At 33.2% G+C, this 1,119,051-nt stretch overlaps 8 protein-coding genes, 2 long non-coding RNA genes and 2 other non-coding genes across 15 annotated transcripts; 7 read left to right on the forward strand and 5 right to left on the reverse strand.

Moving 5' to 3' along the window:
- Nucleotides 1-193,117: 193,117 nt before the first annotated feature.
- On the forward strand, nucleotides 193,118-689,134 carry LOC126881902 (uncharacterized). Its single transcript, XM_050646562.1, has 5 exons — nucleotides 193,118-193,358; nucleotides 541,757-542,018; nucleotides 669,158-669,280; nucleotides 673,342-673,581; nucleotides 677,203-689,134. The coding sequence occupies exons 1-5, from the start codon at nucleotides 193,347-193,349 to the stop codon at nucleotides 677,523-677,525; spliced, it is 960 nt and encodes a 319-aa protein (XP_050502519.1). The 5' UTR covers nucleotides 193,118-193,346; the 3' UTR covers nucleotides 677,526-689,134.
- On the forward strand, nucleotides 362,571-364,786 carry LOC126881901 (uncharacterized). Its single transcript, XM_050646561.1, has 2 exons — nucleotides 362,571-364,709; nucleotides 364,769-364,786. Exon 1 carries the CDS (start codon nucleotides 362,631-362,633, stop codon nucleotides 364,422-364,424), a length of 1,794 nt encoding a protein of 597 aa, XP_050502518.1. The 5' UTR covers nucleotides 362,571-362,630; the 3' UTR covers nucleotides 364,425-364,709; nucleotides 364,769-364,786.
- LOC126881903 (uncharacterized) lies at nucleotides 393,644-395,238 on the forward strand. The gene is made up of 2 exons (XR_007697052.1): nucleotides 393,644-393,813; nucleotides 394,288-395,238. It is a non-coding gene; the product is annotated as an uncharacterized LOC126881903 (long non-coding RNA).
- Nucleotides 519,679-519,785, reverse strand: LOC126882832 (U6 spliceosomal RNA). The gene has a single exon (XR_007697410.1). It is a non-coding gene; the product is annotated as a U6 spliceosomal RNA (small nuclear RNA).
- A 5,714-nt stretch (nucleotides 689,135-694,848) lies between the features above and the next one.
- On the forward strand, nucleotides 694,849-699,006 carry LOC126881125 (uncharacterized). The gene is made up of 2 exons (XM_050645184.1): nucleotides 694,849-695,256; nucleotides 695,726-699,006. The coding sequence occupies exon 2, from the start codon at nucleotides 697,603-697,605 to the stop codon at nucleotides 699,004-699,006; it is 1,404 nt and encodes a 467-aa protein (XP_050501141.1). The 5' UTR covers nucleotides 694,849-695,256; nucleotides 695,726-697,602.
- A 43,556-nt stretch (nucleotides 699,007-742,562) lies between these two features.
- On the reverse strand, nucleotides 742,563-881,202 carry LOC126881126 (ubiquitin carboxyl-terminal hydrolase 47). Of its 4 annotated transcripts, none has more exons than XM_050645185.1 (18): nucleotides 881,099-881,162; nucleotides 880,728-880,780; nucleotides 862,723-862,923; nucleotides 835,235-835,382; nucleotides 832,319-832,724; nucleotides 830,789-831,178; nucleotides 818,417-818,625; nucleotides 800,928-801,103; nucleotides 795,128-795,376; nucleotides 780,481-780,763; nucleotides 775,244-775,414; nucleotides 771,759-771,980; nucleotides 769,366-769,572; nucleotides 764,883-765,123; nucleotides 763,619-763,792; nucleotides 757,544-757,915; nucleotides 751,998-752,249; nucleotides 742,563-749,812 (listed from the first exon to the last, which is right to left on the reverse strand). In XM_050645185.1, exons 3-18 carry the CDS (start codon nucleotides 862,918-862,920, stop codon nucleotides 749,635-749,637), a joined length of 3,876 nt encoding a protein of 1,291 aa, XP_050501142.1. In that variant the 5' UTR covers nucleotides 862,921-862,923; nucleotides 880,728-880,780; nucleotides 881,099-881,162; the 3' UTR covers nucleotides 742,563-749,634. The 4 variants fall into 4 exon arrangements, with proteins under 4 accessions (XP_050501142.1, XP_050501144.1, XP_050501143.1 ...); XM_050645187.1 differs by lacking the exon at nucleotides 881,099-881,162 and adding an exon at nucleotides 880,842-881,059; XM_050645186.1 differs by lacking the exon at nucleotides 880,728-880,780 and having other exon boundaries at nucleotides 881,099-881,202.
- On the forward strand, nucleotides 784,627-788,785 carry LOC126881128 (uncharacterized). Its single transcript, XR_007696726.1, has 3 exons — nucleotides 784,627-784,980; nucleotides 785,863-785,957; nucleotides 786,518-788,785. It is a non-coding gene; the product is annotated as an uncharacterized LOC126881128 (long non-coding RNA).
- LOC126881127 (uncharacterized) lies at nucleotides 810,101-812,109 on the reverse strand. The gene is made up of 2 exons (XM_050645189.1): nucleotides 811,417-812,109; nucleotides 810,101-810,589 (listed from the first exon to the last, which is right to left on the reverse strand). Exons 1-2 carry the CDS (start codon nucleotides 812,007-812,009, stop codon nucleotides 810,424-810,426), a joined length of 759 nt encoding a protein of 252 aa, XP_050501146.1. The 5' UTR covers nucleotides 812,010-812,109; the 3' UTR covers nucleotides 810,101-810,423.
- A 2,379-nt stretch (nucleotides 881,203-883,581) lies between the features above and the next one.
- Nucleotides 883,582-892,982, forward strand: LOC126881129 (uncharacterized). Its single transcript, XM_050645190.1, has 3 exons — nucleotides 883,582-884,175; nucleotides 891,081-891,192; nucleotides 892,684-892,982. Exons 1-3 carry the CDS (start codon nucleotides 883,731-883,733, stop codon nucleotides 892,901-892,903), a joined length of 777 nt encoding a protein of 258 aa, XP_050501147.1. The 5' UTR covers nucleotides 883,582-883,730; the 3' UTR covers nucleotides 892,904-892,982.
- Nucleotides 892,983-913,166: 20,184 nt separating this feature from the next.
- LOC126881130 (U1 small nuclear ribonucleoprotein 70 kDa) lies at nucleotides 913,167-967,798 on the reverse strand. Its single transcript, XM_050645191.1, has 8 exons — nucleotides 967,516-967,798; nucleotides 956,323-956,505; nucleotides 956,204-956,266; nucleotides 952,416-952,497; nucleotides 939,845-939,946; nucleotides 930,504-930,828; nucleotides 930,223-930,395; nucleotides 913,167-913,494 (listed from the first exon to the last, which is right to left on the reverse strand). Exons 1-8 carry the CDS (start codon nucleotides 967,657-967,659, stop codon nucleotides 913,349-913,351), a joined length of 1,218 nt encoding a protein of 405 aa, XP_050501148.1. The 5' UTR covers nucleotides 967,660-967,798; the 3' UTR covers nucleotides 913,167-913,348.
- On the reverse strand, nucleotides 928,760-928,885 carry LOC126882839 (small nucleolar RNA U109). The gene has a single exon (XR_007697415.1). It is a non-coding gene; the product is annotated as a small nucleolar RNA U109 (small nucleolar RNA).
- Nucleotides 967,799-978,691: 10,893 nt separating the features above from the next.
- Nucleotides 978,692-1,049,480, forward strand: LOC126881131 (forkhead box protein N2-like). The gene is made up of 6 exons (XM_050645192.1): nucleotides 978,692-978,832; nucleotides 1,007,551-1,007,755; nucleotides 1,021,939-1,022,357; nucleotides 1,032,649-1,033,097; nucleotides 1,041,769-1,042,083; nucleotides 1,047,030-1,049,480. The coding sequence occupies exons 2-6, from the start codon at nucleotides 1,007,557-1,007,559 to the stop codon at nucleotides 1,047,043-1,047,045; spliced, it is 1,398 nt and encodes a 465-aa protein (XP_050501149.1). The 5' UTR covers nucleotides 978,692-978,832; nucleotides 1,007,551-1,007,556; the 3' UTR covers nucleotides 1,047,046-1,049,480.
- The last annotated feature ends 69,571 nt before the right edge of the window (nucleotides 1,049,481-1,119,051 follow it).

The following is a 1,119,051-nucleotide window of genomic DNA, read 5'->3' on the forward strand; positions in this document are numbered from 1 at the left end:
TAATTTTTTTATTGGGCAAAGGAACTGGAGAAATAAGTGAAAGAGAAATATGTGGACGTTTGGTTATTTCATTTTGTTTTGTGGGGGTTGTGTGACGACTTTCAGGAGACTGTCGGCTGGTTGATGGACGTGGTAATTCTGGTTCTCTTATAGATGGTGTTGTTATTAGTGGAGGTGTTCCCTGAGGTGCAGGTTTAGGAGAAACATCTCTATCCAAGCTATCATTGTTTAAATTATCAGCAGGAAAAAAGTCATCTTCTGTGAACTTCAGAGTTTAACGGAAAAATTCCGCACGTTCCGAAACCAGAAACGGCCTTATCAATATTTGCCACCTGATCATATGCTAACTTAAAAATCTCGGCGACATCATATGGAGTAATTTTATCTTCAAACTCTGAGTTGCTGATCTTAGATTTTAGAAAGGAATTGCAATGGCGACCATACGCATATTTTAATGCAGAAAAAAATGACACATCAAGAGGTTGTAATTTGTGGGATGTGTGGGGTGGAATACTAACCATTATAATCCCATTCTCTTTGCAGTAATTATAAATATCCAGTGAAATATGGCTCGAGTGATTATCTAATACTAACAGCACGGGATTATCTGGACTAGACAGGACTTTTTTTTGGAAATGCTTCAGCCATAATAAAAACATAGACGTATTACTCCATCCATTATCCGTGCAGTTGTAAATCGCACCGCTTGGTCCATTTTTCTGAAGCTGTGGGCTCATCCTCTTCCTGGGAAATATAAATAATGGAGGTATGTAGTTACCGGAGGCACTGAACGCCATTATTACCGTGATATTCTTCCCTCGTTCCCACGAAGAAATGATTCCAAACTGCTTTACTCCTTTGGGTCCAAGTCTTTTACATGATTCTTTAGGAACCGTAGATATACCGGTTTCATCAACATTGTAAATGCGATCTGGCAGAAATTTATATTTTTCTTGCACTGTTTCCAAATTTTAAAAAAAGCGGTCTACTTCTATTTTATTGAAGGCTGTTATTCTATTAATGCTTGTAGCTTCTGGCTTTCTCAAGGAAATTTGAGGATTTCGTTTTATAAATCCTAGATACCAGTCTTTTCCAGCCATTTGTTTATTCTTATTAAAATTGTGTTTAATTTCATTGCGTTCTGCATAAGCAAATGCCATGGTTCTCAGCTCTATGCAAGTGATACCAAAAAATAAATTGGCCAGCTTGAGAACATGATCTAGTATCTCCTTTTCATGATGTGCCGAAAACAATGGGGCTCTACCAAGAGACTCTGATTTGACTTCCTTTAATAAATTTTTAACCTTAAGTTTTCTCCTCAATGTAGCTTCTGGTATTGAAAATGCCCTTGCCACTTCCCGAATTTTACGACCATCTCTACAAATTGCATTCAATGCTGCATTAAGAGCTGCTGCAGAAAATGATCCTCTCTGTGTTTTTCGTATATATTTTCCCATTTCTAAAAAAGAAAAAGATGCCTCAAAATGCAAAATAGACACTAAATAATAAATATTCTATACTCCATTGTTATTTAAGGTAATGAACTGAAAAGGCAAAGATGACGCACTATAACAGCAAAGATGACGCAGTCTGCGTCAACTTAGCCTGTTCAGCATAACCTACAAAAAATGGTTATCAAAATTATCCATCATCAAATATTTAACAGATAAATCCTCGCTAACTGAAAATAAATATCACCTACTCCCATGAATATGAAGAAAATCCAATGGAACCATTTTTAAACAACTTACCATTAATATTCGCAGTGTCAAAAATAACAAGAAATCAACGTGTATCGCGTTACTCTGCCTCACAGATACTAAACAGTACGAAAGCTGACCGATGAAGTTTTAAAGTAATAGTAGTTTCTAAAGGAGGGCGCCACGGGTATAAAAACTGAATTTAGTGAAGTACTTGATAAAATACAGAGGTGCGTCATCTTAGACGCTGCGTCATCTTCCCCGTCCTTCCCCTACGACATAATTATTGTTAAAAATTTTCGTTTTAAAAATATTTCTCATAGCCTAAGCTACATTGTTCAATATGAAGAAAACCAGATAAAAAATATATTCCAGTATTAACTATCGATTTCTATTTGATGGTGGCTACCTTTTAATTTCATTCGCATGAATAATGCAAGTTTAGAATTACATCCTGGATAAAAGTAAAGACAATGAAAATGGTGAGTATATTGACGATGATGATGATTACATGATTTTCAGATATCTATTCTTCTAATCAGGGGTCAAAATATCTTAAACTTTTTTTTGTTTTAAGTATATGTGATTGTATCTTATTGTACTTTATTACTTCTTATGGGTATTACATATGAAACTGGCCTAAATTATTTTTCAAATACATACGTGCGAGGAGTACCAGAGACCAGAATCGAGACAGCGGAAAAATGCTAATGGCAGCGAAAATTGTTGGTTAACAATACACTGCTTCAGGCTGAAAGAAAGATGGCAGTTCAGTATATCAGCTACAAGATCGATGATAAAAGACAGACATTGAAAAGCCATCATAATATCTTTTCTATGAATAGCTACTGTCATTTTTATAAAGCTTTCTTCCTTGAGATCGAGTAATTATTTCTTGATTAAAGGAATACTTTTAAGCATAAATGTTGGTTCAACCACATTTTACTTTTATGAAGTATTCAGTCTTCTTGAGTTATAATAAATTAGTACCAAAAAAACTAAGACCTTTATAGATAAACGGAACAGACAACTACTCTTCTATTACTGAGGAAGAAAGCGACTGTAACCCTATTCAATAATAAAAAGAAACAAAATAATAATTCATAGTTCAATGGAATTTAAATGGCTTCTATAGGCATATCGAAAACTAAAAAAAGAGTGTGTGTGTACTTTGTACGCACGTAAGAAGTTATACTTCTATTATATGATTATATGATTATAAACGAAATTAATATACTTTTTATTTATATTTTATTTAAATATTAAATTAATTTATACTTACTACTTCTCAAACATTTTTATTAAAACAGTGCCAAAAATTAAAATAATAAAAAAATAAAACACACACAAACACATTAAAAATGCCACAAATGATTTCTGAACATTAATTGTCGGAAATTTTTTTAACTAAATACGTATTTTCTGAAAATAAAATTATATAATAAATATACTTACAATCATAAAATGTATAAAAAAAAATAAAAAAATAAAAGTTTATATTGGGATTCGAACCAACTTACCACGCGGCTGGTATTTGCGTTGTATTGGGATTCACTCGCATTAAAACTTCGCCACAGAGACAGCTTGTCATTATGTGCGAAGATCGTCTAACTAAACAGATTAACCTTTTGACATTTTTAACTTATGTAAATCAAATTATTTTGATTTTGAATTGAAATGATTTAGAATTGAAAAAATACAACAAAACATAGAGTAAGAAAACAATATATTAGGTGAATATTGATAGAAATTTTGATGGTAATAAAATTATGTAAATAAAAGTATTACATACTACTTACGTATTTTGGTAGGTTCAAGGTAGGTATCGGAGCCCGTATAACGACTAATAAATTTCGCAATCACTTGCGTCGTGCAAAGTGGCTATGTTCAAATATCATAACAAAATTTGATCAACTATTTATAAAACATTTACCAGTGAAAGATTCTTTAGCTTTGAATAAGCGAGATCTGCGGCACTCATACTAGTCACAGTTTGATGAGCTTTCACACTGGCATGCAACAATCATCTCTTCTATGTAAATAAGTCCAAAAATATAATATGAAAACTATTTAAAAAGGCAGTATAACCATTAACTAACTTTTTGTTTGTTGTTTCTCTTCCTACAAATTTTAAAACGCAACAAGCATACATTATAACCAAACCACAGTCCCACAGCTGTGCCACAGCTGCCATATTGGATAATTTTTGTCATGTCATTTAAACATCCAATCAGAACAAACTTATAATGCGCATGCGCCCGGTCGCTAGGTTTTACCATATAAAATTTCACCGTCATTACGCCCGTAAAGAAGTATAACTTCAAAAAAATACCAGACACCCCCTGGACAGTTTCTTTACCAACAGTAGACCTCTGCTGAGATCAGACCTAAATATCACGCAAATTTACTCCAATACTCTTCTTACAATTTTTTCTTCACTGATGCCTCCAAAAGTTGCAGCGGAATAGCTGCTGCTACTATATCAGAAAACGTAATTTCCGCCACTAGATTAACTGGTGGCTGCAGCATTTATACTGCAGAACTTCAAGCAATACTTGACGCACTAAACCATTGTAAAAATACAAATGAAGAACAAATACTAATAGTATCAGATTCACAAGTACTTTACAGGCCATCAAACATGTTTATCCTACCCACATCAATCTGTTTTTAATTAAAGACGGGTTGCATCAGCTAAAATTTCGTGGGAAAACCATCTCATTTATATGGTTCCCATCTCATGTAGAAATAACTGATAGTGAGTTAGCAGACAAAACAGCGTTTGAAGCGATAAACAATGTGAACATTCCGACTATAGCAGGCATACCAATCTCAGATACTAAACCTTTATTCAAGACTCATGTAAACAAAATCTGGCAAGAAATATGGGATCAAACAAACACAAATTTTAAAACCATTAAACCAGACGTATCTTTAAAAAATCTTCCTATGCCACCAAAAAGAAAAGACCAGGTAATTATCAGCAGACACCGGCTTGGACACACACGACTTACCCACTGCTACATAATCTCCAAAGAACCACCACCAATGTACCAAAGATGCCAAACACGTCTAGCAGTAAACCATATATTATAATAATAGAATGTCCAGAGTACACTTCAGCGAAGGCGATATTCAAGATACCCAACACCCTGAATGAAACACTGGTTACAAAATTCAACGAAGTTCTGTCTTTTTTAAATCATTGTAAACTGTATAAAACTTCCACCATTGCCTGGTTCCAAGCCCAGGATGAGAAAGGAGGAGGGTTGTGCGTGAGGTTAGCGACCTCAACACATAAATAATACTGCGGACGATGCAATACTAATCTCTCAAAGTGAAGATGATTTACAACGTATGCTGCACCAATTCAACATAATCGTCAGAAAATTTAACATGTTAATTTCCTCAAAAAAGACAAAATGCATGGTTACAACAGCAGATCCAATAAGATGTAAATTGGAGCTGGAAGGTCAGATAATAGAACAAGTGATGGAGTTTAAATACCTAGGCATCACACTATCTAGCTACGGAAGGCTCAAAACAGAAGTGGAAGATCAAGTGAATAGAGCAAACAGAGCCGCAGGTTGTAGGCTATTGATTATATTCAAAATAAGATAGCTAAAAGGAACTACAACGTTAACGGGGTTTTATTATTTCATATGGTCAATGGACATCTATATATGAAAAAACCGCGGAGTGCTACCATTTAAAGGGGTGCGTTTTAGAGAAATGGGTGAATTAGTCCCTGGGCACAGGTTATATTAGGGTGAGTTCTATGCACTTTTGGTACAAACATATCTACATATAAATTGTTCCTGGTTAAATTTACTATCTAAATATCACTTTTTAAAGTCAATGATACTTTTTTTTACAAAAATATATTCAAAAGAAAAAGCACAAAGAAACCCAAAAGAAAGAAATTTTGTTTTTTGTCCCATAACTTTTGTCCACGGGGATATAGGTATAGACATTGCTTTGCAGAAAGAAAACCTACATATTTTTTCTTTAAAATATTGTTTAGTAGAGGTAATTAGGATTTATAGTTTTCAAAATATGATTTTTCAAATTTCTCAACTCATAGCAATTTTGGGCAATTTTCCTTGTTATTTCGCAAATATTGTTCTGTAACTTTTTTCTACGTAACTTTAGTTATATGCAATGGTACACGTAATAGGAATAGAAATCAATTACCTTTAAAATGGTCTACTGTATAACGTTATACGACTTTTTTTTAAAGAGATTATGGTTTTTCAAGGTTTTATAATTTTAACGTTTTTTTATAATATAATATAATATAAAACTAAAATAATATTATTATATAATATATTATATAATATTATATTACATATAGTATATATAATATAATATTTAAATATAGTATATATGATATATATCATATATTATATAATACCTAATATAAAAAAAATATTATTTTTTACATTTTTTACGATTATTTTTGAATAAGATATTATTTTTCAAAAGTACTTGCAACGATTTTTTATTTTAGGATTATTTTTTAAATTTGTAATTCTAACTTTTTTTTCTTGTACATGAATATACTATATATTACTTAATAAAGAGGGCTTACTTTCTGTTTTTTAAAATGGTGTATCATCTATATTTAAATAATGGAAACCGAGAAACCGAAACTTTTACAAAAATTACATAAATATTAGTCTTTAAAAAATCACTTTAGTTAAAATTATTTAAACGTTGACATTTAAAAAATTTTCAAAATCAAATCCATCTCTTCGTTAGCATTATCTTCAATATCTTCCTTTGACACCTCAGTTATCTTAGAGTTCCCACAATTAGTACCCATGCACATGCACCCTTTGCAGAATATTGAACAACTAATTCCTATCTTCCTACAACCGCAGTTTTTTGTACATTCTTTGGTACATTTACATGCTATTTTTTCAAGCAGAGCTTGTGGTGCAGGAGCTTTGACAGTAAATATTGGAATTAATCCATATTTCGAAGCTTGCCCGGTCGAGTCAAGTGGATCCAAAGTATTACCTATAAAAAATAATATTCAATCATAACATACAATCACATAAAAAAGTTATAATGGGAAATTTAAAAAATAATTCTAAAATCAAAAATCGTTGCAAGTACTTATTACATTTTGAAAAAGCATATCTTATTCAAAAATATTCCTAGAATTTTTTTATAATACACCATTTTAAAAGTAAACATAATAATCTTTCTTTTTTATTATAATATAATATATACCTGAATGTAGAAAAAAAGTTATAATGGGAAATTTAAAAAATAATCGTAAAAAATATAAAAACTCATTAAAAGTATAAAATCTTGAAAAAGGTAACCTCTTTAAAAGAAGTCGTACAACATTATACAGCAGAACATTTTAAAGGTAATTGACTTCTATTCCTCTTACGTGTACCATTGCATATGACTCAAGTTACGTAGAAAAAATTACAGAACAATATTTGCGAAATAACAAGGAAAATTGCCCAAAATTGCTGTGAGTGGCGAACTTTGAAAAATCATATTTCTAAAACTGTAAATCCTAATGACCTCTACCAAACAACGTTTTAAAGTGAGAATATGTAAGTTTTTTTTCCTGTGAAGCAATGTCTATACCTATATCCCCGTGGACAAAAGTTATGGGACAAAAAACAAAATTTTTTTCTTTAGGGTTTCTTTGTGCTTTTTCTTTTGAATATATTTTTGTAAAAAAAAGTATCTTTGACTTTAAAAAGTTATATTTAGATAGGAAATTTAACCAGGAACAATTTTTATGTAGACGTGTTTGTACCAAAAGTGCATAGAACTCACCCTAATGTAACCTGTGCCCAGGGACCAATTCACCCATTTCTCAAAAACGCACCCCTTTAAATGGTAGCACTCCGCGGTTTTTTCATATATAGAGATTCATTGACCATATGAAATAATAAAAACCAGTTAACGTTGTAGTTCCTTTCTATAGTACATAATCAATAGCCTATTGCCCGAATGACATAATATGGAGAAATAAAAATATCGGAAAAGAAATGAAAGGCAGAATTTACAAAACAGTCATTAGACCAATAATGACATACGCGACAGAAACAGGACCAGACACAGAGAGGACAAAAATATTGTTCGAAACAGCTGAGATGAAAACCCTTCGAAAAATCGATGACAAGACTCTATGGGACAGAGCTAGAAGTACAGATATACGACGGAGATGCAAGGTGGATAACATTAATAACTGGGTAAGAAACAGAGGAATAGAATGGAATGACCACATAAGCCGAATGACAACAAATAGGGTAGTCAGGACAGCGAGAGACGGTTATCCAATAGGAAGATGATCAGTGGGAAGATCACGAAAACGATGCAAGGACAACTTACTAGAGGCATATTGAAAAAACAGATAGAGTCATGTCTATACAAAAAGAAGAAGAAGAAGACATATAAATACAATGTTTAATTTTAACATGCCACAAGAAATCAAGAAACCTCTTTATAATGAAATTATTATTGGCGGTTAGATTTTCATCCTATATTTTGAGACAATATCATAAATTAATAAATACAATATGAAAAACGACATTTGTAATCTTACAAGAAGACATCATCTATTATATCTTAATATTTATTATTATGTTATTGTTCCAGAGACAAAACAAAAAATTGCCAACATGCATATATCGTTAATAACGTCCTGTATTTGTTCAACTTTACCCAAGCGTAGTATAAAAAAAATCGCATGCCCATGCCCCATGTTGGAAGATGCAGGACATTGTTGAATTCTTAGTTTCTTGCGTACCGACCGGGGTTAAAAGGTCACAAGCATAATTTTCATCCAAATGCTTAGAAAATAAATCCTACACTCGGACGCTATGCGTTTTAAGCATGGCCGGAGATCAAAGAATAAAAATGTCTTGGATTTTATGGGTTCAGGAGATTATATAAAACGACAAAAAGGGTTCGTTCAGTCGATCCGCAAAGTGAGAATAGCAAATCGTATATAAAAGTCGTATGTGCTCTAGATTCTAAATAGAAGAAAAAGATTAGGAAATTTTTACAACTTTACTAAAATTTAATTAAAAATTCACGTAAAATATAATACAGTCTGTTCCAACGAAACTCAGAAACCAAGAGGTTCGTCAGAATTTAAAAAAACATGTCAATTTATAAAGGGAGGGAGATGAATTTTCATGCAAAATTCATGCCTTCAAATGTAACCCCCTACTGCGCGGTGTCAACCCCCAGTTTTTTTTAAATAGCAAGTAGTCGAGTGGCACATCATTTTTGAAAGGTAATTTTTTCTCTATACGATACTCTATTTTCTTTAATTTACGTAATAAGTTTGAAGATAATTTTGGACTTAACAAATTTATTATAAATTAGTTAAATCCAAAATTGTCTTCAAAGTTATTCCGCAAATTAAAAAAAACAGAGGGTCGTGTAGAGACAAAAAATTCCTTTCAAATGATGTGCAAGTCAAGCACACTTGCTATTTAAAAAAGTTGGGGAGGGCAGTAGGGGGTTACATTTGAGGTCATGAATTTTGCATGAAAATTTGTCCCCCTTAAAATACAAATTGACGTGTTTTTATAAATTGTGAAGAAACTCTTGGTTTCTGAATTTCTGGGAGGGGGTCAAATTTTCGTTGGAAACACTGTATACAGAATAAGCCAAATAAAATCGGAACATACTCAGTTAATACAGTGTATCGGAACTACATTTGAAATAGTCGACCAATATAAAAATTCGACATACATAAGTGTGTAGTGGGTGGCCAGACTGAGCTGTAAAATATCGCGCAGCAACATCGAACGGGCCCATCTTCGGCGTCATGTCGCAAACGAATGGACCTGGATCCAAATTTGTAGCTCAATTAACCACAACAACGACCGAAACACTGTATTTACATCTAGCGACACGCCGTAATTTACATCCCCATCTGATCATGCTTTTTACTGCTCTTACGGCGCTGTAACAGCAGTAAAATGAAGCGGCAGTAGCTGCAGTAAAAATCATCACCAGACGAGGATGTAAATTACGGCGTGTCGCGAGATGTAAATACAGCGTTTTGGTCGTGGTTGTGGCTAGATGAGCTACAAATTTAGACCCAGGTCCATTCGTTTGCGACACGACGAGGAAGATGGACCCGTTCGATATTGCTTCGCGATATTTTACAGCTCAGTCTGGCCATCCACTACACTCACCGCGGGACCCAATTTCGCGCTTCATTTTACTGCTCTTATGGCGCCGTAAATTGTCGCTTGTCTGGCCGTACCCTTAGCCTAAAAGGAGACAGGTAGTTGAGTTGCTATGATTTATGTGTGTCAAACTTTTATATTGGTCGACTATTTCAAATGTAGTTCCGATACACTGTATTAACTGCATATGTTCCATTTTTATTTGGCTTATTCTGTATGTTTCTTTTCATGAGCATTTTTCAGTGCATCACAGTTTTTCGATTTCTCTCTAACGCATTAAATTGTATGTGACAGAAAAAAACGCACGTCTCTGATTACATTTCGCCGGTGACATTTATAACATTTAATCTAGTTGTCAATAGATGGTGCTAATAATATAATATTAAATAACATTATATTATTCTATATAAAAAAAATTTAATCTGTACAATTTATAAGACTATACAAATCAAAGAAAATACCATTTTATAAATGCAATCAGGGCCGCCGCTAAAGTGTTGGCCGTCCGTGTGCAACTTAATATTTGCCGCCCCCCTTTTAACACTTTAGTCGTTTCAGCATAGGTACTAGTATTTAAGGAAATGTGCAGGAGATACATCGTAACCGTAACGGGTATATGAAAAATAATTGCTCTGATCTCGACGTTACTTTTAGACCTGGATCCCGCGTACCAAAAAAAAATTTGATTAATAGCAAGCTGAAAATTTGTTAATAGCTTAACTGTGTCTAGTCGGACAAACTTTGATGTATGGGAACACTGGTACAGGGGAAGTTTTAATTATGGAACAGGTTAAAAATTTGGAACGTCAGACTACGAAAACGTTCCATGTATTTTGTCGGACATAACTTCCAATTGATTTGTTACCATTTCATTAAACTCTCATGCAAAAATCAGACTGGTGTCTATGACCAACTGGGCATTTTAATAAGTGAAACACGAAGAACATGTCAAATGACAGGAATCATGTTGGTTAGTAATAGCAGTCTGATTTTTGCATGAGAGTTTAATGAAAGGGTAACAAATCAATTGGATGTTCTGTCCGACAAAATACATGGGACGTTTTCGTAATCTGAAGTTCCAAATTTTTAAACTGTTTCACAATTAAAACTGCCTCTGTTCCAGTGTTTCCGTACATCAAAGTTTGCAAGACTAGACACCGTTAAGCTATTATCAAATTTTCAGCTTGCTATTAATCGATTTTTTTTGGCACGCGGATTCCAGGCCTATTTGAAATACAGTAGTGTGCAAAAGAAACGGGCACACTACTATACCTCTATTACAAACAAAATCGTTTATCAAAAGCGTGTCTAAAATCATCAAATTCTCAACTTAGACTGAACTATAACCCATCTATAACCATACATAAGCATAAAGGAACAATATTATAACAGAGCAACCATCGAGTAATAAAAAAGACTTTTTTATTACTCAATGAAAGCAACTTAACAAGCACTTATCTAAATTCTCGGAAAGTATCCTATTGTCGTGTCGTACTCTCTTAACAAATCATAAATGTTCAGAATTTGAAAAATTCGCATATGAACCACATAGATAAAAATATCCTTAAAGTCCGAAAACCGCCAGCCACTTTGAATTAAAAAGCATTCCCGGAACTATTTTATGACTACAGCTGCAAAAGGACAGTTCATATAATAAATAACATTTTATGGCATTTTTGTTTAGATTGTTTGGAATATTAGAGTTTGTAGAAATATCTAAATCATTACTATTTGTTTTTTGAATTTATTTTCTTTAAAAAAAAATGATCATCAGTGGACTGCTTTTGGCCGCCCCTATAATCGGCCGCCCGTGTGCGATGCACACTTTGCACACATGGTAGCGGCGGCCCTGAATGCAATAAACACAATTGATTTGTTTTTATACAAAATTGCTAATAGAATGTGACAACTGTCAGATTTAACTAAAATGTTATGTTAGAATAAATGTAATAAATGTGTATTTATCACGGACTAACCTTTTTTTCTATCATTTGTGACGCACTGAAAAATGCTCATGAAAAGAACCATACACACTTTTGTTACTACAAAAACACGCTTACATCATTCAATATTTCTGACGTCAGAGCATTGCCAAAACATTAGAATATGACTTTTCTCATGGCCATGTTTATTGTACAGTGAGAAGCTAGGCATCATTACTTGTCAGAGATATTATTCTTTGTTTTTGTTTACAGTACATCTATAATTTTTTATTTTAATTAATGATGTCTATCGGTTTTCATTACTTGCCGAAATATATTAAGTAAAAGCAACATTATCATAGTATATAATCAAAAAAATAGAAAAAAATTAAACGGGATAATACCCGAAGGTTGGCTGTATACCATCTAGTTAAATAAAATTTAACTTGAAGTAAAACACTCCTTGGTGTAGTTGGTATATTTTAATACAAATTTAATTTTTTTTTAAAATCCATAAGGATTACGTTTAGAACGTTTTCGAACTTATCAGTCCATCATCAGTGAACTCCCTGTCCTTGCTAAATAGCCACAATGCCAAATTGTATGTACAAGACAGGGGTCTTGTACAAGCCACATCCATAGGAATTTTATCCATCCTTTGTATTTTAGGATGTTTATATTTATATAAGACTTTTAGTATATTTGTAAAAGGTTTCAACCTTTGTATTTTTGGGTGGCTCACCATGTGCTTGTAACACTGATGATGCTCTTGTTACAGAGCGAAAACGTTTTGTTTATATGTTTGTAGCCCTATAGGGGTTTTTTAAACTAATATAGCTTTTACCAGGACAAAAATTTTTTATTAAATTTTACTTGTAATTAATCGTAGGTATACATCCAGCTACAGGAATTTCTTCCTTGTGGATATTTAAAAAATTGTAATAAAAAACATTTCTATAGTTAATCGGAATATCTAAAATTATAGTCTAACTAGAGAAAACTAAGTCAAACAGTTTAACTCAAACTTGGAATACCTTCCGCTGTTTCTTGCAACGAAGACTACAGTAACTCAACTTTAAGGAGTGTGGGTCAGTAAACTTACTATACACATACAAATGCTTTAAGTTTTCTTTGAATATCTCTTATAAGTAATGATACCTATAGTATTTTTACTACAAAAACGTTATTACGTAGTTCAAAATTTTTGACGTAAGAGAACTGTCAAAACATTAGAATGTGACTTTTCATTATTGACATGTTTATAATAAACATAGCAATAATGAATAGTCACATTCTAATGTTTTGACAGTTCTCTTACGTCAAAAATTTTGACCTACGTAATATCGCTTTTGTAGTAAAAATACTATAGCTTCTCATTGTACAATAAAGATGGCCATGATGAAAAGTCATATTCTAATGTTTTGACAACGCTCTGACGTTAAAAATCTTGAATAACGTAACCGTATTTTTGTAGTAAAAAGGGTATATTTTTGTGAAATTCTAATGTAGTACCTACTTTCAATCTGGTTAAAATTTCTTTATGAATCTGTAAATAATATGTAATTATCAAGGTATAACCTTCCATTTCTACTAACCCTAAACTATCAGCTGTCAAACTGTTTTTATTTTTTGTTGTTAATACATTAGGTCTGGATCCCGCGTATGAAAAAAAAAAGTTGATTAATAGCAAGCTGAAAATTTGTTAATAGCTTAAGGGTGTCTAGTCGGATAAACTTTGATGTATGGGAACACTGGAATAGGGGCAGTTTTAATTGTGGAACAGGTTAAAAATTTGGCACGGTCAGACCACGAAAACGGCACATTTATTTTGTCCGACAGAACAGACTTAAACTCTCCGAATAGAGATTAAACTCTCATGCAAAAATCAGACTGCTATTTATCACCTGTCATAATTCCTGACATTTGACATATTCTACATGTTCCACTCATTAAAACGCTCATTTGGTGATAAATAGCAGTCTGATTTTTGCATAAGAGTTTAATCTATGTTGGGAGAGTTTAAGTCTGTTCTGTCGGACAAAATAAATGTGCCGTTTTCGTGGTCTGACCGTTCCAAATTTTTAACCTGTTCCACAATTAAAACTTCCCCTGTTCCAGTGTTCCCATATATCAAAGTTTGACCGACTAGACACCCTTAAGCTATTAACAAATTTTGAGCTTGCTTTTAATCAACTTTTTTTTCATACGCGGGATCCAGACCTAATACTTTACCGCACAAATGCCGGCAAATTCAAATCTCTCGTGAATTTTTTGACATCTTTTAGCTCCGGTGGTTAGTTATTCCCTTTGAAAAGATAATAAATGAAATTTAAAGCGCATAGAAATACAAAAAAATTGAAAATTATTAATTCGAACAACGAAATTGTTTATGCTTTTATGTATCACATTTGAGATTTACGGCTTTTTGCAGTTTCAATCTGTTCCCTCGGGGTTGGCAGTAGTTTTGAAACTGTTAATTGGTAATTTATATCCAAAGTAATTTTTGCCTTCCTGCCTCATGTTAGCCTGTGTCACTAACCACTTAATTAGTAAATATTTTTATTGTCATTGGTATTTACAGCAGAATTAAACTGTCATTCCTTGACTGTAATTTATATTAACACATAAACGTACCTCGCAGGTAAAATATCTGCAGGACCCCCGAGGTACTCTAGGATGTTTACAAATAAAATGTGTTTATTTTCTTAGCCTTTGGTATCGTAAGTTAATATTAAAATGTCTCGTCTACGTTGTAATTAAAGGTTGAAATGACCGCAACTACCCACGCTAGCTTCATGGGGAATCACGGTGCCCGTAAACACTTTCAAAATGGTTTAATTTAATTACTTTATTATATTGATTTGGTTGTAAGTGGTGCCAAATTAATTTACTAATTTAGTTCCCATAAAATAACTAAATATGAGCTTCTACTTGCAAGAATCTTAGAAGAATTGAGGATCAAATGTCAGAAAAAATAGAAATTTTTAGGGGTGTAAGACAGGGCTGTATATTGTCACCTCTGCTGTTTAATATATAAAGCGAAGCCGTCTTCCAAGAAGGTTTAGGAATGTAAGGATGGGATGATCATAAATGGTGCAATCCTTAATAATATAAGATATGTCGATGACACTGTCAGATTTACCTCAACTCTACAAAGTCTGACTAACATGCTGGAACGGCTGAACGAAAGGTGTACCATGATCTTCAGTGTAGTATTTGCTTGTTCCACATATCGTCTCTGTTTCTGATGTGCCCTGCAAATTTCCATTTAGATTCGGCTACTTTTTCTCTCATACCCTTCAACTTTGTAATATTTCGAATCAACTCGTTTCGTTTTTTGTCCTTCAAGCGTATTTGCAACATCTGTCTTTCCATTGCTCTCTGTGTTTTTTATACGTTCATCCATATTATTTTTGGTTAGTGTCCAAGTTTGCGTCCATTTTTGTTTATATACATACATTCATGTTGCAAAGCTAATAATAAACAATATATCTAACAATTATAACAATTCAATAATGATGCTTCCCCCTACTACCACTATTTTCTTCCTTAACTTGGCAAATATGTACCTCACCAGAAAATTTGTAAAAAATAAATTGTAGGAAATCCCACTTGCAACCATTTTGTCGAAGAGGTGAAAATGACGGAGATATTGAGCAAAAACGGTTCTCCTTTAAATTCAAAATGGCAGCTAATACGGAGACGGAATTCAGTCGTGATTTTAAATTTACACTATTATTGACCCCCCCCCCTAAAGATGAGATTTAGTAAAACTTGGGGTTGCTCCCCATGCAATGTTAGGCTTTTTTTCGACTTACTCGACTGGACTATTCAGTATTCATATTTTCGACAAATTAGATCAAGGAAAAATTTTGAAAATTATACGTTTTGAAATTGATGTTTTTATTAAAACTATTTCTTAACCTGTGTCGCATACGTGTCTGCAGAAAAAGTGTTAATAGTGATTTACGTCACAATGTGCAGATAGAAAATAGTTATTTTCCTAACTAGTGCGGAAAGTGATACTTTCACTCACGAGACTGCCGTTGACCCGAACGACGCGATATCGGAGTTCGGGCAAGCAGTCGAGTGCGGGGAAGACACTTTCCGCATGAGTTAGGAACAATATTTTTTCTAGGGCCGTACGTTTGGAAAAAAGCCACAAAAAATAGAGTTATATCAATTTTTATTTAGTAGTGAAAATACACAAATTAATTCTTTGACAAGGTTGTCAAAACCAAACTTTTAATATAATGGGTTACCACGACGACGATATTGGTTTCCATGACGACGATTCAAAACCATTGTAATTGTCTACTGATCTGACTTTTAAATATTATGTCAAAATAATTTTATTTCATCGAATTATCAGTAGTAATTGCACAAGAGCTCTAAAATTATCGACTTTTTCTCGAGTGACACTTTGATAGTTTTAATTTCACGACCCGAAAGGGAGTAAACGTGTCACGAGGGCAAAAATTCGATAATAATTTTAGAGATCGAGTGCAATTTGCTGCGATTATTTCATGAATAAAACTGTTCAAAACCAAAATTTTATTGTAATTTATTTATGTCAGTACAAATTAGTACAATTAAACACACAGTTATTATAAATATTTGACGGTTGAAAGTCATCACTTTTATAATTTTTAAAACATTAATTATCATTAATGTCACTGAATGTATTTTTTCGTAGCAGCGAAGGGCATCTGACGTAATATACTTGACGAATGACAACGGGATATTATCAAAAATTATCAGTTTAATTTTTATTTCTGTAGTTTTCTATTGGTCAGAATCTCCTATGAATGAAATAATTGCGCTAATATCATTAAAACATAAACACAATAAGATAAATTTGAAATAAATTAGTAAATAATATCTAAATATTAGTTTATTGCAGGTATTATAATATATTATAATGCCATATTACAAGGTATTTTACTTTCCCGCAGGCCGTGCGGGAAAATTTACTTTCACGCACGCCGTGTGGGAAAGTGCAACTTTCGGAAACGAAATGCGTGCGTGAAAGTGGGGCTTTTAGCACGGCCGTAGAAAAATGATTAATAGGCAGGACTGAGTTATAGAATAATTATTCAGACAAGGAAATATAATTTTTACGGATAATAAAAATTTTAATTGATGGAACAGAGTAGGTACTTACGCTTATATCGTTTTAAACCTTTCTCCCTATCGCCCTCTTTTGAACAGGATAGAGGGTTGGTTTCTCTGAAACAATATGTTGCTTAAAAAAAAACGTTGATTTTAGTTTAAAAACAATGGAAATGTCATGAATTTACTTATTAGTACGATTTCCGAAAGTAGGATAACTCGAAGAGGAACGAGTAGGTATTACAATTTAATATAATTCAATAGATAGACTTCGTAGTGTGAAGTTGTTGACAAAATATTATTATGGAGAGAAACGAAAAAAAGTTTTATGTTTTCTTTAGTACTTCTTATGTAATTTAGGGTAAAATATTTTTGCTATATTGAATGTAACCGTGAGATATCTAATAGGCTATAAAAGAACCAGCTCCATCAGGGATCAGAGTGGTCAGTCAAAATTTTTTATTATGCTATAAAGTTATAGGCTCATTGCAGTAAATTAAGTTTGTTTTATTTATCCAGAAAATAAAACCTTCTTTTCGGAATATTTAATACGTCATAAAGTACATGGCAAGTAAAAATTAATACCTGAACCGGTGAGTAATAAACGCCGAGTTAAGACTATACGTTTTTATTATAGTATATTTGATATTTGATTAACAAGCCAAAATGATTTGCTGAAAAGTATAGTTGGTCCATTATATCTTTGCACAAACGTCATGTTTCATTTGCAAACAAGTTAAATCTAAACATTAAGTGAAACGTACCTCGATATGTAATATCATTCATATGTACACTTCGCGTCATAAAAAACTGGTACAAACACGGCACTCTCGATTTGTTGTAACGCCATTGATAATGATGATGACTAAATATTTTTGACGTTAAATTTACAAAAGGTAACAGGTTTTCTGCATTACAATCAAGATTTTCGATTTCAGGACCAGTAGTTATCATCACGAATACGCAACAAGAATAAAAAACCGCTAAACGCCGTAAAAATGAGTGGCGTATACAATATTCCAGCTACAAAAGATCTGATATGAATAGTACGTGTCGCGAAAATGTATTTTCATTTTGATGCAAAACAAAATTCTAGTTTTATTTTAAAAGATTTTTTCATAATATTTGCCCAATTTGAAGTAAAACGCGCCACAAAAGAGTAACTTTGATACAGTTTGAATTTTGAAACTCTTTTGTGGCGCGTTTACTTCAAATTTAGCAAATATTATGCTATATTGCATCAAAATGAAAATACATTTTCGCGCCCCGTAATATTCATATCAGATCTTTTGTAGCTGGAATATTGTATGCGCCACTCATTTTTACGGCGTTTAGATGTTTTTTATTCTTGTATCAGGAATTTTTCAAAGATATTTATAAATTAAATGTATAAAGTTATATGCAATGTTTCTCGATTACACGTTAAGCTTTATAAATGGTCGCCTTTGTCGCATTACCAAATGATCTAGTGTCCATCGAATGTACACTAGATTTTTTTTCTATTCGAAATAGTTTGAAAAAAATATTGGGATGGCCGGTAAATGAACTCGGATTGCCCGTTGCCAGATCAAATTAGCGTCGTAACCACTACAACTACATAAACCATTTAGGGAATAATCGTTAATTGGATTATACTTTTGTAGCTTAAAAACTTCTAAACGGCTTAAGCGATTTTGTTCCCTAAACATGAGTTTGAAACGTATTGACAAGTAGTATCTTATGCATCTAAGGTCAAGTATGATAACTGAAGCTACTACAGGAATTATTGAGCTAGAAAATCCGTTTTTCCCATAAGAAATAGATTTGATCATACTTATGAAGCCTATCACTTAAAAATTCGAATTTTCCCGGATATAATGTATACACCGTTATATTCGTCTAGAGTCCTTCTACAAACGCTCAGTTATTGGCGTAATTCGTAGGTTGAAATTTTGAGTAATTGTCGAAAAACCAAAATTTTCAAAGTTTAGTTTTTCAGTTTTTCGGCTATACTGAGCCGTGTGTATTGATTTGGTGTATTTACTGTTCTCCTGTCTCTTCTTGAACCGAAGATATATACCGCCAAAAATATGCCGTTTTGTACTTACCAAGTCTTATAGCTGGCTTATGGGTAGTCAAAACTCACAAACTACACCGGTTCTGAATCGACGCTCACCCCCTCTTCAAATAAAGAAAAAAAAAATCAGATCGGTTTAACTTTTCCACACACATACATACATATCCACAAACATTTTCCCTTTTTTAAATAAAAATTGACTCATATTTCTGAGCTCGGTAACTTTTGAACGGTATAACCGATTTTAGAAGCCGCAAAGGTCGGAGTTAAATTTTTGAAGTTTTTGGGAGTTTTGGGGACGAGAACGAAAAACAGACCCTAAAAAGGAAGGGCCGTAAAATCCACACCCTTAGAGCAAAATGGATGGTTGACATATGAATGGGTGAGTCTTTTCCTGAAATTTAAGATGGGAGTTGGCCCAATTTTCAATTCAGTCAGATTTAGAAAATCGAAAATTTCGTGTATATATAGTGTCGCGTGTAGGGGGTGTAGGTGTGCGCCACTGGCGAGAACTGCCGTTCTCTGGTAATATTTTGAACAGGATTATTCAAAGCAGAGTGAGAAAAACATTTAAGCGAACAATTTATACCATAATTCCCACAGCCTTAGCTCATTCCCCATATCTTCCACGATTTTTGAAAAAACTCACATTTTTTTGTCATGTAAAATGTGAAGTTTTCGACATGGAGTTGGAATTGGAATTCGAAATTTGGTAATCGAAATTACAATTGATGCCATGAGAGCCAGGGTGGCCTAAGTGATTTTAACATTACTTTACATAATCATAGAAAATTATCAGAAGCTATTAATGTCCGATCATTTAAATAATTGCATGTTGACCAATGATGATCCTTGGTCAACATACAATTACTAAAACAATGGGAAATTGTTAGCTTCTGATCATTTTCCTTGATTATGTAAAGTAATGTTCTTATCAGTTAGGCCACTCTGGCTCTCATGGCCTCAATTCATGCTTAATCTTCATTGCTAATCCTTATTTTCGTACCAAAAAGCGGTTTCATGGCGACTGCTATATATAAAAAACTTTTAGAGATGTAAATAAAAAATGAATAACCATTTTCAATTTCGTTGCAACACGAAACTACAGCCGCATCATTTTTCCAGTTCAATCAGAGAGTGCAGCAAGCACCTCTACCGGTTTCGAAACTCATTAGTCTCTCACCAGGAGGCACATATGCTGCTCTCTCTGACCTAACTAGGACAAACTCGGGTGTGCAGTCACGGATTGCAACGAACGATATGGTAGGGATGCCCTAGCGGCAACTGCTAGCAAAAAACTAAGTTTTCAATCAAATAGCACATAAAACAACATCCAAAAATGTTATTCCACATCCTACCAGACTGAAAGCAATGGGAACCTTCTCTGGTAACACCTCCGAGGCTTCTACAATGTGCAAGCCATAACGGATGCTGAGACTAAGGAAGATGAGGGAATTTTACAATTTATAATTCACGTCCCATCTGCTCAGCGCGTTAAAGTTTTAACGAGTTTTTTTAGTTTTTTTTTTTAGTTTTTTTTAGAGATGTATTCGGCAGCAAATATTTCTTCGGGATTTTTTGTCCGGGATTTGTTGTTATAATGTCATATTTTAATGTCGTATTTTGTCCAAAAAAAATTTTTGTGGGAATTTTTTGTCCGGGGTAAATTTGTCCGGGGATTATTTGTGGGGATTTTTTGTCTGGGTATATTGTGTCCAGAGATAATTTGTGGGGATTATTTGTCCGAGATTATTTTTGTTCGGAGATTATTTTTGTCCGAACGCCGCTACCTCATATCTTGAATGGTCGATGGCAACTGGAGGTAACGGAAACACCTGAACGATATCAGAACTAAACTGTCAGTGCAACCCGAAGTACCGATTTGTACCTTTTGTTTCGATAGCCAACAATATAAAAGTAAATTTAATGAAACATTTTTCTTGGTACAGTAAAAGGTATATTTATTTTGTGACCCTTTTAAATATACCTTTTACCAAGAAAATTTTTTTCATTAAATTTACTTGTAATACAGCCAGCTACAGGAAATTCTTCCTTGTGGATAAAAATATAAAACTTGATTAAGTTAAAACAACAGTAACAAACATCACTATGCTGTGGTTAAAAATTAAAGTAAACTATCCTAACTAAATATCTTAGTTATTGAATCTGTTAGAAATAATAAATTAGTCAATGTTGAAATTTGTATAAAGTACAAGAGTACGACACAGCCGGTATGATGGAAGTATGAAGTTGTCTTAGTTAATCCAAAGAACAGATAAACGTTAAATGTGGGTTAAGTTGTGGGTAATGTGTGTGAGTTAAACGAAACTCAAACTATGCAACTACGGCCATTAATTCTTAAGGACCCAGATATGATACCTATGATACAAAAACAGTCAGAATTTGATACTATAAGGACATTAACATAGTTTTCAAACAATTTTTTCAATCACAGATTACCATAGTCCATAAGATCAGGATCGCGCCAAGGCTTCTGAGCGCCCCGGGGCAAGTGATTTTAGGCGCCCTTTTCCTCCTCCCTTTGTACAGCTCCCGGAGCTGGCTGGTGAGAGATATCCTCTCTGTGTAAAGTTTAGGTGGGTGTACGACCGACGACAGCGTTTGTTACCGGCCATGGTTCGTTCCGGGAGTTGTAAGTAGTTTTTTGCAACTTAGTGAATTAGTATAATGTTACCTAATTATCAAAATGCTTAACGTCAAATTGTGAGGTTCAAAAATGTCAGATTAAGGCACTAGTTGTCGCGTTAGTCATGCACAGAGCAAAAACCTACAAACTATTTGTTTCATTATCATTCTTTTTGCCTTTATCACTACGCGGGATCGGCTTCCCTAATTACATTTCTCCATAAGTTTCTATCTTGGATCATATCGATATTAATCCCCTTTACCGACATGTCCTGCCTAAGCGTCTTGCCCCAGGTCTTCCCCTTATACTTCTCCGTTCCTCCTTTCAGAAACCCGCAATTCAAGAATTATTCGTATGGGGTGATTAGCGTCTCAACGTTGAACATGACCAAACCATCTCAACCTATGCTCTCTCATTTTGGCATCAATTGGTGCCACACCTATACTTATGAGTATATTACACACACCCCTAATATCATCATCATCATCATCAATGGCGCTACAACTCTTCGTGAGTCTTTGCCGCGTTTACTATTGCCTTTCATGTTTGTCGGTCCTGTGCCACTAATTCCCATTGTCGCACTCCCATTTTCTCTAGATCTAGATCTTCTTTGACTGCAAACACCCCTAACATACTCATTCCTAATCTTATCCTTCTTTGTCACTCCAGTCATTTATCTAAGCATTCTCATTTTCGCCACATGCATTTGTTGTTTTTCTTTCTTTTTAACTGCGCAACGTTTATTTCCGTACATCGTAGCTGGCCTTATAGCTGTTTTATATAATTTTCCCTTTAGCTTCATTGAAATTTTTCTGTCACGCAACAAACCACTCACTTCATTCCACTTCATCCATCCAACACTAATTCTACTGCATGCATCTCCATCTATTTACCCATTACTCTGTAATACTGATCCAAGGTAGTTAAAACTATTACTTTTCACAATCATTTCCAAATACTCTGTTTTTGTCCTACTAAGTTTTAAACCTTTTTCCTCAAAAGCTTCTCTCTTGACTCCACTGTTTCAGTTTTTGTTCAAAGTCACATTAACTATTTCATACTAACAATACATCAACAGCATACATTAAGCATCAGGGAGTGTTACCCCGTAGCTTCGCTGTTATCTAATCCAAAACTAATGAGAATAAATAAGGACTAAGCACTGAGCCTTGGTGCAATCCTACTTTCACATGAAATGTATCAGTCTCTCCCACACCTGTCTTAACACTAGTCGTTACTCCCTCACACATATCTCTCACAATCTTTACATATTCACCAGGAACTCCTTTCTTATTGAGTGCCCACCACAGAATCTCCCGAAGAATTTTATCATCATGCTTTCTCAAGATTAATGAATACCATATTATGGTCTTATTACGAGAGTTTTTTTATTTATTCCTGTATTTTTTCATCGGCTACCTTATAATGAAAATTGCATCTTTTGTTGCTCTGTCCTGCATAAACCCAAATTGATTATCGCATATTTCTGTTTCTGCACGTATCCGTCTATCAATTTACTCTCTCCCATATTTTCATGGTGTAACTAAGTAGTTTTATGGCCCTGTAGTTTGTACATTGTTATATCTCCCATGTTGTAAACAGGTACTGATATACTGCTTCTCCATTCGTCTGGCATTTGTCCAAATTCCATAATTCTATTAAATAAACCTGTTAACCACCCTGTTCCTGTCTCTAGTAACGCTCTTCACACTTCCCCAGAAATATCATCTTGTCCAACTGATTTTCCTTTCTCTATTTTTGAAGTGCTTGAACCACTTCTTGGTTATTTACAAAAAAAAAACGATCACACTATCAGAGAACAAATATTTAGTTCAGTTTAATGAGATAAATAAGGTTTGCGTACTCTTATGGGATCAAAGTCGCACTAAGTGCTATTTTTATATTTACCTACGATTGGTAAGTTGTCAATTTTACAAGATAATAAAATAATATTTATGGTAATTTCGGTATTGTCAAAAAAATTTTTTCGGCACCTACCGGCGCCTTTTCCAATACGGCGCCGGGGGGCACTGCCCCTCTTCGCCCTTATGGACGGCCCTGCATAAGATCGAGACCAAAAATTTGTTGTTTGGTAAGAGAGGTACAGAAAACCTAAAAAAATTTTTGTATAAAATCTTCCCAGAATATTTTTTTTATTTTAAGAACGATTTCCAGAGTGGAATTCGAAATGTCAAAAATCAGTTAATTAAAAATGTAATTTTACATAATACTTAAATTAGGCATGCCGCAAGAAAACAGTTTCAGAACCTCATAAATTCTTTTCTCAACTCATCCATGGGACAAACAATTTTAATTTTAACTATTCGTGATGCGATTAGTTGTAATACCTACTCAAAATTGTATGGAGCATTAACATTTACGTAACTTCCCATCTCAAATTCTTAAATGACATCCAACATGCTCAAATTCATTGTTTTGTTTTTAATGGGTGTCTTTTTAACACAGCGTGACTATTTATTTTAATTCTTAGAACTCCTAAGAAACAAAGATAGTGTGTCAAGCTATGAAAGCTAATAAATGTGTTTACAGTATTTTTATATAAAAATATTCTGAATAATTATGTATTCTGTTATATTCATTCATATTATAAATGTGCGAGGTGATGAAGCCAAATATTACTGTTGCGGTTTTTAACATTCTAAAGTATTTATCAATGTTTTAGCCTTCTTGAAACTATTTACTGTTGATATTATCTATTCATTTGTTATAAATCCTTACATATATTTAAATATATCAGTGGAAATATGAGCCACAGATCCTTCATATTTTTTAGTTTAACGCTAATAATACAAATAAAACTTTATAGCGGCTTTTACACGATCAGTATTACTAACAGTAGTTGCATGTAATGACAGTATTATTCACCGTGTAATGAAACAATCAAAAATACTGACTCGATATTGACGAAATATCTAGATATTCTGATATTCTCCATCAGTATTTTAAAAGTGGAGGGGATACATACAGTATACTGATAAAACCATCATACGTACATCATTACTTGTATCCATACTTCTATATTTCTATTGTAATAAAGATGTCGCTATCGTCGATTTGGTATCAAGTTGGGTTCCAAGCTTTCTGAGAGAAAGATTTAATAAAATTTTCATTTAAGGCAAAGGCTTCATCTCCTACGAATACATAATATTATGGAAGCGATTTTTGCTGAAATAGCTTGCAAACTTCGAATAAAACATAACTCCTCTATCAAAAATTCTTCCATTAATACCAGCGTACCAAATTATTTTTTGCGTTAACAATAGTTTAAAACTATGATATACAAGGTGTAACAAAAATGCAGGTCGTAAATGATATCACATATTCTGTGTTGTGAAAAGTGGACTTTGCAAATTAAATTCTATGGTGCGAATTTGCTTTATACGGTGACGGTTTAGTTACAATGACCAGGATATTGGAGAGTGGTAACGTGTAATAATATCGTTAAAGTCTATTTTCAGTCTCTGTGACATTTGTTTTGGAAATTGTTAGTTAGATTAAAAGTTATAAAGTTTATATTATATATTATATAACTTATACAGGGTGTCCCGGAAAGATTGCCTTAGTTCAAATGTGCACATAAAAAAAGTTACACTATATCGAAATAGTTACCAATATATCGAAAACTATTAGAGATTTTTTATTGAAAATGGGCGTGTGGTATTCTTATGGTAGGGACATCTCAAAAAAATAGTAACAGTGAAATTTGTACACTCCATAAAAATTTTATGGGGGGTTTGTTCCCTTAAACCGCTCCAAACTTTTGTGTACGTTCCAGTTTAATTATTACTGTGTTACCATTAGTTAAACACAATGTTTTTAAAACTTTTTTGCCTCTTAGTACTTTTTAGATAAGGCAGTTTTTATCGAGATGCGGCTCCTTTTTTAATATGTTTACATTAAAATTTTATAGGGGTTTTGTTCCCTTAAACGCCCCAAATGTTTGTGTACGTGTCAATTAAATTATTATTGTGGTACCCTTAGTTAAGCACAATGTTTTTAAAACTTTTTTGCCTCTTAGTATTTTTTCGATAAACGATATTTTATCAAGATATTAATATGTTTCAAAATATACCTAAAAATGTAAATTCACAATAAATTTTTATATTATTACCAGGTCTCTATAATCTTCCTTAGGCAGGCTGCACATCAAAGAAACATGAAACGTAAATTACGTTTCATGGAAATAAACCACTGCTAAACAAATATATATCCGGCCATTTATAAAACTCTCCGAAAATAAAAATGTGTCATGAGCATGAATCACACTCGTTTCATTGGTAGGCGGACTTTGAGATTTGTTTAGCAGTGTTTTCTTTTCATGAAACATGTTTTTCGTTTCATGTTTCATGTTTTTCGTTTCATGTTTCTTTGGTGTGCGGCTTGGCTTACCATGTAAAAATTTGTGATGGATTCTAAAAATGTACAAAATATCTTGATAAAAACTAACTTATCGAAAAATTACAAAGAGACAGAAAACTTTTAAAAACGTTTTGTTTAACTAATGGTACCACAATAATAATTTAATTGGAACGTACACAAATATTTGGGAGGCTTTAAGGGAACAAATCCCCCATAAAATTTTAATGGGGTGCACAAATTTCACTTTTATTTTTTTTTAAGATGTTCCTGCAATAAGAATGTCCATTTTCAATAAAAAATCTCTAATAGTTTTCAATCTGTTGGAAAAAATCGATTTTTATTTTGTAATTTCAAGGGCCTATAACTTTTTTTATATGCACGTGCACATTTGTACTAAGGTAATTTACGTTCAATCGAACTATTTTTGGTCCCAGAATATGTGATTTAATTTATGACCTGTATTTTTGTTACACCCTGTATATTCTGTAGAACCCTTTATAATTATTATAATATTGGAACACTGATTTTAACGGTTTTCTTATGGCCATATGCTTTCCCTTTGCCGTCTATCGCTCCTAGGCTAATACAAAATTGATGCAAAGATTGGAAATCATCTGCTACGTTTATCCATTCTTATGGAGTTGAAGGAAACTGAAAAGTTGCAATAAATGAAAAAATAAATAAATTTTATGGTACCAGTAATCAGAGAATTCTCTGATTACCTGTACTCCTTACTCAGAACGCTTAATATTAATACAAATTAAAGAAAGACATAACTTAATAAATCTTATTCAAGCCTATGCACCAACAGCAGATAAAGATGACGATGAAATAGAACAATTCTACAACGACTTAGAAGAAATGCTGAAAGCAATAAAAAAGCAACACATTAACATAATAATGGGCGATCTTAATGCCAAGGTCGGTCAAGGTAAGGTAGGAGAACATGTAGGAAACTATGGACTTGGAAACAGAAACGACAGAGGAGATCGATTGATTCAATTTTGCCAGAGCGAAGACTTCGTAATAACAAACACCTTTTTTAAATTACCTCCTCGGCGATTATATACATGGACATCTCCACAACATACCAAAGAAAAAATAGTGAGAAATCAAATAGACTACATTCTGATAGCAAGGAGGTATCGTAATGCTGTTAAATGTACTAAGACGTACCCAGGAGCTGATATAGGCTCAGATCATAATCCGGTAGTTACTGTGATAGAGGCGAGACCAAAAAAGATAAGGAGACCACAAAGAAAGACACTAGATTTAGTTAAACTTAGAAACAAAAATATACAACAAGAAACAGGACAAGAAATAAATGAAAACCTCAGTTCAGTGCAACAACAAATTAACGATACAGATAACGTTAACCAAAAATTAAAGTACATAAATACAGCTATACAAACAGCAGGAAAGAAACATCTGACAAAAACGACAACAAAGAACAAGGGGTGGATGACACAGGACATACTAGACTTGATGGAACAAAGAAGAAATATGAAGAATTACCTAGACAAATACAAAGAAATAAACAAACACATAAAAAAGATAATAAAAGAAGCCAAAGAGGCGTGGATTAAAGAACAGTGTGAAGAAATGGAAACCTATGAGAAAAAGTACGATGCGTTCAATATGCACAAAAAAGTAAAAGAGATAAGAGGAAGCATAAAGAAATGCCAAATAGGTAAACTTAAAGACAAAGATGGAAACCTTATTGTAGATCTAGAGAATAAAATAAAAAGATGGACAGAATACCTGAATGAATTATTTGAAGACGATAGAAACAACTTAACTCAGATAATTAATGCAACTGGGCCAGACATATTGAAAGAAGAAGTAGAATACGCAATAAGAAAATGGAAAAGCAAACGGACCTGATGAAATCCCTACAGAACTGCTGAAGCTTTTGAATGTTCAATCCGTAACCATAATATTGCATATATTCAATACAATATACAGTACTGGTATAATACCACAAGAATGGTTGCTGTCTACGTTTGTCACCATACCGAAGAAAACTAAGGCAGTGCAATGTTCAGATCATCAAACAATCTCCTTGATGAGTCACCTGCTTAAAATATTTCTTAGAGTCATCCACAACCGAATCTATCAAAAACTAGACATCGATATTAACGATACACAGATGGGATTCAGAAAAGGATTAGGTACAAGGGATGCTCTCTTTGCCCTGAACGTTCTAACACAGAGATGCCTAGATGTTAACCAAGAGGTACACGCCTGCTTTATAGACTTTGAAAAGGCCTTTGACAAAGTACGCCACAGTAAACTCAAAGAAATCCTGGAGAGTAAGAACATTGACACCAGAGACATACAAATAATATTAAATCTGTACTGGAATCAGCGAGCTAATATAAAAATAGAAGACCAAACATCGGACGAAATAGAAATACGTAGAGGGGTACGACAGGGTTGTATATTGTCACCACTCTTGTTTAATATCTACAGCGAACAAATATGCCAAGAAGCTCTCTCATATGCAAACGAAGGGATAATAGTCAATGGAGAAGTTATCAATAACATTCGATATGCTGACGATACTGTGATAATGGCAAGAACAGCGGAAGATCTACAACATCTAGTTGAAAGTATGAATGAGATATGTAATAACTACGGCATAAGGATGAACGTCAAAAAAACCAAATATATGACCTTCAGTAAGAATCCAATAAATGACACTAGTATCACAATAAACGGTACCCAACTTGAAAAAGTAAACGAATACAAATACTTGGGAACCCTTATCAATGAAACAGGTGACCAAAATCACGAGATAAAAAGACGTATTGAAATTGCCAGGTCTACTTTTATAAAAATGAAAAAATTATTTTGTAATCGTGATATTAGTATTCATCTACGAACTAGAATGTTAAAATGCTATGTATTCAGTACTTTGCTCTACGGTGTTGAGTCATGGACTCTTAAACAGAGGAATATTAAAAATCTTGAAAGCTTTGAGATGTGGTGCTACCGCCGTATACTAAGAATAAGTTGGGTGGATAAAATTACAAATGAAGAAGTAATACGCAGAATAAATAACAAGCCAGAAGTTCTACTGAATATAAAAAAGAGAAAACTTGAATACTTAGGCCACCTGATGAGGGGACAAAAGTACACATTCCTACAAAACATAATGCAAGGAAAAATCCAAGGACGAAGAATTCCAGGCCGTAGAAGAATGTCCTGGATGAGAAATTTGAGAGAGTGGTTTGGCTGTACCACTAACGAATTGTTCAAAACAGCCGTAAATAAAATTAGAATCGCCCTAATGATATCCAATCTCCGATAGGAGAGGCACTCAAAGAAGAAGAAGATGGTACCAGTATTTATCTGTACTATATAATTTTTGAGCTCATACATGAAAACTTCGTAAGTTACCATTATTGCGATACTTATAGAAGCTGGTGACATAACAGCTGAAAATTTTAAATCCTCGAAGGTTTGTGCAGTTGCAAGATAGCTCAATGTTAAATAACCTATCTTTAACAGGTATGCATACTCAGGGCCTATTTTACCACTAGGTCCGTGAGGCACCTGCCTCGGGCCCGTATTTGAATGGGGCCCGGAAAGATCACCAAACAAAACATGTTTATTACAATAGCAAAACAAATTTTCAAAATTCTTACATTTTAAGAACAGGCAATGATAAATGATAACCATAAGAGTTATAATTAAGTGGATAGGCGCAAACTTTCGGCTTCAATGCTCTTTAAATGCATTCATTTTTTCGAATACTCAAAGAACTAATAAATATTTTAAAAAAATTTAGACGCAGAATGAAAGATTACATTATTACCGAGGGCTGAATGTCCCTTAGAATAAATAAAAAGTTTCTTCTGAATAAGATACATATTTTAAATTAAAAATCACACTCAATTTTCTCTTTTTTTTTTCACTACTGTAACTTATTAAAATAAACATTATCCAAGATTTCAGGGTTTGGCCCTCGGTTGTAGTACCTCGGGCCTGATTTGAAGTAAAATAGGCTCTGTGTATACTCAATGTTGTTATGAAGCTATCTTCTTGTGGCATTTTTGTAATTACCTATTTTTAATGGGAAATAAACCACAATTTTACAAAAAAAAAAAATTATTTTATTAACGTATCGACGTCCAAATCGGATACCGTTGTGAAAATACAAAAAATAATAACGAAATAAACAAAAATTATAACAAAATTAAACAAAAATATCTCTAAATGTAACTTTTTATTCTCTAATATTCATAACATCATATCAGTATCCCAATCAAAACTATAAAGAATTGCAAAATGTCTCTCTTCTATAATTTCTTTTAGTTCAAAACTTTGCATAATATCGAACATGTGTTATCTTAAGTTAAAGAAAGGTACACATTAAACAATGTTAATTTTGAACAAGTAAACAAAAAGTAAAGAAAAAGAAATAGTCATTTTCTAAATCCTATTAATGTTGTAATAGAGTTTTGTGCGCTTTAATTAACATGATTGTTTCTTTTCTTCCTTAATTTTTTATGAGAAACGTTGATATGGAACTCATACATAATAGACTAGGAGCCGCACAGGAAAAATTTGCTCATCGTAGCCATTTTAGGTACCGTTAGACTCTATAACTTAAATAGTAGAACCTAAAAGGAAACATAAGCACTATGCCGACAGTTTTCAGTGGCACATGGGTGGACAGTGGAAAATCAAACTTTCCACTTATGGACCGGATAAATAAATTAGGGGGCACCACCCTTTAGGATAGGCAAAATACCCTCACTCACAGGATTCAATTTTTGAAGTTATACTTCTTTAGGCGCCATTGGGAGTGAATGTAAATGTGCGCGAATTCATCAAAGTTGTTGGTGCCACGCGCAGATACATTTTACGTTAGCTCTGATTGGGTATTCCCAGGGAAGGAAAATGAAGAAGAACAAGAATGTTTGAAAAATGACAAGGAACATGAGAAACAGAAAATGGACGAATCAGATAAAGAACAAACAGTGGAGATGAATTTGGCAACGAAACAAAGACAAAAAAAAAGCAGAAAAGGCGACAGAATAAGACAAAAGAAAATGAAACTTGGGATACCTCAAAAGAAGAGTTGAGCCCAGAAGAAGAAGAAAAGTTGAAAGGAACAAAAGAAAATGAGACATGGATTTCCTCAAAAGAAGAGATGAACCAGGAAAATAAAGAAGAACAAGAACGTTTAAAAAATGACAAGAAACACGAGAAACAGAAAATGGACGAATCAGATAAAGAACAAACAGTGGAGATGAATTTGGCAACGAACTAAGGACAAAACAAAAAGCAGAAAAGGCGGCAGAATAAGACAAAAGATAATGAAAATTGGGATGCCTCAAAAGAAGAGTTGAGCCCAGAAGAAGAAGAAAAGTTGAAAGGAACAAAAGAAAATGAAACCTGGGATTCCTCAAAAGAAGAGATGAACGAGGAAAAAGAAGAAGAAATAAGATTAACAAAGGAAAACGAAAAGAGTACAATTGAAACACTGTTATGCGAAGAAGAAGTATGTGAAAACGGGGATGTAGAATACACGATAAACATGTGTAAGGAGTTAGAAGGAAAAGAAAAGTAGAAGGAGTTAGAAGGAAAAGAAAAGTAGGTGAGTTTGAATTTAAGAGACTATGAAAATTTAATAAATGAAGAACATAGAACGGCCCAAAATGTTGAACATGCATTTGAGGTGAAAAACCTAGGAAGCTGTCGATCGAAAACGTATCCGATTCCGTATCGACCACAAGTGAAAGGGGAGATTAATAAAATATTGGAAGATCAAACCGTAGAGAGATGTGACTCACCGTATATCAATATAATCGTGATAGTAGAAACTAGCTATGTTCTGAGGCATGTTGATTCGAAAAAGATCAGAGGAATTTATAATATTCACGATGTGTACAAATATCATGAGTAAAGGAAGGAAGGACACATAATAGGTAGTTAAAGTAGGGAATAGGAAATAAATTAGAAAAATGAAATAGATATACCGGAAAATTGTTTTGCCTCGAGAAAATCAGTTGCAGATGCAAAGAATTTTATCGAATTCAAAATGCGGGGATTTGTTGTATAATTTTTATGGGAAAATTTTAGAAAATAAATTTATATCAGAAACCACGAGATCATAGATTTTCATCGCCCTGTATATGACCAAAAATTGTAAATATTATAATTTAGTTAGTAAACAGTGTTTTCTCGGAAAGTGAAATCGTTAAGTGATTTGTTAATGGTTCTTTGAACGGATATACAATTATGAGGTAAAAATTAGAAAGTACATTTAGTTCGCTTTGGAATGAACAATGACGTTTTAAAAATTTTTCTTAGAAGGATAGGCAGTAAGCAAATTTATTGAGTTTAGAAGGTTTTTGTTTAGCATTTTGAAACAACGAAAGTAATTTGGTGTCTCCTAGAATTTAACATAATGAAAAAGTTGTATACAAAATAAATTGGTTCTTAAGAAATAAAAATATGGATGTAGTGAGTAGACAGGATGTTTGTGATTGGGAGAAAGATAGATCGTGGGGGTGAAAGTGTTGAGTCTGATTTTGAGGAGAGAAAAAATGGTGACTGTAATTAATATCTGGAGAGGACAGTCCAGTTTTTAAAAAGTGAGAAGTCGGTGTAAAGTGGTGAAATTTGCTTTTGCGAGCAGATCGTGGTAAAACGAAATCGTTCACCGAGCTAAGAAGTTAATTTTCCTTGTGTCCGAGGAGATTCCTGTATTCTGTCTAGAACGAGTAGCCGGTGGGTATCAATTTGCACAAGATATCGAGCACAGAGAAAACTGAATAGAGATTTCGAGCGAGTCCCGTTGTTTGTTTGTTGGTGAAGCAGTTTGGACGAGAAGGACCTTTCGCTACATCCTAGGAGCAAGTGTGAGAGAATCGAAATCTGTGCAATCCAGGAATAAGAAGTAAAGAAGAAACAAAAAGGTTAGTCAGAATTTTTGTGAAACGGAGAGAGTTTGTTTTATATCCACACCATATTTTTTTATTTTTGTATTGAGCATTTCTATAGCATAATTTAGTCATTCCAAAATCAATTTCATAAAAAGAGAGGAATACCGAGCATAACAATATATTTGGTTAATATAGAAAAAAATAATTGTGTGTACTTCCCAAGTACCAATTTGTCGACGCGACAACGTTGTCTACCGCGTGGCAACGTTTTGTTACAACGTTGTTATTGCCTAGAAGACGACCCTATTCTGCACTAATTTGGTGGACGATTTTTGAGTTGTCTGGACGTTGCTTAGGCAACCTCCTGTGAAGCAACATCGTTTCGTAAGCGTTGCATAAGACAACTGAAGCGACTATAAAAAGAACCTGCGCATGCAATGGTTGCTCAAGGAGTCAGACTAGTTATGTTTTTTTACCTATATTTTTAACACCTGTATGGTGAATGCGAAAACCAAAAAGGTAACTATTTTGACATCGTATTAGGTATTTAAATTTATATAAATACATAAAGGACATAACAAAATTACCTGATCTGAAATTTATAAACGCATCTCAGATTACGGTCAAATATGGATATTTCACCTTTAAAAAACACACGCGCTACTTTTTTACGACATTTTTGACAAAAAATATGCAAATTTAAAAAAATAAAATTTTAATATAAAAGTCAAAATTTATGTTAAAGATGTTCTGTATAAATTTGATGTATTGATGGTGCTTTTAAAGGTATCAGAAAATGCCTGCATTTTTTATATTCTGTGTTTTCATTTTCTTTACATCCCAAAAATCTCAAGTAAAACCAAAATGGTGCATTAAACAATATTACCAATATTACTAAAAATACCTTATTACCAACCCTAGACCGATAAGACAACTTAGAAGTCCAATCGCCAACCAAACCCGGCCGCGCTATCTCAACCATTTTAGAACGCACCCTCTTATTGGGTGACAGAGAGGTCATGTGACCAGTGTCAAAAGTGTAGCATTCTCCTTAACAGCGTTGCCACATTTAGGAGATTTCTACTTTTTGATAGATTTTTGATATTTTTTAAAATATTCTAGTAGGTAATATTTTTTAGTAGATTTTTGGTATATTTCAACATTTTGTTATGACTAAAATAAAATTTGCTTTTTAATAGTATTTACCCCATTTCTAAATTAATTTTCACACATTTGGTTACAATTTCCCAATCCGAAAATAAGACCGAAAATAAGATTCAGAATAAATAGGTCATTACCGAAAATAAGATTCAGGACGTAGCTGATGAATATTACAGAGAAATGAAACTGGATTCTTGTGTAACAAACTTGCAGATTTCAAGTAACTACTACTACTACATTGTTTGATTTGCTTGTCTTGATAATGTTAAGAAGAAATGCGTACAATGAGCTTCCCCGTTTAGGATTTTGTCCTCTTCAGGGTTTGAGGTGAATGTATTGTGTTGGCAGCAAAAGCAAACAGTCCAAAAATCACACTGGGGTGAGCGCCGTGTCCTGGTGTTCTTGGATCCTGGGTTATGCCGGACGATGGTGTCCAGAAGGCTAAGAAGTCAACAGAGAAGAAAGTTTGATGGATTGTTGTTGGTTCCATAGACATTTACGTGTACTGTCCGTGCTTTGCTCTCGACCAATCTCCCTAGAAACCATTGTACAACGACAGGCGAACCTGCGTCCCTCGTCGGCGGTCAGGAGGTGGCTTTGAGTGCAGCGTGGACAGTGAGCGTTCGAGTGGAGAAAATAGTTGCGGCTATTTTCTTGGGCGAACAGGTATAATTGTGCAATGAAGTTGGGAAACCGCAAAAAACCAACTTCTCCCTGTTCGGGGTAGGGAAGAGGAAGTGTTAGAGGTGGGTACGGTAGGCTAACGGGGTAGCCTCAAGGATGTTTTCGTACTCCACCGGGAGTTCGTCAATGCATGTTTGCATTAGAGCGGACGGTACATGAATCTTTTTGCGTTTGGGCTTTCGGTGGAGTACGTGGCCGGAAGATGAACAGGAACATTTGAGAGATTCTTGTGTGTCGGAAGGGGGGCCGTTGATTACTTTGATTGTGAAGTTCCTGTTCAGAGAGTTTATTCTCTCGGTGATTTTGGGGGTGTTCGAGATGTTATGGATTTCGTTTGAGGGATATCGCCAGTGCTCATAGTTACATCTACGCAAGACTCTACGCTCTGTCCTCAACAATCTCTCTTGTTTTTGTCTTGAGCAAAGAGAGTAGATACAAGATTTGTACTCCATGACGGGTCGGATAAAGGTCTTGTAAGTGTGAATGAGAGTCTTCTTGTGTGTCTTGCCAATTTTTCCCGAGAGAGCGTTGAGAAGTCTGGCCCTGTTCCTTACCCTATCTAAAGTTGCCTTTAGATCTGCGTCCCAGTTGAGAGTCCTGGTAAACAGTACTCCCAAGTAGTTCACAGTCGGGCTAACAACAAGCCTTTCTCCCAACAGACTCAGAGGATATTGGTCGTCTTCATTGCGAATGATTCTATTTGACACAGAAGGGGCGCGAAACACAATTGTTGTTGTTTTGTTCGCGTTCAGCGTGACTCTCCACTTACAACACCATTCGCCGACGCCGTCCAACAGAGCCTGGGCTCTTCTGAAGAGGAGTCTTGGGTTGTATCGAGAGGTAGTTGAGAGCAGGGTCGTGTCGTCTGCATAGAGAAACAGCCGAGTGCCTGGGATATTTTGGTTAGTGATGTCGCTGTTGTAGATGATGTACAACAGCGGCGCTAGGACTGAACCCTGGGGAACTCCAGCTTGAGGAGTGAAGGGGGTGGACTTTTGATCGCCTATTTTAACTCTGACAGTACGGTTGTGGAGGTAGGAGTGTACAATTTTGGTAAATTGCAATGGTAGCCCGATGTCCAGAAGTTTCCGAACAAGCCCGTCGTGCCAGACCTGGTCGAAAGCCTTCTGCACATCCAGAAATGTGGCTATGGCGAATGAACCATCGTTGATGGTTTGAGTGACTTTGGTAGTGAAATCTATTAATGCATGTTTAGTAGATTTACCTGACTGGAATCCATATTGGAATTTTGGTATGATATTGTGGTTTTCGAGAAAGTCATTGAGCCTCTCTTTTAGGATTAGCTCAAGAACTTTACCCAGAGTATTGATTAATGAAATTGGTCTATAGGATTCCACGTCGGTTGGGGGTTTGCCTTTTTTCAAAAGCATGATGGTGTTGGCCACTTTCCAAGGAGTAGGAAAGTGGCTGTTTTTGAGACATGCATTGAATATTTTAGTTAGAAGAGGAATGATACTCTCTGGAAGTTTTTTGAGGCACCTTCGGTTGATGCCATCAGGTCCGGGAGCGCTGTTTTTGCCGATTTGGCAAAAGCTCTCCGTTTCCCTGTCGGTGAGGGGGTCCATGATAGGATCATAGACTGGAATGTAGTGGTTGAGAGTAACATTTACTATGTATTCTGTGTTGAATTTAAATATGCGATCAAAGTTCGGGTTATCTGGCGTTTGAAAATTGTTTTGAAGCGAATTTCTGAATGCTTCGGCTTTCCCTTCTGGGGAATTGACTATGTGATTGTTGACCAACAGATGAGATGGTTGAGATAATTTTTGTTTTGTTAGGACTTTGAATTTTTGCCAGAATTTACCTCCGTCTCTGTAGTCCAGTTTTGAGGTAGCATCTTCCCACCGGCGAGCCGTTAGGACAGATATCTCCCTCTTTATCCTGGCACAGATCCGGTTGTACTCTGTTTTGATTAGTGGGTTTCTGTTGGCCTTGTATTGACGTAGAAGACGTCGTTTTTGTTGAATTTTGGCAATGATGTATTGTGGAAGTGCCGGTGATGTATAGGTTATTTGTTTGAGTGGAATTGCGTGCGTGATCGCCTCAGTGATGAGGTTCTCGATATCGGTTGCACTTGTGTCGATACTATCGTTAGTATCGAGTTCGCCTAACATAGGGAGATTTTGTGTGATGAAGTTTTGGAATTCAGTCCAGTTAGCGTGACGATAGTCTCTTATAGATCTTGGAGGGTTTGGTTGTTTTGGAATGAGTATGTCGGTGTCGACAAGAAGAGGTAAGTGGTCTGACGTTATCGAATCGCCTATGTGGCATCTATCCCCGAACCGATCCAGAATGTTACTAGTAACTAGGATGTGGTCGACAATAGAGGCCCCATTGGCGTTCAAAAACGTGAATTCAGTGTTGGTGATTCTTGAAATAGGAAGGTCTAGTAGATAATCCGTGAGGCGGATGCCTTCTGGGTTTTGACGGTGATCACCAAACTGTGTGTGTCTACAATTTAGATCGCCCATCAACACAGCCTTGCCGAGCCTCGAAAAGTACTCTAGCAAATACCTGTTGAGTGGTTGATCCGGGTGTTTGTAGTAAGAGACTATCGTGAGGGTTTCGTTATTGGGGATGTGCACGTCAATTGCCAGGAAGTCCACATCAGGTGGACGAAAATTTTGTGGGAATGTGTGTGTGTTGTGCGGTATTCCGTGTTTCACGAGAATACCATTCCCACGTGAAACCTGACAACGGCTTCGATGGATGATCGAATATCCTGCGAAGTGTGGATCGTTTTTCGACAGAGTATCTGTGAGTGCGAGGATCTGGATGTTATGCTTCGACAGGATATTCTTGATGAGGGATCTCTTTTTGGAGAGACCCTGACAGTTGACTGTGCCTAGGGTGAAATCCATAAAGGGAGGGTGTTTAGTGGTTGGGGCGGAATGTCACCGTGACATTGCTCCCGTACCCGTGGACCACTGTCGAGTGGTCGTAGACTTGGCTAATCAGATTAGCCGTGATTGCAGCGATATGTTCACGAAGTTCGGGCAACAAGTTGAGCAGCAGAGCAGTCTGAATAGACAAGATGTTCTTTGTTTCTGTAGGGAGTTCGAAAGGGGGGAATGATCTTTCAATCGTAAGTGGCTGTATTTCGTGTTGGGCGGAGGGGATGGTGTGTCTTTGTGGACACTTGTTGGAGTATGCGGGGTGGTCACCGCCGCAATTCGGGCATTTGGGTTCCTGCTGTTTGGTGCAGGCGCTGGACTTGTGGTTGCCGCCGCAGTGGGGGCAGACGAATGCTTTTTGAGGGCATTCGTCGATGGAGTGTCCGTTTATGCAGCATTTGCTGCAATATTTTGGAGTGGGGATTTTAGGGTCGGAGCCATGAGGAAGTTCGGCATTGTAGATTTCGCCATCTAGAGTTATGCCTCGGCTCAATGCTGACGTGAATCTCTCCAAGGATTTGGTCACCACCTTGATCACTTTAGAGTCCTTGCCTGTTTTATAAGCTTTGACTCTACACAGTCTTTCGACCGGGAATTGCTGTTCTGTGAGCAAGTCGGTGACCTCCTGCTCGGAGTAATCCACGTCGATTCCAGTAATGCAGAGGAGGTAGGTGGGCTCTTTAGCGGAAGTGTTAGCATTTCTGCTACGGCTATGGACCGTAACCATGGTTTGGCCAGTTGCTGTGTGGATAGCTTTCTCAATATCCCCTGCATTTATAGGATTGAAAAGTCGAAGATGTGCGATTCCATGTGAGAGAACTTTGCAAGAATGAATTTTGTTGGACAAAAGAGTGGTGGCATTTATTTGCCGAAAGAAGGTGCGTTTGTTACAAAGATCTTTTGGGAGATCTTTGATGAGATACTCGGACAGTGTAGGATCGTTTATGGCGTTAATGACGTTTTGGTTTCTGGCTTGGGTTTTGGGGCGTGGATTGGCTGCGGCATTGGCGTAAGACATTTGTCTTATTTGTCTTCTTTGGAAGACGAAATCGTTGGGTTCAGGATTGTTTGCAGTGCTGATGGATGCTTGTTGTTGAGAAGAGGGTTGCTGTTGAGATGGTTGTTGTTGCGAATGTTTGGGTGCTTGTTTTGACGGTTGGGTTGGGACTTTTGGTATGGCACCATGTATATTCCGAGCGCTCTGACGCTGTGGACCAGCCTGTGCTGGTGTTCTTAGAGGCGGAAAATCGTTTGCATATCGCTGCAGAAGGGGGTTGGAGGCGTCGTCCTGCTCGATGCGAAGGTAGGCCTCGCGATACTTGTTGCGGACGATTTGCATCTCCGCGCTAAGCGTCTCGAGGTCTAGCTCCGCCGTGAGCCGGTTGTAACCTCTGGATGGGGGTACAGTGCCTTCCTGTTGCAAGGAAGCGAACTGGTTGGCTGTATTGGTGGCTGTAGTGGTGGTGGTAGTGGTGGCAACGCTTGTCGAGGTCGTCGTCCGAGGACGAAGCGACCGGGTGGAGCTGACGGACCTTACAGATGAAGGCATGACAAATGGGTGAGGATGCAAGTCTAGCGATCGGAGGGCACCTCAGCCTCAAGGTGTTCTGGGGGGTAAACCCCAGGGATAAAGGTGGCTTGTCCACCCCTCCGTGCTTTTCCGGCGTAAGACAGTGACTATAACTACCTGATGGGTGCAGTTTACCCTGCTGCTGGTGGGTCCCTCGTTGAAAGCCTTTTTCGCAGTTAGTTTGGCCCCCTTACTCGCACTTGTTCTTGTAACCGTGTGTGAACACTAGGTAGAGTTCGGGGCGAGCGAACTCGCTCGAGCCCAGGGCCAGAGTATTCCTCTGAAACCCCGCAATCCGTCTACCTTTTTGGTTTACACGGCCAAGCGTCCTTGGTTTTTCACTCTGGTTCCAAACTAATAGCTTAGGGCTAACCGTGCGCCGCTTCTTCAGCACTTGGTGCTCTCAGGCTTCTCGCTGTTCGTCGGTAAGAGTGGGGTGTGCTAGCAGTGACCTTACTCTTCGACGTCCGGGACGAGAATGTTTTCAAGTAACAGTGCAAGCAGTATTTCAGGTGTTATTGAAGAGTTCTGGCATTCGGTGAGCCTATTAGAAGCTAACGATGGAAAACTAAAATATCTAAACATATGTAACTTTGCAAAACACAAAATATTGTGTTCACGTGTTTCTAATGTTAAATGCGAAACAATCATGCAGCTGTTAAAATTAGTGGATGACAAAATATTCTAGTTGTTAAATGTACCTATTCATTTTTTTCGAATCATGAGGAAACTATAATAAGTATTTTTGAAAAATTTAAATGCAGAATGAAAGACTGCATTATTTAGAAAAACCAAAACGTTTCTTTTGAATGAGATATTTGGAATTAAAATGACACTACATTTTGTCTTTTTTTCACCCCTGTAACTTATTAAAATAAACATTATCGAAGTTTTCAGGGACTTTCGGTCCTCGGAATAACGTAATCTTTCTTTCTGCATTTAAATTTTTCAAAATACTTATTAGTTTTCTCAGGATTCGCAAAAAATGAAAACATTTAAAATACATTGAACATTTTAACGGGCGACATTTTGCGCCTATCCCCTTAAGTTAGCTGTTGTTTTTATTATCAAAAATCCCAAATATATCCCAAAAATCCTTAAGTATATTTTAGTTTTTGATTTAGTAGATTTTAGCTAAAAAATGGTAATTACCAGTTGTTTTGGAATAATTAGGTTTCCAATTTTTTGGAATTCCTCTTGGGACAGTTAAGACGGATATGCAGATTACTGTATAAGTATACTGTATTTACATGGCCTAAAAAGAATCTACTGATTTTGTGAAAGCAAAACTACTGAAAGAGTAAAAACTGACCTGGCAACCCCGTCTAGCAAAGCTGATATAAAGATTGAAAGACTAAGGTTATCAAATCTACTGATAAAACAGTGGACAATGGAATGGAAACCAGCTATTAAAAAAACAAACAAACAGGTTGTTAAATAAATAGAAAATTTCCAGCAAAATAAAACATATAATAATAAGAAAAAAATAAGGTTATAAAGTAAATTCTTTTTCTCCTTCTGAAGTTGCCGCAAAGGTGTCACACACCTAGAACAACACCTAGGGTCGTGACAGACAACTTCAGAGCCGCCAGAAAACCCAAATCGGCCAGGGCGTAAATTAGTTTAGCATTATAACGTTTTTAAGTCGTTGCGATTGTTGAAAAAACTGAACTGTGATATGTAGTTGTCACAATGGTAATAAATTAGTTGCCCGTATAACTAAAGGTATTACTTAAAGTTGTAACATAGTAATGTCAGTCGGGATAGGGGACGTTGGCCGAAACAACTGAAAATGCTCTCGGGCAACATTATATACAGTGCATTTGTTTGTACTGACAACCAATGTGTCGAAAAATTGCTACTTGGGTTGTGAAAAGCAATTGCTGGGACGCTCCAGTTCGTCAAAAAATGACGAATTAACATTATTTATCGAGAATTTACCATTTTCAATGATTTTAAAATTTGACGAAAATACAAAGGCTATAGCGGATAGCCCATGAAAAATTACATTATAAATTTTTTGTCGAAAAACGACGTTTTTAATAGTTTATACGATTCCTCGCTAGAAAAGCATTGAGGAGACGACGCTTCAGTTCAGAAAAAATGACCTATTAACGTTATTTTTAATTTTTGGTATTATTTTAAGTATTAAAATTAGTTTAATATTTAAATAAAAATACAATTAAAATGTTTAAAATATATTTGTTTCGTTGAACTCATAAAAATAGGAGTATAACTTCTTACGTGCGTACAATGTACATACACTCTTTTTTTACATTCTATGTGATTAAAAAATAAGACTCAGCGAAATTTTAACCCACCAATTTCTTCCCACTCACCTCACTATCAAAAACGTTATTTTTGCTTTTTATTTTCTTAAGAGGGATGCAATCAATTTTAAACTTTCAAAAAATTCACACTCATAGTTGAGACCCCGTAGGTTCAGTGTAGATAACCTCAAAAAAATATTTTCGGAAAAAAGCGTATAATTTTTCAGAAATGGCTGTAGGTCTATTTTTTTATTTTGTGTATTTTATCAAACACTATAATTTGTAATTTTTTCAGATTTTTCTATAAGGTTAGCCACCTTCAAAAATCCGATAAACTGTTTTTAGGGAGTTTTTGGGGGTTTGAACGTGTTTCTACCATTTTTGATTGTTTTAATGGATTCAGTAACTTTAATTTATACATAACTGATAAAAAAACCTTGATTCGATCTATTTTGAAGTCTATAAAATGGGGAAATTCCCAAAAACCCCACAAAAAACATTTTTTTCGGATTTTTTAAGGTGGCGAACCTCACAGAAAATTCTGAAAAAATTAGAAATATAGCGGTTGACAAAATACACAAAATAAAAAAAAATGGACCTGCAGCAACTCAAAAAAAGATCTTTTTCCCAAGAAAATAATTTTTTAGGTCATGTATACATTCAACCTACGGGCGTATAAAAAATAGACATGTTCTGTAAAAGCGTCAACTACGCGTGTGAATTTGTTGAAATTTTAAAATGGATTGCATTCCTCTTACAATTTTAAAGCAGAACTGTCATTTTACATTCTATTTCTTTGGTAACGTCAATTTTTGTAATATAATCCCTGATCAGAGCAGTAACCACTTTCTGTCGGTTGCGTGTAGTAAATTTCCGACTTATTTCGTATATATGCTTTAACTTTTCCGGAACCGTGCTATAAAAACTTACGCTGCAGGCCGTGCGGGGCAACTATGGTACCCCACTAAAATACTTGAATAATTCATTTAAATTTTTTCATTATTGTTTGGAAAGTTACACATATAATAAAGCACTAGCAACTGAAATAATTTGTTTTTATTATTAAAAATATTTACGTTTTTTATTTTTACCTGTAATTACAATTTAATCTAATTCATCATTTTTACAGTCAAGGCATAAAAATGTTTTTCTATGGATGCTATACAATGTGCAACTTCTCTCACTACTTACATACATTCAAAACGAACAATTTATCAGGCTGTGAGAAAAGTCGGCCATTGCAGTGAGAAATATTTTTTCTCACGGGTTCCATACGTAGAATCGCGGTTTCTATGGTAACATGCACAATACAAACACAAATATTTTTGTCAATAAACTGTGTAGAATCAAAACTTACCAATAGTTACCTTTCAAAACTGTTCGAAACTAACTTTCTTACTTACTTACTCCGTGGCGTTACAACCCTTCGTGGGTTTTAACCGACTCGACAACATGCCTCCACTGTTTTCTGTCTTGAGCAACCTCCATCCAATTCTCCACGCCCATAGTGCTTAGGTCTCCTGCTATATTATCTCGCCATTGGAGTCGAGGGCGTCCGCGTGGTCTACTTCCAGTTGAGACTTCCTCCCACACCAGTCTTACCGTTCTTTGGTCAGAATGTCTTCTGAGGTGTCCTGCCCATTGGAGTCTTCTGGACTTTATTTCTTTTATGATGTTGGCGTCTGGGTAATGTTTTTCGAGCTCTTTGTTAGTTCTTATCGTATATTGTCCTGATGCTTCATCCAGCACAGGACCAAAGATCTTCCTTAAGAGTTTTCTTTCCCAAACACATAGTCTCTCTTCGTTTGCCTTTTTTATCGTCCACGTTTCGCTTTTATACATCACAACGGGTCGTATGATTGTTTTATAGACCTGTATCTTCGTACGTCTTGTTAGTTGTTTCGATTTTATAAGGTTTTGGAGGGCAAAAAGACATCTGCTGCCGGCCTGAATCCTGTTGTTTATTTCTTGTGATCCGTTATTGTCTTCAGTTATTGTTGTTCCAAGATACTTGAATTCTCTAACGCGCTCAAAATTAAAGTCATCAATGGTGATGTTCTGGCCGATTCTGTCTCTGCTTTGGTTATTGCGGCTCATATACATATATTTCGTCTTGTTTTCGTTGATTTGGAGCCCCATTTTCTCTGCTTCCTTCTCGAACCTTACGAAAGTCTCCTTCATCCTTAATCGTGTGTTTCATATTAGATCGATATCGTCTGCAAATGCCAGTAGTAAGTTTGGTCCTTATCGATGAAATACTGTATTCGGTTTTTCGATTCTTGCACTTCTGATTATGTGCTCCAGAGCTGAGTTGAAGAGTTGTGGTGAAAGTGCATCTCCCTGTTTTAGTCCATTGTTTATTTCAAATGTCTCCGAGTATTGTTGTCCAACTTTTACCTTACATCGTAACCGTTCCATACACATCCGTATCAACCTGACTAGTTTTTTTGGAAAGCCAAGTTCCTGCACCGCTGTCCACAGTCTAGCCCTGCATACTCTATCAAATGCTTGTTTAAAATCTATGAACATCTGATGAAACTCACGATCAAACTCCCAGCATTTTTCCATTATCTGTTTTCTGGTTTATTGTGAATATCTGCTCAATAGTAGAGCGGCCCGGTCTAAATCCACATTGATAATCTCCAACGATTTCTTCTGTGTATGTTTTGGTTCTTTCTAGCAGGATGTTTGCAAGGATCTTGTAGGTGGTGTTTAGGAGTGTTATTCCCCGGTAGTTAATACATTGCTTTTTGTTTCCTTTTTTATGTATTGGTACAATAACCCCTTCTTTCCATTCATCTGGCATTGTTTCTTCTCGCCAAACGTCTTGAATTAGCTTGTATATAGAACTGTACAACGCTTCTCCTCCATATTTTAAGCACTCTGCGGGTATACCATCACTACCTGGTGTCTTATTATTTTTAAGTTTTTTTATTGCCTGTATTACTTCTTCGTATGTCGGGTATTGGTCTTCTATTTCAGCTGTATGTACCTCTATGTTTGATGTATTTCTGCTAGATTGGTCGTTCAATAGTTGATAGAAGTATTCATTCCAAGTTTTTAGGATTTCCTTGTCATCAGTGATAAGCTGCCCGCTGTCGTTTTGAAGGAAGTTTCCTGTTCGTGCTTGGTACCCGGTCTTGATATCTGAAACTCCTTGGAAGAACTGTCTCGCTTGTTTGTTTTTTCTTTTTTCTTCTATATCTCTGATTATTTGTTCCTGATACTCCCTCTTCTTCCTTTTCATTAGTTTTCTTGTCTCTGTTCTTCTTTGTCTATACATTTCATTGTTGTTGTGCGAGGGGTTTTGTAGCATGTTCCTTGTAGCCATGGTAAAAAACTAACTGGTAACTATAATTTTAAATAAGTAAAAGTATATAAATATTAAGAATATTAAATACCTATACAGGGTGTTTCATTAATAATTGTCCATATAGTAACTGGAGAAACCTTAGCACAAAATACGAAGATTTAACCTAAAACACTTAAATAAAATGTGGTTCCTTACTGAGTTACAGGGTGTTTTATCAAAAAATTTAAAAACTATTTTTGCTCAGCATTTTAAAACTATTCGACGTATCCTTTTCATACTTCGCAGGAAGTATAGGTACTGTACAAACTACTAAAATATGTTAAACAATCGTTTCTGGCTATTACCAGAGGCTTACGACGGGGGAAAGTGAATGGTTGACCCTTTCCAAATTGTACGCCACTGGCGGAGTTGCCATTTTAGTTTAATTATTGAATTCTCCAATACTTTCTATGAAGATAATATACTCTTCATTCGTAACGATAAAGTCATTAGTTTTCGAGATCTTTGAAGTTAAAAATGAAACGACACGGTTATTTTGATTAATGTATTGTGTCGCTCCAATTTTAAATTCAAATATCTCGAAAACTTATCATTTTATCGTTCCAAATAAAGAGTACATTACTTACATAAAAAGTACTGGAAAATCAAAAAATTACACTAAAATAGCTATTTCGTCAGTGGCGTAGAATTTGGGAAGGGTCAACCAGCCACTATCCCCTGTCGTACGCCTCTGGTGGTAGCTAGAAACGTTTATTTATCATAATTTAGTAAGGTGTACAGTACCTACACTTTCTGTCAAGTATGATAAGGATACGCCAAATAGTTTTAAAGTACTGGGTACAAATAATTTTTAAATTTTAATCTTATGAATCATATCATAAAATAATCAAAATAACTGTGCCGTTTCATATTTAACTTCAAATATCTCGAAAACTAATGACTTTTTCGTTACCAATGAAGAGTATATTATTTACGTAGAAAGTATTGGAGAATCTAAAAACGGTACGAAAATAGTAATTCCTCCAGTGGCGTAGAATTTGAGAAGGGTCAACCATTCACTATCCCCTGTTGTACGCCTCTGGTAGTAGCTAGAAACGTTTGTTTATCATAATTTAGTAAGTTGTATAGTAGTCGCACTTTCTGCTAAGTATGAAAAAGGTACGTTGAATAGTTTTAAAATGCTGAACAAAAATAGTTTTTAAATTTTTAGATAAAACACCCTGTAACTCAGTAAGGGACCACATTTTATTTAAGTGTTTTAGGTTAAATCTTCGTATTTTGTGCTAAGGTTTGTCCAGTTACTATATGGACAATTATTAATGAAACACCCTGTATATGTGTATAATATGTATTTTATTTCAATTTTGGCATATAATCTACATAAAAGCACCCACCCAAATTATTTAATTTTGAAGTTTAAACTCTTGACAAAAACGCATCCATAGAAAAAGTACAGTATACAACACGTGAGAAAACGACATATTTCTCCCTCGCTTCGTACCTCGGCTCGTGCTAACAAACTTCTGCGCTCGTGAGAAATATGTCTTTTTTCTCTCTTTTACAATAATGTACTATTTTTTACTTTCTTCTCGATGTATGGTGCAAATGGGTTTTCTGCATGTACTACATGGTATTTTAGTCTTTCTATCACGTGCCCTGGAACAAAAGCTGCATCTTCGACTTGTATATTGTTGAATGTCTCTGGCAAGGGTTTCTGGCACTGTGTGGAGTTAATTTCAATTTTAGTATGAAATTTTAATTATATTTGATAATTTTTATAAAAAAACGATTTAGTAATATATTTTCTAAGATTACCTGGACGGATAAAAAAAATAAAAATATTTTGAAAATTTATAAAGACAAAACCGCATCTGGGGTACCTAAGATGCCCCGCACGGTCGCGGAAAGGTTAAATGATGACGCACGGGTAACGAGCCATGGACTCAACTGTAACTTATATACTCTTACGGTACCTAAAATGATTGGCAAATTTTTGCTATCCAGCTCTTAGTCTATAAAAATAATATCACAACTCGACTCGACATTGCAATAAAAATTTGAAAAGTTACAATACTAGCAAAACACAATGATCGTAGATTCAGTATGGAACGCATATGGTTCGAGGCGTTTTCAAGTACCGTGAATAATATTAACAGTTAAAGCGAATCCAAACTTTGTTTAATTTATTGTTTTATTGTAATATTCACGATGGTTTGTGATCACAGTTATAGCTAGAGGCCGCTCATAACCACTTTGCAATAGGTAATAATTTAGGCGTGCTGATTATCCTGAACGACAGGAAATTATTAAGAAGTTCAGAAATGTAAGTTACTATTGCTAGTGCATAATAATATGATTGGTACCAAATTTATTAACGATATGTGACGGTACTGTACAGTATTAGCCCGATCAGGGAACGAAAAATTTTACGAACACCTCCAAAAAAATAAAGGAAGGACGAAAATTTGGCAATAGGTAGTTAAAATTGTCTATTTTTATATAAGAAAAAGTTTACAATTCTACATCCCCTTTATTTTACAAAAATTGGAAAATACGGGGTGAAAAATTTTTTCTCGGGGGTCAATATTTTCGAGTTATTTGCGAGTGAATGTCATTTTTAACCAAAGAAAAAATGTTTTTAGACGGTTTTTCGGAGATAACTCAAAAAGTAAGTATTTTAGCGAAAAAAATATTTTTAGTAAAAATATAGCTTATAAAAAATTGAAAAAAAATTGTGTATGCGTGAGGTCTGCAGACCCAGTAGAAGCAGAGTTGCAGCTAATGAAATGTAGGTTCTTCTTCGTCAAATTCCAAATCGAATATTTCAATGTGAAATAACCAAAAAACGGAGCACTTTTCGGGGAAAATTTATTACAAATCTTTTAAAGTGTTTAAAAAAGGTTTATTTTTGTTTTAAAAAAAACTTTTAACATTAAAAGTAAGTGAGTTACGCTCAAAACATTGTTAATCCCTTTTATTTTTTGGTAAAAAAATTGCGAAAATCACGCCTTAATTAGCTTCTCAAATAAAATTAATCGTTACCGCTTTACAAGTTACTTTACTAATGTATTGTTTATATTATCTATGTATAAGTTTCATTGGTTCAAAGTGCTCAGTTTTGAAAAAAATTCTGTTCAACATATAAAATTTTTTTCAATTTTGAAAAAAATCGTAATTATATATGGAATTAACTTAAAAACAATTAGGAATACCAAAAGTCTCAAAGAGTAATAAAATGTACGTTTTGCTTTCCTGAATATTTTTGATTTTTTGTTTTCCTGTTAGACAAAAATTGTTTATGCTATGGCTGTTCAAAATTTGCCTAAACTCGTGATTAGTTACTCGTTCAAGCCATTTTAACTACAGCTTTTTCAAAACGAAGCATTTTGAACCGATGAAACACTTACAGATCATATAAATAATACATAGACAAAGTAACTTGTGAAGTGGTAATGTTAAAATTTATATGTGATGCTAATTAGGGGGCGATTTTCGCGATTTTTTTACCAAAAAATAAAAGGGACCAACAATATTTTGAGCGTAATTCACTTATTTTAATATTACAAGTTTTTTTAAAAAACAAAAATAAACCTTTTTTTAAACACTTTAAAAAAGTTAAAATGAATTTTCCCCTAAAAGTGCTCCGTTTTTGGGTTATTTCACATTGAAATATTCGATTTGGAATTTGACGAAGAAGAACCTACTTTTCATTAGCTGTAACTCTGCTTCTACTGGGTCTATAGACCTCATGTATACACCATTTTTTTCAATTTTTTATGGGGTATATTTTTGCTAAGAATATTTTTTTCGCTAAAATACTTTTTGAGTTATCTCCGAAAAACCGTCCAAAAACATGCTTTATTTTATTAAACATGAACATATTCACTCGCAAATAACTCGAAAAGTATTGCTCCGTTTTTGGGTTATTTCACATTGAAATATTCGATTTGGAATTTGACGAAGAAGAACCTACTTTTCATTAGCTGTAACTCTGCTTCTACTGGGTCTATAGACCTCATGTATACACCATTTTTTTTCAATTTTTTATGGGGTATATTTTTGCTAAGAATATTTTTTTCGCTAAAATACTTTTTGAGTTATCTCCGAAAAACCGTCCAAAAACATGCTTTATTTTATTAAACATGAACATATTCACTCGCAAATAACTCGAAAAGTATTGACTTAGTGAAAAAACTCTATAAAAGAAAAGTTGTTTAGAATTAGTCATTTTATCCAATTCTGGTCTTATTTTGAAAGTATTTTTTCATCTTCGAGGCGGGGTATTCCCTTCCATTTTTGTAAAATGGAGGAGATGTAGAATTGTAAACTTTTTCTTATATAATAATAGACAATTTCAACCACCTAGTCCCAGATTTTCATCCTACCTTTATTTTTTTTTTGGGTCATATGGTTCTTTGATCGGGCTATATGTCTTATGTTTACAATGCTTTCTTTGTATGTGTTAATAGGTCAGTAAATGAACGAGGAATACGGCGATACCACTGTGTCATCACTGAATTACATGAAAATGTGAATTTAGCCTTCCTCTTACCTAGTAAGAGGAATTCTTAAATATTTTTTGACTGACTTCACTTTTTTGACTGATTTAAATGACTTCAAAACCGGAACTAAAGATTCAAACTCGATTTTTTAATACGCTTCGATTGATTTATCACATGTACTATTTCTGCGACTATAATATGGCACTTCCGGTTAGAACTTTTTAACCGGAAATGATATAAATACCAAAAGTATACATTTGTTCTCATCTTGCTAAGGCACGTCGAATGATATATCGCTTATACTGTTTCGGTGACTTTAAAAGAATACTTTCGGTTGAAACTCTAAAACCGGAAGTTCGATGTCAAATTTCTCATATTTAATACCATCCTTGGGTTATAAGCTTTCATTCAACACATATGTACAGTAAGGGAAAAACGCCTTACTGTATAATATAATATGTATCAAAAGATGTATATAATTTTAAATAATTTCAGTTGTTACAAAAGATATTGCTTCTAAATATGCAAACAAAACGAAGATTGATTAATGCAGTTTTGTTTGTGTAACCTCGTAGAGACTCACGTATAATTTTACTTTTCAAAGTCCAAATTATAAGGAGATATAAATAGACCACAGAGGGATTGATAAGATTATTATTATTATAGTATTGTTATTATTCACATCGTTACTATGCTAGTGAGCCGTCCTGCAAGAAGGGTGTCCTAAAGGACCACCCCGAGAAACAACATCTTAGTAACCTTATGTTGATTGATGTTGTAAATCGTAAATAAAGTTATAAAGTTAGAGTCAGTGTTTCAACTCAACATTTCAACCCCGCAAGATTATCATGGCAATCTACCCACGTAACAATAGCAACATAACATGGCGACCCTTAGCCCTTTAAACCTGGACAGCTGAGACGACAGGAAGCTGAGAAGAAGTAGAATATGGGAAATAACCAAAACAAAGAGAAGGAGGAGCAAGTATTTATAAACCAGGCAGGAAACAGCGGAGGCACCACAGCTACCAAAGAAAAGGGATACGGTATATCTATTCCAAAAATATTGGGAATAGTAGCATTTGCCCTAGTATTCATATTCGTCGTATGGTTGTTGTATAGACAATGGAGAAGGCAGCTGGAACGACAGATCCGACGAGAGGTGACTAGATCAACGGAACTGCTGAGAGTGGATACCCAGTTTCCAGGAACAGCCACGAACCAATGAGAGGGATAAAAGACAAAAGTGAGTACATTGGTTTACCTTTTTATATATGTGTATATTTAATCATTATACAGCTGGCTATATATTTCATTTTTAATTTTATTATTGTTAAAGAACTTTTCGTTTCGTTTCGTTTGTTAAATAAAAATTACAATCTCTAAAACTAAAAATAAAAGTAGAAACATTAAACGATCAAGTTTCATTGTTTTTAAATACATACGCTAAATGCATCAAAATATAAGGCAGGTCATGAATTTTGTTTTTGATTAGTAAGCAAAACGATTATTTATTACTACTTCCTATTGCATAAGTAAACTTGAACTAAATACATGAATCATATTGCGTAATTTCTACATTTTCGTTAGGTGCTACATCTATTTATAGGTTTTATTTATTTACTTTCATGATATACACGGAAATAGTTATATATTAGTTGACCGATTAAAAAGACTATCGGGAACCATATTTTATTTATGTTCGAAGAAAAATTTCGACAAATTTTGGAGGAACTAAGAATATTGGACAGGAATTTGGGAAAAGACACGATACAACGACAAAATAGCTTGAATATTACCAATAAATGGTTGGAAAAATTAATATACTGCACACACAAATTTAATGCAGCGCTTAGAATGTACAATTTAGAAGAACAAAGCGAAAAACAAGATAATCGTCAGGGGGATAATTACAAGGACAAAAGAAAAAATTGAAGCAATAAAAGTCGTATTAGAAAAAAGAAAGGAGAAGCATAAAGGCGAAACAATGGCAGAAAAATTTGGTCTCAAAACTGCAGGGAACCTGATCCCACATATTGAAAGCACAGAAGAATCGATCAAGGCATTCACGGATGCAATCGAATTATACAACGAATTTTTGGACGAACTAGGAAAGAAGCAATTGATTACATACGTATTGAAGGCTAAACTGACACAATCAGCGAAACTACGACTAAAAGGTCCATATGGCACGATTGGCGAACTAATAGCGGATATTAAGAAAAAGATGACGGTGAAACAATCAGTACCTGTTTTATCGGCCGAGATAAACTCAGCCAAATAAGCAAATAGATCCATAGAAAAATTCGGAAGGAATTTGGAGGATCTTATGGGTAAGCTTACGAATGCACAAGCCAATGGCAACAGCGGATCGGAAGAAGTGTTAGCAGGAGTTAATGAAAAAATTGCTATAAGCATATTCAAAAATAGACTCAAGGATGAAAAAATTAAAACAATACTAAAAGCAAAAGAAATCGCAACTTTAGCGGAATCAATCGCTATTGCTAAGGACGAAGAATCAATGGCACGAACAAAGACTTCAAATGTATATCACATGTGTAAGGCACATAGGGAAGGAAGAAGAAACATAGCACACGGAAATAGAAATAGATTCGACAGAAGGAAGGAAGAAAATAGAGATAACAGAAATAGAGGACCACAGGGACAAATGAGACAACAATACAATAACCAAACCAATTTTCAAAAACGTAGAGGATCTTGGAGATCACCGAGAGGAGAGAACAACAACCAAGTGACGCATCAAAGAGGATATAAAAGAGGTAATGTAGCAGAAACATATTTAGCTACAAGCGAACAAAGGACACATAAAATACCCGAAGTAGAGTTTTTTCGTGACCCCACGAATAGAAGCTAATCAATTCGAAATAAATGGATTGAACTACATAACAGCACATTTTAAAGGAAAAATATACGACTGTTAACAGATACAGGCGTAGCTGTTAGTGTAATTTTCAACGAATCATTAGACAATGACGAAGACATAAATAAAAGCAAACAAATCAAATTAAATGGAATATCAGGAAGTACGTTTACGATGGGAACACTTTTGTGTAACATAGAATTAGTACAAAAATCAGGAGATATCATCATATTAGGACATGAATTTTCAGTCATGAAAAGTTTTTCACATAATGTGGACGGAATAGTCGGCTCAGATTTTCTGTCAAGATATCAAGCAACAATAAACTACGAAACTTTAGGACTAACACTGGGAATAAAAAAGAAAACATCGGAAGTACCTATGGAAACAATAGGGGAAAATACAGCGAAGCTATTTTTAAGGAAGCAATATCAGAGGAAGAACATGGTATATCAATAAACGGAAAAATCTTAAACAACATAAGATTCGCAGACAACACCGATATTTTTGCAGATATAATCTAGAAGCACCGCAACGATTAGTAAATACATTACATCAAGTCTGTATAAAATTCTAAGAAAACCAAGTTTATGATTATTTCTAAGCAACATACAGTATGAAGGCTAGATGTCGAGGAAAAACAAGTAAAAAGAGTGAATAACTACAAATATCTGAGAACCTAGGTAAATTAAAACAATGACCAAGGTTGAGAAATCAGGACACGCATTGAAATTGCAAGAAAAGCATTTATAAAAATGAAAATAATGTTTGTTAATGGAGACCTTCCTCTGGAACTTAGGATAAGAGCCTTAAGATGTTACGTGCTCTCGACTTTGTTCTATGGAATGAAAAGCTGTACACTAAAGTAGACAATATAAAGAAGATGGAAGCATTTGAGATGTGGTGCTATAGAAGGATTTTGAAAATACCATGGATCCAACGAGTTACAAATGCAGAAGTGTTAAGAAGGCTGCAAAAGGATTGCGAGGTGATAAAGAACATCAAAACAAGAAAGCTAGAATATTTAGGCCACATTACCAGAGGTGCGAAATATGAGATATTAAGGCTCATAATGCAAGGTAAAATTAAGGGTAAAAGATCCATAGGTAGAAAAAGAATTTCCTGCCAGAGAAACTTCCAGAGTGGTATAGTTGCAGCTCAGTAGATCTTTTCAGAGCAGCCGCCAATAAGGCACGGATAGCTGTGATGATAGCCAACCTCCGATAGGAGAAGGAAGTACAAGAAGAAGAAGAAGGCGCCTTTGGGACTTTTAGGCCAAATAATATAAATGTAAATTCAAAACAGAGAATTGTATATTTGAGATTATGTACCCCTAAATTAACAGTAGTTCCACTGAAATGATTACAATACTAAGTAAAATTAATATCGTTATTATTATAATATTTAACAGGTAGGATAACAAGTTACGCCTTGTTACCCAAAATGATGGCCATAATGATTTGCAACTTTTTACTATACGCCTAAACTGGCTTCTGCGAACCAATTTGCCTTTTTTATGCCGTTTAAATATTAAAAATTTTATACAAATTGATCTTACTTGTACAGAGTGAAAATACTTTTACAAAAATGTACAATATGTTTATTTGTTTATGCTACTGCAATCCTCATATAGTTTTTTTCCTCTATTGCTTGGACATATTTATCACTAATATCAAAATTTTGCATGGCTATCAATAATTTGGAAAATTATTGAATATCTACGTGTATTTTGCAGTTTTTCGATCTGATGTTCATTTCGAGAAATATTGAGGGGTTCGTATTTAAAATTTTAAATTTACCCCCCACCCCTCTCGATGGGGAGTTGCGTTTGGTATCATTCGATAGATTTTTGAAAAATATTGAACACGTGTTTTTTAGTTTTTCGATCTGACTTCATTTCGAGAAATATTCGCTTTTTTTTGTGAAATCGTCAAATTTTTGAAATACACATTCTTTTGCATAACTTACCTTATCTTAATCTGACGATTTCGACTATTTCTAAGGATAGATTTTTTTTTCGGACGCTTCTTAACGAACTCCCCTGTATTAAGAGCCAATATATGGCAGAGGTACATTTACAGGGTTTCTCCCCATGTGATCATCTGACGCGTTCGAGTAACTGCAAAAATTCCCGCTTGGGCTCCCCTACCATTATGGAATTGAGCCACAATTGCTGGTGTTATGAAAATTACATTTCTTAAATGAACTAATGTTTGACGTTTTAAGAAGAATGTAAGAAGACGCCGACCAATAAGAGTTATTCAGCTATGACCTAGACATGTTTTGCATCGTCTCCAGTGGGCGCACATACAGCTCCCTCAACAGTTTTGGGACTTTGTCCTTTTTTCAGGCGAGACTAGAATCTGTTTATAGAGTGGTAGTCGGCGAATTCGTGTTGAGAGCCAACAAGAGCAGCACAACTCACACTTGCCCGTCCCATATTTCCTTTGGTTGGTGAGTGTTATATTTTGGACCGGTATTATGTCAGGTGGACACACGAAATTTTTGGTTATTGATGGAACTCTAACAGGACAAACTACATCAATTTAGGAGGCTAATATTGAAGAAAAAACAGGCTTTAAAGCTACATACAAGAAAAAAGAAGAAGAAGAAGAAGAAGAACTCAGAATTGCATGAAAATTTGAATGTAGGTTCTACTTATCCTCCATTTCAAAGTTGAACTTGTGCCATAGATTGCTTTTACTTGGGGGGTGACAGTCACCCCTCCTCGGGGGTTAAAAAACGCGGGTTAAAAAACACGTTCCCAAGCGGTTTTTATTATAAAAGTTCTTTTTTATACAAGTGTAATTATTATTTTTTACAAAAGTTTCTAGCATTAAAACTAAGCGAGTTAGGCTCAAAATAAAGTTGGCCCTTTTTTTGTAAAAAAAAGTGAAAATCTCCCCCTATTTAGCATCCCAAATGAAATTATTCGTTATTGCTTTACAAAAAATTTACTTTACTTATATAATTTTTATATGATCTGTAAGTTTCACTGGTTTAAAGTGCTTATTTTTGAAAGGGTTATAGTTACAAGGGCTTGAACGAGTCACTAATCACGAGTGTATGCAAACTTTGAACAGCCATATCTTAACCAATTTTTGTCTTACAGAAAAGCAAAATGAAAGTACCATATTATTATGTATAAGAGCAAAACCTACTTTTTTTTACCCTTTGAGATTTTTCGCATCACTAAAAGTTATTTTGAAAAAAGGTTATTTTCCAAAAACTTAAGAATTTTTTTTTTACTGTAAAACCAAAGTTTTTCAAAAATAAGCACTTACAACCGGTCAAACTTACAGATCGTGTAAACAATACACATGTACATAATAATAGGAAATAAATTTTAAAGCGGTATCGATTAATTTTCTTTAGGGTGCTAAATAGGGGGAGATATTTACGATTTTTTTTTACCAAAAAAGGGCCAACTTTATTTTGTTCGTAACTCGTTTAGTTTTAACGCTAGAAACTTTCATAAAAAATAAAAATAAAGCTGTTTTTAAACACTTTAAAATTTAATAAGTTTTTCCCGAAAATTGCTTAATTTTTTGGTCTGCACGCTGAATTATTCGATTTAGAATTTGATGAATAATAACGTATTTTGATGAGCTTACAATTTTGCTTTTACTGGGTTTAGAGACTTAATACACATTTTTTTCGTTTTTTATGAGCTACATTTTTGCTAAGAATATTGTTTTCGATAAATATTTACTTTTTGAGTTATTTGCGAAAAACCGCCTGAAAACGTGGTTTTTTTGTCGAAAATTAAATATTTTCAACTGCAAATATCTCGAAAAGTATTGACATTTTTTAAAAAACTCTATAGAATCAAAGGTGCTTAGAATTCAATAATTCAACTTTGAAGTGGAGGGTAAGTAGAACTTAAATGAAAATTTTCATGCAATTCGGAGTTGACCCTGAAAATTACACTCCAAGACGGTCATTTACTGGGCAGCTCGAATTCAGAATTGAATCGATGCCCGTGGTGGAAATAAACGATATTAAAATTGTTATATACATTTTAATTAGAAAGAAATTTTTAAGTTTTTAATTTTTTATATGTTAAAAAACAGTTTTAAAAACAAAAAATATACGTTAACGTTATAATTTTTTTGAAGTTATACTTCTTTACCGGCGATAGAGGGTGATTTTTTTATATGTTAAAACCTATCAGCCCGGCGCATGCGCATTATAACTTTGTTCTGATTGGATGTTCAAATGACATGTCAAAAATTATCCGATATGGCAGCTGTGGTTTGGAGGTAAAGGTAAAGGTAAACAAATGTATAATATATTAATTTTATTGTTGTGAGGACAGAAACAAAAAAGTTTATAATATTGTAGTGACTTTTAAATAGTTTTTAAAAGCAACAGGTACGTAATAATTGTTAATGTATCATGGGTATAAACCTACCTATTTGATCTGCCAAAATACATAGTATGTAATACTTTTATTTATATAATTTGATTACCATCAAAATTTCTATCAATATTCACCTAATATATTGTTTTTTTACTCTATGTTTTGTTGTATTTTTTCAATTCTAAATCATTTCAATTCAAAATTAAAATAATTTGATCAATTTTCAAAATATCAAAATATCACAAGTTTAATCCGTTTAGTTAGTCGATCTTCGTAAATAATGACACATAGTGTCCGTGGCTAAGCGGAGAAGGCGAATGAATTCCAATACCAACCGCTCTTATCAGCGCTGGTTCGAGTCCCAATAGAAACTTTCTTTTTTGTTTTTTTTAATACATTTTATGATTGTAAGTATATTTATTATATAATTGTATTTTCAGAAAATACGTATTTAGTTAAAAAAAATTTCGACAATTAATGTTCAGACATCATTTGTGGCTTGTTTAATGTGTTTGTGTGTGTTTTATTCTTTTATTATTTTAATTTTTGGCACTGTTCTAATAAAAATGTTTGACAAGTAGTAAGTATAAATTAGTTTAATATTTAAACAAAATATAAATAAAAAGTATATTAATTTCGTTTAAATCATATAATAGAAGTATAACTTCTTACGTGCGTACAAAGTACACACACATTCTTTTTATAAATGATTGTGATTTCTGAAAATAATTAACACGTTGGCGGACAGAACGTCTATAGGTGTCTAATTTTCATTGGTGTAATGTGATACGACGTCTATAGACAACATTTTTAAAAGAACGAGTTGTGACAAAGAATCCGTGTTAAAAAATGTCACATTACATCTATAGATGCATGTTAAATTAATGTGACACGATGTCCATGGTCACATCTTTACAAAAATATTATTACGCATTGTTTTCATAAACTATAAACGCTAAAAACATTCAGTCATTTCCCTATAGGGCTTTTCATCGATTGTCATTTGTTTCGAGCTTCTGTCATGTGTCACATAATATTAATATATCTACGTCATACGTCTTTGGTTTGTATCAGGGGTATATACCAATAACGTACGACGTAGATATATTAATATTATGTGACACATGACAGAAGCTCGAAACAAATGACTGAATGAAAAGCCCTATTCTACTCTGCAAAATAAGTATATAGTGTCACAATACTTGCTTATACATTTGACGCACTGTCCGTTATGCATCATCCATTTGGATGATGCATAACTTTCTAAACTATGTGTATTTATAAACGAATAGACAGAAGAGTGCAATATGAAAAGTAATAACTAATGAAGTGTTATACGGAAATAGGCTATTGATTATGTACTATAGAAAGGAACTACAACGTTAACTGGGTTTTATTATTTCATATGGTCAATGAATCTCTCTATATGAAAAAACCGCGGAGTGCTACCATTTAAAGGGGTGCGTTTTTGAGAAATGGGTGAATTAATCCCTGGGCACAGGTTACATTAGGATGAGTTCTATGCACTTTTGGTACAAACACGTCTACATAAAAATTGTTCCTGGTTAAATTTCCTATCTAAATATAACTTTTTAAAGTCAAAGATACTTTTTTTTACAAAAATATATTCAAAAGAAAAAGCACAAAGAAACCCAAAAGAAAGAAATTTTGTTTTTTGTCCCATAACTTTTGTCCACGGAGATATAGGTATAGACATTGCTTCACAGAAAAAAAACTTACATATTTTCTCTTTAAAATGATGTTTGGTAGAGGTCATTAGGATTTACAGTTTTCGAAATATGATTTTTCAAAGTTCGCCACTCACAGCAATTTTGGGCAATTTTCCTTGTTATTTCGCAAATATTGTTCTGTAACTTTTTTCTACGTAACTTTAGGTATATGCAATGGTACATGTAAGAGGAATAGAAATCAATTACCATTAAAATGGTCTAACGTATAATGTTGTACGACTTCTTTTAAAGAGGTTATCTTTTTCAAGACTTTTAACGAGTTTTTATATTTTTACGATTATTTTTTAAATTTCCCATTATAACTTTTTTTTCTATATGGTATATATTATATAATAAAAAAGAAAGCTTATTCTGTTTACTTTAAAATGGTGTATTAAAAAAAATTCTAGGGTTATTTTTGAATAAGATATGCTTTTTCAAATTGTAATAAGTACTTGCAACGATTTTTGATTTTAGGATTATTTTTTAAATTCCCCATTATAAATTTTTTATGTGATTGTGTGTTATGATTGAATCTTATTTTTTATAGGTAATACTTTTGATCCACTTGACTCGGCCGGGCAAACTTGAAAATATGGATTAATTCCAATATTTACTGTCAAAGCTCCTGCACCACAAGCTTTGATTGAAAAAATAGCATGTAAATGTACCAAAGGATGTACAAATAACTGCGGTTGTAGGAAGATAGGAATTAGTTGTTCAATATTCTGCAAAGGGTGCATGTGCATGTGCATGGGTACTAATTGTGGGAACTCTAAGATAACTGAGGTGTCAGAGGAAGATATTGAAGCTAATGCTAACGAAGAGATGGACTTTGATTTTGAAATTTTTTTAAATGTCAACGTTTAAATAATTTTAACTAAAGTGATGTTTTTTAAGACTAATGTTTTTGTAATTTTTGTAAAAGAAATATTTTAAATAATACAGGTAAAAAAATATCAAAGAATCACTCGGTTTCCATTATGTATTTAAATATAGATGATACACCATTTTAAAGAACAGAAAGTAAGCCCTCTTTGTTGCGCAATATATAGATAGTATATTCATGTACAAGAAAAAAAGTTATAATGAGAAATTTCAAAAATAATCGTAAAAAATATAAAAAATAATATTTTTTTTATATTAGGTATTATATAATATATAATATATTATATAATAATTTTGCTTTATTTTTATATTATATTATAAAAAAATCGTTAAAAGTATAAAATCTTGACAAACCACAATCTCTTTAAAAAAAGTCGTATAACGTTATACAGTAGACCATTTTAAAGGTAATTGATTTCTATTCCTATTACGTGTACCATTGCATATACCTAAAGTTACGTAGAAAAAAGTTACAGAACAATATTTGAGAAATAACAAGGAAAATTGCCCAAAATTGCTGTGAGTGGCGAACTTTGAAAAATCATATTTCGGAAACTGTAAATCCTAATGACCTCTACCGAACATCATTTTAAAGAGAAAATATGTAAGTTTTCTTTCTGTGAAGCAATGTCTATACCTATATCCCCGTGGACAAAAGTTATGGGACAAAAAACAAAATTTCTTTCTTTTGGGTCTCTTTGTGCTTTTTCTTTTGAATATATTTTTGTAAAAAAAGCATTTTTGACTTTAAAAAGTTATATTTAGATAGGAAATTTAACCAGGAACAATTTTTATGTAGAAGTATTTGTATCAAAAGTGCATAGAACTCACCCTAATGTAACCTGTGCCCAGGGACTAATTCACCCATTTCTCATAAACGCACCCACTCCGCAGTTTTTTCATATATAGATGTCCATTGACCATATCAAATAATAAAACCCCGTTAACGTTGTAGTTCCTTTTAGCTATCTTATTTTGAATATAATCAATAGCCTAAAAACAAAAATGTGTAATATATTAATTTTAAATGTATTTAAGGCGATACATTTATTTAACCCTGTAAGAGCCACCCTGAATGTAACAAAAAGTGTAAACAGGACAGTAAGAACAGTCGAGCCGGACGGACATTAACGGTTAGCCAGCCATGTCTAATTTAAAAAGGTCTTCCGCCGTAATTGCTAAAGAACAAGTTCATAAATCGAAAACGCACTGACGATTTATTTCGTAATTACCATTTATTGAACCAATACGTTAACAAAATTAACTCGTACCTGAACGTGTTAAGTAAATTATAAAAGCAGCCAATAACTCATGGCTGAACTGTCAATTCGAGAATTATGTGCTAGTCGAGGTGAAATAGGTTTTTGTTCGTGCTAGTTGAGCAGCTTGCAGCGGCGTTTTCAATAAGAATCCTACACTAGGAACTCTCAAGTCATTTATCATAAAAAGATTTTAGTTAAAGGAGTTTGTTGACAGATTTCTTGTTTTTATATGGGTCAAATAATGTTTATAGGGATTTTTAAACTCGTGTGGCCACTCTCACCACCCTACAAAGACAAGTGCTTCTAAATATAACAAGAGTCTTGAATAGTACGCGAACAGCTTCATTAGAGGCAATCACAGGTCTACCTCTGCTCGAATTATATATTTCTACAGCAGCATTTATGACAATCCTGAGACTCAAAGCAAACAATACTTGGAGGACGAATTATGTATTGAATAGCCAACACTACTGGGACTATACTTGAGGTGAAACAGGTTTATGTGCTAGTCGAGGTGAAACAGGTTTTTGTTCGTGCTAGTTGAGCAGCTTGCAGCGGCGTTTTCAATAAGCATCCTACACTACGAACTCTAAGTCATTTATCATAGAAAGATTTTAGTTAAAGGAGTTTGTTTACAGGTTTCTTATTTTTATATGGGTCAAAGAATTTTATAGTGATTTTTAAACTCGTGTGACCACTCTCACCACCCTACAAAGACAAGCGCTTTTAAATATAGCAAGAGCCTTGAATAGTACGCGAACGGCTTCATTAGAGGCAATCACAGGTTTTCCTCCGCTGGAATTATATATTTCTACGGCAGCCTTTATGACAATCCTGAGAATCACAGCAAACAATACTTGGAGGACGAATTATGTATTGAAGAGCCAACACTACTGGGACTATACTTGAGCTGAAACAGGTTTATGTGCTAGTCGAGGTGAAACAGGTTTTTGTTAGTGCTAGTTGAGCAGCTTTTAGAGGCGTTTTCAATAAGCATCCTACACTACGAACTCTAAGTCATTTATCATAGAAATATTTTAGTTAAAGGAGTTTGTTGACAGATTTCTTGTTTTTATATGAGCCATAGAATGTTTATATGGCTTTTCAATCTTGTGTGACTATTCTCACCACCCTATTATAAAGACAAGCGCTTCTAAATATTACAGGAGCCTTGAATAGTACAGGAACGGGTACATTAGAGGCACTCACAGGTCTCCATCCACTGGAATTATATATTTCTACGGCAGCCTTTATGACAATCCTAAGACTCAAAGCAAACAATACTTGGAGGACGAATTATGTATTGAATAGCCAACACTACTGGGACTATACTTGAGGTGAAACAGGTTTATGTGCTAGTCGGGGTGAAACAGGTTTTTTTTTGTGCGTGCTAGTTGAGCAGCTTTCAGCAGCGTTTTCAATAAGCATCCTACACTACGAACTCTATGTCATTTATCATAGAAAGATTTTAGTTAAAGGAGTTTGTTGACAGATTTCTTATTTTTATATGGGTCAAAGAATGTTGATATGGCTTTTCAATCTTGTGTGACTATTCTCACCACCCTATTATAAAGACAAGCGCTTCTAAATATTACAGAAGCCTTGAATAGTACAGGAACGGGTAGATTAGAGGCACTGACAGGTCTCCTTCCACTGGAATTATATATTTCGGCGGTAGCCTTCAATACCATCCTGAGACTCAAAATAAACAATATTTGGAGGCCAGCTTTGGTGGCCTGCATTGATGAAATCATTGATGAAGACCCTAAAGCTAAGAGAATCACCATTTACACAGATAGCCAAGCGGCTACTCTGCCAGTAAAGAACCCACTCACGAAATCAAAACTGGTGAGAAACTGCAAAGATCTCCTCAATCAACTGGCAAATGACAATAAAGTGTCTTTATTATGGGTGCTGGGTCATGAAGGGATGCATGGGAACGAACGAGCAGATATGTTGGCAAAACAAGGCTCGAGAAAAACTTGAGAAGGTCCAGAACTTTTCTGGGGCATCACTAAAGATGCTACGAAAAACGAGGTTCAGAAATGTCTGATAAGGAATCATCAAAAGAAATGGAGAGCCACTCAAGGGCAAATCCAGAATAAAAAAATAATCAAGAACATTGATAAAAAAATCTCTCGAACAGTTTGATGAACATCAATAAACGAGAGATCAAAAAGGTCACTGAAATGGTGACTGTACATTGCCGTTTAAGAAACCACATATATACTATTGTGTTTGCATTTTATCAATCAAAAGCAAAATAAAAATTAAATTAAATTTTTTTTTAAATAACGCGGGCACATAAATTTGATACACCCTGTATATTGAGCTGTTTTAAAATTTATTAGAATTTAGTTTGGATGTAAGTAGATTTCTCTTTTAATGAGCTTTCCGATGAACCATTAAAGACTTTTGTGAATAATTAAAGTGAAAATAACGATGTATTTAGATTTAAAATGGAAAAAGATTGTTTAGGGTAGAGGTAATTATCAATTTCTCGAAATTGATAATTGAAAAGAAAGTTGGAATTTTAATATCTTTGTTTCAACACGAGTATATGTTGTAGAGTTTCTCCGAAAGTGATTAGGATTGTCGGAATAATTTTGAAAATGACTGTTTTGTTTGTCGAATGGAAAAGTCGAGGTTTCTGATGCTTGACAATGTGGAAGGGGAAAAGTAGTTAGAATGATTGAGAGAGTTTGAAAAAGAAGGCATTATGTTTTTGGCATCGATGAAGAGCGGTTCGACGTGTTTAGTGGATAGATAGTTAGCAGATACCAGTGGCTGTTTGATAGTGGAGAATAGTGTTGAAAAGTGGAACGAGAGACAGATCAAATTGAGACGAAATACCTCTTTGATTCTGTATTATTGTGAGAAGGAGAGCAGAGAATTTTTGGAGTTTTGTTTGAATCGAGTACGTGTCAAAAGAAGGCCCGGCTTGTTGGAGAATTGGTGCTGGTATGCTGATAGTTTTGAAGCTGGAGAACGGAGAGGGCTTTGATGAGTTGCTTTTAACATAGTCAATGAGGGAGAGCTGTTTTTGGGTCACGAGAAGACATCAGAGTGAGTGAAGCAAAAGGTCAGTCAATTTATGTGAAAGAGATTTTTATGTTCGGAAACTAAATTTTTGAGTAAAAGGCATATGAATTAAAATTCCAATATTTCAAAAACTAAATAGTACATATAGGTAATCTTGCGAATACATAAATTTGTTTTGTTTTAGTTTGTTTTACCAAAGTCATCGGGAACAAACCGATAAATTGTTTTTTTTTAACTATAATAAATTTAAGTGGTAAAAATTTCATTCGGACATCTGTGTCCACAGGTTTTTAGATTCGATAGATTTCAGAGTATTGATTTTGATAAATAAAAGACAATTCTGTATTTTTATTTTAATATTTTGCTTTATTTCTTTTCCCTATTTTATCCCGATTAGGATCAACTCAGAGATACTGAACCCACGAGAGAAGATAAGTATAACGTGAGATAATTTGGATTTTTTTTTAATAGTATAAAAAAGGCACCCTGAGATTTTTTATTCAATTTTTATGTATGATTTGCGACAATTAAATAATTAATCAAATAAATAATAATTAATATAAAATTAATAAGAAGCAGATCATAACAATACAAACTAGGTAAAGTAAATGAACCATGGTGCAGAAAGTGCGAAATGGAAGAAGAGACTGCCATATACATACTATGCCATTGCATTGTGCTAAGTGATGTAAGGCTGAATTCACTGGTCAACTGAGGTTTGAACCAGAAAAGATCCTAAAACTACCAATAAGAAAACTGTTGGCCATCGTTGAGGCCACATAACTTTTTGGAGTTTAAGGAAAAAACAAGCTATGGTACAAATGCCTTATGACCAAGTGCCAGAGACCAACGCATGTCGCCTGATCTTAGAAAAAGAAGAAATTCATAAATCGAAAACGAGCTGAAGCTTTATTTCGTAATCACCATTTATTGAACCACTACGTTAACAAAATTAACTCGTACCTGAACGTGTTAAGTAAATTATAAAAGCAGCCAATAACTCATGGCTGAACTTTCAATTCGAGAATTGTGTGCTAGTCGAGGTGAAATAGGTTTTTGTTCGTGCTAGTAGAGCAGCTTGCAGCGGCGTTTTCAATAAGAATCCTACACTACGAACTCTAAGTCATTTATTATAGAAAAATTTTTAATCCAGAGTAATAAGGATTTTCTCTGTACACTCAAAGATCCATTTAGCTGACTACTTTTTTAGTTATTGTAGACCTATAGGAAGAAAACCTACCTGTTTACTGCCTAGAGTTCGCGCCCGTTTTTTATTTATTAACAATTTAATGCACAAATCGCGATTTTTTCGATTTTTTGCACTCCATTCAAAAGCTAAATAGTTGACATAAAATTAAAAAATTCAGTTTTTTAGAACATTGAACAACTCTCAAAATGCCGATTTTTGAAAGTTAAAAAGTTAATTTGTTGCTACGCAAACTGCAAAATAAGTGAAAATCGTTATTTTTTAATAACTTTTACTAAAACTACATTAGAACTTTAGTGTTTCACCCAAAGTTGGGCATTGGCGTACTTAACAAATCTTCAAAATTTAAGACCGATCCTTTAGTTAGTTTAAGAGTTATTCTATTGGTTTATCCCAGAGACCTTTATTTTGCAATAAGATAAGACAGAAAATAATGAAGATAGGGCAATTCTGAGTATGCCAAATGAAAGTAGAAGAGTGATAGTAACAAAATGTATTAAAAAAAGAAAAAAAAATAATTAATATAGTCAAAAATTCAAATGCCAAATTTTTGAAATTTTGTAGTTTATAAACATTTAGAATAACTTTAAAAATGTTGTTCGTAAAAACAATCTTTTTATTTTATATATTCGAAAAGATAGTATTTTAACACGAATTTTCAAATAAAAAAATTTAGCCTGGCTTCATTTGGGACAAAGTTTATATATGTTTTTTTAATTCACAGCTAATTTGTTTATAATAATTAAGGAATCTCATTAATGCCATTTTAAAGAATGGGATTTGTAGTTTTTCTTAACAAATTTGCACAAACATTGTACCTTCATAGCACCCTCTACGCTTTTTCAAAAATGTAGTTCAAACGATTACTAGGGGAACCTACAAATCCACCGAGTTAAACTACCGAAAAAGCAATTTTAAACGAATATAATTTTCTGTATCTCCGGATCCACTCAATGGATTTTGATCTTTCTTTTTTAATTTGTATGTAATTTCTACGTACATTACAAATATGCAATTTGTTTATAAATTTATTAATTAATAAACAGTCTCATTTGTTTAAACAATTCTTGAAAAAATATTTTTTTTTACAAAAATCTATTTTTTAATCATAGTATCATTAATGATCATAGAAAAAGTTAAAGTACACTTTAATAAATACATACATGATTTTTATTAGATAATTATTTATTGAATATAATTTATTTATTAAAGTATACCTTAACTTTTTCTATGATTAATAACGATAGTATGATTAAAATAATGGATTTTTGGGAAAAAATAAATTTTTCAAAAATTGTTTAAACACATTAGACTGTTTATTAATTAATAAATGTCTAGACAAATTGTATATTTGTAATGTACAGAAAAATTACATGCAAATTAAAAAAAAGAACGAACAAAATATATTCAGTAGATCCCGAGATATAGAAAATGATAGTAAAGTTGCCTTTTTGAGTTTTTGAACTCGTGCATTTGTCGGCTCCCAGCTCCCCTTCACTTACCACGACTAGTCACCAATTGAACTACATTTTTAAAAATTCGTGTAAAATACCAGCTTTTCTAATATGTAAAATGATTTTTTCTACGGACACTATTTTTAAAGTTATTCTAAATGTTTATAAACTACAAAATTTCAAAAATTTGGCATTAGGATTTTTGACTATATTAGATAATATTTTATCTTTTTTTAGTACAAATTGATAGCATCAGTTTTCTACTTTCATTTGGCGTACGCAGAATTGCCGTATCTTCATCATTTTCTGTCTATTGTTATTGCAAAATAAAGGTCTCTGGGATAAACAATTAGAATAACTCTTAAACTAATTAATGGATCTAAAATTTTGAGGGTTTGTTAAGTACCCCAATATCCAACTTTAGGTGAAACACTAAAGTTCTAACATAGTTTTAGTAAAAGTTATTAACAAATAACGATTTTCACTTATTTTGCAGATTGCGTAGCAAAAATTAACTTTTTAACTTTAAAAAATCGGCATTTTGAAGGTTTTTAATGTTCTAAAAAATTAAATTTTGTAATTTTATGTCAACTATTTAGCTTTTGAATGGGGTGCAAAAAATTGAAAAAATCGCGATTTTTGCACTTAATTGTTAATAATTAAAAAACGGATGCGAACTCTAGGCAGGAAACAGGTAGGTTTTCTTCCTATAGGTCTACAATAACTAAAAAAGTAGTCAGCTACCTGGATCTTTGAGTGTCCCGAACATGGTCTATTTCTAGCTTATTTCCCTGGAGTATTTTGTTAATAAAGTTTGTTGACAGGTTTCTTGTTTTTATATGGGTCAAAGGAAGTTATAACAATTTAAAATCGTATTCGTATGGTCTCCAGTGTAGTATTTCCTTGTTTCACCTATCGTGTCAGTGTCTCATATTGTACCCCGCCAATTTCCGTTTAGATTAGGCTAATTTTTCTCTTACATCCTTCAACTTTTAGTATTTCGAATCCACTCGTTTCGTTTTTTGTCCTTCAAGCGCATTTGCAACATCTGTTTTTCCATTGCTTTCTGTGTTTTTATTATAAGTTTATCTATATTATACTTGGTTAGTGTCTAAGTTTGCGCTTTATACGTGATTACTGGTAACACACACTGGTTGAAGACTTGAGACTTAAGATGTTGCGCAAATTTCTTATTTTTCAGGATGTAGCTCAATTTGCCAAATGCCGCCCATGCCAATCTTATCCGTCTTTTAATTTCTTCTGTTTGATTTTCTCTGCTCGCTTTTATTACTTGCCCCAAATTAGTCCAGTCGGGTTAGACGAATAACAGGCCTAACCTTGCTTTAGGAGCTGCTCCAAATTTTATTTTTCCAATCTTTAGGGGGGTGAATAGTAGTCTAAATTTAAAATCTCGACTGAATTTCGCCGTTGCGTTAGCCGCCATCTCGATTTTAAACGTGAACCGTTTTTGCTCAATATCTCCGCCATTTCATTTTTTCGACAAAAAGTATAACAACCAAAATTGTTGAAAATGTGATTTTCTACCATTTCTATTGAAACAATTTTTTCGAGCCGTCGATATTTTCCGAGTAATGGCGGAAAATAGTGACAGTTAGAGCATAATTATTGAATTATCTCGTTTATTATTAGTTTTACGACAAAAATGTTCCTATACAAAAATAGGGAGAATTAAATTCTACGGAATTCTGATCTCTTTCATTGTTTTGCTTAAGTTACTATTTAAGGTAGTACGTATGGGGTAATGGTGCGAGCGTAAGATCTGATTGACTTTGAAGCAATTGTTTTTGTTTTATATCTATACCATTTTCTAATAAAATCGTTTCAAATATGATTTCCTACAATTTCTTTTTAACAATTGTTTTTATGCGGTTGATATTTTCCGAGCTAAGTGGGAAAATATTAAAAAGTGGTGGGGGGAACATAATTACTGAATTGAATCTTCTTTCCAAACTGCCCCAAATTTTATAATACTATCCTTTAGGGGAGATCAATAGTAGTGCAAATTTAAAATCTCGACTGAATTCAGCGGTTGCATTAGCCGCCATATTGATTTTAAAGGAGAACCGTTGTTGCTTAATATCTCCGCCATTTTCTACTTTTCGACAAAAACGGTAGGAACTAAAATTGTTGGAAATGCAATTTTCTATAATTTCTTTTCAACAATTTTTTTATGCGGTCAATTTTCTCCGAGTTAAGGGGGAAAATAGTGGAAGCGAAGGGGAAGCATAATTATTGAATTGTCTCATTTATTATTAACTTTACGACATAACTGACATAACTGTACATAAACAAAAAAAAAAGAGAATTATATTTTATACAATTTTTGAAACTTTTAATGAAACACCAACCAAACTAAATACATAAAAGACATAATTAATAACTTATATGCATTAAGTTCACTTAATTTTATTAACTAGCGGGTTTTATTAGTTGAATTTTTCTGTCGATAATTAAGTTTCAAGTCAGCTAACATATTTTAGTATTTCAACATTTTTTTTTAATTTGGGACCCTATTGGGGAGGGGGGAATTTCCCCATCCCCACCTATAGACCAGCCACTGGTTTTCTAGAAAAATTGTAGTAAATCGTAATTGCAACAATTTTAGTCCTTACACTTTTTGTCGAAAAGTTGAAAATGGCGGAGATATTAAACAAAAACAATTGCTATAAAATCAATCGGGTCTTACGCTCGCACCTTTACCGTATACGTACTACCTTAAATATTGATTTAAAATTTAATTCTCTTCGTTTTTATATAGGTTCAAATTTGTTGTAAAACTAATAATAAACGAGATAATTTAATAAATCAATAATTATGTTCTAACTGTCACTATTTTTCCACCATAACTCGGAAAATATCGTCCGCACGAAAAAAATTATAATGAACGAAATTATAGAAAATCACATTTTCAACAATTTCAGTTTTTACATTTTTTGTCGAAAAGTTGAAAATGGCGGAGATATTGAGCAAAAACTGTTCTCGTTTAAAATCAAGATGGCGGCAAACGCAATGGCGGAATTCAGTCGAGATTTTAAATTTATATTATTATTGACCCTTTCTAAAGATTAGAAAAATAAAATTTGGGGCAGCTCGTAATGCAAGGTCAAATGCTATCCCGACTGTGCTAAATATATACAGGGTGTCCCGAAAAGATTGGTCATAAATTATACCACACATTCTGGAGTCAAAAATAGTTCGATTGAATCTAACTTACCTTAGTACAAATGTGCTCATAAAAAAAGTTACAGCCCTTTGAAATTAGAAAATGAAAATCGATTTTTTTCAATATATCGAAAACTGTTAGAGATTTTTTATTGAAAATGGGCATGTATCATTCTTATAGCAATAACATCTTAAAACAAAATTATAGTGAGATTTGCCCACACCATAAAAATTTTATGGGGGTTTTGTTCCCTTTTACCCCCTCAAACTTTTGTCTACGTTCCAATTAATTCATTATTGTGGTACCATTAGTTAAACACAACACTTTTAAAACTTTTTTGCCTCTTAATATTTTTTCGATAAGCGAGTTGTTATCGAGATGCGGCTTCTTTTTTAATATATTTACATAAAAATTGTATGGGGGTTTTGTTCCTTTAAACCCTCCAAATGTTTGTGTACGTTCCAATTAAACTACTGTTGTGATACCATTAGTTAAACACAGTGTTTTTAAAACTTTTTTGCCTCTTAGTCTTTTTTTGATAGTCACCTTTTATCGAGATGTGGCTTCTTTTTCAAAATATACCTAAAACTGTAAATTATAAATAAATTTTCAGATTATCAACAGGTCTCTATAATCGTACTTAACCATATACAAATATGTGGTGGATTTGACAAATATTCAAAATATCTCGATAAACACTGGCTTATCGAAAAATTACTGAGAGACAAAAAAGTTTTAAAAACATTGTGTTTAACTAAAGGCGCCACAATAATAATTTAATTGGAACGTACACAAAAGTTTGGGGGGGTTTAAGGGAACAAAACCCCCATAAATTTTTTATGGGGTGCTCAAATTTCACTTTAATTTTTTCTCAAGATGCTCCTGCCATAAGAATGCCACATGTCCATTTTCAATAAAAAATCTCTAAGAGTTTTCGATATATGAAAAAATATCGATTTTCATTTTGTAACTTCAAAGGGCTGTAACTTTTTTTGGGTGCACTATTGTATATAGGTAAGTGAGGTTGAATCAACCTATTTTTGACCCCATAATTTGTGGTATAATTTATGACCAATCTTTTCGGGACACCCTGTATAATATGAACGCCCCAAATATATTCTCGTACTTTCTCGTTCTGTTTCACTTTCTCGAATTGTCATAGCAGTATTTTTTTCTGTGTTTGTCATCGTCTTTGTTTTGCCTAGATTCATTCTTAAACCTACTGATTTTGCCTGGTGTTCTAATTCTTCGAGCATATCTTTCAGTTTTTCTTTACTTTTGGGTATCAGGACGATATCATCGGCGTATCTAAGGTGACTCAAGTATTGCCCAATTATTTTGATTTCTTTATTTTCCAATTGTAATTTCTTGCATACATTTTCTAATACCTGATTGAATAGCTTCAGCTTCGGTGATATGTGTCTCCCTGTCTTATTCCTCTCCTTATCGCTATAGGGTTTGTATATTCGTGCAGTTTTATTTTGGTTGTAGCATTTCTGTAGATGTTGTCTATTGTTGAGTCCGCGAGTCTTTACCCGTGCGTCATCATTTAAAGCATACGAAATAAGTCGGAAATCTATTTCACGCAACAACAACTGACAGAAAGTGGCTACTGTTCCGATTACGGGTTTTATTATAAAATTTGACGTTATCACATATATAGAATGTCAATTAATGTAAGTTTTGCTTCAAAATTTTTGTGCAGAATTACAGCTACATTTAAAGTAGCTTAATAAATTCTTTTATTATTATTGATTAATAAATAGATAAACAATTTATAAAAAAAATTCAATAACATATTTTATTTTTGTTATTTTATTCACTTTGACGGAAATCTAAACACAATCATGTCTTTACTGTGTAAAGGACGTTAGCTTCGTATGTTTTAAATATTAATTGCCAAAATATAATTATTTACCTTAAAATTTCAAAGCCCAATATAAAATTAGTTGTGAAAATAACTGTTTGTGTAATATAAAGAAACTTCAAAACGCAAAAATTCGACAAAAACCGCAAAAAATTCAACTGACTGACAGCCACAAAAGTAAACAAAGCAGAAACGTCAAACAAATTGTGCTTAAAGTATGAAAACATACCGAATCGTCTTTGTTTGTACCTATCTCTTTTCAATGCACTGAGTCTAGATGGTTCATAAAAATAACATGTGTTTTTACTTAATAACAAACGGCAGCTGGTTTGTCATGAGTTTCATGCGTGGAAGAGAATGATGCTAGATAAAAAGTATGTGTTTTATCTCGCCAGGTATTAATGACGCACGGGTAAAGACTCGCGGACTCAACTGTAATTCTGTGTATCGGTAGTTAGTCCAGAAAGCCACTGCGCATCCGCTAGTAAAAATATTCTAATTCGGATTTTTTGCACAATCATACTCAAAAAGGACTCCTTTTAACAAATGTGCATGTTGCCAGGACCAAAAGGTGGTCAAAAATTTTTTAAACGTTTTTTTTTTTTGTTTTTTTCCTAAAATTATCTTTTTTCCATGGAAAAAAGTTTTTTTAGGTTTTTTGGGTCATTCCAAACAGAAAAGGTCTTCAGTGACTTTTCTCTCAAAATGATAGTTTTTGACATATAAGCGATTAAAAATTGAAAAATTGCGAAATCGACCATTTTTAACCCTCAAAAACTATGTGAAAATCTAAAAATTTGAATATTGCTAAGGCAGGTAGATATTCTTTAAACATCGTTTGATTAAAACATGAAGAGTTTTTTGCAATACAATATTCAAAACTCCTTTGTTTTTTGATTGCTAATCAAGCATGCGCGACACTATTTTTCACCGACAGTATGGTGCAAATGAAAGGAATAAATTCGTTCTTTCGTAAACCGGCGACTTTAAGGATTAATCCCGAAACAGGTCGATTTTTATTTTTAAGTTATGATATTGTGGCATATATGGTATACTAGTGACGTCATCCATCTGGGCGTGATGACGTAATCGATGATTTTTTTAAATAAGAATAGGGGTCGTGTGGTAGCTCATTTGAAAGGTTTTTCAATTCTCTATTTAGTAATGTAAATATTTACATAATTATTTATACAGGGTGTCCTTCTACTTCTTTTTTTGTCAAATAATTTAACTTAATAAAAATTTTTTGGACACCCTGTATTATTAATTATGCAAATGTTTATATTACTGAATATAGAATTGAAGAACCTTTCAAAGAAGCTAGCATATAACCCCTATTCTCATTTAAAAAAGTCATCGATTACGTCATTACGTCCAGACGGATGACGTCACTAGTATACCATATATGCCACAATATCATAACTTAAAAATAAAAATCGAACTGTTTCGGGATTTTTCCTTAAAATCGCCGGTTTACGAAATAACGAATTTATTCCTTTCATTTGAACCATACTTTCGGTGGAAAATAGTGTCGCGCACGCTTGATTAGCAATTAAGAAACAAAGGAGTTTTGAATAATGTATTGCAAAAAACTCTTCGGGATTTCATGAATCGATGTTTAAAGAATATCTACCTACCTTGGCAACATTCAAATTTTCAGGTTTTCACATAGTTTTTGAGGGTTAAAAATGGCCGATTTCGCAATTTTTCAATTTTTAATCGCTTATATGTCAAAAACTATCATTTTTAGAGAAAAGTCACTGAAGACCTTTTCTGTTTGGAATGATCCAAAAAACCTAAAAAAAACTTTTTTCCATGCAAAAAAACAATTTTAGGAAAAAAACAAAAAAAAAAACGTTTAAAAAATTTTTGACCACCTTTTGGTCCTGGCAACATGCAAATTTGTTAAAAGGAGTAAGATTGTGCAAAAAATCCGAATTAGAATATTTTTCCTAGCGGATGCGCAGTGGCTTTCTGGACTAAGTCTATTCTGCTACTGTGTAGTGAGCTTTTTATAGCCCAATGCAACACTGTCAGAAGCTTTTTCGGTCAACAAAAGTGGTACGGCCGGATGCCTAAACGGCACAATTTGGAAAAACAAACACCTAAGAGTGGAAACAAAAACACGAATATATAAGTCGGTTATTAGGCCAGTTATGACTTACACGGCCGAAACAAGACCAGATACAAGCAAAACATAAAGACATCTGGAGACCAACGAAATGAAGATCTTAAAAGGATTGCTGGAAAAGGACTACATGACACGGTAAGAAGTGAGGAAATCAGACGCATATGTGGGGTAGACAATATAAATACCTTGGTAAAGAACAGAAAAGAAGAGCGGAATCAACACATAAGCAGAATGTCTGAATCAAGAATAGTAAGAATAGCCAGGGACAAGTCACCGTTAGGCAAAAGAAATATAGGACGCCAAGAAAAGATGAAATGACAGTTTAGGAGCAGAATAAAAGGCACCGTTGAAGACAGAAGAAGAAACATTAGTTTGAAATTGTCTTAACAAAACACTCAAATATTAGTTCGAAATTTTCTTAACAAAAACACTCAAATATTAGTCAGAAATATATAGGTCACAGCAACTATCTAAAGATTTATAAAACTGAGTGTCAGAACGAATGCGAATCGTAATGAATTAATATCGCGGACTTCAAATATTATAATATTATAATAATATGACGTCACGTCCAATGAGAGCGCGTTTTGGGCTGGCTGCTATAATGTGAATTTTCTCTCGATCTTAATCGTCTTTAGAGGACAAACGAAATACAAAAATAACTTTTTTTCTTTGATATATATTTTAAATTAAGTATTTTCTGTTGTGATTTATAGCATTTTTCCAAATTCAAAATTTTATACAAGTTCCTGATTAATAAAATTCCGTTGTAGGCCCCCTCACTATCTTGAATCACAATAGTTTCCTCAAGGTACTCGCTTCTTCGATAATGTGAAAAGGTGATGATACGGTCGCCGAAGCTTCCGCGTTTTATGACAGTCAACATTTCTATGCAAATGGAGATTTAGTGTTCCATTATTCCACAGAAACTATTTTGTTATTCTAACACAGATTCAATACGATTCAATAGAGAAGAATTAAGCGAGGCGTGGTTGTGAAAAGTGGACTTTGCAAATTAAATTCTATGGTGCGAATTTGCTTTATACGGTGACGGTTTAGTTACAATGACCAGGATATTGGAGAGTGGTAACGTGTAATAACACCGTTAAAGTCTATGTCTATTTTCAGTATCTGTGACATTTGTTTTGGAAATTGATAGTTAGATTAAAAGTTATAAAGTTTATATTATACACTCACCGGCACAAAATTCCGCCACCCTAAATTTTTGATTAAGATTGACAATTTATAACTTTATTATTCGGGCTCCGATTTTCAAGATTCTTGCACCAGTTTGTAGGTAGGTACATGTATTAATATCGTTTGGTATTATTCCGGTAATACAAAAATTTTGCTTGCATGACATTATACAGGGGTGAATGGAAGCGTTGTATTTTCTTTTAACTTTAAAAAATTCTATGGAAAAATGGAAGAGCTGATTTTGTTTCATGGTCCTGTCATATTATTTTTGGAGGCATCACTAAAATTTTGATTTTTGAATTATCCGAATGTCTCTTTTCTGGTAAGAATCTGGTAATAAAATAGAGATTGGATTGATAAGATTAAAATGGCCCGCATGCAGCCCAGATCTTAATCGTAGTGAGCATTTATGGGATGAATTAAAAAAGCTATTCGGCATCATCCTAGGCCTCCAGAAAATTTAGTACAGTTATGGCCCTGGTAGAGGAATATCGCGCTATACCCCCGGCAAGGATAACACATATTCATTCGATGCCAAACAGATTGCTATCAGTCATTGTTGCAACAGGTGAACATATTACCTACTGAATTGTTTTGTTTTGTTGTTAATTTTGTTTTGTTTTGTCAATTCTAGTGCGTTTGATATGGTTAATTAAAAAAACCTTCAAAGAAGTGTTTTTATTTACAGCTCTTACAGGAAAAGAGATATTCGGATAATTCAAAAAACAAAACCTTAGTTATACCTCCAGGATACTACAAAAGGAGTATGAAACAAAATGAGCTCCCCAATTTTTCCACAGCTTTTTTTAAAGTTAGGAGAAAATACAACGCTTCCATTCACCTCCGTATAATGCCACCTAAGCAAAAATTTTTTGTTACCGGAATAATAACAAATGACTTCAATACATGTACCTACAAACTGATGCAGGAATCTTGAATATCGGAGCATAAATAAGAAAGTTATAGATTGTCAAACGTAATCAAAAATTATAAGTGGCTGAATTTTGTGCCGGTGAGTGTATAATACCGGGTGTCCACTTATATTTTCCCCCATTTTAACTGCCTATAACTTCTCAACGGCTCAAGATAGAAATATGCGGTTTTCGCTGAAATGTTTTATTTTAGTAAAAGTTTTGTCTGAATGGATTGAATTTTTTATATCGCTTTCAAATACGAAAAAAATGGCGGATTTTTTAAAAAAACGTTGTTGACTTTTTTTAATGGAACACCCAGTATATTTTTTTTGTAAATTGAAGGAAAGGTCATTCACCTATCCAGCGATATAAAGTTTTTCAAAATCGGTTGTTAAATCACTGAGTAATTAATTTTTAAAATGAGGGGTGCAACGTGGATATCACATACCTAAATAGCATAACAACTGAGCAAAATGATATTGTTATGTTTTCCGCATTGCATCTCTCATTTTAAAAATTAATTGCTCAGTCATTTGGCAACCGATTTTAAAATTTTTTATATCGCTGGATAGGTAAATGACCGTTTTTTCAAGATACAAGAAATATACTGGGTGTTTTAATAAAAAAAGTTAACAACGTTTTTTTTTCAAAACTTCGCCATTTTTTATTTGAAATCGATATTAAAAAATGGTCACTTACCTAAAAACTTGAAAAAGCGGTCATTTATCTATCCAGCGATATAAAATTTTTTAAAATCGGTTGTCAAATGACAGCAATTAATTTTTAAAATGAGAGATGCAATGTGGAAATCACATAACTTCGTTAGTTATGTTATTTAGGTATGTGATATCCACGTTGCACCTCTCATTTTAAAAATTAATTACTCAGTGATTTGACAACTGATTTTGAAAAACTTTATATTGATAAATAGGAGAATAACCTTTCTTTCAATTTACAAAAGAATATACTGGGTGTTCCATTAAAAAAAGTCAACAACGTTTTTTTCAAAAATCCGCCATATTTTATTTCGTATATGAAAGCGATATAAAAAATTCAATCCATTCAGACAAAACTTTTACTAAAATAAAACATTTCAGTGAAAACCGCATATTTTTCTCTTGAGCCGTTTAGAAGTTATAGGCAGTTAAAATGGGGGAAAATATAAGTGGACACCCGGTACTATAACTTATACAGGGTGTCCCGAAAAGATTAATCATAAATTATACCACAGATTCTGGGTTCAAAAATAGGTTGATTGAACATTACTTACCTTAGTACAAATGTGGACATAAAAAGAGTTACAGCCCTTTGAAGTTACAAAATGAAAATACATTTTTTCCAATATATCGAAAACTATTAGAGATTTTTTACTGAAAATGAACATGTGGCATTCTTATGGTAGGAGCATTTTGAAAAAAATATATAGTGTAATTTGTGCACCCTATAAAAATTTTAGGGGGGTTTTGTTCTCTTAAACCCCCTAAACTTTTGTGTATGTTCCTATTAAATTATTATTGCAGTACTAATAGTTAAACATAATGTTTTTATAACTTGTTTGCCTCTTAGTACTTTCTCGAAAAGGCAGTTTTTATCGAGATATTTTGAATATTTGTCAAATCCACCACAAATACCTGGATATAGAGACCTGGTAATACCTAATATGAAACATTTATAATTTACATTTTTATAATACGAAAAAATACTAAGAGGCAAAAAAGTTTTAAAAACACTGTTTAAGAGGAAACAGTAACGATCAACAGGTAGCGAAAACGCGTTCCAAGATTGCGGCTGTAATTTTGAATATTTTTTCGAGATATTTGGCACACGTATTCGTAATATAATAAAGATGGCGGTACAGTGCCCAATTTGAAAAATTTATTAATATGTGGAAATTACTCTGTAATTAAATACAATATTAAAAAAACGAGCCTGTACCGCCATTAAGAAGAACAAAAAAATACACTTTCTTCAAATAAACTTTTTTATCCGTTGCCTAGATTTTGTGTCATTTTGGAACTACTAATGAAATAAAAAATTTTAGTAGTTCCAAAATGACACAAAATCTAGGCATCGGATAAAAAAGTTTATTTTAAGAAAGTGTATTTTTTTTGTTCTTCTTAATGGCGGTACAGGCTCGTTTTTTTAATATTGTATTTAATTACAGAGTAATTTTCACATATGAACATATTTTTCAAATTGGGCCCTGTACCGCCATTCTTTATTATATTACGAATACGTGTGCCAAATATCTCGAAAAAATATTCAAAATTACAGCCGCAATCTTGGAACGCGTTTTGGCTACCTGTTGATCGCTACTGTATCACCTTAATGGTACCGCAACATTTGGGAGGTTTAAAAGAACGAAAACCCCATAAAAAATTTTGTGTAGACATATTAAAAAAGAAGCCGCATCTCGATAAAAACTGACATCGAAAAAACACTGAGAGGAAAAAAGTTTTAAAAATATTGTGTTTAACTAATGGTACCACAATAATAATTCAATTGGAATGTACACAAAAGTTTGTAATGTTTTTTTAAGATGATTCTGCCATAAGAATGCCACATGTCCATTTTAAATCAAAAATCTCTAAAAGTTTTCGATATATGAAAAAAATCGATTTTCATTTTGTAACTTCAAAGGGCTGTAACTTTTTTTGTGTGCACTATTGTATATAGGTAAGTGAGGTCAATCAACCTATTTTTGACCCCACAATCTGTAGTATAATTTATGACCAATCTTTTTGGGAGACCCTGTATATTATTATATAGGTATAGTAGTGCTGTCGCCAGGGGGTACAACGGCCTCCTTTATTTAGATGGACTTACCCAAGTTTTTTTTAAATATATTTTGACCCGTAGAACACGAATTTTTTGGGTAACTGTTGGTCCGGATGTCGATAAGATTGATAAACAAAAAACTTGCAAAATTATACAAAACAGCAATTTTTCGCAAAACAATTTTTTTGTATTTTCTGGGTCATTCTAAGCAAAAATGTTCCTAAAAGTTTTTTCGTAGGATGCATAGTTTTCAAACTATGAATAGTTTAAAAATTGTAATTTATGAATCCGAATAACTTTTGATTAAAAAATAAAATAGCAATTCTCCTTGCGGCATTTGAGAGTTCACGTCAAATTATACCGGTTCTGATTATTTGCATTGCTAAAAATAAATTTTTTATTGTTAAACAAAGCTATAAACAAATAGTGTTTGAGCGTTTTGACGCGTGCCCGCTATACATGCTACGTAGAAATTGCCTTTAATATTACTATGAGTACTCTGTTGACTGCGATTGTAACTCATTCGATGAATTGAGTTTGGATTTATAAACACAAAAATTCATTTATAGAAAATTTGCCACCCACATCTAATTCAATAAAACTTCATATTTTGAGAGCTTTTTATGTTGCTTATATTCAGACAAATTAATGTTTTGAATTCATATATGGATGAATTAGATCCGACATCATATGTATTGAAGTTAATTTATTAATGCTACAGAAAATAATAATACTTTAATTCCTGCACCTGAAAAGTTACCAGCTGCTTGTAATTGTTCAGTTAGCGGTGCAAGATGTAACTGCCGCAGGTTAAAGAAAATACCTTGTTGCACCTTTTGTGCTTATAATACAAATAAACAATAATTGTTATTGTAGTATATTAACAAATAAAAAGCACTTACTCGACAATTGAATTCACTGATGTTTTCAATGCATCTCTCATTTAAAATCGAATGGTGCGCGGCCGCGTAGAGTACAAGTGAAAGCGCCTGCAAACAGGCAATTTCTTCGTAGCAATTTTTAGCTATACATGCGCATTATAACTTTGTTCTGATTGGATGTTCAAATGACATGTCAAAAATTATCCGATATGGCAGCTGTGGTTTGGAGGTAAAGGTAAAGGTAAACAAATGTATAATATATTAGTTTTATTGTTGTGAGGACAGAAACAAAAAAGTTTATAATATTGTAGTGACTTTTAAATAGTTTTTAAAAGCAACAGGTACGTAATAATTGTTAATGTATCATGGGTATAAACCTACCTATTTGATCTGCCAAAATACATAGTATGTAATACTTTTATTTATATAATTTGATTACCATTAAAATTTCTATCAATATTCACCTAATATATTGTTTTTTACTCTATGTTTTGTTGTATTTTTTCAATTCTAAATCATTTCAATTCAAAATTAAAATAATTTGATCAATTTTCAAAATATCAAAATATCACAAGTTTAATCCGTTTAGTTAGTCGATCTTCGTAAATAATGACACATAGTGTCCGTGGCTAAGCGGAGAAGGCGAATGAATTCCAATACCAACCGCTCTTATCAGCGCTGGTTCGAGTCCCAATAGAAACTTTCTTTTTTGTTTTTTTTTTAATACATTTTATGATTGTAAGTATATTTATTATACAGCGTGTCTACTTGAGTTGGAAACATATGGAAAACTTTTTTATTATTAATTTTACGAAAAAAAGTTATTCTTTATAAAAAGTTCTGCATGCCCCAAAACCTAAGATTCAATTATCAGATATCAAATTTTCTCAATATTATACGAGGTATGTCAAAAAATATGAATTTCGGCTAAGGGTAAAGTACCTTTATTTCTCTCAATATCGAAAATTCTTATGATAAAAAGTTATTTGGAATTAAAAACTAAGATGAAATATGCAATTACATGCTTCTTATTGAAAAAAAAAATTTTTTTTCTCAAATTTATGGATACCCAACATCGTTTTTAATTATTACAAATATCATAACTCGTTTATTATTCATTTTACGAAAAAAAGTTATTCTTCATAAAAAACTTTGCATGGTCTAAAATCTAAAACACAACCATGATATATCAACTTTTATTAATTTTATACGAGGTGTGTCAAAAAATATGAAATTCGCTCAATATTATAGCACCTTTATATTTCACAGTATTTCAATTAGAAGGATGTAATTGCATATTGACACATAGTTTTTAATTCTAAACAACTTTTTTAATAACCGTTTTCAATATTGTGAAAAATAAAGGTACTTTACTCTTGAGTGAAATTCATATTTTTTGACATAACTCGTACAAAATTAATAAAATGTCATATCTGTTGGTTGAATCTTCGATCTTAGGACATACAGAGATTTTTATAAAGAATACCTTTTTTTCTTAAAAGTAATAATAAAAGAGTTATCGTATGTGTAATGAATAAAAACGAAGTTAGTATCAATAAATTTGAGAAAAATTTGGAAAATATTTTTTTCCAATTAGAAGCATGTAATTACATATTTGAGCTTGGTTTATATTTCCAAACAACTTTTCATAATAAGAATTTTCGATATTGAGAGAAATAAAGGTACTTTACCCTTAGCCGAAATTCATATTTTTTGACATACCTCGTATAATATTGAGAAAATTTGATATCTGATAATTGAATCTTAGGTTTTGGGGCATGCAGAACTTTTTATAAAGAATAACTTTTTTTCGTAAAATTAATAATAAAAAAGTTTCCCATATGTTTCCAACTCAAGTAGACACGCTGTATAATTGTATTTTCAGAAAATACGTATTTAGTTAAAAAAATTTTCGACAATTAATGTTCAGACATCATTTGTGGCTTGTTTAATGTGTTTGTGCGTGTTTTATTCTTTTATTATTTTAATTTTTGGCACTGTTCTAATAAAAATGTTTGAGAAGTAGTAAGAGTAAGTATAAATTAGTTTAATATTTAAACAAAATATAAAGAAAAAGTATATTAATTTCGTTTAAATCATATAATAGAAGTATAACTTCTTACGTGCGTACAAAGTACACACACATTCTTTTTTTTTAATCTTGATATGTAGAACCGAAAAGGGAAAGAACATCAATCGCGAGCTTTTTCAGCTGATCGTAATAATCAGGAATATTACATATTCCAAGAGTTGAAAATTATCATGTAGTCCATCTTCAATATCACATTTTCTCTTCTCCAATATTTTCAATTCAACATAAATACGTTAGAATTTAGAGCCCCATACTTCCTTGTTTTTTAAATCCAGCAAATGTATTTCAAAGCTACCAATGTCAATTTCAAAAGGTGAAAATTTCAACTCCGTTATCGTAGCATCAAAATGCTAAATATTGGAAATGCTAATTTATCAAAATAAGATGTAATTTTTTTCCTACCAATTTTTTTTTAATGGAAATATTAAATATTATTGTGCTTTCTGTGGATATTTGTGCCAGAGCCGCACCTAAGGAGCCAAAGAGCCGCATGCGGCTCCGGAGCCGCACTTGCCGACCACTGCACAATATTCTATTATCTATTACGTAAGTCATCATCATCATCATCATCCCATACTCGTCCACTGCTGAACATAGGCCTCCTCGAAAAACTTCCATTCAGATCTATCCTGCGCTGCTGCAATCCAGTTGGTACAAATCCTCTTTATGTCGTCAGTCCATCTTGTGGGTGGTCTTCCCGGGTTTCGTCTATCCGCTCTCGGTCTCCATTCCAAGATTTTTTTGGTCCACCTATCATCTCTCATTCTAGCGACGTGTCCTGCCCACTTCCATTTAATTTTGGCTATGTGTTTTATTATGTCTTCTACACCACTTCTTCTACGAATTTCTTCGTTTCTTACCCTATCTCTTAACGTTATGCCCAACAATGATCTTTCCATTCTACGTTGCGTCACTTGTAGTTTTCGTGCAGATGTCCTTGTTAGGGTAAGTGTCTCTGCGCCATATGTAAGAACAGGCCGGACACATTAATTAAAGGCTCTTCTTTTTAAGCTGATAGGTATATTACCTTTAAAAATATCACGTAGTCTTCCATATGCTGCCCATCCCAGAGTTATTCTTCTTAGCAGCTCAGCATTTTGATTGTCTCTGCTAATTTTTACCGTATGTCCAAGGTATATGTAGCTGTCAACAACTTCAATTTCGACGTCTTCTACCTTTAAAGGATGGCTCGGAACTAAATTCGTCATCATTTTGGTCTTTTGGTAATTAATATTTAGACCTACTTTACGTGCTGCATCGCGGAGTTCATTCAACATATCACTGGCAGTTTTTAGGTCATCTGAAATCAGAACAATATCATCTGCGAATCGTAGATGACTGAGCATCTCACCATCGATATTTATTCCTTTATTTTCCCATTCCAGTGATTTCAAAGCATGTTAAAGTACAGTAATGAACAACTTAGGCGATATAGTATCTCCCTGTCGAATAGCTCTCCTGATATATATCTTATTGGTAGGATCGTGCAGATTTATAGTTGTTGTAGCATTTCGGTATATATTTTCTATAATATTGGTGTCCCTATGATCAATTCGACACTCTTCCAATGCCTTAAGTAGTGCGGGTAATTCGATAGTATCAAACGCTTTATGGAAGTCTATAAACGTTAGAACTAGAGGTCTATTGTATTCAATTGATTTTTCAATCAAGACTTTGATGCACTGTAGGTGGTCATTTGTACCGTAGTTGGGGCGAAAACCAGCCTGTTGTTTTGGTTGGTACAGCTCAAATTTTGCTTCCAATCGATTGGATATTATTCTGGTGTACAGTTTGTATAAATGGTTGAGTAGAGAAATTGGCCTGTGATTCTCTAGGTTCATGTTGTCACCCTTTTTATGCATAAGAATTGTAATTGAGTTATTCCAAGCTATAGGAATTTTTTGACTATACAAGCAGAGATTGAAGAGGTCTTGTATTTTTTTCAGAAGAGAAGTTCCGCCAAGTTTTATAGCTTCTGTAACTATTCCATCATCTCCCGGAGCCTTGCTGTTTTTCATTTTTTGGATTGCATATTGTATCTCATCTTGAGTAATTTCTGGAATATCCTCAGATCCCTGGTTTTGTACCTTGTGTCTATTTTCTGGAATTATGACATTGTTAACTTGGTTTGTGTATAATATAGTGTAGAACTCTTCGACTATTCCTAGTATTTTCTGTCTGTCTGTTGTTATCTCACCATTTTTATCCCTAAGCTGGAAAATTTCTTTTCTACTTGTCGTCATTTTTCGTCTCATTACCTTCATGCTCCGGTTTTGCTCTATAGTCTGTACTATTTTTTCATGTTTAAATTTCCTAATATCTCTTCTCACAGCTTTCGATATGTCTTTATTGAGTGCCCTAATGATTTGTGGATCAATGTTCTTTTCACTTTTTAACTGTCTTCTTTCTGTTATTTTGTGTTGTGTTTCTAAAGTGTATTACGTAAGTATCTATACATTAAAAACAGTAAATTGTTATTTTGATTTAACAATGTTTACATTATCTAATAATTTGACTTATATTTGACAGTTGACAGTTATACTGTACCTACTTGTTAGTTTTAGTGTTCTAATAAATTTTGTCAGTTAGTTACATAAATAAATTATTTAAAAATGAAAAAATTATTTGATATTTGAGGAAGGTGGAAAAATCATATGTATAACATGGGAGTAAAGTGCTCTTTCCTCCCTCGAATGATTCATTCTCCTGAAACTTCATTCTCGTGAGGAAAAGTAGCACTTTCCTCACTTGTTATACAAATAGCTATTACTTACAATGAGCCAAAAAATACAAAAAATATTTTGTTTTGCAAAAAATTTCTTATTTGTAATTTTGAAAATTTTTGTTTATAACAACCTTATCCACATCCGGATCAACTGTTACCCAAAAAATTCGTGTTATACGGGTCAAAATACGCAAAAAAACCTGGGTACGAAAAAGATGCCCTCTGGCACGAAAGAATCTTTAATTCTAGTTCTCAATTCCGAAATGTCGGTGGACTTTGTGGATCCGACAGACACTTTGCACTGTCGGACCCACAAAGTGCAAATCTTAACTCATCAATAAAAAGAATATTAGCTCAGTCGTTAATATCCCAATAGACATGTTCTGGTGCAAAAATTAAAAAATCCACAAGGAAAAAGTTTTACTGTTTGAAAAATTTCAAAAATTAAACGTGCCATACGATGTGGCCTCGTTAACAGTGGAGCAGTAGCAGGCATTCTGGCTCTGATTCCAAATTCCCTTAATCTGTTTCTAACATAATTGGCGCTTCATCGAACATTACGGGTGTGAAAAGATTATTTCGCAGTTGTCTAGCTGTAACGTGATGTGCACGCAATCTTTGTAGATGTAAATAACGTTCATCTGTGGGGACGTTTAGCAATTCGTGCACCTGGGACGTTCTGGAACTGGTCTTCTTGTGTATCCTCCACTTTCTCTATACCTTCTTAAAGCTCTTGAAACGCTGAATTGGTGGATGGATTCCCATAACATCAGCAAGATATTGCTGCGATTGTCCATCTCCAATTAAACCTACACTTTAAGCTCCTCAGTGGCGTAACAAACTTCGTCGGCCCCCCCCCCCCGCAGAATTGGAAATGGAGCCCCCTTTAAAAAATTACTAAATGCGACATGTGTAACAAATACCTATTTGTGTAACAGCCCAGTAAATCAACGTAAAATATGGCGATACCGTGTAATTTTCAGTATCACCACCGAAGTGGTCAACTCAAGACGTTTCGAGTTATTTATGAGTAAAAATGTTTATTGTTCACCAAAAAAACCACGTTTCTAGGCGATTTTTCGCAAATAGTTCAAAGAGTAAGTATTCGATCAAAAAGAATATTGTTAGCAAAAATGTATCTAGCTTATAAAAAAAAAATGAAACAAAAATGAAGTCTATCGACTCAGTAAAAGAAAACTTGTAGCTCATGAAAAGTTTTTCTCATTCGTCAAATTCCAAATCGAATATTTCAACTTGAAATAACCAAAAAATGAAATAATGTTCGGGGAAACTCATTAGAACTTTTTTAAAGTGTTTCAAAGAAGCTTTATTTTTTACAAAAGTTTCTAGCATCAAAACTAAGCCAGTTACGCTCAAAATATAGTTATTCCCATTTTTTGGTAAAAAATTGTGAAAATCTCCCCTTATTTAGCACCCCAATTGACACTAATCATTATCGCCTTACAAATTACCTAACTTTTTTATACGACCTGTAAGTTTCACCGGTTCAAAGTGCTTATTTTTAAAAGCGTTCTAGTTGAAGGGATTGAACGAGTCACTAATCACGAGTATATGCAAATTTTAAACAGCCATGTCTTAACCAATTTTTGTCTTACAGAAAAACAAAATAAAGCCAAAATATTTATAAAAGCAAGACCTACCTACATTTCTTTACTCTTTGAGATTTTTCGTATCACCAATACTTTTTAAGTTATTTTGAAAAAAAAGACATTTTTACAAAATAAAAAAAAACTTTTAAATTTTTTCAAAAATAAGAACTTCGAACCGGTCAAACTTACAGATCATATAAACAATAAATATTTAAAGTAAATGGTAAAGCACTAATGATAAATTTTATTTTGAGTGCGAAATAGTGGCAGATTTTCACGATTTTTTTTTACCAAAAAAGGGGCTAACTTTATTTTGAGAGTAACTCGTATAGTTTTCGTGCTAAAAACTTTTATAAAAAATAAAAATAAAGCTTTTTCTTAAAACATTTAAAAAAAGATTTAAGAGTTTTTCCCGAAAATTGCTTCATTTTTTAGTTATTTCAGGTTGAAATATTCGATTTGGAATTGGACAAATAAGAATAATTTTTCATGAGCTTCAACTGCGCTTTTACTGTGTCGATAGACTTCATGAATAAGTAGACCATTTTCTGTATCTTATAAGCTACATTTTTGCTAAAAATATTTTTTTGATATCTAATATTTAATTCGATAAATACTTATTTTTGAGTTAAATATTTGCGAAAAACCCGTCTAAAAACGTTTTTTTTTTTTTGAAAAATAAACATTTCCTATCGCAAATGACTTGAAAAGTATCAGCATAGATAAAGAAACTCTATAGAAGAACAAAAGTTGCTTATAATTAGTCAATTTACACATTTCCGGACTTATTTTAAACGTATGTTTTTCACCCCAAGGAGGGGTGTCACCCCCCGAGGTAAACGCAACCAACGGCATAAATCCAACTTTGAAGTGCAGTGTAACTAGAACCTAAATCCAAATTGTCAAGCAAATACGTCCGTCGTGATGCTGATAATTTCACTCCAAAACTGTCATTTACTGAACTATTGGTGTATTCACGCATTGTTTATGACGACTTACATTTGTCATCTTTATTGATATAGAACAAAATAGAACAAAAATTACTAAATGATTACGTTAGTATTATTCTATGAGATGAATTATGAGATTATTCTATCTTCGTGCACTATCTACTATCAGCGAATATATCTACAATTTTATTAATTCGGATGGACAACTTCATTTTCAATACTGCACTGCTTAAAAAACGTATTAATGCAAATAATGTAACAAACACATCTTTACATATATTAGACAACAAGATGGGGCCCTTGACATATTGGGGCCCCCCGTAAGCTTCATACTGCGGGGGCCTCCGTTACGCCTCTAGATAATTGTATCGAAATACTAAACTCAGGTAAAGATTAAAGAGAAAACCCATTTCTAGATTTAGAAATATTGTTCTAATATTCGGCAAATTGCAATTCTCAAATCTTTCAATAGTCACGTACAAAGCATTATGGTTTATTGTCGTTACCATAAAATTTCGGTAGGCCGGAAGGGATTAAGTTTCTAGATATTATCAGATGATTCACTTGGCAAATACGTCTATTTAGAAATTTACGTTTTTAATAATTTTCAACACACAACGTAAAATAATATAACAATAACAGATTTTTACATAATATCGGATGACAAGATGGGGCCCCCTAAGTGATTGGGGCCCCCCGCAAGCTTCACGCTGCGGGGGCCTCTGTTACGCCCCTGAAGCTCCTTGTTCTGACGTTATATTACTCATTTTTTGTAAGAACGCACCTCCTCATTAAAAACTCAAGCAGACACAGTGCACAGATCAAATTCTCGAACACAAATGTCCAAAATAAATATGCTCCAATGTTTTGTTCACTGTTTGTTTTTTTTTTCGATAAAAACAAGCTTCAACTTAAAATGTTATGGGTTTGTAGACACCTAAAGAAGACGATAAACGAGTATTATGACATTCTGCTAAAAATTAAAAATTATTTTTAAACTTTTTTTCTGTTTCAAAAATTATGCGATACTTTTTGTGATTAGTGTATAAATCTACCTCATCCATTTGAAGAAAAAGCTTGGTTACATTTCTTAAATCTACTTCTTATAAACAATTTTTATTTATCAAGTTTGTTATATCCCATTCTTTTCCGCAAGGGAATAATAAAAAACTCGTTGACCCTATTATCTCTTAATCGGGAACAGCTGCCCACACTAAAGGCGAGATGGCTTTACACCAGTCGTTCTATCAGTAGTAGCTAATTTAATCGCTCGATAAGAGTCACATTAGTAAATACACGCGAGATATTCTCGCACGTCCAATTACAGGAAAAGTATTCGTTTTCTGTAAGGAGAAACTCCAAAAATTCCTCATGAGTCCTAAACAAGGCGAGTAATGGGTTTGCATAAAACCAGTACTTGTACCTTTTGGGTATCACACAGGCCAAGCGCGCTTTTTATCTTTTACATCTCGACATGTACATTTCTTTAAACACCCTAATATGTAGGGAATTTAGCCTTTATTACCATCGACGTGCTCAACGATTTTTATAAAAAGGGGACCTTCGTATCTGATTTTATTTTTGTTATCACTTGTAATTACACAAGAGCTCTAAAATTATCGATTTGTATCTCGAGGGACACTTTGACAGTTTTTATGTCAAATTGTCACGAAGGCAATCTCTCTCTCTCTCTCTCTCTCTCTCTCTCTCTCTCTCTCTCTCTCTCTCTTGTCGTTTCCCCCCATTACTGAGGATCGTGATTTCTTCCAATATTCCTAACAACGGAATCTTTTTTTTATGTGTTTATGTGTTTTGTTTATGTGTTACATTGTATTGAATTCAAACCACAAAACAGTCAAAACTTTTGTTGTAATTTATTGCTCACATGTCATCACCATCACAACGCGAAAGCTAAGGATATTTGATTATATTTTATGAAAGTGTGCCAAAAAGGAGTGCGAGCACTGATGCGAAAAAGTAAATCCCATTTAAAATACATTGTTACTTCAGGCACACTTTAAACCTTTTACGTTCTGATATCTATAATGACAGTTTCACAAACTAAAAACTTATACATAATATGAGATAGAGTAGATAAATATTTTTTTGGCTTATAAACAAATAGAATATGTTGGTAAGTATAGATTAAAGTAAATTCAGAAAACAGCACTGAAAAAGATTTGGCGAAACGCTTATTTTAAACGAAAAAAGTTGAAGTTGAATTGTCCGACCGGCAGTTGCGACGAAGTTATAAACAATTGGCAGTTCGTCCTAAGCAAAACGCCCTGTAGTGGCTATTACAGTAACCGAGCTAAGAGCCATTATTTATTTTCTTTCACGTTGAAGGCATACTGTGTTTTTGTGTTTTTCGAGTTTTTTAGTACTTTATTTTAACTTAAAAATGAATTACTATTGTTGTGTTCCCGTTGTAATACTTGGGTTAAAAGGAACCCAGAATTAAGTTTTCATCTCTTCCCAAATTCAAAGAAAACGAATCAGACTGAAACTCAGGTGGGTTTGACATGCTTTTTTTATACAAAAATTGCTTAACAAATGCTGAATATGATGATATGATGTTCCAGTACGTCGCAATTAGTATTGCAAGAGTCCAGAATGTTCAATGACATGCTGACGGACGGTATTATTGAATCTCTTATTGAATTTGAGTGATAGAATATACTGGATCATAGTGGTCATTGTACCGTAACCCATGTGTGGCAAATGTACATTTATGTTTTGTTAGTAGCAGAAACTGTTTTGTGGATTTTGAGGACTTTTCTATTTTCTACTGTTTTATTCGAATATTAGTAAGAAATAAAATTTGTAAGTACAGTAAGTACTAACTGTGTTTCATTTCGTTTCGAAATTTGGCAATGTATCTATCAATACCCAGGCGTTTTTGTTCCATAAACTAGCAGAATGTACTCAACATTACACACAGACCAAATAAGTTGCAAAATATTTTTTACTACCTAACCTAACTTGGTTTTGACAAATTTAGTTTTAAAAACGGTTAAGTGTATTCATAACTTTACAATAATTATTCTTTATAAACTTCAAAAATAACATGTAAGAGAGATAATTAGACTTTATTGAAATGTTTCCAAGGGACTATTATTGATCGAAGTCTTTAATGTAAGTAGGTATGTATTTACTGTCAACATACTGTAGAATGATAGGTAAATAAAAATACTAACATGTCTTTTATTCTTTACAAAGGTAGTGTATGTAAAATTAATTATGTTTTATTTTTCCAACATATTGAAGCAAAATTCAAAATTAATTTCCACTATTAATAGACTGTTGTCAAAAAATGCAAAAACTACAAATAAAATGAAAACGACCATTCCCCGGCCAATTTTTTTTATTGTATATTTTCCATATACAGTCAAACCCGCTTATTGGAATAGCCTTTATGCCAAGTAAAAGTATTCCTATAACCGGGATATTCTAATAACCGATCATTGGTTGCTACTATAAATGTTTCGGAAACTCAAATTTCTATTCCTTAAACCGGGATATTCCTTTAAGAGGTATTCTAATACGCGGGTTCGACTGTATTTGAAGGATGTACTGTACATATCTTGAATTTTTTGTTGCTTCCCAAATCATAGATAAACGAACAAAACTACTCAAAAACACATAAAACTAATGCAAAATACAAGATGTAAACAATAATTATAATGGCTCTTAGCTCGGTTCAATTTGACACCGCATTGGCGCTGCAATCTTAATCGGAATCGCCAATAGGATCGTAATCTTTGAACCGTTCCCTTTTTCTTTTGGTTCTCTTTCTCCATACAAATTTTCATATCTTTAAGATACTCGTAACACATATTATAACAATCAAAACGATCGGTATTACTCGTGAAAAATACCAAAAATACTAAACAAAATAGGTTAAAGAAAATTGAATTTCAAAGTTCAAAATCGGTATGAGTAAAAAAATGTATTTTTCGGCTTCCTATAGAGCAATTTTCTTCATTTTTTTAAATCCGATATAACTCGAATAGAGATACCCAAATAACCCATTACGAAATTCCAAGGACGCTTTAGGTTTATTATAATAAATAAATTTATTTATAACAAAATAAAACTACATAATTTCCGAATGTAGCAGATTTTCTTTTAAACTCATCAAAGGTGTACTTTTTAGCGCCCTAAATACAAATATTCTCATTTAAAAGCTGTATATTTATTTAAACAATCTTTCTTCAACAAATTAAAATTTGACTGAACGGTTTCTGCGGCTCTGATTTCGCTCTAAAACAATATGTGAGCTGTGTTTATTGTTCCTTGATGAATTAAAGACTATTTAATTAAACAAAGATCATTTAAATATTTTTTTTTATTTACCTTATATGCCTCGACAACTGAAGCCCTTGGCATGGTACAGTTGATTCCGCAATCAGATTATTGTGTAATGTGTAGTGTGTGTTGAGTAAATGTCTTGTTACTCGGTAAAGTGAACTTCATTGTCTTACCAAGAGACGCTAATTGTATCGGAATATCTGCGGTCCCTCCAGTAAGTACCGATCTGTTTAAATAATCATACAACTTTCAAATGAGAATATTTGCATTTATAGTGTTAAAAGGTACAGTTGGTAAGTTTTTCTAAAAAAAAAGTCTAAAACATAGGAAGAAATATGTACTTTATTTTGTTATAAATAGAGAGAGTCTGTAATTTGGAATAAATTCAATATCTCAAATACTAATGGTTTTTTTGAAAAATCCTCAGACCCGTCGATTAGTATTTCAAATTGTTCTTTTTGACATACAATAATAATGTATACAGGTGTCCCAAATTAGAGATATGACGTCATCGTTGATTTTCTTAAATGGCAACACTGTCATTTTGATAGCTATTTTGAGAGGGTGTGTAAAGTTATACACAACTGCAAAATATCAAATTTTTATTCTCTACCATTTACAAGATAATAGAAAATAACAAAGTTATGTCTGTAATTTGGAATAAATTCAATAATTAAAATACTAATTGTTTTTTTGAAAAATGCTCAGACCCGTCGATTAGTATTTCAAATTGTCATTTTTGACATACAATAATAATGTATATAGGGAGTCCCAATTTAGAGATATGACGTCATCGTTGATTATATTAAATGGCAACACTGTCATTTTAATAGCTATTTTAATAGGGTGTGTAAAGTTATACATAACTGCAAAATTTCAAATTTTTATTCCCTACCATTTAAAAGATAATAAAAAATAACAAAGGTATGAAAAACAAATAATCCAATAATAATTGAATTTAATTATTTCAATTAAGCAAATGCTCAGAATATTGCCCATTGACTATTTGACGATAATTATTGGCAACAATGTGAGCATTTGCTTAATTGAAATAATTAAATATTTCAATTATTATTTGATTACTTGTTTTTCATAACTTTGTTATTTTTTATTATCTTGTAAATGGTAGGGAATAAAAATTTGAAATTTTGCAGTTTGTATACCTTTACACTCCCTATCAAAATAGCTATCAGTGTTGCTATTTAAGAAAATCAATGATGACGTCATATCTCTAAATTGGGACACCCTGTATACATTGTTATTGTATGTCAAAAATGACAATTTGAAATACTGATCGACGGGTCTGAGCATTTTTCAAAAAAACAATTAGTATTTGAGATATTGAGTTTATTCCAAATTACAGACTCTCTCTGTAGATAAATTTATTTATAACAAAATTAATACATGTTAATACAAAAAAAATATAAATGAAAACTTTTAGTATACAGTTGAGTCCGCGAATCTTTACCCGTGCGTCATCAATTAAAGCATACGAAATAAGTCGAAAATAAGTCGAAATAAGTCGCAAATTGAAATTTACTAAGCGCAACAGCAAGTGACAGTAAGTGACTTGCTGTTGCTTTTAGTAAATTTCAATTTCCGACTTATCATCGACTTATTTCGTTTGCTTTAAATGATGACGCACGGGTAAAGATTCGCGGACTCAACTTGTAATAAGATTGATCCAAAAGATGGCATAACCCAGACATCCAAAGTGAAAGTTCTCCTCCAACACCAAATTGTTCTATATGGTCCACATAATGTTCAGAAAAAAGTCACACCATTTTGAGCGTCGGGTTTGGGGTAGGGGGAGAGGGGGAGAAATCGGTAAATTCGTAGTTTTTTGTGTTTTTCGTCAATATTTCTAAAACTATGCGGTTTAGCACGAACAACCTTTTATAGAAAAATGTTCTACATTAAATTTGAAATAAAAAAGGTCCAATGCATAATCCTTCTAAAATGAACGGTTCCAAAGTTACAGAGGTAGTATAGTATAATTGGTCCAAAAAAAGGCCTAACCCAGACATCAAAAATAAAAGTTTTCCTCCAACACCAAATTGTTCTATATGGTCCACATATGGTTCAGTAAAAAGTTACACCATTTTGAGCGTCCGGTTTGGGGGGAAGATGGGGGAGAAGTCGGTAAATTAATAGTTTTTTAGGTTTTTGGTCAATATTTCTAAAACTATGCACTAGCGTAAACAATATTCTATACAAAAATGTTCAACATAAAATTTAAAACAAAATAGGTCCTATGCATAATTGTTACAAAATCAACGGTTCCAGAGTTACGGAGGGTGAAAAGTGGAGGTTTTCGATACTTTTTATATGTTATGGGCAATTGATGATGATTTTGGGTGGTGAAGTTGACGTTTCTTCAAGGACTTATTACTAACATACCATCGGCCACTGAAATAGCAAATTTGATTTATAAAACCCAATCCTGTTAAAGAAAATCAGTAGGAAATTGCCCGGGAAATATAAAAAGTATCGGAAACCTCCACTTTTCACCCTCCGTAACTCTGGAACCGTTGATTTTATAACAATTATGTATAAGACCTTTTTTGTTTTAAATTTTATGTAGAACATTTTTGTATAGAAAATTGTTTACGCTAAAGCATAGTTTTAGAAATATTGACGAAAACCGTAAAAGAACTACTAATTTACCGACTTCTCCCCCATCTCCCCCCCAAACCGGACGCTCAAAATGGTGTAACTTTTTACTGAACAATATGTGGACCATATAGAACAATTTGGTGTTGGAGGAAAACTTTTACTTTGGATGTTTAGGTTAGGCCTTTTTTTTGGACCAATTATACTATACTACCTCCGTAACTTTGAAACCGTTCATTTTAGAAGGATTATGCATAGGACCTTTTTTATTTCAAATTTAATGTAGAGCATTTTTCTATAGAAGGTTGTTTATGCTAAATCGTATAGTTTTAGAAATATTTACGAAAAACGTAAAAAACTACGAATTTACCGATATCTCCCCCCTCTACACCCCAAACCCAAACTCTAAAAAAAGGAAAGGAAACATATTTATACGTTAGAACAACCCATAAAAATTAAATATGAGCTTATTTTGTCATATACAGACAATTTGCTTGTGATCTAAAAATCTTTATTCCTCGGCCTACCTCTCTACACGTCTTTGAGTTTGAAAATGCTCTAACTTCACCAAATTCTCCGAAACAATGGCGTACCAAGTATTTCTCGAACAGTCAACAATTTTAATTGCTCAGACTGTGGCTACCCTCACTTTTGTTGCCTCTTTTATAATGTCGATGTGTCGTCAAGAAAAAGCAGTTTGCTTACATACAGGAATTTTATAGAATCGACGACGACTAGATCTGAAGTTTAGTAGCTATAGAGCAAGAGATATTTATATAGAATCAAGTTTTTCTTATTAATATTTCAAGATTCCTATTAAATATCGCATTCTGAACTACATAAAAAGATTGCCTGATGCATAGTATTTAGTAATGCATATTATTTAATTTTATTTAAAAAATCATTTTATTTTTTTAAACACAAAGAAATACATACAGTGTGGTGCAAATGTTTGGAGTAAATTTTTATTTTTGAGTTAGGTATGATTTTTTGACATATATATAACATACTAGTGTCCAAGGAAAATTATTTTGAATTAAATTAATTGACACAAAAAGAAGAATGTATGTAATTAATTTAATTCAAAATACATTCTACTGTAGTCAGAACACAGAAAAAATTGTTTATTTGATAAATAAACATTGCTTTTCGCTTAAATTTAATGTTCTAACTGCTAAGACGCAGATGGGTGGCAGCTTGAACATTGAAATTAAGCGAAAAATAATGTTTATTCATAAAAAACTTGTTTTTTTTTTGTTTTCTGAAAACAGAAAAATGTATTTTGAATTGAATAAATTACAGACATTCTTCTTTTTGTGTCAATTAATTGAATTCAAAAAAAATTCGTGGACACCCTGTATAAATAATTATGTTAATGTTTATATTACTGAATAGAGAATTAAATAACCTTTCAGACGAGCTAGCACACGATCCCTATTCTCATTTAAAAAAATCATCGATTACGTCATCACGCCCAGATGGATGACGTCACTAGTATGATATATATGACAAAAAATCCTAATTTCAAAATAAAAATCAACCTGTTTCAGGATTTTTCCTTAAAGTTACTGGCTTACGAAATAACGAATTCATTTCAAAGAGTTGTACCATACTGTATGTATACAAGAGAAATAAAAGTCGAAATTAGAAATATATTGTCTATTATACTATAATAGTTGAAAGAAATTTCAGAAGAAAAGTAATGGATACAAAAGTACAGAGATGACCCGAAATAGGCAGCGGCAGCGGAAAAAAGTAAACGAGAAACTAAGATAAATAAAATAAACAGATGGCAATAATATAAACAACCTATGGAAGAACTATAAGGATCTACTACCGGAGGCAGCTAAAGAAGTATGTGGAGCACGTAAAAAAGACACGACAAGGAAACAGACAGTGTGGTGGTCCGAAGAAATAAAACAGCAAGTAAAAATGAAGAAAAAAGCATGAAAATAACTATAAAAATGAAGAACAAATGTAAAAATATTAGTAACAATAGGGAGATAATTGGGAAAATTTGGAGATAAAATGGAAAATATATCAAAAATATCTAAAAGTTATTCTACAGAACCCTAAAGATGATAAGAACACAACAAAAAAGAACAAGAAGTATACGGCATTAAAGATAAAAATGGAGAATTAATAACAGAAACAAAACAAATAGTTAAAAAATGGAAACAACACTTTGAAGAACTATATATATAAACCAAGACGATATTAATGAAGAACAAAATAATATATTAGAAGATAACACAGAAAACTCAATAAAAGAAGAAGCACTAAAAAAACAGTAAAGACGTTGAAGTATGGAAAAGCTCATGGAGTAAATATAATAATATCATAAATTATAAAAACATGGCAACAAATGGAGAACCAGCATTACTAAAAATAATAAATAAAATATTGAAGAATTAAAATATCTGGGAAGATTAAAAAGTGTCACTAATAATATCCATATACAAAAAAGGAGACAGAAGAGAATATAATAACTACCGAGGATTGACTTGGCTATGTACATATATGAAAATCGTCGAAAAATTAATAAACAAACGATTAAAAATAATAGCGGAACACACACGAGACTAACCCATAAATATGTAATATAGTATATAGATGATACAGTATATTATAATACAGGGTGTAACAAAAATACAGGTCATAAATTTAATCACATATTCTGGGACCAAAAATAATTCGATTGAACCTAACTGACCTTAGTACAAATATGCACATAAAAAAAGTTACAGCCCTTTGAAGTTACAAAATGAAAATCGATTTTTCCAATATATCGAAAACTATTAAAGATTTTTTATTGAAAATGGACATGTGATAATTTTATGGCAGTAGTATCTTAAGAAAAAATTATAGTTAAATTTGGACACCCCATAAAAATTTTATGGGGGTCTTGTTCCTTTAAACCCACCCAAACTTTTGTGTACGTTCCAATTTAATTAATATTGTAGTACCATTAGTTAAACACAATGTTTTAAAAAAATTTTTGCCTCTCATTACTTTTTCGAAAAATCAGTTTATATCGAGATATTTTGAATATTTGTCAAATTCACCACATATTTGTATATGGTTAAGTACGATTATGGAAACTTGGTAATAATATGAACATTTATTTTTGATTTACATTTTTAGGTATGTTTTGAACCATATTAAAAAAGGATCCACATCTCGATAAAAGATGCCTTATCAAAAAATACAAAGAGGCAAAAAAGTTTTAAAAACACTGTGTTTAACTAATGGTATCGCAGCAATAGTTTAATTGGAACGTACACAAACATCTGGGGGGTTTAAAGGAACAAAACCCCCATAAAATTTTTATGTAAACATATTAAAAAAGAAGCTGCAACTCGATAAAAGCGGCCTTATCGAAAAAATACTAGGAGGCAAAAAAGTTTTAAAAATATTTAATTCAACTAATGGTGCCTCAAAAATAATTTAATTGGAACGTACACAAAAGTTTGGGGGGGGGGGTTTAAAGGAACAAAAGGAACAAAAATATATTGGAAAAAATCGATTTTCATTTTGTAACTTCAAAGAGCTGTAACTTTTTTTACGTGCATATTTGTACTAAGGTAAGTTAGGTTCAATCGAATTATTTTTGGTCCCAGAATATGTGATTAAATTATGACCTGTATTTTTGTTACACCCTGTATATTATGGACTATAGTGGACTAAGCACATAGTGGATTCAGAAGTGGTACAAGTAAACAGGCTCACATATTTACTTTAAAACAGATAACACAAAAAGCGATGCAAGAGAAAAAAAGAAATATACGTAGCATTTCTGGACCTAGAAAAAGCCTTCGATAAAGATACCAAGACACAAACTATGGAAAATACTAAGAGAAAAAGGAATGGACAAGATACTAAAAGTGATATAAAAAAAAAGAATGTGTGTGTACTTTGTACGCACGTAAGAAGTTATACTTCTAAAGTTTATACTTTAAACAGTTTATTTGTATTTTATTTAAATATTAAACCAATTTTAATACTTACTATTTTCCAAAAAAATTTACAAAACAATACAACAAATTAAAAAAAGGCAAGGCAAAAACATGAGGTGTTCCTAAAGCGGTCAATCATCCAAAACTTAACCGCAGTAAACACTGCTTGACAAAAAACACTACAACCTTGTACGTCAGTGTGCGATGGCCGTAAAATTGATACCAATAAGAATTATTTTGACATATTTTACAAATAATATTAAGAATGACTTTAATGTTCTTTTCATCATACTTTAATTTTTAACGGAAGACAAATCCAAAGACACAAAAATTAAAATAAATATATGTACTAAAAACACCAATATATTTTTTTCACACTTTATTTGCGCTGAAATACATACGTAACTTGAAAGATTTAGCAACTAACTTCACACTTACTTACACACTGTCTGTAGTTCATACTGTCGTTTTTATAAAAAATACTCTCAACATTTTTCCCAATCGCGCCTAAAGAAGTATAACTTCAAAAATATACAGTGAGAACAATAGTGCCGCAATTAGTAATAATGAGATACGTTTACAATAAATGAAGGTTTAAGACAGGGAGGAGCACTTAGCTCAACACTATTTCTAATGTATATGAACGATATTAATAACAAATGCATCATCATCATCAATCAGCCAATCGCATCCACTGCTGGACATAGGCCTCCCTCAGTTATTACCAGTGTTCTCTACACTCGTCCGCTTGTAGCCAGTTTCCGCTACTCTTTTTATATCGTCGGTCCATCTAGTCGTAGTCGGTGGTCTTCCTCGGCTTCTTTTGTAGTTTCTGTGCCTCCATTCCATGATTCGTCTTATCCACCGTTCATCTTGTGTTTCACCTAAGTGTCCTGCCCAGTTCCACTTAAGCGTCGTAGCTCTTTCGATGACGCCTTGAACTCCTGATCGTTGCCTGATTTGTTGGTTTGTTATGTGATCTCGAAGGCTCACGTTCAGCATTGCATGTTCCATGGCTCGTTGTGTAACTCTGACTGTATTCGCGGTTTTTTGCGTCAGTGTTAAAATATCTGCTCCATAAGTTTGTACAGGCAAACACATTGGTTATATACCTTTCGCTTGGGTCACATGGGACTTGAACTTTTTAGAATATGGCTTAGTTTGCCAAATGCTGCCCATGTCAGGCGTATTCGCCTCTGTATTTCATGTGTTTGATTGTCTCTGCTTATTTTGATCTCACGTCCCAGATATTTGTAAGTGTCTGTTTGTTGTATGGCATTATTGTCAATAGTTATGTTTCCACCCATTACGAGATTTGTCATAATTTTAGTTTTGTCAAAGTTTATTTTTAATCCTGCTCTCTCAGTCTCTATGATACATTCGCTTAAAATTCTATTCTGTAAGTTATCTGAAATTAATACCTACATCATCAGCAAACTTCAGATGATTTAATCTTTCTCCATCTGTATTGATGCCCATATCTTGCCATTGAGTGTTCTTAAATATTAACTCTAGAGCTGTCGTGAACAATTTTCGTGAAATATTGTCTCCTTGTCTTACTCCTAGACTTAAGCTGAATTTTTCTGTTTCTTTGTGGAGTCGTATACTTGATGTAGCGTTATGATATACAGTCGAACCCGCTTATTAGAGTACCGATTATAGGAATATCTCGGTTTAAGGAATATAAATTCGAGGTCCCGAAACGTTTCCATTTACTCCTTAATAATTTATCCGTTTATTGGAATACGTATTAATAAAACAATACCGCTTATTAGAATATTTTTCAGGTCAACGAATAAATTTTTACGTACAATTTCGAATTTCCTAAAAATTTAAATTATGTCTTGTACTATGGTTTCTCGCCAAGGGCTTCGAAGGCCTGTAGTGCTGTTTTATTTATATTATTTGGGTTTGTCAGATAGGTAATAAATATTTTATTGCGTTGTCATGAGTACCAATTCAATCGTCTACCGACAAATTCAGTGGTAAAATAATTTCCTTTGTCTACAAACTATTATTATTATTGTCACCCTCTTGCCTGTTATAAAATTTTTAAGAAACAGTTTGCCCATCCGAATCGCTTGTAAAGTTATAAAACGTTTTCGGGATGGCCAGACCATTGTAAATTTTTCTAATTTTTATAATTCAGAGCAACAAAAGTGACTAGTATTTTATGTAACAAAAAAACAAGCTACAATTACCGATTATTTTTCAAGACTAAATAAGTAATTTTGTTATTAAGTATATTATGTATTTTAATACGAAAATATTTACATAATCTATATATTGCATACATTTCATATTAATTACTGTATGCATCCTCATAATATAATGTAATTTGGTTTTTTAATTAATACGTTACGCTATTGTATTATTGACATAAAAAGACCTAAAACCATATACATATACATATTAACATAGTGTGTACTATTATTACGTATATTCGATACACTTATTACGGCTAGCGACCAATGATCGGTTATTAGAATTTTCCGGTTATAAGAATATTCCGGTTATAAGAATATTTTTGCTTGGCACGAATGCTATTCCAATAAGCGGGTTCGACTGTATGTTTTTGATTAATGACTTGTATCTGTAGTCTATTCGGCTTTGCTTTAGAGCTTCCAGTACTGTTTCAAACTCTACAGAATCAAAAGCCTTCTCGTAATTGACAAATGCAAGAACCAGAAGAAAAACAAGGCGAAAAAAACTGAATGTAGGGCATATAAATCTACAAAGAGTGGAACCCTCGGAAGGAGCATTTGCTGACGATCTGGTTCTAACTACAAAAAAATGAAAAATGACTTCCGAATAGTGTTGCCCAAATGCAAGACAAAGACGAGACTTAGACAGTATTGGTCTTGGTCTTGCACCAGTACACCTGGTCTTGGTCTTCGTATTGCGCTCCAGGTCTTAGTCTTGGTCTTGCAGCAAGAGTCTTGCAAGTCTCGCAGTTGCCCATTAGCCTATTGCATATCTTAGAACAACGTAACAGATAGGTACATTTTAAGCTTGAATATCATAGCCATAGTAAAGACTAGCCAAATTAATAAATATCTAAACAACTGACACCGGGTGGGGTTTGAACCCACGATCTAAGTGATACCTGCCTATGTTCTAACTAACTAAAGTTAAAACTACCTCTTAAAACCCACAAAATTTCATTTGCATAACCGGTTTTAGAGCAATAAATAAATCGTCAGTTTGTTAGAAAAATTTCAACACCTCCTATTTAGGAAACAAAGCATTTACAAATTAAACGTTTATGAAGCAAACTGTCATTACTTTTTCGTGCCGAATTACCCATTAAAGTTTGCCATACTTATTTAAAAACATCCTGTATTGATGAAAAACATGGCTAGTTAAAAAAGTACCTATAGTCCAGGGCGCATCTGTTTTGAGATGGACGTTGAGAGGTGACTCAATTTTTTTTGCAGAAATTGCTTGAAAATAAATCAAATAATAATATTTGAGTTATCCTCCCTCTCAAAAAGGTCCGGAACATTGTTTAAATAATCAAAATGTCAAAAATTGAAGGAAAAATTCGATTTTTTCATTCGTTTTTTGATTATAACTTTAAAAGTATTCATTTCCGAGAAAAGTTTTATTAACATAAAAGTTGCGTAATTAAATTTCCTACAATATAGAATTGGTCAAAAATTTAAATTGTCACCCTAGTTGCAAAATAGCAATAATTGCGAAAAAAACCATACAAAAACAAGTATTCGCATTTTACGTTTTTCAACCATTTATGCTACACTAAGGACCTTCATATTTCACCCAGAAAAACTTTATGATACAGTAAAACAATACTGTAAATTTCATTAAGATCGGTTTAACAGATTTTGCAAAATAAATTTTGCAATCCAGCTTTCGCAAAAAAAATTCATTTTTTCAAAATGTTACAGGACTGAAAATAAAGCAGATAGCAAGTTGAAATTTTTTTTGCTTATAGAAGTGTACTGTACCTTTCATTTGCAATTTTCAAAATTAAAATCGATTAATTACCACGGCGTCAGAAAATTTTTGAAATAAACAATAATTTTTGGTGCTACGCGCAGGACAGCGGTGTTCGATTCACACAAGTTGATTTCCACCAAAATTTCTTCCAATCTTTATCTAATATATTATTTTCTTTCTCTATATTTTGTTGTATTTTAATATTTTAATTCCACAAAAATCACACTAATTTTATTATTGTTTGTGAAATATTGTTTAAACAATTGCATATGTTTAAAAATAATAAACTTTTATTATTTAAGGCTATGGGTACATAATTCGCAAATATTTTACGTGTATCCCTACTTTTTCTGTCTTTACACGGCAAATTACGTGTAGTAAAATTCACAGTGGTGTGGATATGTAAACATTACTAGAATGTCATTCTACTTGAAAATGTCATAATTAATTTAAAGAGATGGCTTTTGAATGTTCTTGGATAACTGTTATTTTTATAATTGCAAATTATTAATTCAGTTAATAAATGTGATAATTTTTTCACTAACTATGTTTTCAGTGATTGTAATAATTTATTTGTACAACAAAAACTAATAATCAATCGAGAAAAGAGGAAAAGTGTTAAAGTGATTTTTTAATAATATGTTGTTATTTTGGAACGCTTACAATTTTGAACATCTCTAACAACAAAATACTTGGATCACAGGATATATCTGATGTATTCTCTGCTTGGATCTTCCACAAATAATACACAATAAATAACTTTTTATTAAGTTCACGTCTTAAATCAATTATTTATCAAATACACTATATATCAATAATATTTAATCAATTTCTCAAAATATTCCCGATGCAATGTCAAATATTTAAAATTGTCACTGATTGTCAGTGTCTGACTGACAATATAAAATATGCTGACAATATTATATTCGGTTGAGTGCGTTGTAAGACAAAGACAGATTTGGAAAATATTACCACGGCATTGTGTTCATTTTTTTCAAATCCTGAAAAAACCAATAAATATTTTTGAAAAATTTAAACGCAGAATGAAAGACTAAATTATTACCGAGGGCCGAAAGTCCCTTAGAATAAATAAAAAGTTTATTTTGAATGAGATATTTGAAATTAAAAATGACACTAAATTTTCTCTTAGTTTTTTCACCCCTGTAACTTATTAAAATAAACATTATAGAAGTTCTCAGGGACTTTCGGCCTTCGCTAATAACGTAATCTTTCATTCTGAGTTTAAATTTTTCAAAAATACTTATTAGTTTTCTCAGGATTTGAAAAAAATGAATCCCCATTTGAATAGCATTGCAGCCGAAAATACGTTCCGATCCTCTTAAGTTAAAATATATGAACAAAGAAAGTTTTTGCTAATAAAAGTGATATTTCAAAGGATAGATAGAGTATGTGTTTTTATTTTGCAATAAACAAATTTATTTATTTATATCGAAATGTAATAAAAATTAAAATGTATCAATCATTATCAAAGGTCATTGGAATGCCCAATCAGAGCAAACTATCCGCTGTCCTGCGCGTAGCACCAATAATTAATGTTTATTTAAAAAAATTTTTGACGCCGTGGTGTTAATCGATTTTAATTTTGCAAAATTGCAAATGAAAGGTACAGTACACTTTTATACGCAAAAAAATTTCAACTTGCTATCTGCTTTATTTTCAGTCCTGTAACATTTTGAAAAAATGAATTTTTTTTACGAAAGCTGGATTGCAAAATTTATTTTGCAAAATCTATTAAACCGATCTTAATAAAATTTACAGTATTATTTTGCTGTATCATAAAGTTTTTTAGGGTGAAATATGAAGGTCCTAAGTGTAGCATAAATGGTTGAAAAGCATAAAATGCGAATACTTGTTTTTGTATGTTTTCTTCACAATTATTGCTATTTTGCAAGAAGGGTGACTATTTTTTAAATTTTTAATCAATTCTATATTGTAGGAAATTTATTCACGCAACTTTTATGTCAGTACAACTTTTCTCGAAAATGAATACTTTTAAAGTTATAATCAAAAAACCAAGAAAAAAATCGAATTTTTCCTTAATTTTTTGAAATTTTGATTATTTAAACAATGTTCCGGACCTTTTTGAGAGGGACGATAACTCAAATATTATTATTTGATTAATTTTCAAGCAATTTCTTCAAAAAAATTTGAGTCACCTCTCAACGTCCAAATGTACTAATATTTTTACAGATGCGCCCTGGTCTACTAACTTTTTTATTATCCAATATAAGATAATGAATAAAAAAACATAATGCTAAGAAAATATGAGGGTGTAGTTGGGTTTTAATTTCAGTATGCTATTGCATGCTTGAATAATAAGTTAGCATAATGCTAGAATATTCCACAGAGTGAGAAAAAACACAGTTTGATTTGTACACCCGGTATACAATGTCAATAATTGACCTGTCTAGCAACAATATTATTACAGCAATATTTATAAAGAATAAGACAACATATTAAAAAAAATTACTTAAATCGGACAACAGGTTTAGGAAAGAGACATTAATAATGACCCGTTTTTAAGGTGGTGCGTTAATTTCTTGGGGAAGTGTTGTAAATATTCGATATTACTGTAGGCGTCGCAACGCAGGAAGGCTATGGTTATGATTAGAAGACGACTATTCTCAAAACCTGGACAATTAATTTCAGAGCGAAGAAGTCGGCTGCTGGGAAAGAATGTACAAAATATTTTATTTTTACATTATAATACATAATGACCTCTGAGTACATGTCAAATGTGTCAAGTGTTTTTTAATGGATATTTTGATTCGCTATGTATGTTTATGATATTGTTCGTAATGCTTATAAATCCAATTTTCAAAAAAAAATTTAATTTTAAATTTTTTTGTTTCTCATAGAGTAGAGTATCTAAGAATATAGCCGAACTTATGTACTCCCTAAAACGACCCTCAGTTCTAACTGCAAGACGCAAGAGTTTCGCAAGCTTAGTCTTGTTCTTGCTCAAGTCTTGCAGGGTAAGGCTTGGTCTTGGTCTTGCTAAAATTAGGCGGTCATGGTCTTGCGAAAACGCAAGAACAAGACCAAGACTGCAAGACCAAGAGCGATTTTGGGCAACACTATTTCAGAAGAATTTGGAAATATGGAAAGAAGTACCTAACGAAAAGAGAATGAAGATAAATATCAACAAAAGTTTTTTACATATTCTCTATGATAGGTACTTCATTTTGGTACTTTAAAATTTTTCAAAATTTTATCTGGCAACCAACGAAGTCCTATTTTAATGGTTCCGGAATAATTTATTCAATTTATTAGCTACATACAAACTACTAGACCGCTAGTTCGGACCTGTACGTACGTTCTTACAAAAGTAGCAAAATAAAGTACTACTTCCACATGCAAGTTATCTCAATAATAAAGAACACGTCTCGGGTGGTGATAAGAAACATCTCGGTGTAATAAGAATTTATAAGATTCATCTTATCTTGCGACTATTACGGTCTCCAGCGTAGTATCAGAAGAAGAATAAGAAGAAAGGAGAATAGGCGATGACAAATCCACGCGAAGTTCTAAAAAATAAACTTATTTTATAAATTGTCAATGTTGCCGATGTTCTAAGAATATCATGAAATCAATGTACTTGAAAGCATCATACTATGAATTCTTATTTTATTCATATTATTATTATGTATTCAGAAGTTTATCCATTAGCTGCTGCGCGAAATTATTCTACTGTGGAACCACACCATTGTATAATATTACGCAGCTATGACAGTTTCTTTTTTGGACCAGTCCTTATCTTTCCCTCCACTATTACTTTATTATAAGGCTAATACTGAGTGGTATATAGGACCTCTAATTATATGGCCGAAGTATTCTGTTTTTCTCCACTTTATGATATTTATGAGCACACGTTCTGAATTGATTATTTTAAGAAAATCTTCATTGGAAGTGTGCGAAACCCACGATATTTTTAGGATCCGTAGAAAGCACGACAATTCGAATGCTTCTATAATTTGTTAAGCATTATGGTTTTTAATGCCTATGTCTCACAACCATATGGTAGGATAGACCACACATAACATTTCAGGACTTTCTTGCCAATATGCATCGACAGCTTTCTGTTCCATATATGATGGTTCCTGTTTATCTGAACCATCTCAGATAATTGAGGGGTGGTTACCCCCTACCATAAGGGTTGATGAAGTAACAATACTCACTGTAGATTCATTTATTGGTACGTTGAAGTAACTACGGTAAAGATCTGGTGGTATATTATATAGTAACTGTGATGTTTACTCGTTGGGATCTCAAATACCAATGACTAATCTTTTCGCCATGAAAGTAGAACTCAAAGTGGATTCCCCTGTTTACTATTTGGTATAAATAAAAGTGAGTGGTATATTTGTTTTACCAAAGACATTTAATTATTAAAAGAATTTGTCTTAATAAGATGATTACTGAGATGCAGTGTATCCCATTACACATAAAACTGTTGGTTTCCAGGTCATAAAATCCATACGTGATATTTCTATTCTGGTTATTATCTCTTTATCACAGTCACAATGTACATTCTCTTCATTAAAATGGTTTACACGTTCTATCTCCTTTCCATTAAGAGAAAGAAGATCTTGATTTACATTAATCTTTCCAACTGCCATCCACTTTGTCTTTGAAATGTTAATTTTAAGGCATCTCCGATAAGTTACTTCACTAACTCGATTTACTTATGTCTGCAGATCGTGTAAATTTTCTGTAAAATCAGCTGTATCATTAGCGTATCCGATATTGTCGATTACTTCTCCGTCTAGAATATTACTACCTCTTGTCTGTCATCCAAAGCCTCTCTAAAGATTTCTTCAGAGTATAGATTAAAAAGACTGGGTGACAAAACATAACCATGTCGTAATCCACATTTGATGGGTAGTTTTTCAGTACGACTATCTCTAATTTGGATAGAGGCTACTTGATTGTAATATAAGTATTTTAGAAGTAAAAATGTACACCATTTTTATTTAGTTGCAATGCGAAGGCAGAACTGTCTTATTTTTCACTTAGAACAGGGAGCGCAGACCAGCACTCTAAATCGACGATTTTCGACTCTATTTGGAGTCATCATCGGAGAGGCGTAGGCTTTCTGCTCTCTGCTGGAAGTGACAAAACCACGAAAGCTTTCCCTTTGCTTAACGTCAGTTGCAATGCGGGAATTTTAAGAGTTTAATGAAAAGTACCGGATGTCGTTTTCTAATATCCCGCCAAATTGGATTCTGCTCTCATTAGAGCTGTATACAATTATTCCCGACGATCTCATCCTTTTTGACATTTTTCTATCTCCTTCAATTTTTCTTCCACTTTTTCCATATTGAATTTTAACTCATTCTCGAATTTTTCTTCCACCTTTGCAATTTTATGTATCTTCTCAGCAATCTGGTTTGCCTCTTCCTGCATTTTCTCTAAATAAACCATCATATCTTCATATTTTTCCAACTCCCAACGAACAGTATCGTTCCTGAAGTCCTCATACCAATCTGAAAGATGTTCCTCGAAAGTGACTCTAAAACCTCTCAATCCAACACGCTGGACTGGAAGATTTGATGCAGTCAGTACATTGAAACACAGATTTTGCGATGTTTTGAAGTACCTTTCAAGTCTATTTCTGACAAGTAACATGAAAAAGATGAAGCAACACAACTGAAAAAAAGAAACTAGAATCATTTAAATATTTGTTTTGTTACTAGTTGCGCAAAATGAAATCCTTGTAATCCTTAACAAGTCTCGAAAACACTGCAATCAAAATCTTTGGACCTTTTAACAGCTTACAGTTTACTTGATTAGAGCCTCTTAAAACTAACTGAAATGGGAGGACAATTTGAAACCTTTGAAGAGGCTTCAAATATGTGTCAACGTTAGGGAATACCAGTATAGTTCCCTCCACAAATAATGTAGAAGACGTAAAACATTTCGATGAATTGTGCGAAGATGAAAGATTTCAAGATCCCAAGTCATGCTTTAGAGTAACCGTGCTTTACTCAATGATATAGCATCACTCAATGATATCTCTAACACAAAGTAGTATTAGATACGTACCAAATTGTTCAACCTGATTTTATGTTTTACAGCTTTCTGTTTAATGGATTATGAAGTGGATTATCAGGATGACGCATTCTAGTGATTTATGTCGAAGGCTAGCTGTTTCACCCACTTTTATATTATTTTTGGCAGGACCTTTAAAATTATAGAAAATTGTAAAACCATACTCCACCATGGGCCTGCAAATCATTTTATAAATATTGGCTGCGGTTTCAATCGCAATTCCCTCATTCTTGTACGTTAAACTTCTGAAGTATTTTGCTCTAGTTATAATTTTCCTTTTTATAATTGCTGTGTGGTGGTTGAACTTCAATTTGTTGCCTATTTCTATTCCCAAATACTCTTGACAGTTTAAGAGGGTTTAATAATATTATCACATATGTTTATAGTTGGAGAGTGATCTTGGATTCTATGGTTAAATATTACTAGTTTTGTTTTAGAAGGATTTATTGTTAATATCCATTTATTTGCCCAAGATATTGTGTCATCCACCTGCCTCTGCAATAAGTCCATTGTCTGTATTAAATTTTTTCTATATGATATCACTGCAGTATCATCAGCAAATTATATCAAATTAGTGTTGGTTAGTCCATTGTCACATATGTCACTGCAATAGATATTATAAGTACAATAGAGAGGAGAGTGGTGAACCTTGTGGAACTCCTTGTTGCATTGAAAATGAATGGGAATATGTTTCATTGATTTTAACTATACACCTGCGTCTTCTAAGAAATTCGTCGATAATCCATATTACAGAAGGGGGGCATTTCATTCTGTGGAGTTTAGATAATAATCCTCTATACCAAACGGAGTCAAAAGCCTTCTTAATGTCCAAGAAAACTCCAGCGGCCTTTAGTCCTTGCAATCTTGCTGCCTGTATATTGGATGTTGCTATTAAAAGAGTAAGGGTTGTTGACGATTTTTCTCTGAATCCAAACTGGTATGCTGGAATATGTTGGTTTAATTCATTATACAATCTTCCTTGGATAATTTTCTCAAAATGTTTTCCAATTACTGGGAGAAGGGTGATTGGACGGTAATTTTGAGGTAGTTGATGGTTAGTATAAGGTTTAGGAAGAACTACTACAATACCTGTCTTCTATTCATCCGGGAAGAAATGATTAATAATACAATAATTATATATGCTCGGTATCTCCTTATGAATATCTGGATCTAGTTGTCTAAGGATTTTACGATTGATGGAATCTCTGCCTATAGCTGTGTTTTTTCCTTTATGTAGAGCCTCGTCATATTCACCTTCTGTGATGTTCTGAAGAGCATTCAGAATACGACTATTTTCATAAAAAATTTCAAACCAATTATCCACCTCCTCTAAGGTATCTCTATCAAAATTGTTATCCTCATTAAATTTGTAGGTTTCTTCAAAGTATCTTGCAAAAGCACTACATTTTTCTTCATCTGTACTATATGTCTGGCCATCATATATCAGTTCTGAAATCTGTTGTCTAAATGATTTATATTTGAACAGGTGAACAGGGAAAACTGTACTTTTGAAGTGTGTAAAACACATTTATATTTGGACAGTTTTTTTTATTTCATTCTAGTATGTTTTTCCTTTGATGAAGTTTATACTTTTACATGCTAGGATCCATTTATGTTGTTTAAATTGTGATATAAGTTTGTGAATACATATCTTTGTTTAGTTCATTAAATTGTGATTTTAATGCATGTGTCTCATTTTTTGGATCTGCCTGAGTAATTGTCTCTTCAATTTAATCAGAGATAAAATGAAGGGTGGATTGTAATTAAAAGAAGATTTCTTCTGCTTATATTCAAAAATTCTTTCATTCTACTATGTATTTAAATTTTGTACATTACATTTTGCTATATTGGGAAGCTTATTTTAATTAATGTGGTCAGGATCATGATGCAGTTTAAAATCAAATTGCAAAGCCAAGTGATCACTTCCCAGATCTGGAGTTACAAGTATATTTGTGATATTATTTATAATATTTTTAGAACAAAATAATATATCTGGAGTTGTGCTTAGGTTACCTGTCATGATAAACGTAGGAGTAGGTATTTGGCAAAAATTTGAATTTTGAAGAAAACATTTGATTTGCTTCATACGTGAGGGACTTGATTTTGTGTTGAAATCGCCAATGATTATTGAATAATCATAAAGGGATGCTTTAATGAAGATAGTTTCTTCAATTAGTGAAGAATTGTGAAGGTAGACAACGAAAATATGCAATTTGGAGTCTTTAAAAGGAAATGAGACATGGATGCAGTTATTAAGAGGGTTGTTTATTCGTGGAGGATTTTCTTTACCCATTTTCAATGTTTTTCTGGATTGTATAAGACTGCCTCCTCTGAAGTTTTGGTTTAATATATTTCCTTTTTGTTGGATTATAGACCAGTCACAATATGGGTTAATAAAATCTTTATTTTTGCTTTCCACACACATAAAACTATCGATATTGTTAGCTTGTAAATAGTTGTATGTTAAATATTTCTTTGGTTGAAAACTATTGATATTTGAATAAAGAAACCTCACCTTATGAGCCATTATCCTGAAATATTGCAAGACCTTTCTGTGGCATAGTTGGTGAGTCATTGGTTGGTTTTCCAGATCGAACATAAATCGAGTATAAATAGTTGATTTCCGCTAAATACTGGGGTAGTATCAATGTTATGTAGATGGACAAATCTCTTTTTTAGCTTAATTATGATTTCTTGACGATCTTTATTTTTAGTATTATTTAATTTGTTAATGTATGTTTCAATAATATGATCGTGATATATCATTGGTGAATGTATTCTGCTTGTACCAGTAATCTCTGAAGGCATTTCGGAGGAATTTTTGTTCATAGACTTAATGCGTGCATTAGGAATTCCTTCGATAGGTTTAGTTGATCTGTTAGGACATTTAGGTGCCCATGCTTGGTGGTCTTCGGCGTTGCATGACAAACACTTTTCTGGAAGAGTAGAGGTGCACATTTGTGTTGAATGTTTTCGTTGGCATTTCCTATGGCTTATTGATGTGGTGCAGTTCTCTGTAGTGTGGGTATATAATAAATATTTGGAACATGGGATAGGAGAAGGTTTACGTGGTTGACTGGGATAAACAGGATAGTGGTAGTTCTTAAATAATACTCCCTCGCTTAATAGTTTTTGAAATGATGAGTTATCTCCCGTTATTATTCTAATCAGAGGTGTAAGTTTTCTAGTTTTTCTCGATGCAATTCTTTTGCAGTATTTGTGTTTTATTCCGATATTGGTAAGGTGGTCTTTTATATGTGTTTCCTCGATATGCAATTCTACTGATGATATAACACAGGTGAAAGTTTTGTTTTATTTGGTGTTGATTGATTTTGGTTAAAATTTGTTTCTTTGTATTCTTTGACCACACTTGACTGGACTAATGATTTCAGCTTTGTTTTATTGTGGTTATTTAATGTGGATTACTTTGTAAAATAAAACCACTTCTAGTTTTTATTATCACATCAGAAGAGTTTGGATTTTCTACATTCCAATAATTAGCAAACTGAAATCTTGATAATTTTTTATGTGTTGTTATAAAAAAATTTGTTTATAGTTTTGATTCATGATGTTTTTCATTTGCAGTGAATAATTGTATGTGTTGTTAGTTACCTTTTTTTGATGACTGTCAATGTTGATATCTTTGTCATTGTAGTCTATCTTCTTTATTTTCAGGACATTCATTAATTATTGTTCATGTCGTATTTTATCGAAAGCTTTATTATAGTCAATAAAACAGAGATATATATGTTACTTGATTGACATCTAGGTATCTTTGTATTAGGATATATGAGAAAAGAGCTTCCCACGTTCCTAGGCCATTGCGAGACCCAAATTGTGTATAATTAATGTATATGTCCAGTGTATGATATTATATTCGGTTATGGATGACTTTCAGTAGCAACTGTAGCACATGGCACATCAAGCTAATGTTGCGGTAATCGGCGCAGCCTCTTGCGTTTTTCTTTTTGTGAAGACAAACAAAGATCGACGTTAACCATTCTTTGGGTAATACACCTTGCGCTATAAATTTGGTTCAATAGTATCACTAGAACATCATTGTGCTACTAACTCATCTATAATTTTTATTAATTCGCTGGGAAGCATGTCAGGTCCAGGGCTTTTTCCGTTCTTCATTGTTTTCAATGCGTGTGCTATTTCTTCTCTTGTGATATCTGGACCTATTTCTTCTAAAGTGAGTTCTATGTTTTCCGGGTCTCTTTTTTTATCATCGAATAGTTCGTCAATGTATTCTGCCCAGCGTTGTACTTTATCATCGGTCTGTGTTATAGTAATCTAGTGTCTATCTAGAAGTTTACCAGTGAGATTTTGTTTTCTTATCCCTGCCATTTCTTTTAATATCTTGTGTAGATTAAATAGATCGTATCTTTTTCGAAGGTCCTCGATCTCTTTGCATTTCTCTTCAAAGTGTTTTTCTTTTGCCTGCTTTATCATCCTTCTTATCTGGTGGTTAATCTCTCTGTATTTATTGTTATCTTTGTTCTTATATTGTCTCCGTTGTTCCATCATATTAAGTATTTCGTCGTTCATTAATTCCTCTTTTCTTTTTGCGGAAGTCTTCAGTATTTTTTTGCACGGTTCTAGTAGACAATGTTTTAGTCGATTGCTAGTGCTCGTCAAAATCATTGGTGTCTATGTTCAGTTTGCTACAGTTCATAATATGCAGTTCGTGTTGGAGGCATTCTTTTACGTTTTGTTATTTAAGCTTGCTTGTGTCTATTGTAGGAGTTCTTTGATGTCTTTTAATGTTTTTAAGTGTGAGCGTAGTTCTGGCGATAAGTAGGTTGGGGTCTGAGGCCACGTCTGCTCCGGGATATGCTCTAGCTCTAGAGGGCCCTAAAGACGTACACCGAGAGAAAAAAATTCTTGACATAAAGAAACTTTATTAATATTTAAGAAAGATCGACTTGGCATATTGCCTAAGAAATATACATTTGTATGTAAGATATAATTTTCTAAAATATTTCAAATAAATTCTACTACAGCCAAAGAAATATATCTTAAACATGAGTGAACTATCACTTTCTGGCAAACTTCAAACCCATTTATCAGAAAGAAATTACACTTGATGTTAATTAATATTATTAGTTATAAAAATATATTTTCTACACATTAGAAAACTATTCTTTCTGAGCAATAATATTTCTTAGTAAGGAATATTATTATTTTACTATTAATAATTAATTTATTTAATGTTAAGAAATATATTTCGCAGAGATAAACGTATATTTAGAGTTAAGTCAATATTTCTTGAAAATAAAGTGATATTACATACGGCGAAATAAATCATTGTGTTAAGGTAAAATCATTATTTATTAATAAAACAAGATATAAAACGTTATTATTACATACAAATATTTTCTCCACTCTTAAACCACTGGCTTCTACACAACAATAAAGGGATGGAGAGGTAAATCCAACTTCCTCAAATTTTCCTTCTTTTGTTAATAGCACTTTGTATATATCAGCAATTCACTAAAACAAAATCATTATGTAGAAAGAGTAAACTTACTTTAATAAAATTTTTTTATAAAGATATAGATATTTATTTTGACAAATTTAGGAAATACAAAAAAACAAATACACGGCCCCACATAAGAACTATTAATACTAATAATAATCAATAATATTTAGTTCAAACATGGCATTATTTAACCTATACATCTTTGTTTATTTTTTTCTTTTTGTTAATGAAATATTAATTATTTATCTGTATAATATTAAGTCACACAATAAACATTGTTTAGCTAAAACAAGAGGGAAAATAGAACCAATGTAAAACATTGAAGCAGACATAATAATATGTAATTTTCTTAATTTTTATAATCTAAAAGAGACAGCATACCTAATCATTAAGAAATTTTATTACGGGAAAGTATTATTAGTTTACATCTAAGCCATTTAATACATATTAACTAATTCACGGTTTTCGGCAATAACATTTCTTAACCATAAACGTATATTTCTTTTAGACTAACTGATTTCTTTATCTCGAATAAATTAACAGAAAAAATCATCAGCGTTCCACCCGCCATGTTTGATATAGCGTTGTATTGTATATTTTTATAGAAGACATTATAGATACATAAGTATACATATTTTTAAAAAGGTACTTACATGTATGAAGTTCTACCATTTCTGGAAGGCCCGCAGTTGGTTAATAACTCCTTTCTTAATATTGTTCTGAAGCTATATATTATATCATTCTGTCCTAGCTTTAAATTGTGGCATATTTCCCAGTTAGAATAATAAGCTCCTTTATTTCAGAGTCGTCCATCATTATACCTAAAAAGCATATAAAGATACTATTATGTTTCTTTTTTAACCATTCGGATACGCAACAATATTATTATTACATCTTAAATTACTCAATTTACTTTTATTTAATACCTATATATGTACGTACCTTCAAAATATCCGTTAATTTTTAAAGTACACCAATAAATTCAACATCCATCTATATTAACATGAACATATCACGCCATCTTGACAAACACTGACGACTAAATCATAAATAGTTAATCTGCGCAATTCTTTTGTGGAAGAAAATCTCTTTGCAAGTAACATTTCGACATTAATGACAAAGTTTTTATTTTATAACCACAGTTACTACAGAGGGTATTTCTGAAAAATTATTTCTTGTGGTTTAAAATATTTATTTGATTGCAAGAAAATTTCTTGTTCACAAATATAAATATGGATTAACTTAACATTATATTTATTATACTGCAAAATATTTGTAGTTTTCAATTTAAGAAATAAAAACTTTAAGATAAGAAAATTAAATTTAACCATTAATGCATTTCTTAGTATTGAAGAAATTATCTGTAAGAAATTATTGAGTTATGTTTAAAAAACTCGTTTCTTTATATGTGAACCGGTATGATTAAGTTAATAGGATATGTTAATTTTTAAGAAATATTGCTCAAAGAAATCGGTGTTTTAGGAGAAAAGAAATTGTTCTCTCGGTGTAACATCTAAGAATTCTCGCATAACGTAAATATATTAAAATATCAATAATCTACAGCAAATATTACATAAAAATTTCGCTTAATTACGAATAAGGGTTGATCGGGTATTTATATTTAAATGGACATGTTCAAGAAGTTAGATTATAATTAACTAAATATTTACTTACGTTTGAATGTGAAATGAATTATTGTTTGTGTTTTGTTATACCAAGGGGGTATAAATTTTGAAAAATTGAAGAAAAAGATCTTCTGTGTAAAAGGTATTTTAGTTTGAAAACCCCAATAAAGGGCTACATTAAAATACAGAATGTTTTCGCTCTAAAGAGAGTATCATCAGTGGTCTAAGCCTAAAATAAGTACAACCATAATTAGTGAAGACAAGAGTAAAAATTTTTTTTAAAGGATGACCAAGATAAAATATTAGGATATACTTACAAGCTCTACATGCTAAGCCACCAAAAATACATGGGTTAAAAGCCTTAAAATGCCGACCAAAGGTCCTACATTGGCATATTATTTATTAAACCCTGGCGATGGGTGAAATTTAAAGGGTATACCTCAAGGCACCATATGACTATACCACAAGTATGTGGGTGGTTGAGTTGATTTCTCTGTCTTCACAAAGAGAAAGGTAAAAGCCAACTGATTACAGGTGACAGGTGTGAAAGCGTTTCTGACTAATGACAGTAAAGATAGAAAGTGTAACATGAAGTTGTGTTAACTGATATGTAGTTTAGTACACTAGCCAAAAATTTTTTATAAAATTTTATTTGTGGTAAAATTCAATAATAACAACCGACATCGTGTGCTAGGACTACAAGTATTCCACATTAAGCTGACAAGAACAATATACAGCGTGAAAATAACGTTATTTAAAAATGAATTGTCAACAGGGTTCAAATGAGTGTATTACTAAAGATAGGCAACCAACCATACATGCGATGAATTTAAAATATTATTTTGTTTTAATAGTTGAAAAATAACACTGGCGAAGCGTCCATGTAACCACTGTTACCATTGGTAACAGTTAAAAATCTTGCAAATAAATATTTTACGACGATGACTAATTCTATTTACCAATATTTTTACCAATAGAAATATATTATTATATTATGTGGTAATAGTACCTAACTCAGTAAATAGCCAACTACTCGTAGACACGAAAATATTGGCGAGTTTATGTGACTCAGTTGCACTTTATTATACTCTGTTACCAGACTCATTTCTGGGTACAATGGTTATATACCCGCGCTAGCGCTCGGGACCGGCTAGTGACTGAAAATTTTGAAGAAGCGACGGCATAAGCGCGCTTGGTATCAGTAGCGCTGTTACCAGATTTAAAATTGGTGACAGTACCTATAAAAAGTGTGCGTGCAGTTAATTATGGATGAGTCTCGCGTCTTAATCGATCAACTACTTGAAAAGTAATTCTCCTTGTATAATTTTGAAGAAAAAAATGAGATTATTAAAAATGAAAGACCTATTTTAAAAAATTTAAAAAAGGAATCAAAAAAAAGTAGTTCGATATTTAAAATTTAGTTCGTACAGTGAAAATCCTTGGTTACATTATGGTTGCAAGAAAAATATACTGTATTGTTGGCCATGTCTTCTGGTTTCTACAGAAAAATGGGTAGACCAGGTTCACGATTTAAATAGTGTTAGATTTTTAAAAAGGAGACATGAAATTTCTCCGTTACCTACATGTAAGATGTATACCCAGTTTGATTCAGTTTGGCAAAACAAAAATCAAAAGTTCTCTTAACCAAGTTTTAAAGCAAATATTGCTAAACATAATGAGTTTGTTCAAAAAATAGATAGGTATATCCTTAGCACACTTATAACAGATACTGTATGTTTTTGGGCCAAACAAGAACTAGCGTTTCGTGATCATTTTGAGTGCGACGACTCTGACAATCGAGGCAATTACAGGGAATTGTTAACATTAATTGCCAAAAAAGATCAAAAATTTTGTCAACATCTAGAAACATCTGTTTTTCGAGAGTTTCAAGTGATATACAAAATGATATTATTGAAGCTACACTCGTCAGCACAAAATTCCGCCACCCACAATTTTTGATTAAGTTTGACAATTTATAACTTTATCATTTGTGCTCCGATTTTCAAGATTCTTGCACCAGTTTGTAGGTACAAGTATTCATATTGTTTGGTCTTATTCCGATAACAAAAAATTTTGCTTGCATGTCATTGTACATGGGTGAAAAGAAGCGTTGTATTTTCTCCTAATTTTAAAAAATTCTGTAGAAAAATGGAATAGCTGATTTTGTTTCATAGTCCTGTCATATTTTCCCTGAGGCATCACCAACATTTTATTTTTAAATTATCCGAATATCTTTTTTCTTGTAAGAGCTGTACCATTTTTTGTAAATAAAAACACTGATTGACTCATACAATTGAGGTTGGATTGATAATATTAGAATGGCCCGCATGCAGCCCAGATCTCAATCATATTGAGCATTTATGAGATGAATAAAAAAAGCTATTTGCCGTCATCCTAAGCCTCCAGAAAAGTTGGTACAGTTATGGCCCTGGTAGAGGAATATCGGGCTATTCCCCAGGCAAGGAAAACACATCTTTATTAGATGCTAAACATATTGCGAGCAGTCGTTGCTGCAAGAGGTGGACATAACGGCTATTGAATTGTTTTGTTTTGTTGTTAAATTTGTTTTGTTTTGTTAATTTTAGTGAGTTTGATACTTTTAATTAGATAAACCTTCAAAGCAGTGTTTTTAATTACAGCTCTTACAAGAAAAGAGATATTCAGATAATTTAAAAAACAGGACCTTAGTGATACCGCCAGGATAATACAAAAGGAGTATGAAACAAAATTAGCCCTCCGATTTTTCCACAGAATTTTTTAAAGTTAGGAGAAAAAACAACGCTTATATTCACCCCCGTATAATGCCATCTAAGCAAAAATTTTTTGTTACCGGAATAATGTCAATTGACAACAATACATGTACCTACAAATTCGTGTAAGAATCTTGAAAATCGAAGTACAAATAATAAAGTTACAGATTGTCAAACTTGATCAAAAATTTTGGGTGGCGGAATTTTGTGCCGGTGAGTGTATATATACATTTAGCCATATCTTCATTTTTTGAAATAAGATTTTTTGCATCTGGTTTTGGTAACACTTCAGAAAAAGTCACGCGTCGCCACTGAAAAATAATAATTTGCCCATATGCTAAAATGCATTTAGGGCAGAGAAAATAAGTAGATTTTTTAAACTATTAAAAATGATGAAACATTTTTCCTTATGGGTATAAATTTTGCTTACAACAAAAACGTCAAGAATAAATGTTATCCTGTGGAATCGGCTCAAGTACTTAAGTATCAAATAAGGGTATGTATCAGGCATATGAATTATTATTAATCACTAAAAAATAAGTTTCTTCATATTAACAGTACCAAAAGATTTATTTTGTCCTCACAAAGTTACCTATTATCTATATTATATTGCATTTTTTATTATTTGGTGGGATAATGTACTTAGCTTCTACAATCTTAATGCCATAGGTTACAGTATTTTATCATTATCTTCACACCAACTATTTTTGATGGCAACAGCGCAATAAGGTAATCATTTCAGACTTTAGATTTTAAGTTGACGTTTTATGCCCCTGTCTTTTATGTATTGTCGTCGATGAAAGTGTTAATTTCATGAGATCTTGAAATAGATATGTAAAGGTTTAATAACATGAATGTTGTTGGAAGCATTTAGTGGAATTTCTCTCTTCGTTTATTTTGTAAAAGTAGCATAGACGTATACAATTACATCTGATATACAGATCTTATCCATTTATTTCTAAGACAGATGTAAAAGTTTAATGAACTTGTTGAAGAATCTTAGTTTTAAGTCTAGAATTATTGTTTTTATGTTACTTTTATGTGTGTAATAATATTACTTTATATGTTACGCTTAATAATACACGATATTTTGGGTCGTTTGTGAACAGATGCGTCAAGTAAAAGATTGTCAGTACAAAAGAATATGGCAACAAACTGCTATTCGCCTATTTTGTAGACTTAATGGCGCGTCCGCATTGGTAAATTTTTCGTGCGTATTGAACTAATGGTTCGTCGCAAGAATTTGCGTCGCAAATTTTTATCGGTAAGAACGCGTTGCTCAAATCATTTGATCTTCGCTCGAAAACGATAACCGATGGAGCGTGTGCGTTGTGTGCGTCGAAAATTCTTGCGTCCGATTTATGCAACGAACAAGTCTTACTTCGAGCACGCAAATATTTGCGACGAATAGCTGGTACGCACGAACAATTTACCAATGCGGACGCGGCATAACAGAGGTACACGACAATGTTCAATTGAAAGACATTATGTCTATTTTAACAGAAAACGGATGATACACATCACCATTAATATATAGTGATCAGAATAAATAATCATCACCGGAAATGCACCAACATCATGCTGGATTAGACAAGGAGACAGTCTCAGCCCATTTCTAATTAATTTGATTATGGATAAAATGTAGAATCGAGATAGCCCGCACGACATTTTTAAAAATGAGGTCATTCTACTGTAATGATAACTTGCAACTTCAACTTGCAGTCCTCTTGTATGGTATTAGTCCTCTTGTATGGTGTCGAAGCATGGACATTAAAAATATCCACCATTAATCGTTCAGTTTACACTGAAAATACCATGGACGCCTATGCTGACAAATGTGGCAGTCCTTAAGAGAGAAAATGCTGCTTGATAACATCAAATATATTTTGGACACGTAGTAAGGGGAGACCGGTATAATATTCTTCAACTTATTATGATGGGTAAAATCGAAGGACGCAGAGGAATTGGTAGAAAGCAGGCCTCTTGGTTGAAGAATATCAGGAAGTGGACAGGAATAAAGAAAGCAGAACGTGATGTTAATCGCCAACATCAAGGGGACTTGATAGGGCACGTTAAAAAGGAGACGGATAATCTAGGTAATAGACAAGATAGTTCAGACAATCAATGACTACATCATAAGTTTGGTAGTGTAATGCACTATCAAATTCGCTTCATGATGCAGCAGCATCCAAAGCGATATCCTCTACCATATACAACTGGACCAAAGCAATGCTGCAAAATAAGCTGATTCTAACACACGTGCAGGGAGAGGAGGTTGTGGCCCAAGCAACTACACAGGGAAGTGCATTCTTTTCTTCTGTAGTCACTTCTGGTGGCTGACCTAATCTCGGGCTTTGGCGCACATGGGTTAGAAGTTCAGACATATGCGGATGATCTAGTAATTAAGATAAGAGAAAAATACAGAGCTGTTCTATTCAACTCACACAAATGAATGTTAAATATCCATACTAGGGGGCGTAACAAGGAAAAACTCTCGGTCAGTACTAGCGAAACCGTAGTCATATATAGTACTAGACAATATCCAACTAGAAAATGAACATTTCATATGCCTACATATTGATAAAAGACCAATCCAATTAGAAAAAAGTTGCAGAGCCAGTCAAGAACCATTCAGGATTGTAACACTGTGATAATGACGATGATATCTAATAAAAAAGGCAATTACGTTTTCAAATTAGAAGAATTTTTTCCAACGAAAGCTTTACAAACTTAGAAGGATTTCCCTACATTCAAACAATACATCTTATTTTTAGCAACCTCCAACTTTCTGTATTTTATGGCATTTCTATATACATAAATTAGGTATATCCATGGGACCCGCTGTCAGTTTCACTAACACAAACTCATCTCAAAACTAACCTTAGATTTAGTATTTTTTTCGTTTGAACTGAAAAATAAAAGGGGTCAACTAAAAAAGAGCCGATTTAACAAATTAAACTCTTCTGACTGTAAACTATATCGGTAGAACTTAATCAAAATGAGTTAACAAAGATGAGAAGCTGAAAAATAGGCACTTGGGCATCATCTAAATTTTAATAGACATCAAATTGGTGCCAATAAAAACTTACAACTTGTGAAATTTGGACTTTAAGAATACGATCTTTATAAGTATTTAAATAAAAAAATATGAAAAAAATATTTTTAAGAAACGCTTTTCTTTAGTTACGAGTGACTAAAATTAAACATATTATAATTTTTTCAATTTTTTTTATTTTTTGCTTATTAGTTAATTCTTTATAATATGTTTAATTTTAGTCACCCGTAACTAAAGAAAAGCATTTCTTAAAAATATTTATTTCATATTTTTTTATTTTTTACTTTTTAGTCTTACACTTTTCAAACATTAAAATATATAGTCATGTCTATTAAAATATGTATAAAACATATGATGTAGAAACATGAAAAGTAATCGGATTCGGCAAAAAATTTGAAACTTTATTGTTTTTTTATGAAGCATAACGTAAACAGTTAACGTAAAAAGTGAAATTATGTATAGTTCATATAATTAGCTATAATCTGTAAAAGTATCAAGTTTCTTCATTGTAAAAAACAAAAGAATTTAAGCATTTTCCGTTAAAATCGTTTTTTTTTATTTAAACAATTAATAAACAAAAAAAAAATTATTGACTATTCGTGTATTGTTTCCGCGAATGCATATGTCTGCAAATTGTTAGTCATTTGCATTGAAGAAAATGCAGTCAAATTAACGTCCAAAGATTTGACCCAAACGATTGAACTAAAGAAAAGCGTTTAATTAATTAATACGACAAAACGAATTCTAATGTTAATTGTAGCCCAAAACGTCTCTACCGGTGGTTTTTCTAAGACTACGATAAAAACACGAATTTTTTAATTCGAGTTTTGGTTGAAGTTTTGTTTCGTATCGTATTGAAATTTGACACGAATAAACGCCGATTTATATATAAACAAATGTATGAGCGTTCAAAATTTGAAACTTTATTGTTTATTTATGAAGCATAAATATTTATGAAGCGTAAAAAGTGAAATTATGTATAGTTCATATCATTAGCTACAATCCGTAAAAGTTTTAAGTTTCTACATTGTAAAAAACAAGAGAATTTAAGCATTTTCCAGTAAAATCGTTTTTTTTTATTTAAACAATTACCTAATAAACATAAAAAATTTTTATTGACTATTCGTGTATTGTTCCCGCGAATGCATAGGTCTGCAAAGTCAGTCAAATTAGCGTCTAAAGATTTGATGCAAACTATTGAAGTAAAGAAAAGCTTTTAAAAACGGAGTTATTCCACAAACAACACTGCCCTACTAAGACAAAAGGTCATATCTGCAAAAATTCGTATTTTCAGGTTTTTGTCTCACTGGACTCTTAGTTTAAAACTTAACATATTTACTACGTCAAAAAGATGTAACTGACAGGCAATGATCATAGAGTTATATATTAGCATAGAGAGAGTGTCATTCAGAGCGAAGTGACGACACCATCTTTTTTATTTGGATTAGTACTGTTTCACTCTTACGCATAGTGAAGCTGCTACGGTTGTCCTCCTCTTCCGTGCCTATATTCACACTGAATGTCATCATAGATTTTCGATATAATGTGCTAGAAAGAGATGCAGCAAACCAGTCCATGAGATCTTGTCGTCAGGAAGCGCGGAAGGTAGGCTCCCTCTATGTTAATATATACCTCTATGGCAATGATTCAAAATTGCCATATTTATTTTGTCCGAACCAACAAAAGTTAATCAAATACCAAATAAAATTGTCCTAAAGTAATATTGCTAGACGAGTATGTCCGAAGTTGGCTGATATATGCAGATAGGACAATGTCTCTTAATATAGAATGACGTTTGCAACACGTGACTCAACAACATAACCTTAAACCCCAGTAAGGAATAGCTTCTGACTGTGCAGTTTGACGTGTATCGGTGTGAATTATTGTTGGTATTGTTAGTTTTAAAAACAGTAAATTGAAAGAGGCAATATATTTGAAGAATTACAATGGATACTGAGTAAGTACATATAATACTATTAAGCAATTACCTACTTTAGATATTTCTGAATGAAAAATGTGATAGTTCATGTGTTTATTTGCGCGGGAAAATACATAAATACTGTAACTTATTTTTAAACTGGCTGCGAGTGACTTTGTAGAATTAGTTTTTTAATATTTATTTAAATTTTAAATAAAGATGTATTTGTTTATTTCAGATTTTATGTTCCATTTTTGTTTCAGAAATTGCAGAACTGCTAGTCGTTCCAAGAGAATGGTTCAGGCTGTATTAAATAAAAGCCTACAAGAAAAAATAAGTGTAATCAGACAGAAAACTAAAAAACCAAGGTGTGTAACGAAAAATAATGACTATATACCTGAAGAAGGTGAATCTGAAGAGACTGAGACTATTGAAATAGAAGACGATTCATTTTCAACGGATTTACACTTATTGAAGACCAATAAAGCGACTTCAAAAATCAATATAATATCAGACATAATAATAGTGAGGCCTGCAAACACCGAAAATAAGGAATATATGCAAACGAAAGCAACGCAACAGATATTGTCTCGGCATTTTATGCCTTTCTGTTAACTAATAGGGATGCCACAAATATCACAATCTGGTTAGACAACTGCTCCAGCCAGAACAAGAACTGGACATTGATTAGTTTTTTAATAACCATTGTAAATTCGTCAGTAATAGCTGCCGAAAGTGTAATTTTGAAGTATTTTCAGCCAGTGCACACATTCATGGCGGCAGATTCGTTCCACCACCAAGTAGAAATGTCACTTAAAAGAATGACGAAAGTTTATGATTTCAATGATTTTATACAAGCAGTTTCAAATGCCAATTCTTCTAAAGTTAATGTACATTCAATGAAAATCGGAGACTTTTTTAAATTCACTGATTATATATCAAAACACGAGTTGAAAAATATGAACCCACGTGTTTATTTAAAGGATATTGTATCCTTGAAATTTGAGAGGGGTAAACAATTATATCGTATAAAACTAACTTCGAATCTGCATATACAGATTTTATAAATCTTTTTTTGAAAAAATATACAAATGCCATCTTAACTCAACCAGTACATAAGGCAGAGTGTCGAGGAATTACTATGGAGAGGAAGACAAATTTAATAACAAAGTTAAAGTCTCATATGCCCTCAAATCGTTTGCCTTTCTCGGAAGATTTGCCAGTCGGTTTGTGTGAAACACTAGACGAAGATTAAGGTGTTTTATATATTCTGTGATTTCTTTTTTACTAATAAATTAATTTTCTTAATATTTTAAATTTATTAATTTAATAGGTGATGCACTTAGTACCTATTAATTAATGTTTCTTTATAAATAGTGTCACGGTCCCAGGCCGGCCCTGTCAACGCCAGAACTTTCTGGCGCCGAAGTGTCTGAAACCCTGTTCGTCGGCGAGACAGCTGTTTACGAACGTATCGGCATATCTAGAAGGTCACCTAATACACCTTTCTTTTGTTGCTTTGTAAATAATACATATCTTTCGATTTTTTTCTGGAAATCAGTAGATTAATTTTTATAACTATATAAAGAGACATTTTTGAAATTAGAGTTAGTTATAAATTTGTAGTCGTCGGTCGAGTAACATTTTTCGATGTTCGGACGCGAAATAAATGTAAATGTAAATGGTACATATTAGACATTTAGATAAATTGTTGTTTTAGTGTAATCTTTAATAAAGCCGTGGTTATTTTGTAACGAATAAAAATAATGTAGTATTTTAATGTTAAGTTTGTAAATTAGTGTTATTAAAGGATATAAATTCAGTGTTCTTTATTTCTTTAAGTGTAAGTTATTAAAAATAAATAAAGTCAATTAAATTAAACTTAGTGCCTAAAAACATAAACAATAAAATAGTAGAGTCAATCGCGTAACAAAATGGTGTCAGAAGTGGGATACTTGAAATACATAAATTTAACGTAAATTTTCGGTTTAAATAGAGTGTGGAACTTTTAAAAATAAATAAAATATAAATCGTAATAAATAAAGTGTGTGACAATGTCTTCACAACATAAGAAAATCACTGAATTGATCGTTAAGGAGCTCCGCAACCAGTTAGAAGAGAGAGACATGGACACTACTGGGAAAAAGGCTGATCTAGTCGAACGTCTAAAGAACGCTCTTCAAGAAGAGGGTCAAGATCCAGAAACCTATTTGTTTGAAGACAAGCATGCTGCTGTGATCTCGTCGATTTCGAAAGTTTCCTCCGATGTTTCTAAAGTATCGACAGACATTACATCGTTAGAGAACAAAGTTTCCACAGACATTACATCATTAGAGAAAAAGGTTTCTGGTGAAATCTCCCAAGTTTCTAGTGATATTTTGAAAGTTTCGGGTGATATTTCATCCCTTGAAAGCAAGATGACTGACAAGATCTCTAAAGTCACTTCGGATTTTGACGACAAGATATCGTCCATAAAATCTACTTTTGAAGAAAAGATCAAGGAAATAGAAAAGAAAATGGAGGAAACGGAAAAAGTAGACAAAGGGATGGAACCCATCTTAACAGACATCAAAGATGATGAAACCAAATACAAACTGGAGCCACGGTCGATAGTTGAAGGGAGTGTAGGTCATGCCCGTGTTAAGGTGCCAAATTTCGACGGAAAGTCATTATGGAACAACTACATGAAACAGTTCGAATCGGCGGCCAGAGCGAACGGATGGTCCGAAAAAGAAAAAGCTGTAAACCTCACTATTGCTCTTCGAGGCGACGCTTTGGATGTCCTCCAGACCATAGCCGTAGAGGAGACAGATGACTTCGAGCAGCTTAAAAAGAGACTGGATATGCGATATGGGCACGAACATTTAGAGCATGTCTATCAGTCGCAGTTTAAAAATCGAAGACAAAAGAAAGATGAAGCTCTTCAAGAATACGAGGTCGATATTGCCAGGTTGGTACGATATGCATATCCAACAGCTCCCGAAGACATGATGGAAAAGTTGGCTGTTCAAACATTTATTGATGGCCTTCGTGATCATGAAATGCAAAGAACACTGCGATTAGCTCGTCACAAGACGCTGGTCGATGTCTTGTCTGCCGCCCTCGAATACGAATCAGCTACCCAGGCCTCTGGTGGGTACAGTAAAGTGAGGACTGTGAAAGAGGAACAGGATGAGGACAAACTTGACCAGCTTGTTAATATGTTGAAAGACATTGCATCCAAGAAAACGAAGACCATAAGGTGCTGGAACTGTGGGGAAATGGGACACGTACGGAGTTCATGTAAGTACCCTAGGTACAATAACAATCAAGAGACTCACCAGCAGGAAAACTAGAACGGGTCGGCCTTAGGGGGGCAGCTTCGACCCGCAACTTTTCCAAAGACCCTCTCATACTAATAGCTTCTTTGAAATGTCGTGAGGATAGTGTATATGTGGATGGAGAAATAAACGGTAAAAAGTATACATTGTTGGTGGATACCGGAGCGACCAGGACCATTATACGACCGTCAGTTATAAACAGCCGTAAGAAACTCTTACCAACGAGGTTGCGACTGCGGACTGCCACAGGTGAAAATGCCAACATCCACGGAGAAATCCAGATACAATTAGGGATTGGAGCAGAAAAGTTCGTCCATACTGTCATAGTTGCAGACATCGAAGAAGATGTTATATTAGGAATGGACGTAATGAATTTGCATGGATTTCAGTTGGATTTTAAGAACCGGGTAATCAAAGTTGGCAACGAGGAGGTATTTCTTCATCCACATGATGACATCACTGTGCTAGCAGCCATTAAAGAAGATACAGTTGTGCCTGCGAGGAGTGAAACGATCATCGTAGCGCGGCTACAGGGAATTGTGGAAGAAGGAACACCTATTATGATGGAGCCATGGAACCACGACGAGGAGGTTGGCCGAGGAATCATAATTGGAAAGGAATTGGTTACTTCTGCTAAAGAAATTCCCGTGAGATTTATTAATGTCAATGACTAACAAGTGACCATCAAGAAGGAGACAAAAGTAGGAACTTGTGTACCCGTGACGTCCATAATCCGCCAGACGACAACATCAGATAATTCCAACGACAAGTTCGACCAAATGGTTGCAGTTGCAGGCCAGTCTCTAAATCAAATGAAAAAAAGAAAATTAAGGGAATTTCTTAGGCAATATCGTGACATATTCGTACCGAAAGGAGGAAAGACAGGAAGAACGACAGTTGTCAAACATAAAATTGACACTGGTACCGCTAGGCCAATTCGTCAAACAGCTCGACGATTACCACAGGCGAAGAGAGAGGAAGCTGAAAGGATTGTTCAAGAAATGAAGAAAGACGGGGTGATAGAAACTTCTACGAGCCCATGGGTCTCTCCGGTGGTCCTGGTCAAGAAGAAAGATGGAACTACGAGGTTCTGTGTGGACTACCGTTTGTTGAACAATGTTACCAAGAAAGATAGTTATCCTCTGCCTCGGATCGACGACACGTTGGACACATTGGCTGGAAGTAAATTGTTTTCTACGTTGGACTTGAAGTCTGGATATTGGCAGGTAGAGATGGATCCAGTGGACAAAGAGAAGACGGCCTTTACGACAGGATCTGGATTATGGGAATTCAACGTTATGCCGTTTGGACTCTGTAACGCACCTGCGACATTTGAGAGGCTTATGGAAAATGTGTTGAGAGGTTTATCTTGGAAGACGTGCCTGGTGTATTTAGACGACATAATCGTTTTGGGGGAGACGTTTGAAGACCACCTGAAGAATTTAGAAGACGTTTTTAATCGACTTAAAGCTGCCCAGTTAATGTTAAACTCCAAGAAATGCCAGCTATTTCAAAGTAAAGTCAATTATCTAGGCCATATAGTCAGCAAAGAAGGAGTGGCCGTGGACAAAGGAAAAATCGATTCCATTAAGGAATGGCCGGAACCAACTGATAAACATCAAGTGCGAAGTTTCCTGGGACTATGTACTTACTACCGGAGATTCATTAAGAAGTTTGCAGATATCGCTAAGCCATTAACGCGACTTACAGAGGAAGCAAGGGATTATTGCTGGGATGGAGACTGCCAAACGGCCTTTGAAACTTTGAAGAGGCATTTAATTACAGCGCCAATATTAGGGTATCCACTGCCAGAAGGAGAGTTCATCTTAGATACGGATGCAAGCAATGTGGGAATTGGAGGAGTGCTGTCGCAGATCCAAGGAGGACAGGAACGAGTCCTTGGATATTTTAGTAAAGTGCTTTCAAAACCTGAACGAAATTATTGCGTCACGAGAAGAGAACTTCTAGCAGTAGTAAAATCAGTGGAACACTTCTATCAATACCTCTACGGAAGGAAGTTTCTAATCCGAACCGACCATGCCGCCCTTAAATGGTTAATGCAGTTTAAGAATCCAGAGGGTCAGATAGCCAGATGGATTGAACGACTTCAAGAATATGATTTCAAGATCGAGCATCGGGCCGGAGTTAGCCACAGGAACGCTGATTCTCTATCTAGAAGACCGTGTCCAGCAGAATGTTCCCATTGCAACAAAACAGAGTCAAAGGAAGCAGCAGTACTAAGAACAACAGTGGTCAACGACGAGTGGACGCCTACCAAGATCAAGGAAGAACAAGAAAAAGATCCAGTTTTACAGAAGATTCGACAATGGAAAGAAGAAAATCGTCGACCATCTTGGCAAGAAATATCAAGCCTAGGCTCAGTAGTTAAGACGTATTGGGCCCAGTGGGACTCATTTATCTTGGAAGACAGCTTGCTTAAACGAGTAATAGAAAATGATGATGGTTCGGTGAGGAGAACACAGTTGGTGATTCCAAAGAGCAGAGTAGCCGAAGTACTTCGTCAGTTACACGACAGTCCATCAGGAGGGCATTTTGGTGTAAAGAAGACCCTTCAGAGAATTCGGGAACGATTTTATTGGATGAATAGTTCCGACGATGTGAAGGACTGGTGTAAGAAATGTACTACCTGTGCTACAAGTAACGGGCCCTACCGGAAAAGAAAGGCTCCTATGAGACAGTACAATGTTGGAAGTCCGTTTGAAAGAATAGCTTTGGATATTGCCGGGCCATTTCCAGAAAGTGACAATGGATGCAAATACATGTTGGTGATAATGGATTACTTCACGAAGTGGGTGGAGATCTACGCAATTCCAGACCAGAAGGCCGCCACTATTGCAGATGTGTTAATCAAAGACTGCATCAGCCGATTTGGAGTACCTCTGGAGATCCATAGTGACCAAGGAAGGAACTTTGAGAGCGATCTATTTCAAGGAATCTGTGATAAACTAGGCATGAAGAAGACAAGAACCACGGCCTATCACCCGCAATCGGATGGAATGGTGGAGCGTATGAATAGGACAGTCGGCAAGTATTTGACAAAGATGGTGTCCAATCATCAACGAGACTGGGACCAGTACCTTCCGTTCTTCGCAATGGCCTATAGATCTGCTGTTAATGAATCAACTGGCCAAACACCAGCAAAAGTCCTATTTGGACGTGAGATGCGTCTACCCTGTGATCTAGAGTTTGGATGTCGACCTGGAGAAGATGTTGCTGGTGAGGATTACGTGAATGAATTACGAAGAAGAATGGACGATATACATGAGTTGGTCCGTTCTAATCTTCAGATCGCTAGCGACCGAATGAAGAAACGATACGATACCCAAGCTGAAAAGGGATGTTTCAAGGAGAACGACAAAGTCTGGCTTTATAATCCAAAGAAGCGAACAGGCTGCTCTCCCAAGTTGCAGCAGTTCTGGGAAGGTCCGTACCTCATTGTCAAGAAAATCAATGACGTTATCTACCGAATAAGCAAGATTCCTAGGGGAAAGCCGATGATAGTCCACCATAACCGGTTGGCGCCGTACGAGGGAGACCACGACGTAGATGAAGAAGTGGAAGTCAACCAAGTTCGAGAAATACCTGACCTTACCTTTGAAGAGTTCATGGGTGCCTACGGAGGTACCGGTAAAGCAAGACATGGTGTTACCACTGAAGAAAAGCGAGATCTTCTCGCACTTCCCGATGACTATTCGCTGGCCCATACTATCCCGGCCAGTATCAAAGACGCACGAGGGTTGGCATCCGCCTTCCGAAGGAAGTTTGGTCGAGTTGCAGAACTTCAATGCCAACTGCCAGCTCCTGGCAAAGCATTGAAACTCCAAGATGCATCACGTTACCTATTCTATCTGGTAACAAAAGACACTGTCCATGACCAACCTACCTACCAAGATGTATGGGATGCATTAATTCAATTGAGAGAGCACGTGTTGGAGTCCGACGTGCAAAAGTTAGCCATGCCAAAGTTAGAATGCAGCCAATTAGACTGGAGAGTTATCCGAAATATGGTAGAAGAAATTTTCCAAGACACCGAGGTCCAGGTGTTAGTCTGTTGCAATCCGCATAGTTACTGGTGCGGAGAGAAGACCGTCCCCTGTCACTTTTATACAACTGGGAGTTGTAAAAGAGGGTCCAGTTGCAGATACCAGCATCCAGTTCCAGTCCCGACAAGGTTCCAGGAGGAACCATCTTTTGAGGAGGGGGCAATGTCACGGTCCCAGGCCGGCCCTGTCAACGCCAGAACTTTCTGGCGCCGAAGTGTCTGAAACCCTGTTCGTCGGCGAGACAGCTGTTTACGAACGTATCGGCATATCTAGAAGGTCACCTAATACACCTTTCTTTTGTTGCTTTGTAAATAATACATATCTTTCGATTTTTTTCTGGAAATCAGTAGATTAATTTTTATAACTATATAAAGAGACATTTTTGAAATTAGAGTTAGTTATAAATTTGTAGTCGTCGGTCGAGTAACATTTTTCGATGTTCGGACGCGAAATAAATGTAAATGTAAATGGTACATATTAGACATTTAGATAAATTGTTGTTTTAGTGTAATCTTTAATAAAGCCGTGGCAGGGCCGGACTGGCTCATGAAAAAGGCGCCAACCCAAATTCTAAAAAAGGCGCCAACCTAATCTCTAAACAAAGGCGCCAGACCCCCCTCCTAAGCTTTTACATCAAACTTTTTATGTCAAGTAAATCAATATTACTTGTGAATTTTTTTTAAATGTAATATAAATTTAAATCCATGAAGTAATTTACTATTTTTATTGGGAATAGTAAATTATTAAGATGCCACAAACATATAGCATCAGTTTTCAAGTATTCCTTTTACTACGTTACGCTCTTTGGTTTTGAAAAGTGCTAATAATTTTTCAACTGCTTTTACAGAATAATCTACTGGTTCAAAAACATTTGACAAAAATCTTGATGATTGGTGTTAGTGATGAATGGTATAGCGGTCTAGCGTCAGACGGCCGCAAACGGAGCCCTCGGAGAACTGACGAAAGACTTTGTAATTCAAGCCTTAATGTGGACAAGGGCGCACTGCCTTGCCGGATAGTATAATTCGCCCCTACTTGTGGGAACTATATGAATAAGTATTTAATCACGCAGGAAATAAAACAAAACGAAGAGACAATGGAGCGAGTCACCAGTGGTGGTGCAGCTGGAACAAACTATGAATGTACAAAAGGAAAGTACTCAGCGAAGAGGAAAAGAGGAAGGAGGAGACTATAATCTTCGGAGAAGGGGGTCTTCGGTTAGAAGGGGTAGGGACCTGACCAAGACGGATCTTCCAGGGAGGCAAACTTGAAAGGAGCTCCTCATTTGGAGAAAAAAGATCTAGAGAGGAGGAGAGCTCCGACATAAGGCTATGGTAAGAGCAATGGAGAAACTTACCAGAGTTACAAATAATTTAGTGAAACTAATGTCCAACCATACAGACACGAAGGTCGAGATCAAGAATGCGGTAAAAACCTTAAAAAAGTCACCGAAGGCATGGAGGGCACTTTCAGACAAGTTGCCCTCGGCAGCATTGAGAAACGAGATAGAATAGTGGAGAAATCCGGCGAGGAAGGAACGACTAAGGACACGGCAAGCGTGTCCACACAGATGGACATCGAAAGTTGATTTACAACGAATGCTGCACCAATTTTTAACATAACCGCCAGAAAATTTAACATGCTAATTTCCCCAAAAAGACAAAATGCATGGTTATAACAGCAAATCCAATAAGATGTAAATTGAAGCTGGATGGTCAGATAATAGAACAAGTGATGGAGTTTAAATATCTAGGCATCACACTATCTACCTACGGAAGGCTCGAAACAGAAATGAAAGTTCAAGTGAATAGAGCAAGCAGAGCCGCAGGTTGCCTGAATGACACAATATGGAGAAATAAAAATATCGGAAAAGAAATGAAAGGCAGAATTTACAAAACAGTCATCAGACCAATTATGACATACGCGGCAGAAACACGACTCGACACATAGAGGACAAAAAGTTTGCTCGAAACAGCGGAGATGAAAACCCTTCGAAAAATCGATGGTAAGACTCTATGGGACAGAGCTAGAAGTACAGATATACGACGGAGATGTAAGGTGGATAACATTGATAACTGGGTAAGAAACAGAAGAATAGAATAGAGTTACCACATAAGCCGAATGACAACAAATAGAGTAGTAAGGACAGCGAGACACGGTTCCCAAATAGGAAGACGATCAGTTGGAAGACCACGAAAACAATGGAACGACAACTTACTAGAGGCACATTGAAAAAACAGACAGGGTTATGTCTATACAAAAAGAAGAAGAAAAATCCTATGATGGCTAAATTAAACCCATGTGTTAAACTTTAAAATTCACAGGTATTATTTTTTATACAGGTATATCGTATTGAGAACAAAAAGCAGCGTCCTAGAAAAACATTGTTAGGATTTGGGTACCATTTATTGGGTCCACGGTTTTGGTTACACTATACTAATTGGCGCTAAGTATTTTAACACAAAACCTAAAGTGTAAGGGCGCTGCTTGTTGTACTCACCGACTTCGTTATGTAAGATTCTGGGGCGCGAAAATCTTATATGTATAATGTAGTTAACCAGCTCAGGAAATTGCACATGTAGATTTAATGCCAATTGTAGGATGTAACATTCTTATATTATAACAGAAACGGGGGAGATTGATACCTAAAGCCACCCTAATTGTAAAAATGGTCTTCGAGGGCGCCACGCGTTGCATCTAGACTATTAACATAAAACCCTGGGTACCATTTTCGAGCTATGTGTTCTAGCCTTTGATATCTGATACCTGATACGAGTTGAATTTTGTTGTACCCACTGGCTTCATTATACATATAGGACACTAGGGCGCAACAATTCTATATTATGTATAGTGTAGTTATGGAGCACAGGAAACAGCACTCATATATTTTAGGCCAATTGTGAGATGTGACACTCTTATATTACAATAGAAACAGCGGATATTGATACGTACGAAAGGCACCTGAATCGCAAAAATGATCTTCGAGGGCGGCGCGCATTGCATCTAAACTATTTGATTATCTGATACCTGATACAAGTTGACAATTTGTATTTTGTTCATTGTCTGGCTTCAATATTTAGGATTCTGGGGCGCAAAACCTATATGTATAATGTATCTATGTAGCTATGGAACGCAGAAAACTACACCTCTATATTTTAGGCCAATTGTGGAATGTAATACTCTTTATAATAATATTAGATATAAGATAATCAAATAGCTTAGATGTGACGCGCAGTGCCCTCGAAGACCATTTTTACGATTTGGGGCGCTTTTCGTAGGTATATTCGCTATTTCTATATAATAGAAACAGCAGTAATTGATACCTACGAAAGGCGCCCGAATCTTAAAAATTGTCTTCGAGGTCGCCGCGCGTTGCGTCTAAACTATTTATTATAATAGAATCAGCGGAAATTGATACCTACGAAAAGCGCCTAAATCGTAAAAATTGTTTTCGAGGGCGCCGCGTCTAAGCTATGTATTAGAATAGAAACTGATACTTACGAAAGGCGCCCGAATCGTAAAAATTGTCTTCTGGGGCGCCGCTCTTTGCATCAAAGCTACATATTTATTATAAAAGAAACAGCGGATATTGATAGCTACGAAAGGCGCCCAAATCGTAAAAATGGTCTTCTAGGGCGCCGTATCTAAGCTATTTGATTATCTGATACCTGGTATTTTGTTGTCTGCTGGCTTCATTGTGTAGGTTTCTGGTGCGCCCTCGGGGCTAAACGGCGAAATCAGAGGCAAGTAAAAACATTTTTAGGGGAATAATAGCTGCATCATCTTTGTGTAAAGGTTCAAAAAAAATTTTTTTTCAGAATTTAATTTTTTTTATGGATAGTTACTAACTAAGGCAAAAGGCGCACCGGCCCAAGGGCCGGTGGGCCGGCGGGCCAGTCCGGGCCTGAGCCGTGGTTATTTTGTAACGAATAAAAATAATGTAGTATTTTAATGTTAAGTTTGTAAATTAGTGTTATTAAAGGATATAAATTCAGTGTTCTTTATTTCTTTAAGTGTAAGTTATTAAAAATAAATAAAGTCAATTAAATTAAACTTAGTGCCTAAAAACATAAACAATAAAATAGTAGAGTCAATCGCGTAACAATAGGATCCCTTCTACTAAGTTAATTAGTCCTAACTACCGATATATTCAAATATCTTTTTTTGTGATGATATAAGTGAAAATAATATTGTACTATTAAATCCAATAATTATCAACTAACTCAGGCAGAAAATCTTAAAAATCGATTATCAATTTTTTTTGGCAAGCAATTATTAAAAAAACCGCGATATCTCAAAACTGTAATTTTGCAGATAGGACCTCTTGTCTTAGGAGGGCAGAACAATTGTTTAAACACTCAAACAAATCCAAATAAATATGTTACGACATTCCATCCCGTCATTTAGCAATTTGGTTTAATTTTTGCCTATTGTCCGGTTCACATTATTCCAGTATAGTGAGTTAATTCAGTGAGTTAATCCAGTACAGTACTGGACTGGATCATATTGTCAACAATATTAAAGTCATTCAAAAGCGATAAGGTCTGCAACACTAGGTTGACAATGCTTTAATGCAATAATCAAGCACTGTATTGGCCGTTCACACTATTCCAGTGGAGCTGGGATGGACAAGCTGGAATGAAAAATTGACTGTCACTCCAGTCAACTGAACTGGATTGATCATTGGAATCATTCATTCCAGTGCAGGTTCACATTATTTCAGTGGCATTCCACCGCTCTACTGGAATGCAGTACTAGAATAATATAAACCGGACATAAAGCATTTTCACTACGGTGTTACCGAGCTTACAGCTTTTGAATGTGATAATGTGGACGAAATTATGTGGACGATATGATCCAGTCTGTACTGGATTAACTCCCTGGATTACTGGACTGGAATAATCTGAACTGGGAATTATACAAAAAAATACAATATTTAATTCGTTTGTGTATCCAATGTTGTTCCATAATTTTTTAGAAAATGTGAAGTTGTAGTTTAAAGTACCTGTGTTTCTGGTCACTTTTGATCAGTTTCGCAAAAAAAATTTCGATTTTTTTGTTGCCAAAATCATGCCATGGGATGGTATAATAACTACAGCGAATGACTAAAACAAATATAATTAAGGGGCACTAGGAGAAATAGAAAGAGATTCAGAGAGACCCCTCAAAAACAAGTATTAAGGTCATTAAAGTTGGAAAAAGGACAATAGAAAAATTGTTATGAGGGGTAATTTAACATGGTTAATTAAGGTTTGTTTTAAAAATTATATAACAAATTCTGATCTGAGAGTTGAAACGAATAACAAAGATTCTACAATTTTACAGTTACAAAAATATTTTACAAATTGTTCTTTATTCTCAATCTCAATAGTTTAAGAGCTAGTGAACCCTTCGAGTAACGGTCTTCCTGTAAGGCTAGAAATGATTCAAAAAACCTAAAAAAACTTTGTTCGATGCAAAAAAAAATAATTTTAAGAAAAACCCCTAATTTTTTCCCTCGCCTGGCAATATGCTGTTCAGAATCGCCTCTCATTGTACACATTTCTTATAAATAACTTACTCAAACACATACTTTTTAAACTTTACAGGAGAAAGTTTATTTTACCCCATAAACTATGCACTTTTCGACTCACCTGGTAGATACACGTGCAGGGCTGATGCCTGCCAGGTCATGGTTTTTAGCCTTGGTGTGCTGTGAATTATCACTACACAAATTTCAAGCCTTAAAGGAAGACCGTTACTTGGAGGGTTCACTAGCCCTTAGACTACAAGAGATATTAAAAAAAAATAGATGGCACACCTAGCATTTTTTGATAAGTTTTCAGCATTTAGCATATACCTTATACCTACCACTTATATAATATTAAACTTATCTTTTTTCCGTAATTATGTGTAGGTATTTGTGGACTTTAAATGATTTAGATGTTGTAGAAACATTTACAATATTCTTCTCCTACTCTTGTCTCATTCAATCTTATGCGGTGAGGATTTTACACTTTTATGTTTGCATTTAACAATAATTGTGTGAGTTATTAGTCACTGTTTGTAAACACTTATAAAAATATTCAAATAACTGTAAACTAAACACCATTTAATTTCTTCTTTTCTAAAATATCTGCTGAATAAACAGCGCGTTTATATTTACGAAGCTGCGGTCGGTATAGCCACTTTATTTACACCATAAACACGTCATTATTTTTAAGAAACCTACCTCAGAATACCTGATAATGCAAATTATTAACAAATTTCAGTACATAAATATGTTACGGCCATATTCTTTTCCTTTTCGCTCCCGAAGGCAAGATTTTACTGGCAACTGTTTGCTTTACCTTGTAAAGCTCTTAGTCCGGGCAAAATGGACACAAAATCTTTGCAATTTATTAGTATGAATACATATTGACGCTGCCAAGCCAAAATGACCACTTTTTAGTTAGCTGCACTAAAAAATAGGATTTTAATTTCCGCACCAGACAGTCAACGCGGAATAACCGCAGAAAAAGTGAAATAGGTGTAATATAGTTTTAAAAATTTTATAAACGCCAGTCTAGTCACGCACGTGAACACCGACGTGAAGACCGATTGACATAATCGCCAGTGCCCGTAAGATTATCATTGTGTACATTTTGGTCCAGTAATAATGGTAAAGGTATGTATTTTTACAATTTTTATGGATAAGTAACATGGTATTATCTACCTTTGCAATATTTTCAATTTGGATTGATTTTTGAAGCGTAAACACACTGAATTTCTTTAAAAACTATGAGGCGTTTATGCCAAAACCACATATTTACATCGTGGTTGACACAAGTGCCATTCCTCAATGGTATTCTTATGCAGGTTTCTTATTTAAAAATTGCGCAAATAAAAAGTTTATTTTAAAATATTCTATTGTAACTTTGTACTAGTGTGATGAACAATTCATTTTGTATTACAGCATAGAGTTCAAATCAATTTTATATAGCTAAAAATGGCGATCGATTTTTGGCATTTATGCCATTTTTTTGTTGCACATGAATAGCAGAAGTAAAAAAATAATGGCCTTACTAAATGAAAATAAAACATATACCGAATCAGTACAAAATGATATACTGACTGACAATAATCCCCCTATATTTCCCTTAGAGGTTTATGACATTTATAATGCCAACATTGCAGAAGCTTTTAGCAATGACATTATCATCTTTGAGGAACCACCAGGCGTTGCAGTAGAAGAAGAAATATTTAGTCACGATCTCACATCATGTTTCAACTTAGCAGCAGATAATGGTTTGAATGCCGGTATAAGTAGTGATCAAAATAAGAAAAATACAAGCAATCATATCAATACAGATGATGTTGAACCAAATATTGACAGTGATTATGAATTAGAATCCACTACTTATTATTAGATATCCACTTTTAAGTATTTCATATTTACTTTTAAGTATTTCATCCTAGCACCAAAACATGTTTAAAGAATTTAAGGTTTTGTTTTTAACTTAGAATGTATTTTTGATTAATAAAAAATAAACCCTATCAAAAATCTTCGTAATTTCATCATTTTTCTTGTTGGCATAAACGACAATTTTTGATTTTCGTTTCTTTTTTCATTAATGGCATATATCCCTTTTAAGCGCCATATTGACTAACCTTACAACGATGCGATCGACACAAACGCCAGAGGTAAGTTTGGCATATTCACCAATGTTATATCTTGATTGGACATAAGCGCCATTTTATAGTTTTTAATTTATTTCAGACAGTATTTTCAGCCACATTAATGTTCACAATATATTAAAATTTGAAAAAAAAATCACCAATTTTTTGGAATCAGTGTGCAGATATGCAGAATTGGTAAAAATAAAAATAATCAGTTTTTTGTGTTTCCTGAAAAATCAAGTTAATGTCGTTTATGCCGTTTCGGCTTGACAGCGTCGATATGACTACCATGTAAAATTTACTATTTTTATCTATTTTAATATCAGACTGCAGAAACTGCAACATCTCAACAAAACACATTTTTCCGGTATTTTCAATTATTTTTTGAATCCTAAGGCAGGGTAAAAATCACCCCAACATTTTAATTGAAATGGAATTCAAATACGATATCGCTTTAAATCTCTTGCAATTCCATATATATGGCTTTTATATATGTAATTATTCTACCACCTCTCCAAATACTCTGTATTGCTGGGAGATTGTCACTGTCATTGAAATTTGAAATAACATGTGCTTTTGGACATGGAAGGTCAGGTATAGAAAAAATGATTATAAAAACCTATATGGAATTATTTATGAAATACAATATGTCGGAAACTCCTCACCCTAAGAGAAGATTCTATTTGAAATTAAAATGGGGCCTTATTTAAAATCCATGGCTTTTATATATGTTATTATTCTACGACCTCTCCAAATACTCTGTATTGCTGGGAGATTGTCACTGTCATTGAAATTTGAAATGACAACGAAAATTGAACCGAAATTTAAAATAACGAACATGGATCACAAGATTAGATGAGATCCTAGAATATAAAGAGAGTTACCTATAGCAGGAGAGGGCGCCAAACAAGTTTTTAACGGGGAAATAAGTTAAAAGAAACAGAGAAGATAATTATTAATGAAATATTAAAGAAAATAGAACAAAATAATTATTTAAAAATAAAATAGCAAAGATGTGACGTTTGTAACGTTACAAGAATGGCTCCAATCGACATTTATATTGATTCCCAAAAAAGCCAAAGCAAAGAAGCGCAATGAATTTCGCAGCATAGCCTTAGTGAGTCATGTCTTGAAATTATTTTTAAAAGTAATTCACCATAGAATACATAAGAATTTAGACGAAGGCATAAATAATACAATGGGATTTAAGAAAGGTCTGGGAACATGGGATGCTCTATTTGCAGTGAGTGTCTTTTCGCAGAGATGCCTAGAGAAGAGTCAGGAACAATAAGCCTGTTTCATCAATTTTGAGAAGGCATTTGATTGAGTTCAGCATAATCGCTGCTACATATTCTCCATATTGCTGTATGGCATGGAGAACTGGACCCTTACAGAGACACTAATGAAAATAAGCACACAGAAATAACAAAAACAATATAAATTCGAAAGCTACAATATTTCGGCCATGTAATGAGACATCCAGAGAGGTATACCCTATACCTAATACAGGGCAAGAAGAACATCGTGGCTCCGAAATCTCCGGGAGTGGTATCAAGAGACCACCGCTAATCTGTTTAGAGCTGCCGTAAAGAAATTTATTATTATCATTATGATCGCCAACGTTCGATAATCGGACACGGTACTGAAAGAAGAAGAAGCATAATCGCCGTAAGGAAATTTTGTTAAATAATAGACAGTCGAGACATTAGAATTATATGTAACCTCAATTCTATTGGAATTTAGCAGAGAAAGTGAAAGTTGAAAGTAAATTTAATGAAAAATTCGTCTTGGTAAAAGGTATATTAATTTAAAAGCCCCTAGAAGGGCTACAAATATAAAAACAAAACGTTTTCGCTCTGTAACAAGAGCATCATCAGTGTTACAAGCACATGGTGAGCCATCCAAAAATACAAAGGTTAAAACCTTTTAAAAATAGTTTAAAAGTCTTATATAAGTGTGTACATAGTAAAATCCAAAGGATGGATATAATTCCTATGGATATGGCCTTAGGGCAACATATGACTCCCACACGTGGTTGTCTTTCACCTCTTTCAACATAATGACCTAATTAATTATTACCTAGCAATCCACATACCACGTGTGGGGTCATATGTTGCCCTAAGGCCATATCCATAGAAATTATATCCATCCTTTGGATTTTACTATACAGAGAGAGTCTGTAATTTGGAATAAATTCAATATCTCAAATACTAACTGTTTTTTTGAAAAATGCTCAGACTCATCGATTAGTATTTCAAATTGTCCTTTTTGACATACAATAATAATATACACAGGGTGTTCCAATTTAGAGATATGACGTCATCGTTGATTTTCTTAAATGGCAACACTGTCATTTTGGTAGCTATTTTGATAGGGTGTGTAAAGTTAAACACAACTGTATAATATCAAATTTTTATTCTTTACCATTTACAAGATATAACCAAGATATAATAATAGAAAATAACAAAGTTATATCTGTAATTTGGAATAAATTCAATCATTAAAATACTAATTGTTTTTGTGAAAAATGCCACACCCGTCGATTAGTATTTTAAATTGTCATTTTTGACATACAATAATAATGTATACAGGGTGTCCCAATTTAGAGATATGACGTCATCGTTGATTTTCTTAAATGGCAACACTGTCATTTTGATAGCTATTCTGATAGCATGTGTAAAGTTGGCACAACTGCAAAGTTTCAAATTTTTATTCCCTACTATTTACGAGATAATAAAAAATAACAAAGTTGTGAAAAACAAGTAATCAAATAATAATTGAATTTAATTATTTCAATTAAGCAAATGCTCATAACGTTGCCCATTGACAATTTGACAATAATTGAGGGCAACAAAAATTTGAAATTTTGCAGTTATGTATAACTAGGTATACACACGCTATCAAAATAGCTATCAAAATGACAGTGTTGCCATTTAAGAAAATCAACGATGACGTCATATCTCTAAATTGGGACACCCTGTATACATTATTATTGTATGTCAAGAATGACAATTTAAAATACTAATCGACGGGTCTGAGCATTTTTCAAAAAAACAATTAGTATTTTAATTATTAAATTTACAAATTCCAAATTACAGATATAACTTTGTTATTTTCTATTATCTTGTAAATGGTAGAGAATAAAAACTTGATAGTTTGCAGTTGTGTATAACTTTACACACCCTATCAAAATGAAAGTGTTGCCATTTAAGAAAATCAACGATGACGTCATATCTCCAAGTTGGGACACCCTGTATACATTATTATTGTATGTCAAAAAGGACAATTTGAAATATTAATCGACGGGTCTTAGCATTTTCCAAAAAAACAATTAGTATTTGAGATATTGAATTTATTCCAAATTACAGACTCTCTCTGTATACACAATTATATAAGACTCTTAGTCTAGTTTTAAAAGGTTTTAACCTTTGTATTTTTGGGTGGCTCACCATGTTCTTGTAACACTGATGATGCTCTTGTTACAGAGCAAAAACGTTTTGTTTTTATATTTGTAGCCCTTCTAGGGGCTTTTTAAATTAATATACCTTTTACCAAGACAGACGAATTTTTTTGAAAATGAACTGTATGAGGATATTAAATTTATATTAAACACAATATAAAATCTTATAAACAAAATAATGACAGAACACAAGAGTCAAGGAGAACCGTCAAAAAAGAACAACTTATTGACTGGACTATATTGTCAAAGTAGTCACAACATGATTTTAAAAATATTACGCTGTTAATGTTAATTATGGTATCCCTTTAACCAATAACTAATTATTCTAGATATTTAATGACCATAGGAGCGTCCTGATGTTCGCGATCATGAGCGCAGTTATTTGATGGAAAATTCGTATTGGTAATTTGTCTTTCAACCTCATTATTTGTGTAGAGCTTGTAATATATACAATTTTCAATAAATAAATCGAAGAGATAACTGTATAAAGTTTGGCATTAAAATAAATAGGTCAAACGCTGCTTCAGATATCGTCAAAAAGGAAAGTAACTGTAGTAAAAGCTAAAGGAGAAACCTATAAAAATATCCACGATCAATTTGATTAGTCCCGAAAGCCACTGCGCATCCGCTAGGAAAAATATTCTGATTCGGATTTTTTGCACAATTTTACTCAAAAGGGACCCCTTTTAACAAATTTGCATGTCGCAAAGGGGTTTTTGATATTGTATTGCAAAAAACTTTACGGGGTTTTATCAATTGATGTTTAAAGAATATCTACCTACTTTGGCAACAATGAAATTTTCAGTTCCTCACATAGTATTTTGAGGGTTAAAAATGGCCGATTTCGCAATTTTTAAATTTTAAGTCGCTTTTATATGTCAGAAACTATCAATTTTAGAGAAAAGTCACTACAGACTTTTTCTGTTTGTAATGATCCAGAAAACCTAAAAAACTTTGTTAGATGCAAAAAAAAATAATTTTATGAAAAAAAAAACAAAAAAAAAAAGTTTAGAAAATTTTTGACCCACTTTTGGACTTGGTAACATGCTAAAAGGGGTTCTTTTTCAGTAAGATTGTGCAAATAATCCAAATCAGAATATTTTTCCTTGCGGATGCGCAGTGACTTTCTAGACTAGAAACCAGCGACCAGATGAGATGTATCCAAGAAGAGAATAATTAAATAGTAGTTTACGAAAAGGATGCCAAGAAGCGATATAAAGATATTTTGACAGCTTATTAAACAAAGAATTTATTTAATTATTCGAACAATTGGACTAGATAATTAGGTCTGGATCCCGCGTATGAAAAAAAAGTTGATTAATAGCAAGCTGAAAATTTGTTAATAGCTTAAGGGTGTCCAGTCGGATAAACTTTGATATATGGGAACACTGGAACAGGGGCAGTTTTAATTGTGGAACAGGTTAAAAATTTGGAACGGCCAGACCACGAAAACGGCACATTTATTTTGTCCGACAGAATAGACTTAAACTCTCCGAACAGAGATTAAACTCTCATGCAAAAATCAGACTGCTATTTATCACCTGTCATAATTGCTGTCATTTGACACATTCTACATGTTCCACTCATTAAAAAGCCCATTTGGTAATAAATAGCAGTCTGATTTTTGCATGAGAGTTTAATCTCTGTTCGGAGAGTTTAAGTCTCTTCTGTCGGACAAAATACATGTGCCGTTTTCGTGGTCTGACTGTTCCAAATTTTTAACCTGTTCCACAATTAAAACTTCCCCTGTTCCAGTGCTCCCATATATCAAAGTTTGTCCGACTAGACACCCTTAAGCTATTAACAAATTTTCAGCTTGCTATTAATCAACTTTTTTTCATACGCGGGATCCAGACCTAATATTCTTGGGGATTTTGGATAGCTTTAGGAGAGACAGGAACCAGTTTTTTAAAGTACTGTAGAAAATATACAGTACACATAGGGTGATGAGCACGCTAATAACCGGCAAAATAACGTAAAAGATGGACAAGATATTAAGTTGTGAGATAAAAAGAAATAAAACTAGTAGAGTTGAGAAATTTAGCGATAAAAATCTATAAATTTACATTCTATTTATTATCTCCCACCTTTAGAAGTACCGAACGAGTTTGGCAACTGTCACTGTGACAGTGACAATTTTAGTTGACAATCCTCTGATACATCTAAAGGTGGGAAACAATAAATATAATGTAAATTTATAGGATTTAATCGCTAAATTTCCCACCTCTACTAGTTTCATTTATTTTTATCTTACAAATTGTTTGTTTTCCATATTTTGCGTTATTTTGCCGGTTATTAACGCTCTCATCACTGTATATCAACTCCGGAATCCGGCAGAGGTATTTTTAATCCACTAATTTTTGATTTAGTAATTGACAAAATCATAGAAAAAAATTAAAAGGCAGAACAAACATAGTAGGTGGGTAGAAAACAAACATTGTTTGTTATGTAGACGACGGAATTCTGCATAAGAGCTGTGAGACATTTTTGAGTAGGTATTTTAGGCAACCTGAAAATTTTTCAGGTGACTCTTCTATGAAAGCCTAATACAAAAATGCCGGTCTGGCTGGAAGGTAGCGGTTATTTTCCCCGAAAAATCCCCCCAAAATTAAAAAAAGGGTAAAAATTGTTATTACAAAAAATATCATTGATGTGACATTAAAGTAAATTTAAATATTCAAATATAAAGAAAATAAACATGCCAGGCGATTTGAGGGCGATTTTAACTCTGCAAGATACTTGCATGGGCGCTCCAGGATTATTTTCAGGGGGTGTATTATCTGAACTTCAGAAGATTTCATCTAAATCTGTACATGTACATACTATAAACGAGTATAAAATATACAATTATACATGCATAGCTATGTACATTCCTTCCGGACAGGGAGGTGAAATTGTTATTTTGACAGGGTATTATTTAATATTAAAAATAAATATTCTAAAAAAGACAGGTTTTTTTTGGTGAAATTGTCCAACTGCCATGCGATCAAATAAATTACGCGTGCATACAAATGAGAAGCGTTATAGGTAAGCAGCAGTGTGAGAAAGAGCGTATACCGATAGCTGTTTGCGTCTTCTGTTGTAGCTGAGCGAGTCCGTTCGCTCGAGAAAAATCACGTGACCTGGCGATACCCATGTTGTTGTGTCTCGAAACGTTAGAGTAATTATTATATATTATACTTTTTTAAGTAACTTTTTCTTAATTAAAAAAAATAATACGTACTATACAATAGATTTTGCAAATATGATAGAAAAAGACAAATTTATTATTATAAATATATAGGTAGAAAAGTATAAATAAAACTATAAACTAAATTACTTCTGTGTCCCAGTCTTGTACTGCTTCAAACTCCTCATCTGAGCTTAAAAATGTTCATTCTCTTCTTCTTCGTCAGACTCCCCTCGAGACTCAGATTCCTCTTCTACCTGTGATCTGTAAATAGTTGTAATATGTATTTAGAATTAATTAAAAATTAATTTGTGATTAATTAATTGAGTTGCTACGTATTCTTACTTGTATAACCAATACTTAATACTTTTCCTTTTATAACCAATCACATCACAGCATAAGCAGTTTTGGATAAGCAGTTTTGGAAATCGGAAAGATATATTCCTACTATAGCCTAATAAAATAAAAAAAAAATCAAAATGTAATTCCGTACAGGTTGGAATAAATTTTATATCAAAGTTTAGGTGAATACAAAAGATATTTTCAAAAAAGTATCCAAATCATATGAGGGGATCATTGTTTAAATAATTAAAAAGGGGTCATTTTTGCACATTATTTACTTTTTTAATTGCTGAGATAATTTACATTTTAATGAAGGTCTTTAGGGTTTTTTTCTACAAAGCTGAAGGACAAATATTTCACCTAAGACTTAATAAATTAAATTTGGCCCCCTATTTATTTAAATAATTATATATAAAATTTAAAAATTAAATTTGCAAAAAAATATTTTTTGCGTTTTAAATAAGCACTATAAATTTATTTTATTTAATAAAAGAAGTTGTGCTATGTTACCAGTATTAAGCCAAAAAGATTGGTTAAAAAATGTTTAATAATTTCTGAGATATTTAATTTGTTTATCAATTGTTACTATATTTTCAATTGCAAAAACGCGGTGGTTACCAAAACAGTATAAACCTGCTTAAAATCTCATTACTTTTATTTTTATGTATGATTTCGATAAATGTATTGATAAATTCAAATTTCAATTTAACTCCCCTCTAAAATGACATTTGAAAATTGTTCTAATTTATTTATAATTTGTTTTTTTAATAACGTCGCGGGGATTAAACATTTTGAAATGCTGTTCCGGTAATCGGGTTCCTGGGAATTTTTCACTAATTAACAAATTTTTTTTGTCGTTTTTTCTTCTTCTTTTTTTCCTTATAGTAAAAGATATAGGTTTGCTTATAGAGGGGGTTTCATTAAGAATGTCCAATCTCTGAGTTGTCGATTCTGGATCTCAAAATATTAAGATTAAACTAAAATCACTTAAATAAACTATGGCTTCTTATTGAGTTACAGGGTGTTTTATTTAAAAATTTAAAAATTATTTTGGCTCAGTATTTTAAAAGTATTCGACATATCCTTTTCATACTTGGTAGAAAGTGTAGGTACTATACACCCTACGAAATTATGTTAAATACAGGTATCCGGCTATTACCAGAGGCGTACGACAGGCGGACAGGGGAAAGCAAATGGTTGACCCTTCCCAAATTCTACGTCACTGGCGAAATTGCCAGTTTAGCGCAATTTTTAAATTCTACATTACTGTATCTGTAAATAATATCCTCTTTACTGGTAACGATAAAGTCATCAGTTTTCGAGATATTTGAAGTTAAACATGTAACGGCACAGTTATTTAGTTATTTTGATTAATATATAAATATATAGTGCCGCTTAATTTTTAGTTTCAAATATATTAAAAACCAATGATTTTATCGTTAAGAATGAATAATATACTCTTCAGTCTTAACGATAAAATCATTAACTTTCGAGATATTTGAAATTAAAAATTAAACGGCTCAAAACTTTAATAAAAATAAAATAACTGTGTCGTTACATGGTTAACTGCAAATATTTCGAAAACTAATGACTTTATCGTGACGAGTGAAAAGTAAGTTATTTACATTGAGAGTATGGGAGAATCTAAAAATTGCGCTAAAATGGCAATTTCTACAGTGACGTAGAATTTGGGAAGGGTCAACCATTTGCTTTCCCCTGTCCGCCTGTCGTACGCCTCTGTTAATAGCCAGAAACCTGTATTTAACATAATTTCATAGGGTGTACAGTACCTACACTTTCTACCAAGTATGAAAAGAATATGTCGAATAGTTTTAAAATACTGAGCAAAAATAATTTTTAAATTTTTAAATAAAACACCCTGTAACTCAATAAGGAGCCATATTTTATTGAAGTGATTTTGGTTAAATCTTAATATTTTGAGGTTTAGAATCGACAACTCAGAAATTGGACATTATTAATGAAACCCCCTCTATAAGCAAAATAATATCTTTTACTATAAGGAAAAAAAGAAGAAGAAAAAACGACAAAAAAAATTTGTTAATTAGTGAAAAATTCCCAGGAACCGGATTATCGGAACAGCATTTCAAAATGTTTAATCTCCGTGACGTTATTAAAAAACAAATTATAAACAAATTAAAACAATTTTCAAATGTCATTTTAGAGGGGAGCTACATTGAAATTTGAATTTATCAATACATTTATAGAAAATATGCATAAAAATAAAGGTAACGAGGTTTTACACAGGTTTATATTCTTTTGGTAACAACCGCGTTTTTGCAAATTAAATATTTTTTAACCAATTTTTTTTACTTAATACTGGTAATATAGCGCAACTTCTCCTATCAAATAAAATAATTTATATTGCTTATTTAAAACGCAAAAAACACTTCTTTGCATATTTGATTTTTAGATTTTATATATAATTATTTAAATAAATTGGGGGTCAAATTTAATTTAGTAAGTCTTTGGTGAAAGATTTGCCCTTCAGCTTTGTAGAAAAAAACCCTAAGGACCTTCATTAAAATGTATATTACCTCAGCAGGTAAAAAAAGTAAATATTGTGCAAAAATGACCCCTTTTTAATTATTTAAACAATGATCCCCTCATATGATTTGGATACTTTTTTGAAAATATCTTTTGTACTCACCTAAACTTTGATATAAAATTTGTTCCAGCCTGTACGAATTTACATTTTGATTTACATGTAGTGTAATCTTATTTTACTAGACTACTAGGGGACTTTTTTAATGGACGAGTTGGAAGGAAAAAACATAGTGCAGTGATAGGAGACTACGGAAAAGATATGCTAAATGACAATGGCACACGTCTTATAGAACTGTGTCAGCAACATTCATTAAAAATACAAAATGGATATTTTAGACATAAAGACATCCACAAATTCACGTGGAAACAAAGAACAAGGGGGTTAAAATCTATCATTGACTACTGTATAACCAGACAACAATCACAAACAAAAATAATTGACGTCATTGTGAAACGAGGTGCAGTCTGTGGATCAGACCATTACTTACTCAAAACCGTAACCTTCATAAAATACAAACATTTAACGCAAAAAGAGGAAAAATCAAAACCTGAGTTTCCATCTAGACAACCTATATATTATAACCTAGATAGTTTTTACAACGACTCCACAGTCTTCTTGTATAGAATAAGACTAGCCGAAAATATGAAAAACGAACCTACAGGATCGCCTGAAGAAATGTATAACACTCTTAAAACGTATCTACACGAGGCGGCAAATGAGGCTGTAGGAGAAAAATCATTAGTAGAAACACGGAAAAACTACTGGTGGAACGAGGAACTAGAGGATCTTATAAAACAAAAGAAAGAACTTTATAATAAATGGCTAGCCTCACAAGACCTAGAAGACAGACAAATGCACAAAAGGTACTGCTATATGATCAAGAAGCAAGTAGCGAAAACAAAAAACGAATTCTGGGACAGAAAATGCCATGAGATCGACAGATTATTAGGGAGCTCAAAATCTAGAGAAGCCTGGAAAACTGTAAAAACCCTCAAAACTAATAGAAACGAAAAAGTAACGATAGACCCAATTGGACAAGAAACGTGGAAAAACTATTATGCAGACTTACTAACTGAGAAAAGAGAGACATTTAAGAATGTTAATTGCGACTTCCAAATGACTCAGAATAACTGTGATCCATTTACACTAAAGGAAATAAAACAAGCATTATCGAAAATGAAAAACAATAAAGCTCCTGGGCCCGGAGGTATACCTGTGGAACTCTTTAAATTTTCCCCGGATGTAGTATTGGATAACTTGCCGAAAATATTTAATAAATGCCTGATGAATGGAGAAAAGATACCACCCGAATGGAAAACTGCAAGCATAAGCTCCATACACAAGAAAGGGAGTAAACATGACTGCACAAACTACAGAGGACTCAGTGTTATAGCTTCCGCAGGTAGACTGTACGGCAGAATACTACGAGTTAGAATAGAAAGTCAATATGAGGACTGGGAGGAGCAGAGTGGTTTTAGAGCAGGAAGATCGTGTATTGATAACCTGTTTTGTATAAAACAATTAATTGAAAAATCACTAGCATATGGGAGTCAGCTACATCTAGTATTTATAGATTTGAGGAAAGCCTATGACAGTGTACCGGTAAATAGACTTTGGGAATCTCTAATAGAGAACAATGTACACCCACAGTACATTAATGCGGTGAAAAGTTTTTACCAAGGAAACAGTAGTTATATAAAAACGAGAGATGGACACTCAGAATACTTTCAGGTTAACAAGGGTCTAAGACAGGGATGCTGCCTGTCCCCTACCCTCTTCAAAATTTATATAAACACGGCTCTGAAGAAATGGTTCAGAAAATGTAAGAAAATGGGAGTACAAATAGAAGAGGGTAATCTGACTACTTTGTTATTTGCTGACGATCAGGTGGTTCTAGCGGAGGATACAGAGGACGCTGCTTATATGGTTCGAAAACTGATAAAGGAGGATGAAGATTGGGGTCTGGAAATAAATACAAACAAAACAGAATATATGAAAATAGGCTGCACAGGCGAAGACCTAGACTTAGAAGGAAAAATAATAAAAAACACTAAAGAATATAGATACCTGGGAGTTACATTGACGGAAGATGGAAACGACGAAACAGACATACAACAAAAATTAGGTAGAGGAAGAGCCATCACAAGTCAGATAAACTCATTACTATGGAGTAAAGATATACGAGAAAGTACAAAAAACAACCATATAAAACATTTATTGAAAGTACAGTTACATATGGCTCAGAAATCTGGACAATAAATAAGAAAATGCGGAACCGAATAAACGCAGTAGAGAACAATTTTTGGCGAAGATGCTGTAGATTAACATTACACGATCATGTAAGAACCGATAGAATAAAAGAAATGATGAAGGTGGAAACAACATTAACGGATACGATAGAGAGAAAACAACTATCCTGGTACGGACACATGAGAAGAATGAATGATGAGAGATTACCGATTAAAACCTGGAGATGGATCCCAAAAAGAAGAAGGAAAAAAGGAAGACCAAAAAAGTCTTGGGAAAAAGGGATCAATATAGCCATGAACAGAAGAAATATATAAATAGATTCATGGCAAAACAGAAAATAATGGCGTTCGAATTGCGATAAACGGCCTATGATGCTGTAAAACAGTCGCTATATATACATCACCGTTTTTTATTTCTTAGTCTATGACCAAAGTAGCTCATCTTTTTTCCTTCATAGTGTTGAGTATTTCTTTTGCCTTTTTCATCTTCCTTGATGTTTCCGTGTTTGTTACGTGTTGTGTCCATGATATTTTTTACATTATTCGATAACACCACATCTCAACAATGGCAAGTCTTTATTCAGATGCGCCCGTGATTGTCCAGGCTTCGACTCCATATAAAAGGACGGAGAATACGTCGTAACTCAATTAATTAATCACTAATTAATTTTTAATTAATTCTAAATATATATTACAACAGAAGTGAAACATTACAGAAGTTTTCAGGGACTTTCGGCCCTCGGTAAGAACGTAATCTTTCATTCTGCGTTTAAATTTTTCAAAAATACTTATTAGTTTTCTCAGGATTGGAAAAAATGAATCCCATTTAAATAGATTGGAGCCGAAACTACGTACCCATCACATTGATTTTAATCAGCGAAGTTATTAACTCTACTTGAAAAAAAAAACAATCGTGCCTCTTTTTACTATACCAACAATATAATATACAGATGTGCAAAATGGTCACCTATATAATTATTAACATATGCAATTCAAAGTACTAACGAGTTATAACGACTTAAGGAAGCTTAATTTATCTTGGGTCACAGATAATTAATACCTGGTGGTTCGTACTGTTACATCTACGCCAATGAAACTAAATGTACATACACATTTCAGTTTTGCTGCTATCCCATGCAATTATAATCTTTCTTTCAGATAGATCTCCGGAATACGCCTACCAAATGAATTTTCTGTACAAGCGTCATTTGTCACCGGAGAATTAGTTTACTCAACTGTTTCTCATACACACACAGCATTCTTGTTGTTTATAGGTATACTTTATGTTGTTACTGGTTTAAAAATTACAAGCATTTTCTTTTATGATTAGGTTTTGAAGACTGCTGCTTAACTGTTTTGTATAAATTTTCAACGTTGCCAAAAGATATAGCAGTATTATTCTCTTTCTCCGGGAACTACTGTTTTAGACCAGGGCGCATCTGTAAAAATATTAGTACATTTTTGGACGTTGAGAGGTGACTTAAATTTTTTTGCAGAAATTGCTTGAAAATAACTCCAATAATAATATTTGAGTTATCCTCCCTCCCAAAAAGGTCCGGAACATTGTTTAAATAATCAAAATGTCAAAAAATGAAGGAAAAATTCGATTTTTTTCTTCGTTTTTTGATTATAACTTTAAAAGTATTCATTTACGAGAAAAGTTGTACTAACAAAAAAGTTGCGTAATTAAATTTCCTACAATATAGAATTGGTTAACAATTTAAATAATAGTCACCCTTGTTGCAAAATAGCAATAATTGCGAAAAAAACCATACAAAAACAAGTATTCGCATTTTACGTTTTTCAAGCATTTATGCTAAATTTAGGACCTTCATATTTCACCCAGAAAAAACTTTATGATACAGTAAAACAGTAATGTAAATTTCGTTAAGATCGGTTTAATAGATTTTGCAAAATAAATTTTGCAATCCAGCTTTCGCAAAAAACATCATTTTTTCAAAATATTACAGGACTGAAAATAAAGCAGATAGCAAGTTGAAATTTTTTTTGGGTATAGAAGTGTACTGTACCTTTCATGTGCAATATGCAAAATTAAAATCGAATAACTACCACGGCATCAGGAATTTTTTAAATAAACATTAATTATTGGTGCTACGCGCAGGACAGCGGATATTTTGCTCTGGTTGGGCATTCCAATGATCTTTGATAATGATTGGTACATTTTGTTTATTGCAAAATAAAAACACATACTCTATCCTTTGAAATAACACTTTGTTTAGCAAAAACTTCCTTTGTTCATATATTTTAACTTAGAGAATAAAAGTTTATTATTTTTAAATATATGCAGTTGTTTAAACAATATTTCACAAACAATAATAAAATTAGTTTGATTTTTGTGGAATTAAAATATTAAAATACAACAAAATATAGAGTAAGAAAATAATATATTAGATAAAGATTGGAAGAAATTTTGGTGGAAATCAACTTGTGTGAATCGAACACCGCTTTCTTGCGCGGTGTCAAAAAAATTGTCAAAAATTAATGTTTATTTAAAAAATTTCCTGACGCCTTGGTAATTAATCGATTTTAATTTTGTAAATTGCAAATAAAAGGTACAGTACACTTCTATAAGCAAAAAAAATTCAACTTGCTATCTGCTTTATTTTCAGTCCTGCAATATTAAAAAAAATGAAATTTTTTTTGCCAAAGCTGGATTGCAAAAATTTATTTTGCAAAATATATTAAACCGCTCTTAATGAAATTTACAGTGTTGTTTTACTATATCATAAGGTTTTTCTGTGGTAAAATATGAACGTCCTAAGTGTAGCATAAATGATTGAAAAACGTAAAACGTTTTTGTATGGTTTCTTTCGCAATTATTGCTATTTTGCAACAAGGGTGACTATTTTTTAAATTTTTAACCAATTCTATATTGTAGCAAATTTAATTACGCAACTTTAATGTCAGTTCAACTTTTCTCCGAAATGAATACTTTTAAAGTTATAATAAAAAAACCAATAAAAAATCGAAGTGTTCCTTCATATTTTGACATTTTGATTATTTAAACGATGTTCCGGGCCATTTTGAGTGGGAGGATAACTCAAATATTATTAATTGAGTTATTTTCAAGCAATTTCTGCAAAGAAATTTGAGCCACCTCTCCACGTCCATCCAGTAGCGTACTGATAGATCAGCGGGCCCTGGTTCCAGTTGGAATGCGGGCCCCCGCCCAAAACATTAAATATAAATCATAATATTATTTCATAAAATATATCATAAAAACTCAAGCAAATTTATAGTCCATTTACTCACGGTTTTTGCTGTACATTTTAAAGAACTGCTCGGATTGAGATGAGATCTGGCATACACATAGCTAACATGTCAAACAAAAAAAGTGATACCTATTGTGCCGATGTGCGCTTCTGCCCTAGGCATGTTTTACCCCTTCTCGGGTGAAAATATACGTTCAAGATAAGTCCGGAATTGGATAAACTGACTAATTCTAAGCAACCTTTAATTATTTGTGAGTAAATATGTTCATTTTTCAAAAAAAAACACGTTTGAGACAATTTTTCGCAAATACCCTCAAAAAGTAAGTATGTTATCGAAAAAAATATTCCTAGTAAAAATATAGCTTTTAAAAAAAGTGAAAAATATGGTGTATATACGAAGTCTTTAAACCCAGTAGGTCATGAAATGTAGGTTCTTATTCTTCAAATTCCAAATCGAATATATCAACGTGAAATAACTAAATATTAATCAATTTTCGGGAAAAACTCATCACAAATTTTTTAATAAGGTTTGTTCCAACACGACGGAGAACCGTCATGTAACGATCACGTTACTAGATAATTATAATTAACGTTCCATGTGTTCCATGGTACTGCGCAGGACAGTGATCGTTACATGGACGGTTTCTCGTTGTGTTGGAACAAACCTTACATTGCTCATATTGCTATATGTAACGCTCAAAATTAAGTTGGACACTTTTTTGGTAAACAAATCGTAAAAATCACCTCCTAGTTAGCATCCCAAATGAAAATAATCGTTACCGCTTCACAACTTACTTGACTTATTTATTGCTTATATTATGATCTGTAAGTTTTACCGCTTCAAAGTTCAAAGCTTATTTTTGAAAACAATTTGGTTTTAGATTAAAAAAAATGTGTAATTTTGAAAAAATTTTGATTTTTCAAAATAACTTTATTAATTATTGGTGATACCAAGAATCTTAACTAGTCTAAAAAAATATAGGTTTTGCTAGTGTGAATATTTTGGACTTTTTGTTTTCCTGAACACAAAAATTAGAAAGTGATTTTCAAGACTTTTTTACCAACCAAAAAAAAGATACCAACATTATTTTGACCGAAATTTACTTACTTTAATGTTGGAAACTTAAAAAAACAATAGACTATTAAAACAGTAAATTAATATTTATCCTATCGTTTTTCATACTTACATGATTGACCACTTCACGCCAGCCGTTTTTATAAATAATGAAACTCAAAAATTTTCTACATCCAAAATTCCAGTCATAATTAAAAACCTTATGATTAAAAACCTCATTAATATCGGAAAACTAACACAGCGCATTAAAGAGGGCCCCTGCGGGGGCCCCTGCCCTGGTTCCGCGGAAACCGCGGAACCATGCTCAGTACGCCACTGCGTCCATCTCAAAACAGATGCGCTCTAGACTATTTGGTAGTAACAGAAAAAGATAGCACAAATAATGGTATATTAGTATATGTATAGAATACAAAAAGAGTAGATATTCAAACATAAGTTTGTTCTCTTATTAGGTATATCTACTATTTTTATAATACAGAATTGTTTCCATTAAAAATATGATGATCAACTTGATTACCAGATGTACTTGTATATTACTCACCAACTACTAAAATAATAAATACTCGTCCTTCTTATTTAAGTTTCATCTTTTATCGAAGGATGGAAATCATCATGGCTTTGTGGACCTTGTTGACCGTCACTCTAAATAATTCTGCACTACTTCGTTCAAGCCATTCCCTCAAGTTCTTAAGCCAGGATATTCGTCTCTTCCCACATTTCGTTTTCCTTTTTAATTTGCAAAATAAGTTACTCTTCGTTACAAAAACCTTAAAGTTGTTGAAAAATCTTTCATTTAATAACTGAAAGGAAACTAATTCACCAAGATTATTCATTGAAGAATATTCATAGAAGAATATATTATGGTATACGTAGACTTACAAAAAGCATATGACATTGTGCCCCTCAGCACACTATGGTCAACCCTACACCAAACCAACATTAAACATGGTCTTATCAAAGCAGTCCAAAGTCTGTATAATGGAACGACTGCAAAAATTAAAACTGGATCAAGGATGTCTGAGGGATTTAAAGTCACGAAAGGATTGAAGCAGGGCGGTTGTATTTTGCCTACCCTTTTTAAAATTTATCTGGAACAAGCTGTGGAAAAGAAAATATAATGGCATGAGTATCCCTCTCAATGACGACACAACACTATACACTTTATGTTTCGCTGATGACCAAATTCTGATTGCTCAAGATCATGACGACTTAAGTTACATGACGCGGAAGCTAATAGAAGAATATAACAAATGGGGTCTCGAAGTTAACATTAAGAAAACTGAAGCCATGTGTATTGGAGGAACAAAGCAGTCCATTACATTAGACGATGGGGTAGAAATTAAGCACTGCGATGAATACAAGTACCTGGGCATCGAAGATAACTCAAGATGGAACACTCGATGCTGCTATAAAAGACAGAAACATACAGGGTAGAAAAGCCATATCCATGATGAACGGCATTCTGTGGGACCAGACAATATCTAAAACGAACAAATAGCTCATATACAATAGCATACTTAAAAGCATATTCACATATGGCAGTGAAGTTTGGCCACTGAAACAAAGAGCGCAGAAAATGTTACTAGTAACAGAAATGGACTTCTGGAGAAGAGCAGCAGGCAAATCAAAAAGAGATCGGATACCGAACGAGAGAATACGAGAAATGATGGGAGTAACACATACAATAATTGATGACATAAAAACAAAACAACTGGTATGGTACGGCCATGTACAGAGAATGCCAGATGACAGAATCCCTAAACAGATTTTGGCATGGACACCACAAGGGAGAAGAAAAAGAGGAAGGCCGAGAAGAAGCTGGAGGGAGGGAATTGAAAAAGAACTAGAGGAAAGAGAAATCCCTCCAGGTTTATGGTTAAACAGAGAAGAATGGCGGTTAGGAGTCGGAAGGCGTCGGAGAACGCTGTAAATCGATAGTAGTAGTAGTATATATTATGATAAATAATGTGAGTCAAATATTGATAGATCTCAGTTTGGTTTTCGGAAAGCACTTGGAACTAGAGAGCCAGTTTTAGCTCTTCAGGTGCTTATACAACAACGCTGTAGAGAAGTTGATAAAGATGCGTATTTGTGCTTTGATATATATTCTGATAGATATTCTGCAGAGACAGGTATTGATGACAAGGATATGCGGATTGTGGCAAACCTATACTGGGGTCAAACAGCAAGAGCAAAAATTGGCAACGAACTTACTGAAAGTGTGGAGATCAAAAGAGGTGTCCAGCAGGGGTGTATCTTATCCCCACTCCTATTCAAGAAGATTTATTCCGAGGAAATATTTAAAAAGTAAAAAGCAACAACCTGCTCAACAATTACGGATAAACAACATACTAACTGAACATGCAGAATCTTATGTATAACCAACTCTTGGCACCAACGTAAATGCAAAATGGGAACAGGGCACAGAAATTAAGGCGAGAATAAAACGAGCTAGATCAGCATTTAACAACATGAAAAAGCTCTAAAAGATTTATCTCTTAATTCAATCAAATTGTATTTTGACTAGGAAAATTTTGGGGTAGTTCTGATTTCTTTCATTATACAATGTATTTTGGGCTGCTGAATCCGAATATGAGGTTTGCGGACAAAATTTCGTGACGGAACCTTGAGTAAACCGCGAAAAAATCGAAAAATTTCTGCTTTTTCCCGCTTTTTTGCTTAAATCTCGAAAACTATTAACTTTAAGTAAATGGTCTGTTAGCATAAATTAAAGTACTTAAAATTCTCTACAAACATCATTATTTACTTTTTTTTCAGACGAAGCTTTCGGTCTAAAGTGCAAGTTGAAAATTGCCAATTTTTAGCGGTCTCTGCAAAACTTACCTACTTTTTATATTTCGAATTTTTTTTTTATATTAGATGGGTGTCATTTGATAAATTTACATTCTCCATCCTGTGGAGGATGCTGATATCCTAATTATCACAACAGCTCTTGAGATGGCACCGTCAAATGAACATGTCACAGTGGTGGGGGAAGATATCGACCTTAAATAGCCTGTGTAGTCCTAACACAAACAATTAAGTTTTTATGAAACCAGGAAAAGAAAAGGTTTCTCAAGCTTCTACAACCCTCATCTGGCTGCTGAAAAAATCCTAGTGGACAATATCTTATTCCTACCTGCGATGAGTGGTTATGATACTACTTCTGCATTGTGTAATCAGGGGAAACTGAAATTTCTTAAAGCTCCGCAGGACCACTGCAGCTTTAAAAGTCCCTAATGCATATCAGGATCAGGTTGCCACAGCAGGAAACATGTTTCACGTGCCTCTTATGGAAGAAAGAAAAAGGCCAGTCTGAACGATTTCAGAGACAGACAATACGTATCTTCATTTTACAAAAATAAGACCAACATTGCCTCATTACCTCTTACCGAATCTGCTGCACGAGAACATTCACTTAGTGCTTACTATCAGGTGCAGCAATGGTTATCTTTATATCAAGCAACACCTGACCAGCAACCAAAAGATCCAAGTGAGTTGGGTTGGAAAAAAACTACTAGTGCTTTCGTGCCAGTGCCAACCACTTTGGACCCTGCGCCAAACTCACTACTACGGTATATTTTGGCGGGCCTCCATTGTTCCCCCAATTTGCACATCATGCGAAGGACTGTGTGACAACGTTGAGCCCCCGGAAGATAGCTCTGATAGAAGAGACTGAAGAAAGAGACAGAGTTATGTAGTATTTTGTAATCATTCTTCTTTCCTTGATATATGATCCCAAGTCAGTATCTCAGCACCTCTTTTATTTTCCACGATAACGACCCCTGATGCTGACGATGGAGCAATCAGACCCTGAGCCAGGACATGATGCCATCGAAGAACCCCATCACAATGCGGAAGGTATGTTTAATCTCACAATATATTTTACAATCGTCATCTCTCCTTTAGAACTGACACCATCTCTTTTATTTTCTAGATCAAGCAGACTATACTTATATCTGGACACATCGTCACCGGAGAACCACAGCCAGGACCTTCTAAAAGACAACATTTTATATTTTAATTTGTATAATTATTATAAAAAATAAAGTTTTGAAATGAAGAGCTTATTGCAACATAATGGTAAGCCACAATTCTACAGAATTCTCTTTTATTGCATTATGTATTTGAAGAAACCTATGTTAAGCCATATAAAAATTATTTGGTGATTACTGCAATAGATGGCGGAGTTATTGCTGTATCGTGTTTATACAATCGCCCATTTCTGTTCACTTTTTCGCGTAAAACGTGGTAAGCCACATTAAAATGGCGCCGACATCAGGTGCACGTGCTGAATTAAGAGCGGTTTTAAGCGAAAATAGCAGTTTAAATGTCAATTTTATTGATGATAGTGATGACAGTGTAGCAGACAAAGAGCATAAGCCCAGTGGCGATGATTTTCCGTCTCAATCTAGTGAGGTAAGCTTTATTTTCTGATTTTTTGGCTTACCATGTTTTTGCACAAAAATATTCATATATATTACATGGAACAATATGGTATGCCATGTGGCTTATCGAGTTATTGATATAAAATTTTTGAAATATTCGCAAATTCTAGAGTGTAATACAGTCTCTTTTTGTTGTTCTAGGATGAATTGCAGGAACCAATACCCAGGCTTTTTAAAGATAAGGAGGTTAATTCAGAGAAGAAAAAACCAACAAGATGGAGACAACGAAATGAGGAACACTATGATCGAAATGAAAGAAAAAGAAGCCGTAATTCAGGACAGCAGTATACTTCTAAGAAAACCAAGACGATTATTAGTTCACGTGAAATTGGCGAAGAAAATTCCGTTTTACGGAAAAGCAGACCAGCAATAATAGAGTTGTCAAACATTCCCAAGAAATATAACTAACCTCTGAAAATTGCGAAAAATAAACTGGACAATATAAAAAGTTTGTTTATATCCCGCCAGTGTACCATAGTGATGTTGATTATAGTTACTTTAGAGTATTCGTTACAAGTCATTACTTTTGTATAAAGTAATCATTTACAGTATTCGTTACTTTGATTAATATGATTACTTTTGTATTTGAGTACCGGTAATCCTATCGAGAATCGTATTTCTCAGTAGGTAGATATTTTGTATAGGTATTCCGATATAACAACGACTTTCAACGATCTGTTTAAGGGATAAAAATGATTTGATTACTATGATTACTTTTGTTACTTTTGTATTTGAGTACCGGTAATCATATCGAGAATCGTATTTCTCAGTAGGTAGGTATTTTGTATTTTGTATAGGTATAGATATAGATCTAGATAAAAATATAGGGTTCTCGTATTCGATCTTTGTTATTGACATACATTACATATTTTACCTTCATTATACCTCCCTCTGTTTCATCTTCTATCTTCTCCTCACCCTCACAGTGTGAGGCTCTGAGGCTCACACCCTAAAAACGCTTCATACAGATAACGATAATCCATAACACTCGTAAAATACCGGTCCCGTCTGTTATTCGCTGGGATACGATTGGTAGAAAGTAATCAAGTGTGCTGGTTGTAGATACAATAGTCGTTACTCGCTCTGATACGATTGGTACGAAGTAACGAAGTAATCAGAGTAATCAAAGTAATCAGAGTAATCAAAGTAACGATTTGCGTCTCTGTATAGTAATCGTTACTTTCGGTACTCGTAAGTAACGAGTACTTTGTAACGAATAGATACTTTTTCAACATCTCTAGTGTACCACACTTTTTATAATCAGTTAAACGCAGCTTTTGAAGTTAATGAAGAAGTGGAAATTGTAGAAACATAACTTAGTTGATTTTTTTGTATTGCGATTTTTTAAATTTAAGAATATGTTAAGCCACATTTTTTTTAATAAACCTATTTTTTTAATATAAATATGTGTTTTTTTTTTGTGAAATAATAAATGTACATGTATTTTAATAACTAATATAACTAACTAACAAGCGTTCAGGTTTTTACATTTAAACCAATATTTTTTAGATTTTTTTAAAACTTTAAACATTGATATCTCGGTTTTATTATTTTGTGGCTTACCATTATGTTGCAATAAGCTCTTCAAATGTAAAAAGTGGGTTTTGCAGAAACCGTTAAAAATTGGCAATTTTCAACTTGCACTTTAGACCGAAAGGTTCGTTTGAAAAAAAAGTAAATAGTGATATTTGTAGAGAATTTTAAGTACTTTAATTTTTGTTTACATACCATTTACTAAAAGTTAATAGTTTTCGATATTTAAGCAAAAAAAAGCGCGAAAAAGCCGAAATTTTTCGCCATTTTCGCGATTTACTCAATGTTACGTCACGAAATTTTGTCCGCAAACCTCATATTCGGATTCAGCAGCCCGAAATACATTTAATATGAGACAAATCGGAACTACCCCAAAACTTTCCCACTAGAGGGTTCGTATAGTACAAATTGACTGAATTATCTTACCCTAAAACTACATCTAGTTAAAAACTACATTTCCTGATCTTACTGTATGGTGTCGAGGCCTGGACGTTGACAGAAACGCTCACGAAAGAAACTAGAAGCATTCGAAATGTGGGAGTAGCGACGCATTCTTTGTATATCCTGGACCGAACATGTCGGCCAACATAGAGGTAATCCACAGAATCGGAAAAGAGAAAGAAATCGTGAGCACAAATAAACAAAAAAACTTGAATATCTAGGCCACATATTGAGACACGATAAGTACCGTCTACTGCAATTGATTGTCCAGGGGAAAATAGACACTAAGCGAGGGCCAGGCAGAAAAAGACACTCGTGGCTCCAAAATCGGCGGAACTGGTTCGGGTTCACATCAGTCGAACTATTCAGAAGTGCCGCAAGTAAGATCAGAATGGCCATGTTAATAGCCAACGTTCGCAACGGACAGAACACTTGAAGGAGAAAAAGAAACTAATTCAATGAATATATGGTTCTACCTATCTATCTAATCAGTCCTAAACATCCATCCTTGGATATAGGCCTCCTCTTCCTTCTTCCATGCCTCTATATCTTGGGCAATTTGCATCTATTTTGACCCAGTGTATTTCTTCAGGTCATCTGACCATCGCACCTGTGGCCTTCCCCTTTTTCGTTTGTGGTTCCACGGTCTCCAATGTATAATCATCTTAGTCTATCTTTCATACTTCTGCCGTAGGGTGTGTCCAGCGAACTTCCATTTAAGCTTTGCTACTTGGGTCAGATAAGATCAGAATAGCCATGATGTTTGCCAACCTCCGTCGCGGAGATGGCACGTGATGAAGAAGACTTGGATAGAGACATCTTTCACTTTTGTTTTGTTACGGATCCATTCGTTTCTTTTCCTGTCTGATAGTCTAATGTTCAGTATTTGTCTTTCCATGGCTCTTTCTGTGTTTGCTATTTTTTCCATATTCTCTTTTGTAAACGTTCATGTCTGAGCCATATATTAAAACAGGGAGTAAACATTGATTAAAGACTTTTGTTTTTAAGTATTGCAAGACTTTTCTGTTCTTTAGAATATAAGACAGTTTTCCGAATGATGCCCAGGCCAATCTTATTCTTCTCTTTATTTCTTCGGTCTGATTTTCTTTATTTAACCTAGTGATTTATCCTAGATATATATACTCTTTTACTTGTTCTATTTTTGTTTGTGCCACTGTAATTACTAGTTCTTCTTGTTGATTGGTCATGGTTTTTGTTTTACTGTAATTCAGCTTCAGTCCTATCTTTGTCGATTCTCTATCTAGTTGTGCACCTATCAGTGCAGTTGTTTGAACACATCTTCTAGCGCTTGGTTGATTAGCTTGGTTTATTTTAATAGGCTCCGTTTGTTTCATTAGCTTAATAGTTGTTGTTACCTTATTATATATATTTGTAATTAAGTCGGTATATCTGTAGTTTATTCTGCTGCTTTGTAGGGAATTCTTTACTGCCCACTGTTCCACATTATCAAATGCTTTTTCGAAGTCAATAAAGGCCATGTATAGCGGGATGTGATATTCGTTAGCTTTTTTGATTAATATCTTCATCGTTAAAAGGTGGTCACTTGTAGTGAAGCTCTTTCTAGATCAGAAGAATATATGGTTATCAGCATTTATTTACTCTTTGTTCTTAGCATTTACTCATTCACTCCTGAATATAAGCCTCTTTAGAGTTATCTAAATTGTGTGCTTTCCCACAATTCTTTTGCTTCTTTGGGCGCCAAACCAATAGTCGCGCCTATTGCCTTTAGGTGGTATTTTAGTCCATGATATTGTCCACATTATTCGATAACCACATCTCAAACATGGCAACTCTTTTTTCAGTTGCCTCCTTAATTATTGTCCAGGCACAATTCGGCTGTCCCAAGTAGAAACACTGTAAGCGCCAATTCGAAAAATGTTCACCAGAGTAGAAAACGTAAAGGACTTAACTTTTCAAATTTCTGTTTTGTTTGAAACAAAAATAAACACACAATAATTTAGCAAAAAATACTCTTGTTTTTTAGTAAATATTTTTATGTCTGCATTTTATTTCCTGACTAGGTTTTGAACACATACAGTGTTTTTATTTGGGAAACCTCAAAATATAGCATAAAATATCCCACTTTTTAAAGACATTAAGTACTACAAATGATACTTTATTCAAGTTCCTTCAACAAATATATAACAAATTGCAACAATTTAATGGTCAATGTCTGGGTCATGTATGTAATTGCTGCCATCCCGAGTTATGAAAAGGCTTGTCTACTAGTGTCTCAGAGTCTGACCAAGTACGCCAAAACGATCTTTGCCACCGTTTTCAGGCATCAAAGAAATAAGTTTCTCTATTATTTCTGTATACATATACAAATTATATTAAACTCACTATATTAACAAATTATATTATGCACTTTTTAATAAAAAATTTCCGTTTATTGTTATAACTTTGTTATATATAATAAGAATTTAGATTAAGGTTTAGTTTTACAGCTTGTAGTTTTTTTTATTAATTTGGGCTATTATAAGGTTATTTTACTCAAAATGCAGCCGAGTTACAAGTGAAAAATTTTGCAGCATCTGTCATCTAATTATTGGTCAAGGTTTACCAAACATCATTTTGTAGATTTTTTTTAATAACAAAAGGCAATTTGTAAGTATGATCTATATTTTTTCGTTTACGAATTATAATAACTTAACCTTCGGATGACCAAGCGGGGGAAATTGTGACCCCGGCGTATGTTTTTCTTTAATAAATTCAAAAGTATTTTCAATTTTTAACTCATTATTTTTTTATTTGACTTTAATATCATTCTAGATATCCTCATATTTTGAAATAAAAAAAATCCCTATATTATACGAATAAAAAATATATTCTGAAGTTGATGTTTAGTAAAATACCGTCTATTATGTGTAATTCTAAGTAGTTTTACGCTAATGACGTCGACTTTGCAAAGTAACAAGACACTTACTCAACATACACACTACACATGACACTAATACTCATGTTGTGACTGGCTGAATGACATAAAGTCCATGCCATAAAAAAAATTTAAAAAAAAACTCCATTTTTTTGTTAAATGTCATTTTTGACATTTTTGACCTGGGGTCATTTTTTCCCTCCCTTGGTCATCCGTGTAACAAAAAAAGGTTGGTCATCGGAAGGTTAAACAATTAAATTGTTTATAATAAATTCTCGTCACTTCCGACGCAAATGCAAGTTTGAAATTCGAATTCAGCAGGTCAAAATATATAAGGATACACGTACATATTATATACACGTGTAGTTTGATTCGCCACGAAACAGTCATCATGGTCCTGATAAAGTTCTTTATTATCTGTAAACAACCTTTTACCTTTGAGTATGGATGATTCTCACGAGTCATTCTTGTTCTGATTTCACATGTCTATTATTAACTGAATTATTCGATTTTTATTCATATTTGATAATTAATAGGTAACACCCAGTTGAATTTTATTTAATGCAATAAACTTAAATAATTTATACACGACAAATTTCTACTGCAATTATCACAATAACCGTCAATCACTAACAAGCAACTAAAAATTGGTTTCGGGATATAAATGGTCTTGGCGAATGTAAAATGTAAATTTTGTGATTCCTATGGTAAATCACTGTAAATCCCAAAAACCAAATAAAAGCACTGTATATCCCGTATTTACAGTGTTTATACTTGGGGATATGGATATGATGTGTTTTAAATTGGTGAAGTGAATATGGAATGTGATATAATGTGTTTCATAGCAATGTTAAATTGTGGTTCTACTTCTTATTTTTTATTTCTTTCTTTCTTGGTAAATCGTAGATAACAACACCCTAAATTCAAAAATGCAATAAAACCGATTTGGAAAAAAATGGGATATACAGTGTTTCTACTTGGGGCAGCCGAATTCCTTCGCTACTTTGATTTTTTGTTTAATTGTTCTTTTTTAATTAACTATATTTAATGGGAACTAAGCCACAATTTTACTAAAAAAATGATTTTATTAACATTTCGACGTCCAAATCGGATGCCGTTGTCAAAATACAAAAAAATTTATGTATGTTTTGATATCCTCCTTTCCGATATCAATGACTTTATTTCTTGTGTTATTTACTTTTTGTATCTTAATATTATATTATTATTTATCTACTATTCTTTCCTTTATAGAGAACCCGGCAACTCTGTAACATAAACTTGTAAGAGCTCTTCCTGCTCTAGTTTAGGTATCTATCCAATCATATATCTCTTCTACCACATGTCTTGTATATTAAAGAAAAGAATGTTACTTAAGAGCAAATGATGTACATTAAGTGGTAAATTAAAACACGTTACTTGACGTTTCACATATAACTTGTGGGATTATGAGAGTAATCATAAACTCTCTATTGGAAAATAATGATCAGTTCTTATATTTCCTGTAGTAAAATATTATGGGATACCTGTAAGATTAAGGTAATTAATAATATCTTATTATCCATAAAAAACAAACATTATTATAGTAACTAGAACAGGTAATTGAAAACTACAAATAAAATATTTAATGGGTAAAATAAATGAACTTGTAGCGAATTAACCAAATGATATACAGTGTGTCATTTTGAAAACGTACCACCCACTATATATTGGTCCCTATAGAAAATCTGGGGAGGTAGCGGGTACATACTTGTCTGCAAACACCGCAGGGGATAGATCTACTTCAGAAATAGCACACCTGTCCACGCGAGCTCATGGATTTCCCCAGCATCCCTTTACCGGGGAAACTATGTCCAAACCCAAAGCATTCTCATCTCCACCCTTTCCTCCCTCCACATCCAAACCAACATGCACTAGCCAAGCGTGGCGTTTTAATGGCTTAAAACCCCAAAGGCAAATTTCCATGAAAGACGAAACTACTGAACGGCCCTCAGTTTCCAGCAGCTCCAACACCCCTAACCAAGGTAGAGGGTGGAAAAGGTTGGATCAGAGGGTGGTAAGAATCTCCGGAATAGATCAGGCTACCACAAAGAACGACAGTTGCATATCACCTCATACAATGTTAGAACTCTTATATCGGAGCAGAAGACGATGGAACTGAAGAAAGAGCTGAAAACAATAAAATGGGACATAATCGACCTCAGCGATATCAGATGAATAGGAGAAGACCAAATTACTCTTAAATCGGGACACTTATTTCATTTTCGAGGAGAACAAGACACTTCAAATGGTGGAGTAGTATTTATTATACATACAGTGCCGGCAAAAAAAATCTTTACAAAGTGAATAAAACGCATAAATCAGGATAATTATTATTTTCATTTTACAAATAATGAATACGTTATAAGGATACTTAATTTTGGGTTTTGCGGCAGTTATGGAAGGGTTCAACATTGCTACATGCCTGATGATGGTGTCCGACTTATATGATGCTTTTTAAGATCTCCAGAAACAGGTTTTCTTTCTGGAACAGTCTCAGAAGGCTACGGCGCATCCGACCGTTTCAATTAATAAATTGAATCGCTTGAAACACCAATATCACCTGCTATGGTAAATACAGAGTCCCATTTCTTAAGTAACGTTGAAGCACGAACTTTCGGTTAATTTGTAAGTTTCTTTCGCCCCATTGTTTTTACTTCAGTTTTTCAAGAAGTTTCCCGTTGACTACTTGTATAAAGCCAACTGTGTGTCCAGTACAAACGCACAAAATAAACAGAACATAAGATGTCAGTACACTACAGCCTGCAGACGCAAGTACGTCATCGCCTCTCCCCTCAAACAGCCTCAGTTGACTTTATACAAGTAGTTAAAGTGAAACTCTTGAAAAACTGAAGTAAAAACTATTGGGCGAAAGAAACTCACAAATGAACAGAAAGCTTTTGCTTCAACGTTACTTGAGAAAGGGGACTCTGTAGATACCATAGCACGTGATATTGGTGTTTCAAGAGATTCAATCTATCAATTAAAACGGTCAAATACGTCGTAGCCTTCTGAGACTGTTTTAGAAAGAAAACCTGGTTCTGGAGCTCTAAAAAAACATCATGTAAGTCTGACACCATCATTAGGCACGTAGTAATGTTGAACCCTTCCATTAACTGCCACAGAACCCCAAAATTAAATATTGTGGGATTATGAGAGTAATCATAAACTCTCTATTGGAAAATAATGATCAGTTCTTTAATTTCCTGTAGTAAAATATTATGGGATACCTGTAAGATTAAGGTAATTAATAATACCTTATTATCCATAAAATGGGGAGCACAACCACACACTCTCCGCACTTCTTAGCATTATATTTTTCGGCCGCGGAGTTTGGAGCACCAGTATGGGCAAACTCTGCTCACGCAAAGAACGTTGACGTGGCTCTAAATGAAACGGTTCGTATAATATCGGGTTGCCTGAAACCGACATCTATCGAAGAGGTATACCCCATAGCTGGTATTGCCCCACCATCCATCAGGAGGAAAGTCACATCAGAGGTAGAACGGAAAAAGCAGGAGACGGACCGAAGACACCCCTTATATGACCACCAAACTCAGCCAAGTAAATTAAGATCTCGGAAAAGCTTTCTGAAAACATCAAGATCCATCCCCGAAGCACCAGAGATGCGCCGAATACACCTATGGCAAGCGTCAGCTACCGCAACACATTTTCCTCCCTCAGAGGAAATATCTGCTGGACACAATTTACCGTATCTGACTTGGAAAGCACTAAATAGACTAAGAACCGGCGTTTCACGTTGTGCTAGTAACCAGAAAAAATGGGGATACCAGGAGGACGATATCTGCGACTGTGGCGCGGTTCAGACCAGCCGGCATCTACTGTCATGCACAGAGATTAGAGAAACCTGCACAGAAGAAGACTTAATTTAGCAAATGACAGGGCCATCTATGTGGCCAACCATTGGAAATATAGAATTTAAAGTTGTTGGTGTTCCGGACACGGAAAGTAAGTAGAAAGTAAGTACCTACCTATACATAAAAAACAAACATTATTATAGCAACTAGAACAGGTAATTGAAAATTGAAAATAAAATATTTAATATGTAAATAAATGAACTTTAGCAAATTAACCAAAACGATATACAGTGTGTCACTTTGAGACGGAACCACCTTCTATATTTTGGTCCCTATAGAAAATCTAAAAATATGTAAAAACACGTCAAATCTATTTATGAGGGGGACATTTTGTAGACCAGGTTTCAACTAAATTACATCAACCCTCTAGCACAACCCCTCTAGCATCTTTAATGGAAAGGGGGGCTGAGTGATACCTAATTTTAAAGGTCGTTCAACTACCTTTTCAAAAATACTTTGGGAAATATCATGGACTGAATAGTCCAAATAATTTTGGAGTTCTGAACTCGATAGGTACTTAAGATCTGTACAGTTTTACTTGATTTTTGTAAAAATACTCCAAAAATTACTCAAAATACTCCAATACTCCAACAAAAATTCATTTTGGAGTTCAATACTCCAAAGAAGCTTTTTAGTTCTGAACTCGATACTTAATATCTTTACGGTTTTACTTGATTTTTCCAAAAGTACTGTATTTTTGAAAAGGTAGTTGAACGACCTTTAAAATGAGATATCATTCAACCTCAACCACCCTTCCATTAACCCGGCATTGGTCACTAGGTTTGCATTTACGTGGTGGTCGCGCGTGAGATTTTGTCTCACATGTCCAACTTTTGCCTTTTTTTTACGAAATAAAATTTTCAAAATAGATTTTAAACTTAATAAAGTTATATTTAGCTTTACACAATGTGACTGTTGATGCGCTTGGATATATTATAATCTAATCTAAAAATGTTGAAAAAATATTAATTTTAATATTTCAATATAAATTTCAAAGTACTAGTACCTTTAGATTATTGTCCAGCAACAGGGCAAGTTCTAAAATTATCTTTGCACGATTCATCTTGCAAATACAAAATAAAATAATGCTAAAATATAAAATAATGCTATAAAATAATGCTAAATAATATTATACACGGTGGTCGCGCGATGAGAAAATATCTCACGTGAAGCGCTCTGACCTAACAATCGGGCCATACTAAGTCAACTGAACCACCATCTGAGCAGACGCAGTCTATTGTCTATTCGATGTGAAGGAAGGATAATTAGGAGACTAGAATGAACTTACTACAGCATGTGTAATGTGTAATTTACCAAGGAAAAAGTTGTGTGCAATATTCTGAAACCGTGTGAGAAAATTTCAAATAGCGACCAATGCCGGGTTAAAGATTTTGGGGGCTGTGTCCGCCCCCGCTAAAGGTTTGATGTAATTTAGTTGAAAACTGGTCTACAAAATGTCCACCTCACAAATAAATTTAACGTGTTTTTGCATATTTTTAGATTTTCTATAGGGGTGTCCCCCTATAAAAAGGGTGGTATAGTATATCAAATTATAGAGGGTGCTACCTTTTCAAATTGACACACTGTGTATTAGAGGAATATTAAAAACACATGAATTTAAATAGAGGAGTAGGAAACTTATTATCTGTTCACCAGATTAGCAAAACCTTAGATCACATATTATTATCTCCACCTAATAGAGTTGCACAAGTTTGAGTTTGACATAATTTCAAGTCAATCCTTCTGACAAATAATTTAAGTCAAGTCAAACTGGTCAGTGGTTACAGGTTTGAAAATTCACTGTTTGTCAAAATAGTTTGAAAGAGTTTGAAAAATAATTTATTTAGTAGATATACGTTTTTGTCGAGATAAACATGTTAGTTGCCAATTATGATAATAAAATTAAAAATACAGTGGAACCCCGATAAGTCGGCCCCCGATAACCCGGAACTCCGGCTAACCCGGACTGATTTTTATCAGACAAACATTTCAACAATAAAAATGTATTGCTGTTACAAAATCTCGTGAACCTAATTCATTCATTTGGTGACGTCAATATACGAACGAAACGATTGAATCCGACATTACTGAAAATATCAGGGTGCAGATGGGACCCTGTCGCGCAATTCGCAGCAAATAAAATAGTCGTATGTTTTTTGCTTCATTTTATTTCGGTTATATATACGCATTTTCAAGGTTCACGAGGTTTTGTACCAACATGTAATATAATATTTGAGAGATAATGGAACCGGATTGAACTACATTTACCATAGTAAAAATGACTCATGGCACACCACATTCATTGTGGTGTTATCGAAAACAGGCACCTGTATTATCCTTTATTTATTTGAAACTTTCTTAGCATTGTTTAGAAAAGACTATTAAAATTCTTTTTTAACAATGGTCAATTAAATAGTTATCATTGTTATTAAATAACATAACATCAGAGACGGTATTGTGTGTAGTAAAGTCGTATTGTTCGCTTCGGTTTTGTAATCGTTCGTAAATTTATTCAGATTTTGTGTTTGCGTGTCTTTTGTCTATAAGGGCAACAAAACGTAAAAATGTTGTAGTGACAATGGAAAAGAAACTAGAAGCATTAAGTAGAATTGATAAAGGTGAATCTTGCAGCATTAAATTATAGTGTCGGTACATCTACAGTATCGGATTGGAAGAAAAATAGAACTAAAATCGAAGAATTTTTTTTTCAAAATGATAACAAAAGACAGTTTGGACAATCGGTGCAAAGCTAATAAAGCTAAGAATAAGACATTTGACGACGCTTTGTATGTGTGGTTTTGTGTGGAATGCGAACGTGGTTTACCAGTGTCTGTGTGACAATTATAACGGAGTTTATCTGTAAGCATACCATATTTTATTAATTTTTACCATTTTCTCCGGCTAACCCGGATTTTCGATAACCCGGATCGGCTGCGGTCCCAATTAATCCGAGTTAACGGGGTTCCACTGTACAATGAGTCTCATATAAAAATAACTTGATACGGGATGCGATTCAAGTCAAAATAGAGTCGTAAATTCACGAAAATGATTCATTTACGCGTAAAATTACTTGCTGGCAAGTTTCTTTTTATCGGTAATCGATGATAATTTTATGCATTCTATCTGTCAACCATATCACTTTTTTATATTTTTATTGGAGTGTTATTATACTATATTACAACAAAAAAATTCGTTGGATGGTTTTTTTATCATACCAAGTGTAATTTAATCTACTTCAACAAAAATTTATGAAGGAAGAACAAAATATAATATGTATATTGTTGTCAGAGTAGGTTCAATGAATTTTTTGTGACTTTGCATCAGATGTCGTTTTTTAAAGAATAATTAGTTTCACTATTTGTCATTTTATAACGCTGTTCCTTATTTTTATGTAATATGCACTTTGCAATTTTCATTGTTTTGCAATTTCCCGCCGTAACATCAATTAAATCGGTATATTTATTTTCCCTTGATTAATTCTGCTTCGTCTACAGATTTTCTTCTCTTAATTTTTGCAGTGCGAATACCTTCAGAATCAGATTCAATTTTTTGTTCTGGTAAGTATTTTGAGCTGAAAACTGTTCAGGTTCAGACATTATTGCACAAAGCATACACTCCAAAACTAACGTAACAAACAAGGCCAGCATATTATACTTCTAAATATGAACTACTATTACTATAACTAATTTGCGTATAGTCGGAGAGATAGAAGCGGGTATTGCTCGTGATAAGTAATATGAACAAACTATACGGAGATATGTTGAATTAGTCGTGTACATGACTTTCCAACACGGGCGGAAACCAGAGCGGGGGACGAGGGTAGTTATAAGGGGTCAAAGTCGCGGTTTTTATTATTTTTTTTGTGACGCTCATGATCGAGATAGTACACCATAATTTGGGAATAAGTAGGTCATGATGTAAAATCTCCAGAAGCGGAACGCTGCGTGGGGGACAAAGAGGTGGGGGGCAGGGGTGAATATAAAAATTTGAAGGAGTTTTTTGTGACGTTCGTAATCGAGATAGTGCACCAAAATTTGGGAATAAGTAGACCATGACATAACTAAGTAAAATTTCCGGGGGCGGAAACCAGAGCGGGAGACGAGGGTGGTTATAAGGGGTCAAAGTCGCGGTTTTTATTATTTTTTTTGTGAAGCTCATGATCGAGATAGTGCACCAAAATTTGGGAATAAGTAGGTCATGACGTAACTAAGTATCTCCAGGGGCGGAACGCTGCGTGGAGGACAAACGGGTGGGCGCAGGGTGAATATAAAAATTATAAGAGTTTTTTGTGACGGTCGTGATTGAGATAGTATACCAAAATTTGCGAATAAGTAGACCATGACATAACTAAATAAAATCTCCAGGGGTGGAAACCAGAGCGGGGAACGAGGAGAGTTATAAGGAGTCAAAAAATCGCGGTTTTTATTATTTTTTGTGACGCTCATGATCGAGGTAGTACACCAAAATTTGGGAATAAGTAGGTCATGACGTAACTAAGTAATATCTCCAGGGACGGAACGCTGCGTGAGGGACAAAGGGGTGGGGACAGGTGTGAATATAAAAATTATAAGGGGTATTTTGTGACGTTCGTGATCGAGATAGTGCACCGAAATTTGGGAATAAGTAGGTCATGACGTAACTAAGCAAAATCATCAGGGGCGTAACGGTGCGTGGGGGATAAAGGGATGTTTATTTCAAAAGTTGCTTAGAAGTAGTCAGTTTATCCACTTCCAGACTTATAGTACGTTTTTTCGCCCACCAGGAGGAGCGAAACTCACCCCCAGGGCAAAAGGACACATCAGTGCAATATCACTTTTTATCTTTAACAAGTTAGCTATGTGTATTCCAAATGTCATGTCAATCCAAGCGGTTCTTTAAAATTTGGAGCAAAAACCGTGATTCAATGTACCTAAATAATAATAAACAATAAAATAAACTCTTCTAAACAAAAACTTCCGATTTATATAGTATCTATAATAATAAGAATGTATTTCCGAATTTTTGACATAACGGTAATATTTTTCCCAGTACTTTTACGTAACAAAGATATTTTATTATTATCATTATTACTTTAATATCTCCTTCAGATCTGTACATTACACTAATTACTTACTTTCAACAATGCTTCAGAATTTTCTCTATGATTATATATCCATTACAGTTAAATATCGAAAGAAAGGTAACCACTAAGATTACATGATTGCCTTCTGCGGCACTCACAAGTGATTATAGGTGTTTCTTTTAACAACTTTATACTGATCTCTTTGAATGCTGTTATGTGTTTCTTAACACTTATCTCGTCAAGGCCTCGAATAAGATTGTTTTGGGTCATATCTTCTACCACAGTAAATAGTGTCATTACGGTTATTTGTAACGAAAAGTAATTAGTTTCAAAATTATCCACAGCATGCGAGACACTGTGACAATCGTTACATGTTATTGACCATCATGACATCTATAACCATCTTTCCAACCCGTGTTGAGCTGCCTCCCCCCCACTTGAAAAAATTAAAAAACAAATAGCGCTGATTTATGAGCTATTTATGAGCTTTCATATTCCGCAAATTAAAAATTTTGAGCTCGTTACACTGAGCAGGAATTTAATATTTTAGTGGGGGGGGGCTGTTTCAGCCCCCCACCACTACTTAAAAATAAGGATATTGAATCGATCTTTGCGGCAGAATTACGAGCTATTTATGAGCTCTTGAAATGATACAGTTTCGATTTTTGAGTTCACCCTCTTCACCCCCAAACAACCCTTTAATTGATTTAACTTAAGAAAAACATGCTGAAAAAAATTAAAGTATATGATATCGCGGACATAATTCCTATAGCTTATATATTCTAAGAATAAACTCTTAAATCACGCGCATTTCGATTATTGAGCTACAACCTCTTCGCAAGAAAACCACCCTATCTTCCCAGCTTAAGAGAGAGTTGTACATAAAATGCATTAAATTAATTATTTGGCGACTACATATCATTTAATAATTTATGAGCTCCCAAAATACGCGTATTTAGATCATTAAATTGCAATTCCTTTTGTATAGTGCAGTCACTGAAGGTAAAAATCAACTATTACCTTCAATTTCGGTGAACATTCATCGATTTTCACGAACATTGGTGAGTGGTTAGACGATACCTCAAGAAACAAAGGTGACATGGTGACACCTTGCGCCTTTACCCTGAGGGTGGATAACGCCCCTTCTTGGGGGGTGAAAATTATTTTTTAATAAAAATAACTCCAAAAATCGATAGAAGAACAAATTATAAGCAGAATTTGTTATATAAAGTTACTAAAATAAATCAATACTTTTTGAGTTATTAAAGAACAAAGATTTTAATTTTTCGTGAAAAAATGCATGTTTTAAAGCGGTTTCTCGTAAATCACTTAAAAATTGTAAGTTTTTACAAAAAAGTTATCATTACCAAAATTAAAGCTTTGAAAAGCCTTTTATTATTAATTCAAAGTGTAACTAATAAGTAGATAACTAAATGTATTTTTTTTTGGCGAGTACTTAAATCTAATTATTCAAGCCTAATTAACAGGAAAATGATGCATTTTATAAAATATACTTAATATACATTTGTCAAAGTACCTATTAAATGAGCACCGAAAGAAGTTGATATCATCAAAATTAAGCAAATGAACATGAAAATAATAGAACCGTTTCGAATTTTTTAGTAAAAAGTGAAAAAAAATTTCCACAAAAATTAAAATCTTTAACAATCCCTATAAAACTTTCTTTACTTTAGCATAAGTAATGACCTTAAACATTTTGACCTATTTAGAATGCATATTTAACCTATTATCCTAAAAAATAAAGTATTTGAAAGATTAAATGTAATAATTTTATAGCTCTTGAAATTACCTTTCAAATAGTTGGACGTGCCTGATATCATAAAAATTAACAGAGTTATTAAAAAAAAACAATATTATTTTTTGGAAAATTTTTTGGAGTATACAATTTGATGCTATCAACTTCTTCTGGAGCTCAGTTGATAGGTATTTCTAAGTTCTTTGACAAGTATTTATTAAGTGTTATAAAATGCATCGTGTTCCGGTTATTTAACCTTGGATCCTTAGATTTGACTACTCGCAGAAAAAAATATACATTAAATTACCTATAAGTAACTTACTTTAAATTAACATTAAATGGTTTTACAAGTAAGGAATTTAATACAGTTTTTATAAGCTTCAATTTAGTGATGAAAATTTTTTGTAAAAAACAGTTTTCAGTTTAGCTTTCAAAATAGTTTTTTTACACTTTTTGGGTTATTTATGAAAAATCGCTTTAAAGCATGTATTTTTTTTAACAAAAATTAAAATATTTGATCTTTAATAACTCAAAAAGTGTTTATTTATTTTAATAACATTATATAACAAATTTTGCTTAGAATTTGTCTATCTATCGATTTGTGGGTTTATTTTTTATAAAGTAATTTTCACCCCCGAGAAGGGGCGATATCTAGCCCAGGCTAAAACTGCAAGTTGGTACCATGGTATTTTTGTTTCTTGAGGTATCCTCTATCCACTAACCAATTTTTGTGAAAATGAATGGAGGTTCACCGAAATCGAAGGTCATATGTGATTTTTACCTTTAGTGACTGCACTATAGAAAGAAAATTGCAATTCAATAATTGAAATGCGTGTATTTTGCGAGCTCATAAATTATTAAACGATATGTAGTCGCCAAATAATCAATTTAATTCATTTTAAGTACAACTCTGTCTTAAGCCGGGAAGATAGGGTGATTTTCTTGCGAAGGAGTTGTAGCTTAATAATCGAAATGCGCGTGATTTAAGAGTTTATTCTTAGAATATAAGCTATACGAATTAAGCTACTATTAACTCTTTTGTAAAAACTTACAGTTTTTTAGTGATTTACGAAAAACCGCTTTAAAACATGCATTTTTTTCACGAATAATTAAAATCTTTGATCTTTAATAACTCAAAAAGTATTGACTTATTTTAATAACTTTATAGATTTTGCTTATAATTTGTCCTTCTATCGATTTGTGGAGTTATTTTTAATAAAATAATTTCATCCCCGAGAAGGGGCGGTATCCACCCTCAGGGTAAAGGCGCAAGATTACACCATGTCACCTTTGTTTCATAAGGTATCGTCTAGCCACTCACCGATTTTCGTGAAAATCGATGAAGGTTCACCGAAATTGAAGGTAATAGTTGATTTTTACCTTCAGTGACTGCACTATACAAAAGGAATTGCAATTTAATGATATAAATGCGCCTATTTTGGGAGCTCATAAATTATTAAATGATATTTAGTCGCCAAATAATTGATTTAATGTATTTTATGTAAAACTCTCTCTTAAGCCGGGAAGATAGGGTGGTTTTCTTGCGAAGGGGTTGTAGCACAATAATTGAAATTCGCGTAATTTAAGAGTTTATTCTTAGAATATATAAGCTATAGGAATTATATCCGCGATACGATATATTTTAATTTTTTTCAGCATGTTTCTCTTAAGTTAAATCAAATAAAGGGTTGTTTGGGGGTGAAAGGGGTGAGCTCAAAAATCGAAACTATATTATTTAAAGAGCTCATAAATAGCTCGTAATTCTGCCGCAAAGACCGATTTAATATCCTGATTTTTAAGTAGTGGGGGGGCTAACTCAGCCCCCCACTAAAATATTAAATTGCTTCTCAGTGTAACGAGCTCAAAATTTTTAATTTGCGGAATATGAAAGCTCATAAATAGCTCATATATCAGCGCTATTTGTTTTTTAATTTTTGCAAGTGGGGGGGGGGGCAGCTCAACACGGGTATCTTTCCAAGAAATCGTTAAAGTTGTAATTTAAAAAATGAACATAAAACAAAACTATACCAACAGAATATCTTCCTATCCAAAAGTTTATGTAAACTACAGTCCGTACAATACAGATACAGTTGCACGTCATCCGCGTCATAGCACGTGACTTCACATGATACCAACACGAAATATTTAAGTAGGTATACCTTTTAGAATCGTTTAGCCGAGTACACTGAAATTACAGCCACTAGATATATTTTATTATATAATCGTAGAAATAATATTGGAAGATTTCTATTAATGTAAATATTATAAAAACATACCTTAACTTGTTTCATTTAATTTGTATAAGAGGAATATAAAGCGTTTTTATAAAACACACTTGTTCGGATTACACTCTAACTGCGATCGAACAAAGGTGACATTTTGGCATAAATTGGTAACATTTATTTGAGAGTTGCGATAATGACACTTCAGATTTGTTTTTATTCTTTACTATGAGCACAGTGGATAACGCAGTGGAATATCGCAAGTAATCACATGATATTTTAGTTAAATCTGAACAGTTGTCAGAATATTTGTATTTATATAAACATAAATATTTATACAAATATTTGCCAGAATATTAATATTTAAAATATTTCAATGTCAAAATAAATAAATATTAAGTCAAATGTCACTATACAATGTCCGAATATACCAATGACATAAAATATTTATATTTATGTCGCTGAAAAATACTAACCTAGAAATTACAATAATTGTCAGTTTACCATATGCTATTTTAATAATACTGTCACTATCGATTACTTTTGTCTCAAATTATCTTTATTCGCATCATTGATTGGTTATCTATTTGGAGTATTGTAATCGCTAACCAATTATACATATATCAAGCATAAGTCGTTTTAACGTGCAAATACCCGTCAAGAAATGTATAATTTTTTAAGTTCAATGGACCGGGTGTCCACTTATATTTTCCCCCATTTTAACTGCCTATAACTTCTAAACGGCTCAAGATAAAAATATGCGGTTTTCACTAAAATGTTTTATTTTAGTAAGAGTTTTGTCTGAATGGATTGAATTTTTTATATCGCTTTCAAATACGAAATAAAATATGGCGGATTTTTGAAAAAAACGTTGTTGACTTTTTTTAATGGAACACCCAGTATATTCTTTTGTAAATTGAAAAAAGGTCATTCACCTATCTAGCGATATAAAGTTTTTCAAAATCGGTTGTCAAATCACTGAGTAATTAATTTTTAAAATATGAGGTGCAACGTGGATATCACATACCTAAATAACATAACTAACCAAGTTATGTGATTTCCACATTGCATCTCTCATTTTAAAAATTAATTGCTCAGTCATTTGACAACCGATTTTAAAAATTTTGTATATCGCTGGATAAATAAATAACCGTTTTTTCAAGTTTTTAGGCAAGTGACCATTTTTTATATCGCTTTTAAATAAAAAATGGCGGATTTTTGAAAAAAAAACGTTGTTGACTTTTTTTTATTAAAACACCCAGTATATTTTTTTGTATCTTGAAAAACGGTCATTTACCTATCAAGTGATATAAAAAATTTTAAAATCGGTTGCCAAATGACTGAGCAATTAATTTTTAAAATGAGAGATGCAATGTGGAAATCACATAACATAATATCATTTTGCTCAGTTATGTTATTTAGGTATGTGATATCCACGTTGCACCCCGTATTTTAAAAATTAATTATTAAGTGATTTGACAACCGATTTTGAAAAACGTTATATAGCTAGATAGGTGAATGACCTTTATTTCAATTTACAAAAAATATACTGGGTGTTCCATTAAAAAAAAGTCAACACCGTTTTTTGCAAAAATCCGCCATTTTTTTTCGTATTTGAAAGCGATATAAGGAATCCAATCCATTCAGACAAAACTTTTACTAAAATGAAACATTTCAGCGATAACCGCATATTTCTATCTTGAGCCGTTTAGAAGTTATAGACAGTTAAAATGGGGGAAAATATAAGTGGACACCCGGTATAATAATCACAGACGTACGTTTTATTCTCCCACTTCTAACTGTAATGCGCTAGAGAGAATTCGATAATCTGTGACGCACTGAAAGAAGGCTTTGGGATGATTTGTATTTGTTTTATTATATTTATTACCCCCTCCGTGGCTCAGTGGTAAGAGCGCCTGCCTATGGATCGAAAAATCCGAAAAGGTCGTGAGTTCGAATCTCACCAGGGTCAGAAATTTTTCGTTTATTATTAATTAATAAATGAAAATAGTTTCTGTCCTTGTGGGATCGGTATTCACCGGAGGGACCGCAGACGTTCGGATATAATTAGCGTCTCTTTGCAAAGACAATGACGTCGGCTTTGCAAAGTAACAAGACACTTACTCAACACACACACTACATATTACTCCCCTGAGTTAGTGATAAGTTATAGTCTAAAAAACAATTATGAAATTGACTGGCCAGTTGGTTGTGAAAACCAGTGCCAATAAAACACAAAACACACACATTATATTTATTGTTTTATTATTTACATTAACGTAAGATTCTAACTTAATTCGTGTTTTCTCAACGAAAACATTTCGTTTATAAATTCGCAAAAGTGTGTGTGTTATTGCGTTGCCGCTCCTGCAATACTCAGATCAGATTTATCGATGGATTAGTAAATTACCATGCATGACGTTGAGAGGTGACTCATATTTTTTGCAGAAATTGCTTGAAATTAACTCATATAATAATAATTGAGTTATCCTCCCACTCAAAAAGGTCCGGAACATTGTTTAAATATTCAAAATGTCAAAAAATGAAAATGAGATTTTTTTCTTCGTTTTTTGACTATAACTTTCAAAGTATTCACTTCCGAGAAAAGTAGTACTAACATAAAAGTTGCGTAATTAAATTTTCTACACCCTGGTTGCAAAATAGCAATAATTGCAAAAAAAAACATAGAAAAACAAGTATTCGCATTTTACGCTTTTTAATCATTTATGCTACACTTAGGACCTTCGTATTTTACCCTAAAAAACTTTATAATATAATACAACAATACTGTAAATTTCATTAAGATCGATTCAATAGATTTTGCAAAATAAATTTTGTAATCCAGGTTTCGCAAAAAAAAAATTAATTTTTTCAAAATGTTGCAGGACTGAAAATAAAGCAGATAGCAAGTTGAATTTTTTTTGCATATAGAAGAATACAGTACCTTTCATTTACAATTTGAAAAATTAAAATCGATTAACTACCGCGGCGTCAGGAATTTTTTTAAATAAACATTAATTTTTGGTGCTACGCGCAGGACAGCGGTGTTCGATTCACACAAGTTGATTTCCACCAAAATTTCTTCCAATATTTATCTAATATTATTTTCTTACTCTATATTTTGTTGTATTTTAATATTTTAATTCCACAAAAATCAAACTAATTTGATTATTGTTTGTGAAATATTGTTTAAACAATTGCATATATTTCAAAATAATAAACTTTTATTCTCTAAGTTAAAATATAGAAACAAAGAAAGTTTTTGCTAAAAAAAGTGGTATTTCAAAGGACAGAGTAGGTATGTGTTTTTATTTTGCAATAAACAAATTTATTTATTTATATCGAAATGTACTAAAAATTAAAATTTATCAATCATTATCAAAGGTCATTGGAATGCCCAATCAGAGCAAACTATCCGCTATCCTGCGCGTAGCACCAAAAATTAATGTTTATTTAAAAAAATTCCTGACGCCGTGGTGGTTAACCGATTTTAATTTTGCAACATACAAATGAAATAAACAGTATTCTTCTATATGTAAAAAAAAATCAACTTGCTGTCTGTTTTATTTTCAGTCCTGCAACATTTTGAAAAAATGAATTTTTTTGCGAAACCTGGATTGCAAAATTTATTTTGCAAAATCTATTGAACCGATCTTAATGGAATTCACAGTACTGTTTTATTGTATCATATAAATTTTTGAGTGAACTATGAAGGTCCTAAGTGTAGCATAAATGGTTGCAAAAAAGTAAAATGCGAATACCTGTTTTTTATGTTTTTTTTTTTCGCAATTATTGCTATTTTGCAACAAAGGTGGCAATTTTTAAAATTGTTGACTAATGCTATATTATAGGAAATTTAATTACGCAACTTTTATGTCAGTGCAACTTTTCTCGGAAATGAATACTTTTAAAGTTATAATCAAAAAACGAAGAAAAAAATCGAATTTTTCCTTAATTTTTTGACATTTTGATTATTTAAACAATGTTCCGGACCTTTTTGAGTGGGAGGATAACTCAATTATTATTATATGAGTTATTTCCAAGCAATTTCTGCAAAAAATTATGAGTCACCTCTAAACGTTTAAGTGTACTAATATTTTTACAGATGCGCCCTGGTCTAAAAGTATTAATTTGTAAAATTGGAATATTAATTATTCTGATTTATGCGTTTTATTCACTTTGTAAAGGTTTTTCTGTAATATAATACAGGTCATACACCGCATCCCTCGGTAGACCGCAAGCTATAGCAGAAACACGACGGTGCAGTGGCGCACCCAGGGTAGGTTTTGGGGGTTAAAACCCCTCCCAGGCCATATAAAAAATATATAAAAATAGTAGGAAAATGTAACTTGTCTTTCACAAACAATACCAAAAAATTTGTGTGCTCAAGCCAAACCCCCCCCCCCCCCCAGCAAAATTCTAGATGCGCCACTGCGACGGTGGACCGCATACTATAGTAGCACTCGCTAAATTATCTGTACCCTCAATGTAATGTGAGAGGTGCAATTAAATAAAACATTAGTGAAAGGCTTTTACATACGTAATAGCTATTTGTATAACAAGGGAGGAAAGTGCTACTTTTCCTCCCGAGAATGAAGTTTACTGCCCGACGCGTAGCGGAGGGCAGTAATCATTCAAGGGAGGAAAAGGCACTTTACTCTCATGTTATACATATGGTTTTTCCACCTTCCTCAAATAACAAGTCATTTTTTCATTTTTACTTAATTTATTTATATAACTAACCAACAAAATTTATTAGAACTAAAACTAACAAGTACGTACAATATAACTGTCAACTGTCAAATAAGTCAAATTAATAATGTAAACATTGTTAAATCAAAATAACAATTTACTGTTTTTTACCATTCTGCAAAATACAGAGTGTTTTATAAATAAACGTTAAAATGTATAGAAACTTACGTAATAGAAAATAGATATTGTACAGGGCGTCAATAAGTTACATTTCATGAATGAAATACCATGACGTCACTTTTACTTTTCCTCCCTAGGGAGGAAAAATATTTTCCTCCCTAGGGAGGAAAAGTACAACTTTGCTCCCTACAATCAGGTCAGGAAAAGTATACTTTCGGTAGAGGTAGGTGGAAAAAAGTGTTTTATTATAAAATTTCAACAAAAACCTTCTTCAAAATACGGTGCCCTACTGACAACTTTTGTCCCTAGTGAATCCAATTGTGGACACAGCAGGTTTACAAAAATTTATTATACATCTTTATTGTAGATTTGGTTTTGAAACATTCGTCAATAATGTCAGTTGCTGTTACAGGTAAAATCAAATGGTGCGTAAAAGAGGCGTCTTCAAAATCTCTAAACTTCTAAAGAATGAGACAATTTATGACCTTTTATCTGATATTGTCATCGCTTTTATGGTCTAACAACGGCCACCAATACAAATTTTATGTTATTCAGACCACCCCATATTTTATCTATCATTCTTGGACTATTGTGCAAGATCAGGGTGGCTTTTATAATATGTTTTGTGATTTATAATGCGATTTATGATAAAGTTTTGAAAATTATAATGTCTTTATAATTTTATCTTTGAGAAAGTATGGTATGGTGGAGAGGACCCTATAAACGTTTCTAATGATTTTCTTAAGAACTTTTAAGAAATTTTAATTTTAGTAAAAAACAAAACGTTTGGTTTAATAAATTAAAATACTAAAATGTAAGTCGTGACGTTTTAAAATACCGAAGGCAGAAATCTACATTAATTTAATTTTTCTACGTTATTATACAGAGTAGAGTCCTGGACATTTTCTGAAACTTCTTAAAAAAACTCGAGGCCTTCGAAATGTGGTGTTACAGACGCATTGGTGAATCGGGTGACTAATATTGAGGTCCTACCTACGTAGAATGGAAAAGGAATGCACAAATTAGAATATCTTAGCCATGTTATGAGGAATGAACAGATATATGGCTTATTGCAACTCATTTTTCAGGGCAAGGTATTTTGAAAGAGAGGACCAGGGAGAAGAAGAATACCTTGGCTTCAAAGGGTACCTACCCCCCGTTAAGATAGGCAAAATGCCCTCACTCCCAGAATTCAATTTTATTAATTTTTTTACTTTCTATGCAACTAAAAAATAAGATAACGCGGATTTTTAGCTCGCCACCCCTCTTACACCTCCCCCCACAGCCAAAAACGTAGATTTTTAGAATTAATTTTTTTTAGTTGGGTTGCAATTGATTTAAAAATTTCAAAAAATTCACACGTGTAGCTGAGGCTTTCACAAAACATGTCCATTTTTTATGGACCCATGGGTCGAGTGTACATAACCTCAAATTTTTTTTTAACTTTTTTAAAACCTATAACTTTTTTTCGGAGAGAGCTACAGGTCCAATTTTTTTTGCATTGTGTGTATTTTATCAAAAGCTATGTATCTGATTTTTTTCAGATTTTTCTGTCAGGTGCGCCATCTTGAAAAATCAAGAAAACTGTTTTTTTAGGGGGTTTTTGGGGATTTTCTCCATTTTATAGACTGCAACATAACATAGATCAACTCAAGGTTTTATTAATAGATTATGTATAATTTAAAATAACTGAGTATATTAGGATATTCAAAAGTTGGGCGAAACACTTTTAAACCCCCCAAAATCCATGTTTTTTTAAAGTTTTGTAAGGATTTTTGCGGGTCTAATTATATTTTTTTGGTCGATACAGCCTGAATATTTTTTTAATTTTTATTACGTTCTATATGATTTTAAAAAATAGGAATCACTGTAATTTTAGCCCACTTCCCCTATTCCCCCTCCCCCACAGCCAAAAATGTCAATTTTTCGATTTTATTTTTTTAAGTTGGTTTGCAATTACAAATGTTATTCTGAAGCTATTTCTTTGTGGCATTTTTGTAATTAACTATTCTAAATGGTCATTTTTTTTAGTTAAGTTGTGTAAATTTAATAATTAATAATTATTAAATTATAATTTACAAAAAATTCACACGCACAAGCTGAGGCTTTTACAGATCATCTAGTTTTATGGACCCGAAGGTCGAGTGTACATATTATAACCTCTTTTTTTTTGTTTTTAATAGGTACGTATATTTTTTTGGTGATGGCTGCATGTCTATTTTTTGTGTTTTGTGTATTTTATCAAAAACTATATTTCTGACTTTTTCAGATTTTTCCGTAAGGTGCGCCATCTTAAACCGATAAAAATCCGCAAAACTGATTTGTTCGGTGCTTTTTAGGGATTTTCTCCATTTTATATACTTCAAAATAGATTAACTCAAGGTTTTTTTATAGGTTATGTAGGAATAATTTGAAATAACTGAGTTTTTAGGTATATTTTATATAATTTGCTATTGAATAAACTTAAAAACCACCTGCTAGTTTTCACAATCATAAACTTGCCAGGATGACACGTTCCACAATTAAAATTACGTTTTACAATTAAAACTTTCCCTGTTTCCATACCTACGTCAAAGTTTGTCCGACTAGATACCATTAACGCGGGATCCAGGCTTAATATTTTTTGAGATAAATACAGCCTGAATATTCTTTTTTTCGTTTTTTTTTTTACGTTTGATGTGTTTAAAAATAAGCCTTAGCTCAATTTTAGCCCTCCTCCCTCTCAACCTGCCCAATAAATCATCATTTTTTCGTTTTCATTTTTTTTTCTCAGTATATCTGTTGCTCAGTTTGTCCTCAAGTAAACTACATTTAACAAAATAATTTCAAATTTTTGCAATATTTTTGTATAAAGTAAATATGTCATTGTGATATCTTTTAGGTAGGATACAAAAAACCAAAATAAAACACAATAATCAATTTAAGAAAAATACATTATTTTAATATATCATACTTCTTGTCGTTTTGTGAATCAAAACATTTTGTTCTTTGTTCATTAGTTTGTATTTAGTAGGTACCCTAATATTACCTTACATTATACATATTGTAATTATTCAAATATGTGCTTGTACCATCTACATAACCTATATCTCTGCTCTGCCTATTAAAATGTCATTTTGCTTCACGTTTACTGCCACGTAAAACACCATAAAAAGAATAAAGAATGTATTACCAAAGAATATATAGCTTCGTATATACCCTTAGCGTATTCGGAGAGTATATTCGTTGGTATTACACTTTACAGTTCTAAAGTCTTCATCGCTGTCTTCGTCTATTACAGGTATAACATCTGTATTGTCAAAGAGTTTTGTAAGATATTCTGCTGGCTTGATGATTTTTGTAAAATATCTTCCATGCGATAAATATCATATTATGGCAGCTACATGCGAACAACAGCCTATGGTTATGTTGCCGTTTCCGCAACTCACATCTACAACAGTATCTATCGTTTAATGTTTTCCAAACCATCTTCGTTTGGCTCATATTGCAAATAGTCCATGCTGTATGCTTGTCCCCATTAGGTAAATTATTCCGATTCATTTTTTTGCACAAACTTGCTCAAAAACAGGTTCTTATAACAAATCCACAAGGTGAAAGGCAGTACCGCGGTCGGAAAATGGTTTAAACAATTTTTTAAACGAATTCAAAAAATCAATTTTTTCACTTAGGACAAATTTGTTTTAGATTCTCTGGATCAACCTGAGCAAAAAAGGCCTCTTGTGATTTTTCTATAAAATTAACTGTTGTCGAGTTACATGCAATTTAAAATTTGAAAAACGCGAAAATACCCATTTTCAAGGCTTTAACTCGATTAAAAATTATTATTATGAAAGTCATAAAGTGACCAACTCAAAGTATATATGTATTCGTTATAAAAGGTTATATGTATTGTACACTCGACCTACGGGTCTAAAAAAATAGATATGTTTTTTAGAAGCCTCATAAAATTTTTAAATTAATTGCAACTTTACTAAACAAAAAAAAATAGAAAAATTGACGTTTTTGTGGGGGCAGGGGAGGGGGTGGTGGGCTAAAAATGCGATTAGTCTTATTTTTTAATCACATATAACGTAAAAAAATGAAAAAAAATATTCAGGCTGTATCGATCTCAAAAAATATCATTAAGCCCGCAAAAACCCTTACATAACTTAAAAAAACATGGTTTTTGGGGGGGTTTAAAGGTGGTTTGCCCAATTTTTGATAATCCTAAAATAGTTATTTCAAATTATACATAATCTATTAAAAAAACCTTCAGTTGATCTATGTTGCAGTCTATAAAATGGAGAAAATCCCTAAAAACCCCCTAAAAATACAGTTTTCCTGATTTTTCAAGATGGCGCACCTAACGGAAAAATCTGAAAAAAATCAGAGAGATAGACTTTGATAAAATACACAAAATGCAAAAAAAACTGGACCTGTAGCCCCCTCCAAAAAAAAGTTATAGGTTTTAAAAAAGTTAAAAAAAAATTTGAGGTTATGTACACTCGACCTACGGGTCCATAAAAAATAGACATGTTTTGTAAAAGCCTCAGCTACACGTGTGAATTTTTTGAAATTTTTAAATCGATTGCAACCCAACTAAAAAAAAATTAAATCTAAAAATCTACGTTTTTGGCTGTGGGGGGAGGGGTAAGGGGGGTGGCGAGCTAAAAATCCGCGTTATCTCATTTTTTAGTTGCATAGAACTTAAAAAAAATTATAAAATTGAATTCTGGGAGTGAGGGCATTTTGCCTATCTTAACGGGGGGTACCCTTTAACGTGCTACTATAGTATGCGGTCTACCGTCGCTTTTCTGCTATAGCTTGCAGTCTACCAAGAGATGCGGTGTAGGTATAACCTGTATTATATTACAGTGCCGGTAAAAAATATTATATACAAAGAGAATAAAACGCATAAATCAGAAGAATTATTATTTTAATTTTACAAATTAATACTTTGTCATATCATTAACTATTTAGATGGGAAATAAGCCACAATTTATCTTCATTATTGGCTAAGATATTTGTGGAAGATTTCGAAACTAATATCATTTCTAAACAAAATTTAAAACCCACAGTATGGTGGAGATATGTAGATGATGTGTTTTCAATATGGCCTAATAGATCAAAATTGTTGGATACATTCCTAAATATTATAAACGATCAAGAAGAGACAATAAAATTTACAATGGAAAAGGAATATAATAACACCCTGCCTTTCCTCGATGTTTTAGTCTCAAAGAAGGATACTGGATATGAGACCCAAGTGTATAGAAAACCAACACACACCAACAGATATCTCAATTACAAATCAAATCACAACATCAACGTCAAAAAGGGAATCATTAAATCCTTATATGAAAGAACCAAAATTACTTGTTCTAACGAAAATTCATTTTTAGAAGAAAAACAATTTTTAACATCTGTTTTATTAAAAAATGATTATCCTTTATCGTTTATAAATAAGGAATTGTCAAGATTGGATCGAATGGAACAGAACAACTTAGAACGGGATCCTACAACATTCACAAGAAATAATACGAGGAAAATATCAATACCATATATAAAAGGACTATCCGAGAAACTGAAAACAATGGGAAATAAATTCAACATATCAACAGCATTCAAAACAACAAACACATTGAGATCTATTCTATCTAAAACTAAACCTAACAATGAACAAGAAATAATGAAATAACAAAGAATTGTATTTATAAAATACCTTGTGAATGCGAACAAATTTATTTAGGTGAAACATCAAGACCATTAAACGATCTCAAATATGTCAACACGCATGGGATAATGAACATAGAGTTTAGTGGAGAGATTCAAGTATAGTCCTGAGTCCTGAAAGAAACAGATAGTAAAAACAAAAAAATCAAAGAAGCGGCTCTAATTATGCTGAATGAAACCAATTGTGTCCCAAATTCCTCGGTAGAATGCAGTAGGATGTGGTTACCCATACTGAAAGAGGAAGTCAATAGAAAGAAAATACCACGATTAGTTAGTCAATAACATATCGAGTTAGTACATATTTTATATTTTAGTATTACTTATATATCTATATATTATTAATATTATTTAGAATTTAAACAACATGTATATTATAAATATATTAAAGTCAGAATTTGGTATTAGTTTTGAGAGTAAACTAAATGTAAGACCAAATACTTACGATGTCGGGATGGTATCACGCGGTTTTTTTCCTGGGTTTTCCTCGTGTTTTCCTATGGAATCTCTAACGCGAGAATTTTACTGTCACCTTTGCATTTGATTGTCTTTTTAAATACAGATCACATGCTATGATTTTTTTGTGGAACTATCTTTCAGTAAAGTCGTCCCAGGAACGCAACTCATAAATATTGGCAATATCATTTTAATGTCTTCTACTTTAAAATGTATAATAATATGTCTGAATTGCCGATATAAATGAGTCAGATTAAATAAATTATTAGAAGAATTTTTTACTAAGCAACAACATTTTTGTTTAATTTGGTAGTATTTTGTATTTTGACAACGACACCCGATTTGGGCGTCGAAACGTTAATAAAATTATTTTTTTTCAATTTAACTGTGGCTTATTTCTTATTTCCCATCTAAATAGTTAATTATAAAAATGCCACAAGAAAATAGCTTCAGAATTTGTCATATCAATTTACTATGGAATAAGCCAATTTTGTGGCTTATAGGCGAGGAAACGAAGTAGTAAACCGACCAAATATCCGCAAAATCCATGCAAACCAGTTTACAGATTTTTGTGGTAGCTGAACACTAATATCATGTTTGCTATAGATCCGAGACACCTGGTGCCCATATTGAGTCTATGGAGTATTATGAAAATTCGAAAATCAGTGCAAACTCATTACTCGGGGTGTTTTTGGGGAAGCTGATCACGAATATCACGGCGATGGTCTCCGAGTCACCTGGTGCTGAAGATATGCTCGTCTCTTAAGTGAGTGATAGACGTACAAACTTTAAGATCGCGAACTTACTCGGGTCGACGTCGGTGACATACGACAAGCTTGCTCAAACTGCATTGCGATGTCGTCGAGAGAAGACATGTACAAAAATAACAATTATTCAAAAACAAAAAAAAATCACCTTGTTTTACTCTAATGTAACTACTTATCAATATTTGATTAGATTTACTCAAAAACAAATAATAAAAAATAATTTAGTATAGCTTAGATATTATACTAACCTCTTTTTTTTCACAAAACTTATAAAATGTAACTCGTCTCCTTTCAACAACAAACGATTCAATTATTTTTATGCAATTTGCTTTATTAGTAAAAACATTGGTGAAGCTTCAATAATATGACGGTCGCGCCTCGAAGCTCGAAGTAGTGATACACGTACGAACCGAGACGAGCTACCAGCAAGATTTCAAACCAGAAACCAGTATGATCGATGACGAACTTACTCGGTAAGCTTAAACTACTCGTAATTAAGGTGACACACGAGCGAAAAATGTTGTCGAGGCACAAGTCCGCGTAATTACTCGTACGTCTGTCATCCTCTTTAAAGTTTTACGGAAATTGGATACAAAATCAATGCAAACTCGTTACTAGGGGTTTATGGGGTCGCTGAATACTAATATCACATAGGTAATGGCATCCGGAGCACATGGTGCCCAAGATGAGTCTCGCCTTCTGGAGATTTATGAAAATTTCTTAAAAAAATCAATGCAAACCAGATACTTGCGGATTTTTGTGGTCGCTGAACACAGCTTTTACTTTTGTGAAAATTAAATACAGAATAAATGTGCAAAGTCATTAATCGGGGGACCTTTGGATTCCTGATCACGACGAGCATGACGGCGATGGTCTAGGATACGCCAGGATATGGGATTCGTCTTCTGGAGTTTTGTAAAAATTCGATACAAAATCAGGGCAAATTCGTCACTTGGAGAAATTGCTCATCCGCTGCATAGGAGACTCAAAAACCTCTGAATAACGAGGATGTACTGATTTTATATTAATTTTCATTAAAACTTCAAGAGAGGAGGTGCGTTCTGGTCACCAGGTGCATCGGAGACCACCACCACAAGCCAGAGCTGGGCAATACTCGAGTACAAGTACCCAAATAAATTTTGTACTCTAAACACTCAGTACCCAGTACACGAGTACATTTTCAATAAAGTACTCGGTATTCGTACCCTTAGCATAAAGGCTAAAATACCCGTTACCCGCATTTATTATACGAGTATATTTTCCGAGTACTTTCTGCAAATCTAAACTTGTGGCTACAGAGAACAAATTAATAGCAACAGCAACACGCAAAAATGCAGTTTTCAGTATCAGTCCATTCGTCAAAAGCTATCCAGTTATATCAAGATGGAACTCTTATTATGAATCAGTTTCGCAAATTTTATGTGAAAAAGAAAAGCTACCATCTTTTTTCAAAGGATTGAAACCGAGTTGCTGTAGTTAGAGCAGTACTATATGGTCTTGAAACCTCTCGCTACAACCCTCGATGTTCTGCAAGGAGAATAATGTGTCTATTGTGGGTATTTTCCAAGTCTGCTACCTTTGAGGAAAAAATGGGAGAAGTTAAAGCTTCAAACATTCAGTTCTGGCGGCGAATTTTTTCTAAAAATATGTGTGCAGAACTTGGAGAAAAGATTCTCTGAAATATTTAATTTGTCATCGGAAGAGGCCATTATATCCGCAATTGTCCATCCTAAGTTTAAATTGCGTTGGTATAATGTCCTAAAAAATCCAGAATTTTCTATGGACGCTTTGAAAAAGATAGTGATTAACGCTGCTGAAAAACTAACTTATTTTGATTATTGCGAAGAACTAGATACGGGAGATTCAAGTGATACCACCCCAGATGGCTTTTTCTTAAAAGCCAATAAAATTAATCAGTGAGTGTGAGTGGTGTTATACTGATTATTAATCAATGATTAATTTTTAAAATTCTTATTTTTTCATTTCAGTTTTAATTGTACGTTATTTTATGTTTTCACGACTCATAAATATGTTTAGAGATGCAGAGATAATTATTACCTTCTTAGCTTTTTTCGGGTTCTATATTCGAATTTACTCAAAATAATTACCCAAGAAATTCGGGTACTTTTGAGTATTGTACTCTGAGTACTTTTCTGGAGCAATGTACCCGGTAGTCTGTACTCGTTTCTCAAATATGAAAAGTACCCGGTACTATGTATGTGAGTACCATTTATCAGTACCCGGCCCAGCTCTGCCACCAGCATGATATTCGTATACAGCGACTCAAAAACTCCCGATTAATGACTTTGCACCATAAAACTTCCATAAGTTTCCATAAAACTTTGGGAGACGAGACCCATTCTGGGAATCAGACGACTCGGAGACAATCGCCGGCATAAGGCATTATATTTCTGTTCAGCGTCCCCAGAAACCCCTCCGTAGTGAGAGTTCATTGATATTGTATCAATTTCAATAAAAATAAAGGAGACAATGCCCATCCTAGTTCTATACCATCATCGATATTCTATTAGTATTCAGCGACCTAAAAAAACATCAAAGTAGGTACCGAGTTTGCACTGACTTCGTATCAAATTTCCACAAAACTCGAGGAGACAAGACCCGTTTTGAGCACCAGGTGCCTCTAAGGACACCGTAGTTCCGATACTCGTGATCATCGTGCCCAAAAACCCTTAAATAATGAGTTTGCATTGATTTTGTATCAAATTTCCACAAAGGAGACACTGCCCATCCTGGTCGTATGCAATCATCGACATTTTATTAGTGTGTAGCAACCCCAAAAACCATCAAAAGATGAGTTTGACTGATTTTGTATCAAATTTCCACAAAACTCCAGAAGACCATCACCCTCATGATATTCATGATTAGCTTCCTCGAAAACTTCCGAGTAATCAGTTTGCACTGAATTTGCGACGAATGTTCATATAACTCCAGGAGACTAGGCCCATCAGAGACCATCGCCGTAATGATAAAAGGTAACCGGTCAATTGCTCGAAAATCAATTGCTCGACATGAAAATTTGCTCGAAATACAAATTGCTCGCATAAAAAAGAAAATTATATATCTAAAATATTTATTCAAAATAATACAAAATATAGACATAAGAAAGATTCTTGAATTAGAACAAATTATGTGATACGTCACATACATATATTATAATAGTATATTAATTTATGTTGAAAAAGTATTTATTACAAATCTAAACTATCTTTGAACTTTTAAAATAATAAGAAAAATAACGGTTTTGATTTTCTCTCATTATGATAATTAGGTATTATAATAATTTCCAGGTATTAGGGAAAGATTAAAATCATTAAATACCCATTAACATGCTTACCCATTACCAATGTTTCTTTATTGGGTATGTATTGGATTTTTGTGGATAGTTTGTGGATTATTGTGAATAAATATTTTAGATATATACTTTTTTATTTTATTTTATTTTATTTTATTTTATTTTATTTTATTTTATTTTATTTTATTTTATTTTATTTTATTTTATTTTATTTTATTTTATTTTATTTTATTCGAGCAATTTGTATTTCGAGCAATTTTCATGTCGAGCAATTGCATTCGAGCAATTGACCTAGAACCATGATAAAACCCCCTGGGTATCAAAATGGAACTCATTTCCGAATTATACATTTATCATTTTTCATCACTTCTAAATGCATTATGGAAAATGCATTTTCCTTGTTCAATAATGCAATTCTCATTTCGTCATTATCATTTTTGTTCACAAGGTTTTCTAAAGGATCTTACGAATAGAATGCAAAAGGTTTCATTGAGATTCATCCAACTGCGAAAATTTGGTAGGTTTTGGGCTTTTTACTGCTTAATTGCCTCGACTATTAATAAGAACAATAAAAACAAAATATGCGTTTACGCTGTAGTTTGGACTAATTTTATGTTTGTTTACTTCCGTTTGTCGTTACTTACATGTTATTTAAATATCTAATGTATTATCATGTATACCCGATACATGCAGTAATACTGTAATTGCACAAAAATCCTGCATACTTAATTATTATGAACCTGCGAGAGATTCCAATTAAATCGCTATATAGGGCTTTTCATCGATTGTCATTTGTTTCGAGCTTCTGTCATATGTTGTATAATCTGTGTATAATATTAATATACACGGATTATACGACATATGAGAGAAGCTCGAAACAAATGACTCTGAATGAAAAGCCCTATTACATAAATTCATTTCTAAGCATTTCGCAAAAAGTAAAACACAAGCAAAAGTACAAAACACCATCATTTCCCTCTACTCTCTCAATCTTCCGTCTTCGTCGGCCTTCCAAGATCGTAGGGCCACCTCTATAGAGAAGCAACCTGTTGGTGACGTCACCGAGATGCGAACATATTCGTAAAGAACAGAAAACGTCTGATCGCTGCTTTGACCGTATCACGTAGCCAACACGACTGGTCCGAACGTGCTACGATAAACACGCGGTCGGTTACCGTGGCAACGGTCTCCGTCCCAAAAAACATCAAAGTAAAACGTTTGCACTGATTTTGTATCAAATTTCCACAAGCCTCGAGGAGACAAGGCCCGTCTTGAGTACCAGGTGCTTCTGAGGATATCGTAGTTATGATACTCGTGATCATCGTGCCCAAAAACCCCCCAATAATGAGTTTGCATTAATTTTGTATCAAATTTCGATAAAAGTAAAGGAGACAATGCCCATCCTGCCCATTATCGACATTCTGTTAGTGTTCAGCGATCTCAAAAACCATCAAAGTAACGAGTTTGGACTGATTTTGTATCAAATTTCCACAAAACTCCAGGAGACGAGGCTCCTCCTTAGCTCTGGGTACCTCGAAGACCATCGCCGTCATGATATTCGTGATTAACGTCCCCAAATACTCCCGAGTAATGAGTTTGCACTGAATTTTTGTCTAATTTCTATAAAACTCCAGGAGACGAGGCCCAACCGGGATACCAGGTGCCTAAGGGACCATCGCCGTCATGATATTCGTGTTCAACAAACCTAAATACGGTCGGGTAGCAAAACTGAACTCATTTCCGCCAATTATTTCCGAATTTTAATTATCATTTTTCATCACTTTGAAATGCATTTTAGAAAATGCATTTTCCTTGTTCAATAATACAATTTTTATTCCTTCATCATCATTTTTGTTCACAAAGTTTCTTAGAGCTCTTACTAATCGAATGCAAAAAGTTTCATTGAGCCAACTGCGGCAATTCGGTAGGTTTTGGACTTTTTACTGCTTCATTACGCCGACTAATAATAAGAAGAATAAAAACAAAATATGCGTTTACGCTGTATTTTTGACTAATTTTATGTTTGTTTACCTCCATGCTTTTCTTTGCCGTTACTTATACTTATATGCTACTTAAATATCTAGTGTATTCATGTATACCCGATACATGCAGTAATACTGTAATTGTACAAAAATCCTGCATACCTAATTATGAACCTGCGAGAGATTCCAATTAAATCGCTGTATTACATAAATTCATTTCTAAGCATTTCGCACAAAGTAAAACACAAGCAAAAGTACAAAACACCATCATTTCCCTCTACTCTCTCAATCTTCCGTCTTCGTCGGCCTCCCAAGATCGTAGGGCCACCTCTAGAGAGAAGCAACCTGTTGGTGACGTCACCGAGATGCATCCGGCATGGTCGAAGACATTCGTAAAGAACAGAAAACGTCTGATCGCCGCGTTGACCGCATCACATAGCCAACTCGACCGGTCCGAACGTGCTACGATAAACACGCGGTCGGTTACCGTGGTAACGGTCTCCGTTGCTGATTTCTCGCGTTGCAGGTAAATGTGACGTTGACGTGTGTGTGACAGCGGCGAACTCACAGCGGCTGTGTTTTGTTTGTGTTTATTACCATGGATACGTGAACGTTGGGATCAGCTGAGGACGGGATATATAAGGATTTATGATGGACGAGGTAGGACAACTTTAAGTCGATATTAATCAAATGCAAACGTGATGATATAAACGTAGAAAGGCCCATAAAACTGGATCTCGCGTACCAAAAAAAGTTTATTAATAGCAAGCTGAAAATTTGTTAACAGCTTAACGGTGTCTAGTCGAACAAACTTTGATGTACGGGAACACTGGAACAGGGGAAGTTTTAATTGTGGAACGCGTCATCCTGACAAGTTTATGATTGTGAAAACTAGCACGTTGTTTCTAAGTTTATTCAATCGCAGACTTTATATAATATATGAAAAAATGTTTGTCGGGCGAATATGTTGGGCATTTTAATAGTAAGTCCGACACATAGAACATGTCAAATGACAGGAATTATGTTGGTGATAACTAGCAGTCTAATTTTTGCATGAGAGTTTAATGAAAGGGTAACAAATAAATTGTAAATTCTGTCCAACAAAATACATGGGACGTTTTCGTAGTCTGACGTTCGAAACCTGTAACCTGTTCCACAATTAAAACTTCCCCTGTTCCAGTGTTCTCGTACATCAAAGTTGGTCCGACTAGACACCGTCGTTATAGTACGTTCCTTGACGGTAAAATATTGCAAAACCTATAAATTTTAAAGAACCGTTTAGATTTTAGATTGACATGAAAGTTGGCATACACATAGATAACATGTCAAAGAAGAAAAGTGATATTGTGCCGATGTGTGCTTTTGCCCTGGGGTGATTTTCACCCATTTTCGGGGGTGAAAAAATATACGTTCCAAATAAGTCCGGAAATAGATAAACTGAGTAATTCTAAGAAGTTTTTGTTCTATATTTTTTTTCGCCAAGTTAATACCTTTAGAGTTATTTGAATATGTTCATTTTTTAACAAAATAACCACGTTTTTAGACGGTTTTTCGTTAAATATTCTTAGCAAAATGATAACATATAAATAAGTGAAAAAAATGGTACTTACATATGTATATATGTAGGTATTAGATCTCTAGACCTAGTAGAAGCAGAGTTATAACTAATGAAAAACAGGTTCATATACGCCAAATTCCAAATCGAATATTTTAACGTGAAATAACCAAAAAATCAATTTTGGGGAAACCTCATAACAATTTTTTTTAAAGTGTTTAAAAAAAGCTTTATTTTCGTTTTATATAAAAAATTTCCGGCATCAAAAGTAAACAAGTTACCCTCAAAATAAAGTTGGTCCCTTTTTTTTGGTAAAATAATCGGGAAAATCTCCCCATAATAAGCATCTCAAAAGAACATGATCGTTACCACTTCACAAGTTGCTTTACTGGTGTATGTATTATTTATATGACCTGTAAGTTTCATCGGTTCAAAGTCCTTATTTTTGAAAGGGCTGTAGTTGAAAGGGCTTGAACAAGTCGCACCAAATATTAACCAATCTTTGTCTTACAGAAAAACAAAAAATACAAGATATTCAGAAAAGCAAAGCCGACTTTTACTGTTTGAGATTTTTGGTACCTCTAATAATTTTTAAATTATTTTGAAAAAAAGCAAATTTTCTCAAAATTAAAAATTTTAAAATACTACTTTAGAACCAAATTTTTTCAAAAATAAGCACGTTTAATCGATGAAACTTAAAGATCATTATAAACACAACATAAGTAAAGCAAATTGTGAACCGTTAACGATTTATTTCAATAAAGTTAATAAATTAAGGAGTGATTTTTCCGATTTTTCTGTCAAAACCAAAGGGAGCAACTGTATTTTGAGCGTAACTTGCTTACATTAGATGCTAGAATCTTTTTTTATATAAACAAAAATAAAGCTTTTTTAAAAACTTGAAAGTTGTAATGAGTTTTCTTCAAAAAGTGCTTCATTTTTTGGTTATTTCACGTTGAAATATTCTGTTCGGAATTTGGCGAATATGAATTTATTTCTCTTTAGCTATAACTCTGCTTCTACTATGTCTAGAGTCTAGAGACATCATGTATATACCATTTTTTTCACTTTTTTACAGGATATATTTTTTCTAAGAATGTTTTTTTCGATAAAATACTTACTTTTTTAATCATTTGCGGATAATTTCTTGTAAAATGAACATATTCACTTGCAAATAACTCGAAAAGTATTGACTTAGTGAAAAAACTCTATAGAATAAAAGTTACTTAGAATATTATTTAAGTTATCAAATTCCGGACTTATTTGAACGTATGTTTTTCACCCCCCGAGAAGGGGTAAAACTCACCCAAAGGTTAAAAGCACACATCGACACCCTATCACTTTTTTTCTTTGACAATTGTTAGCTATGCGTATACCAAATTTCCTGTCAATCAAAGCAGTGCTTTAAAATTTACAGCAAAAACCTTCAGAAAATGTACTACAGATCGTTCAAAATTGACAACTTGGAACAATTTATTATTGGATTGTGACCTTACCATTACTGTCGAAAGAACCTGTTTCTAAAAGTTTGTTTTATATTTTTTTAAATCTACATTTTTATCTTTCAATCATTTTTGAGATAAATATTAAATCTCAACTCTGTATAACTGTTGTTTGCACTAAACTCATTTATTTTGCAATTTTTTACGTTTTACTAAGATTTTATATAGTTATTTTCCTAACAAGTGCACGCGACTGCAGTTTGCCGAACGACGCGAAGCGGGAGTTCGGCAAGCAGTCGAGTGCGGAAAAGAGACTTTCTGCAAGAGTTAGGAACAATATCTTTTCTACGAGTCTTTAAAAAATGACCTAATCTTAATCAACTAATTTAATTAATATGATTATTTCATTCATAGGAGATTCTGACCAATAGAAAGCTACAGAAATCTAAATTAAATTGATAATTTTTGATAATTTCCCGTCGTCAAGTATATTACGTCAGATGCCCTTCGTTGCTACGAAAAATACATTCAGTGACATTAATGACAGTTAATGTTTTAAAAATTATAAAACTGATGACTTTCCACCGTAAAATACTATGTGTTAATTAATTGTTACAAACTGTGTGTTTAATTGTACTAATTTGTACGTACATAAATAAATTACAATTAAATTTTGGTTTTGAACAGTTTTATTCATGAAATAATCGCAACAAATTGCACTCGATCTCTAAAATGAATATAGAATTTTTGCCCTCGTGACACTTTTGACATAATTTCACTCGCTTTCGGCTCGTGAAATTAAAACACTCAAAGTGTCACTCGGGAAAAATTCAATAATTTTAGAGCTCTTGTGCAATTACTACTGAAAATACATACACAAATGAATTCTTTGACAAGGTTGTCAAAACCAAACTTTCAATATAATTAGTTAGCATGACGACGATCTTGGTTTCCAAAACGATGATTCAAAAGGACTGTTATTGTCTACCGATTTGAGTTTCGAATATTATGTCAAAATAATTTTATTTCATCGAATTGTCGCGTTAATTTCATTAAAACAGGAACACAATAAGATACATTTGAAATAAAATAGTAAATAATTTCTAAATATTAGTTTATTGTATGTATTATAATTATTGTAAGGCCATATTAAAATATCTACACGCGTGCGGAAAAGTGAAACTTTCTAAACTAAAACACGTGCGCGAAAGTAGACATTTTTGCACGCTTGTAGAAAAAATATTTAATAATAGTAATATATTAGCACTTCGAGCCAAGCAGAACATGGTTTGGTTTACAATAGTTCTCCATTCCTTTTTATCCTTCGCTTTTTCTTTCCAATTGGTTACATTGAGCTACCGCTGGTCGGCATTAACTTCATGACTCCATCTGCTCTCAGGCATTCTTTTTATTTATTTACCATCTATTGTACCGTTTAACAAGATTTTTGGCATTCTAACTTTGGCCATTCTTTGAACATGTCCTAACCATCTAAGTATTAATTTGTACTCTTACTACTGCAATTACATCAGGCTCTTTATGTAATGCTTCTAACTTTTTGTTTGCTCTTCGTGTCCACTGATTGTTTATCATTTCCTATATACTTGTGACATTGATCGCTCAGTTTTTGTAATAGTCCAGTTTCTGAGACATACGTACTATTGGTCTTATCAGTTTTATACGTTTTTAATTTAGCTGTTTTGGATATATTTTTGCTTCTGAGTATTTTATTGAGTGGATGCATGCAACGATTTCATGTCATTAGTCTGTTGTGTATTTCCATCAACCGTTGTTATTATTACATATTGTCCCGGCCTGTCTGTCGGTTCCATCTACTTAGTTTTTGTTTTGTTTATATTATTTATTTCTGAGCTACCTTTCCTAGTTGTTCCACTACCTTTTTTTAATTCTTTCTTGCTTCTGGACATAATTACTGAATCATCCACGAACGCCAAACACTGATGTTTTTTATGATATATGTGACCTGCTCTTTTATTATACTCAACTTTGTTTAATATAAATGATTTTATTTTGTGACAAAAAGTAGGTTGTAGACTACTAATTTTTTCTAGAAATTATTATTTGGATAAGAGTATTTGGATATGCGTTATACGCGTATATATGCCTTTTTATGTATTATTTGCACTACCAGTACAAGAGTCTGATAGTATGCCCAGTTTAATTTTCATCTGTTGTTGTTATTAAAAAATCAAGTATTTTTTGGTTAAAGTTATGATTTGTTGTATTTGAAAATAACGAGGCTAAAACCTACCCAACAATAATGCAATCAGCTGAAGACTCTTCAAATATGGGTGAATTTGTAAAAATTTCACAAAAATACAATATATCATAATATACAGTAAACAATATACGACAATAAAGGGGTAAAAGACAGTAGTTACAAAATGTAACATAATAAAACCACCGGATAGCAGTTTCTATGACAAAATTTGTCGTTTAATGGCATTTAATGCCATATTTGACATAAAAAGACTTATGACAAAAATCATATTCAGAATATTTTAGGAATCTTAGCTCTTAAATGATCTGACTAATTATTTCATCTGAAAGACGTCCCTATACTCTTACTATGAGTTTCCTTTATATTTTGATTGATCTTGATATAATCCTTGATCCTTCTTCTTTTATTGACCTGGGCCGGTAAATTATGTATTAACAATATATTTAAACTGAACTAGGTAAGCTACTAACACGTTGACGTTTGACCTTAATATCTGTTGTACGGGGTGGGTTGTGATTGCGCGCAGCGGTCAAATACCTCCTGGGGTACTCTACACTCTAATACCCGAAAGTTAGGTTTGGACCGAAGGGTTAGGTCTTCCTCCTTCCTGACCGCTGCGCGCAATTGTAATCTGCCCGTTGTACGGCTTTCCATTTACATACCAATATCTGAAAAAGTCTCATTCTTTTTGTTACATTTTCAGTTTTTGTATCCAGAAGTTTTATTTTTGTATATAACAACGGCGTTATCATTGGATTATAACTAGGGATTGCGGATTGCAATTCAACAGCCTTTTCAGTCCAGCAGGAGTTTTGCAAGGTTGGCCTGAATTCAGCTGGGTCCAGTGCGCATCCAGCAAAATGTGGAATCAAAATAAAAACACGATTTTAATGTTTTTTTTGTTTATTTATTATTTAACCTTCGGATGACCACCCTTTTTTTGTTACACGGATAACCAACGGGGATCAAAATGACAATTAACAAAAAAATAAGCTATTTTAAGAAATAAAATAATATATTCGTAATTTTAATGTTAGTATTCTATCAATAAATGATAAATAAACATTAGTAAAACATATTTTAATTACAACTGAACAAAAACATATAACGTTATTTATATAAAAATTAATTTCATTAATAATAAATAAATTTAAATTATTTATTTATTATTATTTATTTATTTATACTTGTTTTTAATTTTAAATATATATTTAATTGTTAATATTAGCCTATAATAAATATTTTAATAGAGAATATAATAATTTTATCCTACTAACTTAAGAAATATAATTAATAATTAATAATTTTACTTGTATGATCAGAATGATGATTATATAATTATTAATTATATTAATAATTATATAATCATCATTCTGATCATACAAGTAAAAAAACTTTTAAAATATACACTAATTTACGTCGCCACAGGTTTAACAAACAAGTTTTTTTTTCAATATTGGAATGTTTCTTACAAACAATTCCACATAATAGACGGTATTTACTTAATATAAAATTGGAAGATGGAAAACCAAGGTAGTTCGTTTTTGACCCCAAATGCAGAATATATTTTTTTGTCGTAAAATATAGGGAATTTATTTTATTACAACATATGAGGGTATCTAGAATAATATTAAAGTCAAATAAAAAAAATTAGTAAAATTGAAAATATTTCTGAATTTATTAAATAAAAACATACATTGTGGTCAAAATTTAACCCCCTTGGTCATCCGAAGGTAAAGCTTTTTAGTAAAATTATGAAAGTGTATCATTAGTAAGCCATGGAAGTGAAACATAGGGCTTTGCTTGTGTCGGCTGTCGGCTGAGAATAATTGTCAGGAATGAAATTTTATCCAAATGAACTTATATGTTCTAAGAGTACCTAGTTCACTTGAAACAAATTTCATTGATTGCAATTTTGAGATGACACAAATTATGTAATATATGTTTTTCTTCCATGACTTACTGAGAACGAGTTTTTTTGCATCTCATGATAAAAATGAGTCAAATGTTCTAAATTTCTAAACAACAGAAACAATAATTATTTAGTTTTTTGGAAGTGAGACCTTAAAAACAATTTATATATCGCCTTATCGTCTAATCTACTTCACACGGAACGGCACATATAGCCAGTTTCACCGGTTGAAAAGTGGCGATCAACTCATCGATTATTGACCACTCGCCAGCAGAGAATTTTATCGCAGAATCAATGTATTTTAACGCTTTATAGATGCAAACTTTTACGCTGTAGAAACGTTCCAGCATACTGATCAAACTGTTCCATATGGCGCGGCAGTCAAGAATCAAACTTCCTTGCCTTTCTCTCCCTTGACATATTTTTACAAGAACATGTCGTACTTGGCAGGTGATTTTTTGAACGTTTTAAAAACTTTTCGTATTTTCATGCGCAGATCGTTGTAACGGGGAATCAATTCAACAGGGCTCGCCGATGTTGATTCGACTATTACTGCCAATTCGTCATTCACATCTGTGTCCAGGCTTTGAATAAAAGGGCTAATGAAGACATGAAGTAACTTATTTCGAATTTGACACGTTGCTGCATCTAGCATCTAAAAAAAACACTGTTACTCTACGATAATCTGGATGAAATCCAAACCTAGATTATATACATATATTACTAAGGATTCCCACAGTTTTCACTGTATTCCTTCACTCAACCGCTCTCTCCAGCTCTTTCTGTCTTGCCAGTCCCCTTCCTGTAGATTTCTTCTCTCCATTGCTTCGTCCACTTCATCTCTGAAGGATCTTCGGGGTCTGCCTCTTTTCCCTTTTCCCATTAGTGAGAGAATAAAATTGTAGTCCAATTATTTGCATCCCAGTTTTGATATTCTTGACACCATTCTAATCTTTCAACGCGGTTGCCTCTGGATATAGGTGGGCATCTCAATGGCCTTCCACTGTGGAGATTAGCTTCATGGAGACAATTTCTTACAGTATCACGGCCTATGGTCACCTGGTGTAACCGCTGCAAGTCGCTAACCAATTCAGGTGTTGTAATTTTTGGTTGCCTACTAGTGGTTAACACAAAAAATTGGTCTTGAGCTGCAGTTGTAGCGCGCTCACGTCCTGGGTGACGTTAGGCTGGACTTAAAGTATCACAAAAGTGTCACCAATATCGAGTTATAACACATTGGATGACTCCCATGTGCCCCTCTATATTAGTTTGCCGCACGCCACCTTGAAGAAGGCTTACAGAACTACTCATCTCATGGCATGAATGACGTCGTTCCATGATAAAAAACAATATATTCGATGCACTAACTAAACAAGAACTTTATAGCACGAACAAACTCGAAACCACCAGAATATTTACTTTACTGCAGTGTAAAAACTATAGTTTTTTCCTCTCCTATTAAAAACTTTGTGAAGTATTCGTTATTACTTTTGCGGTTTTATTTTACTCACAAAAACCTATATACAGGATGAGTAACTGTACAAATTCAATTTTAATTAAACCACTAAGAATTTATTTTTATAAATTTTATTATGTTATACATATATCCCTAGACTTTTCCGATGTGTGTATCTTGTCATCGATGTTCATCTGAAGCACAAGTAACAATATTTATGAGTCTCATCCAAACATTATTTCATATTAATTTTATTAATCAATCATGTATTTTATGTTTTTTATCAGAACGTCATCAATAATATATTTATTATTTCTCTTATATACTAAATTAAAACACAGTAGTTAAGAATAGTAACAAAATGATCTGGAAAGATCAAAAACCAATATTTCAGGTTAGCAATCTAAAAGATCAACATCAGTTGATAATTATAAATCAAAACAACTCATCCAATTTTTTGTAATGCTGACACAACAGTAACCGACGTAATAAGTATCTCTTAATTGCTAATGTATTTTTTGCAATACCTTGTAGGTACATTAATTTATCTGTTAATTGATTATGTCTCCGTCAGGAGTTTATTGATATCACAATTCGCTGAAATTATTTTAATTGAAAAGCAAGAAAAAAGAAAATATAAAGACTCCATCTTGCAAGATCCAAAACAGGAGTTAACAAACGAGTTTTGATTAATTCATTTGTCTGGCTGGACCACCAGCATCAAAAAAGCATTACAAATTCAATATACACGTTTTTTTCACTTCTTTTGCTTGCAGTGCTTGGTATTGCCAGTTGTTTTTGTATCTGAAATAATGAAAAAGAAAAGTTAAAAGTTATTTTCCATTTTTGGTGTGATATTTTGTAATAATCATTTTATTATTATTAATAGTTTAATGTTTGATACACATTATACAATAAACAACCAATGAGCTTAAAGTGAGAAAGTTCCCAGTGATTGGCTGTATACCCGAGTCATTAAAAATCTTTACAATGATGTAAAAACTTCTAATGTAATTTAGTATAATTTGTTTAATAAAATATTAAAATTTAAAAATCCAAATGGATTACGATGGGTCGTCAGAGTTAAAAATGAGGAGGTTCTTAACGACTTAACCAAACAACACAACTGGTCAATATAAGAAAGAGACGCAAGCTGAAATACTTCCGTCACATTATGGGACAACAGAAAATATAATCCTTTACATTTTTGGATAAAATCTACTTTTCTCCTTTCGGGAGCATGAAGCCCATTGCCGGCGATGCACTACTACAAGGCTGACAATTGCAACCAAATCATCTAGACTGCAACGACCAACACCTGTAGGCCTGGTGGCCCTGAACACCTACAACACCAGAGCCAGTTGCAGAACCAACAGCAGAACCAACAGCAGTACCATTCGACATCAAGGAGTTACCATCCAACCAGATACCAAACGCCATAAGTAGAATCTACAAATTGTTAGTTTCTGGCAATAGTCCATTGAAATGTTACATTTAGTGTGCATTTCTTAGAGGAGTCAATTTTATTTTTTTAATGTGTAGGGGGGTTCAGTAGAAGCTTAAGTTCAAGTTTTTGGGGTTGAGGCCCTTGTCCCCCGGCCGCCATCTTGGAAAAAGAGGTGCAAAGGGCTTTCGCGCTGTATCTCGTAAACTAGCTACCCTATAGAAAATCTAATTTCACATAAAATGAAGCAAATTAAATTTTCTACAATTTTATATAAATTTTTTGTTTTTATCGTAAAGTGACCAACAAAAAAGTTATAAACAAAAATAAGAGAACATTTTGTAAGGAATTTCCTTTTGGAGGTTATAACTTTTTTTACGTTCATTTCACAATAAAATAACATCATAGCGATTTTGTAGAGCATTTTTCAATAAACAATTTTCACTATAAAGTTGTTTAATTTATAAACAGTTGTTATAGTTGTTTAATTACTTTTTATCGTAAAGTGACCAACAAAAAGGTTATAAACAAAAATAAGAGAAAATTTTGTAAGGAATTTCCTTTTGGAGGTTATAACTTTTTTTACGTTCATTTCACAATAAAATAACATCATAGCGATTTTGTAGAGCATTTTTCAATAAACAATTTTCACTATAAAGTTGTTTAATTTTATTTATTATCTAGGTTTTACAGCGCTCCAAACTTGACCAGATTCTCGAATTGTCGTAGAAAAATAATGCTTTTCTATCTATACAGGGTGTCCAGAAACTCTACCGACAAACGAAGACAGAAGATTCCTCAGATAATTTTAAGGCAATTTAACCCAATTCATCTAGTCCGAAAATGCTTCTTAAGGGAGCTAGAGCTCTTTGAAGATGGCGTCATGAAATTAGTTTTTCTTAAATACCTCCAGAACGCTTCTATTTAGAAAAATGAAAATTGGTATGCATATTTACTTTTCAGAGATGAATCGATTCCATCTATTGCAAATTTCTAGTACCGGTCATAGGCGTCCGTTTTGGGTAGAGCAACGGGTATTTTATCGCATAACTTTTTTGTTCCTAATTTTTATGCATTTTTGACACCAGATTATTAAATTGTGAGGTATTCTAGTACTAAAAGGTATTCTTGCTTTAAGTCGGTAGGACACACCGTTTTCTAGAAAAATCGATTTGAAAGTTTTTCGTTTTTGGAATTTGAAAAAAAAATTGAAAGAACTCTTCAACAAAAAACGAAGTATTTTACCAACATAAAGTAAGAGTAACTTTTAGTACTCGAATACCTCATAATTTAATAATCTAGTGTCAAAAATGCTCAAAAATTCAAGACAAAAAAGTTATGCTATAAAATAACTGTTGACCTACCCAAAACGGACGCCTATGACCAGTACTAGAAATTCGCATTTAATGAAATCGATTTATCTCTGGAATATAAATAAATGTACCAGTTTTCGTCTTTCTAAACAGTTTTTTTTTTGAAATTTTTTTTAAATTCAAAAAGCGAAAAATTTTCAAATTGATTTTTCTAGAAAACGGTGTGTCCTATCGATTTAAAACAAGAGTACCTTTTAGTACTAGAATACTTCACAATTTAATAATCCAGTGTCATAAATGCATAAAAGTTAAAGATAAAAAAGTTATGCGATAAAATAACCGTTGTCCTACCCAAAAGGGACGCCTATGATCGGTACTAGAAATTTGCAATGAATGGATTAGATTTATATCTTGAAGATAAATATGCGTACAAATTTTTGTTTTTCTAAATAGAAGCGTTCTGGAGGTATTTAAGAAAAACTAATTTCAAGACGCCGTCTTCAAAGAGCTCTAGCTCCCTTAGGAAGTATTTTCGGACTAAGTTAATTGGGTTAAATTATCTTAAAATTATCTGAAGAATCTCCTGTCTTCGTTTGTCGGTAGAGTTTCTGGACACCCTGTATATTAGACGAGCGGCATTAACCGTTATGCCAATCACGAAAATCAAATTTAAGGTGAATGATCAATTTTGGTCTATTTTTATGTTTTCGAGGTCGCTGAATCCGAATATGAAGTTTATTTTTATCTTGAGTTGGTGGAACATGTTAAAAAAAAACTTTATACAAAAATGCCAAAAATCAATTTTGATGATTTTTCAAATTTACCTCGCTGTATCTTTGGTCGCTGTAAATATTTCCTTTTAAAAATTTTACTGTGTCATCTTTGAAGTATGTAGATAACAATGAAATTTGTCCAAAATGTTTAAACACATTAAAAAAGGAGTTGTTAATTTATTAACATTTTGTCATCATATTTCGTTAGTTTCATGTTTACTTAAAAAAGTTGAGTGACAAACTTTTTAGTTTATAATTTTAACCAACACAACAATAAAATATAGTTCATGAAGAAGTTTTTTGGAAAATTTTAAGTCAAAATATATAATAGGAAAAAAGTTATGTTACTTCATATACAAGCGGCACACCCCAAAAAACGCCTATATCTCGAGATCCTTACCACGGTGTGGTGAATGGCTAATTTTTATCATGCTTTATGATTTTGATATCAAAAATCGTTTTTTTGCTCTGCTTAAGAATTTTGCATTTTGCGGTTGCGTCATTCTTCTTCTGAAGCGGCGAATTTGTCCTCAAACAACTTCTTGGGCCTTTTCTATATATGCTTAGAGTTATAAGTTTTATAGTGGGAAGAAAGGTCAAAAACAGATTAATAATAGCATAGGAATGTTAAAATCATAATGAATTGTATGAATAAAAAATATATATAGATAGAAAAGTAAGCCTAACTTTTGTTTTTATTGTATCCCTATGAGCATTCGAGAATCTGGTCAAGTTTGGAGCGCTGTAAAACCTAAATAAAAAAAATGGAATTAAACAACTGTATAGTGGAAATTGTTCGCTGAAAAACCCTCTACAAAATTGTTATAATGTTATTTTATTTTAAAATGAATTGAAAAAAAGTTATAACGTCCAAAAGGAAACTTGTAAAAAATTTACATATTTTTGGTTATATCTTTTTTGTTGGCCACTTGACGATAAAAAGTAATAGAAACAAAATTGTGGAAAATTTAATTTGCTACATTTTATGTTTAATTAGATTTTCCGTAGGGTTGGTAGTTTACGAGATATAGCGCGAAACCCCTTTGCACTCCATTTCCAAGATGGCGACCGGGGGACAAGGATGGCGACCCCAAAAACTTGAACTTAAGCTTCTACTGATCCCCCTACGCAGTAAAGGAATAAAATTGACAAGAATTTGAATATATTTGTTAATACATTTAATAAGTCACATTTTTATTATATCTTTATTGAACAATAAACATGATTGGTTTAAATATTGTTTCGTTTGCTTCCATTCTGAATTTTCAGAGTTCATATCTAAGATTAGGACAAAACGAACACACACCTTGAGAGACTGAGCTAAGCTAGGGTGAACGATGGCTATCTTGGTTGGTTGAAATATTATTTTCGAATGGTATTTCAATTAGCTGGGGTAATCCATCGTGTTTTTGTTTCACTGGCCACTGGAACTGGAACTAGACCATCATCAGTGAACTCAATAGTATTTGTTTAATAACACATTCACGAAGCAGTGAATATGTTCAACCTACATTTTAAATAGTTAAAACTGTAAATTGAACCGACACAGTCCTTACTCTAAACTAAACCCGCATTTAGGTTGTGCAGAAAACACCAGCCAACTTATTGGTGGCTGTGTACCAAGTTGGTTGGCCTCCTCTGCACATCCCAGAAATTTTTACTTCACTAATGAGTACAAATTTAAAATTAATATAAAAATTTAAGTAAACAATTTTAGAATAATCGAACAAACTTGGTAAAAGAAAAGTTTTATGAAAATGCTTGTTTATCTTATTCACACTTTGCTACAACAGTTAAATTAATTATTATGTCTTGTATACCTAGTGTGACCAACTCCAATTCAGTCGAATTCGGGACAAGGCTGAAAAATACCTGAAATCCGGGACTTTTCAATGAAAATCGGGCCATTTTTTTTAAATACAGAAGAAAACAGTCCACCTCGATATTTGGTGGTTGCAAAACAGGTTGATTTTTGATCTAAGGGGGACACATTTTTACGGTACATGGTTTTAAGGTTCTCTGAACCTTCTTCTTCATGTACCATGTCCTTTCAGAACGTTAGTTACCATCATAGCTATCTTAATTTTATTCACTGGCACCCTAAATAGCATGCTTGTATCAACACCATACCAATCTCGCAAGTTCTTCAACCATGAGGTTCTTCTTCGTCCTGGACTGCGTTTGCATGCTATTTTTCCTTTCATGATATTATGTAGCAACCTATATTTGGGACCTCTCATTACATGTCCGAAATACTCCAGCTTTCTCTGCTTGATGCTTTTTATGATCTCAGTAGTCCTGCTGAGACGTTCTAGTATTGTGGAGTTTCGAATCTTCTCAACCCAGGAAACTTTTAAAATTCTTCTATAGCACCACATTTCGAAAGCCTCAAGGCGATTTAGATCGATTTTATTCACAGTCTAGGACTCGACACCATAAAGTAAGACCGAGAACACGTAGCAGCAAAGTAGGCGGATCCTCAATGCCAATTTTAGGTCTCTGTTACATAACACCTTGGACATCCTTCTAAAAGCCGCTCTAGATTGCTGTATCCTAGATCTCTGAACCGCATATTGGAATATTTTCCTAGCGGTGCCTTTTGATTTTGTCATATCTGGGTTAAACAGAGAACTTGAATCGAGTCAACATTAATTTCACTTATTCCCCGTTAGAGGGCATTCTAACCATACTACGGTATAAATAGTTTTATTTTTGTTCCGAGAACTACGGACGTGTTGATGTAAATTTGTCTTCTGCAGAGCCTCCTTGACAACGGGTAGACCTAGAAATAGTACTATCAGCGGATGTCAGGAGACATATTTAAATCAAAACGAAACCGTAGATTTTCTAATTTTAAAAAATTAAATAAATTGCTGAATATCTAGCTAAAATATAGCAAGCTAATAAAAATCCAGATAATAAATCACCTTCTACTCTAATTGACCCATAACTTATATTTTTCTGCTTAGGCACTTCAATGAACAGGCTTGCAGCGTTTTCCGTCTCGTTTCTAGCTACCGTTTTCTGGACTCTGGACGCCTCTTCTTCCTCGCGGTCTGTAGTTAACTCTTTGTTTTCCACAAGTTTGTTTAACTCACCATTTTAAATAATTTTCATTTATTCTGTCGTTCATTGAGAAGAAGTTCAATTTTATATCATTACCAATTCGTCATTTCCTATGTAATCTCTCAGAATGTAATCTTTTGTTCTGCTTAAAAATTTGATTTAGGCAGATTATATACGTCGACGGTCTTGTCTTGAAGTAATAAAAATCCCTGCGTAATCTGTTTGCATAAATTTAGTGCTGAAATCCCCCGAAACTCAAGAAGATCACGTACCTCTGCATTGACACTGGGTACCAGCTGCTTCTGGGATCTGTTCTGACCACGTCTTCGTGTTCAGCGACCCCAAAGACTCCCGAGTAATGTGTTTGTATCAATTTAGTGCCGAAAACACTTGAAACTCCAGATGACGTGCCTTAGCAGTAACTCCGGGAGTCAATTCTGATGGCGTATTCATCTTCAGGGACTCCAAAAACTCATGAGTATATAGCAAAATCTGGCCCTTAATATACTGATTTTGATATTTTTATGCACTTTTGGATGCATATTATGCACTGTAAATGCAATTAGTCATAAGACGGAAAGCAGACAAGATATGTAGAAAGAAAAAGAGAACCTATGAAAATCGACAAATAGAAAAAATGGAAGAAAATTTTAAAAACAACAAAGTTAGAGGGGCTTACGAATACCTAAAAAAGATAAGAAGTGGGTATAAACCTCAAACAAGTCTATGTAAAGATGAAAGTGGGCAAATAATCAGTGACCAACAGAAAGTCGCAGAAACCTGGAAGCATTATTTTCAGACCCTACTTGGAACACAAGTAGACATGGAAGATGAAATGGGTATGAACTACGTAGAAGAGAATGAAGTAGATAATGGAGTAGAAGCTCCAACTATAAAGGAAGTTCTCGAAGCTATTAAGACCCAGAAAAACAATAAAGCTCCGGGAGTTGACGAAATACCAGCAGAACTGTTAAGGTAGGTGGCGACCACCTAGCAAGTCACATCCACGCGCTCATTAAAGACATATGGCAAGAAGAGAAAATACCCGACGGCTGGAAGAAAAGTATAGTATGCGCGATCTATAAAAAAGGAGACAAACTTCAGTGCAAAAACTACCGTGGAATCTCTCTACTATGTACAGCATATAAAGTCGTCACGTATATTATAAACCAGCGGCTTTAACCACTAGCAGAAAATATTATTGGAGAGTATCAGACGGACTTCCGACGGGGAAGATCGACACTGGATCAAATATTTATAGTCAAACAGATCTTGAGCAAATCATGGGAACACGATATTGATGTTCACAACGTGTTTGTAGACTTCAAACAAGCTATACTATATATTGGCTGAATTGGCAATACCACACAAGCTAATAAGACTCATTAAAGCCACAATGGATGAAACTTAGGCATGTGTACGAATACAAAACCACCGGACAGACTTTTTCAAAATTTCGCAGGGACTAAGATGGGCTGGCCCCAACATTGTTTAACCCGGCACTGGAGTATGCGGTTAGGCAAATTCAAACTGGACGAGTAAATCTACTGACCAACCGGACGGTTCAACTGGCCGCTTATGCCGATGATATTAATATTATGAGTAGAACATCAACAAGAGCACAGGAAACATACGCAGAGTTAAAAACACAAACAAAAATGCTAGGTCTGGAAATTAACACAGAAAAAACAAAAATAATAACTCAGACGAGAAGAGTCCCACAATATAGTACCAAAAAACATTATACATGAAGATGACATTGAAACGGTTGGAAAGTTTACATACCTGGGAGTAGAAATATATGCCGACGGATCAGAAGATGGAGAAATACGGAAGAGAATAACGCAGGCAAACAGAGCTTATTTTGCCCTCTCCCATATATTTCGGTCTAAAAGAGTCCACCGAAATACAAAGATGAGAATCTATAAAACGTTAATTCGACCAATAACATGTTATGGCAGTGAAGCCTGGGTCCTGAAAGAAACATCCAAAAACAAACTCGACACATTCGAAAGAAAAGTACTGAGGAAAATACTAGGACCTGTGAGGGAAAACGGAATCTTCAGAAGTCGATACAACAACGAACTTTATCAACTTTATAAGGAAGCACTACCCCTGCCAGACTTCATTAGAATACAAAGATTGCAATGGGCCGGACATGACATGTGATAAGAATGGGAGAGGATAGGCTACCAAAAAAAGAACTGAATGCTAAAATTCAGGGAAAGAGACCGGCTGGAAAGCCAAGAAAGCCAAGACCGGTTGGGAACACACTGTAAACAGCGTCGCACAAGCCCTTTTAGGAGTCCGTGTACTGAGAAGAGCAGCCACAGACATGCAAGAGTGGAGGCAAAAAATAAAGGAGGCCAAGGCTCAATTTGGGCTGTAGTGCCTTAGAAGAAGAAGAAGAAGAAGAAGAAATGCAATTATGCATTTCCACCCATCTTTCTATTGTAAACTTCTTCTTGACGTCATCCCAACCACAGTGCAAAAAGTTGTAAGTCGATAGGTGCTGTATTTAAAAACCCATTTATTGGTGTTTTTTGTTCTAAATGCACTGGTCTATAAGATCCTGCAAGAAAATAGCTTCAGAACAATCACATTATCTATTTGGTAACAATTTAAAGCCATGAAAATAAACTTTTCTTTCTTTATGATAACTAACACGTCATAACACAATCACAATGAACAGTCAGTCGTGCAACCTGGAAGTAACAATATTTCTCATACATACGATGACGCATTCGATCACGAGGAGACCAGAGAAATCCGTTCTTCTACCAGTCGCGTGGGTGTCCGCATAATTGGAAATTGAAGAATGGACATTCGAATTATCATGCGAAATGCCAAAGAGATATTTATAATTATTGAGAATCACTTTTATTTGCACTGTTAATACGTGCAACAGGAAATGCTTGGAGGCACAGATAATCTGGAGGTTACAAAGTGGAATCTATTTAGATTGTATCGAATTTGAATATATCGTGGATGATAAACTGACAAGTATGTTAAAAAAAAAGAACAGGTATAGGTGCGTGTTCACATCTATAACTTTGTTAGAGTAATTGGAATAATAACTCTGTAGTACAATAAATATAGATATTATGATATACATCAGTGATTAGCGTATGCATATTATATGCAGGGCAAATTAATCAAATTTACCATGGAAAAAGAAAACAACAACTTACTTTTTTTTTCTAGATGTGTCAATCACAAAGGCGATACAGAGTATAATATGTAGGTAATCAAAGCTGCATAAAATCAACCCACACCAACAGATATTTAAATTATCACTCAAACTACTGCATAAATATTGAAAACGGAATCAACAACTCATTATATTATATGACAGATCACAAAACACCTGCTTCAACGAAAATGCATATCCATTGTCCATCCATCCATTTATAAACAACGAATTTAAGATATGAAACAACTTAATGCCAAAATAATCCAGAAATGCCTCATAACAAGGAATTTGAGACAATAACAACAATACCGTGTATGTAAAGGACTCGTCACAAAAATAAAAAAGGATAGTAAATAAATACAATATCACAACAAAATTCAAAACAACAAAAACACTGAGATATATTATGTTTAAAATCAAATCAAACACCACACAGAATGCCTTGTGAATACAACAATTTTTATGTGGGAGAAACTTTAAGACCACTAAATTTTAGAATGTATGTGGAGACTTGATTCAATAGACTTGATTCAATAGATTTGATTCAATAGACTTGATTCAATAGATTTGATTCAATTTAAAAAAGAATGTGTGTGTACTTTGTACGCACGTAAGAAGTTATACTTCTACTACATATTATGTGATTTTTAAGACAATACCAAAAATTTAAAAAAATAAAAGAATAAAACGCACACAAACACATTGAAAAATGCCACAAAGAAAAAATGATTTCTGAACGATAATAATTGTTGGCAAAAATTTTAGATACGCATTTTCTGAAAAAAAAAATTATATAACAAATATACTTACAATCATAAAATGCATAAACAAATAAAAAAATAAAAACTTGCATCGGGAATCGAACCCGTGAATTTCGGGACGCTTTGATTCGTAATCGAAGCCTAGACTCACTCGTTCAATTCCACATTATTTGTCATGTGGAAAAATAGGGTAACTGAACGTTTTACTGTTTGACAGTTGTTTTGAATATAATTAAATTATGTAGTTTAAATTTTGTGGAAGAAAATATTAAAATATGACAAAACAGTAAGAAAAAAATATATTAGATGAAGATTGGTAGAACTTTTGTTGGTAATCAAATTAAGTATGTAAATCAAAGCATTACATACCTACTAGATAAATAAATCTACGCCAAAAAATCATAATTTAAAAATAAAAATCGGACCTAATTTGGGATTTCTCTCTAAAATCCCCATTCTTGAGAAAATAAATGTACAATAGAGCGTCGATTATCCGAACGTCGATCAACCGAACGACCGCTTATTCGAACTATCGACTCCCGCGTCCCGCACTCGAATACCGAGCAAGAGTTAGTAATTGACGCTTAAAATATCTTCAATTTTCTTCAATATTGTATCCAAAAATAATTATGTTGTTGCAAAGACTGCACTTTTTTGTTTAGTTGCTAGTTGTCATTATCAAGATATAAATAAATATGTAGGTATATTTTTAGGCTTTTATTCACTTGTGGATAAATATGTATGACTATAAATATGTATCAATATATTGTAGTTCGATTATCCGAACAAATCGGTTTTCCGAACACCTATGTCCCCCAATTAGTTCGGATAATCGACGCTCTACTGTATTTCAACCTAATCCAAATGTATAATTACAATATGATTATAATAAAAACTACTTACCAAATTAGAATGAGTTTTCCTTGTCCAAAATAGTCCAAAAGTCCAAAAATATAGGTATATAAAAACTATTTAAAAAGGCAGTATAACTATTAAGTAACTTTTGTTTGTTGTTTCTTTTCACACAAATTTTAAAACGCAACAACCATAAATAATCAAACTACAGCTGTACCACAGCCGCCATATTGAATAATTTTTGACATGTCATTTGAACATCCAATCAGAACAAAGTTATAATGCGCATGCGCCGGGATCATAGGTTTTAACATATAAAAATTCACCCTCATATCGCCGGTAAAGAAGTATAACTTCAAAAAACAAATAGTGAAAAGAGCAAAATCATAGAAGCAACTTTCATCTTACTTTATAAATCCCATCAACAAAATTTAGCAGGCTACATTCTGTTGGTTAATAGGTCAGAGACACATCATGTTATCATGTATAATTAAGTAGAATTAATTAACTCAGAATTTTAACTCAAGAACATGATTATTTACCTACAAGATCGAGGCCAAGTAAATCAACAGGCCTCGATGCAACAAAGTCTTTGCTGCAACAAAGCGCCATTTGATAAACATCCAATACAATATATTTAACTTAAACCTGCCCCAAGAAAACACTTTCAGAACCTATTCTTAATGTGTGAGCAAAGTACATAGCTCATTTTTATTTCCTTGAGTAATTCTTAAAGTCCTTATAATTTATTTTATGAACTACATCTGAATGACTGTTTTCGTTGATAATATGTTTGAATTTTGAAAAATATTTAATGGTTGCATATTCTTATGTGTATTGTTGTTATTGTTTGAGGTAGTGAATAGGTATTTGCTTTTCTAGGATTTCTCGTAGAATGAATTTTAGCTTATTTTTTTCATAAGGGGGTTGTAAAATTCTGGTGGGTGATTATGTCTCTGCTGGTCACAGGCTCACAACAAATATACAATATTCAATATCATTATAGATTTCTTATACATTCACGGTTCTATAAGATTTGTACGCGAGCATAAAATTTTTCATGATAGTGTAGAAGTTTAGATTTGCAACGACCCCCTCTGTGGCTCAGTGGTAAGAGCGCCTACCTTTGGATCGAAAAATCCGAATGGTCGTGGGTTCGAATCTCACCAAGGTCAGAAATTTTTCGTTTATTATAAATTAATAAATGAAAATAGTTTCTGTCCTTGTGGGATCGGTACTCACCGGAGGGACCGCAGACGTTCGGATACAATTAGCGTCTCTTTGCAAAGACAATGACGTCGACTTTGCAAAGTAACAAGACACTTACTCAACACACACACACTGCACATTACTCCCCTGAGTTAGTGATAAGTTATAGTACCTATAAAAATCATTATGAAATTGCAGTGGCGTGCGGTGACTTTTTTGAAAGGGGAAGCGATTCAATAAGGATATAAAAATATTTTCTTAAGGGTCGAGGGTCGAGCCACTTCCCACCTGATAACACTCTGATGCGCAGGGGCTCTCTATCAGCAAAGTACTTAATTATGTGAGATGTCCTGCGTACAAGGACTCACACACTGAATCCGTGACGCGTGAATGCGTGAGGCACTCTATTCCCGCTATTTCTAGTGACTAGTGACCTATCATTGATCTGTATTGCTAGCTCTGGCCTTGAGTCCTCGCGCCGGGCTTGGTTTTCTAAAGAAGAATCCTATTTAAAAAAATTTATACTCCGAGGCATTTTCCACAACACACAACTTTCACTAAAATGACACTTATTTATACTCGAGGTCTATTCTCCTATCAACTTCTGATAATTGTTGAATGCAGTCTTTTTCAATGGATAATAGGGCTAACTTTCAATGTCTGTCTTCGCTTGTTGAATTTCTTTTAAACTCTTAATTTGAAACTCTTAATGCATCTTAATACTGCAAAACTTATTTTGAGATATATGCGGCGATTTTGAGATGCGCTTCTGTCAGGAGTGGACCAAATAGTTTAATTGTGTTGAATTTTTCAATGCCTATTGCCTAGGTAATATGTAGATTACTTGGATTAGGGAAAAATTTTTATTATTAAATATTAATTAATAATATATTTTTTTATATGGACGTATAAATAGGGTCCAGATGGACTTCCATCGGAACTTCTTAAGCTTGTGGAAGATGAAACAGTAAATGTTTTGGTTGACCTCTTTAACTGCATTTATAAAACGGGAGAAATACCTAAGGAATGGCTTCTGTCAACTTTTGTGACTATTCCAAAGAAAACAAACGCAAAACTGTGCACTGACCATCGCACAATAAGCTTAATGGGACACACACTAAAAGTATTTCTTAAAGTGATACATACAAGAATTCACAAAAAACTAGACGCTGACATCAGTGATACTCAGTTCGGGTTTCGAAACGGGCTTGGAACAAGGGAAGCACTATTTGCACTTAATATCATGTGCCAAAGATGCCTGGATGTTAACCAGGATATATATATTGATGTGATCTTGATTATTGATATGAGATAATATTTTTATATGTCATTTAATTTAATCAATGCATTAATAATAATCTAATTAATTTACCAGATCACATATCAATATGTTTTCAATCTCAGGGCTTTTTATAAAATTAATTACTTACATACGTGGCTTCTAAGTATTTCTTAATGGTTCCTAATCGGGATAGGAAAGAAAAGAGTAAAATAATAACACATATGGGTTACAATTGTAATCAAAATATTGTTTATTTTATTTAAATGGCAATCACTGCTTCATATTTGCTATATCTTATTATTCTTAAACATAACATTTACACATGGGAATCTTATTTCCTTTTGATTTCCAATTGAAAGTTTTTATTAACATTTAACTATTATGATTTATTAGCAACAATTCTATTTAAGTTTGATGAAGCTTTTCTGATATTATTGATTATGTTTCTTCAATTTTAAATGTGGTATTTACTACGAAAAACCCATACATTCATGTCCAAACAAATGAGACTGACCTTTTTCTGGTGCACTGAGAATGTCTTCACACAAGACCCGTTTCCTGCTATCCTTGGCTGCAATCAAAACCCCGTCCTGGCTTCCAGTAATGTTCTCCTCTGAAACTAGCTCGTATAGCTCTCGTTTCCTGCTTCTGTCGTGATGCTGTGTTCTACCTTTTTCGAAACTGCAATCAGCTACCGGGAACTCTTGGCTCAAGGAGGTTCTTTTACTCTCAACCTGGCCTACCTCTCGTTCTACGATAGATACTCCACATTCACGGAACTACACCGGCTTTCTCACTCTCCGTACACTACCGTCTACTACTCGACTTCACTTCTCGACAGCTCAAAACATTCTGATCTCTATTTGTCATTCATTCCCCTACTTTCTAAATATCCCTTCCAGATTCACAAATCAAACTTCCACCACCAACTCTCATTCGCAGTATTCCTCAAAACCAATTTTTAAACTTTCTAAATATGCTTAATGGATTTCAAAGAAAATAGTTAATTCCCATTCTAAAATTACTTTCTACTATATACAAATTTTAATGACCTATTCTCTATTTCCACTTAGTCTTATTTAGCATCGGCTAATGACCGATCCTTCCGCGAACAACGATAATGGCCTATCATCGATTTCACTTGAGTCTTATTTAATCACTTCTTAAAATTAAATATAACAATTTGTTGTATACAGGTTGTTCTAAATTTATATGCCCGTGGTTGAGAAAATTGAAAATATTTTATATTAAATTGAATTTTGTCTATAATTATCAAATTTTAATTTTCATATCAAATAGAAATATAACAAATCCCCGCCTTGTATTCGATAAAATTTATCTGCATTTTTAAATAAATTTTCTCGAGGCAAAACCAACTCCCTGTATATTTCCTTACTTTAATCTACGTCTTATATCCTAACTTACTATCTACTTCATGTAATTCTGTCTTTTATTCGTGATATTTGTATACATCGTGAATATTATAAATTCCTCGGATCTTTTCCGAGTTCCTGTGCCTCAACTCATAACTATTTATCCCATTTTCATTATTCACGATATACGGGCCTTCGAAAACAGGCATCAACTTTGCGCAAATGCCCCCAAGAAGATTTGATACTCGTAATGCCCTCACGAGTACTTTTTCACCCTTTTGGAAAGTCACTGGTCTTCTTTTTCTATTTTGTTCCTGTCTTTGGATATATTTTTCGTTGCTTCGCCGTAATCTTCTCTGTACGGTTTCAATCACCTGTTGATATTCTTTTGGCTCTTGGTCTTCCCATGGCCTTATCGGCAGTACACCCTTCATGATGTATTCTGGGGTCTCTTTTGTTACTGTGCTCGGAATTGTATTTAGATACCTTTCTATTTCCGCCATTTTCCTGTCCCAGTGGCGATGTTGACCATCTGTTGCAATGCGAAGAAATTTCGTCACTTCCTGTATGAATCGTTCCGAAGGATTACTCTGTGGATGCCTGATGCTGACAAAATTTGTCTCTATTCCTCGTTCTCGAAGTTGTCCCTTGAAACGATCATTTCGGAAATACGTTGCATTGTCCAGTAGAATCTTTTTTGGTGTTCCTACTGTGGCTATAAAATTGTCGATTTTTCTTAATATTTCTTCCCCCTTTGTGGTGCGGCAACTATATAATTTTACGTATTTTGAAAACACATCCACCATTACCAGAATATGTTTGTTCCTTTTAGTGGTCATAATTAGATCGCTTAACATATCTATTGCTACAATGTCTAGTTTGTTTCGGGCTTCAATATTTTTGGCAACATTTTCGTTTTTGAAATTCCGACTCTTATATTTTTGACATACATCGCACTTCTGGGTAATTTCCTTTGCAATGCGGTAATCCTGTCGGCTTATGTAATTTTCCCTAAAAACGAGCCAAACTTTTCTGCTACCGATATGCCCATTGTCCTCATGTAATTTCTTTATTATCTTTTCGGCCAATGTCTGTGTCACTAAATATAGTTCCTTTCCGTCTATTCTCTTAAAATATATGTTATTTTCTACTTCTGCTCTTCTTTTCTCTCTTTCCTCTAGGTCTTCCTGGTTTGTCCTTATCTCATTTAAAGAATATATCCCTTCTTCTTGTATTAATCTATTTAGTCCCACCTGTAGAGTAATTGTTTCCTTTTTTCCGGTGTCCTCATCCCGTGTTAGAGCGTCGGCTATTATGTTGTCTTTTCCTTTTATATATCGGAACTCAAAATCATACTCCTGTAATAATAGAATGCCTCTATGTATTCTATTATTTACTAATCTATTCTTCATGATATGTACTAAAGCTGCATGGTCTGTTTCGATTGTGAATTTTGCTCCCAATAAGTAAAACCTCAATTTGTTTACGCAATATAGTACACTGGCAAACTCCAATTCTGTAACACTATATTTTCTTTCATGTGTTTTAGTCACTCGAGATATAAAACATATCGGTACTTCTTGGTCGTTTTGTATTTGAGACAGAACTCCTGCAAATTTTTGTATGGACGCATCAGTTCGGAGTATAAAAGGTAAATTGTAAATGGGGTGGTATATTTTCGTTCCTTTTGAGAATTCTCGTTTTAATGTTTCGAAAGCTTCCTCCTGTTCTTCTTTCCAATTCCATTTTATTCCTTTTTTAAGCAATTTTATCAGAGGGATTTCCTTTTGGCTCAAATCGGGAATCAGCTTTTTAAAATAATTTATCGTTAGTCCAGAGAAATAAGGTTTTTCTCGTGACACATCCCCCTCCAGGCCGAAACCAAATTTTTTGAGTAGTATGGACATCTATATTATTAACCTATATGTTTCCTGCAGCCGATTTTGATGATATACATAATTATAAACAAATGAAGATCGAAAAACGGTAAATTATCGCTTTTTTCGTCTATTACCAAAAATTTAAGCACTTTAAACAAATTTGAGAGTAAGAAACTCATAAATCGTATAAAATACTTCAATATGGCATTCGCTGAATATGTCCAACCTTATTGGTTGCTTAGAAAATTGCAAAATAAATCATAAATATTGAGTTTTTATAAATATTCGTAACTTAGGTAAAAATTAACTTAGAATCTTCTTATTACGCGGAATGCCGAGACTTCTTGTACTTAAATTATATTTTAAATTTCAAAGCAATTGGTCAAATAGTTTAAAAGTTATTTAATTTATTTTTCCCAAATTCATTTTTTTTGCAACACTATAAGTCAGAAAATTATGAGGTTACAATAATACTTCGGACAGTTTATGAAAGAAGAACATTTATACTATTACCTTAATTAAAAATAAATGACAAAAAATAATTTTAAACAGTGTAAAATTATTTTGCAAAAACATGTCCATTTTTTGCTTACTTAAAAACAATTAGAATAACTTTTTAACCGTTACCCGTAGAAAAATTATTTTTTCATATTTAGAAAGACTGAATTTTTATACACATTTAGAAAGAAAAACAACTGTTCTAGAACATTTAGGGACAAAGTTAGCCCCCCCCATTTTTTTAATTCACATGTTTTTGCAAAATTATTTTGCAATATCTATAATTAATTTTTGTCATTTTTTTTAAATTAAATTAATACTGTAAATTTTCTTCTTTCATAAACTATCCAAAATATTACTGTAACTTCATCATTTTCTGACTTACAGTGTTGCAAAAAAAATTAATTTTGGATAAACAAATTAAATAACTTTTAAACTATTTGACCAATTGCTTTGGAATTTAGGGTGTAATTTAAGCACCATAAGTCTCAGCATTCCATGTAATAAGAAGGTTCTAAGTTAATTTTTACATAAGTTATGAATATTTATTAAAACTCAAAATTTATGATTTATTTGGCAATTTTCTAAGTAACCAATAAGGATAGACATATTCAGCGAACGCCATATTGAAGTTTTTTATACGGTTTATGAGTTTATTACTCTCAAAATTGTTTAAAATGCCCAATTTTTTAGTAAGAGACGAAAAAAGCGAAAATTTACCGTTTTTTGATCTTCATTTGTTTATAACTATGTATATCATCAAAATCGGCTGCAGGAAACATATAGGTTATTATTATAGATGACCATATTACTCGAAAAATTTGGTTTCAGCCTGGAGGGGGATGTGTCACCAACACGATATTTTTTTTCCTTATTTCTCTGAACTACGTGCCAAGAAAACCTCTCAATGTTTTCAAATTCGTTGGTCTTGGGTATTCATCTATGAGCTTGACTCTGTCTTCGGCTAATCTTACTGTTTTGGTGTCCAATTGAAAACCCAAATAAATGACTTCTTTTTGAAAAAATTGACATTTTTCAATGTTTAATTTCAATCCCGCTGTGTCCAATTCTTTCAGAATTATTTCTATGTGTTCCAGATGACTCTGAGTATCTTGTGAAAAAATTAATAAATCATCGATATAATGAACTATGAAATCTTCATGGCGATTCAAAATGGTATGTAGAGCTCGGACGAGTGCAGCACAAGCACTCTGCAATCCAAATGGCACTACCTTAAACCGGTAGACAATACCATCAATAGAAAAAGCGGTGTAGTTTCTACACTTTTCAGCTAACGGTATCAACCAAAAACTGTGTTTTAAGTCAATTTTCGAAAATATGTGTGACCCGGTGATTCTTCCAAAAATGGCCTCGATGTTTAGAGGTGATTCATATTGTGATACAGTGTGCTGGTTGATATTCCTGGCATCTAAACATAATCTCAATTCTCCATTGCTTTTCTTTACTATCACAATCGGGTTAACATACGGTGAATCACATCTTTCGATGATTTGATCTTCCAACATTTTATTTATTTCTTCTTTCACCTCTTGTCGATACTTGTATGGAATCGGGTAAGTCTTTGATCGAAAATTTCCCAAGTTTTTCACCTCAAATGAATGTTCGTACTTTTTAGCCACTCTGTTTTCCTCATTGATCAAATTTTCGTAGTTTCTTAACATCAACCGCAATTCTTTTTCTTTCCCTTCTCCACATATCAATTTTCTGTCTTTTTTTTCAGATTCTTCACACATGTTTACCGTGCATTCCGCATCCTCGTTTGCATATACCTCCTCTTCAAATACCACTGTTTCAATCATATTCTTTTCACTTTCATTTTTTAGCTTTATTTCTTCTTCTCCTGAGCTCGTCTCTTCTTTTGAGGAATCCCAGGTTTCCTTTGTTTCTGATACTCTCAAATTTTCTTCTTCTGGGCTCAACTCTTCTTTTGAGGAGCCACAGGTTTCATTTTCTTTTATCCTTTTCTGACTTTTTCTCCCTTTTCTTCTTTGTCCTTGCTTCGTTGCCAAATTCATTTCCACTGTTTGTTCTTTACCTGATTCGTCCGTATTTTGTTTCTCCTGTTCCTTGTCCTGTTCCTTTTCTTTTTCTTCTGTTAGTTTCATCGTATTATTTTTAAAATCTATCACTACATGTTTTTCTGCCAATTCGTCAACTCCTACTATCATGTCATGTGACATATTTGGCATTATTACACATTGTAGTGCATACATATTCTTACCCAGTCGTACCATTACTCGTATGCCTTCATTTATAGTTGCCAATGTCCGTTTGTTTGCGCCCACTAAATTTACCCTAGGTATTTTGTAAATTAAATTTGTTAAGTTAACTTCTTCTATTAGTTTTCTGTTGACCAATGTTATTTCCGATCCAGTATCTATCATAATTTTAATTGGTGTCTCGTTGATAAATCCATCCACAAATTTTAAATTAATTCCATTTTTCTTTTCGTTGTTTCCTGCCAATTTAATAAACTCCTTGGGGTGACAAAAGATTCCTGTTTGTTTTTTTGTTTTTAGTGAGCGCCGTCGTGAAAAGACGCCGGTTGCTCATTGTTGTTTATATTTTCGTCATAATTTCTCTCTCCGTCATATTCTTCTGTCTGGGTATTATTTACCTCTCTTCTATTTTCTCTTGGTCTGTCGGATCTGTTTCGGTTTTCTCGATATCCCTGTTCATTTTGTCTACCATTATTTCTGTTTTCTTGATTTGAGCGTGTGGTGTTTCTATTCTGGTATTCTCGATTTCTGTCCTCATTCCATTGCCTATTTCTTTGTTCATAATTTCCTCTTCCGTTGTCTCTATTTTCGTTTTCCCTTCTGGGATTAAAATCTCGTCTTGTATAGTCCCTCCTATTTTGATTTCTATCTCTGTAATCTTGTGTTTCTCGGGGCCTGTAATCTTCTCGCGACTTTCTTGATTTTCTTTCTCTTAGACATGATTCTCTTATTTGTAGGAATTGGCATAAACTATCTATGTCTTTGTAGTTTTGCAATGTGATATGGTCTTCCAGCGTTTCCTCGAAATGTCTTGCAATCAGTTCGACTAATTGTTCCGATGAGTAATTATATTGTAAATGTTTTGCATTATTGTAAATTTGCAAAGCATATGTCCTTTCTGATACACCCATCCTATCATTGTATTTCCCATTTTGCAATTCCTTGTTAATTTCCAATTGTTGGACTTTTCCCCAGAAATAATTCAAAAACTTTTGTTCAAATTGTTGCCAATTGCCGAATTCTTCTTCTTTGCTATCAAACCATAGGCTTGCTTCATATTTGAGATGGTTTCTGATAGTTTCTTTTGCTGTTTCGAAATTTCCGATGTGCTGTATTTTCTTTTTCAGGCTATTTATGAACGGCACTGGGTGTAATCTTCTTACATCCCCGCCAAACCTTATCTTCACGTCATCTGTGCTATGTATAACCATTTCTCTTCTTTCTCCGACATTCTGTTGCGTCCTGTTTTCGGTGACTTGTTTTTCTATTTCTGTGATTCTTTTTTCCACTTCTTCTCTGTCTACTTGAATAGCATTTTCCAACTTATTTTCCAAATTTTCTAGTTCCTTTTTCTGGCCATTCGTTAACTCCTTTATTTTATCTTGAATTTTCATTTCATACTTTTCTATGCGTTCCTCCATTTTCTTGTTGTTCTCTTCTATGGCTTGTTTTGTTTCCTTCTGATTTTCTTGCATTATTCTTTTTGTTTCATCCATTTTTTGATCCAATTTTTGTTGTGTTTCATCCATTTTTTGTTGTGTTTCATCCATTTTTTGATCCACTTTATCCATTTTCTTTGATGTTTCTTCCTGATTTTTCTCCATTGCTTGTTTTGTTTCCTCCTGATTTTTATCCATTTTTTGTTCTATTCTTTGTGACTGGAGTTGCATCATTTGTAATAATTTATCTATTCCTGATAATTCTTGCTGTTCTGATGCCATGATTGTCGTGTCTAAAATATCTTCTTGGTCTGAATTATTCTCTTGATTTGAATGTTCTTTTTGTTTTTTGTTGTCTTTGCTTTGGCTTCTTGTCACAGACATTTGTTTTCAAGAAGTACTGTCCCCGCCAAATATGAAATTTTACTAGTATGTTACCAAGACGACTTTTTCTCACCCAAATATTATAAATTGTCAATAAATATATCAAATGTAAATATCGTAAAAATAAAATATTAAATCAGTTATGTAAAATTTGTACCTAAAGAGATCTAAAATTTTATGTTATCAAATGTAAGTATCTCACTTTTTACCACAGGCATATAAATTTTCAAATACCGGCTTTACTCTTTCTATCCTTCAAATTTACCACTAGAAATACTTTTTCATGCTTTCCACGTTGGACGACAGTTGATGTGATCTTGATTATTGATATGAGATAATATTTTTATATGTCATTTAATTTAATCAATGCATTAATAATAATCTAATTAATTTACCAGATCACATATCAATATGTTTTCAATCTCAGGGCTTTTTATAAAATTAATTACTTACATACGTGGCTTCTAAGTATTTCTTAATGGTTCCTAATCGGGATAGGAAAGAAAAGAGTAAAATAATAACACATATGGGTTACAATTGTAATCAAAATATTGTTTATTTTATTTAAATGGCAATCACTGCTTCATATTTGCTATATCTTATTATTCTTAAACATAACATTTACACATGGGAATCTTATTTCCTTTTGATTTCCAATTGAAAGTTTTTATTAACATTTAACTATTATGATTTATTAGCAACAATTCTATTTAAGTTTGATGAAGCTTTTCTGATATTATTGATTATGTTTCTTCAATTTTAAATGTGGTATTTACTACGAAAAACCCATACATTCATGTCCAAACAAATGAGACTGACCTTTTTCTGGTGCACTGAGAATGTCTTCACACAAGACCCGTTTCCTGCTATCCTTGGCTGCAATCAAAACCTCGTCATGGCTTCCAGTAATGTTCTCCTCTGAAACTAGCTCGTATAGCTCTCGTTTCCTGCTTCTGTCGTGATGCTGTGTTCTACCTTTTTCGAAACTGCAATCAGCTACCGGGAACTCTTGGCTCAAGGAGGTTCTTTTACTCTCAACCTGGCCTACCTCTCGTTCTACGATAGATACTCCACACTCACGGAACTACACCGGCTTTCTCACTCTCCGTACACTACCGTCTACTACTCGACTTCACTTCTCGACAGCTCAAAACATTCTGATCTCTATTTGTCATTCATTCCCCTACTTTCTAAATATCCCTTCCAGATTCACAAATCAAACTTCCACCACCAACTCTCATTCGCAGTATTCCTCAAAACCAATTTTTAAACTTTCTAAATATGCTTAATGGATTTCAAAGAAAATAGTTAATTCCCATTCTAAAATTACTTTCTACTATATACAAATTTTAATGACCTATTCTCTATTTCCACTTAGTCTTATCTAGCATCGGCTAATGACCGATCCTTCCGCGAACAACGATAATGGCCTATCATCGATTTCACTTGAGTCTTATTTAATCACTTCTTAAAATTAAATATAACAATTTGTTGTATACAGGTTGTTCTAAATTTATATGCCCGTGGTTGAGAAAATTGAAAATATTTTATATTAAATTGAATTTTGTCTATAATTATCAAATTTTAATTTTCATATCAAATAGAAATATAACAATATATATATATATATATATATATATATATATATATATATATATATATATATATATATATATATATATATGTGCTTTATTGACTACAACAAGGCGTTCGATAAAGTTCGCCACGAACACCTGATGAGACTGTTGGTAGAGAAAAACTTGGATAAAAGGGACCTCAGAATTATTTTCAATATTTACTATAACCAGAAGGCGAATATTAGAGTAGAACGGGAAACAACCGAGGAACTCGAGATCAAAAAAGGCGTAAGGCAGGGATGCATACTTTCACCAACCTTGTTTAACTTATATTCAGAAGATATTATAAACAGAGCCCTTGCTGACCAAGATATAGGAGTTAAAATAAATGGCACTTTAATAAACAATTTGAGATACGCTGATGACACAGTATTAATAGCAGAAACCCCGGAAGATCTCCAAACACTGATAAGCAGAATAGTAGAGTGCAGCGAAAAGTTCGGTTTATCACTTAACATCAAAAAAACAAAAATAATGATGGTGTCGAAATCTCCACAAAATTTTTCTGACATAACCGTACATGATCAAAGAATTGAGCGTGTTAGAAAATATAATTACCTGGGAACTGTGATTAATGAAAACAACGACAACTCTGAAGAAATCAAGATCAGAATAGAAAAAGCTAGAGCTACTTTTACCAAAATGAAAACAGTTTTATGCGGAAGAGAGCTAAGTTTAAATCTTAAAATTCGCCTGATGAGATGTTACGTGCTGTCAGTTCTTTTCTATGGAATGGAAGCTTGGACACTGAAAAAGATCGATACAAGGAAAATAGAAGCATTCGAGATGTGGATGTACCGCAGGATACTGAGAATATCGTGGACAGATAGAGTGACAAACATGGAAGTGTTGCGAAGGATGCAGAAAGAAAAAGAACTTGCGCTTACTATTAAAAAGCGCAAACTGCAATACTTGGGACATATAATGAGGGGACAAAAGTACCAGCTACTACAATTAATTATTCAGGGAAAAATAATAGGTAAAAGATCCATTGGCAGAAGAAAACATTCATGGTTGAAGAATTTAAGAGATTGGTACAAGTGCAGCAGCTGCCAATTATTTAGATCTACGGTATCAAAAATACGCATAGCCTTGATGATAGCCAAACTTCGGAACGAGGACGGCACCTGAAGAAGAAGAAGATAAATAGGGAAGCGGCGCTTCCCCCGCTTCCATGGACCGCACGCCTCTGTGAAATTGACTGGCCAGTTGGTTGTGAAAACCAGTGCCAATAAAACACAAAACACACACACACACACACACACACACACACACACACACACACACACACACACACACACACACACACACACACACACACACACACACACACACACACACACACACACAGATTTGGTCTAGTATTGTCTATCTACTAAAAATGTTTTAATGGGCCCCTAGACGAGAAGTAAGTGACCCCGTAGTTTTCGTTATCGTATTTTCTTGTATTAAATATCCATTTTTTTTGTACCGGGTGTCCCAATAAGAATGGCTCTCGGCTATATCTCAGGAACCGTTTATAGTAGAGCTTTGAAATAAAAAATTTTATAACAAAAGTTGCCTCAGGAAAAGCCTGGAAATTATTTTCATAATTGTAGGACCACCGCTAGAGGGCGTAATTGAATATCAAAAATTAAAAAATCTAAATTTTACAAAATTTTCCTAATGAAGGGGCACTGGAAATCCGATCATCGTATTCTTCATAAAATTCTACGCATAATTTATTTGACAAGTTTAGGTCTACCTTTGGAAATAGGAGGTGAGGGTGAGTGGGAACCTTGTTATGAAAAACTGGCTGTGAGTCCGGTTCTGCTTAATCAAATTTTGCAAACTTGGTCTTGTTGAAAATAGATCTTTTTCATCAATGTAAAAGTTATGATTTCGAACCAACTTACTGAGTAATATGCCAGCTAGAAGGCGTTATTTAATTTTTTTCAGAAATCTAGTGTTCTTTGGAAAATATTAAATACAAACATGCATTTTTAATACCATATTACAAAATTAGATAAAATTAGCAACAGAATAGCGAAAACCGCATGTTCATATCTTTTTTCTATCTCGAGATATCTTACAAAACGTGTAAATTTAAAAACATAACTGTTACTGTCACCGGTAAACGAAATAATTCATTAAAAGTAGTGTGCTATGGAAACAACAAAGAAACATTTTCCAGCTCTCAACGTATATTAGGTCTTTTCAACGCTTCTCATTTGTTTCGAGCCTCATTCATATCTCTTATATTAATATTATACACGGATTATACGGCATATGACAGAGCCTCGAAACAAATGAGAAGCGTTGAAAAGCCCTATTACAAAGAAATAAAAACAACTATTTAGTGATGACATAAACGTTCAAATTTTTGCCCATCATTTTCGTTGCAAACATTTACTCTTTCAAGAGTAGATTGAACAGCAGTCTCAATTTCTGCTCTCGATATGCTTTGAATGGCGTTTAGTATTCTCTGGATAATGTATTCTAGAGTAGTGTATGATGGGCAACAATTTGAATATTTAGGTCGTCACTAAGTAGTTCTTTTTTTTTCTGTGTTATATTTAATTTTAATAGTATTGTTTCTCTTTATATTGTTGTTTTAATTAATTATATTCTTATACGTTGACATCTGGAAAATGTTATTTAGTTTTTTTCCACAGCACACTACTTTTCACTAACTTAGTTTACCGGTGATAGTAATAGTTATGTATAAAATTTACACGTTTCTCGAGATATCTTGAGATAGAAAAAAAGTATCGATATTCGGTTTTCGCTATTCTATTTCTAATTTAATCTAATTTTATAAAGTATGATTAAAAATGCATACTTGTATTTAATATTTTCCAAAGAAAACTAGATTTCTGAAAAAAATTAAATAACGCCTCCCAGCTGGCTTATTACTTATTAGGATGGTTCAAAATTATCACGTTTACATTGAAGAAAAAGATATGTCTTCAACAAGACCCAGTTTTCACAATTTGATTTAGCAGAACCGGACTTACAGCCATTTTTTCATAACAAGGTTCCCACTCACCCCCACCTCTTATTTGCAAAGGTAGAGTTAAACTTGTTAAATCAAATATGCGCAGAATTTGATGAAGAATACAATAATTGGATTTCCAGTGCCCCTTCATTAGGAAAATTTGTTAAAATTTAGTTTTTTTTATTTTTGATATTCAATTACGCCCTCTAGCGGTGGACCCACAATTATGAAAATAATTTCCAGGCTTTTCCTGCGGCAACTTTTGTTATAAAATTTTTTATTTCAAAGCTCTACTATAAACGGTTCCTGAGATATGGCCGAGAGCCATTCTTATTGGGACACCCGGTACATATTACGGATTTAGAGATAGGATTGTATGTATATTTGTCTGACTGGAGAATCTATTGCAACTAGCTGAATCACTAATGTCTATGCAATTAAAAAAATATTTTGCCTTATGTGAAAAAAACAAGTGGGTACAAAATGGGCGATAGTGAGATAAAAATATGTACTCTGTTACGATGATGACACCGTGTTAGTAGCAGAGTGCGAAGACGACCTACAAAGATTACTGCAAGAATTCAACATTAACGCAAAAAAAAATGAATATGAAAATATCATATAGCCAAAGAACCAATAAGATGCAAATTGGAGTTAGACAATCAAATTATACAAGTAATGACTTTCAAATACCTGGGAATTAATCTATCAACCGACAACAATATCGAAAAAGAGGTAGAAGATCAAATAATTAAAGCCAATAGAACGGCCGGATGCCTAAACGACTCAATCTGGAAAAACAAACACCTAAGAGTGGAAACAAAGACCCGAACATTATAAGTCAGTTATTAGGCCAGTTATGACTTACACGGCCAAAACAAGACCAGACACAAGCAAAACACGAAGACATCTGGAGACCAATGAAATGAAGATCTTAAGAAGAATTGCTGGAAAAGAACTACAGGACAAGGTAAGAAGTGAGGAAATCAGACGCATATGTGGGGTAGACAATATAAATACGCACAAGGTATAGGATGCCCAAGTAAAATATGGAACGACAATTTAGGCAGGCCCCGTGCTATAAATGGGCAGACTGGGCATTTGCCCAGGGCGCCAAATTTTTGGGGGCGCAAAATAAAAGAGATAATAAAAATAAATTAGAGAAACAAATTACCAACTAAAAAATATCTGACACAAAATTTTCAAAAATATGTAGAACAGAACAAGTAAATATAATACAGGCTACCGGAAATGTAAAATAAAAATAGTAAGAAACATGATAATGATAAGTTAATATCAAGCATTATTATTCATATTATACTAGGGAGTTTTTGTTGCTACGTAACGTACGCATCTCCGTACACGTAAAGCAACTAACGTGTCGTAGAGGATGAATGTTAAAATAGGTAGTTTTTGTAACTGCCTTAACGTAACGTAAAGCAAATCGTAAAGTCATTTTTAAATTCCGTTGACATTTAAAAAAATAAAACAATGTTCACACAATATACAATTAATATACAAATGTAAAAAAAGATAAATGAATGATGAATGTAATTGCTTCTATTTAAATATAAAAATATTATTTTTCCTTAGGTTAAAATTTTTTTATTTTTGTTTATACCTACTTTTTAGTTGTAAATTATTGTATACCTACATCAGAATTCCAGTAGGTATAATGTAAATAGTGTGGTAATATTTATTTGAAAATTTTACTGAAACTAGATCATTTGTTTATCTAGTTATTAATTGTGGTGATCACTGTATTTCTTAAATTAATACAAGATTTGTTTATTTTGCTTTATTAATAGACAACTTAAAAACAATAAAATTTTAAATCTATTATAAAGTTCCAATTTCCAATTACAAACACAGAATAATTTTACTCAAATAGAGTAAACCAATAACGAATATAATCTTAAAATGTTTATAAACGGGTAGTACGCTGATGAAATGTTCATTTGGTAGGTAATCGGGCAAGATCCTCGTGTGCATTCGGTGACTTTCGGCTCGATAGGGATGCGTATGAACCTAACGTACCAGCCCGTAACCTTAGGTAATACGCATCGCGATACGGGAGTTCAACCATTAATGCGCAAGCGTATATGTCAAAAAGATGCGTTACGTTTACGTATTTGTGTGCACAAAAACTCCCTATTAAATAATATTAATATTAGAGCTGGTAACACTGCAATCAGTTAATACGCTTTTGGCAGTACTTGTACCGTTGGTTACAGCCGGTGCCAGTGCATCCGCGCATGCGCTCATCTTGAATCCGCGCATGCGCCCAAGTTGAAGGCTAGAAAAAAATCTGTCACTTAAAATGCTTTGTACAAAGTAGGATGTTAAAAATATAATTATAAGTTGTAATCTTTGCTGGAAGTGTGAATTATGTAGAAATAAATGTCTACAGTTTTATGTATGAAAGACGTGTTTTCTTGTTATTTACTTTACTTCATAAAATATAAGTAACATAGATTATTTGCTTTTACATTATAGTAATAAGGGGGCCCCAGGGAGCCAGTCACCTAAGCCCGAGGCCTTAGGGGCAGAAAATAAAAGAAACCGTTGAAGAAAAACCGGCAGCACTGCCTATATAAAAGAAAAAGAAGAAGAAGATTTTGTTTCAAAAATTTCTGAATGAAAAATTCCGAAGCTATAATTTCTTAATAATAAGTTTTCAAAGATAATACTATTTTCTAATGAGTCCCCTGGTGATGTGAACAATAATCATTTAAATTTAAATGTTTGTTGTTTCGTTCCACTTTAACAGTGCGTAATAGGTAGGTACCTATTGTATCTAGTTCTTTCTAAAAGTTACGTCATTGTCAACCCTATAATTACATGCCTTTCAATGATTTTATGTTTTTTCTTCGAACCTACGGTCTGTTAACTTTGTTTCCGCTTGTACTTCAATAAAAGTGTCACCTTATAAGAACATCTTTCCTGTTACTTAGTAAACTGTTTATTCTTATATGTTGAAATTACATCCAAATAGTTTCAAAAGTTATGCGTCACCCAAAATTTTTGCTATTATCAACTATGTTCAGAAAAAACTGTTATAGATCATTTTATAAATAAAATATCACAACGTTGGCAGATATTTTTTGTTTTAAACGTAATACTGTTTTTTAATAAATAAAAAATTAAAAACTAAAAAATTTATTTCTAATCAAAATATATTTAACAATTTTAATATCATGTATGTGCAAAAATTCTGTAACAACATCCAAACAAACATAAAAATCGACAACAGATTACCCGATAGCTTCATGGTGAATAAGTGAGCACCCACAACGAGGCGCCGACCCACGCTCCCTAGTATTGCTCATATTGCCAGGTAAAATAAAAATGCATTATTTTAAATGCGAGCGTTCACGAAAATGAGTAGTACGATACTTTGTTCTGTTTCTCATTATATAAGAATTTTGAACGTGCGAGGGTTTTCTCGTGCGGTAGTTTTGACGCACTTGTCCTTTTCACATAATAAGAATTGAGTCGCACGAAGATATTTTGCTGTGTTGTTTGGTATATTAGTTTTATTTACACTTTGTGGCTGAGGTCGGTACATGATACGATGTCTGATATGTATCATTACGATGTATCATTACAAATGGGTATTTTTTGTCCTAATGTACTGTAATGCGTATTTAATTCATTTGCAATTTCTATTTTGTCAGTTATTACTTCTTATGTTTTTAATTAAAAGTCTTAATTTGTTTTTATAATCGTTGTTCCACTAAGTTATTTGTGGGATCTTAGATTAGCTTATCTAATTAGCTCATACAATATATGTAATAAACTATTTTAAATGGGAAATAAGCCACAATTAACTAAAAAAAGTATTTTATTAACGTATTGACATCCGATTTGGGCGTCGAAACATTAATAAAATCATTTTTTAGTTAAATTGTGGCTTATTTTCCATTTAGAATAGTTTATTACAAAAATGCCACAATGAAATAGCTTCAGAACAACATTACTATCTATGTTTTTCATGTACAAAATTTAAAAGACCCTCCGTCATCCACTCGTTTTTAAATGTTGTTCCCCTCGTTTTAAATGTTGTTTTTAGATAATTTCACGCAAGACGCGATGGCCGCCCTACTCCAGTCTTCCGAGTCGTTTACCCTATAAAACTAAATATAATTTCGTAGAATAAAAGGTATAGTTATATTATATGGAGCGAAATCACATTATAGCGTTGTGTTTACTTTATTGTCGAAGAAAGAGAAATAAGAGGAACCGAGTTCATTGGGTCCATCCTATAGATTTTTATATTCACACATATTGATGGAGCACCCTCTATACTCAACGTTAATTGCAACTATGTAAAATAAAGTTTATTATAATGTACTTAGCAGTTTTAATTACTGTTGTTATCAGTAACATATAATTAATTTTGCTGTACTTACCAAATGGGTTTTTTCTTTATCACCTAATTCGATTCGTCAAATTCACTGTTAAGTGCACGGTATACAACATTTCAAGCATTTCTCGTCAAGTTTCTATCTTTATATATTTCTATATAATAATATAGTGTAAATAAAAATAATATAACACAGACAAATATCTTCGTGCGACTCAATTCTTATTGTGTGAAAAGGACACGTGCGTCAAAACTATCGCACGAGAAAACCCTCGCACGTTCAAAATTCTTATAATGTGAAACAGCACTTTGCTGATACGATGCGATGATCTCCGGTATGAACGCACCGTTAAACTATGTTCACTAGGGAAACCAAAGCATGGTATCCTAGCCTAGAGCATGGTATCTTACTCTTCATATTCGTGGATTCTCGCATTTAAAATAATGCATTTATTTTACCTGGCGATCGAAACTATATTTATCTACTCTATGTCATATTATGTATAAGTTTTAAGTTTGTGAAAACTGTCATTATAGATAGCAGTGCGTGAAGGGTTTAAAGTGTGCGTGAAGTAACAATGTATTTTAAATGGGATTTACTTTTTCGCACACTTTCAATCGGTATTTTGGCACACTTTCATATAATCGAATATCCTTAACTTTCGCGTTGTCATGGTGATGATAATGTGAGCAATGACTTACAACAAAATTTTTGACAGTTTTGTGGTTTGAAAGTAGTTAGAATTTTTAAATGTCAAAGTTCTAAAAATTGTAGAATAGAAATGAATTCCAGTGACGAAGAGTTACAGTTTTTTAATTTGTTTATCGTAGATAAAATATTGTATGAAACTGTGCGTGAAGTACTTTTTGCGAACTTACGCGATGTATAGCACTCGCTCCCTTGTCGCTCGTGCTATAAAAATCGCGTGCGTTCACAAAAAGCATACTTCACGAACTGTTTCATAAATAACTATTTCGATCGCTGTGTAAAATAAATGCATTATTTTGAATGCCAGAATTAACGAATATGAAGAGTAGGATACTATGTACCATGGATACTATGCTAGGATACCATGCGATGGTCTCCGTAGTGAACGTAACCTTAGACACTACGATAAGGATGCAGAATGCAGCTAATCGCCAACACTGTTTAAAATCTATATAAATGAGGTCTTGCATAAGTGGCGGAAATCATGTTCTGGCATGGGGATACAGCTAAACGACCACTCAACACTATACACACTGCATTTTGCTGACGATCAGGTGGTGATTGCCTGGGATAAAGATGATCTAATATTTATGACAAACCGGCTGTTTCAAGACTACAAAAAATGGGGCCTATCTATGTTAATTTAGAGAAAACTAAATATATTTGTATAGGAGGACAGAAAAATAAGTTACAACTAGAAGATGATATGGTTAGCAAACCAAGCTCTGATTATGTATACCTTGGAAGGAGAATCCAACAAAGTGGAAGGGCAAAATTTGAAATTGGGGAAAGAATTATGAAAGGAAAGAAAGTAATAGGAGCTTTGAACTCAATACTTTGGTCAACAATCATATCAAACCAAAAGAAAACACAGCTATATAATAGCATCTTTAAAAGCTTGGTACTGTATGGACTTAAAAGCGTGGTACTGTATGGACGTGAAACCTGGCAACTGAATAAGCCAACATAACAGAAGTTGGTCGCACTGAAAATGGACTTCTGGCGAAGATCGGCCTGCATCTCCAGAGTCTCACACATAACAAATGAACGAGGGCGAGTTATTATGAATAGGAAAACAAACATAATAAAAGAAATCCAAGAAAAACAACTTTGTTGGTATGGCCATGTACACAGAATGGAGGAACATCGGCTCCCAAAGCTGATAAAAATAGGAACTGGTATCAATATTGTTTTTTTAAAGTGTAATTATTTATTTCTGGGCACATTATTGTAATCCTTTTTTTTCTCGTATATTAAAGTCTAGTGTAGGTCTTGATTTTATGATCTTTTCTGTATATTATTAGCTTGCTATAAGATAAACAAATTATTACCTGGTGTACAGATCTGGTCCTCTCGACAGCAGCTCCAAACTCTTTTCTCAATCTAGCTTGGATTAATTTGTTCCAAAAAGCTTATCACACGACCGCTTATCTCAATTTGGGTATTATCTATTGATATTTTTAAATACAGATGATATAAGGGCTATTTTTGATTCTTTTGGTATCTTGTATTGGAAGATACCAAAAATATCCAAGTTCATTGGATGTTTTATTTGGGTCAGTATTAATGAATCCCTAGACTTAAACAAGCCCATCGCAGTATTTCCCAGTTCATCGATTCTTCATGGGCCGGCGATTTCCCATGTTTACGATATTTATACACTATTTAATTTTTTATTTAACATAAGAGGATTTTATAAAATGTTTCACACTGTCTGAAGTCAATAATGACTCTCAACAGTGCAGTCACTGAAAATGGATATGAGCTATTCGCTGTGTACAAGTACTTGGAGGGGATACGAGAAACGATCGTGCGCGAGTAACGTGAAAATGTTGCAACTTTCTTAACATATTTCTTATAGCCACTTTACACGATGCAACTAATTGCGCAATTAATTATTAATTGTACAATTTCTTACAGCAATAGAAATTGCATCATGTCATACGAAAATTGCACCGAAAAGCTGCAACTTCTTGCTGCAAGGAGTTGCAGCTAAATAGAACATGTCCTATTTTTCAAGCAATTTTTTCGGCAATGTAGTTATATTTTTAGTAACTTTTAAGACTACACTATTTGTTTTTACTACTTTGACATTCTGTCATCCTAAATTTCAAACTAATATAAACAATTTTTTAACAAAACTAGAGGAACTTTTTACAAATTTCACGCTTCACAGATAACATTATTCAGGTGGATAACTTTAATTATGCAACATAGGGATTAAAAAAAACTACTTTCTGTTTGTATTTCTTACAACTTGTTTCCTTTTGTAAATTAATAATGAAAATAAACTTTTATATCCCATGCCTAAATTAATTTTGTGTCACATTGGAACTACTAAAAATCGATTATCTATACTATACCAAAAAATCGATCCTGCCTGACTTCGCAACATTTAGCTCGCCTATGAGTATAATAAATATTGTTATCACAATATTGTCCTTCATTTTCGATAGTATAGTCATGTATAGTGTCACTATCACTGTTGTACTGCCGACGCATGGTTGCTGCACTGTTGAAAGTTCGCAGAACTTTCGAAAAAAAAAAATGATCACGCGTTGATGCAGCCTCTTAATACTAAATGGTTTTTCAAGTAAGAAATGTATTCAATTTTTTATTATCTTCAATTTTATTGATGATATCTTTTTTGTAAAAACTTATAATTTTTGAGTTATTTATGAAAACCACTTTAAAACATGCATTTTTTCACCAAACATTTTTTTGATCTTTAATAACTCAAAAAGTATTGATTCATTTTAATATCTCTACTTCAACAAATTTTGCTTAGAATTTATTCCTCTATCGATTTTTGGGGAGATTTTTATTAAGGTAATTTCCACCCCCAGGGTAAAAGCGCAAGTTGGCACCATGTCACTTTTGTTTCTTGAAGTATTTTCTAACTACTCACCAATTTTCATGAAAATCGATGGGGATGGAGGTTCAACGAAATCGAAGGTGAAAACCTTCAGTGACTGCACTACAATTTAAAGTCAATAATATGCTATTTTTGATAAAAATATATAAATACAATTATGTAAACATGAATAAGTTTTGTTTGTATGAGATATTCGTTTCAAACCAATTTTTTTTCTTTTAACAAAAGCCCAGATTATTTCGTATTTCGTACTGATTATAGCGGCTCTGGCTTGATCTCTCTTTGATTAGAAATACATTATACCACATCTTTAAAACTGGATTTTCGTAACACAAATGAATAAATAAATATCGTCTTGCAACAAAAGCTAGATGATTATGCTTATACATTTTTTTCAATTAAGTAACACTCAAGAGTGGCGAGAAACAGTTAATTCTTCAATCGTATTGCAATCAAAGAGAGCATTGTGAAGAAAGAAGTATGTCGTGTAATATAGGATTACTCGAATGTAATCAACGCTTAATTCATGCTTAGACTTTGACGCTCTAAATTAGAACCTGCGGTTATTTAAAAGAAGTGAATAGAATGTGAAAAAAAAGTGATGATTACTGTTCCTCTCTTTATGGGAGTAGGCTATCCAACCATATATGTTTTTTGCCAGTTTTTATGTAGTTTTTAGTTAAAATTATTAACGCGGACGATATTTTAAAATTTACGTATAGGGGAGTGCATTTAGATTTTCACTTCGGAAAAAATCAAACAAGATAAAACTTTTTGTAATTTCATTAAGAAATGTTTAATAAACAACATATCAAAAAGTTCTACTCGAGAATTGGGTGCTTCATTTTTTATTAAACAAATGAACAGCGAAGTTAGATTTTTTTTAAATAACTCCGAAAATATAATTTTTAGAAAAAAACTGACTTGACCATTGAAAAATTCAGAAAATTTTACAAAAAAAACCTTATATAAAGATTTTTCTAAAATTAAATCTCTAGCTTCTGTAATTTTTTATTTATAACGCTAAAGTCACCCTTCTCACACACATTGGCGCAATGTAAACTAGCGTTGGAAGAAGTGCACGTTTGAGTTTTTTTAATGTAATTCTTTAACTAATGGATCAAAAGAAATTTTACAAATTGGACATGAAAGAAGATAAAATAAGCTATCTTATGGTTGTAATAAAAAGAAATAAAACGTATGGACATAAGTACGGTGTGGGCGGAAAGTGAGACTTACATGAATTTTGTTTAAAAATGATTTAAAAATGTGTAACTAATACAATTTTACTTACAAAGCTCTAAAATTTGCACAACTTACCTCTCAATCATCTTACTAAACGATGTTTTATTAAAAAAAAATCTCAAAAATTTAATTCAAATAATACGCTGTCTCAAAAAATGTAATTTTTGAAAACTTCGTAGTTCTACAGAATTCCCACCACTTTAAGACGGTATTACTCAAGTTTGAATAAATCTAATACAATTTTTTTAATATTTTTTTAAAGCCTAGGATGTAATCTTTAAAAAACACTGAATTATTTTAGATTAAAAATGAAATAAACAATTTCTTTTTGAGAAAACTAAGAAAGGTAACAAAAATGTAATACAAAAACCGAAAATTACCAGCTGAAAAAATGTATATACAGAGTGATCAAAACTTTTTTCTGTAAAACTTACCTAAAATTAATTTAATAATAAGCTTCAAAAATAATAAATGTTCAACAAAAAAATTTTTTTTTAGCTCTTACACAGTATGTCTGCGTAACTTGGAACCTATTGATAACTTTTTTAATATCAGTTTTACGAAAAAAAGTTATTCTTTATAAAATACTCTGCATCGTATATAACATAAGATGCAACCATCAAATATCAAATTTTGTTAATTTTGTACGAGGTATGTCAAAAAATATCAATTTCACTCAAGAGTAAAGTACCTTTATATTTCACAATATCGAAAATTTTTATAAAGAAAAGTTGTTTGGAATTAAAAACTATGTTCCAATATGTAATTATATCCTTCTAATCGAAAATTTGTTTTTTTTAATATTGTTTCAAATTAATTATACCAAACATCATTAAATTTTCACTTATTATTTATGATAACTGATTTATTATTAATTTTATGAAGAAAGTTATTCGTCATAAATAGCTGTGCATGGTCTAACACTTAATATGCAAATATAAAATATTATATTTTATTAATATTATACGAGGTATTATGTAAAAAAATTGCATAAAAGTGTAATTGCATATTGACACGTCGTTTTTAATTCTGAACAACTTTACATAATAACAATTTTCAGTATTATGAAAAATATATGTATTTTACTCCTAACTGAAATTTTTATTTATTGACATATCTTGTACAAAATTGATAAAAATTGATATTTTATGATTGCATTTAAAGTTTTAGAATATGCAGAGCTTTTTACTAAGAATAACTTTTTATTTATGATTCCATTGCAACAATTTTTTGAATATTGAAGAGATAGATTTTGAATAATTGGTTCTTTCTTTCTAATACATTTTAATTTTTAATATTTTTGTGAAAATTATTTGTTTATCTTTTTTGTTTAAGAATGAAATTCCATATTTGTTTGATTGGATTCTACTTGTTTTTCATTTAAATATCCGCCATTTTGGATCCGCCATTTTGAAATTTAAATTTTTAATCTTTAATTCAGATTCAACAACCTGTTAAAAATAAAGACAATAAATGTTTTAGAAAAATGTTTTTTTTTATGTTCTTTTTAGAAAATCCGCATTTTGGATCCGCCATTTTATAGTTTATAATGTTAACATTTAAGTTAGGTTTATCAAAGCTCTCAAAAATAAATATATGTAGAAATAAATACATTTTGTAAAGAAATTATGATTTTACAACTATTTTTTAAGTTATCCGCCATTTTGGATCTGCCATTTTATAATTTAAATTATCAAAATTTGATTCAGGTTCAGCAACCTCTCAAAAATATCCACATATATGTAAACAAACACGTTTTATAAAAAAAATTCGGATTTTACAACTGCTTTTTAAGGAATTTTAGGAAAAACTCCGCCATTTTGAATCCGCCATTTTGAATTTGCAAATTGTAATGTCAGATTCGGGTTCAGCATAATCAAAACTAAAATAAAAACATTTTTTATGAAAATAAAATGTTGAATTCACTCATATTCTTAACATTATTCATACAAAACAATTATTATTGTTTAAACAATTAATAAACAATTAGCGGCGAAATTTGTGAGTAGAACTTTTTACTTTAACATATTTATAAACTAACAAAAAAAGTTTTAGAAAAATATAAGCTTGTTTGATTTTTTCCGAAACATTGTATCTTCTCGTTCTAATTGCACTCCCCTAGTATGGATATATAACTAAATATAATACAAAAAAACTAATATTTTTTTATTATAAATTGTTCATAGTTTATTTTTACTTACTTTGTATCTATAGTTTATTTTTACTTATTTTGTATCTATAGTTTATTTTTACTTATTTACTTATTTTGTATATTACCAGCTTCTGCATAAAACCCCATGCTTAAGAAGAGTCCATGGAAGGCCAACGAGATCGTTGGATGACATGGAAGACGACCTGAAAACCATGAATATAAATATGTGTATATTGAAATCCAATATGTGAGGTTTTCTCCAAAAAAAGTTCCAACCACGTGGAGAGAGTCCTGTGTTGCCCTGGGTAACATCCAGGTTTATCTATACCATCCAATGAATTTTATATAAATATGTAAAACATCCTTATTATTTACATTTAAAGGGTTTTTACCCGATACATTTTGGTGGCTCAGGCATGCAAATTTTGGCTTTTAAACACTGATGATGGATTCCTTAATCCGAAAACGTTTTGTATTGTGACCCTTATTTAGGGTATTTTAATATATACCTTTTACAAGAAACTTGGTATTTTTGTGATTTATGGTATACAGCCAGCTACAGGAAGTTTATTTTCCTCCTGGATTTTTTATTGCGAATAAGTTTTAACATATGTGGAGGGTCAAATATTACATATTTTGATTTGTTACTGGATGTAGAAAATATACTTTATTTTAATTCACAACGCCAATAAACACTTCTAATCTCTCAGTATTAGTGTGTCTTCCGAACAGTAAGGTTGGTTTTGTTACACGCGCTTAATTACTTTTTGCTCGAATTTAGGCAGGTAGATATTTTATTTTGGTTTGTTATTTCATAAACCCATAGTTAAGGTAAGTACAAGTTTTTTAATATTATAATGAGTAACTCTTCCGACGGGGGTACTCCCCCGTCTGGGAAAGACCCACCAGATGAGAAAGATATACAAGGCGAAATGGAAATTGATAATAAAATATATAATTTAGACAACAAATATATTTCGACAGACATCGGACCGTACTATGTTATCGTTGAACCGGTTGATCAAAAAAGTCATTTATCGGCTGTTAAAGTTGGGCACTATTTATTTAAAAATACTACTTTTAACACACATTGTATGTGACATATGTTTAAATTACCATCAATATGTAGCATATATACTGCTGAACTTATAGCAATTTGGAAGGGCATTACTTGGTTAACATCAAATAATTTACGAGATGGAGTAATACTAACTGATTCTAAGTCTGCATTGGAGTCAATACAAAGCATAAAATTTGAAAGAATGAAATGTCCTATATTATGCAATTTAAAAAATTTGATAGCAGATTTAAATATAACATTTGTATGGGTCAAAGGTCATACAGGTATACTAGGTAATGGAAAAGCTGATAGTTTGGCTAAGGAAGCAGTACTTAACGGAGTTCTTTGTAATATTTATACATTACCAGACGTCTTTCATTTGATAAAAAATAAAATAAGATTAAAATGGGAACGACAGTGGGAAAATACTGTAGAAAACTCACAAAATACCTACTTTAAAATACATCCTACCCTACCATCCCCACCTCTATATATTTTCAACTACCCTACTTCAAAATTCTTTTCGGCAAGTGTTTTTCGACTTAAAACAAATCATGGGCGATTTCCATCGCACCTTGCTAAGCTGGGCATTATACAGTCCTCGGCCTGTAGTTGTGATCAGAACTCTTACGGAGATCTAAATCATATATTTTTCGGTTGCAAAAAACATTTAAAAAAATCCAATGATTTAATTCGTACACTTATTGAAATGAAATATTTTCTTCCATTAAATCTCACACACATTTTGTTAGCTGCCAATAAAAACACCTTGGAACTTTTATTAAATTTTATTAAAGAAAATAAAATACAAATTTAAAACGGCATAACCCACATCTCTGTAGTTATACTATAAGAAAATTCCTTTTACAACTTTCTGTGGCAAATGGACTTGATTCCATGCCGTTATCTTTCCACACACACACACACACACACACACACACACACACACACACACACACACACACACACACACACACACACACACACACACACACACACACACACACACACACACACACACACACACACACACACACACACACACACACACACACACACACACACACACACACACACACACACACACACACACACACACACACACACACACACACACACACACACACACACACACACACACACACACACACACACACACACACACACACACACACACACACACACACACACACACACACACACACACACACACACACACACACACACACACACACACACACACACACACACACACACACACACACACACACACACACACACACACACACACACACACACACACACACACACACACACACACACACACACACACACACACACACACACACACACACACACACACACACACACACACACACACACACACACACACACACACACACACACACACACACACACACACACACACACACACACACACACACACACACACACACACACACACACACACACACACACACACACACACACACACACACACACACACACACACACACACACACACACACACACACACACACACACACACACACACACACACACACACACACACACACACACACACACACACACACACACACACACACACACACACACACACACACACACACACACACACACACACACACACACACACACACACACACACACACACACACACACACACACACACACACACACACACACACACACACACACACACACACACACACACACACACACACACACACACACACACACACACACACACACACACACACACACACACACACACACACACACACACACACACACACACACACACACACACACACACACACACACACACACACACACACACACACACACACACACACACACACACACACACACACACACACACACACACACACACACACACACACACACACACACACACACACACACACACACACACACACACACACACACACACACACACACACACACACACACACACACACACACACACACACACACACACACACACACACACACACACACACACACACACACACACACACACACACACACACACACACACACACACACACACACACACACACACACACACACACACACACACACACACACACACACACACACACACACACACACACACACACACACACACACACACACACACACACACACACACACACACACACACACACACACACACACACACACACACACACACACACACACACACACACACACACACACACACACACACACACACACACACACACACACACACACACACACACACACACACACACACACACACACACACACACACACACACACACACACACACACACACACACACACACACACACACACACACACACACACACACACACACACACACACACACACACACACACACACACACACACACACACACACACACACACACACACACACACACACACACACACACACACACACACACACACACACACACACACACACACACACACACACACACACACACACACACACACACACACACACACACACACACACACACACACACACACACACACACACACACACACACACACACACACACACACACACACACACACACACACACACACACACACACACACACACACACACACACACACACACACACACACACACACACACACACACACACACACACACACACACACACACACACACACACACACACACACACACACACACACACACACACACACACACACACACACACACACACACACACACACACACACACACACACACACACACACACACACACACACACACACACACACACACACACACACACACACACACACACACACACACACACACACACACACACACACACACACACACACACACACACACACACACACACACACACACACACACACACACACACACACACACACACACACACACACACACACACACACACACACACACACACACACACACACACACACACACACACACACACACACACACACACACACACACACACACACACACACACACACACACACACACACACACACACACACACACACACACACACACACACACACACACACACACACACACACACACACACACACACACACACACACACACACACACACACACACACACACACACACACACACACACACACACACACACACACACACACACACACACACACACACACACACACACACACACACACACACACACACACACACACACACACACACACACACACACACACACACACACACACACACACACACACACACACACACACACACACACACACACACACACACACACACACACACACACACACACACACACACACACACACACACACACACACACACACACACACACACACACACACACACACACACACACACACACACACACACACACACACACACACACACACACACACACACACACACACACACACACACACACACACACACACACACACACACACACACACACACACACACACACACACACACACACACACACACACACACACACACACACACACACACACACACACACACACACACACACACACACACACACACACACACACACACACACACACACACACACACACACACACACACACACACACACACACACACACACACACACACACACACACACACACACACACACACACACACACACACACACACACACACACACACACACACACACACACACACACACACACACACACACACACACACACACACACACACACACACACACACACACACACACACACACACACACACACACACACACACACACACACACACACACACACACACACACACACACACACACACACACACACACACACACACACACACACACACACACACACACACACACACACACACACACACACACACACACACACACACACACACACACACACACACACACACACACACACACACACATACACACACACACACACACTTCTAATCTCTAACGTTTTCTGCCGTAAACTGACGTCACACACAGCTGTGTGAATCGTTTTATGTTGGCTTCACTCTTCGAGACGAGAGAATAGCATTACGGCGTGTCTATCAGTTTTTATGGTCTAAGGTGATACCCACATACTTCGGAAATCTGTTCGAAAATTAGGTTCGTTTTCCAAGCCCACATTAAGATCTTTACCTAAAATGTTCTTCCAGGTTGTTTGCATTTGGTTGAAGTCTTCTTCATTTGGCAATATTACCCTAGATGGGTCTTTGCCTGTCTGGCTATGATCTTCCGTTCAAATTTCTCTTGTGCTCTTCTCCTCCATTGTCTTATATTTCAATAGTTGGCCATTGAAATCCAATATGTGAGGGTTTTCTCCAAAAAAAGTTCCAACCACGTGGAGAGAGTCCTGTGTTGCCCTGGGTAACATCCAGGTTTATCTATACCATCCAATGAATTTTATATAAATATGTAAAACATCCTTATTATTTACATTTAAAGGGTTTTTACCCGATACATTTTGGTGGCTCAGGCATGCAAATTTTGGCTTTTAAACACTGATGATGGATTCCTTAATCCGAAAACGTTTTGTATTGTGACCCTTATTTAGGGTATTTTAATATATACCTTTTATTCGCAATACTTAAGGTTATTTAGGTCAACAAGCATGTTCATGCTTTTAAGACTTTTTTACGTTCATTTCATTGTAAGTGACAGGGAGCTGAGATCAACAAAAGAATTGATAAAGTGAATAGACTGTACCACGCAATAGGAAAAACAATTATTAACAAGAAAGAAGTATCGAAACATACGAAAATCAAGGTATTTAAGGCTATGTACAGACCAGTACTTACATACGGATGTGAATCCTGGGTACTAAATAGACAACAGAAAAGTAAGATACAGGCAGCAGAAATGAGGTATCTACGCAGAGTTCAAGGAGTCACTAGAAGGGATAGGGTAAGAAATAATTACATAAGAGAAGAACTGAAAATCGAGACAATGATGGAGTATGTTGAAAAAAAAAAACAATTAAGTTGGTGGGGTCATCTACAACGACTACAGAAAGAAGTACCAGTTAAAAAGATATCGGAAACGAAGGTGCAGGGAAAAAGAAGTAGAGGAAGACCGAGAGAGACATGGAACGAAGTGATGGCAAGGATTCTGGACAAAAAAGGAATAGCATGGAACGAAGCAAAGGCGATGGCACAGGACAGGAAACAATGGAAGAGATTTGTGCACTGTTAACAGAGCACACGTTAATACCTACACCCGAGAGGGTAGAAGGTCTAAAGATTATATATTCATTGTAAGTAAACTGAGACTGTAAATTATTGTAATAACTATTGATTTGAATAAACGTATATTATATTACGAAATTTTTTTGACGGAAATAATAAAGCGATTAAATGGAAATATTTGGAAGAATTAGTAGACATTCAAGAAAAGGAAGGCCTTCATCTTGCAACTAGGATAACCCGAAGGCATTTAAATTGGTATAAGGAAAAAATGAAGGTGAAATTAGCTGCCCAAACGTTCAGCCAAAAAGTTGCTAAGGCAATACGTTATTTGAGAAATAAAAGCTCAAAAGAATTTGTATGTAGCGAAGGTACTCAAAATTTCATTGAACAAATTAATGATATTTTTGATATTTTAAATAGCCGAAATTTATTGGTAAAACACCTAAAATACAGTTTACAGCAGCACAATAAACAAGCGATTTTTCAAAAAATTGAAGAATCTATAAAATATCTTAGATCACTTAAATGTTCCAACAATGGTGAACCACTATAATATCCATGCCAAAGAAAAACGGGTTTTATTGGTATGATCATTAGTTTAAAGTCACTAATGGGAATTTGGAAAAATTACTTGGAGGATATGGATGGAGGTCTGTAGTTCTTTCGGTCTATAAACTTTCTCAAGATCACTTAGCAGTTTTCTTTAGTTCCATTAGGAGTCATGGAGGTTACAACAACAACCCAACGGTAAAACAATTTAAAGCTGCATATAAAGACTCTTAATGCTTACAAGTATTACAGGATCTACCCAGGTTAATTGTATAGAACAGACACCTTCCATAATTTTAGCAATGAGCACAACAAATACTGTGAAAATGAAAACAGATGATCATAAACTTATTGACAATTTTATAACTGATGAAAATAATAGGGAAACAATAACTAGTAACCATGATTATACTGTAAATAAGTTTTTCAAAAACATTGTCATCTTATGTTTGTGATGTTGACTATATCGCTGGGTTTGTAGTTAAGAAAGATAAGAAAACAACCTTCTAAAGACGTCATTCATATTTGCAAAATTGCTGAAAGCGAAATTAAATTTATATACAATTCAAAATAATTGAACGATTCTAAATTAATGGGAAGATATGTACATACAAAGAACATATTTTGATCATGATTTTGAAACAAACCATTTGTTTAATCTAATAAAGATAATTTGTTTCCATTATTGCAACATCAGATTGTACCACGAAGGTGAAAAACTAAATAATGTAATAAGAGTTAGAAGTAAGTTACCAAAAGCTATTTTGTTTTGTGGTTAATAAATTAATAGATTTCCTACATATTTTTTCACCTAACCTGAAACTTCCACCCAAAAGAAAATTACTCTCCTTCAAATGTATTTTTGATTATCAAACAAGAAGAGATATACCAACGATATAATATGTACCTACTTTTAAAAAAACATTTATTTTTACCAAATTACTTTAAGTCAAAAATATTTATTAATTTACTTTGCTAAATTATTTATCTTCCATATTTTTTACAAAATATTGAAGTTATATTAAAATTAACTTAAAATTGGGTAATTTTATTAGTGCTTTGCTAAGACTCCAAACGAGTTCTTGCCGTATTGTGACGTCACTTTCGCGGAAGGTGTTTGCTTCAACGGTTCGGTACAAGGCGTGTCTATCAGTTTTTATGGTCTAAGGGTATCACACTAGATAGAATGTTAACATTCAAAGAATGTCTAATGAAACTAGCTGCCAAAATTGAAACCCAAAAATATCTCCCAAAAGCTATGTGGCAATAATTGGGGATTTTCAATCAAGATCCTGCATAGGCGTAGCCAGGGGGTAGTTTTTGGGGGTTATAGCCCCCCCTTTTGGATGTACTTTGAGCTCTATACGCTTAACACCATTATTATTCCATACCCCCAGAGACCTTCAAGTAGATGTAACCCCCGCCCCTTAGGATCATCCTGGTTACACCTTTGAGATCCTGCGAAAATCTGTATTTTCAGCAGCTAAAAATGTAGCTGGTATTCCGTTGGGCATATATCAAGAAAATAGAAGTGCAGCTAACTATATATAGATTCTCTGATGTTTGGGATAGAGGGCTTAAGTCAGAATTTCACAACAATAATGTTTTGATGCCTTCTGGACCAAAAATATTGGTTCTTTTTATTGGTACATACGGTTGTCTACAACAGTTGACATAATGAATCATACAAGAAGAGCAAAAGACTAAGTTTTTAATCTAATAGCACATAAAACAACATCAAAAAATGTTACTCTACATCAGCGGTGCTCAAAGAGTCGATCGCGATCGACCGGTCGATCGCCAAAGTTTTTGAAGTCGATCGCGATTCACGGAAAAAATACAAATGAAAAAGATGTGGACACTATGTACTTTACTTCTGCATACATATGTGAGGTGGTTGAAATAATTAGTCCCGAAATAATTTCTTTTCTAGAAGAACGAGGGGAAAATTTACTTCAAAACGAAAAGCTCAGTGATCTTTCTTTCGTATCACATGTAGCAAATCTTTTGAACCTCCTTAATGTGGAACTACAGGGTAAAAATAACAATTATCGATATGATGAGCGCAGTACATTTCTTTGTCAACAAATTGTTATTATTGATTATTCAAATGAACAAAAAGGATTTAAACAACTTTCTATCGTTGACAAAAAAGGTTAACCGCTCATTTGAATTATATTTATTATGAGACGGAGATGCAAGTAGTTCATGGCGAGTTTGAAAGATGCTTGGCTGATTTTAAGAAACTGACAGATATTGTAACATTCATGTCTAATCCATTTTCTTGTGAATACGTGGAACAAATTGCCACTGAAATATTAATTACTGTCAATATGGAGATCATTTCCGTCCAAAACGAGGCACTGAAAATAATTTCGGATACTTACATAGGTACACGGTACACCTTAAGTCCAGAGCGGCTGATAAGAAATTGTGGTCTTTCATACGGTATAACAAATATCCATATTTGAGGCAAATAGCTCTAAAGCTCATAGTATTCTTTGGATCAACGTACTTGTGTGAGTCTGCATTTTCCCAAATGAAGATAGTGAAATCAAAGTATCATAATCGGCTAACTGACGAACATTATCTCATCATTCTTGCATCTGGCCCTCGGCAATTCTGTACCATCATATGAAAATCTTGTGTATATTATGCAGTGCCATGCATCAACATCCAAATAAAATTAGGATGAAAAACATGACTTTAATTACAACTTTCTGAAGTTACAACTTTTTATCAAATAGAAATGGGCAACAAAGTTTTTTATTTTCAAAACTATCGTTTTTTACTAGCAGTCGATCGCTGGACGCTTGCAATTTATGTGGTAGATCCGACACAGTATAAGTCTGAGCACCACTGCCCTACATCCTACCAGATTGAAAACAATGGGAACCTTCTCTGGTAATACCTCCAAGGCTTCTATAGAAGGTTCCTTCCAGAGAAGGTTTCCATTGTTTTCAATCTGGTAGGATGTAGAGTAACATTTTTTTGATGCTGTTTTATGTTCTATTAGATTGAAAACTTAGTCTTTTGCTAGCAGTTGCCGCTAGGGCATCCCTGCCATTTCATTCGTTGCAATCCGTGACTGCACGCCAGGGTTTGTCCTAGTTGGGTCAGAGAGCAGCATATGTACCTCCTGATGAGAGACTAATAAGTTTCGAAACCGTTAGAGGTGCTTGCTGCACTTTCTGATTGGACTAGAATAATGATGCGGCTGTAGTTTCGTGTTGCAACGAAATTGAAAATGGTTATTCATTTTTGATTTACAAGAAGAGCATTATTTAATACGAAGAAGGTAAAAAGTATTTATGCGTCTTCCTAAAGAGATAACTATAAAGATATATATCTCAAGAACGTACTATGATAGCAATACCATATATTAACTCAATCCCTTGGTAAAACTCTGAAACAATAGAAAAATTTTCAGAACTTCCAGAATTTCCAGTCTCTTTTGGAGAAACTTAGGAAATATACCATCTGCTTGATGTCCTGAAGATGGGCTTGTTACCCCTGTGTAGAAGATCAAGTTCAGTAGTGCAAAGGTGCTCAAAAAGTAACTTACCTCTATTGATTGTACCTATCTCCGCTTCCTTAAATGGTGTGATGAGCGTTGGGGTCAACCCTAATAATAAGCTCTGTACGCTTATTATTGGTATATTCTAGAAGATTCTCCAAGTTATTCCCTGGAAGTTGTGCTTTAGAGTAAATAGAAAGGTAAAAACATGCAACGATCAACTCTGTAACCAACCCATTGCAGTTCAATTTAATTCTGGCAGCTGTCGTGTCTCTATTACACAGCTCCATAACTGGTACCCGGTTATGGTCAGACTATACAAAATGTACAAGTTCTTATTTTAGTGTCTAGTACTCTCAAAATTAATTACCATCCCTTATCATTTATTCCCCGTATCTTAGCTTCATTTATCTAAACTTCTTGAGTAAGCACCATATCAATGTTCTTCTCAGCTACTTCCTGGCACAAAAGTGCCGAAGCTGTTGTATGATCTTAATTCTGCAGTTTATGGGTCTCCAACAGGCCTTCTTGTAATTTCTTTCACCTGCATAGATTTCCCTTTGGCCTCCTGCGGTTCGAAAGAAACGGTTACAGGCTTTGGTTCCCCAATATTCCCAGACTGTCTCGTTTCACCCTTTTCCAACGGTATAATACTTGCTTGATGGAGAAGGTAATAAGGCTTCCATTGAAGCCTTTCGTGCCTTGCCTTTGACTCCTTATCATTTCGGAGACTCACATGCCGTACTCCGCCAGCTGCTGGTTCGGAAGTCAGAGTCGCCCAACGACTGGTCCTTCGTTCAGGATTTAGTTTTCCAATTCTTGTCTTCCACTCCGTCTTTTCTTCCAAGAAGTCCTTTGTAATCTTAAAGGACTCCTCGTCAGCACATATCAACTCATAGTACCCATCCATGAGTCGATTACCTGCTCAAGTTTTGCAAAAGGTTAATTTTAATAAAACGTTTCTCCTATCCTGCTATTTAAATGCACATAAAAATAAAATTTTAGTTCGTATAATGTAGATGCTGAACTAGCGAGGTTTTAAAGAGCTTTAAGCATGTTTTGGCAGATATATCGCGAGATTTGCTTTTTTTCTGTAGTTTTTCTGAATGGTACATTCAGCTGAATTTGTTTCGAAGCTTGTTTGGAAAAGTGTTATTTCAATGGGTTTGCTAAATTATTGTACTGCGCAGACTTATTCAATTAAACTAAAATGGAACTTGGAAGTCATTTTGTACCGGTAAGTTTATTTTGTATATTATATTATACTGTTTCTATAAATTACATTATATTTATTACCAGTACCATATTTTCCATTCATACAATTCCCTAATTTACATAAATTATTCCTTTTAGGTATAATATGAAACACGAATTGAAAAGCTAGCTGTGTGTATTTGGAGCATAAACTCGAGAATAATACGAGAAGAGCAATATTTAATACGAAGATGGTAAAAAGTATTTATGCGTCTTCCTAAAGAGATAACTATAAAGATGTATATCTCAAGAGCGTACTGTGATAGCAATACCATATTATAGATAGAGCGTAACTTAACTCAAGTCCTCTCGGTAAAACTCTGAAACAATGGAAAATTTTTCAGAATCCGGTTTCAGCCGAGCAAGCGCTTAAAAATTTCAAATCCTCGTTATGCCTCCTTTTTTCTTGCGGAGGAATGTATACCCGGGACGAAATTTTCGTACTTGATATTTTTTGTGTGGTTAAAAATATGTAGGCATTTTAATGCTTGAGAAAGAAAGGGATTTAAACGATTTTAAAAGGTTTGTGACTCTAGCTACCTACTGCATTTTTGTATGGAGGTTTAGAAGTAGAACGTTGGTTTCAAAATTATCAGCTTTAGAAAAAAGTGTGTGCTGTAATTTATATTCGTTGCTGATACATAACCTGATTGTTATAGAACTTAAAAATATATCTACTGTATTTTTTATTGTGATTATTTCATTCATAGGAGATTCTGACCAATAGAAAGCTACAGAAATAAAAATTAAAGTGATTATTTTTTGATGATTTTAACTTCCAATCGTATAGTAAGCTATTTGATCACGTGTTTAATTCTGTCCAATCAGATTAAAATTATACTGAGAATTATCTACTGTAGAAAATTACCGATAGAATTTTTTTAAGTAGATTGTTTGTGTTTAATGGCAATCAGTTTCCTAGTTTTGACAACTGTCACATTTAAGAAAATATCCATAATATGCGTATTAAAAAATAATCTTACGAATATCACACTACAGTAAGAATAAATAAGAAAATAATGCTTCATTTTTACTCAAATTTGTTGTCATTGGGCAATAGCCACTCGAGCCCTGCGGACTTTCGTATCTATTGCCAGACAACAAATTTTCGAAAAACTGTCGCATTATTTTCAATTTATTCTCACTCTCTTGTGATATTATACCTGATAATTTTTGATAAAATATCCCGTCGTCAAATATGTTACGTCAGATCACGGTTCTTAGACATTACTACGGTTGCCCAGATCAACTAACCAATGAACATTAAATGTGCGATTACGTCACAAGTGTACTGTCATTTGAATCGTAATATGATTTTTTTCGAATCCTGAGAAAACTAATAAGTATTTTAGAAAAATTTCAACGCAAAATGAAAGATTACGTTATTACCGAGGACCGAAAGTCCTTTAGAGTAAACAAAAAGTTTCTTTTGAATGAAATATTTGCAATTAAAAATAACACTTCTCTTTCATTTTCAGCCCTGTAATAAACATTGTAGAAGTTTTCAGGGACCTTCAACCCTCGGTAATAATGTAGTCTTTCATTCTGCGTTTAAATTTTTCCAAAATATTTATTAGTTTTCTCAGGATTAAAAAAAATGAATACAATTTTGCATTTTGCTCCTTCCCCTTAATCGGTATTTATTTGTCTTTTATATATGGAAAATAGTCAAGATAGTTAAGAAATAAAGATGTTTAGTGGATTATAATACCTAATTATGGAAAACTGTTGATATTTATCCATTCAATATTTACGGAAATCTAGAACTTCAATCTCCATTCTACACTGAAAATTTGTCGATGAATTTCTATTAGTGCTGGATTAACTATTGAATATATACTATCCTTAGAGGTCAGCTGGATTATGTGAATTAGAATTACTTGTATAATTTATTGTAAGGATTTAAATAATAGGTACCTAATAAATTTGGTCACACTACCTGTACCTGGCATTCTAAAATATCATCAACATTATTATATACGTTAATACATAATGAAATTTTAACGTTTTCTACCTTATAAATATATAGTATTCTTATTTAAACTCCTATAATAGGTGCGATGTACATTTTTCATAAATAATTCAAAATAAGTTTTTACGGGAAACAACACCAAAATACAAAAATATAAAGTAAACTATAAAAAACCGGGTGGTGAATTGGAAAACGGGCAATAGGAAACTCAATGTAAAATTCTAAACTGTTGAATTCCTGCTTCCCTAATTATTTTACATCAAAAGACATTAGAAACTATTTGTAGAGGATTGAAATCTGTATTCAAAACAACTGTTAAAATTGTTCTACGAATTAAACATATTCCAAAATTTTGTAAAAATGCATAAAAATACGTTTTTCAGCTAAAAATTAGGCCACACACAGTGCAATAATGTGTCACAATGAATTTTCACATTTTTGAACTGTCAATATTTTCATTTTATCATTAAAAGCAATACGGTTGATAAGATACCCTCAGCTGCGGAGAAGATTTTTTATTCAGTCAATGGTGTGAGCACTGTCAGTTAAATAGTAACGTGTGGCCTAACTTTCACACACATACCTACTGTGGCAAATGTATTATATTTTTCAAAATTTTGGAATGCGTTTAAATCGTAGAACAATTTTAACTTTTGATTTTAATACAGATTTCAATTCTCTACAAACATTCTCTTATGACTTTTGATGTAAAATAATTAGGGAAGCAGGAATTCAACAGTTTAGAATTTTACATTGAATTTCCTATGGCCCGTTTTACAATTCACCACACGGTATAAGATAAAATGTGTATTATTTGTTTTATTATTTAATAATAACACAAATACTACACATATATACACAATAACACACATTCAATGATAAATCATTTAAAAATATGAGATTCTGTACTCTTGTGACGTAAAGTCAAAAATTGAAGTCTCCCCACCACCGTCGATCTAGGCAACCATAGTATGTCTAAGAACCATGACGTCAGATGCCCTTCGTTGCTACGAAAAAATACATTCAGTGACATTAATGACAATAACTGTTTTAATAGTTATAAAAGTGATGACTTTCAACCGTCAAATATTTATAACAACTGTGTGTATAACTGTAGTAATTTGTACTTATATAAATAAATTACAATAAAATTTTGATTTTGAACAGTTTTATTCATGAAATAATCGCAGCAAATTGCACTCGATCTCTAAAATGATTAACGAATTGTTTCCCTCGTGCCACTTTGACATAAATTTCACTCCCCTTCGGGTCGTGAAATTAAAACTGTCAAAGTGTTACTCCGGAAAAATTCAATAATTTTAGAGCTTTTGTGCAATTACTACTGACAATAATGAATTTATGGTGCATTTAATAAAATCATTATCGACGATATGACGTTTTTTGGAAATATCAATGGAATTTTAACTTAAAAATAAAGTTTAAAAATAAAATTTCCACAGTTTTCACTCTATTCCTTTACTCAAACGATCTCTCCAGTTCATTCCGTATTGCCAGTCCCCTTCCTGGAGATTTCTTCTTTGCATCGACTCGTCCACTTCATCTCTGAAAGATCTTCGGAGTCTGTTTTCTTCTTTGTGTCGGGCTTCATTCTGTTATTCTGTTTATTCAACTTTTTTTGTGTGCTCTTCTGACATGTTCGTACCAGGTTAATAGCTTCTTTTCTATGTAGTCCATTATATCTGAGTTCATTCCCATTCTTTTCTTAATTTTTGTGTTATTTATTCTATCACTTCTTGTTACTCTGCAGCTTCTCCTTAGGAATTATATCTCTGTTGCTCTTATTTTGTTTTTGGTTTTCTTGTTCATTACTAAATTTTTACACCCATAAGTTAGGATACTTCTTGTCATGGTTTTATATACAGTGATGAGCGCGCTAATAACCGGCAAAATAACGCAAAAGATGGAAAACGTAAGTTGTGAGATAAAAAGAAATGAAACTAGTCGAGCTGGGAAATTTAGCGATAGTTACCTTTAAATTTACATTATATTGATTGTTTCCCACCTTTACACGTATCAGAGGAGTATGTCAACTAAAACTGTCACTGTTACAGTGGTAGTTGCGAAACTCGTCCGATACATCTAAAGGTGGGAAACAATCAATATAATGTAAATTAATAGGTTAATATCGCTAAATTTCCCAGCTCGACTAGTTTTATTTCTTTTTATCTCACAACTTAATATGTTTTCCGTCTTTTGTGCTATTTTGCAGGTTATTAGCACGCTCATCACTCTATACAGTCGGAAAAAATGAAAGAATACCCATGAACTATCATATCAAGCACTTATTTTGGATTTGCTGCCTTTTTTATAATAATAATAACAAACGAGAGAAATAGATTATTAAGTGTTGTCTACAAAGCAAAAACGTAAGCCAAGACATAGGCAGTTACATATTTATAATTGACAGAGTGAGACGGCGATACAATTGTTCAACGTCATCATCATCATCTTGGTGCTACAGCCCTTAGAGGGCCTCGACCTTCTCAAGCCTTCTACGCTATTCTGTTCTGTCCCTTGCTTGCATTTTCCAGTTGCCGACTCCGATCTTCTCGGCATCCTGTGTTACCCCGTCCATCCACCTCAGCTTTGGTCTACCCCGTCTTCTCATTCCCATGTTCGATTCAGGGCCCCGGGCTACATGTCCTGCCCACTGCAGGCGGTTTCGCTTAATTATAGTGATAATATCTTTTCTCCACCAAACGTATGCTTGTAGATATTCTGCAGTTCAAAGTTATATCTACGCCTCCATATTCCGTTCTCACAGACCGCTCCGAATATCTTACGTAGCACCTTTATTTCAAAAATCGACAGAGCGGATTCATCTGTTTTAGTTAGCGTCCATGCCTCTGATCCATATTTAATAACGGGGACTATCAATGTTCTATACAGCCTTATACGAGTTTTTTGAGAAAGACGTTTGTTAGCTAAGTACTTTGATAGACTATGATAACACCTGTTTGCAATTATTATTCGTCTTTTTATTTCCTCTGATGTGTTATTATTTGGGTTAACCGATGTCCCTAGATATATGAACTCTTTGACCGCTTCGAAGTTTTGGTCATTGATGATTAGATCTGCGTCAACATTTCCAGCTCTTGTGTTTGTGTTAGTCGCCATGAATTTTGTTTTATTTCGATTTATATGTAACCCCATTCGTTCTGCTGCTGCTACTAGCTCGATTAGGATTTACGCAGTTCTCGCTCTGGTTCTTGTTATAATGTTTACGTCGTCTGAATATGCTAGAATTTGGACATATCTATTGAATATTGTTCCCCTGCTATCTATATTAGCGTCTCGTACGACTTTTTCTAATGCTACATTAAAAAGTTGACACGCCAGCGCATCTCTCTGCCTTAACCCCCTATGTATTTCAAATGGGGTTGACGAGTCGTTTTGAATTTTTACTGCTGATATCATCTTCGCCATAAAACTCTGTCATAAGTAGCTTTAAAATCGACAAAAATATGGTACATATCTATGTTAAACTCTTGCGCTTTTTCCAGGATCTGTCGTAGTATAAAGATCTGGTTAATGGTTGAACGTCCACGCCTGAATCCTGTCTGATATTCTCCTAGAAACGTTTCGGTATAAGGCTTCAATTTCTCGTGCAAAATGTTTGACAATATCTTGTATGCTGTATTTAGGAGAGTTATTCCGCAGTAATTATTGCATTCCAGTTGGTTTCCCTTTTTGTGTAACGGGCATATTAAGCCTAAGCTCCATTCTTCAGGCATTTGCTCCTCAGACCAAATTTTACAAACAATTTCTCGCATCACCTTGGTGAGTTGCTCTACACCGTGCTTAAATAACTCTGCTGGGATGCCATCGCTGCCTGGGGATTTGTGGTTTCTTAGTTTTTCTATAGATATTTTCACTTCTTCTACCGAGGGGGTTCCACGAGTTCCTCATTTCGGTATTCCAGCCATTGTTCAACGTAGTTATATTAATTTGGTAGAAAATTTAAACTCACACTTGACTATTTCTGTACTTCTAATGTCATTCTTAGAAAAACATTCAACATGAGTAGAGATAATGATTGTATAAACTACTATTCGAGTAATCGTGCTGGTCAACCCAACCACAGTCATTTTTTTCGAGCTTCTGTCGTATGTCATATAATCCGTGTATATTAATATTATACACAGATTATACAACCTATGACAGAAGCTCGAAACAAATGACAATCAATGAAAAGCCCTATTTATTTATCTATGAACCATAATCTGACTGATTCGACTTCTGTCACTTTGACAGTGAACCTGGGTTAGGTTCGGTCACGGTTCTTAGACATTACTATAGACATTACACGGTTCTTAGACATTAATAAAGTCTAATAACCGCGAGGTTCGGTAGAGTTTATAAATTTTAATAATCAGTCGTATTTACTTGAATAAATTCAGTTCTTTTAAGAGCTATTTTGATATTGTGTTGTATTTTTGGTTTGGTAAGTATTTCTTTAATTAAAATACGTCAATAAAATTTGTAAGTAATCATCTGTCAATATGGTTAACTTCTGTCTAGGAGTTCGCCAAACGTGTACATATTACTCTGACCTCTGAGTTTTCAATCATAGTGTATGAAATTACAGATTAGTATATTTTTACGAATGTATGTACATTTATTTGCAGATAATGTCTGGAAAATGATGTGGATACCTAATGATCTGAATTCATTAAGTTTACTTTCATTTTAATCACTTAATGCAGCAGCTGACATAAACGACATTTTTTAAATTCCTGTTACTATTTACGTCCACTGGCAACTTTACCATGGAGAAATTCATAATACTATATTTGCTTACTCATTATTTTTGTATTATTAATCTATATCAAATAATTAATTACGGTAGTAAGAGTAACATTTATCACCAATAAATATATATTATCAGAAAAAGAATAACATAACAAAAATTTTTTGACACATTCTTACGTAGCGAAAAATCGCACGGTGGGGTAGTAGTCACATCCGTTTATTTTCAGTATTAACTTAGTTTAGACTTTGTTTTGACTAGAAATTTTTGATTTGATTCGTATGCATATCATCGATGACCCATGGGTATTCTCTCATTTTTCCGACTGTATATATATTTTTTTGTACTGATCTCACAGTTCTAGGTTCAATTTTCGTATGCAGTCTCTTGTTTGTCCCAGTCAATTTTTTAATTAGATGGAGTATAACATGGATTTATAAACAAATCCATAACAAACCTCCTCAGTAACCTCTATTCACCATTCAAGTACTTCCGTTTCCCAGTGAAACACCCTATATCTTAAATGTACGATAGCTGTCATGGTTAAATGTAGGTACTGAAAATACGGTAAGTAATCAAACAACTAAACAATTATAATCAAACTGCCGTAAAAATTAAATAGAAAAGACTTACAATTATTATTGGAATCAGGTTATTAAAAGTCTTAAATTATAAACATTACCAAGAAGCGACAACGTGTTGTGAAAATAGTGATATTCTAATTAACAAATAATGTGTCGAAAATAATTGGTTTCCGCACCGACTAATTGAGTTGTAAGATTGCCAGGTAGACTGCGTTTGACAAAATGGGATGTTACTAAACGGTTTTTTGATTTCAACCATTAATAAGTTGTTGTAGACCACCAGCGGTGTCTATCTGCGGTTTTAATAGTTAAGAACGTCGTACCAACAAACAACTGATCACCGAATAATCAGGATGAGTAATCATAATAGGAACAGTACGACTAAATAAAGACCGACATATTGTACATGGTGTTTCATTAAAATTCCGCTATGTCTGGTGTAGGCACTAGCCACAGACACTCCTCTAAAAAAGTTGGAACAAATTTAATTAACACATCTACAAAGTGTTGCTAAACTTTTGTTGTTTTTATGGTAACTAATTTTTTTCATGAACCAACTTATTGACCAATTTATTATCTCATAGATGACAAAGATTGCATGCGTTTAGAGCGCCCAATTATTGTAATTTTCGTAGGATTGTTGTTCACATTTTTGTTGTACAGTGGACTCTCTCGATGTGTCGATTTTTAATAAAACATTTCTGGTTGAGGTACTCTCTTCTACAATTGAGGAATTTCTAATGCTTTGACATGTAAAGCCTTATTTGCAGGTGACATAGCTTTCAATCAAAAGCACAGTCCTAAACTTCGTCTACTCTACTTAGAACTATGTTTATAGAAGCTTAAAGATATACATAGAACACATCCATATTCACTTACATATCTAATAATATTATACAGGGTGGACATAATATACATGGTCTAATAATATTATACATTATACTGATGCACTATCTATAAAAATTTTCTCTAATCTCACAGAAAATGTGCTGGAAATCCTCGTCTCTCTAATTAATGATTCCTTCGAAAAAGGTAAATTTCCAGAGTGCCTAAAGACAGCCATTATTATTCCTCTTCATAAGGGTGGTGAAAAATCTGATGCCTGCAACTATAGACCTATTGCCTTACTACCGGTACTCTCCAAAATTATTGAGGGACTCATTAAAACTCGACTTATGTCCTTTATCGTTGATAATAACATTTTATCACAAAATCAGTTCGGCTTTTTAACAAATAATTGTACCACTGATGCCATGTTTTCTGTACTACATGAGGTTTACCAAGCACCAAACAATAATCTTTATACTGCCACTGTTTCCTGCGACTATGCCAAAGCTTTTGATTGTGTAAATCACGACATCTTGATTACAAAACTAAATTTCTATGGAATTCGAGGTATTTCTTTAAATTGGTTCCAATCCTACTTGAATAATAGGAAAAAATTAGTTAGAGCAAATGATACTGACTCTAGTCTCAAAAACATTGTATGTGGAGTACCACAAGGTTCAATATTAGGTCTTCTTCTGTTCCTTATCTTTATAAATGACATCACTAATTTAAAAATCGATGGGAAAATTTTTCTTTTTGCTGATGATACCAGTATCTCTTGGAGCAACTCAACTATTGCATCTCTTCATGAAACTATAACTTCGGATCTACTGACGATAAAGAACTGGTCTGACTCTAATTTACTCTCTTTTAACGTAAATAAAACAGTAGCATTATCTTAAAGGAGCTCTTCAACCTTTGCCTCTTAATAACAGCCAGATCAGTACCGTTGATTCTGTAAAATTTCTTGGTATTTTTTTAGACAGCAACCTCAAATGGTCCCTTCATATCGATTCGTTAAGTAAGAAACTCGCCTCAGCTTGCTATGCAATAAGATCTGTCTCAAGGGAACTCAATTTGGCATCTTCTAAAATAACATATTTTTCGTTGTTCGAGTCTCATCTTCGATATGGTCTTCCTTTTTGGGGTTCTAGTACAGATGCTCAATTTGATGTTATTTTTAAATTGCAAAAAAGAGCAATAAGATATCTGTTTGGCCTCAGAAGATCTACACATTGCAGAAGTTACTTCAGAGATTACGGAATTTTAACACTTCCATCTTTATATATTCTAGAAACGGTCTGTTTAATTCGTAAACACTTTCACACAATCTTTGACATTTATTTACCGATTCCATCCACTGAGTTAGTAAAGAAATCTATATTATATTCCGCAAAGAAACTGTACAACCATCTCCCGTTACAACTTAAATCTGCAACATCTTTCATAAAGTTCCGTAAAATGACAAAAGCCTATCTATCTAAAAGACCATACTATTCAATAGACGAATTTCTTAATGAATAACTAAGAAAATTGGGTTTCATACGCAGTAGCATAAACATTTCAGTACTTTATGTATTTTATTTTATTTGTTGTAAGTATGTTCAATTTGCAATTTATATAAATTTTGCAATAAATTGTTTTTGTCTTGGATTTTATATCTTATATTATACTGTACATATATTGACGATTTATCTAATTTTAGTAAATTGTAGTTGTTATTTGTTATTGATATTATGTTTTCTTTTGACTGTATGTAAGCTTTGTCCATTAAATTGTAAAAAATTTCAGTGGCAATAAAGCATATTTCTATTCTATTCTAGGGTGCTTGGTAAAGAATGGGTCATAGCTTAACCTTAGATTCCTGAGGTAAAAATAGGTCGATTTAAGCTAACTTACCTTAGTACGAAAGTTGATAATAACCGAAATACAGGGTGTCAAAGTTAAACTTTTATTTTAATTATTCTTGAATATTTCCTGACAGGCATGAAATAACAACACGAAATTTGGTAAGCGGGGGTATAAAAAGGTATACTACATTCATCTCGCTAAACTTAACCGTTTTCGAGATAAACGCATTTTAAATTTGCGAAGTAACATAATTTTTTGTATAATATCATTATAGTTACACTCGAAAAATAACTTAAATCCATAAAAGTTTCCAAAAATGTGTCACAAATTTCTTTAAATTGAATTTGCGATACAATGACGTAAATATGAGAAATGGCATAATTATTATGGTTTTAAGTTGATTTTTCAGGTGTAACAACAATGAATGACCCAAAAAATACAAAAAAATGTTTTGTTTTGCGAGAAATCGCTGTTATGTAATTCCTCAACTTCTTTGTTTATAACAATCTTATCGACATCCGGATCAACTGTTACCCAAAAAATTCGTGTTCTACGCGCCAAAATACATAAAAAAATCTTGGGTAAGTTCATCTGAATTAAGAAAGCCGTTGTACCCCCCCCCCTGGCGACAGGACTACTACATATATTGACGATTTATCTAATTTTAGTAAATTGTAGTTGTTATTTGTTATTGATATTATGTTTTCTTTTGACTGTATGTAAGCTTTGTCCATAAAATTGTAAAAATGTTCAGTGACAATGAAGCATATTTCTATTCTATTCTAGGGCGCTTGGTAAAGAATGGGCCATAGCTTAACCTTAGATTCCTTAGATTCCTTAGATAACCTTAGAACCAACAACCCACCGCAAAAAACGAATAAAGTTGACAACAATAAATATTTTTTATACTAATATTGCTTCTTTACATGCTAAGTTCGCTGATGTTTTGTCATTTTCATCTTCTAATCCCGATATTCATATTTTTGCTGTAACAGAATCCTGGTTAAGTCCCAGAATACCTAATTATTTTGTAAAACTAAATGGCTATTCAATTTATCGTAAAGATCGCATTGATCGTGTAGGTGGCGGAGTATGTGTCTACTTTCAGGAGACCTTCTTTAAAAAATCTAAGATAAGTACTGTAAGTCATAATCTGGAAGGTATAGAATCTCTTATGTTTAAAATTATCTTTCCTAATAAAGTTGTTTTGCACCTCCTTGTTATCTATAAACCAAACATTTCTTTTACTCTTACCAAATCAATGTGTGAATTTATTGAAAAATGTAGTAGAGAAAAAGAAAATTTAATCATTTGTGGAGATTTCAATTTTAAGGATTTAAAATGGCCAGTTCAAACTCCGCTTATTGGAGATAATCCGAGTGTTCCATTTTACAATTTATTTTTCCAAACCAATCTAAACCAATTGGTAAAAGAACCTACTAGATATCGTCAAGGTAATACACCTTCGATTTTAGATTTGATAATCACTAATGAGGAAGAACTTATCAGTGAAATTCATTATCTTTCACCAATAGGTATTTCGGACCATGTAGTTCTTCAGACACAAGCTCAAATGGACATTACTGGAGCAATTAATGAAAAAATAGTTAAAGAGTTTAGTAAAATAGATTATGTTAAATTAAATCACTATTTTAGAGAAGTAATTTGGCCGGATTTAGATAATTGTTTATGTAATGATTCTTTGAATAAATATAAAGAAATTATATATAAAGGTATTGATAAATGTTCTTCAAAGTACACTATTAGGACTAATCCCAGAAGCCCTTGGATCGATAACCGACTGATCGCAATGACTAAAGAAAAAAACATTTTATGGAAAAGGGTAAGAAAAAATCCATCGGAAGAAAACATACTTACACATAGACAATTTTCCAATAGATTGACAAAGGAGTTGAGATTATCGAGAAGTAATTATGAAAACAGAGTTAGCTCCAGAGGTCCCAAATCTTTTTACAAATACGTTAGATCAAAATTCTGTACAAAAACTGGTATTCCGTTATTAGAAAAATCTAATGGCGAAATATGTTTAAAAGAAGAGGTTTGTGAGTTAGTTGCTGAGACTTTTTCCACTGCTTTTACAGTTGACACGGATGCTGCGTTTTCAGGTTTGCCCACTACTGATAGAATAATGGAGAGTTTATCAACAATTGACATCTCTACTGAATTGGTTAGAGAGGTATTATGTTCTTTAAAGACTACTGCGTCTCCTGGATCGGAAAATATTTCACCATTGTTATATCATAATTGTGCAGATAGTTTAGCGGCTCCAATGGCAGCTTTTTTGGCCAAATCTTTGCAAACAAATTCAATACCAGCTTCATGGAAATCTGGTATAGTAACACCGATATATAAAAGTAGAAATAAACTCCTTTCGTCTAATTATCGTCCAGTAACAGTTCCACCAACATCAGTTAAAATAATGGAAAAATTAATAGCTAATAAGTTAATATCCTTTTGGTTAGAGCATAATGTTATTCCAGTCTCTCAACACGGATTTCTGCCGAACCGTTCTGTAACTAGCAACCTTCTTCACTCTCTTAATGAATGGACTTTATCTTTGGACCGATATGAACCGATTGACATTATTTATATAGATTTTTCCCGTGCATTTGATAAGGTACCCATACAAAAATTAATGCTGAAGCTAGAACATTACGGCGTGCGTGGTGAGTTGCTATTGTGGTTAGAAAACTTCCTCTCTGAAAGAACTTTTTCGGTCAAAGTGGAAAATGACTGCAGCGTTCCACGTGCGGTAGCCAGTGGTGTCCCTCAGGGATCAATATTAGGGCCTATTCTATTTTTGTTGTACGTATCTGATTTAACGTGCGGATGGCAGTCAAAATCAGTTTCATATGCCGACGATTTAAAGTTATATTACTGTCCCGATATTGTTAATACTCTTCAGAGTGACCTTAATCAGCTATCAGAATGGAGCATGAAATGGGCTATTCCATTAAATTCGCGTAAGTGTTGTGTTGTTCAATGTGGATATAATAATCCACATATAACATATTTTTTGGATGGAGTTCCTCTGAAATCGGTACGGAAAGTTAATGATTTGGGCGTTACGGTCAACCAAACGTTAAGTTGGTCTACTCAAACAGCAAAAGTAGTCGGTAAAGCTAACTCTGCTTTATACCTCATATCAAAAGCTTTTCCTAGAATGTCTCCAGACTTGTTTTTGAAACTCTATAAAAGTTATGTCAGACCTCACCTGGAATTTGCGGTATCTGTTTGGTCACCTCATTTACAAAGAGATATTAATTTATTAGAAGGAGTACAACGAAGAGCTACTAAGCTACCTTTTAATTATGCAAAATTAAGCTATGAAACTCGATTAAGAAAGCTTAAGTTGTCTCCATTGACTCATAGAAGAGAGAGAGGTGATTTAATATCTACTTACAGAATTCTTAGGGGAGAATTTTGGGGAACATCGAATTTTTTTAATATCAGCGAAGATGCTAGACTACGAGGTCATCACTATAAATTGAAAAAGGAACCTTTTAAAACTACTGTAAGGCAAAACTTTTTGGTAAATCGAGTTTTTGATAAATGGAACAGTTTAAGTGATGACATCGTAGGGGCTATTAGCTTAAATAGTTTCAAAAACAGCTTTGATGAGAACTAACTGGACATTGTATGTGTAATGTTAGAAATTTTTGTTAAAATAGTTGTTGTAAAATATAAGGATATATTTTATGTTTTTTTATGAGAAAAAAATTTGTAATTTTTAGGTATACTTACTTTCTAATTTTTGTATCTTTTTTAATTTGCTATTGTTGTAACAACTTTTATGAAAACCAATTCTTTTGAATATTTACTTTAATTTAATTTTTATTTTGTAAGAATTTGTTTTATGTTATATTATTTAGTTTAAGACCTACAATTATTTTTATGCTTTGAGCCATATAAGCTCTGCTTTGGCTCGATATTATTGTATAATAATAATAATAATAAATTATGTTGTATCTCAAATAAAAAATGCGTTTATCTCGAAAACAGTTGAGTTTAGAAAAAATAATGTAGTATACCTTTTTTAAGTAAAAATATTAAAAAAAATAAAAGTTGTGATCCAAAAGTATGTATAGTGGGGAATAAAAAAAATTGAAGGTATTAAATGAGCGCTGAAAGACGTATGTGGGGCCCTCTGAGTACTACATCATTTTTGGTGACGAATTTAGATTTCTCATCCCAAAGAACCCCCCTCTTGCCAAATTTGGTATTGTTATCCCATACCTGTCAGGGAATATTCAAGAATAAATAAAATAAAAGTTTAACTTTGACACCCTGTATTTCGGTTATTATCAACTTTCGTACTAAGGTAAGTTAGCTTAAATCGGCCTATTTTAAGCTCAGGAATTTAAGGTTTATGGCCCATTCTTTACCAAACACCCTGTATATTATCATTGATAGAAAAGCAAAGATGTTTTACCATATTATATTTCTCATTCCAAAAAACCCTTCTTACCAAATATTGTTATCTCATCAAACTAGGGATTATTTTTCGGTGACCGGATATCGTTAAATTTCAAAATATTTCCTACTTGGTTTAAAACCTAAGTTCCCGGTAAAGATAAGAGAAAAAGTAATAGTACATTGTTTACCGGGTAGGAAAAAGGAAAAGCTTAACATTCCTGGACGACTGTGAAGATTGGTAAGTCGAGGCGCAAGCCGAGACTTAGCAACACAGAGTCCAGGAATGTGGCTTTTCCTACGAGGTAAACATACTATTTTTCCGCAAATCGTTTAAAATTCGACAGATATTGATTGATTTAAAAAAAACGCGATAATTTTATTCCCAAATAAATGGTGCTTTGAAATTCCTAATAAAATTACTTGGGTTACTATGGAAACGTATTGAGGTTGAATTGTCAAACTTGACGCTTATAAATTTAATTGCTGGTGTTCTCGAAAGTAAAATGATAAGTGATGATGAAATTTCCATTCCTGGGACTCCTCCAGAGCTGGTTGAGGCAGTGAATACTGCTTCATTAGAATTATTGCCAAAGAAATCAAGAGAAAAGTACGAAAATGCATACAGACGTTTTATGGATTATCGCATGAGTAAACATTCTATCATTTATGTAGAACACTAACAACTGTACGGAAATATCATTTCCTTACAGTAAGAAAATGACATTTCCTTACAGTAAGGAAGTCCTGACTTTTTCTTCAAGAAATTTTGACAGGAATGTCAAAATTTCCTGGCGATTTGCGGAAAAATAATTTTATCGCCAACCGTCACTAAAGTAATTATTAATTATTGTACTCATTTGACGCCATTTGCGGCAGTAAAGTAACACTTTATTGTACTGAAAGAAGAATTTTACTTTACCTGCCGCGATTAATCAAATTAACTGAGATTGAGTGTAAGCGGTCGATGGCAGTAATCGATTATTTATTTGAGTGAACTTAAAATTTATTTACTTTAATTATTAAAAATATTGTACAAAATTTACGTTATTATTAATTAAATTTATGTCAGAAAGTGTAATTCTGTAGTATTTTGCAATTATATTCATAAAACATAAATCGAAACTTTACAGATTTAGTAATTAGGTACTTATTCAATATTGATTACTTGAACAACTATCGATTAAACATCGAAATCGGCCATCATGCAAAAGCATTCTGTCATCGTCATTACTGTCATACGAAATTTTTATTTCGTCTAAAATTAATAAAATTCTTAAATCTTTTAAGTTTTGTATTAATGCAAATATATTATGAAATGGTGTTTTTTTAATTCGATTATAATATAGGACGGTGACAGATATTAATGATAATTTGTTAGCAAATATATTTATTTAGAGTTTCTACTATTCATCAAGGGAAAAACAACTGCGCTGAGGAAGGCTACACTTCATAAACAATAACGTAACTATTAACGGTATTTTTAATTTTTGGTATTTTATTTTAAGTGTTAAAATTGGTTTAATATTTAAATAAAAAAAACGATTAAACTGTTTAAAATATATTTATTCCGTTGAAATTTTAATACTAGAAGTATAACGTCTTACGTGCTTACCAAGTACACACTCTTTTTTCATTAGGATGTAATTAAGTAAGTGTTAATGGTTTTGAAGATATTCTTCTTTAGCGGCGAATCGATTGAGGGTAAAATTTGATTGATCCGCGCGCATGCGCACACCGACAGTATGGTATTAATCGTTATACGGGCTCTGATTGGGTGTTGAAATTTTGAAATGATCTGTCAATAATTGTTCAATATGGAGGTTATCGGTAAACAAAAATATTGTATAATATTAGTTTTTATTGATGTGTGGACAGAAATAAAATCAAATTTATAATTACAGTGACTTTTTAAATAGTTTTGAAAAGCAGCAGGTACATAATTCTAAATGTTTCAGTTGGAAATACCTAATAGTTTCAATACCTATCTATTTGGAAAATGTAAACAAAATAATGTAGTTACCTATTAGTAGGCAATATTTTAATTTACATAATCTGATTACGAACAAACTTTCTACAAATCTTCATCTCATATATCGTTTTCTTACTCTATTGTTGTATTTTATTTCGACAAAAATCAAACTAATAATTTTATTAAATTCATATAAATTTATGGTGTAAACGTTTAGTTTGTGTATATTCCCACATGACGTATATGCGAATGTGGTGCAGTTTGAAATGCCGTCAACTTTCGTAGCCCGAAGCAAGTTATTATTTTTTTTATAGATTTTATGATTGTAAGTATATTATTATATAATTTTTGAAGATATTCTTCTTTTTTGAAAGTGGTAGATAAGAAAGTTAGTTTGATTTTTAAATAAAACAAGTACAAAAACCCTTTTAAGTATATTTACTTCGTTTAAATTACCTATTATATAATAGAAGAATATCTTCTTACGTGCGTACAAAGTACACACACATTATTTTTATGATTGGCGATAACACTTTGTATACACCACGTCAGTAAAGACTCTTTATCGAACTCGTCTGTTATTCGCCTCGCTCGCTAACGCTCGCTCTGCTCATAATATCAGACTCGTTCGATAAAGAGTAACTTTACTGACTTGGTACATAAATAACTATAAGATGATTATATGCGTACCTTTCCAAGCGACTATGCCACTTTGCCAAGGTAGGAATCAACTGACGAATTGCAAAGACGACGAATTTTTTATTATTATGACATACACAATTATATTAATTTATATTCACATTATACTCAGTTTCTAGTTTTTCTTATTTCCTATAGAAACAAACCCACACTTTTTATGGCAAGACATTTTTCTGTTAACAGAAGTTCTTTAAAGGTTAAAAAACTGCGTAGGGGTTTAATTCCTACAAACATTTATAAATACAAAACAGTGCAATATAAGTACAAACTATGAGATATACGACATCTAATAAATCTTATAGAATTGTTGTCTAAAATGTTTTAGACGCTTCGTTTCTATTTCACATGTCTATGATAAAAGTTTTATAACCTTCCAAACTCGCCCGTTTCCTCTTATAGACTTCTAATTACCACGTAATCTTATTTTATTATTCTCAAAAGTATCCGAACAGTTCGTAAAAGATTTTAAAAAGGTTCATTAAGTGTAATATTGACTTTTATATATTTTCAATTCAAATTAAGGTTAATTTACAGTCAAAGAGCCTTTCGGCGGTCAATTTTATTTTATTTTAACAGTGGTTTCGACAGACAGTGGTTTTATTGTCGAATTTGAAATTTACTGCTTAAAACTGTTAGGTATATTGAAATATGTGTTCATATAATCATTTAAAGCACACATCATAAAAATTATTACATCGTTAATATTTTATTGACGTGAGATTATGTGTATTCAAGTTCTTTCTCTGTTCTTGATATGTTTTCTCAGATACCATCGTAGCAATTTTATCCCTCTTGGCTACTGCCTTTTGAGATATAGACGTAACGAAGAATCTTAACGGAAGGATAAAAGAACTAACCAGGAAGTACTCTAAAAAGTAAAACTACAGTATCGCGCTCCTGCAACTGCTCAAAATAGTGGATACGTTGACGTTCGCCCTCGGTACAACAGTTCTTGCTCAGCTTCGGTGCTCCAATCGGTGGCGGTTTATATGTAGAAGAGCGCATGCCGTATCGATTGGAGCAGTTGCAGGGAGCACGGAACATTAACATAGTGAATACGGGCCTTCAGGTTATGCAAGGGAGATTCGTAGCAAACGAAGTACAGGTAGGTTCCGGTTCCGAGTAGCAGCCTTGAAAGTTAAACGTAAATTGTAATGATTTATTTCATTTGGGTTGCTAAATAGGGGGAGATTTTCACGATCTTTTTTACCAAAAAAAAGGAGCTAACTTTATTTTGAGCGTAACTCGCTTAGTTTTGATGCTAGAAACTCTTATAAAAATATAGCTTTTTTAAACACTTTAAAAAAAGTTTTAATGAGTTTTTACCGAAAAGTGCTACATTTTTCGGTTATTTCACGTTGGAATATTCGAATTGGATTTCTAGGAATAAAACAATGTTTCATTATTCATGAGCTACAACTTTGCTTTTACTGGGTTGACAGAGTTCATGAATACACCAATTTTTTTTCATTTTTGATAAGCTGCATTTTTGCCAAAAATATGTTTTTCGATAAAATACTTATTTTTTCAGCCATTTGAGAAAAACTGCCTGAAACCGTGTTTTTTTTTTGTTGATAAATAAACATTTTCACCCGTATATAACTAAAATAAAAGTATTAACTTAATAAAATAAACTCTATAGAACAATGGTTGCTAAGAATTGGTAAATTTATCCATTTACTGACTTTTTTTAAACGTATATTTTTTCACTCCCGAGAAGGAGTGACTTTCATCAAGTAAAAGCAACCTCCCTAATAACACCAAACATTCCATGTACGTTCCTAGCTAGAATGTACACACAGGGCATTGAAAACATTCCTGGAATGTCCTCAAAAGCACAAGAACGCCCCTAAATGTTCCAGGAAAGTCGTGTGTCAGCATTTTAAACATTCCTTGAATGTCTTGTTGGAACAGGCCATGAATGTCTACGAATGTTCTTTGGACATTCATAGTATATTTTTTAGACAGTCCCTGGATATAGTCGCTAATGTGCGCTTTTATTGCACAAAGTATTGTCATATATTTTTTTCCATAATCATCACTACAATGATGATTCATTGTATTGAATTGTCCATTACAATTACAATCTGGTCATAACTGTCCAATGAGCAATTTTAATTTAACCTAAATTACTACTGTTCCTTAAAATGAAGAGCTTACCCCATACCGTCTCTTATCTAATCTAACAAGATCGTGCACTATTTTAACATACACAGGCACACAATCACTATGCTCTGCTTTTCACTATCACCTATCACTAAAACTAGTTCAAAAAACTTTGTCCTCTTCAATCTTCTAGTTTGCCCAGTAGTATCGAGGAGCTGGATTTCCTCAATATTCTCGTACATATGAAGTTGTTGCTCGTGACTTCCTGCCATCTTCTTGATGATTATATCCCGGTTCCATTTCTAGGTCCTTATGGAGATCACTGTTTGTCACGTACCAAGGAGCATCTACAATATTTCTCAGTATTTTGTTCTGGAATCTTTGTATAATTTTTATACTACTTGGTCTAGTAAGTACACCCCCATAGTGGGCATCCATAAGTCCATACAGGTCTTAATATTTGTTCATAAATTAATAACTTATTATGCATCGACAATGTGGAGTTTCTTCCAACTAGCCAATGCACTTTTTACATATATCTTTCTTTTGTATTTCATAGCCACAGGCTATACGTGCCCTTCCTGTTTTTTTGTAGACCACTTTCAGCTGATTCTAAAAAAATTAAAATGGATAGTAATTTTTCTATTCTTTACAATTAAACATCAAAAGAAATAGGTTCTGTTTACAGGTAATAATATGCATAAATAATTCGTTTCATAAAGAATAAAGAAAATTGAAAACTGATTTTATAATACTTACATAATTGTTTAAACAAAAGAGATCCAGCCAGAGCAAAACTAACATACAGAACAGCAAATAAAAGCCACTTTAAATATAAGTCTAATTTCCATTTTCCATCCAATCATCCATAAATTTTTAGGTTATCATGAAATGTGAAAATGTGATGACCACGCGGCACGCGACCCTACTTACATAGAACACGCGCGACAAATTTGAAAATAACCGCAAATTGAATAGTAAATGGCCTCACTTAAAATATAGGACATTGGTAATATGTTCATAGAATGTCTTGTGGTAACATTCCACCAATAATTTAATCAGATGTTCACCGAATGTTCCTTGAATGTCCAGGACATTCAAATATTAATAGAACTTTGATAGTACATTCCTGGAATGTTTTGTGTTGTTAGGGCTACGGTACAAGTCCAACTTTAAAGTGGGGTGTAAGTAGAATCTAAATTAAAATATTTGTGCAATTCGATGGTGACACTAAAAATTACACGGTGTCGCCGTATTTCACGTTCATTTTCTGGGCTAGTAAGTAATATTGGTAATCTTTTTTAAATGCGATAATTTCGTTTTTTGAGAAAAACACCACATTTATCTAGGTTTGAAAGAATATTAATTTATATTCTTACACAAGTATTTGTTATCTCTATTAAATTTAAACAAATTCTGTTTAGACAGATGTTCATCGCATTATCCGATATTTGAGGCCTGGATCCCGCGTACCAAAAAAAGTTTATTAATAGCAAGCTGAACATTTGTTAATAGCTTAACGGCAGGGCCGCCGCTAAGGTATTGGCCGCCCGTGTGCAACTTAATATTTGCCGCCCCCTTCCAATTTCAACACGTTAGAAAAATGTTTATACTAGTATTTGAAGAAATTTGCAGAAGATGCATAACAATAATAATTTGTGAATAGATAAATACTTGAACATTTAGACTAATATCCATAATCCAACGTCCATTTATGTGTATCCTAATTTAAACGTCCATTTAATTAAAATAAACTGTTAGTAGATAACATAAACACATAAAAAAACTAAAAACGGACTTTTCGGGATTTCGTTTCGGAAAACTTGTTGACAATGTTTAACAATGTTTTTGACAATGCTTTTTTTTGTTTGTTTTCTGGCCTTGGTGTTGAACCTTTGCCTTTAGCCACGTAATTAGATATACTTATATCAGCTCAGTTATGCTAGTGTGTGTGTGTTGAGTAAATGTCTTGTTACTTTGAAAAGTCGACTTCATTGTCTTTCCAAAGAGATGTTAATTGTATCCGAACGTCTGCAGTACCTCCGGTGAGTACCGATTCCACAAGGATAGAAACTATTTCACCTATTAATTTTTAATAAATGAAATGTCTATCTGTCTGTTCTTTTCTCCCTCTTTTCCTCTTCCTGTTCTCTTTCTTTCTTCCTCTCTCTTGGTTTGCTGTTTTTCTCTTTCCTCTTTTCCCTCTTATCTTCTCTGTCATTTCCATTGCTTTTGTTTGCGCTAGTTTAAGATCCGATTTATTCCTTTTCTTCCACTTCTCGCCTACAGCTTTTCTCCCCTCGAGTTTCGTCCTTTTCTTTTTCCCTCCCTCTTTTGTTTTCTCTTTCGCCTCCGCTCCCCTTTCTACGGCTTTATTTATTTTCTTTTTTTGTCCCATTTTTCTTCCCAAATGTTGGGTCGTGCTGATCGGTTCAGTGGGGCAGTGCGCCCTTGCTCCCCAAGGCTGTTTTCCGCTCGGGTTCGCCATCTCCCTTAGGTAGCGCTTGTAACCCACTATGTTACCCCCTTCGACATGATGGTATCACACCTTGAGGTTGGGGTGACGGTATATTAGGATGATACATAGCCGTCATCCCTACGCATATCCGTTTGTTTCCGTGGTTTCCTCCACTGGTTTAAGAGGTTTTCTCCTCGGGTATAGGTTTGAGTATCAGGACGTGTATGGTAGGTAGGGGTGGGTGTCGTATGATAGTTGGGATTGGGAGTATTAACTATCACACAGGGACAGAATAAGAGCTTGGCTATACGAGAGCTGACATCTGCTCCAATTTGTTGCGTTTTACGATTAGCTGGAGAAGCTGTGGAGGTATTTTATCTATAATAATATCTAAAAGTCCGAAAGCCGCCAGCCGCTTTGAATGAAAAAGTATTCCCGGAACTGCTTTATGACTATACATGCAAAAGGGCAGTTCATACAATAAATAATATTTTCTAATATTTTTGTTTAGATTAGGACGAGAAAAAAAGAACTATAAATAATAAATGAAACGCATTTTAGTATTATCAGGTAATAATAATAATAGTTTACAGAATCATCTGAATCATTACTATTTAATTATTTGAATTTATTTTCGTTTTAAAACCAGTATTATCATCAGTGGCCCTTTTGGCCGCCCCTATTGTTGGCCGCCCGTGTGCGATGCACACTTAGCACACATGGTAGCGGCGGCCCTGCTTAACTGCTATAAACTTTGATGTACGGAAACACTGGAACAGGGGAAGTTTTAATTGTGGAACAGTTATTTATAGGTTTCGAACATCAGACTACGAAAACGTCCCATATATTTTGTGGGACAGAACTTCCAATTGATGTGTTGCTCTTTGATTAAACTCTTATGTAAAAATCAGACTGCTATGTACTACCAACATAATTCCTGTCATGTGACATGTTCTACGTGTCGGACTTATTAAAATGTCCAGCATATTTGTCGGAAAAACATTTTTTCATATGAGTAGCTCAGTTTCAAAACTCGTTATGTCCGTATAAACAAAATTTTTAGAAACTGCAAAAAACTGTGGCTAGTTTATTATAGCACACAATATTTTGAATTTATTTTTATTTTAAGTGTTAAAAATAGCTTTTTATAAGTACTTGATGGCAAAAATCTCACATTAAAGGTTTACCAAAAAAATCAAAAAAAATTTTGACATAACGATATTTGCAGCAGTTTAGAGAAGTTAACGAGTTTTGCAGCAGTATTGGACATGATGGTTTTTAGTTTTGGATACTTTGCTGTGATACAATTTGAATGCTGTGATACAATTTGAATGCTGGTTCAAAGGTTGCTGGTTGCAGTGAAGGTTAAATTAGGCTAGACAGGTTTAAATTATCAATTGGAAATATATTTTCAAATTTCATTTTACAAACCTTGTAATCCCCTGAGAAAGAAATTACAGTAGCAATATTAACAAACAATGAATTTTACTGAGATTGAAAAATATTTACAAAAACTATAGTGCAACTAGAGTATCTTCCTCCAGTAGGTCGCCTGCATCGGAGTCTTCATCAACAGCTTCCCAACCCTGGTTCTGGAGACTATCTTGTTGATTGAAAAGTTCTTTAAAGAATACTAGTTCCTCTTTTTCCCTCCAGTGTGGCATGAAGAGCTTGGAAAGAAGTTTATTTAAATCTTTCAACTTTGCTGGTTTGAGCAGGACTCCTTTTGTGATGAGATTGGGATTAATGGAGGAAATATTCTTTCCCCGCTTGAGTAAGCATTTTCCTTCGCCAACGTTTTGGTTATAGTGGACTTCTCCCCTGACGACACAGTTTCCAGTGGTCTTGGTTTTTGACACAACAATCCTCTTGCATGGCTTTAATTTGAAATGCCAGTTGGCTGGCTTCTTAAAAACTTCATACACAGCTTTCTTCCAATCATAGACTGGGCAGTGTTCTCCTAATCTAATGACTGTTGCATGTTTATCAAAGATTTCACTATAGTCCTGGTCAGTTAGGAGGAGGAGCTTTTCTTCTTTCTCCCTCATCCTGGAGGAACTGGTTGAACAGTTAATGGGTTCATTATTTAACTATAATGTTAATTGATTATTGCAACTAATACCGGGAATAAACACGAAGAAGAGGTTAGAGAGATCAGAGTTAGAGATTAGGTTAGATCAGAGAAGAATAAGAAATATTTCGCATCATCTGCATTGCAAACTACAGCTGTATTACCAACATAGTATAATTTTTAGGCTAGTAAATAGATATGAAACTACAATATATCTGAAAAACAAAATCTTGACAACTATTGGACTAAACGAGTTCTGATGCAGTTGCCTTGTATGATGGATACATTTGAAGAGGACATGACGGGTTTTGAAGCTGTTTTGGGGGGAATGGACATAAAGAGTTTTGTGACAGCCTGAGAGAGTGACATAACGAGTTTTGCAGCGGTTTGTAGATTTTCCTCATTTATTCCTTTTGGTTTTAACGGACTTTGCAGTCAAATGAATACACTAAAATGTTCCTCTGCAATTACTCTACAAAATGGCAACCTTATCTCATTTTTTTATATTTTTGGACAAAACCAGTTTTGAAACGGAGCTACTCATATATTATATAATGTTTGCTATTGAATAAACTTAAAAACAACCTGGTAGTTTTTACAATCCGACTGGCCACCGTTAAACCCAATTTTCAGTTTACTATTAATAAACTTTTTTTGGTACGCGGGTTCCAGGCCTATTTCTCAAATAGCAAATTCGTACAGCGAACTGGTCAGTTCCCAGACCACGACAAAATCTCATCATTGAACACAATTGCTTCTAAATATTGTTGGATGTCCATGACGTTTGACTAATGAAGAATCCTTATTAGGTAGCTCGACATCCGAGCATACGTTTAGTCAGTTAATTATTTGTATTATTAATTAAGTAGGATTCAATCGATAGGTAACAATAAAGACAGATGAGAATCGTGGGATAAATATTTGTAGACCTATCCATATTAATTAACCAAGGTATGGAAATATATGGTTCATCATTAAGATTCTGATCAAACATTATTTAATTCTTTATTGTAAAGTAGGCAATAAATAAACGAATGCAGAAAGTAATTTTTTAACAAATTTGGTTATCACTATAGGTATCTTGTATGAGCACTTGGCAAGTATGCTGTTATTTACTCTAATAAATAATTTATTATTATTTTCGTTGGAATTTTTCCACGCTGGACAGGTGGGATGTGAATTGCAAATCATAGAATTCCCTCATCTTCTTTTGCTCCAGCATCCGCTTGGCTTGCATTTTTAGAAGCCACGGAGGTGTAACCAGAAAAATGATCTCAATAAAGTTTTTAGTTTAATATTATTTTATATTTTATTACATTGAACATTTTGACTTGTATCTAGCAGATGTCGCTATGATACCCAGGCCATTTCGTTAGTTGCAATTCGAGGCTAATCGTCTGGATTATTTCAGTTTGGTTTAGAGATAGCTACATATTCATTCTCTGATAAAAAACTGAGTGCTTGTAGCGCTCTCTTAGCGAACTGAAATATAAGACGGCTTCGTGTTGCAACGAAATGAAAATGGTTTTTCATATTATTATTACTCCTATCCGAGTATGTAGGGTCTATTTTTCGTTGTAATTTTTCCAAGCTGGACAAGTGGGATGTAAATTGCAAATCATAGAATTCCCTCATCGTCCTTCTTTTGCTCCAGCATCCGATTGGCTTACATTTCTAGAAGCCATAGAAGTATAACCATAAAAATGGTCCCAATAAGGTTTTAATTTAATATTATTTTATATTTTATTCAATTGAAAACTTTGACTTGTAAATAATTTATTATTTGTTAAAATGATTTATTAAGGTTAACATAAGTTTATAGAATGAAATAAGCAGCTTACCCAATATTGTGTGTCATCTGAAGTGATGACAGCAGCACTTCAGATGAGCTCTTATGGAAAGGGGTAAGCTGTAAGATAAAAATTGAGTATCTGGAATATTAGACCAGGGCGCATCTGTAAAAATATTAGTACATTTGGACGTTGAGAGGTGACTCAAATTTTTTTGCAGAAATTGCTTTAAAATAAATCAAATAATAATATTTGAGTTATCCTCCCTCTCAAAAAGGTCCGGAACATTGTTTAAATAATCAAAATGTCAAAAAATTAAGGAAAAATTCGATTTTTTTTCTTGGTTTTTTGATTATAACTTTAAAAGTATTCATTTCCGAGAAAAGTTGTACTGACATAGAAGTTGCGTAATTAAATTTCCTACAATATAGAATTGGTTAAAAATTTAAAAAATAGTCACCCTTGTTGCAAAATAGCAATAATTGTGAAAAAAATATACAAAAACAAGTATTCGCATTTTACGTTTTTCAACCATTTGTGCTACACTTAGGACCTTCATATTTCACCCAAAAAAACTATATGATACAGTAAAACAATACTATAAATTTCATTAAGATCGGTTCAATAGATTTTGCAAAATAAATTTTGCAATCCAGCTTTCGTAAAAAAAATTCATTTTTTCAAAATGCTACAGGACTGAAAATAAAACAGATAGCAAGTTGAACATTTTTTTGCTTATAGAAGTGTACTGTATCTTTCATTTGCAATTTTGCAAAATTAAAATCGATTAACACCACGGCGTCAGGAATCTTTTTAAATAAACATTAATTATTGGTGCTACGCGCAGGACATCGGATAGTTTGCTCTGATTGGGCATTCCAATGACCTTTGATAATGATTGATACATTTTAATTTTTATTACATTTCGATATAAATAAATAAATTTGTTTATTGCAAAATAAAAACACATACTCTATCCTTTGAAATAACACTTTTATTAGCAAAAACGTTCTTTGTTCATATATTTTAACTTAACCAATCAAAGTTTATTATTTTTAAACATAAGCAATTGTTTAAACAATATTTCACAAACAATAATAAAATTAGTTTGATTTTTTTGGAATTAAAATATTAAAATACAACAAAATATAGAGTAAGAAAATAATATATTAGATAAAGATTGGAAGAAATTTTGGTGGAAATCAACTTGTGTGAATCGAACACCGCTGTCCTGCGCATAGCACCAAAAATTATTGTTTATTACAAAAATTTTCTGACGCCGTGGTAATTATTCGATTTTAATTTTGAAAATTGAAAATGAAAGGTACAGTACACTTCTATAAGCAAAAAAAATTCAACTTGCTATCTGCTTTATTTTCAGTCCTGTAACATTTTGAAAAAATGAATTTTTTTTGCGAAAGCTGGATTGTAAAATTTATTTTGCAAAATCTATTAAACCGATCTTAATGAAATTTCCAGTATTGTTTAACTGTATCATAAAGTTTTTCTGGGTGAAATATAAAGGTCCCAAGTGTAGCATAACTGGTTGAAAAACGTAAAATGCGAATACCTGTTTTTGTATGTTCTTTTCGCAATTATTGCTATTTTGCAACTAGGGTGACTATTTTTTAAATTTTTAGCCAATTTTATATTGTAGAAAATTTAATTACGCAACTTTTATGTTAGTACAACTTTTCTCGAAAATGAATACTTTTAAAGTTATAATCAAAAAACGAAGAAAAAAATCGAATTTTTCATTCAATTTTTGACAATTTGATTATTTAAACAATGTTCCGGACCTTTTTGAGATGGAGGATAACTCAAATATTATTATTTGATTTATTTTCAAGCAATTTCTGCAAAAAAATTTGAGTCACCTCTCAACGTCCATCTCAAAACAGATGCGCCCTGGACTATATTAATTTAAAGGTATAATTCAGCACTTCAGATGAGCTCTTATGGAAAGGCGTAAGCTGTAAGATAAAAACTGAGTATCTGGAATATTAATTTAAAGGTATAATTTCTAATGTATAAACATTCTCAATTTCTTTGCAAAACGAAAATGCAGCAGCTGCATAATACTCTGGTTAAAGCGGAGAGTGCAGGAAGAGTCTATACCGGTTTCGGAGATCTTTTTCCCCTCATCAGTAAACCCATATCCTCTTCTCTCCGCTTTAACCATTTACCACAGCTTAGGGCCTTCCCGAATTGCAAAGAAAGAAATGTCACGGATGAACTAGGGCCATCTACCGGAAAACAAACTAAGTTATCAATCGAAGCAGCGCAGAAAACGACAATAAATATCGCCTCCGTACCACCAGATTGACAACAGGTGGAATACTTTCTTTGGTTACACCTCCTGAGACTTTTACAATTTATAAGTCATACAGGTGCCGAGAAAATTAAGATGAGAGAATTTTAAATAATTCACAACTCATCTACTCAGCATGGTAAAGCTCCAACAAGAAAGATTCCTTAATACTCAAACGAGTAAATGAATTAAAAATGTATAAACATTCTCAATTTCTTTGCAAAACGAAAATGCAGCAGCTGCATAATACTCTGGTTAAAGCGGAGATTGCAGGAAGAGTCTATACCGGTTTCGGAGATCTTTTTCCCCTCATCAGTAAACCCATATCCTCTTCTCTCCGCTTTAACCATTTACCACAGCTTAGGGCCTTCCCGAATTGCAAAGAAAGAAATGTCACGGATGAACTAGGGCCATCTACCGGAAAACAAACTAAGTTATCAATCGAAGCAGCGCAGAAAACGACAATAAATATCGCCTCCGTACCACCAGATTGACAACAGGTGGAATACTTTCTTTGGTTACACCTCCTGAGACTTTTACAATTTATAAGTCATACAGGTGCCGAGAAAATTAAGATGAGAGAATTTTAAATAATTCACAACTCATCTACTCAGCATGGTAAAGCTCCAACAAGAAAGATTCCTTAATACTCAAAAGAGTAAATGAATTAAAAATGTATAAACATTCTCAATTTCTTTGCAAAACGAAAATGCAGCAGCTGCATAATACTCTGGTTAAAGCGGAGAGTGCAGGAAGAGTCTATACCGGTTTCGGAGATCTTTTTCCCCTCATCAGTAAACCCATATCCTCTTCTCTCCGCTTTAACCATTTACCACAGCTTAGGGCCTTCCCGAATTGCAAAGAAAGAAATGTCACGGATGAACTAGGGCCATCTACCGGAAAACAAACTAAGTTATCAATCGAAGCAGCGCAGAAAACGACAATAAATATCGCCTCCGTACCACCAGATTGACAACAGGTGGAATACTTTCTTTGGTTACACCTCCTGAGACTTTTACAATTTATAAGTCATACAGGTGCCGAGAAAATTAAGATGAGAGAATTTTAAATAATTCACAACTCATCTACTCAGCATGGTAAAGCTCCAACAAGAAAGATTCCTTAATACTCAAAAGAGTCATCATCCAGCCTCAAAAGTCCACTGCTGAACATAGGCCTCCTCCCCTCGTTTCCAACCCCATCTATCCTGCGCCGCCCTCATCCAGTTTTTATTTACCTTTCTTATGTCGTCAGTCCATCTTGTAGGCGGTCGACCGACGCTTCTCTTGTCTTCTCTTGGCCTCCATTCCAATAACCTCTTCGTCCATCGCCCATCTGTCATTCTGGCTACGTGTCCTGCCCATCTCCACTTCAACCTGGCTATCCTCTCGATGACGTCAGTCACCTTTGTTCTTCTCCTGATTTCTTCGTTTCTGATTTTGTCTCGCAGAGTTATTCCTAACATTGACCGCTCCATTCTTCTCTGCGTGACTCTTAGTTTGGTAGCCGAGGCTTTAGTTAAGGTAAGTGTTTCTGATCCGTACGTCAAGACTGGGAGGACGCACTGATCGAATACCTTTCTCTTTAGACATGTGGGTAACTCACTTTTAAAAGTTTCTCTCAGTTTTCCAAATGCTGCCCACCCAAGACCGATTCTTCTCTTCAGCTCATGAGTCTGGTTATCCCTGCCAATCGTAATTTCATGTCCCAGGTATTTATATCTATCTACGAGTTCTATTTCCTTCCCACCAATACTGATGTTCTGGTTGGGTACCAAATTTGTCATTATTTTTGTTTTTGAGATGTTTATATTTAAACCAACATTTTCTGTAGCTACAACGAGTTCTTGTACCATCTCTCTTGCCATACCTAGATCCTCAGCTACTATGACTATATCATCGGCGAAACGTAGGTTGTTTAGGTATTCTCCATCTATTTTTATTCCCTTTGTCATCCAATCCAAACTCTTGAAAGCATGTTCTAAGACCGTATTAAAAAGTTTAGGTGACATTGGGTCTCCTTGTCTAACCCCCCGTTCTATTTTTATGCGATTACTGTTAGTATGTAATTTGACAGTGGTTGTTGCCTGTTAGTATATTTTGTGTAATAATTTTGTATACCTATAATCTAGCCTGCATTCTTTAAGCGCCTGTAATATTTTGCTAAGTTCAACTGTATCAAAGGCTTTATGAAAATCGATAAAAACTAGAACTAGGGGTTTATTGTATTCCACTACTTTCTCTATCAGGGTTTTTATACTTTGTAGATGGTCATTTGTTCCGTAATTTTTTCGGAATCCTGCCTGTTCTCTTGGTTGATAAGTCTCTAACTTTCTTTCCATTCTCTTAACTATTATTCGCGTAAATAACTTATATAAATGGCTGAGGAGGCTAATCGGTCTGTAATTCTCTAAATTGGCTTTGTCTCCTGCTTTGTGTAATAGAATCATAGTAGCGTTGTTCCAGTCTGTTGGAATATTGGCGTTGTGAAGGCAGATATTGAAAAGTTGTTTAATTTTTTCAAGTAGTATATTTCCTCCAATTTTTAGTGCTTCTGATACTATTCCATCTTCACCTGGGGTTCGATTATTTTTCATTTTCTTCAGAGCCTCTTTGATTTCTGATTTTGTTATATCGGGCATTAAATCCGATCCTTGATTTAATACTCCAGTTTTTACTGTAATTGGAGGTTGCGCATTGTCATCTTTTTTTCTTGATTTGTATAACTCTGTGTAGAACTCTTCGACTATTGTTAATATTTCATCTCTGTTTGTAGTTTCTTTTCCAGTTCTGTTTCTTAGTTTGTTGATTTCTATTTTTCCTTTTTGTACGCTTACGTTCTTCAAAACTTTCATGTTCTTATTTTGCTCTATTGCTTGTTTTGTTTTTTCTACATTGTAGTTTCTTATGTCTTTTCTTATTGACTTTGTGATAGTCTTATTTATTTGATTTAGCGCTTCTTTGCTGGAACTTGTATCTCCTTTCATCTGTCGTCTTAGTTCTATAAGGGTTTTAGTAGGTTGACTTAGTTTTTCATCTTTTTGGTTTGTTGGACAGTATTTAGTTTGAGCCTGTTGTATTGTGGTGATTATTTACTTGTTCAGTATATTAATGTCTGTTGTTGTTGTATCTTTCAATGTATCATTAATATATTTTTCGAACTCCTGAATATTAGTTGGTTTTACCCATTTCTTTGGGTGTTTCTTATTTATCATTTTGAGTCTTTCCTTTTCGATCGATATCGTTATTTTAGCTCTTACTAACCTGTGATCACTGCTTGTGCTGAACTGGTTTAACACATTTACGTCTTTAAATAATTCTTTTTTATTTGTTAAGAAATAGTCGATTTCGTTCCTTGTTTTTCCATCTGGACTTTCCCAGGTCCATCTTCTGTGTTTTTTCTTTTTAAAGAAGCTGTTCATTTGATAGAGATTGTTTTCCAAAAGAAAAGTTAACAGTTGTTTGCCTCTATCATTTCTGCCTTCGCTTCCAAAATTTCCCAATATTATTTCAGAGGGGTCTTCCTTGGTACCTATTTTGGCGTTGAAATCACCGCCTATTATTAAGAAGTGGCCAGGATTTTCCTTGATTGCACAGGATATTTGGTCGTAGAATATTTGGACTTCTTCATCTGAATGGCCTGTAGTAGGTGCGTATACTTGAATGAACTTTAGGATATATCTGGTGCTCATTTTGATGTTTAAGTAGACCACCCTTGTTGATATTTGGTTTATTGACACAATTCTGTTCGCAATTCTTTTGTGAACAAAGAAGCCGACTCCTCCGACTGTCGATTCCTCTTCTCCTTTGTAGTACCACAGATGGCCTGATGGGAGTGAGATAAGATTCTCTCCTTTTTTTCTAACTTCGCTGATACCCACAATATCCCAATTCACTTTTGAAAGTTCTTCCTCCATTTCTTCGAACCATTCTTCGGTAGAGAGCGACCGAGCATTATATGTGGCGATGTTGAGGTTTATATTTTTGACGCACTTTGAATAGGGTTGGTTTACACTGGTCGGGTTTGTGGCATTTAAACACCGTGCTTGCCTTGCATGTTGGTGAGTATTCATATTTATTCCCACGAGTAGCTGGGGATCGTTGTCGATTCCTGTAGAGCCCCGCGTACAGGAACAAGGCTAATTTTCAATGGGATTTCGCCCGGTGTCCCAAGAGCATCGTTAGCGGCCGCGTGACGTGCGACCATTCAGTTTTTAGCACGATAGCTTCCACCTTAACTTACGGATTTTTTGCATCTGGTTTTCTCCATATTTTGTTGGGTAAGATGGGGAGGGAAAAAGGTGTATATGGGAAGAATCTGTAGTAGAAAGAAATATAGTGACCCGTCTGCCTTCGGAAACCTAATGGCCATTCGGGGTCGGAAAAAAACAAGAGTTAGCCAAGAGAGGCTGATAGAAAAGATTAAAGACATTTCACTCAAGACAAGTTGAAGAAGAGTAAAATGTGAAGGCCCTTATGATCCGCCAGGTGCGTTTCATAAGCGTATGAGTATTGGTACGCTTTGTGTTCCCGCTCATACTTCGGGGTGTTGACTACAGACTGTATGGCTCGTCCAGCATGCCATAGCATGGAGGATAAGGTTCACGTAATTATTACAATGTAGACACCCTAAACTCCATGGTCTGACATATTCTCAAAAGAGTAAATGAATTAAAAATGTATAAACATTCTCAATTTCTTTGCAAAACGAAAATGCAGCAGCTGCATAATACTCTGGTTAAAGCGGAGAGTGCAGGAAGAGTCTATACCGGTTTCGGAGATCTTTTTCCCCTCATCAGTAAACCCATATCCTCTTCTCTCCGCTTTAACCATTTACCACAGCTTAGGGCCTTCCCGAATTGCAAAGAAAGAAATGTCACGGATGAACTAGGGCCATCTACCGGAAAACAAACTAAGTTATCAATCGAAGCAGCGCAGAAAACGACAATAAATATCGCCTCCGTACCACCAGATTGACAACAGGTGGAATACTTTCTTTGGTTACACCTCCTGAGACTTTTACAATTTATAAGTCATACAGGTGCCGAGAAAATTAAGATGAGAGAATTTTAAATAATTCACAACTCATCTACTCAGCATGGTAAAGCTCCAACAAGAAAGATTCCTTAATACTCAAAAGAGTAAATGAATTAAAAATGTATAAACATTCTCGATTTCTTTGCAAAACGAAAATGCAGCAGCTGCATAATACTCTGGTTAAAGCGGAGAGTGCAGGAAGAGTCTATACCGGTTTCGGAGATCTTTTTCCCCTCATCAGTAAACCCATATCCTCTTCTCTCCGCTTTAACCATTTACCACAGCTTAGGGCCTTCCCGAATTGCAAAGAAAGAAATGTCACGGATGAACTAGGGCCATCTACCGGAAAACAAACTAAGTTATCAATCGAAGCAGCGCAGAAAACGACAATAAATATCGCCTCCGTACCACCAGATTGACAACAGGTGGAATACTTTCTTTGGTTACACCTCCTGAGACTTTTACAATTTATAAGTCATACAGGTGCCGAGAAAATTAAGATGAGAGAATTTTAAATAATTCACAACTCATCTACTCAGCATGGTAAAGCTCCAACAAGAAAGATTCCTTAATACTCAAAAGAGTAAATGAATTAAAAATGTATAAACATTCTCAATTTCTTTGCAAAACGAAAATGCAGCAGCTGCATAATACTCTGGTTAAAGCGGAGAGTGCAGGAAGAGTCTATACCGGTTTTGGAGATCTTTTTCCCCTCATCAGTAAACCCATATCCTCTTCTCTCCGGTATAATTTCTAATGCAAATACAATAATACCAATATATCTTCCTTGATGTTGCACAGGCTTTCGATAAAGTCTGACATGAACGTTTAATACATAACCAGTTTAATACAAACGATACTCACAACTTTTAAAGTCGTACATAAATAAACGGAATTTAAGAATTAAGCAGGAAGACAATATTTTAGACTTAAAAGAAATTAGAGCAAATGTTCCCACAAGACAGTGTGTTACGTCCGGTCCTATACCTACTGATACATGTGTGATATACATGTACTGAGATCTCATTTGCCATTTGCTCTCCATAACACCCTAATAATATTGAGGCAATCCCGCTCCTCGGTACTACTGGCTAACTAGATGATTGGAGAGGACATAGCCATCAAAACTGTCAATAAAGAAGCTCTTGAAAAAATGAAAAACGAAAAAGTACCAGGGTATGACGGAATAACCAGTAAAATGATAAAAAAAAAAAAGAATGTGTGTGTACTTTGTACGCACGTAAGAAGTTATACTTTCCATTATATAATTTCAACGAAATAAATATACTTAACAGTTACAATACAAAAAATTAACAATAACTACCAAAAATTAACCAAAACTTAACAATGCCAAAAATTAAAAAAAAAAAAGAATATGAATCGTCCGGGATTTGAACCCGCGATCTCGCGATCTCTCGTCCAATGCTCTACCAACCAGGCTATCAAGGCGCCTGTTATTGACGTTTCGGATATACACAATTACACATCACGGTGACAAGTGAAATATAAAAATAGATATTTTATTATTTTACGTCCAAGGAAGACAAACCCAAAGACACAAAAATTATAATAAATAATACATTTACTAAAAAACAATAATGTATTATTTTAATGGCTTATTTGCGTGATACATAATTTGAAAGATTAGCAACGAACTACATACTGTCTGTCTGCGCATGCGCCAGGCAATTATAAAATTTCACCCTCGATCGTAAAGAAGTATAACTTCAAAAATGGGACAAAATGCAATACTAAAGATATTTAATGACGTGTGCAGAAAAGAACAGATACCAATGAACTGGAAGAAGGCTCAGATAGTGCTGATTTATAAAAATGACGATATAACGGATTGCAACAACTATAGAGGAATAACCCTCTTAGGTACTGTCATGAAAATATGTATACGAAAAAATACTGAACAAAAGAATAACCAGAAAAATTAACACAACACTCGAGTAATCACAAAGCGGATTCAGAAAAGACAGAAGCACCCATAATCATATATTTACTACAGGAAAAGAAGAAGTATATGGCGTATATAGACCTTGAAAAGGCTTTCGACACGGTACCAAGGCAAACATTATGGGAAATATTAGAGAAGAGAGATATTAGTAACAAAATGATAAGGGTAATTAAGAACATTTACAACAATATGAATTATGTAATCAGTCAAAAAATAACATCAAAACCATTTACTACAAATGAGGGTCTGAGACAAGGAGACGATTAAGTCCAACACTATTTATAATTTATATGGATGAGATGTAACGTAAAAGTGAAAAAATCTTTTTAGATTATAGAAATTTAAGAAGCGTAGACATTTCAGAAGGAGCATTCGCGTGACGTGATCATATTGGCAGAAAATGAGAAACAACTACAAAGAAATATAGAAATAGGGAATGAAATACTAAAGAAATATGGAATGACAATTAATAAAAATGAAACGAAAGTTATGGATATGGGAGATAATTAATAAGAAGAAAAGAACATAAAAATAGAAGAAGTAAATATAGAACAAGCACGAACCTTTCAATACTTAGGAGTAGAAGTAGAAGGCAACGGAAGACAGGAAACAGAAATTAATAATGGAATTCAAAAAACGATGAACCTATAATACTATGCAATGAGCAATAAATTTATAAATAAAAAAGAAATAAGAAAAACAAACATTAATGTATTCAAGTCAATACATATGTATCGGAAGAACAACGGGGTTTCCGCTATCTACAGATCTACAATAGACGCTATTTTCATTATGCGACAATTAGTTGAGAAATCAATAGAATTTGACAAGCCCATGTTCACATGCTTTGTAGATCTAAAACAGGCATTCGACAGAGTACGATTGAAGGTCGTGCTCACTATCCTTGGAAAGAAAAACAGAGGTCAGAGGTATAGAAACATAATCAAAGAGCTCAATAGATCCAACAATACGCGAATAAAAACGACACACGGGCTCACGGAAGAAATCAAAATCAATGTCGGCATTAGACAAGGGGACAGCCTCAGTCCATGCCTATTTAATTTAGTAATGGATGAAGTTATAGGTAGTGTTAACAAAATGAATCAGGGATACAAAATGGGTAACCGAACCATGAGAATACTTTGCTACTCTGATGATGCAATCTTAATAGCCGAAAACGAAGATGACTTACAACGCCTACTAAAAAAATTTAAAATAACCGCCGAAAAGTACAACCTGACACTATCCACAGAGAAAGTCCAATCGATGGTAATATCCAAGAATCCAATTAGATGTAAATTAGCAGTGGACGCCCATTTAATCGAACAGGTAATGGATTGTAGATCCTTCGGTGTGGAAATATCTAGCGACAGGTATCTGTGGCAAGAAACAAAACAGCAGGCAACGAAAGCAGCGAGAATATCTGGTTTCCTGAGGGATAAAATCTGGCGGAATAACTATATGAGCACCGAAAGCAAAGTCCGCATTTACAAGACATGTGTTAGACCCGTACTTACATACGCAGCTAATATAAGGACCGAGACAACTAAGACCAAACAAATAATGAGAACAACAGAGATGAAAACCCTAAGATCCATAAGCATAAGAGGTATTACACTCAGAGATAGAATACGAAACGAAGACACATTGAGAGAGCTAGGCGTTCAAGACGTAGTGAGATGGACAAGAGCACGACGACGCATGTGGAGAGACCACGTTGATCGGATGGACTCTGAACGTATGGCGCAATGGCCGAAGACACAGAAGCGCAACACCAAGCGACCCATAGGAAGACCAAAAAAACTATGGTACGAGATGAGCTGGAGCTCCGGGTCGCAGCAGAGACTGTAACAGAAGAAACAGGACATAGTCCTATTAAAGAAGAAGAAGAGAAGAAGAAGAAGTCAATACATAGGCCTGCATTAACCTTTGGTTGCGAGTCGTGGGTTCTAACAGAACGACAGAAGAGTAAAATACAGGCAGTAGAAATGAAATACCTTAGAGGAGTTCCAGGAGTTACCAAAAGAGATTGACTACACTCAAATAAGAGATTTGGGAATAGAGTTAGCCTTAGAATATATAGAAAGGAGGCAACTCAGTGGGTGAGGACATCTCAGAGAATGGAGTATACAAAACCAGTAAAAGAAATTTGGCAGACAAAAACGCAAAGAAGAAAGGTAGACCACTACAAACATGGGATATAACACTAGGAATAATCGAAAAAAAGGGGAACAATATGAATAGAAACAAGGGCGATAGCCGGAAATAAGAAGAAATGGGTAAAATTTGTACATGATGAGCATGATGTATGGGCTATATCTCACGAACAAAAGCTGATATTGAAAAATGCTTGAAACCGTTTCTAGGAAAGTACGGGGGAACTAAAATGACATGAAAGAGAACTCCCCCCCATCAACCCCCTAGGCCCCATCCACCACAACCAAAAATTTTTAAATAGCAAACCCCTACTTGTGATACATCATTTAAAAGACTATAAAAAATGTTATCCAATGGTATAAATAATAATTATACAGGGTGTTAATAGCAGCCGGCTTACTATGACTTTTATATTTGTAATGCTATCTCCCGGACTATTATTGTGAATGATAAATATCCGTCGGTACATTTTTTTGTATAAAAACTTAATTTGCCGTTTTTTCAAAACAAGTTGTTTTTTTGGTTTCTGTTAGATACAATAATTTTTGGTTTATTTGAGACCTTTAAATGTCATTAGTGGCTGTAGTTGTCACGATGGTTTAAAGCACCAGCGCAAAATAAAAAAAGAAATGCCCCAAGATTACCGAATGAAGCATCCCAAATTGAGGTCCTTGGAAATTTTGTAATAGAGCCTCCTGCATCAACACGTCAAGTATCTGCAATGACAAGACTTTCACATGAGTCGGTTAGAAAGGTGTTGCAATTACATAAGTTTCACCCGTACAAAACACAAATTCTTCAAAAACTAGGCGATGATGATCCAGACCGTCGAATTGAGTTTTGTGAACTCATGACTAAAAGAATTCGCGTTGAATCGAGATTGTTAAAAAATATTTGTTTCACTGATTAGTGTACTTTTATGCTGAATGGTAATGTAAATAAACGAAACTGTCGGTACTGGATTGATGCGAACCCGCATCGATTCAGAGAAGGTCATACTAAATATCCTGAAAAACTGAATGTTTGGGCAGGAATATTAGGCGACGCTAAATTGGCCCCTTGTTCATACCATTCAATTTAAGTGGCGATATTTATCTCGATATGCTGGAAAACACCATCGAACTTTTAATTGTGCATGAATTAGAGAACCAAGGGGACGACCAAGCAACCTATGTAGCTCTAGACGAAGATTTGCTGCACTTTCAACAAGATGAAACACCTCCTCACTATGCAGCTTCATTTAGGCACTGGTTAGATACTAATTATCCGAACAAATTGATTGGAAGGAGAGGTCCTATTAAGTAGCCACCGAGATCAGCAGACTTACCGCCACCTGATTTTTTTCTATGGGGTTACCTCAAGTCAGTTGTTTATAAAACTCACCTGCGTCACTTGAGGAATTGCGAGAAAGAATTACGCAAGCATGTCGCACTATTACAAGAACAACATTTGCAAAAGTTCGTGAAGAATTTGAAAATAGGCTGTATTATTGTTTACAAAACAACGGAAGCCACTTTGAACATTTATGTAATTGACATTTTTAACAAATTTGTAGTCCAACAAAAACCTATTTAAAATTAAATGTTTCATTTAAGCCAAAGTTTCACAATTATTGCTTCACCCTGTGTAATTATTATTTATACCATTGGATAGAAATTTTTATAGTCTTTTCAATGATGTATCACAAGTACTGGTTTGCAATTTAAACTTTTTTGGTTGTGGTGGGTGGACCCTAGGGGGTTGATGAGGGTGAGTTCTCTTTCATGTCATTTTAGTTCCCCCTTACAATCCTAGAAACGGTTTCAAGCATTTTTCGATATCAGCTTTTGTTCTTGAGGTATAGCCCATTGTAAATTTTAAAATTGACACACTGTATGTGTAGGTGGGTTTACATGAATTAAACTAAATAACTTATTAGACAAATTTAGATATTTTAATTTAACAGACTAATAGTTCCGTAATAACCTATTATGACCAACGTAGGCGTATAGTACAAACCCTTAGAATGAAAAAATACTAGAAAACAATTTATTATAGAAAATTACAACATTGGATCGTAATTGTTGATGAAATTCTGCAAACAATGGGATCTTCCTTGTTTCCAATTAAGTGTGGGACTGATATACCGGTGGGCGATTGTAAGAATTATTATTTTAATATGTAAAGTGGATGCAATATTTTTGACACAGCACGAATTCTGTGTGTATTTGCATTCAGATTGCTATCGAACCCCGTTGTTCATAATCTCACCGAACAGAGTTTAAAAACAACAACCATATTTTTTACGAAATAATTAGGTATGTATATAAGGTGCAGATCGAACACTTGCCATATCTCAATAATGGCCCAGTCAGTGACAGAACAATTTATGCAACAGTTAAAACTTTTTATGTCTTTAATTTAAATGCTTATTGCTGATATGTTACCTGGGTACAGGTGAAACTCATACGATAAATTTGAGTTGAAAAATATAACCTCTGTGATCTGATAGTTCTCAATCTAACAGTACATAAACCGACAATAAATATCGTTCTACATACCACCAGATTGAAAACAGTGGAAAACTTATCTGGCAACAACCTCCGAGGCTTTTAAAAATTATAAGCCATGCGGATGCCAAGACAATCAGAAGATGAGGGAATTTTAAAATTTATAATTCTCGTCCCATCTGCTTAGAGTGGTAAAAGTCCAACGAGAAGGTTTCCTACGTACCTAATCCAAAAAGAGTAAACAGTCATGGAAACATTGACTAAAATTATTATAATTAACATGGATGTTTTAAATATCACATGATTAAATTGGTTTTAATTTTAAAGGGTTTTTACCCAACTATTTTCAATTTTGGTGGCTTAGCATGTCAGCATCCTGTTCAGCTCTGATGATGATTTGTAACCAGATTAAAAACTAGTTCTGCTTTTGTGATGTAACCCTTTTTATGGAATTTTAATAAATATACCTTTTATAAAGGATTTTACTTAAATTATTTGTGATATATGGTATAGAGCCAGCTACTGGAAAACCTTTTTCTTGTGGATTTATTATAGAAATATAAAAGGCTTCATGCAACGATGCTCTTTGTTCCCAACTTTATTCAAAATCTATATTCAGGAAGCATTAAACAATTGGAGAAGAAAATTCACAGGAATGGTTACAACTTAGAAAAAAGTAGATACATAACAAATATTTTCTTCGTAGAAGATCAAGTGATTACTGCAAAGGATGCGGAAGACATGGATTATATGATTTGAAAGTTAACCGACAAATACGAGAATTGGAGACTCACAATCAATATAAAGGAAAGAAGTTTGAGGATAAAGAGACTTGGTGCTGGTCAAATGAAATACAAAGAAAAATAAAAGAGAAGGGAAAATTATATAAAAAGTGGCAAGAAACCAGATCGGACATAGATCTTCAAAACTATATGGTCGCCAAAAAAAGAGCGAAAGTAGCAGTAGCAAAAGCTAAAGCAGCAGCGTATTCAAACCTATACGATCAACTTGATACCAGGGAAGGCGAAGCAAAGTTATATAAAATAGCCAAACAGAGAGCAAAGAAAGCAAGAGATTTAAATCAGATTAGATGTATCCGAGATGAAAATAATAAAATACTAATTCACGAAAAGGATATCAAAAAGAGGTGGAGAAAGTATTTTGACAGTTTATTAAATGAAGAATTTGACAGACAGCCTGTGGAGTTAACGGAGACAGTAACAGCAATGGTTACCAGAATAACAAACGAGGAAGTGGCTCAAGCGCTTCAAAAAATAAAGAAAGGAAAAGCAGTCGGACCAGATGATATTCCTGGGGAAGTATGGAGAGCATTGGGAGAGACAAGAATAAGTTGGCTAGCAGGTCTATTTAATATAATTATGGAAGTTGGACAAATGCCAGATGAATGGAGAAGCAGTATATTAGTACCTGTCTACAAAAACAAGGGAGACATACAAAAAAAGTACAAACTACAGGGCTATAAAACTACTTAGCCACACCATGAAAATATGGGAGAGAGTAATTGATAGACGGATACGTGAAGAAGCCGAAATATCCGATAATCAATTTGGCTTTATGCAGGGGAGATCAACAACAGATCCAATTTTCATTCTGAGGCAACTGATGGAAAAATACAGGAATAAAGAGACCGCTCATATGGTATTCATTGATCTTGAGAAAGCATATGATAGAGTTCCTCGAGAGATTCTGTGGTGGGCACTCAATAAGAAAGGAGTCCCTGGCGAATATGTAAAGATTGTAAGAGATATGTATGAGGGAGTAACGACTAGTGTTAGGACAGGTGTGGGAGAGACTGATACATTTCAGGTGAAAGTAGGATTGCACCAAGGCTCGGTGCTTAGTCCTTATTTATTCTCATTAGTTTTGGACCAGATAACAGCGAAACTGCAGGGTAGCATTCCATGATGCCTAATGTATGCTGATGATGTAGTGTTAATAGGAAATAGTCAGACTTAGAACAAAAACTGGAACAATGGAGACAAGCTGTGGAGGAAAAAGGTTTAAAACTTAGTAGGACAAAAACAGAGTATTTGGAATGTTCATTTAAAGATGGAGTTACTACAAATAAAATGGTATCTTTGGATGGTGAAATGATTGTGAAAAGCAATAGTCTTAAGTACCTAGGATCGGTATTACAGAGTAATGGAGAAATATATGGAGATGCATGCAGTAGAATTGGAGCTGGATGGATGAAGTGGAAAGAAGCGAGTGGTGTGTTGTGTGACAGAAAAATTCCAATGAAGCTGAAGAGAAAATTCTATAAAACAGCCATAAGACAGGCTATGATGTACGGAACTGAATGTTGGGCAGTGAAAAAGAAAGAGGAACAACGAATGCATGTGACGGAAATAATAATGCTTAGATGGATGAGTGGAGTGACAAAGGAGGATAAAATTAGAAATGATTATATTAGGGGAAGTCTAGGTGTGGCACCAATTGATGCCAAAATGAGAGAGCATAGGTTAAGATGGTTTGGTCATGTTCAACGTCGAGACGTTAATCACCCAATACGAAGAATAGCTGAAGTGCAGATTCCTGGATGGAGTAGGAGAGGAAGACCAAAGAATACCTGGGGGGAGACGATAAGGCAGGACATGTTGGTAAAGGGGATTAACATTGATATGACCCAAGATAGAATTGTGTGGAGAAATGCAATTAGGGAAGCCAATACCGCATAGAAATAAGGCAAAGAGAATGATGATGATGAATCAATATAAATAAAACGGATATTAGAATAAAGGACGAAGAAAGAGACCCACAACTTTCGATTAGATATATTAAAAATACGAAGAATTTAAATACTGGGACAGTGATAGAAAAGGATGGAACATCGAAACGGAACATTGAAACATGCCAAAGAAATACTCAATTGCAAGATCGAATGTCGTCATTTTCTTTAATTTTCATTGAGTAACGCTTATTAAATGGATTAATGACAGAACCCTCTTTCTACGATTCTATTATTAACATATTTCCAGATAAAATAAACAAAAACTTATATCAGTGGCGGATCTAGACATTTCCCTTGGGAGGGGAAATTTGCCTTAGTGGGAACTTCCAATGCAACACCAACCAAAAAACATAATAAAGATAAACCAAAACAACACAAAAGACATAAATAATAACTTATATGCATTAAGTTCCCTTAATTTTCCTAACTAGTGTGTTTATTGGGTTGAATTTGTCTGTCCGTGGTTTAAGTTTCATGTCAGCTAATATATTTTTGTTACAACAATTTTTTCCTTAATTTTGGACCTTGTTAGGGGGGGGGAATTCCCCTTTTCCCTCCCCGTAGATCCGCGACTGATTTATATTTGCGAGGTACTTTGAAACAAGATTTTCTACATCTGGGTTTGGTAACAATTTAGAAAAAGTCACGCGTCGCCACTGCTATTTCTATGACACTGGGGGCAGTACAAAAAATTATATTTCACACGTTAATTTCAAGATATGCAATATTTTGGTCCGTAAGTGTATAATTCAAGACACTAAATATTAGAAAACACTATACGGGATCGAATGAAAGGTACTGATTTGTGAATTAGATGGAATTAAAAAAAAATTAAATGTTTTTTTGATCGTTACACATAAATGAGAGCAATCAGTACAAATCAATAATAGAACTGGGTTGCCTACATCTCGTGTGATAATCGAACGAGATGGTAATCATCATTATTCAAGCAACCAATAATTTACGCCAATTTGTGTTCTTAAACCCATAAAATTTTACCATTTTAAAGTAAAAAAAGAAGATATATGCGCTATATGTTCCATGTTCAGTTCGCTTTACAACTCGTTCATTTTATAATCGCAACAACGATACCTGTTCATTACTTTATTATGATCATAAGATTGCCCCCGCCCATGACAAGGAGTTCCTCATTTTCATTTCTTTTCTTCGATCAAGCATCAAGTGGAATTCGGCCTCTTATGAAGTCCGTAGACTCGTCAACGAGTAATCACTGGTCGATTTTAATAGCATTGGAATTCAGTGATTACCGCGTAGAAGCGATTCAAAAGTTGATCTCAACAATTTTCTTTATTAATGAAAGCAGTGGTTGTACCATATAAAGTGTTACATAACACCTGTTAGAATAATTATTCGAACATATAAAAATAAGATAGGGTGTCCCGAAAATATTGGTCATAAATTATACCACAGATTCTAGGGTCAAAAATAGGTTAAATGATTTTATCAGAGGTACTCTTTTGTGGGGCATTTTACTTCAAATCTAGCAGTTATTATGAAAAATCTTTTTAAAAAACTATAATTTTATTTTCCATAAAAATGAAAATACATTTTTGCGCCACGTAACATTCACATCCGTGACCAGACATCTCGTAACGCGACAATTCGTAATCGGACAAGTGGTAACGGACAACTCGTAACGGCGACAGTTCGTAACAGCGACATTTCGTAACGATGACAGTTCGTAACTTTACAAATTTGTAACGGACAACCCGTAACGTCCAAATTGAATTATTCTGTTAATTTTTGTTAATGTGGAAAATAACTGTTATTACAGTTATAATTGAAACTATGTTTATCAATTTAACGAATCAGCATCGGGATAAACATGTTTAACACATTTTATATTTCGTGTTTCAGAATATATTAAAGGTTTTTAAATACAAATAAGTACTTTTAACAATATTTTTAAAAGTTTGTCCCTCTTATTGTTCCTTAAATTTGCATATACCTGGTCAAAGGAATAATAAAAGTAATTCATGAAACCTTTAAGCCGATAACCGTCTTTAGACATTCCCAACTTTCTAAGTAAACATTTTGTAAATAAAAGGAAAGATTATAATTTTAAAAATGTTTATTCTGATTTCTGATACTAGATTCGTTAAATTGATCAACATAATTTCATGTATAACTGTAATAACAGTTAGTTTCTACGTTAACAAAAATAAGCAGAATAATTCAATTTGGACGTTACGAATTGTCCGTTACGAATTTGTATAGTTACGAACTGTCGCCGTTACGAAGTGTCGCCGTTACGAACTGTCGCTGTTACTGACAGACTGTTACGAATTGTCCGTTACCATTTGTCCGGTTGGTCCGGTTATGAACTGTCGCGTTACGAGATGTCATGGAACTATTCACATCAGCTCTTTTGTAACTGGAACTGGAATATTGTGTGCGCCACTCATTTTTACCGCGTTTTTTATTTTTGTACAGGATTAAAAAAAAAGCTATGTAAGAGCCATTTATTTTTAAAAATTACGTTTCACACACGGAATTGAAGATATATGCAGTAAAAGAAAATAACTTACTTATTTCCAACAGTGTTAATGATAAAATTGATAGAAGGCATTCCCATGTAAGCATTATTACATTCTCTGCGGGTATTCATTCACACTTATTCGTTATATGACGTTTCATTGTGTTGGATTGCATTCGATAATTCGTATTAACCTCACCGACATACGTATTTGAGATATAAAAAAAGAACAACCAGTGGTGACTCGTTCAAATTGAGTTTGGGAACAACATTTGATTTTAACTATAAAAAAAGCTTTTCTTTTCATATCGACAAGTTGATTCATCAACTAGCATATCAAATAACTAACCAATAAATCTTCGAAATGACTTTATAATTGATTCATAATAATTACAACTAAAAAGTCGAAGTATGTTTCAACAAATATTGTACATAATGTACCAAAAATCATTTTGACTGACCGGCATATTTATGTTTCGTGGACCTTAAGAAGACATTTGACAGAGTCAAATTAAAGGACATTATCCATTTATTGTATGCAAGAGAGGTACCTCTAGGAATAATTAAAACGATCGAAAATATCTGCCAGAACAACACAATAAAAGTAAAAGTAGATGAAGAACTAACTGACCCAATTGAAGCTGAAAGAATGCTAGAAACAGCAGAGATGAAAACACTTCGAAAAATCGATGGTAAGACACTATGGAATAGAGCTAGAAGTGCAGATACTGGAAGTGCTGGCAATGGGATAAGTCAGGTAGATTTCCCGAATCCTATATTGTTCAACCTGATCATGGACGAAAAAATAAAAAAGTAAGAACAAGAAAAGGATACCAAATGGGAGTAAAACAACTTAAAACAATCTGCTATGCAGACAACGCAATACTAACCTTTCAAACTAAAGTTGATTTACAACGTATGCTGCATCAATTTAATATAACCGCTAGAAAATTTAACATGTTATTTTCCCCAAAAACGACTAAATGCATGGCTATAACTACTATAACAGCAAATCTAATAAGGTGTAAATTAGAGCTGGATGGTCAGATAATATTTAAGTTTAAATATCTAGGCATCACACTATCTAGCTACGGAAAGCTCGAAACAGAAGTGGAAGATCAAGTGAATAAAGCTAACAGAGCCGCATGTTGCCTGAATGAAACAATATGGAGAAATAAAAATATCGGAAAAGAAGTGAAAGGCAGGATTTACAAAACAGTCATCAGACCAATAACGGCATACACGGTAGAAACACGACCTGATACAGAAGAGACAAACAGAATGCTAGAAACAGCAGAGATAAAAACTTCGAAAAATCGATGGTAAGACACTATGGAATAGAGTTAGAAGTGCAGATATACGACGGAGATGCAAGGTGGACAACATAAAAACTGGATAACAAACAAGAGTAGTCAATGGGAGCAATAATAGGATATTACCTCCGAATTATATCCTGCTGCATGGATTTTAATGCAATTTTGGGACTAGCCTCTACTTATCTCCTAATTCAAAGTCTACCCTATGTCAATGTGTGCTTTTATCTTGGGTGGTTCCCACCCCTTCTTAGGGGTGGAAAATTTTTTGGTTAAAATTACCACGGAATTCTCCAGAGAACCTAATTCTAAGCAAAAACTGTTCTATAATTTTTTTTTTTGAAAACTAAATACTTTTTGAGATATTCGTGGTTGAAAATTGGCCATTTTCATTGAAACATAATACCTTTTCGAACGGTTTCTTGCGAATACTTTAAAAACTATGCATCTAACTAAAAAAACTATTTTAAACATTTTTGTAGGTTATAAAAAACAAAGAGACACTTGCCTTCATAAATGTTCTAGTTATAATACAAAAAGAGATATGGTACTTAGGTGGAAATAGTTTGTTTTTTGGTACATTCTTAAATTGGTGTATTCAACTTCTAATAACAGAGAAACGGTAAATTTTAGGTATATAATGCTACTAATACCTTTTATAGTGCTTGAAACGACCTTTAAAATGAGCTATATTAAAGGTCCATTACATTAAAATAAGCGAGATATGCTGCAAACAAAATTAATAACTAATGTATTTTAAGAAAAAATGAGAAGTAGTTTTAACCCCCATCCACCAAAATGTAAATGCATGGTTTTCCTTCTACAATACCTTTTATTAAGTAAGAGATACAGTAATAAAAAAATAAAAAGGACATTTTTATCTGAAAAATCCCTATATTTGTGTATCATATCTTTTTTTTGTATCTCTTATCTTTTTCGAGTTACATGGAGGAAAAGAAAATTTTTAAGAAAATTTAAAAATGCGCTCTATAATTTGATCGTATTGTTTTCAAAAACCATTCATTTTAATCCAGCCCAAATTTTTGAACATAAAAATAACACTATAATAAAAAGTATTGTAGAAGGAAAACGATGTATTTACATTTTGATGGATGAGGGGTTAAATATACTTCTCATTTCTTCTTAAAATACGAGTACATTAGTCATTAACTTTTTTGCAGAATATCTCGCTTAGTTTGTATGTCATCGACAATTAGTATTGCTCATTTTAAAGGTCTTTTCAAGTGCTACAAAAGTTATTAGTATAATTATACACCTAAAATCTACAGTTTCTCTGTTATTTAAAGTTGAATACACCGATTTGAGCATGCAGCAAAAAAACAAACTCTTCTTACCTACCATATCCCTCTTTGTATTTTAACTAGAAAATTAATGAAAGAACGAATCTCTTTGTTTTCTTATAACCTATATAAATATTTTGTATAGTTTTTTCGTTAGATGCATAGTTTTACGGTATTCGCAAAAATCCATCCGAAAAGGTGTCATTTTTCAATGAAAATGGCCAATTTTCAACCACGAATAACTCAAAAAGTATTGAGTTTTCAAAAAATAATCATAGATCAGTTTTTGCTTAAAATTAGGTTCTCTAGCCTGTTCCATGGCTATTTTAACCAAAACATTTTTCACCCTCGAGAAGGGGTGGGAACCGCCCCCAAGATATAAGCGCACATCGGCATATGGTAGACTTTGTTTCTTGAGCTATTACCTACTTCCTGTGAAAACATCAAGTAAATCGATGTAGTAGGATGGAATTCGGAGCGAAATACCCTCATTGACGGCCCTAAAAGACCACATAAGCCGAATGACAACAAATAGAGTAGTAAGGACGGCGAGAGACGGTTTCCCAATAACGATCAGTGGGAAGACCACGAAAACGATGGAATGACAACTTACTGGAGGCATATTGAAAAACAGACAGATTCATGTCTACACAAAAAGAAGAAGAAGGAGTGTAACAAATTAAAGGTTTTTTGATTATGATCTTATAGTCTATAGGCAAGGATGCTAAATTTGCAGTTACTAAAGCGTTATGGGGACCTATTGGGTTGTGAAGATTAGGTCCTAAAACCAAAAAATATTAAGTTAAGTTAGCGGGGACTTTCAATATTTTAATTTAATTTTCCATTTCCAACAATCGTTTTTTCCGATTATAGCGCGATCTATCCATAATGCCAAAAAATGTCTCGAATAAAAGTTGCTTATTTTTACGTAAGTTCCAAATCTGCAATAAAAAATGGGGGCTCCTATTTAAGATTTTAAAGTAACCCCCCACTCTGCCTCCGTGAGGGTTCGTGTTTGGTGTCATTCGATAGATTTTTCAAAAATATTGAATACCTGTACTTTTCAGGTTTTTGATCTGATGTTCATTTCGCGAAATGTTGCGGGGTTCCTATTTTAAGTTTTAAATTTACTCCCTCCCCTCTGCGTGGGGGGTCGTGTTTGGTATCATTCGAAGGAAGTTTTAAAAATATTGAACACGTATTTTTTACTTTTTTCGATCTGATGTTAATTTCGCGTAATATTCGCTGTTTTCTTTTGTGAAACTTTGTGACTCGCTCATTTCCTTACCCCGCTCAAATCGTCAGATTTTTGAGATATACACTGTTCTACATGTACTTAACTTACCTTATCTTAATCTGACGATTTCGACTTTTTCTAAAGATATATTTTTTTCGGACCCCCTCAACAAACCCGCTTGTATTAAGAGTCAATATAATATGGTAGGGGTACATTTACAGGGTACAAGGTTTCACTTCATGTGATTTTCTGACGCCCTCAAGTAACTGCAAAAATCCCCGCTTGAACTCTGAACTCTTAAACGTTTGTCCCACTCTGTCAAAAACGAATTTCATTAACATAGTAATCAAATATTATATATATTTTGCCAATAAGAACAACAAAGGCATGTACAACACACTGGAGTCAGTCCCCTATCATTCGAATAAATAATCTTTAGATACCTTATAGACTGATATTATCCTCGCCATTATTGATATACCGTTTAGCTGTTATATATCATTAACATTTTCTTCGGATTTCCATTCACCACTAAACCTTACACTTTTTTATTCCTCCCATACCGTTATTCACATAACAGCAGAGACGTGTGGGTTTCCAGGTAATATGAAAATAATTGATAATTAATATAAATAAAAATTTCCCTTGCCATTAGTGCAGTTGTTCTTCGTCTATAGAGATTCCTATCTGGTTGGATCCATTGTTTTCGAGTTAAAGAGATTCAAATGCGTGGATTCGGCATTGTGCATCCCGAGAATGATCGCAATTTATTGAACTTGCTTTGGTTATAGATAATTTACTATAAATGCGATTACTGAGAGTTCCGCTACATAAGTATCGGAAATGCTGTGTTCTTCAGGCAACTAATAAATTGCAAATTATTTTTTTGCTTAAAAATTTACTATTAACAATTAGCAATGTATTTGTAAACCCATTTAAATAATAATAATGATCTAATTTAAATAACTAACAGGAATGAAAAAACACTTCAAACTTCACTTAGGCAACTAAGAGATGAAAGTGGTGCACTTATGACAGATATAAACCAGAAAATGCAGAGATGGACACAATATATAGCACAGTTTTTTGAAGACAAAGAGAGAACAGAAGCACCAAAAGAATTTAAAGATGATACTGGACCTGACATTATACAAGAAGAAGTCGAATATGCAATGAAACAAGCTAAAAGTGGTAAATCTCCCGGGCCTGATGAAGTTCCTATCGAATTACTCAAAATTGTGGATACTGAATCTATTGACCTTCTTTTGGATTTATTTAACACCATATATATAACAGGTATAATACCTAAAGAATGGCTCCAATCGACATTTATACTGATACCCAAAAAAGCCAATGCAAAGGAGTGCAATGAACATTGCACCATAGCCTTAATGAGTCATGTCTTGAAATTGTTTTTAAAAGTGATTCACAATAGAATACATAAGAAATTAGACGAAGGCATAAGTGATACACAAATGGGATTTAGGAAAGGTCTGGGAACACGGGACGCACTGTTTGCAGTAAGTGTTCTTTCGCAGAAATGCCTAGATATGAATCAGGAAGTATATGCCTGTTTCATTGATTTTGAGAAGGCATTTGACAAAGTGCAGCATAATCGTCTCAAAGAAATTTTGTTAAATAAAAACATAGACAGTAGAGACATTAGAATTATATGTAACGTCTATTGGAATCAAACAGCAAAAGTGAAAGTTGAAAATAAACTGACTGAGGATATCCAGATTCGTCGTGGGGTGCGCCAAGGGTGTATTTTATCACCATTGTTATTTAATTTATATAGTGAAGCCATCTCAGAATTAGCTTTGGCCGAAGTCAATGAGGGCCTAATAATAAACGGTGAGCCACTTAATAATATGAGATATGCTGAAGATACCGTACTTCTAGCGGGAACACTGGGAGAATTGCAACGCCTTGCTCAACAACTAAATATACATTGCAGCGATTATGGACTAAAAATAAATTTGAAGAAAACCAAGTTCATGGTATTTGCAAAAGCACAAAACAGCAGAGTTAGACTAGTATTGGATAATACAGAAATTAAGCAAATATCTTCGTACAAATACCTTGGAGCATGGATCACAGAAGATACTGATCAGACAAAAGAAATAAGATGCCGCATTGAAATTGCACGATCCATTTTTAACAGAATGAGGAAACTTTTCTGTAATCGCAATATCAATATAACGCTCCGGATAAGAATGCTTCGTTGTTATATTTTCTCCACCCTTTTGTATGGGGTTGAGGCACGGACACTAAAACAATCCAACATTAAAAACCTGGAAGCATTCGAAATGTGGTGTTATAGACGTATTCTGAAAATATCATGGACAGATGGTAAAACAAACGCACAAGTGGAACAACTAGGAAAACAATGCGAAGTTTTAAATTCCATAAAAATCAGGAAGTTGCAACACTTGGGGCACATCATGAGAGGTGAAAAATACGAACTATTAAGGAATATAATGCAGGGCAAAATCAAAGGCAGAAGAAGCGTAGGATGACGTAAAATCTCGTGGCTACGCAATCTCCGTGAATGGTTTGGATGCAGCTCAATTGAACTATTCCGGCGCGTAACCAACAAAATTATAATTGCCAGAATGATTTCCAATCTCCGATAGGAGCGGAACTTTAAGAAGAAGAAGAATTTAAATAAAAAAAGCGAGTGTGTACTTTGTACGCACGTAAGATCTTATACTTCTGTTATTATGATTTCAACGAAATAAATATATTTTAAACTGTTTAATTGTATTTTTATTTAAATATTAAACTAATTTTAATACTTAAAATAATACCAAAAATTAAAAATAACGTTAATACGTATTTTTTATGAACTGTAGCCTCCCTGCAATTACTTTTCCCTTGATGAATCGTAGAAAATCTAAAAAACGTCAGATTTTTTTATTTATTTGCATTGATACATACGTAACTTGAAAGATTTAGCAACTAACTTCATACTGTCGATATGGGCGTACTTCATACTGTCGCTTTTATAAAAATCCACTCTCTAAGTTTTTCCAATTACGCCTAAAGAAATATAACTTCAAAAATGGGATCCCTCTTTACACCTTGTAGTACGTTCGATTTTTGATGAAGTTAAGCATTGTGACATTTAAATTAGTTATAGTTTATTTTTTAACCAAGAGGAGTAAACTAAAAAGACAGATTCACACCCGAGAAAGTTACTAGAAAAGTCACCAAATTCATCTTCTTTTTTCGTTGATCATATCAGCTTTCGATGATAATCCATACATATTATGGAAAAATTGGAACATTGGAATACTAGTCAAACTTTTCAATGATGTTTATTCGACTGGTGATATCCCTGAAGATTGGTTAAAGTCCGAATTCATAACCCTACCAAAAAAAACAACGTCCGAAAAACTGTAGCGATTATAGAATGATAAGATAAGCCTTATGAGCCACACTTTGAAAATCTTTCTACGTATCATCCACAGTAGAATCAGAAATAAATGTGAAGAACACCAGGATGAAACACAATTTGGCTTCAGACATGGACTGGGAACCCGGGACGCACTGTTTGCACTAAATGTGTTATTGCAGAAATGCCGAGATCAAAGGAAAGACGTCTTTGCTATATTTATTGACTATGAGAAGACCTTTGATCGAGTACAACATCACAAATTAATTAAAATATTAAAGGATAAAGGAGTTGATAGTCAAGATGTACGAATCATAGAAAAATTATACTGGCGTCAAACAGCGACAGCTTGCATAAATGGAAAATCAACAGAAATATGCAAAATACAAAGAGGTGTCAGACAGGGTTGTATACTGTCCCCACTGTTATTTAATTTATATTCAGACAGAATATTTAAGGAAGCGGCATAATTTGGAATGGGGTGTGAAAGTTAATGGAATTCTGATAAATACAATCAGATATGCAGACGATACCGTTATTTTAAGTGATGATATGAATGGATTACAACACTTTTTAAATGCCATTGACACAGTGGGAAGAGAGTTTGGCCTAAATATAAACTGTTTACAAACAAAATACATGGTATTTAGCCGTTTGACCCATAGATATATAATACTCTAGATTGCGCCCTGGCATCTTAAAGTGGGTGACGGTTGCGACAGAGATAAATGAGCCTATTTAGTCAGTAGTCTCTTTTTAATTCAAGGGGAATATCGACGACGTGACTATCCCACTTTATCCAGTATTATGTATTGACAGTTCGAGCGTGTGGTGACGAGAAATGGTCTTTGGTTCAGGACGTAGATAATCGTGGTTCGAATCCCATACCAACTTTACCTTTTTATTTTTAATTTAATCAATATTACGTTTATTAGATATTTTTACATCTGAAAACCGGACCTAAGTAAATCTAGCAGATAATAAATGTATGTATAGTAAGTTAATATTGGAATACATACTATAAATCAATATAGGTATGTATTGTTAAATTATACTGGTAGTATAATAATAATTACCAATCAATATAAGCATTTTGTGGTTTTGATTTAGTATAATCTTCACATTAATAATTATTAAAAACTTTCTACTGCAAAGAAAATACGTTAACAGTAGAATTGTACTTTTATTTCTTTTATAATAAAAATAATACAAAAAATATTTAAATAGGTACTTATTCATCCTTTGAGACATATACAATGTATAGGACAAGTCATTCTTTCTATGGACAAATAAAATTAAAACACAAAAATTATATAAACATTACCTACAACATTTAGATATTTCTCACCGAAAATAATAAATTCCACTTTACTATAATGTTCACTTAGTCTTACAATATTAATTTATTGTGAACTGCATGGTAAAATAAAAGTCGTTCGTTATCTTATTCGAATGATGTGAATAATGTTTGTTTTGCTTCTACCTTTTCAAAAAATTGTAACAATAGTTTCATAAATAAAAATAATGTCTAATTATAAGGTCCACAATTTTCAGAAACTAACTTTTTGAGAGGAATAGACTCCTTTAAGATAAACGTTGTGTGCAAAAACGACACCAGTCCAGTAAAAAAAATAGGAACAAAACTACAATATAACTCTGAATTTTGATGTCATCCATTCCATCCATCTTTCAACTATATACAGTCGGAAAAATGAAAGAATACTCATGAACGAACATATGAAACACGCTGTATTTTCCTGTCACCGTGTCACAAAGAAAATTGCCCAGCGCAAGTACATGTAATAATAATTATTACATGTACTTGCGGTTGCCAATTTTTTGTGTGACACGGTGACAGGAAAATACAGCGTGTTTTATATGTTCGTTTATGGGTATTCTTTCATTTTTTCGACTGTAGTTAGTTTTCTTTGCTCTTTTGTAAAATTAGGAATATGTGACTCGTGTTGTTTTTGAAATGACCGATTCAATTAATAAATCGATGGTACATTATGTTGATATTAATTATTGGTAATTTGTACGAATATTTAACAATTCGTTGTGTCAGAATAACAAGATTCTAATGCCTTAGGTGCCATTTTTAGTTATAACTGTTTAAAGTTGCTTAGTTATGTATTTATTTTACTATTATCGCCACTTGTATTTTTAACAATGAAAATTTAGAAAAAAAAATAATTAAATTAATGTATTTTTATTAACCGTAAAGTGTTACTTCAATCGTTAATACAAAGGAGTTCTGTTTTGAGAAATGTTTTAAACTTATTTAACAAAGTTCTATCTGCCACATACACCTTTGGAAAATGGGCGAGTCCCAAAGTTTCACAAGAAAAAAGCGAATATTTCGCGAAATTAATGACAGATCGAAAAACTAAAAAATACATGCTCAATATTTTTCAAAAATCTATCGAATGATACCAAACACGACTTACCACGGAGATGGATGGGTGAGTAAATTTAAAATTTTGAATACGAATCCCGCGATATTTCGCGAAATGAACATCAGATCGAAAAACTGAAAAATACACTTATTCAATATACTTATTTGAAAAAATTATCGAATGACACCAAACACGAGCCCCCACGGAGGTGGAGTGAGGGTTACTTTAAAATCTTAAATGGGAACCCCCATTTTTTATTGCAGATTTAGATTCCTTACGTAAAAATAAGTAACTTTTATTCGAGACATTTTTTCGAATTATGGTTAGATGACGCTATAATAAAAAAAAAACGATTGTTGGAAACGGAAAATTAAATTAAAAATGGAAAGTCTTCACTAAAATGGAAAACTTTACTTAACTTTTTTTGGTTTTAAAACCTACTCTTCACAGCACAATAGGTCCCCATAACGCTCGAGTGACTGCATATTTAGCATACTTTGCTCCCCTACTATATAGAACTTCTACCAAAATTGTTTGACAATATTTTTATTTTTATTTTATTTGAATACTTTCTAACTATCAATATTTTGTTCCAGGTAAGCTGTTATGGTAAAGATTATATTTGCTATTTCTGTAAGTATACCTTCAATAAGCTAAAATGAAATAAACGAATAAACGGAAACGTTTTTCGACGAAACGTTTTTCAAGAATTTTCGACGCACACAACGCACACGCTCCATCTGTTGTCGGTTTTTGAGCGAAGATCAAAGGATTTGCGTCGCTTACGGTTTGCAGTGTTTTCGCTATTTTTGGTACAGTGTGTGTTTTTAAGTTACTCCACACAACCTGAGCAGACGCGCACAACAAACGATAAACAAATTTTCGATGGTCTAATTTTTGCGACGAACGATAAGTTCAATACCGTGGCCTATTTTACCACTAGGCCCGTGAGGCACCTGCCTCGGGCCCGCATTTTAATGGGGCCCGGAAAGATCACCAAAAAAATTTTTTATTGAAATAATAAAATAAATTTCCAAAATTCTTTCATTTTACGAACAGAAAATGGTAAATGGTAACAATAAGAGTAGATTGCCTTGTCGGCATCAATAAAAATAAACAAAATTCTTAGACACAAGGATTAACAAGATATAAAGAGATAAAGGATTAACAAGAGATAGAATTAACAAGAGGGATCTTCACTATTATCTTTTAGGTATAAAATATAAAATATACCATACATAATATTTATTTAGAATGCACTAAATTTAATATTTAGTTTGATGCCGATTTCTGCAAAGATGAGGTCTTGCTTGCTTGTATTAGTTTTCAGTCCTGTGCTTTTTAGTACAACTAATCTATTCATCAATCATTAGTCGTTTTATTAAATTTCTTTAAACATTTATTTTTCTTAACTAATCGTTTCGTTATTATCATGAGTTACGAACATAAAGTGGGAGTGAAAAACGATAAAAGCAAAAATTAAAAGAACAGGAACGACAGACACAAAAATATTCAATATTATCATTTTTTACACCACACAACAGTGCGCAAAAAGGAAGTTCGTCTTCCCATCCTGTTTCTGATCAATTTGTGGTGACTAGTGATAGTGATAGTGAAAATAAATTATGTGACGAAAAGCGAGTTGCACTCAAAGAAAATGACTGTACTGTTGATTTTCAAGCAACTTCATCTGCATCTCCGTCATCTCCTCTAGAAAACGACAATGTCACTAACTCTTTTCCTAGCGATATAGGGGATTAGCCAAAACATTTAAATGTGGAATTTTAACAATATTTTATAAATAATCGACCAAATCAAAATATTGATTAAATTAGTGAGTGTGTTACACAATTGGATAATAATAAAACCAGACATTTGCAAATTGCGATTTTTTATATATCGAAAGCTAATGGAGAAAAATTCTTCGCGAGTGGTTAGTGTAGTTCTAAATGTAGCCATGTTTATTGTTACATTTGTAAGCTGTTTTCCCGAAAATTGTTCTTCTAACTTCCTATGAGTGTAATGACTGGAAAAATATCAATAGGACAGTTATTCAACATGAGCGATATCCTGAATATATTTCATCAATTTGCACGTTATCTATTATAATGTAGGTACCAATAATGCACCTACCCAATTTTTACTCATGTTTAAAAATTTATATTTAAACAACTAAACAATGTTTAATTGTTTAAATATAAATTTTATTTATTGTTAGTAAAAAATTAAATTTCTGGTGCAACTATATTTCTATTAAATAATTATAGTCTGGGCTGATTATCGGAGAATAGGCCATTTTTGGGAAAAGTTATTTACCAGCAATTTTATTGGTGAAATCGAATTATAAGATCCTATATATTAATAATATAGGTATGCAAAGTCCTCAGATAGTGTGCTACTTTTTTTATAAACAAAATGGCGCCCGAAAATCGTGTTTTTTTCAATTATTGCTCTATAACTCCGAAGATTTTAACTTTACAACAAAAACATTCAAATAAAAATTCACCGTGAATAAATTCTGCATAGAGACGTGTTTTTCCCGATCTGCTCCGACGAAAATTTTCCTCGGAAAATGCGGGTTTTCCCAACAAAATCTTTAATTTTCAAATAAAGTTTTAGATAAGTAATTATTTACCAATAATTAAATAATTTGGTGACATAAAAGCCTTCTTGGTTTAGATTATAGTTCCAGAAGCTGGTGAAAATTAAACGAATATTTTAGCAACAATTCAATTGTTAATTAATAATTTACGGTCGCAATAATAACCAAAACAATTAAGATGCACTGATCAAACTTTGAAATCTTATAAAGATGAGATGCCTGTTTAACATTGTGTTGACAAAATATACATTTTTTATTTTTTTGCATAATCTTTAAATGTTTTGAAAAAAATAGTTATAAACAAATTAACGTTTCTCAGAAAGTTTTTATTATATTATAATTTTAAAAAATAGCTAAAATGTGCATTTCAAATATCTTAAAAATGAATGCTTTAAAACTTTTTTGCAATCATTTGCAAAAAAGTTATGAAACAGCAAAATAAACATACTATTACTACGGTGTTAATAATTTTTTTTAATTCTTTCAAAGCGTAGAAGTGAGTTTAAAGTACAAGCTAATTATTTATAAAACAATATCGATTTTCAGCTTAATGGTTATATTTTAATTAAAGATTATAAATATATTTTTTTGTAATTTACACGCGCGAAAGTAGAATAATACAGTACCGTAGCTACCCGCCCACATACACAACTCGCGCGAGTTTAAGCGTGTCAGTCGCTTCGAGTGAACATTTTATCTCCGGCTCTGTATCAAGCCTACTTTCGCGCTAAAAATTACAAAAAAAAGTATTTTTAATCTTTGATTAAAATATAACCATTGCACTAATTTTTGACATTATTTGTGAGTAATTAGATTGGACCATAGACTCACTTTTAAGCTTTGAAACAATTAAAACAAATTATAAACAATGGAGATATCGTATATTTATTTTGCTGTTTCCTAACTTTTTTGCAAATGGTTGGAAAATTTTTTTAAAGCATTCATTTTCAAGACTTATGAAATACGCATTTTAAGTATTTTTTAAAATTAGAATATAATAAACAATTTCTAAGAAATGTTAATTTGTTTATAACAATTTTTTTAAACATTTAAAGATTATGCAAAAAAATGAAAAATTTATATTTTGTCGACAAAATATTAAATAGGCATCACACCTTTATAATCTTTCTAAGTTTGATCAACGTCTCGTGATTACTTTGGTTGTTATTGCGACTGTAAATTGTTAATTAACAATTGAATTGTTGCTAAAATATTCGTTTCATTTTAACCGGCTTCTGAATTTATAATCTATACCAAGAAAGCTTTTTTTTACCAAGCTATATAATTATTGATAAATAATTACTGGCCCAAAAAATTTATTTTGAAAATTCGAGATTTTGTTGGGAAAACCCACATTTTCCGAGGAAAATTTTCGTCGGAGCAAATCGGGAAAAACATGTCTCTATGTAGAATTAAATTGGGGTGAATTTTTATTTGAGTATTTTTGGTGTAAAGTTAAAATCTTCGGAGTTATAGAGCAATAATTGAAAAAAATACGATTGGTCGGCGCCATTTTGTTTATAAAAAAAGTAGCACACTATCTGTGGACTTTGCATACCTATATTAATAATATATAAGATCTTATAATTCGATTAAAGCAATAAAATTGCTGGTAAATAACCTTTCTTTGTACTTTACTAATTAGACCCAAGTATTATAACTTTTTTTTTTTCAAAATTTAAAGATTATGCAAAAAAAAGAAAAATTTATATTTTGTCAATAAAATATTAAACAAGCATCTCATCTTTATATTCTTTATAAGTTTGATCAATGTATCATGATTATTTTGGTTATTATTGCGATCGTAAATTGTTAATTAACAATTGAATTGTTGATAAAATATTCGTTTAATTTTCACCGGCTTTTGGAATTACAATCTATACCAAGAAATCTTTGATGTCACTAAGTTATTTAATTATTGATTAATAATTACTTGCCTAAAACTTTATTTGAAAATTAGAGTTTTTGTTAGGAAAACCCGCATTTTTCGAGGAAAATTTTCGTCGGAGCAAATCGTGAAAAACATATCTCTATGCAGAATTTAATTGCGGTGAATTTTTATTTAAGTGTTTTTGTTGTAAAGTTAAAATCTTCGGAGTTATAGAGCAATAATTGAAAAAATACGATTTGTCGGCGCCATTTTGTTTATGAAAAAAGTAGCACACTATCTGCGGACTTTGCATACCTATATTATTAATATATAGGATCTTATAATTCTATTCCAGCAATAAAATTGCTGGTAAATAACTTTTCCATGAATTTTGCTAATTAGCCCAGAGTATTATTAAATTTAAAAAAGTTATTATTATTAAAAAAATAAAACGGGATAATACCCGAAGGGCTGTATACCATCTAGTTAAATAAAATTTAACTTGAAGTAAAATACTCCCTGGTGTAGTTGGTATATTTAATAAAAATTCTAAAAAATTTTAAAAATCCAAACGGATTACGTTCATAACGTATTCGGACCTATCGGTCCATCATTATTATTATTAAATTATATTTAGGGGCCTGAAAATTGTGCAGTGCCTCGGGCCCGATTTGAAATTAAATAGGCTCTGTTCAATACGCACGTAAAAATTTACCAGTTAGGACGAGGCTTTGCGAATATGTAATACTACTTATAACTAATAGATATTATAGAATAGTTTTACATGCGCGCGAAAACTCAATCAGCGCTAATAGTCGAGGAAATGAAGCATTTTGGCTCGCAATTTTTTCGTCCAGCATGGATTTACTTGAAATTTTCACAGAAGGTAGGGAATAGTCCAAGGATCATTTTCTATATCATGCCGCTGTACGCTAAAACCTTGGGGGTGATTGCCACCCCATCTCGGGGGTGGAATTTTTTATTACATTTCGATGTAAATCGATGTAAAAAGTAATACCAAGAAAAAAAATTTTACATTTTTTTCGTAAAACTAATATTTTTCGAGTTATTCGCGCTTCAAAGTAACAGTTTTTCGTCGAAAAAATCGACTTTTTTAGAGGGTTTTTTGAGAATATGTACCTCGAAAAATACGCATTTAATAAAAAAAACTGCAGATAACAAAATTTTATCTTTTAGTAACACAAAGTAAATTATTTTTCTATATCTTTAAGACTAATACAAACCGAGATACGGCATGTTAAAGGTTAGCTTTGATTAAGGGTAATTTGAAATATTCAAAGCCAAATAACGGGAAAACTTCATTTTTCGAGGAAAACTTAAATTATCTTTTTTTAAGTATACAATTAATCCTTTCAAAAAATAATAAGAAAAAAATTCTAGCATGAAAATAGAGTGACTTGTGATCAAAAAAATGTCGTTACCTGCTTTTCTCTACGAAAAAATCAATGAAAATAACCCACTAACTACCCTCCTAATTAAAAATTCGTCTTTACGTTTCCGTAATTCCTATTATATTTGTATTGTCAATACACCCAAGAAATTTGACCTATTTAAAAGGCCTAAATTTAGAAAAATTTGAGTTTAAAGAAAAATTGATTTTTTTGCAATTTCGTATTTTTCACCTTTTACTTCAAAATATCTCCGAAAATACTGGAGACACGAAAAAATGATGGACTACTAAATTATAGCTTTTCTAAAAATGAAAATTATATTGTGCATAGATTTTCATTACAGTGAATGGTTAGCGAGATATAGCTGTTTAAAACCTCTATTTACGAGCAAACACCTCCTTATTCGAGCCTTTTAAACCCACTCCAATTAAAAACTACGGGATCTAACGGAGTTTAATTTACAGAGTCTTACAGCTCTTCAAAAATTCTATAAAATCATTTTTGAAAAAACTTTTCATCGCAGAAAATGAAGGAGCTATGTTTATAAAACGATTTTTTTTTTCGAAATATTCGAATAGTCCACTTATGGAACATTTCAATGCATGTATAATACCACAGAACTAGTTCGTATACTGGAAGATGACTTAAAAACTATTTGTATTTGTACTTCTACATATTTGTAAATTCGTATTTTTGAATAAATAAATGTTGTAACTCTTTAATTTTACTTTTTTTCTGTAGGTATAGATCTATTAAATTATCTACTTATAAAAATTGTAATGTTCTTAAGGGTGGTTTTTAAGGGTTCAAATATTATGATATTCTATCCTAAACCATAAAACAATCATTATTTTTAGCCAAGCAAAACCAAATTTTACCCATATTAAAGTTTACAATATTTTTAATAAATAACGAAACGTTAATAAATTCATTTTTTTAGTAAAATTGTGGCTTATTTCCCATAGAAAATACTTAATTACAATATTTTTATATTATTTTTGAAAATTTAGGGGTTTACACCCCTAAAAATAATCGACGCCTTGAGCATGTTATAGAATATGAAGTACAGGGTGCAATGATCCTAATCCCTATGACTATAAACTTTATTTCAAATCCAACGCCGCTGCTTTTGAAATAATTAGGAGAATAATAGTAATTAAATAAAGTGCAAGTGGAATTACTTATTCTAAAATCATGTACTCATAGACCAGGGCATTTAGCGCTAAAAACACCGTAATAAATCGATTTTTAAATACAGTTCCGAACAACTTTTTGCATTATGTTCAGGATGACGTCAGGAAAAAAGTCTACAATAGAAAAAAGGGTGAAAATGTCAGATATAATACTAAATAGATTAGGCAAGGTATGGCGTATGGGCCGCTCTGTGCATCAAGGTGTAACGCCAATATTAAGGATTGAGTGGTCTAGCCATCTTTGCCTGTCATATGAGCGGGATCGCTTCGTAAAAAGAGATAGATAGACCACCGATCGACTGCCTGTGCTTTACGCTTTTTTACTCAGTATGCCTTGTCTATCCTTAATATGTCCATGGGAAATGCGTAATTGCATTTTAAAGTACTTAATATGCATCCAAAGTGAATGAACCTGTCAAAATCAGTATATTAAGGGCCAGATTTTGTTATTCGGGTTATCTAAAGTACTTAATATGCATCCAAAGTGAATGAACCTGTCAAAATCAGTATATTAAGGGCCAGATTTTGTTATTCGGTTAAGGGTTTTTGGGATCACTAAACACGAATACGCAATCAGAACCTACCCCCGAAGCACCTGGTGCCGAGGGTCACTCCTGAAACACGTCATCTTCTTGAGTTTCGAGGATCTTCGGCACTAAATTGATACAAACATATTAGTCGGGGAGATTTTTGGGTTGCTGAACACGAATATGACATCAGAACCGACCCTCGGAGTAACTAGTGCCCAAGGTGACTGATATGCACGTCATTTTCTCGAATTTCGAGGGATTCGGTTTTCGGAGGTCGGTTGTGACGGCGTATTCGTGCAGTCTCAGCAAAAACTTCCAAGTAATTTATTTGCATCAATTTAATGTCGGAAAGCATCGAAATTCTAGAAGATGGCGTGCAAATTAGTCACTCTGGGCAGTAGGTGCTCCGAAATTCGGTTCTTCTGATGTCATATTCGTGTTCAGAAACCTCAAAAACCCACCAAGTCATCTGTATCAATTTAGTCGCCGACAACCCAGGACACCCCAGATGATGGCGTATCTCAGCACTGATCCTGGCCACCAGGTGCCGCAGGGGTCGGTTCTGATGACGTATTCGTGTTCAGGAATCCCAAAAACCTCCAAGTAATCTGTTTGAATCAATTGAGTGCCGAAAACCCTCGAAACTCCAGATGACGTGCGTTAGCAGTAATCCTGGGCACCAGGTGTATCGCGGATCGATTCTGATTGCGTACTAGTGTTTAGAGACCCCAAAAAACCTCTTCTTCTTCTTCTTCTTTCTCGAAACTGCTTATGCCCCTCAGGGGCGTCGGAGGTTTTATTCATCATCTATCCATATCTTCCATTTCTTGCGGTCCTTTGCTAACTCTCTCATTTGTTGAAGTGTTTTCCCTTTTCCTGTCCAATTTATATAATCTGATCGATCCATCTCTTCCTTGGCCTCCATTTCCTTCTTTTACCATAGCTTTTTGATTCCATCACCTGATTTGGTAGTCTTCCTTGGTTCATTCTGTTAATGTGTCCATATTTTAATTTTCTTTTTTGGATCTTGGTTATTATCGATTCCTGTTTCAGTCTTTGTCTAATATCTTCATTTCTTATTCTGTCCAATTTCGTTTTTCCTGCTATTTTTCTCAGCTGCTTCATCTCCGCTGCGTTTATTGTACTGTCTATTTTTGCATTGTTTACCCATGTCTCACTTGCATATATTAAAGTTGGTACAGATATTGCATTGTATACCTTTAGTTTTATTTCTTTATCTATTTTTCCTTTCCAAATATTGTTTTATTTAGTGCATATTAGATCCTATTTGCTTTTTTTGCCCTGTATGAGATTTCCTGATCTAGCTTTCCATCCTCTGATATTATTACTCCCAGGTATTCAAACGTCGAGACTGTTTCTATTATTTCGTTTTTGCACCTAAATATCGTTTGGTTTGTTTCTTCCCTTTTCTTTTAAGATACTATCATGGTCTTCGTTTTCTTTACATTTACCTCCATTTTCAAATTTTCTATTTCTTCCACCCAGATATCGATAAATTTTTGCATTTTCTCTTTATTGTCTGCTATTATTACTAGGTCATCTGCATATAGTAATCCCTCCATTCTCACTGGTACTAAGCTCCTGTACCCTATTGTTGACTGTAATTGCCTTGACTTTCTTTTAGCGCTCTTCATTACTCTATCCATTACTAATATAAACAAAACTGGGCTGAGACTGTCCCCTTGTTTTATTCCTCTCCTTAGGTTTATTATTGGCGATCTGTTTCCGTTTATTTGTTTTATTCCAAAAAACCTCGAATAACAAAATCTGGCCATTAATATACTGATTTTTATATGTTTATGCACTTTTGGATACATTGTATGCACTTTAATTTCCACCTATTTTACTATTGTAGACCTTTTTCCTGACGTCATCTTGAACACAATGCAAAAGTTGTAAGTCTCTAGATGCTGTATTTAAAAATCGATATATTTTTTGTTAAATGCCCTGGTCTATCATTATTGTTAAGGAAAACTTCCTTTACCTATAGATCCAATCTTTAAAATTTACCACAAACTTCTAAAATTTTGCAACAATATTGATTTTGTTTTTGTTTCGAATTTTCGAATAAACTACTTCTACTAAAAATTTTCATAGGGGAGTGCATATAGATTTTCACTTCGGAAAAAATCAAACAAGATAGAACTTTTTGTAATTTCATTAAGAAACGTTTAATAAACAACATATCAAAAAGTTCTACTCGAGAAGTGGGTGCTTTATTTTTTATTAAACAAATGAACTACGAAGTTAGATGTTTTTTAAATAACTCCGAAAATATAAATTTTAGAAAAAAACTGACTTAACCATTGAAAAATTCAGAAAATTTTACAAAAAAAAACCTAATATAAAGAATTTTCTAAAATTAAATCTGTATCTTCTATCATTGTTTAATTATAACGCTAAAGTCACCCTTCTCACAAACATTGGCGCACTGTAAACTAACGTACGGCGAAGTGCATGGTTGAGTTATTTTAATGTAATTCTTTAACTAATGGATCAAATGAAATTTTACAAATTGAACATGAAAGAAGAATAATTAAGCTATCTTATGGTTATACAGTCGAACGCGCTTATTAGAATACCGGTTAAAGGAATATCCCGGTTTAAGAAATAGAAATTTGAGGTACCAAAACGTTTTTACTAGGCTTATATGATCGGTTATTAGAATATCCCTGTTATAGGAATACTTTTTCTTGACACGACGGCTATTCCAATAAGCGGGTTCGACATAGAAAGAAATAAAATGTATGGGCATAACTACGGTGTGGGCGGAAAGTAAGCCTTACATGAATTTTGTTTAAAAATGATTTAAAAATGTGTAACTAATACAGTTTTTCTTATAAAACTCTCAGTTTTGCACAACTTACCTTTCAAGCATCTTACTAAGTGATGTTTCATTCAAAAAAATTTCAAAAATTTAATTTAAATATGACGTCTCAAAAAATGTAATTTTTGAAATCTTCGTAGTTTTATAGAATTACCACCACTTTATGACGGTATTACTCAAGTTTAAATAGATCTATTACAGTTTTATAAGTGCTTTTTTAAAGCTTAGGATGTAATCTCTAAAATGCACTAAATTATTTTACTTTAGAAAGAAATAAACTATTTCTTTTTAAGTAAATTAAGAAAATTAAGATAACAAAAATGTAATACAAAAACCGAAAATTACTAGCTAAAAAAACGTTTGTACAGAGTGATCAAAACTTTTTTCTGTAAAACTTACCTAAAATACATTTAATAATAAGCTTCAACAATAATAAATGTTCAGCAAAAAAATTTTTTAGCTCTTATACAGTATGTCTGCGTAACTTGGAACCTATTGATAACTTTTTTATTATCAGTTTTACGAAAAAAAGTTATTCTTTATAAAATACTCTGCATCATATATAATCTAAGATGCAATCATCAAATATCAAATTTAATTAATGTTATACGAGGTATGTCAAAAAATATGAATTTCACTCAGGAGTAAAGTACCATTACATTTCACTATATCGAAAATTGTTATTAAGAAAAGTTGTTTGGAATTAAAAAAAATTGTTTTAGTGTTCAATTACATCCCTCTGATTAAAATATTGTGAATAATAAAGGCACTTAACTCTTAAGAAAACTTCATATTTTTTACATACCTCGTATAAAATTAAAAAAGTTTGTGAGAAAAAATTTAATTTTTTTTTTCGATTAGAATGATGTAATTGTATATTTAAACATCGTTTCTAATTTCAAACAACTTTTCATAATAGCATTTTTTTGATATGCTGGGATATAAAGGTACTTTACTCTTTAACGAAATTCATATTTTTGACATAACTCATATAAAATTGATAAAATTTTATATCTGATGGTTGAGTTTTAGATTTTTGACTATTCAGAGCATTTCATTAAGAATAACGTTTTTTTCGTAAAATTGATAATAAAAAAGTTTTCCATGTGGTTCCTAGCTACGCAGACACACTGTATAAGGGCTTCTGTATAAGAATTTTCAAATTGCAATGCCATATTCGGATTCAGCATAATTTAAAACAAAATAGAAACATATTTGATCAAAGTAAAATGATGAATTTAACGATATTTTTAAAATTATTTATACAAAACTATTGTTATTGTTTAAACAATTAATAAACAATTAGCAGCCAAATCTGCGAGTAGAACTTTTTACTTTAACATGTATATATACTAACAAAAAAATTTTTAGAAAAATATAAGCTTGTTTGAATTTTTCCGAAACAATGCATGTTTTTGTTCTAATTGCACTCCCCTATCAGTAGTAATCACACGAGAGTTCTAAAATGATCGATTTGTACCCCGAGTGACACTTTGACAGTTTTAATTTAAAATTATAATGACATAATTAATAAATGATGTCAAAGTGTCACGAGGGCAAAACAAATCGGTAATTTTCTCGAGTGTAATTCGGTAAGATTACTTCATGACTAAAACTGTTCTTTTTTAAATCATTTTAACTAATATTTTATTGCTATCTTCACCTGAATTTTTGCTAAATCTGTTCATAGTGTTTTCTGTGACGAGTTGTAAAACATTAATAGCCATTAATGTCACTGAATGTTCATTTTTGCGTAGCAACGAAATGACGGCATCTGACGTCATACTGGACGACGGGAAACTATCGAAAAAATTACCGTTGTAATTTTTATTTTTGTAGCTTTTTATTGGTCAGAATCTCTATGAATGAAATAATCTGAGTAATCCTGGTGTAAAAAATATTTTATGTTTTGCTAAGAAATTCATAACCAGAAAGAAAATAATATTTTCTTTCACATTTTAAAAATAAATAAATTAGTTGGAATAATAATAACATGTGAAAAATAAAAATTCTGAAAAACGGTTATAATTTATAAATATAAATAGTCTATATCTATATAAATACGTATCTAGATATACGTAGTTGGTATAAAAGCTTTTTTGCAAAATCACCGGCATGAAATGAAGAAAATACAAAAGGAGCTACTGATTAATATGATGTACAAGAAAAATAATGGTATTCTTGAAATGGCCTTGATGCGTTGTTCAATTTTTCATCCTGAATGACCTACAGTTCTTTAAGCATGTCCCTTGTGAACTCGAGCAAAACGGAGACATGTGTAAAAAAACAAAGGTTGTGGCTAAGTTTCCGATCTTTAGATATCATTTATGCCTGGTTGCACCAACAGATCTTAAGCTCCAGCTCAGCTAAGTTCTACTTATAGATAGGGTCTCCTTGAGTATCACTTACGTTGCACCATAATTTTAGATTATTATCTTATTATCAATTATATCTATTATTATATTATAGTATTCTTATTGTAATATATTATAATTATATTATATCATTTCTTATGATATTCTCGACTTAAGCTTAAGATCTGTTGGTGCAACCGGGCATTAGATAATCAGCTCTGACTACTGTAAGACATTATTTTATAATTTTTGACACTAAAATTTGTTAAATGAAAATATGCACAAATTTTAGGCCTGGATCCCGTGTAACAAAAAAAGTTTATTACCTAATAGCAAGCTGAAAATTTGTTAATAGCTTAACGGTGTCTACTCGGACAAACTTTGGTGTATGGGAACACTGGAACGGGAAGTTTTAATTGTGGAACGTGATCAAAAATTAAGTGACTTATAATAAAAAGAATGTCAGTCCCTATTTTTTTCAGCGAAAAAGTGATCGGAAGCAACCTTCTAATCACCACCCTAATTAAAATTAGTCATCGACCTTCTTTATTTATGTATTATTAATAGGTTTTAGAAGTTTGACCGGCTTAGAATGATTAGTTTTTAAAAAAATGGAGTTAAAAGCGAATAACGAATTTTTGTAGTTTGGAAAAAATGGCCTTTTCTTCAGAATAGAAAGATTAGCATCATAGATACGAAAAAATGTTTCAGTATGAAATTGTAGCTTATTTAATTCCCAAGCAAACCTGGTTTGCAAAAATTTTCTCTACAGCAAAAATTGAGTGAGCTATTGACAATTAAAATTTGTAATAACATGCAAAAACCACCTTTACCAACCCTTTCAAAGTCACCTATTTTTGCGACTGAGGATTTTAAAAATATTTAATATTAATAGGCTTATAGATCTTGTAAAAAGCTACAAAATTTTTTTAACAAACTTTCTAAGATAAAAAGTAAAAAATTTACGGTTAAAAAATCAATATATTTGTTTGAAAACAAAAAGGAGAAATCCAATTGGAAGCATAATATTGTAAATTAGCGGTGTTTTTAGTCATTGGCCTTATTCATTCTTCTTTATTTATGTATTAATAATAATAGACGCTAGAAGTTTGACTTGCATAGAATAATTAATTTTTAAAAAACTGGGGTTATATCCCATTCCACGAATATACGACCCTCTTGGATTATCGCGACAACGAATATTTTACTGTGCAAAATATAAAGAACCAAAGTAAATTGCAAATTATATTGTTGTTTATTGGAGTAATTATTAGAGCAAAATACTTTCGTACTTCTTATGTTGCACACTAAAATATTCGTTGTCGCGATAACCCCAAAACAGTAGTATATTCTTGGAATACACCATAAAAGAGAATAGCGAATTTTTGTAGTTTGGTAAACAATGCCATTTTCTTCAGAATACAAAGATTAGCATCAGAGATACAAAAAAATGTTTAAATATGAAATTGTAGGTTATTTAATTTCCAATAACTTGGTTTAAAAAAAAGTTTTCTACGGCAAAAATTGAGTGAATCGTAAATGAGTATGTATATTGAGAACATTGATTTTTTCGATATTAAACTAACACTTTCGATAGCGAATAAATCGAAAACTATTAATTTTATGAAAAAAATGTATAGAAGCTTTTTTGCTTAGAATGAATGATTTTATCAACATTTGTCATCAAAATATAATAAAAAATTTCCACCCCCGAGATGGGGTGGCAACCACCCCCATGGTAAAAGCGCCTTTACGGCATCATATAGATTTTGATCCTTGGACTATCCACTACTTATTCTCAAATTTTCAATCAAATCGATCCATTCTGTAAAAATTGCAAGGTGAAAAGCTTCGGTTCCTGGACTAATTAACAGTTTGCCTTATCTCGTGCAACATGCTCTTGATTGTATTTCAGTGGATTTGTCGAGAATGATGCTGTTGTTTCTTGGACATGTGCTTCAGATCATAGCTGATTTGAACAAACATTCTCTTGATTCTCTTGAGTTTTGATCATTTAGGGCAGAAGCTAGTTTGGCGACTTAATCTGCTACCTACTGGTAAACCACCAATTTAATTCCTGTCATTTGACATGTTCTACGTGTCGGACTTATTAAAATGCCCAACATATTTGTCGCACAAACATTTTTTTATATATTATATGAAGTTTGCTATTGAATAAACTTAAAAACAACCTGCTAGTTTTCACAATCATAAACTTGTCAGGATGACAAGTTCCACAATTAAAATCACGTTCCACAATTAAAACTTTCCCCGTTCCAGTGTTCCCATACATCAAAGTTTGTCCGACTAGACATCGTCATTAATAAATTTTCAGCTTGCTATTAATCAACTTTTTTTTGGTACGCGGGATCCAGGCCTAATACAATGTAATTATAAATTACAATAGAAAAATTATAAAAATTTTAAAGCAATACACTTTCAAGCTTCTTCAAGAGTCAGAACGTATACACTCATTTTATCGTGTGATTAGTCACTCCCAAAAACGAAACCCCTGTAAACTAGTGATTTTAACAGACTCAATACATCCGTTTTCGTGAAGTTTTCTTTATTTATGATGGGGCTTTTTATCGCTCCCATCTCGCTCTCCGGTTATAGTGTGTGGTCTGAATTACTTCACTCGCTCCTTTGCTTTTTTACTATTGTTTCTTTCTTTGTCTTCGGTTCTTCCGATCTCACTTAATAAAGATATTATTTTCTTCGGTGATTTTACAGCCAACTAACTTACATTATTTCTTAATTAGTGTTTAATGTAAAACAGTCTGTATCGGATGCCGGCGAAAAACTATGTGTGGGAATATGTTGGTGTATTGTTCAAAACTATTAATGAAACTGAATTAATTTATTTTAAAAATGTTTTAAGCACATTTACATAAATGCAGTTGCTTGTTAGAATGCAAAAATCTTCATTACTTTATTGCTGGTAGTACGTATGTTAGTTATTACAAAATTAATTTTTTTTTTTTTTTTTTTTTGTAAGCATTTATTAGCAATCATAATTACATATTATATAAGCTAATTTGATAACAAGTACAATAACATATATCAATGTATTATTGTACACTAAAATGGCGTTATGAGGTACATCACCCAGCGGTTTCACCTCAGTTTCAGCGAAGATCTATGGGCCATAATCTTCGCAATCTTCTGTTGTTTAGTGGCTGCAGTAATGGTAATATTAATTGGTTGGGGTGGTCTTCCAATTTCTCGTGATGTCTGTTGGCTCTTTCTTGAATTACTGTGCTGACTAACGGGATGTTTAGGTCTGTATGAAGGGTTTGGTTGGAAATGTACCACGGGGCATTTGCGATGGTGCGTAGAATTTTTGATTGAGTTCTTTGGATAATTTTTGTGTTTGATTTGCTGGCACAACTCCATAGTTCTATACCGTACGTCCATATAGGTTTGATGACTGTTTTATAAATCAGCAGTTTCTTCTCAATTGAGAGTCGAGATTTTCTACCTATAAGCCAATTTATTTCTTTCACTCTCAACTCAATTTGTTTCTTCTTCTTTAAAATGTGTTGTTTCCAGTTTAATTTAGAATCAAGATGAAGCCCCAGGTATTTGACGATGTTCTGTTGTGGTATGTTGACTTGATTAAGGCTAATATTTGGGCATTGGTCTTTCCTTAGTGTGAAAGTTATATGTGTTGACTTAGTTTCGTTAGCTTTTATCTTCCATTTCTTTAACCACTGTCCAATTTGGTCTAGGTGTTCTTGAAGTTTTAATACTGCAGCTCTTGGATCCTCTTCAGTTGCAAATATTGCTGTGTCATCAGCGAAAGTTCCAATGGTGGTTTGTGGAGAGGTTGGTAAATCGGATGTGTACAGTACATAAAGAAGTGGACCCAATATACTACCTTGTGGGACTCCTGATTGAATTTTGTTACGGTTTGATAGTTCATCCTCCACTTTAGTTTCAAATTCTCTGTGATTTAGATATGATTTTAATAAGTCAAAGTATTTGTTGGGTAGGGATTTTTTGATTTTATAAAGTAATCCTGGGTGCCATACCTTATCAAATGCTTGGCTAATGTCCAGAAAGGCTGCTGTGCAATACTGTTTATTGTCCAAAGCTCTATTAATTACATTTGATATGCGATGGCATTGTTGCACTGTAGAATGAGCTTGCCGGAATCCAAATTGGTGTTCTGGGATCCAGTTTTGGAATTCTAGGTCGCTCATAATTCTTTTAAGTAACAGCTTTTCAAGAAGTTTTGACATTATTGGCAGTAGACTTATTGGGCGGTATGATGAAACATCCGTTAAAGCTTTACCAGGTTTCGGTATCATAATTACTTGGGCAATTTTTAGTGATATAGGCCAATAATTAAGTCTTAAGATTGCATTTAATATGTACAATAACTTCATGATACCTTTTTTAGGAAGTTGTTTTAGCATTGTTGCTGTTATGAGATCAGTGCCTGGTGCCTTCTTTTCATTCAAATGATTAATTTCATCTTTGATCTCCTTCGGTGTAATTAAAGTTAGTCGCTCTCGTTGATTAATTGGTAAGGCTAGTTCCTGCTCTACTTCTTGTACTTGGTCATTGTCGTGTGGCTTGAAGACTTCAGTTAGATGTTCAGCAAATAAATCAGCTTTTTCTTTGTTGCTTTTTGCCCATGGTCCTGGTGGTAATGAGTTTTTCCGAATTGGAGGTGAAGTATTTATTGGTTTATTTTTGTTTTTGATTGGTTTCCAGATAGAGTTATCTTGACGCGAAAGGTTTGATACATAGTTTTCAAATGAGTTGTTTCTCATCTGTTCTAGAGCTGTTTTTAAGTTTCTTGTTTTGTTATTATAAACTGTCCTGTCGTCTGGTCTGTGAGTTCTTTGCCAAATTGATCTGGCTTTTCGTTTTTCTGCTACTAGTCTTTTTATTTCAAGAGGAATGTTGGTTGAAAATTTTTTTTGTCCAGGTTGAGGGGTAGACTGTTTGGCAGCATTTTGAAGTAAGTTGATTAGATTATTAGTTTCTGTTTCTATTTGTTCGGGAGTTTGCAATCTCACTAGTAGATTTACTTCCTGTTCTATGATTAGCCGGTATGTGTCCCAGTTTGTTTTGAAGTTATGCAGTCGAGGTGTTGGTTTTTTGATTATCACCGTTGTGCTAATTGTGGCAATTATGGGACTATGATCTGATGATAAATCAAAACTTGGTACTACATCTGTATATGATTGAGATATTCCGTTTGTAATAAAGAAATCCAATAGGTCTGGTGTTTTATTTGGATCGGTTGGCCAATATGTCGGTGATCCCGTCGATAGGAATGAGTAGCTTTTATCCTGGATAACTTTTGCTAGCTCTCTGCCTTTGGTGGTTGTTAGGCGTGAACCCCATAGCGTATGTTTACAGTTGTAATCTCCACCTGCTATAAATTTTGGCCCTAGAGTTTCGAAAAAGGCCCTTCTTTTGTAAGTCTATGCCTGGGCGGACAATAAATTGCTGTGACAGTTATATCATATGGAAGAGTTTGTATTTTTATCGATGTTGCTTGAATGTGATTTGTTTCGTATTTTAGCATTTCATAATGTTTTATAGTTTCTCTTATCAATATGGCTGAACCTCCGTGGGCTGTACCATCTGGGTGATTTGTGTAATATAATTTATACTTAGGTATCTTGAAGTAGGTTCTGTCTGTAAAATGGGTTTCACTTACTAGTAGTATGTCAATGAAATTTTGTTCCAGAAATAGTTTTATATCTTCTTTATGATTAGGAAGACCATTGGCATTCCATTGGGCAATTCTTATGAACTTTGACATTGTTAGTTTACTTTATTTACTAGCATGGAAATCATGTTGAGCACCATACTGTTTTGTTGCATTAGCTGGTTAAATAAATTTTTAAACTCTTCTAGAAATTTGGTAAGTATACTCGCTGTATCTTCGTTATTGTTCTGATTATTTGCTGCAGCTTGAGCGTAACTTTCATACTGATTCTGAATCCTGGGTTGTGTATATATTCTGGGTTGTGTATGTATTTGATTTATTGCTGGATTTAATACGTTTCCTCTGTTATGATACCTGTTATTAATATTATAAATTTTTTGGTAATGTTCACATCCTTTATAATTTGCGGGGTGATCCCCACCACATAACGCACATTTTGCTGGAGTTTCTCTAGTCTTCTTACAAGTTGTGGTATTGTGGGCTCCTCCGCATTTGACGCATACAAATGGTTTATTGCAATATGACTTGGAGTGACCGTACGATTGGCATCTCATGCATTGTATTATGCGATTTTTGGTTGTTCGGGGAGGTTCAATTTCAATAACTCTATTCTGTAGCCCCCTTAAGTTATAAATATCTTTGTTATTTGCTGCCGGTTCGAGATCCACGAAGAACAAATTAAGTGGCTCTTTAGTAATTCTGTGTTGTGCATTTATTATATTTCGAACTTTATGACCCAGTTTTAGGAGTTCGTTTTTTATATCCTCGGTGTTTGTAGAGTGGTGAAGGTATTTTATTACAACTCTATAGGCTCGATCCTGTTTTAACTGATATGTATGGTGATAAATGTTATGTTCATTAAAATATCTAACCATTTTTCTATATGTATCTGGCGTGCCACAACTTAATTTTACGACATTGTTAGTTAAACTTTTTGTATGATATTCTTCCCTTTCTGCTACATCCTTAATTTTTTGTACCATTTTTTGATAGTCTTGTACACGGTGTATGAAAATTGGTGGAGGGTTTGCTGTGTTGTTCTCCTTGGGAGGGATTACTTCATTTTCTAGCGCTTCAAATCTATTTTCTGTTACAATAATATTTGTACTGTTTGCATTGTCTGTTGTTTTTCTGATTTTTCTTCTTTTTGAGCTTCTAATTTCTTGCCAATCGTTGCTGCTAGCTGGTTCGTTGTTTTCTTCCTCTTCTTCACTGGTGGATGGCAATCGTTGTAATTGATAATTTGAAGCAGAACTATGATATGTGATCGGCACTAATGGAATTTGTGTCTGTGGTAGTGGAGGGTACAAGTTAGGTGGCATTGGTTTAGTTGGTGCTGGTTGCGACATCGATATTAGATATGGCGTGGTTTGTACATTCATGGCTAGTTGCCCTTGTGTGTTGACTTGTTGATACATTTGTGGGTTGGTTATTGAATTATTACTAAACTCTGTATTTATTCCGGATGGAAACATATTTTGAATAATATATTTATCATCATTTGCGTACCTGTGTATTAGTTTTCCTGGACTGGGCTTGTCACAGTCCCGAACAGGGTGTTTTTTTTGCTGTACTAAATTACTTCGATATGTCGATACAAGAATGGACTGAACAAATTTTATCTACGTTAAATAATCTGTGGTTAAATCACAAAATTCGAAGAGAAACTTTGAATTATGTATTTAAACTTTGACAGTTATTTTGACAATTTCACAAAATTAATAAAAATAATTTAGTGATGACGGAATTGGATATTTGGTGTAAATAAAAAATTGGTCACGACCAATAGAGTGTCAACCAATAGAATCTCTCTTCAGTCCTGGCCTCCGGGAGAGAGTGTAGTGGTCTTCGTGATGTGTATTCTCTATCTCCACAGATCTGTCTCTCTGTTCATCTGATCTATCTGTCTCTGGTCATTTCTTTTTAACTCATGTATTTTGCTTCTTCTTCTTCTTCTTCTTCTTCTTCTTCTTCTTCTTCTTCTTCTTCTACTACTACAGCCCGAAATAGTTCAGTTGAGCTGCATCTAAAACCATTCTCTGAGATTTCTCAGCCAGGACATTTTTCTTCTACCTATGCTACGCCTTCCTTGAATCTTTCCCTACATTATTAATTTTAGAAGTTCATATCTGTCACCACGTTATATGACCCAAGTATTGTAGTTTTCATGTTTTGATGGAATCCAGTATCGCCCTGCTGTTCTCTATTCTTCTTCTTCATTGGTTATTCTGTCTGTCCAGGAGATTCTCAGCATTCTTCGATAAGTCCACATTTCAAATGCTTCCAATCTATTGAGACATTGTTTATTAAGAGTCCATGTCTCCACACCATACAAAAGAACAGAAAATACATAACAATTTAGTACATACTCGTTTTCTAAGAGTTAGGCTAGGCTAAGGTCTGTACTACATAATATTTGTTTCATATAATTGAATGCACTTCTAGCCTTTTCTATTCTAACTCTGATTCCTTTGGTATAATCGTTTGTTTCATGAATGTTTGTCGCTAAATAGTTATAATTCTCAACTCTTTCTAACGTCTTATTATTTACGTGTAGATTGATGTTTCTAATATTTGTTTTGATATAGCCATGAATCTTGTTTTCTTTATGTTTAGTGGCAGACCAACTTTTTCACTCGTCGCAACAACATTATCTAAAATTCTTTGTAGGTCTGTAATATTTTCTGCGATTAGTATTGTATTATCAACATATCTAATTTCACATATGGGTAAAGCTTTAGGTAGGTCTTTTGCATATTCCTATAATTTGACGGATCCATCTTGTTGAGAATATTCCTCGTGATTTTTAGCCTTCTACCTTTCCTTGGACAATTTATAGCCTGTACGATATTTTTTAAAATTAAGTCATTCTTCTGTAATGATAACTTGCAACTTCAACTTCGAAAGCGTATGATTAAATGTTACATTTTGTCAGTCCTCTTGTATCGTGTCGAAGCATGGACATTAAAAATATCCACCATTAATAGTTTGGAGGCCTTTGAAATGTAGCTGCTCAGACGTACTCTGAAAATACCATGGACGGCTATGCTGACAAATGTGGCAGTCCTTAGGAGAGCAAATTCTGCCCGCGAGCTGCTTGATAACATCAAATGTAGAAAGATGCCATATTTCGGACACGTAGTAAGGAGAGACCGATATAATATTCTTCAACTTATTATGATGGGTAAAATCGAAGGAAGCAGGCCTCTTGGTTGAAGAATATCAGGGAGTGGACAGGAATTAAGAAAGCAGAACAACTATTTAGAATAGCTCGAGACAGAGACAGTTTCTCCATGTTAATCGCCAACATCAAGGGGGCTTGATAGGGCACGTTAAGAAGAAAAAGACCTTGGGTAAAGTCTTTCCATGATCTCTGTGCCTGTTCTCATATCATGTCCAAAGTATTTTAATTGTTGGAGATTGGCTTTGCTGGAGAGACTTTTACTGACCTTCAGCTCATTCAAAATTGAATTATTTATCCTGTGGTCAGTCCACGGAACACGTAACATTCTTCTTTAACAGAACACTTCAGCGATCTTTCTGCTTCCCGCTTGTCTTAGGGTCCAAGATTAACATCCATATGTCAGTATTCGGAATGTTGATCAACCTCATTAGATGATGTACGGAATGGGACGTTTCATCGCCGCCGGTTCATCGCCGCCGGTTCATCGCCGCCGTTTCGATGCCGCCGGTTCATCGCCAGTCCATTTCATCGCCGTCGGTTTCATCGCCGTCCGTTTCATCGCCAGTTAGTCAGTTGATTTTGTATTATGGGAGATGACACGACACGACGTTAAACTCAGTTCAAAACTTATGACAATTAAAAAGATAAAAATATTATTATATTTACTGTTCTACTTCCCCTAAATTTTTGTACAGAAATTTTGGGTTCTTTTCGAATTTAAGAAACAGTTTCTCTTGGTTGGAAATGTTGACCGTGAAATTTAAAAGATCATTATAATATATTTTATATTATAAAAGATTAAGTATGGCAACGGGAATGGTCACACCTCGCACCTCCTAATTAATCCTAAAAATAAATAATAAATGTAACTGTCGAAAATTCGGAAATATAAATAGCGATTTACTGACTGGCGATGAACTGGCGGCATGGAAACGGCGGCGATGAACTGGCGGCGATGAAACGTCCTAGACCCGATGATGTAAGCTTGATGGGAAGAAACGCAAGACACATAACAGAACTTTATGTGGAGCTTGAAGAAAATGCGAAAGAAATATGGCTAGCCGTCTACGTAGATAAAACTAAAGCCCTAATACAAGCAAGGAATCAACGAAACTTACAGAATTTGACAATAGAAGTAAAAGGGCTAGGACAGTTCTGGATATTTTCCCATGTAAAATCCCATAAGGCAGGCCCCGCACATCAAAGAAACATGAAACGTAAATTACGTTTCATGGAAATAAAACACTGCTAATCAAATATACGTCTGGCCATTTATGAAACTCTCCGAAAATAAAAATGTGTCATGAGCATGAATCACACTCCTTTCATTGGTAGGCGGACTTTGAGATTTGTTTAGCAGTGTTTTATTTCCATGAAACATGTTTCACGTTTCATATTTCATGTTTTTCGTTTCATGTTTCTTTGGTGTGCGGCTTGCCTAAGAAATCGCTAAGGTCCATTCTGTTCATTTTTGTCTCATTTTGCGCAAAACTGACTACAGGCTGACTCGACGCTGACTCGACCTGACTCGACGCTGAGTCGAGTCAGCCTGTAGTCAACTTTGCGCAAAATGAGACAAAAATGAACAGAATGGACCTTAGCAATTTCTTATGGGATTTTACATGGGAAAATATCCAGAACTGTCCTAGCCCTTTTACTAATAGACGATGTTAAAATTGAAGTAGTGAAACAGCTCACATACTTGGGTGTACAGGTAACGGAGGATGGCAGCGAGGAGGAGGAAATACGGAAACACAATGCATTCCAACACAGCATACTTCTCCCTGTCGCAGGTGTTTGGATCCAAAGACATCCATAGGGAAGTAAAGTTTAAAACATATAAAATCATCATACGGTCAATAGTAACATGTAGCGCAGAAACAAGGATCATGAATCATGACAGAAGACAATAAACCTTATTGATACCTTTGAAAGAAAAATATTGAGAAGGATATTGGGGCCCTCTTGCGACAATGATATATGGAGAATAAGGCTCAACCACGGGTTATACCAGTATTACAAAGAACTCTCTGTAGCAAATTATGCAAAAATACAAAGATTGCGCTGGGCAAGTCACCTTATAATGGATAACGACAGAACACCTAGTAACGTATGTCCCTAATGTTTTCGGAAAAAATAAATATGTATTTAGTTCAGAGAAATAAGGAAAAAAAATATCGTGTTGGTGACACAACCCCCTCCAGGCCGAAACCAAATTTTTCGAGTAATATGGTCATCTATAATAATAACCTATATGTTTCCTGCAGCCGATTTTGATGATATACATAGTGATAAACAAATGAAGATCAAAAAACGGTAAATTTTCGCTTTTTTCGTCTATTACTAAAAAATTGGGCATTTTAAACAAATTTGAGAGTAATAAACTCATAAACCGTATAAAAAACTTCAATATGGCGTTCGCTGAATATGTCTATCCTTATTGGTTGCTTAGAAAATTGCCAAATAAATCATAAATTTTGAGTTTTTATAAATATTCATAACTTATGTAAAAATTAACTTAGAACCTTCTTATTACACAAAATGCTGAGACTTATGGTGCTTAAATCATACCCTAAATTTCAAAGCAATTGGTCAAATAGTTTAAAAGTTATTTAATTTGTTTATCCAAAATTAATTTTTTTTGCAACACTGTAAGTCAGAAAATGATGAAGTTACAGTAATATTTTGGATAGTTTATGAAAGAACAAAATTTACAGTATTTATTTAATTTAAAAAAAAATGACAAAAAATAATTATAAATATTGCAAAATAATTTTGCAAAAACATGTGAATTAAAAAAATGGGGGGGCTAACTTTGTCCCTAAATGCCCTAGAACAGTTGTTTTTCTTTCTAAATGTGTATAAAAATTCAGTCTTTCTAAATGTGAAAAAATAATTTTTCTACGGGTAACGGTTAAAAAGTTATTCTAATTGTTTATAAGTAAGCAAAAAATCGACATGTTTTTGCAAAATAATTTTACACTGTTTAAAATTACTTTTTGTCATTTATTTTTAATTAAGGTAATAGTATAAATGTTCTTCTTTCATAAACTGTCTGAAGTATTATTGTAACCTCGTAATTTTCTGACTTATAGTGTTGCAAAAAAAATGAATTTGGGATAAACAAATTAAATAACTTTTAAACTATTTGACCAATTGCTTTGAAATTTAAAATATAATTTAAGTACAAGAAGTCTCGCCATTCCGTGTAATAAGAAGATTCTAAGTTAATTTTTACCTAAGTTATGAATATTTATAAAAACTCAAAATTTATGATTTATTTTGCAATTTTCTAAGCAACCAATAAGGATGGACATATTCAGCGAATGCCATATTGAAGTTTTTTATACGATTTATGACTTTCTTACTCTCAAATTTGTTTAAAGTGCTTAAGTTTTTGGTAATAGACGAAAAAAGCGATAATTTACCGTTTTTCGATCTTCATTTGTTTATAACTATGTATATCATCAAAATCGGCTGCAGGAAACATATAGGTTAATAATATAGATGTCCATACTACTCAAAAAATTTGGTTTCGGCCTGGAGGGGGATGTGTCACGAGAAAAGTCTTATTTCTCTGGACTAATTGTTTAGTTATAAATTAAGTTTATTTTATTAACTAAATAGAGGAAATTAAGTGTACATATTTAAGGTTTAGAATGTATTTTTATAGAACAGAAAGAGGTCCGTGATCTTCGATGGCACGTAAATTTGGTCTTGCATGTACAATAAGCCTTTGGACTGTTTCTAAATCGACCTCAAGCAATTTTTGCAAAATTCTTCGCCTTAGCTGATTTTCATGTTGGGCTTCCTAGCCATTATTATACACCATTCGACTCAAAACAGCCCAAAACTCTTCATAGGCATAGCCTGAGGCACATTTGGAGGGTTGTCGCGCTTGGGAACAAAATTTATATTTTGAGCAGTTATCTATTCTGTCGTCCTCCTCGCGTAATGGCATGACGTTAAGTCGGGCCAAAATATGATTTCATCATTGCGGTGATGAGTATTTATATATTGAACAAGCTTTGTAAGACACCTGTCAATGGAAATGTCAGCAATGAGAGCTTCACCGCGAACAAACCCCACAAACGGCTGTGAGACACCAGCTTCTGAGATTGCACACCATACCAAAATTTTATCGGCAAATTTAACTTTTCCCTTAAACCTAACTTTGTCCGGTGCATCTTGTACATTGCGTGTATAAAATCCGTCATTGCCCTTCATTTCGGAATTGGATAAAGTATAGTATATTGTACAAGAGAGAAAAAAGACATATTTCTCACGAGCGCAGAGTACGAGGCGAGTGCCGCAAATCAATTGAGGCAGAAATATATCGTTTTCTCACGTGTTGTACACTGTGCTTTTTCTATGGATGCGTTTTTGTCAAGAGTTCAAACTTCAAAATTAAATAATTTAGGTGCTTTTATGTAGATTATATGCCAAAATTGAAATAAAATACATATTATACACATATGTAGGTATTTAATATTGTTAATATTTATATACTTTTATTTATTTAAAATTATAGTTACCAGTTATATTTGAACAGTTTTGAAAGGCAATTCCTGGTAAGTTTTGATTTGACACATTTTATTTGACAAAAATATTTGTGTTTGTATTTTGTGCATGTTACCATGGAAACCGCAATTCTACGTATGAAACCCGTGAGAAAAAATATTTCTCACTGCAATGGCCGACTTTTCTCACAGCCTGAGAAATTGTTCGTTTTAAATGTATGTAAGTAGTGAGAGAATTTGCACATTGTATGGCATCCATAGAAAAAAATACTTTTTCTATGGATGCTATACAATGTGCAACTTCTGTCACTACTTACATACATTCAAAACGCACAATTTCTCATGCAGTGAGAAAAGTCGGCCATTGAAGTGAGAAATATTTTTTCTCAGGGGTTCTCATTCGGTTTTCCATATATGATCGCCGTTTCCATGCACAATACAAACACAATTAACGTTGTCAAATAAAATGTGTTGGAGTAAAACTTACCAGGAATTACCTTTCAAAACTGTTCGAAAATAACTGGTAATTAGAATTTTAAATAAATAAGTATATAAATTTTAAGAATGTTAAATACCTACATGTATATGTATTTTATTTCAATTTATGTATATAATATACGTAAAAGCACCTAAATTATTTAATTTTGAAGTTTGAACGCTTGACAAAACCGCATCCATAGAAAAAGTACAGTGTACAACACGTGAGAAAATGACATATTTCTTCCTCGCTTGATTTGAGGCCCTCGGCTCGTGCCTCGGCTCGTGCCAACAAACTTCTGCGCTCGTGAGAAATATGTCTTTTTTCTCACTTGTTGTGCAATATACTATTTATCATCCATAATGAGAACTTTACCAGGAAAATGAATACGTCTCAATGCACGGCAACATCTAGGAATTTTTTTTAACTGGGCTGGTGTGTTCTTAGGAGCTTTTTTTCATTTATAACGTTTTCAATTATTTCTAGAAATTGTTCTACTTACAGTCATTCGTGAAACATTATATCTTCGGCCAACATTTCACAAAGACTTTCCTAATTGGTTCTCCATACTCTGAATTAATCTATGTTCCCTAGCAGGAGTTAAAACTCTTGGTCTTTCACTTTTGGGCAAATTAAGGCATGGTATACAATTTTCGCACTCTTTAATTGTCTGGTAAATCGTTGACACAGAAATATTTTGAGCATTAAAAATTATTACAATATCGCGTTTTGGTACATGTCCAACTATACGATATATACTTTGACGAATATTAAGTTTGTACGACATATTTACGAAACGTATTTGTCAAATTAACTAGTTTTGATGGAAAATAAGCCACAATTTTACTAAAAAAATGATTTTTTTATTAACGTTTCAATATTTGTCAAAACTGACATTGTCTATACAGTTTAAGTTGTTTACTAACTTTGGCTTCCAATGGCAACTTGATCCAATGCTTCCTACCAATAATACTTTTAAATATAAAATTTTCCGAAAACTTTAGGGACATACGTTAAAACGCTTAATGGAACTATGGTGGGATGTCGGCCAGTAAGAAGACCAAGGAAGGGGTGGATAGACGAAGTGAGAACAGATGTTTAAGAGATATTGATGATGGATAACTGGAGAAGAGCAGCCAGGGACAGAGATACTTAAAGGAATATGCAGGGGAGGCCAGGGCCCACTTAGATGTATTTTTAACGTTCGTGAAATATGCGTCCTTCAAATATTGACCATCTCTTCTACGGACTTTTGCTAGATCACATCTACGTTTTATTTCTTCCTGTAGTGATCCTGTGTTTTTTGTGATCACTGATCTATGAATGATATTTGAAAGGGTCTATGGGTACTTAGTAGGACGCTTAATAGGGAGTTGGAAGACAGCCATGGCTTGTCTGAGCAGTGGGCATCCTTGATATATCTGTCTTAATATCCTTGAAATAGATACTCGTATACTGGAATCGTATGCGAGTATCTATACCCAACGAGTAACTATCACATAAAATTTGAAATCCGTCTTAAATAATTTCCGAAGCACCCTTTTATTAAACCATTTTTGTTTTTATTTTGACTTTATTGATAACATATCATTGAAAAAAATACTAAAAAATATCCAAAAACCAACTGTTTAAACAGTTTTAATTTTGTGGTACACGAGGGCACGAGGGAGATTATAAAACACTAAATTCTCTGAACCTGAATATCTAGATCTGAAGTAAACGAGTCAGTGAAAGTACCATGAAGCCATATACCACCCACATGGGTTTGGGCATTTAACCTCAAGCCGTATAATGCCACACTGCACTGACCGCGGGATAGAAAGAAGCATGCCAAGGTTTTCAGATTTTTGATATCACGTTAAGGTTAATAAAAAGATACGGCGTGTTTTGGGATGATTTATAAGTGGGTGGTGTAGGTTTAAATGGTTATACAGGCAGCACAGGTGAAAATATTCAACAAATATTTTTTTGAAATAATGACTAATACAATGTCAAAATCTCTAGGCAAATAAAGAATAGTAGATAAGAATAAGAATATGGTATGAAAATGTGGTAGAGATGATTAAAGAAACGACTTTGCAAATAATAAATGAAATAAAAAAATCTACGGTTTCGTTTTGATTTAAATCTGTCTCCCTTCATCCTCCGATAGTACTATTTCTAGGTCTACCTGTTGTCAAGGAGGCTCTGAGGAAGACAAATTTACACCAACACGACCGTAGTTTCTCGATTTAAATTAAAACTATTTATATCGAAGTATGATTAGAACGCCCTCTAACGGGGAATAAGTGAAATGAATTTCGACTCTTTTCAAGTTCTCTGTTTAACCCAGGTATGACAATACCAAAAGTCACCGTTAGGAAAATATTCCAATTTGCGGTTCAGAGAACTTGTATGAAACGAGTCTGTGTACTCTAATACAGAGTATGGCATTGGTAAAATAAGAAAATCTACGGTTTCGTTTTGATTTAACTCTGTCTCCTTCCAACCTCCGATAGTACTATTTCTAGGTCTACCTGTTGTCAAGGAGGCTCTGAGGAAGACAAATTTACACCAAAACGACCGTAGTTTCTCGATATAAATTAAAACTATTTATATCGCAGTATGATTAGAACTCCCTCTAACGGGGAATAAGTGAAATGAATTTCGATTTGATTCAAGTTCCCTGTTTAACCCAGGTATGACAATACCAAAAGGCACCGTTAGGAAAATATTCCAATTTACAGTTCAGAGAACCTGTATGAAACAAGTATGTGTACTCTAATACAGAGTATGGCATTAGTAAAATAAGAAAATCTACGGTTTCTTTTAAATCAATTTTCGATTTAAATCAAAACGAAACCGTAGATTTTCTTATTTTACTAATGCCATACTCTGTATTAGGGTACACAGACTCGTTTCATACAAGTTCTCTGAACTGTAAATTGGAATATTTTCCTAACGGTGCCTTTTGGTATTGTCATACCTGGGTTAAACAGAGAAATTGAATCGAGTCGAAATTCATTTCAAATAATAAATGGTAGGATAATTTAATTTTCTGTGGAATAAAGGATGGGATTTAACATTACAATATCAAGTGTTTTAAAAGTCTACCTTACCCGCACGTATATATGCTAAGGATTTACACAGTTTTCACTGTTTTCCTTTACCAAACCTTTCTCTCCAGTGCTTTCTGTTTTGCCAGGCCCCTTCTTGCAGATTTCTTCTTTCAATTGCTTCATCCACTGCATCTCTAAAAAACCTTCGGGGTCTGCCTCTCTTCTTTCTTCCCATCGGGCTCCACTATCTTATTCTCAAGGAAGTGAAAAAGTAATATATCTTATTCTGTTTATCCATCGTTTTTTTCTGCACTTCTGACAGGTCCGTACCAGGTTAATCTCGTTTACTCTATGTAATCTATTATATACGAGTTCGTTCCTATTCTTTTCTTAATCTCTGTGTTATTTTATTCTACCTCTTCTTGATACTCTTCAGCTTCTCCTTAGAAATTCCATCTCTTGCTTTTATTTTGTTTTTGGATTTCTTATTTATTACCCTATTATCTAGAGAATTCAATATTCCACTGTACATATGCTTTATAGATTATCGTAAGGCGTTCGACAGGGTCAAGTGGAGACACTTATGGCGAATACTAAAAGAAGTAGGCGTGCCCCAACACCTTATTTCGCTTATAACTGAACTATACGAACACACTACTGGATCAGTTAAAGTGCTTGACACACTTTCAAACGAATTTCATCCAGAACGGGGTGTCAGACAGGGATTTTTACTATCTCCACAATTATTCAATATATATAGAGAGCATATTATGAGAAGAGCACTTGAAGGATGGGAAAAAGGCATCTCAATAAATGGTCATAAAATAAACAACCTACGTTTCGCAGATGACACAGCCCTTCTTACAAATAGAATCTGATTCATCTTATCAGTGGCGGCTCGTGATTTTTACAATAGGGGAGGCTATACCTAACTGTAAAATATCTAGACAAATTTGCACTAGCAAAAAAATGCGCCAAAAAAATGTAATTTAAGGCCCCATCTTTTGACCATTTTTTATTTACATTTCATAATATCATCCTAATTCATAATTTCATGATATCATCATTTTAAAAATAGTTAGTCTAATAGTAAAAGTTTAATACCAAAGTTTGTGTCGTTTATTTGTTAACAATTCCATCTATTTGTAAATAGTTACCTATGCATATCAAAATAAATACAGATTTGAAGTTTTGCAGTCCATACATAATGAAGCTTCAAATTTTTTAAGATATTCAACTTAATTTTTTTAATTCTAAACGCGGCCTACTGCGAATTCAAAAACACGATAAATTACCGATATTTTGCTTTGAGTTAGAGATATCGGAAAAAGTTATTTGAGCAAGTTGTTCCAAATATTATTATAACCCCACATACCAAATTTCATAACAAAATTCGCACTTTTAGATTTTTCATTATTTTTAGTCAGGACCCTAAAATTCGTTGTCCCGAGACGCACCCAACCACCCAACGGAGCTGAGAAGCTACAGTGCCTCCCTTGGTATATCTCCGGGCAGCGTGTGATGGCGCCGTAGATGCCACTGTTAGGAGACCGGGTCTCCTTAAACGCCTGCTGCGCTGCACGGAGCATTGCAACAGAGAAAGCTGGGCTTCTCGGCTCCGTTCGTGCATCTCGGGATAACCCAGGGTCCTGCCTACAATAATATGTAATAAAACTGAGACGCGATCATGCGTTCTAATGCTAATGCTCCGTACGTATGGATAATTAGTGATAATATGGAATTTACACGTTGTATAATAGTGAGAGTAATTGTTATTTTCGCGATTCATGATGAACAAAACAGTATAGAGTGTGTAAAAAATTTATGGGGAGGCTGAGCCTCCCTTGCCTCCTCTGACGAGCCGCCACTGGATCTTATACGACTGGTTGAAAACGAAAGTCAAATATTTGGTCTGAAATTAAACATATCAAAGACAAAGATCATGATAGTGGATAGACTACATAACAGTCATCCACACATAACCACAATTGATCGGTTTGAGGTTGTGAGCTCATACTTATATCTGGGATCATTAATCACAAACACAGGGTCACTACAGAAAGAAATAAAACGTAGATGTGATCTAGCAAAAGTCGCCACAGCAAAAATGACCACAATATGGAAGGACTGTCAAATTTCAAGAGCGTTAAAGATGAGGTTGATCAACTGCTTAATATTCCCAATACTGACCTACGGATGTGAATCTTGGACCCTGAGAAATTCGGAAAGAAGAAAGATAGACGCCACTGAAATGTTCTGTTGGAGACGAATGCTACGAATTGCTTGGACCGACCATAGAACAAATAATTCAGTTTTAAGAGAGCTAAAAGGGTAGCCAACGACTCTCCAGTAAAGTCCATCTCCAACAATTAAAATACTTTGGACATGTTATGAGAGCAAACACAGAAAACATGGAAATGCTCATTATACAAGGAAAGGTGGAAGGCCGAAGATCACGAGGAAGATCTTCAACAAGATGGATCGATCAAATTACAGGAATATGCAAAAGACCTATGCATGAGTTAAAAGAAATGTCCAGAGACAGAGATCTTTGGAGACGGACAATACACGACATCACGTCGACCACTACACTCCCTCCGGGAGGTCGGGATTGAAGAGAGAGATTTATTACCCAATTTCACACCATAAGTCAGGTTACTTCTTGTCATGGTGTTATATATTCTTCTATTTTAAAAAGTGTTGTTTCTCCAATACAATGCACCGGCTCACAAGGACGTTATGCTATGACAATCGCAAAAATTCATGAGTTGGCCTTTCCGATCAAAGTTGGCTGAAGATTTGACTCGTAAATAAAAACTTCAGCTCGAACGAAGAAGTAATTGACGAAACAAACACCTATATTTTTGCAACGCTTACAGAATCGTATTATTCGGACGACATAAAGAAGTTGGAACCTCGCTGGAATCGTTGTATTGAGCTAATAAGAGTCTATACCGAAAAAAAAAAGAATTGTCTGGTAAAAACTTGTTTTTCTTTCAAAGGAAGTTACTTATTAGACCACTTAATATTTCGTTAGTAGTCACTACACTAACATCATCGGAGATGCCACAATGATTTTATAATTATATTATATAATTTTATATTTATAATGATTTAATTAAAAAAAAATAGTAGATAAAGTGTACACGAACTAAAGTTGTAAATATTACTCAAAACTCTCCATACTTCGTACTAGCAGTTGTTACGTCGTTATATAAAGACTATCCACTATCCACGAAAAAACTGTTTGCAAATGTAGATTTCCTAGAATAACTTTTATTATACATATACAGAGTGTTTGGTAAATAGCTTAACCTTAGATTCCTGAGCTTAAAACTTAAACTATTATTTTATTTATTTTTGAATATTTCCTGACAGCCATGGGGCAACAACACGAAATTTGGTAAGTGGTGCTGGTATTGTACAATCTACTAAATTATGTTAAACAAACGTTTCTGGCTACTACCAGAGGCGTACGACGGGGGAACGTGAATGGTTGACCCTTCCCAAATTCTACGCCACTGGCGGAAATGCCATTTTAGTGCAATTTTTTGATTCTACAATACTTTCTATGTAAATAACATACTCTTTATTCGTAACGATAAATCCATTAGTTTTCGAGATATTTGAAGCTAAAAACGAAGGAGCATAATACATTAATCAAAAATAAGTGTGCCTTTTCATTTTTAACTTCAAATATCTCGAAAACTAATGACTTTATCGTTACGAATAAAGAATATATTATTTGCATTGAAAGTATTGAAAAATCTAAAAATTATTTGGGAAGGGTCAACCAGCCTCTTTCCCCTGTCGTACGCCTCTGGTAGTAGCCAGAAACGATTCTTTAACATGATTTAGTAGGGTGTACAGTACCTACACTTTCTGCCAAGTATGACACGGATATGTTAAACTATTTTAAATTACTCTTTTTTTTAATAATTTATTCTCTATTTAAAACTTTAAGAATTATGTGTGCCCGGTACTATAAAACTATTTGATATATCCTTATGGTACTTGGCAGAAAGTGTAGGTACTGTGCACCCTACTAAATTATGTTAAATAATCGTTTGTGGTTAATACCATAGGCGTACGACAGGGGAAAGTGAATGGTTGACCCTTCCCAAATTCTACGACTGATGAAACTGTTATTTTAGCATAATTTTTAGATTCTCCAGTACTTTCTATGCAAATAATATATGTACTCTTCCTTCGTAACAATAAAGTCATTAGTTTTCGAGATATTTGAAGTTAAAATGAAAAGGCACACTTATTTTGATTGATGTATTATGCTCCTTCGTTTTCAGCTTCAAATATCTCGAAAATTAATGGCTTTATCGTTACGAATGAAGAGTATGTTTTTTTACATAGAAAGTATTGGAGAATCAAAAAATTGCACTAAAATAGCAATTTCGCCAGTAGCGTAGAATTTTTTTGAAGGGTTAACCATTCACGTTCCTCTGTCGTACGCCTCTGGTAGTAGCCAGAAACGTTTGTTTAATAATTTAGTAGATTTTACAATACCAGCACCACTTACCAAATTTCGTGTTGTTGTCCCATGCCTGTCAGGAAATTTTCAAAAATAAATAAAATAAAAGTTTAACTTTGACACCCTGTATTTAGGTTATTATCAACTTTTGTACTAAAGTAAGTTAACTTAAATCGACCTATTTTAAGACCAGGAATCTAAGGTTAAGCTATGGCTCATTCTTTACCAAACACCCTGTATACCTACAGACTTTTCACAATATCATTTAGACAAGATACTTCTCGTCAATTTATAAATACATAGTACGAAATTTTCTGAAATAAACCTTTCAGACACTTCCACGTTAGTCCCTCACCATCCCTTCGATTCAGGCTTAAATTTCTTGTCGTTACTGTGACTTCACATGTAAATGCCGCACTTTGTTGAGATGATTTTATCCATAGTTCAATGGTTTCGGTCAACCAACTATACAGTGTATTCACCATACTATAGAACGAAATAGTGTTGTCAGTGATTCATTTCGAAGTTCGTGGATTATTACTGAATTTGTGGAGAAATAGGGGTAATTTCAGTGGCGTTTAAAATTATACTATAATTTTACGTGAAAAATAACGATAATTTTATAATTATACTATTATTTTAGTAATTAATAAGTAACATTCCATGCAACAAATTCCTGCTCCAACTATTTCGTTATTTGAGTATAGTTTATTACTCTGTCATTTGTATAACACATTTTAAATTTGCCTATATCATCACACACACATCGGCAAATATAGAAGAACATTCCATAGCACTTTGGTAGGTTCTATGCAGTTTGGAGATTATTTATATACATATCTATAAGAAAATAACGCACCACCTTAAAAACAGGTCATTTTTAATGTCTTGAATGTCTTAAACCTGTTATTCTATTTCAGTGATTTTTTAATATGTTAGAACCTTGTTCTTTAACAATATCTCTGTAATAATATTGATGCTAGACAGGTAAATTATCATTGTATACCGGGTGTACCAATCAAACAGTGTTTTTTCTCAAAGTTCGCAACACCTTGTGGAATACTCTAGCATTTAAAAAATTCTCAATTTACCACTTTAAGAGGGTATTACTTAAGTTTGAACAGATATATTACAATTTTATACGTATTTTTTTTAAGCTTAAGATGTAATTTTTAAAATGCACTACATTATCTTTTTACTTTAGGCATGAAATAAACAACTTCTTTTTGAGAAAATGTAATACAGAAACCTAAAAATATCTGTTAAAAAATGTTTCTACAAAGTCACCAAAACTTTTTTCTGTACAACTTATCTAAAATACATTTAATAACAAGCTTAACAAATAATCAATTTTTAAAAAAATATTTTTGGCTTTTAGTATGTCAACGTAATCTGGAAACTATTTTATTATCAGTTTTACGAAAAAAAGTTATTCTTTATAAAATGCTCTGTATCGTTTAGAACCTAAGATGCAACCATCAGATATCAAATTTTATACGAGGTATGACAAAAAATATGAATTTCGCTCAGGAGTAAAGTACCTGTATATTTCACAATATCGAAAATTGTTATTAAAAAAAATTGTTTGGAATTAAAAACTATGTGTTAATATTCAATTACATCCTTCTACTTAAAATATTGTGAACTATAAAGGCAGTTTAACTGTTAAGCGAAATTCATATTTTTTTACATACCTCGTATAAAATTTAAAAAGTTTAATATTATCTAATGGTTGCATCTTACATTTTAGAACAAGTGTATAAGAGCTCATTTTTTTTTAATTCTCAAATTATAATGCCATATTCGGATTCAGCATAATCAAATACAAAGTAGAAACATATTTGATAAAAGCAAAATGATGAATTCAACGATATTTTTAAAATCATTTATACAAAACAATTGTTATTGTTTAAACAATTTAAAATTTTCATATTATAATGCCTTATTCAGATTTAGCATAATGAACAACAAAACATAAACATATTTGATCTGAACAAAGCAAAATGATAAATTCATGGATATTTTTAAAATTATTTATACAAAATAATTGTTATTGTTTATACAATTTATACAAATCTGCGAGTAGAACTTTTTACTTTAACATGTACAGTGGAACCTCGATAACTCGGATTAATCGGGACCGCGGCCGATCCGAGTTATCGAAAATCCGGGTTATCCGAATATGATAAAAATTAATAAAATACGGTATACTTACAGATAAACTCCGTTAGAATTGAAATAACATGAAATATATATAAATATGCACAGTACCTACACTTCTAAATTACTAAAAACAGGCAAACACAAACGTAAGTAAACGGAAGCGAACAATATACAAGACTGTACTACACACAATACAGTCACAATCGAAGTTATGTTATTTAAGAACAGTGAAAACTAAGAGCATTGTTTGAAAAATAATTTTTTAAATAGTCTTTTTAAACAATGCTCTTTGAAATATATAAAGGAATACTACAGACAGGTGTCTGTTGTTTCTGCCGGCGCGGCGTGTGCCATGAGTCATTTTTACTATCGTATAGTTCAAATTACACAAATACACATTATCTCTCAAATATTATATTACATACATTTTTATTGTTGAAATGTTTATCTGATAATTAACTGTTTTGATGGGAAATAAGCCACAATTAAATTGAAAAATAATTTTATTAACATTTCGACGCCCAAATCGGGTGTCGTTGTCAAAATACAAAATACTGAAAATCAAAATGTTTATCTGATGAAAATTGGTCCTGGTTAGCCGGACTTCCGGGTTATCGGGGGCCGACTTATTGGGATTCTACTGTATATGAACTAACAAAAGAAGTTTTAGAAAAATATAGGCTTGTTTAAATTTTTCCGAAACAATGCATATTAAAAAAATATATTTGTTTCTATTCAACGCTTTTATTATAAAACAATTAAGGCATCGTAAAAATGTTCTTCTTTTATTGCTTATTTGAATATCTGAATAGGCATCGCTCCCATAAAATATTTTTACTTAAGAAAAACAGAGCCAGTTACGTTAAAGTTCTCGTTGCAATTCGGATTCCATTACGATATTTTATATTTCAAAGAAATCTTTACGAAGAGTGGTCAACCTTGTATTGATAGTGTTTAAGCTTATTTTATTTGATCCAGTTTGCACTCGATCATTTGTTTATAAGTACGAGCGCATTTATTGGAAGGTGGAATTCTGGGGAAAGATGGTGCAGTCATTGAGACAATTAACCTAGGAGGTTCTATTTTGATGTAACGAATCCAAAAAACTTTTAAATCTATGTCTGCATAACAAGAACATTCCAAATAAATGGAAAAATTCGATTGCACATCCATTATAAATAAAAAAATATGAATTTTTTTTACGAAACGCTTTTCTTAGTTACGAGTGAATAAAATTAAAAATATAAAAAAAAAACAAATAAAAAGCAAAAAATAAAAAGAAAATCAAACTCGAAGGATTATTCGAAAAAACTGTTAGAAAGATTAAATATACAAAAATCTCGCACATTCGTTAAAAAATTGAAATAATCTAACACATTCGTTAAAGAAAAGCATGGGGCGAAAACCGTTTATTTTATGAAGACGCGCCCCACGCTTTTCTTTAACGAATGTGTTAGATTTTTTAAATTTTTTTAACGAATTTGTGAGATTTTTGTATATTTAATCTTTCTTTAAACAGTTTTTTTTTCGAATAATTCTTCGAGTTTGAATTTTTTTTATTTTTTCTTTTTAGTTGATTCTTTTATAATATTTTTAATTTTATTCACTCGTAACTATGACAAGCGTTTCTTAAAAAAATTTTTCATATTTTTTTATTTTTGATTTTTTTAGTCTTACATTTTTTAAACATTAAAATATATCGTCATGTTATTAAAATATATGTAGATATAAAACATAATATGATGTACAAACATGAAAAGTAGTCGGAATCGGCAAAAAATTTGAAACTTTATTGTGTGTAAAAAGTGACATTATGTATAGTTCATATAATTAGCTACAATCTGTAAAAGTTTCAAGTTTCTTCATTGTAAAAAACAGGAAAATTTAAGCATTTTCCATTAAAATCGTTTTTTTTTATTTAAACATTTAATAAACAAAAAAAATTTATTGACTATTCGTGTATTGTTCCCCCGAATGCATATATCTGCAAATTTTTATTAATTTGCGTTGAAGAAAGGCAATCAAATTAACATCTAAAGATTTGACCCAAACGAACTAAAGAAAAGAGTTTAAAAAGGAGATAGATTACGAGATAGAAAACTCTAGGCCCTCTAATACTGACAAACAGATTGGAAGTAAAACTTGATTTCTATCAGTCAAAAATCAAGCAGGATTGACAAGATAAACATTGGCAGAGGAGTGCAGCATGGAGGTAATTTTGTTGTAAACTATTAATTTATAACAATCATGGATTCCGCATTTAAACGTTTGGAGTGAGTATTAATATCGTTGGGTATTAATACTCAGGGTATTAATATCGTTGGAAAGAAACTAAATCATCTCCGATATGCCGGTAATATTGTCCTTATAAAAGACGTCTTATGAGAAAAAGAGAATAATTCTTCTTCTTCTTATGTAATCCACTAATGGATGTTCGCGTTCACGTTTGACCATTTTTCTCTATCCCTTGCAGTATGTATTAGGTCTCCTATGTTTCTTAGTCCTGTCCACTGTTTGACATTACGGAGTCATGACATTTTGGAATAGAAGAATACTGTACCTTTCATTTGCAATTTGCAAAATTAAAATCGGTTAACTACCACGGCGTCAGGAATTTTTTTAAATAAACATTAATTTTTGGTGCTACGCGCAGGACAGCGGTGTTCGATTCACACAAGTTAATTTCCACCAAAATTTCTTCCAATCTTTATCTAATATATTATTTTCTTACTCTATATTTTGTTGTATGTTCATACTTATTTTAATTCCACAAAAATCAAAATAATTTGAATATTGTTTGTGAAAAATTGTTTGAACAATTGCATAATATGTTTAAAAATAATACACTTTTATATAAGTTAAAATATATGAACAAAGAAAGTTTTTGCTAAAAAAGTGTTATTTCAAAGGTATGTGTTTTTATTTTGCAATAAACAAATTTATTTATTTATTTCGAAATGTATTAAAAATTGAAATTCATCAATCATTACCAAAAGTCATTGGAATGCCCAATCAGAGCGAACGTATCCGTTGTCCTGCGCGTAGCACCAAAAATTAATGTTTATTTAAAAAAATTCCTGACGCCGTGGTAGTTAACCGATTTTAATTTTTCAAATTGCAAATGATTGCAGATGATATTCTTTTATATGTAAAAAAAATCTACTTGCTGTCTGATTTATTTTCAGATCTGCAATATTTTGAAAAAATGATTTTTTTGCGAAAGCTGGATTGCAAAATTTATTTTGCAAAATCTATTACACCGATCTTAATGAAATTTACAGTATTGTTTTATAATATCATAAAGTTTTTCTGGGTGAAATATGAAGATCCTCTAAGTGTAGCATAAATGGGTGAAAAACGTAAAATGCGAATACTTGTTTTTTTATGTTTTTTTTTGAAATTATTGCTATTTTGCAACAAGGGTGACAATTTTTAAAATTTTCAGTTAATCCTATATTGTAGCCAATTTAATTACGCAACTTTTATGTCGGTGGAACTTTTCTCGAAAATGAATACTTTTAAAGTTATAATCAAAAACCCAAGAAAAAATCGAGTTTTTCCTTCATTTTTTTACATTTTGATTTTTTAAATAATGTTCCGGACCTTTTTGAGTGGGAGGATAACTCAAATATTATTTATTATATGAGTTATTTTCACGAAATTTCTGCAAAAAAAATATGAGGCACCTCTCAACATCCAAATGTACTAATATTTTTACAGATGCGCCCTGGTCTAGATATTTAATCTTGAACTTTAATATCAAGTAGGTATTTAATAGTTTTCTTTGTTATCCATTTATTTGAATTCTCTTATCCAATAAGAATTAATATCATTCAACTTTTGATTTAAAGCAGCAAAATAAAGTTTTACATTCTGTGATGATTTTATTCCGAACAATTTCCATTATGTCTCAATCATCATCAAAGGCAAGAGAATAACTTAAAACACTTAAGTTTTTGCATATACATAAAATGAAATGAGTCAATTATTGAAATTAGTGGTGGCAGTTAAACGTTTTTTAAGCTTTTATATTGTAGTGGTCATTTATAACAGGACGGAAACATTTTATGGCCTACAGAGCTACCGTTTTGGTGTTTCCTGTACACCTAACTATTGTTATAATTGCTTAATTTATCATGTTCAAATTGTAGAGCATTCTATTTGTTTCATCGCATTTTAATTGTAAATTAGGAGATAGATGGATTAGATTAGGCAAGTGTATCTAAGCATTTATAGTTCACTGTGTTCACCAACTAACGTATGGATAAATAGTTAGTAATTAATCAAGTTTAAAAAAGATTACTATTATTATCTGTATGTTTCTTTATTAGCTTCTGTTTTCTTTTTTTTTGGTAAGATGGTGAGAATTAATTGTGACCATTTTTGCCGCATAAAAAATTATGTATCGATTGTCGTTAACCTAACCTAAATCGTAATATTTCATGACATATGTATATTAAATATTCGGAGATAAAATGGAAGAAGATACCAAAAGAAACCAAAAGCTATTCTACAGAATCCTGCAAACAAGAACGCAGAAAAAATATACATCATTTAAAATAAAAATTAAGAATTATAGCAGAAACAAGACAAATAGTTAAAAGATGGAAACAACACTCTAAAGAACTGTTAACGAATATTACTGTGTAACAACAGAAGATTATCAACAAAGTCAGGAAAAATAGGAATAACTCAGACCTCACCAGAAGGAATCAAAATAATAGGAAGATAGCAATAGCCAAATAATCAAAAAAAGCACCAGGATCAGACAGTCACCCAAATCATAAGAGCGATGTGGGTGATGTAAACTAAGAAATTTAAGAAGTGCAGACTAAGAAAATTTCCTAAGAAATGGAAAGAGGCATAAGTGATAATGCTTCAGAAAACAGAAAAACATGGAACACTACATACTTTTTGAATCAAAACTTTTATTCTCTTAATATCTTTACTGAAGAAAGATATATTAATCTCACTAAACACCGTTTTCGAAATAAATGCATTTTAAGTCAGCGATGCAAAATAATGTTTTGCATAATATCATTGTAGTTACACCCGAAAAATAGACTTAAAACCAAAATTTCGCTCTTCCGATTCATTTGTCGCGGTGAATCAGTCCGCATTAACATTCTGGTTCTTACAATAATTGGTTGTGAGTTGGCATCTACTACAATTTTTCTCCATTCATTCCTGTTTTTTCTTGTGCTTACCCATTCTATAACTCTCATCGTTTTAAGGTCCTCGACTATCTGGTTCTCCCGACTATCTGATTTTCGAGTCGTCCTCGTGGTCAGCCTGATATAGGTCTCCATTTTGGTAATTTTCTTGATAACGTGCGGCTTCTGGATTTCTCCATTCTATATGTCCCATCCATCTGAGTCTCTGTGCCTTGATAAATTTGACGATGTCTTCTCCTTTCAAAAGTTCTCTACTGGTGGTTCATGAGTTTTCTAAATTCATTATTACCTGGTTAGGTGGGCCTGCTATCCTCTGAATTATTTTCCTCTCTAGGATCCTCAATCTGTCTTCCTCTTTCTGTGACAGACACATTACTTAAGCACTATATAGGTATGATTACTGGTCTAATTTCCAAAAATGTGTCGCAAATTCCTTCAAATTTGCGATGCAGTGGCATAAATATAAGAACTTGCGCAATTATTATGGTTTCAAGTTTATTTTTCGGGTGTAACTACAATAATATTATGCAAAAAATTATGTTGCATCGCAGCTTTAAAATGCGTTTATTTCGAAAACGGTTGAGTTTAGCGAGATGAATGTAGTATATCTTTTTCAAGTAAAAATATTAAAAGAATAAAAGTTTTGATTCAAAAAGTAAGTAGAGTGGGGGATAAAAAAATTGAACGTATTAAATGGGCACTAAAAGACGTATGTGGCCTTCTGAGTAATGCATAATTTATATTCAAGAATAAATAAAATAAAAGTTAACTTGACACCCTGTATTTCGTTTATTATCAACTTTCGTACTAAAGTAAGTTAGCTTAAATCGAAGTATGTATTTTAAGCTCAGGAATCTACGGTTAAGCCAATGTTAAGCTATGGTCTATTCGTTGCCAAACACCCTGTATAGTTGACATGGCAAAATTTTACAAGTCTAGAAATTTTCACATAATAACATGAATATATTTTTATTTGGAAGGATACAAATCAATAATAAAAACTAATAGAGAGATCAAGTTTAGGTAAAACTTTAAGATGCCGTTGAAAAGTTATTTAAAATCTTTCACAACTATTTGAAATAAAAATTGGTATTATATAACACGTATTGTGGCAATATTTCTTTGTTTACATTAACATTCTGCATAACTTATGTAATTTCAGTTCTTTTGTTCTGAATAAAATAAATCTTACCAAACCATAATTAAAACTTTCTTTCCCTTTGTTTGTTTTCTATCAGTTATCTCGATATCATTCTCGATACATCCTTATGACAAATTCTTCAAACACAAAGTATCAATATGTCTTAATATCAGATCTAGCTTTTCTATCTCTATATCTATAGGATTATGGTTTTATAATGGGCTACCACCAGTACTACTAGAGCTCCATAAAGTATTATTACAACGGATTTTGAAAGCAATTCATTAGAAAATGGAGATCGTTAGCGTGAGATCAAGAGACGTCTTTATATGCCGCTATAATCTTAGAACAACTTATATTTTTAATCACACTACAACATAGTGCTTGTATTTTATGCAGAGGTGGACTTTGCAAGACACTGTTTTAGATAGATAAACGTTTAAATACTTGATTTGTACCTAGATGCCGAAAGGCGCTTTTACCATCGGGGTGGTTGCCACCCCATTTCCGGGGTGGAATTTTTTTTTTATATTTTGACCGCAAATGTTGATAAAAACATTCATTCCAAGCGAAAAATGTTCTATATATTTTTTGATAAAATTAATAGTTTTCGATTTATTCGCTATCGAAAGTGTTAGTTTTATATCGAAAAAATCAATGTTTTTCGATATATTCATTTACGATTCACTCAATTTTGGCCGTAGAAATTTTTTTTTCAAATCAAGTTCTTGGGAATTAAATAACCTACAATTTCATATTTAAACATTTTTTCGTATCTCTGATGCTAATCTTTATATTCTGAAGAAAATGGCATTTTTTACCAAACTACAAAAATTCGTTATCCACTTTTAACTCCACTTTTTTAAAAACTAATCATTTCTTCTAAAAACTTCTAGGAACTATTAATAATACATAAATAAAGAAGAATGAATAAGGCCAATGACTAAAATCATCGCTAACTTACATCATTATGCTTCCAATTGGATTTCTTCTTTATTTTTTCAAAAAAATATATTGACTTTTTAACCGTAACTTTTTTATTTTTTATCTTAGAAAGTTTGGTAAAAAAGAATTTTGTAGGTTTTTACAAGATCTATAAGCCTATTAATATTAAATCTTTTTAAAATCCTTAGTCGCAAAAAGAGGGGACTTTGAAAGGGTTGGTAAACGTAGTTTTTGTATGTTATTACAGGTTTTAATTGTCAATAGCTCACTCAATTTTTGCTGTAGAAAAAATTTCTGCAAACCAAGTTTTTGGGAATTAAATAAGCTACAATATTATATTTAAACATTTTTTAGTATCTTTGATGCTAATCTTTCTATTCATAAGAAAATGCGATTTTTTCCAAACTACCAAAATTCGTTATTCGCTTTTAACTCCATTTTTTTTAAAACTAATCATTCTAAGCTGGTAAAGCTTCTAGAACCTATTAATAATACATAAATAAAGAAGACCAAATAAGGGCAATGACTAATTTTAATTAGGGTGGTGATTAGGAGGTTGCATCCGATCATTTTTTCGCTGAAAAAAATAGGGACTGACATTCATTATAAGTCACTTAATTTTTGAGCTAGAGACTTTTTTTGTTTCTGGAGATAGATATTTTTAAATACTTTAAATTAGTTTAAACACGTTATCCTCGAAAAATGCATAGTTTTCCTGTCTTTTGACTTTGAAACTACAATATTTAGCATTTGAAAAAGAAGAGCTAACATATAATAAAGTATAGCTCGATTACTATTGGTCTTAAAGAAAATTTAAAAAATCGGTTTTGTTTATTTTTTTAAAAGGTACATTTTTGTTAAGTAAAGTTGTTTTGATAAAACGAAAACTTTTGGAGTTGTTAGCAGAAAACTTGTTAAAAACATCGATTTTTTCGCTATAAAACTAACACTTTCGATAGCGAATAAATCGAAAACTATTAATTTTATCAAAAAAGTGTATAGAACGTTTTTTACTTAGAATGAATGTTTTTAAGCAAATCGATCCATTCTGTAAAAATTGCGAGGTTTTCTCCTATTTTAGCTTCATTACTTGGACTATATTGTATTAAAGGCAATAACTTTAAAATCATAGAATTATTTTCCGATCGTTATCTATCTAGATTCGAATAAACTAGGTTTTTAAGATTCGGTTCTTATGTCATAATTTATATTTTTTCGCGGCCACTAGTAATTTTAATAATTCCGATTGCGTTTTTTTTTTGTCTTTCTCTACTACGACTGTGTTCGCGTGGTCTCCAATGTACAGTGTTTTTCTTTCACTTTTTGTTGTTTGTCGTGCCACGTATCCTACCCAGTTCCATTTCGTTTGCACAATTCTTTCAATCACATCTTCCACCTGCGTGAAATTTCGTATATGTTCTCTCAAATATACTTCTAACAAAGCTCGTTCGATGGCCCCCTCTGTTGTTCTTAATCTATTGACTAATAACTATGTAAGTGTCTCCATTTCATAGGTTAAAACTGATAGAATACAACTGTTAATATTTTTTGTATTTTGACAACGGCATCCGATTTGGACGTCGAATCGTTAATAAAATAATGTTTTAGTAAAATTACCAGTGGCACTCCTAGTCGAGTGCTACTAGGAGTACTCCCGAATCATAATTTACAATGTATATACATTGTAAATCCCAAATCATGATTTCCAAAGTTTATACATTGTAAATTATGATTCGAATTTTAACAAATCTATATTATAAACAACAGGCACACATACGCATTAACGAACACATATCAGAAGAGTTCGAAATTAAAAGAGGAGTGAGACAGGGGTGTTTATTGTCACCACTACTATTCAATGCATATTCTAAAGAAATTATGAAAAGAGCTCTTGAGGGAGAAACAGCAGGAATAAAGGTAAATGGAACGCCAATGGAACAACGTTAGAAATGCGGACGATACTATCATAATAGCAGACAACCTTCAAGACCTTCAAAAGCTAATGAACAAGATAGTTGAGTATGGAGAAGAATATGGATTATCAATAAACCTACAACTATCTTGGCACAATAATTAGTCAGACAAACGATCACTCCAAAGAAATCAAAGTTCGAATAGAGAAAGCAAGAACAAACTTTAATAAAATGAGAAAGGTACTTTGTGCAAGAGAACTGAAATTAGACTTGAGAGTTAGGCTGGCAAGGTGTTATATTTTCTCGACTCTGCTTTACGGGATAGAAGCATGGACACTTAACGCGTCGACTACTAAAAGGTTGGAAACATTTGAATTGTGGGTGTATAGAAGAATCCTGAAGATATCATGGACCGAGCATGTAACAAACAACGAAGTCATGAGAAGAGTCAAGAAAAGACTGGAAATATTGGAAACCATCAAGACACGAAAGCTGTAGTACCTGGGGCATGTTATGCGTAATGAGAGATACAACATACTTCAATTAGTTATACAGGGGAAAATCCAGGGCAAGAGAAGTTTAGAAAGAAGAAGAATCTCATGGTTGCGTAACTTGAGGGAATGGTACGGATGGACATCAACCGAACTATTCAGAGCAGCAGCATCTAAGATCAGAATAGCCATGATGATTGCCAACATCCGTCGCAGAGGTGGCACTTGAAGAAGAAGAAGAAATGATGATTGAGGAGTGCTCCTAGTAGCATTTAACGCGTCTTGATTTGTTTATTTCTAGTGGTGCGTCTTGATTGTAAATTTAATACAGTTATCATTGCTGCTTGATTCTGTTTGCCTAGTTTGGTCGTGTGACCTAATACTCTTCGACACTTTCGATCTCACTTTCGTGTAAGTTTATTGTGATATTTTGATTTGTCATTACTTGTGTTTTATTAATTTATATTCACTTTTAAACCGGTTCTTATTTAAGCTCCTTTAGCATCTAGAGTAGTTCCTATGTACTGTTGTCTATGAGTAGGTACTATGTCATCTGATTTTATTACTGATTTTAATTTCTCGTTGTTCTCAATTTAGTTTCTTGACAATTTAACAATAGTAAATAATTTTGAAGAGATACTGTCTCCTTGACTAACCCGTCTTTCCGTTCTTATTTTGCTTGTTGTTAGATCTTTTACTACGTTTATTTGCTGAGTTGCATTGTCGTTTATATTTTTTAGGATTATTCTATACCCGGGATCAATAATTGCATTATTAATTCCTTCTAATACGACCCAGAATTCTATGGAATCGAATGTCTTATACCAAATGAAGAGATTTATTGTATTAGTTACACTTTTTGATGTAAGTGTCTATATTATTGTCTGCAGGTGTTTTATGGTACTACCTTCGCGAAATCCCGCTTGTTCAACAGGCTCGTAACTAACGAACTTATTTGATAGTCTGTTGCTAATTATTTTGGTAAGCAGTTGGTACAGATCTAATAACAGACTTATTAATTTTCGAGTTTGTTTGTATACGAGGTATCTTAAGCATATTATAAAGAACACGTATTATTTTTAAGTTTTTAAATTAAACAGTTACTTTTAGAGGAAAATGTATAAAAGGATTTTTATATATAATTGCATGATCTACAATTTCTGTTTGATATATTTTTCTGATAAGACTTACTGTTTGCTAGAAAACGTAATTTTGACCTTTAACCTTGAAAAACTTTTTTTGCAAATGTGGGATTGATGGATATTTTTCACATTTTATTTATAATGGTGTCTCTAATATTCGTACCAATGTGTACAGGGTGAGGCAGATAACTGGCCTATTAGAAATATCTCGACAACTAAAAGCAACAGAATCATGAAGATTGGAATACAGGGGTTTTGAAGGATGATCTATTAAATGAAAATATTTTCATCTCTTTGCAACTTCCGTTTAACCGGAAGTTGCTTATAACTTCGTTTTTTTAAATGGGACACCCTGTATATTTTTACATTTTCGGATTCTCTTCGATGTCTTCTTTCTTAAAATATGAGGATTTGTAATGTTATACAGGGTATTTTAAAAGATAATTACGTTTGTTTATTAATTTCGTAGCAATATTCACACCCTGTAGAATTGTAGTAGTTTGACATCTAAAACTCTACTTACGTTCAAATGATTTTTAATATAGTCTACTATTGTTAAGAATCATTAGTATAGCTAAATTTTTAATTTTAGTATACAGGGTTGGTTGAAACTCGGAATGAGAGTTTTCTTAAATGGAACACCCTGTTTTTTAGTATTGTAATGAAATTATATTTTATGGTACTTTTTTATTTCTTAAGCATTCCCTATACCTAACTGCTTTAATTTGTGCTTAATTTTTAGTCGCACCAACAATCTTAACTACGTAGCTATTTTGATAGCTAAACCATTATTGGTAATTTTAAGCATCGGTCTGGATTAATATGTATTTATTTCTGAAAAATTGTTTGTGATTGAATATTTTCATGGCCAACCTAATAAAATTTTATGTATTTTTTGTTGCAATTAATGTTTAGCTTGAATCACCAATAACTCACAAATTAAAGCAGTTAGGTAGAGGGAATACTTATAAAATAAAAAAGTACTATGAAATATCATTTCATTACAATACTAAAATACAGGGTGTTCTATTTAAGAAAACTCAGAAAATATTCATTCCGAGTTTCGACCAACCCTGTATACTAATATTTCATAATTAGCTATACTAATGATTCTTAACAATAATAGACTATATTAAAAATCACTTGAACGTAAGCAGAGTTTTTAATGTCAAACTATTACAATTCTACAGGGTGTGAATGTTGCTACGAAATTAATAAAAAAATGTAAATATCTTTTAAAATACCCTGTATAATATTAAAAAATCTCATATTTTAAGAAAGAAGATATTAAGGAGAATCAAAAAATGTAAAAATATACAGGGTGTCCCATTTAAAAAAACCAAGTTATAAGCAACTTCCGGTATAACCGGAAGTTGCAAAGAGATGAAAATATTTTCATTTAATAGATCATCCCTTAAAACCCCTTTATTGCAATTTTCATGATTCTGTTGCCTTTAGTTCTCGAGATATTTCTAATAGGCCAGTTATCTGCCTCACCCTATATAGACCCGGATCCCGCGTACCAAAAAAAGTTGATTAATAGCAAGCTGAAAATTGGTTAATAGCTTAACGGTGTCTAGACGGACAAACTTTGATGCATGGGAACACTGGAACAAGGGAAGTTTTAATTGTGGAACAGGTTAAAAATTTGGAACGTCAGACTACGAAAACGTTCCATGTATTTTGTCTGACAGAACTTTCAATTGATTTGTTACCATTTCATTAAACTCTCATGCAAAAATCAGACTGGTGCTTATCACCAACTGGGCATTTTAATGAGTGGAACACGAAGAACATGTCAAATGACAGGAATTATGTTGGCTAGTAATAGAAGTCTGATTTTTGCATGAGAGTTTAATGAAAGGGTAACAAATCAATTGGATGTTCTGTCCGACAAAATACATGGGACGTTTTCGTAATCTGACGTTCCAAATTTTTAAACTGTTCCAGAATTAAAACTTCTCCTGTTCCAGACAGGTGTGTCCGACTAGACACCGTTAAGCTATTAACAAATTTTCAGCTTGCTATTAATTAACTTTTTTTGCTACGCAGGATCCAGGCCTAGTAGCTCTATGCGAATTTTTGTAACCTCTCTACTATTTTTGGGCTAACTTGATCGGGTTATTACATAAGATAACCCAAAATTAAAAAAAAAATGAAACCATTAAACACGTAAAATATTTTACATTTTTTGTTTTATATATGTTTTTCAGAAGCGTTCAAAAAAACCTTAACAATATCCAACGATGGCTTCAAAAGCGGAAGATAAAGGCGAATGAGAGTAAATTCACCCATGGTACTTTCACCATGAAAAAATAAACATATCCGACTGTAACTCTGAACGAAACACTAGCCGTGTTACAAACCGATACTGTCAAGTAGGTAACTAGGAATCCACTTTGATAGGAGATTACCTTCGCAAAAGCACATTTTTACAAAAAAGAAACAACTAGGAATAAAATTCTGAAAGATGTACTGAATCATCGGTCGTAAATCTCAACTATCTCGTGAGAACAAACTAATGATATAATGCCATATTGAAGCCAGTGTGGACCTATGGTATTTAACTGTGGTGGACAGCGAGTCAAACAAACCTAGAAATACTGCAGAGATTCCATAACAAAGTCCTTAGAACAATGCTGAATGCTATTTGATATGTATCAAATTATGTGATGGAGTAAGACCTCAATGTGCCATCCATAAAAAATAACAGAATATTACAAAAATTATTCCAAGACACTAGAATCTCATCCAAACGAGTTAGCAAGCAATCTTACTGATGATCACGAATCATGACTGAATAATGATCACTGTTGATCTCCCGAATAACCTTTAATAATTATACTTGTTTTAATATAATTTATGTAAAGAGAGTGTTTGTTTAATGGATCTCCCTCTACTAGTCTTTATAGTCAAATACCTAATTTACTTATTGTTCTAAGTTAAGAACAGATTGTAAATATTACAAAAATTAAACAAAAAGTACTTATAATGAATTTCTTTTATATTTTTACAAAAGTATATTCGTTTATAAGAGCTTTAAGGTATTACGGTCCTGTATACATTTTATAATAATAGGTCTTTCAGCTTCGGCTGTCCTAAATCCTTTAGGCATTAACATTTAATCCTTTAATAAATAACAAGATCGGCTGTAAAAAGGATTGTTAATTAAAGCGGATTTACAAATGTAATAAAGGTCTAAGAATTTATAGATCAAAATTAAGTAAACTGACTGATGTTTTAGTAACATGAAAGTTGTTCATCTAATCGGATTAGGACTGAAATAGGTAACTGAACACATGCGACTTCACGTAAAGGTGATACTTATATTGATAGCATTATTTTCTGCAGAATAAAATAATGATGATTGAGATCTGCTAAATGATGTTTCATACTACACTTCTCCAAAAAAATGATCATTTTTGATGTCTCAAATTTCCTAAACCTGTTGCCCGATTTAAGTGATTTTTTTAATATTTTTTTTTATTTAGCTAATGCCTCGACAACTAATGGCCATTGGCATGGTAGGTACGGTGAATTTTTGCAGTTAGGTACCTAGTGTCATATGTATTGTGTGTGTTGAGTAAGTGTCTTGTTACTTTGCAAAGTCGACGTCATTGTCTTTGCAAAGAGACGCTAATTGTATCAAACGTCTGCGGTCCCTCCGGTGAGTACCGATCCCACAAGGACAGAAACAATTTTCATTTATTAATTTATAATAAACGAAAAATTTCTGACCCTGGTGAGATTCGAACTCACGACCATTCGGACCTTTCGATCCAAAGGTAGGCGCTCTTACCACTGAGCCACAGAGGGTTTTTTTAATATCTAAGAATATTACTGTAATAGTATTGTTGCTAGACAGTTAAATTGTCATTATATACCGTGTGTACCAATCAAACTGAGTTTTTCTCAAAGTTCCCTGTGGAATATTCAAGCATTTATAAAATACTGAAATTAAAACCTAACTATAGCCTCATGTTTTCTTAACATTCTGTTTTTCTATTCATTCGCTTGTATTGGATAATAAAAAAGTTAGGTACTTTAATAAATAGCCACGTTTTTCATCAATACAGGGTGTTTTTAAATTAGTATGGCCAACTTTAAGGAGTAATTCTGCATCAAAAATAATGACAGTTGGCTTTACAAAAGTATATTCGCAAATGCTTCGTTTCCGAGATAGGGGATGTTGAAATTTTTCTTACAAACTCACGATTTATTTATTGCTCTTAAACAGGTTAAAATATGCAAATGAAATTTGGTGGGTTTTAAAAGGTAGTTATTGCGCATTTTTTGATATACAATTAAGAATTTAGCATCCACCATTGGCGAGCATACGGGTAATTTGACCCTTATGTGCGCCAATGGTGAATATAAAATTCTTAATTGTATGTAAAAAATGCACAATAACTAACTCTTAAAACCCACCAAATTTCGTTTGCATATATCAACCAGTTTTGGAGCAATAAATAAATCGTCATTTTGTACGAAAAATCTCAACACCCCCTATCTTGGAAACGAAGCATTTGCGGACATACGTTTATAAAGCAAACTGTCAAATTATTTTTTAATGCAGAATTACCTCTTAAAGTTTGCCATACTTATTTAAATACACCCAACATTGATGAAAAACAAGGCTATTTGTTAAAGTACCTAACTTTTTTATTATACAACATAAGCGAATGAATCAAAAGCAGAATGTTAAGAAAACATAAGGCTATAGTTGGGTTTTAATTTTAGTATTTTATATACGCTAGAAGATTGCACAGGGTGACGCGAACTTTGGGTGACGCGAACTTTGAGAAAAAATCACAGTTTGATTGGTACACCATGTAGGTATATATTTACCTGTCTAGCAACAATATTATTACAGCGATATTGTTAAAGAATAAGGCTATAACATGTTAAAAAAATTACTTAAAGCAAGAATCATATTATCATGCCCGCACCCTTCCGGCACGTAGCGTAGTCTCCGAAAAACCTGATTTTACAAAGAGTTGTCTGATACTATACGCTCCGGGCAGTATGAATTGTTCATATGTATTTAAAACCATTAAAATCAATATTTTTCGGAAACGAAGCGCTACGTACCGGAACGGATATGATTCTTGCTTAAAGCGGACAACAGGTTTAGGAGATTCGAGACAGTAAAAATTACCAATTTTTAAGGTGGTGCGTTAATTTCTTGGAGAAGTGAAGTTATAAACTTAACCGCTAAGTTTTGCACCACCAAAAATTATCATCATTTTCATAGTAGTTGATTTCCTCGTGAACGGATTAACGGAGTCCGCTAATATTTTTTATTGTTTTAGATTTTTATTTGGTATTTACACTGTTGGGCAAATGGTTATTCAAACTTCTTATTTGAGCTTATACCGGGTGGAACAAAAGAAATGTTTTTCTTAGGTTAAGTTTGAAACACCCTTTGAAAGGAATAGGTAAAATTATATCAGAATTATGCTGTTGTCTCATGTTTTGTGAACATTTTGTTTTTTTAATTTCTCTAATATCTTTAAAACAAAGAAAATAGACGGTTTTACTCTTTAACATGTGTATTAACTGAAACCATAAGAGAAAAAGAAACATAACGTAAACCAGGGGTCACCAATTAGCGGACCGCGGTCCGCATCCGGACCGTGAGCTACTTTTGTGCGGACCGTCATTAAATTAAGAATATAGCGTTTGGCAATTTTGAAAATGTTTGGCCATGAAATTGTATATTATGTTTGACTCAACTATGTGTGCGAAGCCGCTTTATCAAGAATGAACTTTATTAAAAATCGGTACGGATCTCAGCTAACAGATGAATATCTCAACTCCCCAATGAAAATCAGTTGCACCAAACTTGCTCCAAACTTCAGATAGGTTGTACATAATAAAAAATGTCATTTTTCTTACTGATAATTTAATTTTGTAAAGAATAACAAATTTTCTAATTCGGTTTTTTTGTGGATTCCTGTTCAAAAATGTCCCCTTAAACAAATCACAAGGGGCCCGGGATGCCGGGCAAAATTACCTTTTAGCCCCGAAAATTGTATTAAAAAAAAGGTCTCTTGTCATTTTTTTCAAAAGTTGATAGTTTTCGAGTTATAAGCGATTTAAAATCTGAAAAATGTGAAAATACCTACGCATTTTCGAGGTTTGAAAACTCATATGTAAATTATTAGTTTTCAGGTTGCCAAGTACCTAAATTGAAGTTTATAAATTCAATTTCAAGATTCTAAAGAGTAATCGGGACTTACTTCAATATAGAACGTTGTCTTTTAATTATTAATTATGCGAGTCCACTCGACTTTTAAGTCGCCGCACATCGCAATTTATGGTGCGTCTCTGTCGCACTTATTATACATATTATTATACGTACTTATGCAAAAAAATGCCCAACAAATACTCCACATTTATTAAAATTGTATAATTTATTATTAACATATTTTTTCTTAATGATTTATTTATTTATTCAGTTAATTATTGCCAATGTGCTAATTAAACACGCCAATAAAAACAAATGGTCAAAATTGAAATAAACCCCGATAACTCATCAGAATCTTGAAATTGAATGTTTAAACTTCAATTTAGGCACTTAACAGCCGCAAAAATAATAATGTACACATGAATTTCCAAGCTTCGAAAATGCTTATTTTCGCATTTTTCAGTTTATAAATCGCTTAAAATTTGACATCTATCAGGTTTTGAGAAAAATGACAGAAAATCTTTTTTGTTTAAGAAGACCCAAAAATGCTAAAAACATATTTTCGGGAGCAAAAAAGGTGATGTTTTGGGTATATTAAAAAACTGTTAAAAATAATTTCTGCCTAAAAATTTCGCATTGCACCCTTCTGATTTGTTTACAGAATTGGAACAACCAGACAGGTAGTGTTAACTCCGGACCCCGGAAGTGTCATAGGTTTTCGAAACGGACCCTCAGGAAATATAATTGGTGACCCCTGACGTAAACTAATATCGCGTGTTCTCATAAGTGATCAATAGGATTCATGTCGGTACTTTAAGGGATCAATTCAATATCTGAATATTTATTTCACTTAAATATTGAGTATCGACACGGTTACGCGAGAAGACTTTGCCTTATCATGCATTAAGATGAAATTATTTCATATGTAAGGTGCGAAAAGACCAAAGTGTTCAAAGAAAGAAAATCTCTGTAATATACCTTTCGCTCTTTATAGAGCCTCCACGTAAAGACAAAACAGAGCCTGAAGTAAACAATCTCGTCTCTCTTTGTTGCGCTGCGCATACCGTCATCTGGTAGACAAAGAACTGTTATCAGTTGATTTCAGATGGTTGCTGAAAAGTTAAAAAATGTAGTCTTTATAAAAAGGCTCTTCTATCTATATATCTATAAGCGAGGTTCCTACAGCCTCTGCCACTTCTCGCACTTCGACCGCCATCGTTTTCTGTCCATCAATTCGTCTTCTTTGATGGCTCTATCTTTCATGATGTGCCGTACATTTTCTTCCCAGGCAACTGAAGGTCTTCCCCTTCTTCTTTGGTGTGGTATGTAATTCAAAGCTTTCTTTGGCCATCTATCTTCATTTATTCGTTTCACGTGACCATACCACACTAGTTGTCTAGTTTCAATTCTATCTACACTGGAATAAACAGTATGTGTTCTCCTTCTAATATCTTCATTCCTGATGTGATCTTTTTTATATATACCACACGCTCTCCTTAGATAATCCATTTCTACTACTTCTATTCTTTTTCTATCTTTTTTTGTCATCTGCCAAACTTCTGCCCCATAAGTCATAATAGGCTCTACCAAAGTACGATAGATTGTCAATTTCGTTTTTTGTCTTATATCTTTAGACCACAGTAGAGAGCTTAGAATGTTTACCGCTTTTTTGCCCTGCTGCGTTCTCTTTTCGATGTCTCTTTTGGTAGTGCCTTCTTTAGATATTATAGATCCGAAATATTTATATTCATTACATCTTTTTGTGGTTCTAATTTCTAACTCTTGATCTTCTTCATCATCCCCTATTTTAAGATACTCTGTCTTTGACATATTCATATTGAGCCCCCATTTTTCATAATATTTCTTTAGTTTTCTAAACATGTAGTCCATGTCTTCCTCATCATTCGCTACGACCACCTGATCATCCGCAAAAAACAAAGTTGTTAAACATTTACCACTGCCTATGTCTATTCCCATTCCGGATACTTGTTTCCTCCACTGCTCTAGCGATGATTGAATATATATTTTAAATAAAGTTGGAGACAGACAACATCCTTGTTTAAGCCCCTTTGATATAGGGAATGATTCAGATATAAAGTTTCCTTCTTTAACGACACTTCTTGCATTTTTATATATATTTGCGATAGCATCCACATACTCTCTACTGAGACCTACCTTCGTCAATGTTTGAAACAGTTTTTTCAAAGTTACCGTATCGTAAGCCTTCTTCAAATCTACAAACAATAGGTGGGTAGATAGATTCCTTGCCTTCCGTTTTTCTATTACCTGCTGCAGAACGAATATATTATCAGTGCACGATCTTCCTGCACGAAATCCACTTTGTTCTTCCATGTCTTCGTATTCTGATTCTATTCTTTTTTTTTATTATTCGACCGTACAACCTCCCTACTGAGCTGGTAACAGTTATTCCTCTATAATTAGAGCATATGCGTTTATCCCCTTTCTTGTATACTGAGCTGATGTATCCAACATTCCAATCATCAGGGATATTTTGTCCTTTTAAGCATTTATGAAATAGTTGAACCAACATCTCAACTAAAAAGGCTCTTACGAATAAAATTCAACACGTTTCATTGAGACTCATCCAACTGCAAGAATTTGGCAGGTTTTGGACTTTTTACTTCTTGATTGCCTCGCTTAATACCGCTAAACGTTTTTCTTTTAAGATCCATTCCGCAAAAATACATAAACATTTTCCATACAGTAAAAACCATAACTTTGTGAAAGGTATTAGCGGTCATCATGTAAAATTTTTACGACATAGTATAAGATGTGGCGGTGAGATACAATTAACTGATACGCTGATGTTAATGTTAACCTTGCGATTATATGAGTAATAGAGATATCATCAATATCGATCGCCGACATGAGTGGAATAATGGTGAAACTAATTCCACATTTCATAAGAAAGCTTGTATCGTTAAGATCTTTTTTCAAACGAATAATTGTTTTTGTATCTGGCGATCTCTTCGACTGGTTTGAATAACGAGATATTGTGATTAGTGATGTGAGTTGTAAAATTACATAACTTACGTTACATAAATTACACGTAACTTACGGTAATATTACATGATACCCGTAACTTAATGTAATTTATGTAATTTTTGGAATTTACGTAATTTATGAAATTTAACGTAACTTATGATAAATTTACATAAATTACCGTAATTTATGTAATTACTGGTAAAATTACATATATTATGGCAACTTATGCGCGCGCAATTGTCGTAAGTGCGGTGCGCCGGTGCCGGCGCGCGCGAACCAGTGGGTGCTATTACGCTCGTCGCTCGTTAGTCGTTCCTTAGTCTGAGTCAGGCAGGTTATGTTTACATTTCTGTTATTGTATGTGTAATGTGTATGTATAAGTTAGTTTTCGACTGTTCTTTCTCTATTCATTCACGCAGCGTTGGTTACTTTACATTTATTTATAAGGAAGCACAGAAACTATAAGGTAAGAAATATATTATTTCTACAAACAGCAAAACACGTGCCGGTGATGTCCATAGCAACCTTAGATTGGGAAACACAGGGGCGGGCCTATCGCATATCGACTGTACGTTAAATCTAACGCGCGTCATTTTATATGTGGCTACAGTACTTAATTCTGAATTCGGTTTACCAAGTTTTATTCGATTTTTTAGATTAGTTTACTGTACAATAACTATAAGAATGATAGGAGCAACGGGGTACTTGTGCATGTAGCATGTGTAATTGAATTACACTGACATAACTTACTAAATAAAAAATTTTGATAACGTTGAGGGCAAAATAATGTAGTTGTCCGATCCAGTATTCTGCTTATTCGAATTTCATTAAATTGTTACACAGATTCAATTTTAATCTTTCTTCTATTTAAGGATGCCTAACAATTTTTTATGCCCTCGTGCCCATCAAATACTTTGAAAAATAATGTTTTTTCCCTTCTTAATGTTTAAGTCTACCTGAATATTTTTTTTAGGTCATAAAACATGGTGAAACGTAAGACAGATATCTGGCTTTATTTTGAAGTGTTACCTGCGGGTTCTTCTAATCAAAAGACCATAAATGTGAGGTGTAAATTTTGCAAGAGTGTACATGCAAAAAATGCTACAAGAATGAAATCTCATCTTCAACAATGCACTTATGTGCCGCATATGATAAAACTTAAATTCAATATTTTAACTCCAAAGTCAAAGGGGAATCACTCTAAATTTCCATTTGAAACATCCATGAAAAAGATCACATCGGCAAAATTGGATAACGATAACACTGATGCTGCTTGTACATCATCAACGGTTTCCACAGCATCAACATCTGCTTCTGATAACATTCATGTGGAAACACCTGTTTGCACAAAAATCAACAGAATACAATCATTTTGTGATCGAATGACACACGAACAAAATAACGAATTGAATATTTTGCTTGCTAGAGCTATTTACACCAGTTCAGCACCACATTCAATTACCGAGAATGAAGATTGGAAATTGTTTTTTAAAAAAATTAGACCTTCATACACCTTACCATCGAGATATATGTTATCAAATCGTCTCCTGACCGAAGAGTACGAGCGAGTTGAAGTTCAAGTTAATGATAAAATTAAGCAAGCTGACAATTTATCATTGCAATGCGATGGTTGGTCCAACTTGCGAAATGAAAGTGTAATTAATTTCATTGTTACAACACCCGAACCGTTATTTGTCAAATCAGTACTAACAAAAGCAGAGAAGCATACCGCAGAATATATAACAAAATTAATGGTTGAAGTTCTGGAGGAGTATGGACCTAAAAAATTTTTCGCTATTGTGACTGATAACGCAAAGAATATGAGGAAGGCTGTGAGACAATGTGAAGAGATGTATCCCCATCTTGTATCATACGGCTGTTTAGCGCACACATTACATTTATTGTGCAGCGATATTTTGAAATTATCTTCAATAGAGACACATTTGTCACATATTATACATATCGTTAAAACTATTAACCAGTGTCAAGTACTGAGAGCTCAATTCACAGAAATAAGAAATGAGATGAAGTGTGGAGTGTCTCTTAGCCTACCTGTAAAAACAAGATGGGGTTCACATGTAAAATGTCTTCAAGATCTGACTAAATGCAAGTCCGTCCTACAACGTCTAGCAATATCTCCAGATAAAACAATTCAAGATAGAATACGCAGCGCAAAAGCAAATTTACTTGATGAAGGATTCTGGATAAATTCTAGCGCTCTTGTTGAATTGCTTAAGCCAATTACTGAAGCAATAACACGTCTTGAAGGAGATTCTTCGTCAATTCATTTGGTTTGTGAAACTTTCGCGAAAATCGGTAGTAACATATCTACTCATTTAGAATGCGTGAAACTAACGGATTGCGAAAAAACAGAAGCGATGGATAAATTTATATCAAGGAAGGAATACGCCCTTCAACCGATCCATTTTGCCGCAGACTTACTAAACCCTCGGTCTGTTGGTGCAAATTTATCATCAGCCGAAAGGATTGAAGCGATGAAATACATTACTACTATGTCAACCACGACCACGATAGAGATTGGTGATGAAGGAGTGTCAAAGATTACTGAGGATTTAGGAAACTATTTAGCTAAAACAGACTTTTTTGGCGAAACATTTTTATGGAACATACTCGATAATGTCTCTTTGGTTACATGGTGGAAAGGATTTTGTGGACATTCATGCCTCTCCAAAGTTGCAGTCAGGATATTGACAATGCCGTGCACTTCTGCGGCAACAGAGAGAAGCTTTAGCTCCCAGAGCAGCATTCATACGAAGAGAAGAAATCGCCTAACAACTCAAAGGGCAGCAAATTTAAATTATATACAATATAATTCAAAATTGCTGAAACGTTCACGACAACATCACATACAAAGTCAATATCCTATAGAAGAGACTGTACAGAACAACGTTTCGATAGAAGGTAGAAACTTACAGAAGGAGATAGAAGTAATTGAAAACCATATTTCCGAAGAGGAAGAATTAGACGAGGTAATTTTAAATTTAGGCATTTTTTAGATATGTGATATGTGCATGTGATATATGCAGTTTGCTTCTTTTCCGATTTTCCAATGCATTCCACCGTTTTCGAATAAAAAATTATAAATCTTATGTTTTCAGACAATATCATCATGGCATTCAAATACAACAGGAAATGGAAATTCCGACGATGATTTTAATTTTGCTGACTTTGCAATGACCGATGATGAAATTGATCAAAGAATGGAAACTAGGGAACAGAGACCAGCACGCATTTTGAGACAAAGCAAAGTGAACATTTTAGAAAACGTCTTAATGAAATCGGTAAATTAGTGTAAACACATACATATTTATTGTTTATATTCCAAAATTATCAATTTCAGGGTAAAGGCACAGAACAACCCCAAAAAAAAACGGAAGTCGAGAAGGATACTTCAGATGCCGAAAACAAGGTAGTTAGATCTGTATATATTATATTATAAACCCATTATTTTTACTCTCTATGTTTACACTTTCCTATTTAATTTCAGGATGCAGTTCTGGATTTGCCGGAGATAAAAAAAATTACACAAGGCTCATTGGAAGAGCAAACAATTGAAACTTCGACGTTTTATAACAAGAAGGTCTCCAGTTGTCTGCGAAAAAGGAAGTTGTGATTTATAAAAGCCGCTTAAAACAAAACTAAAGAACCTATGTTTTCATTTCTTTATTATTTGTATGTATTTCTTATCCACTTTTCTTTATTTCATAAGTATGTAGTTACTTTGTGTTTATTATATTCAATATGAATGCAAACAATTGATTTTTTAATACAATGAACATAAATTACATAAGTTACATAAATTACATCTGGTTTGTAATTTTTGGGTAATTTTACACGTGTAACTTACAATTTCTGAAATTACACGTAATTTCACATCGCTAATTGTGATAATTCCGAGATGGATCTTTGCTTCAACAGTTCTGGAATTCTTAAGTAGGCGTAAACATGTAAATTGCTTAACGTAAGACAAAATATCATAGTTAATATACATCCATATTATGAGATCTATTAACATTGGTTAAGATATAATATATGTATAATAAATTAAACCCATGTTACGATTATAAGTTTTATTTGGTATTGGTAACAATAACAAAATCGTGTTTAACAAAATAAATTCTTCTTCTTCTTCTTCTTTTTCTTCTTCATCTTTTATATAGGCAGTACTGCCTGTTTTTCTTCAACGGTGCCTTTAATTCTGCCCCTAAGTTGTCATTCCATCTTTTCCTTGGGCGTCCTATACTTCTCCTGCCTAACGGTGACTTGTCCCTTGCTATTCTTACTATCCTTGATTCAGACATCCTGCTTATGTGCTCATTCCACTCTTCTTTTCTGTTCTTTACCCCGGTTTTTATATTGTCTACCCCACATATGCGTCTGATTTCCTCACTTCTTACCCTATCCTGTAGTCCTTTTTCAGCAATCAAACTAAATTCACAAAGTAAATTTACAAAGTAAATTCAACAATATTATTATCCATTTTTCGGTCATTCATCATCATGGGAAGCTCAGAAAAGACAGAAATCAATGGAAAAGCCATTTGAAGGAGGAGGGAGAGTCTATTTCCTTATCAAATCAAAACATTTTGCAATCTTGTTGTTTTTAGACTAGTGTCTAAATTCCTAAAAGAACTCAGCAGATCGGCGGAGCATAACAGTTCATATTGATAATAGTCCAGAAAGCCACTACGCATCCGCTAGAAAAAATATTCCCATTCAGATTTTTTGCACAATCTTACTCAAAAAGGACCCCTTTTAACAAATTTGCATGTTGCCAGGACCAAAAGTGGGTAAAAAATTTTTGAAACGATTTTTTTTGTTTATTTCCTAAAATTATTTTTTTTTGCATAGAAAAAAGTTTTTTTTTAGGTTTTTAGGATCCTTCCAAACAGAAAAGGTCTTTAGTAACATTTCTCTAAAGTTGATAGTTTTTGACATATAAGCGATTAAAAATTGAAAAATTGCGAAATCGGCCATTTTTAACCCTCAAAAACTATGTGAAAAGCTGAAAATTTGAATGTTGCCAAGGTAGGTAGATATTCTTTAAACATCTATTGATGAAATCCCGAAGAGTTTTTTGCAATATAATATACAAAACTCCATTGTTTTTTAATTGCTAATCGATGACGTAATCGATGATTTTTTAAATGAGAGTAGGGGTTGTGTGATTGCTCATTTGAAAGGTTATTTAATTCTCTATTTAGTAATATAAACCTTAACATAATTATTTATACAGGGTGTACACACAATTTTTTTCTTCCTTTTGTCTAAATTAATTTAATAAAAAAAAATTTGTACACCCTGTATAAATAATTATGTTAATGTCTATATTACTGAATAGAAAATTAAATAAACTTTCAAATGAGCTATCAAACAACCCCTACCCTCTTTAAAAAAATCATCGATTACGTCATCACGCCTAGACGGATGACGTCACTAGTATTATATATATGCCAAAAAGTCCTAATTTAAGAATAAAAATCGACCTATCTGAGGATTTCTCTTTAAATTTACCCTTTCTCGAGATAATATATTTATGCAAACTCAAACGTCCTCACTTCTACTACAGTGTCGCGCCCGCTTAATTAGCAATTAAAAAACAAAGGGGTTTTCGATATTGTATTGCAAAAAACTCTTCGGGATTTCATCAACCAGTGTTTAAAGAATATCTACCTACCTTGGCAACATACAAATTTTTAGTTAAATGTCTGATTTAGGGTTAAAAATGGCCGATTTCGCAATTTTCAAAATTTTTAATCGCTTATATAACAAAAACTATTAACTTAGAGAAAAATCACCAAAGACCTTTTCTGTTTGGAATGATTCAAAAAACCTAAAAAAACTTTGTTCGATGCAAAAAAAATAATTTTAGGAAAAACCCATAATTTTTCCCCTCGCCTGGCAAGGTCTTATGCTCTTCAGAATCGCCTGTCATTGTACACATTTCTTCTAAATGACTTACTCAAGCACATACCTAAATTTAAACTTTACAGGAGAAAGTTTATTTTACCCCCTAAATTTGCACTTTTCGATTCACCTGGTAGATACACGTGCATTGCTGATGCCTGCCAGGTCAAGGTTTTTAGCCTTGGTGTGCTATGAATTATCACTAGACAAACTAGCCTTACAGGACGACCGTTAGTCGGAGGGTTCACTAGCTCTTAGACTACTAAAAAGTATAAAAAATTACTACTAAGATATAAATTAATGGAGAATTAAAGTCGAATTAGAAATTAAAGTGATTATTTCATTCATAGAGATTCTGACCAATAGAAAGCTAAAAAAATAAAAATTGCAGCGAATATTTCATTCATAGGAGATTCTGACCAATAGAAAGCTTCAGAAATAAAAATTAAACTGATTATTTTTTGATGATTTTAACTTCCAATCGTATAGTAAGATATTTGATCACGTGTTTAATTCTGTCCAATCAGATTAAAATTATACTGGGAATTATCTACTGTAGTAAATTACCGATATAATTTTTTTAAGTAGATTGTTTCTGTTTAATGGCAACCAGTTTCCTAGTTTTGACAACTGTCACATTTAAGAAAATATCCATAATATACGTATTAAAAATAATCTTACGAATATCACACGACAGTAAGAATAAATAAGAAAATAATGCTTCATTTTTACTCATATTTGTTGTCATTGGGCAATAGAAGACAACAAATTTTCGAAAAACTGTCGCATTATTTTCAATTTATTCTCACTCTCTTGTGATATTATACCCGATTATTTTTTGATGATTTTAACTTCCAATCGTATAGTAAGATATTTGATCACGTGTTTAATTCTGTCCAATCAGATTAAAATTATACTGATAATTATCTACTGTAGAAAATTTCCGATAAAATTTTTTTAAGTAGATTGTTTCTGTTTAATGGAAATCAGTTTCCTAGTTTTGACAACTGTCACATTTAAGAAAATATCCATAATATACGTATTACGAATACGAATAAAAATAATCTTACGAATATCACACGACAATAAGAATAAATAAGAAAATAATGCTTCATTTTTACTCAAATTTGTTGTCATTGGGCAATAGCCACTCGAGCCCTGCGGGCTCTCGTGTCTATTGCCAGACAACAAATTTTCGAAAAACTGTCGCATTATTTTCAATTTATTCTCACTCTCTTGTGATATTATACCCGATAATTTTTGATAATAGCCCGTCGTCACGTATATTACGTCAGATGCCCTTCGTTGCTACGAAAAAACACATTCAGTGACATTAATGACAATTAACGTTTTAAAAATTATAAAAGTGATGACTTTCAACCGTAAAATATTTATAACAACTGTGTGTTTAATTGTACTAATTTGTACTTACATCAATAAATTACAATAAAATTTTGGTTGTGAACAGTTTTATTCATGAAATAATCGCAACAAATTGCACTCGATCTCTAAAATTATTATCGAATTATTGCCCTCGTGACACTTTGACATAATTTCACTCCCCTTCGGGTCGTGAAATTAAAACTGTCAAAGAGTCACTCAGGAAAAATTCGATAATTTTAGAGCTCTTGTGCAATTACTACTGATAATTGTTTTCGATAATTTCCCGTCGTCATGTATTACGTCAGATGCCCTTCATTGCTACGTAAAAATACATTCAGTGACATTAATGACAATTAATGTTTTACAACTTGTCACAGAGAATATCAAGAAACAGATTTAGCAAATATTCAGGCGAAATAACAATATAATATTAAAAAAAATTCCACGAGGAAAAAATTCCTGTAGTTGGCTGTATACCATTTATTACAAAAAAACCATAAAATCCTTTATAAAAGGTATATTTGTTAAAATCCCTATACAGGGCTACATCAAAAACATAACTAGTTTTCAATCGGTACATAATTTAACAAACTTTACAATAAATATCACAAACTAACAGGTAAATTGTAACTTCCTGTGGAACTGTCACTTCTGTCATGTCATCATTCAGAATTTCCGCTATCAAAGTCACTTGCCACCATACAGCCATGATGTGAACAAGTCAAATTCGAGCTCAATGGTACCTAGAGAAGGAAACATTGGATATTTTTAACATTAAATTCATATCAATTCTCTATGTTCTTATGACTGATTATTTGTAAAGGGTTTTTACCCAAATATTTTTTACTTTGGTGGTTATCATGTTGGATTCTGAGTGAGTATAACCTATAACTTTTAAAATCGTAGTCAAAATTTCGTGGTCAAAAATCGTAGTCATGAAATAATCGCAACAAATTGCACTCGATCTCTAAAATTATTATCGAATTTTTGCCCTCGTGACACGTTGACATAATTTCACCCCACTTCGGGTCGTGAAATTAAAACTGTCAAAGTGTCACTCGGGAAAAATTCGATAATTTTAGAGCTCTTGTGCAATTACTACTGATAATTTTTTTCGATAATTTCGCGTCATCAAGTATTACGTCAAATGCCCTTCATTGTTACGCAAAAATACATTTAGTGACATTAATGACAATTATGAATGTTTTACAACTTGTCACAGAAAACACCAAGAAACAGGTTTAGTGGAGGGACCGCAGACGCTCGGATACAATTAGCGTCTCTTTGCAAAGACAATAACGTCGACTTTGCAAAGTAACAAGACACTTACTCAACACACACACTACACATGACACTAAGTACCTCATGTTGTGACTGGCTGAATTACATAAAGTCCATGCCATTAAAAAAATACGCAGGCGAAGATATCAATAAAATATTAGTTAAAATTATTTAAAAGACCATTTTATTCATGAAATAATCTTACCGAATTACCTACTGTCGAGCTCTTAAAAATTATTGATTTGTTTTTCTCTCGCGACACTTTGACATAATTTAAAATTGTCAAAGTGTCACTCGGGATACAAATCAATAATTTTAGAGCTCTCGTGTAATTATTACTACTGAAAATATAACAATTTGTACAAAATAATGCAAATATACAAAACATACAATACGGTTGCTGCATATAATACAATTAACAATTAGGTAAACATTTTTGCACAACTATCTGTTCATAAATCTATCCGACATCCCTCGAGTACAAAAATATCTATTTTTTCCTTCATTAGCCTTTTCTTTGTTTATTTTATTTATGTTTCCTGATCTTCGGCTGAGAACAATATTAATTAGTAGCCAGGTTATTGTACTATTACGCAATTAGAGTCGTACCGCTGTACAATGCGAGTTAAACCAAGTAGGTTCTAATTTTTCTTTCTTTTTTCGATGTTTCTTTCGAGATAAGGTACGCTGCGGTGTGGTCTTAATTAGTTCATACCGTAATTTGGGTAGGTACCAGGTGATTAATAGTACTTTCGTTGATAGAGTTATTGACAGAACAATGTTCATTAGATTCTTTGGCTTAGATTTTTTTATTATTGTTATTATCTAATTAGTTAATTAAGAACAAAGAAGGTCAATTAAATCAAGTTAGATTATATGGTTATATAAGAATAATTATTAGGAATAAAGTAAGTAAACGAGGAATAATTAGTATTATTAGTGTGAATAACACCGAAGAAAAGCCGTTAGGGTAAGCAGGATCAGTGTGAACAAAAACGGTGGTTGTATTCCAAAACCGTTGGGTGGATTGTTATAAGTTATATAACTATGATTATTTCATTCATAGAGATTGTGAAATAGAAACCTACAAAAATAAAAATTTCAGCGATTATTTCATTCATAGGAGATTCTGACCAATAGAAAGCTACAGACATACAAATTGAGGTGATAATTTTTGATAATCTAAACTAAGGTGTGTTTAATTTCACTAATTGGTACTTACATATATAAATTACAATAAAATTTTGGTTTTGAACAGTTTTATTCATGAAATAATCGCAACAAATTGCACTCGAACTCTAAAATTAATATAGAATTTTAGAGCTCTTGTGCAATTACTATTGATTATTTCATTCATAGGAGATTCTGACCAATAGAAAGCTACAGACATGCAAATTAAGGTGATAATTTTGGATAATCTCCCGTCGTTAAGCATATTACGTCAGATGCCCTTCGTTGCTACGAAAAAATACATTCAGTGACATTAATGACAAATGTTTTAAAAATTATAAAAGTGATGACTTTCAACCGTCAAATACATATTTATAACAACTGTGTGTTTAATTTCACTAATTGGTACTTACATATATAAATTACAATAAAATTTTGGTTTTGAACAGTTTTATTCATGAAATAATCGCAACAAATTGCACTCGACCTCTGAAATTAATATCGAATTTTTGCTCTCGTGACACTTTGACATAATTTCACTCGCCGTGAAATTAAAACTGTCAAAGTGTCACTCGGGAAAAATTCAATAATTTCAGAGATCTTGTGCAATTACTACTGATTATTTTTTAATGATTCTAATTTTCAATCGTGTAGTAAGATTTTCCATCACGTGTTTAATTCTGTCCAATCAGATTATTATTATATTGGGTCAGAGTCCTGTTTTGCCCTGTGTAATATCCAGAAATATTTGCAACATCCAATATTATTATTAACAATATGTAGTACCATTTAAGATTTTGTAACATTTAAAGGGTTTTCATACCCATGAACGATCACATTAATCACTTATTTTGCATTTGCTGTCTTTTTCTATAAATAACAAACGTTTGTTATAGAAAAAGGCAGCAAATACAAAATAAATGATTGATGTGATCGTTCATGGGTATTCTTTCATTTTTCCGACTGTATACATTATTATACTGGGAATACATTTTGAGCATTTTGTTTCTGTTTAATTACAACGAATTTTCTAGTTTTGAGCTATCACATTTAAGAAATTGAACCGTAATAAACTTTTAGATCTAATGTCAAATTGTCACGAGGACAATACAAATGCAATGCAATTTTAAGCGGTCTAGTGTAATTCGGTAAGATTATTTCCTGAATAAAACTGTATTTATAAATAATTTTAACTAATATTGTATTGAAATCCTCATCTGAATATTTGCTGAACTGTGCTGTTGACTTTGACAACTAAATCAATTCAATTGAATCAATATCTTAGAATTGTACCTTTATGTACACATTAAACAAATTCTGATGTCCTAGACGTTTTAACGTAAAGGGCCTTAATAATAATCCTAAGTCTATTGTTTTCACATTATGTTCCTAATAACTACAAGTAATGTTGACTGTAAACTACCTGTAACCTAAATATCATGTCTTCCTATTCATCTATTTAATCATGGCATATTTCACAGTTCTTTTTACATTTAGGTTCGAATATTTTTAAACCCAATATATGGATATTTCATACTGTTTTTTTTAATATCAACATAAACTTCAACACATTAACCGTAAAATTAAAAATTTTTGTTTTGACCTTTAGGCCCCATGTTTAGAATATCAATGTTATTGTGAATTATATTTAACTCACATAACGCCTGGGTCACACAGGGTGTGAGTTAAATACAACTCAGGTGGCATTTAATGTGTTAAATTCTTTGGCTGAAGTAACAATACAACAGTTCACAACGTTACATTGACAGTTTGTCTTTGACATACTTCTAAAGTTCCTTTACCTTTAGTTGACATTCAACTCTCAATATGTGAGGTTCATCCCTTTAACATTACATCCACGTTGGTTAGAGTCCTATGTTGCCCTGTGTAATATCCAGGAATATTTGCAACATCCAATATTATTATTAACAATATGTAGTACCATTTAAGATTTTGTAACATTTAAAGGGTTTTTACCCATAACATTTTGGTGACTCACGCTTGTATGCTATTGTAAGTATGACCTCTGGCAATTCTTAACCTTGGTCAACTTTTTAAAACATTTTCCTTGATTAATTAGATTACACTTATTGTTTTAGGACTTTTAACACTGATGATAGATTATTTTTTAGTCCGAAAACGTTTTGTTAATGTGATGTATCTAACCTTTATTAGAGTATTTTAAATATACCTTTTACAAAAGATCCAGTAATTTTTTTAATAAAATATTAGTTAAAATGATTTAAAAATACAGTTTTATTCATGAAATAATCTTACTGAATTACACTCGAACTCTTAAATATTACCGATTTTTTTTTGCCCTCGTAACAATTTGACTCCTCCTTCGGGTCGGGAAATTAAAACTGACAAATTGTCACTCGGAAAACAAATCGATAATTTTAGAGCTCTTGTGTAATTAGTAATTACTAATGATAATAATTTATGATATAATTAACAGCATGGATCGCGTTTACCATAATGTATGAAGAATATTAGGTAATCTTTTATTAAATGTTATTTACAATTTCTTATTTTCTGAATTTTCCAATGACTTAACTATTTGCATCATTTACTTGTAATCCAAATTTGTAAGATTCAATAATTATGTTGCTTCAGAATAATAGCTGACCACCATTAAATAATGTTCTTGTACTAGCTGACCAAAATAACGACTTGCTGAATGGGTTGCACTTGATTATCGAAGTATCGATTATGTTCACATTGTGATACCGGTACTATATTTTTCGTTGTGTTCCCAGGCGCGAGAATGAACAAAGTGTAGTCTAAGAGCTAGAGCCGAAAAATCATCGTCATAAGTAATATGGAGTTTGGAATGTGAAATGTGTCTATTGTATATTGATAATTATGACCCCTTTCAGGCTGACAGCTCACTGGATACAGGAAGTAGCAATAAGGGATGAAAGGGGAAAGTTAGTGTAGTATTTAAAGGTTTTTACCTCCTATTTTGTTAAACCTCCATCGATTTGCATGAAAATTGGTGACTAGTTAGAGCATACCCCAAGAAATAAAAATGATTTGGTACCAACTTGCACTTTTACCCTGGGGGTGGATACCACCCCTTCTCGGGGGTGAAAACTATTTTATTAAAAATAACCCCACAAATCGATAGAGGGACAAATTATAAGTAAAATTTGTTATATCATGTTATTAAAATAAATCAATACTTTTTGAGTTATTAAAGATCAAATATTTGTCTGTTGAAGAGCATATGCGTGAAGTTAGGGATGATAAAAAGAACATATTAATTAATTGTATGTTACTAAAATATTATTTTTATATTATTTCGATATTATAAATTTAGCAAAAGTGTATTCGAATAGGTTAAATGTGCCCATCATTGGACACGCCCAGTTTCTGGACATATTCAGTTTATATTGATAGAAAAAATTCAATTAAATATCGAAATAATATAAAAATAATATTTTAGTAACATACAATTAATTAATATGTTCTTTTTATCATCCGTAACTTCAGGGCCGGCGATAACGGGCCTGCAAGGGATGCACTGCAGGCGTACTCCTCTGTTTGGGGGGCGCCAAAATAAGCTTTTTTCTGCCGGTGCTATACAAAATACTAATTTAAAGAAACCGAAGCAGTGCTGAATTTACCACTAGGCCAACTAGGCCGCGGCCTAGGGCCGCAAGCAAAAGGGGGCCGCAGCCTTTTTTTTAATTTGATTTTTATTTTCTAAAATTAATTAATAATTACCACTTCTGGCAATCGTGTACATTACTTTTGTATATAAACAATACAATCTAATTAAAATAACCAACGTTCATATCAAAACATTCTTGTATTCTTAATATTTTTATTTTTGAGTACCTTAGCCTATTACTGTTACAGTGCATATTATTTTGCTTGTTCTTTTACTTATAATGTCTTTCCAACTCGGCTATTTTTAGTCTTTTGTTGTCACCTGTACTTTTCCTCCCGAATGAAACAAATGTTATTTAACTTTAACAATAATTAACTGCAATCCTAATTTATATTATAATAATTTTAGCAATATTAATATTTTTACAAATAACTGCTGTTTGCTAACTTTTTAAATTGGGTAGGTATAGTATATTTTTTATAAATATAGAAATTGTTGTAATAGGGGAGGAAAGTATGCTAAATGTGCAGTTACTCGAGCGTTATGGAGACCTATTGGGTTGTGAAGATTAGGTCCTAAAACCAAAAAAAAAGAATGTGTGTACTTTGTACGCACGTAAGAAGTTATACTTCTAAATATGATTTCAATGAAATAAATATCCTTTGGGACAGGTTATTTGTATTTTATTTAAAGATTAAATTAATTTTTACTTACTACTTTCCTAAAATTTTTATTAAAACAATACCAAAAATTAAAAAAAGATTATAAAACACCAGGATTTGAACCGGGGACCTATTGATCTTCAGCCCAACGCTCTACCACTGAGCTATACCCTTTTGTTTATACGGGCTACAAGATTTCTCAGACAAAAGCACAATTTTAAGGCAAGTATGTGAAAGATTCGCTTCGCTCATTCTGCAATTCACATTGCCTTAAAAGTGTACTTTTTAACACCTATATCATACAATATTTTTTCTACAAACGTCTTATATATCAACAATTATAATTTATTCATTCTCAATTACAAGACAATACCTACAAAAACTTTTACTTGAACTTGACTGACATTTCATTTTTATATTTTTCTTGACATTACATCAAAACTGCATATACTGTCAATACATAAATCATAACAACTATAGAATAACATCTACTTTTATTTTTGTATATTCTAACAAATTTTAATAGTTTTTTTTTAAAACGTGTTAAAAATGCAATAATACAGTTGAAATTAAATTTAAAAAAACCTTTTAAACCACCTTTTTTAAACTGCGCAAGTTGTATTATTAATATTAATGTTAATAAATGAAATATACTGTTATATTTCTATTTGATATGAAAATTAAAATTTGATAATTATAGACAAAATTCAATTTAATATAAAATATTTTCAATTTTCTCAACCACGGGCATATAAATTTAGAACAACCTGTATACAACAAATTGTTATATTTAATTTTAAGAAGTGATTAAATAAGACTCAAGTGAAATCGTTAATAGGTCATTATCGTTTGTTCGCGGAAGGATCGGTCATTAGCCGATGCTAAATACGACTAAGTGGAAATAGAGAATAGGTCATTAAAATTGTATATAGTAGAAAGTAATTTTAGAATGGGAATTAACTATTTTCTTTGAAATCCATTAAGCATATTTAGAAAGTTTAAAAATTGGTTTTGAGGAATACTGCGAATGAGAGTTGGTGGTGGAAGTTTGATTTATGCATCTGGAAGGGATATTTAGAAAGTAGGGGAATGAATGACAAATAGAGATCAGAATGTTTTGAGCTGTCGAGAAGTGAAGTCGAGTAGTAGACGGTAGTGTACGGAGAGTGAGAAAGCCTGTGTAGTTCCGTGAGTGTGGAGTATCTATCGTAGAACGAGAGGTAGGCCAGGTTGAGAGTAAAAGAACCTCCTTGACCCAAGAGTTCCCGGTAGCTGATTGCAGTTTCGAAAAAGGTAGAACACAGCATCACGACAGAAGCAGGAAACGAGAGCTATACGAGCTAGTTTCAGAGGAGAACATTACTGGAAGCCAGGACGAGGTTTGGATTGCAGCCAAGGATAGCAGGAAACGGGTCTTGTGTGAAGACATTCTCAGTGCACCAGAAAAAGGTCAGTCTCATTTGTTTGGACATGAATGTATGGGTTTTTCGTAGTAAATACCACATTTAAAATTGAAGAAACATAATCAATAATATCAGAAAAGCTTCATCAAACTTAAATAGAATTGTTGCTAATAAATCATAATAGTTAAATGTTAATAAAAACTTTCAATTGGAAATCAAAAGAAAATAAGATTCCCATGTGTAAATGTTATGTTTAAGAAAAATAAGATATAGCAAATATTAAGCAGTGATTGCCATTTAAATAAAATAAACAATATTTTGATTACAATTGTAACCCATATGTGTTATTATTTTACTCTTTTCTTTCCTATCCCGATTAGGAACCATTAAGAAATACTTAGAAGCCACGTATGTAAGTAATTAATTTTATAAAAAGCCCTGAGATTGAAAACATATTGATATGTGATCTGGTAAATTAATTAGATTATTATTAATGCATTGATTAAATTAAATGACATATAAAAATATTATCTCATATCAATAAATAAAGATCACAACAACTGTCGTCCAACGTGGAGGGCATTGTAAAGTATTTCTAGTGGCAAATTTGAAGGATAGAAAGAGTAAAGCCGGTATTTGAAAATTTATATGCCTGTGGTAAAAAGTGAGATACTTACATTTGATAACATAAAATTTTAGATCTCTTTAGGTACAAATTTTACATAACTGATTTAATAATTTATTTTACGATATTACATTTGATATATTTATTGACAATTTATAATATTTGGGTGAGAAAAAGTCGTCTTGGTAACATACTAGTAAAATTTCATATTTGGCGGGGACAGTACTTCTTGAAAACAAATGTCTGTGACAAGAAGCCAAAGCAAAGACAACAAAAAACAAAAAGAATATTCAAATCAAGAAAATAATTCAGACCAAGAAGATATTTTAAACACAACAATCATGGAAACAGAAAAAAAAGAATTGTCAGAATTAGAAAAGATATTACAACTTATGCAACTACAGTCAAAAAAAATGGATGAAGCAAAACGAACAATGGATGACAATCAAAGAGAAACAAAACAAGCAATGGATGAAGCAAAAAGGACAATGGAGAAAAATCAGGAGGAAACAAAACTAGCAATGGATGAAGCATCAAAGAAAATGGATAAAGTGGATCAAAAAATGGATGAAACACAACAAAAAATGGATGAAACACAACAAAAATTGGATCAAAAAATGGATGAAACACAACAAAAAATGAAACAAGCAATAGAAGAGAACAACAAGAAAATGGAGGAACGCATAGGAAAGTATGAAATGAAAATTAAAGATCACATGCAAGAACAAGAAATGAGAATGAAGGACCACATGAAAGAACAAGAAATGAAAATTCAAAATAAAATGAAGGAGTTAACGAATTGCCAGAAAAAAGAAATGGAAAGTTTGGAAAACAAGTTGGAAAATGCTATTCAAGCAATCAGAGAAGAAATGGAAAGAAAGATTGCGGAAATCAATATTCAACAAAATGTAGGAGAAAGAAGAGAAAATGTTATACATAGCACAGATGACGTGAAGATAAGGTTTGGCGGGGATGTAAGAAGATTACACCCAGTGCCGTTCATAAATAGCCTGAAAAAGAAAATACAGCACATCGGAAATTTCGAAACAGCAAAAGAAACTATCAGAAACCATCTAAAATATGAAGCAAGCCTATGGTTCGATTGCAAAGAAGAAGAATTTGACAGTTGGCAACAATTTGAACAAAAATTTTTGAATTATTTCTGGGGAAAAGTCCAACAATTGGAAATTAACAAGGAATTGCAAAATGGGAAATACAATGATAGGATGGGTATATCAGAAAGGACATATGCATTACAAATTTACTATAACGCAAAACATCTACAATATAATTACTCATCGGAACAATTAGTCGAACTGATTGCAAGACATTTCGAAGAAACGCTGGAAGACCATATCACATTGCAAAACTACAAAGACATAGATAGTTTATGCCAATTCCTACAAATAAGAGAATCACGTTTAAGAGAAAGAAAATCAAGAAGGTCGCGAGAAGATTACAGGCCCCGAGAAACACAGGATTACAGAGATAGAAATCAAAATAGGAGGGACTATACAAGACGAGATTTTAATACCAGAAGGGAAAACGAAAATAGAGACAACGGAAGAGGAAATTATGAACAAAGAAATAGGCAATGGAATGAGGACAGAAATCGAGAATACCAGAATAGAAACACCACACTCGCAAATCAAGAAAACAGAAATAATGGTAGACAAAATGAACAGGGATATCGAGAAAACCGAAACAGATCCGACAGACCAAGAGAAAATAGAAGAGAAGTAAATAATACCCAAACAGATGAATATGACGGAGAGAGACATTATGACGAAAATATAAACTACGATGAGCAACCGGCGTTTTTTCACGACGGCGCTCACTAAAAACCAAAAATCAAACAGGAATCTTTTGTAACCCAAAGGAGTTTATTAAATTGGCAAGAAACAACGAAAAGAAAAATGGAGTTAATTTAAAATTTGTGGATGGATTTATCAACGAGAAACCAATTAAAATTATGATAGACACTGGATCTGAAATAACATTGGTCAACAGAAAACTAATAGAAGAAGTTAACTTAACAAATTTAATTTACAAAATACCTAGGGTAAATTTAGTGGGCGCAAACAAACGGACATTGGCAACTATAAATGAAGGCATACGAGTAATAGTACGACTGGGTAAGAAGATGTATGCACTACAATGTGTAATAATGCCAAACATGTCACATGACATGATAGTAGGAGTTGACGAATTGGCAGAAAAACATGTAGTGATAGATTTTAAAAATAATACGATGAATCTAACAGAAGAAAAAGAAGAAGAACAGGACAAGGAACAGGAGAAACAAAATACGGACGAATCAGGTAAAGAACAAACAGTGGAAATGAATTTGGCAACGAAGCAAGGACAAAGAAGAAAAGGGAGAAAAAGTCAGAAAAAGACAAAAGAAAATGAAACCTGTGGCTCCTCAAAAGAAGAGTTGAGCCCAGAAGAAGAAAAATTGAGAGTATCAAAAGCAAAAGAAAACTGGGATTCCTCAAAAGAAGAGATGAGCTCAGGAGAAGAAGAAATAAAGCTAACAAATGAAAGCGAAAAAGATATGATCGAAACAGTGGCATTTGAAGGGGAGGCATATGAAAACGAGGATGCAGAATACACGGTAAAAGTATGTGAAAAATCTGAGGAAAAAGACAGAAGATTGATATGGGAAAAAGGGAAAGACAACATAATAGCCGACACTCTAACACAGGATGAGGACACTGAAAATAAGGAAACAATTACTCTACAGGTGGGACTAATTAGAGTAATACAAGAAGAAGGGGTATAAGACGTAGATTAAAGTAAGGAAATATACAGGGAGTTGGTTTTGCCTCGAGAAAATTTATTTAAAAATGCAGATAAATTTTATCGAATACAAGGCGGGGATTTGTTATATTTCTATTTGATATGAAAATTAAAATTTGATAATTATAGACAAAATTCAATTTAATATAAAATATTTTCAATTTTCTCAACCACGGGCATATAAATTTAGAACAACCTGTATACAACAAATTGTTATATTTAATTTTAAGAAGTGATTAAATAAGACTCAAGTGAAATCGTTAATAGGTCATTATCGTTTGTTCGCGGAAGGATCGGTCATTAGCCGATGCTAAATACGACTAAGTGGAAATAGAGAATAGGTCATTAAAATTGTATATAGTAGAAAGTAATTTTAGAATGGGAATTAACTATTTTCTTTGAAATCCATTAAGCATATTTAGAAAGTTTAAAAATTGGTTTTGAGGAATACTGCGAATGAGAGTTGGTGGTGGAAGTTTGATTTATGCATCTGGAAGGGATATTTAGAAAGTAGGGGAATGAATGACAAATAGAGATCAGAATGTTTTGAGCTGTCGAGAAGTGAAGTCGAGTAGTAGACGGTAGTGTACGGAGAGTGAGAAAGCCTGTGTAGTTCCGTGAGTGTGGAGTATCTATCGTAGAACGAGAGGTAGGCCAGGTTGAGAGTAAAAGAACCTCCTTGACCCAAGAGTTCCCGGTAGCTGATTGCAGTTTCGAAAAAGGTAGAACACAGCATCACGACAGAAGCAGGAAACGAGAGCTATACGAGCTAGTTTCAGAGGAGAACATTACTGGAAGCCAGGACGAGGTTTGGATTGCAGCCAAGGATAGCAGGAAACGGGTCTTGTGTGAAGACATTCTCAGTGCACCAGAAAAAGGTCAGTCTCATTTGTTTGGACATGAATGTATGGGTTTTTCGTAGTAAATACCACATTTAAAATTGAAGAAACATAATCAATAATATCAGAAAAGCTTCATCAAACTTAAATAGAATTGTTGCTAATAAATCATAATAGTTAAATGTTAATAAAAACTTTCAATTGGAAATCAAAAGAAAATAAGATTCCCATGTGTAAATGTTATGTTTAAGAAAAATAAGATATAGCAAATATTAAGCAGTGATTGCCATTTAAATAAAATAAACAATATTTTGATTACAATTGTAACCCATATGTGTTATTATTTTACTCTTTTCTTTCCTATCCCGATTAGGAACCATTAAGAAATACTTAGAAGCCACGTATGTAAGTAATTAATTTTATAAAAAGCCCTGAGATTGAAAACATATTGATATGTGATCTGGTAAATTAATTAGATTATTATTAATGCATTGATTAAATTAAATGACATATAAAAATATTATCTCATATCAATAAATAAAGATCACAACAATACATATTTTGACGTTTCACAATTTGACAATTCACTTTTAACTAAAGTGCCTTAAAATTTTTAAAGCACTGGTGCTTTAAAGTAGCATTTTTACCGCTCCTATGGAGTGCTATAAATTGCATTTTTAACACGTTTATACAAAAATATATTTAAAAACACTAATATATCCTTTCCACACCTTTTCTGGACTGATACATACATAAATTAAAACATTTAGTAACGAACTCCATACTGTCTGTGTGCGCATGCGCGTAGATTAATAAAATTTCACCCTCAATCGCGCCTAAAGAAGTATAACTTCAAAAATTTAAGTAAAGTTTTCCATTTAAGTGGGGACTTTCCATTTTTGAAGTTATACTTCTTTAGGCACGAGGGTGAATTTTTACATTCCCTGGCGCATGCGCACATCGACAGTATGTTGTTAGTTGCTAAATCATCCAATTTATGTATGTATCAGCGCAACTAAGGTTTGAAAATAATATATTAGTGTTTTTAGTTAATGTATTTATTATAATTTTTGTGTCTTTGGATTTGTCTTCTTTGGGAGTAAGATAATAAGTATTTTAAACATTTTTATATTTAATACTTCACTTGATCTATTTGTCACCGTCACAAATACCGTAACAAAACCCTGATGGGTTATTGGTAGAGCATTCGACTACATGACGTGAACGTCCCGGGTTCAAATCCTGACACGGACGATTGTTATCGTTTTTTTTTTAATTTTTAGTGTTGTTTTAATAAAAAAAATTTGAAAGTGGTAATATCAAAATTAGTTTATTAATTAAATAAAATACAAATAAACTTTTAAGTATATTTATTTCGTTGAAATCATATAATAGAAGTATAACTTCTTACGTGCTTACAAAGTACACACACATTCTTTTTTTAATTTAATTTTCCATTTCCAACAATCGTTTTTTCCGATTATAACGCCATTTATCCATAATTCGGATAACTATTTCGAATAAAAGTTACTTATTTTTACGTGAGGAATCCAAATCTGTAATAAAAAATGGGGGTCCCTATTTAATATTTTAAAGTAACCCCCCTCCCCACCTTTGTGGGTGGTCGTGTTTGGTGTCATTCGATAGATATTTCAAAAATATTTAATACATGTATTTTGCCGTTTTTCGATCTGATGTTTATTTCGCGAAATATCGCGGGATTTCTATTTAAAATTTTAAATTTACCCACCACTCCTCTCCGTGGGGGATCGCATTTAGTGTCATTCGATAGATTTTTAAAAAATATAGAAGACGTATTTTTTAGTTTTTCGATCTGACGTTTATCTCTCGAAATATTCTCTTTTTTCTTGCGAAACTTTGTGACTCACCCATTTCCTTACCTCAAACCGTCAGATTTTTTAAATATACATTATTCTGCATGTACTTAACTTCCTTATCTTAATCTGACGATTTTGAGTTTTTCTAAGGATAGATTTTTTTTCGCGCCTCCCTTGATATGAAGAATGAACTCCCCTGTATTAAGATCCAATGTATGGTAGGCATACATTTACAGGGTACAAGGTTTCTCCCCAGACGGAATCCCCATAATCTGACGCGCTCGAGTAACTGCAAAAATCCCCGCTTGAGCTCCCCTACCATTAAAACTGTTTTGGAATTTTAGCCAAAAATTTGTAAACCAAGAATATTCAATTAGTGAATACAACTTTTCAACCTATTTATGTAGGTACCGTATTCAAATAGAACATCAGTGGCATTTCTCTTTATTTTTGTGTTATGCTTTGTATGTTGTACCAATTTTAAAAAGTAAAATTAAAATAAACGTTATGTATTAATATGAAATGTGCTTTATGCTTTAATTTCATAATCGTGAAGTTATCGGGGGCCGCTAGGGGTAATTTGGCCTAGGGCCGCAAGTATACTAAATCCGGCACTGAACCGAAGGACGCCTGTGCTTCTTTTGCAGGCGGGCGCCTTATACCCTAGCGCCGGTACTGCGTAACTTCACGCATATGCTCTTCAACAGACAAATCTTTGATCTTTAATAACTCAAAAAGCATTGATTTATTTTAATAACATGATATAACAAATTTTACTTAAAATTTGTCCCTCTATCGATTTGTGGGGTTATTTTTAATAAAATTGTTTTCACCAGCGGGAAGGGGTGGCATTCACCACCAGGGTAAAAGTGCAAGTTGGCACCAAATCAGTTTTATTTCTTGAGGTATGCTCTAACTAGTCACCAATCAATTTTCATGCAAATCGATGGAGGTTTAACAAAATAGGAGGTGAAAACCTTTAATGGCTGTACTAACTTTCCCCTTTCATACCTTATTGCTACTTCCTGTATCCACTGAGGTGTCAGCCTGAAAGGGGTCATAATTGTCAATATACAGTGACATTTCACAGGAAAAACTCCATATTACTTATGACGATGATTTTTCGGCTCTAGCTCTTCGTCTAGTGCAGGGGTCGGCAACCTTTTGAGTCGGAAGAGTCAAACAGTACAATTTACCAAATTTCAAAGTTTTTAAAGAGCCACAAAATTTTTTTGTCAACAATAAATAGTACTACTCGCATAAATAAAGTTCTTTGATAAAAAAAATTTATTTATTTATTCATATGTATATAGAGTTTTTCACATACAGGGTTTTAAATTATGATATTTGGCATATATTTCATACTAGTGACGTCATCCATCTGAGGGTGATGACGTAATGAATGAATTTTTTAAATGGGAATAGGAGTCGTGTTCGAGCTCATTTGAAAGGCTATTCAATTCTCTTTTCAGTAATATAAACATTTATATAATTATTTATACAGGGTGCCCAAAAATTTACAAAAAAAAAGAAGTATGTAATTTATTTAATGCAAAATACGTTTTACTGCTGTCAGAAATCAGAGAAAAATGTTTATATCACAAGAATATGTCTATCCGAAGATAGTTACCACTCCAAATGCCAACTTCTTCACCTCACTGTAGCAATCTGGAAGACTATTCCATGCGTCGAATATAAGTCCCTCAATTCGCGGCATTTCGTTGAAAGCTGTCCACTTTTGTTGCGTTACGTACATACATTTGTGGACCTCCAACTCTTCCAACTTGCTTTTCAATTCTGTAAATTTTCCACTCCACAAAGCGTTACTTTCTAAATCGATCAATTATTGCATTTCTAAAGATCCATTATCAATTCCAAATGGCTCAACGTGGATTTCGTTACTATTTATGTTGAGATGATGAGTGGTTTTTAATTGTTCAAATCTGCCAGCAAATTCATCTTTATTTTTTTAATCTTAACTGTGCTGAAGTAATTCGTGTCAACAGTTGCACTTGCTTTATCGCGATATTGCTTTAGAAATTGAAAATGAAGTAATTTACCGCTCTGGATATCTTGGTTTCCCTTTCCTTGCAGTTTTAGATTCAGCTCATTTAATTTCGCTGTGATATCCACCATAAAGTAAAATTTTTGCAACCATTTGTCGTTCCCTAATTCAGGGTGATTTATGCCTTTTTCATTTAGGAATGTATTTTTATATCATTCAAGCACAAAGCAAAACGTTTCAACACTTTACGTTTGGAAAGCCATCGCACTTTACTGTGAAGAAGGAGGTCGGAATACTGAGCCTACATTTCGTTTAATAATGCTTTAAACTGACGATGATAGAGTGCTTTTGACAAGATGCTATTAACAATCTTGATCACCAAATTCATGACCTCAACTATTTCGGCTGGAAATAGTTGATGTAATTTTGGGCACAAAGCGTTTCTTGGTGTATTATGCAGTGAAACGTAAGAATTTCGTGATTTATTTTTTCCTGTCATACTTCTGGTTCCATCAGTTGCTATTGAAACGATTTTATTGAAATCGATCTCATTGTCTTTAAGGCATTTTTGCACGGCATTCGCTATATCTTCCCTTCTAGTTTGTCCCGACAGCGGTAACAATCCTAGAAGTTCTTCTTTTTGACCTTGGGAAGACATATTTATACCTGATAAAAAGCACAACTTGTGCCATGTCTTTTACGTCGCAAGACTCATCTATAGCAAGTGATAAGGCGGAAGAAAGTTGAATTTCTTCCACCTGCAAATATGTTACCTTTGAAGACATTTTAGCTATTCTATCTTGTACTGTTTTAGCAGATAGTTGCAAATGTTTGATTTTTGTCAAGATTTTTATATGTTTTTTTTTGGTAAAATAAATAATATTTTCGTGTGGAACTAAAGAGCCACAGCTTTACATCCAAAGAGCCGCATTTGCCGACCCCTGGTCTAGTGGATGATTTGCCTACACCTCAACATACTACGTACAATTATTAGATTTTATTTCCGAGCAGTGGTAGATAGAGTGAAGATTGTGATGGTGGTGTCCAACTTCCGATTGGGAGACAGCGCTTAAAGAAGAAGAAGAAGAATATATTTTAATAAAGTTTTAAAGCAACGAATTAGTAAATTAAATTACTGTAACCAGTTTTAAACAAATACTAATGGTAGGGGAGCCCAAGCGGGGATTTTTGCAGTTACTCGAGCGCGTCAGATTATCATATGGGGAGAAACGTGGTACCCTGCAGATGTACCTCTGCCATATATTGGCTCTTAACACAGGGGAGTTCGTTTAGGGGGGCGCGAAAAAAAAAATCTATCCTTAAAAATACTCGAAATTGTCAGATTAAGATAAGGTAAGTTAAGTACATATGCAAAACAGTGTATATTTAAAAAATCTGACGATTTGAGCGGGGCGTAAGGGAATTGGTGAGTCACAAAGTTTCACAAGAAAAAGGCGAATATTTCGCGAAATGAACGTCAGATCGAAAAACTAAAAACTACACGTTCAATATTTTTCAAAAATCTATCGATAGATACCAAACACGACCCTCGCAGAGAGGGGTGGGGGGTAAATTTTAAATTTTAAATACAAATCCCGCGATATTTAGCAAAATAAACATCAGATCGAAAAACTGCAAAATACACTTATTTAATATTCTTGAAAAATATATCGAATGGTAACAAACGCGACCCCCCACGGAGGTGGGGTGGGGGGTTACTTTAAAATCTTAATTTTATTGCAGATTTGAATTCTCTGCATAAAAATAAGCAACTTTTATTCGAAACATGTTTTCGAATTATGGATAGATGGCGCTATATTCGGAAAAAACGATTAATGGAAATGGAAAATTAAATTAAAAAATGGCAAGCGCCCGCTAAAATGGAAAATTTTACTTAAATTTTTTTGGTTTTAGGACCTAATAATCACAACCCAATAGGTCCCCAAAGCGCTCGAGTGACTGCACATTTAGCACATTTTGCTCCCCTACCATAACTACTAAATCTACAAAAATACTCTTTAAATATTCATTTAAACTGCACTACTATATATTTAAATATTTATTTTTTTTTGCATTGCGTTTTTATGTGTAGATGGTAAAACAACCATAGCAGAAAACAGCCGTTTAAAAAAGGCAAAAAAAAACAATAACGAATGAAATGTGAGGAGTAGCAGCGGAGGCGCTGAGAACCAGGTAATATTTATCTAGCTAGACAATAGATATCGTCTGTTTTTAACAAAAGATAGTGCACAATCACGATGTCCAGTCATAACTTTTAATACTACTGCTTATTGAAGCAGAGATGGAACAGCTATTTGTTCGAGAAGAATTTTGTATAAAATTTTATCTTTTTGTAAAACACAAAGAAAATTTCATTGTATTAAAAAATTTCGGTAAAATGAATAATATAATTAGTTCAGAAAAGTAAAATAATAAATAAAAAAGAAGTCAACAACTAAAAAATGAACTGAACATAAATAAATACTGCTGCTTAGAGAGGATCGTGAAGGTAATTGAGGTGGAGTCTGTGTTTGGAAAAGGAGGCATCCGTATTGAAGGAGGAAATCGAAAATGGCAAAGAGAGCGCACCTGATAATATCGAATTGAGTTGATAAAATTAGATGTTAGAGTTGAAAAAATAGATTAGATCTATTTCATCATCATCATGGCTTACTCACTCCTGGCGGAGTGTTTGCCGCCCTTTTGGGCTCTCTGACTCATTTGTTGCGGTGAATCAGTCCGCTGTTGTCTTTTTATTATTATAGCAGCGTGTTGTGCGACTTAGCCCTGTCTACCATTCTACTCCATTCTTTTCGGTCCTTACATCTCTCCTTCCAATTATTGTATATTGTTAGCTTCTTTATGTCTCCTAAGTCTTGATCTCTCCATCTTGTTTTGGGTCTTTCCTTTGGTCTCTTTGTTGTTGGTATCCAGTCGGTTATTCGCTTTAGCGTAGAATCTGGGTTAGCTCTTTCTGTGTATCCCAGCCATCTGAGCCTTTGCGCCTTCGCAAACTTGATTATGTCTTCACCCTGGATGGCTTCTTTAATTTATTCATTAGTAACCTTCTAAATTCGCCTACATCTATCTTCACCGGTCCCATTTTTCGTCGAATTATTTTTCTTTTTAAGATTTCTAACTTCATTTCATCTTTTTGCGTTAAGCAGATCGTCTCTGCATCATAGGTGATAACTGGCCTGATTGCGGTCTTGTAAATTTTTAATTTGGTTGTCTTACTAATGTGTTTTTCTTTTAAGAATTTTGGTAGTTCCAGTAGGATTTATTACCCAGTAGGATGCGTTCATTTATTTCATCTGTTCTATCACCTCTGCCATTCACCATCACTCCCAGGTATTTGAAACGGTGTATTCTTGCAAAGGTATATGCACCCAGCTTAATTTCTTTCTCGATGTTCGTACTCTCTCTTGAAATCTTAAGGTATTTCGTTTTGCTCTGCTTTAGCCCTCTCTTCTTTGCTTCTTTATCTAGTATTAATATTATCTTTTGCATGGTTTTTAAGTATCTAGTAGCCAGTGTAATATCGTCTGCATACGCTATCAGTTGGACTGAAGATTCGAAAATATTTCCCATAATTTTAGCTGCTCTTATTGCACCCTCTATTGTGATGTTAAATAATGTTGTTGACAAGGAATCTTGTCAATAAGACAAGACGCCTGTCTGACGCCTAGCTCCATTCGTACTTCATCTCAGGGGCCTTCCCTTGTCAGGATTCGTGCCTTGGATCACTTCATCGTCATTTTCGTGAGCCTTACTAGTTTTCCTTGAATGCCTAGTTGTTTCATATCGTTAATTAGCTCCTTCCTTATTACACTGTCAAACGCTTGCTTGTAGTCAATAAATATGTAGATCTACTCCGTGCTCGTAACTTTTTCGACGATTTGCATTACAATGTGTATTGCGTCTGCGTTGTTGACTTACCCTCTCTGAATCCATGTTGGTATTCATCTACTTTTGTTCTCGTTTCTTTTTCTATTCTTTGTCTGATCAAAGGTATTACTATTTTGTACATTGTTTTTAATAGCGTGATTCCCCTGTAGTTAGTGCATTTTGTCTTGTCTCCTGTTTTAGGGATTGTTTCAGGGATGCGTTGTTTCATTTCAGTAGAGTGGTCCCGCATTGGTTGTTTATGTTGGTACCAAGGTATGTGTAGCTGTCCACCCTGTAAATTGGTTGTTGGTTTACCAAAAGCCGTGTATTTAATATTTAGTGCTTACTGACTACCATAAATAATATATCTACTTTGTTTTTTTCGTATTGAGAATGAGATCAAGTCTATGTTCTCTATTTATACCTGAAAAAGATAGTCAAAAAATTGTATCGTGCAGTAATCTTTACTGCTAAGATTAACTTGATTGTTAGTTTATATTTAAGAACAAGCATCATAGTACTATTTGTATTTCACATATTATTTTTATTTGATAGCAGATAGTGCTTTAGTATTACTTGTTCTTACCACTACCCACATGAAGATATGAGTAATATTGTATGTGAAGAATAATTACTACTTTCATGGCTTTTATCCGTTGGGTTTATCGTATGGGCTGATTATAAAATCTTATACAACATAAATATATGGTTTCATGTGAACAAAGGCGACTGTATTCAATTATTTTTAAAATCCGTATAAGTCGAAATAGTAGTATTTAGTTCTCAGAAAGAGTTTATGTAAAAATCCATACTTAGCGATATATACCAACTCTGAGGGTATTATAAAATACCTAATATACAGTGTGCGTCTAAAATTCTCCCATTCGCCTCCCCCAAAAAAGGATGAAAGGAAAATAGAAGAAACGAACAAGAATTAAAGAACAGAAAATACAAAATGTAGGGATAAAGAAAACTCTGATGTTTCCACGATCTTGCAACTACGTTCTGTTATCATATTAAAGTTTCCAGTATAGTAGTATAGTGCATCAATTTACTTAATATTTTCACTGTAAGTAGGGAATAGCTCAAGAAACAAAGTCTACCAATATACTATGGCGCTTTTATCTTGGGGGGTGATTCCCACCCTTTCTCGGGTGTGAATTTTTTTGTGAAAACAACCACAGAAGTGACTAGAGAACCTAGTTCTAAGTAAAAACTATTATATATTTTTTTTTTTGAAAACTCAATACTTATTGAGTTAATCGTGGTTGAAAATTTGCCATTTTCATTGAAAATCACACCTTTTTAGAGGGTTTTTTGCGAATACCTTAAAAATTGAGCATCTAACGAAAAAAACTATACTATAAAACATTTTTGTAGCTTATGCAAAATCAAAGACGTTAATTTCTTCATGAATCTTCTAGTTATAATACAAAAAGAAATACGGTAGGTGAAAATAGCTATTTCCACCTACCTCTACCGAAAGTATACTTTTCCGGACCTGATTGTAGGGAGCAAAGTTGTACTTTTCCTCCCTAGGGAGGAAAATATTTTTCCTCCCTAGGGAGGAAAAGTAAAAGTGACGTCATTGTATTTCATTCATGAAATATAACTTATTGACGCCCTGTACAATATATATTTTCTATTACGTAAGTATCTATATATTTTAACGTTTATTTAAAAACACTCTGTATTTTGCAGAATGGTAAAAAACAGTAAATTGTTATTCTGATTTAACAATGTTTACATTAATAATTTGACTTATATTTGACAGTTGACAGTTATATTGTACCTACTTGTTACTTTTAGTTCTAATAAATTTTGTTGGTTAGTTACATAAATAAATTAAGTAAAAATGAAAAAATTACTTGTTATTTGAGGAAGGTGGAAAAACCATATGTATAACATGGGAGTAAAGTGCCTTTTCCTCCCTTGAATGATTACTGCCCTCCGCTACGCGTCGGGCAGTAAACTTCATTCTCGGGAGGAAAAGTAGCACTTTCCTCCCTTGTTATACAAATAGCTATTTGTATAACAAGGGAGGAAAGTGCTACTTTTCCTCCCGAGAATGAAGTTTACTGCCCGACGCGTAGCGGAGGGCAGTAATCATTCAAGGGAGGAAAAGGCACTTTACTCCCATGTTATACATATGGTTTTTCCATCTTCCTCAAATAGCAAGTCATTTTTTCATTTTTACTTAATTTATTTTTGTAACTAACCAACAAAATTTATTAGAACTAAAACTAATAAGTAGGTACAATATAACTGTCAACTGTCAAATATAAGTCAAATTATTAATGTAAACATTGTTAAATCGGAATAACAATTTACTGTTTTTTACCATTCTGCAAAATACAGAGTGTTTTTAAATAAACGTTAAAATGTATAGATAATTACGTAATAGAAAAAAGATATTGTACAGGGCGTCAATAAGTTATATTTCATGAATGAAATACCATGACGTCACTTTTACTTTTCCTCCCTAGGGAGGAAAAATATTTTCCTCCCTAGGGAGGAAAAGTACAACTTTGCTCCCTAAAATTAGGCCCGGAAAAGTATACTTTCAATAGAGGTAGGTGGAAAAAGATTTTTTTGTGCGTGCTCAAATCGGGGTATTCAACTATTACAGAAAATGGTCAATTTTAAGGGTACAATGATACCAATATCTTTGACTGTTAAAGGTCGATTTTTGACTGATAAACGTCGGTTACATTCAAACTAAGCGAGATATGGTGCAAAAAAATTGATGACTAATGTATTTTATGCAATACCTTTTATTTTAATATTATTTCCATGTTCAGAAAGTGGGAAGTTTAAAATGAATGGTTTTTGAAACAAAAAATAAGATAAAATTATAGAATGCACTTATATATTTTCTTAGAAATCTTGCTTTTTCTCCACCTAACTCGAAAATGATACGAGATACAAAAAAAAAGATACAGTACAAAAATGTAGGGATTTTTCAGATAACAATTTTGTTTTTTCTTTCATTACTGTATCTCTTTATCATTTTCGAGTTACGTGGAGAAAAATGAAATTGATCTTTTTTTTTCACATCACTACTTAACGGAAGAAATCTTCTTTAATGTTTAATTACACTCTGCTAATTCTGTCGTGTTTATTTCAGGTAAGACGCCAAAAATTGTATACTACCAGTATTGTAAGTATGTATTTTTTTATATTATATAATTAATAATGATATTAATGATTATTGTATGTAAATTTTGCAGTTATTGCATAAAAAATTTACCTAAGATATGTCGAGAACAAATACGATTTTTATTAAATAAATAAATGGTTTCAAATTTAGTTTAAAAGGGTTGAATGTATAAATAAATAGATAGACTACATCAGACGATCATATATCAAGTTTCAACAATGTAGAGAATTAGATTATGGAAATCCTGCAAATGCCAGGAAAATAATAAATTAGAGAAGCGTCGTACAAATTTTAAACAAATAAGAAATTACAAAATTCAAGGATCCAAGTGTAAAATAGAAGAATACATTATCAAAAAAACCGACTTTGCATAAATTAACAAATTATAAATAGGATATTAAAGATTGATTTTCTTAAACGATTAGTTTCTTACTGTTAAGTATTAACTAGTATTCTACTATTTTATGTTTTTTTATATACAATGAAATGGACAAACATGGGGACAAACATAAATGGAAAGAAACTAAACCACCTAAGATATGCAGACGATGTAGTAGTAATCTCATCAAGTTTTGAAGAACTACAAAAGAATGGTCAGATTAGCCTAGGCAGGATTTGCGAAATTAAAGTGGGTTCTAAAGAATAAAAAAAACAATAATACTTAAAAACAAGAGTGTTTGACCAGTGCATACTCCCAATTCTCACATACGCATTCTAAACATGGACCTTGACCAAAGCAAATATGGATAAAATAATGAAGGCACAAAGAACCATGGAGAGAGCAATGTTCGGAGTAAAATTAACCAACAAAAAGCAAAACAACTGGGTAAGAAATAAAAAAAAGTCAAAGAAGCAGGACAACATATGTATAGCCAGGCTAAAATGGAGCTTCGTAGGTCATAACGCTAGACAAAGAGACAATAGGTGGAATACCACGATACACCAGTGGAGACCATGGACAGGAAAGAGAGCAAGAGGACGACTCCAGGTGAGATGGGGAGACGACATTGAAAAGATAGGAGGAACGCACTGGAAACAGAAAACATTAAACAGAAGCGAATGGAGGAAACTGGGGAAGCCTTTGTTCAAAATTGGACGAAATAAAGGGCAAAAGGAGAAGAAGAAGATATACAGTGGAACCCCGATAAGTCGGCCTTCGATAACCCGGAAGTTCGGCTAACCTGGAGCGATTTTCATCAGACAACTCAAACATTTTTCACTTTGACTGAGTTTTTTACCAAGAAATAATAAATGCTGTATACAACTGTACATACACTTGAGTCCAGGGTTCTTTACCCGTGCGTCATTAACCCGGGAGCAGTCGCGTCGTGAGAAAAAATCTCACATTTTATCCTTTTCCGTGATAACTTGATGAAAATTTTCTCGACATTGCTTTCCACTCGTAAGTGCTGTAACGGTCACGTTACGAAATTAGCTCTTTAATTATTATTATAATTATTTTCCCTCGGTCTCTCATTTAAATTCTCTAATTTCTCGTATAGGACTACTGAGGTGACGTCATACCTCGGTGATGGAACGTACTATGTACGCCACCTATCGAGAATTATTTCGTGTTCTGAGAGAGTTTGACGTTTACCTTGTCAGAGAAACGGATCTGACTCGACACTCGACTTTTGTGCCCGGAATAGGTCGGTCAGCTGTGTAAGCTGCAGTACCCGAAATGGCGGGTTGATAATTTCAATTTTAGTTAGTAAAGCCTTTTAGTTCACCAGTGAGAGAAAAATACCCCTTGTTTTCTGGAGTAGGGATTGAAGTACTTCGATGGAACCTCACTAAAATCAATCCGGTAAATAGTTAAATCCATATATTTTTTTTTTGACATACAGAGGTTAATGACTGCATGTTAAATTATTTTTACATCTAATACAATATTTCTTCCAATTCAGTATTCATAGTAAATTTATTAGTGAATTTAGTATCTTTGATTCCTTCCCATATTTACAGATCTACTTTTAGCTATTTATCTGTAGGTATCTTTGATATCTGTATATTTTATTGCAACATCTAATAAGTGTCCTATAATTATTTTAAAGAAATCATATAATTTATTCTCTACTGTAATTTGAAATTGTCACATATTTCGCTCTGAAGGTCAAATTTGGTCATGTACCATCCAATAATGAAAGTTTTTCTTGTATGTTAATGGCCCTTTTTTACATTAAAATCTATATTAAAAACCACTTCTTAGTTTCCCTTTTTTCTCCTTTGACTTTTTCCTAGACTTTGACATTGAAACTAAGACTGGGAAATATTTTTTTAGCCTTTTGTGGAAATAATATAAAGCGACATGAGAAATCCTAGACCCTCACCCACCTGAGAGGAACCTATTCCGGCTACATAGTCAGTCACCTGGGAGCAAGCGAAGCGTTCCAGCTTCATTTTCTGTCTACAGCTGTGCTTACAGGAAGCATGGTTTGGCACTATCCTCGTGCTCATTTTCTGGAAACCTTTTGGTTATACATTTGAGGAATGGATTGGTTTGGGAACACTCAGTTTGGTGATTTGAGTAACTTTTGTGTTCTATATTTCGGACTTTTGGTAATGCACTATGTTTATTAATTATTTTTTCAGATTTAGCGTACCTTTGTTTTTATATGACATATTTGTATATTATTGTATTTGGTTCCCAAACTTTGTATCTACGGTAACTTCTTGTGCACAGGAATAAGCCTAGAAAATTAGGTTTTTATATTTTATTATTGGTCTGATATTTATTTTTGTAATATTACTTGCTTGTTTCTCAAATATGTTATTTATTCACTTTATTTCATTTGTTCAGTTAATTCGTCGCTACTTTATTTTATTGCATTTGCTCGGGTAATTTAGGTCATCGTTTCGGTATTTATCTTAGCTTCATTTTTACAACTTCTATTAATTCATTTTGCTTAATTCATTTAGTATTTTCCCTTAGTTAGGCTCATGCCTATTTATATATATTTATTTGCATTATTTTCATCTTCTCCGGTTTCAATTCAGTTGTACGTAGCAAGCGTACTATAACCATTTGGTAGAAGACTCATGTGAGTGTACCCTATATGTCAGCAAGAGGTATCTAATTTTGTAAAAGGTAACCTTAGTGTTGTTGTATTGTATAATATCATCTTTAAAATATAACATATGTCATTTTAGAGTCACATTATATTTACTTTGTGTAACTCAGAGATTATCAAAAATCTAGTAGTTATTTTAATAAATGTTTATTTATTTTGTATATCATGAATTTTATTATTCCTTTATGTTCATTATTACAGGTTTGATATATTTAATATTTGACAACAGTATAAGATACCTGGGAAAATGATCGAAGATCATTTTCATGGCGCCCATGATTTGTTAGATTTATTTATCTTGTTCGTCTTTAGAAATTATTCATCTTCATTCCTTTTCAGTACCTTATTCTTATTTTATTATTTCACCTTTTAGTCATCATTACTATCTACATAGAGCTACTGTTCTTCGACAGGCATGCAAACGAGCCGTATCCATCCTTGAGTGTCAAGTTGTTCTCTTGTATCTCTTGCTAGCCAACTCTATCCAGTTTGCCTCTGTCTCTTCCCACTTCTCCTTCTATCCCTTCTAATCCCCCTTTCTTCAGTACTACTGCAAAGTAGTATTGTATGTTTTCCTACTGCGGCTTCTCAACGTAGAAGCCACTTCACCCTTTTCTTTACATCTATATCTCTACATATTATGTCTCATATATTTGTCCCATAGCTTACATCAAGTTATATAGTTCTTTTTCCCTTACTTCTGTTGGAGTATATCTTTCTTTCTTTTACTTTCACTCCAACAGAAGTTTTCTTATTTTTGTTACAGTGCCCCGAGGAAGATCATAGTACCTAATGCGTAGAAAAAAAATTTTTATTTTTTTTATTTTTATTTTTTTTTTTTGTGAAATTTATGACTTTGGTGAGAACCAACTAGCTTTAAAATTGTTAGAAATAAATATTTTTAACATAACAAGTAAATAAAAATATTATAAAATAGAAATTTGGTTATAACCTATATGGTGCCCAAAAGAAAGTATGGAAAATGCTTCAGAACAGGAAAAAACCAGTTAACCAGAGTTCGTGCAGACCAAGGGAGTACCTATAGAGACATGGCAACAGCATTTTAAAGAGCTATATTTATGATGCTGAAGAAACGCTGAATATAAATGGATACGAAACACATATAAGTGCTACAATCAATGACGAAGAGGTAGAAGCAAAGATCAAGGAGCTAAAAAACAGAAAATCACCTGGAACGGATGGTATACTAAATGAACTTTTAAAATATGGATGCCCTGAACTTGCAAGTAAACTGTCGCAACTCTTTAAAAAAATCTTAAACGAAACAGAAACACCAGAGGAATGGCGTAAGAGCATCACAATTCCCATATTTAAAAAAGGACAAAAAACTTGCCCACAAAACTACAAAGGAATAACCATCTTAAATACAACGATGAAACTTTTCACGGGTATTCTTAAGGACAAACTGGAAAGGCAAATCACTAATGCTGAAGAACAACAAGGTTTTACAAAGGGGCGATCTATAACAGACGCAGTATTTATAATAAAACAAACAAAAGAAAAAGCTGTAGAGTTCGGCATGTTAGCTTATATTTGCTTCATTGATCTGACGAAGTCGTTTGACAGAGTCCGCCTGGGAGACATCCTAAATATATTAATAGAAAATAAAACACGGACCAGCATAACAAAGATAGTCCATAACCTAAATAACAACAACGTAACCAAAGTTAGAGCAGAAGACCAGTTCACTGAAAATATTCCAACACCGGTAGTAGTGTTGCCCAAAATCGGTCTTGGTCTTGCAGTCTTGGTCTTGTTCTTGCGTTTTAGCAAGACCAAGACCGCCTTATTTTAGCAAGACCAAGACCAAGACTGACCGTGCAAGACTTGAGCAAGAACAAGACCAAGCCTGCGAGACTCTTGCGTCTTGCAGTTTGAGTGTCGTTTTATGGAATAATACAGGGTGTAACAAAAATACAGGTCATAAATTTAATCACATATTTTGGGATCAAAAATAGTTCGATTGAACCTAACTTACCTTAGTACAAATGTGCACATAAAAAAAGTTACAGCCCTTTGAATTTACAAAATGAAAATCGATTTTTTCCAATATATCGAAAACTCTTGGAGATTTTTTATTGAAAATGAACATGTGGCATTCTTAAGGCAGTAGTATCTTAAGAAAAAATTATAGTGAAATTTAGACACCCGATAAAAATTTTATGGGGGTTTGGTTCCTTTAAACCCCCCAAACTTTTGTGTACGTTTCAATTTGATTATAACTGTAGTACCATTAGTTAAACACAATGCTTTAAAAACTTCTTTGCCTCTTGGTACTTTTTCGAAAAGTCAGTATTTCTCGAAATATTTTGCATATTATTTGTCAAATCCACCACACATTTGTATATGGCCACGTATATGTTATGTTCATCTGTGATATGGCTAAGTACGATTATGGAGACTTGATAATAATAGGAAAATTTATATTTACATATTTAGGTATATTTCAAACCATATTAAAAAAGAAGTCACATCTCGATAAAATGTGCCTTATCGAAAAAATACACAGAAGCAAAAAGGTTTTAAAAACACTGTGTTTAACTAATGGTATCGCAGTAATAGTTTAATTGGAACGTACACAACCATTTGGGAGGTTTAAAGGAACAAAACCCCCATAAAATCTCTACGTAAACATATTAGAAAAGAAGCCGCAACTCGATAAAAACTGCCTTGTCGAAAAAATACTAAGAACCAAAAAAGTTTTAAAAATATTGAATTTAACTAATAGTATCACAATAATAATTTAATTGGAACGTACACAAAAGTTTGGGTGGGTTTAAAGGAATAAAACCCCCATAACATTTTTATGGGGTGCACAAATTTCACTATAATTTTTCTTTAAGATATTCCTCCCATAAAAATGCCACATATCCATTTTCAATAAAAAAATCTCTAATAGTTTTCGATATATTGGAAAAAATCGATTTTCATTTTGTAACTTCAAAGGGCTGTAACTTTTTTATATGCATATTTGTACTAAGGTAAGTTAGGTTCATTAGAACTATTTTTGGTCCTAGAATAGGTGATTTAATTTATGACCTGTATTTTTGTTACACCCTGTATATTAGTTCGGGTATATGCTTAGAGACTGTGAGATACAAAAAAATATGTAACAAAAATTTGGAAAAATGGATTTATCCGCATTATAAACAATACGATGAACATACATACCGAATTAAAAATATGAACACTTATTTATTGGATACGTACTCAGAGGTCATAATAAATTATTATACAATGTAAAAATACAATATTTCATTCTTTCCTAATATCAGACGACGCCTTCGGTCCGAAATTAATTACAATTGAGCAATTGTCTAGATTTTGAGAATAGCAACCTTTCATAAAATAATCTTCTTGTGTTGTGTGTATAACAATATCGCATTGAAACTTTTAAAGAAGTATGTCGCCTATAAGGTGATAAAAATATAATACGAATACCATATTCACTGTTACGGACAACCACTCAATTGTTTTTTCTTATCCATATCGTAAAGACTAAACGTCCTACTTTTTGCAGGGTGTGCAATTAGATATTAGATCAATCGGCCGAACAAAATTTTTTGCTGAAAAAGCACTAGATAAGTTAATGCCTGGCTACCATGTATAGCCCATTCGCGCACGGTAAAATGTTAAAAAACCTTCAAATTTCAAAAAAAGAGATATTTATTATTATATAAAAAGAGATATTGGCCGATGTGTGATTTGGCCATTGTTTTTTTATTGTTAATGAAGAACTTATGAGAGGATGGGTGATCGGACTGCATTAAAAACTAAAAACAATGTTTTTTAAAATGAAATAAACAAATTACTTATCGACAACTGATAAATAAAGTTTAAACTTCAGTTTAGGCACTTCGAGATTTCGAAAATAATATTTTTTTCCGCCTACCTCTACCGAAAGTATACTTTTCCGGAGCTGATTGTAGGGAGCAAAGTTGTACTTTTCCTCCCTAGGGAGGAAAGGTAAAAGTAACGTCATATGTCATTCATGAAATATAACTTATTGACGCCCTGTATAATATATATTTTCTATTACGTAAGTATCTATACATTTTAACATTTATTTATAAAACACTCTGTATTTTGCAGAATGGTAAAAAACAGTAAATTGTTATTTTGATTTAACAATGTTGACATTAATAATTTGACTTATATTTGACAGTTGACAGTTATATTGTACCTACTTGTTCGATTTAGTTCTAATAAATTTTGTTGGTTAGTTACATAAAATAAATTAAGTAAAAATGAAAAAATGACTTGTTATTTGAGGAAGGTGGAAAAACCATATGTATAACATGGGAGTAAAGTGCCTTTTCCTCCCTTGGATGATTACTGCCCTCCGCTACGCGTCGGGCAGTAAACTTCATTCTCGGGAGGAGAAGTAGCACTTTCCTCCCTTGTTATACAAATAGCTTACTTGTGTTTTTGAGCCTTGAACATCGTCATTTTTCGATTTTTTTCAGTTTTAAATTGTTTATAACTCGGAAACGAATAACTTTAGACAAAAACTACAAAATACCTTTTTTGTTTCATATGATTCAAAGAACCTAAAATAAGTCTGCCAGGGCTGAAACAATTGATTTTTATAATTTGTTTAATTTTTTTTTTTAATAAATATAGAAATAACTCAGAAATTACGGCATTTCGGTATAGGAAATATTACATGAAAATTAATTAGTAGTTATTATGGTTCAAAATGCAAAAATATACTGGGTGTTCTATTCGAAATACTAAAGTTCATTATATTTTCAAAAAAACGCAAGATCTGGTAACAATCTGTAATTACCACTATAATATCGGCCGCATTAGAAGACCTTTACTCACCAAATTCTATAAAAATCGTTCAAGTCGTTTCCGAGATATTTGAGGCGTTCCATACATAAAACTCACTCTGTATAAATATTATATAATTAAACTGCGTGTATTACTTTGTATTAATTCTTGTTAAAAAAAAGTCAATCTTAAAATTTTCAACTAATAGCAAACAAAAATTTTCAACTAATAATAGTGTCAAAGCTATTGCGTACTGTGCTGTAATTTAATTTGTATTTTTTTTTTATTTTTTATTTGAATAAATGGCAAATTGTAGAACTCTTTTATTCCATTTCATTTCATATATCTAATGTGAGAGTCCATCAATCCCTTTCTAGACAGATAATGTTCTTTAAAATACAGTCTAGATAAGTTTATGTCATTTGTTTGATTTTTTGTGTTTTCACCATGTTTTAGCACATGTCAAGTTATTAAATGCAAACGTTTATTAAGAAACAGACTGACTCCCGTGGGACATGGTAGATAGCCCAGTTAGTTAGAGTATAGGCAGGGATAGTTTAGATCGTGGGTTCAAACCCACCTAATGTGAGTTGTTTATTAATAAATAGCAATATGCTAGTGGGAAACTGCGAGACTTGCAAGACTCTTGCTGCAAGACCAAGACCAAGACCAAGACTGGGAGTGCAATACCAAGACCAAGACCAAGACCAGGTGTACTGGTGCAAGACCAAGACCAAGACTGTCCAAGTCTCGTCTTGGTCTTGCATTTGGGCAACACTAACCGGTAGGCATTAGACAAGGAGACAGTTTAAGCCCCTTCTTGTTTAACCTACTCATGGGCAAAATTATAAACAAAGTAACATCTCTTAATCTCGGATATAGAATGGGCAACAAAATAATTGGTAAGGAATGGAAACGCGTTATTTATACCCCGTTTAGGCTTGTGCCTCTTCAGGGTGAAGGAACCTCCTTTTGGTTCCATGGATGTGGTACAACCATGTAAGACGAATGGATGAGAATAGACTCTCAAAGTTGCCCTAGAAAACAACCCGCCCGGTTCAAGACCCCCCGAAAGACCACCTAAAAGATGGAGGGATAGTTGGCAATCTACCTCCCAGGAAATTAACCAGGGGCAGCTTCAGAATTAAACAGATCGAAAGATCTCCAAGAAGCAAAAGAAGAAGAAGAAGAAGATATTTAAATTCGTATTTAAATCTATATTGTGAGATTTTTTCTCTACGCGCTACTACTTACGTTACTGAAGTGTGCGCGACGGCTCCCGGGTTAATACCTGTCGAGATAAAACACATCTTTGATAACTCAAATTTTAACCCGTGATAGGAGCAGTAGCTACTTACTGCCACTTGCTGTTGCGTTTAATAAATTTCAATTTCCGACTTATTATCGACCTATTTCGTATGCTTTAAATGGTGACGCACGGGTAAAGAACCCTGGACTCAACTGTAATTTAGATGTACAGTGGAACCCCGATAAGTCGGCCCCCGATAACCCGGAAGTCCGGCTAACCCGGACCGATTTTCATCAGATAAACATTTTGATTTTCAATATTTTGTATTTTTCAATTTATTTGTGGCTTATTTCCCATCAAAATAGTTAATTATCAGACAAACCTTTCAACAATAAAAATGTATGTAATATAATATTTGAGAGATAATGTGTATGTGTGTAATTTGAACTATACGATATTAAAAATGACTCATAGCACACGCCGCAGAAACAACAGCCACCTGTCTGTAATATATATTCCTTTTTATTTCAAACTGTCAGCATTGTTTAGGAAAGACTATTTAAAAAATTCTTTTATAAGCAATGGTCTTTAGGTTTCACTGTTCTTAAATAATAACATTACATCATTGTGACTGTATTGTGTGTCTTGTATTGTTCGCTTCCATTTGCTTACGTTTGTGTTTGGTGTTTTTTTTGGTAATTTTAATGAGTAGGTACTGTGCATATTTATCAATATATTTCAATTCTAACGGAGTTTATCTGTAAGTATACCGTGTTTTATTAATTTTTACCATATTCTCCGGCTATCTCGGATTTTCGATAACCCGGATCGGTCGCGGTCCCGATTAATCCGAGTTATCGAGGTTCCACTGTACTGTGCATATGTATTTCATGTTCCTGCAGTTATAATCGAGTTTATCTGTAAGTATACGGTATTTTATTAATTTTTACCATATTCTCCGGCTAACCCGGATTTTCGATAACCCGGACCAGCCGCGGTCCCGATTAATCAGTCTTATCGATGTTCCACTGTATATCGTTTCATAATAATCCTTCCGAATAAAAGGCTGTTTAAAAGTATTAAATATCATTTTATTTGTGAAGAAATCAAATTTAACAGGTTGTAAAACGGCCGAGGTTCGTCGACTTGGATTTTTAGACGAGGACTAGAAGCCAGATGCTTTATCGATTTCTTTCTCATACAAAGAGTTACTGAACCGTGTTAATATAACATTATTAAACTTTTATCTGCACTCTTAATTAAATTAAAGATGAAAGTGGGTAATTTGATCTCCTGTGCAGCCAACAGTACTTTAATATTTGTTACCGTATAAGCTGGGCATTTTTTGTTGATTTATTTAGTAAATTAAACGCCTGAAAGGCCTTTAAGAACGCAAAGTAACTGTATTAGAGTTGAATACTGTATTTTCCGCTACAGGAATGTTGAAGCATTTCGGGTAAAATATTGAAATGGTGTTCGTTACTACGTCTTTTTCTTTGTCGTCCCTTTTTTTACTTAATTATCCTTTTAACGTGTAAATAAAAAAATATGAAAAAAATATTTTTAAGAACCGCTTTTCTTTAGTTGCGAGTGACTGAAATTAAACATATTATAAAAAAATCAACCAAAAAGCAAAATATAAAAAAAATTAAAAAATCTAACACATTCGTCAAAGAAAAGCGTGGCGCGTCTTCATCGATTAACGGTTTTCGCGCCACGCTTTTCTTTAACGAATGTGTAAGATTTTTTCAATTTTTGAAGTGAAAACTTCTTTAGGGACGTTGTGCGATTTTTGGATAGGGGAGAAAGCATTGAATTCGCGACCGTCATCGCGACCGTCATTGCGACCGTCATCGCTAATGCTATATATTACATATTTGTATGTATATATAAATTGTATAGAAGTATTTAAATTTAAAATAAGTGTAAAACCTATTTTAGGATGGGGAAAAAGGATTTATTTCGCGACCGTCATCGCGACCGTCATCTCTTCGGCGAAATAAATTTTGTACGTATATGCATTGAAGTGAAAACCTCTTTAGGGAGGTTATGAACTTTTTGGATGGGAAAAAGTATTAAATTGGCGACCGTCATCGCGAGCGTCATCGCGACCGGGAAAAATTATTAAATTAGCGACCGTCATCGCTTCGACGAAATAAATTTTTGAAGTGAAAACTTTTTTAGGGACGTTGTGCACTTTTTGGCTGGGAAAAAGTAATAAATTAGCGACCGTCATCGCTTCGACGAAATAAATATTTGAAGTGAAACTTCTTTAGGGACGTTGTGCACTTTTTCAATGGAAAAAAGTATTAAATTAGCGACCGTCATCGCTTCGATGAAATAAATTGTTGAAGTAAAAATTTCTTGAGGGACGGTGTGCACTTTTTGGATGGGGAAAAATTATTAAATTAGCGACCGAAACTTCTTTAGGGACGTTGGACCTCCCCTTCCTCCAGCCAACGGGTCTGGAACTGCTTTCAGCGAACATCTCTGATCCGTCGGCCTTACACATAACTCCCTATGGAGTTATGAATTTTCTTCAACCTAGTTTTTTTGGTATTTCTGCTATTTTTCACGCGCACTACCGATTGTTTTTATTATTATATGTTATGAGTATATTGAAGATATCAAAATTTGTACAGAGAAAAAGGAACGACAGAAAAAGGTAATGGTTCAAAGATTACCATCATATTGTTAATAACTTCTTTGCAAGTACCGGTGAACTTTGATCGTTTGAATCGCAGGAACCACTCATCGCAATTCAACTTTTTTTAAGGAAACATCCTACCGATTCTTTTCCAGTGCCGTTTTCTGAATTTCATTTTATTTAATAGTTACCAAAGTTCTACTTATTTATAAGCGAAACATTCCTGCGGCCGCCGAAATACTCCGATTTCAATTCTATAAAGTACCTTCTTTAGATAGATGATGTGCTTTTTCTAATATGTTTATCCGTTATTACCTGAATAGTTATAAAACCTAATTAACTCTACAGTAACTCTTCAGTTTTAATATGGCACTTCCACTAACAAAAATACATATCGACGACGGTTGAAAGGTATGAGGTTGTAACCCACAAATCATCTTTTTTTAGGAAGTAGGAAAAACGCTCCATTTAATTAATTTAATAAGCAATAATTAACCTAGTAATTTTTTTCATTAATTTAGAGATTAGATTTATAGATCTAATTGATTTACAAATTAATGAAAAATATTATTAGGTTAATTCCTATAGAATAGAATAGAAATATGCTTTATTGCCACTGAAAATTTTTACAGTTTTATGGACAAAGCTTACATACAGTCAAAAGAAAAATAATATCAATAACAAAAATAACAACTAAAATTTACTAAAAATTAGATAAATCGTCAATATACAGTATATAAGCTATAAAAGCAAAGACAAAAACAATTTATTGCAAAATTTATATAAATTGCAAATTGAACATACTTACAACAAATAAAATACAACATTAGGAACTGACAAATTTAAGCTAAGTACTGCGTATGAAACCCAATTTTCTTAGTTATTCATTAAGAAATTCTTCTATTGAATAATATGGTCTTTTAGATAGATAGGCTTTTGTCATTTTACGAAACTTTTGGAAAGATGTTGCAGGTTTAAGTTGTAACGGGAGAGGGTTGTAAAGTTTTTTTGCGGAATATAATATAGATTTCTTTACTAACTCAGTGGATGGGATCGGTAAATAAATATCAAAGATTGAATTTCTGGTGGAGTAAAGATGATTGGGCCTTGCTGGAAAGACATGAAGGTGTTTATGAATTAAACAAACCGTTTCTAGAATATATAAAGATGTAAGTGTTAAAATTCCGTGATCTCTGAAGTAACTTCTGCAATGTGTAGATTTTCTGAGGCCAAACAGGTATCTTATTGCTCTTTTTTGCAATTTAAAAATAACATCAAATTGAGCAGCTGTACTAGAACCCCAAAAAGGAAGAACATATCGAAGATCAGACTCGAACAACGAAAGATATGTTATTTTAGAAGATACTAAATTGAGTTCCCTTGAGACAGATCTTATTGCATAGCAAGCTGAGGCGACTTTCTTAACGAATCGATATAAAGGGACAATTTGAGGTTGCTGTCTAAAAAAATACCAAGAACTTTTACAGAATCAACGGTACTGATCTGACTGTTATTAAGACGCAAAGGTTCAAAAGCTCCTATATAGGATAATGCTACTTTTTTATCTATGTTAATAGAGAGTAAATTAGAGTCAGACCAGGTCTTTATCGTCAGTAGATCCGAAGTTATAGTTTCATGAAGAGATGCAATTGTTGAGTTGCTCCAAGTGATACTAGTATCATCAGCAAAAAGAAAAATTTTCCCATAGATTTTTAAATTAGTGATGTCATGTATAAAGATAAGGAACAGAAGAGGACCCAATACTGAACCGTGTGGTACTCCACATACAATGTTTTTGAAACTATAGTCAATATCATTTGCTATAATTAGTTGTTTCCTATTATTCAAGTAGGATTGGAACCAATTCAAAAAAATACCTCGAATTCCATAGAAATTTAGTTTTTTAATCAAGATGTCGTGATTTACATAATAAAAAGCTTTGACATAGTCACAGAAAACAGTGGCAGTATAAAGATTATTGTTTAGTGCTTGGTAAACCTCATGTAGTACAGAAAACATGGCATCAGTGGTACATTTATTAGTTAAAAAGTCGAATTGATTTTGTGATAAAATGTTGTTATCAACGATAAAGGACATAAGTCGAGTTTTAATGATGCTCATAATATTACTTAAATGGAACGTTTTTCCTACTTCCTGAAAAAAGTTGATTTGTGGGTTACAACCTTTTACCTTTCAACCGTCGATATGTACATGACAGTAGTAGGTACGCATTAAATTTCGATCTAAAATTTATGGTTTCCATTTAATTCGTATAATTGTATCCTACAAGCTTGTATACGAGTGATACATATAACTAAAAACAGTGCATACTTCAGTCTAGTTTGAATAAAAACGATTAAAACTCCATTTTCCTTTGTTGTTTTCTTTGAATCGACGAACTAGTACATGTATAACTGTATCCGTGACAATTATAGCTTCTTTGAGACTAAATTACATCTAATGGTGTAGGTTTTTCTTTTATATATCACCAGGAAGTGAAATTGGTCATAACATGATGTACATTCTTTTACTTGTCCAAATCGTAGTCAATAGTCTTAATTAATATTTCTAAAAGTCATTGCGAGATATAAAAAATGTTGTCTATCGTGACTCAATTCGTTGGTTAATATTGAACAATCTTTTGACTGTGGAGTGTTAGATTCTAATCCAGTGGCGTTCTTACTTATTGAAATAAAACGGTTTGTTGGTTACCTACTTAAGAACTATGCATCTTCACAAATCAAGTGGCTAGGTATTGCTCTCTAATTACACTCTAGCAGAGCTTTTCAGGCATTTTTGTTGTTTACGTCTCTGTTACATAATACCTTGGATCTCATTCTAAAAGCGGTTCTAGCCTGCTCAATTCTGGAAATAATTTCAACATGAGTCTCTGCGTTGCATTTAAATGTTATCCAAGCTAAACAATTTTAGAGGTCCCGTCATTTGTGATGGCACTAATTTGCATATTATTGCACTTGTATAGAAGCCAAATTTGAAGTTTCTTCCTAAGCCACGACTTAGCATTAAATAATTTCAATACTCAGTAATAAAATTTAAATGTCAGTAACCAAGCACTTACTTAAAGACGGTTCTTAGACCATTTTTAGATGCGCCATAATATGCAAATTAGTGCTTTCCCAAATAACGGGAACTCTATCAACTCGTTCAAGTTTGTCACTATTTACATATATGGACGGTTTTTTATTCTGTTTACTTATTACGAGTATTTTGGTTTTCCGTATGTTCAGATTCAGGCCTGCTTCCTTACTGCTCTCAACGACACTTTCAAGTAATGTTTGCGTGTTGAGTCGAAGCTAGTTCGCAAATTATTGATAACTTCACCGTTCACAATTGAAGGGTATAGGGGAAAACGGGTTAAGTCAAATTTTGGCAAATTTAAGATATCGCAACATCCCGAACAAAAGTGTCATAACTCAAAATTTTTTCAAACCGCACTTATTTACGGAAATATGATACATGATATCAAATGTACTAACCAAGAAAACCGTAGCAAAGTTACTTTAAAATTACCTCACAGATGGCGCTAAAAGCTATTTTGCTCGGAAGATGTTTTAGGAAATTTTCCGTTAAAAACAGTATCAATTCGTGATGCGTAGGTGAAACACCACTCGTTCCGAGCAAAAGCGTATTATTTCCGATTAACCCTCGTAAGGCGGTGCGGGGTGCAGCTACACCCCAGACCTCGTTTTTCTTACCTATCTTTTTAAATAAATTATTTTATTTTTTCGCATTAAATTCAATTCTAAACACATACAATCCATTGCAGCATCTAAAACGATTTACGTTTACGTGATTTTTTGGAAAAATTACTGTATTGTGCAAATGATGAAAATTTCATATTCTGAATTGGACGTTTCTGGTGTTTCACTTGGAGCTAACAGAGCTACGGGACAAGGTCGGTGTTACTTATGTCAGAGAAAAAAGATCGAAAGTCCCGACATAACTGTATTATGTGTAAAAACTTGTGTCGCTCACTCTGTGAAAAATTTTCTTGTGTTTATCTTGCAACGATAATATTTTTTTAAGAAGAAATGGGTACTTTGTTTGTAAAATTATGTTTCATACTATAATAAGCAAGTCCTAATTATCTTTCAAATCAATTTCCCCGACGTTCACATATTAAAAAAATGGATATACAGATTGGGTGCAAATGCACCTCGCACCGTTGTTTACGTAAGAATCTAAGCACCGCTCTACAAGGGTTAACGTTCAGTAATCGTTGCGTAAATTCGAACAAAAGTGCAGTATTTCGTGATACTCATATTTTGGATGGACGATTATGATATTCATTGATCTATTATCCCGACAAAAGTGAATCATCTGGAATTTATCGGAATTAAGTTGTTTAATAGTGGTATGGTTACGGTCAATAAAGTAATATTTCGCGTTGCTACACTTTTGCACGGAAATTTGTAAACAAAAGTGTTTAGTTTATCTGTCCAATAGAGAAATTTTTCGAGTTATTACCGTTTTGCGTTTTAATTAAAAATTTTCTGAGCAAAAACGTAACATCTCAAAAAAAATCATTAATTTAATTAAAATTTGCACAAAATTCATGATTTTCACCGTTGACGTTAATGGGGCTTATATATAATTAATATTGACTTCAATTTGCAAAGAAATAAATTTAAATTTTCTATTAGGGGTTAACTAACTCCAAATAAAGTACCGTAAAATTTTCTTTTGCTGCTTCTGTAAAATTAAGTATTTTTTATTTACAACAGTTTTGTTCGGGATGTGCGATATGACGTTATCCTATAGATAGAACATAATATGTTAGATTTTTTATAAACATACCTCTCAGGATAAAAACACGATACGTTAGGAAATATTTATTAGGAAAAATATCCTATATAGGGGATTAACGTGATAGGTCCGTGCAGTACCGAGCAAATACGAGTTAAGTCGGATTCCTCGCTTCTATTCGTAACACGTTTTTCATTTTAAGTAATCGGCTGCATGTCAGAACACTGAAGAATTTTTTCAGTTCAGTTTTGGTTCACTATTTTTGTAGACGTAAATCTGTTTGTGCAATAAATATATGTACTTAAAAAACAATATTGTTATACATTCCCCAGAAAACGGGCTAAGCAAAACTAAAAAAATATCTTCTTGAATTTCTATCAAAAAAAAAAAAAATTTTAATGCTTTCAGTTTTTCACCTTGGATCTCAGATAGTTTAAAAACATAATGGTAAAAAACAACAGGGCCGGCGATAACGGGTCTGCAAGGGATGCAATGCAGGTGGGCGCCCCTGTTTGGGGGGGCGCCAAAATGAGTTTTTTGTCTGTTGGTATTATACAAAATACTGTGAGCGGCCGTGGGTAACGGCATAAACGCTGGCCTCATACGCCAGTAGACGTGGGTTCGATCCCTGCCAAAGACAAACCATTTTCATTTCCAATAATGACACGAGCCGTCTCACCGTGCCTCGGAGAGTACGTTAAGCCGTCGGTCCCCCTGGGCTAGTGTACATCGACACTAGTTACTTGAAACAGGGTTAAAGATGTAATTGGCGCTGGAACTATCCGAAAGGATCTCCCCGGCAAAAATGCCATACGATATTATTATTATTATATACAAAATACAAATTAACAAAAAAACGAAGAGCGCATATGCTACTTTTGCAGGCAGGAACCTTATACCCTAGCACTGGGACTGAAAAACAAATTCTGACTCCAAAAACTTTAGTGTTAATAGCGTTTTGAACTTTAAAATAGCTTTATCTTAAAATCATAAAATTTGACTTAGCTTGTTTTTCCCCTGTACTTTCCAATTATCTTTTTTGTTTTACAGAAAGTGCATTTCTGAAAATTCTTTCGGAGTAAACATTGACAAGCAGGGGCGACAAGAGACATCGTTTTCGTAGTTTTTTTTTTTTTAATTAAGAGCGTTTGATTCCAAACCGTCTACTACAACGGATGTTGTTTGATTCCAGTACAAATTTGCAATTATGCTAACGTCTATGCCATCCAAACCAATATAATCATCATCATCCAGCCAATCGCGTCCACTGCTAGACATAGGCCTCTCTCAGTTCTTTCCAGTGTTCTCTACACTGGGCCGCTTGTAGCCAGTTTCCCGCTACTCTATTTATGTCGTCGATCCATTAGTCGGTGGTCGTCCTCAGCTTCTTATATAGTAGTTGGGCCTTCATTCCATGCTTCGTCGTGTCCACCGTTCATCTTGTATTCTAGCTAAGTGCCCTGCCTAGTTCCACTTAATTGTCGTAGCTCTTTTGCAATGTAATAAAACTTCGATAAATATAGAGTGCTTAACACGATCAAATGCCTTTTGGAAGTCAATAAAACAACAGTAAATGTCCGCCCTTAACTGTAAAAATAAATAAGCTAATAAATATTTTTTGCTCTCAAACTGTGAGAATTGTGTAAACAAAATTTGATTAGAATAATAAACAAAATGTATTTTCGTTGTGCGCTACTGATCGTCTCTAATAAGGTGCGTCTTTGTAATCAGGAATAAATAATGTTCGATATGATTTATAACTTTTCCTCTTCTCTGCTCGGTTATGCTGGAGATCTTAGTTAATTAACTCGTTTTTTAAACGCATAATTAACGGAATCTTGGAAAGTATTCGCAGATGGTTGTGAATTTATCAATCATTATTTTATTATTTATGATCGCAGAGTAGGTAAGGTGATGAAACTTGCTTATTATTCACAGAAAGATATGAAAAATCGCAGTGTGACGAGAAATTTAGACAGAATGTTTTATAGTACTTCTTTTTTTTAATATGCTTAATTGTACAATTTTATCGACAAAGCTTACAAAAAGTCAAGAAAACAAAACAATAACAATTCAATTTACTAAAATTACATAAATCGTCAGTATAAATTAAAAAATAATAATAATGAGGTTAAACAGTTAATCAATTGCAAAATTTAAAAATTTAAATAAATTGCAAATTGCATAGTCTACCTAGTAATTAAGTTTAAAAGTTAAGCTGCTGCATATGACACACAAATACAGATGAAAAATAACAATAAAATTACCACTTGTGCAAAGGGTACTGTAATTTCTTAGTTATTGATTAAGAAAATCTTCTACTGCATAATATGGTCTTTCGGATAGGTAGGTTTTTGTCAGTTTACGGAATTTGGGGAAAGATGCTGCAGATTTAAGTTGTAGAGGGAGATGGTTGTAAAGTTTTTTTGCGGAATATAATATAGATTTCTTTACTAACTCAGATGACGGGGTCGGTAAATAGACGTCAAAGGTAGAATTTCTCGTGAAGTAGTCATGATTAGGTCTTGGTGGAAAGACATGTAGATGTTTACGAATTAAGCAAACAGTTTCTAAAATATATAAAGATGGAAGGGTTAAAATTCTGTGATCTTTGAAGTAACTTCTACAATGTGTTGTTCTTCTGAGGCCAAACAGATATCTTATTGCTCTTTTTTGTAATTTGAAAATAACATCGAATTGGGCAGCTGTACCAGAACCCCAAAAAGGAAGACTATAACGAAGATGTGACTCGAACAAAGAAAAATATGTTATTTTGGAAGATGCTAAATTAAGTTCATTCGAAACAGATCTTATAGCATGGCAAGCTGAAGATAGTTTCTTCCTTAACAAATTAATATGGAGGGACCATTTAAGGTTGCTGTCTAAAAAAAACCAAGAAATTTTACAGAATCAACAGTACTGATCTGGCTGTTATTAAAAGGTAAGGGTTGGAGAGCTCCTTTATAAGATAATACTACTGTTTTATCTACGTTAAACGAGAGTAAATTAGAGTCAGACCAGGTTTTTATTGTAAGTAGATCAGAAGATTTAGTAGCATGAAGAGTTGCAATATTTGAGTTGCTCCAAGTGATACTGGTATCATCAGCAAAAAGAAAGATTTTTCCATCGATTTTTAAACTAGTGATGTCATTAATAAAGATAAGGAAAAGTAGAGGACCCAATACTGATCATTGAGGTACCCCTCACATACAATGTTTTTGAGACTAGAGTCTGTATCATTTGCTCTAACCAGTTGTTTCCTATCATCCACGTAAGATTGAAACCAATTCAAAGACCTCGAATTCCGTAGAAATTTAGTTTTTTTATCAAAATGTTGTGATTTACACAATCAAAAGCTTTGGCGTAGTCACAGAAAACGGTGACAGTGTGAAGATTATTGTTCAGTGCTTGATAAACCTCATGTAGTACAGAAAACATGGCATCAGTGGTGCATTTATTATTTAACAAGCCGAGCTGATTTTGTGATAAAATGTTGTTTTCAACGAGAAAGGACATAAGTCGGGCTTTTATGAGTCTCTCAATAATTTTGGAGAGTACCGGTAGTAGTGCAATAGGTCTATAATTGCAGGTATTAGATATTTCACCACCCTTATGAAGAGGAATAATGATGGCAGTCTTTAGGCACTCTGGAAATTTGCCTTTCTCAAAAGAATCATTAAGCAGTGAGATGAAGACTTCCAACACATTTTCTGGGAGATTAGAAAAAATTTTTATCGATAGACCATCCGTACTACAGGAAGATTTCCTTTTGATACTATTGATTGTTTGGATCAGTTCAGATTTATCGACTGGTTTTATAAAGAATGAATTCGAGACCTTTCTTGAATTAGGGAGATAGAAAATGGGATCTTCTTGTGGCAAAATAGTTGATGTAATATTTCTACTCACATTAACAAAGTATTCATTTAGATTTTCAGGGTCTGGAAGAGAAAATGTTTAAGCAGTGTGGGTTTTATTTCGAAGATCGTTTATTATGGACCAAGTTTCTTTTGCAACACTTTTAGAGCTTCCCAGACGGTTTTGGTAGTAGACTTTTTTAGCTGTTTTTATAAGTTTAAGATAGGTTGCCCTGTACTTGATCGTTTAAATAAACGTTTTTAAATAAATGTTTTTAAATAAATGTTTAATCGTGGGTTGAGAACAATAGGGTTCCAAGCGACATTTTGTACAAAATCGGTTTTTTTAAAGAATTCTATTTAATAAAGAATTCTGCATCGAATGATAGTTGAAAAACGTTGAATTGTTTCTAGATGGCGGTGTAATCAATGATAAAATAAGTACGTGAAATACTTTCAGGTTCGGGCAACAAGGTTCCAAGCGACAAGTATTTTAGAGAAATTAAGAGTGTGTGTACTTTGTACCACTTAAGAAGTTATACTTCTATTATATGATTTCAACGAAATAAATAAGTATATTTTAAACAGTTTAATAATACCAAAAATTAAAAATAACGTTAATATGTAATTTTTTATGAACTGGAGTGTCCCCGTAATTGCTTTTCTCGCGAGGAATCCCGCAATTTTTGGAAAATTTAAAATTGTTTGTAAAATGTTTGTTATAATTCCATAAGGTTCCAACTACAAGGCTTATAATGCAATAAGGTTCCAAGTACACTGCAGACGTCAGTAAATATGTTACAAGATTGCACATAAAAATCTTGCTTATTATGACATTATCTAACGTGAGGCGTTATCACAATTTACCACACTGTAGTATAAAATAATTTTAAGATTTACAGTCCTTCAAATAACGAAGTTAGGATAGTTTAAAATTAGAAATTTGCCTCCTGAAAAATTTCTGAAATGGCGCTTGGAACCTTATTGTTATCAGCTCTCGTAATATATATACAAAGAGTTAGTAACTTTTAGTAACATCGAAACATCGAATCATATCGATCAAGAAACATCCTGAAGAAATTGACAGGTACACCTTGGGATGCTCGCTCATCCATATATTTCTCGAATCTCAGCGCTTGCACCAATTTCCTCAACAGTCCCGAGTACGCCGTCCCAGTCTGGAGAGCCTCAACGCACGCTTCGCAGGTGGACACTGTCCACCCTCTAGATCTAGATGAGCACGTTGACCAGCTCTCTCGACTGAAGTCATTCCGCAGCTTCCTTCATCACAAAAAGCAGTTCAACACCTCACCAACGAAACTGAAGACAGAACTGTGGAGTCGGCAAACTCAGCCTCTACTCGACCATATAGAAAAACTACAAGCCGAATCACATGTATTTTTTTCCAGAAAAACTGGGGCTAAGCTGAAGACTATCTGTGTGACCGTGCTGCTTTACAAACCCATAATTTAGCTGGTATTGAAGAGGGCACGGAAAGTAAAATAAGTAAGTGTGGTCAGAGAACATAAAATAGATAAGAAATATGTAACATAAGAAGCAAAAATTATGCCGAACATTGAAATTCAAAAGAATTATCTACAAAATATTATATACAATATATGCTTTTTTATTTACAAAAAACGACTTATAGTCTATAGACAAGTCGAAAACGGCGGGTGCGTTGGAAAAAATATTCCCATGAGATTTTTTTGCATAACCACATTCGTGAGACATCCCAGAATAAGGTTCAAGACGTCGCCCACGCGAAAAGTGGTCCAAATTTTTTTAAACAATTTTTTTTAAACAAATTGCAAAAATCAATATTTTGGGTTTGGACAATTATTTTTTAGGTTTTTTGGACCATTCTAGACGAAAAAGATCTCTTATAATTTTTTTTCCAAAGTTGATCGTTTTCAAGTTATAAGCTAAGTCGAGTTATAAATTTAAAATTTGATAAACGCGAAAATGGCCATTTTTAAGACTTAATAACTCGGTTAATAGTACATTGTTTACCGGGTAGGAAAAGCTTAACATTCCTGGACGACTGTGAAGATTGCTAAGTCGAGGCGCAAGCCGAGACTTAGCAACACAGAGTCCAGGAATGTGGCTTTTCCTACGAGGTAAACATACTATTTTTCCGCAAATCGTTTAAAATTCGACAGATATTGATTGATTTAAAAAAAACGCGATAATTTTATTCCCAAATAAATGGTGCTTTGAAATTCCTAATAAAATTACTTGGGTTACTATGGAAACGTATTGAGGTTGAATTATCATTTATGTAGAACACTAACAACTGTACGGAAATATCATTTCCTTACAGTAAGGAAATGACATTTCCTTACAGTAAGGAAGTCCTGACTTTTTCTTCAAGAAATTTTGACAGGAATGTCAAAATTTCCTGGCGATTTGCGGAAAAAATTATTATTATAAAAGTCCGAAAGTGACTAAATGAAAGTTTAAAGACCCACTACATGCTGAAGAAATGTGTGTCATTAATTTATTACTAAGCTGTTATTTTTAATTATTAACAGTGAGCGGTAAGTTCGTATTGACGCGGCTGTAAATGTGAGTGCGAGTAAGATGCACCATTTGGACTGCCGGAATGGCATCTCTTTCGCACTCATCATTGATGGCCGCCTAATACGTGCATGGCGCTCATTATTATTACTTAAAAATAACAGTTTAGTAATAAAATAATGACAAAAATTTCTTTAGGATCTTGTAGGGGGTACTTTAAACTTTGATTTAGTCACTTTCTGACTTTCATAATAATAACTTTTAACCAAGTTATTAAGCTTTGAAAATCGCCATTTTTCGTTTTTTTTTTCAATTTTAAATTGCTTATAACTCGAAAACGATCAACTTTAGTGAAACATTATAGCAGATCTTTTTTGTCCAGAATGGTCCAAAAAACCTAAAAAAAATTTGTCCGGGCTGAAATTAATGATTTTTGAATTTGATTAAAAAAATTGGAACACTTTGTGCTTGGGCGACTTCTTGAACCTTATTCTGGGATGTCTCACGAATGTGATTATGCAAAAAATCTCATGGGAATATTTTTTCCAACGAACCTGCCGTTTTCGCCTTGTCTATTACTGCCAAATATTTGGAACACTAAACTGAAATATAACTACAAAAAAATTAACAATATTAAAACAAGTTATATGTAGATAAATATATTTGAGGGAGAAGAACGACGGAAACCTGGAAATTTTTAAGAAATCAAAGAGCTCAAATATCTTATTTAGAAGGTATTGAATAATAATAGTATATTTCTAAAATATACCACTTAAAACGTTAACCACGTTAAAAAGTAAACGAAGTTAATTTAAAAGTTAAAATCGTATTTTTAAGCGTCGATTATTAGCTAAATTGGATCACTATCCCATTATTAACCAACAAGTTTTTCAATATGACCTTTACGCAATATTCAAACGGTCCTCAGAATGGTTACTTCCTCTTAACATTGAAAGATTCACTGTACCTTCTTCTTCTTTAACCCGGCATCCGACAGGTGAACTTTTTGCCACTCACAGACAGGTGGGGTGTGACAAACCCCAGTAATTGAAAGAGTTCAAGAATTTAAAAAAATATCTTTATGTCTAGTGGTCTGTGATATGTGGGAAGTCAACATCTTGAAGCTGGTCAGGATAGTCACTATTTACACTAACATTGTCTATTTCTTCACTTACTTCCAAATCACTCTTGTCAATACATTCGTCACTGTCTGCTTCATCCCATAAGCCTGATAGGCGAGCGGTAGCAACCCCTAAAATTACGTTATACCGGCCACGAAAATTAACTTTAAGGTGAATGACCAATTTTGGTGGTTCTTTACGTTTTCGAGGTCGCTGAATCTGAATATGAAGTTTATTTTTATCAAGAATTGGTGGAACATGTTTAAAAATCAAATTTTATGCAAAAATGCTAAAAATAAATTTTGATGATTTTTCAACTTTACCTCGCTGTATCTTGGCTCGTTGTAAATATCTGCTTTTGAAAATTTTACTCTGTCATCTTTGAAGTATCTAGATAACAACGAGCTTTGTACAGAAATGTTTATATAAATTAAAAGAGGGGTTGTTAATTTTTAAACATTTTGTCGTCAGATTTCTTTAGTTTCGTGTTTACTTAAAAAAGTTAAGTGATAAACTTTTTAGCTTATAATTTTAACCAAGACAGCAATAAAACATAATTCATGAAGAAGTTTTCTGGAAAATTTTAAGTAAAAAAAAGTTATGTGACTTTATAGACGACCGGCACTTATTTCCCGAGATACTGAGTGGTGTGATGACCACGGTGTGGTGAATGGCTAATTTTAGTCATACTTTATATTTTTGATGGTGGTGAAAACGAAAATTAGATTTATTTTGAATTTTACGTGGGGGAACAGTGGCAAAATCGTAATTTTACGCTAAAAATTAAAAAAAAAATCACATTTTTTGCCTTTAATAACTCTGTTTCGTTTTTATATTTTTTTCTAAAATTTTTGTAGTATATACCTCTTACCTTTCTGCAGACAATGGTACCTGTTTCAGTCTTTCTGTCTCATTGTAGTAAAAGTTATAAATTGTTTAAAGAGGTGCAGATTCCTGAATTTCAAAGTTTAATCACAAAAGTTGAGTGACAAAATTTGAAATTTAGCTTTTTAATCAAGTTTATGTTAAAATATAGGGTACAAAGAATAAAATATTTTATAGAAAACAAAATTATGAAACTTTTAATTTTAAGAAAAACGTGATTTCATTTTTTTTTTATTTTTAGGGTAAAATTGCGATTTTGACCATGTTCCTCCACCTAAAATTCAAAGTAAAACTTATTTTCGTTTTCAGCACCATCAAAAACATAAAGTAAGACCAAGTATCTCGAGAAATAAGCGTTTTTTTTTTTGGAAGAATGCCACTCGTCTATAAAGTCATCATCATCATCATCATCATCATCAGTGGCGTTACAGCTCTTTATGAGCCAAAGCCTTCTTCAGAACAATCCTCCATTCGCCCCTGTCTCTGGCAACTCTTCTCCATGCTCTAATTCCAATAGATTTTTAATCAGTCTATAAAGTCACATAACTTTTTTCTTATTACATATTTTGACTTGAAATTTTTCAGAAAACTTCTTCATAAATTATATTTTATTGCTGTGTTAGTTAATGTTACAAACTAAACAGTTTATCACTCAACTTTTTTAAGTAAACATGAAACTAACGAAATCTGACGACAAAATGTTTAAAAATTAACAACCCCTCTTTTAATTTGTATAAACATTCTGGATAAATCTCGTTGTCATCTAAATACTCGAAGGATGATACAGTAAAATTTTCAAAAGGAAATATTTACAGCGACCAAAGATACAGCGAGGTAAATGTGAAAAATCATCAAAATTTATTTTTCGCATTTTTGCATAAAATTTGATTTTTGAACATGTTCCACCAATTCTAGATAAAAATAAACTCATTCGAATTCACGGACCTCGAGAATATAAATAATGACTAAAATTTGCCATTCACCTATTATGGTCGCTTTTTCGATTTCTAAGCCTCAAATTAGGGGTGTGCCGCTCGCCTATGAAGGCGTGCTTATTCTCGTTCGTAATTCATTTTAGCTTAGACTAATAAAAAATATGTTAAAATCTGCAATGAGTATTATTCACTTACCTATACTTACTTATTAATAGGAGTAAAACAAAACAAAGACAATTTTGCAGAAAGTACAAAATCCGACTCGTAGAGTGTGACCACTTTCAATCCAAATGTACTTGCTGAAACTAAACAGACGACTAAAAACTATGTGTCATCGCATAGATAAATATACATTAGAAAGCTCTCTAGGCGATGTGGCCACTACATGCAAAATTTCCTTATGTTTTAGGCGCTTTAGCACTGTTGGGGTGTACTACACCCCACCTGTCGGATGCCGGGTTAAGCGCCGTCTCCCATTCGGATGTTGGATATCATCACTATCTTTACTCTATCTATCGCTACTCCTTCCTCATCTTACCTTTCCCTGTATTAACAGTCTTAGCATTTCGTATCGCTGTCCTCTCATTACGTGTTCAAGATATTGTAACTTTCTTATTTTTATTGTGTTTATTATTTTGTATTTTTTGCCCAATTCTCGCAATGTCAGTTTTCTTCTGTGTTCATGCTATTCTAAGCATCCTTATGTTTATGTGTTGTTGCTTCAATCTCCAGCTTTAAATCCATATTTCAGTATTGAAAACACGTAGCATCTCAGAGCTCATACTCATACTCAGTTCTAATCAGTCTTTGTTGCAGATAATTGTTTTCATTTTTACAATACAAACGTATTTCTTGCTATTTATATCCTGGTCTTTATTTCTGTTGTTTGATCATTATTTTCTGAAATCCAAGTTTTCGGGTATTTGTATTTATCAACCCTTTCTATCGGTACATTTCCCAAACGTATTTTGTTTTCTTAGTATATTTAGTCTTTTTATATTTAATTTTAGTCCATATTTTTCACACAAAAAGTTTGTTTTGTTTAGTAGTAGTTGGAGTTGATTAGCAGAGTTTGCCATAATCACGGTGTCATCTGCATATCTTATGTTGTTGTTAGTTCTTCCATCAATTATTATTCTTTCACTTGCAGATGGTAATGCTTCTTCGAAAATGTATTCACTATATGCATTGAATAGTAATGGAGACATAATACAACCCTGCCTAACTCCTTTCCTAATTTCAATTTCTAGACTGGGTTCGTTATCTATTACAATTTGTGCTCTGTGCTTCCAGTAAAGGTTTGTTATTATTCGTAAGTCCATTTTGTCTGTAAATTTGGACTAATTTTTCATGTGTTATTTTGTGAAATCCTTTTTCAAAATCAACATAACAAACATGCACATCCACATTCATATCCAGCCATCTTTGAGCTATCACATTAAAAGCCGATAACGCTCTTCTGGTTTCTAGTCCGTCTCTGAACACAAACTGAGTATCATCTATTCCTTCTTTCAGTTTTTGATTTACACAACCATGTTTGATTTTCAAGAATAATTTGACAACATGACTTATTTAATATTGTTCTGTATTCTCTTGTTCTGTAACTCTTAATTTTTATTAGTTTTCCAATGATATTTTTCTTTATAATTATTTTTGGTCATAATGGGAGCTCGCTCATTGCCTTATATTGTTTTATAGTAATGATAATAATAAGTTCGACCACAAGTGATTATTGTAAACTTACAACTCAGAATGTATACATATACTAGAATATAAAAATATAATATTATTATATGCATAAATATGCATATGTATGAATCATATAAAAGTGATTTAAGAATTAGGTTTAATACTAGGTAGAACCGTTATTAAAAAATAATAATAACAGTATAACATATTACAATTACAACGTATATTTTTATATCCTAGTTATATTATAATAGTTAAATAATTTTTGTGCATTATGTAAGAGTTTATTGCTAGGTGTATCGCATTAACCTTAAAACAAAATGTTAAGATTTCCAGATAAAATACCGGCAAAATAACTTCATATTTTATACTTAAAATCAAGAAAAACCTTGTTCACGAGTTTATAATATTATGTGATGATAAAATCTCTGTTTATATTGTAAATAAAGGTTTAAACTCAATAAATTACACATATTAACCCGTACCATAACAGTAGTTGTGAAGCCGTTGTCACAAAAATAAATCATTTAAAAGCATGACCGGATTAACCGCTTTTAAGATAATGAAATTGAATGTTTAAGTAGCACAGAAAAATAAAATTCTAGGAAACTTTATTAGCCAAATGTATACTCAGAAAATATTCTTAGACCATCTGAAAACACAAAACAAATATGGAGATTCATAAGAAACTAACGGATAGAAATGGCAGAATTGAAGGAATACAATAACATACCAGCAAACGAATGGGAAAGATACTTGACGGAACTGTTTAAAGTAAAGGAAATTAATAATTAACACAATAACGTACCTAAATTAATTAGAGATAGCCATAAATTCACTCAAAAATAGAAAGTCACCAGGACCAGAAGGAATAACCAACGAGCTTCTAAAATACGGAGGAGAAAGTATAACCTTACAGATGACAAAACTTATACAAAAACTAGTATTGCACTGCAAGATACCAGACGCATGGAGAAACAGCATAATGATACCAACGTTCAAGAAAGGACACAAAGAAGACCCCAACAATTATAGATATATAAATCTACTGAACACCGCACTTAAGCTAACCACAAAAGTCCTAACTAACAAAATCAATAAAATAACAACTTTATCAGATGAATAACAACGATTCAGATCCGAAAGATCCTACGTAGACGCCGTATTTGTACTAAGACAAATCACAGAAAAGGCCATCGAGTACAATAAACCAGCAAATCTTTTTATAGACCTGACAAAGGCTTTCGATCGCATCCAAGTCGAAGACGTCTTACACTTACTGTATAGAAGAAACATACCAATCAATATTATACAAACCATCGAAAACATCTACTTCCATAATATCGAATACATGCAAAGATAAATGGAAAACTAACACAGTTTATACCAGTACAAAGCGGACTCAGCCAAGGGGACTCGTTAAGCCCACTGCTCTTTAATGTAATAATGGAAAAAATAATAGAAGCAGTATACGTAAAGGTCATGGTTAAAGAATGGGGAATATAGAAATCCAAATATTATATTATGCAGACGACGCCGCATTAATTGCCGAGACAGAAGAAATACAATATGATAATATCAGCAGAAAAAACCAAATGTATGACAACATCTAAATACCCACTACGATGTAAAATCGAAATTGATGGGAAAATCATAAAGCAGAAAGCAAAGTTTAGATATCCGGGAATAGATATAACCAGTTACGGAGATGATGAAGAGGAAGTACCACCACAAAGCTTAAAAGCAAGTAAAGCGGCGGGATCTTTAAAGAACAAAGACCTAAGACAAGACACAAAAACAAGAATCTATAAAGCAGCAATTAGACCTATATTGACATACACGGCGGAGACAAGACCTGACACATCTAAAACGAGACGACTACTAGAAAGAATAGAGATGAAAATACTTCGACGAATATCAGGGAAAAGTCTGTTGGATAGGGAGAAAAGCGAAAACAAGAAAATCATGCAAAGGAGTGGAACGAACACATTAGTAGAATGGGAGAGGATAGGATAGTATGAATAGCACGAGATAAGTAACCAAATGGACGAAGAAGTATTGGAAGAAACAGGTATATTATAAGAAACAGGCTTTAAAGCCTACATACAAGAAGGAAGAAGAAGAAGAAGAAGAAGAAGAAGAAGAAGAAGAAGAAGAAGAAGAAGAAGAAGAAGAAGAAGAAGAAGAAGAAGAAGAAGAAGAAGAAGAAGAAGAAGAAGAAGAGTATGTCCGAAATTCGGACAAGGAACTTAGCAAAGCCTACTGCGAAGACACTCAAGACGATATTCCAAGCGACAGCCAAGCAAAAAGGTTTACAACCTTCTTTCTATGCAAACATGCTCTTAGAGTATTCCTAAAATTGAATTTAGGGTAATTATTACAGGAGATCCTTTATTAATGTAGTCTTCTTTTTTAGTCATCACTTCCTTTACTTGTCCTTGTGTTGTACTTACATCAATTCAAATTTTGTCTTAACCCATTTTGAAAAAATGTGAAAACGTTGAATTATACATGTTCCTCTGTCCCAGGAACATTGTAAACACAACTCCGCTGTCATTATACTATATTATATGAGCTGTCGAATGAAAGCTTGTAAAAATTGCCTCAAAATTGCCAGTAAACTAAAACAGAAGTAGAAGAATAAGATTGTGTAATGGCCGGCAGTTGCCCCTTGTTATGTTTGTCCCACACCAACCAAAATTGCCAGTTAAGTAAAGAAGAAGAAACAAATTATATAATGTACTAACTCCAAATTATAAGTGAATAAGGGATTTTTCCCTTATTCCGCGACGATGAGCTGGCCAAATACCCAAGTAGGTGGAGGCCAATAAACTAAAAAAGAAGAAAGCTTGTAACACAAAGGGTGATATTAAAGGTGGGAAGTTTAACCTTGGACTTGCGGTTTTAGAGTTGCAATCGGAAGTACTATTTTAAAGTTACCGAAATATTTCAAGCGATATATTATTCGACGCGCCTTAACAAGACTAAGACAAATATATATTTCCGGTTTCATGCTTCTCTGTCCGTGCGTCTGCCTGTCCGCGAATATAACTCTTACGTTATTAGAACTGGTAGAATGACAAATGGACGTCTAGTTAGAGCGTATAACTCAAGGATGGTATTAAGGTGAGAAATTTAATCTCGGACTTCCCGTTCCAGATTTGCAACTGGAAGTACTGTTTTAACGTGGCCGAAATAGTACAAGAGAGATATAACTCGAAGTGCGTTAGTAAGACGAGAATGAATATATATTTCCGGTTTGTATATCTCTTCCGGTTAAAAAGGTATAGTGCAGAAATAGTACATGTGATACATCAATCATCGTGTATTGAAAAGTCGAGCTCGAAATTGTAGTTCCGGTTTTGATGTCATTGCATTTTGAAAAAAAAAACAAGCATTTTGAAAAATGCTTGTTTTATTTACAGGTAATTTTTTTCAGTACCTAACAAGTTTCTTGAATTATGCTCCTCTAATGCAATTTATTATAAACTAATCCGGACCTGGATTTGATTACACGTTACGGCTGATATCCTGTTCATAAAGTGTTACGAGTTCCTTGCGAATTTATGTAGATTACAACCAATAATCAGTATATTTTCGTCTCTTTCTTGAAAGAGGGATTGATTATAGCCTCAACCTAAAGTCTTGCTTCTGCTTAGTGCCACTTTTAAGCTAAGAACAACCGTTAGTTATTTGCATCTATTTATTCGATGCTATATTGTACATAAGACCTCGGGGTTCCATTTTATTGCAGCTATTTTTACGACATTCGATGCTTAATAATTACTTCCAATAAAACATGAACTGTGACCAAGAGAACACTCCAACTAGAGTTCCAACTTCCTCTAAAAACAGTGTTGTACATGTCTGACCCAATATATCATCAGCACATTAATTTTAAAAATTATATAGCCTGTTATTATACATACTTCTCATAGAAGTCACGATTTACCACTTGGTACTAGCATCAGATGTATGAATTTTCTACGTTATTATACGGAGTAGAGACCTGGACACTTTCTGAAGCTTCTTTAAGAAAACTAGAGGCATTCGAGATCAGGGGCGGCTCGTGATAGTACAAGATGGTGAGGCACACTACACTTGAGGAATATTATTATTATAGTTAGCTTTTCTTTAATAGCCGGAAGGTCGATTTTGTGACGTCATAACGTCACAGAACGGCACCGTATTTATTTTAAGCCTTGCAAACGATATTAAATAACAATTTTATTCGCAAAAGAATGGCCACGAAAGTTCTAAGTCTCTAACAGGTTCATACTGATAGTAGCGGTTTTTTTAGCTAAAAATAATAATTAATATGATACCACATATCAAAACAGTATGAATCAGATGTTTCGTCCTTCCTTGGTCTCATCAGCGTTGAACACATTGAACAGCCATAGACAACAACGGACAACTGATTCCAGTGGCGTAACTAGGGGGGGTTTGGGGGTTATAAGCCTCCCATACGCTTAACATCCTCCTTAATTCCATACCCCCAGAGACCCACCAGTTGTAGCCCCCCTTAGGATCATCCTGGTTTGACCGTTGACTGATTCTGTTACTATTAATCACTTGCCAAAATGAAATTATGGTACGCAAACAATATACTTACAAACACGTGATAATTTCATTTTAGAACCAATTTTATTATATTGTAAATGTATTGAATATACGGAAATAGAAACAAGCAAGTAAGCAAATTACGGTTATATTATAAGATTGTTTTTTATGTTAAATGAACTAAGGGGTAAATTTTATATTTTTGGTTTTTTATTTATTTTATAAACAGCGTGCTTAAAAGTAAATGAATTATTATGAAAGAAATCACAATTTCTAATTTTTTTATTAATTTATTTATTTAATTGACATTGGCAAATAGCCTTCAGCCAGTCAGAGCATGATAACATATTCTAATCGTCTAATTATACTAATAGTAAGTACACGTAACTAGAACACACTGCTCTAACAAACTACCTAAAACTTCAAAACTACGCTAGAGGCATATTTTTGCCTGCCTCTGAAAGGATACTTAATCCCGGCTCCAAAAATTATTCTTAGTCATGCTGCCGGCCGATCTCCGTCGGCTTCGTAATATGCTAGACAAGGCACCATCAGAGGCACGCATCTACGGTGCCTCTGCTATATAATTTGAGTAGAGTAGGGAGTAGGTATCGGTGAGGTATCGGTGTGTTTATGAAGAACGGGTCAGGGCCGTACCTATTTTTATTTTTTATCATAAAAATAAAGTTATTAAGTTTTATAATAAAAATTAAATTATTTAGCAAATTTCAAAAAGTTAAATTGTATTTAAAGAATTGATGATGAAATAATGAAAATAAAGTTATTTAGCAAATTTCAAACAGTTAAATTGTATTTAAAGAATTGATGATGAAATAACGAAATAACGTAAATAGTCGATTGATATACTGGTGAGGCACTGCCTCACCTGCCTCATAGGACCAGCCGCCACTGTTCGAGATGTAGTGTCAAGGAACGCGTATGGTCAAGGAACGCGAGATTATTAACACAATCAAAGAGCGCAAACTAGAATATCTTGTTATGAAAAATTAACAGAGGGCTTGTAGCATCTCAGTCTGCAGGCAAGGTATTTGTAAAGAGAGCACCAGGGAGACGAAGAATATCTTCAGCAAAGCAAAATATATTATCTTAAGCAAAGTTAGGATAGCCATTCTTATCAAAAACATGGACTCAATATAACCGTAAAGAAGACAAAACTTATGATCATTAGCAAGAATAGGGTAACAGAAGGTCAACTCTACATTAACCAAACCCCTGTAGAAAGAGTGAGGCACTACAACTACCTCAGCACCATAATAAATGAAGAATGGACCAACAACCAAGAGATAAAAACGCGCATCGGAAAAGCTAGGCCAATCTTCAACCGTATGGGGGCCTTTTTCAAGAGCCACAACCTTTCTCTTAGTATAAAAGTAAGAATGTTGAGATGCTATGTCTTCTCTGTCCTTTTTTATGGTGTTGAATCGTGGACCTTGAAAGAAGATATGTGCTGAAATTTGAGATGTGGCTATATCGGAGAATTCTTAAAATCAGATGGACTTATCGGGTCTCAAATGAGGAGGTCCTTAGAAGAATGGGGAAGAACCGAGAGGTACTAAGCACCATCAAATCTCGAAAGTTGGAATACTTTGGACACATTATGCGAAATAAATCCAGATATTCAAGGATCTCCTCCTACAAGCCATCCTGCAAGGAAAAATATTTGGAAAGCGAGGTCCAGGAAGAAGAAGAAGAACATCCTGGTTAAAGAACCTCAGAACCTGGTTCAACACAACATCTGTGAAGCTTTTCCGCGTTGCTGAAGATAAATTAAAGATTGCCATGATGATCGCCAACATTCGTCATGGATAGGCACATCAAGAAGAAGAAGTGTTAGGAAGAACTGATAAAGCGAGGAAATATATGTATCTACAAATACAGACTACATGCTCTTTAGCCCGAATCAGCAATTATTAATTGGTATCTGAATTTCACTGCCAACGTTGGTTAACTTTAAGCAAAAGACGATATGGTAGACACCAAAAAATAATTGTGAATCAATATTTGTAATGATACCATATTGTATTTTTTATTTTTCACAGAAGCAAGTTAAACTGCTGGTGAAATCTACAATTCTGAAAACTGCTCAAGCATATCGGTGTGCAGCAATGTTTCTAGAAACAATAAGTTCATTATCCTTTTGATATGGAAAGCACGAAATCCATTGGCATTAGGAATCATAAATCTAGACTAGAAGTTAGCTGTCTATCGTATTATGCAGCATACCATACGCGTGTGATGTGATAACTGCAACCATGCTCGAACGAGTTCGAGAATAACTGAGATGAAAACCTGGAAATTTAAATCTTTTGGGCCTTTTTTTTAATTAAATGAAGTGTACGATATTGTAAGATTTGTGAAAAGTCAAAGACTGTCATGGCTGGGACATGCCCAGAGATAAGAACATACAAAAACCACATATTACAAAGGAAGTCGACACGAAGACGAAAAAAGAAGGCCTGGAACGAGATAATAAGGACGTGTGGAAGACGGCCTGAAAACTATGAATGTAAGACAATGGAGGAGAAAGGCACAAGATAGGTCTGAATAAAAAGACATAGCCAGACAGGTAAATATCTATCCAAGGCTATGATGCCAAAATAAGAAGAAGCGGGATGACGAGTTAGGATAGTGAAACTGATAAGGTTTGGGAAGTCTTTGAAGATTCCTACGTTCTATGTGACCATAATAAAACATAATTCTCCGTTTTCTCTTGTTGGTGACAATATCTTCTAATACTCTGGGCTAATTAGCAAAATTCATGGAAAAGTTATTTACCAGCAATTTTATTGCTGGAATCGAATTATAAGATCCTATATATTAATAATATAGGTATGCAAAGTCCGCAGATAGTGTGCTACTTTTTTTATAAACAAAATGGCGCCGACAAATCGTATTGTTTTCAATTATTTCTCTATAACTCCGAAGATTTTAACTCTACAACAAAAACACCCAAACAAAAATTCACCGCAATTAAATTCTGCATAGAGATAAGTTTTTCACGATTTGCTCCGACGAAAATTTTCCTCGGAAAATGCGGGTTTTCCTAACAAAAACTCTAATTTTCAAATAAAGTTTTAGGTAAGTAATTATTAATCAATAATTAAATAACTTAGTGACATCAAAGCTTTCTTGGTATAGATTGTAATTCCAGAAGCCGGTGAAAATTAAACGAATATTTTAACAACAATTCAATCGTTAATAAACAATTTACGATAGCAATAATAACCAAAATAATCATGATACATTGATCAAACTTATAAAGATTATAAAGATGAGATGCTTATTTAACATTTTATCGACAAAATATAAATTTTTCTTTTTTTTGCATAATCTTTAAATTTTGAAAAAAAAATAGTTATAATACGCTGGTCTAATTAGTAAAGTACAAAGAAAGGTTATTTACCAGCAATTTTATTGCTGGAATCGAATTATAAGAGCCTATATATGATTAATATAGGTATGCAAAGTCCGCAGATAGTGTGCTACTTTTTTTATAAACAAAATGGCGCCGACAAATCGTATTTTTTTCAATTATTGCTCTATAACTCCGAAGATTTTAACTTTACACCAAAAACACTCAAATAAAAATTCACCCCAATTTAATTCTACATAGAAGCATGTTTTTTCCGATTTGCTCCGACGAAAATTTTCCTCGGAAAATGTGGGGTTTCCCAACAAAATCTCGAATTTTCAAATAAATTTTTTGGGCCAATAATTATTTATTAATAATTATATAGCTTAGTGAAATAAAAGCTTTCTTGGTATAGATTATAAATTCAGAAGCCGGTGAAAATGAAACGAATATTTTAGCAACAATTCAATTGTTAATTAAAAATTTACAGTCGCAATAACAACCAAAATAATCATGAAACATTGATCAAACTTAGAAAGATTATAAAGGTGTGATGCCTATTTAATATTTTGTCGACAAAATATAAATTTTTCATTTTTTTGCATAATCTTTAAATGTTTAAAAAAAATTGTTATAAAAAAATTAACATTTCTCAGAAATTGTTTATTATATTCTAATTTTATAAAATATTTAAAATGCGCATTTCATAGGTCTTGAAAATGAATGCTTTAAAAAATTTTTCCAACCTTTTGCAAAAAAGTTATGAAACAGCAAAATAAATATACGAAATCTCCGTTGTTTATAATTTGTTTTAATTGTTTCGAAGCTTAAAAGTGAGTCTATGGTACAATCTAATTACTCACAAAGAATGTCAAAAATTAGTGCAATGGTTATATTTTAATCAAAGATTAAAAATACTTTTTTTTGTAATTTTTAGCGCAAAAGTAAGCCTGATACAGAGTCGGAGCTAAAATGTTCACTCGAAGCGACTGACACGCAGCATATATTATTTATAAAAGTGTACGTCTCGCGCGGCCGGTCGTCGCTTCGAGTGAAAATTTCAGCTACAGCGCTGTATTATTCTACTTTCGCGCCTGTAAATTACAAAAAAATATATTTATAATCTTTAATTAAAATATAACCATTAAATATATAATCGATATTTTTTTGTAAATAATTAGCTTGTACATTATACTCACTTCTACGCTTTGAAAGAATTAAAAAAATATATAAACACCGTAGTCATCGTATGTTTACTTTGCTATTTCATAACTTTTTTGTAAATGGTTGCAAAAAAGTTTTAAAGCATTCATTTTCAAGATATTTGAAATTCGCATTTTAGCTATTTTTTAAAATTACAATATAATAAAAACTTTCTGGGAAACGTTAATTTGTTTATAACTACTTTTTTTAAACATTTAAAGATTATGCAAAAAAATAAAAAATTTATATTTTGTCGACAAAATGTTAAAAAAGCATCTTATGTTTATAAGATTTCAAAGTTTGATCAGTGTATCATAATTATTTTGGTTATTATTGCGACCGTAAATTATTAATTAACAATTGAATTGTTGCTAAAATATTCGTTTTCGTACTTCCGGGCCTAAAGTGACAACTTCACTCCCTTGTGACAGGTACTAAAGTGTCACATTTAATCCCTCCGGGATTAAATATTGACGAAACTCCCGGAACGATTAAATCACAAACAAACGAATTTAAGGGATATTTTATTGAAAAATATAATTAATTAGAATGGTAATTAACGTTAATATTCAAATTAATATTGTGACAGTTCGTCATATTGACCAGTCTTTCCTGGGTTAATGCAGCAGGTAACTGACGAGTAACAGATAGGTCCTTTTCATATTGAACTGGTGTTTGTTTCGAAGATCCTGCGGAAACAGGAAGCGAGAATGAGGACTGTGGCATAACTATAGTGGACGAATCGGCGACTTGACCAAATATTTTATCTGAAATTTTTTGTTTATTTTTAATAGACGATTATATTCCTCGGCCACGTTGGAGGATTTCCATCCTCCATGTCTCTTCAGCACGTCTATTGTTGCTCCCGAATCAGCTAACAAAGACGCAGATGTGCGTCTAAAACAATGTCCCGTATAAGACGTCGCATTTTCTAATTTCAAGAAAGCTGCTATTTGCCGTGGAATTGTACCAAACATGTTTTTTCCTACTACTCGCGTAGTACATTCTTTGTTGATGTATTGAACAAAAAATTTTGAATGAGTTGTCCCTGTCTTTCGCAATGCCACATATTTCCGAAATATCGCCACAAAACTGATGGCACTGTTTTCTGAATTTTTGATCACAAAATTTCGGTCAATTTTATTTTTGGTGTTTCTAATCGCAATTAGGAAGGAATCGCCCAAATCTCTCACATCGTCGATTTCTAAATCAACCAACTCTTTTCCACGACAAGCTCCCGCAACGCCCAAAATAAGTGCAACCTACAAAAAAATTGATTTCTTAAAATTTCTGAATATAAACAAATTTCCAAATTTACCTTAAGCATTAAATATTTATCATCCGGAGCCTCCCGTAAGAACTGATCTACCTGCTCAGACGTGAGAATTCTTGACTTCTTTGGCTTAAATCCCTCATTTCTTCTCTTCAAAAAAGCTAATAATTTTGGAAATTTACTTATATCAATATCTTCTCTAATGTTAATAACCGATTTCAGCATTGAGTAATGTGCCCAGAGAGTTGAGGCACAAACCGCTTTTGATTTATCATCGAAGTAGACTAACAGCGCATTTTCAGTAGGTTGTCTCACATTTTTTAAGCGGCACCACTTTTTAAAAGCATCGTACTGCTGCTCGTATAGTTTTCTAGATTTCGGTGGTAACAATTCTTCACCTACTTCGGCTGCTCTTTTATCAATATCAGATACACCTTCTTCACTCATGATACCAATAATTATCAATAACAATGTTTCTTTACAATGACACTAGTAATGACAATGTTTCTAAATTATAACTGTCACAACGCAATGTTACTATGGTAACTTATTTTAAAGACAGTTTATTAAATGAGTTGAAGAGAGAAAAAACTGATTGAAATTATTGAAATAATTAATAAAATCATACCGGAAGTACGAAAAGTATCGTATATACCTTGCGACTGAAGTACATTTAATCCTTCAGGTAAATTATGGCCCTCCCTGCGGTCGGGCCATAAACTTTACCTTCAGGATTAAATGTACTACTTCAGTCCCGCGGTATATAATGTACTATTAATTTGCATCAGCTTCTGGAACTATAATCTAAACCAAGAAGGCTTTTAAGTCACCAAATTATTTAAATATTGGTAGATAATTACTTATCTAAAAGTTTATTTGAAAATTAAAGATTTTGTTGGGAAAACCCGCATTTTCCGAGGAAAATTTTCATCGGAGTAGATCGGGAAAAACACATCTCTATGCAGAATTTAATCACGGTGAATTTTTATTTGGGAGTTTTTGTTGTAAAATTAAAATCTTCGGAGTTATAGAACAATAATTGAAAAAAACACGATTTTCGGGCGCCATTTTGTTTATAAAAAAAGTAGCACACTATCTGAGGACTTTGCATACCTATATTATTAATATATAGGATCTTTTAATTCGATTCCAGCAATAAAATTGCTGGTAAATAACTTTTCCCAAAAATGGCCTATTCTCCGTAATCAGCCCAGACTATAAGTGTTGTCTTATAATTTAAATGCAAATTTTTTCAAAACCTGTTCATCGATTACTGCGTCTCTATTGCAACAGATCTGTCAACTATTTCTGATACACTTTAAGTAGGGGTTGACAGGACAAGAATTCTTGTTGATAACAACTTCTTGTCTTGTCTCTAGAAAAAATCAAGAAATTTAAAAAAATCTTATATCTTGTCTTGATTCAAGAAATTTCAAAATCTTGAAATTTCTTGATTACCCTGCCCGGTGGTTCCCCGGCGATCTTCTTATGCTGATATAATTAAGCTGATAATGACAACTTATAATCTTGGAAGCATGAAATTGAAAAATAATTAGCCTAGGTCAGAAAATTCTGAGGTTGTACTTGATTGGTGGAGAAGACACGAAAATGTCAACCCGTCCTTATCGAAAATAGTTAAGGATTCTCTCGGACTGCCAGCAACATCAATACCTGCGAAAAGGCTATTATCAATAGCAGCTTTAATAATAACAAAGCAAAGAAATCGGCTAGGCGTTGACTTCATGGCTAAGGAGTGTTATCTGCCTTAATTAATGGCTTGTCAATCAATTCCGATTTAAAAATGTGCTAAATTTGTTATTTAAAATAAAATCTATGTAGTTTGCAATTTTATTATCAATAGGATTAGGTAAATATCTTTAATTATTATTTTTAACTGAATGAAAGGGAGAGAAGAGTACTTTCGAAGTGTGTAAAAAATTTAAATCCTAGCTGAGCGCTTTCGGCTTATAAAGCCATCTTCAGAGCTATGGTCAATTATTTCAAAACACCACTATGAAGAGAGAGGGGTCCCATGTAAGATTGAAAAAAGTTTAACTTATGCAGTTTTTTTATTGATTGAAAATACCTTGTTCGACCTTTGGTCGAACCCTTTCTCTTCATAGTGGTATTTTGAATTGGTTGGTATTTTGGTTTGGTTGATCCCTTTCAATTCATAGTGGTATTTTGAAATTATTGGCCATAGCTCTCAAGATGGCTTTTTAAACCAAAAGCGCTCAGCTAGGATTTAAATTTTTTACACACTTCAAAAGTACTCTTCTCTCCCTGTCATTCAGTAGTCATAAGTGTCTACAAAACCATTTCAGTCTGTACAATTTCAATAAATAAAAATATGTTAACTATTTTATGTTAAAATAATGTTATTTTTTCACAAATAAATTCATTTTAGAGTTTTCACTATTAATAAAAAAAATTATCAAGATATTTCAAGATTTCTTGTTTTCTTGACAAGCAATCTTGGTATTGACATAAAATTTCTTGTCTTGTCTTGAAATCTAAAATTACTTCTTGTCTTGATCTTGTCTTGAAATCAAGACAAGATCTTGAAATTTTCAAGAACTTGGCGACCCCTAACTTTCAAACGTTAAAAGCTTCTGATTTTGCAATTCCCGTTGATCTTAAAAATTCTGACACATATTGAACATCATTCCCAAATAACTGTTCAACTAGACGTATTTCTGCTATCTGACATCTTCCAATTTTGGCTTATTTAAAGCTCTTCTAAAAGAACTCTTTCTCATGGCCCTTTTAAAATATGCATATCTGTTCTTTTAGCAAAAACTCAAACAAAGAACCACTGGAAGTAGTAATTTTGATGTAAAACGATACCTTGACGTTTTTTTTCCTTTTCCTTGCGGATATAAAATAAGACAGTGGTCCTTTTCTCATTTTGCTGCATCAGAGCCCCCTCGCTGTATACATATCACAAAAGTTGCCGCATATTGTCCGAGGCGGAATATCGTATGAAAATAAAAAGAAATCCAATACAAAACTTAATTATAATCGACCGAATAAAATAAAATATGAAATGAGAATGTGAAGAGGTTTCGCGATGTGAATGCATAGCATGACAGCGAAACAACAATTTAACAAATGACCATCGAATACAAGAGATCTACACATAATATAAGCAGTACAGAGTGGTCAATGATTCGAGGAAGGTCGGAATATTCTATGTGCTTACTTATTATGTCTCGATTAAACGAGATAGTTTGACGGAAAAAATACATCTGAAATTAGGCCACGTGAACGGTTTACAAATTTTATTAAATTGCATTGATGGGATGATGAATTGTGTCGGCATAGGTAGGTTTATAAAAGACGGAGAGCTCATGTTTGTTTTGCAATCTGGTAATTTTTAAATCCAGAAAATTTATCCCATCCTACACAACATAAATTAGCAACAGAAATTGTAGAGTCTAAAAATAACTTCGAGATAGAATTTAGCGAATAACAGTAAACACTGGTTGAGAATATCTTCACAGAAACCTAAAATGAACGAAGCTTTGGGACAGTGGAACATCGAGAAAATGGAAAATGAGGAAATTCGAGAAAATTACGAACAGGCAATCAAACAATATCTAAATACAGTAGACCAGAGCAATGATGTCGAAAGACTGTGGCAATAAATGGAAAGTTCAATTACGCAGTCGGCAGAACTAATAATAGGGAAAAGCAGGAAGAGAACAAGGAAGTGGTTTGATAGAGAATGCCAAGAAAAACTACAAGGCAGACAGAAAAAGCAAAACAGTATGCTTCAACAAGAAACAACAGAAAGTAAAGAAAATTATGTAACTTCGCGCCGAGAAACAAGAAAATTAATCAGAGAGAAAAAGAGGAAATACGAACAACAGAAATATGAAGAAATGGAAAGGAATAGACAACAGTCAAATAGTCGAGCATTTTACAAAAACGAAGAGGAACTGCTCCAAATATGGCAAGACTATTTTAACAATTTACTAAAAATACATTAAAAGGAAGAACATGAGAAGATATATATCTTGGAGTGGACCTACCGGTAGAAGACCCAAACATAGACGAAACATTGCAAGCAATTAACAAATTAAATAACATTGATAAATACACAAACTAATATGTAACACTTATATGGAAAGAAGAGAAAATACCAACAAAATGGCGCGAAAGTGTAATAATCCCCATCCATAAAAAAGGAGACAAAACCAAGTGCATTCAATTATAGAGGCATGTCCTTACTTAATACGGCGTATAAAATCTTATCGAACATCCTATTAAGTAGGCTAACACCGTTTGTAGAAGATTTCATAGGCGAATACCAAGCCGGTTTCAGAAAAAATAGATCGGCCATAGACCAGATTTTTACTCTAAGACAGCTGCTTGAAAAAGGATGGGAATTCAACAGAACTGTCCATAATCTCTTCATAGATTTCCGACAAGCGTACGATAGCATTAAAAAGGATCAGATGTGAGTGGAATGCAATGGCAGAACTTTCAGTTCTAAAAAAACTTATCCAGCTTGTTAAGATATGCGTAAACGGCTGTAGATCCAGAGTACGTATAGGTAAAAAACTCTCAGAATCATTCGAAATAAGCAGTGGCCTGAAACAAGGAGATGCGTTGTCACCGCTCCTTTTTAATATAAACCTGGAGAAAGTAGTAAGAACAGCACAAATTAAAACAGAATTACTGACAGTAAATGGACCCAAATTACTACTAGCATACGCGGGTGACATTGACATTGTGGAAAACACAGTCACCAAATGTGAAGGAAACTTTCAGGTTTAAGGGTAATGAAGAGAAAACCAAATACATGTGCATCAGCAGACAAAAAGGACGAGATAGAATAGGGCACAATGTTATGATAGACCCATATAACATTGAAAGAGTGGAGAGTTTTAAATAACTCGGAGCAACAATATATGCAGATAACGATATCACGGAAGAGATTAAAGGGAGAATTCAGGCAGCAAACAGATGTATGTATATCCTTCACAATACTATTAAATCTAAGAGCCTAACACGAGCATCAAAGATCAGAATATATAAAACAGTGATTAGACCGCTGCTCATGTCTGGGTGTGAGACGTGGACTCTGATCAAAGCAATTGAAAGAAAACTTGGATGTTTTGAGAAAAAAATCCTCAGAATAATCTTTGGACATTATCACGACCCTAATAGCAACCAATACCGATTGAGAACAAATGCTGAGGTCAATCAGATGTATAGAGCGAGTGACATAGTCCAAGAAATTAAATCTCAGCGTCTCATGTTCATAGACTCCCTAATAACCGCCTTACCAAACTGCTCTGTGAGGAAGCCGCAACAGGAAGAAGGCCCTTAGGACACCCACGAATGCGATGGAGAGACAATATATTGTCAGATCTAAGAACAATGGGCTACCCACTGAAGCAACTATCATGGACGACCGTTCGAGTTGGAAGCGAGTTGTGCAGTCAGCCAAGACTCACCCCGGTTTGTAGTGCTACCAGAAGAAGAAGAAGAAAAACACACTAGGTACAACGAACAAACAATTAACAAAATGTTAAAATAAAACTGCATAAGAAAGCTCTGAAATGAGTCTGCTCACTGCCACAGAGAAAACCCAGTACCTTCTGCTTCATCACATATATACAGACAAGATATCAACAAAAATAGCCAAACATACAAAAAAGAAAGGAATAGGAACCAGAATAATTCAGAATAAACAACTTAAGCAAATACGTTAAAAACAATAAGAGTGAAAAGAAAAAGCAAATACAGAGTGGTGTATACAAACTAACTTGTGGTGACTGTCCAAAAACTTACATCGGTCAAACTGGCAGAACCTTTGACAAACGCATAGCAGAACACAAAGGGGCTTTCAATAATAAAAAAACAGATTTTACATACGCACTTCACTTTCTAGATCATAATCATTCTTTTAATGAAATAACAAATTCATCCTATTCAAAATAAAGGTTTTAAGCTATCTTTGTTAGAAATAAAAATGGAAATACTATGGAAATTAATAAATCAAAAAATATATATATAAATTCTCAATGACCAACCTGAGGCAACCAGCTTTCCACTCCTCAACTCTCAACCTATTCAGTTAGAGACACATAGTAAAATACATTACCTGAGAAAGGCACTCTTCCGAAACAGTTGTAGTAGAACTGTAGTAATTTTGTAGTACTATTGAACACAAAAGTTTTCAGTGTTTTATTGTTAGATAATAGTATATTATTCAACGAGCATGTAATGATGGCTATTGCTCACGAAGATGAAGTTTGTGACACGAGCCATAGTACTATACTTTTTCTACAAACTTTTTTTATTTTAATTAGTAAAACAACATAATTATCAATTACTCGAGATTAAAATTATAATTTACAAAAATAAATTTTATTTACCAATAGTACACGGCTGAATAATTCGTTGCTTACTATTAATTAGCAATGCTGTCTTAATTATTATGTATGTATTGTAAAAGACACAACAAGAAATAGTCAATTCAAATTATTTTCATTTCCGAAAAATTATAAATATTTTGTACCTACGTCATTGTAATAAATAGGAAATGGCTATTACCGGTGCGTGGACGTATTTTTAATAGTATATTATTCAACGAGCATGTAATAGCCATTGCATGCAAGTAGAATACTATACTTTTTCTACGACTTTTTTATTTTAATTAGTAAAACAACATAATTATCAACTACTAGAAATAAAAATTATAATTTACAAAAATAAATTTTGTTTACCAATAGTACACGGCTGAATAATTGTTTGCTTACTATTAATTAACAATGCTGTCTTAATTATGTATTGTGAAAGACACAACAAGAAATAGTCAATTCAAATTATTTTCATTTCCGAAAAATTATAAGTATTTTGTATGTACCTACTGTCATTGTAATGGCTATTACCGGTGCGTGGACGTATTTTTCAAAAGTTATAATGCACATTTATATTTAACTATATATAATATAATAATATAACTATCTATAATATGTTATAATATATTTAGAATATATAACACACGATAACTTTATAAAATAGACACAATATAAGTTTTAAATTCCAATAAACACACCAAATACTCTAATGTCACTGTCAACTGTCATTGAAAATGGTAAACGTCAAAATTCATAATAGTAAACAAGGTATAAAAGTAAAAAATATACTAACGCATTGTTACAGTTAAAAATCCTTTAAAATTTTTTTGAAGTTAATTATTGATATCTATACATTACAATAATTATTGTGTTATATAAATAAGTTTAAGTAAGTAATTTTATTTGCAGTTTATATAAGACTAATATTAAAAGTGACATTCGCCAGTTGAACCTAACTTCAGCCCGTGAGTAATGAACTATTACTCACGGGTAAAGTAATGGGTGTTATTATCTATTCAAAAATAGCGAATAATGAGCATATTATTAAACGGTCGTAGATAAAATGAATTTCTATCAAGTAACGGCCGAATCCATCAATCATTTTTTTTTCTTGTATCTAATAACTGGGATTTTAATTATTTGAATAGTTATATTAAACTAATACACTACACCTAGAGATTGCATTGTCCAGCTATTGAGACGTTGGAAAAATAGCAGTAAAAGGTCAAATACAAAGAATAAGTAGATTAGCAGCATACCTTAATAACACTGTATGGCTTAATAGACCTGGATCCCGCGTACCAAAAAAAAGTTGATTAATAGCCAGCTGAAAATTTATTAATAGCTTAACGGTGTCTAGTCGGACAAAGTTTGATGTACGGGAACACTAGAAACGGGAAGTTTTAATTTTAGAACAGGTTAAAAATTTGGAACGTCAGATTACGAAAACGCCCCATGTATTTTGTCGGACAGAACTTCCAATTGATTTGTTACCCTTTCATTAAACTCTCATGCAAAAATCAGACTGATATTTATCACCTGTCATAATTCCTGTTATTTGACATGTTCCACGTGTCGGACTTATTAAAATGCCCAGTTGATGATAAATACCAGTCTGATTTTTGCATGAGAGTTTAATGAAAGGGTAACATATCAATTGGAAGTTCTATCCGACAAAATACATGGAACGTTTTCGTAGTCTGACGTTCCAAATTTTTAACCTGTTCCACAATCAAAACTTCCCCTGTTCCAGTGTTCCCATACATCAAAGTTTGTCCGACTAGACACCGTTAAGCTAGTAATAAATTTTCAGGTTGCTATTAATCAACTTTTTTTGGTACGCGGGATCCAGGCCTATAACCTACACATTAATGATGAGATATAGAAGTTAACAGTGGTAGTTAGTTGCAAGTATAATTTTTGAATTAATTATTGTATGCCGATAATCAAATCTGCACTCTTTTAATATATCGATATAAGTACTAATAATAATCCTTCTTAACCTTATTCCTTATTCTCCTTCACCTTATTCTCTCGATTGCAATGCTAATGTAATACTTTTTTTTTTTTCATATAGAAAAGTGCCAATATAATACGTTTATTTAAAAACTTTTATGATCTTCTTTATATATTACACATATATTATTATTGTGTGTTGTTATTGTCGCAATAAGATTTTATGAGTAGTTTTAACATTTTATGTCTTCTTACAAGAAATATGCATATCAACTATTGGACTCACTTAGATGTTAGTAGTTTAATAAGTTCATGGTTAGTACTATAACTATACACTAGCCTAAGGATTTTTTCAAATAATGTAGCAATTAAAACGAAAATCGAATCAACAAGTTTGCATTGATAATTAATCATCCAAGTTAGTCACAAGCTAATCTAGTCGGCTGATAGAAGAGTAGTATGGTGAGAGAAACGGTCTCTTCTCTCGGTTACGCATATTTATTGATGTATAAAGGGATGAGGTAAGACGCACTGTCCGAAGCGAAACTTACATAAATAATAATATGACATAAATAAGTAAAAATTAAATAAAACAAAGTAACTGTTTCGAGGTCATCTGCCAAACTATTCAGATCTGCCGTAAGCAAAGTCAGAATAGCCATGTTAAGTGCCAACGTTCGGAACCTACAAGGCACATGAAGAAGAAGAGCTTTCCATTGACCAAAATAAAACAGCTTTCTTAATATCCAGCATGTCTAGGCGATGTGAAGCTGGAATAACAGTTAGGGGGAGAACACGTGATATTGGTTTACGTTAAATTTCTTTCTGTTGACGAATAAAACCGTCTATTTTCTTTGTTTTTAAATATATCAGGGATATTAATAAAAACAATTAGCGGAATCGTTTAATCCGTTCACGAGAAAATGAACTATGAAAATGAGCATAGTTTTTGGTGGTTCAAAACTTTTGCTGTTAAGTTTATTTACATTGAAATAAGGATATTAAAATAGTGTGAGTCCTTTTCCTTTTGTGGTAGTTTGATAGTTCATTATTGTTAAGAGTTGAAAACAATCTAGAAACTACGGTTTTTTGTCTAGAAACAATGACAATTTCTTTATATTCTCATGTCGTGAACCCTGAAATTATGTATTATAAATCACATCGTAGCATACGAGATGATTATGGGGTAAGCAAGCTAGCTGGCCGTTTCTCAAACCATTTTATACATGTTTTTTCATCATATTCATACAAAGTTTAAAATTATTTAATTAGAATGATTTTTATTTATGCTACTTAAAATTTTACCATTGTATTAACCCGATGTTTAAATATGGGGAGGTAATGTTGATTAAGTAAATGATTATGTTTATTTACTTGACCGATAATAAATAATGAATTCGCATAAATTAGTTTACTATACAATACATTTTACTTTATTAAAAATATTAGGAACGTGTGCAAAACCGTATATCTATAATTCTTATAGAAATGATTGGAATAGATGATAAAGATCTGAGACTTTTACAACATCTATATTGGAATCAAGAAGCTTTTATTCTGGTAGAAGGCAAAGAGGCCGACAAAATTTGCATTCAAAGAGGTGTCAGACAGGGTTGTGTGTTATCCCCAACTTTGTTTAACGTATACTCAGAAATAATTTTTAACGAAGCCTTGGAAGGGCAAAGTGGAGTTCGAATCGGGGGAGAAACTATTAACAACATCAGATATGCAGACGACACCGCGATCATGGCTGAAAATATCGAAGATATTCAATTCCTTATAGATCGAGTCACTAGAGAATGCTCCAATAACGGACTTGGCATAAATAAAGACAAAGTTACTTGTGGTTAGCAAACAAGACGTCGGCCCTATACAACTAATTGTCAATAATGAACCTTTAACAAAAGTTAACCATTTTAAATACCTAAGATGTTGGATAAACGAGACATTAAATTCGGATGAAGAAATTAAAACTCATATAGAAATTGGGAGAAGAGCATTTATGAAACTTAGATCTGTTCTGAGCAACTCTCAGCTGAATTTACAACTAAGAATAAAGTTCCTAAAATGTTATGTGTATCCTGTATTACTGTATAGATGTAAAACCTGGATCATGAAGGTTAATATGCTGAACAAATTAGAAGCCTTCGAGATGTAGTTATATTATAGAATGCTCAGAATATCTTGGGTTCAAGCATTTCAAACAGAAAAGTCTTAAACAGAGTAGGTCAAGGCGAAGGTGACTTAATCAAGATGATAAAAAAGAGCAAACTTGAATATCTCAAGCATATAATGATAGGTAGCAGATACAGGATCCTGCAACGGAAAAATCGACGGAAAAAGAGCCAAAACCTTCGTCAATGGACTGGCTTATTACCAGATCAACTATTACACGCCGCACAAGATCGGGAACGATATCGGCAAATTGTCATCAAAGCTACCCAGGCCTAAAATTTGGGCACGGCTTGGCACTTAAAGAAGAAGAAGAAGTACAAAAACGTGTAGAAATGTTTACATAGCTAGGATAACAACATTGGTGAGGAAGTGAGGAGACAACAATTCATCCCCAATAATCAGCTGTGAGCTGATCTTGAGAGCGCGCTATTGATATATCTATATCTTGGTCAAAAATAAACCTACGAACATTTTCCTATGCTCAAAATGTTGCTTTTGAGATTTTCGGTTAATAATTACTGTTAATTAAAGTATTTATTTATCTAATTTACTTTAAGTCGGAAATCCTTATAAACAAATTAAGGGATACTTGTTCTAAGAAAATTATAACTTCAAACGGGTATAATTTTAATACAAATAAAGATAAAGTAATTTAAAAAACTTTTTTTGAAAATCTATGAATTAAGCTTTATAATGAAACTTTGGAAAGCTCTTTTGCATGTGTAGTGGCTAAGTTACATCGAAAAAGCTTCGAAAAATACTTATTGCAATTTACACTATGGACTAATTTTACAAAACCTTGAATTCTAATTATTAGAGTTAAGTTTAGTAAATTGTCTTTTCTTTTTATGAAGGAAAAAATGTGGTTTGAAAAATTGTTTTTCATCTCTTTTAGTTTAGGAGATAAAGCCTTACAAACCATTTAGTTGTTTATAACAATTTTTTGCCCACTCGGATCGAAATCAACCCTCGGAATTCGTAATCAGCAGCCAAAAATACTTAGGAGATACTTGGGTTTGCCCATCAGAATTGAAAAAGCCACGGTGATCTAGCTGGCGCCTAGACTAAAGTATTAGATAAAAAAATCCTCCCTTTAACATTACATCCACGTGGGTTAGAGTCCTGTGTTGCCCTGGGTAATATTCAGGAATATTATTATTAACAACATGTCGTACCATTTAAGGGGAAAGGCGCGAAATGTCGCCTGTCAAAATTTTCAATGTGTTTTAAATGTATTCAGTTTTTTCGAATCCTGAAAAAACTAATAAGTATTTTTTTAAAATTTAAACGCAGAATGAAATATTACGATATTACCGAGGGCCGAAAGTCCCTTAGAATAAATAAAAAGTTTCTTTTGAATGAAATATCTGCAGTTAGAAATCACACTAAATTTTCTCTTGTATTTTCACCCCTGTAACTTATTAAAATAAACATTATATAAGTTTTCAGGGAATTTCGACCCTCAGTAATAATGTAATCTTTCATTTTGCTTTTAAATTTTTCAAAAATATTTATTAGTTTTCTCAGGATTAGAAAAAAAATAATACATTTAAAACACACTGAAAATTTTGACGGGCGACATTTTGCGCCTTTCTCCTTAATATTTTGTAACATTTAAAGGGTTTTTACCCATAACATTTTGGTGGCCCACGCATGCATGCTATTGGCTTTTAACACTGATGATGGATTATTTTTAATCCGAAACCGTTTTGTTAATGTGATGGAACCCTTATTAGGTAGGGTCTTTTAAATATACCTTTTACAAAGAATCCAGTATTTTTTTGTGATTTATGGTAATACAGCCAGCTACAAGAATTTTATTTTTCTCGTGGATTTTTGTTTATTAGATACTTTCGTTAAATGGAATATTTCAAAAGGTAATAAAAAGAATAACTTACGATAAACATACATACGTCGGCAAGCAATTCATCTTTCACAAGTAATTATTTTTAAGTGTTTTCTCAGGCTGTAAAACCTACTGTTGAGAAAAATAATTTATTGCAAAAGCCTGGCGAATTTCACGCTGTCCATTGAATAAAACTTCTTATTATAACTTTAATGAGACAGTTTCATTGTTTAGCATACATTATTCGTCGACAAATCATGTTTCTTCGGCCAATAACATGTGCAGCCATCGACTATGAAATTCTTGGAAGAGCGTCCTTATATGCTAAGAGAATGTACCTGTTCGGAGTAATAGGTTCTTGTAGGGACAACTAGCGCATGAACGTATACTCTAAACTGTCTAAACAATGAAGGTAATTGTTAATTTTAAAAAATGTTCAAAAAAAATATTATATAGGGTATAATAGGGTATTAAAAATGACTATTTCGTTCTTCCTATGTGATTTAAAATTTAGAGACGAGCGGCAACAACCGCTAAAACGACGTTATACCGACCACGAAAATCAACTTTTAGGTGAATGACCAATGTTGGTCACTGTTTATATTTTTGAGGTCGCTGAATCCGAATATGAAGTTTATTTTTATCTAAAATTAGTGGAACATGTTCAAAAATCAAATTTTATACAAGAATGCAAAAAATCACTTTTGATGATTTTTAAATTTTATCTAGCTGTATCTTTCGTTATCGTGGACAGAATCTTTTGTTCGTGACGTGTTATATCGTGGACAGAATACGTCACAAACAAAGAGGTTCTGAGAAAGATGAATAAAGAAATGGAAATCTTAAATACAATTAAAACCAGAAAATTGGAATATCTCGGACATATTACACGTGGAGAGAGATACAACTTGCTCCAATTGATTGTGCAGGGAGAGGTTCAAAGAAAAAGAAGCATAGGAAGACGCAGAATGTCGTGGCTGCGTAACCTGAGAGAATGGAACGGATGTACATCAAATGAACTTTTCAGAGCAGCCGTCTCTAAATTCCAAATAGCTATGATGATTGCCGACCTCCGTCGCGAAGATGACACTTAAAGAAGAAGATCTTTGGTTGCTGTAAATATTTCATTTCGAAAATTTTACTACATTATGCTTGAAGTAGTTAGATAATAATGAGGTTTGTCCGAGATGTTTAAACAAATTAAAAGAGGAGTTGTTAATTTTTAAACATTTTGTCGTCAGATTTCGTTAGTTTCATATTTACTTAACAAAGTTGGGTAACAAACTCTTTAGCTTATAATTTTAACTAACACAGAGTTAAAACATAAGTCATGAAGAAGTTTTCTGGAAAATTTTAAGTCAAAATATGCAATAGGAAAAAAGTTATGTGACTTTATAGACGAGTGGCACTCCCCCAAAAAAACTCTTATTTCTCGAGATACTGACCACGGTGTGGTGAATGGCTAATTTTGGTCATACTTTTGATGGTTCTGAAAACGAAAATGAGGTTTATTTTGAATTTCACGTAGGGGAACATTGTCAAAATCGCAATTTTACCCTAAAAATAAAAAAAAATCACGTTTCTTTTAAAATTAAAAGTTGTACCATTTTCTGTCTATACACATTTTGTTCTCTGTACCTATATTTTAACATAGACTTGATTAAAAAGCTATATTTAAAATTTTGTCACTCAACTTTTGCGATTAAACTTTGCAATTCACAAATCTGCACCTTTTACTTTAAAAAGTTCATAACTTTTATTGTAATAAGCATGAAGATTGAACCAGATTCCATTATCTTCAGAAAGGTGAGAAATATATACTATAAAAATTTCAGAAAAAAATATTAAAATGGAACAGAGTTGTAGCGAGTTAAACGCAAAAAAATGTGATTTAATTTTTTTATTTTTAGGGTAAATTTGCAATTTTGACAATGTTCCCCCACATAAAATTATAAAATTCAAAATAAACCTAATTTTCGTTTTCAGCACTATCAAAAACATAAAGTATGACCAAAATTAGCCATTCACCACACCGTGGTCAGTTTTTCGAGAAATAAGGGTTTTTTGGGGTGTGCCACTCGTCTATAAAGTCACATAACTTTGTTCCTATTGCATATTTTGACTTGAAATTTTCCAAAAAACGTCTTCATGACTTTTGTATTAATGCTGTGTTGGTTAAAATAATTTTAAACCTTTCATACTTTTTTAGTTTGTAATTATTATAAACTACAAAGATTGTCACTCAACTTTTTTAAGTAAACATGAAACTAACGAAATCTGACGACAAAATGTTAAAAAATTAACAACTCCTTCTTTAATTTTTTTAAACATCTTGGACAAATCTCATTGTTATCTAAATACTTCAAAGATGATACAGTAAAATTTTCAAAAAAAAAATATTTACAGCGACCAAAGATACAGCGAGTTAAAGTTGAAAAATCATCAAAATTGATTTTTCGAATTTTTGCTTAAAATTTGATTTTTGAACATGTTCCACCAATTCTGGATAAAAATAAACTTCATATTCGGATTCAGCGACCTCGAAAACATAAAGAATAACCAAAATTTGCCATTCACCTATCATCGTTGCTTTTTCGATTTCTAAGCTTCAAATTAGGGGTGTGCCACTCGCATATTATTATCGCTGTCTTCTCCCAAACTTTTCAAGATATACCTCGAGAGGGTCTTAAGAACACGGAATAGAAGGCATAGGTTGACAATCCCCTGCATAATAGCTAACTCTACACTGTGTATGCAGATGATCAAATAGTGTTGGCACCAGAATGTGATGATATAGCTAGAGTATATGACACAAAGATTCATACAACAATAAAAAGGGTTGAAAGAATGGGGAATGCAAGAAGAGTTATAATGCTTTATCGAAAGGGCTTAGCGACCATAATAGAAATCTACAACTAGAACCCGACAAAATAGTTAGGATATGGGTTGTGTGGAACAAATGTTTACTGATGACCGTCCTAATGGGTATATACTGAGCGTTGATAATACAGGCCCTTCTATTCTAAAATCGGGAACAAAGAAAGCTATAAAGGGTCTTAAAAAAATAACATGCACGACAACGTACACGGAGAAGTTCTCGAGGCGAGAAGGATTTCTCGACTTTCTGGTCAGACTGTTTAACCCTTATCCGGGCAAGGTAGGTCCAACGGGCCCGAGACGCCAATTCTTTTATCATAAACTGATAAAACATTTTTATTGAATTTTATGCATCACTGAATTTGTTTAGAAGTATGTTTCCCTCAACATAGTCATGAGCTATTCAAAACATTTATTATCATTTTTGAAATTATTGCGTCGAAAGAATTTTGTCACGTAAAGGAGCAACACGTGCCCGTCGGACCCTGTTTGTATTTATACCTAAAGTCTAAATTTTTGTTACAGAAATTAATCTGGCAGTCAGGTAATGTTTTTGTGAATTATCTAAACGACTTTTATGATTCCGGAAATCTAATAATAAAGTCTAAACGTGTGACAAACAATGTAGACATCTCTTTGATGTGAACATCAAAGAGATGCTTACACTATCTGTTATATCTACTCTAAATGAATTTTAAGAACTGATAATCATTGTTGGAATGCAATAATATTGTTAGGTAGGTACCTATACATATTTTGAAATAAATAATGCATCTGATATCAGTCGTTTGATATCGATGTTAGTGTCGACATCAAAGTTCCTAAAATTATATTGAATTACAGTGAAAGTAGATAGTGCGAATAAAATGTCCCGAAAACCATTATCAGCTGCATAACTGCAAGATATTGCTAATAATTTATGGGATTCTGATGACGAAGAATCTCCTGAAGTAGGTGGCATTGAAAGTAATTCTGAAATTGAAGATCATCTTTCGGAAGCAAGTGAAGAGGATGATCAGCAAGTAGTATTCAGTGATAATGAAGAAGAATGTGTAGCTACAATTTTCCAGATTTCAGAGTGTGTAATTTTTGAAACTAAGGATGGAATTAACTGGAAGAGTCAACCACAACTGACAGGACGTATGCGATGCTGCGACATAATAAAAAGCAAAGGGCACAAAGTAATGTTGGCCCGTGGTCAAAGTGTAGATGATCCTGTTGTTTCCTTTTGTTTGTTTGTGGTCGAAAAAATTGTGAACAAAATAGTGAAGTATACAAATAAAGAAGACGAAAAAGTCCTGGGCATAGAGAACTGGAAATATTGCGATTCTAGAGAGCTATATGCCTTTATTGGACTAGGTACTACTAACTTCAGGTAGATCGCACTCTCGAGGTAGACCGCATACTATAGTAGCACCTTTTTTAATCTAGACAATTTAAATTTAACTTTAATAAAAAATCAAAAAAGAATATTAGAAATATTCTGTAAATATGAATAGTACGTTCAAGAACAGTGGTGGGCCCAACGGACCCGAGTTGCCCGGTTACGTAAGTAAAATGTGTTGCCCGGATAAGGGTTAATAATATTTATAACAGCGGGGAGTTTCCTGAGGACTGGTTACAGTCGACTTTTGCCGCCATACCGACAAAACCAAAAAAAAGTCTCGTGATCAACATCGTATGATAAGTCTAACTAACCACATTACAAAGACATACATTAAGATTATGTCCAACAGAATAAGCAAAAAATGTGATGCTAACATTGGAGATCCGCAGTTTGGGTTTCGTAATACTTTTGGCACAAGCGAAGCACTTTTTAGTCTACAGGTACTCCAGCGCTGCAGAGATATGAACAGAGACGTGTATATATGCTTTATAGACTACGCAAAAGCATTCGATATTGTAAAGCACGAAATTATAATTGAAGTACTCCATAAGATCGGATTCGACTACAGAGGCATTCGAACAATAGCGAGGCTCTATTGGAGTCAAACAGTCAAAATGAAAGTAGGATCTACATTAACCAATAAAATTGAAATCAAGAAAAGGGTACGACAGGGTTATATCTTTTCTCCTATTCCGTTTAACATATGCTCAGAGTAAGTATTTAAGACAGTGCTACAGGAAAGCATAGAGGGCATAAAGTTAAATAATTAATAACATAAGGTATGCTGACGATCCTGTGATTCTCGCGAGTAGCATGGAGGAGCTGAGTTGAAAAACCCAACAACTAGCAAGACAACTGATATTAGACAATCACAGAATTGAACACTTGCATACATACACTTACTTAGCAACAACAGTTAATTCAAGTTGGGATCAAGCAAATTTGGGATCTTACGGTACCTACCTCTCAAAATTCGACTTGTCAAATGTTTTGTATTTCCGGTTTTGTTATATGGAATGGAGGCGTGGACAATGACCGCAACATTAATGAAGAAAATAGAGGCCTCCGACATGTGGGCTTACTGACGTATATTACGGATATCCCGTACCGAGCATGTGACCAATGAGGAGACACTAAGCCGGATAGATAAGGAGAGAGAGGTAGGAATAACTATATAGAAAATAACGTTGGAATACTTGGGTCACGTTATGAGGCACAATAAATATAAAGTATTTCAGCTAACTATCCAAGGGAAAATAGACAGCCGAAGGGGTCGATGGAGGAGAGGACACTCGTGGTTCCAAAACTTGTGGCAATGGTTCGGATTGTCATCTGCCGAACTATTCAGATTAGTGCAGTAACTGAAGGTTTTCACCTCCGATTTCGTTGAACCTCCATCGATTTTCATGAAAAATGGTGAGCAGTTAGAGGATACCTCAAGGAACAAAGGTGACATGATGCCAACTTGCGCTTTTACCCTGAAGGTAGATGCCACCCCTTCTCGGGGGTGAAAATTATTTTATTAAAAGTAATACCATTAGGCGATAGAGGGACAAATTCTAAGCAAATGTTTTTATATAAAATTGAAGATCAAAAGGATTGAAGATCAAAAATCAAAAATTTTAATTTTCCGTAAAAAAATTTCATGTTTTAGAGCTGTTTGTCACGTATAACTTAAAAACTATAAGCTTTCACAAAAAAGTTATTATTACCAAAATTGAAGAGAGTAAAAAATTGAATACACTCCTTATTTAAAAAGGTAAACTAGTGTTAATTCAAAGTGAGTTATGGGTAATTGAATGTATATTTTCTTCGACGAGTACTCAAATCTAAGCATTCAAGCTTAAATAACGGGAAAACGATGCATTTTATAAAATAAACCGGCTAAACACTTATCAAAGTACTTCGGAATACCTATAAAATGAGCTCCAGAAGAAGTAAATAGCATAACATTAAGCAAGTTATGATGAAAACAAGAGAACACTTTCGAATTTTTAGGAAAAACTGAAAAATAAAACATACGCCATTTCCACAAAAATTAAAATTTGTAGCAATCCTTACAAAAATTTCTTTATATTAGCATAAGTAATGATTTGAACAATTTTGATCGGTTTAAAATGCATATGTTTGAAAAAACGATATAATTTTAAAAAATCAGAATTTTTAAAATTTTCGTAATTTTCATTTTATTTTGATAATAACTCCCAAAATACTTCACACACGTAAAAAATTATATATGTACAACCAAATTTGAGTTTTTTCCGTCTCAAATATTTTACCTCTTTTACTATTTCTGTAGGTTAAAAAATAACCGAGATAGAAACCTTTAAATCTTAAATTTTGCTGCGAGAGCCATGTAATCGGGGCCATTTAACCTTTTATTACAAAAAATGCGGGGTTTAAAAGATTAAGTTCTACGTGGTTTAATACCCCTTGGAATTAACTTTCAAATTGTAGATGAACCTAATATCTTAAAAATTAACGGAGTTATTAAAAAAACAATAAAATGTTTTGGAAAAAATTTTAAAAGATTATTTTTTTCACCTGTCAAATTCTGACGTTTTTGCTTTTTCAGTCAATCACCACGCGTCGTTCTAGCCAATCATTGAGTTTATTACTGATAAAACAGCCTCTTCCTTGATAAAACAGTCTCTTCCCTGATAAAACTTAAGGTACCCTAAATTTCACATAATACGTACATACCTGTGTTTACTAACTTAATTTATGAACAGCCCTGGTACATAGATATTTTAAAAATTTATCTATAACCTACTTAAGACATTGATCCTAGTTGTCTTAAAAATATTTCACAGATGCCCGTATTTACTAATAATACATATTGGTTCACAAAATAATCTTTTCAAATACCACTCGTCCTCTAAATTTTGCTTGATAAATTTTTTCGTTTTCATACTTAAACTTCTTTATTTAGGGTAAAATCACTCAAACAAACCGAAATGGATAAAATCACTCGTCCTTCGGACTCGTGATTTTATCATTCGGTTTGTTTTCGTAATTTTACCAAATAAAGAAGTTTTCGTGAAAACAAAAAAAATTATCGATAAAATTTAGAGGACTCGTGGTATTACCTTTGATAAATTTTGAAAAATTTTTGGAGCATAAATTTTAATGCGATCAACTTGTTCGGGAGCTTATTTGAGAGATATTTCTAAGTTCTTTGACAAATGTTTAATAAGTTTATGTTATAAAATGCATCGTTCTCCCGTTATTTAAGCTTGAATACTTATATTTGGGTACACGCAGGGCCGCGCCGTGCTATGATGCGTTGAGGCAGTCGCATCAGGCGGCGTCACAAGTGGGGCGGCATAATCAGTAAAAACAAAATACAAATTGAACCATTCAATAATTAATAATATATACAGGGTGTCCAGAAACTCTACCGACAAACGAAGACAGGTGATTCCTCAGATAATTTTAAGACAATTTAACCGAATTCACCTAGTCCGAAAATGCTTCCTAAGGGAGCTAGAGCTCTTTAAAGATGGCGACATGTAATTAGTTTTTCTTAAATACCTTTAGAACGCTTTTATCTAGAAAAACGAAAATTTGTATACGTATTTGCTTTCCAGAAATAAATCGATTCCATTCATTGTGAATTTCTAGTGCCGATCATAGGCGTCCGTTTTGGGTAGGGCAACGGTTATTTTATCGCATAACTTTTTTGTCTTCAACTTTTAAGCATTTTTGCTACTGGATTATTAAATTGTGAGGTATTCTAGTACTAAAAGATACTCTTACTTTAAGTCGGTAGGACACACTGTTTTCTAGAAAAATCGATTTGAAAGTTTATGGTTTTGGGAATTTGAAAAAAAAATTAAAAAAAATTTAAAAAAAACGATGTATCTTACCAACTTAAACCAAGAGTAACTTTTAGTACTCGAATATCTCATCATTGAATAATCTAGTGTCAAAAATACTTAAAAATTAAAGACAATAAAGTTATGCTCTAAAATAACTGTTGATCTACCCAAAACGGACGCCTATGACCGTTTCTAGAAATTCGCCATTAATGAAATCGATTAATCTCTGGAATATAAATAAATGTACGAGTTTTCATCTTTTTAAATAGTTTTTTTTTAATCTTTTTTTTTTTAAATTCAAGGAACGAAAAATTTTCAAATCGATTTTTCTAGAAAATGGTGTATCCTATCGACTTCAAGTGAGAGTATCTTTTAGTAATAGAATATCACAGAATTTAATAATCCACTAGCAAAAATGCTTAAAAGTTGAAGACAAAAAAGTTAGGCGATAAAATAACCGTTGCCCCACCCAAAACGGACGCCTATGACCGGTACTAGAAATTTGCAATGGATGAAATCGATTCATTTCTGGAAAGTAAAGATGTATACCAATTTTCGTTTTTCTAAATAGAAGCGTTCTGGAGGTATTTACGAAAAACTAATTACATGACGCCATCTTCAAAGAGCTCTAACTCCCTTAGGAAGCATTTTCGGACAGGTGAACTGGGTTAAATTGTCTTAAAATTATCTGAGGAATCTCCTGTCTTCGTTTGTCGGTAGAGTTTCTGGACACCCTGTATAGGATCAAGTGTCAACCGAAAGTATAAATACTATACTTATATATAAGTACATACAACGCTTATCTCTTTCTAAGTTCTTTGTTATTCCAACATTGAGGTATACGATTTATAAATTTATGTTTTTACAGCAATGTTTTGTCTAAGCGAAAAAATGAAAAGTTACAGACAATTACTGCAAATGCAATTGCAGAAAACTTGATATAAGTTGATAAAATATCTTGATATAAGTTAATTACGAAAAGTCTGTGGATGAGCTCTTAACAGTGGAAGATAAATTTAAAATAAATTTTCCATCTATATTTTAGACGAACTAAAAAATTTAGAACTCATCTCAATATAGTCCTCACTAGCTGCTACTTTAGACTAGGTACACCCATCTGATTGACGAGTTTGCCAAAATTAAAGTCAGAAGGGTAAAATTGTAATTTTTGTAAATGTTGTTTAATGTTAATATTTTGAAATTAAAAACCACACTAAATTTTCTTTTTTTTTTTCAACCCTTTAACTTATTAAAATAAACATTATAGAAGTTTTCAGGATCTTTTGGCCCTCGGTAATAACGTAATCTTTCATTCTGCTTTTAAATTTTTCAAAAATACTTATTGGTTTTCTCAGGATTCGAAAAAATGAATGCTTTTAAAAAGCATTGCAGCCGAAATTTTGCGCCTACCCCTACTATCTTTAATAACTCAAAAAGGTTTGATTTATTTTAATAACTTTATATAACAAATTTTGCTTAGAATTTGTCCTTCTATCGAATAATGGGGTTATTTCTAATAAAGTAATTTTCACCCCTGAGAAGGGGTGGTATCCACCCCTACAGTAAAAGCACAAGTTAGCACCATGTCGCCTTTGTTCCTTGAGATATCCTCTAACCAGTCACCAATTTTCATGCAAATCGATGGAGGTTCGACGAAATCGGAGGTAATAGTAATCCACCTTCAGTGACTGCACTAGATATGCTGGAAACAAAGCCAGAATAGCTATGTTAATTGCCAACGATTGGAACGGACAAGGCACGTGGAAAATATCATAGAAAGTATTGCTAGATACAGTTCAGAGCTTTGATAATAAATAAAAAAGACGCATTCAAAGTGAAAGTAAAGGTAATAAATTGTTGACGTAGATGTTGCAAAGTCTATGAAAAATATTTAATCTTGAATCAAAATCTAGTTGTAGTGGTATGAAATATTTTCATTATTTATGTTGTCTCTGAAAGAAACAAGAAAAAACGATGAAATTTAAAAAAAGTAATAATAGTATTCAAGAAAACCCCTCAATATATTCCTCATTACACTACTTATCCCTATTTCAGCATATTCCCATAGAGGTAACTACTTGAAGTAATAGGTATTTGTATCAATTACATAGTCCAGACCACATTAATTTAAATACCTTTAGAAGAGTCGGAAGGCGTAATCAAAAGCCAGTTAGTTACCTCTTTCCTGAATTATTTCTATCTATAAAATTACTGTCGCATCGTTGTGGCTGTGCAGCGCTGCCTCCGTTGGTTGACCGTTCCTTTTGCGAAATTAACGAACTAGTTAAGAAAATGTAATAAAGGAATGTACAGTTTACAGTATGGGTTTCTAACGGTAGTGTTGCGGCATAGCTAAATGTGAAACGTTAAAAGTTAAATCTACTAAATACGCGGTCTATGTAAAATAAAAAATGTTATTAAGCATTGACAAATGTACACACAAAAATGGTTACTAGGCCTCCGGGTTAAACCGCACGTATTCTCTTGGCCGAGCTTTTGACGTACTCTCTGACGTCATCTTCAGGGATTCCGGGGCCTCAGTCTCTCGAGTCCTCAGACACTACCGCACTGTACACTGCATCGTCCAGTGCAAAATCGCATTGCAAAATTTTTGTTGCGAGTTTTTTCAAATTATGTACATTCTACTTTATTTTTTTATCTTGCAAACTGATTACTAACTACCGTTTTTGTTTCAGGTGAGTGTAATTCCAAAAATAGTATGTGCCATCGTTTTAGTAAGTATTGCAAAATAGTTTTTTTGTGATTATAATAAAAGTTTAGTTAAAAGAGAAGAAAGGGAAAACAAAGAGGTTTGTAAAAAACAAAGAGGAGCTACACCCATTTTTAAGCAATAGAATAGCTTCATTTTTATGCAAGGATGATGATACACATCGTCACCACCATTATATCTTTACAACCCTGTGTGTATCCTAGCGTCCTCAAGAATTTCTCTCTAGTCGTTCCTATCCATCCTATCCTATCGTTTCCGGTGAAAATTAGGGTCAGTTTATCACCGGGTCTGGACGGGATTTATCCAATACTTCTACAGAAGGGAAACGACCTTTTTTTCAAAAAATTGTGTAAGATACAGCAGGCTAGTTTAGGGCTGGGGTACATACCAAAATCATGGAGGCTGATAAGGGTGGCTTTTATACCCAAACCTGGCAAAATCGGACAGGAAAGGGCCAAGTCTCTGCGGCCATTAAATCTGATGTCATTCGTACTGAAGACCTTAGAAAAACTGCTCGATAGGCATATCAGGGATGGTGTATTGGTTGAAAGTCCGATACATCAGGGACAATATGCGTATCGAGCGGGAGTCTCCACAGAAACGGCACTTCACCATCTTGTGCAGAGAGTGAAGTACGTTCTAGAAAACCAAGAGGTGATGTTGGGTGCATTTCTCGATATTGAGGGAGCATTTGACAACACCTCTTACGAAGCGATCACAAGGGCGATCCGTCTAAAAGGAATAGACGAAACAAGCTGTAGATGGATAGAATGCATGCTGAGAAGCCGTGTGATATATGTTACGTTGCTAGGGGATACAGTGTCAGCTCAGGTAGCCAGAGGCTGCCCACAGGGGAGAGTCTTATCTCCTCTATTGTGGAATCTGGTCATGGATGGCCTGATAGCTAGACTCAACAACGATAGGCATCACGTCCTGGGCTATGCGAATGACCTAGTCATCTTAGCCCACGGAAAACTTAATGGTACAGTCAGAGATCGAATGCAACAGACTCTGAACGTAGTTACAGAATGGACTTCAAATGTAGGGCTTAACATCAGTCCTCTAAAGTCCAAAATCATGAAATTTACTAAGAAGGAATTTAGAGGAATTGGGTTCTCTAAGTCTAAATGGTGTACATTTAAATCTGGTGAGTGAAGTAAAGTATCTCGGGATAATATTAGACTCAAGACTTACTTGGAATCAGCAGATAGAAAGAATAACGAAGAGAGCGGTATCTACGTTAATGGTAGCCAGACGTACTTATGGAAAAATGTGGGGTTTGAGACCAGACATGGTATATTTGACTTATAACATGGTAGTAAATCCCAGAATTACCTATGCATCAGTGGTATGGTGGCCAAAAGTGCAGCAAAAAAGTGCCATCATCAAATTAAGCAAGGTGCAAAGACTTGCTTGTCTCAGGATCACGGGGGCTACGAGGGGCACACATACGGCAGATATGGAGGCACTACTGGATCTCCCTCCTTTACATGTAACAATAAGAGGTGAGGCGAGTATGGGATATTATAGACTGCAAGAAAACCTGAGCAACGTACCAGTTAAATCAGGACATAGTAGAATACCGAATGAAATTAATGACATCAAGATACAAGCCTGAACTACCTTTTCAAGTGGACATTTGTCCACGAGACGAATGGGACAAAGGAAACTCTCGACCCAGACTGCAGGGTTGCACCTGGTATACGGACGGGTCTAAAACTGCAGACGGTTCGGGCGCAGGAATATTCTGTAGTGGTGGAAATTTTAAAATTTCAATTCCACTGGGAGAATATACCCCCGTATTTCAGGCAAAGATTTTTGCAATCTTGCAGTGTGCAAGAGAAAACAACCTGAGGGCATTCGAACTGCAGCGGGTTAACATATGTACAGATAGCCAAGCAGCCATTGGGGCTCTTATAAGCCCTAAGGTGAACTCTAGGCTGGTGTGGGAATGTCGACAAGAACTTGATAGACTGACACAACATATCAGTGTTATACTGGTATGGGTTCCAGGTCATCGGAATGAAAGAGCTGATGCACTTGCCAAGAGAGCATCAGCTACAAAATACCTGGGTCCAGAGCCGGCCGTGGGAGTGCCAAAAAGCACCATCCGTGAACGAAAGAAAGCCTGGATTCGAAGCCAACACAACTCATACTGGGAGAGTGCACCCGGTCAAACACATGGCAAGATGTATATCGGACGGACATGTGCTAGTAGAGCTGAGTTACTGCTGAAAACAAGCAGGAATAAGCTCAGAGTCATAACAGGTTTCCTCACTCGACATGTGCCAGTTAAGGGTTACTTGCATACAATGGGGCTGTTTCATGGAGACTTGAGCTGCAGACTCTGTAACAGAGAACCTGAAACAGTCAACCATATTTTGCATGACTGTGAGGCATTGGATCGGAGACACCAAACACTTTTCGGAGACATCGAAGTGACTCCAAATTTATATGGCACCCACCCACTAGACCTGTACAAGCTGGTACAGGGTTCCAGAATTCTGGAATGGGTTTCATAAACGAATGGAAGATGTACAATAAGCCAAGTGGCTGCAGTACAACCGGTTCACAACAGACGGCTTCCAGGGAAAAAAAGGGTCAGTTTATAACTGCTCCAGAACTTATTCAACAAACACACGTCGTTCTCTATTATCATATAGACATAATAAGGAAAACCTTTGGGAGCCAACTTATCCGAAAAGTTGTAACAATTAAAAGAATGTTTTTGGTAGAGTATCTAGGTGTAAACATTGTAAATGTAAATACTTAAAGTTTTCCTAACACAACCATGGCAAACCTTTATACGCAACTATTTAACACGTTGTCGGACAGAACATCTAAAGACGTCTATTTCCATTGATATAATGTGACATAACGTCTATAGACATTTTTAAAATAACGAGTTGTGACAAAAAATCGTCGTCCGCATATTTACAAAATAATGTTAAAAAACTCATTGTTTCCATAAACTATAAACGCTAAAAGAAATTCAGCAATTCCCTGTTCTTTTTTGTAAAATACATATATTTGACGCACTGTTCATCAACGTTTTTATAACTTTTTAAAACGCTCGTTGAGCTTAAAGGGACGATATACCCCAAAACTAGTAAATCAGTGGCTGGAGGATGTCAACAATTTTCTTTGGGCGGAATGTATAATTAAAGGAAACTGATAATACAATAATGAACTTCGATCATCTTCGATACTCGGAGAATAGGGTTATCATGGTTAAATGGTTAAAGAACCTGAGGAAATAGTTCTCCACAATAACAGCTAATCTATTGAAAATATCAGTTCATAAAATAATTATAGCCAGATTGATCGCCAATATTCCAATAGACACCAAAAGAAGAAGAATATTAAGATATAAGGATTACTTCAGTATTATGAACTGTTTAATAGTTATTTATGATACAAGTGTTAAAAGTACACGTTTAAGGCACGCATGTGAAAGTTTGCAGAATGAGCGAGAGCGTGTTCTGCAATTCACATGAGTGGCTTAAAAATGTACTTTTTAACACGCATATCATACAATATTTTTTCTACAAACATAATTACAGGACAATATCTACAAAAACTTTTACTTGAACATGACTGACATTCCATTTTTATATTTTTTTGACATTACATCAAAATTGTCTATACGGTCAATACAAACTGCAGTGCCTTAAAAATATTTTAAACCACTAGTGCCTTAAAGTAGCATTTTTAACGCTCGTATGGAGTGCTAAAAATGCAATTTGCAAAATGCAAGCACTCCATACGAGCGTTAAAAATGCTATTTTAAGGCATTATTAGTGCTTTAAAAAATTTTTAAAGCACTGCAGTTCGTATTGACCTTATAGGCAATTTTGATGTAATGTCAAAAAAATATAAAAATGGAATGTCAGGTTCAAGTAAAAGTTTTTGTAGATATTGTCCTGTAATTACGTTTGTAGAAAAAATATTGTATGATATGCGTGTTAAAAAGTACATTTTTAAGGCACTCATGTGAATTGCAGAACTCGCTATCGCTCATTCTGTAAACTTTCACATGCGTGCTTTAAACGTGTACTTTTAACACTTATATCATAAATAACTATTATTACCATTATAAATAAAACAACTATAAATATATAAAGAATACCTACTTCTGTCTAAAAATACTGACTTCAAAGGTTAAAATAGCTGATGCTTTTAATAGTAGTTCACATTCACATTAGAAAATCTTTATAATGTGCATTGTAAATATTCTATATACCATCTTTCATCGCTTCTACAATGCTATATATTATTTATGGCAAAAATGTGCATATCATAATCTTATTTTGTAGCTGTTATAATACAGTGATGAAGACATTTTCTCCGGGTGATGGCAGCTCAAGGCCGCCTTCTTTCAAACCACCATTCCCCGCCTACTTCGAGCAACTCAAATAATAGGTTTTGTTTTATTCGTATTATATAGGTATCCGATCTTTTTCGGAGCTCTGTAATGATCAGACCATGCCGACTTCTGTGTTACAGTCCACTACTGGGTGAGACGCAAAAAAGGCGAAAGGACTTACCTACTACGCCAGATTGATGTACTTAAAAATCTAGACGGCTATCGTTCAAGCGAATTAAAATTTTGTCTTTTTATTATTATCTGTAAGGCCATTACTTTTTAGAACAAAAAATACTAAAATTAGACTTAATAACATCCTTAGTAAGGTGATTTAACCTTCGGATGACCAAGCGGGGGAAATTGTGACCCCAGCGTATGTTTTTCTTTAATAAATTCAAAAGTATTTTCAATTTTTAACTCATTATTTTTTTATTTGACTTTAATATCATTCTAGATATCCTCGTATTTTGAAATAAAAAAAATTCCCTATATTTTACGTATAAAAAATATATTCTGAAGTTGATGTTTAGTAAAATACCGTCTATTATGTGTAATTCCAAGTAGTTTTACGCTAATGACGTCGACTTTGCAAAGTAAGAAGACATTTACTCAACATACACACTACACATGATACTAATATTCATGTTGTGACTGGCTGAATGACATAAAGTCCATGCCAAAAAAAAAACTTCATTATTTTGTTAATTGTCATTTTTGACATTTTTGACCTGGGGTCATTTTTCCCCCCCTTGGTTATCCGTGTAACAAAAAAAGGTTGGTCATCGGAAGGTTAAGGTTCCGCAAATACATTTAATTTCAAATTACTGGTCAGTTTTATTATTATTGTTGTTTAAACATTGAAGTGTTAAGGAGATAATAATAGTCCAGAGAAATAATATTTTTCTCGTGACACATCCCCCTCCAGGCCGAAACCAAATTTTTTGAGTAGTACAGACATCTATAATAATAACCTACATGTTTCCTGCAGCCGATTTTAATGATATACATAGTTATAAACAAATGAAGATCAAAAAATGGTAAATTTTCGCTTTCTTCGTCTATTATCAAAAAGTTAAGCATTTTAAACAAAGAGAGTAAAAAACTCATAAATCGTATAAAAAAACTTCAATATGGCGTTCGCTGAATATGTCTATCTTTATCAGTTGCTTAGAAAATTACAAAATAAATCATAAATTTTGAGTTGTTATAAATATTCATAACTTATGTAAAAATTAACTTAGAACCTTCTTATTACACGGAATGCTGAGACTGCTGGTGCTATGTTCAAAGTAATTGGTAAAATAGTTTAAAAGATATTTAATTTGTTTATCCCAAATTCATTTTTTTTGCAACACTAAAGTCAGAAAATGATGAGGTTACAGTAATACTTCGGACAGTTTATGAAAGAAGAACATTTTGATACTATTAACTTAATTTAAAACTTTTGACATTAATAAACGTCAAATACGGTTGCATCTAAAATAGCTCCAGAAAAAATTAATTTTTTAGTAGTTTAACTTAAATTAATTTTATAGTGGTTTTAATTATCATTGATAAGAAGTTTCAGTCCTATGGGTTAAACAGCCTAGGCTTCTTTTCACGGTGTTTAACTTTTGTGTGAACAGTTTAAAATTTGGCCACGGTTAAACGTACCTAAATATTGACATTCAGCTCGCAGTTTTTGTGACAATTAAAACATTTAAATTTCATCGTGGGTAAAAACATTTACATATTGTAGAATAGTGATACAAAAGTGAAAATATTCTCCCCAGATGGGGGAGAATATAAAAAAGACGCCAGTGTGCGAACTAAATACTGCTGAAGTTATTAGTGATAGTAATCAAGACATGGATACAGGAACTATCACCACAAATTCTTCTGCTACAAGGGAGGTAAAACTTTTTAATATTAATTGTAATAGTTACGACTTTCAAAATTGTTGTGTTTATGTTGAGAAGACCAATGATCAGAATATTTCCCGTTTGCATCCAATGGTTGTTGCAGATATTTTACATCAAAAATTAAAGATTAATAATATTAGGCAAATTAAAAGTATAGGAAGAAACCGTGTTAAAGTAATCCTCAAATCTATTTTGGATGCAAACAATTTAGTCAATAATAGTCACTTAAAGGACGATAATTTAAAAGCGTACATTCCAAATCACCTCTTGGAAATCAAAGGACTGATACGCGATGTTGATACCAAATATAATATTGACTATTTGAAAAAATATATGAGCTCTAGTTCACCAATTATTGATATTAAAAGAATGCACAGGAAAGTAGAAAAGGATGGAAATACAGAATACGTCCCTAGACGTAATGTTATAATTACTTTTGAAGGCAATTGTTTGCCAAACTATGTTGTGATAAATTATGTATTTTTCCAAGTGGAAAAATTGTTGGGTAAAGTGACGCAATGTTATAAATGCCTCAAATATGGACATATTTCTAGACAGTGTAAAGGTACACAGGAATACTGTATACAATGTGGACAAATTAAAAATGACATACATACATGTGATGAAACAAAAAAGTATTGCATACACTGTAAAACTGATAAGCATATATCGATCTCTAAAAACTGTCCTTTTTTCGAACATCAAAAAAAAAATAAAAAATATCATGATTGAACATAAAATCTCATATTTGGAGGCAAAAAATTTGAGTGACTCATCATTTTCTGGTCTTATTTCTAATAACAGATTTGAAATATTGTCAAATTCAGACAAAGAATTTCCAAAATTAACTAACTCCTCTGAAGTTAGTACATCTCCTTATTTCAAGCAATTGAGGCCTCACCTACAGAAACCCAAAAGTTTTAGCCAACCAAGCTGTAGTATACTCCTCCTTCAACTTAATACCTACCCAATTACAACTAACATTATCCAGGTATATGCCCCTACAGCTGACAAACCGGACGAGATAATTGAAGCATTTTATAATGAACTATCCAACACCTTAAAATGCCTCCCCAAAAAGGATTTAACTTTGATTATGGGTGATCTAAATGCTAAGATTGGTAGGGGACAATCGGGAGAATTCATAGGGCAATTTGGACTTGGAGAAAGAAATGAGCGAGGAGACCGACTGGGTGAATTTGTGGCAGAAGAAGAGTTTGTGATTACTAACACTTACTTCAAACTCCCTTACAGAAGATTATATACATGGAAATCACCTCAAGACACTCCAGGCCGCATAGTGAGAAATCAAATAGATTACATCATGATTAATAAAAGATTCCGTAACAGCATAACATCAGTCAAGACATACCCAGGAGCTGATATCAAGTCAGACCATAACCCACTGATTGGCAAAATTAAGCTCAGGCTAAAGAAGGTTAGACGTAGTGTCAATCCAAAATTCGACATAAGGCTATTAAAAGACCAAAACACAGAACAGAGTGTAAAACGGTATATACAGAACAACTTGAATACCGTTATTCAATCGGATGTAATGGACCAGGAGATAGAAAAGTTGCATACAGTTTCACAAGACATACGTGAGAAATTCCTCAAACCACCAAAAATAAAGAAGAAATCGTGGATGACAAACGAGATTTTAGATATGATGGAAGAGAGGCGAAAGTCCAAAGATCAGGACATGTCATTATACAAAAGAATAGATAAAGATATCAAAAAAGCAATTAGAATAGCTAAGGATACACGACTAAGAGAACAGTGTGCGGAAATCCAGCAATTGCAACATAAACACGATTCATTCAATATGCACAAAAAAGTTAAAGAAGCTGCAGGCTTATACAAACCTAGAAGAGTTGGGTGTTTGGCAGATAACCAAGGCAAACCACTGTTAAGTGTGGAAGAAAAACTAGACACGTGGAAGAAATATGTGGAAGTAACTTTTGCAGATGAAAGGCAGAATACCATTGAAGACATTGAATGCCAAACAGGACCCCCGATTACCATTGAAGAAGTCACGTCAGCTATTAAAACAACTAAAGATGGTAAAGCTGTAGGGCCTGACCAGTTTTATGTAGAATTCCTAAAACTTATGGATGAACAAGGAATAAAATGGATAACAACCGTATTCAACAAAATATACGTAACTGGAAAAATACCCCAAAGCTGGTTAAAGTCGACCTTCGTAACTTTACCCAAAAAAGTAAATGCCAAAACATGTGAAGACTACAGAACAATTAGCCTAATGAGCCACTTACTCAAAACGTTTCTGAAGGTGATACATGGCAGAATATATAAAAAATGCGAACAACAGATATCATGGACGCAGTTTGGATTCCGCGATGCCTTAGGCACCCGAGAGGCTCTATTCGCTGTCCAAGTGCTTATGCAAAGATGCAGGGATGTTGACTGTGAAGTGTATATTTGTTTTATCGACTACAAAAAGGCGTTTGATAGAGTAAAACATGATAAACTCATAAACATCTTGAAAGAAGCGGGAGTAGATGATAGAGACTTGAGAATCATATATAATTTGTATTACAACCAAACTGCCAATATTAAAGTGGAAGACCAATTAACAGAGGCAGTCTCCATAGATAGAGGAGTGAGGCAAGGATGCATCCTGTCCCCGGTGCTGTTTAATATATACTCTGAATGTATCTTCGAGCAAGCGCTGGGAGAACTACAGGAAGGCGTATTAGTCAACGGAGTGCGTCTGAACAACATTAGATATGCCGACGACGCTGTAGTTTTTGCAGACAGTCTAGATGGTTTGCAAAGAATAATGTCGCGCATATCAGATATAAGTAGAGAATACGGACTTGATCTCAATACGAAAAAAACAAAGTATATGGTAGTCAGTAAGCGCGAAATATTAAATACACAGCTTTTGGTTAACCAACAACTAATTGACAGGGTCGACAGCTACGCATACCTTGGTACCAACATAAACAGCCAGTGGGACCACTCAAGTGAAATAAAACAACGCATAGGAAAAGCGAGATCAGCGTTCATAATGATGAAGTCTCTTTTCAGAAGCCACGATTTACCTCTTGCTACCAAAATCTCTATCATCAGATGCTATGTATTTTCTACGTTATTATACGGAGTAGAGGCCTGGACACTTTCCGAGGCTTCTTTGAGAAAACTCGAGGCATTTGAGATGTGGTGTTACAGGCGCATTTTGAGAATTTCGTGGGTGGATCGTGTGACTAATATTGAGGTTCTACGTAGAATAGGCAAGGAATGCGAGATTATTAACATAATCAAAGAGCGCAAACTAGAATATCTTGGCCATGTTATGAGGAATGAACAGAGATATGGCTTGTTGCAACTCATTCTTCAAGGCAAGGTATTTGGAAAGAGAGGACCAGGGAGAAGAAGAATATCTTGGCTTCAAAACCTGAGAAAGTGGTTTAATACATCGACAACCGGACTATTCAGAATAGCAGCAAGCAAAGTTAGGATAGCCATGCTGGTCGCCAACATCCGGAACGGATAGGCACCTTAAGAAGAAGAAGCTGTAGTACATCAAGCACTGAGTATAGTGCAAATAAAAAAAGAAAAGTATCATCTCCAACTTCCGAAGATCCTACACCATATCTCATCCCTTTCAGATTTGGACCGTCTCAACCTTTACCTCCCTTAAATAAGGAAAGTTTTCCTAATACAGACAATGATAAAAATAAGTTAGTAGATTCCTTAGTACTTCTTTTCTCAAGTTTTATTCAAAATATTAATTGTTTAGAAGAGGCAAAATCACTTGACATGAATTTGTTAGCCAAAGGTATTAATTATGTTCTAGATAATATTTTAAAAAATAACTCATCTAATGACGAACAAATCTAAACTCAAAATAATACAATGGAATGCTCGATCAGCTGTTGCTAACAAAAACAGCCTTATTAACTTTTTAATAACCGAAGATATTGACATAGCTTTAATAAGTGAAACTTGGTTTAAACGGGATGTTGTATATATTTATAGAGGTTATAATGTGATACGCGAAGATCGCGATGAAGGCTATTCTGGAGTTGCTATTTTAATTAAAACTGGTATTCCTTTTGAGCGCATAACAATTAAAAAAAATTATATTCAAGACTTGCTTGCTTGTGGTATTAAAATCAACTATAAACAAAGTTATTTAAGTTTACTCTCTGTATATAGGTGCCCAAAAACTAAAACCAAAACCGAAGATTGGGATAAGTTATTTTCTCAACTAAAACACCCTTGTATCATTGGAGGAGATATGAATGCACATAATTCTTTATGGGGCTCATATAAAAATGATAATATAGGCCATCAAATTGTGGAGACAATTCAGAATTTAGATTATGTAGTAATGAATAATGGACAACCAACTTGCCAAACGAGTCCAGGAAACTCAGATTCCATGATTGATGTCACGTTTTGCTCACCATCCCTTTTTGATAAAACTTCGTGGTCTGTAGATCTTGATACCTTGGGATCAAATCATTTCGTTATAAAGGTTGTGATCGATGTCTTGGGAACTAATGCTAATACCATTTATCCCAGTACTAAGTGGAACATTAAAAAAGCAAATTGGTCATTATACTCTCAGCTTGTTGATACCTTATTAAACGAAAAACCTCACACATCCTTAAACACCCAAGAAAAATATAATTTCCTTATTGACTGTATTAATGAAGCTTCTAAACAATCTATTTCTGAATATAAACCATTTAAATGCAAACGGACTCCCCCTCCTTGGTGGGATTCGGAATGTGATCAATCCGTTGCAGAAAGAAAGAAGGCATTAATAAACTATAAAAACAATTCTTCTCCTGAAAATTTTTGTAAATGCAAAAAAGTAAATGCTCGTGTCAAAAAATTCCTGAAATTAAAGGCCAAACAAAGTTGGGTTGCATGGTGTTCCAAATTAAATAAACAAACTCCATCTAGTCTTATTTGGAATCAAGCAAGAAAAATGAATAGGAAAAAAGTTAATTTTTCATTACCTCTAAGTAATTCATGGGTAGACGATTTTTTCGATAAAATAGCTCCACCTTACGTAAATAACCAGTTAGATGTTATTAATTCTAAAACGCTTCCATCTGATCAGAATCATTTTCTCCTTACACCTTTTTCGAGAACTGAATTAGAATTTGCCCTTGATAATCGCGTTAGTACCTCACCAGGATACGATGCAATCAAATATCCTATGATACAACATTTACCAGATAACGCAAAACAATTACTTTTAAATATATTTGACCAGATAATTATTGAAGGCAACAGCATAATAGATTTTAAGCGTATTATAGTCGTTCCTATTCCCAAACCGGGGAAAGACCCTAAATTAGCTGAAGCTTACCGACCGATATCATTATTATCATGTATATTGAAGACTCTCGAACGGATGGTTAAGATTAGGTTGGATTGGTGGCTAAGGGATCAAAATCCTTTACCCGCTAACCAACATGGTTTTAAAAAAGGTTATGGAACTTTAGATTCCTTAACAACTCTTGTTGTAGACATTCAGAACAGTTTTTCCAGGAACAGTTATGTGCCCGCTTTATTTTTAGACATCGAAGGTGCTTATGACTCTGTCTCTCTTTCAATTCTCCAAGAAAAAATGATTACATTTTTTAATATTCCATCACAGTTTGCTTCTAACATTGTAAACCTGTATAAAAATAGAATAATTTATTTAAAAAATAATCATACTCTTATAGGCCCTAGACTTAATAATAAAGGATTACCTCAGGGCTCCGTTTTGAGCCCTATTTTATTTAACAGTTACACAGCAGATCTACACAACATCACTATTAACAATATTGCATTTAATGTTGTACAATATGCTGACGATTTCTGTTTGTACACAGAACACAAGAAATATCAGCAATCCATTGAAAACTTGAATAGTGTCTATGGTCTCCATAAAAAATGGTTTATTGAAAATGGCTTTGAATTATCATGCAGTAAATCACAAGTTTGTTTATTTACCAGACATAACTTTCCTAATATTAGCACAATCACCTTAGGTGGGCATAAATTTTCTTTTAAAAATAAAATTAAATATCTTGGAATGATACTCGACCAAAAATTGACCTGGAAGTTACATATTGACGACATGTTGAACAGGTGTAATAAGGGAATAAACTTTCTTAAATCAATTAATAGAACTTGGTGGGGATCGGATGTTGAAGTAAGTTTATTATTTTATAAAGCTTACATACGATCTATTTTCGATTACGGCAGTGTTTTGTATGGATCAGCAAGTAATGCACTACTAAACAAAATCAACGTTTTACAGAATTCAGCCTTACGAATATGTCTAGGAGCTATGAGATCCACTCCAGTACAAGCTTTATATTTGGAAGCCTTGGAACCTCCTTTAAATCTAAGACGAAGTTTTTTGTCCAAAAAATATTTAATGAAAGTATACTTAATTAACCCTCTTCTATACCAAAAAATAGTGACTTTAAGTTGCCATGATCTAACCAATAAATATTGGCAAAAAAAGAAATCTCCCTTACTGTGTGAAGCTTATAATCAAAATATAGTACTCTTAAAAAATATAGATAAAACGAACGACTTATTCAAAAACTACGCGTACTCTTCTTTCTTTTCTCCTACAGATATTATTGTACCAAATTATAGTGAAAACATATATTTAAATAAAAATATTCTTTTATCCATAACGAATAGTTACAATGAGTCAATAGCTCTATATACAGATGCGTCTAAATCTGCAGATGGAACTGGATGCGCCTTTTTTATACCATCGGGACATATAGAAAAGAAATTCAAACTGAAACCGGAGACTTCGATTTATACAGCAGAGGCTATTGCAATATATGAAGCTTTACTATATGTAGCTGAATTTGATTTCGCCCATATTATAATTTTGTCTGACTCCTTAGCAGTATTGAAATCTCTTGGTAAAAATGGACCCCCAAACATCCAAGACTGCCCATACATTTATAAAATTAAACATATTAAACAAAATCTTTTAACCAAAGGAATCAATGTACATTTTATCTGGATTAAAGCACACGCAGGATTTGAACATAATGAGTATGTCGACTTATTAGCCAAAGAAAGCGTTTCATCCGATACCAGTATTCTACATAAAATAACACTGACTGATAGTATAATCTCTTTCAAGTCAACACTGCATCGGGAGTGGAGCTACCAGTGGAAGGAATACTCTTTTGTGAATCAAAATAGATACTCGTTAATTCAGCCCGATATTCCCAAATTTCCTTGGTACAAGTCTTGTAGAGCTTCTAGAAAGTACATAACTTCTATTATTAGAGTACGATTCGGGCACGCATGTTATCCAAAGCATTTATTTAAAATACAGGTTTTGGATAATGATAAATGTGAGCATTGTGAAGAGGAAAGTGATTTAGATCATATATTTTTTGGTTGTTCTAAAAATACAATTTACTCATCTAAATTAATAAATGATTTATTAAAATGTAAAGTAGCAACTCCCTGGAATATACTATATTTATTATCACTTGGTTCTGTAGATGTATACAACTCTTTAATTAACTTTTTAAAAGACAGCAAATTATCATTATAATTCCCTTAAACATTTTTAATTAATACCTTTGGTAATTAGTAGTTTTAGCTGTTAAGCTTAGTGTTACTTAATACCTTTTAGTTGTTATCTTTGTTTTAAACCTGTTTTGTATAACTTGATAACTTGTATTCCTTATGTGTCTGGCAGTATGACGGTAAGTCTAAGCCAAAATAAAAAAAAAAAAAAAAAAAAACTTAATTTAAAAAAAAAATGACAAAAAGTAATTTTAAACAGTGTCAAATTATTTTGCAAAAACATGTCGATTTTTTGCTTACTTATAAACAATTAGAATAACTTTTTAACCGTTACCCGTAGAAAAATAATTTCTTCATATTTAGAAAGACTGAATTTTTATACACTGAATTTAGAAAAAAAAACAATTGTACTAGGACAATTAGGGACGAAGTTAACCCCCCCCCTTTTTAATTCACATGTTCTTGCAAAATAATTTTTCAATATTTTTCAATACTTTCATAAACTATCCAAAGTATTTGGGATAAACAAATACTTTCAAAATAAACAACTTTCAAAAAGATGAATTTGGGATAAACAAATTAAATAACTTTTAAACTATTTTACCAATTGCTTTGAAATTTAGGGTATGATTTAAGCACCAGAAGTCTCAGCATTCAGTGTAACAAGAAGGTTCTAAGTTAATTTTTACATAAGTTATGAATATTTATAAAACTCAAAATTTATGATTTATTTTGATCTACATTTGTTTATAACTATGTATATAATCAAAATCGGCTGCAGTAAACATACAAGTTATTATTATAGATGTCCATACTACTCCAAAAATGTGGTTTTGGCCTGGAGGGGGTTGTGTCACCAACAGGATATTTTTTTCCTTATTTCCCTGAACGATAAACCAATTAATCGATTTTCAAAACGCCGTTTGTTAACATAAAACCACGGAGAATAGAAAATGCCTACAAAATCCCAATGTAGAGGTGTTAAAACCATAAAACTGTAGAAATATGCAAGACATAAAAACTGTACATTGCGCTAAAGTTCATTCGATTATCAATTTCGACTTAAAAATCTTAGAATATTCAATTCACTTAAAATAACTGCTGTATCTCATGTTCTTAGCAATAAAACATCCTAATTATTTTATGTATAACATAAAAAAGGTACATGAAAGAGTTTAATAATTACGTCATTAGATATCATCGAAAACTCTGAACAATATCTCAGATCAGTCACCTGCAAAATTATTAGTTTTTTGTTATTGGTTCGTCTTATTCAGATTCTTTAAGTGCCCTATCCGTTGCGAACGTTGGCTACGATTTCTTTCTCTTTTCCGATGTTATTGGTTAGAAAATAATAATGCAATAATTTTCTAACTAGCAGGGAGATGTATTTCTCTTAAAATGATAAAGTGATATCCTGTATCATCGACCTCCTGTTATCACATTTTTATAATTTAACATATTTATCATGTAATCTAAAGGTGTCTATACCTAGATGTGTGGCTTGTTTCAACTACAGTGGAACCTCGATAACTCGGATTAATCGGGACCGCGGCCGATCCGGGTTATTGAAAATCCGTGTTAACCAGAGAATATGGTAAAAATTAATAAAATACGGTATAATTACAGATAAACTCCGTTAGAATTGAAATAACATGAAATATATAAATATGCACAGTACCTACACATACACACAAACACAAACCTAAGCAAACGGAAGCGAACAATACAATACTGTATTCATACAGTCACAATCGGAACGATGTTTTGTTATTATGTATTAAGAACAGTGAAAACCAAGACCATTGATTAAAAAAGAATTTTTTAAATAGTCTTTCTTAAACAATGCTAACACAGTTTGAAATAAAAAATAAAGGAATACTACAGACAGGTGCCTGTTGTTTCTGCCGGCTTGTGCCATGAGTCATTTTTACTATCGTATAGTTCAAATTACACAAATACACATTATCTCTTAAATATTATATTACATACATACATTTTTATTGTTGAAATGTTTATCTGATAATTAACTATTTTGATGGGATAAGCCAAAATTGAATTGAAAAAATAATTTTTATTAACATTTCGACGCCCAGAACGGGTGTCATTGTCAAAATACAAAATATGTACTGAAAATCAAAATGTTTATCTGATGAAAATCGGTCCGGGTTAGCCGGACTTCCGGGTTATCGAGGGCCGACTTATCGGGGTTCCACTGTACTCTCAAGATATTTCACTGATGACGGTGCGTCTGGACCGAAAACGTTTGAATATAATTATAATCCATTTGAAAAATAATGGAGGCAATAATGCAATTAATTTTTTTATCAAAATATGATTCGACAAAAAGGTTTAATTTAAAACTTTCAACGCCTTTGAAGGTGTTTATATGAGATTCAGCCCCAATTGATTGTAAGGAAAATTATGTTTTAATGGGTTTGCTATCCATCAGCAGAATGTAGCAGGCGTTGGTTGCCAATTCACATACATAAACGCATAATACACATATAAATAACGCAGAAACATAATATAATAATCAGAATTTGATGTCCCGATGACACAAAATCCATGCTCAGATTTATTCAGCCAAAAGTATGGCTTTTACTTGCAGCAACATGGCAAAGCAAATCAACCGGCAATTTTGAAAAGACATAACCCCCTCAACAACCTTTGGTGGTTAATTCTTTTCACATAATTCTTAAAGCATCTTTTTTTAAAAACGATATCCGGACTAGTCAAGTAGAAACGTCAAAGGGTATCGCACACATCTTATGCAAAATCTAATATCACTCAAATACAATAAAATTTACATAAATAGATTCGTATCGAAATTACAATCATTTCATATCATTGCGCAAACTCTGAATTTTGATTAATAGATTGTTTTAACGATATAAAAAATAATTTTATGTATTAAATATCTTTGCGGTTATCCTGCCACATTTTAAAAGGTTTTAGGTTAGTGTTTTTTAAGCATACTTGACATGGCATGGCTCAGAAAATTGTGGTGATATGAATATGTTTGTATAAAAACCTGCAATAATTTTACAGACTTAAAATTTTATTTAATTTTTGTATACGAAATATCTACACAACCATCCTGCCTCTTTGTAAATATTAACATTCTTGAGATATGTGCAAAATGGCATGACTCAGAAGATCGTGTAACTTTCCACTAATTTTCTTACACATTTTTTAACTATGTCTAGTAAAAAAGGTGTAACTAAACATCCTTCCATTTTTAATAATGCCTACTTAAATTATTTATTTTATAATAAAATTTATTTTATGACTTAGAAAATCACGGAACCAGCGTTAAAATTTTCCACAGAATTTTCCAAGGGACAAGTGCAGTAAAACATTAGGAGACGTCATGCCAACATTTTTTTCGATCATCAGGAGAAAATTATGAAAATTTCATTATTTTCACTACATGTTTGTATATTATCTATACAGGGTGTCCAGAAACTCTACGGACAAACGAAGACAAGAGATTATTCAGATAATTTTAAGACAATTTAGCTCAATTCACCTAGTCCGAAAATGCTTCCTAAGGGAGCTAGAGCTCTTTGAAGATGGCGTCTTGTAATTAGTTTTTCTTAAATACCTCCAGAACGCTTCTATTTAGAAAAACAAAAATTGGTACGCATATTTATCTACAAGATATAAATCTAATCCATCCATTGCAAATTTCTAGTACCGATCATAGGCGTCCGTTTTGGGTAGGGCAGCGGTTATTTTATCGCATAACTTTTCTATCTTTAACTTTTATGCATTTCTGACATTGGATTATGAAATTGTGAAGTATTCTAGTACTAAAAGGTACTCTTGTTTTAAATCGGTAGGACACACCGTTTTCTAGAAAAATCGATGTGAAAATTTTTCGCTTTTTAAATTAAAAAAAAAAATTCAAAAAAAACTGTTTAGAAAGACGAAAACTGGTACATTTATTTAAATTACAGAGATAAATCGATTTCATTAATTGCGAATTTCTAGTGCTGGTCATAGGCGTCCGTTTTGGGTAGGTCAACAGTTATTTTATAGCATAACTTTTTTGTCTTGAATTTTTGAGCATTTTTGACACTAGATTATTAAATTATGAGGTATTCGAGTACTAAAAGTTACTCTTACTTTATGTTGGTAAAATACTTCGTTTTTTGTTGAAAAGTTCTTTCAATTTTTTTTCAAATTCCAAAAACGAAAAACTTTCAAATCGATTTTTCTAGAAAACGGGGTGTCCTACCGACTTAAAGCAAGAGTATCTTTTAGTACTAGAATACCTCACAATTTAATAATATGGTGTCAAAAATGCATAAAAGTTAAGGACGAAAAAGTTATGCGATAAAACACCCGTTGCTCTACCCAAAACGGACGCCTATGACCGGTACTTTAAATTTGCAATGGCTGGAATCGATTCATCTCTGAAAAGTAAATAAGCATACCAATTTTCGTTCTTCTTAATAGAACCGTTCTGGAGGTATTTAAGAAAAACTAATTTCATGACGCCATCTTCAAAGAGCTCTAGCTCCCTTAAGAAGCATTTTTGGACTAGGTGAATTGGGTTAAATTGTCTTAAAATTATTTGAGGAATCTCCTGTCTTCGTTTGTCGGTAGAGTTTCTGGACACCCTCCTGTATACTCCCTTAGTCCTTTTGCAATGCTCCTGCCCAAAAAATGTTCTTCATAAAATTGATAATATCCTGTCATTCTATGGATATGGAAGGACTCAGAAATTCATCGCAACTCTCCATTTTTTTCCTCATAGAAAATCTAATTTTCACTGGAAAATATCACAGGAAACCCGTGGATTTTTCCATAAATTGTAAGTATCTTTTCTAACCTTCCAGTATTGCAAAGGGCAGGACTCAGAAAATCCTGGTTGAAGTTCTGTTAATATCTCCTAGTCTACCAGTTGTTCTACTTTCAAATACTTTCAACATTGTTTTACTATTTTTTAGTTAAAAATACATACTCGTTTTTTTGTAATGCAGTTTATAAAGATTTTTAAGAACCTCCACCATTTTTTTAATATTATGCATGCGCGCGTTCATGATTTTCTTGAAAAAATAAAGTTTATTTTATTTGGAGCAGTATTTTATTTTACAGCGGTATGAAAAATCATTCCGTAGTTGATGTAAAAAAACAAATACAGTTGAGTATTTTCGATGGGAAATAAGCTACAATTTCACCAAAAAAATGAATTTATTAACGTTTCGACGCCCAAGTCGGGTGTCGTTGTCAAAATACAAAATAATACTAAATAAACAAAAATGTTGTTGCTTAGTAAAAAATTCTTCTAATAATTTATTTAATCTGACTCATTTATATCGGCAATTCAGGCATGTATTATACATTTTAAAGTAGAAGACTTTAAAATGATATTGCCAATATGGATGAGTTGCGTTCCTGGGACGACTTTACTAAAAGATATTTCGTTCGATTACATGAAATCAACCCTAACTCAAGAATATCCGCCACAAAAAAAAATCATAGCATGTGATCCGTCTTTAAAAAGACAACTAAATGAAACGATGGCTGTAAAATTCTCGTGTTAGAGATTCCATAGTAAATCATGAGGGAAAACCAGGAACAAACCTCGTGATACTATCACGACATCGTAAGTATTTGGGCTTACATTTAGTTTACTCTCAAATCTAATACTAAATTCTGACTTTAATGAATATATGCTATTTTAAATTATAAATAATATTAATAATACATAGATATTATATAAATAATACTAAAATATAAAATATGTACTAACTCGATATGTTAATGACTTACTATTCATGGTATTTTCTTTCCATTGACTTCCTCTTTTAGTATGGGTAACCACATCCTACTGCATTCTACCGAGCAATTTGCAATAGCAGAGAGGAAATAAAAGCTTTAAAAACTTTAAAAAATGATGACTCCATAACAATCCTACCAGCGGATAAAGGAAATACAACTGTAATAATGGACAAAATACAATATGAGGACAAAATTACAGATCTAATTACAAATGTACCTTATACCAAATTAACGAAGGATCCAACGAAGACACTTGAAAACAAAATCGATAGAACTCTACTCAAATTTAAAAATGATCTAACGTACTATCAAAGAAAATTAATGACACCTCATTACAGTAAGACACCACATTTTTATGGAGTACCGAAAATACATAAAGCGAATATTCCACTTAGACCCATTTGTAGTACCATCAATTCTCCTTGTACTGAACTATCAAAATTTTTATTAAATATTATAAAACCATTTGAAAATAATAATGACACATTTATAAAAAATACACAACATTTTTTAAACAAATTATCAAATATTGAATTTAATCCAAATAATATTTTAGTAAGTTTTGACATAAACAGTTTATTTACAAATGTGCCATTAGATAAAACTTTAAACATAATCAAAACGAAATTAGAGAATGATAATACAAACAATGATAATACATTGACAATTAGGACAAGACTAAATGTATCAGCTATAATGGAGTTATTGACATTATGTACTAATAATACCTATTTTCAACTAAATAATGAATTCTATAAACAAAATTTTGGTCTAGAAATGGGCTCGTCTTTATCTCCATTATTGGCTAATCTATTTATGGAGGATTTCGAAACTAATATAATTTCTAAACAAAATTTAAAACCCACAGTATGGTGGATATATGTAGATGATGTGTTTTTAATATGGCCTCATAGATCAGAATTGTTGGATACATTCCTAAATATTATAAACGATCAAGAAGAGACAATAAAATTTACAATGGAAAAGGAATATAATAACACTCTGCCTTTTCTCGTTGTTTTAGTCACAAAGAAGGATACTGGATATGAAACTCAAGTGTATAGGAAACCAACACGCACCAACAGATATCTCAATTACAAATCAAATCACAACATCAACGTTAAAAAGGGAATCATTAAATCCTTATATGATAGAGCCAAAATTACTTGTTCTAACGAAAATTCATTTTTAGAAGAAAAACATTTGTTAACATCTGTTTTATTAAAAAATGATTATCCTTTATCGTTTATAAATAAGGAATTGTCAAGATTGGATCGAATGGAACAGAACAACGTAGAACGGGATCCTATAACATCCACAAGAAATAATACGACTAAAATATCAATACCATATATAAAAAGAACTATCCGAGAAACTTAAAACAATAGGAAATAAATTCAACATTTCAACAACATTCAAAACAACAAGCACATTGAGATCTATTCTATCTAAAACTAAACCTAACAATGAACAAGAAAGAACAAAGAATTGTATTTATAAAATACCTTGTGAATGCGAACAATTTTATTTAGGTGAAACGTCAAGACCATTAGACGTTAGAATAAGTGAACATCAATCTTATATTAAAAATAGAGAATTTGATAGATCTCAGATATGTCAACATGCATGGGATAATGACCATAGAGTTCAGTGGAGAGATTCAAGTATAGTCCTAAAAGAGACAGATAGTAAAAAGAGAAAAATCAAAGAAGCGGCTCTAATTATGCTAAATGAAAACAATTGTGTCGCAAATTCCTCGGTAGAATGCAGTAGAATGTGGTTACCCATACTAAAGGAGAAAGTCAATAGAAAGAAAATACCACGATTAGTAAGTCATTAACATATCGAGTTAGTACATATTTTATATTTTAGTATTATTTATATAATATCTATGTATTATTAATATTATTTATAATTTAAAATAGCATATATACATTAAAGTCAGAATGTGGTATTAATTTTGAGAGTAAACTAAATGTAAGCCCAAATACTTACGATGTCAGGATAGTATCACGAGGTTTTTTCCTGGTTTTCCCTCGTGACTTACTATGGAATCTCTAGCACGAGAATTTTACTGCCATCGTTGCATTTAGTTGTCTTTTTAAAGACGGATCATATGCTATGATTTTTTTGTGGCGGATATTCTTGAGTTAGAGTTGATTTCCTGTAATCGAATGAACTATCTTTTAGTAAAGTCGTCCCAGGAACGCAACTCGTCAATGTTGGCAATATCATTTTAAAGTCTTCTACTTTAAAATGTATAATACATACCTGAATTGCTGATATAAATGAGTCAGATTAAATAAATTATTAGAAGAATTTTTTACTAAGCAACAACATTTTTGTTTATTTAGTATTATTTTGTATTTTGACAACGACACCCGACTTGGGCGTCGAAACGTTAATAAATTAATTTTTTTGGTGAAATTGTGGCTTATTTCTCATCGAAAATACTTAATTATAAAAATGCCACAAGGAAATAGCTTCAGAACAACATTAACAAATACAGTGATAGGTATAAGACAAACTCATATTAAAAACAAAGGAGATAGGCAACGGTATGACATACCGCATGTCAGTGTTTACGTCCTGAAACATTCACATCAGTAGTTAAGGGTTAACCTAGACATGAGACTATAAAACAGTTTCAGGACCTATTTCAACGCCTTTTTCTTCGTTACCCGAAGATGTCGACAGTTCTGATTAAGAGATTACTTTGGTTTTTTCTTCCAAGAAACCAAATAAATACCTGAGATAACAAGCCGATCGGAGCTGACGAAATTATAGCTTCGGTGGTTTTCCTCGATTATATCACTTAATTTTATGGCTTTTGTGTTCGAAAAACTCTCAAAGAATGAAATAAAATTTTGGGTGATTAACATAAATTTATAGATTGGCCAGTTTGGTAGCATAGACTAACTGTATTTTTGTGGGTTTTGTAGATAAAGTTGAATATTTATGGGTATTTTTAGATGTCTGTTTTATTGAAATTATGGTCTCTTCATCACAAGGTAACTACCGAATTTATTCTGTGTTTTTATGAACTCTTTCAAATAGTTTTTCAACAATTATGTAAAGAATGATGTTATATTATATCAGATATAAAGAAGAAGCCAATCCTAGTTTTGTTATTATTTATTCCTTATTTATGTAGCTTTTTATCTTGTAAAAGTGATTTTATATTTTATTTATTGTTTTTATGGTTGTATCGTTATTTTACACAGGTTTCCATTTAACTGGTTGGGTTAACAATAAAATTTTAACAAATAAAGTATGGGAAATTTATAGTACAGAGAGTTTTAGACAACAATCTAAAAAAACAATCAAAACAATTTTCTTAATAAATTTTTTTTTTCGTATAAAACAATTGTGCTGCGTTTCTATTTTAGTTCAATGTTGACAGTTACTCGTTCTGTTAAGAAATTGACTTCTACGTAAACCCCTTGGGGTTTTTTTAGTCAGTTATTTAAAGAAAATGACACAAAAAGTAAACACGTCTTAAGATCTAGGCTAGGACATTAATAACAGGATGTTAAAAACAAAAAAAGCAGAATCAGGAAGGACAGTAAGAATCACTAGGTATAAATCACCGCTAAAACAACCGAGAGTGGGACATTCCCGCAAGAGTTGGAGAGATGATCTAGTTCTAGTTAATTAAGTGTTTAGGAGGTAGGTGTATGAACATAAAGCTGTAAATTTACCTAAAATCAGGGAAAAGAAGAACATCAGTTGCAATCTTAAATATCGCGGACTTAACCTGAGAGCAAGGAGCAAGCCGCCACAGGAAGAAGGTCCTTTGGATGAATTAGGCCCACGACTGCGATGGAGAAACAATATAATATGGTCAGATTTAGGAACAATGGGACTACCCACTGACCCAACTACCCAGTCCCGGACTAAGAATCTTGAGGCCCTAGGCAACGCAAGCTAGGAGGCCCCTTAAGAAACGTTTGTCTTTTCCCTCCAAAAGCTCGGATAACCTCCTCCATCTCCGAGCGGTATTTCTTTGATATTATAGTAGTGGACATTTTGTAAATGTGTACTTAAATTTTTGTTTCATTTTGTAAAACTTCATGCTTGAAGAAAAAAAAAACAAAGAAATAGTCAAGAAAGTGTTAATTTATATAATTTTGCTTAAATTTTGCAATAGAAAATTATTTTAGTTTTTTTTTTGTTATAGTTATAAATAATTGAACGACTAATTTTAAGGTATAATAATTTTTCTAATAATGAAAAACAAAGAAGGTCGTAGAAAAAGTATAGTATTCTACTCACATGTAATCGCTATTACTCACTCTGATGAATAACGACACTCGCCTTCGGCTCGTGGAATTGAGGGTAATGCTAGTCTATTTTGTGTCGGTGACAGTTTTTAATACATAATTTTAATTTTTGAAAATGACCGTTCGCCTGTTGCATTTGTAATCATTAGCGTAAGATAAATCTTACAAGCTACTGACAAATTTTGAAACTTCGATTCGAATTTGTTCGCATAAATAACTATTAAGAGGAAACAGTAGCGATCAACAGGTAGCGAAAACGCGTTCCAAGATTGCAGCTGTAATTTTGAATATTTTTTCGAGATATTTGGCACACGTATTCGTAATATAATAAAGAATGGCGGTACAGAGCCCAATTTGAAAAATATATTAATATGTGGAAATTACTCTGTAATTAAATACAATATTAAAAAAACGAGCCTGTACCGCCATTAAGAAGAACAAAAAATACACTTTCTTCAAATAAATTTTTTATTTTGTGTCATTTTAGAACTACATAAAATTTTTATTTCATTAGTAGTTCCAAAATGACAAAATCTAGGCATCGGATAAACAAGTTTATTTGAAGAAAGTGTATTTTTTTGTTCTTCTTAATAGCGGTACAGGCTCGTTTTTTTAATATTATATTTAATTACAGAGTACCGCCATTCTTTATTATATTACGAATACGTGTGCCAAATATCTCGAAAAAATATTCAAAATTATAGCCGCAATCTTGGAACGCGTTTTGGCTACCTGTTGATCGCTACTGTATCACCTTAAGCAGGAATAGGTTATTTTTGCTACAAGTCACGAAGATGGACTATAAAATATTTGAACTGTAGTAGTTAGTAGTTCATCTTAAATTTCAGGTTCAATATCGTCAGTATAGTTTTCATGTCGTTTTGAAGCATACACCTTTATTTGAGTATCACGCAGTTTAGGAAAAACAAACAAAACACCAAATACTGAGTTACTGACTCGTACGCTGTCAACTGGCGACTAAGCTCAATAATTAACTTATCCAAAATTGGTAGATTCGTTTGAACCTTTAACTTTTCTCTACCCTGTAGAAAAACTTCATTGGATTAGCATCATCAAAATGTAGTTTTCTTGCTCGCATTTGTTTTTTCTCGTCGGTATATTCAGAGCATTGTAGATCACAGACCTTCTGCTCGTAGTAAGCAAAATTATCTCTTTGGGATTTTAAGAACTCCAAAAGTCATTTTAGAAGCTGAACTGCAGCTTCAAGTTCAACCTCTTCTCTCTGTAATGATTTATTGACAGCGTTGATGAGTTCTAAAATTGTTGCCCAGAACTCATTCATTATTATCATTATGAATGTTTCTGTTTTGACATTTCTTTCAACAAACACTTAGCCTCAGGAACTGTTTCAGCTTTCTTATGAGGGTCTTCAGCAAGAGTACGAAAGCAGATTTAAAGTTGTAACCTTTAGACAAAGCTCTTGTTGCATCAGCTCTTGCAGTCCATCTAGTGCTGCTTGTTCTTTTAAGGACAATGTTTAGATCGTAGCTTCCTAACGGTGGGTAGAGGCTGAAAAAAAGTTGTACACGGACTGAACAAATCCAAAATACGATAATGCTCCAACGGGTCCAACGTAACTTTTAGCAGCAGTTACTCCAACCAAAGCGAGTGTGCAGCACAAAAATGTAAATTGTAAGTTTGTTAATCTTAGATAAATGAGCCTGCAGACCATTGTATTTGCCTAGCATGTAGCGAAAGGCATGGGTAATGAAGGAGAGGGTTAAGGACGCTGACTCATTTGTGGCTCTTCCTCTTACTACTTTTTTAAGAAACTGTGCAGACTGATAGGTACTGTTCCTTCTACCAAACGGCATTCAATAGCGACTTATTCTCACAACATAGGCTTTCTATGTAAACAAAAGTACGCATTGTAATGTAGTTTACGTCCACCATCACTTTTATGGTGTTGCGAGATATTTGAGACCTGTTAATAATCTGAAAATTTATTTATAATTTATATTTGTAGGTATATTTTGGAAAAGAAGCCACATCTCGATAAAAGGTGACTTATCAAAAAAGACTAGAAGGCAAAAAAGTTTTAAAAACACTGTGTTTAACGGTTTAACTAATGGTACTACAATAATAGTTTAATTGGAACGTACCCAAACATTTGGGGGATTTAAAGGAACAAAACCCCCATAAAATTTTTATGTGGACATATTAAAAAAGAAGCCGCATCTCGATAAAAACTGGCTCATTGAAAAAATACTAAGAGTCAAAATAGTTTTAAAAACGTTGTGTTTAACTAATGGTACCACAATAATGAATTAATTGGAACGTACACAAAAGTTTGGGGGGTTTAAGGGAACAAAACCCCCATAAAATTGTTATGGGGTGGACAAATTACGCTATAATTTTGTTTTAAGATGTTCCTGCCATAAGAATTCCACATGTCCATTTTCAATAAAAACTCTGTAATAGTTTTCGATATATTGAAAAAATCGATTTTCACTTTGTAACTTCAAAGGGCTGTAACGTTTTTCATGAGCACATTTGTACTAAGGTAAGTTAGGTTCAATCGAACTATTTTTGACTCCAGAATGTGAGGTATAATTTTTGATCATTCTTTTCGGGACACTCTGTATAATAAAGGGCATATCGTACTGATCCATAACAGTACTGGGAAATTTTTCTTAAGTCATTATTAGAATCTCGTCTGCGATGCCCTGGATCCTGGACCAGATTCCTTGGCTGCTAAGCCCATGAATCAGGTCATGAACGGCTATATTCTATAATATTGGTTGACAATACATCTTAAGGGCACTTCATAGTTGCCCTTAAGTTTATGGCAGCTTCACACGTACTTGTGGATATTCTGGTCTGAAGCATATGCATGTTGTGTTATAGATTTTGTTCCTCATCAGTGCGCTTGTATTGTGCTCGATAAAGTGCTCGATAAAGGTATTATCAAATGCACCGTCCATGTCTAAGAATGTAGCAAGCACAAAGAGAGGAATTGGCAGAAAAAGGTCTCCTAGTCGAGAAATGTAAAGAAATGTTTCGACAAGAGATTTAAAGATTATATTTGGATAGGCTTAACTCAAAGAGTAAGAGCAACTTCTTTCTTCTTAACGTCGGTAACATTTAAAAAAAATACAATATACCTACTAAAGGTTCTTTCTACGAGGCTTGTTCAGCTGAAATACACATCTTTGGCCCAGAAAAAAATTATTGCAAAATACACTAAACAGCAAAATTAACGCATCACCTTAAAAATGGACATTTTTAATGTCTCTAATTTCCTAAACCTGTTGTCCGATTTGAGCGTTTTTTAGTACTTTATAGCCTTATTCTTTAAGAATATCGATGTAGTAATATTGCTGGACAGGTAAATGTCGTTGTATACCGGGTGTAACAATCATACTGTGTTTTCTTCTCAAAGTTTGGAACACCCTGTGGAATATTCTAGCATATATAAATATTGAAATTAAAATTTTATTGTAGCCTTAGCCTTTCTTAGCATTCTGTTTTTTGATTCATTTGCTTATGTTGGATAATAAAAAAGTTAGGTACGTTAACAACTAGCAATGTTTTTCAACAAAAAATCCTCATTTTCTGCTTAGTTTAATAAACAAGCCTAAAGTAGGCTATGAAACATGTGTTTTTTTCAAATAACTTCACAAGTGTTAATGATACGAAAAATCTCGAAGAGTACAATAATGTAGGTTTTTGGTTTTCTATATTATATTATAATTTGGATTTTTTTTTGTAAGACAAAAATCGGTAAAGATATGGTTGTTTAAAGTTTGCATACACTCCTGATTAGTGACTCGTTCAAGCCCTTTTAACTACAACCCTTTCAATAATAAGCACTTTGAACCGGTAAAACTTACAAAAGCATACAAACAATACATAAGTAACGTAAATTGTAAAGCGATAGGTAACGATTAATTGAGTAAAACAGAAGAGGATGCGCTGATCCAGCCAATCAGCTTTCTTTCACTTTCGGCTAAGAAACGCAAGAGCGCCCAATACTTCATAAGGAGGAAAGGCAATAGAGAGAGAGAGAGAGAGAGAGAGAGAGAGAGAGAGAGAGAGAGAGAGAGAGAGAGAGAGAGAGAGAGAGAGAGAGAGAGAGAGAGAGAGAGAGAGAGAGAGAGAGAGAGAGAGAGAAGGGTTAATTGCATTTGAGATGATAACGTAATTTTCATGATTTTTTTTCCACAAAAAAAGGTTAACTTTATTTTGAGCGTAACCTGTTTAGTTTGACTGCTAGAAACTTTTATAAAAAACGAATATAAAGCTTTTTTAAACACTTTAAAAAGTTTTGATGAGTTCTCCCGAAAAGTGCTTCATTTTTTTTATTATTTCACGTTGAAATATTCGATTTGGCGAATAAGAATCTGTTTTTCATGAGCTTCAACTCTGCTTCAGCTGGGTCTACAGACTTCATATATACACCATTTTTTTCGGTTTTTTATAAGCTTCATTTTTTTGACAAAAAACTTAATTTTTGAGTTATTTGCGAAAAACCGTCTAAAACGTGTTTTTTTGTTGAAAAATTAACAAATTTATTTATTTGCAAATAATTCAAAAAGTTTTGACTTAGTGAAAAAACTCTATAGAACAAAAGTTGCTTGAAATTAGTCAATTTATCCATTTCCGGACGTCATTTTGAACGTATGTTTTTTCAACCCCGAGAAGGGATGAAAATTCAATTGGGTTGAACAATGTGGATGATTCAACCAAAATGAACCATGTATTTTGCAATTCAATAAAAGCGTTCAACAAAATTGAACGTTGAAAGAAGTTGAGACAATTTCTAACTTCGTTCAACTTCGTTAAACAACGGGGATGAATCATCCACATTCATTCACATTGACGTGGCTGTACAAGTTTGTCGATTGTGTTGGATTCAACCACCCGTTTATTTTATTTTGACTTGTGATGTGTGAGTTTCGTGCTTTATTATTAGTCCAGAAAGCCACTGCGCATCCGCTAGGAAAAATATTCTAATTCGGATTTTTTGCACAATCTTACTCAAAACGGGCTCCTTTTAACAAATTTGCATGTTGCCAGGACCAAAAGGTGGTCAAAAATTTTTTAAACGTGTTTTTTGGGTTTTTTCCTAAAATTATTTTTTTGCATGGAACAAAGTTTTTTTAGGTTTTTTGGATCATTCCAAAGAGAAAAGGTCTTTAGTGACTTTTCTCTAAAAATAATAGTTTTTGACATATAAGTGATTAAAAATTGAAAAATTTCGAAATCGGCCATTTTTAACCCTCAAAAACTATGTGAAAAACTGAAAATTTGAATGTTGCCAAGGTAGATCTTCTACATCTTCTACATTCTTTAAACATCTATTGATGAAATCCCGAAGAGTTTTTTGCAATATAATATTCAAAACTCCTTTGTTTTTTAATTGATAATCAAGCGTGCGCGACACTATTTTCCACCGACAGTATGGTGCAAATGAAAGGAATAAATTCGTTATTTCGTAAACCGGCGACTTTAAGGAAAAATCCCGAAACAGGTCGATTTGTATTTGTAAGTTACGATATTATGGCATATATGGTATACTAGTGACGTCATCCATCTGGGCGTGATGACGTAATCGATGATTTTTTTAAATGAGAATAGGGGTCGTGTGCTAGCTCATTTGAAAGGTTCTTCAATTCTCTATTCAGTAATATAAACATTTATATAATTGTTTATACAGGGTGTCCTTCTACTTCTTTTTTTGTCAAATAATTTAATTTATTAAAAATTTTTTGGACACCCTGTATAAATAATTACGTAAATGTTTACATTACTGAATAGAGAATTGAAGAACCTTTCAAATGAGCTACCACACGACCCCTATTCTTATTTAAAAAAATAATCTATTACGTCATCACTCCCAGGCGGATGACGTCACTAGTATACCATACATGCCACAATATCATAACTTAAAAATAAAAATCGACCAGTTTCGGGTTTTTTTTTTTAAGTAGCCGGTTTACGAAATAACGAATTTATTCCTTTCATTTGCACCATACTGTATACACATGCAACAGTGGAAAATAGTGTCGCGCACGCGTGATTAGAAATTAGAAACAAAGGAGTTTTGAATATTATATTGCAAAAAACTCTTCGGGATTTCATCAATCTATGTTTAAAGAATATCTACCTACCTTGGCAACATTCAAGTTTTCCGTTTTTCACATAGTTTTTGCGGATTAAAAATGGCCGATTTCGCAATTTTTCAATTTTTAATCGCTTATATGTCAAAAACTATCATTTTTAGAGAAAAGTCACTAAAGACCTTTTCTGTTTGGAATGATCCAAAAAACCTAAAAAAAACTTTGTTCCATGCAAAAAAATAATTTTAGGAAAAAAACAAAAAAAAAACGTTTAAAAAATTTTTGACCACCTTTTGGTCCTGGCAACATGCAAATTTGTTAAAAGGAGTCCTTTTTGAGTACGATTGTGCAAAAAATCCGAATTAGAATATTTTTCCTAGCGGATGCGCAGTGGCTTTCTGGACTATACAGGGTGGTGAATCGGAAAACGGGCCATAGGATACTCAATGTAAAATTCTAAACTGTTGAATTTCTGCTTCCCTAATTATGTTACATCAAAAGTCATGAGAAGTTATTTGTAGAGGATTGAAATCTGTATTAGAAACAGAAGTTACAATTGTTCTACGATTTAAACACATTCCAAAATTTTGAAAAATATAATGTATTTACCGCAGTAGGTATGTGTGGGCATGTTAGGCCACACGTTATTATTTAACTGACAGTGAGCACATTATTGACTGAAGAAGATATCTTTATTATTAATACTTCTCCTTAACTAAAGGTATCTTATCAACTTTATTGTGTTTTAAACAGTAATTGATAAAATAAATAAAAAAATTGACAGTTCAAATTGTTAATATAATAAATTTATTGTCAACAAATGCAACCTTATACACATTATGGTATTGCGTGTGGCCTAACTTTGGCGTATTACTCTGAAAAATGTATTATATTTTTACAAAATTTTGAATAATTATTGTTCGTAGAACAATATTAACAGTTGTTTTCAATACAGATTTCAATTCTCTACAAATAGTTTCTTATGACTTTTGATGTAAAATAATTAGGGAAGCAGGAATTCAACAGTTTAGAATTTTACATTGAGTTTCCTATGGCCCGCTTTCCAATTCACCACCCGGTATAAGAAATACGTAATAATTTCATTTAACAATGGTGTATAGTAAAAAGACGAAGAGACTCTGTCCGATATTTCTCGACTTAAATAAAAATCACGAGTGCCTCTGGAATAACAAATCAGAAAATTATAAAAACAGGTAATTGAGAGAGAAGGCAATAAATTTCCTTTATCGCCAATCGTCACTAAAGTCATTCATTATTGTACTCATATGCCGCCATTTGCGGCAGTAAAGTAACACTTTATTGTACTGAAAGAAGAATTTTACTTTACCTGCCGCGATTAATCAAATTAACTGAGATTGAATGTAAGTGGTCGCTGGCAGTAATCGATTATTTATTTGAGTGAACTTAAAATTTATGTACTTTAATTATTAAAACTATTGTACATTTACGTTATTATTAATTAAATTTATGTCAGAAAATGAAATTCTGTAGTATTTTGCAATTATATTTATAAAATATAACTCAAAACTTTACAGGTTTAGTAATTAGGTATTCAATATTGATACCTAACAACTATCGATTAAACATCGAAATCGGCCATCATGCAAGAGCCTTCTGTCAGTACTGTCATAGGTAAGAAATTTTTATTTCGTGTAAAAGTAAAAGAATTCTTAAATCTTTTAAGTTTCGTATTAATGCGAATATAGTATGAAATGGTGTTTTTACGGTGATGTGTAGGTACTGATAATTTGTTAGCAAATATATTTATTTAGATTTTCTACTATTCATCACGGGAAAAGCAACTTCGCTGCGGGAGGCTACACTACTCAGAAACATGTTAATGATAGACCTGGCCAGTCATATGCCACTCAATACATCGAGGTGTAACGCCTACATAGGATTGAGTGGTCTAGCCATCTTTGTCTGTCACATGCGCGGGATCGCTTGGTTAAAAGAGATAGACAGACCACCGATCGACTGGTTCCATGCTGTTTCCGCGTTATGTTTTTTTGGTGAGTATGCCGTGTCTACGCTTAATATGTCAATGACACTACTACTACACTTCATAAACAATGACGTAACTATTAACGGTATTTTTAATTTTTGGTATTTTACTTTAAGTATTAAAATTAGTATATGTATTATTTAAATAAAAATACGATAAAACTGTTTAAAATATATTTAGTTCGTTGAAATCATAATAACAGGAGTATAACTTCTTACGTGCGTACAAAGTACACACACTCTTTTTTCATTAGAAGGATGTAATTAAGTAAGTGTTAATGTTTTTTATGATTGGCGATAAAATTTTGTATGCACCACGTCAGTAAAGACCCTTTATCGAACTCGTCTCTTACTCGCTTCGCTCCCTCTGCTCGTATTATCAGACTCGTCCGATAAAGAGTCACTTTACTGACTTGGTACATAAATAACTATTTATCAGAATTAAATTTGCGGAACTTTTGGAAAATGATATTAAATTAAAAATAAAAAGTATGAACAATGTCATTCATCCACATTGTTCAACCGAATTGAATGAATAATAAATTGAAGCGTGTATGTATGCTTTTCAATTTGGTTGAACAATGTTATTAAATCATCCACGTTGTTCAACCGAATTGAATGGTGTATTTCCGCATTAAGAGGTACCTACATCCAAATGTTGTTCTGAAGCTATTTCCTTGTGGCATTTTTATGTTTAACTATTTAGATATGAAATAAGCCACAATTAAATTGAAAAAATAATTTTATTAACGTTTCGAAGCCCAAATCGTAATAAAATTATTCGAAATGTTAATAAAATTATTTTTTCAATTAAATTGTGGCTTACATAAATCCAAATATTCATGTAATTCGATGGTGACACGGAAAATTTCATGTTATCGCCGTATTTCACGTTCATTTATTGACCTCTTGGCTTGGGTATTTTATAGTTTTTTAACATACTTTATTTTTGTTTCCACATATTTTTTTATTGGTCACAGAAGTTATCAAACTGTTTATCGCCAGTTGACGAGTCGAAGTTTCAAGTTAAAAAATTTCGGCGGGTGATGCCGATCCTACTGATAAGAACTTGACGAATGTTCCTCAAGGGGCCAGCGATTAAAAAATAGGTACCTAACCTTACATTGATTAATGATGTAGTTATTTTTCGAGGAATTACCGAAAAATGTCGACAGCGACGAGAAATATGGGATCTTTGTAACCAAAGGTATCAGAGTTTACATAAATTTTACTGATTGAGAGATAATTTGTCTGGTGCCTTGGGAAAACTATGTCTCGGATTACGTGAGCTTGTAGAAGATATAAAAAGAATTTTGTTTGTTTAAAAACTTACCTGTTATAGAAAATATTTGCCTGTCCAAGCATTTATTTATTTAAATATTTTTTTCATAAAATCATGTAAAGTATCAATAGGTTATTAGAGCCGCTTGTAAACATTTAACGGGAAAGGTGTTCAGTCTATTACATGAAATTCACTTTAACTTAAGAATGTCCGCAACTTTAATTTTTCATGTTATTTTCCATATTGGAAAACAAATTTGTACCGTATTACTAAATAGATCAGTATCCAAAAAGTTAAGGAACAGTATTTTCGAGCTGCAGAGTGAATTTGTATTTACCAACATCATGGTAAAGGTGATCTTTAGTATCTTTTTTGCACGATTGATCATTTTTGACTGTTTACCGTGACAGATTTTACGTCAGTAGGTGACATTTACTAGCAACTCGACGGTAAGTAATCCAACTCGACGGTAAGTACTCCAACTCGACGGTAAGTAATTCACTTACCGTCGAGTTAAAAAATCTCTTAATTTTAATTTATTTTTTGAAAGAATAAAGAAAACTAACGAATTATTTATTAATATTGAAACTTATGGTACAATTTGTTAATTTTTCTCTTCAAATACGCGATCAAAGTTGAAAACTTGGAAATATCAATGCCATCATAAAGAAAAACGGTGGACTTAATCATTGAATATTCTGCCCAGAGGCTTCCAGGAGCTTTCAACTGCATATGTCTTTGAACGAAATATGCCAATAGAGTCTTTTCTTCGATTCTTAAATTCTTGCCTTTGCACCATTTTTTAAAACGTTGGTAGGTATTTTGATAACGGGTTTTGGATTTTTCGGGAATAATTGCGGAACACCCTTCTTCCCAAGCCCGTTCAATTTCTTCAAATTCACTTTCGCTCATATTTTAATTTATAATAATCAAAATTGTACTTAAAATTATTGACAACTAAATAAAAACTCAATTCTCCATTGTTGTTATGCACCCTAGTTACTACCTAACAACCAACGTATCTATCTTGATAAAATGAATGAAACTAGTCAATATGACGAAAATGTTTAATTTTATAATTTATAATGGTATCAATCGTGCAAAAAACGTTATAAGCATGTCGAACGTTAAGGGTAACCGATCTCAGACAATAATTGGAGTCGTCGCCCCGCTCCTCCTCCAAACAATTGTCTTCGATCGGTATAAAACCCTTACCGTTCTCCATACTTAATATACTATAAACCCGTTTATCTCAGAACTGCTAATTTCGAGTTATCAAGTTATAGTATTAAGGCGATGATTTGATATAACATAACATTTAGTTAACTATGAAAATTAAGACCAAACTCGGATTTTATATGTATGTTGTTATTAAATCAATAGAAAGAATATCGTGGTATTTTATTTCTATTGATTATCTCTTTTAATATGGGTAACCAGAGCATACTGCATTCTGCCGAGGAATTTGCGACACAATTGGTGTCATATAACATAATTAGACCCGCTTCTTTGTTTTTTCTCTTTTTACCATCTGTTTATTTCAGTACTATACTTGAATATATCTCTATTTTTAATATAATATTGATGTTCACTTATTCTAACATTTAATGGTCTTGATGTTTCCCCTAAATAAAAGAGTTTGCACTCACAAGGTATTTTATAAAAAATTTTGTCCTTGTTAATTGTTAAGATTAGTTTTAGATAAAATAGATCGCAATGTGTTTGTTGTTTTGAATGTTGTTGAATGGTTGAATTTATTTCCTGTCGTTTTAGGTTGTTATACTAGATACCGGATAATTATTTTATGTATATATGTATTGTTATTTTATTCGTATTATTTCTTGCCAATGTTACAGGATCCCGTTCTAAGTTGTTTTGTTCCATTCGGTCTATTCTTGTAAATTCCTTATTTTTATAAACAACAAAGGATAATCATTACGAAACATTCTTAGCAGATACATACAAGGCAATTATTAAAGAATTTGGAAGAATAGTAAGTTGATGATTGGAGAAAAAAAGGAGATATTAAAAACATAAACATATACAGGGTGTTCCATTAAAAGTAAACATCATGGACTATGCTAGACTTACGTAAATCACCCTGTACATTTATATTGACGTTTAAAAAGTACACATTTATATTTAAAAGTTGAAGGGTCTTAGCGTTCATTATGAATTTTTACACAACCACTTTGATTCCATAAGTGGTTTTCACACTATATTTTATCATTGTAACTTATGTCACAGAATAACACATATTTATTTAAAACATGCTGTTTTTCACATACCTTTATTTGTTTAATAAATCAAAGTGTATTTTTTTAAAAAGAAATAAGAATAGTAAATCTTATTTAGTCCGGGCTGTATCGTCGCACCCGTTAGGTAAATTATTATTCCGATTCCATTTTTTTGCACACACTTACTCAACAAGAGGTCCTTATAATATAACAAATCCACAGGGTGACAGGCGGTACCGTGGTCGAAAAATTGTTTAAACATTTTTTTTAAACAAATTCACACAAATAATTTTTTACGTCTGTCAATTTTTTTTTAGATTCTTTGGGTCGTTCTGAGCAAAAAAGGTATCTTATGATTTTTATCTAAAATTGATTGTTGTCGAGTTATACCTATGCGATTTAAAATTTGAAAAACGCCAAAATAACCATTTCAAGGCTTAATAATTCGGTTAAAAATTATTAGTATGAAAGTCAGAAACTGACCAAATCAAAGTTTAAAGCTCCCTCTACAAGGTCCTTACGAAATTTTTGTCATTCTAAGATGTTATTTTTAATTAACAACAATGAGCCATCAATGTATTGAGGAGGTGAGTGAGAGTGATATGCACCATTGGACGGCCGGAATGGAGCATCTCTTTCGCACTCAGCATTGACGTCCGCTTAATACGCTCTTAGCGATCATTGTTAATAATTAAAAATAACAGCTTAGTAATAAAATAATGACAATCATTGCTTCAGGATCTTGTAGAGGGGACTTTAAAATTTTGACTTTCTGACTTTCATAATAATTATTTTTAAGCGATTTATTAACCCTTGAAAATGGCCATTTTCGCATTTTTCAAGTTTTAAATCGCGCATAACTCGACAACAATCAATTTTAGATAAAAATCACAAGAGACCTTTTTTGCTCATAATGATCCAAGTGATCTAAAAACATTTGTTCTAGTGTAAAAATTATTTTTGTAAATTTGTTTAAAGAAAATTGTTTAAACAATTTTTCGACCATGGTATTGCCTGGCACCCTGTAGATTTGTTATAAGGACCTCTTTTTGAGTAAGTTTGTGCAAAAAAATCGAATCGGAATAATTTACCTAACGAGAGCGACGATACAGTCTGGACTAATTACTGTTTCAAATCGAAAATTATTTCATTCGATAATTGTTTATTTTGTTTGTAAACACACTATGTACCTTAATTTGAGTTCATATTAGGTTTCTTTTTTACATTTAAAGCCCAGTAAAGGTTTGATACTTCGACTACCAACATTATGTCCTTTGTTATATTTCTGTCAGCACAAAAAGTTGCTTTCAATCAATATAATTCGAGTTATTTGCGATGAAAAAAAAAATTAAAATTGCCTCAATTCATCTGGTTAACAAAAACCATGAAATGGACAGACATGAGTTGAAAAAATTCTTGTGGTTCAAGATGAATTTGGACCATGAGCTTGCATAATATGCCTACAATATAAAATAATAGTTTAACGAGGTGCCCAGACCATTAGCGCCTAGAATAGTTTTTCTAATAGGCTGTAAATTTACTGGAGTGTTAGATTCAGAATGTTATGTTATTATGTATCTTACAATTAATTATATCTATTATATTATACTATGATATATTATAATAGAAAACAGTTTATTTAAAGAAATATTAAAATTTGTTGTAAGCATTGCTTTAAATTTAAAATATCTGGAACGCTTTTGACTGTACCTATATACTATCTCTATTTGTAGTCATTTCTATCGGACTGTGAGAATAATGTTCTTCTAATAGGAGTATAGTTTCATTCGCTCTTTACAGATGTTCTATTAATCTTAGCCTAGCTGAATGACATTACATTCTGGCCATCTTGCTACTCCTTTATATTCCTTATACAGGGTGTTTCATTAAGAATGTCCAATCACTGAATTGTAGATTCTAAACCTCAAAATATTAAGATATAACCCAAATCACTTAAATAAAATGTGGCCCCTTACTGAGTTACAGGGTGTTTTATTTAATAACTTAAAAACTATTTTTAACTATTTGACGTATCATTTTCATGCTTGGCAGAAAGTATAGGTACTATACACCCTATGAAATTATGTTAAATAAACGTTTCTGGCTATGACCAGAGGAGACAGGAGGCAGTAACTGGTTGACCCTTCCCAAATTCTACGCCACTAGCGGAATTGCGATTTTAGCGCAATTTTTCGATTCTCAACTACTCTCTCTGTAAATAACATAACGGTAAAGTCATTAGTTTTCGAGATATTTTATGTTAAACATATAACGGCACAGATATTTTGATTAATATATTGTGCCGCTTAATTTTAAACTTCAATTATCTCGAAAACTAATGATTTTATCGTTAAAATTGAAGAGCATATTATTCATCCTTATCTATAAAATCATTAGTTTTCGAGATATTTGAAATTAAATATTAAGCGGCACAATACATTAATCAAAATAACTGTGCCGTTACATGTTTAACTTAAAATATCTCGAAAACTAATGACTTTATCGTTACGAGTGAAGAGTATGTTATTTACATAGAGAGTATTGGCAAATCGAAAAATTTCTTTAAAATGGCAATTCCGCCAGTGGCGTAAAATTTGGGACGGTTCAACCATTCACTGTCCCCTGTCGTACGCCTCTGGAAATAGCTAGAGATAAGGTGTATTGTATATTACCTACAGTTTTTGCCAGGTATGAAAAGGATACTGGAGTTTTAAAATACTGAGAAAAATAGTTTTTATACTTTTAAATAAAACACCCTGTAACGCAGTAAGCAGCCATAATTTATGTATTTAAGTGATTTTGGTCAAATTTTAATATTTTGCTGTCTAGAATCTACAACTCAGAGATTGGATATTCTTAATGAATCACCCTGTATATCCTAAAATTATATCACCTTTCCTAGATGCCTGTTTCACAGATTACAACAAATATTCTTCTTAAGATCTTTCGTTTGAAGATGAGCAGTCTTTAAATTATTGAAATTTACCATTATGCCTAAAAGTTATTAATCTTAAATATGCACATATTAGCAAAATAGTAATTAATAAAGAGACAAGGAGAACTTTTAAATCAGTACATATTGCTAAACCTATTTACCCTTCTCTGTTACGCCTTTGACCGTTGCTGAGACTGTAACAAATTGCTTTGTTAACATCTCACTCTTTCCCAGCTCTATGGCCAACCGTGTCTAATTATAATTCTAATTTCTGTTTGTCTAGAGAAAATATTTATATGCTGTTTTTATAGTCTCTAATGGGCACCATTTTTATCCGAATTAATTATTCCATGGTGGGTAGTTAGGTAGCTGTAACTGACATTTAATTTAGCAGACATATTTTCTTCATAAATTATAACTGTCACTATTGTTTCTAACTGAAAACTAATTTTTCCTAAGACAAAACAAGTGTTTTCACATATATCCAAGGTATTCGATTTGTTGTTGAAGTTATACTTCTTTCGGCGCTATTGGGAAAAATGTTAAGAATGTCGGTACACCGACAGTATGAAGTTAGTTCAAATTACGTATGTATCAGTGCAACTAAAGTGTAAAAAAATATATTGGTTTAATATTATGTTTATATTAGCCACAGGCCACAGTTAGATTTTAATGACAATTACATATTTTTACCTGAAATGCCCGAAATAAAGTATTTTAGATAAAAAATATTCAATCCAAATATGCCACAAGTCAACAGTTTTAGAACCCAAATATATTGGTGTTTTTAGTAAATACATAATATACCTATTTATTATAATTTTTGTGGCTTTCGATTAGGGATGGCGGTTTTTTAGAAAACACCGGTTTTCGATTATACCGGTTTTTTCTACTTACAGTTTAACCGGCGGTTATAACCGATCAAAAAACCGGTTATTCCAAAAACCGGTGTTCGGTTTTTTTAATCAATAGTATACCCTATTCCACGAACATACGCCTGTTTTGGATTACTTCGACAACGAATATTTTACTGTGCAAAATAAGAAGAACGAAAGTAAATTGCAAATTACATTGTTGTTTATTGGAATAATTTATTAGCGCCATTTACTTTCGTACTTCTTATCTTGCACAGTAAAATATTCGTTGTCGAAGTAATCCAAAACAGGCGTATGTTCGTGGAATGGCCCATAACTAACCATTAGGTTACAAAGTTACGATTACATTGCGGTTTAGTTTAAGATACTTCATTCGAATCGTTATCAATATTATCTATATCGATACTATTAAAAGAATATATCAATATCATAATATATTAAACGTTCAGTATGACTTTTAGCAGGGCATATCTGGATTCATTTCTCATAATGTGTCTGAACTATTGTAGCTTTCAAGATTTCATTGTGGTCTCGGTTATTCTTCATTAGGACCTCTGATGAAAAGACAGTCGATCATACTATCGATCTAATCCGTGTTTATGTTCCAGCCAATACTAAGGTTTGAAGAATAATATATGTACTAGCTGTCTAGCTTATAAATGCATTTATATCAGCTTGTAGAGGTTTGTGTGTAAATATATGAGGGTGTATTAATATATTATATGAACCCCATATTATATAAAAAAAACTTCCTCATTTTTTTTCTTAACTCATTATTTTTTCCAGAGGTAACTTATCTGGTTTTTCACCGGTTATTACGTTAAAAATAAAAAACCGGTTATAACCGGGACTAGAAAACAAACGAAAAAACCGATTATTCCGGAATAAAAAAAAACGGTTTTAGGTTATAACCGGTAGGTTTTTCCCATCCCTACTTTCGATTTGTTTTCATCGGGAATCGGATAATAAATATTAAAATATGATGAAAAGGAGATTAAAACTTAATATACAGGGTGAGTCATGAGGAACTGTACATACTCCTACCTCGTATAGAGGCTTCTATGGGGAATAACAAATGACCATTAAAAAGTGTCTGCTCCCCTTGTTTAATAATATACAGGGCGAGTTTCGCATTTTGACACAATTTTATATTCGTAATAATTTTTGAACCGTCAGATCGATGTGTCTCTTATTTTTGTCAATCGTTACACCATTACCACCTAATCAACTGATTTATTCAAACTAGAAAAAAATCAGGTCCGGCTTTAAAAAATTAGTTCGTTTGGGTCTTAGAAAAAATTTCACCCTGTATACGCTTTTTGAAAACTCTAATATGAATTTTACAAATTAGACAAATAGGCAATTAAAATGGCATATTTATTTTTCCCCACACGATTACTTAAGTTTTTATTAAAAAATCAAATTTGTCAAAATCGGAATTTTAACCTAAAAAGGAAAAAAAAAGATGAAATCACGGTTTAACTCGCTACAACGTTCCATTAAAATTTTTTTTTTCTGAAATTTTTACAACACATATCTCTTACCATTGTGAAGACTATGACAATTATAATTATTGTAGACTTTCAGTCTTCTTCTCGTAAAAGTTATGAATTTTTAAAAATAAAAGGTGCAGCTTCGTGAATTGCAAAGTTAAATCGCAAAAATTAAGTGAAAAAATTTAAAATTTATCTATTTCATCACGTCTATGTTAAACTATAGAGTCCAAAGAGAAGTGTTTTGTGGAGTTTTAGATCTAGACGTGTTATAGAAAAAAATGGTGAAACTTTTAATTTTAAGAAAAACGTTGTTTAATTTTTTTATTTTTATGGTAAAATTGCGATTTTGACTTTGATTTTTTAATAAAAAATTAAGTAACCGTGTTGGGAAAAAATAAATATGCCATTTTAATTGCCTATTTGCCTAATTTGTAAAATTCATATTAGAGTTTTCAAAAAGTGTATACAGGGTGAAATTTTTTCTAAGACCCAAACGAACCAATTTTTTAAAGCTGGACCTGATTTTTTTCTAGTTTGAATAAATCAGTTGATTGGGTGGTAACATAAATCAAATATATGTTTAAAAAAATTAATTTTCGTAATAAAAGTTAATTTTTTTTAAATCTATGGTTCACTTTACCAAATTTTTAATTCATAGTCAAATTTGATTTTTTTATAAAAAATTAAGTAATCGTGTGGAGAAAAAAATAAATATGTCATTTTAATTGCCTATTTGTCTAATTTGTAAAATTAATATTAGAGTTTTCAAAAAGCGTATACAGGGTGAAATTTTTTCTAAGACCCAAACGAACTAATTTTTTAAAGCCGGACCTGATTTTTTTCTAGTTTGAATAAATCAGTTGATTAGGTGGAAATAGTGTAACGATTGACCAAAATAAGAGACACATCGATCTGACCGTTCAAAAATTATGACGAATATAAATTTCTGTCAAAATGCGAAACTCGCCCTGTATATTATTAAACAATGGGAGCAGACACTTTTTAATGGTCATTTGTTATTCCCCATAGGGGCCTCTATACGAGGTAGGAGTATGTACAGTTCCTCATGACTCACCCTGTAGACTGGGAACCGGAAAGCGCAAAACGATGTGAACCGGATATAGAATTATACATTTGATAGCATGGTATATCGTGTTTTTCATTTTTTTTATTTGTTTATCACCAATTAAATCTAAATTACGAATAATTGTAATGTAAAAGTAAATTTCTCATGTATTTTAACTTATTTTCTTCTTAGTTTTTACAAAATAACGGGATTAAAAGACTGTAGCGTGAACCTTAAACTTTAATATAGTCAGTCCAGGTCTGTGGTTAAAGAAAATTATCATGTTAGTGTGCTGTATTGTCTAAAAATCATACGAAATTATATACCTACTAATTTGACTAAATTAGTGGTTCGTAAAGTTAAAAACTGGTTATTTTACAATTAAAATGTGGTTCCATAACAATTTGACAATGCATGACTTACGCATTAACCACAATACGTAAAAGATAGCTTAAGTGATCGTACAAGAGGAGGAGGTACACTTTTGTAATTGAATTAACGAAAGTGAGTGAATTAAATTAATAGATAATAAAAGTGTTAAGTAAGAAAGAGGTCACTGTGGTGTTTATTAAAAGGGCAAGTGCTAGTTATATTAATCGGTTTGTCAGATTCAATTTTACAGTTAGAATAATAATATCCAGGACATAATTTAATCACAAAATTATTAAATCTTCTTCTTAACGTGCCCTATTAAGTCCCCTTGACGTTGGCGATTAACATGGCAAAACTGTCTCTGTCTCGAGCTATTCTAAATAGTTGAACTACTTTCTTTATTCCTGTCCACTCTCTGAGCTTCTTCAACCAAGAGACCTGTTTTCTACCAATTCTTCTGCGTCTTTGGATTTTACCCATCATAATAAGTTACAGAATATTATACTGGTCTCCCCTTACTACGTGTCCAAAATAGGCCATCTCTCTACATTTGATGTTATCAAGCAGCTCGCGAGCAGCATTTGCTCTCTTAAGGACTGCTACATTTGTTAGCATAGCCGTCCATGGTATTTTTAGTGTGCGTCTGTGCAGCCACATTTCAGCCACAAACGATTAATGGTGGGTATTTTTAATGTCCATGCTTCGACACCGTATAAGAGGACTGACCAAATGTAACATTTAATCATGCGCTTTCGAAGTTAAAGTTGCAAGTTATCATTAGAGAAGAATGACCTCATTTTTAAAAATGTTGTGCGGGCTATCTCGATTCTACATTTTATCTCTATCTGGATCTATTTGTTCATTAATATGGTAACCAAGATATTTAAAATTGGCTACTATTTGAATTATATGACCATCAACATATATAACCGTGAATATTGACGTGGGAAACGGCTAACCACCATGTATTTTGTTTTTGAACCGTTTATGTTTAGGCCAATCTCTCTTCCCACTCTGTCAATGGCATTTAAAAGGCATTGTAATCGATTCATGTCATCACTTAAAATAACTGTATCGTCTGCATATCTGATTGTATTTATCAGAATTCCATTAACTTTTACGCACCATTCCAAATTATGCAGCGCTTCTTTAAATATTTTATCAGAATATAAATTGAACAACAATGGGGACAGTATACAACTCTGTCTGACACCTCTTTGCATTTTACATATTTCTGTTGATTTTCCATTTATGCTAGCTGTCGCTGTTTGGCGCCAGTATAATTTTTCTATGATTCGTACGCATTGACTATTAACTCCTGTATCCTTTAATATTTTAATTAATTTGTGATACTGTACTCGATCAAAGGCCTCTTAATAGTCAATAAATACAGCAAATACGTCTTTCCTTTGATCTCAGCATTTCTGCAATAATACATTTAGTGCAAAGAGTGCGTCCTGGGTCCCTAGTCCATTTCTGAAGCCAAATTGTGTTTCATCCCGGTATTCTTCACATTTATCTCTGATTCTGCTGTGGATGATACGTAGAAATATTTTCAAAGTGTGGCTCATAAGGATTCTATAATCGCTACAGTTTTTCGGGCGTTGTTTTTTTGGTAAGGTTATGAATTCGGACTTTTACCAATCTTCAGGGATATCACCAGTCGAATAAACATCATTGAAAAGTTTGATCAGTATTCTAAACGGACAATATCTAAACCATTAGAAACCTGACCCCGAAATCGTTTTTGAATCTTATAAACAAAAAGAAAAATTGCAAGAAATTATTGAAAATTTGAATACTGAATCCATAAAAAGAGAGTTAAAGTTGACGTATGATGAACTTAATACTTATTATTGATGCCATATATCCCTTCACGGAATAGCAGGATTGGATATTATACTATTGTATTGATAATCCTGTTTCCGCTACTATTTTGTCATCATTAGTACATGATATTTTACAATATATTTTAGTTTATATTAGGACAGTATTGTAACCATAAGTACACTTGAGAACAAAATAATCGACTCACTTGCTAAATTGTACACGTTAGAAGTCTCGAATTTCCTAAACTTGTTGTCCGATTTGAGTGATTTTTTCAGTATGTTATAGCCTAATTATTTAACAAAATCGATGTAATATTATTGTTGCTAGACAGGTAAAGGTCATTTTATACCGGGTGTAACAATCATACTGTGATTTTTTCTTAAAGTTCGGAACACCCTGTGTAATATTCTAGCTTATAAAAAATATTTAAATTAAAACTCAATTGTAGCCTTAGGCTTTATTAACATTTTTTTATTTATTTGTTTATGTTGGATAGTAAAAAAGTTAGGTACGTTAACAACTAGAGATGTTTTTCATCAATAAATCCTTATTTTCTGCTTAGTTTAATAAACAACCTTAAAGTGGGCTATGAGAAATTAACAATTTAATGGATGTCAAATGGTTAACAGTCAAAAAGTGTCTGGTTTGTTGTGAAAATTAGTGAATTTATTATTTAAAGCATTTTTAAAGTTTCAATTCAGTCCGTAGTTTCTTTTTTTTATTTGGTGGAAATGGAACGGGCTACAAGGAATTTGACCCGCGATGAGTGTGTTCAAGCAGTGATCTTACATAGCGAAAGACTTAGCTACCATGCTATCGGCTCCTTATATTGTAACAATTTTTTGCTAATGCACGATAATGCAAGACCTCAGGTTCACGAACTGTAACCGAATATTTACAACAAGTAAACCTTCGGACTTAGCATTGGCCATCGCATAGTCCAGATCTTAACCGGATCGAACATTTATGGGACATAATTGGCAGAAGACTACGACAGCGTTTACCACCTCCTAGAACCTTACATGAGGTAGAAACAGTAGCTTTCGAGATTTGGAATAATATTGATCAAGACCAAATAGCATACATCATTTTTGTAATATAAAAATACATATCTCTTGTATAAGAATGGATGCAAATGAAAGCGAATGAATCAAAAAACAAGATGTTAAGAAAGCCTAAGGCTACAATTGAGTTTTAATTTAAATATTTTTATGTGCTATAATATTACACAGGGTGTTTCGAACTTTAAGAAAAAAACACAATATGATTGTTACACCCGGTATAAAATGACCTTTACCTGTCTAGCAACAATAATATTACATCGATTTTCTTAAATAATAAGGCTATAACGTACTAAAAAAAATATTCAAATCGGACAACAGGTTTAGGAAATTCGAGACTTCTAACGTGTACAATTCAGCAAGTGAGTCGATTATTTTGCTCTCAAGTGTAGTTTGAAATTTAAACGTATAGACCAGGGCGCATCTGTAAAAATATTAGTACATTTGGACGTTGAGAGGTGACTTAAATTTTTTTGCAGAAATTGCTTGAAAATAAATCAAATAATAATATTTGAGTTATCCTTCCTCTCAAAAAGGTCCGGAACATTGTTTAAATAATCAAAATGTCAAAAAATTAAGGAAAAATTCGATTTTTTTCTTCGTTTTTTGATTATAACTTTAAAAGTATTCATTTCCGAGAAAAGTTGTACTGACATAAAAATTGCATAATTAAATTTCCTACAATATAAAATTGGTTAAAAGTTTAGAAAATAGTCACCCTTGTTGCAAAATAGCAATAATTTTGAAAAAAACATACAAAAACAAGTATTCGCATTTTACGTTTTTCAACCATTTATGCTGCACTTAGGACCTTCATATTTCACCCTGAAAAACTTTGTGATACAGTAAAACAATGCTGTAAATTTCATTAAGATCAGTTCAATAGATTTTGCAATCCAGCTTTCGTAAAAAAAATTCATTTTTTCAAAATGTTACAGGACTGAAAATAAAGCAGATAGCAAGTTGAAAATTTTTTTGCATATAGAAGTGTACTGTACCTTTCATTTTCAATTTTGCAAAATTAAAATCGATTAACATCACGGCGTCAGGAATTTTTTTTTTTAATAAACATTAATTATTGGTGCTACGCTAGGACAGCTGATAGTTTGCTCTGATTGGGCATTCCAATGACCTTTGATAATGATTGATACATTTTAATTTTTATTACATTTCGATATAAATAAATAAATTTGTTTATTGCAAAATAAAAACACATACTCTATCCTTTGAAATGACACTTTTATTAGCAAAAACTTTCTTTGTTCATATATTTTAACTTAAATAATAAAAGTTTATTCTTTTTAAACATATGCAATTGTTTAAACAATATTTCACAAACAATAATAAAATTAGTTTGATTTTTGTGGAATTAAAATATTAAAATACAACAAAATATAGAGTAAGAAAATAATATATTAGATAAAGATTGGAAGAAATTTTGGTGGAAATCAACTTGTGTGAATCGAACACCGCTGTCCTGCGCGTAGCACCAAAAATTATTGTTTATTTCAAAAATTTTCTGACGCCGTGGTAATTAATCGATTTTAATTTTGAAAATTGCAAATGAAAGCTACAGTACACTTCTATAAGCAAAAAAAAAATTTAACTTGCTATCTGCTTTATTTTCAGTCCTGTTACATTTTGAAAAAATGTTTTTTTTTTTTGCGAAAGCTGGATTGCAAAATTTATTTTGCAAAATCTATTGAACCGACCTTAATCAAATTTACAGTATTGTTTTACTGTATCATAAAGTTTTTTTGAGTGAAATATGAAGGTCCTAAGTGTAGCATAAATGGTTGAAAAACGTAAAATGCAAATACTTGTTTTTGTATGTTTTTTTCGCAATTATTGCTATTTTGCAACTAGGGTGACTATTTTTTAAATTTGTAACCAATTCTATATTGTAGGAAATTTAATTACGCAACTTTTATGTCAGTACAACTTTTCTCGGAAATGAATACTTTTAAAGTTATAATCAAAAAACGAAGAAAAAAATCGAATTTTTCCTTCAATTTTTTACATTTGGATTATTTAAACAATGTTCCGGACCTTTTTGAGAGGGAGGATAACTCAAATATTATTATTTAATTTATTTTCAAGCAATTTCTGCAAAAAAATTTGAGTCATCTCTCAACGTCCATCTCAAAACAGATGCGCCCTGGACTAGTAGTATTGTAATCATTCCGGACCTGAATACGTATTTTTATTTGAGATTCCAATTCGAAGTACAGACACGCAATTTCAAGAGAAATAACTTTATTTTTCGATAATCCTGGCCGTAGGTACCTACTGCTTGTATCAGTACTCGCATTTGTCCGTCATGAAAATGCAAAACGGTACCTTCAAAATCAGTATTATTACTCGTAATAAGTACATAAGTTTGGTTAGCCCGGCACATAATTTAATTAAACAAAAACTATAAATTACATGAATTTAGTTTTCGAATAATTGAACTGTTCTAGATATTTTGAAAAGTTAAGATGGAACCAAAACGGTATATAAGAGATTTCCGTGAGAAGTTAAATAAGGAATATTTACTAAACGTATTATTGGACATAAATTAGTAGATTTTTACTACTATTCAAGGCGGTTCATTAATCCTTCTTCTTCTTAGGGTGCCTGTCCGTTCCGAACGTTGGCGATCATTCTGGCTATGATGATTTTGTTGGTCGCTATACGGAATAGTTATGTTGAGGTCTTTCTCGTCCTGGGGCCCTTTTCCTTCAATTTTACCTTGAAAAATGCATTGGAGTAACTCGTATCTGCCTTGGTTTCTCATTATATGTCTTAAGTACTGCAGCTTACGGCCCTTCACGATGTTGACCAACTCTACTGTTGTGTTCATCCTCCGTAGTACTTTTTCATTGGTGATTTTGTTTGTCCTGGTATCTTCAGGATCCTTCTGTACAACCATAGCTCAAAACCTGAAGTTTCGATAGACTTTCCGCCTTCAATGTCCACGTTTCTACTCCGTATAGAAGCACTGAGCACACGTAACATTTAAGGAGCCTTTTTTTTGTTTTTAGGGTGAGGTTATCGCTCTTGAACACAGAGCTCATAGTTAAGAATGCACTTTTTACCTTTCCAATGCGATATCTAATCTCTTGGGTATTGTCCCACGACTCATTGATTATAGTGCCCAAGTAGTTGTATTGTAAGACACGTTCAATTCTCATTTGGTTCACATACAGATTTGATCCAGTTATGTTTTCCTTGCTGATGATCATTAGCTTGGTTTTGCTGGTGTTTATATCGAGTCCATATGTTCTACTCGTTTCCGGTATTTTGTTCATTAAGTTTTGCAGCCCTTCTATGGTATTGGAAAACACTATTGTATCATCTGCATGCCGCAGGTTACTGAGCAGCTTTACTCTATTCTGAACACTTATGTAGTCCCCTTGGATTTTTAAATTTTAATTCTCAATTAAAATTATACACTTGGATGTTAAAAGATACTTGCAATATTGACTCGATGTGCCAACAAGAAATCTATATGACCATCTCTATTTTAGTTTAAATCTTTACGTGGTATTGTAGATTTTGATGATGCAGAAATGCGAAAGGCAGCATCATCATTCTCTTTGCCATTATCACAATGCCTTGTCGACTTCCCTAATTATATTTCTCCATAAATTTCTATCTTGCGGCATATTAACATCAATCCCCTTTACCGACATATCTTGCCTAAGCGTCTCCCCCAGGTCTTCTTTGGTCTTCCTCTCCTACTTCTTCCAGGAACCCGCAGTTCCTGGAAGAAGCTAATATACTCATCCCTAATTTTATCCTTTTTTGTTACTCCACTCATCCATCTAAGCATTCTCAGTTCTGCCACATGTATCCGTTGTTCTTCTTATATTTTAACTGCCAACATTCAGTTTCATATATCGTAGCCGGTCTTATGCCTGGTTTATGGAATTTTCTCTTCAGCTTCATTGGAATTTTTCTTTCATACAATACACCACTCGCTTTCTTCCATTTCATCCTTCTCTTCTTCTTATGCAATCCACTAATGGATGTTCGCGATCACATTTGACCATTTTTTCTCTATCCCTTGCGGTATGTATTAGGTCTCCTATGTTTCTTAGCCCTGTCCATTGTTTGACATTACGGAGCCATGACATTTTCTTCCTGCCCACTCCCGTTCTTCCTTCGATCTTTCTTTCAATTAAGGTTTGCAGAAACTGGTATCTTTCGTTTCTAATTAGGTGCCCTAGGTATGCCGTTTTTCTCTGTTTAATTGTGCATAGCAGTTGTCGTTCTGTACCAATTCTTCTCAGGATTTCTTCATTTGTTATTCGTGCGGTCCAACCATGTCATCAATCCAACTTTAATTCTATTACATGCATCTTCATCTATTATCCCATTACTCTGTAATACCAATTCTAGGTACTTACAACTCTCACTTTTCACAACCATTTCACCATCCAAAGATATTATTTTATTTGTAGTAACTCCATCTTTAAACCAAAATTCCAAATACCTACTCTGTCTTTGTCCTATTAAGTATTAAACCTTTTTCTTCAACAGCTTGTCTCCACTGTTCCAGTTTTTGATCTAAGTCACCTTCACTAGTTCCCACCAACACCAAATTATCAGCATAAATAAGAGTTTGTCCATATGTGGGCAGTTTGCCTACGTCGACTGCGCGGTTTAGCTGTTTTACTTGATCTCACCCTAATGCCGCCTTTGAAGTTTCACCCTAATACCAAGAAAAACAGAGGGGAAACAGGTAAACCGCGCAGTCGACGTTGGCAAACCGCCCGCATATGGACAAGCCCTTAAGCACCAGGAAATGTTACCCTGTAGTTTCGCTGTTATCTGATCCAAAACTAATGAGAATAAATGAGGAGCAGATTTTCTAAATGCATTTTGTCCACTTTTTGTAATTTTGGCAAATAGAGAAAAACTGCTACGCGTTTGGCAAGAAATTAAACGAAACACTGATATACCTAAAAAATGGATAAAAAATCATTCAAATATTATACCTATATGCCAAAAATCTAGTATTAATAATATACCAAAAAACTTGAAAAAACTGTTGGACAAACTGCATTTAGATTGTCATCCTTGGACAAAACGCATTTTGATTGTCTACACAAGCGGTATGACTGACTTTTGGTAGTAACGATGTAATAAAGCTCAAGTAACTTCATACAAATAGTATTTTATTTTTAAATACAAAATATTGTTTAAAAATGAATGGAACAATAATGGTATTTTACATGTCATAAAGGTCCCCATTGTCATCATCATTGTAATCACAGCACTCAGCTCCTTCGATAATATCATCATCCTCAGTTTCACCAAGGATAGCTTGATTCCCATTTTGCTCACCAGTGTCGAATTGGTTGTAACCATGTTAGCTCAGGATCGTTGACCCAATTCGTCCCTGATAGTTCCACTAATAGTTTCGAGAGGTTCTGGAGTTTTTTTGGTTTAATTTGGTTTTGAAGTTCTACAGTACGTAAGTTTAAAGTCGAAAGCTTCTTTCCACGTTTCAATAATGTTTGGATGGATCATCATTTCTGTAGAACAGTTCGGTCTTAAGCAAAATATCGTTGTTGTTTTGTGATCTCTTAATAACATTTCGTTTGGCTACACTGATTCCTTCAATTTTTTTAAAGTGGTTAACGCACTTTTTATATCATAAACTGTCCAGTCTCTACCAAGTTGTTTAACTTCTCCCTTCTTGGAGTAAATGTCATAATATTATGTAGGGGTTTTTATTGTACTGTAGACTATAGGATCGTGTAACTTTTTCAATTTGTCCGAAAACACGGTCCTCTGGCAAATATGAATATCCGCGTACCGGAAAAATAAGTACCACAGATTTAATATTTTGTGGGGCATCTCTGTACAGCCATAACACGAGCATATGCATCATGTGTGCATTTTTATTCTGAAGCGCACAACCATCTGCCAATAGTCTTAACTGTTTTATATCTGATCCACATTCAGATTTATTAAGAAAATCACGTAGATCAGGACTTGTTTCTGCAGATCCCTTTTTGCTTGATGTTCCATCTAGGTGTAGAAAACTGGCTTTTTAATATCCACGTCCGTTACACAAAAACAATAAAAAAACAACTGCTGGGCGTAAAATGCATCTTGAATAGGCACTTTCGGTAAGACTTGAACCTGCTGAAGGTCAAAACAATCTGTAGGAAACAGTGTGTTCCGGTTTTTCATTCATTAGGTTAAAAAATGTTTGGCCCTTATTTTATGTAGGTACATTAGAGAAGTTCTTAGTTTCTCTATTTCAGTTTTGTCTTTGTAAAGGCTAATAGAAGTTTGGGTCCTGACACAAAAGCCACATACGTCAGTAACAGGGCTTCCAAATGCAATATTAAAATGAGTATTAAAGATCCTACTAGAAATACTTGTAATTTACTTTCAAATTCTCAGCAGTACTCTCATTGTACAGATTCCATAAGTAATACCTATTATTTTCAGATGATAAATAAATGCGCCGAGATTTAGCACGCCTGTAATGACTTTCATGTCCTTACAAATTGGCTTTAAATTTTTTAACAGTTTCAAATTTTTCAACATTCTTGAGAGACCGTTTGTCCCCTCCGCGCTTCTCAACAATACCACTGCCAGATTGCATTTTTCTTTTTATCAGTTTATTTATACCAGTTAGATGTCTTTTTCTTTTTCTGCTACCACGGTCCGTATCACCAACTACATGATCCCCTGTCACAACTACATCCATTATTTTATATTGTTTTGTTGAAAATTGAAAAACAAACGCACATAAAACAAACTTAACAGTACAGACACCAAGTATACAACGACAATGACTGCCAATGACAAACAAATCGCAATTAGTCCATAGCGCACGGACAAACTTCGGTTAGTTTGTCTATTGTCAATGGACATACAGCACATAGAAAGTCCAAGGTACTTTGTTTATTTAATTTTCAGACAACAGAATGCATTTAGAACCTATTTGGTGACACAAAATGGTGGCTCTATACATATAGTTTGCGATGCCATCTTTAGTTGAAAATTTGAAAAAATGGTCAAAATGCATATAGAGAGTCTGCTCCTCAAATAAGGACTAAGCAACAAGTCGTGGCGCAATCCTACTTTCACATGAAATTTATCAGTCTCTCCTATATCTGTTCTAACACTAGTTGTTACTCCCTCATACATATCTCTCACAATCTTTACATATTCACTGGGTAATCTTTTCTTATTGTGTGCCCACCACAGAATCTTTCGAGGAATTATATCATATGCTTTCTCAAGATCAATTAATATCATATAAGCCTTACAGCATATGAGACTTATTTCTTTATTACTTTATTTTTCCAACTGCCTTATAATGGAAATTGAATCTATTGTTGATCTGCCTTGCATAAAGTCAAATTGATTAACGGATATTTCGGTTTCTTCATGTATCCGTCTATCAATAACTTTCTGCTCATGGTGTGACGTGTGGCTAAGCAGTTTTATGGCCCTGTAGTTTGTGCATTCATGTTGTATATCTCCAGAAATGGAGATATACAACATTATACAGTGCACAGGTCGATTTTTAAAATAAGCATAGTATATTATTGCATCAATGTTTCGAACTTTACTCGATACCTCTTCGGGTGACAGGCATAACTTTGTTTTTTTAAATAGGAAAGTACATTATAGACACCTCATTTAAAAGCTTTTGAAATAGTGATTACAAAAATGTATATTATCTTAATCCGTTTTGAGAGTGTAGGCGCAAAATTTCGGTCGAATTATTTTTAAATGCATCCATTTTTTTCGAATCCTAAGAAAACTAATAAGTATTTTTGAAAGATTTAAACGCAGAATGAAATATTACAATGTTATCGATGGTCGAAAGTCCCTGAGAACTTCTATATTGTCTATTTTAATAAGTCACAAGGCTGAAAAAAGAGAAAATTTAGTCTGATTTTTAAGTTCAAATAAATCATTCAAAAGAAATTTTTTGTTTATTCTAAGCGACGACTTTCTGCCCTCGGTAATAATGTAATCTTCCATTCTACGTTTAAAATTTTCAAAAATACTTATTACTTTTCTCAGGATTCGAAAAAAAAATAAATGCGTTTAAAAACAATTCGACCGAAATTTTGCGCATATGCTTTCAAAAGGGATTAAAGTTTCATACATGTTTGTAATCTGTACTTTAAAAGCTTTTCAATGAGGTATCACATCATGTACTTTCCCATTTAAAAAAATCAAAGTTATGCCAGTCACCTGAAGAGGGATCGCGTAAAGTTCGAAACATTCATACTATAATATACTATGAATATTTTAAAAATCGACCTGTCCGAGTGTTTTGCCTTTGTGCTAAAAATAAATAAGTTAATAAGGAAGGGTAACACTTATTCCAGCGCACTATATGAGATATTATTAAATATTTTTGCAGAAATGCGAATGTATTTAATAATTAAACAAATATAAGAATTGAATTTAATATGCTTTTATTGTTGCATATTTCCTTAATTTCTAACGGTGAAGAACAAAATACAAATACAAATGAAGGTATACATAGAAAGACAATGTTATCGTACTTGATAATAAAAGCGTCAAAACTCTATTAGAGATGAGCAAGACTCATAACAAAAAAACATATTGCTTTATGTTACACCTACAGTGATAAAAAGTATCATTACTTTTCTTGCTAACGACAACAATTGAATTCTGCGAAAGCGAGATAAATATTTCTATGAGTCTTTACAGGATAACAAAAAATCGTAATTTTGAAATTTAATGGCTTGGACGAAAATGATACCGCAAGAAAGATTACTTTTTAACAAGAATAACTTGACAATAGGCCAAAAAAACTATCTACATCACCACTAAATAATACGCCGGTTAAAAAATATTTGTAATTACACAAAGGTATTTCACAGGCGTTAAAAACCGTGGATAATAGGTCTCTTCCATACGGTTTTTGTATCGTTCTGAATCGTTAGGTTTCTCCCTAGCGACAAATAAGGTTTGTTAAATATCTTTTTATTTAAATCGGAGTATACAGGACAAACTTGTATGTATGTATTCAATTTAATGCTTTTACAGAACTATACTAAATTTACATTCAAGATGCAGTAGAAATAAACAAATCAAGACACGTTAAATGCTACTAGGAGCACTCCCGAATCATAATTTACAATGTATATATATAGTTCAGCTCAACAGGACTTAGCGGCCCAAGGCCTCAGTGGTTTGCTTCCATTTCTTTCTGTCTTGAGCTAGGTTTTTCCAATCTTGTACCCTCAGTGACTTCAGATCTTCTTTTGCCAACTCCAACCATCTAATTCGGGGACGTCCTCTTTTTCTTTTTGTACCACCCTCCGTGTTTATTAATTCATTGGGAACTCTTCCTTTTTCCATTTTTGCTATATGCCCGAGCCATCTTAATCTTTGAATTTTGGCGAGTCTTGTTATTTTTGGTTGTCCATATATTTGCATTATTTCTTCATTCGTTCTCCTTCGCCAGATATTCCCCTCTTTAAGACCTCCGTATATCCTTCTGAGGATCTTTCGTTCCCATATATCTAATTTTACTTCCATGTTTTTATTTAGTGTCCAGGTCTCGCTAGCATAGAGTACTGTAGGTCGGATAACTGTTGTATGTATTCGCTTTTTTGCTGTTCTGGATATTATCTTCGACCTCAGTATCTTAGTTAGACTCCCAGCACTCTTATCACCTTTCGCCATTCATTTTGCGATTTCTTGGTTCTCTTCGTTTCTATTTGTTAGTGTTACTCCCAAGTAATCAAATTGGTCGACAATGAAGTTATATTCTTTACTTAGGCTTTTTATCTTAAAGGACTGTCCCAGATGATTTTCATTTCCCTTCATCACCATATATTTCGTTTTTTCTTCGTTTATTTCTAAACCATATTCCTTGGCTGTTCTCTCTAGTCTATTAAAGATTTCTCTTAATTCTGCAGGTCTCCTTGTTATTAAGGTAATATCATCTGGGTATGCTACAAATTGATGATTGTGATGATATATTCTGTCTTTAGTATAGATGTTGCATTCTCGTAAAATCTTCTCTAAAATTAGATTGAAGAAATCTGTTGATAACGGGTCACTTTGTCGCAGGCCTCTATTGGTGATAAAGCTATCAGAAACCCGTCCTTCCATCATAACTTTACTTTTAGTGTCACTGAGTATGCATTTAGTCAATCTGACTATTTTTGGTGGAAATTCAAAATATTCTAGCGTTTCATATACTTTACTTCTTTTTATGGTATCGTATGCCTGTCTAAAATCAATAAATAACATATTTAGTGCTAGGTTGAATTCATATGAGCTAGATAAAATTTGTTTCATTGCAAAAATTTGGTCTATTAGCGATCTGTGTGCTCTAAAACCCGCTTGATATTCACCTAGACAATTTTCAACTTTTGTTTTAATTTTATTTCTAATTAATGTGGCCAGAATCTTATATTCTGTATCTTGCAGGGCTATTCCCCTGTAATTTCTACATTATGTAACTTCTCCTAATTTACAATGTACTCGTATAAACTTTGGAAATCATGATTTGGGATTTACAATGTATATACATTGTAAATTATGATTTGGGAGTGCTCCTAGTAGCATTTAACGTGTCTTGGTTTGTTTATTTCTACTGCATCTTGATTGTAAATTTAGTATAAATATTAATAGACTATATTAGGTTTTGCTGTTCAAGTGCATATTAGAGAGGGATTATGATGATACAGACGATATTATAAGTTTATAAAAATCTTACCCAAGTCACTGTTTCATCACTTGCGTATCTATCAACGTCACATATGCCAGTTTCACACGCGGTTGCTTCTCGTACGAGGTTTAATTGTTTTTAGCGGATTAGCGGTTTATCTATATCGGATTAGCGTCTTATACTATTGCACAGAGAGAAAAAGTGTTTATTCGGCCGTAGTTGAACCCAGAGAAAGGTTCGCATACTAAGAGAGATGGTTTGTCTTCGGCGGCTAACACAAGAGAGAGGTCGAATGTTCATTTTCAGTTCATCTAAGCAAAATCTGTATATACATGGGTAGGGATTAAACTGGGTAAAGGGTGAAGCTTGGTACTAGACACCATTATTCAGGGTTGGCTTAGGAATTATTTAAAATTAATGATTTTAATTACGGGTTTAATACAATAAAAATATAAGATTATTTTATGCATGTGTGAAAAATTGAACAACACCTTAACAAATGCGTAGTGATTATAAATGTGGCGTTTCTTCCAGGGATAATAAAATTTCTTTTTTTACGCTGTCTCTCCATCTATCCCTAATTTGGGTGCCACGTACGTAATTTATATACGTATCATTTGGAAAATATTATATTTCTTAAACATAGTGATCCAGAAATAAATCGATTCCATCAATTGCGAATTTACAGTATCGGCTGTAGACGTCCGTTTTGGGTAGGGTAAAGGCTATTTTATCGAACAACTTTTTTGTCTTTAACTTTAAAGCAATTTTGGCACTGGATTATTAAATTGTGAGGTATTCTAGTACTAAAAAGTACTCTTGCTTTAAGTTGATAAGATACAATGTGTTCTAGAAAAATCGATTTGAAAATTTTCCGTTTTTAAATTTGAAAAAAGTTTGAAAAAAGATTTAAAAAAACGGTGTATTTTACCGACTTAAAGCAAGAACAGCTTTTAGTACTAGAATGACTCATAATTTGATAATCTAGTGTCAAAAATGCTTAGAACTTAAAGACCAACAAATTATGTAATAAAATAACCATTGACCTAACCAAAACGGACGCATACGACTGGTACTAGAAATTCGCAATTGATGAAATCAATTTATCTCTGGAAGATAAATAAAATAGAAAAAAATGTTTTTTTTTCAAAATTTTTCTACAAAACGGTGTGTCCTCCGACTTAAAGCAGGAGTACCTTTTAGTGCAGTAGACTCCCTATATAACGAGAACTTAAAAGGCGGACTAATTAACTCGTTATAAGCGGATCTCGTTATATCATAATATTGAAATGTTTTGATGATTCCTACGTAGTTTATTAGGTGTCGATGGTCGACCTGAATAATGAGAATTCGCCATCGTGAAATGCAAATTTCCTACAATATTCAACATCGGTATAGAATTTTATTACAGGCGGTGGAGTTTATTACAGCACTGGCGTCGATGATAACACAGATGTTGGGAATTTCTATATATAGGCAGTTGGGGTATTTATTTATAGCCATTACTGCGCTAAAAACAGGTAAAGAAACATATTATTCGATTTCATTTTTCCTCGTTATAACCAAATATCTAGTGGACATCTAGTGTACTTCGTTATAAGCGAAGCCTTGTAATATCCGTGTTCGTTATAGAGAGAGTCCACAGTACTATAATACATATATTTATGTACTTCACAATTTAATAATCCAGTGTCAAAAATGCTTCAAAGTTAGACAAAAAAGTTATGCGATAAAATAACCGTTGCCCTACCCAAAACGGACGCCTATGACCGGTATTAGAAACTCGAAATTGATGAAATCGATTTATCTCTAGAAAGTAAATAGGCGTACCAATTTTAGTTTTTCTAAATAGAAGCGATCTGGAGATATAAAAAAACTAATTACAAGGCGCCATCTTCAAAGAGCTCCTGGAGAGTTTCTGGACACCCTGTATATGTAAGGTTATAGCACTTTGACAAGGAATAAGACGTGAAAAAGTGAAACCAAAAATTCGAAGCATAATGAAGAAATTTAAATTGTGTATTGTATAAAAATATGTAGTACCTAGGTATTAGAAAATGTATTACTTTCATACTTTCTGCGAAACTTATATAAAAATCCAGTGTCATTTATACTTCCAAATACCACAAAAGTAAATCCATTTTTCTTTAAAAATTTTCAACAAAATTGAAAAAATCTAAAAAAGACCGAAACAAAATGAGCCCTTATAGTTATTACACAGTCCAGCATAAATCTAATATTTCATTATGAAAGAATTCTTGTTTAAAATAATAGCCAAGTCATTGTTATAAATCTCTAAGTACCCAAATGTCTACATTTAATGACTTCATTTTTTCTTTCTGTCATCAATCGACATACGAACACGCTCAAACATCAAACAATCGTTTACATTGAAGATACATACCTGTATATCTCATAACCAGGTACTTGAAATATTGAAACACAAGATCTCTTTGATTCAGAAGTAGGTACTTGTGCCATCATCAATGGAGGTTGGCTATAAAGTTGCAGCAAATGTTCTAATGATCTAATGGACCTGTATTTTGAATAGTGGTCATTTGAGAAGAGGTTGATTTTAAGAGGGTTTGAGATATACGAGATTTATTTAGTACTGGTGATTATTTTACTGATAGATAAAATTTAATTTAATAAACGATAAATTTAATTTGTCATATTTTACTGAAGAAGTAAAAAAGACTTATTTTTTAAATGGTACATATATGAATTTTATTAAAAAAAATTCTTTAAAAATTATCGAAATTGAATTAATAAATACATCACAGAACGAACGTTTTCAGTCGTATCAGACCACCATCAGGTTACAATCTAAGTCATCGTAGTTGAAACTAGCCACAGAAATTGGTCAAATGACCCTTAAGAGCGTAGGCGCAAAATTTCGGGCCAATGCTTTTTAAATGCATTCTTTTTTCGAATCCTGAGAAAACTAATAAGTATTTTTGAAAAAATTTAACGCAGAATGGAGGATTACATTATTACCGAGGGCCGGAAGTCCCTGAAAACTTCTATAATGTTTATTTTAATAAGTTTTTCTTCTTCTTGTTCTAGTAAATGGATTTAATTACCTTCGTAGGAAAGCAACTTTGATACCCTCTCAGTAACCCCTGTTCTACGTTTCGCTTGACCGACCGCAGTATGTTTCTCTACACAATCACATTAATCAACTGTGAAAAATTTAGCTTTAGTAAATTCAAAGAGATTTTTCAGCGCTGCCTCTCCATCTATAAGCAGTTGGCAACAGGCTTATTGGTATGTAATTTTCGAGTTTGTGTTTATCTCCTTTCTTGTTTAGTAAAAGTACCTGCGCATTTTGCCAAGAGGTTGGAATAGCACCCCAAAGAGACACTTGCTCATTAACACTTTAACTGCCTCCAAAATTGTTTGACCTCCAGCTATAATCATCTCCTTTGTTATTCCGTCGTCTCCAGAAGTTGTTCAGAAGTTTTAATTGTGAAACAGGTTAAAAATTTGGAACGTCAGATTACGAAAACGTTCCATGTATTTTGTCGGACAGAACTTCCAATTGATTTGTTACCATTTCATTAAACTCTCGTGTAAAAATCAGACTAGTATTTATCACCAACTGGGCATTTTAATAAGTCCAACACGAAGAACATGTCAAAAAATGACAGGAATTATATTGGTGATAAATAGCAGTCTGATTTTTGCATGAGAGTAATGAAACGGTAACAAATCAATTGGAAGTTCTGTCCGACAAAAATTCATGGAACTAAAACTTCCCCTGTTCCAGTGTTCCCGTTTACATCAAAGTTTGTCCGACTAGACACCGTGAAGCTATTAAAAAATTTTCAGCTTGCTATTAATAAACTTTTTTGCTACGCGGGATCCAGGACTAGAAGAGAAACTTATTGAGTGTGCTTTTTGTGATTTTTGTGTTGGGTGATGAGACCTTTAAATTGCATAATTACAGTATTATAATTAATTAACATTATGACAGCAAGTCGATGTTGAAAGATAACATATTGTTAAGGGGATATACACATTCCTGTCCGAAAACCATGTACATACCTGTACTGGTGAGACGTGACGACCAACTGATTGATCTACTAATGAAACAGACCTAAACTAGTGAAACAGAGTACTTCTTTTGTCTAAAGTGACATTTTGACACTCCTGCATGTATTTTTAAAGATAACAGTTTTTAATTTACATGCTTTAAGCATGTCATTTTGAGATTATAATTATTAAAAACGCATGTCTGATCTATAGTAAACTGTTTGGCTCGCTCATAGCTGCATGTGCCTGACCTATTCTTAATGTTATTGCACTGTCACTTCCACCATCTGATGTCAATTTCACACCCAAGTACTTAAGATTTTTGTCGATCTAGAGATCTTGCTCCAGCAACAAAATGCTTTGTTTTTGTCATATTTTTTGTAATGAGAATTGTACTGTTCGATCAATGTTTTAAACATGTAATCTATGTCCATTTTATTCTCAGCTAGTACAGCCTACTGTAACTCCAAAACTATAGCCATGGTTTGGCATTTTCTCCTCCAAACATAATATATTGTCAATTAAAATTGTCGTTTATTCGGATAAAATATAATGGATAATATAGAAATTCCATAATACTATGGTTTCAGAACTGTACAAAGGAACAAAACTTAAATTTGTTGTGTGATATCATTGGACCACGTCTAGTCGGTTCATTGTTCCTTAAGGGCAGGCGCAAAATGTCGCCTGTCAAAATGTTCAATGTGTTTTAAATGTATTCATTTTTTTCGAATCATGAGAAAACTAATAAGTATTTTTGAAAAATTTAAGTGCAGAATGAAAGACTACGTTACTACCGAGGGCCGAAAGTTCCTGAAAACTTCTATAATGTACAAGTTACAGGGATGAAAATAAAAGAGAAAATTTAGTATGACTTTTAATTTCAAATTTCTCATTCAAAAGAAATTTTTTGGTTATTCTAAGGGACTTTCGGCCCTCGGTAATAATGCAATCTTTCATTCTGCATTTACATTTTTCAAAAATACTTATTAGTAGGGGTCGACAAAACAAGAATACTTGTCTTGACAACAACTTTTTGTCTTGTCTTGAGAAAAAATCAAGAAATTTAAACAAATCTTGTTTTGACGTTTTCTTGACATCTTATATCTTGTCTTGACTCAAGAAATTTCAAGATCTTGAAATTTATTGATTACCCGGTCCGGTGATTCCCCGGCGACCTTTTTATTGCGTTGCGTGCTAACACGGAATCCACTGCCACTGGGGGAGTCCCCGATCTGCATTTGTTTCCTGACGAACGCAAAATTGATGTGTAGTTGCATGCTTAAAATAAGCATTTTGTATGTTTCGCACATATTCTAAACTTAGCTGTCCAGGATTTTCTTTAATGATACTGCTTTAGATTTCAACTCTCCTGTAAGTAAAATTAAATACTCGTCAAAAACGACAAAAAAGATCAAAAGCTACTTGTCAAAAAAGATCAAAAACTCATGGCAAATGCAACTTAAACAGTGCTTGCGAGACCATAAATTGTAAGATTGTAAGATTTTCGTTCAATGATGGCATTGACGATGGTATTCAACTTTCGAGATGCTAACATGGGATTTGAGTGTAAAAAATGCTTTAACTACATTTTGCGACAACATCGGAAATCTAAATAATTGCAAAATATTAGATAAAGAATGGGTTCTGATCAGTAAATTTTGTCAGTGTCTGAGAAGCCTTAAAAGAAATATATTGCACACTTCCATTGGTGGTAATTAGAGTAAACTTACTTGGGACAAACCGGAAATATTGGGCTTATGAACTTGATAATAAAATGAATAGAGACGCTACCAATGAACAATTAATTTACCGCATACAAGCTGCGAGAGATAAAATACTGAAACACTATAACAAAACTAATTGGATATACTGTATAGTTCTTATTTTGTATTTTCGGCATAAAGTAGAGGCATTTTCCTCTTCATCTTGCGAAAGCTTCTACAATCAGAGGCATTACAAAAATTTGAAGAAATATTTAAAGCCTATTACTTTTGATCCCAAATAAATCCCAGAATGATCTACAGAATCCAATACCAGAGCCAGCACTTAGTCTGAGAAAAGAAGATAACGAATTTGATGTAGATATTACTTACCTATTTAAGAAAGCTGAGAATGATAACTTACAATCCAGGAAGTATGAAATTGAAAAAAACAAATGAGCCTAGGTCAGAAGATTCTGAGAATATACTTGATTGGTGGAGAAGACACGAAAATATCCACCCGTCATTATCGAAAATGGCCAAGGTTTTTCTCGGAACGCCAGCAACATCTGTACCTGAGGAAAGGCTATTTTCAAGCGCAGCTTTAACAATAACAAAGCCAAGAAATCGGCTGGGCGTTGACTCCATGAGAAGTGTTATCTGCCTTAATTCATGGCTTATCAATTCCGATTTAAAAATGTTCTATATTATTACTAAATTTATTATTTAAAATAAAATATAGTTTGTAATTTTATTTTCAACAGGATTAGGTAAGTGTCATTAATTATTATTTTTAATTTACATTTTTGTAAATCGTTTTAGCAAAAAACGTATTCAATAAATTAAAATAAGTATGTTCTGTTATGTTAAAATAATGTTATCTTTTTCACAAATAAATACGTTTTAGAGTTTTCATTACACTAGTTTACAACCAATTTGCGACTGGAATGCAAAATGCTGTTTTTTGTTAATTTTTGCTCTCTGAATATGAATATGATGATAAAAAGTTCCTAATACGTAAGATTTTTGAGTTATGATTTTTTCAAAAAAGTGAGTTACAATTTTTGCTAACGTTTTTCCTAAAAATTGTGCATACTTTGACAACACTGGGATATATAATGTCTACGAATAACACATTAACATTTAAATAAAGAATAAACCAAAGGTAATCCTTAATCAGTAAACCTACCCATTTAAACTTATTAGTTCTAAACTGTTTTAACGACTGTTACTTCTGCATGACAAAAGTATCTGGGTTTCCAAGGAAAGGCAAGCATAAAATTGAATATCCAGATATTATCTCAGCAATAAAACCGGTTTTCCATGGAGAAGATTTACCAGTTCCAGGACCCCCGGCAAATTGGGAAGAAGATTTGGAAATGTATGGCGATAAAAGTAAACCCGATGATGTATCAGAAAAGAATAGGTTTGTTCGTAGTACGATCCAAACGATCAGCAACCGTTGCCAACCATCAGACGCATGCGCAGTTAACAGTTAACGCTGCGCAGTTAACAGTTTGAGTTCGTAAACTACGAACGCGCATGCGTCTGATGGTTGGCAACGGTTGCTGATCGTTCTACGAACAAACCTAATGATTCTTATTTTCCTGAAAGCGACGAAAAAGCACTTTTATTGCATCCAACAAGCCGAATTACATGATTTAGTTCGAGATCTTCACTTGCCCAAAGAACATGCTTAACTCTAGGTTCTACATTAAAATAATGGATTTTTTTAAAGTGGAATTTACTAGCCAGTAAAACTTACAATATTTAGGAACCGTAACCAGGAGCTATCCTAGTTTTTTACTATGCAGGATAAAATGTGTGTTTGTATTAATCCACATAGTGTTATGGGAAAATTGGGATAGGCAGAAAATTGTGTAAAAAAGACTTACTATGGTTTTTGTTTTTAGTTCTGAACTTATGTGTGTATAGTATAAAAGAATTTTTATAATAAACAGCAATATTTGATACATTCTATAACTCAACATCTAACATTTCGCCTGACAAGACAATGTATGCGTGGACCCCTACGCATAAATGCACGGCACCTTAAGAAGAAGATAATTCAAAATCTGTACGTGGTGGACAATTTTAGTGTTTTAATTCGCATTCAGGACACTTTAAACTCCCCGGTACAGCCATTTTAACATCAGTCGCAATTTTTTTTTTTTGTTTTTTTGTTGACTAGTGTTATTAGTCAAGATATTTCAATGTGTCTTGTTTTCTTGACAAGAAATCTTGGTATTGAAATAAAACTTCTTGTCTTGTTTTGAAATCTAAAATTATGTATTTCTTGTCTTGATCTTGTCTTGAAATCAAGATAAGATCAAGACAAGATCTTGAAATTTTCAAGAAGTTGGCGACCCCTACTTATTAGTTTTCTCAGGATTCCAAAAAAAAAAATGAATACATTTAAAACACATTGAACATTTTGACAGGCTCAAAGCAAATTTGGCTGCAGCGAATATTTAATTTTACTGCAAATTAATATTTATTTCCATATAGCATATTATTATACACTGTATACTTTTGATTTACATGGGCATTTGAATTGCATTTCCTGTTTGATTATCTTTACGTATATTATTGAATTAGCATAGAGTTCGCATCTTTTATGCCGTTATGCATTTGGTTTCGCTTATTGTGGCATCATACTATTTTCTTTAAGTTATTATCATAAATACAATAAGTTCGTAGATTTAGTAAAACCGATCGACACAAACCTAGTTAAAATATGCAATTTCTGAATACCTCAAGGAATCTTAGGTAATTATTAGAAGTTATGTAGTTGTTTATTTGGGTTTATATGACTGCGGACACTAAATCCATTCGCCAATTTTACTATTTTTTATTTTATTAGTCATTTTTTCGTATCTTATCCTAAAACTAATACTAATATTAATCTCTAATAAATAATTCTACTAATAAATAATTATTGAAGTTATACTTCTTTACCGGCGATATGAGGGTGAATTTTTATATGTTAAAACCTATGATCCCGGCGCATGCGCATTATAACTTTGTTCTGATTGGATGTTTAAATGACATGTCAAAAATTATTCAATATGGCGGCTGTGGCACAGCTGTAGTTAGATTATTTATGGTTGTTGCGTTTTAAAATTTGTGTGAAAAGAAACAACAAACAAAAGTTAGTTAATAGTTATACTGCCTTTTTAAATAGTTTTCATATACCTATATTTTTGGACTTTTGGACTATTTTGGACAAGGAAAACTCGTTCTAATTTGGTCAGTAGTTTTTATTATAATCATATTGTAATTATACATTTGGATTAGGTTAAAATACAGTAGAGCGTCGATTATCCGAACTAATTGGGGGACATAGGTGTTCGGAAAACCGATTTGTTCGGATAATCGAACTACAATATATTGATACATATTTATAGTCATACATATTTATCCACAAGTGAATAAAAGCCATATTTATATACCTACATATTTATTTATATCTTGATAATGACAACTAGCAACTAAACAAAAAAGTGCAGTTTTTGCAACAACATAATTATTTTTGGATACAATATTGAAGAAAATTGAAGATATTTTAAGCGTCAATTACTAACGCTTGCTCGGATAATCGACGCTCTACTGTACATTTATTTTCTCAAGAATGGGGATTTTAGAGAGAAATCCCAAATTAGGTCCGATTTTTATTTTTAAAGTATGATTTTTTGACGTAGATTTATTTATCTAGTAGGTATGTAATGCTTTGATTTACATACTTAATTTGATTACCAACAAAAGTTCTACCAATCTTCATCTAATATATTGTTTTCTTACTGTTTTGTTATATTTTAATATTTTCTTCCACAAAATTTAAACTACTAATTTAATTATATTCAAAACAACTGTCAAACAGTAAAACGTTCAGTTACCCTATTTTTCCACATGACAAATAATGTGGAATTGGACGAGTGAGTCTAGGCTTCGATTACGAATCAAAGCGCCCAGAAATTCACGGGTTCGATTCCCGATGCAAGTTTTTATTTTTTTATGCATTTTATGATTGTAAGTATATTTGTTATATAATTTTTTTTTTCAGAAAATGCGTATTTAAAATTTTTGCCAACAATTATTATCGTTCAGAAATCATTTTTTCTTTGTGGCATTTTTCAATGTGTTTGTGTGCGTTTTATTCTTTGATTTTTTAAAATTTTTGGTATTGTCTTAAAAATCACATAATGTTTAGTAGAAGTATAATTTCTTACGTGCGTACAAAGTACACACACATTCATTTTTTTTTGTATTTTTTTTTAATAATTTTTTATATTATATTTTTTTTTCTAAATGATGTTCTCAGAGTTCCACAGCAAAAACTGCAACATTCTTCTTTAGCCCTCTACTTAATTCGAAAGCTTTTTACTATGGACTGTCCAAGTTCGTCATTCATTTTTATTTACATATTTGTTTTATTATAGTTTATTTATTATATTTATTTTTTTCTATTATTTTTTTTATATATATTTTTTTCTTTTTTTTTCTTTTCTTTTTTCTTTTAATATATAACAATTTACAAGAAATACTTACTCTATATTTTACAATTACAATTTAAGTTTAATATCTAAAATATGTTTATACAATAGTCGGTATACCAACTCATTATTTTCTAATGTTAATAAATAATTTAAATTAATGAGATGGTGGACATCAGTCAAAGAATACAGTGAATTTAAAAACATATTAACTTTATTAGAAATAAGAGAACAGGTAAAAATTTTGTGTTGTATGTTACCAACTGACCACAAATACATTGAGGGCTATCAGCTATATTAAGTTTAAATATATATATGAGGGTGTAAGACAGTGGTTAAATCTCATTCTGCATATGGTTCTTGTCATATCCTTTGTGGACTCCATTTTAGAAAACCAAGGTTTATCTGTTATATAGTTTCTGATTGATCTGTCGTGGTTTCCTGTATTTATGTTCTCATCAATATACCTTTCTTTCCATTCTTTCTTAAGAAAAATGTGGAACGCTTCACGATTTTGCGTGTCATCCTTGCGCAGGGGCCATGCTAATCTTCTCTGTATCGTTTCAATTTTAGTATATGTACCGCCGAAGCGAGTACTAGAAGTTATCTAAGCAATAAAAATAAATGTGCTTTTTGGCTTATTCATTTATTCCTTCTATATTCACCGGCACGAAAAATGGGCACCCTGAAGGCTGATTTATATTACAATGGAACGTGGACGGCACGGCTGTGTTACGGGGCGCGTTGAATAAAGGTCCCCGGTGTCACCAGTTCCGTTGTACGATAAACTAGCCAATGCTCTTCATACCAGACGATTCTTCAACGTGCCACGTGAGACAGCCGTATCGTCCACGTCCCCGTCGCACAGTGGTTCCAAATGCAAAAAACGTGGTCATGAGGCGAAAAAAAATCTAGTAATTTTCATGTTTACAGTTGTTTTCTCATACTATCGTAGAGTCGTAATAGGCAGGAATAAAGATCAAACTGGATGTATTCTGGATCATAGCTCAGGAACAAGTGAACCCCGTCTGAGGTTATTTTGGCCGGCACAGAAAGTGAAAAAGAACGCGCATATTGAAAACGATGTAAAACGTTTTGTAGTTTATCAATTTTATCGCTGTAAAGCAGATTCTTTATATTTAAGTATACCTCGTCCAATTTACTTACCGTTGCACGTCATCCGCGCCATAGCCTGTAACACGATACCAACACGAAATATCTAGGCGGTAGGTGTGTTCCCCTTTAGAATAATTTTGATTCTAAAAAAGAACACACCCACCGCCTAAATATTTCGTGTTGGTATCGTGTTACAGGCTATGGCGCGGATGACGTGCAACGGTAAGTAAATTGGACGAGGTATATGTAGTAATGTCAGATGTAAGTTAACCTAAGATTTAGTAACAATAAATGCCTTAAATTTGTTAATGCATAAATAGTGAAAATATACTTGAAATAATAAAAATTTTGTAAAGATACATTCAAAAAGTACAAAATTCTACATAATTCTGCGACTAATATTTATCAATCTTAAAATATAGGTATAGTAAGAAGGTACAGAATCACTTTGGTTTAGCTGCCTATAACTGCCTATGCATTGCTGGCATTTGTTTGAATACAAAAGTGGGAAATGACGCATATTACATGATTCTGGAGATTGTTGAGTATGTATGGGTGGTTGTACATAAGTAATAGGTTTTGAATATTGTACTTCATAAAGAAAATGTATTGGTAATCAGCAATTTCAAAATTCCCTTATACCTAATATAAAAATTTAAACAAATATGCGATTAAAATAAAATTTTCGAATTTCTTTCGGACATACTGGATCCACCATTTTGTTTAAGAAAAAATTAATGTTGGATTTGTAATCAGCGACCTTAAACTACGACATTTGCGAAAAAAAATTGAGTTTTGATTGATATTTTCAATCTCTTTCCGTCATGTTGGATCCGCTATTTTGTTTTTCAGAAAAAATAATGTCAGATTAGTAATTAGCCATGCCAAAAACCCATACGTACGAAAGTAATTTCGAAGTGTACAAGCAATATACGCTTTTAAAGGTTCATGACCACGTTTTCGGCATTTGGAACCACTGTGCGTCGTAAGATAAATTGGGCTTAATCATGTGATATGAAAAGCATATGATGTGAAATAGCATTGGCTAGTTTATAGTCCAACGGAACGGGGCGACAACGGTGACGTGCGTCGTCTATTGTTCTACGGTTCCACGGAAAATCTCAACGATATTGAAGTTATTACTTTACCCTTACTTCAGTATTACAGGAACACAAGGAGGTTGTGCACTTTAAGTTGGTTTTATTAGGATATTTCTTTTATTGATGTCAAAAGTGCTTATTATTGTCGTGTTTGTGTCAATTCTTGTCAATTTCAAGATGTCTTTGAATGCATAAATCCCTACGACGTCCTGGAACAGGTCCCTAGAGAAGAACTACTCATAGGGACGACCGTTTTATCGTGTCTTCAGCACTAAGAAATCGCCATTTTCAACTTCTGTAGAGGTTAGAAACAGTCTTCATCATGTGAGAAACGTTAATATTAATGAACGAACCGTTAGTAGACGGATAAATCAGGCTAATCTAAGTGCTCGAAGACCCGCTACAGAACCTATGATATGGCTCAGTGCATTTTTAGCCCTAGAGTAAGTTTTTATGATGTGGCTGGTATACAACCGGGTGATGAATTTGAAAACGGGCCATAGGAAACTCAATGTAAAATTCTAAACTGTTGAATTCCTGCTTCCCTAATTATTCTACATCAAGAGACATCAGAAACTATTTGTAGGGGATTGAAATCTTTATTGAAAACAATTAATAAAATTGTTCTACGAATTAAACACATTCCAAAATTTTGTAAAATATAATAAATTTTATCAAAGTATTTGCCAAATTTAGGCCACACAGTGCAAGAATGTGTATAAGGTTGCCTTCGGTCACAATAAAATTATTATATTAACAATATTTTGAACTGTCAGTATTTTTTTCTATTTTATGGTTTTTATTGTTTAAAAAACAATAAAGTCGAAAAGGTGTCCTCAGTTGAGGAGAAAGTAGTAATAATAAAGATGTTTTATTCAGTCAATAGTTTGTGTACTGTCAGAAATAGTAACGTGTGGCCTTACTTTTACGCACTTACTTAGGTATGGCAAATGTATTCTATTTTTCAAAATTTTGGACTCTGTTCAAATCGTAGAACAATTTTAACTTTTGTTTTTAATACAGATTTTAATTCTCTACAAATAGTTTCTCAGGACTTTTGATGTAAAATAAATAGGGAAGCAGGAATTCAACAATTTAGAATTTTACATTGAGTTTCCTATGGCCCGTTTTCCAATGCACCACCCGGTATATTCGGATGTGCATACAAAATAGTACGTTGTTTCTAAGAGATCTCTGACCACTGATAGGTACATAAATGAGATACTGCAACATTATGTTGTCCCGTATGTACCATGGAAGGCTGCATGGAAGGATCAGTCTCGAAGCTATTAGACTTTTTAAAAAGGAAAAATTCAGTTTAGACAATATTATCTAGGACTAGAGGACCACAATAGATCTGAAAAGGTCGCAGTAGAATAGGCCAGAAGGCCACCTCTTTAAATCTATCTATCCCGTATGTACCATTTATTGGAGAAAACTTCATACTGATACATGATAATGCACGCTATCATGCCACGCCGCCCGCGTTGTCAGAGAGTACTTAAATCAAGTTAATTTTACTCATATGATATGTCCCGCCGCACAGTCCCGACTTCAATTCCATCGAGCATGTTTGGGACATACTTGGTAGAAAAGTATTTGAATCCAGATGCCTGCTCCTCTTACCTTCTTCTTCTTTAAGTTCCATCTTCTATCGAAGGTTGGAAATCATCATGGCAATGCGGACCCTGTTGACTGCCGCTCTAAATATCTCTGCACAACTGCATTCGAACCATTCCCGTAAGTTCTAAGCCAGGATGTTCTTCGTCTTCCCACATTTCGCTTTCCTCGGATTTTGCCTTGCATAATAAGTTGTAATAATGAGTATTTTTGCCCTCTCATCACATATCCCAAGTACTCAAGTTTTCGTCTTTTGATAGTTAGTATTATTTCCGGTTGATTTCCTATCCTTCTAGTTACTTCCACATTCGACATTCTTTGAATCCATGATATTCGTAGGATTCTTCTGTAACACCAAAATTCAAAGGCGGCCAACTTATTCAAATGGACTTGTTTCAACGTCCACGCTTCCAAGCCATAAAGAAGAGTAGAGAACACGTAACATCGAAGCATCCTTAGGCGTAGTTCTAACCTTATATCCCGACAACAAAGAAACTTTTTAAGTTTAATGAATGATGCACGTGCTATTTCAATACGTGTCTTAATTTCTTTGGTTTGGTCTACATTTGATGTTATCCATGTTCCTAAGTATTTGTAGTTATCCACAATCTCAATCACAGTATCTTCAATAGTTAATTGGATGTTTACGTGTGCTGATTTAGTTATGATCATGCATTTAGTTTTCTTTACCTCTTACCTTAGATTACCTCAAAGTGACTCTTGAAGCAATTCCACAAAATAAAGTTTTAAACTTAATTAAGAGTATGCAAAGAAGAATGAATGCCGTTATACAGGCTCGTGGAGGTAATACGAGGAATTAGTTAAATCGAGAAGTAATTTATACAGGTTTCCTTGTTATTTTTATTTTGTTTTTGAAGATCATTGAACAGGTACCAATTTGTTTTATTTTAATTGTGTCTGCATTAATTTGAAAGTTTGTATATTTCTCTTTATACTCTGGGCTAATTAGCAAAATTCATGGAAAAGTTATTTACCAGCAATTTTATTGCTGGAATCGAATTATAAGATCCTATATATTAATAATATAGGTATGCAAAGTCCGCAGATAGTGTGCTACTTTTTTTATAAACAAAATGGCGCCGACAAATCGTATTTTTTTCAATTATAGCTCTATAACTCCGAAGATTATAACTGTACAACCAAAACACCTTAATAAAAATTCACCGCAATTAAATTATGGATAGAGATATGTTTTTCACGATTTGCTCCGACGAAAATTTTCCTCGGAAAATGCGGGTTTTCCTAACAAAAACTCTAATTTTCAAATAAAGTTTTAGGTAAGTAATTATTAATCAATAATTAAATAACTTAGTAACATCAAAGCTTTCTTGGTATAGATTGTAATTCCAGAAGCCGGTGAAAATTAAACGAATATTTTAGCAACAATTCAATTGTTAATTAACAAATTACGATCGCAATAATAACCAAAATAATCATGATACATTGATCAAACTTATAAAGATTATAAAGATGAGATGCTTATTTAATATTTTATTGACAAAATATAAATTTTTCTTTTTTTTTGCATATTCTTTCAATTTTGAAAAAAAAAATAGTTATAATACGCTGGTCTAATTAATAAAGTACAAAGAAAGGTTATTTACCAGCAATTTTATTGCTGGAATCGAATTATAAGATCCTATATATTATTAATATAGGTATGCAAAGTCCGCATATAGTGTGCTACTTTTTTTATAAACAAAATGGCGCCGACAAATCGTATTTTTTTCAATTATTGCCCTATAACTCCGAAGATTTTAACTTTACACCAAAAACACTCAAATAAAAATTCACCACAATTTAATTTTGCATAGAGTCATGTTTTTCCCGATTTGCTCCGACGAAAATTTTCCTCGGGAAACGTGGGTTTTCCCAATAAAATCTCGAATTTTCAAATAAATTTTTTGGGCCAGTAATTATTTATCAATAATTATATAGCTTGGTGAAATAAAAGCTTTCTTGTTATAGATTATAAATTCAGAAGCCGGTGAAAATAAAACGAATATTTTAGCAACAATTCAATTGTTAATTAACAATTTACAGTCGCAATAACAACCAAAATAATCATGAGACATTGATCAAACTTAGAAAGATTATAAAGGTGTAATGCCTATTTAATATTTTGTCGACAAAATATAAATTTTTCATTTTTTGCATAATCTTTAAATGTTTAAAAAAAATTGTTATAAACAAATTAAGATTTCTAAGAAATTGTTTATTATATTCTGATTTAAAAAAATACTTAAAATGCGTATTTCATAGGTCTTGAAAATGAATGCTTTAAAAAAATTTTCCAACCATTTGCAAAAAAGTTATGAAACAGCAAAATAAATATACCAAATCTCCGTTGTTTATAATTTGCTTTAATTGTTTCAAAGCTTAAAAGTTAGTCTATGGTACAACCTAATTACTCACAAAGAATGTCGAAAATTATTGCAATGGTTATATTTTAATCAAAGATTAAAAATACTTTTTTTTGTAATTTTTAGCGCAAACGTAGGCCTGATACAGAGACGGAGCTAAAATGTTCACTCGAAGCGACTGACACGCAGCGTGCATTATTTATTAAAAGTGTACATCACGCGGCTGGTCGTCGCTCCGAGTGAAAATTTTAGCTACAGTACTGTGTTACTCTACTTTCGCGCCTGTAAATTACAAAAAAATATATTTATAATCTTTAATTAAAATATAACTATTAAACTGATAATCGATATTTTTTTGTAAATAATTAGCTTGTACTTTAAACTCACTTCTACGCTTTGAAAGAATTAAAAAATATTATAAACACAGTAGTAACCGTATGTTTACTTTGCTGTTTCATAACTTTTTACAAATAGTTGCAAAAAAGTTTTAAAGCATTTATTTTAAAGGTATTTAAAATGCTCATTTTGGCTATTTTTTAAAATTATAATATAATAAAAACTTTCTGAGAAACGTTAATTTGTTTATAACTATTTTTTTAAACATTTAAAGATTATGCAAAAAAATAAAAAATTCATATTTTGTCGACAAAATATTAAATAGGCATCTCATCTTTATAAGATTTCAAAGCTTGATCAGTGTATCATAATTATTTTGGTTATTATTGCGACCGTAAATTATTAATTAACAATTAAATTGTTGCTAAAATATTCGTTTAATGTTCATCAGCTTCTGTAACTATAATCTAAACCAAAATGGCTTTTAAGTCACCAAATTATTTAATTATTGGTAGATAATTACTTATCCAAAACTTTATTTGAAAATTAAAGATTTTGTTGGGAAAACCCGCATTTTCCGAGGAAAATTTTCGGCGGAGCAGATCGGGAGAAACGCGTCTCTATGCAGAATTTAATCACGGTGAATTTTTATTTTAGTGTTTTTGTTGTAAAGGTAAAATCTTCGGAGTTATAGAGCAATAATTGAATAAAACACGATTTTCGTGCGCCATTTTTTTTTATAAAAAAAGTAGCACACTATCTGCGGATTTTGCATACATATATTATTAATATATATAATCATAAGCTTAGATTCCAGCAATAAAATTGCTGGTAAATACCTTTTCCCAAAAATGGCCTATTCTCCGATAATCAGCCCAGACTATTAAGGGAGTAGGCGCAAAATCTTGGTCCGATGCTATGTAAAGGCATTCATTTTTTTCGAATCCTGAGAAAACTAAAAGTATTATTGAAAAATTTAAAAGCAGAATGAAAGATTGCATTATTACCGAGGGCCGAAAGTCCCTGAAAACTTTTATAATGTTTATTTTAATAAGTTACAGAGGTGAAAAAAAAAAGAGAAAATTTAGTGTGATTTTTAATTTCAAATATCTCATTCAAAACTTTTTGTATTCTGAAGGACTTTCGACCCTCTTTAATAATTTAATCTTTCATTCTGAGTTTAAATTTTTCAAAAATATTTATTAGTTTTCTCAGGATTCGAAAAAAAAAACGAATGCATTTAAATAGCATTGGACCAAGATTTTGCGCCTGCCCCCTTAAAATAAAAGTGTTTCATACGCGTTTTATATCTAAAACATACCTTAAAAGTTAAAACCCTATATCAGAGTACCATGGATAAAAATTACCATAAAAAATAAAGTGTGTTTCCCCAGTTTTATCAAAAATTCAAGGGGTGCCCGTTTTTCGTGCTGGATAGTTTATTAAAACTTGTATTTTTATTATTCCTGACATAGTATCAAACCCTAAGTAATTTTACAGCAGGCACTATAAACCTATTGACTTTTCAAAATTATCTCCTGATCTAACCGCAAGAACGAGTCAAAGTCAAAGCGAGTCATCGATTGGTGGATCACCTATCGAGCGGCGAAGCCGGTGAAGAATTTATCTTATATGTCCGCACAGCGCCAAGGATTATAACCGAACCGACTACAAGAACAAGCCGATTTCAGATCCTAGCTTTCTACGCATACGCGGTACGAATGGATTATTATAAGTTTATGGATATGTACTTAAAACATATAATTTCACCTAAAATACATCAAAGTTTTAATAATTTTATATAATTAATATAGAGGAAAGTAACCAAATATGGGATAGTTCCCTAATATGGAATTCCTTGATTTCTCCGAAAATATAAGCTGGAAGCGCACTACAAGACCATCCTCTATTTCAGTCGCTCTCTTTATTATCGTATTCACACCTTTGTGTCACATGCGCGAACGATACGTGTCTGACAGGCGCGTTTTGTTTTATCGTCTCGCAGAAAATTTCAAAGGTAAATATATTCCACAAGTAATATTGGTTATTATGCATGAATACAGACTTGTTATGCTATTGCGTATATCAGTAGTACCTTTATTTTGATATTTTATGACCTTCTGTAATTAAAACATTACGACTTGAAAAAATGTTGATACTAGTTTGAACTAATGTACAAATCCAAATATGGACAGTCGTTGGTGCCTAATTATGGAATAGTGGATTAAGTGTAAGTGGGCTCATTATGATTGTGCTGGTCCAGAGTTTCATACATGGATATGTGATGTCTGCAAGTGAATTAAGCAACTTCTTTCATTTTTCACAATTTTCTTATTTAACTTTATTTGATCTCAGATGTTTATGTCTATTTTGTTATTGATATGTTGGTTTATGCCTATACGCTGTGAGCTCGTACGTAGAGGGGATATTTACAAATTCGCGAGCGCCAGTAGTGGCAAGTCTGTAAACGTTTACCGGAAATTTGACATAAATGTCAAAGTGATTAATTTAAAATTAAAACTAAAAACATTAATTATAAAAAATATTAGTTGGTCAAAGCTGTGGTATATATTTTTACCTTAAATATACTTACGTTTTAAATACTGAATTTAGGTTTTTTTAATGTTCCGTAATATGTAATTATAATTTAATCTAAAAATCTTAGCGCCATCTACACGATAATTGTGAAAGTATCCGAAGTAAGAAATTCATATTTTATCAATAGAACGTCAAAATGATTAGCAAAATCTTAAAAAAATCGGTTACAATTTAATTACTTTTTTGCGTTAATGTTAAGCGATAACAATTAAATAATAAATTTAAAAATTACCGGTGAAAGTTGAATTAGTAATCCGCTAGGAGCGCCACCAGCGAAACTCAGGGCGTATATTCCATATATGGGTACCTATTCCATATTTAGTTACTTATTTGTTATTGTGCTTTTTTGTTTGATTTTTTTTTGTTAATTAAGATATTTAATAGAAGGCTTTTAATTACTACATAAAAATGTATGACTGATGTGTCACAACATTAAATCGTTTTCATTTCTATAAAGGTATATCCCCAAAACAAAATGGTATTCCATAATTGGCGACTTTCCTCTAGGTAGGTCATTAACTCTTTCAATCATAATCGTCGCATATCTTTACATAATTATATGAAACTTCGTAGAAAGTCATGTTAATAAATTGGAATCTTGACCATTTATAAAAACAACTTATTATTTACATGAAATATATTGATTAATACTGACAACTAACATTTATAAAAATATTCAATCATTCATTTTAGGGAATAACTTTTAAATAGAAAGTTGTAGTAAATTAAAAAAAGCCTCATTATTTTTGCCAAAAACTTATAGGCCTGGATCCCGCGTATGAAAAAAAAGTTGATTAATAGCAAGCTGAAAATTTGTTAATAGCTTAAGGGTGTCTAGTCGGACAAACTTTGATATATGGAAACACTGGAACAGGGGAAGTTTTAATTGTGGAACAGGTTAAAAATTTGGAACGGTCAGACCACGAATACGGCACATGTATTTTGTCCGACAGGACAGACTTAAACTCTCCGAACAGAGATTAAACTCTCATGCAAAAATCAGACTGCTATTTATCACCAAATGGGCGTTTTAATAAGTGGAACATGTAGAATATGTCAAATGACAGGAATTATGGCAGGTGATAAATAGCAGTCTGATTTTTGCATGAGAGTTTAATCTCTGTTCGGAGAGTTTAAGTCTATTCTGTCGGACAAAATAAATGTGCCGTTTTCGTGGTCTGACCGTTCCAAATTTTTAACTTGTTCCACAGTTAAAACTGCACCTGTTACAGTGTTCCCATATATCAAGGTTTATCCGACTAGACACCCTTAAGCTATTAACAAATTTTCAGCTTGCCAACTTTTTTTTAATACGCGGGATCCAGGCCTATTAATATTTTGTACATTTCGCGGGCTGTTTTGCTACAACAAATTAACGAAATTAAACTTGCAATAGCTCAAAATGTGGTTTTATTAATTTACTACAAGTTTCTATCTAAAAGTTTTTTTCTAAAATGGATGAATGAATATTTTTATAAATGATAGTTGTCAGTCAATCAATATTTCATGTAAATAATAAAATGGTTGTTCAATCTATTAACATGACTTTTTACGAAGTTTCATATAATTAGGTAAAGATCTGCGACGATTATGACTGAAGGAGTTAATGTAATGTATTATTGTGTATCAATTTGGCAATCAAAGATAGAATAAAAATTTAATTTTTTTAATATAACGCGGGCACATAAATTTGATACACCCTGTATATTGATTTGTAAAAATTTATTAGAAGTTAGCTTTCACGCAAGGTGGTTTCTCCTTAATGAATTTTTCCAGGAAGAATTAAAAACATTTGTGTGAATAAAAAGTGAAACGAACATTTATTTAGGATTATAATTTTAAAAAGATTGTTTACGGAAAATGTAAAACCACAGGTAGATGTAATTATTAGTTTTTAGAAAAATAGAGGTAAAGAGAATTGGAATTTTAAATATGTTTGTTTAATGATAGGAATATTTAGATAATTTCCGAAAAGTCATAAGTTTTGAGTAGAAGTATTGTTTGATAGAATGACTGGATTTTTCGAATGAAACAGAGGAAGGTGGAGAGAGAAATGTTTCTGATTGGCTTGGCAATTTGGAATGGGGAAGGTTTTGTTTGAATGTTGAGACAGTTTGGAAAAGAAAAGATTATTGTGTTACCGGCATCCAAGAGGAGCAGTCAAAAGTTTTCGTGAGTAATTCAGAAGCAAGTACTAGTGTTTTGTTTTGATAGTGAGTAGCTGAAAAGTGGAACGAGAGACAAATCAAATCGAGAAGAAATACCTCCAAAGTCCAAGAGAGTAAGTTACAAGAATTAACGTTATTAAAATTATTTGTGACACCAAGTAAAAAAAAAAGATACTTGGGTCTCAGGAGATTATTGTTGAGAGAAAGAGAGGAGAGAGTTTTGGAGTTTATTGAACGAGTACTGGCAAAAAAGAGGCCCGGCTTGTGTTTTGGAGAAATAGTTGCTGGTATCCTGCTGGATTGTTTGCTGAGAACGAGAGGGCTTTGATTGGTAGCCTAACATAATCAACAAGGAGGAGCTGTTTGGGTCAAGAGGAGACATCATTGTGTGTGAATCAAAAAGGTCAATCAATAACCTATGTGATAGATTTTTTTTTATAATCAGAAGTTAAATTTTTTTACGTAAAAGCATATGCATTTAAGATTCCAACATTTCAAAAATTTAATAGGAAGTATAAGTAATTTGCGAATACCAAATTTGTTTGTTTAGCTTGTTTTATTAATAGTATCAAGAACAAAGCGATAAATATTTGTTTGAATTAGATTAATTTATATGGTAAAAGTTTCTTTTGGACAGTTATGCCCACAGGATTTAATTAATAAATTTACAGAGCATTGCTTTTGATAATAAAGGTATTTGTATGTGTTTATTTATGATTTTTCTATTTATTTCCTTTTCCTATTTTATCCCGATAAGGATCAACTAAGAGATACTGAAGCCACGAGAAAGGATAAGTATAACCTAAGAGAATTTAATTAAATTTTTTATGACAAAAGGCACCCTGAGATTTTTTCTTAAATTTTATGTATGATTTGCGTTAATTAAATAATTAATCAAATAAATACTAATTAATATAAAAGTAATAGAAAGCAGATCATAACAGTATATTATATAAAATTATTAAAATTTTGATGTATTTTAGCTGAAATTATATGTTTTAAGTACATATCCATAAACCTATAATAATCAATTCGTGCCGCGTATGCGTAGAAAGCTGGGATCTGCAATCGGCTTGGGCTTCTAGTTGGTTCGGTTCGGTTATAATCCTTGGCGCGGTGCGGACATGTAAGTAAGAATTTATCTCGAAGTGAAAACTTGGGAGATCTTAAGCAGTTTATCACAAGGCGGTCATTGTTTTCATCTCTTCGCCGGCCGACTGGACTATCGTTCTCTCACTTTATCACGATCTATGGCTTTGAAACAAAGACGTAGGCAGATGAGGGTTAGAAATATTGAGATTCCCTGAATGTACAAAATTTATACTTAATTTTGCGAAATGGAGTTATCACTTGTCCACAAAATTAAAAAAAACATGTTTTAAAGAGCTTTATATTTTTTTAACAATCAGGCCTCTAGTCTTAAAATATCTTTTAAAAAAGTAATATAATTAATAGGGAACTTGCACATTTTTTTTGTTACATAATAATGTTCAGTTTTGTATAAAAATGAGATTTTCACAATTTCACGCTTCAAAAACTCATAATAACTTAGAAGTACTTCTGTATTTTAAAATAGTTCAAACAAGGTTCAAACGACCCGTGACGTCATATAGTTTAACTGTATGTGATATGGTTCCGTTTATGGTTATATTTAGGTATATTCTTCTTCTTCTTCTTTTGTTTATTGTCCTCCACCTATTTGGGTATTTGGCCAGCTCGTCGTCGCGGAATAAAGGAAAAATATTTATATTCTAATGACATTTATCATATGTCATTGTAATAATATAGGTATATCAATTTGTTGAGATTGGAGTTTGATATAGTTATTTAAGGAAAGAAAAAAAAAGGTTTAGGTAAGGAAAATAAAACCATTTTGTAAAAGTACAAATTTTCTATGAATAGTTTAAACGATAACAAAACTTGAACCGTCACATACCTAACTGTATTTTCTACTGACGTTTATAATGTCTAATTTAAAATTATATGCTTTTTCTCATGAGCATTTTTCAGTGCGTCACAGTTTTTCGATTTCTTTCTAACGCATTAAATTGTATATAACAGAAAAAAAGGCACGTCGGTGATTACTTTGGTAATTATTCTAGTTCGGTGATTATTCTAGTTGTCGATAGATGGCGCTATAATAGAAAAAAAATTTATTTACTAATTATATAATATATCTACGAATACAATCTGTACAATTTATAAGACTATACAAATCAAAGAAAATACCATTTTATAAATGCAATAAAGACAATTGATTTGTTTTTATGCCCAATTGCAAATAAAATTTGACAACTGTCAGATTTAACTAAAATGTCATTTTAGAATAAATGTTATAAATGTATATTATCACGGACTTACCTTTTTTTCTATCATTTCTGACGCACTGAAAAATCCTCATGAAAAGAATCATATACAATTTTGTTTACTTTGTTGGTGCAAAATGTAAACATATAGCCCAATGACGTCACGGCGCGTTTTGAGCTGGCTGGTATAATTCGAATTTTTAATCGTCTTTCCTTATAAAACTTATAGGTCTGGATCCCGCGTATGAAAAAAAAGTTGATTCATAGCAAGCGGACAAACTTTGATATATGGGAACACTGAAACGGGGGAAGTTTTAATTGTAGAACAGGTTAAAAATTTGGAACGGTCAGACCACGAAAACGTTACATGTATTTTGTCCGATAGAACCAATTGATTTGTTACCCTTTCATTAAACTCTCATGCAAAAAATCAGACTGATATTTATCACCTGTCATAATTCCTGTCATTTGACATGTTCTACGTGTTCCACTCATTAAAATGCCCATTTGGTGATAAATAGCAGTCTGATTTTTGCATTAGAGTTTAATGAAAGGGTAACAAATCAATTGGAAAATCTGTCGGAAAATACATGTGACGTTTTCGTGGTATGACCGTCCCAAATTTTTAACCTGTTCCACAATTAAAACTTCCCCTGTTTGTCCGACTAGACATCTTTAAGCTATTAACAAATTTTCAGCTTGTTATTTATTAATCAACTTTTATTATACGCGGGATCCAGCCCTATTAATGATGGTGTTCGATATAGTAGATATTATGTATTTGAACATTACTACTCTTGGATTTTATTCGATCATCTACTGGAGTTTTATGAAAATTGGATACAAAATCAATGCAAACTCGTTACTCGAGGTTTTTGAGGTCGCTGAATACTAATACTACGTCCACGCGAGGCACTTGGTGCTCAGGATGAGCCTCATGTTCTAGAGTTTTATGGAAATTTAATACAACATCAATGCAAACTAGTTACTCGATTGTTTTTGTCGTCGCTGAACACTAATATCATATCGGGGATGGTCTCCGAAACACCTGGTGCCCATAATGGGTCTTATCTGAATGTTTATGGAAATTATATTAAAATATCTGGGGGTATCATTATCGGGGGTTTTTGGGGACGCGGATCACGATTATCGTGACGGCGATGGTCTCCAACGTACTTGGTGGCTGGGACGCTGATAACATCTCCGTCATGATGTTATCAGCGTCTGTATCAGGCCCACGATACATAATCAATGCAAATGCAATATAAAGCGAGGCCCATCCTGGGTACCGGATGCCTCGGAGATTATCAGATTATCACCATCATGATATTCGTGTTTAGAGAGCCCAAAAATCCCCTGGTAGAAAATTGAACTTATTTTCATCAATTAAAAATTTATCATTTTTCATCAATTTTAAATGCATTTTGGAAAATGCAAATGAAATGAAATTGTCCTTGTTCAATAATGCAATTTTCATTTTCGTTATCACCATTTTTGTTCACAATGTTTCCTACAGCTCTTACGAATCGAATGCAAAAAAATTTCATTGATATTCATCCAACTGTAAAAATTTGGTAGGTTTTATTTCCTCGCCTAGGTGTCTATCTTTATCATTTTCGTTTATTGATGTAACGCTAAAATCCAAATAACTCTTTCCACTTGTTTGTGAATCGTCCTCTCTATATTCAGCACTATCTTTATTATTCAAGTTTAGTAAGAATTTTTCCAATTTTGGGGTGATCAGAAAAATAACTTTTGAAAATTAATTTAACCACCACACTATTAAGTTAGTAGTTAGTCCAACAAACAAAAATTCATGGTGACAACGAATAAACTGAAATGAATTTAAATCTGACTTGTTACTGGGTTACACACGCTTAGCGGTAAGCTCCCAAGTCAAGCTTTAGAGGCTAGAGCATAGGTGGAGGAGTCGTGCTTGAGCACTAGTCTACTTAAAAGATGTGGATTGGAAAGAAAACAAGGAAAGGAAAATTTACATAAGTTCTGCTGAGTTCTTTGTATTTTGTCAGCATTCACCATTGTTATCTCAACAATTTGAGAATATTTAGCAGCTCTTTATGATGGCACTGCAAAGGCGCGCTGCGCACACTTTGGGAATTACTGATATACAGGGTGTTTCATTAAGAATCTCCAATATCTGTGTCGTAGATTCTAGACCTCAAAATATCAAGATTTAATCAAAATCACCTGATTAAAATGTGGCTCCTTACTGAGTTACAGGGTGTTTTATTTAAAAATGTAAAAACTATTTTTGCTCAGTATTTTAAAACTATTCGACGTATCCTTTTCATACTTGGCAGAAAGTGTAGGTACTATACACCCTATGAAATTATGTTAAATAAACCTTCCGGGCTATTACCAGATGCGTACGACAGTTGACACTTCACAAATGCTACGCCACTGGCGGAATTGCCATTTTATCGCAATTTTTCGATTCTCCAATACTCTCCATGTAAAGAACATACTCTTCACTCGTAACGATAAAGTAATTAGTTTTCGAGATATTTGAAGTTAAACATGTAATGGCACAGATATTTCGATTAATGTATTGTGCCACCTAATTTTTAATTTCAAATATAACGTGGGCATACTGCAAAAACTGACCAATAGTATGGTATAGTTAGACCCAAACCCAGACATCCAAAGTGAAAGTTATCCTCCAACACCAAATTGTTCTATATGGTCCACATAATGTTCAGAAAAAAGTCACACCATTTTGAGCGTCGGGTTTGGGGGTAGAGGGGGGATAAATCTGCAAATTCGTAGTTCTTTACGTTTTTCGTCAATATGTCTAAAACTAAGCGGTTAAGCATGAACAACCCTCTACACAAAATTGTTCTACATTAAATTTGAAATAAAAAAGGCCCGATGCATAACCCTTCTAAAATGAACGGTTCCAAAGTTACGGAGGTAGTATAGTATAATTGGTCCAAAAAAAGGCCTAACCCAGACATCCAAAGTAAAAGTTTTCCTTCAACACCAAATTGTTTTATATGGTCCACATAATGTTCAGTAAAAAGTTACACCATTTTGAGCGTCCGGTTTGGGGGGGAGATGGGAGTTTTAGAAATATTGACGAAAAACTTAAAAAAAAACTACTAATTTACCGGCTTCTCTCCCATCTCCCTCCCAAAGCGGACGCTCAAAATGGTGTAACTTTTTACTGAACAATATGTGGACCATATAGAACATTTTGGTGTCGGAGGAAAACTTTTACTTTGGATGTTTGGGTTAGGCCTTTTTTGGACCAGTTTTACTATACTACCTCCGTAACTTTTTAACCATTCATTTTAGAAAGATTATGCATAGGGCCTTTTTTATTTCAAATTTAATGTAGAACAATTTTGTATAGAGGGTTGTTCATGCTAAACCGCATAGTTTTAGAAATATTGGTGAAAAACTTAAAAAACTACGAATTTACCGATTTCTCCCCCCTCTCCCCCCCCCAAACCCGACGCTCAAAATGGTGTGACTTTTTTCTGGACATTGTGTGGACCATATAGAACAATTTAGTGTTGAAGGATAACTTTCACTTTGGATGTCTGGGTTATGCCATCTTTTGGACCAACTATACTATACTACAAGTCAAATATCGTGCTTTCGAGATATTTTTTTTTAAATCATTTTAAGAGAATATGTATTTTTTCTTTCCAGGTATTAAATGGTTGAAGTTAGTTATTCTAAGTAACTCTAAAAATCGCATTAACCTTTTTGTTTTTCGAAAAAAAAATTGGCTTGGTCACTTTTTGATGTAGAAATTTGCTCAAATTTAAATCATGGTTACAAAATCATGATTATTTATCAATAATAAATCACAAAGAAAATACTTTTAATTTTGTTTATTTACAGTGTAAGGCTGAAGTTTCAAATAAAAACATTTACTTTATTTTTTTAAATTGTAAAATGATAACAAAAATGTAAACGTTTCTCTACTAGAATTAATCTGAATCCAAATAGGAGAAGTAGAGCTAATCAAAATCCGAATCGGACAATATTGATGGCTCTGGAGCAACATCTCCCACTCTCTGATGGTATTGACTGATACCCAAGCATGGAATTCAGAGGGAGTTGTTCCTGTCTACACAATTTTAGAAGATCCTGCTTTTTAATTTTAGAAATAGGAATTTCTTTGGAGTAAAATAGTAGTTGAATTTCTATTATAAGATTTATAACTCGTTTAGTACGCCCAATTGCATTTAACATAAGAAAGTATGGATCACTATAGTTGTACTTAAATAAAATATATTGCGGTTTGTCTTCTTCATATCACATACATATAATTTTTAGCCAATTAACACGATTTCAGTTTTCGTCAATGGTTCTATTTTTATTTTTAAGCGTACCTACACTAGCAGCTAGAGTATTTATATCAAGAAAAGCATTATACCTCAATTCGTGTACGTTATATGGTTCACTTTTTTTGTTTAGGCCAGTCTAAAATGTGTAACTAATCATGCAGAGTGTATACTGGAACATTATTTTTAGCATTTTCTATGGCACTGTGCATGTAATCTACTTCCATGTAAGAATGTCCAGATTCTAAAAAATTATGTTGCACAATATTTAGTATTGCTATTTTATACGATAAAATGAAAGATAAACGTAATATCTATTTTTCCAACACGTGATCGTTCAACAAATAAACATACAACGTATAGATAAAACTAAAACATAGAAAAGTGACCAAGTCATAATATCCAATTGTCGCAGTTCAATGTTAACATGAATAAAATATGAAGCATTTCATGCAAAGTGACCAAGTCAACATGCTCATTTCTTCCAGTCTGTTGATACGCATACCCAGACATAGACATTTATATGTTATGTGTGTTGCGGCATCATGAAATAGTTCCTTGGAGTGACTTGGTCACATAAACTAAAAATCGATAAAAATTGACTTGGTCAGTTTTTGCAGTATACCCACGATATCTAAAACTAATGATTTTATCGTTTCGAATGAAGAATATATTCTTCAGACGATAGAACTGTTAGAAATTGAGGGAAATAGAGGTAAAAGAAAACCGAGAAGAAGATGGAAGGACTGTGTTGCAGTGAACTTGAGAGAGAAAGGTTTAAATTAAGAAGATACGATAGACAGAAATGAGTGGTGAAGAAGAGTAAGGAACAGTGTATTCTGAGAAGTGAAAAGCTGAGGAGGTGGAAGAACAAAAAGAAGAAAGCTTTCGATATAAAACACTAAGCCAATATAGTGAGATCCGATCAGACTATGGATTTATTATGCTACAACCACATAATAATATGCACCTTTTATTGAAATATGGCAAGCAACTATGCAACAGAAACAAAATATAATGTAAATTAAATATATTTTATACACACCCTGATGCGTTTAGGTACGCCTTTGTTTGAATGCCCAAAAGAAAAGACAAATTAAGTTATTATCTTTCGTTGGGCAACATGATTGATCACGGCAGATATGATTTATATTACGTCTTATTACTTCGAGATTCATTTGATCTTTCACAAAAAAATTATCGGAGTTACTTACCGAGCTGTTCGATTTTTTAGTTTGCTTTTTCTCTTTGCGATTAATAATATTATACCTAATGAGATGAATTCCTAATTTTATTGACAACCTCGCTGTGATTAAATGGTATAAGGCGAAACAACGGTTTCAAACTTCCGTTTGCAAAGTAAAAGTATTTTTTTATAGTGTCTAACAATATAACATATTTTTTTATGAAGTAACCGTTGTTTTCTGCCAACTATTCATCTAATTTATGTCCGCGAGTATGGTCCATTTGACCTACCTGAAAAATATTTAGCCCCTGAAGGCGACTTATCTGTGTTTGCAGTTGAAATATTTACTTGATCTAGTGCCTCGTTTAGTGTACACGGGCAGTGTCGACAGCTTAAAGCTGCAAAGTTTTTGCAGCTTCAAGCTGTCAGCAACGACTGCTTCAAGCTGCCCGCGTATGGCGGGTCTCAACTGCAACAAGATGCCACTGTTCAGTTGCAACATCGATTACGACGAAACGATTTTTTTTTAATCTGTCGCTATATGTTTCACAGCGGTAATTCCACAAACACTCCTTTGTTTTCATTTCGTTTATCAATAATTCTTCACCAAAATTTTCCAAATTCATTTTGAAGGTACGACAGTTAATTAAGTGATCGATATAGAAACAAAACAAGAATGAGGTGCCGTCTGCAGTCGAGAGGGTAGGTACACGAAGAGAGAAAGCGGAGGTAACCGCATTTAAAGGTACGTATCCATACGTGGGCGCTCCGTGCTCGGTGTAGCAGCTCCACAAAGTGGATACGTTGGTGCTCGCCGCTCGGCGGTCACCCTCTTCGATTCAACCGGTTTGCGGTTATATGTAGGGGAGCGCATGCAGTATCCATTTGACCATTTGAGCAGCTACACCGGGCACGGAGCACCCACGTATGGATACGTACCTTAAGCTGTCCACTGTCCGTGTATGGTCTGCCGGCAGCACGCCAAAACTCGACCGCATGTCGACTGCATTTTTGCTGCCGAATGGTTGGAAAGCTACGTGTATGGCAAACATACAATTTTGTTTAGAAACCGCAGTTCGCCGACCGCAACTTTGCAGCTTTGAGCTGTCCACACCGACTGCATCAAGCTGTCTGCGTATGGAGACACAATACATCGTTTGGTTTTGCCTGAGTGCTGTAACAGAAGGTTGTTAGTACAGGGTTAAGAGAACGTAATATAAGAAGGAAAGTAATAATAGTTGGGTTGTGCATTCCCAGGTGTATAAGGCCATCATTCTCCCCATGCCTGTTTTTTTCTTAGAGTAACTATTTAGTATTAAAATTAAATAACTTTCTTTTTGGTCCTCTGCTACTGTATTCTCTATATCCAGCTAACTGCTGTCTGGGCTGTCTATGTACCTGTGTACCTTCCCTTGATTTTCGTCATAATCCGTACCCCATTTGCCTCTTGTTTTTTGGTACATGATGGCCTGTATTACGGTGTCTTGATGTCTTGTTGCTAGATTTAGGTGGGTACTGCTAGAAGCTATTACTGTATCGTCTACGTATAGACTTAGCAACGATCTGGGTTCAGTTGGGGTGTCTGCCGTATATATGGTATATAGATAAGGCGATAATACCGCTGTCAGTTGCACAACCAGGCTCCATGGTTCCAATTTCGGATAGGCTTGGCCATATTCAAACTCTAAAATCCTGAGACGATATGTCATAGCTCATAGCCTCACTATAACCATTTTGGTTCATTTTATACAGCAGGTCGTCGCCGTCGTACCAGACCCTGTCGAATGCTTTACTGACGTCTAGAAAGTCGGCAGTCGGCTGCTGCATATTTCTTTTCACTGAACCCTTTCGTGATATATTCTGCTAGCCGCAGCACCTGAAGTTCACATGAGTGTTCGGATCTGAATCCGAACTGTGCTTCAGGTATTGTTTTGATTGCTTCTTATTCTTTTTTTAGCATGGCTAGTGTGAACCGCTCTGCAATGTTGCTTATTGCAGGAAATGTGCCGCTTTCCCTGGTTTTTCAATCATTATTACGTAAGCTTCTTTCCATTTGTCAGGAAAATGTCTTAAGCTTAAGATGTTGTTAATAAGAGCATACAGTAGCGCGTCATCAATATAACTTCGAGAGATAGTATCAGTATCATACCTTTTTTCCTAAGGTCTGCGAAACTTTGGCAACAGTGGTAATCTTTGACATTATCTAAGATCAATATTTTGACAATTATTATACTCATAGGCGCGCTAAATGTAAGTTGTAATATAAAACAATTTTGTTATAAATATTTATAAAAATAAACAAAAATGGGTGAAAATTGTATGTTAACATAGGTATTTGCACGAAATAATAATAAAACAATAATAAATAATCATTTCGTTGTGAAGCGATACAATAGAACTTTAAATGAACTTTTCCCAATTTAGTTCAACAACTTCCCAACAACTTAGTTCTATTACACAAAGATATAATAATTTAACTATAAATAAACACTACCTTCCTATTAAACAACAATAACGAATTCTTAAAATTATACACTACTGCACTGAACAGATATCGATAAAGATAACAGAACAGATAAGACAAAATCTGACGCAGGTTTGTCAAAATGACAGTGACAATTTCTCTATGTTGCCTAATTAGTTATTAGTTATAATATGTTTGATTTCTTGTTAGAAATAAAAAAATTTAGTAGGTCCAAAAGACACAAAATCTAGGCATGGGATAAAAAAGTTTATTTGAAGAAAGTGTATTTTTTTGTTCTTCTTAAAGGCGGTACAGGCTCGTTTTTTGAATATATTATTTAATTACAGAGTAATTTCCACATACTAATATATTTCTCAAGTTGGGCTCTGTACCGCCATTCTTTATTATATTACGAATACGTGTGCCAAATATCTCGACAAAATATTCAAAATTACAGCCGCAATCTTGGACCGCGTTTGTTGCTACCTGTTGATCGCTACTGTTGCCTCTTAAATTTGTTATATATACTATTGCTTTTTATGGTCGGTTCTTTAGAGTAGAGCTATGTTCGTAATCTTGTCCGGTCCTGGAGCTCTTTTGGCGTTATTACGCTTGATCAGCTGACTGTCTTGCCCTTTTCAGGGAAGGTGTGTGAAATACTTAAGTTTCCCCTTCTTCTTTTTATAATTGTACATTTTCTTTCGACTTCTGTGAATTTCTTTCTTGAGAGTCGAGATGATAGTGTTCCCTACATCCTGTTTCTAGTGTGCATTTCTTTACCTCCACTTTGTGTTCTTCTGCGTACAAAATTCCATTTTCTTCATGTTAGGAAGAGACTGGTTTTTATCCTTTCTTCTAACCCTTTTAAATGAATATAGAATTACTTTTCTAAGTACAAAATACTTATATTAAGTTTTAAGTAAAAATGTCTAATATTATTTACCGATTCTTTTAAAATAAATTTTTTGTTTCAGGTGCCACCCTCGACCTCAACAAATATTCTGAACACGACGGATCAAGGAGGTGGCGAATTATGGAACGATATCCTAGATGACGACTCACCTCTTCCCCTCGATGCAAGCGAGGGGGGATTTTTCTCAGGAAACTTTGTGCCACCACCACCTAGACCTCTTTTTTTAGACGACTCTGCCACTCCAGATGGTCTTACTACCTGTGATTTATGCACGTGGTCGTTTCAACATCAAGGGAGAGGATATAGTGTAGATACATCTAGAGGTAAGGTTAATTTTGAAATATATTTTGTAGTACAATTTTCAATTTATCAAAAGAAAAATGTCCAACTTTTAGTTAATATAATTACTTTGAAGACTTAATTGAATTAATATTAATAAATTCTTATATTTTGATAATTTATTATATTCAACAAGGCACTATACATCTAACTAGACAGTGCGCATCCAAAGTTTTTGCACCCCCAAATTTCTGAACTGTAAAATTTAAGAAAAACAGTTAAAGGGGATGAGTACGTATTTTCGACTGCAATGCTATTCAAATGAGGATTCATTTTTTTCGAATCCTGAGAAAACTAATAAGTATTTTTGAAAAATTTAAAAGCAGAATGAAAGATTACGTTATTAGCGAGGGCCGAAAGTCCCGGAGAACTTCTATAATGTTTATTTTAATAAGTTACAGGGGTGAAAAACTAAGAGAAAATTTAGTGTGATTTTTAATTTCAAATATCTCATTCAAAATAAACTTTTTATTTATTCTAAGGGACTTTCGGCCCTCGGTAATAATTTAGTCTTTCATTCTGCGTTTAAATTTTTCAAAAATATTTATTGGTTTTTTCAGGATTCGAAAAAAATGAACACAATGTCCGTGGTAATGTTTTCCAAATCTATCTTTGTCTTACAACGCACTCAGTCGAATAGAATATTGTCAGCATGTTGTCAGTCAGACAGTGACAATCGGTGACAATTTTAAATATTTGACATGGCATCGGGAATATTTTAAGTTATTGATTAAATAATATTGATATATAGTGTATTTGATAAATAATTGATTTAAGACGTGAACTTAATAAAAAGTTATTTATTGTGTATTATTTGTGGAAGATCCAAGCAGAGAATACATTAGGATAATATATTCTGTGATCCAAGTATTTTGTTGTTAAAGATGCTCAAAATTGTAAGCGTTCCGTAGTAACAATATATTATAAAAAAATCACTTTAACACTTTTCCTCTTTTCTCGATTGAGTATTAATTTTTGTTGTACATATAAATTATTATAATCACTGAATACATAGTTAGTGAAAAAATTATCAGTAGTAATTGCACAAGAGCTCTAAAATTCTATATTAATTTTAGAGTTCGAGTGCAATTTGTTGCGATTATTTCATGAATAAAACTGTTCAAAACCAAAATTTTATTGTAATTTATTTATGTAAGTACAAATTAGTACAATTAAACACAAAGTTTTTATAAATATTTGACGATTGAAAGTCATCACTTTTATATACAGGGTGTCCCGGAAAATAGTGCGTTCCTTTAAGGCATGGAGAGAACACACAATTTGGAACAAAAAAGTCCTATACCATTTTTTTCTAAAGTTAGCCGTTCCAAAAAAAAGTTAACATTGTTTTCCATATACCTGTATTTTAATGTTTGGAAATTTTAATAAACTGGCAACATCGTACGCACTACGGAGTAATAACATAATAAGAACTCGTTTCTGATTGTGATTAACAGTATTTAAAATAATCCAACCTAATAGTAGGTAATACTTATGTATTTACTATTATTTTGTTTACTAAAATTATTTTCTTTTGAAATGTATTGAAATACCTATTGCATAATTTTAAACGAATTACATATCTTTTAACATAAAAAAACCTCTTTTAACTGAACTAGTATTATGTATTTAGTAAGGTTTAAATGGGTTGAATGCTGAGTATTGTTGAGGGCTTTAACTGAATTACATAGTTTTAATAGCTTACAGTGGAACTTAAATACACCAGATAATGTCTCAGTAATTTGTTTACTTGTGAACTGAAATAACTAAGTTGTACTTACTTGAAAATAATTATTATACCGAATAGTTGTTTCAAGTAACCTTTCACAAACACCATTCATAGGTAATAACATAATAGGTAATACACTCACTATTCGAAAACATTTTCGGCATTGACACTAAACAGGATTCTTTAAAACTATCTGTTTACTATCTATCTTCTATCTCTATTTATTTACATGGGACTGTCTATGCTTAAATTTGCGTACCGCACATAGTTGTCAGATTTAAATTTGCCTACCAAAATACATTTTAAATTTTTGGTCAAACGGTTGCATTTAGAAAAAAATGTTATAAGAGTTTTTTGTTCTACATGGTGCCTTCTACCTATACCTTTAAGGAACGCACTATTTTCCGGGACACCCTGTATTTTAAAATATTAATTATCATTAATGTCACTGAATGTATTTTTTCGTAGCAACGAAGGGCATCTGACGTAATATACTTAACGACGGGCAATTATCAAAAATTATCGATTTAATTCAGATTTCTGTAGCTTTCTATTGGTCAGAATCTCCTATGAATGAAATAATCGGTAGTAATTGCACAAGAGCTCTAAAATTATTGAATTTATCCCGAGTGACACTTTGACAGTTTTAATTTCACGAGCCGAAGGCGAGTGAAATTATGTCAAAGTGTCACGGGGGCCAAAATTCTATATTAATTTTAGAGATCGGGTGCAATTTCTTGCAATTATTTCATGAATAAAACTGTTCAAAACCAAAATGTTATTGTAATTTATATATGTAAGTACAAATTAGTACAATTAAACAAACAGTTGTTATAAATATTAATTTGACGGTTGAAAGTCATCACTTTTATAATTTTTAAAACATTAATTGTCATTAATGTCACTGAATGTATTTTTTCGTAGCAACGAAGGGCATCTGACGTAATATACTTGACGACGGGAAATTATCAAAAATTATCGATTTAATTTAGATTTCTGTAGCTTTCTATTGGTCAGAATCTCCTATGAATGAAATAATCAGTAGTAATTGCACAAAAGCTCTAAAATTCTATATTAATTTTAGAGATCGAGTGCAATTTGTTGCGATTATTTCATGAATAAAACTGTTCAAAACCAAAATTTTATTGTAATTTATTTATGTAAGTACAAATTAGTACAATTAAACAAGGGACCGTTCAAGTATTACGTAACGCAGGTTGGGGGGGGGGGGGTAAAAAATCTTCAAAAATTGCGTTACGCATTAGTTAAACGCCCATTAGAGTGCGTTACGTAGGGGGGAGGGGGGTCAAAAATCTTCAAAAAGCGCGTTACGTAATACTTGAACGCTCCCCAAACAGTTGTTATAAATATTAATTTGACGGTTGAAAGTTATCACTTTTATAATTTTTAAAACATTAATTGTCATTAATGTCACTGAATGTATTTTTTCGTAGCAACGAAGGGCATCTGACGTAATATACTTGACGACGGGAAATTATCAAAAATTATCGATTTAATTTAGATTTCTGTAGCTTTGGTCAGAATCTCCTATGAATGAAATAATCACATTTATTAACTGAATTAATAATTTGCAATTATACAAATAACAGTTATCCCAGAACATTCAAAAGCCATCTCTTTAGTTAATGATGACATTTTCAAGTAGAATGACATTCTAGTAATGTTTACATATCCATACCAGTGTGAATTTTACTACACGTAATTTGCCGTGTAAAGACAGAAAAAGTAGGAATAGCCGTAAAATATTTGCGAATTATGTACCGATGGCCTTAAGTACCTTATAAACAAATTTGCAACGTCATTTTCGTCAAAAAATGAATAATGAATGGGGCCTCCTTGATTTTCTATACACTCTTTTGGCCAAAATTACACTCAATAACAAAATACACTCAAATTTTATTGGCCATTCCTTCCAGTTTTGCCGATCTCTGCATCACCATTATAAGCCTTATGCTGTGGTGGCAAAAGTAACACCAAAAGCCGACGGTAAGCTCTCAGTCCCATTCCACGTAATCCGGCGTCAGCCGGATGCTCTTTCATGCCTAAAATGCGTCGTTTTTCGAAGTCGCTTAAATGACGAAATTACCGACGATCGTGAACTCTTGATATTTTAAATTTTTTGGGTAAATCAAAAATAATATAAAATGACTAAAAATTACAAATAAACTAAATTTAAATACACAGAAACAAACTTTCTTATCTTTTTTGCTTTTGCGAAAAAAAAAAAGAAAAAACTTCAGTTAAAGGAAAGATAGCGAAGTAAAAACTTTAGCGCATATACAGGGTGTAACGAAAATACAGGTCATAAATTTAATCACATATTCTGGGGCCAAAAATAGTTGGATTGAACCTAACTTACCTTAGTACAAATGTGCATATAAAAAAAGTTACAACCCTTTGAAGTTACAAAATGAAAATCGATTTTTTTCAATATATCGAAAACTATTAAAGATTTTTTTATTGAAAATGGACATATGGCATTCTTATGACAGTAGCATCTTAAGAAAAAATTATAGTGAAATTTGGACAACCTATAAAAATTTTATGGGGGTTTAGTTCCTTTAAACCTCCCCAAACTTTTGTGTACGTTTCAATTAAATTATTATTGTAGTACCATTACTTAAACACAATATTTATAAAACTTTTTTGGCTCTTAGTACTTTTTCGAAAAGTCAGTTTTTATCGAGATATTTTGAATATTTGTCAAATCCATCACATATTTGTATATGGTTAAGTACGATTATGGAGACTTGGTAATAATATGAAAATTTATGTATGATTTACATTTTTAGGTATATTTTGAACCGTATTAAAAAAGAAGCCATATCTCGATAAAAGGTGCCTTCTCGAAAAAATACAAAGAGGCAAAAAAGTTTTAAAAACATTTTGTTTAACTAGTGGTATCGCAGTGATAGTTTAATTGGAGCGTACACAAACATTTGGGGGGTTTAAAGGAACAAAATCCCCATAAAATTTTTATGTAAACATATTAAAAAAGAAGCCGCAACTCGATAAAAACTGCCTTACAGAAAAAATACTAAGAGCCAAAAAAGTTTTAAAAATATTGAATTTAACTAATGGTATCACAATAATAGTTTAATTGGAACGTACAGAAAAGTTTGGGGGGGTTTAAGGGAACAAAACCCCCATAAAAATTTTATGGGGAGCACAAATTTCACTATAATTTTTCTTTAAGATGCACCTGTCATAAGAATGCCACATATCTATTTTCAATAAAAAATCTCCAATAGTTTTCGATATATTCGAAAAAATCGATTTTCATTTTGTAACTTCAAAGGGCTATAACTTTTTTTCTGTGCATATTTGTACTAAGGTAAGTTAGGTTCATTCGAACTATTTTTGGTCCCAGAATATGTGATTTAATTTATGACCTGTATTTTTGTTACACCCTGTATATTTTTAGATAAGACTTACAGTGAAGTTTGGCCACTGAAACCAAGAACGGAGAAAATGTTACTAGTAACAGAAATGGACTTCTCTTCTGGAGAAGAGCAGCAGGCAAATCAAGAAGAGATCGGATACCAAATGAGAGAATACAAGAAATGATGGGGTCACACATACAATAATTGATGACAAAAAAACAAAACAACTAGTATGGTACGGCCATGTACAGAGAACGCCATATGAGAGGATCCCTAAGCAGATTTTGGCATGGACTCCACACGGGAGAAGAAAAAGAGGAAGGCCGAGAAGTAGCTGGAGGGAGAGAATTGAAAAAGAACTAGAGGAAAGAGAAATCCCTCCAGGTCTATGGTTAAACCGTATATTTATCAGTCAACGGTTAAACTGAGAAAAATGGCGGTTAGGAGTCGGAAGGCGTCGGAGAACGCTGTAAACAGATAGCAGTAGTAGTAGATAAGACTTACAAAAGTATAAGTAATGCTTTGGCCACACGGGCGATTTTTTACGGCTCGATAATTTACGGCGCCCATTGGTTTGACTACCTCCTCCACCAATTTTAGATGAAATCATTTCATCTAAAATTGGTGGAGGAGGTAGTCAAACCAATGGGCGCCGTAAAAAATCGCCCGTGTGGCTAAAGCCTAAGTGTTACATTTTTTTGACATCGATGAACGCGCGCTAATAACCGGCAAAATAACGCAAAAGGTGGAAAACATAATACATTGTACAAGGTAAAAAGATATGAAATAGAGGTGGAAATTATCGATATAAACGTATAAATTAACATAAAATGTATACCATTTATAAATTAACATTATATTAGATAGTTTTCCACTTTTAGACGTATCGGAGGACTATGACAACTATCACTGTGACAGAATTTTATAAAATTCTCCTGTCACAGACGTCCAAAGGTGGGAAACTGTGTAATGTAATGTAAATGTATACGTTTATATCGATGATTTTCACCTCTACTAGTTTTATCTCTTTATATTTCACAATGTAGGTAATATGTTTTCCAGCTTTTGCGTTATTTTGCTGGTTATTAGCGCTCTCATCACTGTATAATATTTTTTACATATATTAGGCGATTGACAATTATTGTCGTTTTTTGATTGCCAATTAAACATCCACAAAAACTACGGTATAAAAATTTATAAACACGATTGATACTGAAATAAAACCGCGAACATATCAGCGCTTCTCAAAGACGATTACCGTTTTTTACACACTCACAGTCGTAAATTCAGACCTGTTCTTGAAAAGACCCAAAAATAAAAACAAGAATCAAACCGTCGTAAATATATCCCAGTTGAATACTAAATTGACACTTAATTTCGTTATTACGATGTCACTTCTGCACGAATTACAGTTTGTATAAATGCAAATTCATCCTCCTTATGATCCTGATTTGATACGGACTTAATGAAATGAAGTCGTTTAACTTATTTGCGAATTCGACTTGGCACGCAAACTGATTGATTTATATTTTTTCTCGATTCTGGTTTTGTCATTGCAAGATGAGATCAGACTCAGTTGCTGTTTTTGGGACCTAATTTACATAATGCATTTAAATACCCGAATTGGTGATGTGGAGACCAAGAATAAAAAAATACTAAAAGTTTTCGAAAGGAGATTAAGACTATTTCATGATAAATAATAGCATGAAAATTTCAAATCCAAATTGTGAAGACATGTTATTCATGTACGAGATCCATAAGTCCTTTAAGTTGAATTAGTTCAGTGTGGTATGTGGAAAACTCTGTATATCATCAAAAATTAATACCATTTTCAATTTCGTTGCAACACGAAACTACAGCCGCATTATATTCTAGTTCAATCAGAGAGTGCAATAAGCACCTCTACCGGTTTCGAAACTTATTAGTCTCTCATCAGGAGGTACATATGCTGCTCTCTCTGGCCCAACCAGGACCAACCCCGGCGTGCAGTCACGGATTGCAACGAACGAAATGGCAGGGATGCCATTGATTTCAATCCCACCAGATTGTTTTCAATCTGGTGGGATGTAGAGTAAATTTCAATTTCCGACTTATCATTGACTTATTTCGTATGCTTTTTAAATGATGACGCACGGGTAAAGATTCAGGGACTCAACTGTTTACGTTTTAAATACTGAATTTAAGTTTAAATTCAGTAAATTCAGAAATTGAAAAATTTCCGGCGAAAGTTGCATTAGTAATCCGCTAGTTAGCGATAACAGCGAAGCTCAGAGCGTATATTGTCTGCAAATCGTAGGTTATAGGCAGTGCCGGATTTACCACTAGGCTGACTAGGCCGCGGCCTAGGGCCGCAAGCAAAAGGGGGCCGCAGCGGTTTGTAAAAAAAACTTTTTTGGTAAAAAAATGTGTAAAAAAAGCCGTGTCCGAATATAGACACGGCTTTGCGCATTCTACTATACATGATGACATCTAATGCATCTGGAGAAAGATCATTCAGCGTGTTGAAAAGAATTAAAAATTGACGAAGATTCTAGATTGTCTAGTTTGGTGGTTAGTTTTGTTTCAAATGCTAAGAGCTTTTTCAAGCCTTAGACTTTAAGGCCATCGGAACATAATACGCAAATATTTTACGGCTATCCCTATTTTTACGGCTATTCTGTCTTTACACCGTAAATTACGTGTAGTAAAATTCTCACTGGTATGGATATGTAAATATTACTACTTGACAATGTCATCACTAACTTTAAAGAGATGGCTTTTGAATGTTCTTGGATAACTGTTACTTGTATAATTGCAAATTATAAATTCAGTTAATATGATTATTTTTTCACTAATTATGTATTCAGTGATTGTAATAATTTATATACTGTACAACAAAAACTAATACTCAATCGAGAAAAGAGAAAAAGTGTTAAAGTGATTTTTTAATAATATATTGTTACTATGAAATGCTTACAATTTTGAACATTTTTAACAACAAAATAATTGAATCACAGAATATCATCATCATCATCATCATGGCTTATTCAGTCCTGGGGGAGTGTTTGCCGCCCTTTTTGGGCTCTCTGATTCATTTGTTGCGGAGAATCAGTCCGCTGTTGTCTTTTATTATTATAGCAGCGTGTGTGACTTGGCTTTGTCTACAACTTTCCTCCATTCTTTCCGGTCCTTACAACGCTCCTTCCAATTGTAGATTATCAGCTTCTTTATGTCTCCTAAGACTTGATCTCTCCATCTTGTTTTGGGTCTTCCCTTTGGTCTCTTTGTTGTTGGTCTCCAGCCAGTTATTCGCTTTAGCGTAGAGTCTGGGTTAGCTCTTTCTGTGTGTCCCAGCCACCTGAGCCTCTGCGCCTTCACGAACTTGATTATGTCTTCACCCTGGATGACTTCTTTAATTTCTTCATTTGTTAATCTTCTTAATTCGCCTACACTTATCCTCACCGGTCCCATTATTCGTCGAATTATCTTTCTCTCTAAGATTTCTAATCTCATTTCATCTTTTTGTGTTAGGCACATCGTCTCTGCACCATAGGTGATCACTGGCCTGATTGCAGTCTTGTAAATTTTTAATTTGGTTGTCTTACTAATGTGTTTTTCTTTCAAGAATTTTTGGTAGTTCCAATAGGTTTTATTACCCAGTAGGATGCGTTCATTTATTTCATCCGTTCTATCATTTCTGCCATTCACCATCACTCCCAAATATTTGAAACGGTGTACTCTTTCAAATGTATATGCTCCAAGCTTAATTTCTTTCTCGATGTTCGTATTCTCTCTTGAGCACTTGAGGTATTTCGTTTTGCTTTGGTTTATTACTAGCCCTCTCTTCTTTGCTTCTTTATCTAGTATTAATATTATATTCTGCATGGTTTTTAAATCTCTAGTAACTAGTGCAATATCGTCTGCATACGCTATCAGTTGGGCTGAAGATTCGATAATTGTTCCCCTAATTTTGGCTGCTCTTACTGCACCCTCTATGGCAATGTTAAATAATGTTGTTGATAGGGAGTCTCCCTGTCTGACACCTACCTCCATTTGTACTTCAACTGACGGGCCTTCCCTTGTTAAGATTCGTGCTTTGGATTCCTTCATCGTCATTTTCGTGAGACTTACTAGTTTTTCTTGAATGCCTAGTTGCTTCATATCAATAATTAGCTCCTCCCTTATTACACTGTCAAAGGCTTGCTTGTAGTCAATAAACAGTATATGTAGATCTATTCCATGCTCGTAACTTTTTTCGACGATTTGCGTTACAATGTGTATTGCATCTATTGTTGACTTACCTTCTCTGAATCCATGTTGGTATTCACCTATTTTTGTTCTCGTTTCTTTTTCTATTCTTTGTCTGATCAAATTAGTTAATATTTTGTACATTGTATTTAATAGCGTGATTCCCCTGTAGTTAGTGCATTTCGTCTTGTCACCTTTTTTAGGGATTGGTGTTATCAGACCGCAATTCCAGTCGTTCGGCATGCGTTCTTCTTCCCATATTCGTTCTATCAGCTTGTGGATTCTGTGGGCTAGTTCCTCTCCCCCTTTCTTGAAGAACTCATTTTGAATGTCGTCTGGTCCTGCTGCTTTCCTTGTCTTTAATCTGTTTATGGTCGGCTTTATAGGATGAAAATTTTAGGAGTAGGTAGTTGAAATTGTCTATTATTATATAAGAAAAAGTTTGCAATTCTACATTATCTCCATTTTACAAAAATAGAGGGGATGTAGAATTGTAAACTTTTTCTTATATAATAATAGCCAATTTTAACTACCAATTCCCAAATTTTCATCCTTCCTTTATTTTTTGAGGTTTTCGTAAAGATTTGTGTTCTTTGATCAGGCTATATTAATATAAAGTAAATTCTCTATAAAAATCTATATCCTCTCTGATGCTTCCAATATAATTTCTATTCCGGGTACGTGTTTCCATAATAGAGTAATTTGTGAGAATTGAGATGTCAGAGAAATAATTTACATTAAATGTTACCTTGAGCCGAACATACAAAACTGGTTTATTTTTACCGTGGAAGAAAAAAAGTAATGAGGCACTAGGTGGAAGAAGTGTAGCTGAATCGGTGGTTCTTGTCTATTATTATCCCTTGGTGTGTAATAACACCTATACGAGTGTTGAGTAAAATGTCCAAAGAGTAATGGCTCCTTTCTGTGATGCTTATTTGTTATAGATCTATGGAATCACATTTATTTGATTATTCTAGCCTGAAGTAAATTACTGCTAAACAAAACACACCAAAACAATTTTTGAAATTGAAGAAATAATAACTTATGTTTTTAATATTATAAAAAATCAATATTATGAACAAGAGCGGCAAAAATGCAACTGTAAAAACGAGAATTAAGTAAGTGAAACAATAACAATTGCAAGGTTCGGAATTGCAATTCTACGGAAAATCGACAACACCGCCTTCTTCTTTATCGCATAGGAATAGTAGGATCAGAACTAAACTAAATTCACTGAAATTCACTTAAAATTAACTTTACTGAAAATGAATATAATAAATAGAAACATATGGCTGAAGCTTTGTCCAGCCACGATAAGTCTCCAGCTCATCTACAGTCACAGCGACAGTGGGTAGAACTAACAATTAGACTAGAATCGGGCAAAATCATAGATGAACAAAAAGTTCTAAATTCAGAAGCTGGTCATTGGAAAAATGTAATACAACGACTTATATCAATAATACAGTTCTTAGCACCAATTATTACAGTTCTGTCATCCAATGAGGGGCGATTCTGATAAACATTTTCATCAAAACAATGGTAATTTTTTATGCTTTTTGAGCTCTTTAAAAATTTTGATTCTGTGTTACAAGAGCACATTAGGAGAATAACTAATGGGAGTAACATGCAGCAATACTACTTGGGAAAACGTATTCAAAACGAAATTATTAAGCTCCTCCATGACCAAATCAAAAATAAAATTTTGAACTTTTTGAAATCAGCAAAGTATTATAGCATAATTTTAGATTGTACATCTGATATTGCTGGGTTGGAACAGATGACTATTGTTGTACATTTTGTCGATTTAGGTTCTTGTTCACAAAGTGTTAAAAGTGAAGAACATTTTCTTGGATTTGTGCCTGTAGTGGAAACCACTGGCTTGGGAGTTACAGAGTCCCAGAATGAACTGGGAATACCTTTGGAAGATATGAGGGGACAAGGGTATATGATAATTGGGCAAGCATGGAAGAGAAGAACTTGGGAGGTCAAAACAGAATTTTGAAAATGAATCCTAGAACATTTTTTGTCCCATGTTCTTGCCGTTCACTTAACTTAGTTGTGAACGATGCTGCTAAAGCCTCACAGTTTGCAGTTTCTTTCTTTTCCTTAGTGACAAAATTTACAATTTTTTCTCAACATCTATTCATCGTTGGACTATGCTGAAAAATCATATTTCTAACCTAACATTAACCTTTAACTACCCGCGCATCAAGTTATAACATAACTACACGCGTGGCATACTTTATACGCCACCAGAAAATACACTTAAAAACGGCGGATTTGTTTTTTTTTTGAAAAAATACACTTACTTGTTTGTTATAAACCTTATTCGGCATCAGTGAATACTTGAAGTTCCTGTTCAGTAAGCCAATTGGGATTTATAATTGGAATCATGAAATAACTGGATTCCATGATAAATAAAATTACTAATAAAATTTTTTTTGAAATGTGATTTCTTACAGGAGAAAAAGTATTGTTTATAAAGAAAAATATATTTTGTGCCATAATGACTAAAAAACAATTGAAATATGTACTTATATTACTACTTATATAATATAATCGTGGCGTATATTGTCCACCACCGGAAACAGCAAATAATAAACTGTAAATTACGATCTTCCCAGAACGCCGATTATAACGAAACCAAAACCAAATTGTAAAGCACATTCCAGTGATAGGTTAGAGCAGCGGTTCCCAACCTGGGGTACGCGTACCCCTTGGGGTACGCAACGACCTGGTTGGGGGTACGCCGAAAATATTTGGTAATGGCGGACTTTATGTGTTTGTCGTACGTTACGTACGTGGTGGTTGAAAAGTACAGTACAGTACTGGCGCGCCGAATCGCCCGATGGTCTGACTCACGCTCGCTCGTCAAGGTCAGTTCGCCCTCTGCCGCTCCCCCTCCCCCACTCACTTAGCCACTATCACAATGCACTGCTCCAGTGTTGCCAATCGGCGAATAATTATCCGATTTGCGTACCTTTTTGAGAGTTGTCGTATCTTCTTCGTATCTTTAAATAAATCGGATATTTGCGGATATTTTTCAGTGTATCTACCATCGACTAAAACTCTTTCATCCATATAATATTTCCAACACCAACAACACATTAATTTTGTTTGGTTGCACCCAAATTTTTATAAATAGCCTATACTGAATGAATGTTAGTGACATCCGATCTTTTGACAAAAGGGACATGTGCCGATTCTTTTGTTTAGAATTTAAATGCACAAGTGCATCCACTTAAGGCATACTAATCCAATTCAAATTTCAAAAACCGTCTGCCGTCCGATGTTATGTATGAGTTTTTAGTTTTTAGTCTTTAAACTTATGAAAGCTAATTCACGCAGGATTTAGTTTTATTTTCATTTTATGTAGTGCAGTACTTAAGTAAACGTTTCAAGATTTCTCGAACATGAGATGTAGTTAAATCTAGTTCTTTTTTGTAAAGTTCTATCAAATCTAATATCTTAAACAAAACCCTTTCATCAAAACATGTTATACTTACCTAATTAGGTATATTTATGATTTTTTGAGGAATGTAATGGTACTATGCAGAAAAGAACTTTTCGGCACAGAAACGTCACTTTTCTGTACACTACTGTCAGTTATTCTGTGAGAAAATATTAAGTTTGTTAACATAAAATTGTGCAGAAAAATGCATTTAGAATAGTGGTTGTAGAAAAACTAGTAATATCTAGATATCTACTAATTAACTCAAAAATCCTTCAAATTTTTTGCCTATAAAAATTATTTAGTCGGGCATTAACGTTGAACGCACCACGGGTATTATGGATAATAACTTTGATACCTTAATAACTACAAGACTGTCAAATATATTTTTATTGTTGGATTAGTTGTTAAAAGAGCATAGGCGCAAAACTTCGGACCAATAATCTTTAAACGTATTCATTTTTTCGAATCCTGAGAAAACTAATAAATATTTTTGGAAAATTTGAACGCAGAATGAAAGATTACATTATTACCGAGGGCTGAAAGTCCGTTAGAATAAACAAAATGTTTCTTTTGAATGAGATATTTGAAATTAAAAATCACACTTAATATTCTCTTTTCCTTTTACCCCTGTAACATATTAGAATAAAAATTATAGAAGTCTTCAGGGACTTTCGGCCCTCGGTAATAATGTAATCTTTCATTCTGCGTTTAAATTTTTAAATAATACTTATTAGCTTTCTCAGGACTCGAAAAAAATAATTCATTTTAAAAGCATTGACCAGAAATTTTGCGAATATGCTATTAATGTAGCTGTAGTTTATTTTGTATTGATTTATTTATTATTTATTTTTCCAGTACCTAGTGTTAGGTAGTTATTACGTTTTAATAAAATAATATTTAAAAGTTTTTTTTTTACTTAAATAATTATAATAAATTAATATAATGATCCACATAATGAAATATTTAGATTTACTTATATATTTAGAATTTAACACTTACTATAATACAAAATACGAATAATATAAGTAAGTAAATAGTATTTACATACATGAATTAGGTAATATTCAGCTAGGATACGAGATTTTCATTTATAAACGAAAATTTTTAAACTGTGAAATAGAGAATCCAGTAGATTAAAGGGCCGGTTGTTCGAACCCTAATCAGAAATGGAATCAACTGATCATTATCAAATATTTAATTACTGTCAATGTCAACTTTGATTGGGTTGCTGAAAACATAATTGATTACAATTATGAGATTAATTGATTAATTAATTAATTATGTTAATAATTGTTACGTTAATTGATAATTAATAATTAATTAATCGATCAATTATGTTAATTATCATAATAATAATTGATTACAATCAACTGATTGGCGTACGAACAACGGATTTTGTTATTTGACGGTTGTTAAAGGGACTAAAAGAATAACATTGGCAACATTGATTTTAATAACAGAATAATTTTTGACCTAGCGTACCTTTTCGTGACAAATCGGATATTTTTCGAGCGATCATCGGATAATCTAGAAAAATGCGATTGGCAACACTGACCGAACCGTCAGTCAGTGCTCGCATAGTTCGCTTGCATAGTAGTTGACTGTCGTCTGTCGCTCTTCATTACGTGATTTTATTTTATGTTCAGTTTACTTTTTACTTGCTTATTGTGCGTGTTAGTTTTTGACTGATTTGTAAACGATTTAACTGTAATCAAGAAGATGGAAAAGTGGTTAAAAACTGGATCGGTTAAAATAAATCAGACTGATACGGCAAGTCAGGTGCTTAGCAAGCCTAGTACGTCCGGGGACTCAGCAGCAAAACATTCTTCTTGTGTGAGTATAAGTGATAGTAAACCTCAGAAATCTAGTAATGAAACTTCCACAAAGAAACGAAAATATTCAAATGAGTACTTGAAATAGGGCTTTTCGTTTACTGGAGAGGAGGAAAGTCCAAACCCACTATGTGTTGTTTGTGGAGAAGTTTTAAGTAATGGTAGCATGAAACCTTCCTTACTTTTGCGCCACCTTGAATCCAAACACGCCCAGCACAAAAATATAGAAATTACCTATTTGGAACGACTTTCAAAAAATTATGGGAAAGATGGCGTGGTTTCTTCTTATTTCGCATCAGTTAATAGAGATAATGAAAATGCTGTGGAAGCATCTTTCAAAATTAGCTACCATATTGCAAAAAGTGGTAAAAACCACACAATAGGTGAGGATTTGATAGCTCCTTGTATAAAAGATGCTGTTCAGTGTATTTTGGTCAGGACTTTGTTCGTAAGGTGAACTCCATCCCGATGTCAAACAACACAGTTTCACGGCGAATTCAAGACATTTCTAAGTACATTGAAGAAAAAGTGGTTCAGCAATTAAAAGACAGTGATTTTTTTCCATCCAAGTTGATAAAAGTACGGAAATTGCTGCCCCAGCAATCTTACTTGTTGTTACTGCAAGGTATGTAAATCCCAACAAGGAGTTTGAAGAAAATCTGTTGCTGTGCCATGCATTAACTGAGCGTACTACAGGGGAAGATGTGTTCAATGTGATTTATAGCTACTTTTGTGAAAAAGTAATAGATTGGGGTAAATTGTGTGGTATAAGCACTGACGAAGGAAAACAATGTCTGGCATATATATCGGTCTTCGGGGGCGCGTAAAAGAAGTGCCCCCCCCCCGTAGCATGGAGCCATTGTTGCATCCACAGACAGAGTCTTGGAGCCAAAAAGTTGCCGTCTTCTTTGAATGATGTTTTCAATGAAGCAGTTAAAGTAGTCAACTTTGTTAAAGCCAATGCAACAAACTCCAGACTGTTCAAAGTGCTTTGTGAAGGTATGGGTGGCATTCACTCCACGTTGCTTTTGTACACGGAAGTAAGGTGGCTATCTCGCGGGAAGGTTCTTACAAGACTTTTGATCTCAGACATGAACTGCAAGTATTTTTTGAAGAGCATCCTTTTTATTTGGCCTCCAAGTTTCATGATAGAGACTGGCTTCAAAAGCTTGCTTATTTAGCTGACACTTTTTCTCAGATCAATAAACTCAACTTAGAGTTACAGAACAGCTCAATTACAGTGTTCAAAGTTGCTGACAAAATTGAATCCATGCTGAAGAAAATTGATTTTTGGAAAACCTGTATTCAAAACAATCAAGCTGAAGTTTTTGGCACGCTTTATGATTTCTTGAGTGACAATAATCTGCCCATATCTGATAAAGTGAAACATCAAATAGTGACACATTTGACAAACATGAAGGACTCTTTTAGAAAGTATTTTCCTAAACGAGGTGACGGAGAGAACTGGATTGCAGATCCATTCAATGAAGAAAACGTCAAGACTGCTACATTGACCGTTCATGTAATGGAAAAGCTCCTAGAACTTTCAAGTGTCTCCTTCTTGAAGTCAGAGTTCAAGAAGAAACCCCTTGGACAATTCTGGGTGAGCATTAGGGATGAATATGGACCCTTAACCACAAAAGCCCTTCTGGTTTTACTTCCTTTTAGAACCACAGAACTAGTTGAGAGATCGTTCTCTTCCTATGCTTTCATTAAGAATAATTATAGGAATAAGCTAAATGCAAGTCCTGATTTAAGAGTGTATTTATCAACCTTTGATATTCATTTCAAAATATTATGTGCAACAAAACAGGCCCAAGGGTCACACTAAAACAGTTTTGACTTGTTTTAAGAATAATTTTGATTTCTTTTTTTTTTTCAATAAACTTATTTGCTAATTCTAGTATGTTTTTGTGATAAGAAACATTGTATTTACTTTGTTTTTATTTTTTTTACAGTTGGTATTTAGAATTTACTAAGTTTACTAGAAACATAAATATATAGGCCTAATTTTGGAACAAGAATTTCATTGTCAAATAAAAGATAAAACAAAACTCTTGCGTAAATATTTAATTTCCATGATTAATGTTCTTGCAACTTTTTTTTCTTGGGGGTACAATTTGAAATAAATTTATCTCAAGGGGTACGGCAGTGAAAAAAGGTTGGGAACCGCTGGGTTAGAGAGATAAACAAGGTCACAAATTAAATTTTTAAATATATTTGCAGTAGAATTCTTATATCTGGCGTACAAAATACGCCAGCGCGTGTAGTTAAAGGTTAAAACCTTTGTCCGAAACTATATGGGAAAGTAGAATAATTGATGCAACTACTCCCATTAGAGACAAAATTGAAGAAATTTACGATGCTCTTGTAGAAATCACTGTGAATAAAAACAACGATAAAATGGTTGCTCACGAGGCAAGCTGTTTGGCAAAGCAAATCCGTGATTTTACTTTTCTTTGCTCTGTGGTAATATGGCATGACATTTTACTCCACATCAAGGTAGTCGCATATGCAGAGTATTGATATGGGAGCGTATCAAGCTATCAGTTTATTAGAAAAATCGGAAATCCATTTTAAGTCTCTCGGAAGTGACTTAAAATTCCAGGGCTATTTGACAAATGCAAAAGGGCTCATCAAAGTTAGAAATTGAGAATGCGAAAAGGAGGCTGAAGATGAAAATATGGACCTAGATCCAGAGACACGATATAAAGTTGACTTCTATTTAAAAATTATAGACACAACCGTTAATGGATTAAGTGAGAGATTTCAGCAAATTAAGAGCCATGGTAAAATTTTTGAGTTTTTGGGTATACCAAGGGGGAGGGGCGGCGGTCGCCGATCTTGCACAGGGCGGCAAAATGGTGCACAGGGCCCCTAGGGCCGGGTCTGGTGCCGTACTATGATGCGGTGAGGCAGCCGCATCAGGGTGATGATAACGGGACCGATAAGGAATAAGAAAGGGTGTGCAAAACAGAATATCTACTTAAAAAATATCCGAGGGCGCTTTACGTGCCATGCGCAATTGCGCATGCCACTCTTTAAAATTAGTCATAAATGACGCAGCGTCTTCTTCTACAGAAACAACAAACTTTTTTTGTATTATACAAGAACTGTACACTTTTTTTCTCGTTCTACAAAGCGTTGGGAATTTCTGAAAAAAACGTGTTTCACAACTAACTCTAAAACCGTTGAGTGCTACTAGATGGTCAAGTCGAATAGATGCATTGAAATCTTTAAGATTTCAATTTTGTGAAATATATGATGCCTTATTCGAAAGAATAGAAGATATCAACAAATATCCAGAAACTAAAGTCAAAGCACGAGTATTAGCAAAAAATATTAAAAATTATAAATTTATATGCGGTGTAGTTCTTTGGCATGATATTGTATTTCATATAAATTCAGTCTCGAAGATGTTGTAACTATAAATTTGTCAGATTGTATAAAAATGTTAACAGAAACTGAAGAAAAATACTACATAAATATTTCGAGAGATTAATTAAATTATTCTCGGAAAAGTATTTCCAGGCGCTGGCTCAAAATATATAATATTAGTTTAGACGCGCGCACCCTTTTTTTTACACTAAAAAGATTCGTTGATCTCGATTTAGTTTATAGGCGTTCAAAGATAGTTATTGGTAGAAATAAACAAACTCACCCTGCGCTGTGGTTGCTTCTGGTTGTTTTTTCTTATCTGGCCAGATAGGTATCCTTGTGTAGCTGTTTGAGGTAACCTACATACGGTTTGCGAAAAACTGTTTTATAAACACATAGATACGCGCACTATTTTACGCACTTTTGGCTCAGTAAAGCCGGTAGAATTTTTTTGGCGGTAAATTTTTCACGTGGATGACGCGGACCCGTTAATGAGAAGTGTTTTTAGTTATTCACTCCTCGAGATTGAAGAAAAAAGTGATCGATGCCACGTGGTTAAGTCTTTTCGGGAAGGGAGGAACGCTTCGCGCCAGAAAAAATAATACTTATATACGCCGCTAGAGTCTGCGGTTCACTTAGGGGTTATTTTACGAGGGAGCGTGTGAAATTATTATTTTGGACGCTGGTTAAAATTTGTATTTTAACATATTGCCGGGGGGCGCCATGAGCGAGTACGCCTCTGGTTATGTAGTAGTGTTAATAATATAGAAAGTGAAATATAAAAATTGAAACATTCTGAGATACCCTCGTAACAACTAGTGATTTTTTTTTTTTTTAGCTAAGTAACATATTTATTATAATTAGTATCTAACGCATAAAGGATTGAAAATCGATAAAAATTAATGAGTTTACCTAAACGACTAACCTAGAAAGACAAAAAATTAAATAAAAATTACTGAACTAGTAATTGCATGGTAATACTGCAATCTTTCTAATAGCTCGCAAGTAGTCGCCGTTGGCGGAATGAACTCTGACTGTGCGAATGAGATTGTCCCTACCAGGGAGTACCTCGGTCACTTTTGCCAATGGCCAAAGTAGAGGAGGTGTATTGTCGTCTTTTAATAAGACCATATCACCTACTTGTACAGGATTGGTAGGTACCGTCCATTTTGGTCGGTGTTGGAGAAGATTCAAGTAATCCACTTTCCACCGTTGCCAAAAATTCTGTTGGATCCGGCTCACTTGTTGATAAATAGTGAGACGGTTTTGAGGTATATCAGAAAGTGTAGGCTCAGGAGGTGCAGTCAAGCTCTGTCCTACTAAGAAATGACCTGGGGTCAAAGCTGTTAGGACATTGACGTCATTAGAGAGTTTGGTAATAGGTCTAGAATTAAGGATAGCTTCAACTTGACAGAGAATTGTATAGAATATCTCAAAAGTAAAGTGGGAATTCCCAATCAACCTATATAAATGGTACTTAGCACTCTTGATGCCAACTTCATGTAGTCCGAATTGAGAGGGATTACGAGGAACGCCAAACTTAAATTTAATAAAATTCTGGGTACAGAAGTCTTGAATTTGACGAGTATTATCCTGATTTAGAAAAAATTCATGAAGTTGTTTTAATTGATTACGACCACCGTAGAAGTTGGTCGCGTTGTCTGACCAAATGATGCTGGGAGTTGACCTTCTAGCGATAAACCTCTTGAGGGTAAGAAGAAATGCATCAGCAGACAGTCCAGTGACCAGTTCTAAATGAACACATTTGGTGGTCATACAAATGAAAAAAGCAATATATACTTTATAGAGTTTAGCATTTTTTAAAGGCGAGGCTTTGACAAGAAAAAATCCACCATAGTCAATGGAGACTCTTTCGAAAGGTCGGCTAGATAAGACACGATCTGGATGAACATCTGCCATTTGTTGAAAATAATTAGGAGTCATGAATCTAAAACAATTGATGCAATTATGAATGACTTTCTTGGTTTGTCGAAGACCATCAAGGGGCCAGTATTTCAATCGTATATGAGATAAAGTGGTTTGTGCGCCTGCGTGGCACAGCTTTTTGTGTTGCTGTTCAATCATCAGAGCAATAATACGATTCTTAGAAGGAAGGAGAATTGGATGCTTTTGTGAATAGCTTATGGAAGCGAAACGTAACCTGCCACCTACTCGTAACAGTTTATCATTTTCATCGATAAAGGGATTCAGGGCTCTGATGGCTTTATTGGAGACAGACAGCCGTTTGGACAATTCATGAATCTCCTTAGTGAAAGAAATGGATTGAATATACTTGAGAACAAGGCAAGTAGAAAATTCAATTTCCTCCACGGAAAGTACATCAGTATCTATAGCAGTGTGATTTGATTTTGCTTTAAGATTGGAAACAAATCTAAGAACATAGGCTAGGGATCTTTGAATTTTTGTGAAAGATGAACAACGATTAAATAAATCATCCAAGGTGTCATTTGACTGAGCAGTAACAGTGACATTTAAGGAAACTTGATTTTTTCTTAATTCAGGTAATTCCCCATTCCATTTTTTAATCTGAAATAGTGAGTAATCGATTTCCGGTTTAATTAGAAATTTCGGACCATGAAGCCACAGATCAGTAAGTTCAGCATTAGAACAAATAGATTTTGCTCTGGAGGGCAGATCCGCTGGATTTTGTTTCGACTCAACGTGGTGAAATTGATAAGATTCACTGAGGGAACGTATCTTTATGACTCGAGACTGTACAAACTGATTGTAGAGAAACTTAGATGTAGTTACCCAGGTCAGGGCTATTGTACTGTCCGAGAAGAGATGAGTTTCAGAAATTTTTAAATCTTTCTGTAAGATACCTTGTGAGCGGTGAGTTAACTGGATTCCTAATAGAATGGCGGACAGCTCTAATCTTGGGATAGTTAGTTTGTTTTTTAGGGGAGCGATTTTTGTCTTGGATGTGACAAGTCTCACCGAGACGGTAGAGTCGTCATAAGTGACTCGGAGATACACGCAGGCAGCGTAGATGTCCTGAGAAGCATCACAGAAGGTAATAAGCTGAGTTAAGATAACCTTTTTATCTAGGACTAAGCATCTAGGAAATTTTGTTAGATTTATGGATTGGAATTTCGTTAGAAGAGATTGCCAATCAGAAAGAATTTTATCATTGGTAATGGGGGTGTCCCAATCTAGTGACAATGACCAAATCCTTTGCAACAGAAGTTTTGAATATACAAGAGTTGGTGAAAGAAGCCCTAAAGGGTCGAATAAACGAGAGACATAACTAAGAATTTTTCTCTTAGTAATTGGCGATGTTACCTCGCATACAGGAGGCTTGAATGAAAAAGTATCCTGATCAGGTGACCAAATAATACCTAATATCTTGTCTGAGGAACCAGCCAGGCTTAACTTAATTTCTGGAGTTGGAATCAACTTATGTTTTTTAAGAAATTCTGGATGGTTCGAGCTTAATTTATGGAGCTGAAAGCCGTGCTTACTCAACAAGGAACTTAACTGAAAGTGGAGAGTCTCAATTTCTTCTAAATTGTTACCACCAGATAGTACATCGTCCATATAGGTAGAGTTGAGCAAGGTTTTTGCCGCAGATGGATGTGAAATTGCATGAGTATCAGCAATGTGTTTTAATACACGAGTGGCTAAGAAAGGGGACGAGGATAAACCAAAGGGTAATCGGTTGAAACGAAAACACTGAAGTTTGTCATCCTGTTTATCCCTCCATAGAAAGTTGAGAAGGAAAGTTTCTTGTTCATTTATGGAAATTTGCAGAAACATATGCTTAATGTCAGCTGCTAGTATATACGTGTAGTGGCGAAAAGTGATTAAGATATCAAAAAGTTCTGGTTGCACCGTGAAGCCTTTATCTAGAACCTGATTTAAACAAATACCTGATGTGGACTTGTTGTTGGGATCAAAGACAATTCTCACGGGAGTGGTGGAGCTTGTTTTTATTATAGGAAAGTGAGGCAGAAAATAATTGAATTTTCCGTCAAAATTTCTTACTTGAAGAGGAACGTCTGAGACTAAACCTTGAGAATGGTAATCTTGAATAATTTTAGAATAGCTTTGCAACAGGACAGGGTCTGAATGCAATTTTTTCTCCAAATGAAAGAATCGTTTTTTAGCTGTGATAAAGGAATTTCCCATGTGTAGGTCATCAACAGAGTGTTTTAAGTTTAGATTAACTTGATATCGACCTGAAGGCAAAATCTTAACAGTATTCAGAAAAAGTAATTCAGATGGATGATTTTCAACAGATTCAGAAATGGGAGGGTTGACTTCTTCGGATTCCCAGAATTTTTGAACAATCTGAGAGAGATTTTCATCAGCGGTTTGAGATTCAGGCGATTCTGGAGTAGAAGACAGTGTCGTACATGTAACCAAATTATTTACATATTGAGAGGTACCATGCTTGCTTTTTATACAATTTTCAGGAATGCGGCCAGAGATGATAAAACCGAATGTAGTGTTCTGCAGAATTGGTAGACCAGTACCTAAACGAATAATTTGACCGAGTATAATATCTCCATAGTAATCAGCACCGAGTAAAATATCAATGTCTGAAGTGATATGGAATTGAGAGTCAGCTAGTTCCATTTCTTGTGGAATTTTTAGTTTGTTGGCCATAATTGGCAATTGTGGCAGACAGTTTGTAATTTTAGGTAGAATGGAACAAGAAATGTCCAACCTTGAATCATTTGTGGAAGAATAGATAGTCAGATTAGCGGTTGATTTGGAAACCGAGACAGTTTGATTTACTCCGGTGATCTGTAACTGCTTGTTAAAGGTGGGAGTGCTTAGCTGATTAATAAGATTTTGTGTAACAAATGTAACTTGACTTGCTTGATCGAGAAGCGCCTTTACATAAATTCTTTTCCCACTGGGGGCAAGGAGGTATACCTGTATGGTACTTAGAAGGACAACAGGTGTGTTGACCGTATTAGCTGACAACACGTGTGACATAGAAGATTGAGATGGGTGCGTGTTGTCTCTATCCTGATTTTGTGAAGAAGAAGGTCTATTATTTGAATTAGTTAGTTCATTGTACGTGTTTGGATTTATTGGATCACGTTGGGGAGAAGAAGAATTTTTTCTCATATCAAAATGTAAATAGCTATGGTGCTTGCCACCGCAGTGGGAACAAGTTGTCTTACTTAGACATTTTGGAACGGAATGACTTGAACCAAGGCAGTTATAACAGAGATCATGTTGTTTGACGAACATGCTCTTGGCTCGTGGTGTGAGTTCTTTGAAATCCCTACAGATGTAGATGGAATGGTTACCTTTACAGTAGGGGCATAGTCTAGACTTAGAATTATTGAAGGAGTTCGTTTGTTGGTTGTCGTGTTGGTTATTAGTGGTGTGATATGAATGTCTTACTTCCTTGGAAGTTTGTGATTTGTAATTATTTTGGGACTTGGACGAAGAAGAAGATTGCAGATTTTCCAAATGGTTGGCTCTGATATTTATATTTGCTAGAAACTTTGAAAACTCTATGACCTTGTCAGCATCAGGGGCAAATTCCATTGAACGCAATGTGGCTTGGTCAAGCTTCTGTGAAGTAATGTGAATTAGGATTAAATTTAATAATTCATCGGATGTCTTATTGAGATTAAGCAAAGCCTTGTAGCTATTTGAAACAGAAATATGAAATTCTCTTAACTGGGAGGAATTGGCATGATTGTTCAAGGGTTTAGCTTCAACAATGCCTGAAATTAGATCTCTAATAAGAATGCGATCATTAGTGTATCGAGCTTTCAGGGTATCTAAGGCGATGGTATAATTAGTCTCAATCAATGGAATATTTTCTATTAAGCGGTAAGCATCGTCCCTGAGTAGATTTCTTAAGTAAATAAATTTTTCGATGTTAGTGAGGGTTTCATCTTGATCAATGATGCTGAGAAAGGTTTGGTAGAAGAATTGAAACTCACTTAATTTTCCGGAAAAATTATTGATACGAAGTTCCGGGAGCTTGACAGTTCTCTGTTTGGTGGTGGCATTTTGAGTAATTTGACTAGAAGGAGACGGGACATTGGGATTTGGGACACTAGATATTTCAGATGTTGTAGAACTTGTAGGTGGAGTTAGGAGGCTTTCGAGTTTTTCCTCAAGTAAAGAAATGCATTTATAATATTTTTTTACTATCGGATCTACGTCTTCAGTAGTAGCTAGCTCTGCAGCGAGAAGATTAGTTGCGTCATTATAGGTACGAAAAGCATCTCTGAGTTGACAAAGTATTTCCTTAATCATATATTTAGTTAGAGAAGCTAAGTCAGTTTCTACACTACTACATAATCTAGTTAAATCTAATTTACTGGCAGTTTTGGACCTCGTTAATTTGTTAATTTGTCCCTGTTCCATTGTGATAATTTATTTTAATTGGTAATCGATAATAAATGTTTAATAAAAGAATTATTTAAGATATTAAAGAGTCTTTTTTTTGTAAAAATGTGTAAATATTATCAAACGCACCCCCGTATGTCAGTGGAAAATTCTTTAGCGTTGTTAGAGCAAAGTGATTTGTACGTGTTGTGACGTAGGTGGTTTCTTCGTAGTACCACCGCGACCGATGGAATATTCCGTCAAGTCGTAGGGAAAGAATCGAAAACGAAAATACCGTTATAAGATGGCGCGCGGCGAGATTTTGCAAATGAATACAAGAATTTTTTCTTTTTTACGCAAATTAGAAATGGCTAATTATCCGGCTAGTAACGAAGGACCACTAGATACTTATGAAGAAAAATACTACATAAATATTTCGAGAGATTAATTAAATTATTCTCGGAAAAGTATTTCCAGGCGCTGGCTCAAAATATATAATATTAGTTTAGACGCGCGCACCCTTTTTTTTACACTAAAAAGATTCGTTGATCTCGATTTAGTTTATAGGCGTTCAAAGATAGTTATTGGTAGAAATAAACAAACTCACCCTGCGCTGTGGTTGCTTCTGGTTGTTTTTTCTTATCTGGCCAGATAGGTATCCTTGTGTAGCTGTTTGAGGTAACCTACATACGGTTTGCGAAAAACTGTTTTATAAACACATAGATACGCGCACTATTTTACGCACTTTTGGCTCAGTAAAGCCGGTAGAATTTTTTTGGCGGTAAATTTTTCACGTGGATGACGCGGACCCGTTAATGAGAAGTGTTTTTAGTTATTCACTCCTCGAGATTGAAGAAAAAAGTGATCGATGCCACGTGGTTAAGTCTTTTCGGGAAGGGAGGAACGCTTCGCGCCAGAAAAAATAATACTTATATACGCCGCTAGAGTCTGCGGTTCACTTAGGGGTTATTTTACGAGGGAGCGTGTGAAATTATTATTTTGGACGCTGGTTAAAATTTGTATTTTAACAGAAACTATAGAAAAAATGAAAAGTTACAGACAATCTGGCTAAGGCCAAATTAAAATTATTGTTAATGAAATTGCAGAAAATCTTGATATAAGTTCCGAATTTCCAACTAAAAATGAAATTCAAACCAGGAGAAAAAAATCGCCAATTTGATTACGAAAAATCTGTGGATGAGTTTCTTAACAGAGGAAGAAAAATTTAAAATAAATAATGTTTCATCTATACTTTAGACATTGCCATTAATTCTTTGATTGGCTGATTTTCGTTTCTAGAAACTCATAATAAAAATTTTAAATTTTATTTTTAATGGAGGAAAATAGATGATAAAACACTTGAAAAATATTGTATAAATCATCATTCAATACTTTCAATAGAAAAAGAATAAGAGTCGCATATAGAGTCAAATGATCTTCTAGAAAAATTGCCTGATATATCTTAAATTATACCATAACCATACTCCATGAAACCCTTTTTCAAGATTTTGAGATTCTGAACTGTTTGTGCCAAACTAACGTAATTTCTTTATACCCAAATATAGTTGTACCACTAATAATTTTATGAACACTCCCTGTCTCAGTGTCTCGGTAGCTAGTGGGTAAAGAAGTTTTGCTAAATTAAAAATTATAAAAACTATTTATTAAACTCCATAAGACAAACAAAACTAAAAAATATAGCACTCATTTCAATACAGTCCTCACTAGTTGCTACTTTAACCAATCTGATTGACGAGTTTGCCAATATAATATTAAATTCAATATAATATTTATATTAAAGTCAGTAAAGAAGGGCAAAGTTGAAATTTTTATAAATGTTATTTTGTTAATACATATTTCATTTAATTTAAAGTATGTTTTGCTTTTAAAATAAAAGTTGTCCTTCATTTTGTGTAGGTTCATTTAATAAAAATAAAAGTTAAGTTTCAATAATACTTAAGGGACGGCATTTCGAAGACTTGCATCATATTGAAAAGATGTACCGCACGGCTCTGTAATAGTAAATACGAAAACAAATACAGACAGAAATAAGAGCCAGGATATAAAAATAGCAAGAAATGCGTTTGTAAAAATTAAAACAATTTTCTGCAATAAAAACCTTAGATTAGAACTGAGAGTAAGAGCTCTGAGGTGTTACGTATTTTCGATACTGCAATATGGACTTAAAGCTGGACATTGAAGCAAGAACACATAACTACAGTCATATGAAATGTGGTGTTACAGAAAGATGCTTAGAATAGCATGGACACGGAATACAACGAGCACAGAAGTATTGCGAGAAATGGGCAAAGAATACAAAATAATAAACACAACAAAAATAAGAAAGTTACAATATCTGAGACACGTAATGAGGAGAACGCGATATGATATGCTAAAACTGATAATACAGAGAAATATAAGAGAAACAAGGAGTATCGGAAGAAGGAGAGTGTCATGGTTGAAAATTTTAATGGTCTGGTTTAAGTGCAGTTTTATAGAACTTTTCAAAGAAGAAGTAGATAGAGTAAAGGTAGTGATGAAGATGTCCAACCTCTGAATTAACTACAGCTCAGTTAAATTATGATCTCGTGCTGTTGGTTCATGTGCATAGATTGTTTGAAGTCTTTACAAGTTAGATATACTATGCTCTTTCAATTTAGCTTCCCCTATGTCAACTACATCCCCTACAACTACTCACCCATAGATACTTTGCCCAAGAGAAACTTCCGAATGGGATTAGTAATAAAATTGTCTAAATTCTCGGTGGCTATGAGCTTATAAGTCATATTAAAGTCTAATTGATCTTTATCATCTACGTCCTTCTTTCTATCATTCTAAAAACTATTTCGTTGTGACATCTCAATTTTTAACAATATTTAGACTATACCTTCTTCTTCTTCGTGTGCCACGTGCTTTGCCTCACGTTGGCGGTTGTTTGTATTCCACCAATTTGTAGAGTGCCGACTTCGGCTCTTCTGAATATTGTGCTCCTTCTTCTAAAGATGCCTATCTTCTAGAGATATTGGCGACCACATTGACCCATTTTATTCTATTCAGAGCAGCTCGAAAAAAATCAGTTGACGTTGAACCAGTCCACTTCCTAAGATTGGCTAGTCAGGATATACGTCTACGTTCAGGGCCTCTCTTGTCCTCAATATTGCCTTGTAGAATCAACTGTAGAAGTCGGTATTTACTATTACGCATAATGCGGCCAATTCAGTCAATTCTAAAATTTTCTTGGACCATCTTCCATCTTTGAATCTGGCAGCATATCCAGCCCAGTTCCATTTCAGCATTGTAATTCTTCTAGCTGCGTCCGTTACACCAGTTTTTTCGTATTTTATTTTAAACTTTGTCTTTGAGGGATATATTCAACATTGACCTATCCATTGCTCTCTGTGCCACTTTTATTTTATTGATTACTTATCTGGTAAGGGTCCATATTTCTGCTCCATACGTTAAAACTAGGAGTACACACTGATCAAAGACCTTCCTTTTCAAGCACATGAGAATATCTGATTTAAAGACTTCCCTCAGTTTTCCGTAAGCTGCCCATGCTAGTGCTACTCTCCTGTTTAACTCTGTTTTTTGATTATCTCTTCCTAACTTAATCTTGTTGGCGTTGCCCAAATATTTATAGATATACCCTTGTTCAATTTGTGTGCAATTAGTTGAGATGTTTTTGGTCAGTACAAGTCATGTATTGTATTTTGACAAAGTTAATTTTAAGGTTTTCCGTTGGGGTGAGTTGACGGAATTAATTAAAAATAATAAAAATAAGTGTAACAACGAACAGTAATATATTTATTTATTTTGGATGAACAAGCGGTGTGTTTGCTTATATCTCGAAAGAAGGTTGATTGTTCGCGAGACGAGGGTTTGTCTGCATCGTTTGCATGCTGTGTAGAGACTGGCCTTCGGACCACCACTTTTATGTCAATTTTGCCGGTTTGAGATAATGACCAGAAAGGGCCATAGATTCTGCATCTGCCTTTTAAGAACCTTTTTGTATTTCAAGAACTTGACATAACGAGTCTGGCACTCTGGGGGCATGGCAATCTATTAGTGTTTCCTTGAAAGAAACATTAATCTTACACAATCTGTTTAAGGGATAACATTTCGTTTCTCGAAATCAACGGCATATGGTTTGTATATCACATGTGGATTTTAAATAACCAATGCCGTTTCGTTTTGAGAAAAGTTATCAAAAATTAAGAAAATAAAATTAGCAAAAATAGTAATTAGAGCTACCGCTATAAAGGTCAGCTCGTGTAGAAGAGCTCTGAATGAAGGTCTTGAAGAAGTCGGCAGGCATGATTTATCCGGTCTGCAATAACGACTATGTCGTCTTTAAACCTAAGTTGTTCAGAAACTCTTCATTTATGTTGTCTCTAATGTTTTCCCAATTATTGTTTCTCCTAGCACTCCGTAACAAAGAGGTGAATAGTTTAGAAAATGGATGGATTAGGAGGAGAATGGTGTCTTCTTGCCTAATACCCCTCGCTAAGGTAAATGTATTTGTGGCGCCATAGTACATTCTGACTGCTAGATCAGTATAATGTTAGCTCAGTAGTATTAAAAAATTTCTAATCTGGAACCACGTCATATCTTTTACTAACGCAATAAAAGTGGATTTATGTTATATTATATTGCTAAGAAGGATTTTTTAACAGTTATACATAATTACTTCATTGGGCAGTATAACACCGATTGAGAAACGAATGTATATTAAGTTTGTAAAAATAAATTTTTGAAACCTACTATTTTAAGCATGACATCTAATTAAATCAGAATTTTATTATTCACAATAAAAAAAAGTCTTGCGTAAATTAAAACATTCAAGCTAGAGGCACTTCTCAAATAACGGAAACTAACAACAACTATCAAACTCCCACTCGTATACGTTCAAAACTCATAATACCTTTATCCCTTCCGACACGCCATGGGGCCATGGGCATACCGAATACCATCATCCATCGTCCCATTAACACAAATCCTCGAAGAAGCATGTTAAAAAGCCGCTTTTCTAATGACCTCCTCCTAATTAGTGGACAAATTATTGGAGCTTTATAATTTCGGTTCTTCTGAGTATCCGTTACAAATTTTGTAACACTGTGGATTAAGATGTTTTACTAGATTTAATAAATGATAGCGAGGATGGGCGGATACATAATATATTATTATTATGAAGTGACCGAGTTTTGACCTTCGAGTTCACCAATAATAGTCTTTAAACAATGAACGGTCATTTTATTTTTTCACTTTGTTTTTGATTTATTTTTTATATACTTACAATAGTAATTACAGTGGAACCCCGATAAGTCGGCCCCCGATAACCTGGAAGTCCGGCTAACCCGGACCAATTTTCATAAGACAAACATTTCAACAATAAAAATGTATGTAATATAATATTTGAAAGTGACGTTCATTGTCTCGGATTATCGGAAACAACAGGCACCTGTATTCCTTTATTTATTTCAAATTGTCTTAGCGTTGTTCAAAAAAGACTAAAAGACTATTTAGAAAATTATTTTTTAAACAATGGTCTTAGTCTCCACTGTTCTTAAATAACTTAACATTGTTCCGATTGTGACCGTATTGGTATTGTGTGTAGTACAGTCATATTTTTCGCTTCCGTTTTGTAATCGTGCTTCAGATAGGTTTGTGTTTGCGTGTTTTTTTGTCTACGCATGAGTTTTTTTACCAAGAAATGAACAATACTCTATACTCTATACAACTATACCTACGTAATTTAGATGTATACTGTGCATATATACAAGAACGGAGTTTATCTGTAAGTATCCCATATTTTATTAATTTTTACCGTATTAGGTTTTTTAGTGACCCTCCGTTAGTCGCGTGAATTTTGCTCGTGCTGTAAGTGGTTGTCTCACATCATCATCACACAGCCAAATTTGTCCAGTGTCGGACATAGGCCTCCTCAAGATGCCTCCGCCCTTCTCTGTCCTGCGCAGCTGCAATCCAGTTTGTCGCTATTCTTTTAATGTCGTCGGTCCATCTGGTAGGTGGTCTTCCACGACTTGTCTGCCCTTGGCCGCCACTCTAAAATCTTCTTTGTCCATCTGTTATATCTCTGTCTTGGCCCACATAATTTTGCCAAAATATTGATCGAAACATGGCTTTTATTTTTAACAATTTTTATCAAAATCAAGTAAAAACTGAAGAACTATACCGTCCTCTCTCATCCAGCCTCAAAAGTTCACTGCTGAACATAGGCCTCTTCCTCGTGTTTCCAAGCGCTTCTATCATGCGCCGCTCTCATCCAGCTTTTATCTCTTCTTCTTCAGATGCAAATCCATTAATGGATGTTATCGATCACATTTTCCATTAACTCTCTGTTTCTTGCAATGTGTATCAGAGATTGTATGTCGTTAATCCCTGTCCATTGCCTTATGTTTCGGAGCCAGGACATTTTCTTGCGTCCTATTCCTCTCTTGCCTTCAATTTTACCCTGGATTATAAGTTGAAGGAACTGGTATTTTTCGTTTCGCATGATGTGACCCAAATACGCCGTTTTCCTTTTCTTGATATTTTCGAAAAGTTGGCGCTCTTGGTTGATTCTTTTAAGGACATCTACAGTTGTGACTCTCGCTGTCAGTGGTATCTTTATAATACCACGATAAAGCCACATTTCGAAGGCTTCTAATCTGTTTATATCCCTCGTTTTGAGTGTCCAGCCCTCTATGCCATATAGTAGCACCGACCACACGTAGCATTTAGTAAACCTTAGTCTCAGTTTAAGATCGAACTCTGAACAGGTAAGTACCTTCCTGAATTTTACGAAAGCTTGTCGAGCTTGCTCAATGCGACATTTTACTTCCCTGTCCGATGCCCAGTCTTCAAAAAGCCACGTTCCCAGGTATTTAAATTTGCTCACTCCTTTAATGGACTTAGTATTCAATGTTATAGTGGAGTTTTCAAATGCATTTAAGTTTCTGGAGATGATCATGAATTTGGTCTTTTTGGTATTAATCTCTAATCCAATTCTCTTACTGTATACTCCGATTATAGTGACAAGTTGTTGAAGATCTGCTATGTTGTCACAAATTAAGACAGCATCATCAGCTTATCGTATGTTGTTGATCAATACCCCATTCACTTTGATTCCCATCTCTGCATCTTCCAAAGACTCTTGAAATATGGCTTCCGAATAAATGTTAAATAAAAGAGGGGAAAGCACACATCCCTGCCGAACACTCCTTCTTATATGTATGGGTTTGGATATAGAATTGTCTATTTTTAATTGTGCTGTCTGATACCAGTACAAGTTTTCAATGCATCTTATGTCTTTTTGGTCTATATCAAGCTTCTTGAGGATCTGCATTAACTTGTGATGTTGGACACGATCAAACGCTTTCTCGTAATCTAAAAAGCACAGGAACACGTCCTTCCTCTGATCGTAACAATTTTGGACCAATACCTGTGTTGCTACTATTGCTTCTCTTGTTCCTAAACCTTGCCTAAACCCAAACTGAGAATCACTGATGTCCCCATTCACATTTTTTGTATAATATTTGATGTAGTATTTTTAAGAATATTTTTAAATTGTGACTCATCAGGCTAATGAGTCTGTGATCCTCACATCTTTTTGCATTGACTTTTTTGGGTAGGGGAATAAATGTAGAGAGTAACCACTGTTGATGATAGGAACCAGTTTCATAAATAAAATTAAATATTTTATGTAGTGCTGAAATTCCCCTTTCATCCGTACCAGTAGTTTGAGTATTTCTGAAAGGATTTCATCTGGTTCAGGTGCCTTATTTTAGGTGCCAGCTTTTATCTAGACTTCCTAAATCGCCAGTCCATCGTGTAGGTGGTCGACATACGCTTCTCTTGTCTTACCTTGGTCTTGGTCTCCATTCCAATAACCTGTTTGTCCATCGCCCATCTGTCATTCTAGCTATAATATGTCCTATCCACCTCCATTTTGTCTCGCAGTTTGGTGTGTGACTTTCAGTTTGGTAGCTGAGTTCAGTCACCTTGTTTCTTCTACTGATCTCTTAGTTTCTTATTTTGTCTCGCAGAGTTATTCCTAACATGGATCGCTCCATATTCCTCTGTGTGACTCTCAGTTTGGTGGCCGAGGCTAAAGAAGAGATTGCAAATTATTCACAATTATGTACTCGCAAAAATATGACCCGACAAAACTCATCCTAGCAGCCTGAAATCGACAACTGAAGCGACACAGTGACATATTCTAACGACCTAGTGATATTCCAACAAGATTTTTAGATAATTTTTTTTATTTATTTATTTATTCAATAAAGCCTAACAAGCTGAACAAATAGACCACCAAATAATAGTGCTAATTAATGAAAATAACAAGAACAACAAGACCAGAGTTATAATGTCAACAGGAGAAACAGAACGCATATAACTAAAAGGAGGAATACGCCAAGGAGACTCGCTCAGCCCATTGTTATTCAATATGGTGATGAATCAGATAACTCACGAAGTAAGAAAACGACATGGATACCACATGGGAGCGCATAAAATTACGATACTATGCCGATGATGCAGTACTAATTGCTGATAACGAGGATGACCTACAAAGGCAGCTCCACACTTTCAATATCACAGCAAATAAACTTAATATGAGAATATCAGTAGAAAAAACTAAATGTATAGTGATAAGTAAAGAGCCGCGTAGACGCAAGTTAGAAATAGACGGCAAAATTGTAGAACAAGTAATGAAATTCAATTACCTAGGAATAGAGATCACTAGTGACAGGAATATAAGAACAGAGACCACAACACAATCAACAAAAGCGGCAAGAGTAAGTGGTTGCCTCCGAGAAACCATATGGAGAAACAAATATCTGACCACGGAAAGCAAAATAAAAGTATACAAGACAACAGTAAGACCTATCCTAACATATGCAGCGGAGACAAGGACCGATACAAGAAACACGAAACAACAAATCAACAATATCGAAATGAAAGTATTAAGATCAATAGCGGGCATATCATTAAGAGACAGACAAAGCAACAGAAGTATACGAGAACGATGCAAAATTCAAAATATTAACAGGTGGATAAAAACAAGAAAGAAAAACTGGAACGAACATGTAAACCGAATGGAGCCAGATAGATTAGCGAACTCTGTAAAAACAACAAGCCGTATAGCAGAAGACCCGTTGGAAGGCCGCCGAAAAGGTGGAAAGACAATGTACAGTCAACAGCAACTGAAACAGAATAAGAGGCAGACAAACAGGAGTAATCCTAGTCGCACGAAGAAGAAGAAGAAGAGAAGATTTATTTATTTTATTTTACTTATGTTTTTATTTTATTTATGTATATCCTCAAGTAGTCAATACTTTTTGTTAAAGTTTGTAACATAACAGTGATACGAACTACTAGGAAGTAGGCTCAGGACACTGATATAGTTTATGTCTCGAAGAAACCGGTGATCAGCAGTTTTAGATGATGAGCGGGATCGTTTTGAGGAAAGTAGGCAATCTTCTTCTTCTTGATGTGCCTATACGTGGCGAATGTTGGAGATTATCATATCAATCTTTACCTTATATTCAGCAGCGTGGAAAAGCTGCACAGATGTTGTGTTGAACCAGGTTCTTAGGTTCTTTAACCAGGATGTTCTTCTTCTTCCTGGACCTCGCTTTCCAAATATTTTTCCTTGTAGGATGGCTTTTAGGAGGTCTGGATTCATTTCGCATAATGCGTCTGAAGTATTCTAACTTTCCAGATTTGATGGTGGTCAGTACCTCTCGGTTCTTCTTCATTCTTCTGAGGACCTCCTCATTTGTGACCCAGTCAGTCCACGGGATTTTAAGTATTCTTATCAATCTTCGTTCAAGGTCTACGATTCAACACCATAAAAAAGGACAAAGGAGACGTAGCATCGCAGCATTCTTATTTTTATGAAAAGAAATGGGTTGTTCTTGAAGAAGGCCCCCCATCTTTTGGTTGTTAGTCCATTCTTAATTTTTTTATGGTGCCGAGGTATTTGTAGTGCGTCACTCTTTCTACAGGGGTTTGGTTGATGTAGAGTTGACCTTGTAGGTCTTCTAAGGTTGTCCGCAAATACTATGATGTCATCTGCATACCTGATGTTGCTTAGCCGGTACCCGTTTGCATATAAACATTCCGTATATGTATTTGGCACCTAGGAGTTTTCTATTGGTCCTTTGCAGCACGCGGTCATATTTCAACCAATACGCGGCGAGGTGCCAAACGCATATACGGAATGTTATTCGGTGCGAAATTCATATACGGAATGTTAAATATTCGTAGACGGAAAAAGACAACTTTTTATTAGTCAGTTAAAAGGAGATTGATTAAAATACTTGCTAATGTATTATTAAATAAAAATAAAACAATAGTTATAGTATTTGGAATATTATTTGGTACGAAATTCATTTCCCGAATGTTAAATATTCGTAGACTAAAAAAGACGACTTTTTATTAAGTCAGTTAAAGAAGACTTATTTTAAAATATTTTGTTAATGTATTGATGTGATCTTGATTATTGATATGAGATAATATTCTTATATGTTACTTAATTTAATCAATGTATTAATACTAATCTAATTAATTAACCAGATCACATATCAATATGTTTTCAATCTCAGGGCGAATTATAAATTAATTACTTACTTCCGTGGCTTCTAAATATTTCTTAATGGTTCCTAATCGGGATAGAAAAGAAAAGAGTAAAAAAAAATACACATATGGGTTACAATTATAATCAAAATATTTTTTATTTTATTTAAAAGGCAATCAATGCTTAATATTTGCTATTTCTTATTATTCTTAAACATAACATTTACAAATGGGAATCTTATTTCCTTTTGGTTTTCAATTGAAAGTTTTTATTAACATTTAACTATTAGGAGTTATTAGGAACAACTCTATTTAAGTTTGATGAAGCTTTTCTGATATTATTGATTATGTTATTCAATTTTTTATATGGAATTTAATACGAAAAACCCATACATTCATGTCCAAACAAATGAGACTGACCTTTTCCTGGTGAACTGAAAATGTCCTCACACAAGACCCTTTCCTGCTATCCTTGGCTGCGATCAAACCTCGTCCTGGCTTCCAGTGATGTTCTCCTTTGAAAAACTAGCTCGAATAGCTCTCGTTCCTGCTTTTGTCGTGATGCTGTGTTCTACCTTTTTCGAAACTGCTATCAGCTACCGGGACACTCTGGGCTCAAGGAGGTTCTTTTACTCTCAACCTGGCCTACCTCTCGTTCCACGATAGATACTCCACACTCACGGAACTACACCGGCTTTTTCACTCTCCGTACACTACCGTCTACTACTGGACTTCACTTCTCGACAGCTCAAAACATTCTGATCTCACTTTGTCATTCATTCCCCTACTTTCTAAATATCCCTTCCAAATTCACAAATCAATCTTCCACCACCAACTCTCATTCGTAATATTCCTCAAAACCAATTTTTAATCTTTCTAAATATGCTTAATGGATTTCAAAAGAAAATATTTAATTCCCATTCTAAAATACTTTCTAACTATTTACAAATTTTAATGACCTATTCTCTCTTTCAAATGAGTCTTATTTAGCATAGGCTAATGAACGAAACAGGCATCAACTTTGCGCAAATGCCGCCAGGAAGATTTGATACTCGTAATGCCCTCACGAGTACTTTTTCACCCTTTTGGAAAGTCACTGGTCTTCTTTTTCTATTTTGTTCCTGTCTTTGGATATATTTTTCGTTGCTTCGCCGTAATCTTCTCTGTACGGTTTCAATCACCTGTTGATATTCTTTTGGCTCTTGGTCTTCCCATGGCCTTATCGGCAGTACACCCTTCATGATGTATTCTGGGGTCTTCTTTGTTACTGTGCTCGGAATTGTATTTAGATACCTTTCTATTTCCGCCATTTTCCTGTCCCAGTGGCGATGTTGACCATCTGTTGCAATGCGAAGAAATTTCGTCACTTCCTGTATGAATCGTTCCGAAGGATTACTCTGTGGATGCCTGATGCTGACAAAATTTGTCTCTATTCCTCGTTCTCGAAGTTGTCCTTTGAAACGATCATTTCGGAAATACGTTGCATTGTCCAGTAGGATCTTTTTTGGTGTTCCTACTATGGCTATAAAATTGTCGATTTTTCTTAATATTTCCTCCCCCTTTGTGGTGCGGCAACTATATAATTTTACGTATTTTGAAAACACATCCACCATTACCAGAATATGTTTGTTCCTTTTAGTGGTCATAATTAGATCGCTTAACATATCTATTGCTACAATGTCTAGTTTGTTGCGGGCTTCAATATTTTTGGCAACATTTTCGTTTTTGAAATTCCGACTCTTATATTTTTGACATACATCGCACTTCTGGGTAATTTCCTTTGCAATGCGGTAATCCTGTCGGCTGATGTAATTTTCCCTAAAAACGAGCCAAACTTTTCTGCTACCGATATGCCCATTGTCCTCATGTAATTTCTTTATTATCTTTTCGGCCAATGTCTGTGTCACTAAATATAGTTCCTTTCCGTCTATTCTCTTAAAATATATGTCATTTTCTACTTCCGCTCTTCTTTTCTCTCTTTCCTCTAGGTCTTCTTGGTTTGTCCTTATCTCATTTAACGAATATATCCCTTCTTCTTGTATTAATCTATTTAGTCCCACCTGTAGAGTAATTGTTTCCTTTTTTCCCGTGTCCTCATCCCGTGTTAGAGCGTCGGCTATTATGTTGTCTTTTCCTTTTATATATCGGAACTCAAAATCATACTCCTGTAATAATAGAATACCTCTATGTATTCTATTATTTACTAATCTATTCTTCATGATATGTACTAAAGCTGCATGGTCTGTTTCGATTGTGAATTTTGCTCCCAATAAGTAAAACCTCAATTTGTTTACGCAATATAGTACACTGGCAAACTCCAATTCTGTAACACTATATTTTCTCTCATGTGTTTTAGTCACTCGCGATATAAAACATATCGGCACTTCTTGGTCGTTTTGTATTTGAGACAGAACTCCTGCAAATTTTTGTATGGACGCATCAGTTCGGAGTATAAAAGGTAAATTGTAAATGGGGTGGTATATTTTCGTTCCTTTTGCGAATTCTCGTTTTAATGTTTCGAAAGCTTCCTCCTGTTCTTCTTTCCAATTCCATTTTATTCCTTTTTTAAGCAACTTTATCAGAGGGATTTCCTTTTGGCTCAAATCGGGAATCAGTTTTTTAAAATAATTAATCGTGCCAAGAAAACCTCTCAATGTTTTCAAATTCGTTGGTCTTGGGTATTCATCTATGAGCTTGACTCTGTCTTCGGATAATCTTACTGTTTTGGTGTCCAATTGAAAACCCAAATAAATGACTTCTTTTTGAAAAAATTGACATTTTTCAATGTTTAATTTCAATCCCGCTGTGTCCAATTCTTCCAGAATTATTTCTATGTGTTTCAGATGACTCTGAGTATCTTGTGAAAAAATTAATAAATCATCGATATAATGAACTATGAAATCTTCGTGGCGATTCAAAATGGTATGTAGAGCTCGGACGAGTGCAGCACAAGCACTCTGCAATCCAAACGGCACTACCTTAAACCGGTAGACAATACCATCAATAGAAAAAGCGGTGTAGTTTCTACACTTTTCAGCTAACGGTATCAACCAAAAACTGTGTTTTAAGTCAATTTTCGAAAATATGTGTGACCCGGTGATTCTTCCAAAAATGGCCTCGATGTTTAGAGGTGATTCATATTGTGATACAGTGTGCTGGTTGATATTCCTGGCATCTAAACATAATCTCAATTCTCCACTGCTTTTCTTTACTATCACAATCGGGTTAACATACGGTGAATCACATCTTTCGATGATTTTTGATCTTCCAACATTTTATTTATTTCTTCTTTCACCTCTTGTCGATACTTGTATGGAATCGGGTAAGTCTTTGATCGAAAATTTCCCAAGTTTTTCACCTCAAATGAATGTTCGTACTTTTTAGCCACTCTGTTTTCCTCATTGATCAAATTTTCGTAGTTTCTTAACATCAACCGCAATTCTTTTTCTTTCCCTTCTCCACATATCAATTTTCTGTCTTTTTTCTCAGATTCTTCACACATGTTTACCGTGCATTCTGCATCCTCGTTTGCATATACCTCCTCTTCAAATACCACTGTTTCAATCATATTCTTTTCACTTTCATTTTTTAGCTTTATTTCTTCTTCTCCTGAGCCCGTCTCTTCTTTTGAGGAATCCCAGGTTTCCTTTGTTTCTGATACTCTCAAATTTTCTTCTTCTGGGCTCAACTCTTCTTTTGAGGAGCCACAGGTTTCATTTTCTTTTATCTTTTTCTGACCTTTTCTCCTTTTTCTTCTTTGTCCTTGCTTCGCTGCCAAATTCATTTCCACTCTTTGTTCTTTACCTGATTCGTCCGTATTTTGTTTCTCATGTTCCTTGTCCTGTTCTTTTTCTTTTTCTTCTGTTAGTTTCATCGTATTATTTTTAAAATCTATCACTACATGTTTTTCTGCCAATTCGTCCACTCCTACTATCATGTCATGTGACATGTTTGGCATTATTACACATTGTAGTGCATACATATTCTTGCCCAGTCGTACCATTACTCGTATGCCTTCATTTATAGTTGCCAATGTCCGTTTGTTTGCGCCCACTAAATTTACCCTAGGTATTTTATAAATTAAATTTGTTAAGTTAACTTCTTCTATTAGTTTTCTGTTGACCAATGTTATTTCAGATCCAGTGTCTATCATAATTTTAATTGGTTTCTCGTTGATAAATCCATCCACAAATTTTAAATTAACTCCATTTTTCTTTTCGTTGTTTCCTGCCAATTTAATAAACTCCTTGGGGTGACAAAAGATTCCTGTTTGATTTTTGGTTTTTAGTGAGCGCCGTCGTGAAAAGACGCCGGTTGCTCATCGTTGTTTATATTTTCGTCATAATGTCTCTCTCCGTCATATTCATCTGTCTGGGTATTATTTACTTCTCTTCTATTTTCTCTTGGTCTGTCGGATCTGTTTCGGTTTTCTCGATATCCCTGTTCATTTTGTCTACCATTATTTCTGTTTTCTTGATTTGAGCGTGTGGTGTTTCTATTCTGGTATTCTCGATTTCTGTCCTCATTCCATTGCCTATTTCTTTGTTCATAATTTCCTCTTCCGTTGTCTCTATTTTCGTTTTCCCTTCTGGGATTAAAATCTCGTCTTGTATAGTCCCTCCTATTTTGATTTCTATCTCTGTAATCTTGTGTTTCTCGGGGCCTGTAATCTTCTCGCGACCTTCTTGATTTTCTTTCTCTTAGACGTGATTCTCTTATTTGTAGGAATTGGCATAAACTATCTATGTCTTTGTAATTTTGCAATGTGATATGGTCTTCCAGCGTTTCCTCGAAATGTCTTGCAATCAGTTCGACTAATTGTTCCGATGAGTAATTATATTGTAAATGTTTTGCATTATTGTAAATTTGCAAAGCATATGTCCTTTCTGATACACCCATCCTATCATTGTATTTCCCATTTTGCAATTCCTTGTTAATTTCCAATTGTTGGACCTTTCCCCAGAAATAATTCAAAAATTTTTGTTCAAATTGTTGCCAATTGCCGAATTCTTCTTCTTTACTATCGAACCATAGGCTTGCTTCATATTTGAGATGGTTTCTGATAGTTTCTTTTGCTGTATCGAAATTTCCGATGTGTTGTATTTTCTTTTTCAGGCTATTTATGAACGGCACTGGGTGTAATCTTCTTACATCCCCGCCAAACCTTATCTTCACGTCATCTGTGCTATGTATAACCATTTCTCTTCTTTCTCCGACATTTTGTTGAGTATTGATTTCTGCAATCTTTCTTTCCACTTCTTCTATGTCTGCTTGAATAGCGTTTTGCAACTTGTTTTCCAAACTTTCCATTTCTTTTTTCTGGCAATTCGTTATCTCATTTATTTTGCTTTTGATTTCTTTAATCTCTGTCTCTTGTTGTTGCATGTGATCTTTAATTTTCACTTCATACTTTTCTATGCGTTCCTCCATTTTCTTGTTGTTCTCTTCTATTGCTTGTTTCATTTTTTGTTGTGTCTCATCCATTTTTTGATCCAATTTTTGTTGTGTTTCATCCATTTTTTGTTGTGTTTCATCCATTTTTTGTTGTGTTTCATCCATTTTTTTATCCACTTTATCCATTTTCTTTGATGTTTCATCCATTTTTTGATCCAATTTTTGTTGTGTTTCATCCATTTTCTTTGATGTTTCTTCCTGATTTTTATCCATTGTTCGTTTTGCTTCATCCATTTTTTGTGACTGGAGTTGCATAAGTTGTAATATCTTTTCTAATTCTGACAATTCTTTTTTTCCTGTTTCCATGATTGTTGTGTTTAAGATATCTTCTTGGTCTGAATTTTCCTCTTGATCTGAATGTTCTTTTTGTTTTTTGTTGTCTTTGCTTTGGCTTCTTGTCACAGACATTTGTTTTCAAGAAGTACTATCCCCGCCAAATGTGAAATTTTAATAGTATGTTACCCAAAACGACTTTTTCTCACCCAAATATTATAAATTGTCAATAAATATATCAAATGTAAATATCGTAAAATTAAAATATTAAATCAGTTATGCAAAATTTGTACCTAAAGAGATCTAAAATTTTATGTTATCCAATGTAAGTATCTCACTTTTTACCACAGGCATATAAATTTTCAAATACCGGCTTTACTCTTTCTATCCTTCAAATTTGCCACTAGAAATATTTTTCAATGCTTTCCACGTTGGACGACAGTTGATGTGATCTTGATTATTGATATGAGATAATATTCTTATATGTTACTTAATTTAATCAATGTATTAATACTAATCTAATTAATTAACCAGATCACATATCAATATGTTTTCAATCTCAGGGCGAATTATAAATTAATTACTTACTTCCGTGGCTTCTAAATATTTCTTAATGGTTCCTAATCGGGATAGAAAAGAAAAGAGTAAAAAAAAATACACATATGGGTTACAATTATAATCAAAATATTTTTTATTTTATTTAAAAGGCAATCAATGCTTAATATTTGCTATTTCTTATTATTCTTAAACATAACATTTACAAATGGGAATCTTATTTCCTTTTGGTTTTCAATTGAAAGTTTTTATTAACATTTAACTATTAGGAGTTATTAGGAACAACTCTATTTAAGTTTGATGAAGCTTTTCTGATATTATTGATTATGTTATTCAATTTTTTATATGGAATTTAATACGAAAAACCCATACATTCATGTCCAAACAAATGAGACTGACCTTTTCCTGGTGAACTGAAAATGTCCTCACACAAGACCCTTTCCTGCTATCCTTGGCTGCGATCAAACCTCGTCCTGGCTTCCAGTGATGTTCTCCTTTGAAAAACTAGCTCGAATAGCTCTCGTTCCTGCTTTTGTCGTGATGCTGTGTTCTACCTTTTTCGAAACTGCTATCAGCTACCGGGACACTCTGGGCTCAAGGAGGTTCTTTTACTCTCAACCTGGCCTACCTCTCGTTCCACGATAGATACTCCACACTCACGGAACTACACCGGCTTTCTCACTCTCCGTACACTACCGTCTACTACTGGACTTCACTTCTCGACAGCTCAAAACATTCTGATCTCACTTTGTCATTCATTCCCCTACTTTCTAAATATCCCTTCCAAATTCACAAATCAATCTTCCACCACCAACTCTCATTCGTAATATTCCTCAAAACCAATTTTTAATCTTTCTAAATATGCTTAATGGATTTCAAAAGAAAATATTTAATTCCCATTCTAAAATACTTTCTAACTATTTACAAATTTTAATGACCTATTCTCTCTTTCAAATGAGTCTTATTTAGCATAGGCTAATGATCGAAACCTTCCGCGAAAAACGATAATGAACTATCATCTATTTCACTGAGTTTTATTTAGCATAGGCTAATGATCGACCTTCCGCGAAGAAACGATAATGGTACGCGTCATTCACTTTGTTTATTCTAAGCACATTGTTCCGAGTTTCGTACGCTTATTCTAATCACTTCTTAAAATTACATATAACAATTTGTTGTATACAGGTTGTTTTAAATTTATATGCCCGTGGTTGAGAAAATTGAAAATATTTTATATTAAATTGAATTCTGTTTATAATTATCAAAATTTAATTTTCATATCAAATAGAAATATAACAGTATATTAAAGAGAATAAAACAATTATTACCTATATTTAATGTTATTTGGTGCGAAATTTATAAATGGAACGGTATGGTATAGATTTGAGAGACTGTATTATTTCTTTATTTGACTATTTCGCTTTCACAGAATTTTGAATGACTTGCACGTGTTGTATAGTATGTTTAGATTTATGTTTCAGCTATTCAATTTTGTTATTTCTGTTTAAGTTTAGGGCTGTGTGCTACCAGACGAAAATAGTCGTCTTTTTTTATCTACGAACATTTAACATTCCATATATGAATTTCGCACCAAATAAAATCCCATATGCTATACTTGTTTTATTTTTATTTAATAATACATTAACAAAATATTTTAAAATCAGTCTTCTTTAACTGACTTAATAAAAAGTCGTCTTTTTTAGTCTACGAATATTTAACATTTCGCATATGAATTTCGCACCAAATAACATTCCAAAAACACTATAATTGTTTTATTTTTATTTAATAATACATTAACCAGTATTTTAAAATGAATCTCCTTTTAACGGACTAATAAAAAGTTATCTTTTTCCGTCTACGAATATTTTTAACATTCCGTATATGAATTTCGCACCAAATAACATTCCGTATATGCGTTTGGAACCTCGCCGCGTATTGGTTAAAATATGACCGCGTGCCGCACGGAATCAATAAAAAAACTCCTAGGTGCCAAATACATATACGGAATGTTTAGATGCTACCCGTTTAGTAGAATATCTTTTTCAGTTTCGTGAAAGCCTTCGTGCAAATTTGGCTTTCATACAGATTGTAAATTCTCTTATGGATTATCTTTAAATATAATTTCAGGAGATGCCTCATCAGGCTTATCGTACGGTATTTTTCGCATTTTTTGGCTCCATTTTCCATTAATTTGAGCAGTTCTCTGTTTTGAAATCTTTTATTTATTAAAATGTAACCTATTCAATGTGTAATAATTTTCCCGGGTTCGTCTTGATGGGATTTCCACTTGTACAGCTTTCTAGGTGTACAACTAATTCAGTGTCTTCTGCAAATTTTTCTAGGAGGTCCCTCTCTCGTTTCTCACTTCAAGTTTATGTGCTCCGATTCCGATGTTCGATGTCTCCAGTGGCGTAGCTAGGGTGGGGCGGAGGGGGCGGTTCGCCCCGGGTGTCACCCGTTCGGGGGTGACACACGAGAGACATGATCACAAAATCATGAATCATTAATTTGTAACTTTACTCACTTTACAATCAAAATACAATTCGATATTATTTTGTGAACACACGAAACCGAGAAAAGTCGAGGTCGAAGAGGCAGTTTTGGATTTTTTACTTTAAAATCAAAAATGTGATTGATCTAAGTAACGAAATTGCCAAGAAGCTTGAAATTAATGATTTAGATGTCATGAAGCACCGTTCACAGAAATACGATAATGCAGGGGTTATGAGCAGCGTACATGGAGGAATGCAAGCTATTATTAAAGCAAAAAACAAAAAGGCTATTTTCATTGGATGTATTGATCATTTAATTAATTTATGTGGCCAGCACTTTTTTGTACAAAATACATCTAATGTAACGTGTTTCAGAACACTAGAGACAATTTTTAATTTTTCTTCTGTTTCCACTAGCTACTGGGAAGTGCTTATTATACAGAGCAAAGCATCTGTTAAGCGACTATCCACAACGCGTTGGAGTGCTCACTATGCCGCAGTTAAAGTATTGGCAGAACATTTTGATAATGTTGTTGCTGCAATTGAAGAATTATGTCATCTACAAGAAAGTTTAGACAACAGAGGTGTGGCCCATAACTTTATGCCCGCTGTGTGTAATTTCACATTTCTTTGTTATCTTTTTTTTTGGAATAATGTACTAAGAGAAATCAATTTTTGTCAGAATGAACTACAAAGTAAAGGCATAACCGTTATTCAAGCAGCGACCAAAATAGGAGAACTTCGACTTTATATTGAAGAAAAACATGGTCATATTATATGAAGCATTAGATTTTGCTATGAAAAGATATGACGACGAAGACATTCCCACCGAAAAACGACTTCGACGTCAAAAACGAATGAATGGTGAGTTGGCTACCGATGCAGGACTCACACTTCAAACCGAACTTTAAAAGGATGTGTTGGAATAGTTTGACCTATCCAGTGTTAAACTCGAAATCAAATCAAAGTCCTTTCAACATGTGGCTTCATTGTTCGAGGTTGTGCAGACACACACTTTGCTTTTCACGAACAGTGAACAGTTGAAATTAGCTGTTTCAACATTTTGTGATGTTTACCATGAAAAAGTATTAGAAGCAGGTATGCTGCTAGAAATACCAAGGTTCAGAAGACATTTACAAGCGGCCAATATTACAACCTCTAAATGGTTTATCTGTAGACTTCTTAAAATTTATTGTGGAATAGGATTTCATGGAATCCCTCCCATAATTAATGGTCGCATTAAAATTGTTTATTACCATGTGTATTGGTTGCTTCATGTGAGAGAAGTTTTAGTAACTAAAATTAATCCAGAATTACTTGCGAGCAACAATAACGCAAACAAGGCCAAATAACCTCGGTGCAATGTCATTAGCTATACTTACCTAATTCTTTTTTTTTTTTTCATTATACAAAACTTACATACATTTATCGGATTATCGTTGATAGGTCTGGATCCCGCGTATGAAAAAAAAGTTGATTAATAGCAAGCTGAAAATTTGTTAATAGCTTAAGGGTGTCTAGTCGGACAAACTTTGATATATGGGAACACTGGAAAAAGGGAAGTTTTAATTGTGGAACAGGTTAAAAATTTGGAACAGTCAGACCACGAAAACGGCACATGTATTTTGTCCGACAGAACAGACTTAAACTCTTCGAACAGAGATTAAACTCTCATGCAAAAATCAGACTGCTATTTATCACCAAATGGTCGTTTTAATGAGTGGAACATGTAGAATATGTCAAATGACAGGAATTATGACAGGTGATAAATAGCAGTCTGATTTTAGCATAAGAGTTTAATCTCTGTACGAAGAGTTTAAGTCTGTTCTGTCGGACAAAATACATGTGCCGTTTTCGTGGTCTGACCGTTCCAAATTTTTAACCTGTTCCACAATTAAAACTGCTTCTGTTCCAGTGTTCCCATATATCAAAGTTTATCCGACTAGACACCCTTAAGCTATTAAGAAATTTTCAGCTTGCTATTAATCAACTTTATTTTCATACGCGGGATCCAGACCTATGATTTTCACAATCTTTATATTTAGAATTTGGGGTGACACCATCTATTACCGCCCCGGGTGTCACCCATGCTAGCTACGCCACTGGATGTCTCAGTAGGGAATATACGAAAGATATAAAAAAAAAGTAAAAGAACAATTGTTCACAGAAATGGGCCAAAAAGTAGGAAAAGATAACGGCAAGGAGTAACTGGAGTAAGTAATGAAATAATACAATAGGTTGGCCTAATACCTAATATACAGAATAAGAAGAGGCAAAGTTCAAAGAATCTATAATGTTTTAAAAGTTAAGTGTTGCGTGCTACGTTAACATAACCATTCAAAAAACCTGAAAATAAAGTCATAAATATCCAACTTTCGGTAGAATTGAGTAAGAAATATTTAAGTAGCTACATTATCACTATCTACCCAACATTTTGTGTACCTATCTTAATGTAGCTATTTTTAATTATAAATCCATATGTATTACGGCGATAAGAAAACCATTACCGAAACCAGTAAGAATGTTTAAATCTAGTTTCAGACAAACAAATCATGAGAAAGTAGTTGTTGTTTTAAAAAAATTATCGCTTTTTTAAAGTCATTTAGATAAAAATGGAAGGAACTACCGTCGCACTCAACTCGTTTATTTTTCGATTTAAATTTGAATCATCTCATGAAGGTGTCGGTGTAACTAAAAGATAGAATAGAAATTGGGAATTAACAGTGGCGTGGATTCATAAATGCTATGAAAAATATGCTCCATAGAAGATTTCTACGACCAACTAGGGGTCGACAAGACAAGAATTCTTGTCTTGAAAACCACTTCTTGTCTTGTCTTGAGAAAAAATCAAGAAATTTTTATAAAATCTTGTCTTGACGCTTTCTTGACATCTTATATCTTGTCTTGACTCAAGAAATTTCAAGATCTTGAAATTTCTTGATTACCCATTCCGGTGATTTTTCGGCGACCTTTTATTGTATTGCATGCTAACACGGCTTTCACTGCCACTGACTTCCGACCACGGGAGTCCATGATCTGCATTTGTTTTCTGACGAACGCAAAATTGATGTGCAGTTGCATGCTTTATCTCGTTTAGTTAAGTAAGGTTAATATTAAGAAGTGGTAGTATGTACCGGTTTCGTTATATTTTTGATGCATTATATTAAAATACATTATACAGTATATCCCTGTAAGTTGTATCCATATGGAAAACTTTTTTATTATTAATTTTACGAAAAAAAGTTATTCTTTATAAAAAGCTCTGCATGGTCCAAAACCTACCAGTTAACCATCAAATATCAAATTTTTTGAATATTATACGAGGTATGTCAAAAAGTTTGAATTTCACTCAAGAGTAAAGTAGCTTTATTTTTCACAATATTGAAAATTGCTATTATGAAAAGTTGTTTGGAATTAAAAACTATATTCTAGTATGCAATTACATCCTTCTAATGGAATTTTTTTTTGAAAAATAATGGATAACATTATTTTCAGTTAGTTCAATTCAGATAAATCTTTTATTATTAATTTTACGAAAAAAAGTGATTCTTAATAAAAAGTTCTGCATAGTCTAAAACCTAAAATACAACCATCTTATGTCAAATTTTATCAATTTTATACGAGGTATGTCAAAAAATATGAATCTCGCTCAAGAGTAAAATACGTTTATTTTTCACAATATCGAAAATTGTTATAATGAAAAGGTATTTAGAATTAAAAACTATGTTTCAGTATGTAATTACATTCTTCTAATTGAAATATTCTGAACTATAAAGGTTCTTGACTTTTGATCTAAATTTATCTTTTTTGACATACCTCGTATAAAATTGATAAAATTTGACATAAGATGGTTGTATTTTAGGTGCAGAACTTTTTATTAAGCATCACTTTATTTCGTAAAATTAATAATAAAAGAGTTATCTGAATTGAAATAACTGAAAATAAGGTTAAGTTATCCATAATTTAAAAAAAAATCAATTAGAAGGATGTAATTGCATACTAAAATATAGTTTTTAATTCCAAACAACTTTTCATAATAGTAATTTTCAATATTGTGAAAAATAAAGCTACTTTACTCTTGAGTGAAATTCAAACTTGTTGACATACCTCGTATAATATTCAAAAAATTTGATATTTTGGTTAAATCTTAGGTTTTGGACCATGCAGAGCTTTTTATAAAGAATAACTTTTTTTCGTAAAATTAATAATAAAAATGTTTTCCATATGGATACAACTTACAGGGACATACTGTATATAATACGTACATTATATTAAAATTATCTCTTATTTTACCGTGAGTGACATCGACTCTTCAGTAAATAGTATGTCTGCTGAGTCATTTGGCTCTGATTCTGGCTCCGAATATTTACCAAAAAGCAATAGGAAGAAACGTAAGGGCTACGGTTTCAGTTAATATGAAATAATGAATAAGACTAACGCGACTACTAGTGCGAGTATGAATACCGAGAATGACAAAACTGAAACCAGTGACCAGTGAGACTGTAGTGTCTGCGATAGTGGCAGCAAAAGGAAAAAGCAGCAGCATTTACCAATGCAGGATAGTAGTAGTAGTAGTACTAGAGGAAAAAAATCTTTTTTCTGCCTGTTTTTCAAGTTTTCATTATTAGCCAAGATATTTCAAGATTTCTTGTTTTCTTGACAAAAAATCTTGGTATTGACATAAAATTTCTTGTATTGTCTTGAAATCTAAAATTACTTCTTGTCTTGATCTTGTCTTAAAATCCAGACAAGATCAAGACAAGATTTTGAAATTTTCAAGAACTTGGCGACCCCTGCGAGCAACTAGGAGAGGCTTGTGCAAATGTGCTCGAAATGATATTCTGATGATAATAGAAGACTTCAATTCCAAGGTTGTCAAAGAGGTGAATAATGGGGAAGTTGAAGGGAAAGAAACAATTCACGAAGATACGAATGATAATGGAACAAGGCTATGCAACTTAGCTTCAGGCTTCAGCTACAAACACATACATTACCAGTACAAAATTCCGACATAAAAGGCAAAATAAAATAACAAGGCTATTTCCAGGTCGAAGAGAAGGTTACGGAAGAAAAAGGAAGTCTCTTCTCTATTGCCAGGAAACAAGTTTTCGAAAAATTGTCGTATTATTGTCAATTTTATTTATTCTCACTCTCTTGTGATATTAATGTTGATTAGTTCATTCATAGGAGTTTCTGACCAATAGAAAGCTACAGAAATAAAAATTACAGCAATAATTTTCGATAATATCCCGTCGTCAAGCATTACGTCAGATGCCCTTCGTTACCACTCAAAAATAAACATTCAGTGACATTAATGACAATTAATGTTTTACAACTTGTCACAGAGAACACCAAGAAACAGGTTTAGCAAATAGCCAGATGAAGATATCAATAAAATGTTAGTTAAAATGATTTAAAAGGACAGTTTTATTCATGAAATAATCTCAGCGAATTGCACTCGATCTCTAAAATTATTATCGACTTGTTGTCCTCGTGACCCTTTGACATAATTTCACTCCCCTTTGGGTCGTGAAATTAAAACTGTCAAAGTGTCACTCGGGAAAGAAATCGATAATTTTAGAGCTCTCGTGCAATTTCTACTGATAATTTTTTTCGATAATTTCCCGTTGTCAAGTATTACGTCAAGATGCCTTTTTTTGCTACGTAAAAATACATTCAGTGACATTATTGACAATAATTAATGTTTTACAACTTGTCACAGAGAACACCAAGAAAGAGGCCTAGCAAATACTTGATCCAAGATATCAATAAAACATTAGTTAAACTGATTTACAAAGACAGTTTTAATCATGAAATAATCTTATCGAATTACTCTCGAGCTCTTAAAAATTATCGATTTGTTTTGCATTCGTGACACTTTGACATAATTTCATTCTCCTTCGGGTCGTGAAATTTGAAATTAAAACTGTCAAAGTATAACTCGGGATACAAATCGATAATTTTAGAGCTCTCGTGTAATTACTACTAATTATTTCATTCATAGAGATTCTGAACAATAGAATGCTACAAAAATAAAAATTACAGCGGTAATTTTTTTCGATAATTTCCCGTTGTCAAGTATGACGTCAGATGCCCTTCGTTGCTACGCAAAAATGAACATTCAGTGACATTAATGACAATTAATGTTTTACGACTTGTCAAAGAAAACACCATGAACAGGTTTAGCAGATATTCAGGCGAAGACATTAGTGATGTTGAAAAAGTAACTATTCGTTACAAACTACTCGTTACTTACGAATACTGACAGTAATGATTACTAAACAGAGAGGCAAATCGTTACTTTGATTACTCTGATTAATTCGTACCAATCGTATCAGAGGTAGTAACGACTATTGTATCTACTTTGATTACTTTGATTACTCTGATTACTTCGTACCAATCCTAACAAAGCGAGTAACGACTATTATATCTATTTTGATTACTTTGATTACTCTGATTACTTCGTACTTCGTGAAGTTCATTATTATATCGGAATACCTATACAAAATACCTACCTACTGAGAAATACGATTCTCGATATGATTACCGGTACTCAAATGCAAAAGTAACAAAAGTAATCATAGTAATCAAATCATTTTTATCTCTTAAACAGATTGGTGAAGGTCGTTGTTATATCGGAATACCTATGACCTATACAAACCTACCTACTGAGACATACGATTCTCGATATGATTACCGGTACTCAAATATAAAAGTAACAAAAGTAATCATAGTAGGTAATCAAAGTAACGGATACTGTAAATGATTATATATACAATAGCACTAAAGGCCTTAGAGGCCCTGGCTTGAAAAGTTTGTTTTTTTTTTCTTCATTTTCACGTTTCTTTATGTGCTGAGCTCTTCTCTGGCTTGATATGTGATTTTTCTCCATTCCTTCCTGTTATTCATTTTTCTTTTTTGACCCTCTAGCCCCATTCTTTCCAAATCTTTGTCGACGTCTTGCTTCCATCTATTTTTCGGCCTTCCTCTTCTCTTTCTTGAAGCCATAGTGTAGTTTAGTACCCTTTTTGGGGTCCTCGTGTTTGGCGTCCTTTCAATGTGACCTCGCCATCTAAGTCTCTGCGCCTATATCACTCCTATAATATTAGGTCGGTTGTATAGTTGCTTTAACTCATCATTTGATCTTCTTATCCATAAACCGTCCCTTATTTTTCCTCCATATATCTTCCTCAGGATTTTCGTTTCCCAGATCTCCAGTAAATTTTGTTCATTTTTTGTCATTGTCCATGTCTCACTGCAGTATGTTACTATTGGCTGTATAGTTGTTTTGTATAACTGTATTTTTGCCCTTTTTGATAGAAACTTGCTTTTTAACATTACATTAAACGCATGTACACTTCTATTGCCTGCCATTATTCTAGCTTGTATTTCTTCTTTAATGATAGGTTTACGTGATATTATTGCTCCTAGGTATGTAAATCTTTCTACCATCTCGAATTCGTATGATGTTCCTTCTTCTACTTCTACTTTAAACTTTTGTCCATTCCTGAACTGACCATCTGTCCACTCCATACATTTTGTTTTAGTTGCATTTATATACAGTCCCATTTTCTTCGCTGCTTTTACTATTCTCTGTACCATCTCCTGTAGCTCTTTTTTTTCCTCTTGCCAGTAACACAACATCATCCGCAAACGCCAAAACTTGGTGTCTGCTTTGATATATGAGTCCTTCTCTATTGATTTTCGCTTCTCGCATTATTTTTTCTAGGCATAAGTTGAAGAGTAATGATGACAAAGGATCGCCCTGCCTTAATCCTTCGTTTGCTATAAATTTTTCTGATGATTGATTGTTTATTTTGACTCTGTTTTCTGTATTCTCAAGAGTAAGATGTATCATTTTACGTAACTTTCTGCTAACTCCCAATTCCTCAAGGGGCTCTTTTAATTTCTTCCTCTTTATTCTATCGTATGCTTGTTGGAAGTCGATGAATAGCGCTATCGTTGGTAGGTTGTGTTCATAGCTTTCTGCTTGTAGTTCTCTGATTACGAATACTTGGTCCGTTGTGCTTCTCCCTCTTCTAAATCCGCACTGATATTCGCCTATTATGTTTTCAGCTTCTTTTTCAAGTTTATCTTTTATGGATTTTATTTTGATAGGATTTTGTATACTTTAGGAATGCTATTCCTCTGTAATTACTGCATTCTGTTTTGTCGCCTTTTTTATGTAATGGGCAGATAATTGCTTCCTTCCAGTCCTCTGGTATTCGTTCTTTTAACCATATATCTTTTATAATTTTGTGTATCCAATCATTCAGCAATTTTCCACCATATTTCATCATCTCTGCTGTTATGTTATCGCTTCCAGGGCATTTGTTGTTTTTAAGATTTTTAATGATTTCCTCGATTTGTTCTTTGCTGGGTGAATTATCTTCTATGTCTTTTAACTGTTCATTTTCTGTCTCTGCTTCCATGGATTCACTTTGGTTTGGCTTATTCTTGTCATTTAGTAATTCGTCAAAATACTCTTTTCATCTCTCTACTATGTCTGCTTCACCGCTTATATTATCCCCAGCTTTGTTTCTAACGAATATGGGTTTTTGCTGGTATCCTCTTTTCTCGTTTCTGGCACCTTGATACGGGTTTTTTATTTCTTTATTTCTGTAGTTATCTTCTATTTCTTTTAGCTTATTATCTAAGTGTTTTCTCTTCTTTTCTCTCAACAGCCTCTTTACTTTTTGTCTTTGCTCTATATATCTATTCTGTGTCTCTGTTGTTTCTTTCTTGATCATTTCCATCCTTAATGATTTTCTTAGTTCTATTTCTTTTTGGCACTCTATGTCGAACCACTCCTTCCTCTTTTTAATCTCTTGTTTATTACATTCTTTTGCTGCTTTGTTCATTACTTGCTTTATGATTTCCCAGTTGTTCTCCGTTTGTTCTTCTATTTGTATCTTTTTTAGTTCTCTTTCCATTGTTTCTCCGTATTTTTCTTGCTCTTTTTACATTTCTTTTCTTTTATTTTGTTTTTGTTTTCTGGTATCAGTTGCTTCATTTTGATACCCACCATGTAATGGTCGGAGTCGGCATCTGGTCCTCTGTATGTTCTTTTTACTTTATCGTACTATATACGTAGTATAGTATAATAGATAAAGTATAGGATCGTGCAAAAAAAAAATTTTCAGATTTCACTTTTTTTCGACGTTTTGAGTCCCGCTGAGTCTAAAAAGCAAATAAAAAAAACATGTCGGAAGTATGTACGTATGTACGTACGTACGTATGTCGCCACCTCCCAGCAAAAACTACCGGACCGATTTTGATGAAATTCGGTATGAGTAAGTTTAAGAGAATTTTGTCGAGAAACTAAGCTTCTAAAAAAAACCTCTCAAAGGGGGGTCCAAAATAGGGGGGTTATTTAGGGCCCATTTTTGCAAATTTTTACCGAAATGAATGAAATTCAACTCAAAGTAAGCTCATCGATAGGTAAATAAAAATACGGAATTTGACATTTCCAAATTCAAAATGGCGGCCAACATGGCCGACCGCCCACCCGACACATTTCGCTACCTATCTAAAAACTTGTTTAAGATAAGTTTAATTTGAGAACGTCGTTATATAGCCTAAAGATGGGGCTATAAGAAGAATGTTATCGTTTTTCAGAAAAAGTTACGGGTTGCCTATATTTAAGGGGTCAAAATTTGACATAAATTTGAACTAGATTTTCTCAAAAATGGCTCCAAGGAATTTTTTAATTTTTTGATATGTTTTTGATATCCTATCGGTAAATTGAATGACATTAGTCAGATTTCTTAACTCCCTATAGGAGGCGAGTTATGAATTTTTTATAAAAAAATGTTTGAGTGCCCGTAACTTCCTTCATAATAGAAACTTAAATTTTAAATTTTACAGACATATATGGTACTTTATTATCTATTTTCACAATAAATTTTACCAAAAATATGGCTTCCGGTTGAACCGGAAATGAATAAAAAATCTTAATTTTTTTAGATGCGCCCTGTATATTTTTACATATTTTGAAAGAATGAAAAATTACCTTTCCAATGACATAAAATTCGTTGCTGTACCTCAAAAACTCGAAAAGTTACGGTAAATAGAAATTTTGCTATAATCTTAAGTGTGTCCTCTCTCACGCGATCATAGCAGAGCATTATTGTAGGGCAGTCAATGAGGGTATTTGGCTCCGAATTCCATCCTACTACATTGATGTACTTGATATTTTCACAGTAAGTAGGGAATAGCTCAAGAAACAAAATCTACCCTATATACTATGGCGCTTTTATCCTGGGGCGGTTCCCACTTCTTCAAGGGGGTGGAAAATTTGTTGGTCAAAATAAGCACGGAAGTGGCTAAAGAACCTATGTCTAAGCAAAAACTGGTCTATACTTTTTTTTGAGAACTCAATACTTTTTGAGTTATGCGTAGTTGAAAATTGGCCATTTTCATTGAAAAATGACACCTTTTCGGACGGATTTTTTGTGAATACCTTAAAAACTATGCATCGAACTAAAAACACTATATAAAACATTATTTAGATTATAAATAATAAAGAGATTCGTTCCTTCGTAAATGTTCTATTTATAATACAAAAAGAGATATGGTAGGTGAAAATAGTTTGTTTTTTGGTGCATGCTCAAATTGCTGTATTCAACTTAAAATAACAGAGGAACGGTAGGTTTTAGGTGTATAATACTACCAACACCTTTTGTAGTGTTTGAAAAGGCCTTTAAAACGAGCACCGTTAAATGTCGGTTACATACAAATTAAGCGAGATATGGTGTAAAAAAATATATGACTAATGTACTTTAAGGAAAAATGAAAAGTATATACATTTAACTCCCCATCCAACATAATTTAAATGTATTGTTTTTCTTTTGCAATACCTTTTAATATAGTGTTACTTCTACTTTCAAAAAGTTGAACGAGTTTAAAATGAATGGTTTTTGTAGAAAATGTGATCAAATTATAGAATGAATTTTTAAATTTTCTTAAAAATCTTCCTTTTTCTCCATGTAATTCGAAAATAAAAATATTTCACCCCTGAGAAGTGGTGGGAACCGCCCCCATGATAAAAGCGCCATAGTATATAGGATTGACTTTGAATTAGGAGATTGGGCTACTCCCAAAATTTCCTTAAGGCTATGGGTACATAATTCGCAAATATTTTACGTGTATCCCTACTTTATCTGTCTTTACACGGCAAAATACGTGTAGTAAAATTCACACTGGTATGGATATGTAAACATTACTAGAATGTCATTCTACTTGAAAATGTCATCATTAATTTAAAGAGATGGCTTTTGAATGTTCTTGGATAACTGTTATTTTTATAATTGCAAATTATTAATTCAATTAATAAATGTGATAATTTTTTCACTAACTATGTATTCAGTGATTGTAATAATTTATTTGTACAACAAAAACTAATACTCAATCGAGAAAAGAGGAAAAGTGGTAAAGTGATTTTTTAATAATATATTGTTACGGAACGCTTACAATTTTGAACATCTTTAACAACAAAATACTTGGATCCCAGAATATATTATCCTGATGTATTCTCTGCTTGGATCTTCCACAAATAATACACAATAAATAACTTTTTATTAAGTTCACGTCTTAAATCAATTATTTATCAAATACACTATATATCAATAATATTTAATCAATATTTCAAAATATTCCCGATGCAATGTCAAATATTTAAAATTGTCACTGATTGTCAGTGTCTGACTGACAATATATGCTGACAATATTATATTCGGCTGAGTGCGTTGTAAGACAAAGATAGATTTGGAAAATATTACCACGGCATTGTGTTCATTTTTTTCGAATGCTGAAAAAACCAATAAATATTTTTGAAAAATTTAAACGCAGAATGAAAGACTAAGTTATTACCGAGGGCCGAAAGTCCTCAGAATAAATAAAAAGTTTATTTTGAATGAGATATTTGAAATTAAAATCACACTAAATTTTCTCTTAGATTTTCACCCCTGTAACTTATTAAAATAAACATTATAGAAGTTCTCAGGGACTTTCGACCCTCGCTAATAACGTAATCTTTCATTCTGCGTTTAAATTTTTCAAAAATACTTATTAATTTTCTCAGGATTCGAAAAAAATGAATCCCCAATTGAATAGCATTGCAGCCGAAAATACGTACCGATCCTCTTAAAATCCATGCAGTAGGATAGAATTCGGAGATAATATCTTGACTGGCAGAATCGAAATAGAATGAAATGTAAATAATGTAAACTATTAATTTCTCAGAAAAATGAACTAATTTGAAATTCTAAAATATCAAAATAACGAGTAACTTTGTTATTTTTATAGAATGCCAGTATCTAGTACCATAACGATAATAGATCGGTACGATAAAGTTCTCGGGCGACCCTTCCGTCCAGCGTTTTTTCTTTATACTTTGCTGCTCTTCTTTTTCGATCAGCACGTGATCTATTTGGTTTTTGGTCTTTCTATCTGGCGATATCCATGTTTCCTTGTGTATTTCTTTTCTTTCGAAATATGTGCTCATTATGATCATATTTTTTTCTCTTGCAAAATTTATGAGAAATTGTCTGTTCTCATTAGTTTCATTGTGTTTACTATGTTTTCCTATTGTCGGTCTAAATACTTCTTCCTTCCCTATTTTGGCATTTGCGTCGCCTAAAATAATTTTCATGTCGTATCTGGGTATACTTTCGATTGTCCTATTTAGTTCACAGTAGAAAGATTCTTTGACATCATTATCTTTTTCTTCAGATGGCGCGTGAATATTTATGAGAGTGATTTTTTGGTATTTTCCCTTGATCCTGATACTACATATTCGATCTGATATTGGTTTGAATTCTACTATTGCTTCTTTTAGTTCATTTCTTAGTATAAAACCTATGCCTAATGTTCTATTCTTTCCGCCGCTATTAAAAAACACTGTATCTTCTATTTCTAATATTATATCATTTCCCAGCTGTTTCGTCTCCTGCAAAGCTACTATGTCAAATTGGAACTTTTCGATTTCTCTCGTTAGATGTTTAAGTTTACCTTCTCCATATATGCCTCTTACATTCCATGTTCCTAAAAGTAAGTGTTCTTTTCGACATGTTTTCTTGTGTTTTTGTCCGGTTTTCATTTTATTTTTCTTTTTTCCTTTTTTTTGTATTATCGTTATCCTTTTCCTGTGCTTGTGTCGTCAGCGTTATTCCCATGGTGCAATTGTTTGCTAGTTTTTTTTATGCTGTTTTGATCATTGTTCCTTCTTTGTCGTTCCACTTCCATTCGCTGTTATTTATCCATATTTTTTTACTCAAATCTTGACTTCATTTCCTTTGTTTTTTTTTCTTCCTGAGCAATGTTTCTAATCGTTTTCTGTATTTCTCGTTCTCTTATGGTTGCATCTTCATTAATGTTATTTTTTCTTTTAACTTTTTATTATTTTTATTCTTCTGCCCTCTTATTTCTTTTAACTTGTACTTTTTTCCATTATTTTTCTTTTTTCTTCTTGGTTTTCTAATTAAATGAGGCATATTTTTTCTCCTAGCTTGTGAGCATTCCTTATTTTAACCTCTACTCCTATGTGTAGTTTAATGAAATTGTTGATTGTTTCTTTTAACCGTGCTTGCTCATATGTGTCTATCCTTAGACCGTTCATAACTACGTTATTTATTCGTCGGTGTTTTTCCATAACTTCCATGTGATTTGTTATTTCTCTGAGTTCCTCCTTGATTTATATATTCTCTTGTTTTAGTTCCGCGTTTTCTTTTCTCAGCTCTCTGTTTTCTATAATGAGCTTTTCTATTGCTTCCTTGCTTTCTTTTTGATTTCTTTTTATTTCCTTAATGTCATCAGTGAGGTGTCTCACCATTATTATTAATTGATCAATTTTTGTTTCTTCATTTCTTTTCTCTTGATTTTTTGTTGGTGTTCTAGAAAACTTTTTGCTCTTTCTAAAAATATCATCTTCCTCGTTATCTATATATCTGTCCTTCCTTTTTGACCCTCCTTCTGACTGTGTGTCATCACTGTCTAAAGTTTCCAGATACCTTTCTATTTTCATTGTAAATGATTACTTTATACAAAATACCTACCTACTGAGAAATACGATTCTCGATATGATTACCGGTACTCAAATACAAAAGTAACAAAAGTAATCATAGTAATCAAAGTAATGAATACTGTAAATGATTACTTTATACAAAAGTAACGATTTGTAACGAATACTCGAAAGTAACTATAATTCAACATCACTAGAAGACATCAAAAAAATATTAGATAAAATTATTTAAAAAGACAGATTTATTCATGAAATAATTTTACCGAATTACTCTGCCACTCTTAAAAATTATTGATTTGTTTTGCCCTCGTGACACTTTGACATAATTTCACGACTCGAATGGGAATGAAATCCTCGACACTCCCCTTCGAGTCGTGAAATTACAACTGTCAAAGTTTTACTCGGGATACAAATCGATAATTTTAGAGCTCTCGTGTAATTACTACTGATGATTTTTCTTAAAGGTAGAGTCAATATTCAAAATATGAAATATCATTAAGAATAAAAATTATCTTCATATATCTCTTCACTGCTTCCGCTTTCGGCTTTTTTAGCACCAATAAAACGGAATTAATGATTTGCTCTTCGACTTACCGTGGTTATTGCTTTTAATTCCCATCTGACGCCTACGCGTGTCATTTCCGGCAGAAATTAACGAATTTATGTAGTTGCAACAAGCCTTAAAGAGCCCATCTAATAATTATACACTGCCGGTGAAAAAACGTCAGCTAGTAAATTAGACGCTCGATTTCTAATGCCTATTAATTTAAATACACAATGAAGATTTTTCGAAAAAATGATGGCACTGAGAGGCTTTGTTCACGTTAGATTATTTATCTACCCAGATAACGACCTGAAAAGTATCCAAGCTTTTGTTCTTATGAATAATGACATATTGTCTAGAATATTTAAAAAAAAATTGCATTATAAAAACGACCATGTTGGCTGGTAAATGCAGGATAGGTTTAGGTTTTAAACCATATAAAAAATGTATAAAAAGCTCAATACTATTCTGATTCTGTTCCTTGTGAAATCTCAACCTTTATCAAATGCTTTGTTAAGAATGAACTACAGTAATAATTTGTTATAATACAGTTTATTTGAAAAACAACACATGCCCAGTTTTCGCAAATTCGACTTTATAGTAGAAGAGGAAAATATGCTAAATCTTCAGTCACTCGAGCGTTATGGGGGCCTATTGGGTTATGAAGAGTAAGCCTAAAACCAACAAAAGTTTAAGTTAAGCTTTCCATTTTAGTGGGGACTTTCCATTTTTTAATTTAATTTTCCATTTCCAACAATCGTTTCTTTCGATTATAATCTCTCCACAATTCGAAAAAATGTCTCGAATAAAAGTTACTTATTTTTACGTAAGGAATCCAAATCTGCAATAAAAAATGGGGGCGCCTATTTAATATTTTAAAGTAACCCCCCACCCCACTCCGTGGGAGGTCGTTATTTGGTGTCATTCGATAGATTTTTAAAAAGTATTGAATACGTGTATTTATCAGTTTTTCGATCTGATGTTTATTTCGCGAAATATCGCGGGGTTCATATTTAAAATTTTAAATTTACCCCTCACCCCTTTCAGTTGGGGGTCGCGTTTGGTATCATTCGATAGATTTTTGAAAAATATTGAACACGTATTTTTTAGTTCTTCGATCTAACGTTCATTTCGCGAATTATTCGCTTTTTTTTGTGAAATTTTGTAACCCACCCATTTCCTTACGCCCCGCTCAAATCGTCAGACTATTGAAATATACACTGTTTCGCATGTAATTACTTAACTTACCGTATATTAATCTGACGATTTCGAGTTTTTCTAATAGATTTTTTTTTCGGTCCCCCCTTAATGAATTCCCCGGTATTAAGAACCAATATATGGTAGAGGTACATTTACAGGGTACAAGGTTTCTCCCCATGTGATAATTTGACGCGCTCGAGTAACTGCAAAAATCAGATGTGTAAAAAAATATCATGCAGTTGTGTAAAAATCTCAGATGTCTGGAGTAAACGACATAGAACATTTGGATAGTTCTAAACAGATATCTGGGAAGTTTTTCTTGATTTGCCAAAATTTTAATTTTTGGACAAGTGTTGTTTTTCAAATAAATGCTTCAATTAGAGTTTGTGAGGATGATTTAAAATATAACTTTTAAATTAAAAAACTATCTTGTTTTTGCATCAGAAATAAAACAAACTAATTATTCTCGTACTTTTCAAAAACTTCTTGATTGTGCCTATCCGTGCCGAATGTTGGCGATCATCATGGCAATCTTTATCTTATTTCCAGCAGCGCGGAAAAGCTGCACAGATGTTGTGTTGAACCCGGTTCTGAGGTTCTTTAACCTGGATATTCTCCTTCTTCCTGGACCTCGCTTTCCAAATATGTTTCCTTGCAGGATGGCTTGAGAAGGGCATAGTATCTGGATTCATTTCGCATTATATGTCCAAAGTATTTTAACTTTCGAGATTTTATGGTGGTCAGTACTTCTCGGTTCTTCTTCATTCTTCTAAGGACCTCCTCATTTGTGACCCAATCAGTCTACGGGATTTTAAGAATTCTCCGATATAGCCACATCTCAAATGCTTCCAGTTTTCTGCACATATCTTCGTTCAAGGTCCACGATTCAACACCATAAAAAAGGATAGAGAAGACGTAGCATCGGATCATTCTTAGTTTTATGCCAAAGATGAAGTTGTGGCTATTGAAGAAGGTTGTGTCCTCTTATCTCTTTATTGTTGGTCCATTTTTTATTTATTATAATGCCAAGGTGCGTCAACCTTTCTACTGGTTGACGTAGAGTTGACCTTCTGGTATCTTTTTGTTGCTGTTAACTTTTAACAGGTAATAACAATGAAATGGTCATCGAATTTTAATAACAACGCTCACACAGCTCAATTTTTTTTGTTTTTTTTTTTTTGAATAAACCACAATAATTGCAATTAGAATTAGATATTTTAATATTCATATTTACATATTTTATTATTAAGTATTAATTATAGTGAAATTGTGATCCAGTTCTTCACCAAACTTTCTCCAGCTAGTTCGTTTCGCTTCTCTAACCTCTAATTTTGCATTGTCTCGGCTTCTTATGTTATATTCCCTTCTATCTTGTTCTTCTCTTTATTTTTAGTATTGTTTCCATGCCTTTTTCTTCCTTTTTATTGCTTCTTTTACTTCTTCATTCCACCATCCTGTTATTTTCTCGTTTTTTTTTATTTTTGATACTTGTTTAGCTGTATTGCAAATTGTTCCTTTGAATATCTCCTTGTATTTCTTTCGCATTTACTTGTATTTCGAAAAACAAATGTGTTTAATGCCTAGAAAGTGTGTTTTCGTAGGGTTGTATATTTCTATCAGTATTTTATACACGTTTTTAAGTTAAGGTTAATTTCCTATTTATGAATCTTTTGTATACAGCTGTATAGGTCAAAATAAACTAAAACAGGTAAAGGTAGTTAAGATTTAATTACGACTCAGAGACCACTACCATCTGTCTATGGTCCATTTCAACCCCTTGGTATCTTCAGGACAGCCTGTAGTGTGGTGCTCTGAATCGAAATAAAATCTTTTCGCTCCGTATGCCAATTCTTCTTCTTCTTCTTAGCCTTCTATCGTCCACGTTTGGACATAGGCCTCTCCCAACTCCTTCCATCGGTCTCTATCCTGAGCAACATATTTCCAATTCGTTCCGGCTACTCTTTTAATATCATCAACCCATCTCATCTGTGGTCTTCCTCTCGGTCGTTTACTTTGGTAAGGTCTCCAATGTTGTATTGTTGCATTCCAACGTTGGTCTTTTTGTCTAACAGTGTGGCCTGCAAAGCTCCATTTAAGTTTGGCAACTTTTGTTGTTATGTCCTCGACTTTTGTTTTTGATCTTACCCAGTCGCTCCTCTTTTTATCTGACAGTCGTATACCTAACATTGCTCTTTCCATAGCTCTTTCTGTTGTAGCTAGTTTATTCATATTTGCCTTGGTTAGGGTCCAGGTTTGACACCCATATGTCATGATAGGAAGGATGCACTGGTTGAACACTTTGGTCCTCAAATATTGAGGTATTTTGCGGTTCTTAAGTATCCAACCAAGTTTTCCAAATCCTGCCCATGCTAGTCTTGCTCTCCTATTAATTTCCGCACTTTGGTTTTCTTTGTTAAGTTTCAGGATTTGGCCTAGGTAGATATATTCCTGGACTTTTTCTATCTCACTGCCATTTATAGTTATGCGTCTGGGGTCATCTGTGTTTGTCATTATTTTTGTTTTCTTCATGTTCATTTTTAGACCGACGTATTGGGAGCTGCCTGCGAGTTCCTCTATCATAATTTGCAGTTCCTCGAATGAGCTCGCTATAATCACAATGTCGTCAGCGAATCTGAGGTAATTTAGCTTCTTGCCATTAACGTTAATGCCATAGGTTGACCAATTTGTCGTTTTGAAGACGTCTTCTAGTGCTAGGTTGAAAAGCTTTGGCGATATTACGTCTCCTTGTCTCACGCCTCTCTTAATAGGGATGGGATTTGTATTTTCGTCTAGTTGTACTATCATAGTTGCATTTTCATATATATTATGTATTAGTTGTCTATATCTCGAATCTATTCTACAATTATTAATAGCTTGTTCTATGGCCCACATCTCGATACTATCAAACGCCTTTTCATAGTCTACGAAAGCAAGAAATACGGGTAGTTGGTATTCATTTGCCTTCTCTATCAATGTTCTCATTGTCAGCAGATGGTCTGATGTACTATATCCTTTGCGGAAGCCAGCCTGTTCCACTGGTTGGTAATTGTCCATTTTGTAGGTCAACCGGTTGTTAATAATTCTCATGAATAGTTTGTATACTTGACTGAGCAACGATATCGGTCTGTAATTCTGTAGGTCACATTTGTCCCCTTTTTTGTGTAAAAGTATTACTAGACTTTCGTTCCAGTCTTTAGGGATCTTGCTATTATGGAGACATTTATTAAATAGCTCTGTTAGTATAGGGCCAATTACAAGGGGTTAGTATGCCAATTACAATAAAATAATTAATAAAAAGACGCTATAGCGACATCTAATAAAAGATAGCGAAACCCAAAAGACTCAATTTTTAAACAAATATAATATATTCAAAAGTAAGTAAGTAAGTACCTATACCCTATCCTTCTAAAATTTGCAATGGAATTGTAATGTGGCAATGTGGAATGCATATTATAGATTCTCCACGTCTATGCATTTATCGCCCTTTTTCCTTGCAAAATTTAGAAGGATGGGGTATAGATATAAGTGAGAATTCCGACTTAATAAATCTAAAAGATTTTATTTTTGAATATCTATTTGTTTAAAATGGAGTCTCTTGGGTTTTGCCTTAGATGTCGCTATTTCGTCTTTTTGTTAATTATTTAACATTTATTTAACAGAGCACCACTACAGGCTGTCCTGAAAATATCAAGAGGTTGAAATTGACCATAGACAGATGGTAGTGATCTCTGAATCGTAACTAAATATTAACGACCTTTACCTACCTGCGTTATTACTCACGTATTAGAAGCAGATTTGCTGATCTTTACCTTGATAAATTGATCTTCTTCTTCTTCTTCCTTCTTGTATGTAGGCTTTAAAGCTTGTTTCTTCTTCAATATTAGCCTTCTAAATTATTTAAGTTATCGCACTATCTTTTTCTTAGTCTGCCAATACTTCTTCGTCCATTTGGTGACTTATCTCGTTCTATTCGTACTATCCTATTATCCTATCCTCTGCCATTCTACTAATGTGTTCGTTCCACTCCTGTTTCCGTTTTTCCCCATCCATTTATGTCTTCTATATTGCATGATCTTATGTTTTCGCTTCTCTCCCTATCCAACAGACTTTTCCCTGATATTCGTCGTATTTTCATCTCTGTTGTTTCTAGTAGTCGTCTCGTTTTAGATGTGTAAGGTCTTGTCTCCGCCGTGTATGTCAATATAGGTCTAATTGCTGCTTTATAGATTCTTGCTTTTGTGTCTTGTCTTAGGTGTTTGTTCTTCCAGATTGTGTCATTAAAGCGCTGGTTTCCTCGAAAGCGGCACCGACAAACAGCGACCGTAGCACTGCGATGAATTACGTCAGATTACGGTGAAAAATTCAAGGTTCTTCACTGCGGCAATGGAATGTGCAAACTCAGCACTGTGGCTTCCAACGCATCCTTGAAAACCACCGCTATTATTTTGCATGGTACAGTTTTTTATGACGTCATTCATCGCAGTGTTACGGTCGCAGTTTGTCGGCACCGCTTTTGAGGAAACCAGGGCTTAAGGGATCCCGCCGCTTTACTTGCTTTTAAGCTCTGTTCTCGTACTTCCTCTTCAACATCTCCGTAAGTGGTTGTATCTATTCCCAGATATCTAAACCTTGCTTCCTGCTTTATTATTTTCCCATCAATTTCGATTTTACATCGTAGTGGGCATTTAGATGTTGTCATACATTTGGTTTTTTCTGCTGATATTATCATATTGTATTTCTTGGCTGTTGTATTGAAGATGTGTGTTAATCTTTGGAGATTGTCTTTTGTCTCGGCGATTATTGCGGCGTCGTCTGCATAACATAATATTTGGATTTCTTTGTTCCCCATTCGGTAATCATGACCTTTACGTACTGCTTCTATTATTTCGTCCATTATTATATTAAAGAGCAGTGGGCTTAATGAGTCATCTTGTCTGACTCCGATTTGTACTGGTATAAACTGCGTTAGTTTTCCATTTATCTTTGCCTGTATTCGATTATGAAAATAGATGTTTTCGATGGTTTGTATAATATTGATTGGTATGTTTCTTCTATACAGTAAATGTAAGACGTCTTCGACTTGGATGCGATCGAAAGCCTTTGTCAGGTCTATAAAACATAGATATGCTGGTTTATTATACTTACTCAATGGCCTTTTCTGTGATTTGTCTCAGTACAAATATGGCGCGCGGAGTCTACGCAGGATCTTCCGGATGTGAATCCTTGTTGTTCATCTGATAAAGTTGTTAGTTTATTGATTTTGTTGGTTAGGACTTTTGTGGTTAGCTTAAGTACGGTATTCAGTAGATTTATACCTCTATAATTGTTGGGGTCTTCTTTGTCTCCTTTCTTGAACATTGATATCATTATGCTGTTTCTCCATGTGTCTGGTATCTTGCAGTGCAATATTAGTTTTTGTATAAGTTTTGTCATCTCTAGAGTTATACGTTCTCCTCCGTATGTTAGAAGCTCGTTGGTTATTCCGTCTAGTCCTGGTGACTTTCTGTTTTTGAGTGAATTTATGGCTATCTCTACTTCCTGAAAACTGATTTCTATTTCGTGTCTTAATTCAGGTAGGTTATTGTTTTGATTATTATTTTCCTTTCCTTTAAACAATTCCGTCAAGTATCTTTCCCATTCTTTTGCTGGTATGTTATTGTATTCTTTCAATTCTGCCATTTCTTTTCGTTGGTTTCTTATGAATCTCCATATTTGTTTTTGTGTTACGTAGAAGTTGCTTTCCATCCTTTTTGTAAACTGTTCCCAGTGTTCATTTTTTGTTCTTCTTACCAATTGCTTTGTTTCATTTCGTATTCTTCTATAGGTGTATCTGGATTCTGGAGTGTTTGATGTTTTATACTTCATGTAGGCCTCTCGCTTCTCTTTACATTTCTCTTTTATTTCTTTTCTGAACCATGGTGTATTGTTGTTTCTTTTGTACAGTATGACTTTACGCTTTCCTAGAGCTTCTGTTGCTGCCTCTTCAATGTTGTTTTTAATTTTCTCTCAGCTCGCGTTTATATCTTCGATGTCGTCTATTTTTTTCAGCTGTATCTTCTGTGCTAGCCTCCTTTGGTACATTTCTCTTGTAGAATCGTTCCACAGTGATTCTACATTCATAAATTGATGTGTTGTGGAATTTATATTATAGATTCTCCACGTCTATGTATTTATCGCCATTTTTCCTTGCAAATTTTAGAAGGATATGGTGTAGGTATAAGTGAGAATTTGTTTCCGACTTAAGAAATCCAAAAGATTTTATTTTTGAATATTTATTTGTTTAAAAATAGAGTCTCTTGGGTTTCGCCTATCTTAAACTAAAACAGTTGAAAGACATTCTTCAAGAATATTTAAGACAATTTTCTATTGACCAATTTCAAAATTTTCACACTGCTATCTAGATCTCGGCTGTCATTTAACAAACCGGCCCTGTTAAGAAGACAGGCATCCCGCATATTATTAAATCATTAATATTTTTAATACTATCTCGCTGTGATCTCGTGCTGTAAGGCGTGCAGCCACCATTCTAGACTTGCTACCGTCCTAGAGATGTATCTCTCGCTACAGAATACTTTATTAATTTTAAAAAAGAGATTAATAATTTCTAAGAGAAAAAGTTGTGGTAGCCCGATCCGCGTTTGTGATAACATCGTGGTCGCCGGGTTTTATCATTCGAATACGTCAATACTTTTTATGAACGAGATAATGGAATTAATTTGTAATTATTTACCATCGGCGCCGGTTTCTGGGTTTAAATTCGTGAAATATCTTAAAGAACTGGACTGGAGGAAGATCCGTTGCCCCCATTGTTGTTTAACCTTGCCTTAAATCCTTAGAATATGTAATGCGAAAAATTTATCCAAAATCTAACCATACATAGCTGTTTGGGGAGCAAAAATCGTCCTCGTCTTTGCCGATGACGTAGATGCAGTAGCACAATCAACATTAATAGAAGTTAAGGATATTTTCTCGAATATTTCTTCTCCAAAGAAGCTGCATTCAATATCGGTCTAAAAGTAAATGAAGACAAAACAAAATACATAGTCGTTTCAAAACAAGAACGACGGCGAACAAGGAAAAATATTACTATAAACGATCATAACTTCGAGTTGGTTAATGAATTTAAATATCTAAGAGCAACAATCACCAATGACAATAAAACAAAACGAGAAGTTGAAACGCGAATAATGGCGGGAAACAGATCTTTCTTTGCAATGCAATATCTAATGAAGTCAAAACTTCTCACACGATGCGCAAAAATCCAGATGTATAAGATTATAGTACGACCAGCAGTCGCGTATGGAAGCGAAACATGGACGCTAACACGAAGAGAAGTAAATAAATTACTAGTGTGGGAACGAAAAATCTTTCGAGTGATATATGGCCATTGCAGAGACAGCGTGACAAACGAATGGAGGCGCAGACACAATAGGTAACGAGTCTCTCCTCGGAATGGAAAATATAGTGAGATACATAAAGGCCAATAGACTCAGATGGTCAGGGTATGTGATACCCAGTCACGACAGTCATCTTATAGGTACCTGCACAATGTGTTTTGACCACAAATAGTTCTGTTGCTTTTGATCTTGAGCACCTTGAATCCAGTTGTGAATCCAGACCATGTCTAGGTCTCAACTCCAAAACTTTCTTGATCCATCTTTCATCTTTGACTCAGCAACAGGTCCTGTAAAGTTCCATTTCAGCATTGTAATTCTTTTAACTACGTATGTAACATCATGTTTTCTCATTACTGCTTCATTTTAAACTCAGTCTCTGAAAAATATATTGTGATCTCTACATGACCTGTACCATTTCTTTCTTTTTTATTTAGACAAGGCGAAAACGGCGGGTTCGTTGGGGAAAAATATTCCCATGGGATTTTTTTGCATAGTAACATTCGTGAGACATCCCAGAATAAGGTTCAAGAAGTCGCCTACGTGAAAAGTGGACCAAATTTTTTTTTAACAATTTTTTTTAATCAAATTGCAAAAATCAATATTTTTGGCCCGGACAATTTTCTTGTAGATTTTTTGGACCATTTTGGATAAAAAAGGTCTCTTATAATTTTTCTCTAAAGTTGATCGTTTTCGAGTTATAAGCAATTTAAAATTGAAAAAAAAAACGAAAAATGGTGATTTTCAAGGCTTAATAACTCGGTTAAAAGCAGCGGCGGCTGGCCAGGTGAAGTAGGTGAAGGTGATCTTCACCAAAAAATATAATCAAATTGAGACAAAAAAAAATAAAAAAATATAAGTAGCATTATTATATCTAAATACTGAAATTAATTATAAACCTATTTTTTTTTAATTAATCTAAAAATTAAAAAAGAATTTTAATATGTAATCCAAAAATTAAAAAAGAATTTCAATATGTAATCCAAAAATTAAAACTGTAGGTCCTTGACGGTCAGATACTGACCTGTGTCATTTGACTTCTATGACTGGAGCAGAGTTAGATGAAGACGTAGATGAAATTTCGGCTGTCGGCTGCACAAGCGTCAACGGTTGTCATGGCAACGTGACGTCATCATATCGGCACTGGTAGTACCCAAATTAGCAAGTGCAGATGAATTTAAAAATAAGTCCGCCGTATTCACCTAGTAAAATTTTAGTTGGATGCGTGCTATATGATGGGCAGTATTCGTTTTTTTTTTCGGAAGATGGAAGACCGCAAATCAGTTCAGCTGGCTAAAGGCTTTTTATGAGATTTAAATGATTTTGAGTTTACATTTTTAGCAGTTTTTATCGACATGTTTCATATTATAACAGATATTTTATATGACGTTCTTAAAAAAAACGTCCCTAGATATTCATTTTTGTTTAAACTAGATAAAAAGGACTCGTCAATTAATACGTGATAAAAAAAGTGAATAATTTTTTAATTCTGTTTTTGACAAAGCAAGCACATTGACCGTTATTAATACTTTGAAAAGATATATAGGTGTGATGATGGTATGAGCACGAATGCAAATTCTACCCAATTTTTTTATTTAATATATATATTTTAATGGAAATGGATTACATTTTCAGGATTGTGATGAATTAAAATTGTTTGTGAATTGTGATTGTGATGAATAAGCTTAGCAGATACAACAAAGTTTGGGTCATACTGTCATACAGTTTGATCATTCCTTCCGACGCATTTCAAAGTTTATTTTGAGTTTTTGGCAAATATTTACTAAAACTCAAAGACTTAAAAGAGAGCTCTGCCTTTTTTATGCTGACGGAAATTTAAAAAATGGTAATTTGCAAGAAATGGTTATAAAATTACAACCAATTAAAGACATTGTTACAGAAGCCTATAATTTGTTTTGTTTAATTCTGACAATTCCGTCGAATACCGTATCTGTAGAAAGAGAAGTTTTTCGTGCTTAAAAAGGCTAAAAACTTTTAGTTAATCCTTTCTATGAAGATATAATTGAAAGATTTGCTTCCATAAACGATCAAAGACTCGACTTGATTTATAAAAATTAATTAAGTCAGTTTTATTAATCTATCTAATACATACTGCTTTTTTGTTTAAGTATCTCTTCATCCTCATCTCTAATATAAGTGCCATAAAAAAGTTTTCTAAGTTGTTAGGGCCCTAAACTCTAAACATTTTTTAAAGAATTTTTAATGAGATTTGGGCGCGTCATAGGTATAAGTATACCGAAATTTCTTTTGGGTCCGGCAGACTTTCCTCATCTTCACCACTTTTTTAGGCCACGAGCCGCCGCTGGTTAAAAGTTATTATTATGAAAGTCAGAAAGTGACTAAATCAAGTTTAATGCCCCCCCTACAAGATCCCGAAAAAATGTTTGTCATTATTTTATTACTAAGCTGTTATTTTTAAGTAATAATATCGAGCGCCATGCACGTGGTAGGCGGCGGTAAATGTGAGTGCAAGTAAGATGCACAATTGGACTGCCGGAGTGGCATCTCTCTCGCACTCAGCATTTACGGCAGGCTACCACGTGCAAGGCGCTCAATATTATTACTTAAAAATAACAGCTTAGTAATAAAATAATGACAAAAATTTCTTCTGGATCTTGTAGGGGGGGCATTAAACTTTTATTTGGTCACTTTCTGACTTTCATAATAATAACTTTTAACCGAGTTATTAAGCCTTGAAAACCGCCATTTTTCGTTTTTTTCAATTTTAAATTGCTTATAACCCGAAAACAATCAACTTTAGAGAAAAATTATAAGAGACCTTTTTTATCCAGAATGGTCCAAAAAACCTACAAAAACATTGTCCGGGCCAAAAATATTGATTTTTGCAATTTGATTAAAAAAAATTGTTAAAAAAAATTTGGCCCACTTTTCACGTGGGCGACTTCTTGAACCTTATTCTGGGATGTCTCACGAATGTAATTATGCAAAAAAATCTCATGGGAATATTTTTCCCAACGAACCCGCCGTTTTTGCCTTGTCTAATTCCTTTTCTGGTAAAGGTCCATGTTTCTGCGCCGTAGTTGTCCATACGTTAGAACTGGGAGCACGCAATGATCATAGACCTTCCTTTTCTAGCACATGGAATTATCTGATCTAAAGACTTCGCTCAGGTTTCCTAATCTACCCATGTTAGTCCTGTTAACTCTTTGTTTGGTTGTCTCTTCCCAATTTAATCTTGTGTTCAATTTGTGTGCCATACGCTGAAATGTTTTTGGCCAGCATAAGGTTAGTCATGTATTGTGTTTTGGAAAAGTTAATTTTAATGCCTACTCATGCAGAAAAGCTCTGAAGGTATTGAAGAAATTGCCAACCATGATCTACCCGATCTGCAATAGGACATTGTCGCCTGCAAATCTCAAGTTGTTTTGAAACTCCCCATTTATGTCCACTCCAATATGGACATATGGAGGATTTTCTGGATTTTTTTTGGATATGCTGGATTATGTCAAATGCTTTTTCAAAGTCCACAAATATTAATATCAATGACTTATTGTCTTCTATAATTTTCTCTATCTTCTTCTTCTTCTTCCTTCTTGTATGTAGGCTTTAAAGCCTGTTTCTTCTTCAATATTAGCCTCCTAAATTGTTTAAATTATCGCACCATCTTTTTCTTGGTCTGCCAATACTTCCTCGTCCATTTGGTGACTTATCTCGTGCTATTCGTACTATCCTATCCTCTGCCATTCTACTAATGTGTTCGTTCCTCTCCTGTTTCCGTTTTGTCACCCATCCATTTATGTCTTCTACATTGCATGATCTGCTTATGTTTTCGCTTCTTTCCCTATCCAACAGACCTTTCCCTGATATTCGTCGAAGTATTTTCATATATGTTGTTTATAGTAGTCGTCTCGTTTTAGATGTGTCAGGTCTTGTCTCCGCCGTGTATGTCAATATAGGTATAATTGCTGCTTTATAGATTCTTGCTTTTGTGTCTTGTCTCAGGTGTTTGTTCTTCCAAATTGTGTCATTAAGAGATTCCGCCGATTTACTTGCTTTTAAGCTTTGTTGTCGTACTTCCTCTTCAACATCTCCGTAACTGGTTACATCTATTCCCAGATATCTAAACCTTGCTTCCTGCTTTATTATTTTACCACCATTTCGATTTTACATCGTAGTGAGTATTTAGATATTGTCATACATTTGGTTTTTTCTGCTGATATTATCATATTTTATTTCTTAGCTGTTGTATTGAATATATGTGTTAATCTTTGGGGATCGTCTTCTGTCTCGGCGATTAACGTCGTCTGCATAACATAATATTTCGATTTTTTTGTTCCCCATTCTGTAACCATGACCTTTACGTACTGCTTCTATTATTTCGTCCATTATTATATTAAAGAGAAGTGGACTTAACGAGTCTATTAAGAACTTTATTACTTATAGGTGGTCATTCGTCCTAAAGCCACTCCTAAATGAGGCGCTCAGAGCAACAGTGGCCTAAGCCACAAATTGAGCGTTTTTAGATTAATATTAATAAAAGCAGTAACATTAAATCTTTGGATAACAAGGGTCTACACAACTTACCTCTATATCTGGCTAAATGGCGCTACATAATTTGTAGCACCATCCCATAAGCATAATGGAAATACGAATGCAAAAATTGCATTTATCTAAAAACTTCGTTTTTGGGGTTAGGCCACTGTTGCTCTAAGCATCTCAAATCTAGCTTGCTCTAATGCTTGCTTAAATGAGCAATATCTGTCGCAGCAAGAAGACAAAATAATAGTTAGAGATGTATTTTTATCACACATTACCATGAAAAAACGTATCTTTACGTGAAGGAAACGACTGAGTTTCCAACTAAGCAGCCTGTACTGGATAGTAAATTAAAAATGAAGAATATCAGAAGAAAATAAAATGAAAACAATCTTACAATGAAGTGAAAGCTTCTAATGTATGATGGTATAATTTCAACTAAAACTTTTCGTTTATAAATTTGCAAAGTCTGTTCGGTCGTTCGTGCGTCGCCGCTCCTGCAATACTTAGAGCCGATTTACCAATGGATTCTCATGTAGTTTTGTTTTCTGAATCCAAATCTGAAAACGGCATTTCAATATCTCTAACCATCTTCGAGATAACCGACCTCAAAGTGAAAAATGTGACGTCACAATCCTTCTTCAAATATTTCTTTTCTGCCGACACAGCTAAACGTCAACTTAAATCGTTGCTATAGTTGATTTTTTAACCAAGAGGAGTAAACTAAAAAGACAGATTCATACTCAAGAAAGTTACTAGAAAAGTCACTAATTTCGTCTTCTTTTTTCGTTGACCATATCAGCTTTCGATGATAATCCATACATATTATATTATACTAACACATAGCTAAAGAGTTCTAAAAACAACTGTTTTTATATAAAAGTAGACTAAAAATATAAAAATTAAAGGAATAATGCAGAAAACACAAAAAATCGCCGATATACTTAATTAACCTATAAAATGACAGAAGTGCCAAAATTTCATAAATGTCATTAGTGTCAAAATTTAATAACAGTGGAGTAAACTTGCCTGGGGTTGAACCAATTAGAAACAAGCATTACGGCGTGGTAAATTTGAATCACTTCTCTTGAAAACAAACTGTAGTAGGCTAGTTTTAATCTGAATTTGTTAAGCAAAGCATACCTAGGTTATTTACATTTAACTTTGACACTTCGTCAATGTCAAACTAAATTTTAAATTAGGTATTAATAAAATATAAATGACATTTTTGATAGTGAATTTAATTATTATATAAAATAAATAGGATGTTTAAAAATACAATTTGGGTATATTTTGAAAGCAATAATTTATTAACAACTTTAAAAAGGTTTGTACGAGTATACGGCCTCCCCTGTAACGGGAGTACCTAATAATAAATGGACTCTTCCATTTCCATCTATTGTTGACGATTCAAAACACTTTACTATACTTCATCAGTAATTACATTTTTAGCCAAAATAAAAAAAATTGGTTACTTTATTAAGACAATAATTAAAATCTTAATTATGAAAACAATTTTTAATAATAATTTTCTATACTAAAACTTGAAAAGTAAAAGTTGACGTAAACTGACAAGTATTTCTGAACATATCTAAATTAATCATAGACATACACTGTATAGCTATCTATGTCCTTCAGAGCCCACTATGATGACAATAATTTTGGATCACTGGATATTTATGTCCATATTATATACAGGGTGTCACTTAGATTGCACATATATTATGGGAAACTTTTTTATTTTTAATTTCACGAAAAAAAGTTGTTCTTCATAAAAAGTTCTGCGTGGCCTAGAACCTATGATTCAACTATCAGATATCAAATTGTATCTATATTATACGAGGTATTTCAAAAAATATAAATTTTACTTAAGAGTAAAGTATCTTTATTTATTTCACAATATTAAAAATTGTTATTATGAAATGTTGTTTGGAATAAAAAATTATGTTCTGATACATGCAATTACATTCTTCTAATGGAAAAAAATATTTGAAGATTTTGCTGAAATTATGGATACCAACATCATTTTCATTTATAACTCTTTTATTTTTAATTTGACGAAGAAAAGGTATTCTTCATAAAAAGTTCTTCATGGTCTAAGATTTATAACCATCATATATCAAATTTTATTAATTTTATACGAGGTATATAAAAAATTAAAATTAAAACGTAGTTTTTAATGCTAAATAACTTTTCATTATAGCAATTTTCCATATTATGAATTTAAATACGTAAATAAACAAAGTTTTCGTTATGATAATGCTCGCATTTTCAATGCTTCGCTTGTTTATTAAAAAATTTTAAAATTCATCCAATTGGATTACTAATCTTCAGAACGTTTTGGGTCCAGTCGGACCATCATCAGTTAAACATCCTGTTAGTAGTTGAAACTAGCCCACATTTTGGTTATTAAAACCTTTTTAAATTGTAAAATTATAATGACACGAGGTCTATGTTTAAGGATTCAATTTAAGGGAACATAGATGTCCCTACTCGAAAAATGGACAGTTCGTCCGATGAGTGATACAAACCAAATTTAGTTATTTAGTTTTTATTTGTTGACAATTTTCGGCCCACTTGGAAAAATTTAGAAAAATATATTTGAACTTTGTTAAATATATAGAATCGAATAAACGTCTTTAAAGAATAAAAAACTTTAGTCAGTAAATTCCGTTTCTAAGCGTTTTCTTTTTAGGGGAAAAACGCTCGCCTATTTGGTCCTTTATCATGAAGACTTAAAATAGAAACAAATTGAAAGACACGGTTATGTACAACAACTGCTTCTCATTGATTGGACATCATATAGTTCATTGCGCTTGAACTGAAGTGAAATATTATGATAATTTGTATGAAATTTGTTCCTAATTTAGTGACAATCGGGTTTTTTTGAATATTTATAATGAAATATTGAAACATTCATATATTTTTCTCATTTGGAACCAATAAATAAGATCATTTATGTCAGCCAATTGTGTGACACATAATTGACTATAAATATATAGACGATTTAGCATGTTTGATAATTATTTGACAGAGTCATTGTCCGAAACATACAACACAAAAATTTCTACCACACCTTATTAATAGCTGAAATAAAGTTACTCTTGCAGACTTCTTTAATTGGAAGAAGGATAATCATGAATAATAGGAGTGTATATTCATTAATTTTGATTAATACTTTAATTAATATTTTCTAGACACAAATATGAATCTACAAATGACTAAAAATTTCAAAAATTAATATTTACACCTTTGTTTTAATTTTGCCATCATTTTGTTGATAAACTGCATGTGAATAATTGTTTAGTATAATTAATATTGGCTATGAATACGTCTGTTTGGTTGTATAGGAACTACCAGTAGCTTCCAGTCCGAGTCACAGTCAATTCTTGTTTGTTTTTTTGCATAAAAATATCATAAAAACATGAATTAATTGTAATAAAAAATCAAGACAGCCATTAAAAAAATAATTATGGTCGTTTAGACGGTTATGAAGTTATAATCTTTTAAAAGGAGTTTCTTGATTTTGAGAAGAGCGTTGAATAAGTTGTGGAATAAATTTTAGCTAAGTATGTGAAAATTGTACAAAATATATACAATAAAGGTCCCATTGAGTAAGGTTGCATGGGCAAAAACGGGATAACAACGTATCATTAGAAGTAATATAATTTACTATATCACATAGAACAGTAAAATGGAATATAATAACATAAAATACAGGGTCTCCAGAAACTCTACCGACAAACGAAGACAGGAGATTTCTCAGATAATTTTAAGATATTTTAACCCAATTCACCTAGTCCGAAAATCCTTACTAAGGGAGCTAGAGCTCTTTGAAAATGGCGTCTTGTAATTAGTTTTTCTTAAGTAACTTCAGAACGCTTTTATTGAGATAAACAAAAATTGGTACACATATTTATCTTCCACAGATAAATCGATTTCATGCAATGCGAATTTCTAGTACCGGTCATAGGTATCCGTTATGGATAGGGCAACAGTTATTATATCGCATAACTTTTTTGTCTTTAATTTTTAAGCATTTTTGACTCTGGATTATTAAATTGTGAGGCATTTTACAACTAAAAAGTACTCTTGTTTTAAGTCGATAGGATACACCGTTTTCTAGAAAAATCGATTTCAAAATTTTTGTTTTTTTGAATTTCCAAAAAAAATAAAAAAAAAATTTTTAAGAAATCCGAAAACTGGTACGTTTACTTATATTTCAGAGATAAATCAATTTTACAATTGCGAATTTGTAGTACGGGTCATAGGCGTCCGTTTTGGGTAGGTCAACGGACCTGCCTAATGAAATAAAAAATTTTAGTAGTTCCAAAATGACACAAAATCTAGGCATCGGATAAAAAAATTTATTTGAAGAAAGTGTATTTTTTTGTTCTTCTTAATGGCGGTACAGGCTCATTTTTTTAATATTGTATTTAATTACAGAGCAATTTCCACATATTAATATTTTTTTTTTTCAAATTGAGCTCTGTACCGCCATTCTTTATTACATTACGAATACGTGTGCCAAATATCTCGAAAAAATATTCAAGATTACAGCCGCAATCTTGGAACGCGTTTTTGCTACCTGTTGATCGCTACTGTTTCCTCTTAAATTCAATGTTCTAACTGCCAAGAGGCAGATGGGTGGCAGCTTGAACATTGAAATTAAGCGAAAAGTAATGTTTATTTACAAAAAAAAAAACATTTTTTTCTGTTTTCTGATAGCAGTAGAATGTATTTTAAATTAAATAAATAAATTACATACATTCTTCTTTTTGTGTAAATTAATCACATTCAAAAAAATGTTTTTGGACACCCTGTATAAATAATTATGTTAATGTTTATATTACTCAATAGAGAATTGAATCACCTTTCAAACGAGCTAGCACACGACTCCTATTCTCTTTTAAAAAAATTATCGATTACGTCATCACGCCCAGATGGATGACGTCACTAGTATGATATATGTCAAAAAATCATAATTTAAAAATAAAAATCGACCTGTTTCAGGATTTCTCCTTAAAATCGCTGGCTTACGAAATAACGAATTTATTCCAAACATTTGCACCATACTGTATCGACTACCGATGAAATACATCAACTTGATAAGACTATTTCTACAAAGAATATAGAGCCAAACTGGAACATGCGGGAGAAATGGTAGAAGATATAGCTGTATAAAGCGGAGTTAAACAAGGATGCCTACTGCCCCCTACATTATTACTAATCATAACGGATTGGATCATGAAGACATTAAGCGATAAAAAAACAGGTATTGGGTGGAACTTGCATGGCCAGTTGGAGGACTTAGAGGACATTTGTCTTCTAACCGAACAGCAACCATATGCAGAAGAAGATCGACAAGCTTGCAAAATACTCCAACGTAATGGGCCTGAAGACAAATAAAAAAAACTAAACTTTTAAAAAATAACAGCCAAGAAACTAAAATTAAAGTAAATGGAAGACAAGTAGAGCAAGTAGATAACTTTACATTTCTGGGATCAATCATGGAAAAAAGGCGGTAGTAGATAAGATGTAGAAAAAAGAATAGAAGGCACAGCATGAATATAACTCCTTAAAGAAAATCTGGAACACACGCGATATATCAGAATTAACCAAAATCAAAATATTATGTAACAGCTGTAAAAGTATAGTATTATATATAGGTAACCGGTTGAAGTGACCGGATAAAATAACAAACGTAGAATTATGGAGGGAACAAAACAAGAGAAAATAACAATCACGATTAAATAAAGGGAATGGAAATGGATTGGACATTCTTTAAGGAAAAACCAAAATGATATAACCACACAGGCACTCGAATACCAACCAGACAAAAAAGGGCAAGATGTGATAATATAATAGCTGGAGAAGAACTGTAACAAGATATCATGAAAATTGTCCTGAGATGAAGAGAGGTTAAACCAGTGTATCAATCGACTATTTACGTTATTTCTTTATTTCATAATCAGTTTTTTAAATACACCTAATTTAGTTTTTTGAAATTTCCTAAAAACCTTTATTTTTATGAAAAAAATTAAAATCGGTACGGCCTGACTCTTTATCTTTGTATCCGTCTTCCACGTGGGGTACCAGTATTATATGCATCATGCATCTCATTCCAACTTTCTCAAATCATTACAGATGAGGCTTGCTTCAAACCTCATTGTCTAGCATACTGCCATTTCTTAAAATGGGACAGTAAAAGCGGCAAAATTTGAAAAATGTGCCACCACTGGGAACGAAATTCATCCATCCTTGAGGCACGCCTCAAATATGTGTTTTTTTAGTTATGAAGTTAAGTACTTGACCTTGCTTCCCTTATTTGCTATGGACGATTGTATTGTAGTTTTGTAAAGTAGTTTTAGATATAGTTTTATATTAAAAATCAAAAATGAATAACCATTTTCAATTTCGTTGCAAAACAAAAATACAGCCGAACCATATTCTAGTCCAATCAGAGAGTGCAGCAAGCACCTCTACCGGTTTCGAAACTTATTAGTCTCTCATCAGGAGGCACATATGCTGCTCTCCCTGATCCAACCAAAACAAACCCCAGCGTGCAGTCCCGGATTGCAACAAACGAAATGGCATAGATGCCCTAGCGGCAACTGCTACAACAAGACTAAGTTTTCACTCTAATGGCATATAAAACAACATAATGCTATTCTACACCCCACCAGAATGAAACAATGGGAACCTTCTCTGGTTACACCTCCGAGGCTTCTACAACATGCAAGCCATACGGATGCTGAGACTAAGGAAGATGAGGGAATTCTACAATTTACAGTTCACGTCCCATCTGCTCAGCGCGGTAAAGTTCCAACGAGAATGGTTCCCTTCGTACTCCAATCAGAGTAAATGTAAATCAAAAATGAATAACCATTTTCAATTTTGTTGCAAAACGAAAATACAGCCGAACTATATTCTAGTCCAATCAGAGAATTTGCAACGAAATTGAAAATGGTTATTCATTTTTGATTTACATTTACTCTGATTGGAGTACGAAGGGAACCATTCTCGTTGGAACTTTACCGCTCTGAGCAGATGCGACGTGAATTATAAATTGTAGAATTCCCTCATCTTCCTTAGTCTCAGCAACCGTATGGCTTGCATATTGTAGAAGCCTCGGAGGTGTAACCAGAGAAGGTTCCCATTGTTTTCATTCTGGTGAGGTGTAGAATAGCATTATGTTGTTTTATATGCCATTAGAGTGAAAACTTAGTCTAGTTTTATATTAGTTTAGATTATGTTTAGAAGATTTTATCAATGTCATACTGGCTGTGTGGCAATTATCAATGCCAATTAAATAAATAAATAAAAAATTTAGAAATCATGCTTTCTTTTATAATGATTTATTTTCTTATAAGCACGCTTTTTATAAAAAAACATAAAATAAAATACCAAAAAAACTAAGTTTAACCGTTAGTTTACTTAACATAAAAAGCAATCTTATAATATACCAGTAATTTGCTTACTTGCTTATTTGTATTTCCCTATATTCAATACATTTACAATATAAGATTGGTTCTAAAATGAAGTTATCACGTGTTTATGGGTATTGTTTGCGTACAATAATTTCATTTTGGCAACTGATTAATATTAACAGAATCAGTTGTCCGTTGTTGTTGTTGTCATGTAGTAGGTATGTAATGTAAAGTTTGCTTAATATGGCTGTACAACTCTGATGAGACCAAGGAAGGACGAAACATCTGATTCATATTGGTTTGATATGTGGTATTATAGTAATTATTTTTAGCTAAAAAACAGCTCCTATGAGTGTGAACCTGTTAGAGGCTTAGAGCTTTCGTTGCTATTCTTTTGCGAATAAAATTGTTATTTAATATTTTATTATCGTTTGCAAGCATTAAAATAAATACGGCGCCGTTCTGTAGACGCCCTAGCGAGGGTTCGGCAAATAATCCCCGGACAAATAATCCCGGACAAAAAATCCCCACAAAAATCCCCTGACAAATAATCCCCGGACAAAAAATCCCCAGAAAAAATCCCGGACAAATAATCCCCACAAATTTTTTTGGACAATGGCAATGTTTTGAACATAGTTATTCAAATCAAAGTGAGCAAAATATTTAAGCAAATAATATTGGAACATGATTATCACAGCCTCACCTCATTCCCCATATCTTCCACGATTTTTGAGAAAACTCACACTCTTTTGTTACCTACGTAAAATTTGAAGTTTTCGATATGGAATTGGAATTCAAAATAACTCTATACACTGAGGCTGAAAGCATTTGAGTCGATCGCATTCACGGGAAAACTTTTAGAGAACTAATCGGCAGCAAATATATTTCATAAGGATTTTCTGTCCGGAATTTTTTGTGGGGATATTTTGTCTAAATAATATGTGGAAATTATTTGCCCGGGATTTTTTGTGGGGATTTTTTGTCCGGAGATTATTTGACCGGGGATTTTTGTCCGGGGATTATTTGTCTGGGGATTTTTTGTCCAGGGGTAATTAGTGGGGATTTTGTCCGGGATTATTTGTCCTAGCTTCGTCCTAGCGTTATGACGTCACAAAATCGCCCTTCCGGCCATTAAAGAGAAGCTAACCATAATAAAATTCCTCAGTTGTAGTGTGCCTCACCACCTTCTACTATCACGAGCCGCCCCTGGGTCAAACAGAGAGTGAGAAATAGGGAGGAATGGAAAATAATTGTAGAGGAAATTACGAGTAAACAGAAGAGGATGCGCCGATCCAGCCAATCAGTCCTCTTTCACTTTAGAATTTAGAAGGCAATAGAGAGTGAGAGAGAGAGAGAGAGAGAGAGAGAGAGAGAGAGAGAGAGAGAGAGAGGGAGGGAGAAGAGAGAGAGAGAGAGAGAGAGAGAGAGAGAGAGAGAGAGAGAGAGAGAGAGAGAGGGACTAAGGAGGGTAAACAAAGATGGAGAATTACTAAAGACTGTTAAACACCGAAAAGTGGAACATATATTGAGTGGAAATCGACATAGAATCGACAAGAGAGAGAGAGAGAGAGTTTTGTTTATTACATTTGAATTATTATTAGGTACTCCTGAAAAAAATATAGTATAGGTAGATAGTCAAATATAAAACATCTCACAAGATTATATTTATGTTCAACAATATAATAAAAGTCTTAATTTTAATTTAAATGATATTATTATTTTTGTAATTTTAATAACATTAAAATAGCAACTTATTTTGATGCTGCGAGCCTAGGTTAATATCAATCTTAGCTTATGTGCTTAGCTTCTATACATTTCAGTGCCAAGGTAATTTTAGCCGTTAAAACATTCGCATTCAAAGAAACTTGAAACAGGTATTTGCACTTTGTTCTTGATACCATTAATGCAAAACAAACTGTAATAATAACTTTAATTGTAAAACGCGGTGGGACTATTTCTCATTTATTCGTCGGTAATTAGTTGGAAGCTCGTGATTGGTCCGACTAATGAACTGCTCTTCGGTATACGTTACAATTCACTTTTTGCCAGTATGTTGCCAAAGGATATCATTATTTCTTATATCTATTCTGCTCGCAGAAAATTTAGCTTCCATTCAATGTGGACTTATTGGTTGGGTATTTGTTATAATTGTATACGGGTTCGGAATCGCTTAATTTATTGCTTATTGATCTTTAAAACGCTGAAATTATATGTTATTACAGTTTACAGTTATAACGTTGAAGATTTAGGTTTTTTATTTTTCTTTGTATATAAAAACAGAAGAATTTATCTATCGGCGCCGGCGGTACAAAACTATCGTTATTATTTACATCGTTTTTATTTCGTTCGTTTTTTTGTTCTTAGCTGAGCTGTCAGCTTCCAATCTCTGATTCCCAAATTACTGAAATCTTCCATCACTACATCTCTCCATTTCCTTATTGGTCTTCCTTTTTTTGCCCTCGGGTACTCCCCAACCAATATTCTTGACTTGTCTACCCTCCTGGATTCTTTCAAGATGACCGAGCCATTCTAGTCTGCGTTTTCTCAATATTTTTGATATTGGTTGGTTAACATACAGTTGGTACACTTATTCATTCGTTCGTCTTCTTAATTATCCCTCTATACTACTACTTTTCCGCCAAATATTCTGCGAAGTACCTTTCTTTCCTAGGCTTCCAATCTATTCTGTATGATTTTATTCAAAGTCCATGTCTGGGAACCGTATACTATTGTGAGTAATTATCGTTTTGTATACTCTTATTTTTGTATTACGCGATATTTTTTTAGCCTTAATTATTTTGTTCATAGTCCCAGCACATCTATTTTTCCCGCCCAGTCTTAACTGAATTTCTGTTTCTTCCTTACATGTCTGATCGATAAGTGTACCCAAATACATATATTCGTCCAACCTCTCAAATTCTACCTCTGATCCATTCTCCATCACTAATTTAAAGTGTCCCCTGGTATTTCTTCATTTTTGTCTCTCAATTTCCATCCTACTTGGATTTATTTATATTAACTTTCAGTCGAATCTTAGCGCCAGCCCGAAACAGTATTTTTGCTGTACTTGCAAGTTCTTCTCCACTTCTTGCAATAAAAACCACATCATCAGCATATGCCAAGCATTGATGTTCCTTGTAGAAAAGAGTTCCAGATCTATTTATCCCACTATATCTCACAATTTTTTCCAGAGCTATATTGAATAAGAAAATGGACAATGGATCTCCTTGACGAACCCCTTTTTTCACTTCGAATTCTTCTGAGACTGTACATTGCATTTCACCACAAAAATGATTTTTCTGAGTGTCATTTTTACTAATCTTATTATTATTGTAGGTACTTGGAACTCTTTTAGTGTTTCTATTACTTTATTTCTGTCTATTTTATACTAAGTAGCCTTGTAATCAATGAACAGTACTTGTGCTAGAATTTTGTACTCATAGCAATCGTTTTAACATAAAAATTTTCAGTTGTTGATTTTCCCTTACGAAATCCTCCCTAGCATTCTTCTAGACTAGTCTAGTCTGACTAGACCCTTAACCACATATACGCCAGTCAATGGGAGCAAGAATAGGATATTACCTCCGAATTCTATCCTACTGCATGGATTTTAATGAAATTTTGGGCCTAGCCTCTACTTATCTCCTAATTCAAAGTCTACCCTATGCCGATGTGTGCTTTTATCTTAGGGGGAGGTTCCCACCCCTTCTTAGGGGTGGAAAAATTTTTGGTTAAAATTACCACGGAATTCGCTACATAACCTGATTCGAAGCAAAAACTGTTCTATAATTTTTTTTTGAAAACTCAATACTTTTTTAGATATTCGTGGTAGAAAATTGGCCATTTTCATTGAAACATAATACCTTTTCGAACGGTTTTTTGCGAATACCTTAAAAACTATGCATCTAACTAAAAAAACTATATATATATTAAACATTTTTGTAGGTTATAAAAAAACAAAGATACATTTGCCTTCATAAATCTTCTAGTTATAATACAAAGAGATATGGTAGGTGAAAATAGTTTGTTTTTTGGTACATTCTCAAATTGGTGTATTCAACTTGAAATAACAGAGAAACGGTCAACTTTAGGTGTATAATACTACCAATACCTTTTATAGTGCTTGAAAAGACCTTTAAAATGAGACGAGATATGCTTCAAACAAAATTGATAACTAATGTATTTTAAGAAAAAATGAAAAGTTATTTTAACCGCCATCCACCAAAATGTAAATGCATCGTTTTTCTTCTACAATACCTTTTATTATACTGTTATTTCTATGTTCAAAAAGTTGGACGGGTTTAAAATGAATGGTTTTTGAAAAAAAAAAAAGATCAAATTATACAGGGTGTCCAGAAACTCTACCGACAAACGAAGACAGGAGATTCTTCAGATAATTTTAAGATAATTTAACCCAATTCACTTAGTCCGAAAATGCTTCCAAAGGGAGCTAGAGCTCTTTGAAGATGGCGTCTTGTAATTAGTTTTTCTTAAATACCTCCAGAACGCTTCTATTTAGAAAAACAAAAATTTGTACGCGTATTTATCTTCAAGATATAAATCTAATCCATCCATTGCAAATTTCTAGTACCGATCATAGGCATCCGTTTTGGGTAGGACAACGGTTATTTTATCGCATTACTTTTTATCTTTAACTTTTATGCATTTATGACACTGGATTATTAAATTGTAAAGTATTCTAGTACTAAAAGATACTCTTATTTTAAATCGCTAGGACACACCGTTTTCTAGAAAAATCGATTTGAAAATCATTCGCTTTTTGAATAAAAAAAAAATTTCAAAAAAAAAACTGTTTAGAAAGACGAAAACTGGTACATTTATTTATATTCCAGAGATAAATCGATTTCATTAATTGCGAATTTCTAGTACTGGTCATAGGCGTCCGTTTTGGGTAGGTCAACAGTTATTTTATAGCATAATTTTTTGTCTTGAATTTTTGAGCATTTTTTACACTAGATTATTAAATTATGAGGTATTCGAGTACTAAAAGTTACTCTTACTTTATGTTGGTAAAATACTTCGTTTTTTGTTGAAAAGTTCTTTCAATTTTTTTTCAAATTTCAAAAACAAAAAACTTTCAAATCGATTTTTCTAGAAAATGGTGTGTCCTACCGACTTAAAGCAAGAGTACCTTTTAGTACTAAAATACCTCACAATTTAATAATCCGGTGTCAAAAATGCACAGAAGTTAAGAACAAAAAAGTTATGCGATAAAATACCCGTTGCTCTACCCAAAACGGACGCCTATGACCGGTACTAGAAATTTGCAATGGATGGAATCGATTCACCTCTGAAAACTAAATATGCATACCAATTTTCGTTTTTCTAAATAGAAGCTTTCTGGAGGTATTTAAGAAAAACTAATTTCATGACGCCATTTTCAAAGAGCTCTAGCTCCCTTAAGAAGCATTTTCGGACTAGGTGAATTGGGTTAAATTGTCTTAAAATTATCTGAGGAATCTCCTGTCTTCGTTTGTCGGTAGAGTTTCTGGACACCCTGTAGAGGGCATTTTTAAATTTTCTTAAAAATCTTCCTTTTTCTCCATGTACCTAACTTGAAAATGATAAGAGATACAGTAATGAAAAATAAAAAGGAAATTTATATCTGAAAAAGCCCTACATTTTTGTGTGGTATCTTTTTTTCGTATCTCTTATTTTTTCGAGTTACATGGAGGAAAAGGAAGCTTTTTAAGAAAATTTAAAAATGCGCTATATAATTTAATCTTATTTTTTTTTTCAAAAACCGTTCATTTTAATCTAGTCCAACTTTTTAAACATAGAAATAACATTATAATAAAAAGTATTGTCGAAAGAAAACGATGTATTTAAGTTTTGATGGATGAGGGGTTAAATATACTTATTTCTTCTTAAAATACATTAGTCATCAACTTTTTTGCAGAATATCTCGCTTAGTTTGAATGTGATCGACATTTAGTATTGCTCATTTTAAAGGTCTTTTCAAGCCCTACAAAAGTTATTAGTATCATTATACACCTAAAATTGACAGTTTCTCTGTTATTTCAAGTTGAATAAACCGATTTGAGCATGCAACAAAAAACAAACTCTTCTTACCTACCGTACCCCTCTTTGTATTTTAACTAGAAGATTTATGAAGGAACAAATCTTTTTGTTTTTTTATAACCTACAGAAATATTTTATATAGTTTTTTGTTAGATGCATAGTTTTTAAGGTAATTTTTCAGGTGTCATTTTTCAATGAAAATTGCCAATTTTCAACCACGAATAACTCAAAGAGTTTTCAAAAAATAATTATAGAACAGTTTTTGCTTAAAATAAGGTTCTCTAGCCTCTTCTGTGGCTATTTTAACCAAAACATTTTTCACTCCTGAGTTACGGTGGGAACCACCCCCAAGATAAAAGCGCACATCGGCATAGGGTAGACTTAGTTTCTTGAGATATTCCCTACTTACTGTGAAAATATCAAGTAAATCGATGTAGTAGGATGCCTAATACCCTCATTGACTGCCCTAATATTTTTCTAGTCGTTTTTTGATTAGTATGGCGAGCACCTTGTATATTATCTCTAACAAAGATATTCCTCTACAGTCTGAAAATTCAGTTTTATCTCCCGTTTTGTGTATAGGCATTATAATGAACTAGTTCCAATCTTGGAGCATTTCTTCAACGTCCCATACTTCTACTACTAACTCACTAATTTGGCCTCGTAAGGCCTCTCCTCTGTGTTTTAAGTTCTCTGCCACAATGCCACTCTCATCACTCTCACCGGGGATTTTATGGTTTTTCATATATTTTATTATTTCTTCAAATTCTTCTTTTGTGGGATTTGGTATTTCTTCTCCTAATATTTGGGGTTCAACAACAGGATATTTGCTATAATTGTACCTATACGGGTTCGGAATCGCTTAATTTATTGCTTATTGATCTTTTAAACGCTGAAATTATACAGTGCTAGTCAAAAGTCCGTACCCCCCCTCGTATCTTTTGAACGGTTATACCTATAATAGTGAAATTTGGAGGAAGAAAATAAACGGACGTAAGCTTCTTAACTAGTCATGACAGGTGACGTAATAGTGACAGATGACGTTACAGAGCCACTGTGACCGATAATTTTAAATGGGACCTTATGGCAAGTGATACCTCGTTTGAAAGGTATTGAAAATACCTATTCAGTCATACTAATTTTGTTTGAGTTTAAGCTAATTTTGATGAACAAATGAAATAAATATAAGATTGTAGTTTCGCATTTAATTAATAAAAATTCAAAATTCCACCTATGATTACTTGTCAAACAGGTTGACGTTGACGTAAAAACTACTAGAGAATTAAAAAACGTCAACTTTTTTGCCAAAAAATTCATAGGCGGACATTTGAATTTTTATTAATTAAATTCGAAACTACAATATTATATTTATTTAATTTATTCACCAAAATCAAAATCAACCTAAACTCAAAAAAAATAGTATGACTGAATAGGTATTCTAAATACCTTTCAAACGAGGTATCACTTACCATAAGGTCCTATTTAAAATTATCGGTCACAGTGGCTCTGTAACGTCATCTGTCACTATTACGTCACCTGTCATAACTAGTTAAGAAGCTTACGTCCGTTTATTTCCTTCCTCCAAATTTCACTATTATAGGTATAACCGTTCAAAAGATACGAGGGGGGGTACGGACTTTTGACTAGCACTGTATGTTATTACATTTTACAGTTGTAACTAAGGTTTAAGTTCTTTTTTTTTATTTTTTCTTTGTACATAAAAGCAAAAGAATTTATCTATCGGCGCCGACGGTACAAATCTAATATGTATTAATTTATCGGGAACCCCCAGATTCTTTAGTTTGTAATTATCATCAGTATTCCATCATAAGTATTCGAATTCGGTTTCAGAGAAGGATTGGGAACAAGGGAAGCTTTGTTCTCAATGTTAACATTACTTCAAAGATCATGGGAAGTACAGAATCCAATGGGTCCAGCATGATAGGCTATTTGAGGATCTAGAAATGATTGCAGTAGATGAGTAGATGATAAAGATCTGAGACTTTTACAACATCTATAATGGAATCAATAGCCTTCTATTCTGGTAGACGACAAAGAAACAGACAAAATTTTTGTTCAAACAGGTGTCAGACAAGGTTGTGTGTTATCCCCAACTTTGTTTAATGTGTAACAGGAAATAATATTCAACAAAGCCTTAGAAGGGAAATGTGGACCTCGAATTGGAGGAGAAACTATTAACAACATCAGATATGCAGATGAGACCGGCGTCATGGGTGAAAGTATCGAAGATCTTTCAGCCAACCACCATAAAATGGACGGGCAGAAACCATAAAATTCATATCCCAAACCAAACTCCTACCAAATGTCCTAAATACAGGAAGAAACCATACAAAATATCCTCAATACGAGACGGAACTATACAAATATGTCCTCAATAAGATCCCTAACCTCAAATTTTACATACACAAATAAGATGCTCAAAATTCCATATAGTCCAGAAAGCCACTGCGCATCCGCTAGGAAAAATATTCTAATTCGGATTTTTTGCACAATCTTACTTAAAAAGGACCCCTTTTAACAAATTTGCATGTTGCCAGGACCAAAAGTTGGTCAAAAATTTTTTAAACTTTTTTACGTTCAGTTTTTTTTTGTTTTTTTCCTAAAATTATTTTTTTTTTCATGGAACAATTTTTTTTTAGATTTTTTGGATCATTCCAAACAGAAAAGGTCTTTAGTGACTTTTCTCTAAAGTTGATAGTTTTTGAGATATAAGCGATTAAAAATTGAAAAATTGCGAAATCGGCCATTTTTAACCCTCAAAAACTATGTGAAAAACTGAAAATTTGAATGTTGCCAAGGTAAGTAGATATTCTTTAAACATCGATTGATGAAATCCCGAAGAGTTTTTTGCAATACAATATCAAAAACTCCTTTGTTTTTTAATTGCCAATCAAGCGTGCGCGACACTATTTTCCACCGTTGCATGTGTATGCAGTATGGTGCAAATGAAAGGAATAAATTCGTTAATTCGTAAACCTGCGACTTTAAGGAAAAATCCCGAAACAGATCGATTTTTATTTTTAAGTTATGATATTGTGACATATATGGTATACTAGTGACATCATCCATCTGGGCGTGATGACGTAATCGATGATTTTCTTAAATGAGAATAGGGGTCGTGTGCTAGCTCATTTGAAAGGTTCTTCAATTCTCTATTCAGTAATATAAACATTTATATAATTATTTATACAGGGTGTCCAAGACTTTAATTTTTTTGTCAATTTGCCAAATGATTTAATTTAATAAAAATTTTTTGGACACCCTGTATAAATAATTATGTACATGTTTATATTACTGAATAGAGAATTAAATAACCTTTCAAATGAGCCAGCACACGACCCGTATTCTCTTTTAAAAAAATCATCGATTACGTCATCACGCCCAGATGGATGACGTCACTAGTATACTATATATGCCACAGTATCATCACTTAAAAATAAAAACCGATCTGTTTTGGGATTTTTCCTTAAAGTCACCGGTTTACGAAATAACGAATTTATTCCTTTCATTTGTACCATACTCTATACACATGCAACGGTGGAAAATAGTGTCGCGCACGCTTGATTGGCAATTAAAAAACAAAGGGGTTTTGATATTGTATTGCAAAAACTCTTCGGGATTTCATCAATCGATGTTTAAAGAATATCTACCTACCTTGGCAACATTCAAATTTTCAGTTTTTCACATAGTTATTGAGGGTTAAAAATGGCCAATTTCGCAATTTTTCAATTTTTAATCGCTTGTATGTCAAAAACTATCAACTTCAGAGAAAAGTCACTAAAGAGCTTTTCTGTTTGGAATGATCCAAAAAACCTAAAAAAAATTTGTTCCATGCAAAAAAGAAAAAAAAAACGTTTAAAAAATGTTTGACCAACTTTTGGTCCTGGCAACATGCAAAATTGTTAAAAGGGGTCCTTTTTGAGTGCAAAAATCCGAATTAGAATATTTTTCCTAGCGGATGCGCAGTGGCTTTCTGGACTAATAATTTAATCACCAGTAACAGGTGAAAATCCTCCAAATTATCCAGAAAATGGATTAGGTAACTTAACATGCCGTTCGGAAAAACTTAATACATGGGCCTTCGCCCCGGACGTGGTTGGTGATTTTTCTACAAGAGAAAAACGAAACTCATTATCGCAACGAAACAAATTTAAAAGCCTAGTATGTATACACGCAAACACTTTCGTTGATCAACCACAACCAAATTCGAAATTGACAAGCAGATAATTTAAATCGCCAAAAACAAAACGATGAGTTTAATTAAAAAGAGAATAGCAGTGCTTACTGCTCCGATAGACGGACAGACATTGTAGAGATTATTTGGAATATTGGATATATTTTTATTAAACATGTTCGTTACATTAATTGTAACAAAATTGTGTCATTGTTCCATTAATTTTATATATTTAATATACCTATCGCTTTGACTAAAACTGCTACGCCTATTCTAGCTATTCTATTTACATCTCGATTTTTACCTCATCAAAAGTAACATAGTGGCTCCTCGGACGCGACGAATTAAAGATAATTTATGTTTAAAGACACTTTTGTTGGTGATATGATGGTTCTTTGCCTCTGGCATTCGAACAGGCGCGTCTCTTATCTTCTTTGTGCTGTAGAAGAGCCACTATGTAACATGGTAGCCCTACAAACTGGATTTACTTGCATTAATTAAACATTTGTACATTGAAGACGTCGTGGGTTAAAAAATAGTTCAGTGTATGGAGTTTTTTTTTCATAGATAATAAAGTGAAATAATTGAATGAAATATTATAAATATGCAACTTGTTGATGGAAATATGTAAAATATGGAAATATATGTTTTAGTTCGTAATTTTTTACACGTATTATTTTGCTGACTGGCAAGAATACTGCCACAATAAAATTATTACCTAATTCAATGAATATTCTTCTTCTTTGTGTGTAGCCATGTCTCTGTTTTTTCAATGTGCCTCTATTAAGTCCATCGTTTTCGTGGTCTTCCCACTTATCGTCTTCCTATTGGGAAACCGTCTCTTGTTGTCCTTACCAGTGCCGGTTTATCCACTGGGCGCATGGGGCGGGCGCCCAGGGGCCCGGGCCTCGGAGGGGCCCGAAAGGGCCCGTTCCTTTAATTATAAAAAAGTAAAGTCGCTAAATAATCTACATATATTCAGAAAATAATCTCATACACAGATACTCCAGTACACTGCAAACGCCTATGTTCTATTGGTACATCTCTTCACGCCTATACACAGTGGAGTAGCCTAGCCTAGGAGCACTAGGTGTAGCCCCACAGGGATCCCGTGTCAATGTTTGTGGCGGGCCCTTTTCCAAAAACTACAGAAAGTTGTCAGAAAGATGTCTCGACTTGTAGTAAATTTTGCATGTAAATCCAGCTTGGAAGCAACTAGTGATTTCAGAACTGTTCAAAGTATCTACACGTTTTTTTCGGCTTCTCCTCAAAGGTGGAATTTACTGAAAAAAGGGGCAAATGTTGTGTAAAAAGATTAATTGAAACTAGATGCTCCGCCCGGTTTGACGCTGTAAATGCATTATTTAAAAATTACGGATCCATCAAACATATTTTTTTCAGCTAAACAATAATAGAGATGAACAATCAGCAGATAGAAGTGAAGCCAAGGTACTGTACAATAAAATGGATACCTTTGGGACAGCTATATTGACACTGATTTGGGCAAGAATTTTGGCACGAGTGAATGCAACAAGCAAAACGTTAGAAACTGTGGACCTAAACGTGTCAATTGGAGTAGAATTAATGACATCTCTTTTGAGCTTTGTTGGAGACTTAAGAAATAAGTTTAGCGAAATTGAACAAGAAGTGAAAACTTTCTTTTGCAAAGGCGAGGATATCTCAAACATCTACTATACAACTTACCTTCAAAGAATAAACAAATTAAAATCATTTTTCGAAGAAGCAGGTGAAAGTCAAATAATTTTAAAGGGGCAATAAATTTTTAAAGAGAATTGAATGCTACAAGCTACAAGGATGTAACATAAGCTTTTAGATTTTCTTTTACGCTAGATAAAGAAGAAGTCAAGATATCAATTAATATTTTATGCGAGAAATATAAAAAAGATGTTGATGAAACCAAAGAGAACTTGCATAATGAGATTACCCATTTTGTAACGTTATGCCAAAATTTAAATAAACATACATTTTATGAAAAATTTGATATCATCCAGGATGTAAAAGCAATTTTTCCCAATATTTTAACTGCAAATTTATTTGACGATTCTAATTTCTAATGAGTCAGGCGAGCGGTCTTTTCGGCTTTAAAAAGAATAAAAACATTTTTAAAATCAAATTTGGGTCAAGAAAACCTAGACGCATTATCACTATTGTATATAGAGAATGAAGAACTGGAGAAACTGAATTGTGATAGTATTATATGGTAGTTTGCGAATGCCAAGTCAAGAAAAAAAGTGATCTAATTTTTGTCTTTATGTATTTTTTAGAATATGTTTTTTGTTTGTCGTGTCTGTGTTGTTTTGTGAAACTTTCTGCTTTTGATTCATGTTTTCAAATGTATTTTTTGGAATACTCTCTTGGAATAATAGTCTCTCGTTTTATACCGCTGACGCGCCTTTGGGATATATCTGGGTAGTCTGCTATATCTAGGGCCTACGGTATACAAGGAGGGTAACAGGGCCAGTGCTACGCTTCAACCGCCTATTATTACCCCTGGTTTTACCCAAGTTACTCATTTTATTCAGGCTGAGACGACCTGGGCCTATAGACATTTTAAAAATGTCTAGTTGTTCTTGCCGACGCTGGGATTTGAATCCCGGTCTACCAGCACGTGAGTCAAGCATACTACCGCCAGGCGCCAGCCCGGGATTATTTTTTAAGTTGGCTATTCTTCTTGCTTGTTTAAAAAAATTATTTTATGGATTTAACAATAAACATTTATAGTTAATGCATGTGTTTTCTTGTTAACAAACTGACAACGAATAGCAATGAATGGGGCCTCTAAACCTGCAGCGCCCAGGGCCCGAAGTTAAGTTAAACCGGCACTGGTCCTTACTACTCCATTTGTTGTCATCCGGCTTATGTGATCATTCCATTCTATTCTTCTGTTTCTTACCGAGTTATTAATGTTGTCCACCTTGCATCTCCGTCGTATATCTGTACTTCTAGCTCTATTCAACAGTGTCTTACCATCGATTTTTCGAAAGGTTTTCATCTCTGCCGTTTCTAGCATTATTTTTGTTCTCTTTGTATCAGGTCGTGTTTCTACCGCTTATATAATTATTGGTCTGATGACTGTTTGTTTTGTAAATTCTGCCGTTCATTTCTTTTCCGATATTTTTATTTCTCCATATTGTTTCATTTATGCAACCTGCGGCTCTGTTTTCTCTATTCACTTCTTCTTGCATTTATGTTTTGAGCTTTCCATAGCTATATAGTATGATGCATAGATATTTATTGTTCGTCCGCTATAACTTTTCCCATGCGCATGCGTCACGATTCATTTTCAAATAAATTAAGTCAAAACATAAAATGAAACGTACGCCGCTGTGTGTAGTATATATATACAGTATGGGGAGCATGCAAAATAGAATTCTATTTTGCTGACGTCACAAAATGAATTTCATAATGCGAGAATCGACAGTTGCTAGGCAACGTGACGTCACTAAAATAGAATTCTATTTTGCGTGGTCCCACTACTGTATACAAAATGTATATACACATCGACGCTCGTTTCACTTTATGTTTTGACTTATTTGTTTGAAAATGAATCGTAACGCATGGGAAAAATTATAGAGGACGAACTATAAACTCCATCATATTGTATTATCTAACTCTCCAGCACTAATTTACACCTTAGTAGATTTCCCCCGCCTTCTGAGCCACCCTGGATACTTAGGGGTGGTTACCCCGACTATGAGGGTTGATGTAGTAAATATAGTTCGTTGTTAAGACATTTATTTACACGTTAAATATATTACAGAAAGTAACTGGTGGTATATTATTTACTTGAAATCGATGTTACCCCGTCGAATCTCAACTGCTAATTCCTTTATCTGTTTTCGTAAAAATATAATTAAAGTCGGTTATTGTTTATTTACTGTTTTGGTAAGCCGAGGTGACCGTGATTCAAAGTGCTGACTGTTAATAAACACCCACTGAATATTATTGCAACTCGACCTTGTATCAAATACTAGCATGCATCGATGCAAAAACTAGGTTAATCGAATTTATTAAAACAACCATTACCACGGGCATTTAATTATTAAAAGGTTTATTTTTAATATGATGTTTACTGAGATGCTGTGTATCCCAATTCATCTTCCCCTTCCCCCGAAAATTTTCTGACTATGGAAAAGGAAGAAAATTTTTCTAATAGTACCACTAATTACTTGCTGCGTTTTACGAAGTACAATATATACATTTTTCCTATAAATACTAATTAGATACAAAAAAATAAAAGTGAAAATGTTCGTTATCTAGACTGTTCCCGTTTCACTTGTCACTCACGGTGTTCTCGGATTGTAAGCATATAATCTATTCTTATGTATTTCCTTGATTTTATTGTTTTCCGATCTGATCTTACAATTAACATTATTTACCTCTGTTATTGTGAAAGGGCCTACATAAAGACTATCAAACTTACCATTCTCTTCCCTTTTTACCAGGACTAGGTCTCCTATTTTAAATTGTTGTGGTGTTGCTTTGAGCTTATTCTTTTCTTGTCGCTCTTTTTTGTGCTTTAGTAAGAAGGTTCTAGCTCTCTCGTGTGCGCTTTGTAGTTTGTAACGTAACTCATTGTAGTAAGCATCTATATTGTAACATGGTTGAACCTCCTGTGTAAGGTCTTCTGGTAGGTTAACCTTCCTGCCATATAATAGTTCAAACGGTGTGTAACCATGATACGCGTTAGGGGTTGTATTGTAGCAGTATGTGAACATCCTGCAACACACATCCCAATTTTCTCTGTCTTCATCTATGAATGCTCTTACGTACTCGTTTAATGTTCTGTGTAGTTTTTCGCAACTTCCAATGGACTGTGGATGGTATGCCGTTGAGAAGTTGTGCTCTATTTTTAATAGCTTTGTTAATTCCTGCATTACTTCATTTTTGTATTCTGTGCCTTGGTATGTTCTTATTTGCTTCATGAGTCCGTATGTTGGTATGAAATGATCAAAAATTCCTCGGGCTATTGTATCTGCTTCTTTATTGCACACGGGTATGCTGACCGCGTATTTAGTAAGTTCACATAACATTGTTATACAGTATCTATTACCTTCGTTACTTTTAGTGAATGGACCTATCGTATCTATGTATACTATGTCCCATGGTTTGGAAGAAGTGTCCGATATCACGAATTCTTCGACATGTGTTTTTTTCGGTTTATTAATTTGACATTTATGACATTGTTTAACGTATTTTCTTACGTCTTTTTCCAAATTTTTCCATCTAAATCTTGCTTTTAGCTTCTTTATTAGTCTGTTATTTCCTACGTGTCCTCCAAACATCGGATGATTGTGATATTCTTCTATTAGCCTGTGTTTTTCTTTGTCTTCTTCTATTGTTTCTGGTACTTCACATATGTATATTTCAACATTCTTTAATATTTTGTTTCCTTGTTTAATAAATTCCTCAATTGTGCACACTTTAAAAATAATATCGTTTACGTATATTTTTACTTTACGTACTGCATTCTCTACCGCCAGCTTATCAAGCTGTGCCAACATTTGGTTTAAATCGAAATGATTGAATCCTGTGGCTATGCTCTTGCTGCACTTTATTTTGTTTTTGACCCTAATGCTCAGCCTCGGTGAGATTAGTTCTGCTCCAAAAGACAAAATTGGTAGTCTATGCGCCTCTAAATTATTTAGTACCTTTCTTACTGTCTGGGGGCTTCTGGCTGTAGTGCGAGTTCACTTTCTGCCTTCGTTTGCCTTGCTTCCTTCTTATTTTCTCTTGCTTGAGCTCGTGTTATAGCTAATATATGGGTATTGTCTATGTATAGGTTCTTTAGTTGATGTAATGTTATTCTTGAAAGACTATCTGCATAGTTATTTTTCCCTGTTATGTATTCTATTTCGAAATCGTATTCCTCTAAATCTAATCTGATTCTTGTAAGTTTCGAAGTTGGTTCTTTCATTGCGAATAAATGTGTTAGTGGTTTATGATCCGTTTTTACTAAAAATGTTGGTGCTCCATATAAATAACATTTGAAATGATTAATTCCCCAATGAATCGCTAGTAATTCCTTAACGATTATAGGTTTATTACATTCTCCTTTATTAAAACTTCTTGATGCGTATGCTATAGGTAGGCCTATTCCGTTATAATCTTGACTTAAAATTGCTGAACAACTCTCGTTGGATGCGTCTGTTGTTAGGATGAATTGTTTATTGAAATCTGGATATTTTAGGATCGGTGGCTTCATCAGAGATGATTTAAGCTTATTGAATGCTTTTTCACATTCTTCTGACCAAAAAAATTCTACTCCTTTTCTTGATAATCTGTTGAGTGGTCTGCATATTTCAGCAAAATTTTGAATAAAACGTCTATAATAGTTACAAAATGCTACGAATCTTTTTGTTTCTTCCGCTGTCTTAGGTGTCGGATATTGTTCAATCGTTGCATATTTCGCTTTGTCCGGTGATACTCCTTCCTGAGAAAGATCATGTCCTAAATATGTTACTTCTCTTCTAAAAAATTGACATTTTCCTGGGTTAAGTTTCAAATTGAATTTTCGACATGTCTCAAATGTCTTTTTCAGGTTGTCTAGGTGATGTTTTTCAGATATTCCTATCACTACTATATCGTCCGTGTAAAGAAATGCTTTGTCTGGTGTTAATCCCGAAAATGCTATTGACATCATCCTTGAAAAGCTATTTGGGCTTACATTTAATCCAAAAGGTAATCTGGTAAATTGAAATGCTCCATTTTCTGTGCTAAACGATGTGTATTTTCTCGATGATTTTTCTAATGGTATCTGGTGAAAACCTGACATTAAGTCTATAACTGAAAACCATTTTGCTCTTACTAGTTGATCTAGTATCGAGTCTATCCTTGGTAAAGGAAATTTGTCTGTGACTATTTTCTTGTTCAGTTGTCTAAAATCTATGCATAATCTCCATGCTTTATTTCCATCTATCGCCTTTTTCGGTACCAGTACTACTGGGCTGTTGTATTCTGATGTAGACGGTTCTATTATCCCTTGGTCTCTCAGTTTTTGCACTTGCCGGTTTAATTCCTCTGTTTGTGCATGAGGTGTCCTATAGTTTTTAATGTATACCGGAGTTTGGTCTTTAACTCTCAGTTTCTGCTCGTAGAAGTTGTTACATGTTAGCATGTCATGCCTTAGGGCGAATATAACTGAATAATCTTCACATAAAGATACTAACTTATCGCGTATGTATTCTGGAATGTCTAACTTCAATGATTCCCGTAATTCCTTTTTCCTATCCTTGCTGTCGTTGATCAGTCTATATATGTTGAATAATTTAATGTCTAATGTTTTGATTTCGTTTGTCTCTACTTTTACTGTTTCGTAGGTTGTGTTCAAAATTTTGATGTACGGATTATTACTTGAAATAATTGCTCTCGCTATGAATATTCCTGGTTGTATTTCTTGTTGTTCCACTATCCTGTCGTTCTTCAGCGTTTGAAAAATTTTTACGATTCTGTAAATTTCACATCTAGGCGGTATTATTATCGTGTCATTATCTATATTATCCAAAATGTTTGTACTAATGTAACAATCGTTGTCCTCTTTAATATGCATTTTAAGGTTAGCATAGTCTAGTATGCATTGAAAATTTGAAATAAAGTCTCTCCCAATGATTCCGTCGGTTGGAATAGGAAAGCTAGGTTCCACTAATTGAAAGATATGCTCAAATCGAGATCCTTTTACTTCTAGTGTTGTTTCAACTTCTCCCATTGTTTGTAATTCTCCTTTAGTTACTCCTTTTATTTTCGCTTTTGTGTTTGGTTTCACATGTTCCTTCATAAAATCTTGTGAACATTTCAGTATTGAAATATCAGCTCCTGTGTCTATGATAAAGGTATTTGTGTTTTCTAGGATTCCTGTTTTCATTTGTACAAAATTCGTTAGGTTTAAGTCGAAGTTGTAAATATTATATTCCACTTCTGACTGTGTACTTTCCTTGTTTCGTTCATTCAAAACCCCAACTGCTGGTTTTCTGGTTCCTCTTGGCTGTCTTCTAACTCAAGTAGCCTTACGTTTCTGTTTCGTCCTCCTCTCTGGTTTCCTCTGTACGTTTGGTTGTTGAATTGTCTATATCCTCTGTTGGAATAATTCCGTTGGTTTCCTGTTTCTTCTCCTTCGTTCCGTTGTCCGAAGTTATTTCTTCTTCCTCTGTCGTATTTGTTGTGGTATCCTCTTCGGTATTGCTGTTGTCCTCTCCTATTTTCATAATTCGTCCTATAATTGAACACTCTTCCCTGTGTGTTCTCCTCTGTCGTATCAATCGATAAAAATTTAGATACTACTTCCTGCGTTGTTGTGAAATTACCTGCCTCCAGTATTAACTTTGCTCTATCCGTATTAACGTTTCGCTTCATTGTTGCTACAACTGTTTCCGTTGTGTATTTTTTCGCTAGCTCCAATGGCATTCCTTCCGCTATGTATGCTACCTTTAACTGTTCCGCTAATTCCTCTACTTCGGATGCGTACACTGCTGCATCTTTGTTTCCTTGCCTTTTCTTTGCTAACTTGTCTATTATCGTTTTCGGATTGTCACCTCTTAATTCCTTCTTCAGTGCCGCTGCTATAAGTGGGATCGTATCCTCTGTAGTTATCAGATTTCTAGCCTTATTAGTCAATCTTGTTTTTATTAATGTTATTGCTGTTTCTTCATGTCCTTCTGCTATTTTTCCAAGTAACCTTTTTCCAAAGTAGTTTCCTAATGCGTCTAAAAATGGTTGTAGTTTCCCTGCGCTTCCATCAAACTCGTTGGGCAATACCTTGCTTGCAATATTCAAAAATTCGTTGATTGTCAGAGCCATGTTTAATATTTTTATCTCTTGTTTTATGTCGCTTTTTCCCTCTTTTATTTCCTCGTCAATTTTTTCCTCTATCTCCTCGTCACTTTTTTCCTCTTCTACTTCTTCGTCGCTTTGTTCTTCCTCTATTTCCTTGTCGATTAGTTGGTGTATTGAACTTGGAACTACTGTCCTTAAGTTTACAGCTTGAAATGAGCGTATAACTTTGTCTCTTATTTTTCCGAAATATTTGTTGCACGCTTCTCTTTGTTTGTCCGATAGCGCTTCCCAATTTTTCTTCGTTAAATGTGTGAATTTGTTATACAATTTAATTAGCTGTGTCGTTACTTCTTCTTGTATATCCTTAGATTTAGGTACTTTCTTCTTCAAGACCCTTCTACTTTGTCTTGTTACTTCTTGCGTAATCTCCTCAACTATTTTGATGAAATCTTCCCAAGTAACTTTGTTGCTACTCATTTATTCATAATTTTCTTATTCCTGTACCCGTAACGAACGCATAAATTTGACAGTCTTACGAGGTATAGTAAATATATATGAAAAATATTATGTCAAAAATAGTAAAAAATATAGTAAATTGCCATAAAAAAAATCAGTATATCACTCAATATAAATCACCATTAAAAAGGGGTCTACTGCTTAGCCAATACAAATGTAATAAAAATCAGTAGTCAAATAATAAATGGATAAAAATCAGCAAAGATAAAATATGTTGGTAAATATATAAAAAAAATCATATAAAAATCAGTATCAAATAAAATGTATCATTACGTCCTATAAATAACTAATATCAGGGTTAAAAAAAAATTCTGTATATTTTGATAAATATTGGTATCATAAGGAAATTAAAATAGAATAATTAAGTAAAAACAGGTAAAACTTAAAAGGTAATGTGCATCTTAAATTATAATTACGTTAATATTACTTTATACTTTATACGAATCAGAAAATACCATAAAAATAGCTAATATGGACTTACCACTTTAAACGTCTTTGTTCGTATCACCCAAAAGTTCTCGCTGCACGTTCCATAGCATTGTCCCACGATGTTCCATATGATAGTTCCGTCTCCATTCCATTCCATTCAGCTCCGCGTCGGCCTGATGTCTCCATTATTTCCATGTAGGTACCACACTGTTGTCTAGGGTGGTCGAGGTGCCGGAACATTGACGTTTTTCTCCATTTCTATACTCGTCCTAGACTGCTAGTTCTGAGTTCTCGCCTGGTCTTGGATCGCCATATGGTGGCTCCCGCCTTCTGAGCCACCCTGGATACTTAGGGGTGGTTACCCCGACTATGAGGGTTGATGTAGTAAATATAGTTCGTTGTTAAGACATTTATTTACACGTTAAATATATCACAGAAAGTAACTGGTGGTATATTATTTACTTGAAATCGATGTTACCCCGTCGAATCTCAACTGCTAATTCCTTTATCTGTTTTCGTAAAAATATAATTAAAGTCGGTTATTGTTTATTTACTGTTTTGGTAAGCCGAGGTGACCGTGATTCAAAGTGCTGACTGTTAATAAACACCCACTGAATATTATTGCAACTCGACCTTGTATCAAATACTAGCATGCATCGATGCAAAAACTAGGTTAATCGTATTTATTAAAACAACCATTACCACGGGCATTTAATTATTAAAAGGTTTATTTTTAATATGATGTTTACTGAGATGCTGTGTATCCCAATTCACTGTTATAATCATGCATTTTGCTTTTTGTGGGAAATTAACATGTCAAACTTTCTGGCGGTTATATTAAATCGGTATCCTTTTTAGTTCTTACTTTTTTTATATTTCATCCATGATCAGGTTGAACAATATAGGACTCAGGGAATCCCCCTGTCTTATCCCATTGCCAGCTTTAATTAGACCAGTTAGTTCTTCTTCTACTTTTACTTTTATTGTGTTGGTCTGATAGATATTTTCAATCGTTTTAGTTATTCCTATAGGTACCTTTCTTTCGTACAATAAATGGATAACGGTCCTTTGGAGAAGAACAGCCACAGACAAGCAAGGGTGGAGGCAAAAAATAAAGGAGGGCAAGGATCAATTTGGGCTGTAGTGCCGTAGAAGAAGAAGAAGAAGTCCTTTAATTTGACCTTGTCAAGTGTCATATTAAGGTCCACAAAACACATTGATGTCTCCTGGAATGTGTTTCCAATGGTTGAAAAATATGCCCTGGAATTGAAATAATATGTCCTGGTTTCAATTCAATATTTTGTGAAATAAATAAAGTTTTGATTATTTTAATTAATCCCAACGACAACAGCAGAAACTGAATCAGATGTTTCTCTATTTTGAAACTGATCCAGACGTTTCTTAGGGACACAATGTCGAAAGCAAGACTGACAGAGCTTTCCCGGCTTGCAATGTTGTCCATCGAAAAAACTTTAGTTGGAGAAATTTCTGACGGAAACGTTCATCTCTGATAAAAAAAGAAGGATTGAGTTTCATTTTAAAAAGTAGCCCTTGGTAAGATCCTATTTTTTTGTATTCTCGAATCTGCGCCCCGTAAACAAAATTATCACCAGCTGCCACTGCTTGTAATAAATGTAACTCGATTAAATACCTAAATAAAACCATATTTTTTTCCTAGAGAACCATCAGTATCACGTATGATACTAAGGTTACTGCTCTAAAATTTTGTAAAATTTTTCGTCTCTACTTGTCTGACTGGCCTAAAAATTAAATAACGCAAAGAAGAAGATTAGTATGTATCGTCCTCCTGAGTGACTGAACAACTCTTTAAGTCCTCCTTAATTATATGCTCTCTCAAGACACGGTTATTTTCACCCAAAGCATAATCGCTCCACGTCTTTCTTCTTCTGCGAGGTTTTCTTTTCTTTGTGTTGGTATAGATATCACAAACAGGTCCTAGTTTTTTCGGCGTAAATGATCAGTGTCTCGTCGAGTTTTAAGTTTCAGGTATAACAATAATAAGTTTGTTATTAAATATAATCCAGAGTATAAAAAAAGGTCAATATCCAGAATGGTGTTCTACAAACAAAAATTATGTCAAAATTATAGGTTTAGATTGGGCTGTTATAAGTCGGTGTTGGAAAGTTGGTCGAGAACACTTCGTCGACGGAAAATTAGTCGACAACATTTGGTCGACAAACAGTTGGTCGAATGCACAATTCATCGATTGTACAATTCGTCGACGAGCATTTGATCGAATGGATTTTTCGTCGACAAAGACCCAAAGGGAACAATGGTGACACATGAAGCATTATTGATTTTATTTTTTTTTAAGATTGTGTTTAAATTTTCTGCTGCGGTCTAAAATGTTGATAAGTATAAATTGTCCGGAAATGCTCCGTTTGCAAGTGCGCCGACACCAAAAAGAAGAGCGGTACAACATCACTAATTAAAATATCGGTTTATATTTGCCGTCTACTCTTCCACTGCTGCCAATTTTTTCAATAAATTTAAAAATAATTAAGATTAAAAAAAATTAACAAAACCCCATAAAATTAATAAATTTAGATATGTATAATACAATAATCCAGTTAACAAAATAAAAACCAATAATCTGTCGTTTGTCACCATTAATCCCTTTATCCTAAAGATAAATAACAGTTTGTCGACGAAAAATCCATTCGATCAATAATGTTCGTCGACGAATTGTACATTCGATGAATTGTGCATTCGACCAACTGTTTGTCGACCAAATGTTGTCGACTAATTTTCCGTCGACGAAGTGTTGTCGACCAACTTTCCTAGACCCGTTATAAGTCAATTATCATGTGATTAAAAAGTTCTTCCAACTAAAAATTGAATATAAGTTTGTATATTAGGGATAGTCACAGCCTACTTACTCTTTAAACAAAAGAGACTTGGAAACATATCTTTATGATAAGTGAAATTTAATAAAAAAATTTTCCTCTTGGTAAAAGGTATATTAGTTTAAAAAGCCGTAAAGGGCTACAAACATATAAACAAAACGTTTTCGCTCTGTAACAAGAGCATCATCAGTGTTACAAGAACATGGTGAGCCAACCAAAAAATACAAAGGTCAAAGCCTTTCAAAAAACAGACAAAAGTCTTATATAAATGAACACATCGAAAAATTTTATCCATCCTTTGTATTTTTTGGTTGGCTCACCATGTTCTTGTAACACTGATGATGCTCTTGTTACAAAGCGAAAACGTTTTGTTTATATATTTGTAGCCCTTTAGGGATTTTTAAACTAATATACCTTTTACCAAGAGGAAAATTTTTTATTAAATTTCACTTGTAATTAATGGTATACAGCCAACTACAGGAAGTTCTTCCTTGTGGATCTTTATGATACTATCGAACTTATGAAATTATAAACAATGTATGCTTGCATCTGCTTGTTTCTCAGAATTAACTAAATAAAAAATATTTCATCGAAAGTATGATGATGCTCTGGAAATGGGTAGGGCACTTACTAGGCGAGAGACGGTCCTCCAAAAAGATACATAAAAAATCAAATACCCCCCAATAAAAGACTACGATCCATCCAAACCAAGTGTAAAAAATTCTTTATACCTATCATTACAAAAAAAACTAATTTTTTTGTACTAATGGCAGATAATCAACAGAGAACTGCAGTTCTCACCAGTGGCGCACAACACCCCTACATGCGACACTATATATACACGAAATTTTCGATTTTCTAAACCTGACTGAATCGAAAATTGGGCCAAATCCCATCTTAAAGTTTAGGAAAAGACTCGTCCATCCATATGCCAACCATCAATTTTGGTCCAAGGGTGTGGATTTTACGGCCCTTCCCATTTAAAGCCTGTTTTTCGTTCTCGTCCCCAAAACTCCCAAAAATTTTAAAAATTTAAGCCCGACCTTTACGGTTTCTGATAGCACAGATAATTACCTTTCCAACGCATGTTTAATTTTGAAAATCGGTTATAACCATTCAAAAGTTATCGAGCTCAGAAATATGACTCAATTTTTATTTAAAAAATGGAAAATGTTTGTGGATATGTATGTATGTATGTATGTATGTATGTATGTATGTATGTGTGTGGAAAAGTTACACCGATCTGAATTTTTTTCTGTGTTTCAAGAGGGTGTGAGGGCCGATTCAGAACCGGTCTCATTTTTGACTACTGACTACCCTTAAGCCAGCTAGAGGGCTAGGTAGATACAAAATAGCATATTTTTTGGGCGTATATATCTTAGGTTCAAGGAAAGACAGGAAAACCGCAAATACACCAAATCAATAGGGTTGAGTTAAGCTTTCAAATAGCGCCTAAGCGATCAAGTTGCACCGCTGCCACACTGCTCACCATAGCCAAAAAACTGAAAAATTAAACTTTGAAAATTTTGGTTTTTCGACAATTACTCAAAATTTCAACCTACGAATTGCGCCAATAACTAAGTCTTTGTAGAAGGACTCAGGACGCGTCTAACGGTGTATACCTCATATCTGGGAAAATTCGAATTTTTAAGTTATAGGCTTCATAAGTATGATCAAATCTATTTCTTATGGGAAAAACGGTTTTTCAAGCTCAATAATTCCTGTAATACGTTCAGTTATCATACTCGATCTTGGATGCATCAGATACTACTTGTCAATACGTTTCAAATTCATGTCTAATGATTAACATCAGGTAAGCCGTTCAGAAGTTATAGAGCTCCAAATGTATAATTAGTCCAGGAACTGAAATTTTTCACTTCGCAATTTTTACAGAATGGATAGATTTGCTTGAAAATTTGACAATAAGTACCTAGTGGATAGTCCAAGGATCAAAATCTAGATGATTCAGAAAGACGCTTTTGCCATGGGGTGGTTGCCACCTCATCTCGAGGGTGGAAATTTTTTATTATATTTTGACCGCAAATGCTGGTAAAAACATTAATTATAAGCAAAAAATGTTCACTATACATTTTTTTGATAAAATTAATAGTTTTCGATTTAGTGGTTATCGAAGCTGTTAGCTTTGTATCGAAAAAATTACCAGAGAACGGCAGTTCTCGGCAGTGGCGCAGAAATACACCCCCTACACGCGACACTATTATATACACGAAATTTTCAATTTTCTAAATCTGACTGAATTGAAAATTGTGCCAACTCCCATCTTCAAGTTCAGAAAAAGACTCACCCATTCATATGCCAACCATCCACTTTGGTCCAAAGGTGTCGATTTTACGGCCTTTCCTATTTAGGGTCTGTTTTTCGTTCTGGTCCCCAAAACTCCCAAAAACTTCGAAAATTTAAGTCCGATCTTTGCGGCTTCTAACAGTACCTTTCCAAAGCATGTCTAATTTTGAACATTACCAGAGAACGGCAGTTCTCGCCAGTGGCGCACACCCACACCCCCCTACACGCGACACTTGTACAGGGTGTCCCGAAAAGATTGGTCATAAATTATACCACAGATTCTGGGGTCAAAAATAGGTTGATTGAACCTCACTTACCTATATACAATAGTGCACACAAAAAAAGTTACAGCCCTTTGAAGTTACAAAATGAAAATCGATTTTTTTTCATATATCGAAAACTTTTAACGATTTTTTATTAAAAATGGACATGTAGCATTCTTATGGCAGCAACATCTTAAAAAAAAATTAAAGTGCAATTTGTGCACCCCATCAAAATTTTATGGGGGTTTTGTTCCCTTAAACCCCCCCAAACTTTTGTGTACGTTCCAACTAAATTATTTATTGTGGCATCGTTAGTTAAACACAATGTTTTTAAAACTTTTTTACCTCTTAGTACTTTTTCGATAAGCCAGTGTTTATCGAGATATTTTGAATATTTGTCGTATCCACCACATATTTGTATACGGTTAAGTACGATTATAGAAATCTGTTAATAATCTGAAAATTTATTTATAATTTACATTTTTAGGTATATTTTGAAAAAGAAGCCAAATATCGATAAAAAGGGACTTATTAAAAAAAGACTAAGGGGCAAAAAGTTTTAAAAACACTGTGTTTAACTAATGGTACCACAATAATAGTTTAATTGTAACGTACACAAACATTTGGGGGGTTTAAAGGAACAAAACCCCCATACAATTTTTATGTAAATATATTAAAAACGAAGCCGCATCTCGTTAAAAACTGGCTTATCGAAAAAATACTAAGAGGCAAAAAGTTTTAAAAACGTTGTGTTTAACTAATGGAACCACAATAATGAATTAATTGGAACGTACACAAAAGTTTGGGGGGGCTTAAGGGAACAAAACCCCCATACAATTTTTATGGGGTGGTCAAATGTCACTATAATTTTGTTTTAAGATGTTCCTGTCATAAGAATGATACATGTCCATTTTCAATAAAAAATCTCTAATAGTTTTCGATATATTGAAAAAAATCGATTTTCATTTTGTAACTTCAAAGGGCTGTAACTTTTTTTATGAGCACATTTGTACTAAGGTAAGTTAGGTTCAATCGAACTATTTTTGAACCCAGAATGTGTGGTATAATTTATGACCAATCTTTTCGGGACACCCTGTATATACACGAAATTATCGATTTTCTAAATCTGACTGAATTGAAAATTGGGCCAACTCTTATCTTAAAGTTCAGAAAAAGACTCACCGATTTATATGTCAACCATCGATGTTGGTCCAAGGATGTAGATTTTACGGCCCTTCCTATTTAGGGTCTGTTTTTCGTTCTCGTCCCCAAAACTCCCAAAAACTTTAAAAATTAAGTCCAATCTTTACGGCTTCTAATAGAACTGATCATTACCTTTCCAACGTATGTCTAATTTTGAAAATCGGTTATACCATTCAAAAGTTATAGAGCTTAGAAATGTGACTCAATTTTTATTTAAAAAGGGGGAAAATGTTTGTGGATATGTATGTATGTGTGTTTGAAAGTTAAACCGATTTGATATTTTTTCTCTGTGTTTGAAGAGGGGGTCAGGGCCGATTTAGAACCAGTGTAGTTTGTGACTTTTGACCACCCATAAGCCAGCTATAGGACTTGGTAGGTACAAAACGGCATATTTTTTGGGTGTATATATATTCGGATCAAGAAGAGGCAGGAGAACCGCAAATACATCAAATCAATAGTGTTGACTTAAGCTTTCAAATGGTGTCTAAGCCGTCAGGATCAGACATACACACGGCTCAGTATAGCCGAAAAACTGAAAAACTAAACTTTGAAAATTTTGGTTTTTCGACAATTACTCAACATTTTAACCTACGAATTGCGCCAATAACTTCTTAGCGTTTGTAGAAGGACTCAAGAAGAATCTAACGGTGTATACCTTATATCCGGTAAAGTTCGAATTTTTAGGTTATAGGCTTCACAGGTATGATAAAATCTATTTCCACCTACCTCTACCGAAAGTATACTTTTCCGGACCTGATTGTAGGGAGCAAAGTTGTACTTTTCCTCCCTAGGGAGGAAAATATTTTTCCTCCCTAGGGAGGAAAAGTAAAAGTGACGTCATGGTATTTCATTCATGAAATGTAACTTATTGACGCCCTGTACAATATCTATTTTCTATTACGTAAGTTTCTATACATTTTAACGTTTATTTATAAAACACTCTGTATTTTGCAGAATGGTAAAAAACAGTAAATTGTTATTTTGATTTAACAATGTTTACATTATTAATTTGACTTATATTTGACAGTTGACAGTTATATTGTACGTACTTGTTAGTTTTAGTTCTAATAAGTTTTGTTGGTTAGTTACATAAATAAATTAAGTAAAAATGAAAAAATGACTTGTTATTTGAGGAAGGTGGAAAAACCATATGTATAACATGGGAGTAAAGTGCCTTTTCCTCCCTTGAATGATTACTGCCCTCCGCTACGCGTCGGGCAGTAAACTTCATTCTCGGGAGGAAAAGTAGCACTTTCCTCCCTTGTTATACAAATAGCTATTTCCTGTGGGAAAAACGGTTTCTCAAGCTCAATAATTCCTGTAATAGCTTCAGTTATCATACTTGACCTTAGATCCATCAGATACTACTGGTCAATGCGTTTCAAACTCATGTTTACTGATCTAAATCGGTTAAGCCGTTTAGAAGTTATTAAGCTACAAAAGTATAATCCAATTAACGATTATTCCCGAAATGGTTTATGTAGTTGTAGTGGTTACGACGCTAAATTTGATCTGGCAACGGGCAATCCGACTTCATTTACCGGCCATCTCAATATTTTTGTTTCAATCTATTTCGAATAGAAAAAAGTCTAGTGTACATTCGATGGAAACTAGATCATTTGGGATATAATGCAACAAAGGTGACCATTTATAAAGCTTGACGTGTAATAGGGGAACATTGCATTCAACTTCATACATTTAATTTATAAATAACTTTGAAAAACTCCTGATACAAGAATAAAAAACCGCTAAACGCCGTAAAAATGAGTGGCGCATAAAATATTCCAGCTACAAAAGATCTGATATGAAAATTACGTGGCGCGAAAATGTATTTTCATTTTGATGCAAAACAAAATTCTAGTTTTATTTTAAAAGATTTTTCCATAATATTTGCTTAATTTGAAGTAAACGCGCCACAAAAGAGTAACTTTGATACAATTTGAATTTTGAAACTCTTTTGTGGCGCGTTTACTTCAAATTTAGCAAATATTATGGAAAATTCTTTTAAAATAAAACTAGAATTTTGTTTTGCATCAAAATGAAAATACATTTTCGCGCCACGTAATTTTCATATCAGATCTTTTGTAGCTGGAATATTTTATGCGCCACTCATTTTTACGGCGTTTAGCGGTTTTTTATTCTTGTTTATATTTTACAAACAAATCGATCCAAAATAAAAAAAAAAAAGGAAAAAATTGTATAGCAAAAGGTATTGCAAACACTTTTTCTTGGTAAACTTATTAACTTAGTAACAATTATTTTAAAAAATTTGTTCACTAATTTTTATACTCACCTAATGTCATTCATCCGTTCATTCACCTCTTATGCGAGAAACAGCAAAACGGTGTTTTTTCGATGTAAACATTCACGAGCTAAATGAAAAATTGGCTATAAACAAATAAAATAAGGTTACAGTATATTCACAAACATTTTGCGAGGTTCTTTTGACCTGACTTCGCCCTTAAATCGATGATACTTAATTCAAAGAGAGTCTTTTTCAAAAAAAATGCCAATAAGCACAAAGTGTTTATTTTTCCCAAAATTATCTAGAAAAGATGTTTTGCAATACCTATTTTTAACTTTTTTTTATTTTTCAATAAATTAATTTTCGGTCAATTAAAATAAATGCCCCCTCTGTGGCTCAGTGGTAAGAGAGCCTACCTTTGAATCCAAGGGTTGTAAGTTCGAATCCCAGTTGGGTAGGATATTTTTTTATTAAAAATTATAATTTAAATGAAAATAATTTCTATCCTTGCGGGATCGGTACTCACCGGAGGGACGGCAGACGTTCGGATGCAATTAGCGTCTCTTTGCAAAGACAATGAAGTCGACTTTACTAAGTAACAAGACATTTACATAACACACACTACACATTACACTATCTGATTGCGAAATCAACTGTACCATGCCATTGTCCTTAGTTGTCGAGGCATTTAAGCTAAATAAAACAAATTCTCTACCATTCCTACAAAACAAAATTATTTAGGTTTTTTGTTTAAAATGATATAAATAATCTATTATACTTGGTTTGGATCAGTAGTTTTTTATTTGGGGGTTATTTGGTTTCTTAATGAATATTTTTAGGGGTGCGCCGATGTTAAAAATGCAATTCTTAACACTACATTTAGAATAGATTTTTAAGCATGGCGTCTGTTGTGATCCTTGTTTCTGCCGCGCTGAGCAACAAAAAAATCATATCATTTTAGTTTTCTGATCTTAGATTCAGATTTATATCATACCCCACAAGATTTATCTCATACTTAAAGAAGGCCATTCTTCCTTGTGCAATGCAACGACTAATTTCTAAGGGTTAACTCCAATCGCTATTTATTTTGCAATCGAGGCAAGTTATGTTGGTAATTCTTTCATGTAGCTTATTAACTTATATGCCACTATCGATTAGTTGTCTTGAAATTTAATTTTAGTCCATACTCGTCGCATACCTATATACATAGACTCGCACTGAGAGTTTATTAGAAGTTTATTATTATTATTATAATGCTCCAAATGCATATTTTCAGCAAGCCCAAGGACCAGTAATCGGCATTTCTACTGATCGACAAAGTTTAAGAGAACAGAATTTGATAGCTTGCAATCCAGCAACGGGGTTATTACTTACTGCTGCTCACAAAAAATGCAGACTTGCACTTGCTTGTGAACACGTCAATTGGACAATAGACGATTGCAAACAAAGTATTGTTTACAAAAAGATAGTCGAAATAAGGTCTACCGAAGGGCTGGAGAACGTTATGCTGCCTGAACTTGGTCACACCGGTTGCTTTTCGTGGTGGCTCAGTAATCTTTTAGGCAGGGATTCTACAACATCATCCGATGCCATATGCTGGATTTATTGGCAATGGTGTTCTGCTAAGGCAACATAATCCTAGACCACACAGACAGAACAAGGATTGTAACGCAGTATATTGAAGAAACGGGTATTCCAAAAATGGACTTGCATCCGTAAAGTCCAGACATTAATCCTATTGAGCATATATGAAGTCTTCTCAAAAGGCGTGTAAGACGTCTTACACCTGTTCCAAAAACATGTGAAGTGCTCCGAATGACTCTCATCGAGGAATAGACCACTTTTCCCTAAAGGGACTGTAATTCAATTATTGGTATAACTGTAACTTTAATGATACATTGAAATTTTCAATACATTTATTATTTTCTCAAATTTTTCCTTGTTTTCCATTTGTTACTAATAATAATGTCGGGTTACGTGCTACAGGAGTTACTGAATCAATACACAATAGATTTAATTTGATATAAATAAAATAAATTCAAAGATTTCTTAAATTTTATCAGTGGCTCTTTTTCTCTGGCGCGCAGTGTACATGAAGAAAAACGGAAATAAAGTGAAGGTACAAAACAAGGAATATTCAAAACAGGAGTTGAATTCATAGATCAAGAACAACAAATAAGTGTACTTTGTTTACAATACACTATCAAGAAAATATAGGTATACCGCTTTCCCAAGGGTTTCTCATTAGCCCTTGGGAAATTTACAGTTCCGCATACAAAAGGTATAATTATAAAATTTGGTGTGTTTTTACACACTCGACAAGCGGCCCATTATTATTAGTACATATTAACAGGGCAAAATTTCTTCTTTCTCCGGCGTGGTGCAAAATTAAAACCGCATTTAATTTTCCGTTGATTGCAGTTGCGTTTAAAAGCGCATTAGTGCTGCGTTTCGAATAACTTACACGAATCTTCATCATTAACATTATTACTTTATCTTAAAATGAATTTCTGAATGTATAAGTGATGAGTCAAGAGAAAGAATGCATTTAATATATTAACGTATAGACATATCTTCATTCTGACATATTACCACATGCCATTACATCATAATTTTATTCTTTCACATCGTTTATTCCTTTTGGTACTCGATACTGCGGTAGCGGGTAGGTACCTCTCTATGATCCCGATAGAGAGCATACTTACTTCAGGGATTTAGCGCCCCTGCCCACGCGAGCTCCTGGTTTTTTCCTCCATTTCCTATTTAGAGGTAACCAGGCCCCAACCTCAGTATTATCCTATCCAAACCCCAAATTCCTTCCCTAATATCCCCTCCCACCCACCAACCCGTCTGGCCAGCGTGGTGGGTTATGGCCAAAACCTCCACAAAACAAAAATGTCGGTTTCAACAGATATACGGAAGATACCCCAGGTGGGTAGGAAGTTTATTCCACAGTCCCACACCGATATAACGGTCTGCCTCGAGGATTCTGGGGGAGGCAAGTCGACATTGAAAAAGAAGAACAACAAGCAACTCCATATAGCAACTTACAACATCCGTTCCATGGCAAAAGACGAAAAACTCTACGAACTAGAAGAGGAATTAGGGAATATGAATTGGGATATAATGGGACTATCAGAAGTTAAAAGAAGGGGTGAAGGATATGTGGACTTACATTCAGGCAACAGGCTCTATTATAAAGGCAATGAAGACTATACATACGGTGGAGTAGGTTTCTTAATCAACAAGAAGAGAAAATCACAAATTCAAATAATTGACAGCATCTCAGACAGGGTTACATACATGATTTTAAAACTAAATCCAAAAACCAAATTAAAGATTGTGCAAGTTTATGCTCCAACTGAAAAGGCAACTGATGAAGAAATAAATACTTTTTACGAAGATCTTAAAACAGCTATAGACACCAACAGAGAATCCAAAATAATAATAATGGGAGATTTTAACGCCAAAATTGGAAGTAAGATTGAAGACTCTGAAAGCAAGATTGGAAATTTTGGATTCGGCACAAGAAACACCAGGGGAGAAAAACTTATGGAATTCCTGGAACAAGAAAACATGTATGTTATGAATACCTTCTACAAAAAGAAACCAAACAGAAAGTGGACATGGGTTGCACCTAACGGAACCACCAAAAATGAAATAGACTATTTTCTCTCAAACAACAAAAGAATATTTGAAGACGTAACAACAATCAACAACGTAACAACGGGTAGTGACCATCGTATAGTTAGAGCAAAAATAAATATTAACATGAAAGAAGAGAGAAAAAGAATATTTAAAAAAACAACGCGAATAGATGCCTTTAAATTAAAAACAAATGAAGAGCAATTCCGAGAGGTCTTAGCGGATAAGTTCAAATATGATCCTTCACATAATCAAGATGAAATTGACGAAATTAACAAAAACATCAATAAGAACCTTCTCGAAGCCGGACTAAAGGTCGCAAAGAAAACAAGTACTAAAGAAGACAAAATAAGCAACGAAACTAAACAACTAATGACGGAAAGACGACAACTACTAACGCAAAACAAACGCCATACTCAAGAATACATAGAACTTAATAAAACAATTAGAAAAGAACTAAAACGCGACTTACAAAAATGGAACGAGAACTTAATAGAGCGAGTCATTGAAAACAACAGAGGCTTAAAATGTCTAAGACCGGCACTGGGTGTTCAAAAAATCATCAAAATTAAAGACGCCAATAGTAAGGAAGAGAAGGACAAATATAAAATTACAAAAATAGTCGAAGACTTCTACAAAAGCTTGTACAGCTCCCAAAGCCAGCCTAATGAATCAACAAAGGTGAACATCAAAAGAAAAATAAAAAACGTGGGATCAGAAGTACTACCAAATATAAAGGGATTCGAAATAGAAAGAGCTTTAAAAGAACTAAAAAATAATAAAGCTCCAGGACAGGACGGTATAATTGCTGAGCTCTTGAAAACAAGCAAAACAGTAACAATCCCTATACTAACAGAGCTATTTAATAAATGTCTTCATAATAGCAAGATCCCTAAAGACTGGAACGAAAGTCTAGTAATACTTTTACACAAAAAAGGGGACAAATGTGACCTACAGAATTATAGACCGATATCGTTGCTCAGTCAAGTATACAAACTATTCATGAGAATTATTAACAACCGGTTGACCTACAAAATGGACAATTACCAACCAGTGGAACAGGCTGGCTTCCGCAAAGGATATAGTACATCAGACCATCTGCTGACAATGAGAACATTGATAGAGAAGGCAAATGAATACCAACTACCCGTATTTCTTGCCTTCGTAGACTATGAAAAGGCGTTTGATAGTATCGAGATGTGGGCCATAGAACAAGCTATTAATAATTGTAGAATAGATTCGAGATATAGACAACTAATACATAATATATATGAAAATGCAACTATGATAGTACAACTAGACGAAAATACAAATCCCATCCCTATTAAGAGAGGCGTGAGACAAGGAGACGTAATATCGCCAAAGCTTTTCAACCTAGCACTAGAAGACGTCTTCAAAACGACAAATTGGTCAACCTATGGCATTAACGTTAATGGCAAGAAGCTAAACCACCTCAGATTCGCTGACGACATTGTGATTATAGCGAGCTCATTCGAGGAACTGCAAATTATGATGGAGGAACTCGCAGGCAGCTCCCAATACGTCGGCCTGAAAATGAACATGAAGAAAACAAAAATAATGACAAACACAGATGACCCCAGACGCATAACTATAAATGGCAGTGAGATAGAAAAAATCCAGGAATATATCTACCTAGGCCAAATCCTGAAACTAGACAAAGAAAACCAAAGTGCGGAAATTAATAGAAGAGCAAGACTAGCATGGGCAGGATTTGGAAAACTTGGTTGGATACTTAAGAACCGCAAAATACCTCAATATTTGAGAACCAAAGTGTTCAACCAGTGCATCCTTCCTATCATGACATATGGGTGTCAAACCTGGACCCTAACCAAGGCAAATATGAATAAACTAGCCACAACACAAAGAGCTATGGAAAGAGCAATGTTAGGTATACGACTGTCAGATAAAAAGAGGAACGACTGGGTAAGATCAAAAACAAAAGTCGAGGACATAACAACAAAAGTTGCCAAACTTAAATGGAGCTTCGCAGGCCACACTGTTAGACAAAAAGACCAACGTTGGAATGCAACGATACAACATTGGAGACCTTACCAAAGTAAACGACCGAGAGGAAGACCACAGATGAGATGGGTTGATGATATTAAAAGAGTAGCCGGAACGAATTGGAAATATGTTGCTCAGGATAGAGACCGATGGAAGGAGTTGGGAGAGGCCTATGTCCAAACGTGGACGATAGAAGGCTAAGAAGAAGAAGAAGAAGACTCGATACATTTATTGTAAATAATATTATCTCCATGTAACTTCAAATAGGTACCTGTAATATACTAGTGAATATGACACTCTCCAGTTTCAGTGAAGTTCTGAGATATGTAACTTCTCCCTATTTTGAGATTTCCTATAAATAATACAGTATTTGCAGGATACCTGATATGTGTGTTTGGTAGTACTTCTGGTAGTAGGGACTTATCAAATTTTCGTAATGGGTGCTAATCTATCCCGAAGTCTCTTATAAATATGCGTCTCTTATAATTCGATTTTAAGCAAGAAATTAGATATGTTCGTGCTTCGGATCTAGAAGACTAGATTTGGTGGTCTTTATACCCCCACTAGTATTGCAAAGACTACTCTAAAATGGAATGCCCAAGGAAAAAGAAAAAGAGGTCGGCCATCACAAACTTAAAGAACTCAATCGTGAACGAGATAAGAGTTCAAGGAAAGTCTTGGAATGAAGTGAAGACGTTAGTGCAAAATAGAACCCGATGACGCGTTTTCACTGAAGCTATATGCTCCACTTAGGAGGTCAAGAGTCTGGAAAGGCATCCGGTTCTGATAAAATTCATGCACTGTTTTTACTCCACTGTAGCAAATATGCTAGAAAATGGCTGGCTAATTTCTATACTGTTATCTTAAAAGTAGAAGAAATCCTCCAATGACTTAAAAGCGTTAACTATGATTATAGATCACGTGGTACACTCAGACGTCGCGGGGGACGATCTTATATGTATGCTTTATGTGTGATTTATAAAAACCAGAAATTATTTAAAATTTTATTATTAGTTTTGTGCTAATGTATCAATACATTAATAGAAATTTTCTACTCTACATGGTAGAAAATGTTGATATAATACATAATATGTAAATATAGTTTAAATATAGAAAAATACAAAGAGATTTTAAGGCTGACAGCTGAAGTGTGACGTCACGCCTGTCATATTGTTATTTGTAGAAAAAGGTTGAAAAACCAGGATTTGCCCAATCTCAAGCCTTTTTATCCCCTATAAAGCTGAACTATAAGCCAAACCCATATAAAGTTGAAATTTTGCTTCCTCTGCTGCTTGTTCTGCTTAAGTATAGTGTTTTAAGATAATACCACCATAATTCGGTCTTAAATTGCTATGAAATACCTATAGTTTTTTTAATGATGTTTTTTGTTAGTTAAACTTTTGTGAACCACTGTATTTTGTATAATAAAAATTGTAATGTTCTTTGCCCAGGATTGTAAACACTATAGTGAAAGAGGGACATGTAGATTATTTGTGTTTATAAATGATCTGGTTGAAAAGAAGAGGTGGATTTCATTACTAAGGTAAAAAAATATAATGAAGAAAAAGAACTGAGTTTGTCGTCCGTGGAGGACGGCTTACAAATTATGCCACCATAAGAAGAACTGTCGGCATGTCATATCCCCTCCAAGTCAATCCTCCCAGCGGATATTGAAACCAGGAAAGGCAAACGATCAACCTCAAAACTACCTACCGATTTTAGGCACTGCTGGAAGTCTTGATCTACAGCAGAATTAGTAAAAACGTATATTTGAACTGATACCCGTTGAGCAAGCCGAGTTTATACCTAACCGGAGTTGTACAGATCAGATCCTATCCCTAACAACACATATTGAAGCAGAGAAAGCTATCAAAACATGATAAAAATATCTGTTTACATATGTTTCTTTCATTGACTGACCGATGATCTGGATACGATACCGTTTGAAGAAACGGACTAATCTGCAAACTACTCTGTGCCACTCCATGTCAAAAAATAACTAAACTCATTGATATCATGATTACCGACAGACCTTTGTAATTTACAATAGACAATTTAAAAAGTGTTCAAATGAAGCTCAGCAATGGACTACCGCAGAAATCTATGCTGGCACAATTTTTGCAACTCCAAACTATTGGTTTCCCATTCTGAATCACATTATACCTTCTTTGTCGAACCTGCGAAGAAGTGATTCTCTTCTTAGAGATTATAAACAAGTTCAAGCTAACCACCAACTACCCCTCGGCGATGACAAGCTTGATATCGAAATTAATAGAGAGCGCTCCAGATATTCTCCATTCTTAAAGACCACCTCCTTACCTCAGGAACATTTCAGTCTAGCCAAGAGTGGAGAACTATCCTGGAGAAGACAGTGAGAGAGCGACTCACCAAAGGAAATGCACCAAATGGTCCTATCGATCAGAAACCGCAAAGCTTTGAACTGTCCCATAATACATGGGCACCACCGAACAGAACAAGAACGAGCAGCCGTAGGTGTGCTAACAGCTTACATGTATGGGGAGAACTCCTTATTCCTGACTATGAATGTGATGCACAATGACAGACTGTTCGTTACATTGTTGAAGAATGCCCCCGAAGACGATCCCTGGAGTCATTGATGAGTTCCTGATTGCTACCGATTTTTTTTACATTACTTTGGTGCATTAAATGGTTGTTTGTAATACTCCTTCTTACGTTTTAAAACGTTAAAGTGTACAATATATAAACCAATGGTCTGTTCTTTAAACTAACGGAATGGTCTAAACATTTTCCTATCAAAACGTTCTCCAATCCATTGTGACATTATTATCATTTTTTTAATCCATCTCAAGTTATCTTTTATCGAGTATTGATGTTTAATATTACACTCTTCAATTAATATTTATATCCAAAATAAAGAACAGGTACTTATCACAACATTGTATCGCTTATAAATTATGTAACCCATTTTAGAATAATTGGATCTCTTTGGGACTGATTATGTCCTTCTTAAAAAGCGTGGGTCGCTAAAATGAATGACTTCGACTCGGTTATATGTGAAGATACAGGGTCCTACAAAGATATTGAAAAAGTTTGCTAAAAAATAAAAGTAACAAATTTTTTCCAATTCATTATTTTTATAAACTTAGTTTTATTAAAATTTTAATAAACTTAAAACTAAAAAAGACTAGGAGAGGGAATGAAGTAGTAAAAAGCGACCAAAGTTTTGCAGGTAGGTATATGAATCTCAATTAAACTTTTTGCATTCGATTTGTAAGAGCCTTAAGAAACTTTATGAACAAAAATGATGATGAAGGCTAAATGAAAATTGCATTATTGAACAACCAAAATGCATTTTTCAAAATTTTGGAACAAGTTTGCACTGATTTTGTATCTACCGAATTTTCATAAAACTCCAGATGAGACCCATTATGGGTACCCGGTGTCTTAGAGACCATCGTTAACATGATATTGTATCTTTCTATGAAACTCCAGGAGACGAGGCCCATCCTAAGCTCCAGGTGCCTCGGAGACCATCGCCGTTTTGATATTCGTGTTTAGCGAACCAAAAAACCCACGGAAGCAAAATTTAACTCTTTTCGACAATTATTTCCGAATTACAAATTTATCATTTTTCATCCCTGCGAAATGCATTTTGGAAAATTCATTTTCATTTTGTCATGATGATTTTTGTTCACAAAGTTTCCTAAGGCTCTTACGAATCGAATGCAAAAAGTTTCATTGAGATTCATTCAACTGTAAAAATTTAGTAGGTTTATTTCTTCATTTCCTCGCCTAGTACGGCTTTGGTTTATTTTATAAGTTAAATGGACGACTTTATCAACTTCTACAAAAGTTTATGGATCGAAATAAGGAACTCGTCCAATCTCATGAACATATCAGGTTTGTTCCAACACGACCAAGAACCGTCACGAAACGGTAACGCTCCTGCGCAGTAAACAAAATCCGTTCCAACAAAAATATGATCGTCATCGGATCGTCCTTCCCACTGTTCCAACAAGAATTGTGATCTTTCAGTAACGGTTTCGTGATATAAATGATAATGATAGATAAATCAGTTATCAGTCAGATAACCGTTCCAAATTGGTTTCCAAATTACCGTCATGGGACGATAACTGGGCGATACAATTACGAACATGCGCACAACAAACGGTACAAGTAGTTTATGACGGTTTCTGGACCGTTCAAAAGTTCATGTTGAAACAAACCTATCGTTTACTCGTATATGCATTTTTCACATATGTGATGAATCAGTTATTAAAATTATCGTTCTAGCTACCACCCATATATATTTTTAGTGGCTCAATCATATGTAGTTATACCTCGTAAGCAATACTGATGATGGAATTGTCATTCCGGGAACGTTCTATGATGTAGCTTAAAAGAGTCTTTTTAATATAAATACATCTTTTATATACGATTTTTAATAGAAAAAATTTACATACTTACTATTTTAACGCATTAAGTATCTAAATTTTCAGTACTAATTACACGAGAGCTCTAAAATTATCGATTTGTTTCCCGAGTGACACTTTGGCAGTTTTAATTTCGGGAGTGAAATTATGTCAAAGTGTCACGAGGGCAAAACGGCAAAACGAGATTAATTCGGTAATATTATTTCATTAATTAAACTGTTTTGTAAATCATTTTATCTAATATTTTATTGATATCTTCGTCTGAATATTTGCTAAACCTGTTTCTTGGTGTTCTCTGTGACAATTTGTAAAACATTAATTGTCATTAATGTCACTGAAAGTATTTTTGCGTAGCAACGAAGAGCATCTGACGTAATACTTGACGACGGGAAATTATCAAAAAAACATTATCAGTAGTAATTGCACAAGAGCTCTAAAATTATTGAATTTTTCCGGAGTGACACTTTGACAGTTTTAATTTCACGAGCCAAAGGCGAGTGAAATTATGTCAAAGTATCACGAGGGCAAAAATTCTATATTAATTTTAGAGTTCGAGTGCAATTTGTTGTGATTATTTCATGAATAAAACTGTTCAAAACCAAAATTTTATTGTAATTTATTTATGTAAGTACAAATTAATACAATTAAACACACAGTTGTTATAAATATTTGACGGTTGAAAGTCATCACTTTTATAATTTTTAAAACATTAATTGTTATTAATGTCACTGAATGTATTTTTTTCGGGATATTATCAAAAATTATCAGTTTAATTTTTATTTCTGTAGCTTTCTATTGGTCATAATCTCCTATGAATGAAATAATCAGTAGTAATTATACGAGAGCTCTAAAATTATCAATTTTTAAGCTGAGTGGCACTTTTAAATTATGTCAAAGTGTCACGTGGGCAAAACACATCGGTAATTTTTAAGAGCTCGAGAGTAATTCGGATAGAAGTAATTCGCATAAGATTATTACATGATTAAAACTGTTTTTTAAATCATTTTAACTAATAGGTTATTGATATATTCGCCTAAATATTTGCTAAACCTGTTCATAGTCTATTTGACAAGTTGTAAAACATTAATTGCCATTAATGCCAATGAGTGTTCATTTTTGCGTAGCAACGAAGGGCATCAACACTTGACGATGGGAAATTATCGAAAAAAATTATCAACATTAATATCACAAGAGAGTGAGAATAAATTGACAATAATGCGACAATTTTTCGAAAACTTCGAAGGGCTCGAGCGACTATTGCCGATTGGAAACAAGTTTAAGAAAGAAAATTGGAGCATTATTTTCTTATTTGTTCTTACTATCGTGTAATATTCGACATATTATTTTTTTAATACTTACATATAAAATTCAAGTTTTTGTATAAAATTATTCAGTGACATTGATCCCAATTAATGTGACACGCATTTTTCAACTTTTCAAAGTGAACAGCACAGTTTAGCACATATTTAGACAAAGATATTAATAAAATATTAGTTAAAATTATTTATAAATACAGTTTTATTCATGAAATAATCTTACCGAAGTAAACTCGAGCGCTTAAAATTGCCAATTTGTATTCTCCTCGTGACAATTTGACATTAGATGCAGAACTAAAAGTATATTATGGATACTTTCTTAAATGTGACAGTTGCCAAAACTAGGAAACTGGTTGCAATTAAACAGAAACAATCTACTTAAAATTATTCCCACTGTAATAATGTACAGTACAAAATTACCGCTGTAATAATAATCTGATTGGACAGAATTAAACACGCGATGAAAAATCGTACTACGCGATTAGAAGTTAAAATCATCAAAAAATAATCAGTAGTAATTGCACAAGAGCTCTAAAATTATTGAATTTTTCCCGAGTGACACTTTGACAGTTTTAATTTCACGAGCCGAAGGCGAGTGAAATTATGTCAAAGTGTCACGAGAGCAAAAATTCTATATTAATTTCAGAGGTCGAGTGCAATTTGTTGCGATTATTTCATGAATAAAACTGTTCAAAACCAAAATTTTATTGTAATTTATTTATGTAAGTACTATTAAACACACAGTTTTTATAAATATTTGACGATTGAAAGTCATCACTTTTATAATTTTTAAAACATTAATTGTCATTAATGTCACTGAATGTATTTATTCGTAGCAACGAAGGGCATCTTACATAATATACTTAACGACGGGAGATTATCAAAAATTATCGATTTAATTCAGATTTCTGTAGCTTTCTATTGGTCAGAATCTCCTATGAATGAAATAATCAGTAGTAATTGCACAAGAGCTCTAGTCCAGAGAAATAAGATTTTTCTCGTGACACATCCCCCTCCAGGCCGAAACCAAATTTTTTGAGTAGTATGGACATCTATATTATTAACCTATATGTTTCCTGCAGCCGATTTTGATGATATACGACATAGTTATAAACAAATGAAGATCAAAAAACGCTAAATTTTCGCTTTTTTCGTCTATTACCAAAAAGTTAAGCACTTTAAACAAATTTGAGTGTAAGAAGCTCATAAATCGTATAAAAAACTTCAATATGGCGTTCGCTGAATATGTCCATCCTTATTGGTTGCTTAGAAAATTGCAAAATAAATCATAAATTTTGAGTTTTTAAAAATATCCATAACTTATGTAAAAATTAACTTAGTACCTTCTTATTACACGGAATGCTGATACTTCTTGTACTTAAATTATATTTTAAATTTCAAAGCAATTGGTCAAATAGTTTAAAAGTTATTTAATTTGTTTTTCCCAAATTCATTTTTTTTGCAACACTACAAGTCAGAAAATTATGAGGCTACAATCATACTTCGGACAGTTTATGAAAGAAGAACATTTATACTATTACCATTATTAAAAATAAATGACAAAAAATAATTTTAAACAGTGTAAAATTATTTTGAAAAAACATGTCGATTTTTTGCCTACTTCTAAACAATTAGAATAACTTTTTAACCGTTACCTGTAGAAAAATTATTTTTTCATATTTAGAAAGACTGAATTTTTTTACACATTTAGAAAGAAAAACAACTGTCCTAGGACAATTAGGGACAAAGTTAGCCCCCCCATTTATTTAATTCACATGTTTTTGCAAAATAATTTTGCAATATTTATAATTATTTTTTGTAATTTTTTTTAATTAAATTAATACTGTAAATTTCCTTCTTCCATAAACTATCCAAAGTATTACTGTAGCTTCATCATTTTCTGACTTACAGTGTTGCAAAAAAAATAAATTTGGGATAAACAAATTAAATAACTTTTAAACTATTTGACCAATTTCTTCAAAATTTAGGGTATGAATTAAGCACCATAAGTCTCAACATTTCTTGTAATAAGAAGGTTCTAAGTCAATTTTTACATAAGTTATAAATATTTATAAAAACTCAAAATTTATGATTTATTTTGCAATTTTCTAAGCAACCAATAAGGATAGACATATTAAGCAAACGCCATATTGAAGTTTTTTATACCGTTTATGAGTTTCTTACTCTCAAATTTGTTTAAAATGACTATTTTCTTAGTAATAGACGAAAAAAGCGAAAATTTACCGTTTTTGATCTTCATTTGTTTATAACTATGTATATCATCAAAATCGGCTGCAGGAAATATATAGGTTATTATTATAGATGTCCATATTACTCAAAAAATTTGGTTTCGGCCTGGAGGGGGTTGTGTCACCAACAGGCTATTTTTTTTCCTTATTTCTCTGAACTACTCTGCAATTATTGAATTTTTCCCGAGTGACACTTTGACAGTTTTAATTTCACGAGCCGAAGGCGAGTGAAATTATGTCACAAGTGTCACGAGAACAAAAATTCTATATTAATTTCAGAGGTCGAGTGCAATTTGTTGCGATTATTTCATGAATAAAAGTGTTCAAAACCAAAATTTTATTGTAATTTATTTATGTAAGTACCATTAAACACAGTTTTTATAAATATTTGACGATTGAAAGGCATCACTTTTATAATTTTTAAAACATTAATTGTCATTAATGTCACTGAATGTATTTTTTCGTAGCAACGAAGGGCATCTGACGTAATATACTTAACGACGGGAGATTATCAAAAATTATCGATTTAATTCAGATTTCTGTAGCTTTCTATTGGTCAGAATCTCATAAGAATGAAATAATCGCTGTAATTTTTATTCTTGTAGCTTTCTATTGGTCAGAATCTCTATGAATGAAATAATCACTCATTAACAATTCTAAATAAAATGTGCAAACTAAGAAACTATTTTGCCGGCCATATGATTAATTATTTGTTCATAAAGTAAGTATAAAAATAAATTTTACTACTTACATTTTTAGCTGCATTGCGATCCTCTCAACGGGCTTTCCTATGTATGTAATGAATAACGTTTTAAAGGACCATAAATTATCGGACCAAAATGTTTACTGGCTTTTGAAAAAATTAATTTCAATCATAATAAATCTTCGATATTAATGTGCAGTGTATATTGAAGACAAAGCCCATTTACGGAGTTTTTAATTATCTACTGTTGTCCTTAAATACATTCTTTCAATATGACGTAGACTGTGATGCAAATATGTTGCAGATATAAATCTTCTTTTATTACTAATAAGCTGCCTCCTACTTTTCACCAAAGATATAGTTCCTTACAAAATGAACTAAAGGGGCAATAATATTATCTTTTGCAAAAGTTGTTGGGAATAGAACACGATAATAATTATAAAATGCACTTTTTATTTGACGTTTCGACTTTCAACTTGAAAACCAATTAAAGAAACTATCTTTACTTATGTAAAGATTATGCATGTTGAAAACAAAACAAATTATTCTCACAGTTTAACGTTGTCATATTGTAAAGTATAAGACTCAGGGGCGGCCCGTCGGGGTAGGCAATGTAGGCGCCGCCTACCCTCTTCAAATGTAGTACAATAATATAAATTATTAATATAAATTACTTATTTCAAAATTGTAATTTATAAATTTTGACACAATATCTACAATAAAATAGCAAAAATTATCCAAATTATTTTTAAAAATATCCAAAAAATTTTCTCCGTAGTTATAATTATTGTACGCTCCTTGTAGTATCAGTAGTACCGTATAGATTATATATTCTCCTTGGTCAGGCACTCGGGAACGTAGCCTGAAATAGAACGACGCCAACACCGAATTGACGTGCGATCTCTCTCTGTTTACGCGAGCAGACCTGCTGCAGGTCTGCTCGTAGCGACCGTATTCTACGATTTTGAACGGGCGGATAGGCAGAGTCTTATAGCCTGACCTACAAAATTTTATCAGTTGCATCTCTTGTGTCTTGTGAAACTGTTTTAAAATAATTGTTTTTTGATTTTGGCTGTTATTAGTAGGTTAAGTATTGAATAAAACTAGGTAGGACCATTTAAATTTGTTTATGAAAACTGAATAATGTGTTATTAGATTATATAGATAATTAAAAATTTAAAGCGAGGTTAATTGTTAACTTATCAATTTATTCGAATAATATGATTGGCCAATATAATTAAAAGTGCGAAAAATGTTTGCCGACCTATGAAAACAGGTGTCGCTTTTCCAAACTTGCACGGTCTCAATAGCATTTCTCTGCTGCACCTTTGGCCACCAAACCGTGCACCAAACCAATGCTGCATACTTTACTGTGGGCTTTACCATCATGTTTTATAGTAAATATATCAAAATACAATAATAAATAAAGCAAAAAACTCATTACAGTATATACAGGGTGTAACAAAAAGGTAGGTCATAAATTAAATCAGATATTCTGGGACCAAACATATTACTTTGGTACAAAATGAAAATCGATTATCTCCAATATATCGAAAAATATTAGAGATTTTTTATCGAAAATGGGCATGTGGCATTCTTATGGCAGGAACATCTTAAAAAAATAACAGTGAAATTTGTGCACTCAGTTAAAATTTTATGGGGGTTTTGTTCACTTAAACTCCCCTCCCCCCCCCCCCATTATTGTGGCACAATTAGTTAAACACACAGTTTTTAAAACTTTTTTGTCTGTTAGTACTTTTTCCATTAGCCGGTTTTTATCGAGATATTTTAAACATTTGTAAATTCCACCACATATTTTTGTAAATGGTTAAATACAATTATAGAATATTATTGTCATAATCTTACTACCAGGTCTCTATAATCTTACTTAGGTCCGGTTTCACCAACAACAAATAAATCAATGAATAGTTATTCACCGAATAAAATTTATTAGACGTGTATATTTATATTTTGTTTCAATATAATTTTGATAATTTAAAGTTAAACTGGCGAATGTACTTTCTTATACATATTTACAGCGAGATTAACTTACCAATTGATTCGATGAGTAAGTATTTATTTGGTAAATAAATAAAATATGTCTTATTTGACGTTAATATAATTGAGAAATGTCAGTTTATTGGTCGAATAACTTTAATCATAGAATAAACTACTATTTGTCGTTGGTGAAACCGGCCATTAACCATTTAAAACTAAGTGGTGGATTTTACAAATATTCAAAATATCTCGATAAAACCTGGCTTATCGAAAAAGAACTAAGAGGCAAAGAAGTTTTAAAAACATTGTGTTTAACTAATGGTACCACAATAACAATTTAATTGGAACGTACATAAATATTTGGAGGGGGTTTAAGGGAACAAAACCCTTTTAATTTTTTATGGAGTGCATACATTTCTGTGTTAGATACCTATTTGTTTTAAAGATGTTCCTGCCGTGAGAATGCCACATGTCCATTTTCAATAAAAAAATCTGTAATAGTTTTCGATATATTGGAAAAAATCGGTGTTGATTTTGTAACTTCAAAGGACTGTAACTTTTTTTATGTGCACATCTATACTAAGGTAAGTTAGCTTCAATCGAACTGTTTTTCTTCCCAGAATACGTGATTTAATTTATGATCTGCTTTTTTGGTTTACCCTGCATATTAATATTATGCAGCAGTATAATAATGTGAAGTATATTATACTTCACTATATTATATTAGAGATGTTGTGATACCCTGTATCGATGCACTTAACACATATTACATACATTAAGGTAACTTTGCATAACATACCGGCGATACTTTTGTCATTTAAATACAATGCAAAAAAGATTTTATTAATCGTATAGTGTTTCGCAGACGACATTGACTAATAATAGAAAGAAATAAACAAATCATTCGCATATAAATAAGAATAATATTATAATAATTATACTAATATGCTGGTTTGTTGTAGCTGGTATATAGTAGGTTTATACAATAAAAAAGTATGGGTAGGTACCGTACAAAAAAGTATTATTATTAGTAGTCCATTCACTCACGGTAAAATATTGCAAGACCTCCGAATTTTAAACAACTCCTTGGATTGACATGAAATTTGACATACACACAGGTAACATATCAAAGAAACAAAAAGTGATATTATGCCGATGCTTTCTCGGGTGAAAGCTGACTAAATTTAAGCAACTTTTGTTCTACAGCAATTTTTTGCATACTTTTACATACATACTTTGCGAGTTATTTGCGAGTGGATGTGTTCATTTTTTCAACTAAAAAAAACACGTTTTTAGACAGTTTTTTGTAAATATGTAACTCAAAAAGTAAGTATTTTATCGAATAAAAACACTCTTATTTAGCAAACCTATAGCTTATAAAAAAGTAAAAAAAATGGTGTATGTATGAGGTCTCTAGCTATTGAAAAATAGGTCCACACTCGTCAAATTCCAAATCAAATATTGCAACTTGAAATAACCAAAAAATGACGTACTTTTTGGGGAAAACTCATTACAACTTTTTTAAAGTGTTTAAAAAAGCTCAATTTTTGATTTTTAAAAAAGTTTCTAGCATCAAAAGTAAGCAAGTTAAGGTAAAAATAAAGTTGGTTTTTTTTGGTAAAAAAAATAGTGAAAATCACCCCCTAATTAGCATTCCAAATGAAATTAATCCTTACCGCTTCACAAGTTGCTTTACTAGTGTATGTATTGTTTACATGATCTGTAAGTTTCATCGGTTCAAAGTGCTTTTGAAAGGGCTGTTGTTGACAGGGCTTGAACGAGTCACTAATCACGAGTGTATGCAAGTTTTGAACCGCCATACCTTAAAAATTCAAAAAAAAATTACTTTAAAACTTTATAAAATTAATACACAAGATAAGCAACTTGTAAAGTGGTAACGAATAATTTTATTTGAGATGGTAATTGGGGATGATTGGGGGTGAGTTTTTTACCAAAAAAAGTACCAACTTGCTTACTTTTGCTGCTAGAAACCTTTTTAGAAAACAAAAATAAAGCATTTTTTAAACACTGAAAAAATTGTAATGAGTGTTCCCCAAAAAGTGTTCAATTTTTTGGTTATTTCACGTTGAAATATTTGATTTGGAATTTGACGAATATGAACCTATTTTTAATAAGTTACAACTCTGCTTCTACGTCTAGAGACTTCATACATACTCCTTTTTTTCACTTTTTTTATGAGCTTTACTTTTGTTAAGAATGTTTTTCGATAAAGTACTTACTTTTTGACTTATTTGCGAAAAATCGTCTCAAAAAGTGTTTTTTTTTTCTTTTTTTTTTTGAAAAATGAACATATTCACTCACAAATAACTCGAAAAATATTGACTTAGTGAAAAAACGCTATACAACAAAAGTTGCTTAGAATTAGCCAGTTTATCCACTTCCGGACTTATTTTATCCTTAAACTTAGACCTTGGACTTCCTAAGTGGCTCTACCACTTGATCCTGGCGAAGAAATTCGTAAGAAATCATACGGATTGCAAAAAAATCATGTATCACTATGTCAATCTACTATAGCTCACAGCAGCGGAACTTGTGCGATTAAAGTACAAATGCTTGAAAAATTCACCATATCCATCAGATCTGGTTTTTCCGACTTCTACCTTAAGGGTGTAGGCACAAAATTTCGCGCCAATGTGTTTTCAATGCATTCATGTTTTTCGAATCCTGAGAAAACTAATAAGTATCTTTGAAAAATTTAAACGCAGAATGAAACATTGTATTATTACCGAGGGCCGAAAGTCCCGGAAAACTTCTATATTGTTTATTTTAACAAGTTACAAGGGCGACAAAAAGAGAAAATTTAGTGTGATTTTTAATTTCAAATATCTTATTCAAAAGAAACTTTTTGGTTATTATAAGGGACTTTCGGCTCTCGATAATAATGTAATCTTTCATTCTGCATTTAAACTTTTCAAAAATAGGGAGTAGTTTTCTCAGGATTCGAAAAAAATGAATGCATTTAAAATACGCGAAATTTTGCCCCTACGCCCTTAATGTACTTAAATACCTAGATGCCTAAAATTAGAATTACTAATTTTGTTTCGGTTCTTCTTATTTCTAAAATGTAATGTTCTATTTTTTGTTTCAGAAACTCCAGAACTTGGTTGGGTCCTAACATTAGTGATAGTATCTTTGATATCAGCTTTAATAGGAGCTATAGTAATGATAATAGTTCTGCATTGTAAGCGGTTAAAAACAACTGCAGTAGATGGTAAGTACAAATTTATTAGGTAACTTGAAACTTAAATTTTATACAACAGCGTGAAAGAAAATAGTATCAAAATATACACTGCACGTCAGAGAAAACGGGCACCCTACAAAATGGGTCATTTTTGATGTCCCGAATTTCCTAAACCTGTTGTCCGATTTAAATGATTTTTTTAATATGTTATAGCCTTATTCTTTAACAATGTCAATTGCCATTGTATACCGGTTGTACCAATCAAACTGTGTTTTTTCGGAACACCCTATGGAATACTCTGGCATTTATAAAATACTGGAATTAAAACCCAAGTATAGCCTCAGGTTTTCTTAACATTCTGATTTTTTATTCATTCGCTTATGTTAAATAATAAAAAAGTTAAAAACTTAAAGTAAAAGTTTAACAACTAGCCATGTTCTTCATCAGTACAGGGTGTTTCTAAATAAGTGATACACACTTTAAGGGGTAATTCTGCATGAAATAATAATGACCGTTTGCTTTATAAACATAATATGTACGCAAATGCTTTATTTCCCAGATACGGGATGTTAAATTTTTCTTACAAACTGACCATTTGTTTATTGCTCTAAAACAGGTTGCGACATGCAAATAAAATTTGGTAGGTTTTAAGAGATAGATATTGCGCATTTTTTGACGCAATTAAGAATTTTATATTCACCATTGTCGTGCATGCGGGTAATATGACCGGGTAATATGACCCGTATGCACGCCAATGGTAAATATAAAATTCTTAATTGTACGTCAAAAAATGCGCAAAAGAGATTCGTTTCTTCATAAATCTTCTAGTTATAATATAAAAAGACATATTATGGTAGGTGAAAAGAGATTTTTTTGTGCATGCTCAAATCAGTGTGTTCAACTTAAAATAACAGAGAAATGGTCGATTTTAGGGATATAATGCTACAAATGCCTTTTATGGTGGTTGAAAAGACCTTTAAATATGCCGATTACATTCAAACTAAGTGAGACATGGTGCAAAAAAATTGACGAATAATCTATTTTAAGGAAAAATGAGAAGTATAATTAACCCCTCATCCACCAGAATTTAAATGCATCGTTTTCCTTCTACAACACCTTTTATTATGTTGTTATTTCTATGTTCAAAAAGTTAGACGGGTTTAAAATGAATGGTTTAAAAAAATAAGATTAAATTATAGAGCGCATTTTCAAAATTTTTTAAAAATCTTCTTTTTTCTCTATGTAACTCCTACTGCTGAATGAAAGAGATACGAATAAAAGATAAATTTTATTTTGTCGTTCATTACTTTATCATTTTCGAGTTACATGGAGAAAAAGAAAAATTTTTAAGAAAATTTAAAAATGCGCTCTATAATTTAATCTTATTTGTTTCAAAAACCATTTATTTTAAAACCGTCCAATTTTTGAACATAGAAATAACACTATAATAAACGGTATTGTAGAAGGAAAACCATGCATTTAAATTCTGGTGGATAAGGGATTCAAATATAATTCTCATTTTTCCTTAAAATAAATTATACATCAATTTTTTTTTGCACCATATCTTGCTTAGTTTGAATGTAATCGGCATATTTAAAGGCCTTTTTAACCACTACAAAAGGTATTTGTAGCACTATACCCCTAAAATCGACCATTTCTCTGTTATTTTAAGTTGAACATACTGATTTGAGCATACACCAAAAAACTCTCTTCGCACCTACCATATCCCTTTTTTATAACTAGAAGATTTGTGAAGAAACGAATCTGTTTGATTTTTCATAAGCTATAAAAATGTTTTATATGGTTTTTTTCGTTAGATGCATACATTTTAAGGTATTCGCAAAAAAGGTATTCGTCCGAAAAGGAGACAGTTTCAATGAAAATGGCAAATTTTCAACCACGTGGTTATTTTGACCAAAAAATTTTCCGCCCCCGAGAAGGGGTGGGAACCATCCCCAAGATAAAAGCGCACATCGGCATAGGATAGACGTTGAATTCGGAGACGAGTAGAGGCTATTCCCAAAATTTCATTAAAATCCATGCAGTAGGATAGGATTCGGAGGTAATATTTCCTCTCATCGACTGGCGTAAAAAGCATTAGAACATGTCGAACCACCGATATGAGAAGCTTTAAAGTGTACATTATAAGAATTTATTCGGCATTGTCAAAAATCGTTCTTTATAGCAATAAAAAAATTAAAACGTGTTAAACCGCATAGTTCAGATATTTCAAATTACCAAAGCTTCAAGCACTCGCATATCTCCATTCAGCTAACATAACATAATATCATGCTTAGAAGCACTGGAAAGATATGATGAGAATAGTAAAAATATTACAGTTAATACATAACAGTTGTAACAAGCAAATATGAAAAAATAGCATCTTCATTTTATAGAACAATATGCTGTCAGTTGAGTACTAGATAAGAAAGAATTTAGTCCAGGGTAATAAGGTTTTTTCCGTGACACTCGAGCAGCCAGCGTACTGAAGGTTTTTTCGACAGGTAATACCTATAAGAGCAAATTGTAACTATTTCCTGCGTAGAATCTGGCGGCCATTTTTATTTATAAACAATTAAGTGTCAAAAAATGGCATTTTTCCCTTTTTTTTTCAAATCAATGGAAAACAGTGAATCTTATGGTTTTTTTAGTACAAATATCTTTGAGATTATGGAAAAAGCTTTAAAATGACGTATTACAAAGTTTGATATACTCATTTATTGTTAATATAATTGCGAAAAAAGGTCGGAATTGCAAAAAAAATTAATTTCGCAATATCTGTTGTAAAAATTAGTGTACAGCTTTGAAATTTTTGTCATATAAGGGCTCTTTGGTCCTTAATATGTGATAAAAATTTCAAAGCGATTCATTCAATTGTTTAAATTTTATTCAAATTGTTTATCCCAGAGAGCATTTTTTTTTCAATAACATAAGTCAGAAAAAAATGACGTTAGAACCATTCCACAGGTGTCAAATGAAAGAGCATGAGCTATATTTTCAACTTGGTTTAAAAAAGTGAATCAAAAATGCATTTATTAGTAATAAATAATTATGCAATAGTATCGTAAATCTTTCCTTATAAACTTTTTATTTTGTTATATAAGAAATTATATTTATTTATTACAATTTTTTATCAATTATGATATAAATAACATTACTTGGTAGTTGTGCACTTAAAACAGGGTAAAAAAGTTAATTTTTTTGGAAAAAGTTATTCAAAAAGTTTATAAAGAAAGATTTACGATACTTTTGCATAATTATTTATTACTAATAAATGCATTTTTTGTTCGCTTTTGTTAAACCAATTTGAAAACATAGCTCATGCTTTTCCATTTGACACCTGCGGAATGGTTCTAACGTTATTTTTTTCTGACTTATGTTATTGCAAAAAAAATGCTCTCTGAGATAAACAATTCGAATAAAATTTAAACAATTGAATGAATCGCTTTGAAATTTTTATCACATATTAAGCACCAAAGAACCCTCATTTGACAAAAATTTTAAACATGTACACTAATTTTTATAACAGTTACTGCGAAAATATTTTTTTTGCAATTCCGACATTTTTTCGCAATTATATTAACAATAAATGAGTATATCAAACTTTGTAATATGTCATTTTAAAGCTTTTTCCATAATCTCAAAGATATTTGTACTAAAAAAATCATAAGTTTCACTGTTTTCCATGGATTTGAAAAAAAAAGGGAAAAATGCCATCTTTTGACAGTTAATTGTTTATAAATAAAAATGGCCGCCAGATCCTACGCAGGAAATACTTACAATTTGTTCCTATAGGTATTACTTCTCAAAAAAGCTCTTCAGTACCCTGGCTGCTGAAGTGTCACGAACAGGGTATATTTTTGTCATATTACCCTGGCCTAATTGTGGAAATCTAAAACTATACACAGCTGTAGATTTATTGCAAAGTTGTATTGGAAGCCGTAATATAGAAAAATATGGAAGCATCGGTTATTACCTCAAAAGAGTATATACGTAAAGTGTATTTATGAAGAATTTCTTGATCAAGTTTGTATTGTGTGCAATCCATTTACTTTTAACCACTTATCTAATTCCAAGTTGCATTTTTCCAGAATCAGAACGAGGTGTGGCACTAAATCAAAGGGTAGTCGCCCAGCGGCCGCCAATCAGCATCCCCGACGATAAGGAAATAAGTACTATTACACCACCGACTTTTCCGAACCTTCCGAACATCCAAAATGCGAATAATGGGGTGTGGTCATGGCTCTCTAGAAGAAATGTGAGTTCTCCTTCTCCATTAAACACGCCACCAACTTTACCAGCAGAAAATCATTATACACATATGGAAGATGGTAAGTAGAGTAATTTAATCTATCTCTAACAGGTTGTAGAATTATTGGTATTCTTGTTTTCATTTTTTCATCGAAGTTTTTTAAAGTTTTCTACTATAAGTAGGCACTTCTTACATTCCATGTTCCATTTTTTATTATTTCCTTGGATTTTAGCCTTTCTTTTGTGCTTATTTTTCCCTTTTCCACAATCGTTTTCCTTTTCCTTGCCGTTTCGGTATCATACTTTCGGAGTTACTTTTCTTCTACTAGTTTTTTTGGTAGTTTTACTCTGGTATTTTTAATTTTTGTTTTTTTTATCCCATATTCCATTCCTCCCCGTTCAGAATCAACTTCTGATTTTTATTTGTTTTCCTTTACCGTAATATGGGATGACTTTGACCGATTTTTTACTTTAATCCTATAAAAATCATATTTTAAATTTTGTTACATTTTTGTATATGCAAATATGTTATGGGTTTAGGCGTCTACTTTCAGTAGCTTAGATTATAATTACAAGAAAATAATCATGACAGAAAAAAAAATAAAAAATGCCTTTGGTTAAGTTCACCCCATCTGGGGGGAAGTTGACCGTATATGCTTTTTGCCTGTTAAACTTATTTTACTTTTAGGTGGGGTTAATTTGACCGTTTTTTAAATTATTTTTTCTTAATTCGTTATATCGGTGGATTTAACAACTCTTAAAATATTAATTCTTTTTTTAAACGCTTTTATTTAGTTCAATAGTTTGCGTCAAATCTTTAGACGTTAATTGAGTGCCTTTTCTCCAATGCAAATTAATGAAAATATGCAGACATATGCATTCGCGGGAACAATACACGAATAATCAATAAAAAAAAATTATTTATGTTTATTAATTGTTTAAATAAAAAATCGATTTTAATGGAAAATGCTTAAATTCTCCTGTTTTTTACAATGTAAAAACTTGAAACTTTTACGGATTGTAGCTAATGATATGACCTATACATAATTTCACTTTTTACGTTAATTGTTTACGTTATACTTCATAAATAAACAATAAAGTTTCAAATTTTTTGCCGATTCCGACTACTTTTCATGTTAGTACATCATATGTTTTATACATATTTTAAGAAACATGACGATATATTTTAATGTTTGAAAAGTGTAAGACTAAAAAGCAAAAAATAAAAAAATACGAAAAAAATTTTTTAAGAAACGCTTTTCTTTAGTTACGAGTGACTAAAATTAAAAATATATTAAAAAAATCAACCAAAAAGCAAAAAAAAATTGAAAAAATCTAACACATTCGTTAAAGAAAAGCGTGGGGCGAAAACCATTTATTCGATGAAGATGCGCCACGCTTTTATTTCTTAGATATTTATAAATTTGAATCGTTAAAAATAATTTTAAAAATTATACAGGGTGGCTGAAGTATATCCCAATAGATATTTTTCTATGTTTTCGGTCAAATTCACCCCAGCGGTCAAAGTAACCCCATTTTACGGTACTTTTTTCATCGTTTGCTATTTTAACTATTTCTTTCTGTATTTCCTTTTCTTTTGATGTCAGATCATTCATTATTTATGTAGATGCAATCTTTATAGTGCTATGAAAACTTCACAAAATTGTGTTTTAATCAAAACTTCACAAAACTGTTAATTTAGTAAAACTTTCTAAAATGGTTCAAGGTTACTTGTCTGATGCTTCACTGTCTCTCTTTGTCTCTCTAGGTTCATTACTCCTTGTGGAGTATTGCGCGCTCATGCATTTCTTAGCCAAAAGTGTAAGATTGCTGTCTGGCCGACTCAGCGCACTACTATTACCTGTATGCCAGTGCCGGTTTATGCACTGGGCGCTTGGGGCGGGCGCCCAGGGGCCCGGGCCCCGAAGGGGCCCGTATGGACCCGTTTCTTTTATTAATAAAAGAGAAAGTCCGCTAAATAATCTATTACATATTTTCGGAAATAGAGAAAAACACGACGAAACACCTGCGATTTCGGAATGGTCTGATTTTAAGACTGACGGTTTTATAAAAACTGTGTTAACTTTTAAACCAAAAAATGATTTCTTAGAAAATTGTAAAAAAATGTATCAAGATGGAGACAAAGCTTATTATAGAAGATTAAATGAAAGCAACTTTTATCGAGGAAATCCCAATGGAGTCAAAGAAAAGAGAGATGGGCTATACGACGCAAGTGTTTATTGTTACCTGATTTTAGATGGACCATGGACCCACTGGAAACATTTGGCTTAAATATCGCGAAGAAAGTAAATTTCATCTTAACTCTATGGTTAGATACATTAATAACAAGATCATCCTTAATTGGAGTTATAGACGCTGGCTTGAAAGAGCAAGTAGAACGCAAAGCTGACCATTGGATAAACGTTCTAAGAAGAGTTGTTGTCACTACTAAATTACTTGCTTCTCAAAAGGACTAGTTTTTCGTTGATTCAATGAGGATTTAACAAGTTGCCATAGAAGAAATGACTTAAATTTTCTTGTATACATACTAGCCTAAATTTGACAACTTTGACAACAAATGGTTTAGTTAGTATATCTATCACCAAATTTGCAATGAATTCTTGGAAGTGATGAAATCAAAACTTGTAGAAACTTTTGACGCTGTAAATGCTTTACTTAAAAACTGGTGATCCATCAAACCGAATTGTGATATGTAGTATGTAGTATTATATGAGAGATTTTTAATGACTAGTCAAGAAAAAAAGTGATCTAATTTTTGTCGTATGTATTTTTTAGAAGATATTCTTTGTTTGCCATGTATTGTTTTGTGGAACTTTCTGTTTTTTTATGTTTTTAAATTAATATATTATTATTCTTAAAATATTTTTACGTTTGCTTTTCTTCTTGTTTGTTGTAAAATCATTTTGTATGGATTTTACAATAAACATTTTTGATGCATGTGTTCTCTTGTTAAAAGAACTGGTAACGAATAGCAATTAAGGGGGGCCCCTAAATATCCAGCGCCCAGGGCCCGAAGTTAGGTTAAACCGGCACTGCTGTATGCACTAGCATTTTAATTTAACACTTAATTTTGAGTTTTGTTAACTTTTCTAACTTGTAATTGCCCAATTATTTGAAGTTTATTACTAAGCGATAATCAACCGCACTACTCTTGCCACTTGTAGAACCGGATTGATCTATTTTCCTATATTCACCTATAGTTTCAAATTTTAAAACAAAATATTATATATTATTGGCGTTTCGACTTCCAAATAGCCATGTTTTTGGTTGAAAGCTTGGCATGTGATAATTTCATCCTTGGGTTGATATCAAATTCCTGATTTTTGGTGTTAAAATTAAAATAATCTTTTCTCAAAACGTAGTGGAAATCGAAACGTCAAAACTAATGAAAAATGTAATGTTTATTGTTTATTACAATCAAGCTGTGGTTTAATCTCATATAGATAATATTTAACATCGAAGTTCCTGTTTCTCCCCTCTTTCTCCGCTTACTGAAAAAAGTCAAAGTAGTTTTTTTCTCTTGATTTTATATTAGTTTGTTTACAACTATTAGTTTGTTATTACTGGTACGTTATACACATTGTTTCAGTTTTCATTAAAAAGAAACTAATTCTAATCAACTACATATAAATGATGCACCCTATCAATGGCGTTATTCTTATTTATTATATTGATTTTAGGATACAATAGCGTAGGTGAAGGTCTTTACGCGGAGCTTGATAGAGAAAGCGAATCTGAAGACAATGATCGTGATAGCAACAGTCCAGCCTACCAGAACTCTGCTTATACGGATCCCGATGCTCCCATTTCCAGCGCCCCAAGCAGTGCCTACTACTCGGACCTCTCCACGACTACAGTGCCAGAACGAGCCTACGAAATAGTTGGCTTAGTAACCATGCCACCATGGGACCCCAGTCCCGGTTCTTGCGAACTCAGAAGACCAGTGCAAAGGCTAGCTGCTATTAGTGAAAGTAGTAACAGTGTACCATCGGACTATGTTTGACAAGTACTAAAATTACGTTTAGAAAAATTCAGTACAAAGTATGTGACAGATGTTGAATGTTATTATAAATATATTATTTTAAACAATGTAGGGCGCAACTAGTAACTGTGATGACAGAAAATGTTTATCTTTGTACAAAGTAAGTAAACCAGATATATTTTTGTAACTCTTTAATTAGATTTATTTTATTTTTACTGTGTGATAAAATCGGAAATGTTTAAAGTATAAAATCAAATTTAATAGACGGGAAAAATATTCGAAGATATTATGAAATTACCTTATTTTAAAATGATTGTTTCAGTTTGTATATAAATGTTTGAGATAAAACTAAAGCTTAAAACTAAGATTGTTATATTAATTTCAAACCTTGTATTTTTTCAGTTAATTCTAAAGATCATTTTTATATACAGGGTGGGCCAATGAAAACAGTCCATCTCAATAATTGGCGGTATTTATTAGATTTTAAGGAAATGAGGAAACATGTCGAAACAACCCCTTGTTTTTAAATAGGGAATATACCATGTGCGGTACATCATTAGGAAGGCATTTACATGGAGTATTCAGACATAAGTATTCAGACATAACGATTGTCCACGATTTTTTTTCTATATTTGCACCGTATATTGCAAAAAAAGTCATAATTAATTTTAAGTGCAACACCTCTTAAAAATGAAACGTAACGCCTATGGTTTGCTAATATGTCATTTTTTTCTGTCATGGGCACCATTTTAAACATATAATTAATTAATTCGATAGGTATTAAAGATGAAGTTTTCAATTCTAATAGCAACATTAATAATATTTAAAAATATTAAAATATTACTAAAAGATTTTTAAATTGAAAACTTATTGTTCCATTTCCTTGGTAACACCTCCATGGCTTCTAAAATTTGCAAGCCAGATGGATGCTGAAGCGAAGAAGACAAGAGGGAATTCAAAAAACGTACAATTCACGACCCCGTCTGTTCAGCTGGTAAATTCCAACAGAAAATGGACCTAGTTACTCAAAAAAGTATCGACCAATATAAAAATAAAATAAAAATTCCATTTTTACTCAGTTGCAATGCGAAGGCAAAACAATCTTATTTTTCACTTAGAATATTCTAAGCGAAATTTTCCGTAGAATATTCCGTATTCTAAGTGAAAAATAAGATTGTTTTGCCTTCGCATTGCAACTGAATAAAAATGGAATTTTTATTTTATTTTTCGATAGGTATTAATTTAAGTAAATTGCTTAACGTATCATAACTTCTAATTTCTTTAATTTTCGTTACATTTCAATAATTCTTGCTTTTGCAGTATTTGTTTTAATTCAAAATCCACAAGGAAAAGCAAATGTTTTCCTATAGTTGGCTGTATACCATCAATCACAAAAATTGGAAAAAGTCCTTTGTAAAAGGTATAAAATTTTATTAAAATCCCTTTAAAGAGCTACACAACAAAACGTTTTCGATTTTTTATAAAAAATCATCATCAGTGTTAGATAAACTATCAGCGATAACTACCCTGAGCCACCAAAGAAAAATATCCGGGTAAAAAAACTTTAAATATAACATAGATGCGTTAAAAGTGCATACTTCAATAAAATGCCTTATGATGGTCACATGGCAACTAGGATAATGCCCTAAGGTAATGTATGGAAATTTCCCAACACGTGGGATCCAAATTGAGTTGTTTACATTCCAATGACTTAATGGCAACTCAGCCCTTTAAAGGGATTTTAATAAAATTTTATACCTTTTACAAAGGATTTTTTTCAATTTTTGTTTTAACTTTTCACTTTTGATGTGTAGAAAAATGACATATTAGCAAACCATAGTTGTTACGTTTCATTTTTAAGTGTTGTACTTTAAATTAATTAATTCTTTTTAGCAAATACGGTGCAAATATCGAAAAAAAAATCGTGGACAATCGTTATGTCTGAATACTCAATGTGCCGCACATGGTGTATTCTCTATTTAAAAACAAGGGGTTGGAGAAGTGAAAGAGAGGGGATTGACAAATGACAGATGTGTGTATCGTAAAAATGGGTAACCCTTGGAATAAAAATCGATGTTTTCTCATTCCCTTAAAATCTAATAAATACTGCCAAAAATATCGGGGTGGACTGTTTTAATTGGTACACCCTGTATATTTACGATATCACTTGCTTCAGAGCATTACATAATTTTATCACATATTGTATATTATTCTAAGAGATATTTTAAACACTTTTGTGGTATGCAGATACTAATTATTTAATAAATAAAAAAAAATTTACTTTCAATTTATTAAACTATGTAATGCTGTAAATTCTCTAAAAAGTCTCCGAAATATTATTTAAAAACCTTTATGGAAAGAACACATAACTTTTTAGTAATAAATTCTTCATTGTCGACGTTTCAACTTCGTAATTGGTCGTTGTCAAAATGACATTTTAAAATAAACTATTTTAGTAGCAAACCAAAAGAGTTAATTTTAAAATGCTGGAAAAAACAAATATTTCCATCTTTTGACTTAATCTTTCCTGTTGTATTATCAGTGTATTTTAGCCGCACGTCTGAGTCTACTTTATTCACTCACAGTTTCTTTTAAAGGTAGTTTATTTCTGTCGTCGTAATCATGTTAACAGATAAATATCTCTAGTTAATAATTGTTTCATTATAAATCATCTAACGAAGAAAAAATTATCAGCCATTTTGATTGTTTTCACCTATTTTACAAAAAATTTTCTTTCTTCCCTTCCTAATACCTTTTCAGGTGTTGGATTTGGATTTAGTTTAGCTACATATTCATCCATGTCCCCCAATCTTTTCTATCTTGTGCTATTATTTTCATTTGTTCAAGCGTTTTCTGTTTAATCTTTCTCGCATCAACTATTTGATGTTTCCATTTTTCTGTTTCTGTTTTGTGATATTTCTTGTTTTGTGAATTTTTCTCGTTAGTCTACTGAGTTTCATTCTCATCGGATGTCCATACCAGTTCCATTGTCTCGTTATTATTTTGTTCATTATTGATTAATGTTTGGTTATCCCTCTTATTGCCTCATTTCTTATTCTATCCTATTTGGTCTTTCCAGCTGTAGCTAGTAGATGTCTCATCTCCATTGCGTTTATCCTACTATATATTATGCTTTTTATACAGTGTGTCCCGAAAAGAATGGTCATAAATTATACCACACATTCTGAGATCAAAAATAGTTCGACTGAACCTAACTTACTTAGTACAAATATGCTCATAAAAAAAGTTACAGCCCTTTGAAGTTACAAAATGAAAATCGATTTTTTTCAATATACCGAAAACTATTAGAGATTTTTTATTGAAAATGGACATGTATCATTCTTATCATAGGAACATCTTAAAACAAAATTATAGTGAAATTTGTGCATCCCATAAAAATTTTATGGGGGTTTTGTTCTCTTAAACCCCCCCAAACTTTTGTGTACGTTCAAATTAATTCATTATTGTGGTACCATTAGTTAAACACAACGTTTCTAAAACTTTTTTGCCTCTTAGTATTTTTTCGATAAGCCAGTTTTTATCGAGATGCGGCTTCTCTTTTAATATATTGACATAAAAATTTTATGGGGGTTTTGTTCCTTTAAACCCCCCAAATGATTGTGTACGTTCCAATTAAACTATTATTGTGGTACTATTGGTTAAACACAATGTTTTTAAAACTTTTTTGCCTCTTAGTCTTTTTTTGATAAGTCACCTTTTATCGAGATGTGGCTTCTTTTTCAAAATATACCTAAAAATGTAAATTACAAATAAATTTTCAGATTATTAACAGGTCTCTATAATCTTACTTAACCATATACAAATATGTGGTGGATTCGACAAATATTCAAAATATCTCGATAAACACTGGCTTATAGAAAAAGTACTAAGAGGTAAAAAAGTTTTAAAAACATTGTGTTTAACTAATGGTGCCACAATAATAATTTAATTGGAACGTACACAAAAGTTTGGGGGGGTTTAAGGGAACATAACCCTCATAAAATTTTTATGCGGTGCACAAATTTCACTTTAATTTTTTTTTAAGATGTTGCTGCCATTAGAATGTCGCATGTCCATTTTCAATAAAAAATCTCTAAGAGTTTTCGATATATGAAAAAAAATCGATTTTCATTTTGTAACTTCAAAGGGCTGTAACTTTTTTTGTGTGCATTATTGTATATAGGTAAGTGAGGTTCAATCAATTTATTTTTGACCCCAGAATCTGTGGTATAATTTATGATCAATCTTTTCGGGACACCCTGTATATATTATATTGCTTTCCTCTTTGTTACTTCGAGGTATATTTTTCCATCATTGGTAATTATACTTTCAAGATAATCATATGCGGCAGGTAACTATTTCCAGTTGTGTATTTTTGCTTTGCATTTTATATTTATTTCATTTTCTTCCTTTTCGCCGATGTCCATTATTTTACTTTTCTCGATGTTTATTTCCATTTTCAATTTCTCTATTTCATCTGTCCATATGTTATAAGTGTTTGCATTTTTGTCACGGAGTCTGCTATAAGGACTATGTCAACCGCATACAAAAAGGCTTCTATTTTTACTGGCTATAATATTATTGTCCGTATTTGGTTGGTTCTTTCTCCAGTAGTTCTAGTCAACTCGTTCATGATTATTATAAATAGTAGCGGGCTAAGACTGTCTCCTTATTTGATACCTCTTTTCCAATTGAATTCGTCAGATCTTTCTCCTGCTATCTGTTCACGTCCTTTTACTACTCTGTATATACTTTTAATTATTTTTATCAGTATAATTCTTAGGTACATTTATGTTCTGCAAGCATTGCCATATAATTTTTCTTTCTATAGAGTCGAATGCTGCTCTTAGATCTATGAATGCCAGATGGAGCTTTCTCCCCGAGTCGATACTTCTTTCTATTGTATTTCTAATTATGTAAATGTTATCGTTTGTCTGTCTTTCTGGTCTAAACGCTGCTTGTTCTTCTCCCAGCTCTTAGCTCTTTTTCTACCTCTTGTCTTGGCATCTTCTCTACTATTTTCGTGTATATTTTAAAACATACCGACGATACATATTGCTCTATAATTTTCTCAGTTGGCGTGTTCTCCCTTTTTGTATATTGGCACTATAAGGTTACTTTGCCAATATTTTAGGATTTGTTGCTTTTCCCATGCCTCTTTGTATATTTTCCATAACAAGTTTATCCCTTCTTCTCCCATGTACTTCACCATTTCCGGGTATATGTCATCATCCCCTCATTGTACAAAATTAAAATGTGAAAACCTTTAATTATCATGTACCTACGTATGTCCATCCGTAAACATAACTCCTCCGTTATGAGAACAGATACCTATAATGACAAATGAAGTGATTGATGGTCTAGAGCAGGGGTCACCAATTAGCGGACCGCGGTCCGCATCCGGACCGTGAGCTAGTTTTGTGTGGACCGTCAATAAATTCAGAATATACCTAGTGTTTGGCAATTTTGAAAATGTTTGGCCATGAAATTTTGTACCTACTATGTTTGGCTCAACTTATGTGTGCGAAGCCGCTTTATCAAGAATGAACTTTATTAAAAATCGGTAAATATCTCACTTAACAGATGAATATCTCAACTCCCTAATGAGACTCAGTTGTGCTAAACTCACTTCAAACTTCAGACAGGTGGTATATAAAAAAATTTCATTGTTCTCTCTGATAATTTAATTTTTTAAAGAGTTTTCCCCCTTATTGTTATACTTACTAATCATTAATTTTGAAATTAAGTAAGCTGTAATATAAAATTGTCATGTGCATTTTTTTTATATTCATTTCCTCTTTACTATATTATGTTAAGTAGTAGTACTTTTCAGATGTGTATTTAATTAAAATAATTTTCAGATTTAATAAGTTTGCAACAAACACCTTGCATTGAAACTAATGTAGAAAAGATAACATGTTAATTAGCATTTAGTACTATGATTATTTATTTTAAATTCCTCAGTTTCCTTTCTACAACATTGAAGATGTCTAAAAACTTCATTAGCATTCAAAATATAAATTCCTATTTTTAAAATATTCTCAGTAACAATTTACAATACCATGATTTTATGTTTTTAAAAACCCATACCATGTTGTGCCAAAAAAACTATGTTCCCGATTTGCTAATTTCAATAGAGCCATTATCGTTCTGTTAGGGCATTAAGTTAATCATAATGATGTTTATTGTCACATTTGCTTATGATAGCCAGTTTATTTGTTGTTGTTTATTTGGGTTTAGATGACCGAAGACACTAAATCCATTCGCCAATTTTACTATTTTTTATTTTATTATATTCAAAATATACTGATAATTACATCAAAACAATACACAATGAATTTATATTTTATTTATTGTACCAGGAAAACTTACAGAAAAGTATACAGTAACCAATTAACAATCAGATATTATTAGCTTTCCTTTCTATATTAGTCCATGTATGAGGCCACTTTCGTCTGAAAAATGTTTCTGACTCGATTTCTTTGCGGATTCCTGTTCAAAAATCACCCCTTCAAACAAATCAGAAGGGTGCCGGTTGAATCAATTTTTTAAGCAAATTCAAAATTACTTTTTTGCCTCGAAAAATGTATTTTTAGGTTTCTTGGGTAATTATAAACAATAAAGGAATCTTGTAATATTTTTGAAAAGCTGATAGTTTTCGAGTTATAAGCGATTTAAAATCTGAAAAATGCGAAAACATTCATTTGCGATGCTTAAAAAAGTTTTAATAAAATGACAATCTTTTTTATTTAAGATGACCCAAAAATGCTAAAAACATATTTTCGCGGGTAAAAAAGGTGATGTTTTGAATTTGTTAAAAAATATATTAAACAATTTCTGCCCAAAAAACTTCCGCCGGCACCCTTCTGATTTGTTTATAGGGGATATTTTTTAACAAGAATCCACAAAGAAACCGAATCAGAACAGTCAGACACAGGCAGCATAAATCCGGACCCCGGAAGTGTCATAGGTTTTCGAAACGGACCCCCAGGGAAACTAATTGGTGACCCCTGGTCTAGAGAAATTAGACATGTACTTTCGGTTCCAGCTGGTTTAAGTTTCATGTCAGCTAATATATTTTTTTGTTTCAACAATTTTTATTTTTAATTTTGGACCTTGTTCCAAATATTTCCATATTTTCCCTCCCTGTGTATCCGCTACAGCTTTAGATCACGTTAGGTGAAAACCTAGGACTTACGAAGTCTAATAATTTCTTGTTTTAGTTCATACGCCATACAACAAATATTAAATACAAAGATAATACCTGAGATTCTATAAACAATTAAAAAACGAAAAATTATCGTTCCTTAACTATCATAATCTTCTTATTGATAATTGTTGCCTTGGAAAACGATGTTTTGTTATTTTCAGCGGTATGTGTTCCATTCTTCTTCTTCTTCTTCTTCTTCTCGATGTGTCTATCCGTGACGAATGTTGGTGATCATTATTCCTTTACTTATCAAAATAATTTAAAAAATGTACAATCGGAATAATAAAATCAAGGATTATTTAAATGCTTATTAAAATAACGACAATTTGAGAATACTCAAATTTTAATGAAAATAACTATCTCGAAATTTGGAATACAATCTACGACGTTTTATATTTTTGTGCCATGCACCTTATATTTATGAGAATAAAGGTTTCTGCATACTCTTATCGACATCATCTTGCCAATGTATGTGTACTTATAATTGTAGAATTGATTTATATAAGTAAATGTCTCGAAAATGATTATTGTAGATATTGTATAAACGTTTAATTTATAAACAATGTATTTAACATTCCACTAGCATATAATTATTGTTATATATGTGCAATTCAAAATGTCAATAATTTCATTCACTAAACCTAAATGATATCTATGAATTTTTCGACTTCGGCAAAGTTACTTTATTTTAATGAATAGCCTTTTGCAATTCTTTAATATTCTTTTATCTCTTGCTTCTATCTTGTCGGATAACCACTAAATATTAAGAGACTTGATATGGTTTTAATATTTTTCTGTGATTCTCAACCTACGTAGTCAATTGCAAATTTGTATTAGAATCAAACATCAGTTTTAGTAGACGGTTTGGAATCACAGGCTCTTAATATTAAAAGAGGAATACGGCAGGGATGCCTCTTGTCGCTCCTACTTTTCAGCGTTTACTACGAAAGAATTTTCAGAAATGCACTTTCTGAAAATCAAAAAGGTATAATTGTGAACGGTAAAGTCATCACTAATTTGCGGTATTTGGACGGCACAGTACTCAAGAAGATCTATTTAGGGTGGCAGTGAATAAAATTAAGATAGCTATGATGGTAACCAACATTCTCAAAGGACATGGTACATGAAGAAGAAGAAGTTAATTAAACGGAAATATCTTAAGTACCAATAAAATAGGAACCAAGTGAAATACCGAATATAAATTATTTACCGAAGACTATGGTATTACAAATAGCATAGAGGAACATTACAAATTGTCAGATAATATCAAATAAACTACTAAGTAGGCTAAGATGGATTCAAATTTATCAAAATAGAAAGGACTAAGCGAAAGAAGGGAAGCCATCTATAGATGTTGCCAACTTTCGAGCAAATATGTAATATAGCAAGTATGATTTGTAACTGTGTTTTAAACTTAGTATTTTTTGGCCTCAATTGGAACGTTATAAAAATCGCATAAAATGAAATATTCCATAGTTTTTTAATTAATATTATTTGGTGAATTAATGTACAAAATGTAGAAGCTTAGGCTTTGCTGTAAATACTTAGTTACGAGGCGATTTAAAACTTTAACATCCCCTCTGTGGCTCAGTGGTAAAAAGAGCCTACCTTTGGGTCCAAGGTTTATGAGGAACCCAGCTGGGTAGGAAATTTTTCTTTATTAAAAATTAATATATAAAAATAATAAGGAACTTGCATAAAATTTTAAATTCGAAAAAAATGTTATAAATCACAACAGAACATAATTTAAAACATGTATCAAAGATAAAAAAGTTTTTTTGGCTTTCGTTTGGCTCCTAACGACGATAAAAAATTCAAATTATACCAGCTAGCCCAAAACGCGTCGTGACGTCATCCGGTTATATGTTTACATTCTGCACCAACAAAGTAAACAAAATTGTATATAATTTTAAATTAGACATTATAAACGTCAGTAGAAAATACAGTTATGTGACGTCACAAGTGTTTTTGATCGTTTGAACTATTCATAGAAAACTTGTATTTTTTCAAAAACTGTATCAAACTCCAATCTCAACAAACTGGTATATTATTACAATGACATACGATAAATGTCATTAGAATATAAATATTTTCCCCTTATTCCGCGACGATGAGCTGGCCAAATACCCAAGTAGGTGGAGACCAATAAACTAAAGAAGGAGAAGAAGAATATACCTAAATATAACAATAATCATAACTGTATAATAAAACTATGTGACGTCACGGGTCGTTTGAACTATTTTATACTGCAGAAAACTTTAAATTTGTATTTCTAAGTTATTACAAGTTTTTGAAGCGTGAAATTTTGCAAATTTCATTTTTAAACAAAACTGAACATTATTATGTAATAAAAAAATGTGCAAGTTCCCTATTGTTATCCTCGTGGGATCGGTACTCACAGGAGAGACCGCCGACGTTCGAATACAATTAGCGTCTCTTTGTAAAGACAATGAAGTAGACTTTACTAAGTAACAAGACATTTACTCAACACACATTACACTATGAGTGCGAAATCAGCTGTACCATGCCAATGGCCTTAGTTGTTGGGTATTAAGCTAAAGGTGTACCACTTGCCGACACGATATACATATGTAGTTTGAAAATGTAATATTATTTATGTTTAGTGAAAATTAATATTAGTTTCTGTAAATTTTAATATTGAAAACTGCAATATTCACATAATTTGTAATAAAAATAATTCAAAATAAACCTACAACCCTGTATTTTTAGAACCGCCTAAGGTGGACATTTTTTATCCTATTGTAAATTTAATAATTTTATGCAGATGTTTAAAATCCGTTTGTCTTTACATTTTTTAATTATATCAGTGAAGCAGCAGGATTGTAGTATGGTTTAATCAAATCTAATATTTTAATATATGAAAAATGTCAATACTATAACAATATTATAGCTCGTCTATGTAATTACTAGACTTCTAGGTTTATCGCATAGTGTCTTCACTATGCGATATGCTACCATCAATTTTTCTAAGGGTTTTCATTTCTGCTATTTCTAGCATTGTCTCTGTTTCTCTGTGTCGGGTCTTATTTCTGCTGCGTATATCGTTATTAATTTGAGGTCTGTTTTGTTAATTCTAACTTCCATTTCTTTCCCGATATTTGGTTCCTCAATATTGTTTTATACTGGGAAAGGCCAGATGGAAGAAGGTCTGTAGGACGGCTAGAAAATGGTGGAAAGATGCAGTCAAAGATCTGGAGAAAATGGAAGTGAGACAATAAGAATTAGTGGCACAGGAGCGGCAAACATGGAAGGCAATAGTAAACGCGGCAAAGACTCACAAAGAGTTGTAACGCCATTGATGATGATGATGAATATTGTTTTATTCAGGCATCCTGGCGGCTCTGTTTGCTCTATTTACTTGATCTTCCACTTCTGTCTCGAGCTCCCGTAGAGTGCGCTACCCAGATATTTCAGTCCAGCGAAACATACGTTGTAAATCATCTTCACTTTGAGAGATTAGTATTGCGTCGTATCCGTAGCAGATTTATTTTAAGTTGTTTTCCTCCTAAATTTTTTCGTTCTTTTTTTTAAAAAGGTAACTTAGTGTTCCATACAATTGCCTTCTTCTACTTGCATGGTAAGATTTTCTGAATTCATAAAAATTATAGGCGTTACTTTCTGAGCTTGATAACTTTCAACTTGTATCTCTCTTAAAGCAAAAATTTGGTAGATGACTCCCCTTCTCCTCCTAAATTCAGATTGTTGCCTTCTTATTATGTATTCCTATTTTGGTTAGTTTTTTTTGGTACACTTACATACGTTACTTATCTTTTATTATCCCCTTGTTCTTGTTTTATCTCCTTTTTTGTCCAGGGGCATAATAAAGCTTCATTCCAGTTTCTTGGCACGCGTTGTTGTGTCCATATCTCTTTTATCAAACAGTGTATATTTTTTATTAATTGATCATTTCATTATTTCAGCCTTTCTGCAATTACTTTTTCCTCACCTGTACTTTTGTTAGATTTCGAGATAAGTAATATTTTTACTCAATATCCCAATGCTTAGTGTTTCTTCTGATTTTGTTCTTTGTATCCCTACTTTAATATGTCCATTTCCTTGCTTAGAAGTTCTCTAAAATATTCTCTCCACGCCTCATTGCCACTTTTTTCATTCGCTATAGGTTGTCCTTCTTTATCTATGACAAATAGGTACCTATTGTTTTGCTGTATCCCCTTCTTTTCTCGTTAATCTTTTGGTAGAAATTTATTATTTCCTTTTTCCATTTTCTGAAATGTTCTTTTATTTCATCCAGTTGTTTTTCCTTCATTTCCCTTTTTGTCTGTATGGTTATTTTCTCTATTGAGTATATCTTTGTTTGTTTATTTCTCCTTAATTTGTATAACCTCTAAACGTAACTTATTTCTTATAATTCTTTTTCACATTCCTCATCGAACAATTTCTTCTTATTTTTAATTTTTTTTTTCAAATTGTTTCATACATTTTCCATTAGTTGCTATTGCACTATTTTCCATTTCTTATCTATAGTTCCATTTTACTAAGTTCCTTGTTTATCAATAACCTGTATTTTTTCCTTTCCTCCTCTTGTTTCATTCACTTTCGTTCTTTGTATGTCTGCCGTCTATTCCTGCCGATGTTTTCCACTAAATAATTACGTAAAACTAGTACCTAACTCAACTATCACTAAGTTTGAGTGAATACCTGTAAATTAATGAAATGGGACTCTCTGGTGAAATGAGAAGGATACAAAAATCCGTCTAGGCACATGAAGCAATTCGCGAAGCCGTTAGTTTGAAAGTATACCTTTGTACTAGAACCTGATCAACACAAACCTTTTATACATTTTGGGATTTTAATCTATAAAAATTAGTATGTAATACATAGACGAATGTTATATTTTTGGTAGAAAAAGAAAAGTTGTGTCCAATATTGATGACAAAATTTGATACGATTTTTATATTTTTATGTAGGTACTGATAAGATTATGCGAATATAAATTCGATAGTTCCAGATGTCGGAATAGACATAAATACATTAATAGTCATTAAATCCATTGTGGATATATTTAGTAGTTTTTTATTAATCCACAGAGAACGGCAGTTCTCACCAGTGGCGCACAACACCCCTACATGCGACACTATATATACACGAAATTTTCGATTTTCTAAACCTGACTGAATTGAAAATTGGGCCAAATCCCATCTTAAAGTTTAGGAAAAGACTCGTCCATCCATATGTTACTTCTCCATTTTGGTCCAAGGGTGTGGATTTTACGGCCCTTCCCATTTAAAGCCTGTTTTTCGTTCTCGTCCCCAAAACTCCCAAAAATTTCAAAAATTTAAGCCCGACCTTTGCGGCTTCTGATAGAATAGATCATTACCTTTCCAACGCATGTTTAATTTTGAAAATCGGTTATACCATTCAAAAGTTATCGAGCTCAGAAATATGACTCAATTTTTATTTAAAAAATGGAAAATGTTTGTGGATATGTATGTATGTATGTATGTATGTGTGTGGAAAAGTTAAACCGATCTGAATTTTTTTTTCTGTGTTTCAAGAGGGTGTGAAGGCCGATTCAGAACCGGTCTAATTTTTGACTTCTGACTACCCGTAAGTTAGCTAGAGGACTAGGTAAATACAAAATAGCATATTTTTTGGGCGTATATATCTTAGGTTCAAGGAGAGACAGGAAAACAGCAAATACACCAAATCAATAGGGTTGAGTTAAGCTTTCAAATGGTGCTTAAGCGATCAACCTGAGACATACACACTGCTCACCATAGCCGAAAAACTGAAAAATTAAACTTTGAAAATTTTGGTTTTTCGACAATTACTCAAAATTTCAACCTACGAATTGCGCCAATAATTGAGCGTTTGTAGAAGGACTCAGGACGCGTCTAACGGTGTATACCTTATATCTGGGAAAATTCGAATTATTAAGTTCTAGGCTTCATAAGTATGATCAAATCTATTTCTTATGGGAAAAAACGGTTTTTCAAGCTCAATAATTCCTGTAATACGTTCAGTTATCATACTCGATCTTGGTTGCATCAGATACTACTTGTCCATACGTTTCAAATTCGTGTTTAGTGATCAACATCAGGTAAGCCGTTCAGAAGTTATAGAGCTCCAAAAGTTTAATTAGTCCAGGAACTGAAATTTTTCACTTCGCAATTTTTACAGAATGGATAGATTTGCTTAAAAATTTGACAATAAGTAGTAGATAGTCCAAGGAACAAAATCTATATGATGCCGAACGACGCTTTTACCATGGGGTGGTTGCCACCTCATCTCGAGGGTGGAATTTTTTTTTATATTTTGACCGCAAATGCTGGAAAAAATATTAATTATAAGCAAAAAATGTTCATTATACATTTTTTTGATAAAATTAATAGTTTTCGATTTATTAGTTATCGAAGCTGTTAGTTTTATATCGGAAAGATTACCAGATAACGGCAGTTCTCGCCAGTGGCGCAGAAATAAACCCCCCTACACGCGACACTATTATATACACGAAATTTTCAATTTTCTAAATCTGACTGAATTGAAAATTTTGCCAACTCCCATCTTCAAGTTCAGAAAAAGATTCACCCATTCATATGTCAACCATCCATTTTGGTCCAAGGGTGTCGATTTTAAGGCCCTTCCTATTTAGGGTCTGTTTTTCGTTCTGGTCCCCAAAACTCCCAAAAACTTCGAAAATTTAAGTCCAACCTTTGCGGCTTCTAACAGTACTGATCGTTACCTTTCCAACGCATGTCTAATTTTGAACATTACCAGAGAACGGCAGTTCTCGCCAGTGGCGCACACCCACACCACCCTACACGCGACACTATATATACAAAAAATTTTCGATTTTCTAAATCTGACTGAATTGAAAATTGGGCCAACTCCCATCTTAAAGTTCAGAAAAGACTCACCCATTTATATGTCAACCATCGATTTTGGTCCAAGGGTGTAGATTTTACGGCCCTTCCTATTTAGGATCTGTTTTTCGTTCTCGTCACCAAAACTCTCAAAAAGTTTAAAAATTTGTCCAACCTTTGCGGCTTCTAATAGAACTGATCATTACCTTTCCAACGCATGTCTAATTTTGAAAATCGGTTATACCATTCAAAAGTTATAGAGCTTAGAAATGTGACTCAATTTTTATTTAAAAAAGGGAAAATGTTTGTGGATATGTATGTATATGTGTTTGAAAGTTAAACCGATTTGATATTTTTTCTCTGTATTTAAAGAGGGGGTCAGGGCCGATTTAGAACCGGTGTAGTTTGTGACTTTTGACCATGCATAAGCCAGCTATAGGACTTGGTAGGTACAAAACAGCATATTTTTTGGGGGTATATATATTCGGATCAAGAAGAGGCAGGAGAACCGCAAATGCATCAAATCAATAGTCTTGACTTTCAAATGGTGTCTAAGCCGTCAGGATTAGACATACATACGGCTCAGTATAGCCGAAAAACTGAAAAACTAAACTTTGAAAATTTTGGTTTTTCGACAATTACTCAACATTTCAACGTACGAATTGCGCCAATAACTTAGCGTTTGTAGAAGGACTCAAGACGAATCTAACGATGTATACCTCATATCCGGGAAAATTCGAATTTTTAGGTTATAGGCTTCATAAATATGATAAAATCTATTTCCTCTGGGAAAAACGGTTTCGAAAGCTTAATAATTCCTGTAATAGCTTCAGTTATCATACTTGACCTTAGATCCATCAGATACTACTGATCAATACGTTTCAAACTCATGTTTACTGATCAAAATCGGTTAAGCCGTTTAGAAGTTATTAAGATACAAAAGTATAATCCAATTAACGATTATTCCCCAAATGGTTTATGTTTATGTAGTTGTAGTGGTTACGACGCTAAATTTGATCTGGCAACGGGCAATCCGACTTCATTTACCGGCCAACTCAATATAGTTTTTTTTTCAATATATTTCGAATAGAAAAAAATCTAGTGTACATTCGATGGACACTAGATCATTTGGGAGATAATGCAACAAAGGTGACAATTTATAAAGCTTGACGTGTAATAGAGGAACATTGCATTCAACTTCATACATTTAATTTATAAATAACTTTGAAAAACTCCTGATACAAGAATAAAAAACCGCTAAACGCCGTAAAAATGAGTGGCGCATAAAATATTCCAGCTACAAAAGATCTGATATGAATGTTACGTGGCGCAAAAATGGATTTTCATTTGATGAAAAACAAAATTTTAGTTTTATTTTAAAATATTTTTTCCATAATATTTGCTAAATTTGAAGTAAACGCGCCACAAAAGAGTTTCAAAATTCAAACTGTATCAAAGTTACTCTTTTGTGGCGCGTTTACTTCAAATTTAGCAAATATTATGGAAAAATATTTTAAAATAAAACTAAAATTTTGTTTTGCATCAAATGAAAATCCATTTTTGCGCCACGTAACATTCATATCAGATCTTTTGTAGCTGGAATATTTTATGCGCCACTCATTTTTACGGCGTTTAGCGGTTTTTTATTCTTGTATTTTATACCATACACTATTTGAATTTTAATTTACGCAGAGAAATCCGTTTCTCTTTTTTTAAGATCGTTATTTCTTTATTTCCCATCATTCTTTATAACTAACCTATTTTATTCGAAGTAAATTATATACAGTGCTAGTCAAAAGTCCGTACCCCCCTCGTATCTTTTGAACGGTTATACCTATAATAGTAAAATTTGAAGGGAGGAAATAAACAGACGTAAGCTTCTTAACTAGTCATGACAGGTGACGTAATAGTGACAGATGACTTTACAGCGCCACTGTGACAGATAATTTTAAATGAGACCTTATGGCAAGTAATACCTCGTTTGAAAGGTATTGAAAATACCTATTCAGTCATACTAATTTTGTTTGAGTTTAAGCTACTTTTGATGAATAAATGAAATAATATAAGATTGTAGTTTTGCATTTAATTAATAAAAAATCAAAATTCCGCCTATGATTACTTGTCAAAAAGGTTGACGTTGACGTAGAAACTACTAGAGAATTGAAAAACTTCAGCTTTTTTGACAAAAAACCCATAGGCGGACATTTGAATTTTTATTAATTAAATGCGAAACTACAATATTATATTGATTTAATTTATTCACCAAAATCAAAATCAACTTAAGCCCAAAAAAATTAGTATGACTGAATAGGTATTTTGAATACCTTTCAAACGATGTATCACTTGCCATAAGGTCCCATTTAAAATTATCTGTCACAGTGGCTCTGTAACGTCATCTGTCACTATTACGTCACCTGTCATGAGTAGTTAAGAAGCTTACGTCCGTTTATTTCCTCCCTCCAAATTTCACTATTATAGGTATAACCGTTCAAAAAATAAGAGGGGGGGCACGGACTTTTGACTAGCACTGTATAAACCAACAAGTAGGTACCGCTTTTTCAAATAATTTGATTAATTCTAATTTAAATTCTACTCTTACCTTATTTTTTTCTTATGTCGTCTATCACTTGTTCATTATTTATCTTACTACTTGCCACCCAACGGCGTAACCAGGATGATCCTAAGGGGGGTTACAACTACTAGAGGGGCTCTGGGGGCATGGAATAGTAATGGTGTTAAGCGTATAGAACTCAAAGTACATCCCAATGGGGGGATTATAACCCCCCTGGTTACGCCAGTGTTGCCACCGACTCACTGTCACTCTTGAGACACTATGAAACCAGAAAATAGCTAGAGATCTTAGTTGATCGATACTTCTTGATATTTGTACTTCCAGTCTTATCTTGAACTCCTCCCATTTCTTTAGATTTAAAATGAATCTTAGGAGTCCTGAAACATTGCTATAAGACGCAACTTTTCTATCTACAATAAAAATACATCTACACGATGTATCAGTAATGTGATATAAATTTATTTAATGTATTATTTCTAATAATTTGCATCTAATGCTGTTTATATGTTGTAAATAAAATAAAAGTATTTTAAATATTACATATTTATTTAATCTTAAAATCTGTCATTACGTTACCTTCCTCATCACTCCTCATCATCATTACTGATCACTTAAGCCGCGGAACGGCAATTTTCGTAAGGAATGACATATGTATATTCAACTGAAATACAACTTCAACAAACCTCGTCTTGCAGTTGTATTCAGTGCCGGTGTAACGATGAGTGCCATCGTTACGATATTATTATATTTATTCCTATAAGCCACCTAATAAGTATGCAACCAGTTATGCGTTCGTGCTTAGAACGGGTTACCTAGATTTGTGACCAAATATAATAGAAGGTTGGTACTACGTTTGGGGAATTCTGGTCTTAGCTTGTGGCTGTACGGCTTCCGACGGAGGGGCATGTCATATCGCCCATCGGAGAGGATTGTCACTTCAATTTTCAATCTGGTTGGATGAACAAGTAAATTTTTCCGTGGTCACTGTTTAAAGAATACAATATTTAGTTAAAATATTCATTTATTATAAGATTGATTTATTTTGGAAGGAGCTATTTTTTGTTTTGGGATTTGTGCGGTGAGAGGAAGAGTTTTATTTCCAAGTTTCCTTTTGGAAAACAGTGGGTAAGTCGGCTATTAAGTATTCTTGTAAAAAAAAACATGGTTCTCATTTTCAATACAATACTTATAGTAATATTATAATTGTTATTCTATGAATATAAAACATCAGGTCTTAACGAGTCAATCTAACTATCAAATTCATGTTTCTACAAGAAAAATTCTTTCAAATTAAATTTCCAGTTCAAAATAGTTTCTGAAGTAATGACACTTTTCATTTCCTTTTAGTATCTACGTCTATAAAGTAATCCCTTATTGCAATATATACATATCTTCTTGGTTCATATGTCCTTCCATTTCTTTACATTTCCATTTTTGTTCAAGGTTAATGACACTTACTTATAAATGTCAATAGCTCCTCTTTTTTCGGTAATTTTTTCTAGAAATTTTTATAAGGTTTTTATACCTTTCTTATATGCCCTGTTTTTTGTGTACTTAAGGAACACCAGCTAATAGGAGATTCTTATGCTTTTAGCCACGGAAGAAAATAAGAAGATGGAAAATTAAGTCAATCATACTTTAATTTGTTTTTTTGGAATACATAATCATTTTGGGGATATTTTGGATGGAATGTGGATGTTTTGTTTGGTTTTTGTGGAATAAAAGTTGAGTTTTCCGATACTGGGCAGCTACCTGCTTGCCGTACCTTCCTGTTGGTGTGGAGTACCTCCCTAGGGTTGGGAACCAGAGGATACCTTATTTGGCTCTCCCCTCATCATCTTCACCGAAGGCTGGAAGAAGCAATCCGCCTACTTTTTGTAGGGACAGGTTTTTATATAACTAAATTTGCATGTCAATTTGTTTTAATAATAACTTCCAATTTTACTATTTTTTTTCTCTTCGTATCAATAACTTTCAAATCACTCTAATAATAATATACCCTCATTGGTTTTTCTTAACCATAATTAACATAATATTCAATATTTTCAACAATTTTTATTATATTTCACCCTTATTTAATTTATTTAAAATAGCCTGGGATTTATAAACCATATGTAAGATAATGTGCACAGTATCTAGGTCATATCCTATTTAATAATATTTATTCCAGTTGTCGGATGTTGTCACCTCCGATTAGATACGGTATTGTCAACCAATATTGTAACCCTCATTAATAATAAGTTGTTAAGGTAAATACCTATTCATACTAAATTCATTACATATTTTTTTTTCTACTGTAAAACCTGCATTATCGACAGCAGTGTACTAGCCTAGTACGTCGGATAATTAGCTAGTGTAAAAATTGTATATAGGGTATATAGGTTTTTTTTATTAAATGTGGTTGTACATACTTATATGTTTTATTATCCTACCATTTTAATAGTACCATTTTAATAGTATCAGTTAGGTACAGCAATATAGGTCACGTGGAGAAGAATTTATAAAATTCTTCCCTGGCGCTCAACACTACTTCTGAATATCTTCTTGGTCAGTAGTTCCCTTTCTTTTCATTACTCCTTATATTCATTTATTTTCTTTATCATTTCAGTATTTCATTAGGTACCGTCTTACTAGGGCGTGCAAATACGGCCTGATCCTTCCCTGAGCCCTACTGTTTAGTCTCTTCAATTTCCAGCTAGCCTATTTTGAGGAAACTTCCATAAATAAGTAATTATCCTTTAAAGCTATATCTATTCTGCCACAACAAAACCTCGTTTTTGTTACAATTGACGCTCGCCAACGTGGAGCCTGATTTTCAGTAAGACAGTACCTTTCTTTATTTTGTTGCTTATTGTAAATTTTTCTAGTAAGTATCTTTCTGGTTCATTGTTGTATATTTTGTAATTATATAGAGATATTTTTTTTTGATTCCTTTTGTACGTTATTTGGAAAATACACTAGTGCACTTGTATTGCTGTATTGGTACTATTTTAATTTATTTAAAATAATAATTGTAAATCGTGAGTAGGATAATATTTGAACAGGTATATTGGTTGACATTTCGTTCTGGTCGGTTTGGTGATACCTTAATATTTATTTTGAAAAATTTTGAATGATTTATTTTTTTTTTTTGATATCTAGGTACATTACTACTTCTGATTTAGGTGCAGCCACAATATACTATAGTTAGTTAAATTTTTGCTTACCATACCTATATATAATTTATAAAGTTTTCATTTTTTTATATACATTTTCGTTTAAACAGTTACTTAAATTATTTTAAATATCTACCCCAAATATATATCTCGGTTATATTTGGTTTGTCGGTTTATTCGGTCGTTAGTTTAGCAGCTCGTCAGTTGAGCAGCTTGTTTAGTAGATTGTCGGTTAATTGGGTCGTTAGTTTATTGGGTTGGGTTCGGTTTGTCGTTGTTGGGTTGGGCTTATTGTTACTAAATTTTTCCTACCACCATGTGTACCTTTCAGCCAGAGCATTTATTAGTTAAGGAGGTAGATTATGAGTTGAGGATAAGAGAAATAGAGGTTGAAGAATCCACTAAATGTGATAAAAAACGCAGTCTATTGCGCGGTGCTCTTAAACAAGAGCAAGGAAATAGGAGTTTCCGTCAGATTTCAGCTGCAGCGATTCCTTTCCTGGAACAACAACAAGGAATAAATGAGACACTAGAGGATCTTACGCAAAAGATAAATAATTTTAGAGGGACTGTCCATGATAGCATGTATTCTAGATACATTTCACGTCTTGCTCATATCTCTGGTCGTGTCCACTTATTATGTTGCTCAGATGAGGAGCAACAACTTTACAAACGCTCTATGTCCATTAGGATTCTCAGTCTAGAAGGTGAACTCGATTCTCGAGTAAATCCTCTAGCCACGTCCACTCCTGTTTCTTCAGTTCAAGCCTCTAATTCCTTGTTACATCCCAAGCCTGTGCAGGTACATAAGTGGGGAGTTTCGTTTTCTGGTGAAGGTCATTATGACCAAGTTATTTCATTTTTAGATAGGGTAGAATGTCTTCGTGTTTCGAGAGGTGTGAGTGAGGAAGATCTTTTTTCGGCTTCTGCCGAATTATTTACAGGCCATGCTTTTACGTGGTTTATGAACAACCGTGGTAGCTTTACCACTTGGACTGATTTGGCTCAGAAACTAAAATCTGACTTTCTGCCGTACTCTTTCCAAACTGATCTCTTAGACGAGATCAAGAACCGCAAGCAGAAACCGGGAGAATCAGTGACTATGTTTATTAACACCATGTTGGGTATGTGTAGTCGTTTAGATACTCCTTTAACAGATCATGCAAAAATAAAGATAATTTTAAAATGTTTGTTACCCTTTTACCATGCCCAATTGGCACTGGTTGATATAGCCACTATCGAAGACCTGACAGATAAGTGTAAACGGTTAGAGGAAACTCTATCCTGGTCTTTTCATCCCCCTACAACATCTAATTCAGGTGCTGGATTTAACTCTCACTCCTCGAGAAATCGTTCTTGGCAATCTAGACCCCATACACCGAATGTGTCTGTGACTACTTATTCTTTGTCTTGCTGGAATTGTCAGGGTGTTGGTCACGCATTTCGTGATTGTACCAGACCCCAAACACGGATTTTCTGCCACGGTTGTGGTAGAGAAAATACGCTTAAACGTAACTGTTTTAAGTGTTCGGGAAACGAGCATGCAGAGGGTCGTACCCTGAGCGTTCCTCAAACAGCAGCCCCATCAGGGAATATGACCGCAGCTGTAGACGAAGCTTCAGGTCCAATACCCGCCAGCAGCTCAAACACACCCTCTCAGGAAGGAAGAAACACTTCCAACCGGAGACCAGCACGCAAACCGAAATCAGGAAAAAAGTAATTGTTGGTAACACTTTGGTTGACTCGTACGGTTCGCTTGATCGTAGATTATTCCCTCCAGTATTAAGCTGGAATTTTAGTAATAAGCATAATCAAGACGAGGAAACAGTTCCAAATTCTATACCTGGTTGTACGTTTGTAAATAATAATAATATGTCTATGTTAATACCAGATAATTTTGAAAATAAATCAGATATTTTGGATTTTGATATAAATTCGTTATTAGTTAGGAAACATAATGATAACCGACCTTATCTTGAAATTGAAATTTTAGGACAATCTTGTTTAGCTCTATTAGATAGTGGCTCGAACATTTCTTTAATAGGTTCGTATTCGCTGAAATTACTAGAAAATACTGATATTAATGTTATGCCTATTTCTTCTTTACAAGTCTCTACTGCAGATGGTGCAATCCAGTCAATTACAGGTAAATTTGACACAGAAATCGTAGTTGCCAATATTCGGAAAATGATTACATTTTATGTTATCCCTTCAGTTAAAAATTCTATAATTCTTGGCATGGATTTCTTAAATGCATTCAATAGTACATTAAACTGTTCAGATTTTTCGTTGTTTATATCTTCCTTTAATGTCGCAACTGTAAGTGCCATTCGTGAGTTCTCTAGTTTGTCTAGCTTAGAACAAACCCAGTTAGAGAATATTATCTCTAAATTTTCTTCTATCTCTTCCAAAGACCAATTAGGCCGTACACATTTAATATCTCATACTATCGAAGTGAACACTACAACTCCGTTTAGACAATATCAATATCCCATACCTCAGGCATGGCAAGCAGATTTAGGTAAAGAAATTGATTCGATGCTCTCTCTAAACATTATCGAACAGTCAAATTCTTCGTATTGTTCGCCGTTATGGATGACGAAGAAGAAGGATGGATCATTCCGAGTATGCTTCGATGGTCGCAAACTTAATAGTATCACTACTAATCGAGATGCTTATCCCATCCCTCGGATAGATATAATTCTTAGCAAACTTCAGAATGCCAAATATATCTCTTCGATCGATTTATCCAAAGCCTTCTTACAAATTCCGTTAAGCGAAGAGAGTAAGAAGTATACTGCTTTCGCTGTCAGTGGTAAAGGGTTATTTCAATTTGTCACAATGCCTTTCGGTCTAGTTTCAGCTCCACAAACAATGTGTCGTCTAATGGACTTGGTTATTGGTCCACAACTTGAACCATTTGTATTTTATTACTTAGATGACATTATAGTTGTTACTCCTGATTTTTCTTCACATATTGAGATATTAGAGAAGTTATTGTCACGCCTTAAAGAGGCTAATCTCACTGTTAATTTAGAGAAATGTAATTTTTGTCGTCCTAATTTGAAATTTCTAGGATATGTTGTTGATCATCAAGGTTTGAGAACAGACCCTGATAAAGTAACCGCTATTAAGGACTTCCCCATTCCTAAAACTACTACACAATTACGTAGGATCTTGGGCATGTGTGGTTACTATCGTCGATTTGTGCCTTCTTATTCTACTTTATTATCACCCCTTACTGACCTCCTTAAGAATAGGAAAAAGGGCCAGACTATCACCTGGACTCCTGAAGCCGATGATGCTTTTCATCGCATTAAGGAAGCTCTTACCAGTGCTCCGGTCATGACTTCACCTGATTTCAGTGAACACTTTTACCTCATGACGGATTGTTCAAACACCGCTTCAGGTGGCGTACTCTTTCAGATGAAAGATGGTTCTGAACACCCCATAGCATATACTAGTAAGAAGCTTAATAAGGCTCAGAAAAATTATTCCACTACAGAGCGTGAACTCCTTGCTATTATTCATGGCTTGGAGGCTTTCCGCTACTATTTAGAAGGTCGTAAGTGTACCCTTATTACTGATCATAGTTCTTTACTCTGGATGCATTCTATGCGTAACCCATCCCAACGTTTGTCTCGATGGATTTGTAAGTTGTCAGCCTTTGATTATAATATCGTCCATCGTAAAGCAAATGGTGTTGTAGTAGCTGATGCTTTGTCTCGAACGTTTGATGTCAATCTTCTTGACTTATCCACTTTAGTTCCGGATGCATGGTATCAGAAAATGTTGGAAAAGGTTACCCAAGAACCTGATCAGTATCCTGACTTTAAAGTAGAAAATAATATCCTTTATAAGCATGTTGTTAGTTCAGTAGAAGCTTTGTCTAATATGTCTGATTGGAAGATTGTTGTCCCAACAGCAAACCGGGATGAAATTCTTCGTACATTTCATGATAATGTGACATCTGGTCATTTTGGTTCTTATAAAACATTTAGTAGGATAGCAGAATTATATTATTGGCCTGGCATGCGCACCTATATCAAGAAATATATTTCTAGATGCAAAGTTTGTGCTACTTGCAAGCCAAGTACTATGCCACAAGCTGGATTAATGGGTACTTTTAGGAACATTGACTTCCCATGGCAGATGATATCCATGGATCTGATTGGACCATATCCTCGTAGCTACAATGGCTATACCTATTGTTTGGTGGTTGTGGACTACTTTACAAAATTTCCACTAGTTTTTCCTCTTCGGAATGCCACTGTCCCTGCCATTGTGAAATATTTGGAGGAACAAGTCTTTTTGTTGTTTGGTGTTCCCCAAATTGTGTCTTGTGACAATGGTCCTCAATTTGTGTCTAAGGCTTTTAAAGACCTTCTAACTAAATACAAAGTTCAGAAGATCTTTTATAATGCTGCATACCATCCGCAAGCTAATCATAGTGAGCGAGTGAACCGCAGTATTGTAACAGCCCTTAGATCATACACATATCCAGATCACAGAGCTTGGGACCAGTATATTCACTCGATAGCTCAAGCCATAAGAACTTCGGTCCATGAAGTTACTCAATGTTCTCCAGCTTATTTAAATTTTGGTAGGAATATTGCTTTGTCTGGTGATTATTTTGGTTTAATTTCGGACAATTCCACAAATCTCCCTCAGATCTCTGAGAAGCTTCATCGTTTAGATGATATTCAGACTTTGCCTCCAATATTTGCAGACATCAGAAAGAAGTTAAAATCTTCTTACCTTAAGTCACAGAGTCAATACAATTTGAGGAAAAGAGATTTGCGATTCTTTGTTGGTGATCGGGTATTAAAACGTAATTTTGTTAAGTCAAGTAAAGGTGATGCTATTTCTGCCAAATTTTGTCAGAAATATGTCCCATGTGTTGTCAGTAAAGTAATCTCTCCTTTAATATATGAATTAAAAGATAGTTCGTCCAACAGGAAACTTGGTCGATTTCATATAAAGGACTTATTACCAGATAATACTGTCAACGACTTAGAAACTTCGTCATCAGAAGAAGATTAACTTAACAATATTGATCAAGTTAATTCCTCTTTCTAAACTTTAGAAATACTCGATTGTTCAATGAATAGGTTAACGATTGGATTTTGATTTTAGTCACAAGATAGGGACTCTATGTTTTATCTATTATAGTAGTCTTTCTAGCTTTCCATATTCTATGTATCTGAGATGTCATTAGTTTATTATTGAGATTTAGCTTAGTTGTGCTTAATATTGAACTGGTATGGAACTGTTAACACCTTGTATGTGATTATGCTTATATTGTCATCACTTGTAGATTAGTGTATCTACCAAATAGGTTTAGTTTTGTGTTTGATTTTGTAGTTTCTACTGGAAAGTTAATGGAACAGTGCTTAGCATGATTCCTTGGTACATTAGCTTATTTTTGTCTAAAGAAGTCATTGTGATATTTGTTTGGGTAAATGCAATTTTAGTATACAGTGTGATTCCAAAGTCATACTTCATGTGTCCAAATTTTGATAAAGTTAATTGAGATTAAATTTATGACAAAGACTATGAAACCATTTCATTATTTATTGTAGTGAACATTTCTTAGGAAAGTGGTTTGCCAGCTTGGCTATGCAAATACGTGGGTTCGAGACTTGTTGCTTATCGACTGTGCACCTGATAGGAAGCAGATTTCATTGCTCACAGTTGTCTAGTTCCAAGCCATACCTCAATTAGTTCAGATGCTGAATCTATATGATAGAATGTTTAATCATCATTTTAATCATGCACTAGGCATTCTTATTCGATTTTCAGTTTACATTCATTCTGAAGAAACTTAGTCTTAACTTGTATGTTTATCTATCCTTCTTAAGTTTTACTATTTTATTATCCTGATAATGATGGTAACTTCTTTACTATATTGAAATATTGTAGCGTTTGTATTCACCGAGGGATTATTTTGTTCAAGCATCATCTTTCCGAGGAACTAAATTTTTTTTTTGTTCATATGTACCTTAGGGTCAGGATCAATATCCTGTTCTCTGTGAGTAACTAGGGAACATTTTCTTAATCTGCAGTTTCTTTAGAAATTGATTTACCTGTTCTCTAGTATTTCCATAATTGGATTTATTTATAAGAGTTATTAATATGTGACTTCTTGAATTCTTTCATGAGAGATGACTTCGAAATATTGGTTAGCTTCTTCTGGCCATTCTTATCAATCTGTTGTAGCTATAGCTATAGTTAGAGAATCCCAGAGTAAGCTAACTTCTGTTAGGTCAACTATTCGATTAGTTACCCTTAGATAGATCTCCCATTGAATCTGATACAAATCTGATGATCAGTTGAGTTAGGGTCATGGTAACAAATATGTAATCATCATTAGTACATTTAGCGCTAAGTGTAGCATTGCTCAATTAAATCTGCCTGATTGTTCCACCTTGGATATGCTTCCCTATAAATCTGTTGTCCACTGTCGGATCAATTTAGGATAAAAGTCTTGCTACAATAAATTTTCCCCTTTCTTGTTAATATTTAGGTTAGGTTATACTGTGGTCTATTTTTTTTTGCATGTTGAGAATTGGCTACGAGATTTCTACGGACTGTTCACTTTGGATATGCTCTATTTAAATCTGTTGTCCATCGATAGAACAGTTTGTACTACTCGTCCCATTCGACATTTTTTTGATTAGAATTTATCTGAATTATGAAATTTAGCAAAGGGTTATAATAAACCTTAACTAGGTATGTTGGTACCATATGTGATATATTGGTCATTAAGACAACCCCATTTACATGACTCATAATTTGCGGTTAGGTATAATCGATCGAGTCAGCTGTAAGTGTGAGTAAGTTAGTCGTCGTATAGGTTATATTAAGTTTTGTATTCGAATATTGTGGTTATGGTGTTCTTGTTGACTATAATTTGGGGTTTTATATAAATCTACTAAATCAACTGGAACACAATTTGGTCTTTAGGATATATATCAGAGGACTGGTCCTACGAGTTTGGACGATGTCCTACGATAGGTTAGTTTAGAGTAGTGAAGTAATCATAGGTTCGCACTATATTTTTGCTGTTTGGTTTGTTCACGCCTGTGTTGGATCCCACAGCGTGTGATTTTTCTCTATGAATACTTGCATTGAGTATTTATAAGTATATATGGAAAAAAATTGTTCCTAAGATCAATTTTTTTTTCCGAGTAATGGGGGAATGTAACGATGAGTGCCATCGTTACGATATTATTATATTTATTCCTATAAGCCACCTAATAAGTATGCAACCAGTTATGCGTTCGTGCTTAGAACGGGTTACCTAGATTTGTGACCAAATATAATAGAAGGTTGGTACTACGTTTGGGGAATTCTGGTCTTAGCTTGTGGCTGTACGGCTTCCGACGGAGGGGCATGTCATATCGCCCATCGGAGAGGATTGTCACTTCAATTTTCAATCTGGTTGGATGAACAAGTAAATTTTTCCGTGGTCACTGTTTAAAGAATACAATATTTAGTTAAAATATTCATTTATTATAAGATTGATTTATTTTGGAAGGAGCTATTTTTTGTTTTGGGATTTGTGCGGTGAGAGGAAGAGTTTTATTTCCAAGTTTCCTTTTGGAAAACAGTGGGTAAGTCGGCTATTAAGTATTCTTGTAAAAAAAAACATGGTTCTCATTTTCAATACAATACTTATAGTAATATTATAATTGTTATTCTATGAATATAAAACATCAGGTCTTAACGAGTCAATCTAACTATCAAATTCATGTTTCTACAAGAAAAATTCTTTCAAATTAAATTTCCAGTTCAAAATAGTTTCTGAAGTAATGACACTTTTCATTTCCTTTTAGTATCTACGTCTATAAAGTAATCCCTTATTGCAATATATACATATCTTCTTGGTTCATATGTCCTTCCATTTCTTTACATTTCCATTTTTGTTCAAGGTTAATGACACTTACTTATAAATGTCAATAGCTCCTCTTTTTTCGGTAATTTTTTCTAGAAATTTTTATAAGGTTTTTATACCTTTCTTATATGCCCTGTTTTTTGTGTACTTAAGGAACACCAGCTAATAGGAGATTCTTATGCTTTTAGCCACGGAAGAAAATAAGAAGATGGAAAATTAAGTCAATCATACTTTAATTTGTTTTTTTGGAATACATAATCATTTTGGGGATATTTTGGATGGAATGTGGATGTTTTGTTTGGTTTTTGTGGAATAAAAGTTGAGTTTTCCGATACTGGGCAGCTACCTGCTTGCCGTACCTTCCTGTTGGTGTGGAGTACCTCCCTAGGGTTGGGAACCAGAGGATACCTTATTTGGCTCTCCCCTCATCATCTTCACCGAAGGCTGGAAGAAGCAATCCGCCTACTTTTTGTAGGGACAGGTTTTTATATAACTAAATTTGCATGTCAATTTGTTTTAATAATAACTTCCAATTTTACTATTTTTTTTCTCTTCGTATCAATAACTTTCAAATCACTCTAATAATAATATACCCTCATTGGTTTTTCTTAACCATAATTAACATAATATTCAATATTTTCAACAATTTTTATTATATTTCACCCTTATTTAATTTATTTAAAATAGCCTGGGATTTATAAACCATATGTAAGATAATGTGCACAGTATCTAGGTCATATCCTATTTAATAATATTTATTCCAGTTGTCGGATGTTGTCACCTCCGATTAGATACGGTATTGTCAACCAATATTGTAACCCTCATTAATAATAAGTTGTTAAGGTAAATACCTATTCATACTAAATTCATTACATATTTTTTTTTCTACTGTAAAACCTGCATTATCGACAGCAGTGTACTAGCCTAGTACGTCGGATAATTAGCTAGTGTAAAAATTGTATATAGGGTATATAGGTTTTTTTTATTAAATGTGGTTGTACATACTTATATGTTTTATTATCCTACCATTTTAATAGTACCATTTTAATAGTATCAGTTAGGTACAGCAATATAGGTCACGTGGAGAAGAATTTATAAAATTCTTCCCTGGCGCTCAACACTACTTCTGAATATCTTCTTGGTCAGTAGTTCCCTTTCTTTTCATTACTCCTTATATTCATTTATTTTCTTTATCATTTCAGTATTTCATTAGGTACCGTCTTACTAGGGCGTGCAAATACGGCCTGATCCTTCCCTGAGCCCTACTGTTTAGTCTCTTCAATTTCCAGCTAGCCTATTTTGAGGAAACTTCCATAAATAAGTAATTATCCTTTAAAGCTATATCTATTCTGCCACAACAAAACCTCGTTTTTGTTACAATTGACGCTCGCCAACGTGGAGCCTGATTTTCAGTAAGACAGTACCTTTCTTTATTTTGTTGCTTATTGTAAATTTTTCTAGTAAGTATCTTTCTGGTTCATTGTTGTATATTTTGTAATTATATAGAGATATTTTTTTTTGATTCCTTTTGTACGTTATTTGGAAAATACACTAGTGCACTTGTATTGCTGTATTGGTACTATTTTAATTTATTTAAAATAATAATTGTAAATCGTGAGTAGGATAATATTTGAACAGGTATATTGGTTGACATTTCGTTCTGGTCGGTTTGGTGATACCTTAATATTTATTTTGAAAAATTTTGAATGATTTATTTTTTTTTTTTGATATCTAGGTACATTACTACTTCTGATTTAGGTGCAGCCACAATATACTATAGTTAGTTAAATTTTTGCTTACCATACCTATATATAATTTATAAAGTTTTCATTTTTTTATATACATTTTCGTTTAAACAGTTACTTAAATTATTTTAAATATCTACCCCAAATATATATCTCGGTTATATTTGGTTTGTCGGTTTATTCGGTCGTTAGTTTAGCAGCTCGTCAGTTGAGCAGCTTGTTTAGTAGATTGTCGGTTAATTGGGTCGTTAGTTTATTGGGTTGGGTTCGGTTTGTCGTTGTTGGGTTGGGCTTATTGTTACTAAATTTTTCCTACCACCATGTGTACCTTTCAGCCAGAGCATTTATTAGTTAAGGAGGTAGATTATGAGTTGAGGATAAGAGAAATAGAGGTTGAAGAATCCACTAAATGTGATAAAAAACGCAGTCTATTGCGCGGTGCTCTTAAACAAGAGCAAGGAAATAGGAGTTTCCGTCAGATTTCAGCTGCAGCGATTCCTTTCCTGGAACAACAACAAGGAATAAATGAGACACTAGAGGATCTTACGCAAAAGATAAATAATTTTAGAGGGACTGTCCATGATAGCATGTATTCTAGATACATTTCACGTCTTGCTCATATCTCTGGTCGTGTCCACTTATTATGTTGCTCAGATGAGGAGCAACAACTTTACAAACGCTCTATGTCCATTAGGATTCTCAGTCTAGAAGGTGAACTCGATTCTCGAGTAAATCCTCTAGCCACGTCCACTCCTGTTTCTTCAGTTCAAGCCTCTAATTCCTTGTTACATCCCAAGCCTGTGCAGGTACATAAGTGGGGAGTTTCGTTTTCTGGTGAAGGTCATTATGACCAAGTTATTTCATTTTTAGATAGGGTAGAATGTCTTCGTGTTTCGAGAGGTGTGAGTGAGGAAGATCTTTTTTCGGCTTCTGCCGAATTATTTACAGGCCATGCTTTTACGTGGTTTATGAACAACCGTGGTAGCTTTACCACTTGGACTGATTTGGCTCAGAAACTAAAATCTGACTTTCTGCCGTACTCTTTCCAAACTGATCTCTTAGACGAGATCAAGAACCGCAAGCAGAAACCGGGAGAATCAGTGACTATGTTTATTAACACCATGTTGGGTATGTGTAGTCGTTTAGATACTCCTTTAACAGATCATGCAAAAATAAAGATAATTTTAAAATGTTTGTTACCCTTTTACCATGCCCAATTGGCACTGGTTGATATAGCCACTATCGAAGACCTGACAGATAAGTGTAAACGGTTAGAGGAAACTCTATCCTGGTCTTTTCATCCCCCTACAACATCTAATTCAGGTGCTGGATTTAACTCTCACTCCTCGAGAAATCGTTCTTGGCAATCTAGACCCCATACACCGAATGTGTCTGTGACTACTTATTCTTTGTCTTGCTGGAATTGTCAGGGTGTTGGTCACGCATTTCGTGATTGTACCAGACCCCAAACACGGATTTTCTGCCACGGTTGTGGTAGAGAAAATACGCTTAAACGTAACTGTTTTAAGTGTTCGGGAAACGAGCATGCAGAGGGTCGTACCCTGAGCGTTCCTCAAACAGCAGCCCCATCAGGGAATATGACCGCAGCTGTAGACGAAGCTTCAGGTCCAATACCCGCCAGCAGCTCAAACACACCCTCTCAGGAAGGAAGAAACACTTCCAACCGGAGACCAGCACGCAAACCGAAATCAGGAAAAAAGTAATTGTTGGTAACACTTTGGTTGACTCGTACGGTTCGCTTGATCGTAGATTATTCCCTCCAGTATTAAGCTGGAATTTTAGTAATAAGCATAATCAAGACGAGGAAACAGTTCCAAATTCTATACCTGGTTGTACGTTTGTAAATAATAATAATATGTCTATGTTAATACCAGATAATTTTGAAAATAAATCAGATATTTTGGATTTTGATATAAATTCGTTATTAGTTAGGAAACATAATGATAACCGACCTTATCTTGAAATTGAAATTTTAGGACAATCTTGTTTAGCTCTATTAGATAGTGGCTCGAACATTTCTTTAATAGGTTCGTATTCGCTGAAATTACTAGAAAATACTGATATTAATGTTATGCCTATTTCTTCTTTACAAGTCTCTACTGCAGATGGTGCAATCCAGTCAATTACAGGTAAATTTGACACAGAAATCGTAGTTGCCAATATTCGGAAAATGATTACATTTTATGTTATCCCTTCAGTTAAAAATTCTATAATTCTTGGCATGGATTTCTTAAATGCATTCAATAGTACATTAAACTGTTCAGATTTTTCGTTGTTTATATCTTCCTTTAATGTCGCAACTGTAAGTGCCATTCGTGAGTTCTCTAGTTTGTCTAGCTTAGAACAAACCCAGTTAGAGAATATTATCTCTAAATTTTCTTCTATCTCTTCCAAAGACCAATTAGGCCGTACACATTTAATATCTCATACTATCGAAGTGAACACTACAACTCCGTTTAGACAATATCAATATCCCATACCTCAGGCATGGCAAGCAGATTTAGGTAAAGAAATTGATTCGATGCTCTCTCTAAACATTATCGAACAGTCAAATTCTTCGTATTGTTCGCCGTTATGGATGACGAAGAAGAAGGATGGATCATTCCGAGTATGCTTCGATGGTCGCAAACTTAATAGTATCACTACTAATCGAGATGCTTATCCCATCCCTCGGATAGATATAATTCTTAGCAAACTTCAGAATGCCAAATATATCTCTTCGATCGATTTATCCAAAGCCTTCTTACAAATTCCGTTAAGCGAAGAGAGTAAGAAGTATACTGCTTTCGCTGTCAGTGGTAAAGGGTTATTTCAATTTGTCACAATGCCTTTCGGTCTAGTTTCAGCTCCACAAACAATGTGTCGTCTAATGGACTTGGTTATTGGTCCACAACTTGAACCATTTGTATTTTATTACTTAGATGACATTATAGTTGTTACTCCTGATTTTTCTTCACATATTGAGATATTAGAGAAGTTATTGTCACGCCTTAAAGAGGCTAATCTCACTGTTAATTTAGAGAAATGTAATTTTTGTCGTCCTAATTTGAAATTTCTAGGATATGTTGTTGATCATCAAGGTTTGAGAACAGACCCTGATAAAGTAACCGCTATTAAGGACTTCCCCATTCCTAAAACTACTACACAATTACGTAGGATCTTGGGCATGTGTGGTTACTATCGTCGATTTGTGCCTTCTTATTCTACTTTATTATCACCCCTTACTGACCTCCTTAAGAATAGGAAAAAGGGCCAGACTATCACCTGGACTCCTGAAGCCGATGATGCTTTTCATCGCATTAAGGAAGCTCTTACCAGTGCTCCGGTCATGACTTCACCTGATTTCAGTGAACACTTTTACCTCATGACGGATTGTTCAAACACCGCTTCAGGTGGCGTACTCTTTCAGATGAAAGATGGTTCTGAACACCCCATAGCATATACTAGTAAGAAGCTTAATAAGGCTCAGAAAAATTATTCCACTACAGAGCGTGAACTCCTTGCTATTATTCATGGCTTGGAGGCTTTCCGCTACTATTTAGAAGGTCGTAAGTGTACCCTTATTACTGATCATAGTTCTTTACTCTGGATGCATTCTATGCGTAACCCATCCCAACGTTTGTCTCGATGGATTTGTAAGTTGTCAGCCTTTGATTATAATATCGTCCATCGTAAAGCAAATGGTGTTGTAGTAGCTGATGCTTTGTCTCGAACGTTTGATGTCAATCTTCTTGACTTATCCACTTTAGTTCCGGATGCATGGTATCAGAAAATGTTGGAAAAGGTTACCCAAGAACCTGATCAGTATCCTGACTTTAAAGTAGAAAATAATATCCTTTATAAGCATGTTGTTAGTTCAGTAGAAGCTTTGTCTAATATGTCTGATTGGAAGATTGTTGTCCCAACAGCAAACCGGGATGAAATTCTTCGTACATTTCATGATAATGTGACATCTGGTCATTTTGGTTCTTATAAAACATTTAGTAGGATAGCAGAATTATATTATTGGCCTGGCATGCGCACCTATATCAAGAAATATATTTCTAGATGCAAAGTTTGTGCTACTTGCAAGCCAAGTACTATGCCACAAGCTGGATTAATGGGTACTTTTAGGAACATTGACTTCCCATGGCAGATGATATCCATGGATCTGATTGGACCATATCCTCGTAGCTACAATGGCTATACCTATTGTTTGGTGGTTGTGGACTACTTTACAAAATTTCCACTAGTTTTTCCTCTTCGGAATGCCACTGTCCCTGCCATTGTGAAATATTTGGAGGAACAAGTCTTTTTGTTGTTTGGTGTTCCCCAAATTGTGTCTTGTGACAATGGTCCTCAATTTGTGTCTAAGGCTTTTAAAGACCTTCTAACTAAATACAAAGTTCAGAAGATCTTTTATAATGCTGCATACCATCCGCAAGCTAATCATAGTGAGCGAGTGAACCGCAGTATTGTAACAGCCCTTAGATCATACACATATCCAGATCACAGAGCTTGGGACCAGTATATTCACTCGATAGCTCAAGCCATAAGAACTTCGGTCCATGAAGTTACTCAATGTTCTCCAGCTTATTTAAATTTTGGTAGGAATATTGCTTTGTCTGGTGATTATTTTGGTTTAATTTCGGACAATTCCACAAATCTCCCTCAGATCTCTGAGAAGCTTCATCGTTTAGATGATATTCAGACTTTGCCTCCAATATTTGCAGACATCAGAAAGAAGTTAAAATCTTCTTACCTTAAGTCACAGAGTCAATACAATTTGAGGAAAAGAGATTTGCGATTCTTTGTTGGTGATCGGGTATTAAAACGTAATTTTGTTAAGTCAAGTAAAGGTGATGCTATTTCTGCCAAATTTTGTCAGAAATATGTCCCATGTGTTGTCAGTAAAGTAATCTCTCCTTTAATATATGAATTAAAAGATAGTTCGTCCAACAGGAAACTTGGTCGATTTCATATAAAGGACTTATTACCAGATAATACTGTCAACGACTTAGAAACTTCGTCATCAGAAGAAGATTAACTTAACAATATTGATCAAGTTAATTCCTCTTTCTAAACTTTAGAAATACTCGATTGTTCAATGAATAGGTTAACGATTGGATTTTGATTTTAGTCACAAGATAGGGACTCTATGTTTTATCTATTATAGTAGTCTTTCTAGCTTTCCATATTCTATGTATCTGAGATGTCATTAGTTTATTATTGAGATTTAGCTTAGTTGTGCTTAATATTGAACTGGTATGGAACTGTTAACACCTTGTATGTGATTATGCTTATATTGTCATCACTTGTAGATTAGTGTATCTACCAAATAGGTTTAGTTTTGTGTTTGATTTTGTAGTTTCTACTGGAAAGTTAATGGAACAGTGCTTAGCATGATTCCTTGGTACATTAGCTTATTTTTGTCTAAAGAAGTCATTGTGATATTTGTTTGGGTAAATGCAATTTTAGTATACAGTGTGATTCCAAAGTCATACTTCATGTGTCCAAATTTTGATAAAGTTAATTGAGATTAAATTTATGACAAAGACTATGAAACCATTTCATTATTTATTGTAGTGAACATTTCTTAGGAAAGTGGTTTGCCAGCTTGGCTATGCAAATACGTGGGTTCGAGACTTGTTGCTTATCGACTGTGCACCTGATAGGAAGCAGATTTCATTGCTCACAGTTGTCTAGTTCCAAGCCATACCTCAATTAGTTCAGATGCTGAATCTATATGATAGAATGTTTAATCATCATTTTAATCATGCACTAGGCATTCTTATTCGATTTTCAGTTTACATTCATTCTGAAGAAACTTAGTCTTAACTTGTATGTTTATCTATCCTTCTTAAGTTTTACTATTTTATTATCCTGATAATGATGGTAACTTCTTTACTATATTGAAATATTGTAGCGTTTGTATTCACCGAGGGATTATTTTGTTCAAGCATCATCTTTCCGAGGAACTAAATTTTTTTTTTGTTCATATGTACCTTAGGGTCAGGATCAATATCCTGTTCTCTGTGAGTAACTAGGGAACATTTTCTTAATCTGCAGTTTCTTTAGAAATTGATTTACCTGTTCTCTAGTATTTCCATAATTGGATTTATTTATAAGAGTTATTAATATGTGACTTCTTGAATTCTTTCATGAGAGATGACTTCGAAATATTGGTTAGCTTCTTCTGGCCATTCTTATCAATCTGTTGTAGCTATAGCTATAGTTAGAGAATCCCAGAGTAAGCTAACTTCTGTTAGGTCAACTATTCGATTAGTTACCCTTAGATAGATCTCCCATTGAATCTGATACAAATCTGATGATCAGTTGAGTTAGGGTCATGGTAACAAATATGTAATCATCATTAGTACATTTAGCGCTAAGTGTAGCATTGCTCAATTAAATCTGCCTGATTGTTCCACCTTGGATATGCTTCCCTATAAATCTGTTGTCCACTGTCGGATCAATTTAGGATAAAAGTCTTGCTACAATAAATTTTCCCCTTTCTTGTTAATATTTAGGTTAGGTTATACTGTGGTCTATTTTTTTTTGCATGTTGAGAATTGGCTACGAGATTTCTACGGACTGTTCACTTTGGATATGCTCTATTTAAATCTGTTGTCCATCGATAGAACAGTTTGTACTACTCGTCCCATTCGACATTTTTTTGATTAGAATTTATCTGAATTATGAAATTTAGCAAAGGGTTATAATAAACCTTAACTAGGTATGTTGGTACCATATGTGATATATTGGTCATTAAGACAACCCCATTTACATGACTCATAATTTGCGGTTAGGTATAATCGATCGAGTCAGCTGTAAGTGTGAGTAAGTTAGTCGTCGTATAGGTTATATTAAGTTTTGTATTCGAATATTGTGGTTATGGTGTTCTTGTTGACTATAATTTGGGGTTTTATATAAATCTACTAAATCAACTGGAACACAATTTGGTCTTTAGGATATATATCAGAGGACTGGTCCTACGAGTTTGGACGATGTCCTACGATAGGTTAGTTTAGAGTAGTGAAGTAATCATAGGTTCGCACTATATTTTTGCTGTTTGGTTTGTTCACGCCTGTGTTGGATCCCACAGCGTGTGATTTTTCTCTATGAATACTTGCATTGAGTATTTATAAGTATATATGGAAAAAAATTGTTCCTAAGATCAATTTTTTTTTCCGAGTAATGGGGGAATGTAACGATGAGTGCCATCGTTACGATATTATTATATTTATTCCTATAAGCCACCTAATAAGTATGCAACCAGTTATGCGTTCGTGCTTAGAACGGGTTACCTAGATTTGTGACCAAATATAATAGAAGGTTGGTACTACGTTTGGGGAATTCTGGTCTTAGCTTGTGGCTGTACGGCTTCCGACGGAGGGGCATGTCATATCGCCCATCGGAGAGGATTGTCACTTCAATTTTCAATCTGGTTGGATGAACAAGTAAATTTTTCCGTGGTCACTGTTTAAAGAATACAATATTTAGTTAAAATATTCATTTATTATAAGATTGATTTATTTTGGAAGGAGCTATTTTTTGTTTTGGGATTTGTGCGGTGAGAGGAAGAGTTTTATTTCCAAGTTTCCTTTTGGAAAACAGTGGGTAAGTCGGCTATTAAGTATTCTTGTAAAAAAAAACATGGTTCTCATTTTCAATACAATACTTATAGTAATATTATAATTGTTATTCTATGAATATAAAACATCAGGTCTTAACGAGTCAATCTAACTATCAAATTCATGTTTCTACAAGAAAAATTCTTTCAAATTAAATTTCCAGTTCAAAATAGTTTCTGAAGTAATGACACTTTTCATTTCCTTTTAGTATCTACGTCTATAAAGTAATCCCTTATTGCAATATATACATATCTTCTTGGTTCATATGTCCTTCCATTTCTTTACATTTCCATTTTTGTTCAAGGTTAATGACACTTACTTATAAATGTCAATAGCTCCTCTTTTTTCGGTAATTTTTTCTAGAAATTTTTATAAGGTTTTTATACCTTTCTTATATGCCCTGTTTTTTGTGTACTTAAGGAACACCAGCTAATAGGAGATTCTTATGCTTTTAGCCACGGAAGAAAATAAGAAGATGGAAAATTAAGTCAATCATACTTTAATTTGTTTTTTTGGAATACATAATCATTTTGGGGATATTTTGGATGGAATGTGGATGTTTTGTTTGGTTTTTGTGGAATAAAAGTTGAGTTTTCCGATACTGGGCAGCTACCTGCTTGCCGTACCTTCCTGTTGGTGTGGAGTACCTCCCTAGGGTTGGGAACCAGAGGATACCTTATTTGGCTCTCCCCTCATCATCTTCACCGAAGGCTGGAAGAAGCAATCCGCCTACTTTTTGTAGGGACAGGTTTTTATATAACTAAATTTGCATGTCAATTTGTTTTAATAATAACTTCCAATTTTACTATTTTTTTTCTCTTCGTATCAATAACTTTCAAATCACTCTAATAATAATATACCCTCATTGGTTTTTCTTAACCATAATTAACATAATATTCAATATTTTCAACAATTTTTATTATATTTCACCCTTATTTAATTTATTTAAAATAGCCTGGGATTTATAAACCATATGTAAGATAATGTGCACAGTATCTAGGTCATATCCTATTTAATAATATTTATTCCAGTTGTCGGATGTTGTCACCTCCGATTAGATACGGTATTGTCAACCAATATTGTAACCCTCATTAATAATAAGTTGTTAAGGTAAATACCTATTCATACTAAATTCATTACATATTTTTTTTTCTACTGTAAAACCTGCATTATCGACAGCAGTGTACTAGCCTAGTACGTCGGATAATTAGCTAGTGTAAAAATTGTATATAGGGTATATAGGTTTTTTTTATTAAATGTGGTTGTACATACTTATATGTTTTATTATCCTACCATTTTAATAGTACCATTTTAATAGTATCAGTTAGGTACAGCAATATAGGTCACGTGGAGAAGAATTTATAAAATTCTTCCCTGGCGCTCAACACTACTTCTGAATATCTTCTTGGTCAGTAGTTCCCTTTCTTTTCATTACTCCTTATATTCATTTATTTTCTTTATCATTTCAGTATTTCATTAGGTACCGTCTTACTAGGGCGTGCAAATACGGCCTGATCCTTCCCTGAGCCCTACTGTTTAGTCTCTTCAATTTCCAGCTAGCCTATTTTGAGGAAACTTCCATAAATAAGTAATTATCCTTTAAAGCTATATCTATTCTGCCACAACAAAACCTCGTTTTTGTTACACCGGTTTAACCTAACTTCGGGCCCTGGGCACTGGAGGTTTAGGGCCCCCCTTCATTGTTATTCGTTGTCAGTTTTTTAACAAGAAAACACGTGTATTAACTATAAAGGTTTATTGTAAAATCCATAAAATATTTTTTTAAACAAGCAAGAAGAATAGCAAACGTAAAAATAATCCAAAACATACATTTAAAAACATAAATAACAAACAGAAAGTTCCACAAAACAACACATTATGACAAAAAACATTCTAAAAAATACATAAAGACAAAAATACATAAAGACAAAAATACATAAAGACACTACCTGGGTAGTTTTTAATCAATGACATGGCGAAATCTGACAACTTTTTGTAGTTTTTGGAAAAGGACCCCGTCATAAACACTGACACGGGGGCTAGGCTACGACACTGTGTAGTGTGTATAGGCGTGAAGAGATGTAACAATAGAACAAAGGCGTTTGCAGTGTATTGGCGTATCTGCGTATGAGATTTTTTCAAAGAATATGTAAATTATTTAGCGACTTTATTTTTTTTATAATTAAAAGGAACGGGCCCCTGGGAGCCCGCCCCAAGCGCCCAGTGGATAAACCGGCACTGGTTGTATTTTAATCGGTTATTGCCTAATTGCAGTGTCAGTCACCCACAAAATGAAAATCAATATTTGCAATGTATATTTACCTCATCCTACTAACTCAAACATAACTGAACTGCGCAATGATTTAATCTACAGCCAAAAATAATATTAGGCGATTTTACCTATCAAAACAGAACTTGGGGAAGTAACAAATTCGACAAATGTGGGAAGCCTTTAAATAGTCTCATTGATAATTATTAAATTTTAGTTTTACTAAATACTGGCAAAATCCACTAGGTTCAATGCATGCAATGGTACATTTTCTGCTATATATTCTCTTTATGCAGTTCTTCGCTAGCTCCTTTATTATATTGGGATACATTGACAGCGTCAAAATTAACGCACCACCTTAAAAATGGGACTTTTTAATGTCTCTTATTTCCTAAACCCGTTGTCCGATTTTAGTGATTTTTTTTAATATCATGTTATAGCTTTATTCTTCAAGAATATCGATGTAATAATATTGTTGCCAAACAGATAAGTATCATTGTATACCGGGTGTAACAATGATAATGATAGTGTGTTTTTTCCTCAAAGTTTGGAACACCTGTGGAGTATTCAAGCGTATATAAAATATTGAAATTAAAACTCAACTGTAGCCTTAGGCTTTCTTATCATTTCGCTTTTTGATTTGTTGATTATGTTGGATAATAAAAAAGTTAGATACTTTAACAACTAGCAACGTTCTTCATCAATACAGGGTGTTTCTAAATAAGTGCGACAAACTTTAAGGGGTAATTCTGTATGAAAAAATAATGACCGTTTGCTTTATAAACATATGTCCGCAAATGCTTCGTTTCCGAGATACGGGATGTTGAATTTTTTCTTATAAACTGACGATTTATTTATTGCTCTAAAACTGGTTGAAATATGCAAAATGAAATTTAGAAGGTTTTAAGAGGTAGTTATTGCGCATTTTTTGACGTACAACTAAGAATTTTATATTCACCATTGGCGTGCATACGGGTCATATTACCCGTATGTACGCCAATGTTGAATATAAAATTCTTAATTGTAAGCCAAAAATGCCCAATAACTACCTCTTAAAACCTACCAAATTTCATTTGCATATCTCAACCGGTTTTAGAGCAATAAATAAATCGTCAGTTTGTAAGAAAGAATTCAACATCCCGTATCTCGGAAACGAAGCATTTGCGGACATATGTTTATAAAGCAAACGGTCATTATTTTTTCATACAGAATTACCCCTTAAAGTTTGTCGCACTTATTTAGAAACACGCTGTATTGATGAAAAACGTTGCTAGTTGTTAAAGTACCTAACTTTTTGAAGTTATACTTCTTTACGCGCGATATGAGGGTGAATTTTAATAGGATTAAAACCTTTGATCCCGGCGCAGTCGCATTACAACTTTGTTCTGATTGGATGTTCAAATGACATGACAAAAATTATCCAATATGGCAGCTGTGGGACTGTGGTTTGGTTATGTATGGTTGTTGCGTTTCAAAATTTGTAGGAAGAGAAACAACAAACAAAAAGTTAGTTAATGGTTATACTGCCTTTTTAAATAGTTTTCATATTATATTTTTGGACTTATTAACATAGAAGAGATGATTGTTGCATGCCAATGTGAAAGCCCATCAAACTGTGACTAGTATGAATGCCGCAAAATTACTGATAAAAAACCTATTAGCTCGAAGGCGTAGAGAACTGTGGATAAAAACAATCAACCGGGACGATCTACGATCTCGCTTATTCAAAGCTAAAGAATCTTACACTGGTAAGTGCTTTAAAAATAGTTGATCAAATTTTGTTATGATATTTGAACATAGCCACTTTGCACGATGCAAGTGATTGCGAAATTTATTAGTCGTTATACGGGCTCTGATTGGGTGTTGAAATGATCTGTAAATAATAAATAATTGTTCAATATGAAGGTAAACAAATGTATAATATATTAGTTTTATTGTTGTGAGGACAGAAACAAAAAAGTTTATAATTGTAGTGATTTTTAAATAGTTTTTAAAGCAACAAGTACGTAATAATTGTAAATGTATAATAGGTACTAGGTACCTACCTATTTGAAACTACCAAAATACATAGTATGTAATACTTTTATTTACATAATTTGATTACCATCAAAATTTCTATCAATATTCACCTAATATATTGTTTTCTTACACTATGTTTTGTTGTATTTTTTCAATTCTAAATCATTTCAATTCAAAATCAAAATAATTTGATTTACATAATTCAAAAATGTCAAAAGTTTAATCCGTTTAGTTAGTCGATCTTCGCACACAATGACACACTGTCTCCGTGGCGAAGCGTTTAATGCGAGTGAACCCCAATACAACGCCAATACCAGCCGCGCTGGTAAGTTGGTTCGAATCCCAATAGAAACTTTTATTTTTTTATTTTTTTTATACATTTTATGATTGTAAGTATATTTATTATATAATTTTATTTTCAGAAAATACGTATTTAGTTAAAAAATTTTCCGACAATTAATGTTCAAAAAACATTTGTGGCATTTTTAATGTGTTCGTGTGTGTTTTATTCTTTTATTACTTTAATTTTTGGCACTGTGTTAATAAAAATGTTTGAGAAGTAGTAAGTATAAATTAGTTTAATATTTAAATAAAATATAAATAAAAAGTATATTAATTTCGTTTATAATCATATAATCATATAATCATATAATAGAAGTATAACTTCTTACGTGCGTACAAAATACAAACACATTCTTTTTTTATTATCCAACATAAGCGAATAAATCAAAAAGCAAAATGTTAAGATAGCTTAAGGTTACAGTTGAGATTTAAATTCAATATTTTATATACGCCAGAATATTCCACAGGGTGTTCCAAACTTTTAGGAACAAACACACTATCACTGTTACACCCGGTATACAATGACACATCTGTTTAGCAACAATATTATTACATCGATATTCTTGAAGAATAAAGCTATAACAAATTTTAAAAAAAATCACTAAAATCGGACAACAGGCTTAGGAAATATGAGACATTGAAAATGTCCCATTTTTAAGGTGGTGCGTTAATTTTGACGCTTAGTGTATTTATATGACAGAGATCAGGTTCTCCGCTACAAAGTGTGCAACTTAAGTCTACGCGAAATAGTCCCGTTGTGTGCAGGTGTCCATTGACTATTGTATGTCCAGTAAGGAATTCGGTTATGACTCATAGCTGATTCCCGCTTCTGTTCTGCAGTACGTCAGCCTTATTAACGCATATACGTCCAATATACGTTTTGCCATGTACTTGATCGCATATATTTTCCTACCCTAATAAGAAATGTTTCCCACCACTACTGAATATTTCTACACCCGACACTTCTGTAGTTTTATACCACTTTATGTACCAGGTATAAACCTGCACGCACTGATTCCAATGCAAGCAAGTCTTTTGCACTTTGCTTACTTTGAGGATGCAACTTGTTTACTGCACCGTTGGCGATCATATCATTGGTGCATACGTAATTGTTGGTTTTACCGCCGTGTTATAAATTTAATATAACATGTCCAACAAGAGAGAAGATAAGACTCCTCGTGGCTACTTGTACTGAGATTGTATTCCCAGTCAGATTGCGTATATCCAACGGCTCCTCACATGCAATCTATCCATCGGTGAATTTTTTTCGTCTATTCATTTTAGACGAATGGCACTTATGGTTGTTCTGTGGAAAGTGTTGTCGAATGCTCCCTTTATATCGGGAAATAAACCCAGCATCACCTCTTGGTTTTCCAGAATCTACTACACCCTCTGCACGAGATGCTTCAGTGTCGTTTCCTTGAAATACTTTGCTGTATACGCGTATTAACCCTGATGTATCGGAGTTTCAATCGACAGACCATCCCTTATATGCCTATTAGTATGTAATAGTTTTCGAGCGATGAAAACAAATCAGATCAGATTTAAGCTTTTTCCTGACAGGTTTGGATATAAAAACTACTCTTGTCAGTCCTCTATACCTTTGGAGCCCTAGCCTTAAGCTAGCCTTTAGTACTGTACATAATATTTTGTACAGAAGGCCATTTCCTTCTGTATTTTTTTTTGCTTGAAAAACGGCTTCGGCAGAGTCAATTAGCCAGACTTGTTTGTGATTGATTGCAAATTCATAGTCATAAATTTCTTATTTCATAAAGTAAGTACTACAACAGCGTTTCCCAACCGGTGGGTCGCGACCCACTAGTGGGTCGCGGACGGATTTCAGATGGGTCGCGCCGTGGCTCTTACAGTAGCTGAGTAGCGTACAGTAACCGTGTTCTTTGTTTTCATGGGTGAGGGATGGGTCGCGAATATGAAAAAACATCAGAAGGTGGGTCGCCAGACATAAAAGGTTGGGAACCACTGTACTACAATATTATTTTTTTGATACAACATATTATTATATTATATTCTTTTTGATTATATATTTTAATTTGTGGTAATCTTTTTTTTCCTTCTATTTTTTTTGTTATTTTTTTACTTGTTTTTTTTATTTTTCTTTTCTTTCTTTTATTTATTTATTTATTTTTTTTTGTTATTATTTTATTATATGTTCTTTTTTATATATTATTTTTTATATATTATTTTTTTTCTTTTTAATTTTTTCAAACCAAATTAACAAATTATGCCTAGTTTACAACTTGTATTTACATAATTTAACATGTTTATAAATGAGATGAAGAATTTCCATATCATTTGTAAATATTGAAGTATTAAGGTTTATTGGAAAACAACATTTTAAATTTTTTAATTCCTTATAAAGGTCGTTTATGTTATTTATCTGTAAATGACATTCTAATATGACATGTGTTAGATCTCCGATTTTGCCACAAGTACAATTGGGAGTATCTGCCAAGCCGATTCTATGCATGTAAGATGGAGTAAGAGCATGATTTGCTCTCAGCCGATTAATGGTCTTTATAAAATGTCTATTATATTATGTGTAAAACCATCTTCTTGAGGATATCCTAGGGTTACAATGAGCAAAGTTTGAGCCAGTATTACATTTCCTTCTGTAGAAGTGTTGGATAAATCCCCTTCCGGACCCGGTAATTTATATGGCTCAAATGAGTTTGTTGCTTATTTGATTTTGTCCTGACCTACCACTTCTTTTGCCATGCGCCAGTTTTTTCTAGAATCGTAAGTTGTGGCCTCCAGTCCAATTACTCCCATGTGTCTCGTGGTATCAGTTTTGTTTTAGATTTAGGAAGTGACGATAGCCTTATCTGCCAAATCTTAGCGTTGTTGCCGATATAAAATATACTCTTTCAGTTCTTCGACTTTGAACGATGTAGAAGTGTTCGGTATGTATCTTCTATATTCTACTATCAGAAATTACCATTTAGATTACTTTAGATAAACAGTTTTATTATTGATCAGTCACAAATAAATATCTATACAATGTAGCTTAAAATACGAAGCATTGACAATGTGAACTCTTTAAAATTTCAAAAACCAAAAGTTGAAACCGAAAATTGAATAAGCCAAGAATGCACTTTGCCAAATTGAAAATGTAGTACATTCACAGAAATTTAACAACTACACATATAGTCTCACATAGTAAGTGTGTAAACTGTTTTTTAATCTTATTTTTGAACAATTTCGAAGTAAATTTTTGTGAACGTATGAAACGAACTGTACATTTCGAATCGGTTGCCGAATAACTTTTTATGAAATTTATTTTTTTTAATGAGTATTATTTTACAGAGTTGTCATATTTACCAAATGTTACGAAAATTACAGAATATTGTAAATATTATTGGAAATAACGAATATAGTAGTATAATAAATAGATAGTAATTATTATTTACAAAGAGGATCCACCAAACAAAAAATCTTACATTTTCAAAAACGGACACCGCACGCATCTTATGGAAAATGTAATATCACTCAAATGGAATAAAATTTACATGAATAGATTCCTCTCGAAATTACAATCATTTTATTTATTGCGCCAACTCTGAATTTTGATTAATAACGGCGTAATTAAATTCTATGGAAATCACATTTTCGAAGTCCATAAAACTGTCATATTCATAAATACTATTAGAACTCTATTAGTCTAGTCGCTATTAAAAACAGCTTAACCCAGCGTGAGCTAATAGACGGAGGGGCAGCGCTGAAAAATCTCTTTGAATTTACTAAAACTAGATTTTTCACAGTTGATTACTGTGAGTGTGTAGAGAAACATACTGCGGTCGGTCAAGCCAAACGTAGAACAGGGGTTACTTACTGAGAGGGTATCAAAGTTGCTTTCCTACAAAGGTAATTAAATCCATTTACTAAGGCTGAAAATCAGTACACACATTCTAAATTAAATATAAATAAAAGTTATTATAGTCGGTCAGCTGTAGGACGGGACAGAGCCGGTCGGTCGGCCCCAATAGTCGATTGAGGAAATTAAGCATTTTGGCTCACAATTTTTTCGTCCAGCATGGATTTACTTGAAATTTTCACAGAAGGTAGGGAATAGTCCAAGGATAACTTTCTATATCATGCCGCTATCATACGCTAAAACCTTGGGGGTTGTTGCCACCCCATCTCGGGGGTGGGAATTTTTTATTACACTTTATCCATGTAATTCGATGGAAAAAGTAATTCTAAGAAAAAAATGTTTTTTACATTTTCTTCGTAAAACTAATATTTTTCTTCGAGTTATTCGCGCTTGAAAATAACAGTTTTTCGACGAAAAAATCGACTTTTTTAGAGGGTTGTTTGAGAATACAGAAAAATATTCTATATATTTTTGGCGATAAAAAGTTTCTTCAAAAACGATTTTGAGAATTTTTAAAGAGCTATAAGACTGTGTAAATTAAATTCCGTAAGATCCTTTAGTTTTTAATTGGAGCGGGTTTAAAGGGCTCGAATAAGGGGGTGTTTGCTGGTAAATAGAGGTTTTAAACAGCTATATCTGGCTAACTATTCACTGTAATGAAAATCTATGCACAGGGTAATTTTAGTCATTAAAAAAGCTACAATTTAGTAGTTTATAATTTTTTTCGTATCTTCAGTATTTTCGGAGATATTTTGAAGTAAAAGGTGAAAAATACTAAATTGCAAAAAATCATTTTTTCTTTAAACTCCAATTTTTCCAAAATAAGGCATTTTAAATAGGTCAAACTCCTTGAGTGTATTGATAATATAAATATAAAAGGAACTACAGAAAGGTGAAGACCAATTTTGAATTAAGAAGGTAGTTAGGGGGTTGTTTTCACTGATTTTTTCGTAGAGAAAAGCAGGTACCGACATTTTTTTGATTATAAGTCGCTTAATTTTCATGCTAGAAACTTTTTATCATTATTTTTTGAAAGGTCTAATTGTATACTTGAAAAAAGATTATTTAAGTTTTCCTCGAAAAATGCAAATTTTTCCCATTATTTGGCTTTGAATATTTCAAATTATGCATTTGACGAAAAAAGTTAACCTTTAACATGCCGTATCTCGGTTTGTTTTGGTCTTAAAGATATTATTGGAAAATAATTTGATTTGTGTTACTAAAAGATACAACTTTGATATCTACAGTTTTTTTGATTAAATGCATATTTTTCGAGGTATTCTCAAAAAACCCTCTAAAAAAGTCGATTTTTTCGTAGAAAAACTGTTATTTTCAAGGGCGAACAACTCTAAAAATATTAGTTTTACGAAGAAAATGTAAAAAACATTTTTTTCTTATCACTTTTTCCATCGAATTACATGGTTAAAATGTAATAAAAAATTCCCACCCCCGAAATGGGGTGGCAACCACCCCCGAGGTTTTAGCGTATGATAGTGGCATGATATAGAAAATGATCCTTGGACTATTCCCTACCTTCTGTGACAATTTCAAGTAAATCCATGCTGGACGAAAAAATTGCGAGCCAAAATGCTTTATTTCCTCAATCGACTATTGGGTCCGACCACCGGCTCTGTCCCGTCATACAGCTGACCGACTATAATAACTTTTATTTATATTTAATTTATAATGTGTGTACTGATTTTCAGCCTTAGTAAATGGATTTAATTACCTTCGTAGGAAAGCAACTTTGATACCCTCTCAGTAAGTAACCTCTGTTCTACGTTTCGCTTGACCGATCGCAGTTGTTTCTCTACACACTCACAGTAATCAATTGTGAAAAATCTAGCTTTAGTAAATTCAAAGAGATTTTCCAGCGCTGCCTCTTGGTCTATAATCCGATTAGAGGAACTATACTGCTTTAATACCTGCAGATAAAATATGAGATATTTGCCTTAATACCTGCAGAAATATTTATGAAGTGCCGATTCACAAAATCTCTTTTCTCACTCTAACTCACGTACATACCCATTTGATTTTAGATTTATTTATATCAATTTACACCGTTATTAATCAAAATTCAGAGTTGGCGCAATGATATGAAATGATTGTAATTTTGAGACGAATATATTCATGTAAATTTTATTGTATATGAGTGACATTACAGTTTCCATAAGATGTGTGCGGTGTCCTTTGTGTAACTTGCTTTGCATTGATCACAAACATCAAGAAGAAAGTAAAAAGTTACCCAAGAAGCCTATGTGTAATTATGCTTAAGGTCCTACATCTTATAAATATCGCAACTAAAAATTCATAAATCATGTGAAGATCATCACAAAAAAAAAACAGAATCGTTCCAGACAAACTTCAGGAAAATACTTCAAACCAGGAAAATACTTCAAATGATTACAAATCAGTTTGTAAGAATGAGTATCAAAGAGATGATTTTAAAATAAAGTCCAGAAAGTGGGACTGGATCGGTCACACACTCCGAAAAAATAGCTCCAGTATTGCAAAGACTGCCCTGGAGTGGAATCCCAAAGGAAAAAAAAGAAGCTTAGAGAAGGTCCATCATGGACGAGGTAAGAGGTCAAGGAAAGTCTTAGAATGAGGTGAAGGCCTTAGAGCAAATAGAACTCGATGGTGCGTTTACACTGAAGCTCTATGCTCCATTTTTATAAGAGGGTTTTACTTGAGAGCCGCCGTCCAGTAGAATCAACCAGATGCCTCAAATAATCGGTAAAATTACGGAATCCCTTTATTAAAATACGATGATTTTCAGTATTTCAGTAGTTTAAGGATGCAATCAGCAGATCAATAGACAAGGATCGGGATTAGTAGATCTACTGATTTTTCAGTAGGTCTTGGAACACTGCCGCCGTCATAAAAATCAGTAAAACCAAATATTAAAAGTGTAAACTGATTTTCCGTATAACAATAACTACAACTACATATTTGTAGGATACATAAAAATATTTTAAATATTACAACTCTGCGGAATAATGCAAACAACAAACAAATATTTAATGCATCGCCAAATTTCAGTATAAAACGAGATTTCGTTGTTCTTGACAGAAAACAGAAATATAATTTGTCTTTAACAAAAAAATATATGTGTACAATATGGTAGTAATAATCACATGGCTACATATAAAGTGTATGACGATTTTTTATCATGTTGGAGCGAAACTGGCATCACACATTGGATATTAAATGGCATTTTTAAATGTGCTCTGACAATCTGTACGGCGCACCCATAGATCATCAAATACACGTATATCTTGCCGTCTCACCAGGGTCAGAGATTTTTTCATTTATTATAAATTAATAAATGAAAATAGTTTCTGTCCTTGTGTGATCGGTACTCACCGGAGGGACCGCAGACGTTCGGATACAATTAGAGTCTCTTTGCAAAGACAATGACGTCGACTTTGCAAAGTAACAAGACACTTACTCAACACACACACTACACATTACACCTGAGATAGTGAGTGATATAAGTTATACAATTACGTGGCTAAAGGTTCTAGTTCTAAACCAAGGCCAGAATCAGAGAAAACAAAATATCTTGCCGTCAATTATTAGTAACATTAGTGTGTATGATCAGTGTCCTTACTCACGTTGTCAGTATTAACAGTAAACCATTTAAACTCTTTACTACCAAAGTTGTAAATGCTTTTATTATTTATACAGATTTTTGTAACAAACTTGAACTGTTATTTTAAAAATAGATATATATTTTATCCAGCCATGTATGACAAAACTTCTTGCTTGAGAACTAAGTAGTTGACTCAATATTTTTCACGTGATTTTATAGAGCTTCTTTTCGTTAGGCAACATCCATTAGGTATATTTTATAGGACGTAGCAATGAGCATTCAACGTTAATGTAATTTAAGCCAAATAATTATTAATACAAATAATGGCCACTCAATATTAAGTATGTCAAATATGTAGAAACTCCCAATTAGGATCAATTTGAGAGTATATTCCAATTTTGCGAGGTAGTCAAACAAGCAAGGAAGACCAAGGAAGTCTTGGTGTTAGAGGTGGAAGTGGGACAATGGATTCTGAAACAGAAAAAACGGATAGGTGCCTTTGAGATGTATACAGTGTGACCCATTTAGATTGGAAACACCTCTATAAAATTTGAAGTTCTTAACCGATTTAACCAAATTTTTTTTAATGTCATGTAATAAAAGGTCTATTGCGGAACAAAATATGAAATATTTAGTTAAATTTTCAGGGCATTCTACGATACTTTTTCTTCGTCGAAAATGGAGAATTTGTATTAGCGATTTTTTTATTAAAAAAATTTCTACGCCACTGGATTTAGAGTGGCTTCAAATAGCTATGACAAAAATTTCATTAAAATATATTTATTAATAACGAAGTTATGACAACTTAAAATTTTAAAACTCACTAAGCTACGAGTGAAAAAAGAATACCCTGTATCAACAGATAACCATAAAACTAATTATTTTTCAAATAATTTTAATAATAAACGACTACTAGACAAAAAAATGTTTAAAATAAATTTAAAATGAAATTTTTGTCATAGCTATTTGAAGCCACTCTAAATCCAGTGGCGTAGAAATTTTTTTAATAAAAAAATCGCTAATACAAATTCTCCAGTTTCGACGAAGAAAAAGTATCTTGTTAATTATTAATATTAAAATTATTTGAGGCAGACCCCAGTAACTATAGAGGGATAAATTTACTGAGCACTATACTGAAACTCACAACAAAAATACTTATGGAGAAAATAGTGGCGTGCATAAATATTTCGGATGAACAACAAGGATTTAGAAGTGGAAGATCATGTAACGATGCAGTTTTTGTGATAAGGCAAATAGCGGAGAAATCATTAGAATATAACAAACCAGCCTTTTTCTGTTTCATAGACCTAGAGAAAGCGTTTGATATAATCCAATTAGAAGATGTGATACACCTTCTACATGAGAAAAATTTACCACTGGATATCATAAAACTGATAGAAAACATATATGTAAGAAATAAAATAGAAATGAAAGTCAATGGAATAATAACAGAACCCATAGAAACAAACACAGGAATCAGGCAAGGATATTCAATAAGCCCTCTACTGTTTAACATAATATTGGATGCAATAATAAAGCAAGTGAAGAAAAAAAGAGGGTACAAAATGGGCAATAGAGAGATAAAAATACTCTGTTACGCTGATGACACCGTGTTAGCAGAGTGCGAAGACGACCTACAAAGATTATTGCACGAGTTCAACATTAACGCAAAAGAAATGAATATGAAAATATCAGCCCAAAAAACAAAAAGCTTAGTAATTGCCAAAGAACCAATAAGATGCAAATTGGAGTTAGACAATCAAATGGGCGGCTGAAAGGCAAAGTGGTCTAAGTCACTTTTTTTGTCATTTTGAGTTATGGTCATATTTGGATTGCCAGCAGCTGATTTCATTTTATGGCAAAGAGACCCAAGTCGTAGTTCGCCTAAAAATCCGCTAGAGCGCAGAAGCTTACTGTGCCTGACTGATGTCAGCTGTATATTCGGCCGGCAGAGTGGTCTAAGTCAGACTTAGACCAGTTTGCCTGAAATCGATTTGTTCATTCACTTGTCATACCAGCTGAGGCTTGAAACAGTTGCTTTCTTTTGCCAATTATTGTTGTGTTTATAAAGTTCACGGTGATGGAAGACGATGATACACCTAGTGAGCCTAGCGTTCTTCAGTACTCAGGATCAGATGACTTCCAACCTTCTGATGAATTTAGTTCAGGTAAGAAAATAAATAATTATGAACCTAACCTCAAAACTTGTACCGGGCTGGGCCTAGATCTACACATTACTAATAGGTACTTTTTTTAGAGCGTACAGCTATAGTTCAATCTGTATAAACGAATATGTGTTTTTTGTTACAGATGACTCTCGGCACTCTGGAAACCCTGAAAATTCTGCTGGTGATGGTGATGGCGAAGGACATGATGAAATGATTCCAGTTGCTGTTCAAGAAGAGCCACCCAAAAGGACACGAAAACGTCAAAGAAGAGAAAGCAAGCGACAAATTAGAAAGAAGCAAAGGAATTCTGGTTCGTCCTATAAAACAGAGAAAGGTAAAACAGTTCTAGCAAAATTATTTAGAAATACTCCGTGCTTGTGCAAAAAGAAATGTGACAATAACATTGATGAAGAAGCAAGGAAACATGCTTTTTCAGTTTTTTGGAAGTTGGGATCTTTCAAATTGCAAAATGCCTATTTGTGTGGCTTGGTTAAGCAAGAAATCCCAAAATGTCGTCGGCCAAGGGATGGTTCCCGCCCAAACAAGAGCTCGTCCAACCATTTTTACATTCATAATGTGGATGGCAACAACATCAATGTTTGTAGACAGTATTTAGTTGACACCTTTCAGATCAGCCACGGTCGATTGACGCGATCCTTGAAGAAGCTAAAAGATGGAAAAGCACCTGGATTGGACGAACGTGGCTGTCATGTTCCAGCCAACAAAATTGCTGTTGATCGTATGAATGTTGTTAGGGAACATATATTCTCTTTTCCTGCGTACCAATCGCATTACACTAGGACTCAAAACCCTAACAGAAAGTATTTACCATCACACTTGACCATCACTGCTATGTACAAGTCGTATTTAGAATACTGTAATGGGAAAGGCGATCCTGTCAGTGAGGCGGTGTATCGTCGCACATTTAACTCTGAGTTCAACTTACATTTTCATTCCCCTCTAAAAGATACTTGCGGAAAATGCGATGTGTTTAAAACTAAATTGAACGTATTACAAAATGAGCAGGAAAAACAACATTTGAAAGCAATGCATGAACTGCATTTAAGAAAAGCAGAAGCTGCTAGGTCAGCAAAGGACGAAGACGCAAAGCAATCAAAAGATGATCCAAACTATTATGCGTTCACATTTGACCTGGAAAAGGCTTTACCATTTCCTAGACTTACTACTGGTATAGCTTATTATAAGCGAAACATGTATTTGTACAATTTAGGGTGTCACGAACTCAAAAATGGGTTAGGGTTTATGTACACATGGGACGAAACCCAAGCTTCCCGTGGTTCCCAAGAGATTAGTTCCTGCGTAACCAAGCACTTGCTATCAAGGGCTAAAGATTGCAAACATATTGTTATGTACAGCGATACATGTACTGGACAAAACAGAAATTGGAACTTTGCTCTTGCTATGCAAAAGTTGACACAGATGGAAACGTCTATCGATGTAATTGATTTGAAATACATGGTAAGTGGCCATTCATTTTTACCAAATGACACGGACTTTGCTTCAATCGAGTCCTATGCGCAGAAAAAGCTACAGGTAATTTATTCCCCAAATGAGTGGAATGAGGCCATCCTGAAATGCCGAAGTAAGAATCCGTTTCACTTAACAAAAATGGACAGAGAGGACTTCTATTCCACCACGGAGTTAGTTGATGCTGTAACTAAACGGTCAGTGAAAGTTGATAAAGGAAACTTCAACTGGCTGAAAACCCAGTGGATCAGATTTATCAGAGAAGATCCTTTTGTCCTTTTCTACAAGGAAACTCTACAGAAAGATGTACAGTTTGAATCAGTGTCTCTCGCTTGGTCGAAACAAAAGACAAAGAAAAATCGAAACAATGACCAAATACCTGTTGGGTTGATTGAACAAAGTCACTTGTACAATGCTCCCCGTCCTGTGACTAAAGAGAAGAAAAGGGATATGTTACACCTTTTGGACTATATTCCACCCGTTCATCATGAGTTCTACCGTAACTTGATCACAGGTGATGATGTTGAGGACATTGGACTTCTGGAAGAGGTGGCTGAACCAGAGCAAGACGAAAACATTGATTAAAAAAAACATTTATCTGATGTAGGCCTATCATGTCTTTTTATACAAGTTGAACTGTAATAAAGTAAGCTACTTTTTATTATTACCAGTTTTTTTATTTTTCATTTTCCCAGATAGCTAAAAGTATCAACTAATGTAAGCCAAAGTGATCTAAGTCACGTTTTACGGTAAAGTGGTCTAAGTCCTGACTTAGACCACTTTTACCCATCTAATTAATTAAAATTGGTATTAAAACTTACTTAAGGTAAAGTGGTCTAAGTCAGTTTTTTGGCTATAGCGTTAAGGGAAAACACGCTAAAAAACGTTATATGCTTTAAAAAATAAAAGATTATTGTACAAAAGTAACTAAAAAATAATTGTTTAACTAAAGTCAGTCATTACAAAATTATTGCAAAAAATCAAAAACATCAGTTATCTCAGAAACAGGTTTGTATGACTTAGACCACTTTGCATTTCAGCCGCCCAAATTATACAACAAGTAATGACTTTCAAATATCTGGGAATTAATCTATCAGCCGACAACAATATCGAAGAAGAGGTAAAAGACCAAATAATTAAAGCCAGTAGAACGGCCGGATGCCTAAACGACACAATTTGGAAAAACAAACACCCAGGGATACAAAATGGGTAACCGAACCATGAGAATACTTTGCTACGCAGATGATGCAATCTTAATAGCCGAAAACGAACATGACTTACAACGCCTACTACAAAAATTCAAAATAACCACCGAAAAGTATAACCTGACACTATCCAAAGAGAAAACCCAATCGATGGTAATATCCAGGAACCCAATTAAATGTAAGTTAGTAGTGGACGACCATATAATCGAACAGGTAATGGATTGCAGATACTTAGGTGTGGAAATATCTAGCGACAGGCATCTGTGGCAAGAATCAAAACAGCAGGCAATGAAAGCAGCGAGAATATCTGGTTTCCTGAGGGATATAATCTGGCGGAATAAATATATGAGCACCGAAAGCAAAGTCCGCATTTATAAGACATGTGTTAGACCCGTACTGACATACGCAGCTGAGACAAGGGCCGAGACAACAAAGACCAAACAGATAATGAGAACAACAGAGATGAAAACCCTAAGATCCATAAGAGGTATCACACTCAGAGATAGAGTACGAAACGAAGACACATTGAGAGAGCTAGGCGTTCAGGACGTAGTGAGATGGACAAGAGCGCGACGACGCATGTGGAGGGACCACGTAGATCGGATGGACCCTGAACGTATGGCGCATTGGGCGAAAACACAGAAGCCCAACACCAAGCGACCCATAGGAAGACCCAAAAAACGATGGTACGAGAGTTGGAGCTCCGGATCGCAGCAAAGACTGTAACAGAAGAAACAGGACATAGTCCTATTACAAGAAGAAGAAGAAGAAACACCTAAGATTGGAAACAAAGGCCCGAATATATAAGTCAGTTATTAGGCCAGTTATGACTTACACGGCAGAAACAAGACCAGATACAAGCAAAACACGAAGACATATGGAAACCAACGAAATGAAGATCTTAAGAAGGATTGCTGGAAAAGGACTACAGGATAGGGTAAGAAGTGAGGAAATCAGACGCATATGTGGAGTAGACAATATAAATACCTGGGTAAAGAACAGAAAAGAAGAGTGGAATGAGCACATAAGCAGGATGTCTGAATCAAGGATAGTAAGAATAGCCAGGGACAAGTCACCGTTAGGCGGGAGAAGTATAGGACGCCCGAGGAAAAGATGGAATGACAACTTAGGGGCAGAATGAAAGGCACCGTTGAAGAAAAACAGGCAGTACTGCCTATATAAAAGAAGAAGAAGAAGAAGAAAAATATTTGAAAAATAATTAGTTTTATGGTTATCTGTTGATACAGGGTGTTCTTTTTTGACTCGTAGCTTAGTGAGTTTTAAAATTTTAAGTTGTCATAACTTCGTTATTAATAAATATATTTTAATGAAATTTTTGTCATAGCTATTTGAAGCCACTCTAAATCCAGTGGCGTAGAAATTTTTTTAATAAAAAAATCGCTAATACAAATTCTCCATTTTCGACGAAGAAAAAGTATCGTAGAATGCCCTGAAAATTTTACTAAATATTTCATATTTTGTCCCGCAATAGACCTTTTATTACATGACATTAAAAAAAAATTTGGTTAAAATCGGTTAACAACTTCAAATTTTATAGAGGTGTTTCCAATCTAAATGGGTCACACTGTATGTACAGATACAGATGAATGCTGTGACCTCCATGGGTACAAAAATTTACCAACAATGAGGTCTTCGGTGCAGTAGTAAACAAAAATAATTACTAAGGAGACGGCGCAATAAGAACAAGGCGAAAAAACCACTGTATACTATATTTATATTTAGTTAGTACAAATGTTTTTATACCTAACCACAACGCTGCAAATGTTTTGTCGTCTGTGAATGACCGACTAGACAAATATCATGATCTTCGCCAGTTGTTTAATGTAATTAAATGATTTATTAAACTGTGTTTGTAACCGTAGCTTTGCAGTTTACTAAAGATTTATGTATATACTCTTCGTTTAAAAGACTCCAATGCAAGTATAAATAATAACTAGTAAACATTTTGCAATAATAACGTATCAACGTTTGATACCACCGTTACTCTTTTATCTTCAGCTGTAACAAATAACGTTTATCTTCACCTGTAATTCTTTCTACAGAATCCTTACAGCCAGTATGCACACACATATTTTCTTACTAAATGAAATTAACTACTGTTTTCTATTTCTTATAACCAATAAAAAGAACGGTGATTTTGAATAATTTTGATAACTAATCTTGTAAAAATCTTGAAAAAATTATAGGTACAGTATATTCAGTCTATAAATGGTGTCATGATAATAATAGTAATCAGTAAAGAACTAATCAGATGTAAAATAGAAATTGATGGCATCAGTATTGAACGAGTAAAGGAAATAAAATACTTTGGAATTACACTGTCCAGCTACGGAGACCTGGACAAAGAAATGAGAAATCAAGTACAAAAAGCAAATAGACTGACAGGATGTCTTAATAACACTATATCGCGAAAGCGACATATTAACCCTGAGATGAAGTCAAGAATTTATAAAGCATAAGTGTAAGACTAATCGGATGGCGATATGCAAAAAGCTACCAACCCTCAATATATCAGATATTGGGTTAGATGCATATTTGGACAACAAAATACGCGTTCTGCATTCTGTACAAACCTACCACCCCCTAGATTAATATATAACCTATAAAACTTACGGAGACCTGGGCAAATAAATGAGAAATCAAGTATAAAAAGCAAATAGACTGGCAGGATGTCTTAATAACACTATATTACGAAACCGACATATTAACACTGAGATGAAGTTGGGTATTTATCAAGCCAGTGTAAGACCAACAATTATGACATATGCATCACAAACAAGACCCGTTACAACCACAACACAAGGACTACTAGAAACATCTGAAATGAGAGTACTGAGAAGAATTACAGGAAATACGCTGAGAGATCGAAAGAGGAATGAAGACATTAGAAGAAAATGTAATGTAACCATTATCGCCCATGGGTAGAAGAAGTATCGGCCGAATGGGCAAAAGATGGAGTGACAACCTTTCATAGAGTTATTAATCCGCCAATGAACAAGCAGAATCGCTTAAAAAGAGGAAGAAGAAGAACAAATTGACTGATAATCTTAGATAAACAGACATTAAAGCAAATGTATGCAGAGAATAAAATGACATTGGGTAGACAATAATTTGGTATTTAAAAAATGCATATCCACTAAAAGTTGGACAGGGATGTGTTCTGTCGCCCTTATTATTCAATATTAACTCTAAGCGTCCATTTAGTGAAGCGAAGGCAGAAACTGAAGACGGATTTATGGTTCGTGTCTCCATAGCCGGGAACACATTAAAAATAGTTCAGAATTTGAAGTATTTAGCGTTGGAAGCACTACTGAGAATCATAATTCAGAAAGCCAAAAGTATGTTTTATAGAATAACAAATTATTATTTGCAATCCTAAAAAGATGAAACTTAATGTTAGATTAATAACTGTAGATACAAACAATTTATCCTGAAATAACTTTTCAATTGTTTTCAATTTATTAAATCTATCAAAATTATTCAAAAGCAACATTATTTACTTAATGGTTTTTGTAAACATTAGCATATACAAACAATAAAAAATATACAAAAAACAATCATTTAATAATAAAACATGCATACCTGGTATGTTTGTCCAGTATGAAAAACATTAAACAACAAATTTGACAACCACGTTCTCAAGCGCGTTCAGAAAACGGTTTATTTAGCATAAATAAGCAACTTTTTATAAGTGATAGATCAATTTTACTATACTTATAGCTAAAATAAACATAAGCATCAGTCCAGGTCAAGGTATGTTTCAAATAAGAGCCCACAAAAACTGGATCAATTCTGGCGTATTATTCAGTTTTGCTAGTCAATAGTTCCACAGAAAATCGAAAAAAAAAAACCAATTAGCATATATACACTCACCGGCTCAAAATTCCGCCACCCAAAATGTTTGATTAAGTTTGAGAATTTATAACTTTATTATTTGTACTCCGATTTTCAAGATTCTTGCATCAGTTTGTAGGTACGTGTATTACGTGTATTGATGTCGTTTGTTATTATTAATAACATACAAATTATAATAATAATACAAAATTTTTACATGGCATTATAAGGGGGCGAATGGAAGCGTTGTATTTTCTCCAAACTTTAAAAAATTCTGTGGAAAAATTGGAGGGCTGATTTTGTTTCATACTCCTTTTGTATTATCTCTTTGCTTGTAAAAGCTGTAAATAAAAACACTGCTTTGAAGGTTTATTTAATTAGAAATATCAACGCACTAAAATTAACAACACAAAACAAAATTAACAACAAAACAAAACAATTCAATAGCGGGTATGTCCACCTCTCGCAGCAACGAATGCTCGCAATCTGTTTGGCATCGAATAAAGATGTGTTATTCTTGCCTGGGGAATAGCCCGATATTCCTCTACCAGGGCCATAACTATACAAAATTTTCTGGAGGCCTAGGATGACGGCGAATGGCTATTTTTAATTCATCCCATAAATTCTCAATAGGATTGAGATCTGAGCTGCATGCGGGCCATTCTAATCTTATCAATCCAACCTCTACTTAAGATATTTATGTTTATGCGTTAGTGTTTTTATTTACAAAAAATTGTACAGCTCTTACAAGAAAAAAGATATTCGCACGTAAGAAGTTATACTTCTATTATATGATTTCAACGAAATCAATCAATATGCTTTAAACAGTATATTTATATTTTATTTAAATATTAAACTAATTTTAATACTTACTACCTACTTTCCAAAATGTTTTATTAAAACAATACCTCAAATTAAAAAAAATAAAAGAATAAAACACATTGAAAAATGCCACAAAGAAATGATTTCTGAACAATTGTTGGCAAAAATTTTAACTAAATACGTATTTTATGAAAAAAAATTTATATAATAAATATACTTACAATCATAAAATGTATAAAAAAATAAAGATCTGCATTGGGGATCGAACCCGTGTATATTAGGGTCATTAGGTTGTAAATCAACGCACGTTAACATTCAGCCACTTAGACACACCAGTAATGGGGGAAGACACACCAACTGAACGTTTTAAACTTTTTGACAGTTGCTTATTGTCTGAATTTAATCAAATAATTTGATTTTTGTGGAATTAAAATACAACAAAACATAGAGTAAGAAAACAATATATTAGATGAAGATTGGTAGAAATTTTGTTGGTAATCAAATTATGTTATTCGTAATTGAATCGCAAAATAGTAATTGAACGTATAGTTGCCAATAAATTGTTGCAAAAACCGTATCTTAATCCTATTACAAAGTCATTTGTAGCTTTCTACCTGTGCCAGAAACTTAACCACATCACTCACATAAAATGACTTTGTAATAAGCTTAAACTTAAGGTTTATGAAATAATTGTATGGCAACTACAAATGGCAATGTATTATCTTAAGTCTTTAGGTTATTGGACTACTTTTTTTAAGGAAATCTTACGCTAACAAAATTAAAGGATAGCCAAAACTGATCCTGCAATGATGAGCTTTCCCTTGATACACACCTTGACATCAAGTGGCCATTATTTAACTAGAAGTATAGTATAACTGATCGTAAGTCCGCCAACGAGAAATATTTTTATATTGATCAATAAAAATCAACCAATGCCCGACCTTTTAAAACCCATATCACGCCCGATCGGGTGTTACTCAAATATACCCAAAACAAATATAACTAAAGTGTTTGTTACTCTGAGTTGTCAGTACAGCTTATCTACAGCAATGCCACATAATCGATACGGACACCAGAGGTGGCTTTTAAATACAAGAATTTAGCCCGGTCCGCTTCGCTAGCGCTTACTCTTTATAAACCGAGGCCGCGAACTGGCATCGTTGCGCCCCGTAAAAACCTGTACTGACTTCTCGGAGTGACAAACACCATAGACATCGATTTTTTACGTATCTATGTACAAAAAATGTTCTCATCTGAAAATATAGCCTTCCTTTACATATTTCCCACTTTGTAATTACATTGTAATCACTCCTGATTGGAAACATAATTTCATTACGATTCACCGGTATCTTGATTTGAATCATTTCACAATACAGGTTTTAAAAATCAACCTATTTTTTCCTTGGCAGAATTTAGTAGGATCTAGGTAACTACATGTATTAAAAGAAGCTATTAAAAAGAAAATACCAAAATTGGAAAGTTGGTAAACTAAAACAATACATATTTATAATTTATAACTTAAAATAATATATTCTTATATTTTTTATAAAAAATCAAACAAATAAAATAACATGTTAATATTGAGAGTAAAAAAAATGTTAGAGCAATTACTTACCGTATCGAGACAGTCTGATGAATTTTTTTCTGGGTCGAGACACTTGTGTTAAAGTGGATTTCATATTATTAAAAAAGCTAGCCTTAAATAAAGTCGTCCAAGGAACGCACCTCAATAAATACCGACGATACCACGTTAAAGTAGTCTACTTTCCAGATATATAATGGTGTAGAGTGACAATGGAATACAGTGTGCGGCAAAATAAACAGTACTTAAATGAATTTTGAAATATTTATGAATATTTTTACAGGATGATTGATTAGTAGGGTAAAGCTCAATAGCTCCGCTATAGTAATAGATAGCAATAAAAGTTAATAACAAAAATTTTAGCCACCTTTGAGCTTCACATTACAAAATTAGTTAGAATGTTACAGGGTGTTCGATAACACAGTGGCAGACCTACACCACATTCACATAGCAAATTCCCAATATAAACAAACGCACATGTTAAGGATTCCTCCACTCATTCGTCAAGAAGCTATTAAATATAATTTATCGCCCTAAACGAGGCGGTTTCTCATTTTACAGGTCCTAACTTGTCAGTCTGCATCTGCAAATTCAAATTGTATTTTTTAGCGTGTTGGTTTTTAAGATAATATTATTTTGTGTTATGTTATTGTACTTTACAGTAGTTATTGTTGAGTTATTAATTAAGACTGGTCGTGTTTTATAGTTTATGTTTTATAGTCGTGACATGAAATTTGGCATACATATACCTAGCTAATATGTCAAAGAAAAAGGTAATACTGTGCCGATGTGTGCTTTGGTCCTGGCAAAAAATACACGTTCAAAATAAGCCCGGAAATGGATGGATGGTTTTTAGACGGTTTTTTGCAAATATTCCAAAAAGTAAATATTTTATCGAAGAAAAACCATTCTTAGCAAAAACATAACTTATAAATAACATAACCTTATAATATGATGCTACTTTATTGAAAATGTTCACATTGTTATGTATATCTCAGTTAATAAATATTTTATTTTACCACATTTTTCTTAAGGGCATAGGCGCAAAATTTCGCCTGTCAATGTTCAATGTGTTTTGAATGTATTCATTTTTTTCGAGTCCTGTGAAAACTAATAAATATTTTTAAAAAATTTAAAGGCAGAATGAAAGATTACATTATTATTGAGGGCCGAAAGTCCCTGAAAACTTCTATAATGTTTATTTTAATAAGTTACAGGGGTGAAAATAAAAGAGAAAATTTAGGGTGATTTTTAATTGCAAATATTTCACTAAAAAGAAACTTTTTATTCATTCTAAGGGACTCTTGACCCTCGGTAATAAGGTAATATTTTATTCTGCGTGTAAATTTTTCAAAAATACTTATTAGTTTTCTCAGGAATCGAAAAAAATTAATACAATTTAAAACACATTAAAAATTTTGACAGCCGATATTTTGCGCCTTTCCCCTTAAAAAGAACAAAATCTGGTTTACAATTAAATTTCAAGCAATTCTTACGGGATTAGTTTCAAAAGTAAATATTTTTAAAAAAACATATGATACACCTCAGTACGGCCCTGTTTAGCTTCCACGTGCGTTTGTTTACAGTTGGGAATTTGTAAAGTGAATGGACGTTAACTCATGTTTTTTTAGATGGAACACCCTATATTTTATTTTATATTCGAAATCCTGTTAACTCCTCCGTCACAAAAATATAAAGGTTTGTAATGTTATACAGTGTATTTACAAAGTTATAACCAATTTTGTATGAAAATCGTAACAAGTTCAACTCCCTGTATAAATAAAAATAAGCCCAACAGCAATGGTTTATTAATGCCATATTTTTTTATTTATTGTCAAAATTTTTAAGAATTATTGATATTGCTAATTTTCTTTATATCATTATTGAAAAGTAACATTAACGTACTTTAATTTTTATATAACATACCCTATGCCCAAATTTATTAGTTTTCGAGATATTTTCATTTTTCAGAGCAAATTATTTTAGGTGTTTAAACTTATCTAAATTTTAAGTAAGCCATGACTGAATTGACAATTGAAGATTACCGATTATCAATCCAGTAATCAATGTAACACTATAGCAAATAAAGAAATAAAAATAATTTATTAGTAATACATTTTACAAACAAAAGCACAACCACTACATGCAACATTTTTGAAACAATTAAAAACTATGTAAATGCAACAAATAAACAAAGAAAATTAGTAATAAATCTTACAAAAAAACACAAAATACAATATTTTGTGAAGACAATTAAACACTACTTTTGTATGTATATTTAACAATGTAACAAATAAAGAACGAAACATAATTTATCAGTAATACATTTTGCAAAAAAACATGTTTGAAAAAATTAGAAGCCACTTTTAATAAAATATTTTTAATATTTAATTACATAAGATGTTCAAAATTATCTCCTAACACATTTATGTACGCCTAAAAACGATCATTGAATGAGCTACTTACTCTACGGAGCATTTGTAAATTAACACATCGAAATACACTTTGTATTCTATTTTTCATCTCATCCCTTGTTGTTGGAGGTATTTTATAAATTTCATTACTAACGTAACCCCAAAAAAATCAGTCCAGTTTATTAAATTCTGGTGATTTGGGTGGCCACGCTACTGGTCCATTGAAAAATGAAAATATCTCGAAAACTAATAAATTTAGACATAAGGGAATGTTATCTAAAAATTAAAGTACGGTAATGGTACTTTTCAATAGTGATATAAAATACAGGGTGTTCCATTTAAAATTACTGAGAAAATAATGTACTTGCGTTTTGACTCACCCTGTATTTGATATAAAGAAAATTAGCAATATCGACCATTCTTGAAAATTTTGACAATACGTTAAAAAATATGGTATTAATAAACCATTGTTGTTTTGCTTATTTTTATTTATACAGGGAATTGAACTTGTTACGATTTTCATATAAAATTGGTTATAACTTTGTAAATACCCTGTATAACATAACAAACCTTTATATTTTTGTGATGGAGAAGTTAACAGGATTCCGAATTTAAAATAAAATATAGGGTGTTATCGAACACCCTGTAACATTCTAACTAATTTTGTAATGTGAAGCTCAAAGGTGGCTAAAATTTTTGTTATTAACTTTTATTGTTATCTATTACTATAGCGGAGCTATTGAGCTTTACCCTACTAATCAATCACCCTGTATATTTAGTATACATGATATAGCCTTGCAAATATTATTCACGACTACGTTCCCGATGAAATGAATGTTAAAGATGTCCTCTGGCACGAAAAAATCTTGAATTCTAGTCCGCAATTCGTGAATGTCAGATGATGGATCGATCTGCCTCCTTCAGCATTCCCCATATGTACGCATCAGGTGGTGTTAGGCCTGATGAGTGGTGATCTCCCAAAATTATCGCGCAGTAAGCGAAGAGATTCCCAGACCATGTGACAGGTTGCCCCGTCATGCTGAACAACGTAGGGGCGACGCCCCATTAGTGCGTTGAGTATCGACGTCGCAACGTAACAACGCATTGTATGCCACACCTGCCTTGCGATGACACTGCCATCGAAGAACACCCCTTGTCCGTCGATCCGTTGAAACATCGCTCGCAACGACGCAACGCACCGCACTGGTGGGGCCTCGTTCCGTTGCGACGTCGCAAGCAACGCAGCATAACGCACTAATGGGGCCTCGCCCCAAGGTGTGTTTGTTCCGTATTATTCTCAGCGTGCCTCGACGTTGAATAAAATCGAAAAGTATGGAAGGCAAACACATCCGTTAAGAACAAGTTTGAATTTTCCTGAAAATTCTGGGAATCTCCAGCATACAGTGGGTGATCAAATTATTACAGCCACCTAGTAAAATTCATTTTTTTACAAAAAGAGTATATATTTGAGCTGTATAATATATTAATGCGTTTGTTTCTATTTGGTTATCTTGTACTACTTTATGAAACTACAATAAATAGTCTGGCAATAGTGGCAACACAGCGGGCGTGGTAATGCGTGACTCAGATGCCATTGTTTGTCAGTGCTGTCCAGCTTAGCTAGCAACTCGTGTGCATATTATTTTGTATTCTTGGTGTTTAGAGTTATAATAAACTGAGAGTTTTCATTGCTCTCTAGTGATATTCTGACAGTCCTATACTATTTTTTGTGAATTTAGCAAACATTGCATGTTCGTTACACCAGTGGTACCAGAACATCATGGGAAAAGCCAAAGACATCTCACCAAGGAAAAGAGCAGCAATAAAAACTTTCAACACTAATCACTCCAAAAGAAAAATAGCATCAATTTCTAACGTTTCAAAGAAAATGTGGACCGTATAAAAAAAACTTACAAACCATTAAACAGAAAGTAAAATTTTCCGAGGTGGCTCTAAAAATTTGATCACCCACTGTATGTTGGCCCAAGGTCTAGAACCAACATCAAACATCAGTATAAGACTGGTACATAATTATAAATTCACCAAAACTATTAAACCGTGATAGAAAAGCTGCTTCCATTTTTTTTTTAATTTTGAAAATAAAAGATGATCTTAATAAAAGGTGTATAAGTTTTTTATTTTTCTACAATTAGGTTAATATTATATGAGGTGTTATTTCAAAAAACAAATCGTAAAACTGAGGTGCAACTTAAGATAGCCCACTTTCGAATTAACGTTTTTACGCACTGAATAATGATCCGTGAGCATTTTTACATAAATCTCTCGTCGAATGTTAATTAAGTATGAAGTGAAATGATTGATGAATAAAATGGTTAAATAAAATATATATTCACCTTTCATCACTTTATTTCAGAAAAAAATCTAACCATAGCTAAATTTTGAACAAAAATACACTGATATTTAAAAAAAAAACAACATAAACTTCAAAAACATCTACAAAAAGTTTTTTCATTTTTTTTTTGTCTACACATGGTAATTAATACATTTTTCGATTTTTTGTTTATTTTTTGATTAAAGGTAAAACTTCTCGTTGAACGATTAGACCATACAGATTGTTTGTCAAGAAAAAATCTTGGGAAGAAATATTTGCATATGAATTGTTGATGTAATAAAATAGCCCAGTGTTGCATTGTACATTGTAAATACAACAAGAACGCAGTGTTGAAGATAATACTATCAATTTTATTATAAAAATAAAACAATATTATGTATACAATATATATAAAAAAAGCTTAAAAATTCCGATCTGCCAATACGTTTCAAAAACTTCATTTAACCCATTCTATCAGGCGCAAGCGGGTTAAATCCAATAATTGCAAAGGCTTCTATATTTAATTCAGGCCCCAACTAAATGTCGTGTTTTTGTGGAAAGCGAATCGGTCGCGCTGTTAGAAAAAATCTAAAATTTTATTCTTTTCCGTGATAACTTGAAAAATTTGACAACATAGCTTTCCACTCGTAAGTGCCTCGAGGAAGAGTGTAGTAATGCGCATGTCCAAGCGTACCGGAAAGCATAACTAAATATGAGTAACATTGACTTTTGTTAGATAAAATCTAACGACGTGACTAAAAACTTAGGTTAAAATTTTCAAGTATAATTTTCTAGTATTGTGTCACGAATCTTTTTGTACTCAGATATCTGTACATATCTAAACAATATCTATATTAACCGTAAATAACAGTTGTAGGCATTCGATACGGTGAAACACAATGCGTTAATAAAACTACTGAGAACAAAGAATATCGACACACGGGATATAAGAATATTAATCTGTATTATGAACAAGAAGCTGTCATAATAAATAATTTAAAAACTTATAAAATAAAGATCAAAATAGGCGTTAGACAGGTGCCTTGTACACATCACTGTTTAATGCATACTCAGAGGAAATATTCAAAAAAGCATTAGAAGATGAAGTAGCAGGCATAAAAATAAATAGCCTACCCATATGTGAAATTAGATATATGCTGATGATACAATACTAATAGCAGAAAATATTACATAACTACAAAGAATTTTAGACAAGGTTGTTGCAGCGAGTGAAGAGTTTGGTCTGTCAGTAAACATAAAGAAAACAAAATTCACCACGATTATATCAAAGAAAAATATTAGAAACATCAATCTAAGCGTAAATAGTAAGACGATAGAACGAGTTCAGAATTTTAATTATTTAGGGACAAACATTAATGAAACAAACGATTATACCAAAGAAATCAGAGTTAGAATAGTAAAGGCTAGAAGTGCAATGAATAATATGATACAAATATTATGTAGTAGATACCTCAGCCTAAATCTTAAAAAAAAAGAGTACTAAAGTGTTATTAATTTTCTGTTATTTTGTATGGTGTGGAGACATGTACTCTTAATAAACAATGTCTCAATAGATTGAAAGCATGTGAAGTGTCGAAGAATGATGAGGATTCAGCTTTCAAAGAAATAGCAGGAAGATATTGGATTCCATCAAAATAAGAAAACTACAATATCTGAGTCATATAACACGTGCTGACAGATATGAATTCCTAAAATTAATAATGCAGGGAAAGATTCAAGGAAGACGCACCATAGATAGAAGAAAATGTCCTGGCTGAGAAATCTCAGAGAATGGTTTCGATGCAGCTCAACTGAACTCTTTCGGGCTGTAGTGTCAAAAATTAGAATAGATGTGATGATTGCCAATCTCCGTTGCGGAGATGGCACGTAAAGAAGAAAGAAGAACAGTTGTACCGACATACCAGCGGAATTACATACTGTGGTTATATTTTAGTATTTGTTCCGTTTCCTTGTATCTGTTATCTTTTATTTTAGCGTTTGTTTTGTTGTCGTGTATCCCTCGAGTTTTCATTTAAATTTATATCCTTTTAATAATTGTTAGAAATAGATATTTTTAACATAACAAGTAAATAAAAATAATATAAAATAAAAATTTGTTTTAACTGTCGTAAGGCGGTGCGGGGTGCAGCTGACCCCAGACCTCGTTTTTCTCACCTATCTTTTTTAATAATTTTTTTTTGATTTTTGTCCATTTTTTTATTCGTATTAAATTTAATTCTAAACGCATTCCACCCATTACAGAATTTACAACTCTTTGCGTTTACGTGTTTTTTTTTTTTTTTTGGAAAAATGACTAAGGTGCAAATGATGAAAATTTCATACCGAATTAGACGTTTCTGTTGTTCCACCTGGAACTAACAGAGCTATGGGACAATGTCGGTGTTAGTTATGTCAGTGAAAAAAGACCGAAAGTCCCGGCATAACTGTATTGTGTGTAAAAACTTTGTGTTGCTCACACTGTGAAAAATTTCATGTGTTTGTCTTGCAGCGATAATATTGTTTTTAAGAAGAAATGAGTACTTTGTTTGTAAAATTATGTTTCTTATTATGAAAAACAAGTCCTAATTATCTTTCAAATCAATTTCCCCAACGTTCACATATAAAAAAATGGATATACGGATGGGGTGCAAATGCACCCCGCACCGTTGTTTACGAAAGAATCTAAGCACCGCCTTACGAGGGTTAAATACGTACCATGTAGCACTTCGAACGATATATCACTTGCGATCTGCTGTGCAATCGCGCGGAAGTGAACCATTGTCATCGTCTCTATTTAAAATTTTAAGTATTTGTTTGTGCGTATCGCTTGTAGCATATCTACTATATAATATCGTTTATCTTTTATCGCCCGAGTATTAACGCCGCCTAAGGGTGCGGCCAGACTTGCGAGCGATTTTTCTTAAGAGATAAATCGTGGACGACTGAACTACAAAAAAATATTTCAAACCCAATGAATATTATTACAGTGGCCATACCTAAAAAATCGCTTAGCAAAAAATCGCTTAGCAAAAAATCGCTCAGCGGCTAAGCGTGTCGCTCCGTTTCCAATTCGGTTTGATTTATAAGCGACTTTAGTTCCATTTTATCTCCAAACTAAACAGCACGATGTCTTGTTCCAAAGATATTTTAATTTCCGATGTGAAAGTAGACCCCATTTTAATTTTATTTAGGTGTACGTCAAATTTGTTTATGCTCATTCTGAGATACTGGAAAAATCTGTACGAGTATTTTCGTAACTGTTTGTATAAGTGATGTAATTCCCCGTATGCTTTCCTATATCTATTAATGGTATGTACACCATACTTCATTTTGCCTTTTAACAAACCTCTATGAATGGATCATCTTCTAAAAGAAGGGAACTTCGACGCCTTCGTGTGAGAGGCATGACAAAAACTGATATTTGAATCGCTTTTCGGTGGACAGCTTCTCGCTTGTCGCCCGCTACATTGCCGTGAACGATTTATCTCGCGCGATAAATCGCTTGCAAGCCTGTCCGCACCCTTAGATATAAAATATCGCGCGACCGATCGTGTGACAGAAAAGAGCGCGACTGTTCCCGGATTAAGTACCATTCTATAGAAACTACAAAGATGATTCAAACATGATCAATTTCAAATCCACAAGGAAAAAGTTTTCCTGTAGCTGTATACCATATATTCTTTTTCTCATGATCATCTTTCAGTGCGTCACAGTTTTTCGATTTCTTTCTAACGTATTAAATTGTATATGACAGAAAAAAAGGCACGTCGGTGATTACTTCGGTAATTATTTCTAGTTCGGTGATTATTCTAGTTGTCGATAGATGGCGCCATAATAAAAAAATAATTTTTTTTTAATTAGATAATAATATTACAAATATAATCTGTATAATTTATAAGACTATACAAATCAAAGAAAATACCATTTTATAAATGCAAGAAACACATTTGATTTGTTTTTATCAAAAATTGAAAATAAAATGTGACAACTGTCAGATTTAACTAAAATGTCATGTTAGAATAAATGTCATAAATGTGTATTATCACGGACTTACCCTTTTTCCTATTATTTGTTACGCACTGAAAAATGATCATGAAAAGGACAATATCACAAAAAATTAATTAAAATCGATTATAAAAGGTACCTATATAATTTATTAATAAAAGTCTCTTCAAGGAAATACAGATCATCATCAGTGCTGAACCTAAAATAAGTATAACCTATGAATTTAATGCAAAAATTTTAAAATGTTGACGAAGGTTAAAAAAAGTTTAGGCTATACTTACAGGATGTTCACATGCTAAGCCACCAAAATTGACAATATATGGGTAAAGACCCTTTAAAATAATACAGTCATGGATACATTGACAAAAATTGTTTTAAATAACATGGATGTTACACATGATTAAGCACCGGGTACCATTTGAGCCTCACATGAGTTGGCAGATACCTCATATCTTGAACGGTCGATGGCAACTGATGGTAACGGATCCTTGAACGATGTCAGAACTAAACTGTCAGTCCAACCGGAAATACCAAATTGTACCTTTTGTTTATTTAGCCAACAATTTTAACTTCATCAAGTCAGAACTAAACTGTCAGTGCAACCGGAAGTACCAAATTGTACCTTTTGTTTATTTAGCCAACAATATGAAACTTGATAAAGTTGAAATTGTTGGCTAAATAAACAAAAGGTACAATTTGGTTCTTCCGGTTGCACTGACAGTTTAGTTCTGACATAATTCAAGAATTTCCATTACCATCGACCGTTCAATATATAGTGTGTCTGCGTAACTTGGAACCATATGGGAAACTTTTTTAATATCAATTTTACGAAAAAAAATTATTCTTTATAAAGTGATCTGCATAGTCTAAAACCTAAGACTAAATCATCAGATATCAAATTTTATCAACGGTATACGAGGTATGTCAAAAAATATGAATTTCGCTCAAGAGTATAAAGTGCCTTTATATTTCACAATATCGAAAATTGTCATTGAAAATAGTTGTTTGTAATTAAACAATATGTTATAATCTGCATTTGCACTCTTCTAATTGAAAACATTTTTTTTTGAAAATTTTCCTCAAATCACGGACACCCAACATCATTTTTATTTACGATAGCTCCGTTATTATTAATTTTACGAAAAAAAGTTATTCTTTATAAAACGTTTTGCATAGTTTAATAACGAAGATAAAATTATAAGATATTAAATTTTGTCAATTTTATACGAGGTATGTCAAAAAATATCAATAACTATTTAGACGGGAAATAAGCCACAATTAAATTGAAAAAATAATTTTATTAACGTTTCGACGCCCAAATCGGGTGTCGTTGTCAAAATACAAAATACTAAAATAAAATAAATAAAATAGCTTCAGAACAACATAAAAAAATATTAATTTCGCTGAAGAGTAAAGTACCTTTATTTTTAACAATATTGAAATTTGTTATTATAAAAAGTTGTTCAGAATTAAAAACTATGTTTCAATATGCAATTGCATCCTTCTAGTTGAAATATTGTGAACTATAAAGGTAATTTACTTTTAAGCAAAATTCATAGTTTTGACATACCTCGTATAGAATTGAAAAAACTTGATATCTTATGATTGCATCTTAGTTTTTTGACTATTTAGACATTTTTATAAAAAATAATTTTTTTTTTTCGCAAAATTAATAATAACGGAGTTATCTTAAATAAAAATGATGTTCGGTATCCGTAATTTGAGGAAAATTTTCAAAAGTTTTTTTTTAATTAGAAGAGTGTAAATACATATTATAACATAATTTTTAATTACAATCAACTTTTCTTAACAACAATTTTCGATATTGTGAAATATAAAGGCACTTTACTCTTGAGCGAAATTCATATTTTTGGACATACCTCGTATATTATTGATAAAATTTGATACATGATGATTGCATCTTAGGTTTTAAATTATGCAGAGCACTTTATGAAGAATAACTTTTTTTCGTAAAATTGATATTAAAAAAGTTTCCCATATGGTAATACTCATGTAGAGTAAATATTTATTGAAATATTTCTCTTCAGGCCATTGTAAATTTCAACAAATGTGTTTATGGTCTGTTTTTTTTTTAGACTGATTGCACAGTAAACAAACAATAAAAAAAAATATGGTTCCAAGTTATGCAGACACCCTGTATGAGGTAGCTGAACCTCAAGACGTGTCTCAACTCATCTGAGGGTCAAATGGTGCCTGGTGCTTAATCGTGTATTATTTATAACATCCATGTTAATTAAAACAATTTTTGCCGATGTATCCTTGACTCCTAAAGGGTCTTTTACCCATATATTTTAAATTTTTTGAAGCATGTGAACATCTTGTAAGTATAGCCTAAACTTTTTTCAATCTTAGTCAACATTTTAAAATGTTTGCATTGAATTCATAGGTTATACTTATTTTACGTTCAGCACTGATGATGATCTGTATTCAGATCGAAAACGTTCTGCATATGTGATGTAGCCCTTTTAACGAAATTTTAATAAATTATATACCTTTTATAAAGGATTTTAATTATTTTTTTTATAATCAATTTCATTTAACAATAGTTATAATAATAAGAAACAACTTAAAAGTGGGTTCCATCTAAATCTTAATCCACTGTAAAGTTACGTTCTTTTGATGTAAAAAGAAGTGAATATTTTTACCAATTTATTAAACAAAAATCCAAAAATTATCGATTTACAACACGATTTGCTTTAAAATTGGCAGAAGCACAAATGTTTTAGTTTTAGTGTCATATTTGAAATATTGTTTAAATATATCTACAAAATATATATAATACTGAAGACTTAAAACATAGTAACACAAAAATTAATCAAAACATCAAAATCCTTAATAAAAGTAGAATTAATTTGGATATTCCCAAGATTTCTTTTTTTATTTGCGAGATATAATGACCTAAATAGTTCTCATGGCGGACTTCAAAAATTTGAATAAGTCAGTTTTGTGTAAACGGGTAGCATAATAAATAAAAAACTCTGAATCACGCTTATTTACAATCACCCTCTGATTTTTTCAAATTATGATGCAATAGAATAATGAATTATATTGATTAGTGGCATGTCAGTCTATGCAGTTATCTTCAGATTTACTCGGCGACGTATCCAAGTAGATCTTTAAGGCTCTCTCCCCACCAGGGGAGTAGGATGACAGGTTCAATTTACGGAGGCGGGAGTTTTCTTTTTGGGCTAGTTCTTTTCTTTCTTCGCTGGTGAGTTCTTTCATTGTTTCTCGGTTGTCCCTAGTAAAAACATAGACAATAAATAAATGTAAATTAAAACGCTTTTATATTTCATAGAACTACTTGATTTTATGAGAAATTTAGGAAGGTAGAAATCCTCAGACAATAACGTGCTATCAACGGTACTCTTTAATATAGTCTTATAAAAAAGACAGTTGAAATAAAAGAGTTCATAGAAACAACAAATCTATCGAATACAAGCGACCATTGGTCCTGGCTTTCGTAGACTTTCGCAAAGCATTTGATTACCCCAGCATTACGGTGCCTTATTCTTAAGGACGTTGGCCATTACATTTGTCCATTTAAGCTTATTTGCAGCCGCCCTGAATAGTTCTAAGGAGGTCATATGGAGGTCTTCTTCCTGGTCCCTTTGGCTATTGATTAAAGTTGTAGTTTCGCAGTTAATTAATAAATATTCAAACGTCCGCCTCTGGTTATTTGTCAAAAAAGTTTACGTTGACGTAAAAACAAATACTTGAAAAACGTCAACTTTTTGACAACTAACCAGAGGCGGACATTTGTGTGTGTGTGTGTGTGTGTGTTTAGATTTATGACCTTGGTTTGAACCAATTGGCCAGCTCAAATTTTTTTTTTTTTTTTTTATTTTCATAGACACAATTTCCTAATTTTAACTGATATACATTATATTTTAATAATCACAAACATATATTACATACATTACATTAAAAATACATACTAATAAAACACTATTACTAAATACTTATACTAAACCACTAATTGATATTAATTTTTTTTTCTTTTTTTTTTTTTTCTTTCGCGCTAAGACCTAAACCCGATTCATCCTCGCGGAGGTTTAGGCCTTCTTTGTGATTTTTTTTTTGTTTTTTTTTGTTTTTTTTTGTATTTTTTTTATTTTGTTTTTTTTTATTGTTTTTTAATATTTATTTATTTTTTTTTATTATTTTTTTTTCTTTTTTTTTATATTTATATTTTTTTTTTAATTTTTTTTTATATATATATTTTTTTTTAATATCAATTTTCATATTTTTTAAGTGGTTATAAACAATTTTATACAAATTTATATTTCGTGTACATAAAATGGAATTTAAATTGGTGGGGAGAGTAACTCCTACTGTTTGTAGATTCTTATATAACTGTTGATTCAGCATCTGGAAGTTTGCGCAATCGAAAATCACATGCTCTAAAGTACCCAACTCCCCGCATGTGCAGTTTTGAGAAGTGGCCAACCCTAGTTTATTTTTGTGAACTGGATATAAACCATGTTTGTTCCTTGCTCTATTTAAGGTTTTAATGAAGTGCCGATTTGTAATGTCGTTAAACCACGGTTTTCTATAAATTTTTGGTTGGATATCATGAAATCGTACACCTTTAAGAGATATATCATATTCCAGTTGCCATTGCTCCATTTGTTTTTTCTTAAACCATTGTCGTAGATCAGTGACTGGCATTAATGGTTCTTCTATCGTTTCCCCTGTTGTAGTAGCATCCTTGGCAAGTCTATCCACTATTTCATTTCCGTTAATTCCATAATGAGCCTTAATCCAAACCAAAGAAATTTGTTTACCTGTATTCGTAAGTAACTGGATTGTTTCTAAAATTTTTATAATTACTACTGATGAAGTGCTTGATAATTTAGTTTGTACTATTGTGTCTACCGAACTTTTGCTATCTGTTAATATAACAAACTTATTCTTGTGATGGATATTAATATACCTCAAAGCTTGAAGAATTGCGATGAGCTCAGCAGTATAACTAGACATTTGATTTGAAAGTTTAAATTTTTTGGATAGATTTTCATTTGAATGGTAAAAGGCGCATCCAGTTGACTCAGCGAATTTGGATCCATCTGTAGCGGACATTTGAATATTTATTAATTAAATGGGAAACTACAATTTTAGTATTTACTTAAATTATGATCAAAACAAGCTTAAACTCAAATAAATTAGTATGATTGAATAGGTATTTTTAATACCTTTCAAACGAGGTATCACTTGCCATAAGGTCCCTTTTAAAATTATCGGTCAGTGGTGCAGTAACGTCATCTGTCACTATTAGGTACGTCTTTTGTTATGACTAGTTGAGAAGCCTAAGTCCGTTTTTCTCTCTCCCTCCAAATTTCACTATTATAAGTAAAACCGTTCAAAAGATACGAGAGGGACCGGTCGTTTGACTAGCAATGTATGAGAGAATAGCAAACACTCACCTGTAAAAGAAAACAGTGCCATTTTCAGCACTAACAGGCCACTCTTCTAAATTAGTGGTCTGCAAATGCCATTTGTGCGATTCCATATCTAAAACATTTATATCACAAGGTAGAGGTTGTTTGATAATGGCTACTTCTATATGTTCTGTAGGTAGGCCAGAGAGTTCTGATAACTTTTTCTTTAAATCTTCCATGGTTAGGTGGTATAGGACTACTTCTTGGAAGGGTTGAAGCGTTAAAGTCGACGGACACCTATAAATAACACGATAGCGTTTATCAAGAGTAGAAGAAACTGATCCGGGTCATAATTTAATTAACATAATAATCAACAATCAACCATTGAAAAAAAAATCATAGTTACTCTGGTTAAAAAATTCTATTTTTTTTATTGGTACCCCGTTTTGCTTATTTACAGTACGCCTCAGCGAGTTACCATGGCAACATCAACAGTTTCAAATATAGATCTGACCTGACATACCTTGTACCAGGTGTCCCAATAAGAATGCCTCTCGGCCATATCTCAGGAACCGTTTATAGTACAGCTTTGAGGAAAAAATATTTATAACAAAAGTTGCCTCGGGAAAATCCTGGAAATTATTTTCGTAATTGTAGGTGCACCGCTAGAGGGCGTAATTGAATATCAAAAATTAAAAAATCAAAATTTTACAAAATTTACCTAATGAAAGGGCACTGGAAATCCAAAGAGGTGGGAGTTCGGTTCTGCTAAATCGAATTTTGCACATTTGCTCTTGTTGAAAACAGCTCTTTTTCGTCAATGTAAGAGTCTTATTTTCGAAATAGCCTAATAAGTAATATGCAAGCTAGGAGGCGTTATTTAATTATTTTCAGAAATCTAATTTTCTTTGGAAAATATTAAACACAAGTATGCATTTTTAATCCTGTATTACAAAATTAGACCAAATTAGCAACATAATACCGAAAACCGCATGTCGATACCTTTTTTCTATCTCGAGATATCTTAAGAAATATGTAAATTTTAAACATAACTGTTACTGTCACCGGTAAACGAGGTTAAGGAAAAGTAGTGTGCTATGGAAAAAACAAATAAACATTTTCCAGATGAAAACGTATATAATTAATTAAAACAAAAAATAAGACAAACAACACTATAAAATATAACAAAGAAATAAAAGCAACTACTTATTTAGTCTTAGTGACTGCCTAAATGTTCAAATTGTTGCCCATCATTTTCGATGCGAGCATTCACCATTTCAAGAGTAGATTGAATAGCAACAGATTTAACTATTTTAGACTTTTATTTATTTTATGAGGGACGGATTAAAGACCTTGTTTTTGCCACTAGGCCCACTACTCGAGAAAACATGATCTAGAATCTAGAGAATACGAAACGCCATTCAAAGCATTGCGAAAGCAGAAATTGAGACTGCTGTGCAATCTATTCTTGAAACATCGAAAATGATGGGCAACCATTTGAACATTTAGGTCGTTACTAAGTAAGTAGTTGCTTTTATTTCTTTGTTATATTTTATGGTGTTGTTTGTCTTATTGTTGTTTTAATTAATTATATACGTTTACATCTGGAAAATGTTTCTTTGTTTTTTTCCATAGCACACTACCTTTCCTTAACTTCGTTTACCGGTGACATTAACAGTTGGTTAAAATTTACACGTTTCTTATGATATCTCGAGATAAAAAAAGGTATCGACATGCGGTTTTTGGTATTACGTTGATAATTTGGTCTTAATTTGGGATTATGTTGATCTTTTGTAATATAGGATTAAAAATGCATACTTGTATTTAATATTCTCCAAAGAAAACTAGATTTCTAAAAATAATTAAATAACGCCTACTAGCTGGCATATTACTTATTACGCTATTTCGAAAATAAGACTCTTATCGCCGGACTCCACTTGCGATTTTCTAGTCGCGCGATTGTTTTGTCGCGAAGATTGAATAGATTGTTTCAAATGCAAGTCAATCCACGATTATTTAGTCGCAAATGGATTGACTTGTATTTGAAACAATGTGTTCAATCTTCGCGACAAAACAATCGCGCGACTACAAATCGCAAGTGGAGTCCGGCGCTTACATTGACGAAAAAGAGCTGTTTTCAACAAGACCAAGTATGCAAAATTTGATTTAGCAGAACCGGACTTACAGCCATTTTTTCATAAGAAGGTTCCCACTTACCCCCACCTCTTATTTGCAAAGAGAGACTTAAACTTGTGAAATCAAATATGCGCAGAATTTTATGAAGAATACGATTATAGGATTTCCAGTGCCCTTTCATTAGGTAAATTTTGATTTTTTAATTTTTGATATTCAATTACGCCCTCTAGCGGTGGGCCTACAATTATGAAAATATTTTCTAGGCTTTTCCCGAGGCAACTTTCGTTATAAATATTTTTTTCTCAAAGATATGGCACCCGGTACATACCTCCGAACGTCAAATAAATAAAATATGAATAAAATATTACTAAAAAATGTTTCAAAAGCTTTATTCAAATATTTGAAAATCTTAGGGCCGGTTGTTCGAACGCTAATCAACAATGATCACTATCAAATATTTAATTACTGTCACAACTGTCAATGTCAACTTTGGTTGGGTTGCTCAAAACATAATTGATTATGATTGAGATTAGTTAATCAATTAACATAACAATTATTAACATAATTGATTAACTAATTTCATAATTGTAATCAATAATTATGTTTTCAGCAACAAAATCAAAGTTGGCATTGACAGTTGTGACAGTAATTAAATATTTGATAATGATCATTTTTGATTAGCGTTCGAACAACCGGCCCTAAATCTTTTAAATGAATGTGAAAAGTACAGTTGGTATTGTTTGAAATATTTATACTTCCGTTTTTTAAATCAGAGGAAGTGCTGTTTAAATTAATACTACCGACATTCTCGGAAGTCAATGGAGTTGGACTTCCATTAATGGCACTCCCAATAATGTTTGAAACATTCAAATGAATTTTTATTTTTCTCATTTCCATAACAATGAAAGTTACGAGGGTGGATTGATATAAGCAGAGTTGGTCCAATAGAGCAAGGAACCATGTTGCTCTTTAAGTACTAGGATCAAATCCATTAGCATTGACTTAGAGTCGTTTTACTGTATACAATCATATTATAGCCCGATCAAATGTATGCTGATGATGTCGTGCTAGTAGGAAATAGTGAAAGAGACCTAGAACAAAAACTGGAACAGTGGAGCCAAGCTCTGGAGAAAAAGGTTTAAAACTTAGTAGGACAAAGACAGAGTATTTGCAATGTTCATTTAAAGATGGAGTTACTACAAATAAAATGGTATCTTTGGATGGTGAACTGATTGTAAAAAAGCAATAGTTTTAAGTACCTGCGATCGGTATTACAGAGTAATGGAGAAATAGATGGAGATGCATGCAGTAGAATTAGGGCTGGATGGATGGAGTGGAAGGAAGCGAGTGGTGTGCTGTGTGACAGGAAAATTCCAATGAAGTTGAAGGGAAAATTCTATAAAACAGCCATAAGACCGGCTATGATGTACGGAACTAAATGTTGGGCAGTGAAAAAGAAAGAGGAACAACGAATGCATGTGGAGGAAATGAGAATGCTTAGATGGATGAGTGGAGTGACAAAAAAGGATAAAATTAAAAATGAGTATATTAGGGGAAGTCTAGGTGTGGCACCAATTGATGCCAAAATGAGAGAGCGTAGGTTGAGATGGTTTGGTCATGTTCAACGTCGAGAAGCTAATCACCCAATACAAAGAATTGCTAAAGTGCAGATTCCTGGAAGGAGTAGGAGAGAAAGACCAAAGAAGACGTGATGGGAGACGATTAGGCAGGACATGTTGGTAAAGGGGATTAATAGTGATATGAATAGAATAGAATAGAAATATGCTTTATTGTCACTGAAAATTATACAATTTTATGGACAAAGCTTAACATAGTTTCACGAAAAAGATATACATAACAATAACAATAACAAATACAATTTTATAAAATTAGATAAATCGTCAATAAAAAAAATATATAAACAAGTTAAAAAAAAGATATGACCCAAGATAGAATTGTATGGAGAAATGCAATTAGGTAAGCCGACCCCGCATAGGGATAAGGCAAAGAGAATGATGAATTATAGCCCGATCAAGAACACAATACTTTACGAGAAAAACCTCAAAAAAAGATGAAGGATGAAAATTTGGGAATAGGTAGTTGAAATTGTCTATAATTATATAAGAAAAACTTTATAATTCTACATCCCCTCCATTTTTGTAAAATACCCAATTCTGAAAAATATACATTCAAAATAAGTCCGGAATTGGTTAAAATGACTAATTTCAAGCAACTTTTTCTATAGTTTTTTCACTAAGGCAATACTTTTCGAGTTATTTGCGAGTGAATATGTTCATTTTTAACAAAGAAAAACATGTTTTACATTTGAGATTTTTGGTATTACTAATAATTTTTAAGTTATTTTGAAAAAAACTGGAACTTTTTCAATATTAAAAAAAAATATTTAAAACCAATTTTTTTTCAAAAATGAGCGCTTTGAACCAGTGAGACATAGATCATAATAAACAATACATAAGTAAAGTAACCTGTGAAGCGGTAACGATTAATTTTATTTGGATGATAATTAGGGGGTGTTTTTTGCGATTATTTTTACCCAAAAATAAAAGGGACTAATGTTAGAATATTTGTCTTAACAAAAATAAACCTTTTTTAAACACTTTAAAAAAAAGTTGTAATGAGTTTTCCCCAAAAAGTGCTCCGTTTTTTGGTTATTTTACGTTGAAATATTCGATTTGAAATTTGACGAAGAACTTACTTTTTATTAGCTACAACTCTGCTTCCGCTGGGTCTACAGACTTCATACATACACCATTTTTTTCACTTTCTTATAAGCTACAATTTTGCTAAGAATATTTTTTTTGATAAAATTTAAGACTTTTTGGGTTATTTGCGAAAAACCGCCCAAAAACATGTTTTTCTTTGTTAAAAATGAACATATTCGCTCGAAAATAACTCGAAAAGTATTTATTGCCTTAGTGAAAAAACTCTATAGATCAGAAGTTGCTTGGAATTAGTCATTTTATCCAATTCCGGACTTATTTTGAATGTATATTTTTCACTACCGAGAATGGGTATTCCCCTCCATTTTTGTAAAATGGAGGGGATGTAGAATTGTAAACTTTTTCTTATATAATATTAGATAATAATTTCAACTACCTATTCCCAAATTTTCATCCCTCCTTTATTTTTTTGGGTCAGATTGTTCTTTGATCGGGCTATTACGTCAGCCAGATATTTCGATGTCACCACTTTCAGTAGTGTGATAGTTTCATTTACGTAACAGAATGCACTGAGGATGATCTGAATCAGATCGAAAACGTTTTGCTTAATCCATTTGGACGACATTTTAAAAAGTTTTAATAAACATTTTTATACCAAGATACAAATTGAAGTTTTTACTTCTGTATTAGAATGTATTTTTATCAATTTTATGATGTTATAAAAAGATCCCTAGATTTCTGTGTATTCGATGTATGTATTTCTAATTTACTTACCACTGTCGGACGAAAAGGACGCATTGTTCCCTTGTCGTAACTGGATCAGTATCAGAAAGTTCTTGCAGAAAAACATCAACATTGGAAGAAATAACTATGATATCTTTATCAAATCGCTGATCATCCAGATACACTCTTTTTGGCTTTTTCCAACTTTTCTCTCGCAAACGACATTTATGATAAGGTATATCGAGCATATGCTGTTTTTTCGCTTGCAAGAGAATTTCCCTTTTCACCAAACTGACTGTCTGTCCTTTTACGATGATATGTTCAAATAAAAAGTTATTTACGTCCATATTGTCAAGTTTCAGATGATAGACGTTACATTTCAGCTCGTCTTTCCGTAATACTCGGCCTAGTTTTATAGTTATTCTAAAAATAAATTAAGGTAGTAAAAAATGCTATTAATTATAAACAAAATAATATTTAACTCACATTGAACTAAGAGGGGGTGGGGTGACTCTCTGAAAATTTCAGATTGATCAAAATTACCGGAAACACAGGATGTTGAATATCCCTACCTTGGACTCGCTCTGCAGTAGCTTCGCGCGTTTGAGAGAAGTGGGAAACGTTCAACAACTGTTCCCCTTCTCTTTTGTAAATTACTCCGCGATTTAAAAACAGTCTTAATGCACTGTCTTAATCTTCACTTAGTTCAGAGAGCGCAAGCCAGCACTCTAAATCGAAGATTTTGTGTCTAAACAAGACAGTTTTGCCTTCGCATTGCCACTGAATAAAAATGGTATACATTTTTATTTTTCTATTAGTATTACTCCTATCGAGTAACTTGGTCCATTTTCCGTTGGAATTTACCAAGCTGTGCAGACGGGGTTGTGAATTGCAACTTTTAGAATTCCCTCTTGTCTTCATTGCAGCATCTATCTGGCTTGCAATTTTTAAAAGCCATGGAGGAGTCACCAGGAAAATGGTCCAATAAGTTTTTCAATTAAATATATTTTAAAAATATTTTTAAATATTTTTATTAGGTTGAAAAACTTCGACTTTTATTTAGCAGATGTCGCTAGGCACCTACTCCATAACGTCAGTTGCAGTGCGAGGACTTGCTCTCGGAAGGTCGTCACTTGGGGCAGAGAAAGCAAACCTATACCCTATGCCTCTCTGATGATGCCTATAATACGAGGCGAAAATCGTAGCGTCGATTTGCGCTCTCTGAACTAAGTGAAGATTAAGACAGTTTTACCTTCGCATTGCAACTGAGTAAAAATGGTATAAATTTTTATAAAAAACAGTTCTTTTATTTAGCTCCTGTCCCAAAGTCTTCAAAATGTTTTCTTTAATTACATTATTACGATAATTAACGTGGCTTGCGTCGTAAATAACTGAATATTTTGCTACAAAATAATCAATTATTGGTCTTCTTCCTTTTAAAAACTGATTTTCAAAAGAATTTCAATTCTTTTCACTTTTAGCATTGATTATAAACCACCCACTAGATAGCTCACCTCTTGGTAATCGAAAGACGTATCAACAACTAGATGGCGCTACTCGAAAACCGTATCGAGATTTCTCATTCTCTCTCTGACTTGCGAGGAGGTATGAGTAGTGTCAGGGCCGAACTTACCCTATAGGCGTATTACTGTGACAAGTTATACCGGAATTTTATAAAAAAAAAGGACTCACATTTTAGATAAAATGGCCTCTGTAACGCATAAGTGTGCTTACGCGGGATGTTTTGAAAGAAACGATGGAACAAATAAGAATATATCTTTCTTTAAATTTCCCCTGAAAACGTAGGCGCACAAAAATTTGGCAAAAAACTGCAGAAATATTGATATTATAATGATGGATATCAGTGACCTGAAACAGAGGGTAATTTGCCAGTATCATTTTGCAGTGGAACATATTTACCAAAGTGGCCAAAGAAAGTTATTAAGGAAAAATGCTGTTCCTTTAAAATTTGCAGTTAGCAACTGATTTAGGTGAGTACTCAACTTTGGAAATATTTTTATGTTTGCCTAATGCGCTTTGTCAATGAGAATAATACTATTAAAATATATTTTATTTAAAATCAGTTAATAGAGTGATTTATATATTTTTTATATAATTAAATCAAGAGATTTTTTTAAATATGAATGCGTTGTTAGTATCACTCCAGAAATAACGGAGATGCTTGTTTTGCTTTAATTAAAATTACACATACATTTCAACGATTACCTATTTTAGGTGATACCCCACCAGTATTATGCTCTACATACGTTTATTGCGGTACGAAACGTAAAAGATCTACAAGTGGCGACTGTATGGTTAGGTCAACTCCATCGTCTAAGAGATCAAGTAGTAGTCTCAGTGATATTTCCAGTTTTGACATTAATTTGCCCACAAAACTTGAAACTGAATTGACGGAGAAGGTAAAAAAATTGGAGTATCAAGTAAATGCTTTAAAGAAGAAGTGCCGTCAGAAGAACAGTCAGGGTTGTAGAAGAACAACAAAAAACAGAAAATCGGCAACCAAATTCATGATACAGGTACTGTTAGAAAATAAAAGCAAATACGTGCACACTTTTGTTAATAAGCAGTTTTCACACAAAACTCGTTCACAATGGAGTCACAATGAAAAGGATTTAGCTTTGGCCATTTATTATAAGTCTCCTAGTTGTTAAAAATTTTCAATTAGATCTCTTAACTTTATATTACCTTCAGTAAAAACAATTCAAACTTGGTTGCGTGTCATAAAATTAAGAACTGGTTTAAACACTTCCTTAATTGACAAGTTGAAGAAAAAAGCAGAGACAATGCAGATGCAAAAAAGCAGATGAGTGAAAAAAAATTGTAAGACCAAGGATGAAAAAGTGTTAATGTTTGATGAAATTTCTTTGAAAAAACAATTGGAGTACAATAAATTAGATGACATTATAGAAGGGTTTCAAGATTTAGGTGCTTTAGGAAGAAAAAACAAACTTGCCAACACAGGTCTGGTTTTCATGATGCGCGGCTTGCTACATAAGGCTACGCGGCTTGCTACAGGTGGTCCAATACATAGCGACAACTTAAAAAACATTGTAGTTGAAGTTGTTTCAAAATTACAAAATATTGGGTATATACCAAAAATGTTGTGTGATCAAGCATCTAATAATAGAGCTTTATTTAAGCTGTCAGGCGCATATAAGGATCAGCCTGCAATAGAAATAGGAAATCAGAAGATTTCACTGTGTTCGATACACCCCACTTGAAAATAACAAACGTTCATATAAACCCTAATAATTTTCAAAAAATGCGTGTAAAATTAGCAGCACAAATTTTTTCCAACTCAATTGCCTCAGCAATATCAACAGCAATATCCGTAGGGCAGTTACACACCAAAACGGCTCCTCATACTGCCGAATTTTTGAAAATTATAAATAATATTTTTGATGGTCTTAACAGCAAATATTGTAGTAATAGTAATCCAAACAGAAAGCCAATGTCAACTTTAAGCAAGTCAATTGAAAACTTAAAAGCAGGTTTAGAATATTTTAAAAAAATAAAAATTTTTGAAAATCAGAAAGAGAGAAATAATATTCACTGTCTACACGGCTTTCAGTGGACCATTTTGTCAGTTTTATGTTTGTGGGAGGAACTTCAAAAATATAATGTGTCATATCTTTTAACATCTTTTCTGAACCAAAACCCTCTAGAAAATTTTTTCTCTATTGTGCGCAATAGAGTTAGTCTAGTGCGTTCATAAAAATAACATGTTTTTACTTAATAACAGGCGGTAGCTGGTTTGTCTTTAGTTTCATGCGTGGAAGAGAATGATGCTAGATCAAAAGTATGTGTTTTATCTCGTCAGGTATTAATGACGCACGGGTAAATAATCGTGGACTCAACTGTATGTTAAACTACATTATTAGCTTTAGTTTTTATATACAGTAGATATTAACAAGTATTTTATAATATCAGGAAAACAATATCAGTATGTCTTAAAACCTTGGAATCATATGGAAAACTTTTTTATTCAGTTTAGGGAAAAATGCATTATTGATAAAAACTTGCATGTCCTAAAACTCAAAATGAAAGAATCAGATGTCAAATATTATGAGTCGTATACCAAGTTTGTTAAAAAATATTAATTCTTCTCAAGAGTAATATACCTTCATTTTTAAAGCACTTTCATATAAATATGAACGTGGTTTTTAATTGTTCTCGACTGTTAATAATAAAATGTTTCGATATTGTCAATAATGAAAGTACTTTTTGAGAACAAGAAATAATAAATATCTTTTTTTCCTAAAATTTTAATTTTACAATCTTAGTTTGAAAAGAATTAACATTCAAATATACTTATTTACTTTGTTTTGAAATATGATCTAATTAGTGATGTTTTAAACTTTCTAATCCTGTCCGTTTATCAGCTTTTACCTATTGTTCCTAGGCAGATGGCCCTCAACTATTTATATGTTGGAAATTCCCTGTCATTTTATCAAGATATATGTATACCAAATTGCATGCCAATCCAACGGATTCTTTAAAATTCGGAGGTTTTGCAATATTTTACCTGGAGTGAATGGGTTAGATCTGGAAAGAAATGCTGTATATCAACTTCAAATAGTTTATTTCGCATTAGTTCTGAAAATATCATTATTTTACAAATTGCAAAAAATAATTTACATGTGAATTATCACTGCTAATTTTTTTATGTATTTTCTATTTTGTTGTTTTTTTTTGTAGTGTATTAATAATTAAATAATTTTTAAGAAACCTCTTCACTATTTTTATTAATCAATTTTTAGCGTTTTATCTGAAGTAAAATCGGAATTCCAAAATAGAGATTACAATCGCGTTAAAATTATTTGTGAAAATGCTGAATACTACCCTTATATCGTTGTCTATTACGCCAGCCAAGCAACTCAAATTTATTTTTCAATCTTGGCAAAAATTTCAATAAATGTCGCCACCGTCCAGCCAGTTAGTACTTAGACTTGAGGGTCAAAGAGGTGTAAGTGGGCCGAGTTTACCACTGAATTCGGTTTTACCTTAAGATGAGGTATCTATGTAGTTATTAATCAATGCTTTTAGTTAATTTGGAAACAGCAAAAATACGTGCTATCAGTTTGCGGTCGGCGACACTACTGGTTCTGGTGCAGTACTGCGGTCTGCGGTGGCGACGTTCTGTCTGCGTTGGCGACAGTGCCGCTGTACTCGACATACAGCTCATAGGAAACCATATGAACCAGTAGGTCTGTCGCTGCGGGTTGCGGTCTTGTTCGGAATCGTACCTTTTTATTCAAACTATTTTTGTTCCGTTATTTTACAAAAAATATAATAACCTAAAATTAAAAAAAGAAAGAGCAGAACATAATATTCTATGTGACTGCATAGCATTTTTCTGCAAATGACTTGACTTTCTGGAACGGGTTATTTTTATAACCTAGACCTAAGAGATATCTCTAGAAAGTTAATTAATTTCGGCAAACGTATTGCATTCTAAAGTTTAAGGGGTAGGCGCAAAATCTTGGTCCAATGCTATTTAATTGCATTCATTTTTTCGAATCCTGAGAAAACTAATAAGTACATATTTTTGAAAAATTTAAACGCAGCATAAAAGAATACATTATTACCGAGGGTCGAACGTCCCTGAAAACTTCTATAATGTTTATTTTAATTGGTTACAGGGGTGAAAAGAAAGAGAAAAATTTAGTGTGATTTTTAATTTCAAATATTTCATTCAAAAGAAACTTTTTGTTTATTCTAAAGGACTTTCGGTCCTCGGTAATAATGTAATCTTTCAATCTGTGTTTAAATTTTTCAAAAATATGTATTGGTTTTCTCAGGATTCGAAAAAACTAAATGCATTTAAATAGCATTGGACCAAGATTTTGCGCCTACCCCCTTAAATATGTTAGGGCTAATGTTCAAACAGTTTTATATATAGGAATAACCTGTAGGACCATACTGCAAGAAAGATCTGTTTCAATATCCAGATTTAGATATTATAATGGAAGACAAAATACAGAAATCAGGAGCAGAAAAAGTTCAATGAATAAGTTCATAAACAATAAGGAAATATCCTAGATAAAAAATCTTAAGTGTCTGAGTGAGCGTGTTAACAGTTGTTACCTATAATTTAATACAAACCTTTCACCATCTCTAGCAGATCGTAACGTATCCGACAAACATACCCATTCATCTTCTGTATTGGCGTATTGTTTGTACACCTTGAAATACTCTGAAGGTACTCTCAGAACAACTTCTAAATTTTTCTTAAGCCTCTCTAAAGTCATTCTTTTGTCTGCCAAGATCTTACAACACCTGTAAAATGAATGTAAGTTAATATCCTACATACTCTAATATTTACAAAATTTTATTTGACAGTGTATGGGATAGTAAAGGCAAATAACAACTTGAACGCAACATAAGAAATAAGAGAGATAATGAAAAACTAATGTCTGCCCCACCTTGACTTTACAGTACACGAATATATGGCAATGCAATCCTTATGGGAGTTTTTAGCGCGGCGATGCCGATTTTCAAATTGAATTTGCAATTAAGAATTTTATATTCTCCATTGGCGCGTATACAGGTCATATTACCCATATGCACGCCAATGATGAATATAATATTCTTAGTTGGATGTAAAAAGTGCGCAATAACTACCGCTTAAAACATACCAAATTTCATTTACATATCTCAACTGGTTGTAGAGCAATAAATAAAGCGTCAGTTTGTAAAAAAACATTCAACATCCCGTATCTCGGAAACGAAGCATTTGCGGACATATGTTTATAACGCAAACGGTGATTATTTTTTCATGCAGAATTATTCCTTAAAGTTTGTCGCACTTATTTAGAAACAGCCTGTCCTGATGAAGAACATGGTTAGTTGTTAAAGTACCTAACTTTCTGATTATCCCCAACATAAGCGAATGAATAAAAAAACAGAATGTTCTGAGGCTATAGTTGGGTTTTAATTTCAGTATTTTACAAATGCCAGAATATTCCACAGGGTGTTGCGAAGTTTGAGAAAAAAAAACACAGTTTGATTGGTCCACCCGGAATACAATGAGAATTTACCTGTTTAGCATCAATATTATTACAGCGATATTGTTAAAGAATGAGGCTATAACATATTAAAAAATTACTTAAATCGGATAACAGGTTTCGGAAATTAGAGGCATCAAAAATGACCAATTTTGTGGGCCGCCCGTTTTCACTGACGCGCAGTGTAGTTGTTTATATTAGTGTATTTTAGTTGGTTAAACAAAAGGTTGTACCACAGTTTGTGTTTTACGTTTTAGAGATTGGACCGAAGGTACGACTAGAACATTCTAGGTAATCCCAAGAACTTGATTCATCTAAATAATGAAATAGACTTGGGTCAAATTAAAACAAACGTATATTACCTAGTAACATTATTATCCAAATTCTGAGTCTCACTGTTGTGCGTTTCACTGGTAATCTTAAAATAGTAATTCTGCGAGTACTGTTCCTCTTGCTGTGTATCAACATCATCCCAATTCATTTCCTCGCCGGGGTGACCTAGAGCTTCGTAACTGTATGTGTCTTCGCGAGGATCGCTGGGTGATGACATGTGTTGATCTGCGGGTGATGTGGGACTACTTGATAACATGCCTATGTGATCACCTACATAGAAAAAAATAGTAAATTCCTTTATAAAAGGTATATTTAAAAAATACCTAAAACAGAACAGAACGTTTTCGGAATACTAATTTCATCATTAGTGTTTCATTCCAGTAATGTACCAGATGTCCCAATAAGAATGGCTCTCGGCCATATCTCAGGAACCGTTTATAGTACAACTTTGACAAAAAAATATTTATAACAAAAGTTGCCTCGGGAAAAGCCTGGAAATTATTTTCATATTTGTACCGCTAGAGGGCGTTATTGAATATCAAAAATGAAAAAATCAAAATTTTACAAAATTTGCCTCGGAAGGGCACTGGAAGGAAAAATATGGGGGTGAGTGGGAACCTTGTTATGAAAAAATGGCTGCAAGTCCGGTTCTGCTAAATCGAATTTTGCAAACTTAGTCTTGTTGAAAGATTTGTTTTTCGTCAATGTAAGAGTTATAATTTCGAAACAGCCTATTAAGTAATATGCCAGCTAGAAGGCGTTATTTAATTATTTTCAGAAATCTACTTTTCTTTGGAAAATATTAAATACAAGTATGCATTTTTAATCCTGTATTACAAAATAAGATCAAATTAGCAACAGAATAGCGAAAACCGCATGTCGATACCTTTTTTCTATCTCGAGATATCTTAACAAACGTGTAAATTTTAAACATAACTGGTACTGTCACCGGTAAACGAAGTTAAGGAAAGGTAGTGTGCTGTGGAAAAAACAAAGAAACATTTTTTAGATGTCAACGTGTATTAATTAAAACAACAATAGGACAAACAACACTATAAAATATAACAAAGATATAAAAACAACTACTTAGTGACGACTTAAATGTTCAAATTATGGCCCATAATTTTCGATGCAAGTATTAGAGTATATTAGAGTATATAAATAAAATGATGTTGGATAATCGAGTACAAATATAAAAATAAATAAGTAAAATCATTGGCTAATACTCGTAAAATGAATGTGAATTTAGTTGGAGTATATATATAGAGAGTAAACAGCAGTCTCAATTTTTGCTCTCGCAATGCTTTGCATGGCATTTCCTACTCTCCGGATCATGTTTTCTCGAGTAGTGGGCCTAGCGGCAAAAACAAGGTCTTTAATCGGCCTCTATAAATAAAAGTCTAAAACAGTTAAATCTGGTGATCTGGCTAGCCAAATAGGCTTCCATGTCCTATCCATCTATCAGCGAATGACTCATCTAAAAAATCTCTTACTATGCTTCTTTTCATGAGCATTTTTCAGTGCGTCACAAATGATAGAAAAAAAGGTAAGTCCGTGATAATATACATTTTAGTGACATGACATTTTAGTTAAATCTGACAGTTGTCAAATTTTATTTGCAATTTGGCATAAAAACAAATCAATTCTGTTTATTGCATTTATAAAATGGTATTTTCTTTGATTTGTATAGTCTTATAAATTGTACAGATTATATTCGTAGATATATTATGTAATTCGAAAATAATTTTTATTTCGATTATAGCGCTATCTATTGACAACTAGAATAAATGTTATAAATGTCACCAACCAAATGTAATCACCGACGTGCGTTTTTTCTGTCACATGCAATTTAACGCGTTAGAAAGAAATGGAAAAACTGTGACGCACTGAAAGATCCTCATGAGAAAAAGTATACTCTGGAAAAATGCGCGGGACAACCATCGTGCTGAAACAACATGGACCTACTAACTGCTAGCGGTACATCTTCCAGAAGAAGAGGCAATTCATTCCTTAAAAAAACTAGATAGCGTTCACCAATAATAGCATTATCGAAAAGAAAGGGTCCAATTATCTGACTATCACCAGATTTAACTGTTTGGTGTGGGGACGGTTTCACTTTTATTTAGGTATGGGGACGGAAAAAAGACCTTGTTTTTGTTGCTAGGCCTACTCGAGAAAAAATGATCCAGAGAATACGAAACCCCATTCAAAGCATTTCGAGAGCAGAAATTAAGATTGCTCTTCAATCTACTCTTGAAAGAGTAAATGCTTGAATCAAAAATGATGGGACAATAATTTGAACATTCAAGTCGTCACTAAGTAGTTGTTTTTATTTATTTGTTATATTTTATAGTGCTGTTTGTCTTATTGTTGTTTTAATTAATTATATACGTTGAGATCTGGAAAACGTTTCTTTGTTTTTTCCACAGCACACAACTTTTCGGTAACTTCGTTTCCCGGTGACAGTAACGGTTAGCTTTAAAATTTACACGTTTCATAAGATATCTCGAGACAGAAAAAAGGTATCGCCATGCGGTTTTCGCTATTCTGTTGCTAATTTGATCTAATTTTGTAATACAGGATTAAAAATGCATACTTCTATTTAATATTTTTCAATGAAAACTAGATTTCTGAAAATAATTAAATAACGCCTCCTAGCTGGCATATTACTTAATAGGCTGTTTCGAAATTATAACTCTTACATTGACGAAAAAGAGCTGTTTTCAACCAGACCAAGTTTGCAAAATTCGATTTAGCAGAACAGGATTTACAGCCATTTTTTCAGAACAAGGTTCCCACTGACCCTTCCCTCTTATTTGAAAAGGTAGATTTAAACTTGTGAAATTAAATACGCGCAGAAGGCTTATACATTAGGCAAATTTTGTAAAATTTTGATTTTTTACCTCTATCTTTGGATGTACGGATTTTTGCTGATAAAGTTAGGTGACAACTTCAGTAATTATAATTGACTTATGCTCCTTCACAAATATGCCCGGAACATTAATAAAAAAATTAAAATATTTAAAAATTTCGAAAAACATCGATATTTTTCTACTTTCTTTGCTTATAACTTTAAAACGATTCATTTTGGAACAAACTTGTAGGGAGATAAAATAAAAATAATTAAATTTTGTATAATATACCACTGGTTAAAAATGTCTTAAATTATTACCCTTTCTGCAAAATAGCAATAAATACAAAATAATGGGGCAAAATAAGTCTGTTTTTATTCAATGTTTTTCCACCACATTGGTTGCACTTAGAATCTTCATAATTCGCTTAGAGAATGCTTATAATATACTTAAACCGTCCACCAAATTTCAATAAAATCGACCTAATAGATTTTGCATAATAAATTTTCAATCTAATTTTTTTTCAAATTTTTTAAAAACTTTCTGAACAAAAAGTAGACCATTTAGAAGTTTTTAAATTTTTTTAAATATAAACAGGTGCTCTACCTATCTAATAAACTTTACAGAATTAAAATCGGATGATTTAAGCAGCCTCAACAATGTCTTAAAGTTGTAAACAATTTTTTGGCTTATAAACAAATAGAATATCTCCGTTACTATTATATTAAATTAAATTCACAAAACGAAATTAGAAATACTCGGTACGACCCTTATTTTAAAAGTAAAAAATTTGAATGGTGAGGACTAGTTCCTGAGATACAGCCGGTTAAAATAAGCGTCGTACCGAGTATTTTCTAGTTCCGTTTTGTAAATTTTTAATATAATAGTAACGGAGACATTATATTTGTTTATAGATTAAAAAATTGTTAAACTTTAAAACATTGCTGAGGCTGCTTAGATAATCCGATTTTAATTCTGTAAAGTTAATTAGATAGGTAGGGTGCCTGTTTATATGTAAGAAAATTAACTAACTTCTAAACGGTCTACTTTTTGTTCATTAAGTTTTTAAAAAATTTGAACTTTAAAAAAAAATTAGATTGAAAATTTATTATGCAAAATTTATTTAGTCGATTTTAATGAAATTTGGTGGACGGTTTAAGTATGTTGTAAGCATTTTATAAGCGAATTAAGAAGATTCTAAATGCAACGAAAGTGGTTGAAAAACATTGAATAAAACAGGCTTATTTTGCCCCCTTATTTTGTATTTATTGCTATTTTGCAAAAAGGGTAATAATTCAAGACATTTTTAACCAGGCGTATATTATACAAAATTTAATTAGCCTTATTTTATTTCCGTACAACTTTGTTCCAAAACGAATCGTTTTAAAGTTATAAGCAAAGAAAATAGAAAAAAATCGATGATTTTCGAAATTTTTAAATATTTTTATTTTTTTATTAATGTTCCGGGCATATTTGAGAAGGAGCATAATTCAATTATAATTACTGAAGTTGCTAGAACTCGTGGCTGAAGGACCTTAGAAGATGGTTTGATTGCTCATCCGCAGAAATTTTTTGTGCAGCAGTTTCCAAAAGCTACAGTTGCCATTTGTATCGCCAACCTTCGAAAGGAGAGGGCGCAATACGAAGAAGAAAGGCTTACCTGGGGTTTCTCCTACTAACGTCCTATCACTGTCACTTAAACTGCTATCTTCGCTATTACTTTGATCGCCAAAACCGTCCCCATGACCGGGTTGAGGAGACACCCGCAAGTTGGGTGAATTCGTACATCTATCACCACTACCCAACTCCAATTTGTCTAGATTTTGATTTAAATCCAACGAAGGTATGGACATCGATTCGAGTGTAGCTAAAAAATGGTATAAACAATTTGGTATAAATAAAGGGCCTAGCCGGGTAAGATGATGAAAACTGTCCCCAACTCGATTCGAATTCCATATAGGTCACCGTTTAGCACACATATATAGTGAAACTCACTTTCTGAAATTTTTAGCCCCCTAAGTGGTCATGTGACCCACCTAGAGCCTAAGGGTTTTTATGTTTTTATCTTTTATCTCAGCCGCATCGAGAACTAGCGAAAAACTTTAAATAAAAAAGTTGTAAGCTTTAAAAAGTTCTGTCCGAAATTTTTTTTATTTTTGCCGGGAAATTTAAATTTTAGAACGATTTTAAAATTTTAAATGAGTATAAAAAAATAACTAAGACATTCGTTTTCACGAAAAAAATGTATAACGTGTATTTTTGCATAATGTTTCATCCTGAATTTTTTCAAATTTTTAAAATCGGTGAAACGCACCTTTAAAAATAAAAAACAGCATTTTTTCGGATTTTTTTTTCGTTTTTTGATACAATTTTATACATACTTGTCAAAAAAGGTAACACCGTCACTAGAATAGGTAAAAAACTGAAAAATAATTGGGTTTGCTTAATAAAAATTTTTTGTAATGTCATCCATTTTCAAGATACAGGGCGTTGAAGAAAACAACATTTTACACATTTTTTACGATTTTGTCGAAACTACTGGCAACATTGTAATAAAATTTGGCGACTTTTAAGAAGTAGTTGTTGTGCATTTTTTGACATACAATTATGAATTTTATATTTACCATTGGCGCGCATAGTGGTAATGGTCTGAACTTAAAAAAAAGATAGTACGCCACTGACATATTTCAAATTAACAATCGTTTTTGAATTCCTCGTTCAATTTGTGACAAAAATCTTCCTATTTTTTCATACGACGGGCCAATTTTATTCAAAAAATAACACATCTTAACCCTTACAAAGTATTCGAACTGCTAGTAGTTTCTACATCTATTACATAAACTCGTACATCCATTAAAAACTAATTCGAATACTTTGGAAGCGTTAGATATTTTATTTTTTGCAGCAAAACGGCGCCTCGTATAAAAAAATGAGAAGATAGTTTTTTTATCGCAAATTGAACGAGGAATTCAAAAATGATTGTTAATTTAAAATATGTCAGTGGCGTACTATCTTTTTTTCTTTGAAAAGTTCAGACCATTACCCCTATGCGCGCCAATGATAAATATCAAATCCTTAATTGTATGTCAAAACATGCACAATAACTACCTCATAAAACCCGCCAAGATTTATTACAATGTTGCCAGTAGTTTCGGCAAAATCGTAAAAAATGTGTAAAATTTTGTTTTCTTCAACGCCCTGTATCTTGAAAATGGATGGCGTTACAAAAATTTTTTATTAAGCAAACCCCAATTATTTTTCAGTTTATTACCTATTCTAGTGACGGTGTTATCTTTTTTGAAAAATATGTATAAAATTGTATCAAAAAAGGAAAAAAAAACGAAAAAATGCGGTTTTTTTTATTTTTAAAGGTGCGTTTCACCAATTTTAAAAATTTGAAAAAATTCAAGGTGAAACATACAAAAATACACGTTATATATTTTTCGTGAAAACGAATGTCGAGTTATTTTTTATACTCATTTAAAATTTTAAAATCGTTCTAAAATTTAAATTTCCCGGCAAAAATTAAAAAAAAATCGGACAGAACTTTTTTTAAAGCTTACAACTTTTTTATTTAAAGTTTTTCGCTAGTTCTCGGTGCGGCTGAGATAAAAAATAAAGACATAAAAACCCTAATTAGGCTCCAGGTGGGTCACATGACCACTTAGGGGGCTAAAAATTTCAGAAAGTGAGTTTCACTATATATGCTATACCCTATTCCACGAACATACGCCTGTTTTGGATTACTTCGACAACGAATATTTTACTGTGCAACATAAGAAGAACGAAAGTAAATTGCAAATTACGTTGTTGTTTATTGGAATAATTATTAGCGCCATTTACTTTCGTACTTCTTATGTTGCACGGTAAAATATTCGTTGTCGAAGTAATCCAGTAAAACAGGCGTATGTTCGTGGAATTGCCCATAAACGGTGACCTATATGAAATTCGGATCGAGTTGGGGGCAGTTTTCATCATCTTACCCGGCTAGGCGCTTTAAAAATAATGACAAAATTAAATGCTTTCAATGTAGCCTTTCAATATGGACCTTACCTACATCGGTATCCGGTAAAACAATCGTCAAACTAATAATATATCCAAACAAAGATATCAACCGTTTCAATTTGGAAAATAGGAACGTTTTCTCTGGGTCTTCATCTAATGCGTTGGATACATACAATTTGTAATTGCTGCAATTCGGATCAAATTTAACAGGGTCAGTATCATTATCCAAATATTTTGGTTCGTTGCAATACATTTCCATCACGATTTTTACTGTAAAAGTAGAAATAAATAATGACACACCCCGTAGAAATTGTAAACTCATGGTCAAAATATTGCATATTTTGAAATTATCATGTGAAGTGAAATTTTTTGTGCTGCAATCGTTAGCCTCTCAGTGTCGTAGGAATAGGATTTCTTTTCCGAAGCTATGTTAAGTGTCATAGTGTCATACACTGCCCTGGCATAATCGGCTATTGATTATGTTTAAAATAAGAGAGCTAAAAGGAACTACAACGTTAATGGGATTTTATTATCTCATATGGTCAATGGACCTCTAAATGTGAAAAACCCGCGGAGTGCTACCATTTAAATGGGTGCCTTTTTGAGAAAGGGGTGAATTAGTCCCTAGGCACAGGGTGAATTAGGGTGAGTTCTATGCACTTTTAGTACAAACACGTCTACAAGAAAATTGTTCCAGTACTATCAAAATATCACATTTTAAAGTGAAAAATATTTTTTTTACAAAAATATATTCAAAATAATAACAAGAAAAAAACACAAAAGAAAGCAATTTTGTTTTTTGCCCCATAACTTTTTTCCACAGGAATATAGGTACATATAGGCATTGCTTTAGCGAAAAATAACTACTATTTTTCCTCGTTAAAATGACGTATGATAGAGGTCGCTAGGATTTACAGTTTTCGAAATAAGATTTTTCAAAGTTCGCCGCTTACATTTTTGGGCCATTTTCCCCATTATTTCCCAAACATTGTTCTGTAACTTTTTTCTATGCATTTCTACGTATATGCAATGGTACACTTAGTAGAAAGAGAAGTCAATTACCTTTAAAATGATCTACTGTATAAGGTTGTACGATTATTTTTATGGATGTTATGCTTTTTCAAAATTTTATATTTTACGATTTTTGATATTTTTTATGATTATTTTTAGAATTTTTTATTATGACTTTTTTTTTGTACATTCAAGTATATACATTGTGAAATAAAAAAAGCATATTTTCTCTACTTTAAAATGGTGTATTGCAAAAAATGCTAGGATATTATTTTTAAACAAGATATCCGTAGGATATCCAAGTGTATCCGTAATTTGAGAAAAATTTTAAAATTTTTCATTTTTTTCAATTAGAAGAATAATTTATTATTGTGACATATTATAACATATTAATTTTTAATTCCAAATAACTTTTCTTAATAACACTTTTCGATATTTTAAAATATAAAGCTACTTTACTCTTGAGCGAAATTCATATTTTTTGACATACCTCGTACACTATCAACAAAATTTTATATATCTGATGGATGCATCATGGGTTTTAGACTATATGCAGAGCATTTTATAAAGAATAACTTTTTTTCATAAAGTTAATAATAAAAAGTTTTCCATATGGTTCCAGCTTAGTGGGATCTATTGCATGTATATGTGACATTTTGAAAAAGCATATCTCGTTTAAAAATAGTCCTAGAATTTTTTACAATACACAGTTTTAACGTAAATAAAATAAGTTTTCTTTTTTATTGCACAATGTATATACCTAAATATACAATAAAAAAAGTTATAATGAGAAATTTAAAAATAATCGCAAAATATATCAAAAATCATTAAAAGTATACAACTTTGAAAAACCATATCTTGCTTAAAAATAGTCACACAGCCTTTTGCGATAGACCATTTTAAAGATAATTGACTTTTCTTTCTATTAAATGTAACATTGCATATACCTAAAGCAGCGTAGAAAAAGTTATAGAACAATGTTTGCGAAGTAACAAGGAAAATGTCCCAAAATCGCTGTGAGTGGCGAACTTTGAAAAATCATAATTTGAAAATTATAAATAATAAGGACTTATACCAAACGTGACTTTAAAGAAAAAAGATGGAAGTTTTTTTTCTGTGAGGCAATGCCTATACCTATATCCCCATTGAAAAAAGTTTTGGGACAAAAAACAAAATTGCTATCTTTCGTGTTTTTTTCCTGCCTTTCTTTTGAATATATTTTTGTAAAAAAAAAATATTTTTAACTTTAAAATGTGATATTTCTATAGTAAATTTAACCTGAAACAATTTTTCTGTAGACATGTTTGCATCAAATGTGCATAGAACTCACCCTAATTCGCCCTGTGCCTAGGGACTAATTCACCCTTTTCTCAAAAACGCACCCCTTCAAATGGTAGCACTTCGCGGTTTTTTCATACTAAGAGGTCCATTGACTATATGAAACAATAAAACCCCGTTAACGTTGTAGTTCCTTTCTAAAATACATAATCAATAGCTTATAAGTGTTACCCTCCCCCCCTAGCCCCATATTAACTTATTTATTTTTAGCACATAAGCAAAACGCTCGTACAGGTCGATTTTTAAAATGATCATAGTATATTATAGCATTAATGTTTCGAACTTTTCGCGACCCCTCTTTAGATGACAGTCATAATTTTGATTTTTGTGAATGGAAAAGTACATCATGTGATACCTCATTTAAAAGATTTTGAAATACTGATTACTTACATGTACTATGTATAATACTTGCGCAAAATTTCGGTCCAATGTTTTTTAAATGCATTAATTTTTTTTAATACTGAGAAAACTAATATGAATTTTTGAAAAATTTAAACGCAGAATGAAAGATTACATTATTAACGAGCGCCGAAAGCCCTTAAAAACTTTTATAATGTTTATTTTAATAAGTCACAGGGTGAAAACGAAGAGAAAATTTAGTATGATTTTTAATTTCAAATATATCATTCAAAAGAAATTTTTTGTTTATCTAAGGGACTTTCGACCCTCCGTAATAATGTAATCTTTCATTCTGAGTTTAAATTGTATAAGTTTGCCCAAGTATTATACATTTTTGTAATCTATTTAAAAATTATATTGGCCAACATATAGCTCATACAAGATTTAAATCTGATTGACCATTTATGTGACACTTTAAAACATCGCATCCGGAAAAGAAACCCTATTTCTATGACACCGGGAGGCTAAGGATTGTAGCACAAAAATTTCACTTCACATGATAATTCGAAAATATGCAATATTTTTGTCCATGAGTGTATAAAAAGAATAACTATAATAACTTAAGCGATGTATATTTGATTCTTTTATTAAACATTAGTCACAAAATTCAGTAAGATTTGACTCAAGAAATCGACTTGAAGAAATGCAGTCTAAGAAGTATCTGACAACTACTCTATAACCTATATATTTCTATATCAAATTTTACTGAATTTTGTGACTTACTGAATTGTTTACCTGGCTATGATGACTATTATCTTTAAAAATTAAGCATTAAAGTTATTTACCTTTGGAAGGATTCATATTCAATAACTGGCCAATTTTATGTTTGAGACCAAACACAGTGTCGTTTAAATCAACTCGGACTAGCTTTGGTTCACTGACCTCTTCTGTTTCGAGGATGATAGGATAAACTTTCATATTGATACCACCGGGTTGATATACTTTCCAGGAAGTTCCTAAAATGAACAATTTTGTTGGTTTAACAATTACCGAATGTTTCTTATTACACAATCAAAAAAATTGGTTATGAGAACTTTAACTATTTGCCTAGTTTGAAAATCCATGTGTAGATAGGCTCGAATGAACCTACTTCCTCTTCTTTAAGTGCCATATCAGAATTATCACATCACCATTATCACCATTGAGAATGCTTCTAGGTGTGGATCCCGCGTAACAAAAAAAGTTGATTAATAGCAAGCTGAAAATTTGTTAATAGCTTAACGGTATCTAGTCGGACAAACTTTGATGTATAGGAATACTGGAACATAGGAAGTTTTAACTGTGGAACAGGTTAAAAATTTGGAACGTAAAACTACGAAAACGTTCCATGTATTTTGTCGGACAGAACTTCCAATTGATTTGTTACCCTTCCATTCAACTCTCGTGCAAAAATCCGACTGGAAAAAAATTATCACCAACTGGGCATTTAAAATCATCATCATCATCATCATCATGGCTTATTCACTCCTGGCGGAGTGTTTGCCGCCCTTTTGGGCTCTCTGATTCATTTGTTGCGGAGAATCAGTCCGCTGTTGTCTTTTATTATTATAGCAGCGTGTGTGACTTGGCTTTGTCTACAACTTTTCTCCATTCTTTCCGGTCCTTACAACGCTCCTTCCAATTGTAGATTCTCAGCTTCTTTATGTCTCCTAAGACTTGATCTCTCCATCTTGTTTTGGGTCTTCCCTTTGGTCTCCCTGTTGTTGGTCTCCAGCCAGTTACTCGCTTTAGCGTAGAGTCTGGGTTAGCTCTTTCTGTGTGTCCCAGCCACCTGAGCCTCTGCGCCTTCACGAACTTGATTATGTCTTCACCCTGGATGACTTCTTTAATTTCTTCATTTGTTAATCTTCTAAATTCGCCTACACTTATCCTCACCGGTCCCATTATTCGTCGAATTATCTTTCTCTCTAAGATTTCTAATCTCATTTCATCTTTTTGTGTTAGGCACATCGTCTCTGCACCATAGGTGATCACTGGCCTGATTGCAGTCTTGTAAATTTTTAATTTGGTTGTTTTACTAATGTGTTTTTCTTTCAAGAATTTTTGGTAGTTCCAATAGGTTTTATTACCCAGTAGGATGCGTTCATTTATTTCATCCGTTCTATCATTTCTGCCATTCACCATCACTCCCAGATATTTGAAACGGTGTACTCTTTCAAATGTATATGCTCCAAGCTTAATTTCTTTCTCGATGTTCGTATTCTCTCTTGAGCACTTGAGGTATTTCGTTTTGCTTTGGTTTATTACTAGCCCTCTCTTCTTTGCTTCTTTATCTAATATTAATATTATATTAGATAATATATAATATTATATAATTTTGGCTGCTCTTACTGCACCCTCTATGGCAATGTTAAATAATGTTGTTGATAGGGAGTCTCCCTGTCTGACACCTACCTCCATTTGTACTTCATCTGACGGGCCTTCCCTTGTTAAGATTCGTGCTTTGGATTCCTTCATCGTCATTTTCGTGAGACTTACTAGTTTTTCTTGAATGCCTAGTTGCTTCATATCATTAATTAGCTCCTCCCTTATTACACTGTCAAAGGCTTGCTTGTAGTCAATAAATAGTATATGTAGATCTATTCCATGCTCGTAACTTTTTTCGACGATTTGCGTTACAATGTGTATTGCATCTATTGTTGACTTACCTTCTCTGAATCCATGTTGGTATTCACCTATTTTTGTTCTTGTTTCTTTTTCTATTCTTTGTCTGATCAAATTAGTTAATATTTTGTACATTGTATTTAATAGCGTGATTCCCCTGTAGTTAGTGCAATTCCAGTCGTTCGGCATGCGTTCTTCTTCCCATATTCGTTCTATCAGCTTGTGGATTCTGTGGGCCAGTTCCTCTCCCCCTTTCTTGAAGAACTCATTTATAATGTCGTCTGGTCCTGCTGCTTTCCTTGTCTTTAATCTGTTTATGGTCGCCAATGCTTCGTTGTATGAGGGAGGCTCTGATTGTTCTTCATTCCTATTTACTGTTTGTTCTTCATTTTCTGCATTTTCAGCATCGCCTTTCTTTTTGAACAATTCTCTATAGTGTGTTTCCCATTCCTTTTTTCCAATATTTGCCGGAATCTTTTTCTTATTCTGTGCTTTTATGTGTTTATATAGTCTTGCATTATCGTTACTATTAGCTTCGAGTTCCAGCAGTAAGTCTTCAATCCATTTCTTCTTTTTAGTTCTGCAACATTTGTCTGACTCTTTCTTTTTCTCTTTATAGTGTAGGAGATCTTCTTGTTTCCCTGTGGCCAACCACCTGTGTCTTGCTTGGTCCTTGCCTTTACTAGCTTGCTCGCATTCTTCATCGTACCAATCTTTTCTTTTATTGTCGTTCATTAGTCCTATCGTCTCCTCTGCTGCTGTTAAAATACTATCTTTTATATCTTCCCATGTTTCATCTATGTCCGATGGTTTTAGAACTAGTAGTTTTTCTTCCAACTTAGTGCAGAATTTTCTGTTTGCATTATCTGTGTTTAGTTTTGACCTATTCCACCTCTTTCTTTTCTTTCTGTCGTTTTTGTCTTTAAGTATCTTCAATTTCATGTCGCCTATCACCAAAATGTGATCCGAATCAGCATTGGCTCCCCTGTAGGACCTCACATTCTGTACAATTGTTCTCCATTTTTTTAAAATTAGGATGTGGTCTATTTGGTTTCCGTCTGTCGTTCCAGGTATTAGCCACGTTACTTTGTGCTCTTTTTTGTGCTTGAATTGGGTGCTAATAATAAAAGTATTGGTTGCTGCTGCTAGATTACATATTCTCCTGCCATTGTTGTTCGTATTTTGATGGATCGTTTCTTTTCCTGCGATTTCTCTGTTCGTGTCTTCTTTCCCTATCTTTGCGTTAAAGTCTCTTAATAGGATTAGTATGTCGTTCTTTGGTATTTCTTCGTACAATTCTTCAAGTTTCTCATAGAATTCATTCTTTTCTTCTTCGGGAGCATTCTCATATATATTAACAAATGTTAAATTTGCTTGTTTATTTTTCATTCTTATATATGATATTCTTCCATCAACCGCTTTAAAGTTAATAATCTTGTCTCTTACGCTATTATTAACTAGAAAGGCGGTTCCATTGCGACCCTGTTTGCTTTCTCCTGCGTAGTACATTGTGTGGTTTCTTCTATTGATCATCCCTTCTCCTGCCCACCTTATTTCTTGTAGCGCTAGTATTTCCATCCTGTATTTTGTCATTTCTTTTGCCAACTCTTCCATTTTGCCTGGTCTTAGAAGTGTTTTAATGTTCCACGTTCCTATTCTTATTTTCCTGTTTTTGTCTTTTATTTTATTTGTTTTTGTTTTGTTTTTGCGTCTTTTCTTACAAAATATTTTCATGTCCGTATTCATTGCCAACTCCGTTATACTGTCGCCGCCTTTTGTTATATGTTTTGTTAGTTTTTTGACGTCATTTTTATCAATTTTCCGCGTGGATCTATATCATCAGATAGGGGGGATCTGTCGTTTATTGTCCTAGCGTTACTCTTCTTCTCTTCCGGTTTCCTCCAGTAATTTACATCCATGCCTTCTAGTTGCTCCAGTGAGAAGAGTTCACCATTTATCCATAATTTGTTGTATTTTAGTGCGGCTGTGTGTCCTTCCTGGCGTACCATTTTCATGTGCTGGAGAAGATGCTTCCTTTCTTGTAGTATTTTTTTCGGGAAGTCCTCATTGATATATATTTTAGTTCCTCTTAGGTTTTTAGCAGCCTTCAGAATTTCCATTCTCGTAGATTCCTTTTTCATTTCTAATAAGATGGGTCTGGGTACATTTTGGGGATCACCTTGTCTACCTATTCTTCTCATCTCTACCAGTTCTTCATCTAGGTTTGGTTGTACGTCGATTTTTTTCATTATCCCCTTTATCTTATTTATCATCTCTTGTTCGCTTTCTGTTTGGTTTTCTTCGACCCCCTGTATTATTATGTTTTTTCTTCCGGCTTGTCTTTCCAGTAATTCGATTCTAACTTCTTGTTCCGTGATTTTAGTTCTCATTGCTTGGTTATCTGCTTTCAACTGCTCGTTTTCTTTATTTAATTTATCCAGGTCTACTTGCATTTTATCTATTTTGCTTTCGATTCTTACATTTCTTTCATCTATTCTCTCTAATTTTTCTAATATCTGCTCCATTGTACCGCTGTAAGGGGGGTCAGCCCAATCGACTTGGCGGAGCGTCAACCCTTCTCAGCACTTTGGAGTTTTACTCAGATATAGATTTTCGTATTAATGTTTCGGCTTTATTGCAGAAATTTTTCAATAGCCGGCAACGTCGCTTTTATTTTCGACGGAACTTCACCTCTTATCGGAATGTTTTTGTCTGTTGTTTATCAATTGTTTGAGAGGTTATTATGCTTTTTGCAATGCTTACTCACTAGTTTCTGCTGAATTTTGACGAACTATTTTTATCGGGAGCACTGTCGTCTGTCTAAATTCACTATAGTTTGTTTGTATTAGTTTATTTTTCACTTTGTTACACTAAATTTTTATATTTTAATACGGAACGTATTTTGACAGTATCGTTCAAGTTCAAGCCTCGACGCCAAGTCCGGGCATTTAAAATAGCAGTTTCATTTTCAACTTCAAATGTCTCAAAAACTAATTGACTTTAACGTTACGAATGAAGAGTGTATTATTTACATAGAAAGTATTGGAGAATAATCGAAATATTGCGATTAAATAGCAATTCCGCCAGTGGCGTAGAATTTCGGAAGGGTAAAGCATTCACTGTCCCCTGTCGTACGCCTCTGGTAGTAGCCAGAAACGTTTATTTATCATAATTTAGTAGGATGTACAGCACCTACATTTTCTGCCAACTGCCAAGTAGGTATGACAAGGATCAAATAGTTTTAAAGTACTGGGTAAAAATAGCTATTACATTTTTAAATAAAACACCCTGTAACTCAGTAACGAGCCACATTTTATTTAAGTGATTTGGGTTAAGTCTTAATATTTTGAGGTCTAGAATCTACAACTCAGAGATTGGACATTCTTAATGAATCACCCTGTATAACTAATCAACGTACCTGGTTCCTTAATTTCTAACATCCATTCGGTAAACTGACTAACATAATTCTTCATTCTATTTACAATATCACAGAATTTGATTTCGTCAGACTCAAAACTACTATCGATACATTCGTGTTTTCTATTGTACATTACCAAACGACAATCCCCCAAGTTCACTTGCGTAGAATTCAAATTGAAACGTTGGTACGCCTCTTTTGCCGCCTCTTCTAACGACGAGTCATAGAATACGTGTAGTTTTATTTCTGATAAAGTGTTTGATCTGGGATTATCGCAGAACACCTACCGAAAGAGAAAAGCGTTAAACAGATAGATGGTGCTTAAGAGGAAACAGTAGCGATCAACAGGTAGCGAAAACGCGTTCCAAGACTGTGGCTGTAATTTTGAATATTTTTTCGAGATATTTGGCACACGTATTCGTAATATAATAAAGAATGGCGGTACAGAGCCCAATTTGAAAAATATATTAATATGTCGAAATTACTCTGTAATTAAATACAATATTAAAAAAAACGAGCCTGTACCGCCATTAAGAAGAACAAAAAAATACACTTTCTTCAAATAAACTTTTTTATCCGATGCCTAGATTTTGTGTCATTTTGGAACTACTAAAATTTTTTATTTCATTAGTAGTTCCAAAATGACACAAAATCTAGGCATCGGATAAAAAAGTTTATTTGAAGAAAGTGTATTTTTTTGTTCTTCTTAATGGCGGTACATGCTCGATTTTTTAATATTGAATTTAATTACAGAGTAATTTCCACATATTAATATATTTTTCAAATTGGGCTCTGTACCGCCATTCTTTATTATATTACGAATACGTGTGCCAAATATCTCGAAAAAATATTCAAAATTACAGCCGCAATCTTGGAACGCCTTTTTGCTACCTCTTGATCGCTACTGTTTCCTCTTAATATAACTTATTGCCAAAATATCGATTTAAATCAAAATCAATTTAAGGGACACCGCACACATCTTATGAAAATGTAATGTCATAGTCCTGGATCCCGCGTACCAAATAAAAGATTATTAATAGCAAGATGAAAATTTATTCATAGCTTAACAGCGCACATACGTCGATTTAATGAATTTACGCGGCCAAAATTATTTTACAGCATATTTCTACTAAACCTGGTACAAATCAAAGAAAAATATTGTGTTTTAAAAATTGACTTATTTTTCATAGAAAAAATCAAAATTTAAAATTAATACAAAACATGCAGGTTTTTACTTATACCTCAGTCGGTATCTGACATATCGGACTCAGTATTTGGGGTCACCCGGTAGGTAACAGCATTCGAAATGTTTCAGAACAAAATGAGCCTGGTTTAATCCTTTTCTGTAGACGTTTTTTGCTGCTTAAAATTGTTAATAGTGGGTCAGAAGTTAAAAGAAGTTTAATTTCCTGTACGCATCTCTGTATTTCCTTGCACTAGCTGGGATCTCTGAGATCTCTTTTGGTATTATTAAAGCATTCCTTTTTCCACGAGCCTGTAATGTCTGTGCTGCATGAACGATAACTTCATCATCAAGCAAAGAACGTATTTCTTCTGTTTTTCTTCTTTTTCCTTTCACTGGAGTGCTCAAATAATTTAGAAAGCCGACTTGGTTCCATTTATTTCTTTTCTACCAGTTTTAAATGTTCCATCTAACCATTATTTATTTGCTTGTAGAAATACAGCACATTTTCATCAGCAGATTAAATTATCAGATATAACAGTTCAACAAGTGAATTTCCAAATATTTTAATTTGTCGTCTAGATTAGGAAAATATTGTAGCTCCATTTGGTGGCAAAGATATTTACGGAGCACTATGTTCAGTCACCAGATATAGCTAAAACAAAAAAAATCGTAACTTATTATAATTAAAACAAGTAAGAAGGTACTTTTATTTTTGTGACGTCATCCTATATAGCAAAATTAAAAACCCCAGTATTTCGGGTATCCGCAGCTAAATTGTACGCCATTAATTAGCCAAATATATGCAGTATGCTATAAAATAAATAGTATTGCTCGATCGGAGGCGATAATATAACTAAATATCTTATAAACATAAAAATTAAACAGAAATGTCACTATAAAATGACTTATTTCTGACTTTCTAAAATAATATAAAATAACGGTAAACTTTCTATAAATATTTCAACAAATATTCATTATTACCTGAATTATTCGATTCCATCACAATCACTTTGAAAAATAAGGTGAATATTACAAAATGTCACAATTTTTAAAACGTTGACTACTAAGCTAAGAGAACTAAAATTCACTAACAGCTATAAGCGCGCGTATTCGCACGTGCACACGTGCGCGGTGAATAGTTCTGGAGCAGGGATAGTAAGTTTTTGTTAAGACAAACCAAAATGTGTCTCTAGGACGTGTTTTGAATTTTTTACGTCACTTTTGAAATTTGACTTTTGGCCAGCTAATTATTTAAAATCAACGTATGTGCGGCGTCGACTTGGACAAACTTTGATGTGTGGGAACACTGAAACAGGGGAATTAGGCTATTGATTATGTATTTCAGATAGGAACTACAACGTTAACGGAGTTTTATTGTTTCATATAGTCAATGGACCTCTAAATATGAAAAATCCGCGGAGTGCTACCATTTAAAGGGGTGCGTTTTTGAGAAATTGCTGAATTAGTCCCTAGGCACAGGGCGAATTAGGGTGAGTTCTATACACATTTGGTACCAACACGTCTTCAGGAAAATTGTTCCAGGTTAAATTTACTATCGAAACATCACATTTTAAAGTTAAAAATAATTTTTTTTACAAAAATATATTCAAAAGAAAAGCAAGAGAAAAACACGAAAGATAGCAATTTTGTTTTTTGCCCCATAACTTTTTTCCATGGGGATATCGGTATAGGCATTGCTTCAGCGAAAAATAACGTTCATCCCTCCTCTTTAAAATGACGTTTAGTAAACGTCTCTATGATTTACAGGTTCCAAAATATAATTTTTCAAAATTCGCCACTTACGGCGATTTTGGCCCATTTTCGTTGTTACTTCTCAAATATTGTCCTGTAACTTTTTTCTGCGTAGCTTTAGGTATATGCAATGTTACATTTTACAGGAAGAAAAGTCAATTACCTTTAAAATGGTTTATTGTAGAAGGCTGTATGGCTATTTTTAAGCAAGATATGGTTGTTCAAACAATGAATTTTGATATACTTTTCGATTATTTTTAAATTTCTCATTATAACTTTTTATATTGTATATTTAGGTATATAAATTGTACAAATAAAAAGAAAGCTTATTTTCTTTAATTTAAAATGGTGTATTGTAAAAAATTCTAGGACTATTTTTAAGCAAGATAATGCTTCTTCAAAATTTAACATACACATACAATAGATCCCAATAAAGTGGAACCATATGGAAAACTTTTTTATTATTAACTTTATGAAACAAATATATTCTTTATAAAATACTCTGCATAGTTTAAAACCTAAGATGCAATCATCAGATATAACATTTTATCAATAGTGTATGAGGTATGTTAAAAAATATGAATTTCGCTCAAGAGTAAAGTACTTTTATATTTCACAATATCGAAAAGTGTTATTATGAAAAGTTATTTGGAATTAAAAATTATGTTATAATATGCAATTATATTCTTTTAATTAAAAAAAAATTCAAACTTTTCTCAAATTACGGATACCATTGGATATTTTACGGATATCTAGTTTAAAAATTAATAGTCCTAAATTTTTTTGCAATACACCATTTTAAAGTAAAGAAAATAGGCTTGTTTGTATTCCTTAATATATGTACCTAAATGTTCAAGAAAAAAAGTCATAATGAGAAATTTAAAAAATAGTCATTAAAAATATCAAAAATTATAAAAAGTATAAAACCTTGAAACAGCATAACTTGCTTAAAATAGAGCCATATAATCTTTTACAATACACCATTTTAACGGTAATTGACTTTTCTTTCTACTAAATGTACCATTGCATATACCTAGAAATGCGTAGAAAAAAGTTACAGAACAATGTTTGCGAAATAATGGGAAAAATGTCCCAAAAATGCTGTGAGCGGCTAATTTTGAAAAATTCTATTTCGTAAACTGTAAATCCTAGAGACTTTTACCAGATTTAGTTTTAAGGAGGAAGAATGGAAGTTAGTTTTCACTGAAGCAATGCCTATACCATAGAGAAATAAAAAAAAGAGAGACGTCAAAGGATAGGGAATAACTGGCACAATCTTTCTGCGCAGGTAAGTAGCACATAGGGGCGCTGCTGTTTCTGAAACTAAAATTTACCCATGGTACAATAAAGTATTTTGATTGTACCGTGAAGAAAATTTACATTTTTGACAATTGACATTGACTTTGTGTTTTTAGGACGCCATTTTGTTGTGAAAATTTGCAATTTCCCGGCCCGGCATAAATAGATAATTTGGCGGTTTGTACATGGTTTGTACTGAATACTACTGAACTGAACATATTTTCATTACTGGATAGTGCCGGAATTGCTGAAATTGAATATCGGTAGGTGAAAATACAATTTTTTATATATTATATAATCGCCTTTTTCTTTATCGTAACATATCTTCCTTCAAGCCTCTTTCTCTATATGTATAGTTTCCCATTTCCCTATGAATTTCTTCTATCCAGCTTTTCGTAGGTAATCTGTCGTCTTCCGTACGTTGTAGTGGCTTAAAACATCTTAGTTGCTTTGTTTTTATATTGTTAATTATTGTATGAATTGTATTGTATATCGTATCCATTATCTCCAATATTCTTGTATTTCTGATTTTATGTATTCTTGATATACGAGCAGCTCTTCTCCAGAAGTCCATTTCAGTTTCCCTGAGCATCTTTTCGGATTTTTCTTTTAGTGGTCAAAATTCGCTGCTATATGTTACAATGCTGTTATAGATGTTATGTTTATTTTCTTTGGAGATACTTTTGGTCCCATAGGATTGTGTTTAATAATGCCATAGCTTTCCTTCCTTGCGTGCACTTTTCTTGGCTATTGTTGTCCAATGTTCCATCTTGTGTAATTTTAAGACCCAAGTATTTATATTCCTGATAGTGATTAATAGTTATTTCATTTTCCAACGATAGATCCTGCTGTATACCTCCAACACACATATATTCCGTTTTGTTGGTATTAATTTCCAAACCCCAGTGCAGGTACTCTTCTAAGATTTTGTGTGTCATATAATATTCAATATCGTTATAACCCTAGGCCGTAAGAATCTGATCATACGCAAAACATAGAGTGTATAGCATGTTATCATCAGTTTTATTTATTGACTTCTTAATTCATACCATTCAAGTTTAAATTATAGGTCTCTATGCATACCATATCTCTTTATTGATTTTTAGTTTTCATTAAAAGAAAATTGATTTGTTTTTTCGTTCTAGGATTGGGAGTATAGACAGACTCGACAAAGACATCAACTTTTGAAAAGGATAATTACGAAGTACAGCAACATTGAAGATAACATTAATGTCATTAGGTGGGTAAATAATTATTTTATTTATAATAAATATTTTTACTTTAATCCACAGAGACATAAGATAAAAAAGAACTTTGTTGGTAGGTAGGTATATGACAAATATTTTGTGTTTTATGGACCTCGATAACTAAAATCTCTGTTTCCTGCAGTGGGTTCGGTGGACTTTTTAAATTAATAACTATGTCCAAAAATGTACCCTTAAAATGGTGGTCAATAAATTTTAATATTTATTGTAAAAAATTAACATACAACCAAATTTTTAAATTACATTCATGTGGTGTTTACAACAAATCAAAATTGCTTTCTTTTATGAGTTAATTTCTCAAAAACTATGATGTGATTAATTACTGCATTCTACTAAAAGTAATGTTAATTCAATATTTTTCAGTAATTAATATTATTTTTTTCTTAGTTGCAAAATGCTATTTGTGTATTCTTAGAAATACTTTTACAAATTTAATAACAAAATCACTTTACATTTTGAGTTAGTTCAACTCCCTAACCTCGATATTCACGCTCTATAAGCATTATATTAAAATTGCCTTCTGTTTTATTTTCAGGAACTTGGAATTACAGAGAAGTGATATAGACTAATCATCATCATCATCAGCCCCTCTAGATCCACTGCTGGACATAGGTCTCCCATGTTTGTAGACAAGTAGACTAATAGAATAACAAGTATAGTGTAAGTACATGTAAGTAGGTAGGTTAACACCTTGGCTACCGTGTGAGATGCCAGCATTTCACACAAAATATTGACTGTAATACCGTGTGAGACGCTGGCTTCCATTGTTATTAAATGATTTAAAATGCTCTAAAGCGAGAGTTTTTAGTTTCTCATATTGGTTTCAAAATAAGGATAAAATGGTACAAAATTACAGGTTATTAGTTTAAGTGATCGCTAACCAAGGTGTTAAACGTTAATAAAGGTAGTTATATTGTATGTAGGTACAGTTGAGTCCATGGTTCTCATTAATACCTGGAGAGATAAAACACATACTTGTTACTTAGCACCATTGTGTTCCACACATGACACTAAAGACAAACCAGCTACTGCCTGTTATTAAGTAAACATACATGTTATTTTTAGATTCAGTACATCGAAAAAATAGAGGTGCAAAAAAGACGCTTGGGGACGTTTTCAGATTTAAGTACAATTTGCAACATTTCTGGTTTGTTTATTGTTTGTTTTTCACAACTAATTTTATTTTGGCATTAATTTACATACAAAGTTCACCTCATTCACAGAGATTGTCATAACCACTTTCTGCCAATGGACTCAACTGTAAAATTAGTTTATCATTTTATAGTGTAAATACAAATAAAAAACTAGTATTGTAACAAAAGTCAGTGTTTTGTAAGTAGGTAGGTTAAATATCAATAAAGGTTCTGTTTAGTTACAATTTATAGTGGTTATATTGTATGTAGGTAATATTAGTTTATCATTTTGCAATGTCAAATTCTAAATCCAAACCCAGTAAATATGTTCACGGATTTTTAGCTTTCTATTGTAATAACAAGTATTTTCATCCTGTCACAGACCCAGAGTATACAAATAAAAAGTTTTTTAGATTTCCAGATAAAGATTTAAAAAGACGTCATGACTGGTTTAAAATTATTGGTATTGAATTTACTGAAACTAGGTGTTATTTATGTGAAGATCATTTTGAGGAAACACAATTTACAAGCAGTTTAAAAACAAAACTATTAAATAATGCAGTGCCCTCCAAAATAATTCACATATCCAATGTCCATGATCAACTTTTGCCTATACCTGCACATTCTTCTGATGAAATCTCTGTTTCAAATGTACACATTTTTAGTAACAAAGAAATAGTTCCTCCATTAATAACCCAGTCAAGAATAAACGCTCAATTTCCAGTCAGCATGATAATGAGTATAGTATTACGCCTAATTTAGACCTAAACACCTAAACATATTACACCTAAACATTAGAAAAAAAGCCGCAACTCGATAAAACTGCCTTGTCGAAAAAACACTAAGAGCCGAAAAGTTTTAAAAATATTGAATTTAACTAATGGTATCACCATAATAATTTCATTGGAACGTACACAAGAGTTTGGGGGGTTTAAGGGAACAAAACCCCCATAAAATTTTTATGGGGTACACAAATTTCACAATAATTTTTCTTTAAGATATTCCTGCCATAAAAATGCCACATGTCCATTTTCAATAAAAAATCTCTAATAGTTTTCAATATATTCGAAAAAATCGATTTTCATTTTGTAACTTCAAAGGGCTGTAACTTTTTTTATGTGTATATTTGTAATAAGGTAAGTTAGGTTCATTCAAACTATTTTTGGTCAAAGAATAGGTGATTTAGTTTATGACCTGTATTTTTGTTACACTCTGTATATATGTATGCTATTTTTCTAAAAAGTTCTGAGGGAAATGTAGAATAACTTATAAGGTTTTTTTAGGCTACTAGACAAATTTGTAATATATATCTGCATTTTGTAAAAGATAAGATAATTAAAGAATAAAGAGCGGGGACATGCATGCATTTTGTGTTGATCTGTGTTTTACATCATTATTTCAAAACAATTTTACTGCATAGATTTTCTTATTTTGTTTTATCAGCACTCCATACATGCATGCGAAGTGGGGGGTCCCCGTGAGGATTAATAAAAATATAATATATGTAGTTTTTTTCCCAGTGTTTATATTATTTTCTATTTTTCTGAAAGTTCTGAAAAAAAATATTTTTCTTTAGATATTTTTAGGCTACTAATCAAACTAGTAATATCTGCATTTTGTAAAATATAAGATGAATAAAGAGGTCGCCGTGAAGATTAATAAAAATAAAATGTGTGTAGTTTTTTTCCCAGTGTTTATTCCCATGTTTTACGAAGATCTATTTACAAAACCAACATAACTGTATTTTTAATATTTTTTCTGTAATTTTTTTGTGTAAAAATATAATTTCTATGAAAAAATTTAAAATTTTAATATTATTTATGACATAAATAAAATAATGTGTAAATAATATTACAATTTCCAAATTATTTCATAGAAATTAGGTTTTTACACTAAAACATTAAAGAAAACTTAAAAATACAGTTATTTTGTTTTTGTAAATAGATCTTCATAGCTAAGTGAAATCTAAAATAATTTTAAATATCCCGCCACGCCCGCTTTTAGCCGTGTAGTTCGGTAAGTAGTTCATCGAGTCGCTAGCGTCTAGTGTGACAATCAAATGTATGCAACCAAGCACTCTCTTCTCTTTTTATTTCTCTATGGCCTATACCTATATCTCCGTGGAAAAAAGTTATAGGGCAAAAAACAAAATTGCTTTCTTTCGTGTTTTTTTCTTGCTTTTCTTTTGAATATATTTTTGTAAAGAAAAATATTTTTGACTTTAAAATGTGATATTTCGTTAGTAAATTTAACCTGGAACAATAAGTGCGTTCGCGGGTACAGTTGACAAATTGTCGCCGACAATTTCTAACCTCACTTAATATAAATAATACCGTTAATAGACAGATATACAAGGTATATTTACTTTTAATTAATATTAATAAATAATTATTAAATTATACTAGGTAAATATACCTTGTATATTTATCTATTAACGATATTATTTATATCATTTTAAAGTGCGCATGCGTTTTGCTGCTAATTTGTCGCCGACTAGTCGTCGACAGGCACCCGCGAACGCACTTAATTTACCTGTAGATGTTTTTGTACCAAAAGTGCATAGAACTCACCCTAATTCACCCTGTGCCTAGGGACTAATTCACCCCTTTCTCAAAAACGCACCCATTTAAATGGTAGCACTCCGCGGTTTTTTCAAATTTAGAGGTCCATTGACCATATGAGATAATAAAATCCCGTTAACGTTGTAGTTCCTTTTAGCACTCTTATTTTGAACATAATCAATAGCCTAAATTTACATAACCAATAGTCTTTAATTGTGGAAAGTGATAAACGTGTCATCCTGACAAGTTTATGATTGTGAAAAATAGCAGGCTGTTTTTAAGTTTATTCAATAGCCAACGTTATAATATAAAATAAGAAAAAAATTTTGTGCTACAAAAATGTAAGGCATTTTAACCAGTCCGACACGTAGAACATGCCAAATGACAGGAATTATGTTGGTGATAAAGAGCAGTCTGATTTTTGCATGAGAGTTTAATCAAAGGTTAAAAAATCAATTGGAAGTTCGGTCCCGACAAAATTCATGTCAAGATATAGACAGTTTCGAACGTCAGACTACGAAATCTTCCCATGAATTTTGTCGGACAGAACTTCCAATTGATTTTTCCTCCTTTCATTAAATTCTCATGCAAAATATGCTATTTATCACCAACGTAATTCCTGTCATTTGACATGTTCTACCTGTCGGATTGGTTAAAATGCCCAACATTTTTGTCAGACAAACATTTTTTCCTATATTATATAACGTGGGCTATTGAATAAACTTAAAAACAGTCCGCTATTTTTCACAATTATAAACTTAAAAAACAAGTAAAATCCTTTATAAAAGGTATATTAATTAAAATTCCCTAAATAGGGCTACATCACAAGCACTGAAACAGGGGAATCAGTTTTCAATCTGATAACAGATCATCATCAGTGCTGATGCTTTACACTCAATCAGTCATGGAAACATTGACTATTATAATTTATTAAATTAAACATGGATGCACAAGATATCACATGTGTATTATGTCCAAGGTACCTTCTGACCCCAAATTGAGTTGTTATTAACTTATTTGTATATAATTTAGTTTTTTTTATATGATAAAACAACAGCTAACTTAACTAGAAATTAATATAATGTAAATGTTAGTAAAAAAACCAAACTTTTTTACATTTTAACTGGGAAACAAAATGACTTAGGTACACTGGCGAAGCGTTCATGTGACCACCAGTTAAAAATCTTGCAAATAAATATTTTATGACGATGAATAATTCCATTTACCAATATTTTTACCAATAGAAAAATATATTATTATATTATGTGTTAATAGTACCTAATTCAGTAAATAGCCAACTACTCGTAGACACACGAAAATATTGGTGAGTTTATGTTACTCAGTTACACTTTATTGTACTCTGTTACCAGTCTCATTTGTGGTTACAATGGTTGTATCCTCGCTGTCGCTCGGGACCGGTTAGTGTCTGAAAAATTTGAAGGAGCGACGGCGTAAGCGGGCTGTGTATATCAGTAGCCCTGTTGGCAGATTTAAATTTGGTTATGATCGAAGCGAAGATATGGGATCGAAGCGGTGGAATATGCGCATTTTATCAATGAAATTCGATATTTTTAAGACATTCCAGAAGCCGCTACAGATAAAATGTTTTAACAACCCATTAATCATTCCGAATTAGTGGATGGATATTAGTACAGTTACAATAATTAAGACGATAATGATTTAATGAGTGAAATTTAAAGTTTTTTCTAATTTAATGACAAAAAAAGCAAGCTCATTAGCAGAACCCAATTAAAAATTATTTTGCACATCATATTTGAAACATTATTTGGTTGAAAAGTCTCATTTTTGTTAGCAAAAAATATATTCATTTGTCTGGACTAAATTACAGTTCTGTTTATCTTAAAAGAGATATGTTACTATTAACATTAACACAGTGTTGCCAAACTGAATTTTGTTATTTTGAGTGTAAATTTTCCCAGCGATCTCCGAGGGTATAATACAGTACCTATAAAAAGTGTGCGTGCAGTTAACCATGGATGAGTGTCGCAGCGTAATCGATCAACTACTTGAAAAGTAATTCTCCTTGTATAATTTTGAAGAAAAAAATGGAATTATTGAAAATGAAAGACCTATTTTAAACAATTTAAAAAAGGAATCAAAAAAAGTAGTTCGATATTTTAAATTTAGTTGGTACAGTGAAAATCCTTGGTTATGTGGTTTCAAAAAAAATAGACTGTATTGTTGGCCATGTCTTTTGGTTTCTACAGAAAAATGGGTGGACCAGGTTCACGACTTAAATAGTTTTAGAGTTTTAAAAAGGAGTTAAGATGTATACCCAATTTGATTCAGTTTGGCAAAACAAGAATCGAAAGTTCTCTTAACCAAGCTTTTAAAGCAAATATTGCTAAACATAATGAGTTCGTTAAAAAGATAGACAGGTATATCCTTAGCACACTTATAATAGATACCGTATGTTTTTTGATCAAACAAGAATTAGCGTTTCGTGGTCATTTTGAGGGCGACGACTCTGACAATCGAGGCAATTACAGGGAATTGTTAACATTAATTGCCAAAAAAGATCAAAAATTTTGCCAACATCTAGAACCATCAACTGTTTTTTCGACAGTTTCAAGTGATATACAAAATGATATTATTGAAGCTAATAGCCATATCTTCATTTTAAATAAGATTTTTTGCATCTGGTTTTGGTAACACTTTAGAAAAAGTCACGCGTCGCCACTGCTTAGGTACTTGTAATTAATTTTTATCAGTTTCATATTTAATATTTTTATATATTTTGTCATCCATCGACTTTAATATCTGCATGTCTGGATCAAATTTGGTACAATTCCCAACCTCATTCATTCCTTCTTTGGCAAATAATCATGAAAATACATTTTTATTCAAAAGTTTATTGCAATCAGTTTTAATACGGTTAAAAACGGAAAAAATTCTTTCGCATTTTACATTAGAAACGTAAACACAGCATTTTTTGTAAAGTTACATTGTTTAGATATTTTAGTTTTCCGTTGTTAGCTTTTACTAGCCTCACCGAATGCCAGAACTCTTCAATATTACCTGAAATACAACTTGCACTGCTGCTTGAAACAAACAAGATTGGTATGTACACCAGACTCCAGTTTCGTTTCTCTGTATTCATTATCTACGTCCTGAATCTTATTTTCGGTAATGACATTAGAAAATTGTAATAAAATGTCTGAAAATTAATTTAAAAATGTGCTAAATACTATTAAAAAACTAATTTCATTTCAGTCATAACAAAATGTTGAAATATATACCAAAAATCTACTAAAAAATATTGCCTACTGAATTTAAAAAAAAAATATATATATATATAAAAAATCTATCCAAAAAGTAGAAATCGACTGAATGTGGCAACACTGAGGGGTTACTTGGCCTAGAACACAAAATACCTTCTTTCTTTGTCCCGTGGCGATTATGATAGAAAACGATACGTCTCGACACCTCGCTTTCTGGCGATCGCTTCGAGACGAAAATTTTGATGCACGGAATACCAGTCGTATAGAAACGAGACGATTAATAGAATTCTACACCTCTCGGAATCTCTATCCTGACTCGCGCACGCAAATCGTCATTGGAAGACAGGCGGCAGCGAGGTTGGCGCAATTAGGCCAATAAATGACCGTTTTGGAGTGTAATTTTCAGGGGCAACTCCGAATTGCATGAAAATCTGGATTTAAGTTCCACTTACCTTCCACTTCAAAGTTGAAACTGTGCCGTTGGTTGCTTTTAATTGGGGGGTGACAGTCACCCCCTCTCGGGGGTGAAAAACACGTGTTTAAAATAAGCCCGGAAATTGACAAATTGACAGATTATAAGTAACTTCCATTCTATGAACTTTTTACGTAAGTCAATACTTTTCGAGTTATTCGCAACTGAAAATGTTGATTTTTGGACAAAAAAACTACGTTTTCAGACCGTTTTTCGCAAATAACTCAAAAAGTAAATATTTTATCGAAAAAAATGTTCTTATCAAAAGTGTAGCTTATAAAAAAACGAAAAAAATGGTGTATCAGTAAAGTCTATAAATTAAGCATAAAGTTGTAGCTCATTAAAAATACGTTCTTATTCGTCTAATTCCAAATCAAATAAACGCGAAATCACCGAAAAATTAAGCACTTTTCGGGAAAAGCTTATTAACATTTTTAAAGTATCTAAAAAAGCTTTACATTTGTTTTTTACAAAAGTTTCTAGCATCAAAAATAAACGAGTTACACTGAAAAAAAGTTGACCCCTGTTTTTGGTAAAAAAAAAATCGTGAAAACCTTTCTCTATTTAGCACCCTAAATAAAATTAATTGTTACCGATTTACCATTTATTTTAACTGTATGTGTATTGTTTATATCATCTGTAAGTTTGATTGGTTTAAAGTGCTTATTTTTGAAAAAATTTGGTTTTATAGTAAAAAAAAATTTCTAAAAATTTTTGAAAAATTTCCTTTTTTCAAAATAACTTAAAAAGTATTAGTGATAAGAAAAATCTTGAAGAGTAAAAAATATAGGTTTTGCTATTGTAAATATGCTAGTTTCATTTTGTTTTTCCGTAAGAAAAAATTGGTTAAGATATGGCTGTTCAAAATTTGCATACACTCGTGATTAGTGACCCGTTTCCAGCTTTTTCAACTATAACCCTTTCAAAAATAAGCACTTTAAACCTTTGAGACTGACAGATCATATAAAAAATAGATAAGTAAGTAAATTGTTTGTAAAGCATTAGCAACTAATTTCATTTGGGGAGCTAAACTAGGGGAGATTTTCATGATTTTTTACCAAAAAAAGAGGGCCAACTTTATTTTGAGCGTAACTCGCTTATTTATAATGCTAGAGACATTTATAAACAATTAAAATAAAGCTTTTTATAAACACTTTAAAAAAGTTTAAATGGGGTTTTCCCGAAAAACTCTTCTTTCTTCGGTGATTTCGCGTTGAATTATTCGATTTGGAATTTGACGAATAAGAACGTATTTTTCATGAGCTACAACTTTGTTTTTACTCGATTGATAGACTTTACTGATACACTATTTTTTTTTGTCGATTTTTTATAAGCTACACTTTTGCTAAGAATATGTTTTTCCATCAAATATTTACTTTCTGAGTAATTTGCGAAAAACCGTCTGAAAAGGTAGTTTTTTTGTCGAAAAATAAACATTTTCAATCGCAAATAACTCGAAAAGTATTGACTGAACCACTTCGGTGGTGACATTGAAAATGTACAAGGTATCGCCGTATTTCCCGTTCATTTACTGGGCTAAATGATATGAAATGATTGTAATTTTGAGACGAATCTACGCAGATAAATTTTATTGCATTTGAGTAGCATTACATTTTCCATAAGATGTGTGCGGTATCTTTTCATATCAAAAATTCTTCATGTTTGCTTTTATTTTGTATCAAAATTAAATGTGACAAAAAATGGCTAAACATCTAAATTCCACAAAATAATACCAACCGATATTCGCATCATTTCGTTTTCTTTTTCCCTATTAATTCGATCTTCTTCCTCTTTCCTTAACATATCGGCCAACAATTGCTTGATATGTGGCGGAAAATCATCAAAACCCATAGCCCGAGCATTTCGATCCTTATCTATTTGTCTGTACATTAGCATATAGGCGTTTGTACTCGACGAATAGGCCCCTGAATAGTATCCCCTATGAGGGCCGCCACCATATGTTTTTCTTATATCTTCTTCGGTAATCTAAAAAAAAAAGAAAAAAATACTTAGCCATTAGTACATAAAACATTTATGTATTTTAAATTATGAAACCAAAAATAAGCCTGTCCAATTTGCATTATTAATTGTCAGTTAAGTAAGAAGTGTTCAATGTATTTCAAAAAGGATTAAACACTTTATAATTTATTCCAACATTTCAATATTTAATTTTCCATCAATCAACAACATTCACCATTTAATAGAGTCTTTGTCTTTACGACCAGCATTGTGTATAAACTGTTTCCATTTAAAATATTTAAAACAATCAAACATTTAAAACAATAATGTCATGATTCTAATATTTACCTAAAGTATCCAATTAAGTTACATTGACCAAAGACTACTCTATAGCAGCATGCACAATTACTGTTTTCATAATTATCTAACAGATATATAAAGATGTGTCAATCACTCATCACTCTATATACCTTAATCAGCCGTGTGATGGATGACCGAAGTTATCGTTAACGTAAAGTTATCCTGTAGTTATGTTATAATCCTCGAATTGGTGTGATGGATCATACTTAACTTAACTACTTGTGTTATTTCTTGACAATTCTTGAGTTATCTGATATATCAACTGTCATTTTATAACGCGACGTTAAACCTCAAGTTATGAGATAACTCTGTACTTATGTTAAGGATTGTAAGGTTAGGTTTATGTTTTAATTTGTTTTTAGATAGAAATCAAGTGAATATTTAACGTAGCACGCTGCTTCAGGTTGCCCCAGGACCTTGTGCGGCATTTTATTTTTAATAAATCAAATTTAATATCAAATATAAAGCAGCACAAAATTATCAAAAACATAGACCTAAGATAACAATTAAAAACACGTAGGTAATAAAATTAAAACAATAATAAAAATGAAAAAGAAAGCTAATAATTTAAAACTAGAATGGTAATGCATTCTAAAAAATTATGCAAAAATCAAATCCAGAGATACAAATTGAAATTTCCATTTATAAACATCAAACTCCAAGCGTTTTATACTAAATTTATAATCAAGATGCAGTGGAAATAAACAAACCAAGACGCGTTAAATGCTACTAGGAGAACGCCCGAATCGTAATTTACAATGTACCTGTATACATTGTAAATCCCAAATCATGACTTCCAAAGTTTATACATTGTAAATTATGATTCGGGAGTGCTCCTAGTAGCATTTAACGTGTCTTGGTTTGTTTATTTCTACTGCATCTTGAATGTAAATTTAGTATAAATCTACTTTTTCCGATTCACCACCGAACCACAGTGAACAGCTGTTCTGTCATCGGTAGCCGGTATGTAGGTATACCAACTTCTCGTGATTTTCTTTCTCGCTCCAACTTGTACTGATTCTACATAAGGTTCTCTTTTTAGACAACTTAATATTTTCTTCCGTCCTATAACGTCTAAGAAATAACTCATCTAATAACGGTGGATGATCCATCACACCGAATTTACATTTTATAGTTATGGAGATAGTTATATGTTATAGTTATGTTAACTTTAACGCAAACGTTAAAAATAACTTCGGTAATTCATCACACGGCTGATTATAGCTTCCTCCATCTCAACAAACAATTTATTAATATTTTTTACTTCAGCAATATATGTATACAAACATCATTTCAAATTCTTATGACCATTACGATACCACTTCATTCATATCTTTCACACACTCATAATACACTCACAATACTCTAAATTATTCATTATTTATACCTACATACAGTAGTTGTTCCAACGGATCTTTGCACAAACGTAATGATTGATTTGCAAACAAGTTAAATCAAATCATTAAGTAAAACGTACGTCGGCATGTACTGTCAATGTAATTATTAGAAAGTGGCTATTATCCCGGTGGACATATTTTATAAAGCTATTTTATTGAAGTGCCGGAACTTTTTTCACTATTGAGGAGATTGATGGACTCGGCATTAAACAGCTCAAACATCATAGCGACTATTACTAATATAAAGATAGAACGGTAATAAAATTAATTAAAAAAACAAAAGTTAAACAGTAATGTCTAAAATGAACTAATAAGTTTCCGTTCGACAGAACTATAGCCAGACTCATGTAGTACTTATAATGACAATTTGTAGGTTTTTTGAAACGAAAGGTCGGGAGTTCGAATCCTACCAGGGGCAGAAATTTTTCATTTATTATAAATTCATAAATGGAAGATAGTTTCTGTCCTTGTGGAATCGGTACTCACCGGAGGGACCGCAGACGTTCGGAAACAATTAGCGTCTCTTTGCAAAGACAATGACGTCGACTTTGCAAAGTAACAAGACACTTACTCAACAGACACACTACACATTACTCCCCTGACTTAGTGATAAGTTATACAATTACGTGGCTAAAGGTTCTAGTTCTAAACCAAAGCCAGAATCAGAGAAAAAAAAAACAATTTGTAGGTTAAAAAATATTACTTGTCTCATTAGCTTAAAAATAAATAATTACCGGAAGTAGTCAAAGAAGGGAGCAACGGTTAGTCGTTCTAACAATAATATTAGAAAGAAAAACTAAAAGTTAAATAATATGAAAGCCATTTTTTAAAACAACAAATGTCCGTGAAAATGATAAACGTCCAAATTCTTAGTAAATCATGTTGCATCAAAGACGATAAGTATCACTTATCCTTGTTTAGCTTGCATCAATGACGATAAGCTTGTTTAACTTATTGTGGTTTCTATGGACAAGCGGCTTAATTTTGCGATACTAGTTTCTGAGAGTACCAAAGAGACCTAGTATAAAAAGTAATTCGTGAATAATTTCATGAATGTACAAAAATACGTTGGAACAACTGTACCTAATTAAATTTCAAGTATAATAATACTTCTCAAAACCTTCTTTATTTTCACTTGATTCTCTCTCATTTTGTCCTGTAAGTTGAACATTATGCAAACACCCATATTCCTTATACACAGTGACGTCATCACTATTTTCTTCATATTTGCAATAAATAACCCTTCTCCCATAATTACATATACAGTCGGAAAAATTAAAGAATACCCATGAACGATCACATCAAGCACATATTTTGGATTTACTGCCTTTTTCTATAAATAACAAACGAGAGAGATATATTATTAAGTGTTGTCTACTAAGCAAAAACATTATCCAAGACATACGCAGTTACATATTTATAATTGACAGAGTGAGACGACGATACAATTGTTCAACGTAGTTATATTAATTTAGTAGAAAATTTAAAACTAAATTTCTGTACTTCTAATGCCATTCTTGGAAAAACATTCAACATGAGTAGAGATAATGACTGTTTAAACTACTATTCGAGTAATCGTGCTGGTCAACTATAATCTGACAGATTCGATGTCACTTTGACAGTGAAACTAGGTTAGGTTCGGTAGAGTTTATAAATTTTAATAATCAGTCGTATTTACTTGAATAAACACAGTTATTTTAAGAGCTAGTTTGATATTGCATTCATAGAGGTATATATTAACATAGAGGGAGCCTATCTTCCGCGCTTCCTGACGACAAGATCTCATGGACTGGTTTGCTGCATCTCTTTCTAACACATTGTATTGAAAATCTATGATGACATTTAGTGTGAAGATAGGCACGGAAGAGAAGGACAACTGTAGCAGCTTTACTATGCGTAAGAGTGAGACAGCGCTAATCCAAATAAAAAAGATGGTGTCGTCACTTCTCTCTGAATGACACTCTCTCTATGCTAATATATAACTCTATGATTGCATTGTATTTTTGGTTTGGTAAATATTTATTTAATTAAAATACGTCAATAATATTTGTAAGTAATCATCTGTCAATATGGTTAACTTCTGTCTATGAGTCTGCCAAACGTGTACATATTACACTGACTTTTCAATCATAGTGTATGAAATTACAGATTAGTAGGTATATTTTTACGAATGTACATTTATTTGCAGATAATGTCTGGAAAATAATCTGGATACCTAATGATCTGAATTCATTAAGTTTACTTTCATTTTAAATCACTTAATGCAGCTGATATAAACCATATTTTTTAAATTCCCGTTACTATTTACGTCCACTGGCAACTTTAACATGAAGAAATTCATAATATTATTATATTTGCTTACTCATTATTTTTGTATTATTAATATATATCAAATAATTAATTACGGTAGTAATAGTAACATTTATCACCAATAAATATATATTATCAGAAAAAGATTAACATCACAAAAAATTTTTGACACATCCTTACATAGCAAAAAATCGTACGGTGGGATAGTAGTAACATCCGTTTATTTTCAGTATTAATTTAGTTTAGACTTTGTTTTGACTAGAAATTTTTGATTTGATTCGTATGCATATTACCGATGACGCATGGGTATTCTTTCATTTTTCCGACTGTAGATGATCCTTTTTTCAGAGATGACGAAACTCATTTTTCAGTGCGTCATTAATTTTGACGTCATATAGGAATTTCGCAAATCATTACATGCCATTTTAGTTAAATTTGACACTGACAGTTGTCAGAATATTTAATTTTATATAATTATCAATATTTATACAAATATTTGCCAGAATATTAATATTTAAAATATTTTAATGTATAAATAAATATAAAATCAAATTTCACTACACAATGTCCGAATATACCAATGACAAAATATTTATATTTTATATGTTGCTGAAAAATACTAACCTAGAAATTACAATTGTCATTTTACCATATGATTTGTGAAAATACGATCACAATCGATTACTTTTTTGTCAAATTAAATTTATTCGCATCATTGATTTATTTATTTATTTATCATGTATTTAGAGTATTGTAATCGCCAAATAATTATACATCTTTAAGGGGAACGGAGCAAGATGCAAAATTTTGACGCATGTCAAAATTTTCAATGTGTTTTAAATGTATTCATTTTTTTCGAATCCTGAGAAAACTAATAAGTATTTTTTTAAAATTTAAAAGCAGAATGAAAGACTACTTTATTACCAAGGGCCGAATGTCCCCTAGAATAAATAAACAATTTCTTTTGATTGAAATATTTGCAATTATAAATCACACTAAATTTTCTCTTGTATTTTCACCCCTCTAACTTATTAAAATATACATTATAGAAGTTTTCAGAGACTTTCAACGCTCGGTAATAATGGAATCTTTCATTATGCGTTTAAATTTTTCAAAAGTACTTATTAGTTTTCTTAGGATTCGAAAAAAATGAATACATTTAAAACACATTGAAAATTTTGAAATGCGTCAAAATCTTGCCTTTTTCTCCGTTCCCTAAAATATATGTAAGTCGTTTTAATATTCAAATACCCGTCAAGGAATACATAATTTTTTAAGTTACATATATAATAATCACAGAGGTACGTTTTTTTCTGTCACTTCCAACTGTAATGCGTTAGAGAGAATTAGATAATCTGTGACGCACTGAAAAAAGGGTTTGGGAATTGGGATCATCATACGTAATGTGCAATGTACAATGTGCAATGAAATATGTACATAAATTATTAGGATGTATTTTATTTTGTGCCAAAATTTATTATGGTTCGTATATATGAAAAATTGTTTCTTACCCCTGTAACACTTTGGTCGTTAAAGCAGTACCAAAGATTTTTATCGAAATCTTTGATATAGGCATAATAATGACCACCTGAAGCGCTTCCAGAGTGTATCATAATACTGAATAATTCGTACATATACGGACCTTTGGCTTCGTCATCGTGATTGTTTCCTGAACTTACATCGATACCTGTAAGAAAGTAAATAAATATAGAAAGTAAATAAATATTCAACATTCAACTACAGAACAGTTTAATATGTTCAAACGCACAGTGGTTCCAAATGCTAAAAACGTGGCCGTGAGGTAAAAGAAAAGTCCCTATCTAGGGATTTTCATATTTTTTTATGTAATTATGTTTATTAACAATATACATCATTAAAAGAGTATTAAGTAAATTTGTTCCATGTTTATGGTCATGAAATTTTATTTCAATGATGTCTCATCTTATTCTATTTCTGTTTAAGTTTTAAAATAGGTCCTGAGGCCAGGTTCTATCTAGTCTCCTCGTGACAGGGCCATTATGGAATAATTCCCTTACTAACTCATTTTCATGGTGAATGGTACGCTCATTTTGTGACTCCGTGGCTCGATGAATTTCTTCTCTGATGAAAGGTATATTTAAGTCTTCGTGAAGTGTTTGATTACTTACGTACCATGGTGCATCCACTATTGATCTTAGAACTTTAGACTGAAATCTTTGGATGATATTCAGTGATGTTGACTATGCACAGCCCCAGAGGTGTAGTCCTTAGTACCAAATAGGTTTGAGTATTGCTCTGTAGAGAAGAATTTTGTTTTGGATGTTGAGTTTTGATCTGAGCCCAAGGAGCCAATACATTTGCCGGAATTTCAAGTCTAGCTGTCTTCTTTTGGTCTGGATATGTTTTTTCCAAGTAAGACGTTGGTCAAGATGGAGGTCAAGGTATTTAGCGTCTGTTACTGTTGGTATTCGTACATTTTCCATTCTTACAGGTGGGCATGTGTTGTGGCGGTTGGTAAACTTTTTTTATTTACAGATGTTTTACAGATTTTCATATTTACAGATGTTTTCTCATACTATTGTAACGATATGCCTTCAGTCAGGCGTTCAGCAGCTCAACAGCAGAGAATCGTACGCGCTTTGATACCGGCGCAACCCCACTAGGTTCCACTTCTTCTTAGAGGCATCCAAGGAGTTACGCCGACAAGGTATTTAAGAAGAAAGCGGAGGATCGTAAAGGCAGTTCCACTTAGTGTAATGAACTAAAAAGGAACTCAACCAGCAAGCGCACAGTGGTGAATTTTGCCGAAAACCTGGCCAAAATGTAAAAATTTAAGTTTATATATTCCGAGAAATTTTATATAAATCTTGCTCTGTAGGTTTCTGAGGATCATAAACGGCCGTTGAGGGTAGAACAATACAAGCATATCACATATTTATATTAGTGTAAAGTTGGGATTGAACGAAAGCGGACCGAATAAAATTAAAGTGTGTTATACAATCGAGGCATTGTTAGGTTTTCGTTTAAAACTATAGACGTATATTATTTTGTTATTTTATAGTGGATGCTATTTCTGGAGGTAAGTGGAGCATTTTAATATACTTTTTAGATTCTTTTTCCTAACATAAACTTTATTTACAACATATTTACAAAATGATGGCAAGAATGTTCAATCGTTTGCTGTTTACCAAGTTTTAAAATGGGAAAAGATTTTTTGCTTAATAAATAATTCAATATGGATATAAATATTCCTCGAAAAATCATCTGCAACAAGTTGCAAGCTTAGCGGAATTCTTCATTTTAAAAAACTGTAACATGCTAGAGAATTTCTACATTAAGAGACTTTAATGTTATGGCCAGTTAATAAAGTAAGAACAAAATATGAAGCAGCTGATCCAGTAAATTAACAGTTTTTTTACACAAGAACCGCCGTTTTTTGTTTTTTTTTTTTGTTTTCTTCTTCTTTTTTTATCTTTAAGTCCTTTTACCTTTATGTATAGGTCTATCTTTTTGCTTTCTTATTTTTATATTATTTAATAATTTTGGTCGTGAGTCCAAAAATTTTGCCTTTTTTAAAAATAAAATGCATAAACGATACTTTCTAAAAATAGGTAGGTCAACATACATCTTAATTGTTTTGTAAGTGGATCCGATTAATTATAAATATTACCTACCAATGTGTGGCTTCTTAACACACAGTTTCGTTAATACATTTCATTTTTAAAAAACTAAAATTTTTGGCTTACACGACCAAAATTATTAAAAAATATAAAAATAAGGAAGCAAAAATATAGGATTATACATAAGAATAAAAGGACTTAAAGATTAAAAAAAGAAGAAGAAAGCAAAAAAAAAAACAAAAAACTGCGGCTCTTGTGTAAAAAAACTGTAAATTTACTGGATCAGATGCTTCATATTTTGTTCTTACTTTATTAACTGACCATATAGCATTAAAGTCTCTTAATGTAGAAATTCTCCAGCATGTTATATTTTTTTTAAATGAAAAATTTCGCTAAGGTTGCACCTGGCTGCAGATGATTTTTTGAGGATTATTTAAATACATTTTGAACTATTTATTAAGCAAAATCTCTTTGCTGAGCAAAGTAGACTTTTTTACTTTTCCCTTTTTAAAACTTGGAAAACTTAAAACGATTGAAAATTCTTGCCAATATTTTGCAAATATGTTGTAAATAAAGTATATTTTACGAAAAAAAGTCTAAAAAGTATATTAAAATATTCTACTTACCTCCAGACATAGCATCCACTATAAACTAACACAATAATACACGTCTATAGTTCTAAATGAAAACCAAATAATGCCCCAATATTATTGTATAACACGCTTAATTTTTATTTGGTCCGCTGTCGTTTAATCACAAATTTACACTAATATAAATATATGATGAAGTAAGTCGGAACTCTGCCCAGGCAAAGGTACTCTGGGTTGAAGAGATACTTTGCCGAAACCGCAATGAGCGGTAGCTGCCGATTCCAATCCGGAGTTGGTGTATGGGTAGCTGTGTATCGATGTTTTGATTGTGTGGTTATACTGGACTGAAGTGTAATGGTCTGCGAGTCTGTGTGTAATTATGTAGTTGTTTATGTTGATTCCGTATAGCGTGATTGCTTCCTGTATTTAAATTATAGGTATAGTCTGGGCAGATTATCGGAGAATAGGCAATTTTTGGGAAAAGTTATTTACCAGCAATTTTATTGCTGGAATCGAATCTTATGACTCTATATATTAATAATATAGGTATGTAAAGTCCGCAGATAGTGTGCTACTTTTTTTCTAAACAAAATTGCGTCCGAAAATCGTGTTTTTGTTAATTTTTGTTCTGTAACTCCAAAGATTTTAACTTCACACCAAAAACACTCAAATAAAAATTCACCGTAATTAAATTCTGCATAGAGACGTGTTGTTCCCGATTTACTTCGACAAAAATTTTCCCTGGAAAATGCAGGTTTTTCCAACAAAATCTTTAATTTTCAACTAAAATTTTAGATAAGTAATTGTTTATCAATAATTAAATAACTTGGTAATATAAAAGCTCTTTTCGTATAGATTATAATTCCAGAAGCCGATGGAAATTGAATGAAGAGTTTAGCAACAATTTAATTGTTAATTAAAAATTTACGGTCGCTATAATAACCACAAAATTATGATACATAAGAATGACTATGATTTTTATATAAAAACATACTGTACCTATCTAATGTACTTTACATAATTGAAATTGGACTATTTAAGCGGCCTCAGGAATATTTTAAACCTCGAGCGCCGAGTCGCCGAACTGGACAGAGCCCAGAGCGGGGACTCGGCGCCCGAGCAAGCAAAACAGATCGAAGATAAGTCACTAGAGATAGCGGGAATAGAGCGCCTCACGCTGGCCTGCATTGATCGGGGTAGGATTTCATATGGGAGTCCGTGTACCCAAGACTCCCATATGATAAGCACTTTGCTGATTGAGAGCCTCTATAGCGCATCAGAGTGCTATCGGGGGGTAAGTGGATGGTCTGGAGCATTGAAGCGGGGTGGAGTGATTCCTGCTTACGGGAGTTAATCCTCCTCGCCCCAATGAATTGTATCACCCGAATGTCATTCTCTAGGGGTGAGCAAGTCTCTCAGGCTGGGTTAAATCACTATGCTTGCTTGCTTGGAATATTTTAAAATTATAAACAATTTTTTGGCTTATAAACAAATATAATATCTCAGGAAATATTAAATTAAATTAAAACATGAAAACGGTATTGGAAAAAACGGCAAGACGCTTCTTTTAACAGAAAAAACGTTTAATTGTGATGAGTGGTTCCTGAGATACAACCGGTCAAAGTTGACCGGAATTTACGGCAAAGATATAAAAAAAAGGATTTCATCATTTTCGAACCACCACCTTTTTATTTTTGTCCTCTTTCTCCACACCAATTTTCATATCTTTAAAATATTCATAATATATATTATTATAATAAAAACTATCGATATTACGAGTGAAAATTGCCAAAAATAGCGAAATTCCAATAAAAAATTAGGTTGGAGAAAATATAATCTCAAAGTTCAAAATCGGTATACGGTAAAAAAATGCATTTTCTCGGCTTCCCATGGAGCAATTTTCTTCATTCTTTTTTTGTTTTCAAGTAACTCGAGTAGAGCCATCTAACTAATGCATTATTAAATGTCAAAAATGCTTCTGTTTTGTTATAATAAATTAATTTATTTATTATAACAAAAATTTTTTATTTGTTTATAAAGATTGTTTAAATAATTATAAAGCTGTCAAATGAGAATATTTGCGTTTTTAATGTTAAAAGGTACACTTGTAGTAAGTTTATCTAAAAAAGGTCTAAAACTGGAAAAAATATGTAGTTTTCTTTTCCTATAAATAAATTAATCTATTATAACAAAACAAAAGCAAGTTTGAGATTTAATAATGCGTTAGTTATATGGCTCTACTCCAGTTATAGTTATATGGCTCTACTCCAGTTACTTGGGAACAAAAAAAGAATGAAGAAAATTGCTCCATGGGAAGCCGAGAAAATGCATTTTTTTATGTATACCGATTTTGAACTTTGAGATTACATTTTCACCAACCTAATTTTTTATTGGATTTTGCTATTTTTGGCAATTTTCACTCGTAATATCGATAGTTTTTATTATAATAATATATGTTATGAATATTTTAAAGATATAAAAATTGGTGTGGAGAAAGAGGACAAAAATAAAAAGGTGATGGTTCGAAAATTATGATCCTATTGTTTATATCCTTGGCGTAAATGACGGTCAACTTTGACCCGTTGTATCTCAAGAACCATTCATCACAATTAAACGTTTTTTCTTTTAAAAGAAGCGTCCTGTCACTTTTTTTCCAATACCGTTTTCATGTTTTAATTTAATTTAATATTTCCCGAGATATTCTATTTGTTTATAAGCCAAAAAATTGTTTATAATTTTAAAATATTCCTGAGGCCTCTCAAATAGTCCAATTTCAATTCTGTAAAGTACGTTAGATAGGTACAGTGTGTTTTTATACAAAAATCATAGCTATTCTTATGTATCATAATTATTGTGGTTATTATAGCGACCGTAAATTTTTGATTAACAATTTAATTGTTGCTAAACTCTTCATTCAATTTCCATCGGCTTCTGGGATTATAATCTAAACGAAAAGAGCTTTATATTACAAAGTTATTTAATTATTGATAAACAATTACTTATCTAAACGTTTAGTTGAAAGTTAAAGATTTTGTTGGAAAAACCTGCATTTTCCGGGAAAAATTTGTCGAAACACGTCTCTATGCAGAATTTAATTACGGTGAATTTTTATTTGGATGTTTTTCGTGTAAAGTTAAAATCTTTGGAGTTATAGAGCAAAAATTAAAAAAAAAACACGATTTTCGGGCGCCATTTTGTTTATTTAAAAAGTAGCACACTATCTGCGGACTTTGCATACCTATATTATTAATATATACAATCATAGGATTCGATTCCAGCAATAAAATTGCTGGTAAATAACTTTTCTTTGTATTTTGCTAATTAGCCCAGAGTAGTATTGTTATTACGTTCTTAAGTTCTTAATAATATGTAGTAAATACAAATTTAGTTTTACAGACGTCCACAAAGGAGGCTTTCTTCGGAGACGAAGCGAAGATAGAATATTAGTTTATGTTATTATTTTAATTTTTACTCTGTACATAAATATCCTTAATATTATATTTATTTATTTTGAACCTGTGTTTTACTGAGTCTGTTGTCCTGAAAGAACTACCAGTCGCACTATCGTAGAGTCGTAATACGCAGATATAAGGATCAAACCGAATGTATTCTTATTCATAGCTCAGGGACAACTGAGCCATGTACGACGTCATTTTGGACGGCAAGATTAAATTGGAGGGTCCGAGAAGTTAGCTACAGATATAAGGAAATGAAGGCATGACAGTGTTGCCATGTGTTCTTAGAATAAATCGGAAAAGAGCATGTGATATATTTTTAATAATTTATTTATTAACATGGAAAACATTAACTATGTAGATAAAAACCGAGAAAAAATTTTATATTTCTCTAATTATGTCGAAATAACAAGATTTTAGTATCAATAATAAAGTTAAAAGGTGTAAAACTACTAAAATTCTGCTGCTTTAAGAGTTTACTATATATTTTTTGTTTATTATAATCTATATGAAAATAAAATTTGTAAAATAAATTGCAAAATAAGTAAAATTCTGCTGTTATAAGATTTTACTATATACTTTTTGTTTATTATTATCTATATAAAAATAACATTTGTATAAATAATAAGGTCTCCAATACAATAATTACCTACAGATTATCTAGTAATATTATTACATAGCATATTTTCACCTGACTGAACTCGAAACGCCATCGAAAAAACTCTTAACATTGATTAAAGGCAGAAATATTAAATATAATGTAAATAATAACATACTCCAGAATGGGAGAGAATAATATGTGAGAGAGATCCTCCAAATATGGGAGAGAGTAATTATTGATAGACGGATACGTGAAGAGACCGACATATCCGAGGATCAATTTGGCTTTATGAAGGGAAGATCAACAACAGACGCAATTTTCATTATAAGGCAGTTGATGGAAAAATAAGGATTAAAGAAACAAACGCTCATATGGTATTCATTGATCTTGAGAAAGCATATGACAGAGTACCTCGAGAGATTCTGTGGTTTGCACTCAATAAGAAAGGAGTCCCTGGTGCATATGTAAAGATCGTGAGGGATATGTATGAGGGAGTAGCGACTAGTGTTAGGACAGGTGTGGGAGAGACTGATAAATTTCATGTGAAAGTAGGATTGCACCAAGGCTCGGTGCTTAGTCCGTATTTATTCTCATTAGTTTTGGACCAGATAACAGCGAAACTACAGGGTAACATTCCATGGTGCTTAATGTATGCTGATGATGTCGTGTTAGTAGGAAATAGTGAAAGAGACTTATAAACAAAAACTGGAATAGCGGACACGAGCTCTGGAGGAAAAAGGTTTAAAACTTAGTAGGACAAAGACAGAGTATTTGGAATGTTCATTTAAAGATGGAGTTACTACAAATAAAACAGTATCTTTGGATGGTGAACTGATTGTAAAAAGCAATAGTACCTGGGATCGGTATTACAGAGTAATGGAGAAACAGATGGAGATGCATGCAGTAGAATTAGGGCTGGATGGATGAAGTGGAAGGAAGCGAGTGGTGTCTTGTGTGACAGAAAAGTTCCAATGAAGCTGAAAGGAAAATTCTATAAAACAGCCATAACACCAGCTATGATGCACGGAACTGAATGTTGGGCAGTGAAAAAGAAAGAGGAACAACGAATGCATGTGGCGGAGATGAGAATGCTTAGATGAATGAGTGGAGTGACAAAGAAGGATAAAATTAGAAATGAGTATATTAGGGGAAGTCTAGGTGTGGCACCAATTGATGCCAAAATGAGAGAGCATAGGTTGAGATGGATTGGTCATGTTCAACTTCGAGACGTTAATCATCCAATACGAAGAGTAGCTGAAGTGCAGATTCCTGGAAGGATTAGGAGAGGAAGACCAAAGAAGACGTGGGGGGAGACGATTAGGCAGAATATGTTGATAAAGGGGATTAATATTGATATGGCCCAGGATAGAATTGTGTGGAGAAATGCAATTAGGGAAGCCGACCCCGCATAGGGATAAGGCAAAGAGAATGATGATGATGAATAACAGACTCCAGAATATATGCAACTGAAAACACAGATACACAAGTCCACAGAAATATTAAAAAGCTGTGATAATAACAAGCTCCAGAATATATGCAACTGAAAATACAGATATACAAGTCCACAGTACTACATATTAGGAAAAATAATTTGTTTAAAATGGAAGTTGTAGCTATTTATATGGATAAAAGGTAGGTATATATTTTTTTGCATAAATATATATTATAATTCCATAACAAAAAGTCAAGCTGGTAACAAATAATGTAAATTTAGTGTTGTGTATTATAATGTAATGTTTATTATTATTGATTAAAGTACTTATTTGAAATGACAAATAGCCGAAACGTTTAAGCGATAATAAAGTGTTTTATTTATCAGACCGACAAACGCAGGAATTAAAAAAGTTGCTATTTGTAATAAGTATAAATAATTTACATAAAAATGTCAGAAAATTAATCACTAATTAAGATATATACAGATCTACAAATTATAGATATGTAATAAAGTTAGCTTAAAAGAAAGTCACATAATACATTATACACAGTGCCAAGTGTAAATGTGTGAGGTTGTAGAATAAGTGTTTGTGATTTATTTGATTATTCATCAACGTTAATTGGTAATATTAGTTGTACCTACTGTTTTTCGAAATTAAGACTCTATCAATTTACTGGTCAAAATATTTAGAACCACATGTAATATTACATTATAAAACCATTATAAAAAAGTTGGAAAAAATAAGTTCTGTTTCTTTAAACGTTCAACCTATACATTATGTAATTAGATCTAATAACATTAATAATAAATCACAAAAAATGTGATAATGTATAATAAATTTAAGCACGTTTAAAGATACCTAGTAGGCACTTACTTTTAATAAATAAAATTTTAAAAACTGTGGCTAAAGGATCTGCTTCTTCATCTTCTCTCTCTCTCTCTCTCTCTCTCTCTCTCTCTCTCTCTCTCTCTCTCTCTCTCTCTCTCTCTCTCTCTCTCTCACACACACACACACACAAACATACATACACACAACTTAATTAAAAAGTGTAAACTAAACTATATAAACTGATTTTAAAATTAATTAAACTATGAATTGTTCTGCTAAAAAGCAAACTAAACTAAACTAAACTAAAAATTCTACTACGACTAACTAAACTAATCTTAAATTTAACTAAACTACGAACTGTTCTTGTAGACAAATGAAAAACTCTACAAATCTGTCCTTGTTTTTTGTTCGCTCTCTCCATTGAAATTCATCCAGATAGGATTCGAACAAATTTCTAGAAGTTCCGCATTGTCTGCGGAACTTCTTTTTTGGTCGCATTCATACACTTTCAATGGTCTGTGTATGAACACTGGCATCATCAGGGTCTACAAAATTTTGCTGATGAATCACAACCCTGTGTTCATACACCCCTCCTTCCAAGCGACCGATATTGGCATACGCCCTCCATCCATCGGAAACAATTATTGACCCCGGTAAAATCATTCTAAAAAGAATATTACTTTATTCCCTGGATATACAGTATGTCCCTGTAAGTTGTATCCATATGGAAAACTTTTTTATTATTAATTTTACGAAAAAAAGTTATGCTTTATAAAAAGCTCTGGATGGTCCAAAACCTAAGATTTAACCATCAAATATCAAATTTTTTGAATATTATACGAGGTATGTCAAAAAGTTTGAATTTCACTCAAGAGTAAAGTAGCTTTATTTTTCGTAATATTGGAAATTGCTATTATGAAAAGTTGTTTGGAATTAAAACTATATTCTAATATGCAATTACATCCTAATTGAAAAAAAAAATTTTTTTTGAAAAATTATGGATATCTAACTATCATTATTTTTTCAGTTATATTAATTTTGCGAAGAAAAATACAACCGTGTTTTAGATTTTAGACCATGCAGAACTTTTTATTAAGAATCACTTTTTTTCGTAAAATTAATAATAAAAGAGTTATCTAAATTAAAATAACTGAAAATAATGTTAGTTATCCATAATTTTCAAAAAAAAAAATTTCATTTAGAAGGATGTAATTGCATACCAGAATACCGTTTTTAATTCCAAACAACTTTTTATAATAGCAATTTTCAATATTGTGAAAAATAAAGCTACCCCTCGAGTGAAATTCAAACTTTTTGACGTACCTCGTATAATATTCAAAAAATTTGATATTTGATGGTTAAATCTTAGGTTTTGGACCATGCAGAGCTTTTTATAAAGAATAACTTTTTTTCGTAAAATTAATAATAAAAAAGTTTTCCATATGGATACAACTTACAGGGACATACTGTATATTTGTAACAATAACATACCTGGATATGATGGGCAATAGTATTTCCTCGCTTTTTGCTGCCACCGTTATCACGAATAATTTTCCACTATTCCTCTCCACAGCTCCAAAAATCCATCTTCCGGGCCTATAAGCACCTCTATTGTACTTCCTGGGGGAGAAGTAGGATTCGTCAATTTCTACCGTAATGGGTTCACCATTTTCATCGAATCCTCCAATTTCCACAGGGTGCTCTTGCAAATATCTGGTGCACACTTCTCGACAGAAATTGCACCAGTCGACAATAGTGGGACTTCCAACCCCAGATTCGATCTTGATCTGGGTTTGTGGGAAGTCATTTGCAAAGCCATAAATGATAATGATCATTTTCTTCAACGGCAGCAGGCTTTTGGAGAAGGAACCATCTCTTATTACCGAAGTACGCTGACCACATCCATGACATTTCCAGATGTATCCGTCCGAGAAGGAATTTCGCTTTATTAAGTTTTTACTAATATTGCATATATTGCACAAAATACTATTTTTAATTATTAAACGCATAGCGCACCACACTAATGCGTTAAAATTATCCGCGAAAGTATATATCTCCCCTAAAGTGAATCGCTCTTCCCGCATTTGCGCTACCTTCAAAAGTCTTTCACGTGCTACAATAAATAAATAAATAAATAGTTGTAGGCATTTTAATATTTAAAAAAATACAAAATAAACACAAAAATAGCTTACTGGAAGTGAACACTTTTCAGTAACTAAGAGCATTTCAGTATTCAGGTACATTCATTCCAAATAATAAAATAATAAAAAGAAATGTAATATAATAAAAAGAAAGTCATAAAATGTATATCTGCGGAACATCTGTGCAATCTGGCAAACGAAAATTTAAACGTTCTGACTCTATTGCCAAATCTCTACAGTAATCAGAGCAATTGCCACAAAAAAATTTCTAGTAATTAACTGCAATTAATATCAAAACAAACAACAAATATTTATTCGTTAGTGTTTTACATAAATTAAAAAATATAAAAAATCCACAGAATAATGTAAAAAGGTAGTTTTCGAAGCTTTCTCTGTATACAGGGTGATTGATTAGTAGGGTAAAGCTCAATAGCTCCGCTATAGTAATAGATAGCAATAAAAATTAATAACAAAAATTTTAGCCACCTTTGAGCTTCACATTACAAAATTAGTTAGAATGTTACAAGGCGTTCGATAACACAGTGGCAGACCTAACTTATGTTTTTTTAAATGGAACACCCTATATTTTATTTTATATTCGAAATTCTGTTAACTTCTCCATCACAAAAATATAAAGGTTTGTAATGTTATACAGGGTATTTACAAAGTTATAACCAATTTTGTATGAAAATCGTAACAAGTTCAACTCCCTGTATAAATAAAAATAAGCACAACAGCAATGGTTTATTAATGCCATATTTTTTTATTTATTGTCAAAATTTTTAAGAATTATTGATATTGCTAATTTTCTTTATATCAAATACAGGGTGAGTCAAACCGAAAGTACATTATTTTCTCAGTAATGTTAAATGGAACACCCTGTATTTTATATCATTATTGAAAAGTAACATTAACGTACTTTAATTTTTACATAACATTCCCTATGCCCAAATTTATTAGTTCTCGAGATATTTTCATATTTCAGAGCAAATTATTTTAGGTGTTTAAATTTATCTAAATTTTAAGTAAGCCATTACTGAATTGACAATTGAAGATTACCGATTATCAATCCGGTAATCAATGTAACACTGTAGCAAATAAAGACATAAAAATAATTTATTAGTAATACATTTTACAAACAAAAACACAAACACTACATGCAACATTTTTGAAACAATTAAAAACTATCTTTTTATGTAAATGCACCAAATAAACAAAGAAAATTAGTAATAAATTTTACAAAAAAACACACAAACACAAAATACAATATTTTGTGAAGACAATTAAACACTACTTTTGTATGGAAATGTAACAATATAACAAATAAAGAACGAAACATAATTTATCAGTAATACATTTTGCAAAAAAACATGTTTGAAAAAATTAGAAGCTACTTTTAATAAAATATTTTTAATATTTAATTACATAAGATGTTCAAAATTATCTCCTAACACATTTATGTACGCCTAAAAACGATCATTGAATGAGCTACTTACTCTACGGAGCATTTGTAAATTAACACATCGAAATACACTTTGTATTCTATTTTTCATCTCATCGCTTATTGTTGGAGATATTTTATAAACTTTATTATTAACGTAACCCCAAAAAAATCAGTCCAGTTTATTAAATTGTGGTGATTTGGGTGGCCACGCTACTGGTCCATTAAAAAATGAAAATATCTCGAAAACTAGTAAATTTAGACATAGGGAATGTTATCTAAAAATTAAATTACGGTATTGGTACTTTTCAATAGTGATATAAAATACAGGGTGTTCCATTTAAAATTACTGAGAAAATAATGTACTTGCGTTTTGACTCACCCTGTATTTAATATAAACAAAATTAGCAATATCGACCATTCTTGAAAATTTTGACAATACGTTAAAAAATATGGCATTAAATATGGCATTAATAAACCATTATTTTTTGCTTATTTTTATTTATACAGGGAGTTGAACTTGTTACGATTTTCATATAAAATTGGTTATAACTTTGTAAATACCCTGTATAACATAACAAACCTTTATATTTTTGTTATGGAGAAGTTAACAGGATTTCGAATTTAAAATAAAATATAGGGTGTTCCATTTAAAAAAACATAAGTTTGGTCTGCCACTGTGTTATCGAACACCCTGTAACATTCTAACTAATTTTGTAATGTGAAGCACAAAGGTGGCTAAAATTTTTATTATTAACTTTTATTGCTATCTATTACTATAGCGGAGCTATTGAGCTTTACCCTACTAATCAATCACCCTGTATTTGAAGCGTGCAACATGTTATACAATATATACATTATATACATTATAATCACATGGCAACACTGTCAAACTTCAATTCAACGTTCTATGAAAATCTAATGTGGCTAACTTCTCGGACCCTCCAACTTAAGGACCCTTAAGTCCGAGAATGCGTATATTGAAAACGCTGTAAAACATTTTTTAGTTTATCAATTTTGTCGCTGTAAACATATTCTTCTTTTAGTAAGATGCAATTGATCCAAAAAAGGCATAACCCAGAAATCCAAAGTGAAAGTTTTCCTCCAACATGAAGTTGTTCTATATGGTCCACATATTGTTCAGTATAAAGTTACACCATTTTGAGAGTCGGGTTTGGGGGGGGGGGGCGGGGGAGAAATCGGGAAATAAGTAGTTTTTTACATTTGTGAACCATGTTCTACATCAAATTTTAAACAAAAAAGTCCTATGCATAATCCTAAAACGCACGGTTCCAAAGTTACGGAGTTAGTATAGTATAATTGCTCCAAAAAAGGCCTAACCCCGCCATTCCAAATTAAAGTTTTCCTCCAACACCAAGTTGTTCTATATGGTCCACATATTATTCAGTAAAAAGTTACACCATTTTGAGCGTCGGATTTGGGGGTTAGTGGGAGGGGAGAAGTCGGTAAATTAGTAGTTTTTTAACATTTCCGTCAATATTTCTAAAGTTAAGCGGTTTAGTGAACAATATTCTATGCAAAAATGTTCTACATTAAATTTGAAACGAAAAAGGTCCTATGCATAATTGTTCTAAAATCAATGATTCCGAAGTTACGGAGGGTGCAAAGTGGAGGTTTTCCATATTTTTTATATTTTTTGGGCAAATTATAATATTACTGAGGAAACTAATTTTTTAACAGGATTGTGTTTTCTAAATATAATTTGCTATTTCAATGGCCGGTGGTATGTTACTGATAAGCCGTTGAAGGAACGTCAACCTCATCACCTTCAAGAGGCTTCTACAGGCTTAGGTCATATAAATCTCTGGTACGGAGAAACTCACTCTGAACTTTCTATGGACAATGTCGCATGGATATCTTTCCAACAGTAAAATTTTCGTTTCAAATTTAATGTAAAACATTTTTGTATAGAATATTGTTCGCGCTAAACCGCTTAGGTTAAGACATATTGACTAACAACGTAAAAAATTACTAATTTACCGCCTTCTCCACTCCCCCACCCCCAAACCCGACGCTCAAAATGGTGTAACTTTTTACTGAACAATATGTGGACGATATAAAACAATTTGATATTGGAGGAAAACTGTTATTTTGGATAATGGGGTTGGGACTTTTTTTGGACTAATTGTACTATACTACCTCCGTAACTTTGGAACCGTTCGTTTTAGAAGGATTATGCATCGGACCTTTTTTGTTTAAAATTAAATGTAGAACATTGTTCACGCTAAACCGCATATTTTTAAAAAAATTGACGAAAAACGTAAAAAACTACTACATTATAGACTTGACCCCCACCTCCCACCCAAACTCGACGCTCAAAATGGTGTAACTTTTTACTGGACAATATGTGGATCATATAGAACATTTTGTATTGAAGGATAACTTTCAGTTTGGATGTCTGGGTTTGGGTCTAGTTATACCATACTATTTGTCAAGCATGTATTAATGTAACATATAAGTTGACTTAAGATTTGATATCAATCAATACATAAAGTTTGTTATGAATAAATAGTAAAAAATACTTGAAATAATCAAAATTTTGTAAAGATATATTCAAAAAGTACAGAGTTCTGCATAGTCCTGCGACTAACGTAAAAGTATGAAATAACGCATATTAGATGATTCTGGCGGTTGTTGAGTATGTATTGGTGGTTGTACATAAGTAATAGGTTCTAATTATTGTACTTCAAAAAGAAGTTATATTCGTAATAAGCAATTTCAAAAGACCCTTCTAATATAATATTTCAAAAAATTATGCGTTTAAAATAAAATTTTAATATAACTTTTTAAGAAACTAGAAGATGACAACTTGTGACAGCAGTCACATATTAACGAAAAAACAATAGAAAAAAATGTGTAAAATAAGATTATAATATTCATCTGACTGCCGAAAAGAGACAGGTTTTCTCTTTAAACCGGTTGGTATGAGTCGGTATTGGATTATTCCACTAAGCAGCTGTGTTCCTTAAAATAAAATTGGTTGTCTGGTATGTTCTCAAATAGGTGATCTTACGAAGTGACGAAAGTGACAGTTGTAACAGTGAACAGTTGTAATGAACAGCAACTATAGAGATTTACAACGGTTCTCTTGGATTTTTGGTAGACATGCCTTTCTTATAATATAAGTAGTGATGTTAGAAGAGAATATTCTCAAGAGAATATTCTCGAGAACGAGAATATTCTCGGCCAGAAAATTTTCTCCAGAATATTCTCGGCAAAAATTTTCTATATTTTCAAAAACCGAAACCAAAATAAAAACTAGATACGGGTCAAATTACTATAATTTAAAAAATATGTAGGTATATTGTTTTTGCCAATCCCATGAACCACTAGCAAGGGTGTTTACAGTGTCAATATTTATTGTTTTAGTGCAATATTAACGTGCAAATATTTAGAATAGTGTTCATTTAAGCAGAGAAGAACAAGTTGAGGAAACTGAGTTTGTAGATAATTTAGAAACTTTAAAGGTGATGAGTCGGCTGAAATAATGGCAGATTTGGCATTTTATTGGTCTAAGGAGGGATTTTTTGGAAAACCATACGTTGTAAAATCAATTGAAAAACTAGACTTAAAATATGGTGAAAAGGTACATGTTTCGGAACAAAATTAACTAAAATAGTAGTTGATATATTAAGAATGCCTTCATCCAGTGCAGCGACTGAAAGAAGTTTCAGTACTTATGGTTATTTTATCCACTCATCTAAAAGAAACCGGCTCACTGCTGAACGGGCTGGTGGGGTAACTTTAATTGCTCACAATTTAAAATTTTTAGACGTAGACCAATCCATGACTGAGCTGGCGACTCGTGAAAAACAAAATCCCACAACTCATCAGTACATTGAAATGCAGATTGTAGATGATTAGGATGAGCTAATGATAGAAATAGATTCTGAATCTGAGGTCTCATCTTTTATCATACCACATCGATTATTTGCCGTTAAGAAGAAAATTTAATTTTTTTATCAAAGAAATTTTGTGTTTTCTGTTGTTTTTGTATTTTTCTATATACAAAGAACACTGTTGTTTCGTCTCATAATTTTGTATATAAGATCATGATTTTTAAAACGCTATTTTTCATCCTCAACAATATTCTTAAGTGCGTCATGGGGTTCATTCTCAGAAAATTCTCAATATCGAGAATATTCTCCGATTTTTCATTCTCGAGAATTTTTCAACACTAAATATAAGACGATATTATCGTCTTTGTTTGTTTGAAGATGAACTTGTCCTGGTAGGTAGGTAATAAAAAAGCGAAACTTAGAATATATTCGACATAAAATATGGTAGTAAATGCACGATACGGGATAACAGCATGCGTTTGAGGTTTGAGGCTAAAAAATCCAAGGATGTTATTTGTAACGATGGCGTCGCAAGCTCGCGCCAATGGCTTGAAAATGCTCCGTCCACGGACACTCTCACCTTACTTTCCACTAGGATCAACGAGTACTAAATAGGCCATTAAGTATTGATTAATCGCCGAACCGTTCCTTACCGGATCTAGTGTTGATTGGTCTCTCCCATCTCTATCCTAATCGTCCGTTCTTCCTCTTTGATGCGTGTATGTGTACTAAATAACGCATCGCATTGTCACATCAATTAACTGTATTTATTGGTTCGCAAGTAATCAACAGTTTGTCTTGGCATTATCGAAAACTTCGTGGAATTGAGATTTTATTGAACAAATCTTTATTTTTATTTTGTTATTTATTTATGCACAATAAGTTTTTATTTAAATTAAACTTGTCTTTTACTAAGTCTGGTATCTAACAGAGTTACCCGTTACATGTTTTAAATAACCATAGTGTTCACCAAATTCGGTAACAGCGAATAAGAACAGAAATAAAGAACAACTAAATGTTGTACATATTACTTATTAATCAAACCATACCTTCATCGCTATCTGCACAATTGTCGTCCTGGCCGTTAGCTGTAGAGGATACATCTGTTCCTTGACAGCTTTCATCGTCTGCTGACCCCGAATCGGTTGTACTACAATCATCACACTTGACAACATTTTCTCTGTCTTCGACTGTTTCATTCTCCGATCGGGGCGTAACGATAAACGAATTTAAATTTAGTTTTTCTGAAAACACAACCCTGAAAATAAATTAAACATTTTTAGTAAAAAATGAGTACCAACATCGGAAACGGATAGGTACCACAAGAAGTGCAAAAAAAGTAATAAATTTGGTGGTACTGTAGACTAGCGTGAAGCTTCATACTGTTTTATATAAATAGAAATCGGCCCACTTTAAACTTTTGACTTGACTATATTTTTTTCAGAAACACTTACTCGGATCAAAAAAAGGGATATACCTACTGCTTGAAAGAAAATTTAATATACTTTAAAGCAAGGACACACCAGGCGGCGCGCGTCATGTCGACGTCGAGGCAGCTTAAAACACATGGCGCGGTGTAACAGCGGCAACTATGCTACGATTTAAAGTATTTGTATTTCGTTGTTGCCAAAGTTAGTCGCGTGTTGGCTGCTGTACGATACGATGTCTGAAAGTTATGACGATTTGTCTTTTGTAATAAATGCAAGTTTACTTTACCTTAGATTAAAGAAAAAAAGAAACGCACATATTGGATACATTCTATCATAAAGGAACGAAAGTATAAGGAATTTTTTACACATTATATAACGAAATTAATATAATAAAGACACAGAGAAGTGTTTTAATTTTACAAGAATGTCTAAAAAATCTTTTCAGGCGTTAGTAGTAAGTATTAAAGAGCAGAAATAACACCGTTATGAGGGAAAGCATATCACCTAAGAAAAACTATTTATAACGCTAAGAGGTTGTCCATTCTATGGTACGCCACTAAGCAAATACAGGTGTTAAATTGATGCCCCTTTATTATACCCCATTAATTGGGAAATAGGGATGTTTCACAAATTAATATTAACAAAAAAATTATTCAAAATAAAGTCAAAGTAAGTATCGAGAAAGACGAAAACCAGAATATACAAAACCGTAATAAGAGAAACAGTCACCTACAGATGTGAGACATGGGTGCTAAATAAAACAGAAGAAGAAATGATAGAGAGTTTAGAACCGAACATACTGAGAGCTATTTTCAGGGGAAAGAATACAGATACAGAAGACGGCTGTCATAGAAGCACCAATCAAGAATTAAGGATGCTTTACAAGGAACCAAGTATAACGAGATACACAAAGTCATAAAGAATCAGGTGGACAGGTCACGTCGAGGGGATGGATAAGGAACGAATGCCAAAGATGGTACTGCTACGAAGACCAATTGGGACTAGGAGACGAGGTAGACCAAGAAAAAGACTGCAAGAAAGTTTCAGGAATATATTTATAGTATCGATGGAAATTATACACTGGAAAGAGAAGGCGAAAAATAGGATATAGTGGAGAACCATAGTTCAGCAATGTTTACATAATAGACATCAAATAAAATTATATTTACAAGTTATTAATAAGAGCATAATAAATAAAATAATAAATAAGGTACGATAATTGCTTTTTATTTTTATTTTTATGGAGTCAATAACTTTATTTTTATTAAAGTCAATCCTTCTGACAAATAACTCAAGTCAAGTCAAACTAGTCAATGGTTACAGATTTGAAAATTCTGTTTAACTGTTTGTGAAATTCAGTTCAAAGAGTTTGAAAAATAATTTATTTAGTAGATTACTTTTTTCCAGATAGAAATGTACCTAATTAAGTTGCCCTTTAAGCTATAAGATAAAAAAATTAAAAATACAATAAGTCCCATATAAAAATAATTTGATATGGAAGTAAAAAATTCAAGTAAAAATATAGTTCGAGTCTGTAATTTCCATCATTAAACAAGATTTGGCAACACTCACAACAGAATTCGCTAGAAAACAGCTCAAACGTCTGTATTGTACCACTATACACGCATATATGATATGCCGTCGAAGTCGTAAAACCGACTGGGCAACATATGGTTTCTAGGATGGGTCGCGCGAACGCCGCTGCAACGAAAATTTTAAGAGCGCCTGGTGTGTGTCACTGCATCAAAGTATAGTAAGGGATGCGTCGCTTTCGACATCTCAGCGGGGGTTCAGTCGATGTACGCCGCCCCGTCTGTGTTAGCGCTTAATATGAGCATACATTTATGACAATTTTTTCGACTTCTTATGTTTAACATTGAAAAATGACTGCATCAAGCAAATTAACTTTTTTTACTGCTGACACAAAAAGGGTATTTGACAATTCAAAATTGAACAATTAATGCTTTAATAATAGGTATGGCCTCCTCCTGCATTAATAACTGCTCTGATACGATTATGCATAGGTCTAATCAAGTTCGCTATTGTTTCTTGTGGGATGTTAAGCCACTCTCCTTCTATTGAGACAATACGCTCTGGGATCGAATTAGAAGCTCGAAGCGGAAGTCTAGCTCGAATTATTTTTTAGCTAATTCCATAAACTTTCTATAGGATTGACGTTTGGACTGCGAGCTGGACATTCCATGACCTGAAAACCGACTTTGGGAATGTAATCTTGCACGATTTTTGAGGTATGTTGCCTTGCATTGTCCTGCATAAAAATAAATTTGTCCCCAATGTAGTCAACGTAAAGTACCACAATGCATTGCTAAAATCTCCTCAATGCTGCCCTAGCATCCAGTAAACCTGCTCGCTCGTGAAGACGGTTACCCTAGAAGTGAAGTCGGTTCGTACCCCCATAGAAATTGCACCCTAGATCATGCAGTAACTACCTCCATAAAGACTCCGTTCTTTAATGCACCATTTTGCAAATCGCTCTCCTCGTCTTCAGTACTTTCTTTCTTCGGTCGCTACCATAAAAAAATATTCTGGTCTCATCTGAGAACAGAACAGATTCCCATTGTTCCAACGTCCAGTTCAGATAATCCTGTGCAAAACGCATGTGTGCTTGACGATGAGCTGCAGTGAGTTTTTCACCAATTGCAGATACTCGAGGAGTCAGATTATTTTCCTCCAGTCTTCGTCTTACTCTCAACTGACTAATAAACCTTCCTCTTGTTGTAAGTAAGAGTGAAGCAGAATCCATGAGATAAAAAAAGATGTCGTTACTTCGCTCTACACGCTGCTATACGTACATGGTTATATTTACGTATTGGGACCGTGCAAGTTCGGAAAAGCAACAGCTGGTTTCATAGCTCGGCAACATTTTTCGCACTTTTAATTATATTGGCCAATCATATTGGTCCTGGTTACAGGACAATTGTCAAGGCCATAGCCCAAAAAAAATATAAGCAGAAAAAGTAATATTAAGGTTATGTTATTAAAAGGTAAACAATTGTATGTAGTAAATAAAATTCATCATTCTCTTTGCCTTATCCCTATGCGGGGTCGGCTTCCCTAATTGCATTTCTCCACACAATTCTATCTTGGGTCATATCAATGTTAATCCCCTTTACTAATATGTCCTGCCTTATCGTCTCCCCCCAGGTCTTCTTTGGTCTTCCTCTCCTACTCCTTCCAGGAATCTGCACTTCAGCTATTCTTCGTATTGGGTGATTAACCTCTCGACGTTGAACATGACAAAACCATCTTAACCTATGCTCTCTCATTTTGGCATCAATTGGTGCCACATCTAGACTTCCCCTAATATACTCATTTCTAATTGTATCCTTCTTTGTCACTCCACTCATCCATCTAAGCATTCTCATTTCCGCTACATGCATTCGTTGTTCCTCTTTCTTTTTCACTGCCCAACATTCAGTTCCGTAGATCATAGCCGGTCTTATGGCTGTTTTATAGAATTTTCCCTTCAGCTTCATTGGAATTCTTCTGTCACACAACACACCACTCGTTTCTTTCCACTTCATCCATCCAGCCCTAATTCTACTGCATGCATCTCCATCTATTTCACCATTACTCTGCAATACCGATCCTAGGTACTTAAAACTATTGCTTTTCACAATCATTTCACCATCCAAAGATACCATTTTATTTGTAGCAACTCCATCTTTGAATGAACATTCCAAATACTCTGTTTTTGTCCTACTAAGTTTTAAACCTTTTTCCTCCAGAGCTTGTCTCCACTGTTCCAGTCTCTTTCACTATTTCCTATTAACACTACATCATCAGCATACATTAGGCACCATGGAATACTACCCTGTAGTTTCGCTGTTATCTGGACCAAAACTAATGAGAATAAATAAGGACTAAGCACCGAGCCTTGGTGCAATCCTACTTTCACCTGAAATTTATCAGTCTCTCCCACACCTGTTCTAACACTAGTCGTTACTCCCTCATACGTATCTCTCACAATATTTACATATTCGCCAGGGACTCCTTTCTTATTAAGTGCCTACCACAGAATCTCTCGAGGAACTTTATCATATGCTTTCTCAAGAGCAATTATGAGCGTTGGTCTCTTTATTCCTGTATTTTTCCATCAGTTGCCTTACAATGAAAATTGCATATGCCTAAAATCTGCCCTGCATAAAGCCAAATTTATTATCGGATATTTTGGTTTCTTCACGTATCCGTCTATCAATTACTCTCTCCCATATTTTCATGGTGTGGCTAAGTAGTTTTATAGCCCTGTAGTTTGTACACTGTTGTATGTCTCCCTTGTTTTTGTAGACAGGTACTAATATACTGCTTCTCCATTCGTCTGGCATTTGTCCAACTTCCATAATTCTATTAAATAGACCTGCTAGCCAACTTACTCCTGTCTCTCTCAATGCTCTCCATACATCCCCAGGAATATCATCTGGTCTGACTGCTCTTCCTTTCTTTATTTTTTGAAACGCTTGAGCCACTTCCTCGTTTGTTATTCTGGTAACCATTGCTGTTACTGTCTCCGTAAACTCCACAGGCTGTCTGTCAAATTCTTCATTTAATAAACTGTCAAAATACTTTCTCCATCTCTTTTTGACATCCTTTTCATGAATTAGTATTTTATTATTTTCATCTCGGATACATCTACTCTGATTAAAATTTCTTGCTTTCCTTGCTCTCTGTTTGGCTATTTTATATATCTTTGCTTCGCCTTCCCTGGTATCAAGTTGATCGTATAGGTTTAAATACGTTCGCTTTCGTTTAGGTTTGGATCGTGAAGGCTATGTAGTAAATAAAATTAATTATTAAAATGCACTACTACAAGCAAAATACAATTAATTAAATTTACTTTTATATAATAATTGCATATCATATCAATAGAGAGCGGAATATATGCAACACAACATTACCAAAATATGCGCATATATATGCATTACTTTTACTAAAAATATGCAGGTATTTTTTCTAAATTTGTCTAAATATGCAAATGCATATTAAAAATACTCAAAAATAAAACAATATATTAAATATAAACATTTATGTTTAAAAAATTCAACCTACATTTATGTTTAATACATATTTATTTTTCACATAAAAACAAATGAAATGACACACAAAAACTGATATTATAATTAAATTAAGAATCTAAATTATAGTATGAATTTATAATCAAATATTTTTCAAAATTTTCAACTAGCAACTTTTGCCTGTTATCACTAAAAACGTGTTTGGACACAGAAAAAGTTCGCTGGAGTCCGGTCCTGAACATGGTAACACAAACTGTGTTTACATTTCAGTCCCAAAAAATCATCTTTTTTCAAGTAGTTTATATCCAAATAAACTTGAAAATAAGCAAAAAGTAATAGTATATAGTGCAGTTACCTTACGGAATAAACCAGTGAGTTTTTATTATTTATTTATTCAAAACATTACAAAGCATACCGTTTGTAAGGTTAAGTGACGGCCGAAAGGCCAGTTCTCGGAACTAGTTCTGGTTCTGAAACTGGTTCATAATTACTAATGAGTATACCAAATGATACCAGATCCGACCTAACTAATTTGTCAACAATCATGACTGAAGATCATCAACAACCTCAAAACAAAACCTCATATTCAACTGTGCTTAACAATGCTTCTTCAATTCAATTTCCTTCAAAGCTGCAAGCAATTTTATTTAATTCGCTACCTGATACTAAAATAGAAGAGTACTTAATAGCACTTGGTGAAGTTGTTCATCCACGGAATATTTTATTTTCATCAAGGCTATCAAATAACAGAATATGTATTTATCTCTCCAGCGAATCCCTGGTGGAAAAATTTATGTCCGGTCCAGCAGAAATAACAATTAAAGGCGAAAATCTAAAAGCACGAAAATTGATAACTCCAAACGAAAGACTGTTACTATCGGGTGTTTGCCCTTCTATTCCACATATTCTAATAGAGAATGAGTTAACCAAATTCGGTCTTAAATTAATGTCACCTTTAACCTTCCTTAGAATCGGTAGTCAACTTCCAGAATTTCAACACGTCCTCAGTTTTAGAAGACAAACTTATATTCAACCACTTGCAGATATAGACCTTCCCTCTTCTTTCTTAATGACATATGATCAAACTTCGTATCGCATATATTTAAGTTTAGATAAACCTTCATGTTTTATCTGTAAAAACACAGGTCACATTGCAGCAAATTGTTCAAATCATAATCAACAAAACGATTCCTCTCATATCCAACACCAACCGCAACAACCAATACAACAACAACCAATACAACAACAACCAATGCAACAACAAACAATACAACAACAACCAATACAACAACAACAACCAATACAACAACAACCAATACAACAACAACCACAAGAATCCCCCAAGTCTATTCCATCACCCCTAGAAATGGAACCAAATCATCCAGTCAGTAATTCTAATGCCGAACCTTCACTTAACCAACAAACAGATACTAATTTAATGCCCCCCGTATTAATTATGGAAACTAATTGTATATCTAAGGATCAGTCAACGACCAATAAGAGAACAATTTCGGAAATTAATACTACTCCATCTCCCACTGAAGAATTAAATAAAGAATTTAAAGTACCAACACAAACCAAAAAGAAACAAAAAAAGCAAACTGAATCTACCAGATCAATTCAGGAAATAATGATGCCAACAAAAACAGTATTTCACGATACGTCAAATAATTTTAACTTAACATATGAACAAACACTTGACTTTTTTGAAAATTATACTAGCTCGACTGATCCCATTAGTTTATTACAAACATACACAACGGATATACCCAACTTTATTTACATGTTAACAACAATTAAGCCATATTTTACAGAAAAAAGCATGAAAACCAAATGCACTAAATTAATAAACAAAATCGAAAAAATGCTAGACGATCCCGCTTATCAAGATAGTGATTGTTCGACAAATTCAGCTCCAGAAATAAACTAAAATCTTCGAACCGATACTACAATGGAATGTTAACGGGTTTTATCCCCGTTTAGAAATGCTTAAACATTTATGTTCAATAATCTCACCATCAATAATATGTTTACAAGAAACAAACTTTAAAGGATATCATAGTTATGACATGAAGAATTATTCTTGTTTCCATAAAAACCGAGACAACGCAAATATCGCTAGTGGAGGAGTTGTTACGTATGTTAACAAAAAATATGAATCAGAAGCATTAGTAATCAATAGTAATTTAGAAGTAATAGGAGTATCAGTGTCCTTTCCACAAAAAATGAATATCTGTAATATTTATATTCCACCTGACTTACCTATCACAGAAGCAGATATTTCAGATGTATTAGATCAGATTCCCACTCCCAGAATAATCGTTGGTGATTTTAACAGCCATAATCCAATATGGGGATCTCTTGGAATAAATTCCAAGGGCAAAATTTTAGAAAACATAATTACCTCAAAAAACCTAAACGTACTGAATGATGGACAATCAACAAGATATAATATTCATACAGGTACTTCATCAGCTATCGACCTGTCATTATGTGATCCTGTACTGTCAGCAAAATTTTCATGGGATGTAATTCCGTTTTTATTTGGAAGTGATCATTATCCTATTAAAGTCTCTTTTAACAGTAATTATGAAGATACTAATACAACCCCAATTCCAAAATGGAATCTAAAGAATGCCGATTGGTATTTATTCAAAAAGTATATTCAACAGAACTGCCATAGCTTAAAAGAAGTCACCGAAAATCATCATATAGATGAACTTTTGAATTCGTTTATATCATTAATCCATCTTGCCGGTGAAAATCATATAGGTAAAACACAAACTCTATATAAAAGAAATTCATTACCATGGTGGAACGCAGAGTGTACTGATATAATAAAGAAATATAAAAAATCCTTTAACAAATTGAAACGTCACAAAACACTTGAAAATACTATAGAAAATAAGAAGTTACGGGCTCAAGCTAGATACATAACTAAAAAGAACAGAAAAAAAAAATCTTGGCAAGAATTTATGTCCTCTATTAATTCCACTATGCCTATAAGCACCGTATGGGAAAAAGTTAGAAAAATATCTGGAAGTAATACCTATAAAACGATTCCATTTCTATGCAATAACAAACAGATAGTAACATCTAATAACGAAATAGCAGATTTATTAGCAAAACAATTTGAAATGAACTCCAGCAATAACAACTTTTCTAAAGAATTTATCAATACCAAGATGATTTCGGAAAATAAATTAATAGATTTTAATTGCATTGAAGATAATCCTCTTAATATAGCATTTACCATGGAAGAGCTTAATCACTCTTTAAGTACCAGCAAAAAATCGGCGCCAGGACCAGACGATATTCCTGTTAGTTTCTTACAAAATCTACCAGATAATGGAAAGCAATATCTTCTTAACCTATACAACAGAATTTGGACTAATAATGAGTTTCCCACAAAATGGACGCAGGCGATAATAGTTCCATTACTAAAACCAAATAAACCACGAACTGATCCCGAATCCTATAGGCCAATTTCGCTTACCAACACAATGTGTAAAATCTTGGAAAAAATGGTGAATAATAGACTAAGGTGGTTTTTGGAAAATAATAAATTAATAATCAATGAACAAAGCGGCTTTCGCAGGAACAGATCCACTATAGATAATTTAATTGGCCTAGAATCCGAGATAAATGAATCGTTTGCAATTGGACAGGAATGTCTTGCGGTTTTTTTCGATATAACAAAAGCGTTTGACATGGCTTGGAGATACGACATTCTTAACACACTAAGTCAGTGGGGCGTCAAAGGTAACATGCTATATTTCATTCAAAATTTTCTTAGTAAGAGACAATTTAAGGTTAAGATAAATGGTACACTATCCAGCACTAAAGACCAAACAAATGGAACACCTCAAGGATCTGTTATTAGTTCAACACTATTCTTAGTAGCAATAAACAAAATCTTAGAAAACTTTCCACAACTTGTTAAAGCGAGATTATACGCTGACGATTTAGTCATATATTCAAGAGGAAAAAATATTCTTTCTATACAGAAAAATTTACAATGTGCATTAAATCACCTTGAAAACTGGTCGAAAGCTGTAGGATTGCAATTCTCTACAACCAAAACTAAATGTATTTTATTTTCAAAAAAACGGCAGTCTACAACTCCAGATCTTCAGTTATATGGAAACAACTTAACTTATGTGGAACACTTAAAATTTCTAGGAATGATCTTTGATAAAAAACTATCTTGGAAGTACCACATTATGCACATTAAACAATCCTGTCAATCTGGTCTCAATTTAATGCGTACACTGTGCAATCGTAATTGGGGTTCAGATTGTAAAAGTTTGATTCTTATTTACAAATCTCTAGTACGATCCAAACTCGATTATGGATCAATTGTATACTCATCTGCAAAGAAGACACTTCTTGCTCAACTAGAAGTCATACAAAATACAGCATTAAGAATAGCCACAGGAGCATTCTGTACTAGCCCCATTAATAGTTTACAATGTTTAACCGGAGAACCACCTTTAAATTTCCGAAGAATGTACTTGTCATTAGTCTACGCATCATCCATATATGCAATAGAATCGCATCCCACTTTCCACCACACTATTGCAGAACGTTTCAAAGAAACTTATGTAAATAAAAAAAGAACTAACCCCCCCTTTTACGAGAGAATCAGAAAATATCTCTCTCTCAATAATATTCAATTCCCAAAATTTTTTAATCAGACAAATAAAGTTACTTCTCCGCCCTGGACCTTTCCTCCTGCAATATGTGATCTAACTCTTTCTAAATACAATAAGCTTGATACCCCCCATGCAACAATTAATCAATCTTTTCTCAACATACTTGCTTCTTTCCCAGATCATTGTTATATTTATACAGATTCATCTAAGACTGCTGATGGTGTGGGATCGGCAGTTGTAGATTCAAACACTATATTACAATTTAAATTATCTTCCACTTGTAGTATTTACTCTGGAGAACTATATTCAATTCTGCAAGCCCTCATTCACATTCGTACTCAAAAAATTCCAAAATCTGTCATAATTACCGACTCTCTCAGTGCATTACATACGATAGAACAGTTATATACAAGTAATCCTATAAGTATTTTAATAAAAGAACAATTACATTTACTAAGGAACACGATGCAGCAAGTAAGCTTTATATGGGTTCCATCACACATTGGACTTCCAAGGAAACGAAAAAGCAGATTTCCATGCCAGAGAAGCAATACACAGTGCGTCTTCAGTGTTAGTGAACTTAGTGCCTGTTTCCGATTACAAACCATTCCTTAAAGAAAAAGTGTTAAACAAATGGGAAAACGAATGGAAACTTTCACAATCATCTCTACACACAATAAAGCCCTGAATTGAACCTTGGTGTGAGATAGACCTAAATCGCCAGCTGTTTGTGAAGCTAAATCGTTTACGCATAGGGCATAGCAGACTTACTCACAGCTACCTAATCTCCAAGTCAAATCGCCCTATTTGTGACCTGTGTAATTGCGACATCAATGTAACACATATATTAATAGAGTGTCCTAAATATCTTAATGAAAGACAAAAACACTCCATACCTCTCAATATAAAAGCAGCCTTAGGATCACACTGTAAGCTTACGCATTTGTTTAATTATTTGAAAGACATTAATGTTTTAAACAAACTATAACCACTGTTAACATTTTATAAACCCCATTCTTAATTTGTAAATTATGATATTGCTACCTAAATGTGAACTTATGTAATACCTAATCAAAATGCTATTAGATTTAAGTAACCATGTATCAATGACAGTACAGATAATAACCCAAAGTGGTTGATGCTGATAACAATAAAAAAAAAAAAAAAAAAAGTTCGTTCTACATCTACTGATGTTATAGGACAATATTTTAATTTAGGCAGTAAACTAATTTTCCAAGTCGTAAGATCTTCAGAAAAGTTGCCTTCAAAAATACGTACAACTTTCCTCAAACAATCGAAGCCCTCATTTTTTTCTAAAACATTTTTTAATTTATTTCTAATTGTAATCCCTGTATTTCCGGGAATTTTTTGACAATGAGCAGAAAAAGTGTTAACAAGATTAACCGAATCACTTAATTGTAAATTCCTTTGTTCTAATGACTTTATTAGATCTGGTAAAAAACTAAAATTAACTTTTATGAACATAAGTTCTTTAGAAAATGAATGTAACTTACGATTTTGGAACAGGCCTTGCAAAATACTTTGTCTCCACTTAGCTTTAACTCGGGAAAACACTTTATCCAAGCACTTTTTTGAATGGTAGACATATTTAAATTTAATATATACCAATCACTTCAAAAACACTAAATACGATACAACGTTTACTTTAAACAAATGTTGGCCGGAAACTGACAAAATAAATATTAGACCCTTAAAAGCAGGTAGGTACCTACGACTTGCTACGCTAATAAAATAATATTTTTCTGGGAACACCCATAATTGTTAAATTCAGGTAGTAATGGGAATGTCCAGATAGATAATAATGAGCGATAGATAGATAAATAACGAGCTCGTTCATATCGAAGTTATAAAATTCCAACTAAGAGAGGAAAATTTTAAACTTTTATATAATTTATTTTTAAAATATGCAAAATAAATCGTGTTTAGCTTAAATATGCAATGTTGTGTTTGTTGTCTGAAAATATGCAATATATGCATCTATATGCACTTTGCATATATTCCGCTCTCTACATATCAATATTGTGGAGCAACATATAATTTTTCTTCTTCATTGACAGTAGATATGAAATATACGTCAATTTGACAATTTCAATTGACAATAAATTATTTAAGAAAGTTGCAATATTTCTCCGCTATTCACGCACGATCGTTTCTCGTATCCCCTCCAAGTACTTGCACACGGCGGATATGGTCTTATCCACGGCCGACAGTATTTACCTTCTTTGTTGTAGAAGTGTTTATAAATGAAAAATGATGAAATTTTAAATTAATCAAGTACTTACTTGTCATTGAGTTTAATTCGATGCATAGTAGTATAATCAAAATCGAATCTTTTTAAATGCAACGTGAGCAAATATGGAAACTTCGTAAACTTCAACCCTTTATGAGCGTCACATTTCTTATTGCATTTTTCGCAATGATACTGATTATTTCCGTCTAACGTTTCTGGTTGAACGAACGCTCTAAGGGCTTCTTCAACGCTATTATAGGCCACCGCATTTCCAAAGGGTCGTACCGGCAGAGGAATATCCAAAAATGTGTCTTCTCTTGATTTTTCGGTGCCACATTCCAAACATTTGACGTAATCTAACATTTTTCCTTCGTATAGGTCGTTGATCAGGTTTGCCTGTTTGGTGTCCTTGAATTTTTGTTCCAGAGCGTCAAACATTACTCTAAAAATAATAAAACTGTTAATAAAAATATAAATATCAGTATATTAAAACGGTGTCGGCCGGTATGCGCTCGATCGTTTTGCGCCCTTACCTGAAATCGGCCGGTTTGCGCTTTTTCTTAATGGAGATGTATAGCTAATTATTTTCTTATATCGACCGTTTTGCGCTCTCTTGTAATCGACGTTTAATTTTATTCTACCATAACGATCAGGTAACGGTTAGGCTAGTAAAATTAGTTTTAAAAAATTATAAAACTATAAAAAAAATGGATATAGTCTAGATGATGTGCACAGCAATTGGAAGGTGGAAACACAAAAAAATCTTATGTATGTCTTTGTACTCACTTTATAATGCTAAAAAAATCACGGCTTTTAGATTTCAATGCCTATTTTTTTTATAATTCTCATTATAGAAACACATATAGAAACATGGATAATTTTGTTTTAATTACTTGCTTGTAGCCTGTAGATATAGTAAAAATTGCGTAAGCTTTTATTTTAACATTTAAATTTAATTTAATATCTCACTGAAGTATGTGGTTCTTGATAATATTACGAAAATTAATGTCTAAAGACGGAAATACCGAAAGTCAAGTTAGGACCGAAGGGTTGGGTCTTCCTCCTTCCCCACAGATTTTGAGTCAGTTAGGTTCACCAGACCATTATTGTAGAATGAAATTAAAATTATATTGCAAGAGAGCGCAAATCGGCCGATTAAGGAAACTATAGTAGTTAGATATTTCTATTATGAAAATTGCAAAGCGCAAACCGGTCGAATTCAGGTAAGGGCGCAAAACGGTCGAGCGCAAACCGGCCGTATTCTATTAAAACTAAGCTCCTCAGAAATAAACATACACTAGCAATAGCCCCAACCGCAATAGCTAAATTAATAATTAAAATATGTAATACACTACGCGTCAGAGAAAACGGGCTACCCACAAAATTTAGAAAAGTTTATCTTTTTTATATAAAGTATGCGGCAAAATAAACAGTACTGAAATGAATATTGAAGTTATTGAGTATACATGATAATATAGCCTTGCAAACATTCACGATGACGTTCCCGATAAAACAGATGTTAAAGATGTCCTCTGGTACGAAACTCTGGTAGTTCGGAAACTTAAAATGAGATTAAACTTACCTACAGAGTTCTTGAATATCATGCTGATGCCAAGCATCACTATTTTGCCAACCGAAACTTGTGGTTAAGTCTGTTGTTTCTACGGCAGATTTCGAAGACGTCTGTAAGTTCAAAAACAACTTTTGCAATTGGTATGGTATCGATCTCGATTCGTTAACACCGTCAAATTCCCAGTTGTATAGGGCGTTCCGGAACTCTGGAGTCATGTAAAGAGCCTGCAGCAAACTATTTAGATAGCAAGTCATGGCCTGGTTGACTAATCCTACGTAATTGGTAGATTCTATTATAATGGGCTTCAAGCTAGGACGCGATGACGGTTTGTAGAAGTCACAGTAATTCGTCGTCGCTTGGCCACTTTCACATGTGCTGCTGGAAACTTCTCCGGCTGTGGGGCTCGCTGAAGCACCTATAACACATTTAAACGATGCAGGAGATCATATAATATTCAAATATAGTAAAAGAGATGAAAATAATCCAATGATTATCAAAATATTTTTTTATTGCATTTAACTGCTAAAAAGTATATCTTAATACTCGATACAGTTAAAAAATATAAAAGTCCTTGCTATTAATCAACTTTTTTTTCATACGCGTGATCCAGACCTATATCGACAATACAACAGTATTGTATTGATTTCAGATGAATATTGTATTGACATTAATATTGCTAAGGTATGTATTGTATCGGTATCGTATTGGTTTTCGATACGATATCAATACAATATCGATAATTTTATCGAATATCGTGAAACTCTAGTGCCTTAGCAGTAACACTGATCATCAGGTGGTCTGGGGATCAGTTCTGATGGCGTATTCGTGTTTAGCAACCCCAAAAATCGCTTAGTAATCTATTTACATGTATTTAGTGACTAAAACCCTCGAAACTCCAGAAGATGACGTGTCTTAGCAATGAGCTTGGGCACCAGGTGTACCGGGTGTCGATTCTGGCGTAGCAACCTCAAACACCCCCCGACTAATCTGTTTGCATCAATTTAGTGCCGAAAATCTTCGAAACTCCAGTAGATGAGGTGCCTTAGCAGTGACCCTAAGCACCAGGGTATCTCTTTGATTATTTTTACTATTCTGGATTTAAAATGTTTAAAACAAAAAATAAATACAAATCAGTTCTTACTATATTAATAATATATATTAGTCCAGAAAGCCACTGCGCATCCGCTAGGAAAAATATTCTAATTCGGATTTTTTGCACAATCTTACTCAAAAAGGACTCCTTTTAACAAATTTGCATGTTGCCAGGACCAAAAGGTGGTCAAAAATTTTTTAAACGTTTTTTTCTTGTTTTTTTCCTAAAATTATTTTTTTTGCATGGAAAAAAGTTTTTTAGGTTTTTTGGATCATTCCAAACAGAAAAGGTCTTTAGTGACTTTTCTCTAAAAATTATAGTTTTTGACATATAAGCGATTAAAAATTGAAAAATTGCGAAATCGGCCATTTTTAACCCTCAAAAACTATGTGAAAAACTGAAAATTTGAATGTTGCCAAGGTAGGTGGATATTCCTTAAACATCGATTAATGAAATCCCGAAGAGTTTTTTGCAATACAATATTCAAAACTCCTTTGTTTTTTAATTGCTAATCAAGCGTGCGCGACACTATTTTCCACCGACAGTATGGTGCAAATGAAAGGAATAAATTCGTTATTTCGTAAACCGGCGACTTTAAGGAAAGATCCCGAAACAGGTCGATTTTTATTTTTAAGTTATGATATTGTGGCATATATGGTATACTAGTGACGTCATCCATCTGGACGTGATGACGTAATCGATGATTTTTTTTAATGAGAATAGGGGTCGTGTGCTAGCTCATTTAAAAGGTTCTTCAATTCTCTATTCAGTAATATAAACATTTACATAATTATTTATACAGGGTGTCCAAAATTTTTTTATTAAATTAATTATTTGACAAAAGAAGAAGTAGAAGGACACCTTGTATAAATAATTATGTAAATTTTTACATTACTGAATAGAGAATTGAAGAACCTTTCAAATGAGCTACCACACTACCCCTATTCTCATTTAAAAAAATCATAGATTACGTGTCATCACGCCCAGATGGATGACGTCACTAGTATACCATATATGCCACAATATCATAACTTAAAAATAAAAATCGACCTGTTCCGGGATTTTTTATTAAAGTCGCCGGTTTACGAAATAACGAATTTATTCCTTTCATTTGCACCATACTGTCGGTGGAAAATAGTGTCGCGCACGCTTGATTAGCAATTAAAAAACAAAGGAGTTTTGAATATTGTATTGCAAAAAACTCTTCGGGATTTAATCAATCGATGTTTAAAGAATATCTACCTACCTTGGCAACATTCAAATTTTCAGTTTTTCACATAGTTTTTGAGGGTTAAAAATGGCTGATTTCGCAATTTTTCAATTTTTAATCGCTTATATGTCAAAAACTATCATTTTTAGAGAAAAGTCACTAAAGACCTTTTCTGTTTGGAATGATCCAAAAAACCTAAAAAAACTTTTTTCCATGCAAAAAAAATAATTTTAGGAAAAAAACAAAAAAAAAACGTTTAAAAAATTTTTGACCACCTTTTGGTCCTGGCAACATGCAAATTTGTTAAAAGGAGTCCTTTTTCAGTAAGATTGTGCAAAAAATCCGAATTAGAATATTTTTCCTAGCGGATGCGCAGTGGCTTTCTGGACTATATCTAATTTTTAAAAGCTTAACGAATATACCTAGCTTTTGAAAGTGCTTTACATTCCATAACATTTATTTTGTTATACTTTAGGCTAGGCTATGTTCAACATTTCTGTCAATCAATTGTTTGGTATGATTTTTGTTTTGTGTATTTCAAAGATGTTTAGCGACCTAATATTAGTGTAAGAACAATTTTATAAGTAAGATATTATTAATATTATATTATTCTTACCCTTACCTAAAAGAAGGTCGTCTTCGCTTTCCTGGACGAATAACGACATTGGTTTATTTTTTAGGGTGCTTATGATAATAGAAGGTCTATCTAAAGGAGTCCACTTGATGCCAGCTTCCTGTACCGTTTTGTCTTTGTGGTCGTTCAATATGTGCTGTAACAAAGAGAACAAATATTCAAAATATATTGTTTTTATATTTTTATGAAATCAATCAATATCAGTGTTGCAACAATTATAATATATGAGGCCTATAGAATCAAAACCTGCTAGATCCATTTTTTTTAATTTTCAGGAGACTAAAAAAACATTAAAAATGTAAATTTCCCCAAAAAGTATTTGGCATTTCTTAATCAAAGTGGCATCAATAAATGTCATAAAATGGCACACTAATTTGGTATAGAATAATTTTTCTGCATTACGTCTTCAGAAATTTGTACTTTTAGTTTGGATTTAGCAGATTTCGATACTAAGCCCACATAATATTGCTCATTTTCAACTGCTTTTAGGCGCAATTAATGCACTAGAAGTAGGTATTCAACAATTTTGATAGGAAAACTTACAAAATATACAAGAAAAAGAAGTATTTTATTGTTCATAAAACTATGGACATAGCAGGGTTTGATTCTATGTTAACATTTCAGTGGTATTTTGAAGATGATTTAGAAGGTTTTGAGCCGAAACCTTATGCCTGTATCTGTAGATTAAGAGATACTTGAACTTTGAAACTGTGTAAAAAAAGGGAAGACGAAAAATTTAGGATTTACCAGGTTTTGATTCTGATGAGCTCATATCTAATTATTGGGTTTATTAATATATTATTTGTATAATAGGTTTCAATCTCTCTAGTAAGAGCTTTTTATTTCTTCTTCTTCTTCAGCCTTCAGTAATCCAACTTTGGACATAGGCCTCCCCCAATTCAATCCAGTGTTGTCTATTTTGCGCCACCTGTTTCCAGTTGTGTCCTCCAAACTTCTTTATGACATCAGCCCATCTCATTTGTGGCTTTCCTCTACTTCTTCTTCCTAACCAAGGTCTCCATTGTTGTATTTCGTGATTCCATCTTTTATCCTTCAGTCGGGCATTGTGTCCTGCGAAGCTCCATTTTAATTTGGCAGCATGTTCTCCTGCGTCTTTTACTTTGGTTTTGCTTCTAATCCATGTATCTGTTTTTTTGTCTATGAGCCTCACCCCTAGCATTGATCTTTCCATCGCTCTCTGTGCCTTTACTATTTTATCCATATTGGCCTTGGTGAGTGTCCAAGTCTGTGAACCATACGTAAGTACAGGGAGGATACACTGATCGTAAACTCTGGTTCTCAAATATTGTTCTATTTTAATGTTTTTCAAGATCCAACTCAGTTTTCCAAATCCTGCCCACGCTAACCTTATTCTTCTAGTAATTTCGGCAGTTTGATTTTCTTTGTTAACTTTCATTATCTATCCCAGGTAGATGTATTCGCTTACTGTTTCTAAATCTATGTCATTCAACGTTATTTTTGTAATGTTCGGTGTATTAGTCATTACTTTTGTTTTTTCAAGTTCATCTTAAGACCTACTTTTTCCGAAGCTTGAAATAGTTGAGTCATCATGGTCTGTAATTTTTCGAAACTTGTAGCGAATATTACAATATCGTCAGCATATCTCAAATGACAGTTTTCATTCAGTTTTCTTCCATAAACATTTATTCCTTTATCTACCCAGTTAATGTCTCTGAACACGTCTTCAAGTCCCAGTGTGAACAGCTTTGGTGAAATAACGTCGTCTCCCTGGCGAACTCTTCTGTTGATTGGTATAGCTTTAGTTTTCTCATCTATTTGTATTTTCATTGTAGCTTTCTTATAAATATTATGTATGAACATTCTGTATCGAGAATCTATCCTGCAGTTGTTCATAGCTCTCTCTATTGCCCAAAGTTCTATGGAGTCGAATGCCTTTTCATAATCAACGAAGCCAATGTATAAGTTCAAGTGATATTCATTGGCTTTCTCTATTAGCGTTCTGACTGTAAGAAGATGATCCGCTGTACTGTAACCCTTTCGGAATCCTGCCTGCTCTACCGGTTGATAGCTATCAAGCTTCGGCGATAGCCTATTAGTTATTACTCTCATAAACAGTTAGTACATTTGGGACAACAGGGAAATTGGCCTATAGTTCTTCAGATCTCCCCTGTCTCCTTTTTTGAAGAGAATTATTATCAAGCTTTCTTTCCAATCATCTGGGACTTATCCTTTGTGAAGGCATTCGTTGAAAAGATTTTTCAATTCTTCGAGAATAATTTCACTCCCCTCCTTTAACATTTCGGCAAGTATTCCATCTGGGCCCGGAGCCTTATTGTTCTTTAGTTGTGCCATAGCTTGTTTTATTTCGAAGGATTCTATATTAGGGAGTACTTCTGAGTTGACATTTATTATCTTTTTCTTAAGACTTTCCTTTGCAGTGTTATCTGGGTCTTTATTTGAGGAATATAAATCACGGTAAAATGTTTGTGTAACTTTTAGGATTTTGTTCTTTTCTCTTGTTTCTTTTCCATCTTTATCTTTTAATGAGATTATTAGAGGCTTTCCTATGTTTGGTTTCAAGCATTTTAGGTCTCGATTCTTTTCTATAATTTTCTCTACCTTGTTTTCATTGTAGATCATTAAGTCTTCCTTTACTCCCTTCTTTATTTGTTTATTCAATTCTTTGAAACCGTCGGTGTTTCGCTTTCCTTCGCTTAGAAATAGGCGTCTCTTTTCCATCAACCGTTTTGTTCCAACGCTTATTTTGTCTTCTTTACTTTTCGTTTTCTTTGCCACAGTCAGACCTGCAGGGAAGCATGTTGCCCTTTAAGCATGTACTGATTTTAATCTTTTAACATCGACTGGTATTCACCATATTTTTATTAAATCTAACATGTAAACCACATATTACGATGTCACCACTTTATTTATTGTGCTAGTTTCAACTACTTAGCAGAATGTAAGTATTCTCCACATGTTTTCTCATTAACAGTCACAATTTTAACTTTTTTGCCTTAATCTAACGTGGAAATACTTCATTCTAGGCACTGAAGATGTTCTGAATTAGAACGAAAACGTTTTTCACGACATTTTATGAAGTTTTTAATAAACGATTTTATACCAGTATACAACTTGAAGTTTTTACTTCTGTATAAGTGTATTTTATTTTTAAATTAAATAAATATATTAAGTACAATTCAAAGAATACTTAAAAAAATTCAATCCAAAATATTGCAAAATAAGCAATTGGTGACAAATTTTGACAGACAGCTGAAAAAAAAATGGATTTTGCGGTGGACATCAGAACTCGTCACTGAATCATAAGAAACAAAAAATTCAAAAAGATTTAATTAGCTTATGAGTTTCACGAGGTAACAGCGTCGAGTTTTTTATTTTTAATGATTTTTGAATTTTTGGTATCACTCAAAAGTCAAAAATACGAAATGTTTGGTAAATATTTTGTGAAAATCAACAGATTTATTATTGTTGAACAAAAAATAAGCACAAAACGAAAAATATCTCGACGTTGTTACCTCACGAAATGTTTAAGAAAATCTATGAAAAATTTCAGGTAGATCGGCAGAGTAGTTTTTCAGTTACAATGTCCACCGCATTGGAAAAAGCAGTTTTGAGAAAAATGGGTTTAAAGTTTTGACAACTGCATCTTCATCTTCTTATTTGTTTGTCAAATCGTAAAGTGATACACATTGGAATATATTTTTTGAATCGCGGAGTAATCTACAAAAGAGAAGGCGAACAGTTGTTTAACGTTTCTCACTACGCTCAGGCGTGCAGGCGCGAAGCCGCGGCAAAGTGGGTCGAAGGTAGGGATATTCAATCGAAGGTAGGGATATTCAACACGCTGTATCTCTGGTAATTTTACTCCGATCCATCTGAAATTTTCAGAGAGTATTCTTGAAAGTATGCACTTTTATTTGAAATAATAAAAAATTAAATATTTCAAACTTTACCCCCCCCCCTTAATCTCTTGGATATTGACCATTAAACCCCAGATTTCGTTCTCTTTAATCAACTTGCGTAGAAGACTTTTGTATGTACTCACTTTGAGTACGTACCTTGAGGTTTGAGACGATAGTTTTAGAAACCTCTTTGTTTGTCCCTACGGATATAATATCCTAATTATGTTAACAAGCGCAGAATTTCCTCTTTACGTTGTTTTTGGTTAATCTACAAAAAGGTTCCGTACGTGGGAGAGGAAATTTTAGTCCACATTTGCCAAATTGTCAGCTTCGTCATTTCCCCTGAAACATTTATGACCTACATTCATTATCCATACTACCAAACGAAATAAAATACCAACATAAATATCAACCGGAGAAATATTCCAAAAAATAGGAATCAAGAATATATTTTTTAACAAAAAGAAATAAAACAGTAAATGCGAATTCCTTAAATACTTTGGCGTAGCTATATACAAATGCTAGTTAAAGAAAAAAATAGGCTTGCAATCATTACAATCGTTACCAAGAGCAATAAAAGTTAAAAATAGACTTGAATTACGATTCAACCACATTTCTTTTCATATATTCATGTGACGGTAAGTTTTTTCTTCCATTGTTGTTTTCGTGTATTTTAAATAAAAGATCTTTTGGGTAAGCCATTTTCTATCCACTTTCTGGGTGTGGACCTTTTTTTGTTTGTAATGAGAGTCAAACTCACGTCATTCGGCATTGAAAGCCGATATACCTACTCATTAATGATCTATTGCGAACGTAAGGCATTACCATCCTCCAATCCATGGAAGGTATTCTGAGGGGACTCCAAGAAAGATTTCCTTCTTTTTCTTATGGTGCCATCTGCCGACGGAAGTTAACAATCATTATATTAGTCCAGGAACCGAAGCTTTTCACCTCGCAATTTTTACAGAATGGATCGATTTGCTTGAAAATTTGAGAATAAGTAGTGGATAGTCCAAGCATCAAAATCTATATGATGCCTAAAGGCGCTTTTACCATGGGGGTGGTTGCCACCCCATCTCGGGGGTGGACATTTTTTATTATATTCTGACCGCAAAAGTTGGTAAAAACATTCATTCTAAGCAAAAAACGTTCTCTACTTTTTTTGATAAAATTAATATTTTTCGATTTATTCGCTATCGTAAGTGTTAGTTTTATATCGAAAAAATCAATGTTTTTAATAAGTTTTCTGCTAATAGCTCCAAAAGTTTTCGTTTTATCAAAACAAATTTACTTAACAAAACTGTACCTTTTGAAAAAATACACAAAACCGTTTTTCTTAATTTTCTTTAAGACCAATAGTAATCAAGCCATACTTTAATATATGTTAGCTCCTCTTCGTCAAAAAATGTTAAATATTGTAGTTTTAGGGATTACTTGTTCAAACTAATTTACAGTAGGAAAAAGGAAAGAATACCCATGAACGAACATATAAAACACGCTGTATTTTCCTGTCACCGTGTGACACAAAAAATTTGCCAGCGCAAGTACATGTAATAATTATTGTTACAAGTACTTGCACTGGACAATTTTCTTTGTGACATTTTTCCGGCTGTAATGTATTTAAAAATATCTATCTCTAGAACTAAAATAAAGATCTCTAGCTCAAAAATTAAGTGACTTATAATGAAAAGAATATCAGTCCTATTTTTATCAGAAAAAAAGTGGTCGGAAGCAACCCCCTAAACACCACCCTAATTAAAATTCGTCATTGACCTTAGTTGGTCTTCTTTACTTATGTATTATTAATAGGCTCTAGAAGTTTGACCGGCTTACAATGATTAGTTTAAAAAAATGAAGTTAAAAGCGAATCACGAATTTTTGTAGTTTGGAAAAAATGGCCTTTTCTTCAGAATAGAAAGATTAGAATCAGAGATACGAAAAAATGTTTAAATATGAAATTGTAGCTTATGTAATTCACAAGAACCCAATTTGCAAAAAATTTTTCTACGGCAAAAATGGAGTGAGCTATTGACAATTAAAACTTGTAATAACGTGCAAAAACCACCTTTACCAACCCTTTCAAAGTACCTTCTTTTTGCGACTCAGAACTTTAAAAAGATTTAATATCAATAGCCTTAAAGATCTTGCAAAAACTTACAAAATTATTTTTTACCAAACTTTCTAAGATAAAAAATAAAAAAAGTTACAGTTAAAAAATCAATATATTTTTGAAAAAAAAAAAGGAGAAATCGAATTGGAAGCATAATAATGTAAGTTAGCGGTGTTTTTAGTCATTCGCCTTATTCATTCTTCTTTATTTATGTATTATTAATAGATTCTAGAAATTTGACTGGCTTAGAATTATTAGTTTTTAAAAAACTGGAGTTAAAAGAGAATAACGAATTTTTGTAGTTTGGTAAAAAATGCCATTTTCTTCATAATAGAAAGATTAGCATCAGAGATACGAAAAAATGTTTCAACATAAAATTGTAGGATATTTAATTCACAAGAAGCTGGTTTGAAAAAGTTTTTTCTACGGCAAAAATTGAGTGGATCGTAAATGAGCCTATATCGAAAAGCATTGATTTCTTGATACAAAACTACCACTTTCGATAGCGAATAAATCGAAAACTATTAATTTTATCAAAAAAATGTATAGAACATTTTTTGCTTGGAATGAATGTTTTATCAACTTTTGCAGTCAAAATATAACAAAAAATTTCCACCCCGCGAAGGGGTGGCAACCACCCCCATGGTAAAAGCGCCTTTTTGCATCATATAGATTTTGATCCTTGGACTAACCGCTACTTATTCTCAAATTTTCAAGCAAATCGATCCATTCTGTAAAAATTGCGAGGTTTTGTCCTATTTTAAGCTTCATTACTTGGACTGTATCTATTCTTATCTTTGATGCTGCCGCTCTGAATAGTTCAATGAAGGTGCAATCAAACCATTCACGAATGTTACTTTACCATAAGAATCTTCCTCTTCCTATCGATCTCTTTCCCTCTATTTTATTCTACATGATCAGCTGGAAAAGGGTATATCATTCTCCTCTCATATGACCAAAATATTCTAGTTCTCTTCCGGATGGTAAATATTGCTGGCTATATTTGTTTTTCTAATAAGTCTTGTAGGTTTTTCAAGTTGCTAGCAAGTAGAACTGTATCGTCACCCTAAAGCTGCGTTGAAAATATACTCGGAGATCAAATTAAATATGCAACCTAGTCTAATTCCTCATTGGATTTCTATTTCTTCAGAAAATTCATAATATACCTTAATAACTGACCTTTGGCTCCAGTAAAGCTCCTTTAATCTTCCTCAATAATTGTTGCTGGCGAAGTTTTTCGCCGCCGCCTATGAAAAGTATAACTCAGAAAAATGCCGGTAAGAGTAGAACTTTCAATGAACGCCGCGAAGAATATTATTTTTGATTATACGATTGTGAAAATTATAATCCCTAATAAAGTGTTAGCGAAAAAATTTATTTTTTGAGGAAAAAACATCATTTTGCTTTTGGGTCCACGAAAATTATAATTACTAAAAGTTCTCAGAAATAATTGTTTTCGTCGGCAGACACAGAAACAGAAAGGGAAATAATTGTAAAAAGACTAAGTTTTCACTCTAATGGCATATAAAACAACATAATGCTATTCTACATCCCACCAGAATGAAAACAATGAGAACCTTCTCTGGTTACACCTCGGAGACTTCTACAATTTGCAAGCCATACGGATGCTGAGACTAAGGAAGATGAGGGAATTCTACAATTTACAATTCACGTCCCATCTGCTCAGCGCGGTAAAGTTCCAACGAGAATGGTTCCCTTCGTACTCTAATCAGAGTAAATGTAAATAAAAAATGAAAAACCATTTTCAATTTCGTTGCAAAACGAAAATACAGCCGAACCATATTCTACTCCAATCAGAGAGTGCAGCAAGCAGCAAGAAAATGGTTATTCATTTTTTATTGGAAATAATTGTTTTTGTCGGCATCTATTATGAACTAAATCTTTTCGTTATAAATATTTTGGGAGTTATAATCTTCGCGGACACGCATATAAAAAAGAATTGTATCGCCAACACTTATCAAAGAGTTATTATGTTCACTGGAAATGTATTAGGAATCACATTAATCATAAGTACCAGCGTTTTATTCTCTTACATTCTCATACATAAGTATTCGGTTACACATATTTATCTTGAGTCTCCATAGCTCATACTCTTCCTTTAATTTCCTTATCATATATTCCATGTCCTCCCTTTCTTGTGCAAAAATGATTTGGGCAAAAAGTAATGGGTAACTCATCGGCAAAAAGTAATGAATGTAATCGATTCTCTTGTACTGGTATGCCCATTGTTCTACATTTTCTATACCATCTTTTCAAAGCCTGGTCTGTGTATATGTTGAAAAGTGTTGGTGATAGGACACGACACATCCCTGTTTGAGTCCTCTTGTTACCATGATTGTCTTCGTTATTTCATTGCCTAACTTTATTTGCACCTGTGTTTCTTTATATAGTATTTTAGTTATGTTGATTATAGTTACTTTCCGTTACAAATCGTTACTTTTGTATAAAGTAATCATTTACAGTATTCGTTACTTTGATTACTATGATTACTTTTGTATTTGAGTACCGGTAATCATATCAAAAATCGTATTTCTCAGTAGGTAGGTATTTTGTATAGGTATTCCGATATAATAAATAATTATTTACAGTATTCGCTACTTTGATTACTATGATTACTTTTGTTACTTTTGTATTTGAGTACCGGTAATCATATTGAAAATCGTATTTCTCAGTAGGTAGGTATTTTGTATGCCCCCCTAAATGCCCTGATCTAATTCTAATAAAACCAATGCAATACATACAAAATTAAAGTTGTTGATCATACTGTATCATTTCCACATTTTTCCGGTCAGTCTAGAACAGGGTTGTCCAAATGGCGGCCCGCGAGGCTATTTGTTGTGGCCCACGTAAGATTTTCGAAAAGCATATATTTTCTTTAAATGCTGCCACTGTGAAAAAAGATTTTTTAATTTATATTTTATGGTTTAGCAGTGTTTTTACATCACAAGTACTGTACCGCGTGCCGCTTCGCGGACGTGTAACGAACACAATCGTCCTCCACCACTATGAGAACTGCACTGATTACTGCGCATCACAGTTCACGCAGGCCACACCTCCCACTGCTTACCATCCGTCGCCAGCCGCCATCGTGCCAGTGTGCTACTTACACTTGCTTACACGTAGGCTAATCTATTACGTTGCTAGTGAACAGTGAACTTGATTCATTCTTTGTCTTGATTCCTCTTATACAATAATGAGTGTAAAACCAGTAAAACGGAAAATTGATAGTGAGAACAGAATTTACAAAGAAAGTTGGGAGAGTGATTACTTGATTGCTAACAATAATGGAAAGTTGCAGTGCTTAGTGTGCATGAATGTCGTTTCGAAATTGAACAAGTTATTGATGAATTCAATACAAAATTTGAAGAAATTGAAATTCTCAAAAGCAGTGTACTACTTTATAATAACCCTCTTGGAGCAACCATTGATGATCAACCACCCAATTTACAGTTTGAGTTATGTGATCTTCAAGCAGACATGTTCCTAATCACCAGACAAGAAAATGGACCTGAATTTTTCAAATTACTGTCAAAGGAGAAATTCCCAAACCTGCGAGATTTTGGACTGAAAATGACGTCAATGTTCGGAAGCACATATACATGTGGAAGTGCCTTTTCCTCCATGAAATACATAAAAAAACAAAAACAGAAGCAACCTTACCGATTATTCCTTACGTCATCTTATGAGACTGTCTACAACTGAACTGGAGGTGGACATTTCTTCATTGGTGGATGAAGCAGATCGACCACAGTCCTCACACTAATTGGATACATCTTTTTCGTTGCTTTTGCAATGTTTGTCTTGATTATTGAAAAGTGTTATCAATAAATTGTCCGTTTATAAAAAAATGTAGTTGTTGAGCAATAAAAGAAATAATACTCTTTTTTGTTTTAATTATTTTTATACCTCACTTTATTTTGTTATTACTTGTAACAAAATTATTATATGGCCCGCGACAACATCAAAGGTTTTAGTTTTGGCCCTTGAGGCATTGCAAGTTGGACACCCCTGGTCTAGAAAGTAATCACGTGTACTGGTTGTAGATACAATAGTCGTTACTCGCTCTGATACGATTATTACGAAGTAATCAGAGTAATCAAAGTACAGTAAAACGTCGATATAACGGACTAATTGGGGAACGGGATGTTCATTAAAGCCGAAAGTCCGTTATATAAAAATAGGTTTAAAATCGATCAAAAATTTTTTTTTGAAAATATGTAACATTAGATACAGTGTACAAATCTGCAAGTTAAAAAAAGAGTCAAGGGAGTTTTGTTTGCAACTTTTTTACTTTTCTACTTCGTCTAAAAACTTTCTGCAATATATGTACTCGTTTGGTTACAAAAATTATTTACTGATCCATGGGTTGAGTAAGCGATAAATCTTTTGGCAAAAACATACGATTTTAAGTTGCCATCTTCTTGTATAATATTTTCAGATACCACCTCTTTCGGCGGTATTTTCAATTTCTTCACTTGCAATTTTCTCACTGCAGGTACAAATTCTTTAAAAAACCAATTTTTGAAAATATCTGTGGTGAATCATTATGGTGTCATTCCATTTCAAATCACTCAATTTTGGAGCAAAAAAAATTTTGGACCTCCGATTTGTCTGAAAATTGGTATATAGTTTCTGCGGGACGTACAAATAAGATATTTAACGTCAAAAAATCTTCTTCTTCTTTTTTTCTCAAAATGTTATTTTATGCGATTTTACAGTGATTTGGTGTTTATTTATATAAATTTGTATTTTCTATCGTAAAGTATCAATGAAAAACATAATATTTTAATAGAAAGGACTCAAAAATGTCATTATATGGTATTATAACAAGTTACTTTGATTCAAAACAAGCTTTTGATCAAATTTTATAGTGTAGAAAACGTTAAAATACCGTTTTTTACATTTTTCTCCATTCCCAAAATACATCATAATCGATTTGGCTGAAAATTTGCCCACAGATAGACAAAACATAGGACTTTAAGTGGTGAGAAGGATTTGAATTATATTACAATACCAAAAAAGTTACTTGCAATATTATAGTCAAAAATATAGGCGTCTACTGTAAGTAAAATTAACTCGAAAATATCGACCTCACGACAAAAATTGTTAAAAAGAAATTGTAATAATTGTAAATACGATTTATTTGGAACAATTTCAGTTCCTACAATTTTTGTCGAAAAGTTAAAAATGGCGGAGGTATTGAGCCAAACAGGTTCTCCTTTAAAATCAAGATGGCGGCTAACGTAACGGAGGAATTCATTCGTGATTTTAAATTTAGGCTACTATTGACTCCCTTAAAGATCAGAAAAATAAAATTTTGGGCAGCTCGGCATTCAAGGTCAAATGCTATCCCGACTGGACTAATATATACTTTTGAGTCTGATATTACTGCATGTAACTTTTTTGGTATTGTAATATAATTCAAATCCTTCTAACCACTTAAAGTTCTATCTTTTGGATATCTGTGGGCAAATTTTCAGCCAAATCGATGATGATGTATTTTGGGAATGGAGGAAAATGTAAAAAACGGTATTTTAACGTTTTTTACACTATAAAATTTGATCAAAAACTTGTTTTGATTCAAAATAACTTGTTATAATGCCATTTAATGACATTTTGAGTCCTTTCTATTAAAATATTATGTTTTTCATTGATACTTTACGACAGAAAATGCAAATTTGTTTAAATAAACACCAAATCACTGTAAAATCGCATAAAATCACATTTTGAGAAAAAAAGAAGAAGATTTTTTGACCTTAAATATCTTATTTTTACGTCCCGCAGAAGCTATATACCAATTTTCAGACAAATCGGAGATTCAAAATTTTTTGCCTGAGTGATTTGACATGGAATGTACCTTATGCATTATATCTTTGGCAAATTATGACAGTCAATCCATGCGATCCATCTGCGTTAGGACAACAGTTATAATAATCCATTTTTCATATTTTTTAACAATTAATTTTTTTACATTTGATCGGGTATTTGTCCGTTATATCAGAAGTCCGTTAAATAGAGGTCCGTTCTATCGAGGTTTTACTGCAGATACAATAGTCGTCGTACGAAGTAATCAGAGTAATCAAAGTAACGATTTGCCTCTCTGTATAGTAATCGTTACTTTCGGTATTCGTAAGTAACGAGTACTTTGTAACGGATAGTTACTTTTTCAACATCACTATAGTATTTGTGTTACATTCACCCATTTTTCTCTAACGTGCATTCTTTTCATTGCTTCCCACAGTTGTTTCCTAGGTGCAGGTGCGCTAAATAAAAATGTAATTTAAAATAACATTATTTATTACATAAATAGATAATTTTATGTAAAAATGTTTGTAAAAATAGAAAGATTAGGAGCACCAAATAAATATTTTAATAGTTTGATGTTCCTAAATAAAAGAAATTGCTGTACCTATATCCTAAAATTATTAATGTTTTAATAGGACAAGCGTGTTTAAACGTATTTTGTGAAATGAAACCTTGGTAAAATAATATTCTTGATCTGTTACCTTTAGCTTCTTTCGATTTCCTTGCCCAAAAATTTTTTTGCAGAAGTCCATGCAACTCATCTTGGTATTTAGAGTTTACATTTATAGATGGTATACCTCGTAAGAGATGCTAATGAGTCTAATAAGTACTGCACGTTTGCCAAGATAAAAAGTTTCAAAGATAAGATATTTGTTATGAGATTTACTACTGCACTATCTTTCGTAAATCTTCTAAATATGATTGTAAACACGGCTAAATTTGCAAAACTCTTTATAAGTGACACACATTACACATGTAAAAATGCTATGAGAAATTTATTATTTTTTATGTATTGCCCTGTGAGGCACTTAGTTTCAATTAGATCATTCTTTATTTAGAAGATAAAGCTCTAAGAATTTGAGATGAATATTGTAAAGAACTTACTGAAAGAAGTTTGCTAAGTAAGCAGGTAAGAAGGTAAACCAGAACAATGCATGGCATGAATAAAAACGGAGTATAAACTCCGAGTATGTTCTCATGCGTATGAGCATAAAGTATAAGTTTATACTCCATTTCATATGAATAAAAATATTTTGATGTGATCAGTTTCTACTCACAATACATAAGACTAGATACTCTCTATTTAATTTTTAAATCGTTGGAAATCGTTGTTTTAGTTGTCCAAAAAATCTTTCAATTAATACACGCTCCCTTGTAAATAATTTGTTATAAGTAAGCTCTGCAGAAGTATTTGGATTTCTAAAGGGCACCATTAACCACGGTGCTACGCCATAACCTTCATCTAAAATTATTGCATTTGACCTCCCAAACACATTTTTAGCAATGTTACAAATTTTTGAATTGCTCCATATCCTTGAATCATGACGGATCCTGTAAACACACCTGTAAACCACTCATCTGCATTGCAAGAGGCTTGAACATTGATACTGTGATATCCTTTGCGATTGATATATTCATCACCATGAAGGGGTGGTTTTTTTATTTTTATGTGGGTGCTATCGATCACATCCACGGCACGCAGAAGTGTACTTTGCCATCTTTCTTTAGCTTCTATTATATCCGCAGGAGTATGGGGAAATTTTATTCAACATGCGCATTTTTCTATTATCTGATCACCCTTTCTGTATAACATATACAGGGTGTTTCATTAATAATTGTCCATATAGTAACTGGAGAAACCTTAGCACAAAATACGAAGATTTAACCTAAAACACTTAAATAAAATATGGTTCCTTACTGAGTTACAGGGTGTTTTAGCTAAAAATTTAAAAATTATTTTTGCTCAGCATTTTAAAACTATTCGACGTATCCTTTTCATACTTGGCAGGAAGTATAGGCACTGTACAAACTACTAAATTATTTTAAACAGACGTTTCTGGCTATTACCAGAGGCGTACAACGGGGGGAAGTGAATGGTGGACCCTTTCCAAATTCTACGCCACTGGCGAAATTGCTATTTTAGTTCAATTTTTGGATTCTCCAATACTTTTTATGAAAATAATATACTGTTCATTCGTAACGATAAAGTCATTAGTTTTCGAGATCTTTGAAGTTAAAAATGAAACGACACGGTTATTTTGATTAATGTATTGCGTCGCATCATTTTTAATTTCAAATATCTCGAAAACTAATAATTTTATCGTTACGAATGAAGAGTATATTATTTACATAAAAAGTATTGCAAAATCAAAAAATTACACTAAAATAGCAATTTCGTCAGTGGCGTAGAATTTGGGAAGGGTCAACCAGCCCCTATCCCCTGTCGTACGCCTCTGGTAGTAGCTAGAAACGTTTATTTATCTTAATTTAGTAGGGTGTAAGTACCTACACTTACTGCCAAGTATGATAAGGATACGCCACATAGTTTTAAAGTACTGGGTAGAAATAATTTTTAAATTTTAATCATATGAATAATATTAATAAATTAATCAAAATAACTGTGCCGTTTCATATTTAACTTCAAATATCTCGAAAACTAATGACTTTGTCCTTACCAATGAAGAGTATATTATTTACGTAGAAATTATTGGAGAATCTAAAAATGGCACTAAAATAGTAATTCTTCCAGTGGCGTAGAATTTGAGAAGGGTCAACCATTCACCATCCCCTGTCGTACGCCTCTGGTAGTAGCTAGAAACGTATGTTTATTATAATTTAGTAGGGTGTCTAGTAGTCGCACTTTCGGCCAAGTATAAAAATGGTAAGTCGAATAGTTTTAAAACGCTAAGCAAAAATAGTTTCTAAATTTTTAGATAAAACACCCTGTAACTCAGTAAGAAACAACATTTTATTTAAGTGTTTTAGGTTAAATCTTCGTATTTTTTGCTAAGGTTTCTCCAGTTACTATATGGACAATTATTAATGAAACACCCTGTATAAAGTAGATGTTCCATGAACACCCGGAAATCGCGGCAAAACACTCAAACCCGGATATCGAAATCTACAGACGGCACTGATATAATAGAAGAATGGAGTATCCAATGCAAAATAGCAATCAATCCATAGAAGACCCAAGTGGTTATCTTCAAAAAGAGAACGGGTAACTCAGAAAAACAGCTAACAGTGCAAGTCAGGCCTATCGAATGGCAAAACACAGCTAAATACCTAGGAATCATAATGGACCAATAGTCCATTGAAATGTTACATTTAGGGTTGCATTTCTTAGAGGAGTCAATTTTATTTTTTTTAATGTGTAGAGGGGTTCAGTAGAAGCTGACGTTCAAGTTTTTGGGGTCGCCACCCTTGTCCCCCGGCCGCCATCTTGGAAAAAGGGGTGCAAAGGGCTTTCGCGCTGTATCTCCTAAACTAGCAGCCCTACAGAAAATGTAATTACACATAAAACGTAGCAAATTAAATTTTCTACAATTTTCTATCTATTACTTTTTATCGTCAAGTGACCAACAAAAAAGTTATAAACAAAAATAAGAGAAAATTTTGTAAGAAGTTTCCTTCTGGAGGTTATAACTTTTGTTCCGTTCATTTCACAATAAAATAACATCATTGTGTAAATGTTAGGAAATAATGAGTCTAATGCTCATAATTTTATTGAAGGTTTTATTTACTACAGTTTGTGGGCGACCGGTTTCGGCGTTTACAATTTGTACGCCATCATCAGGCCCTTAGAAACTGAAAAAAGATATCAGTACAAGAAGTATACAGTGTACAATCTGGTGTTAGAATAGTAACAATTTAGCCTCTGTGTCTTACTAGATTGCAAACTCATATGGTCTTCTAAATCTGTTCCTTGGTTGCCTAGGTGTTCTAAATATGTATCTCAATTAACGTATTCAGTAACTTATTCAGTAAAAATTAACATATTCAGTATCTCACACACATACACTACAATTAATTGAGATACATATTTAGAACACCTAGGCAACCAAGGAACACATTTAGAAGACCATATGAGTTTGAAATCTAGTAAGACACAGAAGCTAAATTGTTACTATTCTAACACCAGGTTGTACACTGTATACTTCTTGTACTGATATCTTTGTTCAGTTTCTAAGGGCCTGATGATGACATACAAAATTGTAAACGCCGAAACCGGTCGCCCACAAACTGTAGTAAATAAAACCTTCAATAAGATTATGAGCATTAGACTCCTTATTTCCTAAAATTTACACAATGTGCTCATACCAGCAGCTAGTTCATAACATCATAGCGCTTTTGTAGAGGATTTTTCAACGAACAATAATTTCCACTAAAAGTTGTTTAATTTTATTTATTTATCTAGGTTTTACAGCGCTCCAAACTTGACCAGATTCTCGAATTCTCATAGGAATACAATAAAAACAAAACCTTAGGCTTACTTTTCTATCTATATATTTATTTATTATGATTTTAACATTCCTATGCTATTATTAAGCTATTTTTGACTCTTTCCCCGCCACCTAGGAGGTAGAGTCTGGAGAGGCGTTTTTTGTGATATCCCCAATAAGCCTAATCCACGGACAATTTCTAGACAAAATAATATTATTTATTATTATAACACAGCCCAACAAAAAAAAATTTTTGTCTTGCTGTCGAAAAAAAATCAACTGATTTTAGTTAATTCATGTGTGCTGATTCCAAAAATAAAAACCTTTTCTTTGTATCAGCTCTAGTTTTCGAGATAGGTATAACATACTTATCAAATACTTAAATATTCTTACATTTCTGTATATTCCACCACTATAATTGCAATATGTTTATAAACAAACTTAACAAATTCTAAGACAAATGGGCAAATGAACAAAAGGCCTATTTTGGTGGTAATTTAGGAGATCAAGATAAATCCTGAGCTCCACATGTAGTGTGCAAAGCTTGTATTGAAAACTTGCGACAGTGAGTGGACGAAAGAACAACGAAAATGTTTAAATTTGGTTTTCCAATGGTATGGAGGGAACAAAAAATCATTTTGACGATTGGTATTTCTGTCTTGTGAATATAAAGGGCATTAATCGTCACAATCGATATACGTGAACATATCCTAACCTGGATTCAGCAATAAGACCAATTCCACATCAGCTTGAGCAGATACCCATTTCAATATTTAGCAGCCTACCTATGTTACCAGAGGATAATGCCGAAACATTATTTGACGAACTGCAGACTAATAGATTTGAGGAAGACGACAGTGATTTTGAAGGGGATTCAACACGTCCTGAGCGCTTTACTCAGGAAGAGCTAAGTGATTTTATCAGAAATTTGAACCTTCCCAAGGATTCTTCCGAGTTGTTTACCTCCAGACTAAAAGAAAAGAATGTTCGTCACTCAGACACCAAAATTACATACTACGGTAATAGAGATAAAAGATCTTTTGCCTTTTTTTCTCAGCAAGATGATACGGTTTTTTAAAGGACTGTTAGAAAAAATGGGTGTATCGGAGTATACACCAGATCACTGGCATCTTTTTTTGACAGTTCCAAACTAAGTTTAAAGTGTGTCCTTCTACATAATGGCAACAAATATGGAAGTATACCAATTGAGCATTAAAGTGGAATAAATGCTCAACAATTTTAACAAACACGGTTGTCATATGAGTATTAAAATTCATTACTTCCACAGCCACTTAGACCGTTTCCCAGAAAATCTTCACCAAGATATCAAAACGATGAAAGAGGGGTATCAGGAAGATGGGGCTATCACATGATGGCGGATTACTGCTGGGGTCTTCAAAGGGACCGTCCTTTTAAAGCCTTTGCAAGAAAATCATATGAAAGGAAGTTTTTAGGTGACGCCGAATAACACATTTTTGTTGCGACGCTGCCGGTTAGGTTAGAGTTAAAGTTAAGTTTTTTTGGCAGATATGTGTGATGATTTTTGTAAGTACATTATAGTACAATTAATATCTTACTTTTTATTCGTATTTGGTTTATTTCATGGGTAGCAGCACTACATATGTAGGTGGTGCTGCGTTAAATTACCCTATATGCTAGAAATGTGATCTGTTGTCGTATTTTCTGAAAACGATCTGATGGAACAAATCTGGTGGCATTTTTGGATTCAGCAGACCCAAATTACCTAGACACAGTAAAAAAATTTCCGGCAGCAAACTGTGTCTTTACCAGTGTAATATGTTGAAAACGATCTATCATAGTTATTTTTCATTTTTTTCGATGGTCCAGGCTGGAAGTCAAGATATGAATAAGTATACGAGGTGAATTTTTGTGGTATAATGAGAGTTAGAGTTGGCGTCATTGTCGGTAATTAATCTTCCAATTCATTTTCTTCAATAATTAATGTTGATATGTCTACGATGTTGCTGCAACTTTCACCACCATAATGGAGGTGCACTGCTGAACATTTGAGGCCTGCTTTTCGGCAACTACATGCACTTCCAGTTTCCATTGCATCTGCAAAAGATGAATAATAAGCTCGGGGGTACTGGAGACTTAGAAGTTGGGATTGGTATCCAAAATTTTCCATGCTTTTTCCAGCCCCAATCTTCTGGATCACAATGTTTACCGAGCCATGACTGAATCTGGTGATACACTCGGAGTCTATGGAAACGGGCTACATCTTGTGTTTAGGATTAGGAAGGAAGTGAGAAGAGATTAAATGCATTTTTTGTCATTGTTTTAGCGAATCGTTTGTATCTCGGGGTTTCCAGAGAATCGTCTTTATTTCCGCCATATAAAGAGACGAAAAACGTTCGCCGACAACAGTGAGTAAAGATGGCTCGACTTTCCCACTGACAAATAATTTTCCCCAGAGATTTCTTACAAATAAAAGAACCACCACTCATAATGCGCGCTTACAAAAACCCCAAAATGCTTATCTAATCACACAAATATAAGTTTTGCCCACAAGACTCTCAATAGTATTATCCCTTACGCTCCCGAACGTAAATGATTTTAAATATTGAGTTAAAATTTTAGGATAATGTTAGTTTATACCTTAATAAGAAGTCAAATTTTTTGCATAATTTTCAAAGTGACATTTGACAGGATTCAATGACTATCACAATTGTGTCATACAGTAGCACACAGATAACTAGCACAATTGTGATAATGAAACCAATTTGAGAAAAATGAAACCAAATTTATTGAATAAAGTTATTTGCAATGAAATTGAACAAAACATTTTTGTTTGTTACTTAAACAAAGATAAACATCACACTTACTACACCTTATTCTTGATCTACTTTGACAGGTTTCTAGACGACATGTGTTAGGATTTTTTTGATTTTCATGAACAGGCCAATGATCAAACCCATCATACCTTTTGTCACGACAGGGCATTGAAGCGTACTTAACCCTTTTGATACTGGATTCTTCTGTGTTATCTTCATTGTCTCTTTCTGGTCTTCTGGTTTTTGTTCCACAGATCAAAAATTCACCCAAATTTAACCGAAATTGTAGCAGGTCCAAGATATCTTTTGTTTTGTATTTATTGTTTTTACAATCTTTTCGATATTCCATCCAGCTGTTAACGATGGATAAATCAAATAAGTGAAGGATAGTTTTAAAAGTCCATTTACGAGTTTTAAAAAAGGTTCTATAAGATTCAATCATTTGATCGCATACATCGACACCTCCCATCTTTTCATTATATATGTTAACAACTTTTGGAAAAGTTACTTCGACATGTTTTTTTTCTTGTTTGTCCCATCTCTTGACGTTTTGTAAAGGTTTTACTCCAAAAGCCGTGGAAGCCATAATTACGGATTTATTATCTTTCCACTTTGTCAAGCATACCTTTTTGTCACTTCTTACGTATTCTTCTGACTGACCTCTTTTCGTTTCTTTGTCTTTTTTAAATACACGTCCCTTTGTCCTGTTTGGCATAATTGTCCCCGTTCCTTCTATTTTCAGTTCAAGCAATTTATCAAATAATGACAAAGTCGAAAAATATCTATCAAAGAAGACGCAACTTTCCGGAGGCAAAGTTTCTACTAGGCGAAGAACGACCGACGGTCCTAAACCGAGTTCTTTATTTTTCAGCGGAGTCAGAGAGCCTTGGTAAATTTCAAAATCAAGTACTGTGCCACAAGATGTCGTCAAAACAAAATTTTTTAGGCCAACACGTCTCGGCTTATTTTTTACAAATTGTCGTATTGGACATCGGCCCATAAAGGGTATCATTTGTTCATCAATTGAAAATGACGTCCCACGTAGTCTCTGAATTTCTAGACATCTTTTTCTTACTCTATCTATCATCGGCTGAATTTTCCAAAGGCGATTTTGTTGTTTTATCTCTTCAGTTACCGATAAATTATCTACAAGGTGAAAGTTTGTGCGTAATTTGTAAAATCTGTCTCGATTCATTACATCAGCTATGATTGGTAGTCGGTACTTTACACTCCAGTAAAGGTGTATTCTGGGAAACTTAAAACATCCCATGACCGCATGCATACCAAAAAATTGTTTGATTTCTTCGGGAGAAATATCTGGTTTTATTTCCATGCCAGTCTCTTGCAAATAGTATTGCGAAGTTAGTTTTGCTCCCATTTCAAAAAAATCATCATCTAAATATCGACTGAAATAACCAAATGGACTCAAAACGTCATTGATATCATCAGTCCCATTGGATTCTTCCGAAATATTCTTGCTTGCGAATGAATCTTTGGTCCATTTTATGCCTACGGAAGGTACATTTTTGCTCGTAGAAGGTTCAGGATTTTCCTCTTCGATGTTATATTCCTCATCATACTCTTCATCAGCGATGTTTGGCTCAAAATAATCATCATCATAGTCGCTTTCAATCTCAAAATCGGACCCACATTCATCTATCAGTTCATAAATTTTATCCGGATTAGCCGTAAGTTCGTCCAAGTTAACCTTTCTTGTATCTCCTGCAACAAAAAACTTAGCTGGTTCTGTCTGTTTTTTTTTCGATTTTTACTGTGTTAACTCCCGAACCCCACAATTGTGATCTAGCGCCAAAAGTAACTCATAAGAATATAACCTTTAATACATTTAATCATTTTTGTACGAAACTTAGTGAAACTAAACCTATTTAAAGCAATAATACCCATCTAACTTGTTTTAAACTGATTCTTAGTAATACTTACTATTTTTTGCCATTGCAGTACACACAAGTCTAAATTATTACGAAATACGTCCGTTCATACTCTAATCACGTCAAAGAATGAGAAGGGAGACGAACGGTACCGATTCAGCGTGACTACTCGCACCTAGCACAGTCATGTCGTGCGGGAGCGATTGGTGAAAATTTGATTTTAAGCCTAAAACAGCATTTAGATTAGACTCACACAATTGTAACATCATGGAGCGTAAGGGTTATCTATAAAACTCAAAATACTTTTCACAATTTTTAATACGACTGCACGTGGCCAAATAGGTAGCACAACTGTAAGAATATGGGGGGGGGAACCGACTGCTGTGCTACCTAGGATAAATTATAATAATAAAAGTAATAGCAGGCAGATATTCAGTCCGGTAGGGAAGAAGAATGACGTAACTGCAAATTTTGTCAATTACTGTTTATTGCGCAATTAACTTCTAAAATACTATGTACAGATGATACAAAAACGACCGAACTGTAAAAATGTGCTGAGCCACTATAGGGTAGTTACGTCGTTACTGAAATACACGCTATGTTAGACATTGTTTCAGATGCATAATGGCGCAACTGTAGATAGGGTTGAAAATGGGGCGATTAAATTAAGATAATAAAATTCGAACCAATATCGATGAAAATAAAAGCCATCGTTGTCAAAAAACAAACGCAATACCGATACTTCTGGACGATTACTCTTCATTTAATTCCTATTTTAAATATTTAAAAATCGTTTTTTTGCTCTTCTGAAGAATTTTGCATTTTGCGGTTGCGTCATTCTTCTTCTGGACCGGCGAATTTGTCCTCAAACAACTTCTTGAGCCTTTTCTATTTATGCTTAGGGTTCTAAGTTTTATAGTGGGGAGAAAGGTCAAAAATAGATTAATAATAGCATGGAAATGTTAAAATCATAATAAATTATATGAATAAAAAATATATAGATATAAAAGTAAGCCTAGCGTTTTGTTTTTATTGTATCCCTATGAGCATTCGAGAATCTGGTCAAGTTTGGAGCGCTGTAAAGCCTAGATAGATAAATAGAATTAAACAACTATATAGTGGAAATTGTTCGCTGAAAAACCCTCTACAAAATTTCTGTTATTTTATTGTAAAATGAACTGAAAAAAAGTTAGAACCTCCAAAAAGAAACTTGTTAAAAAATTTTTACTTATTTTTGTTTATATCTTTTTTGTTGGTCACTTGACAATAAAAGTAATACAAACAAAATTGTAGAAAATTTAATTTGCTACATTTTATGTTGTATTGGATTTTCTGTAGGGTTGGTAGTTTATGAGATATAGCGCGAAACCCTTTTGCACACCTTTTCTAAGATGGCAGCCGGGGGGACAAGGGTGGCGACCCCAAAAACTTGAACTTAAGCTTCTGCTGATCCCTTCTACACATTAAAAAAATAAAATTGACTCCTCTAACAAATGCAAGGTACGGCCTAAAATATGTAACATTTCAATGGACTACAAGGTCTAACATTCATACCACACATGACGCGACAGCCAAGAAAACAGCAACGGAAAGAACCGAAAAAGCAATAAGAGGACTCACAGGAAGAAGAACCAAATTAGCTATGTAAACAAACGTAAGAATGATACTACCACAGTACTAACAGCATCATACTATGCTTTTTCTCACGAGAATCTTTCAGTGCGTCACAGTTTTTCGATTTCTTTCTAACGCGTTAAATTGTATGTTACAGAAAAAATGCACGTCGGTGATTACATTTCGTCGGTGACATTTATAACATTTATTCTAGTTGTCAATAGATGGCGCTATAATCGAAAATAAAATAATTTGCGAATTATATAATATATATAAGAATATAATCTGAACAATTTATAAGACTATACAAATCAAAGAAAATGCCATTTTATAAATGCAATAAACGCAATTAATTTGTTTTTATGCCAAATTGCAAATAAAATGTGACAACTGTCAGATTTAACTAAAATGTCATGTCACTAAAATGTATATTATCACGCACTTACCTTTTTTTCTATCATTTGTGACGCACTGAAAAATGCTCATGAAAAGAAGCATACCAATAATTACATATGCAACTCTCGCATGGAGATACATACATAAGTCAAAGCAACAAAATAAAGATACAAGCTGCACAAGATACAACTGCCTTAGAGAATCTGCAAATGTGCCCAGATACGTCACTGAACGTTTCCTATTCAGAAAACTTAAACAAATAAGAGTATTGGAAATGATGGAAGAAAAAGTCAGAACAAAATTAGCTGAGCTAGAAGACCACCCCAAAATTGAAATTTGCTAGTTTAAAAAGAAAACTAGCTGTAAGTGTTTATATTTTTATTACTATCATCACATCGACCAACTTTCAACGACCTAGAAAAATATTTGTATCTTTAACCTTTACATTATGGCATACAATAATTGTGAAATTTTCTTAGATGAATTTTCCCAAAACGAAAAATAAAAGTTACGTTGCCATGGAGATTGTAAACGGTATTTTTGCATCAAATGTTCTAGTCTCAACAAAACAACGGCAAAAACTCTACTGGACCCAAAAAATTGTCATTTAAGATTCTTCTGTACATTATGTGATTCGCCTAGCCTCAGATATTTAAATGAAAAAATAAACCATTTATCAAAAAATCAAATACCACAAGAGAATTTTGACGCCTTAATTCAAGTTACAAAAAAAAGTCACTGATAATTTGCAAATTTTCATCGAGACATATGACCTATTAACCAAAAATGACGGCAAATTAGACTATCTGACAAAAAAAATTGACGAGATCCATAACTTAAATAACCTGCTAAATCCCGAATATCTTTTAAAATCGATAAGGCAGATGGAACAAGATATCTTCAATATATATATCGTCAGTTTTTTTCGGCTGTTCCAATGACACAATTAAAGTCCAAGTGCAAGATTCAAATTCATCTGAGATAAAATTAGGATTAGACAGGCTCTCCTCAAACATAAGTGAAATATCTAATCAAATGAGTAATCTTTCACACAAACTACCTGCTATACCAACGAAGAAAGAGGTAGTGAAGAGAAACATAGTATATGCCACCTCAAGTACACAAACTGAAGACACTCATTTCTAAGCTAGTCCAGTCAAAAAATCAAAAATTGCAGAAGATAAATGTCACTTTGTCGTTATTAGCAACTTAACCCCAATTTACACCCCTATTCAAGTAGTTCACTACATTAAATAGAAGCTTGGTATTAAGAAATATATTCGATGTTACGCCCTACTTCAAGACGCCAACACAGCAACTGGTTCTTCATTCAAAATAGGCATAAAATCTAAAACGTCTATCTTCTTGCAAGATTAAGGGAACCGGATATCTTAAAAGCAATTAAACTACATCTTGCTTTTCTACACGACCAGCCTTCTTCTGTATTTTATGATGGATACACCAACACCAGCGTGAAACTCTTTTTGGCTTCCGAAGGACTACCTACTAGGACCGAAGAACTTCGAAAAGTTCTTCTAGAATTTAACCATGCCTACGGAATTGGTCCAGCTGAAGTGGAAGCTGATCTTGCATCTTATAGGTCCTATCTCAGTTCGGAAAGAATTATACACCTACAAAAGTCAAGGGAATGTCACCGAAGTTATTATTCCACTGGCTCTACAAAGCTAAATTTTTAAACAACACGACGTGTTCTGAGAGATTAGAAATCTCAAATTATTTTAGTGATGACAACTTTGGCGTGGTTCTGATTAATATTCGTTCTATAAGAAATAAAACTGATGAATTATTTTTGTTTCTGGAGGAATTAGGATTTCCCCCGATAGTTGCGGTTACAGAGCACTGGCTTGAAGTCAACGAGCCTTTTTTTGTAGAAAAATATACCACAATGGCCAGGTATGATCGTCCAAGTTCGGCTCATGGAGGCACCCTAATTCTCTCTAGAAATAATGATTTTTTTCTGGTAACAAAATATGACTTTTTGTTAAGTGAATCCGTCTTTCGAGTTTTCTTTAGTTTATAATAAAAATCTTAATATTTACATTATTTGCATTTATAGATCACCTGACTCTATCGTGGAACTATTTTTTCAGAACCTGCTAAATTTGTTAGATGACCTGCCTCATAAAAGCAGAAAAATTCTATGCGGTGACTTTAACATTAATTATGCTGCTGCTTGTGCTACTCAAGTGTCCCTGGTCAACATATTTTAATCGTATGGTCTCTCAATGCACGTTAATTCTCCTACAAGGATTACAAAATCTACATCTACCATAATCGATTATATTACTGTCTCAGATTTCTCACCCCTTGATGTCTGATCTACATTTATTAATGCAGGACTATCTGATCATGAAGCAGTGTATACGAAGTTTAACATCTTCAGCAAACCCTCCTCAAAAACCCGACGTTTAGGTAGGATTTTTTCCGCCCAGAATTTTCGTAAATTCCAAAATTTATGCTTAACTTCTGAGTGGCAGTTTCCTTCTATAGACGTGGACTATAATTTCAGTGTTTTTTAGATAAGCTTCTCCGCATCTTCAATAAGGCATTTCCTTTAATTGCTATTAAGCCAAAACATCGGAAACCTTGGGTTACGAAAGGTATCCGCATATCAGCCAAGAATATGCGTTCACTTCTATACATCAAGAAATTTACTGAATATATCAAGAAGTACAGGACAACATATCTAAAACTTGTCAAATCAGCTAAAAAAGCCTATTATCAAAATCGTCTGGGAAGCTCTAAAAGTGTTGCAAAAGAAACCTGGTCTATAATAAACGATCTTCGAAATAAAACTCACACAGCTCAATCATTTTCCCTTCCAAATCCTGAAAGTCTAAACGATTACTTCGTTAATGTGAGTAAAAATATAACATCAACTATTTTGCCGCAACAAGATCCCATTTCCTATCTCCCTAATTCAAGAAAGGTCTCGAATTCATTATTTTTAAAACCAGTCGATAACTCTGAACTGACCCAAACAATCAATAGTATCAAAAGCAAATCATCCTGTAGTGCTGATGGACTATCTATAAAAATTTTCTCTAATCTCACAGAAAATGTGTTGGAAATCCCCGTCTCACTAATTAATGATTCCTTCGAAAAAGGTAAATTTCCAGAGTGCCTAAAGACAGCCATTATAATTCCTCTTCATAAGGGTGGTGAAAAATCTAATGCCTGCAACTATATACCTATTGCCTTACTACCGGTACTCTCCAAAATTATTGAAAGATTCATTAAAACTCGACTTATGTCCTTTATCGTTGATAACAACATTTTATCTTTATAAATGACATCACTAATTTAAAAATCGATGGGAAAATTTTTCTTTTTGCTGATGATACCAGTATCACTTGGAGCAACTCAACTATTGCATCTCTTCATGAAACTATAACTTCGGATCTACTGACGATAAAGACCTGGTCTGACTCTAATTTACTCTCTTTTAATATAGATAAAACAGTAGCATTATCCTATAAAGGAGCTCTTCAACCTTTGCCTCTTAATAACAGCCAGATCAGTACCGTTGATTCTGTAAAATTTCTTGGTATTTTTTTAGACAGCAACCTCAAATGGTCCCTTCATATCGATTCGTTAAGTAAGAAACTCGCCTCAGCTTGCTATGCAATAAGATCTGTCTCAAGAGAACTCAATTTAGCATCTTCTAAAATAAGATATTTTTCGCTGTTTGAGTCTCATCTTCGATACGGTCTTCCTTTTTGGGGTTCTAGTACAGCTGCTCAATTTGATGTTATTTTTAAATTGCAAAAAAGAGCAATAAGATATCTGTTTGGCCTCAGAAGATCTACACATTGCAGAAGATACTTCAGAAATCACGGAATTTTAACACTTCCATCTTTATATATTCTAGAAACGGTTTGTTTAATTCGTAAAGACCTTCATGTCTTTCCAGCAAGGCCCAATCATATTTACTCCACCAGAAATTCAATATTTGATATTGACTTACCGATCCCATCCACTGAGTTAGTAAAGAAATCTATATTATATTCCGCAAAAAAACTTTACAACCCTTTACAACTTAAATCTGCAACATCTTTCCCAAATTTCCGTAAAATGACAAAAGCCTATCTATCTAAAAGACCATATTATTCAATAGAAGAATTTCTTAATAAATAACTAAGAAAATTGGGTTTCATACGCAGTAGCTTAAACTGTCAATTCCTAATGTTGTATTTGTTGTAAGTATGTTCAATTTGCAATTTATATAAATTTTGCAATTAATTGTTTTTGTCTTTGGTTTTATATCATATTTACTGTATATTGACGATTTATCTAATTTTAGTAAATTGTAGTTGTTATTTGTTGTTGATATTATTTTTCTTTTGACTGTATGTAAGCTTTGTCCATAAAATTGCAAAAATTTTCAGTGACAATAAAGCATATTTCTATTCTATTCTAAAACCTTATAATATATATTATTGCTAACACAATACAGTATTAATTAAGAATTTTTTACATACCATGTCTTTCTTGCCAATTTGAAGGACGAGTTCGATTTCATCATGGTTATAGCTGAACTCTTTGGAAACTTCTCTGAAGATACTGTCGATGGTCTTGGAGGGAAATATATTTATAAAAGCCTGTTTCTTTTCTGACTGTTGGATGGTATCACGTACTGTAACCTTTTTCGTAAGGCCATCTTCTGGTAGAAAAACCATGTTCTGAAACGAAGATCCAAAATAAAAAATCAGATTTTTTAAGCACCTAGGTTTTATTGTAAGAAATATGGTTCTTCTTCGAACTTGTCTTCAATCGTGACGAATTCTTGTGTTTTATGCATGTCTACAAGTATCGCATACAATTTAAGAGAAATATGACCATTGTCAGAATTATATTAGCCCAATATGCACTTGTTATGAAACAGTGATATTTTATTTGAAAGGAACAAAAAGCAAAACTTGTGTGTTTACTTATGCTTATACATACTATTGAAAATTGGTTTATTTGAAAATAAATAATAGTTATTTCAATTTTAATTACAATCGACTATCAACAATATTATCAACATTTTATCAATAAAATTATCAACATTATCAACAATTTTTTTTTCATAAGAACGTTGTATATACAGGGTGTAACAAAAATACAGGTCATAAATTAAATCACATATTCTGGGAATAAAAATAGTTCGATTGAACCTAACTTACTTTAGTACAAATATGCACACAAAAAAAGTTATAGCCCTTTAAAGTTACAAAATGAAAATCGATTTTTTCCGATATATCGAAAACTATAAGAGATTTTATAATGAAAATGAACATGTGGCATTCTTATGTTAGGAACATCTTAAAAAGAAATTATAGTGAAATTTGTGTACTCCATAAAAATTTTATGGGGGTTTTGTTCCCTTAAACCCCCCCAAACTTTTATGTACGTTACAATCAAATTATTATTGTAGTACCATTAGTTAAACACAATAATTTTAAAACTTTTGTGCCTCTTAGTATTTTTTCGATAAACAAATTTTATTCGAGATGTGTCTTCTTTTTTAATATGTTTACATAAAAATTTTATTGGAGTTTTGTGCCTTTAAACCCCCCAAATGTTTGTGTACGTTCCAATGAAACTATTATTGCGGTACCATTAGTTAAACACAGTATTTTTAAAACTTTCTTGTCTCTTAGTATCTTTCCGATAAGGCACCTTTTATCGAGATATGGATTCATTTTTAATATGGTTCAAAATATACCTCGAAACTGTAATAATTATAAATAAATGCATATTATTACCAGGTCTCATAATCGTACTTAACAGTATGCAAATATGTGGTGGCTTTCACAAATATTCAAAATATCTCGATGAAAACTAGCTTTTCGAAAAAGTATTAAGAGGCAAAAAAGTTTTAAAAATATTGTGTTTAACCAATGGTGTCACAATTATAATTTAATTGAAACGTAGACAAAAGTTTGGGGGGGTTTAAGGGAACAAGACCCCCATAAAATTTTTATGGGGTGCTCAAATTTCACTATAACTTTTTTTTGAGATATTCCTGTCATAAGAATGCCACATGCCAGTTTTCAATCAGAAACCTCCAATAGTTTTCGATATATTGAAAAAAATCGATTTTTATTTTGTAACTTCAAAGGGCTGTAACTTTTTTTGTGTGCACATTTGTACTAAGGTAAGTTAGGTTCAATCGAACTATTTTTGGTCCCAGAATATGTGGTTTAATTTATGACCTGTATTTTTGTTACACCCTGTATAGTAGGGGACCCTTGGATGCTAAATTTGCAGTTACTAAAGTGTCATGGGGACCTACTGGGTTGTGAGGATTAGGTCCTAAAACCAAAAAAGTTATGTTTTCCATTTTAGTACGGATTTTCCATTTCTAAATATCGTTTTTTTGCGCCATATGGCGCCATCTACCCATAATTCGAAAAAATGTATCGAACAAAAGTTATTCATTTTTATGTAAGGAATCCAAATCTGCAATAATAGCCTCTACTTATCTCCTAATTCAAAGTCTACCCTATGATGATGTGCGCTTTTATCTTGGAGTGGTTCCCACCATTTCTCGGGGGTGGAAAATTTTTTGGAGAAAATAACTACGGAAGTGGCTAGAGAACCTAATTCTAAACAAAAACTTTTCCTATATTTTTTTTTGAAAACTCAATACTTTTTGAGTTATTCGTGGTTAAAAATTTGCCATTTTCATTGAACCATAACACCTTTTCGAACAGTTTTTTTGGGAATACCTTAAAAAACTATGAACCTAATTTAAAAAACTAAAAAAAACATTTTTGTAGCTTATAAAAAAACAAAGAGATTCGTTCCTTTATAAATCTTCTAGTTATAACACAAAATTAGATATGGTAGGTGAAAAGAGTTTGTTTTTTTGGTGCATGCTCAAATCGGTATATTCAACTTGAAATAACAGAGAAACGGTCGATTTTAGGTGTATAATGCTACCAATACTTTTTGTAGTGCTTAAAAAGACCTTTAAAATGAGAAATATTAAATGTCTCTTATATTCAAAATAAGCGAGATATTCTGCAAAAAAATTATGACTAATGTATATTAAGAAAAAATGAGAAGTTTATTTAACCCCTTATCCACCAGAATTTAAATGCATCGTTTTCCTTCTACAGTACCTTTTACTATAGTGTTATTTATATGTTCAAAGTTCAAAAAGTTAGACGGGTTTAAAATTAATGGTTTTTGAAAAAAAATAAGATAAATTATAGAGCGCATTTTTAAATTTTCTTAAAAATCTTCCTTTCTCTCTATGTAACTTGAAAATGATAAGAGATACAGCAATGAAAAATAAAAACAAAATTTGTATCTAAAAAAACCCTACATTTTTGTACCATATATTTTTTTTTGTATCTCTTATTATTTTTCGAGTTACATGGAGAAAAAGGAAGATTATCAAGAAAATTTAAAAATGCGCTCTATAATTTGATCTTATTTCTTTTTTCGAAAACCATTCATTTTAAACCATGTTATGGTTTTATTGCCAATAAAAGTTACCATGGCTTAATTCGGCAACTAAGATCAGATAACGTCGAAAGAAAAACAAAATGCCAAATATACAAAAACCTTAATAAGACCGGTACTCACATACGGCTCAGAAACCTGGACACTCACTAAAAGAGAGGAAACACTGCTAGCCACCTTAGAAAGAAAAATCTTGCGACACATACAGTGCTAGTCAAAAGTCCGTACCCCCCCTCGTATCTTTTGAACGGTTATACCTATAATAGTGAAATTTGGAGGGAGGAAATAAACGGACGTAAGCTTCTTAACTAGTCATGACAGATGACGTAATAGTGACAGATGACTTTACAGCGCCACTGTGACAGATAATTTTAAATGGGACCTTATGGCAAGTGATACCTCGTTTGAAAGGTATTGAAAATACCTATTCATTTATACTAATTTTGTTTGAGTTTAAGCTAATTTTGATGAAAAAATGAAATAAATATAAAATTGTAGTTTCGCATTTAATTAATAAAAATTCAAAATTCTGCCTATGATTACTTGTCAAAAGGGTTGAAGTTTACGTAAAAACTACTAGAAAATTGAAAAACGTCAAATTTTTTGACAAAGAAACCATAGGCGGACATTTGAATTTTTGTTAATTAAATGAGAAACTACAATATTATATTTATTTAATTTATTCACCAAAATAAAAATCCACCTACACCCAAAAAAATTAGTATGGCTGAATAGGTATTTTAAATACCTTTCAAACGAGGTATCACTTGCCATAAGGTCCCATTTAAAATTATCGGTCACAGTGGCTCTGTAACGTCATCTGTCACTATTACGTCACCTGTCATGACTAGTTAAGGAGCTTATGTCCGTTTATTTCCTCCCTCCAAATTTCACTTTTGTACGTATAACCGTTCAAAAGATAAGAGGGGGGGTACGGACTTTTGACTAGCACTGTATATAAGGGCACAAAAGACAACGGAATTTGGCGAAGAAGGTACAACTTTGAATTATACAAAATATACCAGGATCCGGATATCATAACATTCATTAATGGCTGCGTTGGATGGGACATGTAGAAAGAATGGAAGAAAGCGAAATACCAAACAAAATATTCAAACAGATGCCAGTAGGAAAAAGAACAAGAGGAAGACCGAAGCTGAGATATTTAGAACAAATAGAAAATGATATAATAACCTTAAAAATAAAAAACTGGAGAAAAAAAGAATGTGTGTGTACTTTGTACGCACGTAAGAAGATATTCTTCTATTATATAATAGGTAATTTAAACGAAGTAAATATACTTAAAAGGTTATTTGTACTTATTTTATTTAAAAATCAAACTAACTTTCTTATCTACCACTTTCAAAAAAGAGGAATATCTTCAAAAATTATATAATAATATACTTACAATCATAAAATCAATAAAAAAAATAAAAAAATAATAACTTGCTTGGGGCTTGAACCCACTTCACGTCTACCGCGCCGTACGAAAGTTGACGCCATTTCAAACTGCACCAAACTCTCGTATACGTCATGTGGGAATATACACAAACTAAACGTTTACACCATAAATTTATATGAATTTAATAAAATTATTAGTTTGATTTTTGTCGAAATAAAATACAACAAAATATAGAGTAAGAAAACGATATATGAGATGAAGATTTGTAGAAAGTTTGTTCGTAATCAGATTATATAAATTAAAGCATTGCCTACTAATAGGTAACTACATTATTTTGTTTACATTTTCCAAATAGATAGGTATTGAAACTATTAGGCATTTCCAACTGAAACATTTAGAATTACGTACCTGCGGCTTTTCAAAACTATTTAAAAAGTCATTATAATTATAAATTTGATTTTATTTCTGTCCACACATCAATAAAAACTAATATTATACAATATTTTTGTTTACCGATAACCTCCATATTGAACAATTATTGACAGATCATTTCAAAATTTCAACACCCAATCAGAGCCCGTATAACAACTAATACCATACTGTCGGTGTGCGCATGCGCGGGGATCAATCAAATTTTACCCTCAATCGATTCGCCGCTAAAGAAGAATATCTTCAAAAAAGCACGAAACAGATCAGAATGGAGAAGAATCCTGGAACAGGCCAAGACCCAGAAAGGGTTGTCGAGCCAGTGATGATGATGGTGATGATGATGATGATTTATTTTAAACTCGTCCAACTGTTTGAACATAGAAATAACACTATAATAAAAGGTATTGTAGAAGGAAAACGATGCATTCTGGTGGGTGGGGTTGAATATACTTCTCATTCTTTCTTAAAATACATTAGTCATCAATTTTTTTTTTTGAAGCGTATCTCGCTTAGTTTAAATGTAATCGACATTTAATATTGCTCATTTTAAAGGTATTTTCAAGCACTACAAAAGATATTGGTAGCATTATACACCTAAAATCGACCGTTTCTCTGTTATTTTAAGTTGAATACACAGATTTGAGCATGCACCAAAAAAACAAACTCTTTTCACCTACCATATCTATTCTTTTTTTGTTATATCTAGAAGATTTACGAAGAAACGAATCTCTTTGTTTTTCTATAAGCTACAAAAACGATTTACATAGTTTTTTTCGTGAGATGCATTATTTTTAAGGTATTCGCAAAAAATCGTCCGAAATGGTGTCATTTTTCAATCAAAATGGCCAATTTTCAACCACGAATAACTCAAAAGTATTGAGTTTTCAAAAAAATATATAGAACCGTTTTGCCTAGAATTAGGTTCTCTAGTTACTTCCGTGGTCATTTTAACCAAAAAAATTTCCACCCCCGAGAAGGGGTGGGAACCGCTCCCAAGATAAAAGCGCCATAATATATAGGGTAGACTTTGAATTTGGAGATAAGTAGAGGCTATTTCCAAAATTTCATTAACACATTGACGGACAGAACGTCTGTAGACGTCTCATTTCCATAGATGTAATGTGACACTACGTCTATAAGACGACCTTTTTAAAATAACAAGTTGTGACAAAAAATGTCACATTACATCTACTGTTCTTACGATGTCAGTTGGACCAGTATAAAAACAAAATTCGACACCGATTGTCGGCGCCGTTTGTAAAACATAGGCGGCGCAATAGAAATTAATGAGTAAACTTTTATTTTTAAATTATGGTTCAATATTTGTTAAAACAGTAATAATGTTGTTAATTGTTCACATTTCTTTATGAAATTGACACCAAAGATAATTAAAAATACATAATACAAATGAAATTTAACGTGCTTATTAATTTGAGAACTAAAGAAATAAGACTACACTTTGAATATACACATAAAATACTTACATGAAAACGAACAATTCGTCTTCAAGTCGAATTGTCTTAATTCATGACTAATGGAGAGATCACTTTTACTACTGTACATGGGACATATTTTTGACAAGTTGAAATATATCACTATCCGTGTGTTCAGAACTTGATTCGACACTTGTTGTGTTTATAACTATCACACCAATATTGGAAAAGAAGTGAAAGGCGCAATTTACATAACAGTTATCAGACCAATAATGACATAAATACGCGGCAGAAACACGACTTGATACAGAAAGGACAGAAAGAATGCTAGAAACAGCAGAGATGAAAATACTTTGAAAAATCGATGGGATATGGGAAGAGCTAGAAGTGCAGATATACGACAGATATGCAAGGTGGACAACATTAATAACTGAGTAAAAAGCAGAAGAGTATAATGGAACAACTACATGAGCCAAATGACAAAAAACAAAATAATAAGGACGGCGAGAGACGGTTCCCCAATAGGAAGACGATCAGTTAGGTCTGTATCCCGCGTATGAAAAAAAAAGTTGATTAATAGTAAGCTGAAAACTTGTTAATAGCTTAAACGGTGTCTAGTCGGATAAACTGTGATATATAAAAACACTGTAACAGGGGCAGTTTTAATTGAGGAACAGGTTAAAAATTTGGAACGGTCAGACTTAAACTCTCCGAACAGAGATTAAACTCTCATGCAAAAATCAGACTGCTATTTATCACCTATCATAATTCCTGTCATTTGACATATTCTACATGTTCCACTCATTAAAACGCCCATTTGGTGATAAATAGTAGGCTGATTTTTGCATGAGAGTTTAATCTCTGTTCGGAGAATTTAAGTCTGTTCTGTCGGACAAAATACATGTGCCGTTTTCGTGGTCTGGCCGTTCCAAATTTTTAACCTGTTCCACAATTAAAACTTCCCCTGTTCCCATATATCAAAGTTTCTCCAACTAGACACCCTTAAGCTATTAAAAAATTTTCAGCTTGCTATTAATCAACTTTTTTTTCATACGCGGGATCCAAACCTAAGTGGGAAGACCACGAAAACGATGGAATGACAACTTACTGGAGGCACATTGAAAAACAGACAGAGTCATGTCTACACAAGAAGAAGAAGAAGGAAAAGAAGAAGACATTATAATTGGTGACAAAGCAAGATAATATTTTTATTTTACTTGAACATGAGCTACACAATTTTTCCAAATATCACTTTTGACTTGTAAGTATATACAGGGTGTGACGAAAATACAGGTCAAATTAAATCACACATTCTCAGACCAAAAATAGTTCGAATGAACCTAATTTACCTTAGTACAAATATGCACATAAAAAAAGTTACAGTACTTTGAAGTTACAAAATGAAAATCAATTTTTTCGAATATATCGAAAACTATTAGAGATTTTTTATTCACAATAGACATGTGGCATTCTTATGGCAGGAACATCTTAAAAAATAATTATAGTGAGATTTGTGCACCCCATAAAAATTTTATGGGGGTTTTGTTCCCTTAAACCCCCCCAAACTTTTGTGTACGTTCCAATTAAATTATTATTGTGGTACCGTTAGTTAAATTCAACATTTCTAAAACTTTTTTGCCTCTTAGTATTTTTTCGGTAAGGCATGTAATATGTTTACATAAAAATTTTATGGGGGTTTTGATCCTTTAAACCCCCCAAATGTTTGTGTATATTCCAATTAAACTTTTACTGTGGTACCATTAGTTAAACACAGCGTTTTTAAAACTTTTTTGCCTCTTTTTATTTTTTCGAGAAGGCACTTTTTATCGAGATATTACTTCTTTTTTAATATGGTTCAAAATATACCTAAAAATGTAAATCATAAATAAATTTTCATGCTATTACCAAGTCTCCATAATCGTACTTAGCCATATACAAAATATGTGGTGGATTTGACAAATATTCAAAATATCTCGATAAAAACTGACTTTTCGAAAAAGTACAAAGAGGCAAAAAAGTTTTTAAAATATTGTGTTTAACTAATGGTACTACAATAATAATTAAATTGGAACGTACACAAAAGTTTGGGGGGTTTAAAGGAACAAAACCCCCATAAAATTTTTATGGGGTGTCCAAATTTCACTATAATTTTTTCTAAAGATACTACTACCATAAGAATGCCACATGTCTATTTTTAATAAAATATCTCTAATAGTTTTCCATATATTGGAAAAAATCGATTTTCATTTTCTAACTTCAAAGGGCTGTAACTTTTTTTTATGTGCACATTTGTACTAAGGTAAGTTAGGTTCAATCGAACTATTTTTGGTCCCAGAATATGTAATTAAATTTATGACCTCTATTTTTGTTACACCCTGTATATTGTATTAAAACAGAAAATAGTGAAGAATTACAAAGAATGATGGAAGCACTAGATAGTGAATCGACAAAGATGGGACTGAACATCGCTTGCAGTAAAACAAAAGCCATGACCAATCAACAAGGAGAACCAATAATTACAGTGGCACAAACAAGAATAAAGCAAGTAAAAGAGATATTCTAGGACAAATCACTAAATTAAATAAAAAAAATCAGACCGAAGAAATAAAAAAAAATAATAAGATTGGCCTGGGCATCACTCGGAAAACTGTCTTTTATTCTAAAGAAAAAAAATACCCCCAATACCTCAAAATCAAGAGTCTTCAATCAATGTACACTCCCTCTCCTCATATATGGCTCTTAGACATGGACACATACAAAGGAAAATATGGAAAAAATAAAAATATGAAACATGAAAAATTCCATTAATTACATTATCCAATCAGCGGACTGAGCAAATTGACGTCATTAAATCTCGCATAATATATGATATATGGGACATCCTGTATAAACAATACAGTTATTAAAATTTAAAATTGATCATTAAAAGTATAATAATACTTACAAATGCAATTTAATGTGCTTATTCATTTTTTAAGTACTAAAGAAATGAGACAAAAAATGTATTATAAAAATAAAATAATTATTGTAAGTTATGACGACGACACTGTTTATATAGTGTTTATATTGCTTGCCGCCTTTGAAACATGAGAAGGTATTTTGACCAGATAACGATATGATTTGAGCCTAAGCACTTCCGAACAATTTGACCAATTACTCTTCAGTATTGCCCAATAAGATACATTACAAAGTAATAAGCCACACCCGCGTCCATGTGGACTAATACAAGGAGTGATCAATTTTGAAGCAAGCAAATGTTTATATGGTTTATCTTTATTTCTATGCTCTTCGTAGAATTACTGACTGGACTCCAAAAATGCTTCTGGTCCAACTGACATCGTAATACAGATGCATATGAAAATGAAATGTGACACGACATCCATGGTCTTTGTCCACATGTTTACAAAAACTGTTCAAAAACTCATTGTTTCCATAAACTATAAGCAGTAAAAGAAATTCAGCAATTTCTCAATTCTACTTTGCAAAATACATGTAGTGTCACAACACTTGCTTATACATTTGACGCGCTGTCCATCGACGTGTTAAAATCCATGCAGTAGGTTAGAATTCGGAGGTAATATCCTGTTCTTGCTCTCATTGACTGGCGTATGTGCCATGTGTCTCTATTAAAGAATGGGTCTCTCTTGACACCTACAGAAATCATTTTTCATAACTAGGTACTATTTTAGTATCAAACATGTTATATATTTAAACCTTTTTAAGTAAAAAATTGTTATATTTTCTGTAAATATTACTTTTAACAAAATTAGAAACAATGTGTGACCTTTAAGTTCAATGCCATTAGTAAAATTTATGCAATTAATATTTACCATACAAATGTGATTAAAAAGTGAAAACATACATTGTTTATTTAGTCAATTATGAAATTATACATTTGATATATTTTGTTTTTAAATTGAAGTAAGCCTACACAAACCAATATAATGCAACTGGTACAATAAATTGAGCTCTGAATGTATTACTATAGTCCTTTTGCTCAGCTTGAAAATATTTTCATAGATTCATTGTGGGAAACATATTACAGTAGAACCTCGATTATCCGTCTCTCCATTAACTGTCACCTCTGTTAACCGTCAGGGTCCATACATAAGTTGTATTTACTACATAAGCAAAAATTGAATCACCAATTCAATTTGTTTGTGCATTGTTATAAGTCAAACGAAATTCGCTGATTGCTGACAGATGATGAAATCGTTGAAATGGCAACAGAAGCGGACGAAACAGATTCAAAAGTGACACAGACTTGGAATTTGACAGTGGCAATGTAGATGATGCTATTGCAACTGACAAAGATTTGCGTAAAGAAGCTAGAGAAGCTGCATCTCACATGCAACAATTCATCGAGTGGTATTCTCGACAAGAAGAAGCCAATAGAGTAGACTGCATGATCTTATGCTGATTAACAAATTCAGCCATTGCAAAATGTGAAGCAACAGTAAAACAAACAAAGATTACAGAATATTTTAACCCAAATTGATTCGATTATATGAACACAAATCCCTCTTATATTGTCAAACAAAACATACAAATACAATTTGAAAATTGTACCATGAATTTTTAATTTTTATTAATGTTGTGTTAACCGGCTTTATCCGTCATACCCTTGGTCCGGTGCCTGACGGATAATCGAGGTTCCACTGTATAGTATATTAGGCAACGAGCATTTAATGATGGTCATTATGAAGAGGGTATGAGGGATACGAAACGAGCCGCCTAGCGGCGAGTTTTGTATGGAGTACTAGCTTTTTCTATGATCATTCACAACAAAAAATATAAGGTTTGTTCTAGCAAACAGTCAAACTAGTCAGAAACCGTCAGCAAACAGTTGGTCAGTGAGAGAACATAATACAGTCACCAGTACTATCCCCTCTACTCGCGCTGGTCGACTATTCGCTGATGGTTTCAAACCGTTTGAAACTGATGCTAGAACAAACCTAATTTCAATTTTATTAATTTTGTAACGCAGTGAATGTAAAAGTGTGAATGTAAAACTAATCGTTTGAATGAATAGGTATTTCTTTTGTATTATGTAATGTATGAATGAGACATTTACTGTAATTAATTATATTATTTTGTAACCTATGTATGTTTTTAGTTCTTACCGTAGTGAAAAAGAAAAAAAATTAATATAGTTGTATTTATTAACATAGTACGTAGGCATTGTTATTTGTAAGCTTTATTTTTTTTTTATTTTTTATTTTTAAGTGTATACTGGACAATTTTATACTTATGAACGAATAATAATTGTATATGTAGTTACGTGGCTAAAGGTTCTGAACCAAGGCCAGAATAAAATATATAAAAAAAAAAAAATTTGTAACGCAAACAAATTAAGTAGTTTGTCAGTTTGACAGTTTGTTTACATATTGAGAACTGTCAAAGCGTATGTATTTGACTCGCCATTGGTCACTGCACGTGTGCCACCTTCATCGCGAATGCCATATCGCGATTCTATTGGTTAAAAATCTGTATTGTAATGAAAATCTGTATCATAATGAAGTTCATTATGATACAGGTAGTGAAATTATAATTGATATATTATAACAATAGAAAAAAGACACAAAAATGTCTACCTGCTCTTGTTATTAACTCACATTAAAACTTAATGTTGCAGACTTCTTTCATTGAAAAAAGAAGAATAATCATGAATAATGATTAATTTTTATTAAAAACTTTCCATTTGTATATGCATTTGTATATGTTAATCTATAAAAGGCCATAAAATTTTAAAAATACACTTTTGTTTTAACCCATTTGGTGTCCTTGAATAAGCGCCACTTGGCTGGTACCACATAATTAAATCGTTCAGTTAGTTACACAGTCACAGTACTACTGACGCCACTTATGCGTCATCAGTACCTTTGGTAAAACCATTGCTATGCTACTCATGCGTCATGGGGACCGAATGTGTTAAATGTGTTTTATTGTGTTAATAAAATGCAAGTGAATATTTTTTTGTTTGGCTATGAGCATGCATGCTTGGTTGTACAGTAATTTCCACTTGCTGCATGTAGGTAAAAATTTGTCCAATATAGCAAAAAATTATTACTTAATTTACTACAGTTGGGACAGGGATCAGCAAATTGAGGTTGTTTATAATAGGTTAAGTTAAAAAGGGTAGACATACTAAGATAATTTTTTGCATTATAAATATTAGATTCACCCAATAAATAAAACAAATATTAAAAACTAACATCAAATCCAAAGTCAATAAGTGTTTAAGGTACTAACTAGTACACTTGTACTAACTAGTACACTTTAGAAGATCAAAAATAAGCATTTTTTCAAGATTTTTTTCTCAGAACCTTTATTAAAAATGAACATAAATCTTTTTAAATAATAATATTTAACTCTTAGAGAATCCAAAAAAAATATCCTTTTTCATTTATGCACGTACACTAATATTGTAGAGGGCGCCAAAGTCGAGGACTCAAAAAAAGTAGTTCCGATGGCGAACAGTTAATCTCAGGATTGGGATCTCTGAAACAAAGAAAATCGTACGGCATTTGAAAAAGGAAGGTTTCTTACGTGACAATTTACCACTGTTAGTGAAAAATTTCAAAAAAAAAGATTTTACGGAAATTTGAAAAATTTTTGTGAAAAAATCGCCCGTTTCTCTTCAGTTTTTCCTGGTTAAAGAATAATAATTTTTTTATTTTTTGGTCAAATTGTGGTAAATTGTCACGTAAGAAACCTTCCTTTTTCAAATGCAGTACGATTTTTTCGTTTCAGATATCCCAATCCTGAGATTAACTGTCCGCCATCATTTTTCGAGGCCTCGAGTTTTGCGCCCTCTACAATATTAGTGTAGGTGCATAAATGAAAAAGATATATTTTTTTGTACTCTCTAAGAGTTACATATTAATATGTAAAAAGTTTTATGTTCATTTTTAATAAAGGTTCTGAGAAAAAAATTCTTGAAAAAAACGATTATTTTTGGTATTCTAAAGTGTACTAGTACTTACCTTAAAATGAGATAGTAAGATGTTTCTGACAATAGTTGCAGAAATATAAGTAGTTATTAAAAACAAATAAATTGTCTTTATTTATCATAATATGGGTAACATATTCATAAATACAAACAAGGAAATAATAACATTATTATATATAATAATAACTGTTATGCCTCAAGTCATTTTTAGGGAGAATGTGACTTACACTGTTTGACTTCTGAGGCATCCATTTGGTTATGTTTTATAGTCTAGTAAAGAACACCACCTTCTGATGTGAAATAAAAATTTTATTTTCACTATGCTTATACAGTGATGAGCGTGCTAATAACTGGCAAAATAGCGCAAAAGATGGAAAATGTATTAAGTTATGAAATAAAAAGGAAGGAAACTGTCACTGTGACAGTGGTAGTTGCCAAACTCGTTCGATACGTCTAAAGGTGGGAAACAATCAATATAATGTAAATCTATAGGTTAATATCGCTAAATTTCCCAGCTCGACTTGTTTCATTTCTTTTTATCTAACAACTTAATACGTTTTCCATCTTTTGTGCTATTTTGCTGGTTATTCGCGCACTCATCACTGTATACTTAAAACCAAAAACCTTGCATTTTTAAGCTTAACACGTTGCATGTGGATTTTTGAATTAATACTAATAATGAACTGAAATTAATTTTCATCTTAGAAGTGCATAATATAACAAATGGCATACATGCGAACCATCCGCACAATGGTGGAGGCACTATGTGGGTCACATGTATGTATCCACATGTAAAGTGTACCAGGTCTTTTTTTCAAAGATTGGATACGTGATGGTTGGTGATGCTTTTTTTATCCAGAAGTGTCATCTCTTTCTAATGATTTTCTGCCATTTATTGTTCCATGATGTTCTGCCATTCATTAGAAGTTCAATTATTTAATATTTGCATATCATTATCATACATACTTTTTTCCTCGTTTATTTCCATTTTTAGTTTTTCTACTTGCCCTACCCATATCATTTTTAGTTAAATTGTGGCTTATTACCCATTTAGAATAGTAAATTGTTTTTAGTTAATGTCTTCCATCTAGATAAGCTTGATTATAAATATTCTTGTGGTTTATTTTTCATTTTAATTTACGAGTTAAATTAGTCTCTTATTGGTCATAATGAAACATAAACAACACATCAAACATCATTCTGAAACTATTTCTTGTGTCATGTTCTATTTTATAACCATTTGGTGTAATAAACAACCTTTTTTTTTGCTGGACCAGATTATCACAACCAGATTATTATCTGGTAATACCAAGCTGTCCCTAACAATCTTTCTACTCTACAAAAATTTAAGCGGAATTTTGGAGTGGAAATACCAAATTATATCCCTGATATTGTGTCCACTGACACAATCGTGAGCTCATGTTTATGTGGGTACCAATATCAAAATAAACATATTTTTACTGGGAAAGATGATATCAATATGTTGTGTCTATGGTGTATTATCAAAGTAACTGAAATCATTTAACGAATTCACGCTTAGTTTGCAATAGAATACCTTATAAGATGGCTGTGTATTTTGAGGACAAAACCGGTAAAGGTAAGTAAATGATATTTTGTTTTTTATAAGTGTTTATGTTATTGTAACGGGGTTGTGGTATAGATATAGTTTCAACTTCAAGAAAATAAACAAGATTTAAGAAATTATTGGTTTGTTTGTAGAGATCTTATCCCGTAATATTTGAATATCACGATAGTGAGTTGCCGTCACACATTTATTTATTTATTTTATTTTCAACGGGACACTGCCCAATAAGATTACAAGTTTATAAGTCCAATATACATAATACATGTGTCAATAATAATAAAACTACAATAAAATAGTAATAATAAAACAATAATACAACAAAATATAAGTATCACAAACTTAATCACATAAATCAGATTCATATATCACAATAATGAATATCCAACAACTACTCAAACAAACAAACGTTTGAGGCCAGAGATGAATTCAGACTTCGGTGCAAAGAAATCTAGATCAGGTTGAGTGTTTGCCCATCTTAGTGCTCGAGATAAAAAGTTGTTATATGCATAGTTGGTTCTATGGATAGGAACATAGAATGTTTGATTTAATCGAGTTCTGCGGAGAGGTACATGGAGACAGGGTTTGACTTTTTATTATTTTTTCTCTACTTAAATGATACAAGTATTTTTTCTAATTACAGGTATGCCTCTCACCCACGCTTTGGCTCTAGAATTGTTAAATGATGGTAACTAGTCCAAATAAGAAGACTTAGATGGCGAAAATGATGATGCTTTTGAGGTTCAAATATTTAAAAATAACACCGATGACAAGGATATTGAAGAAACTGTATTGGATGAAGAACCTGTTCCTTCAACGAGCTCTTCTTCAGCAAGGAGGCAATGAAAAGACATAGACATTTCAGCAAAAAATTTTTGTTTTATTTTAGTTAGTATGTAATATATTAAAAATTCTAAAAATAATTGTTATTTGGTCCTTTAGTGTTTTACGTTTAATAAAAGTGAATTTTTTCATACACTTACGATCCTGCATTCATAGAACATAAGCCGAGAGCGCATGAACGCGACATGTCATTTGTGACAGATTCAAACTCAATTTTTTTTTTCTGCATTTTTTACACCTTTAGATACTGTATATGTGTATATCGTATTTATTCAAAGGGAAACTTCATTTTCACTCAAAAAAAGTTCAGGCCTGAAAGGGATATTGTCCAAATAAAAGATGCTAATCAAATTTCTAACTTTCTAAGACAGGCTAATCCATTGCCTGCTATTCTCTTTGCTATTTCTATTACTGACATACAAATTTGTTGCATTTGCATTTGGTAAATAATTTCGATTTCAAAATAACAAAAGGCTTGTTTAACTTTGTTTTACGCAACCTCTTATTACATTCCGAATTTGCAAATTGTTTGCGGTGAATAAAATCCTGAACATGTCCAGGATAACTTTATGTTGACAACTGCGCCTTGGAAACTAATCCCAAACTTACTCTGAATATGTTCAGGGTATGCTCCACGAATACAGTTTTTGATATTTGTTTTATTTTCCAAATTTATTTTCTGAATTGATTGTGACATAATATCGTCTGTGTCGTTCTAATACCTCGTAACCTACAAAAATTGGAAAATGCGTTTTTTGTAGATTTGTATAATGTAAAACTAAACTCACATGTTCAAAAAACCTTGTAAGCCAGACTTCATTACTTATATTATCAAATGGGTTTCTAATAGCTTGTATTCCCATTGCTGAGCGTATGAATAGCAATAGTTTTTCTTGTCTCCAGAACAATCGTGATTTTGGGGTTACGAGGTATTAGAAACACACGGATGATATACTTGATCCATGACTATACTTTTATAATTATCTAATACACTTGTAATACAATATACATATCTAGCTAAATCTGACAATTAAAATATATTCTTGTGGCCTTATACTACCTTACCTATCCCTTTCTTGACCGGCTGACACGATCGTGAGCTCATGTTTATGTGGGTATGAATATCAAAATAAACATATTTTTTCTGGGAAAGATAATATCAATATGTTGTGTCAATCGTGTATTATCAGAGTAACTGAAATTAGTAGCTATAATAGTGCTTAGTTTGCAATGGAATACCCTATAAGATGGCTGTGTATTTTGATAACAAAACCGGTAAAGGTAAGTAAAAGATATTTTGTTTTTTATAAGTGTTTAAGGGGGTTGTGGTATAGTTAAAGTTTCAACTTCTAGATAATAAACAAGATTTAAGAAATTATTGGTTTGTTTGTAGAGATCTTGTCCCGTAATATTTAAATATCACGATAGTGAATTGTCGTCACACATTCAATTTTCAATAGCAGGAAATTAAAAATACTAAATATTTATTGGTTTGACTTTTTATTACTTTTTCTCTATTTAAATGATACAAGTATTTTTTCTAATTACAGGTGCGCCTCTCACCCATGATTTGGCTCTAGAGTTGTTAAATGATGGTAACTAGTCCGAAATAGAAGATTTAGATGGCGAAAATGATGATGCATTTGAGGTTCAAATATTTAAAAAGAACACTGATGACAAGGGCATTGAAGAAACTGTATTGAATGAATGAACTGTATGAATTTTTTTTCTGCATTTTTTACACCTTTTTTAGATACTGTATACTGTATTTATTCAAAGGGAAACTTCATTTTCACTCAAAAAAAGTTCAGGCCTGAAAGGGCTATGTTACTTTCACAGACAACCAAATTTTCTTTTTAATTGGATTAAAATAGAAAACCTTTGAATGCCCGATGCAATTATTATTCATTTACATTTAGCTAAATATTCACCACATTTTATGTATCAGGTATTCATATTCACCTTCATGTCTACAGTGCACAAACTGGTATGTGGGAAACCATTTAATGATAATGTTTACATCATTAAATTCTCAGATTATCACCTTAAATGAATGATGTGATTCTTTAAATCAATAAATAGGTTACAAGGTAAGTAAAATGACTTCAAAACATTGTATCTTAAGGAAGGCCAATGTCTAACTTAACCAATAATGCAAACTATATGCTTTGGATATATTGCAATATATTTATAATAGTTAATACTCACTTAGAAATAGATAACCTATTTAGAAATCTACTTCTTGTGCTCGTCTCATATGAACATCAGAAAAGTTAATATTTGGACACTTTCCAAAAGATAAATTTAGTAACAAACGTAGTAGACACACCGAATACAATTCGATTAAAAATAACTACATGATTTAAGGGCAGTTCAATTCTACTCACCAAAAGTACTATAGAATTTTATCGAGAATCCTTTTTGCCAAAAAGTATTAGTCCTGTAAATTTTCAAAACGTTATTTATATATTGAAAATGGCTCCTAAGAATTAGTTAAACACCTTTATCGTATGAAAATTACACATTATTAGACGTATTTAGCGATAATCTTAAAAGAAAGATAAATATTTCATTAAATTAAAAGTCTGGGCACTTTTGTCGCGTAATGACAGCACTAAATATTTGAAAGAGTTGTTTACATATGTTCTTAAAACAAGTTGATCAAAGGATACGTGGTTAAAACTACACTATGAACGTATATTATGCACTTACTAAACTATTTTTTTTAAATAATTTACAAGAAAAATACTTTTCTTACCGGAGAAAATTGACATGTGCTAAAAGTCACAAAACGCCATTTTCTACAAATTGCGTATTTTACTATTTCTGTCCTATAAATGTGGCAGCACTGGCAGCACTGTCTCTAGAAATTACGTCAATGTTAATCACTTTTAAAGGTTAGCCCAATTTAAAGAAAATTTCGTTCTACCTAGTAATGACGTCATATTTTTATTCTAAATATTTTACCACGAGATAAAAATATGGTATATCTTAGATTGAATAAATAAAATGCAATAAAATATCCATAAAATAAAATTACAGGTCTCATATTTCACGTAATACATTGTGGCAATATATTTTTTTAAATTAATAATGCTCTTCGGTGATCTAGTGAGTATTATCGAGATTTTACGTTTAATATTTCTTGAAAATAAAAACGGGCAAAATACGTTACTGAAGACTGATCTGATGCTTTATTTGAATAGTAAAAATGCAGTAATAATTAAATAATTTGTTTTGAAATAATTATTTTAAGAGTCCACATCAGCGCGTCATGAATATTACTTCGGGAGATTGTAGCACACCTTTTTTTCGAAAGTTCTGCGTAACTTTGGCAACAGTGCGTCGGCATTATTTGACACCAACTAATGAAGCCTCATTGTGACATTTATACTCATAGGCGCGCTCAATGGAAGTAATGAAAATCTATTTTATTGTAAGTAAATAAATATTTATAAAAATAAACCAAAATAGGTGATATTTTCATTAAAAGCGTATATTTTGGTTTGTTATTTAAATGTTAAACTATTGATGATATTTCTAGAATAAAGAATTCCTTTTAAAACTTTATATACTTGCATTAGAATTCGAAATATTTTTACGTAAATCATCATTCTCTTTGCCTTATCCCTATGCGGGGTCGGCTTCCCTAATTGCATTTCTCCACACAATTCTATCATGGGTCATATCAATGTTAATCCCCTTTACCAACATGTCCTGCCTTATCGTCTTCCCCAGGTCTTCTTTGGTCTTCCTCTCCTCTACTCCTTCCAGGAATCTGCACTTCAGCTATTCTTCGTATTGGGTGATTAACTTCTCGACGTTGAACATGACCAAACCATCTTAACCTACGCTCTCTCATTTTGGCATCAATTGGTGCCACACCTAGACTTCCCCTAATATACTCATTTCTAATTTTATCCTTCTTTGTCACTCCAATCATCCATCTAAGCATTCTCATTTCAGCCACGTGCATTCGTTGTTCCTCTTTCTTTTTCACTGCCCAACATTCAGTTCCGTACATATCAATAGCCGGTCTTATGGCTGTTTTATAGAATTTTTCCTTCAGCTTCATTGGAATTTTTCTGTCACACAACACACCACTCGCTTCTTTCCACTTCATCCAGCCAGCCCTAATTCTACTGCATGCATCTCCATCTATTTCTTCATTGCTCTGTAATACCGATCCTAGGTACTTAAAACTATTGCTTTTCACAATCATTTCACCATCCAAAGATACCATTTTATTTGTAGTAATTCCATCTTTAAATGAACATTCCAAATGCTCTGTTTTTGTCCTACTAAGTTTTAAACCTTTTTCCTCCAGAGCTTGTCTCCACTGTTCCAGTTTTTGTTCTAAGTCTCTTTCACTATTTCCTATTATTAACACTACATCATCAGCATACATTAGGCACCATGGAATGCTACCCTGTAGTTTCGCTGTTCTCTGCTCCAACGTAAATATCCACCTAAAAACTCAAAATTAATAATACTTTATTTTTTCAAATAGTCCGAGAACTATATTACATTACACAAAATATAATAAATTAATTATAAACAAACACTACTTCCCTATATATCAACACTAACGAATTCCAATATCTTAAAAAATAATACACTACTGCACTGAACAGATAGCGATATAAATAACAGAACAGATAAGAGAATTTCGGGAACTACATCGTTTTATTTTTTTAGATAAGAGAATCGTGCTGTTACACTTAGATAACCGACGGAGGTTTGTCAAAATGACAGTGACTATTTATCTATGTTGCCTAATCGAAAAAATTTCTTAAAATAAAAAAGTTTACTTAAAGAAAGTGTATTATTTTGTTCTTCTTAATGGCGGTACAGGCTCTTTTTTGTAATATTTTATTTAATTATACAGTAATTTCCACATTCTAGCATATTTATTAAATTGGGCTCTGTACCGCCATTCATTACTATATTACGAATATGTGTGCCAAATATCTCAACAAAATATTCAAAATTAAAGCCGCAATCTTGGAACGGGTTCTCCGTTTTGATGACGCGCTGATGTAGCCTCTTAATTTCTACATGTGTAAAACTGGTTGCATAGATCCGTTAGAAGAGTTTTTTACAAAACAAAAAAAAGACATCTGTCATCATTGGGTGCATTCAGCAGACTCAATCGCTAACTAATCGATTAGTAATCGATTTGTGATTTACATGCTAAATGTCACAATTTATGTGGCATTCAGCAGAAAATCACTAATCGATTAGTTAGCGATTGTGTCTGCTGAATGCACCACTCAAAAAACGGTTGTGTTTTAAACATTTTAAACATTAGATTTCTTTGGTTTTAAATTTTGATTATAATTGTTTATTGAAACGTTTTTGTATTAGTGTGGCTAGTAAAGCCACGAAAGATGGAAAATAATAATAGTAAAAAAACTAACACCCATAATTCCGGTGATGGAAACTCTAAAAAATACAAATTTTACAGAAAACCTCCTGTAAGAAAAACAATTCCTGAAGTGAAACAAACTAAAACAAGCATAGCAAGATTATTAAAAGCCAATCCTTTATTAAAATATGAAAATAGTGAAATAAAAGATAATCTATCAGTGCAAGCTAGAACAAATAATTATTCTAATAAAATATTACCCATTAAAGACAATATTAGACCAGGGACACAAGTGACTACTAAACAAGATATTCCCAGGAAAACGTTATCTAGCTTACATATTGAAAAAAGAAAAAAGGAATTCTATGAAACAAGTAAAAGAGGAAAAATTAGTAATGGTATGAAGAAACCCTTGAAAAGTATACTTAAAAGAAGGTCTAGGTCTTTAGAAAATTTTGATACAAAAGGTATGTAAAGAAAATTACTATGTAGTAGTTCGGGTATTCAATTGAGGGTAATAGTTAATTAGGAAATATCACTATTTAATGAAAAATTTTTCCAAGTAAAAGGTACCTATATTTATTTAAAAAAAAAAACCTTAAAAGGGCCACAAATATCACAAAACGTTTTTGCTCTCTAAAAAGAGGATCATCAGTGTTACAAGCTTAACGCATGCTGATGGATATAATCCCTATTAGACCAGGGCGCATCTGTAAAAATAGTACTTTTGGACGTTGAGAGGTGACTCAAATTTTTTTGCAGAAATTGCTTGAAAATGACTCAAATAATAATATTTTAGTTATCCTCCCTCTCAAAAAGGTCCGGAACATTGTTTAAATAATCATAATGTCAAAAAATGAAGGAAAAATTCGATTTTGTTCTTCGTTTTTTGATTATAACTTTAAAAGTATTCATTTCCGAGAAACCCTCTTCAACATCTTTATGGACGAAATCATGATAGAGTGCACACCACAACTAAAGAAATTGCATGTAGGGTACAGGAATCTCCATAGCATAACCATTTCGGAATGTGCATTCACAGATGATGTAGTAGTTATCTCAGAAAAAGAAGAAGACCTGCAAAATAACCTGCAAGCATGGAATCACGCATTATGTAAACAGGGTATGAAGATAAATACACATAAGACGAAGACCATGGTAATATCGCAAGAACCAGTCGTAATAAATATGCAAATTAATGAGGAGGCAATAGAACAAGTAAACCATTTCCAATACTTGGGCGTTACAATCGAAAATAATGGAAGGCAGGACAAAGATGTTGAAGATAGGATAAGTAAAACATCAAAACTATTTCATGCAATAAAAAATAGCTTCTTAAACAAAAAGGAAATCACAAGAAAAACCAAACTAACTGTATTCAACACCATATATAGACCATTGCTTACATACGGCTGTGAATCATGGATACTAACTAGAAAACTAAAAAGCAAGATACAAGTCCTAGAAATGAAGTATTTACGAAGAGTTAGAGGAGTGACAATGAGAGACAGAATAAGAAACACAGATATATGCACAGATCTTATGACGAAATCTGTACTTGAGTATATTGAAGAAAAACAACTAAATTGGTGGGGACACATGAAAAGAATGAAAGACAACATACCGGTGAAGAAAATATGGGAAGCCAGGATACAAAAGAAAAGAAGTAGAGGAAGACCAAGAGAAGGTTGGGATACAGTAGTCACTAAAATCATCCAAAGGAAGGGGAAAACAATAGCAGAAGCAAGCCGATTAGCATACAATAAAAAACAATGGTCAACATTTGTACACATGTGAAAGGATGTGCCAGTCCTGACACTGAAAAGTAAAAGGGACTCAAAAGACTATATATATAATATTTCCGAGAAAAGTTGTACTAACATAAATGTTGCGTAATTAAATTTCCTACAATATAGAATTGGTTAAAAATTTCAAAAATATTCACCCTTGTTGCAAAATAGCAATAATTGCGAAAAACTATACAAAAACAAGTATTTGCATTTTACGTTTTTCAACCATGTATGCTACACTTACAACCTTCATATTTCACCCAGAAAAACTTTATGATACATTAAAACAATACTGCAAAATTCATTAAGATCGGTTCAATAGATTTTGCAAAATAAATTCTGCAATCCAGCGTTCGCAAAAAAAATTCATTTTTTCAAAATGTTACAGGACTAAAAATAAAGCAGGTAGTAAGTTGAAATTTTTTCCTTATAGAAATGTACTGTACCTTTCATTTGCAATTTGAAAAACTAAAATCGATTAACTACCACGGCGTCAGGAATTTTTTTAAATAAACATTAATTATTGGTGCTACGCACAGGACAGCAGATAGTTTGCTCTGATTGGGCATTCCAATGACCTTTGATAATGATTGATACATTTTAATTTTTATTACATTTCGATATAAATAAATAAATTTGTTTATTGCAAAATAGAAACACATACTCTGTTCTTTGAAAAACCACTTTTTTTAGCAAAAACTTTTTTTGTTCATATATTTTAACTTAGAAAATAAAAAAGTTTTATTTTTAAACATATGCAATTTTTTAAACAATATTTCACAAACAATAATAAAATTAGTTTGATTTTTGTGGAATTAAAATATTAAAATACAACAAAATATAGAGTAAGAAAATAATATATTAGATAAAGATTGGAAGAAATTTTGGTGGAGGTCAACTTGTGTGAATCGAACACTGCTGTCCTGCACGTAGCACCAAAAATTAATGTTTATTTAAAAAATTTCCTGATTCCGTGGTAATTAATCGATTTTAATTTTGCAAATTGCAAATGAAAGTTACAGTACACTTCTATAAGCAAAAAAAATCAACTTGCTATCTGCTTTATTTTTAGTCCTGCAGCATTTTAAAAAAATGAATTTTTTTTGCGAAAGCTGGATTGCAAAATTTATTCTGCAAAATCTATTAAACCGATCTTAATGAAATTTATAGTGTTGTTTTACTATATCATAAAGTTTTCCTGGGTAAAATATGAAGGTCCTAGTGTAGCATGAATGGTTGAAAAACATAAAATGCCAATACTTGTTTTTGTATGGTTTTTTCGCAATTATTGCTATTTTGCAACAAGGGTGACTATTTTTTAAATTTTTAATCAATTCTATATTGTAGGAAATTTAATTTCGCAACTTTTATGTCAGTACAACTTTTCTCAGAAATGAATAGTTTTAAAGTTATAATCAAAAAACCAATAAAAAAATCGAATTCTTCCTTCATATTTTGACATTTTGATTATTTAAACAATGTTCCGGACCATTTTGAGTGGGAGGATAACTCAAATATTATCATTTGAGTTATTTTTAAGCAATTTCTGCAAAAAAATTTGAGTCACCTCTCAACGTCCATCTCAAAACAGATGCGCCCTGGACTGTATGGATAATGCCCTAGGGTAAAGTTGCCTGTCACCACTCTCAATGTGAAGACTCAATTATATCCTATTAGCAACCCATGTACCTCGAGGGGGTAATATTGCTCACTGAATTCTATAGTGGCACATTTTCAGAAAATGGTGTTTTGTAACAACGACTATTTAAAAATCACGAAATTTCACTTTATAATTGAACGAAACTGGCATAATGGTAGCTTGCATAGAATCCCCTAGATAGAGTTGTACCACATGCGTATTTCCCTCCATTTCGCTCAAGCGGCAGCACTATACCGTCACATATTTAATATGCCGTTGACATTAGGTGTGTTTGTGTTGCTTCTATGTGGAATACCGGCACATTTTAATAAAACTAATGTTATGCCACTTTTTTTTATAACCTTCAATAAAAATATTTTATTTTTTAGTCTATACCGGCACATTAAAAGTTGTGCCAGTATGAAATGAATTGTTTGGCAAAAACATGCTATTTGTGTCACCAAAATATAAGGTTGTATCGGTATAGAATTTACTTTAATTCAAATACTTCACTTTATGCCATGAAAGAATGAAGTTGTGCCAGTAGGTATAGGTTTACTTTTTCTTATATTTCACTTAGAATGTAAGAAGAAGAAGAATGTAAGAAGTGGATACACAACCAAATTAAACGCCTCCGAAACTCTGGACAATCTTATCAAATGTACAACAGGAAGATAGGCGTTTCAGGCAGATTAGTTAAAGATCCGTGTGACATCACAAAATGTAGGCAAATATGTACCGGAAATGCACAGAAGAAGAGAGACGAGCGTTTTTAAGTTATATTGGGATTTGGGAGACATTTCCAAGCAGCTAAACTACATTATAATGGTATTAATGGAACAGGTTAATGTAGCAAAGATTGGTGGAAGAACCAATAACGATGCTTTTTATTTTGTTAAACAATGTACAAAAGTAAGGCCGTGCAAAGCTTTTTTCACTTCGACTTTATGTATTAGTTTAGGTCTTTAGGGAGAAGTCTTTATTAAGTGATGTTTCAATACTGTATAAAACTTCCTTTGACGAATTTTATTTTAAAATGGTGAACTTTTAGCGAAGTATTCTCTTTTTAAGACATTGAGATTAAAAGGGTCTATCAAAATAAAATTCCAATTTCCAGAAAAAAGTAAGTATGAAGATCTAATGTATCCCTATTCGATCAAATGCAATTAATAAAAGTCACAGTGAATTTTACATCAACACTTACATTCCACGTTTTTATTCTTGATTCTATAAACAAGGTTTTTCTATAACTGATAATCATTTTAAAATTCTTTTTTAGTTATTAGTAAGAAAAATATTGTTCATATAGTATATTAGAGCAAATAAAAACATGATTAAAAAATTAAAAAATAAAAACGTTTACTTTATGAACTCTTTATGCCACTACTTACGACCGACCATCTTTGCCAAAACACTATAAAACTTGAATTCAATACTGGCATATGTAATCTTAAATTATCAGTTTTAAAAAATTCAGTCATGGCTTACTTAAAATTTGGAAAGATTTAGACCCCTAATTAATAATTTTCTCTGAAAAATGAAAATATCTTGAAAACTATTAAATTTAGGCATAGGGAATATTATACAAAAATTAAAGTACGGTAACGGTACTTTTCGATAGTGACATGAAATACAGGGTGTTCTATTTAAAATTACTGAGAAAATACTGTATTCGCGTTTTGACTCACCCTGTATTCGGTATACAGAAAATTAACAATATCAACCATTCTTCGAAATTCTCACAATCAGCAAAAAAGTATGGCGCCAATAAACCATTGCTGTTGTGCTTATTTTTATTTATTCAGGAAGTTGAACTTGTTACGATTTTCATAGAACATTGGTTACAACTTTGTAGATACCCTGTACAACATCACAATCCATTATATTTTTGTGATGGGCAAGTTAAGAAGATTTCTAATATAAAATAAAATATAGGGTGTTCGGTGTTCTATTTAAAAAAAAAACATAAGTTTGGTCTGCCACGATGTTATCGAACAACCTGTAACATTCTAACTAATTTTGTAATATGAATCTCGCAGTTGTCAATTTTTGTTATTAACTTTTATTGCTATCTATTACCATAGTGGATCTATTGAGCTTCACCCCACTAATCAATCACCCTGTAGACCTTACTACCAGTACTCTCCAAAAGAGGGTTCTTTGTAATATTGATGCAGCTGGTTGAATCTTTTTTTCGTAAAAAAAACCTTCTAAACCTTCAAAGCACCAGTACATCCCTTTAAAAATGACCTTTTTTTCTCAAATGGGATAAAACAAATATTATTTAAAAGCTACTTGACCAGTCGGGCCCATCTTTTACATTTATTCTATTTTTTCCAAGCTAATCTTATTATTTTGAATATACTATTTGTTTGCTTTGGATTCTAAATATATCTTTTTATTATAGGCCTTTCTCTAAGTCTTCCCATACTGTTTTTAAAGATAAAATATACATAGTTTTCATATCTTTTACTTTCCATTATTCTATTTGTTCAACATCTGTATTATTTTTAGCATGTTTTAATTATTAACTACAGTGGAACCCCGATAAGTCGGCCCCCGATAACCCGGAAGTCCGGCTAACCCGGACCGATTTTCATCAGACAAAAATTTAACAAATAAACAATTTAACAATTTTATCAAATAAAAATGTATGTAGGCCAAATAATATTTCAGAGATAATGTGTATCTGTGTAATTTGAACACATAAGTACAATAGTAAAAATGATTCATGCACACGGCGGCAGCCAGAGCGACCGTCTCAGCTTATCGGAAAGAACAGACACCTGTCTGTATTCCTTTTTCTTTATTTATGTCAAACTGTCTTAGCATTGTTTAAAAAAGACGTGACTATTTAAAAATTCTTGTATTGTGTGTAGTACAGCCTATTAATCACTTCCGTTCTGTAATGTATTCGTGCTTCAGATTGTGTTTGCTTTGTCTACGTAATGGTAACAAAACGTAAAAATGTTGCAGTGACAATGGAAAAGAAACTAGAAACATTAGGTAGGATTGATAAAGACGAATCTTTAAAATAAATTTATTGCAGCATCATAATATGATATTATGCTACCATAGGTCTGGTCTGGATCCCGCGTATGAAAAAAAAGTTGATTAATAGCAAGCTAAAAATTTATTAATAGCTTAAGGGTGTCTAGTCGGATAAACTTTGATATATGAGAACACTGGAACAGGGGCAGTTTTAATTGTGGAACAGGTCAAAAATTTGGAACGGTCAGAACACGAAAATGGCACATTTGTTTTGTCCGACAGAACAGACATAAACTCTCCGAACAGAGATTAAACTCTCATGCAAAAATCAGACTGCTATTTATCACCTGTCATAATTCCTGTCATTTGACATATTCTACATGTTCCACTCATTAAAACGCCAATTTGGTGATAAATAGCAGTCTGATTTTTGCATGAGAGTTTAATCTCTGTTCGGAGAGTTTAAGTCTGTTCTGTCGGAAAAAATACATGTGCCGTTTTCGTGGTCTGACCGTTCCAAATTTTTAACCTGTTCCACAGTTAAAACTTCCCCTGTTCCAGTGTTCCCATATATTAATGTTTGTCCGACTAGACACCCTTAAGCTAATAACAAATTTTCAGCTTGCTATTTATCAATTTTTTTTGTACGCAGGATCCAGACCTACCATATTATGGTGTCGGTACATCTCTACAGTATGACTGAGTTTTTTACCAAGAAATGAACAAAACTCTACACTCTATACAACTATACGTAATTTAGATGTGTACTGTGCATATGTGTTTCATGTTTTTGTAATTGTAATGGAGGTTATTTATTAATTTTTACTATATTCTCCGGCTAACCCGGATTTTCGATAACCCGGATCGGCCGCGGTCCCGATTAATCCGAGTTATCGAGGTTCCACTGTATGTATTATCTTATATATATAAAAAAATTATTTACTTTTTTTAGGATGTTATAGAATTACAGAAGAAGAAGACAGAAATGGATTAAAGGAAGCTGATTCACAGTCCATGCATAATTTGAGTCAGCTTTACCAGGAACCATCACCTTTAGATAATGGGTATTTTAATTATTGTTTTTAAAATAATTTTTTGCATAAATGACGCCGCTCTGGTATAAAAAAATTTCAATTACAATTTATGAAAAATTACCTCATCTTCCTTTCAGAATCCGCATGGCTTGCATTTTTAGAAGCCTCGGATGGTGTAACCAGAGGAGGTTTACCATTGTTTTTAATCTGATAGGATATAAAATGGTATCACATTTTATATGCTATTAGGTTAGAAACTTAAACTTTTTTCTAGCAGATCCGTGACTGCTCTCGGTGTATTATCCTGGTTCATTCAGAGAGAAGAGCATATGTATCTCCTGATGAGGGGCTAAGAATCCTCAAAACCGGTAGTTACTTGAGGTCCGTGAAGTTGGCCCGAAAAAGTCGGGAAAAAAAATGTTACCGATGCCATTCGATTGTTCATTGATTGTCCACAGTTTTATTTCGTTAGTCCACCCATCAATTTTTTTTATAAACAAAAATTTTTTTTCGGGCTAACTTCACAAATCCACAAATTTTCGAAAATTCAAAAACTCTCTTGCTATATTGTTTGTCCATGTTTGTCCACCCACTGATATTTTTAAAATAAAAAAAATTATATATATTGCTTACGGATAATAGGACAGTACTGCTGAAAAAGTACTTCAGACTTCATTAGAATGAATTAATGTTGTTCTGAAGCTATTTTCTTGTGGCATTTTTATAATCAAGTATATTCAAATGGGAAATAAGCCACAATTTTACCTAAAAATGATTTTATTAACGTTTCGACGCCCAAGTCGGGTGTCGTTGTCAAAATACAAAATAATGTACAAAATTATTTTGTATTTTGACAACGACACCCGACTTGGGCGTCGAAACGTTAATAAAATCATTTTTAGGTAAAATTGTGGCTTATTTCCCATTTGAATATACTTGATTAGAATGAATGTTTCTGCGGGGTCAGAATCCCAACTACCCATTTGTCCAACCCTTCACAACGTTTGTCCAACCCCTTAAAGTGCGAAATGACACCCATGTAGATTGTAATTATTAGTTTTTTAATTCTCAATTCGGGCTAACTTCACGTCCGCTTAAATGCGTATTTAAACGTTAATTCGGAGACAGAATCCCAACTATTGAAAATGTTTATTCATTTTTAATTTATATATTTGGCGAATGGATTTAGTGTCCGCAGTCATATAAACCCAAATAAACAACAATTTATATATTATTTGGAGTACTAAGGGAAGCATTCTCGCTGGAAATTTACCGCCTGAGCAGATGGGATGTGAATTATAAATTGTACAATTCCCTCATCTTCCTATAGTTCTCAAAATCTGCATGGCGTACATTTTTAGAAGCCCTGGATGGTGTAACCATAGGTTTTCCATTGTTTTTAATCTGCTAGGATATAATATGGTATCATTCTATGTGCTTTAAATTAAAAACCTAAACTTTTTTTTGTATATATTTTTATTTATTGATATATTTTATTTGAGCTGTTTGTTTCAATTTTAGCTTTCATATTTCGTTCGAATTCCCATCGTTAGCAGAGATGCGAGAGAATGTATCCACTCCTCTGAAAAAAGAATATGATGAAGAAAACAAAGAAAATATTGAAGTGAACATTCTTGAATGTGACAGCTATAATGATTTGCATATTCCTAATGACAATGTCGATTTTAGAAAAAGTAAAGAATTAGGAGAACATAAAGACAAAAATTGTAATAATGTGTAAGTGTTTACTTGTACTTGTAAATTGTTAAGAACTACCGATTTTATATTTTTACATTTTAAATAAAATATTTTTTAACTAACCTTTTGATTTTATTACGATGACTATACAGGGTGTCCCGGAAAATAGTGCGTTCCTTAAAGGTATAGGCAGGGGGCACCATGTAGAACAAAAAACTCTTATAACATTTTTTTCTAAATGCAACCGTTTGACCAAAAAATTAAAATACATTTTGGTATGCAAATTTAACTCTGGCAACTATGTGAGGTACGAAAATTTAAACGGAGACAGTCCCATGTTTAGTAAACAGATAGTTTGGAAGAATTCTGTTTAGTGTCAGTGCCGAAAATGTTTTCGAATTGTGTGTTCATGAGTACTTATTATGTTATGTTGATTATTTATGCCAGATCACTAAATGGAGTAATGGAGAGATATACTATAATTTCTTTCAAAATGTTTTACCGGTATTTCTCGTCGCATGTGTTCGTGAAAGTGGGTTAATTTGAACATTTATTAGGTATAACAATTATTTCCCAGTAAGTACAACTTAATTATTTTAGTTCACAAGTAAACAAATTAGGGACTCATTCGTTATCTGGTGTATTTAATTTCCACTGTAAACTATGTAACTCAGTTACAGCCCTCAGCATTCAACATATTTAAAGCTTATTAAATACATAATACTAGTTGAGTTAAAAGATGTGTTTTTATGTTAAAAGATGTACAATTCGTTTAAAATTATGCAATAGGTGTTTCAATACATTCCAAAAAAAAATTATAGTAAACAAAATAGTAAATACATAAGTACTTTTAGGTTGGATTATTTTAAATACTGTAAATCACAAACAAGTTTTTATTATCTGTTATTATTCCGTAGTGCGTACCATGTTGCCAGATTATTTTATTTCCTAAACATTAAAATACAAATATATGGAAAACAATGTAATCTTTATTTTGGAAACGTTTAACTTTAGAAAAAAATGGTATAGGACTTTTTTGTTCTAAATTGTGTATTCTATCCATACCTTAAAGGAACGCACTATTTTTCGGGACACCCTGTATAAATGAAGAAACGGATGGTGAGAATTATAAGTAAGAAATAAAATATGCAACACATGCATTCCTTGCAGTCTCCGTCATCAGTCTGACTAGTGAACACTATGTGCACAGAATATTAGCTTCAAAACAATATTAAATTTAAAAAACTTACATAAAAGGGTCAGTCAATCCATGCCAAGTGGTCCAATATAAATTAAGTTGGTTGCTTGACTATTTTTAATATTTTTTATTTTTCTACCTTTTAAACTTCAATCTATAGAGACTACAGAATTCCATTTATTTTATTTTTAAAAAATTTAGTTTGCCGATGACGACCATTTTTGTTAAAGCTTATCGATCATTTTCACGGAAAACATGGCTTCGCTCTTTAGCCAATATTTTCAGGGGTTTGTCCTAAAACAATAAATCAAAACCAAACTTTTTAGAAAAGAATGCTCTAAAAAACGGCCTATAGCATTATTTAATTTCAAACTACCCTTAAGGCCTTAAATGAACCTCAAAGTTTGAAAAGGTAAACTGATAAAATTCCATTTTCAGCATTTTCTTAACAGCATAAGGCAAGCCGATAATGGTTTGTTATATCTTTGATGGGCACGGATGAAAAAATTTGAAATATGGCCCCTAGCAAGTAGAATAAAGAGTAAAAAGTTTGGAGTTGCAGAATTACGTCAAATAGGAGTTACAGACCTGAAAAAATGGTCAAAATTTGAGCGTTTGCGGACAGGGTAATTAAAATTCAAATAAACTGTCTAATGAAATAAAAATTAATCTATTTTCACCAGATTTCACAATGAATACAAATTTATACAGGGTGAGCCAAAGAAAAGAATTCACCTTGATATTTGGCATTTATTGGATTTTAAGGAAATGCCGAAACAGGTCGATTTATATTTTTAAATTACAATTTTTTTATATAGGGTGTCCCAAAAGTAGTGGAACGGTCGAATATGTCGCGAACTAAACATCGGATCGAAAAACTGAAAAATACGTGTTCAATAATTTTCAAAAATCTATCCAATGACACCAAACACCAACCCCCACTACACCCCCTGGAGGTTGGGTGGGGGGTAACTTTAAAATCTCAAATGGAAACCCCTAGTTTTTCTTGCAGATTTGGATTCGTTACGTAAAAGTAAGCAACTTTTATTCAAGACATTTTTTCGAACTGTGGATAGATGGCGCTATAATTGGGAAAAACGATTTATCCTGATACCATAGGTAAATTATAGAAACGGTCTAATATCTCGAGAAATACACTTCCAAATGAGAAACCAAAAAACAGTTTTTTAATATTTTTCGAAAACCTATCAACAAACACCAAAAATGACCCTCCAACCCACCCCCTGGAGACGGGGTGGGGGTAAATTTAAAATCTTAACCCCCACTTTTTATTGCAGATTCGAATTCGTCATGAAAAATTAAGCAACATTTATTCGAAACATTTTTTAAAATTGCCGATAGATGGCGCTAATAAATCGTATTTTTCCACTTAAAGCGCCATCTATCATTCTAAATTTGTTCTAAAAAATGTTTCGAATAAGTGTTGCTTAATTTTTCATGACGAATCCGAATCTGTAATAAAAAGTGGGGGTTGTTAGTGTTATTCGATAGGTTTTCGAAAAGTAATAAAAACCTTCTTTTTGGTTTCTCATTTGGAAGTGTATTTCTCGAGATATTAGACCGTTTCTATAATTTACCTATGGTATCAGGATCAATCGTTTTTCCCAATTATAGCGCCATATCTATCTACAGTTCGATGTCTTGAATAAAAGTTGCTTACTTTTACGTAACGAATCCAAATCTGCAAGAAAAACTAGGGGTTTCCATTTGAGATTTTAAAGTTACCCTCCACCCCACCTCCAGGGGGTGTAGTGGGGGTTGGTGTTTGGTGTCATTGAAAATTATTGAACACGTATTTTTCAGTTTTTCGATCCGATGTTTAGTTCGCGAAATATTCGACCGTTTCACTACTCTTGGGACACCCTGTCTATATTTCATACTAGGGACGTCATCCATCTGGGCGTGATGACATAATCGATGATTTTTTTAATGGGAATAGGGGTCGTATGTTATCTCATTTGAAAGAGTGTTCAATTCTCTGTTCAGTAGTATAAACATAATATCATTATTTATACAGGGGGCCAACAAAATAATTTTTGAATTAAATGAATTGACACAAAAAGAAGAATGTATGTAATTTATTTAACTCAAAATACATTTTATTGCTGTCATAAAATAGAAAAAAAAAATTATTATTTGGCAAATAAACATTGCTTTTCGCTCAAAATAAATGTTCAAACTGTCAAGAGGCTGTAGTAGAGGCAAATGTAGGTGGGAGGCTGTTTGTGATTTAATTTAAGCGAAAAGAAATGTTTATTATTTGTGAAATAAACATTTTTTCTATTTTCTAACAGCAGGACAATGTATTTGGAGTTAAATAAATTACATACATTCTTCTTTTTGCGCCAATTAATTTAATTCAAAAACTATTTTTTTGGTCACCCTGTATAAATAATGATCATAATGTTTATATTACTGAAAAGAGGATTGAACACGCTTTCAAATGAAATACCACAAGAGCCCTACTCCCATTTTAAAAAATCATCGATTACGTTATCACGCTCTGACGGATGACGTCACGTAGTATGAAATATATCCCAAAAAGTTGCAATATAAAAATAAAAATATACCTATTTCGGCATTTCCTTAAAATCTAATATTGCCAAATATCGAGGTGGCCCCTTATCTTTGGCTCACCCTGTATAAATTTGTATTCATTGTGAAATCTGGTGAAATTTTTTTTATATAACCCCTATTGCATTCTGCAATCTGCCGGAAGAGCAATAAGCGTTTGCTTTGACAAATGTGAGATTGACATGTAGAGTATCACTCCAGTGAGTGATCTCCTTTAAAGAACTATGGTTTGTTTTTTAACCAAGAGGAGTGATTCAAATTTACCGCGCTGTATTGCTTGTTTGTAATTGGTCCAACCGCAGGCAAGTTTACTCCATTGCTATAAAATTTTGACACTAATGACATTTATCAAATTTTGACACTAGTGACATTTCATAGGTTAATTAAGTTATATCGGCAGTTTTTGTGTTTTCTGTGTGATTCCTTTAATTTTTAGATTGTTAGTCTGCTTTTATATAAAAAGCAGTTGTTTTTGGAAGTCTTTAGCGTCGTATTAATTTAATATAATATTTATGGATTACCGTTAAGGGCCGACTAGATCAACCAAAAAAGAAGATGTATTTGGTTATTACTCTAGTGACTTTCTTGGGTGTGAATCTGTCTTTTTAGGTTACTCCTCCTGGTTAAAAAATAAACTATAGCTAAATTTAAATTTAGTTTTTTTTTTGGCAATGAGAGTACTTATTGATGTCTATATGTCCTTAAAAGCTAAAACTTCTCTGAGTCCTGTAGACAGGTCGGCAGGCAGCAGGCGTCCAAGTCTATACGCACTTCGTTGACATCGGGCTCGTTTATGCGGTTGGCCAACACGTTAGGATGCACTGACACTCTTTCACTGTAACGAACACTGAACTGGTAGATCACTTCCTTGATGGATTCCAACTTGACGTCGTGTAGAATGACCCTGTTGGGGATGTAGAAAGGTGCATCGACGATGGTTCGCAACACTTTGTTTTGGAATCTTTGAAGGATGTCAATGTTGGAATTACTGGCGGTTCCCCAAAGTTGTATACCATATGTCCACACAGGTTTGAGAATGGCCTTATACAACAGTATTTTGTTGTCCAATGATAATTTAGATTTGCGTCCAATCAGCCAATACATTTTGCTAAATTTAAGGCCTAGCTGTTTTCTTTTGGTGAATATATGTTTCTTCCAAGTCATCCGTCGGTCCAAATGCATGCCAAGATATTTAGCATCGTCAGCTTGTGGGAGGTAGCAGTCGTTGATTTTTACTGGTGGACATGTTTCTCTGCGTAAAGTGAATGTCACTTGTGTAGATTTCGTTTCATTAACTCTGATACGCCATCTTTTTAGCCACTTTTGGATTTTATCAAGGTTTGTCTGAAGGTTCTTTGAGGCTGAGGCCGGATTGGTGTGGGATGCCAAGACCGCTGTGTCATCAGCGAATGTTGCTACAGTGGTGGTTCTTGTTCTTGGCAGATCAACTGTATAAAGGAGAAACAATATAGGTCCCAAGACGCTGCCTTGAGGAACGCCAGAATATATTGGATGTAATGCAGTAAGTTCACTCCCTTGTTTCACGAAGAAATGTCTGTCTGAAAAGTAGGATTTTAGTAGTAGATAGTGGGGATAGGGTAAGAGTTCTTTCAATTTAAATTGTAAGCCGCTATGCCAAATTTTGTCAAATGCCTGTGATATATCCAAGAAGGCTGCTGAGCAATATCTTTTACCGTTCAGATCCCTGTAGATTTGGTTAGCTAATCTGTGCACCTGCTCAATTGTTCCGTGCTTTTTTCGAAATCCAAACTGATGATCTGGAATCAATTTTTTTGAATTTATTATTATTTCGAGCCTACTGGCGTAGAGCTTTTCGAAAACTTTGGATAACATTGGGAGCAGGCTAATTGGCCTATATGAAGAGACGACTTCTGGTTTTTTTCCGGGCTTAGGGATCATGATGATTTGTGCAACCTTCCAGGTGCAGGGGAAGTAACTCGTCCGTAGCATTGCGTTGGATTTGCGTAACTCTTGTAGGATTTTTCCAGAAATTAGATCGAATCCAGGTGCCTTTTTTATGTTGATTTCATGCTTTACAATGTGTTTGACTTCTTTTACAGTAAATTTATGTAGAGGCAAGTCCATTTGAAATGGGGAATCTAGGTAGTCCATTATTTCTTTTTCTTCTGCGGTAGATACCTCGGAAGGAAATGGTTTAAATACATTTTTTAGGTGCTCCGCGAAGACTTCAGCTTTTTCTTTATTGCTTCTGGCCCATGTATTGTTGAAGTTTTTGATTGGTGGATTTGGAAGTTGTTGCGTTTTGAGTTTTCTTGTTGCTTTCCATAATGAATATTCCGTTGCTTCTGTAGGTGTAAGACTTTCTAGATAGTCTTGAGTGCCTTGGTTTAGCTCTTCTTGAATTAGTTGTTTCAATTCTTTGGTTACTTTATTAAGTTTCTTCTTGTTTTCACCAGTCCTTGCCTGTTGCCATTGTTTCCGTAATTGTCTTTTGACAGCAATTTTTTCTTTAATTGTAGGGGATGTTTCACTTTTGCCTAGAGGTGTTTCATAGTTTGTAGTGGCAAACCAAGATGCTTCTTGTATATTCTTTGTTAGTTTTTCGACTGGTGAAAATAAATTAATTTGTATTTCATTAGACAGTTTATTTGAATTTGAATTACCCTGTCCGCAAACGCTCAAATTTTGACCATTTGGATTTTTGACCATTTTTTCAGGCCTGTAACTCCTATATGACGTAAGTCTCCAACTAAAAATTTTTACTCTTTTTTCATCCGTGCCCATCAGAGATATAAAGGGTCAAACTTTGAGATTTTTCAGAAAATTACATTTTTGAAATTAAAAAAAAATGTAGTCAAGTCTCAAACTTTTTTTATTTAAAGTATGTATGTACTTATGTCTTATTCAGAAAAAACTTTCAAACCATTATCGGCTTGTCTTATACTGTTAAAAAATACTGAAAATGGAATTTTATCAGTTTACCTTTTCAAATTTTGAGGTTCATTTAAGGCCTTAAGGGTAATTTGAAATTAAATAATGCTACAGGACGTTTTTTTAGACCATACTTCTAAAAAGTTTGGTTTTTGATTTATTATTCTAGACCTCAGTGAAAATATTTGGCTAAAGAGCGAAGCCATGTTTTCCGTGAAAATTATCGATACGCTTTAACAAAAATGGCCATCATCGGCAAACTAAGTTTTTTAAAAATAAAATGAATGGAATTTTGTACTCTCTATAAACTGAAGTTTTAAAGGTAGAAAAATGAAAAATATTGAAAATAGTCAAGCAACCATCTTTTGGACCACTTGGCTTGGATTGACCCAGAAGTAAAAAACTTCGGTTTGTATAATGGTGTATAATTGTTATTAAAAAACTTTAAAAAAGTCCTCCAAATGGATTATAAAAACATCAGAACGTTTTCGATTTAGTCAGATCATCTTTAGTGACATTCCGTATAGTAATTGAAACTTGCCAACTATAAAAAATAGTTCATTCGCTTTTAAGATGACAAGATTAATATATTCTATATTAAAAATTAATTTCTAACCAATTACAAGCTGCAACGACACGAAAAACCAACGAATCAGGCGTCTGATTGTCATCTTGAAAGCGAATGAACTATAGTTGATATATAGCCTTCAAAATTACATAATAGTCGGAGAGATAGAAGCGGATTTTGTGCGTGATAAGTAATATGGAAAAACTATACGGGGATATGTTGAATTAGTTGTGTACATGACTTTCCCCAACGGCCGGAAACCAGAGTGGGGGACAGGGGTAGTTATAAGGGGTCAAAGTCTTTGTCGGCCACGCAGCGTTCCGCCCCTAGAGTTTTACTTGGTTACGTCATGACCTACTTAATCCAAATTTTGGTGCATTATCTCGATCATGAGCGTCACAAAAAAAAATAAGAAAAACCGAGACTTTGAACTCTTATAACTACCCTCGTCCCCCGCTCTGGTTTCCGGCTGTTGGTGAAAGTTATGTACACAACTAATTCAACATATCCCCATATAGTTTTTCCATATTACTTATCACGCACAAAATCCGCTCCCAGCTCGTAGACTATAATTGTGTTTAAATGTTACTATGATAGTACGACGTACGACACAATGTTGATGCTACTACATTTTGATAATAGTACTCGAAAGTAGCATGGCCTCCCTGCTCGAACAGTCTGAAAGGGTACTTGTCAAGGTTACTGACACACACCAAATAGGTATGTGTCATCCACCTCAAGTCAAAAGCAGCATGGCTTTCCTGCTCGAAAAACCTGAAATTGAAATATTCGGTTCGAATAGGTCTGTGTTACTCACCTTGACAAGTACCCTTTTAGTTTTTTCGAGTACTAATATCAACATCTAGTGACATTGTGTCGTACTATAATACATACCATTTAAGAAACTATGATGTAATTTTGAAGGCTATACATATATCAACTAGTTGGGCTAGTTTCAATTACTACACAAAATGTCACTGAAGAATTGGAATCGCAGCCGATAATAAGTTCTACCTTCTGGCTGAGACAATGGTCTACCAGATCTTCCATCTCTTTTGTTGGTGGTAGGGTGGCTGCATCTGAGGTAGACCGATGCTAGTATCAACTCTGTTTTTGCCTTTTCCCCATGGGCATTTTACTTTAACAGCAGTTGCGTCTGAGGTGCCAAACTGCACCAGGGAGGAGGCTTTGATTTTCCTGGGAACATATATATTGCTGTTCTCGGTTGTTGGTAAGCTGAAGATTTGACCATTTAGACTGTCAAAACCAGTTATTTTGGTCTTAATTATCCAAGGTTCTTGGATTAATGCTATTGCATCCTCCTTTACATCCAGGTGACGGATTCGAATTCTCACCATCTAGGCTGCGGCAGCAAAGATAACAAATCTCGAGGTAAGTCTCTTTATGACTATATTATTAGTAAAGATTTGTATATCTTAAATAGAGGCACGGAACCTACATTTATCAATGTTCGTAGCCAAACAGTCATAGATTTCACGCTAGCAACAGCAGAAATATCTAATAAAATTCAGAACTGGAAGGTCTCAGAGGACATCTCTATGTCTGATCACCGCTGGTTGACCTATATTATTAGTCTGGAAAAAAGCCTTATCAAATCTCGCGACCCTAGGAGGACGGATGTAGAGCTCTACATTAATTAGTGAGGAAAAGATAAGATAGGCCATATCGTGCTTCGTCCCTTTGAAGTCACCAGGGCCTGATGGCATATATCCAGCCCTACTACTGTGGTGACTGGATATCCTTTTGCCGCACCTTGTGGGAATGTTCAGAGCCTCCTTGGCTCCGAAATAATATATATTCCTAGAGAGTGGAGAGAGGTACGTGTGGTCTTCATACCAAAACCAGATAGGATGGATTACACCCTATCGAAGGCTTTCCGACCAATTAGCCTAACATCTTTTCTCTTGAAAACGATGGAAAGGCTATGCGAAAGGTACATAAGGGATGAAGTTCTGGTTCATAACCCACTTCATCCAAATCAACATGCATATACTTCGGGAAGATCTACCGATTCTGCACTGCATCCACCTGACACTGATAATAAAGAATCCACCCTAGGTATATTCATAGACATTGAGGGAGCGTTTGATAAAACAACTTTCCCAACATTCACCCAACAGCTCAATGTCAGGAATGTCCCCCTGGCCGTGAGCGAATCGATATTTAGTATGCTCTCCAATAGATAGGGTTACCATAATTTATTAAAGCTAAATCCGGACAGGGGTAGTCCAAGGGGTTGTAGAAAAATGTAAAATGTGAATTTGACTGTGTTGCTACCTATACATTGTACATATATGCGAAATGCATATGGCACAATTAAAAGTACGGCTGTTTCGCTACAATGTGCAACTAACATCGAAAATCTCTGCCAGTTTAAAATACATATACTTACACTTATGTTTTAACATGACAAGCAGTGCGACCAACTTCTAGGTGCTGCGCAGAATGAAATTTCCCACCTTTGGGCCAATTGTTTTCCAGTTTTTTTAGTAAAGAAAAAAATCCGGACATTTCTCCTATCCGGACATGTCTCTCAAATCCGGACTGTCCGGACGTATGGTAACCCTACCAATAGAGCAATAATCCTCTGGAACATAGTTTTGGATACCCTGGTTGACCAACTCAGCAAGAAAGGTTTCTACACAATAGCATATGCGGACGATATAACCGTCTTGCAAAGCGGTAAGTTTGAGACCACACTATGTGAGAGATATAAGTTGCTCTCAGACTAATAGAAACATGGTGTGAGGAACATTCACTGTCTATAAATCCAAAAAAGACAGAGATGGTCCTCTTCACACAATGGTATGAACCTTGATGTGGAGGCACTGCCCCAGCTACATGCGGGCCATGGATGCGACTCAATTAAACCTGCTAGGAAGGCAGCAGGCCTAAGAGTCTTAGGATCTGGTGATCTTTTTAGCTGGTCAACTGCAACAATCGCGGAAATTGTCAAATGTCACTCCCACACGCAAACCGTGAAAAGATGGAAAGAAGGGCCAGGATGTAGACTTGCCAAGGTAACACTAAGGAACCTTGGGAAGTCAGCATCAGAAAAGTACTTGAGAATGACCAGGAAAAACCTACGCTTGACAGTTGGTCTTTTAACTGGCCATTGTCAACTAAGAAAACATCTCCACACACTGGGGCTAGTAGACACACCTCTATGCAGGAGGTGTGAACGAGATGACGAAACTGTCGAGCATGTCAGGAGTTATCGTCAATACGAGAGTATGCGTTCGGCGAGCCTTGGCCTACACCTGCCGACATAGGGGAGATGTCACCTGGTGATTTGTCCGGCTTCCTGGAAATGGCAGGATGGATAATGAACTAAGGACGACAACCCCCTGGGACGATGCACAATGGGTCAATTGTGGCCTAAGTGCTGTGGGACTTGACTCACCCTCCCTACTCTACAGATGTCACTGAAGATGATCTGACTAGATCGAAAACGTTCTGATGTTTTTATAATCCATTTGGATGACTTTTTTGAAGTTTATTAAGATTATATAACATTAACCAAACCGAAGCTTTTTACTTCAAGTTTTTTAACTATGGTATATTCGCGGTGTGCAAGTACTTGGAAGGGAAACGAGAAACGACCGTGCGCGAGTCGCGGAGAAATATTGCAACTACCTTAAATAATTCATATTGTCAATTGAAATTGTCAAATTGACGTATATTTCATACCTTCCATCATTGAAGCAGAAAAATTATATATTGCTCCACAATATTGATATGATATGCAATTATTATATAAAGGTAAATTTAATTAATTGTATTTTGCTTGCAGTACTGCATTTTAATAACTAATTTTATTTACTACATACAATTGCTTACGTGTTCATAACATAACCTGAATCTTATTTTTTCTTATTATTTTTTTGGAGTATGGCCTTGACAATTATCCAGTAACCAGGACTAATGTAATTGGCCAATATAATTAAAAGTGCGAATAAAAGTACAGAGCGTAGAAATAGCGGTCGCTTTACCGAAATTGCACGGTCCCTGCACGAACTTGCACGCCAATCACTGGGATTTTCCCTTTAATTTGTATTACATTTAGAATTAAAAAAAAACTGTTGAATATTGACTATTTACTGTCCTTTGGCATATTCATAGCTGCCCCTTGCACAAAAATCACTTGAAATAGAAAATAAAATCGCAAATCATACAAAAAAGTGTAATAAAGTCTCACAACTAAATGTAGCCAAGACATGCTACAAAGTAGGTGCTGTAAAATGTATTTGGTAAAGCTATTTGGGGTGGGAGTGATTCCATATGACGGCCTATACAGCTGTCTGGTAATTTTAGGTTTTTGAAATTTCCATTTTTGTAAAGGTGACTCTGTAAAGTAAAATAATTCACCAATAAATGCCAATAGACACCTCTAACGAAGTAATATAGTTATAGGAATCATCATCAATGGTGCTACAGCCCTATAAAAGAGCCTCGACCTTCCTAAGTCTATTACGCCAGTCTGTTATATCCATTGCCAACTGTTGCCAGTTTGCTGTGCCTTTTTTTCTACCATCCTTCCATCAATGGTGCTACAGCTCTATAAAAGAGCCTCGACCTTCCTAAGTCTATTACGCCAGTCAGTTCTATCCATTGCCAACTCTTGCCAGTTTGTTGTGCCTAATTTTCTACCATCCTTCCATCTGAGGTTTGGCCTACCGCTATTTCTACTTCCTACGGGTTGTGACATAGGAATTTTTCTAGAAGGGTTGTTCTGTTGTGATCTTGCTAGATGTTCCGCCCATCTTAGTCTTCCTATTTTTATAAGAGATACATCTTTACCACCAAATATATATTTATATCTGTGGTAGATAGAGAGATAGATTTATTTAACTACTTTATAAAATATTGTTTGTAGCAAGTCAAAATTATAAGGTATATAAAATAGAAATATAAAACATAACTTATAAATATCACAAACAAGAACATAGACTAACAAAAAATATTTTGTATCACGGTAAGCATTTCAGTGGATGTTCTGCAATGCGTCATATATTCTTCCGAGCAATAAAAGCAACGCTTGAACAGATACCTTTTTATGACTTTTTTGAAACTGTTATAGCTTAGCTGTTTAATATCTTTTGGTAAAATATTGTAATAGTTATAATTAAGACAATTTTTATCTGAAATACGCAATCTACAGCGTTTTGTGAACATCAGACTGCTTTATTAAATGGGCCCGTTTTCTGTGAATTTCAGTCAGAACTTGATATATCAACAGAGTAGGTAGCGGCATAATTTTTAATTTGATGAAGAGTGGTCGGCAATGTTCCAGATAACTAACACCTGCTAAAATCCGGATAGCTTTCTTTTGCATCCTGAAAATTTGAAGAGCATTTGTTGAATTGCCCCATAAGATTAATCCATAGCTTAGGTGTGAGTGAAATAAAGAAAAATTTCACTTTCAATGTCTCAAAGTTGACAACCCTTGCTAGTTGACGAATAAGAAACAATGAACTAGACAGCTTCCTCTTAATTGTGAAATATGAGCCGACCAGTTCAATCGATTGTCTATGGTTATTCCTAATAATTTAGCAGTCTCTTTGTCATCTGGATCGCCATGTAAACCACTTGCAGATATAATCAAGTCCTGCGTTTTATCAGAAACTTCCTCGTAAGTCATTTTTAAATCCTCATTATTATTACCTAATATTACGTATGTCGTATCATCCGCAAATTGTACTGATTTGTACGGAGATATGAAATGAGGCAAATTGTTGACATATACAGGGTGTCCCGAAAAGAATGGTCATAAATTATACCACAGATTCTGTGGTCAAAAATAGGTTGATTGAACCTCACTTACCTATATACAATAATGCTTACAAAATGAAAATCGATTTTTTTTCCTATATCGAAAACTTTTAGAGATTTTTTATTGAAAATGGACATGTGGCATTCTCATGGCAACAGCATCTTAAAAAAATTAAAGTGAAATTTGTGCACCCCATAAAAATTTTATGGGGGTTTTGTTCACTTAAACCCCCCCAAACTTTTGTGTACGTTCCAATTAAATTATTATTGTGGCACCATTAGTTAAATACACTATTTTTAAAACCTTTTTGCCTCTTAGTACTTTTTCGATAATCCAGTTTTTATCGAGATATTTTGAATATTTGTCGAATTCACCACATATTTGTATATGGTTAAGTACGATTATAGAGACCTGTTAATAATCTGAAAATGTATTTGTAATTTACATTTTCAGGTATATTTTAAAAAAGAAGCCACGTCTCGATAAAAGGTGACTTGTCAAAAAAAGACTAAGAGGCAAAAAAGTTTTATAAACATTGTGTTTAACTAATGGTACCGCAATAATTTTTTAATTGGAACGTACACAAACATTTGGGGGGTTAAAGGAACAAAACCCCCATACAATTTGTATGTCAATATATTAAAAAATTAGCTGCATCTCGATAAAAACTGGCTTATCGAAAAAATACTGAGAGGCAAAAAAGTTTTAAAAACGTTGTGTTTAACTGACGGTACTACAATAATGAATTACTTGGAACGTACACAAAAGTTTGGGGGGGTTTAAGGGAACGAAACCCCTATAAAATTTTTATGGGGTGGACAAATTTCACTATAATTGTGTTTTAAGATGTTCATGTCATAAGAATGATACGTGTCCATTTTCAATAAAAAATCTCTAATAGTTTTCGATATATTGGAAAAAATCGATTTTTATTTTGTAACTTCAAAGGGCTGTAACTTTTTTTATGAACACATTTGTACTAAGGTAAGTTAGGTTCAATCGAACTATTTTTGACCCCAGAATGTGTGGTATAATTTATGACCAATCTTTTCGATACACCCTGTATAATGAATAAAAGATATTGGTATATCTCGTAGTTGTACCTCATCCTCCAAACACTATTTTCGCAGATGCCACCGAATATTAATATCAGGATCCTTGGTTTAAGTATAAGCAGGTTTTCACCCACCTTGGAGATGGTCCATGTCTCCGATCCATATGCTAATACTGGTTGTATAAGGGTTTTGTATACTGTTATTTTTGTTTTTTGGCTTACTGCTTCTCATATGTCTACAATCCGACAAACGACAGCTGGCGGGTGACCTCCTCGTATTGTGTATTTTCGCCACCTGCCAGCTATCGCTTGTCGGATTGTACTCAGTCCAAAATAGCATTTGTTTGCTAGGATTATCCTTCGCTTGATTTCTTCCGTCATGACGTTCTCCTTCGTGATAGGGAGCCTAAGTATGTGAATTTGTCCACCACCTCAACGGTAGAGTTATTAACAGTGAATTGGTGACCGATGTTTCTGGCTCTATTGTTGGGTGTTGATGCCATCATTTTAGTTTTCTCCTCATTTACTTACAGGCTCATATTTTTTGAGGCATTTGAGAAGGTGGTATACATTTCTTATAGCTTGCGTGTTGTGCGGGCAACTAGGTCCACCATCAGTATATGCAAAAATTTGGGATGAATTATTAAAAATATTTCCTCTGTTGTCTATTCGGGCATCTCTGAATGCCTTTTCCAGCGCTCTGTTGAAAAGGAGACACGCCAGCGCATCTCCGTCGCAGCCCAACATGCGTTTCAAGTGCCTGTGATTGTTCGCCCTGTATTTTGACTTTGCAAACAACTTTAAGTATTGTAGCCTTAACCAATCTTATCAGTTTATCGGGGATGTGGAATTCTCCATGGCTTCATACAATTTATTTCTTAGGACACTATCATAGGTCGATTTAATATCTACGAAAAGATGGTATGTGTGACGTGTACCATCCAGGTGACTTAAATAAAATAATGCACCAATGAATGCCAATAGACACCTCTAACGAGCTAATATAGGAATATGTTCTTCTTTTTGTGTAGACATGACTCTATCTGTTTTTTTTTCATTTGTCCCTAGAAGTAAATTGTGGTTCCATCGTTTTCATGATCTTCCCATTGGCGAACCGTCTCTCGCCGTCCTTACTGCTCTCTTTGTTGCCATTCTTATATTCTACTCTTCTCTCTCTTACCCAGTTATAAATGTACACCTCGCATCGATGTTTCAAATGGTTTTCATCTCTACTGTTTCTAACATTCTTTTTATTCTCTGTATCAGGTCGTGTTTCTGTCTCGTATGTCATTTTTGGACTGATGACTGTTTTGTAAATTCTGCCTTTCATTTCCTTTCTGATGGTTTTATTTCTCCATATTGTTTCATGTAGGCAACCTGCAGCTCTATTCGCTTGATCTTCCACTTGTTTCAAGCTTTCCCTAAATAGATAGTGTGATGCGTAGATATGTAAACTCCTTGTTCTATCATCTGACCTTCTTCTTTAAGTGCCATCTCCACGACGAAGGTTGGCAATCATCATTGCTATTCTAACTTTTGACACTACAGCCCAAAAGAGTTCAGTTGAGCTGCATCCAAACTATTCTCTGAGGTTTCCAAGCCAGGGCATTTTTTTCTACCTATGCTGCGCCTACCTTGAATATTTCCCTGCATTATTAATTTTAGGAGTTATATCTGTCACCACGTGTTATATGACTCAAATATTGTAGTTTTCTTAATTTGATGGAATCCAGTATCTCCCTGCTGTTCTCTATTCTTCTTGGTACTTCTTCATTGATTATTCTGTCTGTCCAGGAGATTCTCAGCATTCTTCGATATGTCCACATTTCAAATGCTTCCAATTTATTGAGACACTGTTTATTAAAGAGTCCATATCGCCACACCATACAAAAAAACCGAAAATACCTAACACTTTAGTACTAGTTTCCTAAGATTTAGGCTGAGATCTCTACTACATAATATTTGTTTCATATTATTGAATGCACTTCTAGCTTTTTCCATTTCAACTCGAATTTATTTGGTATAATCGTTTGTTTCGTTAAATTTTGTTCCTAAATAGTTACAATTCTGAACTCATTCTAGCGTCTTATTATTTACGTGTATATTGATGTTTCTAATATTTTTCTTTTGATATAACCATGAATTTTGTTTTCTTTGTTTAGTGACAGACCAAATTCTTCAATCGTTGCAACCTTATCTAAAATTCTTTGTAGATCTGTAATATTTTCTACTATTGGTATTGTATTCTCTGCTCAGCGTTGAAAATCTACGAAATTATTATAGAAAAGAAACTACGAGAAATAGTTGAGCCTCGACTGGCAGATATACAAAGTGGATTTAGACCATCACACAGCGTACAAGATCATATACTCACACTACAGAAAATTACTGAAAAAACATTGTTAAAAAACGATACACTGTACCTGGCGTTTTTAGATATGAAAAAGGCGTTTGATATGGTCAATAGAAAAGGAATATGGCAAAGCCTGATAAACAAGGAAGTAGATGAAGAACTTGTAAGTGTAATAAAGAGTTTGTATGTCAACACGAAAAACCAGGTAAGGACAAGTAACTTAATCTCAGGCGAATTTTATAAAAATTTGCAGCAAATAAAAATTGAAGCCTGTGCATTTGCTGATGACATTGTATTAGTAGCAAGAACTGAAAAGGCTCTCGCAGATAACATAAGAATCTGGGCCGAAGAACTAAAAAACTACAACTTAATAATAAATATGGAGAAAACTAAAGTAATGACAATAGCCAACAAAGAAGCAACTGTAAATATTGAAATCGAAGGGCAAAAAATCGAGCAAGTAGACCTCTTTAAATATTTGGGAATAATGTTAAACAACAAAGGTACACAAGAAGATGAAATTGGAAACAGAATAAAATTGGCAACGAGAACTTATTGTTCACTGTATAAAAATTTCCTAAACAAAAAAGAAATATCGAGACAAACCAAAATGACAGTATATAAAACCGTATATATGCCAATTACAATACATGGGGCAGAAAACTGGGCACTCAATGACAGACAAAGAAAAAGATTACAAGCTACAGAAATGAGATACTTAAGAAAAGTGGTGGGAGCAAGAAGATTAGACAAAAGAAAAAACGAAGATATGACATGAATTACAGGTAAAATTGCTCAAGAATGAGTGGCGACAGACAAGTGAAAATGACATGGGAGGCCAAAGCAGTGGGTAAAAGCACGAGGGGCAGACCAAGGAAAAGCTGGAACACTAGTGTAAACGAAATACTTAAGAAAAGAGGAACATCGTGGCAAGAAGCAAAAGTTTTAGCAGTAGATAGGAAGAAGTGGCGTAAATTTGCAGAGAGTATTATATAAAGGAGGAATCCTCGACACCTAATGGTAAAAGAGGCAATCGATTATGTATGTATGTAGTATTGTATCATCAGCATATCTAATTTCGCATATGGGTAGGCCATTTATTTGTATGCCTACTAATTCATCTTCTAATGCTTTTTTCAATATTTCCTCTGAGTATGCATTAAACAGTGATGGCGACAAGACACAGCCCTATGTAACACCTCTTTTGATTTTTATTTTATTAGTTTTTAATTTATTTATTCTTATGACAGCTTCTTGGTCATAATACAGATTATTTATTATTCTTATGTCCCGTGTGTCGATGTTCTTTGTTCTCAGTAGTTTTATTAACGGATTAAATTTAACCATATCGAATGCCTTGTTATAATCTAGGAATCAGACATAGATGTCCTGGTTTACATCTAAACCAGTTTACAGTATCTGACCCTCCAGCTCTTATAACCATTTGCTGTTATGCATTGTGTCTTTTGTGGAAAAATGAACATGTTAAATTTTCTGGCGGTTATATTAAATTGGTGCAGCATACGTTTAAATCATCTTACTTTGAGAGATTAGTATTGTACCGTCTGCACAGCAGATTATTTTAAGTTGTTTTTCTATTTGGTATCCTTTTTTTAGTTCTTACTTTTTTTATTATTTCATCCATGATCAGGTTGAAAATAGAGGACCCAGGGAATCCCCTTGTTTTATCCCATTGCCAGCTTCAATTGCAGCAGCAGCAGTTAGTTCTTCTTTTACTTTTATTGTGTTGTTCTGGTAGATAGATTGTAGATTTAATACTTTATTGTTTGTTATAATCTAACCTACTTAGATTAACCATGGGGACTGGTAGTCCAAGTAATGAAGCTTAAAATAGGACAAAACCTCGCAATTTTTACAGAATGGATCGATTTGCTTGAAAATTTGAGAATAAGTAGTGGATAGTTTAAGGATCAAAATCTATATGATGCTGAAAGGCGCTTTTACCATGGGGGTGGTTGTCACCCCAACTCAGGGGTGGAAATTTTTTATTATATTTTGACCACAAAAGTTAGTAAAAACATTCATTCTAAGCAAAAAACGTTCTATACATTTTTTTGATAAAATTAATAGTTTTCGATTTATTCGCTATCGAAAGTGTTAGTTTTATATCGAAAAAATCAATGTTGTTAATAAGTTTTCGGCTAATAACTCCAAAAGTTTTCGTTTTATCAAAACAACTTTACTTAACAAAAATGTACCTTTTGAAACAATAAACAAAACCGTTTCTTTAATTGTTTTTAAGACCAATAGTAATCGAGCTATACATTATTAAATATTAGCTCTTCTTCGTCAAATGCTAAATAATGTAGTTTCAAAGTCAAAAGACGGGAAAACTATGCATTTTTCGAGGACAACTTGTTCAAACTAATTTAAAGAATTTTAAAATATCTATCTCCAGAAATAAAAACAAAGTCTTTAGCTCAAGAATTAAGTGACATATATTGAAAATAATGTTAGTCCCTACTTTTTTCAGCGAAAAAGTGATCCGAAGCAACCTCCTAATCACCACCCTAATTAAAATTAGTCATTAACCTTGTTTGGTCTTCTTTATTTTTATATTATTAATAGGTTCTAGAAGTTTGACCGGCTTAGAATGATTAGTTTAAAAAAAATGGAGTTAGAAGCGAAGAACGAATTTTTGTAGTTTGGAAAAAATGGCCTTTTCTTCAGAATAGGAAGATTAGCATCAGAGATTCGAAAAAATGTTTAAATATGAAATTGTAGCTTATTTGATTCTCAAGAAACTGGTTTGCAAAAATTTTTACCACAGCAAAAATTGAGTGAGCTATTGATAATTAAAACTTGTAATAACATGCAAAAACCACCTTTACCAACCCTTTCAAAGTCACCTCTTTTTGCGACTGAGGATTTTAAAAAGAATTAATATTAATAGGCTTATAGACCTTATAAAAACCTACAAAATTATTTTTTGCCAAACTTTCTAAGATAAAAAATAGAAAAGTTACGGTTAAAAAATCAATATATTTTTTTGAAAAAAAAAAAAGGAGAAATCCAATTGGAAGCATAATAATGTAAGTTAGCGGTGTTTTTAGTCATTGGCCTTACTCATTCTTCTTTATTTATGTATTATTAATAGATTCTAGAAGTTTGACTGGCTTAGAAAGGTTAGTTTTTAAAAAACTGGAGTTAAAAGCGAATAACGAATTTTTGTAGTTTGGTAAAAATGTCGATTTCTTCAGAATAAAAAGATTACCATCAGAGATACGAAAAAATGTTTAAATATGAAATTGTAGTTTATTTAGTTCCCAAGAAACTGGTTTGAAAAAATTTTTTCTACGGCAATAATTGAGTGAATAGTAAATTAGTATATTATTGAAAAACACTTATTTTTTCGATATAAAACTAACACTTTCGATAGCGAATAAATCGAAAACTATTCATTTTATCAAAAAAATGTATAGGACATTTTTTGCTTAGAATGAATGTTTTTATCAAATTTTGCGGTCAAAATATAATAAAAAATGTCCACCCCCGGGATGGGGTGGCAACCACCCCCATGGTAAAAGCGCCTTTCGGCATCATATAGATTTTAATCCTTGGACTATCCACTACTTGTTCTAAAATTTTCAAGCAAATCTATCCATTCTGTAAAAATTGCGAGGTGAAAAGCTTCAGTTCCTGGACTATGGATAATTCCACTATTTTCTAAGATACTAATAATGCCACGATTTTTGAAAGTGAAATGCAGTGTAGGGCAAATAATTGCATAATTATACGAAAACTCTTCTCTTTCAAAAAACACACGGGACGCAGGAAAGGTAATAGTTATTAACCAATTAAATATGCATAAATCCCTCGATGCATTTTATTACAATAATCAATTTCTAACGATAACTCTTGGAAAGCAAACAGAAGACGTTATCTAAAAACATAAATTATAAATAACTTACAAAGTGGAAATTGGTCACTTACAAGTTCAAAAGATTAGAAATCTACATAATCTATTATCTAAACAAAAATATATCCTTAAATTAGTTGTATTCGCCTTCTTCATACTCATCTTCATATCTTCTAGCACCGTTTGTATCAAGAGGTTCATACTTGTGCTCATCTTCATCCTCATATTTAACCTTTGCTGAATCATATGCAGGTGGTTGGTAATTTGCGTAGTCATAATCTGTAAAAAATAAAAATGTAATTTGAAAAATGTTTCCACTTCCACAAAAAACTACCATAGATCTAATTTTTGAACCAGTTCCACTCGAATGGTGTGAAATCGATCAAGGCACAAGCAAATCTGGAGACCATCTATTGGGACTCTTTTTATTTTGTTAGAATTGTGTTATTAAACCCATACGAAACTACACTACTCCAAGACATTAACGCACCGCCTTAAAATGGGCCATTTTTGATGTCTCGAATTTCCTAAACCTGTTGTCCGATTTAAGTAACTTTTTTAATATGTTATAGCCTTATTCTTTAACCATAGCGTCAATCCAAGCCAAGTGGTCCAAAGGTGGTTGCTTGACTATTTTCAATATTTTTTATTTTTCTACCTTTTAAACTTCAGTCTCTAGAGAGTACAAAATTGCATTCATTTTATTTTTAAAAAATTTAGTTTGCCGATGACGACCATTTTTGTTAAAGCGTATCGATCATTTTCACGGAAAACATGACTTCGCTCTTTAGCCAATATTTTTACTGAGAACAATACTCCTAGAAAAATAAATCAAAAACCAAACTTTTTAGAAAAGTATGCTCTAAAAAAATTGCCTGTAGCATTATTTAATCTTAAACTACCCGTAAGGCCTTAAATGAACCTCAAAGTTGGAAAAGGTAAACTGATAAAATTCCATTTTCAGCATTTTTTTTAACAGCATAAGGCAAGCCGATAATGGTTTGTAATTTTTTTCTGGAAAAGACATACGTACACTTCGCGTCAAAAAAAACTGGTACAAGTCTTATAACCGGAAATCGTGTTTTTCTAGTTGTGTAAATTGGTCTTGTTACATATGTCATTCTTATTTCTAGGCAACGTTGCCAGTTCAACTAAAATATTATATCAAACCAGCTAAAAGCAGGGCTGTGCGGCAGACCGCAAGTTTTTAGTATGTTTACTAAAAATTAAAACAACATCGAGCATTCTCGATTAGTCAGTCACATTTATTTAAACATGCATCCTAAAAAATTCTCTTATTAATTTTGTAATGTTCCATCATCTCATTAAGTACCCATAAATTAATTCGTGTTCTATTATAATTTACGACAGATATGACATGAATGACAGATAATAACTCTAGACATGACATTAAATTATTACGTTTAATTTAAAATCGAGAAGTGTGAAGGGTTTCTCGTAAAGTGTAGCACAAAACTCTTTTAGAGCTGTGGGATACTAATCAATAAAACACACTGGAAAAATTAAAATTTGAAATTAATACAAAATGAATAACTTTAACAGTGAACAAGTGTGGAACTTAAATATTATGTATTACAATAAAATTCGCAACCGCTGAAATATTAAGGACATAGGTGGAAAATGTCGCCTGTCAAAATGTTCAATGTGTTTTATAATGTATTCATTTTTTTCGAATCATAAGAAATATAATGAATATTTTTGAAAAATTTAAACGCAGAATGAAAGAGTACATTATTACTGAGGGCCGAAAGTCCCTGAAAACTTGTTTATTTTAATAAGTTACAGGGGGAAAATAAAGAGAAAATTTAGTGATGTTTAATTTCAAATATTTCATTCAAAACTCAACTCATTTAACTCAACCGTCTCTCTGGATATTAAATTTATTAGATACGGTTTTTTGTTGTTAATGATAAAAATAATACCTGTCTAAAATTTTTATACCGAATGGTGAATAAATGGAAAACGGGCCATATTCAATGTATAATTTTAAACTGTAGAATTCCTGCTTCCCTAATTATTTTATACCAAAACACATAAACAACTATTTCTAGAGGATTAAAATCTGTATTGAAAACAACTGTTAAAATTGTTCTACGAATCAAACATATTCCAAAATTTTGTGAAAATATAATAATTTTTCAACGAAATACGCCAAAGTTAGGCCACACACATTACCATAATGTTTATCGGTTGCGTTCGGTCACAGTGAAGTTATTATAAATATTGACAATTTGAACTGTCAAAATTTTTATTTTATCATTTCTTGTTTAAAAAATAACAAAATTGATAAGATAGCCTCAATTGAGGAGAAAGTAATAATAATAAAGATGTTTTATTCAGTCAATAGTGTGCGAATAATCAGGTAAATAATAACGTGGGCTTAACTTTTACACACATACCTACTGTGGCAAATGTAGGTATTTTTAAAAATGTTGGAATGTGTTTAAATCCTAGAACAATTTTAGCTTTTGTTTTTAATACAGATTTTAATCCTCTACAAATAGCTTCTCATGACTTTTGTTGTAAAATGATTAGGGAAGCAAGAATTTAACAGTTTAGAATTTTACATTAGTTACCTATGGCCCGTTTTACGATTCACCACCGTAATATTTGAACGTTATTTTTTGTATTTAGATTTAGTGCAATTCCATTATCTGTGCTGGCAACAACGCCTTGATTCACGAGCCATTGTGTCCAGTCTGAACACAGGTTTACATTGGGAAAAAAAAGTGTACCAGTTTTTTTTGACGCGAAGTGTACATACTTTAAATAAAAAAAGTTTGAGATTTGAGTAAATTTTTTCAAAAAAAATCTCAAAAATGTAATTTTTTGAAAAATCTTAAAATTTGACACCTTATATCCCGGATGGGCACGGATGAAAAAATTTGAAATTTGGCTGAATGTTAGCCCTTAGTAAGTAGAATAAGAAGTAAAAATTTGGAGTTGCAGACACGTCATATAGGAGTAACAGGCCTGAAAAAATGGTCAAAAATCAAAATGGTTAAAATTTGAGCGTTTGCGGGCAGGGTAATTAAAATTCAAATAAACTGTCTAATGAAATAAAAATTAATGTATTTTCACCGGATTTCTGAAATATATGAAAATATAGTCCATTTTTATTATATTGCAACTTTTTGGGATACATTTCATACTACGTGACGTCATCCATCAGAGCGTGATGACGTAATCAATGATTTTTTTAAATGGGAATAGGGGTCTTGTGACCACTAAAAATACATTGTACTGCTGTCAGAAAATAGAAAAATTTTTATTTCACAAATAAACATTTCTTTTCGCTTAAATTAAATCACAAACAGTCTCCCACCTACCTCTTGACAGTTTGAACATTTAATTTAAGCGAAAAGCAATGTTTATTTGCCAAATAATATTTTTTTCTATTTTATGACAGTAATAAAATGTATTTTGAGTTAAATAAATTACATACATTCTTCTTTTTGTGTCAATTAATTTAATTCAAAAATTATTTTTTGGCCACCCTGTATAAATAATTATATTATTAATTAAAAATCAAAAAAATCAATTAAAAATCTTTTAAAAGTATTTTATTTTACAAATTTAGACTTTCATTTAGCAGATGCCGCTACGCACCTACTACCTTCACGTCAGTTGCAATAGGGGACTAATAAATGTCGAAAATTTTTACCTGGAGTAGAAATAGCAACCTATACATTCTCTGAAGAGCCTCTAACAAGAGGTGAAATCGTCGATAAGGGTGCTGGTTGTGCTGTCTAACCTAAGTAAAAATTAAGACAGTTTTGGCTTCGCATTGCAACTGAATAAAAATGGTATACAGTTTTATTTTATATTAGTACATATTACTCCTATAGAGTAACTAGGTCCATTTTCCGTTGGAACTTTACCAAGCTGCAGACTGGGGTTGTGAATTGCATAGTGTAGAATTCCTTCCCTTTTGTCTTCACTGCAGCATCCATCTGGCTTGCATATTGTAGAAGCCTTAGAGGTGTCACCAGGGAAATGGACCAATAAGTTTTTCAATTAAAAATCTTTTAAAAGTATTTTATTTTACAAATATTTTTATTAGGTTGAAAAACTTACGACTTTAATTATATTATTGTTTATACTACTGAACAGAGAATTGAATACTCTTTCAAATGAGATAACATACGACCCCTATTGCCATTAAAAAAATCATTGATTATGTCATCACGCCCAGATGGATGACGTCACTGACGACGACACGTTATGGATACGTATGAAATATAATAAAATAAAATAATAAAAAAAATTGTAATTTAAAAATAAAAATCGACCTGTTTCGACATTCCCTTAAAATCTAATAACTGCCAAATATCAAGCTGAACTCTTTTCTTTGGCCCACCTTGTATAAATTTGTATTCATTGTTAAATCTGGTGAAAATAGATTAATTTTTATTTCATTAGACAGTTTATTTGAATTTTAATTACCCTGCCCGCAAACGCTCAAATTTTTGACCATTTTGATTTTTGGCCATTTTTTCAGGCCTTTAACTCCTATATGAGGTAAGTCTGCGCAACTCCAAATTTTGACACCTTATTCTACTTGCTAGGGGCTAACATTCAGCCAAATTTCAAATTTTTTCATCCATGCCTATCAGAGATATAAGGGGTCAAACTTTGAGATTTTTCAAAAAATTAGATTTTTGAGATTTTTTTTTGAAAAAATTTACTTAAGTCTCAAACCTCAAACTTTTTATTTAAAGCATGTACGTATGTCTTTTCCAGAAAAAAATTACAAACCATTATCGGCTTGCCTTATGCTGTTAAAAAAATGCTGAAAATGAATTTTATCAGTTTATCTTTTCAAATTTTGAGGTTCATTTAAGGCCCTAAGGGTAGTTTGAAATTAAATAATGCTATAGGCCGTTCTTTTATAGCATACTTTTCTAAAAAGTTTGGTTTTTGATTTATTTTTCTAGGGCAAACCTCAGTGAAAATATTGGCTAAAGAGCGAAGCCATGTTTTCCGTGAAAATGATCGATACGCTTTAACAAAAATGGCCGTCATCTTCAAACTAAGTTTTTTAAAAATAAAATAAATGGAATTCTTAGTCTCTATAGACTGAAGTTTAAAAGGTAGAAAAATAAAAAATATTAAAAATAGTCAAGCGACCAACTTAAATTATATTGGACCACTTAGCATGGATTGACCCCATATCGCTGTAATAATATTGTTGCTAGATAGGTAAATTTGTCATTGTATACCAGGTGTACCAACCAATCAAACTGTGTTTTTTCTCAAAGTTCACAGGTAATATGACCTCTATGCGCGCCAATTGAAAATATAAAATTCTTAACTGTGTTTCAAAAAATGCGCAATAACTACCCCTTAAAAGCCACCAAATGTCATTTGTATTATCTCAACCGGCTTCAGAGCAATAAATAAATAGTCAGTTTGAATTAAAAATTTCAACATCCCGTATCTCGGAAACGAAGCATTTGCGGACATATGTTTATAAAGCAAACTGTCATTATTTTTTCATGCAGAACTACCCCTTAAAGTTTGTCGCACTTATTTAGAAACAACCTGTATTGATGAAGAACATAGCTAGTTGTTAAAGTACCTAACTTTTTATTATCCAACATTATTATTCGCTTATTAAGAGAATGAATAAAAAAACGGAATGTTAAGAAAACCTAAGGCTAGTTGGGTTTTAATTTCAGTATTTTATAAATGCTAGAATATTCCACAGGGTGTGGTGAATTTTGAGAAAAAATACAGTTTGATTGGTACAACCGGTATACAATGACAATTTACCTGTCTAGCAACAATATTATTACAGCGATATTGTTAAAGAATAAGGCTATAACATAATTTAAAACTCACAACCGGACATGTTTAGTAAATTCGAGATATCAAAAATGGCCCATTTTTAAGGTGGGGCGTTATACCCTATTCCACGAATATACAACTGTTTTGGATTATCCTGACAACGAATATTTTAGTGTGCAACATAAGAAGTACGAAAGTAAATAGCTCTAATAATAGTTATTCCAATAAACAGCAATGTAATTTGCAATTTTCATGTGTTCTTCATATTTTGCACAGTAAAATATTCGTTGTCGCAATAATCCAATACAGTCGTATATTCGTGGAATAGGGTATAATATCTTAGAGTACAGTAATTCTTTTTAAAATGCAATATTCTAAACAATATGGTTCTATATTGATTTCCTTGACAATTTTATGACAACTACTACAGTTCACCAAGAATAGCTGAAAGTCTGAAAATAACCACGCCCATGATGCGCATTCGTCATCCGACGGATCTCGCACTGAGCGTTCACTTAATATCTACAGTAGGAAAATTGAAAGAATACCCATGAACGAACATATAAAACACGCTGTATTTTCCTGTCACTGTGTCACAAAGAAAATTGCCCAGCGCAAGTAAATGTAACAATAATTATTACATGTATTCTCTATTCGGTAGGGATACACCGGTCACGGATTAATAAAGAAACAAACGAATCGGCAGGTCGATTGTAATATTTTAGGTATACCAGTAACATAAGCGTAGATCTCGGGTGCGTAGAGGGCCAATATCTATTTAATTATTGAATTTTTAGTAATTTTTTGATTAAAATTTAATTTAAGGAAAAATAATAAGATAAATAATAAAATACAATGCACCCTTGTTAGAAATACCTTTCTTAGCAAAAACTTAATACTAACTTAGGAGTAAGATTATGCAAAACACCTGACTAGAACATTTTCCCGAGCAGATGCGAAGAGACTTCCTTGACTAAAAGAACAATTAGGATTTACCCGCAAGTAATATTTTAAATACGAAAAAATATATAGATTAGTGCCGATTCGATATGCGGTCTACCATCCAATATGCGGTCTACCGCAGAGTAACTAATTCGTTATGTGGTCTATCACAGAGTAGTTATTTCGATATGCGGCCACCACTAAATAATGTTAATGCATTCAGTAAATTTTGCAACTACTCGTATATACAGTATGGTGCAAATGAAAGGAATAAATTCTTTATTTCGTAAACCGATGACATTAGGGAAAATCCCGAAACAGGTCGATTTTTGTTTTTAAATTATGATATTTTGAATGAAGTAAAAGACAGACGTACTCTCAATCATTTATTGTAACTTCCGACGACCGGTTTCGCTCTCTAAAGTATGCAGAGCATCTTCAGGTCAACGGTTACAAGTAACTAAATGATTCGGTTACAAGGAGGTACTACCTCAGTATTCATTAACATGATATATCTGCTTAAGTTATGCTAACGGGATATGGTGGAATAGACGGAGAATGTTGCAAAGGTAAACAAGTTTATGGAATTTGGGAATTTTTGAGGGTGAAGAGATAGTTGGTGAAAGACAACCAACAAATCTGTACCGGTTTTAAAGATTTTTATTTCTATTTATTAAAAGATTTTTGTTTTTATTTATATTTATTGAAGACTTCTATTTATTAGTGTATGTGTTAGTGTAAGACTAACAACGTTTGGATCAAAACGGGTCGATATCTAATATGTATGTTAGATGTGGACGTGCAGCTGTAACCTAAATTGTTAAAGTCAATACTCCTTGATGTTTTAATGAGAGGAGTAGTGGTCGTAAAAAGAATGAAAAATCGGAAAGCTTAAAAATTATAGCTAAAAGGGTATATTAGCAGTCATATAGTAATAACAGTAATAAATGTGAATTGATAGACAACAATGTAGGTACATGAAATTGAGATATAAATTAAAGGGTGAGAATTAGAGTAGAAAAGAAAAGAAAGGAAGAGATTAAAATTCAGTTGAAAGTAATTGATTGTAAATTGAGACTATGTATTATTGATATAAGCAGTGAAGAAACATTAATAAACTATTGAAACAGATAAAAGAAAGGAATAGTAATAAAATATATTTTGGGGGTATACCTACATTGTGTTTTAAAATCTGTCAATAAACCCATTCAACATATGATATTTTGGCATATATATCATACTAGTGTCGTCATCCATCTGGGGGTGATGACGTAATCGATGATTTTTTTAAATGAGAATAGGGGTCGATTGCTAGCTCATTTGAAAGGTCATTAAATTCACTATTTAGGCATATAAACATTTACACAATTATTTGTACAGGGCGTGCAAAAAAATTTTTAATGAAATTATTTGACAAAAAAGAAGAATGTATGTAGTTTATTTAATTCAAAATACATTTTACTGTTGCCCAGAAACAGAAAAAATGTTTATTGCTTTTTGGATTAAATTCAATGTTCAAGCCAGCTCCCGCCAGCCACCTGTTTCTTAGGAAGTTTGAACATTTAATTTAAGCGAAAAACAATGTTTATTTGTGATATAAACATTTTTTTACTGATTTCTAACAGCAATAAAATGTATTTTAAATTAAATAAATTATATAGATTCTTCTTTTTTTGTCAAATAATTTAAATTAAAAAAATTTTTTGGGCGCCCTGTATAAACAATTATGTAAATGTTTATATTAATAAATAGAGAATTGAATGATCCAAATGAGCTAGCACACGACCCCTATTCTCATTTAAAAAAATCATCGATTACTTCATCACGCCCATATGGATGACGTTACTAGTATGACATTTATGGCAAAATATCATAATTTAAAAATAAAAATCGACCTGTTTCAGGATTTTTCCTTAAAGTCGCCGGTTTACGAAATAACGAATTTATTCCTTTCATTTGCACCATACTGTATAGTATCAAAATAAAGCTCATTTTTTGACCTAGGTATTTTAATTACGGTACTGTCTTGGCATTTTAATTATTCAAGTGAAAGTACTTAATTACCCAAATAGGTGCAAAACCAAATTAGAGAAAGTATGACAAACTAATGCAATTTTAATAGGTAATTTAACTAAATGGGTCGACAAACAAATCAGGAATGCTATAAGAAACTATAAGGACATTTGTTATCTTCCAGTTGAATTTATTCTGTCGAATTGGTAACGCCTTATATTGTTAATTTTGTGAGAATCTGTTCGTGCTGTTTAACCGAAAATGCCAAGACGTGTTTTAGATGTAGATACTCTAATTTGTAACCTACATAAGTACTTTATTGCGGAAAAAAACAATGGTGGTCCTTTAAAATCGGTAACGTCTGTACAACAACGCGTGTGCGATGCTTTAGAAATTAGCGAATCAAAATTAAGATCTACAATTAAAAACGAGAATAGTGAAGTGCCGGAAAACGATCACCACCATACTCGCCTGTTATTAAAAACGAACAATATGTTAGAAGGACGAAAATTTCAAATTCGTAATATCATATATCAAATGCGTGCAAATAAGGAACATGTGACTTTAGGTACAATTTTACTTAAGTTAAAAGAGAGGAAATTTGGTGACATCGGCAGAACAAGTTTATGGCAAGTCCTACATAACATAGGATTCAAATTTAAAAAAGAGGATAACAGAAAAGCGCTTTGTGAAAGAAGTTCTGTTGTACACAAGAGAATTGAGTTTCTGAGAAAATAAATATAACATATTTAAAGAAGAAGGGTCAACTTTTGTATATTTAGACGAAACATGGATATTTTCTAAGGGTGCTACCAAGAGAATATGGCAAGATGACAACATAAAATCGATCAAGCATGCTAGTGGAGAAGGGAAGCGACATATAATTCTGCACGCGGGAGGGAAGACAGGCTTTATAGAAGGTGCTGATTTAATATTTTCGTCTACATCAAAAAACAGTGACTATCGTGACAATATGAACACGGAAATGTTTGTGAAATGGTTGCGTGAAAAACTTCTTCCCGGATTAAGTGAGCCCAGCGTAATTATTTTAGACAATGCGCCTTATCATTCAGAAATACTAAACAAAAGTCCAACAAATTCGTGGAATGTAGATAAGATTAAAGAATGGCTAACAAATGAACGCATATCTATTCCACAGCATATATTAAAGTCTGAGTTGTTACGTTTGGCAAAAGAACATGCAAAACCAAAAATCTTTGTGGTGGATCAGGTTACTGAAAGTTACGGGCATCAAGTTTTACGTCTTCCACCATACCACTGCCAGTTTAATCCCATCGAATATATATGGGGAATAGCAAAATAATATTACGACAACCATATTGGGCCTAATGGGTATACAGACGAAGCGGTTTGGGAAACTTGGCGAGAAGCACTTTCAATTGCAACTCCAGAAGTATGGCGGAACTGTATATACAAGTGCGAAAAATTAATTGAGGATTGGTGGATTCGTGAAAATAAAATTAACGAAATAAGCCCAATCATAATAACAATTAACGGTGACGACAGCGATGATGATGACAGCGATGGCGATGATAGTGTGAACAATAACGACTAAATCATTTTAGTAAAAAAAATTGGTACGTATATTGACTTAATAATATTTAGCATTTTACTTAAATATTTGATGTTTACATAATGCCCTGCTGTAGGATTTCCGGATCCTTTTCAAGGCGTGATTTGTTTGAAATCGAAACTATTTGTAGATATTGTAGGTACATACGTAATATTATAATATTGTTTTTAATAATTTTTATTTACGGGAAAAATACCCCATTATACATATAAACTATAAAATATACATGACTAACATAGAAAACATGCGATCTGATAAAAGAATAAAACAAGCTCAAATTAGTTTACAATGTCATATAAACGCTTTTTACACGCGTCAATTGACCTTAATTTAAAAACATCCAACGTCAATATATCACTTAAATTGATTGTGACTTTATAGAAAACCATTTTAGAGATTAAATTAAAACATCAACAATACAGCAACGTTTAGCCTTCTACCTTTTATAAGTTATAATTTGTTTTATTTTTATTATATTGATATTCATGCAACAATTAATATTAGGTATATTGATTTTTGGCTACGGATAATGAACTGTTATAAAGAATCACGAAATTATGTCGTTTATGCTTCTGAGGCTATACAAACACCTAAAATTTAAAATTATTTGATTTATATAAGAACCTCCTCAAATAAAAAATTACTGCGCCCATGTGTAAATAGTTAAACTACAGCGGACCAGTAAATTCGTTCATTTCTTTCTTAATCCATGACCGGTGTAAGTCTACCGAATAGACATTACTTGCGCTGGCCAATTTTTTTTATGACACGGTGACAGGAAAATACAGCGTGTTTTATATGTTCGTTCATGGGTATTCTTTCATTTTTCCGACTGTACCGTTTGTAACGTGAACAAGTCGGTACAGTCTGCGAAACATTTTTTGTAAGTACGAACCGCAAATGAGAATCAATTTAAAATTTGCAAATTTTGTTTAAATCGAATCTGAAGGGAAAAGTTTTAAATAATCAGACACGGGAAGTGATAGCAAACGTGATTCATTTTATGATAAATGAAGCGAAAAACAATGAACCGTGTAGAGATTTGAAAAAATTGCAGGAACGTGTGGTATTGGCAACAGGTGTTAGTTTAAGCAGCGTTCAAAAAATTGCTCGGGAAATGCAATTAATTGAAGATGGCGAATATTCCTCATTTGTAACTCCAAACAAAAAGAGAAAAAAAAAGCGCTTCAAAAACGTGCTTGGACGATTTTGATATAGGGCGTCTTCGACGTTATATAATGGATTTTTGTATAACACAAAAACAAGTCCCAACTGTGAAACGCATACACAGAACATTTGTAGAGGAGTACAACTACTCAGGTTCCATAGAAAGCCTACGAACAGTAATTAGAAAGATGGGATTTCGTTGGCGAAAAACCAGAACTAATAGAAAATTATTAATGGAAAAGCCCAATATTCAACATCTTAGACTGAATTTCTTACGTAGTATGAAACGTTACAGGAAAGCAAATCGCCCAATTATATACATGGATGAAACATACGTCCATTCATCTCATACCTACCAAAAGAGCTGGTCTGATAGTTCAAACAAGGGCATACAAAAACCAGTATCTAAAGGACAGATGCTTGTGATAGTGCATGCTGGAGGTGAAAGTGGTTTTGTTAAAAACGCTTATCTGCGCTACAAACCTACTATAAAAACAGGAGATTATCATGATACAATGAACTACGACAATTACAAAAAGTGGCTTCAGGATAAACTGATACCAAATTTGCCCCCGAACAGCGTTTTAGTGATTGATAATGCACCGTATCACAACGTACAAACTGAGAAATGTCCAACTATGTCTTCCAGAAAAGCAGAAATGCAGCAGTGGCTGACAACGCGAAATATTTCCTTTACAGATGACATGTTGAAATTTGAATTATACGACATTATAAAATTACACAAACCTCTGTTTAAAACCTATGAAATTGACAACATACTCGAGGATAAAGGACATTCAGTTTTACGGTTACCCAAGATATTATCCGGATTTGAATCCTATAGAGTTAGTATGGGCTTCTATGAAGCAATATGTCGCTGAAAAAAATGTCAGTTTTGATTTTAAATTAGTGAAAAGTTTGTGTGGACTGAATAAAACGATGACGACAAATGCTATGGAAATGGATACGAGAAAGGTTATAAATATCTCTTTTAACAAAAGGTACTGGTACAAAGACACCATATTTATGCTTCACCGGGACCGAACATCTAATTTCTATTTAGTATTGCAATAAACGATTTTATTACTACTTTATTACCCTACTGCTTACGCCCTTTTTCTCCGAAACCTTTTGGTCAATATAATGGTAATATAAAGTATAAATAAAATAGTCAATATAAAAATATAATTTTTGGTTTATAATGCCATAATTTACAGCAACACAAGCGGTTTTTGTTGGATCTATTTTATTACATCTCACTTTGTAAAAAAATACTACAAATATACTGAAGAAAAGTAATGACAGTAATAATAATTGTGTACGGGACCTATTAGAAACTATTCAAACTTTACGTTTCTATATTTGTGTCTCCGATTGTACCTATATTTTAAAGTTCACCCGCGCGTACAGGCTATCTTTTTCCTTCCGAGTGCGTTCTCACTTCATTGTTCGCGCAGGCAGTTAGAATTTCAGACTTTCAGCTATTCTTGGTGAACTGTATATTTCTGGACATTTCCGCTTCAGAAATAAATTGTTCGTTGTTTAAAGTCAAAACGTCAAAAATACAAGATTTTTAATTACAATAGGGAACTTGCACATTTTTGTTTTATTACACAATATTGCCGTTTCGTGTAAAAATAGGATTTCCAAAATTTCACCTCTCAAAACCTCATAAGTTAGAAATACAAATTTAAAATATTCTGCGTACTTAAATTATTTCAAACGATCTGTGACGTCATATCATAATATTTAGATGACAATTCTCATTAAGACAATATAAAAATATATACCAGTTTGTTTAGATTGGAGTTTAATACAGATTTTGAAGAGAAAGTATGGAATTGTGTGTGTGTGTTTACTATGAAAAATAAAAGTAAATACGCTTAATACGTTTCCGGAACTGTTTTTACTATAGAATTAAAATAAACTAATCATAATAATAAAGATTTATGTACTGTTGTAGAATTGCTTTTTTTTTGAAAAATTCAGAAAATAAATTTATATCAGAGACCACGAGATCATGGATTTTCTTCACCCTGTATCTTCACCCTGTATATGACCAAAAATTGTATAGAGTCTAATTTAGTTAATAAACAGTGCTTTTTCGGGGAAGGTGAAATCGTTAATGTGGTTTCGTTAATGGGTTTTTTGAAAGGATTTACAGACAATGGTTCGAAAATATTGGAAAGTGCATGTTATTTCGTTTTGTGAACATCAATTGGATTTTTGTAAATAATTCGTAGAAGGTTTACACCATAAACAAATTTTATTGAGTTTAGAATGTAAGGCCTTTTGTTTAGTTTTTTGAAAAAACGATAGTAACTTGATGTCTCTTAGAATTTAAACAAAATGGAAAGTTGGATACAAATTAGGTTGGTTTTCTTAGGAAAGTATGGATGTTTTGGGTAGAGAGGTTGTTTTTGATTGGTAGAGAAAGATCGATGGAAGGGATGAGAACGTGGAGTCGGAATTTGAGAGAGAAAAAATGACTGTGTGATGAATATCGGGAGAGAGCAGTCCAGTTTTTGAAAAGTGAGAAGTCAGTGTAAATAAAGTGGTGAAATCGGCCTTTGCGAGCAGAATCAAGTTGAAACGAAATTGTGACCGGTTGAGAAGTAAAATTTTCCTGTGTCCGAAGAAGATTCCTTTGTTGTGTCTAGAACGAGTAGTTGATTGGTATATATTTGCACAAGATATCGAGCAAGGAGAAAACTGAATAGAGAATTCGAGTGAGTCCTGGTTTTGTTTGTTTTTGAATCAGTTTGGACGAGAGGGATCTTTTCGCAACATCCAAAGAGTACGTGTGGGAGAATCAAGGACACCACAATCTGGGAAAAGAAGGAGTGAAGAAACAAAAAGGTTGGTCAAATCATTCGTCAAAACGGAGAGTGCTTGTTTATATCCACACCATATATGCTAATTTTTTATTGTACATATATGCTAATTTTGTATTGAACAGTTCTATAACTCAGTTAGTCATTCCAACTTTAAGTAATCAATTCAAAAGGAGAAAAGTAAATTTTATTAAATTTAGTGTGAATAAATAATAATTTATTTAAATAATTCTTTTGTGTTAAAACAAGGAGACATCAGAATTAAAGCTTGATGTATTCAGTAAGAAATTGTTGCAACAAATTTAGATTTTAGTATTTTTGTTTAAATCTTATTTATACGGCAAATTGGATAAATAAATAATAGATTACATTTATATGATATTGAATGTGTTTAATTTCCCTGTCTTATACTGGAAGGAGTAAGCAACTAGAGAGACTAGAAGCCACGAATTAAAGGTATTGCATCGAATACAAAATTAGCTCTGAGAATAAAGATTATTAGAAATTTATTTGAATTTGGTTTTATTTACATAGGCAGAAATTAAATTAATTGAATAATTAATTAAATTAAGAATTTGCTAATCAATCTAATAAAAGAGATAAAGTAGAGCACAACAGTACATAATGGGTAAATCATTATATTGACCTTTCGAAAAACCCTCTTCGGCCATTTTAAACAAGTTGTCTTAACAAAAACACTCAAATATTTTAAAATACATAGTTTACAATAACTATCTAAAGATTTATAAAACTGAGATACACCATAAATTATTTTACAAGTAAACGAATATCAAACATAATGAATGAATTTACAAATTATATTGATCTGACGTCACGACCCCTTTTTTGCTGGCTGCTATAATTTGAATTTTCTCTCGACTTTAGGGGCCAAACGGAACATAAAAACAACTTTTTTATCTTTGATACATGTTTTAAATTATGTTCTGTTGTGATTTATAGCATTTTTTTTCGAATTAAAAATTTTATGCAAGTTATCTACTACTATGGTTTATTACTACTAAGAAATACAGTAATTCTTGGAAAATGTTAGGAAACATCACCATCTTTTGTTACCAATTATAATACAAAATCAGTCAAATCACTAATTATAAGATATAATTCATCAAAACTTTAGTAATGTGTAATACTGGTACGTGTATTCAATATTACGAAAAAAGAATAATAATGTATGAAACATATACTACCTGTGAGGCAATACTCAAAGACACCAGGCCCTTGTGTTTCATTTATTATATAGCAGTGTAGATCCACTCAAACTACAAGCAAGTTTGAATACACTTCACTACAATGCATTAAAAATAATCTAAACAAAAGGGAAAAACTTATTTAATCTTATAAAAGCTAAAAGTCGTGCAGTTTATCCGCGAGACAGTACCGGAATAATTTTAGTATTTATTTATTGTTTATATTTCAAAATACATATTATAGATACATTATATTAAAATAATATTTTTAAAATTGAATAGAATAAATTTATTATTTATTTATTAAATAGACCTTAAACAAATTATGCTATACCCAAATAAGAATAAATTATTATGTTTGAATGTCCCAACAAAGCATACGTTGTTTACGTTTGAGTTTGACAGTTCAGTCGAAGTCAAACTGAATTTTAAATTAAGCATTAATAAGATATAATTTATAACAACTAACATTAAAAAGGTTATGTTTACATTTTTGTATCACGGACTCACCTTTAACAGGAGTAAATAATAGGAAATGAACTCTTCCATCCGCGTCGTTTTCATAGACATAATAAATCGTTTTACGTTGACGATTTAAAATATCTTTACTCGAAATATTTCCTATACTTCATCAGTAATTAAATTTTTCGCAAAATTGAAAAAAATATTGGTTACTTTATTAAGAAAAATAATTTAACCTCTTGAGTCCCGCTTTATTTTATTTTTTTAACACATTGAGCTGGCCCCTGGAGTGGGCAAACCGGGCGGCGCGGCAAATTTTACAGGACAGCCAGTTTTTGGAAATTGACTTTATCTACGGGGCGTGGTCACCGATCTTGCTCAGGGCGGCAAAATCTCTAGGTCCGGGCGTGCCAATATCATTATCTTATTCGTTTCCCAAATCACTATAATTACTAATACATTCTACATACGATTGCTCAAGATCGTTCTCCCTTACCACTTTTCATAAACTACATATAGTTTAATTTCCGCCATTTTAGGGTATAATACACGAAATAAAAATGAAAATGTAAACTTGTTGAAACAACTGTATATCCGTGCGTCAATTGTTATGGGGTCACCTGTCGTGTTAGGGAATTGGAGCAACACACGCGCACATTACTGCAAGAAAAACACCACGCATATGTTCAATTTCAATGACCAGTCAGACTCGTCATCTGTAACTTTGGTTATTCATATCGATGACGAGTCTCACTCTTTAAATGTACCCAACGTTAGCTTTATGGAATTTTATATTTGCGTGGTTTACATGCAAGAAGTTTATTATTTTAAAAATTGAATTTTTAATTCTTTTTAAAGTTTGTTAATCCTAGTCACTCCACTAATTTTTTTCAAAATTTTATGTGTGTATGGGTGTGGTGATAAATCTAAACACAACACACATATAAATGGAAAAATGAGTAGACAATAAAATACGTACCATCTACAGGTTCCTCTTTAACTCTGATCATTTCACCTCCATCATCGGTCTTAATAAATTCAACTCTTTCGATCTTATCCTTTTCTCTTCTTTCTCTACGTTCTCTCTTACGAGCTTCCCTATCCTTGTCTCTGGATCTGGATCTCCTTCGTTTCCTATCCTTATCACGATCCCTAGAACATAGATACTAATGTAGAAAAGTACAAAGTGCATCAAAATATAGTAAAATTTGCGTTAACAATGAACAATTTATAATATTTAGAAACATTGTTCATACATACCTATCCCTTTCTCTATCTCTCCTATCATAACCATCATCTTCAATAGTTATTTCGTCCCTGTTCTTGTCCTTACTCCTTCTCCTCTTTTCTCTTCTAGGCGATCTTGACCTGCTTCTTCTCCTCCTTTCTCTGGATCTGGACCGACGCCTTTCAAATTCTCTATCACGAACTCTATCTCTATCCCTATCGCGTTCCCTAACCAAACCTCTCTCTTCCCTTTCGCGTTCTAACCTATACCGTTCCCTTTCTCTTTCGTTGTCTTCACGACCCGAGTGTTTGATATTAACGTCCGGTCCACCTCTTCTTGTACCACCCAGACCTCCACCTACACAAATATTAGTGTTAAAAACAGGTTTCATAAGCGAACGGTAGATTTAAGATAACCGTAAGAAATCTATGTATCATGATTATATTATTTTAATACCAATAACATAGTACGACTACAATAACATATGATGTAGATCTAGGGAAAAGTAAAGAAACAAATACATTACTTAGCAACAAAAATATATTTCTTGAAAAGAAGTTGTGAAAAACTTGGATTGGTGGATACTAGAAAACTGACATATTTTCGGATCAGTAAAAAGAATGAAAGAAAAGTGACTACCTACCAGAGAGATATATTTGAATGGAGGCATCACAAAGAAGAGTGAGTTGTGAGTTGGATTGATTTCTAACAGATGTGATGCTTTAAGTAAATAAATTGCTGGTGTGGGTGGGAACGCAAAATCCTTCGAATAATATGGACGGCCTCCGTGCAAAAGGTAACAAGTCAAATTTCCTGGTTTTGAGGACACGAAAAAAACGATTCTTGGGTTTTTCGAATAAATTTTTTCATTTTTTCAGAAAACGATACAAAATAGTGGTTATTATTGAACTTTAAAAAATTTTATAGTTGGACTTTCAATTTAATTAAATTTCTTGACTTGTTACAAAATGCACAATATTTTCCTTACTTGTTACCGTTGACACAGACTTACTCAGGTAATATTTTTTTTTCAGCAACTCCAAGGCACAAAAATACTAAATTTATTTTAAAATGACTTTATGTGCTTTTACTGATTGGAAACAAGTCAACCAGGCAGTGATTATGGTGATAAATTCAAATACTGCCCTCAAGGTAACAAGTCCACTTATTTCCTTTTGCACAAATGCAATTTTTCATATTTAATTTGTTACATTCTACACGTAAAAAAAAGTAGCCTTTCAGTGGTAGTGAACTTGTTTCTTTTTGCACAGAGTTAGACATTGGTAAACCAATGAATATCACATGATAAAAAAAATCGAAAAATGACTTGTTACCTTTTGCACCGAGGCCATCCATATATGCCCTTGCGGAGACAGCGTGACAAACGAATGGAGGCGCAGATACAATAACGAGTTAGAGTTAGAACCTCTCTTCGGAACGGAAAATCTAGTCAGATATATAATGGCAAATAGACTCAGATGGACAGGGCATGTGAGAAGCAGTAACGACAATCACCTTATAAACAATGTGTTTTGGGAAAGGCCAGATGGTAGAAGATCTGTAGGACTGCCCAGAAAAAGGTGGAAAGATGCAGTAAGAGAAGATCTGGAAAAAATGGGAGTGAGGCAATGGGAAATAGTGGCATAGGACCGACAAACATGGAAGGCAATAGTAAACGCGGCAAAGACTCACGAAGAGTTGTAACGTCATTGATGATGATGATGATGAGATGTGATGCTTTGTCAATTATGTCTAAAAGCTTCAGTTACAGACTAATTTCGAGGTAATAGAATTTGATCATCAGTTCTACATAGGTTGAACACCCACACACACATACACACACACACACTCGATAACAGAAGAGCAAGAAATTAAGTAATTATCCAAACATGTTTACCACTACGGTATGAATAACTTCTTCTTCTTTGAGTACCGTGCCCAAATTTTAGGCGTGAGTAGCTTCCATGACAATTTGCTGATATCGTTCTCGATCTTGCATGGCATGTAACAATTCACCTGATGATAAGCCGTTCATTGACGGAGCCACGAATATTTCTTCTTAAGGTAGAATTCCGCACCAAGCGACCGAGACAGGAGACCGTGACAGGTGACAGACAGGAGACCGTGACAGGTGACAGACAGGAGACCGTGACAGGTGACAGACAGGAGACCGCGACAGGCGACAGACAGTTCGCGATAGATCTAATTTTCATAAATGCTCCTCTTGCAATTTCTATATACGTCTTAATCTCTTCATCAGGATTTAGTGTCTCGTTTATCCAACATCCTTGTCGGATGTTGTGTGGAACAGTACCGTCTAAAGTAGAAAACAATTTCTTTTTTCGTAACCTAATAACAAAACTGATAGTTCCTAGAGTTTTCCACGAAACGCATACCCAACAGCCATTGAAATTAAACGTATTGTTTGTCGTATTGTTGGGTCATTCCTTTTGCAACAAAATTTGAACCGAGAAGTATATCTAGAATTATTAGAGGACACAGTTGATTCTATTTTGACATATAATAGAAAATGATAACAGATGATGATGATGGTGAACATAATCAGAAGATGATTTGTTGTTCCAAGACGGCACACCTCCGCATTTCAGCATAAACGTAAGATGATACCCCAATGAGCGATTTCATAGGCAACGGATTTGACGAAAAGGTTTTATTAACGACCAACAAGATCTCCCGATTTAACTCCCCTAGACTTCCTTCTCTGGGGTTATTTAAAAATCAAGATTTATAATACAATAAGTGTTGCTTCACTGGAAGAACTAGGACGACGAGCAGTTCATGGATGTTAATCTAGTAACCCCTGAAATGCTTCAAAATGTTCGTCGTTATGTCGAATTTATAATTATTGGACGTTGGGTATCAACAGACAGGAAAAATATGAAATTGACACTAGCAAAACATAGATGTTACGTTTGGTTTTTAAGAGGTGTAACACTTTCAATAAACCGATACTTTTTCACAAGGATATAGTTAATATGAAAAAAAAATGATTGTCTGCATTCTTCAGCAAAATATCTCTCATGATGTGTCACACATAAAATTAGAGGTTTGTGGTACTGGAAGGGAGAGGGTTGACAAATGACAAGTATCTATATTTATAACATAAGATGACTCCTTTGGAATAAAAATCGACCCATTTTAGCATTTTCACCAGATCTCATGAATATTGCCAGAGTGGATTCTTTTGAGCGGCCGGGCTTGTAGATTACTTGCCTCCTAGCGGTGGGATACGGGAAATAAATGCATTAGCTGACAGGGCAGTCATTACAGTAGGGATCCTGGCCTTTACTGAGAAATGAAGGTGTACCCGAGGATACGGGATAATACTAGACTTTGATTGCATTTATAATGTGTTGGTCAAATCGTGCTACAACTAGACAAAATGCTGATTTTATGAAGGTATTCAGGTACCAAGTGTTCTAACATCTTTTCAGACTATAACTATGAAAATAACTTCTTTAACATAACAAAAATTATACTGAAAGTTATACTACATTACAGGTAATAGCATAAAGTTGGTAAACGCTTTTAAAAGGAGAGTACAAATTGCTTGCATTCAAGAAACGAAGAGGTAAGGGCAAAGGTGGAGGAACTAGGTGAATGATCTTTGTACCTGTTGAATTTTATGTATGTTTGGTATCGATCTGATACCACAATACCGGAGAGGTGGTACCACAAAAAGCAAACGGTAAATGTTAAAAGATGGGAAAAAAGTTATTCAGTTCAAAAATTGTAGAAAAATAAGCTGTAATATGAAAGAAGTTCTAATACAATTTGGAGAAGTATGTATAACATTATTAAATAAATATACCGTAATTGAATTACTTGGAAAAACATCAAGGAAGTAGTGTGAGAGTAAAGAGAGTGGTGAGGGTTAAATGAAGTATGTACAAGAAAAAATAAAGAAGAGAAAACTATATAATCAGTGGCAAGAAAATAGGTAGGGCATATGTACATACCTTCAAAACTATAAAGTCGCTAAAAAGGAAGCGAAAACTACAGTAGCAGAAACTCAAGCAGAAGAATATGAAAATCTGTACGGTAAACCTAATACCAGGGAGGGAAAACGAAGATTTATATAAAACAGCCAAACATAGAGCAAATAAAAAAATTGATACAAATAAGATGTATCATAGATTTTTTTATGTAATTATGTTTATTTACAATCTACATCATTAAAAGAGTATTAAGTAAATTTGTTCCATGTTTTTGGGAATGAAGAAGACACTTCCAATGATGTCTCATCTTATTCTATTTATGTTAAAGTTTTAAAATAGGTCCTGAGGCCAGGTTCTATCTAGTCTCCTTGTGACAGGGCCATTATGGAATAATTCGCTCGTTTTGTGATTCTGAGGCTTGATGGATCTCTTCTCTGATGAAAGGTATATTTAAGTCTTCGTGGAGTGTTTGATTAGTTACATACCATGGTGCATCCACTATTGATCTTAGAACTTTAGACTGAAATCTTTGGATGATATTCAGTGACTTTGCACAGCCCCAGAGGTGTAGTCCGTAGTACCAAATAGGTTTGAGTATTGCTTTGTACAGAAGAATTTTGTTTTGGATGATGAGTTTTGATCTGCGTCCAAGGAGCCAATACATTTGCCGAAATTTTAAGTCTAGTTGTCTTCTTTTAGTCTGTATATGTTTTTTCCAAGTAAGACGTTGGTCAAGATGGAGGCCAAGGTATTTAGCGTCTGTTACTGTTGGTATTCGTACATTTTCCATTCTTACAGGTGGGCATGTGTTGTGGCGGTTTGTAAACGTTATTTGAGATGATTTTGTTTTATTTACTTTTGTTCGCCATTTTGTGTACCATTCACTGAGTATGTCCAGATGGTGTTGCAGGTCTTGTGAGGCTTGTATGTGATCTTCATTTACCTCTAGTATTGCTACGTCATCAGCAAAGGAAGCGATCGTAGTATTATGTGAGACTCTGGTATATCGGCTGTGTAGAGTGAGAAAAGCAGCGGCCCGAGAACACTGCCTTGCGGAACTCCGGAGTTAATAGGACAGAGGCTGGATTGTTGTTCTTTGAATTTTACTGAGAAATATCTATTGTTTTCACCCAATTTTGAAAAAATGTGAAAACTTTGGATTATCCACGTCCGTCTGTCCGTAACCACAACTCCTCCGTCATTATACTAGGTAGAATGACAAGTGAGGTGTCAAATGAAAGCTTATAATCCAAGGATGGTACTAAAGGTGAGAAATTTGACCTAAACTATCTGTCCGTGAAACTGTCTGTCCGACCGCGAATATAACTCCTCCGTCATTATACCAGGTAGAATGACAAATGAGGTGTCAAATGAAAGCGTATAATCCAAGGATGGTATTAAAGATGAGAAATTTGATATTGCCTGTCTGTCTGTAAAGGTGAGAAATTTGACTTAGGCTGTCTGTCCGTCGGTCCGTCCGACCGCGAATATAACTCCTCCGTTATTATACCAGGTAGAATGACAAATGAGGTGTCAAATGAAAGCTTATAATCCAAAGATGGTACTAAAGGTGAGAAATTTGACTTAGGCTGTCTGTCCGTCGGTCCGTCCGACCCCGAATATAGCTCCTCCATCATTATACCAGGTAGAATGACAAATGAGATGTCAAATGAAAGCTTATAATCGAAGAATGGTACTAAAGGTGAGAAATTTAACTTAGGCTGTCTGTCCGTCGGTCCGTCCGACCGCGAATATAACTCCTCCGTCATTATACCAGGTAGAATGACAAATGAGGTGTCAAATGAAGGCTTATAATCCAAGGATAGTACTAAAAGTGAGAAATTTGACTTAGGCTGTCTGTCCGTCGGTCCGTCCGACCGCGAATATAGCTCCTCCGTCATTATACCAGGTAGAATGACAAATGAGATGTCAAATGAAAGCTTATAATCTAAGGATGGTATTAAAGGTGAGAAATTTGACTGAGGCTGTCTGTCCGTCGACCGTCCGACTTCCAATTCCACTTTGGATTAGGGAATAGGATTTGATTAGGAGGAAATAGTTACTAGCTAGTGCTAATTTTACTTTGTAAAGCAGACCTCTGTGCCAAACTTTGTCAAACGCTTGTGAGACATCTAGGAATACAGCGTTGCAGTATTTCTTTTCTTCGAGAGTTTTTGATATTTCATTTACTATTCGATGGACTTGTTGTGTAGTAGAGTGATTTTCCCGAAAACCAAACTGATGTTCTGGTAGTAATGTTAGGAATTTATGATCTGCGTATATTCTTTGTAGCAGCAATCTTTCAAAAACTTTGCAACGATTGGGAGTAGGCTGATGGGTCGATAAGATGTTACTTTATTGGGCGCTTTGCCTGGCTTAAGGATCATTATGATTTCTGCAAATTTCCATATTTTTGGAAAGTATGATAAACTTAGCATGCGATTAAATATTACTGTTAGCATAATAATGGCCTTACGAGGAAGTTTTAGTACTTGTGCCGAGATTAAGTCATAACCTGGAGCTTTTCGTGAGTTGAGTTTGGTCATTTCTTTCTTGACTTCTATAGGAGTAAAACTTTTGATTGGAAGGGACATTTGACATCTGCGCTAATTAGTTCTTCCACTTCTTCATCAGGGTCTGGTGGCTCGGTTTGAAATACACTCGTAAGATGTTCAGCCAAGACATCCACTTTTTCTTTGTTGGAACGAGCCCATTCACCATTTGGTTTATGGAGGGGAGCAATAGTTGTGTATGGTTTTTTGAGTTTCTTAGTCGCCTTCCATAGCGTCTGATCATTTGCTGTAAGGTTTGTAATGTAATGTTCGAAGGTTTCGTTGTTTGCAGCTTTGATGGCTACTCCAAGTTGTCTACGTAGTCTACTGTATATATGTTGATCTATGTTGTTTCTAGATCTTTGCCAGTTTCTTCTCGCACGACGTTTTTCAGCAATGAGTTGCCGAATGTGTAGGGGAACATTGCGGTCTGCGTTCAGTTCGTGGTGTAGATTGCCATGACGCTTCTTGCACAAGGGTGGTGAAATATTGAGCTGCTGTATCTATCTCTTGTGGAGATTTGATTCGCAAATTAAGATTAATGTTTTCTTCTAGGTAGTATTAAAAATCTGCCCAGTTGGTGTTTTTTGACGCTAGTCGAGGAGGGGGTGTGTTGTTTATAACTGTGGTGCTCTTGTTCATAATAACTGGTGTATGATCAGATGAGAGCTCATAGCTGGATTATATTAGACAGTTGTTTCTGGATTCTCCTTTGCTTATGTAAAAGTCTAGCACATCTCGAAGTTTTCTGGGGTCACTTGGCCAGTAAGTAAGGATTCCGTTGGTGTGGCAATCATAAAATAATAAAATATTAGTTCAAGAAAAGGATGTCAAAAAAAATTCAGTTTTGAACGAATAATTCATTAGGTGACATCCTTGAAAAATAAAAATAGTAGTGACAGAAGAAAGTTACAAGAATCACACAGAAAAGTCGTTCTGGACAGACATGAGTTCGAATCCTGCTATATGCACATTCTTCAAAAATTGAATGAATTTTGAATTGACTGTTACCTAAGCGAATATCCTGTACTGAATGTTGTGAGTCGGCAACTTGCCATTCTATCGCGCTGCCAGTAGCTCAATATGCTGGAAAGTTTCTATAGCTTAAAAGTTTGCATCGATAAACCGTTGATATACATTGATTCTGCGATAAAATTCTCTGCTGGCAAGTGGTCAATAATCAATGCGTTAATCGCCACTTTTAACCGGCTGTAGAAGCTCTTTGCAGAATAGAGTCCACTTTGGTAACGGCCGACACAACCATTAAATTTGTCTTAGACAAACTAAATAGCCAGGAGTTTAGCCTTTAATGACGATCTATAGGAAGCACTACGCAACAGAATCAGGGAACGGTGCCTCTATGAGATTACAGGTGCATTAGTGTATTTACAAAAAAAAACTTTGACGAAGGACTAAACAATCCTGGTTACTTCCCCATGCCGAAAAAGAATGCAATGCGATAGGAGATGAAAAATTTGTTGATTCGTATAAATAAACAAGTAACTGTGGAACCATTGCAAGAGATAATGGAAGAAGATGGACTAACTAAGCCGGAGCCCGTGAATTTTACTTTGGAACAAGAACTTGAGATTAAATTATAACGAGAAAGACAAAACATTTATAGCCAAAAAAACTGATTCTCAAAAAGATTACGAAAAGATTTTGGAAAAGAAAATTGCGGTTTATGAGACTGAAGGAGTGAAAGGCGTTTCACTCCGGCGTTTCACACACCGAAAGGTGAAGGAGTGAATCGTTTGTCAATGGTCTATGACTATTTGATGACCTTAAAATCGACCAGCACAGAGGCCGGAAGGCCTTTCTCCGCAACCGGCTATATGTGCAGTTCTGTGCGAAGTAGGTAAGGCCTATGTTTTTAAGGTATCACTTTCAAAAAACTAAATAAATAATCTAAAAGAAAAGATGGTTCAGATTTAATTACAGTACAGAGCCTCTACTATGTGCTTATACGTATTTCGGAATAACCGTTTCCTCATCGGAGCACCTGGGTAGAGGCGCTGAACTGAAATCAAATCCTTTCATCCTTTTCGGGTAATTATCAAAATAATTACCAAAGATGCTACTAGCACCATCTATGAATCAAAAGTCTAATAAGTCAGGAAATAAAATTCGAAAATTATTTATCTTCTGGGCTTTTTAAGTTGGAAAAATTAAGCATAACAAAGTGATACTCGACAAGGGAAATCTAAATTGCATTTCACGTCCTGTCATTCACCGTGATAATAATTTTAGCGAACTATTTCCGTTAATATCCACAAAAGGTGAATAAAGTATAAACTAAAAGAAAAGAAAAGATGGTTCAGATTTGATTACAGTACAGAGCCTCTACTATGTGCTTATACGTATTGCGGAAGAACAAATAATGTTTCTGTTGTTTAGAAATTTTAGCATACAGACAAAAAAAACATTAAAATCGTGTTTTTATTTTCCATATATTTCATTATATTCCATTTATATTTCATCCAGCTGGATTGAAAATGCTGCTGGATTGAAAATGCTGCTGCACTAATGGAATAGGACAGTGCTAGAAGTAGAGCTATACGATGAGATGCAAGGTGCACAAGGCACAAGATTAATAACCAGGCGAGAAATAGAAGAAAAGTAGAATGGAATGACCACATAAACCGATGACAACAAATAAAGTAGTAGGAACTGTGAGAGACAGTTCCTCAAATAGGAAAACGATCAGTATGAAGACTATGAAATCGATAGAACGACAACTTACTGGAGGCACATTTGGAAATTAGAATTAAGAGAAAACATATTTGCCAAAAATCACTCGTTTAATGACAATTTCAGGAAAAGCGAAAGAGAAGAACAACAAATAATATATTTTTTACTTACCTAACCTCCTGGGTAACCATCCCTTGACTGTCCTTGCCCTTTCCACATCTACTAATACCCTTCTGCCGTCAATTTTCTTACCGTCGGCGTGTTTGTAAGCAGCTGTAATATTAATTTTACCATCACAGTTGATAACCCCCAAGTAATTGCTAACGTTCAAAGTTGTTCAATAAAATTATTCAAAAAATACTGCTCAAAATTAATATAGAAAATTACTTGTTTAAATTTTATTTTTTTACAACCAGTCAGTTACACACCCGTAATAACTGCCATGTGACAAATGATCAAATAAGGTTTGGAATAGACTGACGTAATATTAAAAAGAAAATAAGTTTAGCACTTGATGTATGTTTAGAATTTAATTGAACTGTTTTTAATACATTTGGCCACATATGCAGTGATCCTGTATCTAACCTAGTAAAGCCTCTGTCCTCCCAAGTCTATTTCACCAGTCAGTCTTATCCATTGCCAGTTTGCTACACCGATTTTTCTAGCATCTTCGTCTACACCATCCGTCCACCAAGTTTTGGCCTACCTCTCCGTAATTTCTTCTTTAGATCCTGTCCATATTAGCCTTTTTGTTTTTATGATATCATGTCTCCTCCAAATATTCTTTATTTTATTCATAAAGTGAAAGAAAGCTAGCGCGCAACGCCGCTGGTTTGACAAGGTTGATAATTTTTTATGGAGAATTGGAGTTGTTACAGCAGTCATCTTGTCAAACCAGTGGCGTTGCCACTGCTTTCTTCCACTCTATCTCTGACACCTCGCAATTTTAACAGCACATTATGTCATTGTACTAGAAAAAAATTAGCTTTAATTTAATATAAAAAACATGCACCTAACACATGAACGAAATTTTGTTTCAAAAAAGAATTACTATTAATTTAATCAAAATTATTTGCAACGTAACTAAAAAATTGTTTAAAATTTGAATAACCGTTCTCATAATAATTTTGAGCTATTTACAAATCTACTTTTTAAAAATAAATCATTAAACTATAAAAGAACAACGTTGAAAGTTTACATCAAATATTATCTGAACCTACCCAACACACGAAACAATTCACTGTACTTTCTACAAGAGAATATGGGGAATTTCGTTGATAAGAAATATTAGAAAAACGCGTCAATAAAGAAAGTACAGCGAAATTGCGCAAACGCTGACGTTTCCGCGGATTTTTGGTCAAATTCCAGGTCTGATTGTGTTAAAATATGTATGTACGATACGATAAGTTAAGTAAGTCTTTAAAAGCTATATATTTGTTCATATTTAATAAGATATCTACACAGAGAATTGTACATAGGTTGAATTCAACCTTTCCTCAGTTTTACTTCATCTCAGTTTAGAACTAGTAGAATCGTTAAGTGCTATGTTTGGTCTGTACTTTTGTATGGTGCAGAAGTTAGAACACTAAAAGTATAGACCATGAACAGAAGTGAAGCACTGGAAATGTGGATTCGTAGGCTGATGCTGAATATAGCTTGGACAGTAAGAAAAACTGATGAGGAAGTCCTAAGGAGGGTCAACAAATATAGGGAATTGCTAAAGGCTGTTAAACACCAGAAAATGTCTTATCTGCGACATATAGTGAAGGGAGATCGACATAGAATACTACAACTTTTTCTTAAGGTGCCGAGACCGCTTGTCGATCGTTGGCTCTCATGTTGCCCAGCATATTAACAATCATTGTCTTATTTACAACCGCACGAAATTCAGTGCTAGTTTTCCCAAACCATTGGCGTAGGTTTTTAAGCCAAGAAGTTGTACGGCGGCCCACACTTCTTTTTCCCATTATTTTACCTTACATGACAAGGTGAAGTATGTCATATTTCTCTGGGTGACGCATTATATGATCGAAGTATTCCAATTTACGCCTTTTAACCGTGTTCACTACTTCACAACTTTTATTCAAACGTTGCAAAACCCTTTCGTTTGTGACTCTCTCTATCCAACTTATCTTCATAATACGTAGACCCACATCTCAAATGCTTCTAGGTTCTTCAAAAGCTATTCTGTTAAGGTCCATGCTTTAACCAAGTAAAGTAGTACTAGGAATACATAACATAGAACCATTCTTATGCAAAATTCCAAATTGAAATCATGACTGCAAAGGATCTTCTTAAATTTCATAAAACTTGTTCTTGCTTTGGCAATTCTACTTTTTATTTCTGTACTAGGGTTCCAGCTTTTATTAATATGAGTACCCAGATATACAAGATAACTTACGCGTTCAATTGAGCCATTACCAATTGTTACGTTATAGTTAATATTATTTATGGTTGCCTGTTTACTAATAACCACAAACTTTGTTTTTCTTGCGTTGAGTTTGAGTCCATATATCGCACAGATTGTCACCATTCGCTTCAATAACGCTTGAAGATGTTCAATTGATCCTGTCACTAACAAGGTGCCATCTGCGTACAACATAATACTACAACGCTCATACTTAAATGCAAAATAGAGGGCCGTAGAACTGTAAGAAGAGAAAACAAGTTTCTTGGTTAAAAAACATTCGTGAATGAACTCGAGACATCAAATGCAGGACAGTTATTCCATGCTGCATGAGATTGAGAAGCCTTCGCAATGGTGATAGCCAACGTCGGATAATTATGATATGGAACGTAAAGAAGAATGGTCTTCATTGCAATCGTTGCATGAGTTTTAGTATTTTCTGTCAGGAAATACGAAAGATTGGACGTGTATATTATGTCGGGATTGTACGAAGACTAGCAGAGTTCTATATCCTTGGGTTTTATTAAAAACTGCACAACTTGCACAGGGTTTTAAGAATGTTCTGGCTTCTGGCGCATTATCATGCATTGCTTAAAAATACTTTTTTTCTTCTCGGTACTCACAAAATATTTTTAGAACTTGAATGTAAAATTTGTCATTGCTTATGTCATCCGTTGGAGTGACTTCATGGTGTACGACACCTTAATCGACAAAAAAACAGACGTACCCATTGAATCATTATTTTATCTTGGTTTCAGCACAACTACTCTCGAGTTTAAACCAAATCTGTTGCTCGTAGCTCTCCCGTCATTTTCAACGATAACAAAAAACAACGAAACAAAAGCATTTATTACAAACTACAACTTCTTGTTAGTAAATAAATAAGAGTTTAGAAATCATGCATTTTTCTACAGAATCTATTATTCATATTGATTGTTCTTTTTTTATTGGGATTTCATGGTTTCCATAAAGTTTGTCTACTTTTGAACACAACTCCGTTATTCATTTTTATTTTGCCTCTCAGTTTGCTTTTCAAATGTTATCTTACTGTTCTTTATGATAATTTATGTTCTCTATCTTTTGATTTTGTGTAATATTTTTGTTACTACAACTTAGTCCCAAATCTTGCATGGTGGTTTAAATCAAGTTATCAATAACCAGTACCATCTCTGTTATCTACATACTAGCTTATGTAAAAATAGTAATCAGATTTACGCAAAATTTGGAAGATGTGTCATGATTACCTGGAAATTGACCTATTGAGGTATAAATGAAATATACCTACCCAACTACTTACGTCACAATTCAAGAAAACATCTTAATTGAAAAATTTCAATATCGAATATTATATTGTATTTCAGCACAGACTTGAAGATGTAGCTTATCCTTTTATTAGAGGTATTACCTGGTGCGCATTTACTTACTGAGCGCATACCAATTATAATTAAGTTTTAACTACCTAAGGTATCAATCAGATGGAACGGAAACATGGTTATGACAAATGCAATGAGAGAGTAATAGTATGTGAGGGGTGGCTATTACATAACGAGACTGACGCTGACGATTAGATAGATAAAGGGATTTAAAGAGGTGGCCTTCTGGCCTATTCCAGTGCGACCTTTTCAGATCTATTGTGGTCCTCTAGTCCTAGAAAACATTCTCTAAGCCTTAAGCGCTGCCTGACTATCTGTGAAGATGGCAACTGAACGGAACGTTCTTTCCTGCGTTGACGCTGACGAATAGTTATTATAACCTTGAATATTCACCCCTCCTCTATTTCTAAAAGGATCCATGCTACTCTTCCATTGTTAGAAATCTTCTTTTATCAGCTTTTTCAGGACACGTACAATTTCCTTCTTTCACAGCTTCAACGGACTCAAATAGTGTTTCTTTTGGTGCAGGTTTCAACTTCGTAAACAGACAGATACGCCGTTGTACAAGATCCGGTAAATAAAGCGGATGATCCAACTGGAATATTGTATTTAGCTAGAGACTTCAGAACGGGCCGATTTTTTACGGCGCCGTAAGAGCAGTAAAATGAAGCGTGAAAATGGGCCCCAAGGTGAGTGTAGTGGATGGCCAGACTGAGCTGTAAAATATCACGCACCAATATCGAACGGACCCATCTTCGGCGTCGTGTCGCAAACGAATGGACCTGGGTCCAAATGAAGAAATCTAGCCACAACAACGACCAAAACACTGTATTTACATTTCGCGACACGCCGTAATTTACATCCCCATCTGGCCATGCTTTTTACTGCTGCTACTGCCGCTTCATTTTACTGCTCTTACAGCGCCGTAAATTATCGCTTGCCTGGCCAATTCCTACGGTTTCGGCAACCATACGCAATAAACATTAATTGTCGTACGCTTCTTTCAATAAATTATATGTATAAATGAAGTTTTACTTATCATTTTACAAAGCAAGAATTACTGCTTTCAAAAAGAATGTTACACACTAGAAAGCTACATGGTCGCTGATGTTTGGCGCATGTGTACTTCTTGCATAGCAGCAACAATCTCGTTATTTAATAGCTACACTGTATTTTTTTTATATTTTACTGATGCAACTAATAAACTTGTTATTCCAAAATGCTCTCTTTTATGGTGCTCTCAAGTTCGTAACATATTAGTATTAATATAACACCAACTAGATCTAACGTGGATCTCGTTTGATGAAGATTACATGCATTTTTACTTAATATTGTGAATTTATGCTGTGGTTAGAAAAGAATACTATTTGAAGCTGTTTTTATCAATATTTTTAAATGAAGGCAAACTCTCTTTTTATAGGTTGTATAACACAGAAAGGTATCAAGATTCCTCGAGTAATTAAAGTCAGTAAAAAATTATGAGCCTATAGTGCTGTATTTCTGAGATATTTCGTCTATACTTTAGAATACAGATAAGAGTGATGATTTCAATTTGTAAAATCTAATCTAATACTCAGCCTAATATTATGATAATAAATGGAGGCACTATTTATTATTTATATAGATTTAAGCCATAAATATGGTTTTCAATGTATCTAGAGAGAAAATTGTTGTAGCGGCAACATTGTTTTTTCTATTGCACTACGAGGATGATTTTTCTGTGTCTTTGTGAGAAGTGTTCTCACTTTCTGCTGAAGACTTTCTATATTCGTTTTATACCACTTAACACTACCAAATAAGTAGCTAGACGTGGAATATGCGTCCGTATTTAATGATGAAAACATTATTTACTATTAAGAGCAAACAGTAGCGATCAACAGATAGCAACAAACGCGTTCCAAGATTGCGGCTCTAATTTTGAATATTTTGTCGAGATATTTGGCACACATATTCGTAATATAATAAAGAATGGCGGTACAGGGCCCAATTTCAGAAATATGTTAGTATGTGGAAATTACTCTATAACTAAATAAAATATTGAAAAAAGGAGCCTGTACCGCCATTAAGAAAGACAAAAAAATACACTTTCTTCAAATAAACTTTTTTATCCCGTGCCTAGATTTTGTGTCACATTGGAACTACTAAAATTTTTTTTATAACAAGAAATCGAACGTCACTGACTTGGCAGCATTTCGCGCCTATGTGTATAAAAATTATTGTTTTTGATAGTATAAACGTCACTGTCAGTGTCGAATTACCGACGCACTGTTGCCTCACTTTTGAAAGTTCGCAGAACTTTCGCAATCTTGGACCGTGTTTGTTGCTACCTGTTGATCGCTACTGTTGCTCTTAAGGTAAAATTGATATCCGTATGAACTCGGAAGATATTTCAGTTTTAATTTGTTTTTTCATCGAGGCTTCAAAGTATGACTGTAGATTGACAGGTGTGCGTCATTTCCACCCAACATTGATGGAGTAGCTGGCGTTGGAAGTTGATTAACTCAAAACTCATGACATTTTTGATGGTTTGGGCACGATTTAGTAGCACTCTCTACACTAAAACTTCTCTGTATTTTCAAAAGTGTTTTGCAGCATTATTTATACTATTTATATGTATTACTATTACTGTCTCATCCCCACTAAAAATGATACCGCTAAAAGAATCCTTTTTGGAGAAACATTGTGAAATATTTTATTGGGATTCCTTATTTGTTTGTAAAAATTTAAAAATTACTACAATCATGTTTTACTAGTTTTGACCCATATTTATGTTGTCAGAAGCTACAATTTTTGACGTTAACTTTGTCCCATTTTTCAAGATTTATTTTAGACAGAGAACTTATGATGACTGTTTTTGAAAAAGAAAAATTAAATAACTCGCTCCATCTGGTTGAACCCAAGGCTGAATAAGAAAAATTTCTGAACAACTATCCGAATTATCAGAGATTAAAAGAAGAAAAGAAAACTAACTGTAAATGACTTGAATCTAACTTTTTGCTAATTACCCCGCAAAAATATAAAAATTGTTATTTGTATGCAGGGTTCTTACCACACATACAAACCTATATAGCCAGCAATAAGCGGTAGTTTGGGGAAAATTCGGCACTACTTAGTTGCCTGCAGCTCGACTGTATAAAAAAAATAACAAAGAATTAATTTCGGGTTTGGTAATTTTTAGATTTACAGCTTGAAACAAAAGTTGCTGGCTACATAAAACTAATTGAATTTCAACATACCACATTTCTAAATATAATTGCTTTAGCTCAAAATGCAATATATACAGGCCCATACTTTAAAAACATAAAGAAAAATAATGCAAAATCACATATATTAAAAAAATTGACATTACCTTATTACCTCCATTACCTGATACCGACAGAATTTCTTTACAAATATTTTCTTAATGTTCATAAATTACCTACCACAGTTTAACTTTTTAACTTCCGAAAAAAAAAACAGTTTAGTCTCTACCCAGCATCTAGAAATCTAAAATCGTAATGCAAAAACTGCGTTGTGCAAAAATTCTTAGAATCAGGATTAACCTTATTTGGAATATCAAAAAAAGGAAAATAAAATCTCCATTCAAATTTCCTTTTCCATTGCTGGAAACATCTAATCTATTCTGTTAGGTCAGAACCAATATTAGTGTACAATCCACCAGTAAAGAAAAACAGCAAGCTGTAAGTAAATTATTGGTCGTGACAGACAAATTTTTTACGGTCGGAAATTCTTTGAATTGTTTTACTTTGAAACTTATAAAACGTCTGATTTAGACCAGGGGATTTAGAACAAAAAACACTCTAATAAATCAATTTTTTAATACAGCACCCATCTACTTGCATCTTTTTGCATTGTGCTTAAATACGTTTGGCATCGTGTTTGGCGACGCCAGGAAAAAAGTCTACAGTAGAAAAGAGGGTAGAAATACATACTTAAATAGTAAGTTTGGAAACTTTTATTACGGTCCGCCTTTAGGAGAAGTAATGCACTAGAGTAGAGGGTTAATCTACTGATTTTTTAAGGGGAACGGAAAAAAGGCAAAATTTTGACGCATGTCAAAATTTTCAATGTGTTTTAAATGTTAAAATAAAAATGTATACCATTTTTATTCAGTTGCAATGCGTAGCCAAAAATGTCTTAATTTTTACTTAGATTAGAGAGCGCAACCAGCACTCTTATCGACGCGACGATTTCACCTCTTGTTAGAGGCTCTTCAGAGAATGCATAGGTTGCTTTCTCTAATCCAGTAAATTTTTCGACATATATTAGTCCCACACTGCAACTGACTGAATGGATGAGGTGACTAGCGTCATCTGGCAGTTGAAAGATAAAGTTTTTCAATCCTAATGGCAACATTAATAATATTGAAAAATATTAAAAATATTACTAAAATATTTTTAAATTAAAAACTTATTGGTTTGCGTGAAAACTATAAAAAAACTTTATCTTTTTATCTTTTATCTTTGTTTTAAATGTATTCATTTTTTTCGAATCCTGAGAATAAATCCTTTTGAAAAATTTAAACGCAGAATGAAAGATTACATTATTAACGAGGACCGAAAGTCCTTGAAAACTTCTATACTGTTTATTTTAATAAGTTACAGGGGTGAAAATAAAAGAGAAAATTTAGTGTGATTTTTAATTGCAAATATTTCATTCAAAAGAAAATTTTTATTTATTCTAAGGGACTTTCGGCCCTCGGTAATAAATTAGTTTTTCATTCTGCGTTTAAATTTTTCAAAAATACTTATTAGTTTTCTCAAGGTTTGAAAAAAATTAATACATTTAAAACACCTTGAAAATTTTGACATGCGTCAAAATTTTGCATTTTGCTCCGTTCCCCTTAACACGTTGACGGACAGAACGTCTATAGACATCTAATTTCCATTGATGTAATGTTACACAACGTCTGTGTCAAATCTTTAAACGTTAATTTGACTGCCTTTTATTTAATGGAAATGTATCAAAATTTGCAGATATATGCATTTGCGGGAACAATACACGAATAGTCAATAAAAATTTAGTGTGATTTTTAATTGCAAAATTAAAAAAAAAATATGTTTATTAATTCTTTAAATAAAAAAAAAACAATTTTAATGGAAAATGCTTAAATTCTCTTGTTTTTTACAATGTAGAAACTTAAAACTTTTACAGATTGCAGCTAATTATATGAGCTATACATAATTTCATTTTTTACGTTAATTGTTTACGTTATGCTTCATAAATAAACAATAGTTTCAAATGTTTTGCTGATTCCGACTACTTTTCATGTTTGTACATCATATTATGTCTTATACATGTATTTTAATAAACATGACGATATATTTTAATGTTTGAAAAGTGTAACACTAAAAAGTAAAAAAAAAAAATGAAAAAAACATTTTTAAGAAACGCTTTTCTTTAGTTACGAGTGACTAAAATTAACATTATTATAAAAAAAAACCACTAAAAAGAAAAAAATTAAAAAAATTCAAACCGAAAGATTATTTGAAAAAAATTGTTAGACAGAATAAATATACAAAAATCTCACATATTTGTTAAAAAATTTAATATTCGTTAAAGAGAACCTTGGGTAGAAAACCGTTTATTCAATGAAGACGCGCCCCACGCTTTTCTTTAACGAATGTGTTAGATTTTTTCAATTTTTTAACAAATATGTGAGATTTTTGTATATTTAATCTGTAACAATTTTTTTCGAATAATCCTTCGGTTTGAATTTTTTTTATTTTTTTGCTTTTTAGTTGATTTTTTTATATTTTTAATTTTAGTCACTCGTAACTAAAGAAAAGTGTTTCTTAAAAATGTTTTTTTCATATTTTTTTATTCCCTATTCTACTTTGCAAAATACATATAGTGTCACAACACTTGCTTGTTGGGACCGTGCAAGTTCGGCAAAGCGACACCTATTTCTACGCTCTGCAACTTTATTCGCACTTTTAATTATATTGGCCAATTATATTAGTCCTGGTTACTGGATAATTGTCAAGGCCATAGTCCAAAAAAATAATAAGAAGAAAAAATAAGATTCAGGTTATGTTATTAAAACGTAAACAATTGTATGTAGTAAATAAAATTAGTTATTAAAATGCAGTACTGCAAGCAAAATACAATTAATTAAATTTACCTTTATATAATAATTGCATCTCATACCAATATTTTGGAGCAACATATAAATTCTCTTCTTCAATGACAGTAGATATGAAATGTACGTCAATTTGACAATTTCAATTGACAAGATGAATTATTTAAGAAAGTTGCAATATTTCTCCGCTATTTGCGCACGATCGTTTCTCAATTCCCTTCCAAGTACTTGCACACCGCGAATACATTTGACGCACTGTCCGTCAACGTGTTAATATACTGTACATGCAATTATGTATTTTCACCCATTTTTATATTGTAGACTTTTTCCCTGGCGTCATCCCAAACACAATTCAAAAAGTTGCAAGTCAACAGGTGTTGTATTTAAAAATCGATTAATTTTTTCCTAAATGTCCTAGTCTAATTGGAAGTTAATATCTAAGTAAAAAATGTAAATGGATGAAAATGTTAAGTCAGACATTCTATATCTACTTCTTGACTATTAATCAAATTAATAAGAGCAGTCTTTCACAGAAATGGTGGATAAAAGGAATGAAAACGTGGTAATATGCTTGACGGACAAAATAGCGTCGATTTTTTTGCAGTTAAAAGTGCAATATTACTTTCTAAATTATTAACACCAGTATAATTTTCTCAAGAATGCTTCATAAACAGCAATAAAAGGTGATATTATGCTTGACAGAAATAAAGAGGGTGTTTTGGCACCCGGATATTGAAACATTATAGATTTACAATATTGCATGTATCCGGCCCAATTCCTCAACATTTTCCGCAGTTTTAATCTTCTAATCAGACTTAAAAATATAATGGTGCTTGTAATATTGATTATCGATGCCAAATTTCATTTTATCAGATTTTACGACTATAAAACATGTCGGTCACATTCTTAAGTAATTCACATAAGTTAAAGCTTGCTTCTTTTTCTACTCTTCAAGAGACTGTAGACTATATCCCTCTTTAACACTTTTAGGCTATTTTGGTTGAATCTTACCTGCCTTCAGTATAGAGTTAACTTGGATCATTTTAATACACATTTCCATTAAATTTTCCATTTATATTAAAACTTTGTAAGTGGGTCCCTAGGAAAACAGTTCATTTGAATACATGAAATACTCAAATAGACTTATGCAATCAATACTCCATCAGACTAATCGCAACAACAAAACTCTTATTAGCAATTAAATGTAAACAATTAAAGAAAGAAAGAAAAAAAATCCAGAGCTTTAAAAGAAGTTTTCTTTAAATATCAATATCAAATTTTATCCAACTGTATTACTTCACATCCTATTATATGGTCGATAATTCTGTCTTGAGTTTTAGTTATAAATATTTGTACATTTATTTAGTAATTCTCTTTCAAAAATTTTTTGTGAAACAGGCTTTGCATAATACTCCCTAAACTTTCGGAGATACACGATAATCAAATCATACAAACCTAATGTTGACATTGGCATCCTATTTTAACGTCAATAAACATACATTATATATGCATATATTTTAAGAACATAGTATTGTTATCGTATACACAGTCATGGCGGAGGTAAAAAATATGTAATGTATTTGGTGATTGGCGGTTACACACATATTCAAAATATAGTATACATTGTAAACCATTACAATACATTATACCAACACAATTCCTGATGTTATTTGTTCTTGACGATTCTTTAATATTAGCGGTTTCACGTACCCACGGATATAAAGGCACTACTGTAGTTTTCTTTATAATGCGAACTTTTTTATTATTCATGTTCAGTTGTAAAAATTAAAAAATATATAATGTAATATGCAAGTTTACAGTTAAAAGTGACAAATAATAAATTAACAAAAGGTTTTTCCTTCAAGTAGTTGAATTTTATTGAATAAATGTCTGATGTCGATAAAAGTGTTCATGACACTATAGGTTTGTTCCAACACGACCGAGAACCGTCACGAAACGGTAACGCTCCTGCGCAGTAAACAAAATCCGTTCCAACAAAAATATGATCGTCATCGGATCGTCCTTCCCACTGTTCCAACAAGAATTATGATCTTTTAGTGACGGTTTCGTGATGATCATTTCAGTAATCGGGCCATAGCACATATCCCCCGGGGGAAATGTCTTGTGTGTTTAACATGCAAATCGAAAGAGGGAAAGCGGGAATCGTGATCGACTCAAAGCACACAAGCTGTCACCAACAAAAATGACAAATGATAATGATAGATAAATCAGTTATCAGTCAGATAACCATTCCAACATCGGTTTCCAAATTACCGTCATGGGACGATAACTGGGCGATACAATTACGAACATGCGCACAACAAACGGTACAAATAGTTTCGTGACGGTTTCTGGACCGTCCAAAGTTCATGTTGGAACAAACCTTATATAACCTAAATAAATATTTAAAAGTTGTGTTATGGGAAAAACAATGGGGAATACATTTACGTATTCTATTCAGAAATTGTAACATTAAGAAACGATTGCAAATGTATTTACATAAATGATATCGTTAAAGATTATCATCGATCAGAATCCATTTTAAATATTTTCATCTTTAATAACCATACCTACCCCATTCTATCTATAAAAATTATTACCTGGTTTATTGTACCATTTTTCTATTTAACCAAACAATGCCATATACTTACAGGTATTCTAAATATCCAAGTTCCTTTACTTGTTGCTATTGTAAAAGCCAACATAGAATGTTTAGAAATTATACTCAATGTAAAACAAACTAAAAAAAAATGTGGAAAAAGTATGTGGCCCATATATATTGATTGTACATAATGTGTATATAGATTATAAAAATGATTAAATAGTGTAAGTGGTATGATTGAAATTAAACTTTCATGCAGTTCTACTGGATATACTTACAGTGCATGTCCCTTTCATGTTCATATTCAATAAATGCATACCCTCTCGGTTTACCATTTATGCTGTTATGAATCAAAACGATCTGAAATAACAAAAAGCAAAATTAATATTTAATTCAACGAAATGGCTAGTTACAATTAACACGTTGACGAACAGAACATCTATATATGTCTAATTTCCATTGATGTAATGTGACACAACGTCTATAGACGTTGCATTTTTCCCTATTCTACTTTGTAAAATACATATGCTTATACAACACAACACATGCTTACACAACACATGCTTATACAATTGACACACTGTCCGTCAACATGTTAACAATAAAATGTATAATAAGTTTTTAAGTCATTAAAGTGACAATTTACCTAAACTTTATTTGATATTCAAAGACAAAAAAAAAGAACAAAAACTATCAAATGAAGACCTAAGTGGAAGAAGGGGGTATGTAACATTTTCTAAAATCTTGAGTTTCTTAGTGAATGAACGTAACTAGCATATGCCACTTTTAACTTTAAGAGAAAAATTACAGAAGACCTTTTTTTTCCAATGATCAAAAAACCTAAAATAATGAAGCCGGGTTGAAAAAATTGAGTTTTTTAATTTGTTCAAAATTTTTTTTTTAATAAATGTAGCTAAATAACTACGAAACTATGACATTTAGATATAGGGAATATAACACGAAAAATAATCAGCATTTCTTAAGGACTTCCAAACGCAAAAATATACAGGGTGGTCCATTTGAAATAAGAAAATGCATTAGATTTACAGAAAAACGGAAGTTCTGACAACAATGTAACTGTCACTATTATATCGGTCGCATTAGAAAACCCTTTGTTACCAAAATCTATAAAAAATTGTACAAGCCCTTTCCAAGATAATTGAGGTTTTCCATACATAAAACTAACTCTGTATAATACACTCCATTTAATAATACAAGGCAAGGTAGACGAAAGAAGAAACGCCAGGTCAAAGAAGAAAGGCCAGGTTGAAGAACACTGTCATGGCTTAGACACCTGTGAGAATGGTTTAACAGATCCTCTGCATCCCTTTACCGAGCTGCCATTAACAACATTACTATAGCCAATTTGATAGCCAACGCTCAATAATTGAGCACAGCACATGAAGAAGATTATTTTGTGTTCAATTACATTAATTTTCTGTAAAACTGATTATGGAGTATTATTTCATGCCACATGCCCCCTTCATCCATTCAGATAAAGGATAGTTATACAAACTAAAATTAACACATTCGCGGTCATGACTGCATATGAAGTCATTTACTCCATAAGGATACGTGTATAAAATGACAGCGTGTCCGCGAATGTGTTAATGGAAGAAGGCGGTATGTACAGTTTTTATTATTTTTAGAAAAAATACTAAAAATAAAAACAAATTATCAATATTTCAGTCGGAAAAATGAAAGAATACCCATGAACGATCACATCAATCACTTATTTTGTATTTGCTGTCTTTTTCTATAAATAACAAACGTTTGTGATGTGATTGTTTATGGGTATTCTTTCATTTTTCCGACTGTATATGTAAAGGAATGCTTATAGCAATATAAATAAAACCAAATAACACAAACAATATGTTCATGATAAAAGTAGAGAAATAAAAACTTTAACTGCCCATATCTAAAAAGGTAGGCTTTGTAACATACCTCCTTCTTCCACTTATGTCTTCAAATGATAGAGGTAATACTGAACACATTTTCATCAATTTTGAACAGATTCTGTAATTTTTCTACTGCTAAAAAAAGCAAAAATATTGCAGTGGCTTTTGGAGAAACAATGTTTGCGGACAATATGGTGAAAAGAGAGCTAACTACTATATTTAGGAATAAATGGAAATATGGGAATAAACCAAAATTTTAAATAAAAATAACTTGTTCTCAAATTTTAGAAATTTCCATATAATGGATACCAGAAATGTCACAAGAAAATAGTTGCAGAACCAAATAACCGAATATTCTAGTTCAACCTAGAGTGAATTAAATACTATCGAACTTGTAGGGGCTCAAAAGAAAAGTTCTGAGACAAAATTTAAATTTCTGAAAGTTTAAATTCAGCATTTTTTAGGCATATTTCAAAATATTTGTTGCCACAACTCAAAACAGAAATTTCGTGTTATAGTTAAATATTGTGTTTATATGTGATTGGCCACAGTTGATTGTTATGACAGTTACAATTTTACCTAAAAAAATTGACGTTTTGATTTCCACTCCTGAAATTGTTTTCGAAAAAGATTATTTTTAAGCCATTTACATTCAGTAAGTTAAAATAAATGTTAGTGGGGTGAAATAGATAGTAGTATTTTTTTTACTACCGTCACTGGATATCCACAAGTTAATTTAGCATCAATATTTAACATAAAAGATATTTAATATCTAATATGGGGTTTTTAGATGCAAAATAAAAGAAAAATCAAATGTAAATTTTATATAAAACTAATTTTTTTTGTAAACAATATCCAAAGTGGAGATCCAAACTCCAACAACAAATAATGTAAAATGTGAATTTTATTAATTGTCAATAATCCCATATACAGTAGAACCCCGATTATCGGTGCACCTCAGGACCGGACACAGCACGGATAATTGAAAAGCACAGATAATCCAAACATTTATTTCTTATATAATACATATGTACGTATATACACACATATATGTACCTACCATAAACATGATAGGAAAAATAAATCTCTCATTATGGGTCTCCCTCTCGGCGTATAGGGTTTCTGCTGAGTGATTTACGGTGACATTATTTTAATAAAACCTCGAAAATGCAATTTGAGTAATAGAAAATCATAGCAAGGATAATGCGCAGCCCGAATAATCGGGGTTCTACTGTACTTAAATACAAAATGACCAATTGAAATCTGATAGACGCAACTCACATGAACAATCTCTCAAGCTCTATATAGCAGTACAGTAGAGTGTCGATAATCCGAACTAATTGGTACAGAGGTAGTTCGGATTATCAAATTGTTCGGATTATCGAACATATGTTCAAAATACATACAAAGCTCATAAACATAGTACATATTTATTATGTACATACGTTTTAGTTACAAGGAATAAAACACCTGCATAATAAACAAATATATTGTATGTATTTCTGCATAAACAAAACAAAAATCCGCGCTCATATTTTGCCCATATTGTCATATTAAATCCAAAAATTCTGTCCGCGATCATATTTTTTAATTTCATAATTTTTTTTGCATTCGGATTAGCGATCGTTCGGATTACCAGGGTTCGGATTATCGACGCTCTACTGTATAATTTATTTTGGCATCCAAAATTTGTAATGCTCTTTGGATCTACCATATTTTGGAAAAAAAATCAAATTAATACTTCAACAGTCCATAATTTTTAAAATAATAAATATAACAATAATTATTAATATTAACCCCGGAGCAGTGGCGCCTTTAGAAAAAATCTCACATTTTATTCTTTTCTGTGATAACTCGATGAAAAATTTTGCTACATGATTTTGCACTGGTAACTGCCTCGAGAAAAATAATTGTAGTAATGCGTGGGATTTTTTTATTTTTTTTTTGGAATTTATGGCTTTGGTGAGAACCAATTAGCTTCAAAATTGTTAGAAATAGACATTTTTAACATAACAAGTAAATAAAAGTATTATAAAACAGAAATTTGTTAATTCGTATTTTAACTTTGTATTGAGATTTTTTCTCTACGCGCGACTACTTACGTGACAGAAGTGAGCGCAACTGCTCCCGGGTTAATAAAGGATGAAATGAATTCAGAAAATACAAACCTTTTTAATAGGTCCATAAACTTCAAATTCTCTGCGAAGTTTTGATTCCGAAGTGTCATAATTCTAAAACATATTACCAATCAGATAAAAGAATATATACACACAATAAAAATACCTACGATTCTAGCAATAAATAGGGTTTTGAATGGATCTGTTGTATTATTGGGTGCTGCAGTAGGATTCCACATAGCAATTTCCTGTTCCAGTTTGTATGCAACTTGTTCAGCTCTTTCCCTGCGTCTCCTTTCTAACCGTTCTTCCCTCGTTTCCACTCTTGTTGGTGGAGGTGTGTCTTTAGGATCCTAAATAAATATTTTATTATATATTATTATTTTAATATACTTAGTTTATATATAAACAATTTCAAATTAGATGGATGGTTGATAGGTAAAAAAGATAAAAACCCACAAATCAACTTTTTTCAGGAAGTTGAAAAAAAGTTCCATTTAAGTAATTTGATGAGGAATTTATCTAATAATTTATTTCATTAATTTATAGATCAATTGAGGCCTATAGAATCAAAACCTGCTAGATCCATGTTTTGAAATTTTTCAGGAGGCTATAAAAACATTAAAAATGTAAATTTTCCAAAAAGTATCTGGAAATTTCTCAATCAAAGGGGCATCAATAAATAACATAAAGTTTTCTGCATGCCCCTTACATCTTTAGAAATTTGTACTTTTAGTTTGGATTTAGCAGAACGAAAAATTTAGGATTTAGCAGGTTTTGATTCTGATGGGCGCAATTCTAGGGTGCTCAGTAAAAAGTAAAAAATTAGTGATGTAAGAAGAGAATATTCTCGAGAACAAGAATATTCTCGGCGAGAATTTTCTATATTTACAAAAACCGAAATAAAAATAAAACTAGATATGGATCAAATTATTATGTTTAATTATTATATTTATTATATTATATTATTATATTTAAAAAATATGTATTTGTTTTTGCCAATTCACCTACTAACTAATTTTTATACAAAGTAGCTGGGGCTGAGAAATCCCATGAACCATTAGCTAGGGTGTTTACAGTGTCAGTATTTATTGTTTTGGTGCTATATATTAACGCGCAAATATTTAGAATAGTGTTCATTTAAGCAGAGAAGACAAGTTGATGGAACTGAGTTTATAGATAATTTAGCAACTTTAAAATATGGTGATGACTCGGCTGAAATAATGTCAGATTTGGCACTTTATCAGTCTAAGGAGGGATTTTTTGGAAAACTATATCGATACCTAAACTTCAAAACCTCTCAACTGAAAATCTACAATTGTACTTTACGGACAAAAAACTATTTATAGCAGTAAATTGACGAAGAAAATCTTTGTCTTTTTGTTTTATTAAGGTCTCAACTCAACGCAGAAGGCATTAAAAAAAGGTGGCAGGAGTTCTGATACATAAAAAAAGACCATAATATGAAAAATGAACAAAAACAGTTGAGAGGTTTTGGAGTTTAGGTATCGATATGTTGTAAAATCAATTGAAAATCAATTGTCATTTATCCCACACATTAACAATTTGTCAAATAAAGCATACCGTAATCTAGGTTTTATCACAAGAAACTCTCGAGATCTTACTTTCGTCCGTAGCATCCTGTCTTATGCTTCTATAGTATGGTCACCATACTATTTTAACCATATTTACACCCTTGAAAAAATTCAAAATAAGTTTCTCCAGATTTGTGCTTATAGATTAAACTTAAAGAACATGTCTTCAGTGGAATTAAGGTCAAGGCTAAATATCAGTTCCTTAGAAGACTACAGAACTAAATGTGACTTAATTTTTCTCTATAAACTAATTGATCATACCACTGACTGTTCTGATTTATTAAGTCTTATCAACTTTAGATGTAGCACTAGAGTTCTTAGAGACATGCCCGCATTTTCTATAAAACACTATCACACCAACTATGGCAAATTCTCTCCAATTAACAGGATTCAGACACTGGGAAATGACTTTAGTCAATCTTATAATCTGGTGGATACAAGATTTGTAAGATTTAAGCACTGCCTGACTGAGTGTGTAAGGAATCGAAGATGAGTGACCTTTACCTTGGGAGTCTTCATTTCATTTGATTTTAATTGTCAGAGATTTTCATTTTAATAATATTTTCAGGAAATTTAATTTACTTAAATTATAATCATTTGTTTAACAATATTTATTAATTATTTAATACTTAGTTTAGTATTTGTGTTATGGTTAGGATACTTTATTTGTTATTTGTAAAAATAAATAAATAAAAGAAAAACTAGACCCAATCATATGGAGGAAAGGTACATGTTTTGGAACAAAATTAACTAAAATAGCAGTTGATATATTAAGCATGTCTTCATCCATTGCAGCGACTGAAAGAAGTTTCAGTACTTATAGTTTTTTTATCCACTCATCTAAAAGATACCAGCTTACTGCTGAACGGGCTGGTAAGGTAACTTTTATTGCTCACAATTTAAAATTGTTAGATGTAGACCAATCCATGACTGAGCTGGCGACTTGTGAAAAACAAAATCCCACAACTTCCCATCAGTACATTGAAATGCTGAATCTAGATGACCAGGATGAGCTAATGATAGACATAGATTCTGAATCTAAGGCCTCATCTTTTTCATTTTTTTATCAAATACATTTTGTGTTTTCTGTTGTTTTTGTATTTATTATTATTATTATACAATAAATTTGAGCAGGGGTCGCGAAACCCATATGCCCATTAGACTACAATATTATTATATAGTATGCATGAAATGTTAAATTAAATAGTTACATTAAAATAGATACATATTATGCAAACTAACTAAGTAAATAAATATAACTAAAATACAAAAACATAGCACATAGGGAGCAAGTGTTTGGTACAAATTAAATGTTCAATTTTGGAACAAGTGGTCATCCAGTTTCTTTTTAAAAACATTGACAGATGGAGCATCTATAACCTCAGCCGGAAGGCTGTTCCATGTCGAGAACACTCGATTGCAAAGAAAAAATTGCCTTGTTGTTGTAAAAAAAGTTTCCTTTTTAAGCTTAAGTTTGTGGCCACGAAGACGATTGTCATTGTCTAGTATAAACATATCTCTCATATTTCCGAAGTTGTATTTTAATATTCGAAATGTAATAATTAAATCCCCTCGAAGTCGACGTTGTTCGAATGTAGTAAGATTAGCCATATTCAGTCTTTCTGTATATGTAGGTCTTGAGCGACCAAAAGACATCCTAGTGCACTTCCGTTGTACGTTTTCGAGAATATTACGATCGCGCACTAATACCGGATACCAAACAGTTCCGCAATATTCCAGAACTGGACGAATGTACAGTTTATACAGATGAACTGAGTTTATGAATGACACTTTTGCAAACGTTTTATTCAGTAGGTATAATTTACTGTTAGCGTTTTTAGAAATATGAAAAATATGTTCCGACCAACTTAGATTGTTATTAATTATAACACCTAGATCATTATGTGATTTCACTGATCTTAACACGCGCCCATTAATAGAGTAAGGAAGATACGGATTATTTTTACCCATGTGAAGAACTACACATTTGTCCACATTAAGAGGCAGCATCCAAGTAGAGCACCATTCCGATATGCAATCAAGATCATCTTGTAGTAACTGGAAATTTACGGAGGGATCAGAAAATAGCTTCGTGTCATCTGCATAGAAAGCTTTGCTGCATTTAATGTGAAATTGTAGATCACTGGAATATGCTATGAATAAAAGTGGACCCAAAACTGATCCTTGCGGTACCCCACTCAAAACCGTTCTCTCGACTGAGAAAGAGTCCCCAACTCTAACACAAAATTTTCTATCTGTTAAATACGCGTCGATCCATTTCAGTAATTGACCACGGATACCAAGGTGTTCCAATTTATGTAATAGTCTTCGCTTTGGAACTCGATCAAAAGCTTTAGCAAAATCGAGGTAAATAATGTCTACCGGGGTTTTTCTGTCTAATGCTCTTGACCATTCATTGACACACCAAAGAAGATTTGTCATTGTAGAACGTCCTTTGACAAAACCATGCTGCTGTTCTGGTATAACCAATTCGTTTTGCAGAAAATCAGAAATTGTCTCGGCAATAATAGATTCCATTATCTTAGACACTATAGGTGTTAAGCTGATAGGACGGTAGTTATTAGAATCCAATTTGTTCCCTTTTTTAAAAATCGGTGTTACAGATGCGGTTTTCCATATGGGAGGCAAAATATGTGTGGTGAATGATAAGGACATAATCACATATAGTGGGTAAGCTAAAGCATCGGAACATTTCTTTAAAAATAAAGAAGATATTAAGTCGAGACCAGGAGACGAATTATTTTTTAGATTTTGAAGATGATATTTAACTTTATCAGGAGTAATGATAATATTTTCTTCATATATAAAGAACACTGTTGTTTCGTCTCATAATTTTGTATATAATTTCATGATTTTTAATACCCTCTTTCATCTTTAACAATATCCATAAGAGCGTCATAGGGTTCATTCTCAGAAAATTCTCCATATCGAGAATATTTTCCGATTTTTCATTCTCGATAATTTTCCAACACTAGTCAAAATATAATTTGTGTCGAAAAAGACTATATTATCTTTACCTTGGTATCAATAGAACAAGTCAATATAAAATTATTTGGCCGTAGATAAAATTGGTAGTAAATATGCCAATTAAGTATCGTTTTTTGCTTCTCCTGAAAACTTGACTAAATTGACTCATACTTCTTTTACTGAGCACTCTAGAATTATTGATCTACAATGGAATCCAAAACATAAGAAATATTATAATGAAATTTAAAAAATGATACATGGATAACAACAGCTGAAGAATGAAGATGTACAGCTGGTTCCTAAAAAACTGATACAACTCTTAGTAAGATTTGATCATTTTGAGCAGTGTATGATTGGTCTGACATTATATTATATTTATTATGACAGACAAATAATAAAATAAACAAACAAACAGCCATTTTTTGAGATTGAAGTTACCTGACAAATTTTAAGATTTGGCAGTGACAGTGACAGTATGTAAATAATAAGTATTTATCCTTCAAAATATAATAAATTAAATATAATTAAACTCATATTCATTATATCACACCTCATCAAAAGCTTTTTACAAGAACATAGTCAGCCATTTTGATATGGCTTAGAGCCAGACTACATCAAGATCGCCTATAAATCGTGCTGGTAATTGCCTTGCAGCGAGACCAAAAACAAAAACAAAAAGAAGAAGAAAGTACACTGCTCAATTTTCTACAAAATACGCTATAAGAGTCGTATCAGTTTTTTTGGAACCAGCTGTACCTCTGAAGAAGCAAAGAAAAATATTGATAGCTTGCTTGCCAGTTTCCGAAAAGAAGAGGCAAAAAGTACCAAATTGACAGGGTACAGGAGAAGGTAGTTTTTTCAAAATTCTTACCAAACTAACAATAATTACTGTTTACTTTTTTATGAACCAATGAACAATATGTGTCTACTCTCTATTCGGTAGGGATACACCGGTCACGGATTAATAAAGAAACAAACGAATCGGCAGGTCGATTGTAATATTTTAGGTATACCAGTAACATAAGCGTAGACCTCGGGTGCGTAGAGGGCCAATATCTATTTAATTATTGAATTTTTAGTAATTTTTTGATTAAAATTTAATAAACAGGATAATTTAAGGAAAAATAATAAGATAAATAATAAAATACAATGCACCCTTGTTAGAAATACCTTTCTTAGCAAAAACTTAATACTAACTTAGGAGTAAGATTATGCAAAACACCTGACTAGAACATTTTCCCGAGCAGATGCGAAGAGACTTCCTTGACTAAAAGAACAATTAGGATTTACCCGCAAGTAATATTTTAAATACGAAAAAATATATAGATTAGTGCCGATTCGATATGCGCTCTACCATCCAATATGCGGTCTACCGCAGAGTAACTAATTCGTTATGTGGTCTATCACAGAGTAGTTATTTCGATATGCGGCCACCACTAAATAATGTTAATGCATTCAGTAAATTTTGCAACTACTCGTATATACAGTATGGTGCAAATGAAAGGAATAAATTCTTTATTTCGTAAACCGATGACATTAGGGAAAATCCCGAAACAGGTCGATTTTTGTTTTTAAATTATGATATTTTGAATGAAGTAAAAGACAGACGTACTCTCAATCATGTATTGTAACTTCCGACGACCGGTTTCGCTCTCTAAAGTATGCAGAGCATCTTCAGGTCAACGGTTACAAGTAACTAAATGATTCAGTTACAAGGAGGTACTACCTCAGTATTCATTAACATGATGTATCTGCTTAAGTTATGCAAACGGGATATGGTGGAATAGACGGAGAATGTTGCAAAGGTAAACAAGTTTATGGAATTTGGGAATTTTTGAGGGTGAAGAGATAGTTGGTGAAAGACAACCAACAAATCTGTACCTGTTATTTTGTTTGTGAAGTAGACTAAAGTGAATGCCATATATACAATTTTTTTAAAATGTGATGGTTTTAAAGATTTTTATTTCTATTTATTAAAAGATTTTTGTTTTTATTTATATTTATTAAAGACTTCTATTTATTAGTGTATGTGTTAGTGTAAGACTAACAACGTTTGGATCAAAACGGGTCGATATCTAATATATATGTTAGATGTGGACGTGCAGCTGTAACCTAAATTGCTAAAGTCAATACTCCTTGATGTTTTAATGAGAGGAGTAGTGGTCGTAAAAAGGATGAAACATCGGAAAGCTTAAAAATTGTAGCTAAAAGGGTATATTAGCAGTCATATAGTAATAACAGTAATAAATGTGAATTGATAGACAACAATGTAGGTACATGAAATTGAGATATAAATTAAAGGGTGAGAATTAGAGTAGAAAAGAAAAGAAAGGAAGGGATTAAAATTCAGTTGAAAGTAATTGATTGTAAATTGAGACTATGTATTATTGATATAAGCAGTGAAGAAACATTAATAAACTATTGAAACAGATAAAAGAAAGGAATAGTAATAAAATATATTTTGGGGGTATACCTACAATGTGTTTTAAAATCTGTCAATAAACCCATTCAACATATGATATTTTGGCATATATATCATACTAGTGTCGTCATCCATCTGGGGGTGATGACGTAATCGATGATTTTTTTAAATGAGAATAGGGGTCGAGTGCTAGCTCATTTGAAAGGTCATTAAATTCACTATTTAGTCATATAAACATTTACACAATTATTTGTACAGGGCGTGCAAAAAAATTTTTAATGAAATTATTTGACAAAAAAGAAGAATGTATGTAGTTTATTTAATTCAAAATACATTTTACTGTTGCCCAGAAACAGAAAAAATGTTTATTTCAAAAATAAACATTGCTTTTCGATTAAATTCAATGTTCAAGCCAGCTCCCGCCAGCCACCTGTTTCTTAGGAAGTTTGAACATTTAATTTAAGCGAAAAACAATGTTTATTTGTGATATAAACATTTTTTTACTGATTTCTAACAGCAATAAAATGTATTTTAAATTAAATAAATTATATAGATTCTTCTTTTTTTGTCAAATAATTTAAATTAAAAAAATTTTTTGGGCGCCCTGTATAAACAATTATGTAAATGTTTATATTAATAAATAGAGAATTGAATGATCTTCCAAATGAGCTAGCACACGACCCCTATTCTCATTTAAAAAAATCATCGATTACTTCATCACGCCCATATGGATGACGTTACTAGTATGACATTTATGGCAAAATATCATAATTTAAAAATAAAAATCGACCTGTTTCAGGATTTTTCCTTAAAGTCGCCGGTTTACGAAATAACGAATTTATTCCTTTCATTTGCACCATACTGTATAGTAACAAAATAAAGCTCACTTTTTGACCTATTTTAATTACGGTAACTGTCTTGGCATTTTAATTATTCAAGTGAAAGTACTTAATTACCCAAATAGGTGCAAAACCAAATTAGAGAAAGTATGACAAACTAATGCAATTTTAATAGGTAATTTAACTAAATGGGTCGACAAACAAATCAGGAATGCTATAAGAAACTATAAGGACATTTGTTATCTTCCAGTTGAATTTATTCTGTCGAATTGGTAACGCCTTATATTGTGTGCAACAACGCGTGTGCGATGCTTTAGAAATTAGCGAATCAAAATTAAGATCTACAATTAAAAACGAGAATAGTGAAGTGCCGGGAAACGATCACCACCATACTCGCCTGTTATTAAAAACGAACGATATGTTCGAAGGACGAAAATTTCAAATTCGTAATATCATATATCAAATGCGTGCAAATAAGGAACATGTGACTTTAGATACAATTTTACTTAAGTTAAAAGAGAGGAAATTTGGTGACATCGGCAGAACAAGTTTATGGCAAGTCCTACATAACATAGGATTCAAATTTAAAAAAGAGGATAACAGAAAAGCGCTTTGTGAAAGAAGTTCTGTTGTACACAAGAGAATTGAGTTTCTGAGAAAATATAACAAATTTAAAGAAGAAGGGTCAACTTTTGTATATTTAGACGAAACATGGATATTTTCTAAGGGTGCTACCAAGAGAATATGGCAAGATGACAACATAAAATCGATCAAGCATACTAGTGGAGAAGGGAAGCGACATATAATTCTGCACGCGGGAGGGAAGACAGGCTTTATAGAAGGTGCTGATTTAATATTTTCGTCTACATCAAAAAACAGTGACTATCATGACAATATGAACACGGAAATGTTTGTGAAATGGTTGCGTGAAAAACTTCTTCCCGGATTAAGTGAGCCCAGCGTAATTATTTTAGACAATGCGCCTTATCATTCAGAAATACTAAACAAAAGTCCAACAAATTCGTGGAATGTAGATAAGATTAAAGAATGGCTAACAAATGAACGCATATATATTCCACAGCATATATTAAAGTCTGAGTTGTTATGTTTGGCAAAAGAACATGCAAAACCAAAAATCTTTGTGGTGGATCAGGTTATTGAAAGTTACGGGCATCAAGTTTTACGTCTTCCACCATACCACTGCCAGTTTAATCCCATCGAATATATATGGGGAATAGCAAAACAATATTACGACAACCATATTGGGCCTAATGGGTATACAGACGAAGCGGTTTGGGAAACTTGGCGAGAAGCACTTTCAATTGCAACTCCAGAAGTATGGCGGAACTGTATATACAAGTGCGAAAAATTAATTGAAGATTGGTGGATTCGTGAAAATAAAATTAACGAAATAAGCCCAATCATAATAACAATTAACGGTGACGACAGCGATGATGATGACAGCGATGGCGATGATAGTGTGAACAATAACGACTAAATCATTTTAGTAAAAAAAATTGGTACATATATTGACTTAATAATATTTAGCATTTTACTTAAATATTTGATGTTTACATAATGCCCTGCTGTAGGATTACCGGATCCTTTTCAAGGCGTGATCATTTTAGTAGGTGTGATTTGTTTGAAATCGAAACTATTTGTAGATATTGTAGGTACATACGTAATATTATAATATTGTTTTTAATAATTTTTATTTACGGGAAAAATACCCCATTATACATATAAACTATAAAATATACATGACTAACATAGAAAACATGCGATCTGAAAAAAAAATAAAACAAGCTAAAATTAGTTTACAATGTCATATAATTGCTTTTTACACGCGTCAATTGACTTTAATTTAAAAACATCCAACGTCAATATATCACTTAAATTGATTGTGACTTTATAGAAAACCATTTTAGAGATTAAATTAAAACATCAACAATACAGCAACGTTTAGCCTTCTACCTTTTATAAGTTATAATTTGTTTTATTTTTATTATATTGATATTCATGCAACAATTAATAATAGGTATATTGATTTTTGGCTACGGATAATGAACTGTTATAAAGAATCATGAAATTATCTCGTTTAGGCTTCTGAGGCTATACAAACACCTAAAATTTAAAATTATTTGATTTATATAAGAACCTCCTAAAATAAAAAATTACTGCGCCCATGTGTAGATAGTCAAACTACAGCGGACCATTAAATTCGTTCATTTCTTTCTTAATCCATGACCGGTGTAAGTCTACCGAATAGACTTTAAATGGTTTGCTTTTTCCCCTATAGCATTTCTTTTAGACGTAGATGAACATAGAACAATAATTATTATAGAGTTGTTTTGTTATGACTTCAAAACAATTTCCTTATTCAATGTGTTTTTGATGTTTTATTTTAATTTCTTTCTATTCTTAATAAATTGAATAAGAAAAAAAGTCCAGCAGTGATACCAGATTCTTTGCTACCATAGTAGAACAGACACTAAAATAAAATGGGCAGAAGATAGGAACACAATAAATAGAATGGACACTTCGAATAACCTGAGCATTTTTGCTTGTTTGTTCATGCTCGGCTCGTTTGGTTCGTTCGGAAGAGAATGCTCTAGTCCTAGCCTCTAGTCAGTAGGAACCTTTAAAGAAATTTATTCCTCAAAGAAGTATGTTAATATGTAAATACATTTTGATAATTTGTTTTTATGGTATATAATAAAACATTCAATTATTAATTAAATTAAATTATTGTTTGTAAAAGTAATTAAAACTATTTCAAATAAGCTAATTACTATTCTAATTTAAGGACCATTATCTTATTTTTGTGTATTACAGTAGAACCCCGTAAATCCGAACCCCGCGAATCCGAACTTTCGGAAAATCCGAACCAACGGAAAATGAAAAAAATTTAAAAATTCAAGACAAAAACTTAAAAACATGTTTATTATACAGAGTAAAGGCAGAAAATTGGACAATGTAGGATTACTAGGACTTTTGACATTTAAAATTTCTTAAAAATAAATATTATACTTTAATATATAGGTTTATAAAGTGTTTATAAAGGTTAAACACAAACTTACTTTGGTTCTCTCATAGTCAACTTGAGTCCAAAAATATTGTCCACACTCTTGCGAGAACGTTTGGCTACTCAAAATCAAAATGAATGCTTTGAATTACTAGTTAAGGCTAACTTTCGGATAATCAGAACTTTTTGGAATCCGAACAGGCTGTCCCCCCAATAAGTTAGGATTTGGGGGGTTCTACTGTATCTAGTTTTTACTATGCCAATTTCCATAATACATTTTTATATTTTAAGCATTATTAGGGTGTCAAATTCATTAGCAAGTATTATTTTCAGGTAATATTTATATTTTTGAGTTAAGTATCAAAAACCTACGGAATAGATGCCTCCTATAATATTATATTAGATTATAAAAGGTGCATACACAATAAGCAAAACATAATTTTTAACGCGGTTTAATATTTTAGTTCATTAATATTTATGGAATTTCCCCTTACCTCGAAATCATCTAAAAATTGTCCTACACCCAAATATCCTCGGTTTTTCTTCTCATGGGGTAATTTTGTAACCGGTGGTAAGTATGGTATGGGATCGCGTGGGGCAAAAAGCGCCAAGAGATTTGGTGGTAAAAATTGAGTCATTTTGATATTGTTTTACTATTATATTTAATACATATTTTAAAATATATTTTTTTAACTTCCACTTTGCACGCACCACTGAGCCAAATTCAGCTTTCACAAAATGGCCGTTCAGCAAAAATGTTGACAATCAACTGCTAAAGTATTTGCCAATTGTCATTGTCAATGTCATGAGCGTTATCCGTCATCCGTTCCGTGGGTTCCGTAGTGACGTAAAAATATAGACCAGTCCGTCGATGATAATTTGATAAGGTTCATAAATAGACATTCATAAATAGAATGGTATAGGGACCTTGGAACAAACCTATAATAGGGCTTTTCATTCACCGTCATTTGTTTCGAGCTTCTGTCATGTGTCACATAATATTAATATAGCTACGTCATACGTTATTGGCACATACCAATGATAGAAACCAAAGACGTATGCCGTAGATATATTAATATTATGTGACACATGACAGAAGCTCGAAACAAATGACAATCGATGAAAAGCCCTATACACAGATTATACAACTTATGACAGAAGCTCGAAACAAATGACAATCGATGAAAAGCCCTATCGGGTGTCATCACTTAACGGAAGACCATAACCACCCATAACACTGAAATTTGGCAACATTGGCACGAAGGCCCATAGAAATATCTGTTTTGTTTATGTATTCATTCTGCTGACCAAACATTAAATTTTATATTAGGGGAGTCAAGAGTCAATAGAGATTTTGACTTCGGAAAAAATCAACAAGATAGAACTATTTGTAATTTGATTAAGAAATGTTTAATAAACAACATATCAAAAAGTTCTACTCCAGAAGTGGGTGTTTCATTTTTTATTAAATAAATGACATGCGAAACTAGGTGTTTTTTTCAATAACTCAGAAAATCTAAATCTTAGAAAAAAAACTGACTTGACCATTGAAAAATTCAAAAAATGTTCAAAAAAAAATCATATATAAAAATTTTTCTCAAATTAAATCTCTAGCTTCTATAATTTTTCATTTACAACGCTAAAGTCACCCTTCTCATAGAATTATTGGCACACTGTAAACTAGTGTTCAATTTGCAAATCAAAGGACAGAGGTTAGACGAAAATTTAATTTCGCCAAAAGGTCAGGTGAGTGGGGCGATTATCACAAAACACTGACTGACTACAATAAGAAACTGAGAGGGGCAAAAAGAGAATCGTGGAGAAGGCATTGTGAAGAGATAGAAGGGACTTCAGAAATGTCAAGGCTCCATAAAGTTCTCTCAAGGGACCCTCATATAATTATTCCCTCGCTTCAAAAAGAGTCAGGTGAATACACTCAGAGTGGTGAAGACACCCAGAAAGAGCTTTTTAGGGTGAACTTTCCTGTGTCTGAAACAAAACTTTATACCACTAGACACATGGCAAACCGGACTGGATAACATGATTTATGGTTCTAGGGAAAACCGGCATGTGGCAAAAGAAGTGGCAAAACCAGGACAAAATCAAATGAGCAATAAACTCATTCGAGCCATATAAATTACCGGGTTCGGTCGGGATTTATCCAATATTTCTACAGAACGGAAACGACTCTCTTTTTAAAAAATTGTGTAAGACGCTGGAGGATAGTGCAGGGCTGGGGTACATACCAACGGCGGATCCAGCAACCTTGCAAGGAGGGGGCAATGAAATAAAAATTTTCTCGTCACTCGCGTACGCAGGATTCTTTTTCGGTATGGGCTGTTACTTGTTCTTTCAGAACGTTGGTTACTATCATAGCTACTTTAATTTTATTCACTGCCATCCTAAATCAACCAAGAAGTGCTTTTTCGTCCTGGACTGCGTTTGCTTTCTATTTTCACTTGCATAATATTTTGTAGCAACCTATATTTGAAACTTCTCATTACATGTCCAAAATACTCCATTTTTCTCTTTTTGATGCCTTCTATAATCTCAGTAATCTTGCTGAGACGTTCTAGCATTGTGGAGTTTCGAATCTTCTTCACCCAAGATACTTTTAAAATTCTTCTATAGAAAACCACATGTCGAAAGCCTCAAGGCGATTTAGGTAAGTAGATCGATTTTATTCAGAGTCCAAGACTCGACACCATACAGTAAGACCGAGAACACGTACTTTGGAGAAGAAATTCTGTTTTATGTTTCATTCCGTTATTCAGTTGTCAACAGGACACAAAACTCACTATTTATTTTCAATCGTAATCGTAATTATCTCTTTCTTAAAAAAGGCGACACTAGGCGAAGTCTCAAGTAGGGGGCAATTGACCCCATTGACCCCCCTTGGATCCGCGCCTGGTACATACCAAAAGCATGGAGGCTAATAAGGGTGGACAGATCGTACAGAGGGTGGAGTACCTTCTAGAAAAACAATAGATGATGTTGGGTGCATTTCTCGATATTGAGAGAGAATTTGACAACACCTCCTACGAGGCGATCCGTCTAAAAGGAATAGACGAAACAAGCTGCAGATGGATAGATTGCATGCTGAGGAGCCGTGTGATATAGGTTCGCTACGTTGCTGGGGGATACAGTGTCAGCTCAGGTAGCCAGAGCAGGGTTTATCTCCTCTATTGTGGAATCTGGTCATGGATGGCCTTATAGCTAGACTCGACAACGATAGGCATCATGTCCTGGGCTATGCGGATGACCTAATCCTCTTAGCTCACGAACAATTTAATGGTACAGTCAGAAATCGAATGCAACAGGCTCTGACCGTAGTTACAGAATGGACTTCAAATGTATGGCTTAACATCAGTCCTCTAAAGTCAAAAATCATGAAATACACTAAAAGGGGGAATTTAGAGGAATTGGGTCCTCTAAGTCTAAATGGTATACATTTAAATCTGGTGAGTTAGGTAAAGTATCTCGGGATAATATTAGACTCAAGACTTAGATACTTGGAATCAGCAGATAGAGAGAATAACGAAGAGAGCGGTAACTACGTTGATGGTAGCCAGACCTACTCATGGAAAATGTGGCGTTTGAGACCAGACATGATACATTGGATTTATAACATGGTGGTAAAACCCACAATAATTACATATGCATTAGTCGTATGGTGTCCAAAAGTGCAGCAAAAAAGTGCCATCATCAAATTAAGCAAGGTGCAAAGACTTGCTTGTCTCGGGATCACGGGAGCTATGAGGGGACACCTACGGCAACTATGGAGGCACTACTGGTTCTCCCTCCTTTACATATAACAAATAAGAGGTGAGGCGAGAATGGGATATTATAGACTGCGAGAAAACCTGAGCAACGTACCAGTTAAATCAGGACATAGTAGAATAATAAATGAAACTAATTATGCCGAATGGATGATGATTTCTGACCATATGACATCCAGATACAAGCCTGAAGTACCTTTTCAATCAAGTGGACATTTTCACACGAGACGAATGGGACAGAGGAGACTCTCGACCCAGACTGCAGGGTTACACCTGGTTTACGGACGGGTCTAAAACTGCAGAAGGTTCGGACGCAGTAATATTCTGTAGTGGTGGAAATTTCAACATTTATATTCCACTGGGAGAATACCTCCGTATTTCAGGCAGAGATTTTTGCAATTTTTCAGTGTGCAAGAGAAAACAAGTTGAGGCCTTCGAACTGCAGCGGGTTAACATATGCACAGAAATCCAAGCAGCCGTTGGGGCTCTTATAAGCCCTAAGGTGAACTCTAGGCTAGTGTGGGAATGTCGACAAGAACTTGACAAACTGGCCCAACATAACAGTGTTATACTGGTATGGGTTCCAGCAGGTCATCGGGGCCTATACGGCAATGAAAGAGCTGATGCACTTGCCAGGAGAGCATCAGCTACAAAATACCTGGGTCCAGAGCCGGCCGTGGGAGTACCAAAAAGCACCGTCCGCAAACGTAAAAAAGCCTGGATCCGAATAGCCAACACAACTCACACTGGGAGAGTATACCCAGTCACATTTGGCAAGATGTATATCGGACGGACATGTGGTAGCAGGGCTGAATTACTGCTGAAAACAGCTCAGTCATAACAGGTCTCCTCACTGGGCATGTGCCAGTTAAGGGTCACCTGCATACAAAGGGGCTGTTTCATGGAGACTTGAGCTGCAGACTCTGTAACAGAGAACCTGAAATAGTCAACCATATCTTGCATGACTGTGAGGCATTGGATCGGAGGCGGCAAACACTTTTCGGAGACATCGAATAAGTGACTCCAAATATATATGGCACCCAACCATTAGACCTGTATAAGCTGGTACAAGGTTCCATAATTCTTGAATGGGTTTCATAAGTACGACCGGTTCACAACAGACGACTTCCAGGGAAAAATGCCATATTCGGATTCAGTATAATCAAAAACAAAATAGAAACATATTTGATCAAAGTAAAATGATGAAATGAACGATATTTTTAAAATTATTTATACAAAACAACCTGTTATTGTTTAAACAATTATTAATAAATAATTAGCGGCGAAATCTGTGAGTAGAACTTTTTACTTTAACATATTTATAATCTAACAAAATAATTGTAGAAAAATATTAGCTTGTTTGATTTTTTCCGAAACAATGCATGTTTTCGTTCTATATATTGACTCCCCTATCATTTTATTATTTCTACCTACTTTTGGTGTATTAGCAACATAACTATTACTAACGTAACGTACCTAACTACATTTCACTGGTTTGTTGATTATGGTAATACATATTGTATAGTATAATAGACTAAAATCACAATGAAGATGCACTAGAAATAAACAAACCAAGACACGTTGAATGTTACAAGGAGCTCCCAATGTTACACTTCCAAATCATGATTTAAAATGTATATACATTGTAAATGCCACGATCATGATTTACAAACTTTATACATTGTAAATCAGGGAGACCACGACCACGACTTAACATTCAACGTGTCATGGTTTGTTTATTTCGGTGTCGCGAAAAAAGGTCGCCAACAATTGGTCGAGCGAAAAAATGTCGCGCACATTTGAGCGCGTATCAAAAGGTCGCCGGCGAAAAAACAGCGCCGACGAAATAAGGTCGCGTGCAATTGATCGCGCGAAAAAAGATCGCGTCATGTTTTACATTATTAAAACCATTCAATTGGTTTTCAAAAAGGTTCTAAAGAAATTCTATTTGCATACTTTAACTTTATGCATTATGAGCCGATTAGTCTTGGAATTCCATCTAATTACTTTTTAATGTATTTTGGATGTATAAGAAGATGGGAAAAATAACGTATATCTAAATACTTTTTAATGTATTTTGGATGTGTAGGAAGATGGGAAATATAGGAGAATGGGAAATTATTTCATATGGTATTTTCAGGTTATTCAAGTGAATATACTTGAAAATTGAACAATTTTTAACATGAAGAAAGTATTTTTTTTGTTCTACGTGAATAATTTTAATATATGGATCTAAATTCAGAAAGGTACTTTCCTTCACACTTTTTACAGGCTTAGGACTGTCAGCAAAAAACTGGCGTGTTTAAAAGTGTTTGCTCTTCCTAATCGGATATCGTTAAAAATGTACAGTAATAATAGTTCTATTTACAGTATATATTATATACAAACGAATACCAGGTACCAGTTTACCTATTTTTGGTATTTTCAGAGACCGGTAATTAGCATAATTGGTTCTTAGTAGAAAGTCGTTATGCAGATTAGTGAAGAATAAGTAGTTTAGATAAGGGCACCTTATTGTGTAGGTATTTATTAGGAATTCCATGAAGTCATTACGATAAGACATTATTGGAAATGCTAAAATAAATATTGTACAAAAGTTCTTTGTCTAATTGTGCGTTATTCACTAATGTGGTAATTATTATTCCATATTCGTGAAACGTACTTTTATTACTTTTTAATATATTTTGGATGTATAAGAAGATGGGAAAAATATCGTATATCTCATTATTCATTAGCTTGTCGATTTGTCAAGATGGTCTTAACTTACGTAAAGAGTCAAAAAGGTGCCAATATGTTGGTGTATAATGGATATATCCATAGAAAGGAAAAAACGATTGATCAAAAGACAATTTGGAAGTGCGCTCAGTACAATAAGCATAAATGTACCGGGAGAGTTCACACAGTGGGAGATGAAGTAGTGAAAAGTACAAGTCACAACCACGTTGCCGATGCGTCAATATTAGAAGCAAAAAAGGCTTGTAACAGAATGAAAGAACTGGCTCATCAAGTTGAACTAACAACACAAGGAATCATAGCTACCGTTTCACAAGAAGTGTCTGTGGGTGCAACTGGGCAGCTACTTTCTATTTCATCCCTAAAGCGAACTATTCAGAACACACGCCAAAGAGTGGAAGCTATTCCGGCAAATCCAAGAAGCTTAACAGAGCTTATTATTCCGGAAGAATACACCAGAAACAATAACGGCGAACCGTTTCTTTTATTTGACAGTGGTCCAAACGAACAGAGAATTTTAATATTTTCCACTGAAAGAAATTTAACTTTGATGGCGAGCTGTGAACACTGGTATGCCGATGGAACATTCACATGTACTCCTCTATTGTTTGGTCAGCTGTATACAATACATGGCGTACAGTATAGCAACGTTATTCCAACTGTTTTTGCTCTACTTCCTAATAAAACTCAGGCAACATACACTCGACTCTTCCATGAATTAAAAACGTTACGACCAGGTTTACGTCCTACAACAATAATGGTGGATTATGAAAAAGCAGCAATTAATGCTTTACAACAAGAGTTTCCTGAAGTCAGAATCCGTGGATGTTTCTTTCATTTCACACAATGTTTGTGGAGAAACATGCAAGGTACAGGACTGCAACAAGTTTATACAGAAGACGCGAATTTTGCTCTACATCTGCGACAATTGGCAGCCCTAGCCTTCGTACCTGAAGTAGATGTTGTTGCAACATTCGGAGAGCTACTGGACAGCGAGTTTTACACTCAAAATGAAAATTTACTAACACCTTTAATAAACTACTTTGAGGATGTATGGATAGGCAGATTGGATCGACGACAACAAAGAAGACCGCCAATGTTTCCAAGGTATCTTTGAAATTGCTTCGAATTTATAGAGGAAGATCTACCGCGTACTAATAATGCTGTCGAAGGTTGGCACAACAGCTTCTCCTCGATATTAAATGCAGCACACCCAAATCTATGGAAGTTTATTACGGGGCTAAAGAAAGAAGAGAGTTTAAATCGATTAAAAGTGGAGCAATACATAGCTGGAAACCAACAACCTCAAAAAAAAATTTATAAAGATACAGCGCGGCGAATAAAAACGATTTGTTTGCAATACGGGAACCGGCCAAATCTAGAATATTTAAGAGGAATTGCCCAAAATTTTCAACTGCAAGTATAAAAAACTAAAAAACAATTAAAAAAAAAATTTTAAAAAAACAAAAAAAAAATAAAAATTAAAAAAACACAAAAAAATAAAAATAAAAAAAAAAAAAATTAGAAAAAAATAAAAAAATTAAAATTAAAAAAACTTTTAAACACGCCAGTTACTAACTGCCAGTCCTAAGCCTGGATAAAGTGTGAAGGAAAGTTAAAGTATGCAAATCTGTTATTAATATAAATGTATTCTTTAACTATGATATCTTCAATAAGTACTCACCAGTGACAATGTATTAATGAAATTGTGCCTGTTATATAATTTTTAACCACAATATCATTATTTTATTTGGGAAATTTTATTTTAATAAAGATGGTAGCCCTTAACCTACCCTATCTATATGTAGTATATACCCTGTAAAATATATTAAGCTTATATTAAAACTTACTCTTAAATAACCAAGGGTAAATTTTGCGACACTGCCAAGTCGTGAAATAATACCTCTAGGTACTTTAATTCCCTACAACATTTACAGTTAAAATTACCTTAATTCGACCATTAAATTGGTCGAACATTTTACATGATCAATTTCAAATAGGATTATTTACTTCCAATTATTTTCCTATTATTTAAAGTGGAAAATAAAACTAAAGTCATTTAGAAGTCAATATTGGGTTGACGAAATATTTTTTACCAATAGGTTAAAATGACTAATAAGAAAATATTTAACTGTTTGGGTCATTATTTAACAGCAATCCTTTAGTTCTATTGCATCATCTAAATCTGACCTAAGCCTGGATTAAGTGTGAAGGAAAGTTAAAGTATGCAAATGAAAACATATTTTCTGACGCGATCTTTTTTCGCGCGATCAATTGCACGCGACCTTATTTCGTCGGCGCTGTTTTTTCGCCGGCGACCTTTTGATACGCGCTCAAATGTGCGCGACATTTTTTCGCTCGACCAATTGTTGGCGACCTTTTTTCGTAGATCCGTTTATTTCTAGTGCATCTTTATTCTGATTTTAGTATACATATATGCATATTAAAGAAAACTAATATATTACAGTCGAACCCGCTCACTAGAATAACGGTTATAGGAATATTCCGGTTTAAGGAATAGAAATTTGAGGTTTTAAAACGTTTTTATTTACTCCTTAATAAATTTATCCGTTTAAAGGATTGTGTTTTAATAAAATATAGGTTAATATAGAATATTTTTTAGGTAAAAGATTAACTTTATTTAAAATTTCTTAAAAAATTAAATGATGTATTGTTTATAAGGATTTACCAGGTAGTAAATATTGTACAGTATTACTATTACAGTAATACTATTACTATATGTTGTGGTACACAGGAAATAAAGTACTTTTTCATTTGTTTAAAAATTACTATTGCCCGCCAACTTCCGTGGCCTGTTAATAAATTATTGTATACAATTTACCATAAAGTGAATCATGGCATCGGTAACTTCGAAGAAAAAGGATCTTATTTTAACAGAAAAAGTTAATGTAATTGAATACGGAAAACAATCCAAGTGGAGTCAAATCGAAATTTCTAAACAATTTGAAAATTCACAAGCTCAGGTCTGGTGAGCAAGAACAAACTTTTGAAAAACCAAGACAGTTTCATCAATAATTGGCGAACTAATTACAAATTAACAGCAGGGTAGGTCGTACAACAATCTTACAAAAGTATTCAGGATTTCGGTGGCACACAGACATTATAGTGATACTCAACTAGATCAGGTTCAAGCAGACTTGATAATCACCAAACTGAAACGAGCTATTGGATGTCAAAATCAACTTCTACAGTTCCATAAGAAATTGTTTAGCGCAAGAAACCTGTGGGCAAACTGTGCTTACGAATATACAAAAAATGGTCTACTGAAGTGGTGACAACTATGGAAGTTCTGCAGGAGGGAGCAGGCTTGAATATGTAGTAGATCCCAACAAAATACCCAAACGCCCAATGGTCCTCATTCGCGTCATCGAGAAAGAGGCTGAGGAAGCAACAATCAGAACCTTTATAGAGAGAGGCAAAATAAAGACCCAAAGACAGAAGACTGGTTGTTGGAGAGGACGCGCAAATCCTCGAATACACGATCGATAAGGTCTCCTATAAAGCAGTGAAGGCTGCTAATTTCAAGGCGTATTACAGACTTGGAAAGATATCGCAAGGAGGAGGAAATTTATTGCAATTAATCATTGGCTGTGATGTGAATGCGCAGCATCTGACTTGGAGAGTACAAATACCAAAGCAAGAGGTGAGTCTACTATGGTCTACTACAGTTTATGGAACACGACATAATTAACCGCTGTGTCTAGGTACACGCTAACGTGTACGCAAATTAGAAAGTTAGGTACACGCGAATTAAACTTAATCAAGCCAGTGACGTCATTATTTAGCGTGCGCAGTGACTTTATATATTGGTACACGCTATTTTGATATGTTTAAAAATATTTTTATTGTGGGAAGTGGAAGGGAAGCAAAACTATTCAGATGTTTCAAACTTAATTGTAATAAAACAATGTGTAGGTATATAAAAGTATATGTACATATATTCAGGTTAGCAAAATAAATATTAGCTAACATGATATATTATATACAAAATACTGTTGAAATAATTTTTATACGTAAGTTAATTATACCAGTTTATATTGGTGTTTATTTTTGCTGTGATGTTTATTTTTATTTATACAGGGATAGTTGAACTTGTTACGATTTTCATAGAAAATTGGTTATAACTTTGTAAATACCCTGTATAACATAATAAACCTTTATATTTTTGTGATATAGAAGTTAAGAAGATTTCGAATGTAAAATAAAATATAGGGTGTTCCATTAAAAAAACATAAGTTTGGTCTGCCACTATGTTATCGAACGCCCTGTAACATTCTAACTAGGTAATTTTGTAATATGAAGCTCAAAGTTTAATACAATTTTGGTTATTAACATTTATTGATATCTGTTACTAGAGCGGATCTACTGAGCTTTATCACACTAATCAATCGCCCCGTATATTTTATCTTATTACTTTTGCTACCCTTAGTGACGAATTGTTGTCTCTTATCTTTTTCATACTGTTTTAGAATGTTGTTAAACTCATTAAAAGAACTAAATAATTGTCCACACTCCATATTTCATAAAAAAAACTCTTTACAAATCAATATTAAAGTGTAATGTAAACATAACGAGATTAGACAAATTCTAACCACACTCTGACACTCGCGATACTTACAGATACTTAATACCACAGCATACACGCGGCTCAAATTAGCGTGTACCAAAAAACCGAGTCATAAGTGCACGCTAAATAATGACGTCTGATGACGTTTAAGCGTGTACCTAACTTTTTTATTTGCGTACACGTTAGCGTGTACCTAGACACAGCGATAATTAACACCTTTCGTCTCAGCAATGTGAAGTCAACAAAACTAGCACAATAAAATAGTTCATATAATAGTAATCACACAATTGTAATTAATTCCTAAATAACGATCATATGAAAAATAAACTTTTTTTAAGATATGTATTTAAAATTTGTATGTGCAAATTACAATTCGACTCACCACAGAGTGCCACAGAGCACGTATAAAATCGACTTACAAAGAAAAGTGATTTTCTTAAAATTGCCTGATGACTGTCAATATGCTGCCAACCGTACCGTATTCAATTTGTTTATAAATGCTGACGTTCTTTCTCTATCTCTCTTAACTAGTGTAAAGTTGTATATATCTTCCCTTGTTGTCAACAGTTTAGAGTTTCAATTTTTGTAAACGAAAATAATATCTACGTCACGTCATCTGTCTGGGTGTCATGTGTTGTTAGCAACTTTGGTATTATGATTTTTCATGCTTTTAACAGAGTTTTTGTGTAGTGTTAAGTTATTTAATAAAAGGTAATACTTTATTTCAAACGAAATATAATGTTGGATGTAAATTACAACTTTTCCTATTTTTTCTATAGCCCACCCTTGACAAGAGCACGTTTTCGAAATGAAATTTGACCTATATTTATTTAAGAATAAACTATCTTTTTATACATCTTTCATAATGTACAATGTTTTAAACAATCAATCAACCTACTGGAATCTTCAGGAACGTTTTAATTCCAGTTGGACTATTTTAATCTTTCAAACTTATGCAACATTATCACATGCTGTATCTACATTCCTACATCTTGATCTTCTTAAAACGTTAGACCTTGTTTAAAACGCAGATAGTTAGCGCTTCAGAGATAATGACGGGTTCATTTGTTTTATTTTTTCATTTACAACGTAAACTGTTTTTAGTATTTCTATAATTACTCAATGATCTTAAAATAATCTCAAAGTCTTCCTTCTTGTTTTTATTTCAACAAATACTTTCATTTGATGGATTCCTATGTTGCATTTTTGTATTGCAAGAGTAACTTATAAAAATATAAGTGTTATTAAATGTGAATCCACAAGGATTCTTGAATAATTGAGTTTCATTATTAAATAAGTACACAATTCCCCACAAAAGTGTTAAATAGTGTAAATGTTTGGTATTGTTAACTTAAAGCCTTGACCATCCATATATTTGCTGAAAAATTAAATCATTATGTCATTCTTTATATTACTGTAATTTCTTTTTTTCTGTTAAAATATTTAGTCAGTTTGATAATAACACAAATAAACTTTTGATTTTCTATTTCTATAGGTATTTATAAGTGAAATAATAATATTATTAAGGTGTCAACAATATACATACAATATTGTTGATAATTGAAATTCAGTAACATCAGCAAAACTTTTATTTATAAATACTTTTTATACACAAACTGTCATCAATTTGTTGTCAAAACCTACAATCTACACAGTGTTGCCAATTACAAATTTTCTGTAATATTCATGTCAAATCCTTACTTAAAAGGATGTAATTGCGAATTAACCTGAAACGTAGCCCAAGTGAATTATTTTTGGTATTAGGGCCAAAAAATTCACTCATTTAATTCAGTGAAAGTACTGCTGTGTTTTGAATCAGCAAACAGTACTTCCTGTAATCTTTTCTGTTTAGCTACAATTCTTTCCTTTCATATTGAAAAACTGACACTATTCTTTACTTCCTCTTAAGCTAGAATGTTAATAGGACAACATAACGCCATAGGTAAAGACTTTTGTCTCAAGTGGGTAAGGTTTAAGGGGGGTAGGTAACTCCCAAGCATTGTGCACACATCAGAAATGCTACCAACAGTAATAACCAGTTTAACAGGTTGATTGCTGACTATCCGATCGGAGTGTGCTAGCCTTGATGATGCCAGCTACTCCGGACGGAGTATAGATCACATAATCGAAGTAAGGCTCACAGAGTAGCCGGAGTTACCGAAGGAGGCTGTTTTGTCCATCGGCAATCAAACTGTTAATAGAAAGGAATTTTATAGTGTAATTTAATATTAGCCATATTAAAGTAAAGTAAATACCAAAGTTCTGGGGTCTGATTGGTAGGACATTCTAGTAAATTATGATTTAAGCCTCCAACTTCACTATATTCACAATAATAATTATCTTTAACTTGTGCACATAATAGGCGTCATATGCACAACATTCGTTTACAGCAAAAAATCAAGTTAGCGCCCAGGTGGTGTTAGGCATATTTTGTCAGCAATGAAAGGCTTAATAAACATTTACGGCCAGTTTCACAATCTGTGGTTAACCCTAGTTGTCAACTGACCTTTACCCATAGTCTAACTGACAGTTGCTATTTCACAACCACAGATTCAGTTATGATCAGTTGACCATAAGTTTTGTTTTATTTTTCTTATGTTGGTAGGAAATTCTGGACAATGATCAGCAGAAATAACATTTTTATGGAGAATTATCAGCTTATATACAGTCGGAAAAATGAAAGAATACTCATGAACGAACATATAAAACACACGCTGTATTTTCCTGTCACCATGTCAGAAAGAAAATTGTCCAGTGCAAGTACATGTAATAATAATTATTACATGTACTTACGCTGGCCAATTTTTTGTGTGACACGGTGACAGGAAAATACAGCGTGTTTTATATGTTCGTTCATGGGTATTCTTTCATTTTTCCTACTGTATGAAACATTGATTGGTATAGATGAGTTATGACTGATTTTTATTACAATAAATTAGAATTGATATTAGAATAAAAATAGTTGTTTTATATTAGAGTTTATATAGAAATAGAGAGTTTATTTTGCAGATTCAGGAAAAATAAATGTGTGTATATGGGTGGTTGGGGGTATTCATTGCTAGACCTGTGGTTTCATTTACATAATCATATTTGATGTTGATTATTGCTTTAAAAATACATATTTTTTTAAGATACTTTCTACAGGATTGACAAAATTTGATATCTGATGGTCGCATCTTAGATCTTGGACCATATAAATTATTATGAAGTATATTTTTTCGTAAGATTAATAAATTAAGAAAGTTTCCCATATGTGGCTAACTAAAGTACACACACTGTATATTACTTCACATTATAAATTTTAAATTTTGTTTGGGAATATTTGTTTCAAGGTCTTTCACCAGAATCGTTAAAATTAAATTGTTAACATAAAAATATGTAGCAAACAAAGAGACTATGTGTAATATTAATAATTACCCCAGGAAGCTAATCATTTAAATATCCAAAAATTACTGGCCACTGAAATGTTAATAGCATTTATTTACATAAATTCATAGGTATCTAATTAATTAATAATTTACTTATCTATACTCTGTAACTCTGTCCTGTCAACAAAACTGAATTCGAAATTAGGTTACGATATTCTGGTCAAGATCTAAACCATCACTTGACCCACAGTCTAACTTCTAGTTAAAATTTTTGTCAGTTAACCACAACTCAGCCCCGACCTTATATTGTGAAACACATATTTTAGGGTAACCAGTGGTTATCTCTAAACCACAAGTTAACTTTACTTTGTGAAACCATCCGTTAGTTGTGGATTATTCCCTTTTATATTTTAAGGGTAATTTACCAGGTTCTACTAACAGGGATTGAAGTGCTCTAGACTTTATATAACCCAAAATTATGCTTACAATTTTGTAGTGCATTTGGTTCATTTTTTAACACCTTGGCTGCATTACGAGACAAATAGACCTCATATTAGATTAACAGTTGGCTGGGTCGACTTTGTAGTAGTGCACAGTGGCAAATGGGGTATAAGGTACATATGGTGGGCTTACAACCAAAAGGCACTAAGTCAGAATTTTAACTTTTGAGATAAATGTATTTGAAAGTTTGAATACTAATGATAATTCATACAGACATAATAAGCTATGTGAAATCATCATCATCATCAACCCGTACGCGTCCACTGCTGGATATAGGTCTCCCTCAGCTCTTTCCATCTTTCTCTGTTTTGTGCGGCTTGCATCCAGTTGCCGACAATATGTTTCAGATCGTCAGCCCATCTGGTTGGTGGTCGTCCTCTGCTCCGTAGTGCTTCTTCTCGTGGCCTCCACTCGACAATACGTTTTGTCCATCAGTTGTCTGACAATCTGGCGACGTGTCCTGCCCAATTCCACTTAAGCGATGCGATTCTTTCGACGGCATCCGCTGTTTTTGTTCTACGACGTATTTCTTCCTTTGGGATTCGGTCCCTCAGGGAGACACCCAACATCTGGCGCTCCATAGCCCTTTGAGTTATGCGAATCTTGTTCACTACCTTTTTTGTGAGTGTTAATGTTTCCGCTCCATAAGTGAGTACAGGCAATACACACTGGTCAAAGATTTTCCTTTTCAGGCATATGGGTAAGTCCGATTTAAATGCATAGCTCAGTTTACCAAACGCTGCCCAGGCTAATCCTATGCGACGTGGGAGCTCGCACGTCTGGTTATCTCTTCCCAATCGAATTTCATGTCCCAAGTACTTATAAGATGCAGTCTGCTCAATATTCATTCCAGATACAATTCCAGAACAATATTACGATTTAGCACCAGATTAGTCATTATTTGTGTCTTGTTGATGTTAATCTTTAGTCCGACCTCTAAGGAAGCGTGATATAACTTGTTCAACATTATTATTGCATCATCCATACGATCGGCTATAAGGACGATGTCATCTGCGAATCTCAAATGACTGAGCTTCTCTCCATTTATGTTGATACCATATTCGTTCAGATCTGCCTTCTTAAAACAGTGTTCCAAAAGGGTTGTGAACAGCTTTGGTGAGATGGTATCTCCTTGCCGTACTCCTCGCTGTATACAGAATTTATTTGTTTGTTGATCAGATAGTCTTATGCTAGCCGTTGCGTTGTGGTAGATATATTTTATCATGTTAGTATAGCGATAATCTATTCGGCATTCTGTCAATGCTTTTAACATTTTCTGCTGGTTTATATTACCAGTAAGTGGTCGTTAGTGCTGTATCTGGATCTGAAGCCAGCTTGTTCTCTAGGCTGATAGAAGTCTAACTTAGCCTCCAGTCTCTTTTTGATAATTTTTGTGAAAAGTTTATATATGTGTGATAGCAGACTGATAGGACGGTAGTTTTTTAGATCTGTTATGTCACCTTTCTTGTGCAATAAAACAATGACTGCATTGTTCCATTGAGAAGGCGTTTTTCCTTGGTAAATGCATTCGGTGAAAAGTTTGGCCAAAACCTGGATAATTTTATTTCCACCTTGTTTGATTGCCTCGATCACTACTCCGTCATCGCCAGGGGATTTATTATTTTTCATTTCTGAAAGTGTCTTTTTAACTTCGTATGGTGTTACTTCTGGCATTAATTCTGATCCCTGGTTTGTGATTTTGGACAGGAGCTGATCTTGCCTTGCGTTGGTGCTCTCATACATTTTGCGATAAAACGATTCGACAACCTTAAGGATTTCGGTTCTATCCGTAGCAATGCTGTTGTCTTTATTTCTTATTCTGTACATATTTTTGTTGCCAATGTTATTCGTATTTCGCCGCAAAACTTTTAAACTTTTGTTTTTTTGAATTATTTGAGTTATTTCTCTTGTATTGTTTTCTCTTATGTCTTTTCGGATTGACCGGTGGATATCTTTATTTAATTTCTTCAGTGTTGTGTAGTTGGAGTCGTATTTTTCCGTCAGTTGTCTTCTTTTACTTATTAACTCTTTGGTATTTTGGCTTAATTTTTCTTTATGGGTCACGACCGTCGGGCAGCACTCCCTTTCGGTTTCTTTAAGTGCCTCCGTTATGAGATTATTTGCTAGTTCGATGTCTTCTATTTCGTTTTCTAAGTCTTGTATATGTCTGGTTAGTATATCTTCATAGAGGTCGTTGTTTTCTGGGGGAATCCATTTCTTCTTTCGTGTTTTGAAGATCATCTTTGTTCTTTCCAAGTTGACATTTAATTGTATCCTTGCTCGGATTAATCTGTGGTCGCTTCCTATCGAAAATTTGTTAAGTACTTCAATATCTTTAATTATTTCTTTTCTGTTCGTTACGATAAAATCTATCTCATTTTTGACACTGCCATCTGGGCTTATCCATGTCCATTTACGCTGAGGCTTTTTATCGAAAAAAGAGTTCATCACGGATAAATTTTCCTGGTGTAAGAAGTTAAGCAGTCTTTGCCCTCGTTCATTTCTTTCGCCGTAGCCATACTTGCCCATTGCTACTTCTGCATCATCTTGTTTAAAGCCCATTTACGCGTTAAAGTCGCCCATAACTATTGTGTAGTATGCTGGTGTAGTATGTAATGCTGTTTGTAGGTCGTCATAAAATATTTCAGTTTCTTCATCCGAGTGGCTAGTCGTTGGAGCATATGTCTGGATTATCTTAAGGTTATATCTTGCATCTTGTATCTATTTGAAATACTCTTAGAATAATCTTCAAGTATTTAATATTTCAAATAACTTATTATGTCTGTATGAATTATGATTAGTTAGTATTCAAACTTTCAAATTTATTTATCTCAAAAGTTAAAATTCTGACTTAGTGCCTTTTGGTTGTAAGCCCCATATATTATATGCCTCGTAACGCACTCATCATAAGTTTATAAATATCTCTAAACGCAGCCAAGGTGTTAATAAGTATTTTGAATAACGAGAGATTATTTGGCACCCATAATCTAGATTCTAGATGACTTAAAACCAGTGCTTCATAATAATCCCAGAGTTTTCACACAGAGCACACATCACTTCTAGTAGAGTATTCCATTTAAGATTCTTTAGTATTTGTGGGAACGAATTCTAGATTAAAGCAGTTGACTAATTTGCCCAATATAGACACCTTCAGGTTGGTGAAAAATTTATTTAAAAGATTGTTGCCTTTATGAATCACTGTTATGTTATGTTTGGCTAAAAGATACATTAGTTGTTCGGTTAAACCTGTTATATATCAAAAAGTTGTATACATTGTCTTGGTATTGTTGCTTTTGTTGTTATTGGTGTTCTTGTAAAATTTATTTACTCTTGATTTGAATACCATTTTGATTAGATGTTCGGGATATGCATTACTTAGGAGAGTATTTTTTGCTTTTTGCAGTTGGTCTGCATTCTGGATCTGTTATGTCTGGATCTGGATAGTGTTATAGATCTATCAGCAAGGCCTGTTAATTGCATGTCTTCTAAATATTTCATGATAGATTGAAGACAGTACAAGTATGAGCACTTGAGCACCACTTGTTTATGGTAACTAATGCCTGGTTGCACCAACAGATCTTAATCTTAAGATGTCCCATAGGCACAGCTTACGAAGCATACTCATTGCACCATTGAGTCTTAGATCAATTTTTAGCTTGCCACAATGGATTGCATCTTAAACTTTGTCTCAGTAAAGACTTAGATGCTGTTAAGTCTGCTTTGATAAGAATCAACAATTAAGGTGCAACATAAGTGAGACTTAAAGTTGCCCTATCTCTAAGCTAAGCTTGTCTAAGCTGGAGCTTAAGATTTGTTGGTGCAACCAGGCATTAGATGTCTGTGAATTAAGGAGAAATATATGTTTCCTCTCTATGCTATGTTTAGATATTGTCTAAATTGTCCCAATATGGTTATTGCTGGTAATTTTTTTACAAAGATACAAAATATAAAACTAAATATTTTTACAATGGGTTTTTTGTAGTGTTAAGTTGTGATGATAAAAAAAAGAGAAAAGGAAAAGCAAAAAAAAAGAAAAAAGCAAGAAAAGAAAAAGAAAAAAACTAAGAAGATGTAAACATCCGAGATGTTGAATCGGGTTTATGTCTTAGCGTAGTAAAGAAAAACAATTAATAAAAATAATAATAAAAAAATAATAAAAAAAAACAAATTAGAAATATAAAAAAATACAAAAAAATAAAAATTTACAAAAAAATATTTACAACCAAAACAGTGTATTATTTAGATAATAATTGTAATATGTGTGTTTCTTATGTATTTAGAGTTAGAAATACAGAAAAAAATTCCTCTGAAAAAACAAATTTGTTTGTTTTTAAAATAACAAAATATCTGGCTAAATGGCTCGGCCAAGGCCATAAAATTCACAAAAAAAAGTTGTGATGATCGTGAGACCTTGATTTTATCGGAATCATCTATTGATAGTTGAGTTTGGTCCTTGTTCTTAAAAAATATATGGGACATTGGTAGTCATTGTCAGAGCAGATGGCAGAGAGATCTGAATGGAAGGACATAGCCAGACAGGCAAAAACCCATCCAGGGTTATGATGCCAAAAGAAGAAGAAAATGTCATTGGCATATAGTAATTGACACCGTAATGTAATAACTTAATTGAATTTGTATACATTGAAAGAGATTAGGATAAGGGCTTTAATGATAAACGGATCACACTTGTGGAACTCCACAAAGTGATATGCTGACACAGTAATTGGCTTTGATCAATTCCATTCTGTCCATGGACATTCTAATCAATATGACACCCCTTTTTTACGACACCTCTGTTTCCTATATAAAATTATCAGTAATCCAAAAACGAATTTAATTTAAGAAGCAAATAATATCAAAATGTGTACATAAAAATTTTATTCATTAATATACTGCCCTCCTAAGCCAAACGGGCGTATCTCAAATTTTTGTTATTTTCTGTTCTTTTCACTTTAGTGTTGCTATGTACTAAGCGGAACATAGTACTAAGCGAAAAAGCCGTATCTCTACTTGAAACAGGCTAAAAACGCTAAAAAAACGCACATCTCAATAAATTGTTCAGATCGTAAGCCAAAAAGTCATATCTCAAGTTACTTAGCAAAAAAGGCCTTTCTGTGAGTTAAGGCACTTTGTTTTAGAAACAGGTAACCTGAAATAACAACTTTCCTTAGCGAATATGACCTATATCTGAGATATGCCTAATTCGCTAAGGATTGTAACATGTGCCAGATGGCGAGGTGAGCGCGAGAGTACCTAATTCAGCTTCTGATTCATTTTCATTTGAGTCTCATGAAAGAAAAAACTCATTTCGTTACACATTGAAAAATGAAAATGGAGAATCTGTAATAGTGTGTAAATTTTTTTTATAAGTACTTCGGGCTATGACAAAGTATTCCGGAACATTTTCAAAATCAACAGAAACTCTATAGTTCCTCAAAAAAACTCAAGATATACGAAAGAACCTCACAACAAGATTAATAGCGACCTAATCAAACAGCACATTAAATCTTGTGGACCCTCGATCGCTCATTATCGCAGGGAGCATGCTCCTAATGGTTTATATCTTACCAGCGAATTGAGCTTCACTTGTATGTTTAAAGACTTAAAAAAAATCCTTCTTTTGTGTGTTCATATGAAAAGTATAGAAAAGTAACTGAAGACATGAATATTATATCAATAGTTAAACTTGGCCACGAGGAGTGCGAGTTGTCAGGAATTTAATGAACATGACAAAACCCATGAAAAAGAAAATCTGGATGAGTCATGTGAGAGTTGCACTAAATGGAAAGCGCACAAGGAAAAGTCAAATAAATCAAGAAAATTATACAATGAAGACAAAGAAAAGGAAGAAAATGTAGAGTCTATAGTTTATTGCGTAGACATGGAAAAAGTAATGGTGCTTCCCAGGTTAAAGATGTTTTAATCTGCCATATTTACACATAGAGTATATGTGTACAATGAAACATTTGTAAGTTCCTTGTTCCAAGGTTAATGGAACAATCCTAAAGAAGTTACTATTAAAATTTCACTTACACTAAGTACTATACTGCCCTCCTTAGCCAAAAGGGCGTATCTCAAAAAACCTAAATTTTCGCAATTCGCATTTTTGTTATAGTTTCATCAGCACTCACACTTTTTCAGTATTTTTCAATTTTAACTGCCTTGTGTGTTTTATAATACAATTATATTTAAGATTACTGAATTTTTTAAAATTTGTTAGTATATATAACCAAACAATGAGATAAGCCTTTTTTGCTTAGTATAAGCCATAAATTTCACTAATCGAAAAGGGCATTTCTATCGAAAACAAATCAGTCAGTGTGATACCTTTTTAGTGCTAACACTATTAATTAGTTTTAAGGGAGTTTTCTGAACACTTGAAACTTAAACACATTTACCAAAATAATTAACTTAATAAAGTACAGAGACCAACAATAGGCTGAATTCAATAAAGATTTAATTAAATAACAAAACTTTTTTTATAAAATTGGAAATATTAAACAGCCCTTTTATGTAATGTTTTACACACTCAGTTACAGCAAAAAAACTTTTCCACAAATTAACAGTTCTAATCAGACACTGGAAAATTTTCCCAAAACTTCATCTGTGGTTTTCCTATGATTCCTTTTAGGTTTTTGATTATGTTGTTCTTCTTTTCAGTAGATGTTCTCTTATAAGTTACTTGAGACTTCGGTTTAGGAAAAATGTGGTTTTTTGTGATTTTTGAGTTTAGAAAATTGATTTCCTTGTACTCCTTTTCATCAAAGTCATTTTTGTATTTAATTGACTGTTTACCGCTTGAAAAAAACTACTTCTGACACGTCATGCAGGTACGGTCGTGGTACAATTTTGTTGAGTTGGTATTAAGATGAGAAGTCATCCCAAACAAGAAAGTTTTTTAATTCCATGGCATGAACATCAGTTCCAATTGATGCATTTTTGACTGCGGTCACAAAATTTGTAAAGTCATAATCTCTTCCCCATGCGTGTCATGGACAGCTCCACTCTGTGATGGAACGAATCTGCTAACATAATTGTATGGCCTGGTACAAAATATCTTAAAGCTACTTGTGAAGTATTTGTTTCATCTGAATTTATTAGGTACAACAAAGCAGAAAATAGGGACCAGTTTCTGTTTTGAGATGAACAGTTATCTAACCATATAGTTATGTTTTCCACATCCCTTTTAAACAAAAGAAATTGGTTAAAAGTACTGATTAACTCGTCTTTGGTCCTACCAAACAGGCCATCGTGCCACACAGTAGCAAAAGGTTTGAAATGTTTTTTCTTTTTTCCCACTGGTACAAATGTTTCATTGTACACATATACTCTATGTGTAAATATGGCAGATTAAAACATCTTTAACCTGGGAAGCACCATTACTTTTTCCATGTCTACGCAATAAACTATAGACTTTACATTTTCTTCCTTTTCTTTGTCTTCATTGTATAATTTTCTTGATTTATTTGACTTTTCCTTGTGAGCTTTCCATTTAGTGCAACTCTCACATGACTCATCCAGATTTTCTTTGTCATGGGTTTTGTCATGTTCATTAAATTCCTGACAACTCGCACTCCTCGTGGCCAAGTTTAACTATTGATATAATATTCATGTCTTTAGTTACTTTTCTATACTTTTCATATGAACACACAAAAGAAGGATTTTTTCTTTGAAGTCTTTAAACATACAAGTGAAGCTCAATTCGCTGGTAAGATATAAACGATAAGGAGCATGCTCCCTGCGATAATGAGCGATCGAGGGTCCACAAGATTTAATGTGCTGTTTGATTAGGTCGCTATTAATCTTGTTGTGAGGTTCTTTCGTATATCTTGAGTTTTTTTGAGGAACTATAGAGTTTCTGTTGATTTTGAAAATGTTCCGGAATACTTTGTCATAGCCCGAAGCGCTTATAAAAAAATTTACACACTATTACAGATTCTCCATTTTCATTTTTCAATGTGTAACGAAATGAGTTGTCTCTTTCATGAGACTCAAATGAAAATGAATCAGCTGAGTTAGGTACTCTCGCGCCCACCTCGCCATCTGGCACATGTTACAATCCTTAGCGAATTAGGCATATCTCAGAGATAGGTCATATTCGCTAAGGAAAGTTGTTATTTCAGGTTATCTGTTTCTAAAACAAAGTGCCTTAACTCACAGAAAGGCCTTTTTTGCTAAGTAACTTGAGATATGACTTTTTGGCTTACGATCTGAACAATTTATTGAGATGTGCGTTTTTTTAGCGTTTTTAGCCTGTTTCAAGTTGAGATACGGCTTTTTCGCTTAGTACTATGTTCCGCTTAGTACATAGCAACACTAAAGTGAAAAGAACAGAAAATAACAAAAATTTGAGATACGCCCGTTTGGCTTAGGAGGGCAGTATATTAATGAATAAAATTTTTATGTAATCTTTAAAACACGTTTTGATTACAAGCTACACATTTTGATATTATTTGCTTCTTAAATTAAATTCGTTTTTGGATTACTGATAATTTTATATAGGAAACAGAGGCGTCGTAAAAAGGGGTGTCATATTGTTTTAAAACTCCTTTTTTAAGAAATGATATTCGGGGGAAAGTGATTGTAAATTATGTATTGAAAATACTTTTTAAAATAGTATGATTTTTTCTTTAATATAAAAACATATGCTGCCAAAAATTTACAAATTATTTTCTTCCAAAAAACTGACTCTGTAAAACCTAACGCTATGTATGTAGGAAGTATTCGTGTACGATGACCAAATTTTTCTTTTTCTTTATTCTGTGACCGTTTGTTCTCTCTTTTAAAAATATTCTTTATTTTTATGTATCTGGCCTGTTTGTTACCTTATTTTCAACATGTGTTTGTACATCTAAAGTTTGTTTTTTTTCTATTTGTGTTAATGAAGTCATTCAACAGTGTATCACAGACCGTGGGTAACATTAAACAAATTATAATGTTATTATTTTGCAATGCAGGATAAATCACTTACACATTAAGAAACCAAGTAACATTTTTGTCATAATTTCTCAAGATGAACATTTTTTGCAATTTGGATTCAGAATTAATGAATATTCCAGATCTTCCTTTTTCTTCTTACATTTTTCCAATTTTTCAGTTTACCTGTAAAAGATTTGTTATGGTTAATTTTTATTTTGTAGCTTTATTATTATTTTCATATACTGAATTGCAATGTACCTAATTTCATTTAGGTAGTAGTATTCATATTTCTTTTATATACTGTGTTAGATATCTCGATCTGCAGGAAAATTGTTAATGTGTACATTACAAGTATTTTTATACCTGTTCTGTTTTGAGGCTGTAGTTTGCAAGCAGTTGGATAAGCATCAATTTAATACACTACTATACTGCGTTTCAAATGTTAGAATCAGTATGGTTATATATTGCAAGCGGGTTTGCCATATTTCGCCCATTCTGTGAATTATCATAAATAAATCCTCCTTTTGTATTTCACAGCAGTTAACATCGATAATTCTCTACAAGTACCTGCCTCATACTACCTTTCACGGTCGCTGCCGTGAAGAGCGACAACATTGTCAAGAAAATTCTCGTTTGCATCACATGTCACATGTCTGAAATACGCTGTAGATATTTATATTCTGTTAGCCTCGATTTTGTTTTTGAGTCCCTTTCCCATTATGTCTGTTATATCTGATGTTAGATAGCTTTATTCATTGCCCATAACCTCCAACATTCCTTTGTATTGGCTTTAATTAGAATTTTTTGGGATATGGCATAAATTAGGGCCGTTAAAGTTTTTATTTTTAAATCTCGAATGACTGGAAGTCTTAAATACAGATTCCCCTTATATCTGTCAAAAATACAGTTGCCTACACCACTGAGAATTTGTTTATTTTATAAATGATAAGCTAATGATAACAATTTATTACACAGGTTGTCCTTGATTTATTATCTTGATTAAGTAATATTTGTATATACTAGGTTCTTGTTGTAAGTGTCCCTGTTTATATCAACAATTTCTGATATTAAGGTATATGGAAATACATATTTTAATCAAATAACATAAGGAGAAAATTATAGTCTTGTTTCATCTTTTTATAAGGTTAGTGATTTTTCAATATCCATGTGTTACTAAGGTTTGATTGTTTATAATAGTAATTGGAGTGAAGAATTACAAAGAATGATGGAAGAACTAGATAGATAATCGACAAAGAACATGAATTACAGTAAAACAAAAACCATGACCAATCAACAAGATGAACTAATAATTACAGTGGCACAAACAAGAATAGAACAGGTAAAAGAGTATATATATATCTAGGACAAATCACTAGATTAAATAAAGAAAATCAAACCGAAGAAATAAAGAGAAGAATAAGATTGGCCTGGGCATCATTCGGAAAACTGTCTTATATTTTAAAGAACAGAAAATACTCGCAATACCTAAAAACAACAGTCTTCAATCAATGTATACTCCCTGTTTTAATATATGGCTCTCAGACATGGACGTTTACAAAAGAAAATATGGAAAAAATAGCAAAGACAGAAAGATCCATGGAAAAACAAATGCAGAACATTAAACTATCAGACAGGAAAATAAACGAACGGATCCGCAACAAAACAAAAGTGAAAGATGTCTCAACCCAAGTAGCAAAGCTTAAATGGAAGTTTGCCGGACACACCCTACGGCAGAAGGATGAAAGATGGACTAAGATGAATGTACCGGGTGGCCAACTAAGAACGGCCGTCGGCTATATCTCAGAAACGGATTATGTCAGAGCTTCGGGATAAAAAATTTTATGACAAAAGTGACCTCGAGAAAAGCCTGGAAATTATTTTTAGAATTGTAGGTCTACCGCTAGATGGCGCAATTTAAACAGAAAAATTTAAAAAGGAAAATTTGACAAAATTTTACCAATTAACAGGCATTCAAAATACGATCATCTTATTCTTCATAAAATTATGCGTATATTTTGTAATACAAGTTTTGGTCAATCTTTTAAAATAAGAGGTAGGGGAGAGTGGGAACCTTGTTACGGAAAAGTGCTTGTAAGTCCGGTTCTGCTTAACCGATCTTTACAAATTTGGTCTTGTTGTAAACAGCTCTTTACTGGCAATGTAGGAGTTATAATGTCGAAGCAACCTAATATGTTTGGTACCTGCTAGAGGGCGCTATTTAATTTTTATTTTAAATCTAGTTTTCCTTGAAAAATATTAAATAGAAACATACCGTTTTATTATCAGATTATAAAAGAAGAATAAATTAGCAATAAAATACCGAAAACAGCATGTCGATATCTTCTTCCAATCCGGAGATATCTTAAAAAACGTGTTAAATGGGAGAAACTTTTATGCATATTCTAATTTCGACTTATTATGTTACTATATTATTAGGTAAGTAGGTATATTGTACCACCATTTATCTTATGAATCAAGGACTGATGAAAAGTATTAGGAAACTATTACCTAAGTCGATTAATCAGTAACAGTCAAATTATTACACTTCAGTAATAAGTATAAAATAAATTGCCCTTTACATACCTACAAGCAAGGCTATGATTAACAAATGAATATCGCTTCTAATGTCAAAACTTTTAATGGCGTTGTAATTGTGTCTATTGTTTATGTTGTTACCTTTTTAATTAATTACATTCGTTAATATAAATATAAAAATATGATTATTACAAATGAAGAAGCTTTTGACATGTTGGCAGTTTATTTTGAATGTATGAGAAATGCCACTGTTGCTGCTAGAGTATATGCACAGCAGTATCCCAACAGACGACATCACGGTAGACGAGTTTTTATTCGAATCGCACAACGTTTACGTACGACAGGAAGTGTGCATTTACCTTTGCATCGAAGACGTCGTATAGGTCGCACTGAGGAAAATGTAATAAACGTTTTAGCGTTTATAAATGTAAACCCCCATTTAAGCACAAGAGCTATCGCCAGAAGTTTGGGAATAAGTCGAACCACTGTCCAAAATATTTTAAGAGACCACAGGTAACTTTAGTAAATCATATTCGTTTACTTTATTCGCAATTAGAATACGCCATAATTTTTATAGTTCATCCAATATTTGAATGATAGTTTGTAAATATTTATATTTTCCACATTTTGCAAAATTTTAATTATCTCAAAATTTACTATTTTAGATTGCATCCATATCACCTTGTCCTACACCAACATTTAAATGCTGAAGATTTCGATACCAGGCTGGATTATTGTAACTGGCTACTAAATATGATAGACGACAACCCCGAATTACTTTCAAGTATTATGTGGTCAGATGAGGCTACATTTCGTAGTGATGGCCATGTAAATCGCCATAATATGCATTACTGGTCTGAAACGAATCCCCATTGGATGCAGGAGGTTCGGCATCAGGGTCGTTGGTCTGTTAATGTATGGTGCGGTATTCTAGGTGGACAAATAATTGGACCATATTTTTTTAATGAAAATTTGAATGGAGAAAATTATTTAGATTTTCTAATGAACCAATTGCCACTACTTTTAGAAGACGTACCATTAGCAACTCGTCGAGACATGATTTTTCAGCATGATGGGTGCCCAGCACATTACTATAGAGGTGTTCGGAATTTCTTAGACCAAACCTATCCTGATAGGTGGATAGGACGTGGAAGCCTATTTGCTTGGCCAGCAAGGTCCCCCGACCTAACGTGTTTGGATTTTTATTTGTGGGGAAGAATAAAAGAGATAGTTTTTATTAATAGACCTACGACAAGGGATAATATGATTCAAAGAATACGAGATGCAATACAAAGCATCCCAGTAGCAGAAATTGAAGCTTCCGTTTTATCCACTCGTCGGAGACTTTTGTCTTGTATTGCAAATGATGGACAACATTTTGAGCACCTTGGGCGCCATTAGTCTTAGTTTTTTCTCAGTAATTACTATTTTGGAATTTACTTAGGTACTTAGTTTGTGTATTATTGGTAGTAGGTAAGTATAAATTTTAATTTATGTAGTTAAAAGCCAATTGTATCTGAGCATTTTTTTTTATAATTTATGATTTACAATGTATTGTTATTGTAAATTAATGTAATTTGTAAGACCTATGCAATTATTAGTTAAGTTAGTGGGTTTATAACTACTGTTAAGTTAAGCATAAAAGTTTCTCCCATTTAACACGTTTTTTAAGATATCTCCGGATTGGAAGAAGATATCGACATGCTGTTTTCGGTATTTTATTGCTAATTTATTCTTCTTTTATAATCTGATAATAAAACGGTATGTTTCTATTTAATATTTTTCAAGGAAAACTAGATTTAAAATAAAAATTAAATAGCGCCCTCTAGCAGGTACCAAACATATTAGGTTGCTTCGACATTATAACTCCTACATTGCCAGTAAAGAGCTGTTTACAACAAGACCAAATTTGTAAAGATCGGTTAAGCAGAACCGGACTTACAAGCACTTTTCCGTAACAAGGTTCCCACTCTCCCCTACCTCTTATTTTAAAAGATTGACCAAAACTTGTATTACAAAATATACGCATAATTTTATGAAGAATAAGATGATCGTATTTTGAATGCCTGTTAATTGGTAAAATTTTGTCAAATTTTCCTTTTTAAATTTTTCTGTTTAAATTGCGCCATCTAGCGGTAGACCTACAATTCTAAAAATAATTTCCAGGCTTTTCTCGAGGTCACTTTTGTCATAAAATTTTTTATCCCGAAGCTCTGACATAATCCGTTTCTGAGATATAGCCGACGGCCGTTCTTAGTTGGCCACCCGGTACATTGGAGACCGTGGAACCACAAACGAAAAAGGGGAAGGCCACAGATGCGATGGTCAGATGACCTGAAGAAACACACTGGGTCAAAATGGATGCAAATTGCCCAAGATAGAGAGGCATGGAAGAAGGAAGAGGAGGCCTATATCCAAGGATGGATGTTTAGGACTGATTAGATAGATATAATAGTAATTGGATGGTCATTTAACATAAAAAACATTCATAAGAGATTTTATGTAGATATTTTATATTTACTATTTTAAGATAAAATCTTAAGACAAAGATACAAGACATGTTAGAAAGTCATATTCATACGTTAATGACTAATTCGAGATAATATATGATATTATATGAATAATTATATATCTATCATATAATATATATGAAGGTTGTATAATTTTTTAACGAAGGCAAAAGAAGAAAAGCATCCAAACTAGTTTTTCTCTCTTGTATCTTCTATCAGTTCAACTTGAATACATATTATATAAATACTACATTTTTCTAAAAATTACATCATTTATTGCCATTATTTTTGATAACACATGTATTTACTTAGTATTCATTTTTCTATTTTATTTTTATTGTATATAGTGCTAGTCAAAAAATCCCCCCCCCCCTCGTATCTTTTGAACAATTATACTTATAATCAAATTTGAGGGAGGAAATAAACGGATGTAAGCTTCTCAAATAGTCATAACAGGTGACGTAATAGTGACAGGTGACGTTACAGAGCCACTTTGACCGATAATTTTAAATGGGACCTTACGGCAAGTGATATCTTGTTTGAAATGTATGGAAAATACCTATTCAATCATACTAATTTTGTTTGGGATTTAATACCCGGTTGATTTTGATAAATAAATTAAATAATAAATATAAAATTGTGGTTTCTCATTAAATTATTAAATTTTCAAACGTCCGCCTACGGTTATTTGTCAAAGAAGTTGACGTTTTTCAATTTTCTAGTTATTTTTACGTCAACGTCAACTTTTTGACAAATAATCATAGGCGGACGTTTGGATCTTTATTAATTAAATGCAAAACTACAATTTTATATTTATTTAATTTATTCATCAAAATCAACTTAAACCCGAAGAAAATTAGTATGATTAAATAGGTATTTTCAGTACCTTTCAAACGAGATATCACTTGCCATAAGATCCAATTTAAAATTACTATCATTCAAAGTGGCTCTGTAACGTCATCTGTCACTATTGCGTCAGCTGTGATGACCATTTGAGAAACTTACGTCCGTTGATTTTCTCTCTCTCTCTCTCTCTCTTTAGCTTCGAAGCTAAATAAATTATTTTTTTAATTTTTTGTTTCACATGATCCAATGACAGTTCTGATGTCCTCCGCAAAATCCATTTTTTAAGGTGTCTGTAAAAATTTGCCATCGTTGGCTTATTTTTCAATAAATATTTTGCTTTAATTTTTTTTTTGAATATTGTTTGAATTGTGCTGAATATGTTTATGTAATTTAAACATAAGATAATTCTAGAATAGTTTCAAAAAATTCACAAAAATGTACTCAAAATGTTGATTTCAAACCATACCCACTCACCCCTTAACGAATTAAGATAAACAACCCAAATAGAAATATTGAATCTACATTTGTTTCTATTATCTAACCAATATGATCAATTCGAAAACAACAACGATAATAAACTGTGGTTTTTCCGCGAAATGTGGTTTTATTATAGTAGGGAGCCTTGGATGATAAATTTGCAGTTACTAAAGTATCATGGAGACTTATTGGGTTGTGAAGATTAGGTCCTAAAACCAAAAAAAGTTAAGTTAAGTTTACCATTTTAGTGGGGACTTTCCATTTTTTAATTTAATTTTCCATTTCCAAAAATTGTTTGTTTTTTCGATTATAGCGCCATCTATCCATAATTCCAAAAAATGTCTCAAATAAAAGTTACTTATTTTTTTTTACACAAGGAATCCAAATCTGCAATAAGAAATGGGACTTCCTATTTAAGGTTTTAAAGTAACCCCCCATGTGAGTCGTGTTTGGTGTCATTTGATAGATTTTTGAAAAATATTGAACACGATTTTTCAGTTTTTTGATCTGATGTTCATTTCGCGAAATATCGCAGGGTTTCTATTTAAAATTTTAAAGTTACCCCAAAAGTTTTCCAAAATTTATAAATTTTCTTCTTCTGGAGCTCATTTGACAGGTATTTCTGAGTAATTTGGTACTTTGACAAGTCTTACGTAAGTTTACGTTAAAAATGTATCGTTTTCTCGTTATTTAAGCATGAATAATTAGATTTAAGTACTCACCGAAAAAAATAATAATAAGCATTAAATTACCTATTAGGTACCTACAACTCACTTTGAATTAATACTAAAAGGTTTTTCAGGTATGTAAGAAGTTGATTTGGTTTTTTATAGCTTCAATTTTGGTAATAATAAATTTTTTGCAAAAACTTGTTTTTGAGTTACCTACATATTTATGAAAAACCGCTTTAAATCAATAGTTTTTTCACTACAACTTAAATCTTTGATCTTTAATAACTCAAAAAGTATTGATTTATTGTAATAAATTTATATCACAAATTTAGCTTTGTCCCTCAATCGATTTCTGGGGTTATTTTTGAGAAAATAATTTTCACCCCCAAGAAGGACTGGCATCCATTCCCAGGGCAAAAGCGCAAGTTGGCACCATGTCACTTTTGTTTCTTGAGGTATCCATTAACTACTCACCAATTTTCATGAAATGCAAATTGATGGAGGTTCAACGAAATCTGAGCTAATAGCTCATATTCACCATCAGTGATTGCACTATTAAACTGCTTTGAGATTTGATGCTGTAGGAAAACAGCAGAATATCATAAACGGATAGAACGACGAATGCAGTGGTATTCCATATTCCACCGATTGAACAAAGAATGTGATTTAAAAACTATTAACTTTAGGCAACTTACAAAGATATACATAAGGGAACCTGGAAATCTCCTGATAATGAAACGATTAACCAAATAGATCATATAATCATTGATGCAAGACACTGCTCTAACTTATTAGATGTTAGGTATTTTAGAGGAGCAAACATAGATAGTGATCACTATTTGGTTAAAGCACGATTTAAAGAAAGAATATCCAATTTAAAAAAGGAGATCAGGAAAAGGAAAGAAAAAATCGACATTAATAAACTAAAAGATCCCGACATAGCAAATGTATACAGACAGCAAATAGAAGATCAAATAAGGACAGAAAACTTAGAAGAAGAAGATATTAACTAACTATGGGCAAATATAAGAGGTATGTATTGTGTTACAGAAATCGGTTGAAATATTGGGCAAAACCAGGTCAGAAAAACGAAATCATTGGTTTGATCATGAGTGTGAAATGGCCACAAATAGAAAGAATGTAGCATATCAAAAAACCATCGACGCAGGTTGTACACGGAGGAAAAAAGAAGAATATGTATAGACGTCTTAGAAGAGAGGAAAAACGTATCCATCGACGTAAGAAGAGGGAATACGAACAGAACACTCTCAATGAGATACAAAGTTTATTTGATACAAATGAAACAAGAAAATACTACAAATCCTTAAATAACAGCCGTCGAGAATTTGAACCACGATTAAAAATTTGTAGACACTAACGGTGAAATTCTACACGACAAAAACTCAGTTCTTAACAGATGGGCACAACATTTCAGCGAACATCTAAATATAAACGATATTGAAGGAGGTTACAACATAGAAAATCAACAAAATCTACATCATCAATTTCACAGTGAAGACCCAACAAGAGAAGAAGTGTCAAATGCCATTCTAAAACTCAGAGACAATAAAGCCCCAGGAATCGACGAAATCTGTTCGGAAATGTTTAAAAAAGGTGGCGATCAACTTTTTGCAGCAATCCATAAACTGATAGTTCTTATATGGCAGAATGAATTGGTACCAGAAGAGTGGCTAAAGGGAGTAATATGTCCGTTGCGTAAAAAAGGTGATCAACTGGATTGTAAGAACTATAGAGGCATTACTTTGTTAGTATCTGCATATAAAATCTTCGGCAATGTATTGTTTGAAAGACTTAAACTTTTTACAAAGGACATTGTAGGTCAATACCAATGCGGATTTACTGCTGGAAAGTCAACTATACATCAAATTCAAGCACATAGGCAGATTCTAGAAAAGTCACTAGAATATAACATAGATACCCACCATCTCTTCGTCGACTTCAAAGCAGCCTATGACAGTGTTAAAAGAAGTGCATTATGTAATGCAATGATAGACTTTGGGAACGTAAGCTCGTGCGTTAGAATTCAACGAGAAAATTCTACGTTCTTTGACGTTAATAATGGTCTAAGACAGAGAGACGCGCTGGCGTGTCTCCTCTTTAATATTACATTGGAAAAGGCAGTCAGACAATTAAATATTAGAATGAATGAAACTATTTTTAATAGATCGACGCAAATTCTCGCATTCGCTGACGATATAGTTATAGTGGGCAGAAGTATGAGAGACTTGGTGCAGTGTTTTACAAGGCTTGCGGACGCGGCAAGTGAATTAGGACTTGTGGTAAACGAGAAAAAAACCAAATATATGTTGGTTTCTAAAACCTCCCGAAATATCCAACAGAGAATTCAAATTAACAATCACACCTTTGAGCAAGTCAAGGAATTCACATATCTTGGATCGCTAGTAAACTCAATGAACACAAGCGATGAAATAAAAAGACGCATAGCAATAGCAAACAGAACTGTTCACGGTCTCCATAAACATTTAAAAAATAAAAATATAAAACGTGCAGTAAAGCTCAATATATACAAGACCTTAATAAGACCGGTTTTGATATATGGAGCTGAAACGTGGACCTTATCTCAAAGTGATGAAAGACTTCTTGGTATTTTTGAGAGAAAAATTATTAGAAAGATTTTTAGGGCAGTAGGTAAATGAAAATGGGCTATGGCGTCGAAGATACAACTTTGAACTGTATCAGTTATACACCGATCCAGATATTGTGAAATTCGTTAAAGTGCAGAGACTTAGATGGGCTGGACACATTGCTAGGATGTCAGATCACGAATACACTAAGAGATTAACATTTTCAAAACCAGAGGGCACAATAAGTAGAGGACGACCACGAAGAAGATGGATTGATGATGTGGAAGAAGACCTAAATATTCTAGGGGTCAGAAGATGGAGGGAAGTTGCAGGAATCGACAGGAGTGGCGACTTCTTTGTGAGCAGGCCAAGATCCACAACGGATTATCTAGCCACTTAATGATGATGATGAACTTTAGGCAACTTCAATATTTGGGTCATATACTGAAAGAATAGAATTATGCATTGCTTATATTGGTTATGTAAAGGAAGGAGAAACCTGAGCAGACGTAGAATAACTTGGCTGAGGAAGAGTTTGGTTGCAGCTCATTAGAACTCTTTAGTAAAGCGGCTATGATGATCTTCAGCAGAAGTTAGAAGAAAAAAAGCATTAAATATAATGAGTAGATTAATTCGGCTGATATATTTTGTTTAAAATTATTTTTAAAAATAAGTGCCTTGCAACTACGTTTTTAAATTTTAACAACAGGTTTTTACTATTGTTTTTTTTTCGGGTTAACTCACCGTTATCTTGTTAAATTGCTGCATATTGATTATATTAATAAACATTTATTGACGTCTAAACACGTGTCGTGAGTTAATAGTAAAAAGTATTTTGAACGTTTCCAAAGCAGTAGTCAGTATTTTTCCATTTTTGCTTAACTTTACCTGGCTAGACATTTGCATTCTTAAATGGAACCTAATTTTTTTCAATTTCTGAAATAGAGAATTTTACATTATTCAAGCTTGTTAAACTTTTCAGTGCCTTCCCCCATTAAATTTTTTTACCTATCTCTGTTATTCCACTCCCCATCTCATACCTCATATTTAACATGGCTTAGTGTTCGTGTATTTTGTTGCTTCGTCGTATGGAGCTCAATTTTTTTTTCATTGACTGTAGCTGCCTCTTTTAAATGTCGGCAACACTTGAATTTCTATTCTATATGTCCTAAAACTACTTAATCAAATAGTTATACAATTAATCTGTTCTATATGGTTCATTTTATGTATACATTTTAATTGTTCATTCGTTTTCAATCCTTTGCTGTTGTTTTACAATTTGATATACTCGGTTAGCTAATTCCAGTCCCAACTGTCTACCTCGTTTTTAAAATAGGAGGAGTAATTCAAATTTACCGCGCCGTAATGCTTGTTCGTAATTGATCCAACCTCAGGCAAGTTTACTCCAGGGGCCTGATTCTAATTCATTTCGAGGTCGCTATTTAATTTCGACGCCGCCATGATGGTCGCTATTTAATTTCGACGCCGCCATGATGGTCGCAATTTATAGCGATTCTTATTCATTTCGATATTAGTTCCAACTGGGGATATTAACGTTATCATTTTGACACTGTTCAACATTTGGGTTGGCGCTCCGGTTTATTGGATTTATTGGCTACGGAACCACCACAACATTTGTTGATAGTCTGGGAAAATTATCGAAAAAATGCTATTTTTGGGAAAAGTTATTTACCAGCTATTTTATTGCTAAAATCGAATCTTAAGATTACATAATATATTATATTAGTAATATGGGGTATGACAAGTCCGCAGAAAGTGTGTTATTTTATTTATAAACAAATTAGCACTCCTAAATCTTTTTTTTTAATTAGTGCTCTGTAACTATTATGACAGGTGATAAATAGCAGTCTGATTTTTGCATGAGAGTTTAATGAAAGGGTAACAAATCAATTGGAAGTTCTGTCGGACAAAATACATGTGACGTTTTCGTGGTCTGACCGTTCCAAATTTTTAACCTGTTCCACAATTAAAACTTCCCCTGTTCCAGTGTTCCCATATATCAAAGTTTGTCTGACTAGACACCCTTAAGGTATTAACAAATTTTCAGCTTGCTATTAATCAACTTTTTTTTCATACGCGGGATCCAGACCTATATGGTTTTCGTATAAAAAAGCACTATACTTATTCAACGTACTTTACAGAATTGAAATTGGACTATTTGAGCGGTCTCAGGAATGTTATAAAGAAACAATTTTTTGGCTTATAAACAAATAGAACCCCTCAGAAAATATTAGATTAAATTAAATTAAGTTAACGATGTTAAAAAGGGCACGGCTTCTGTGCCCTTTTTGAAGAAAAAGGTATCACCGGTCGCATTTGACCGGTATTTGCGACAGAGTTATAAACAACAGGATTTCAATCTTTGGACCATTATAATACCTTTTTATTCCGGTCCTCTTTGTACATACAAATTTTCATATCTTCAGATGACAGTTGGGGAAACGTCCGCGACCCTTTTGGTTTAACGTTAAAATCTTCTGAGTTACAGAGCAATAATTGAAAAAAGGTTCCGGAGCGCTAATTTGTTTATAAAGCAAATATCCTTATAACCCAGCCATATTAATACCTTTTGCTTTAGTTTGCCTTGCAAGAAACAAACAAAACACATCTCCTAAACTAAACCTATCCTCGCTTTCGGCCATTCATATTCACTCATGTCCGAATGTCCGTGTCACAATAATTTCGACTCGAATTTATAATATCAACCACTTTTTTGGAGTCGCTATTAATTTCGATAGTCGCTATTTTGTGACGTCATTTCGTTAGTTCAACTAAAATCCACAAGGCTCGCACAGTCGCATTTCAACGTTGCCATATTGATTGCGACTTGTTTTGAGTTGAGTCGAAATTTGAATTAGAATCAGGGCCCAGTCTTATGGAATTTTGACACTATTGACATTTATGAAATTTTGACACTTGCCATTTCATAGGCTAATTAAGTTATATCGATTAACATAGAGTGAGCCTACCTTCCGCGCTTCCTGACGACAAGATCTCATGAACTGGTTTGCGGCATCTCTTTCTAACACATTGTATCGAGAAACTAAGATGACATTAAGTGTGAGTATAGGTACGGAAGGGGAGGACGACTGTCGCAGCTTTATTATGCGTAAGAGTGAAACAGCACTAATCCAAATAAAAAAGATGGTGTCGTCACTTCGCTCTGAATGACACTCTCTCTATGCTAATATATAGGTAACTCTGTGTTATATCGGCTAATTTTGTGTTTTTTGCGTTATTTGTTTAATTTTTAGTCTGCTTTTATATAAAAAATAGTTGTTTTTAGAAGTCTTTAGCGACGTATTAGTATAATATAATATTTATGGATTACCGTCGAAAGCCGACATGATCAACCAAAAAGAAGATGTATTTTGTGATTTTTCTAGTGACATTATTGGGTGTGAATCTGCCTTTTGAGTTTACTCCTCCTGGTTTAAAAACAGTGTATAGAAAGGAACAGACCTACGATTTAAATACTTTGTGTTGGTATCATGTGACGTCACTTGCTACGACGCGGATGACGTGCAACGGTATTTATACTGTACGAACAATACCTAATATTGAATGCGATTTCAGAAAGATACATAAACTAAGTCAAACAATTAGGAATGCACGTCATACGAGTAGATTTAATGACATCATAACCCACCGTTACAAACTTGACGGCAAACAAATTTTTCCTCATAATAGTTGTTTCGCTACCGTCAAGCTTAACAGGAAAGCGCTGTTGTCAAATAAAAAACATGTATTACGGAAGCAGCTACCGGCTACCCTGTGTCTCTTTGTCTTTAAGAGTGTGAAACAAAGATAACTAACTGTCTGTACTATAGACCATTCCAGGTCACGTGACTTTGACAGCGTAGCTGAGGGACAAATATTGTGTTTTCAGTGTTCTTTATGCTATTTTCTCGTTTTATTATAAAAAATATGTGGTTTTAACTACAAAAATGTCAAATATTGGATATTATGGCACCCTCTCAGGGGATGTAAAAACCCGGTATAATCAGTAAATCAGTATTATTGACCCTCAACTCTCATCGTTCTCTTGACAGTGCATTTAAAACATCTCGATCTTTAAATGCGGCTGGTATCCTAAAAAAACTCACTTTATCTCTTTTACCTTTACTGGAACACTTAACAACTGAACAAAACGCTGGTATTTTAATCATATCCAAATTAAACAATGGTTTTCTGCAGTAAACGTACTTTGTTTACAAGATGTCTGCCCCTCGGCCGCTGTCACCCTGGAATGGTCTGTAAGTGTCAAACTGACATTGTCATATACAAGGTTATGTAAGATTTTTGTTTGTTTTTTTTTCTTCTTTTATGGCCTTTGGGAGCTGTGCCCATTTAGCCAGCAACATTTCTTAACATTAACGCCTAACTAAACCCACGGTTCTTAGACATTTACTACGGTTGTCTACTCCGTCTGTGGTAGGGAGACTTGACTTACGTCGCAAGAGTATTCAAGCCTATTTTTAAATTTAAAAAACGTTAAAACGTTAAAATTTCATTATGTATTAACGTAATAATAATGTTGATGAAATTTTAGAATGCCAGGTACAGGCTGTAGTGTGGCCAAATTTATTATCTATTATTTAAATTCTTACAATAAATTATGCAAGTAATTCTAATTCACATAATCCTAGCTGACCTCAATAAGGACGGTATGTATTCATTAGTTCATCCGGTATTGATGGAAATTCAGTATAAGCGACAAATTTTCAGTGTAGAATGGAGATTAAAGTCCTAGATTTCCGTAAATATTGCACTAACAGTTGGATAAACATGCACAACCGATCCTGATTAATTTTTAAGTAGCAAACCACCCAAATATCAACAGTTTTCCATAATTAAGTATTATAATCCACTAAACATCTTTTTTTCACAACTATCTTTACTATTTTCCAATGACATACAAATACCGATTAATCATATTACGATTCAAATTACTGTACTCTCGTGACGTAATCGCGGTCTTAATGTTCATTAATTAGTCGAAATAGGCAACCGTAGTAAATGTCTAAAAACCGTGAACTAAACCTACCATACAAGAAGACCCAATCAAGAATAGGGAAGAGAAAGTGAAGTTGGTTAAAAAATAAACTCATTAAAATATAAACTAAATAAATAAAATATAAGTTGAAAACAATAATTTGATATTATATTTAACCTCCAACATTATGACAGACGTCAGTTATTCTTTTTCTCATGATCATCTTTCAGTGCGTCACAGTTTTTCGATTTCTTTCTAACGCATTAAATTGTATCTGACAGAAAAAAAGGCACGTCCGTGATTACAGACATTTACAACATTTATTCTAGTTATTCTAGTTGTCGATAGATGGCGCCATAATAAAAAATAATAATTTTTTTTAATTAGATAATAATATTACAAATATAATCTGTATAATTTATAAGACTATACAAATCAAAGAAAATACCATTTTATAAATGCAATAAACGCAATTGATTTGTTTTATTCCAAATTGAAAATAAAATGTGACAACTGTCAGATTTAACTAAAATGTCTGTTAGAATAAGTGTCATAAATGTGTGTTATCACGGACTTACCCTTTTTCCTATCATTTGTTACGCACTGAAAAATGCTCATGAAAAGGACAAACAATGTTCATGGCAATAATGAAAAGTCACATTCTAATGTTTTGACAGTTCTCTTACGTCAAAAATTTTGACCTACGTTTATTATAAACATGGCAATAATGAAAAGTCACATTCTAATGTTTTGACAGTTCTCTTACGTCAAAAATTTTGACCTACGTAATATCGCTTTTGTAGTAAAAATACTATACCATTTACAATCTCACGAAATGTAATAATGACGTCATATAACCTCGTCACTAATTCTAGCCAATGAAATGCTCGCTGTAATAGCAATAGCATGTCAAAAAAAATCTGATTATTCCCTATATATTTTTTCTAATTTAGAATATGGCAACAAGGGGAACATTACGTGCATTCCTTATTGTTTTTCCTTATTGTTTGAGCGCCTGCCTATGGATCGAAAAATCCGAAAAGGTCGTGAATTCGAATCTCACCAGGGTCAGAAATGTTTCGTTTGTTATAAATTAATAAATGAAAATAGTTTATGTCCTTGTGGGATCGGTATTCACCGGAGGGACCGCAGACGTTCGGATACAATTAGCGTCTCTTTGCAAAGACAATGACGTCGACTTTGCAAAGTAACAAGACACTTACTCAACACACACACTACACATTACTCCCTGAGTTAGTGATAAGTTATAGTCTAAAAAACAATTATGAAATTGACTTGCCAGTTGGTTGTGAAAACCAGTGCCAATAAAACACAAAACATACACACTTATGTGTGATTTTTCCTATTTTAGTATGTAAAAAGACATTTCCGAATTTCGATGAATCTGCATTCCCTGTAGTAAAAGGACATTTCCGAATTTCGATGAATCTGCATTGGCGTACGGAAATGTATTGCTTTTACTACGAGATATACAATATACAGTCGAACCCGCTTATTAGAATACCGGTTATAAGAATATCCCGGTTGAAGGAATATAAATTTGAGGTCCCGAAACGGTTCTACTAGCCATCAATGATCGGTTTTTAGAATATCCTGGTTATAGGAATACTTTTGCTTCACACGGAGGCCATTCCATTAGTCGGTTGACTGTATTTAAACTATAAGTTTAGTTTGTAATGGTCTTTTAGTTAGTTTTGATCCCTCAACTGGCTGCTAATTCCTTTGGTTGACATTTTGTTTGTAGGCTTATTCCAATTTATCTTTCGAGCTAAAATTAATAAGACTTTGTTCGCTATTTTTAAATAATTCCAAAACTACCATCTAAAAAAATTTTATTGCGTTTTCTAGAAGAAGTAATTATTTTTTAACTGGAATAAAAAGTTCGTTACTTGCCAAATATAGTAATCGTGCTTTTACGTATTTTGCAGCTTAAAAAAGTATCGTGTTTTTATTTATAGGTATAAATGGCACCAGAAAGAGCGTTAACTCCAGAGAGCAGATTATCTCCAAAGATGTCAGTTCCGGCGAGCCCGATAGCCGGAACTCCTATTCGAGATGCGCAATCGCCCATCTCTATGCTGTTGGCTGTTGCGCAAAGTCAGAGTAGAGCCGACGATGACCTTACTAATTTAAATTGGTTACATGAACGTGATATTTTAAAAGGTCTGTATAATTACATAATCTGATAGTTTCCCATTGTGTTACGACTTTTTATTTGAAATAATAAGAATTAAGATAGTTAGTATTGTAACGCTGCTCACTACTACCTCCTAAATGTCCCAAATGGCAAGAAAATACTACCTGATGAAGAACAGACGGGATAATTCTTTTACGACGGAAATGCATTGCGACTCTGCACTCTGCTCATCGCAGGCTAGTTCTAGCAGGTTCTAGATTCAGCTAGTGCTAGCAGGCTAGATTCTTTACGTTGATTCTAATTTTCATGAACGCATTTGAAAGTCGCGGACGAGGCGCAGTCCCGACGAGGACCCGTGGACTCGATTCAATCTTTGATGAGAATATCAAGAGTCTCGGATGCCCTTTGTCTCAGTTCTAGCAGCCGTAGAGATAACATCGTTTAATAGTCCTTGTGAATTCATACAATATAATCAAACAGATGAAATAGAGAATGTGGAAAAATCTCCTTACAAACAATTCACAATACGATCACTGAGTGTGTTTCAAAAATACAACATTTTCAATTGCTTAACAACTCCAGACTAATTTCATTTGACGTAAAAAATCTTTTTCCTAGTGTTCCTCCTACAGAAACTTTTGTTTTAGTTAAAAATCTTTTAGACCATAATAGTACAAATCCGATCATTGCATCTGAAATTTTACACCTCCTTGAAATTTGCATAAATCAAGACTATTTTGAATTCAATAATCAAATATACACAAACAACAGTGCAGGACTTATTATGGGTAATCCTCTAAGCCCATTACTATTAGATATATTTATGAACCAACTTGAAACAACAATTACTAAACATCCCGTATTTAAACAGTTCTTATATTGGTGGAGATACGTGGATGATATACTAGTATGCTTTACAGGAACTAACAGACAACTTGACCAATTTCTATCATACATTAATTCACTTCATAGTAATATTGAGTTTACAATAGAAACAGAACAGAATAATTCCATAAACTTTCTAGATGTAACGATTACCAGACTACACAACAAACATGAGTTCTCCGTATATCATAAACCTACCCATACTGACACAACTATACGCAATTCATCATCCCATCCTACACAACACAAATTAGCAGCCTACCATAGCATGATACATAGACTGACAGAAATTCCCATGACAAAAAATAACTTCGAGATAGAACTAAACATCATTAAACAAATAGCAATATAACGAACAAACAGTTAACAAAATTTTAAATCAAAAACTCCATAAGAAAGCCCTGAAATTAGTGTATCCACCACCACAGAAAGAACCCAGTACCTTCTGCTCTCTCACATATACTGGCAAGATAACAACAAAAATAGCCAGATACATAAAAAAGAAAGGAATAATACCAGCTTTCAGAACTAACAACAACTTAAGCAAATATATTAAGAACAATAAAAGCCGAAAGAGAAAGCAACTACAGAGTGGTGTGTACAAACTAACTTGTGGTGACTGTCCGAAAACGTACATCGGTCAAACTGGCAGAACTTTTGACAAACGGATAGCAGAACACAAAAGGGCTTTCAACAATAGAAAAACAGACACTTCTACATACGCACTTCACCTTCTAGATCATAATCATTCTTTCAATGAAGAGTTTCAAATTCTGCATATCCAAAATAAAGGCCTTAAGTAAGCTATCTTTTTTAGAATCTATGGAAATTAATAAACTGAAAAATACAGATATAATTCTGAATGACCAACTCGAGACAAACAGCTCCCCACTCCTCAACCTCTTCAGTTAGAGACTTAAAAAGGCAAACACATTGTAAATTATATCACTTGAGAAAGGCACTCTGCCGAAACAGCTGTAGTCACATAGTTGTAAATAATAAATTTGACATAAGTACTTGACTGGAACTGTCTTGTTCGCGATGTGTCGCGTCCGCGACTCTCTAAGTCCCGGCGCAAATTGATCCTAAGCGAACACAACCTGGCACCTGCGAGTTGCGTAGAGAGTGCTGCGCATCCAATACGGTGCCAGGTCTAGCCATGCGAACGTTTGTCATCGGCGTACAGTTTTCTGGTGTCGTGGGACGCGTGACTCAATTCTCAGTTGCGGTTTTGTTTTCGAGATGGACGTAGAAAAGCTAATAGAACTCGTTCGGAATTACTATTATTATAAACAACACTGATTGTGATTGGATTGTCGTTGCAAAAACTGCTTACCTATTACATATATTTATATCTTGTCTACATATTTTATTTTTAAGCATGAACAAGCCCGGTATGATGACACATTTTATTCGAGGGTTATGCGATATTCACAGATATGCTTAACGGTTTTTAGTAATGGATCATTTTTAATGATAATGTTGTGTAGATTTAAGAAATGAATGATATTTACAAAATTTTTATACCTATAGAAAAGGGATTACGCCATCATTTGTGACATAGTATTTCTAGGCCTGGATCCCGCGTACCAACAAAAAGTTGATTATTAGCAAGCTGAAAATTTGTTAATAGCTTAACGGTGTCTCGTCAAACAAACTTTGATGTACGGGAACACTGAAACAGGGGAAGTTTTAATTGTGGAACAGGTTAAAAATTTGGAACGTCAGACTACAAAAACGTTCGATATATTTTGCCGGACAGAACTTCCAATTGATTTGTTACCATTTCATTAAACTCTCATGGAAAAATTAGACTGGTGTTTATCACTAACTGGACATTTTAATGAGTGAAACATGTCAAATGGAAGAACATGTCAAATAACAGGAATCATGTTTGTTAGTAATAGCAGTCTGATTTTTGCATGAGAGTTTAATGAAAGGGTAACAAATCGATTTTTTGTTCTGTCCGACAAAATACATGGGACGTTTTCGTAATGTAACGTTCCAAATTTTTAAACTGTTCCACTATTAAACCTTCCCCTGTTTCAGTGTTCCTGTACATCAAAGTTTGTCCGTATAGACACCGTTAAGCTACTAACAAATTTTCAGTTTGCCGGATCCAGGTCTATAAAGTATGTTTTGCTTTTAAAATAAAAGATGTCCTTCATTTTGTGTAGGTTCATTTAATAAAAATAAAAGTTAAGTTTCTGTAATACTCAAGAGGCGGCATTTCGAAGACTTTATATTAAAAAGATGTACCGCACGGCTCTGTAGTTAGTGTGGCTTTAGCCAATAAATCAAAGTTATGCGTTTATAAGAGCATATTATTTGAAAAATAAGGAGTACCATAATTTGTCATAATTATAATCTCCTTTATACAGATCAAAAAATGGTTTAGTATGTATTTCTAAATCCACACAATCATTGGAAAATGATTCATGGTAAAAAATATCTATTAATGACACTGTTATCGACAAAGTCGATCAATTTTAAACTTGGCATCATATATTTATTAGACTTTTGTTTATCGTTAAAAATTAAATGATGGTTGTGAATTGTATTTTTTGTGTTATTTAATATTTTAGCAAAAACATAATCAGCAAAAATCTTATTTAAAACAAGCGAACCGTTTTTGCAATCACAATCAATGCAGTGTTTAACTTATGCTTGTTATTATAAAGGTATGTAGAAATAGAATACTCAGTGTAAGATATCTTTTTATGCAGCCGCTTATGATCAAATTCGATGTTTTCGAAAGTCATACCGCTACGACTACTAGGGACGTGTAAGATATTTTAAAACGTTACTAGTTACATGTACGGAACTACCGTTTTTTAGTTGCCTACTCAATTCAGTACAAGGATCAGATACATCAGTATTTTGTAATCAGTATTTGTACTCAGTACCACTGAGAACCGGTATCAATAGTAACCGTTACACGTTTGCACTTATTTTGCCCGTCTCTATTCGTTACGGCGACAGCCGACGGTCGGGTTAGCTTGTGATCAATATGCGCCACGCTAGAAAAATAACTGCACAGGTCACCGGTCCCACCAGCGCAGGTTGTGACTCGCTTAGGTTCAATATGCGCCAGACCTCATGCAGCGGTTTCCAACCTTTTTTAGCTTGAGGCACACTAACTTAAAAATTGGGCACACTTGGGTAAATAATCTCTATAATGATAGTGAGTATAGTAAAATTTCGCGGCACACCTGCAGGGTCTTCAGGGCCTGGTTGGGAACCTCTGCTCTAATGCATTTCCGTTTTTAATCTCACGTAAACAACAAGTAGACCGGTCTAGTTAGACTCAAAAATAGGAGTGAGGTTACAATAATTACCATCAAGCTGAAAATTGGCAGGATTGTTCAAAATACCATCATAAATGAAATGTAAAAGGTCCTCATAAATCCGACCCGAGCTAAAAATTTACGCGGAGTCAAAGGTCACCAAATATGGTTTTTAACGATTTTCAGCGAACATAAAATTAGTTCTAACAAAAAATGTAGATTGGAGAATTATCTATAAAAATATCTTAATACTTTTTTCGTAAGAGCCACCGTTTTTGGGATACAACGATTCAAAGAGTTGAAAGAGTTCTAATCGTCATAAAAATTATATATGTATTAGTACACCACGTAGGTATATACATCACTGAAGCTGTAATACAAGTAAACATAATATTCTATCGGTTAACTTAACTTATATTACACATAATAATATAAGATATTGTAAATATGATAATGTTTCTAGTATACAGCTTGCGGTCTACCGAGGGATGCAATGTATAAGCTGTATTATATGACAGTGCCAACAAAAAAATCTTTACAAAGTGAATGTAATGCGAAAATAATAAGAATTATTATTTCAATTTTACGGCTTATTCCCAACAAAAATAGTAAGTACTAAATACTAAGTACTATTAAATATTTCAATATACAATAAACTTTATGCAAATTTAGTTTGTTTACTATTATGCAAATTACACCGTTATCTTCATGGGTGGCGAAATCCTTTAGGTAGGTAGATGACACCCTCGAGGTATTAATTAGTCTTGAGTACTACTCCGGAGTGAAAATACGTGTTAAACCTATTATTACTTGAATGTGCTGAAGTTTAAAAAAAAACTAATTCAACTCCACAAGAAGTTATTTCCAACGGAACTAGCTTTCTTCTCTCTATGTATGTATGGAGCGCCAAAAAAAAACTACGTGCTTAGATAAGTTTCGATATGCATGTTTTTTTTTAAAATACTCGAAATAAAAAACAAGTGCAATTATCTTGTCTTCCTCCAACGTTGAAGCGATGTAGCGCTAAATGTGGTTGCAAAAAAGTTGGACTGTTTTGTTCGGTAGCATGCACTAATTGTCAAAACCGGTCGTGCTCCAATGTTGAATCACCAACAATTGAGGATTCATTTGATTCTATCGAGGAGCCATGCGATGTGTCATTATTGGGGCAATTTGTTTGCACCCAGGATGAACAAGAAGAAGAAGAAAAAGAACAAGGAGAAGAGGAAGCAGAAGTATTAGAAAATTATGAACCAGTTGGATAAATTTCCCTTTTTTTAATTTATACCGCTTTTTATAACTTTTATCATTTGTAACCCTTGCCAATATAAATTACTCAATAGCTTCAAATTAAACAGAATCATAAAAGATCCGTGGAATAGACCTATAGACCGGTCTAGTTAGACTCAAAAATAGGAGTGAGGCTACAATAATTACCATCACGCTGAAAATTGGCAGAATTGTTCAAAATACCATCATAAATGAAATCTAAAAAGTCCTCATAAATCCGACCCCTGCTAAAAAATTTACACGGGGTCAAAGGTAACCAAATATGGTTTTTAGCGATTTTCAGCGAAACGGTAAGTTTTATCGTAAAATTAGCTCTAAAAAAAATGTAGATTAGATAATAATCTATAAAAAATATCTTAATAGTTTTTTCCTAAGAGGCACTGTTTTTGAGATACAACGATTCAAAGAGTTGAAAGACTTCTAATCGTCATAATATATGTATTAGTACACCAGGTATATACATCACTGAAGCTGTAATACAAGTAAACATAATATTCTACGGTCAACTTAACTTATATTACACATAATAATATAAGATTATAAATATGATAATGTTTCTACTATACAGCTTGCGGTCTACCGAGGGATGCAATCCATAAGCTGTATTATATTACAGTGCCAACAAAAAAATCTTTACAAAGTGAATGTAACGCGAAAATAATAAGAATTATTTGAATTTTACGGCTTAATCCCAACAAAAATACACAACAAAATACAACAAATGACAAAGTATTAACTTATAATAATTCTTTTTATGTATGCGCCTTAGTTCAAATTGCAAAGATGGGTTTTGTCGGAATAAACACGTTCGTCAGCTAATCTAATCACCCTACCTATTCTCTTCTCGGAAGGGTTTGAACATAATAATGAAAGACAACTTTCTAGGCAAAATGTTTATTGCTAAGTACTAATAAATACTTATGCAAATTACACCGTAATTTTCCTGGGTGGCGAAATCGTTCAGGTAGATGACACCCTCGAGGTATTAATTAGTCTTGAGTACTACTCCGGAGTGAAAATACGTGTTAAACCTATGGTCTAGATATCATAGGTCGTTTTTTAAAACCTATAGTAATTAAACCCAAATCGTCGATGAAAAAAAAACGACCATAAACCTATGGTCGTTTTTTTTTTCATCGACGATTTGGGTCTAAACGTCTTATACAAATTTTTTCAGCTTTCGGTTTGTGTACATCTTATAATGATACAATAATGTACGAGGCAGCAAGATTTACTTGAATGTGCTGAAGTTTTAAAAAAAAACTAATTCAACTCCACAAGAAGTTATTTCCAACGGAATTAGCTTTCTTCTCTCTATGTATGGAGCGCCTAAGAAAACTACGTGCTTAGATAAGTTTCGATATGCATGTTTTTTTAAAAGTACTCGTAACAAAAAACAAGTGCAGTTATCTTGTCTTCCTCCAACCTCAGCGGCTGCTCAGCAACATCTTTTTCGGGTATATTACCAAGTTCAAGTGTGGCTTGGTTATCAGCTAGATCCAAAAGACTGGGGATGGAAATTAGTCGACAGTTCATTAGAACCAATTCAAACTTTACTCCCCCCCTGCTCCGGAAAAACTCCTGAACACAATTTTTTGCAACTGTAAAAAGGGATGTAGCGCTAAATGTGGTTGCAAAAAAGTTGGACTGTTTTGTTCGGTAGTATGCACTAATTGTCAAAACCGGTCATGATCCAATGTTGAATCACCAACAATTGAGGATTCATTTGATTCTATCGAGGAGCCATGCGATGTGTCATTATTGGGACAATTTACTTGCACCCAGGATGAACAAGAAGAAGAAGAAGAAGAACAAGAAGAAGAAGAAGAACTAGAAGATGAAGAAAAGGAAGAAGAACAATGAGAAGAAGAACAAGGGAAGCAGAAGTATTAGAAAATTATGAACCAGTTTGATAAATTTCCCTTTTTTTTTAATTTATACCGCTTTATATAAAGTTTAATCATTTTTAACCCTTGCCAATATCAATTATTAAATAGCTTTAAATTAAACAGAATCATAACAGATCCGTGGAATAGGCCTACTGGGGAAACCTCGTTAAAAAACGCGCTAAGTACACTACCTCAAAGGTGGCGTGGAAACGTGTGCGCATATTATGACGATTACCACTTTTTGAATCGTTATATCTCAAAAACGGTGGCTCCCAGGAAAAAAAGTAATAAGACATTTTTTATAGATAATTATCTAATCTACATTTTTTGTTAGCACTAATTTTACCATAAAACTTACCGTTTCGCTGAAAATCGCTAAAAACCATATTTGGTGACCTTTGACCCCGCGTAAAATTTTTAGCAGTCGTCGGATTTATGAGGACTTTTTAGATTTCATTTATGATGGTATTTTTAACAATCCTGCAAATTTTCAGCTTGATGGTAATTTTTGTAGCCTCGGATGCGTAAGTTGACCGGAGTACTACTGGGGAAACCACGTTAAAAAACACGCTAAGAACACTAAGCCTACTGCTCCACGGGCGAGAAATTGACGCTAGCAGTAGCCGTAAAACGAACTTAAGGTTCCGCGGAACGGAATAGGAGGAATAGCCGAACTGTACCGACTACAGGACTTGTGCGTAGTCGGTTCAGTTCGGCTATTCCTATTCCGTTCCCTGGAACCTTAAGTTCGTTTTACGGCTACTGCTAGCGTCAATTTCTCGCCCGTGGAGCCGTTCGTTAACTCAAAGGTGGTGTGGAAACGTGTGAGCATATTATGACGATTACAACTTTTTGAATCGTTGTATCTCAAAAACGGTGGCTCTTAGGAAAAAAAGTAATAACACATTTTTTATAGATTATTATCTTATCTACATTTTTTGTTAGAACTAATTTTATGATAAAACTTACCGTTTCGCTGAAAATCGCTAAAAACTATATTTGGTGACCTTTGACCCCACGTAACTGTTTTAGCTCGGGTGGGATTTATGAGGACTTTTTAGATTTCATTTATGTTGGTATTCTGAACAATCCTGCCAATTTTCAGCTTGATGGTAATTTTTGTAACCTCGAATGTGTAAGTTGACCGGAGTAAAGTGTCTACCTGCTGTCTGGTATTGGGTCTACAGTCGAAACCCTTATACAGGGTGTCCCATAATGGATTGAAGGTTTTAAAGGAATAAAAAGAAACATTCAAATCATTTTAGAACAATTTTAATACACTTGTTGGGTACGTTAACAATGCGGATTTATTGTTTAAATAAAATATCCTTTAAATGTTGGCCGTCTTCTTCGTAGCAGGCTGTTAACCTAGAGCGCAAGCTGCGGAAAACTCTCTGGCACATCTGAACGGGTATGTTACGTACAGCATTGGTAATGCGGTCTTTCAGTTGCTGTATGGTTTCTGGTACTGGATAGGTGTAGACGATACTCTTTAGGTACCCCCATAGAAAAAAATCTAAGGGGGTCAGGTCTAGGGATCGTGGGGGAAACAGAATATCTCCGTTAATTTAAATAACCGTTCCAGGAAACAGTTCTGTAACTGCGTTGATTGACATTGCTGCAGTATGTGCCGTGGCACTATCTTGTCGAAACCACGTTCCGTTGACATCATAGCCAGGGATCTGGCGCAAGGATTGGCGTAAAAAATTACGAATCCTAGTGGTGTAGCGGGCGCTGTTCACAGTAACCGCACGTCCTGCACCATCTTCAAAAAAGTACGGCCCGATTATGCCCGAGGCGGACATGGCACACCATACGGTCACTTTTTTGGAGTGTAATTGTCTTTGGTGTTTTTGCCTTGGATTATCTTGGCCCAATAGCGGCAATTGTGCTTGTTCACATATCCGTTAAGATGGAAATGTGCTTCATCACTAAAAATAATGTTCTCCATACCACCTTCATTCCAAAAATTGTTTATCATTGTTTCAGCAAAAGTTTTTCGTTTTAGATGATCGTCCAAAAAAGCTGAATCTTATAGGGGTGAAACTTTAAGTCATTCCGCAATATTCTTTGGACACTAGTGCGAGCCAATCGCAATGATTGAGAATGTTTGCGAACTGGCGTTCTGTCATGGTTCTGTCATGTCTGCGATATTGTCTGGCGTTCTCATGGTTCTGGGTCTACCAGCTGGTTTGTGGTTTATAACAGAACCTGTTGCTCGGAATCTTCTTACCCAATTATTCACTAAAGATGCCGACGGTGCATCGGCTAAACGTCTGATGTTGAAATGTTAACAAAAAATGCGCCATAGTGTAAGAATCGTTCGACTTCAAGCATAAATGCCCGTTGTTCTGCTGGCCACTGTGCCATCGTAACTGAAATCCGCATGCTTGCGCAACCTACCTACACAGTCAGCTCATTCCTACTTAGCGCAGGGCCGGTGCCAGAATAATTTAAAATCTTAAATCCATTATGGGACACCCTGTATTTATTCCAGATGGCTCTACTGACCGGTCAAACGAGATGTCTGGAGAATTCACGAAAAGACTAGCTAACGGGAAATACTATATTTTGTTTGTAAATGTGGAAATGTCAGTCTGTGATATAAATCTGGCAATCACCAATCGAATGCACTGATACAGTTGAAAAATTTCAAAACACAAGCATTGTCAATGCTTTGCGTGCAATCCAAAATAGGAACAGATGAAAAAACAGCTGCAAAAGAGTAATAGGATCCCTGAAAGAACTTTAACATTCATAGCCATTATGCATCTGATAAGATATACAAATTGGAAGATATTGTGAAAAACCGTGACGCACTAGCAACCTGCAACACGTACAGGGTATAACAAAAAGGAAGGTCAAAAAGCCAAGAAAAATAAATTTTCGTTTTGCAACTTCAAAGGGCTGTAACTTTTTTATGTGCACATTTGTACTAAGGTAAGTTAGGTTCAATCGAACTATTTTTGGTCCCAAAATATGTGATTTAATTTATGACCTGCCTTTTTGTTACAACCTGTATAATTTGTACTAGATAGTTTTTTGCAAAATAGACGGATATTTTAAATATAAACTCTATAAGAAGAAAAATTAACAAATTATCGTTTACTCCAAATATCAAATTATTTAACCTTATATAGTTTTGTCATTTCTAGAATTTAAGTTATTCTTCTTTTTATTTTCCTTTTTTCCTACTAGTTTCTGTTAGGATCATACAGGTTTATTCTGCCAGTAGCTTCACCCAAGTATATTCTTTATAGGTCTTTATTTTAGTCTATTAAATTGAGCTATTAGTTAAACCATTGGGTTTATTATCTCAAATAAAATTAAAGGTAAAACGGAGATTTTAATATCGATGCATCTAAAAACCACGCAAAAGATAACATATCTTTAGTGTTAAAACTAGATGCAAGAGCATAATATTGTGGATATTCAACGAGAATGTTTACTTCAATAAATATTTTGTATTTCACACCACATACATTATTCTATACGAGAATCATTTTGTTTCGCCTTATTTATAACTTAAAAGATAAGCAAAACACATTTTTTATTAAAAGTGAATATTTATGTATGTATGTATATTTAAAACCCATATCACATATAAAATATTCTTACATGAAATTATGTCTACTAAAATATAGATATTCCAGTCTTCAGGGACGATAATGCCATGAACCTCTAAAAAGCATACGAATAAGCTGAATTTTTCAGCACCACAAAAAAAGATGCAAAAAAGTTTGCCACTCCTAACCCGGACTTCCCCTAAAAACCACCCACGTGGGGGGACATCGATTTACCAAGATACATATATTTAAGGTGTACAAAAAAGAATGAATCTGAGATAATTTTGAACAATAATGTTTATTAGCACTTTTTGTATAGAATGAACCGTTTTCTCAGAAATAACGCTTGAAGTGACCGGCGATATTGAATACCAGTTACGCACGCGAAATAATTTTTTAACTAAAATTTGCATTAACTCGAAGTTAAAAATTCGATATCCTTTGAATAAAGTGTCCTATGGACAAAATCAAAATGCATTTTAAAGGCGAATAGTGCAGCTTTCGTATACAATTTTTGCATTTTTCCGCGAATGAAGTAAGTTTCTATAAAGCTGTTAAATAAATAAACATTGCGTGTATAACATTAATGGCAAATACCAAAGCCTCGACGGAGGACGCCATTTGTATAATATTAACACATCAAATGCCAGTGAAATATTGATGGAAAATAAAATTTTGACAAGATGTTGATACGTCATATAAGGGGATGTTACACAATGAAGAAAATTGTCCACGGTAGCTTAAGTTTCCAGAGATCTAGGGATGTGGATTTTTAAAGGATGTTATTAGTATACTCTTATTAGCTTAGAAATTAAAAAATTAGAAAAATCAAAATAAGGATGTTAAATAAAAAAAATTAAATATTGGGCGCCACTGGTTATCTTATGGGAACCAAAAATATACAAAAAATAGAAATATTAAAAGAAAGATAGCTAAATCAAAATAAAACAAAAACATAGTCAAATAAAAAATATATAAAATACTTTAAATTTACAGCAAATATGGCGTGGCTTACCTTGTCTACTCTATACTATACTCAGCCAATTCTTTATTGTTCTTACGATACAAGAGAGAAGGAAAAGAGAAATAATAAAGTTGTATTTAGCAAATTAAACATTGTTTATTAAAACAAAAAGAAATTAAATTTGTGATCTCTTACGGTGTACAAATAGAGATCGTGATTACCAAAAAAAAAAATAAAAAGTTTACAAAAAAATACCTTGTTTATCAGTCCTGAATTTTCTTGGTGGTTGCTCTAAGTCCAAGGCACAAATTCACTTCACTAAAGTCACTTTATAAATAAATTGATACAATAAAATTACATCAGGTTACCCATAGTTCATTAAAAAAACTCCATAGTTCATAGAAAGATTGTTATAGAAAAATTCAGCATTGTATGCATTCTGCATTCTCAAAAACAAATTAGTTCTACTCGCACAAAAATATTAAAAGTGATTTGTTTTATAGTTCATTAAACGGAATAAAAAAATACTAAAATTAAAGCAAACTTTATGCTTTAACTAGGGTGTTGAAACTAGTAACACAAAAAGAAAACTTCCTCTGCATAATTCCTGGATCTGACTGCATGTAAAAAAAATGATACCAAAAGTGGCATAACGTAACGACATTCGCCTAACAACAGCGAAAATTGCCGGAGTTCACGTACTCTGTCCGTCATGTATGCCGAGCTGAGCCAAACTCTCAGAGCTTTAGCCAGCCGGCCGGAGGAACTTGTAACTACATTTTAACTTCACTGGAAACTAACTGCAACTCAAAACTAAACTTCACTTGATGACGGCCCCAACATAACTCACTGTACCGATCTCCACAAACTCTAATCTCCAAAATTCAACGCCCTCTCCAGAAATCATTCAATCTTCCTACCAACAATTCAACGACCAATTAACAGACTTGACACTCAATTAATCAAACTTTTGGCCAATAAAAAATTGCAAATCACGCTCTGGGTTAAGCCCTCTAACGCATACCAAAACAGCTCGACCAATCACCAAAAAAAAAAAAACAAGCAGATCTCAACATTTCGTTCCACCTACTTTTCCCATCAAAAATGCTTACTCAGAAAAAAGACACCTGCGACTCGCTGAATGCTCTCATAGCCTTTATCTCCACTATGGAATTTATTATATCAACATCCTAGCTCTAAAATAAATAAAACTCGGACTCTGTCGGTAAAAACAATTTACTGAAAGATTTATGGCTCTAATTTCTTTGACGGCAAGCTTACCAGCGAACGAAACTGAGACACTCATAAACAACTACGTCACACTCTTCGTAGAAACAGATTATACATTCGACGTTCGTGAGAATCAAGAATGAATTACGTAATACGAAAGATTTGTGAGAACTTACGATTCTTCGATAAACAAATATGAATTTAACGAATCTAACATACAGTGCGTAGCGAAAGTCAGTGATTAGAAAATACTAATGACCTTTGCACCCGTTACACGTGATTGTTGCCATTTTTATTATTCTCATAAGATCAATAAAATTTGTAACATCCATTGACCAGTCACTATGAAATTTTCATTGTTAGAGCCTAATTTTTAAAATCTATAACATAAAATTTCGATTTTGAGTTTCGAGGAAAAGATATGAGGCATTTGAAATATGCCTAAAAAACGCGGAATTTAAACTTTCACATTACAAACGATCTAAAACGTTTAAAATCGCTTCTTTTTGATCACACAAGTACATTTTTCGAAACTACACAACTTCAGCTACAAATTCCACCCAATGCCATCTTCATGGAAGCATTACCCGTGACGTGAGAATATAGAAACTGACTTCATTGGCGACAAAATGCAAAAATTGCATACGAAAGCTACACTTTTCACTTTTATTAATACGCATTTTTTATTTTTATCGATAGGACACTCGGATCAAAAGATATCGATGTTTTACCGTCGAGTTGATACAGATTTCATTTAAAAAAAAAATTATTTCTCGCGCGTAACTGACATTCAGAATCGCCAGTCGCTTTAAGCGTTATTTCTGAAAGAACGGTTCATTTTACACAAAAAGTGCTAATAAACATTTTTCTTCAAAATCATCTCAGTTACATACAGAGTCTTGGTCGATCCTCCTGCGATTTGTTGGGGTTTAACGGAAGGCCCACAAGTAGGAGTGCAAACTTTTTTGGCATCTTTTTTAAGAAAAAATTTTAAAGAAACGTGATAATCGTTCCCATATAGACCTCCACTACTATTCCCTACTCTAAAGCAACCCTGTAAAATTTAGATTGAATAATTTAAAAATATATATTTTTCAGGTATGAATATTAATCCCTCACCATCGAATAGCATCAACTCAACACCAATCAAGGTGTATAATCAAGAAGTAATAATAGACCATTCAACACCAACTAGTACTGACGAATCAGTGGAATCTTCCGATAGCTATCATATGCCAAATCCTCCTCTGATACTGTCCCCTCCCAGGAACAAGCATCCCAACAACGTTCCCTACAATCCTACCATACATGCGAACCATAAACCACCCTATTCCTTTTCCTGTTTGATATTTATGGCTATCGAAAACTCGCACCAGAAAGCGTTGCCCGTGAAGGAGATATATGCGTGGATTTTAGACAATTTTCCTTACTTCAAAAACGCACCAACTGGTTGGAAGAACAGCGTGAGGCATAATTTGTCGTTGAACAAATGTTTTCAGAAAGTAGAAAAAGCAGCAGTAAGTATTTATATCTTAATGGGTTTTAAAGACAAAAATTCATAATCTCTTGTTAGAAGAATCCAGCTATCTTTTTATTTCACAATAAAACACTGAAAAACGTTTGTTTTCTATACTTCCACAAAATTTATTACAACTATGTTATTACTACAGCTGTTTCGGCAAAGTGCCTTTCTCAAGTGATATATTTTACAATGTGTTTGCCTTTTTAAGTCTTTAACTGAAGAGGTTGAGGAGTGGGGAGCTGTTTGTCTCGAGTTGGTCATTCAGAATTATATCTGTATTTTTCAATTTATTAATTTCCATTGATTCTAAAAGTGATAGCTTAAATAAAGGCCTTAAGCTATCACTTTTAGAATCAATGGAAATTAATAAATTGAAAAATACAGATATAATTCTGAATGACCAACTCGAGACAAACAGCTCCCCACTCCTCAACCTCTTCAGTTAAAGACTTAAAAAGGCAAACACATTGTAAAATATATCACTTGAGAAAGGCACTTTGCCGAAACAGCTGTAGTAATAACATAGTTGTAATAAATTTTGTGGAAGTATAGAAAACAAACGTTTTTCAGTGTTTTATTGTGATATAAAATGAACGTCCATCAAGTAACGGTCGAATCCATCAATTATCTTTTTATTTTTGCTCTTAACCCTTTATGCATAATTGATTACATCTGTAAAGTTGGATTTCGATTATAATATAGGCGTAATTCACTTTACGACATTTATTTTGAAATTAAAGCTAAAATAATCTAGAACTCCTTATCAAATGTATCATGGTGGATTAACATCTATTTTCTTGTATTTTCATCACGTTTGATGTGATTTCGCATGGTAGATTATACTTTTCCATTTTTTGTTCTATCCATTATTACATTCCTCCGCCTGTATTCTATTCTTAATTCACTTATGTCTCTTTATATTTGGTCCTTTCATCTACTTCGCGGTTTTCTTCCCTCTCTTCCATTCCATAACCAGGTTTCTAGCTTAGATTAATGAAAACCCCTTCTTCTTAAATCTATGGTTTCTAGTCTCTGCTGCATTTTGGCATATAATCTTTATACCGTCGTATTCTCATTGATTTAATATATCTTCTATATTCTCTTTTCTATTATTTCGCCAATGATTCATTAACTTTATATGTTCGGTTCTTTATTTCATGAAACGACATATACAGAGTGTTTCATTAATAATTGGAAATATTTTAAATGTAGATTCTTGGGCTCAAAATATTAATATTTAACATAAATCACTTAAATAAAATGTGGCTCCTTATTGAGTTACAGGGTGTTTTATTTAAAAATTGAAAAACTATTTGTACCCTGTACTCTAAAACCGTTTGACGTACTTGATCCTTGTCATACTTGGCAGCAAGTGGAGGCAAGGGCGCCCATATAAAAATTTTTAGGGGGGGGCCAAACGTGAAGATGTTGCACATTACATTTTGTATATTTCGGATGACAATATATACAGTAGACTCTCTCTATAACGACGGATATAACGAGGTTTCGCTTATAACGAGGTACATTAGGTGTCCCATGAAATTCCTATTGAACTATAACGCTCTATAACGAGGCATATTTGGTTACAACGAGGAAAATTGAAATCGAAGAATACGTGTCTTTACCTGTTTTTAGCGTTGTAATGGTCATAAATAAATAAATGAACTCGAGGCCAGTGCTGTAATAAACTCGGCCACCTGTAATAATCTTCTGCCTGTTTATCGACCGATATTGAATATTATAGGAAATTTACAATTTATGACGGCGAAGTCTCATTGTTTACTGTTCAGGTTGACCATCGACACCTAATAAACTACGTTAGAGGCATCAAAACAAGGCATGCATCGTTGTTTGATATAACGATATCCGCTTATAACGAGATAATTAGTCCACCATTTCAGTTCTCGTTATAGAGAGAGTCTACTGTAGTTTAAACCACCTAAAAAACCTAGTTTGAACCATGTTGTGAGAAATTATGCATACATTTAAATACTAGACCAAGTTTTTAAATGGAAATGTCATGGGTGCCACAAAAGTTGCGCCTCTCTTTAAAACCCGTTTGAAAAGAATACAATGCTTGCAAAGCCCTGCCTTCAACTATGGCGAGTAGACTAACCATGAATATGTGTCGAACCAAGCTTTTACTTTAAAATCTTAAAAAGGAGCCCTCTTTATTTTTGCAGATTTAGAATCCTTATGAAAAATAAGTCACATATATTCCAAACATTTTTAGAATCGTTGATAAATGGCGCAAAAAAATCGCATTTTCCGATTATAGCGCCATCCGTCAACAATTCTAAAAAAAGTTTCGAATAAATGTTACTTATTTTTTGAGGAGGAGACTCAATCTGCAATAAAAAACGGGGGTTCCTGTTTGGTGTCATTCTATAGATTTTTGAAAAATATTAAACGCGTGTTTTTTAGTTTTTCATTTGTAAAGTATAGTATATTTGTCAAGTATATTTCTCGAGCTATTAGACCGTTTCTATAATTTTGCTATGGTATCACGATATATCGTTTTTTCGATTATAGCGCTCTCTATCCACAATTCGCAAAATGGCTCGAATAAAATTTGCTTATTTTTACAAGAAAAATACAAATCTGCAACAAAAATTAGGGGTTCCATTTAAGATTTTAAAGTTACCCCCTGCTCCACACCCAGCGGTTGAAGTGGTGGACTTGTTTAGTGTCATCGCATAGATTTTTGAGAAATATTTAACACATATTTTTCAGTTTTTCGATCCGATGTTCATTTCGCGAATTATTCGACCTTTCCGCTACTTTTGGGACACCCTGTATATAACACTCATTCGTCATGAAAGATCACCTGTTTTTCATTTAAATAAAATTATTCTGTTCATCATAATGTACACTTTAATATAATCTACTTACTAAAAAAATACTTGCAAACTAAAATTTGACTATGTTCAATCAATTTAAAAAATTATTTTTCAATATAAATTTATTTCTGCTTATGAAGATGGTTCTATTCGGTGTACACAAAACTTAATATAGAAAACAAATATAACCACTTCACAGATTTTACACTTTATCTTTATAGTGCCAGTTCTTAAAGACAAATGGCTCATTAGTGATTATCGGTCAGAGATCGGATTTCTTGCTGATATGATTTTCTTTGCAGTATTATAAATGATTCATTTAATTTATAATTTTGGGTGTCGATTACAGTATATATTATGTTCCCACGTTTCTAATCTCTTTCAATGTTAGCATACCGTGACTGTGCAAAATGTGTATTATGCACATTCCATATAGACCGCTGTCGCAGACACACAGATTTTCTGTTAAACTATTAATTACCCAATATGTGAATCTTTTTATTAATAAATATGTTGTTTCCAATTTTTCTCTCAAAATTATCCAATAATTTTTTGACAAAAATACGTTTATGTAATATAAATTTAATTTTTGTTCTTTCCCGAAAAGCTAGGGGGGGGCCACGGCCCCCCCTGCCCGTGTGTATGGGCGCCTATGAGTGGAGGTACTGCACACCCTACTAAATTATGTTAAACAAAAATGTTTCTGGCTACTACCAGAGGCGTACGACGGGGGAAAGTCATTGGTTGACCCTTCCCAAATTCTACGCCACCGGCGAAATTCCTATTTTAGTGCAATTTTTCGATTCTCCAAAACTTTGTATGTAAATAATCTACTCTTCATTCGTAACGATATAGTCAAGTTCAAAATGAAACGGCACAGTTATTTAGATTAATGTATTATGCCCCTTCGTTTTTAACTTTAAATATCTCTAAAACGAATGATTTTATTGTTACGAATGAAAAATATATTAATTACATAGAAAGTGTCGGACAATCTAAAAATTATGCTAAAATATAAGTTCCATCAGTGACGTATAATTTGGGAAGGGTCAACCATTCACCATCCCGTGTCGTATGCCTCTGGCAGTAGTCAGAAACAATTATTTAACATAATTTAGTAGGGTGTACAGTACCTATACTTTCTGCCAAGTATGATAAGGATATGTCTAATAGATAAGTTTTAAATATAGAATAAATTATTTAAAAATAAATAATACTTTAAAACTATTTGACATATCCGTGTCATACTTATGTAGTTACTGTACACCCTACTAAATTATGTTCAATAATCTATTCTGGCTACTACTAGAGGCGTACGACAGGAGAAAGTGAATAGTTGACCCGTCCCAAATTCTACGCCACTGACGGAACTGCTATTTTAGCATAATCTTTAGATTCTCCAATCATTTCCATGTAAATAATATACTCTTCATTCGTAACGATAAAATCATTAGTTTTAGATATACATAGTTAAAGACGATTAATATACCTATTGGGACCGTACAAGTTCGGAAAAGCGACACCTGGTTTCTACGCTCTGCACTTTTATTCGCACTTTTAATTATATTGGCCAATCATATGGTCTTGGTTACTGGATAATAATTGTCAAGGCCATAGTCCAAAAAAATAATAAGAAGAAAAAATAAGATTTAGGTTATGTTATTAAAACCTAAACAATTGTATGTAGTAAATAAATAATAATACAGTACTGCAAGCAAAATACAATTAATTAAATTTACCTTTATATAATAATTGCATATCATATCAATATTGTGGAGCAATATATAATTTTTCTCCTTAAATGACAATAGGTATGAAATGTACGTCAATTTGACAATTTTAATTGACAATATGAATTATTTAAGAAAGTTGCAATATTTCTCCGCTATTCGCGCACGATCGTTTCGCATATCCCTTCCAAGTACTTGCACACCCCCAATACATTAATCAAAATAACTGGGCCCGTTTCATTTTTAACTTCAGAAATCTCGAAAACTAATGACTTTATCGTTACGAATGAAGAGTTATATTATTTACGTAGAAAATATTGGATAATCCAAAAATTGCACTAAAATAGACATTTCGCCAGTGGCGTAGAATTTGAGAAGGGTCAACCATTCACTTTCACCTGGCGCACGCCTCTGGTAGTAGCCAGAGACGTTTGTTTAACATAATTTAGTAGGGTGCACAGTACCTACACTTGCTGCCAAGTATGACAAGGATATGTCAAATGGTTTTAAAGTACTCGGTACAAATAATTTTTAAATTTTTAAATAAAACGCCCTGTAACTCAGTAAGGAGCCACATTGTATTTAAGTGATTTGGGCGAAATCTTAATATTTTGAGCCTAAGAATCTACAGTTAAAATATTTCCAATTATTAATGAAACACCCTGTATATTATCTGCACACGCAATCACTTGCGGTATAATTTATTGATCTAATATCGTCTATATTTTAAAATTTTGAATCAAGTAACAATGCAAATAGTATTGCAAATTCCTTGTCTTACTCCTCTTTGCACTTGTATATTTTCCGTTTTTTTTCTACTATTTGTATTATTGCACTGGATTCTTTCAGCATAAGTTTTATCATGTTTCTTAGTTTTTTGGTATCTTCATTATCTGATGAAACTTAGCGTATATTTTATTTTAAGCCTAAGGCACTAAAAATACATATGTGAACAATAAATATCATAGTAGTCCTTGAAATCGAAAATAGCATTGATACTACAAACAAACTGAAAACAAATAAAATGTCAAAAATGTAAACATTGAATTTGAAAGAGACCATAGCCTTGACCCACACTTGGCATCATTGTGCTAATATGTTAAACTAGTAGGAAACTAGATCTGAAATGATTATCGAAACATTAAATTGATTTAAAAGTCAAATTAAATTTCGGTAAGAATTTATATTCAATTTTTGATATACTAATCTTTAATGGTAACACGTGTATCATGAAAACGAATTTTAGCTTGAATCACAGAAAAGATTTTTATTTATTGTCTAATGGCCCTTTGCCACTCAAAATCGATGGAATACGAGGGCCGAAGGCTGTCTTTTTAGTTTTGCATATAGCCATAAAGACAAACAATAAAATATAGCCTTAAGGGCACCCAAAGTCCCATTTAACGACAATATATACGGGGTGAGTCGACTCGCCCAACTTTGACTAACCAATGTTTCCAGATATTTATATTTATCTACCATTTCTATCTGGATATTATTAATATGGAGTGTCTCGTTGTCTTTTGGATGTTTTGTAATGGCCATGAATTTTGTTTTCTTTAAGTTCACAAATGATGGAAAGTAAAAGACTAAATCACAAATTTAGTACAAATTCTTTATTTAACGTTTCGTGATCTTGATCAAAATTAACACATTTCATTTTTTATTCTCCGATAACTTTCACATATATTCATTCTGGATCTACACCAAAATCCCGACAGCCAAAATCCCGATAGCCAAAATCCAGACGGTCAAAATCCCGACACGCCAGAATTCCGACACGCCAAAATCCTGACACGCCAGAATCCCGACACGCCAAAATCTCGACACGCCAAAATTCCGACGGCCAAAATCCCGACAAATCAAAAATCCCGCCAGATTTTTAAAAACTATAATACCTACATACCTAGTATCTATCTATTTTTGTTACGTTATTGTTTTGTTGTTTTGTTTAGTTTACCATCTAATATGAACTAATTTTGTAAATAAAATTTCTAACATAGGTACATGAATTAAATTTTTTTTTGCCAATAGGTATATAGTTCAATATACAATAATCAAATCCTCAATTCAAGTTTACTTTCTAGTGTAGGAAACAAAGGTTGAACCTTGCAAAATGAACACAAGTCCGGTTTTATTTTTTTTTCTGGTATATCAAGGGGTGCTTATTATAAGACTAACTTTTTCTGAAAAAATTTCGCCCCGGAACCCCCTTCTCACCCCTTTAAAAGGGGTAATTTGTGGTTTTTGCGGAACGTAGCCCTTCCTGTACCTTTTACAAAAAAATTATTTTATAGAAATATGAAGAGGACTATATTTTCTATGATTTATTTCCCGACAGCATCTGTCTATCATCCACCGTTTAGCGGGGGTGGCGCCCCAAAGTTGACAAGTTTTTAAAAAAGATGTTTTTAAAAAAATATATTTTTCCCTAAGGCTACGGCTCCACGGGCGAGAAATTGACGCTAGCAGTAGCAGTAAAATGAACTTAAGGTTCCGCGGAACGGAATGGGAATAGCCGAACTGTACCGACTACAGGACTTGTGCGTAGTCGGTTCAGTTCGGCTATTCCCATTCCGTTCCGCGGAACCTTAAGTTCGTTTTACGGCTACTGCTAGCGTCAATTTCTCGCCCGTGGAGCCGTTCGGTAACTGTAACGGAAATTAAGAAGAAATCCTGCGGCAATTATTCACATATAATTGATTGATTTTTTGGTATAGGCTTCACTTAAGGGTAATTGCCCTTTATTTAATTACAGGGTGTTACATTTTTAAAAACCCCTTTTTATACCATCTGAACCGTTTATGCTAGAGTAAAAAGACTTTCAGCGATTACCCATGTACTGGTGTTATTCACAAATTTGTGTAATGCACCCCCATTTTTTCCCCGGAACCACCCAAAAAAAAGAAGAATTAATAAATAAAGTGATTTTCTTGGAATCCTTCACACACAATGTCCTTTATTAATATGCTTCGTATATCATTTTGTGCACGTTATTATTACCCATGCATGGACACCAAAAGCGATTTCGTAGTGCAACCCCTGTAGCCAAAAAAAAATTAATAAAATGGGGGGTTGAAAATTTTTTTTGTTTTTTGCTTTTTGATCCATATGGGCATATACTTCATCAATAGTGCTTTTCAAAAATATATACGGTGATTGCAACATCCCTGCGGAAACCACCCCTATCCTTGAAAATATACTGCAGAAACTACCCCTATCCCTTGGCAAGCATGTTTTTACGATTTTCTCATTACCTATGCATTCTTTTTAAACAAAACTTATACAAGGTTAAAGACCACTATTTACTCTAAAAATTAGGTCCTATTCATTTTTTTCGTATAAGCAACCGTTACGGCACAGTGGCGCCGTAAACCTCATATATGCTTTGGCGGGCTCCAGTTTTTGTTTTTTTTTTCGTCACCTGTTCGTTTTATTAATAAAGTACTTATGTAAAATAAAACAACACAGTGTAACCTACAAATTATGACCTATGAACATTTTACATTCTTTGCGCCCCAAAGCCACAGTGGTGGCCCAAAATCAATTTTTCCATATTTTCGCCACTTAGGTACCTTATTTTATTTTATTTTATTGCATTAATGCTACCTCAATAGCATAATATTCACCCTTAAGTGGTCGCTAAGCAGTGGCGGATCCAGGGAGGGGTGATGGGGGCGATCACCCCACCCCCCTCTCAAACCAAGTGATATTATATTTAAAGATTATAAAAATATTTATTTATTTTTATAGAAATACTTATATCAATTATTATATAGAAAATATTATATTATTATTTTTATAAGAATGGCGTACTTTTTATGCTTTAGCGACAGTGGCGGATCCAGCATCGTTAAGAGGGGGGTGCCAATTGGCTAAATTTTTATAAAAATAAATGAATATTTTTATAATCTTTAAATAACTTGGTTTGAGAGGAGGGGGAGTGATCGCCCCCATCACACCTCCCTGGATCCGCCACTGCTTAGCGACCACTTAAGGGTGAATATTGTGCTAATAAGGTAGCATTAATGCAATAAAATGCGTGTAGGTGGCGAAAATATGCAAAAATTGATTTTGGGCCACCACTGTGGCTTTGGGGCGCAAAGAATGTAAAATGTGCATAGGTCATAATTTGTAGGTTACACTGTGTTGTTTTATTTTACATAAGTACTTTATTAATAAAACAAACAGGTGACGAAAAAAAAACAAAAACTGGAGCCCGCCAAAGTATATCTGAGGTTTACGGCACCACTGTGCCGTAAGGGTTGTTTATACGAAAAAAATGAATAGGACCTAATTTTTAGAGTAAATAGTGCTCTTTAACCTTGTATAAGTTTTGTTTAAAAAGAATGCATAGGTAATGAGAAAATCGTAAAAACATGCTCGCCAAGGGATAGGGGTAGTTTCTGCAGTATATTTTCAAGGATAGGGGTGGTTTCCGCAGGGATGTTGCAATAACCATATATATTTTTGAAAGGCACTATTGATGAAGCATATGTCCATATGGATCAAAAAGCAAGAAACAAAAAAAAATTTCAATCCCCCATTTTATTTATTTTTTTTTTGGCTACAGGGGTTGCACTAGGAAATCGCTTTTGGTGTCCATGCATGGTTAATAATAACGTGCACAAAATGATATATGAAGCATATTAATAAAGGACATTGTGTGTGAAGGATTCCAAGAAAATCACTTTATTTATTAATTCTTCTTTTTTTTGGGGTGGTTCCGAGGAAAAATAGGGGTGCATTATACAAATTTGTAAATAGCACCAGTACATGGGTAATCGCTGAAAGTCTTTTTACTCTAGCATAAACGGTTCAGATGGTATAAAAAGGGGTTTTTTAGAATGTAACACCCTGTAATTAAAAAAAGGGCAATTACCCTTAAGTGAAACCTATACCAAAAAATCAATCAATTATTTGTGAATAATTGCCGCAGGATTTCTTCTTAATTTCCGTTAGAGTTAGGGAAAAATATATTTTTTTTAAAACATCTTTTTTAAAAACTTGTCAAATTTGGGGCGCCACCCCCGCTAAACGGTGGATGATAGACATATGCTGTCGGGAAATAAATCATAGAAAATATAGTCCTCTTCATATTTCTATAAAAAAAATTTTTTGTAAAAGGTACAGGAAGGGCTACGTTCCGCAAAACCCACAAATTACCCCCATTAAAGGGGTGAAAAGGGGGGTTCCGGGGCGAAATTTTTTCAGAAAAAGTTAGTCTTATAATAAGCACCCCTTGATATAACAGAAAAAAAATAAAACCGGACTTGTGTCCATTTTGCAAGGTTCAACCTCTGTTTCCTACACTATTCATATTATAGATATTATCAAGTCACCACCGTCCATTTCATTAAGCATAGCTTTTACATTATAAAATTAAGTGTTTAATAATTTTCTCTTTTAAAATACATAATAATTTATTAGTACCCGTACTCACTAGTAAGTAAGTAATTAATTTTTCAATTTCAATACTGTATATTTATATGATTTGGTACTGCATTTGAAAAGGAAACAATAAATATTCAAAATGTAGTGGTCGGGATTTTTACTTATGCGAGGATTTTGGCATGTCGAGATTTTGGTATGTCGGGATTTTGGCGTGTTGGGATTTTGGCTGTCGGGATTTTGGGTGCCACCGATTCAATATACTGTCAAATAATCATATTTTCGTTTTTAGCTGCTCTAATTGATTTTTATATTTTTTTTTCAGAATCTTGGCAAAGGTTCTCTGTGGACAGTAGATCCTAAATACAAACCAAACCTAATTCAAGCGCTCACTAGGTCTCCCTTCCATCCGATTTCAACGTTAGATACTTCCTCTCACATACAAAAACCCGCGGTGAACGACAAACCTCCCATCCATCGTCTGCCCAATCCAGAAATGTTGCCGTACTTAGCTAGGAAACTTGCTGCCACCGAAATGAACAATCACATCATTCACAATCACGTGATACACAGTAGCGCTCCTAGAATCAAGTTGGAAGATTCCTTGGATGCTGTAGATGCTGCGGCAGCCATGTTGAGTTTGAAGAACAGCCAACCCAAGAATTTTGATGCTAAAGATTTCCTACAAGTCATCACCAATTCACCTAGTCAAGATCACACATATAGTGCTGCTGATAGTGAGGATGGTGATACTGTTGATGATGGAAATAATAGGTAAGAGCATAGTTTTTTGAGTTTCTATAAAATTGATAAAATGAATTCTACAAAGTATGTGAACTTATCAAATCTAAAATGTCTTTAAAAAATTGATTGCAGTTTTAATTTCAGGATTAAAAAAAGCTATTGTACAGGGTGTCCAGAAACTCTACCGACAAACGAATACAGGAGATTTCTCGGATAATTTTAAGACAATTTAATCCAATTCAGTTAGTCCGAAAACGCTTCCTAAGGGAGCTAGAGCTATTTGAAGATGGCGTCTGGTAATTAGTTTTTCTTAAATACCTCCGGAACGCTTCTATTTAGAAAAACAAAAATTGATATGATTATTTATCTTCCAGAGATAAATCGATTCCATCCATTGCAAATTTCTAGTACCGGTCATAGGTGTACTTTTTGGGTAGGGCAACGGTTACTTTATCGCATAACTTTTTTATCTTTAACTTTTTAGCATTTTGGACTCTGGATTATTAAATTGTGAGGTATTCTTGTATTAAAAGGTACTCTTATTTTAAGTCGATAGGATAGACCGTTTTCTAAAAAAATCGATTTGAAAATTTTTCGTTCTTTAAATTTCAACAAAAATTTCAAAAAAAAAACTATTTAGAAAAACTAAAACTTGTACGTTTAATTATATTCCAGAGGTGAATCGATTTCATTAATTGCGAATTTCAAGTATCAGTCATATGCGTCGGTTTTGGGTAGGTTATTTTATCGCATAACTTTTTTGTCTTTAATTTTTAAGCATTTTTGACACTAGATTATTAAATTATGAGGTGTTCTAGTAGTAAAAGTTACTGTTGCTTTAAGTTGGTCAAGAACACCGTTTTTTTTTTCAAATTCAAGAGACGAAAAATTTTCAAATCGATTTTTCTAGAAAACGGTGTGTCCTACCGACTTAAATCAAGATTACCTTTTAGTACTAGCATACCTCACAATTTAATAATCCAAAGTGAAAAATGCTTAAAATTTAAAGACAAAAAAGTTATGCGATTAAATAACCGTTACCCTACCCAAACTGACGCCTATGACCGGTACTATAAATTCGCAATAGATGGGATCGATTTATCTCTGGAAGATAAATATGCATACCAATTTTTGTTTTTTTAGCTATAAGCGTTCTGGAGGTACAGTATAACAGAGTTAAGGAAAGCGCTCAAGGTCACTTGCACCGCATAAACGAACGTCTGTCGTCTCTTGTCCTCACGGTTGCAGATAACTCGGTATTGCTATACATATTTAAGAAAAACTAATTACAAGACGCTATTTTCAAACAGCTCTAGCTCCCCTAGGAAGTATTTTCGGACTAGGTGAACTTGGTTAAATTGTCTTAAAATTATCTGAGGAATCTCCTGTCTTCGTTTGTCGGTAGAGTTTCTGGACACCCTGTATATGTTGTATCTGTTATTAAGTGCTGCTGAATAGTTAGGTATAAATGTTTGTAAACGAACTATTCTATAAAATTTTCCCATAGAAACTCAAAAAGTGATGTTACGTGAAATATAGTAATTAATACTAACTGCAAGGGCTACTGCCAGAAATATCAACTCAGAGCTACAGCCAGAAAAAATCAAATCAGAAATAAAGAATAACTGCAGAAATGCTGAAATATGGTGTAAAAGTGGTAATAATACTCTCCATTCCCTTTTAACAAAATAGAAGAAAAAATAATCCCAAACAACTGGAAGGAATCCGTAACCATTATCCTACACAAGAAAAGGGACAAAGCAAATATAAAAAAAAACTACCGTCCTATAACACTCCTCAATGTAATGTATATATAAACTCCTAACAAGAATTTTAAGCAATAGATTGACGACAAAAACCGACGGATACCAGTCAAAAGAACAAGCTGGTTTTAGAAAGGGATTCAGCACAAGTGACCAATTATTTAGTATGAAAATCCTTATAGAACGAGAAAATAAATACCACATTCCTCTATATATAGATTTCGAAAAGGCTTTCGACAGTGTCGAACATTGGGCAGTGAAAAGTTCTTTAATTAACACCAGAATTGACCACAGATATACAGACCGAATAGCCAATACATATAAGGAAGCCAAAACAACAATTAAAATACAATCAAGAATAAAATCAATACAAATAAATAGAGGCGTGAGACAGGATGGCACAATATCACCTAAACTTTTCAATCAGGCTCTGGAAGATATTTTTAAAAGATTAGAATGGGAAGAAAAATGTATAAAAATTTGTGAACAACGTTTGAACCATCTGAGACAAGCTGATGACATCTTATTGATAACCGATAAAAAAGAAGAATTGTTTGAAATGATGAAAGAACTGAACATAGAAGTTGGAAATAAAGGCCTTAATATGAGTTACAGCAAGATCAAAATCATAAATACAGATGAGGACATCACAATGAGGATCGGACAAGATGAAATAGAACAAGTTTACGATTATAATATATCCGGGTCAAATTATAAAACTTAACAAGGAAAACCAAACAGCAGAGATCAAAAGACGAGTTAGACTGACATGGCGGTATTTGGCAAACTAAGCTACATCCTTAAAAACAAAAGATATCCACAACATCTTAACACCAAGGTATACAATCAGTGTGTACTCCCTGTTCTCCCTTATGGTTTCCAAACGTGTACGTTTACAAAAGCAAACATGGACAAAATCATAAACACGCAAAAAGCAATAGAAAGACAAATGTTGCACATAAGACTTATGGATAAAAAGAGAAACGAGTGGCTAAGAGGGAAAACAAAAGTTAGGGATGTTAGACAAGAAGTTGCCAAATTGAAATGGAGATTTGTCGGACACAATAAAGACAAAAAGAAGACCGATGTAACAAAATTCTTATAAATTGGAGACCGTGAGAATATAAACGAAGCAGAGGAAAGCCCCAAATAAGATGGGCAGATGATATCAAGAAGCATGTGGGCTCTAGGTGCAATGGATGACTGTAGCGACAGACAGAGAAGAATGTAAAAGGATTGGGGAGGCCTATGTCCAAAGATGGAGCGAAGAAGGCTAATTAGATATATGGATAGAGAACTGCAAGGGCATATTTTTATAATCTGAAACGATTTAAAATATTTTCTGTATGGCTGTACCATATCATGCAATTATCTCCTAAGCTTAGATAGCAGTTCTTCACTATAGAGACAATGAATATAGTATGGTATAACTAGACCCAAACCCAGACATCCAAAGTGAAAGTTATCCTCCAACACCAAATTGTTCTATATGATCCACGTAATGTTCAGAAAAAAGTCACACCATTTTTAGCGTCGGGTTTGGGGGGGGGGGGGGGGTAGAAATCGGTAAATTCGTAGTTTTTTTTACGTTTTTCGTCAATATTTCTAAAACTATGCGGTTTAGCATGAACAACTATCTATACAAAAATGTTCTACATTCAATTTGAAATAAAAAAGGTCCTATGCATAATCCTTCTAAAATGAACGGTTCCAAAGTTACAGAGGTAGTAGAGTATAATTGGTCCAAAAAAAGACCTAACCCAGACATCTAAAGTAAAAGTTTTTCTCCAACACCAAATTGTTCTATATGGTCCACATATTGTTCAGTAAAAAGTTATACCATTTTGACCGTCCCATTTGGGGGGGAGATGGGGGAAAAGTCGGTTAAATTAGTAGTTTTTTTAGGTTTTTCGTCAATATTTGTAAAACTGTGCTTTAGCGTAAACAATGTTTTATACAAAAATGTTCTACATAAAATTTAAAACAAAAAAGGTCCTATACATAATTGTTATAAAATCAACGGTTCCAGAGTTACGGAGGGTGAAAAGAGGATATTTTCGATACTTTTTATATATTTTGGGCAATTTATAATATTATTACTGATGAAAGAAATTTTCTTTAACAGGATTGTGTTTTGTAAATAAAATTTACTATTTCAGTGGCTGATAGTATGTTAGTGATTAAGCCCTTGAAGAAACGTCAACCTCACCACCCAAAATCATCATCAATTGCCCAAATAATATAAAAAGTATCGAAGACCTCCAATTTTCACCCTCCGTAACTCTGGAACCTTTGATTTTATAACAATTATGTATGGGACCTTTTTGTTTTAAATTTTATGTAGAACATTTTTGTATAGAACATTGTTTACGCTAAAGTATAGTTTTAGAAATATTGACGAAAAACGTAAAAAAACTACTAATTTACCGAATTCTCCCCCATCTCCCCCCCCCAAACCTGACGCTCAAAATGGTAACTTTTTACTGAACAATATGTCGACCATATAGAACAATTTGGTGTTGGAGGAAAACTTTTACTTTGGATGTCTGGGTTACCCTTTTTTTGGACCAATTATACTATACTACTTCCGTAACTTTGGAACCGTTCATTTTAGAAGGATTATGCATAGGACCTTTTTTATTTCAAATTTAATGTAGAACATTTTTGTACAGAAGGTTGTTCATGCTAAACCGCATAGTTTTAGAAATATTGACGAAAAACGTAAAAAACTACGAATTTACCGATTTCTAACCCCTCTCCCCCCCCCCCCCCAAACCCGACGCTAAAAATGTTGTGACTTTTTTCTGAACATTACGTGGACCATATAGAACAATTTGGTGTTGGAGGATATCTTTCACTTTGGATGTCTGGGTTATGCCATTATTTGGATCAACTGTATCATACTAATAAATGTAATTAAATTATCGTCAACGAAATAGCATTGGTCCATACATATAAATACTTAGGGCATGAAATCCAAATTGCCAGGGACAATCAAACTGCCGAATTACAAAGAAGGATCACCTTAGCATGGGCTGCATATGGAGCTCTATCAGACATCTTTAAGAGCAACTTGCCAAATTATTTGAAAAAAAAATACTTTCGACCAATGTGTGCTTCCAGTCATGACTTAGGGCGCCTAAAAATTATCATGAACCCAGGCCACAGCAACCAAACTTAGAGTGGCCCAAAGAAGAATGTAACGATCACTACTTGGACTGACTCTCAGAGACAGGGCCAGAAACGAAGAAATCAGAAGAAAGACAGGCGTCACAGATGTCATAGAGCGAGTAGCATGGCTGAAGTGGAATTGGGCGGGCCATGTAGCCAGAATGAAGGACGGGAGGTGGACCCAAAAAATTACAGTGTGGAGATCAAGAGCAGACAGAAGAAGTAGAGGTAGACCACCTACACGATGGACAGACGACGTCAAAAGGATTGCTGGGAATTTGTTACAGGAAGACCAGGATCGACCAAACTGGAAGAAATTAGGGGAGGCCTATGTTCAACTCTGGATGCAGAAGGCTGGATGATGATGATAATGTAAGTGCTTTAGAGGAAATGATGCCATACGTGATCCTACATATTAGCAGTGAACCCCTTGTAACTGATATCTTGTAGTTTTGTTTTTTTAACAAACAAAAACTTCTGGATTGATGGCCTGATGATGGGACAAAAATTTTTAAGTTTCGAAACCGGTAGCCTTTTTACCAACAATGAACAAACTAAGATTGTGAGTATCGACCCTTTTTTCATAACTTTATTGTATTATGGACTCGCCCGGGCAACCTTTTTATCATAATATAACTAGCTGACCCGGTGAACTTCGTTGCACCTTATGTACCTTATGGAATGTATCTTTTGGTTCTACATTGTATAAAATTAAAAAAGAACACTTTGTCCAAAAAAATAAAAAATAATTATGGGGGGGGGGGCAAGCCCCCTTTTTACTTAGTTTGGTCGTACCAACTCAGAAACCTTCCTAGGTTCATGTACAACAACTTTCATTAAGGTCATCATATGATAGAATGCATAGTTTGCGAGTCTATAAGGTACATACATACATACATACATACATACAAACATTCATTTTTATTTATATAGAAGAGGTAATATTTAGATGGCTGTTAAAAAATAACGGTTGGTGATAGAAAAGTGAAAATTTAGGGTTGAATGTATCTTTTGGTTCTACATCGTATAAAATTAAAAAAGAACAGTTTGTCCAAAAAAATAAAAAATAATTATGGGGGGCATGCCCCCTTTTTACTTAGTTTGGTTGTACCAACTCAGAAACCTTCCCAGGTTCATGTACAACAACTTTCATTAAGGTCATCATAATATGATCAAATGCATAGTTTCCGAGTCTATAAGGTACATACATACATACATACATACAAACATTCATTTTTATTTCTCACAATCTTTACATATTCACCAGGGACTCCTTTCTTATTACTGTCCCTTACCATTTTTTACTGCCGGACCCGTGACCGCCTTATATTCCACCCAAGATAGAATTGTGTGGTGGCGGAAGAAGAGGAAGAGAGGGGACTCGTCATCTCGTCATTCTTCTTCTTCTTCTTCTTCTTCTTCTTATACCAACAGCCGAGCCGGTTAGAATAAAACTAACGGTAGTGGTAGGGGAGCCAAGCGGGGATTTTTGCAGTTACTCGAGCGCGTCAGATTATTACATGGGGAGAAACCTTGTACCCTGAAAATATACCTCTACCATATATTGGCTCTTAATGCAGGGGAGTGCGTTAAGGGGGGGGGGGTCGAAAAAAAAATCTATCCTTAGAAAAACTCGAAATCGTCAGATTAAGATAAGGTAAGTTAAGTACATGCAAAACAGTATTATATTATTTAAAAAATCTGACGATTTGAGCGGGGCGTAAGGAAATGGGTGAGACCCAAAGTTTCACAAGAAAAAAGCGAATATTTCGCGAAATGAATGGCAGATCGAAAAACTAAAAAAATACGTGCTCAATATTTTTTAAAAATCTATCGAATGATACCAAACACTACTTCACACGGAGGGGGGTGGGGAGCAAATTTAATATTTTAAATACGAATCACGCAATATTTTGCGAAATGAACATCAGATCGAAAAACTGAAAAATACACTTATTCAATATTTTTGAAAAATCTACCGAATGGCACTAAACACGATCCCCTACGGAGGTGGGGTAGGGGGGTCACTTTAAAATCTTAAATGGGAGCCCCATTTTTTATTGTGGATTTGGATTCCTTACGTAAAAATAAGTAACTTTTATTCGAGACATTTTTTCAAATTATGGATAGATGGCGCTATAATCTAAAAGAAAACGATTGTTGGAAATGGAAAATTAAATTAAAAATGGACAAGTCCCCACTAAAATGGAAAACTTTACTTAACTTTTTTTGGTTTTAGGACCTACTCTTCACAACCCAATAGGTCCCCAAAGCGCTCGAGTGACTGCACATTTAGCATACTTTGCTCCTCTACTTCAGAACTATTTAATGTTCTAAATGAAACCAAATAAAAACAAAAGCACAACGAAATTTTAAATTTGATGTCTTTTCGAATATTTTTCTCAAAGATCAAAAACTTCATTGTTGAGCTCAAACTTATTCATTGAACTGTGGTGCATCTAAAAACCACACGGAAGATAAAATATGTTCTGTGTTAAAATTAGATGCTAGATCATATTGTGGATTTCCAATGAAATTATTTCTGTAGTTAAATAGTTTCTATTTCACCCCACATACATTTCTGTTTCATATTTTGGTTCATTTTTAGATGGTTTACTCGTAAATACTATAAATACTCGTAAATACATATAATAATTATAGGAATACAAATATAGACTCTCTTTACTCTTACGAAAATTAATTTTTATTCCCTGGAAGCAGTATCTTCGACAAATCTGCTATATATATAAGTTCTCCGCCAATACCTTTTTTATGTGGCGTGGTATACCCCGGAGCGCTTGTATTATCCTTTTCATGAGCATTTTTCAGTGCGTACCAAATGATAGGAAAAAGGGTAAGTCCGTGATAATACACATTTATGACATTTATTCTAACATGACATTTTAGTTAAATCTGACAGTTGTCACATTTTATTTTCAATTTGGAATAAAAACAAATCAAATGTGTTTCTTGCATTTATAAAATGGTATTTTCTTTGATTTGTATAGTCTTATAAATTATACAGATTGTATTTGTAATATTATTATTTAATTAAAAAAAAATATTTTTTTATTATGGCGCCATCTATCGACAACTAGAATAACTAGAATAAATCTTGTAAATGTCTGTAATCACGGACGTGCCTTTTTTTCTGTCACATACAATTTAATGCGTTAGAAAGAAATCGAAAAACTGTGACGCACTGAAAAATGATCATGAGAAAAAGAATAGTACCATTTTACTAAGCGACATATCATACCCCTGCCCCCCACCCCCCCACAATCTCCGGTAACAACAGTATGTTCTGCGGAAGTTCTCTTGCTGTGTTGATGATCATTTCTTTGGTTTCCTGTATATTTATTTTCAAACCATATTCCTTACTCACCTTGCCCAGCCGATTCATAATTTGATCCAGTTCTTCTGGTGAAGCCAACAGTCATTAGCATAACATAGGTTTTTCATTTTTCTTCCTTCCTATAGTTTCCGCACCTTGCATTTCCTCAAAACCTTTAAGCATAATGTGTTCACTAAATCTATTGAATAGAAAATGGGATATTATACATCCCTGCCGAACTCCAGATTTTAATTTGAATTTTTTCGAAACCATATTATTAACTCTTACATTAGCGGTATTATTTACATACAGTTCTTGTAATAAACATATTAGATGTTTTGGCATATCCAGAACATATAATCTAATGTTCTTAATAATATAACATAATATTGCATATTCTAGTAATGTTTATATTTAAATTTTAATTTAATAGGATACCAAAAAATTTTACCAGCCGGAAACTAGACTTCGAGGACGACGAAGATCGAAGAATCAAAGAAGGTGCTGAAACTTTGCTGAATCTAGCAGGAATAACTTTAAAAAAGCGCCACAGTTCTAGTAGCGATACGGAAGAGCAATCGAAAAAGATTCGTCTGTACCGCTACGATATCAATAAAAACGAACCCGAAGAAAAAGTTGCTCACTTTAAACCACGACTGCTGAGAACAAAAAAGAAGCAGTCAAACAGAAATAGAGTTACAGATGATTGGGTAGGCCACAGAAGAGACATAGAAAACAATCAGAACAGGTAATTGATAGTAATAAGTAGAAAAATTTGAAATATTACCTAGTTAGACTGGGCGAGATTTTTCAAAAAACGCCTATTTTTAGAAAAAATTGAAGTTAGTTGGAGATCAAAGTGTTAAAGCAATAATTAAAGAATTTTACTTGATAATTTGGTCTTTTTAGAACTTATTTTAAGTTATTGTTAGTAATTTTTTGCCCAGGAGTAAAAAGCCCCATTCCTTAAACATTTTTGTGTTTAACACGAGTAGCTGGTATAGAATTTTTACAAATACTCGCATATGACAGATTTTATGTGTTACTTTTTTGCAAATTATTTATTAAACTTGTCAATCTGTGATTGACATACAACAAGAAATAACACTTTCTTAAGAAATTCTGCACAGAAAGTGATTCGGTCATATCCGAAACTAGTTCTATGAAAATTAAAGAAGATATATCTTGAGTTGATTCAGTCTTAGATCATAACTTAAGAAACTAGTTTTTAAACTGGAATTAATCATTTCTTTAATTCCCCACACACATCCAATCATTTTTTTAATTTAAAAAACGACGAACAACGACGTGACCCATGGACACATATACTCCGGCCTATAGTAAAAACAAATGACAGGCTATAATGGCAGAATTAAGAAATACAGGTCGAACATCCTTTATAGTCAATGCTTGATGATTAATGATTTAGATTATTTCTATGAAAAAGTTTATTCCCCTCTGCGTCCATTTGTCCTTTTTCAGTTCTACTTCATGAAATTCTATATCTTCAGTAGATATATAATTATAAGTTATAATTAATATCCTCGTAAGGCTCAGAATTAAAGAACAGAAATTCATTCTTAATAGATTCGGAACAGTGATAATTCTCCCACAGTAATTGAATTTTGTTTACAAATAAGACATTGAATTAGTACCCGGTCAAACACATGGCAAGATTTATATCGGACGGACATATGCTAGTAGGGCTGAGTTACTGCTGAAAACAAGCAGGAATCAGCTCAGAGTCATAACAGGTTTCCTCAGTTAAGGGTTAACTGCATACAATGGGGCTGTTTCATGGAGACTTGAGCTGCAGACTCTAACAGAGAACCTGAAACGGTCAACCATATTTTGCATGACTGTGAGGCATTGGATCGGAGGCGGCAAACACTTTTCGGAGTGACTCCAAATATATATGGAACCCACCCACTAGACCTGTTCAAGCTGGTACAGGGTTCCAGAATTCTGGAATGGGTTTCATAAACGAATGGAAGATCTACAATAAGCCAAGTGGCTGCAGTACAACCGGTTCACAACAGACGGCTTCCAGGGAAAAAATGGCTATTAGATTGAAGTTCGTCGAATGTTATGTTTGGTCGCACTATATGGGGTAAAAGCTTGGACTCGTAAACGCCCATAAAAAAATTGGAGACATTCGAAATGTGGCTATATAGGCGTATTCTGAAAATTCTTTGGCGTACAAGCCTCAGACGAAGAACTGTTAAGACCAATTCGACATGGCAGAAGGCTTATGAACACAATTAAAATAAGAAAAACATCGTATCTGGACCACATCGTCACCCTAATTAGCAAACCTCGTAACTCCATTTTTACTCAATTTGTGAATATAATGCGCCATCTGTTTGTAAATTAATGCATGTGTCTTTTAACCAAATCCTGTAACTCCACCTAAATGTAGTAATTAAATATAAGCGAAAAAGAAATCCTTGTAACTCCGTATCAGCTTTTTTTTGCGTCTCCTGAACAATTTATCGTTTTGGAGTTACGAGTTTTGCTAATTAGGGTGACGACATATGTCGAAACGATAAATACTCTCTGCTACACGTCATCATGCAAGGAAGAGTAGAGGGGAAAATGACTTGGGAAGAAAGAAGAAATCTTGGCTGAGGAATATCAGAGATTGGACTAACCTCAGTGTTGAACAGATATTTCACGTTGCAAAAGATAGCGAAGCGTTTAAAGATAAGTGATCGCCAATCTTCGTTAGAAGACGGCACAAGAAGAAATTGACGTGTTGTGGAATGGAAATTGTAGATTTCCCGTGTCTATTCATTTATCGCCCGTTTGCTTTGCAAAGTATAGAAAGCTCGGATTTAAGCTCTGGTCAGAATTTGATGTAAGAAATCTTTAGATCTTCGATTCTTTGGATGTTTACTGATTACATGACTACTTTTGAAATTTAACTTTATTGTCGGTGCTCCTACTTTCAAACAAATACGCAATATTCATGTTCAAGACGTTTTAGGACAATCTTAACCGTCAAAAGCACTTTATCTTCATCTAACGAAAAATCCTACAAAGGCTATTTATTGAGAAGGCTATTCGATTATTTAAAATCTTGTCTAGGCTATAAAATTACCAATTAAAAAAGAAAAAATCTATATTGTATTTGTTGGAAGTAAAATGTAATATATTTTATGTTTTGTTTACCTAGCATGATATGTAAATATATTTAAGGATTGTTTTTAAGCTTTAAAAGAATTTTTTTTGACTATTTAAGTACAGTTGTAGTTGGTGATCAAAAGAAAAAAAACTAAAACATATCAGTTCACGATTTTTTGTGTTTATTATGCTACATTATGCGACAGTACCCTATTTTTCGTTTAAAGGTGTTAAAATTAATATGAATCTTAGAAACCCGTTATTTTTAATAAAAAAATATTTAGGGAAATACTGATTCTTAAGTACAAATATATTCACAAAGAAAAAAAACGAAAAAGAAATGGGACTTGATGCTAAATTTCACTGCTATATCCAGGCATTTCTGGTTTTGATTTCATTTCATTCTATAATATTAAAAATATAAATATTTCTTTGCTGAAACAAACGAGTTTTAGCTTGTTTATACGAAATTTTGTAATAAAAATTAACTTTTTGGTCATTAGTATCATATTTTATTGATTCCATTATTTAATTTAATATTTTTTTTTATACAGGGTGTCCCAAAAGTAGCGGAACGGTCGAATATTTCCCGAAAAGAACATCGGATTGAAAAACTGAAAAATATGTTTTCAATAATTTTCAAAAAATCTATCGAATGACACAAAACACGACCCCCATTCCACGCCTTGGAAGTGGGGTGTGGGGTAATTCTAAAATCTCAAAAAGTAAGCAACTTTTATTCGAAACATTTTTTCGAATTGTGGATAGATGGCGCTATAATCGCAAAAAGATTTATCGTGATACCATTGGTAAATTATAGAAACGGTTTAATATCTCGAGAAATACACTTCCAAATGAAAAACCAAAAAATACGTGTTTAATATTTTTCAAAAACTTATCAATTAACACCATTCATGACCCTCTACCCCACTCTCTGAGGTGGGGTGGGGCTAACTCTAAAATCTTAAATAAATAGGGAAACCCCATTTTTATTGAAGATTTCGAGTTCTCATAAAAAAATAAGTAACATTTATTCGAAACATTTTTTAGAATTGCTGATAGATGGCGCTATAATCGGAAAAATACGATTTATTAGCGCCATCTATTAAGAATTCGAAAAAATGTTTCGAATAAATGTTAATTATTCTTTCATACGGAATCCAAAACTGCAATATAAAACGGGGTTTAATATTTAAGATTTTAGAGTTACCAACCCCCTACCCCGCCTCCAGGGGGTGGAGAGAGGGGTCGGGCTTGGTGTCATTCGATAGGTTTTTGAAAAATATTAAACATGTGTTTTTTGGTTTTTCATTTGGAAGTGTATTTCCAGACATATTAGGCCGCTTCTATACCTATGGTATCACGATAAATCGTTTTTCCGATTATAGCGCCATCTATCCACAATTCAAAAAAATGTCTCTAATAAATGTTCAATGATTTTCAAAAATATGTCGAATGACACCAAACACGGACTCGCCACTCAAACCCCTGGAGGTGGGGTGGGAGGTAACTTTAAAATCATAAAAGGAAACCCCCAGTTTTTATTGCAGATTTGGATTCCTTACGTAAGGATTCCTTTACGTAAATTTCGCGAAATATTCGACCGATCCCTTTTCTTTTTGGTTTACTTTTGGGACACCCTATATATTATTATTTCTTATGGAATAATTTAGTCCACGATTTAGTAGTTTAAGAATTTTTTTATTAAGAATAACATTTTCTAGGATACAATTTCTTTGCAAATTTATTTAGACTATCACATAGCTCACAAAATTCTAGTCAAATGAATACCAATAGTTTTATTTACAGTTTACTCTGTAATTTATAATCATGAATTTACTTTCATGGTATTTGTATTTATTTAATTTATTTATCTATATTTACTTTTGATCCTTCCTATGTAGTCCACATTTCACGTTATTTGATATTGTTTGAATATTTTGTAAGTTGTGTATGCTTTATATCTACTGTAAGTTGATAAAGTGTTAAATACACTTACAAACGTACCATTACTTAGCTACAGACAATTTCAATATAATTTCAATTCAAAATTTCAATAGAATTTAAAAAGAATTTTAAGAAACGTTGATTGTCTTCCATTGATCGATTTAAAATACATAATTTGTTTAGTCTATGTAGATGTATTTATAGTGCTGAAATTGGGTCTAAAGGAGGCAAGTCTCTCGTAGAATGGAGGATCTATTTCAAATGGTACCGATTACACATTTAAAAAAAGTAAAGGTTTAAAAGTAAAATAATTTTAAATTATTATATCAAACACGATGTAGCTAAGTAATGCGGTCAAATTACGGTTTTTGGTCAAATCTTAGTTTTGACTAATGATTCTTCCTATTAAATTATATGTATATTGTTTTGGATATTTTTACAAAATGTTTGCATTTTCTTTTTCTAGAAAATTGAAGAAATACTTAACATATAAGTTTTGAGATTAAAAAAAAACGGCGATCAGATTATTTTTGTAGATTGCAACGAAATAATTCCGTAATTCTATAATACATCTATTTTATTAACTTATATTAAAAGCTAAATATAATATTTATTGATTTCCAGATTAATATCAGTGTGACAATCGCCATTTTACATGTCCACTCTAAATAATTAGTCATGGTATATGGTATGATAATTTGAACAACAACAAAGAAAGAGCCATTAGAAGTCGGCTAAAAGAGAGAAAAAATTGAAGGGTTGAACAGTTCGATTATGTTCAAGGAAAATCCTCCTATAAGTTTAATATGGCAGAAAAATATCGAGAAGAATCATTGGAGATATAGATCACATCGAGGATACAAGAAATTTCAATGACCAATAGTATAAAATGAAATTAATAAAGAATAAGTAACAACCGCGGGATTTAAAACAACATTTTGGTTAAGCGCTTACAGAATATGAATGAATAAATGTCTGAACAAATGCTACATGTAAAATTTTCAATGAAATGAAGTTACTTTGTTTAAATAAGAAAAAATTCAACAAACAACTTAAAATATAAATGTACTAGACTGTAAGTGTTTAGCTACTGGTATATCATAGTGAATTGTGGACCCCTATTTATTTATTTATTTATTTACTGAAATATACATCCACCAGGTATAAACCCATAAAGGTGCACATAAGAATACTACATTGACTGAAAACTCGATGACAAAATATAAAATAAAATAAAGAATAACCAAAAATGTTTCTGTTGTTAATACACATACACAATAATAATAAAACAAAGACCTTAATAAAGAAAAATAACATGACATCAATTCGATAAGCTATTGCATATTTCGCGTTTAAAGATGTTAAAACTAAGAAAAAAAATGTCCACAGATCTTAAGTTATTTACACTTCTGCACATACTTTTTATCGGACAATAGAAATTATGTTGCGAATTAGGCACCGAAATATGAAAAGTTACACCTGAACGTGACACAGCTCGTGGTACATTAAAGTCTATATGACTAAGCAAAACATCGCTATTAATTAGGCAATTGACAATTTTGAAGATGAATATTAGGCCGTTTATTTCACGCTGCTTACGCAGTGTATGGAATCCAAACTCAGAAAGGAGTAAATTATAGCTGTAGCCTCTAACCGGATATCTGTTATATTTTTTGAGGTAACAATATCTTAAGAATCTTTTTTGAACAGATTCAAGATTAGAGACGAGTTCTGCATGATTAGGATTCTATACCACGCTGCAGTAATTAAGTTTACTACTAACAAGTCCAAAATATAAACTACGCAAAGCTTCAACAGACGTTACATCTCTGCAGCTTCTAATAATATATCCTAAAGATTTGGTTGCTTTAGAGACCACGGTATTAATTTGAGTTGAGAATGTTAATTTACTGTCAAATATAACACCAAGATCTTTAAAATCTGAGGTAGAAGACAGTAAAATGTTGTTGACCTTGTAATCGAAATGTATGTTATTGATCTTTTGGGTATAGGACATTACTTTACATTTCTTTATATTTAAGGATAGTTGATTATTGAAACACCATTCATTAATGGCAGAGATATCCTGTTGAAGTTTAACGCAGTCGGAAATATGGTTAATTTTGCATTTTCATATCGTCCGCATACAACAGTGTTTCAGAGTCTACGATGGAGCAGATATCATTAACAAAAAGGAGAAATAATAAGGGACCCAGATTTGATCCCTGAGGTACTCCAGACGTGGCAGCAAAACGAAAAGATCGAAAGCCTTGATATTCTACGAACAAACTCCTATCAGTTAAATATGATTTCCATAATATTTGAAAGTTATTGGAAATTCCAAACTGATCTAATTTTGTTAGCAATTTATTGTGTGAGACTCGGTCACATGCTTTACTGAAATCAGTGTATATGACGTCCACCTGTTGTCTTGAATCTAAAGCTGACGAAACATATTCTGTAAATATACAAAGATTTGTTGCCGTACTCCGAGCTTTCACAAAACCATGTTGACTGCTGGTAATCAAACAACGCACATGATCATACAAGTAATCTGTCAAGATAATTTCGAACAATTTAGAGAATGCTGATATAAGAGCGATAGGTCGATAGTTAGATATATCAGAGGATATAAGAATGAGGTTAAAAATTACAACAAGTGGTTATATGAATGACTCGGATAAGAATTTATAAAATAGTAATAAGATGGTGGAATAATGTAGTGGAACATAAGAAGATGGTGAAAGTTCAGAGGGCTTGGTTTAGTCAAAATTTACACAGCAAATATACGATTTAGTTTAATATATATTAGAGTCGGTGCTGTCAGTGAATTATGTACAGTTTATAACATTTAGAAACTATCAAAAAGACAGTGCAGACATTTTAAATGAAATTAATTAGCCAATTTTTTAGGACCAATGAAAATTATTTCTTTTTATAACTAACTAGAACTGTTGCATTTGAATCGTTTGCATAGAATGAGATATTCCGTTAGATACATCATTTTAAAATCATACATAGCTACAACTCTTAATTTATATGTTTATGAAAATAAAATGTTTTTTGGTCAGTGAATACCATAGGAGTGTTGTTTGTTTGGTAAAGATCTAGCGCCGGTTGTTCGAACGCTAATCAAAAATGGAATCAACTGATCATTATCAAATATTTAATTACTGTCACCAACTGTCAACGTCAACTTTGATTGGGCTGCTGAAAACATAATTGATTAGATACAGTTATGAGATTAATTGATTACTTAATCAATTATGTTAATAATTGTTATGTTAATTAATAATTAATTAATCAATCAATTATGTTAATTACCATAATGATAATTAACATAATTGATTACAATCAACTGATTGGCGTACGAAAAACGGATTTTGTTATTTGATGGTTGTTAAGGGGACTTGATTATAATCAACTTCTTGATTAGCGTTCGAACAACCGGCCCCTAGTGTGCTCGCCAGGATCGATCCCACCGTAAAGCAGCACCCTCAAATTCTTTCAACCACACGCATGCGGTTGTCTACAATTTTGAAAAGACATAACCTAGTACCAGCTTGGTTATACGCTTTGGCAGCATTCTTTAAATATAATCTTTTTTGAGAAGACTTCCGGAGTGGAACTCGAAACGTCAACATTCTTCTTTTTCTTCTTTTTGTAGTCCCGTTTTGTAACCCGTTTCGGATGTTGGCGACCATCAGGGAAATCTGTAATTTGCGCATGCTTGGGAAAAGATTTGTGGTTGTTGTGTTGAACCACATACGTAGATAATATTCAGCCAGGAAATCATTCACCTTCCTGGTCTTCATTTTCTTCCTACTTTTCCCTGCAAAATTAGTTGCAGCAGTCCATTTCTTTCGCTGTTCCTCATTATGTGACCTAGGTATTCGATTTTGGCTGTTTTTATGGTTGTTAACAGCTCTTTTTCTTTTTATATTCTTAACCCATTAACGCCGACCGTACTCGTTTGAGGACGCCTATAAAAATAAACTTTTTGTTGAATTTAAAAATGTTTTGGGCTATTTGTCACGTTTTCTCTTATCAAGATAAATACTGTAGTCAGTAACTGGCTTCAGTTCCCTTTAAATACAACCAGTTGTGATTATATAGTGCTTTGTAGAACATGAGTTTCTGAAGAGGTGCAGTTACAAATTAAAAAGCATTTTTCCATCAAGAAAAAAAAATTAATTTTAAAATTTTATACCGCAAATTAGAAGTCCACGGACTATTCTAAATGTAAGTATTCACAACAAATTTATTTTATATTTGGTAGTATTTAACAGCCACTATATTTTACCGTCCTCGAACGAGGACGTTAGGCACCACAAATATGTCCAATTCGCGTATTGGCTTCGTTTCAGATCATTATGGATTCTACAATATTTTACGGCTCCAAAACCTTCCAAAAATTGGAACAAGCCTTGTAAGAAGTTAATAATGAAGAATATGAACAACTGGAAAATATTGATTTGTGTGTTCTGCCACTAAATTTTGATGAACTGATAGATATCGAAGAACTTCTGATGAAGTTTTGGGTGGACTATCTCTAAGTAATATGCTAGTTTCTTAAAACCCAAGTGGGTAAAAACCGATTCAATCTACTACCACAACAGTAAATATATCATTTGAAGAGAAGAAAAACGTTAACGAAGCTCTGATGAATTTATCACTAAGTCAAATTTTTGAAAACTTACTCAAGAAATTATTACATACATTTGGGACCTGTCAATTATTTTATACGCACAGCAAAAAATACCACTCTTTTACAATATCTCCAAAGGAAATGCAAACTCTTTTGCAATAGTATCTAAATAGATTACCACGAGAGGTCATACTGGTCTTTAGATGAGGACCTAGGAGTTTCCTGTGTTTATAACCTGATGAGCAGAGACATGTACTTAGAATTAAAAAAGTTTATTCATCTAGCGGATAATGCCAAAATAGGTGATTTTAAAGATCGTATCTGAAACAAAAAAATAGAGCAAAAGCGAAAGCAACTGCATGAGAAAATAGTGTGCAAAAGTATCCAGTAATGGAGTCTAAGCTAATAAAGAAAATGGCAAGAGGTACATACAAAACTAATGAAATTTTGTGTGCAAATGGTAAGTATGACGATAGTGTTTGTTCTGTGACCTATGTTATCCAATTATAATCTCATTGAACCACTAGGTCAAGTAAAACGGTGGTCCAGAGCATCAAAATCAAAAGAAAATGTAGTACAGCCAAAATTGTTTGCTTCCTACAATTCTTGAATGGGTGGAGCTGATTAGTATGATCAGTGCATATCATTATATCGAATAAGTAAAAAAGGTAAAACTGAAACAGACTGTATGACTTGTACACGCTTCTAAACAGGTCAAACCGGCAAACAGGTGTATGTTCTCAAAGAACTTTTTTTTACGCACTTTTTTTTACACATTTTTTTACACACTTTCAATTTCTTTGACAACATACACCTGTTTGCCGGTTTGACCTAAAAAGGTAAAAAGTGGTGGTGGGTTTTATTTACGTACTTTCTTGACATGATCATGACTAATGCCTTGAAACTTCATCAAACTGCTGAAAATGTGATGGATCAGTTAGAATTCCATCATCATATAGTATGTAGTTATTTGAGAGATGGTGTCACTTTAAGGACACATAGAAAAAGAAAAGCTGGTTCTAGCATTGAAGGCACTGAAGGCTTTCATTTTCCGGGGAAACTGGAAAAACAGTTACAGTGTTCTGTGTGTCATATAAAGGCAAGGTGGACATGCAAAAAGTGTCAAAAGACAATTGTATTGAAAAAAAAATTTAAATACCATACAAATACCTAACGTCCCCATTTGAGGACGCCATTGTATTTCAAAATTTGTTTAAAAATTTTTTTTTTTTAATACAATGTAATAAGCAGAACCCAGACATCACAATTTTGTATCGTTTACCATTTTTTCCCAGCTAGTTTCTTTTTAGGCGTTAATGGGTTAATAAAACACCCTGATTAGTAACGTGGTCGCTATAAGATATATTCAGGATTCGACGATAAAGCCACATTTCGAAAGCCTTAATTTTCTTGCACATGGCGTCTGTGAGAGTCTACGACTCAACTCGGTACAACAGTATAGGAAAGATATAACATCGTAGTAACCTAATTTTTATGGGTATTGATAAATCATAACATTTGAATAGCTTAGCCATTTTTTGAAATGCTGATCTTGCTTTCTCTGTCCTACATTTGATTTCTAGGGAATGGTCCCAATTTGCATTGACGTTCGTTTCAATGTAGGTGTATTAAACATTAGTTGGTCAAAAATGTAATTTTCATTACAATCAATAACGGTGTCTTAACCCCACGTAAACATGATATTTAAATCGAATAATATTATTCGTTTTTATCAATTAAGATCCTCAATGATTACAATTATTTACTGACCAGTTAACATCTTTATATTCAAACTTAAATATCCCTGTGGTATTATTTTATACATACCGCATTAAAACCATTTTCAGTAGTATGAACTACCTCAGCCCATCTAGATGCAATCATAGCAACCTGTTATATAGTTATAGTTGACTTTTTACTTGATTCTGTGCAAACTAAGTTGTTAATTTTTTTTCTACTCGGATGAGGTTTAAACAATTGTTATTCATCAATTATGTAAAAACCTTGGGAAATACACCAAAATGTATGAATAGTTTACTTTTAGGTAAAAGTGCTAATGTTTTTATAATGTGTACATTTTTATTGCGAGATGTTAACAAAATATAATACAGATTTTTAGTATAATATATCAGAATGGTATCTGATAGGCATCATATCAGATATGATATCAGAATAGGTATCACCTTATAGGCAATATATTAGTAAGTGTATATTAAATTGTTTCACAGAAATCTCGGAAACAGAATTAGAGATCCAGAACAAGAAGAAAAACCAATCGGACAAACATTTTGACTTATGAAATTCAACGACTTAGATTGAATGTACACCATAAAGGCATAGGAAATGATGACATTATTAATGTATTAGTAGTTCTGTAATTTACTATTTTAGAACATTTTTATGTAGGTGAAACATTAAGACCGGGTCGCCTGCAGTTGGTCAACTGTCATCAATACGACTAACTTCACGCGTAACTTTGATATGAGAATTATAAAATAAGTAAAATTTAATAAAAAATTTTTGTCTTGGTAAAAGGTATATTCGTTTAAAAAGCCCCTATATGGCTACAAACATAGAAACAAAACGTTTTCGCTCTGTAACAAGAGCATCATCAGTATTCCTATGGATACGGCCGTAGGGCAACATATGACTCCCACACGTGGTAAGTGGGTCAATAGGTAACGATTAGGTCATTATGTTGACCGTGTAAATAGGGCACAGATGTGGAAAATCCTTAGATTATATGGGATACCACTAAAAATCATAAACTTTATTAAACTCTTCTACGAAGGATACAAAGCCAAACTAGAACATTCAGGTGAAGTAACAGAAGAAATATCCATAGAAAGTGGAGTCAAACAGGGTTGTGTACTATCCCCTACCCTATTCCTTATTATGATAGATTGGGTAATGAGAAAAGTAATCGACGATCGAACAGGCATCAGGTGGAACCTTTTCAAACAGTTAGAAGATCTTGAATTTGCAGATGACATCTGCCTGATAACTGAACACCGAAATCATATGCAAGTAAAAATTGACAAATTGGCACAGTACTCCGACACGATCGGACTTCGAATAAACACAGAAAAAACTAAACTTCTAAAAAATAATAACCATCCAAATAATAAAATAATGATAAACGGTAAAGAAGTAGAAGAGGTAGACAAGTTCACATATCTGGGAACTGTCATGGAAAGGAGCGGGGGGTGCAAAAAGGATATACAGACGAGAATAACAAAGGCGCAACACGCATTCAACGCTTTAAATAGAATTTGGCAAACAAAGGAAATATCGGAAACAACAAAAATTAAAATCTTTAATAGTTGCATTAATAGTATACTGCTCTATGGAGCAGAAACATGGAAACAGGACGAAAATACAACTAAAAAACTACAAACATTTGTAAACAAATCTCTAAGAAAAATCCTGAAAATATACTGGCCAAACAAAATACAGTCGGAAAAATGAAAGAATACCCATGAACAGACATATAAAACACGCTGTATTTTCCTGTCACCGTGTCACAAAGAAAATTGTCCAGTGCAAGTACATGTAACAATAATTATTACATATACTTTCGCTGACCAATTTTTTTTGTGACACGGCGACATGAAAATACAGCGTGTTTTATATGTTGGTTCATCGGTATTCTTTCATTTTTCCTACTGTAACTAATACAGAACTATGGGAAAGGACAAAGCAAACTAACATATCTACTACAGTCAAGGAAAAAAAATGGAAATGGATCGGCCACACTTTGAGGAAAGACCAAAGCAGCATAGCAAGACAAGCACTTGAATACCAACCAGAGGGGAAAAGAAAGAGGGGAAGACCAGACAACAGCTGGAAAAGAACAACAACGAGAGAACTCGAAAAAATTGGACTAAGATGGGGCGAAGTCAAAAAGAGAGCAAAAGATAGAAGAGAGTGGAGGGAATTAGTTCACAATTTATCCAGAGAATAAAAACAAAAGAAGATGCGCTGTCCCGGCGAGACAGCAATCTTATACTTTTGGCCAAGAAACGCATAAGCGCCCAATACTCCATAAGGAGGGATGGAACGAGAGAGAGAGAGAGAGGTTATGTTACAAGAGGTGACAGGCAACTAAGAGATGAGATCATCGTGTTGATGAACTTTAAGACCTTCTTCTTCTTCTTCAGGTGCCGTCCTCGTTCCGAAGTTTGGCTATCATCAAGGCTATGCGTATTTTTGATACCGTAGATCTAAATAATTGGCAGCTGCTGCACTTGTACCAATCTCTTAAATTCTTCAACCATGAATGTTTTCTTCTGCCAATGGATCTTTTACCTATTATTTTTCCCTGAATAATTAATTGTAGTAGCTGGTACTTTTGTCCCCTCTTTAAGACCACTACACGTTAAAATAAGTGAACATCAATCTTATATTAAAAATATATGTGAGAAATAGAGATTTCAAATATGTAAAATCATGGGACAATGAATATAGAGTTCAGTGCAAAGGTACTATAGAATTCAGTGGAAAAATAAATAGTCCTGAAAGAAACAGATGTTAAAAAGAGAAAAATCAACGACGCAATTATGATATGAAACCAATTGTGTCGCAAATTCTTCGGCAGAATGCAGTAGGATGTGGTTACCCATATTAAAAGAGGAAATCATTTATGCTTTTTTTCTGGAGGATATTCTTGAGTTAAAGTTGATTTCATGTAATCGAATGACCTATCTTCCAATAAGTCGTCCCAGGAAAATCAGAAATATTTCGTTGCAACACGAAACTACAGCCGCGTCACTATTCTAGTTCAATCAGAGAGTGCAGCAAGCACCTCTACCGGTTTCGAAACTTATTAGTCTCTCATCAGGAGGCACATACGCTGCTCTCTCTGACCCAATCAGGACAAACCCCGGCGTGCATTTACGGATTGCAACGAACGAAATGGCAGGGATGCCCTAGCGGCAACTGCTAGCAAAAGACTAAGTTTTCAATCTAATAACACATAAAATAATACTAAAAATAAAATAAAAATTCCCTTTTTATTCAGTTGCAATGCGAAGGCAAAACAATCTTATTTTTCAACTAGAATACGGAGCACAGTCCAGTCCTCTGAATCGACGATTTTCGACTCTTTTTGGAGTCTCATCGGAGAGAACGTAGGCCTGCTACTCCATACTCCAATTGACCAACATCGAGAGTATCCCCCACACCGCAACTGACGTAAATGGACTAGGTGACTAGCGTCATCTGGCAATTGAAAGATGAAGTAGTTTTCAATCCTAATAGCAACATTAATAATATTTAAAAATATTAAAATATTACTAAAAGATTTTTAAATCTACTTCATCTTTCAATTGCCAGATGACGCTAGTCACCTAGTCCATTTACGTCAGTTGCGGTGTGGGGGATAATTTCTCGGTGTTGGTCAATTGGAGTATGGAGTAGCAGGCCTACGTTCTCTCCGATGAGACTCCAAAAAGAGTCGAAAATCGTCGATTCAGTCAGAGGGCTGGACTGCGCTCCGTATTCCAGTTGAAAAATAAGATTGTTTTGCCTTCGCATTTCAACTGAATAAGAATGGAATTTTTATTTTATTTTTATATTGGTCGTTACTTCTTTGAGTAACTAGGTCTATTTTTTGTTGGAATTTACCAGCTGAACAGACGGGGTCGTGAATTGTAAGTTTTTGAATTCCCTCTTGTCTTCTTCGCTTCAGCATCCATCTGGCTTTCAAATTTTAGAAGCCTTGGAGGTGTTACCAAGAAAATGGACCAATAAGTTTTCAGTTTAAAAATCTTTTAGTAATATTTTAATATTTTTAAATATTATTAATGTTGCTATTAGGATTGAAAACTACTTCATCTTTCAATTGCCAGATGACGCTAGTCACCTAGTCCATTTACGTCAGTTGCGGTGTGGGGGATAATTTCTCGGTGTTGGTCAATTGGAGTATGGAGTAGCAGGCCTACGTTCTCTCCGATGAGACTCCAAAAGAGTCGAAAATCGTCGATTCAGAGGGCTGGACTGCGCTCCGTATTCTAGTTGAAAAATAAAATTGTTTTGCCTTCGCATTCCAACTGAATAAAAATGGAATTTTTATTTTATTTTTATATTGGTCGTTACTTCTTTGAGTAACTAGGTCCATTTTCTGTTGGAATTTACCAGCTGAATAGACGGGGTCGTGAATTGTAAGTTTTTGAATTCCCTCATGTCTTCTTCGCTTCAGCATCCATCTGGCTTGCAAATTTTAGAAGCCTTGGAGGTGTTACCAAGAAAATGGACCAATAAGTTTTCAATTTAAAAATCTTTTAGTAATATTTTAATATTTTTAAATATTATTAATGTTGCTATTAGGATTGAAAACTACTTCATCTTAATACTAAAAATATTACTCTACATCCCACCATATTGAAAACAATAGGAACCTTCTCTGGTTACACCTCCGAGGCTTCTAAAATTGCAAGCCATAACATAAAATTTATTTAATTTATTAATGTTTTGTATTTTGTTAACGATTTCCGAAGTAGAAATCAAAACGTCAAATAAACTTAATTTCAAAGTAAAATTGTGGCTTATTCCCAAGTAAAATAGTAAATTGCATAAGATACCACAAGAAAATAGCTTCAGAACAATAAAGTAGTTCTGTACACTAACTGTTGCCTAAAGAGAAAAGATAAATATTTTTTTTGAATTTGTGAACGTTCTTTTATAATCTGTATTACATTTTGCAACGTTTATAATGCTTGTTATATTATGTATGTTTGTTGTTTATTGATTACACTTTTTTTCGTACTATGTTTCTTTCGGTTGGCCAATTCGTGTTTGTCACGATAAAGCAAAGCAAGTATCAACCTTAAACTAGATCGACGTTTGGAATTGAGACATGCGTTTATTTTTATATGGAACTAGGCTGTAATTACTAATACAAAGCAAAGGGTACAAAACGTTTTTAGCAAATACCGCAAATATTATTTTACTGTAAAATAGAATGGATCGTTTTAGCGCTATCAGCTCCGATGACGCCTACGTGCGTCCAAATATGACCATAGATCAGTGCCGTAGACGCGTAAGCGCGTCCATGGCACATAAATATTCAAACGAAATTATTTCTGAGGCACAGGAGCTGAGGTTGGAAAGATTAAAGCGGAGCTGAAAGGGTTAAATGATAAATTATATAGACCACTGCAAAATTTAACTTTACAGTATACTCTTTACTAGACTACTCTTTACTAGTAAGCTTTACTAGAGTCAGAACCATAATTTTTTTGGTCATAATAGGAATCAAAACTTATGAGTGAATATATCATATAAAGGCTGTCGCAAATTTCTGGTATAGGATTTTGCTAATCTAGCGCAAGGCAACATGTTTCATATCTTAAAGAAATTACAAATTAAGATATATATTTTAAAAAAATTTTAATACTCGTATTAAACATATTATCAATATTTTAGTAATATACAGGATCGGAGGTCATACAATTCTACAGGATTGCTACGGAATTATTTAAAAAAAGAACGTAATTATCTTCTAAACTACCTCGTATAACACTGCGAAACCTTATACCTATTAAAAAAAAGCAATAACATCGAGGAGAGTTCAAAACGGTATTAATATACAGGGTGCTCCATTAAAAAAAAGATAGTTTTGTTCCACCCTGTCGGTATGGATCGCCCTGTATATTTGAAACTATTTTTAAAGTACGGTCTTATCTATGTCCCAATTTTTACCTTAACAATTCTTTTCGTATCTTTTAAGACAAATGATTAATTGGACTTCGTCGCACTAATGCCACATCCTAATATGTAATAATAATAATAATAACCTGGATAGGTAAACCTCTGCACGGGCTACATCCCAATGAGGTCAGCCAAGACTATGTCGACAATACAGCGTCGAACTATTGGTTGACATCAGGAAAGATGTTCCCTGAAACGGAGGGTTCATTACTGGCCATTCGAGATCAGGTTATACCAACCAAAAATTACCTGAAATATATCGTCAAAGACCCTCAGGTCCAAAACGACAAATGCCGATATGGATGCCAAACCCAAGAAACCATCCAACATCTTACAGGGGGCTGCCGAGCATTTGCTGCAACTGAATACAAGGAACGGCATGACACAGCGGGAAAAATCCTTTATCAAGAGATAGCTATCAAGCTGGGACTTCTTCAAACGGACCATTTCCCATATTATCAATACGTCCCTGAGAGTATGCTTGAGGATGGCAACTACAAGCTATACTGGGACCGCACTGTGCTCACAGACCAAACAGTGGCACATAATAGACCAGATCTCGTACTAGTTAATAAATTAACAAGACAAACAACACTAATTGATGTGGCGATACCTAACAACAATAATCTACGTAGTAAATTTACTGAAAATATCGCCAAGTACAGAGATTTGGAAATTCAAATGCGAAGACAATTGAGAATGCAAACAGTCCCGGATTAAGAATGTTGAGGCCCCTAGGCAACCCAAGCTATGAGACCCCTTAAGAAACCTCCGCTTTCTCCGTTTTTAATAATTTTTATTTTTGAAAATGTCGGTTCGCCTGTTGCGAAATAACTTAAAATGACTGTAAAGCAGAAATAAATTGTTTTCTCTGCAAGTCTAGAAGCCGGGCTATAAAATATTTGAACTGCTCTAGTTCATCTTCAATTTCAGATTCAATATCATTAGGATATTTTTACTATTCTGATGAATTACTGACAGCGTTGATGCTGATGCGTTCTAAAACTGATGCCCAAAACTCATTAATTCTGAATGTTTCTTTTTTTGACATTTCTTTCAACAAACACTTAGCCTCATGAAATGTTTCATCTTTCTGATTAGTGTCTTTAGCAAGAGTATGAAGAGCAGATTTGAAAGCGTTGTTACCTTTACAGTGGCGCACCCAGGGGGGGTTTGGGGGTTAAAACCCCTACCAGGGCATATAAAACATATACAAAAATAGTAGGAAAACATAACTTCTCTTTCACAAACAATACAAAAAAATTTCGGTGTTCAAGTCAACCCCCCTCCCAGAGAAAAATTCTGGGTGCGCCCCTGTACCATTAGCTCTTGTTACATCTAGTGCTGCTTGTGCTTTTAAGGACTAGATCGTCGCGAATGGGATCGCTTAGTGGAGTTTCATTTAAGCATTTGGTCATAACTTCCCAACGGTGCGTAGAGGCTGAAAAAAAGTTGTAGGCGAACTGAACAAACCAAAAAGCAGCACTTACTCCAACTAAATTAAGTGAGTGTGCGGCACAAGCAATGTAAAATACAAGTTTGTTAATCTTAGATAAATGATCCTGAAGACCATTGTATTTGCCGGACATATTTGCTGCATTTTCGTATGATTGCATGATATTTAAAAGTTATACGTTTTGATTCTGTTTTAGATCTTGCTTAAGGATCTTTTCTATCTCCAGCTTTTTCTATCTTTTCTATGTAAACAAAAGTAACAATTGTAATGTAGTTTTATACGTGCACCATTACTTGCGGTATTGCGCGATATTTGAATTTTTTCAACATAATATGATTTATAGTTTTTATTTAATTCTAGTTATTCTTTTGGGCCCTGCGAGGCCCCCTTTGGCACCGAGGCCCCTAGGCAACTGCCTACTTTGCCTAATGGTTAATCCGGCACTGAATGCAAAGTACCCAGACGATACCTATTATTATGTCTACTACTGGAGTCATTCCGAAGAACCTCCTCGAAAGCATAAAAAAGCTGGGTCTAAATGAATATCTTTACAAGACCATGCAGAAAGCTGTACTACTCGCAACGGCCAGATGTGTACGAAAATTTTTGGGAGATACACCTGCATACTAAGTCACCTAGGGCTCGATAACACGGAAAGAGTCCCACCAGAGCTCAATCCTTTTGATACCGTAGGTATCTGGAATTTAATTTTCCCCTTAGGAGGAGTGTAAGCAGTATTACTAAATCTGGATAATAATAATAATAATAGCATAGAAAACAATACTATATAATAGATGTGGCGATACCTAACAATAATAATCTGCGTGTTAAATACATACAACGAAAAGATGACCAATTACAGAGATCTGGAAATACAAATAAGAAGACAATGGAGAATGGAAAGTACCTAGACGATACCTAGTATTCCCTCTACTAATGGTATCATTCCGAAGAACCTAGAGAACATAAAAAAGCTCAGTTTTAATGAACATCTCTATAAGAAAAATGCGTAAGAAAATTTTTGGGAGATACTCCCGACATACCTAAGTCACATAGGGCTTGATAAAACGGAAAGAGTCCCACCAGATATCAATTCTTTTAATACAATAAGTATCCGGGATGAGTGAATTTTCCTCTTAGAGAAATAAGCCACAATTTAAGTCGGAAATTAAATTTATTGACGCTTCGACTTTCACTTCGTCGAATCGTTATCGAAATACGTATTTCCATAACGATTTCCGAAGTGGAAGTCGAAACGTCAATAAATTTAATGTCCAACTTAAATTGTGACTTATTTTCCAAGTAAAGTAGTAAATTGCATAAGATGCCACAAAGAAATAGCTTCAGAACAATATTGTGTGTTATAGAAGGGTAGTCTAATGTTTGTTATCTGCCGCTGGACACATATTAAGAGTTTATTATAGAGTAATAGTATAATTTTGGGGTGGTCTTTTTGTATAATATGTTCTAGAAATTTTATATGTCCATTTTTTCTGATAACTCGCACATTTGGCTAAAAATGTTTTGTAAAAAGTTTGTCAAGAGTGATAGAGAACTTAATATAGTAGAGTGGTGCTTAGAAAAATCACAAAAATGTTCATTAATTAGTTTTCGGGGATTTTTTTTATAGTTTGTATGTTTAAAAGATGTAACGCGATCACTGTTCAAATATGTAATTACGGAAAAGAATAATTGCCAAGTACTGCCAAAAATAAGTCACTCTTTTCATTAAGACATACTTAATATTTCGAAAAAAAAGCGTTGTAAATAGTAGTGGTCTGCGAACTATAATAATACTAAATTAAACATGCCACAAGAAAACAGTTTCAGAAACTTTTTGTGATGTTGTTTGATTGAATCTTCTTCCTAATTGTGTTCCCAAATTAATTTTAAGTTAGATATATCTTCTAGCTGACGCTACTTCCCAATATATGTATTTATAAACTATTTTACTTTTGATATCCTTAGAGCACTTACAATTTCACGCAATTTTATACACCGACCCAACAGCACCATGTCATGTGCTTTAGACTCAGTCGAACATTTCTTCACAGTGGAAATGGAAGATCTCCAGGACCTCGATTTTTGACTCTTCGCTTCGTTATCGATCATTTGCTACAGAGTTGGGTTGGATACTGAAAAAAAGTATCCGGATACCGGATACGGTTACTCAAAATGTATCCGGATACTTTTTAAAAAAGTTTCCGGATACATTTTCATTTAAAAATGTATTCGGATACAAGTATCCGGATATTTTTTTCGGATACTTCCTAGGATACTTTGAAGGATACTTTTTTTAAGAACATAAATTATTAGTATTAGAACTACGTGATGTGCATGTATTTTTAATGTAATATATAATAATAAAAATACATTAAATGATGGAGAAAGAAATCAGAAAGTACTCAAAAAATTGTTTATTGCTTATGAATAATAAAACTAGAACATAAACGTATAAGCAAATATTAAATTAAAATAAAAACGTACTAATACAGAAATTATTCCAATTGCTGACGAAGTCAGAAGTGAAATGCCTTTGAATTTGCCTTTGTAAGTACCAATACTTCAAAGTGTTCATCGCTTAAAGCTTTTCTTTTAGGCGTATCAATCATAGTTGCAAAAGAGAAAAGTCTTTCAACTGGTGCTGACGAAGGTAAGCATGTGTTGTACTTTACTGACACCCTTTTTAAGATTGGGTATTCATTTAAGATGTTCAAATTGGTTCTTTTGTCCTCCAAATATCTTAGAAACTCCAACTGTACTTTTGAAGTTTTATTATTGATGCTGGAACCCTGTTCATTCTGTGTATAATTAATAGTACAGCTGTTGTCTACTTGCTGGTCTCGAAAATTGCTAAAATCAAAAAAGTCATCCAAATTTTGATCTCCACTTTCATCTGATTCATTTCAACTTTCCAATTCCAATTTTGTTTTGGCGACAGTTATAATGCATTTTTTTATATCTTCTATAGTTTTTTGGGATTTTTTACGACATTGTACAACTTAAGCTTAAACTTAGGAAGAAGAACTGCAGCTATAATTTGATCTTCCAATTCCAAATGTACTTTATTATAATCCGAAAAATACGTTCTTCTAATTATACAGGGTACAAAAAGGGGTTCTTGAAAAGAGAGCCTACGTTAGGTGCATTATCGGCGGGCGATAAATATTTAAAAGTATCCGAATATCAAAAAAAGTATCCGGATGCTGGATACTTTAAAATTTGATCACGGATACTGATACCGGATACATCATTTAAAAAGTATCCGGATACAGCTTTCGGATACATAAAAAGTATCCGGATATTGTATCCGGATACAGAAGTATCCGGATACTACCCAGCTTTGATTTGCTATCTATACACTAAACAGATACGATGCGAATACATTTGATAACGAAGCGAAGGGTTAAAAATCGTAGTCCAGTCGCCATACACATTTACAAGCCGCATATGAATTAGGTCTGTGTTAAATCTTCTTTTACTAAGAATTTTATCACTGCACGATGCTAGATTTCTTCCATTTTTATTACCAACCGCACCCCAACTGTTTCGAACTAGTGCCAATAATCAACTGTTGTATGGAAAGATTAGCATTTTACACCTAATAATAATAGTTTCCCGTTTTATACCGCTGGCTGACGCGGCTTTGGGATTATAGCAGGGTATCTAGGGCCTACGGTATACAAGGAAGGTAACAGGGCCAGTGCTACGTTTCAACTGCCTACAGTTGAAGCCTCAGTCGACCTGGGGCCCAGACATTTTAAAAATGTCTAGAAGATGTTCTCGCCAGCGCTGGGTTTCAAACCCCGGCCTACCAGCATGCGAGTCAGACATCCTACCGCCTGAGCTACGCCAGGCCCACATGCTACACATATCTAATGTGTACCAATATGTACACGTGTACCCACATATGGGAAAACTAATGCGAGTAGTGTTGCAGTTTCTGGGCGAGGCCCAAAACTTATCAAACCGCCTTAGTATTTAAATGCTTCACATCGAACAAATTCTTTGTTTGTTGGAACAACTTACAATTTGTTGTCACATATGAACAATGTGTGTATCTATTGGTAAATGTTATTTCAACTGATTTCTCATTATTGATATCAGTTTTGAATCAAATTGATGTATTTCTAGTTTTTGGGACTATTATTGAATTTTGGTCCAGTGCTATTCTCTTACAGTCCTCGGTAATTGTAACAACGGTTTCGTTATTACTTGGTACATTACCATTGAAGAAATAGTGAGTTAAAAATTTTGATTCTCTTTGTTTAAATAAAATGATCTGATAAAAAGAGTGACAAAATTGTGAAATAGTTTTTATCGTATGTGCAACTTGGTAGTATTTTAATGTTCTAAACAAATATTCGTCTTCTTTTAAGATATGCACAATATTGACAATCAGATGTTGTAGTTTAGAATATAGTGTGGAATATCTTTTGTGAATTAAACTCAAATATTCTATTTAGAATAAGTATAGCCATACGAAAATCCTATAGATCTTATTCTAGACGATAAGACGTGTGTCAATCAACATGTGTATGATGAATTAAGAAATCGGAATTTCTATGTATATACAGGATGTTTCATTGGGAAACGGAAATACTTAAATGAGGAATGTATAGAGGTCACTGAGACGGTTCTAGATGTACTACTATTGCCCCACCGATTTTTATAACCGAGTTACAGGGTGTTTTATCGATTTTATCCATTTATGTCTGGAGCCACACCTAACTTTGGAACCACCGTGTATATTTTTTTATATTTGGTACACGTATGTCTTATTTAGAACTCAAACACCCCATGTACTAATCACAAGAAAAAACCAGGTGCGAATTAACAAAAAATATAAATTCATTGTGACCTTGAAACTACGCCCTGTATATTGAAATTTAAAAATCCCTTTGCATATTTGAAAAGAACCCAAAAAATAAGTTTAATGACTCCATTCAATTTTTTTCGCAGGCAATTTAATGACTTTAATTTTGAGATTCTATCGATTTTTTAGAGTTCTCAGAGTTATTAAAAATTTCGACATAATTTCAAAATTAAAGTCATTAAATTGTCTGCGCAAAAATGGAAGCGAACCATTAAACCTTAAAGTTTTTGTGCTCTTTTCAAATGTGCAAAAGGATTTTGAAAATTTCAATATACACGGTGTTGTTTCAAGGTCACAATTACTTTACAGCTCCCGGAGCGAATCTTGGCCGGTAAGAAAAATTCTCTCTGCTAACGTTTAGGTTGGTGTACGACCGATGACAGCGTTTGTCACCGGCCATGATTCGTTCCGGGAGCTGTATATATTTTTTTCTTGTGATTACTAAGCGGGTCGTTCAGATGTAGTAAATAAGTATTGATTATTTTTAAAATGAGTATTTATTCATTAACTTTAATAATTTATTATTAAAAGTTAATAATACCTGTTTTTTAATGTCCAGAGTTAGAATAAGAGAAGCAATAAACTTAGCTTTTTTGCTCTTTTCAAATAAGCAAACGGATTTTGAAAATTTTTATATAGGTACTAGGTGTTGTTTCAAGGTCACAATGAATTTATATTTTTTGTTAATCCAGACCTGGATTTTTCTTGTGGCTAGTAGTTTGGTGGCTTTAGTTCTAACTAAATGAGACATATGTGTACCAAAATATCAAAAAAATGTACAAGGTGGTTCTAAAGTTATGGATCCAGAAAGAAATGGACAAAATCGATAAAATACCCTGTAACTCGGTTATAAAAATCGGTGGGGCAATAAATGTATATCTAGAACCGCCTCAGTGACCTCTATTCACCATTCAAGTATTTCCATTTCTTAATTAAGCACTCTGTATAAAATCAATATTTTAAGTTAAAGCATCCACGAATATTCTTTAATTCACCATTTCATGAGAGATTCTACTAAACTACATAAGAGGATGTCGTGTGGTATTATTGGTAATTACCTATTAATATTAAAAAGCTTAGGTATATAAAAGTTACACATTAAAGAGTTAGTTTTAATAAACTTATCTATCAAAATACTAAGATTTTAGATTAAGCAGATATGATCTATAGGAATGATGTATGGAAATAAAGCAGGATACGCCGTTACATCTTGTGTATAGACAGAACTAGATTTCTGTACTGATTTCGATACTGACTATAGCAATACCAGTTTTGCCTGATAAAAGAAAAACGATACTCTGTGCTTATTACTTAGCTTCTTGTGAATAATTATTGCAAGTATTTACATATCTCATCCTATTCGTTCGTGTTGTTTTGTAAAGAAATTTAAGAGTTTTCGTTGACGGATGAGAGATCTTGTAAGACTTGCTGCATACGCCGAATTGTTTCTCTAGTAATTAGTGGGTAGGGGTTTTTATGTTCTTGTCACATTATATTGGAAAAAATATGCAATTCATATATAAAATATATTGAACCTACCGCGAGGCACTACTAATTTGGATTGACTGTGGATCTTAAACATATCGTTAACATCTTAAATTTATACATGTCATACATATAAAATAGTGTAATATTATTTATACAATACAGAACGGAAGATGCTCAACGTTAAGCTCAGCGATCCAATTCCAATTAAGAGATAAGAAGAGGATCAAAGGTAACAGATATGATCCAGAATATTGCCATGTTAAATTGGAACTGGGCAGGACACATCGAAAGAACGGAAAACAACCGTTGGACGAAGCCGATAACAATAAAACACTGAAAACCTTTGTTTTCTATACTTCCACAAAATTTATTACGACTATGTGACTACAGCTGTTTCGGCAGAGTGCCTTTCTTGAGTGATTTAGATTACTATATGTTTGCCTTTTTAAAGTCTTTAAATGAAGAGGTTGAGGAGTGGGGAGCTGTTTCTCTCGAGTTGGTCATTCAGAATTATATCTGTATTTTTCAAATTATTAATTTCCATATAATTTTAAAAAAGATAGCTTAAGGCCTTTATTTGGTCTGTTTTTCTATTGTTGAAAGCCCGTTTGTGTTTGCTATCCGTTTGTCAAAGGTTCTGCCAGTTTGACCGATGTAAGTTTTCGGGCAGTCACCACAAGTTAGTTTGTAGACACCACTCTGCAGTTGTTTTCTCTTTCGGCTCTTATTGTTCTTAATATATTTGCTTAAGTTGTTGTTAGTTCTGAAAGCTGGTGTTATTCCTTTCTTTTTTATGTATCTGGCTATTTTTGTTGTTATCTTGCCAGTATATGGGATAGAGCAGAAGGTACTGGGTTCTTTCTGTGGTGGTAGATAGACTAATTTCAGGGCTTGCTTATTTACTAGCCATTATTTACTGCTATTTGTTTAATGATGTTCAGTTCTATCTCGAAGTTATTCTTTGACATGGGAATTTCTGTCAGTCTGTGTATCATGCTATGGTAGGCTGCTAACACAACTATACACAATTCATCATCCCATCCTACACAACACAAATTAGCAGCATACCATAGCATGATACATAGACTGACAGAAATTCCCATGTCAAAGAATAACTTCGAGATAGAACTGAACATCATTAAACAAATAGCAGTAAATAATGGCTATAACGAACAAACAATTAACAAAATTTTAAACCAAAAACTCCATAAGAAAGCCCTGAAATTAGTCTATCCACCACAGAAAGAACCCAGTACCTTCTGCTCTATCACATATACTGGCAAGATAACAACAAAAATAGCCAGATACATAAAAAAGAAAGGAATAACACCAGCTTTCAGAACTAACAACAACTTAAGCAAATATATTAAGAACAATAAGAACCGAAAGAGAAAACAACTACAGAGTGGTGTTTACAAACTAACTTGTGGTGACTGCCCGAAAACTTACATCGGTCAAACTGGCAGAACCTTTGACAAATGGATAGCAGAACACAAACGGGCTTTCAACAATAGAAAAACAGACACTTCTACATACGCACTTCACCTTCTAGATCATAATCATTCTTTTAATGAACAGTTTCAAATTCTGCATATTCAAAATAAAGGCCTTAAGCTATCTTTATTAGAATCTATGGAAATTAATTAATTGAAAAATACAGATATAATTCGGAATGACCAACTCGAGACAAACAGCTTCCCACTCCTCATCCTCTTCAGTTAAATACTTTAAAAAGGCAAACCCATAGTAATCTAAATCACTTGAGAAAGGCACTCTGCCGAAACAGCTGTAGTCACATAGTTGTAATAAATTTTGTGGAAGTATAGAAAACAAACGTTTTCAGTGTTTTATTGTTATATGATGAATATTGTTTATGAAACATACTTAAGCGTGTGTGTCTTAGTGTACAAGTTTTTCTGAAAAACATGTACACTTTACGTAAGTCCTAGGATTTCACCCAACGTGACCGGAAGTAGAAAAGGAAGTCCATATTTGAAGTATCTTCTTTTATCTTTGCGTCAATTGACATACAATTGTACTAATACTGCCTAACTTTGGCATTTTTGCCAAACTGCCTGTCATAACATCACCCCGGAAATGACATCAAAACCGGAACTAAACATTCGAGCGCGACTTTTCAATACGGCTTTTCATCGATTGTCATTTGTTTCGAGCTCCTGTCATATGTTGTATAATCTGTGTATGATATTATTATACACGGATTATACGACATATGACAGAAGCTCGAAACAAATGACTGTGAATGAAAAGCCCTATGAGCGTCGATTGACACAGTACGTAAATCGTTCAGCTGGACGTTGAGAGAAATGTGGCAACTGCGCTAACTTGTGTTAGTTGAAGCTTCTGTTCGAGTACGAGTTTTTGGTGCAATAGAGTTGTTAGAACGAATATAATGAGTGAGTTTTGAAGCAAGGCTGTCCAGAAATAAACCAAAAACAAAGTTTATGATTAATGAGTTATTAATTTTACTTTAATTTTTAAAATATTTTTTATTTAAAAACTAATTTTAAAACTAAACAGTTCCCATTCCTTTAGGCCAAAAATATTTAGCTACTACATTGGCATATTTTGACGTTTATATGTGGCAGTCGAAATGAGTTGTCAATTTTGAGGTTAATGCCCCTTGAGAGCTCAGTTGATACAATTATCGCAATATAATACAATGTATGTATTTAAGTATCTAAATATATACAATGTATATTCCCTATGTCCAGCTGAACGATTTACGTACTGTATATTACATGTACTATTTCCGCCACTATAGCGTGGCACTACTGGTTACAAATTTTAACCGGCAGTGATTTAAAACCGGAAGTGTGCATTTGACGAAAGTAGCTATATCAGAACATTTGACAGGGTAAGACACAACGATGTAATCCATCTGTGTAATAGAGAAGTTTCCCTAAATATCATAAAAACTATTGAAAACATCTACCAAAGCAACAAAATGGAAGTGAAATAGGTGGATAACTTACATTTGTTATAGATATAGGCAAGAAATCAAGCGAAGGATAATCCTAGCGAACAAATGCTATTTTGGACTGAGTAGACATATTAGAAGCAGAAACTTAAGTCAAAAAACAAAAATAACCATATACAAAACCCTTATACAAGTAGTGTTGACATATGGATCAGAGACATGGACCATCTCCAAGGCAGAAGAAAACCTTCTGCTTATATTTGAACGAAAGATCCTGAGGGGAATATTCGGTGGCATCTGTGAAAATGGTATTTGGAGGAGGAGGTACAACTACGAGGTATACCACAGATATAAACATATATTTGGTGGTAAAGACGTAGTATCTCTTATAAGAATAGGAAGACTAAAATGGGCAGGACATCTAGCAAGATCACAGCATAACAACCCTCCTAGAAGAATCCTTATGTCACAACCTGTGGGAAGTAGAAATAGGGGTAGGCCAAAACTTAGATGGAAGGATGGTGTAGATGAGGATGGAAGAAAAATAGGCGCAGCAAACTGGCAACGGTGGGCAATGGATAGGACTGACTGGCGTAATAGACTTGGGAAGGTCGAGGCTCTTTCCATAGGGCTGTAGCACCATTGATGATGATGATAGGTAGGTGAATAAGACAGGAGGGCTCATTGAGCCCTACGGTCTTCAATTTAATCATGGATGAAATAATAAAAAGTGTCAACAAAGAGAGATGATACAAAATGGGAAACAATTTAATAATAACACTTTTATGAAAAAAGAACTTTTTATAATATTACGTTTTTATTATTTATAGGACACAATATAAAAAATATAATAACAATTATTTTTCAAATCAAAATGTCAATTTTAAAAACAAAAAGGATTGCCGATGCCTGGAATCGAATCCGAGCCTCCTGGATGAAAACCTGGTATCCTAGCCACTAGACTAGACCATAGTATCATGGTATCCTAGCCACTAGACCATTACAAGATTCCCCGGACATAGTGACAAAGACCAAGCCAAGTATATAAAAACGTTTTAATAAAATACGTTGGAATTACACTGTCCAGATATAGAGGTCTGGACAAAGATGTCAGACATTCAGCCCTGTGATGTAACAAACCCGTTATAAATAACGTGTACACGTTATGTTAACATAACGTTTGATTATAACAGCCTGTATAACGTATTGCCAAAAATTAGATGTGATGTATCATGTTTTTAACATGCACGTTATCCAGCATGTTATTTTCAAAACGTTAAAGTATCGTCTTGCGCGACAAGAATAACAGTATACAGAAATTGAATACGTTAGAGGATGACAGACATAAACATGCAGCGTGCGGCCAAGTACGCATCTTGTTCATCGCACTTGCACATCTGGCCTGGCCCTGGCACCAAAACCAAGATATTATTTGAAATTCCCAGCCCTCGGCCCGTGAGGTGTTCTTTCTATTGTGCATTGTGCAGTTTATTTAATTTTTGTTTGTCGTGTTGTTTCAAGGATTGAAATAAACAACAGAACGAACATTCAAATGGATTTACCGAATTTGGCCAAACTGGTCTCTTATAGTCTGTATGTTTTCTTCATTTATATGAATAAAATGTTTTTGTTTACAAATAACATAACCTCAAAAATGATACACTATTTCTAAAAAATAACTTTACAAACCTTCTAATAGCATCATCTATTATTTTAATAACCCGACGTTTACAATCTGACAAAATTCTGGACTAAATTGTCCATTTTTTATATTTATTTATTCTTTATACTACACGTTATTTTATACCAAGAGGTTAAATAGGTGGCGTTAAGTTGAACCTGTTATGTTACCAGATAACGGCTACACGTTATGAGATAACGCTTTTGAGAAACGTTATCTGTCATACATCACATCAATTTGTAGAATTTAACGTAAATGCAGGATAACGTGCACGTTATTTATAACGTGTTTGATACATCACAGGGGTGAGACATTAAGTACAAAAGGAAGTGACAGATCAAGTACAAAAAACAAATAGACTCACAGGAAGTCTTAATAACACTATATGCCAAAACCGACATATTAACACTGAGATGAAGTCAAGAATTTATAGAGTCACTGTAAGACCAATAATGACATATGAATCAGAAACAAGACTCGACACAGCAACAACACAAAGGCTACTGGAAACAGTAGTAGAACAGTAAACAACTTAGAGATGAGAGTATAAAGATGGAATGATAACCTTTCATACAGTTATCAATCCTCCAATGAACAAGCAGAATTGCTTATAAAGATGAAGAAGACTTTTTGTGTCGTATAACGTTTGTACTAATTTATATTTAAAGAGGTTATTTAGATATTCAATAAAGTTAAACTGTACGTAACAACAACAGGTGTGACTTATAAAAAAATATAGAATAGATTGTAGTTAAATTACAATACAATTGCATATTTTCTTCAAAAACCTATTTGTGAATATATAATTTGTTTGTCTTATCTTTAATGTAGTACTAGTTTTTGAACGATTCGGCCACTTCCTAATATAATGTTCATGTGCCAAATAATTTGTTGTTCAATTAAAGAGAAAAATGCAAGTAATATATACTCGCAATATTTTTTGGCGTCTGTCTTCCAATTTTATAAACTTTTTGATGTATTCTGACTTAAAAAAAAACTATTATTATGGCATTGTCTACGTGTAAAAAACTGAACTTCGCTATTGATTTTTCTTTATGTTTTGATTGACACAGCAATAAGATATTTATTAGTTTTTTCTTGTTAAAAATATATTTAGTGAAATATATTAAAGATATCTTAATTTGTTTTGTTTTATTATTTCAAGTCAACAATTCATGTCAACAATCTCAGATACGCTGACGACACAGTACTGATTGCCTCCAATGATGAAGACTTGCAACTACTTATAAATAGGGTAACCGAAGCATGTGATGAATATGGGATAAAACTTAATACTTAATACAAAACTTACGTCTGTCAGCAAAATGGAGTTGCAACCAATGAACACCAGAACGTATGGAATAACGTTAGAAAGAGTACACATTATTACCTATTGAGAGTACGCATTGAAAATGCCAGAGAAGCGTTCTATAAACTACAGAAAATTCTTATATTCTTATCAATAGAGATATCACGTTATCACCAATGATAAATAGGCACTTATTGTTCAATCAATATTGTTCAAAAGTTCAATTTCAAACAATACTGTTCAAAAGAAGAAAAGCACAAGAGAATGTGGTGATTACCGCAACATTAGCTTGATGTCCTATATGCTAAAGTTGCTAATGAAAGTCATCCATAACCGAATATATCATAAACTGGACATTGACGTGATAGTTTTGTAAAGGCGTAGGAACGCGTGAAGCTCTTCATTTAATACATAATACATTTAATAAACTAATACAAAGGTGCCTGGACGTCAAGTGTGTTTTATTGACTATAATAAAGCATTCGTTAAAAAAATAAAACGGGATAGTTCCCGAGAATTGACTGTATACCATCTAGTTAAGTAACTTCTAACGTGAAGTAAAACCTCCCTGGTGTAGTTGGTATAAAATTTAATTAAGAATTAAAAATTCTAAAAAATCCAAAAGGATTACATTGCTTGTTCAGAACGAACATTTTCGGACTAATCAGTCCATCGTCCGTGAACTCCGTGTCCTTGCATAATAGCCACAATGTCAAACACTGGTTGGATTAAATGTTCAATCTACATTATAAATAAGTGAAAATAATGCGACTAAGTCGATGACAATAGATTGCCTCCAGAAATATGTGAAGAGCTTATGGCTAAAAGGATGAGGGTCCAAAAAACAAGTTTTGAGAAATTAGGTTTTTAAGTTTTAACACTAAATATACAAATAATTAACAGAAAATGCACTTCATTTTGGTTACTAATTCATGCAGTAACTTATAGGGAACGTATAGGTTATGTTTTTGGGTTATCAATTTACAAATTACTATAAATATAAATTTATTTATCTTTTGATGTCATGAAATCTCAGGCTAAATGGATGATGGCCCACTAACGTGTCTCAAAATGAAACTAAAAATACAGATAAGTTAATCTATATTTTGAAAAGTTATATCATACAGATCTGCTCCTGTTGATAACACCAAGCTACAAATACAGTAGAAGATTGTTAGTAATGGATACAATGAAAAGTTTAAGCATGTGGCAGTGCGTCACAATATGCTTGAAACTTTACAAAATAACACCAATGTACACCAGAATAACAGAAAGCTGTAAATAATCCATATACCTATACAATAATATGTCTATGAAATAAACACAGGTATGTACATTAACAAAATATCTAGACAATAAACAGCACTAATAGCAGAGACCTCTGTGGTCAGAAATCTGAACTAGGTGGACTGTCATCCTTTTAGCCTGCATATGCAGCACCTTCATTCTTTTAGCCTAGAAGACGTATTTTTCAAAGTTGGATGGCTTGTACACCTTCATCTTTATTGCTTAGTTAGATACCATGCAATATTTTACATGAGATAACGCACAAGAAATTTATTATCTCCATAATGACAAAAAATAGACCCTCATCCTTTTATCTTTGAGCTCTTCATGTGAATACTCTACTTTCACATAATTAAACGTCTACTTTGGACCACGCTAGATTTTGGCAGAGTATCATTCGATCTTCTGGAGAAGATCCATCATGGACGAGATAAGAGGTCAAGAAAAGTCTTAGAATGAGGTGAAGGCCTTAACGCAAAATAGAACCCGATGACACGTTTTAACTTGAGAGTTCAAGAACGTTATATACCTACATAATATATAATGCTCTAGAAACATAATATACATAAATGGAATACATAGGTATATTTCTAGAGGAATAGAACTACGTTATTAATATTTATAGTCCAAGTAATGAAGCTTAAAATAGGACAAAACTTCGCAACTTTTACAGAATGGATCGATTTACTTCAAAATTTGAGAATAAGTAGTGGATAGTCCGGATCAAAATCTATATGATGCCGAAAGACGCTTTTACCATGGAGGTGGTTGCCACCCCATCTCGGGGGTGGAAATTTTTTATTATATTTTAACCGCAAAAGTTGGTGAAAACATTCATTCTAAGCAAAAAACGTTATATACATTTTTTTGATAAAATTAATAGTTTTCGATTTATTCGCTATCGAAAGTGTTAGTTTATTATACTAATATTATTATAATAATATTTATTATTAATATACCGAAAAATAAATGTTTTAATAAGTTTTCTGCTAACTCCAAAAGTTTGCGTTTTATCAAAACAACTTTACTTAACAAAAATGTACCTTTTGAAAAAATAAACAAAACCGTTTTTTTTTTATTTTTTATAGGACCAATAGTAATCCAGCTATACTTTATTATATGTTAGCTCTTCTTCGTCGAATGCAAAATATTGTAGTTTCAAAGTCAAAGGACGGGAAATAGTCCAGGAACCGAAGCTTTTTACCTCGCAATTTTTACAGAATGGATCGAATTGCTTGAAAATTTAAGAATAAGTAGTGGATAGTCCAAGGATCAAAATCTATATGATGACGAAAGCCGCTTTTACCACGGGGGTGGTTGCCCCTCCCCCATCTTAGGGGTGGAAATTTTTTATTATATTTTGACCGCAAAAGTTGATAAAAACATTCATTCTAAGCCAAAAATGTTCTATACATTTTTTTGATAAAATTAATAGTTTTCGATTTATGCGCTATCGAAAGTGTTAGTTTTATATCGAAAAAAAAGAATGTGTGTGTACTTTGTACGCACGTAAGAAGATATTCTTCTATTATATAGGTAATTTCAACGAAGTAAATATATTTAACAGGTTATTTGTATTTTATTTAAAAATTAAACTAACTTTCTTATCTACCACTTTCAAAATTTTTTTATTAAAACAACCAAAAATAAAAAAAATTAATCGCGCAGGATTTGAACCCGCGTCATTCCAATCTCGGAGCTAACGCCCTACCAACTACACCAGCGAGGTCCTTCTAATTGACATGTAAGCTTCGGATATAATTACACAACACGGCGACAAATACATAATATTTTATTATTTTACTACAGAGAAACACAAATCCAAAAACACAAGAATTATGATAAATAATACATTTACTAAAAACACTAAAATATTCTTTTAATGACTTATTTGCACGGATACAGATATATAAATACCTAGGTATCTTGAAAGATTAGCAAGGAACTACATACTGTCTGTGTGCGCAGGCGCGCCGATTTATGTACAATTTTACCCTCAATCGAATCGCGCCTAAAGCAAAATATCTTCAAAAATCAATGTTTTTCGATATAGGTACTCATTTACGATTCACTCAATTTTTGCTATAGAAAAATTTTTTCAAACCAAGTTCTTGCGAATTAAATAACCTACAATTTCATATTTAAACATTTTTTCGTATCTCTGATGCTAATCTTTGTATTCTGAAGAAAATGGCATTTTTTACCAAACTACAAAAATTCGTCATTCGCGTTAAACTTTTTTTTAAACTAATCATTCTAAGCCCAAGGTACAAAGACGACAGGTACGATATTGCGCATGCGACTATCAGCTGACCACGTTCTGTCGACGTCACAATGAGAGTAGCCACTATTGGAATACATACGTTTAAATGGGAGTTTTATCGATTTTTTAGCTTTTGGGGAGATTTTTGTGAGATTTAAGTTGAATAGTAGTCTTGTTAGTGTGAACGAAGTATTATTTACCCCTTAATGTATTGTCTACCAAATTAGTTTATTTAAAAAACAACTAAAGGGTATCTTAAAATAAGTTTTGTAGTTTATTATTCTGAGATGTTTGATAGTTTAAAATTTATTGTTTATAAAGTACAGCTTTCTTAAAACTTTTGTAAATGGATGCCGTTAATAAATAAATAAATAAATAATGTACAAATTAGTTTCGAAATTTTATTGGGTCGACAAATTATTGAATTTTACAGAAATTATTGAAATTTAAAGATGGATAAAGATATATGTATATATTGGTGATTTGATATACTCTATAAATTATATCCAATGTTCTTAATTACAATTTACGCTATTATGTCGGTATATACCTACTCTATATGTTTCCTATGCTAAGTAGTTCAAACTTCAAAATTGCTGTGGTAAGTATTGTATAATGGTATATATTGAAGACCAAAGTAATAATTAATTATTATTCATCAAATTTTGCCCTATCGCAAAACAAAATTCTGACATAAATTCATATCAGTTATCAATAGTTCCGACTGGACGTTATTAGATAAAAATAAATATCGTCTTATAGTGACTCAACACCGGCTGGGCATTGGGCAATAAAAAAAGGTAAAAATAAAATTATTGATGATATGACAGAAGCTATGAAAACTTTAAAAGTTAAAGGAAAAGATCATTGTTGCCTTTTCAGAAAGGTAAGTTGTTTTGCTTTTAACTTATTTTAATTAAAACTATTTTTTTGAGCTAATAATCAATATAAATGTTATCTCCCTTTTGACTAAATTTAATTCCGTTGTTACTTTTAGGAGTAATTAAAACCAACAACGCATTAAAAAAGGTTTATTTGGGGATATAAAATCCAAAGTCGATATAAAATATATTCTATACATACAATCTAAACCAAGATGTAGGTACTTACGAATTTTTTTGGCAACATGAGGGCTGGTGGCTTACATGACCATCCCGATGCGGTGGAATTTCGCTACCGCGTTAACTATATTTTGGGAAGGAATGAAGGGACTTTATCCGAAGCTGGCAACACAGAAGCTGATGAGGTCAGGGATGGTCCGATCGATAATTTAGGTGAAGTTTTTTATGCAAAACCTACTTCTCAGATTTATCTGACGAAGCAGAAAAAGAAGAAGTGGATGCAGACATCGAAGAATTAAACCAATTACAATATGATGTATTGGAATATGTCAGTGGGTATATCTGCAAGAAATTAGATTTGCCTGAAAGCATGGATACTTCCACTTACACGTGGATTGATCAAGTATCCGAAGGGAGCCTAAAGAAACCTCCAGAAAAATTGGTGGAAAAATGCATCAACTGGATACTATATTTAATAATTTCAATGGGTCTGGACTTCAGTTAAAGTCAGGAAAAAATTATTTACAAAGACTGATTGATTTGTCTGAAAAGATTGAATGTGATTACAAAACCAAACACTTGTTCTTTCGGTCTCGCATGTATTTTAGAATTAAGAAACTAAACTTAACACTTAAAGAAAATATGAGAAATAAGAGAAAATTAAAGAAAATTACTTAGTCTTGTGTTTTATTTGTTTTGTGATTTTGTTTCAGACCATTAATAATCAACTATTTTCTGTTTACGTGCAACTAAATGAAGGCTCGATTAATGGGCGCCCATACATATGGGTAGGGGGGCCGTGGCCTCCCATGGCTTTTTGGATGCTTTAAACTATATATTGTCATCCAAAGTATACAAAATGTAATGTACAACATCTTCACATGTAGCCCCCCTACAAATTTTTATATGTACACCCATGGCTCGATCCCCTCCTTAACACTGGTGCCCAATAAGGCAAGCCAATCAAAAACAAGCTCGTAAAATTGATTTAAAAAGCGACGAATACAAAGAAATTTTTAAATATAACTCACAAATTTATTTTTGTTCATTGTATTGTTAATTAATTTTTAAATCAAAATAATACGACACCTACATTTCAATAAATCCGAAATAGTTAAACAGAAATTATATTTATCTATTAAAACGACTCTTTATGACCAATTTAAAACTAATTGTGTTCCGAGCGCTAATGTTTTAAATGGGGAATATTTAAAATCACTCTCATTGTGACGTCATGCGCGAACTCATCCGAATTTCGGATATTCCGGCTATCGTACCTGGCGTCTTTGTACCATGTTCTAAGCCAGTCAAACTTCTAGAATCTATTACTAATACATAAATAAAGAAGAACGAATCAGGTCAATGACTAAAAACACCGCTAACTTACCTTATTATGCTTCCAATTGGATTTCTCCTTTTTTTTTTTTCAAAAAAATATATTGAATTTTTAACCGTAACTTTTTTATTTTTCATATTAAAAAGTTTGGTAAAAAAGAATTTTGTAGGTTTTTACAAGATATATTAGCATATTAATAATAAATCTTTTTAAAATCCTCAGTCGCAGAAAGAGGTGACTTTGAAAGGGTTGGTAAAGGTGGTTTTTGCATGTTATTACAAGTTTTAATTGTCAATAGCTCACTTAATTTTTGCCGCAGAAAAAATTTTTGCAAACCAGGTTCTTGGAAATTAAATAAGCTACAATTTCATATTGATTATTTCTTCGTATCTCTGATGCTAATCTTTCTATTCTGAAGAAACTACCATTTTTTCCAAACTACAAAAATTCGTTATTCGCTTTAACTCCATTTTTTTAAACTAATCATTCTAAGCCGGTCAAATTTCTAGAACCTATTAACAATACATAAATAAAGAAAACCAAATAAGGTGAATGACTAATTTTAATTAGGGTGGTGATTAGGGGCATAAATAAAGAAAACCAAATAAGGTCAATGACTAATTTTAATTAGGGTGGTGATTAGGGGATTGCTTCCGATCACTTTTTCGCTGAAAAAAATAGGGATTGGCCTTCTTTTCATAATAAATCACTTAATTTTTGAGCTAGAGACTTTTTTTTTATTTCTGGAGATAGATATTTTTAAATACGTTAAATTAGTTTAAACAAGTTATCCTCGAAAAATACACATTTGTCCCGTTTTTTGACTTTGAAACTACAATATTTTGCATTTGACGAAGAGCTAACATATAATAACGTATAGCTCGACTACTATTGGTCTTAAAGAAAATAAATAAGAAGATTTTGTTTACTTTTTCAAAAGGTACATTTTTGTTAAGTGAAGTTGTTTTGATAAAACGTAAACTTTTGGAGTTATTAGCAGAAAACTTATTAAAAACATTGATTTTTTCGATATAAAACTAACACTTTCGATAGCGAATAAATCGAAAACTATTAATTTTATCAAAAAAATGTATAGAACGTTTTTTGCTTAGAATTAATGTTTTTACTAACTTTGTGGTCAAAATATAATAAAAAATTTCCGCCCCCGAGATGGGGTGGCAACCACCCCCATGGTAAAAGCGCCTTTCGGCATCATATACATTTTGAACCTTGAACTATCCACTACTTATTCTCAAAATTTCAAGCAAATCGATCCATTCTGTAAAAATTGCGAGGTTTTGTCCTATTTTAAGCTTTATTAATTGGACTAAAAACTGCATTTTTCGAGGATAACTTGTTCAAACTAATTTAAAGTATTTAAAAATATCTATATCCAGAAATAAATAAAGTCTCTAGCTCAAAAATTAAGTGACATAATGAAAAGAATGTCAGTCCCTATTTTTTTTTCAGAAAAAAAGTGATCGGAAGCAACCCCCTAATCACCATTAAAATGACACCAGTTAAAAAATCAATATATTTTTTTGAAAAAAAAAGGGAAAAATCCAATTGGAAACATAATAATGTAAGTTAGCGGTGTTTTCACTCATTGGCCTTATTCATTCTTCTTTATGTATTTTATATAATTTAATAGATTCTAGAAGTTTGACTGGCTTAGAATGATTAGTTTTTAAAAAACGAGTCAAAAGCGAATAACGAATTTTTGTAGTTTGGTAAAATATGCCATCTTCTTCAGAATGGAAAAATTAGCATCAGAGGTACGAAAAAATGTTTAATATGAAATTGTAGGTTATTAAATTCCCAAGCACTTAGTTTGAAAAAAATTTTTCTACGGCAAAAATTGAGTGAATCGTAAATGAGGAGGTATATCGAAAAACATTGATTTTTTCGATATAAAACTAACACTTTCGATAGCGAATAAATGGAAAACTTAATTTTATCAAAAAAATGTATAGAACATTTTTTGCATAGAATGAATGTTTTTATCAACTTTTGTGGTCAAAATATATTAAAAAATTTCCACCCCCGAGATGGGGTGGCAACCACCCCCATGGTAAAAGCGCCTTTCGACATCATATAGATTTTGATCCTTGGACTATCTACTACTTATTCTCAAATTTTCAAGCAAATCGATCCATTCTGTAAAAATTGCGGGGTGAAAACAGGAGCGTCATTTGAACTTTTGTTTGGGGGGGGGGCAAGCACTATATATACAATACATTATATATGATGTTATGATGAATATTGATGTATTTTTTGTAAACTTCAGTCATTTTTTAGGGCCAGGGGGGGGGGGCAAATGCCCCCCTCTGGACGCCCAAATGACACCCCTGGGTGAAAAGCTTCGGTTCCTGGACTATTATTATTATTACTTATTATGCCAACTTAATTCCAAAGTTACGTGACGCCACAAAAATGTAGAGGGAAGTTGCGCATAGGTTTTCTATTGAAAAAAGATAATGCCTGCCCACGCCGAAGCGTTCACCATATTCTCCAGATTTTGCCCGCAGCAAATACATACTTTTTCAAAAACTTAGAACTTATTTCATAAAAACACCAAGACTAATATGAAGATTGTTTAAAAAGATCAAAATCTATTTCAAAACTACAAAAATAATAAAAATCTAGATGCCTAAAATATTTGTTAGTCCTAGTGTTTTTGGCGATTACTTTAATAATTTCGCTATTCAAAAACAGATTTAATTATATTTATCTTATAAAATCTGAAAAATTTCTTTCAAGTTTGTGACGAGCTTCTTCTTCATCTTCTTTTACTCTTCTAATTCTCCTAGTAGGAAAAAATAGACCATCACCTTCTTGAGTAAATACTGGTAGAAACCAAAGTGGTATGCTGTAACCAAATACCTGGGCTATATTTGGTATTATACCTAAAATATGTAAAAAAATCAAAACAGAAAATAAATGTTGATTGTTGGGAGTTGGTTGAAAACGTCACAGTTGACAGTTTTTAATTTTTGCTAAAAAAACCTCATCAAACCTAATTTAGTGTGAAAACAGTTGTTAATTCTTGTTAATTTTTTATTTATCGTTGATAAGAAGTCGAGGTCCGCTGGGATGAACAGCCTCGGCTTCTTTTCGCAGTGAATATCTGTTGTGAATTTTGTTGTGTTTGACATTTGATTTTTTGGAAGAAAACTTAAAATAGACAAATCTGTGATTATCGTTCGAGGTGAACGGACGACTCATCCAAAGGGTAAGGGCCAAAACTATCTATATTTTCCTGTTAATTTCTAATTTGCATCGACTGGCATAGATTTTAAATTCGTCAATCTGCCGCATAAGATGGAGGAAGAAGTTCCTCCCGATCCTCCTCCACCACCTGACCCTCCTAATAAAATCAACCAACATGAATGTCAATCTCAACCTCCAATTATTCAGAAAAGTCTTAAAGGAAAAAAACAAATACTATATTCGGAGACCGACATAGGTCCTTATGAAGTATTTGTCCAGGGTCAGGATAAAAATATTGGAGATTACCACGTGTTAAGTATAGCTAAATCTATTTCTGTTTTAAAAATTAAAGACATCACGAAAATCAGTAGAAAAGGTAAAAACAGGATAGGGGTATTATTTGCCACTAGAAAAGCAGCCAACGATTTCGTTGTGAGGAAAGATTGGGAAGCCCTAGGGTATGACGTGTTCATTCCATTTCATCAGATTTCTAGTAGGGGTATAGTAAGGGGAGTTAATAAAATATTCACAGAGGAAGAAATAAAGGAGGCATCAGAAACCAACTTGGCTTTATGTAAGATATTAAGTGTAAAGCGAATGAACCGGAGAGTACAAGTGGATTCAAAGGTTGAATTTGTCTCCACGGGAACTATTAGCATAACTTTTTCAGGAAAAACTATTCCTAAAGAAATTTCCATATATCAACTACCAATGAGGGTCACACCATTCATCAGCCCTGTTCTTCAATGTGGAAATTGCTTACTTTATGACCATTCTACGAACCAATGTAGAGGAAAAAAGAAATGTGCTAGATGCGGAACTTCTCATGAGGATTCTTCATCTAATACGTGTACAAAATATTGCATTTTCTGCTAATCTTCTGACCATGAATCAAGTAGTCGTAATTGTAGAGAGAGAGTCAGACAAAAAGATATTAAGGATCTAATGTCCTTTTCTAATCTATCTTTCTATGAGGCAAGTCAGCAGGTTCCTAGGATCCATAATATTTCATCTTTAAACATAAACGATTTCCCCCCCTTACATAGCGATCAGAATAATTCTAATGGCATCTTACCACAGGAGAGGAGGTCTGCAGCCTCAGCTCAATATTCAAAACCTTTTAGTCAAGTCACTCAATCTCCACCAAAAAGAAGAAGACCTTCAATACAAGAAAATACAGGTTATGATAAAATCTCCCACCAAAGACTACTTATTAATCCATCAGGTAGAAGAATAAATGAGATCTCGACTTCAAAATTCAATCCTGCTCACTCTGATTCTCAAATCACTAACTCACAATCTTTATCCCAACTTCATTTGGATTTTAATCAGGCCATGTCTATGCTGAACCAATCTCACAGGGAGCTCGTCATGACCTTCATTGGGGACTTAATAAACTCAAAATCATACTCCATTCCTTACAATATGGCAGATCTAAAGACTAGCATAAACAAAAGTGTATCACCTTTCAATACAAATGTAAACCATGGTCGGAGGGGAATAGAGGATCTCGAGCCTGAGGATTCGAGATCTTTTGACTCCTTGGTCTAGCAAACATACTCTTTATAATGAATCCTAACACTCCGATAACTATTATTCAGTGGAATATACGTTCGTATAACACTAATTCTGACAATCTAAAAATCCTTATAAAAAACCTTAACCCAGATATAATCCTTATTAGCGAATCTTGGCTCTCAAACCAACATGTTATAAGATGTAGAGTGTATCAAATAATCAGAAAAGATCGAGAGGATGGCTATGGCGGATTAATTACTCTTATCAAAAATAATATTGATTATAGGGAAATTCAAATTGTCAATCCAGGCTTCAATCATGATGTCCAATTCCAACTCACATTTCTCCCTAACTTTAATTTGAATATTCTTAATATATACTGTCCACAAGACAACTCTATCTCCAAATCCAACTGGTTTTCCCTTGTTAAATTACTTAATAAGCCATTTTTAATCATGGGTGATCTAAATTGTAATCATAAGGCATGGGGTAGTTCTAGAGACAGTCACAATGGTAGGATTATTTTTGATTCTTTGGAGGAACTTGAGCTAGTATTTCTCAATGATGGGTCCCCAACTAGACTGGTGGCCCCAGGAGGCAGTAAGTCGGTAGTAGATCTAACAATGGCATCAGTCGATGTGGCAGCCAGTGTGGGCAAGTGGTCCACTATTTCAGATACTGGAACTAGTGACCACTTCCCCATAATATGTCAGATAGGTGTATGTCCTCAATCTCCCCCGCATTCATGTAAAAGAAGAAATCTAAAGAAAGCTGATTGGTCTACTTATCATAACAATTTAAACAGCATTTTCTTAGCTTCTCCCAGGGAAGATTACGAATTTTTTACTAACTCCATATCATCGGTAGCTGATGAAACAATACCTTGGCTTCACCCTCCTAATAATTCCAAATACCACATTCCATGGTGGGATGACTCATGTGCTGAAGTCGTCTCTGCGAGAGTGTCTGCCTTAAAAAAATTTAAAAATATCCCCTCAATGGAAAACTATATCGAGGCTAAAAAGAATATAGCCAAATCAAGAAAATTCCTAAAATCAAAACGTAAAAATAGTTTCAGACTATTTTGCAGTAAATTAAATAGAAACACTCCTCTAAATGTTGTGTGGGAGAAAATTAATAAGGTATCGGCTTCGAAACCTTCAATATATACACAATTGCCCTCTACTCCTATATCCCACGAAATTCTATGTTGCTTAACCCCCCTTTCCGCTGTCAATAAAGTATTGGTTAGATCTCCTCAAGCCCTAGAACCGCCATTTGCTCTCGACGAGTATCAGAACTCCCTCTCAATTAAATCTGACTCGGCTACTGGTTTGGATCAGATTTCCTACTCAATGTTAAAAAATCTTCCCGTTGTTGGATCTTTGTTATTAATTCAACTTTTCAATGAAAGTCTTAGAACGGGTATAGTTCCTGTTCAGTGGAAACAATCAGTAATTTTACCTATAATCAAAAAAGATAAAGATTGTAATAATCCGTTAAACTTTAGACCAATAGCTCTTTCTTCATGTGTAGGCAAAATGCTCGAAACTCTTATAAAGAATAGAATAGAGTGGATTGTGGAACATAATAAGATTTTTAATCCACTACAACTAGGATTTAGAAGGGGTAGAGGTTGTATGGAATGCCTTACATACCTCACCTCAACAATTCAAATAGGCTTCGCTCAAAATCAATACACTATTGGCATATTTCTAGATATCTCTTCTGCTTATGATAATGTCAATATATCACTCTTGTATTCCAAATTATTAAAGTATAACATTCCAACCCAACTGGCTAATTTGATTTTCTGCCTTCTAAATGATAGAGAGCTATTTGTCAAAGACAAACTGGAACAAACCCATGGCCCAAGAAAATCAAGTCTGGGACTACCCCAAGGTTCCCCATTAAGCCCTATCCTCTTCAACCTATATTGTCTTTCCCTGTATGATTTAATCCCCTCTTCATGCAAACTAATTCAGTATGCAGACGATTTGGTTCTTCTGATTAGAGGGAGTGATATTAATGAATTGGTAATTAATGTAAATAAATTATTGATTCAGATGGAATCATGGTTGCTAGACCACAATTTAAATCTGTCTAAGAACAAATCTTCTGCAATATTATTTACAAAAGGAAACACGAAAATCTCCCCCCCTAACGTAATATTTTGTAACCAGAATATTGGTTGGGTGGATTCAGTCAAATACCTGGGGGTAAATATTCAAAAAAACTTAAAGTGGAATTCATATGTAAACTCAATAGAACTAGAAGTAAATCGTGGCCTGAATGTGATGAGAGCTCTTTGTGGGACTTATTGGGGAAGTGATCCAAAAACTTTACAAATTGTACACAATGGTCTGATTCAGAGCCATCTGGACTATGGCTGCCAGGTAATTTTCGATTGTCCAACTTCCTTAATTAAAAGATTGGAGAAACTAAAATACAAAAGTATCCGAATTATAACTGGATGCATGAAATCTACCCCAATTCATGCTCTCTTAAGTGAAAGTGGTCAGATCTCGCTTAAATCTAGATGGGAATGGCTTAGCTCTAAATTTATATTAAAAAATTTAATGTTAATTGGCAACCCAATTATTTCCGCTCTCGACCTGTTAGACTTGGCAATTCAAAGGAACCAAAATCATTGGAAAAACAGAAGTATTCCATTTCTAGTGCTTTTAAAAAACAAATTTAAAAGTACTTATCCCAACTTATATTTAAGTGACTTATACCCATGCCATAACTTTGAACTAGACCATCAATTATCAACAATTCCAATCATAAATATCCAATCTAATCGTTCAGATGAACTTGCCTCAGTTCAACTCCAAAAAATAATTCTAAATAAACCTAGTCACACCAAATTCTTCACGGACGGCTCGGTTGATGATGAAGGATCAGCAGGCTTTGGTGTCTTTAGCCGAGAGATCAACTATTCTTATACCAGTAAACTACCTAAGTATACCCAAATATGTACGGCTGAGATTGTCGCAATTAATCATGCCCTCCAAATTATTTTGAAAAATGGGATTAAACAAGCAATCATCTGCTCGGACTCTAAAAGTGCCTTACAGAAAATAGGCAGATCAACCTATTCTATGGAAACAGAACATTCATCGTTCATGACCAAGAGAGGCATCATTGAAGCGAAAGAAAATAACGTTAATATTAGTCTGGCATGGATTCCAGGACACTCGAATATTAAAGGGAACATGGTGGCTGATAAACTAGCTAATATAGGTAGAACCTTAAATGTAGCTGCTGGTATCACTCTTCACTATTCCAACTTTCTACCAGACATCAAGCATTCCATCTGGAATCGGTGGAAGCAAGAATGGCAGGGGAAAAATCGAAATAATTCATTTTACTCTAAAATTGTAGGTCAGATAGATAAACTCCCCTGGTACCACAATTTTGCATACCAAGACAGAAGACATATAACCACCATTATTAGAATGAGGACAGGTCATTGTGCTACTCCAGTTCACCTATTCAGGATAGGGGTAAAAGATGACCCATATTGTGACTGTGGCCGAGTTGGGTCCTTAAATCATCTGATTTTTGAGTGCCCTATAAATATGTCACCCAATTTTGACCTATATAAAGAATTAGCCAAGACAAATATCCCTACTCCCATTGAAATTTGCCTACTTATGTCCAACCTTAATCCACGTAGGATTAACCTGATCCTTAAATTCCTTAACTTAGCCAAACTTAATTTATAAATTAATCAATTCCCAAATTTGAATTAAAAAAATTAAGAAGATAAAGATATAAAAAGATATTGGACCTCCAAATGATAAAAGTCTTAACCCTTATGGTATAATATTGCCTTTCCTATAGGGACTGTCTGGCCCTATACGAAGATGTTCCTACTAATATATATTTAAAAAAATTGAGGCTTTAACATATATATTTGGAAATATTCGACTGCCCAGAGCAAGACAAGAGTATTTCCCTGGTGTAAGCTGGGCGAATTATCCCGAGGGATATAACCCAATAAAGGAAGAAGAAGAAGAAGAAGAAAATAAATGTTTATTCGCTCCAAACGTTAACAAAGTGTCAAAGCATAATCGACCGACCTGCTCATGGTGGCGGTTGCGTGAATCTTTGTAAGGACGCTTTCTTGTATGTTTAAATGGGACATTTATAAAAAAATACCATATCACGTTATTTGCTGTGTTGTTCACTGTAAAAATACATGGAAAACTAGTGATGTGAAATACTTTTATTTTCCTCGTTCCAAAAAAAATTAGATTAAAGAATAAAATTAATTAACGCTGTTATAAGGATGAAGTGAGGAGTGAGGTTAACTTTTTCTATATATACAAAGGATGTGGCAATTACCCATTATGATATAATAATATTATTTACGTTTTTATACGTTTTGTACATATTACGTACACTTTTAGCTCTGATAAATCCGAATTGACTCAAAAAAGTACGGATACGGTATGTCCTATATAACTATAACGTCACTATCGCAAATTATGTCAATAAATCTTTAACGACAAAAAATGTTTTTGTTGAACTATAAATGACATTATAAAAGAATAACTAATGAATTCTAACAATTTGTATTCGTTTATTATCACTAGAAAATTAAATATTCAAGTTTAACAAAATAATCCCATAAGAGTCGATACTAAAACGTCCTTACAAAACTGACAGCGTGTCACGTGAACGTGACTGTAAATATCTGTAAATAGAGGGGAGACGCACTGAGCCAATACATAGTGTCAGCCAATCTAGTCATAGTAGTCAAACATTAAATTGTAAATTTGTGCTGTTAGAACTGTCCGTGTACGAAACGGCTGTCTTGCGGGACACGTTGAAGAATCGTGTTATATGAAAGACATTGCGTAGTTTATAGTACAAATGAATGGGGTGGCAACGGGGACGTGCGCCGTCTAGCGGCCGTGATTGCCCCGTGGGTGAACATTCTTCTCCCGTACCGGTCCCGTGCCCGCGCCGCTTTGCCCTTACTTAAATTACTTTGCGCAACGTGCCATTCACATGGAACTATTGCATTTTAATCGTTTTTAACCAGTCCGGCTCGTCGGTGTGTCTATACTCGTATATTATTCATATATTATAGATACATTCCAAAAGCCCCAGTTAATTTAAAGCGAGAGGCTTTTGACACATGTATCCTTCCTGTAAAGTTGTGTTATAGAGGTAGCACCTTTTATCGGAACGACCACATCGAGCGTCATAGACGGGAGATGGTTCTTGATAACTGATCCTCATAAGACAACTAACTCTCACTTATGGCTCCACGTGCCACACCCCGGGCAACTGCATTGGTCTGCAGGCTAAACTAATTGAAGGTAGCCAGATATGGCGAAAACTCCATCGAGCGATTGCCGGTATAAGTAATCCCTCACTTCCTGACCAACGGCTTCGGGCGGATAAGTTGGTAAGTAGAAGGGCACTCTTTTGTCCTGGCGCTAAGAAATTGGCACCAATGGCGAATGAATCAAGTAAATGGTCAATGGCATAAGGATGCAAAAGGCAAGGAGAAACCACTGCATTAAAGATTCAATCGGATATCTCTAGTACAATCATCATGGCAATGAGTACTAAAGGAAAAAAAGAAACTGATCAATGGGAATCGGAGCCCAAGATCCGGCAGGGGAGGAACAGACAAGGACTCCCAGGTTGTTAACCGGCGAAACCCTTGTCAAACATCGAAAGAAGACAAATTAAAATTAACGAAAGCAAAGATAGGTACGTGGAATGTGAAAAGCATGTATCAACCTGGTAAATGCATAACATCCTTCAAGAAATGAGAAGACTGAATATAAATATACTAGGAGTAAGCGAAACATGGTGGCCTAACTCAGGATGCCTTTCGACAAAAACCGGTACCTTATATTACTCGGGAAACACTGACAACCAACATAGACGTGGAGTAGCAATTATTGTCGATACAGAGATCAACAAGTCAATAGAGGGTTTTGTCCCAATCTCAGAAAGAGTGATGCTGCTACAAATAAGGACATCACACACAAAACTAAATTTGATCCAAGTATCCAACGACCGACGGATGCAACAGAAGATGAAGTAGAAACATTCTACCAACAAATTGGAGATGCACTGAAAATGACAAAGAACAGGGAAATCACGGTAGTTATGGGCGATTTTAATGCAAAAGTCGGCAAAGGAAGTGCTGGAACAATAATGGGAGATCAAGGACTAGGGGAACGTAACGGAAGAGGAGATCGTCTAATACAATTCTGCCAAGAACAAAATCTAATAATCACAAACACGTTCTTTAAATCACCTCTGAGACGGTTATATACATGGCGCTCCCCAGTAGATAAACCGGAAAAAGTGGTAAGAAACCAAATCGATTATATACTGATCTAAGAGAGATATCGTAACACCATCAAATCAGTTAAAACATATCCAGGCGCAGATGTCACATCAGACCATAACCCACTAATCGCTAATGTCACGCTTAAGCTTAAACGTATTAGAAAACCCCAAAGAATTCCAAATATAGATGTTAGAAAACTGAAAGAAGTTGATATAAAAAACAAACTTCAACAGAAAATATACGAAAACTTTGATAAATTAGATACTAGCACCTACGAGACAAACGAACAATGGGAAACACTAAAAAACTGCCTACTTGTTCCATGCAAAGAGATATTAAAAGAACCGATAAGAAAGAGAGACATCTGGATGACCGACGAGATATTCGGCATGATGGACCAACGAAGACAAGCCAAGAACAAAGACAGTCACAATTACAAAATAATTAACAGTGAAATCAGAAAAAAGATAAGAGAGACAAAACAAACTTACTATGAGGAAAAATGTAAAGAGATAGAAGATCTTCAGAACAAATACGACCTATTCAACCTGCATAAAAAGGTTAAAGAAATGGCAGGACTGCAAAAAAGAAACCACAATACAACTCTTTTAGATAAAAATGGAAATACTACATATTATAACGACTGACGAAAAGCTAAAACGATGGAAATAATATATGGAAGAGCTTTTCGACGACGAAAGAGGAAACCTACAAGACATATCTTTCGAAAACAGAGAAACAAGTGTAGAAATTACAAAGGAATAAATATTGTATGATACTTATGCACTAAAGAACACCAGCAACGGAAAAAGCCCGGGGCCAGATCAACTGCCTATTGATATCCTTAAAATAATAGAAAATGAGTACATGGATGTCCTTTTAAAGCTCTTTAATGAAATTTATGTCGGGTGACATACCCAATGAATGGTTGACCTCAACATTTATTTGTCTCCCAAAAAAGAAAAATGCTAGAGAATGCACCGACCACCGCACCATAAGCCTGATGTCTCACACACTTAAAATGTTTTTAAAGATCATTCATAAGCTCATTTACCAAACACTTAATATGGATGTCGAAGAAACCCAATTTGGATTCCGTAAAGGCGTAGGTACCCGTAAAGCTCCCTTTGCATTCAACGTACCAATCTAGAGATGCTTGGATGTGAACCAGGATATGTACGTTTGTTACAAGGCTTTCGCTAAAGTCCGCCACAAACAGCTAATGGACGTCCTCAAAGCAAAACAATTACAATACAATGACCTTCGAATTATAACAAATCTATATTATAAACAACAGGAACACATACGCATTAACGAACACACATCAGAAGAGTTCGAAATTAAAAGAGGAGTGAGACAGGGATGTGTATTGTCACCACTACTATTCAATGCATACTCTGAAGAATAAAGGTAAATGGAACGCCAATTAACAACATTATATATGCGGACGATACTATCATAATATACCCTATTCCACGAACATACGCCTGTTTTGGATTACTTCGACAACGAATATTTTACTGTGCAAAATAAGAAGAACGAAAGTAAATTTCAAATTACATTGTTGTTTATTGGAATAATGATTAGCGCCATTTACTTTCGTACTTCTTATGTTGCACAGTAAAATATTCGTTGTCGAAGTAATCCAAAACAGGCGTATGTTCGTGGAATGGCCCATAGCAGACAACCTTCAAGACCTCCAAAAGCTAATGAACAAGATAGTTGAGTATGGAGACGAATGTGGATTATCAATAAACATCAAGAAAACTAAATTTATGAGGATATCAAAGACCCAAAATAATGATGAAAGCCTGACAATTAAAGGTAAAACTTTAGAACAAGTTGAAAACTACAACTATCTGGGCACAATAATTAATCACACAATCCAAAGAAATCAAAGCTCGGATAGAGAAAGCAAGAACAAACTTCAATAAAATGAGAAAGGTACTTGTGCAAGAGAACTGGAATTAGACTTGAGAGTTAGGTTGGCAAGGTGTTATATTTTCTCGGCTCTGCGTTACGGGATAGAAGCATGGACACGTAACGCGTCGACTACTAAAAAGTTGGAAGCATTTGAACTGTGGGTGTATAGAAGAATCCTGAAGATATCATGGACCGAGCATGTAACAAACAACGAAGTCATGAGAAAAGTCAGCAAAAAACTGGAAATATTGGAAATCATCAAGAAACGAAAGCTGCAATACCTGGTGCGTGTTATGCGTAATGAGAGATACAACATACTTCAATTAATTATACAGCGTTGCTGTATAATTACAACATACCATACAGTTGCGTAACTTGAGGGAATGGTACGGATGCACATCAACCGAACTATTCAGAGCAGCAGTATCTAAGATCAGAATAGCCGTGATGATTGCCAACCTCCGTCGAGGAGATGGCACGTAAAGAAGAAGATCCTTCCTGTCATGAATAACTTATGGAATGGAGACCGTGACATTTACTAACCAATCTCTCAATAGACTTGCCATGTCGGCTATGTGCCAAACCCCCCTCTCGCATCGCACCAATTCTGTAAGGCAAGCACCGTTGCCACATCACCATTATTTTTGAACTGCGTGAGACAGCGTTAACTGGCTTATGCCCACCCCTGTATAATCATCATCATCCTCCTCCTCCAGCCCTCTGCGTCCACTGCTGGACATAGGCCTCCCTCATTTTTGTCCATTGTGCTCTATTTTGAGCACTTTGCATCAAATTTCTGACATTTTCTTGAGATCGTCAGTTCAACGAGTAGGGGGTCTTCCTCTACTTCTTTTGTCTAATCTCGGCCTCCACTCAAGTAATCTCTTCGTCCACCTCCCATCACTGATTCGGGCGACGTGTCCGGCCCAGTTCCATTTCAGGGTGGCAAATCAAGAAATTACATCGTTAACACCTGTTCTTCGTCCTAAGTCTTCATTTTTAACTCAGTCACGAAGCGATATACTCAGCATTGACATTTTCATTTTCCTCTGAGCTATTTCCAGCATTTTAGAAGTTGTAGCTGTCAATGTCAAAGTTTCGGCACCATAAGTCACCACAGGCAACACACATTGGTCAAATGTTTTACGTTTTGAAGGAATTGGTATATCGCTTTTAAAGATGTCTTTGAGTTTTCCATAGGTTGCCCATGCTAGGTTTATTCTTCTTCGTAGTTCGCATGTTTGGTTGTCTCTTGCGATCTTTATTTCGTGTCCAAGGTACTTATATGTATTTTTCCACTAGCTCTACTTCATTGTCTCCAATATTGATATTTTGTTTATCATGAATTTTGTTTTGGAGATGTTTATTTTAAGACCTACATTGGCACACACTAACTGAAGTTCATGTAGCATTGTACATATCTCGAACGATATTCTAGTACTGCGGTAAACAGTTTAGGCGATAAGGTATCGCCCTGTTGGACTCTTCTGCCGATTGGGATATGATCCGTGTTTTTATGTAGTTTCACGGACATAGTTGCGTTCTTGTATGTATTGTAAATTAACCTTGTGTATCGGTAGTCAATGCGGCATGCTTGTAGTGATTCCAGAATTTTGTCAAATTCTACCGTGTCAAAGGCTTTATGGAAATCTACAAAAGCCAAAACGAGTGGTCGATTGTATTCGATACCATTTTCTATTACCGTTTTAATGCTCCGTAGGTGATCATTTGTTCCAAATCCGGTACGAAATCCCGCTTGCTCTATTGGCTGGTAGAAATCAAGTTTTTTCTCGAGACGATTCGATACTATTCTTATATAAGTGACTAAGAATGCTTATAGGTCTGTAGTTTTTTAATTCATGGGGATCTCCTTTTTTGTACAATAGAATTACTTCAGAATTGTGCCATTTGTCGGGTATATTACCTACTATCCAAAAGGCATATGTTAAAAAGGTTTTTTATTTTCTTAAGAAGACAAGTACCTCCGATTTTGATTGCATCAGTAACTACACAATCTTCGTCTGAAGATTTGTTATTCTTAGCTTTTCTTAGGGCTAGTTTTATTTCGCCTTTCGTAGATTTCCGGTAGTAGTTCTGATCCTTGGTTGACAATGCCCTTTTTCCTTGTTAACAGCCCCTGTATAATAAAGAGGAAGATATAATAATAATAATGTAATAATTTACTTACCTAGATTATAAGTTTCTTTTCCAGAAGCAAATTTAGCAGGCATCATATCCTCAATAAGCGTTTTATTTTGGGCAATCAAACCAAAATGAAACATAAAGAAAATTGCAGATATTGTTCCCAGAATGGCGGCTAAAATAAATCTATTTAATCATATTTTTTTAATGCAATAAACCAAATCATAATCCGAGGAAGACGAAAAGCCCCAGATACAAAGTTTACTATAATTATACAATGAAAAATAACTGCAATAAAAATAATAAACAATATTTTAAATCTAAGACTTTTCGTTAAAAGAAACTGCTTTCTGCCTGCATCCTGAAGCTCCGGCTCTTACAATTTATAAGCACGGAGACGACGAATATAGAGAAAGCAGATAGACACGTATCTACTTTCTTTTCGTCTAGGAAAAGGACCGAAAGACAGTTTCAAGTACTCAAAAATCTGAGTAACGATGAAAAAGGGGAAAGTCAGTTTTTGTTTTTATTTGACTCAGAGTTGGACCACCGTCTCCAGATAGCTATTTCTGCCTCCTAGGCGTTATTAATGGAGCTATGTAGTCACAACTCTGAAGCAAATACCAACAGACTGCCTTATTTAAGGAGGAGCACGGAAGGAGCCTCCACGCAAGTGATATTATAAGAACAAAATGTCACTGGCGCTCCCTGGAAACGCCCCTCGGGCGGCCAATCCTTCTACCACTGGATCCGAACAAACAAACGAGAATCAACGGCTCTTCTAAGAGCCTACATTGACAATGATTACCATAAACATTGAGGGTGTTACTTGTAATAAACAGGAAATTTTGTCTGAACTGTGTCAAATCCACAGATGTGATATATTATGCATACAAGAGACTCGCCGTGACATATCAGCACATAGACCTAGCGTTGAGGGAATGCAGCTTATCATTGAACATCCAAGTGCAAAGCACGGAAGCGCCATTTTCGTGAAAAGAGATATTGATGTAACATCAGCTCAAAAAACATGCTACAATGACATTGAAATTCTGACCGTCGAAATAGGAGCCTGCACAGTTACATCTGTGTATAAACCACCCTGGAGAGACTTTGTTTTCTCCCCTCCAAAAAAATTCGCTTCTCAAAAAACCAGATTCATTCTCGGGGATTTTAATAGTCATAATGTTCATTGGGGCTACGCTTCAACTGATAAAAGTGGAGATCTTGTGGAATCGTGGGCTGAACAAAACAATCTGGCACTGCTGCATGACCCAAAACTGCCATATTCATTCCAAAGCAAAATATGGAAGAAAGGTTACAACCCTGATCCCACCTTCATCAGCATGTCTTTAGAGGACCGTTGCGTCAGAAAGATATATAAGCCTATACCAAAGACACAACATAGGCCTGTGGGAATATCAGTATACAGCGCTATAAAAGCTCCCAAAATCCCTTTCAAACGAAGATTTAATTTCAAAAAAGCGAACTGGGAAAAATATACTGATGAATTGGAAACACAAGTGAAAAATATAGTCCCGATCCCCAAAAACTATTATGCGTTCATCAAACTTGTAAAACGAACCTCATGTAAACACATACCCAGAGGATGTCAACAACATTACATATCTGATCTGAACGATGAAGCAAAAGAAATTATGACAAAGTACACCGAAGAATGTAGTAAAGACCCATTTAGCGAAGTTACGGCAGAGATAGGGGAGAGACTGCAGCAAATACTAAGCGCCTCCAGACAAGAACGGTGGAGCGAGACTTTAAGTAAAATGGATATGACGCACAGTAGTAAGCAGGCTTGGAATATGATCAAAAAACTTAATGGTGATCCCACAGAGGTGAAAGAGCCATGTGCAATAACGCCAAATCAGATAGCCCACCAACTGCTTCTGAATGGCAAAACAAACAATCGTTACAAAACGCCAAAGATTATAAGAACTCAAGACCAAGAAACAACTCTCTTGCGAAACCCATTTACCATCGAAGAGCTTAAAAAGTATTGACTGTATGAAAAATGGAAAATCCCCTGGGGTGGACGAAATCCTAACAGAGCAGATAAAACACTTCGGGCAAAAAGCGAGACAATGGGTGCTCGATCTATTTAACATCTGTAGCTCTACCTACCAGATCCCACAAATGTGGCGTAAATCAAAAGTAGTAGCCCTTCTGAAACCTGGTAAAGACCCTGAACTGCCGAGTACCTACCGTCCGATATCTCTTCTATGTCATTTATATAAATTATATGAACGCCTCATTTTGAAACGCATCCAGGAAACATTAGATGCAAAACTAATCCCACAACAAGCAGGCTTCAGACCAGGTAAATCATGCACAGGCCAAGTGCTGAACCTAACAGAGCACATAGAGGAGGGATTTGAGTAGAGGGAGATAGTGGGAGTAGCCTTGATAGACCTCACAGCGGTCTTCTCTTCTTCTTCAGCCTGTGTTCGTCCACTGCTAGACATAGGCCTCTTCCATTTGCTTCCATCGATTTCTACTCTTGGCAATTCTCATCCACTGTTTGCCCGCGACTTGTTTGATATCATCTGCCCACCTCTTCTGCGGTCTGCCTACTCCTCGCCTGTTCTCTCTTGGTCTCCAGTTTGTTAGTCTCTGTGTCCATTTTTCGGGATTATCTCGGGCAACATGTCCGACCCATTGCCACTTGAGCCTTGCTATACGTTCTGCGACATCAGTAATCTTTGTTATTTCACGAATGTCGATATTTCGAATTTTGTCTCTCAAACTAATCCCTAGCATGGCCCTCTCCATCGCTCTTTGAGTTGTACTGAGCTGCTCTAAGGTTTTCTTTGTAAAGGCCTATTATACAATAAACCACAGAACCTTGCTAACTAAGATCTATATCACTGTGCTTGACTAAGACCTGGTAAATATCATTAGATCACTGTTGTGCAATAGACGCTTCTACGTTATGCTAAATGGAAAGAAGAGCAGATGGAGAACCCAAAAAATGGTCTACCTCAAGGAAGCGTTCTGGCGCCGTCCCTATTTAACATCTACACCAATGACCAACCAATGCACCCTCGGACTGAGAGTTTTGTGTACGCTGACGACCTTGGTATCGCCGTAAAGGGGAAAACACTCACACAAGTAGAGTCGACAATGGAAGAGGCTTTAAACATGATGTCAACTTACTACAAACAAAACTTATTAAAGACAAACCCTACTAAAACTTAAGTATGTGCATTCCACCTCAACAACCATCTGGCGCATGTAAAACTGAATGTTTCTTGGGAGGGACAACGCTTGGAAAATACTGATAGGCCCAAATATCTTGGAGTGATACTAGACCGGCCACTAACGTATAAATTCCACTGTCAGAGCAAAAGACAAAAGGTTTCTACGAGAAACAACCTTCTCCGGAAACTTGTAGGGAGCAAGTGGGGTGCAAACTCCCAGGTCTTAAAGTCAACAGCTGAGTCCTTATGTTTCTCAACAGGGGAATATGCTTGTCCCGTCTGGGGTAGATCTAGACACGCCCAACAAGTCACCACGGCGTTAAATGAAACATGTAGAATAATGACCGGTTGTATGAAGCCTACCCCTCTACCATTACTGTACCGGGCAGCTGGATTCGCATCACCAGCCAGGAATCAGCCGACTTAAATCAAGGAAAAGGTTTATGAGAAATGTCAGCGTCGAACCACCCGAACTGTTCCCCCTACATCCAGAACGACCTAATGGAATGAACCTGGCGGACACTAAACCGCATACGTACAGGTGTTGCCCCTGTAAAACAGAACCTTATTAAATGGGGCATCAAGACAGATAACGACCCACTTTGCGAATGTGGGGAAATACAGCATCTGAGAGTATGCAGACTTTGCCCATCACAGTGCACCCTCGATGATTTATGGCTCGCAAATACAAAGGGTGTAGACGTAGCCCGATATTGGGCACAAAAACTGTAGTCGGATCCAGACACGAAAAAGTATGGTAAGCCTTATTTAAGAGAAATTACCGTTCAATAAATCCGATGCAATAACAATACTAACAGACGAATATTAAATATAAATTGTTTAATTATAGTAAACTTTGTAGGTATCTGGGGCTTTTCGTCTCCTCGTTTTACGAGAGATGTCGCTGATTTGCGTCTCAAAAGTGGAATTATTGCGGCCGCGGTAATTTCCCTTACATAAGGCAGTCTGTTGGTATTTGGTTCAGAGTTGTGACTACATAGCTCTTTTGATAATGCCTAGGAGGTAGAAATAGCTTTCTGGAGACGGTGGTCCAACTCCGAGTTAAATAAAAACAAAAACTGCCTTTCCCTCAAATCATAATCAATTATAAAGACCAACGGTAACACGTCAAGGCAAATTAAAATTCAAAGAGGTGTCAGACAGGGTTGTGTGCTATCACTGATACTGTTTAACGTCTACTCGGAGGTAATATTTGCGAACGCTTTATCGTACTCTTCAGAAGATATTAGGATAAAGGAACAAACAATAAATAACATTCGCTATGCAGATGACCAGTGGCGGCTCGTGGCCTTGGAGACAGGATCGGCAAGGTTTTTTTATCTCCTCATATAGGTATACCATCAAACTAAAAGGCTTAATTCATCATAGGAGATTTTGTTGTTTTTTGCTTTTTTTTATTTGATGTACTTGACATTCTCTCTTGTTTCATGGTGTTTCGACAATACGTGTTGATTCTTTTGAGACAAGGTAAATCCCGTTTTTTTTTAGGCAGAAATTGGTGGTAATAAGAAAATTGATAAACAGTTTGTTGTAATGAATTTCAGTACTTACTACATAGAATTATACATACATATTGTGCAACTTATCCCACTTTCTGAAAATATTTGGACCAGCATAATTTTTAAGTACCTAACTTGTAATAATAAATATCTTGGAAATTTTTTGGCGAACGTAACTTTTAAATTTTAAATCGTCAAAGAGGTCAAAAATTTGCAAATCTTCAAAATTCGAAAAACGAGTATCTATTTGCATATAATAGTAGGTATCCAAAATTTCAAGATATACTTACTCGTTTTTCGAGATATGTATCATGTCGTTGTCTTTTTTGGGGTGGTTCGGAAATATCAAGCGAATCCAAAACGTCACTGCGTATATATTGGAAACTACTATCATTACGAAAATCTCTGAGATTTTGCACCAGCTTTCGTATTCTACTTTTAGAATAAATAATGTCAGTTGACTGATTTTGAACAACAAGGAATATCTTGGGCAAACTCTGTCTTAAAAATATTTAAAAAAATATTGAAAGAGTCATTAGTATTTAATAAAGTTCTCAAACCGATTGCTTCACGGATCGAGGTATCGCCACTTTCAAAATCATCGCCTTCGATAATATGTAAAATCAAAAACTTCCAAAAGCAGTTCACGAAAATTTGCTACAGATACTAAAACTATAAGAGATAATCTGCTTAGATAAAACTAACCGAGATTTAAAATTTCATCGCGTCTGACAAACTGTTCGCTTTTTTTTTCGAAACAAATTTGTTCTAAAGCAGTAATCCGTTTAGGTGAGCTAAACTGGCAAGAAAAGACGATATTCTTTATTTTTTTACACGTATCATGTAAAACTAAATTCATTATATGCGCATAATATTGAGTAAATAAAGCTTGTAATGCAATAGTTTTAACTTTTGCCTGGAGACTATTCAATTCACCACTCATCACAGCAACGCCGCCATAAGATTGCCCCAGTTTGCCCTACCAATTTATTTTTGGTATCAAAAAATTTGAATCTGCTCTTTAAAATACCAAAAATATATTCTGCCTTATTGCTTTTACTCACATCTCTAAACCTAAAAAAGTCTCATAAATATTACCACGTAACGCGTATCGAACAAAATAATTGATAATTGTGAATGACATGATAATCAGAAGTTTCATCTACTTTCAGTGAAAAGCAAATGGTTTTCTAAATCTCAGATTCAACAACGTTATTCAAAATTTAACTATTTGATTATATGTATTAGTTCATTCTGTATTACGAATACACTTCGAATCAGAAAGTAAATAGGTATTTCTAAAACAATTTTATTAATTCTCTATAATTACTTTGATTTTTAACAAATGCTTCGATCCATCATGTCCACTAAATGATAATTCCTGACAACTTAAAAAAATTACAATATCAATTAAACGACGTAAAACGGCGTCATTATTTTTGACAATTTCTACCGATGCATGCTTCCAAATGAAACACCGACCGGCAGACCGAAATGTGCCGTACTTGTCGCTTAACCTGCCATGCCGTATCTGCTATTGCCCACGGAGAGAAGTAATGTTCGCTTGCTCATCGACTTGTTATGTCGTTGAGTTTTACGTGTAAATTGTCAAGCTACGGATGTTAGGGACGGCTAGCCGAAAAGTCAGATAAATGGCTCGGATCATTCATTTTTTGAGAAGTCTGTTATGCGCAGGGATCACTTAACGCTCGGATTGATCAAATTCTTTTAAAAACCATGAATAATATTTAGTCTGTATTATCTGATAGATTTTTTTTTATTTCACAGATACAAATATTTAAAAAATCTATATCTATAAATGTGTGGGTCGGCACTGCCGACCCTGCCGACCCTGACCGGCCGCCACTGCAGATGACACGGTTTTAATGACTTATTATTATTCGAACCATAGTCTCGAGATATTGTTGAGAGATTCTGAGAGTTGTGAAAAAATGGGGATGAAGATCAATAGTGCGAAATCCAAAATTATGAAAATATTAAAGAACAAAAATTTACCCTATCCAAAATATGTGAACCACCAACCGCTTGAATACGTAAACAAATACAAATATCTTGGCAGCTGGTTCACCAATCAACTTAATTATAAACAAGAAGTAAGAGCGAGAATAGAAGTAGCCCAACATGGCCTTATCAAAATGAAGAGCTTATTTTGTAACAATAGCTTTAATATTAGGCTTAGATGTCGTTTCTGTATTCCTATGTATGGTCAATACTATTGTATGGAACGAAGGCCTGGACGCTCAACATAACGCTGATGAACACGTTATCTACTTTGAACTTTGGCTTTATAGAACGATTTTGAAAATCACAACGTGGAATGAAGTAAAAACTTCTGTTGTATGTAGGCATATATGAATTTATTAAAAAATCCTTAAAATTTATCCACGAAGGAGTGGAAGTACAAAACGTTTTCGGTCAAACTGACCATCATCAGTGTAAACCTGGAAATAAGTAAACCACTAAGATTAAAAATCAAAAGGGTGAAATGTTGACAGTTGAAAAATTTTTAAGAAAATGTGGTTACTTACGTCCAGTATACAAGTAATTGAAATTAGCCACTTCAATAGGTATAAAAACCTTAAAAATACATTATTGTTACATTCTATAATGAAAAGTGGTCGACGTTAAGTCGATGTCTTAAGATTTAAAGATCACATGTGAATGTATTTCATCCTTGCTCGAAAATTAGGGATTCCAATGAACTGTCAGTGGTGGCCGGTGGATGGCTAAACTGACATGGCCATAGACATAGTTAAGGGGGGTGGTCATGGCGTATCTAATGTTTACATTGAATATTGACAAATTCGTAAAGAATATCCTGTTTGGTTTTGTTTTTTTGTTAATTGTGTAGCGAAATTTGTGAAATTGTGATAGCAAATTAAATATGAAGTGGTTTAAACATTGGATACGCCTATGGATGACAGTTTCGCCATCCAGCAGCCATATTATATCACGTGATTTGGAATGCCTAATTGCACAATGTAAGTACTTGTGTTCAGGTGAGAGGTTACGAACCAACTGATCATGCCCCGCTAACTCTAATAAAAAACATGTAATCGTATTTATTTTCCTTCCGTTTAGTCAGAGGCGCTGATGTCGGCATTGTGATTGGTGGAACATGACTTTTGACAAATCCTGCGCTATCTGTGAATCTGTAATCTGTGTTCGTGTTCGTTCGTTCGTTATAGGGCTTTTCATCGACTGTCATTTGTTTCGAGCTTCTGTCATATGTTGTATAATCTGTGTATAATATTAATATACACGGATTATATGACATATGACAGAAGCTCGAAACAAATGACTGTGAATGAAAAGCCCTATTGTCGTTCACTTATTTTATATGGTCGGTTATGTGATGTGTTTGGTGTTTGTGTTTAGTTTGTGTCACCATAAAAAGCTGATATTCAGTCGTGTTTTTTGATATTTTTGTTATTTCATAATCGAGTACCTTTTTAAAGGTAAGTTTTTCTGATTGTAGGTACTGTTTATCCAACAGTTTTAAAATACACATTTTATTTCGCGTTTTGTTGTTGGGTCTAATGACCGATCAGCTGTTGTGTGCAGCCGATAAATTCAACAAGTAAACATATATTTAATCGAAATTAAATACTCATATTTCTATGTAAAATGTCACATTATTGTATAAATAAATAATTAAGAAACAAAAGTTGTTTGTGTTTTACCTTTATTGTCCACTTGAATAAAATAATATTAAATATTGGAAGTACCGTATGGAGGCTATGGTGTACCTAGCGTGGAGGCTAGATAACGCTACCCTTCCTATCCAATCAACAGCAAGAACGTTTAAAATTTCACACCTATCATGTCGAAGCTACAGACCACTTATGTGGAGGCCAGATTTGTAGTATCCTTCCAATTTTCCAGGTGCTGAAATACGTGACATATTTTTTGAAGGGTAAGATCGCATTCTACCAAATCACACAACACTTTTTTCTATGCAACTGATTAGACAGTTTGGTGCCAGAAATGTATGACAAGATGTCAAGGGAAGTTAGGTGGATTTTTCATCTGTCAACCGAAAAATTTTTAACAAAGAGATTAATATTTAGTTTTAATTGGTATATTGAAAAATGCAGATATTAAAAAGTTTAATGTGAGTTCTAATTTAAAATTGAGGTAATGCATTCCTTAGTGCAAACTGAATTTAAAAAACAAAAATCAAAAATCTGCTCCAACAATATGTGATTTTTGTTTTTTAAATTCAGTTTGCACTAAGGAATGCATTACCTTAATTTTAAATTAGAACTCACATTAAACTTTTTAATATCTGCATTTTTCAATATACCAATTAAAACTAAATATTAATCTCTTCGTTAAAAATTTTTCGGTTGACAGATGAAAAATCCACCTTACTTCCAGTGACATCTTGTCATACATTTCTGGCACCAAACTGTCTAATCAGTTGGTTTCATAGAAAAAAGTGTTGTGTGATTTGGTTGGTTTGTAACCTCTCACCTGAACACAAGTACTTACCTTGTGCAATTTTCGAGCAAGGATGAAATACATTCACATGTGATCTTTAAATCTTAAGACATCGACTTAATGTCGACCACTTTTCATTATAGAATGTAACAATAATGTATTTTTGAGGTTTTTATACCTATTAAAGTGGCTATTTTCAATTACTTGTAGGTACACTGGACGTAAGTAACCACATTTTCTTAAAATTTTTGAAGTTATACTTCTTTACGCGCGATATGAGGGTGAATTTTTATAACGTAAAACCTACGATCCCGGCGCATGCGCATTATAACTTTGTTCTGATTGGATGTTCAAATGACATGTCAAAAATTATCCAATATGGCAGCTGTAGCGCAGCTGTGGTTTGGACGGTTGACGGTTTGGTTATGTATGGTTGTTGCGTTTTAAAATTTGTGGGAAGAGAAACAACAAAGGTTAGTTAATAGTTATACTGCCTTTTTAAATAGTTTTCATATTAAATTTTTGAAGTTATACTTCAAAATGTTTTAATTTATGTATGTATCAGTCCAGAAAAAGTGTGGAAAGAATATATTAGTGTTTTTAAATATATTTTTCTACGAGCGTGCAAAAATGTCTACTTTCGCGCACGCATTTTAGTTTAGAAAGTTTTACTTTTCCGCACGCGTGTTACTTTTCAGCACGCGTATCCACCGTCATGGAAACCAAGATCATCGTCATGCTAACTAATTATATGGAAAGTTTGGTTTTGACAACATTGTCAAAGAATTAAGTCAACTTTTTAACAATTTTATTATTATCAAATACAAAATATGTAATTTTAATTTTATTTATTTATTATTTACAATGTTTATATTGAATATACAACTGACTTCTACGCTTTTTTCTTCAAATATGCTGTTAACTTAAAATAATCGCCTATATTGACATTTTTTTCAATTTTTAATACTGACTTGAGCATGGAATAGCGGGACCACAAAGTATTTGGTTTGCAGATTTTGGATAGACTAATAAAATAAGCCAAAAACACTTCTTCTTTTAAGCTATTTACACTTTTTTCTTTACACCAACTCATAAAAATATTGTATTCTTTCTTGTACCTGTTTGCTGATTTTTACGGTAACAAATTAAGATAATTGACAACGTCGAGGATAGATGGAGGTAGTTCTTCGTCACTTGATGCCATCTAAATCACTGAATTATTTTTTAATTCGTAAGTAAAGATAAATTAAGTGCGTGACGTGCTTCTTGACAATAATTGCTTTGTTTGACATCGTTGCTATGCCTTTAAAATATTAAAACCTGTACATAACAGGTATTTAGGCACCGCATTGAATTTAATTCGGTGTTATTAGATCGTCGTCATGCTAACCAATTATATAGAAAGTTTGGTTTTGACAACCTTGTCAAAGATTTAATTTGTGTATGTATTTTTATATTAACTCAATTAATTGATTAGATTTGGTCATTTTTAAATGCTCGTAGAAAAAATATTGTTCCTAACTCTTGCAGAAAGTCTCTTTTCCGCACTCGACTGCTTGCCGAACTCCGCTTCGCTTCGTTTCGTTCGGCAAACTGCAATCGCGTGCGGAAAAGTATGACTTTCTGCACTTGTTAGGAAAATAACTATTTTCTACAAACGTGTTAAAAATGCAATTTTTAGGACTCCATAGGAGCGTTAAAAATGCTACTTTACGGCACTAGTGCTTTAAAAATTTTAAGGCACTGCAGTTAAAAGTGAATTGTCAAATTGTGAAACGTCAAAATATTTATATTTCATTTATTAACATTAATATTAATAATACAACTTGCGCAATTTGAAAAAGGTGGTTTAAAAGGTTTTTTATTATAATTTTGTGTCTTTGGATTTGTCTTCCTTGGGCGTAAAATAATAAAACATCTATTTTTATATTTCACTTGTCACCGTGATGTATAATTATGTATATCTGAAAGGTAAATAGCATGCGACTTGATGGCCTTGTTGGTAGAGCATTGGACCAGAGATCAAAAAATCGCGAGATTGCGGGTTCAAATCCCGGACGATTCCTATTTTTTTCTTTTTTTTTTAATATTTGACATTGTTAAGTTTTGGTTAATTTTTGGTAATTATTGTTAATTTTTTGTATTGTAACTGTTAAGTAGGTATATTTATTTCGTTGAAATTATATTATAATAGAAGTATAACTTCTTACGTGCGTACAAAGTACACACACACATTCTTTTTTCAACTGTCAACATTTCACCCTTTTGCTTTTTAATCTTAGTGGTTTACTTATTTCCAGGTTTACACTGATGATGGTCAGTTTGACCGAAAACGTTTTGTACTTCCACTCCTTCGTGGATAAATTTTAAGGATTTTTTAATAAATTCATATATGCCTACATACAACAGAAGTGTTTACTTCATTCCACGTTGTTTATTGAAGGTATACAGCCAACTACAGGGTTTACTCCCTTTTTAAAGATTTTGAAAATACTTTGGACAACCTACACCACCAAGGAAAATGTCCTGAGGAGAATAGGTATAGATAGGGCGCTGCTAAAGATAAAGTTAGAAAAGTTCTTTACCTAGGACACATAATGAGAAACGAAAAGTACCGCTTAGCGCAACTGATCATCCAGGGGAAAATTAAAGGAAATCCCGAAGGATCATCCCGGTAGGTGCCAAATTTAATGGCTTAAAAATATCAGAGACTGGACCGGCCTTAATTCAACATCTTTGTTTAGAGCCGTATAGAGACAAAGGACCCCGCAGAAACCTTATGGGAAATGGCTCTCTGTCAAATGCTCTGAAACTTTGGGTTCTGGTAGTCCTTGATATGTAGAACAAAAGACTCAATGGGCACCTAGATCTAAAAAATCATGGTTTTAAGATATGTAAGTATAAATAAGTCTCTGAAGTTATATGTAGAGTGAGGACGTTTGAGTTGGAATAAATTCATTTTCACGAGAATGGGCGACTGGAGATAAATCCCTTATCAGGTCGATTTTTATTTTTAAATTTTAATTTTTTGGAATATATATCATACTAGTAACGTCATCCATCTGGGCGTGATGACGCAATCGATGATTTTTTTAAATGAGAATAGGGGTCGTGTGATAGCTCATTCGGAAGGTTATTCAATTCTCTATTCACTAATATAAACATTAACATAATTATTTATACAGAGTGCAAATTTTTTTAAATTAAATTAATTGAGACAGAAAGAAGAATGTATGTCATTTATTTAATGCAAAGTACATTTTACTGCTGTCAGAAAAGATACAATATTTATTTATCAAATAAACATTTTTTCTGTTTTCGGACAACATTAAAATGTATTTCGAATTAAATAAATTATATACATTCTTCTTTTTGTCTCAATTAATTTAATTAACAAAATTTTTTTGGGCACCCTGTATAAATAATTATATTAATTTTTATATTAGTGAATAAATAATTGAATAACCTTTCGAATGAGTTATCACACGACCCCTATTCTCATTTAAAAAAATCATCGATTGCGTAATCACGCCCAGATGGATGACGTCACTAGTATGATGTATATGCCAAAAAATTAAAATTTAAAAATAAAAATCGACCTGATTCGGGATTTATCTCCAGAGTCGCCCATTCTCGAGATAATGAATTTATTCCAACACAAGCATCCTCACTCTACATATAACTGCAGAGGTGCCCATTGAGTCTTGTGTTCTACACATCTAGGACTACTAGAACCCAAAGTTTCAAAGCATTTGACAGAGAGCCATTTGAAAATGAATTTATTCCAACTCAAACGTCCTCAATAACTTCAGAGGCGTATATCTTAATTCCATGATTTTTTGGAGCTAGGGGCCCATTGCCCATTGAGTCTTTTGTTCTACACATCAAGGACTACCAGAATCCAAAGTTTCAGAGCATTTGACAGAGAGCCATTTCCCATAAGGTTTCTGCGGTGTCCTTTGTTAGTGTATTCGCTAACCTCCACTAAAGGTGATAGCACTTTGAAGAAGAATGTCAGGGTATTTACGGGATATAATATGGAGAAATAAATACATAACAACAGGAAGAAGACGTGAATTTATAAGATTTTCGTGAAGCAAGAAGTTTTTTAAAATTACATGCTAATCTTACCCTACGACAGCTGGATATTCTTGTACCCGTTGTTTCTTGTTAATTGTCCAAAACGATACGAACATGTGAAATCCTGAGCATACGTACACTAAGCAGACCCAAAAGGTGTAAAATAAGATCAAAATAAAACCTTTCTGATTGGTAAAACAGATGCAAGTATTTAACCATTGACAGTGGTGATCCATCTTTAAAACACACATACCACATTGAGAACAGTGGTGGGCTCTATCAGGTTTATACTGATATTCATATGCACAGTATCTAAAATATAAGGATTATTTTAATTTGGCGCTTAATGGATCCTAGATCTGAATATAATAGTCTAGTAAAATAAGATTAAACTACATACATGTAAATCAAAATGTAAATTCGTACAGGTTGGAACAAATTTTATATCAAAGTTTAGGTGAGTACAAAAGATATTTTCAAGAAAGTATTCAAATCATATAAGGGGATCATTGTTTAAATAATTAAAAAGGAATCATTTTTGCACAATATTTACTTTTTTACCTGCTGAGGTAATTTACATTTTAATGAAGGTCTTTAGGGTTTTTTCTACAAAGCTGAAGAACAAATTGTTCACCTAAGACTTACTAAACTAAATTTGACCCCCTATTTATTGAAATAATTATATATAAAATTTAAAAATCAAATTTGCAGAAAAATATTTTTTGCGTTTTAAGTAAGCACTATAAATTATTTTATTTAATAGGAAAAGTTGCGCTGTTACCAGTATTAAACAAAAAAAATTGGTTAAAATATATTTGATAATTTATGAGATATTTAATTTGTTTATCAAATGTTACTATATTTTCAATTGCAAAAACGTGGTTGTTACCAAAAGAATGTAAACCTGTTTAAAATCTCATTACTTTTATTTTTATGTATGTTTTCGATAAATGTATTGATAAGTTCAAATTTCAAATTTTTCCTCTAAAAATGATATTTGAAAATTGTTCTAATTTGTTTATAATTTGTTTTTTTAATAACATCGCGGGGATTAAACATTTTGAAATGCTGTTCCGATAATCGGGTTTCTGGGAATTTTTCACTAATTAACAAATTATTTTTGTCGTATTCTCTTCTTCTTTTTATCCTTATAGTAAGAGATAGTTTTGCTTATAGAGGGGGTTTCATTAAGAATGTCCAATCTCTGAGTTGTCGATTCTAGACCTTAAAATATTGAGATTTAACCAAAATCACTTAAATAAAATATGGCTCCTTGTCGAGTTTTATTTAAAAATTTAAAAATTATTTTTGCTCAGTATTTTAAAACTATTCGACGTATCCTTTTCATACTTGGTAGAAAGTGTAGGTACTATACACCCTATGAAATTATCTTAAATACAGGTTTTCGGCTATTATCAGAGGCGTACGACAGGGGAAAGCAAATGGTTAACCCTTCCCATATTCTACGTCACTGGCGAAATTGCCATTTTAGCGCATTGCATTTTTAGATTCTCCAATACTCTCTATGTAAATAACTTACTCTTGACTCGTAAAGATAAAGTCATTAGTTTTCGAGATATTTGCAGTTAAACATGTAACGGCACAGTTATTTTAATTAATGTTTTGTGCCGCTTAATTTTTAATTTCAAATATCTCGAAAGCTAATGATTTTATCGTTAGGACTGAACAGTATATTATTCATTATTAACGATAAAATCATTAGTTTTCGAGATATTTGAAACTAAAAATTAAGCGGCACAATATATTAATCAAAATAACTAAATAACTGTGCCGTTACATGTTTAACTTCAAATATCTATAAAACTAATGACTTTATCGTTACGGGTAAAGAGGATGTTATTTACATAGAGAGTATTGGAAAATCTAAAAATTGTGCTAAAATTGCAATTTCACCAGTGACGTAGAATTTGGGAAGGGTCAACCATTTACTGTCCCCTATCGTACGCGTCTGGTAATAGCCGGAAACTTGTATTTAACATAATTTCATAGGGTATATAGTACGTACACTTTCTACCAAGTATGAAAAGGATACATCGAATAGTTTTAAAATACAGAGAAAAATATATATTTTTTTAATTTTTAAATAAAACACCTTGTAACTCAGTAAGGAACCATATTTTATTTAAGCGATTTTGGTTAAATCTTAATATTTTGAGGCAAGGGCGCCCCCAGGGAGGGGCCAGGTGGGGCCATCGCCCCCCCTGAGAATTTGGCGAAAGCGTGTGAAAAATATTTAGCTCTCTCTTACTTTATATTATAAAATAAATTCCATATTAATCATAATCGCTCACGAGATATGCCAGTTTAAATGTATTTTTTCTCAATCCCTTATCCCTTCTGACTGAGACTCATATGTTTGGATGGAACCGCATCGTTTTCGGTGCGCATGCCGCATGCACTGATGATGTCCGGTCTAGGCTTATCCAGTTGAGAAATGAAATAGGTGGGCTGAACGGCCGATCTGATACGTCTAGTAGTACGGTAGTGCTCACAATTTATATACTGTTATTCATAGAACTTATATTAACGTGTTAAAAGCGTTTTTTGTGCAACGTGTAAGTATTATATAATATACTTTATTTCTCACTTGACCTTAAATAAAATAGGCTTATTTTTACGAGGTAGTTATCTATTGTGTGTAAAGGTAAAAAATACTTTTTTATGAATTAAAATAACATCATTTGCGTCTATGAAGTACAATTACAATATTTATTTCAAAAATTGTGCTTGAAGTAATAACATTTTTTATAAGTACCCTTCCTACTTTAAGAAAATAAGTTATTCCTGTATCGCAGTTGAGATATTCAACTGTGCAAGGTAGGTATTTTAATCTACAAATTTTAATTAACTTAGATGAATTTTTTACTTCTCTAAAAGGTTTTAAAAATATTTTTCAATGCAACTAAATTATCCATTTGGTCTTATTCTGTCCATTTATCGGCCTACTCCCCGGTTAAATGCGTTAATTTATTTGACACCTAACACTTAGCTGATTGAATGCATCAATTTAATTAGCCTACTGTATTTGTAGAAAAATGGACATAAGGAAGTTCTTTAACAAGCCAAACAAGCTGCTGAAAATTGATGACGGATCTGACATACCGAACAGTACCGAAAACAGTAGTATAGTATGCAGTCAAAATGATTTAGCTGTAGCAGGGCGATCTAGCTTGGAGTCAGCTGTATCCGCCTCTCAAAGAGAAACTAACGTTGTAACGGCCACCGCATCGGATAATTTTGCGATTGTTGAAGACAGTTTAAATTTGGATGTTGGGAACTACCTTGATACTAATAAAATTTGTAGCTTGAACGATCGCTTGAAATTTACTTTGTTAACAAACCCATGGAAGCCAGATAAATGTTACAATTTCAAGTATGATATTGACGATGGCAAACGACCATTTATCCATGAATGGTTAAATACGTACCCCTGGTTAGCTTATTCAAAAGAAGTTAAAGGTGGGCTATGCAAGTTGTGTGTGCTGTTTAGGCCCCGCGTAACCCATGGTAGTTATCAAAGCGGATTTATAAATCGCCCATTCACCAATTTGAATGGCACAGACAAGCATCTGAAAACTCAAGTAACTTTATATCTGTCATGAAAAATTAAAAGAAAAATGTTGAATGTCTTGCAAATTATGGTTTGGCCAAGCAAATTGAATCGAACAGAGCGAAACTAAAATCCATTGTTTCGTCAATTTTGTTTAGTGCACTACATGACTTACCATTAAGAGGTCATACCAATGAGGATGCTGTGTTCAATAACCTTTTACATTTTAGGAAAGAAGCTGGTGATTCTGTTTTAGAAGACCATCTGAAAAATGCGCCGAAAAATGCAATGTACATTTCCCATAGGACACAAAATGAGATCATTGATTTATGTGCAACGGTTTTAAGAGACGAGTTAGTTACAAAAATCAATGATAATGAAATATTTTCCATTTTAGCAGACGAAACAATGGACATTACTGGTACAGAGCAACTCTCTCTGGGTGTGAGATATTTTGATAAAAGTGAAAATTGCATCAGAGAAGACTTCCTTGGTTTCACCCCATTAAAAAGTTTAGATGCTGAACATATAGCAAATGCTATTACTTTAACATTAACAAATTGGGGCTTGAACTTGGAAAATGCAGTTGGCCAAGGATATGATGGTTGTAGTACAATGGCTGGGGAAATAACTGGAGTACATAAAAGAATAACTGAGAAATACCCAAAAGCTCTATATTTTCATTGCGCCAGTCATCGGCTAAATTTAGTAGTCAATGATTTAAATGACATACCACAAATCAGGAATACAACTGGCACAATTAAAGAAGTTATAACATTTTTTCGGCAGAATGGCCAAAGAAGGGCAATAGTGGGAACTCTTCAAAAACTATGTGAAACCAGATGGACCGAAAAATATAAAGCAATTCGAAAGTTTAGTGAGCAGTTTGTTAGCATCGCTGAAGCACTTCAGACTCTATCGACTGAAGGTAACCGTGACACAAGGCAGAAAGCTTTCCAGCTTCATTGCGCAGTTACAAATACAGCATTTGTGATATATCTACATGTGATTGCCAAATACTCTGCCAAGTTAGAAATCGTTACGCAAATGTTACAAGGTGTCAGTGTAGATATTTTGAAGATATCAAAACACATTCAGAAGATTACTGAGCTATTCAGTTCAGACCGACAAAATGGAGAAAAAGAGTTTGATAACATTATGGCAAATGTTGAAACAACAGCAAACAAGCTTGGAATCGAGCTCACATGTCCTCGTGTTGCTGCGAGACAGGTTCACAGACCAAATCACTCTACCCAGACTATCAACGAATACTATAGAAAGTCCATTTTCTTGCCTTATTTGGATTCTTTGGTTCAATCGTTGAAAGATAGGTTTTCAGATAGAAACAAACCATCATTTGAAATTTTCAATCTGCACCCTAAAATCATGAAAGATCTTTCTAAGGAAGATTTTGAAAAGTCTATTAACAATATAAACAGCACGTATTGTGAATTGTTAGACAACTTTAAGGAGCAATCAATTCTGTGGTTCGACCTTTGGAAAAACACGGAGATAGATGCCAAAGCCTTGGAAAAACTGTACTTAATAGAGGTTCTTGAGCATGAGCATGCCTGCTTTTTGCCGTCAGTAGCAAAAGCCATCCAAATAGCTCTTTGTCTGCCACCAACAACTTGCACCATCGAGCGATCATTCAGGTAACTAACTATAATTTTATTACGTTATATTCTTATCCATGTGTTTCAGTTCTTCTAAAACTTACATTACAATATAACAACCTCGATACTTTTTTACAGCACTCTCAAACGTGTGAAGACCTGGATAAGGAATACGATGTCGAACAATCGTCTAAGTGGGCTATGCCTGTTATCTGTACACAGAAGAAAAATAAAAGAAAATAAAGAAAACTTCATGCAGAAAGTAATTGATTTATTTGCGATGGACACCAGAAGAATTCAATTATTATTTAAGTAACATTTTACTGACACTAACCGTGTTGCGTTTTAAACAGCAAAACAATTTTTCTTGTATTTTTTGTTTCAATACCCTTTGCCCCCCCTGAGGAAATATCCTGTGGGCGCCCTTGTTTTGAGGTCTACAATCTACAACTCAGAGATTGGACATTCTTAATGAAACTCCCTCAATAAGCAAAATTATATCTTTTACTATAGAAAAAAAAGTAGAAGAAAAAACGACAAAAAATTTGTTAATTAGTGAAAAATTCCCAGGAACCCGATTATCGGAACAGAATTTCAAAATGTTTAATCCCCGCGACGTTATTAAAAAACAGATTATAAACAAATTAGAACAATTTTCAAATACCATTTTAGAGGGGAGTTAAATTGAAATTTGAATTTATCAATACATTTATCGAAAACATACATAAAAATAAAAATAATAAGGTTTTACACAGATTTATATTCTTTTGGTAACAACCGCGTTTTTGCACTTGAAAATATAGTAACATTAAATAAACAAATTAAATATCTCATAAATTATTAAATACTTTTTAACCAATGTTTTTTGCCTAATACTGGTAATATAGTGCAACTGATCCTATTAAACAAAATAACTTATAGTGCTTATTTAAAACGCAAATAAATTTTTTTTGCAAATTTGATTTTTAAATTTTATATATAATTATTTAAATAAATAGGGGGTCAAATTTAATTTAGTAAGTCTTAGGTAAAAGATTTATCCTTCAGCTTTGTAAAAATAATCCTAAAGACCTTCATTAAAATGTAAATTACCTCAGCAGTTAAAAAAGTAAATATTGTACAAAAATGACCGCTTTTTAATTATTTAAACAATGATACCCAGGTATGATTTGGATACTTTTTTGAAAATATCTTTTGTATTCACCTAAACTTTGATATAAAATTTATTCCAACCTGTACTGAATTACATTTTAATTTTTTAAAGTAACTCGACATAACTCGAAAAGTACCAACTTAGTGAAAAAACGCTATAGAACAAAAGTTGCTTAGAATTAGTCAGTTTATCCATTTCTGGACATATTTTGAACGTAAATTTTTTCACCACCGAGAAGGGGTGATACTCACCCCCAGGTTCACGTCAAAAGCACACATCAGCACAATATCACTTTTTTTTCTTTGACATGTTAGATATGTGTATGCCAAATTTCATATCAATCCAAGCGGTTCTTTAAAATTTGGAGCAAAAACCGGGAGTAAATGGAACAAAAATACTTTACGTTTTGACTTACCGTAGATTTAAATTTGGTGTTCTTGTTCGTAAATTAAGTTCCTTTTTTTCATAGAAATAGTGCAATATATATTGCTTTTTTTCATAAGAACAATGGTTATATAATTTAGTTTCCACTGTCGTGAGTCTGTATTTTTCTGGTACTATCGGTAACGGTTGAAAAATCGTTGCTAACGTGGACCATACCATCAAGGAAAAGAATACATGAAAAAATATCAAACTAATTATGACTTCCCATAACGAAATTGCAGGATATATAAATAGGAATCCTAAAACGTAAGAATGGTAGAGAAAAATATATATAGTGAAAATTATAATTGGGAAAATATTTTTAACATTCTTACACATGCCGACTTTTTAGACAAACTGTCAGGTATGTAAGTTTGACAATGGGCGTCAATAGCAAAATATAATATTCTCTTAGCAGCTGATGATATTTTCTTTATCACCAATAACAAACCGTCTAAAACGTAAATAAGAAGACGACTACGTCGAAATAATTATAGAAAAAAAAATTAACTTCCATATTAACAATATATTATTAAAAAATCACTTAAACACTTTTCCTCTTTTCTCGATTCAGTATTAGTTTTTGTTGTACACATAAATTATTATAATCACTGAATACATAGTTAGTGAAAAAATTATCAAATAACTGAATTAATAATTTGCAATTATAAAAATAACAGTTACCCAAGAACATTCAAAAGCCATCTCTTTAAATTAATGATGACATTTTCAAGTAGAATGATATTCTAGTAATGTTTACATATCCATACCAGTTAGTCCAGAAAGCCACTGCGCATCCGCTAGGAAAAATATTCTAATTCGGATTTTTTGCACAATCTTACTCAAAAGGGACCCCTTTTAACAAATTTGCATGTTGCCAGGACCAAAATTTGGTCAAAAATTTTTTAAACGTTTTTTTTTTGTTTTTTTCTTAAATTATTTTTTTGCATGGAACAAAATTTGTTAAGGTTTTTTGGATCATTCCAAACAGAAAAGGTCTTTAGTAACTTTCCTCTAAAGTTGACGGTTTTGACATACAAGCGATTAAAAATTAAAAAATTGCGAAATCGGCCATGTTTAACTCTCAAAAACTATGTGAAAAACTGAAAATTTGAATGATGCCAAGGTAGGTGGATATTCTTTAAACATCGATTGATGACATCCCGAAAAGTTTTTTGCAATACAGTGTTCAAAACGCCTTTGTTTTTTAATTGCTAATCAAGCGTGCGCGACACTATTTTCCACCGTTGCATGTGTATGCAGTATGGTGCAAATGAAAGGAATAAATTCGTTATTTCGTAAACCGGCGACTTTAAGGAAAAATCCCGAAACAGGTCGATTTTTATTTTTAAGTTATGATATTGTGACATATATGGTATACTAGTGACGTCATCCATCTGGACGTGATGACGTAATCGATGATTTTTTAAATAAGAATACGGGTCGTGTGCTGGCTCATTTGAAAGGTTCTTCAATTGTCTATTCAGTAATATAAACATTTACATAATTATTTATACAGGGTGTCCAATAATTTAATTTTTTTGTCAATTTGCCTAATGATTTAATTTAGTAAAAAAATTTTGGACACCCTGTATAAATAATTATGTAAATGTTTATATTACTAAATAGAGAATTGAAGAACCTTTCAAATGAGCCAGCACACGACCCGTATTCTTATTTAAAAAATCATCGATTACGTCATCACGCCCAGATGGATGACGTCACTAGTATACCATATATGTCACAATATCATAACTTAAAAATAAAAATCGACCTGTTTCGGGATTTTTCCTTAAAGTCGCCGGTTTACGAACTAACGAATTTATTCCTTTCATTTGCACCATACTGCATACACATGCAACGGTGGAAAATTGTGTCGCTCACGCTTGATTAGCAATTAAAAACAAAGGAGTTTTAAATATTGTATTGCAAAAAACTCTTCTGGATTTCATCAATCGATATTTAAAGAATATCCACCTACCTTGGCAACATTCAAATTTTCAGTTTTTCACATAGTTTTTGAGGGTTAAAAATGGCCGATTTCGAAATTTTTCAATTTTTAATCGCTTATATGTCAAAAACTGTCAACTTTAGTGAAAAGTCACTAAAGACCTTTTCTGTTTGGAATGATCCAAAAAACCTAAAAAAATTTTGTTCCTTGCCAAAAAAATAATTTTAGGAAAAAAACAGAAAAAAAACGTTTAAAAAATTTTTGACCAACTTTTGGTCCTGGCAACATGAAAATTTGTTAAAAGGGCTCCTTTTTGAGTAAGATTGTGCAAAAAATCCGAATTAGAATATTTTTCCTAGCGGATGCGCAGTGGCTTTGTGGACTAAGTTTGAATTTTACTACACGTAATTTGCCGTGTAAAGACAGAAAAAGTAGGGCTGCCCGTAAAATATTTGCGAACTATGTACCGATGGCCTTAAGTTCTTGAAAATAAATAACACAAGCACTTTAGGAGTTCCTGCGGTTCCTGCTATTATTTCACTACTATCTCGTATTGTATTTGGTCTATTTCACTCTATTAATATCACTACATTTCCTTTATCGGCAAGATTTTTTCCACTTTTCTGATAAGTTTTTCGTACATAATGTGTGATTTTAGAGAAATAATGTTAAATTTTCTATACTAAATTTACAATCAAGATGCAGTAGAAATAAACAAACCAAGACACGTTAAATGCTACTAGGAGCACTCCCGAATTATAATTTACAATGTATATACATTGTAAATCCCAAATCATGATTTCCAAAGTTTATACATTGTAAATTATGATTCGGGAGTGATCCTAGTAGCATTTAACGTATCTGGGTTTGTTCATTTCTACTGAATATTGATTGTAAATTTAGTATAGCTCTTGTGTGTCTTTGCAAGTTTTTGTCAATATTTCACTTTAATTAACTGGTCAATATTCTTGTAGCTCCTAACATCCATCCTAAATATAATTGCCCAAAAACAGCAAAAAAAGTTATTTGACTCGTAAGATTGTTGCAGAAAGAGGTCATTTATATTTATCGCTTGTGTCCTACGTTACCAATTTTTTAACTTCATATCGATGAAACAATAGGCGTAGGTGGTGATTTTAAATATTTTTATACTTCTTCTTCTTTTAGTGTAGACAAGACTCTGCCTATTTTTCAATGTACCTCCAGTAAGTTGTCATTCCATCGTTTTCTTGGTCTTCCCACTGATCGTATTCCTATTGGGAAACCGGTTCTCGCCGTCCTTACTACTCTATTTGTTTTCATTCGGCTTATGTTGTCGTTCCATTCTACTCTTCTGTTTTTTACCCAGTTATTAATGTTGTCCACCTTGCACCTCCGTCGTATATCTGCACTTCTAGTTCTATCCCATAGTGTCTTACCATCGATTTTTCGAAGGGATTTCATCTCTGCTGTTTCTAGCATTCTTTTTGTCCTTTCTGTATCAGGTCGTGTTTCTACTGCGTATGTCATTATTGGTCTGATGACTGTTTTGTAAATTCTGCCTTTCACTTTTTTCCGATATTTTTATTTCTCCGATATTTATATGGAGATATATATGGAGATTTATATGGAGATATCCAATATACAATGTATATGGAGAGCATATTATGAGAAGAGCACTTAAAGGATGGGAAAAAGGCATCTCAATAAATGGTCATAAAATAAACAACCTACGTTTCGCAGATGACACAGCCCTTCTTGCAAATAGTCAAGCAGAGCTGATTGATCTTATACGACTGGTTGAAAACGCAAGTCAAATATTTGGTCTGCAATTAAACATATCAAAGACAAAGATCATGATAATGGATAGACAATTGATCGGTTTGAGGTTGTGAACTCATACTTATATCTGGGATCATTAATCACAAACACAGGGTCACTACAGGAGGAAATAAAACGTAGATGTGATCTAGCAAAAGTCGCCACAGCAAAAATGACCACAATATGGAAGGACTGTCAAATTCCAAGAGCGTTAAAGATGAGGTTGATCAACTGATTAATATTCCCAATACTGACTTACGGATGTGAATCTTGGACCCTGAGAAATTCGGAAAGAAGAAAGATAGACGCCACTGAAATGTTCTGTTGGAGACGAATGATACGAATTCCTTGGACCGACTTTTAAAAGAGCTAAGTTAGCCAACGGCTCTCCAGTAAAGTCCATCTCCAACAATTAAAATACTTTGGACATGTTATGAGAGCCAACACAGAAAACATGGAAAGACTCATTATACAAGGAAAGGTGGAAGGCCGAAGATCACAAGGAAGATCCCCAACAAGATGGATCGATCAGATTACAGGAATATGCAAAAGATCTATGCATGAATTAAAAGAAATGACTAGAGACAGAGATCTTTGGAGACGGACAATACACGACATCACGTCGACCACTACACTCCCTCCGGGGGGTCAGGATTGAAGAGAGAGATTCAGGCAACCTGCTTTGCTTTATTCACTTGATCCTCCGCTTCTGTTTCGAGCTTTCCGTAGCTAGATAGTGTAATGTCTAGATATTTAAACTCATGTCATTTAAACTCATTATCTGACTCACCAGCTCTAATTTACATCTTATTAGATTTACTGTTATAACCATGCATAGTCTTTTTTGGGGAAATTAACATGTTAAATTTTCTAGTGGTTATATTAAAATGGTGCAGCATAAGTTGTGAATCATCTTCACTTTGAGAGATTAGTATTGCGTCGTCTGCATAGTAGATTATTGTAAGTTGTTTTTCTCCCATTTTGTATCCTTTTTTAATTCTTACTTTTTTATTAGTTCATCAATGATCAGTTGAACAATAGATGACTCAGGAGTCTATCTATCCCATTCCATTGCCAGCTTAAATTTAGTCAGTTAGTTCTTCTTCTACTTTTACTTTAATTGTGTTGTTCTGGTAGATGTTTTCAATCGTTTTAATTATTCTTAGAGGTACCTCTCTTTTGTACAATAAATGGATAACGTCCTTTAATTTTATCCTGTCAAATGCCTTCTTAAGGTCCACGAAATATAAATATGCCGGTTTGTTGTATTCTAATTACTTCTCTTGAACCTGCCTCATTATAAATATAGCGGCGGTGCAAGATCTTCCCGACCTAAAACCTTGTTGTTCTTCTGCTAATCTTATAATTTTAATCAGTTTGTTTGTTATCATTTTGGTTGTTAATTTTAGGACCGGTTGTTCGAACGCTAATCAAAAATGGAATCAACTGATCATTATCAAATATTTAATTACTGTCACCAACTGTCAATGTCAACTTTGATTGGGTTGCTGAAAACATAATTGATTACAATTATGAGATTAATTGATTAGTTAATCAATTATGTTAATAATTGTTGTTAATTAATGATTAATAATTAATTAATCAATCAATTATGATAATTATCATAATGATAATTGATTACAATCAACTGATTGGCGTACGAACAACGGATTTTG

This window comes from Diabrotica virgifera, chromosome 3, assembly GCF_917563875.1.
Source record: "Diabrotica virgifera virgifera chromosome 3, PGI_DIABVI_V3a".
NCBI lineage: Eukaryota > Metazoa > Arthropoda > Insecta > Coleoptera > Chrysomelidae > Diabrotica > Diabrotica virgifera.

Bases quoted from the DNA above. Each gene is read 5' to 3' on its own strand.
- LOC126881129 (XM_050645190.1), top strand. From the start codon at position 883,731: ATGGAAAATAATAATAGTAAAAAAACTAACACCCATAATTCCGGTGAT. The intron at 884,176-891,080 runs GTATGTAAAGAA...TACTTTTTTTAG, and splicing joins AGAAAATTTTGATACAAAAG to GATGTTATAGAATTACAGAA. The intron at 891,193-892,683 runs GTATTTTAATTA...TTTCAATTTTAG, and splicing joins CCATCACCTTTAGATAATGG to CTTTCATATTTCGTTCGAAT.
- LOC126881130 (XM_050645191.1), bottom strand. From the start codon at position 967,659: ATGACTCAATTTTTACCACCAAATCTCTTGGCGCTTTTTGCCCCACGC. The intron at 956,267-956,322 runs GTAGGTATTTTT...AATATGTTTTAG, and splicing joins CCCTATTTATTGCTAGAATC to AATTATGACACTTCGGAATC. The intron at 952,498-956,203 runs GTTTGTATTTTC...TTGTTATTTCAG, and splicing joins TTTATGGACCTATTAAAAAG to ATCGTTTTGATTCATAACAG.
- LOC126881125 (XM_050645184.1), top strand. From the start codon at position 697,603: ATGTGTACCTTTCAGCCAGAGCATTTATTAGTTAAGGAGGTAGATTAT.
- LOC126881131 (XM_050645192.1), top strand. From the start codon at position 1,007,557: ATGGCACCAGAAAGAGCGTTAACTCCAGAGAGCAGATTATCTCCAAAG. The intron at 1,022,358-1,032,648 runs GTAAGTATTTAT...TTTTTTTTTCAG, and splicing joins AGAAAGTAGAAAAAGCAGCA to AATCTTGGCAAAGGTTCTCT. The intron at 1,033,098-1,041,768 runs GTAAGAGCATAG...TTAATTTAATAG, and splicing joins GTTGATGATGGAAATAATAG to GATACCAAAAAATTTTACCA.
- LOC126881902 (XM_050646562.1), top strand. The intron at 542,019-669,157 runs GTAAGGTTAATT...TTTTTGTTTCAG, and splicing joins TAGTGTAGATACATCTAGAG to AAACTCCAGAACTTGGTTGG. The intron at 669,281-673,341 runs GTAAGTACAAAT...GCATTTTTCCAG, and splicing joins AAAAACAACTGCAGTAGATG to AATCAGAACGAGGTGTGGCA.
- LOC126881127 (XM_050645189.1), bottom strand. From the start codon at position 812,009: ATGCGGGAAGAGCGATTCACTTTAGGGGAGATATATACTTTCGCGGAT. The intron at 810,590-811,416 runs GTATGTTATTGT...TATTCTTTTTAG, and splicing joins CTATTGCCCATCATATCCAG to AATGATTTTACCGGGGTCAA.
- LOC126881901 (XM_050646561.1), top strand. From the start codon at position 362,631: ATGAAAAAGATCACATCGGCAAAATTGGATAACGATAACACTGATGCT.
- LOC126881126 (XM_050645186.1), bottom strand. From the start codon at position 862,920: ATGGTTTTTCTACCAGAAGATGGCCTTACGAAAAAGGTTACAGTACGT. The intron at 831,179-832,318 runs GTAAGTTTAATC...TATTATTTTTAG, and splicing joins GATATTCAAGAACTCTGTAG to AGTAATGTTTGACGCTCTGG. The intron at 769,573-771,758 runs GTAAGGTCCATA...ACCATTTTTTAG, and splicing joins TTTACCGGATACCGATGTAG to CTACACTCGAATCGATGTCC.